This window comes from Macaca mulatta, chromosome 3 (assembly GCF_049350105.2).
Source record: "Macaca mulatta isolate MMU2019108-1 chromosome 3, T2T-MMU8v2.0, whole genome shotgun sequence".
Taxonomy (NCBI): domain Eukaryota; kingdom Metazoa; phylum Chordata; class Mammalia; order Primates; family Cercopithecidae; genus Macaca; species Macaca mulatta.
Window position 1 is genome coordinate 143581620 of NC_133408.1, and position 1053381 is coordinate 144635000.

At 39.7% G+C, this 1053381-nt stretch overlaps 3 protein-coding genes and 4 long non-coding RNA genes across 19 annotated transcripts in view; 3 read left to right on the plus strand and 4 right to left on the minus strand.

Moving 5' to 3' along the window:
* Nucleotides 1-132516: 132516 nt before the first annotated feature.
* ORC5 (origin recognition complex subunit 5) lies at nucleotides 132517-216702 on the minus strand. Of its 2 annotated transcripts, XM_028844816.2 has the most exons (15): nucleotides 216523-216702; nucleotides 212783-212875; nucleotides 209425-209625; nucleotides 207961-208035; nucleotides 205396-205507; nucleotides 198492-198622; nucleotides 194396-194444; nucleotides 194216-194306; nucleotides 179827-179879; nucleotides 178049-178161; nucleotides 176506-176553; nucleotides 172327-172437; nucleotides 148777-148889; nucleotides 146347-146422; nucleotides 132517-133068 (listed from the first exon to the last, which is right to left on the minus strand). In XM_028844816.2, exons 1-15 carry the CDS (start codon nucleotides 216592-216594, stop codon nucleotides 133054-133056), a joined length of 1353 nt encoding a protein of 450 aa, XP_028700649.2. In that variant the 5' UTR covers nucleotides 216595-216702; the 3' UTR covers nucleotides 132517-133053.
* A 63-nt stretch (nucleotides 216703-216765) lies between these two features.
* LOC114677004 (uncharacterized) lies at nucleotides 216766-266577 on the plus strand. Of its 2 annotated transcripts, XR_013415484.1 has the most exons (4): nucleotides 216766-216851; nucleotides 219800-220005; nucleotides 259388-259504; nucleotides 263340-266577. It is a non-coding gene; the product is annotated as an uncharacterized LOC114677004 (long non-coding RNA). The 2 variants fall into 2 exon arrangements; XR_003728292.2 differs by lacking the exons at nucleotides 259388-259504; nucleotides 263340-266577 and adding an exon at nucleotides 221546-221679.
* A 62049-nt stretch (nucleotides 266578-328626) lies between these two features.
* LHFPL3 (LHFPL tetraspan subfamily member 3) lies at nucleotides 328627-905961 on the plus strand. 2 transcript variants are annotated; one of them, XM_015134635.3, is made up of 3 exons: nucleotides 328627-329209; nucleotides 739869-740105; nucleotides 903589-905961. In XM_015134635.3, the coding sequence occupies exons 1-3, from the start codon at nucleotides 328771-328773 to the stop codon at nucleotides 903615-903617; spliced, it is 705 nt and encodes a 234-aa protein (XP_014990121.1). In that variant the 5' UTR covers nucleotides 328627-328770; the 3' UTR covers nucleotides 903618-905961. The 2 variants fall into 2 exon arrangements, with proteins under 2 accessions (XP_014990121.1, XP_077853268.1); XM_077997142.1 differs by lacking the exon at nucleotides 903589-905961 and adding an exon at nucleotides 842384-843466.
* On the minus strand, nucleotides 795754-804202 carry LOC144340091 (uncharacterized). The gene is made up of 4 exons (XR_013415818.1): nucleotides 804069-804202; nucleotides 801834-801952; nucleotides 798832-799083; nucleotides 795754-796214 (listed from the first exon to the last, which is right to left on the minus strand). It is a non-coding gene; the product is annotated as an uncharacterized LOC144340091 (long non-coding RNA).
* On the minus strand, nucleotides 903021-911940 carry LOC106997596 (uncharacterized). 5 transcript variants are annotated; one of them, XR_013415483.1, is made up of 4 exons: nucleotides 909348-911940; nucleotides 909005-909236; nucleotides 904959-905028; nucleotides 903021-904394 (listed from the first exon to the last, which is right to left on the minus strand). It is a non-coding gene; the product is annotated as an uncharacterized LOC106997596 (long non-coding RNA). The 5 variants fall into 5 exon arrangements; XR_013415481.1 differs by lacking the exon at nucleotides 904959-905028; XR_013415482.1 differs by having other exon boundaries at nucleotides 909005-911940.
* A 7373-nt stretch (nucleotides 911941-919313) lies between these two features.
* On the minus strand, nucleotides 919314-928755 carry LOC144339909 (uncharacterized). The gene is made up of 3 exons (XR_013415485.1): nucleotides 928021-928755; nucleotides 921571-921611; nucleotides 919314-920816 (listed from the first exon to the last, which is right to left on the minus strand). It is a non-coding gene; the product is annotated as an uncharacterized LOC144339909 (long non-coding RNA).
* An 86342-nt stretch (nucleotides 928756-1015097) lies between these two features.
* The window catches only part of KMT2E (lysine methyltransferase 2E (inactive)), a 101395-nt gene continuing 63111 nt past the window's right edge, over nucleotides 1015098-1053381 (plus strand). For 2 of the 6 annotated variants that reach the window (XM_028846157.2, XM_015134638.3), the window contains exons 1-3: nucleotides 1015098-1015425; nucleotides 1039615-1039688; nucleotides 1042374-1042558. Coding sequence is in view for 2 of the 6 variants with exons in the window: in XM_015134638.3 (XP_014990124.2) it covers nucleotides 1042488-1042558 (71 nt within the window). In the remaining 4 variants the exon portion in view is untranslated. Of the gene's footprint in view, nucleotides 1015426-1039614; nucleotides 1039689-1042373; nucleotides 1042559-1046007; nucleotides 1046194-1053381 lie in introns of all 6 variants that reach the window. The other 4 variants (XM_028846158.2, XM_015134640.3, XM_028846155.2 and 1 more) reach the window with 3 other exon arrangements.

Here is a 1053381-nt window from a genome sequence, read left to right on the forward strand (position 1 = left end):
GCGACTCTTCTGCAAGAGACGTCAAAGCCCCGGAGAGGGCACCTCCCGCCCAGCTGTCTGAAGGGGAAGGCCAGCCCCTTTGGCCATCAGTGTGCCCTGTTTTTCCTGGGAGGATGCGTGAGGGAAGGAGAGGGGCGGCGGGGACGGCCGCTGGCGCCGGCTTCTTTGTCTGCGCCGGCTGCGTCCCGCGCCCCTCGGGGCTCGCAGCCTGGCGGTCCGGGCGGCCCGCACTCGTTCTGGGAATCCGCCCCAGGCCGCGAACCGCTAGGGGCCCTCGCGCTCCCTTCCCACCCAGGCCCCCTGTCCCTCCCGCCGCCCCCGCCCGGCCCCTCGCGGCAGCGACAGAGCCTCATCTGTAGCGGATTTTAAAATGAGATTAAGAGAAAGTGGAATTGGCAGCCTCGAGTGGTGCCTGGAAATGGTGATTTGTGCTGCTCGGTTGTGGGGAATTGTGAGGCAGGAAGAGCTGGCAGAGCTAAGATCCGACAGGCGCTCTTCGCCGGACTGTTCTGTTGTTCATTGCTACTGGGCTCTTCAGTCGGAGATGGGTGTCGTAATTTTTTAAATCAGTGTTTATTTCCTTTAAATGTCGATTATGACCAATGGCCCTGAAATCGGGGGAGGGAAAAACGGAGATGCTGGCAGCGGCGATTGAAGCGGGTGGTAATGAGCGGCTGCACATGAACTGCAGGGAAGTGAAATAATCCTTAAGCACGTTTTTAGCCGAGGACGGCTGGCAGGAGCCCTGCGGCATCCGGAGATGGGGGAGCGGGGTTGCCAGGTTTTAATGCCTCTCCCCACCCACCCTTGGCCTGCCACCAAGCCATATAAACCCGCACGTACAGAAATGAGTAGATTATAAAATTGGAAGGGATGGTGCCTTTGCCTGCGTTTGTGAGGCGAGGGGCGGTGAAAATCAGGGTCCAAGGGGAGACCTCTGTAATCACTTCGTTGCAGTAGGAAGAAATTGTTTTTCTTCCTCTTACCGAGACCGAATGACAGGTAAAAAGGGCCCATTTCTAGCTAGCTTCTTGTTTCCCTACTTCAAAATCCCCAGAGGCTTAACTGCCATATAAATAATATACAATGTATACATATATGTGTGTGTATATATATGATGTAACAGTTGCTACACTGTAGCTCTGCGGGGTGCAGGCTATGGGGCTAGAGGTACTTTACCTTTTTAATCCTAACACCAACTGGAGAGGCAAAAAATATCCCTACTTCACAAGGGAGAAGGCACTCAGAAATGTTGATAACTTACCCAAAGTCAGTGACAAAGGCTGGATGCAGGGAAGACTGGCTGGCCTCAAAGGCTCTGGTCCTGCACTGCCCTTCCACAGTCGACAGTCCTAGCTGGAGCAGGTGGTGTTGCCCCAAACAGAATTAGGAGATACTCGCCCACAGCTAACAAGACTGTTACTGCCTTCCTGTCCAGTCATGTGAATATAGCCAAAGACAAAATTAATCACTTGGAGAAAGAATCCAAAACTACTTAATGTTTTTGGCTTACACTTTTAAAATGTTTAGTTGCTATGCATTGAACACCGTCCTAAGTACTATACATACTGACTCCCTTATTCCTCATAAGAATACTATGGGAAAAGTACCATTAATAGCTTCATTTTCCTATGATGAAACAGCACAGGGAGGTTAAGTAACTTGTCCAAGGTCACACAGCTAGTAAGTAAGAGCTGTGACTTGAACCCAGGCAATCTGATTCTGACACTTTAACCACTGCAAATCGCCTCTAAAGAATGCATGTTGGTGGTGTTAGAAGGATGGGAAGATAATTATTCTTTATCCAGTGTCAGAATACCTCATTTAATCCTTATGTTAGCCTGCAAAGTGGGTATAATTATTATAATTATCTTCATTTTTAAAGAGAAGAAAGTTGAGATTGATAGAAGTTAAAGAAGCTTGGAATCAAGTCTAGCCATGTTTGATGCCAAGGTCGCTGCTTAAATAAACTGTCTTTAGTAAGCGCTGATACTTGGTCCAGGACATGATTGGAACTTAATTCGTATAAGGTCCTCAATTCCCAGGAGGTCCCCTTCTTTCTATTGTGTAGTGACTGTCAGAGGAATATTCTTTCTCATGTCTCTTGACATGGCTTTCTTAACATTCAATTTATGTGACCAAGTTTATTTTTCAATCTTCCCCTTTATTGTGCTTCCTTAATTTTTACCACTTTGCTTTGCTATTACATTTGAATAACTTTTATACTCTTAGCCATGAAGTAGGCTCATATTCTTGGCTACAGCCCTGCAGTTGTTCAATAACAGGCACAAAGACTGTTTAAATAATGTCCTGAGTGGTGTTGAGCTGGTCAAGAGGGGGAGAAGTTGTTGGTACACTCCAGTCTGCAGTCCTTAGAACTAACATGAATATCTTATAGAGGCTCAAGTTCATATTGGTTTCATCTCTGAAACTCTTTTTGGTTAGGCAAGTTCAACTAGTCATCATTAAAAACTTTTAAATAACCTTTGGAAAATCAGAAAAATACTTATGTCATATATAAAATCCATTGAACTGAAAGTAGCATCTTCTTAGTGAGCAACTTACTTGAAACCACACAATAAGGTGGAAACCCAGGTTAGATAGCAAAACTTCCTGCTTCCCAATTTGTGTGCTAACCTTTATACCTCATTTGTATTTAGTGAGCCATAATAAGTATCTCCAAGAATATTTGGTTTGCAAAATCCAAAAACCTTCTGAACTAATAGAAAAATAAAGAAGTGCTTTTCCAGAAAAAATGGTTTACATCAAAAACATCTGCAAAAAGTGAAAGGCGATGTCAGGTGGAAATGAATAGGCTTGTGGGAAAGAGAGTTTAAAGTGAGATGAGATTTATTTTTAATTAAAAGAGCTTTGAAATAGTAAGTAGTCTACCAAAAGAATTAAACTAAGTATTCTTAAAAGGTAAATCCACTTCTTGATAAGTGGAAATTATTGCCCAGTATTTGAATAATCATAACACAATGGGAATTAAATTCATATATATATTTGCTGTGTGTGTGTATATATATCTGCTATATATCTCTATATATACACACATACATACACATATATCAAATATGTAGCTTTTAAATGATTGGGAGATGATTCATCCAAATGAAATACAAAGAAAACATTAAATTATATTTTAAGGTTGCAAGAATTCACTTGCTGTCTGCCTTCCATTAATATTTTTTGAGATGAAGCATTAAACATTTTGGTGTATGTGGGAAAGTGAATTACTATTCTTATGTAAAAATCGAAGTTTGTAAATCAAAAAAATGTAAATATAAATATGAAGAGGGTGAACAAACTGAAATCAGTTGACTTATTAGACTCTAAAATGGTAATAAAAGGCCGCATAAGAGCAAACCCTATAGCAGCTAATAAACTTATAAAATCTATTACTCATAAGACATGGTACCATATGATAAAATTGAGGCTCCTAAGCAAAAAACAAAAAACAAACAAACAAAAAGTCAGACCCTAAAGATTAGTAAGCCTTTTGCAAATGAAATTTCACTGAGAAAGGTGGGATATTAGAGGGTTGGCTCTGTTACGTATGTCCTGCCAGAACATGTTACTTATTGCCACCCCAAATTAAAATACCATGATGAGATAAACTGTGGGACAACACAAAGTCATTATATTGTAAGATTTTTGAAACAGAGTCTGATTCCTCAACACTAAAAATTCCTTTTTTAAAGCTTGTCCACTTCCTGGGATTTGCCCTGCCCCTGCTTCTGTCTGGAACGCCCTTCCTATTTCCTGTGGCCTAACCACACATCTCCCACCCTCCTCTCCCTCACCTCACTCCTTACTTGGCTATAGCAACGCATGCTCCAATCTTCTCTCACACATTTTTGCATCTGAGAGACCTTTCCTGATCCCTCATCCTAAATTATGTCCTCTAGAGCAGCACTATTCAATATGGTAGTCCTAGCCCCCAGGTAGCTATTTAAATTTAATTTAAATTAAATTTAAAAATAAGTTCTTCAGTCACATTAACCACATTTCCAGTATCCAGTAGCTACATGTGGCTAGTAGTGGGATAATCTGTAAGTCTGCACTGTCTGTACTGGACAGTACAGAGTTACAGATTATCGCATTACTGCAGAAAGTCCTATTAGACGGCACCATTCTACATTGAACAGGTAAATGAATGCCCAGTCACCAACACATTCATTCAGTGTTTATCAGACACCTCCTATGTTCCAAAGTGCTGAATGCAGTGGACTCAGTGAATAAAGCTAATAGAGTGCCCACCCGTTTGGCATCCACAATCTAGTGTTGGGGACAGCCAGTAAACTCATATAGTAAACAAGATTATTTCTGACACTGGTAAATGCTATGAAGACATAAAACCGGCTGATGTGGTAGAGAGTGTCTAGGGCAGGGAGGCTACTGTAGATTGGGGAGTCAAGGAAAGCTTCTCTGAAAGAGTGAAATTGGAGCTAACACTTCATTAATATGGAAGAGTCCATCATGTTAACATGTGGGGGAAAGAGCAGTCCAGCTGGACAGATCAGATAATATAAAGGCCCTGAAGCAGGACTATGCTTGAGATGTTCAAGGCTTAGGAAAGGTAGCAAGAAAAGGGAAGAGTGAGGCTGGGCACAGTGGCTCATGCCTATAATCCAAGCACTTTGGGAGACTGAGGCAGGAGGATCACTTGAGGCCAGGAGTCTGAGTCTGGCCTGAGAAACATAGCGAGACCCTATTTCTACAAAAGATTTTAAAATTAGCCAGGCATGGGGGTGCATGCCTGTAGTCCCAGCTACTTGGGAGGCTGAAGTAGGAGGATTGCCTGAGCCCAGGAGTTCAAGGCCGCAGTGAACTATGATTGCATCACTGTAGTCCAGCCTGGGCGACAGAGTGAGACCCTGTCTCTAAAAAATTATCATTGTCATAAAATAAATAAAACGAAAGAAAGGGAAAGAGTGGTATGGGTATGAGATGAGATCAGAGAAGCAGGCAGAGACTAGATCACATTAATGTGATGGGGAGACTTGGGTCAGGAAGTAACATCTGAATGAATAATTAAAGGAAAGAGTGTTGAAGAAAGCAAAAACAAGTTGGGGAAAAATTTTCTAATACTTTCTCTCCAGGGTTTAAATAATATCCAACACAATATTTTAATGTTATTGGCTATAGCACAGTATTACAGTATACCAAGTACAATCAACAGGCACTAGCATGGACAGTGGCCAGACTGGACAGGGTGTTGTCTACCACAGTGAAGATTTCTTGTCTTTTTTTCTTATTCCTGAAAACATGGTGAAGCATGGAAGGGATTTTAAGCAGAGACATACCATGGTCCTATTTGTACATTTGGAAGATCATCTTGGTTATAAAGGGGAGAGTGGTTTGGAGAGCAATGAAAAGTAGATGCAGGGAGAGAATTAGGACGTAGTGCAAGTAGCTCAGGTGAGAGGTGATGGTCTTCAAAGGAGATGGAGAGAAGAGAGTGGAACTGAGATGAATTCAGGAGCCAGTACTACAGGACTGAGTAATAGAGTGACTGACTGGGCATAGGGATAAAGGGAGAGAAATGTGTTGAAGAGGGCGCACAACTTTCAGGTTTTTGCAGCTTGGTCATTGTTACTGTTAGATAAACTATTAGATAAAAAGTATTTTGTATTAAACTTTTTAATGAAGTATAGTAATAGGCACAAAACCATAAACAAATCATAAGTGTGGTGTGCAATGCATTGTCAAAAATGGAACACCTCATGTAAGCAGTGTCCAAAGAATATAAACAGAAGTCTCCATGACCACTTTGAGTGAGCCATTGTATTCCTCAAGGCATGGAGAAAGTTTCAAGTGAAACATGTCTTCAGGATGGTTATTTTTGCCTGTTTTCAAACTTCATGTAAGTGGAATCATACAATATATGTGATTTTATATCCGGTTTCTTTGGCTCAAAATCATGGTTGTAAAAATTATTCAAGTTGCTATAGGTAGCAAAAGTTTGTTCATTTGTATCTTGTAGAGTATATGGGGGAAAATCACAACTTTCTTATTTGTTAGTGGAAATTTTGGCTATTTTCAGTTTGGGGGAACTATGAATATGCAGTTAAATATATTCTTGCATTTGATGAACATGTGTGTACATTTCAGTTAAGAGGGAGTGTTGGATCATGGTGGAAACTCGTTTAACACATTGATGAATTAATGAGAAATAAAGATAAATCCTTAGAGGTAAAAAATGAAATGACAGCAGGAATCCAGAGATAAAGAATGGAGTATGTAATCCACCCAGGACTCTGAGACATGTGCCCACTTCAGTAACACTTGAATTTCCATTGTGATGGACATGTGGGGTTGGGAACAGAGATAAAGCTTACGGCCTGCTCAAGGTGGGAAGAATGATAGGGTGGTGCTACTCAAAGTGTGGTTTACAGATCGGTCTCCAAACTGTCTGTCGCCAGTACATGTTAAGATAGGTACAGAAATGGAGAGTGTTCAAAAACTTTCATAGTTATTGTATAAGCAGTAGTATCCAAGCAGCATTCCATTTCCCTAGTAATTCATACTGACCTTAGTTTTACAAAAGTATCTGTCCGTGATGGATTATGAGTTAGTATGCAAAGTACTGTCCCAGGAAATCCATACGTAAAGCTATTATCCATCCCCAAATAGCTCGGCCCTCAATGAAAGGTGAACTAGAAAAGAAGTCAGAAATTCTCTCACTAAAATTTGAAACCACAGTCTGGCTGTCAGGAGGTTGTGACACAAATTCACATTTCTGTTTGATTTGAAAAACCTCAAGCTAATAATTAATTTTAAAGTGGTTCTGGGTTGAAAGTGTTCCCAGGCACCTGGCAAAACCAAATTCAAATCACCTCTAGGATGGACCATAAAAACAAAACAAAAACAATTTCTTTAAATCAGGCTTCAAAGAACTACAACAGGTGAAGATTCACAGAACACTGTGTTTACCATCAAAAATCACTAATCCTGTGAGAAAGCAGAACACAGTGGGTCAGTAGAAACAGGAGGTAACCACAATCAGACTCACAAAGACTTTAGATGTTGGAATAACTCTATTATCTAAGATATGTATATTTAATACATTTAGAAAAGTAACATAATATTCCAAAAATAAAACTAAAAATAAGAGACCATCAAAAATGACCAGCCATTCTCAAAGTAAGAAATATAATACCTAAAATTTAAAACTCCAAGGAAAGAAGTATGTGCATCTGACAGTATAGTATATTAGATATTCTGGAAGGCCTTCTTCCTGTGAGACAACTAGATCCAGCATAAAACATAATCTTCTTGTGTCATCAGGCTTGTAGAAAGAAATGGAAATCGCTAAAAGACCAGGAAGTTTTATGGCTCAAGGACATCAATTAAAAAAAAAAAGACCAGGAAATTTTTTAAAGGGACCAACTATAAGGGAAAGCCAGAATAGTGAGTATGTGCAGTGCATATATACGAATGTGGGTTCCCAATTATATGGAGATGCAATATATGGCAGCTGTCACTGCAAATCAAAAGAAGAAAAAGTTGACTTTCCAATAAATGTGCTGAGACAATTGGTTTTTCATAGGAAAAATAATCCAATTGGACCTCCACTTCCCATGAGGGCCATAGGCTGAAATACAGGGCCTTTCAGTTTCGTGAGTCTCTTCTAAGGCCTTGAGAGAAGCCCTGGGTTCACATGTTTTTGTTTTTGCTTTTGTTTTTGTTTTGTTTTTTGGTTTTGTTGAGATGGCGTCTCACTCTGTCATCTAGGCTGGAATGCAGTGGTGTGATCTCGGCTCACTGCAGCCTCTGCCTCCTGAGTTCAAGTGATTCTCCTGCCTCAGCCTCCTGAGTAGCTGGGATTACAGGGATGTGTGCCACCACATCCGGTTAATTTTGTATTTTTAGTACCAATGGGGTTTCGCCGTGTTGGTCAGGATGGTCTCAAACTCCTGACCTCGTGATCTGCCTGCTTCTTCCTCCCAAAGTGCTGGGATTACAGATGTGAGCCACCATGCCCGGCCCATATTTTTTAAAATTTGAAAAGTAAGATATTTCAACACATTCATTAAGATCACCTTCTTTTTCTGTTCTAATTACTCCTCCACCACCACATTTTTCTTTGTGTAGACTGTCACTGGAGTCACTGTGAGCACTGTTTTTAGAGATGGCTAAAGAAAGTTGGAGATTCACTGCAATTGAGTTTAGTTGGATATTTTTATGTGGTTTACTGTCACTCTGTGATTGCAAAGTTATTCAAAGAATGACTTCCAGGAATATTTCTACTGGTACTATGCTGACCTACCTTGAGCCATGACATGTAGGTACAGAATAGTTGTATCTTAGAACGTGTCCTGTGGACACCTGGCTCCAAAAATATGTAGACAGTAGAGAGGTAACAAGGTATGAAATATATGAAGCCAAAAGCTAATCTGTGAACACATTCTTCTAATCCTAATTCTTCTAATTCTAATGTTTCAAAACATAAGATCTCTGCTGTTATAAATGATGAAATAATGCAATGTTTACAATTATATTTTTAAATGATTATATAATAAAATATAATGAATCACATATTTAGTGTATCTAATGCATTTTACTTGCTTTGATGATATGATGGCTCCAGACAAAACAGCACACAAAATTGTTACCAATGCAGTGAAATGGCCTAAATAAACAAGTGTTTCAGTGACAAATCTCTCCGTATATTCTTCAGTAGAACTATGTATATAATATTAGTATGGGTAATTTGATGATATGCATTTCACTGCTTTAAATATGCCTTAAATTCAGAAAATTTTATGGTTTTTCATAATTGCTGATTGTACCAATGTTCAAATATCATGAGGAATAATTAGTCTAAGGAATGAAAAATATGTAAATCTAAAATAATACGGGGGAAAGTTTTGAAATGTCAAAAACAACCTCGTCTAGAACAATGGGAATCAAAAACTCCTATGGTCAGTATCATGAAGACAAGGAACTAATTAAAATAGGCAAGAAAATATAGATGATGAAAATGACAATAGAAAAAATAAAGAAAATTATGTGAATCAGTTCCCTTCTAAACAAGAAATAAAGATGAAAATAAAGATGAAGAAAAACATAATATATTCGATCAATAGAACATGCATGAATGTCTAAACAGCTTCAGTTTGATAAATTTGTTGGCTTGGAGACGCACCATGCTCTTTCATTTTTTTCCTGTTCGGATAGATAATTTCACTCAACATCATTTAAGGAGTTTATTTTTAAAGTTCCAAAATTGCGATTGAGCCCACTAAGATTTATAGAGAATCAAAGAAATCGTACAATGGACAAAAGAGCTTCCCAGAAAGATATTTTGAAAAACAGCTTTTTAAATGGTCAAACCACTATCAAATCCTGTCTGGACTATTGCAAGAGTAGAGGATGCTTTTACTGTTTTGTTTGTAATCTCTTTTAACAAGACATCAGACAAGTTTGCTCATATCAAATCAGACTGGAGGAATTTATTAAGAGCCCCCAAAATTTATGACTCCTTAAAGCACAAGAAGTTTATGATATCTGAAGCAGTTTATTGAAGAATATGCACCTAAAAAAACGTAGCTAAAGAAACATTATGTAAGTGGATTAGGCAGTTAATAAAAGTATTATGCTATTTATCTGGATTTTGTGATATTTTACTTTGATTTTAAAATGTTTTACTTCGTCGTGATTTTTCTATCTCTTAAAAAAATCCCCTTTGTACATAATGTATTATTTTTCTTAAAGAGGACCTCTAGATTATATCTAAGTCTCATGTCCCACAAAGCCTGCATCCATCTCTTCTGAGATGTAATATTCAGCCAGTGTGCCCAGGTTTGATCTTACCTGATACTGATAGGCAGCATCAGTTATGACTAGTGGCATGACTAATGTTCCCAATTGATTGTGACCACACCGTATCAGTGTTTATGTATTCTGAATATTAAACTCTACTTATACTACAGACAAAAGTCAATTGTTAGAATAAAGTTTTAAATGGGAAAAGCAAAGCTTCAAAACTTTTAGAAGAAAATAGTGTACCAAATACCTTTCATTTCCCTCTCCTCCCCAGATCCACTCTCCATCCTTCTCCTCCCTGAACTATGCCCAAGATGCTGATCTGTGCAGATGGCTTTACCAGGGTTGCCTGTGGCCTCTTTTCTGGGCGAGTTTGGTGAATAGAAGGACCTGACATTAGATCAAAGGGAGGAAGTGATTGCTAGGATTAGAGTGGTTGAGTGAAGCATTACTCTTCAATTTGCCTCTCTACATTCTGTCTAGTCTCACCTTCTGGAACTCTCCTTAGATGTAAACTATACTTTCTCACTCACTTTTCCATATATTTTAACTGCTCTGTTTTATTTTCCATCTGTTCATTTCTCTGTGCCACATTTGAGAGAATTTCTTCAGATTTGCCTTTCAGTTCATTAATTCTTTCCTTCCAGTGTGTCTAAGCTGCCATTTTAACCTGTCCATTGGGTTTTTATTTTATTTTATTTTATTTTTTTGAGATAGTGTCTTGCTCTGTCTCTTGGGCTGGAGTGCAGTGGCGCAATCTCAGCTCACTGCAGCCTTCGTCTCCCAGGCTCAAGCAATCCTCCTCCCTCAGCCTCCCGAGTAGCTGGTACTACAGACACAGGACACCAAGCCCAGCTAATTTTTGTATTTTTTGTAGAGACAGGGTTTCACCATGTTGCCCAGCCTGGTTTCAAACTCCTGAGCTTAAGTGGTCTGCCTGCCTCGGCCTCCCAAACTGCTGGAATTACAGGCGTGAGCCACTGTACTTGGCATTATTTTTAATTTTTATTATGTAGTATTTTATATACATTGAAGAAAGGTCTGAGACACAAGAAGAAACTGTGAGCAATATAATGGTAATAATAATGAGTAATAATAGTAATGAATAAATGTTATATATATCAGAATAAAAAGATAAGTTATGGAATATATTTCATATGTGGTTGCATATATGTTTCAGATCTATTCCACAAACATATCTGAAATATATATGAAAACGCAGAACAAAACATAGTCCAGAACAAAGTGCTTAAATTGAGGATGGTGTAGTCAGAGTTAGAGTGTTCAGGAGGAACATTTTGACTAGCTTCAATCTTTAGTAGTAAGAGTTAAGTTAAACGTCATGTCCACTCGTAAATGGACATACACAGTGAACCTGATGTTTAACTTTTATTACTAAAGATTGAATCTAGGGTTTTACACTGCAGAAGGGTGCTCACTGAGGGGCAAAAGTGACAGATGAAATCATCCTGTGTTCCACTTGCCAATCCCAGACAGGATAATATAAGAATGGAAAATTATGGGCCAAACTCAATCATTCATTTGCAAAGATTTACAAATCCTAAACAAACCTATTGGTAAACTAAATCCGGCAAAATTTAAAAAAGGTAATACAGGATAGCAGTTTTAGGTTCATTTCATGACTAAAAGAGTAATTTAACATTAGAAAAGTTATTACTAGGATTTGCTGTGTTAACAAAAGAAAAAACAATTTTAATCATTTCAACAGATATTGGAATTCAGCACCCTTTTATAATAAACTCATAGAAAAATGAAAATTGAAAGGAGATACTTTAATCTGATAAAGGATATTTACAAAAGTTCCAGAAGAAACATTATTCTTGTTGGCAAAACATTAAAAGCATTCCCTTTAAAATTTTGAATGAGACAAGGATGTCCTCTATCACCAGTTTTATTTAATATTGCCTTATATTTAATATCGTGGTTCTAAACAGTAAAATAGAAACAGAAAAACTAAAATATGTAAAGGTTGAAAAAGAACAAACTAAATTCTTAGTTGGCAGTTGTTTCTTTCAGTTTATTGAAGATATAGTTACATTGGTTTTCATCATTGCTGTTGAAAAGTCAGTCCTCATTTAAACCGCTGCTCATTTGAAGGCAATCTGAATCATTCTTTTTTCTGGATCTTTAAATAATTTCTCTTTGACTTTGATGTTCTTCAGTTTAACTGATATTTTTTTCTGGTGTATAAAAATCCAACTAGCTTTTGTAACTCACATATTCACCCTCATAGTTTCTCTGTATATGTTACAAGTGATATGATAACCTACATGGAAAACAGGAAAAAAATATAAAATAATTAAAAGAAGCAACACAAGAACTAAAATATGGCCTTTAGGAATAAATTTAAGCAAATATATGAAGTTATATATTAAAAAATTAATACATTTCCCACGTTACATAACCTCTAGAAAGTGGTAAAGCCATAATTCAAACCTAGTCAGAAGTCTGCCAGCACCTCAGCACTACACTGTCTTGCCTTGATTCACAGAAGGGGAAACACCAGTGTCTCATATCAGTTGAAAAAATGTTGCAAAGCAAATTAAAACAAGGTATCATTTCATACCTATTAGATTGTCAAAAGTTAAAAGTCTGACTTTACCAAGTATTAGTGAGGCTATGAATTAACAAAAATTCTTACAAATGGCTGGTGGAAGATAAGTTGTTGCAAACATGTGGAAAACAATTTTTCAATATTTAGTAAAGTAGAAGCAAGATAGTGATTCTGCTTCTAGCTATACAACATGAAGACATGCCTGTTGAGAGCAAAAGGCGATGCACAAGAATACTCATAGTGACATTGCTATTAATAGCAAAAAAAAAAAAAAAAGAGAGAAACAAATATCCATCAGAAAATAAATAAATGATCTGGTTATACAATGGAACAAAAATTCTTGGTTTTTTAGTAGCTGCATTATGGTTTAATTTAAAAATCATAAATTTTGGCTATTTCAAGTGTAGAATTCAGTGATTTTTAACAAATTTATAAAGTTGTGCAATATCACCACAACCCAATTTTAGAGCATTTTCATTACCAAAAATGTGTTATGTTTATCAAATTTATTATTGAATTAATGTACAAAGTTGTGCAATATTACATGAGATAATAAACTTGAGATCCCTCACGTCAATTTTCAGTTAATCCCATCTTCTCCACCCCCATCGCCAAGAAACCACTAATTCACTATCTGTATCTATGGATTTGTCTTTTCTAGACATTTCCTATAAATGGAATAAAATTTGTGGTCTTTTGTATCTGGCTTCTTTCATTAGCATAATAGTTTTGAAGTTCATCTGTGTTGAGGCATATATCAATAGATAGTTCCTTTTTATTGCTAACGTGATATTTCCATGTATAGCTAGACTTCTGGCTATTACAAATAATACTGCCATGAACATTCACATGCAAGTCTTTGTACAAGCATACATTTTTTATATATCTTGGGTAGATACTTAGGAGTTTAGTGGAATTGCATAGGAGCAAACATGCTTAACCTTGTTTGTGTGAAGAACCTCTCTGGCAGTCTGATGAAGTATATGAAGCTCTTCTCAGGATAATGTTTAAAAATGTTTGATACCTAGGCTGGGCGCAGTGGCTCACACCTGTAATCCCAGCACTTTAGGAGGCTGAGGCAGGCGGATCACGAGGTCAGGAGATCGAGACCATCCTCGCTAACACGGTGAAACCCCGTCTCTACTAAAAATACAAAAAAGTAGCTGGGCGTCGTGGCGGGTGCCTGTGGTCCCAGCTACTCGGGAGGCTGAGCCACGAGAATGGCGTGAACCCAGGAGGCGGAGCTTGCAGCGAGCCGAGATTGCGCCACTGCACTCCAGCCTGGGTAACAGAGCGAGACTCCGTCTCAAAAAAAAAAATTTTTTTTTGATGCCTTTATATAAAATATATAGGATTACAAAGAAACAAATTACATTGATTAGCATGATTATTATCAGCATACTGAAATAATTATGGTACTATGGTGTTGTATTAACTCATTAAATAGTAAGATGCAGTAGCAAGATTAGCAACAAACGATCTCAAAGTAATAATGAGTTTAGTCTGTATTTTGAGATCTCTGTATCAACCATAATGTAACATGGAAATGTCTGTAATTTCGACTGGTGACAAAGTCACATATTACTATAGTTGGTTGCTTATTTTATAATTGAAGAAAATGCTCTAATTTTAGTGAAAATCCTATTTCATAGATTTTTCCTTACCCCCAACCAGGTTCTCAAACTGTTAAAACTTGAGATGTTGTAAAAATGAATGAATGAAATGAATTTCAACATGAATGAATTTTGCAAACGTAATGTTTGACTTAAAAAGCAAGTTGAAGAAGAAAATATACACTCATATCACTTACATAAAGCTTAGAAACACACTAAATAACACTAACGGTTGTTCAGGCTTTCAGACATATATAGTGAAGTATGAAGAAATGCATGGGAATAATAAACACAAATTCAGGGTGGTGATTACTTCTAGGAGGGAAAGAGAGGGATTTATCCAGGGAGGAATTTAGGAACTTTACTTACAATAATATATTTATTATACAGACCAATAAGTTTGCCAGTGTTTGTTATATTATTTTAGATTTGTATATTTTATGTTTCCATTATAATTTCATTTATATTAAATATTTCATAATACATTTTTAACGAATGAACTAATCCTTTTAAAAATATGTAATTAAGAAAAAGCATTACCTTTATATAATATCAGTTATAACATTCAAATTATTAATGCCCAAAATGACTAAAATGTTATACTCAAAATTATGAGATTAAAAACTAAAAAGTGAAAATACAATAGCTTTATGTTAAGTATTGTTCCAAGTTGAGTTGAATTATTCCCAAGGCAGTTTGTGTAATTTTTGAAGCTACCTTCAGTAGAGTTTTAGAGATATTTAATGCTAATTCTCTTTATATTTTATTTTACTTTTCTATTATTTGAACTCTTTGGACTTTTCTTAGATATCTTTTCCAGTTAATTTTCTAATTTCATTACAGTATTATTTATAGATTAGAGCTGAAAGAACTGTTTGGTTGTAACCAATAAAGACCCTAACTCAAATTAAATTAATTTAAAAAATGTATTTATTTATTAAGATAACTGAAAAGTCCAAAGGAATTTTCAGCCATTTGGCATAACTCAGATGCTGCTGCTAGGACTCCCTCCATCTCTTAGCTCCACTATTTCCTGTAGAGACATCACTCTCAGGCAGGCCCTGTCAACATGGGAGCCCTTGGCAATTGCAGGTATAGTTTATTATGAAAGAACTGGCCAAGAGTCATATGCTGTCCTTGAACCAGACACTAGGATGGAAAGGCAGATGGGCCCAGTCTGGAGCGTGTCTCCTAAAGCCTACAGTGAGTAAGTGTAGAGTCAGGCCCACCAAAACCACGTGGACTGTGGAGGGAGGAAGCAGTGGGTCACCAAAAGAAAATATACCAAAAGAAAAGAAAGTGAATGTTAAGCAGAACAAACAACAAATTTCCACTGCATCCGATGAAGACTCAAAAGTCCTTCCATTGCCTAGCAGTGGCGGTTCCCTCCTGTGCCATATTGTTCTCCGGTAGCAGCAGGACGTCTGACAATACGTCTGAATGCATTCTCATGTTTAATAATGAGTGCCGATCAAGGCTGTTTTCAGAAGTAGCATTCATGGTAAGTTAATTTCAACTTCAAGCCAAGTCTGGGACATTATAAAATAGAGGCCAGGACTCCCACATTTTATAAAACTTGATAGTATTAATGGTGTCTCCCATTTGGGTCCTCAGCTTGTTACTTCCATGATAAAGTCCTACATGAATAATGTATAATTCTGTAAAGCTTTCCAGTAAAGTTAAATAAAGAAGAAGGATTTGTTTAATATTGTTGGATTCAATGCTGAGTACTGACATAATGGGAAAATTATTCACAAATATTTCAGTCTTGAGAAAATACTGCCCATATTATCAATGCTTTGGCACACCTGAGCTTACAAAAGCTACAATTCATACTTTCTGAGCACATGACCTTGTTCAAGACTTTTCTCAACACAAAATAATTTTCTGGAAATTCAATACCTATTAGCAGTGCTCTGAAAGTCAGTTTGCTATGACAGATAAGGATACAATTACAGATATCTACCCATTTTCTTTCCACAGTATTCAAGGAAATTTTCTGAGAAAATGCTCTGCTTATGGGCATTCCTGCCATTGAAATAGGTAGCCAGAATTTTACTTATTAGGGGTTAGACTCAGGGATATGAATAAATATTGGTTCGCTGCATACTATTAACCTACCATATGCCAAGCACAGTGCTAGGGAATGTAAGAGTAAAGAGAGATGGTCTATGCTCTCAGAGTTTATAATTTAATGGAGGCAACACACAGATGGATAATTATAATAAAGTGTGATAAATACTTTGGTAAAATAAATAATACACATTATGGTATTTAGAATTGAGATTAAGCAAGAAAAAAATGTTGGGATGGATTGGAAGAGGTGTTGAAAAGCCTTCACTGGGGAATATCTTACATGAGATTTGTGCTAAGTTGTAAGAACTATCTGTAGGAATTATCCAGGTATATGGGAGTGGTGCAGGAATGGAAAGGACAACCCAAGCAGAGTAAAGAGAGACATAAGTAAGCAGTGTATTGGGCTAACTAAAAATAGGCTTAAATGGAGTATGTATGTAGCTGAAAAGGTAGGCACTTTCTGCTAGGCCTGGAGAAAGATAGCTGCTAAAAACTATCTGCTCACCCACCGAGATTTTATTTATGTAATTGTAATTTATTTTGTCTTGAAAGCATTTTACTAGGTTAATCTTCTTGGAGATGGGAGAGATTAGTCATCCACATCATAGTGTCAAATAGTTAATCAGTTTGCTACCCTAAAATTTGGTCTAGATTGGGGTTGGCAAACTTTTTTATATAAAAGACCAAGATTATAAATATTTTTTCTTTTGCAAGCTGACTTAGTTCATTCTGCACTGCTATAACATAACACTTGAGACTGACTAACTTATAAAGAACAGAAATTTATTTCTCACAGTTCTGGAGGCTGGGAATTTCAAAACCAAGACACCAGTATCTGGTGTCTGGTGAGGGTCTGGTTGCTCCTTCCAAGATGGCACGTTGAATGCTGCATCCTCTGGACATGGCAGAAGAGCAGAAAAGAGCAAAACTTCTCCTGCAAGCCCTTTTTATAATGGCGTTATTCTAACCTAAACATTTCCCATTAGACCCCATCTCCCAACGCTGTTCCACCAGGGATTTGACTTTCAACACGCAAACTTAGAGGAGTCAAACACATTCAAACCATAGCACAAGCCACACAGTTTTCATCGCAACTACTCAACAGTTGTATCGTGAAAGCAGCCAGAAGCAACAGGTAAGCAAATAGGTGTGGCTGTGGTCCAATTTAACATGAATTAAGAAAACAGGAGACTTCCCCAAGGTCTCTACTAAGTAGGAGAGCTGTGAATTAAACCAAAGGCTTTGACTTCCTAAAACAGAGCCCCTTCCTAGCCATGCTGACCCCAATGACAAACTCCTAACTTTGAATATCTTTCTGGGCAGCGCTTCTCCCTCATTTTTTCCCTGAGAAGCCATATAAGAAGCTTTTCTTCCCTTTGAAAAATGATGCTGAAGAAAGAAGGGAAACCCTGCTTGATTCACTGAAGCAGGAGGTAGAAATTCTGAACCGCTAAGTGGTTCTTCTTGTTCCTAGGGTAAGCCTCCCTTTCAACTTTACATTGTCAAGCATTGGACTTTCCTCCTCATCTGCCTGGCCTGTGCGTGGCACACAGGTGTGCAGGGAAGTAGTTTTGGCTATGTGCAAGTGCCAGGAAACACTCCAAATCTGAATTTACTTTCCTCCCTTTACACCGGCCTCCAAATATGGTAAATCATATTTAGGGTTGAAGTCTAGACATAAAGACCTATTTAACACATTACATAGCTGAAATATAGCACTATCCCACTGCTAAATGTTCTGTCTAGTAAATGCACAGGTCCTGGATCATGAAACTCACTCTGAGAGGCATGAAAATATTCAAGAACTGGGAATCCCAGGACTATTATTTTGGGATGGAGTGGGGGGAGAATAAAACTGGCTACCTTTAATAATGTATTTCTCTCATTCCTTTTCCATATTTGAATTTTAGAAAGTCTATAAAGCTCAGAGGGAATCTGTTCATTCCACACACTTTATCTCCATGAATCCCTTTTTTGTGCACTTCCCATGTCGGAACCGCACAATAATGCAACCATTACTTGCCAATTGCATGAACTTTGGTCTCAAATGGGTCATGGGTCAGTTTCAAACAAAGCACTAAATGTGAAATGATAAGCAACTTCCATGCCTATGATATTACGAGATTTTATTTTTCACATAGTGGACACAATGGCATAGTTTTGTCTTTATTTTTCAGTTAATGACGATAATGTGGATATTGCTCAAAGCCAGGAACAGGTCTAACAATTCTGCTAAAGACATAAACTTTTCAGCATTACCCAGTTCAATATAATATGCCTTTTCTTCCTAATCATTTAATGAAAATTTCCTTGCTCATGAATAGTAAAGGATTTCATAAGAAAAAGGCCATTGACAAAATTTGACTTATAATGGAAAAATCTAACACATTGAAAGTTATATAACTGGTCACTGTTAAGACGTGGTTGCACCCATTTGTGCTAATGCTACAGGTACTAATGCAAAAAGTAATAATAATTTTTAAAGCCTCAACTTAGTCAAATTTTCTATCATTTATATAATTCATACAATAAGTGCTAAATATCACAAGTTTTACATTTAAATGCTAGAGAAGGTGTTTATAACAAGGTGAATACTATAACTTTAGTATTAAGGTATGTAAATGAATTTGAACCCATGACTAAAAAGTGTTCAAATCCATCCAGTTTTGTAAATAATTGAGTGGTACAAACAGTACGACTTAGCATTAGATTTTTGGATTGTAACCAAGTGTCTCTAACAAAATTCCCAGTCCTTTGCATGCACTGCCAACCCTCAGTGGTTCTGATTATTCTAAAGGGCTTATGAGTTTTGTTTCATGATAACCCACAAGCCTAGAATCAAATAATATAGTTCTGACCCAATTTATAAGTCTAATAACTATAGGTTATATGCTCACTTTTAAAGAATTATAATTATTTTAAAAATATAATTTTATGAATTATATAAATGATATAAATGATAGTTTGACTAAATTGAAGCCCTTACAATTATCACCATTACTATTACTTTACCCTAATACTTGCAGCATAAGCAGCAAATGTGACCAAACAAATCTTAACACTCACAAGTTTTATAAGTTTTAAAGTGTTAGATTTCTCATGCATAAAGCAGATTTTGTTAATGGCTTTTAAAAAAAAATAAATTCTTTTAAATAAGACCCACAAAATTATTGATGACATTGTTCTTCCTTCCAGGCAAAACTGCTAGTTTAGTTCACAGAACTACTGCCGGCAAGGTCAGTTTAGTTTACAGCTTTTAAGTTTTACTTGTAAATGTTTATTCTGAATAGCCTTTTTGAAACATTGATGATCACAAAAATCTCCTTTCATTTTATAACAATTTATAACTTATTTTAAGGTACACGAAATAATGTAAACCACTAACTGTTTGCCTTTTCAGTAAAAGTAGAATTCCAGTCAAAGGTATTCATAATTGTGTTCGCCATTCGGCATGATTTGACACCTTTGGGGGTCATAGGCTGAGAAAGCTGGCAAAGTGCCTATGTTTTATACTATAGTGTATGACTCTTACATATTGCACTGAAATACTCTCAGAGTTAAATATCCATGCAACTGAGATTGCCCACCAAATGCGATATACATAAGAATTGATTTCCTAACTCCCCTTTCATGAAAACACAATCCAGCCCCTGCAGTGGGTGAGCCATGATTCTTCCAAGAGTCATTTAAAGTGCCTGAGTGAGGATTTTCTCCAAGAATAGGGAAATTTGAAGGCTCCCCATGAGTTAAGGTGAGAAATGCTTCCCAGCAGAGAGCCCAGGGCCAGGGCATCCCACAGTGGGTACGACACACCCCTCTGTCTAAGGGATCCATGCTCTCTGACCCGGGTGGCCAGGCTGATCCTTACCCAGGGGTGACAGAGGATGGTGAGTGATGTGAGGTTGAGAGCTTTGCTTGCTGACTCCAAAACCCCAAACTTTAGAAGTCAATAAACAGCGCTTCCTGGGAACTCAGCTATGGGCTTCTGCTATAGTCCTTCTCCCTGATTCTGTTAATCATTAAGCTCTCTTTCTCCAAATTTAAGAATGAGTCATGGCTTTAATGCAGCCTGATAAAGGTTCAGCATCAATGGCCTGCCCTGTGATTTCCAGGTCAAAGGAAAAGAAAAAAGAGGGAAAAATGACAACTACCAACTTAAGAGAGGCCTGTGAAGAGTGTTTCCGGTGAAAAATAATGCTGACCTCCAAATGACCTTCAATACAATAGTGCTTCTGCTCAAGGATAAACTGAACCTAGGCTAAGGTCTAGCAACATAAAAGTAAGATGGGGTTTCTTTTAACTGCCATATTTTGACATTTGCTAATATTTGATACAAATGGCTAATTTTGATTGGGACAGCTAAGAGAGAAAATCCCATAGAAATCCTCCCAGATTTTGAAGGTCCTGGCTTAGTGATTATATCATCCAATGCTTACTATTGATATGACAGGGCATGATTTGTTGACTTGGAGATATTTATTTTGTTACAGTCATTTCAAACATCCAACTGCTAGTAATTTTTGGATAGCTTGAAACCATAGTAAGTTTTTTTTCTTGGCCAAATTAGATACAAACAGGGAAATCTGAACTTAGGGAATAAATCACATTTCAAATATTTGATAATGAGAATAATTTTCCTTATTATCCCAGCAGATGAAATTTTCAGAGCTCAAATGAGAGTAGAATATGTTAAAGTAGGTCAAATGCATGGTTTTTGTGGTCAGATATGTTGTTTAATTACTAATTTTTTTAAAAAAATACACCAAGTTGGAGTTCAGGGCCTGAGAAAGCCCTGAGGTCACATTTTACCATGAACCAGGCAAACCATATATGCTGCCCCATATCCCAATGAGCAATCCGTTGCTGCTGAAATCTATTTGATAAATTGGTTATTATTGAATGATAAACTATTAAGCAGGGCTCAAGGAAACCAAAACACAGTAAGTGACATACAAGTAGATGACTATCAGACCAAGAATTTAATTCTAGTACAGTTTCAGGCCAAAAGTTTTACATTTTCATAATGTTTTGTAACTAAGAAAGTATTTGCATATACAAGCACTCATTTTATTTAAACCTCATGATAAATTCCTGTGGTTGGTGTTACCATTTCATTCTATAGATGCAGATGGTGAAGATAGAGTTTGGATCCACGTCCTTGCTCAAATTTCATGTCAAATTATAATCCCCTATGTTGGAGGTAGGGCATGGTAGGGAGGTGATCGGATCATGAAGGTGGTTTCTCATAAATGGTTTAGCACCATCCCCTTGGTGCTGTTTTGATAGTGAGTTCTCATGAGTTGTTTAAAAGTGTGCAGCATCTCCCCCTACACCTTGCTCCTGCCATGTAAGACACCTGCTCCCACTTTGCCTCTGCTAAGAGTTAAAGCTTCCTGAGGCCTCCGCAAAAGCAGAAGCCACTAAGCTTCCTGTACCACCTGCAGAACCTTGAGCCAATTAAACCTCTTTTCCTTATAAATTACCCAGTCTCAGATGTTTCTTTGTAGCAATGTGAGAACAGACTAATGTAGTGACACTCAGTGAGTTTAAGAGCATGCAATAGATACTCATTCTTTCAAATAGTTACTGGGTGTTTAGGAGCACTCAGTAGAAATTCGTTCATTCAAATAGTTATTAGTCGAGTGCCTATAATGTGCCAGGGTTGTGTAGTAAATAGCCAGAACCTGAACTCGGTTTGGATAACTAAATCTACTGTCAAAAACATTGTTTCAAAGAACACTAAGAAGTAGGCAGCAGCTTCCAATCTCTTAAGTTTGTCACATTAGTTGACATCTCTTTGCCTCCCAGCACTGTGCCAAGCTACTTTTGACAATCTAATGGCTAGAAAGCAATGACTTTATCAACCCCTGAAATGCTAATTATAGGCAAACTGTGAGATAGTGCTGAGAGGCAGCTATCCCCGTGTCACCACAGGGCCTTTCTCTGTACTTGCTCCCTGTATGACTGTGTCTCACCTTTTCCGCTTCAACTCACTCCTATTTGAAAAGCAATCTGAAACAAAAGCAGATTCTTTCTGAAAATTTGATTAAGAAAAGGAAGAAAAATATACATGTTTAAAATGAGAGATTTAACCATAGATATAGGAGAGACTATATTTCTGTTGAAAAGTATATGCAACTCTATGGAAATAAAATTGAAAATCTAGAGGAAAGTGGTAAATTTCCAACAAAATATAAATTACCAAAATTAGCCTAAGAGAAGAATAAAACCTAAACAAGCCAATAATCATAGAAGATAACTAAAGCCATGCTTTGAAGAAAAGATACAGGCCCAGGTGGTGTTACAGATATATCTAGTCTTTAAAAACTGACAATTCATGTTATTTAATGTACATTAGCATATAGAAAATACATTAATCTCCATTTTATACAATTAGAAATACCTGATTAACAAAACCCAGTAGTACAAACCAGAAACTTATAAATGTTTTCATTATCAACATAGATGAAAATTTTAAATAAAATATTGCCAATCTAATCCAACAATAAATGAAAAGAGCAACAATTTGAGTTTATTCTAGATATTCAAGGATAGTACAATGTTAAACATTCTTTTCAGATAATCCATTACACCAACAAAGTGAGTGTGAAAATGCATATTGTTATGACTATAACAATAGTATACAAAATTGGATTTATAAAAATTCGCCATATATAATTTGTAAAACCTCTAAATAAAATAGAAGTAGAAAGTAAATAAAATAGAAGTAGAAAGTAAATAAAATAGAAGTAGAAAGAAAATACAGTAGACTATTTGCCACACACCAGATTAAGAGCCAGCATCAAGATAAACAGTAAAATGCTAATGTCATTTCTATTAAAATCAGGAACGAGGCAGAAAGTCAACATCAATATTCTCATTCAACATCGTTTTAGAGCTAACGCACTAAAGAAAAAAATGAAATAATGCATACAAATATTGGAAACTATTGGAAAATGAAAAAGTTATTCTTTTTTGCAGAATGTGAATGTAGACTTAGACATCCAAAGAGACTAATTTAATAAATTAACAGTACTAAAAAAAGAATGGATTTAAGGTAAAGTACAAAAATATTTAGTTTCTCTTTATACTAGCAATAACCAATAGAATAGAATAACATAGCATATTAGAAATATTCACAATAGCAATAATTATGACAAAATATACATGACAGAAATATAAAATTATACTAAAGACATAAATCAAGACTTGAATGAATTGAATGTATACCCTGATCGTGAATGAGGAAGTTTAACATCATAAAATGTTACCCTTTCAAAATTAACATGTAAATTTTATTCAATTCAAATATACATATTTTGGAGTTGAGTAACATTTCAAAGTCAACTGAAAGCATCTGAGAATAACCAAGAAGACTCAAAAAATGTTTTTATATGGGGCTAGCCTTATTAGATATTAAACCTACTTCAATGTACTGTAATAAAAGGAATAGACAATAAAATGTGGAATTAAATAGAGAGTAAAAGAAAAACTATGTATATATGGGATCCTGATAAATGACAGAGGAAAGCAGGTTTTGTTTAATATGTGATGCAAGATGGGCATGGTGGTGCATGCATGCCTGTAATCCCAGCTACTGAGGCTGAGGTGGAAGGATTGCTTGAACCTAGGAGTTCAAGACCAGCCTGGGGAACATAGTGAGAATCGATCTCAAAAAGAAAAATAAAGGAATAGATTAGAAAATACATCATGCAAATACAGTAGGCTAGTCATAGAGAAAAAAGTTCTTGGTTTGCATAACTTTAGAGCAGAGGAAATCTTCATGCGCAAGACAGGAAACTCAGGAGCCATTAAGTAAACTAATAAATGTAGATTCTATATGACAATTTAAAAGGCTTTTAGAGCAAAATATATTATACAAATAATACTAGTAAACAAAAAATATTGACCTACTCTGTACCAAACGCTATACTACATGTTTCATATTTATTGATTCATTTAATCCTCATTCCATTCTATGAACTAAGCATGATTTTCATTTCCATATTTCAGAAGATAAATCTACAGCCTCAGGTCACACACCAGTAAATAATAAACCTAAAATCTGAACCTAGACAGTCTGGCTGTAGAAACTGGGCACTACACTAAGATGCCACTCACATCATTCATTGACTTGGAATATATATTTGCAATATATAAGACCACCAATTATACCACAAATACACAATAAATTCTATAAATTAATAATAATAATGAAAGACAAGCAACCAATAGAAACACCGATGAAGGAGATGAATGATTAATTCACAAAACAGGAAATTCAAGTGGCCAATAATCATAAAATTTCACGCTACTGGGCAAATGCAAATAAAAGCAGTAGGCAAGTTATGAAGAATGACAAAATCCAGTGCTATCAAGGATGTGAGGAAACAATCACATTCAGGTGTTGCTGATGGAAATATGAGGATGAATTGTCACACTTTTAAAATCTGGCCATATGGCTGAAAATGCAATATGTATATATACTCTCTCACTCAGCAATCTCACTTTTGACTATCTATCTTATCCAAGTAAAAACACAAGAATGTAAGACTACAATGTAAGAATATTTATTATAGCACTGTAATAAGTATTACATTGTTACAGTGTCAATTTTAAGGAATATTATATAGCTGTTAAAAAGAAAAAAGGAAGGGCTGGGCACAGTGGGTCAACATCTGTAATCACAACATTTTGGGAAGTTGAGGTGGAAGGATCACCTGAGCCCAAGAGTTCAAGACCAGCCTGGGCAAGATAGTGAGACATAGTGAGACACTGTCTCTACAAAAAAATTAAAAATTAGCTGGCCATGGTTGTGCACGCCTATAGTACTAGCTACTTGGCAGGCTAAGGTAGGAGGACTGCTTGAGCCCAGGAGATGGAGGCTGGAGTGAGCCATGATTGCACCATTGCATTGCAGCCTGAATGAGAAAGCGAAACCCTGTCTCTTAAAAAATAAAGATTTATATATATTATTTTGGGGGGAGTCCATGTATTGTTTAGCAAGAAGACAATTACCAAATAATGTGTAAAATATCCTCCCATTTAGAGAAATCAGACAAAGATACTATTTGCTTTTATTGGAGCACTGAGAAAGGCTATTAATTTCATTCATATTGGTTTCCCTTGGGAGTGAAATAAAGGAGGAGAGTGTAAAGACTATTGTCCTTTTCCAGATAAATGGACAAGAGGTGGAGAGAAAGCAGTGGAGAGAGAGACAGACAGAGAGAGAGAGAGAGAGAGAGAGAGAGAGAGAGAGAGAGATTGTCCTACTTGAAAAAAAAATCTGAAAGTAAACGCTTTGATATGCAAAGAAAATTCCTGGAAAATATACAAGAATGTGCTTTGATATGCAAATAAAATTTCTGGAAAATACACAAGAATGGAGTGGAATTAGAGAATGAGTAAGGGAATGAAACTTCTCTTAATACCCCTTTGTTTTGTCTTGTTTGAATTTGTTTTTTGCACAGGGAACATTTATTCATTATTTAAAATCTGGCAAAATAATTTTAATGGTTGGAAGTAGCTTAATGTCACCTTTCAAGGAATATTTAAATTTTAATGAACAACTCTGAACTCTGAAGAATCAGCCTATTACTAGTAGATCATTAGGGCCATTTAGAGAGGAACTCCTCAAAACACACCATATGGACCTACTAAGTTGGTCTGCCTACTCACATTGTTTTCAAATATTTCTTGTCAAACATACAGAACTTCAGTTCTGAAAAGCTTCTGCTCTCAGGATTTCATGGAAGCTGGGAAGGGCATGTTTAATATTGGGATGATAATCCATGAAATGTGGAGACTGGTAAATGTATCGTATATGTCTGTTAACACTATTCATATCACCTCTCTCCAGGTCGTTTTTTATATCAGGCTGATTCACAGATCAGAAAGAACCACAAATCTCTATTTGTGGTTTTGTTGCCAAACCTATTTGTTGTGTATCAGTCTCAAGGACACTTAAAGTTGGAGACTGTATTTCACCAGGATAGATACTATGAAGAACCATTTATAGCTATCTGACTTTAAGTTACCAGTAGAAGGTAGATATTGATCACATAAAGCAACAGATGATAATATTAAGAAAATAAATATTCTGCTGTTAATGCCTATAGGCAACTTCAGCAGGTGGAAATTACAATAATTAATAAAAGAAGAAATCACTTACTTGCTAAGTCAATGTTATAATATCAGAACTGGCTGGATATGGGGGAGCACGAAGAAACATTTAAAAGTTATTATTTAGAGGTCCTGAAATTCAGTTTTTCTCTTTGCATTGTCTTAATAAATCACACATCAAATAATACAGTTGAAAGAAAAAAATTCAGTGAAATGAGAATTGAATGCCAGGTTGAATAGAGAATTGTAACTGGAGAATAATCGTCCTTACAGATACAGATGACACCTACAGGTGGAGTTATCACTTCCTTTTTCTCTCCCATCTCAACTCCTAAAATGAAGTGATAATTACTTTAAAAGCAAAATGGTTCTGGATACATTGATAGGTACTTTTCCCCAAAGACTGTAAGTAGCAAATTTTAACACTTGATGAATCATGTTATTTCTCATCTCAATTAACAAACTATAATAGTTAGCAAAAAATCTCCTACGAGGTATTCGTTTATCTCAGTACAAAATGTTGGAGGTTGAAATCTGACCCAGAAAATGGAGCGGAAAGATCAGGAAATGGAAATCATATAACTGTCATCATGAGTAATATTCTGTTCTTCTGGACCTGAATCATAGCATTTGTACTAGAAATGCCTTTATTTCCTTCTCAAGAAAAATAAAGAAAACATCAAAAACTTAGAAATATAAACAAAAAATAGACAAACATTGAGTCTCAAATGAACTCATTGTGAGAAAGTTTTTATTAAAAAAAACATGAAAAAATATACTACATCAGGGTTTTTTACAGAAATAAAATAAACACTTGCCACATTCACAGAACAGACAGAAGACAATAGTGGTCAATTATATTACACTCCTACTCCTGAGAAAATATCGCACAGTCCAGGAAATGAGTTCTGAGATCCTTCCTGTATGTGGTAATATGTCCCAGAGAACCTTATTGTCTATTAAACTCCCTATTTTCACACAGTGGATATGTGTTTTTATTGATTTTTATGTACCACACCTTCTGTTCTGCAATGGACTTAAGATAGCTTAAAGAGACACATAAAGTGCAATAGAACCTCATAAATTAAAAGTTTGAGCATAGATGAAAAAATATGGCTAGAAACGTAAATGGAGGCCAAAAAAAGACATAATAGCCATGCTCTTGCTCTTGGTGAGCCACAGAATTTGATGCTAAGCTTTCTAGCAGTGACAGAGAAAAGGAAGACATCAAACTCCAGCATATTTTTGGAATCGGAAAAAACCCTGATGAACCTTGAGTGCTGGCTTAAATTATTCTGTTTTTAATAGAAGTAAAAGTATAAAGTAATTAGTAAAGATCTAATAGAGTGCTTACTAGAATTCCAGGTACTTTTCTCAATACATTACACACACCAAATCATTTAATCTTCACAAAATCTGAGTAGATAATTCTATTATCTCCTTTTTGTAGATTAGAAAGACAAGAAACAAAGAGTTATATAACTTGCCCAAGATCATGCATCAACATATAAGATGTTATTCAATGCGTCCTTAGCTAAGCAACGTATAAACTCTAGGTACTTTATAGCTTTTATGTATTCACCTATATGAAACAAATTTGATTGCATATAAGCAAAACTACAAAAACAAGGCAAGGTAACAACCTTAATTTTACACAATAAATGGTGTTGTTTGAAACTAAGTCCTGCTTGCACTGAGTATAGAATTGAGTGCTAAGATGAAAGTTCATTCAAGTTTGGCATGCTACAATTTGATGGACTCAATTCTCCCTCCATTTTTCTCTAATTAAAATACTGAGACACCTAGTTCATATGGCCTGTTGAGATACCGTTTGGCCTTCCTTTGGTGAGAAGACATCCTCAATGTATCAAGCCCACCAGTGTTCTTTTCTTTTTACCTAGCAACAAATCAAGAAGTATCACTTGATATCAACTCTATTGGAAGCACAAACATGAACTCAGGTAGTGAAACTGTGGGCCAGTTTTAATTATATAATGCAAATGATCAAAAATATGCTTATATTAGTTTTCTAGAATATCACTTAAATAAAAACACAAAATTTATGTATTCTTGTGAATAACTCTAGTCTCCTTTTTGGGGAAATACTTTATGGAGAAACATACTTTATAATGTTCTTCATTTTTAAAAATAAACTGCTCAAGTATTACTAATCTTCATACTAGAAGACAGTTATTTCTCATGGGGCAAAGGAATATAAGGAGGATAGTGTCAAATTAATTAAATTAATGATGGCTTTGGCAACCATCCTATGAAATCCTATGAAAAGAAAAGTATCTGAAAATATAATGACGACATCACCCCAACAATCAACTCAGTAAGAGTAACCCTGATGATCTGGTTTTATTTGGGGGTATTTTGAAGCAGGGGAAACAAAGCGCTGGGGAAAGAAGTTTGTGGCAATAAACTCAAAGATGTCAAATACCTCATTGCAGCTATTACATCTTGGCTTCCACATGGCCTTCAATAGCAAGGTCTTCTATAGAAACCTAAAGAGCCAAATAGGAACTTGAACCTGAATAGACATGTTCCCTTTCACTCACAGGCTGAGAGAAGAATATTCTTTGGAAGTGTGCATCCAAGAATGTTTACTTGTATAATGTCTTTAAGCTTGGAAATCAACAAGATCTTAAAGATTCATTATGATTTTCATTTGTTTCCATTTTCAGTACTGTTACCCATTAGAATGTTTTAAAACTGACTTAAGCATCATAAAATGTGTTATCTCATATAATAAAAAGTCCAATGTTGGTGTAGCTTCCAGGGTGGCTGATTTAGCAGCTCAAGGAAGTCCAGGTCCCATATCTTTCTGTCTCATTGCTTTCCTTCCACAGTGTGGACATTTTCCCCACAAGTTTTCCCCAGAAGTCAGCAGTATCATTGCTAGTAGTGAGAAAATACATTATTCCTCATTCATATCCAGCAGACAACAAATGAGTTTCTCCACCAATTATACAATAAAACTCCTTTAGTCGGATTGGCTAATCATCGGCCCCATTGCCAACAACATTCCATGAGCTAATTGTTTAAACCATGCTACCTAACCAATCCATGCAAGAGACATGAAATTACCATGATTGCTGTAGACTAGTCAGAGCCCAACCCAGAAACTGGAGCTGGCGTCACCTTCCCCTAAGTCAATTGAGCTGCACTTTGTGGATTCCTGCATAGAATTAGAGTTCCAGTCTGGAGGGGAAAGTGGGGATAGGACACTGAGTAGGCTATCAACAAATCTTCAAGCAATAAAAGCTTTTCCTAAGAATGTTACAGGAAAACATTTTGAACTGTGCCCTTGTATCTCTTGTATGGGCTGAAATGCTTGCATGTTGCATGTTGTAGTGGGGGTCACTTCTCTGTGGTGATGTTTATATCTTTAAGAGTCAAATATCATTTATTGTCCATATATCCTAATAAGTGTTTTTATCAATTAAAACCACAGCTGCTTGGTGTCAGCCACATAGAAATAATAACTTGTTCCTTTAATTAATATCTCATTATAGGGCCTTTCTATTCCATTACTTCAGTGACGGGATGATTTGAGTTAGTAAGAACAGTTTATTCATTTGATGACCATATCTTCGTTAGCAACCAATTGCCAGCTAGGGGCTATAGAATGGGTACACAGGCAACAGTCATTTCTATGTATGTATTTCACATTCTATGAATTCATTCCATAGAAAGCAGCATGGTTAACATTAAACCCAGTAGAAAGATAAGCTAATAAACATGTAAACATGTTAATCAGTAAGATTCTTGGATGAGTTAGACCCTGAGCTGGATTTGAATGAAAGAGCGAGAGTGAGGGAAGGTATTCCAGACAAGCAGGCTCCTGTGGACAAAGGAAGAAGGCAGGGTGGTGACTCTCTGGGAAGAGAGCGGTGGTTAGGAGGATTGAACAGAAGACCATGGGACTAATTCACCAATAACTTAGGTTGGAATCTGAATTAGTGGAGAAGGAGAAACCTACTGAAAGATATAGGAATAAAATGAACATTTGTTGGATGTCTGTACTAGATGCTATGTTGTGTGTTTCATTCATTCATTCATTCATTCATTCATTCATTCATTCACTCATTTAGACTAACTCTTGCCCAGGGTATACTGCAGTGGCATGATATCAGCTCACTGCAACCTTCACCTCCCAAGTTCAAACAATTCTTTTGCCTCAGCCTCCCTAGTAGCCGAGACTACAGGTGCCCACCACCACACCCTGATAATTTTTTTGTATTTTGAGTAGAGATGGGGTTTCACCATGTTGGCCAGACTGGGCTTGAACTCCTGACCTTAAGTGATCCGCCTGCCTCAGCGTCCCAAAGTTCTGAGATTACAGGCATGAGCCACTGTGCCTGCCCTATATGTTTATCTTATTTAATCTTCACAAGAATCTAGCAAAGTAAGTATGATCATTATAATTTTCTTTCTATGGGTGAGGATCAAAGAAGTAAATTGTCAATGATCACACAACTAGTGATGGGCAGAAGAATTTTAATCCAAGTCTGTTTACTCCAGATCTTGATCTTTTCCCATGGCCTGGTATTGTCTCTTGTTGGAGAAGAGAATGCTCTAATAAGAATCTTAGCATTCAGAATTGACCACAGTCTGTAGGAGGACCTGAGAAAGGGTACTGCAGTTATCTAAAAGCAAGGTGGGTGGGGGAGGGGAGTGGCAGACAAAGTGTGTATGAAATACTTGATTATGGAGATGTAGATGGGATAATGTATAGTTATAATCAATTAACTATGGGAAGCAAAGAATTCTACAGTAACTCCAGAGTCTTTGCTAGGTTAATTGGTGAAATGGCTCTGCTTCCAACCAAAATACAGAAGATAAAACATCAGAACTTGATTGTCCTTGGACCAAGGATAGTAATTCAACCAAGAAATATTGGAAAGGTATTTTTATATGTAGATGTGTGGGTAATTTTCTACAGGCCTCTCATTTCAGAACAGCCATATTTCAGATTTTCAAAAGGTATACTTAGGATTCAACTCACTTGGAATTTGTTCTAATTTTGAAAACAGTTAAATTTTCCTTTTTCTTTTATATATTAATGACATAAGAAATATATTTTAAAATCCATATCATACTCTAAAGTTTAGCATCTAAACAAACCCAGCATTGCTTAAGGTCAATTGACCAAAAAAATAGACAGTGACTATCCATATACATATATAACTTATAATAGCACTTCATGAAATAGCAAGTTTTTCTGGATAACTTTAAATACATATTCAGTACATATTCTAAAGTCTCATTTTCTTTTGATTGGATATGCTATAATCGAAGTTTGTTTATAGGTCTCAGTACGGGATTTCAGAACAAAGAACTTCATTTGGGATTTAAGAGGTGCATGGTAAATGTTTGTTGAATGGCAGTGATGGGCCATCCGGAGCGGCCACTGCCACCATGCCAGCTGCAGCAGGGAGGCACACCAGGGGCTGCATGGAGCCAGCAGGAGCTGGGGACAAGAGGGGACCCCACCCCTTCCGAGTTGGGGCAGGAGCTTCCTGGGTGCCACTGCAGCTGCCCAGCCCATGGCTGCAAATTCAGGCATCCCTGGGTTCTCAGGGCCTAGGAGCAGATGGGAGCTCTGCCCTCCTGGGCATAGCTGCAGCTGCCCAAACTGTGGCTACAGTCCCAGGCCTCCTGCTGTATGGAGCAGGCAGGAGCCCCACCCTCTCCTGGGCACAGCTGCAGCCACCCAAACCACAACTGTAGACCCAGGCATCTCTGCCCTCTTGGAGAACCAGGAAGGCCCCCCCGCCCTTCTAGGTTTGGAAATGCCTACTTCAACTGCCTGGCTTCTCCCTGCTGTCAATGCCTGCTCTGATCTCAGAGCAAAGTCAGGGTAGAGCCTGGGTACTGTTGTAGCCTGGCCAGGTGTGCACATACTTGGGGCAGTGCTGACCTGCCAGCCCCTTGCAGCCTCAGGCCCCTCCAGACTTTGGGTGCTGACAGGCATAGGAGAGAAGCTGAGGTGGGGCTGAGGGCAGCTTGGTGCTGGCCTGTAGATGAACCTTGGCACCTACAGTTTGGGCACCATGAATGGCAGCAGGAGGCAGACAGGTTCCTAGGCATAAGGGGGGCAGTCCCTGGTGAGGCCCCACCTTCAGGCCAGGGAAGGCCTGCAGGCTGGGGGCCAGGCTGCCAGACCTGAGGACCTGAATGGGAACTTGTGGTGCCTTCTCTGAGCCTATCCATGGCCACCCACGGACCAATCAGTGTACACTTTTTCCCCTCCAGGGCCCATAAAAGCCCTGGGCTCAGCCACAGCTGAGCCGGTATCAGGACGACCAGCTGTAGGGAGGACCAATCAACTCTAAGGCCTCTTCTCTGCTGGGAATGCAGATGACAGGATGACCTACCTGCAGAGAGGAGCTACGCACTCTAGGGCCTCATCTCTGCTGAGGGCTGCAGAGGTGAAGGAGAGACAATGGGGAGATGACAGGATGACCTGCCTGCAGAGAGGAGCCACCCACTCAAGGGCCTCCTCTCTGCCGATAGCTGAACACTTGTTAGGACAACTTGTCCTGCAGAAAGGAGCTACCCTCATTAGGACATCTTGGCTGCAGAAAGGAGCTGCTCTCTGGGGGTTTCCTTTGAGCTGTTCCATTGCTCAGTAAAGCTCCTCTTCATCTTGCTCACCCTCCACTTGTCTGCATACCTTATTCTTCCTGGTTGTAGGACAAGAACTTGGGACCCACCGAATGGTGAGGCTAAAATAGCTTTAACACAAACAGGGCTGAGACATGCCCCTTGCTCTCCATGTTGCAGGCAAAGAGAGGGAAAGAAGAGTTGTGGCCCTTTGGGGATCCCAGACCTGGGAGCTCCCTGAGTCAGGGCTACAACTCCTCCCTCTTTGGAGTCCTGCAGTTCCTGGCATCTCCAGGCTTCCAGGAGCCACTGTGTTTCCTGGTGTCAGCTGTAGAAGCTGCTTGCAGTGCACGTGGTTCAGCCACAGCCTTGTGGAGAGCCAGCACCTGTGCTGGCTCCTGGAGCTGCTTGCCCCGCTGCAGCAGGTGGCACGTCTGACTGCACAGTGGCCAGACTCCATGGTCACTCACACACCCCTCACCGTTCCATGCCTGACTTGCCCTTGGCAGGCGTGGGACCCAGGCCAGTAGCATGAGCCGAGGACAGCCTGCCAGGCCAAGTGGGCAAAACACAAACCCGACAGGCCCAAGCAAAACTTGGGCAAAGGCAACACCAGCCACAGAGGTTTCTGGCCAGAAAATTGACACTCCAAAGATCCCATAACAGCAGCATGTTTCTTAAATGCAAATTTGACATTTTATATTAGTCTTTTGGAAAGGAAAGAGCTCCTGGCTTCTCTGCTTATTTGCTGCATAACTTCAAGAAAGTTTTTTAACATCCTAAGGGTTGTCAGTAATGCTTACCTAACAGTATTGCTGTGAAGATCAAACATAGCAGTAAATGCAAAATCACCATATAAATATTTTTATTAAGAAAATTAAGTAGGCCAAACATGGTGGCTCAGACCTGTAATCCCAGTACTTTGTGAAGCCGAGGCAGATGGCTCCCTTGAACTCAAGAGTTTGAGACCATCCTGGTCAACAGGGGGAAACCTAATTTCAACAAAAAAAATTAAAAGATTAGTCAGGCCTGGTGGCGTGTGCTTGTAGACCCAGCTACCTGGGGGCTGAAATTGGAGGATCACTTGAGCCTGGGAGGTCAAGGCTGCAGTGAGCTGTTTGCACCACTGCACTCTAGCCTGGGTGACAGAGCAAGACCCTGTCTCAAAAAAAAAAAAAAAAAAAGAGGCCGGGCGCAGTGGCTCACGCCTGTAATCCCAGCACTTTGGGAGGCCGAGGCGGGTGGATCACGAGGTCAGGAGATTGAGACCATCCTGGTGAAACCCCTTCTCTACCGAAAATACAAAAAACTAGCCGGGCGAGGTGGCGGGCGCCTGTAGTCCCAGCTTCTAGGGAGGCTGAGGCAGGAGAATGGCGTGAACCCGGGGGGCAGAGGTGCAGTGAGCGGAGATCGCGCCATTGCACTCCAGCCTGGGAGACAGAGCGAGACTCCGTCTCAAAAAATAAATAAATAAATAAATGAAAGAAAGAAAGAAAGAAAGAAAGAAAGAAAGAAAGAAAGAAAGAAAGAAAGAGAAATAAGCAAACAAACAATCAAACAAACAAAATTAAGTTACAACTGTGAAATATTTTAGCTAGAAGCTGTTGAGCACCTTTGCCACAGCACTAAGGCAAACCTTTATCCTTTAATATAAGTATCTGATGCAAGCGAACGACCTTTAGATTTTTGCAGCACGTCCACTCTGTACAACTCAAATCAGTGATCATGTAACAACTCTCAAATGTCTTAAGTAAGTTTTTGACTAAAAAGAAATATTGATGTTAGGTGTGTAAGATATCGGAGAGGACTCCATTGGGGAAAAAACCGGAGAGCACACACAGAAAAGAATGATGAGGGTAGCTAACAGCTACAGTTAGCTTGGAATTTTGATGGTAGGAGGGAATAAAAAATTCCAGTCTCGGCTTGGAATTTTGATGGTAGGAGGGAATAAAAAGAATCAGAAAGGCCATACGTTTGGAACATCCATCAATAGTTTCTACAATGGTTCTAAAAATGTGATTCCCTTAGACACAGATGCTTTTTCAATCCTCCACTCCTCTCAGGTGCAATGCAAAAAAAAGTGTTTTTAGATATTGTCTATAAGAGCTACTATGGTGCTGTAGAACAAAAAGCAAATACAGAATTAGCTCAAAGGTCAATGTTGTTTTTATATAGCTCTAGGCTATACTACAAAATCTCTACCCATGACCTTGTCCTGAATTCTGACCAATGGACACAGCAGAAAAGAAAAAAAAGATAGGATGAATCAGAACCCTTTGGTTGCCATCGTCCTGAAATTGCTAGCTTTTCTGTCATTCAAAAATAAAGTGGGCAACAAATCAGGCCCTGCTACTCAGGAGGCTGAAGTGGGAGGATCCCTTGAGCCCAGGAGTTCAAAGCCGGTCTGGGAAACTTAGTGACACTCTGTAAAAAAAAAAAAATTTTTTTTTTCAAAAAAGAATCAAGTTTAAAATGTAAATGGAATCTAGAGATTAAATATTAGAATGGCTCTCTGAAGTATTATTGGGCTTTAAAGGCTTCACTGAAGGGCTCCCTCTCTTTTCATCTTCCACTCCCAGGATGGTTATTCTGTCAATTCTTTCGGAAAAGAAATAGAATAGAGTAGCTGTTAAGAGTTCGAGTCCTGGAATCATACAGTCATAGGATTGAATCCAAGTTCAACTGCCTACTAGCTGGGTGGTCCTCAGGAAATTACTCAACCTCTGTGCCTCAGTTTCCTCATCCTAAATATACAAAATAATACCTGCCTCATAGAGTTATTGAGAGTGTTGCTGAGCTCAATATTTGACAAAGATTCAGTAAATGTGACCCATTCACATGAAACATATTCCTTGTTAACAGAGTGGGAAATTAAGGGGCTGCTAGCGTAGGGAAAAAAATGTCTTGAAATGATACACCAGCATCTTGGGCTCAAAGGAAAGATGTACTGTGGACTCCTAGTAAGAGTTAATACTGGACAGCTTAGATCTGTTATTGGAAGAGAATATAGAAAGTGACAGCCCCACCATTACCCAGGAAGGGCAGAAAGGATGCAGTCTGCCCATAGCTGTCCCTTATTTGAATGGATATTTGTGTGAGCAATAGATTAAGTTTCAGGTTTAACGTTTTTGCTTTTAACTTTTAAAGCTCTTGAAGGCCCACTTCCAAGTGAGCTTTAGGAACTCTGAGCCAGCCCTTGCCTTCAGGGGGTGTGAGGGAATGGAGCTTTGGACTTTGGGGCTTAGTAGAACATTAAAAGGATTGTACATCTCTTTCCTTACGTAGCTCCCAGGCAGGGAAGATCATTGCTCATTTTAAAAAGCTTTCGTTTTTCAGGGGTCCTTGGCACCTCAGATTCATTTTATATCTGAGTTTATAGCTGTTATTGATAAATTTCTTGGTGGTCCACATTTATCTTCTTGATGGGGTTTTTTGTTTTTGTTTTTGTTTTTTTTTTTTTTTTTTTTTTTTTGGTCTCTCTTTTCAAATACTGTTTTTTAGGGAATGCACTTTGGATTCAGAACCCAGCTAATACGCACTAATGACAAAAATGACCACTGTGAGGTTTTGAAATTGATGGAGAACAGATCAGTAGATTACTTTTAAAACTCTTTTAAAATATTATTTTTAAAACTATTTTTAAAAGTTAAGGATACCACTTTACAATATAGACTTTAGTCATTTAACACATGTAATTTAAGAAATGGCAACATGGGGGATGTTTTTAAAGCCTTTTATCTGAGGCTCTCTGAAATAGTTTTTTGGGGTGAACCCACCTGTCCAATGTATTATGTAGAAAACTGAGGTTCCAAGAGGCTTAACAGAATCACCCAAGGTCTTTAGTAAATTGTAGCCAATCTGGACATAGAGTTCAGGACCCTTGACCAGGGCAGGATCCTACATGTTCATCAGAATGACTTAGAAGCTTTTCAGAATTGAAGGTTTTCCCATCCTTACCTGCTAGAGTCCATTTCAGGAATGTGGGAAGGTATTCAGGAATATTCCTTTTGATACATATTGCATTTAATAATCCTTAATCTGGTTGTCCCTGAATCACACTTTGAAAACCACATCTTCAAATCCAATTCAGAGCCCTAAAACAGTGAGTCCCAAACTTTTTGGTTATAGGAACTAGTTAAACTTTAAAAAAATTATCCAGGATCTCAAAAAGTTTTTGTTTTTGTAGGTCATGTCTATCAGTAGGTAGTGTACTAAAAATTTTAAATGAGATGTTTTAAAAATATTTATGGCTGGGTGTGGTGGCTCATGCGTATAATCCCAACACTTTGGGAGGCCAAGGCAGGTGGATCACGAGGTCAGGAGTTTGAGACCAGCCTAACGAACATGGTGAAACCCCGTCTCTACTAAAAATACAAAAAAATTAGCCAGGCATGGTAGCAGGTGCCTGTGATCCCAGCGACTCGGGAGGCTGAGGCAGGAGAATCACTTGAACCCGGGAGGCAGAGGTTTCAGTGAGCCGAGATCATGCCACTGCACTCCAGCCTGGGTGACAAGAGTGACTCCATCTCAAAAAAATAAATAAATAAATAAATTTACTTATACATTTATAAAAATAAGCAACCTATTACATGTTAATATAATAACACATTAGTTATAAAATAACTATATTTTCTAAGATAAAAAATATGTAGTGGTATAATTTTAGATTTTTCCAAATCTCTTTAATGTCTGGCTTACTAGAAGGCAGCTGGATTCTCATATCTTCTTCTGCATTCAATCTGTTACAATCTGTTGGTTTGGTCTAATGTATATGAAGAAATTGGCCTCACACAGATAGTTGGAAAAGAAGGGACTATTTTAATAACCTTTTTATATAATTGTGGATATTCTTTTTTGATATTACATCAAAACTCAAGTTTCTTAAAGATTCATTACAATGTAGAATTTGAAACCATGTGGATTAACTTTTCATATTCTGTCACATTAAAATTCATTGATTTGCTTCCATTTTGAATAATCTTTTACCTATTCTTGATTTTGTAACATTGTATGTTAGTCATTTGGAAAATAATGTTTCATTGAAGTAAGCAGATCTTCCACATTTTGGCATATTTCACTATACAATATTTTAAAACTCATACTCCTTACTATTACCTGAAAAAGGCATCAAATATTGAGAAGTTGTCAAGCTAATAGTGGCAAATATAAACTTTCCAAAATTCTAATTTTCAGTCGAAAGCTCAAACTTTATCATTGGCAACAAATATCTAATAGTTGTTTTTTTTTTTCTTACGACAGGCTTACTAGGTTAGGTTTGGAAAGGTTGAAAAGGCATATTTTATATGTCCATTGTTCTTTCAAATTAAAAGTGTTCCATTAAAAAAAAAAAAAAAAAAAAAAAAAAAAAGCAGCTAGTTTAGCCTGCAACTCAAACACTTGCACTATTGCTTGACCTTGAGGCAACCACTGGCTTCTGGTGCTTTCTGAGCACTTCCCATTTCTCATACAAATTGCAATGACATGTTCTCAAAGGTGGAGATTTCATAGAGTTAATCATTGTTATTGCTTTACCAGGGACACTCTTAAGTGAAACTAGATTTTGTTGGTTTGTTTGCTTAACTGCAAATGCATGATGGTGAGGAACACAATGACTACTAGTGCAATTTGGTGCCACTGCCTTAATTTGTGCTTTAGCACTGCCTTAATTTGCCCTTTAGGGGCAGCAGTTTGCTTTTGCCCTTACAAGGCAAATGTCAACACTGAGACAAAGGCAAATAATGTCCTGGTGTTTTTATAAACGAGTTTTGATCTTGCAGGTCTTCTGGAAGGGTCTTCAGGACTCCCAGAGTCTGTGGACCACACTTTGAAAAACACTGCTGCAAAAAAACCAGCTTGCTATGATTTTAATATAATTCAGACTGGAAAACAAAAACACAAATTTAGCAGGATGTCCTCATTGTTATTGGCTTATTCTCCCCTAGAGAAGGGACACGAATGAGTAGAATTAATTAACCCATCATTCTTTTCAAACCATCTTAAAAAAATTAGTTGTCTTTGTAGAGCTTAGCAAGCTGGGAAGTACGCAATATGAGATAAGAACTCATCACCATTTATAGAGTGGATGATAGCCCAAGTGTAAAATAATTACAATGTTTGGAGAGTCCATAACTTATCATTTTATTCTTGGCCCAATACAAAATCAGGATTTTAAAAGCGTTTAGGAGCAGTTTAGGTGACGGTGGCTCTTGGGGCACTCTCATCACAAAGGAAAACATATTCCTTAGCTAGGCATACTTTGTATACCATTAGCAACACAGAAAGAAAAAAAAAACCCTCCACCCAACCATGGACACAGTGTTACGAATGTTAGGGGCTGAGGGAATTGCTATTGAAAAGATAACAATGGCATGGGGGAAGTAAAAATGAATTTCTCTTTGCCCCTTAGGCATTCATCTGCCAATGATTGGATGTTACATTTGTATGCCTTTCTCCCTTCAGGCACAAAGATGGAAGGATGCTTGGAACTCAGAGTAAAATTTGAATAGGCTAGACATATGCCTTCTGGCTATAACTTTCTATACAGCCAAAGCAGCTAAGAGCCTTAGAGTCCCTTCCATTTGACACAATTTACCATAACTAGGAAACTTTAATGTATACTTTAGAAATTGAGACACATTGAATGACTTTGCAATTAGTTTTCGGTTATTGCCTTTAGTTTGATGGGCACTGGTTTGGAGAGACAGTGAGAGCCCTGGGTGCCAGTGTTTTCTCATTTCCTCATTAACTAGTTGTATGACCTTTAGCAGGACTCCAGTCTCTCATCTCATATGCATAATGAGGGGGCCTAGATTTGAGAACACACAAAATCCTGCAGTTGGAAGATATTTGGAGAATTGTTACCTAATTCAATTCCCTCAGTTAGAACAAAAACAGCCACTACTAATTACTTATTACATCCAAGTTTCATCCTGTCTTTTGTATATGTGAACTCAATCATTAGCCTTATGAGGGAGACATTTAATGATATTAGTAAGTTTTGCTATAACATGATGTATTGGTTCCCCAAAATCACTGCTCTATGCAAAGTCATTCAATAAAACAGAGGTCTTATGGGGAAATGGGGTTGGAGTATGATACTAAAAAAAAGTGGTACTTTTTTAAAAAGATAGATACCTAATAAAAATGGCGAAATATTTAAGAAATACACAATGACTACAAAAGACCTGAAGCTTCCTTGTGGAGGTAAGCATCTGCACTCCCACTGGCCTGCCTACTTGCCACATGAAGGAAAAGGATTTATGGGCCAAAAAAGGAAAGTGATGTACAGAAAATGGAACTGAGGTGCAGAAACAGTGGGACTGGATACAGGTCTACATTTGCCTTATTTAAACTCAGTTTGAGTTTTTTGAACAGTCAGCTGCCTTTGATTGGCTGAAACTCAGTGGTCGGCAGAGTGAGTTACAGTCTGTTTACACATCCAGTTAGGTTACAGTCCACTGTGTACAGAGAAACCTGTAAAATATGTAAACAGGCAGGTTTAGGCTAAACTTAACAATTGCTCCACTATTGGTCAACCTCTCAATTGAGACAAAGATTTCAGGTTATTATTATTTATACAGTAGGGGGGACCTTCCTCTGCTGGAATCTCAGGAGAAAGACAAAACCTGGTCTGTTTTTGGATCTGTTTCCTTAAAGTTTCAGTTTGATTATGTTGCATTTAGCCTGAGTGACTCCATTTTTGTTTGGTCTGGTCTGCTGGGGCCTAGGGTTTGAGCTCAGTCCAAAACAATGGCTTCTCACAATTTTGTTTAAAATTTACAGTTTGATCAGAGTCTCACTTAGGTGAGTGATATGGTTTGACTGTGTCACCACCCAAATCTCATCTTGAATTGTAGTTTCCCAAATTCTCATGTGTTGTGAAAAGGACCTGGTCTGAGGTAATTGAATCATGGAGGCGATTCCCCCCATGCTGTTTTCATGATAGTGAATGAGTTTTCATGAGATCTGAAGGGCCTTTTCCCCCTTTGCTTGGCACTTCTTCTTCCTGCCACCATGTGAAGAAGGACATGTTTGCTTCCCCTTTGCCTTCTGCCATGATTGTAAGTTTCCTGAGGCCTCCCTAGCCATGCTGAACTGTGAGTCAATTAAACCTCTTTCCTTCATAAATTACCAGTCTTAGGTATGTCTTTATTAGTGGCATGAGAATGGACTGATACAGTGAGAATGTGAATAAAAGTTAGGGCCTTAGCACAACTCACGTTACCATCATTTTGGATTTCCAGTCTCAGCATGTCATTCGTAGGTTATAGTATCTTCACATTCATACATTTCTTTGAGTTTTTGTCAGTCCAGTTGAAGAGAGACCATTTAACAGTCTAGATATGGCTGCATGTAAACATTTAAAACTTTTGAGAGAATTCAGTGCACCAAGGAGACCACTATTATGACTATCAGGAGGATAATACCAAGAGTTTAGAGTGTCCTCCTTAGAGTCTCCATGAATGAAATGAATTAAAACCAAATAGATCAAATAGTGAGCTAGAGGAAGAGTCTTCATTTCAACCAAGCAGCCTGTTTATTAATCCCCTACAACGGAATCTCTATAATATCCATTGTATTCCTCCATGTACAAGAAGTGTCAACAACTACAGATATTTCTCTGTTTGACCAGTTAGTAATCTAGAGCAATTCTATTATGTAGCACATTAGCAAGATAATTTAGTCTGTTGTGTAACCACAGCCTTTACAGTAGAATCTGCTACAGAGCCTACTATGAGTGAGAAATTTCTAATCATTGCCTCATTTACTCCAAATCATGAAAGAACGAGACCTAACAAATGATGCCCTTGCAGAATAGTGAATGCCTCCTGGAAATGTTCTCTTTAACCTATGATCTAGGTTAAGAGAAGTAGACCAATGTTCTGTTTATGACTGATTATGAAGCAACAATATACCTCACATTTGCCCTTCATCTTCCACCTATCAAAGCATAAGATTGTCCATGTGTAAAGCTGGCTGCAGAATCCTTCACAAATAAAAATATACCTCATGAATGCACATAACAGACTCTTTTTCACTTCTACTTTTCATAGAGGCATAAGCAGGGGGAAAATGGAGAGATAAAAGTCTCATGATAGCAGAGGTCTTGACCCCTGATCTTAGGAAAAAAGCTGTCTATGTCTGGGATGCTGTCTGCTCCTGGAGATAAACATCCCTGATTAGCTTTACCTTACCATCTCCAATGGTTATACAGTTCTAAGAGTCTGGAGGGGCCCTTCTGAGTTGTGAGATTATGAACCCAAGGTCCAAGGGGCCAAAGTTTTGCTGAAGTATGAGTGCCAAGGGTGGTCTTTCTCTGATGTTCTCAGAATCTCTAACATGAGGCTCTATTTTTAGGTGCATAGGCCTTCCAGGAACTATTTCACAAGGGGTCAAGTTATGTTTTTGTTTCATCGTGGGCAGTTTTATACAAATCTTCCCCAAAGTTTGAGGAAGCTGAGAGGCTAAAGAAAGAGGATGACATCCAGTTTCTCAGAAAGAAACATTTAATAGACACTTAACAAACAGAAGCCACATCTGTGTCTCAGGTAGTGGTGAGATAGGGTGGTGGATCCCTGTGCCATTACCCCCTAGACCTAGGGCTTATATACCCATAGGGAACGGGTGATTCAGAAGAAATGTGTAGAACAATTGAAGTAAGATAACATCAAGGTTGTTACAGGGCAACATTTACAGTAAGATTTACAGTAAGTACCTGCTCTTATACAAAGAACAATAGGTAAACTAGAAATCTTTACAGATTTACAGTAAGGGCAAGATTTACAGTAAGTACCTACTCTCACACAAGGAACAATAGGTAAACTGGAAATCTCAGAGACCTCTCCAGAACTGGGGTTAATAGAAGCCAACATGTTGAGGTGAATTGCTTCCACAGTTTTCTATTGGAAGTGGATCTGATTGTTACAAGACAATCCAGTCAATTAAGTTAGCTTTACCTAATGGTACTGTATCTGTAATACCTTATTTAACTATTTTACAACTTGTCCAGTGAAACAAGTACCTCTATTATTAGGGATTTCTCCAAAAATGTCCCATGAGAAAAACACATTTTCTAACAACCTTTTAGCTATCCTTATAATAACAGCTCTCTTTCATGGGAAAGCTTTTATACAACCAGAAAGCATGCACTGAAAAGGACAATCGAATGAAATCCCTCTATAAATGTTTACATGGCCCATTAGGTAACAGAAATGTACCTGAAGTTTTGATAATCTTCCCAGGATTATAGGTTTGGCAAACCATTCAAACATTGTTCATAAAACATTTTAGAAATTTAGAAAAGTAACGACATATTTATTTATTTATTTAGGATTATTTTATCTCTTTCATGATGAGTCATGGAATGCAGAACTTTTAATAGTGGAAGCCTGAAGGACTTAGGAAGGACCAGGTGGCTGTCCAGGCCCTTTATGGGTCCATGTTTAGCAATGGACTTATATCCTGTTAAATACAAACTTTGTTCTCCAATTAAGGTACGTAGCATTGTTCATTAGATGGGTTATCACAGGTAATTTGACTTGAACCGTGGAGTTTATTCAAAATGCATATCTAAGCAATTTTAGTACTAGCTGATTTAGCATGAAAATCTGGCAAAGTATTTTCTTGGTATTCAATTAATTCTTGTCCCGCTTGGGTTAGCAGTTTTATAAGCCAGTCAGTCTCTTTATTAGAATTTTGGGAATTTTTACTCAATCCAAATAATGTGATCCTAAAGTTATCGGAAACCTGTATTCAAGAGTGCTTGTCAGGGTCCTTTTCATCCTTTCTATGAATCAAGCTACCACGGTTTATAGCCAGTTTGTAAAAGTCCTGGATATTTAACATTCAGCTCTTCCAAGGAAGTAAGAGCAGGCTTAAGGACAAGCATGGAAGCTCCCTTTCAGTGTTATTTCTTTATTTAAGAGATGGAGACTCACTTTGTTGCCCAGGCTGGTCTCAAACTCCCGGGCTCAAGTTATCCTCCCACCTCAGCCTCTCAAATTTCTGGGATTACAGGCATGAGCCACCACACCCAGCCTGACTTGCATTGTTGATGGAAGCTTGGAAAAAGGCCTGACATCACAACAACCAATAAGTCAATAGCTATGGTTATAGTCAAGCCATTAAAAGTATGAATCCCAACTCCAACTTACAGATAAGTATACTGAGGCCCATAGAGGTTCATTGATTTCCCATGGTTGCACAGTATTGAAACGACCCCTATAAACTTTATAAAATTAATCACGGAAGAAGAGAGGGAGAAATGACAATAAACCAAGTTTGCAGCACATTCAGCATTAATCATGAGGTGAGCTTGCTCTCTGACTACTTCCTCATAGTCGTTTGGTGCCTATTACCTCAGAATCATGTAGATCCTATTACAAGATTAGAGTTCCCCTTAACTGCTCTATAGATAACTTGAACATTATGAAATGTTGTTTTCCTTTTGAGATATTTCTTTAGGACCTTCAGGTCCTGTACACTGATGAAACTACTGAGTCAGCTAGTCTGAAGAACTCCATGAGAGCCAATTCACCAACGAAAGCAGTTTCCACATCTTGATGATTTCATCCCCCTTGCCCCGACCAATCAACAATCCCAATTTTCCAGCCCCTCACCTTCCATGATCCCCTTAAAAACCCATCCCAGAACTGCTCACGGAAATAGATTCGAGGGTCTCCTCCCATCCCCTGGCTCAGTGCCTGGCAATCATTAAACTCTTTCTCAGTTGCATCCCTGTTGTCTCAGTGCATTGGTCTGTTACTGCACAGTGGACACATAAACCTGTTGGTTCTATAACAGTAGGATGATTAGATCTCAGGTATTTGCACTCCTCCTATTTTACTCAACAGTCTAAGGCAGTGGTTCTCAGAGGTTAGCCTGCATTAGAATAACCTAGATAAGTATAAAATGCAGAGGTGAAATGTAAGGGCTGGAAATGTACAACTTAGACTTCAATACCAGCCTGCCACCTGCCAGCTGTGTGACATTGGGGAAGTTGCTCAACTTCTGTGTGCCTCAGGTTCCTTATCCTAAAATGTTGCCAATAATAGCATTTTGGTCATTGGGTTGTTGTGAGGATTAAATGAGTTAATATTTGTAAAGTGCTTAGAAGTGTGCCTAGCACAGAATAATTACTCAATAAACATTATCTTTCACCTGTCTGTCATTCTTTCTGGGCTCTGAACAAAGACTTTAATTCTGGGCTTCAGTTTCAATCAATATCAGTTATTGGTCTCAAATATACATTTGATACTTGTGTCCTTGATAACTTGTGTTAAGAGGTGGGATTAGAACCAAGAGACAGCAAACAACAGAGTTTGTTTGTTCCAGAGGCTCAAAGCCACAAATCATTGTCAGTTCATTGGTGAAAATGTCACTGGGTAAGTGTTCTTTCAAAAGCATCTTATCTGAATTACTGCAGTCCTAAAGAATGTCTAGTGATAAACCTTGTCATAGGCAGGAGATATGTGAAGGCTGCAAAAGGGTTTCTTGGGGAGGTTTTTGAAAGTCCTTGGAAACAGTTCTTATTTTGGACATAAAAGCATGAGCCTCCACTCCCCTTCATGTGTTTCTGGCCTTATTTTGTCTAGGTCTGGCAAAGGCAATTTCATCTTATTATCTACAACTTTCACACCTCCAGAGACTTGAATTCAGTTGCCTGTGATAAGGCCCTGGGATATGCATTTTGTTTTTTATTGGTGGTGGTGGTGGTTTTTTGTTTTGTTTTGTTTTTTGAGATGGAGTCTCACTCTGTCGCCAGGCTGGAGTGCAGTGGCACAATCTTGGCTCACTGCAACCTCCACCTCCTGGGTTCAAGTGATTCTCCTGCCTCAGCCTCGCGAGGGATATGCATTTTTAGCTCTAAATATGCATATATAATTCCTCAGGTGATGTTGAAGTCAGTAGTCTAGAAACATGCACTTAAATACAACATTTTGCATACAGTTTCAAATGGTTCAGAAACTCCTGCAGTGCATTTGTGCATTCTTGGGTTCAGAAGGAAGAGACACATATAAACAAAAATAGTGTCAATCATGACACACCATGAAAAGGTCTATAATAAAGGAATGGAAGGAAGGGAAATACCTTCCACTGGGAATGTTGTATTTTTTTTTTTTTGAGATGGGATCCTGCTCTGTTGTCCAGGCTGGGGTGCAGTGGTGTAATCATGGCTCACTGCAGCCTCAATCTCCTGGACCCTTCTATCTCAGCCTCCTGAATAACTAGGACCCCAGGCATTTGCCACCATGCCTGGCTAATTAAAAAAAAAAATTTGTAGAGTTGGGATCTCATTATATTTCCCACTTTGGGCAACCCCTGGGCTCAAACCCCTGGGCTCAAGGAGTACTCCCACTTTGGCCTCCCAGGGTGTTGGGTGTGAGCCATTGCACCTGACTGGAATGTTTCTTGAGGAGGAAAGACCTGTTCTGACCTTGAAGGCGAGGAAAGTCTAACATGAGGTTCTCAGGGCACAGAGAGTGTTTTGAGGGAAGGCCCAAAAAGTGTGGAGGTGCAGGGTAACTTGAAAAATAGAGAAGTAGGCAAGAACAATAGGTATAGTGGGAGCGAAGTCTGAATTGTATTTTGACATCCTAAGTTTGAGGATTCCTGCAGGGCCTGCTTATGGAGAAAGGTGGCCTGAATGGAGGTTAGGAGGGAGGTCAGGGATAGAAACATGAATATCAGAGATAGCCTTGCAGAGGCCATAGTGGAAATGGTGAACATTGGTGAGATTACCAATAAGAGAGAGAGAAAAAAAAAAAAAAGAGCAAAAAAAGAACCTTGAACAACCACATTAAAGTCAGAGGCTTTTCTTAGCTGTAGATAAAAAACAGCATCAAAGGCCTGGCACGGTGGCTCACACCTATAATCCCAGCACTTTGGGAGGCTGAGGTGGGCGGATCATGAGGTCAGGAGCTCAAGGTCAGCCTGGCCAATATGGTGAAACTCCATCTCTACTAAAAATACAAAAACACTAGCCAGGCATGGTGGCGCACGCCCATAGTCCCAGCTAATCAGGAGGCTGAGGCAGGAGAACTGCTTGAACTCAGGAGGCAGAGGTTGCAGTGAGCTGAGATTGCGCCACTGTACTCCATCCTGGGCAATAGAGGGAGACTCCACCTCAAAAAAGAAAAAAAAAAGAAAAACCCAGAATCAAATCAACAATCAGTGATCAAAAAGACAAGAGATAAATGTTGGCAAGTGTGTGGAGAAAAGGGAACCCTAGTATACTGTTGGTGACAATGTAGACTGGTGCAGCCATTATAGAAAACGGTATAGATGTTCCTAAAGAAATTTAAAATATGGCCTGGTATGGTGGTTCAGGCCTGTAATCCCAGCAGTTTGGGAGGCCAAGGCAGAAAGATCACTTGAGCCCAAGGGTTTGAGACCAACCTGGGCAACATAGCAAGACCCTGTTGCTACAAAAACTAAAAAAATTAGCCAGGCATGATGGCATGCATCTGCAGTTCCCGCTACTTGAGAAGGCTGAGGTGGGAGAATCACTTGAACCCAAGAGGTTGAGGCTGCAGTGAGCCGTGATCACACTACTGCACTCCAGCTTGGGTGACAGAGTTGAGAGCCTGTCTCAAAATTTTTAAGGATTTACAAAAGACACATGCGTGCACACACACACACACACACAGAGGAATATTATTAAGTCTTATAAAAGCATGAGATCCTGTCATTTGCCACAACATGGATGGACCTGAAGGATGTTATGCTAAATGAAATAAGCCAGACACAGAATAAAAAAATTGTATCTCACGTATATGTGCAATCTAAAAAGAAAGTGGTCAAATATAAAGAGGTAAAGAATAAAACAGTAGTTACCAGGGGCAGGGTGAGAGAGAGGAAATGGGAGACGTAGGTCAAAGTATACAAAGCAGAATATATGTAGGCTGAACAAACCAAGAGAGGTAAGGTACAATATGAGGATTATAGTTAATAAAATTGTATCAGGGATTTGTGTTAAATAAGTAAATTTTGTCTGCTCTTGTCACGAAACTATGTGAGATGATAGATATGTTAATTTTCTTCACTATTGTATCCATTTTACTATCCATAAGCATACACTAATATCAGTTTACAAGTCTCAAATATACATAATATGTATTTTTAATAAATGAATTACTGCCTAAGTCATTATAAATTTCATGCTGACTTCTGAGAAAAGAAAAATCTGAGACTATTTCATATTGTGGGCTTTATTCACTTCTAAACACTCAAAGTATTACAGTTAAATTAGGGTGATTGGAAAGTTGTGTTATGACACTGGTCCTTGGACAAAGAACATGAACATCACTAGAAAATCTGAGAAATGTAAGATTTCTAAGGGTATCACTCCAAACTGAAAGTTTTCCAACAATCTATGTTTTAACAAGTTATATGGGAAATTGTGTCACACCCTAAATTTGAGGACTACTGTCTTAAGAAAAGGAAGGTCATAAAAGTTTTGCACAGATCTTCAGTACTGGTTGTGAAAAGCAAAAGAAAGATCATCTGGTCTAATGAATAGTGGTCATTTTATTTTAAAACATCAACTTAAATGTAAGATCAAACACAAATCATGTTGATAAAATATTCTTGGACCAGAGACAGATTGCTTGCCTGAAAATATGTTGGGTATTTGATCATCTGCAATCAAAGCAAATGTTTATGAGAACACTAGAAAGGAATGATAATAAAAAAGGTCAAAGGGGTGCTTGAAAATCATTAGTTGATCATCACTTTCTACAGTCCTATAAGACAACCCCAGCTATATCAGAATATGGCAAGAGTAGATATAAGCCAGACCTCGTGGATCATAATATTTTTCCCACCTCTTTCTGTAGCATATTTAGCTGAAATATGAAGCCCAAGAAATTCTGAAAATCAACTTGCCACACATAAAACTTAGAATGTGGCACTTTTAAATGGGTTATGTGGACTTGATTATCTCCTCTGTGAATACTTGTATTAAATAATTCATTTGTAGAGAAATATAAAACCCTGTCAGTCTTTCTTACATTCTGTACTGATTGTTATAATTATCAACCTTTTGTATCAGAGTGTGTTTTGGCTGCAAGTGAGAGAAAACTCCAATTTAGAGTGGCTTAAACAGTAAGAAAATGTAACTGGGAGCCCAGAGGTAGAGTGGCTCCAAACTCAGCAGCTCAGGTCAGGGTTCCAGCTCCCCTTGCTCCTTTATGTATCAGCTTTGTCCACAGCCTGGCAGCAAGGTGGCTCCAGCTGTTCCCACTATCAACATCCAGGTATGGCAATGTCCAAAGGAAGAAGAGGGACCGGCCCTTTCTTAAACCTCTGTTTTAGGAGCAAGAAAACATTTCTGAGAATCTCCCCAGAATACTTCTCTTCCTGCCATACTGTCTAGAACTGAGTGACATTGCTAATCCTAAATTAGCTACTATAAGGGGAAGTGTGTAACTGTGACTAGCTTGGACTTACTCTACAGGCTTGAATAGGTGTTGGAAAGTCAACCACTCCCACCACTGCAAATGGTGATCTCCACCAACACTTACTATGTTTACTTTCCATTGTGCTAGAGACTATGCTAAACCCTTTCTGTGTATTACATCATCTAAAAATAAATCCGGAAGATAAATGCTTTTATTAATTTCATGTTACACATAAGAAAACTTAGCCTGAGGTCAGCAAATCACTTAAAATTCACAACCAGAAAACGCCGAGCCAAGACTCAAGCCTAAAGACCACTCCAAAGCTCGACTCACTCTAACACTCAACTCTAACAACCACTCTGCTATAATTCAAATATCAGGACTATTATTTAGGTAAACATAACATAAACCTTAGCAAAATGGGAATGTAAAGATAGGAGAGGAGAGAAGACAGCAAGTAAGGATGCACTTTGTTGTTCTACATGCATTCAAACTTCTAGGTTTTAAAAATCATATTCTAAAGCGTGGGAAGAATCTGTATATATGACTATATGTGACATCTGTGACATTACGGAGAAGGAACAAGGAGCCAGGAAACCAAAGAAAAGCAACTGCTCTAATTTTAAACGAGCAAAAAGTAGGAGATTGCAAACTGAATAATAACAGCTAACAATTATTGAATACTTCCTCTACGCCTGGATTGTTCCAATTCTGTGATGTAGAATTATTATTCTCTGCATTTTATAGATGAAATACTGAACTCATGGGGTTTCTAAAAGGATTAAATAAGTGGTTAAGAAAGAAAGGTATTTAAAACAACTCCTGGTACACAGTAAAACCCTCCACAAATGTCGGTTATTATTGTTACACGGAAATCAAAGCAATCCTCCGTATGCCATCTTTATTACAGGCAATTTAACTCACAATTTATACCTGTCATTTGCTTTTCTAATAATTTTTATTAGCAATATTGTATTTAAAGGGGGTGCAATGTTAGATTAATTTGCAGGTAACGAAACAGTCAAGTACATTAAACGATTGATGTGAGAGTCTGTAATTTGGTTAGTCATTGAAGAAGGATTAGCGCCACTAGTGGTAAGACATGAGGGAGCTTAACGCTCATCTTTCTGACTCACCAGTGTCAATGACACTTGAATCCAGCCTCTTCAGCAGTCTGGGGTCTGAGAGCTGAATTCCTCAGCTGAGCTTAAATTGCTGATCTGTTATTTACTGAGCTTCCCCCCGCCATCCCCCGCAACTTTGTGTTTCTGGTTTTTGTCTGCAAGTAGTCATAAAAGTTTCATATAATGATAGGTAAGGGACTGGGAAAAGATGCAGACACTGGAAATCTAACACTCGAAAGATGTATTTGCCCTGCAATATACTCCAAACAAAGCATATTTCTGGGCATTAAAATAATAACAGTGAAAAACCCTACTCTTTTCTAATGCTAGATTGTTTTAGCACTAGAGTCATTTTACCCCATAAAGGGTTCCTTTTTTCACATAAAACTAGATATGAGTTTAGTTCTTCAACATACTTGAATCTTTGGAGTGTCTGAATAGTTTGGGAATGAGCGATTGTGCAAATTTTGAAGTCTGAGAGCACTTCTTCCTTTTTTCCCTTCCTTCTTTCTTTTCTTCAGGGAGGAATTTAGGTTTTAGTAATTGTAGGTCTTATTGCTGCACAATTCCCACTAGATGGCTGTAGCAAATTTCAGGAGATTTATTCTATTTGGAGCAGCAAATCATGCCAGACTCATGAACCTTTAGCATTTTAGGTTTCCCTGGGATGTGTATCAAAGAGCGTTGGCATTTAGGCATATTTGTATAATTATTGAATATTTTTTGTTTTTCTATCAGTAAAGATATTAACTCTGAATCCATTCCTTTCCATTCCTCCAATTTGGTATCATGCTCATCTTCACCCTGAATGTATTTATTTACTGGTATAAGCAAGGAATGCCTCATAAAGCAACCTGTACAACTGAGCCCCTAGTATGTGGAAATTTTATGTGTGTATGTGTTGTGTGTGTGTGTGTGTGCGTGCGTGTGTATGTTTCATGAAAAGGTGTTGGAATTTGTCAAATGCTGTTTCTGTATCCATTAGGATGATCATGTGCTTTTTCCTCTTTAGTCTATAATATAGTATACTATGTTAATTGATTTTTATAGATTTAACCAGTGATAATGGTTTGGCTATGTGTTCCCACCCAAATCTCATCTTGAATTGTAATCCCCATAATCCACACATGTTGAGGGAGGGACCAGGTTGGGGGGTGATTGGATCATGGGGACAGTTCCCCCAAGCTCTCATGATGGTGAGTTAGTTCTCATGATGGTGAGTTAGTTTTCACAAGATCTGATGGTTCTATAAGCGTCTGGCATTTCCCCTGCTTGCACTTCTCTCTCCTGCCGCCATGTGAAAAATGGCTTTGCTTCCCCTTTGCCTTCCACCATGATTGTTAAGTTTCCTAAGGCCTCCTCAGCCATGTGGAACTGTGAGTCAAACCTCTTTCCTTTATAAATTACCTAGACTGAGGTAATATCTTTATAGCAGTGTGAGAATGGACTAATACAATTAGCTTGTATTCCCAGGATGAATGCCACTTGTCATATTGTATAATATCTTTATATGGATTTGATTGCCTAGTAATTGTTGAGGATTCTTAGGTCTATATTTCTAAGGGTTACTGGTCTTTAGTTTTCTTGTCATAATTTATGGTCTGGTTTTGCTATTAGGATAATACTGGCTTCATAGAATAAGTTAGGACATTGCCCTGTCCTATTTCATGGAAGAGTTTGTGAAAGGTTGATGTTAATTCTTTTGTAAAGGTTTGGTGGAATTGATCTGGGAAGCCATCTAGGCCTTGGATTTTCTTTGTGGGAAGTTTTAAAATTATTAATTCAATGTCTTGCTATATGTTTCTTCAGATTTTCTTATTCTTCTTGAGTGATAATTTGTGTTTTTCTAGGAATTTGTCTGTTTCACTTAAATTATCTAATTTGCTGGCATACAATTATTAATTCAATTCATACTTTTTCTTTTTAAATTTTGTTTTCTTTAACCAATCCAGCTGTTTCTGTATCATTCACATTTTACTTCATGCAGACATTGATTTATTGGGGCAACATTATTTTAAGCAGAGAGCATTTAAAATTACTATATGAAAGTGGCCATCTTCTTGGTTACAAAGTTGTTCATTTGTTTGTTAATTCAACAAACTTATTGAATGTCTTGTATATGCCATGCACAACTCCAGGCTCTTGGAATAAGGGGTGAGCAAGAGACAATACCTCACCCTATGGAGCTTATATTCGCAAAAGAAAGGTAGACAAGGAGTAAAAAATGTTATATACTATATAATATATCAGTAAGATTTTAATTATTAAGCACAGTTTAACAGATGACAGCATATCAATCTGTTGGAAATCATATTCCAATCATAGTAAGTTAATACATGAATATAACATAGCTGGGATGCCAATGAGATTAAACAGATTCTAATTTTGGGAAGTGGAAAGGGAGACAAGGCATTAGATACTGATCCAATTTAGTGGGTTTTAACACTGGCTGCACATTATGTGTATCAGGAGAGATTTTACTATATCCAACTCCTGAATTCCTCCTAGAAGTTTTTATTTAATTGGGTCTATGTGAAGCCCAGGCAAAAATATGTTTTGACAACCTAGAGAATGGGAGAAAATATTTGTCAACTATGCATCCAACAAAGGTCTAACATCCAGAATCTATAAGGAACTTAAATCAACAGGCAAAATACAACCCCATTAAAAGGGGCAAAAGACATGAACAGACACTTCAAAAGAAGGCATACACATGGCCAACAAGCATATGAAAAAAATGCTCACTATCACTAATCATTACAGAAGTGCGAATAAAAACCACGATGAGACACCATCTCACACAAGTCAGAATGTTGTTATTAAAAAGTCAAAAAATAAAAGATGCTGGTGAGGTTGTGGAAAAAAGGGAATGCTTATACGGAATGCTTACACACTGCTGGTGGGAATGTGAATTAGTTCAGCAATTGTGGAAAGCAGTTTGGTGATTTCTCACATAACTCAAAGCAGAATTATCATTTGACCCAGCAGTGCCTTTATTAGGTATATAGCCAAAGGAATATAAATCATTCTGCCATAGAGACACATGCACACACGTGTTCATCACAGCACTACTCACAATGGCAAAGACATGAAATCAGCCTAAATGCCCATCAACAGCAGACCAGTTAAACAAAATATGGTACATATACACCATGGAATACTACACAGCCATAAAAGAGAATGAGATCATGCCCTTTGCAGCAATGTGGATGGAGCTGAAGGCCATTATCCCAAGCGAGCTAACACAGGAAGAGAAAGCGAAACACCACACGTTCTCATTTATAAGTAGGAGATAAACACTGAGTACACATGGACACAAAGAAGGAAACAACAGACACCATGGGCTACTTGAGGTTGGAGGGAAGGAAGAGGGTGAAGAGCGAAAAACTACCTATTGGGTACTATGCTTATTACCTGGATGGTAAAATCATTTGTACACCGAACCCCTGTGACACACAATTTACTTATGTAACACACCTTCACATGTACCCCGAACCTAAAAGAGAACATTTGTTCTAAGAATTCCTTTGTGATTCAAATGTGAAGCCAGGCCGGGCGCGGTGGCTCAAGCCTGTAATCCCAGCACTTTGGGAGGCCGAGGCGGGCGGATCACAAGGTCAGGAGATCGAGACCACGGTGAAACCCCGTCTCTACTAAAAATACAAAATATGAGCCGGGCGCCGTGGCGGGCTCCTGTAGTCCCAGCTACTCGGGAGGCTGAGGCAGGAGAATGGCGTGAACCCAGGAGGTGGAGCTTGCAGTGAGCCAGGATCGCGCCACTGCACTCCAGCTTGGGCGACAGAGCGAGACTCCGTCTCAAAAAAAAAAAAAAAAAAAAAAAAAAAAAAAAAAAAATGTGAAGCCAGTGTTGAGTATCAAGTACCTACCATGTCCTAAACAATATGAGGTGCTTTATATGTTATTTTACTGTTCTAGTATTAACATGAGTTGCACTTTATTATTCTTGTAAGCATGTGAGAACAACTCATGTTCAGAGAGATTAAATGATTGGCAGGTTACTCAGCGTGTTTCACCCTTGGCTCCTTGTATGGAGTCATCTTATTTGTGTGCTCCATCAAAGGGAGCTTAAAAACCCAGGAGTAAACTTCCTTCTCTTCTCTTTTCCCTGAGTGCCCTTCTTTTGCCCATTCCCTGGCTTTTATGCTTTTCATTTTTATTATTCTTTCTGTGTCTCAATTGCCCAGATTTTCTTTCTTATTTATTTATTTTTTTAATCGAGACGGAGTCTCGCTCTGTCGCCCAGGCTGGAGTGCAGTAGCGCGATCTGGGCTCACTGCAAGCTCCGCCCCCCGGGTTCACGCCATCCTCCTGCCTCAGCCTCCTGAGTAGCTGGGACTACAGGCGCCCGCCACCAGGCCCGGCTAATTTTTTGTATTTTTAGTAGAGACGGGGTTTCACCATGTTAGCCAGGATGGTCTGGATCTCCTGACCTCGTGATCTGCCTGCCTCGGCCTCCCAAGGTGCTGGGATCACAGGAGTGAGCCACCACGCCTGGCCCCAGATTTTATTCTTAAACTCAACACTTTGGCTACATATTCCTCAGTCACTACTACCTAATTTGAGGACTTATTTGGATGCATTTTTCTGGTTTACTGACCTCAGCATGATCTGCTCAACTCTTGACTTTGTATCTTCCTAACTTTTAATGTAGCAGATAAAACTTATTAGCATAACATGATGGTGTAAATATTTTACACAGTGTTGTTAGATTTTATATTTTTGCCCTAATTCCCACACCACCAAAAGAAACTTATGGCAGCTGTATCTTGAAATTCTAAAGTGCTTTTGTGCATTTTATAATAATGAAGGTTCTGTTTATGTGTGTCTTGTACCTTACTAACAGCTATGCTAGTGATCTATACCAATGGTAAATAGGAATAAAGGTAATGGATCAGTTGGCGATTTGGTTCTTCAATAAAGTTATATCATTAGAGGACAAACTCATTAATGATGAAATCCTCATATGTATTTTGTTTTTAAAATTAAGGTGTATCCAAAAAGATATTGTTTAGTCAATTAAGAAAATTCATGGAGGGAGGGGGTACAACTTAAGTCAAAGTAGCTGTCCATGTAAGTGGTTAATTGTTTTGGTGGCACTTAATACCAACATAAAACATTTGTAAGGCAGTTTGTCAGTGGTCTAAATTTAATTTAGTTAAAATAATGGCTATGTATACGCTGAATGAATGGAAAACTATCTGCTTGCTAGACTGTGTGTCCTGTACAGTGCTCAGTACAAGCTGTTTGGGTTTCTTGGTTTGCGTCATATGGTCTAGGACTCAGAGCTCACCTCAGGACCTCAGACAGCACCTGGTTAAGCTCATGTTGGCACATGCAAATGACCTTAATTTTGAAAATGGGCTAAATTCTTTATAGACACAATCTCATTATCCATCACAATGACTCTGTGAGGTACATAATATATTTTTATTTGTTTTGCCTAATACTGATGCTCACAAACATGATATTATTTTATTCTCTTTATAGATAAGGAAACTGAAGCTCAGAGACATAAAGTTACATAGCTAGTAGGTAGCTAAGATGGAATTTGAACCCAGGAAATTTGATTCTAAATCAATATGTTTAACCACTATATTCTGCTTCCCTAAGAAACAGATTATATGTATGAAAAGTCCTTGCTTTGTCCATTACATGTGGCTAACCTCGCCTCCCTCAATCACCTCACTTTCTCAATAAAATTTGCATGCGTAATTTATTAAAAATTAAATTTATATCCATAAATCTATTAACTGGTTAATTTAAGAGAATTCACTGAGAGGAAAACCAAGTCAAAACATCCGTCTTTTACTTTAACCCCTTCTTCTTAAATAGTCACACATCCTGTACCCATCCTCAGAGGTAGCAGCATTTTCATAGACTTCCTGAGAAGACATATTATGCTAGAACTTGTGATGAACTAGGGTAAAATTGAAAGCAGTGGGCATAGCTCAAACATATTAGTAGCTCCTGGACCTGCAGATAATTTATATCAATTTAATGGTACCCTAACCTTTCGACTGCCACAGTATGAAATTCACATTCAAAATACTTTTAATTACCTACAACATGTGTAAAATGGAGTAAAAGTTTAAACTATGTGTTTCTATTTTCTGAATATATATACAGTCATCCCTTGGTATCTATGGAGAATGGTTCCAGGAACCTCTTGCCCCCCACCCAGTGAATACCGAAATCTGTAGATGCTCAAGTCCCTTCTATAAAATGGCATGGTACTTGCATATAATATACACATATTCTTCTATATACTTTAAATTTCTCTAGATTACTTATAACACCTAATACAGTAACTACACGTCACTTCATTTGCGTGGATTCAATGCAGTACTCAGCATGCAACAAATCCTAGTTTTGTTTTTTAGAATTTTGTGGAATATTTTCTCAAATATTTTCAATCTAAAGTTGGTTGAATCCAGGAATGCAGAATCCATGGATATGGAGGGTTAAATGTAGAAAAACACTTTTAGTTGTTTTGTTGTCTTTGGGTTTTTTAGAAAATAAAATAGAAGCAGCTAGAATATGTCTAAAAGAATCCAAAGACTAAATAAAATAACGGTCTTGCCAAAGGTCTGCTCATCTATCATTACTTTTTCTTTTAACAAACTCAAAGTCTTTTATAACAGAGAAGTGAGACTTTCATAAAAATATCAGGAACCAACACTCAGTACAAATCCTACCTTCACGTACTACTAGTAAGAAAATGAATACAACCTCAAGCATCAAACCTTAGGACTAAAACAAATGGAACAGTCTGATGACAGGCCTTTTCTTGATGTTCCTATGCTGAGAAGCTTATTTCCATCCTAAAGCAATTTAATACTGTGTATTGTGGTTCCAGTGCCTGTGTAATACACAATTGCCATAATAGGTTCTCCAGTTGCCACTTGATTATCCAGCACCATGACAAACACATCTGATGAGCTTGTGGGAAAATGTTCACAAGCACCATCATTCATTGTCTGGAGATTTATGATTCACATTTAAGATCAACAGTCTGATGCACACTGATTATTTTCCTGCTGAGCTACACCATTTGTCTCAACTCAGAAATATTAAAGATTTCTTACATAATGTTGCAGGATCATCTTTTAAGAAGCATTATCAATGGCCTTCCAACCTCTTTTGACTAAAGCAAAATTGACAGTGCTAGCCAGTCACTATCAGAAATTAAAGGACTCATTAAAAATTAATATCCAATCCATGAAAATAAGCTTTTACCAACAGTTATAGCAAAAGGCAAAAATTGTATACTCCACAATATCTGAATATTAAATTAGATATGCCAACACCTACTCTGTTTGTAGACTTAAGAATACAAAATGTAGATTCTGAAGGCATTAGGGCTGCCTGACTAAAATAAACACTATTTAAAGTGTGGCCTGAGACCTATGCTTAGCTACAATGACAGACTGTGCTTACCAAATACCCATGTGCCCTCCCTACGGTAGTGCCTTTAAAACTTATGCTGAGTGCAGCATTCTTTTGGTGCTTATTTTCTAAAGATCAGCCTACACCTTCATTATGTATTTCCCATTCCCCTCTCAGTTAGGTTAGAGCCATGTAACTAGATTTGGCAGTGGTCTCTTATGCATCCCTTCCAGGATGAGGCAAGTAGGAGCTGGTACATTTTCTCCAGCACTCTCTTCCCCAGTGTGGGCAACCTTGGAGAGCATGCGTTCCAGATGTCATAGAAGATGGAGGTCTGCCTGGCCACTATTGGGCTGTGATGAGAGTGAGAAATAAACTTTTATTGTGTTAAGCCCCTGAGGTTTCAGAGTTGTCTGTTGCAATTAATTACTCTGAATAATGCAGCCACAAATATCAGATGGTGCTGAGATTTCTCACCACTAAGGACAAATCTCATTTTCACTATCAAATTGGACTCAAGTCAGGAAAGAAGTTTTTCTCTTATCAAAGAAGGAAAAGAATTCTTTAACTCACACTATTACATTGACATTAAAAGTGATGTTGGTCACAAGTTTCCTTGGGTGCTTTTTTCTAAAGATCAGACTACACCTTAATCATGTTGATGGATGTATAAAATAAATATTTCTGCTCAGTTATGGTTATTTTAGTCTTAATAGTAGGTTAGAATAACAACATCTAATTCCAACACCCCAGACAACTTGTTCTAATGAATCCCCAGACTACGGCAAGCCACCCCTCCTGCAAGAGCTTCAATGTCAAATACTTTCTTGATCCATTTTTCAGGTAGAGTGCATTATTAATCGCCTAGGATCAAATGCAGTATGGAAGGACCGTGAGAGAAGGGCAGAGGAACCCAAGCTTTTAACAAGATTCTATCATGAGCGATCTGTCCATGAAGAATGACTTTTATGGGGAAATCTCATTGTTATTCCAGGAGGCATCTGTCACATTATCTTAGCCACAATAGGCGAAGCACAATGAAGCAATCGCTTGTAAGAGGTCCTTGGCCATAAGCTACATTTGGTGACCCAGAATTGATTACAGGATTGTAAAGATTGTAAAAGACTGTGGTGTATTTAAGAATACTGCCTATAATTCATTAAAATAAATCGTCTTCAGCAACACATGACCAAGAAGTTTTGGTCAGAAATACATGTCGACTTTCTATACCAACTCTAGGCGAGAATTCTCTATTTTAAAATATGTCTCAAAATATTTTTCCATTATTAACAAAATGTCTCTGTGTCTTCCTTTTTCCCCTAATGTCAGGTTTATTGCTGCATTAGGGAAGACCAAAGGAGATTCCTGCCTCTATGGGCATGGTGGACACAACAATGAATAGGGAATCAGCAGGCTCTAGGGGAACTGCAGGGTACTAAGTATTTCTCCCTCCGTAGATATTTGTCCTTGTAGAGGCCATTAGCATAACACTCCTGGACTCTTTCATTTCATCTTCATCCCCAGGAAAAGATTCTTCGATCTGATGAGTGCCATTAGGAGCAGGGACTTTGACCACATAGCCTAGTCCCTCCTCCCCATCTTTTCTCTTTGAGATTTGCCTGGTTGCATGTGCTTTGGTCTGCTCTCAGTCTCAAGGTAAGTTTAGTGGTAAAGGTTATGTCCCTGCAGGGGGAGGTCACAGTTTTCCCCTGCTACCTGTTGTGGTGGGTGGTTAAGCTGGTCAAATTCTGGTATTCAGCATCAGGAAATTATCTCTTATCACACACCTAAGTTACTCCCTCAAATTTAACATTAATCAGAAATAACGCTGATACTTTTATTTTCATTTGCTTGACTCCTTTATCTCCCGGTGCAGAATGTGGTATGGGTTGGAGGGTGGATCAACCTAGGCCAGAAATCCGTCATCCTAACTATAGGAAATTTTCTAGCAGAGAGTTTGAAAGTCCCAAATTGGAAGTATTCAAATTCTCTGTATTAGTTGACTGCAAGTAAATGAGGAGAACTTCATATGAAGATGCAGTAATGTCTCATTAAACTCAGAGCAAAAAAGCTATTGGATCCTAGAAGAGAAATGGAACTAGGAAATATGAGACTGGCTGGATTCTTTCCACCTCTTGTCTTGACATCTTTGTACACTTTTTTCATTCTTCTCTTTCTCTGCAGACCAGCTTTCTCTGCTTCTCCAGACCACAGCGACTTTTGTCAGAGATGGCAATGGGATTCACACTGATTCAATCAAGTGTGGTCATGATGGGGAGATTCATATGTAGAGCAATGCATCTACTGTATCAATAGATCAATAATGCCAGTTATCCTCTAAGAGTAAGGAATAAGAAATTACTGCATGAGGTTTGGGGACTAAATAGTTTAAAATAATTAGATGAGAGAGAGAGACTAGAAATTAAGTAAAATAGGATAGGTAGTCTGTGCTGAGGGTACCTGTGAGACTTGTAGTCCTATATGTAGAGTGAGCCCCATCGTTGAAGCTGCAAATACTTTCTCAGTCATGAATAGCTGCTGACGTCAAACAGAGCCTAAGCAGACAGTTGAGTTTAACCTATTTTTTCTTTTGTTGTTCTTGGTTTTTGTTTTGTTTTGTTTTGTTTTGTTTTTTGGTCAGGTTAGTAAATCAGAGGAAACTGTTGGTGTTATAGAACAGGGAGTTATAAGAGTGATGGATTATGAAGTACACACTGGAAGAAAGTGAGATATATGAGGTGAGTGATGGAGAGTTAAAATGTGGTGAAATCAATGGTGTGAAGGGAGTCAAAGATTTATTAATGATCACTCCTACATTGTAGCGGGTTTAGTTCATTAGTTGCTTACAGAGTTTTTTGTTTTTCTTTGCCTTTTTTTTGACCAAGAAAAGAACCATGATTTTTTTCACTATATTGCTTATAATTTGTTCTTATCTTCTTATTTGTCTATTGCATGGAACCAATTCTTAAATACATTCTTATAGAAGCCCCCTGGCTTGCTTTCCTAATCTGAGCCAATTGCTTTTTCCAGGCTTGCTAGAGAATTCTCCTCTTGGAATTTCTTCATAGTGTGCACCTGAGTTAGTACCATCATTTATTGCAGCCTACAACTCTGCTGTATTATTTTTTATCTTATTTTGTTAGAAGAAAAGTCCTCAGAAGGAATATTTTACATGTAACTTTTCTGAGACTTTATGTTACCATCAATGTTGGTTGATAACTTAGCTGAGCATAGAATTCTAGCTTGAAAATTATTTTCCTTGGAATTTTGATAGCATTGCTTCATGCCAGTTTAATTCTAATTCCTTTATAAGGTGATGTCTTTTTCTTCCATGAAAATATTTAGGACCTTTTCTCTATCCTTAGAATTCTGAAATTAGCAATGATATGTCTATTCGTGGATTTTTAAAATAGATTTTGCTAAAAATTTAGTGAACAAATTTAATCTTAATTTAAAATCTAGTTCAAATTAACACTAATTTGATTTCAACATTACATAGAAACTTTTCCCCAATACATATCCTTTCCTCCATTGTGCTGTTATTATTGTCATAAAAATTACATCTTTACATGTTATAAGCTGGTCAACATTGTTTTATGCAGTTAGCTTTTAACACAGAAGAAAAGAGTTATGAAAAAGTAATTTTAATCTAAAGACTTAGGTCTCTCTTTAATACTGGGACATTTTCTTCTATTATTTCGTTGAAAATATCCCTTTTTCTGTTTTTTTTTTTTTTTAATGAAGTTCAACTAGTGAGATTTTCTGTCTTTGCATATTTTCTGTTATACCAACCCTTCTATTATTTCATCAGTAATATTTTTAATTTCCAAGAGCTATTTGTTCTCTGACTGTTCCTTTTTCATAGTACCCTGTTCTTAAGTTATACATATATTATATTTATTAATTTAAATAGTAACATATACCCCTGGGACAAAACTTAACAGGTTAAAAAGTATATTGTGACAAGTAAGATCTCTCAAATTTATAGCCCTAGAGACAATCTTATTATTTTCTTACATATCCTTCCAGAGATATTTGCACGCATTTAAAAACATACATACATACATACATACATACATACATACATTCCAGTTTTGCTTTTCTTATTCTCATTCTCTTGTCTTTCGTAAATTATCTCATATTGATTGGAGACCAGCTATTTTCTTTATTTTAGACTTTCCATTTTATAAGTCTGGTTTTATCCATATGATTTGTTGTCCATTTCCATGTAAAAATGGAGTAGCCCAGGTGTGGTGGTTCATGCCTGTAATCCCAGCACTTTGGGAGGATGAAGTGGGTGGACTCTTGAGTCTCGAAGTTTGAAACCAGCTGGGCAACATGAAAAAGCCCTATCTCTACCAAAAAAAAAAAAATTAGCTGGGCATGGTAGCATGTGCCTGTAGTCTCAGCTACTCCGGAGGCTGAGGTGGAAGGATCACCTGAGCCCAGGAGATTGAGGCTGCAGTGAGCTGTGATTGTACCACTGCAATCACACACAGGGTAACAGAGTGAGACCCTGTCTCAAAAATAAATAAATAAATAAATATTAAAGTGGAGTAGATTACCTTTTTAAGGCATTAGATGTTGATTTTTCTCCTATTGCATGTGTTAGTATGTTTTCTTACTTCTTCTTACCTTTGAGTAGAAAGCTACCTGGAAGGTGCATGTTTATGTGTAGTAATGATGGTAGAAAAAATGGAGAGAGTTGACACACAGTATTTATTTAAGAATAAGTGGGGCTGGGCACAGTGGCTCACACCTGTAATCCCAGCACTTTGGGAGGCTGAGGCAGGCGGATTGCCAGAGCTCAGGAGTTCAAGACCAGCCTGGGTAACATGGTGAAACCCTGTCTACTAAAATACAAAAATTTAGCTGGGTGTAGCGGCATGTGCCTGTAATCCCAGCTACTCAGGAGGCTGAGGCAAGAGAACTGCTTGAACCAGGGAGGTGGAGGTTGCAGTGAGCTGAGATCACGCCACTGCACTCCAGCCTGGGCGACAGAGCAAGACTCTCTCTCTCTTAAATAAATAAATAAATAAATAAATAAATAAATGATGGAGAGTTGGTCTACGTGCTGGGCAGATGAATGAATAGAGAGGCCAGAACCCACCTAGCAGCCCTAATCCTCTTCCGGCAGTTTGTTTTATGTCTTCCACTTCCAATTAATGTCATATTTTCCATCTTCTTTCTCCCACATTCTAATCCTGCCCACTCCAAGTCCAGAGGCCCTCTGCATTTTGTCTAGCAGCCTGGCTGTCTTGACACTATCATCCTTCTTTGCATTTATACAGGACTATTCAGGACTATAGCTTCCTCCTATTCATAGTACTTCTTAGCATCTCTCATCTGTTCATGGTTCCCTCTAGTACATTGTCCTTAAAGAACTGCTGTACATTGGAGATTAATCTAGTTCAAGTACTCCAGACTACCCTTTTATGACATTTGTTTAGTACTTTAAAAGGATATCCTACGTTGGGGCAGGTACTTCTCTGCAGAAGGAAATATCTTAATGAAAGAAAATTGTCAATCTGTCATCGTAGGTTTGGAGACATAATTTTGGGGAGCCCTAGGATGGGAAGGGAGAGAAAATGCTATTTTTATTATTTTGTTCCTACGTATTCCCCCACTCCCCATCTGGAGGATTGGTATTTTCATGAGAGACATCTGGCAGCCCTGTCTGTTCCATTCCATGGTTTCTCATTAATAGAACCAACAAGGAAAATGAGCTGCAGTTATTCTTTCTTTCCTGTAAATATAGCATCTTGCAATGATTACAGCACTTTGGATATTGTCATGGCTTTATCTCCCTGGAATAATTTCTCATTTTCTATTTTGAGGTACATTGTTCTATTCTTCTGATAGAAGGACTTTCACTCATTTTGATTCCAGCAACACTATAAAATTAGAGGGAAAAAACTTCAGAAGTTGCAAAACAGTAATGCTGTGGCCTTATTAAGTTAAGGGACATCACGCTGTTTACCCATTCACACATGCTTATTGATTTAATGTTTTGTAAATTTAGCTTTCTTCAGTCTCAGCTGATGTGTGGGTGCATATACCAACCAGACTGATACTTATGCCATAAGTGAGAAATGACTTGATAATTTATGAGTGGTGAAACCCAAAGTCAAACAGTTTTTCCCTCAGGAAAGGAAAAAAACTCATGCAGCACATCTTAGACAACTTTCTTCTTTGATTCTTTCAAGAAATTGCACACCTATTGATGGGGTAATTGGAAGAGGGAATTATGCATTTTGGTCAGCCAGCCCACATTTTCCCCTACGAACTATCTCTGAGAGAAATGTACCTGAATAACAGATTTCTTTTTCTCGCCTTTCCTCTGTATCTGCGCAGAGGTTGGGCCTACACTAATGAGGACATCTGTGAGTTTAGTGCCTACATATAGAATGTCTGAGGGTTAATACTAAGTGACTGGCCCATGGAGATGCCATGCTGAGGGTGGAACTAGTAAAATATGTCCATGTAATGATTGATATAGGAACACCTCCCCTCTTTCTACGCCTCTGTGCTTTACAAAATAGTTCTCTGATATTGTTTTGTGTCCTTTTAAACAAGAGAAGTAGATTTGATCACAAAGGGCCCAAGCTCTAGTGGAGAGAAGGACATATAAGTTTAGGGAAGAGAGAGTAGGAGAGAGTTATTTCAATGCCCTCTGGGAAAAATAGCCAAATAAACACACACACACGCATGCATACGCATGCATGCAAATACTCATTCTCACATACATGTGCTCAGAGATGAGAATGGGGAACACTAAAGTTAAAAAAAAAAGTCAGCTGGTTAGTCTCTTCTTTTCCTCCTCATCCTCCTCACTCGCCTCACATTTGGAGACATCTATGGAAGCCCAAGGGCATGTAAGTTAGGAAACTGATCAAAAGTACAAATACTTGTGTCAAAAATTTCTTACCCCGACAGCAACATGAATCCTTCAGAGACCATGGGCTTTGATATAAGACATAAACTGTTTTGACTTATTTTTGCCACTGGTCATCCTAGGGGAGAGAAAGAAACAGAAGTCAGGAAGTTGACTCAAATGCTGAAGCTGAAAAAAGAGGGAAAACTTGCAGGGTGCCACACAGCATTCATTGGTCCATAGCAATTCTGATAAACAGCCAGGAACCTGTCATCAATTTCTTAATAAATGCCCAATGCTGTTCCTTGGGAATGATGCTCTGCTCCTCATGGTTCTTTGTTTGAGTTAACGGTGTTTCCACCAGAATAAGTCTCTTAAATATTCTGTGGATTCTCAGTGAATCATATAAAGGTTCAATCCTTCTAAAAAAGAATTTCTTTTGAGACACAATCTCATTCTATCACCAAGGCTTGAGTGCAGTGGTGCAATCCTGGCTCATTGTAATTTGAACTCCTAGACTCAAATGATCCTCCTACCTCAGCCTCCCAAGTAGCTAGGACTGCAGGCTTGCTTCGCTATGACTAGCTAATTTTAAAAAATTGTTTTGTAGAGACAGGGTCTCACTACGTTGCCCAGGCTGGTCTTGAACTCCTGACATCAAGCAATCCTACTGCATTGGCCTCCTAAAGTGCTAGGATTACAGACATGAGCCACCAGGCCTGGCAAGAAAAGAACTTTTAAGAAAGCTACAACTTCAAATCTTTTAAGATAAGCTCTCTTCAACATTGGAGTCCTTATGAAGCTGCTGTGTGATAATCCCTTAAAATTCTAAGAAGCCCCATTGCTTAACAGAAAAGTTGTGAGGCACACCTTTAAGATCCTTAGAAGGACTTTTGTCTATTTAAAAGAATCTATGGGGTCTCATCTTAAATCATTCTGAGGTCTTAACATAATATTTTACAGGCCCATCCTGGATTTAACCTTTGTCTGAAAACCATTTCTTAATTTAAGAATATTTTGCCAATTTTAAGACATTGAGACAAGACATAGTTTTATTTTCATACCTCACTTCTTTATAATTCCTATAATTTTTGCTTGAAAATTAGTTATTTTGTTAGCTTTCTATTTCTGTGTAACCAATTACCATAAATTTAACAGCCTAAAGCCATACAAATGTATTATCTCATAGTTTCTATGGATCAGGAGTCCAGTATACTTTAGCTGGATCTTCTGTTCAGGGTCTCACAAGGCTGAAAGCAAGGTGTCAGCCAGCTACAGCCTCATCTGGAGGCTCAACTGGGGAAAAATCTGCTTCCAAGCTCCCTCATTCAGGTTGATGGCAGAAATGATTTCTTTGGACTGTGTAACTAAGATTCCTATTTCTTGCTGCTTTCAGCTTTTACAGGACACTCTCAGGTCTTTGTCATGCAATCCTCTTCATAGACCCTCTGGCCCTTCAAATCTTTTCACAAAATGGGACCAGTCCCTTTTAAGGATTCACCTGATTGGGTAAAGCGCCCCCCCAGGATAATCTCCTTTTGATTAAATCAAAGTTAATGATAGGTAGCTTTAATTATGTTTTGTATTCTAATTACATGCAAAATTCTTTTTTTCCATATAACCTATTCATGAGTGCAATACCAGGGGGTTGAGATGGTGGAGGCCATCTTATAATTCTGCCTACAACAAGATTTTGGTTCTTCTCTTCTCCCATTTTACTACAGGCAGCTAAAATGTCCCAGGTAGCACCATCAATGTTCTACATGAAAACTTCCTTAGCTAGATCATTAGTTTATTATATCTTTCTATTTTTTACATTCTGCTACTCTACAAGAGTTCCCTTTCCTGCAGCTTTCAATAACATTTTCCTTAAGGCTCTTATACCTTCCTTGGGACCTCTTATGCTTCCACTAACATTATTTGCAAGGCTCTTTAGATTTTCACTAGTATTCTTCCAGCTTCCACCAATCATTTGGTCCCAAAGCCAATGATACATTTTAGGTTTGTTGTTGTTGTTGCTGATGATGGTGGTGGTGGTGGTAGTGTGTGTGTGTGTGTGTGTGTGTGTGTGTGTGTGTGTAAGAAAAGGTCTCACTCTGCCACCCAGAGGCTAGAGTGCAGTGGCATGACCTGAGCTCACTGCAGCCTCGATCTCCCGGGCTCAAGTGATCCTCCTACGTCAGCCTCCCAAGTAGCTGGAACTACAGGTGTATAGCACCACACTTGGCTAATTTTGTATTTTTTGTAGAGCTGGGGTTTTACCATGTTGTCCAGGCTGGTCTCAAACACCTGAGCTCAAGAGATCTGCCAGCCTCAGCTTCTCAAAGTGCTGGGATTACAGGAGTGAGCCACCACGTCTGGCCTTAGGTTTTTCTTATGGCAGCAGTACCAAAAGCAGTCACAAGCACTAAAATCTGCATCAATTATACACAGCTGTGTAGCAAGAGACTCTAAAACTTAGTGATGTATAACAACAACAATCATTTTTTAGTTCACAAAACTGTCAAAATTCAGGCATAGGTCTGTGTCTATTGAACCAATTACTCTGATAAGAAGATGAAATTGCCCTGTAAGGTTAAAAATCTCAAGACTAGGAGTTCTGCTTTTTAGCCATGGAAAATTAGTTGTTTGGAGCAAACTCCCCACTGAGGACTAGAAAAGCTGGAAGACAAACACATACTCACACCAAGGCAGTTAGGATGTGTGGGGAAAATATCTTAGGGAGAAGAAAGCCCAAAGGCGAGTCGAGCATTTGTTGCCACTATCCTTTGAAGACAGATGGCATTCTTACAAGCAGTAGATGAGAAGCACAGCAGAATTTTTAGCAGACACAGATCTACGGGCAACAACTAAAGTTCAAGGCTTAGCAAAGAGGAGGAATCTAGGTCTAAAGGCAAGTTGGAATTCCAGAGGGATATACAGTGGGAGTACACTGGAAATATGCCAACCTCCCCAGATACTGAAATCTAATTTCAAATCATTTTAATTCCTAATTGTAAGGTAATCTGGAGGTCTTAACTCAAGGCTGACTTCCAGAAGTAAAAGAAAATTCTCTCTGAAAGAAGATAAGATTATCCAGAGCTTCAATTTTCTCTCCATTTTTCATATCCAGTGCATGGTATCCCATCAAAAACATTTGGGTATTCGAGAAAATATAACTTAATTACAAACCGAAGTGACAAAATATATGATAGATGTTTATTACTTTGGTAGGTAACAGACATGAACTTTAAAATAATATGTTCAAAGAACAAAATAGAGAATTTCAGCAGAGAAATAGAAATTTTGAAAGAATGACACAGATATGCTAGCTGGTAAATCCTAATATTAATAATAACTGACATGAAGTAGTCAGTGATTAACACATTTGACCTAATTGTCATATGCCAAACAGTGCACTTAACAACTGCACCACCATTTATCAAAACTGAACATATGCTATCCATAAGCTACTCTAACAAATTTCATAAGATTAAAATTACAGAGTATATTCTCTGACTACAGTAGAATTGAGCTAAATATCAATAACAACAGCTATAAAAAATAGAAAATTCACATTTGGAAATGAAGCAACACACTTCTAAATAACCCATGTGACCCAGAAGAAATGATGATGGAAAATAGAATATGCTTGAACTAATAATGAAAATAGTACATAATACATTTTGTGTGATGAAATTAAAGCAGTGCTTGAAATCAATTATCTAAGCATCTACCTCAAAAAGTTGCAAAAATAAAATCAAATGCAAAGTAATTAGAAACAGAGAAATAATAACTGTAAGAGTGGGAAGCATGTTTTTCAAAAGAAACATAAAAGAGAATTAACAAAGGCAAAGTTGATTCTTTGAAAAGACTACTAAAATTCGCCAGGCACAGTGGCTCATACCAGTAATCCCAGCACTTTGGGAGGCTGAAGCAGGAGGATCACTTGAGCCCAGGAGTTTGAGATCAGCCTGTGCAAAATGGTGAGACCTCATCTCTACAAAAAGTAAAGCAGCCAGCAAGGTGGCAGATGCCTGTAGTTCCAGCTACTCAGGAGGCTGAGATGGGAAGATTGCTTGAGCCCGTGAGATCAAGGCTGCAGTGAACTGTGATGGCACCACTGCACTCCAGCCTGGGTGACAAAAGAAGACTGTCTCAGAAGCAAAACAAAACAAAACAAAACTGGTAAACTTGATAAAACTCTGGGATAACTGATGACTGAACAAAAGAGAAAAGGCCCAAATAACCAATAATAGAAATGAAAAAGGGATACTACCACAGGTCCTTCTGATAAGTAAAAGGATAATATGAGGATATTAGAATTATGATAAGAGATTAAAAATTTTAAGAAATACAAAAAAATTCCCAGAACATACTCATTGCAACTGACACCAAAAGGTAGCAGTTGACCAACTGATTTTAAAGTTTATATGGAAATAGAAAGGACTAGTAAGACCTAAGATAATCTTGAAGAAAAAGAGTAGTAGACTTAGAGGAGTCACACTACTGAATATCAATATGTGTTATAAAGCTATTATAATCAAGATGATGGTATTGGCACAAGGATAGACTACTAGAGAAATGGAAAAGAATAGGATCCAGCAAAAGACCTACACACATGTAGACATTTGATTCACGTGAAGGGTGGCATAGCAGAGAAGAAGGGAGAAGATGGTCTTGCAATAAATGGTGCTTGGTCACTTGGATATCCATATGAAATTGAAAACTGAGCAGTTACTTCCAAGATGGCTGAATAGGAACAGCTCCGGTCTGCAGCTCCCAGTGAGATCAATGCAGAAGATGGGTGATTTCTGCATTTCCAACTGAGGTACCTGGTTCATCTCATTGGGACTGGTTGGACAGTGGGTGCAGCCCACGGAGGACGAGCTGAAGCAGGGCGGGGCGTCACCTCACCTGGGAAATGCAAGGGGTCGGGGGATTTCCCTTTCCTAGCCAATGGAAGCTGTGACAGACTGTACCTGGAGAAACGGTACACTTCTGACCAAATACTGCACTTTTCCCACAGTCTTACCAACCGGCAAGCCAGGAGATACCCTCCTGTGCCTGGCTCGGTGGGTCCCACGCCCACAGAACCTTGCTCACTGCTAGCGCAGCAGTCTGAGATGCATTGCTGCAGCTTGATGGGGGGAGGGGCATCTGCCATTGCTGAAGCTTGAGTAGCTCACAGTGTAAACAAAGCAGCCTGGAAGCTTGAACTGTGCCGAGCCCACCACAGCTCAGCAAGGACTACTGCCTCTCTAGATTCCACCTCTGTGGGCAGGGCATAGCAGAAAAAAAGGCAGCAGACAGTTTCTGCAGACTTAAACATCCATATCTGACAGCCCTGAAGACAGCAGTGGTTCTCTCAGCACGGAATTCAAGCTCTAAGAATGAACTGCCTCCTCAAGCGGGTCCCTGACCCCCATGTAGCCTGACTGGGAGACACCTCAAACAGGCAGGTGCCCCTCTGGGATGAAGTTTCCAGATGAAGGATTGGGCAGCAATATTTGCTGTTCTGCAGCCTCTGCTGGTGATACCCAGGCAAACAGGGTCTGGAGTGGACTTCCAGCAAACTCCAACAGACCTGCAGTTGAGGGTCCTGACTGTTAGAAGGAAAACTAACAAACAGAAAGGAATAGCGTCAACATCAACAAAAAGAACATCCACAACAAAACCCCATTTGTAGTTCGCCAACATCAAAGACCAAAGGTAGATAAAACCACAAAGATGGGGAGAAGCCAGAGGAGAAAAGCTGAAAATTCCGAAAAACAGAGCACCTCTTCTCCTCCAAAGGATCGCAGCTCCTCGCCAGCAAGGGAACAAAACTGGATGGAGAATGAGTTTGACGAGTTGACAGAAGTAGGCTTCAGAAGGTCAGTAATAACAAACTTCGCCGAGCTAAAGAAGCATGATCTAACTCATTACAAGAAAGCCAAAAACCTTGGAAAAAGGTTAGATGAATGGCTAACTAGAATGAACAATGTAGAGAAGACCTTAAATAACCTGATGGAGCTGAAAACTATGGCATGAGAACTTCGTGAGGCATGCACAAGCTTCAATAGCCAATTCAATCAACTGGAAGAAAAGATATCAGTGATTGAAGATCAAATTAATGAAATAAAGTGAGAAGACAAGACTAGAGAAAAAAGCACGCAAAGAAATTAACAAAGCTTCCAAGAAATATGGGACTATGTGAAAAGACCAAATATACGTTTGATTGGTGTACCGGAAAGTGACAGAAGAATGGAACGAAGTTAGAAAACACTCTTCAGAATATTATCCAGGACAACTTCCCTAACCTAGCAAGGCAGACCAACATTCAAATTCAGGAAATACAGAGAACACCACAAAGATACTCCTTGAGAACAGCAACCCCAAGACAAATAATTGTCAGATTCACCAAGTTTGAAATGAAGGAAAAAATGTTAAGGGCAGCCAGAGAGAAAGGTCAGATTACCCAAAAAGGGAAGCCCATCAGATGAACAGTGGATCTCTCAACAGAAACCTTGCAAGCCAGAAGAGAGTGGGGGCCAATATTCAATATTCTTAAAGAAAATAATTTTTAACCCAGAATATCATATCCAGCCAAACTAAGCTTCATAAGTGAAGGAGAAATAAAATCCTTTACAGAGAAGCAAATGCTAAGAGATTTTGTCACCACTAGGCCTGCTTTACAAGAGCTCCTGAAGGAAGCACTAAACAAAGAAAGGAACAACCGACACCAGACACTGCAAAATCATGCCAAATAATAAAGACCATTGATGCTATAAAGAAGCTGCATCAATTAATGGGCAAAATAACCAGTGAACACCATAATGACAGGATCAAATTCACAGATAACAATATTAACCTTAAATGTAAATAGGCTAAATGCTCCAATTAAAAGACACAAACTGGCAAATTGGATGAAGAGTCAAGACCCTTGACTCTTCATCCAATTTGTGCTGTATTCAAGGACCCATCTCAAGTGCAAAGATGCACATAGGCTCAAAATAAAGGAATGAAGAAAGATCTACGAAGCAAATGGAAAGCAAAAAAAGCTGGGGTTGCAATCCTAGTCTCTGATAAAACAGACTTTAAACCAACTAAGATCAAAAGAGACAAAGGCTACTACATAATGGTAAAGGGATCAATTCATTAAGAAGAGCTAACTATCCTAATATATATGCACCCAATACAGGAGCACCCAGATTCATAAAGCAAGTCCTTAGAGACCTACAAAGAGACCTACATGCCCACACAATATTATTATTGGGAGACTTTAACTCCCCACTGTCAATATTAGACAGATCAACGAGACTGAATGTTAACAAGGATATCCAGGACTTGAATTCAGCTCTGGACCAAGTGAACCTAACAGACATCTACAGAACTCTACACCCCAAATCAACAGAATATACATTCTTCTCAGCACCACATCATGCTTATTCTAACATTGACCACATAATTGGAAGTAAAACACTCCTCAGCAAAGTAAAGGAACAGAAATCACAAAAAATTGTCTCTCAGACCACAGTGTAATCAAATTAGAACTCAGGATTACAAACTCACTCAAAACCACACCACTACGTGGAAACTGAACAACCTGCTCCTGAATGACTACCAGGTAAATAATGAAATGAAAGCAGAAATAAACATGTTCTTTGAAACCAGTGAGAACAAAAACACAACATACCAGAATCTCTGGGACACATTTAAAGCAGTGTGTAGAAGGAAATTTGAAGCACTAAATGCACACAAGAGAAAGCAGAAAACATCTAAAATCGACACCCTAACATCACAATTAAAAGAACTAGAGAAGCAAGAACAAACAAATTCAAAAGCTAGCAGAAGGCAAGAAATAACTAAAATCAGACCAGAACTGAAGGAGATAGAGACACAAAAAACCCTTCAAAAAAAATCAATGAATCCAGGAGCTGATTTTTTGAAAAGATCAACAAAATTGATAGACCACTAGCAAGACTAATAAAGAAGAAAAGAGAGAAGAATCAAATAGACACAACATAAAAATGATAAACGGGATATCACCACCAATCCCACAGAAATACGAACTACCATCAAAGAATACTATAAACACTTCCTCACAAATCAACTGGAAAATCTAGAAGAAATGGATAAATTCCTGGACACATACACCCTCCCAAGACTAAACCAGGAAGAAGTTGAATCTCTGAATAGACCAATAACAGGTTCTGAAATTGAGGCAATAATTAATAGCCTACCAACCAAAAAAAGTCCAAGACCAGATGGATTCACAGGCGAATTCCACCAGAGGTACAAAGAGGTACCTCTCCTTCTGAAACTATTCCAATCAATAGAAAAAGAGGGAATCCTCCCTAACTACGAGGACAGCATCATCCTGATACCAAAGCCTGGTAAAGACACAACAAAAAGAGAATTTTAGGCCAATATCCCTGATGAACATCGATGTGAAAATCCTCAATAAAATACTGGCAAACTGAATCCAGCAGCACATCAAAAAGCTTATCCACCACAATCAAGTCAGCTTCATCCCTGGGATGCAAGGCTGGTTTAACATACGTAAATCAATAAACATAATCCATTGCATAAATAGAACCAATGACAAAAACCACATGATTATCTCAATAGATGCAGAAAAGGCCTTCAACAAAATTCAGCAGCCCTTCATGCTAAAAACTCTCAATAAAGTAGGTACTGATGGAACGTATCTCAAAATAACAAGAGCTATTTATGGCAAACACATAGCCAATATCATACTGAGTGGGCAAAACCTGGAATCATTCCCTTTGAAAACCAGCACAAGACAGGGATGCCCTCTCTCACTACTCCTATTCAACACAGAGTTGGAAGATCTGGCCAGGGCAATCAGACAAGAGGAAGAAATAAAGGGTATTCAGTTAGGAAAAGAGGAAGTCGAATTGTCTCTGTTTGCAGAAGACATGATTGTATATTTAGAAAACCCCATCTTCTCAGACCAAAATCTCCTTAAGCTGATGAGCAACTTCAGCAAAGCCTCAGGATACAAAATCAATGTGCAAAAATCACAAGCATTCCTATACACCAATAACAGACAAACATAGAGCCAAATCATGAGTGAACTCCTATTCACAATTATTACAAAGAGAATAAAATACCTAGGAATCCAACTTACAAGAGAGGTGAACGACCTCTTCAAAGAGAACTACAAACCACTGCTCAATGAAATGAAAGAGGACACAAACAAATGGAAGAACATTCCATGCTCATGGATAGGAAGAATCAATATTGTGAAAATGGCCACACTGCCCAAGGTAATTTATAGATTCAATGCTATTCCCATCAAGCTACCACTGACTTTTTTCATGGAATTGGAAATAAAGTACTTTAAAGTTCATATGGAACCAAAAAAGAGCCCATATAGCCAAGACACTCCTAAGCAAAAAGAACAAAGCTGGAGACATCACACTACCTGACTTCAAACCATATTACAAGGCTATAGTAACCAAAGCAGCATGGTACTGGTACCAACACAGATTTATAGATCAATGGAACAGAATGGGGGCCTCAGAAATAACACCACACATCTACAACCAACTGATCTTTGACAAACCTGACAAAAACAAGCAATGGGGAAAGGATTCCCTATTTAATAAATGGTGTTGGGAAAACTGGCCAGCCATATGTAGAAAGCTGAAACTGGATCCGTTCCTTACACCTTATACAAAAATTAACTCAAGATGGATTGAAGACATAAATGTAAGACTTAACACCATAAAAACCCTAGAAGAAAACCTAGACAGTACCATTCAGGACATATGCATGGGCAAAGACTTCATGACTAAAATATCAAGAGCAATGGCAATAAAAGCCAAAATAGACTAATGGGATCTAATTAAACTAAAGAGCTTCTGCACAACAAAAGAAACTATCATCAGAGCAGACAGGCAACATAGAGAATGAAAGAAAATCTTTGCAATCTACCCATCTGACAAAGGGCTAATATCTGGAATCTACAAAGAACTTAAAGTTACAAGAAAATAACAAACAACCTTATCAAAAAGCAGGCAAGGTTATGAACAGACAGTTCCCAAAAGAAGAGATTTATGTGACCAATAAACACATGAAAAGAAGCTCATCATCACTGGTCATCAGAGAATTGCTAATCAAAACCACAATGAGATACCATCTCACACCAGTTAGAATGGCAATCACTAAAAAGTCAGGAAACAACAGATGCTGGAGAGGATGTGGAGAAATAGGAACACTTTTACACTGTTGGTATGGGTGTAAATTAGTTTAACCATTGTGGAAGACAGTGTGTCAATTTCTCAAGTATCTAGAACCAGAAATACCATTTGACCCAGCGATTCTATTACTGGGTATATACCCAAAGGATTACAAATCATGCTACTATAAAGACACATGCACATGTATGTTTATTGTGGCACTATTGACAATAGCAAAGACTTGGAACCAACCCAAATGTCCATCAATGATAGATTGGATTAAGAAAATGTGGCACATATACACCATGGAATACTATGCAGTTGTAGATATGTCCTTATAAAGGACATGAATGAAACTGGAAACCATCTTTCTGAGCAAACTATCACAAGGACAGAAAACCAAACACCGCATGTTCTCACTCAGAAGTGGGAGTTGAACAGTGAGAACACATGGACACAGGGAGGGGGACATCACACACTAGGGTCTGTTGGCCGGGTGCAGTGGCTCATGCTTGAAGCACTTTGGGAGGTCAAGGCGTGGGGATCATTTGAGCTCAGGAGTTTATGACCAGCCTAGTCAACATGGTGAAACCCTGTCTCCACCAAAAATACAAAAATCAGCCAGGTGTGGTGGCACGTGCCTATAGTCCCAGATACTCAGGAGGCAGAAGTGGGAGGGTCACTTGAGCCTGGGAGGCAGAGGTTGCAGTGAGGCCAGATCAGGTCACTGCACTCCAGTGTGGGCAGCAGAGTGAGATCCTGTCTCCAAAAAAAAGTACAAATATTTTATCTGAATCCCATTTGCATTCCTGGAAATCTGGATTCACCAAGTCCTAGATGGGGCCCAGGCATCAGAATTTTCAAAAAACTTATAAAGGTGATTCTGCAATGCACTTTCCCAGTTGCCTGTAACTAAAAAGAGGCCATCTCTACTAATTGACAGCCTCTGATCCCCTATTTGCAATACTGATGGTCATATTTATACGCACACATGCACACACACGTGCATGTTCATTTAGCATATATTATTTCAATTATTACTTATTTTTACACATGATTTTTAATTACATTGGGCACTGCAAACTATTAATATACATTTTAAAGTGAACATATATTCAACATTTTAAAATACAAAGTCAAGCTGACTTGGTGAGCGTGCTTCTTTTTTTTTTTTTTTTTTTGAGATGGAGTCTCATTCTGTCGCCCAGGCTGGAGTGCAGTGGCGCAAACTCAGCTTACGCCAGGTTCACACCATTCTCCTGCCTCAGCCTCCCAAGTAGCTGGGACTACAGGTGCCCACCATCATGCCCGGCTAATTTATTTTTGTATTTTTAGTAGAGACGGAGTTTCACCGCGTTAGCCAGGATGGTCTCGATCTCCTGACCTTGTGATCCGCCTGCCAAAGTGCTGGGATTACAGGCATGAGCCACCACACCCGGCCTGAGCATGCTTAATTTTTAAAAAATGTTTGATATCCCTATACAAATGACATCTCCAAGGATTTTAAAGATACACTGATCTTTTAAGAAAACTGCTGACCCTACTCACATCTGGATTCTGTAATCTGCAGCAGAGTTTTTAGATTATGCAAACACACACCATAATTTGCATACATGCATAGGTTTTTGAATATTACAACAGCATAGCTAATGTTTATTGAGCACTTATGTGCCAGGCACTGAACTAAATTGTTCATATTGATTATATCTTTTGAAACTCAAACCACCATAAAAGGTAGGTCATTATCTCCTTTCATAGAGATTGGTATCTTGCCAGCTTCTACTCATGCCTCCTCATCCTTACAACTCTGTGAGACAGGTATTATTATTATTGCCAACTTCCAGATAAGGGAGGGAGGCACAAAATGGTTAAGGCAATGAATCCTTAGGCATATACAATAATATATACAATAATGATTGGGTAATGAAAAGGTGTCAGAGACACAAATCAGCTCAGGTCTTCATGACTCCAAAATCTATGTTCACAACAACTGTACTAAAAAACACATGTAGAATCAGGAAATACTTATTTCTAAATATTTTGAAATAAGAAAGTAAAACAATGAAATAATTTTGGCTATTTTTCCCTCAAATTAATAATATTTTTAAATAAGCCTTTTTTTATGGAAAGAAGTAGAGTGAAAACTTGGCAAATGGGATTTTTTCTAATGATAACCTTTTTCTCTCAGGTAAGCAATGACCTTTCAAGTCAATATTTACTATGATTGATTGAAATCTAAACATAAAGTTCAACTGAAAAAGAAAGTTTTGGTATATCAAAGAACTTTGATGCAGATAAAGAAGAAATTATTAATCCTGGGAGAGTCAGAACTTTGATCCCATGTTTACCCTCAAGTGAATGGTAGTAGACACATAACCGAAGAAAAGTCATTAAAACGAATCAGGGACTTCAGGGATCCCTTGGATCAATACATAGCTCCCCCCGTGTTTGTAAAAGTTCATTTATCTCTGTGCAAACTGGATGAGTTCTGTTCAGACATCTCACAATACCACACATTCTCTGTGCATTAAAGTCACAAAGGTAGAACTCAAGATAGTTCAGCCATCAGGTAACATATTGTCCCATCTCCAAAATAAATGTCTTTTATTAACTTTCACTAAAAATGCTAAGGCAATCTGTGCACATGTGCTTCAAAGACTACCATAAAAAGAAAGAGCAGGAGATGTTTTTCTATTGCTTCTGAGTTTTGTTTTTTGTTTTAAAGATATAATACTTTCTTCTTTTTTGCCCTTCTACACCCAGAAGCATTTGCCTATTTCATAAACACAAAGTTAAAGAAACTTGCATTAATGGACTCTACATGAATATAAATAATGTCCAGGTTTCCATAGCAAACACTTAGAGCTGTTCATCTTCTCTACCCCTTACAGCAACTGCAAAGTGAAAGTTAGACACCAGCCTGGAGGTCTAATGAGCACCTGTTTCTTTTACTCAGGATATAACTCAAGCTGCTGTAAAAACTGCATTTGTAAAAAAATATGAGAAATGATAAATAAGTTCCTCTTCCCAGAGGCATAGTATAGTAGCCTATCCATAGCTATTGTTTCATAAACAAATTCAACCCAATTGTCATCCCTTGGTGTCCCAGAGGAAAGCAGCACCTGCTTGGAAACAGGAGAACAGGCTCTGGCCCCTGGTTTTAGATCAACTTCCCAGCTTTAGAACCCAACACAAGGACCTACTGGCTGTGTAATTTTGGGCAAGTCACTTAACCATTCTGTGCCTCCCTTCCTTATATGGAAGCCGGGAATAATAATACCTATCTCACAGTATAGGTAAAGATGAGTAGGCATTTAAAAAATAGAATTCAGGGCTGGGTGCAGTGGCTCATGTCTGTAATCCCAGCACTTTGGGAGGCCAAGATGGGTGGATCACCTGAGGTCAGGAGTTTGAGACCAGCTTGATCAACATGGTGAAACCCTGTCTCTACTTAAAAAATACAAAAATTAGCTGGGTGTGGTGGTGCATGTCTGTAATCCCAGCTACTTGGGAGGCTGAGGCAGGAGAATTGCTTAAACCTGGGAGGCAGAGGTTGCAGTGAGCCAAGATCGCGCCATTGCACTCCAGCCTAGGCAACAAGAGTGAAACTCCGTCTCAAAAACAAACAAACAAAAAAACATAGTATTCAGCTATTATTTGACTGTTCCCATGGTTGTTGCATGGATGAATTCTCCCAAATACATATCCGTTTTATTTGCAGTAGGATAGATGACATCTGGTAGAGTTAAGAAACCTCCAGATTAATCATATTTGCAATATATCCTGGCTAATTCCATCCAACCTCAAGATCCTTTACAAATACTTCCTTCATGTAGAATCTTCCATGACTAACCTTGACCAAAAAGATATCAGGTATATTTCTCCAAATTCTCAAAAATACCATAACTGCTGCCTAGCCCATCCTTGTGATTTAACACACATTGTCTTGTATTCTCAATTATACTTCTTTTTATTTATGAATTGTCTTCCTAACAAGACTTCGAGCTACGCCAAAGTAGAAACTATGTTTAATTTCCTCCTTTCTTCCTCCTTTGTTCCACCCTTTTATTAATACTAATATTAATAATACCCTCTCATATCTCTTTAGCTAAGGCAATTCCCCAAAAGGGCTGACAGCTGAAGGCTCTCTGCTGGCAGCACTCCCAACAGATAAATCCTTCACTCCTAAAGGGGGACCTGGTTGGTGCGTCAAAACTTCCATTATAATATTAAATTAGTAGTAGATACAATAAGCACAGGATACTTTCTCACCTTAGGCAGAGATTTTCTATATGTCCCTTTGTGACAGTGTCAGTGCAGACCTTTCTAGGGGAATAGATTGGATGACCTCTGTAGGTTGACCTTGTTTATTATCAGCCCATAAATCAATGGCAGGTGGGAGGCTTCCCTGGGCAAGCAATTATGTTTCTAGTAAATACTAACATCAATGTGAACCAAAAGATAAGTATCTATTTGAGTAACATGTTCAATTACAGGTTCAAGGAATCCCATTTATGGTTCTCTTCCCCAAACCAAACCTAAGAGAAGCTGAAGAAAAGCTCAGAGCTGGCACTGAAAATGTTAAAAATTAAGAAACTGTGAGAAACTCTTTGAGAAATAGAAGGTAGTTGATTCTGGGGTAGGGTAGATAATGAGAAGCTCTCTAAAGCACCAAATGAGGATGGGCTGGCAGATAATTTTTTTAGTTGTGTTATTTTGTCTCCCCAGCATTGCCCTGGGAGGATTACTGCCTTCTCTGCTATAACCACGGGATCAGAAGGATAATATCCTAGGAGTGTCAAAAGCTGCAGAGGTAAGTAACAAATAACAAAAGTGTAGATGGGCTAGCAGGTATCTGAGCATTTTGCTCCTCCTCAAACTATCCTATAGTTTGAGCAATGATAATATCGTTGGATACAAGCTATTCCTGGGAAGAGGGACTAAACTCTGAAGGTGGAGAAAATGCATGCAGGGGTAGCTTAATCTTGTGTTTTAACACAGGGGCCTCTCCACCATAAGGCAGTCCCCCCGAATCACTTGGTATAGCACTCCGTGTCTCCTAACTAACTTGGAGAATCAGTAGCCAGGGTCTAAGAAGTTTTTGTTCCCCTCTTCAGGTAGACATTACTAACTGAATATACTAGTCATCGTCCCAGGGAGACCATGGGACCATTTTAATAGTAAGACTATTTACAGTTAGGCAATCAGCATATCACAGTATCTAAGTGCTAGTAACAGGCCTGAAAGGGGACAGGGAAGTAGGTACTATCAGAATCACAAGAAGGAAGTCATTTGGAGAGGCCTGTGTTGATGGAATTCTGATCTTTAATCATGGACACAGCTGACAGCATAAGGAGAGAAGTGAGAGAATAAATACCCTTGACTTCACATTCTTCTCTCCCAATATTCTCCTCCTGGGGCTCCCCAGTGGCTGAATCCAATGAGAAGGCAGAGAGCAAGGGGGTTTATTGATGTTTGTACAGGTCAGCCTCCAGGAGCACTGAGCAGGGTAGGAAGAATGGAGAGGGGATGTGGAGGGGTAAACAGAAGATCTCCAGAACACCAAGTTAGCTGATGATCAAGGAACAAATAATTAGATGTCTTGTGAGCACAAGCACTATAAAATTAAAGCAAATAATGAAAAACTTGCACCAAAAATAAGCAAAATGAAAGAAACAGACAAAAACTTAGATAAATCAGAAAATTTAGGGATAAGGAGGAATATCAGAAACAGAAGGTGGAAAAAAAGCAATGATGAAAAATAGCCAATAGGACGTTTGGCATGGAAATTAACACAACAAATGGATTTAACAGCAGAATAGATACAGTCAAAGAACAAATTAATGAACTAGATTAGGCCAAGGAACTCCTCCAGAAGGTGCTGGGAAAGTATAACAAGATGAAGAGAATGAAATATTGGAGAAAAGTTAGTATCTATCTGGTGGAAGCCCCAGATACATATTACAACTAAAGAAACAAAATACATTTTAAGATATAATAATCAAGAGTCTCCCAGAATTGAATAAACATCACAAACTCTAGAAAGGCAGGATTTACAGTGCTAAAAAGGGCAGAGAAAAAAAAAACTCATCCTAAATGCATTAAAGTGGAATTGTAAAACATTAAAGAAAAAAAAAATCAGATTTCTCAACTGCAAAACTGAACAGAAGACATGTATATAATCTTTTTAAAGTACCAAAGGAAAACAACTTTCAACCTTGAATTTTATAATCAGCTAATCTATTCCTTAAATGCAATGAGGTAAAAATATTATCAGGTATACATGTCTCAGAAAGTTTACTACACCAACACTCTCTTTCACAAAACACTTTGAGTATGTATTCTAGCAACAAGAGAAATAAGTACAGAAGGAGGCAACAAAATATAGAAAGAAAGGATAAATAAAGATATAGTAAGATTTATTTTTGTTTAGATTGCCTTGGCCAAGACAAACAAAAAAACTATATCCATAATTATCCCGAAGTAAAATGGTAGCTGACACTCATATGGTGGGGATGTGCATGGGAAGGTATCAAAGAGAAGGGAATGACAATATGCTAAACTTCCTGACTTCCTTGGGAGGAACCATAGCTTCTGACTATCTTTGATATCGATGGATAAAAGATAAGCGTAAAAGAGAATTTAATAAATTAGCATTAACTATCTTGAGAATAGTAATCGTCTTTTATTTTTTAATCATGGCTACATTTTAGTTGTACATATTTATAGAGTATATGTGATACTTTGCTACACACAATGTATAATAATTGTATTACTCCATTTTCATGCTGCTGATAAAGACATACCTGATACTGAGAAGAAATAGAGGTTTAATTGGATTTACCATTCCACATGGCTGGGGAGGCCTCAGAATCATGGCAGGAGGTGAAAGGCACTTCTTACATGGCAGCAGCAAGAGAAAATTAGGAGTAAGCAAAAGCGGAAGCCCCTGATAAATCCATCAGATCTCGTGAGACTTATTCACTATCACAAGAATAGCACAGGAAAGACTGGCCCCCATGATTCAATGACCTCTCCCAGGGTCCCTCCCACGACAAGGGGGAATTCTGGGAGATACAATTCAAGTTGAGATTTGAGTGGGGACACAGCCAAACCATACCAATAATAAAATCAGAGCAATTTGGATATCCATCACCTCAAGAATTTATTTCTTTGTGTTAAGAATATTCCAATTCCACTTTTTAAAGCTAATTTGAAATATATAGTAAGTTATTGTTAACTATAGTTACCTATTGTGCTTCTGCATGCTAGATCTTATTTTTTCTATCTAACTGTATTTTTGTACCCACTTACCATCCCCTCTTTAACCTCCCCATTACCTTTTCCGGCCTCTAGTAGCCATCATTCAAGAACAGTAATAGATTTTTAATGTTCAAACACAAGAAGACAATTGTAATCTATCCAATAGAAGACAGGAAACAACAAAAAAATAATTTTTGTAAATCAGAAATCTATGTAAAGGGAGCAAACTAATTGCAGATTTTTAGATTGGATTTAGGGGTAAAATCCAGTAATAAATTGTTTACAACAGATGCATTAATTAATTAATTTATTTATTTATGAGATGTAGTCTCACTCTGTCACCCAGGCTGGAGTACAGTAGATTGATCTTGGCTCACTGCAACCTCCACCTCCCAGGTTCAAGTGATTCTCCTGCCTCAGCCTCCTGAGTAGCTGGAACTACAGGCATGGACCACCATGCCTGGCTAATTTCTGTATTTTTAGTAGAGACAGGGTTTCACCATGTTGGCCAGGCTGGTCTCAAACTCCTGGCCACAGGTGATCCCCCTGTCTCAGCCTCCCAAAGTGCTGGGATTATAGATGTGAACCACCATGCTCTGCCAACAAATCAGTTTAAATTAACCTCAGATTCAGTTTCCACTGATACACACACAAAAAGAAGAAAAATAAGTTGACTTCAGATACGGTTAAATGAGAAAAAAAGAGATAATTTTAATAAATGGGGAAAATCATTTGATAAACTTTACCTATATTTTCTGATGTAGGAGCAACACAAATAAAACAGAACAGAGATTCTAGCAATCAATCCGCAAATATATAAAAACTCTATACACAGTAGTGATAACATTATAAGTAGTAAAAAAGCAAGAATCATTTAGTAGATGGAGTTGGAATACATACAGAAAAATAAGTGATAGCTTAAGAATAATTTAGTAGATGTTATTTCATTACATAGAGAAAAACAAGGATGCTCTCTATGTTGAACTATATTAATTAGAATTGGGTTTATATACATTTAACAAAAAAAAAGTGGCAATGGCTTAAACAAGGGAGAAGCTTATTTCTCTCTCCTGTAAGAGAAGCACAGAGGTAGGATTTAGGGCTGGAATTGTAACTCTATAGTGTCATCAAATCCTTCCCATCTTTCTGCTCAGCCACACTCAGCATATAGCACCCATCCTCAAGGTCCTTCCATGGCCCAAGATGGTTGCTGATCCTCCAGACATTATTTCAGCAGTCTAGGTTGGTAGTAAAAAGAATCAAGGAGAGAGAAGGAGGAACTTATATTCTCCATTTTAAAGAATCTTCCCAGGAATAACCATAGTACATATTTCAGAGAGTTGCTGTGAAGTCTGAATACAATAAAGTTCTTGGTCCACTTCCTGACCGCAGAAATGTTAGCTATTATTGTTGTTGTTGAGAATGCAGGCACAAACAGTAATTACAATTCAGTATAGTAAATGTCTGGTAGGTGATGTAGGCACAGAAAAGGACCCTGTGTGTTAGGGAAGGCTCTATACAGGAGGTCATAGTTAGGCTGTGTCTTCAAGTATGAGTAAGAGTTCACCTACAAAGAGAAAAATTAACTGCTAGTTGGAAGAAACAGCACATTCACTGGTGTGGTCATTAGAAAAGTGTGGAGTATTCAGGGGATGTTGAGCAGTTCAATGTAGCTAGGGTAATGTGCATGTGTCCAAGTTCAGGATGCACACTGGGGCCTTCTCTGCCATATCCTTGAGCAATGGGAATGGAAAACCAGCAGAAAAGAACTTCAGCTTGTGAATTATACTTGTATTGTATTGCATTTTCTTTTCCCTTATCCCCCAGATTCACACGAATAAAGCTGTGATTATGCTTCTTTCAAAAAACAAAAGAATCTTCCCAAGGGTTTTATGCATACTTTTGTTTATATCAAATAAACGACAATTAAGTAAAATGGCCTCACCTAGCTGTAAGAGAGTCCAGGAAATGAGTCTTTATTATGGGCAGTAATATGTTAATCTAAAAACTGAGGTTATAAGCTCCAAATTGGTTAAAGACCTAAATACGAGAGGAACAATCATAGAGCCAATTAAATAATATAAAGCTAAGGAAATAAATGTAGAAGACACTTGTAAAATTTATGAAAATATCTTTGTAATACTAGGGGTTGAATTTCAGAAATGAAACATAAGAAACCAAAACCATAAGAGGAAAATGGATAGATTTTATTACAACAGAAGTAAAGATTTCTGTTTAATGAAGGACAGTATAAATCAGGTTTCCCGCAAAGGAGGTGACAGACTGGAAAAGGTTTTTTGCAAGACCTTAAACCAACAAGGGATTAATGTCTGAAGACACAAAGAACCAAAATTATCAAGAAGAAATAGCTATATTTTATAACAAGGTCTTTAAAGAGGTGAATGAGTTAAAATGAGGCTGCTAGGATGGGACCCTAACAAAAAAGATGCTCTTATGTCAGAGATAAGGTATTCTGCAGCAAGAGTCTAGGAGTACTGATTTATTCACATGGTAGGACACTGGTGAATGCCAGTAAGCTAACGACCAGACCAGCCACGATACAGGTAATAGATGTGCAGGGAACCAGTTATATGGAGATTGTATCGCAAGGTGAGGACTCCAGTTCACAAGAGACTTGGGTTCCAAGCAATGGCAGGGCTGAAACAAATCAACTCTGCCTTGATACTAAGCTCACAAACATCTTCCGCTCCTTCCTTTTGTTCCCTAACCTCTCATATACACCACATATCCTCCTAGCCTTCCTCAACTCTATCCCAAGTACACAAGACCAAAATTGTTCTTAAAAACCTACAAAGGGAGGTTCCTGAGTGAGGAACCTCAGGCAAGGCAGGCTGCAGTTCCCCAGGCCTGCCCCACAGGGAGGCAGATGAGTCTGGGCGAGTATTCGAGTGCCGTGCTGGCAGGCTGGCAGTGCTGGGGGACCTGACACACCCTCCGCGGCTGCTGACCCGGGTGCTAAGCCCCTCACTGCCTGGGGCTGCTGGCTGGCTGCTCCAAGTGTGGGGCCTGCCGAGCCTGGCCAACCTGGCATTCGTGCTGGCTCATGAGCACCACCCGCAGCTCTGGTTTCCGCCCGCGCCTCTGGTTCCCGCCTGCGCCTCTCCCTCCACACCTCTGCACAAGCAGAGGGAACCGGCTCTGTACTCGGCCAGCCCAGAGAGGGGCTCCCACAGTGCAGGGGTTGGCTGAAGAGCTCCTCAAGCACCACCAGAGTGGACGCCAAGGCTGAGGAGGCACCAAGCGCGAGGGCTGCTAACACGTTGTCACCTCTCACTACTATATGTATGTAAATTATTACTATTATTTGGAATAAATTAACATAGGAAGTTGCCATGTTATTATGACTGAATAACTTCTGAGATGTGGATTTTCTTTACACAGTAATATCTCATAAAGAAACTTTGAAGAACTATCCCCATGGCATTGGGTACTTTTAACTTATATTTTGCACTTTCTGCCTTTAAATATTTCCATTTATTACCTGAACCCAAATTAACCCATATAGTGGCCTCAGTTATCATGAATGTCTGTTAAACAGTATTTTGGCTTACATAGCCACAGAGCTGCAAAAAAAAGTCACTCTCTGTTATGCTTCTAAAGAAAGATATATTCATATTCTGATGTTTTTATTATCAGGAGAGTCAGTAAATGATCTACACAGAGTTCACACTGGAGACGTTGACAGTGTATGATCCCATCATCTGAAATGCGTATAGGTTCTGCTATTGCAGCTGTAAATCAGAAAGACACTTGTGCTGCCTGGTTCTCCTTGCAAGATATCTCTAAATTAAAGTTAAACTCATAAACTGCTTTCTTGAGATGATCAGAAAATCAGATTCTGGGGAATCCAATGCTTACCCAATTTATCCCCAGCAGAGGTTGAAAAGTTGTACATTAAGTCTTTCCTGTCTTTCCTCTCAGCCCTCCTTGCTGAAGGAACAATAAGTATCAACTTTCTGTTAAAAAAAATAAATAAAAAAACACTTAGGGGAGAGAGGTTTCTTCCTCTGGGCTGTTCAATCCCCTGTGTCTGATTTCCTACAGAGTGCTAATTATCAGTAGAAACTTGTTAGATGAAGTCTGTGCATTGGGCATCTTGGTGCAAGAAACAGAAATGAAATTACCACTTCATTTCACATAAATATCAAGCAGTCACCAAGAAGGCAAGAACCAGTGCCAACTTCAGATATGAACTGGTGACTTCCAGGAAGCATGCTGGCTTTAGACATAAATTAAATTGGGTGCTGGGATGGGTGAGGAAACCAAGCTAGCCAGAAAATAGCTCCTGCTTGTGCTGGATAGTATCTGCAGTTCCATGGTGTGGGTTTCACTCCTTAGTTTAAGACTTTCCTAGGTTATTAAATTGCAAGCAATCTAAGGAAGGAAGACATCTTAAATCTTATCAGTTTCTTGTATCTTATTGTGAATGAGTTTCAGATCCTATCCCGTGAGTAAATTTTAGAAATGGAGAGAATTAGAACAGAATTAGAAAACTTGGGAAGAGAGACAAGGGCAGGAGCTTAGAACAAACCTAAGTTGTCCCAAATCTTGCTCTGCAGTGCTGGCTCTGACTCATCAGTCTTTTGCTGGACCACTCAGTCACCCGATCCCAAAGGGAACCAGAAAGCCCTCAACTATTCCACAGGAGGAATTGGGAAGAATTTTGTGGTTAAGAGGAAATCACAGCCCCTTTCCCCCCACAGGTTGGTAACACCTAGTTAGGTCATAAGACAACATATTTGATCAACTATAATGGAGTAACTATTTGGGGCAATGTTCTATTTGAAGGTGGTGAAGGAAGAAGACCAAAATGAAATAGAAATAAAACTAGTTGTCCTTGTCCTTTGATAATACAGTAAGAAAAATCCTGTAACATAGAAAACAACAATAATGCAAAGCAATGTGTCTGATGGTACAAATGAATAAAATAGAGGCACTGTATATAAGTGAAAGTTGAATCTGAGCAGGATTGATTACAGAAGACTTCCTTCAGAAGAGATCAGAGCCCCATCAGAAGCTAATGTCAGATACAAAGGAGAAGCCATTCCCAGGATTTTTTTTGTTTTTCTTTTTGGTAAAGAAGAAGTCTTGCTGTGTTGCCCAGGCTCGTCTTGAACTCCTGGCCTCAAGCAATTCTCCTGTCTTGGCCTCCCAAACTGTTGGGATTACAGGTGTGAGCCACCACTCCTGGCTTCCAGGAATTAAAAAAAAAAAAAAAAAAAACAAACCACTACCCAACATGTACACATTAGGGTAGACATTGGTTATATGGGCCTCAATTACCCTGTTAGAGAAGTGGCAACTCTTCAATGAAACAAACTGTTCTCGCTGTCACTGAAAGTACTAATATAGCTGTGGATTGTGGCTGTGAAAAGTTTTCCTAAATCTCCCTTCATCTGTGATCTCATAATACCCAGTACACATCCTTTAGTTTGCACTAAAGGATTATGATTTGTTTATAGCTATTTTCCCCAAGAGTTTGGAAGTTCCTGAAATGCTGGGATCGTGTCTTATTCATCCTAGTAACCCCAATACCTGACACAGGGTATGATACATAGGTAGCACTCAATAATAATCATCAATATTTATTGAGCACCTGCAAGATGCCAGGTAGGATAGAGTGGTGAACAAGATAGATGGGACTCTTGTCCTCACGCAGCTTATGTGCAATACCAGTCAGTGCATAGGTAAATGGGTGAAGCACTGAATGGATGTGTGTGTTTTCAGATACTGCAGATGCTGTCAGGACATTACAAAGTCTATAAGGCCCTTTTTACTCCTTGAAAGGGATAAAACACCTTTGTTGAAAACTTCTCTTTGTCATACTGATAAGGGTTCCACAGAGACACAAAGCTTCATCCTCCAGGAGAAAGCTTTGTGGTTGGATGAGCTAGAAGGAGGCTACCAGGGATAGATGGACTGGCAGGATGACAGAGTTCAGGTAAACAGTCCACTAGCCTAAAGCACCGAGAGAGCCCCTTCATCAGTGGTAAGGAGGTTTGTCTATGCAATACTTCACATAAACTCTCTATTCTCACTAGTTCCTGATTCAGTAAGCCCATCAATCCTATTTACAAGATGACTAATACTTACATGCTGTTCCTCTCAAGAATCCCATGGTATGAATTTCTAGCTAAGTCTGATGTTTCTCTTCTTAATCTCCGAAGACTGCTCTGATGCATTTTTTCACCAGAAGCTTGGAAAACAAAGCTAGCTATCAAAATAATAGGTCTCAACAATTCATCATCTAATCCTAAGTGGCCCTGAAATTTTTCTAAAAAGATTCAGATTGGGCAGTAAAGCATGTCTTAAATTTATAAAATAAAAGAATGAGGGTAGAAATTTGATTCATCCTAAAATAATGGTTTTGCATTTCTCACAATTTATTGGTGAGAGATGCTTCAAGTCCTAGAAATGCAGAATTTTAAAATAGTAATCATTAACATCTGTATAGCATTTTACAAATTAAGTCTCACAACCAACCCATAAGGGAAATAAGGAAGGAATTCACTATGAGACAAATAATGAAACTTTAGATTTTTCTAATATTTTTCTCCAATTTTTTAATGAAAAATTTCAAATGCAGTAAAATTGAAAGAAAAGAACATTAGACACCCAGGTACCCATCACCTAAACTGAACTCTTGCCAATATTTTGCTAACTTTGCTTTACCTGTACCTTTATTAAAATATTTCTTTTTCGCTGAACCATTTGTAATTAAGTTGCAAATATCATAAATATTATCCCTAAATGTTTCATAATGCATCAATTTAAAATAATGACTTTTTTATATTGATAATTTCATTTTTACCGTAAGAAAATTGGTGCTTATTCCCTAATATCATCTAATATTTAATCCATATCTAAATTGCTTCAGTTGTCTTCCAACGTTCTTTTTTGTTTTTTTTTGTTTTAATTGAGACACAATTCACATACTGTAATGGACACCCTTTCAAAGTATAAAATTTACTGGTGTTAGTATACTCCATGGCCACTATCTAATTCCAGAATATTTTCATCACCCAAGGACATCTTTACCCACTCATTAGCAGTCACTCTTCATTCCCTTCTCCCCTCAGCCCCTGCCAATTACTAATTTACTTTCCATCTCTGTGGACTTTCTTATTCTGTACATTTCATATAAATGGAACCATACAATATATGTCCTTTATGTCTGGCTTCTGTCACTGAACATAATGTTTCCAAGGTTCATCCATATTGTAGAATGTATTTTGCCACTAAAAGTAATGGCAAAAAGTGCAAATACTTTTGCACCAACCTAATAGCACTCCAATTCTGTTATGGCTGAATAAGATTCCATTTCATGGCTATACCGTATTTTCTTTATCCATTCATTAGTTGGCAGAAAATTTGAATTGATCCCATTGCTATGAACATTCATGTACAAATTTTTGTGTGGACACATGTTTTCAACTCTTGAATATACATATATCTGGAAGTGAAATTTCTGGGACATATGGTAACTCCATGTTTAATATTTTAATGAAGTGCCAAGGGTTTTTCAAATGGCTGCATCATTTTACACACCCACCAGCAATGTATGACAGTTCCAATTTATCTGGGTTCAGTGTATACTGCTCGGGTTATGGGTGCACCAAAATCTCACAAATAACAACTAAAGAACTTACTCATATAATCAAATACCACTTCTTTCCCAAAAATCTATGGAAATATTTTAAAAAATAAATAAAAATCAAATGAAATCATAAAAAAGAGAGGGTTACAGTTTCTTCATATCTTCACGAACACATGTTATGGTATCTTTTTTATTATTGCCATCATAATGATATAAAGTAATATCTCATTATGGTTTTGATATGCATTTTCCTAATGATAAATGAAGCTGAGAATTGTTTCGTATACTCACTGACCATTTATATACTTTCTTTAGAGAAAGTCTATTCAAATTCTTTGCTTATTTTAAAATGAGATTGCCTTGATTTTACGCTTAGAAAATCCCATCATCTCAGCCTAAAAACTTCTTAAGCTGTTAAGCAACTTTAGCAAAGTCTCAAGACACAAAATCATTAGCAATCCTCTACACCAACAACAGGCAAGCAGAGAGCCAAGTCATAAATGCACTCACATTTACAACTACTACAAAAGGAATAAAATACCTAGGAATACAACTAACAAGGGAAATGAAATCAGAGAGGACATAAATGGAAAAACATTCCATGCTCATAGATAACATGAAAATGGCCATACTGCCCAAAGTAATTTATAGGTTCAGTGCTATTCCCATTAAACTACCACTGACATTCTTCACAGAATTAGAAGAAACAATTTTAAAATTTCAAAAAATAACCCAAATAGGCAAGACAATCCTAAGCAAAAAGAACAAAGCTGGAGGCATCACATTACCTGGCTTCAAACTATACTATAAGGCTACAGAAAACAAAACAGCATGGTACTGGTATAAAAACTGACACATAGATGAATGGAACAGAATAGAGGACTCAGAAATAAGACTGCACACCTACAACCATCTGATCTTCAACAAACCTGACAAAAACAAGAAAAGGGGAAGGAATTCCTATTTAATAAATGGTGCTGGGAGAACTTGCTAGCCATATGCAGAAAATTGAAACTGGACCACTTTCTTACACTTTATACAATAACTCAAGATGAATTAAAGACTTAAATGTAAAACCCAAAACTGTAAAATCCCTAGGAGAAAATCTAGATAATAACATTCAGGACATAGGCATGGGCAAAGATTTTATGATGTAAACATCAAAAGCAAAAATTGACAAATGGGATCTAATTCAATGAAAGAGCTTCTGCACAGAAGAAGAAACTATCATCAGAGTGAACAGACAACCTACAGAATGAGAGAAAATTTTAGCAATCTGTTCAACTGACAAAGGCCTAATATCCACAGTCAACAAGGAACTTAAACAAATTTACAAGAAAAAAGCAACCCCATTAAAAAGTGGGCAAAGAACATAAAGAGACACTTCTCAAAAGAAGACATTCATGCAGCCACAAATATATGAAAAAAAGCTCAACATCACTGATCAACTGAGAAATGAAAATCAAAACCACAATGAGACAGCATCTCATGCCAGTCAGAATGGTGATTATTAAAAAGTCCAGAAACAACAGATGCTGGCAAGGTTGTGGAGAAAAAGGAATGCTTTTACACTGTTGATGGGAGTGTAAATTAGTTTAACTATTGTAGAAGACAGTGTAATGATTCCTCAAAGATCTAGAGGCAGAAATACCATTTGACTTAGCAATCCCATTACTGGCTATATGCCCAAAGGAATATAAATGATTCTATTATAAAGATACATGCATGTGTATGTTCATTAATGCATGATTCACAATATCAAAGAAATGGAATCAACCCACATGCCCATCGAGGATAGACTGGATAAAGAAAATGTGGTACATATACACTATGGAATACTATGCAGCCATAAACAGGAATGAGATCATGTCCTTTTCAGGGACATGGATGGAGCTGGAAGCTGTTATCCTCAGCAAAACAAACACTCCATGTGGGAGCTGAATGATGAAACCACATGCACACATTGGGGGAACACCACACACGGGGGCCTGTCAGGAGGAAGGATGGGAGGAGGGACAGCATCAGGAAGAATAGCTGGTGGATGCTGGGCTTAATACCAAGGGGATGGGTTGATCATCATGGCACATGTTTACCTATGTAACAAACCTGTGCATCCTGTACATGTGCCCAAGAAATTAAAAGTTGAAAAGAACTTCACAATATTAAAAAATAATAATAAAATAAAATTAGGTTGTCTTTTATTGTTGAGTTGTAAAGGTTCTTTATATATTCTGGATATCAAACCCTTATTGGATATATGATTTGCAAATATTTTCTCCCATTCTGTGAGTTGTATTTTTACTTTATTGAAGCCATCTAGACATAGACATGGGCAAAGCCTGCATGACTAAAACACCAAAAGCAATGGCAACAAAAGTTAAAATTGACAAATGGGATCTAATTAAACTAAAGAGCTTCTGCACAGCAAAAGAAACTATCATCAGAGTGAACAGCCAACCTGCAGAATGGGAAAAAAATTTTGCAATCTATCCATCTGACAAAGGGCTAATATACAGAATCTACAAGGAACTTAAACAAATTTACAAGAAAAAAAAAACACCCCATCAAAAAGTGGACAAAGGATATGAACAGACATTTCTCAAAAGACATATATGCAGCCAAAAACCATGAAAAAATGCTCATCATCACTGATCATTAGAGAAATGCAGATCAAAACCACAGTGAGATACCATCTCATGCCAGTTAGAATGGCGATCATTAAACAGTCAGGAAACAACAGATGCTGGAGAGGACGTGGAGAAATAGGAATGCTTTTACACTGTTGGTAGGAGTGTAAATTAGTTCAACCATTGTGGAAGACAGTGTGGTGATTCCTCAAGGATTTAGAGCTAGAAATACCATTTGGCCCGGCAATCCCATTACTGGGTATATACCCAAAGGATTATAAATCATTCTACTATAAAGACACATGCACACATAAGTTTATTGCAGCACTATTCACAATAGCAAAGACTTGGAACCAACCCAAATGCCCATCAATGATAGACTGGATAAAGAAAATGTGGCACATATACATCATGGAATACTATGCAGCCATAAAAAAGAATGAATTCATGTCCTTTGCAGGGATGTGGATGAAGCTGGAAACCATCATTCTCAGCAAACTAACACAGGAACAGGAAACCAAACACCACATGTTCTCACTCAGAAGTAGGAGTTGAACAGTGAGAACACATGGACACATGGAGGGGGACATCACACACCAGGGCCTGTTGGTGTGGGGGGCTAGGGGAGGGATAGCATTAGGAGAAATACCTAATGTAGATGACAGGTTGATGGGTGCAGCAAACCACCATGGCAAGTGTATACCTATGTTACAAACCTGCATGTTCCACACATGTATCCCAAAACTTAAAGTATAATTTACACCAGGGCCTATCATGGGGAGGGGGGAGGGGGGAGGGATTGCATTGGGAGTTATACCTGATGTAAATGACGAGTTGATGGGTGCTGATGAGTTGATGGGTGCAGCACAGCAACATGGCACAAGTATACATATGTAACAAACCTGCACGTTATGCACATGTACCCTAGAACTTAAAGTATAATAATAATAATAAATTAATTTAAAAAATAAATAAATAAAATAAAATAAAAAAAGGAAAGAAAATATGGCACGCACACACATAACATAAAAGTTTTACATTTTGATGAAGTTCAGTCCTTCTGTTTTTTCTTTTGTGATTTGTTCTTTTGGTATCATTGCCTAAGAAATAATTGTCTAATCCAAGGTCATGAAATTTACTCCTGTTTTCTTCTAAGAGTTTTACAGTTTTAATGCTTACATTTAGGTCTATAGTCAACTTTGAATGAATTTTTGTGTAAGGTGTAAAGTAGGGATCCAACTTAATTTTTTTCCACATAAATACCCAGTTATCCCAGTACCACTTACTGAAATGATTATTCTTTCTCCATTGAATTGTCTTGACACCCTTGTCAGAATCAGCTGACCATATACCTGTGGGTTTATTTCTGGGATCTCATTTCTATTCCACTGATCCATATGTCTATACTTATGCCATATTTATGCTGGTCTTGATTACTGTAGCTTTGCAGTAAGTTTTGAAATCGGTAAGTATGTGTTCTCCAACTTTGCTCTTCTTTTTAAGATTGTTTTTGCTATTCTGGGTTGCATGTATTTCCATATGAATATTAAGATCAGTTTATCAATTCCTGCAAAATAGATAGCTAAGACTTTGATAGGGATTGTGTTTAATAATTTTTTTAACTTACAAAGAGTGGCTTTTAGGTAATAGTCAATAAGCTTTTCTAAGCGAAGAAGTTTTTCAAGGACAGTCACTTTTAACTATTTTAATTGTTCCAAACGACTAAATATGGGGTATTTATTATCATTTTTAAATAACTTCATTCATTTTGAAGAAAAATTACATTAAATACATGCAAAACTGAATTTCAAAGGGTGTTCATGAATAAAGATGTGTGCTGCCGAGTAATCTACAGCACTCCTAGCAAGAACCAGTGCTCTCTAATCAGCAACTTTTTTTAAAGATAATTTTGCAAGAGTTTTTTTGCTTTTAAAGAAATCTGATTGCTAATTATTAAAAAGAGTACTACATAGCTCTAAGCACTAAGAAAGTGAGGAACAGATTGAAAGATGAATTTTCAGTGAATGAGAATTCAAAAAGCAACAACCGCACTTCAATCTGTTGGGGTAGGCTCTTCAAATGCCCCTTTATGGAAGTCTGATTGCCTGGGATTTCAGTTAGTAATACTGTCAAAGAAAAATATCTCACAATGCTTGCTCTTATGAGTTTGCATGCCTAACCCTTGCAAGTGATTTTTTTTCCCTACTGCTCTTTCTTCTCCTCAATGCCTCTTTATCACTTACCTCCAATTCCTCTTCCTTGAGGCCTCTCTTTTTTCTTTTTTTGGAATTTCATGTTTAGATTTTAAAAAGTATTTTAGGCTGTTCGTGGTGTCTCATGCCTGTAATCCCAGCACTTTGGGAGCTTGAGGCAGGGAGACCACTTGAGGTCAGGAGTTCAAGACCAGCCTGGCCAACATGGCGAAACCCTGACTCCACTAAAAATACAGAAATTAGCCGGGCGTGGTGGTGCACACCTGTAATCCCAGCTACCCCGGAGGCTGAGGCAAGAGAATCACCTGAACCCAGGAGGCAGAAGTTGCAGTGAGCCATGATCCCACTGTACTCCACCCTGAGCGACAGAGTAAGACGTCTCAAAAAGTAAACAAATAAATAATTAAATAAAAAGTATGTTAAAATATAGTGAAAATACATTGTTACTTATATAATTTTTTCTACATCAAGATCACTGCCAACTGATTAACATCCTGCAAAAGTGCCAGGGTCCTGGCTGGGGAATATGGGGATCAGTTTGGATGAGCATGCTCATGTATGTCAAAACATGATGCTATCTGTCCACTGACTCTCCAGCAAGACAGATTTAGGTGTAACATTTCCTAACAAAATGTTTTGGTACTTCTAAGACAAATTTTTCTTCAATAGGACTCAAGATTGAAGAGACAAATTTTTCTCTATGACAAACACTATTCTATAAACGAAATAACACTTAAATATATGCATCATAAATGTGAATTTTGCCAGCTGTAAGATGTCTTATCAGATGGCCACTTCATGGATTATATGAGGAAAATTTTAATTCCATGGTGGCAACTTTGGCGCACTTGGTTCACTTCTGAATCAGCCACCTTCCTACACCATCAGAGAATCTATGTTCAGAGAAGAAAAGTCCTTTTAATATAACTGTATATGAAATATAAATAGCGGAATAAATCTAAAAAAAAAAAAGTAGCATTTTCCAAAAAGAATATGTGATTTTTTTTCTTATCTATTATTTTGAATTCTCTGACCCACTAGCCTCCCATGTATTATCCTAAATTACCAAAAGTTTAACACATGGAGATTTAACATGTTTGGGCTTTCTTTAAAAGGTAACACATTTGGCTGGGTGCTGTGGCTCACACCTGTAATCCCAGCACTTTGGGAGGCCGAGGCGGGCGGATCACGAGGCCAGGAGATCGAGACCATCCTGGCTAACACGGTGAAACCCCGTCTCTGCTAAAAATACAAAAAAAAGGCCGGGCATGGTGGCGGGCACCTGTAGTCCCAGCTACTCAGGAGGCTGAGGCAGGAGAATGGCGTGAACCCGGGAGGCGGAGTTTGCAGTGAGCTGAGATTGCACCACTGCACTCCAGCCTGGGCGACAGAGTGAGACTCCGTCTCAAAAAAAAAAAAACAACAAAAAAAACAAACAAACAAACAAAAAAAAACGGTAACACGTTCAGTTAAATACCCATTTACCCACAGATACATTCACCATCATTGGTGTTACTGAAAGATTTAATCTGCTAGTTAGGTGTGTTTCTGAGAATATCCTTGCTTAGTCTGATTTGAAAAAACTCACACCTCTCCTTGGACTCTCCTTGCCACAAAACCCTTGTGGAAATTTTATTACAATAGTATACTTTCACAAATAATTGGTATTTTAAGGCTTCTATATTTTTCTTAATTTGTAATTTGGTATTATTAAAGAACACACTCCATAACAATAGCTTTGAAACTGTTTTTGATTATGGCCCACATAAAAAATCCATTTTACCTTGCAACTCACTACACACACACAGGTGTGTGTTTGTGTGTGTGGTATGTCAAACAACAAAAGTTTTATGAAACAGTATTCACCCTTACCACATGCATGCATGCTGATATTTTCTATTCTATGTCTTTCCTTTTGTAAAGATGCTGGGTAATCTACCTAGCTGCTGATGTCACAGCTCAATAATGGTTCCCAACCTGCAGTTTGATCAACATTGTTCAGAGAAAAGACAGTCTTATCACAACAGAGTAATGCAAGAATAGGATCTTAGTTTGTCCCCTGATAACCCTAGCTTTGAATGAGACGCTACCCCATTTTGAGTAATCTCTAAGCCTTGCATTCTTTTCTATTTTCCTTCTTCTGTAATAATCTCACATGCCACCTACCACAGGTAAATACAAATATGCAAAGAGATAAGACAGCAATCCTATAGTAATATCAGTCACAGGCTTTAAAAAAAAAATCCTCCTCTGCAACATAACATTCTATAAAATTGGTGGTTATGTAATCAGCAATCAAGAGAAGGGCAAATATTGAAAAAGAAAGAGTCCCAAAAAAGCAAAACACAAATAGCATATAACAGTTTACAGTCTCTCTCTCTCTCTAGTCTTTTTATCCTCCGTCCTCCTTAATGCCAATTTTTTTTTTTTTTTTTTTTTTGCCCAGTGGGTAGAATACAGTTGCCTTCTTTACCCTAATGTCTGCTTTCTTTCCCAGAAAGTTGCTTTTCTGTTAGACTCATGGCAGCCTTCCATGCAGTCTCTCCCCATTCTTGTCTAGCACTCTCTGAATAATGGAAGCTCTTTTATTCAGTCCTGGGCACTAGCTCTCACTTGACTCCTCACCCACTAATCAATCACTCATCGCCCAAGGATTCCCAGTAAACTCTGGCTCCCCTTCCTCCCCTGCCAGAACATCTTTTCAGCTTTCATCAAACAAAGGCACATGATTACATAGCCAACATAGACAAGAACAACACAAAACAAAGGAAGGGGTTTTGTGTTTTTTTAAGTTTATTTCATTGCAGACAACATAGAATTCTATTGGGTAGATATTATCTGCTGTATCAACTCAGCATAAGACAAAGATTTTATTTGGTTTACCCAGGGATTAGGTGAAATTAATTGAGCAATAGGGAATTCCCTGCCCCTGCTCTTGCTGGAGGAAAAGTCCCTTTAGTAGTTATGGCCTTTCTGTTTGACTGTACGTATATGGACCTTGCTAGTGAGGCTGTGTTATTTTTAATCTTCCATCTTACCACTTGTGAATTTTGTTAATTGCTTTTCCTTTTTCTACAATGAATCCTTCTTTTATTGTTACTCAGACACCCAAACTAAATAAAAAACCTGTAACTCAGAGTGGAGTAGAAGTATATCATCAGCTTCCTGTTCAAAACATGTTGTTTCAGCATTTGCCATATTATCTTTTTGGAATCCATACTTAATTATATTATTCCACCTAAAAATATTGGCTAGATAACTTTAATATCAGGTGGACAAAGCTCAAAAAGAGAATTAACCTATTTGGTCTTTTTGCTTTATTGTTTTTTTCCCATGATTTTAATTAATAGATATCCATATATATATTTTTCTAACATTGTATAGTGGTATAAAAATAAAAGTGAAAATCAACTATTATTTTACCCCCTAGACATAACCACTGAAAACACTTTGGTATATAGTCATGGAGACATTATATATATATATATATATATATATGTGTGTGTGTGTGTGTATATATATATATGTGTGTGTGTGTGTGTGTATATATATATATATGCATATATGCCTCACACATATTAATGCAATATTTTAGGAAATCTCAAAAGTAGTTGCCATTGAGTGATTAGAAATAATTTTTCTCCACTTCTTTACATTTTTCTCTGCTTTTTAGATTTTTGGTAATGTCTATGCATTGGTTGTAAGTCATAGTAAATGAAAATAAAAACATAAAAAGCCTAGCCAAGGAACCATGGCAAGGAGAGAGGTCATTTTGCTGGCAGAGCAGATGGATGGTAGGGGAGGTAGGGTGCTGGGGAAGGGGGAAGGAGTACAGGTAGGGTGGGGAGGGGTCTACAGAGGAAACAAGTTCTGACTAATGATACCTAATCCTCAGCTCCTGTTGTTGTTTGTTCAAAACTTTCATACTTGGGTACACCTTCATAGTCACTTTCAAATATATGTTTATATTTTCCTGGACTTCATAAGGGCTGATTAAAACAAACAAACAAACAACCTAGATCTTTTGCCAATGTCAAGAAGTGAGGAATAATTTAGAAGTATTTCCTTAACTTCTGCTGTTTGGATCATTATGAAAAATCTCTCTCATAGATAGGATGTAGCTGGCAGGAAAGATGTGATTATTATCTGTGTTCCCACCATCAGGCGCAGAAAGGAGGAAATGCACATGTCTCTGCAGGGCTAGGACTGCCTCCCCATAGACCACTATTTCAATGCAACTCTATTAAATTACACTCCTTCGCCAATCCCAGGAAACTCCCGTCTTTCCCTAATGAAGCATTTATCACCATCTCCACACTGAATCTACAACCCATGCCCTCTCCTGCACCCTCATATCTCAGCCCCATCCATCTCTTCTTCCCTTTGTTTTACTTTAGGAGGGAGGCTTGTTATATATTGCTTGTATAATGCTTTAATCATGGATTATGGCTTGCTTTACAGCTCCCTGAATGCCTTGGCAAGGTCTCTATATGAATAAAATTATTATTATTAAAGTCAATTAATCAGAGACACAATTCACTTTTCAGCATCTGACACCCCCAACACTTACTGATGCAGAAGTCTTTTTGCTTATCTCCAGTGTAGGGATATTTTTTGGAATCAGTGATATAGAACATAGTTCTACAGATTTCTTTAATTAGATTTGTACATATGTACAAATGCATTGACCTGTTAAGGATCAACAATTGACCAGCAGTGAAAAAAGATATGCTAATGAGTTTTTTTGTTGTTTGGTTTTGTTTTGTTTGAGACAGGGTCTCATTCTGTTGCTCAAGCTGGAGTGCAATGGTACAGTCATAGCTCACTGCAGCCTTGATTTCCCAGGCTCAAGCCATCCTCCCACCTTAGCCTCCCAAAGTGCTGGGATTACATGCATGAGCCACCACACCCAGCCAACTACTGAGTAATGATGTTTAGAAAGAGCTAGTAAGACTTATCACATAATTTACAAGCTATTTTTTTTTGAGATGGAGTCTCACCCTGTCACCAGGCTGGAGTGCAATGGCATGATGTCTGCTCACTGTAACCTCTGCCTCCTGGGTTCAAGCGATTCTCCTGCCTCAGTCTCCCAAATATCTGGGACTACAGGTGCGTGCCACCACGTCCAGCTAATTTTTGTATTTTTAGTAGAGATGGGGTTTCACCGCGTTGGCCAGGATGGTCTCGATCTCTTGACCTTGTGATCTGCCCGCCTGGCCTCCCAAAGTGCTGGGATTACAGGTGTGAGCCACCGCACCTGGCCTACAAGCTATTTTTATTCATACTCAGCAAAAGAAACAAAGAAGCAGCAGCTCCCTGTGTAATTAGAATCTCTTATCTACCTTAATTTCTTTTGATAGGTTATCTGTCTGAAGTAATTATTTGATTTTTCTTCAGTAAACTTTTTGTTAAAGCATACATAGTATATATACAGAAAAGAGCACAATTCACAATCATACTGCTCAATAATTTTCACAAAGAAAACACAAAGAAAAGGGCCTCCCAGATATTAAGCAAAAGAACATGACAACTCCTCAGAGGCCCCCTCATGCCACTCCCATTTACTACCCTTGCTCAAAAGTAATCCTGACTCCTGTCCCCAGAATAGTTTTGCCTGTTTTGGAACTTTGTGTACACACAATCACACAGGGTGTATTCTTTTGTGTCTGGCCAGTGATTTGTATTTTATGGTTCTTAGGTTTTTAAAATTTATCATCTATTAAGTATCTGCCATGAGGCAGGAATGATATTAAGGGAAGGGACTACAAAGAGTTAACACATACAGTCCCCACCCTTGATAATCTTTCAGTCCAGCAGGATGCCCGACATAGACACAGATGGGGACAGGTAAGTGTTAGCGGTTCTGCGAAGGAAGACAGTGGGGCTCGAGGAGACAGGGCTCAGTCCCACAGGGGCTCACAAGGTGGATAGAAAAGACTACCGAGACGCCCACCCTGATACCTATTATATGCCTTGAAGTTCTCTAAGGACTTGAATAAAGGATAGGAAGATATGGAATTGGTTGGACGAAATCATTCTGGAGGGCCTTCCTGGGTTGTTGCTGGGATCCTCTTTTTTCTTCCTTTTTTCTGGGTCATTTTCATTCTTCCTTTTTTAGTTTTTCCACACCCTTGACCTCCTCTACTCCCCCTTTCTCTTCTCTCAATTTTCCTCCCTCTCCCCTCTTCCTTGGTCTCCCTCCTATCAGAATCTGGAGATCCTCCTCCCACAACTGCCCTAGATCTTTCTTTCTGACCAGTCCTTGCTTCCAGGGTGAGAAGAGACAGGAGCTCTAAGCCTCTATAGCTGTGCTGCCCACAGGCTCTACCTACTTGCCTACCCACTGAGTTTTCTTATGGGTAGTGGGCCCATGGCACTTCTGGCAGCCGAGGGTTGAGCAGGTGGAAAGAACAGATAAAAGGAAAGATAGATGTGGGTGGAGGATGGACAGAGAGGACGAGCAAAACCATTTCAACCAATTCTTTTTGGTGTTCCACTTTGAGTCCTTCAGTCAATAGAATTGAGTTTCACCGATTTAATATTTTTTGTACTCCTTGTACCACCACCAAGTACTATTCAATTTCAGATGTCAAGGTGGAGTGGATGTGGTTTTACTCTGTTGTTTTGCTTTGGCTCCAGCAAATCCATCTTTCTCTTTGAGAACCCAAAAGGTGGTTTGTGGTGATTGCTTGTCCACTGAGAAGACGCTGCTCTTGTATCCCCTGCCAGAGGGATGCTCTCTGTTCAGTGTCAATAGGAGACCATTTAAAACACCAGCAAGGGATCTTGTTTCATCATTATGCCAAGAATCCCCAGCCTGTATTTCTTTTTCATCTGATTCCGACAGGGTGGTTTTTGTATCTTACCCATTGGCTGCCTAAATTGGAGACTTGGCTGAAAATACACTGGCTGAAGTTCAATCCAGACAAGATGAATGCCCAGGGTGGGTAAACTATAGAAATTGGAAGAGATAGCCCTAGTACCTCTTTTCATGGGATTTTTCCATAAGGGGATGTTGGAGTTTCAAGGGACAGAAAGTGACCATCATTTGGCAAGTGTTACGTAATATTAAGAGGCAGAGTAGTGAGATGGGGAACATCCAAGAGCTTTGCATCAAACAATCTGAGTTTAAATCCTGGCTGCATCAACTGGCTGGGGGACCTTGAAGCCTATTCTGTCTGTCATTTGGGGTGGTAGCGCAGGCCTCAAAGGTGGTGAGCTGCAATCAGTGAGATCCAGGTGCTTGGCACAGCTCTCTCCATGAGTTGTGTCTTTATAGCTCTTGGAGAGGATTCTGTTTTAAAACCAGAGGATCCTCTGGTGTAAAATGCCAGGGTTTGCCAATGTCAGTGCTCTGTGATAAAAAGCATTTTGGAGGTCAGATTTCACAAGAGGCATGGTTGAAACTAAAATTTTAAATCTCCAATTTGCTTGTGAATGAATACATCTTATGGAGTGCCAGATCAAAGGCCTACTGATCCCATCAACTCTTCAACATGTAGATTCTGTGTGAGGATCAATGATCCTACCTCAGTATCCAAGTCTTGGATAATAGACTGGCTGCGAGTTCATTTAGAGACCTAAGGTGCTTATTGTTAAATACAAGGAAAGCTTGATTTATGATGTCTGGAACTTCCTAAAGAGGTTCTTTGTGCTTCTTTGAGTTGAGAATTCCAATAAAATCAGAAAAAACAACTTAACCAATATGGCAGCTCAAATATCCAAGTCCCATTCTAAGATAAAAACCATTGAATAAGAAGCAATACCCTGGCCAGTCGCAGTGGCTCACCCTTGTAATCCCAGCACTTTGGGAGGCTGAGGCAGGTGGATCACCTGAGGTTGGGAGTTTGAGACCAGCCCAACCAACGTGGTGAAACCCCATCTGTACTAAAAATACAAAAATTAGCCAGACATGGTGGTGCACACCTGTAATCCCAGCTACTCAGGAGGCTAAAGCAGGAGAATGGCTTGAACCTGGGAGGCAGAGATTGCAGTGAGCCGAGATCACACCACTGTATTCCAGCAGAGTGAGACTCCATCTCAAAAAAAAAAAAAAAAAAAAGAATCAATACCCTATAGATATTGATAGATATATTTAATAGAGGGTAAGTGATGATAGGGTGCTGAGGTTATTTGCTGATTAGTGTCTTAAAGGATATATGAGAGAATTACACGTGTATCTTGTGTGTGAATGAAAGTGCAATATCCTTCTTATGCCATAAAGTATTTATTTATACCTGGAGCCATGCCTTGTGTTGTAGTTAGAGACGGGAAAACACACAGTGCCTATTCCAAAGGCGGCCACAATCTAGTATTTGAAATCCAGGCTCCTCAGTGCGGTTTTCACATGTGATGGAAAAGTTTCTTCAAGGAAGAACATCTTTGAAGTTATAGTAGAAAATAAGATGTGAGGCCAAAACAATTGATTTCCCTTTTTTTTTCTTATATGCTACATAAGGAAATCCTCTTAGCTCTACCCTGAAAATATGACTGGACTCTATCTACTTCTCACTACCCCTCCTGCTACCACTCAAGACGATGCCATCATCATCTCTCACTGGGAATAGCCTCCTAACTAGGCCCCCCACTATACTCTATTCTAGACACAGCAGTCCAGTGATTCTTTTAAATAGCACCACTCCTGCATTCAAGGCCCTATGCTCACTAGGAGTAAAAATCTAAGTCCTCACAATATGAGATCTGAGCTCATATTCCCTCTCTGGCCTCATCTCTCACCTCGCCTTGACCACTCTGTTTTACTCCACTGACCTCCTTACTGCTCTCAGATCCCCCATCCTCTCAGCTACACTACCCCAGGACATTTGCACCAGTTCTCCTCTTAGCGTGGACCATCCTTCCTCCATAAAGCCACGTGACTAATGTCTCTTGATCTTTAAACTTTTATTCAATTGTCGCAATGAGGCTTACCTTTACCACAGTATTTTAAATCATCAAACCCCCCCCCACACACACACCACCCCAACTCTGGTACTCTGATACTCTTAACTTTTATATTTCCATTATTGACTTACTGCTCTACATTTGTGTGATTTACTTTCCATTATGGTTATTGTTTGTTCTTTGTTCCCTTCCACTAGAATGTAAACTCCATTTTTGTTATTTTATTCACTAGTCTATTCTAATCACTGGGAACACTTAACAACACATATTTATTAAATGAATAAATTAATCACATAACCAGGATAGAAAGATACCTTAGAAATAATCTGATCTCCAACTTGATACCTCAGATTTTTCAGGATGCGTCTAATATACAAACCAAGGACAATCTATACTCATGTGCTCTAAATTCAGGTATGCAAAGAATGGGCTTCTTGGCAATTGATTTATTTACAAAGTTCAACTCAATTTCGACCAGTACTCCTAAAATTATCTGTGGTGAAGAAATTTAAAAAATTCAATCTGCCATGAAGCAAGACTTTTATATGTTACAATAATGATGAATTTCTAGAAAACCAAAATTTAAAAGTACACATACAAAAATAATTAATGATAATATATAATGTATGTGTATTAGGTTCAGTAGTTATGTAACTACTCTGTCAAACTGCTATACAAATTTGGAACACTTTCAATTTCTTTTCTTATGGCATGGTGGGCGAGTAATGACAGCTGGAGAAACACATTGAGGAGCATGTCCAGTCTTGACTTTGGAGCTCACGCTTCAATTGTGCCCTTACCAGACTGTCAATACCGCCCTCTCATGCCCTCAATTTAACAGGGTTGTCCTATGCACTTTGCTAATTGTTCTGTCCACAGTGTCTTTCTGGAGGAGACTTCGAGAGCCTTCCTTTGGAATTCTTGCAAATTCTAGTTTTTCAGAAGCCCAGTGAGTTGACCTTCGGAATGTGAGGATAAAGCCTTAGCCTTCCAAAGTTGCTTATTTCTTCTCTTTATTTTATGTTATTGTATTCACTCTTACTAAGAAACATATTTCTTAAAATGTAACAAGCTTAATACAGCTTGTATGTATAATACCTGGGGACATCTAAAAATAAATCTAGAATTTTATTAATATGTATGAATGAAGTGAAAAATGTATTTCTCTTATCTCACAGCAGTTGAGTCTATTGCCTGGATACAGTAATAAGAAGAATTGTATCCATAAAAAAGATGTGACCATTTAATGTTTTGGGGGAGGAAGTTGAAATAGAATTTGGAAATAAGAAAGTAGTAAACTCATATTTCTCTAGACATTTTAAAAATATGATACATGCAAAAAGAGTTCACATTTTAGCATGTTGTAATTTCTTCTCTGAAAAATATCCTGACTGACGATGTGTGATGTTACCAAGCATTTGTTTTCAGTTTATGTACAGGATTCTCCATGGAGATATGTCCATAACATGAAGGCATCCAATATAGAAAATGACATGCAATGCCTTTATTCTTCCAGTTTAATTAATGCTATGACAACCACTTGGCAGAGACTGTGGTGAAGAGGAGGCCTCTGTAGGGAACTGCAAGTTATAAGCAGTAAGGAGACTGTCAAACTGTTATTGGGACCCAATGTATGGAAACCCAAAGCTTTTTTAGCAGCTTCACTGGAGATAAATTCCAAGGAGAACAAGTAACTCAAAAAATTCGGTTGTTTAGTCTAACAAAAGGAAAGTTGATAGTGGTAGGAATCATATTTTTAGAATGCATTCTGCATATATAGAAAATGGTTTCCCGGCCGGGCGCGGTGGCTCAAGCCTGTAATCCCAGCACTTTGGGAGGCCGAGACGGGCGGATCACGAGGTCAGGAGATCGAGACCATCCTGGCTAACACAATGAAACCCCGTCTCTACTAAAAATACAAAAAAAAAAAATTAGCCGGGCGAGGTGGCGGGCGCCTGTAGTCCCAGCTACTCGGGAGGCTGAGGCAGGAGAATGGCGTAAACCCGGGAGGCGGAGCTTGCAGTGAGCCGAGATAGCGCCACTGCACTCCAGCCTGGGCGACAGAGCGAGACTCCGTCTCAAAAAAAAAAAAAAAAAGAAAATGGTTTCCCAAATTTATATAAAAAAAAAATCCTGGCCAGGCGCAGTAGCTCACGCCTGTAATCCCAGCACTTTGGGAGGCTGAGGAGGGCGGATCACAAGGTCAGGAGATCGAGACCATCCTGGCTAACATGGTGAAACCCCGTCTCTACTAAAAGTACAAAAAAATTAGCCAGGCATCGGGGCGGGAGCCTGTAGTCCCAGCTACTCAGGCGGCTGGGGCAGGAGAATGGCGTGAACCCAGTGGCGTGAGCCGAGATTGCGCCACTGCACTCCAGCCTGGACGACAGAGTGAGACTCTGTCTCAAAAAAAAAAAAAAAAAAAAACCACCTAAACCTACCCACGCTGTGTGTGTTCACAATGCCCTGAGTGCTTTGAGAAATTCAATATTACTTCTTCCCTGCAAGGGTGATTGATTGAGCCCCATGGCTGTACTGGGTACAGTGGTGAACAAGACAAAGTCCCAGCTGCCACTGAGTGAGCCAGGGGGACAGATAAGCAACTCGTCAGATACAGAATAGGTGGACAATGAGAAAGACTGGGAAAAAATAAAACACTTAGGACTAGAGAGCAACGTGGGGGTGTCATTACAGTCAGGGGAATCAGGGAAGGCCTCTTTGATGTTTGGACTGAGACCTAAGTGAAAGGAGGAAATGGGCCACCAGGAAGAGTGTTCCAGACCAGGAGAGAGCTAGGGCAAAGGACCAACGCCCACGCCTGTTTGCTGAGCTTGAGAAAGAGCAGGAGACCAGTGTGATGGAGCACAGGGAGCAGGTGGAAGGTGGCAGGAAGGGAAGTGAGGGAGGAGCCAAGAGCCCATCTTTGCAGGACCTCATGAGGGTTCCCAACTCTATGAAACCAAGGCCCCCTTTAGATAACTAATATTTCCCAATGGCCCTTTTATTTATTTATTTATTTATTTATTTATTTATTTATTTATAGAGATGCTTATAGAAGTTTCATTTGTAATAATTAAATGATAGAAACAACTCAAATGTATTCTGGGATAATTCAGTTTGTGGTAAAACCTTATAAAAATTTGTGTTTATGTATAAAATGGAGTTAGGATCTAGACTCAGATCATAATTAATAGGACTTTCAAAAGTCTTGCTGGACCTAGGACAATTTTTCATTGTGTGAGACTTCTGAGCATTGTGTAACAGCTGGCGTTCCTGACCCCACCTGTTAAAGGCCAGGAGGACCTCCACAGCTCTCCCATAAACCCTCAGCAGACATCATCTTCTTGAAAGCCATGGTGATTGGCTGTGATGTAGTCTGGGTTTTATGAGACGGTGTTGGTGAGTTTAGAGCATTGCTATCGATCAGTGCTGTTCCATAGAACTCTATGCAAGGACGAAAATGTACTGAAATTACCCCTCCAACAGGTAGCTGCTAGCCACAGGTTGCACAAGGACTTGAATTGTGGCAAGACTGAGGAACTAAATTTCTAATTTAATTTAATTTCAATTTATTTAAGTTTAAATATCCATGTGGCTAGTGGCTGCCATGTTGGACAACACAGCTACAAACTATAAATATAGATCCCTAACAACCGGTTTTTTTCTCTTGCTCCTTTGCCACCCCTTTTTACTTTCATGGCCATTTCTTTTTGATTCTGCTGATTTGAAAAGCCACCTCCTTGGAAATGTCGGACTCGGAGCACTGCACCAACACTTACTTAAGGGCTGATAAATATATAATGGTGGCTTCCCTGAATTCCTTATATCTGGTTACAGCTGGGAATAAGCCCCTTTCACTTGATAATACCCAGTGTCCCTTACCAAATACTGGGCTAACAGTGACTGGGGCAGTTACCCAGAAAACCGAATGCCTGAATGCAGAAGTGCCTCTTACCTACAGACAGGGACTGAAGTATCCCAGCAACTTGAGCTTTACAAGACCAAGTTCCAGCACAGTGAGGGCAGAGGTGAGAGAAGAAATAACAGGGAAAATTAAAAGAGAGCTGATGTGGTTGGGCTGTGTCCCCACCCAAACCTCATCTTGAACTGTAGCCTCCAGAATCCCCATGTGTCATGGGAGGGACCTGGTGGGAGGTAATTGAATCATGGGGGCAGATTTTTCCCATGCTGTTCTGGTAATAGTGAATAAGTCTCATGAGATCTGATGCTTTTATAAAGGGCAGTTCCCCTGCACATGCTCTCTTGCCTGCCGCCACATAAGACATGCCTTTGTTCCTCCTTCTCCATCTGCCATCATTGTGAGGCCTCCCCTAGCCATGGGGAACTGTGAGTTTATTAAACGTTTTTCTTTATAAATTACCCAGTCTTGGGTATATATTTATTAGCAGCGTGAGAACAGACTAATGCAAGAGTAAAAGGAGCCAAGAGAGGATTCAGGAATGATCCATGAGTACAGTTTAACCTGGAGCCGAGTGAGGGAAGGCTTTAACAGTACAGTAGGATCGAAACCAGGGGACAAAGTTATCTTGCTACATGAGTGGTAGAATCCCAGTTAGCTGAGGCTCCTCTGCCAACCAGACCTGACCCTCACTCTTCCTGAAGAAGAAAGCGTTTCTTGCCCCCTCCAGTTTTTGCTTACCATTTTCCCTTCAAATCGTACCAGTTCTTCAGTGCCTAGGTCACAAGTCACCATGTTTCTTCTAGGCCTTCCCACTCCTCCACCCTGTGTGCCTCTATCACAGCACTCATCCCAACCAGCTGCAATCAAGCCTCCCCAGAACCTCTAGTGGGGATGGCCTTCTCCTTTCCTGAACCCCCTCAGCACTTCCTTGGTCACGACACAACATGGCTGTGTGCATCCTGGTCCATCTCCTTCACTAGAGGAAGCACCGACAGCCAAGGATAGGGTCTCATGCATTTATGTATCCCCTGCACAGAGCCTGGCCAAGGTGGGTGCCTGATGAACTTGGGTGTATTAGAATCTAGTTACTTTTCTCCTTAACAAAGAAGAGAGTCTGTATGTTGGGCATAACAATAGCCCACCAAAAAACATCCACCTCCTATTCTCCCAAACCTGTGAATGTGTTGCCACGAACGGCAAGAGCGACTTCGCAGATGTGATTAAGTATTTTGAAATAGGGGGATTATCCTGGTGGGCCCAATGTAATTACAAGGTTCTTACAAGGAAAGGAAGAGGCAGAAGACAACAGAAGTGGGACCAGAGACAGGGATTTGAAGACGCTATGCTCCTGTGTTTGTAGATGAAGGAAGGGGCTAAAGCAGGGAATGCAGACAGCTCCTAGAAGCTGGAAAAGTCAAGGAAACCATCTCCCCTAGAGCCTCCAGAAGGAACTCAGGCCTACCAACACATTGATCTTCAGCTCAGTGAAACCCATTCCAGACTTCTTATCTCCAGAGCTGTAATATCACAGCTGTGTATCGCTTTAAGCCACTAGCTTTGTGATTTGTTACAGCAGCAATAGTCGAGTAATATTCCCTGACTGCCCTTCAGCTGCCAGAAGCCTCTCTCTTTGGGCCACTTGAGCCCTAGGGCAGCCTCAAGGAGCACAACTTTGAAGTCCATGATTGCCCTTTAAACAATGAGGATGTTCTCCATCTTTCTAAATGTGTCCACAGGCTGTGCAAGGTGGCTCGTGCACTTTGGGAGGTCGAGGTGGGTGGATTGCTTTGAGGTCAGGAGTTCGAGACCAACCTGACCAACATGATGAAACTCCATCTTTACAAAAAATACAAATTAGCTGGGCATGGTGGTGGGTGCCTATAATCCCAGCTACTCAGGATGCAGGCTGAGGTAAGAGAATCACTTGAACCCAGGAGGCAGAGGCTGCAGTGAGCCAAGATCATGCCACTGCACTCCAGCCTGGGCAATAGAGCAAGACCCTGTCTCAAATAAATAAATAAATAAATAAATAAATAAATAAATAAATATCTCCACAGAAGCAGAGGCCACTTCCCACCCTACCATCATAGGGACCAGGGCTTTCCTCAAGGGAGGAAATTACCACTTAAGGAAAGCCTATATTTGATAATGAATTGTTTTTATTTAATACATTGATAAACACAGAAATGTTTTTACACTGTGTATCCTGAGTCTGGGCAGAGGTGGAACCTTCCTAGGGCAGCCTGTGGAGGTGCCAGGGAGCAAGCAGTTTTCTGCAGAGGAGCTGGGCATCCCCTCAGCACTATCTGTCTGTCAAGGCAGCTCTCACAGACTCGGCGTGCTCCTGGCATTCCCTGAGTCCCATCACCATTGATTGTTCCTGCCTGTCCTGCCTGCTGGAGTGTGCGCCTTGTGGGCATACGTTCCAAGTCTGATTTGGTGCTGCGTCTCCAGGCTCAGCACAGTGCCTTGCTCACAGTGGGCGCTGGACACCTATATGGAATGAATGAAGCCACTACCAGGTACATTGCCTAGAAGGAAAGAACTATTCGAAACTAAAGCCCACAGGCAGCTTAGGAAAGTAGGTGCACCGGTTGGGTCCCTCACTCAGGTGCCTGGCTGTCAGCCTTCACACAGGGGTTCTCAGTATTGGCAGTATGTTGGAATTGCCTGGAAAGCTTTAAAATATTGCTGTCTCAGAGATTCTCATTTAATTGGACCAGGGTATAGTTTGGGCTTGGGTTTTTTTAAGTTTCCCAAGTGAGTCTAATATTAAGCCAAAGTTGAAAAACATCGCTCTGTATCAACTTCCCTTGCACTGAGGAAAGTTTTTGTTGTCATTTGTTTTTATCACCTAGAACCTCAAACTCATCTGAACCTCTTGTTCTTAGATAATGAAAATAGATACCCTTTGCTATTTACTATTGCTATGCACTATTCTAAGCACTTTGTGAGTAATAACTCAATCCTCAAGCAGTTCCATGAGGTGGCTGCTATTATTCCTTTTTGTTTCTTTCAGACAGAGTCTCACTCTGTCACCCAGGGGGTGTGCAATGGCATGATCACAGCTCACTGCAGCCTCAACCTTTCTAGCTCAAGCAATCCTCCCACTTCAGCCTCCTAAGTAGCTGGGACTACAAGTGTGCACTATCATGTCTGGATAATATTTTTATGTTTTGAAGAGACGGAATTTCACCATGGTGCCCAGACTGGTCTTAAACTCCTGGGCTCAAGCAATCCTCCTGCCTCGGCCTTCCAAAATGTTGGGATTACAGATGTGAGCCACCACACCTGGCCTATTCTTTCTTAATAGAGGGGAAATTGATAAGAAAGGTAACTTTGCTCATAGATGGTAAGCAGTAGAGTTGAGATTTGAACGTAGACAATCTGACTACAAAGACCCATGGTCTTAAATACCTAGTTCCACTGGGAAAGGTAGGAGGGATTTCAGGACTCTACCTCAGAGTAATGGCTACCCATTTGCCTGCCCTCCAGCTCAGCAAATTGTTCTCTGACTGGCCTTGTTACAGTAGGTAGCTAGTCAGGTATAAGCAGGGCAGGAGAGGAGTGTTGGGCGACCATCACGTGATGGTCAGGCGGTTGTTAACTGCTTCTCAAAAGTAATAATTGGTCACAGCCGGCACCAGGGGAAGGCAGGCTCCACATGAGAAGAAAACGCCTGAAATTGGATAGCAGATTCCCAATAAGATCGCAGAAGTATGCCAGCGTATAAAACCCCAAGTCAAGAGGTCAGGCTGTGCACTTGGCTTTTTAAGTTGCTTGCATTGCCCTCTTCCAAGTTATACTTTCTTTGCTTTCCTTCCCTTCCTTTTCTTACTGTTCCAAGATTTTTTAATATATTTCCACTCCTGCTCTGAAACTTACCTCGATCTCTTCTTCTGTCTTATGCCCCTCAGTCGAATTCTTTCTTCTGAGGAGGCAAGAATTGAGGTTGCTGCAGATCTGTATTCACCGCCAGTAACTCGGAGCTCTTCCACCCCTCACAACCTTAGTCCCTGGTGTCTGTGCCACTGCCTTGGTCACCAGTCTAGGGAAAATATTATGACCATGAGCTTTAGATGGCTATGGTTACAAACCCAGCTCCACCGCACCTGGCTGTGAGGGTCGGCTTCTTCATTTAAATGATAGCAATAATATTTTCCTTGCTAGAAAGATTCACTCTGGCTGAAGGTTAGGGAGAGGAAAATCATTTCAGAATTGAGCCTCAGTCAAATCTGCACGATCTCCCTCCTGTCAGGGTTCTAACTGAGGTCCGAGGGGAGTCGGTGGGCGAGTGGCGGGTGGCTGGAAAGACACTTGAGGAATCGTACACAGTTTTGACATGGCTTTACTCTCCCTGGGCTTAAGTGAGCCATATGTATAGTGTTAGCAGGGTAATTATACCTTTTACAGACAATAGTGGCTCAAGCCAAGCACGAGCTCACATGGGTGATCATCTAATGGGCTTCACATGGCGTGGTTACGTAACATGAGGGGTTGTGCGCCTGAACTCCAAACCTACTGAACCATGCAGCACCGGAAGGCAGCCTTGGCCTACTCCTGACTAAAGTGAAGCCATTTTCCTTACACCTCCCTTCGCCCTTCTGCCAGGAGTTAGCAAATTTGAGTGGGAGGGCTCACAGGTAAATGTGGCATCCAGGAGGGGAGGTCTGATATCCTTTCTGGTTCCTCTGCTCTCCTCTGGGTCCTCCCTGTCCTAAAGATGACCTTTGTCTTTGTTCACCGGACATTCATATCCTGTGAAGTTTGTGGTGCCTGTTATATCCTCAGTCTTGAAGCCCCCAGGCTCAACAGCCACTCTATTTGCCACAGACTGCTGGGTCTCCTTGGAGCTGTGCACCTCTCATCTGCTGTCTCCATACCATCCTGGAATGAGAGCACGGTCTGCAAGGCTACACTTGTGCCCACTCCCTCAGACAGTTTTCTTGTCATTTTGAACCTACCTATAGGAAGCCCATGAGGATCAGCTCTTTCACAGGTGTTGACCACTTTGCTATGTCCTCGGAAATTCTTCAAAACATAAAGCTATGCTTTGGTGAAAGAAAGGAAAGGAGGGAGGTGGGGAGAAAGAGAAGGACTGAGAAGAGGAATAAAGGAAGGAAATCCCTCCTCCCACTCTAGGATTTTCCTAAAAGTCCCCGTTTGTTTCTCACTCATACCCCACCATCCCCTGAAGATTTCCTTCATGAAATTGAGAGGATGTGAGGAAGGACTAAGAAACCCACCTTGGATTTCTTGCCTTTTACTTCCCCTCTGTCCTTCTCAACCACCACCTAACCCCATGGCACCCATTCTCACCCCCTATTAACTCACCTACCCCACCCCCATGTATTCTCTTTTTATAATAGGAGAGGAAGTCAAGAAACTCCTCTTCATCATAATCTTCCACTTTCTGAGTGTCATCTTCCTCCTCTGTCCCAGGAAAGAGAGGAAAACTATCAGGAGCATTTCCAAAATTAATACCCCAGTTGCAGAGGTTACTTTTGCATGATCCCACATGGATAGAATATGAATCAGCATGTGCAGGTTAAAGGGAGAAAAACATGTGGTTCAATAGAAGATGTAATTTGTAATAGATCTGGCCAGAGGGGAAATGGATTATATAGGTAGGTGGGTGACTATGAATGAGGCAGTCAGACCATGCCTAGTCAACTCCTGAGCAGACTGAGTGTAGATTCACCCATTGGATAGCTCAATCAAGGTCTCATAACTAAATCATATAGCCGATTTAGTTATAAGAGACCTTGGAGGACATTTATGCCAACCATTTATAACTAAATCGACTATGAGCAACAAGATTGTAGGGCACAGGCATTCAGCCCCAGCTGCGCAGTAGAACTCTAAGTCTTGAGCTCCACTCCAAGAGCTTCTAACTCAGTCTGGACATCATTTTCTTGTAAATTTTCAGATAATTCTGATATGTGGTCAAGGTTGAGAACCGGTGATCTAGGACAGGGCTTCCTAAATTTTAATGTTTTGAATCAGGTGTGTATCTTGTTAAATGCAGATTTTGATTCAGAAGGTTTGGAGTGGGCCCTGAGCTTTCCATTTACCCCAAGATCCCAGGTGATGCTGATGCTGTGATAAACCTCACTTTAAGTAAATAGGTTCTAGGGGAAGATAATCAGACAGCGTGTATGTTTTGAGGTCTAGCAACTTTCTAGCTATATGGGGGCATAAAAGGAAAGTGAGACATAATCCCATATTTATGCCTGGTACAACCTAGAGCAGGTAGGGTCAAGCCAAGAGTGCTTGGAACCAAGGATTGGTGACTGAGGAAAACAGAAAGAGGCAAGAGACCGGACAGGGGCAGCAATCGTAAGGCTGGTCTGATTCCTCCCAATAGGATGACAGTTCTCTGGCCAACAGTTCCTGAGAAACCAGAACACATACTTGTTGACATGTATCTATTTTTTTTTTTGCTCCCTTTATTATTCCCAGCCACAGCTATGACACATTTTTGTCATATTCTCCTCTCAGCCTTTTTTGTCTACTCTTGTCTTCTCCACTCACTTTCCAGCAGATGGCCTTCTCTCCTCATCCAGAGAACATGCCCAGCAGCTGATAACACTCAGTTTTTTACATCATATAAACCTAGCTTCACCCACAGGCACCCTTCCTCAATGCCTCCTTCAGTGAAACACAAGGTCCTTTCTTCTGCCCAAGCCTCATCTCTGCCTTGTCCTCTGGGACTGTCTGTTAAAACATTGTTGACAACTCTAATTTATTACAACCAACATTTTCATCTTTCGTTTTGATTTTGTATGGTCTATATTAGGTTATTTTTCTAAGTAGTATTTAAATAGTAATAAATAATATTTGGTATTTAGTTCACATTTTTACTTTATTGTTACTTATAAGTAGTAAGGGTAAGGGAAGTTTTATTTAAATTATGTGCATGCACGTGTATACTGAGTCATGCTGTAAAATGTATTTCTTACCACAGGTTGCTAAGAGTTTGCAAAATGTCTTGCTAAAGCCCAACTCCTTCATATCTTGCCCCATCTATTGTCCTTTATCTGTCCTCTATGTTCTTTTCTCTTAAGCATAAAAACACATTCAATTTTCCCTCACTTTGAAGAGAACAGCTCTCCTCAACCCTGCATTTTTTCTATATGGCATCTACACTACTGTATTAGTTTCCCAAGGATGCCATAACAATGTGCCACAAACTGGGTGGCCTAAACAACAGAGATTTATTGTCATAGAGTTCTGGAGGCTGGAAGTCCAAAATCCAGGTGCCAAAAGGGTGAGTTCTTTCTGTGGGTTTGAGGCAGAGCCTGTTCCAGCCCTCTCCCTTTGGCTTATAGATGGCCATCTTCACGTTCATGTGGTGTTCTCCCTGAACGCGCGTCGGTATCTCAATTTCCCTTTTTATAAGGATGCAAGTCATGTTGGATTAGAGCCTACCCTAATGACCTCATCTTAACTAATTATATCTGCAATGACCCCATTTCAAAATAAGATCACATTCTGAGGTGCTGGGTGTTAGGACTTCAACATACGACTTTTTGGGGGACACAATTCAACCCATAACAATGATCTTCTCTGAGTCAAGATTCTGGAAAGTGAAACCAATATTGACTGCCTATTCTCTCGCCCGAGATTCACCCTTCAAGTCGTTGCAGTCTGCCTTTTACCCAACTTAAACTCCAATGGGAATGCTTTTAATCAAGTCACTTATGCTAATTGTCAAGTACCATAGATAACATTTGTATCCTTATTTACTTTATTAATATTGTGATTTAAAAGAGTTGATACTCTTTCCAGTGAAACTCTTGTTTGTTGTTTTTATTTCAAGTTCAGAGGTACATGTGCGGGTTTGTTATATAGGTAACTTGTGCCATGGGAGTTTGTTGTACAGATTATTTTGTCACCCAGGTATTAAGCCTAGTGCCCTCTAGTTATTTTTCCTGATACTCTGTCTCCTCCCACCCTCTAATAGGCCCCAGTGTGTATTGTTTCCCTCTATGTGTCCATGTGTTCTCATTTAGCTACCACTTATAAGTGATAATATGTGGTATTTGGTTTTCTGTCCCTGTGTTAGTTTGCTAAGGATAATGGCCTGCAGTTCCATCCATGTCCCTGCAAAGGACATGATCTTGTTCTTTTTTATGGCTGCATAGTTTCTCTTGGTGTATGTGTACCACATTTTCTTTACCAGTCTACCATTGATGGACATTTAGATTGATTCCATGTCTTTACTATTGTGAATAGTGCTGCAGTGAACATACATGTGTATGTGTCTTTATGATAGAACGATTTATATTCCTTTGGGTATATACCCAGTAATGGGATTGCTGGGTCAAATGGTATTTCTGTTTTCAGGTCTTTAAGGAATCGCCACACTGTTTTCCACAATGGCTGAATTAATTTACACTCCCATTAACAGTGTGTAAGCATTCCTTTTTCTCTGCAACCTTGCCTGCATCTATTTTTTTTTTTTGACTTTGTTGTTGTTATTTGTTTGAGACAGGGTCTCACTTAGTTGCCCAGGCCAGAGTGCAGTGGCCCCATCTCGGCTCACTGAAACTTCTGCCTCCCAGGCTCAAGCAATCCTCCCACCTCAGCCTCTTGAGTAGCTGGGACTACAGGCGCACACCACCAAACCTGACTAAATTTATTTATTTTTTTGTATTTTTGGTAGAGACAGGGTTTCACTATGTTACCCAGGCTGATCTCAAACTCCTGAGCTCAAGAGATCTGCCTGCCTCAGGCCCCCAAAGTGCTGGGATTATAGGCATGAGCCACTGCGCCCAGCCTATTATTTTCTGACTTTTTATTAATAGCCATTCTGACTGGTGTGAGATGGTATCTCATCATGATTTTGATTTGCATTTATCTAATTATCAGTGATATTGAGCTTTTTTCATATGCTCATTGGCCCCATGTACATCTTCTTTTGAAAAGTGTCTGTTCATGTCCTTGGCCCACCTTAATGGGGTTGTTTTTTTCTTGTAAATTTGTTTAAGTTCCTTATAATGCTGGATATTAGACCTCTGTCAGATGCATTGTTCACAAAATTTTTCTCCCATTCTGTGGGTTGTCTGTTTACTCTGTTGAGAGTTTCTTTTGCTGTGCAGAAGCCCTTTGGTTTAATTAGATCAATTTTTGCTTTTGTTGTGATTGCTTTTGTCATTTTTGTCATGAAATCTTTGCCAAGTCCTATGTCTAGAATGGTATTGTCTAGGTTGACTTCCAAGGTTTTTATAGTTTTGGGTTTTGCATTTAAGAGTTTAATCCATCTTGGGTTGATTTTTGTATATGATGTAAGGAAGGGGTCCAGTTTCTGTTCATCTTCTGCACATGGCTAGCCAGTTATCCCAGCACCATTTATTGAATAGGGAGTCCTTTGCCCATTGCTTGTTTTTGTCAGCTTTGTCAAATATCAGATAGTTATAGGTGTGTGACCTTATTTCTTGGCTCTCTCTTCTATTCCATTGGTCTTTGTGTCTGTTTTTGTACCACTACCATGATGTTTTGGTTACAATAGCCCTATAGTATAGTTTGAAGTCAGGTAGTGTGATGCCTCTGGGCTTTGTTCTTTTTGCTTAGGATTGCCTTGGCTGTTAGGGTTCTTTTTTGGTTCTGTATGAATTTTAAGATAGTTTTTTTTTTTTTTTTTTCTAATAGTTCTGTGAAGAATGTCATTGGTAGTTTAATAAGAATAGCATTGAATCTATTAATTGCTTTAGGCAGTAGCCATTTTAACAATATTAATTATTCCTATCCAAGAACATGGAATGTTTTTCCATTTGTTTGTGTCATCTCTAATTTCTTTGAGCATTGTTTTGTAGTCTTCCTCGTAGAGATCTTTTACCTCCCTGGTTAGCTGTATTCCTAGGTATTTTATTCTTTTTGCAGCAATTGTGAATGGGATTGCACTCCTGATTTGGCTCTCGGGCTTGACTGTTGGTGTATAGGAATGCTAGTGATTTTTGTACATTGATTTTTTACCTTGAGACTTTGCTGAAGTTGAAACTGTCTTATTTGGCATTGATGACCCAAACGTCCCTGGTGTCTACCTTGGCCTTCCTCTCTTTTCACCATTGCTTTTTGTAGAATCTCACCTCTGGTCAGGGCTTCCGTTGCCACCCATAAACTGATGACTCTCAAATTTGTCTCTAGTTCAGAATTGCTCCAGAGATACTCATCATCTTAAAGATGACTGACAGTGATAGGCATAAGCATAACTTAGGTAGTATAATCTTGAACAACACAAAATAATAAATCATGAGGCCTGAACTCATTTGATAAAGTTAAATGGTTTTCTGGCCTTGTCACCTAACAAGGATGTAGATAACACTGATTTTTCAAAATAGTCATTAACTTTCCACTGAAATTGATTGCTTAAATTCTGTATCTTGTTTTGGCTTCTGTGGGTATAAATGACAACTATAAGTAAGCATTCTCATTTCAAAAATCCTTCATCAAACAACGAGCCAGAAATGTAGTCACCTCTTCACCTGATGTGAGAATAGATGGAGGAAAATTCTGAAGGAATAGAATCAGCTGGAACAATTACATGTCTTCAACGCAAAATGCCAGACTCCTGCCCTAAGCATAACCCTCTTAGACAGCTACCATGCCACTGTAGGATGGTAAGGCCAATTACCTGTTCCCCATCACCCAGCACATATTTTGGAATTACAGTCTTGTGGGGGCTTCTTACATTCAACAAATAAATATTCAACAGAACTTGGTTATAAAGATACTGTCTATAAGCAATATCCTTGAATTCATCAAGCAGTTGTCTGGATGATCCTTAAAGTAAGTCACTCTCTCAGATAGAGACACACTCTGTGATAGTAGCATTGTCTGTTTGTTTCTTAGTTTGTTTTCGTTTTTTAGATTTTTAATGCTCATCTTGGTTGTCATTTGTCTTGATTATGTATACATTTACATATATATATTGTTCTATCCATTTATAATTTAATTTTGTCTTGAATTTTTTTTTGTCTTAATTATGTATGTATATATACATATAATATCCATTTATAATTTAATATTACTAGTGCTGATGCTTGATTTGCAGCCAGGATAATGACTAAATGTCATTAATACACTGTTTATCCCATGAAGCATATTTACAAACCTAGGTCACGTGAGAGTACTAACCTAAACCTCAGCCTCCTCTGAGCTCTCCCTCACCATTTAGTGTGTTACTATTGAACTGCCCTTTATGGGTTTAATATGTTAATCAATATACTTTTTCTTATATAATTTATAAGAATTAGTTTGGGAGAGGCTTTTTCAGATAATTTTTAATATAGATATCTAGTGATTTTTCTTGTTCATTAGGTTTGTGAATCTACAGATATAAGGTTATGATATTTCAGAAGTAATTTTCAAACCCTGCTGTGTTCTTAATAAGTCCCTTACATTTTCTCAGCATCACAAGTCATAGATTTTAAAGTAGTGTGTTATGCTCAATGCATTTTCTTCCTCTCACTGTTAGCATTTGAAATAGTCAGATTCCCATGACAGCTGAACCCCACAGGGTCCCCACTGGCTGCTCATGACTTACTAGAAGACTAAAAACCCAGCTGAGATTGGTTGCAGGGTTTCAAGCTTCAGCTAAGGCCCCTCACCATAATCCAAGAACATTTTCAGTGGGAAAGAAGACATAGGCCTGGGTTAAACCTGTCAGTACTGCTTGCCTCTTCTCCATACATGAAATTCCTTATGGTACTCCCTCTCTGAACTAATCAAGGGCAAGGCTTCAAATGAGAAGCAGACCAGCTGCTTATGACAAACATCTTGGGGCCCCTTAGATTAATGTATAATGCAAATATGCTGACTATGCATTTGGCAAAGGTAGACGATGAATTTATGTCCATGGTGTTTACGCTGCCACTAACTAGGATTCTAAAGTTTCTCTCAAGGATTCAACAGCTCGTATCTGTAATCCCAGCTGGAAGGCTGAGGTAAGAGGATCACTTGAGGCCAGGAGTCTGAGACCAGCCTGTGCAGACAAAGTGAGTCCCAGTCTCTACAAAAAAAAAAAAAAAAAAAAAAAAAAAAAAAAAAATATATATATATATATATATATATATATATATGATTCAACTTAGAATGTCTGCTGTTTCTAAGGAACACAGTATTGACAATACACTGATTAACCTGGCCTTACCAAAATTGTACTTGTGATATAATGGGGTAAAGTAGGGTTTGGTTTCGAATCCTGGCTCCACATCTTACTTAGCTAAGCCTTAGACCCTACCAGACTTCAGTTTCCTCATTCATTAAAAGGAAGCATAGTATATCCTTTGCAGGGCGGTTGAAAATGTAGCAGAATTTTTCAAAGTGAAAAATTTAAATTTAGGGTGTCCTTTACCCCTCTTTTTGCCTTTGTTTTACATTAAAAACAATTTATTAGACAGATGGATCACGAGGTCAGGAGATTGAGACCATCCTGGCTAACATGGTGAAACCCCATCTCTACTAAAAATAAAATAATAATAATAATAATAATAATAATAATTTTTTTAAAAAGCTGGTCATGGTGGCACGTGCCTGTAGTCCCAGCTACTCGGGAGGCTGAGGCAGGAAAATCACTTGAACCCGGGAGGCAAAGGTTGCAGTGAGCCGAGATTGCACCACTGTACTCTAGCCTGGGTGATAGAGCAGAATTCTGTCTCAAAAAAGAAAATTATTATTATTTTTTCCTTTACTGCTAAGCCAGTGATACTGACTCATGGAAGAGGTTACATAGGATCTAGAGCACAGAATCACTGCTACGTTTGACGGGTTTGTTTTTGAGGTATAAAAAAATCCATGTAATGGAATGCATAAATTGCATAAATCTGAAGTGTATAGCTCAACTGAATTTTCATATACATCAGTGTAACCACCACTCAGATCAAGATATACAATATTTTCATCACTCCAAAGAGCTCTATCATATCCCCTTTCAGTTAGCTATGCCACCACTACCACCACACTTTGAGGTAACCACTATTAGGATAACCATGGATTGATTAGTTTCTCCTGTTTCTGGCCTACTTCGCTCAACATAATGTCTGTGAGATTTATACATGTTGTTGTATTGGTTTTCATTATAAGAACACACAATTTTTATTCTATTGATCAATATTTGCTTGTTTCCAGTTTGTGCCACTGTGAAACATTCTTGTATACATCTTTTGGTAGGCAAAACCACTCATAACTTTTAAGCATAACCCAGGACTGAAATTGCTGGATCAGGAGGTAGGCATAAGTTGATCTTTCAAGGAAACTGCCAGTTTCCTAAAATAGCTTACCACATTCCCATCAGCAATGTATAGGACTTGCAATTGCTGCACTCAACGTGGCATTTTAATTTTTGCTATTCTGGAGAGTGTGTAGTGTTATCTCATTGTGGTTTTGATTTGCCTTTTCTTGATGAATAATAATGTTGGGCATCTTTTCATATGTTAATTATCCATTCAGAAATTCTTTTGTATGATGTGTCTCTTAAAGTTCTTGGCCATTTTAAAAATTGGGCTGACTTTTTGTTATTAATTATAGGCATTAAGTATTCTGGATAGCAGGTCTTCATCAGATATATGTAATGCAAAATTATCTCCCATTCTATGGCTTGCTTTTTCACTCTCTTAATATCTTGGATAAATAGTACTTCCTAAGTTTAACTTTGTCCAATTTATCACTCCTTTCCTTTATAGTTAGTACTTGTGGAAAGAAAATTTTATCTACATCAAGATTATAAAGATACTTTCTCTCATTTCTTCCCCTAGAATCTTTACCTCTTTGTTTAGCTCTAAAATAATCTAGAATTATTTTTTTGTGTATGGTATGAGAGAGGTGTCAAGATTTGCTCGAGTTCTTTATTGAAAGATAATTCTTTCCCCATTAAATGGCTTTAGTGCCTATGTAATCAATCCAGTGGTTGTAAATGTGTAGACTTATTACTGGACACTATTTCATTCCGTTAATCTATATGTTTACTCTTACATTAGTACTACACCATCTGGATTACTATAGCTTTATAATAAGCTCTGAAATTAGGCAGTGTCAGTCTTCCAATTTAGTTTTCCTTTTTCAAAATTGTTTTGTCAATTTTAGTTCCTTTCCTTTCCACACAAATTATCAAATCAGCTTGTCGATTTCCACAAAAAACCTACTGGGATTCTGAGTGGGACGGCATTGACAAGATAAATCAGTTTGGTAATAGTTAACATAACAATAGTGAGTCTTCCAATCCATGAACATTCATTTAAGTATTTAAAAATATCTGTCAGAAATATTTTGTAATTTTTTTTACAGTGTAAAGGTATTGCATATCTTTAAGTACCTCTATTTATTTTTATGATCCAATAAATACTTTTAATTTCCAACGGTTTGTTGCTACTATATGGAAACACAATATTGGTTCTTATATTTTGTTTGTATATTCTTTTGGATTTTCTACATACACAAAGATAACTTTACTCCTCATTTCTAATATTTCTGCCTTTCATTTATTTTTCTTGCCTTATTGTGAAATGTCGGTATTACTTTTTCCTTAAGCGTTTAGTAGAATATGCTAGTGAAGCTGTCTAATCTTGGAATGTACTTTGTTGGAGGACCTATATATGAAATTGATTTGATCAACAGATATTGGAGTGGTTGTATTTTTTTCTTATTTATTCTTGTGCCAGTTTTGGAAAGTGATTTTTAAAGAGTTTCTTCGTTCATTTAAGTTGTCAAATTTCTTGGCATTTTTAATGATATGCTCTTCTTATATTTTTGAGGTATGTGGAGTCTATAGTATTGTCCCATTTTCATTTCTAATATTACTGATTTGTATTTCTTCTCTTTTTATTACTTTGCTAGACATTTATCAATTTTCTTAATCTTTTCAAAGACTCCCTTTGTCTTCTGTTGATTTTTCTCTATTTCCCATTTGTTTTCTATTTTATTTATTTCTACTTTTTATTTTGTCATTCTACTTATTTGGCTTAAATCACTGTTCTTTGCCAGCTTCTTGAGATGAAAGTTTAGATCACTGATTTAAAATCTTCTTTTTAATTGTATATATTTAAAGATCTCAATTTTTCTCTAAGCAGTACTTTAGCCAAATCTCTTGAATTTTATGTTGTATTTTAATTAAAGTTTAAAGTATTTTCTAATTTCCATTGTGATTTCTTTTTTTGACCTATAGATTACTTAGAAGGTTTTGATTAAAAAATTGGGGATTGCTAGTTATCTATTATTGCTTCCTAGTTTAATCCTGCAGCAGGTAGAGAATATACATCATACAATACTTTAGAATTTGTGAGACTTACTGTGTTCTATTTTGGTCAATATTCCCAGTGCACTTGAAAAGAGTGTGTATTCTGCAACTGTTGAATATAATGTTCTATAAACTTTAGTTAGGTTAGGTTTTGTGTTGTTTAAATCTTCTGTACATTTACTGATTTGTGTGAGTGTGTGTGTGTATGTGTGTGTGTGCGCGCTTGTTTTATGAGTTGCTGAGAGGATACTACAAACTCAAACAATTATTGTAGATTTAGAATTACCTTCCTTATTCATTATGAAATGTCCCTTTTTCATTGCTTGGCTTAAAGCAAGTCTACTTTGATATTAGTAAAGCCAGCCTATCTTTTTATTTGGTTAGTGTTTCCATGATATATCTTTCCAACATTTCACTTTCTGTTTATCTGTGCATTTATATTTAAATGGTGTTCCTTGGAATCAGCGTATCATATTTGCTCTTTAAAAATCTAGTTGTATGAGATAAAATTTACATACAATTCATCTGTTTTTATGCACAGTTCTTTGAATTTTGATAAATGCAGTCACTTATTTCCACCACAATCAAGACACAGAACATCTCCATCCCCACAAAAAAGTTCCCTAGTGACTCTGCCATCCAATCTTCCATCCCTAGGACTTGGCAACAACTGATCTGTGTTCTATCCCTATAGCTTTGCCTTTTCCAAAGTGTCAGAAAATGGAATAATACAGCACGAATCTGACTTTCTTACACTTAGCATAATGCATTTTAGTTTTATCCATGTATTGGTAGTTTGTTCTTTTTTTGCTTAGTAATATTCTATTGTATGAATGTACCAGTTTTTGTTTACCGGCTGATGGGTCATTTCCAGATTTTTGCTATTACAGTTAAAAAACACTATAAACATTCAAGTGCATTTTTTGTTTTGTTTTGTTTTGATCTCTCTTAAATAAACCTTAAAGTAGAACTGCTGAGTTGTATGGTAAGTTGTATGTTCAACTTTTTAAGAAACTGGTCAACTCTTTTCTAAAATGGCTGCACCGTTTGGCATCCCTGCTGACATCAACATCCCTGCTGACAGCAACATCCCTGCTGACAGCAACATGGTTGCTCTGCATCCTTGTCAGAACGTGATAGTGTCAGTTTGTTGTTTTTGCTTTCTTTAGCCATCCTAATAGGTGTGCAATGGTATCTCACTGTGGTTTTAATTTGCATTTTCATATTGATTAACGATGTTGAGTATTTTTCATGTGTTTATCTGCCATCTTTATATCTTCTTTGATAAGGTATCCTTAGAAATATTTTCTCAAAAATGTAATGGGTTATTATTATTGAATTGTGTGAGTTCTTTACATATTCTGGATACCAGACCTATGTATTTTGTCAACATGTTCTTCCAGTCTGTGGCTTAACTTTTAACAGTATCTTTTGAAGAAGAAAAAAATCTAATTTTGATGAAGAACAACTTATCAGTTTTTTATATGGTTTGTGCTTTTTGTGCCTGATAAGGAATTGGTTCCTTTGACTTAAATTATGAAATTTATGAGCATAGAATTGTCTATGATCTTCCCTTTTATCCTTTTAATGTCTGTGGGGTCAGTGGTTGTGCCCTTTCTATCATTCCTAATATCGGTAATTAGTGTCTTTTTTCTTGGTTAGCCTGACTAGAGATTTATCAATTTTATTGATCTTTTTGAATAACCAGCTTTTGGTTTTATTGATTTTCTCTGTTTTAATTTCATTAATTTCTACTTGAATATTATTTCCTTCCTCCTACTTGTTTTAAATTTAGTTTGCTCTTCTTTCTCTGGTTTCTTAAGGGAGAAACTTGAGTTTAGACTTTTCTCTTTTCTTAATATTTGCATTTAATATTATAAATTTCCCATTAAGCATTGGTTTAGCAGCTTCTCACAAACTTTAATATGTTCCATTCTCACTTTCATTTAGTTCAAAGTACTTTTAAATTTTTCTTGAGGCAATCTCTTTGGCCCATGGGCTATTTAGAAGCATATTGTCTAATTTCCAAATATTTGGTAGTTACCAAATCTACCAAACATTTTTTAGCTAAATTCTTACCAGCCTATATAACACCCAGTGCTGCCTCAGGTAAGTAAATGCTCATATCCTATCTTTCTTTGATTTCCAGTCATCCATCTTGCCTTAGCTTTCTAGCTATTTGGTTTTTATTGTATTAATTATTAGATAGGCCTGTCAGTCTCACTCTGTTCAGCCTCCTGAATGTCATTGACCACAATGGACATGAAGAAAGAGAATCAGTGCAAATCAATCCAAAATCTGGAGCCATAACTTGAAGCACATACTCTGCTGAGTGTGATCTATGATGAATTCATCATGATTATGGCAAAATCTCACAAAATATAGATATTTTCAGGAAAAAAATGTTAAGAACTAATAACCAAATATTCTCTACTTACATCTACCTGGAGGGAACCTTTATACTTAATGGATAAACTCAGCATATTTTTTATACTTCAGAAATGATAAAGTCAATGCTTGGTAATAAGAATCACTTTAAAACAATAAGCTTTTGGAATTTAATTATCACATTTAATCTGTAAGTGAAGTATTATGAAGTAATTTTGTCTGGGCTGGCCATGTATATATTGATATAACTAAATCTGTGACCCACCCGCTTCTCTCCTGCCATTTTCCTTTATCTTAATATTGCAAGGGCCATTTGAAATTTCATTTATTATTTATTTATTTGGGTGACAGAGTTTTACTCTGTCACGCAAGTTGGAGTGCAGTAGTGCAATCTTAGCTCACTGCAACCTCTGCGGTTCAAGTGATTCTCCTGCCTCAGACTCCCAAGTAGCTAGTATTACAGGTGCACGCCACCACACCCAGCTCATTTTTTTGTATTTTTAGTAGAGATGGGGTTTTGCCAGGTTCACCAGGCTGGTCTCGAACTCCTGACCTCAGGTGATTTGCGCCCCCTCGGCCTCCCAAAGTGCTGGGATTACAGGTGTGAGCCACTGCGCCCGGCTCTCATTTGAAATTTTAGTAATACAAGTTAGTAACTTGGTTTTTGAAATTTTAGTATTTAAAAAAAACTTCAATTGTATCATAAATCCTACTTCTTCATAGAAAAGACTAACAAAGAGTCCTTACAGTTTAGAAGTGACTCCCCAGGGATGGAGGTACACTTTCTAGAGGAGCTGAGTGCACTTGTGCAGGAGCTCAGCTTTTTCCAGTGAATAGGTGGAGTTTTGTAACCCAGAGGAGCCATCCCACACACACACACACACACACACACACACACACACAGATCTCCCTTATATAGTTCCATTTAGGTACTGACAACCCTCAAGTTTATATCTTGAACTCGACTTATCTAACTGCCTCCTTGAGTATCTCCATTTAGATACCGTGTTAGCGCATTCATGGTGCTATAACAAAATACCTGAGACTGGATAATTTATAAATAATAAAAATTTATTTCTCACAGTTCTGGAGGCTTGGAAGTCCAAGATCAGGGCACCAGCAGATCTAATGCCTGGTGAGGGCTGCTCTCTGCTTCCAAGATGACGCCTTGCTGTGTCCACTGCAGGGGAGGAACACTATTTCCTCACATGGCAGAAGGTCAGAAGGGCAAAGCAGCAAAAGGGATGAATGTTGTGTCCTTACATGGCACAGGAAATGGAAGGGCAAAAAGGAGTGAAGAGCTCCCTCACACTTCTTTTACAAGGTCACTAATCCACTCATGAGGGCAGAGCCTTCATGACCTAATCACCCCTGAAAGGCCCCACCTTCATGTAATACTATTATATTGGTGATTAAGTTTCAACATATGAATTTTTGAAGGACACATTCAAACCATCCAGATACCTAATAGATATCTCCAACTTGCTCTGTCCATACCCAAAGCCCTGATTCTATCCCTCTTACCCCAGTCTTCATCTCACCTAGGGTCCACCCCACCCTTCCAGATGATCAGGTTAAAAACCCCAAAGTCATCCTTGACTTTCTTTTTTCACAACTGATATTCAATTAATTAGCAGGTCCTATATAAGTTTCTTTCAAATTATATCCAGAATCTGACAACTTCTCACCACCTGCACTGCTAATACCCTTATCTGTGCCATTATTTCTCACCTGCATTATTTTAATAGCCTTCTAGCTGATCTTCCTGCTTTCTCCTTTGACTCCCTATAGCCTATTCTCAATATAGCATTCAGTAATCCTTTTCAAAATCTAAGCCAGATGATTTGACCTCCTCTGCTTAAATATCTCCAGTGCTTCTCAACTCACACAGAATAAGAACCAAAGTCTTTCAATGACCTGCCACACACGACCTGGCCCCCCATCACTTCTGATCCCATCTACTACCACAATTACCCTTGTTTCCTGTGTTCTGATCACACTGGCCTTCTTGCAGTCAGAATTCCTGTGTTTTGGAAGCAGATAGGCAAGATACTTGGGGGAAGGATAGGCATGGACAACCAGCAGTCTCTGCTGTACCGATTCAAATTTTGAGATCTGCATCCCATAGTATTATTTTCAGCCTTCTATGTTCTGTGTGGTGATTTAAAGCATGTCTCCCAAGTTCTTTAACATCAGGTGGGTCTAATTCTCTTCCTTTTAAATATAGGCAGGACTTTATCACCGCCTCAACAAACAGAATGGTGCAAAGTGATGCTGTGTGACTTCTGAGGCTAGGTTAGAAAAGGCCATGCAGCATCTGCTGTTTCTCTTGAGATGCTGGCCTCAGAACCTAGTCACCATGACATGAGGAAGCGGAGAGAGCACATAGAAAGCCCATGTGATCTAACATTCTCTATAGAACTAAGACTCTAAAAGGATTTGATTTTTCCTTCCTGAGCTAGATACTAAATAAGATTTAGCCATGTCTCCTACTGCCACTTCACATGCTGAAGAGAATCAGGGTTATATGAATAGTGGAGAACTGTTATTTGAAAAAAAAAAAAAAAATACAACTTGTAGTTCTTGAAGAACAATGGTGATGATCACTTTCTATATATTTTCCTAAACTCACTTCAACATGGTTTCTCCCTCACCAAGTGATGGATACTATTTTAAGGACTAAGACCTCTAAATCACCAAATAACCATCTCTATCCTCATGATGCCTACATTTATACTTGCAGCAACTCTTATCTCCAATCTAGATCCAACTACCTGTTTCACATTTCCACTTGGATTTCTCACAAGCACTTTAATGGCAATTGAACTCATAATCTTCTCCACCCCTACAGACCTAGGCCTCCCCCAAGATTTTCTATTTCAGAGAATGACTCTACCAATGCTGATAGTACCTATAATCCAGGCCAGAAATCTCTCATTCTGTATAAGTCATGTATCCCATTCACCTAACAAAATGCCTGGCACATAACTAGTATTTAGAATCTGTTGAATTAAACACTTTTAGGGAAACTGCCATTAAATCGAACCCTCAACTCCTTGAAAGAAAAATGAAATGGATTACGGTTTATCTAACACCCAAGCAAATCTCCAATGCCTCTAAAACCCCGGCTCTTTCCATCATGCCAAAGCTACGACTATTTACTTGAACAGTTGAATGCTTTCTAAAATTCCCATCATTACTGTGCATCAACATGCAGTTATGAATGAATTGATTATAATTTCCTCTGCTCTACCAAATTTCTACTTCTCATACTGTGTCTCATGAATGTGTGCCACTGCTGGAAAATGAACATTAACTGTGTATTCAGGGCATTTAATGACAAACTTGAGTGAAATGTTATCTTTATAGGAAAGATTTTGTTGAGCTCTACTAAGCATTTTTGAAAGCAAAGTGTGTCAGCAGAGTGAAATTATATGCAAAATTATCTAAACTATTCACATGATAGGCAGTCATACTTTGTAGTAGATGAAGCTTTCTAAATGTAGGAGATGAAGCTGAATAATATCAACCTCTGGTCAGATGAACTCCAAGCCTCTGCCTATGGCTGAAGGCATAAAATGCAAACAATTATGGTACACAATAGTGTGAGACTTCAGGCAGCAATGGAGGACACTATTACAGCTCTGATTACACATGAGACAGTTTCTGAATTTCATCTGCTATGTTTGATACTTACTGAGTACTTAATGTGATAGGAGATGTGTTATTCCTGGACTTAGCCCCTGACTTTTCTTTGGAATGTACAAGCACAGTGATGCATACTTTGGAGAGACTGAGTAGGCTTTTTACAGTCTGAGTTTTTCATGCTCCAGACCATCTTAATTACATTAATCAATTGTTGGTTAAGTACATCCATTGGAGGTATACCACTAATTGTTCAGCCAGTACACCTCGAGGGCAAAAAATGTTAAGTCCTCAGTCACCTGCTCTCTTACTTGATTATTCTCAGCTATACCTTTGACCTATCCCACAGGATATTGAAAAGTAATGAAATCTGTGTACAGATTAGAACCCAGTAGATAACACTTCAGTTCTAAAAATTAAAATTCAAGGTATTGTGTCCATTTGAGTAACTCCAAAATTTACACAAGAAATATTTTTCTAGGTATGAGGTTAAGATTACAGTAAAAAGGGGATGTGCCTCTTTCTAGTAAGAATGTCACATTCCCTCGTTTACCTCCTTTCTAGGCCACAAATACACATTTCAGGATAATAATAGCTTTATTGAACAATTACTCTGTGCCAGGTACCTTACTTAGATCAGGGTTTCTCAACCTCTGCACAAGTGACATTTGAGGGTCAGATTATTCTGTTATGGGATGTGGTCCCCCTTTATCCACAGGAGCAGTAAGTTCCAAGACCTCCAGTGGATGGCTAAAACCTCTAACAGTACTGAACCTGATTACCATAATTTGAACACATTTTGCTTCACATCTGCCTTTTCCATCTTGACTAAGCACTTATCATGCACTGTGGCCACAACTCTTGCAGTTTGAGATGCGACAGCAAAACTAGCATGATTTTGTTTTCTTCTTTACAATTTCACAGATCGGAGATTCATTCTTACCACATTCTTAGCAACTTCAGCATATGATGTTTTTCTTTCCTTATTGAGAACTTACACCTTTTCACTTAAAGGAAGCACTTTACAGCTTCTCTTTGACATATCCAAATTGTCAGCATTAGTACTCTTGCACTTTGGGGCCACAAGTAAAATAAGAGTTACTTGAATGCAAGCACTGAGGTACTGCAAGAGTCAATCTGATAACCTAGACAACTACTAAGCAACTCACTGGCGGGTGGTATAGACAGCATGGACAGGCTGGGCAAAGGGATGATTCACATCCTAGGCAGGACAGCATGAGAGTTCGTCACACTACTCAGAAAAGCATGCAGTTTACAACTTATGAGCTGTTTATTTCTGGTATTTTCCATTTAATATTTTCAGATCATAGTCTGAGGATGACAGAGGGTAACTAAACTCAAGGAAAGCAAAACCATGGATAAGCAGGGCCTACTGTATTTAGCAGCATCCCTGGCCTTTACCCTTCCCCACCCTACACCTAATTGTGACAACCAAAAATGTCTCCAGAAATTACTAAATGTTTGCTGTGGGCAAAATTTCCCTAGTTGAAAACTACTGCCTTAGATATATTAATTTATTTAATCCTGTAAAAATGCTATGAGGTAAATTCTACTTTCCATTGTACAGGTGAGAACAGTCACATAGATAGGTTAAATAACTTGCTGAAGGCCAGACAGCCACTAGCAATACAGCTGGTATTTGATCCAAGGATTCCAGAGCCTGGAGTCTCAACTGCTATCTTGGTATCAAGACTTTGACCACTTTATGACTAATGAAATGAGGCTTGGTAGATCAGAATCCCTTCCAGAGTTGTTGAAAGGAATTGCTGCATTAATGGAAGCTTGAAATGGGCTTGAAAATGACTTGACAGAAGATCGAGACCATCCTGGCTAACACAGTGAAACCCCGTCTCTACTAAAAATACAAAAAATTAGCCAGGCGAGGTGGTGGGAGCCTGTAGTCCCAGCTACTCGGGAGGCTGAGGCTGAATGGCGTGAACCCGGGAGGCGGAGCTTGCAGTGAGCCGAGATTGTGCCACTGCACTCCAGCCTGGGTGACAGAGCAAGATCCCGTCTCAAAAAAAAAAAAAAAAAAAAAAAGCCGAGCTCGGTGGCTCACGCCTGTAATCCCAGCACTTTGGGAGGCTGAGGCGGGCGGATCACGAGGTCAGGAGATCGAGACCATACTGGCGAACATGGTGAAACCCCGTCTCTACTAAAAATACAAAAAAAAAAAAAAAATTAGCCGGGCGCGGTGGCGGGCGCCGGTAGTCCCAGCTTCTAGGGAGGCTGAGGCAGGAGAATGGCGTGAACCCGGGAGGCGGAGCTTGCAGTGAGCGGAGATCGCGCCACCGCACTCCAGCCTGGGCGACAGCGCGAGACTCCGTCTCAAAAAAAAAAAAAAAAAAAGAAAAAAAAAAAAAAGAAAATGACTTGACAGTAAGAAGGAAGAGGGAGTAACATCTCCACCTATGTATACCTGGCTCACGGTAATTGAAAGAAGACATTTGAAAAATGGAGGCCCACCTATGTATAATCTAAAAACCTACAGCTTAGTAACTTTCTTCTGCTACCACCTAAATTACTTTTAGACCTAGGTAGAGTAGATGCTGAGTATAATTTAAGTGCCTCCTCTCAACAGAAATTTCAGGCCCACTGGCCAGCATAATTCTCATTATTGGATTCCCTCCTGTAATTGGAGATTCATATCTTCCAATTAGAGAATTCCACTTGCAGATGACCCTTGTTAAAATGCCAGCATCCATATTTAGCTCTGTTAGTATTCATTTAAATAAATTAATCAAATTAGCTAGTGAGTCATTTAGCAAGCCATTAGAAAGTAAATTACAAAACAGGAAAGTTCTGATGACCCAGTCAGGGGCAGGGAAAATCTGGTTACACATGTTATGCAGGGAAACCACATCTGGGGCTGGTAACAAGCTGGGGCAGTACAGGAGAGGAAATGCACTGGGCAGGAGAGAGGTGACCAGCTGTATGAGGATGCATGCACAGTCACTTATAGGAAACTTCACCTCCTTTCCATCCTTCTTCCCAGTTTCCTATTTGATAACTTCTCCCCTCCTCTGATATCCCAGAGTTCTTCCCTCAAAATACAGACTGGTTCCACCTATCCCTGACAGGCTGAACAGCAGACATGCATCTGCAAAACAAAATATGAGGGGCTGAAAGCTATCCTAGGCAGTGTTGCTCCTTCTTCAATCAGCTACCCAAATTGTTTTCTACACCTTGATGACACGGATTTCTGCATGCAGGAAACTAAGCCAGAACCCACACTACACATGGCTTTTCCCTGATCCTGGCATCTCCAAACATCTTGTGAAACACAAACTTCATTTTCTGTGGGACAAGAGACTTACAGTGAGGATGCTCTATCACTTGTGGATGTCAATCTTCGGGCAAGAAAGTCTGTCTTATTTATGTAGGGAGGCGAAAGGAATTCCATTCCTTTTCTCCCTAACTCATTCTCTCTAAATAGTAGATAACTACTTGCTTTCTTTGAACCAGATAGTTACACTAAAAGTGCCTATTGTGAGAATTTTTCTTAAAAAAAATGAAATAAAATGCCACTGAAATTTACACTAGGCTTTATAATTAAGAACTTTAAGTCTGCTTAAAATAATTTTCAAGTATTCAAATGGTAAAAGAAAACTTCAAAAATATGGACAAGAAAATCAAAACCAAAGTTCACAAGTGATATAACAGGAAAAAAATGTATTGTGGAACTCTTAAAGGTCAGTGATTTTAAAAAAGAGAAAGAAAGAAAATAAAATCATGATACTGATTTAAAAAAAACAAAAACAAAACAAACAAACAAAAAAACTGGGTTGGGTAGCTAATTTTAAGAAAGTGACCAGATAAACCTTATACAAGCATACCACAGTTATCAAGTAGGCTGAAAGGGGGAAAGTTGGTCTGTTTCTGATCAAAGTACCTTGCCTTTTGAGAAAAGCAAGTGAAAAGATAAGCACATACAAGCTTGGATTTTAAAAAGCTTGTATTTATTATATTTTGCAACTATGATCCTTTTAAAACAGTGGCCTTAGGAAAATCTGCTTTGGCAAGCGACTGCAGAGGCTCCTGTGGAGAGGAAGTGAAAAGAATGGGCATATAAACAAGGGCTGCTGGCACGTTCAAAGCGCAGGGGATAGTTCACAGAGCAAAATGTAGTCCTAAGTAAATGGGTTTCAGGCAATTTCAGTGTTAAGATAACATCATTAAGAGTAGAACAGATTGTGCTCAAACCCTGCTGTTTATAATTAACACGTTGCTTCCAAATACTCCAGGGTCCCTGGTAAATAGTCTTCTGCTCACATCCACCCAGACCAATCAGAATATTTTCATCAGATTCCATGCTGGGCCAGCACCTGTTTGGACAAATCCAGTAGAGCCAAAGAACTCCTCTCCTTGGCCAGCTAAGTAGTTGGATGAACACAGCTTGGCTTAGTCATTGTCACAGTGTCCATATGGCTCTGAAGCTTGTTTTCACAAGAAATCATACAAGTATTTTATTATGTCAAAGTTCACTGTCCTAAAAACAAAAACAGATAATATGTTAGCATTCTCGCCCCTAGATTGCTCAGCTTTGTATGATTCTGGAAAGCACATGCAAAATAATTCATGACTAATGCTAAAAATCCTATAGTACTATTAAATGCACCCTGATAGGACTGACCTTAATTCTTTAAAATGTTATTACGAACACAATTTTTTAAAGTTTTTTGCCATGCACAAAGTTTGCCTTTCTAAAAAAAAAAGTAAACGAAGCTAGAGCTATTCAACATTCTGTGCTTCAATTGTACTACAGAAAGTTTAGACTTCATTTGAAAGCTATTTGCTTTTTGTCTAATATCCAGAATAAAGTAATTAGAGATTCAAAAGTATTTAAATCTTCTTTGCTTCTGAACGTTGTTTATCTTCCGAGACACCTGTTTTATCATTACATAATGCATAGCTCATCTGTCCTCATTTGTAGTTTTCATTCTTTTCAGTCTTTTAACGCTGGCTGACCTGTGTGTGTATTGTAACTAAATCTGTATGATCCAAGAATACGATACAACAAACAGACGATGTGAATGTATATTTTTGTACTCCGATGGCAGGCAGAATAAAATAGCAGAGAGAGAGACATATAATTATTCTCCTTTCACCAAACTCATTCTTCACTATAAATATTCAGACTTGGAGGTTTATTATTTGAATAAATGGTCAAAATAATTGGATATAATGATCTAGCAATAAGTATAAAATTAAAGCCTTAAGTATTCAATTCTGCAAAAATAATCATCCATGTGAGAACAGCCTTTTAGAGATTCACTAATTGCATGCTCTTATTTATTAAACCGTCATCAATTAATGTTTTTGTCTATCATTTTGCAATATACTTTCTAAAAAAGTTTCTAAGCAAATGACTGACATATTTTTCAAAATGTGGAATGGGGAACTATAGATACTGCTTATGAAAACACATTTAAAAATAGCTAAAAAGAGATGCTATGGCTATTGTGGCACCTAATGTTGGACTGAAGAATACCTTACTTCATTGTAATAGTGTCTCTCTGAAGAATACTAAGCCTTTCCAAATGGTATAAAAATACTGCCCAACAATCCTGTAGAACTAAAAATAGTTAAAAAAAATCTTATGCATAAAAATGCAAAAAGTATGGTTATTAAATCATAACGTTACTTTATATGTTTTTCTTTCATTCAACTCTAGAAACACCCAAATTTATGGGCACCAAAGGACTTTTGACACATGATTTTTTTTGTTTGTTTCTGAGGTGGAGTCTTGCTCTGTCGCCCAGGTTGGAGTGCAACAGCGTGATCTCGGCTTACTGCAACCTCCGCCTCCCTGGTTCAAGCAATTCTCCTGCCTCAGCCTCCCAAGTAGCTGGAACTATAGGCATGTGCCAACCTGCCTGGCTAATTTTTGTAGTTTTAGTAGAGATGGAGTTTCACCATGTTGGCCAGGCTGGTCTTGAACTCCTGACCTCAGGTGATCTGCCCGCCTTGGCCTCCCAAAGTGCTGGGATTACAAGCATGAGCCACCGCGCCTGGCCAACACATGATTTTTAAAAAATCATGATACTGATTGAAAAGATCTTATTTAGAGGACCATAGAAAGGAAATAGAATAGACTACTTTTAACCATGGACAAAAAAGGCAAGTGGTGTTTGTACATCTCTCCAGGCACATTTCTCCACAATGACTTTGAGTCTTAGGTTATAAACCTAAACTGATACAGTAAAATGGACTTAATGTTGTGTTGCTTTTTTTTTTTTTTTTTTGCCTGGACTTGGGTGAAAATGAAATTTTTGAAGCAGGTAAGATTAAAACAACTTAAATTCCAATACTAGGAGAATCCATAAATTACAATACATTATTTGATGAAATATTATACAGCCATACAAAATGATCAATATGAAGATATACCAGCAATATTAAGGGAGAAAGAGAGAAGAAAGAATTGCAAATAAGTTGTAAAGGCTGCATAGAAATGTTTGTCTAATGGACTAGTACTAGAAGAGAGCACAAACAAATGAAAATATTGTGATGTTTGCAGGACTTCTCTATTTTTTGAGAAATCTATTTGTGTTACTATAGCATTAGCATAGTTTGTACAATAAAAGTAATAATAGAACAGATTTAACAGAATGAATGGAGTGACTTAAAAACACTAAGCAACTTAAATGTTCATAAAACTTTCACTATATTCCCTTTCTGTGCTTTGTCGGTGGTAAGTATTCATGCAAACTGAATCATATAGTAAGAGTTTTAGATTAAAAAAAAATCAATCAGGAATTGAATATAAGATCATTCCTTTAAGAAACATTTACTTCCCAAGATGTGTCACTATCTCTACCATTCCTCCACCCCCAATATAAATACGTAACTTGCCAATTGATCTCACATATATTATTTTAAGACATGGCAAAATTTGTTAGAATAACCACAGGGGCAACATAAAAAAATATGCCACACATCCCAAAGATAACTTTGTGCTTTAAAGTACTTGAAGACAAACAATCCTCTTTAAAGAAAGGTATAACTTACAAGAGAATTGTGTAATTTGCATGGATGTTCCCTAGCCTTCCATGGCCACAGATGCATATTAGAGTCATGTAAGTACAATTTTAAACTTTTGATAACTTTCAATATACTATGGGAGATTCTTCCACAGAACATAAATGAATTATTTGCTAAAGTAACCAGCTGGAAAGAAATACAGTAAACACAAATAGTGTGGTGGCAATTTTCCTAGGAGTAATTCTTAAATCAGAATTTAGAATACGTTAATACAAGTTAATTATATGGCATATATTTAAGGATTTAATTTTGCCTTTATCCCTCTATTTCATTTTGTTGATTCATTAAAATATTTTCTTTTAGAATACTATTTTGTTTCCTTTTACTTTTGTGGGCAGTTTGAGTTTGAGTTTTTTTAAAAATTTTTTTTCTGACAACTTGCAACCATAAAACTTTAAGTTGTAACCTCAATTTATCTTATAGTGCCTTCCCACTGACTGTGGAAGAAAAACAATTGAAAATGTGTAACTACCATTCACATTAAGAACAATCCAAGAACAATATTTAGTAAGCTTCTCAGTCATCTGTTATCTGCCTTCTCTCATACTCTATCTCCAAATTCTATGTTCCCTTTCTAGAATCAGTTTCCTCCAGCTTCTCTGTCTAAACCTTTCCGCTGTAGTCTCTATATCCTCTCTCTCTTCAAGGAATGGTTAATTTTCCCCTTCCAGGCTTAACTGAAAGTGGGCTCCCTGCAAAGGACATAGTCTTTTCTTCAGCTCCTTCCAATGAATGTTTAACGCTCTACTGTACCCCCAGACAGTTCTGTCAGGTGGGGCTGGTGTCCTGTGCAAAAAGCTCTGCTACTCTGAGATTAGGACCATTCTGCTCACCATCCCCATCCTCTTTGTCGCTATCCCTTAGCCATTGAGTAATTTAGCATACAGTTCAGTCTTCCTTTCCAACCCAAGTCCTACGTCAGCCTAGTGACTTCACTATATATTTCTTACCTCCAATAACCTTTTCTACTCTCATAATCACACTCAGAAATGCTCTACTTCTAAAGAAATAAATTCAGACATTCTACCTTATGATCCCCAATTTCTTCCTTTTTTGCTATCTGGAACATGTTGGGACAATCAGTTCACAAATGCCTTCATTTTTTCCTGAGCTACAAACATTAACTGAGTATCTATGTGCTAGGCACTGAACTATTAGCCCCCGACTGGCTTTACTTCCTTCCTGGCCTTCCTAACTTAGACTCCATGATTCATCAGATCACGTGGTTACTTGCTGGAATCCACTGAACTTACCTGGCAAAACCTCAATACGATGTGATTTCAATTATAATTATTAGCTGTCCCAGTCTCTAGCATATGGATTGGTGTTGGAGAACACCACAAGTCTCACAGATTGGTGCCATTGTAAATTCAAGGTCAAGAACCTCAACACTCCCAACAAACTGCTTTCCTTTCAACAGTTTCTTCCATTCCCCATGGCAGCTATTTCAAATGTTTCAGATTTCTCTAAACTGCTACTACTTCTGCCCTTAGTCTCAATTTTGTCTCCTCCTTCTCAGAGAATATAGAAGTCATCAGATCAGAACTCCCTCAACTTTTTGCACCAAACCTCCAAATTCAGCTCCATCAGAATCCATCTTTTTCTCTTGTTATAATGCAAGATCCGCTCTCTCATCCACGGCTCTTGCAACTTAAATTCTAAATCCCATGCTTATATAACATTTCAGTAATTGCGTGCTTGAAATTAATCTTTCTTGCTTTTGTATCATTAACTCTCCTTCTCTATCTGTTCTTTCCTGTCAGCATTTAAATATGCTCAAATCTTTAAAAAATAAATAATAACCCTCTCTCAACCATACAACCCCTTTAGCAGTTATAATCCTTTCTCTCGGCCAGACACAGTGGCTGATGCCTGTAAACCTAGCACTTTGGGAGGCTGAAGCCGGTGGATCACCTGAGGTCAGGGGTGTGAGCCAAGCCTGGCCAACATGGCAAAACCCCATCTCTACTAAAAATACAAAAATTTTCCGGGCGTTGTGGCACGCAACTGTAATCCCAGCTACTCAGGAGGCTGAGGCAGGAGAATCACTTGAACCTTGGAGGCAGAGGTTGCAGTGAGCGGAGATCATGCCACTGCACTCCAGCCTGGGTGACAGAGTGAGATTCTGTCTCAAAAAAAAAAAAAAAAAGGAAAAAAAAATTCCTCTCTCTCCTTTATAGCAAATAAATAAATAAATAAATAAATCATAGAATATAGGCTAATAAAAATAGGATATAGCTATGTCATATTTGTTACTGTATCTCCCCAAAGCCTACCACAGTGTTTTGTTTATAATGGGCAACACAACAAATGTTAAATGAATGAAAAACATTCTCTCTTTGCTACATCTACTTTCTCATAAGTACTACAATATGACTTCTACTTCATCATACTACTGAAAGTGTTCTGGATAAAGCTATAAATGACTGCTTTATCAGTAAATCAGAGAATTCTGCTTGATTTCTTGGTGACAACTGACTTTTGACCATTACTCCCTTCCCTTATAGTTTCCTAGTTTTCCTTTATATACAACTTTATATGAACTGTTATATGCACTTAAGCTCACATCATGAGTTATTTTCTCATGTTACTATCCTTCAAAAGTGTGATGTTCGGTAACTGTATAAAAATACATGATGCTCCATTTTGCTGGCGGAGCAAGATGGCCAAATAGGAACAGCTCCAGTCTCCAGCTCCCAGCGCCAGCGACACAGAAGACAGGTGATTTCTGCATTATCAACTGAGATACTGGGTTCATCTCACTGGGGAGTGCCTGACAATCGGTGCTGGTCAGCTGTTGCAGCCCGACCAGCTAGAGCTGAAGCAGGGCGAGGCATCGCCTCACCTGGGAAGCGCAAGGGGGAAGGGAATCCCTTTTCCTAGCCAGGGGAACTGAGACACACAACATCTGGAAAATCAGATAACTCCCACCCCAATACTGCGCTTTAAGCAAACGGGCACATCAGGAAATTATATCCCACACCTGGCTGGGAGGGTCCCACACCCACAGAGCCTTCCTCACTGCTAGCACAGCAGTCTGCCATCTAACCGCAAGGCAGCAGCGAGGCTGGGGGAGGGGCGCCCGCCATTGCTGAGGCTTAAGTAGGTAAACAAAGCCCTGGGAAGATCGAACTGGGTGGAGCTCACAGCAGTTCAAGGAGGCCTGCCAAGTCTCTGTAGACTCCACCTCTGGGGACAGGGCACAGCTAAACAACAACAACAACAACAAAAAGCAGCAGAAACCTCTGCAGACACAAGCGACTGTCTGACAGCTTTGAAGAGAGCGGTGGCTCTCCCAACACGGAGGTTGAGATCTCTGAGAACAGACAGACTGCCTGCTCAGGTGGGTCCCTGACCCCTGCGTAGCCTAACTGGGAGACATCCTCCACTAGGGGCAGACCAACACCCCACACCTCACACGGTGGAGTACACCCCTGAGAGGAAGCTTCCAAAGCAAGAATCAGACAGGTACACTCGCTGTTCAGCACCATTCTATCCTCTGCAGCCTCTGCTGCTGACACCCAGGCAAACAGGGTCTGGAGTGGACCTCAAGCAATCTCCAACAGACCTACAGCTGAGGGTCCTGACTGTTAGAAGGAAAACTAACAAACAGGAAGGACACCCACACCAAAACCCCATCGGTACGTCACCATCATCAAAGACCAGAGGCAGATAAAACCACAAAGATGGGGAAAAAGCAGGGCAGAAAAGCTGGAAATTCAAAAAATAAGAGCGCATCACCCCCTCCAAAGGAACCCAGCTCATCACCAGCAACGGATCAAAGCTGGACGGAGAATGACTTTGACGAGATGAGAGAAGAAGGCTTTAGTCCATCAAACTTCTCAGAGCTAAAGGAGGAATTACTTACCCAGCACAAAGAAACTAAAAATCTTGAAAAAAGAGTGAAAGAATTGATAACCAGAATAATTAATGCAGAGAAGGCCATAAACGAACGGGCAGAGATGAAAACCATGACACGAGAAATACATGACAAATGCACAAGCTTCAGTAACCGACTCAATCAACCGGAAGAAAGAGTATCAGCGACTGAGGATCAAATGAATGAAATCAAGCGAGAAGAGAAATCTAAAGAAAAAGAAATGAACAAAGCCTGCAAGAAGTATGGGATTATGTAAAAAGACCAAATCTACGTCTGATTGGGGTGCCTGAAAGTGAGGGGGAAAATGGAACCAAGTTGGAAAACACTCCAGGAGAACTTCTCCAACCTAGTAGGGCAGGCCAACATTCAAATTCAGGAAATACAGAGAACGCCACGAAGATACTCCTCAAGAAGAGCAACTCCAAGACACATAATTGCCAGATTCACCAAAGTTGAAATGAAGGAAAAAATCTTAAGGGCAGCCAGAGAGAAAGGTCGGGTTACCCACAAAGGGAAGCCCATCAGACTAACAGCAGATCTCTCGGCAGAAACTCTACAAGCCAGAAGAGAGTGCGGGCCAATATTCAGCATTCTTAAAGAAAAGAATTTTAAACCCAGAATTTCATATCCAGCCAAACTAAGTTTCATAAGTGAAGGAGAAATAAAATCCTTTACAGACAAGCAAATGCTTAGAGATTTTGTCACCACCAGGCCTGCCTTACAAGAGGCCCTGAAGGAAGCACTAAACATGGAAAGGAACAACCGGTACCAGCCATTGCAAAAACATGCCAAAATGCAAGGACCATCGATGCTAGGAAGAAACTGCATCAACTAACGAGCAAAATAACCAGTTAATATCATAATGGCAGGATCAAGTTCACACATAACAATATTAACCTTAAATGTAAATGGACTAAATGGTCCAATTAAAAGACACAGACTGGCAAACTGGATAAAGTGTCAAGACCCATCAGTCTGCTGTATTCAGGAGACCCATCTCACATGCAGAGACACACATAGGCTCAAAATAAAGGGATGGAGGAAGATCTACCAAGCAAATGGAGAACAAAAAAAAAGTAGGGGTTGCAATCCTAGTCTCTGATAAAACAGACTTTAAACCATCAAAGATCAAAAGAGACAAAGAAGGCCATTACATAATGGTAAAGGGATCAATTCAACAGGAAGAGCTAACTATCCTAAATATATATGCACCCAATACAGGAGCACCCAGATTCATAAAGCAAGTCCTTAGAGACTTACAAAGAGACTTAGACTCCCATACAATAATAATGGGAGACTTCAACACCCCACTGTCAACATTAAACAGATCTACGAGACAGAAAGTTAACAAGGATATCCAGGAATTGAACTCATCTCTGCAGCAAGCGGACCTAATAGACATCTACAGAACTCTCCACCCCAAATCAACAGAATATACATTCTTCTCAGCACCACATCGCACTTATTCCAAAATTGACCACATAATTGGAAGTAAAGCACTCCTCAGCAAATGTACAAGAACAGAAATTATAACAAACTGTCTCTCAGACCACAGTGCAATCAAACTAGAACTCAGGACTAAGAAACTCAATCAAATCTGCTCCACTACATAGAAACTGAATAACCTGCTCCTGAATGACTACTGGGTACGCAACGAAATGAAGGCAGAAATAAAGGTGTTCTTTGAAACCAATGAGAACAAAGATACAACATACCAAAATCTCTGGGACACATTTAAAGCAGTGTGTAGAGGGAAATTTATAGCACTAAATGCCCACAAGAGAAAGCTGGAAAGATCTAAAATAGACACTCTAACATCACAATTAAAAGAACTAGAGAAGCAAGAGCAAACACAGTCAAAAGCTAGCAGAAGGCAAGAAATAACTAAGATCAGAGCAGAACTGAAGGAGATAGAGACACAAAAAACCCTCCAAAAAATCAATGAATCCAGGAGTTGGTTTTTTGAAAAGATCAACAAAATTGATAGACTGCTAGCAAGACTAATAAAGAAGAAAAGAGAGAAGAATCAAATAGACGCAATAAAAAATGATAAAGGGGATATCACAACCAACCCCACAGAAATACAAAGTACCATCAGAGAATACTATAAACACCTCTACGCAAATAAACTAGAAAATCTAGAAGAAATGGATAATTTCCTGGACACTTACACTCTCCCAAGACTTAACCAAGAAGAAGTTGAATCCCTGAATAGACCAATAGCAGGCTCTGAAATTGAGGCAATAATTAATAGCCTACCAACCAAAAAAAGTCCAGGACCAGATGGATTCACAGCTGAATTCTACCAGAGGTACAAGGAGGAGCTGGTACCATTCCTTCTGAAACTATTCCAATCAATAGAAAAAGAGAGAATCCTCCCTAATTCATTTTATGAGGCCAATATCATCCTGATACCAAAGCCTGGCAGAGACACAACACAAAAAGAGAAGTTTAGACCAATATCCCTGATGAACATTGATGCAAAAATCCTCAATAAAATACTGGCAAACTGGATCCAGCAGCACATCAAAAAGCTTATCCACCATGATCAAGTAGGCTTCATCCCTGGGATGCAAGGCTGGTTCAACATATGCAAATCAATAAACGTAATCCAGCATATAAACAGAACCAAAGACAAAAACCACATGATCATCTCAATAGATGCAGAAAAGGCCTTTGACAAAATTCAACAGCCCTTCATGCTAAAAACTCTCAATAAATTCGGTATTGATGGAACGTATCTCAAAATCATAAGAGCTATTTATGACAAACCCACAGCCAATATCATACTGAATGGGCAAAAACTGGAAAAATTCCCTTTGAAAACTGGCACAAGACAGGGATGCCCTCTCTCACCACTACTATTTAGAAAACCCCATTGTCTCAGCCCAAAATCTCCGTAAGCTGATAAGAAACTTCAGCAAAGTCTCAGGATACAAAATTAATGTGCAAAAATCACAAGCATTCTTATACACCAGTAGCAGACAAACAGAGAGCCAAATCATGAATGAACTTCCATTCACAATTGCTTCAAAGAGAATGAAATACCTAGGAATCCAACTTACAAGGGATGTAAAGGACCTCTTCAAGGAGAACTACAAGCCACTGCTCAGTGAAATAAAAGAGGACATAAACAAATGGAAGAACACACCATGGTCTTGGATAGGAAGAATCAATATCGTGAAAATGGCCATACTGCCCAAGGTAATTTATAGATTCAATGCCATCCCCATCAAGCTACCAATGAGTTTCTTCACAGAATTGGAAAAAACTGCTTTAAAGTTCATATGGAACCAAAAAAGAGCTCGCATCTCCAAGACAATCCTAAGTCAAAAGAACAAAGCTGGAGGCATCACGCTACCTGACTTCAAACTATACTACAAGGCTACAGTAACCAAAACAGCATGGTACTGGTACCAAAACAGAGAGATAGACCAATGGAACAGAACAGAGTCCTCAGAAATAATACCACACATCTACAGCCATCTGATCTTTGATAAACCTGAGAAAAACAAGAACTGGGGAAAGGATTCCCTATTTAATAAATGGTGCTGGGAAAATTGGCTAGCCATAAGTAGAAAGCTGAAACTGGATCATTTCCTTACTCCTTATACGAAAATTAATTCAAGATGGATTAGAGACTTAAATGTTAGACCTAATACCATAAAAACCCTAGAAGAAAACCTAGGTAATACCATTCAGGACATAGGCATGGGCAAGGACTTCGTGTCTAAAACACCAAAAGCAATGGCAACAAAAGCCAAAATTGACAAATGGGATCTCATTAAACTAAAGAGCTTCTGCACAGCAAAAGAAACTACCATCAGAGTGAACAGGCAACCTACAGAATGGGAGAAAATTTTTGCAATCTACTCATTTGACAAAGGGCTAATATCCAGAACCTACAAAGAACTCAAACAAATTTACAAGAAAAAAACAAACAACCCCATCAAAAACTGGGCAAAGGATATGAACAGACATTTCTCAAAAGAGGACATTCATACAGCCAACAGACACATGAAAAAATGTTCATCATCACTGGCCATCAGAGAAATGCAAATCAAAACCACAATGAGATACCATCTCACACCAGTTAGAATGGCGATCATTAAAAAGTCAGGAAACAACAGGTGCTGGAGAGGATGTGGAGAAATAGGAACACTTTTACACTGTTGGTGGGATTGTAAACTAGTTCAACCATTATGGAAAACAGTATGGCGATTCCTCAAGGATCTAGAACTAGAAGTACCATATGACCCAGCCATCCCATTACTGGGTATATACCCAAAGGATTATAAATCATGCTGCTATAAAGACACATGCACACGTATGTTTACTGCGGCACTATTCACAATAGCAAAGACTTGGAATCAACCCAAATGTCCATCAGTGACAGACTGGATTAAGAAAATGTGGCACATATATACCATGGAATACTATGCAGCCATAAAAAAGGATGAGTTTGTGTCCTTTGTAGGGACATGGATGCAGCTGGAAACCATCATTCTCAGCAAACTATCACAAGAACAGAAAACCAAACACCGCATGTTCTCACTCATAGGTGGGAACTGAACAATGAGATCACTTGGACTCGGGAAGGGGAACATCACACACTGGGGCCTATCACAGGGAGGGGGGAGCGGGGAGGGATTGCATTGGGAGTTATACCTGATGTAAATGACGAGTTGATGGGTGCTGACGAGTTGATGGGTGCAGCACACCAACATGGCACAAGTATACATATGTAACAAACCTGCACGTTATGCACATGTACCCTAGAACTTAAAGTATAATAATGATAAAAAAAATGATGCTATTGATTGACTGCCATTTTAGACATTTAGGTTATATCCTGTGATCCTTATTATCTCATTTGTTCTCTGCCACAGGTGTTTGGAATGAGGCCAACCTTCCTTTTTTTTGGTAACTATCCTTGGGACTTCCTCTCCCATCAAGCCTTGATTTGGAATGAGACTGTCTCTGAGCTTCCTTCTTGCTGTTCCCCAAAACAAATTCATATGGTTCCCCTTCATCTGAATTTTTACTGCCAATCACTGTAGGAAAACATGCAATATTTATTTAGTACATACTAAGTTTAAAGCACTATGCTAGGTTTGAGGATAAGGCAGTGACAGACATAAACACAGTCTGCTTTGAGCTTATATTCTAGAAAGAAAGACGAACTATAATTATTCAATTATTTAAGTAAAACTTGTTAAGTATAATGAAGAACAAAATGGGAACTTCCAAATTTTGTGTGTGTGTGTGGGGGGGTATGGGGTGGGGGTGATGATGGTGGCTGTGGTATTCGTGAGAAGGCGTCTTTAAGGAGCAGACATTTAAACTGAAATCTAAAGGTTATGTAGCAGTTAGCTAGGTGAAGGAGAAGAGAAGCTGGAAAATGCTGTATATACAAGGATGGGAAGCAGAATGGTGAATATAAAAAATGGAAAAAAGCCACAGTGGTTAAAGTGCAGATACTGAGGAAAGAAGGTGTATGTGCTAGATGGGGCTAGGCACAGGTAGGAGCCAGATCATTTGGGCCTTGTAAGTTATTGAAAAGATTCTGTTATTTATCTCAAGAGCTATGGGAAACTACTGAATTTTTTTAAGGAGCAGGGTGACATTAAATTTTTATAAAATCATTATGGCTACAGCATGGATAATAAATTATAAGAGGATAAGAGCAGACAGAAGATCAATTAGACTGCTAGAGAAGAGATGATGGTGGCTTGATCTAGAGTGATAAAAGTATCATGATAACAAGTGAATGAAATTGAGACAAATAAGAGGGGCTTTGTAAGCTCAATAGGCCAAATGGTTGAATATTACGAGTGGGGGAGAGAGAGATGTCAAGAAAGACTCTCAAATTTCAGGCCTGGGCAACAGAGCAGACTGCAGTGCTTATCACCGAAATAAGAAACACTGGAGGAAAGCCAGATATTTCACTTTTTGTTGGCGGGTTGAAGCAGAGGTTAGAATTCCTAAGTTCGGTTTTGGAAATGTATTACTATAGCTGGGAAACAACAATAAAGGTCAAGAATATTGTACACTTGATCTTAGCCAAAAGGCCGAGAAGCGATGGGTCAAGAATATTATAAAAAATAGATCTAGTCTTTAAAAATAGGGACATTATTAATACACAGATGACTGTCGAAGTCACAGGTGTGGCTCAAGTTGCCTAGGGAAAAAAATGTAATATGAGAAAAGAGCCTAGGGCCAAGCCTCAAGGAACAGCTATATTTAAAGGTCAGGTGGTAAAGATAACCTTTGTTAGTAAGAACAACCAAAGAATAAAGAGGAACACCAGAATACTGTGGAATCATGTCTAAGAGAAGAGAGTTTTAAGAAAGACACAGTAGCCAACAGTGTTAGGTGCCACTGAGAGGACAAACAGCCGAGACTAACAGAGGTTCTGGGATAGTGGAGGAGATGGAATTCAGAGCATAGGTAAAAGAATCCACCTTAGGAAGAAGAAACCCATCCTGCTGAAAAAGGAAAGTAAGAGAAGATGGACACCAACACAGGTAGCTCAATTCTCAATTGAGGGTTTCAACTTTGTTCTGTGAAACAGAGTGAAGACTGAACAGAATGAACGCAGACATTAGAATTTGTGGTTTAAACAGAGTCAAGAATTTAGGTGGAGGCTGGGCGCGGTGGCTCATGCCTGTAATCCCAGCACTTTGGGAAGCTGATACAGGCAGATCAACTTGAGGTCAGGAGTTCAAGACCAGCCTGGCCAACATGGTGAAACTCTGTCTCTGCTAAAAATTAGCCAGGAATGGTGGTGTGTGCCTGTGATCCCAGCCACATGGGAGGCTGAAGCAGGAGAACTGCTTGAACCTGGGAGGCAGAGGTTGCAGTGAGCCAAGATCGCACCACTGTACTCCAGCCTGGGTGACAGAGCCAGACACTCCATCTAAAAAAAAAAGAAAAGAAAAAAAAAATTCAGGTAGAAAAGAAGTCTGGATACCAGGTGCCCTATCATTTCAATACATGAAGTGGAATGGCTGGGGAGACAAAAATCAGTCTTAAGGAGAATAGGGAAATAGAGCCAGGTTGCATGGGTCTCAAGGAAGTCCACATTTTTATAAGAAGTTGGGGGCAGTAACAGTCTGGAAGTGGCAACAGGAAGGATGGCACTGAAATGACCTCCAACCCTGAGGGATTAGGGTTTGAGAAAATACATAGCTACAACTAGAGATAAGTCCAGGGGAAGCAGCATCCCAAAGAAGGAATCAGGTTTTAGCTAAGGCAATGAGGAAGACTATTAGAAGAATGGGGCACATGGGAGGGAGGGAAAGAATGAAAGGTAAAGTTAGCAAAAACGAAGTACAAAACATGGGGATGAGAGAATGGAAGAGGGCAGGTGTGGGGAGGAGCGGGTGCTCATTCTACGGATATTGCCCATGGGAAGTAGAGAACAGTAAAGAAAACAAAAGAAAGTTACAGAGTCCCCAAGTTCTATGCCAAGATTCCAGGTCTAAAGTTCTTGCTTGCAAGGTGGTAAATGAAAGTGCATGTCTCTGAAAGTGTTGAGCATCCATCACTGTGATGCTCTGCACTAAAGGAATGTCAAATTAAGTCTGATTCAATGGAGATTCACTATATTAGGAACCCACAAACTTCTGTTTTGCATATGATTATGTTGGGGCACAACCTAACATTCAGAGTAATAATAAAATCCCTGAAATAAACAGGCTTCCCTCCAAATTTATGCCTTGGATAGAGGCTCTTAGATACAGAAGTTCCAATATAATTGCTTTTTAAAAGGAAGTAATTGCTTTGTGATCATACTTAACACACTAAAAAATAAGTTTCTGCTCAATTTTCTGTGTAAAAGTTTGCCTGGTTTTATTAAAATGAAACATTAAAACCCTTGACTTCATGTTTTAGAGCCTATATGCCACAAAAATGTGGTAAATACCTGCATCATATTATCACAGAACTCAAAAACATTTTTTTGTAGACGGGGGTCTCACTACGTTGTGGCTCATCTTGAACTTCTGGCCTCAAGCAATCCTCCGACCTCAGCCTCCCAAACTGTTGGGAATACAGGTGTGAGCCACTGCATCTGGCCATTCATTCACTAATTTATTATTTATTTATTTTTCAGAGCACTTTTAATTCAGAAGAGGCTTCAGGGAGAAGCTGCCAACCTATGGACTTCAGAATCTCAAGAAGCTGTAAAATTAATCATCAGAGGAGATCTGCAAATCTATACTGATATCAAGCACTGTTTTAGGCTGGAAAAAATAATGTCTCATGCCTATATACTGTTAATTTTGAAATATATGTAAATACTTTTATGACTAATTTTTAAAGGATGCTAAAATGGAATCTTCATATTCAAAAAGATTAGGAACACACTGTCTATGGAATGCCCTGTTCAACCTGCCAGTCTACACACTCATCACCTCTTCCATTACAATCCTGACAGATTGTTATCCAGCTGCAACCGTATGATGAAGTCACTTATTCATATAAATGGTTTGAACATTTTCCATAACACTAAGTACACTTCTTTGTAAGGAAACTTGTATTTTTAGACAGCTTTCATTTTGACAAATATACTTTCTTCCCCAGAACTTCCAACACTCTAGAATTACTCAGAATTAGTTTCATCCATTTTGCACATGACAGACCCCTGAAATACTTAAGACAGTTCACATGTCCTTCCTAAGGCTTTTCTCTCACACTCTGTCCTTCAGTCAGGGATGTGACACAATTCCTCATTCTACCACTCTCCTCGTGCCCCTTCAGCATGTATCCATTTGTCTCTCTGAAAACTCTAAACACAGCACAGCACACCAGATTTGATCTGCCTGTGACAACACACAATAGAATGATTATGTCCCCTGACCTAGACACTATATTTCTATCAGTGTTACCTAAGTCAGGATTTTTAAAGCCTTGTAGTCAGCTAAAAAATTTAGGACTTAAGTCAGCTTTCTCCCATCTTATTTCAATACAATAGAGTTTTCTGTAGCCAACTGTCCATTAAATCTTACCTTGCTACTATGGGATCATTTATTCCAGCCTATTAAGGTCTTTCAGAATCTTGATTTTTGTCCTCTAACATATTAGCTATTTCTCCCAATTATATGTCATTTGTAAATTTGAGAAAGTTCATTCTATAGTAGCGGTTATTCATTCTTGGCACTTAAATACATGATTTTTTTCATGTTTAAAAGTCATGACTAATGACATTACATTAGGAAAACACTAATTTTTATATTTAGTATCTCATTTACATAATTCAAGACATTTTACCTTGCAATAGCTCTGATGAAGTCTAGAGACACTGTGCATTTATATTTTGGTCCATCAAGCTGATCGTCATGGCCAACCAGGGTTAACAGCTGAAGGGTCACTAGAGAGGTAATCTAAAAGAGAACATTTTTATAAGAAACTGTTTTAATAAGATTATGTAATACTTTTGTTTCTGAAACATCTTATAGTCTGATAAAGATACATAACTGAATCACAAAAAAGTCTGCAAAGAAAATGACTACTTTGCAATCTGTAAACACAAATTTGTACATGTCTACTAGTCTGACAACTAGGACTAGTTGTCAGAGTCCTCGTTTTTTTATTTTTTTTATTTTTTAGAGATATGGTCTCGCTCTGTTACCCAGGCTACAGTGCCATGGCTTGATCACAGTTCATTGGAGTTTCAAATTCCTGGGCTCAAGTGGTGCTCTCAACTCAGCCTTCCCAAGTGGCTGGGACTACAGGCACATGCCCACCACACCTAATTTTTTTATTGTTTTGTAGAGACAGGGTCTCACTGTGTTATCCTGGCTGGTCTTGAACTCCTGGCTTTGTGATTCTCCTGCCTTGGCCTCCCAAAGGGTCAGTGATACAGGAGGGGAAGGCAGGGAAGTGCTGGGTAGAGAAGGGCGTGGTCCCTGGCTAGTGCTCCACCCCCAAGTCTGTGCCCACAGACCGAGGTAAGGACTGGCATTTCAGTTTTCATGCCTAAATGTTACATTTTCCAAGACCACCCTGGCTGGACGTTAAGAGGAATACACTGGCGGAAGAACACACAAGCGGCTGGACAGCGAGAGGAACATACCAGCAGACACCTGCAGATGCCAGCAGGCCATCTATGGTGGGACGACACAGAGTTTGGCCAAGAACGGCTAGACTTCAGGGGAAAACCACCTTCCCACTCTATCCCCCTTCGGGCTCCCCATCCATCTGCTGAGAGCTACTTCCACTATTCAATAAAACCTCACACTCATTCTCCAAGCCCACATTTGATCTGATTTTTCGGTACACCAAGGCAAGAACTCGGGATACAGAAAGCCCTCTCTCTGTCCGATACGGCAGAGGGTCTAATTGAGCTAACACAAGCCACCTACAGATGGCAAAACTAAAAGAGCACACTGTAACACACACCCACTGGGGCTTCAGGAGCTGTAAGCATTCATCCCTAGATGCTGCTGTGGGGTGGGAGCTCCACAACTTGTCCGTGAGCATGCTCCCATTAGAGGTTTGAGCAGCAGGACACTGAAGAGGCGAGCCACTACCCCTGCGAGGGGGACGAGGGAACTTTTCCTGCTTCACTGGGATTCCTGGTGTGAGTCACTGCACTCAGCCCAACCAAGAGTCCTAGTTTAACAACTGATTCAAACAATCAGTCCTTAAGAATTCTACTAGAGACAGCTTTGTTTCATTAGTGACTCAGACACATGACTGCCAAACCTTTAAAAGCTGCAAATAAAGCACATTCCTTCTCTAAACATTTTACAGAATTTCTATCTAAATAACTCAGAATACAAAATCTATACTCCTTTGGGAATAAAACAATTATAATATGGATTTAGGCCCTTTTAAGAGTTGGGTAGCTGGTTAGATAAAAGATAAGAAATACATCCTTCAGAACTGGGCTTAGTCTTGGTTTAAAACTTTCTTTCTTTCTTTTTTTTTTTTTTTTTTCTGAGGCAGGGTCTCACTCCATTATCCATTCTGGATTGCAGTGGCACAATCATGGCTCACTGCAGCCTCAACCTCCCCAGACTCAAGTGATCCTCCCACAGCAGGCTCCTGAGTAGCTGGTACTATAGGCACATGCCACCACACCCAGCTAATTTTTTGTACTTGTTGTAGACATGGGGTTTTGCCATGTTGCCCAGGCTGCTCTTGAGCTCCTGGGCTCAAGTGATGCACCTACCTAGCCTCTAAAGTGTTGAGATTACAGACGTGAGCCACCGCACCCAACCATTGCTTTAAAACTTACTGCTGATCATGTACTCAGGAAAACACCAGAAGGATTATTAGTAAAAGCAAAAGTGTATTTTGATAGGTCAAAATTAAAGTACAAAATCACTTAACATTCATAAGGCCAACTAAAATATTAAGTTCTTTGAAATCTAAGAAAGGAAGCTGATCCAAGAACTGAAATTCTTTGAGTGCCCATTGTCTTCTCCTAATTTCTTATTTTTATCTCCCATAGGCCAGCAGGAAAAAGAGCCAGCAATGGCAGTAAGATAACATTTGGAGACTTAGTTACCTGTAACTGTTCAGTGGCAATATGAATAAGAGTTTTAGGTTACGCATACCTAATCATATGTCTTAGGAATTAAAATGTTCACTTAATTTGGGACTAATACTTTACAGATGCTAAGTAAACATCCTATGAATAATAAAAACACTAATAGCAGTAGTAATTTGCTTGGTACTAAGTACTCTATACACACTATCTCATGTTATTCCTCATTACCCTCATGTCCACAAGGTGGACATTATTATACTTTTTTTTTTTTTTTTTAAATAGATGAGCTTTAGAGATCTTAAGTAACTTTCCCCCTATTCCAGATCTACTGGCTTAGCAAGAATTCAAGAATCCATGATCATCTTATTATACTACATTTCCCATTACCATTTTGAAGGGAAAATTGTCATGCAGTATTCAGTCTGCGATTACTTTACTAACAAATCAAAGGGTGAACAGATAATAAATATATAGAGTATCTTATGTAGAGAAAATCCTATATTCAGTAAATATGAAACATTATTTCAACTGGAAAAGCAATTTATATTAATACATCAAAATACAAAGCTCTGCATTCAAAAGGCTAAGACTTTAATTTCTAATTCAGTATCAATAATTAGGTTACAACTTGAAATATCTTTTATAAATATTCTGTGTGTGTGTTGAAAAGAATATGTATTTTGCAACTGTTACGTGCTTTGTTACATGTCTATTGCTTTGTTACATATATGTCTATTACATAAGACACATATGTAACAGACATTATTTGTATGGTTAAATCTTACATTTTTAAAATCTGCCTGATCAAAACTGACACAGGTATTAAAATTCTTCCGTTATCACAGAATCTTTTTCTGCTTTGTATTTTTTAAGCTACGTTACTAGGTAACGTACATACAGATTTAAAATTACGTTTTGTTGACAAACCTTTTCATTATAATAACTCTTTTTTTCTCCAGTAATGTCTTAGCTTACGATGTATTTTTTTCTAATCTTAATATAGCTATATTAGCATTCCTTTATGTGCTCTGCCTTTTTCTTATGTGACTTTTCATGATTCTACATTCAAGGTTCATGTTTTCTCAATTTAAAACAGTTCTCATGTAAATAACATATAGTGGGATTTTGTTTTTATAGTCACTCTGACAACTTTTACCTTTCGTTAGGACCATACATAGACTCCATTTGTTTTTTTTTTTGTTTTTTTGTTTTTTTGTTTTTTTAGACAGAGTCTTGCTCTGTCGCCCGGGCTGTAGTGCAGTGGCCGGATCTCAGCTCACTGCAAGCTCCGCCTCCTGGGTTTACGCCATTCTCCTGCCTCAGCCTCCTGAGTAGCTGGGACTACAGGCGCCCGCCACCTCGCCCGGCTAGTTGTTTTTTTTTTTTTATTTTTTAGTAGAGACGGGGTTTCACCGTGTTAGCCAGGATGGTCTCGATCTCCTGACCTCGTGATCCACCCGTCTCGGCCTCCCAAAGTGCTGGGATTACAGGCTTGAGCCACCGCGCCCGGCCCATTTGTTTTTAATATAGCTAACAATTTTCTAATTTTTTTTTTCTACCTTTATATTGACCTATTTGTCCTTCCTTTCCTTTTTCTCATTCCTTTCTTACCTTTTGTTGTAATTATATTTTCTTATCTCTTTTTACTTTTACTACTTTGTAAGTAGTTCTATAGTCCTTTTAATTCGAATGTCCATTTTGATTTCTTTTTTGGCTCTTCTGCTAGTTTGGAAGTCCTCCTTTATTTCCAACTTACAGAGTTTTTCCAGTTTTTTGTTTTGTTTTTGGAGGATCACAGAAGGTGATCTGCATACTAGCAATCCTCTGAAATTTGTTGAGGCAGCTAGGTTCTCTGGGAGGAAAGAAGGGTGCATAGGAACCTGGGTGTCACTGTGACAGACTGAAAAGGATCATGGTGGCCACCCTGTCTGTTATGCCCACCAGGCCCCTTCTTGCTTTATTCCAAGAATGTCTCCAGTTGATGATGACAGAGCCCAGAGCATGCCCACCATGTGGGATGACTTATCCCAGGCAAATAAGGTGCAGGGTAACAAGAGTTTTTTCTCTTACTTATTAAGGTATCTACATAATATCCTACATTTTGCCTCTTAGCCTGCAAAGTCTAAAATATTTACTATGTATCCCTTTACTGAAAAGGTTTGCTGACCTCTGCATTAGAAGATTGCTAGATTCACATTGTTAATTTAACCAACATTAAAACTAAGATGTTTAGTAACTTGCTCAAAGTGATAATTACTGGATGGTGCCAGAAACTCACTTGACCAGAACTTAAATCTCCTAACTCCAACTCCAAAACTTTTTAAAAACATGCCTAAGCTGTGATCACAGCTAAGAGAGTGCACATCTAACAGATGTATTATACTCTTGCCTGAAAAGAGTGTGTTCTAAAAGAATTAGGATGATCTGCAAAATAGTCATAGAGGGAGAATTCAATAGAATAAACCCAATAGTATGCCTCTAGTACTAAGATGCAAGACTCTTTGCCCATTAACTTAGAAATCTGCTATATGCTACAAGTTTGCATCCACCGTAGAGGTGGAGCTGTCTGGCTGTCACTTAAGGTATTAAGATCATCCAATTATCTCATTCCCATTCTCACCACTGGGCCCATTTGGATTCCATACTTAATCTTCTAATTTCGGAAGAGAGAGAACATAGTTTAAGAGAAAAAAAAATTCAAAGTTAGTAAGATCTATCTTTTGCCACTTGCTAGCAGTAGACTTCAGATTGGTCAGTTAAACATTGTGGACCTCAATTTTCAAAACTAAAAATCATCGTAATAATCTTTCAGCCACACAGGGATGTTCTAAATATTTATAACTATAAATGAGCACCAAAAAACTGTTAGAATAAATGCTTTCAGTAAAATTGCAGAATACAAAAATCAACAAACATGTCTATACACTTACAATGAACTATCAAAAAAGAAAATTTTAAAAAATCTCATTTACAACAGCATCAAAAAGAATAAGACATGTAAGAATAAATTTAATCAAGAACATGAATTATTTATACACTAAAAACTAAAAAACATTGATGAAAGAAATTCAAGAAGACACAAATAAGTGAAAAGATACCTGTGTTCAAGGACTGGAAGAATTATTATTATTAAAATATCCATACTACCAATGCAATCTACAGATTCAATGCAATCCCCATCAAAATTCCAATGGCATTTTTCACAGCTGGAAGTATCACAATTCCTGATTCCAAAGTATATTATTAATACAAAACTATAGTAATCAAAACAGTATGGTAATGGCATAAAAATGGACACACAGATCCACAGAACAAAGTCTGGAAATAAAACCACACATATAAGGTCAATTAATCTTTAACAAGGGTACCAAAAATACACTATGGGAAAAGGATAGTCTCTTCAATAAATGGTATTGGAAATATTGGATATCCACATGCACACAAAATAAAAATGAACTCTTATCTTACACCATACACAAAAATTAATTCAAATGGATTAAAGACTTAAATGTAAGACATGAAACAATAAAATTCCTAAAAGTAAACATAGAGAAAAAAATTTTCTGACATTAGTCTTGGCAATGATTTTTTCAATAGGCTGCCAAAAGCACAGGAAACAAAAGCAAAAGTAAACAAATGAGACTACATCAAACTTAACAGCTTCTTCACAGCAAAGGAAACAACCAATAAAATGACAAGGCAATCTACAGAATGGGAGAAAAAAAAATAAGGTACATCAAATGGCATAAACAAGATAACAGAAACAAAATTATATTAGCAACTGTATTATAAGTAAACAAAATGCTTCAAATAAAAAGACCGAAAAAATCAAACTGCATTTTGTTTAAAAAAGATACATATAAAATGGAAGCATATGTGAAAGTTAAAGGTCAAGGACAAAATTGAGATATGTCACACAAATTCTAATAAAAAGGACAATGATGAAAATATGTTAAACATCAGACAAAACAGACATGAAATGAGGTTTAAAGAAAGGTTCACTTAATAATGATAAAATGCAGGCCCTGAGCTCATATCTCTTACAAGATTAACTGCTTGAGACCTGTATTATGAAGAGAAGAGACACAGAACAGGATGGACAGCCAAGGGATCCAGAAGTCTTCTGGGGAGAGTAAGTATTGCTAAAACCCAAGACAAGACGAATTCATTAGCCTTCCCAGTTTGGAAACAGGTAGAAATCTATAATAGACAGTAGACCTGAAATTTTAATGAATAGGAAGATATGTAGTAAAGAGTGAACACAGTCTTCTATTGCTAAGTATATTAACTTCAACCCTTTCTATTTTTCTGTGAGGGATTCATTTGCTAAAATAGGTTAGTAACAGCTATTTGAAAAATCATGCATTGAACTCTATTATTAAAGGCAGTTCTCCTTAGTACTTTTTTTAATACAGAAGAAAACATTAATTACCTTGTACTTTGCCACTGACATTTCCTTATATTTCTCATAACTGATACTTTCCTGTTAATTCAAACACTCACATATTTAGATTCTTTAATTGAAACTGTATGCTAAATTACTTTTTCTACAATTTTTTCAGAGAAAAACAAAAAATCTGTCTTTAATATAGTTAAGTTAGGGTCTTAAGAATATTTTCAGATGCCTTGCAGTTTGTTACTTTTAGCACATTAGTTATAACAAATGTCCAAAGGCAGAAAGTTGGAACAAACAGGTCCTTGAAGTCACTTTCAGTTCTACCAGGATTCCATGGCTAAATTAATCATGTAAATTGTGCAAAGGATATAATATCACTTCAGCTGAAGATGTAGCAGCTAAAAGGCATTTCCAGAATATTAATAAGATGACTGATCAGTTTTTTTTACGGGTAGGGCTAATTTAGGAAAAGCTAATACATTAAAAGAACTAAATCTAAAAAAAGCAATTAAATTAGAACGTGATTTTTCACATTAAAAAAACTCATTTCAGTCTTTTGTTATTCAGATATTCAGGAGAATATCTATTACATAAAGCAGTGAACAGGTCAGGCGTAGTGGCTCACACCTGTAATCCCAGCACTTTGGGAGGTGGAGGCAGAGGCAGGTCGATCACTTGAGGCCAGGAGTTTTAGATCAGCCTGGTCAACATGGTGAAACCCCATCTCTACTAAAAATACAAAAATTATCCAGGCATGGTGGCGCGCGCCTGTAATCCCAGCTACTTGGGAGGTTGAGGCATGAGAAATGCTTGAACCCAGGGAGTGGAGGTTGCAGTGAGCTGAGATCGCACCACTGCACTCCAGCATGGGTGACAGAGCAAGACTCTGTCTCAAAAATAAAAATAAAAAAAAAATAATAAAAAGGAGTGAACAAATGTACTAAATATTTAAAGGTACTTTCCCAGTTTATTAAAATTTTGCTAGAGTAAAATTGAAAACAAAATCAAGCACAAAGATTAATTAGTGGAGTCAACATTTTGAATCTCAAACGTATTAGTTTATTAACTTACTAAATGAAAACTTCTGGAAAAATACATATAAAACTTTAAAAATTATTTCTATACATGCATAAATAGCAGAATATTCACCTTCCTCTCTATTATCCAATCCTTAAATTAGCTAATTTTTATTTCCAACTACATATCCATGAAACTCTTAAGGACTTACTCTAGGTACTGTGCATTTTAAAATAAGGCTGGGCGCAGTGGCTCACATCTGTAATCCCAGCACACTGGGAGGCTGAGGCAGGCAGATTATCTGAGCTCAGGAGTTCGAGACCAGCCTGGCCAACAGGGCAAAATCCTGTCTTTACTAAAAATACAAAAAATTAGCCGGTCGTGGTGGCATGTGCCTGTAATCCCACCTATTCAGGAGGCTGAGGCAGGAGAATCGCTTGAACTTGGGAGGTGGAGGTTGCAGTGAGCCAAGATCATGCCACTGTACTCCACCCTGGGCAACAGAACGAGACTCTGTCTCATAAATAAATAATGAATAGGATCAGAAAAAATATTTATTTACTTCCTTGCTCCACTTTAAATGTTCATGACAATATGATGAACTCAAATCTCTAGGCTAGTATTAATACCTACATAGTCTGATATGGTCAGCGTGGACCTGACAAAAAGTCTGTAGACAGTGAGTACTCAGATTCATCGTGGTGTCTTAGTTTCATGTGTATAAATGTATATGTATAAATAAGGGAGAGGTGGGGCAGAGCCTTTCCCATCTAACTGCCTGAGACCTGTACTATAAAGGAAAAAGACACAGAACAGGATGGGCAACCAAGGGATACAGGGGTCTTTGGGGGACAGTAAATATTGCTGAAAGCCAAGATAAGACAAATAGCCTTCTTAGTTTGGAAACTTGTAGAAATCCATAATGAGAGTACGCCTGACAATTTTAATGAATGGGAAGATACACAGAAGAGAGTTAACATAGTCTTCTATGGCTAAGTATATTAACTTTGACCCTTTTTATTCAGTGACACATCTGTGACTTAGAGAAAAGAGATACACAACAGTCATTCCTGTTGTTAGGTCCCCGAATGCAGGGAGTGATTTACACAAAGTCTCTAGTTCCAGCATGGAATAATAAATTGAAATACTTTGCAGTAAATAAATTAATGATTTAGAAGGATTTAATCTCTGTTGGAAAAAAAGCTCTGCAAATAATAATGGTAAAACATTCTGTAATCTTTCTTTAGCACTAATTTACAGAAAGCTTCTTGTTCAATTGAGCTTTGAATTACCATGGAACACATTTCAAGAACAAACACGAACAAACAGCCTAGACAGAGGGTTAGAAAAAAGATAAATACAGAAGAATTTCCCACACAGACAGGATGATGCATAGATTCATATTTGTTATTCTTTCCTGCTAAGTACAACTATAAATCCTGGAAATAATATAAGAGGCGACCAAAAGAGGACTCTGAAAGGTAGAACGAAGTAGGTGGGCTGCTTACGGACCCTAGGGCTACAGAAACAATATAGAGGGCGGGAGTCTTAGAATTCCCCACCCAAGAGCGAAAGGTGAACCAAGTCCAGCACTTCCCAATCCACAACTGAGCAACAAAAGGCTACCCAGGTAGGCTCATTCCTCCCCTGGATTAAAGAGGAATCCTGACGAAAGAACTGGCAATTCTATATCTAGCAAAACTATCCTTCATGAATAAAGTGGAAATAAAGACATGCTCGAACTAGGTAAAACTAGAGAATTTGTCACTAGCAGTTGATCTTCAAAGAAGAGCAAAAGGAAGTTCTTCAAACAAAAGAAAATAATAAAAGTGAAAGAACGAACAGTGGAAACAGCAGATTTCTGGATAAATACAAGAGAATATCTCCTCATGAGTTTTCTAAATCACATTTGATTAAACATTTTAACACCTTTTGATATGCAAGACAGTATCTGAAAAAGTGGGAAAGTTAAAGTATGGTTTCCATACTTCACTTCAAGTGGTAAAACACATATGCCTTATAAAACTAAGCAGGCAATTACCGTATTACCCTGCAATTGCACTTATGCATTTATCCCAGAGAACTGCATGTTCACATAAAAACCAGTACATAAATGTTCCCAACAGCTTTAGTGTAGTAGCCAAAAAACAGGAAAGAACCCAGATATCCTTCAACAGGTGAATGGTTAAACAAACTGTGGTACATCTACACCATAGAATACTCCTCAGTAATTAAAAGGAATGAACTATTAATACATGCAAAAATTGGGATGAATCTGAGGAATTATCCTGACTCAAAAAAGTTAATTCCCAAGTATTATATACTATATGATTATGCTTAAACAAATTCTTGAAATGACAAAATTCTAGAGATAGCAATTAGCAGTTAACAGGAATTGGGGAAGGCGAGGGAGACAGGAAGGTATGGTCATCAATGAGTAACACGGAGAATCCTTGTGATAATGGAATGGGTCTTGACTGTGGTGGTGAATTAACAAAACTATACACAGGATAAAATTTCATATAACCAAATATATATAGATGTACACAAAAGAATACATATAGAAGTAGGGAATATAGTAAAATATCACAACCAGGAAATTGACATTAATGCAATCAACTGATCTAATGAGATCAATCTAATGAGATCAGTAGATTGCATTAATGTCAATTTCCTGGTTGTGATATTTTACTATAGCTTTGCCAGATGTTACCATTGTGGAGAACCAGTAAAGGACACAAAGGAAGAGAGAGTACATATTATGTTTTACAACTGTGTGTGAATCCATAATTATCTCAAAAAAGCTTAATTAAAAAATAAAACACTAATAACGTACTCAAAATATAGATGACTTTGAGAAATACCTTGTAAACTTTCAGAATAAATTTTATCTCAAAATGTTTTAAGCAGCTATGAAGCTACAAAAATCTACTTATAAAAATAAAAACACTTTTTAACCCTTATTTGTAAGTATTTTTAAATCTTTCCTAAAGGCAGATGATTAGTTATGACTTGGGGCTCAGACGCAAGGAAGATTTGTAGCTACTGGTTTCATGCTGTGAGTCCATAAAGGTCCTTACAAAGTTGCCACAAACCTGTGACTAGTAAAACTTACTCCTTCCTCTATAGCAAAGGAAGATTATAGCAAAAGTATTACTATATAAATCCCAACCTGAGTGTTCTATTTTTCCAAATTCTTACTTTATATATTTTTTTGATGATAAAAGTTGTTTTTATTTGTTTTGGGGCTATAAAAGCCAACTGCACTTCAAATGTATTAAATATAAAATTTTCAACATAAAAATAATTGCACAATAAAATTCTGAGCTTGCCCATCAGGACTTGAAACTTTGGAGATCAATACCTCACTTAACAGATGAGGAAAGAGACATCATAAAAGGACAATTGGCATTATCAGTCCCTAGTCAGTCACCCACACAAATGAATGTTCCCAAATATTTAATCCACAAGTCCTAATGAAAAATAATACAACACATATGTCGTGCTAAAGGTTTACTAGAAAACATTTTAGAGCTGTAACAACAAATTTTAAATTAAGCACTCGTTTTAAGAATACTTAACATATTAAAAACATTTAGCCAAAATAATACTTCACATTGGGTGTTGATGATTAGAAAATGGTTTGCCAAGACTACTGCTACTGTGAATAAAGAACCCCAGTATGAGTCTATGTGCTTTTATCTTTTCTTCTGCTGTTTTTCAAAATTCCTGAGAACGACACCTATGTATTTTGGCATTCACTCCTTCCTTCAGGTTCTAGCAGAGGATATGGACAAAACTTGAGGGGCAGGGGTCAGGGAAAGACAGCTATAGGAACTAATTAGTACTATTAATGATCATGGTAATTAGTGGTATATGGACTGGAATTTATTATTGTATCCAGGCTCTATGACAGACATTGTGCATCCTCAGTTCTCACAAAAATCCTCCCATGATTACTATAAATAAATCTCTCTTTTCCAGATGAGGACACCACCTCAGAGAGGTTAGTAAATTGCTCAAGGTCACAAAGCTAACGATGGTTAAGAACAGCACTGGGTTTGAATACTATCTGAATCCAAAGCCCATATTCCTTATACTACCCCAAACAAGGAGCTGTAGAATACAAAGAGATAATTTTGTTGGAAGAGATTAGGAAAGCTTTATGGAAGAAGGAAATGACAACTCCAGCTTGCATTCTATAGTGAAGGCGATAACTATTAGTATGCTGGAGAAGTAAGAAACCCAGGAGAGCAGGCAATGCAAGTAAAACAAAGAAAAAGCTTTAAATGAAATTGTAGCAATAAGGACAAAGAAGTATCTCAATACAGTATAGGCAAACGTCCTGCCACAGGGACATAGAATAACCTTGAGAAGTAACAATTAACAATACTGTGATCAAAATTGTTAGATGTGTGAGTTTGATGTCACAAAAGTAAAACATTAATGTGGAACTGATTTAACCTAATGACAGGTTAATTTTTCATAAGTCAGATTATATATTACATTAAACATTAAATTGCTGTTTTTAAGGTTTAACTTTTAAAAGGTAAATATTGGCCAAGGACGGTGGCTCACACCTGTAACCTCAGCACTTTGGGAGGCTGAGGCAGGCGGATCACTTGAGGTCAGGAGTTCAAGACCAGCCTGGCCAACATGGTGAAACCCCAGGTCTATTAAAAATACAAAAATTAGCTGGGTGTGGTGGTGCGTGCCTGTAGGCCCAGCTACTTGGGAGGCTGAAGCAGGAGAATCACTTGAACCTGGGAGACAGAGGTTGTAGTGAGCAGACTGTGCCACTGCACTCCCACCTGGGCGACAGAGTAAGACTCTGTCTCAAAAAAAAAAAAAAAAAAAGTAAATTTAAGGTTGGGGGAAAGCATGATTTCTTAAATTCAGAAACTTTTAGATTACATTGAAGATGGTATCCCAAAGCAGTTTCTTTACAAAAACATTCACAACTACAACTCATAAAATATTAAAATACATTAAAAGCAAGGGTAATGAAAGGTCTTTTTCTGAAACCCTAGAATCATTTTCAAGCAAAGTCATATTAATTATTTAGGTAAATTTAAATTTTGTGGGAAAATTATAGCTCCCTTTCTGGGTTTCTACACCCTATGAAGATATATTCTATTGTCAGGAATGTTCAGATTTTAGGGGATTATATACTGCTTTCCACAGCTGCTTTTCTTGTCCATTTTGTCAAGCTCAAAGTCAAATGAATAAAACTCAAATGAACAAAAAAGTAGCCTAGGGAGTGGGTTCTCTTTTTCAAAGTCAGGATTTAGATTTCATGTTAGAAAATACAGAACAAAGTTTTTTGTTTTTAAAAAATTATATTAAAAGTCAGTGGTTTTACTACTAAGTTTTTAGTCATGTTTTCCACTGATGTTTTTCCTCAAAATAAAAATTGTTATTTTGTCCTCCTCAGTTTAAACAAATCCCCTAAAAATTGGAAGCATCCTGTTATCAAAGAGAATAGTACTTCCCTAGCTTTCACACATTAGCAGCATTCTGACACTGCTTAACGTATGTTATTTCACCTTAGCTTAAAATAATCAATCTATGTGACTCATAAGCCACAGTATATATTCCTTTTCCTTTGACTAGGTCTTACATTGTGACTGAGGCATTCACAAGAAAAATGAAAAATGAAAATCTCTTTATGTGTACAATATTTGTAGATTTACATCTTAAATGGGGTTATACGATATTTGTTTAATCTTTGCTCTGTGTACTATTATGTCCTTTGTTCTCATCTGTGTAGGGGATGAGCTGATTATTTATGTCATAACAATAGGAGTTCATGTACCACAGTGAGGATTTTTTTTTCCTTAATCTGAGAGGCAGCCACTAACAAGCTTCAGCTGGAAATGCTTGATGTAAAAACAGTGTGAACCTGTTCTTGGGCTAATAAACTGTTCTTTCTGCCAACAAAAGAAAATCAATTTACAACTGTAATTAATTTTTAACATGCTCATTATTTTTATACGTTCACAGGTTGTTATATGTCCACTGACTTATGAAATATCCTATCCTGCTTGTCCTGGAGGAGCTTCACAATCTGAAACATACTAAATTATTTAAATAAACGAACTTAACACATGAAATGTCAGTGTATGAGTTCCACACAACCCAACAAGCACCATATTTGATCTGAATCAGGAGACTTGACGGTTCATGGCATATATCAAGAGAGCTCAACTGACATTTTTACACACACAAAGCAGAGGTGGTAAATGCAGCACAGGGCAGAAATAGGCAAATATCATCAAAGCAGTTCAACTTTAAATCACCACCATGATTTTTCATTTCAAAAAAAAAAAAAAAAGGAGAGTGGTTTGCTAGTCTTCAAATAGGCTCAGATAAACAAAAAGTAGCATGTATGTTTATACATAGAGCAACTGAAGATAAAGCCTCTAATCTCTGGAACTTTTTAGCATGCAAACTGACTGCAAATCTTTAGCAACCACAAAGATCATAACTATATGTAAGGAGAATGGGAGGTCATTCAATGAATGACTCTCATGTTCATGGATGGCATTGTGCAAGAGATACAAAAATGAACAGACATCGTCTATGCCCTCAAACATCAGGGTAGTTGGAGACAAACACATAAAACGGAAATGACATAAAATGAGTGCTATGTTAGTATTATAATATGCATAAACATAATTATCTGATTATAGAGAAGAAAATGAACTAAAAGGGAGGGAGGCAAAGTGCAGATTCACTGAGAAATGACATTTGGGAGATGGACCATGATGCGTAAAAAGAGAGTTCGATAGTTGTAAGGGGAGAGTATATGCAACAATATAAAAACATTTAAAGTTAGTGTGTTTTCAGAGAGGAAACAGCTTATTGTGAATGGTATATACGGTGAATGAAGGAAGGGGTAGAAATTGGGGCCAAATTATGAAGGACCTTGAAATAAATGCTACTGAATGTAGACTTGGTTCTGTAGATAATGTAACTCATCAAAAAAAGTGTAACCGGAAAAGAAAGACTACATTTATTTTTCAAGATTTATGCCGATGACTGTATGGATGATGAACCAGCAAGTGCCTAGTGACAAGGAGAACAGATAGAAAGCTGGTGCAACTGCCTAATAAGGAAGCTACCAATTTAAGGCAATATCAGTGAGGGTGGAAAAAAAGGAATATGTTTAAGAGACATTTGTATTTAGGAGGAAAAATAGACTGGACTTGACCAAGTAAATGAAGGGGAGAAAATGAGATGGTTCAGAGATAATTTCTCCATTTAGCTAAACTAAAAACCAGAAACTGTATATTATCTTGGTTTTTCTAGCACCTAATAATGTGTATACTACATGGTAGGTGCTTAGTAATGGATGAATTAATAAATGGTTAGTTTTGAAATCTAGGTAAGGCTGAAAACCCAGGGAAAGATTTAGGGAATGATTTGGTTCGGGGCACACCAGTGTGTGACATATATGGGTCATCTAGGTACAGTTCAGCTTCAGCTGGCAATTTGGATGGAGAACTAGAGAATAAGTGCTAGAAATATGTATTTCAAAAGCCACCAACATACACACAGCATTTAACCCCAAGGGAGTAGATAAGACAGCTCTGGGTAAACCTAGTTCCCTTTCTTGTTAACTATGGAGGCATGATTACTTTTGATTCTAAGAATTCAATTAACCACCACCATTCAGAGTGACCAAAGGTGAGGGAGCACTCATGTTCTAAAGACTACCTGGGCCTAAGAACCCTAATTTTTCATGGAGGAGAAAAGATAAAGACTTCTCTGCAGCACCAGCTACTGTAGTATGTCTATGGATGGGCAGGTGTGGCCAGTCTCCTTCAAAAATCTCCAATTCATTGTGTGCTGACAAGGAATCAAGACAATTTCTTACCGGAAACCCTCTTTAAGCACCAACATGTCTTTTAATCATCTTCTATAGATTTTGTTTTTTTGGCGGGGTGGAGTCTTGCTCTATCACCCAGGCTGGAATGCAGTGGTGCAATCAGCCCACTGCAGTCCTGACCTCCTGACTCAAGTGATCCTCCCACCTCAGCCTTCAGAGTGGCTGGGATTACAATCGCGCACCACCACACGCAGCTAATTTATTTATTGTAGATACAGGATCTCACTATGTTGTTGCCCAGGCAGGTCTCAAACTCCTGGGCGCAAATGATCCTCCTATCCCAGTTTCCCAAAGTGCTAGGATTATAGGCATGAGCCATTGTGCCCAGCCAGAAGTATTTTTAAAAGTACCACACATTTCCATAATGAAGATTTTTTTCTAAATCATTTATCTCCTAATCTGTTCCTATTAAAACTCTTCTCATTTAAACAATCTAGTCATTAAGTTCTATCTAATGCACAAATTTGCCTATACAGCCACTATATATTAGTAGTATGGAATCTCTTAAACATGCATTTGCAAACACATATCCATACAAACTTTTTTGTGTGTTGTCAGCTAAAAATCTGCCAAGTTAAATAAAATTTATTGGGGTTTAATATATTTTCCCCAAAAATGTGAATAAAGGATATACATTTAGTAAACTTATTGGAAGTAACACTAAGCTTTGAGAAAGGTAATTATAAAATATTACCCACAAAAATAAAGTACTAATGTATTATTTTATACAAGAGTAGAAAGCATAATTTATGCAAATTTTTAAACCCCTTAGGCAGTTTTTTACATGTCACCCTTAGGCACTGGTTTCATTTTTCTAGAGTTCAGTAAAAATGCCTACTGCTGGACTGATACTTTCACAAAGGCAAAGAGATTACACTAAGAAATTTAACAGCAGATTTAGAGAAGATGAGAAAATAGCAGGGGAAAACACCGTTCTTTTACAGATGAGAACAAGAAAAACAAACAATCTTTCATCCCTGGGCAGTAAAATAAAATATGCTGTGCTTTTTAGTATCCTTGGTAATAATTAATATTGGTATTCCTTACAACAGTAGTACAGCTAGTAAAAATCACAGGTTAACTTCACTCTTTGCAAACATGAAACATCCCAAAACAGTTTTTTAAAAAATCTCCTGAAGTAGGCATCTACGCAGAGTGGTCTGATGGCAGAACAGTAATATGTCCACACCAGGGGTAGTAGTGTTTGAGAATCTCATTTACCGCACCAGTGGAGACTGAGCATCACGGCGGTGACGCTCTTAGCATCTAGAAAAGAGCCGGCTTCTATCAAACAGCATCCCTGCTGACCTATTCATCAGCGAAGTAGGCATTAAGTAAGGCTCCTTTACCATCCTTGGAATGGAATGCCTCACAATCTCAGTTGTTGTTAAGAAAAAAACATAGTAAGATTATTAGGAAATGTTAGCATTCAAGCTATTTTCTATGATTTACATAATTTACCTTAATAGCATCAAGTATTACAGTCAAATATTACAGAAACACTGGAATGTTCGTACAGGACAAACGAAATGCAGAGAAATTGCAAAGGAAGAGCTCTTCACATTTCTAATACTTTAGTATCCATGGAATTTTAAGGAAAACTGTCACTTTTAGTCACCAAGTTTAATGTCTATAAAGATAATGCCCACACTGAAATCAATTTATATAAATATCTTACAGCTAGATTTTAGGATGTTACTCTTTATGTTTATAAGATTCAAATTGTCATCTGATTAATAAATAGATTAGATATTTTTATCTACTAGATTTCTAGTGTTATCTGACTAGCGTTTCATGAATATAGCTACTTTTTGTAGAAATATAAACAAAATGTTATGTAATATGCAAATTAACTTTCAAGGTAAAGACATTTGATAATGATAAAGTCTTCATAAAATTTATTTAAAGTGCTTTTGGTTAAAAATCTATAAAAGTAGTTTGAAATAATGTATATTAAAAAAGGACATGAGTACAATTTTCTATTATGAATATTTCAAATATAGCCATGTAACTTTTTAAGAAAAGCTACTCAGACTGTATATACTAGACCATATATAAAATATTGATTACTTGTCCATAACTTAAGTTCCAAGTCTTGAGATTGTCTGACACCAACGTCATAACTAAATTTAATTGGGTATTAACAAAATTTAGTTATAAATATCAAACAATCATTGCTTCAAACACTAAGTTCAAGACATGTCAGAAGGAAATATTCAACAAACAGGTTTGTTATGACTCAGTAGAAGACACTTAAATATCTAAGTTATCAAATATTAAGAACTACTTAAGTAAAAACTATTCACTTTAAGTACTTATTAGTATTCACTTAAGTATTAGTTCCTTCAGCATATATATGTCCTCACAGTAAATACATATATACACCATTAATTCTAAACGTATAAAATAGAATCTGGTGGCTGTACCAGTACAAATGAAGGGCTGTGGAATCCACAGACACATCTTCATTTCTGTATTCTCTTTATCCAAGATAATGTCTGAAACATAGTAGACACTTAGTAAATATTTGTTAAATGAAATTTTAAGCAGAGAAAGACACATTTAATTCCAACCATGGAAAAAAAATAAATACTGACTTTGAACTTCAAATGTGGATTAAAATATTTTTATTTATAAATGTTTTAGAATTAAATAAAAATTAACAACATCTCCTCTTTAGAAAACTGAAAACTAGGCTGGGCGCGGTGGCTCAAGCCTGTAATCCCAGCACTTTGGGAGGCCGAGACGGGCGGATCACGAGGTCAGGAGATCGAGACCAGCCTGGCTAACACGGTGAAACCCTGTCTCTACCAAAAAAATACAAAAAAACTAGCCGGGTGAGGTGGCGGGCGCCTGTAGTCCCAGCTACTTGGGAGGCTGAGGCAGGAGAATGGCGTTGACCCGGGAGATGGAGCTTGCAGTGAGCTGAGATCTGGCCACTGCACTCCAGCCTGGGCGACACAGCAAGACTCTGTCTCAAAAAAAAAAAAAAAGAAAGAAAACTGAAAACTATATAAATTTACCACATATCTACCTGTATCTGAAGAAATATGCCAAAATCTATTCTTGGCGTAATAAAATGTTAGCTACCTTAACAAGTACAGTATAGCAAAAACATCTTCCTACAGTTATGGTGAATTACAGATGAAGTATTTGCAAAAAAAATTTTCATAGATAAAACAACTAAATTATTCTGCTTTCTGGTTGATGATAAATTCATTTGGGAAAAACAATTGGTTTGGACATATCCTATATATCTTATAAAACAACACCTAAATGAGTAGTAAGGTTGTCTAAATGCTATTACAATAAATAAAACCTCTGTAAGAAACGATTGTTGACTAATGACCAAAAAGTTAAATTGATGTAACAAATAGCTCCAAGTGTATCCATAGTATCATGACATGAGTTCATAAGCAGAAAAGGTACAAACAGAAAAAACATATATTTGTATATTAAACTATGCTATGAAATGTTTATGTTCTTATACATGAAAATAAATTTGAAAAGACTCTAAATTTTTTATTATGTACAACTAAGTATGAAACCACTCAGAAATTAGGTATTAATTATGGAAAAATGCAACTTGTCAATATGGTACACAGAACTGTTTTTTAAAAAGAACTATGCTCATTTTCTTATCTTTCAGCTGTTTCTTGGTATAAATGATATCTCTGACAATCTTAAAGAACTGTACTCCTATTGCTCTTAGCTAACTCAACAGTATTGGGGTGGGGGAGGTAAGAATGAGTAAGAAAAGATATAGAACTACAAAAAGAATGAAACAGATAATTCAGAAATTCCCATAGTTTTTTCTTTTAAGAAAAAAAGATAAAATTAAAAAGCATAACCTGGCTTTAATATATTTCTGGAAAAAAAGACAATAGTATTTCTTTAAAAGCTGACAAATGGTCTTCAAAACCGTATCTGATCAAATTAAAAATTTAGAAAGAATACCTAAAAACTTTACCCACTTACTGCATGTATTCCATTCTATCTTATGATGAGAGCAGAAAGGAAAGGAGAAAAGAATAAATACCAGAATTAATGCTTTGTCACCCACGAAGTTCAGGCATATATAGAAGGGCTACATTTATCTTATTGGAATGAAAAATTTAAAAATGACCCAAGATAATGACTGCAAAGTTGTACTAAAGGTAAAAACCAGGTAAGATTAAAATAATAATCTGAAAAAAAAATTTTAAGTCATATTTAAGTTCAATAAATCCGAACATTAACATAAAATGTTAAATGTGCTACTATTCTCTTTACTTACTTGGGAGACTAAAGAGTTAATGAATAGAATTTTATTTAAAATTCAATAGAGAATTAAAAAATTCAGAATAATGTCAACTACAATACAATATTGCTGCTAGTACTATTATAAATTTATTATTCTCAACCAGAATTTTAATAAACTTTAAAGAGTCCTTGAGTTACTATTTTTATAACTTTATTATAGAATAGATTAGATTTAAATGAAATACAATGGAAATAAACTTTTGCTTCAGGAGAATTCTGAATGTCTATATCATACATGATCAATTTATACATGAAAGAAGTTTAAACAATTATTTAAGCACTAAATCCAGATATAAAAATAACATATCACTATAAAATAAATCCTTAAAACAGGTGAATACAAAAATAAATATATGACCATCTCATATAGACACATTATAACTAATAAGCAATTTACTTCCAGGTACAAAATATAATTCACTGCCAATTTTATTTACATTTTCATAAAAGTGTAAATACACACATATGTGTGTATAATTACATTTTTCAGCAATTTTATTTCCATTCAAATGACTCCGTGTGTTAACAAATTTCTCTAGATGTCAGAGACAGTATTAACAGGTAAAAGGTCTGTTTGTCTGGCTCATCTTAAAGCTAGACTGCCAAAACACTGCCATCTAGTGTTCGTACCAAATAAGCACTTTCAAAACAAATGTGTTCCTGTTTTTCACTTAAAAAATTAAGCGTATGTAGGTTAAATATAAACTAACATTCCCATGGTTAAGAGTATAATTTTGATAGAAGAATAAAAGGAGAAAGAAGAAAAATAGAAAAGGTCACTGGGAGTCAATGGGAAGAAGAAAATACAAGGCATGTGGGAGAAATACTCTTTGGATGAGAGTCCTGCCACATTTTGTTCTTGAACACAATACATATGTTATTAGATTTTCTTGGATACTTTACTGACCAAGCAAAAGTAAAGATCAACTCCTTAGAACTAGTTGCATCTATCCCTATGTACTCCCAGACCCTTTGTATACCCAATGAGAATAACTAAGATCGTGTTCCTAAATGACTTGCTATTAAATTAACCTAAATTCATGTATAACAATACTTTAAATATACAAATTTATCGTTTTGATTACAAAATGTTAATTAGAAGAGATAAAGAATAAAAAAATCAGCAACTACAATTGTCAAGTTTGAAAAAAATTTAACTTCACTAACAGACAAAGATGCATTTTGGGCCAAGTTGTTTTCTTAATTATGTAATATTACTCACACTGCTATAACCACGAAGACTGCTGACATTGTTCATCACAGTCAAAGGCTCAGAGCAGCTAGTAAATCTCTAAACCAGAAGCCTCCCATTGTTTTTAATTGCTATATTTTTTCCCCAGAGGATAAAACTGCTGAAGAGTTTATTTCTAAAAACAGAAAATGCTCTATGAATGTAAAGTACAATGTGTAAGGTACCAATAGTAAGGTGTGACATGTGGTGGCAGTAGTGTTACCATGACTGCTACTGCTAAAATCACAACTACAATGACTACTACTACTACAATATAACGCCATTCAATTCCAACCAAACCAGGGTGACAGTTCACAAGGTCACATACTTTTCTTCGGATACCTTTCTTCGGATCATATTAACCTTTCTTTCTGAATCTCTAACCTAAACTCTATCCTTTGGAAATAAGGTATCAGTTGATTATAAGCTACTATTTCTCTATTTACCCATTTACACATTTCTGTGTAATAAACATGTATCACTAATGTAAATTAGAAATATTTAAAAAACAAAAACTTCTACTCATTCTCCACAGCCAAGCCTCATTTTTCATCTTCTATGAATTCTTTCATCCTGCCCAATCTAGAAGTGATCTCTTTCTGCTCTAAACTCCTCAGGAGCACTATCTAGCATTCATTTACAGCCTTAAGAAAGTATTTTTATGTATACATTTTAATGCCCTAGAATAAATTATAAGCTCATTGAAAGAAAAAACATGTACTATCCTTCATTGTGCCCCTCACACAGGTAATTTGTGGGCACCTGAGAAGTACAATCACATGTGATGCAAACATGTCTCTGCTCTGTTCAAAAGCACTGTCTGTCTCACTTCCCTAGGCTTTACATCTCAAAGGTTTACTCATTGCATCATATTGCAAAAGTTGTTTAATCTCTCCGACCTAACGTAAGGCTCCATTGCTTATAATAAAGACCTGATAATTCAAAATACCTGCTAATCTAGAGTTACTGCACCAGTAAACACAAAACAAAAAATTCCTATGTTGTATGTAAAAAGCTATTAATAAAATGTAAAGTTTGATTAAAAACCAATTTCAGACCAAGCTTTTTAAAAATATATATGGGAAAAATCCCCGTAACTTTTTAAAAGTTATCAGCTTTAGTGATCTACCTACCTGTCTAGCTAGCTATCTACCTATCTAGCTAGCTACTTATGTAGCCTAGTAAATGAGTGAACTGAGTTTCTTCAAGAACACTATAAATGCAGATACAATTTTCTATACATGCAGACATTTATAAAAACTATCTAAATTCGGCCGGGCGCGGTGGCTCAAGCCTGTAATCCCAGCACTTTGGGAGGCCGAGACGGGTGGATCACGAAGTCAGGAGATCGAGACCATCCTGGCTAACCCGGTGAAACCCCGTCTCTACTAAAAATATACAAAAAACTAGCCGGGTGAGGTGGCGGGCGCCTGTAGTCCCAGCTACTTGGGAGGCTGAGGCAGGAGAATGGCGTAAACCCGGGAGGCGGAGCTTGCAGTGAGCTGAGATCCGGCCACTGCACTCCAGCCTGGGAGACAGAGCGAGACTCTGTCTCACAAAAAAAAAAAAAAAAAACCTATCTAAATTCAATGTTGAGAAAATTGAGACTATATTTGTTACTCAAACTCTTCTCTAAAAGAAAAATTAAAAGTTACCAGCACACATTAGATTACAAAGTCTGACAGCTATTCTGGGGCCAGATTTATTCAGTGAATTAATTAAAATGTAAATATTATTTACATATTTCTCAACCTAAAAATGCATAGAGAAAACAAAATACTCACTGCAATATCTGACATGACTTTGCTTTTAAATAAATACTAGTTACATCATTTCGCTTTTTCTTCTATCCACTTGTACCATGTGCTAAGCATTGTTTTTCTGGATCATTTAAGAAATCTATTATAATTTTAATAAATTGTTTTTTCTTAAAATGTCAACTAAAAAACAAACCGTAACTACTTGTTTTTTTTAAAAGTCATATTTTCTATTTTTATGCTTTTGCTGCCACCTAGTGAAATTCTGAGAACTTAATTATTCTGGAAAATTGCATTTTTTAATAAAAGCACATCTATCTGCAAAGTACAGAGATGAGGAATAAGGACGTTGTAGATTACTCTCTTACAAAAATTTTTTTAAATTTTATTTTCATTAAATTACAATTCATCAACTTAGTCATCAAGCCACTTGTTTAATTAGCAAGATAATTATGATCATTTAATTTTAAAAATTCCTTTATTGAAAAAGAGCCAAATTAAATTATTTGCCATGAGGTTATACTTGTAAACATATGCAAATTTAGTGACAGTGATACCCTCAAAGATTCTATAGACGTAATTTTCAATTACTTACCAAAAACATGGTTCATTATATAGTTAAAACAATAACATATATGGAACAAAACTGTGAACACCTGGAATTCTATCAACTCTACTTTCTGAAGAATCCCACAAAGATGACAGATAATAACCTATGATTAAGCTTACCTGGGAAAAAATATTTGCTGTTGGAGCAACTCTGCTGTCCACGATACTGTATAATATTGCTAATAATCTGTCTAGTGGAAATGATTTTGGTCCAAGGAGATGATTGCTCGTCTATATAAAACAAAACAAAAACATGGATTTTCTTCTTATACCAGAGCACTCACTTTCTATACTACAAAACTGGCAGTAACAATGTATTTATGTTTTTTATAGTTCCCCTAAAAATGCTAACAAATCTAACCTGCAATCTGTAAGTTAAAAGTTTACCTGATACGATCATGATTTATCCTTTTTTTAAGTTTGTTTTGTTTAGAGACAAGGTCCGCTGTCACCCAGGCTGGAAAGCAGTGGCAGCACAATCATGGCTCACTACAGCCTTGAATTCCTGGGCTCAAGCCATCCTCCCACTTTAGTCTCTCTTCTTGAGTAGCTAGGACTCTAGGCACACACCGCAATGTTTGGGTATTTTTACAAATTATTTTGTAAAGACAGGGTCTCACTATGTTGCCCAGACTGGTCTTAAACTCCTGGCCTCAAGCAATCCTCCCCACGTTGGCCTCCCAAAGTGCTAGAATTACAGGCCTGAGCCACCATACTCAGCCATGATTTATCTTCTAACATATTCCTCAAGATTTCTGACTTAGTATCAACAAATATTAACTAAAGAACTCACAGTCATCCGGTCTAGTCCTAAATATGCCTTTGCTGTTATAACCAGGTGTTGAGTGATTTCGCCAAATCCAAGATAATAACCAAACCAGATTCCTAAATCGTAGACTACAGCTTACTACTTATTTCTCACAATCCCTCTTTGTACCACTGCCAGGAAAATTTATTTGTTCAACATTAGTAGCTCTAAAAGGATCAATTACAGTAAGTCGTAGCTTAACTTAGAAAACTAATAAAATACTTTATAAAGCAAATGAGCTATCAGCCTAAAACAATGTAGAATTAAAAAAAATTTTTCAAGATTGTAAAATGTTCATACTTGTATATGAACTCATATAGTATAATTCATGTCATCAGAAATGAAACAATGCTCAAGTTCCATTCTATTAGCAGATAATTTTAATAGTCAATAAATATTTATTTCCTTTTTTGAGACAGAGCCTCACTCTGTCACCCAGGCTGGAGTGACATGATCTTGGCTCACTGAAAACTCCACCTCCCAGGTTCAAGTGATTCTCATACCTCAGCCACCCAAGTAGCTGGGATTACAGGCATGCACTACCACACATGGCTAACTTTTGTATATTTAGTTTTGCCACGTAGGACAGGCTAGTCTCGAACTCCTGACCTGAAGTAATCCGCACACCTTGGCCTCCCAAAGTGCTAGAATTACAGGCGTGCGCCTGTGCACCCAGCCACAGATAAGTACTTTATATTAGCAATGGCAAATAAAATTGGAAACTGTATTTACATGCATGGGAGTAACAATTTATTTAAAATAAGAATGAATGTAAAGAAGAATACCTACTCAGAATTATACAATGAAGTTTTTAACCTCAGTTAGAAATTATTTTCCAGGTCTTAAATTTTGTATGCTTTTGTTATTAAATATTTCAAATATATAAAAGTGTACAGAAGTGAATATAATGAATACCAATGGACTCACCACTCAATTTTATCAAATATACTGCGCAATACGTGCAGAGAAATAAAACATTAGATCACATTACAGATAAGCTGAAGCTTCCTTGAACCTTCTCCCATCCTATTCTCCCTTTCCTTCTCTAGAAAAATTCCACTATCTAGAATTTGATGTATTCTCATGAAGGTTTTATACTACTGCATATGTATCCACAAACAATATACAGCATTGTTTGCATGGTTTAAAATTTTATATAAATGATATCATTTTGAACATACCTCTCTACCAATTGCTTTCTGAGATTTATCCATATAGATACATGTAGCTCTAGTTCATTTTTAAATTACCTTACAGAATTCCATTTTACGACTACTTAAAAAAGATTCATTATTATTACAAATAATCCTGTGACTGATAATCCTGTACATTTCTCCTTGTGCAAATGTGTGTTTCTCTAAGTAGGACTGCTGGATTAAAGTACAAGGCAGAGTCAGTGTTTGCCAACACTGTTTCTTCTCTGACACACAAGAAGACTCCATTTCTCAGTCTCTTGTGCAGTTAGATAGAGGTCATGTAACTGGGTTCTGCTGGGCCAATGAAATATGAATAGAAGTGATGTAAGCTACTTCCAAGCCTGGTCTTGCACCTTCCTTCCCTTTAGTGGCAACTTCAGAAGCCAAAATGTTTCACTTCATATCACTGTAAGATGAAAGAGGGCCACTCAATTCATATTCAGTTATGCTGTAAGCAACATAAAAAATTCTGTGGTATAAAGCCACCATGGGTTTGGGGGTTTTGTTTGTTTGTTTGAGACAGAGTCTCGCTCTGTCGCCCAGGCTGGAGTGCAGTGGCGTGATCTCAGCTCACTGCAAGCTACGCCTCGCAGGTTCATGCCATTCTCCCGCCTCAGCCTCCCGAGCAGCTGGGACTACAGGCGCCCGCCATCATGCCCGGCTAATTTTTGTTTTTGTATTTTTAGTAGAGATGGGGTTTCACCATGTTAGCCAGGATGGTCTCGATCTCCTGACCTCGTGATCCACCCGCCTTGGCCTCCCAAACTGCTGGGATTACAGGCATGAGCCACTGCGCCTGGGCGAGGTTTGCTTTTTACTACAAGCATAACCAGTCTATCCTAATATTAACATATTAACTTCAGCAGATATTGTCAACTTGCAGAATACGCAGACTCTCACTCTTCTACATTATCACCAGCACTTGAAATCACAGACTTTTTTAGTTTTGTCAAACCAAGAGAATGAAATATCTCACTGTTGTTTTAACTTTTTCTCTCATTAGTGAATAAGGCTGATAATCATGTCATGATTATTAGACATTCAGGTTCCTTATTGTATCATTTATCCATTTTGCTATTGAATTTTTGTCTTTTTCTTATTGGTTTGTAATGAGTCTTTAAAAATTCGAGACATTAGATCAGACATGGTAGCTCATGCCTGTAATCCCAGGAGTTTGGAAGGCTGAGAGGAGTGGATCATTTGAGACCAGCCTCGAACTCCTGGGCTTAGATGAGTCTTGGGTGAAACCCTGTCTCTACAAAAATTAGCCAGGCATGGTGGTGTGTGCCTGTAGTCCCAGCTACTAGGGAGGCTGAGATAGGAGGATCACTTAAGCCCAGGAGGTTGAGGCTGCAGTGAGCTATGATCACGCCACTGCACTGCACCATGGGTGACAGAGTGAGATCCTGCCTCAAAAACAGATAAATAATAAAAATTCTAAAGGTTAACCATTTGTCTGTTGTAGGAGTTCAAGAACAGTGGTAAACATCATCATAGGCTCTGGAGTCAGGAAGTCCTGGAATTGAGCAAAACTGCCTCTAAGAATAAGGGAAACAAAATTTGCAGTTTCTATAGTGCAGAGTTTATAGTTCAAAATTCTCCATCTTCTGACAAGAGAAGCAACAGTGGTTTGGACATACAAAGTGGAAGAAATGATCTGAATGGTCTAAATGCTGCTTTAACCAGTTTCAACCTTGCCTGACCCCCCCTTCAAAAGTACTTAGTGCTTCTAATCCCTAAACTTTTTCCAGATTCCTAAGGCCAAATCAGCTAAGTTTGAGGCTTAGGTTTTAGCGTTTTCTCCAATCTGCTTAGTCACCTCAATATCTACCTACCATGCAATTCCAATTTCCGGGGATCTCTCATCTGCTTAGTATTTATGAGTTTACCTTTTTTATTTCTTCAATGTCATTGTCATGGGTGCTTCAAAGGGGAAAGAAAAGAGGAAAATGCCTGTATTCAATTGGCTGTATTTAACTAAATAATCCAGGGTAAACTGCTTCATCTACTAAAACACTAAAAAAACTTTGTCAACTCAGTTTTAATCTCCAGCACCAGCTCACTAAAATGTGCCTTCAAACACTGTATTCAACATAACATAACAGTACATATACGGTTTTGTACAGTATATGTACAAAAACGGTACATATACTGTACGGTTACAGTATAACGGTACCATATCAACGCAAATAAGTTCCTATATTCAAATGACAAATACAATTACAGATGTATCTATTCCCTATATTATCTTCATTTCTTAAGTTTCTTCCATTAGAGAAATTAAAATATAAATACCTTTTCGTGTTTTTTTAGAAAGTTGGTTTTCTTGATTTTTCCATGATGCTGCAATTAAGGAAAATAAATTTTAAGTTGAAAAGATAGTATTCCACAAAACCAGAAAACATTATTTATTTAAAACATGGCACACATAATACTAATCTATATATCTTAGGTTTCTAAATAATTATTCTTCTTATCACCTTGTATATATATTAGACTTCAACATATTTTAGGCCAATTTCATTTAGACTTGGATTGGATGTAAGATTACTTCTGCATGTAAAAAAAAGAATTTCTAAAATAAAATAACGACATTTCCTAAAAGAACTTATTATATTGATTTAGTACAGCATATACATTGCTATAAAAGTGAAATTTCCAAAGAGATATGGATTTTTATTCATCTCATAAACAAGTCTGGCAATTCACATAAAAAACGCTGACAGAGAGCATTTTAGTAAGGCACAATTCACATAATAAACACTGATGGAGAGCATTTCAGTAAGGCACTCACGATTCAATAGTGGGAGAAAACAATAGATGTGGTCCTTGCCCTCTAGAAACTAAAGAGGGCCAGGTACAGTGGCACACACCTGTAATCCTAGCACTTTGGGAGGCCGGGGTGGGAGGATGACTTGAGGCCAGGAATTTGGGACCTGCCTGGCCAACATAGCAAAACCCTGTCTCTACCAAAAACATAAAACTTAGCCAGGTGTGGTGGCGCACACCTGTAATCTTAGCTACTTGGGAGGCTGAGGCACGAGAATCACTGGAGCCGGGAGGCGGAGGCTGTAGTGAGCCGAGATCACATCACTGCACTCAGGCCTAGGTGACAGAGTGAGACTCGTTCTCAAAAAAATAAAAAATAAAAGTTCTGGAGAGTAGCACAAGACATGATAAATAAGTAAATAAATAAATAAATAAATAAAAATTGTTGTAAGTCCAAAGAAGAAAGCAAACATAGGAAACAATAAAGAGGACCTATTTTAAGATAGGTTGTACAGGGAGAACTGCTTTGAGAAGGCAACATTTGAACTGAAGCCTGAAGAATAAGGAGTAGAGAAGAAGCTTTCTAGAAAGACAGAACATACAGACAAAGACCTTAAGGTAGGAAAGAGATTAGAATGTTTTGAGGAAAGAAAAAGGCTAAAGTGACAAGAACATAGTGGGTGAAGAAGAAGAAAAAAACAACAACTCTAAACTGGGATTTCTCTAACTAATGAATGTACAGGAGAGGCTCCTTCAGTGTGCTGGATAATAATTCACTATAGTGAGAGTTTTAAAACATCCTCCACACTTTAAACAAAACTCTATGTATTTTTAAAATCTGAATTATTACCTAAAGTATATCTGATTTCCTCTTTTCTATGAAACTGCCTACCTTTTCTCAAATTTCAGATTGTGACATTAATGTAAACCCTTTAAAGAATGAGTCCTAAATATGTATTTGGCAATCTTATTCTAATCTCTTCCCCTTAGAAATTTACAAGTGTTAAGAAATTTCAAAATATTCCTGGGATCTTAAAAAATAAAGTGAAAAAAAGTATGTTATTATTACCTTAAGAAAAAACCTCTTGTCAGTTCTTGCTGGATTGTATGAAGCAAGGTATGCAGCAATTAGAATGAACTTAGAGTAATATGGAAGTTCCACATGAGTATGCGCTGAGAGGCCTATATAACAAAACACTTTGATGAAGTACTTATCAGGCTACCATTGGGTTTTAAGTATCTCTTCTCACTTAACTTTTGATTTCCATATGGTATTCTCTAGTCAAAATGACCTATTTCCTTATCTTAAAAAGTGTCATGATAATGATGGTCGTGGTGGTGATTAACATTATCATTAATGACAGGCTTTACTCAATCTATTATTTTTGCTTGATTCTTCTCATTCTGAAGTCTAAATCCTACTCATTCTTCCCTTCAAGGCCACGCTCTCCCTTAAACCCCTGATGTCCCCCTACCACATCAATAGAAAAACGTATTTCTAACTATGAATTCCTACTTTGAGTATTCCCACATAACGTGATGCCTTATATTAACAGTTAACTGTACAGGTTGAGTATACTTTATCCGAAATGCCTGGGACCAGAAGTGTTTTGGATTTTTTTCAGATGTTAGAATACTTGTCTATACCAGTTGAACATCCCGAAATTCTAAAAAATCAAAGAAAACGAGCATTTCCTCTGAGCTCATGTCAGCACTCAGAAAATTTTGGAGCATTTTCTATTTGGAAGTTTTGGATTCAGAATGCTTAACCTGTACGTAAACCATACCCCTTAGTAAACAAAACTATTTGTTGAAGGAGCTATTTGTCTAATTTTTTTTGTATTCCTATATGACAAACTATTTGTATTCCTATATGACAAACTATTTGTCTAATGTTTTTTTGTATTCCTATACTGCCTTGCACATAGGAAATAACTGATGAATGGATAAATAAAACAGTAGGGTCAGTCAAGTAGCACTGATTCTTAAGGGAAGGGAAGAAATCTGATATTTCCTGAAAATCTACTATGTGTCAGACACTGTGTTAGGTGCTTTACTTAAGCATCACTTTGAATCTTCGCAGTAACAATGCTAAATATTCTTCCCATTTTACAAATCAAAAATTGAGCTGGGTTCAAGGTCAAACAGACAGAAAGTAGTGCAAATCAATTACTACAGATTTGTTCTAACTCTGGCATCTATCCCTTTTCCTAAAAACATACAACTAGAAGTCACTTGTAAAGCATCTGGAGCATATAACAACCAAAAAAACACAAAGCAACATCTTAACATCACTATTTCACACCATTTTCTTTAACGATCAGCCACTGACATTTTTAAAAAAATAACATTTTCAATATTTGCTTATTTTTTAAAGTAAAATTAGTTCTATTTAATATGTGGCATGAATCCAAAGTAGCAGTTTTCTTAAAGAAAACAAAAGCACAAAGCTTTCAAAACATAACCACCAAAGTGCATACCCTAAACCAATTAACATAAAATTACATTTTATTCCACAAAACTCATGAAATATAAACATGAGATAAAACTGTCATATAATTAGATTGCTTTAATAAAAGCATTTAAAGCAATAGAAACTGCTTGATTTTCATGATATAATCCAATATTTAGAAAATAGAAAGACTGGTATTCAAACTTTATTTCCTCCCATTAAATTAGAGCTTCAGTTAAAGAAAATTCATTAATCAAAATAGCATTATAGCTTGAAAAGTAAATTCTCTTTTATAACATTGTTTCCTGACTAAATGCTCTTTAGTATTAACTTAGTATCTTGATAATTGGCTAAAGAAGTATCTCTGGTAACTGTCTCAATACTTCCTTTGATACCTTTCAGTTGCCCGGGATCTGTGTCATCTTTCTGTAGCTTTTCCCATTGGGAACTGAAAAAAAAATAGAAGAGCAAAAATGAATTAAAAATATATAAAATCAATATGCTGTACTTAAAACAGAGCCCTAGAAAAACTAAATTTTTTAATTTATTAACAAAATAGAAAATAAAAATATTTACATGCAATAAACATGTTTGTACCTGTACAAAATAATTTAATGTATACATTAGAATGGCATAAATTTATAAAGCAGTATCTAGATATTAACTATTTAATAATCTCTTTTACTATGATCACTGTTGTAGCTATCAAAAAATTTCACCCAAGCTGGGTGTGGTGGCTCATGCCTGTAATCCTAGCACTTTGGAAGTCCAAGGCAGGAGCATCACATGAGGCCAGGAGTTCAAGTCCAGCCTAGGCAACATGCTGAAACCCCATCTCTACTAAAAATACAAAAATTAGCTGGGTATGGTGGTGCATGCCTGTATTCCCAGCTACTTGGGTGGCTGAGGCACGAGAATCACTTGAACCTGGGAGGTGGACGTTGCAGTGAGCTGAGATTGTGCCACTGCACTCCAGCCTGGGTGAGGGTGAGCCTCTGACTTAAAAAACAACAACAACAACAAAAAAACAATAAATACTACCACCTACCATTCAGTAAAACTCCCAATGTTCTAGTTACCATATTAGATACAATTGTCATATACTATTTCTAAACTCTATAGGAATCCCTCAAAGTAGGTATCACACCAGAAAACTGAGGCTCAAAGGTTAAGTCACCCAAGGACATTTAGCCAGTCAATACTGGAGCTATGAGTTGAATCCTTGTAGGATGCTTGCAGAGTTCAAGGTATTTTAATTGCTCCATCCTGGCCTTACTTACAATTAAAACTGCTAAACAACCAAAACACTATTAAGAATATGAAGTGATTATGACGTGACAAATTTTTATAAGGCAACACACTATAGTATAATGAGTAAAGAATGCCCTAGGACAGTTTTAGCTGCATGACTTCGAAAAAATGAATTGTTTACTCATAAAAAAAATAAGGCAATTTGATGCAAAGGTGCTCACCAACTCTAAAACTCTCACAGAACTCTCAAAAATGAGCTAATTTACAGGACTAATTTAAAAATAATGCCAGATTTGAACAATTAAATATCCAAAATCTGCATGAAGAACAGGTTGGAAGAGATAAGGATGAGTGTGGGCCTTCTTTGAGTATACTTTAAAAACAGTAGTTTTAGCTTTTGAAGTATTCTTTGATATTCATCTCTTACGGGTATAGCAATCAACAAGTTTATTTTATTTTCCCCTTTCTCTTTTCCTTCTTTTCCCATTTTTTTAAAGTTGTAATAATCCTACCTTGTCAGAATACATAATATTTACATACTATTCTTCTACTCTTATTTCCACCTTAATTTTAGTTTGGAGCTAAACTTAATTAAATTCAATGTTCATTATCAATCCTTTTGTTCGTTTCTCCAGTCATCTCTTTCACATCAAGGTTGTCCTAAGAAATGCCTTATGAGTAGTGTTCTCTGAGTTCTTCCATATTTAATATTGTTTTTCTCTAGCCTTGATAGTTGAATGACAGGTTGACTGAACATGAAATTATTTGGCTTACACTTCCTTTCTCCTTGAGTTTCTTGAAATTGTTGATGTATTTGTTGTCTTGCTTTTTCACTGACTGACTTTCATTTGTAAGGGACTTGTATTTTTTTGCCTGAAAGCTCAGAGATTTTTTTTCTGTTATTTTTAAAGTCTAAATGCTTTCCAAGAAGTCTCTGTGGTAGGCTGAATAATGGCCCTGCCTCCAAAGATACCAAAGTCCAAATCCCTAGAACGTGTGAATACGTTCTTATGGGGTAAAAGGGACTTAGCAGATGTCACTGAGTTAAGGATCTTCAGGTAGACATTACACTGCATTATCCAGATATGCCCAATATAGTCACAAGGATCCTTCTAAGAGGAAGACAAGTCAGACATAAGAGAAAATGCTACGCTGCTAGCTTAGAAGATGGAGAATGGAACTACAAGCCAGGGAATGAAGGCAGCCTCTAGAAGTTAGAAAAGGCAAAGAAACAGATTCTCCTTGAGAGCCTCCGGAAGGAAAGCCCTGTGGACCCATTTTAGACTTCTGACATACAAAACTGTAAGACAGTAACAATGTGTTGTCTTAAATCACTAAATTTCTGATAATTTATTACAGTACGATATACTAGTACAGTTTCAGAATTGATCATTCTGGATTAATTGGGAAAACAAACTGTTTTGATGTGTAAAGCTAGGTTTTCTATTTCTGGAACGTTTTCTTGGATTATAATTTTAGATCTTAATTCCAATCCATCGTTGTTTTCTGTCTTCAGGAACTCCAATTAAATATGTTAAATCTTATTTGTCTATCATATTTGTCACACCCTACCTGATTATTTTGACCTCTTTTTTTAGTTTTGTTCTCTTGGTTATTTTCAGTCTTCTCCTCAATGTCCCTTATTATATTCTCAGTTGAATGTAGTTTCCTTTGGATATCTTATTTTTTCATTTTCATTTCTGAGATAACTACTATTGCCTGAACTTTGCTCCTGAGTTTGATCAACTTTTATTTCACATCCCCCTGTTCTTTGTCCATTTATTCTAAGTTACTGAATTTCAAAATTAAAGTATGCTTTCCATACCTGAAAATGCTTTTTAAACAAACCTAAATCAAGTCAAGGTGTCGTATTGCAGTCTTCCTCTGCTTTGTTTTGGGTGTTAAGGGGGAAATTTTCATCAACTAAACTGTTTTATTCACGTTTTCTGTTTCTTCCTAAATAATACCTTTACATGGCTTTTCCATGTTGTCTTTTCTTCATTTTGAAATGCCTAATGTTTGGCTTGGTCAGTAATAACAGGTGATTTTATGAATGCAGGGGTAAGGTTGTGGGGTGGCAAGATTACTTAATTCCAAAGTGCTCCCTTCTGGAAAAATAATGAAGTCAAGTTTCTTTAATATATGGTGCTATTATGAAAAGGAGGGATTAGCTTCTGATTTTGTTATTTCTTTTTTATTTGGGGGACAAGAGGAATCTTTAATTTCTATCCTTTCTTTCCATTCTTTTCTTTCATTACCACTCTCAAAGGAGTATCTCACACTTCTGAATCAACTACTTGTCTCCCCTCAAAACAGTACTTTCCCAAGACTACCATGCTAACTCTGGTCCCACATACTCCTAAAACAAAAAAAAATACAAAAAATTAGGTGTGGTAGCGCATGCCTATAGTCCCAGCTACTCAGGAGGCTCAGGTGGTAGGATCACCTGGACCCAGAGAGGTTGAGGCTGTAATGAGCTGTGATCTTGCCACCGCACTCCAGTCTGGGCGAGAGAGTGGAACCCTGTCTCAAAAAAACGAAAAACAAAATGTCACTTTGATTCTCCAGTAGCCAGTGCTCTCTAATCCTTCCAGCCTCAGAATTGTTCAATACTTTCTCACTCAGGGTTGAACTCTCTTTCTTCAAGCTATTTCATTTTTATTTCACCCCTACTAGTCAACCCATCCCCTGTACCAACAATCTTCTCTTTTCCTTTCAGTCTTTGTTTGACTTTTCACTTCAGCATGAGCTCCAGAGCCGGCCCTGCTGGTTTCAGTTGATCACTTCACTACTGATATATACAGCAATCTCTAACTCCTATTAATACAGCAGGCAAGAGTTACGGGTGGTTCTATTGGCTCTCTTTATTGATATTGCGGACAGAAATAAAGTGGCCATAATTATCCTATGGGACTAGAAGTCCTTTCATAGCTGAGATCTGGCCACTGCACTCCAGCCTGGGCGACAGAGCGAGACTCCGTCTCAAAAAAAAAAAAAAAAAAAAAAGAATCATTTTAACAAGCAAACAAGTTTTCCTACATTTAGAAGATCACAAGCTTTTCCACTCTGTGATTTCCAAAAACTCTCGTTAAATGAATTTTTGTTATTGAAAAGGGAAAAGGAATAATAGTATCTTTGTAGTATTTCTGCTAATTAAGAAAGAAACTATTAAATTTTTACCTGAATTATAGGCTAATCAGCTAATTAAACTGAAATCAAATAAAATTATTAAGGAAAAGTATTTAGTGATAGAATACGGCATTCATGAGAGAAAAACTGTAAAAAAAAAACAAATTGACTAGAAAGAAAAGCAGATAGTGTTGATGTTTTTAGGTTTCCTATATTAATTTGTAATCTAGGCTTAATCTAATATCTAATAAGACACTTTAATATTCACAATAATTTTCAGATATATTACCTAAATCTTGTAAGGACTTTTACAGGAGGAAGCCAAGGCCTAGAGGTCTTAGGACTTGTTAAAATCATATATAGCAGACAATGGCTGAGCTGGAAGTCAAAATCACGTTCTTCTCACACACTATGTGCCACCATGTCTCTCCTGAGCTGTTTCTCTACTAAGAAATTTTAATAACAGAAATATGTCGATTTATAATGGCTCATCTATTTATTTTATAATCAAATTTTCATTATATCATGTAAATATCTAGCATAAATATGGCAAAGCTAGTACTGACTTTCCTATAGCTTTCCAGGTTTTTTTTAAAAAAAAGCTTTGTTACAAATTGTGTAACATAATGGAGTCACGTGTGCTAAAACCCCCAACAAATAGAGCCGGGGAAGGCCACGAAGAAAGGGTTCTCATGGATAATGCTTGATAAAACAACTATCGCAAAAAACTGAAAAAAACCATAATCTTGCACAAAGGCCATCATAACCTTATACAAAAATCCTGTGAGGATGTTTGCCCAGCAACTGCCTGTCAAACTCCGAACTGGTACCACCTTTGTTATTGATCCTTGTAGCCAAGAATAATTATCTCAAAATAATTATGTAATTCTCCTCATTCTTCCTTTAAAAACCTTTGTCTCCCTTTACCTCCCTGAATATGCAGAGTTTACTACAACATGTGCATTCCCACTGCAATGCCCATTCTCAAACAGATAAATCATTTTCTTTTAGAGTCCCTCTCTGTTATTTAGGTTGACATATCTCGAGTCAAAAGTGGGACTTGCAGCAAGATCACCTTCAAAAGGACTCAGCAATTCTAAGAACTGGTAAATAGTACTCACTTGAGCCCTCTGAGCCTTGGGCTTCCGCGGCTCACCTTTTCTGCCCTTGTGAGCCTCCTGCTTTTTGATGGAAGCTCCTGAATTCATTCAGGATCTGATTAAGGCCACCTTAATAAAGGGCCTTACAATCCTCTTGGGATAATAACAACTTTTTGCCTTTTCTGGCAATCCCTTTCTGGAACAAGGACAAGTGTCCTTCTGGTTTGAATACTCTGGTTATTATAAAATTTGTGTTCTGTGAGGTATGTCTTTTCTGGTGAATTCACTTCTGGTTCTGCATGCCTAATTTAGTATTTTGTTTAATCTGCATACCTGGGTTTAAAATTTTTGTGACTACTCTTATCTTGGTTTCATTTTGGTTTGGTAACATACATCTGTAAATAATTTAGCTCCTTTCCCTTGCTTATTTCTAAGAATCTACAAGAAGCAAAAATAAACATTCTAAATGGTAGGCACATGATGGCTAATTAAAAGCCACTACAATGGTCACCACCATCAAACACTAGTCCAAATGCTTAATATTCCCTGACAAGACATTCTAAATGGTAGGCACATGATAGCTAATTAAAAGCCACTACAATGGTCACCACCATCAAACACTAGTCCAAATGCTTAATATTCCCTGACAAGATTTATAGGATTTTCTTTGTTCTTGAGTGATTAATAAGAAACAAAATGGGATCCTCAAATTCTAAAGGCATGCCAAAACAATCTTCCTTTGGGGATTCCAGCCAGCTATATTATGGACTATTCTTGGGCATATTTTTTAACTGATGGGCAAATTGTTACAGAAGGTAGCTAGTCAGGCATAAGCAGGACAGGAGAAGGCTCCCCCTACCGCATCAGGAATGTCAGGCGACCCTAGGGTGATGGGCAGGCTATTGTCACACTGTATCTCTAATAATTGGTCACAGCTGGCACCATGCAAAGGCAGTCTCCCAATAGATAGAAACACCTGAAACTGGTGATCAGAGGCTTTCCAATAAGATCTCAGGAGTTGTGTAGGTAAGCTCAGGTATGTGCAGTACGAGGCAAAATAGAGGCGTTTAACTACTATACGACCTTCCAGGGACATTCCACTGGTAAGGGAAGAACACCTCCAGTGAGCATGTGTACAAGGCCAGTAAACACACTGCACATGCTCACCTCCCAAGGGCTAGCAGGCCACTGCGCACATGGACAGCCCATCACAAGGGAAGAATTAGAGAAGGGTTGCAGGAACCCAGAAGTAAGCCAACATGTAAAACTCTAAGTCAAAGGTCAATGGGGCACTTATCTTTCAAGTCGCCTGCTTGGCTTTCTTACAAGTGTACTTCCTTTTGTTCCTGCTCTAAAGCTATATAATAAACTTGCACTCCTGCTCTAAAACTTGCCTCAGTCTCTCCTTCTGCCTTATGTTTCTTGGTAGAATTCTTTCTTCTGGGAAGAAAAGAATTGAGGTTGCTGCAGGCCCAAATGGATTTGCCACGACATCAAGGAAAATTTGGAGCACAATAGCCATTATTTGAACTATTTAAACTTATTTAAAAAACTGTAACCAACGAAAGAATTAAAATATGCAGAGCATTCTAATTTCTCTACTTCTCTGTTTTTTTCCTGCCTACTTTGAATCTAATAACTTTTTCTGCTGGTATTGAGATAAACTTGCTGCTATGGCATTCAAGCCAGGATAGAAACAAAAGGGGAAAAAGTTTTAGAGTGCTTTCAAATTATTGTTTTACAGATTACATCAGCTCCATGGCAACTGACAACTTAGACATTTTCTGGAAATGTAAATTTAGGTTTGCCTTACTATCAATTGCTTTGAGTGACGGAACAGTTAATTAAAGAGTTGATAGTTCTAAAAGAAAAGAGACAAATGTTTATAAGAGTCAGTCTCTCAGATCAAAGAGGTCAAAATCTTGAGCTCAGAGCAATAATACAACATTTCTCTATCTGGCATAAAAATGGCTTCGTCTGTCACGCAGGGACTAGAAAAAGCTGAAACAAACCAACCAAAACACCCCGCTAAAACACTTCCCCATCTGCACCAACTAGTCAAGCAAATGAGACCAATAAACAAAAGACAGACTTGTTACTAATTCTAGGATACTTGGAGATTTTTTTCTTATATAATTCAGTTAGTCCTATCTAAAAAATAAAAACATTGGAATGTGTAACACTAAACTCATCTGAAACTGAAAAAAAGATAAAAAGAAGTGTTTTTAAAAATCAAACTGCTATGGAAACTGCTTTATCCAAAATGTTGGTCCAGTCTTCGTAAGATTGCCTACTGGGACAAATACAGTTTAGTCATGAGAACAGGTCCCACTTTTATCAGAAATATAGTTTGGATCCAACTATCTTTTTACAAACTGGTGTGTATATGTGTTTGTGTTTATACGTGTATACACGTGTTGTGTTTTACGTTGTGTCTACATGGTAAAATCTGGCACAGTTGTCCAGAAATCCCTTAGGGAGTTCTATTCAGATTGGCTTAAATAATAATGAAAACTGTTAAAATATACAGTAATTAAACCAAATGACATGTGACTTAAATGAACCTTTAATAAATAAGCTAGTTATCTAGGAAAGGCATAGAAAGGGAAAGCCTGGCTGCATTAAAGGCTTTACAGGGCCATTTCAAAATAAGTCAAAGAAATATTTTGGGGTAAAATACTTTGATTTCCTTTATTGTCTGCTGTCTGTCATGTGATTCTGTATCAGAGTCCAGTTGGAATTTAGTTTCTTATTTACACAGAGTCTGTTTTGTCACTCTTAGGATCTCTCTGCTTTAATGTTAATGATGGTCAGTTGTGCCTAAGCTCCAAAAGGGAGGGGCTATAATGGATGTGTCTAGCCTCCCTTTCCCTCAAGGCCAGGAATAGAGTTTTTCAGGTTTCTGTGGGGTCCCCTTCGCCCAGGAGTCCATTTAGTTGGTTAGGGAGCTTAGGATTTTATTTTTTATGTACAGTAGTTCAATACTTTTTAAAATATAAAAATAAATAAGCAAGCTGGTTTTAAACTTGTTGATAAAATAAAAATAGAAATGTCTTCAGAACTGTCAGCATAAATTTTTGCCGGAATTTATGGGCCAGGTAGTTTTATATTTGTCTCCACTAGACAAGAGGTTTTAATAAGGTGTAAGGGTTTGACACAAAAGTACAAAACTATAAACTCAGCCTAAAAACAGAACAATCTTTGTTTGTGTAACTCTTTGATAAATAAGACTAATTTAATATTGTTGGTTTAATAAAAACAGCTGTATCTCCAAAGTGATCAGCAAAATACCCACAACTTTAAGGTTCTCACTTAGGTGAATACCTGATATTCATAGCCTATAAAAACGATTAACATGGAAATAGCTTGAACTAATGACTAGCCTTGGCTAATGCCTCAGTTTTCATAAGAAATCTACTTATAATTGTTAAAAATAAATAAATTAGATGAATGTAGGTGGCATAAACATTTATAAATAGTTGAATTAAATAACACTCATTAAATGTCTGAATCGCTTCCAAATAAGATAAAATACTGAAATATAAATTACTAAACATAAGTTTGCTCTTGGCTTCTTAATGTCTATAAAAGGACTATATTTGGGATTATCACTACACATAAAAGGTTATACAGACACATATTTACAAAATTATAAAATTGTTCTCATCTATAAAAAACTGATATGTGACAAAGTTTCTTGCTTCCTAGGTTTTTACTAGAAACTGAGGTTACTAAAAGTAACCTTAACAATTCTAATAAACATATATAATTCTCTACACAAAGTATACCCCCCAAAATAGGATATGTTTTTAATGAGAATTATTTTTTTTAATTTTACTTTATGTTCTAGGATAAATGAGCAGAACGTGCAGGTTTGTTACGTAGGTACACATGTGCCATTGGCTTTTTTCATATGTTTGTTAGCCACATAAATGTCTTCTTTTGAGAAGTGTCTGTTCATATCCTTCGCCCACTTTTTGATGTGGTTGTTTTTTTCTTGTAAGTTTGTTAAAGTTCCTTGTGGATTCTGGTATTAGACCTTGGCCAGAGGGGTAGCTTGCAAACATTTTCTCCCATTCCGTAGGTTGCTTGTTCATTCTGATGATAGTTTCTCTTACTGTGTAGAAGCTATTAAGTTTGATTAGATCCTATTTGTCAATTTTGGCTTCTGTTGCAATTGCTTTTGGTGTTTTAGTCATGAAGTCTCTGCCCACACCTATGTCCTGAATGGTATTGCCTAGGTTTTCTTCTTTTGCCCATGCCTATGTCTGAATGGTATTGCCTAGGTTTTCTTCTTTTGCCCACACCTATGTCCTGAATGGTATTGCCTAGGTTTTCTTCTTTTGCCCACGCCTATGTCTGAATGGTATTGCCTAGGTTTTCTTCTTTTGCCCACGCCTATGTCCTGAATGGTATTGCCTAGGTTTTCTTCTTTTGCCCACGCCTATGTCTGAATGGTATTGCCTATGGTTTTGGGTTTTACATTTAAGTCTTCACTTCATCTTAATTTTTGTATAAGGTGTATGAAGGGGTCTAGTTTCTGTTTTTCTGCATATAGCTAGCCAGATTTCCTAGCACCATTTATTAATAAGGTTACTAAAAGTTACCTTAACAATTCTAATTAACATATATAATTCTGTACACAAAGTGTATCCCAAAACGTAAGATGTGTTTGTAATGAGAATTCTTAAAAAGCCAAAAAAAAGTGTTCCTTATTGAGAAAAAAGCATAATTTTGTCTAAATTCTGAAGGTTATTTAAGGTTATTTTAAAATGTAAATTTAAGAAAATAGAAACATGATAGAAAGGAACCAGTAAGTAGGAGACACAGATGTGTAAAGTTAAGGGTATAAATATGTATTTTAGGTAAAAGAAGGTTAAAAAGAAAAGTGAATTTTTTTTTTTTTTAAGAGACAGGGTCTCACCATGTTGCCCAGGCTGGTCTTGAACTCCCATGCTCAAGCAATTCTCCTGCCTTGGCCTCCCAAAGTGCTGGAATTACACGTGTGAAGCATCACACCCAGTCAAAAAAAAGGATAAATTTGAGAAATAATTTTGTGTGGTAAATATTTTGTCCTAAATGTAGTTATTTAAAAGTATAAGAAAATAACTAAAGATCTAAGCATGTCATGGACAGTTTATGTAAATCATTATAAGGTTTGTGACGGGTACATTTATTAAACAAATTTGTGTATGATCAAGTTGGCTGTAATTAGAAGGGAATTATTTGTAAGTCTTTCCAAAGATTAAAGTTTGAGATAAATATATCCCTCAATCCTCAATACAAAACTAAAAATTTGGTCCACTACATTAGAAAAAAAAATTTTTTTTTCCTGTTTCACAGTCTTCATTTAATTTTCTAGTTTCACATTTGTAAAGCTGTCTTCTTCACTTAGGATGGTAATTTCATTTCTTGAGGTAGAGTTTTCCTCTTAAAGCTCCTCAGATTTATATCTCAGAAGTTTAATGTTTGCTGCATCTTACTGCATACATCACTGCTTTCAACTCTTTCTCCCCTTGAAAAAGTACACCTTTAATCTTGACTGAGGTGATAACGCTCTCCTTTAACTTTTTCATCAGCTCCTGTAACTTTTTTCCTCTGATTATAACTCTGCTGTTACAGTCTTAATTCTAAAATATTTGTCTTCATGGCCTACAAAAGCAATGTTTTCCTCCAGTATAACTTGATTCTGTACAATTGGCTTTTCTGAATGTGTCTGAATTATTCCATGTAACCAGGAAAGTTCCCATGCTGTTACTAAAAGCCATGTATTTCCCTGCTCAAGGTACTAGTTTTCTTGTTTACACTCATGGTGTGTTCTCATAACCTTGACCACACATTCTTCCTGTGTCTGATTACATTCAAATACTGTTTTTGCTGGATTCAACTTCCAGGTTATCTAAATGGGCTTCCCATAAGGAGAAGCAATCACATTGCAAGAGGTTTTTCTCTACTTTTTTGGTAACTGGCCCAAGAAACAAATATTTTGCATTTTATCAAGATAACTTTCTGTGTTCTTACTAGCTTTTTATTTTTTATTACTTAGGAAAATAGCTTTGAAAGGGTTAATGTTTTTTAAATCCAGGTAACTTTCTATATTGCTTTTGAAGTCCTTTGATTATCATTCTGGTTAAATGAATGACTACTATTTTACAGTGACCTGTGATCCTGTTTTGAACAGGTGTTTTAAACCTTTTCGCATCTTTGATAGACCTCCCCAGTATCAAAATTCTAACTTAAACATTTTTGACCTAGAACTAACTTTTGGATTTTCTAGCTAGGCCCCTGGAAAGCCACATTGTAAAGATATTAAATGATTAAATTTATTTTGTAAATTGTGTAAGAAGCATTGCCAAATGATAAGTAATACTGGATCTTCTTTTAGTTATATTTATAGGTATGTGATTAATTCAGTGTTCTAAAATTATATAAAACTTAGAGATCCAATGTATCATCAAGTCATAATTGTGGTGATTATATGTATGCTGCAAAAAATAATCAAATTTCCCTGTCAATTTCTGATTATGGTAAACTTTCATCAAATTTTTAACCATGGCTATTTTAAGTTTCTGTCAGCCTACAGTTATTGTTCTGATTTTTATCTAAAATCATTTGCAATCAGATTCATAAAAAAAGATTCTAACAAGTACTCTTAAATACAAGTTTCTAGTAACTTAAAGATAATGGACTAAATAAAAATCTATGGGAACTCTAATGAAGAAATGATGGGTTCATGAAACTGCTAATCAAGATCAAACAGAACAAAAATTAATTACACGAGACTGAATAACTGATGAGGATGTTTTTATGATTTTTATTTGAAACTTTATCAGTTTTTTGTTTGTTTTTGTTTTCCAGATTTGAGAAAATTTTCTCTCTTAAGCTACCTGTATAGTTTTAGGAAACTGCTAATTAGCAATTTAGTAAAGTATATTTTGTGAACCAAGGTGAAGCATCTGCTTTTTCTCCCTATTTCATCCCTCTAAAATTCAAAAACTATTCATGGGGACTTTTTTTTCTCCTTGAAAATATGTTTATTTACTAAGTTCAATAAGAATTTGCTCTCTCTTTATAACAGGATGTAATTGGAAACACTGGTTATATTACCAAGACTTTGACTGTCATATCACATTAGAAAATGTGCACAGAATTGCCTGGTTCCAAGGGTTCCCAGTCTTACAGTGAGTGAGTAAAAAATGCCACTTCCTGGCAAGCCCAAGAACCTAAAGATTGTAGATATTAAATAAAATCTTAAGTCGACCTTGGTTTGACTTCCTAGACTCAAGAGGTTTTAAAATCTGAGATACCTATGTGATCAACATAGAGAGAAAAGGTTATGTTTCTTAAAAAAAAAAAAAACCTATAATGCACCTGTTATTAGTTTGTAGCTTTACGCATCGTACTTGAGTTTTTATAATCAACCTGTAGCCTAGACTAGATTCTAAATTCTTCTAGGATCCCCCAATCCAACTTTCTTCTATAAAATTTCTAAAAAGGGGAACTACTCTGTTCCTGAAGCCTTATACATTGAAGCTAGATGAATTTTAAGGAACAAACCTTGTACCTGATGTGTGGACCACACAGAAGGGTCAACAAACCACTAAATGCCATAATCAGAGACAGTCAAACTACAAAGCAGAATAAGAAGTCGACAGTTTCATGGTGGAAACAGTTTTTTCGAAGATATTAGAACAAGACTCCACATCATAATGAGACTCTTACTCCTCTTAATGCCTACCATTTTCACTTGATAATGGTATAATTGAAATTTCACAATCAGTAGCTACTGCTGGTAAGTTGACGGAACCTGACCTAAAAGATTCTTTAGTCCATCTAGTGGGCAACTTGGGCAATATCCCTCATATAATTGTAGCTCACTCTGCTTTATTTCAACTCAGTCATATGATACTAGATGATAAAACTGATCTGTATCTATTGGTTACATAAGGAAATGTCTGTGTTACTGCTAATACCACAAGCTGTACCTGAATAAATTCCTCTGGGAAAGCTGAGACCTACATAAACCAAGTAAGAAAAGAGGCCACATAGTTAGAAGTCTCATGTAACTCCCTGTGGTCATCTGATTTACTCAGTAGGTTCCCTTTAAGCCGAGGTTCACAGCTCAAAAGCACTATACAAACTAGGATTGTCATATTACTATACATTTTACTTTGTATTTTCTTTTGTAAACTTTGTACTTGTTGCCCATCAAATTTCTGCAGTGGCCAAGTGCGGTGGCTCACGTCTGTAACGCCAGCACTTTGGGAGGCCGAGGCAGGTGGATCACCTGAGGTCAGGAGTTTGAGATCAGCCTGGCCAACATGGTGAAACCCCGTCTCTACTAAAAATACAAAAATTAGTAAGGCATGGTGGTGCAAGCCTGTAATCCCAGCTACTCAAGAGGCTGAGACAGGAGACTTGCTTGAACCCGGGAGGCAGGGGTTGCAGTAAGCCAAGATTGCGCCATTGCACTCCAGCCTAGGCGACAGAGTGAAACTCTGTCTCAGAAAACAATTTCTACAGAAGTACAACTTCTAACAGAACAACGCTGGCCCAAGCACTTTGCAATGACAGCCAACACCTATGGAACAGACAAAATTAAACTTAACAACGGACTCTAGGTAGACTTAGCCACTCCCTTCAAACCTCCCTTGTGGCTAAAAGGGTTCTGACACTGACTCCTAGCCACCATTCACTCCCTTCAACAAGTGACCAGACAACAACCCAGGACAGGTCCGTTCTGGCACCAAGGGACAATAAAAACCTAAATACAGGATGACTGATGAGCAATGCTTTTGGAGAAAAATCTTGATTAAAAGGGGAAAAAGTAAAAGTTGTCAGAATCAAAATGGAGTCACGTGTTAAAAATCCTGACAAACAGGGCCAAGAAAGGCCACGAAGGCTCCTCACGCATAATGCCTGATAAAACGAACTATTACAAAAGACAGAAAAAAAACATAACCTTGTGTAAAGGCTAATGCAATCTTACACAAAAAAATACCTCCATGAGGACATCTGCCCAGCAACTGCCTGTCCAGCTCTGAACTGAAACAGATCCTTGTAGTGAAGAATAATTATCTCAAAACAATTATGTAATTCACTTCATTCTTCCTTTAAAAACCTTGTCTTCCTTTACCTCCCTGAAGATGCAGAGTTTACTACAGCATGTGCTTTCCCATTGCAATGCCAATTCTCAAACAGGTATGGTTTTCTTTTAGAGTCCCTCTCTCTGTTATTTCAGCTGAGAGAGTATATATCCTGAATAAGATATAAAAAATAGTATGCATACTAAATAGAAAATTACCTTGATACTTCCCTGAGATAAACAGTCTGCATGGCTTTCTTCAAATGAGGTTCAATATTTCTCCACAGTTTGCGAGTATCACGTTCACTTGCTATCCCAAAGGGAAGAAAATTTCAGTAATTTGTATCTTGTAAAAACCTTTCTCAAAATAAATATTAATGAGTAAAATTACACAGTTACCTTCTCCTTTAACCACAGGTTCACAATATTTAGGAAAATTAAGTACTGCCTGTAAGTAAAGAAAAAAAAAAGGGAAGAGAAAAGCACTGATTGATCACAATTAGACATTTATTTTTCAAGTAAAATCTGTATTAATATTCAAGAAATTTTACTTAAACACATTTGCTCAAGTCAAATGTAATTATATGTAGTGGCATGCGCCTGTAATCCCAGTTACTCAGACTGAGGCAGGGGGATCACTTGAGCCCAGGAGATCAAGACTGTAGTGTGCTGTGACTGCACCTGTAAACAGCCATTGCACTCCAGCCTGGACAACATGGCAAGACCCTGATTCTGTCTTAAAAAAAATGTAATTGTAGCTTATTACTATAACAAAACAGCAAAAATACCAATAATGATAGCACAACACAAAATATTCTTTAATTGGCTAAATTCTGCCTCTGTATACAAAATTAGGAGAATGGAGTGTCTCACCAAAAATACACTTCTTTGGTATATTTTGATACGGCTAATCAGAAGGGTTGCAAGCACAAGAATAGCCCTGAAAAGCTGCTTTTTGTGAGGGAGATTTGCATCTGTAGAGGAAATAAGAAAACAGCAGATGCAAGCAGGCTTTCTCTGATCATCTCCCACCTTGGATCTAGGAAAGACTAACTCTCAAGAAAGAGATTTGAGGGTCTGACACCTTTGAAGGTCTGACAGAGAAACTTAGCACAGGCTACCATCTATTCTTTCTGGAAGTTGCTACCTATGAGGTTTCATTTGCACAACAAGAGTGCCTTCCCTAACCATGTCTTTCCTCCTTTCCCTCCAATAACCTGTTATGCCATGCTCCAAGCCCATTTTCTTTCTGTAGCCTCAGGATGGTATAAAAATTTGAATCAGTTGGCCCCCCTTTCTGCCCCCCACCTTTTGAGTGTCATATTTTGTGTAAGGCTCCTGTGCCCATATGCATATTAATAAATTTGTATGCAATAGCTAATGTATGCAGGACTTCATACCTAGGTGAGGGGTTGATAGGTGCAGCAAACCACCATGGCACACATTTTACCTATGTAACAAACCTGCACGTCCTGCACATGTATCCTGGAACTCAATATAAAATTAAATTAAAATTAAAAAATAAATTTGTATGCCTTTTTCCCATGAATCTATTATTAGTTTGTTTTATAGATTCAAATTACCAAAACTGCAGGGTAAAAATATGAACTTCCCTACAGTAACAAAGCATTATTTGTACTTTTAGGTTATATTTATGTCATACAGAACCATAAAACATATAATGAAAAACCTCAAGCCCAAATAATTAACTGTTATTTTCTAACGTCTGAACATTCTCATCAATTAAACATCATCGAGTTTCATATGACTCAAAGTATTTGGATTGGCAGCACTACCTGAGATTGTTATAAATCTAAGTTCTTGGCATCATCTCAGGCCTACCAAATCAGAATCTCTGAGGATGAGATCCAGGAATCTATGTTTAACGATCTCTCTAGAAATTCTATGTATTCTAAAGTTTGAGGAGTACTAATTAACTAATTAGAACTACTTATTAGTTTTCTATGAATCAACATTGGAATTCTACTGAACAGTAGTTTAAGCAAACTGGTTAAAAACATACTGCTTCCATTTATTTAAAAAAAATATATATATATGTATGTTTGTTCCCAAGTATTTCATATCAAAATAATTCAATGAGGCATAGAAAAAAGATATATATAAATGTGTAACTATAGAAGTAGATAACAGAAAACTACGAACCAAATCATTAATTTCTTCCTATTCTACTTCATAAAAAACAATTATTTAAAGTAGAAAAATCTTCCAAATTTGGTTAATATTAAGTGTAGAGAAGAAGAATCAAGAAGACATTATTCGCTTCAGCCAAACTTCCTTACCGTCATTTTAGATTTTCAGATCTAAGCATAGTTTAATAACACTAAAGTGTCATAATGTTAACAGCTACTGGTACACAATTTGGCTTATCAAAATAAACAATTGACCCTTGAACAACATAGGTTTGAACTGTGAAGGTCCACTTGTCCACAGATTTTTTTTTCAACCAAGTGCAGATCACAAACACAGATCAAAAACATAGTATTCAGGGAATGCAAAACCCATGTGTATGGAGGGCTAACTTTTATATACTCAGGTTCTGCAGAGTTGATTGCAGGGTTTGAGTGTGCTCAGATTTTGATATACATGGGACTGGTCCTGGAACCAATCCCCCAAGTATACTAAGGGGCAACTGTATTGATTTTCTTTTTGGTTGAAACACTAAAACACTAAAATATGTTTAAGAATTTATGAATAACAGTTAAAAAGGCAGTATCATAAGGTTTGTCAGAGAAAACAAACCTAAATGAGTATCAAAGTAGTACTTTATTTTCTCCTATCTTAAGCTACCTATAGAACTAGCCTCTAAGAAATACAGAAATATCAGTTCATAAAGCATCTTTCTAGAAAAGATCCCTGAAAAGAATATTTTTCAGGCGATTTAATAAACTTTCAAGAAATATGCCACTTACAAACTTTGAGACAAATACAAACAACACTATATATCTGAAGAAAAAAGGAAAATGAGTAACTTTATTTTTCTGTGTTCTATATATAGAGAAAACTAAGAACACTGTGCTATTTTTCTCTAATGTTTAAGGATCCTTTTCTGTATTTATTATTACCAATAGTAGTATAAGACTTAAACCATACTTCACATTTATGAATATGATTTTTAAGAAAGCTGTAACCTTACCCTAAATAAAATCATTCCTCAGTGAAACCCAAAGAACTTTTAAAAATACTATATTTAAATATATATTTCTCTCTTTACATTTTATTTTCCCATAGATATTTTCCCTAAATTTTTTCTTCTTATACTTTATAATCTACTTTGAAATGGCTGCCAGCACAGATTCCCACAGGATTCGAGTGCTAAACAGTGGTAACTGCAAGTTACTTTCCAGTAAAGACAGAGGAGGATTATTTGCTCCTAAGTCCATCTCACCCAGGTGCGTTTTCCTGACCCTCTCCTCTCTGTCTCTTGTGTTACCATTTCCCTCAGAAGCCAGGGATCCCAAGACATCCAACCTCTAGAGGAATGTCAGTGATAAACTGGAACTGGAAAAACAGTTTTGTTTTTTCCTAACTGAGAAGATGTCTGAAATCTACATGCAAATCAGAGGAGCCCTGAAATCTGAAACTTTCAAAAACATACTAAATGTGAGCGTAATTTTAAATAGTTGCCTTCTATGTTCTGTCTCAAACACACACTGAAACTAAGTAACACTTTTCAGGGCAGAAAGAGAAAAAGAACAAAGTGAAGAAAATGTGCTAAGAGACATAGAATCTGTTATTTTGAAAGTGACTGTTTTCCAGCCTCAGATATATTACTATTTTCTGTTAAATGGAGCTAAGATCTTAATTATTAATTAAGGATTTCTAAAAGGGAAACTAGAAATTCTTGTCTCCTTCCTTTCCCATCCCCACAATTAAACAAAAAAGGTCAAAGAAAAATTCAACATCAACATTTTCCAAACTAAGATATATAAACAGCTATTCTAATTGTTTAAAAAAAAAAAATTAAAAAGAACCATCTATACAAAGATTACCAGCTCAGGGTCAGTGGTTAATGAAAGACCTGCAATGAAAGCTTCTGACCATACTCAAATCCATCTAGATTCTAGACCTCAATCACTGCATACATAAAACTTGAACAAAATCTGTTACAAAATATTAACAGAGTTGTAAAACTGCTCAAATTTTTACATCTCTTTTCTGTTATTCCTCATTTTGATTTTAATGGAGTTCTGCATTTTCTGTAATTAGAGAAAAAACAAGGAAGAGTGAGAAGATCTGAGAATGATATTTTTCTGATCAGAACAAGCAAAGTTTGTACTAACCCACAAACATCTACCTTCTTACGGTATGTTAGCCTCAAGAGGCCATATGCAAATTTCCAGAATAAAATTTCAGTTTCTAACCTTCAGTTTCTCACACCATTTCTACATGGAAAATATTGAAAGATATATATACACATATATTTATACACACACACACACACACATATATATATACAAGCAAAATATTCATTTACCAGATGTCTGAGCTCTTTCAAATCTCGACAAACAGTGTAGAAAACTCCAAGAAGAATGTTAATGTAGGCAGCATAGAAATCAGCTGAATACTCTGGAGGATGATCATGGGACAGGATCTTTTGAAGGTTGCCTGTTCACAGGACACAAAATAACTTGTAATAATTAACACAGTACCCTAATCATATCTTCAAGCATTTTATAACAAAGGTATTTAAAAAAAACCCAAACCCAGCAATAATCAAGAAATAATAAAACTATTACAAGATTAGAATAGAAAAGTGTGATTTGTGATATAATAAAAAATATATATTTGATCTTCACCCCGGTTCCTGGCACAGAGCTTCTAAAAGCCCTCATAATTTCCTGAATGAGAAGGATAAGAGGAGTATCTTTTGTTACTCATAAGAAGCCCTTTTAAAACATACCTCGATTTATACTAATGAGGTGTTTCTTGATGGGTGATATGGTTTGGCTCTGTGTCCCCACCCATATCTCATTTGAAATTTTCAGTGTTGGAGGAGGGGCCTGGTAGGAGGTGACTGATTCACGGAGCAGACTTCCCCCTCGCTGTTCTTGAGATAGAGTTCTCATGAGATCTGGTTGTTTCAAAGTGTGCAGCAATTCCCCCTTCAGGCTCTCTCTCCTGCTGACTTTGTGAAGATGTGTTTGCTTCCCTTTCACCTTCCAACATGACTGCAAGTTTCCTGAGGCCTCCCCAGAAGCAGAAGCCTGTACAGTGCACAGACTGTGAGTGTATTAAACCTCTTTTCTTTATAAATTTATAAATTACCCAGTCTCAGGTATGTTTATAGCAGTGTGAGAATGGACTAATACAGTGGGCCCCTAGATAGCTTCAGGATGGGGACTGGTTGTCAGAGGAACCAACCAAGTGATTAGAGGCCTGTATTCTCACATACACTGCTGTGAAGAAATACCCATGACTGGGTAATTTATAAAGAAAAGAGGTTTAATTGACTCACAGTTCTGCATGGCTAGGGAGGCCTCAGGAAACTTATAATCATGGTGGAAGGCACTCTTAACAGTGCAGTAGGAGAGAGAATGAGTGCCAGCAGGGGAAATGCCAGACACTTATACAACCAACAGCGCTCCTGAGAACTCAGCGTGTTGAGAACAGCATGGAGGAACCGCCCCCATGATTCAATTACCTTCCACCAGGTCCCTCCATGACATGTGGGGATTATGGGATTATAATTCAAGATGAGATCTGGGTGGGGACACAAAGCCAAACCATATCAAGGCCCCACCTCCTGTCCTTGGGAAAAGGAGAAGGGCTAAAGATCGAATCCACGACCAATGACCAACGATTTAATCAAATCATGACTATATAATGGCACCTCCATAAAAAATCCTAAATGATGAGGTTCTGAGAGTTTCCAGGATAGTAAATATATCCGCATGCTGAGAGGGTAGCACACCCCAGCCCCACAGGGACAGAAGCTCCTAGGCTTGGGACCCCACTGGTCCTTATCCTGTGTATCTATTCATCTGGCTGTTCATTTGTATCCTTTACAATAAACGGAATAAGTAAAGTTGTTTTCTTGAGTTTGGTGAGCCATTCTAGCAAATTTTTCTAGCAAAAAAAAACAAAGATATCTACCTCATTCAAACCTGAGGAGGGGGTCATGTGAAACCCCAATTTATAACCAGTTTTCAGGAGTACAGGTAGAAACCTGGGACTTAGACTGGTGTCTGAAGTGCTAATATTCTTATAGGACTAAGTCCTTAACTTGTGAGGTCTGCACTAACTTCTGGTAGTTAGTGTCAGAAGTGAATTGAATTTTAGGACACCCACTTGATATCTAGAGAACTGAAGAATTTGTTGTTGGGTGAACAAAAATACCCCACACATTTGGTGTCAGAAGTGTTTTGAGTAAAAATAATTCTGAAAATGTAATTGAAATTTTGAAACTGTAAAAAAAAATTATTAAATATTAAGACAAATAGAAAACGACAGCTAAAGAAAATCTCAAGAACCTTATGACTGGCAAAACAGTAACAAGGGAAAAAATACTGTAGATTCTAGTTTTTCTTCCTATTAAGTAAATCAACTAGGAAAAAAAAAGGGTATAGTACATAAACTGCCAACAAACTAGAAAATGCTCATGTTTTGTAAAATGAAAATAATTAATTTTTTTACAATAATCATCACCTGATCCTAGTCCTTACTTTGTTATTCCCCCTTTTATAAAACATGTTTTCTCCCTACAACTTTGATATCTTTACTCTACTTCTGTTATATCTCAGGCTCTTTATAAAATATCACGTTAAGAGTCCTAACCTTATACTTAACCCTGCTGGAAATAATCATATTTTAGAAACACAGTAAAATTTAAAGAGAAACAACCATATATTATTCAAAATTTCCCAGTCATAATACAGGAATCAATTAGACATTCATTCCTTATCGTAAGATCCTCTGACTTCTTGGTGCAATGGTCTCCTTAGACTTCTTAGTTAAGAGCTCTTTGCGTATGACTAGAACTTTAAACCTAGTTCAGAAGGCTCAAGTTTTTTGCAAAAATTACAGGTAAAAACTCTTCCAGGATATTCTAATCATGTGAATTTCCTTTTGTTTAAGGTTCCCAGTAAGTTAGTATTTTTAGTAAGGCCATTTACCATTGATTTTAATCACTTTTGCGCCTGCGAATCAATTAGACACAGGTACAAGATCAAAAAATATATATAAACGATCTGAAAATTTATAAACAGAAGTTTAGAAATAGCTCTATTAAGGAATATTTAAACACAGAAGTTGACAAAAAAAACTTCAAAGCCTAGTTTTATACTTAGAATATTATCCCGAATGGATACTAGATGAGACACTGTTACTGAATTTGCTTTTTTGTTTCAAAACTGCTGAAAAAATAAAAATAAAAGAAAAACTTCCCTTTGGAGTCTATGCACTTTTACATTCTAACAGCAAACTTTAAATATAATGTCACTAAGTTTTTTTAACTAGGCATGGGGAAATAGCTAATATATTGAAAATTTCTAAAAGGTACCAAAAAACTTAGAACAAAGATATCTACCTATAAAACCTACCAAATAACTGGATGGATGTAAGAAAAGAGAGATGGAGGGAAGAGATAAATGATCACAGAGATGAACAAGCGGGGAAAAACAACAACAACAACAACAACAAAAAACAAGAAAAAACTTCTATAAATGAATGGGTAAGAAAATTTGGAAAACAGTTGAGTCTCCAGCTCAGATTGCATTTCTAAGTACCCCCTGAACATCTCTATCTGGGTATTCCTTATACGTAGCCCTCTGTATCCCATAAGAAAGTTGATTAGACGTTATCACTGGCCCATTTCAGCCCTGATGAAAGTCTTATAAGAATCGGAATCCTCACTGTGTTGTTGTAAAAGTAACCTAGCAACTTGTTTATAGACTGCAGACAAAACTCTCAGAGTATAACTCTATAATAAGCAAGTCATGCCAGCTCTAACAGTCTAGGACTATTCAAATTCATGAAAAAAAAAATCCCATCTATATCAGAAAGCTGAAAACAGCATATCATTGGGTAGTAAATAAAGGGTAGGAGAAACCCACTGGTTGGTCTCCTTGGGTCTTAAAATTTCACTATCCAAGTATAGGCTAATGTGCAAAGAAAAGCCCCTCCTAAGTTGCAGAGAGACTTCTGCTTCCAGTTGTGAGGGAGTAGGAGCATCCAGAAATACCCTCCTCTAATAATCAATTAAAAACTGGACATACTATAGAAAACAACTATTTTCAAATATCAAACAAATGGCAGTAACGGACCATAATACCTTAGAAAAGGTAAACAAATAAGGTGAGTCCTACCATCAGCCAAGCTTTCTAACAAGAGGTAATTTTAAGACTGTGGTGCAAGGAGACTTCCAAAAGGAGCTCATTTATCCTAATGAGTTGAGGAGACAGAGACCAGAGCCGAGAGAGCTGAGATAGCTATAATTTGCAGGGCAGCGTATCTGAGGCGAGGAAGCTGTGCCAAAAAAGAGCTCCAGAAATCTGTACAGGGGTTCCCCTCAAGTCTTAGCTTAATACCAATCTGTGTATGCATAGGGTAAAACCCTATAAAGCCATGCAAGAACAATTTTTAGGGAAAAAACAATCATTGGAGAGCTATATGTCAATTCCCAGAATTCACACAGGGCTGTGAATTTTTCATGTTGCCACTAGTCAGAAGGCAGAGACCATGCTAAACACACAGGGCATTCAGTAGAGATTCCAGAAAAACTATGTCTTAGAAGTAGAGCTAAAATTAGCCCTGGTATAATGGCTACTCTGGATCATCTCTCCAAAAAAAGTTTAAAAATAGCCTTAAAAGAGTCAACTGTATCTGTAAGTAATTAAATATGCTAATGAGAAAAAAGTCCAAAACACAATAAAAAACACAATGTCTATAATTCAATAAAAAACTACTAGACCCATGAAGAAGCATAACGGATACCCAAGATGGAGAAAAATTAGTTGGAGGGAATAAACCCGAAACAAAAGAGGTAATTGAATTAGTAAACAAGAAAATTAAAACAACTATTATAAATATGCTCATATGCTCAAGGATATAAAAGAAAACAAAAGCATAATGAGATCAGTAATGAAAATTCTACAGGATGAGATTGGCTGCCCACTAGACACTTGTAAAAAAAAAAAAAAAAAAAAAAAAAAAGCCAGTGAACTGAAAGACATACAAACAAAAAAAAAAACCCAAATAAAACACACACACACACACACACACACACACACACACACACACACACAAAGATTTCAAATTTAAATAAACAGACTTTCAGTAGGACAATATAAAGTGCTCTAACATAATGCAATTATGCAATTACAATGCAATTCCACACAAAAAAGATAGAGAAGAAAAGGTGAGGGGGCAGACAAAATATTTGAAGAAATACTGTCCGAAATTTTTCCAAAGCTGATGAAACTATACACCCACAGACTTAAGAACTCAACAAATCCCCAGCAGGATAAACAATAAAAGTTATTTTCTTTCTTGTCCTGTTACTTTTTTAAAGCCAAAATAATAATATTTAACATCTGAGGTTTATAATAATAGTTGAGGTTTATAATATAGTATTACACGGTTTATAATAAATATAGAAGTAAAATGTAAGACAATAGCAGTACAAATGTTCTTAAGTAGGAAACTGTAATCACTGAAATTTCAGATTGTTATCAGAACATAACTTAATCTATCCAAACTGACACAATAACTAAACCAAAAACCTAATCAAGTACATTATAATCTCTCTAAAGAAAAAATATCCATCACCAAAAGATGAGTAGTCTGCATGAGGTAAAGACCAGAAAACAAGACTTCCAAACTGAGCTCCTAGCCATAACTGCTAAGAGGACAGCTGTCCTTAAAATCAGACACCATATTCCTGAAAATGACATGTTTCAAGTTATTGTGACAGGATAACACTAACCACTTAGATAATCTCTTTGCCCTGGTTCCACACTTAACCATAATTTCAACTTATCTATTAACATTCCCCTTCTGAATGGCTTTTTGTCTGACTACAGTGTTTCTGCTTTAAAAAAAAAAAAAAAAAACTGAATATGAAAAATGCCCTAAAATTTCATAATCAGAATTTAACTTGGCTCCATTATTATACACTTTGCAAAAATCTATTATCCTATACTCACTAAAATTACTAAGACCATTTTATTTACTTTTGTCCTCAAACCCTCTATCTATGCTGCTTTGTATCTTTACTTTTTAAATTTTTAAATCTATAAATTTAAATTATAGAATTTTTAAAATTTAATTCTATAATTACTTACATTATTAATTCAACTTGACTGAAATGTATAAAATCTACTTTTTTAATAATTTTCTTAAATTCTAAATAGTTTTTCAGTACTTAAAATGGGTCATAAAAAAACTGAACTATGAAGAACAGTACTGACATAGGTACAGATTTTTTTTTTTTTTTAAATAAAATCCTTTATCACTTTTCCTCCTAACCTTTATTTTGGGATTTTTATGGATGAGAAATCAATGACATTAAGGACTCCATCTATTTTGGGTTGCTGTTAAAAAAAAAAATTCAGCTAATTAGCTAAGACAGAAGGTGTTATTTGACTGCTGTTCTGGTGAAAACAGACAAAAATGTGTTAATCTTAACGTATGTTTACAGCTGATTAGTTCAGAGGGATAGTGTTAATGAGGCCAAGGTCATGGAATGCTATTTTTTTTATAGACTGCTAACCATCTTATACTTCAGAGTTATAATCTCTGAATCCCAAGTATCATCTCTGTATGACAGCCCAGTATTAATCCACAAAGCTATTCAGCAACACAAAAAGCTACTGTGTTCTTTCAAAGACCAAAAGCATCAGGATCTATGAAATTTAAGATTAAATGCAGTCCCCAAGAAAATAAGAAACACAAGGGCTAGTAATTGGTACCATATGAGTTACAGTAAAGAAAATGAGATTTATAAAATCAAAAGATGTAAGCACAACATGGTATTTAACCCAAGTATACAGTAAATGAAGATTTCAACACACTCAATATGCTTTACAAGTCTAGTCTGATTATTTGTACAGATGTCATAATTACACTACATATACATCTTAATGTACTGACTAAAAAAATGAAGATACATTAGCACAAATATGAGAGTTGCTCATCCAAAAAAAATTAGTAATTATACAATAATCTCTCACAGTTCCAAAGTAAATTTTTTAAGTGCAGAAATACAAACATCTTATTTGAGATTGGCAGCAAACCTTAACAGTTTAATACTTTGATATTCCCATTTGATATTCAAATACTTTATCATAAGTATTTCCATTTGAATATGCTAGTTTGATCTTTCAAACAACAAAAACTATTCTCCTGCATAACATTTGCCAAAACAATGTTTTAAGGTTTACCTATGCTGTAATCAGGGAAATACAAGACAAATGGCTCAAAGCATCCAGTATTTGGACGAAACTTTTCCCAAACAATTTCACTGAGAAAGAGAACAGTCACATTTCTGTCAGCCTGTAAAAGAAAGAAATAAAAGTAACTTTGTATTTAAAAATCTTAATCAGAGCAGTATTTCCATTTGGATTTTTCTTTCAAATAAATCCCCCGAAGTTCTAACCTATAACAAATTATTTGCATATTAATAAACCTTATTTAGAAAACCTAATCAAGGAGTTCATCCATTTGCAAACTGTCACACACCCAAGCTGGAGTGCAGTGGCATAATCACAGCTCACTGTGGCCTCAACCTCCCAGGCATAAGTGATCCTCCTATATCTCTCAAGTAGCTGGGACATGTGCCACCACACCTGACTAAATTCTGTATCTTTTGTAAAGACAGGGTCTCTATAAGTTACCCAGGCTGGTCTTGAACTCCTGGACTCAAGTGATCTTCCTGACTCAGCCTCTCAAAGTGCTGAAATTACAGGCATTAGCCATCACATTGGGTCTGATTCTTTTAAGAATCTCTGAATTTATTTCTATAGCAGTAAAATAACATGCCCTAATCACAATCCTGATAACAAATTACTGAATTGTTTTTGCTATAAAAATATGATTACCTAAAAGCATTTTATAAAATCAGTTTAAATACATTGAGAGGCTAAAAAGAAGAGGATATTTATCGAGCTGAAAGATTTTAAGTTGGTAATGTTCTTATCTATTCATCTGATAAGTACTTTCAGTATATATGATATTCATCATATTTTAAACTTCCTTTTACTTAATTACTTAATATTAAAAAATGAGAAATGCTTTTGCCAGATTTCTCTTAAATGAAATACATTTTTAAAAATCAAGCATGGTTCCAGAAATGTCAAAACAATTCTCTTTCCCAGTTCAGCTGAGATTACTCTAAATCTTTTAATTTTCTTCAAACAATTTCTATAATTGAAACTAAAAAATGGTCAAAAGTCCTAATTGTTGTAAAGGGATGTATGACCACCATTACTAGGCATAAGGAGGAAAAAATAGGGTGATCTATACTGGAAAGGCAAGAAGACAATAATGCACTCTGGATACCAGATGGTGAGTTCTAGAGCAAAGCAATAGGAAATAGTGGATGCATATGCAAAAACCCGCAAATACAAATGAAACAAACAAATAAAAGGAAAGGAAATAGGAGACATCTACTCAAAGAAGACAGGTCTTGAGTCTCAGTAATAAAATGTCAAGAGTTAATGAAACCAAGAAAAGCAAGACTGTGTGAGGTTAACTTCCAGAATAGGCCACCAATAGCTACGCTTATTATCCTGTCCTCTCTATACCTCCCCTCCCTCAACTACTACTAAAAGTAAACTTCAGGAGTCGGCCTTGGGCACACAATGATTTCAGTGGCCTCTCTAAACTTCTAGCAGATTCTCAAATTTGAATAACGTATTTAACTTTGAAAGGCAGATATGCTTTAAGCACTTCTTCCCAAGTATTTACTTTATTATAATATTACTTAATACTTTAACACATGCAAACATAAAATTAGGTAGGTATAAACTGCTTATGCTCAAAGCACTTATAAAATTATAAAACCAAAATAAATTTATAAATACAAACCATAAAACCAATAAAATTTAAATTAATATTAACTGAATATATTGAACAGTACTGTTTCGCTCAAACTAAACCTTTATTCCCTTTGTGAATACAGTGAATATGGTTCCACCTGGAAATAACCACAGCTATTTCTCTCACCAATCTTCCTTATTCAAACGATTACAAAACCCTGCTTTATCTGTGATATTATTTGGCTTTCACCTGACACAAATACCTAGTAAGTCCACCCCTGTTCTTTTCTTATTGGGCCATGACAATCACAGTAGTATTAATTAGTAACCCTTCACTTAATGTTGTTGATAGGTTCTGAGAAACTGACTTTAAGCGCAACATATAATGAAACCAATTTTTTTCCTCAACAATGTTATAATGAAATGATGCTGAAGGTAAGGAAGAACCTGTTGTAGGCTGTTTCACTTAAAGTTGCAGTTTCCAAGAATCTCCTGAGATGTTAAGTGAGGACTTACTGTACTTTGTGAAGCCAACACAAGAGTAAACTGAAATACAAAAGTAAACTCTGACACTGAGGTTATAAGATAGAAATCCAGATGAGCCAGAATAGCCATGCTATTCTTATTTTAGATTATCCTTATTTTGAAATGCAAAGAAAATTTTAAAATCCTTGAGATTTTAAAGTCTGGCCCTCTGCTATTTATTCTAGCAACATCTAAAAACTTTTAATAGAAAGCAGTAGCTTCATAATTAGAGAGGAAAAGCTAAAATAATTGAAGAATAAATGCTATGAAATCACTAACTGATTTTACTATGAAAAAAATACTGAGCTTTACTGATAAGAGAAATGCAAACTACAATTATATTAAAATACTAATTCTCACCTATCAAATAGCAAAATGAAAAAATTTTACAACACAATCCATTGATTAAGTTGTGGGGAAAAAGCACTCTCTCACATTACTTACCAATTCTTGTAATCTAAGAAATCCAGGCAAAAGATTTGCTTCCATATCTCTTAGATACTCTGCTTTATCTAGAACCTTTTAAAAAAAAAAAGAAGAAGAAGAAATGCATTTACAAAGCCTTTACAAAATGACATGATTTGATTATGTCCCCCAAAGTTCATGTGTTGGAACTTAATCCCCAGTGCGGCAGTATTGGGAAGTGGAGCTGCATAAAAGACGATTAAGTCATGAGGGCTCTGTCCTCATCAATGAATTAATATTGTTATCAAAGGAATGGCTTATTGCAAGAATGGCTTTGTTATAAAAGGGACTTCTGCCACCTCTTGCTCTCACCCTTGTCCTCTCTTGTACTTCTACCATTCATCATGAGAGGAGGCAGCAAGAAGGACCTTGCCAGATGCGGGGACCTCAACCTTTGACTTCCTAACCTCCAGAACTGTGAGAAATAAATGTCTTTTCTTTATAAATTACCCAGCACAACTGGCTTTGAAATGTGAAACCGACATGAGATTTGGGAGGGGCCAAGGGTGGAATGGTGTGGTCAGGCTTTGTGTCCCCATCCAAATCTCATCTTAAATTGTAATCTCCATAATCCCCATGTGTCAAGGGAGAGACCAGGTGGAGGTAAATGAATCATGGGGGTGGTTCCCCCATACTGTTCTTGTGATAGTGAGTTATCATGAGATCTGACGATTTTATGAGGAGCTTCTCCTTCCTCCCACTTTGTGAAGCAGATGCCTTGCTTCCCCTTTGCTTTCTACTGATTATAAGTTTCCTGAGGCCTCCCCAGCCATCCTGAACTGTAAGCCAATTAACCTCTTTCCTTTATAAACTATCCAGTCTTGGTTAGTTCTTATCCAATTCCAAAGATGATCATTTTAACATGTCTTCAGAGTAATCAGGCATATTTGTTGCTCTAAAGTCTTCACTACCTTCTATCCACTCCCTAAGAAATTAAATAAAGTGCTTTAGTATAGTTTTCTAGACCTTCCATGATCTGCCCCAACCTATCTTCCAGTCTTCTTTTTCTCCCTTCATACTTTATAACCCACTAAAACTAGACTATTTGGTATTCTCTGGTCTCCATTTTCAGCTGCATGCCTTTACTTATATAATTCTATCTGAAAATCCTCTACTTCAATTTTTTCCTAGAATACTCTGATTCATTTAGGTCTGTCTCAAATGCTAATACCTCATGAAGCTGTATTGGATACACAGTCAATACTTTGCATCTGGTGATAATCACTTATCACATCCTACATGTAGTCACATGTATGTGTCATACCTTTTCTATTAAATGAAGCTTCCCTTGGATAAGGAATATGTTTAACACATTTCTGTATACAAAAGCATCTGGCACAGAGCACTGTACATAATGAGACTCAAAACAAATACATGAAAATTGATCTAATAAATTATTGGTTTTCAACATAAGAGATGATCTAATCAAATGAAATTACTTACAATATATACAGTCTGATCCTTGAGATTTTCAGCTGCGGTTACTTGTTTAAACAAGCGAACAAAATCATTAAATGTTTCACAGGTTATTTCAGTAGAACATCCATCCTCTGAAGAACTAAGATGATTCAATTTGTTTAAAATTTGTTCCAAAAGCAGCCTCAAGGTAAAGCATTCAACGCAATTCACAAAGACATGTGGGAGCTGAAAACGAAAACCAAAACACTGTAAGAAAAGAAGAAAACACACAGACACAATAATGGCTCTGCTGATATTCTCCATTTGCCTTTCTAAATCTACATCCCACCAAACCCACCCCATGCCCCAAGAGCCTGACAGCTACAGAATTACATCACCCAGACTCTCTTACTTTCTGGCTGTGGATGGAGAAGCCAATAGAAAGAACCAGCAGGAGACTAAGGGAGAATGGTGGGACAGAAGTTTGGATATTGATTTCCTTGACTCCCACCATGACCCCTCAGCGGCCCTAGCTTGGCAGTGGATACTCTTTTACCAAAGATCAAGTTGGACAGCCCCTCTTCTAAGGTTACACCTCTTGTAGGGTTCCAGTAACAGCTCCTTTCTATGGTCCCTTCAGGCCTAGAGGTGGTAAAGGCCCTGGTGTACCATCATCCCTTAGTGATTCCCATAAAATGTCCTCAACCTTTATAAAATTGTCCCTTCATTAAACTCTCTTCAATTATTTCTTTCAGCTTGCCATTTCTTTCTTATGGAAATTCAAAGCAAACTTGTACTTTCCTATAAAGAATTCTTATAAAGAAATCAGCCAGGAATGGTGGCTCATGTCTGTAATGCCAAGACTTTGAGGTCAAGAGTTCAAGACCAGCCTGGGCAATATAGCGAGACTCTGTCTTCGTTTTTAAAAAAAAAAGAAATCTAAGTATATTTGAATGTTAAAATTCTTAATAGGAATTTCACACTTGTAACTTTAATATAATATCCTTGAATAAACTTAAGTCAAAAGAAAAAAAAAGAATTTTAAGAGTTAGAAACCATAGCAATCCTCCTATAAGGACTGTAAGCACTAGCTCTTTACTGCTCCTGCCTGTAATCTCAGTGCTTTAGGAGGGGTGGGAGGATCACTTGACCCCAGGAGTTCAAGATCAGCCTAGGAAACACAGTGAGACTCCGTCTTTAAAAAATAAAAAAAATTAGACAGGCCTGGTGGAGTACGTCTGTAAGTCCCAGCTACTTGGGAGGCTGAGGTGGGAGTATCACTTGAGCCCAGGAATTCACGGCTGCAATGAGCTGTGATCATACCACTGTACTCCAACCTGGGCAATAGAGCAAGACTCCATTTCAAAAAACAAACAAACAAACAACTAGCCCTTCATTTAAAAAACTATCAAAATATCAAAATGAGGTAACTCCAGAAGTAATAAGGACACAAACGAGATTTGCTCACAAATACAGTCTATCCTCAAAATAAGATCACAAAAGCAGATTCATTCTGAGGAAGATAACTTGTGGCATTTGGCACAAATAATGGAATTTGTAACTATTTTTAGTGATTTTATAAACTTGTATCCAATAAGGAAGCTTTTCCTTCTCTGAATAACAGTGTCACTAAAGCCACATTAAACTTACTTGGGGACAGTTTCACCAGCATTTGCTAACTCACTTCACTCTCACTTCTTTACGAACAACAGTCCACAATATCTCTGTTATGAATAGTGTCTCGCTTACAGCATTTGTGCTATCCATGACCTTTAAAGGCAGCATATTCTAAGTGCCTGTCTGAGTCCCTGTATCAGTAGTAACAATAATCATATATTACACTGATTAAGTAGCAGCAGAAACTACAATGTGATAAAAAAAAAAAAAAATGGAATGCAGCCCTTAAATATAAAACTTCCTTATTGGGTTTTATTGCTTTTATTCAACACATATTTTGGGGGCACTTCATTCAACGGGTTCTGAAACACAAATGCCTGGACCAAGACCTTGTACACTCAGATTCTGAAGTCTAGTATACAGCCCAGGCATATGTGCTTTTAAAATGCACAGCTGATCTTTGGGATCAAAAGCTGAAATCCACAAGTTAATAAGCTAAAATCCACAAGTTAATATGTGCCAAGTAGTGTGCTTAGTGCTGGGGATAATTTCAAGAAACTCACAATCTAAAGCCAGGGAAACACAAACACAAAATCACAGCTGAGAGGGCTAAATATTATGACAGAATTAAGCACAAGGTGCTAAGGCTGCAAAACAGGGGAGCATCTGATACAGCCTAGAGGATCAGGAAAGACTTTGTAGAATATAAGTAGAAGAAAACCTGGCAAAATAAATAAGCATCTGCCAAGTAACAGGAAGAGCGAGTACAGGAAACCCATTCCAAGTAGGGGAGCAGCATGTGCCATGGCTTGAAAGTAAGACAGCAGGAACTACACACAGTTCAGTATGCCATCCTAAACACACATCCTTAGAGCTAGAGGACAGGGTTAGCAAGCCAAAGCCTGTGGGCTAGCCACCTGTTTTTGTACATACTGTTGCTTTGAAACACAGTCATGCCCATTCACACAGGGAATGCCCATGGGTGCTTTCACAATACAGCAGAGTCAAGTAGGTGAGACAGAAACTACATGGTCCACAAGTACAAAATGTTACTTATCTGCCCCTTAAGAAAAAGACTGCCCATCTCTGGTGTAGGATATGAAAGGGAGTATGGCAATACTCATCAATAATAGCAGCTAATCTTTATTGAGTGCTTACTACACACTATGTACTGCAGAAAGCACTTTCCATGTACTAACAATTAATTCTCTTAATCCCAGATGTTGTCACTGTGAGCCAACTTTGCAGATGGAGAAAGCACTAACTGGTGAATCCAAAAAGGAACATGAGTCTGCCAGACTCTACAGCCCACTTAACCACTGTGTTATAAAAGATAAATTCAGCTCAGGAAAGGTCTTATACATTGGGCAAATTACTTGAACACTGTTCTGAAGATCTTAAGATTTGCAAGGCCTGGCTGCTGGGTGAAGACTGCAAATAAGAGGCTTACAGAAATACGTGGAAAAAAACAATGGTAAATGTAAATCCTAGCAGCAATGGCTAGGATTAAAGGTAGATGGAGAAATGATTTTAAGAATGTGAAGCAACAGATCAAGTTTATTGATGTGATTTACTAAATGAGGGAAGATGAGGAAACAGTTAAGAAAGTATAAGTTTGGACAACTGTGTCAATTACAGTAGCTCACTCATGGAGAAAGATAATATGGGAAGAAGAGCAATGTAAAGGTGGTATGTTCAATTTTGTATTTGTGGAGATTCACAATCTTCAGTACCAATATTATACATTAAAGAATGGCAAAGAAATACTTAATATTTTTATTCTTACCTCTAAAGTTTTCAACAACGTTTGTGTTACATAGGTCTTTCCACTGGCAGTATGTCCATAAATAAAAATGGATGGAAAGCTAAAATGATGTCTCTAAGGGGAGAAAAGACAAAGACAAATATGAGGCTGCACATGCAAAATAGAAAATAAACACTTATCAACTTGTGAGAAAGTTGTATGTGGAAAAGTAAAATATTCAATCCAAATTCCTAACAGTGAGCATATTGTGGATGAATCAACACACTTTGAACTTACTTGAATTCAACTCTAAGCACTTTGTTATGAAATTAAAATTTCTGTAACATATTTGGCATATTTTATTATGTACTATATATTTATATTTTTTATTATTGTACAGGTTTACATATACAAACTTGTATTTTCAACTTTATAGGACATTTAAGAGATTTTTCAAGGATAATTTTGTTCATACTCCATTTTTACATTACTCCTTCTTAAAGACTCTTATCTCCTGGGATGCCACAACTTCACTGTACATTTTAATGCTATGAAGTTAAGTACATATAATCAAAAGATTAAAAGGGATTTCAAGGGTCCTCATTCTTAGGAAAACTTACAGACTACTTCTGAACTATGCACACTCACTAATGCTGGCACAAATGCATACATTAGATCACATAAAACACTAATAAAATCTGGCATAGCATTTATTTTAAAATACATACATGCAAGATCTTTCTGCAGTACATTAAGTTAGCAGCTAGATAAAAGTAAACATTGTCAATGGTCTCTCTGGTCTAGTTAATACTACAAATACTTATACTTCATTACTTAAATGAACACTTTCATTAGATACCTACTAAATGCTGAAAACCAAGGGGTACTGAAAAGTACAAATATCAGTAAAAGACATTATCTACTTTGGAGGAAATTACAGTCTACATTTTTAAATAATTATAGGAAAATTGGATCACATTTTTAAAATAATTATAGGAAAACTGAATTACATTTTAAAAATAATTACAGGAAAACTGGATTTTTAAAAATAATACTTTTTTTTTTTTTTTTTTGAGATGGATTCTCACTCTGTCATCCAGGCTGGAGTGCAATGGCGCGATCTCGGCTCACTTCAATCTCTGCCTCCTGGGTTCAAGTGATTCTCCTGCCTCAACCTCCTGAGTAGCTGGGATTACAGGTGCATGCTACCAGGCCCAGCTAATTTTTGTATTTTTAGTTACAATGGGGTTTCACCATTTTGGTCAGGCTGGTCTTGAACTCCTGACCTGGTGATCCACCTGCCTTGGCCTCCCAAAGTGCTGGGATTACAGGTGTGAGCCACTGCGCCCGGCCTATTTTTCAATAATACATTTTTTTTTAAATAATTATAAGAAAATGGGATTATGCAATTTCCATGAGGAAGTTGAGTCTCAATTATCATCGATTACAGCAACAGTCACAAACATTTATTACATTCTAGTCACTAAGTTAAACATTTCCTTTTACAAGACAAATCAGGAACTCAGATTTACACAGGAAAAAGACTCTAAATGGCATACAGCTATGGCAAAAGCAGCTCAACTGCTAAAAATAAACTAAAAATCTACTGGAAATGAATAGGTAATGTAATACATGAACCCTTTTCTAAAGTTTGTATGTAACAATCATATAAATTAACTGGTTCAAAAATTCTGTCTCAGCAGGATACGGTGGCTCACGCCTGTGATCCCTACACTTTGGGAGGGCAAGGCAGGCAGATCACTTGAGTTTAGGAGTTCGCCTGGGAAACAGTGAAACCCCATCTCTATGAAAAATACAAAAATAGCCAGGCTTGGTGGCACACACCTGTGGTTCCAGCTACTCGGAGGCTGAGGTGGGAGGATTGCTTGAGCCTGGGAGGCAGAGGCTGCAGTGAGCCAAGATCATGCCACTCCAGCCTGGGAAAGAGAGCCAAACTCTGTCTCAAAAAACAAAAGCAAAAAATTCTGTCTCAAGAATTACATGCATGTTGCTGAGTATCTCTGCTATCCATTACATGTTGTTGTTGCCTAATAATACCTTATAACATCTTTCTTATTGTGACCTAGAATTATATTGAACTGTTCCACTGTTATTTAACCTTTCACCTTTATAAATCTCGCTAACGTAAACTGCAATAAGCTAGTGCCTGCCACAGAAAAGGTGCTCAGTAAATATTTATTTATTGAACAAATAAATGAGTCTTCTTAAAAACATGAACCAATTTTTTATATTTCTTTCCTATTAGTTCTTTGTATTTCCCACATGCACAGCACCTTGCAGAACTGATAATAAAATATTGTTAAACATAATTTTCATTAAGAGCAAAAGTGAAAACCCTTCTGTGATCCACCACTAAGTCAATACTACTCATCCCTATTTGCCAATTGTTCTTTTTCAGCAGGAGCATTTCTGGTTGGAGTGATCTGCGTTCCAGAGATGAAATGCAGAGAACATAATCAAGAAAATGCTCCAGTAACAATATAATTGAAAGCATTATAAATAGAAAATTAATTGAAGATGCAGTTGTTGACCTCTAACTTCCCTAAATAATGCGCCCCTTTAGACAAGGGGAGTACTTTTCCACTAATGCTTCACAGGCCACCTCAAACTGCCATGCAGTATTTCTAGTTGGATGAAAGTACTGTCACGTGTTCAAAGATGGACCACATATACAACAGTGGTCTCATAAGATTATAATACCCTATTTTTGCTGTACCTTTTCTATGTTTAGATACGTTTAGATGCAGACATCACTGTGTCACAACTGCCTACGGTATTCAGTAGAGTTGCACCGCTGTAGAGGTTTATAGCGTAGGAGGAATAGGCTACACCATACAGCCTAGGTGTATAGCAGGCTACACCATCTAGGTTTGTGTAAATACACTTTATGATATTCACAGGGATTAAATTGCCTAACGATGCATTTCTCAGGACGTATCCCCCTCATTAAGTGACAGCAACACATGACTGTAGTTAAAAAAGCAAACCAGAAGATGGGGATATAGTATGACCCTATATTCTCATTCACTTTCTTCACAGGTAAGATCCAAGTTTGATTAATTCCAATTCTGATTAATGAGTCTGAATCAAAAAGTACATCAAAGACCACCAGAAAATAGTCAAAAATAGGTTAAATTTTGAATTGGTGAATGCTACCCTCTGTCTATTGAAAGGACTCCCTATGTAACTATGTTCATCCAGAGAAGACAAACTCTTCTCTAGGGCATCCTGTGAACTATCAGTTAAGGAGAAAAGTTTACACTAGACCTCTTCGGGACTGTTACAATTCTGGAAAAGCCAGTCAATTTTTAAACCTGAAGCACTGCTTTGCCCCTTAGTGGCCTTGAAAGCAACCACCTCTCTACACTTACTCCAACTACCGCACAGAAACGTGTGAACTTATATTTGAATAAACAACACTCTGCAAACACATCTGTTACATAAATGTCATTGGGCTGGGGTAAGATAAGCAACTTCTAGGAGCTAATGTGGGCAAACTTCTCAAAAGTGTGGCGTGTGTCAAACACGTCTTAGGCAACGTTCTGTAGTGCAGGCCGGTCCTTCTTAGACAGTCTCCTCTTCAATAATCGGAAGAGACTGTGGGTGAAGGTGCAGTACAGAACCACAACACCCCTATTTAACGTAAAAACGGCCTTTTGGCCCTCAATCCAAACACGAAAAAAAAAAAAAAAATTGGAACAGGTCGTAAGACTACCGAAACGTCTGCCTCCAGGATCTGGAAGACAGTTTAACTACAATACCTCTCCAAACAAGGACTGCAAGGTGGACACTTGAGACTCGCGACAAAGCACCACGTTTTCCAAGTGGGGCATTCTGGCGGGCACCCCGCAGTGGCCAGTGCAGACAGCCCACAAGTCCCTAGCACAAGCGGGACCCTTTCCCGGGTATGGCAGCCCGCTCTCCCGCCGGAAACCGGACCCGCAGCGTCGTGGGAGGAGCCGGTGCTGCCCCGCTGCGAAGTGACGACAGCGCGTACGCCGAGCGTCGCCGCCGCTCTAGTCTCACGGCCGGAACCATCGTCTTCTCGCTGGTCCTGTGCCCTCCGCGGCTTTGCGGATTGTTCTGCTTGGTGAGGATTTCGGGCTGCCGCATGTTCCACTCAAAGGCCAAGAGGACGACGTGGAGATGGGCGAATAGGGAAGGGGTGGAAGGGGTTAAGGGGGTCTTGTGGGCCTCCAATGACCTGTGAGCCCCGTGCCTTTGGTTTTCCCGCCTGGAAGCCCCAAGTTTAGACACCTTGAGTGCCTAAGAAGACGGACCGGGAGCTGCGCCCGTTAGAGGGACGTGGAAGGCGGACTTAGAAGACTAATGTTGTCAAAAGATGTTTTTTTTTTCCCCCTGACGTCGTTGTGGGAAATTAGTGGCATTGAGTACAAAACAGGGTGTAATGGGGTTTAAAAGCACAGCTTGGAATTAACTATTTTTCGTGCAAGCTTGAAGCCAGATGTGGAAGGCCTCTCATTCCTAATGGGAGGAAGTCGTAGCGTGTGTTGGTGAGGGTGATAGTAAAAATGGTACTTTTAGCGTTAGGCTTTCACGTGTATTTTTTCGTGGGGCACCTACTAGCAACTAAAAAGTAGAAGATTGTGGAAATAAGATACAGAAGTAGACACGTGCGTGGTGGAAAGAGAGCTTGGCGTCCTGAAACCCCTGGGTTGGGATCACTGACTTAACTGCTGGATAGTGGGACTTTGGAATAGTTGAGTCTCAACTTCCTTATCTATAAAATAGGGATAATACTGGCCAGGTTATTGCTAGGAATAAAAGATCCTGTACATACTACCTGTTATACATAAATTTAAATCGGGGACTTCAATCTGCCCAAAGATTGTAGATCAGTCTTAAGACGGTCAAAAGGATCTTTTGAGAATTGTGGTATGTAACGTATTAGCTAGTCAAAATCATTTTTTCACAGCAGCAATTCAAAAGTATTTGCCCAGGTACTTTTAATAGAGAATTCTAAAGATAATTCTAAAGGTTATAATGGGACCATCCATCAAATTTCAGTGTCTTCAAGGGAAGCTTGGAGAGTAGCCTCTGCTACTCTCCCAAGACTGTTACACATCTGTAACATAGTATGCATATAATGTATGCATACATTATAATCATAACACTACATCTTTATAGCATTCAATAAAACTGACTAAATAATTGTCTAAAATGTTAGTCTCCCTCTCTATATACTTTATGAGGGCAGGAAACGCTGTCTTCACAGTTCAATTTCTAGCATACACAGTTAATGTCTGGCAGATACATAAGAAACAGTCAAATAATTGTTGACCTGAAAGAACATGCCTTACCACCTGGATGATTTAGGATAGTTTCTCAGAGGAGAGAACCTGGAAGCTGAGGCTGAAGAAAAGATTCACCTGTGAGACCAAGAAGGAAATTGTAAACAAAAGAATGTAAAGACAAAAAGGAACAAATGGGCAATCCCGTACCAGAGACTAGCAAATACTTTTTATGAGTAACCCTGGAGAGTAGTAGGAGGTCAGGCTGGGGACAATAGAGAACTTTAGGCAGAGAAGCAAATGTTGAGATTTGACTTTTAGAAATATCCCTTCCGACTACAGTGTGGAAAGTGGAATCAATTTGATTTGTTGAAGAGGCTATTGCAATGTCCCAAACAGTAAATAATAATGACCTCAATAAACAATGGGAACGGGTAAGAGGGAATGGTAATTAAAGTTTATTAAACATAATGTGACAGACACTGTGATAGATATATTACTCCCATTTAAATTTTAACAATATTATAATAGAGATACCATTCTTGTTTCACATATGGAAAAACCAGCTGAGGTTAGGTAATTTATCCAAAGGTTTATAGTTCATAGGTACTTGAACTTAGATCTGGTTAATCCTAAAGCCTTATTTTTTTTACTTCCCCATACTGAGAATGGGCTAGGTCTGAGAGAAATTTAGAAGTGTATTTTATAGAACTCAGTAGCTGTTTGTAAGAGATGGAAGGAGGAGTCATGGAAACTAGCATTTAGATTTCTGACATAGGTGATTTTAGGTTTTGCCACTAGTGAAATAAAAAATGAGAAATACAGATGAAAAGCCAGATGGAAAAATAAGGAGCAGGTTTATAGATTTAGTTTTGTCTTTATGGGATAAGAAATGACCAAAGGGAGTTTGTTATATTAAATTTGAAGTGTCTGCAAAACAACCAGAGAAGTCCAGTAAAAATGGGATCTGTAGCTCGAGAGAGAAGGGCCCAGAGGAGGAGACACAGAAATATATACATATAGGTAGTATATAGGTAGTTGAGCCAGTGATCTAAATGAAATTATTCATGGGTGTTTATTTCATGGATTTCATGGAATTATTTAAAAGTAATTAACTAGGACTAGGGAATAAAGGGCATTTTCTCAACTGGATAAAGAGCATCTATAAAAAACTATAGCTAATATCATAATTAATAGTGAAATACTAATGCATTCCCCCCTACTTTCAGGAACAAGGCAAGGGTGTCTGTTCTCACCCCTCTGTGCAACATTGTACTGGAGTTTGTAACCAGTGCAATAAGAAAAAGAAATTAAATACACCCAGATTTGAAAAAAAAAAAAAAAAAGAATTTATTTGCAGACAACATGATTGTTATGTAGAAAATCTGATGGATTCTACAAAATAGTTACTAGAACTGATAAGTAAGCTTTGCAAGGTTTCAAGATGCAAGATTAACATAGAAAAAATAGTATTTCTAAGTACTAGCAATAAGCAATTGGAAATTGAAATTTAAAATAACAGCACAATTTCAATAGCATCAAAAATTATTAAATACTGAAGAATAAATCTGACACATGTAAGACTTTACTTGCACACTGAAAACTACAAAATATTACTGAGACATTAAAGAAGACAATATTTTAAAATATAGAGGTACTGTGTTTAAGACTCAGACTCAATTTTGTTAAAATTTGTCACTTTTACCCCAAACTGATGTGTTGATTCAACACAATCCCAGTCAAAATCTTAGTGTGCTCTCTCTCTCTCTCTCCTTTTTTTTGGCAGAAAATGACAATTTAAAAATAGGCTCGGCCAGGGGAAGTGGCTCACACATGTAATCCCAACACTTTGGGATGCCAATGCAGGCGAATTGCTTGAGCTTAGGAGTTTGAGACCAGCCTGGGCAACATGGTGAAACCCCGTCTCTACAAAAAATGCAAAAGTAGCCATGGTGGCTTGTGCATGTGGTCGCAGCTACTCGGGAGGCTAAGGTAGGTGGATCACTTGAGACCAGGAGGTCGAGGTTGCAGTGAGCCATGATAGCACCACTGCACTCCAGCCTGGGCAACAGAGCAAGACCCTGTCTCAGAAAAAATAAATAAGTAACGTGAATTTTACAAAATAAAAATAGACTAAAGATTTGAACAAGCACTTAACTGAAAAACGATATACTGACTGCAACTAAGCACATAAAAAAATGTTCAACATCTTTGGTAATTAGGACAATACAAATTAAAACCACAATAAGATACTACTACACACCTGTTAGAATCTCGCCTGAAATTAAAAAGACCATTCTGAAGTGTTGGCAAGGGTGTGGAGCAACTGAAACCTTCATACACTGTTGCTAGGAATGTAAAATGGTAAGCCATTTCGAAAAACAGTATGACAATGTCTTAAAATTTAAGCAGACACCTACCATATGACCCAGTCATTCTACTCCTAGATGTTTACCTAAGAAAACGTGTTCATGCAAATACTTAGACACTACTATTCAGTGGTTTATTTGAAATCCAAAAATTGGAAACAAATTCCATCAAGAAGTAAATAGATTTAAAAATTGTGGGATATTCATACAAATATTTTTCAGCAATATAAAGGACTCAGTATATGCAATACCATGGATAAATCTCACAAATAATTATGCTAAATGAAATAAGCCAGATTCCCTACTCCCACAAAAAAGTATGTACTATATGCTTCTATTTTTATAAAATTCTAGAAAAAATAAACTATAGTTAAAGAAGTGGTAAGGTAGTAGTTAAAATAAGTGATAGTGGTTGTCGGGTAATAAGGAGGTGGGTCAGAAAGGAGGTATTATAAAGCATAGTGAGGAAATCTGGGGAGTGATGGATGTTATAGGTTGAATTATGTCCTTCCTCCTCCCAAAATTCACTGAGATTCTAACTCCTAGAAGCTGTCAGTGTGGCCTTATTTGGAAATAGGGTCTTTGCAAATTTAATCAAGTCAAGATCAGGTCATTAGGATAAGCCCTATTCCAATATTACTGTTGTCCTTATAAGAAAAGGCCATGTGAAGACACAGACATGGGGAGAATGCCAAGGGAAGATGGAGGTAGAGACTGGAGCAATGCATCTGCAAACCAGAGAACATGTAGGATCACAGGTCTTCACCAGAAGCTAGTAGAGGCACATGGAACAGATTGTCCCTCAAGACCCTCAGAAGGACTCTCTCTTGCTGACACCCTGATTTTGAGCTTCTAGCCTTCAGAACTGATAGAGAATACATTCTGTTGTTTTAAGCCAACTAGTTTGTAGTACTTTTTTATAGCAACCCTAGGATATAAATACAATGGTTATAGTCATTATCTTGATGTCATAGTTTCATGGAAACATATATATGTCAAAACATATCAAATTAAGTTATTAAGGTATGCTAATTATACCTTAATAAAATTCCTCAAATTTAATTAATTAAAATAAAGGAGGGTTGTGCATAGAATAATGATGATAGTGTGTTATGACCAATAGTACTGATTAATCCAATTCTATTTCTGTGAAATCCATTTAGAAAACACGGAAAACCATCATCAATCTGTGACTGCTTTACTTGTGTCTCCAGTACATCTGTGCTTTCTCACTTTCAAGCCTTCACTTCTACAGTCACTTTCCTACACGACCCCACCTACATCCAAATTGAATAAATTATTCATGAAATGAAATGAATTGAGTACCTACTTTCTCTGAAATGTTCTCAGTGTTCAGGTAGAGCAGTGAATAAAACAGATACCCCCTCCCTACACAAAGGGTCATTATGAGGGCTTGTATTTTTGTCCATCTACACCTTTAGGCTCCATTTTAATCTGCCAGTTCTGCCTCTAGAACCCAAATCAGATTCATGAAAGAGTGCTGGGCCCCGCCTTTTGCAATTACCATGAAGGCAGGCTGACTAGTGCCTCTCATTTATTTATATATACATATCCTATTGGTTTTGTTTCACTGGAGAACCCTAATATGTATTTTTTTAAAAAATTCAGATTTATTGAGGCATAGTGCATATTTTCTCTTTTTAGTGTATAGTTCTGAGTTTTTATAAACATACACAGTCTTGTCATCACTACCAAAATCAAGATATAGAACAATTTCATTACCCACAAAATTCCCCTGCACTCCTCTGTAGGCAGCCTCTTCCCCTTCCCCCAGAATCTGGCAAACACTGATTTCTTTTCTTGTGGTTTTACCTTTCCAGAATGTCATACAAATGAAATCATATCATATGCAAACTTTTGAGTTTACTTCTTTTTCTAAGCATAACACATTTGAAATTTATTCATGTTATTGCATGTATTATCAGTTCATTCCTTTTTATTGATGAGCAAAAATCCATTACATAGCTGCATCATAGTTTATTCTCCAGGTTAAGGACACTTTGTTTACATCAAGATTTTAACATTATGAATAGAGTCACTATAAACAATCATGAACGGGGGGTGTGTGTGTGTGTGTGTGTGTGTGTGTGTGTGTGTATGTGTAGTAATCGCCTGACAGATTCTTCTTGTCCACTGCACAGACAGAGCCAATTTACTGAGAGCTGAGACAGTGGTATTGCAATAGAGAAAGAGGTTAATAATTGCAGGGCCAGCCAAGCAGAAATATGGGAGTTATTACTCAAATCAACCTCCCTGAAAATTTGGAGGCTAGGGTTTTTCAAGTATAGTTTGGTGGGCAGGGGGCTAGAAAATGGGGAATGCTGCTTTATTGGGTCAGGGATGAAATCATAGGGGGTCAAAGCTGTCTCGTTTTGCTGAGTCAGTTCCTGCCTGGTAGTCACAAGACCAGATGAGCCAGTTTCTTGGTATGGGTTACCAGTCCGGATGGTGCCAGCTGGTCCATCAGAATGCAGGGTCTGGGAAGTACCTCAAACACCAGTCTTAGGGTTCACAATAGTAGTGTTATCTATAGGAGAAATTAAGTTTACAAATCTTGTGACCTCTGGCTACCTGACTCTTGAATCATAATTCTAAGCTTGTGGCTAATTTGTTAGTTTTACAAAGGCAGTTTCAGTCCCTGACTCCAATAAGGGAGTTAGTTTTGGGAAGGGACAATTATTATAGATTCCTCCCATATTTAGCTGGGCCTATACTCAGGAACAAACAAGGGAAGCTTGTAGGTTAGACACAAGATAGAATCAGTTAGGTTAGATTTCTCTATTAAAATTTTTGCCAGGGCAGTTTCAAACATAGGTATTTCATTTCACTTAAGTAAAATATAGGAGAGGGATTGCTGGGTCATATGATAAATATATGTGTAAGCTCATAAGAAATTGCCAAACTGTTTTCCAGAGTGACTGTACTATTTCACATTCCCACTGGCAATTAGCAGAATTCCAGACATTTCATATACTTATCCTGCTACTTTTAGCCTACCTGTATTCTATTTTAAAATGGGTTTCTTGTAGGCAGTGTATACAGTTGGCCTTTTGTATCTGTCGTTTCACATGCATGAATTCAACTAACAGGATCAAAAAATATTAGAAAAAAATATGGAACAATACAACAATACAAATAATACAAATAAAAGTAATACAGTATAACAACTACTTACATAGCATTTATATTGTTTTAGGTATTATAAGTAATCTAGAGATGATTTATACAGTGTACAGGATGGCATGCATAGGTTTTATGCAAATACTATAGACATTTTATATAAGAAACTTAAACATTCACATTCTTTGGTATCCTTATGGTCTGTGGGAGCCAATCCCCTACGGATACCAAGGGACAGCTGCAGTGAGAACTTTCTTATTTATTCTTATTTATCTTGTCTGACAATTTCTGTATTTCAATTTGTGTCTTTAGATGATTTATATTGTCTTAATTATTGATATAGTTGAACTGAAATCTATCCTCTTGTTGTTTCCTATTTGTTTCATCTGTATTTTTTCCTTTTTTCTCTTTTTTGCTCCTTGCTTTTAGGTTACTTCAGTATTTTAAAAAATTACATTTGCCTCTGCTTTGGGCTCATTATGCCAGTTTTTAAAGTTGTTACCATGTTTGTCCTAGAGTTTATAATACATACGTTTAATTAACCACCATCTACCTTTAAACATATTAAACTGCTTCAAGACTACTGTAAGAACCTTACAACAGTACTTTCAATTCTCACCCCAATCTTTTGTGCTTTTTTTGTCACATCTTTTACATCTTATCATCTTATATAAACCCAAAATATGTTGCTACTAGACCAGTGCTGTGCAATAAAGCTTTCTGTTTTGTCCAATACAGTATTCACTGGCCACATGTGGCTGTTGAACTCTTGAAATGTGGCTAGTTATAACAATGGACTGAAATTTTAGCTTTTATTTTTATTTTTATGTATTTATTTATTTATTTTTGAGACAGAGTCTCGCTCTGTTGCCCAGGCTGGAGTGCAGTGGCCAGATCTCAGCTCACTGCAAACTCCGCCTCCTGGGTTTATGCCATTCTCCTGCCTCAGCCTCCCGAGTAGCTGGGACTACAGGCACCCGCCACCTCGCCCGGCTAGTTTTTTGTATTTTTTTTTAGTAGAGATGGGGTTTCACTGTGTTAGCCAGGATGGTCTCGATCTCCTCACCTCGTGATCTGCCCGTCTCGGCCTCCCAAAGTGCTGGGATTACAGGCTTGAGCCACCGCACCCAGCCAGCTTTTATTTTTAAATTGTTAATTAGTTTACATTATATTGCTACCTTTTGTTAGTGGCTAGTGTATTGAACTGTACAGATTTAGATAAATATATTTTAGAATGCCTAAAATAAAAAATAAAACAGGGACTGGGCACAGTCGCTCATGCTTGTAATCCTGGCACTTTGGGAGGCTGAGGAGGGAAGATCACTTGAACCCAGCAGTTTAAGACCAGATTGGGCAACATGGAGAGACCCCAACTCTACAAAAAATAAAATAAAATAATTAGCCAGGCATGGTGGTGTGCACCTGTAGTCCCAGCTACTTGGAGGATCTAAGGTGGGAGGATCGCTTGAGCCAGGGAGGTTGACACTGCAGTGAGCTGTCATTGGATGACAGATCGAGACCTTGTCTCAAAAGAAAAAAAAAAAAAGAGAAAAGAAAATTAAAATTAGTTAATAAATGAGGCTAAGGCTTTTATATTAACATTCATTTAATCATTTCTGGAAATTTTTTATTTCTTTTTATAGATCCAGATCTTTGCCTAGTATCATTTTCCTTCTGGTTGAAGAATTGTAATATTTCTTTTAAGGCAGAGCTGTTGTTTACAAATTCTCTCATCTTTTTTTCACCTTTATTTCTAGAAGATATTTTAGCTGAGTATATAAATCTGGGTGAGGATGGATATTTTTTTTGCAACATTTGAAATTGACATTACATTGTCTTCTCCTGTGGACATCTTCAAGATTTTCTGTTTATTTGTCTTCAATAGTTTGAATATGATGGGTATAGGTGTATTATTTACTTTTTCTGTTTTCCTGCTTGGGTGTTCTCTGAGATGTTTAGGTCTGTAATTTGATTCTTTCATTATTTTTAAAAAAAATTGTAGCCATGATCTCTTCAAATAGTTCTGCCCCTTTCTCTCTATTCTCTTTTGAAATTCCAACTGCAAGTATGTTAGACCACTCGTTGATGTCCCACAGTATTTATATGTTCTGTTCTGATATTACTATCCCACCCCTCCACACTCTATTCTCTCTGTTTCAGTTTGGGTAATTTATGTTGACTTATATTCAGATTCTCTGATTGTTTCTTCAGCTTTGTCAAATCTACTGATGAACCCATCCGAGGCATTTACCATCTCTGCTACAATATTTTTTATTTCTAGCATTTCTATCTCACTCTTTTCTGTGGTTTCTATCTCCAGTAAAATTCCCATCTGTTCATTTCTACCTTTTCTTCCTTTTGTTTTGTTTTGTTTTCTTTTCTTTTCTTTTCTTGAGACAGAGTCTCACTCTGGAGTGTGGTGGTGTCATCCTGGCTCCCTATGACCTCCACCTCCTGGGTTCAGGTGATTCTTCTGCCTCGGCCTCCCAAGTAGCTGGGACTACAGGCACATGCCGCAACACCCAGAAAGATTTTTGTATTTTTAGTAGAGATGGAGTTTCACCATGTTGGCTTGGCTGGTCTTGAATTCCTGGCCTCAAGTGATGTGTCTGCCTCGGCCTCCCAAAGTGCTGGGATCATAGTCGTAAGCCACTGCACCTAGCACAGATTCTTTAACACATTAATAAAAGTTATTTAAAATTATCTGTCTAATGGCTCAGACATCTGGATCAACTGAGTCTCATTCTGTTGATTGCTTTGTCTTTGTCAGAGGCTTTTTTGTAGTCTTAAAAAAATTTTATGTCTTATAAGTTTTTATTGAATGCTATACATCATGTGTAGAACAGTAGAGATGGTGGTAAATACATGTTGAATACTCCTTATCTGAAATGATTGGGAGCAGAAGTGTTTCAGATTTTGGATTTTTTCAGATTTTTGAATATTTGCATTATTCTTACTGGCTGAGCATCCCAAATCTAAAAATCTGAAATCAGAAATTCTCCAATGGGCATGTCCTCAGGGTTTCAAATTTGAAATACTCAAGTGGGTATTAATGTGTGACTGCATCAAGTCAAAGTAGTTCTGAGTGAGCTGCATCTGGGGCTTCTTGTTGCCATGGTTACTTTCAGCTTCAAATTTCTGTGTGTTTCCTTATCCTTAGGGTGGGAGCTGGGTGATGACAGGGTTTGCTGCCTTTCTGCCAAAGGCTTAGGACTTTGTTTTATAAAGGATAAGGGTCAAAGCAGGGCTTTATTCATTTCCCAATTTCCAGCATTTTCTCCTCATTCGTTTCCCAAAGGAGAGGTCACCACTCCTCTTCCTCCAGGCTTACACATCTGAGGGAGGCTTTCTCCTGCTCTGCCCTCAATCTTTTTTGTGAGTATCCAGTGAAGGTTCATGGAGATGAGCATGTGAATGAGTATGAACTCCCTTTATGTCTGTGGCGCCATGCTAGCCACAGTAGGCCTTTACCAAATCATTAAAAATTTTAGCCAAATGTTTTTGCCTGCTTGTATGGCAGCTGCCTTTTTTCCTCCAATATTCTGCCATCAGTGACTCAGCGCTCATGCCTCATCTCTCCTTGCGGGAGCCTGTCTTTGCCTAGATTTTAGGCTACTTGGTTTTCTTGTCATTTTATTGTTATTGTTATAGTTATTTTTTGAGATAGAGACTCACTGTGTCACCCAAGCTGGAGTGCAGTGGTGCAATCTTGGCTCACTGCAACTTCCGCCTCCTGGGTTCAAGCAATTCCCCTGTCTTAGCCTCCTGAGTAGCTGGGATTACAGGCATATGCCACCATTCCTGGCTAATTTTCGTACTTTTCGTAGAGACAGGGTTTCACCATGTTGGCCAGTCTGGTCTTGAACTCCTGACTTCAAGTGATCCTCCCTCCTCGGCCTACCAAAGTGCTGGGATTACAGACGTGAGCCACCGCTCCCGGCCTCCTTGCCATTTTAGCGCTCTGATGGGTTAAAAAAGAACTACGATTTTTTAGTTTATCTAGCTTTTCTTCTTGGAGTAGGAGCGATGCTCTTTCTAGATTATTACACTCTAGATAATAGTAGAACTCAACTAGATATTTTTAAATTCCAAGCTCACATATCTTCTCTTGTCTCATTTTTCTTTTTATTCACCTTCTGTCCTGAGTTTGAACCTTTCATATGAGAGCTTTCATCATTGACTCAGGCTACATCTTATAGGAAACCAAACCTAAGACATCTACCTATATAGTTTAGTTCCAGCTCCAATGCTATAAAACTCCCCCAATTTTCGCAGCCCATAGATTGATTATTTGCATTTGTTATAGCACCTAAAAATCTCAATCTTGTATTATGGCTATTTCTGCTTGTGTTTTTTAGGTACCAATGAGATTAAAATACCCAGTCATTTATTAATTCCTTCATTCATGACTCTAGCTTTTGTTTTTTTGAGATGTTTTTAAATTTTTTTTAGAGACAGGGAGGGTCTCTGTCACCCAGGCTAAAGTGCAGCAGCTGTTCACTGGTGCAATCATAACACATTATGGCCTCAAATTCCTGGGCTCAAGTGATCCTCCTGCCTCAACCTCCCAAGTAACTGAGGCTACAGGCATATGCCACCATGTCTGGCTAATCTAACATTTACTGAGGACCTGTTATGCTAGAGTGCCAGACTGTGACCAAGAGACATATGGTAACAGTTCTCATGAAGCTTACAATCCAGTGGGGAAGACAGACAATGAAGATGTAATTAGAAGCTTACTGAGCGCCATAAATGCAAAGCCTTAATAAATAGAAATATAAACACAGAATAAATGAGAGGTTGAATAAATATATAAATAATCCCTTTTCCACAATTACTTATCTCTCTTCTTTGTATTACATTTCACCTAAAATATAATGCTTCTTATGTTCCTGATCATATTATTCTAGAATTTTACCATAAATAGCTGCCCATTTTTTTTTTCAGTCTTTAGTTTTTTATTTGTTGGAATCGGGTAGAAAGAAAAGGGATACATCTATAAAGGTGAAATTTGGGTCCTGTTCCTGGATGCTGAAAGTGTTTTATATATTTTGGTAGGCAGCAATGGGGAGATGGGTCTTTCTGATTCACTTCCAATCACACTGCACAAGTTGTCACCTACTTTACCTTCTTTAAAGAGTCCAGCCTAAATATGAGTGTTGAAAGTGTCCCCATTTCCCAGGTAGATAACTCGCAAAAGGATATATTTATGCAGCCAACAAATACATGAAAAAAGCTCGTCATCACTGGCCTTCAGAGAAATGCAAATCAAAACCACAATGAGATACCATCTCACACCAGTTAGAATGGCAATCATTAAAAGTCAGGAAACAACAGGTGCTGGAGAGGATGTGGAGAAATAGGAACACTTTTACACTGTTGATGGGACTGTAAACTAGTTCAACCATTGTGGAAAACAGTGTGGCGATTCCTCAAGGATCTAGAACTAGAAGTACCGTATGACCCAGCCATTCCATTACTGGGTATATACCCAAAGGATTATAAATCATGCTGCTATAAAGACACATGCACACGTATGTTCATTGCGGCACTATTCACAATAGCAAAGACTTGGAATCAACCCAAATGTCCATCAGTGACAGACTGGATTAAGAAAATGTGGCACATATACACCATGGAATACTATGCAGCCATAAAAAATGATGAGTTCGTGTCCTTTGTAGGGACATGGATGCAGTTGGAAACCATTATTCTCAGCAAACTATCACAAGACCAGAAAACCAAACACCGCATGTTCTCACTCATAGGTGGGAACTGAACAATGAGATCACTTGGACTCGGGAAGGGGAACATCACACACTGGGGCCTATTATGGGGAGGGGGGAGGAGTGTTTGTAATTCTCCTTGAAGAGGTCCTTTACATCCCTTGTAAGTTGGATTCCTAGGTATTTTATTCTCTTTGAAGCAATTGTGAATTGAATTTCATTCATGATTTGGCTCTCTGTTTGTCTATTACTGGAGTATAAGAATCCTTGTGATTTTTGTACATTAATTTTGTATCCTGAGACTTTACTGAAGTTGCTTATCAGCTTAAGGAGATTTTGGGCTGAGATGATGGGGTTTTCTAAATATACAATCATGTCATCTGCGAACAGGGACAATTTGACTTCTTCTTTTCCTAACTGAATACCCTTTATTTCTTTCTCTTGCCTGATTGCCCTAGCCAGAACTTCCAACACTATGTTGAATAGGAGTGGTGAGAGAGGGCATCCCTGTCTTGTGCCAGTTTTCAAAGGGAATGCTTCCAGTTTTTGCCCATTCAGTATGATATTGGCTGTGGGTTTGTCATAAATAGCTCTTATTGTTTTGAGATACGTTCCATCAATACCAAATTTATTGAGAGTTTTTAGCATGAAGGGCTGTTGAATTTTGTCAAAGGCCTTTTCTGCATCTATTGAGATAATCATGTGGTTTTTGTCTTTGGTTCTGTTTATATGCTGGAGTACATTTATTGATTTGTGTATGTTGAACCAGCCTTGCATCCCAGGGATGAAGCCCACTTGATCATGGTGGATAAGCTTTTTGATGTGCTGCTGGATCCAGTTTGCCCGTATTTTATTGAGGATTTTTGCATCGATGTTCATCAGGGATATTGGTCTAAACTTCTCTTTTTGTGTTGTATCTCTGCCAGGCTTTGGTATCAGGATGATGTTGGCCTCATAAAATGAGTTAGGTAGGATTCCCTCTTTTTCTATTGATTGGAATAGTTTCAGAAGGAATGGTACCAGCTCCTCCTTGTACCTCTGGTAGAATTCAGCTGTGAATCCATCTGGTCCTGGACTTTTTTTGGTTGGTAGGCTATTAATTATTGTCTCAATTTCAGAGCCTACTATTGGTCTATTCAGGGATTTGACTTCTTCCTGGTTTAGTCTTGGGAGAGTGTAAGTGTCCAGGAAATTATCCATTTCTTCTAGATTTTCTAGTTTATTTGCGTAGAGGTGTTTATAGTATTCTCTGATGGTACTTTGTATTTCTGTGGGGTCGGTGGTGATACCCCCTTTATCATTTTTTATTGCGTCTATTTGATTCTTCTCTCTTTTCTTCTTTATTAGTCTTGCTAGCAGTCTATCAATTTTGTTGATCTTTTCAAAAAGCCAGCTCTTGGATTCATTGATTTTTTTGAGGGGTTTTTATGTCTCTATCCCCTTCAGTTCTGCTCTGATCTTAGTTATTTCTTGCCTTCTGCTAGCTTTTGAATGTGTTTGCTCTTGCTTCTCTAGTTCTTTTAATTGTGATGTTAGAGTGTCAATTTTAGATCTTTCCTGCTTTCTCTTGTGGGCATTTAGTGCTATAAATTTCCCTCTACACACTGCTTTAAATGCGTCCCAGAGATTCTGGTGTCTTGTATCTTTGTTCTCATTGGTTTCAAAGAACATCTTTATTTCTGCCTTCATTTCGTTATGTACCCAGTAGTCATTCAGGAGCAGGTTGTTCAGTTTCCATGTAGTTGAGCGGTTTTGATTGAGTTTCTTAGTCCTGAATTCTAGTTTGATTACACTGTGGTCTGAGAGACAGTTTGTTATAATTTCTGTTCTTGTACATTTGCTGAGGAGTGTTTTACTTCCAACTGTGTGGTCGATTTTGGAATAAGTGTGATGTGGTGCTGAGAAGAATGTATACTCTGTTGATTTGGGGTGGAGAGTTCTGTAGATGTCTATTAGGTCCACTTGGTGCAGAGTTGAGTTCAATTCCTGGATATCCTTGTTAACTTTCTGTCTCATTGATCTGTCTAATATTGACAGTGGAGTGTTGAAGTCTGCCGTTATTATTGTATGGGAGTCTAAGTCTCTTTGTAAGTCTCTAAGGACTTGCTTTATGAAGCTGGGTGCTCCTGTATTGGGTGCATATATATTTAGGATAGTTATCTCTTCCTGTTGAATTGATCCCTTTACCATTATGTAATGGCCTTCTTTGTCTCTTTTGATCTTTGATGGTTTAAAGTCTGTTTTATGAGAGACTAGGATTGCAACCCCTGCTTTTTTTTGTTCTCCATTTGCTTGGTAGATCTTCCTCCATCCCTTTATTTTGAGCCTATGTGTGTCTCTGCATGTGAGATGGGTCTCCTGAATACAGCAAACTGATGGGTCTTGACTCTTTATCCAGTTTGCCAGTCTGTGTCTTTTAATTGGAGCATTTAGTCCATTTACATTTAAGGTTAATATTGTTATGTGTTAACTTGATCCTGTCATTATGATATTAACTGCTTATTTTGCTCGTTAGTTGATGCAGTTTCTTCCTAGCATCGATGGTCCTTGCATTTTGGCATGTTTTTGCAATGGCTGGTACCAGTTGTTCCTTTCCATGTTTAGTGCTTCCTTCAGGGTCTCTTGTAAGGCAGGCCTGGTGGTGACAAAATCTCTAAGCATTTGCTTATCTGTAAAGGATTTATTTCTCCTTCACTTATGAAACTTAGTTTGGCTGGATATGAAATTCTGGGTTGAAAATTCTTTTCTTTAAGAATGTTGAATATTGGCCCCCACTCTCTTCCGGCTTGTAGAGTTTCTGCTGAGAGATCTGCTGTTAGTCTGATGGGCTTCCCTTTGTGGGTAACCATACCTTTCTCTCTGGTTGCCCTTAACAGTTTTTCCTTCATTTCAACTTTGGTGAATCTGACAATTATGTGTCTTGGAGTTGCTCTTCTCGAGGAGTATCCTTGTGGCGTTCTCTGTATTTCCTGAATTTGAATGTTAGCCTGCCTTACTAGGTTGTGGAAGTTCTCCTGGATAATATCCTGCACAGTGTTTTCCAACTTGGTTCCATTTTCCTCTCACTTTCAGGCACCCCAATCAGATGTAGATTTGGTCTTTTCACATAATCTCATACTTTTTGAAGGCTCTGTTCATCTCTTTTTCCTCTTTTTTCTTTAGACTTCTCTTCTCGCTTCATTTCATTCATTTGATCCTCAATCGCTGATACTCTTTCTTCCAGTTGATCGAGTTAGTTACTGAAGCTTGTGCATTTGTCACGTATTTCTCGTGTCATGGTTTTTATCTCTGTCAGTTCATTTATGGCCTTCTCTGCATTGACTATTTTAGTTATCCATTCTTCCATTCTTTCTTCAAGATTTTTAGTTTCTTTGCGCTGGGTACGTAATTCCTCCTTTAGCTCTGAGAAGTTTGATGGACTGAAGCCTTCTTCTCCCAACTCGTCAAAGTCATTCTCCGTCAAGCTTTGATCCATTGCTGGCGATGAGCTGCGTTCCTTTGCAGGGGGAGATGCGCTCTTATTTTTTGAATTTCCAGCTTTTCTGCCCTGCTTTTTCCCCATCTTTGTGGTTTTATCTGCCTTTGGTCTTTGATGATGGTGACGTACCGATGGGGTTTTGGTGTGGGTGTCCTTCCTGTTTGTTAGTTTTCCTTCTAACAGTCAGGACCCTCAGCTGTAGGTCTGTTGGAGATTGCTTGAGGTCCACTCCAGACCCTGTTTGCCTGGGTATCAGCAGCAGAGGCTACAGAAGATAGAATATTGCTGAACAGCGAGTGTACCTGTCTGAGTCTTGCTTTGGAAGCTTCGTCTCAGGGGTATACCCTGCCATGTGAGGTATGGGATGTCAGTCTGCCCCTAATGGGGGATGTCTACCAGTTAGGCTACTCAGAGGTCAGGGACCCACTTGAGCAGGCAGTCTGTCCATTCTCAGATCTCAACCTCCGTGTTGGGAGATCCACTACTCTCTTCAAAGCTGTCAGACAGGGTCGTTTGCTTCTGCAGAGGTTTCTGCTGCTTTTTTTGTTGTTGTTTAGCTGTGCCCTGTCCCCAGGGGTGGAGTCTACAGAGACAGGCAGGTTTCCTTGAGCTGCTGTGAGCTCCACCCAGTTCGAGCTTCCCAGTGGCTTTGTTTACCTACTTAAGCCTCAGCAATGGCGGGCGCCCCTCCCCCAGCCTCGCTGCTGCCTTGCAGTTAGATGGCAGACTGCTGTGCTAGCAATGAGGGAGGGTCTGTGGGCGTGGGACCCTCCTGGCCAGGTGTTGGATATAATCTCCTGGTGTGCCATTTGCTAAGACCCTTGGTAACACACAGTATTGGGGTGGGAGTTACCCGATTTTCCAGGTGTTGTGTGTCTCAGTTCCCCTGGCTAGGAAAAGGGATTCCCTTCCCCCTTGCGCTTCCCAGGTGAGGTGATGCCTTGCCCTGCTTCAGCTCTCGCTGGTCGGGCTGCAGCAGCTGACCAGCACCGATTGTCCGGCACTCCCTAGTGAGATGAACCCGGTACCTCAGTTGAAAATGGAGAAATAACCTGTCTTCTGTGTCGCTCATGCTGGGAGCTGGAGACTGGAGCTGTTCCTATTTGGCCATCTTGCTCTGCCCCCTCTCAAATTTTTTTTATAAAACATTTTCTTTGTTTGACAAATGATCAAAAAGTAGGTCCAAGCATTGACTTTATAGTGCAGGACCACAGTCTCCAATGCTTCGTATTCCCTGAGAGCTAGTAACATATATTAGAAGTCTTATATAATATTACATTGACTAGGACAAATATTTTGAAATTTGCCTCAACTCAAATTTATTTCATTTATTTTCAATGAAAAAGATTTTTAAAAATTATACCATAATAGAAAGAGAAAGTAATAAAAAAAGTAATAAAACTATATTCAAAAGTGATTTATATAATGAAATATAAGAAAATTCAATATCACAGTGAAATTAAATCAATACTAGGTTGAAAAGCAATTCAGTTAACTTTTCCACTGCAACAGCCAGATCAATTATTTTTATATTACTTCTTTTTAAACTTTCAACATTGAATTTCCAAAGAAAAATTTATCAGACAGGCTAATTTAACATTTCTTAAAAGACATGTTCACTTCTACAAGTAAATATTCATGAAAACATTTTTATTCAAAAGATAAATAATAAAGCACAGGATCTAGACTTCAATAGGCGTGGGTTAGGATCTTGGTTTCGACACTTCTTAACTGTGACTTTAGGCCTTGGTTTCCTCATTTGTAAAGTTGTGGGTAAGGGGAAAAAAATAATATCTACCTCACAAGCCTGACATCTCTGTATTTCCAGGAAGAGATTATCTCTGCCCACATTGAATTTCCACAACAGTCTGACTATCCTTCATTAAAATACAAACACCACAAGTGAAGACAGTGATTTTTGCTGACTTTGTTCAATGCCGTATCCTTACCCGCAAAATAGTGACTAGTACATATAAGGAGCTCAGTTAGTATGTGTTGAGTGAATGTATGTGATGTGTTTAACCTGATGCCCAGCAAATGGCAAATGCCCAATAAATATTATTATAATTATTATTTTATTGATTCATTAACTTTACCAAAACGAAGCTTTAATTCTTACCCTGACGTTCCTATAGCCTTTCCATCTCATTAAATTGGCACTTCATTTTTCCAGTAGTTCAGGCCAAAATATTTTGAAGTCTTATGTTTCTCTTTTTGCTCAGTACCTCACAAATCTCTCATAAGTCCTGACTCTACCTTTCAAATACTGTTGTGAGACATTGCTCCCAGGGTCTCTCAGATTTCTGCATGTCTTATGAGTAAGCCATGGACTGCCCTTTCTTTAGGACTGTGTCTTCCAGGATATTTATCTACCAAACAGTTTTGGAAGCTAGAGATAGTGTTTCCCTCTGGAGAAAAGGGAGCAGAGACACATTTCTGTCCAGTATGGTAAAGATAATGTCTACCACATAAGCCAAGAGCAGACATGTTTACTGCCCACTGTAAAAGTTTCAGGTTCCTCAAACTCAAGGTTTTTTCTCTTGTAACAAAATCCACTGCACGTGCAACTGTCATCGTCTTTATTTTGTTGCCCTGTGGGAACTGAGGTTTGGAGAACTGACACAAAAATGCTGATGCTGGAACATGGAACCAAATGCATAGATCATAGAAAACTTCCTAGAGGAAATGATATCTATTATGAATAATGAAATATATGTAGGAGTTACTGAATGAGAGAATAATGTGCAAAGTTTCAATGCTTAGAAAGAGCATGAAAACATTGGGATACCTGTGGGGGTTTCAGCAGAGCCCAAGCGTTGGGTACAAGGTAGAGAAAAGAAGATGGAATAAGACTGAAAAAGAATGTAAAAAAAAAAAAAAAGAAAACTGGGGAGGTAAGGGTGTCCTGGCCATTAACAGTCTTGTGTGCCATGACACAGAGTTTAGACACGATATAAAGATCACGAGGAACCATTGAAGGATTTTAAGCATGGGTATTTGCATCTTGGAAAGATTACAGTATCGAAAACATTGAAACCAACAGAATTGGAAACACAGAGGCCTTTAAAATCTCTTACTTGGTAAACTGGTTTAGAATTTATAAGGAATTCAAATAGGAAATGGCAGAAGTAGGGTCACATTAAGGACTCACATATTACAAAGATTATGATGTATACTACTATACCCCATGTGTATTTCAAATAAAAACTATACTGAGCCATAAAAATAATTGCAAGAAAACTCAATTATGTTCTGATATTTCCTTACATTAAATATATATTTTTGATATATCAAATATTATATTACTTTCAATTTTTGTTTGTTTCCTTGATTCCTGGTGTTTTAGAGAAATTATTTGACAAAGATTAAGATGACTTTCTCCTCCTTGCAAAGGTGTAAATTAATCATCTGGTTTGACTCAGAATTTTAAGCAACAGAAATCAGTCAAAAGGTTTTTTGTTTTTTTAAATATGCAAGATTTTTCTATTAGACAATGTTACCCAGGCTAATTTTGAACTCCTGGCCTCAAGCAGTCTTCCTGCCTCAGCCTCCCAAAATTCTGGGATTACAGGCATGAGCCACCATGCCCAGCCCAAACAAAGGACTTTTAAACAATGTCCTTTTCTTCTTCTTTAACATTTTTATTCATTTACAGTTAGATATTATCTATGCACTGGTTTCTCAATTTTCTACTAGTGAATTTTCTTTTTTGAAACTATTTCATAATTCTAAAAGTGAATTCCTTTCCTGCCCTCTGAGTAGCTGATAATGTCTGTTTACAGTTCAACTCTAGATACCTGGTCATTGCTTACCTAGGGAGGAGGCTGCAAAGTAAATGCCTCTTTTTTGCATTTGAGTTGATCAACAGTAAGAATGTCTAAGTACGGTGTTTCTTCTTTCTTCTTTGGGGCTTTTAGAGATGCGCTTCCTCTGCTGCTTATCACAAACATGACAAAGTAACAAGTATACAGAAATTCCCAAGACTGAGTTAGATAAAAAGATTCTGAAGAACGTTTGATGTTTTAATTTCTTCCACCTACAGTAATGTATCAATTATTTCTTAGAAAGAGGACATTGTAGGTCTTTCAGTATTATGGTCTTCTGCTATCTGTTTATCAATGTTCATCTTTTTCTCAGATGAAGGTATTATAGAATTCTTAACATGACAAACAGCCTAGAGTCTTGGCCAGTGAGGAATTTCTGAGGGCTACCTGAAACCCCATACTCTGCTAGTGCCTTACTCATGCAATAAATCTGTCTGTTAGATAAACCAACACCAGGAAGAGAAAATGAGGAGAAATACACAGATTTGAGAGCAATTTAGATGGTATAATAAAACTTGCTTGGTTAAAAAGAGGGAGAGTACAACAATGACTGCCAGGATACTGAGTGGAACAGTGGCCATCACTGAAGTCAGGAATGCTAGGAGAGGGAAAATGAATTCTTATTCAGGCAGGTAGAATATGAGGGGCCTGGAAAACATCCAAATGGTGATGCCAAGTTAGCTAAATGATTCAGGAGCTCAGGAAAGCCGTTTGAGCTAAACACTTAGATTTAGGAGTCATTAACATTTAGATGGTTGTGAAATTCATGTAATAAGTGAAGTCACTCAAGGAGAATGGATAGAATGAAAAGATAAAAGAAGGAAAGTACGGAAGCCTGAGAAACATTAACATTTAGAAGTGAGCAAAAAATAGAGGAGTATCAGATGCAGAAGGCCTAGGCAGCCAGAGAAAAATCACAGAAAAATTAGGAATGAAGAAAGAGGTGTCATGAAAACTAAGAAAGATGTAAGAAAGAGGGAATAATCAGCAGTGTTAAATGATGCAGAAAGTCAAATGAGACATGTACTGGGAATTGTATTAATCCATCCTCGCATTGCTATAAAGAAAGATCTGGGACTGGGTAATCTGTAAGGAAAAGAGGTTTAATTGGCTCATGGTTCCACAGGCTGTACAAGGAGTATGGCAGCATCTGCTTCTGGGGAGGCCTCAGGGAGCTTTTACTCATGTCAGAAGGTGAAGCAGGAGTGGTTTGTCTTCACATGGCTGGAGCAGCAGTAAAAGTGGGAGGAGGTGCCACATGATAACTCACTCACTGACTATCATGAGAACAGCACCAAGGAGAAGGTGCTAAACCATTTATGAGAATGATAAACCATCTCATGATGGTGTGAAACCATTCGTGAGAAACTGCCCCCATGATCTAGCCACCTCCCACCAGGCCCCACCTCCAACGCTGGGGATTACAATTTGACGTGAGATTTGTTCAGGGACACAGATTCAAACCATATCAGGAACATATTACATATACTGTTTTGTAGATTGCTTTTACTCCTTACAGGAAATTGTGAATATGTTTTAATTTCAGTAACTACAGATCTGCATTGTAATTTAAAATAGCTACAACATAGCTGTTACATAGAATTCATTTTCATGGGTGCATGGATAATTTATTTATCCAACTCCAAGTAAACCTTAAAATTATTCTCAATTTTTCCTTTTATAAAAATTTCTCTGAATATGTTTCTATATAGATCTTGATGTATTCAATTATTTTCTTGGGTTAAAATCCTAGAATTGGAATTATTAGGACGAAATGTCTATGTATAGAGTTTGAAGACTTTGAATGTATTTACCAAATTGCCTTTCAGTAAGCTGATTCTGAAACTTCTAGATTAAACTAGGAAGACTGGAAAAGGGATAGGTGGTCAGTAGTGTAACCTGATTCTTGGCAGAAAATCATGGACATCCTCTAGAGAGAAGCATCTATGGACTATGGACGGGAACTCCATAGATTAAGATCGAACAATTGCAGGGCCTACTATTGCTGGAAAAATTGCTGGACTGACCAAAGAGAAGGGGGCAGGCATGCCCTCCCCATTCTTGAACAGTATTGACGTGAGCTTTCCCTGAGCCAGAGGCTGCACCATCTGGAGACAGCATGCCAAATTAGGAAAATCCCTCAATTGAGTGGAGGGGTTGTCAAGGAGAGTGATGAGTTCTGGCTCTGGGCCCAATTCCTTGGGTGTTTGCAGGCAGCTGCAGCTGTAGCGTACAGAAAGAAAAAGGCAGAGGACTGATTTAAAAAAAAAAAAAAAAAAAAAACCCTCACTGGATCCACAGAAGTTTCTGGGGCTGGGTAAATGGGAAAGAAAAAAGCTAAGGCAGTTTTTGGGGGCCTGGGGGGGCCTCTTGGAAAGTCAATGAGGGAAGAAAGCCATGCGGAAGACAATAGCAAGAAGGTCCTGGGGATGGCGAAATTCGATTCTCCTTAGCGAGCAAGGCAATTGTCCTTGCCCTCCAAATCCATGGCCTCCCAGTCCTAGAAGGTGAGAGTGACTCAGCTAGGCCTCTCCCTGGCCCTATTCACCCAACCCTGGTGCCGCCCTGCAAACCAGCGCTAGCAGAAAGCCAGAGGATTCCTACCCCCGTCGTGTCTGTTTGGACTAGAGGACACGTGTGGGGCTTGGTCGTCTGCTTCCTCCGGCCTCCTTTCCCGCTCCAGGGGGTTGCTGATGCTCAAAGCCGAGAGCACTTTTCTTACCGGACTTAGTTTTGGGTCTTTTGGCTAAATCTTGACAGTTCATGACTCCCCCCTGCTGATTGCTTCCAGAGTGGAGGGCCAAGTTTGACCGGAATGCAGTCTGAAATGGGAATGAAGGATCGAAACTGGGGGAGAAGTCTCTGCCCGTGGCCCGTGGCCCGTGGCCCCTGGCCCCTGGCCGCAGTCCTGGTCACCCGGGAAAGGACCTCAGCTGATTGCTGGGAGGACGATTCAGATACTGAAGGTAGCGCTGCAGCTACTCGGCTCTGCCTCTAGATGTCGCCCTTGGAGTCCAAATAACAAATGGCTCCCCGAGAGCTCCCACATCACAAGGAAAGGACCCTTGCCCCTCAGGGGAAATAACAAACCCCAGCTGGAGAATTAGACATATCCGAACCCCAAAAATAAAGGGCTTTGGGGGTGCGAGTAGAAGCAAGTAACTGCTCGCTCTCTCTCTTCCTGTGTCAGGTATGTGAGGAGAGCTGAAGTTAGAGGATGGAATGATAGTACCGCAATGAAAGTATCTGAAAGAGATTCCAGGACTCTCTCCTTTGCCCGGACAATGAACTAGTTTGGGCCAGGAGCTACCTTCCACCCGCAACGGGAACTGCTGCAACTTCTTACTGGCCCCAAGACTTCTAAAGTGCTAGGTAGCTGTGTTTCCCAGAAAATTCCTGTCAACAGCTAACATCTAAATTAAGTCAACATCAAAATGAGCATTTCCCTACCATCAAGTAATCTATAGTTGGCCCACTGAAAAGATTATTCTTATACTTTCCTAATAAAATAAAATGAGAGGAGATGGGTGCCCCTTCACCTCAACTTGGCCGCGTGTCCCACAGTGGCACAGCTCTCGACGGGGTAGAGGAAGAACTGGGACCCACAGGTTCTTGCTCACTGCTTTCGGCTTGTGAATGTTCTCTAGCACTGCCTGTTCCTCACCCATGCCATGTGACACGGCAGAATTTACTTTTATCCATCTCACCACACTGCAGAATACCAAAAAACAAACAGAAGATCATACAGACAGAGTAAGAGGAAAGTCAGATACCTACAAATAGCCAGTAGACTTCTGACCTCAACAGTGAAGATCAAAAGGGGGAGAATAGCTACAAAGCGCTGAGAGAACATATCTATCTCAAATTTTGTATGCAGAAAACCTTCCTCCAAGAATGAGAACAAAATATGTAAATTATTTAATTTGATAAATAGAAACTTAGTTTGTCACCAACAAATGTACACATAAGGAACATGTAAAAGTTAACTTCAAGAAGAAGGAAAATTATATGAGAGGGAAGGTCTAAAATGTAAGAAGCAATGGTGATGAAAGTGGTTAACACAGATAAATCTAAAACACTGCAAAAATGATGATAATAATAGTGACAATGTCTAATTTGAAGGATTTGAAAAGGGACAGAAGTAAAACATGGGACACAAATGGCATGCAGATGTCAGGGAGCTGATAGGAGTCTACGCGTTCCAAAGACTCCCATAGGGGAATAGGTTAAGATGCAGTATCAACTGTAGACATCAGCACACTTTTTAAAAACATATGTTGCTTTATATAAATAAAATCTTACATAAACTTCATAAAGAAAAAAGAGAATGTAAATCTGAAAACTCTAGAAGTATATAAAGTAAAAACTGGAAATCTCTCTTTATTTCTATCCTTTATACTCCCCAGGTGAAATATTTTGTTTACATGCAAGCATGCACCCATACACACAAGCATAACTTTTTTTTTTAAACAAAAAGATCACTCTTCATCTTACTTTTTCACTTAGGAATAACTGTGGACACTGTTCCAATTCAATATGTTTGTATCTACTCCATTCTGTTTAACAGCTGCATAATATTTTATTGTCTGAAGGTACCATAATTTTTTAAAATTCCATTAATATGTAGTTTGGGGGTTTTATTGTTGCTACTATTATTTCATATAATATTGCAGTAGACATCTCTCTACATATATTTGCTAGTTTGTGTAATTATTTCTATAGGAGAGATTCCTAGAAATGTATCAAAAGATATATGCAACTTTTATTTTGATAGATACAGTCAAATTACCCTTCAATCCACAACCCCACAGCAACATACGAGTATGCCTGTTACTCCCCACCCTCCTCAACAATGGATATTATAAATCTTTTGGAAGTTTTTCATCTGATAAGCAAAGATAATTTTTAAAACTTATTGTTTCAAGTTGCCTTGATTGATAATTAAGGTGTCTTCTTGTCATTTTATTGGCCATTTGCTTTCTTCCTTTGTGAATTGGTTAGGCATATCCTTTGCTTATTTTTATTGGGTTTTAGCCTTGAGTTGATTTCTTGAGATTTTTGAAGTGTAACTGAGCACATAATAAAGTGTACATATTTAAAGGGTACAATTTGATAAACTTTGGCATAATATGTACCTGTGAAACCATCACTACAATCAAAATAATGAACATATCCTAACCCCAAGAAGCTTTGTCATTACTCTTCATCATTCCACTTTCTTGCATCCCAGCTTGGATCAAGGCAACCAGTGATTTGCTTTTCATCACTACAGGTTAGTTTGTATTATCTAGAATATTTTTGTATTTTGTTACTGATATATCATAGTTGTACATATATTTGGGGTACATGTCATAGTCTGAAGCATATATACAATGTATATTGATCAAGTCAGGGTAATTGGGCTATCCATCACCTCAAACATTTATCTTTTTTCTTTGTGTTGGGAACATTACAACTCTTTTCTTCTAGCTGTTTTAAAATACACAACAAATTATTGTTAACTATAATTTCACTACTGTTCTATCAAATACTAGAACTTATTCCTTCTATGTAACTATATTTTTGTACCCATTATAGAATTTTATATAAATGGAATAATACAGTATGTAGTCTTTTTTTGGTCTGGCTTTTTGCCATTCGCCTTAATCATTTTAAGATTTATCCATGTTGCTGCTCTTAAGAGCTCTTTCTATATCATAAATATTATCCATTTTTCTGTTACATGTAATACAAAGATGTTCTGGAGTTGTGTCTATATCTTAATGAATGTTGAAGTATTTTTTATCATAAGAAATTAAATTTTAAAATTTAATAGTAATCTCTATAAGCACTCTGCTTCAAGACCTGATTTGTAGATTCAGAATCATCATCAAAAAGCCTTCCTCATTCTACAATTAGAAAACATTTCAGAATTTCCTAGTACTTTTTTTTTGGATTTACATTAAACTTATAGATTGACTTGGGAGAGAATTGAGACCTTTAGAATATTGACTCTTTTTGTCCAGTTACGATTCTCCATTTATTCATATCTTCCTTTATGTGTTTCACTAAAATTTTACAGTGTTTTAGATATAAGGTTTGCCTGTTCCTTTTTGTGAGCTTATTTATAAGAATCATAAGTTTTGGGCAGTTATTGTGAATAATATTTTCTTCCTTCTATTTCTTTTGCTGGTTTTATAATCAGATTGCAATGTACACTCTGATTGTTGCTCTGAATTTTATAAGCATAAGCAATACATACTATGTCAACTCAATGTAGTCCTCACTTTGCACAGTTCCAATATCCACAAATTTTAGTTACCATGTTTTAGTTAGTTCAAAAAAACATACATCTCCCAACAATTTGGTTCAAATTTTAGTTACCATGATATGTTAGCTGTGAGTAATTGCATAAAGAGCACTTTCCCTAATCAGTACATAAAGAACAGATGAGCATCATGATCAGTGCCCAATCACAGTACTTCTTCCAAAATCTAACCATGATTAGTCACTGCATATGTTACTAAGTGCACACACAGACAGCAGAGCATGGAGTTGCATTGCCTTGTTGTCTCCTAGTGATAATTCCACATGACATTTAAGAAATGGATACTCAAAAGAGGGAACTGGTCACTAACTGTGAAAGTGCAGCAAAATAATGAGAAGTGATAAGGCTGAAAGTGAATTTGAATCACTCATCAATGGGGTTATTGAGGAAATAATGTGTACCCTGCCACCATTCAAAAAACTCTAGACATGCAGCCAGAGGAACTCTGTGAAGGTGAACTCATCAGCATAAATAAGGAAAGGATGATGAAAAGGATGATGCTGTCTCAGAGGAAATGACACTGACAAAAATCTTCCCCTTAAAGGAAGTAACAGAGATACTTTACAGCACTGAAAGCACAAAGGATGAAAGTCAATAACATGTTTATACAATAGTAATACTGTAAAAATATAATTTAAAGGGAAATTGTTACCAAAGCAAAAATAAAAGCAAATGAGTTGCCATAAATAAATCTAACAAAAAATAAGCAAGAGTTTTAAGAAACCATGGGCTGATCACTCTATACATGTATGAAAACTTAGAGCTATTTGCCCCCACCTGCAGCCACTTGGGAACAACACCTGCAAAATTTGCAGGAAGGAAGACCATAGGGGATGGGAAGGCAAGGTGCAGAGAAGGCCTAATATGAAGCTGAATAGGTGTACCATCAGGAAAGCCCCAATTTTGTACTGCTTCTCTTTTACAATACTTTGCAACCAGATGACTATGGCCCATTAACGACTTGGAATGCTATCCGAAGGGTCTACTGGAGGCTTCTCTGTGGGCAACTTCCTGTGGCATCTTGGGAACACCTTTATGTCTCTGAACATGCTCGATATGCAGTTACCAAGGTTCACCCCTCATCTTTTATGCTCCCAAGGACATAGCATTGTCTGGGTGGTGTCAGCTAGAGAGTATTGTTGCAGTTGTGGAGGACCTTGTTCAAGGCACTTGTTCATGCCTACTTACACTTGGCCACTGTCATTCACTATCAGCTCAGCAGCAAGGAGCAGAACTCTGCTTAGGGCTTCCCCACTTTCACACCCAATCCCTGTTCCCAGATCCCAGCCCAAGCCAGAGCCCTACCTAGTAAGGGACATAGATTAGCCAAGGCTATCAAGTAGAAACAAATATAGTTTAATGGATTTGTTTGTTTTGGCATTTTGCATTATATGAAGTTACATGCAAGCATTCCAATGCTCTGTCTGTATTCTTGTCCTACTAAATCACCTTCTGAGAAGAGATTATTCCTCATCAGGAAAAGAGGAGAGTAAAATGGAATGGTAAGAAAGAAATGTGAAGGGAAAAAATGTAACATGTAAAGAATAAAAAACATGTATCAATTTATAGGTATCAGGAGTGGGAAGACAATATATTTTAAAAAGCAGCCAAGAGATAAAGAGACAGAGATAAGTTGGAAATTTAATGATAGTAAATATGAATCTACATACTCATATGTACAAAATCACCTCAGCAGGGTATCTTGCTAAAATCTAACTTAATTTAAAATCTAATTTAATGTAACATTGGCCCAATTCCCATGACCAGGTTAATACAAAGTTTAATCTCAGTCACATTGGAACTTTCTGGCCTCCCCTACCCCTCATCCCATGAAGTATTTCAAGGAACTTAGAAAATATTATGGGTAGCACCTTTAGTCCACTGTCGTTACCACTGATACTGTTGTCCTTGCTAGACTTTTGGAGGGTTCTCCTATTTCTTTGGGCATGTGAATTTCTGCCAAAGCTAGGTGACCATGCAGCCAACTTCCCACCCAAGTTCTGTCACCTTCCCCAATCCAACCTCAGGTCCCCACTCCCTGTGAAGCCTGCTGACCTCCAAACTCTTCTATGGCTTTTAAAATTCCACCTTTTCTCCTCTTTCTCAAAATCATACACTTCTCTCCATTACTTCCTATTGTAATCCCCTTGGGATCTCAGGCTTTTGGAAAACAAATGACACAGTTTATGTAGAAGTCAAGGAACATAAGAGGTCTGACTCGCTTCTTGGAACTGAGGGATTGGGAAGAACTCTGAAGAAAGAAATAGAAATTTATATCTTAACAAATTATCCTTTTGCATAAAGTCAAAGGAACCTTGCATAGCCTCAGCCAGCTTCAGCACCTTGATTAGGCCCCAGATGGATCACACAGAATGGGTACTTGCACTTTCCGGACTCAAGAACAGGGCTGCGTGAGTGAAGACCCCTGTCCAAAGACCCCTGATTCACAGTGTCAGCAATACAATGACCTCAGCAGGGGATTGGCCAACTCTGGATAAATAACCACACACTACAATTTGCACTCACCAAAACCCCACTAGTAGCTATGGTTTATAATAGTTCAAAAATCCAGTGACTTCTGAAACTGAAGATTGTTGGTGGAACAGTACTTTGATCTTACTGGTTCATGCACAGGACAACTGTTCCCGATAAACTCCTCAAGTCACCTATTTCCAACCACAGAGAAATATAACATCAGAGAAGACAAACAGGATAATCACTCTTGAGGTTGATTAACCTGGAAGGTTGACCTCTCCTGAGGGCAGACAGGGAGGAATGAATTGTGGGGAGAGCTAGCATGTGGTTAGGGCTCCCTGGTTCTCTGTCTGGCATGTAAGTCTGCTGGCCACAGAAGCAATAAATACAGGACCACATTAACTTCCCGTTGGCTGGGCTGTATCCACATATTGGAAAAAAAAGGGAAGCTGAGGCTATGTTCTATGTCCTTGAGATGGAGGGGAGGGGTAGGAAGAGAGGGAAGCTGCTAATAAGCTGCTGTGACCCAGCCTGCAGCTTATTAGCAGAAAAGGAGCTTTCAGTTTATTCTGAAAGGCAACTCCAGGTCTTGTGGCTTACCAAGAGGTTTTACCAGGAAGAGACCACATGCTTGGTAGATCTCAGTCGTACATGAAAAAGATGACGAAGGCGAGGAAGAGAAAGCAGTGAAGAAAATGAAATCAGAAATGGTCAATTTCTTTTTATGAGAAGACCAGAACTAATATTCAAAGAGGGAATACTCTAGGAAGTGAGAGTGCGAACAAGAATCCAAGAAAACCAAGAAGAAAGGTTCATATGTGGGCCTCTTTGCAGCTATTTCACAGTGGGAAAAGATACCTGGGGGTTATTTTCATAGTTTGAGGAAGCTCCGTAATGTGAACATTTTATTTTATAAGAAAGCATTAATATAAGCTGGTTCAAATGCTTTGGTGATCAAAGGAGATATAAATAAGTAATTAAACAAATATAATTTAAAGTTATCTACCACAACATATGTAAAACATATTTATCTTGGAGATGTTCAGCATATTTCCTATATGATACTATTTCTATGAGCTTTAAGGAACCCACTGCAGGATTTGACTGGCTTAGAATCTTTCACCACCATTTGCAACCTGGAACTTTACCTGTCCTGTAGAGATCCTTGTTAGCTATATGCATTAGAGTAATGCTTGCTCCATAATGCACATTCTCATGAAGCAGGCCAAGAAGGAGGTATAATTCTCACAGGCTGATGTATTCAACAGATCAGGGTAGAGTTTAGGCAAAGTTCCCATTTTCCTATCTAGGTTGTAGATGCGGCAGGGCGGGCTTCTACCCCGTGTCTTCCCGGAGAACCACTGGCAGGTTTCCAGCAGAAGCTATAGAAGAGGCCCTTGACCTACTTTCACATGCTGCTGGGCTCGCATTTGACATGACTTCCAGCATCTTGCTAATTGTCTTTACTCTCAGCTTCTGACTGTTTTCTCACTTTTTCTTGGCTGCCTCCTGGGATTACCTTCTGTTCACCCTTGGTCTGTGTTTTACTCTCTGGCTTTGGAATATCATCCATTTTACTTGCTTGCCTGGTTCTCATCCCAGATCACCTCTGGCTAGATTCAATATATCTTGTCCCCTCACCCATTTGCTGAGAGAGGCTGTATTATTTTTTCCTCTCATTTGCCTCTTTCTTCTATGCCACACTCTCTTTTCCAGTGTCTCCTTTATTATTTACACATTCAAAAACTAGAGACTGCCAGATATGTCATTTAAATTCTGCATAATGCCACTCTATGTTACTGGGCATTATTAATTTCTCATTGAATATTTGTCATAGTGAATATGAATCAAACTAATTTTCAAGCTACTCAATTAATTGTGATCATAAAAGTAGTTTGGTGAGTCAGGATTTTTTACAAAATGAAATAGAATGTGATAGAATGGAAAATGCCAGAATACATAGTAAAACAGAGTATTGTAGAGTATTTGTGAAACTTGTGTTTCACAAAAGTTGGGGATCATAGAATAGAGTTATTTTTTAATACTGTAGGTCATGGTTAAAAAATTTGAAAGCCATGAATTAGACTGCAAGGTGATTTAGATAAACAGAGTTTACCACACCCACCCAGGCCTTGTCATTAGGCAGCTCTGTGCTCTGGTCATAGTGATTGGCTGAGGAAGACACATGTGACATAAGCCAATCCAATCAGAGTCCTCTCTCAGATTTTTTTTTTTTCCTTGAGTATCAGGAACAACTTTTTCTTTCCATTGGAGTGACTAAATTGATAGAACATGAGTTTAAGGTTACTGGGAGACATATTGCAGAAACTTGGAGGCAGAGACAGTGCCCCTTGTCCCAGTGTATCCCTGGACTTTTCATTACATAAGGCAATGCATTCCCTTTTTGGCTTAAGATAGTTTAAGTTGGATTTTTGCCCTTTGTAACCAAAAAATCCTGGGCAACTTAAAATAACATGATGAGGAGTGAGAATAGCTAGATTTAGGCTTGCCAGTGTCACACACTAAATATATGACTCTTGGAAAATCTCAGAGGCTCTATAGCTCTCAATTTTCTTCTCATCTAAAATAAGAGGAGTGCATCAAATTGGTAACTCACAGTCCTTGTTGGTCATCAGAGTTCCCTGTGGAGCTTTAAAAAATACAGATATCTTAGCTCCATATTAGGTTTTCTGAGTCAAAATCTGGAGAAGTGTGGTCCAGGCAGGTACTTGCAATTTTTTAAATGACCTTAGATGATTCTGATGCACAACCAAGGTAGGTAAGTGCTGAACTAGGTCATCTCTCTAAGATGTTTGTACCCCTAATACTCAGTGCCTTGTGATTCCTCAGAGATCACACAGTCTGATTGAATTTTCAGCTGTTGGAATAGTGACAAATATAGAATTTGGACTCACTGTATTTTTGTTGAGTGGCCTAGGATAAATGATGTAATGTAAATGGGAATAATGACTAATAAATAAGTGCTATCACAATTCCTAATTAGCCTTATAGACAAGTAGCAATCGCCACTGCATCAATTCAGTGTTCTTAGTGCAGACACTCACAGGATGGTCTATCATCATAACAAACTCCTTTTTTCTTTTGAGAAGTAGAAGGTTCAAGGTGAGGAGTGTTAAAGAAAAAAAAAGTGCAAGAAAGTTGGATGATTAAATTTGCTTTGTGTCATTACAAATATTTCTAGTATCCAGAAGTGTCACATTTCAGTTCTTACCTGTGTCAGAGCACAAATGTAAATTAGAAATGTTAGACAAACGATAATACAATGGCCTTAGTGATCTTTCTTAAGTAATTTTCTCTTGCCCAAAGATTTCATTCTGTATAGAAATGGCATATTCCTGTCATTAATAAAAAACACATGGAGATAAGTCTCACTGCCCCTCCAGATTTGTGTCTATTTTCCTCTTTAACATGCTTCAAGATAATGTATTCATCTGTTCATTGTTTTTCACAGGAACACTAACAAGACTAGCAGACTTGAAATGCTTTGTCTAGGAGAGTGGTGTCTTGGTACATTTTCGTTATGCTCCTCTCACTCCTCCCCTTTAGTGGAAAATTCAGTGAGTTATGGGATAGCTGCAGGGTTGTATACACATCTGTCAAGTGCACATATTCATCAGTTTCACATTCTGGGGACTCCAGGGCAGTGGCCACAGAGGAGAGAAGGATGTGTAGTGTGTGTTCTTGAATGATTGCTGAAGACCTTTAGGGAGGGGGAAGGAGGATGCATGAGGACAGCCAAGTAGGTAGAACGGGGGAAGCAAAATAGGAGACATTTTTGTACCTAAGGAAATAACTATTTTTGAAATGTTAGAGTAGCCTGTCAGCCTTGACAAGTTTTTTTTTCAGATTTTCAAGAAACCACGGTGAGTAATTACAGGCAGTCACTGTCATTGTCAAGATAGTTCTGTAATTAGAGAAACACCAAATATGTCTCATTTAGAGGCACCTCAAATAGAGCCACTGGGTCAGCCATCATTTGGAAAAGGTTAATAAAGTCAGAATGGCCAGGCGATGGTGACGCTGAGGACTGTAGCAAAGGTCCATGATAGGGGAGGATGTTCCTTCCTCCTTAAAGCATGGGCTTTCCTTGAAAGCCGATTTGGAAGGAGCAGTCTGGAAGGAGAAATGGATCTGAATTGAACTCTGCAGTAAAATTAAAGGGAGGGGCAGGCAGGAAAAGCCTCATCAAATTCCTAGGCATTCACTGGTCAGAGTTTTTAAATCCTAGTTGCTTTCTTAAGTTAATGGAGTAAAAAATACTTCAGGGGGAGGAGCAAGATTCTTTCTTTAGACTCATGATATAGTTAGAATCCATTTTTGCCCATGTATAAATCTTACAAAATGGTTTAAGCTGGGCAGCTCACGGTCTAAGCAATCAATGTTTTAATAAGCATGGAGTTGAAACCTTAACTACCTCACAATTTGGAAATAAACAAGGAGCCTTACCCCGTGAAAGCATGTAGAAAGCAAAGCATGTAGAAAGTCAGCATACATGGATTAAGGTGCGAGTTGGAGGACATGATCATCATTTACTTAATGAATATGAGAAGCAGTTGGATGCAGCTGCCTTCAGGCATCTGGTATAGATTTATGGTTGCCCAAATAGACATCCTGAATTCTAATAAAGGCAGCTGATCAGAATAACTGATTTGCACAGTCGCGTTATGTGTGGTTTTCATTTTGTTTTTAAATGTAGAAATGTCTCCCTTATTTTTACCACACCGATGATAGGTGCTTAAGAAATAAACATATATTTAGCTTTTAATGGAATTACACACCTAAAATGATTTTCAGAATATAAGAAAAATCCAAGAAGTTTAAATTCTCTTTAAAGCCAGGTAATATAGTCTCCTTTTCTCCTCTTCCTCTTCCCTTTCTCCCCTCTCCTTTCTTTGCATTTTATATTTAGGATGTGAAATCTCTCTAAGCAAAATATGAGAACTATGTGAAAATTATGCTAAAATGGACTTTTGTTCAAGAAAGCTTTATTCATCAGCCCCCAATGGATGTGATCTTTAACTACTAACACCATATCTTAGTCTGGATATAAGAATAATTTTAAGCGTCAGGCTTAAAAAGGAAACCAAAGTATTAAGGTTTCAATTGACTAGACCAAAGGTGTTTGCCCACACACCTAACTTTTTTCCTTCTTATTTAATATTCAGTGTAACAATGTCCACTTTTTTATTATACTGTAAGTTCTGGGATACATGTGCGAACATGCAGGTTTGTTACATAGGTATATATGTGCCCTGGTGGTTTCCTGCACCCATCAAGCCATCCTGTAGGTTTTAAGCCCCACATGCATTAGGTATTTGTCCTAACGCTCTCCCTCCCTGAGTCCTCCACCCCACAACAGGCCCAAGTGTGTGATGTTCCCCTCCCTGTGTCCATGTGTTCTCATTGTTCAGCTCCTACTTATGAATGAGAATATGTGGTGTTTGGTTTTCTGTTCCTGTGTTAGTTTGCTGAGAATGATGGTTTCCAGCTTCATCCATGTCCCTGCAAAGGACCTGAACTCATTCTTTTCTATGGCTGCATAGTATTCCATGGTGTATATGTGCCACATTTTCTTTATCCAGTCTATCATTGATGAGCACTTGGGTTGGTTCCAAGTGTTTGCTATTGTGAATAGTGCTGCAATAAACATACGTGTGCATGTGTCTTTATAGTAGAATGATTTATAATCCTTTGGGTATATACCCAGTAATGGGATTGCTGGGTCAAAAGGTATTTCTGGTTATAGATCCTTGAGGAATTGCCACACAGTCTTCCACAATGGTTGAACTAATTTATACTCCCACCAACAGTGGAAAAACATTCCTATTTCTCCACAGCCTCACCAGCATCTGTTGTTTCCTTACTTTTTAATGATTACCATTCTAACTGGTGTGAGATGGTATCTCATTGTGGTTTTGATTTGCATTTCTCTAATGACCAGTGATGATGAGCTTTTTTCATGTATTTGCTGGCTGCATAAATATCTCCTTTTGAGAGTCTCTGTTTATATCCTTTGCCCACTTTTTGATGGGGTTGTTTGTCTTATTCTTGTAAATTTGTTTAAGTTCTTTGTAGATTCTGGATATTAGCCCTTTGTCAGATGAGTAGATTGCAAAAATTTTCTCCCATACTGTAGTTTGCCTGTTCACTCTGATGATAGTTTCTTTTGCTACGTAGAAGCTCTTTAGTTTACTTAGATCCTGTTTGTCAATTTTGGCTTTTGTTGCAATTGCTTTTGATGTTTTAGTCATGAAGTCTTTGCCCATGCCTATGTCCTGAATGATATTGCCTAAGATTTTTTCCAGGGTTTTTATGGTTTGGGGTTTTACATTTAAGTCTTTATTCCATCTTGAGTTAATTTTTGTACAAGGTGTAAGGAAGGGGTCCAGTTTCAGTTTTCTGCATATGGCTAGGCAGTTTTCCCAGCACCACTTATTAAATAGGGCATCCTTTCCCCATTGCTCGTTTTTGTCAGGTTTGTTGAAGATCAGATGGTTGTAGATGTGTGGTGTTATTTCTGAGGCCTCTGTTCTGTTCCATTGGTCTGTATGTCTGTTTTGTTACCAGTACCATACACTTTTGGTTACTGTAGCCTTATACTATAGTTTGAAGTAGCATGATTCTTCCAGCTTTGTTCTTTTTGCTTGGGATTGTCTTGGTTATATGGGTTCTCTTTTGGTTCCATATGAAATTTAAAGTAGTTTTTTTTAGTTCTGTGAAGAAAGTCAATGGTAGCTTGATGGGAATAGCATTGAATTTATAAATTACTTTGGGCAGTATGGCCATTTTCACAATATTGATTCTTCTTATACATGAGCATGGAATGTTTTTCCATTTGTTTGTGTCCTCTCATATTTCCTTGAGCAGCAGTTTCTAGTTCTCCTTGAAGAGGTCCTTCATGTCCCTTGTAAGTTGTATTCCTAAGTATGTTATTTCCTTTGTAGCAATTGTGAAAGAGAGTTCACTCATGATTTGGCTCTGTTTGTTATTGGTGTACAGGAATGCTTGTGATTTTTGCATATTGATTTTGTGTCCTGAGGACTTTGGTGAAGCTGCTTATCAGCTTATGGAGTTTTGGGGCTGAGACTATGGGGTCTTCTAAATATACAATCATGTCATCTGCAAACAGAGACAATTTGACTTCCTCTCTTCCTATTTGAATACCCTTTATGTCTTTGTCTTGCCTGATTGCCCTGGCCAGAACTGCCAATACTATGTTGAATAGGAGCAGTGAGAGAGGGCATTCTTGTCTTGTGCTGGTTTTTAAAGGGAATGATTCCAATTTTTGCCCATTCAATATGCTATTTGCTATGGGTTTGTCATAAATAGCTCTTTTTTTTTTGAGATATGTTCCATCAGTATCTAGTTTATTGAGTGTTTTTAGCATGAAGGGGTGTTGAATTTTGTCGAAGGCCTTTTCTGCATCTATTGAGATAATCATGTGATTTTTGTCATTTGTTCTGTTTATGTGATGGATTATGTTTATTGATTTGCATATTTTCAACCAGCTTTGCATTCCAGGGATGAAACCGACTTGATCGTGGTGGATAAGCTTTTGATGTGCTGCTGGATTCGGTTTGCCAGTATTTTATTGAGGATTTTTGCATCGATGTTCATTAGGGATATTGGCCTGAAATTCTCTTTTTTTTTGTTGTGTCTCTGCCAGGTGTTGGTATCACGATGATGCTGGCCTCATAAAATGAGTTAGGGAGGATTCCCTCTTTTTCTATTGTTTGGAATAGTTTCAGAAGGAATGGTACTAGCTCCTCTTTGTACCACTGGTAGAATTCGGCTGTGAATCCATCTGGTCCTGGGCTTTTTTTTTTCGGTTGGTAGGCTATTAATTACTGCCTCAATTTCAGAACTTGTTATTGGTCTATTCAGGGATTTGACTTCTTCCTGGTTTAGTCTTGGGAGGGTGTATATGTCCAAGAATTTATATATTTCTTCTAGATTTTCCAGTTTATTTGCATAAAGATGTTTATAGTATTCTCTGATGGTAGTTTGTATTTCTGTGGGATCAGTGGTGATATCCCCTTTATGATTTTTTATTGTGTCTATTTGATTCTTCTCTCTTTTCTTCTTTGTTAGTCTTGCTAGTGGTCTATTTTGTTGATCTTTTCAAAATACCAGCTCCTGGATTCATTGATGTTTTGAAGGGTTTTTCATGTCTCTATCTCCTTCAGTTCTGCTCTGATCTTAGTTATTTCTTGTCTCCTGCTAGCTTTTCAATTTGTTTGCTTTTGCTTCTCTAGTTCTTTTAATTGTGATGTGAGGGTGTTGATTTTAGATCTTTCCTGCTTTCTCTTGTGGGCATTTAGTGCTATACATTTCCCTCTTAACACTGATTTAGTTGTGTCCCAGAGATTCTGGTACATTGTGTCTTTGTTCTCATTGGTTTCAAAGAACTTATTTATTCCTGCCTTAATTTTGTTATTTACTCAGTAGTCATTCAGAATCATCTTGTTCAGTTTCCATGTAGTTGTGCAGTTTTGAGTGAGTTTCTTATTACTGAGTTCTAATTTGATTGCACTGTGGTCTGGGAAACTGTTTGTTATGATTTCCATTCTTTTGCATTTGCTGAGGAGTGTTTTACTTCCAATTATGTGGTCGGTTTTAGAATAAGTGCTATGTGGTGCTGAGAAGAATGTATATTCTGTTGATTCGGGGTGGAGAGTTCTGTAAATGTCTATTAGGTCTGCTTGGTCCAGAGCTGAGTTCAAGTCCTGAGTATCCTTGTTAATTTTCTGTCTCATTGATCTGGTATTGACAGTGGGGTCTTAAAGTCTCCCACTATTATTGTGTGGGAGTCTAAGTCTCTTTGTAGGTCTCTAAGAACTTGTTTTATGAATCCAGGTGCTCCTGTATTGGGTGCATAAATATTCGGATAGTTAGCTCTTCTTGCATTGATCCCTTTACCATTATGTAATGCCCTTCTTTGTCTTTTTTGGTCTTTGTTGGTTTAAAGTCTGTTTTGTCAGAGACTAGGATTGCAACTCCTGCTTTTTTTTTTTTTTTTTCGCTTCCCATTTGCTTGGTAAGTATTCTTCCATCCCTTTATTTTGAGCCTATCACTAAGATACTCCTCGAGAAGAGTAACCCCAAGACCACATAATCGTCAGTTTCTCCAAGGTTGAAATGAAGGAAAAAATGTTAAAGGCAGCCAGAGAGAAAGGTCAGGTTACCTACAAAGGGAAGTCCCTCAGACTAACAGTGGATATCTCTGCAGAAACCCTATAAGCCAGAAGAGAGTGGGGGCCAATAGTCAACATTCTTAAAGAAAAGAATTTTCAACCCAGAATTTCATATCCAGCCAAACTAAGCTTCATAAGTGAAAGAGAAATAAAATCCTTTACAGACAACCAAACGCTGAGGGATTTTGTCACCACCAGGCCTGCCTTACGAATGCTGAGGGATTTTGTTACCACCAGACCTGCCTTTGTCACCACCAGGCCTTCCTGAAGGAAGCACTAAATATGGAAAGGAAAAACTGGTACCAGCAACTGCAAAAACATACCCAAATATAAAGACCAATGAAACTATGAAGAGATTGCATCAACTAATGTGCATAACCAGCTAGCATCATGATGATAGGATCAAATTCCCACATAACAATATTAACCTTAAATGTAAATGGGTTAAGCCAGGCGCAGTGGCTCATGCCTGTAATCCCAGCACTTTGGGAGGCTGAGGTGGGTGGATCACCTGAGGTTGGGAGTTTGAGACCAGCCTGACCAACATGGAGAAAGCCTGTCTCTACTAAAAACACATAATTATCTGGGCGTGGTGGCACATGCCTGTAATTCCAGCTACTCAGGAGGCTGAGGCAGGAGAATTGCTTGAACCCGGGAGCCAGAGGTTGTGGTGAGCCAAGATCATACCATTGCACTCCAGCCTGGGCAACAAGAGTGAAACTCTGTCTCAAAAAAAAAAAAAATAATGTAAATGGGCTAAATACCCCAATTAAAAGAGACACAGACTGGCAAATTGGATGAAGAGCCAAGACCCACTGGTGTGGTGTATTCAGGAGACCCATTTCACATGCAATGTCCACTTTTAATTCTGTGCTTGAGCCAGTGGTATCATAGTCAGTGCTCAACTCTACCCACAGATTGTGCTACCTGCTGGCAGGTCCAGGGGTAGCTAGCTGAACATTATGGATGGTAAAACGATAGTTATGGTTATGTGTGTATGTGTGTGTGCGTTTTTTTAAGTACCTATAGTTTAAACTGTTGTCTAATGAGGTTACTAAAAGTTGACATTTTTGTTTGAAACAGTAAAGAAGGGAAGTAAAACGCAGTTCTTTAAAATTACAATTTTGTATTTGAGAGGTTGTGGGCATAGAACACCATCAGATATGTTCCATCTCTGTTGAGTTGACCTCCCACCCAGAAGTTGGGAAATTATCGCTATAGAAATTATATAAATATAATTTCCAGACTCTCCTACCTTCAAACATGTTGGAACTATTCTTTCATTCCTCAAATATTCATTAAGATACTGAAGTAGAGATGCTAAATTAAGATGAAGGAAACATGGCTCTACCATCAAGAAGCCCACAATTTAGCCAAGAAGAAGGATATTTACAAATACATGCATGTTAAGTTCAGACATGGAAATATGTCTAAATGTTAGAAGAGTCTAACGCTACTGAAGAGAATCAAAGGAAAGCTTAAGAAAGTATTTGATTTGGGTTTCAGTTTGAGTTCAGTCATGAGGGATGATTTGATTTGCGTTTCAGTCATGAGGGATGATTAGAAGTCTTACAGGCAGACAAGAGTGTTCCAGAAAAGTGAAGTGTCTGTGCAAAGACATAAAATATTTGAGAGCAGCAAATACATAGTTTAATTTGGCTAGAACAGAGATTGAAGGATTAGAGGTTAACCAGAGGAGAGGAGAAAGATAGCTGGAGGTCAGATGAAGTTTGCATTATATCCGACTGACCAGTGATTCCTAGCCTCAGTAAATGCACACAAATCATCTTGCCAAAAATTTTAGTATGATTCAGACTCTTTCCCTACCCTCTACCAAAGTTTCCAGGCTAAGAACCACTAAACTGCTAAAGGCTGTGGGGATCATTGAAGTATTATATTTTAAGCCAGAGGCTGATGCCAGAGGCTGATACAATAAAACTCATGTTTTAGAAAGACCGCCCTTATAGCGGTGTGGAGATTGTTACTTATCACCTCTAATGTGCCAGGTTTGAAGAGAGACAGATGAGAGGCCAAGAGACCCATTAGTGTCTCAGCCAGCTCAGTTTCTTTAAATTATGGCTCTCATTCCCATAGGTGATTAAAACATACATAAAGAAACATGTCAGTGTATGAGTGGCATGTGCGTTATTGCCGGTTTTCAGCCCAGCCTCTCTCACCTGTCCCCAACTGACTTTCTTCCTGACCTATGACCTTTTGACTTATTGCTTGGATCTTGATTAAAATACCTCATTTGACAGGAAATCTCACAGATTAATAATTTGCTACAAAATCCCTTTTGGCACAGTCTCAAGACCTCTCACATCAATGTATGTTTCTCACAGGCTGCTGACAGCAGATTTTCTCTAGTTCCATGGGCTACTCTCAGAAAGTAAGTAAGCCAATGTCATCTCTTGGTGAGAGCTGACAAGACTAAACAAAGTAAGGGGTATTGGAAATAAAGATCTGTCACAAGTAGAATTAATAGGACTTGGATACCAGTTGGATGCAGAGGACGAAGATGGCAATGATGAGGGATTGACAGCTTTGAGGTTTCTAAGTTAACAGACTGAGATGCTTGACAAAAAGGTAAAGAGGAAAAGGAAAGCAAGTTAACTTAAAGAGAAATCAGTTTTGGATCTGCTGATGTTGAACCTTCTTCAATTTATCCAGGTTCAGTAGAGCATATTCTGCCTATTAAATCTTGATGAATCCTGGGGTTTGATTCTTGCTTGCCTTTTCTTACCCTTGCACACAAACTCTGCATAATCTTATCCATTCTCCTGGCTTCAACCACCACCTCCTTGTCTCTCTGCTTCCATACTCTCCTCTTTCCAGCTGGATATTCAATGAATATTCATTGAATACATTAATTATGGTTGAGTGACTCCATCTTCCATAATGCCTCTAGAGTTCTTTTTCTTAATTTCTTTTTTTCTGAGGTAGGGTCTCACTATGTTGTCCAGGCTGATCTCAAACTCCTGAGCTCAAGCAATCCTCCCACATCAGCCTCTGCCACCATGCCGGGCTAACAGTTCTTTTTCTAAAATATGAACACAAGTCACTCAGGAGCTAAGAATCATTAATGTAGAATCAACAAATAAAGCCATGGCAATAGAAGAGTTCACCCAGGGAGAATATGTGGCTAGATAAGTAAAGATAATAGAGAAAAGAACCTCGGGTGTCAACAATGTTTAAGAATTATGCAGAGGAAAATGAACCAGGGGAAGTTACTGAGGAAGATCCTTGTATCTTGGAAGTTAAGCAAGAAAATGTTTTGGCCAGGAGGGCCCATGAATGAAGTCGCCATGGTGACAGTCCCATGGATGCCCTGCAACATGGATATCCGCTTATCAAGACTGATCGAGTTACAGCCATTGCTAAATATCCAACCAGCTATTAATAGAAACCAACACTTAGCTCCCAATGTGTTATCATCTCCTCAAAAGCCTGTTGATCACTTGGTGATAAATTGACCACACTGGACATTTTTCACTCTGGAAAAGACAGCAATTCATTCTGACAAGAATAGACACATATTCTGGGATAGATTTGCCTTTCTACCCCCAAGGCCTCCATCAGCACCACTATCCAAAGGCTTACAGAATGTTTGATCCATAGACTCAGGATCCCACATAATGTCATTTCAAATCAGGGCAGTCACTTTATAGAAGAGGAGGAGTGGGCATATGCCTATGACTATGCAATTTACTATTCCCATCATACAGGATCACCCAAGAGTGAATAGCCTGATAGAGCTTTGGAACATCCTGTTAAAGGTATAGCTGACATGTAAGCTCAGAGACAATACTTTACAACGATGGGAGGATCAATATACACTCTAAGTTGAAAAAGTTAATAAGGTGCTGTGTCCCCAGTAGGAAGAATAGATGGGCCCAGGCAGCAAAGTGTGCAAGCAGGAGTGGCTGTGCTTGCCATCACTCCCAAGTAATTGGTGCTTCCCATCCCTGCAGCTCTGATTTCTGTAGGTTCAGAGGTTCTGAGTCTAAAAGGGAGGATATGTCTCCCAGGGAATGAAGCAAAAATTCCTTTGAATTATAAACTGACTGCTACCTGGGCACTTCAGGCTCCTTGTGCCAAGGGACCTGCAGGTAAGAAGGAGAGTTATCATCTTGGAAGCAGCAATTGATCCTAGTCATCTAGAAGAGGGAGCAGGGAAGAATATGTTTGACAACTTTGGTGGCCCTCTGGTGGATGGGAAAGTATGGTAACCTTGTTTGGAGTGATATGACAGTGAGACCAGCAGAGGTGCTAGCCAAGGATGAGGGGAATCTAGAATGGATAGTGGGGCAGGGTGATGGTGAGTATCAATTGCAGCCTTGAGACTGGCTGGAGTAGCAGGGGCACAATTCACTCCCTTGACCTTCTCTGCTAAGTTTCCCCATGAAAAGTAGTCCACTGGAATCCTAGAAGAGCTGCTGCGAAGTGGATCAAGATACATACGAAGTGGATCAAGCAGCACAAACTGTTCACTAGGGTAAACTCTGTGAGGCACTGCCCAGATTCCTCTTCAATGAAGGATTTGTTGTCCTGGTTGCCGGGAGTGCTGTTTGCAAACAACCTGCAGCTCTCAGCCCCTTCAGGGATTGCCTCGGCTTCTCAGAGTGACTTTGCTTAAAGTCATGCCCCTTCTCAGGACAGTTTACATTATTGACATGGGCGTATAAAAGCTTGGGCATCATGGCCCACCTCAGGGTAACTTTGAAGGTCTATTCTAGCTCCAGCGTTCCCCTCATGGTCAGCCAACGCTGACGTTAGGCTTGTGCCACAGCTTCACTTCTCCCCTTTTCCAATCTGGTGTTCTTTCTCTCCCTTCCACAGGTATTAACCCTAAGGATTCATTTTAATAAGCATCCTGCATGCTAAACTCAGATTCTGCTTCCCAGGGAGCCCAAGTTGTGACACTTCCCTAATGCCTGATCACATCATTATTCCCAGGTGAGGATCCTTTTCACCCCGCTGCTCATCACATGTTCAAGGTTGAGATCAGTATCCTCCTTAGGGTTCTCAAGCTCTTGGTTTCAGCTCATGGGGTCCTTTAGTCATAGGATCTTCTCTGAGTGGAGATCCATCTGGCTTGGCATCTTCTCTCAGCCAATCTGAAACATCTGCATTTTCCCTTGCATTACTGTGATTAAAAAGTAGAGCCTTGGAAGCCAGGTGTGGTGGTTTGTGCTTTTTATCCTGGTTACTCAGGAGGCTGAAGTAGGAGGATTGCTTGAGGCCAGGAGTTCAAGATCAGCATGGGCAATGTAGCAAGACCCCATCTCGGAAAAAAAAAAATGAAAAAAAAAATAGGTGGGAGTGTTGGTGTGTGCCTGTAGTCCCAGTTATTTAGGAGGCTGAGGCAGGAGGATCACTTGAGCCCAGGAGTTCCAGGCACTCCAGCCTGGGCAACAGAGCAAGACCTCTTTAAAAAGACAAAACCAAAAAGTAGAGCCTTGAAATACCTTATCAAGTTGTCCAGAAGTGATACAGTAGAACACATAGACAAGGAAATTCAATTCAATTAATGTTTATCGAACATTGTAATAGGGTGGATGTTAAGGAGGAGTAGGACATGGAAATGCAAACAAACAAACAAACAAAAAATCTAAAAAGTCTGAAAATAAGTGGCCAAGTAGAAATTAAGCTTCATCCCATTAAAGAGAAAAGAAAAATACTAAAACACCGAAGACTGAGCACCAAATGGACACAGGGAAACATCCAGGACAGTCTAGGCTTCAGGGGATGAGGTTCAGGGAAGGGAAATGGAATAGGCCTTTTAAAGACAAACTGTGAACTATGTCTGTCCCATGCTAGGAAAGCAAAGCCTCTGAGTGTTGCTGATTGACAAGCAATGTCTGAACTTGTTGGATAAAGGAGTACTAGACTAGCTGGAGGTGGTCTACTGCATGTGTGGGGTGCCTGATACAGGTTTATGACATCAGCTGCTTCTGGTGCTGACATGAGAGATACCTGCCTCGAGATTATGGTGTTGAGCTCACCTCTGCTCTGTATGCAAAGTGCTGGAGTTGGGATTATACCACCCAATCTGGTCTGTACTGCTGTTGTACCAGGTGTTTCAGGGTTTATAAGCTTTCAATCTTTCTCTTTCCTGAAACTTTACACCTGCAGCTCCCTCACCAAGGCCTTGATGGGAATACAGAACTTAAGCACTCTATGCCTAGATTATTGATCTAGATCCCTCTTAGCTTCCAGACTCTAACTCCTTTCTGCCTTAATTCTCATTACATTGAGTCTGTCCCTCCCTTACAGACCCTTGCTTGTTTTTCAAATTGAATTAAAATTCCAGCTCCAAGGATTCACCCCATCCTCCCATGGAAAGCTCCTGTTCTTGCCTGTGCACGTGCTTTCTTCCATTAGGCTGTCCTGTGTACCCTCAGGCTCTCCCTCTCTGAATCTGGGCCAATTCCACTTCCCACTTGCAATGGCCTCCCCACTTTTCTCACCATTTGTAATGTTAATTTATTGTTTTAATGTTGAAAGGTGGGCTTATGTGTGATTTTATGGAAGTTCAGCATAGGAATAGAGTGACTCAAAGGGTAATTGACCCAAGCATGGCTTATTTATCTGAAAGATGGCCTCATCACTTGGGAAACAACACACGTTCTATGGTAAGAAAGGAAGGGATGACTTCCCTGAACAAGGGTCTAGAAGCTACAGCTTGTTGGTCTAATCCAGTCTGTTGCCTGTTTTTGTCAATGAAGCTTTATTTGAACACAATTGTGCTCATACATTTACATATTGTTTATAGTTGCTTTCATGCTACAATGGCAGTGTTGAGTAATTACAACAGAGACCATATGGGCCAGAAAGCCTAAAATTAAAATTCGTTATCTAGTCCTTTATAGAAAACATTTGCCAAACCCTGACCTAGAGCTTTCTTGTTTATTTCGGCCTGCCTGGTCTCCTCCATTAGACTGCAGCCTGCTTAAGAACATGTCCATATTTCCCCCACTGCAACTTGTAATGCACTCCATATAGTGAAAGCATTGGATTTCTGATTGAATGACAGGCATTCATCCAAGAAGCATTTTTAAGTGCACCAGATGAGCAGCAAAACCTAGAGATGATTTATATTTTATGTGGTGAAAAGGCTATTTCTATGCCTTTTCTTCTCAATACATTGATTTTTTTTTTTTTTTTTTTTTTTTTTTTTTTTTTTACTCCACAAGGTCATTTTAATATAATTTTTTTTAAAAAACCTTCAAAGTATGTTGAAAATTTTAAGGAGACATAGTCTCTTTGAGGAAAGGAACGATCTGGTTCACTGTTGCAGCCTCCATCCTACTACAGTGCTTGGCACAGAGATGCTCAACAGACATTAGTCAAATGAATGATGAATAAATGAGCTTCCTTTGCTGGTTGCAAATAATTTTATTTAAAATATGTTGTTTGAAAACATATGTAAACTTGAATTTCACAATGTTCATAGCTCCATGGTTAATTAAATAACACCCAGGCATATGTTTGTATGCATGATGCCAATGGATTTGCAGGGAGATCATCTAAAAAGCAAGCATTGATAAAAGGAGCCTATTAGGCCAATTCTGTATATTGTGAAGAACCCCTCCCACCCCAGAACAAATAATAGTATTATGATTATAATGAATATAGGCAATCTCCGTTTAAAAAACAGGCAGTGTTTCAGAATTGTATTTGTAAGGCAAGATTTCGACCTACATTTCCTTACATAAACATTCTTAGAAGGAATGGCTAGATTCTACTCTAAAGAAATTATTGTGGGGAAAGGGCTTCGTTTGGAGGAAAAGGAATCTGGATTCAATGAATCCTGGCTGTCATTAATCAACTGACTTGGATAAGTTACTCTCTGTGGCATCTTCTGATCTTTGTTTATTTAATCTGTTAAATGAGAGGAAAGCAACACAAGGACTGTTGGGATAATTAAATGTGACAATGTATACGAATTGACTTTCACTATTCCTGGAACCTAGTAGATACTTTTTAAAAAATTTAATTTCCAGCCCAGCGCAGTGGCTCACACCTGTAATCCCAGCACTTTGGGAGGCCGAGACGGGTGGATCACTTGAGGTCAGGGGTTCCAGACCAGCCTGACCAACATGGTGAAACCCTGTCTCTACTAAAAATACAAAATTACCCAGGCGTAGTGGCGCATGCCTGTAATCTCAGCTACTTGGGGGCTGAGAGAGGAGGATCACTTGAACCCAGTAGGCGGAGGTTGCTGTGAGCAGAGATTGTGCCATTGCACTCCAGCCTGGGCAACAAGAGTGAAACTCTGCCTCAAAATAATAATAATAATAATAATAATAATAATAATTTCCCTTTCCTATAAATTGGTAAACCAAATATGGGAAACCTCTTCTTTTCTGCATTTTTATTTCACTTCTAGAACCCCTTTCCCCTCCCGCAGCTCAGTGACCTAAATATTAAAAATATTTTTGCCTTAAAATTAATGGTAAAAACCATAGTTACTTTTGCACCAATTAAATAACTTTCCAGGTTCATTTCATTTCCCTTAGTGGAGGTTTCAGAATAATTAAAACTCTTCTTCCTCCAATGTATCTGATCTTGCCTAGGTGTTAAAAGAAAAGCAATCTGATTGAATTCACTTACACTAAAGTGTTAATGGATCACCATCCCTTTACTCTCCCAAAATTGTTTATGTTTTCAAAAAGGACTACTAGATCTCCCATGAGTTTCTAGCAGTCAAATTAAAATGTAGGCAAAGGAAAGGAAGTGCCATTCCATTTCTCCTCCTGAAATGGCCTCCCCACTTTTCTCCCTGTAGGTGTGCTGGTCCTCTTTGGGAGGCTGCTGTTGCGGTCAGTTTTTCTAAGCCTGGGTTTCTGTGGATAAGTGACTCTAGAAACACCCTGAAATTCTGCGTGAGTAAACAGAGGTGCGTTTTTGTGGGCACAGGGTCTTCAGTTTTCATTAGATCCTAACAGTGATACCTCCATGACTCCAGAATGGTTAAGAATCTCTGTTCTATGCTGTAGCTGATTCCACAGCTTCTTCCCCACCTGCACTTCTGAACTCTTAGACTTGCTAAACGCTCAAGTTCTGACTGCTTTCACTACAGGCACAAGAGTACTCTTAGTAGTTGAGAGAAAGGGGAAGGCAGACAGGGCATGAATAGTACTATTTTCTCTATAGAATTTTTTCGGAACATAATTTTTCCTTGTATAAGTGAATTCTCACTAAAGAAAATGTAAAAACGGCTCGGCGCGGTGGCTCACCCCTGTAATCCCAGCACTTTTGGAGGCCGAGGCGGGCGGATCACCTGAGGTCAGGAGTTGAAGACCAGCCTGGCCAACATGGTGACACCCCGTCTCTACTAAAAATACAAAAAATCAGATGGGCGTGTTGGCGGCGCCTGTAATCCCAGCTGCTGAGGAGGCTGACGCAGGAGAATCCCTGGAACCTGGGAGGCGCAGTTTGCAGTGAGCCGAGACCGCGCCACTGCACTCCAGCCTGGGCAACAAGAGAGAAACTCCGTCTCAAAAAAAAAAAAAAAAAAAGGAAAAGAAAAAAAATTTAGGAACTAGGGACAAATAGAAAGAAGAAACAGAAGAAAAGTACTCATGTTCTAAGCATATGTGCCACTTTAGTAGCTGCGTGACTACTGTTCCTTAGTTTCTTTACTTTTAAAATGGGTATACTAAAAGCATTTACATCATATGGTGGTTGTTTCTGTATTAATTTCTGGTATATGACTGGCATCCAATGAGTATTAACCGTTTTGTTACTCTCAAGCCTGAGTTTGTCTATAAAACTGGGAAGGTGACATTTCAGTTACTGTGGGGCCAAAGATATACCTGTAAAATACCTGACATATAGCTATTATTATTGTAGTATTAGTATTATTATATTAGTATTGTTAGTAGTATTGTTATTAGTATTATTATAACCTTTCATAAAATAACTTTAATAGTAGCATACTATCCCCCTGAGTGAAGACACCGTGTTTCACATGACCATTCCCTCATAGAGGGCATTTTAGGTTTGGTCCTTTTTGGGGTAAGGGGTAAAGAGCTATGTAGTTTTGTATTTAGGCTTATGTTCTTAGTATATAGTCCCAGAGGTAAAAACTACTGGTCAAAGTACTTCACTTGTCCAAGTACTTTACTTTTTAAAGTATTTTACAATATACTCTTAGGTCGAAGTATATCCATATTTTAATGATTTGATATATACTGCTAAATTAGTTTTCAAAATTGTTGTACCATTTTGCCACTGGTATAACAATGTATATAAGATCCTACTTTGCAACATCCCATCTGCAGCAAATAGCAATATTAAAAGTGATTCTGTTAATTTGATGGGGAAAATGAGGCCAGGTGCAGCCGCTCATGCCTGTAATCCCAGCGCTTTGGGAGGCCAAGGCAGGAGGATTGCTTGAGGCCAGGAGTTCAAAACTAGCCTAGAAAACGTAGTGAGATTCCATCTCTCTCTCTCTCTTTTTTTTTTAAGACAGAGTCTCACTCTCGCCCAGGCTTGAGTGCAGTGGTGCGATCTCGGCTCACTGCAACCTCTGCCTCCCAGGTTCAAGTGATTCTCCTGCCTCAGACTCCCGAGTAGTTGGGACTATAAGTGTGTGCCACCACGTCCGGCTAATTTTTTGTGTTTTCAGTAGAGACAGGGTTTCATTGTGTTAGCCAGGATGGTGATACCCCATCTCTACAAAAAATAATTTGAAAAAATACCCAGATATGCTGGTGCACATCTGTAGTCGCAGCTACTTATGAGGCTGAGGTGGGAGGATCACTTGAGTCCAGGAGTTCGAGGCTACAGTGAGCTATGATTGTATCACTGCACTCCACATTGGGGAAAAAGTGAGACTATGTCTCTAAAATTTAAAAAAAAAAAAAAAAACAAAGAAAGAAAAAAGAAAAATAATACCTTGTAGTCATTTTCATTTATAATTGCTAGGTACTGTTATGGTGAAAGAGAATTTTTTTTTCCTACACGATTGTTGACCAGCTTTCATTACTCTTCTGTAAATTGTTGGAACATTTTGTTCACATATCTAACATGGTCTTAATGTTTTTCTCATCAATTTCTACATGGTCTATTTACAGGGTAAGAATTAGTCCTTTGTTTGGCTTGATTAATATTGTACCCCTACTTTATCTTTTTAGTGCAGTGCATTTTTTTAATGGCCAAAATAATTTTATTTTCTTGTAGTCAAATAGACCACCTGTTTCATTTATTTTTAAAATTTAGTATTCTTCCTCTTTCTAGAAATGGTGTAAATATTCTCATCTCCAGTTCTTCTAGATTTTTTAAAATGATTTGAAATTTTTATATGTAACTCTAATTCTACCTTAAACTTATTTTGATATATGACTAAAAAGTAACAGTCTAAATTTTGGTTGAAATTACTAATTCACAGTCTCAACACCATTTATTAAATAATCCTTTCTTTTCCAAATTGGATGCTCATTTATAAACTGAGTGTTTAAAAATTAGGGACCACTGGTAGGATTTTAGACATGGAAGGTTCTGAAACTCTATTTTTATTTCCAGAGATCCAAATGCAAATACCTGCAGTGTTAAGCAGGTAACATAATATGTAAAGTGCTGAATGTTCCTTGTAAAATCAGGTGATTTTGAGGAGTACTGGTCAGGTCTATTGTACAATATATTGCTCTGTTATTGCAAGTATATTGCTCTGTTATTGGAATTTGTCTGATGTTTTTCTCATGATCTTTATAGTTATGAGTTTTTGGGAAGAAGATCATAGAAACAGTTCCATTTTTACCACAGTCATCAAGATTACATACTATCAACATGATTTATGACTGTTTATGTGGACCTTGATTACCTGGTTGAAATAGTGTTTCTCATGTTTCTCCATTGTAAAGTTACTCTTCCCCCCCAGCCCAACCCCTGCCCCACTTTCTGTACTATATTCTTTGGAAGGAAGTCACTATGTGTAGCCCATACTTAAGGAGTAGGAATTACACTCCTTTTCCTTTAGGGTGGAGTGTTACATAACTGATTTGGACTTCTGCATAGGAGAGTTGTCTCTTTTACCTGATTTGTTAATTTTTAAAATTATTATTTTTTTAAGTTCTGGGGTACATGTGCAGAATGTCCAGGTTTGTTAGTTTGTTAAATCATTTATATCACTATGGATTCATGGGTACTTATTTTATATTTTGGGTTATAATTCAATACTTTGTTCTAGCTTTGACCATTGAGAGCTCTTTTAGCTGGCTTTTGTGCCCCTTTGATATATACTCCTGCTGATACAGATTTTTGTTTTGTTTTGTTTTGTTCCTTACTTTCTGTTACCAAAAAACTGCTCCAAGCTCATCTTATATATTTTCTGTCACAGTCCTAGAATCAGCCATTTCTTTAAGGACCCCTATCTCTTTTACTGGAGAATAGCATTAGAAACCTATATTGGGTGCTACATGTGCTTGTTACTGTAGAGTGTCATTTCTTTAAGGCTCTGTCAGCCAACAGAGCAAAGAAATGTATATGTGTATACTAACCTATGTGTATGTATATATATATATATATATAAATATCTTTATATGTAACCACCTTATCTATATGAATATAAACTTGAATTCTTAATGATGTCTCCAACTCTAATTCATTACCACAAGGATCATTTTAGCATCCTTCCCTTGACTATCTGTAAATTTCCTCTCCTTTGGTAAGAAGTATATCTGCCACAATCTGACATCCATTTACTTATCTAATTCCTGTAAACATCTATAGCAATATCTGAATTGTTAACTTGTACTCCCCTGAGAAACTGTTTTATTGACTACAGTATTTATGTGCAGTTCCTTTTGCCTTTAGTTTTATGTTAAAAGTTGGTCTATCTATGTCAAAAGTCACTCTTCTGTTATAAAGTTCTGTGGTTTTGACACACACATAGTGTCATGTATCCATCATTCAGTATCCGTCATTCATACAGAATAGTTTCACCATCCTAAATATCTCTTATGCTTCACTTATTCATCCTTTTCATTCCTCCTTGAACATCTACCAAGCACTGATCTTTTTGTTGTCACTATACTTTTACTTTTTCCAAAATATGATATATTTGGAATTGCAGGGTATGTAGCCTTTTCAGACTGGCTTCTTTCACTTTGTAATATGCATTTGGGGTTCCTCTATATCTTTCTGGGCTTGATATCTCACTTCTTTTCATTGCAGAGTAATACTCCATTGTATAGATCAACCACAGTTTGTTTATGCATCACCTATTGAAGGATATCTTGGTGGTTGCCAAGTTTTAGCAATTATGCATACAGCTGCTATAAAGGCTCCTATGCAGGTTTCTATGCATAATTTTCTACATGGACCTAATTTTTCAACTCAGTTCGATGAATTCTGAAGAGTGCAATTGTGAATCATATGGTAAGACTATGTTTAGCTTTGTAAGAAACTGTTGGACTGTCAAAATTGTTGTATCATTTTGCATTTCCACCAGCAATGAATGAGTGTTCCTATTGCTTCCCATCCCTGCCAATGTCTACTATTGTCTGTTTTTTTTTTAGTTTTAGCCATTTGAGTTATGTGTAGTGGTATCTAATTATTGTTTTAATTTGCAATTCCCTAATAACGATGATGTTGAGCATCTTTTCATAAACTTATGTGCCATCTGTATATATTCTTAGCCCAAGTATCTGTTCACATCCTTTGCTCCATTTTTTCTTGTGATTTTGGTTTTCTTATTGTTGAGTTTTAAGAGTTCTTAGTATATTTTGGATACAAATCCTTTATCAGATATGTGTCTTTCAAATATTATATCCCAGTCTGTAGTTTGTCTTTTTTTAAAAAAATAGTCTTTATTTTATTTATTTGTTTGTTTTGAGATGGAGTCTTACTCTGTCACCCCAGCTGGAGTATAGTGGAGCGATTTTGGCTCACTGCAACCTCCACCTCCCAGGTTCAAGTGATCCTTCTGCCTCAGCCTCCCAATTACAGGCACGAGACACCACGCCCAGCTAATTTTTGTATTTTTAGTAGAGATAAGGTTTCACCATATTGGCCAGGTTGGTCTCAAACTCCTGACCTCAAATGAGCCACCCTCCTTGGCCTCCCAAAGTGCTGGGATTACAGACATGAGCCACCGCACCCAGCTGGACTTTATTTTTTAGAGCAGTTTTAGGTTCACAGCAACACTGAGCGGAAATTAGAGAGTTATCATACACCCCCATCTCCTACCGTCAACCTCCCTCACTATCAACATCCCATATCAAATTGGTACTTTTGTTACAATTGATGAAGGTACACTGATACATCATTATTATCCAAAGTCCTTAGTTTACATTAGAGTTCACTCTTGGTGTTGTATATGCTGTGGGCTGAGACAAATATATAATACAGTGTATTTACCAATAGTATCATACAGAATGGTTTCACTGCCCTAAAACTTCCCTATGTTACTCCTATTCATCCCTCTCTCCCTGCAACCTTTGGCAATCACTGATCTTTTTACTATTTCCATAGTTTTACCTTTTTCAGAGTTTCATGTAGTTGAGATAATACAGTCTGTAGCCTTTTCAGATTGCCTTCTTTCACTAAATAGTGTACTTTTAACATTCCTTTATGTCTTTCCATGGCTTACTAGCTCATTTCTTTTTAATGCTGAATAATATTTCATTGTCTGGATATACCACAGTTTATCTGTTCACCTACTGAAGAACATTTTGATTGCCTCTAAGTTTTGGCAATTATGAATAAAGCTGTTATAAACATTCTTGTACAGGTTTTTGTGTGAACATAAGTTTTAAACTCATTTACATAAATTCTAAGGAGTACAATTTCTAAATTGTACGGTAAGAGTATGTTTTGTTTTGTAAGAAACCACAAATTATCTTTCAAAGTGGCTGTAGCACTTTGCATTCCCATTGGTAACAAGAGTTCCTGTTGTTCCACATCCTTATCAGCATTTGGTGTTGTCAGTGTTTTGGATTTGTGGCATTCTAATTGGCATGGAATGACATTTTGTTATTGTTTTAATTTGCATTTCTCTGATGATATATAATGTGAAGCATCTTTTCATATGCTTATTTATTGTCTATGTGTCTTCTTTGGTGAGATAATTGTACAGATCTTTTGGCCATTTTAAAATAATGTTCATTTTCTTATTTGTGGATCAACTTTTCATCCTTTTAACCATGTCTTTTACAGAGTGAAGTTTTTAATTTTAGTGAAGTCTAACTTCCCAGTTTTTTCTTTCATATCTAAAAACTCATCACCAAATCCAAGGTCACGTGGATTTTCTTCTATGTTAACATCTAGAAGTATGGTAGTTTTGTGTTTTACATTTATGATCTATTTTGAGTTAGTTTTGTGAAAAGCATAAGATCTACATCTAGATTCATTTTAAAATCTTTTCCTCTCTCCTCTTTTTCTGACTTCTCTGATTTTGCCCAAGCATTTTATATAATTCCATTTTTTTCTCTCTTAGCATATTGACTATTCCTCTTTTTAAAAACTTTTTAGAGGAGGCCCTAAAGTTGGTCATATATATATATATATATTTAGAACTAATCTTAGTCCACTTTCAAATAATACTTTATGGTTAGTGCAGGTACCTGACAACAGAGTCCCAGTTCCTCCCTTCTCACATTGCTGCTATTCATTTCATATAACCATATGCTATTGAAACTGCCTTTGCAAGAATTATAGCAGTGAAAGAAATCTAACCTAACTGACTTCATCTTGCTGCTAACCTCACAAGCTAACAGCCCTTGCTCATTCCTGGATGTAGGCCTTGCTAACTCTGGAAAGAATTAAGTTTGTAGTTTAATTTTGCAGCAAAAATGATATTACCTCTCAAAGCTGACCCCTGTGGGGACTGAAACACCTTTTGTAAGACTAATGAAAGACCACAGTTTAGGATTATGGGAATGGCCTGAATTGTGCTAAAGGGTATGTACAATTAAACAATAACCAATCATTATTCTTTAGCTTGCTTTTCTATAATCACTTACTGCTCAAGAGTCATATAGCCAGAGGTCACAAGATGTGTATTCTCTCTATCTGCTCCTACAAATAATATCACTATTGTAAAACCTAGGATTGGTCTTTGAGATATTTTCACACTTTTGTATTCTGGCAACTAGATGACTCCACCCAGACCCATGACTCATATCAAGGGACTGAATCAACTGGTCCTAGGATCGCACTCAGAAACTTACTTAGTGTACAAAGACTGTTTTCAACACTACTATGATTTCATCCCCAACTAATCAGCAACACCCATTCCCTAGCCCCCTGCCCATCAAATTATCCTTAAAAACCCTAGCTTCTGAGCTCTTGAGAAGACCGAGAAACATCTCCCATCCTTCTACTTGGCTGGTCCTGAGATTATTTAAACTTTCTCTACTGCAAGTTCTGCTGTTCTCAGTGTTTGGCTTTTCTGGGCAGCAGGCAAGAAGAACCCATAGAGCAATTACACTATAGTCACACAATACATTGTTACTATTATTATTTTGGTAAACAGCTATCTCTCTTAGATCAATTCAGAATGAAAGTAAAAGATTTTATTTTGTTTTCATTCATTCTTCTCTGATGTTCTCTTCCTTCCTTTATGTAGATCTGAGTTTCTAGCCTATGTAATTTTCCATTTCTCTGAATAACTTCCTTCACAGTTTCTTGCAGGGAAGGTTTACTTGTGACAAATTTCCTCAGTTTATGTTAGTCTGAGAAATTCTTTATTTCTCTTTCACTTTTGAAGGATAATGTCACTGGATATAGAACTCTAGGTTGATGCTTTTGTTCTTTCACCACTAAATATTGTACCCCACTCTTCCCTTGTTTCATGATTTCCCATGGGAAAACCAGTGTAATTCTTATCCCTGTTCCTCTACAGCTGAAGTGTTTCTCCTTCCCCTCTGGCCTCTTTGAAGGTTTTCTCTTTGTTTTCGTATAGTTTAAATATAATATGCCTAGGGTAGTTTTGTTGTTGTTGTTGTTGTTGATGGTGTTGTTGATGATGTTGTTGTTGTTTTGTCATTGATCCTATCCTGTGAGCCATTTGGATCTGTGGCTTGGTGTCTGTCACTAATTTTAGAAAATTTTCAACCACTGGTACTTCAAATGTTTCTTCTGCTCCTTTCTCTCTTTCTTTTCCTTCCAATATTTCAAACTACACATATGTTATACGTTTTGTAATTGTCGCACAGTTATTGGATACTCTGTTCTGGTTTTTCCATTCTTTTTTCTCCTTGTATTTCAGTTTAGGAGGATTCTGTTGGCATATCTTCAGTCTCACTGATTCTTTGGTTGGCCATGTCTGGTCTTATTGTAAAACCATTAGAAGTATTCTTCATTTCTATTATAGTGTTTTTTATTCTTTTGATTGTTTCTTAGCATTTCCATCTCTCTGCTTACATTATCCATCTATTCCTGCGTATTCTCCACTAGAACCCTTAACATATTAATAATAGTTATTTTAAATTTTCTATCTCATAATTCCAAAATGTATCATATATAAGTCTGGTGCTGATGCTTGCATTGTCTCTTTAGATTGTGTATTTTTCTTACCTTTTAGAATGCCTTGTACTTTTTTGTTGAAATCCAGACATGATGTATCAGCTACATAGGCCTGACTAAGAGCTGGGCTGTGTTTAATGTTTTCTGTAGTGGTAGGTGCTAAAGGCTTCAGTTTCCTCTTGTCCTTGTCTTTTTATATTTCCTTCCTTGTTGTCCTTGAATTCTTTTCTACTTCTTAAATAGAGTCTGTGTCATGCATTTCTTTCACTTGTAATCCACTGTTATTATTTTGGAGCCCTGTTGATTTCGTGACAAAATGTAGGGGAGAGAAAGTGGTTTATAATCTTGTGATTAAATCTCAGTCTTTTCATGGGTCTGAGTCCTTGAGCTGTCACATTCAGAAGTGTTTCTTCTCCTTTTCTTCTCCACTTAGGTGAGACCGGAAGGCTAGAGGGGACTGCAAGTTAGGTAATTGCCCTTCCTCAGCGAGAGAAGACCCTGGGGAAATGTATTCCCTTTGATAAGCAGGCCTTTGTTTTGGAGAATGCTTGAGCTGCATTCATGCTTTGGGTGTTTTAGAAAATAGTTACTTTTCCCCTTCCCCCTTCTGAAACAGGAGAGGATTTTTCTCAGATCTTCACTTGTGAACCTCATGGGGTTCCTGGAAATAAAACCCATAAAAAGTGTAGAAGCCCCACCTAATATCACCCCCCAGGAGTTTCTCAAGCTCAAATTAATTCATACTCAGTCTCCAGAAATTTGTCAAAATGACCATTTCAATGTTCCTACAAGTTTATGGTCCCAACAGATCCTATTCCACACAAGCAGATCTTGGCTGTTTTGCCACTTTCCAGATTTTAGGTGTCAGTTTGCCATATGATTTCAGTTTTCTAATGGTCTAAGAAATTTTTTTATCTTTCAGTTTGTTTAGCCTTTTTCATGTTGTAAGGATTGGCGTGATGACTTCCAAGTTCTTTACATGTTGGAGCTAAAACCAGAATTCCGTGTGATTATTTTTAGTCGTAGAACCCATCCTGAAACAGGTCTGCTACATTGGCCTTTTTCTCCATATCCTCCCCTCATTCTTTGTCTACTATTTTCTCAGACCAAACTTAGTTTAGACTGTTATCCTATATTCTGTACCTTGAATCTATTTCCTCTCATCCTATCCTATACTCCAAGTTTCCTTTTGTATTTGTTATTACTTTGGATATTTTAAAATAATTTTAATTTATAGCCTTCAACTTGTCTTATCTTCAAGAATACATTTGTTTACCTCTTCTTTTATTTCTACTCTTGGAATAAAGTTTTTGATGAAAACAGTATTGTCATAGTGGGGATATATTGTTTGTATATGCAGTAATACTATAAAGAATGCTCACTAAATATTGTTGAACAGGTCTTATTCAAGATCATACTTAGCTACTGATTTTAAATACAGTTATTTTATTCTAAAATTTACCTAACTATTCAGACTTTTCTGGTTCATTTCTTTATGGGTTAACTCTCTTACCCACTAAAGTTTTTTCTTTACAATTTTTTCTTCATTTAGAACAGCCAGAAAATAATATATTCTATGTGTATGGATAAGGACTAGCAGAAATATGAGTAATAGAAGGGTAAAAATAGGCTTTAATTCCAAAATAATCTACTTCTACTATTTTCATTCATTAAAAATAAGACTAGAGAATTAGAGTAACCCAAAATATTTTTGAAGTATTTTTAAAAATTGCTTTGCATAGAAACTAATAAGTCTATTTCAGTTTAGACTTTCATTGTAAAGTCAAAGGAATAGAGAATAAATGGTAGGAGTCCAGGAACCATTGATAGTGGCAATTAATATTCATAACAACCATCATATAGCTATAAAATATTACTGATTGTTATAACTACTATATAAAATTCAATTGACTTCCTCAGGATTAGCACAGTAATGTCATTATAGTCTGAAATTATGTTATAAAGTTGTAATTATGTTGGCCTAAATAAAATGAGAGTTTGAACTAGAAAAAATTAACCCATTTACTTACATTTTGCATTTGACTTATCTCAAATGCCTTTTATCTAAATTGTACATCACATAGTCTTATCTGAATTGCATGAACTTAGGAAAAAATGGAAGCACCAACTAAGATGCCATCTACAGGTTATCATAGAAAATGCAGTGTTTAGTACTGTGGGAATATCTGGTTAACAAGAAATAAACCTATAAGCTACTTTCTGGGATAGAGGACATCCAGGAGCAAGATCTCAAAAAACAAAGCAAAATACAGAATTGAAAGAGCTAGTTAATTACTATTTTGACTGGATGGAGTAAACTGCTTGTTTCCATTAATGAGCTTCCATTCTAACTTGTGTTTGATCTTACAGTTTTCTATGCACCAAATCAAGTGAAAAAATTTATTGTGCAAAAAATTCCTTCTGTAGGTTTGATTTGTCCAGGGGGCATTTTAATGAAATAAAGGCCCTTAAAACAATGAGTTAAAAGAGATCTGGGTGGTAGCCCAACATTTTGGGAGGTCGAGGCAGGAGGATCATTTGAGTCCAGGAGTTCAAGACAAGCCTGAGCCACTAAGTGAGACCTCATCTCTACAGATAATTTAAAATAGCCAGGCATAGTGGCACATGCCTGTTGTCCCAGATACTCGGGAGGCTGAGGTGGGAGGATGGATTGAGCCTGGCCAGTCAATGGTGCAGTCATGCCACTGCATTCTAGCCTGAATGAGAACCCCATCTTAAAGACAGAGAGAGAGAGAGAGAGAGAGAGAGACCTGGGGTTAAGTCCAACTACCTCTTACTGTCGTGTCATCTTAGATTATCATGGTTAGAAGTGTGGGCATTGGAGGACGCATCCTGGATTTGAATTTTCTCCTTTCTCTCCCAGCTCTTGCCCCTTCTCTCATGACTTTCCACCCCCTCCAAATTCTTTCCTTTAGCATGTCCTCTAGATTCTTCCTTTTCACTCCTGATCCTGTCTCACCCTCATCTCTGCCCTCCATTTTTTCACCTTGTTGGCCAGGATGGTCTCGATCTCCTGACCTCGTGATCCGCCCGTCTCGGCCTCCCAAAGTGCTGGAATTACAGGCTTGAGCCACCGCGCCCGGCCAAAGTCAAGGTCTTGATATCAGTGCTTCATGAGGGCTATGGTAGACATTTCTTTATCAGGGAAGTTCAGACATATGGGTTGGAGCATTTTCCCTGGAAGCATAGGCTCAAAGCTCATTGTGTAACTCTGCCTATACTTCCATGAGCTTCTTAATATCCTAATATAAAGCGGAATTTGTGCTTAATCAGCCAAAGTCACTTTTTTGCCTTATGACTAAGAACTTTTGATACAGAAATCTATTACAAAAGTGATTATAGAAAACAGAAATGCAGAGAAATGGAGAATAATTGGAATAGGCTATCTGAACTAATTGGGACTGGTGGCTCCTAAAATTCAGCTAATACTAAGAGACGGATTCTGGCATCACATGAAACACACACAGTGGCAAATGTGCTAATTAAATTAGGTCATACAATTAACATCTAGAGTGTCCATTAAAGGCAAGGCTTTCGGTGACCCAGAGGCTGCTACCACAGGAAAAAATACGAAGATTGTGAGGAATTTAAGCGGTAAGTCAGTTGCTTCCAATTGTATTGAATAGCTTAAAGAAAGAATGAAAACCTCAACTTTCTAAATTCTCAGTTCACAGAAAACAGAAAATCATAGAATGTCTATGATTATGCTATGAAAATCTCTCAACAAAAGGAATTGCAGGATAATATACTAGAGAATCAAATTTAAAATTCATATCAGTTGAATTCATAACCTTCCCTGTCTCTTATAAGAAAGCTAGGGGAAAGAAAGGGACCCCAAACTGGCATGGGAACTTACAGAAGGATTTAGAGGCTGAGATGCCAAACCTATAAGCTCCCATGAGCCTCCCTCCAGGAGAGGGAGGAGGCCCCTCCTGCTTGGAGGTGAGATAAAGACCCTGTGATTATCTCATCTCAGTTATCTTTCAAGGAAAAGGCAATTCTCCTTCTACCATACTTGTATTATCTCCCATTGTTTCCAGACTTTTACCTGGAATCAAATCCCATCAAGCCCAAGGTATGCAAATATAAAGTCATACACAAAAATAAAAGATGCACACACCAAATGAGTTGCAAGATTTAGCTAATTTGTGTTGATGAAAGGAAAGGAAATAAGGGAGGGAGGAAGGAAAAGAAGGAAGGAAAGAAGGAAGGAAGGAGGGAAGGAAGAAAGGGAGGGAGGGAAGGAGGGAGGGAGGGAGGGAGGGACAAATACATATAGTAATAGATCCTAAAAGAGATAGAAACAAGGAGGGGGAAATATACAACTTTACACTGGCCTAAATTTATCAATATAAATGTACTAACCAGAGTATTTGGATTAATGTTTGAGAAGATTATATTGGTATGTTTGCATGGTTGGTTGACTAAAATACAGACTCAGGGTTGGCTGCTGTGAATGATCACCAGACGACCCTCTGATAATCCTCTGGGTCAGCAGGTATACAACATAACCCACCTTGAGGCTGTCAGACAATCTCTTTCCTCTGCCAGTCCAAGGTTTACTCAATGGGCTCATGGAAAACATAGCTAAGTCAGCCAGAGTCAGATTCTATTGCTTGAAACTGAGAACTCTAATACAATATGTATCTTACATTTTTAAAATTAAGCACCATGTGTATTATTCGCAGTCCTCCAGAAAAGCAGGGCCATTATGATGTATATGCTTATATAGAAAGATGTTCATTTTGAAGAATTGGCTCATGTGATTATGGAGTTTGGTAGGTCCAAAATCTGCAGGTTGGGCTGGGAAGCTAGAGATCCAGAAAGAGCCAATGGTGCAATTCAAGTCTGAAAAGATGTTTGCTGCAGAATTCCCTCTTGCTCAGGGCAGGTCAGCCTTTTGTTCAGGCCTTCAACTGATTGGTTGAGGCCCATCCACATTATGGAGGCCAATCTGCCTTAATGAAAGTCCACTGATTTAAATGTCAACCTGACCCCAAAACATCCTCACAGCAACATCCAGAACAATGTTTAACCACATATCTAGGCACTGTGGTCTAGCCAAGCTGACACATAAAGTTAACTATAGCAGATAAAGGTCTTTATCAAAAGAATTTTGATTATTAATCAGAATTATAATAATTATTAACTTATAATCTGCATTATATATTAATAATTATTTCTATAGATTACTGCATTCAGTCTTTTTGTAAGTAAGTAATTGAAAAACTAAATGACTAGGACTGTATAACTTGAGTCCAATTTAAAATGATGAACTTAAATCTACAGAATTCCTTACCACACATTTAAAACAATTGCTTGTTCTGATGATTAACAGTTAGAATAGGAGGGCACCAACCTAGTATGCTTACTCTCAGTTCTTTTCTCTAAGTCGATACGCTTTACTCAGAGATTCCAAGTAGATAAACTTGGTATTCATGGCACATACATAAGCAGAAGCCTGTGAAACATCATGAGTAAACATTAAGGCTCCAAAGTTCTGATCCATGGGGTCGTCAGGCTGTTGATCTTACTTGTTTATATTTGTCTTGCCAGTGAAAATCATAAGATATGTCACCTTAGTGTGTATTACTAGACAATAACTACAAAATCAAAGAATAGATCATGCACTTCAGTAAGAGGCAAACATATAAAACTGATTGAGATTTAGAAAACCTTTTTCCCCCTTAGACAAATAGAGATTTAACAATGAAAGCATATTCTTTTAATTTCATTCAAGTCAAGGTTACTTTTTCATGATGTTAGGGTGATAGAGGCCCTATAGATAATATTCTCATAAAATTTATCTTCCAAATATGTACACTCAAGTGAGATATAAAAAGAATCAATGGATTAAATTATTCTGTTGAAAGCAACTTTTAATAATAAAAATCTACAGAAAAAAAGAATTAGTAATATAATTGTCTGACCTCCTTGAATGGAGAATTTCAAGGACTCTGAAAGCCATTTAATTTCACTAAAGATTTTATAAGTGTACTCTTTAAACCAGGCTTGGGTTAAACCTCAAGGTGATGATTACTTAGTGAATCCCAATAGGTTATTGGCCACTAACAGAAGTAGTATACTAAATACACTAGTTTCTTACCAGTCTTCCTGTGTTAGAACCCACAACCACACCTCAAATCTGCCCTTTTGAACAAGCCTTACTATTCTAAAAGCTGTATTTGACAGTGTAATGCTTTAGAACAGTCACTTAATTATTATTTCAAATCATCTTCAACAGTTTACTGATATAGCTGGGGATGGCATGGTAAGACATTTTCTCTTGTCTCCTTTCACAATTCATAAAATGCCTATGCAATTTGTGGCCATTGCAGTAGATGGCAGTGTCTTAAAACTTCCTCCATTTGCAAGTCAGGCTGGTTGGATGATTATCTGTAATCAGGCTATTTATATTATATATAGATGAGTCTATACAAAACAGTCACGCTTTGATTCTTGCATTTATTACTTCCTGGGCAAATGCTAAAAGGCAATGAAACTTGAAATAGCAAACTATCTGTGTACTTGAGGTTTATCAGATGTTACTTGGTGAGTACATAACATTCCCTAAGTTATAGTAGCAGGAAAAGTCGGGGTTCAATTGTATAATGGTTATCAGCAGAGACTAATAGGGACTAGAAAATATTAAATGTGCTTTAAAAAGAACCCAGTACTGAAATACAAGTTTATATCTCATATGTTGGACATTTAGTAACCCCAAGAGAGGTGAAATTATTCTCTGCATTGAAAAATTTTTCTGACATTCAGATTTGCATTGGAAATCTAGAACATGCTTTTGACATTCAGATTTGCATTGGAAATCTAGAACATGCTTTTGACTATTGTGATCAGTAATATGTTATTTATTTTCATTGATTATTATAGGCATATATGTCCTGGCTTTTGCCAACTGCACTTAGAAGCAGTTAAGGTTTTTTTTTTTTTCTTTTTTGTTGATTGTTTCTTTTTACCTTATAGCTACAATGAAAATAAAATTTTCTCCGTTACCCCTATACTGGTTACTATAAGCCCTCCAGAAATTATTTTTCTACAATTAGAGAAACTTTAACTGTAACGAGTTAAGGTTCCTCTAATTGAAGGAAAGTAATTTCTGGAGGGTTTGTAGTAAACAAGTATAGCTCCCGGTTACTTTGTGAACTCCATCCTTCTCCAGCCTGGCGCTTTATTCTCTTCCAACACTGCCTGTATGCAAAATACTAAACATTTCATCAACCAGTCATGAGCAGTGGTTCTGAAAATCTTCTTCATACATACCCAATATGTGTTTTTCGTATTTAAGACCAATCCCTGCATCATGCCCTCAGTCCTACTTCCTACTGCTTCCTTGGGAGTTTTGCTCCATTGATTATTCATCCTGTCTTCTGTCTCTTAAACTTTTCTTTTTTCGTTGGCATCCTCCTCTCATTGTAGGAACAGACTCAGTATTGCCTATCCTAAAATAATTAAGTTTAAAAGCTTTTCCCTTGGTTCAGAATGGCATTTTGGTTATTGCCTGTATTAGTTAGTTCAGGCTGCCATAATAAAATATCACAGACTGGATGGCTTAAACAACAGAAATTTGTTCTCACAGTTCTGAATGCTTGAAGTCTGAGAACAGGGTGCCAACATGATTGGTGACTGTTGGAGGCTCTCTTCCTGCCTTACAGATGGCCAACTTCTTGATGTGTCCTCACATGGTGGAGAGAGCAAGTGACTTCTTTCTCTTTCTCTCCTCATAAGGCTACTAATCGCATCATGAGGGCCCCACACTCATGACCTAATCTAACCCCAATCACCTCCCAAAGGCCCCATCTCCAAGTACCATCACATTGGGGGGATAGTGCCTCAACATGAGTTTAAGGGGGATACAAACATTCTTCATAACATTGTCCCCATTTCCCTTTCTCTGGAGCCTTTCAGATAACATTTTGGAAGAAATAACCTTCAGTGCCTGCTCCCTTTTGTCACTTCTCATTTTCCCGCAATCCTTTACAATTTGGCTTCTGTCCTCACAATGTGACTAAAATCACTAAGTTCACTGATGACATTATGCTTGTCAAGTCCAAAAGCTGCTTTTTCTGCTCTTATCTTACTTGACCTCTCTTTAGTGGAATGCTGCTGGGCATTTTATTCCTTCTTGGCTTCCTCATTTGGCTTCCAAGAAATGATACTATTTTCTGTCTCTTCCTAATTCTAGAGTTTCTCTTTCTCAATCACATTGGGTTGTCAACAACTTCAAGTCAAGATTTCATCCTCAGTAATCTTCTCTTCTTAATCTATATCCTCTCCTTTGAATCATTCCATGTCTTAATTACTGCCTGTGTGCTGTGGTAGACCTTTCTCAGACCTATTGTAATGCAAATGAAAACCTGTAGCACTGTGCAAGTTATTTAAATAAGTATTCCTAAAATGGATCTGAAGTCTTTTCCCTTATTGATTCTGCTTTTGTCATTTGTTTTTCAAATGAAAACAAATTTATTCTCTTGTTTCTATAGGAAAAAAATGTTCAAATATGTATTTCTAAATCTCTATGATGGTCTTTCTTAGTTTTCTCTTATCCACGTGAATCTAATGCTCTTCAGTTACCACAGTGTCCAGGTTGCTCCAATCACCACTGGATACTTCACAATTTGTCAATGTCTTCCTTAAGATGTGCTGCTAAAAAAATAAAATACAGTATTCCAGACATAAACTCTTCAGCCTAGAAGTCAAGAAACTATTAACCTCGTGCTCTTGACTCTATTCTTTTAAAGGTGGATTGGTGTTCTATGTGTTGTTTGGGGGCAGACTCACATTGCTTAATGCTGGCTTACATTAAGTTTTATTTTCCTGTGTGAAAAACAACCTCTTTCCATACTTTCAAGGCACACATATTTTAATGAAAAATACAGGAATTATCATTTATTTCTACTGAATTTCACCCTGTAGATTTTAATCAATTGTTGTAGCTCATAGAGATATTGAATTGTATAATTATGTGATCTATGGTATAACTTCTTTCTATTGCATTAATCGTCATTGCTCATTCTGACCTCTGAAATCTTGCTTTCTGGGAGTTCAACCAAGTCCCCACTGATATTGTTGACTTCAGTCACTGAAGTAAAGGAAGAGCCTCTAACACACTACTGGAGATGCTGCTCTATTGGCAGTGCTGTGTGTCAAGATTCACTCAGGAAGTGGCAAACGACATCCACATGATGTCATTCATAAGCACTGACAGTGGTTGTGAAAGCTCCATGACTCACCAATGGTACTGCCATGTCAACAACCCACTCATGGGACTGTCATTAGAATATGCTTCAAATGTTTATTAGAAATCAAGATATATCAAATGTCTATGCTGTTTCTCTGTTCTACCAAACCAAAATCTCATCCAAAAGGGAAAAGATTACTATGATATGATTGTTCTTTCTGAACTCATTTCTGTAGCCAATAAGTACTATGCTTTCTGTTAAATAAATACTCTGTTTTGTCATGTCTAAGACTTTCACTTTACCTTGATTTTAATTTTCAGAGAAATTGTAATTTAACTTTTTATTTTCTTTCTCATTTGCATACTTGCCTTGAATAGTTAGGATAGGTCACTGGCCAGAGAGAATTCCTCCCTCAAGAATTGCTTCATTGTTCTAAGGTGTTTCACTGATACAATTCTGCAGCATGGTTTGTTAGAGTGATTAGAAATTCCTCACAATCTGAATAATATGGATTCCTTTTCCTGAATAATTCTTACCACTGTGCCACACAAGAGCCCAAAAATATAAAATGTATGCTTTTATTGTGCCTTGCATGTCAGAGTCTCCTAAATATGATAGTGAAGTTTGGAGTGGTTTTTATTCAGTACTTTAATCCTAGACATGTGAACATAAGCATATTTCAGGAAACCCTGATTGGCTACATTATGGGTTTGTATTACACTCTGTTACAAACATTTCAAACGCTTTGATTGGAGTATAAATGCTTAGCCTCAAGATTCTTCCACCTTCAAAAATATTGCCTCGTAATGAACAGTTGTGGATCCTTTCCTCCACATTTTCACACCTTTCCAGAAACCTCTTAGTCAAGCAAATATACATGTAAAAATGCCACCACCTCTGAGTTTTGCCTCTTCTTGACTTCACTCTATTTGTCATTAGAGCCTTACTCAATAGGGCAGAACAACTCTAGCTGCCCAGTCTTCTGCCCACTTACTACCGGGCTGTATTTCCTCTGGAACTTCTCCTTTAAGTCTACTCCTATCACTGACAACCTCCTCATTATTACAGCCACCATAGTCTTATCTTCCCAAGCTTACATTTTCTTTATTATTATTATTATTATTATTATTATTATTATACTTTAAGTTCTAGCAGAGAAATGCAAATCAAAACCACAATGAGATACCATCTCACACCAGTTAGAATGGCAATCATTAAAAAGTCAGGAAACAACAGGTGCTGGAGAGGATGTGGAGAAATAGGAACACTTTTACACTGTTGGTGGGATTGTAAACTAGTTCAACCATTGTGGAAAACAGTATGGCGTTTCCTCAAGGATCTAGAACTAGAAGTACGGTATGACCCAGCCCCCATTACTGGGTATATACCCAAAGGATTATAAATCATGCTGCTATAAAGACACATGCACACGTATGTTTATTGCGGCACTATTCACAATAGCAAAGACTTGGAATCAACCCAAATGTCCATCAGTGACAGATTGGATTAAGAAAATGTGGCACCAATACACCATGGAATACTATGCAGCCATAAAAAAGGATGAGTTTGTGTCCTTTGTAGGGACATGGATGCAGCTGGAAACCATCATTCTCACCAAGCTTACATTTTCAACACCCGTAACAGCATTTGCAGTTAGATGGAATCTCATGTACACTAAAGTGTACATCTTCCAGGTGTTTGCTCTTGGTTTCTAGCTGTAAAATGAGACACTTTGATTCCTGTGAAAATAGTATCAGACCATAGTCAGCAGGTAAAAGAAAGTGTTTTGTTTTGTTTTGTTTGTGTGTTGGGGGGAGTTATCTCCACCTTGATTCTGAATCAAGATTATGCCTAAAGCTGGCCCTGAAAGTAAGGCTTCATTTAGGATGCTTGGGATAAAAGGGAGCTTGGTCAGAATTCAGAATGGGTAGTGGAGATTCTGGTCAGCCCCCTAAGACAACTATTTCAAGAAAGCCACAGAGCAAAGTTTTTGGAAGAAAAATAAAAACACTCACCCTCCCCAAATTTTATTATATGTAGCAATTAATTTGACTAGTTATGTAATTGTTGGATTGATCTTAATCTATAGGAAGGTTCAACATGAAGAATCATAAAAGATCTCTAGGATAGTAAAAATTGCAGTTACCTTTTGACCTCTGTATCAGCCAAAAGAAAATCAAATAACCTATCTCCTTTATAATTTTAGGACTCCCTGTTCCTTAAGAACTGTATTGAAATTGTATTTTTGTTTCACAAGCCTCATGAGTTATAATGAGTTATTGAATAGCGTAGTAAGCAGCACTTGACTGAAGTTGATTCTATACTCCTGATGGAAGAAAAAGTCCCACATGAGGTCAATTGTAATTTCAGATAAAAAATGATTAAGTCATGATTCTTAGCAAGATTGGTTGAGACAGCAAAATATTGGTCCCTCTGGTAAGTAGCCATGTAGGAGATCAACAGATGTTCCATCCAGTCAAAATTTCAAGTTCTACTGTAACTCTCCACATATTGACACACCATTGTCAATTCCCCATGCAAGACCAATTTCATGCCGGAAAGAAAAAGCCCAGGAAGTGTGAAAGTAATCTTTGTTTCATAAAAATTAACCTACACACCAAATTGATTCAAATTATAAAAAATGCAGTATTTCATCTGGAAGAGTGAGATTTGAATCTTCAACACTGTACAGCAAGTTGAAGGGGTGGTATATGAGTAAGGCTGACATAAAAATTTTCTCATGAAAAGTTTCTCATGATTACTTAATTTTCCAGATGTAAAAAGACAAAGAAAAGAGGGCCATATTAAGTATTAGTATAGATTTGCATAAATATAATGAGGATCTATTATTATTACATACAGTGTATGAGGAAGGCTAGCAACTTGAGGCATGGTGGGAACTTCTAAGCAAGTAGTTCATGTTTGGAATGTATTGCTTAACAGCAACAACAATAGGGACACATTCTGAGAAATGTGTTGTTAGGCAATTTCATCACTGTGTGAACATCATAGAGTGTACTTGCATAAACCTAGATGGTGTAGCCTACTCACACCTAGGCTAATATGGTATAGCCTATTGCTCCTAGACGGCAAACCTATACAGCATCTCACTGTACTTAATACCATAGGCAATTGTAACACAATGGTATTTGTGTATCTAAACATAGAAAATGTACAATAAAAATATGGTATCATAATCTTATGGGAGCACTGTCGTATGTGCCGCCCATTGTTGACTGAAACAAGGCTATGCAGTGCATGATTATACACTGCATGCTTATGAGACAGGGATAACTGGAATGCTTATGTTCGTTTGGTTGATTCATTCTTGGTAATAAAATAAACCTTAAATGCTGGAATTTTTGTAAAACTCAAAAAAGTTTTTTGTCCAGATATTTTGAATATCTTTTAAAATATAGCCTTCCTTAGAATGGTAGGGAGGCACTACATACATAGATATATTTATCTTTATTCACTTATGTTGGCATATTTTCAAAGAAATTGAAACTGGAAAAAGGTATGAAATCTACTATGTAAATGCAAAAGTCCAGTTTCAGTGAAATTGGTATTCTATCAAAGGTAGGAGGTTGTCTAGTGACCAAATGCAAATGAATGAATGACTTGCTAACATATTCCACCTACATAAAGCAGATGGCCTTCTGGGGTCCCTCAGTATCCCTCAGTCATCTTCCTCCTCTCCATCCAGGATTAATTAGGATTGATTGAAAAAATAGTCTTCTTAAACTATTTCTACTGCTTTGGTATTAGCTTTTGCACTTTCTTTGTCTCTCTCTCTCTTTAATGTGACTGGTAGAAACCATTCAGAAATGTCTTTGGGAATAGGGTATCTGTTTCTATAAGAATAAATAAGTTTAACTAAATAGAGAGTCACAAGCATCTTATGCAACATTAGAGAACTCTGTACCAGCAAAATCAAGTGATCCAGGAAATGGAATAGCTCTAAACTTCATGGGAACTTCTGAATAAGTAGTTTCATGTTTGGCATCTCCAAATAGCATTAAGGTCATGTACTGCTGATCTTGCTTAAGAATTTTCATTGTGTTCACACAAGAGCTCTGGGTTCCTGTGAAACAGCAGAAGCAGGACTCACAAGATGGGTAGCAATCAGACGATTGCTGAAAGTTTTTAGTAAAGGTAGACCCTGAGGCAACTAGCATGTGTTTTATGGAACTGAAGCACTGTAAACAGCAGTGTTCCTTAGGGTATACCTTTCTCCTGTCAGGAAAGAAGAGCTGATCACGAATGGACATTTCTAGCCACAGCTGGGCTATTGTACCTAGCAATAACAGAAGCAGTAGCAGCAGCAATACTATGAATGTATGGGTTTATATGCTGGTGCCTATATGTCATATGTGTTTCTATATGTTGTGTTACTTAAACTTACTGAAGAGGTACATCTAAGTTGTATGTAAAGTTCATTCATTTAAGAAAAAGGTATTACAGGAAGATTTTACTTTCAGTAATCTGTCGTCTCTTGATTTTAAAATAATCTAGTGTTCTCAGTAAAGACTTGTGTTTGCTTGGGAAAAATACAAATTAGCATTGAGAGAGTGTTAAAATATGGAACAGCATGGCAGGTGATGAGCAGAAGAATAGACTGGGTTGATCTATAACTCCCAAAAGCATGGGAATCAACATTTTCACCTTTTGAAAGGATTAAGGCCAGGTGGCTCACGCCTGTAATCCCAGCACTTTGGGAGGCCGAGATGGGTTGGGAGGCTAAGGCAGGTGGATCACCTGAAGTCAGGAGCTTGAGACCAGCCTGGTCAACATGGTGAAACAGCATCTCCACAAAAATACAAAAAATTAGCTGGATGTGATGGCAGGTGCCTGTAACCCCAGCTACTTGGGAGGCTGAGGCAGAAGTGCTTGAACCCAGGAGGTGGAGATTGCAGTGAGCTGAGATCACGCCATTGCACTCCAGTCTGGGGGCAACAAGAGCAAAACTCAGTCTAAAAAAAAAAAAAAAAAAGGAAAAGATTAAAAGGAAATATGTGTGTGTGTATTCAGCAGTGTCCCAGCATTTGCCATTAATTGTAAGTTAACCCAGTTGCATACTGAGGAGCAGTTACAGTCCTTCAAGATTTATGTAACACTTAGAGCAGTATAATTTATTTACAAAGAGCTTCTTTGATGTGCTCTTTGAAAAAGCCCAGTAAAATCATATGTCTTCCACCCAAATAATGTTTGAGTTGAATTCCAAATTCAGTCCTGGAAAGGAATACAGACAGTCAAGTGCATTTTGCCTGGACAGGAGCCATGTAAGGATTCCACGTGAGCTGCCCTGACCCATCTGGGCCCAATAAGGCCTCCTGAGGCTACCTTCTTTATCAGCATGGTACCTTGAAGGCAGTGGTGGTGGATACTGTGATTTTCCACTGGTTACCATCTGCTCATTCTTCTGTCAGTTGTCTCAGTTTTGTCCAAGGGATTACCTCTCCCTCCCTCACTAGATACAAGCTTGATGAATGTGTCTATCAAGGTGTCCTGACATCCTCTAGCCAAGGGATAGGACTGTGACACAATCAAGGCCATTAGAGACTCTCTTCTGGGGATTTGACTTTTGAACTGAGACTGATACAGGAAATGATCTGTTTCAATCATGGCACTTGAAGAGACTGTCCATTGGCTCTTGTAGTATTGAGGTCCCCAGACAGCTCTAGACCCTCTCTTTACTGTAGACTTCCTTATTTGAATTTGCAAGTCACCCCAACAATTTACTTTCCTTTCCCTTCCCTTCCCTTCCCTTCCTTTCCTTTCTCTCCCCTTACCCTCCCTCCCATTCCCACTCCACCCCCTTCTCCTCTCCCTTCTTCTCTTTTCTTTTCAAGACAGTCTTACTCTATCACCCAGGCATAGTGGCACAGTCATGGTTCACTGTAGCCTCAAACTCCTGGGCTTAAGCAATTTTTCCACCTCAACTTCCCAAGTAGCTAGGACTAAAGGTGCACACCACAATACCTGGTTAATTTTTACTTCTTTTTATTTTTTTGCAGAGATGAGGTCTTACTATGTTGCCCAGGCTATTCTCCAACTCCTGACCCTCCTGCCTCAGCCTTACAAAGTGCTGGAATTACAGGCGTAAGCATGGCACCAGCCTTTTTTTTCTTGATTAAGTTAGTTATTTTCTTCTTGCTGGCAAACAAAGAGCCCTCACTGCTGAGCTATGCCTCTCAGCCTATAGAACTTTGCTCTCTGGAATGCCTGTCCACAAGGCCAATTTCTACATTTACTCCACTCTCTTCACAATCTCTAATTATCACTTGGTGAGTGACCCAAGGACTGCTAAGTGGAGATTATTCTGAGGAATATAGTAAGGACAGGAAAAGAGATGAATAAGGATTTTAGGAACAAATATTTAATATTTAGATATCAGTCCCTTTTTTCCTAAGGTTAGACTTTCTTTTACAGCTGAACCTCTGATAGACCAAAACTAGATCCTACTTTATCAGAAATTCAAATAAAGATGTTCATCATCAACTATCAGCAATTCAAATAAGCACCTGGCACTCCTCCAGAGAATGTTGCATATCCCCACTGCTCTCAGGAATTGTTCCTGCTTATTTCTCTCCAGCAAATTGCATACTGGTCAGGCTAATGTGGGAGATTTCTCATGAGAGACATCCTGGAAATCACCATGGTGACAGCCAAAATGTGTCCCCTAAAAGCTTTCTCTTTCTCACCTTTCCTCTTATCCTTTCTTGTCCTTCAAATTTTTCTAGCTCCCAATCCCATATTCACTTTTCTTATTTTCTAGACTTCTGGTTTGAGGTCTAGAGAGCTAGTATGACGCTCTTTATCTAGAAAAATTGCTTTTTATTAACATGGTAAAACATCATCCTATTATAAATAAAGACTATACGAATCTTCATTACAAATCCTAAAGTAATGTTCTTCAAACTATGGATCAAAACCCATTTGTGGGTTGTGAAATTAATTTTAGTAAGTTGTGTCCAGGATTTTAAAACATAAAATTGTATATAGTAGAGTAGATCTGAATAGAAAACATCAGAGTATTTCACTCATAATTTTTTAAACAAAAATTTTTTTTCTCAGTAATGTGTAATTCATGGTCAGGTCTCTTTAAACTAGATCAAGACCCAGTTGAGATGCCTGATTCACATGATTTCTTCTCTTTCACTCACTGAAAACACCAGTTTCTGCCATATCCTCCACCTAGCATTTGGCCTTACTGGAAGATGCAGTAAGGCATCTACATGATGGTACAAAACTATGAGCTGAGTCCTTCAAGCTCAGAAGTAGATATGCCAAAGTAGGACATGACAAATTTTTTTTTTTGCATTACAATAATGTGACTAGCAAAACTATTATCTTGTAGCCTAATCCTATTTTGCATGTCAGAAGCTGAATACAATGTTGCCATATTCTTACTCTGTATTCCTTCTGTAATGTTCCTAATCTCTCAGATAGACCTCCTCACCCACATTTGGATATCCAGGCTCAATGGAGTAAAGGTTAAGTATCCAGGAAGGCAGAAGAGAAAATCACATTAATTTAAGAACCATTACTAGGTTTCTCATATGAATGTTTCATGCAGTGCCACGAGACATCCAAATGAGTAACCTAATAATGGTTCTTAATTAATACCATCATAGTATGACCATGCTTCTCTGAATGACAGTTTGATTTGACAACCTCTAAGTTTCTATTCAACTCAAGACTGTCATATTGAGAACATCTGTACCAGTTACTCTTTAAACTGCTTACCTATAACTCTCTCCACCTTTCCAAGAAACTAGTGCACTTTTGCTGTTCTATGGGGGTTTCTTTCTTTGGCCAATGCCTCATTTACTGTTCTTTTTGGACTTTCCTCCTCCTAAGAAAATTGTTCTAGGTTGCTTTCCTCAGGGGTCCTCTCATGGATCTCCCTTCTTAGTGTTTTATATGCCCTCCCTGGGAAATCTTATCCAATATCATGACTTTAATTCTATTTATATAACATTAACATTCATGTCAATATCTCTATTCTGAGCCTCAAGACAAAAATTTAACTCTTTATTGAAACTTTCTACTTGTATATCTCACAGGCTCTTAAAATTCTATTATCTAAAATAAGATTAATAATTCTCTCCCCCAAAACATTTTTGCTTCCCTGAACTGGTTAGTAGCAGCACCATTTAAATAGAATCATTAATTTAAAACTTCAAATCACCTTTAATTTCTATCAGTCAATATTTTCCATCAATTTTACCTACTGAGTGTCCCTTTTCCATCTCTACTTACACTCTCTAGGTTTTGGGGCTCAAAACTTGTCAACTGTTCTATTGAAACAACCTCTTGACTGAAACAACCTCCTTGCCACTGTAATATTCATTTTCCATAGTGACACCAGGGTTATTTTGAGACACAAATCTGATCATGGCATTCTCCTGCTTAAAAATGGCTAATGGCTCTTGACTTTCGACAGGACAAAATCCAAACTCCTCACAGAACAGCTAAGACCTTTCAGAGTCTAGGTAAATCTTGGTTTTTTTTTTTTTTTTTCTTTTTTTTCTTTTTAACAGGATGCCCCACATTTCCACTGGAACTAAACCAAATTTCTGGTTCTCATCTCAGTCTGCCTTTTTATGTTTTATTCTGTCTGCCTGAGAAGGGAGAGGGAGACCAATAAGCGTGGAATGTCCACTATGTGCCAAGCATTGTGCTATCCACTTCCTCCTTCAATACTCCAAGAAACTGATTGTTTTTCCCATTTTGAAAATGAGGAAAATCATGCTTAGAGAAATTTTAAATTTTGCTCAAATTCACAGAATGATTAAGGGCTAGAACTGGAATCCAAACTCCGCCCTTCTTGAGTCTAAAGCCTAAACTCTTGCCACCAAACCAGGCTATATTATCTTTGCTATGGACTGAGTGCTTATGTTCCCTCAAAATTCATATATTGAAATGTAATCTTCACCGCATTGGTATTTGGAGACGGGACTTTTGGGAAGTAATTAGGTCATAAGGATAGAGCCCTCACAAATAGGATTAGTGCCTTTATAAGAGAAGACATGAGAAGCTTGCTTCCTTTCTCTCTGCTTTCTGGCATGTGTGGGTACAACAAGAAGACAGCCATCTGCAAATCAGGAAGCATAGTGGTTCCTCTTTGGACACAAGATCTGCCAGCACTTTGATCTTGGACTTGCTGGCCTTTTCAGAAGCGTGAGAAATAGATGTTGCATAAGCCACTACTCTATGGCATATTTGTTAGAGCAGCCCTAATTAAGACAATCCTGGAACTTATGCCCTTTTTGTCTTTCGAGACCCAGCCTAAAATATCACCTCCTCCATGAAACTTTTTCTGACTCCCCAAAGTGGAGTTAGTCATTCCATCGTCTGCGCTCCAGTACCACAGTGTACACATCTCTGTGGCAGCTCTTTTCACATTGTATTGTAGTTATGTATGTGTCTGCCTTCACCTTAGCCTGAGAAACAAGAGCCACTTTCAATTCATCAGCAAGAAGGCCAGCTGGAGAGGCAGAAACAGCAACAACTTGCCAAGAATTGCATCCCATTTCTGTACTTATTAACCATACAACCTTGGACAATTTACTGAACCTCACAGAATCTCTTCACTTGCCAAATAGCAATGATAATTCTATAGGCAAGGTTTCTAGGACATAGGAGGCACCTCATACATGTTGAAAGAAAAACTTAGAGGAATATTTAATAGTTTAGTAGTCCTTTCCAGATATAAATTAACATTTCAACGTATCTTCCACAGAACTTTAATAGTGGGATTTTTGGTATTTGTGAAGGGAGAGGTGGTTTGGGGCAGCAGAACATCCAATATTCCCACCTCCCCACATCGTCCCTTATATTTCACTATCCCTCATTGCTTACATTAGTGGAGTAGGCCTGCCCTCTAATGGAAGCAACTTGTTCTTAGCTCTGTTTAGCACCTCTACAAGAACCAGAGCCCACCCCTATGCTAAGCAAGTGTGGAGAACATACATATTAATTGACTGCTTTAATTGAAAACTCTTAGCTTTATAAAGGAAAAATAATGTGTGTTTTTCTATACATCCTAGAAAACCATTCAGTAGTAGACATTGTTTCACAAAATAATTTTTAAGAAAAATGTACCCCCAAAATATCTTTCATAAAGCTAATTATTGTGTTTTAATATTTATGTGAATCTTTTTATCTAAATATACTTGAAAACATTTTGCAAACAGATTTATTACCTATATAGTGTGTTCAAGTCAATTAAAGTAAAATTCAATTAAAAAGCAACCACCTCCGAAGTAAGGCACAGCAGATGTTTAACAGCTCACAGCGACATCTCACAGCAGTGCAACTTAAGCAGCAGTTTATGAATAAAAATGAAGAATTCCATTTTCTATTTAAGCAACAGGAGAAACAGAACATAATTATCCAAATTAGAAATTTTCTGTGACACCAAGGTCACCATCTCCACTATTCACAGAAAGGCCGCGAGATATTTATTGATCACATGCAGCCAAGAATACTGCTTTATGTCTCTGCTGGTGGACAGCCCCCTCAGGCACCCAGCCTCCAAATACTACAGTCATGAAAATTCACAAGGAAGCTGGGAATGATCTTCAGGACTTGAAAAGGCAGTACTTCCCTCCTTATTCTCCTGCTCCTGGGCTCAAGAGAGGGCTTGACCACCAGATTGTCTACCAAGGGACACAAATAGAATGCAATGTAAAGGATGCAGCCATAGTGTATCTTTTTGTGTAATGCGGTAGGGATTTTATTCCTGTCTAACTTGATCTTGAGTCTGGGTGGAGTGAAAAACATTCTGACCACTTCATTCTGTGATTTTCACGTTCATTGCTACTGAAGACTAAGGGGTGCTGAAGTGGGTCAGGGTTTCTTTCAGTGTTGAGATGTGATTTCAAAAGAATGACTCCACAATCTCAAAGCAGCCTTACAAAAAGCTAAACAGGAAAAATTAACTCAATCATGATACTGAAAAATGCCTGGGTGGAGAACTGAGTATGTCTCCCTTCTAGGTGTGAGCTTGTTCTGCATCCAGAACAAGCTTGATCACCATGAATATATCAACCTTATGCCTATTATATTGCTTTTAATTTAAAACTAAATAGACTAGGTTTCCAAATAAAAATGAAAAAGAGAGACTCCTTGACTGCAGTTTATGTTAGATTAAATAATGATTTGACTCAGTTTTGCTTTTACCTGATAGAATTCTAAAATTAGAAACAAGCAGAAACGTGTTAGTGGATTTATCTTTGGGTCAAATTTCTTCATCAACTTGTCATCATGATGCTGTTAGTTAATTCATTCATTTTGGTAATGGCCACTTGCAAACAACTTACTGATACATATAGAATTAACAATTATTCTCTCCCTGCCTGCTGATAAAAGGGCATCTCTCTGAAGGAGAGAGGAGCCAGCAGTTTCAGTAGAAGCACTGTTTACCTCTAAATCAGTCTATTCAGATATTGTTATTACAATTTTACCTAATAACAAATATAATAAAGGCTGTTCAGAGGTTGTATGACCTTTAGCCTATGGATTGTAGGGATTAAATACTGAGATAGATATTTTCTTTCTGTGTGAGCAAATAGAAGACATTCTCAAGAAGATTACATTGACCTGATTTTCTCAGGATCAAGCAGATGCAAATCAACATGATGATTATACACCTACCATGTGAACAAAACTGTGCTGAATGCTAGGCAGACATAAAGATCAACACAGTGATCTCTTGCATCCTTACAATATCTCAGGGATCTACAGAGATAAGGAGTAAAAACTGAGTAATGCACAGGGGTCACACAGCACATTTACAGTAAAGCCAGAAATTGGGGCTATTAAAACTTCTTTTCGTAGTCTGGTGGTACTCCTCAAAAGCATAGTTTTGAATCGGACCCTACAGGTCTCAAATTCTGTTTTCAAAAGCATAAAGAGTAATGGGTAACGGGACCAAGTAGGTCACCTTCAAGACAGCAAAAGAGGAATTATTCCTGGTCACACAGAGGGGATATCCTAAATTTAGAGAACGAGGTAGATGCTGTCATTTCTCTCCAGATTTAGATTTCTTCTGTCATCTGATAAATTTTCTCCTATCAATAATCTTCCTCTCTGGTATCCACCAGCTTCTTACTGACCAACTGGGTCTTTCTCAGCAGAAATTTGATCAACTTTCTTATGCCTAACTAGTCATATAGACAAGGGAATCTTGCTTGAACCCTGAGCATCAACTACACATCTGTCCATTGTTTGCCTTTCCTTCAAAGTCAGACTTAGAGAAGGAGTTGCCTGCACTCATTGCTTCTGCTTGCCTCAGGCACCAGCAATTCAGCACCACATTCTTGAGATTGCTCTTCTAAATCACCAACAGCTCCTTTTCTGTCATCCATCCCAAGGTAGATCATATCGATGGCTTCCTCCATGTTGAATCTCTCCTTTGTCGCTGCCTCTATGACACCACTCTTTCTAGTCTTCTCCTCCCTCTCAGATCACCCCTTCTTCCTCCACCCACCTCTTCAACATCGTTCTTTCCCAGGGTTCCATGTTCGGTCCATCTTCCAGAGCACCATGGGGAGGAGAAATAAAGTGAGATTTGGAGACAGGCTTGTTGGTTTGACCATTGATTATTCCACCATTAACTATGTGATCCTGAGCAGTTATTAGCTATGTGATCCTGAAGTTATTTCACCTCATTGAAATGCAGTTTCCTTGTCCTCAGTATGACAGGGTGAATCATGCATAAGTCACTAAGTTCTTGTGAGAAATAAATGTGAAAATAGGTAAAGAGATGAGCTCAGGTCTGCCACGTGATATGTGCTCATTAAATTTTCATTGTTTTTCACCTACACCTCTGCACTGATAATATCCTAACTTATTTCTCTAGCTTGGGCCTTACCTGTCTCAGTGAAGGCATAGCATCACATTAGGGCCTGCGAGTCACCTTAGATGCCAACCTTTTTCTCACTCCCTGCGCCCCCGACAAAGGAGGCTCTTTACCCTAAAACTCTTGCATCAATTATCCCCTCATTTTCCCACTACTGCGCCAGTCTCAGTCTGGGCTACCATCACTTTTTATCTAGACAATTGCATCCTCATCAAGGAGATTTCCCTCCAGTCATTCCCACTACCTTCATCTCCACTCTGTCTTCCTCCATAGCTACCATCTAATGCATCATCTCTACTGGCAAGCCTTTGCTGGCTCTCTGTTGCCTAGAGAACTAAGCTCACATCCTTTGCATGGTATGCAAAGCCTCTCAGAATGGTCTTCTTTAGCTCCATCTCCTTTCCATAGAAATCCTGCCATCCCATTAACCAATCTACCAGTACATTTCCTAACTGACATATCCTTACATTCTCTCTGCCTTTGACGTATTGATTCTCTGTTGGGTACACCCTATGCCCTCTTGTTTATCCTTCAAACTTCAGCTCAGGTATCACCTTCTCTATGGAGCCTTCTCTAATATTTCCCCTCATTGCTACCCCATTTCCACCCTTTCTGCATTTTTTAGGAACAATGTCTCTCTCTGTCACCCAACCTGAATTGTAGTGATACAGTCATAGCTCACTGCAACCTCAGACTCCTGGGCTCCAGCAGTCCTCCTACTTCAGCCTCTCTAGTAGCTAGGATGACAGGTGTGTACCTCCACACCTGGCTAATTTTAATTTTTTTTTTTTTTTTTGTAGAGATGAGGTCTCACTATGTTGCCCAGGCTGACCTCGAACTCCTGGCCTCAAGTGATTCTTCCACGTTGGCCTCCTAAAGTGCTGGGATTATAGGCATGAGCTACTATGCCAGGTCCATTAAAAAAAAAAAAAATTAACAAACTTTTTTTTTGTATTCAATAAATAGTTATTGGACACCAAATTAATTTCCTATTATTCCATGAAAATTACCTCAAAATTTAGTAGCTTAAACAACATTTATTAATACAACAGTTTCTGGTCAGGAATTTGTACACAGCCAAACTGGGTTCTCTGGCTCAGTCAGAGCCTCTCACACACCTTAAATTAAGGTGTTGTTGAGCGCGAAAGTTGTCTTAAGGTTTGACTGGGGAAAGATTTGCTTTCAAGCTCACTCATGGTGGCAGGATTGAGTTCTTAGTGGGCTGTGGACTGAGGGACTCGGTTTCTTGCTGGCTGTTAGCCTGAGGCTTTCTTATTTGCTTCTCCAGAGGTCGGGTCACAACATGGAAGCCTATTTCATCCAGAGAAAGCAAGTGAGAAGATGAGGGAGAGAGAGAGGGAAAAAAAAAAAGCCTATCGTCTTAGTTTGGGCTGCTGTAACAAAAATACCAAAACTGTGCCTTAAACAGCAAACATTTATTTCTCACAGCTATGGAGGCTGGAAGTCTAAAATCAGGGTGCCAGCACGGTCAGGTTCATGGTGAAAGACCTCTTTGGGGTTTACAGACAGCTACCATTGTGTTGTATTCTCAGAGAACAGAGAGAGGAAGCAAGCTCCCCTGAGTCTCCTCTTATAAAGGGCACTAATCCCATTCAGGAAGGCTTCACCCTCATGACCTAATTACTTCCCAAAGGCCCACCTCTTAATACCATCCCATTAAGGGTTAGCATTTCAACATATGAATTTTGGAGGGACACATTCAGCCCATAACAACCAGCAAGATGAAAGATACAGTCTTTTACAACCTAATCTCAGAAGTGATACCTCCTAACTTTTTCCATAACTTATTCATAGAAGAAAGCTACTAGTTCTAGCGCACATTAAGGGGAGGGAATAAGAGTCATTTCCAGACTAGATCAGTTAGATAAGTTTCCCCAAAATGAACCCATATGTAAGAATTTAAACTACTGAATATGTTAGAAATATTGCTGCTAGATTACTATAGATGATTTTTATGAATTGATATCTTAGTGTATTAATGGCTCCTGATTTTTAGGAACCACTTTTTCTTTGAAAATCACAAACATGTAGAGTTTATTCATTTCACCCACCAGGTTCCGTAGAAACTACTGGTTTTCTTAAACTGTTATTAATATCATTTTTAGTCATGAATGACAACATTTTCAGCTACCAAACCTGGAATATTAAAGCCTGACTTCCCATCGGTTGTACGTTTAATTCATTTAATTAACTTAAGCCACTTTAATTCAGTTGAAAATCAGGAATGCTTACACTTAGTTAAAGAAAAGAAACCCTAATTATTTATAAAGAACATGATCATTAAGTTCACATTACCCCTTACATTTTTCCTTCTCCATTTTTCATTTTTTTCCTTTTTTTCTTTTCTTTTTTTTTTACTATAAAAGAGGAAGCAGTTGGTTAACGTTTAAATTTGGTGGTGGTGGAACTGGGAGAGAGGCGTTATGAAAGCTTTATGTAACCCAGTCTAGAAACCTTCATCTCTGAGACAACCACCAAAGGAAATTAGCTTGGATATTTTCCTGCTTTCCTATTGGAATGAATCCCAAATTTAGGTCCAGACTGTAGGTTTGTCACCTCTGGTCACAAAGGAAGATCCTTTCTCATTTCACTTGGGAAATACTTCCTGTAAGGGATGAGATGTCTAAATATAGAGAATGAGAATAGTTTGTTCATTCACATCCCAAAGTGTAAGTGCTGGGGCACTGGAATCTGACTTCCTGGATGCAAATCCATTGGTCACTCACTGATTATACTCCCTGTGTCTCATTTTCCTTCTTTGTAAAGTGGGGGCATTGATAATGACAACAAAATATGTGTCATTGAGTTGGTGTTGGTTTTAAATGCATTAATAGATATAAACTGCTTAGAATGGGTCCCGGTCTGTGGTAGGTCTGTAAGAAATGTCAGCCCTTTTTGGCCAGGCATGGTGGCTCATGCCTGTAATCCCAGCACTTTGGGAGGCCGAGGCAGGTGGATCACTTGAGGCCAGGAGTTTGAGACCAGCCTGGCCAACATGGCGAAACCCCATCTCTACTAAAAATACAAAAAGTAGCTGGGCTTGGTGGCACGCGCCTGTAATCCTAGCTACTCAGGAGGCTGAGGCAGGAGAATCACTTGAACCTGGGAAAGGGAGATTGCAGTCAGCCAATATTGTGCCACTGCACTCCAGTCTAGGTGGCTGTTCTGAATGATTTAGTGATTACTTAAAAAAATTCTATGTGATTTATTTCATCAAATCACAGAATGTTTGTGCTGGGAAAAAAAAAAATCCTAAAAATCACCTGGTCTAATGTCTTCTTCAAGTCCTCTCTATAATACATTTTTTTCCCCCACTCAGTGGTCATAGTAATTATTTTTAAATGCACATGTGGCCAATGACTTACCACTCTCAAGGTAAAGACCAGACTTATTTTACCTGGTTTAACACTCTAGCAGCTCCCCTGCTCCCTCCATTGCACACCAACAATTCAAATTTTCTCTTTTGCAGAGATCTCTTCTACCTCTACCTTGGGTTTTCTCAGAAGTTGTTGCTTCTGCCCAAAATATTTTTCTAGTCATTTAACTATTCCAACTCTTACTTATCTTAAGGTAAGTCAGTACCCCTCCTATGGGCTGATAGAGAGACCCAGTACTTTCTTCATTAATACCTATCACATTATATTGTACTGTCTCTTTGTTTGGCTGTATCCAGCTACTTATCCCAGTTTTGTTTGTTTATTTGTTTAGATGGAGTTTCGCTCTTGTCATCTAGGCTGGAGTGCAGTGGCATGATCTTGGCTCACTGCAACCTCCACCTTCCGAGTTCAAGTGATTCTCCTGCCTCAGCCTCCCGAGTAGCTGGGATTATGGGCACCCACCACCACGCCCAGCTAATTTTTGTATTTTTGGTAGAGAAGGGGTTTCACCTTGTTGGCCAGGCTGGTCTCGAATTCCTGACCTCAGGTGATCCACCCACCTTGGCCTCCCAAGGTGCTAGGATTACAGGCATGAGCCACTGTGCCTGGCCTACTTACACCAGCTCTAGGAAGAGAAGGATCATCTCTGTCTTCTCCATAGCTTTAGCTTCAAGACTAAGAAGGTGGCATAGAGTAGGTGCAAATAAGTATTTGTTTTTTAAATGAATGAAACAATGATTTATCCCCCAGATTACTCAAAGCAAAGATGGACTTAGAATTAAAGTAATTTCTCCACAGATGTTTGATCAATTCTTTGAACAAAATGGAAAGGCTTTATTCATTAGTCATTGAAATTGCCAGAAGAAACATTTTTCCAAATACCAAATATAAACACCCTTATCAGAGAAAAAAGCATCAAGATTATATTTAAATTCACTCATTTTTTCCTACGTCTATTCCTCACTTCACCTTCTTACAAATATGAACATATTTTAATTTCTTGATGATTTTATAGTTTCCAGTTGGTAGATAATTGTTTTCTTTGTATGTGTATGTTTAATAGAGCTGAGATCAACATAGATATTTTTGCTTGACAACTTCAATTTCTGAAGCTTCTTATTATAACCAAATATCTTTAATTTGATGCCATATCAGTGATTAGGAAGAAATAAAATCTTACGATGGGGAGTGTACATCTCATAGTTACTGACTTACCATAGTGAGAAAGGTAATAAAATCATTCACCTGCTCTTGTAAATGTGGTGGAAGTTTTAAGGCAAACAAAGACTAATTCTCTTTTGTACAAAATTGAAGAGAGACCTTCAGAGCTCAGAGTTTCCGTGCTCAGTGTAAGAACCACTCCATTCCAGCCTTCCCATGAACGCTGGGAACAAGAGATGGAACGCCAGCACTCTGAATGTTTCTGGCAGTGCCCTTGCCTGTCCTCCCCACCCCCACAGGCACAACTCTCTGGCCTGCTCTGTCTTGAAAATCCCAGGACTAATCTCATTATGTTCTTTATCCGTGCTGCTTTAGTAACCAGTAGAAGCCCAAGTTGCCAGGTCATCTCTCCTCCTCCCGCTACTGTAATCCCGAAATGGTTCTGCATGTCTCCCAGGGATTTATCCCACTCCTTCCCTTTCTGCTAATTCTTGGAAACTCATGTTCTACCATCAGAAAATCTCCTTGGTCTTCTCTAAACATTTTTAAAATCTTCTTGTCCCCACGAAAAGGCAGCAATCCCCTCAGGACTCTCGAATGAAGTCAGTTGTCTTTCCCACACTCTCGTACAACTGGAATTGGAGGTGGTCCTTGCTTCTCATTGTCATTTGTAGACACTCACCCTCTTTCCTCCCACCACCCAATACCAGTTTAGAACTTTGAGTCATCAGAATCTTCCACCTACTACTTGCCCTAGTTGATGTCACCTACGGACTTCCCTTCATTATTTAATGACTTTAGTTCCATGAAACAGGCTCTGTGTGGGATATTTTCATGCAGCAGGTTTATTGAAGCATACCCTGTGAAACAGAGGCTGGAAGGTAGTGAAGACAGCAGGATTAGACTAAATAGAATTCATCTGTCATCTAGCTGCAAGGAGACTTCAGCTCATCCCCTGGGGAATGCTGGAGTTGGGCTCTTCCTTCAGAGTTGGCCTCAGCTGATGGAAGGGAGTCAGGACTTTGTACTTCATCATCAAACTCTTACTTTCTGAAGTGCCATCTTACAAAGGCCTTCAATACACCTACTATTTTTTGCTCGAACAGTCTGATGAGCATGATCTCCTGGACATAGTGGACCAATGTGATATTCTGCAGAAAGTCCAGATGTTCTTCAAACTAAGACAGAGGAGATAATAAGAGATTTAATATAGTCCTGGATGAAGACATAAATGTGTACTGTTGTCTATGCCTCATTAATACAAATTACTATTGATCTTCTTTCCTGATAGTGATGAAAAAGAATGCGTTCACCAGATCAGTGGCTGCATACCATGTACCTAGGCTGCAATGATCTGCCCTACCAAAGATACCACATCTGACACTGCAGCTTCTACTTGGTTGAGTTTTCAGCAATCCACTTTTATCCACCTAAAAATCATCCTAATTTTTAGGAGCCAGACAGCTGAATGACAAAGTAATATGGTGGGTTGCATCATTTATGTCTTTAAGGGTGGTACTAATCTCTGTAGTTGCCTCTAAAATGTGACATTTTTAATTTATTCTCTTGGTTTAGTGAGGGGGATTCCTGAAGACTCAGCCTTACTGTTATTGTTCAATAACTCTTCCCCTGAAAAGTCATCTCTGGTCTCCATGCAGAGCTTGACTGCTAAATCTCTGTGTCTAGAGAAGCTGGCAGTCTGTTACAATGGCAGAAGTCTCAGCCACGGCTCCATGACAGACCATAGCCATGGTGGGCGCTAGTGATGTTTAGATCATAGCCTGGATGGGTTAGCCAACTTAAGGATTTAGAGACCCAACTTGTGGAGGACTTGACGGCAATATAGAGGAGTTTAGAATTGATCTAACTCACAGAGGAGAAACTTTTGAAAATTTTTGAGTGGGAGCAATGGATGGAACATGGCAAAGATCTGGGCCAAGAATGATGGAAAATATTACAGTAACATAGGCATGAAGTGATAGAGTCACGAATTCATATGGCAGCTGTGAAAACTGGAACAATGAAGTAGGAATAAGATTTTTTTTTGTTAAAGATTCAAATGACCTTGATAATGTGATTAGAATCAGGGAATGGAGGAGAGATAGCTGTCAAGAGTGAGTTCTACCTTTTCACACTTGACTAATGGAGAAATGCTGTTCTCTTTTAGGTAATTCAGAAATGGAGGAGGGTGTGGAAAAGAAAAAGAAAACATTTAAAATACAGCATGGCGAATTGGGTTTGGACGTGTTGAGTGTGAGTTGACGGCAAAATTGCCTATTAGAATTGTCCCTTAACAATTGTAAATGTGAAAATGATGGACTCAAATGAGCATTCAAAACCATAAAAATTTAAACCTGGAAAGGAACTCTTTTAAGGGACCAATTAGAACTTATTCAGGTGCTTCAGTGGAGGATGACAGTGGTGGTTTTTAAGAAATTGCAGAGTATTTGTGAAGTATATGCCTGAATAATATTTGGAGATATTAGCTCATATTTTTCCCCACAGCATTTTCCTTCTCATTTTCTTCTATTAACTCAACAATAAATTCTGTGCTTTCTTGCCTAAGGGAGAGTAAAGGGCAAAAGTAGTCTGTAGGACCTAGTCTCTCTAAAAGCATAAACCCACTGGAAGAGGTTTAAGGAAGAAACAGTAGACTCAAAGAAGGAGAAAGGAAAGAGAGGCTCTCTCAGATAAAATAGAGACCCTCTTGGGCTGATGAAGAGCTGAGAGGTCTATAGATCCTGGAACAGTGGGAACTTGTGCTTTATTTCCTGACAGTACATGGGACTGCCAAACCCCAGCAGGAAATAGCTTCATGGATTGTCCAAAGCAGTAGTATCCAGCCACGGTTGCACATCAGGTTATCTGAAGAAGTTTCTTTAACTTTTTTTAAAGTTATTTTTTATTTAATAGATATGAGGTCTTGCTGTGTTGCACAGACTGGTCTTGAACCCCTGGCCTCGAGCATTCCTCCTGCCTTGGCCTCTCAAAGTGCTGGGATTACAGGGATGAGCCACTGTGCTCAGTCCAGAGTTGGTTTTTTTTTTTTTTTTTTTTTTTTGTTGTTGTTGTTTGTTTTTTATTCCAATACCCAAGTCTATCTTAAATATTCTGATTTAATTGGTCTAATGTGGGCCCAGAAATAGGTGTTTTTCAAAAGCTCTCCAGGTGATTCATGTTGGCAGCTAGATTCACTGGTTGAAGGCAGAGTTTCTCAACCTCAGCACTATTAACATTTTGGATGAGTAAGTCTTTGCTGGTGACGGGGCTTTTCTAGCATTGTAGGATGTTTAGCACTATCCCTGGCCTCTACCTGCTAAGATTTTAGTAGCACTCACCCCCTAGTTATGACAATCAAAATTGTCTCCAGATATTGCCAGATGTCCTTGGGGGACAAAAGTGTCCCAGTTAAGAATCACCATTCTAGGGAAATCATAGGCTTTAAGTTTCCTGGACTCATTCATAAATGACACAGAAGCAACAGAGAGCATTTAAACCTAAAGGAGACGGTGGACAACTCAGAGGAAATATCTGAAGACCATGATGTATATGAACCAATGACTGATTATCAGAACATCCTCCTCCTCATTTCTCAAACCTAGGGCCATACACTGTGACAGCTCCTGATGTCTTGCCACCACTCAGGGGTGAGGGTGAAGGATAGGGGACTGGGAGGAGAGCTCCAAAGTACTATAGTGGAATTTCCTGCCAGCCTGTTAGTAGGGGGGCTCAGAATTAAAAAGGAAATATTAAGAGAGAGAGAAAGAAAGAGAAATGATATTTCTTACACACTTGAATTTGTGACCTGATTTTCATGCCTTATACAGGTTCATATAATACTGACTTATTAGCTAACAGAGACATCACACAAAGCTCTACTGTGGATGTATGCCCATGCCAATCCTGAGGTAGCCTGGAAGACCAGAGCAGATTGGCTAAAACAGAAGCAGAGCTGCTACAGTGACTGGCTAAAAAGACCATAAGAGACATATGAACGTATCTAGGAGATATCTGAAGTGGCACACTGCAAAATATGTGCTGGAAAACAGAACTCTGAGGGCTTCTTCAGAAGCTAGAGCAACCTATCATGTCTTGCTAGGGCCCCCAAACTCTCCCACTATGTGGAAGCTCAGTGATCTCAGGTGGACAGCTTAGAGCCCAGGGAGACAACTGAATGAGGCTTTCTATTCCCCATGGAGGGAGGGACAGCTATGCCCCAGGAGGTTTGCAATCCCAGACTCAAATGCCCATCCCAAATAGCAACTGTTTATCTTCCAATCATCTCTTGCATTTATGAGTGGATTTGTTATCTCAATTATGTTAAGAACCAAAACCTTCTTAATATCATCCAGTCAAATCCCATCATTTAATAAATAAGAAACCTGAAGTCCAGAATGATTAAATGACACCGCCTAAGGTTATACACTTGGTAAGTAACAGCACCAAGACTAGAGCTTGGTTCTGATGACAAGACTGGTAACTTCACTCATCAGGATACCTCAGGTCTAAATACAGATTTTCAGAAGATTTCTCTATTTACTCCTAGAGATTAACATAAAAGGAAAAGCAAGATATGACAAGTATATAAATATGCTTAACTGTAAGGTTATTTCAGGCATATTTGACCCAGACTCCAGGCAGTCCTGAGCAACAGGGATAAGGAAATAACCCATATATTTCAGCAAGATGGCAGCTCTTAGAAGGTTTGTCATGGGCAGCCTTTCCTTGCAGTAGTTTGTGAATAGGGAAAGTTCCTCTTTGTTCCTGGCATAACCAAGGTCCATGTGCAAAAGAGTTGGCTCTCAGATGTGCATATATTTCCCACAGAAACTTGCTGTTTCCATCTTGGAACCCCCTTTATTACCTGTTTTCCCTTAAGGCTCACAGGAGGAGCCTGCAGAGAGGGCTTGAGGCTAAAGGTCAGATTCCTCACTTTCAGAGTAAAACATACCTTCAAAAGGAAGTGGTGATAGAGTACAAAGAAATTCCTAAGGGAGAAAGAGGCTTCAATACGGCAGGAAATTCATCTGATCCAGGCATCCTGTATCCTCCTTCAATGTACAGAGTGGATTTTGGGTGGTCTACTATATCTATGGCACCATGTGATGACTCTTCAAGGTGTCACTTGAATCCCTTTAAAGATGGATTTCTTTAGAATTGAAATCTCTAAGGTTCAATGATTGGGTGACCTCATGATTCCCAAACACTAATGAACAGTGACACAGCAGAGATGAAAGGTGTCAAAGAGCTGGGAATAGTACTGGCTGGTGGTGGTGGGGCCAGAGTAGAAGTGGAAATAGAAGTGGGGTCAGCAGGTGGCATCAGAGACTAAAGTTATGTTGGAGTCCGAATTGAAAAGGTGACGTGATGGGTCATGGAACAGCAACATTACCAGCCCAGGAGAAGTTAGAACTGGTATGGCATGGAAGGTGAGCCACTCCCTTGATCTGTGTTCCTTAACAGGGATACAGCCTTATACCCTTCACCTCTGTCCTAGCAGTCCTACCAAACCCAGTTCTGCAACATACCAGGAGCCCAGGAAATCCAATGAATAGATTAGGTATTAAAAGAGTTTTCCCTTCCAAGGACATTTGCATTTTACGAAGGGTCCTTTACTGAATCAAACATCTATTCAGAGCTACTTTCCTCATTCTGGAAAACAAACATACAAACAAAAACAAATAGAAATATTAAAAATTTACCTTTCAACATTGAGGAGTTGACAAAATAGTGGAGAACTGCCAGGCCAAATTCTGAGAGAAAGCCCGATTCTAGAGAGTAAGGAAAGGAGCCAGGCACCAACACTGCCCTGAGGGCATTTGCCAATATTAGGCAAGATAACAGAAAACTTGAGCTTTGATTCAGCAGCCTCATGGGTAGGGGAACAGAAACCAAGTCCTCCAGTAGAAAATTCTACCAAACATTCAGTGTGGAAATAAATCTGGCACAAACTCTTCCTAAAAATAGGAAGTGGGAACATTTCCTAATTCCTCTTATGAGGTTAGCATATCCTTGATTCCAAAGCTCAATAAGGGTAGTATAAGAAAGGAAAAATAGAGGCTAATTTTAACATATGAAAATAGTTGCCAAACACAGGTTTGTAAGATTGGGTTAACGTTAAAAATCAGTCAAAATGTAATTAATCACAATAAAAGATTGAAGTAGAAAAATCATATGATCAATTCTAGAGATCAAGAAAATAAAGCTCAAATATCTATCAACAATAGAGTCCAATGGAATATTATACACCAATGAATGCCACAACATAAATGAATCTTACAAATATAATGTTGAGTCAAAGAAGCAAGACATAAAAGACTACTTTAACATAATTCCATTTATATAAAGTTTTTGAAAACAGGCAAAGTGTAATTGTTTAGAATACAGTATAGCTGGAAACACTATAAGAAAAATAAGAAAGTATTACTGTAAATATCTGGAATGTTATTACCTCTAGGAAAGAGGGACGGGGCTGTGAATTGGAAGGGATATGTGGGAGGGTTTTGAGAATGCTGTCATCTCACTTCAGAGGCAAAAACAAAATTAAAAAAAGAGAGTGCTGTCAATGTTTTATTTCTCGAGTTGAGTGGTGGTTACTCAGGTATTCACTTAATAATTACTGTAATTTTAAAACATTATTTATGGTATATGCACTTCTAAATATAGATATTTCATACCAAAAATATTTTTAAAGAAAGCCTTTTAAAATCCACAGAAATAAAGCTTAAATAGTGGCGTTTCAGGCACCATGTATGACAAGTAGCAGGAGAGGTATTTTTGGGTAAAGTGGGCAGGCCCATAGTCCCTTCCACCACACTTCACACCCAGCGGTTCACTTTGCTACTCAGACAACCCGGCCCTCCATAGTCTACCTCACTAGACAGGAAAGTGTGATCCTGGTCACTTATGCAGTCTATTGATCTTGCCATAATATTTCAGACCAACCAACATTGTGATTAATTCAACCGTAACACATCATAAATTTAAATTGAAAGCACAGCAATTATTTACATGTCTTTTTAAAAATCTGAATTACCCAAACCAATGAATGTGATTCCTAAACAACTATGATGATTATTCGCTGCTTTGTAGTTTGTCTGACCACGGACCATAAGAAATAATAAGAAAAAAAGTACCAGAAAAAGTCAGTGATAGAAAATAAAAATGCAAAACTTAGTGTTTTTTCAAATGATAGTTACAGCTCATCAGAGAAGAGCCTGCAGTTGCCATGGCAACAGTAATACAGGAAAGTGAACCTCCAGTCTCCAAGTCCTCTTTTTTTCCTCTTTCCTAGTCCTGGCACTAAATAGTAAAGAATGGTCCCAGACGATGTGTAAAACCCATAATGTTTATAAATTAGTCTCAGTTAACACATACAAGAACTTTGAGTTTCTAAACAAATAACATGCTGATGAATGTTAAGAGGGTAGAGACATCTCTGATGAATGTACAATGCATTCAGATCCCATAAAAATAAAATAATAGGGCATATGTTTGTTTTTCCTAACGGTCTCTCCATATTACACCTGATTTGTATCATATGTAGTCTCAATTTCTGAATTTCACTCCATCTTTATGACACTTTCCTGTAATATACCTCATCTTGGCCCTCACACACAAATTCTCACCCACAATCTTCAATTAGCACAGACTTATCTTTTATACAATAAATAAGTAGTATAATATACTGATTAGGATACTGGAATTTTGGATCAGATATATCTAAGTTCAAATTCCAATAGTACCACTATTTACTGGGGAATCTTGGGTGAGTTACTTAATATTTCTAGACTTCAAATTCCTCATCTATAAAATGGAGATGACTATAATTATAATACCTCTTCTAGGGTAGCTATAAGGGTTAAATGAGATAATGTATGTAAAAGCACTTAACAGTACGTAGCACATATTAAACTCTAAATATTTTTTGTTATTATAAGTAAAATACTGTCTATGGCCTATGGTCATAGATATATCAAGCAATTTTTGAAAACCACAGAAAAATTTGAGTTCTCAGAATTGTAATTCTCAGCCACTTTATTCTATTTCTGTTTCTATGCCTGCTTTGGTGTGTTTTATTTCTCAGTTACTTCTTGGAAGCTTTATCCAAAGACCACTGTGCAAGTCTTACTCTCTAGCTCTTCCTGCTTTGCCTTGCTTCTATCTGGGCTCCAATCTTAATCACAATCAACAAGGTCGAATGCTAAGAGACAAGCTCTGCTTAATCTCTGTTTTGGCTACAGTTTGATAAGTGAGATAAGTAAAGGGTATAAATATGTCATGTCTATGGGTATAAAAAATGGCAAATTGGGCAATAGCTGGGGAAAAAAGCTCAAATGAATAACAACAATATGAGAGGACAATCCCACAGCAAGAACTGGTCAAAAGTGTGAAGACAAGGATTGGTAAGGTCTCATGAGTAGGAGAAGGATTATGGTTGGCTTATTGTGTCTACCCATTCTAGAAGGCAAAGAAAGGCCATAATCAGCCAACTGGGGCCTCATTCCATCCCTCAGCTTCTGGGAGTACAACAGAGAAGGATGTAGAGAACCAAGAGTGAGCTTCATGACCGTAAAATAAAAACCTTCACCATCAGCTAACACCTATTGGTTAGCTAACACCTTGAGCAAGATTACTTCCCCCTTTACCCCCCTAAACTGTGCATACATACAGAAGCACAAATCTTTTGTGTATAACTTGATGAATTTTCACAAAGTGAATACACTCGTGTACCTACTACCCAGACTGAAAAGTAGAACATTATCAGTATAACAGAAGGCTTTATTAGGCTCCTTCCCAGTCATTACTAACTTCGGTAGTAACTACTTGCTTATCTATCATTATCAATTAGTTCTGCCATTTTTAACTTTATAAGTAGAGTCTGCTACAGTTTGGAAGTTTGTCCCCGCAAACCTCATGTTGAAATTTGATCCCCAATATTGGAGGTGGGGCCTAATGTGAGGCGTTTGGATCACGAAGTTGGATCCCACATGAATGGCTTGGTGCCCTTCTTGCAGTAGGGAGTGAGTTTCACTCTATCAGTTCCCAGGAGAGTTGGTTGTTTAAAAAGTGACGGTCACTTCCAACCCCCTTGCTTCCTCTCTCACCATGTGATCTCTGCACATGGCTCCCCTTCTCCTTCCACCCCATGTGGAAACAGCCTGGAGCCCTCACCAGATGCAGATGCTGGTGCTATTCTTCTTATATTACCTGCCAAATAAAGCTCTTTTCTTTATAAATTACCCAGCCTCATGTATTCCTTTATATAATACTAAATAGACTAAGACTGAATCATACACTATGCTCCTGTGTTTGGTTTCTTTTCATCAACAATATGCTTGTGAGACTCATCCATGTTGTGTGTAGTTATGGTTTGTTTATTTTTGTTGCTATATAGTATTCCACTGTATGAATGTATTACAGTTTATTTTTTTTTTAACTCATTTATTGTTGGTGGACATTTGAATTGCTTCTATTTTGGGGGCTTTACAAATGATAGTACAATAAACATTCTTGTACCTGTCTTTGGCGTACATCTATGCACAATCCCATGCATTTTGGGGGATTATATGTAAGAGTTAAAATGCCAGATCATACAGTATGAGAATGTTTAGCTTTAGTAGTTGCTGGAAAACCAATATATCCACTTCTTTAAAGTGGTTCTATCAAACTGTACTCCCAAAAGTGGTATAGAAAATTTCCAGGTACTTTCCATCCTCACTAATTCTTAGTATGTCTGTCTTTTTAATTTTAGCCTTCCTAGTAGGTGTGCAGTGATATCCCACTATTGTCTTGTTTTTCATTTTCTTGCTGAATAATGAGATTGAGCACATTTTCATATATTAATTGGCCAGTTGGTTCTCTTTTATGAAGCACCTGTCCAAACCTTTTACATGTTTTTCTGTTGTATTGTCTTTTTCTTATTAATTGGTAAAAGATACACAGACAGACAGACAGACAGACAGACATTTATCTTCTGGATATTATTCCTTGTCAGATTTAGATATTGTTAGTATCTTCTCTCAAACATTGTTTTTCCTTTTTACTTTCTTACTAGTGCCTTTTAGAGAATAGAAGTTCCTAATTTTAATGCAATCCAACTTATCAACAGCATAGCGGTTAAATAAATAGGCTCTGAAGTTCGACAGATACATGTTAAAATGCTAGTTTGACTCTTACTAAAAATCTCTGTGACTTGGGTAATTATTTTATCTCTCTGAAATCCAGTTTCCTCATCTATAAATGAATAGTAATCTCATATCCTTCATGGTGCTGCTGTAAAGATTAAAGAGGACCATTTGTGAGAAGCAAGTAGAACACTACTATGTGCTAAAACTACTATTATTCTACTCCACATCATTTTCAATGTAATACCCATTATTTTATTCCCATTTTAAAAATATATGTAATAAAATGTCACATCTTAGGGTAAAAATAATTAATTTGTTCATATTAACTCTAATATAGAAACATACTTTTCTAACACCATTTGGGATTGTGTTGCAGGCCTGGATCAGGCAGCGGAGTTGAAGGAAATTTCCTCTTCATCCAGTCTATATGATTATATGAAAGTTTCACATCTGTATGACTGTAAAGTACTTGATTTTCCAGTACAGTTGATTTTGAATTTTTAATTGTCTTAATACACTTTTGTAGTTAATCATATCAGTTATGTCTCTCTTTTTTTTGAGACAGAGTCTCACTGTATCACCCAGGCCGGAGTACAGTAGTGTGATCTCAGCTCATGGCAACCTCTGCCTCCTGGGTTCAAGTGATTCTTGTGCCTCAGCCTCCTGAGTAGCTGGGACTACTATGCACCACCATGCTTGGCTAATTTTTGTATTTTTTTTTAAGGAAGGGGTTTCGCCATGTTGGCCAGGTTGGTCTCAAACTCCTGGCCTCAAGTGATCTGCCTGTCTTGGCCTCCAAAAGTGCTGGGAATACAGGAATAAGCTACCATGCCAGGCCAGTTATATCTTAATATAGTAAAATTCCATTGCACTATGTAGACAAAGCCTTTGAAAAGGAAACATACTACTTCATTTTCCATTTAACCTCACTGTGAAATCATTCTTATGATCATATTTAAGTACATGTTCATCTAGATTTAACTGAAGCTTTATTAAACAATTCTATGGAGGTAAGTTTCTGGAAATCTATTAAAACACTATTGTATTGTTCAGTGTACTGTGTACTTAATTTTCCAAATGACATTCTGGTTCCCCAAGTTACTAGAGTGAACTGGGAGTTAGGGTTGTTCTTTGGCTGGTGAACTTGTAATAAAATTGCAACAGGCCAGGTGTGGTGGCTCACGCCTATAATCCCAGCACTTTGGGAGGGCAAGGTGGGCAGATCATGAGGTCAGGAGTTTAAGACCAGTCTGACCAACATGGTGAAACCCCGTCTCTACTAAATGTACAAAAATTAGCCAGGAGTGGTGGTGTGTGCCTGTAATCACAGCTACTCAGGAGGCTGAGGCAGGAGAATTGCTTGATCTTGGGAGGTGGAGGTTGCAGTGAGCCGAGATTGTGCCACTGCACTCCAGCCTGGGTGACAGAGCAAGATTCCATTAAAAACGAAACAACAACAACAACAACAAAAAACTGCAACAAACATGAAGGTCACAAGAGAAGTAGAAAGGGGAATGAATGATTTGATATGCTGAGAGATAGTCTTAAAGGTTGTAAACTGACTCGTTTCTTCCGAAATTGTTTCATACACATCATAGTTCTATAAAGGTCATGCCGAGATTGGCCATATAGAATGAAACTGGAAGCAATGAGTCATAAGATGAACACAATGTAAGAGTTGGCACTTGTTGAGCACTTCCTATGGCCAAGCACCTGCTGAATGTTTCACAAGGATTATCCCCTTTAATATTCCTAATAACCTTCACGATGTGGTACCATTTTGTACCTATTACACACCTAAAAAAATTGACTCTGAAAAGAATAATTAGCTTGGCCATAGTGACACAATTAAAATATGATAAGCCAGAATTCAAACCCAGGCAGCCAAACTGAAGACCTGGCACTCTTTATTGACAATGTACTATGCTCTGTTTGCATCCTGTCAGTAGACACTTAACTTTAATGGAAGACTGGAGCTGTACTTATTATCAAGGTGTACTCCAGGGAGAGACTAATGATATGCCCACCACACAAATATGAACACTTTACCAGCTTAATCAGCAGCCAGGTTGCAGCAAATCCAGTAAATTTCTCAACTTGTACATATCCAATTAGATACACTCTACAAAGCATAAAAAGTACAATCAAGAATCTAAACTATTCCAAATAATTTTATTCAGAAGAGTTGTCACTGAAAATTCCTTTGATCAGGTTTTTCTATTATTTTTGTAATAGTCTTTTAAGCTACTTCTCTGCTAATCACAAAATTGTCATCAGCCTGAACCCTATATCACAAAATTCGGAACAAAGCAATTTTGTAGATTTAAATAGTTTAAGAATGTGAAATGAAGGTAGGAAAGAAGAGAGACTGAAGAAAAGGGAGTGGGCAGAATAAGCATAGAACTGGGGTCTATATTGGGTGAAAAGGCATAAATCCTTAATAAGATTTCTTTGTGACTGTTTGATGTGCTGTTTTGATGGTTACTTCCCCTCTATTCAATTATTGAAACGGTTAATTGAAAAATACTTTAAGAGTGATCAAATATTCAATCTGATTTAGTGATCTTGACAACCTAATCTGGATATTTTGTCAGTTAAGTATGAATCTCTTTTACTATATGCTCTAGTTCTCTCTTGGTATGTACCAAATCACCCCCAAAACTTTGTGACTTAAAACAATAGCAGTAATTTATTTGGGGGCAGGGCTTTATAGAGATGACTGCTCCATATAATACCAGCTGGAGTGGCTCAACTGGAGGCTGGAGGATCTGTTTTCAGGATGGCTCACACTCATTGCTCCAAGATGGTGCTGGCATTTTAGCCAAGACTGTGAAAGAAGGTCTTAGTCCTTTATTCCATGGGCTTCTCTACAGGCTATTTGTTGTTGGTTGTTTTTTTTTTCTTTTTGAGACAGGATCTAGCACTGTCACCCAGGCTAGAGTGCAGTGGCACGATCTTGGCTTACTTCAACCTCTGCCTCCTAGGGCTCAGGTGATCCTCTCACCTCAGCCTCCCAAGTAGTTTGGACTACAGGTGCAGGCCACCACACTCGGCAAAAAAAAAAATTTTTTTTGGTAGAGATATGGCTTCATCATGTTATCCAGGCTGGTCTTAAACTCCTGGGCTCAAGCAATTTGCCTGCCTTGGCCTCCCAAAATGTTGGGATTACAGGTGTAAGCCACTAGCCTGACCCAGGCTATTTGGATTTGGACTTCCCCATGACATGGTGTCTGAGTTCCAGGAACAAGGGTGTCAAAAGAACCAGGCATAAACTGTTGCCTCGTATGACCTAGCCCCAGAAATAACACAACATCATTGTATTCACAAACCTACCTAGACTCAAGAGGAGGGAACATAATCTTCAGCTCTCAGTGGAGGTGCATTAAAGTCACATGTTAAAAAGAGCATGTGGAATAGAAGATATTGTTGTGGCATTTTTGGAATATGCAATCTGCTAGACCATATGTGTTCATTTATTGATTCATTCAATGAATATTTATTGAGCACTGAATTAGAAGTTAAATTTTCAGTGGTGGGGAGAAATATAAACTTACTGGTGTATATGGGGGGAAATAGGCATTATTCAAATAGTCACATAAATAGATGTATTATTGTAAGAATGATAAATGGTAAAAATTAGAGATCCATGGTACTATGAGATAGTATGAGGAAGTCTAAGAGGTCAGTAAAAGCTTCTTTCCAGAAAAACAATAATTGAACTGAGATTTGAAGGATGAATAGAGGTAAATTTCTAAAAGAGCATTCCATATACAAAGAACAGTATGGTAAAGGCCCTATTGCAGAAGGAAGACATGTAATGAGAACAAAGATACACAGAAGGGTTTTGTGGATGATGAAGTGGGTGGGGAACAGACAGTAGAGTAGGTTGAAGCTGGAGAGAATGGTAGAGCTGCTCAGAGCAGGCAGGGGCATGCTAAGCATTTTGCCTTTGATCTCAGAGCAGCTAGAAGCCATTGAATTATTTCAAGCAAGGGCAATGGCATACTCAGGTTTATATTCAAAAAGTATACTGTTCAGAGTGTGAAAAATTAATAAGAGAGGGTGAAAGCAAGGAGAACAATGATATGGCTACTATAGTAATTTGAGAAAAGAGGTGATTAACAACTTAGGCTAGTTTGGTGGTAAAGATGGAGAGAATTAAATAAATTCAATAAAGAGGCTGAAGCAAGTTATATGTCAGCAAAAGGGGTATCCTAGAAGAAATGGAAGAAATTCTAGAAACATAATTACCTGGCCACCTCCCAACAAAGAAAAGCCCAGGACCAGATAGCTTCACTGTAGAATTCTACCAAATATTTAAAGAAGAATTAATTACGATCTTCCCCAAACTCTTCCAAAGAATTGAAGAAGAAGGAACACTTCCAAACTCATTGCTAATGAGGCCAACATTACCCTGATACCAAAATAAGACAAAGACGCAACAAGAAAAGAAGACTACAGACCAATATCTTTGATGAATATTAATGTAAAATATTCAACAAAATATTATCAAAACAAATTTAACAGCACATCAAGAGCATTATACTCCATGTCCAAGTGAAATTTATACCTGGAATGCAAGAATGGTTAAACATATGAAAATCAATCAGTATAACACACACAATTAATACAATGAAGAACAAAACCATATGGTCAACTGAACTGATGCAGAAAAGAAAGCATTTGACAAGATTCAACATCTTTTCATGATGAAAATATTCAAAAAACTAGGAACAACAACAGAAAAACCCGACTTCAATATAATAATAAAAGCCCTATATGAAAAACTCATAGCTAACATCATATCTAATGGTGAAAAATTTGAAAGCTTTTTCTCTAAGATTAGGAACGAGGCAAGGATGCCCACTATGCCCACTCTTGCCACTACTACTCAACATAGTACTGGAAGTCCTAGCCAGAGCAATTAGATAAGAAAAATAATTAAAGGTATCCAAATTGGAAAAAAGAAGTAAACTTACTTGTTTCAGCAAACATGATCTTATGTGCAGAAAATTCTAAAGATTCCACAAAAATCTGCCAAAACTAATAAAATATTTCAGCAAAGTTACAGGACACAAAATCAATACACGAAAATCAGTTGCTTTTTAAAAATCACTAATAACAAATAATCTGAAAAGAAAATTAAGAAAACAATCCCATTTAATGTAGCATCAAAAAAGATAAACCTAACCAAGGTGGTGAAAGTGTTGTACACTGAAAACTACAAAATATTGATACAAAAAAATCGAAGAAGACACAAATAAATGGAAAAAGATCCTGTATTCATAGATTACAAGACTTAATTTTTTTTGAGACGGAGTCTCACTCTGTTGCCCAGGCTAGAGTGCAGTGGCACGATCTTGGCTCACTGTGACCTCCATCTCCTGGGCTCCATTGATTCTCGTTCCTCAACCTCCCCCAGTAGCTGGGATTACAGGCGTGCACCACCATGTCCAGCTAATTTTTTGTATTTTTCTACAGACAGGGTTTCACTATGTTGGCCAGGCTAGTCTCAAACTCCTCACCTCAAATGGTCCACCCGCCTTGGCCTCCCAAAGTGTTGGGATTACAGGTGTGAGCCACTATGCCCGGCCTTAGATGACTTAATATTATTAAAATGTCCCTGCTGCAGAATGTCATCTATAGAGTCAGTGCAATTCTTATCAATATCCCAGTGGTGTTTTTTGTAGAAATGGAGAAAAACATCCTAAAATTTGTATGGAATCTCAAGCGACCTTGAATAGCCAAAATAATCTCGAAAAAAGAAGAAAAAAGCTGGAGGCCTCACACTTACTGATTGTAAAACACATTACAAATCAACAGTAATTCAGATGGTGTAGTACTGGCATAAAGACAGGTATGTAGACTAATGGATCAGAATAAAGACACCCAGAAATAAATGATGCCCAAATTAATGAACCATTTGGCCTTGCCTACAAGGTCAAATGATTTTCAACAAGCATTGAAAGCTGGAAAGCCTGGTAGAGGTGACCCAGACTACACAATGGGGAAAGAATAGTCTCTTCAACAAATGGTGCTGGGTAAACTGTATATCCCTATGCAAAAAAAAAAAAAAAAAAAAAAAAAGAAGTCAGACCATTGTCTTATGCTGTATACCAAAAAATAGCTCAAAATGGAAAAAAGACTTAAACATAAGACTTAACTATAAAACTCGAAAAAATATAAAGAAAAAGCTTTGGGACATCATATTTGGCAATGATTTTTTAAAACATGACACCAAAAGCACAGGCAACAAAAGCAAAAATAGACAAATGGGCCCACATCAAACTTAAAATCTCCTGCACACCAAAGGAAACAATCCACAGAGTAAACAGGCAACCTATGTAATGGCAAAAATATTTACAGATTATGTATCTGATAAGAGGTTAATATCCAGAATCTATAAGGAATTTTTATAACTCAACAACAAAAAACAACCTGATTCAAAAATGGGTAAAGGATTAGCAGGGTGTGGTGGTGGGTGCTTGTAGTCCCAGCTACTCATGAGGCTGAGGCATGAGAATCACTTGAACCTGGGTGTTAGAGGTTGCAGTGAGCCAAGATCGTGCCACTACACTCCAGCCTGGGTAACAGAGTGAGACTGCATCTCAAAAAAAAAAAAAAAAAAAAAAAAAAAAATTGGCCAAGAGGCATATGATTAGATGCTCAACATATGTAATCATGAGATAAATGCAAATCAAAGCTACAATGAAATATTACCCCAAACTCATTAGGATGGACGCTATCAAAAGAATAGAAAATAACAAGTGGTAGCAAGGATGTGGAGAAACTGGAACCCTCGTACATCATTGGTGGGAATGTAAAATGGTGCAACCATTATAGAAAACATGAAGCCAGGAACAGTGACTGACGCCTGTATACATAGTATTTTGGGAGGCTGAGGCGGGAGGATCACTTGAGCCCAGGAATTCAAGACCACCCTAGGTGACATAGGGAGACCCCAGACCCCATCTCAACAACAAAAATAAAAGAAGAAATAAATAAAACATTATGGAGTCTCCTTGAAAATAAATTAAAAATAGAACTAGCATATGATCCAGCAATCCCACTTCTGAGTATATATCCAAAAAATTTCACAGCAGGATCTCAAAGAGATATTTTTATATCCATGCTTATTGCAGCATTCCTTACACTAGCCAATAGGTGGAAGCAATTTAAATGTCTGTCAACAGGTGAATGGTTAAGGAAATGTGATATATACATGTAGAGTAGAATATTATGCAGACTGGAAGGAAATCCCATCACATGCTACAATATGTATGAACTTCCAGGATGAGATAAGCCAGTCACAAAAGGGTAAATACTATACTATTCCACTCATGTGAAGTATCTAAAGTGTTCAAACTCATAGAAGCAGAAAGTAGAATGATGGTTGCTAAGGGCTTAGGGAGGAGTGAAGGGGAGACTAGTGTTTAATAGGTATAGAGTTTCAATTTTGCAAGATGAAAGAGTTGTAGAGATATGTTTCACAACAATGTGAATATATTTAACACTACTTCACTGTAAACTTAAAAATGGTTAAGATGGTAAATTTTATGTTATATTATTTGTTTTTTTAACAGTATAATAAAAAAACCACAGGAGGTTCTATATTTATTTAGGTCTCTCCTGATTCACTGGCCTCTGCTTCCTCTAAAGTAATAGGAGTAAAATTTTAATAACCTTTGGGTCCCTATCATTTAGATCAACATCTGGAATTTAACAGAATTAATATGAGTGTTGGATGGATGGATGGATGGACAAATGGATTGATGGATGGACAAGACTAATGAATAAGAGGACAGACATACCTCTCTTCTTTAATTCCAAGTTCTCTAATTCTGTCTTGCCTTAGTGCCTTTGCTGGTATTGTTTCTGCTTCTTGCAACATCCTTTCTGCTCATTCTCACTGCCATCCATGCTCTCACCAGTCTGTTCCTCATCAAGGGAGGTTTTGAGGATCCCAGGGTAGTTATATGCTATCTCTCTGTGTTCTCAGAAGCCATCTCTATCAGATGTAAGAATGTACTACACTGCATTGAAATGCTTATTTTGCATGTCTCTTTAACTTGATTGTGTGAACTCCTTCAGACAGAGACTGCATCTTGTAACCCCAGCAACTAGCACAGTGTGCAGCCTACTAACAGTAAGCACTAGTTAGTATTTGTATTAATGAATAAAGGGAATTAATTCACTAAACCTTGAAGATCTGAATAGACTGTCTTTTCAAATTTCTCTCAACTACGAGATTTTTAAAGTTAAGTTTTAGAAATGAAATCTTTGCAGAATTCTCTGAAAAATCTGCAAATGACAATGTAACATTACTCTACATTGTTGATTATCAGAATTCTATAGGTGCAAGACCCCCAGATTCAGAGGCGACACACTATGGAGGAAATTTGGAGGAAATTTAGAAGTACAATTAGTCTTCCTTCCTAAAAGGCTGCCATCGCCTTTGCCTGAGGGTGGACCAGAAGATTGCTGGTGAGCAGCCTTAATTTCCTTCTCACCCTCCCCAGTGTGCAGCCCCCTCCACACATAACAATCTGCTTCAGTATTTAAATAAGTACTTAGCTGAAATCTCAGAATTTCCCACCATAGGATGCATCAGAAATGAATTGTGCCTGAGAAATATTTAAAGACAGATGTTTTCAATGAAAAAATTAAAAAACAGAACACCCCTCAGAATAGAATAATTAGTTGAAGCATTATTTCATGCTTTTATTGAGGATACTAATGAAAAATAATTACTCATAAAACTGAGAAACATTACCAGGTGAAATACATAATGAGTTAGGTCAGTGCTTCTTAAACTGAGATCTACAATATGTTCTTCAGCATTTGTGAGTTCTGTAGGGGAGTTTTAAATTTTAGTTTCTAATCAAATGTTAATTTAAAAATTAATATAAGCATATTTCAAGTAATAAGATTCAGTTACTGTCTGGTGGGGAAATGACCTGGAAAACAGTACTGGCAAACACTTTTAGAGTAGAGGCCTCATATTTATGACTGCATTGATACTGAGTGATCCACCCAGGAGTTTAGTTCTTAATATGTTGGTAAGCATGTCCAGCTCCATTAGACATTCTAACAACAAAATAATAATATTTATTTTACAACTACTACTATGTAATTATTACTAATTTCAAAGACAAAGCAAGCAAACAAATAAAAAATCTTTTCTCTTTTGTGGTGAAAATTTGCAACTAAAATCATTTTCATAGAATAAGATGTTAATTTCTCATTTAGTAACTATGATACTGTCATTGGAAAATGATAGAGTACATCAGAGTAATATCATAAAATACTAACACATAATAAAGTGGACTTTATATATTTTTTATTCATTTATTCTTTCAATATATACAATATGCCATGCACTGTTCCATGCTTTGGGGATACAGCACTGAGCCAGAAAAAGTTCCTGTTTCTGTGGAGCTTACATTCTAGTAAAAGCCAAAGCACATTGTAGTTCAACTGTGCAAAGGAAAGTTTTGTAGTAGTTTGAAGGAAGAAAGGTGGTGAGAAAATTGAGTTGCCAAGGAGCACACTGTAGTGTAGACATTGCAGTCTCTAAAAAAACCTGACTAGATCAACCATGGCCAAATTTATACTGAGAGAGGATTTTTGAGTTGATCTTGTCTTTCTGCATATTAACTTGCACTATTAGTATAAGTGAGTAAATAATATGCCCCCCAAAATTTGTTGGTAATATCTTTAAATTTCTCAGTTATATTCTGGAAATATTCATTTGAATTTTATTGGTTTGGTTGTTTGACATATTTAATTTGTGGATTTCTCTTAGGCTGATAATTTCTTGAGTTGTTTTTATAAAAGATATAAACTGTCCACAAATGCAATCTTTTATCATAACTTACATGGCTAATATGGTCCAAATTACCCTTAAGCTCTCACTTTTAGGTCCATTAATAGCCCTAAGGAAAATCCACCGTGGCATACACAGTCCTTTCTTGCTGAAGCACCCACTGTACTCTTCTGCAGCATACTTTCTAATAAAACTTTCCTTTTCAAACCTAGAAAAGGAGGTATAAGCATTAATTTAAATTTAATTTTGCAAACAGTTTTATTGAGGTGTAATTTACATGTTATAAAGTGTTCAACCATTGTAAGTGTGCAGTTTGATGATTTCTTAGTAAATGTCTAAGTTGTACAACCATCACCATAACCCAATTTTACAACATTTTCATTTCCTCAAAAAGTCCTCCTGTGCCCACCTGAAGTCAATCCCTATCCCAACTCCAGCTCCAGGCAATTATTGATCTACTGTCTCTAGAGATTTTCCTTTTCTAGAAATTTCATATAAATGGAATATTTTGTGTCTGGAATCTTTCACTTAGCCTAATGCTGTTGAAGAATCATCCACTTGTAGCATGTATTAGTAGTTTTTCATTTTTATGGCAGATTAATTCTGTTGTATAAATTAAGCACATTTTGTTTATTCATTACCAGAAGGCATTAATAGATATTTGGATTGTATTTTAGCCAATCTGACAGTCTCTGTATTTTGATTGATAGTGTTTATTCTATTCAGTTTTTTTGAAGTTTGGAATATGTATACATTTATTTTTACATATAATTTTAAAAATCAGACTTTCTATTTTGGGATAATTATAGATTCATATGCAATTATAAGAAATAATACAGAGAAATTCCTCTGTGTTCTCTACCTAATTTTCCCCAATTGGCAATACTTTGCCAAACTATAGTACTATAGCGTGACCAGGATACTGAATTATCCTTCAACTTTGAAAGATAATTTTCTTGAGTGTAGAATTTTTGGTTTATAGTTTTTCTTTCTGCCCTTTGAATATGTCACTACAATGCCTTCTGAGCTCTGTTGTTTCTAATGAGGAGTTAGTAATTAATTGTATTGTCATTCCTGTTTTCCCATTAATTACTTTTCTCTTGCTGCTTTCAAGATTTTCTTGTTGTCTTTGGTTTCAGGAGTTTAAGTATATGTCTAGGTATGTATCTCTTTGTGTTTATCCTAGTTGGCATTTTTTGACTTTTTTGGATCTGTAGATTCATGTTTTTCATCAGACATGAGAAGTGCTCAGCCATTGTTTCTTCAGATAAACTTTATGGGACTCTCATTACACATTCATTGGTACATGTGATATTGTCCCACAGGTCTCTGAGACTCTATCTTTCTTTAATTTTTTTCCTCTTTGTTCTTCAGATTGGATACTTTCTGTTCATTTATCTTCAAGCTCCCTGATGCTTTGTTTTTTAAAAAAAATTATTTATTTTTTATTATACTTTATGTTCTAGGGTACATGTGCACAATATACAGGTTTGTTACATATGTATACATATGCTATGTTGGTATGCTGCACCCATTAACTCGTCATTTACATTAGGTATATCTCCTAATGCTATCCCTCCCCCCTCCCCCCACCCCACGACAGGCCTGGGTGTGTGATGTTCCCCTTCCTGTGTCCAAGTGTTCTCATTGTTCAATTCCCACCTATGAGTGAGAATATGCAGTTCACTCAAGTGTTTGGTTTTCTGTTCTTGCAATAGTTTGCTGAGAATGATGGTTTCCAGCTGCATCCATGTCCCTACAAAGGACATGAAATCATCCTTTTTTATGGCTGCATAGTATTCCATGGTATATATGTGCTACATTTTCTTAATCCAGCAAAAGAAACTACCATCAGAGTGAACAGGCAACCTACAGAATGGGAGAAAATTTTGGCAATCTACTCAGTTGACAAAGGGCTAATATCCAGAACCTACAAAGAACTCAAACAATTTTACAAGAAAAAAACAAACAACAGCATCAAAAAGTGGGTGAAGGATATGAACAGACATTTCTCAAAAGAAGACATCTATGCAGCCAACAGACACATGAAAAAATGCTCATCATCAGCAGCCATCAGATAAATGTAAATAAAAACCACAATGACATACCATCTCACACCAGTTAGAATGGCAATCATTAAAAAGTCAGGAAACAACAGGTGCTGGAGAGGATGTAGAGAAATAGAAACACTTTTACGCTGTTGGTGGGACTGTAAACTAGTTCAACCATTGTGGAAGACAGTGTGGCAATTCCTCAAGGATCTAGAACTAGAAATACCATTTGATCCAGCCATCCCATTACTGGGTGTATACCCAAAGGAGTATAAATGATGCTGCTATAAAGACACATGCACACATATGTTTATTGCGGCACTATTCACAATAGCAAAGACTTGGAACCAACCCAAATGCCCGATGCTTTCTTTTACCATATAAAATCTGTGTTAACCCCATCAGATAAATTTTTTATTTCAGCTTTTATACTTTTCAACTCTAGAATTTCCATTGGATTCTTTTTTGTAGTTTCTATTTCTCTATTGAGATTTCCTATTTGTTGAGTAATAGTCTTTATACTTTCCTTTAAGTCTTTAAATACGGTTTCTTTTCATTTTTAAAAATATATTTTAAATTACTTTGAAGGTTTTGTCTGCTAAATCCAACACCTGGGAGTCAGTTTTTACTAAAAATTTTTTCTCCTAAGGGTGACATTTTCCTGTTTCTTTGCATGTCTCATAATTTTGAATATAAAACTCAATATTTTGGATAGTAAATGACAGCAACCCTATATTCTGATTTTCTCTCCTGAGGGATGTTTTAGAATACCTTTCCTGAACTTAATTTGTAGAATCTGTCTTCCTATGGTGCGTGGATGCCGATGTCTGTGCACAAGTTTTTAAAAGTTATTCTGATTTTTATTTTTTATCCTGGGTTTCTAAAGGTTTTCCCTGAGTCTGCAGATCTTAGTGGTCAGGCAATGATTTGGGCAGAGATCATACACAAATACATTAAACCTGTAAGAATTCCATCCTCTGACAATGGATTCAGCCATTTCTCAACTTTTTCTCAGCCACTACTTTTTGCCAAGAAATGCTCTTTTGTCTCCTCCGAATATGCATGTCATTCCAGGGTTGGCTGGAGTTGTGTGGAGAGCTTATTTAGCTTTTGTACAGTTGTCTAATTTCCTGGGTAGCTTCATTAAATTCTGGACTAGTCTTGCTACCAACTGTGACCTCAAGCTAGCAGAACTGCGGGTTTTCCATACTCATTTTCTATTGAGCTTGCTACTTTCAGTGATCGTATTTTTTGGCATATATCATGTTCTTCTGGCCCTATACTTAAAATCAAGTCTTCCTTTTCTGGAAGAAGCTGCTAGTTTTCACTGCTGCCCCGTCACACTAAAACTAATGTGCCGATTGAGCTGGGGGTGGATAAGAAGGGTGGCACCCCACACAAAAGGTCACAAACTCTCACTTTTCTTACCCAAACTCCAGCAGTTCTTCATGAATAAACACCTCTCAATTCATTGTTTGCCTATAGCCAGTTTTCAGAGCCCTGAAATGAATATTTTGACAATTTTATTCAGTTTTACTTGTTTTGGAGGAGAAGATACACTAATTTCTTCATGCTGCCATGACTGAAAACTGATTAAATTAAATGTTATGCTTTTAGTATTTATTCTGTCCATTTAAGAAACATTAAAATAATAACATAGCAAGTCATTATAGTAGGTCCACCAAGGTTTTTTTTTTTCCTTTAATAAAGATTCAGGCTGGGCACGGTGGCTCAGGCCTATAATCCCTGCCCTTTGGGAGGCCGAGGAGGGTGGATCACAAGGTTGAGATCAAGACCATCCTGGCCAACATGGTGAAACCCCGTCTCTACTAAAAATACAAAAATTAGCTGGGCATGGTGGCATGCATCTGTAGTCCCAGCTACTTGGGAAGCTGAGGCAGGAGAATTGCTTGAACCAGGGAGGCAGAGGTTGCAGTGAGCCGAGATCGTGCCTCTGCACTCCAGCCTGGTGACAGAGTGAGACTCTGTCAAAAAAAAAAAAAAAAAAATTCATATTCAAGTTTGGAAAACACTATAAATAGTCCCGAAAATTCATAAGGTAACTTTTTTATCCACTTTGAAACTACATATCAGTTTTTACAATATACATTTTAACAGGCAGAATGATATCTCATGTTTGAATATTGTAAAGTGAAGAGATTTAATATAAATTCAGCTTTTCATTGGCCTTTTTCAGTTTGCAATTTTTTAAATAAAAAGACAGAAAGAAACATATTCTTCAGTAAAATAGTGAGTGGATAAAATGGCTATTCATTTTGAAATGGTTATTTGATGTGAAAGCCTATAGCCTTCACACAAAAATCACACGTAGTCTTGCCAGGAAACATTTGGAAAATAAGTTGGTGTTAAAGTTTTATCAGCAGGGAGGGTGAATGTAACAACTTTTATTAAAGTTCTTGAGTTTTTCACTGGGCTGTTTTCTTTAAGAGGATAATACATTGACTTTCACATGATTTGCTTTAGCCAATGGAATATGCTTTGGCCAATGGAATGTACTATAACCATATTTGAGCAGAAGTTTTGAGCATGCCATATTTGAGCAGAAGTTTTATATACAGTTTTATAATTTGCCTGAGCCTCTTGTAGTTCTGTCCTCTGTCATGAAACAATATGTCCTCAATAGAGGCTGCTCTTTCAACTGGAACCCCATGATGAGAAGATAGATCTGCAGTCAGGTCCACTTGCTAGAGCAGGAGCACAGCCAACCAACAACTCATTATGTGCTGTGGGTAGGAAGCAAATGATTGTGGTTATAAGCCACTGAAAGTTTGGGTTGCTTCTGCAGCAAGAGCTGACTAATAAGATATAAAAATGTGCCTCTACAATGAAAGTACTGAATTTTCAAGATTAATATTTTTGTGTTACTATGGCAGTAAAAGAAATGCATTTGGAATTATAAGACTTAAAACATAGAATATATGGCTTGGGGATTGTCTCAAAAAGGCTGAACTTGAGGTTTGAGAGATGCAAGTGATTGCCAAGTAGGAGAAACAAGCTGCATGGATACGGATGCCTTTAGCAGAGAATCCAAGTAGTGGGTTCAAATACAGGCCCCAGACTGAAGGTACAAGGGTAGATGTTTCAGATTGTAGGTGTTTATTTTCAATCAAGCTGCACCTCACGTGGGGAACTTCATGAAGCATGTTCAGAAGGTACAGCAGATAGAATTTTCTTTTTTAAAGATCAAGAAGACCAACTAGTATTAGATTCAAAGATAACAGGACCTGCATACTGAACTTCAGATTTTAACATATCACTATGACGGACTTTTAAAACCCATACTTCAGGTGATGGTCATATTTCTATAGTATTTTATTCAATAGAGGTCACTACGTATCTTTAGACTGAATTATTCTAAAATTATCAAGGGCTTAAACAGATTAATAGCAAGATAGTTCTTTTAGTATATTCTTTTAGATAGTCAGCCTTATGAGAAAACAACTTATGCTTTTAACTGAGTTCTGGAAAAAATTTTTTTTAAAAACTTAAAGAAAGGGGCAATTTACACATAATCCAATTCAAAATAGAGGAGAAAAGGAAAGAAGGAGAAAGTCTGGCATTTCTATTTCCCATTTCCCTCCCTATTTGGAGTTCTACACAGACCAAGGTGCAATGAATTCAGAGTCCTATGATGAATTTGATCTTGGTTTGCAGGGAGAGTTGAAATACTCAATCTATCTGATTGCCACTGCTAACTTAGTGATTGATTATCTAAGAGGTGGTTCCTGGTTTCTGAAAATCGCTAAAAGAAAACTAAAGGGGAGCAGAGGAAAGCCTTGATGAGTGAAAAGAGCTTCATTATTAAAATCTTTATATTCTGGAGTAGAATCTGATACTGACCTTGGCAATAGCCCTAAAAATCGATTAAGTAACAGATTTTAGAAATCATCTTTCTCCATTATCCAAGGTCATAGCAATGACTCTTCTGAAAATTCTAAGCAGCCATTGCTTGAAAAAATATACTGATGGGATTTCAGAAGGGGTTTTCAATTTTAAAGAAAATGTCTATTTCACCACAGTCTGATATATATTCCTTAGGTCTCAACTAATTTTTCCCCAAGTGCTGGGTTGTATCTCCCTTTTTATATATTTTTCAAAGTTATCTTGGAAGAATATTCATATAATAGAATAAAACTACTGCAGAAAGGCAGCTCAGGATACATCTGATGTCCTTTTTCTCCTTCAGCATAATTTTAGAGATGAGAAAATGGATCCCTAAGATCCTTGGGCTTTTGTAGTTAGACAAAGATGGTACTAGGTCTGTATCCCAAGGCTCTTGTCCTCTAAGGCTTTCACACTCTCCCTTACCTTTTCAGATTAGTTTGGGATCAAAATATTTAGCTCTTTACCTTACCCAGGATCTTTTTGGCAGTGTTACATGGCCCCCATTCTTCTTTTGTTGCTTTCTCTTGTATAGTCCTAACATTCATTGAGACACAGTTTGCAAAAAGTGAGGTTGTGGGTCTCACTACTGACCCTTTGCGGCAGTCACAGAAAAACATCTTAACAGTGAAGTTTGAGATTTGCGTGTTCAGTGTTTCTAATTCGATGCTGTCGATGACACTGGCTTCTACTAGTTATTTAGCACATATGAATCATGTTATAGTTTCAAAATACTTTTCTATCAATAGCAACTTCTTAGCATGAATCAGGCTAGTTTTATTATTTCCTCCTCCCCAAAACAGCTTTCCTGGTCACATCAGATTTAACGAGGTGCAATAAGTTGCCCAGATGCTTAGCTGTCACAACTCCTAAAGTCTACAGGGTGCAAGCCAAAAGTTTTAGATTAAGGGTAAAAATAGTCTTACCTCTGGGATTCCTGGTTACTAAGGACAAGGTTGGGGGGTGGGTGACAAAGGGGTTTGGGAAAGGGTAGAAGAACATCTTGCATTCATTGAGAGCAAGCCAGGAGTTCACAGGTATTTTAGCTCATCCCTAGTTGCTAGAGTCTTTAAAGATCCTGCTTCACCCTGAAAATCTGCTGTAGTACAAGGAAGGGTGAAGGTAGGCAGAAAGGTCACTGGCAGAGTCCAGTTCATCCCTGACTGACCCTAACTTCAAGAAGCAACAACTCAAATTCTCAGAGGGAATGGGAGCACTTTATTTTATTTTATTTATTTTTCTTTCTTTCTTTTTTTTTTTTTTGAGACTGAGTCTGGCTCTGTCGCCCAGGCTGGAGTGCAGTGGCCGGATCTCGGCTCACTGCAAGCTCCGCCTCCCGGGTTTACGCCATTCTCCTGCCTCACCCTCCGGAGTAGCTGGGACCACAGGCGCCCGCCACCTCGCCCGGCTAGTTTTTTGTATTTTTTAGTAGAGACGGGGTTTTACCGTGTTAGCCAGGATGGTCTCTATCTCCTGACTTCGTGATCCGCCCGTCTCGGCCTCCCAAAGTGCTGGGATTACAGGCTTGAGCCACCTCGCCCGGCCGGGAGCACTTTAGATCAGCAATACACCAACAATGGTCTGATCCTAGTTGCTGTTGACAAGAGTGGACACTGAGTGTGCTCCTTGGTGTGGTGATTCTGAACATGAACCCAGAGGCGATTCCAAACCTGGAATAAGAATAAGGCTGTCCTTGGGCATGACTCAAATAGAAAAGCTCTTTGAATCACATTTGAATCTGAGTCACCCATCAGTCTTTTCTTTGTCCCATAAAGGCAATTCAAGCATTGAGGTATAAACCAGGCTTTTTGATTCTCAGCCTTCCCTTCTCAGCCACCTCCCATCTCAACCACCTCATGGAAACAGTAAGATTTCTTTCAGGCATTTATTTTAAAGAGAGACTACTTCATACAACCAGGTTTTGGGGATTTGAGGGCTTAAGAGAGTTACTAGAAATTACTGTCGGTTCTTGCTGTAAAGCTATCTCTGCCCCTGGGACACATGGCCTGCCAAATGGCCCCATAAATCTGATTATTCTCCTTTCCTTTTTCTCCTTCCATGTTAAAATTCTTCTGATTTACCAGCAACTTCAGGAGAGTTAAAACAAACGAAACCTAACAGAAATTCTGACCCTCCACTGCCACCAATGCACTCATGATGCATCATCATGAACTGTATTTTTAGAGACTTGCAAGTGTTATATTGGGCTAGCCCATATTTAGGTCATCTTTGTCACCTCCTCCAAATCCCTCTGATATTTATTTTGAAGACCTTCTGAGAGTCTATAACCACACTTGCTAGAAATTCTTACTCACTTAAACTTACATGTCTCATGCTACTGTTTAATTCTGTTCTCTCTTGATTTTCAAAGCTCTGTCTGATGGACCTTGAAGTGTAATACATGAATTACATGCCTATAGAAAAAGCTGAATGGAAGATTCTGAAACTCATGCTTTTAGATCCTTTCCCAGTTTCAGCAGCAGCCCCTTCATTATCTTATGTGTCTCACACCCCTATTCCACTTTCTCCCCCTCCCTCTTCATGGAATCTCAAATCTTTAGACTATCAAATGAAGAGCATAGTTAATTTTCATCACTTAGGGTATGACTCTTCTTCCATGGAATAGCCATTGATATAGCCAATTAGGTATAGACTTAGGGTCCAATTCTATCAGAATTCTCTCTGATAGAAATGCTCAGAAAATTCAGGGATCATATGGTTGAAAATGATTTCTTACCAAAATCCACTCCTACAATTAAGCATTCTGGTTTCATGGCTGGGGGTGGGAGGCAGTTACATGTTTCTTTATATTAGAATCAGAAGGAAACAAACAAACAAAAAATAACCAACGGAAATAGGGAAATGCAGTTTGAAAAGTAGAAACTGTTAAAAGAGCAATAGAAAGACTGTTAAAAGGGAAAATATAAGCTAAGGAAACAGCACGAAGTGAGGTGTACAACAGCAATGCCATGCGAAAAAGGAATTCTATATGGGTAATTCGGCGATAAATTAGCCTGAAAACAGCTCTCTGGTTAGCTTTGGGTTGTAGGGGGAGATGGAAGTTCCCGGACAACGAACCATCTGCTGCATCTTTTTGTACCCTTACCACCCAGCTCAGCGCCTGGGCGCAGAGTAGCTGTCAATATTTGCATAGTAAGTGTAACACTGGCAGAACTACCCTGTTTTCAAACAAACTATAAAATTCTGTGACACAGTCCCTTCCAAGCACACACAGGCCCAATCTATGGAAGGATTTATCGGGGAAACGACTTAAAGGAAAGTATGGGGCATCCATTAGCTACAGTTCAGCTGGCTGCCTGGGGGAAAAACGCAAAGAGGACGCAAGCTCAGCTGTGCTTGATGTGAGACCACCCTTGAGGTTTGTCTTTTACATTATTGTCTGCCAGTCTCCTGCGCAACTTCTGTCTCCACCTGTCGACCTGAAGGCAATCGAGGAGTTAGCCAGGGGCAGTTCTGTGGTAACAAGAAAGACTCTTGGGGGCTGTACGCCTCCTCCCCCTTGGCGTTTCTTGCCTGCATCTGCCGCGCTGCCCCTCGTGCCTCTGCAAAGATGCAGAGGTCGAAGCACGTTGCTGTGCGGTGATGAAATGCTCCCTGAATCAGCCTCTCGAGCCCGGCCCCTCACACCCACCAGGATCCTGGGGTTGCCTCTAGGATCCCTATGGGTGGTCCTGCCACCTTCTTAGACTACCCTCGCCCTCCTAATCCAGGCCCGCTTCTCTGGCTCGTGTCCACCCCTTGATGGGCGTTCCGGGGTCGCCGCGGTCCTCTGCGCCCCTGGGCACTGGCAGCGGGGAGGGAGGCGGGAAGCGGAGTGGGGGACGCCCCAGGCTTGCGCGCCGCGGTGCTCCACGAGGGATTTGCCGCCTTCAGCTGCAGCAGCTGCAGCGGCGGCGGCGGGAACAGGGGTGGAGAGTGGTGAGGAGGGCCGGAGCCCGGGCCAGGAGGGAGGAAGGGAGGGGAGCCGGGAGGCTGTGCCAGGCGAGCCGAAGGGGTGCTCCGCGCTCCCCCGCCCTCCTTCCGGGAGCGAGAATGCAGACTCTGAAACTGGTGCTGCTGGGCTGAGGCGGAGGCAGGGGAGTTGCAGCGCGCGAGGCTCCGTGAGTGTGTCTCCTGCGCGCGGAGAGGCGGGGGGAGGCGGAGGACCAGGAGGAGGAGGAGGGGGAGAATGCCCGGAGCCGCCGCCGCTGCCGCCGCCGCCGCGATGCTCCCGGCTCAGGAGGCTGCCAAGCTGTACCACACCAACTATGTGCGGAACTCGCGGGCCATCGGCGTGCTGTGGGCCATCTTCACCATCTGCTTTGCCATCGTCAACGTGGTGTGCTTCATCCAGCCCTACTGGATAGGCGACGGCGTGGACACCCCGCAAGCCGGCTATTTCGGGCTCTTCCACTACTGCATCGGCAACGGCTTCTCCAGGGAGCTGACCTGCAGGGGCAGCTTCACGGACTTCTCCACGCTGCCCTCGGGCGCCTTCAAAGCCGCCTCCTTCTTTATCGGCCTCTCCATGATGCTCATCATTGCCTGCATCGTTTGCTTTACCCTCTTCTTCTTCTGCAACACGGCCACTGTGTACAAGATATGTGCCTGGATGCAGCTCACCTCTGGTGAGTGCGCGCTCACCTCCGCGGAGGCGGAGGACCCCTGGGCGCCCGAACCGGGGAGGGGCCAGAGTGGGAGGGACGGGGGCTGTGAGCGCCGCTGCGAGCCCAGCCGCCTAATCCGCTCAGGCGTCGAGGTGTGCGGTGGGGGGGGGGGGGCGGGAGCCCAGCGAGGCCGGAACCCCCGGGGTTCCCCAGCCCCGGCGCTGGCGCCTCGTCCCGGGGCTTTTGTGAGCCTCCCAAGTGTGGGGGACGCCACCCAGAGGGACGCGCCGGAGACAGGGCGGTTGTGGGGCCGAGTCCGCTCAGAACTATGGTTGGGGGGCGGAGAAGTGGCCGCTTAGAGAGATGAGGCTGGGGGTCCGTGCTGAGGGACTAAGGAGGGACTAACAGGGCGAAGTGAAAAGCGAATTTGGAGAGGTCGTAGTGGAAGGAGCAGCCAGCCTGCCCTGCCCCTTGCTGCTGGGACTATTTCTGTCATTGATCCTGGGAATGGGGGCGAGGGGCGGTGGCTGGAGGGATACTGCTTCTCTCAGTCCTGGGCAGTTATATATGTTTTCTCCTCCATCTGGAGGTGAAGAGATGTTTCTGTTTGGCGTTTCCCCCTTGTAAGAAAAATGTAGCTTAGAACATTCTTTAGCAGTTCCTCAATGTCAAGTCTTCAGTTTGCCTCCTTGTCCGTGCAAAGATCCTTCCATTTCATCTTTAAACAGAGAGAAGTCTTTAGTAAATCAAGATTCCTCAAAATCTCATTTTTGGAAAGTGGCTTTGGGGAAGTGGGCAGAGAGGAGAATCTGTTTCATTAGTATCTCCGCTCACTCTTTGCCTGTGGATGATATTGTTGCCAGCTGGAAGCTATGAAAGTACTTTTTTACTGTGCATCAAAGTTACTTTTAACCCAGAAAGAATGGGGTACATTTCCTGGTGACTTTGAAGAGTCCTGAAACAAAATTGACTCCTTACTGTACTTCCCCTGATGCCGATTGCCTCTCTGCCAGCCACCTTGGATGCCCTCCCTTCTAAAGTAAAGGGTCCAATGGTCCTGACAACTTTCTGTTCCAACATTGTTGAGATCCTTTTGATTTTATGGATGGTCTGGTTGTAGAAGAACACTGAATATCTTAGGCAGCTAAACTTCTCATTTGCATTTTATTTTATTGTTCTCATTTTTAAGATGTTTCAAGATTTTGTCGTTTATTGTATTCCTGGGAAGGCTTTCTGGGGAGCAGGGATTCAATCCCTGAGTTTACCAGAGTGTTGTAGGATGAGTAAATACTTAAAGGTGCTGGACAATAGCGTTAAGGTTCATAATCCTATACTGTTAGTTCGATAACGAAAGATGAAGCTTGTAGGAGACTACACTTGTGTGGAAGTACTTATTTTGTGTTTTGTCTCGCCTGATTTTGATTTGCCATATATTGTAAAAGTGTGTATGTGAAAAGCAAGAAATAAGCACCAGTGGAGACTCCCTGCTTTACACATACCATTATCGCCCTGAAATGTGAGTTCTGCATCTCCTTCTGCACCCCCATCCCCAACTTTTTGTAGCACCCCCTCACTCTATGTTTTTATATATAATGTTAACATTTATGGCCATTTCAAGCAGAATAACTACGATTTGGAATAAATTCACGTATTATGGCTGTTCTTGACACTTAGCTCTGGTTTGACTTTGAAGAGAAGAGGACACACAAGATGCAGATGCTGTAGAAAAAAATTGACCCTGCACAGCTAATTTTAATTTTTCTAAGTTAAATGACCTATTTAGAGAGGTGATTCAAATTACATCGTTTTTCAAAGGTCTGAAAATACTTTGCAGGTGCTTTCTCAACAACACACTCTTCAATGTTTGATTGTTATGAGGTTTCATACTCCAACCCCCCGCTTTTTTAAAGGACAGAAAGAAAATGATCTTTGAGAAAGAAATACCAGCTTTGAAGTTAATACAAACTGCAACCATTACAAGGTTTATTTTGTTTTTTTTTTTTTTTTCCTTTTCTCTTTCTGGAATAGAGCACACAAAGATTGTCTGTCCTGGAGTAGTGAAATATAATGTTGTTCTCAGGCATTTGACATCAATGTTTATCCTGTTTTCCATGTCATGTAAAATGTGGGATAGTTTTTGTACTAAAGATGTAAGGACATTTACTTCATTTTGGAGAAGTCCAGATCCTTAAGTGACATACTTTTTAAAACCTTTATTTGCAATTATTTGGTACTTTATTTCTAGGTAAACTATAGGACATGATTTTGTTCATTAGTGAAGTATATCAATAAAAGAAGAATGGATTCTGATGACAGGTCAAATAAGAATCTGTCACTCATTCACAGATTTTTAAGGAATAACATATAGAAGATATTTCTAAAGAATGTTACATTTAACATGGTTTTCAAGGTTTTTCTAAAAAAAAATATTAAGTCTCATGATACTAACAAAAAAATTAACATAATCTATTGTAAGTTACTTTGAAAGTTTAGTCTAGGCCTGGCACAGTGGCTCATGCCTGTAATTTCAGCACTTTGGGAGGCTGAGGTGGGTGGATCATTTGAAGTCAGGAGTTCAAAACCAGCCTGGCCAACATGGTGAAACTCCATCTCTACTAAAAATACATAAATTAGCCAGGCATGGTGGTGGGCATCTGTAATCCCAGCTATTTGGGAGGCTGAGGCAGGAGAATCTCTTGAGCTCGGGAGGTGGAGGCTGCAGTGAGCTGAGATTGCACCACTGCACACTAGCCTGGGAAACAGAGTGAGACCCCATCTCAAAAAAAAAAAAAAAAAAAGAAAAAAGTTTAGCCTTTAGACTGTTGCTTTTTAATGTTAAGTAGACTTCTCCTGCCTATTGTTTGCCTGTACCTAGGCTAATCTCAAGTGTAATTTGCTAAATATGAAAGATGAGACCTTAATGTACTATTTGCTTATTAGAGACTGTTTATCCCTCATTGGAAATCAAACTATTCACTTGTGTATTTAGTTATCTAAGCATTTTTAATATACTAACATCCTGTATGTAGTCAGGTAGAATATAAAATCCTATTTCTTTTTCTTTCTTTTTTTTTGAGATGGAGTCTCGCTCTGTCACCCAGGCTGGAGTGCGCTGGTGCGATCTCGGCTCACTGCAACCTCTGCCTCCTGAGTTCAAGCAATTCTCCTATTTCAGCCTCTTGAGTAGCTAGGGCTACAGGCATATGCCACCACAGAAGGCTAATTTTATGTATTTTTAGTAGAGACAAGGTTTCACCATGTTGGCCAAGCTGGTCTCGAACTCCTGACATCAAGCAATCCACCTGCCACGGCCTCCCAAAGTGCTGGGATTACAGGCGTGAGCCACCGCGCCTAGCCAGAATCCTATTTCAAGTGATACATTAAGATGATGAAACAGGAGACTTCTTATGATATTACAATATAAAAAATTATTATTTTTATGATTCTGAACGATGAACCAGAAAAATTAATTTATTTATTGGACCTGAAAATGATGTTGCTCATTCATCTAGGCGTGTGAAGCACATTTAATTATCGTGCTGTTATGAACACTTACCCTCTCCTTCCTCACTCTAAGTCTTTATCAAACACAGTAGCGTGAAACTGGGAAGCACAGAATTAGGAGTTAATATATCATACTGTCTTTGGATGTAATCCTGTATCTACAGACCATGTCTTATGTAAAAACTGGAGACATAAAAATAATACATAAAATAAATAATGATAATAAGAGATATAAAACTTTCCTAAATCTGTAGAAAGGCAATTTCTTCAGAAGGAAAAAAAAGAGGCTTTTCTTTCTGTGTAATTTCTCTGACACTAAAAGGAAAGGAGTAGATTTATAATTGGTCAAGCAGGGTCATAAAGTCCAGATTTTTAAAAAATCAGGATGGAAAGGGAATTTTCTTCCCCTGGGAACCTGATTTTCTGCTTCTATGTTCTTGTTCTCTTTAAGTCATTTGTTTCCGTTGGTTTCTGAGTCTACTAATAACCACATTTTATAAACCACGTTTTGTTTGTTCTAGTGACTATAAGCCATACCTTGAATTGTTTCCAGAAGCCCATGTGTTCACCATATTAGGCAAAATAAATCTTTTGTTTTCTTTTTCTTTTTTATAAGCTGAAGTATTCAGGTGGAATTTAAGGTTTTGTAGACATCGGTCATGCATTTCTTGGTCAAAGGCAGCAGATGAGGGAAGATACTCGCTTTCATCTGTGGAGATGGGACACCTGATCCAGACTGGATTTTCTTATTAAGGAGAGATGGGGACAGAATGGGTTGTATTCCCCTGATTCCTCATCGTATCATGCTGAGTGTACCAGCAAGAAGGGCCACCAAGATGGCAAGGCTTTATGGCAAAGCCTGGCTATGGCAAGGGGTAAGGGGTGAATTGTTTAGTCTGTTACCCCTAGCCTCCCAGATTTAGTTCTGCCAAATTCTTTTTACCCCGCTTGCTTTCTTAAATTTTATAACTTTGTCGTTTAGGTGAGATGAGAATCACCCAAGGTAATCACTGTATTTCTTAGCCTGCAAGAAGAGCCTTTGAAATGTTATACCATCCTATCTTGTGGCACCCTCCTGTTTTCTTATAGATCTCATTAGCATTTGAAATTACAACGCATTTCCATGTTTATTTAATTTCTGTCTTCTCCACTACACTGAAAGTTCCATAAGGCCTTGCCTGTTTTTCTTTATACAGCATAGAGGTCAAAAGCATGGAAACTGGAGTTAAAAGATGTAAGTTTGAAGCCTGGCTGTGGCACTTATGGACTGTGTGACCTGGGGAATTAATCTTTCTATGCTTTAGTTGCTCATCTGCAAATATGCGTATAATTGTACCTGTCAGGAGACTGTTGGAAAGACTAAATGAGCTAATGTATATACTTGGTGTCTGGTTTATAGTAAGCAGACTCTCTATGAGTGTTGGGTATGGTTGCTGTTGTTGTCTTGCTATTATTACTATATCCTGGCATATAGTAGTATGTGCACATAGTAGCTATTCAACAAATTTTTGTTGAGTTAATTAATTAAAAAAGAATGAATAATTAGGTGAAGAATGAAAGGAAAAAGGACTTTAAATGTCCCATATGTTGGGCTGGGTACAGTGGCTCACACCTGTAATCCCAGCACTTTGGGAGGCCAAGGTGGGCAGATCACCTGAGGTCAGGAGTTCGAGACTAGCCTGGCCAACATGGTGAAACCTTGTCTCTACTAAAAGTACAAAAACTAGCCAGGCACGGAGGCGTACACCTGTGATCCCAGCTACTCAGAAGGCTGAGGCAGGCGAATCACTTGAACCCGGGAGGCGGAGGTTACATTGAGCTGAGATCATGCCACTGCACTCCAGACTGGGCAGCAGAGTGAGACTCCATCTCAAAAAGTAATAAAATAAAATAAATTTCCCATATGTTGTGGTGAGAAGTGAATGCTGTGTACTTTGAAAGTCATGATACTCATTTCTCAGTGGTGTGTGGCATCACTAGTAGTGACCACACTGAAAGAACTATTCCTTGTTCTTTGATGACAATGGTTGTGACTTGACACCCTAATTTGTGATGAGCTATTTGCCAAACAGAGGCTTTCTGATGTGTAGGTAATGATCTTTATTACAGCATTGGGACATAATCGTATCTCAGGCTTCAGCAAATTTTCCCTTACCATTTATTTTCTCATTAAAAATCCCCACGTCATCCAAAATGGAGGCTTTATGTAAAAATGAAGAGATTGGGTTTTCTTTCATAAAGAGCAGGGAATTGTTCTAGGTTAGATTTCCTTATGTACCTTCAGGAGCAATAAAGACAGGAAAAGACATATTTTCCAGGCTTTCCCACTTCTTACTTGGCATCAGTGCAGATGTGCTCTTGGACTCCCATGGAGCCGGCCAAGCCCTCTCTGATAGAGTGATTCTGAATGTGCTGAGCTCTGATGGGGTGCTTGGAAGAGGGGACAAAACCGGGATGTACTCAGGTGTAGACTCAAGTGTTCAGGACAATCTTCTGTCCTTACCATTTGGCTGGTGCTGAGCAGTATGAGAAAGTGAGTTCTTGCTCCAAAGTGCTGCTTATGCATCCTAAGTTCAGTGCCATGGAGTGACCCTAAAGAGAGGCTTTTCCTCTACCAGAGCATTTCAAATCTTCTCCCACATGTAGAGGAAAGGATGCATACTGCTGGAGGGGGCAGTTTTTGTTTTCTAACAACAAAAATAAAAAAAGAATTTTTTATTTGCTGAGACAAACTTACAAGTAAGTGATCTGGAATAATTTAGAAACATTTCCCTTATATGTAATGTGACAAGAAATGTGGCAATTGAAGAGATGTCACATATATTAAAATATATTAATGTGATGTCAAAACAAACAGTTTTTATAAAAGTGAGATTTTAAGCAAACATCTGTGAAAAATAACCGGTCCCATATAACCCATACAATATATTGTTAGGAATTTTTTCTTGGTGCAAGGCTGCACATTTAACAACTTTTCCACTGTAAAAATATAATAAATTACTTCTATACTTCTGTAAGAAAATACTATAGTAAAAGTCTAACCAGAATGTGCTATCGGAGGCTTAATATGAAAACACCTATTTGGTAATTTTTGTTTGGCCTGTTGCTACCACCCAGGAAAGAGAATCCAGATGGCTAGGCTAGTATATTGCACTGTAGGTACATACCTCAGAAATCTTTCAAAGGGAGTAAAATGAAAAAAATAAAGAAAGAAAGAACAGAAAAGCATATAGCTAGAGTGCTAGAGTTCCAGTATGTGGCTCAGTGCACTTCTGTGTGTGGTATCAGGAGATAAACTATGGGGAGAGGAGTAGAGAGAATTTTGGATCACATTGGCACAAAGCAAATGACACTCTAGGAGAATTCTACTTTGAGGGCTTGATCTAATGATAACTGGGCTAGTTTTAAAGTGTAATTTCCATAATATATTTGAACTTTAGGAGTCAGCACCAACTTTAATTAATGTGAATTTTCCTTATCGTAATAAGTCAACTGGAATTTTTATTTGATATGAGGAAAGATCAAGGAGCTGACCTTTATTCTTTTTTTTTTTTTTTGAGACAAAGTCTCGCTCTGTCACCCAGGCTGGAGTGCGGTGGCGCAATCTTAGCTCACTGCAACCTCCACCTCCCAGGTTCACACCATTCTCCTGCCTCAGCCTCCCGAGTAGCTGGGACTATAGGTGCCCACCACCATGCCCAGCTAATTTTTTTATATTTTTAGTAGAGATGGGGTTTCACCATGTTAGCCAGGACGGTCTCGATCTCCTGACCTCGTGATCTGCCCGCCTTGGCCTTCCAGAGTGCTGGGATTACAGGCGTGAGCTACTGTACCCAGCCGACCTTTATTCTTAATAATAAAAAGAAGATAGTAATAATGATGGAGAGCAAGAGGCTGCTTCATATAGCAAATAGTAGATAAGTTATTTGATGACTTAAACATAATGCTGTTATAAAGAGTCACTGAGGCATTTGAAAAACAGAAATAATCTCCCTCAGCATCCTAAATGTTTACATAACTAATATCATAATAAAGACATAAGTGCTCAAATTATGGCGACAGTTCTATGATACTCCCACTGCACAAGATCCTGGTACTATTCATAGTTTAAATTGTCCTAACTATAATCTTGAGTGCATATCTCACCTTTTTCGGGAAAAAAAAACCCAGAAAAATAAGTGGTTTGCAAGGGGAAGATAAATACTTTTTCCACCAATATAGACATGAACCATATCTGACTACTATTGGGTAGAATGAAAGAAGAAAGCAAACCTTTTGGAAATAGAGTAGCTGGCACAGAATTGCCATACTTGAGTTCTGATATCTTCCCCACCCTAATGAAACCAAGGGCTGCAGCAGAGTAGGGGCTGCTATGTGTGCTCAACAGGAAGAAAGATCCTAAATGATTGTCTGAGTGAAGTTGATCTTCTAATTGCATGAAATTTTAAGATTATGACTTATCAATGAAAGGGCTTAAGTAGAAGGGCAGTGAAAAATAATGAGATAAATGAAAAATAGTTGTAGATCTGAAAAGAGGCCCTAACTCAGAAGCAGACATGCACAACCTAACTAATCAAGGGAGTTTTCCACATCCTTTTCCTGTTAGAGAACAATGGCAGATAGGATTTTGAAGGGGATTCAACTTTAGCTTTCGTACAGAATGCATCACAGACCCATTTATTTAAGTGTTTGTAGACTCCTTCTGGAAATAGTCTGGAGGGAATGTTTTCTGCATGGCCCTTAGTTGGTTTCAGTGAAGATCAAGAGTGAGGTGCTGCAAAATCAAAATGGGAAATGTGTATTATAACTTACAGAAGGCTTAGTATTAAACAAACAAACAACAACAACAACAAAAAAAACAGCCAAACAATCCAGCTGTGAAGAATGGCAGGGATAGTGACACCAAAAGTAAATGAAGTGTGAATAGTAAAGAGGCAATGAAATTCAAGGTTGGAAAACCTGTGGAATTTTGTAACATCAAATGCCTATTGAATTTGATACAATAAATGGCTTAAAAATGTATTGGCACAGGACAAGCAGAGAGCTAGAATATGTCATATGGTGCAGAGCTGTGTGCAAATTCCAGTTTTTAAGAAAGAAAAATTATGGCTTTACCCCCAATCAAGGAATTATAATAGACTCTAAAATCAAGCTATTTAAAGGGAGAGATACTAGATGTATGGCAGGTGGAAATAAGGAGAAAGGTTAAAATAAGGCAATGTAAGAAAGAATAGGCCATTGTAAAATTTGATGAAAAGCATTTCTATAGTTTCTCTTTGAAAACCTAGTTATAAATTGTGAGTTTAAATTGATTTCTGTAGTATAATGCCTTTAATGGGGAAAGAGTACTTACAGTGAACATTTGGGTAAATACATTTACAGAACATTTTAAGAACATGTATAATTACAAACTAGACTAATTGAATTCATCCAAAATTCAAATGATTAATAGCCAGCGATATTGTGGAGCTGTGTGATGCCAAATGTGAGTTAACTGAATATCTACATTTTAACCAGTTGACTGGACAAAACATAGTACTGACCACTTGACATGTTATAAAAACCTTCATAGAGAAAGGAATGCTCTATTGTAGTGTTTTAAAAACCATGGTTGATGACCTTTTAATGGTCATAGTATCAGTTCGTAGATAATCAACATTAGAACTTGGATTAAAACAGAGTAGAAAATACTAATGCAAGGCATATAAAAAGGGTCTTATGAAACTTTTATTTTCTAAAAACATTTACATATTTACACACGTGTGTGGACTAGGTTGCGACGTAAAATGTATTACTTACTGTAGGCTGTAGTCACAATGTTTGAACAATACTATTCCAGAGAAAAGATGATTTAGTGTGAATTTAGGAAAATAATCATCTCTTCTTTGGAAAATTGTGGAAGATTTATACAAGTTATTCATAGCTAATTTTGTATTAGAAGCTAGATTAGATAAAACATACTTAAGCAATTTGAGACTTTTTTCCTTTGGTTTTATTTTCTCACCTCCATTTATGACTTTTATTGCTAATGTATCCCCAATTAAATTGTGGGTTGATTGAAAGTTAGACTTATTTTTAATCAAAATCCAGATGTGATTTGATTGACCCTTTGTGCTATAAAAAATGACATGGCCCACCTCTGAGAAACAATATGGCTTAAAAACCATTTAACAAAATTATTTAACCTTATCAAGTAGATATAGACTCATAGGCTTTTGAATGTTGGACTGATATTAAAAATCATTTAACATAATCTTCTCATTTTCTTGATTAAGAAATAATAATGGCCGGGCGTGGTGGCTCACACTTGTAATCTCAGCACTTTGGGAGGCCAAGGTGGGTGGATCGCCTGAGGTCAGGTGTTCAAGACCAGCCTGACCAACATGGTGAAACCTGTCTCTACTAAAAATACAAAAATTAGTCAGGCGTGATGGCAGGTGCCTGTAATCCCAGCTACTCGGGAGGCTGAGGTAGGAGAATTGCTTGAATCCAGGAGGTGGATGTTGCAGTGAGACAAGATGTTGCCATTGCACTTCACCCTGGGCAACAAGAGCAAAACTGCATCTTAAAAAAAAAAAAAAAAAGAAGAAGAAGAAAAGAAATAATGGTAAATACTAACTATTGAGCAACTACCACTTGCAAAAACCTTTAGTTTAACCCTCACAACAATCCTACAAGGTTTGTATTATTATACCCATTTTGCAGATGAAGAAATTGAGGCTTAAAAAATTACTCAAAAGAACTTGTATCAAGGTCATAGAGACAATAAGTGGTTTGAGCCAAAATCAGACTCTTTCCCTGGCCTACAGCATGTTTCCACTAAGTCTGAGAGAAATTCAGAGTCTTGCCAAAAGAATACCTTGGAAAAATTGAGATCAACACGCATCTGATTCCCACTGCAGTTCCATTCTACCACTTTCTTTTGCCACCCAATGTAACGTCCATTTGTTTAGTGTAAGTCTTCAATATGCATTTTCACCATTCTGTATCACCATGCAAGGAAGGAGCTGCTCTTTACAGGGGAAATAATTATGTATTTACCAGAATTTCCTCTTCAAGCATACTTATGTGTGATGAGCCAGCCTTCATACCATCCTTTTCATTTCTCTAACCTAGAGTCTGCAATGGTTCTTTTCCCCTAATGCCCCCTTGGTTACACCTCTGAGATTATTGCCATTAGTCTTAGACTGTGAATTCCTACAGGACTAGAGCAGCATCCACATTATTGGCTCTATGTCATCCAGTTTTGCCCTAAATTAAATGCAGAGATGTTCTTAATAGATTTACTTATTGATGGTGGTGGTGAAGATGGACAGAGTTGCTAAGGCATAGACACAGTTCCAGAGAAGGTAATAATAGACTTGAGCAGTTTCTGAGGGGATCAGGGTGAGGAAGGGAAGCTAGTGTGTGGTCAATATTTGCATCTTGACCTGTCATCTTATTGGCTGGATGACTTTGGGTAAGTCATCTACCTATTTTTGACTTTTCATTTTCTTGACTTAATTTTTTTAAGGCTTATACAATTCTATTCCAGATTTTTAAAAAAGGAGATTGCAAGTTATAGACATTTAAAAAATAACATCTGCTAACCAAATGTTGCTGTGTATTTACCAAGAAAGTAAATGTTAGGCAAACCATCAAGGATAGAGTGAAATTAAAGCAGAAAGAAAATAAAGAAAAACTAGAAAGACAAGTAGGCATCTAAAGTTAAATTTTCTCAGTCTAATGAAACTTTAAATAAAATCTCTTTTCTTTATCCCTAGGATTATTGAATTAATGCACATGAAACACTTAAAATTGTACCTAGAATATAGTAAGCACTCAAAAAATGTTAGCTATGATTACTGTTACTACTACTACTACTACTACTACTACTAAAGAGATCAGGGCCAGAGGCATGGTTAGTGTTTACAAAATTTAGTAAACAGAAAAAATTGAACTTACAATATACTACCTAATGAAGGCAATTGAGTAGCACAATTTGTGTATGCTGGATCTACTTTGTTTTGAGATTAAGAAAATGGTTACGAGCATTTTTAGTAAACTGCACGGTGTTATAAAAATGCTATTGTGATCCTTGAATTGTATGCATTACTAACAAAACAACAGGTTCAGTTAAGAGTTTAATTTTGTGTTAACAGGACTAACTCTTCCATTTTATTTGTCTGGAGTAATGACTCAAAATAATAGGAATGTATTTTGGAGATCATTTTGAACTGTTTGATAACTGCAACTAAACAAACTTAAAAAAAGGAAGCCATGTTTTGAGGAATGCATGGCAAGACAGTTTTTTAATTGTGTTAAGACCTGAACATTTAGTCATTCTTACTAAGTTCCTCCAAATGATAGAGAAATATTATCAGCTGTTACCCAAATTATTTCCTCTTCACAGTTATTGAAAGCAAAATTGAATATTCTCCATCTCTAATAACATCAGGAACAAATTAGAAATAGCATTTTCCTCTGCTATTCAAAATGTAACTATAATACATTGAAAATTAGGTTTCTCAATCCCTTATCTGTGAATCTTTATTGTTTTCCTAAGCAAAGAAGGTAGTGATTTAAAATTTTCAGATTTATGCTCAAATGAAGATTACGTCGTTCTGTTTTCATTAACATGTTAAGTCCTTGTATTTCTTTAGCTTTTCTAAAGAAAGTTAAAAAGCAGCAACAACATTGCTTCTTATAAATGTTTCAAAGTCATTGGTTTTAAAGTCATCAGTTTATTATAAAATCAGACTATCAAGTTTGCTGTGACTACATCTATGACTATGATACAAACTACTGGATTAAACAATCAGCAAAGGAACATTCTCTGCTTTACATATTCATCCAAATTCCTTTTGTGGTGACTATTTAGAGCTGATTTTGACAAGAGAACTTACTAAATAAGCTTGTTCGACCAGATTGTTTTTGGAGATGCCAGTGAGCATCACTGAGCAGTCTTGAAGTCCATGGTGAATAGTTCTGCTCTTCCAGACCTCTCAGTCTTTGGAAGGGCTTTCCAGTAAGATGAGCTAGGATGGGGAAATGGGTCAGGATCCACCAGCCCCAGTTCACTTCGCTGAAGACCCCTCCATTGTCAGCAGGATGGGCTCTAGAGGGAGCTCCAGCCCTGTCATCTTGTACTTCTCAGAACTTTGCCTTTTACAGGGTCAGGTCCAGAGTCATTTTTCCCCCTGACACTGCCTGTAGGATGATATTCTAGAGGACGGAGGGTGGAGGATAAAATATGAAGGTTGAAAAAGAATAAGAAAAAGGATTTATCAAAAAACAGAGTAGAAGAGAAAACTCCTTTGCCTACAAGGGAAAAGCCAGCTCCTCCTGAATATTTCTGCAGCCCCTTGCCTTAATATAAAATGCTTTGAAATCCCTCTCTATAATTTATCTGACCTTTGAAGAAGCTGCTGTGACATCCAGTGGCCTCGTTTTTTGGAGAACTCATTGGCATGGTCATCCCCGTCAGGACATTTTGGTTGTTGTTTCTTAGACTGGAGATGGATGCATGGGAATGACTTGAGCAGGTCCCTGGATAATTCAAAAGAAATTGAGGAATTCAGAACTGTAAGATTCTAAACAGCCATTTGGTCTTGGTGGTCATGAGCTATGCATTATAGTTATGTCTCTGCAGGTGCCTGAACTTGTTTTGAAAATTTAAAAAGTAGGATTGGAAATTCCATTTCTTGGGAAACTTTAGGGACTTTTCAGAATTTAAAAAATAATGTTTAAGGTAACTCAGAACATGGACCGCAGTCATAGGCAAACAATGCTTCACAAAATAAGAATGAAAAACTGGGCACCTAATTTAATTACCGGTTCCTACCTACATATTCCAGTCTCCATTTCCTTAAGTAAAACAAAAGAAAAGGAAAGGAATGAGTTCCTGTTATACCCACAAATAGCATTATCCACTGAACACTACTCAAAGAAGACACAAATTCTCAAGCTGGTTCCTATTTTATCTCTTTAGGAAACTGAAGTGTAGAAAGTTCTTTAGAGGAAAATTTTCCAAAAGCACACTTCCCTTCTCTAAATCAATACTTTTTTCCATCTTATACTCAGAGAGCATTCTTTTTAATCCTCACCAGAATTTTCCCTCATTAGCCCCAATGCCCTGCTATGGCCCCAGTACCCACTAAAGTGTCTGTGGGTGAACAAACCAAGTAGAACATTTGAAACTGTACTGATAGTGCAGTTTAATTCAGCATGCTAGCATTACTGTGGGAATGCTTAGAATGTTTTGGCCACACGTAGTGTGCAGAGAACAAAGGAGAAAATTCTACAATCAATATGAGTTTGCATTTCATAAGGGCTGTTCCCTTCTTTTGCATATTATTAAAGAATTTATTTATTTTTTTGCAAAGTCTCTAGAAAGCCAACCAAATGATTGTGAGAGGTTTTATACTATAAATTAAAATAATTTATATAATTAAATATAAATATAATTTAATTATATAAATTTATATAATTAAATAATTTATATAATTAAAAAATTTATATAATTAAAACTATACACTAAAGTTTTAATTATAATAGAGCTATTCAAGAAATGGAATAAGTCTCACTTATAATTCTTCATCTCCAACTCTCATGATGCCATGAGCAGTTCATTTGAAATTTTTCCCCAAATGTGTTAAAGTATTATCCAAGTTTAGTGTAGAAATATGATTTATAAGAAGCCAAAGGCTGGGTGTGGTGACTCATGCCTGTAATCCCAGCACTTTGGGTGGCTGAGGAGGGCAGATCATAAGGTCAGGAGTTCGAGACCAGCCTGGCCAACATAGTGAAACCCAGTCTCTACTAAAAATACAAAAATTAGCCGGGCATAGTGGCACATGCCTGTAGTCCCAGCTACTTGGGAGGCTGAGGCAGGAGAATCGTTTAAACCCGTGAGGTGGAGGTTGAGGTGAGCCGAGATCACACCACTGCATGCCAGCCTGGGCGACAGAGCGACACTGCGTCTCAAAAAAAAAAAAAAAAAAGCCAAGCTTGAATTTATACAGTGAAAGAGAAGGTGATATAAATACCTATTGTAGTTATAAATGTTATTTAGCCTAGCCATTCAGTTTGGTTTTGTCTCACACTTGCAAAATGAACCATTGTTTTACTTCATCTGCCTCATGTTATGAATAATATATTTTACATTTGTGTGTGTGTGTGTGTGGTTTACAAAAACCATACTAAAGCGACCATTTGTATACCTGCTGCCCACTCCCCTAATTACATCCCCTCTCACCCAGAAGTAGCCACTTTCTTGAGTCTTGAGTTTCGCGTTTATTACCTTACATTTTCTGATAGCTTTATCACTGATGTACACATTCCTGGGTAGCATATTGTTTAATTTTGTCTGTTTCTGTTTTTAAATGAAATGCTTTTAATATTTCACCATTTAGAATGACATATGCTGTAGAGTTTTATTTTTGCAAATACTAATTAGGTTAAAGAAGCTCCCTTATATTCCTACATTGATAAGTTTTTAAATTGTGAATGTAAGTTGAATTTTATTGAATGCATTTCTTGCATCTGTTGAAATGATCAAATTACTTTTCCAAATTAATATATAGTGACAAGATAATTATAATTCTGGATTTTCTAATGTTGGAGTAATTGTGCATTTAAAAATGAAACCAAATTTGCCATATATCATGAGATTATATTGCTAATATTTTGTATATTATTTTTGTTTTTAATTTTTTTATTTCAGTAGCTTTTGGGGTACAAGTGGTTGTTGGTAACCTGGATGAATGGTATAGTGGTGAAATCTGAGAATTTAGAGCACCTGTAGCCCGAGTTGTCTACATTGTGCCCAATGTGTAGTTTTTAAATCCCCAAGAAGGGGGAGATTCACCCTCTCCCTTCTGAATCTCCAAAGACCATCATATCACTCTGTTTGCCTTTACATAGCCATGAAAACATACGGTATTTGGTTTTCCATTTCTGAGTTACTTCACTTAGAATAATGGCCTCCAGCTTCATCCAAGTTGCTGCAAAAGACATTATTTTGTTCTTTTTTATGGCTGAATAGTATTCCACACTGTATGTATGCCACATTTTCTTCAGCCACGCATAAATTGATAGGCACTTAGGCTGGTTCCATAGCTTTGCAATTGTGAATTGTGCTACAATAAACATATGCATGCAAGTGCCTTTTTGGTATAATGACTTATTTTCCTTTGGATAGCTACCCAGTAATGGGATTGCTGGATCAAATGGTAGATCTACTTTATAATTTTTTAAAGTATTTTCATGAGTAAAGTTGGTCTTTTTTTGTTTCCTTTGTCATACTGTCTTTACCTAGTTTGGATAAGAGTGTTATATAAGATTCATGAAAGTTGAGAAGTCTCTCTCTTTTTCTGTCTTTGAGAAAAAATTTTGTGTATGAATCAAATGATCTGTTTTTGGAATGTTTAATAGAATTATCACATAAAACTGAGCCTTATGTTTCTTTATGGAAGGATTTTTATACTACTATTACATTTCTTTAATTGTTATAGAATCATCTAAGCTTTTTATTTCATCTTGAGTCAGTTTGTAAAGATATATTTTCCTAAAAATTTGTCCAATTATTTTATCTAAAATTTCAAATTTGTTGGCATACAGCTACTCCTAATATATTCACGTAATAGTATAAGGGTTGCTTGTGTATTCTCTATTTTCTTTAGCTCAGTGTTGCCAAAGTTTTGTTATCGTCTTTTTAAAAGAACCAGCTTTAACTTTGTTGATTTTCTCCATTGCATTCTTCTGTCCTATAGCATTCATTTTTGCTTTTTAAAATATTTCCATTTTCTATTTTCTTTGGGTTTGTTCTCTTGTTCCTTTTCTAACTTTTTAATTTGGTTACCAAGTTTGTTAATTTTTAGCCACTACAACTTTTATGGGAAAACAACCCATAAAATAGGTTGTCTATGCTGAGATTTTTGAAAAGGTTATTATTATAAGTTTGGAGCAGGAATTGCCTGCAACCATTATAAGCATCATATAAAATGACAAAATTCTATGTTCATTATAAAAAGCTCAAGTTACTTGTTAAAATATTTACAAGTATTTCTGTGGCATGGTTTATACAAATTACATATACTTGATATTGAAGTTATATTCAATATATTTTTAATATTTAGTACTTTATATTCAATTTTTTTCTTATGTTACATGATGTAAATATAATGAATGGCTTTACAAAGTTACATTTAGCATAATAGATGATGCTCCCAGATACCTTCCCATTTATTCTAGCAATTGCTATTGTACTAGTATCATTTTCTATGATATGAAAAAGCTGAGAAAAAACTCTTTACCACTAGTGGTCAGTTGATGCCCCCATGTTAATGTCAGCTTTAGTGCTCCATTACATCTTTGGATTTTTGCTCTGTCTTTTTTCTTACTTCTAATAATGTCTTACTTTACTATAAGCTCAGTCATGCATGCTTTTTAAAGTTTTGAATTTTTATTCCTTTTTTTTTTTTTTTTTTAGACAGAATCTTGTTCTGTTGCTTAGACTGGAGTGCAGTGGTGCAATCTCGGCTCACTGCAACAGCTACCTCCCGGATTCAAGCAATTCTTCTGTGTCAGCCTCCTGAGTAGCTGAGACTACAGGCACGTGCTACCATGCCTGGGTAATTTTTGCATTTGTAGTAGAGACAGGGTTTTTTCATGTTGGCCAGGCTAGTCTCAAACTCCTGACCTCAAGTGATCCACCCACCTTGGCCTCCCAAAGTGTTATTCCATATTTTTAAGTGTTCTAGTTGTCAGGGTTTTTTGGGCATCTGTTCTGCTGTATTGTCCAAAATGTAAGTTCCATGAATAATAGTCTATTGCCTTTGCTTAGCTCTGTGGCCACATGAACTCCAAACATCAAAGTGCCAAGTCACCACTTTGGGTCATTGCTCAATGGGGAACAGGATGAGAGAAATGGAGACAGATGCATGCAAAGTAATTGTAGTTTCTGAACTGACTACTTAAAACTCATGAATCTCTCATACTGGGTTAACATCATGGTTTTCTGAGATAAACTATATTAGGAGCAAAGGAGTGAAGGTCTCCACTTCCAGTGACATACGTATGTAGTGTAGTTGATTTCTTTTAGTTCTCCTATAAAAATAAAAATACCAAGTGAAATAATAGAAATACTGTAATTGGATTCTCACTCCTGTTCTTCTTGCACTCATTCATTTATCCTTCCCTGTTGCATTCCTTTTATGTGTATTAGAGGAGATATGAAGACTAACACACTTTCTAATGTTGAGGATCTCTTCGGGATTAGTTTTCTTCATAAGACTGGAAATAATTTTGCATTACCAGGAAGAAAACTATGGCGGCCATTATACCATACTAGATAAGTGCATAAGTTCCAAAGCCAGAACATCTGGGTTTGTGCGGTGGATACTTCTTTTACAGGGTAATTGTATGACCTTAGACCACTTCTTTAGCCTACCTGTGCCTCAGTTTCCTCATCTGTAAAATGAGGATTAAAAATAGTACCTATCTCAGATCTGGTACACAGAAAACATTGATAAACATTAGGTATTAGTATCACCATCATCACCGTCTATCATCACTCTAGAAAGGTAGTCCCAGAAAGAACAAGAAGTATAAAGGACCAGCAGATTGCTCTTCTATAAAAACTCCAGGTGACCTAACTGGTTTATTTCTTTTTTAATCTAGAAAAAAAATCATGCACATTTTGGTGTTGCCAAGCCATTGCTACCCCATTATTTATTGAGAAAGGTCAATCCTTTCCATACCAGGCCTTTCTAGGGATTTGGTAATAGTGAGGGGAGAACAGAACAAGGTATGAAACTTTCCAGGGGTGCGTCCCCTTTTAACCCTCTTTTTGGAGTTAGGAATTGGGGTGCTGTAGAATGATATCATTGAGGCTCAGGCGAAGGGTTGCAAGGAGCTGTAATGGCTCCTTGTAGCCTGTTTACTGGAAGCTTCCTAAGGACAGGGACCAGGCTGTTTTACTCTCCCCTGTAGTTTAGTGCCTAGGTTGCTTGTTATTGAGAGTTTGCCTTCTTTTCTAGCTGGGCGCAGTGGCTCATGCCTGTAATCCCTTGGGAGGCAAAGGCAGGTGGATCACATGAGGTCAGAAGTTCGAGACCAGCCTGGCCAACATGGCGAAACCCCATCTCTACTAAAAATACAAAAATTAGTCAGGTATGGTGGCAGGCACCTGTAGTCCCAGTTACTCGAGAGGCTGAGGCAGGAGAATCACTTGAACCCGGGAGGTGGAGGTTGCAGTGAGCCGAGATCACCCATTGCACTCCAGCCTGGGCGACAAGAGAGAAACTCCATCTTTAAAAAAAAAAAAAAAATTGCCTTGTTTTCTAATATACGAAACTGATGTCACAATCCAAAGCTTTCTATTAGAAACTGGTATAAAGACAATTTCTCAGCTCTTTTTAGAGAAAGGGTTAATATACTGATTTTTCCCACAGAGTCAGTGCAATGGGAGATCGTATCATTTTTATGTGATCTAAGCTCTATTTAACAGAACAGATTTGGCGGGGCTCAGTGTGTCATGCCTGTAATCCCAGAACTTTGGAAGACTGAAGTGGGTAGATCACAAGGTTAAGAGATCAAGACCATCCTGGCCAACATGGTGAAACCCCGTCTCTACTAAAAATACAAAAATTAGCTCGGCATGGTGGCACACACCTGTGATCCCAGCTATTGGAGGCTGAGGTAGGAGAATCACTTGAACCCAGGAGGCAGAGGTTGCAGTGAGCCGGGATCACCCACTGCACTCCAGCCTGGGCGACAAGAGTGAAACTCCATCTCAAAAAGAGAAAACAGATTCAATTTTTATTTCAAGATTAAAAGCAATGAACTATGAAACAAACTTGTTTATGCTTTAACATCTTGTGTATTAAATATGGAATGACACATACTCTAAATGGCTCACTTTGACTAGGGAAATTTGGCACTGAAAAAAAGATTCTCTGTTAAAATCAGATATGTAGGTCCTATGGTTCGTAATGTTTGACCTTAACACAAAGAAGAAAAACATTATAGAGCCAAGTAAACACTAACACATTGGAGAATAAACCTTGTTTTTAAACAGATAGTTTTCCAAAAGAAATTCTTTTCATTCTCAGCCTTCAAGGTAACTATAAAATCTGAAAGCTGAGCAAGGTGGGAAGATCTAGAGGACAAAAGAAAAAGACAAAAAGACACTGCAGTATAGTTCAAGATGCTAAACAGATGAGACTGGCACATGTCAGAAGCAGCAGTGACCTTGTGCGCTTCTTACCATCCCTGCTCCATTTAGACATTTATACAATGGTTGCAAGAGGAAGACTGATCAGGCAAAGTCTAATCAGGGAGCTGAAGAACTTTATTCTCCTCGTCCTCCTTCTACCACTCTTCTCCTTTTTCTCCTTTGCCTCCTCCTTTTCCTTCCATCCTCCTCCCTCTCTTCTCCTCCTTCTCTTCTTCACAAATCTGGCTTGAAGTTAAAATTCTCTGGGAAGACAAAAATGCATGACATTTATAAATGAAAAAAAAACCTATATAGGCAGAGAAAGAACATTTTACTTAGAAGCTAACAAAAAGACAATATGAGATAATAAAAAATTAATTCAAGTCTCCTTCAAAATATAGCAGCATCAATTTGCTGCTTTGCAGAGCAATAATAAAGTGGTGTCCTAAGAGATATTAATAATTGTTTTTTCTTATAAAATAATTGTTTTACCTTTTCCACTGTTGTGAGGGTTTTTTAAAAAAATAAACCCCAAGAAATAAGAAAAATGTGTAGAATCTTGAGTGCAGTTGTAAAGTAGATATTGAAAGCTAGAGAAAAGTGTTGGGAAATGAATTATTCTGTATAATAAACCCCAGACATACAAGGGAGCCCTTTTATGATATTGCTCAGATACATTGTTCACAAGGTTTCTTTAAGAAGATGCTCATTGCCTTTGATTTTGAAATGACTTTGTGATGTCTGGCTGCTATGGTAACTGCTATTTTATTAAAAAGTAGCATTTATAGCATTAGGAGAAATACCTAATGTAGATGACGGGTTGATGGGTGCAGCAAACCACCATGGCACGTGTATACCTATGTAACAGACCTGCACGTTCTGCACATGTATCCAAGAACTTAAAGTATAATTTTAAAAAAGTAACATTTAAATCTAAAATTTCTAACTTTTTGACACACTATTCTAGAGTTCCTTTACACTTACCCCACTTTCCAACTTACCACATATTTGCTATAACCTTACTTTTTGGAAATGCCTTTATTTCCCTGTTTTTTAATATGTTAGATTGGTATCATTGTCATGTTTGAGTAAAGATTTAGTGTTATTGCAAAGCTACTTCCTTTTGCTCACAATAGTGCTATTTGCTGACAGCTTTCCTTATACCAAGTACTATTCTAGTGCTCTACATATTACCTCATTTAATCCTTACAACAATAATATGAGGGGTATTATTATTATTATTCCCATTTAACTGACAAGGAAATGGAGGCACAGAGAGATTAGGAAATATTGCCCAGGATCATACAGCTACAACTGTCCAGTATAGTAGCCTGTAGCCACATGTGGCTACTTAAATTTAAATTTAAATGAAATGAAATTAAAAGTTCATTGTCTTAGTTACACTAGCCACACTTCAAATTCTCAATTAGTCTATGGGACTAGTCGCTACTGTATCAGTGGGTGTAGAACAGATTGTCTCTATCATTGTAGCAAATTCTGTTGGACAGAACTGTTAGAGAAGCAATGAAGCCAGTCATAAACCTAGCGGATTTGGCAGTTTCAAAGTCTAGACTTGTAACTACTGTGCTGAACTGTCTTTTTCTCCCTTCCATAAGAAATAAAGGGACTAGTGTAGACAGTCTATGAGTTGATGTTAACCAGAAGTGGATAAAGGGCAACACTGATGAATAGAGACTGAATGGGAGATTCATTTATTCATTCCACAAATGTTTATTGAGCCTCTGCAGAGTGATCAGCTGTTCTAGATGCTATTGATACAGCAGTGAACTAAACAGATGGGTTCTGTGACCTCACAAAGTTTACATACCACTGGGGGCTGGCAGATACAAACAAGTAATTAACTATATAATCTATCAGGTGATCATAAATACTATGGAGAGAGAAAAACAGGGTAAGGGTGTTAGGGAGTGCAGATGAAAATGTCTCTTTGGCCAGGCACAGTGGCTCACACCTTTAATCCTAGCACTTTGGGAGGCCAAGGTGGGTGGATCACCTGAGGTCAGGAGTTCGAGACCAGCCTGGCCAACATGGTGAAACCCCATCTATACTAAAACTACAAATATTAACTGGGAGTGGTGGCTCACGCCTGTAGTCCCAACTACTTGAGAGGCTGAGGCAGGAGAATTGCTTGAACCCGGGAGGCAGAGGTTGCAGTGAGCTGAGATTGTACTATTGCACTCCAGCCTGGGCAACAGAGCAAGACTCCCTCTCAAGAAAAAAAAAAAAAGAGGAAAGAAATTGACAAGACACCATTTAAGAAGTGACTTGAGAGAAGAAAGTGAAAGAGGAGAATTCCAGGCAATGGGAAGGGAACATGCAGGGGCCCCAAAGCAGAGATCAATGAGTCCGGTTAACGTGGTTAGTACCATGTAAATTGGCAGCCATCTAGAGAAATCCCTTCTCCTCCAGATCATCATACCTTATGTATTTAGGCTTCTTTACCTTGAGTCTGATGTTACCTTTCTTCCCTGGTTCTATTACATCTGCCTTTGAAAGTCAATAGAGCCCATTTCACTTCTCTGATAAAATATATATTTTTTAGTTTGCCAACTTTGGAACACAAAGCAAATCTTAGCACTCTTCTATGATTAACCTTGACTTCAAGGGATTGCAGGATCATATTGTTTGAAAAGTTTTTCTACTTGTCATGGGCTCCTTCCTCTAATAAACAGAAACCAGCCTCCTAGACCAGAAGTTACTATATGTAAAACCAGGCTGATAAAATTATTTTTCAGGAGAAAATTAAGATGGAAGGAGACTAAATCATAGTTTAAAATTTTACTTCTAGACTCAAGTAATAGCCTTAGAAGCTTCATTTTTTATTGTTAATAGTTTGGCCAAACGTAGAAAACAAATCCTAAGTGTTTGAGCAAATTTACAGTTTTCAAGATGGCAACACATTGACGTTCTCTAAGGATAAATTCAACCTCTCATATGCCAAGTATTAGGAAAGATTTTATTCTTATACCTAGGAATTTCCATAGCACCCTCCTGTCCTGACCATCAGCTGTGCTTCTCTTGGTCTCTACATCCTGTTACATCCAAGCCCATCCCTTTTTCTCTCTGTTAAGACCCTAATACAACTAGGCCAGGGGCAGTAGCTTATGCCTGTAACCCCAAAGTTTGGGAGGTCATAGCAGGAGGACTGCTTGAGGCCAGGAGTTTGAAACCAACCCAGGCAACATAAGGAGACCCATCTCTACAAAAAATAAACAAACAAATAAATAAATAATTAGCTGAGCTGGGGCAGGAGGATCCCTTGAGCTCAGAAGTTGGAGGCTGTAGTGAGCTATGATCTCACCACCGCACTGCAGCTTGGATTACAGAGCAAGGCCCTGTATTAAAAAAAAAAAAAAAATCTAGTACAACTAGATCATTATTCCCTTCTCTAAATTGCAAAAAGAAAATGAATAATATATGTAAATTATTACTATTATATTTATATTTTAATCATAGAAAATGAATAATATATGTAAATTATTACTATTATATTTATATTTTAAGTGTTTTACATATGAATTACTTTTACATGTAAAATCCTTAGAATACTATCAAGTAAGTAATAAGAACTTCATAAATATTAGCTATTATCATTATTATTCTCAGCACTCTAACCACTTTCTCTGCTTTATTAAAGCAGATCTTTATTAGATGCCTTAATAGATGCTTCAAGGCATCCAATCTACCTTCCTGCAGCTGCCTTTATCTTCCAACCCCACCCCTGTGTCCTACACTGCTCATGTACAATGCATGTCCCCTTTGATGAGCACTGCTTCTCCTCATCTTCCTAATGTACCCTGCAAATTGGAATTCCTGACTCTGAATCATGTAGTAGACACTACTGAGATTTCACCTGTTTACCACAAGCATTTTATAATCTAAAGGAAAGATCTCAACGCGGAGAACAAAATGTCTGTTTCTCCAGGGGTAGAGGTCTCTCCACACTTTTCCCTCAGTGCAGGGCAGTTCACGTGGCCTCACTTCTACCTCTGCAGACAAGAGTTCTGGGTTCCATGGATGTGGGCAGGATCCAGGTATAACCATGAGTTCCTGGCTGCTCTTTCAGTAACAGTTGGGGCTTCCCAACTCCATTTAAAAACAGTCTAGAAAAACTCGAAGGTTGGCAGCTGAGATCGAGTGAGTTTCCAAGTGCGTTGGGTAAGTGCCTGATTTCAGTGGGGAGCCTATAAGGGCTACCCAGAAAGGCGATTATCCCTCTGCAGTTCTGGATGCCTCCCAGAGGCTCCTAAGAGATTAAAATTTACTGATTTTTGTTTGCAATGTATGTAAAAGGAAGCACTGAAGCCCCTACATGTTCATGAAACCAGACATTTTATTCATTTTATGCTACAAACGAACAACAGCAGCAAAAAGCCAGCATATCATGAGCCAGACAATGGAGATGTGTAAGATATTTGGCAGCTTTTAATGTTGGAAAAATTCATGTATTAAAACTACCTGTGCTTATAGGCAACTGCATGGAACAGGAGTAAATTAGGGTGCACCATGTTGCTGAGGTGTGATGTCAGATGAGACCACATGAGGATGGTAATGTATCTGAGGGACCACAATTTTCTCAAAATATCTTAACATTCTGTCATTGAATCACATTAGTCTTTTTATATTTATGTTTCTTCAGGCCTTGGTTTGGGCCTGTGTTCTTGAAAGACACAATGATAAATTATTCATTTGTATATAAATAAAGGCAGCAGATTCTGGATGGAAGAAGTATTTGCAGAGTGAAAGTAATTCCTGTAAGATAAAGGGTGATTCTGAATTATGGCACCTTATTTTCTTCATCAATGCCCTGTTAACCTGAAGTTAAATAAGCTATGGGCATTAGAGCCTAATAGGGAGGGAAGGATGTGCTTCAAACTGGTGAGCAGAACCTGCATAAACTCTGAGTGATATTAGCCATTTCTATTTAAGGAGCCTTGTGATATACCAGTGTAGCTCTGGGCACTTTATACACAGTGCCTTTGATTTTCTTAACCCTCTTTCAGTGTTGATTTTGCTTTTTGCTGATGATGTAGCCGAAGCTCAGAAAGGTTATGTGACTTGTCCAGAGCCTACCTGGTAAGTGGAAAAGCAAGTTTCAGTTCCATGTCTCTCTCTTCCTTTATATATATATATATGTTTTAGTTAGTTCCTTTTATTCTTATTTCCTCATTTCCTACTCTCATTGGCTTCCTCACCCACTGACAAACCATTATTATAAGTCTGATATGTATCCTTTTGTTTGTATGGATTCTTGTAAAAAAAATCTCTATTGTGTTCCTCCATTTTTAATTTTAGTAAATGGTATTCTGCTATAGATTTATTTCTCTTGTTGTTATCCATTTGTTTATTTTTAAACTGTTTCCACACAGTGCTAGGTTTTGAAGCTGCACCCACGTGACTGTATGTACCTCTGGCTCGTTATTGCTGATGACTGCACAGTACTCCAGAGTTGCGTCCACCACATTTCCGCCCTGTCCATTGCCCTGGCAACAGATGCCCAGATTGCCCCTAGATTTCCACCACACCAGATAACCGGGAAGTGGACATCTTGTACACATTCTTTGATGAGTCTATGTGGGATTGTTTGGGAATTGCTGGACCATAGGGCACACATATGTTGACTTGGACCACATTGGGCCAGTTCGTTGCTGTCCAGCCTGGCTGCTCCAGCCCCCACGCATCTGCCAGCAGTGCAGAGCAGTCTTGCATCCCCTCATCCCGACTGGCACTTCCAGTTTTCTCATTTTTCTAATTTTCTAATTTTGGCCAGTCTGATTGTATAAAGTGATATTTCATTGTTTTAATTTGCATTTCTCTAAATTATTAATGACTTTGAAAATTATCTCTTCATATGCTTGTTAGTTGAACTTTTTCTACTGCTACCCTGTTGTCCAGTTCAGGAGATGAAGGTCATGGTCAGGATCGTGACCATCTCTCTAGACTAGCATTGTTCATCTAAAATATAATGCCACCCACATATGTAATTGCACAATTTCTAGTAGCCACATTAAAAAAGGTAAAAGGAGATAAGTGAAATCAATTTCAATAATATATCTTAACTCAAAATATCTAAAATACAGTAATTTCTACATATAACCAATATAAAAATTATCAGTGAAATATTTTATATTCTTTTTGTACTGTCTTTCAAATCTTGTGTATATTTAACAATGAAAACAAATCTCAATTTGGATGCTAAATTTTCAATGGTCAAATTGAAATATAGTCACTTTATGCAAGTGAATTTTCGTTTAACCAAAATATATTTTACACTGCTTATAAAATTTTGGATATGCCTGATTATTAGAAAGCTCTTCTTGTATTGGGCCAAATAGTACTGCTTTCCATGACCGCATATAAAATGAGAAATATAAAATGACCGCATATAAAATGAGAGAACATCCAGATAAGCCTTGAATTGTTGCTCTTGGGTTTCTCTTTCCCCACAACATCTCCTTTTCTCAGTTGTCAATATCCCCAGTTCCCCCAATTGTACCTCACATGACATAATTCCTTTGCTTTATCACACTGGACCCTTGGGTTGTATGCATTTCAGATTGTCTGTACCTCTCCTGAGATGTCATACTTGGACCCGCATGGTTCTCTAGATGTAGTCCACGGATGGAATGGTACCCAGATGAATTTTAGTCCCCTATGACCCAGACACTCTGCTACAACCAGAGTAACTTGAAACTAAATTTTCATTTAGCAATCACATTTGGACTTAGTGAACAATTGCTTGTTGTCTGTTTATTCACCTGTTGACATTTTTCAAGCACTCACTACATGTTTGGTATATCTGTTAAAGTATAGCTTAGACATAACCTTCTACTCACAATAGTTTCTCAGCAAGGAGAATCAACCTTAGAAAAATAAAATTCTTTTTAACAGAATAGTTGGCTGCCCTCCATTGTAGCTCCCCCCAAAAAGTCTTCCACAGACTCATTCTCAAAAGTAAATGTCACATGTTTAAAAAACTGGACCAGAACCTGAAACTACATAGCGGCAAAGCCTCTTCCTCCACTAGCATCTATCCAGGATGAATTCGTAAAAATCTTTGAATCTGTTGTCAGTCTGACATAGGATTAGTTAATGTATTTTATGCAAAGGCAAAGCCAGGACACATTCTCATTTTAATAAGAAATATATGATATAGAAAGATAAATTTTCATCTTTATATTATTGATATAGTACATTATACAGATGTACCCAGTTAAGAGATAATGATATGTAATATGGTAGGCATTAATAACAAAGACAGTGTGAAAGATTGTGGGATAAACCATCAGTGAAATGACTGTATTAGGATATAGCTTTTGTAACAGAAGGAAACATGCTGCAATGAAGGCAAGAAAAATGCGGTTGTTTACAGTCACTTTTCCAGGTTTGGTCACTGTTCAGCCTAGGGTAGGTGATGAGAAAGAACAGAATGCAGACTCCAGGCAAGAAAGAGAGTGGAGTAGATAAGAGAACCTCCTTCCTTGTTTCCTCTACTCCTTGGTGTTGATTACAGGCTGCCTCTGACCATATATCCAAAGAAAGGAGTAACAACTTTAACCCTTAACTTAGGTGAGGACGAGTTTGAGAAATACATGATAGTAAGGAATAATCAAAGGCATGGAAAGATAAGTGGCCTGGAGTCATCCTTTCCTGACTCTTCCAAATCTATCCATTTTTGCCATTGTCAGGAGTAGTTTCATTTGGACCATGGTAGTTAAAGGGTGCAAGTGTTTTTCCTTTAGCTTTAATCCATCTTGGAGCAGGGGGAGTAGGTGGAGGTTGGGGAGCAGAGAACAAGTGAAAAAAGAAAAACCCATATCTGATCCAAGAAGACTAAAGATGGACTCTCTGACTCCCATTTGTCTCCAGACTCCTAGGACTAATTCAGTTTAGCAAAGTCTCCCAAAATACACTGAGCTAGTCATTATAGGATCCCAAGGACAAGAGATGTATCACTCCCACAGTCTAGTGGGGAGGAGACAGCACCAACACACAGATAATGAGAATCAAGAGTAGAATGTGCTAAATGGTCTAAGGGGCCCATAGCCCCTGGGCCATGGACCGGTCCTGGTCATGGCTTGTTAGGAACCCAGCCACGCAGCAGGAGGTGAGCAGCGGGCTAGCGAGCACTACTGCCTGAGCCAAAAAGGCTAGAGACCTCTGGCCTAAGAGAAACACAGAGCACTGTAGAAGCTCAAAAGGCAAGCCTTCACATTTAATTTGGGGACTTGGGAGAAACTGTTGAGTAAATAGTCTTTGAGGTAAACCTAAAAGGATGAATAGGATTTTCATAGGTAAAGATGAGCAGGAAAATGCATGCTAGGTTGTTACTCCAGAGGGAGGTCCCAAGTGATATTATGCACACAGAATTCTTTACCTACTGTACCTAAAGAGCTAAGTTGTAAAGACTTCCATGTTCTTGCTCTCTGGGTCTCATAGCATCGTGAAGATAACCCAGATTATTCTCAGAGCCACGAGATCACCTTTGCTTCCTTGACAAGTCACGTGCAATTTTGGCAGCCAGCTACCAGGCTAACAAATATAAGTCTGAACCCAGGATACAGATAGAGTCAGGTCTTTTTCCTCCTCTTAAAGGCAATTAATAGTTATTGACCTGGGCTTCTGGGTAAATGATTATCTAAAACATCCATTTGTAAAGGACATCTTTACAACTCCGTAAGCACTAACTTTCAGGTAGCCAACTTCAGCAGACTAGAAAAATCAGCATATTATGTATTTAAGTCTCCCTTTCCTCTCCTGTATCAGTCAGGGTTCAACGAGAGAAGCAAAACCAAAAGAAGATAAATATTAAGAGATTTAGTCTAAGGAATTGGCTTATACAATAGTGGAGACTGGCTGGGCAAGTCTGAAATCCCTAGGGAAAGCTGTCAGGAAGGGCAGACTGGAACACTCAGGCGTGAGGTGAAGCTGCTGTCTGCAGGTAGAATTTCTCCTCTTCCTCCTCCTCCTTCTGCTCCTCCTTCTCCTCCCGCTGCTTCTTTCTCCTTTTTCATTTTAGTTCTGCTCTAAGGCTTTCCAACTGATTATGGACTTTAATCACATCTACAAAATACCTATGTGGCAACAGCTAAATTAGTGTTTGATTGAATAACTAGGGGCTGTAATCTAGTCTATTGACGCATAAAATGGACAATCACAAATCCCATAGACAGCCCTGGTATTAGGGTGAGGGAAGGTAATATAAACAATGGGATCAGGCAATTTACAGCAATGGCGGAAGGGAATCCATCAAAGACACAAAAGGTCACATAGTATATGAGTTTCTTTATATGAAATATCCAGAATAGATACACTTACAGTGGATTTGTGGTTGCCAGGACTGGGGACCAGGGGTAGTGGAGAGTGACTGCTGAATGTGTATGAGGTTTCCATTTGGGAAAGATGAAAAAGTGTTGGAACTGGTAGTGGTGATGGCTGTACAACATTGTGAATGCACTTAACACCATTCAACTGTACACTTTAAAATGGTTAAAATGTAAATTTTATGCCATGCATATTTTTACTGTGTATATAAAAGATAATCAGATTTTTATTTGGTCTGACCACAATGGGCTCAAAACTGAAACATCCTTCTCTTTGGGGGTTGGTAGGGTGTAATTTAAAAGTGTCAGTTTCATATGTTTACCTTTGTTTTAGCATGGTATTTACCTGTTTTTGACAAGTGCCAGCCATAGTTCCCTTACACAGTTGAGATGTAGGTTGTTTCAGCCTGTTGTTCTACATGTACAGCTTATAATGTGAGAGTATAGACAGGCTTTACTTAGACAACTTGAAAGTGTATTGAGCCATAAAGATAATACAGCATTGCGTGACTTTCACAGAGCCAGTGATGGAGATCTTCAGATACAAGAAGCTTTTGTTTAGAGCATGCTGATGGGGAAGATGATCATAAATCTCTGGACTGTCAGAAAGAAAACTGAGATTTAGCTAGGTTATTGTAGTTGGGTTCCTGGGAATATTTTACTGCCATGGCTCTTTTCTTCTCGATAAATTCTTTTCAGGCTGGATCTTTATTGAGAGCTGTGATGTGTGGATCCTTTCCTCTGTGTGTAGCATGAGCTGTTGCTCGATGGATGTCAGCATAATGATCCTTTTGCAATGGTGACAGTTTGGAGAAATGTTTTCCAAATGTGTTGCTACTGACAGACATAGATGAATTTCCAGCTAGGGTTACGGATCACCAGGAAAATGGGCTCTGACAGTGCCCTGGAGCCAGGGTGTGAAATAGACCTTCCCCTGGTTAAGGCTGCATGGGGCAGATGTACAGAACCACACAAAGAGGGCCAGCCTGAGAATACTCTCCTATTTATGCCTATGCTTCCTCCTCCTCAACTGGAAATCACACATTGCATGTTTATTGCCCTCATACAGAGATTTCTCCTTGGGAATATTTTCAGCTCTTTTAGAAGCAACATTAAGTATTTTGAAGCCACTAAGGAGGAATTTATTTACTGGCATAAGTGGAATATTAGACACCTGAAAGAGCCTTCAGAAGGTCCTATGTTAGGCTTCACTTATGTCACTTTACAAGTTAAAAATAAAATTTAAAATTCTATACTATCATAGATGCCATTGTTAACTGATTTGGGTCACTGAAAGACATATTTCAGATAAAATTAATTTTTTGAAGTGTCAGTGTTCCCATCCTGAATGACTCAATAAATATATAAAAATCCTAAGTATAATTTGGTGTGGTCTTTTCCACAAAACTAACTCAGCCAACTCATACATCTCAGCCATTCTTTGACTCTTCAGGTTCTTGAGTCCTGCATGTAGGAACCCATGAGCAGCTTTAATCTTTATGGGAGAAAGGATTCTACCCACTCATGTCCACCGGTGGCCAGCACAGTGTTCAAATGGCCACTGTTGGCACTCTCCAGTCAGGCTGGCCTAGCTCTTGGGAACACCTATTGAAAGACAATTATTTATGAGTGTGACATAGTATGTTGGATGTATAAGATGTGCTAAATACTTCATAGGTATTGTTTAATTTTTTTCCAATGACAATTTTGTGTAGCATGTATTATAAACTGACACTCAGAAAAATGAGTAACTTACCCAAAGTCACACAAATAGTAAGTGGGAGAGTTGCTTCAATTCCAGGACAGCCTGATCCTCAAACTCTGACACTTTCCATTGCACCATGGTAACAAGGATTTTCAGCATAGTTATCCCCAGAGCTAGTCACCAGGAAGTGCCATAGGATACCTATACTTTTAAAGGGATGGGGTGGGTGATCTAGGGAAGCCACGCAGTAGGAAGATCTGGGCAATGGCAAGTAATTCACTTGAAGAGCTCCTCTTATCTTTGAAAACACAGCTCGTGCATAACCTGCTCTTTGGAGCCTTGAGTTCCAATGTATCATATTCCACAGTTAACGTCCCCTGTGCTTGCTGTGCACCTGCTCATATGTCTGTAGTCACACTTGTTGTACTTTATCGTGCCTGGCACAGAACTTGCCATAAAGTAAGATCTTAATGAGTGCTTAATGAACTGATAAGGTAAATGCATCCAGATAAAGCTCAGAGAATGGGAAGCCAGAGGGAGGAAACTGAGCAGGTGAAGTAGGAGGTTGGGGACAACCAAAGTGGACTTGAAGAGGAGCCCCAATTCTATGTTTGCCTTATAGCAGGTGAGCCAACCAGCCCCAGAAATATATGGAGCTTGATAAAACACAGGCCTTCTAGTCATTATATTTTCAGCTTTAGGGAGGTTGATTTCCACAGTCAGTTTTTGGGGTTTTTTTTAAAGTGCTTTCGCGCGCGCGCGCGCGCGTGTGTGTGTGTGTGTGTGTGTGTGTGTGTGTGTGTGTGTGTACATGTAAATACTTCTTGCCCAGGATGAAAACAAGGAAAGAATTTGAAGAAATACTTCGAGGAGAGTGGAAATAGGGAGATCAACTACTATGAAGACTCAAAGATCCCCACTTTGGTCTCTAAGCCAGGGATAGGCAAACGATAGTCCATGGGCTAAATTCCTCTTGTGGACTGTTTTTGTGTGATTCTACATGCAAAAGCAGAGCTAAGAATGACGTTTAAATTTTCAATGGCCAAAAAAATCAAAAGAAGAATAATTTGTGGCATGTGAAAATGACAAGAAATTCAAATGTCAGTGTCCATAAGTAAAGTTTTATTAGAACCCAGCCATGCTTAGTCACTTGTGTATTGTCTATGGCTGTTTTTGCATTACAAGGGCAGAGTTGAGTGGTTGCCACTGAGACTGGATGAGCCCACTAAGCCTAAAATATTTATGATCTGGCTTTTTGCAGAAAAAAGCTTGTCAACCCTTGCTCTAAGCCATGGTAGCATCATCCCCTTTTAAGGCTGGCGGGAAAGCAGAATAACATTGTTTCCATTGTTTCAGGAGCCTTCTAGCAGAGTATATTGATTGTATTTATAGATTCCTATTGATTTTTGTTGTTACTTTAATCTGTGTTTGTGTGAAGGGCCTGGAATAATTTTTGTACATTGTCAAGGTACATTCTAAATAGCATCTGGAAAATCTCTCATGATTGATTTTGGTAAAGAAGCTTTAATTTCTAAATTGCTTTTGAACTTTTCCATCTGAAAGTGGGAGCTGAAGGGGAAGCGAGGAATAGGTAAATAGCAGCCTTTGGCCCCACACTACTTTGTGAGCTGCCCTGGGGATTAATGAGATAATGTACAGGCAGCATTCTGTGCTTGTCAAGGAAAGGTACTACATAAATATAAGACATTATTATTGGTAACACAGAGAGGGCCTTGAGGAAACAATCTTCGTTTCTGACTCACAGAATAATAGGTTTCTGCAAAAATAATTAAGATCTGATGATTAAATGTATGCTTGTAATGGGGTCAAAATAGAAAGGGTTTAGGAGCAAGGTAATCTTGGAGTAATGAGAGAGACCATTGTGATTTCAGTATATACAAATCTATCTGGATTTAAAAAGTCAGGCAATAATTTTCTGCTCTCTTGACACAATGTAAGATTTGATGCTGCAAGAATAACTGTGATTATTGATCAGAAATCACTTTGGGATCCACTCTTTTAAAGGGTTGGCATTACACCACCTGACCAACACCTAGGCTCTCCAGGAACTAGGGGATGTGAAAGTGTGATGCAGAAATGCTCCTGAACTTTCCCCTCTACCCTGCTAGGTCTTCTTCTTCCCAGAGATGTTCCTGGGTTCTAGTTGGGGGTTCTCCTTAGAATAGAGGCTGGGACAAGAACTTTGGTGCAGGCAGTTTATTTGGGAGGTGCTCCTCAGAAACAACAGTGAGAGATCAGGAAGCATAGATGGCCAAGAGGAAAAGTCAACCAAAGGTGTATTATTGGGCTGGGTAACCTGCAGGCAACTGGGGCTCTATCTGCTGGGGACCCTTTGAGGCACTGTGTTGGATAAGCCTCAGACTGTCCTTCTGAAGGAGGCTGGAATTAGTAAACTCATTACATCATAAAAAGAGCCATTGCCAGGTTTTGAGGTCACATGTGCCAGATCATTTGCCTAAGATATTTTGTTTAATTCTGAAAACAATTGAGAAAGGTATCTTTAGTCACATTGTACAGAGAGGAAACTGAGGATTTTAGTATAAACGTTATAAAGTCACTTAGTGTTTGGATGAGGATCCAAGTCTGCCTAACAGCAAACCTCATGCTGCTTCCTCAATGCTACATAAGGATGTAACTGCCCAATGGGTTCATCTTGTCCACTGCCCAGATAGAGCCAATTTAGAGAAAGAGTTTAATACTGTACATCCAGCTAAATGGGAGACCAGAGTTTTATTATTACTCACATCAGCCTCCCTGAAAATTCAGAGGCTAGAGTTCTTAGAAGATAGTTTGGTGGGCAGGGGGCTAGGGAATAGAGAATGTTGGTTGGATCAAGGATGAAATCATAGGGAGTCAAAGCTGTCCCCGTGGGAGCTACGAGACCAGATGAGCAAGTTTACTTGCCTGGGTGGTGCCCAGAAACATCAGAATGCAGGGTCTGAAAAAATACCTCAAACACCAATCTTAGGTTTTACAATACTAATGTTCTCTATAGGAGCAACTGGGGAGGTTAGGAATCTTGCAGCCTCTGGCTGCATTACTCCTGAGCCGTAATTTGTAATCTTATGGCTAATTTGTTGGTTTGACAAAGGCAGTCTTCTCCTCAAGGGAGAAGGGATTTTGTTTTGGGGACTGTTATCACCTTTGTTTAAAAGTCAAACTACAGCTAAATTCCTCCCAAAGTTAGTTCAGCCTATGCTCAGGAATGAACCAAGGGCAGCTTGGTGGTTAAAGGCAAGATAGAGTCAGTTAGCTCAGCTCTTTTTCACTGTCATAACTGTAATAATCTTTGCAATGGCAGTTTCAAGAATGCAGCCTCTTTCTCTGTTGGTGGATTTTAAAATTATAAGTGGTTTCTGATTTGTAATGTTGGGAGGATGAGTATGTAGTGGGAGATGCTGCTGCAGTAATAGATACTTCCTCAAATCTCAGTAGTTGAACCACACCTTACTTCTCTCATGACGTGTGCATGCAGGTGATGAGGTGGCTCTGTGTTGGTGCAGTCCTCACCTGGGGATCTAGGCTGATGGAGCAGCCACTGTCTGGTAGTGCTGGCTCTAGGCTGAGACAGGCGAGGTATCTGTGGCATCCACTCTCAGGGTTGTGCAAGTACTAACCTTGAATTCACATGACCTTAGGAGTGAATGCCTCCTTCAACTTTGCACCACAGATGCCTCACTTAACTTACCCTAGTCAGATCCTTGCTATTGGGACTGCAGATGGCAGAGGGAAGAGGGCCTGGTGAAGCAGCCTCTTAAAGCTTTCAGCCAGAGTGACATGCTTTTTCTGTTCACATTTTATTGGAAAAGCAGGAAGGATGCTGGATTTTGATGAGCAATAGTAGAGTCTCCCAGAGCAGGTTTGATTTAATTCACTTTTACAAGCCTCTTCCTTTTCTTGTTAATAGGTTAACAAGTTTAAGCTATTCAGCAGATCATCATGGCTTGGAATATATTTAATTCAAATGTTGATTTTCCTGTGTGGTCTCATGAAAATTCAGAATAAACAAGTGCTGCAGCTGAAGCTTCCTATATCTGAGTATTAAAAGTTGAGTCGCAAGGAGAGTGCTCTGTAAAGATTTCCACCCCATAATCACTCATCCAAAACTAACCTTGAGATTTAGCCATTTTCTAGATAGCCTGGGAGACAGAAGAAACAGACAGGCAGTTGTTATCCAAAGATTTCATCTTGAATGTGTAATAAGAGCCATTGGCTATAGGCAAAGTTTGATGAAATTACAGTGTGGTGAGGGTGGGGGGACTTGTTTACTAGTAGTTGCCTTCTTCAGCATGTGGTCCAGCAAATTCGTTTGTTGTGGACTGCATTTTCTCTGTGAGCTGAAAACACAACCAGAGTAAATGTAAAAGAAACATTAACCATTAACATACACACACACACTTCAAAGAGGCACTGTGGGAAGAAAAATGGCTTAGTTCAAACAATTGCAAAGCTGGCAGTAGAAGTTAGATTTTCATGTCCACTTAGCCCTGTACATAAGTCCAAAGAACCCAGATCTTCTACCAAAATTGTACTCTTGTCTTAGGGACAAGTTCTAGCAGTGGAGAATGCTGGGTTATGGTCACAACTAGATTTAGGTGTTGGGAGAAAGGATAGGGTGTTAGGAGAAAGGGAATATCATGGTGAAAACCTGTTGCATCCTTGTATTTTTGTCCACTGTAGCAAGAACACATTGTATAACTGTGGGCAGGTCATTTAACTTTGCTGGACACCAGTAGAATGAAACCAGGAGCAGGTCATTTAACCCTGCTTTCTTCAACTGTAAGATGATCCTGGAGAAGATTCTTGCTCTAAATTTGGCAAAGTAAATAAAGGAAGAGATTATTGTCAGCTCAGAGAGATAGCAGGATGTTGAAATTTCTTTTTTAGGCTGGAATAGACTTTAGAAATTTATACTTTGAGAGAAGGAGTCAGTTCAGAGAGATACTGAGGGTGCAGGAGAAAGAGGATTTCTGCCATTAAAAGGTTGTGAAAGAGGTGGGAGCAGGCCAGGCGCAGTGGCTCATGCCTGTAATCCCAGCACTTTGGGAGGCCGAAGTGGGCAGATCACCTGAGGTCTGGAGTTCGATACCAGTCTGACCAACATGGAGAAACCCCATCTCTACTAAAAATACAAAATTAGTCGGGTGCGGTAGCACATGCCTGTAATCCCAGCTACTCTGGAGGCTGAGGCGGGAGAATCACTTGAACCTGGGAGGCAGAGGTTGCAGTGAGCCAAGATCTTGCCATTGCACTCCAGCCTGGGCAACAAGAGCAAAACCTCGTCTCAAAAAAAAAAAAAAAAAAAAAAGTGGGAGTGAGTGGTAAAAAGAGGATGGAAGACTCCATCCTGAACAGGGATGCTTTTCCCTCTAAGACAGACTGGAATGATGGGTGGAGATCCTGTGATTGTTTTTGTGATTTTTTTTTAAGGTAGTGAAGAGGGCGAGGTAGCATCAACAAGATGAAAAGCCTCTTTCCAGCTTGGTCATCTTCCTAGAATGTGCAGGCAGGGAGGGGAGATGGATGTACTGAAGGATAGAGAAAAGGTTTGGAACAAATGTGTGAGGAATAGAAACATTTTGGAGTCCAGGAAGAACTCAAAGTTAAACAGCAAAAATTGCAGCAGACCCAGTTGGCAAGGCATGTTTTTCATTATTTGACACACCAGGACCAGGGATGAGGACATCTAAATGTAAGACAGGGTCATCTTGGAATGATTGCCCTTGGCAACTTGGCTTAGGAGAAAAACAGAAGAGTTTGAAGTTTCCTGTGGTCTCTTGTGAGAACAGAGAGGGTTCTGTGGGCACAAGAGTGTGGGAAAGATGGAAAGGAAGTTTTGGACACTCAGAGAACACTGAAGGTAAAACAGTACTCAATAAAGATGAGACCCTAAAGATACTAAGACCTATGAGTGATTGAAATGGAGCAGGAATTGCATTATCTTTTTGAGAAGTTGGAAGAAGAGGGGAGCAGAGTGCTGGATTGTGAGTTTATTAGGATAGGGCCAAAGATCCTCTTTATTTTGATATCCCAGACCTCAGCATGTTGTCACGCACACAGTGGATGTTTAACAAATCTCTGTTGAAATAAATTAAGCTGAATATTATCCAGGATGATAGCAGAAGATGAAGACAGAAAGCAAATTCTGAAATTACTGGGCTGTAGACAAGGTTGGCATGTGCAGGTCTTGTCTAATGCAGAGGAGGTGACCTAGTTTATCTTGCCAAGCACCCCATCAAGGGCTTTCCCTTCCTTTCTCTATGACTGACTCCACAAATAAGAGGTAATTTCCCTAACTGTTGCCAGCTGTGCCTCCCACTTCTATAGGATGGGTTTCTGCTTATCATCCTAATACAAAATTATATTCTTCTGCTTGCCAGTATGAATGCATTTTATGGAAATGGCTTTGACTACATTCTTGATAAAAGAGTCATTCCTAGGGATTCAGTAAATATAATATTGAGAAAATGAAACAGAAATGAGAACCTAGCTAATTTGTATTAGAAATGGGGTAGTTCGTTTGTGGATTGCTGAATTTTGAAAGATAGCCAGGAAAGAAAAAATAAATAAATCAAACAGCCAGCACTGCTAAATGTAGGTTTTTTTCTCATTTATTTTGCCAACTGTGGATGGTTGTTAATTACATATTTATGGTAATACTTCACAGCTTACTCATGAATGTCCTGAAGCATGTTTTCTAAATGTAATAAAGTCCGGACTGCATGGGGCCCTCTGGCTCCATTAGTCTGCCATTAAATTTTATCTGATAGGTGGTTTAAGTTTGCCATGGAGTTTGTAGATTAATTCTATTGAGGTGGATTAAGCTGGGTTCTAATGATGAAACTAAAATACTAGAGAGACAATCTTAATGTTCATAAGGTTCTAAAAAGTTTCTACCTTTAGTACATGCATATGAATAATGCATTTGATCATCAAAAAGAACGACTTAAGGGTTGAGTTCTGAGTGCCTTTGGACTGTAAACATCAGGGCAGTCCTTATATTTCCAGCTTGGGAATCAGATGTTCTATGGTTAACTTGTAACCTATGTCGTCAACATCTTTCTTACTCTCCTATTTCCAGACTAGAGAATTGGTATGTTGTTGTACTCAAACTTCTGTGTATTAAGACAGAACTCAAGTTTAATCATTACCTAGCATTAATGTTGGGTCAGATCAAATGAGCTGTTTATGGCTTTGGGATCATCAGATGCTAAGCAGGTGGAATAGGGAGAAAAACTGGCTTGTTGATGACCATGGCTGAAACTAGTGGATTTGGAAATATCAGCATAGGGGGTGTATTTTCCAACTTGGAAATTCTGGAGCTATTTACATAATATTAGAAAAAAAAATGCGTGCAGTATTTTGGTTGGTTTGCTTTTGTTTTTGGCTGCCCACGCAAATAAAAAATTGAGTTGTAATGACTTGCAGATAAAAGTCACTGTTGCTCAGGAATTGTTGAGACTTTAGGGGGAAGGAGGGCCTCAGTCATTTTTGTTTTAATTTTGTCTAAAGACACAGGGAGCAAATTACATCTCTGTAATGGTTCATTTCCTAGAAGTAGTTATTTCCCCAAGGCTTACTTTCCCCTTGTACTTTTGAACTTTAAGCCTTTAAAACCTTTAGCCCAGCACTTAGAAACTTGTCATTGCAATTTCTTGGCTATCATTTCTTGCCTGTGAACCCAGCTTTCCTCTCATTGGGAATTCAGTGTTCTTGCTAGGTTGTTTATCCATAGAGAGCTGTATTGAGTGAAGCTGTCAGCTCATTAGCAGTGGGGCATGTGATTTAGACTTGATAGGTGTACCGTGAAATTCGGGAGGGCTGAATTAGGAGCCCTCGCCAGGCAGCTTTTGCAGCCTTTATTTTCCCCACCAGAACAGTTTGGGTTTGAATAATACTTTGCTTGTGGTTAAAACTCTGTGCAGCCTCTTTTAGTTGTTTTTGTTGTTGTTGTTATTGTGGTAAGAACACTTAACATGAGATCTGCCCTCTCGTTTTTTGAAGGAAAGTATGAAGGAGACAAAAAATAAATAAAAATAAAAAAATAAAATAAAGAGGACCTGAATGGTTCAGTTTGAGACTTTTAAGACTGGTTTTAGCTTAACAAGAAACTCCAGGACCCAGGCCAAGGCAAGATGCTTGCAGACATCCACTACCTGGATGCAACGGTTGAGGTAGGGTCCCACTTCTGCGGCGTGTAGTCTGCTTCTTTATGTTCACCAGTACTTCTTGGCTCTTTTATTTCTTTGTTCCTGCCTCTACCTGAATATTTCCTTTCCTTTTCTGCTTCTGACTCTTGGCCCTAGCATCTTTGTCCTTTTCCAGACATGGTGTGCACACGTGTGCCTGTGTGTGTGTGTGTGTGTGTGTGTGTTGTTTTGTTTTGTTTTTATCTGCATAGCATTCTCACAGACCAACAATTTTGTAGTTTCCATGTGTATACCTCCTTTTGGCTATACCAGTCTCCTATGAGGGCATGGCCAACTTCTTCTGCACTGGTACTAATTTTTATTAAGCATCTACTATGTGCCAAGCATTGTACCAAGTGCTGCATACATACAATATTTAATTTGTGGTAGGACAAAGTAATAATAATAACAACACATATAGTCCTTACTACATACTTACTAGCCCTTACAAACACTTTGTGCTATACATATTCTATGAAGTTATTTTATATTCACAGCAATCTTATGAGGGTTACATCATTTAGGATCTCTCCAGGAGATGTAAACCATACCTTTTAAAAATTTTATTGAGGTGCGATTATATACTGAAAAAATTTGTTCATTAAAATTACATTCAATGAGTTTTAGTAAATTTATAGAGTTGTAATATGATCACCATAATCCAGTTTTAGAACATTTCCATCAACCCCCCAAAATTCTCTTGAGCCTGTATGCACTCAGTAGTTGCATGAGGCCAAGTTCCACCTCTAGCCTCATGCAAACACTGATCTGCTTTATGTCTCCATAAATTTATCTTTTCTGGATATTTTATATAAATGGAGCCCTACAATATGTGGCCTTTTGCACTTGGCATCTTTCACTAATATAATGCTTTTAAGCACCATACATGTTGTTGAACGTATCCAAAGTTTGTTTCTTTTCATTACTGAATAGAATTTTTATTGTATAAACACACCATATTTTGTTTATGATTCTCCTATGAATTCTTCCAGTTTTGACTATTATCAATAATGTGTGGACAGATGTTTGTATTTCTTTTGAATAGATTTCTAAAACTGGAATTATTGGGTTGTATGGTACATTTATATTTAACATTTAAAGAAACTCCCAAACTGTTTTCTGGAGTGGGTGTACAATTTTACATTCTCATGAGCAATATTGGAGAGTTCGTTTCTCCATATCCTTGCCTACACTTGGTATTATCTGTTCTTTTGATTATAGCCGTACTTGTAGGTTTGCAGCGGTATGCCATTGTGGTGTAAGTTTGCATTTCCTAAGTGAATAATGATGTTGAGTAACTCTTCATGTGCTTATTTGCCATTCATGTCTTAGTTGGTAAATTTCTATTCAAGTATTTGCTTGTTTGGCTTATTTTTGAGTTATAAGAGTTTTTAAAATATTCTAAATATAAGTCATTTATGAAAGACGTAATTTGCAAATGTTTTCTCCCCAAGTTATAGCTGGTCTTTTCACATATCAATTAATTTACCAGAAATAATTTGATATAAAGAATATTAATTGTGTTAATATACATGTTAGCCATGTATTGAAGAACTGAAAAGGCAGAAAAGAACACAAATGTTTCACAGAAGTAGCCAGTGCAGGAAGCAGATAAAACCTCTAAGGATGGAGGAACAAAGGGAAGAGGTTGAAAAAATTGAGAAGCTTGGAGAAGGAACTAAAACTTGGTCCCCTGAGGAGAGGCTGCTGCCAGCTAGTGCTGGTGTCTCTGAGGGGGTGCAAAGAGCCTGGTTCTAAGAGTGTAGGAAAAACTGCAAGCTGGAATGAACTACTGCTACTGGAACTTGCTGTACCGACTGGATAAGGAAGAGAGGCTGGGGAGACTGATGGGAAGATCAAGGGTCCTTTTTTCCTCTTTCAGTCTTCCAGGCTCCCTCTAGCACCACTGCCCTCCCCTTTCCACACCATTGGCAGAACCAAAAAGGGAGCAGGGTGGCAAAGCAGAAATGTGACTTCCAGAGTCCCAGCCCCAGCATCCAAAAAGAGAGTACTCGAGGGGTGAGTTTGAAGCTAAGAAACAATAGTTTAATAACATGCACAGGTAGGTGCTACTATTATCCCTATTTTAAAGATGAGGATAGGGCCGGGCACGGTGGCTCATGCCTGTAATCCCAGCACTTTGGGAGGCTGAGGCTGGAGAATCACCTGGGATCAGGAGTTTGAGACCAGCCTGGCTAACATAGTGAAACCCCTGTCTTTACTAAAAATATGAAAAATTAGCTGGCCCTGGTGGTGGGCACCTGTAATCCCAGCTAGTCAGGAGGCTAAGGCAGGAGAATCGCTTGAACCTGGGAGGCGGAGGTTGCAGTGAGCTGAGATCGCACCATTGTACTCCAGCCTGGGCAACCAGAGCAAAACTCTGCCTCAAAAAAAGATGAGGATACTGAGGCAGAGACAAGTTGTGTAACTTTCTTAAGATATTAAAGCTAGTAAGTAACAGAGCTGAGATCTGAACTGCACATATGGCTCTGGAGCCCATTTTCTTAAACTGCGACAGTATTCCACCTCACTATCCAACATATATTGTAATAAATGCATGGTTTGCAAACAAAACCCTTCCTGTTGTAAACTCCTGGATCTCCTGTGCTCCTGTGGTCTGATTAGCTGATAAAAAGCTACTATTGTTTTTCTGAATTCTTGACAGCATGGACTCTACTTAGAGAGTTTCCAAGCTGTCACTTCTCCAGTCTTCAAAAGAAACCAACCCAGCTGGTTTATTTTTAATTTTTTTAAAAAATAAACTTGTCTCCCATTTTCATCTCTCCACTTCTCACAACATCAAAATGGTTAACTGGCAAGGACACATGGTTTATCTCCCCCAGTGTTACCCATGAAAAGTGTTACCTATGTTTCTCCTCTAGTTGGCATTAGAGGAGAACCATTTGGATATGGTTCTCTCATGGCAACAGGCTAATTCACATGCAATCCCATGATTCTGTGGTTTGTTTTTCTGGTTATATTACATTATGTCATTCCTATTTTTTAAATTGCTTTCTAGTCCTCTGAGTTTCAGAATATAGCTTACTGTTTTCACTTTGGACTGAAACTTGATGCTTTCATTGCTTAACTTGCAAATTCTGGAATAGTGATATTACCATGACTTTCCTCAACTGAGAAATTAGGCAAATTTTCTTTTTTTTCTATATGAGTCACAATGTAAATGTTATACGTGCATAATCAGTTCAATAGGCTATGTGGTCCTCTTATGCTTAGAATTCAAAAGTGACATTTTAGGATACTTTTAACAATATAGGTACATAATTTTGCATAGACAAATAATTTTGCGACAGAATAAAGTGAGCTGTCTGGCATATGCACATAGCATAGGAGTGTTTCCCCATTCCACAAATAGACATCTATGAGATACATATTTTCCCTGGCAGATTTATTCAGACTAAAGTCTGGAGCAGAATTTTCTCACTGCTAGTTGACAACATCAGAGAGGACAACATTTTTTGATGGGTGGATTACTAATGGCCAGTTAATTAGTATTTCTTTTCCATGAAAGTTACAGTCCATTTAAGAATAACTTGGTCCTTTTGGAACCATTGCCTTTTTGGTGATAATTTGTTACTGTTCCAAACAGTCATTAGAAACAGTAGGAATGCAGCCAGAGTAGCTGGGAACTAAGTATGACTTTCATCCTGTAGCTGGAAGTGCTCATGTATCCACCCACAATGTTAAAATCCAGCCTTGTGCAGCCTGGAGGTGGTGAGGAAACTACTTTTTCCACTTATACTTTACCTTTTAGGCTCTTGTCCTTTTCCAGTTAGGGAGCCTGTGAAATGGAAATGCAGGATTGCAGTTCCAAATATATAAGTTGATTTGGGACCAACAGGAGCAGTGAATCTAATGCTCCAATCCAAATATTAGCATGGTTCTTGATTCATCTGTGATTTCCAAGTTTCCAGAATGCTGTTCATATCCTATTATATTTAGGATATGCTGGTTGTGATTGGTTTTGAGGCAGTTATTTGTCTACAAACTCAGTGTGCCATTTGATACACCGAAGATGCAATGTGCTGTGGAGGAGAAGTCCTGGTCCTCAAAAGAAAAGGTCTAATGGTTAACATATGGGCTCCACCATTCAGTACCTGGTGAGATCTTGGACAAGTAATTTTATGTCACAGAGTCTCAGAGTCCTCATTTGTAAAATAGGAGTGATAATACAGTATCGTGAGATCCAAGTAAGATGTGAAAGTGGTTTGTGAATTTTTAAGTATTACACAAGATGTTATAAATATCCTTGTATGGTGATTTGTAAATATTAGGGCAAAGGGCAATATAGAGGTTGCTGTGTTATTTGCTGGTTTGCTTTTGGAAATGTTCTCTTGTGATTTTGTTATACATTGTCCATTGAATGGGTGGATCATGAATTAATCCAAATAAAACACTGTGTTTCTCACTGATCATACTTCTAAGTAAAGGAAAATGTCTGTGGCTTGAACATGCTTTCCCAAAGTTTTCCTGAGAGCTACTTTCCAAAAAAAAAAAAAAAAAGCAGTTCCCTGGGCAAATAAGTTTGTGAATGCTGCATGCACTATTTTCTTGTAGAGATTCATAACACATGTTAGCATATTAGAGGTTCTGAGAAATCCCACAATAATTCTGGTGAACTTCGTTAATCCAACATTTCATACTTATTTGACTATTAAGACCTTTCTCCCATGTGACATCTAATGTAATAATGTATCCCTTTGGTATTGTAGCAGGATGAGCCGCAGACAAAACTCCTCAGATACCGAGTTAAAGAAGGAAGGGGTTTATTTGCCAGGGCATCGGCAAGACTCCTGTCTCAAGAGCAGAGCTCCCTGAGTGAGCAATTCCTGTCCCTTTTAAGGGCTCACAACTCTAAGGGGTTGCATGTGAGAGGGTTGTGATTGATTGAGCAAGCAGGGGGTATGTGACTGAGGGCTGCATGCACTGGTAATTAGATCGGAACAAAACAAGATAGGGATTTTCACAGTGCATTTCTATCCAATGTCCGTAATCTATAGATGACATAACCAATTAGGTCAGGGGTCGATCTTTAACTACCGGGCCCAGGGTGTGGCGCCGGGCTGTCTGCCTGTGGATTTCATTTCTGCCTTTTAGTTTTTACTTCTTCTTTCTTTGGAGGCAGAAATTGGGCATAAGACGACATGAGGGGTGGTCTCCTCCCTTATTACCCCATTTTGAGACTCTCACGCATTTTATTAATGGGAGTTCTCACTTTCATTTTCACTACCCATGTCTTCTTGCAAGACAGATCGATAGTGATTCACATAGTACACTTGTGCTGAAGCATTTTGGTGAACTAAGGTAGCGATGAAGCTTTTTATCATTTGAAGAAGTACAGGTAGCAAACAAGGGAGCAGTAGGCAGGTTCCTATTATTATTATAACTCCTATTATAAGAGTTTTAAATCCTTCTAGCGCTGGGAACCATTTTCCAAACATGGTCCCAGGATCAAATCCATGCCACACTTCCATGGGCACATGTGCCAGTTTTGTCATATCTCTAACTATGTCTTCAACTACTTGCCCTTGATCATCTATGCATAGACAGCAATTAGTAAGGTTAAATTTTCCACAGACCCCTCCTTCAGCTGCTAGCAAGTAGTCAAGAGCCAATCTATTTTGATAGATAGCATTTCTCATCTGAGTTTCTTGCCGGGCCAGAATAGTAAAGGCTCTGCCGGTTTTATTAGTGATTATTTCTAAGACAGCTTGTAACCGTATGATTCGGTTGATCACATAAATGGGGTCTGGTATCCCCATGAGCCATTTTGTACCCAAGTAGCAGGCCCATAATTTTGTACAATTCTCTCAGGGGGCCATTCATCATCTTTCCAATTTCCTATAACTATACTTCTCTTTTTGAGGGAAGCATAGACAGGGAAACCCAGGAGTTCGTCTGTTTTTATGGGCAGTAGGAAGAAAGATGGTTTAATAGTGCCAATAACACAGCTACCTGCCCACTGGTCAGGTAATGTGGCATAAGCTCTATGCCCACATATCCAGTATAATCCAGTGGGGGCTGTCCGGTCCCGGTGGGACTCCCAAGTGGGTCCACATGGTTTGCAACTTTGGGAATTTGCTAAATGGATTCCTCTCTGTTTGATTTGAACTCCACCAAGTGACTGTTTTTGTGGTACCATTATACAGTTTCTGTCCCAGACAACTAAGTCGTCCTGCGGGGTGAGTGAATTATTTTCCTTCTCTAACTATGCAATATTGTCCAATAATTGAGGCTTTTAGGACCCAGAAATTATCAGGGTGATTCTTTTGAGCCGAAAATTCATCAGGAACTGGGTCTGTAGGTACTAATTCTTGGGCTTCCCATGGCCATTGATCTCCCATTACAGTTCCTCCACATACATAACATGAAGTGACATTGAGAGACTGGGCTCCATGCTTGGCTAATTGCAAAAACAAATTTCTTGTTTTTCCTGGAATTTCTGGTACTGGTACATTTAGTTCATCATAGAAAGTTTGAAACACTGGCTCAGGAGAGCGTTTGTAAACTTCTCCTCGAACCAAGATATTTACTCGAGGATCCAGTCTGGCCCCATTGATTCCTAAGGTCACAGGCTCCCCTTTTTTCCAGTGAGGATCAAGGGGATTGGTTATTACTAGCTCTAAGGGGTTACATAGTCTCAGTACAGGAAGGGCCATTTTTTTCTTTCTGAAGGTGGACTGGATCCTTTTCGTTATGTATTCAAGTGACACAAGACCAGTATCCACATTCATTTCTACACAGTGCTAATTCATGACAAATGTACTTATTTTCGGTCATATAGCCTTTTTCCCAACTAAAAGAGCCACATCCGCTTCCTAACTTATTACTGTTAATGACAGCACAGGCATCAAATTTTAAGGTGACTTGTTTGGGCACCCCTTTTTCTTCTGTTTTGGCTAACACTTTACTTGTATTGTTTATGAGCCGCTACCAGTCTTCAGTTCTTAATCTTATTTTAAAAACTGTGGTCATGGGAGGCTCAGATGGGTCATAACACACATCAGGTTGGTCATTTCCTGGGCTACATACCTTAGAATAACATTATACAAACAAGTTCTTTTTAGAGTTCCAGTACACTTATAATAACCATAAAGTAATAGGATCATAGCAACCTTTTGTCCTACCTCAGTGACTTGATGTATACACTGGGAACAGCCTTCAGTCTGAGGAAGGTCAGTTGAAATCCTTACTGTGCAAGTCCAGATTTTAAGGAAATGAGTTCTGCGATGAGTTTCCTCATGCTTCGGCTGTGCATGGACCAGTCGGTTTCCGGGTGTGACTGGGGTAGGGCTTGTCGTCTTCTTCAGAGTCACTTTGCAGGGGTTGGCGAAGCTGCTCCCATCCACGTACGGCTCACAGTCTACTGATGTTTAAGGAGGTCTCGGAGGTCGGGCCTGCTAGAATAAACTGAGTCCAACACCTCTACACAGTTATGTTCAACTGGGCTCTCTGATACCGGGAGCAAGGTGGTGGGGTTTAGGGTGTTGCAAATGTCAATGGTTATGTGGGGATTTTCACAGAGCAAGCTTTGGTACTTGGTTAATCTAGCATTTGTTAACCAATGACGTCCTTTGGTATTTATTAAAGTTACCACAGCATGGGGGCCTTTATATTCAGGTTTTGCCTAAGGGTTAGTTTATCTGCTTTTTCTGACACATAGAATGTAAAGAGTTTTGTCAGGTCAGGTAGCCTCAGGGCTGGGGCCAACATGAGTTTTTCTTTTAACTCATGAAAACATCATTGCTGTTGGTCGTAATAAATGTAGTTTATCTAATCTACATTTTTATTAACTGTCACCTACCAAAATATTGACTTAAATCTTGTGGCTATTTGATTTCAAGCTTTAAATTGATCTAGTATTACTCGTGGGACTCCAATTGTGTCTAAATAGACATGAGAGTCGAAAGACCCATAAGGGGCTTCTCTTACTTTACAATGTCGTATTATTTTTTTCCTTTTGGTTGATGAAATGCCAGGGTGAAAGGGATAGCCAATTGGACTAAAGTACAAGTGCCACTCCAGTTATTCGGCAGAGTGCCTAGTAAAGGTCCACCACAATACCACCACACATCCGCTCAGGGATGAATAGGGCTGACTGATCGATAAACTCTTGAAAATTCTTAAGCTCACTGCATCCCTTCAGATCTCCAAGGAATTCTAAGTTTCCTCCCTGTAGTGAGAGACACGAAGTGAACTTAGTGTTGGGAGACGGAAGCTGGATGGCCCTTGGGGGCTGACCTGCAGGGTGCCAGACTTTGGAATATAGCAGAGAGAGCTTGGCATGACTTATTACTCCAGGTTGTAGAATCCTGGAAAAGAGCTACCATGCAGCCCATACCTGGTCCACTGGAGGACCAACTTAGTGGAAAGGGGACAATCTGGGCCTCTGGCCTGCCATGTGCACAAGCATAACAATTGCTTTTGTTCAACTTGCAGATGGAGTAGTTGATCCATTTTAACTAGGCATCTGCATCTTGGTATCCTGTCTTAATTGCTAAAGTTTGTTTGAAGTCTTTAACTTCTATGATCCTCTAGTAAAATGAATGTATGGTTTTAGGAAATTACAAAAACCAGTTGGGGCAGTCCATCCTTGCTCTTTAGTGGTCCACAGAACATTGGACCAACTATGGCAACTACATCAGGGGGCAAGACTCCTGGTTGGCACTGGGGTCTTTATTGAAATCTCCCTGGATTAAATAGTCCTAGTTTACTAATGCCCAGTCTGAGGACAGCAGGAGGGACAGAAGTACTTTTCTGAAGTAGAAAGCTATCTTTGACTTGGCAAGTCCTCACACGGTATAACAAGGCAATGCAATAGTTTGAGGCAAAATTGACTTGGTTATGTTAATAACTAGATGGTCAGCAATAGAACCAGGAAAGAAGAAAGAGTAATAGAATAGATGAAAAGAGTTAAATTTTTCTTAGCTTTAGTTTGGTAGGGTTTTCCCCTGGGACTATGGCCCACGACTCTGGAGGGGGTGGCGCTTTCTTGACTCGGGTGTGATATACATCCTTTTTTGCTGTACGAACAGCAGTCTTGGTGGTTAGCAGCACAAGGTAGGGTCCTTCCCAGGCTGGCTCGAGTTTTTCTTCTTTCCACCTTTTGATGAGAACATGATGTTCAGTCTGGTGCTGGTTTACCAGAAATTCTAGGGGTGGTACATGTGCTAAAAGACTTTTAGGTTTTGTTTTGTTTTGTTTTGTTTTTTTTGAGACAGAGTCTCGCTCTGTCACCCAGACTGGAGTGCAGTGGCTTGATCTCGGCTCACTGCAAGCTCCGCCTCCCGGGTTCACGCCATTCTCCTGCCTCAGCCTCCCAAGTAGCTGGGACCACAGGTGCCCGCCATTGCGCCCAGCTAATTTTTTTGAATTTTTAGTAGAGACAGGGTTTCACTGTGTTAGCTGGGATGGTCTCAATCTCCTGACCTCATGATCTGCCTGCCTTGGCCTCCCAAAGTGCTGGGATTACAGGCATGGGCCACCACGCCCAGCCCAGGCTTCCTTCTAATGGCCAACCTACCTCTAATGCTGGCCAGTCTTCTTACATGAAGTTTTAAGTTTGCCTAGTGTCATAGTACTCCATAGTCTCCTTTGAAGTTTTTTTTTGAAATTTTTCAACATAGTTCCTAGTAGTGGGCTTATTTGTGCCTGACCTGTGCTTCTTCGAGACAAAACACCAAGCTCACACCACACGCACACCACAAAACAAAGAACGGGTAAAAAGGGCACATACACAGTTTTGCAGTTTGCACCAAACCAAAATCAAAACCAAAATCAGAGTATCCAGAAATCCAAGCCAGGTCAAAACCAAAACCAAAGTATCAAGCAAGCCAAGTCAAGTCAAAAACAAAAACCAAAGTGCCAGTACAGGCCCACCGTGGGTGATCAGATCACGCTTCCACTCAAATGGAGTAGGCAAGTTCCCAAGACCAATCCTGTCAAGCAATTCAAACCGAGTCAAAACCAAAACCAAAGTGCCAATAAAGGCATGCCCTGGGTGATCAGGCCACGCTTCCACTCAAACAGAGTGGGCAAGTTTGGAAGACTAGTCGTACGTGTCCAGACTCCAAGTGCCGGTTCCTTCCTGGTGTTCAGCCACTGCCTTGATCCTCCACGGGGGCCTGCCACGTGCTGCTCTGGCGAGTAGTCCCATCAGGGTAAATGCCTACCCGGGAGCGCTCTCAGGATCCACATAGCTCGGGCTGGTCGGAGTCCCCCGCAGGGATGTTCCACAGGGCAGGCTTAAGCCGCCTAAGGAGCTGCCTCGACCATCCACCATTCACCTCGCTTTCTGGTCAGGGAACCAAGAAATGTAGCAGGACTAGCCGCAGACAAAACTCCTCAGACACCGAGTTAAAGAAGGAAGGGGTTTATTCGCCGGGGGCATCGGCAAGACTCCTGTCTCAAGAGCTGAGCTCCCTGAGTGAGCAATTCCTGTTCCTTTTAAGGGCTCACAACTCTAAGGGGTTGCATGTGAGAGGGTTGTGATTGATTGAGCAAGCAGGGGGTACATGACTGGGGGCTGCATGCACCAGTAATCAGATCGGAACAAAACAAGATAGGGATTTTCACAGTGCATTTCTATCCAATGTCTGTAATCTATAGATGACATAACCAATTAGGTCAGGGGTGGATCTTTAACTACCGAGCCCAGGGTGTGGCGCCGGGCTGTCTGCCTGTGGATTTCATTTCTGCCTTTTAGTTTTTACTTCTTTTTTGGAGGCAGAAATTGGGCATAAGACGATACGAGGGGTGGTCTCCTCACTTAGTATATTCTGCTTTAAGCCAATTTTTCAAGACAATGAGGTGCCTGAATTTTAATTGGAAAAGAAATAAAAGAAAATAATACTCTTTCTTATATGCCAGTAGCAGCCACATTTCAAGAAAAATTGTGAAATAAATGAATGTTTAGTTGGATGAACTTAGGAAACACTTGGTTCAAAGTATTATGTATGTTTTAAATATTTTTAAAGTTATTTTTGCTTTCTACTTATTGATGGTCACTGTGCGATAACCTGTCATCCCTTCAACTCCGGTCGACTAAAAGACTCAAACTCTGTAAAATATTTTAAGAGATTTATTCTGAGCCAAATATGAGTGGCCCATGACACAGCCCTCAAGAGGTCCTGAGACCATGTGCCCAAGGTGGTCAGGTTACAGCTTTGGTTTTATACATTTTTGGGATCATAAGACATCAGTCAAATACATTTAAGAAATACATTGGTTTGGTTCAGAAAGGCGGGAAAAACTCAAAGGCGGGTGGGAGGTGGGAGAGTGGGCAGTTCTATAGTGGCTGCCCTTAGACAATAGATGACAGATGTTTCCTATTCAGATCTTCAAAAGATGCTAGACTTTTAATCAATCTCTTTAGAATTGGGAGGGCCTGGAAGAAGACCTAGCTATGTTAAGAGAGATTCTTTGCAGATGCAGATTTTCCCCCACAGAGGACTGCTTTGCAGGATCTTTTCAAGATATGGCAAAAACAAAAACAAACAAACAAAAAACATGTTTTGGGGTAAAATATTTTGATTTTCTTCCCTGTCTCATAATGTTATGCCAGAGTCAGATTGGAAAGTAAGTCACAATATATAGGGTTAAATAAAACCCATCTGATGAGGATTTATAGTTTGTAGGGCATGACTCCTCAGACCCCTTAGATAGGAATTTGAGCAAGATAAAAAAAATCAGAGCTTAGTCCTCACTACGAAGCTGGGAATAAACATGTTTTCAATATTTCTTGATTTAGAGAGTAATTCTATTATCTGTGTGTGTGTGTGTGTGTGTGTATATATATATATATTTTTTTTTAGACAGTCTTGCTCTGTCACCAGGCTGGAGTGCAATGGCACGATCTTGGCTCACTGCATCCTCCACCTCCTGGGTTCAAGTGATTCTCCTGCCTCAGCCTCCTGAGTAGCTGGAACTACAGGCACGTGCCACCACCCCCAGCTACTTTTTATATTTTTAGTAAAGACAGGGTTTCACCATGTTGGCCAGAGTGGTCTCAATCTCTTGACCTCATGATCTGCCCTCCTTGGCCTCCCAAAGTGCTGGGATTACAGGTGTGAGCCACCATGCTCGGCCTCTATATATGTATATTCAAGTTTCCTTGTAGGCTAGAAATAGAGCATGGGTGGGAGACACATGAAAAATGGACCATAAGTACTATGTGGGGGTTGCCTGGGTTGTTAGAAACACATGGAGCTCTGCCTTGATCTAATGGGATAGTTTTGGTACCAAACTCTCTGTGGTTGGCATCAAAGGGATCAGTGTTACGTGAATGATTCTGGAACCTACTACAAGTGTGAGTTCCTCCACCAAACTGTAGCTTTTTAGGGCAGGCTTTATGTGTTGTTGTGTCCTTAGGTCCTAGCACAGTGCAAGGCACATTGGAAGCATGGAATTATTATTTCTGAATGTTTAATGAAGTAGTAGAATTGGCAGCAGAATGGTCTGACTTCCTCTGTCATTTAGATCATGTTTCTTTGCCTTAGCAACACTATTTGCTTCAAGCAATAAATATCAAATGTTAGTATATTTTCATTTCAATTTTTAATGAATTTTATATGTAGAAATAATAATATAGGCCAGGTGCGGTGGCTCACTCCTATAATCCCAACACTTTGGGAGGCCAAGGCGGATGGATCACTTGAGGTCAGGAATTCGAGACCAGCCTGGCCAACATGGTGAAACCCTGTCTCTACTAAAAATACAAAAATTAGCCGGGTGTGGTGGTGTGTGCCTGCAGTCCCAGCTACTCGGGGGGTGAGGCAGGAGAATCACTTGAACCTGGGAAGTGGACATTGCAGTGAGCTGAGATCGCACCACTGCACTCTCACCTGGGTGACAGAATGGGATTCTATCTAAAAAATGAAAAATAACAACAGAAAAGAAATAATAACATAAAGAAAAACGAAAACAATAAACATTTAACATGGTAAAATTTGGTGTGTTTGGCAAACTAGTTGTAACGTAAAATTTGTTTGGCAAAATTGAAAGCTGTAAGCACTTTAACATATTAGAGGTTCTGAAAAGAATTGGACTTAATGGGAAAAATTGCACCTGGGAAAAATTGGACTTGATGAAAAGTAATCAAAATAGTATAAAGCTAACAAGGCTCAAAATTACACATGGTTACATTTCTTATTGGCTAAGAATTTTAAAAATAATGAAATGTTGATAACATTTAGATTTGCACAATTCGACCCTAGAAAAAAATTAATGAATTTGGTAGAAACAATAGGTGCAAAGGAAACCTCATAAACACTATCCTGGATTCTTTACCTAACTAATGGGTTTCTGAAGGAGAATCTGCCTGGGGTATTTCTCTCTATTTTCCAAAGAAGTCATTATTACGGTTCTCTAGCATCATGTCTTTCTTACCTATTAGTGTTCTATATGAAACGGTTTTGCCATAGGCTTTTCCCCAGCTCACTGTTTCCTAATGTGCTTCAGCATCATCTGGAATATTTCCTAAAAATCCAGATGCCTGGGTTCTCCCCTTAGATTACTAAATCTGATCTATAGAGTTTGGGCTAGGATTTGTATCTTTGCTGCACATTAGGTTATCCTTATGCAGGTTAAAATTTGGGAACTACTGGTTAATATGTAGGATTCATGCCTTTAAAAAATCAACTGATATTGGATATGGGGAAGAACATGAACAATACTATTGGTGGCAAGATGCCAGGTTAGCACAAAATCATCCATTCATTAATTTACCAAATCATTTACCACAGTTTGTGGGCACTTTTATGTGCCAGGTTCTGTCCTAGATGCTGGGGAGTATAGTGGTCAACAAAGACAAGGTCCTGTCCTCACTAAGTTTACATTTTGGTGTGAAAGATTAAGTACAAGTAAAAATTAAGTATTTTCGGGTAATGATAATTTCAATAAATAAAGGGTAGAGAAGTTTTATATGGGATTTTTCAGTGTGTCATAAAATGCCAAGAGAACACAAGAAAGGAGATGCTAGATAAAATCTCTGAGGAGATTCCTGTCCCCAGTAAGGGTAAGGGTAACAATGGTAATTTTCTCCTTTCCATTCTCCTGATAATGTCCTTGCTACTTTTTATGGAATGTAGGTGTTCATGATGATAAGATGGGTCTGAACTGGCAGGGAGTTGTGAAAAGCTGCATCTTGAGAAGGAATTTTCACTCTTTGAAAGCTTTTATTAAAATATACTCCTTGGGTGGACCTCAAGAAGCTAATACAGTTGTGAAGTGTCTGCAGGCCAGGCTCTATTACTCTGGGCTGGGAGGGAAGCCTTGGCCACACTCCTCCTTGCCCTTGCCAGAATATATTGGTGAATCAAGTTATTACAGTCATTTTACTGATAATATTTATACCTCCCAAATTCACAGTATATAGCTTTTTTTCCTGGAAAGTTCTAGGAGTCTTGCAAAGCAAATTAGCATTGTTGCTGCTATGTAGTCTCCTTGGGTTATGACTTTAATATTTTTATGTATGATGTACAATGAAGCTCAGTTTTCTTGTTGGAAATTTTGCTAAGTAAGGACAAAAAGGTAACATCGCAAATTGGCTACATTTTCCCAAATATTTGGACAGTGTCCAGTTCCCAACTAACTCCATTAGGTCTGCAAGAAGGTCAAAAATATCTCTGTTCTTGTGGGTGGCAGGGGACTGGATGCATTTTGACATCTTGTAAAGTTCCATGCCTTATTTCATCACAGGATGGAAGGATAGAATTTGCTGATTCATTTGCCATCCTCACAGGTGCCTGGTTTAAACCATCCCTAGGAAAGGTGACTGAGAGAGGAATGCATCAGGGTGCTATAAAACACTGAATACCTCTTGCAAAACAAATTTAACTGTTAAAATGTCTTTTTATTTCCCTGCTTATTTGTTACTTCAAGAGAGATACAGCACTATTCTTTACAGGAAAAGAAGGGAAATCAGGTTTCAGTGTATCACAAAAGCACACATAGGAGGAAAAGGAAGAGTTTAAGCAAAGGAGCGTTTCAAAGTGAATGCTTGGAAAAGCATCTCTCCATTATAATATCTTTTTATTCTTTGGAATCAAGTTTTAAGGAAATGACAGAGTCTTTTCTTGGAGTACTTAAAACTGTCTAGAGCAGAGGACAGTATTGGCTTTGTTGAAGAATTTGCTTGCACCTGTGAGGAGCTGGCTCAATTAATGTAAGTTGGCTCTCACCACTTTCTGTGACAGTTGGCAAAACAGTGACTGCTTCACTTTTCACTCCTACCCCCACCTCAAATCATCACAGTATCTGCTCAGCATTACATAACCCCTGGGAAGGACAAACCTGCATATTTTAAAAAACGAATAATGCATCCTAAATTTCCCCATGTATTCTCAATAGTAATAACTAAGTTTTTATTTGTCTTTAAGTTAGAAATCTAAAATTTGCTTGCCTGTGGCTTCTTCAATTCTTGTAAAAATTCTACCTTGTGAAAATAAAATGGATGCAGCACTGCACTAGAATTTTGAACTCTTCCAGATGAAACTTTCTTTCAGCCTATTCTTAAAAAAAAAAAAAAAAAAAAAAAAAAAAAAAACCAGCTCTCTTGAGGTATAATTTATATACAAGAAAATGCATCCAGTTCAAATGTATAGTTTATAGAATTTTATTTCATTTTTATATTTTTAATTTTTGTGGGTACATAGTAGGTGTATGTACTTATGGGGTACCTAAGATACTTTGATACAGGAAACAATATTTCTAGCACTCCTAACACTTCCCTCCTGCCTTTTTGCAGTCATCCCCTCGCCCCTGACCTCAGGTGACTTCTGTCATTAGAGATGAGTTTGCTTTTTCTAAAATTTCAGAGAAATAAACTATGAAGTATGTAGTGTTAAGCTTTTTTTTCAAAGCATGCTTTTCAGATTTATCAAAGCTATTGTTCTTATTAGTAGTTCATTTCTCTTCATTGCTAAATAGTATTCCATTGTGTGGATGTACTATATTTATTCACCTGTTGATGGCATTTATGTTGTTTCCAGGTTTGAGCGATTACACACAAAGCTACTGCGAGCATTTATGTACAGGTCTTTGTGTTGACACATGTTTTTACTTTTCTTGGGTAAAAACTTAGGACTAGAATTTCCTGGACATATGCTAAGTGCATGTTTTACCTGTTTTCCAAATGGTCATACTGTAGCAATGTATGAGAGTTCCACTTTCTGTGCTTCTTTGTTCACATTTGGTATTGTTTTTCCTTTGATTGTAGACATTTCATGTGTGTACTGTAGTATCTTATGTTAATTTGCATTTCTCTTATGACTAGTGATGATATTAAGCATCTTTTTAATGTGCTTGCTGGCCACTAGTATGTCTTCTTCAGTGAAGTGACTTTTTAAGTCTTTTGTAAGAGTTATGCATAAGAGTTCTTCATATATCCTTGATACTAGTCCATTGATATATATTTAGATCTGGAATATTTTCCCCTAGTCTGTGATTTGCCTTTTCATTTTTTAAATGGAGTCTTTCAAAGAGTTCAGCTTATCATTTTTTTTTCTTTTATTCCTTGGATTCAATTTATTCCTAATTCTCCCAACACATCATCCAAGGCATTGCTCCCAAATTCTGAAATCAGGAACCCGTCATATAAGGTGAGAGTGCTGACTTTCATTTTATAAACTTAGCACAGAAGTTTTGAAAGAAATATTGCCAGATGGCCCGAAGATACAGACTTCGCTGTTTCCTGCCAACTGCAGCCTAACCAGGTCCACTTCTAGGGCAAGCTTGGAAGTCTAGATTGATTGGCAGATCCCTGGTACCATTCCAGGACAGAGTCAAATCTCCAAATTGGTCTCCCAGGGAATTAGAGGTAATTTAGGGGAACAGTCTGCACTTCCTGGGCCTTCCTCGGCACAGAGTGGCCTGAACCAGAGAAAACTGACTGCCAACATTGGGAGCTTCCCTTGTAAGTTTGTAAGTCTGCCTCTTCATTTTTTATATTTTCTTGAACATGAACATGGAGTCTGCCCCTTACTCCAAGAAGCTAGTAATGGGGTTTCTTAAGGATAATGATGCAGTGAGAGAAGTAGTGTCTGAAATAATAAAGTGTGTCTTAACAAATCTTGGACAAGTCAATTATTTAAATCGTTCCAAGCTAGCAGTAAGGAGCAGGACGTCTGAGGAGGAGGGTGGTACAATAGACACATTGGCTGATGGACTTTTTGGTAGGTACACCAGTCAATGCTTCTAGGGCAAGATCTAAGAAAAGAGAAAACCAACAGGAAGTTTCATGGAAATGTGGAGATACGATTTCACCTTTAGGGTAAAGAGAGATGGAGGGAAAGGGCTTTTCAGCACAGCCACAGCTCTGCTCTGCAGAGGAAGCGATGGATGTGGCTGGAGCCACAGCCTGGGACCCTCAGTCACAGCACTATGCCAAGTGTTGCACAAACTTGTGCTTATCATGGTTGGAAATACCGTATTTGAGTATTTACTGGACTGCTATATAAAAACTATCTGACTAGAGCAGAACATTGAATTCTGCCCAGGGCATAGATTTAATGGGGAAAATATACTTGTTTATATTATAAAGTCTTATCTGTTTCAGTATGATAAATATCATATTCTCATTAGTTAGCTGGTTAACTAAAATCAAATTGTTTGTCTTTCTATTATGACCCCATTGCTTACTGCTATGCGACCTTGAACAAGTAATTGTATCTTTTATAATCCCTAAGTTTCTCTACTGCAAAATGGGGCTATAACATAACTCATCTCATAGAGTTATCTTATGAAGATTCATTGAGATAATCCATATGCCCAGCACATAGTGAATACTTTGTAAATAATAACTTCTTTCTTTAAAATAATGTGCTTGTAGAGATATGTATTAAATATATTGAGTGATGAAGTTAAGAGATATTAGATGTGGTAAATAGGAAACAATAATCCAGCACATGGTAATTGGTATTTCTGCAGAAGATTCAAGAACAAATAGAACTAAGCAGTATTCATAGATATGAATAGAAAATAAAACAAAACGAAAAAACCTCCAGGGCTCAAGAAAAATCTGCATCTGCAGATTGAAAGAGTTCACCACGTTTGAATAAAAATTAATGAAAATATCTGTAATGTAAACATATCTGTGATATTTTTGAGTTTCAAGAGTAAAAAAAATTCAGGAAACCATTAAGTAAGGAGAAAAAAGTTTCCTACAAAAGAAGAAAGAGTCAAGTTAGATTTAACTCCATTAGATAAGCCTATGAATCAACAGCATTTTAGAAGAAATATTTGTGACTAATGAATTCTAACGCATAAATACGAAATCAGAAAGACATTCTCAAATTTGGAAGGACTTAAAAATATGTCATTTATATACAGTACTGAAAATTTACTCACAGGAATTCTTTAGCCAAGAAAGACATTAATAAAAACAACAACAACAACAAAAAGCAAGAAAGTAGAATTTTTGGTATAAAAGGAAATCACTGTGAACATTGAAATCAGTTGTGTAGATTTAATTGAAAATTGTTGAATTTTAAATTAAATGCATAGAGACTGTAAATGGGGATGTACAATTGGTGAATTTTAAGACATATAAATTGGTAAAACTGTTTTTTAAAATATCAAAAAATAAAATATAATCCATGTCACAAAAGATAAACTGCAAAGGAAAGATCAAGATACTAGACAAAATAGAAAACATAGAGCATGATGACAAGATGAAAACCCATGCTTCACTTGTGACATTTAGCTTTGGAATGTATTCACTGAGAACTACAAATTAAAGTGGGTGCTATTCTTCTGTGTACTAACCAAGATGTACAGATCAAGTTGAGTAACAGTAATTCAACAGAATGTTGTGTATTTGAGCAGACGTTAAACAGGGTGACTCAAGACGTCTTCTACTACTATTGAGCTTCTAGTATTTTTGCCTTATGTTCTGAAAAGTTTTTCTTCTCCATATTTCCATGTTATGCTATTCAATACATAAAGATCCAAAACTATTATCTCTTTATTGTACATGATATCCTTTATTAATATAAATAATGCCTTTTGCCCCATTTATTGTTTTGCCTTACATTCTGTTCAGATTCCTTCCTTCCTTCCCTCCTTCCTCCCTCCCTCCCTCCCTCCTGCACACAGTTATTAAATGTTTGCTATGTATCAGGCACCACACTAGTTCTAGATATAAAGTTGTGGGTAAAACAGAGGTGGCTCCTGCTTTCATAGAACTTAAAAATCTAATGGCAACTTAGGATTGTGACTTCTGTTATTATTATTTACCTGATGAATCTCTAATCATCCATTTACATTTTACCAAAAACACTTTTGTAAATAAATAGTGGTAAGTTGATTTTGACTTTTAAAAAATCCCGTTTCTTTCATTGATAGCTTGCTTTTGAGTGAAATATTGCTGCTTCCACTGAAACAGAAGTATTGGAATGGTGAGAGACACCAATTTGATTTAAAACTGCCAAATATTAGCATACAAATGCAAACCCCTCATTCATCATTTGAATTAACCTTAGGAAAAATGGTGAGATGTACAGGAGTATATTTAGCTTCCCTTCTCTCTCTGTGCTCTTAACACTCCATTTTGAGATCCCTGGATATCCCTTACCTCCTCATATAATCACTCTCTTACTATATTGTGGCTTCTCAGACCAATCCAGGTACATGGATGCAGAGGGAATTTTTGAATGTCTAAGGTAGTGGTTTTCAAAGTGTGCTCTCTGGACCAGCAGTATCTGCATCACCAGGAAATTTTGTTTGAACTGCAAATTCTTGGGCTCCATCCGTGCCTGCTGAATCAGAAACTCTGGGGATGTGGTCCAGCAATTTCTGTTGAACAAGTTCTCCAGATGCTTTTGATACATGCTCAAGTTTGAAAACCACTGGTCTGGTGGCCCTCAAGCTTGGCTACACATTGGACTCACCTGGGGAGACTTGCAAGCCATTGATGCCTGGGTTCCATATCCAAGGATGCTGGATTTAATTGTTCTAGAATGTGGCCTGAGCAGGGTTTTGAATTTGTGCAGCCAAGTTTGAGTACCACTGACCTAGATTTTACAGACTGTCATTCTCTGTATGATGAGAGTTTACATACCCTATGTTCCATTGCCATAAAGAAATTAAAAACCAGTCAGCTTTATTAATGATCTTATTGTGCTAAGATGGTGTGCAAAGTACATGGCTGGGCTTTAAAGCCAAATTTTCTTGATTACCATTCAGGGCTCTGGCACTCACCTGCTGTATGATTAGTCAGCAGGTTAACTTCACCTCTTTATGGCTCAGTTTTCTCATCTGCAAAATAATCAAAATGCCTATTGCATACTTGTTACATGCCAGTTACTCTTAAAGGCCTTTAAATTACTGTTCATAGTAGTCCTGAGAGTTAAGTACATTATTTGCCCCCTTTTGCAGATGAAGAAACTGAGGCACCATGAGGCGCTAATACATAGCAGAGCCAGGCTCAGGTCCAGGTAGTCTATTTCTACAGTTCATGTTCCTGGCCACCATGCCGTCACAGCCTTGTCATCTGATAGTAACAGTGACACCTCATGAGATTTTTGTCAGAATCATTAGTCATTTAATTCCTGTGCCTTTAGCTTCCCCCATCTTTCCTCCTGTGAATTATGCATATTTTAGTATTAGTTCTTAAGGAGACATCTTCTTAGCACAGTGACTCTGATGTGGAGGTTTCAGGTACTGTAAGTACAAATTATAGGTAGGGTCTTGGGCCACAAGGACTGTCAGTGCCTCTCACAAATTAGCGACTTTCTACTCTGCTTAAACATAGGCTGGCCTTGCTAATCATTAAACTTGATTTTTAACAAGCCACACAGTAATTGGCTCCTACCAGCGTACTTCCTTTAACCAGATATTCAAACAGGCCAGCATTTCAAGATCTTCAGTTTAACAAGTTTTGCCCTGAGATATTAGCATTTCATTAGCATTTACAGATTGAATACACAACACCTGGCTTCTCTTTCAAGGTGATGCTATAAAGGAGCTGGTCTTTTCTCCTAGGGAGCAACATTTTTAATTCATTTGATTTCTAGAGGGAAAAATGCTGCTCTCAGTAAGGACCTTGTTGTAAGTTTGCTACTCTTTTTTTAACAGTATTTAAAATTTAAAGGTAAGATTGTAGGAATTGCTTATCCTTTTTGTAAAAGCTGCAAATTAATAAGAAATGGTGCTTTTTTCTTCCTTTGCCTTGTTGTTAGGGGGAATGAAGAAGGTCTTATGAATTCTCATTAAAGGTTAATTTTGAATCTTGAATGTTAATGGAGCTCGCTTCTTATATGCCTTGTGGAATTATTTTAAAGAATGTAATCAGTTGTCTGACCTCTAGCAGTGGCCTTCCCTCAGCTCTCAAGAGAACATCTTGTGAATCCTGAAAGTTTAGTGTACCTGACTATTAGCTGCCTGGTTTTTTACCTTTTTCAACTGCAACCTGTACAATGGAAGAAGTAGAAATGAGGGAAATTTTGAATAATTGGTACAGGATGGGTGGAGAGAATAAGTTAAACAGGGGACAATAACGGTGACAAACGGTGATATTAAATAACACCAGCTACTGGGGGTGCTGAGTGTGGGAGAAGTGGAAGAGCTAGAGAGTAAGCATGTTAGAAAATGTTATTGATTCCAAAAATTGAGAGATTAAATAAAAGGTTTAAGAATTAAAGAAAGATAAAAGACTAGACAGACAGTAAGGGAAAAGAGAAGAATTAGTACCTTTTTAGACAGTTTTGTTGACATGAAATGCCGTAGAACCTTTTGGATGCAGATATAAAAAAGAAACCTGGGTGATAGAGGCAAGAAGTGGCAGCAAAACCAAGATGCCACCAAGAACTTGGGTCAGAGCAGCTATCTGTAAGGTTGCTATGAGGGGCTTGTATGAAACAAAAGTATGACTAAAGAATGAATGTATCAGCTGGACATGGTAGCTCACGCCTGTAATCCCAGCACTTTGGGAGGCTGAGGTGGGCGGATCACCTGAGGTCAGGAGTTCAAGACCAGCCTGACCAACGTGGAGAAACCCCGTCTCTATTAAAAATACAAAATTAGCCAGGCGTGGTGGCGCATGCCTGTAATCCCAGCTACTTGGGAGGCTGAGGCAGGAAAATCGCTTGAACGCGGTAGATGAAGGTTGCAGTGAGCCAAGGTCATGCCATTGCACTCCAGCCTAGGCAACAAAAGTGAAACTCCATCTCAAAAAAAAAAAAAAAAAAAAAGAATATATCAAAAGAGGGGCTGTCCAGAAATGTCACATATAAATAGAGGAATCAGCAAGGAGGACCTAGGCAAGAACCATCCAAATCTTGCCCAGAAGAAGGAAGTTTTTGGCATCAGAAAGGTAAGGAGCAATCAGGAAATTAAATCTTAGTTATATTTTACAGTAAGGAATCCTATGGATTCCCCAATCCAAAGAAATTGGCCTCTGGTTTTTGATGTGCCTTAATCTTTACTCTCCCACCTGGAATGACCCATTTGAGAACCTGGTGTGGTGGCTCACGCTTGCAATCCCAGCGTTTCATTATATCTAGTGTCCTAAATCAAGAGGAACAAAGCAAAAGTTAGGATCTGAATAGTTTATCAGGACTTGGTAGCCCAATACCATTAAACACTTGAATATTATAACAATTCTTGTTGTCTTGTTTCTCTGCCCATCCTGTAAACTTCTCAGAAAGATTTGTCTTCCCATGTAGATTATCTTCAGGGATAAAATGCACTAGTCTTGGCAATACAATTATGATCCTCCTCATTGCATTTATAATTCTTATTGTAAATTAATATTTGGCATTCTGATCTCTGTGACCTGGGTTAATGAGAAGCTGTCTCAAAGATGTGGCCCTATTTATGTGCTGACAGACTTGTGTTTAAGCTGAGTCTGCAAAGCTGAAGGCCAGACTTGGCACCAGAGTAAAATCACCAAGATAATGATTGCCTCTCTAGAAGGCATCTTGGTATGCAGCCAATCTGTCTCTTTTGGTGACACCTGAGTTCCCTGAGACCATGGGTATTCATCATTTATGCATGCACTCATGCAGTCAATCATTCATTCACTCACTCATGTGACAATTTATTCATTCATTCAATAAATAGAATGAGTTTTACTTTAATGCTAGAATGAACTAAGGTAACTGCACTTTCTTATCTATATTATAATGTGTGGACTACAAATGTTTCTAAATAGAAAATGAATGTATCAAATGTCAATTTTCTTCTTTTAATATAGAAGTATGTTTTTAAATACTTATTTTTAAAGGTCTGAAAAAAGAAAGCACTTCCAGAATGGTGGAGAAAGGGCCTCCAGTAATTGCTGCTTCCATAAAAGCAATGAAAACATTGGCAAAAAAAATCATCAAAATCAATTTTTTAAGAGCTCTGGAAATTAACCAAAGGCTTACAAAAATGTACGAAGCGTTTATTCAAAAAACATCAGTAAGAACAGTGAGCTTTGTGGCATTTTACCTTGTCCTATTCCCATCCTCCTCCCCTAGTTCCATGGTAGCCTTGAATACTAGCTGACTCACAATGATGGTAATTGTAAACCAAACAAACAAAAAACAGCAGCCTAACAGCAACTGGAGTGGGCATAACAGGTTTGGAACTTTTCAAAAAGTCCCATTCCCAGGGCATTGTCATTATTTGACATATTTCACAGTTCCCTGAAAAGCTCCATTCACAGGAAATTGTCATTATCTGACCTGACTTGGAGCTCATTCTGTAGGAAAAACACCACACCTAGGGAGTTTATTGAAGACAGTCTTTGGTGATTGTTTAATACCACAGTTGCCTGAGACTACAATAACAACTGGGGCAAACAAGAGCCTGATTAAAAGAACCTCAATGAACTCCAAGTAGGATAAACACAGAAGTCCACACCTACATACATTATAGTCAAACTATTGAAAGACAAAGAGAATTTTTTTTAACTTTTAGGTTCAGGGGTACATGTGCAGGTTTGTCATATAGGTAAATTGTGTGTGATGGGAGTTTGGTGTACAGATTATTTCATCACCCAGCTAATAACCATAGTACCTGATAGGTAGTTTTTCAGTCCTCCTCCTCTTCCCCGCTTCCACCCTCAAGTAGGCCCCAGTGTCTTTTATTCCCTTCTTTTTGTCCATATGTACTCAATGTTTAGCTCCCACTTATAAATGAGAACATGTGGTATTTGGTTTTCTGTTCTTATGTTAGTTTTCTTAGCATAATGGCTTCTAGGTCCATCCATGTTACTGCAAAGGACATGGTCTCACTCCTTTTTATGGCTGCCTAGTATTCCCTAGGATATATGTACCACATTTTCTTTATCTAATCCACTGTTGATAGGCACTTAGATTGATTCCATGTCTTTGTTATTGTGTATAGTGCTACAGTGAACATATGCATGTGTCTTTATGGTAGAATGATTTATATTCTTTTGGGTGTATACCCAATAATAGGATTGCTGAGTCAAAGGTAATTCTATTTTAAGAGAGAATCTTGAAAGTGACAAGAGAGAAACAACTTATCATGTAAAAGGGATCCTCAGTAAGATATACAGCTGACTTTTCACCAGTTAAGTCCAGAAGGCAGTGATATGGCATATCCAAAGTGCTGAAAGACAAGAAGGTGAAACAAATCTTTCCAACTTCTCTAAATACTGAAAAACGAATACTTCCCAACTTACTCTGAGACTAGTATTATCTTGATACAAAATTAGACGAAGACATAGCAAGAAAACTAAAGACCAATATCCTTTAAAATATAGATACAAAATCCTCAACAAAATGCTAGCAACCTGAATCCAGCCACATGTAAAGTGAATTATAATCCACGAACAAGTGGTACTTATACCAGATATAAGTTTGCTTGACATCTGGAAGTCAATGTAATATATTAATAGAGTAATGGACAAAAAACACACGATTACTTTCATAGATAGAGGCATAGCATTTGACAAAATATAACCCCCTTTATGGTGAAAAAAAAAAGCATTCAACAAACTAGAAATAAAGGGGAATTTCCTCAACCTGATAAAAGACATCTATGAAAAGTCCACAGCTAGCATTATCCTAACAGTGAAAGACAATACTTTCCTCTTAAGATCAGAAACAAGAATGTCTGCTTTAATTACCACTCTTCAATATTGTACCAGAGGTTCTAGCCAAGGCAATTTTGTAAGAAAAAGAAATAGAAGGCATTGAGATTGCAAAGGAAGAAGTAAAACTATCTATTTGCAGATGACATGTCTCTCCATATAGAAAACCCTAAGAAATCCACACATATACGAAACTATTAGAGTGAATAAATAAGTTTAGCAAGGCTACAGGATACAAAATCAATATACAACTATGAATTGTATTTCTGTACACTAGTAATGAACAATATGAAAAGGAAATTAAGAAAATATTCTAAAATTTCTATAAAAGTGTAAGAGGTTCAAAATAATAAAAAGTTTTGAAAAAGAACAGTTGGAGAATTCCTGCTTCCCAATTTCAAAACTTACTACAAAGCTACATTATTTAAGACAGTGTGGTTCTGACATAAGGATAGACATATATATCAAGGAATAGGATTGAGAGTCCAGAAATATATGTATATATCTATAGTTAATTGATTTTCAACAGGGATGTCAAGGCCATTCTATAGAGAAAGAAAAAATAGTCTTTTCAACAAATGGTACTGGAATGACTGGATAGTCATACATAAAACAATGAAGTTGGACCACCTACCTCATACCATATATAAAAATCAGCTCACCATCCATTACACACCTAAATGTTAGAATTAAAACCTTAAAACTGCCAGAAAAAAAAAATCTTAGTAAATCTTCCTGATCTTGGGTAATGCTTTCTTTAATATGACAACAAAAACACAAACAACAACAAAATAAATACCTTGGATTTCATCAAAGTTAAAATTAAAACTTTTTGTACATCAGAGGATATTAAGAGGACATTAAGAAAAAGGAAAAGACAACCCACAGAATGACAGAAAATATCATACTCTGTTAAGGGTCTACTATGCAGAATATATAAAGGACATTTACAACTCAACAATATAAAGACAACCCAATTTTAAAATGAGCATAGGATCTGAACAGAGATTTCTTCAAGAAAGATATACAAATGGCCAATAAGCATATGGAAAGATGCTCAGCATCATTAGTCATCAGTGAAATGGAAATGAAAACAATGAGATCCCACTTCCTACCCACTAGGATGGCTGGAATCAAAAAGTCAGAAAATAATAAATAATGTTGAGGTTTCAGAGAAATTGGAAACCTCATACCTTGCTGGTGGTAATGTAAGATGATGAAGCAAGTTTAGAAAATAGTCTGGCAGTTTATCCAACAGTGAAACATAAAGTTACCATATGACCTAGCAATTCCACTCCTAGGTATGTACTAAAGGGAAATGAAAACATATGTCACACAAAAACATATGCATGAAGATCCATAATAACCAAAAAGTAAAAAAAAATAAAATGATGTTCATCAATGAATAATTAATAAACAAAATGTCAGCCTGGGCATGGTGGCTCACGCCTGTAATCTCAGCACTTTGGGAGGCTGAGGCAGGAGGATCACGAGATCAGGAGTTCTAGACCAGCCTGACCAACATGGTGAAACCCCATCTCTACTAAAAATACAAAAATTAGTTGGGTGTGGTGGCATGCACCTGTAATCCCAGCTACTCAGAAGGCTGAGGCAAGAGAATCGCTTGAACCTGGGAGGCAGAGATTGTAGTGAGCCGAGACCATGCCACTGCACTCCAGCCTGGGTAACAGAGTGAGACTCTGTCTCAGAAAAAAAAAAAAAAAGTCATATATTCATACAAAGAATATATTATTCAGTAATAAAAAGGAATGAAATACTGATATGTGCTACAACATGAATGAATATTGAAAATATTGTGCTTAGTGAAAGAAGCTCAAACACAAAAGACCACATATGGTATGATTCCGTGTGTATAAAATTTATACAAAATAGATTTCTATTTTGTATAAATTAATGATTGCCAGGGGTTTGAGGGTAGGAGGAGTGGGAAATGACTATTAATGGGATGGATTTCTTAGGAGGCTGATGAGAAGGTTCAAAAATTATATAGTAGCAATGGCTATACAACTCTCTGAATATACTAAAAAGCACTAATTTGTACACTTTAAAAGAATGAATTGTGTAGTATGTGAATTATATTTTAATACAACTGTTCTTAAAAACTCTAATTCAACATTTTGGCAAGACTGGAAGACTACCTAGTGTAGTGGTTCTTGACTTTAGTGTACATCAGATCACCTGTAGAATCTCATTAAAATGCATGCTCTGATTCAATAGGTCTGAGAGCAGCCTGAGATTCGTCATTTCTAACAAGCTCCCAGGTTGTGTCTATGCCTCTGGTCCTCAAATGAACAGACTGAAGTAAAAAGGTCTGAAAAGATAACCTCGGAAATATTAAATAATGGTGGTATAATTTAGGTAATTTAAATTATCTTTTGTATACCCTTCTAGGTTTCCTGATTCTTTGAAATTTTTTTCATAATCATAAAGAGAGAGCCATTTCTAAAAAAGTAAAAGAAAAACTCTTTGAACATGTTTTATTTATTTTAGGGTAGTGTTAGTTTTCTTGCTTACATTTCCATCAGGAGAATTAATTTTTGTAACAGAACTATGGATGAAAATGTAAATATATACATATAATTATTGATTTTATATTTCCTTTTTAAACATTCTGGTTAGCATTAATAAGGCAATTGAGATTAATGGGTTATAATTGCTAGTCGTCATTCCCTTTTTTATTTTTTGAAATGGAGTCTTGCTCTGTTGTCCAGGCTGGAGTGCAGTGACACGATCTCGGCTCATTGCAACCTCTGCCTCCTGGGTTCAAGTGATTCTCCTGCCTCATCCTCCCGAGTAGCTGGGATTACAGGCACCCACCACCACATCAGGCTAATTTTTGTATTTTTAGTAGAGATGGGGTTTCACCATCTTAACCAGGCTGGTCTCGAACTTTTGACCTCGTGATCCACCCACTTCGGCCTCCCAAACTGCTGGGATTACAGGCATGAGCTACCGCGCCAGGCCGCTAGTCATCATTTTCTAAGAACCCGTGCTACCGTATGCTGTAACTTGTTCTTGCCCAATGAGCTTATTGTATACGACAACTATCCAATGTGCTTCATTGGCATGACAGACACAGAGGAGGAGGGATTCTAATGGTCAATTTACAAAAACCTTAGAATTACTTCATTTGGTGTTAGCTTATTAACAAGGCTTTTTTAACACGATTAACAAACAAGGAACATGTACAAAATTAAATCTGACTTTTTCCTGAATACTGTGTCCACAGTCAGTTAAAAAGGCTGACCTGTGGTTTGTCAGTTTGGAGCAGTTAGGTAATAATTGCAATAGCAAGATCCTCCTGTTTGCTCACACATTTCCCAATTCTCTTAGTACATTCAGTGACTTACCTGTGTGCTCCAATCAGTCTGCCACTTAGTGTCACTTGTATCATTACAGGCAATAATTTTTTTCTGAAATTGGCAGCCAGTTCTTTGTCACCTTCTCCCAGACTTTCTCCTCCACTCCTACCCTAGAGACACTCTCCATAATTTTATCTATTTGGTTATCAGAAGGACCTACTAACTGACAGGAGAAGCAGGAGTTAGGAGAGGTAGGAGTAATTGTGCGACAGGTGGAAGAAATAAATTGCCTGCCACTGAGATACTGGCTTTCTCATGCATTTTTCTGTCTCAGTTTCTGCTCTGTCCCAAACATTCAATACTTTATGCAAATAAATTTCCTCAGCCTAGATTTTTCTAGGACACCAGGTAATTTCATATAATGGACTAAGTCACAATGCTATTTATTCTTTATTTTCTAACATTTATGATGTTTAGCTAGCTTTATTTAGATTTTGCAACACTCTCAAAAATTAAACTTTCCTTTTTATGAATATGCATTTATTAATAAAGACTCTTTTGGTTATAAATGATAGAAATAGGCAAGTAAACCTAAGTCCAAAAAGGGAAATCTAGGGTCATCTCCCTGGTGCCAGTGGCAAAAAGGCAGGTGGGACTGAGGGAAGGACGCTTTGGAAGACCACCCAGACAGCTCCTTTTCATCCTGCCCACTCTGTAGAGCAGCTGTCCCTGGCCTCGGGTTCACATGGTGGAAACCATGGCCACTCTATTGCTTCAGAGTTTATGTGTGACAGGTTTAGCCCCTAAGAGGGACCAACTGTCTTGGACCTATTCTAGATTCTCAGGAAAGAGAGTTAGCCGAGTTCTCTTCAGTTGCCTGCCTTATGTCAGGACCATAATGTACAAATGGTTGCTAAAGACTCACTGCTACAGGACAGCAGGAAGGAGGTCAAAAGGTGAGAAATAGGGATGGCACAAAATGACACAAAATAGCAATGACACGAGAGACATGAAATCCCAGAGATGAAGGTTGCCAGAGCGAGCAGCGGCTATGGTAAGATACAGAGAAGCTGATAAGAGGCCAACTAAACAACTGAAAGCAGAGTGGGGCCGATGAGGATAGGGTTAAATGCTATAATGCTGGGCTCCTCAAGGAAAGGATAACAGCTAGAATATTGAAGGTGCCTCAGGTTCAATCTAGAAAAGTCAGAGACATCCTTTTTTCTCCAGCCCAAACCCTTCATTAGATTCTCTTGCATTTTCATCATGAAATATGGTACAAAAACACAATGAAAAGTTTCGAAAAGAAAAATTAAAAAAGATAAAAAGTGTGCAGAGGGCAGGTGCAGTGGCTCATGCATGTAATCCCTGCACTTTAGGAGGCTGAGGTGGGCTGATTGTTTGAGCTCAGGAGTTCAAGGCCAGCCTGGGCAACATGGCAAAATCCTGCCTCCACCAAATATGCACGCACACACACAAAAATTCACTGGGCGTGATGGCCTGTGTCTGTGGTCCCAGCTACTCATGAGGTGGAGGCAGGCGGATCACTTGAGCCTAGGAGGCTGAGGTTGCAGTGAGCCGAGATCGCATCATTGCACTCCAGCCTTGGGCAACAGACTGAGACCCTGTCTCAAAAAAAAGAAAAGCATGCAGAGATTTCCTTCTGTTTTTAGTTGTAGTATTTTGTTTGGTTGGATTAAAAAACATCAAATGAATATACCTGGGAAGTTTCCATGAAAATCTGGAAATCAGAGAAGACTGAAAAGAAAATCAAATATAAAAGTATATATTAGTACATGAAAATGTTCTGATAGAACTTGAGACATTTAATTTCAAATAGTAGCAAGTGAATTTTCCAATAAAATATGAATTCCATTAAAGTAAAAGTTATAGGCTATTATATTATGTAATATTTTTATCTTAAGAAAACACTCTATTAGCCCCCAAAATAGAGAATGATTATTTGTTTGGTTTCAGCACTTTACCATATTCCTCCTAACTTCCCCATTTATTTCATTATTTTTAAAATTTATATGAAATGAAATTGTGATTTTTTACCTTTTCACCACACCACCTAAGAAAACTTAAGACCCTTCAGATATTCCTGGGGATTTATGGTTCATCCTTGCAGGGACAGCATAGAAACATGTAGCTGTTGGTCAAGAAGTCTTCAGCCACTTCATACATATTACCCCTACTTTTCCCCAAGGGATAGCACTTTCCTTTCCTCCTCCTCTGGGAGCAGTCTCTCCTCCTCTGCATACCTACTGTGACAGACAGAGGGACATTTCTTACCCTCCAGCAGCCCGCTTCTTCAGCAAACACCTACTGAGCATTTATTTACTACATGAAAGGCAGAAGGAAGGGGTGTGAACAACCAGAAAGAAAGCACTATAAATCAAGGAGTGTGTAGTTCAAAAAGAAGGTGACAGCAGACTTGGCCTTGGAGGAAGTGTGGGGGAACTTGACAGTGAACAGAGGAGGTACATTCCTTGTTAAGGAAATAGCACACGCCAAGACTCCTGTGGACACATAGTTTACCTTGAGTTTCATTGAGAGCAGAAAACAGTTGCTTCAAATGCGCGGTTTCTCATGATAGACAGGGTGAGCCTGATTTTATGTTTATCTCTTTTAGGATGATAATCCAACTCCTTTTCATTTTTGACATGGGTATTATTTTCTATGCATTTAACTTTATTTTTTGTAAGTCTCTACAGCTTTTCTTCAACTTTCTTCTAACAGAAAGATCACACCTATATAAAATCTTCCTCTGAAGGTTTTAGAAGTGCTGGTGTCTAGCATGAACGGCAGAAGTAAATGAGTCACTGTCATCTTGCAACAAGTTCATGGTATTCTTTCCACTTGTTCACACTGAGGTCCCAGGGACAGCAACCCTGTGTTATCTTCCATGTCAAAAGCAGGAGGAAGGGACAGGCTCCAGGCCTCCATCCCTGCTTTCAAATATCATAACCTGAATGAGGAAACACAAAATATCACACATGCAGGTAATCTCCTCCAGAGCTAGTCATCTACTGCTGTTCTATCTCAATCATTTTCTTCAGGTTGTTTGTGGATTGCCTTTTAGTCACTTTGTGATGGAACTAGGGCAAAGGGAAGGGGCATCTGAGAAACTGTTCCAGTAAAAGCAATAACTAAAATTGTTGATGTTTTATAGTATATAAGGCATTTCCATATGTACTGTCTCATTTAATTCTCATATCCATCCTACATTTCTCATCCCATTTTTCAAAAGAAAAAACTGAGACAGAGGAATGAAGTAAATTCCCAGCATGTTCCAGCCATTAGCAAGAAGTTCAAGCCCAAGTCTTCCTGCCTGTCTCACCTTATTATGGTTTAGCAGTTCTGAGCTACCTGGGCAGCTGCCGTATCCCATTTTGCACTCTCACTCTTCTGTTCTTCGCTGGCAGATTTCTGTTGTCACCTCCTTCAGGAAATGTTTTCTCATGCCCCCACCGCCCCAGCCCTGAATACTCCCTTAGAAGCTACATGCCCCCATATCACTACTCCTATCGAGCTGTTTTGCTATGATTTGTTGGCCTGGTTTCCTCCCTTGCTGGCTGTAGATTTGGAGGGCAGGGATTAGGTTCTATTGGTGTTGATATCCCTAGTGCTATGCTTAACAGTTGTCAGTTCCCTTTCTAAGGACAGGCTTTATGGTTGGAGTGCAAACATGGTTTCCAGAAAGTTCCTGTGTGCTACTGAAAGACACACAGGATAGTGGGGGAAGATGTCACTTCCTGTGGGGTTTTCTGGGGAATGGAGAGTTTCAGTGAGCTGCCCCAGGAGCTGTTGCCCCTGATGTCCCCTCACTTCCCTTGACATTATAGGTTTCTAGCTGGACAAGGCCCTACTGCAGCTTTAGGGTGCTAGAATAAGCATCTAGAATTACAATGAATATGGGTGTTCTGGGCAATTTTAATTTCATTGGGTAAGTTAAGATTAAATTTAACTTTACTATTATTCTGGTTATGTTTTTCCCATTTAGCCTGTAACTGGATGGGATCAGAGTAAATTACCTGGAAATGTACTATGTTCCTCTGTTTTTTTGTTTTGTTTTGTTTTGGTTTGTTTTTTTTGTTTTTTGTTTTTTTGAGATGGAGTCTTGCTCTATTGCCCAGGCTGGAGTGCAGTGGTACAATCTTGGCTCACTGCAACCTCTGCCTCCTGGGTTCAAGAAATTCTCCTGCCTCAGCCTCCCAAGTAGCTGAGATTACAGGCACCTGCCACCATGCTGGGCTAAATTTTATTTTATTTTTTTAGTAGAGATGGGGTTTTGCCATGTTGGCCAGGCTGGTCTCGAACTCCCGACCTTGTGATCTGCCCACCTGGGCCTCCCAAAGTGCTGGGATTACAGGTGTGAGCCACTGAGCACAGCTATATATTCTTCTGTCCTTAAGGTAATTATGTTACCATGGAAGTGACTCCAAAGAGTCATGTTGAGAGGGTTGGCTAAAGACTCTACAAGATTCAGAGGCTGAGGCAGGTGGATCACCTGAGGTCGAGTTTGAGACCAGCCTGGCCAACATGATTAAACGCTGTCTCTACTAAAAATACAAAAATTAGCTGGGCGTGGTGGCGGGTGTCTGTAATCCCAGCTACCTGGGAGGCTGAGGCTGAAGAATCCTTTGAACCCAGGAGGTGGAGGTTACAGTGAGCTGAGATCACACCATTGCACTCCAAACTGGGTGACAAGATCAAAACTCCATCTCAAAAAAAAAAAAAAATACAAAGACTCTACAGGAGAGCTGGAACTTGACCTTCCATGTGTTTTACATATATCTTTGAGCAATCACTCAGGATTGAGTTACTTACTATAGTTCAAAGGAGAAAGAATGCATTCTCTTCTATGATGATGGACATAAAAAGTGTCTGAACCTGCTAATTAACTATTGTTGGAAAGAACAGTTGGGCATAAATTATGCTGAAACTAAGGTTGTATTTGGTAGACGTTGTCAAGCATTTAATGGGAGAATATAATTAACCCTATCTGGTAGGTCAATTCTTTCAGCTACCTATGAGGATATTCTTATGGTAATCCATAATAGTAAGCCATTTTTGTTATGGGAAATCAGGAACCCCGAATGGAGGGACTGGCTGGAGCCACGGCAGAGGAACATAAATTGTGAAGATTTCATCTTAATATGGACATTTATCAGTTCTCAAATAATACTTTTATAATTTCTTATGCCTGTCTTTACTTTAATCTCTTAATCCTGTTATCTTCGTAAACTGAGGATGTATGTCACCTCAGGACCACTGTGATAATTGTGTTACCTGTACAAATTAATTGTAAAACATGTGTGTTTGAAAAATATGAAATCAGTGCACCTTGAAAAAGAACAGAATAATAGCGATTTTTATGGAACAGGGAAGACAACCATAAGGTCTGACTGCCTACTGGGTCAGACAAAAACAGGCCCATATCTTTCTTCTTGCAGAGGTCCAGTAAATGGATGTGCAAGTAGGAAACATATCACTAAATTCTTTTCCTAGCAAGGAATATTAATATTAATACCCTGGGAAAAGAATGCATCCCTGGGGGGAGATCTATGAGCAGCTGCTCTGGGAATGTCTGTCTTGTGCAGTTGAGATAAGGAGTGAGATAAGCCCTGGTCTCCTTCAGAACCCTCAGGCTTACTAGGGTTGGGAAAACTCAGCCCTGGTAAATTTGTGGTTAGACTGGTTCTCTGCTGTCGAAACCTGTTTTCTGTTGTTTAAGATGTTTATCAAGACAATATGTGCACCGTACTGCTGAACATAGACCCTTATCAGTGGTTCTGCTTTTGCCCTTTGCCCTGTGATCTTTGTTGGACCCTTATCAGTGGTTCTGCTCTTTGCTCTTTGAAGCATGTGATCTTTGTACCTACTCTCTGTTCTTACATCCCCTCCCCTTTTGAAACGCTTAATAAAAACTTGCTGGTCTGAGACTCAGGCAGGCATCATGGTCCTACTGACACGTGATGTCACCCCTGGCGGCCCAGCTGTAAAATTCCTCTCTGTATACTGTCTCTCCTTATTTCTCAGCCAGCTGACACTTATGGAAAATAGAAAGAACTTATGTTGAAATATTGGGAGCGGGTCCTCCCAATGCATTTTGTTTCTGTTCTTCTAAAAATTAAATATAAAAAGTCAAATGTTCTACTTAGACCACACTGAGGTTCTTTAGTTTGTTGGTAATTCATGCCTAATATTTCCAGTTTTCTATTACCTGTCTTCTGATTTTTATTATGCTGCCTAAGTGATACATGAAAAAATCTAGAAATTTGACCCCAAAGACAAAATCCTCTCCACTCAGCCAGACTAACAACTCAAATACCCCTCAACATGATCTAAATTGACCTAGTGTTGATAGTTTCTGCAAAAGCCACATGCATTTCAAAATTTTTATCAATATTTTCACCCCAATTGTTAACCTTCTCTTTCTCCACACTTTTCATAAGAACTGTTTATTATTTTCTCATTATATATCATTTGGAATCATTTTTATAAATACTCCCCATTGGTGTGGACAGCCACCATCTGTACAGGTTTAGTGAAAGCTCAATGTGTGCCTCATTACATTGTGGGAAATGTTATTTGACATCTATAATGGAGTCCTATAGAAGTAACACAATAGTATAATTTTCTTGTTTGTCAAATATAAGGAAAGCCTTAAGATCAGCCTGGGGATAGGCCCTGGCCCTGGAGGTGGCTCTTGGGTCACCTCACCTCTCCCTTGGTTTGTGGTTAGGGCTTTCACCCCTTATATTGTAATGGGAAGTAATACAAGTAATCAGTTATGTGTGGAGAAAACATACAATTCTCAGCCACAAACTTTAAACACAATAGAACATGGCTATTCTAGATCCATTCCTAATATTTATCCCAAATTAGTTTATAAGACTCCATGAGATTCTTGGAGGAAAATTAAGCCTGAGAAAACTATTATTTTGTTCATTTTTTAAAGGCTGTAGCTGACAATCTAACAACATTAATTAGTTCCATAATCAACAGATGAAATTTTTAAAAAAGTATTTAGCATCACATTTAAGCTAACATTTTCATTAAATAAAAACACCCAAATCATTTCAGTAGTGTTCAGAGGACCAGAAAATAATTTGTATTTACCAAATATAAAAGGACAGAGATTAATAGAAAATTTAAAAAATGAGCATAACCTTTTAGATGACTTAGAATTTGAAAGACTAAAGCAGAAATCCTAAACTCAAATACATTTTAAGGAACAAAAAGATAGCCAGTGCCAGATACTTTTCAGAAATTCAATTTGAGAAAAAGAATATTTAGAAAATAGCAGTCAAGTCCAACTAGATTTATTTTAAAAACACATAGGAAGTAAACTTATTCATTCTCTGATTTAGCAGTTGGGACAAACTAGATTTATTCCAAAAACAGATAGGAGGTAAACTCATTCTCTGTTTTTTGCCATTGATGTTTGAGTGGCTCAGCTGTGGACCCCGCATTAAGAGAAACGTTCAGTAAATTAAAGAAAAGATCCAGTGAAGAGAAGACAGACAATACAAATTATTAATGGAACAATGGAAATAATTTTTGAAGAAAGATTAAAGTAGCAAAGAATGTCTAGCTTTGCTTAGAAATGACTCACAGGAGTCATAATAACAGTCTACAAGCATTGAAAAGGTATAAAGCACTGAGACAGAGGAATTATTTGGCATAATGCCACATGGGTATAATCAGAAATAACCATATAAACTCAAAAACAAAAACAAAACAAAACAAAAAACTTCCAAGCCCTGAGTACTTTTGGATGACTATTTACTTCCACTGAAAGTGCTGCAAATTTTAAGCATTGGGCTTTCCAAACACATAAAACAAAAGTATTCTCTTTGTTATCCCTTATTAATCTTCTCAATCCACCAACATCCTGAGGTCCAAATTTCAGAGAAGTGGGGGAGATTCTACAACCTACTTAAAGTAAATTTATAAGCAAGTTTAAATTAGGAAATTGTGTCTGGCTTATTCGCCAAGGGCTTTTGACAATTGATTTTGCTTATGCTGATCTGGTTTCCTCTTGAAATTTTCCTCCAGGAATCTCATGGAGCCTTATAAACTAATTTGGGATAAATATTAGGAATGGATCTAGAATAGCCATGTTCTATTGTGTTTAAAGTTTGTGGCTGAGAATCGTGTTTTCTCCACACATAATTGATTACTTGTATTACTTCCCATTACAATAGAGGGAGTGAAAGCCCTAACCACAAACCGAGGGAGAGGCCAGGTGACCCAAGAGCCACGCCCAGGGCCAGGGCCTATCCCCAGGCTGGTCTTAGGGCTTTCCTTATATTTGACAAACAAGAAAATTATACTATTCTGTTACTTCTATAAGACTCCATTATAGATGTCAAATAACATTTGTTAGCTCTAAATTATTTCCCACAATGTAATGAGGCACACATTGAGTGTTCACTAAACCTGTACAGATGGTGGCTGTCCACACCAATGGGGAGTATTTATAAAAATGATTCCAAATGATATATAATGATTTGGATGAAGCTGGAAACCATTATTCTCAGCAAACTAACATAGGAACAGAAAAGCAAACACTGCACATTCTCACTCATAAGAGGGAGTTGAACGATCGGAACACATGGACACAGGGAAGTGAACATCACACACTGGGGCCTGTCGGGGGGTGATATACCTAATGCATGCGTGCAGCAAACCACCATGGCATATGTATACCTATGTAACAAACCTGCACATTCTGCACGTGTATCCCAGAATTTAAAGTATAATAAATAAATTTTAAAAAAGAAAACTCCTACTCAGTCTTTGAAACTTAGCTCAGAACACTTGAGAAACCTTTGACACACAGGAAAGAGTTGGCCGTTTGAGACCTGAGTCCTCTGGAGGCAGCCTGAGAATGCCTGTAGTCTAGCTCATAGCACAGTATGATGGAATCCTGTTTACTTGTGTCTCTCCTGCTAAGACCCTGGGCTCCTTTAGGACAAGGACTATGTCTTATTCATCTCTGCATCCTTGGCCCTTCTCAAGCCACTGTGTCCTTAGTAGGCACTGCAAAATTTTGTCACAGGAATGAATGAATGAGAAACAGATGCAAATAGTGATGGAGCCATTCAACTCTTCTCCTTTTGAATACATTATTTTGGTCTTGGTATACATTTTTAATTCTCAGATCTCTTTATACCATTTAAAAAGTGTTATTAAAAATATCTTTGGAGGAAAAAGAAAGATGAGAAAGATTACAAAAAGAACTTCCAGGATCTGGCTGGGAATCTCATCAAGGGAATCTAATCATGTCCTTAGTGATCGTGGGCTCTCTCTCTCTCTGTCATTAGGAAATAGAAAGCCTCTAATGCAGGTGTCATTCCTATGCTATGTCTAGAGCAGGCTGGGCTCAGCAAACTACAGCAGCCAAGCCTGATCTGGCCAGCCTTCTGTTTGTGTATGGCTCATTATCTAGGAAGGAGTTTTACATTTTTAAATGGCTGAAAAAATTTTGTGACATGTGAAAACTATGTGAAATCCTAATTTCAGTGTCTACAAATAAAGTTTTATTGGAACACAGCCATGCTAATTTGTTTACGTACTGTCTGTGGCTGCCCTTGTGTTACAACAGCATAATTCAAGGAGTTGTTTCAGAGATCGTATGTGCCACAATCCTAAAATACTACCCAGCCCTTTACAGAAAAAGCTTGCTAACCCCTGCTCTAGAGAGAGAATAGAGTCCTACTGTGCTGCAGATGAGAATGAGATCTTGAATCTTGATCAGTAAGCTAAATCTTTAAAGTTATTTTATTTTAATGAGACCACTTATTTAATTATTTTCTGATTTTCCTACTTCCTATTACAGATACTCGTAAAATAGCCATTGTGTAAAAATTTGAAACTAAACATATTTTTCATTTTTAAAATAAAATGCATTTAATTAAATGTCTTTGGAGTTATATTTTTAAGCAGATGAAGCAAATATTTTTTAAAAACTGCTTATGCAATTCAGTAGAGATCAATAGTGATTTAATTATTGATCAGTTTTTACTGAAGTAAAATTGTTGAAGAAATACATGTCATATTTTACAGAGTACATTGAGAGGTAAAGTCTGGCTTCAGAACCAAGGTTACTGACAAATTGCAGTCATCACCTCTACAGTCATAAGAGGAATCAGAATTGAGCCATAAAAGTATAAGACACACTGCACTAGTCCAAAGTAATCTTTCTGTCTCCTTGCTTTTCTGCCTCTGACTGTATTAGGAAGGAGCCCTTTTAGGAGGTAGAACAACTCAGCTCCATGTTTCTGACCTCAAAAATTCAGATGAATAGGTGGTACCTTTCTTGCTAGTAACCAGACACCTATGAACTTAGCTAAATATTTATTGAACCATTTTGTACTTTGATCCTGTGCTACTTTACAGAGATTATAAATGTCTCGATTTCATATGATTATCCATGTAGGTCAAGTAATTATCCATGTAAACTTTATACATTTACCTACATAAAAAAGGTGAAAATTAGGTTCTCAAATTTGTTATTTTACCCTGGTCTATTGGTGATATTTGGCAATTAACTGATCAGGTCCATAAAACCACTTCACTAAGTTGTTATAGTTTCTTTAGTTACATGGGTTTTTAAGAACTATTTGGATGAGTGTGTGTATAATTTATTTATTTGTTTCTAATAAATTCAGATAGGTAGTTTTTCAAAATAGTATTGATTCTTAAGGTAAAAATCATGATTGGGTTTGTCAGTCTGGTTTTCTAGTGATTCAATTTTTGAGCCTATCAAAACAATTTCAGTACTACAAAATTATAGAATGAAGTAAAAAACGACATTTGTGATACTATTTTTTCCTAACTAATATTCTACAGTATAAAAACTATTATTTTTCCTCCCTGCTTTTTAACTTATTAAAAATGTAAGATTGGTCAGAAATAAAATATTTTTCATTGCCTATTTCAGTAGTATGTTTAATATTTAATTTATCAGATGGCTGGCAAAGTATAAATAAATTCAGATATTCCTGAGATAATGGTAGTTAATATTTACTACAGAATTGTGATGTGCCTGGCATTCCCTTAAATGTTTTAGATAAATTTTCTGTTTTCATCCTATCAGCACTCTTATGAAATAAGTACTATGATTATTCCCATCTTATAAATTGAGACAGAGAGGGGGTAAGTAAATTGTCCAACATAATATAGTAACAGTAGATTCAGGATTCAAATTCAGACTGTTTAAAATCAAAGTCTGTGATTTTAACCCCTATGTTATACTGCCTTCCAATCATTATCTTCTTGGCAACATTGTAACTCTAAACTTTGTTTTCAGAACTTTGGGGAAAAACAGAACATTTAAACCATGGGTATGTTTGAGAGGACTTGGATATAACAGATATTAATTGTTTATGTTAGACCCCAGGCCAGGGGCATTCACTTCCTATAATTCCCTTTAATCCTCCTAAGAGTGTTGATGTAGGATTTATGAATCCTGTCTTATGTAATGCGTAATGGATGCTTAAAGAGGTTAGCAACTTTCCCTGAATTAAACAGGTAATAAGTGATAGCTAGAAATCAAATGCAGAATAACACCTTCCTGAGTGTATCTGGCCAAGAGTCTGCTTTTCCTTTAGCAATCTCTAGACAAGGCTTCATAACTTTTCACAAGCATGCTGTCATATCATAGTCGCTTGTTCTAATTTAAAGCTTTCCATTAATAACCAGCCATTCCCCACCTAAATTCTTGTCAATTGACAGCTTCCTGGTGAGCTGGGATCCATGAATGAGGTGTAATTGTGCTCGAGGTACATTCCTGTTTGTCTGGAGAATACTGTGAGCCCCAAAACCAGGGACTTGAACCAGCAACACATCCTTGTAGGCAAGAGATAAAATTAGCATTTTACCTGTGGAATGTAGGAAAGGTTGGAAATATTAAGAGAGCAGTTTTGGAGCTGACACTAGCAGTGATTGTCCAGGAATATGAATACATATTCAGAGATAAGGAATATGTATTGTCTATCCACTATGTGCCAAGAAATTAATATATTATCATTTATTCTTCAAAATGACATTGTTATAACTATACCCATTTTATTGAGATATGAGTTAAAGGAGGATGATGAGCATGACCATAGTCATGTAGTCAGAATTCTAACCCAGGTCTTCTGATCCCAGAGCCCATGATCTTTCCACTGATCCAAATCCTTTCTTCTCAGAGAAAGACACAGGTAGGTATACAGGAGGAAAATATGATGTCATTGGTGCTGCACAACAGCCAAGTCATGCCTGACATGACTGGTGATTGACAGGGAAATGCAATGGAAACAATATGTATTCACTGATCTCTTCTTGGGGCCAAGAGCAATGGTCTCAAACCAGCGGGATTCAAAAAGACAAAGGAGACACAATTTTGCTTGAGGGTACTTAAAATTTAGGGGACATTCTAGAGTAGCTGCATAGTCTATCTTTCTGGAAACCTGTGTTTGATAACTTATCTCTTTGGTCATGAGCTAGAAAGACCTTTGACTTTGAAGTCCAAGGTATGAGTTAGATCCCTGCTTGTCCACTTACCAGCTACTTGATTTGGGGCACCCCAGGGGTCCTCTCCAAGCTACAGTGGCTCTGTTGCACAATGGGGATCACAGTACTGACATCATAGGGTTGAAATGAAGATTCAGTTACATCATCTGACCTCCTACTGGATACAAAAATAACTCTTCCTTTCTTTAGGTTATTCTCACCTAGATGCCAATTCTAAAAGGTCAGGTCACTCTGCTAGGTTCTGTGGTGGGTGAAGGATTGTAAAACATAACCCCTGTCTTTAATTATTTTTGAATTTGGAGGAGATAAGAACAAAAATAGTTTTAACAATAGATAGGGCAAGTTCTATAAGATGAGTACAAAAAAATGCTCTGTGGGTCTAATGAAGGAAAATAACTTTTAAGAGAACCTTCTGGCCGGGTGTGGTGGCTCACGCCTATAATCCCAGCATCTTGGGAGGCCAAGGTGGGCAGATCACCTGAGGTCATGAGTTTGAGACCAGCATGGCCTACATGGTGAAACCCCGTCTCTACTAAAAATACAAAATTAGCCAGGCATGGTAGTGCATGCATGTAGTCCCAGCTACTAGGGGGGCTGAGGCAGGAGAATTGCCTGAACCCAGGAGGTGGAGGTTGCAGTGAGCTGAGATTGCACCATTGCACTCCAGCCTGGGCGACAAGAGTGAAACTCCATCTCGAAAAAAAAAAAAAAAAAGGAGAGAGAGAGAACCTTTTTGGTGTCACTGGGATGTGACTTCTGACTTGAAAGATAGTTCAAGATCTCAACACTGAAGGTAGCAGAAACATGATCGGTAGAGATCAACCAAGTCCTTCATGCTTTGTCTACAACTTGGAATGAAATAATTTTATTTAAATTATTAGACTTTCTTTCATGACCACCATCTAGAAAGTTCAAGTGAAAGCTGAACAATTAGTAAGTGGCATAGTCTGGATTTGAACCCATGAATTACAATTCCAAATCCAGTGATTTTTACTTCAACATAGTGGCTTTCATCTAATTTCACTCTCTTTGACTTTAGGACTGCAATTAGACTGCCTCTGGATCTTCTTTTGAACCCTCCCCTCAAGTGGTAGGACTAGAAAACCCAGAAATTCCCTGCTTCACACTACTTATTGGACTATCTGCTTGGCCCCATTAACTCAGAGACATATGAGTGGGCTTTGTCTTACTCTTATTTTATTATCCAGCACAATCTGCAATGACTAAGGCAATATTTGGGATCTTTGACTCTTCTTTTCTGACTTTAACAGTATTTCTAATCTATAGAAGGGCTATTTGTTTGGAATATATTGTTTCTCATTTCTGTTATTTCGGAATCCCTTTGTTATTCAATTTCAACCAATAGCAAGGGTTAATTGTTGAGCTCCACGTTTCTTGTGGCAACATTTTTTTTCTAGATTGGATCCAACTTTCACATATGAATTTGTGGTATTTATACATACTAGCTAGCAATTTGCTCACTGGATCTTCTGCTATTTGGAATAAATTTGATGGTCTTCTATAGTCCCCAAATATTGATCAATATCGAACCATATGGTAGAACTCTGGTGTTCTGCCATGGCTTCATGTGAATTGAGCAGATCTTCTCTGTGGGATAAAATTTTAAAAAGATCTTGAACCAAAAAGGAAGCTATCTGGCCAAATTCATTTTATCATCACAACTTGAAAATGTTTACTGGTAGAGTCTATGTCAGAAACAGCAAAAAGGTTATATTCCACATGCCAATACTGAACTGAGTAGTGGCTGTCTGGATCCTAGCAGAAGTCTGAGGCATGTTCTCACTCATTGGAATGAGTGCTGTGATAGACTAGCAATGTCTGCCTTTTTTTGCTGGGGTAGAGGGATGGGAAGAGGAAGAGTAGAAGCACTAGTGTTGTAATTTTCTAACCATGCTGACAGGGAGAGAGGAAATGGTTTTCAATCCCTGCTTTTTGTTTAGAAAATCAGACAAGTGACCTTCCCCCATCTTGAATTGGTAAAAACTTATTTATGTGTGCGTGTGTGTGTGTGTGTGTGTGTGTGTGTGTGTGTGTGTGTGAAAGTTATCAAGTCTTACAGCTGAAAGCATATTGGGTGACCCCTTGTTGTTGCCTGGATTCTCAGAAGACTCATTTCTTTTGAAGAATAGACTTTTTGAAAAATCTTGAATACAAAAATAAGCTGGGTGTGGTGGCACACAGCTGTAGTTCCAGCTATTCAGGAGGCTCAAACAGGAGGATCACTTGAGCAAGGGAGGTCAAGGCTGTGATCGTGCCACTACACTCCAGCCTAGGTGACAGAGACAGACCCTGTCAAAAAAATAAAGAAAGAAAAGAAAAGAAAAATCTTGGAGAATACTGAAAAGTTAAGAAAAATAAAAAATCACCCATAACCTATTTTATTAAAAGCTATTCATTGTATTTAAATGATTAAATGGTTAAAACAGATTTAACTTAAAAATGTGACAAATGCCTTTGAACATAAATCTTCACTTGTGTGTCTGACAATGTCTCTTGACTCCTAGAAATGGAATAAGCTCTTGTTACGGATCAACAGATTTCTTTTTAGAGAGGTTATATCAATTGCTCTCCTGCCCACTTTGCTTGGATTTATGCTTTTCAGAAGCAATGCACGAGATTGTTACCCAGGTGCTATATCAATCGTGGTATCCATTTTCTTCACTGAATATTTAAGTTTGATCTTTATCTGAAATTAGATCTGGCCTGATGTATGAGAAAAAGCACTGGAACCAAAACTGGGAGACATGGTCCATATTCCTTAACTAACCAGCTGCATGACCTGAACAAATTATTAACTCCTCTATATGTCTGCGGTTTTTTGTTGTTGTTGTTTGAGTTTTCACTCTTGTTGCCCAGGCTGGAGTGCAATGGTGCAATCTTGGCTCACTGCAACCTCCACTCTTCCCAGGTTCAAGCAATTCTCCTGCCTCAGCCTCCCGAGTAGCTGGGATTACAAGCGACTGCCACCATGCCCAGCTAATTTTTATATTTTTAGTAGAGACGGGATTTCACCATGTTGTTCAGGCTGGTCTCAAATTCCTGACCTCAGGTGATCCACCTGCCTTGGCCTCTCAAAGTACTGGGATTACAGGCACGAACCACTGTGCCTGGCCTATATGTCTGTTTTACCCATTGAAGAATCTATCTTACCTATTCCACAGGATTGCTGAGGATCTATTGGGTAACATAAAATAATGAATGTGAAAACAAGTTAAAAGTTAACATAAATGTAGGTGTCTGTTAGTGATTAAAGGGAGGAATAATCCACAAATCAAAATATTTCACCATTAAACTGACCCACTAAGTCATTTGTGAGTTATAGCACATTAAAGATTCAAACAATGTCATGCAAAAGACATAGTGCATTATTTTGCAGCAGTGAGGAAAATATGTGCCATAATGTATTTAACATTGTATTGATTAATATGGATCATACAAATATAATCACTACCAATCTTAATAACTCAGCAAGGAAGCAGCTTAGAAGGGTATTAGTAAACATGTAAATTAAAACTTTTGAAGGATGAATTGGCAAAGTGAAATGTCTAATGCTGACATATCTTGAGTGGCTCAATGTGATTCTGAGTGATTTTCAGAAATGTGATTCATGAATTGTACAGGAAAACAGGAGTGTTGTAGGGCCCAGCCAGACCTTATTTTTAATGGGAAACACCTCTTCCTATGATTTAAACACCGTGGAATACAGAAAGCACGTTAACTATGCCCTTATGAAAGTAGATTCTAACTGGATTAGTTTCAGTGAGCGTATTTTAATTAAAAGGTAATATGAGTTTAGTTGTATGGAACGTGTTGTAACTGTTCTCTGCTTGCTGGCAATCAGATGGTTTTGAATATATTAACCTCTTGATTTAAGACTTATGAGTTCTGTTCTAGCTATCAGTAGTTTTTTATTGATAATAATGTTGATCACTTATCTTTGTATGTGAAATGCAATGACAGATAACTACAGTACAATTGACTATAGTGTGAATATCGTGAAGACATTCCTCAGATTGTCAGGTTATTTTGGCTGGATATATTCTTTGCAGCAGAACAACCAGAGGGTTTATTTGTATAACTTCTTGACAAAAGATGGTAGTGGAGGAATGAGCATTTATATGTTTTATTGTATGTTTTTGAAATCCAATAATTTTAAGTCTTTGAAACATACAGGTAACATTCCTTCAAGGGCCCTACCCATCTTCCTCCTAAAATCACCCATTATAGATCTGATTAAAACTTAGAAGTAGCAGTTTCAGAACAATAAAAATAGGCTACCCAGAAGTCCTTAGGAAACAAAATTTGCTCTTTTCAACCTCGTTAGTGTTTATAGGTTTATTCTAATTTCATTTTGAGGCTATCAGAATATCAGCAGGACACACAGCACACACACGAAAAGAAGTTTAAAGAAGGGTAATGTTGAAAATAAGCCAAAGAAATATTTTCCCTTTAGAAATAATACTGCAATTCAGCTGTTAAAAAAATAAAAATGTTTCTTTAAACTGGTGGCAATTTTTGGAACTGGTTTTGCTAACACCAGAAATGATATACCAAGCAAGTAGCAATATTTTAAAGTGTTTTTGAAAATCTGTTTCAGAAGGTAGGACTAAAGTTTTCCGTGCAAATCTCCTGTCCGACTGTGTGCTCTTTATAACCAAGCTTCAAGAGAACAGAACAAGGAGAACATGGGCATAAAATTAAGTGAAAGGAACAGGATCTTTCTCATTTTACTGTTTTTCTCCCTTCCCTTATATGCCAGCAAGACGTTGATGTGAGATTCAATAAGATCTTCCTTTAGTATTAATAACAGCTGTGATTTAGAAAGTATTTAGTATACTTTTAAGTGCTGTATTATGCCCTTTAAGTATACCGTATTGTTTGTTTAGTTCTCATAGCAATCCCTTGAGGGGGTGTGGCTCTCTCCATTTTTCAGACGAGGAGGCTGAGGTGAAGACAGATTGATGAATCTGCCCATAGTCTTGCAGCCCATGGGTCAGGGAGCCACCCAAAACTCCTGCTCTTTAACAATCCACCCCACACCCCTGCCTCGCTGTGTGATCAGCCCATTAGCTTGTGAAGATGGGCACAGAGAAGGGGCCAATGAAAGCTAGAATTGTTCATAGTTATTAAAAATGTGCCTAGACAACACAAAGCACCAGATAGTGAAATCATACTCACACATTATAGAGATCTGATCTAGTATTGAACTTGACCAATAATTTCAGTGACACAGTAATTTCAGGGTCCAGGCACAGCAGAGAGTGGTCTCAGACCTCCAATGCAAGACACCGTGGTTTTTCTTGCTGCATTAGGATCTACTTTGGGCCAAGACTAGCATAGGAGGTGTGTAAGTGATGTGTCCAATTCACATCGCTTACACAGAAAGAGAATCTCCATTTTATACTAGAGAGTTCAGTAGCTTATGTGACATTTTCTATTTTTCTGTTTTTTATCTCATAAATCCTTAGATCCCAGGTTTGTTTACCATAAGCAATCCTAGATAGACCAGATACATCCTATTAAAGGCAATCTATTTATAATGACTCTTTCACTACTGAATACCATTAATGTGTTCGCCAGGTCTGTCAGGTCTGTCATTAGCATGTCTGTTTACAGGAGATTTGAACCAGTCACCTGCCTTCTTTCCAAAGTACTTCATCCATTGCACTCCACACACAGAATAAAGGGACAGAATGGATTACAAACCTGCTCCTTATCCGTATACTCCCTGCAAGCTTTGAGGAAGAAATGACAGCTACTGGTCTCTTTTCAAAGTCAATTACTGGCTTGGAAATACGCCAGGAAAAGGGAAGGAAAGAAACAGGCTCTGACTTTTCACCAGTGCAGGCTCCTTCCCTGTCAGACCAAACTAGCAGAGTGAGACCCCAGATAGTGTTGACCTGCTTCTTTCCTGAAATGAATTTGATGTTGTTAAACCCACATTGACACTGGGGCCATGATATAGATATGCCATTCTCACTGTGTCTGTTTTTGCCCAAGTCGTTCCTATTTCCCCGGGGAGTCCTTGCCCTTTGGTTCCCCTTCTCTGAATCTTCACCATCCATCTACAAATGGTTATACTGGCTAAGACTTATAAAGCATTTATTTGTCAGGCACTCTTCAAAGATCTTGTAATATTAGCTCATTTAATCCTCAGAACAACCCTGTGGGGAGATGCTATTATTATATCCATTTCAGAGGCGAGGAAACTAAGCGGTAAGATAGCTTGTTCGAGGTCACATAGCCAGTCAGAGGTGGAGTGGGAATGGAACCAGGTGGTCTGGCTCCAGAGTCCATGTTCATGACCACCAAGCCTCTGCCTTCTCCAAGGGAACTCAGTTCTGTGTCCTTCACCTTCGTGTCCCTCACCTCCAGCGAAGCTTTTCTAGGCTACTCCGAACCATCATGCGTTCTTCTACAAATGTCAGTGTTTACTCATAGAAATACAATCTCACATTGTTTTTAGTATTTTAAGGACATTTAAAAAAAATAACTGTACTCTATTCCCATAAGGGGAAGCTTCTTATAGCTGGAATCACCTGGTTTTATTTTTGTTTGTTTTTACCAGGAACTCTTTTTAGATTTTTCCGTTCGACCCACTGGCCAGATTAATTTATTTTCAGCAGAAAAGTTGATTTAATATATGAATCTCTTATTCATTAGAAAAGGCAGGATTTTTAAAAGTATAACGGTACAGAGGGAATATTTAATTTTATTCCCTTTATCCCTTGTAAATGTGGTACTGTATTCCTCATTATTTCAGTGAAAAAAAAAAAACTATTACACAGAAGCTTTTTTTTCTTTCGTTTGAACCCCATTCATTGGCTTTTAGTATGAATAGTAGATGGAGAATCAGAGTCATGCTGAAAATAATTAACCATCAGTCAAAGTGACTTTCATGTCTTATCCATGTAAGGAATGTGCTCTTAATTAGAATTTCCCTTTGGCTTTTTAACAAACATACAGAGTTTCAGGAATGAGAAGAGGAAATTGCAGCTGATGAGTTTTTCAGGATCCCTAACAGAGCAATTTCTTTGTGGATTTTGGAAAGCATTCTGTAGAAGGACAACATTGTTAGGCTCTTCATAGAGTTTCTTAGAAGCCTCAGTATTCTGAGCAACACGTGATTGCGCCCAGATCTGAGGACGGGGAACTCTGAAATGAAACACAGCTGTCCTGATATTTTTAAGAAAATTGTAAGGGAGACACTTTGTGCAATCAATTAGATTGTTCTTTTCTTTTTTCCTATTTCAGAAGACAGAAAAAAATTGTAAATGCAGAGTTGCTGTTGAGAATGTAAATTGACTAGAGTATCTGTTTATGCTGTTAGATTTATGCATAAACTTTAGATGGTACAAACAAGGCCTTATTGACCTTCGCAGCTAAGCAGTGATCCAAAACAGGCTCATTGCATTCAATTTCATGCTGCCAACCAGCAGCCTTAACATTTCAGTTTTGAGGGTTGAATTCTCTTACTGACTTAAAAAAAACTTTGACAAATACAGATTATGTTGCCATCTAAAAATTTTAGTCACCATTCCAAATGAGTGTGCTTCCAATATTTAATAATGGGATTGCTGAGGATGTGTTTGGATTTAATGGTGGTTAGCATTCATTCATGGGTCAGCCTGAGAAGAAAACAAATTGCGCATATAGTTACACTTCGGGTAAATGTTAACTCTGATTAGCATATAACCGAGATCATGCTGAAAAACAAGGGCAATAGAAATTGATTTAAGAGCATAACTTTTTAATCATCAACTTAGGTTGGTCTGAGCAGAACCAAGAAATTGGAAATAGAAACAGAAAAGTGGGAAAATGATTCTTAATCGTGTATCAAGGACACCTACCTACTCAAGCAATTATTAATAATTTAACCATTCGATAACAGATATTTGTGGAACATACTCTGTGATGCTAACAACAAAATAGCGAAGATACAGTTTCTAACTTAGAGCTTGGTTGAATGGATGTCACTCTTAATTATACTGTGAACAATGCCTACTGTTTTTGATATTTTTTCTTAATATCAAAGTGTTACATGAATCCCCCCTTCCCCAATACTAATTTTTAATTTCCTATTATGAAAATAGTAAATTATAATATTAGATTGGATGCATACTTTGGGTCACTGTTTCTTTCCTTCCCATCCCTTCTGTAATTTTTGAAAATTAAGAATATTATATAAAAATATGAAAGATAATTATGAAAAATTAATAAACCACAACTATTCTCTCACCCCAACTCTAACACAATGCTTTCCTAATATTACTTTCCAGTTCTTGGTGACCTAAATTCCTGTTTTCAAATGTCTATAATCATAAAACACATTCCACTTTCTAGTCTGCTTTTCCATTTAATGTGACACATAAATATTTTTGTATTTCTAAATAGTTATATAGCATTCTTGGTTGAATGCAACAAGATATATCCAATTTCAGTAGCAAAAAAAATTATTTAAGGACATTAGAATGGCTTCTAGAATGTTCGGAGGGACTATCATTGGCTAGAGTCCAGAACAGGGTCCAATCAGGTCACAGCACATGAAGTGTAAGGATGTCTCACTGCTGCCACCAAGCCACAGACATTGCAGCTTGCACTGGACTGGCATGGGTCAGTAGATACCACCTATTATGGGTTGCATTCTGTCCCCACAAAAAGATATGTTGAAGTCCTAATGTCCAGTACCTCAGAACATGACCTCATTTGGAGAAACTGTAGTTTCAGATGTAACTAGTTAGGTTAAGATAAGTTTACACTGCAGTCGGGTGGGTACTTAATTCAATAGGACCAGTATTCTTATAAGAAGTCAGGAGAGAGACACAAAGGGAGAAGATGGCCAAGTGACAACAGGTGCAGAGAGTGGAGTGGTGCAGCTACAAGCCAAGGAATTCCAAGGATTGCTGGTAAACATCATAAGCTAGAAGAGGCAAGGAATGATTCTCCCCTACAAGGTTTCAGGGAGAACATGGCCCTACTACACCTTGATTTTGGATTTCCAGCCTCCAGAACATTGAGACAACAAATATCTGTTGTTCAAGTCAACAAATTTCTGTTGTTACAGCAGCTCTAGAAAACGAATACACCACCCATTACTGTATCACCTACTCACTGCTGCCTCCACTCTCATAGAGACAAACCTTCCCTGGCCCTACTTTCTGGATCACCAACTCCCCTTTAAAGCATGGCAAGAGCAACTGAACAGTGAATCCTAGGGCACATGCCCATGTCCTTCCTACAAGGGAGGCTGGGGAAAAGGGGGTCTGGCATTTTCTGTTTCTATAGCCTCTCAGAAAAACTTAGGAAGAATGGAATTCTTGCAGCAGAGAAAGATGCTCAGATGCTGGACAACTTAAAAAGAGTGACATGCGTTCAACACAATAGTCTTTATAATTATGAATATTAAAGTATGTATCTTAGTCTGTTTTGTGCTGCTATAACAGGAAGCCAAAGACTGGGTAATTTATAATGAGCAGAAAGTTATTTGGCTCACAGTTCTGGAGGCTAGAAAATCCAAGATTGAGTGGATGCATATCAGCCTTCTTGCTGCATCATCCCATGGTGGAAGGCAGAAAGGCAAGAAAGGGGAAGAGAGCAGGAGGAGGCCAAACTCATCTTTTCATACAGGAACCTGCTCCCACAATAACAGCATTAATCAATTCATGTGGACAGATACCTGGTGGCCTAATCCCTTCTCACTAGGCCCCACTTCCCAACATTCTTTCACTGGGGATTGAGTTTCCAATGCATGCTTTGTGCAGGACACATTCAAATCATAGGGTGCATAATACTCCATTATGTTGATGTCATTACTAAAAAGCTTTTAAAATTTCTATTGGGCACTTAGAGGGATTTCCAGGTTGCTATTATTTTACGTCGTGACATTTGTGTGCCTGTAAGCTTCTGCTTCATTGAGCATGTCTCATGTCTCAAGTGGAATATTTAGCCTTCATGTCTTCAACTGCATATTCACAGATTTCTTTTCAAAAGCATTATCTCGGTTTAACATCTTCACAGATAGATAGTATGCAAGTGTCCCTGTTTCATCATATTCCCAATATTAAGTGATTTTAAAAAGTTTCTTTGTAACTCAATTGATAAAATAGGTATAAAATAGTGCCTCAAGGTTGATTTAATTTGTATTTATTTGATCTTTAGAAAGAATAAATATTTTTCTACAGGTAGTTCATACTTTCCATTTCTTCTGGTCTGTTTTTACTGGGGTCTTACTGTTTTTTAAAGAATATATTTAAACAAGTACTTTTTAGATATTAGTCTTTAGAGGCATTAATTTGTTGCCATTGTTTTTGCTAAGGATCAATAAATTATATGTAAAATAGCTAAGAAATCAATCCTTGTGGGTTTTTTGAATATTTTTCCAAGTTACATTAATTCACAAAAAATGTGAGGAAACACTGTACTTACGACATAACTAATATGCAGTAAAATGTTTAGCAGTGATTGACGCATGGTAAGTACACGAATATGCCCAAAACATGTCAATAAATGTTAATTTTTACTGTTATTGGTATTTTCTTTTCATCTTTTTTTTTTTTTTTTTTTTTTTTTTTGAGACGGGGTCTTGCTCTGTCGCCCAGGCTGGAATATAGTGGTGCAGTCTCGGCTCACTGCAGCTTCTACCTCCCGGGTTCAAGGAATTCTCCCAACTCAGCCTCCTGAGTAGCTGGGATTACAGGGGTGCACCACCACACCCGGCTAATTTTTGAATTTTTAGTAGAGACAGGGTTTCACCATGTTGGCCAGGCTGGTCTCGAACTCCTGACCTCAGGTGATCCACCCGCCTTGGCCGCCCAAAGTACTGAGATTACAGGTGTGAGCCATGACACCCAGCTGTTGGCATTTTCTATTGTTCTTCTTAAGGAAAGTAAAATCAAAACTTTATTTACTCATTGTTTCCATAAATATTTCCTGAGGGCAAGAGACCGCACCAGGCATAATAGATGATTCAATAACAGGCAAGAGGATTACTTGAGGCCAGGGGTTTGAGACCAGTCTGGGCAACATAGTGAGACTCCATCTCTACAAAAAATTTAAAAATTAACCAGGTGTGGTGGTGTGCACCTGTAGTCCTGGCTGCTCGGGAGGCTGAGGCAGAAGGAACACTTGAGCCCAGGAGTTTGAGGCTGCAGTGAGCTATGATTGCACCACTGCACTCCAGCCTGGGCAACAGAGTGAAACCCTGTCTCCAAAAACAAACAATTAAAAAAATGGGTCAAGTCACTTTGAATTAGTGAAAGAAATGAGAACATTTGCTGAGAACTATATACAATGTGGTAAATTTCCTAAAAGAGATACAAGGTGCTTGGGATTTGGGAGAAGAAAGAAGTCACTGCAGAGCATAATGAGTCCAGAAGACTTAGAGAAGGTACTGGTTGCATCTCAGCCTTCAAGGATAGGTGTGAGTCTAAAGAGCAGACATGGAGTGGAGGCATTTCTGGTGGAAGGGATGGCATGAAAAAGATATGGAATGAGAAATACTCATTATTAGTATTCTAGCTAAAAGATAGTGAATCGTTCTGCCATGTCAGGCACTGTGCTAAGCCTGCACTGGGCATATGTTATCTAATTAAATGACAAGAGCAATTCTATGAGACAAGTACCAATTATTGCTTCCATTTTATTGATAAGAAAACTGTAGCTCAGAGAGGTTATACAATTTACCCAAGATTACACACCTAAAAGTAGTAGATTTTATAACTTGAATCCTTGTTTAAGATTTAACAAGATGTGAGAATATTGTCTAAGTTGTCTAAATAAAACCAGCAGATCTAATTTGGTTGTAGTTTGGAATGTAAGTTGGAGACTGATGAAAGATAAACTCCAAGGTATATTGATTTAAAAAACTATGGATGGTGCTTTGATGTCAGGTGAAGAAGTTTGAGCTTCATTTAGTAGGGACTAGCATGTCACAGTATTCTAAGCAGCAGAGTGACAGGTTCAAAGCATTGCTTTAGAATGGTAATCTGGTGGCATTGTATAGGATTATGGGAAAGAGAGATACTAGAATCTCCTTAATTATCATTGCTAAGGTAACAGGTGCCTGAAATATAGTCAAGAGATTAAAATAGAGCAATTGTGAATTTGAAAGACATTGCCAAGTTAAGTCAACATAATTTAATGACCACGGAATATAGGGAGGAGGAAATGAAAGGGAAAAGTCAACAATGTTCATTTCAGATCTGGGTGACTAGAGGATTCTGATATCATTAAAAATACATGTTATAAGAGAAGTAGATCTGAGGAGGAAGATTGTAAGTTTGACTTTAGACATATCGGTTTTTGAGGTGGAAATCAAATAGCTCAAGAATTCAGTGCTAGAACTTGAGAGAAGGATGAAGCCAAAGTACCAGACTTGGGATTCTTCTGAGTAGCGGTAATCATTGAAGTCATTGGACATATTCTTTAGGTGAAGGAAAGGCTGGAGAGGATGAGATGGAGGCTGGAAGCCTAGGAACATCACACTGAAGGGGCAGGATGGATACACAGAGGTGGCAGTGTTCTCTATGTTAACCCAATGCAAATATGCTGTATTGGACTTGGGCACCCAGAAATATCCCAGTTCTGTCCTTGATAAGTTTACTTACATCCTCAGTCTCCAAGAGTAAGAAAAAATACAGAGGAGGAAAGGCAAGGCAGAGGAGAGCTTCACTATTAAAGAGTTTTGGTTCTAACCCTGTGAAGAGTTCCAGGGAGCCAGACTCAGCCATGTGGAAGACCCTACCTGCCTAGATTGGCTAAGCCTTACTAGTCCAGAACCAAAGCAGGGTGGAAGGCACTTTTCTGAGCCTTCTTCTAGGAGATACAGCCAAGCCTTCTGAGCATTTTTGCCACACAGAAGGGAGAGAACCAGAGGCCCACACTAGTAGTGGAGACCCACCTACTGGCATTGGGTCAATACAGTGTCCATGGCAGCCTTCCCTCCCCTTGTTAGTGGAATGGGAAAACCAGGACATAGAACAACTATGACTGTCCACTGCTTTATATTTAATAGAGAGACAGAACAGGGAAACCAGTGGGTAACAAAGAGGATTTTAAAAAAAGAAAAGAAGAGCTTTGAGAGAGAGAGGTGGTTCTAAATATTAAATTCTGTATAATGACAGAGGAAGGTAAAAATGGAAGACAGCGATTTCACTTAAGCTGTACATGGTTACTGGTGGCCTCCCAAAGGGTGGATTTAGTATAGTAGCAGGTTTAAACCAAACTGACAGAATGGAAGAGTAAGTATGTGGGAAAGCAGGGAAAAGGATTATTTAGTGGACTACACATGGGATAATTTGAGCTGAAAGGAATCAGACAGATGGGCCAACAACTCAAGGGCATAGCCAGATTGAGAAGGTTGTGGTTGTTGCTATTTGTTGACTGAAACATAAGGAGACTGGCAGAGAGAAGGTAGTAAGGATAACTATGCAAAAGAGGAAATACATACTCAATGAAGTAAGATCCTGGAGGAGTTGAGAAAAGATGAAATTAGAAAATGACCTGTTATTGAAATTTATCAGAAAAGGAAAAATGCTTGAAAAGTTTTCAATATAACTATAGTCTATAAACAGTAAGAAAGGATAGCTCTGCTCCTGTAGGAGAAAAGACAAGGTATAGGCAAATTCAAGTGAGGGTCGGGAAGAGAAAAGGTGGAAGTGAGGCTTGACCAGATGAGAGGCATTGTGTCAGGAGAAGCCTCAACATGTTGCAGATGGCTACCTGCTAGCAGCTGATTTTTTCAAGTAGTATCTGGGAATTAGGGATATATGAGATGCGGTAAAGAAACATAAAATGTGATGGGAAAAAGTCACTTTTTTTTCCCATTTATTGGGAAGAGGTCGTGAAGATAATTTTTTTCCCTGCAGCATCTTGAACTGGAGGAAATTAAATCTTCAGTGAGTGTTTGGAAAGGCTCACCCAGGGAAGCCAGAGATAAGATTACAGCTGTCAACACTGGAGATTCCTTAAAGTACTAGAAAAGATAGACCTCTTTAGAAAAAAAAAACATGGGGAAGGATAAGGTAATTTGCCAAGATATGGAGGAGGAAGAAATAGATTTGGAAATTGTTCAGACTCATAAAGAAAATATTGCTGATATGGACTGAATGTTTGTATCCACCCCAAATTTGTACATTGAAATGCTAACTTCCGATGTGATGGTGTTAGGAGTGGGGTGTTTGGGAGGTGATGAGCTCATGAAGGTGCAGCCCTCATGAATGGGATTAGTGTCCTTATAAGGAAAGACCCCAGAGAGCTCTCTAGCTCTCTCTCCACTGTGTGAGGATGTAATGTGAAGAAGGCCATCTGCAATCTGGAAAAGGGCCCTTACCAGAACCTGACATGCTAGCACCCTGGTCTTGGACTTTCAGCCCTCAGAACTGTAAAAAATACATTTCAGGCCGGGTGCGGTGGCTCACGCCTGTAATCCCAGCACTTTGGGAGGCTAAGGCGGGTGGATCATTGGAGGTCAGGAGTTCAAGACCTGCCTGGCCAACATGGTGAAACCCCACCTCTACTAAAAATATAAAGATTAGCTGGCCATGGTGGCACGTGCCTACAGTCCCAGCACTTGGGAGGCTGAGGCAGGAGCATCACTTAAACCCGGGAGGTAGAGGTTCCAGCGAGCCGAGATTGTGCCACTGCACTCCAGCCTGGGTGACAGAGCAAGATTCTGTCTCAAAACAACAACAACAACAACAACCACAACAACAACAACAATTTCAGTTGTTTGTAACCCATCCAGTCTACGGGACTTCATTATAACAGCCCAAGACAATTGGCATAGTGCTTGTAATGCCAGTCTCTCTAGTATCTTTCTCCTCCAAAATAAATTAAGCCAAGCTGTGTAGATTATAGAAATTGATTTATTTCAATGAGTATTTACTGCAAAACAGTCAAGCATGAGTTCTGGAGTTAAACTGCCTGGGCTTGAATTTCAAGTCCACCATGTATTAACTGTGTGACTTGGGCGAGTTACTTTATCTCTCTGAGCATCAGTTTCCTCATCTGTACAAAGGTGATAATAATAGATTCCTACTTTATAAATGGTTTAGATAAAATATGATAGTATACCAAAAAAGATTCACAGACTGGAAACTAGTACACATTTATTAAATATTCCTTATTACCATGACATGCTGGTGGTGACAGTGATGTAACATATATTGGGAATTCAGAGATGAATAACATGGAGTAAGCACCTGTCCTTGAGAAACTCAGAGGCTACTGGAGGAGATATTAATACCCCAAGTGAATTAACAGTTATAAGATTAATTGATTCATTGAACAGATAATGATTGAGACCCCTTCAATGTTCCAGGTACTGGGGACACAATGGTGAACAAAACATACCCAGATATCCCGCCATCATGGAGCTTACATTCTAGTGAGGGAAGAGAGAAAATAAATTACAGAGTACATAAGTTCAGTGTGTCAGGAGGTGATGCATGTTACAAGAGGGGAAGACAACAAGCCAATGGTAATGGAGATTAGGATGGGCACAGGCAGCAGCGATGCAGGTTAAAATACAGTGGGTAAGGTAAGCCTCACTGAGCAAGGTGCTTGGAGGCCGTGATAGACATTTATAGTGAAGTCGATTGGGCTGCTATGGAAGTATATAAGTGGGTCATCCAACTTGGTCTGGCCATGAGAGAAGAAACAGGCTTGTTCAGGCCAGATGTAGTTGCTCATACCTGTAATCCCAGCACTATGGAAGGTCAAAGTGGGAGGACTGCTTGAGTCCAGGAGTTAGAGACCAACCTGGGCAACAAAGTGGGACCCTGTCTCTAGAAAAATAAAAAAAAAAAAATTAGCTGGGCATGGTGGTGTGTGCCTATGGTCCCTGCTACTCCTGATCACAGAGTTTCTCACCCATGCCCGACTAATTTTTTATCACTTGATCACTTGAGGTGGGAAGATTACTTCAGCTCAGGAAGTCAAGGCTACAGTGAGCCATGATCATGCCACTGCACTCAGCCTGGGTGACAGAGCAAGACCCTGTCTCAAAAACAAACAACAAACAGAAAAACCAGGCTTGTTCAGGAAAGCCTCCCCAGACTGAAGGATGTTTGAACTAAAAAGAACTAGCAGCAGTCCAAAAGGTTTGCAGAGAACTGGCATGTGGAGAGAATGGTCAGGGTAGGGCTTTAGCTTTGTGTTTTAAAGGAGGTAGTAAAATGTACCCTAGTGTGCCCTTTTAAAACAAAACCTAGTTTTAGGCCGGGCGCGGTGGCTCAAGCCTGTAATCCCAGCACTTTGGGAGGCCGAGACGGGTGGATCACGAGGTCAGGAGATCGAGACCATCCTGGCTAACATGGTGAAACCCCGTCTCTACTAAAAAAAATACAAAAAACTAGCCGGGCGAGGTGGCGGGTGCCTGTAGTCCCAGCTACTCGGGAGGCTGAGGCAGGAGAATGGCGTGAACCCGGGAGGCGGAGCTTGCAGTGATCTGAGATCGGGCCACTGCACTCCAGCCTGGGCGACAGAGCGACACTCCGTCTCAAAAAAAAAAAACAAAAAACAAAAAAAAACCTAGTTTTAAAATCATATCACTCAACTAGTGCTTTCAAAAGAAATTAGGCTTTGTATGCTTCTCTCCCTTAAAAAAAGGGAACTGTGTTTTACAGTGTATTTCATATTAAGTTTCTTAAAACTACGACTACTTTACCAAGTGTGAGATTTGCTGGTATTATTATCGAGAAATTGGTTTTCTGATTGAGTTGTCTCTTGATAGGTACTTGCTGTGCAAGAGGCATCAGAGCCCCGCTTGGCTCGAGGTACTTTTGCTGGGGAATCAGAGGATTGTCTGTTGCACAGAAGTGCTGCTGTACCAAGGTACAGAAAGAAGAAAGGCCTTCCACCGAGGTACAGAGGAGCTCTTACAGGATCCACACCAGAACTAGACAGCCTTTCAGTTCATTTCAAAATGCTCCCAGCTTTCCGTTACAGAGAAGATTATGTAAGACCACAAAAAGATGTAATATAAATGCAAACTATCTGAATAAATTCATTATAGCCCCCCAAACAATAAATCCAAATACTGCTTAATTTAAAAGGTCAACCAACCAGGTCTGCAGACATTTTTGGTTGTCACAACTGGTTGGGGGAAAGGCTACCCCAGTGGGTAGAGGTCAGGGATGCTGCTGACTGCCTGCAGTGCACAGGGCAGCCCCCTTCCTAAAGAAGTATCTGACTCGGCCGGGCGCGGTGGCTCACGCCTGTAATCCCAGCACTTTGGGAGGCGGAGGTGGGCGGATCGCGAAGTCGGGAGATAGAGACGTGGTGAAACCCCGTCTCTACTAAAAGTACAAAAAACTAGCCGAGCGTGGTAGCGGGCGCCTGTAGTCTCAGCTACTCAGGAGGCTGAGGCAGGAGAACGGCATGAACCCGGGAGGCGGAGCTTGCAGTGAGCCGAGATCGAGCCACTGCACTCCAGCCTGGGCGACAGAGCGAGCCTCCGTCTCAAAAAAAAAAGGGGATCCGACTCAAAATGTCAGTTGGGGTGAGGGTGAGAAATAGTGATCATACATGGAATTTCAGCTGGGAAAGAGGGGACAAAGACATGAAGTAGGTGATGGACAATAAAAAGTATTCTGATCACTAGATGATAGGGCCCAGTGAAGGGAAAGGAGTATTGGAGTTGGGATAATGGGAATGAGATAGAAAGCAGATGTGAGGTTGGAGAGTAGGGGTTCCTGGAATTGGGATTTTGGAGGGGTGGAGGTATCCCAGTTATTGATAATGACAAAGGAGGTTTATATGTTGCATACGCACAGATGTGGATTTAAGTGTTTATTCCAACACGTAGTTTTGTGACTTCTGTTGACCTCTGAGTCTGTTTTCTTATCTGCAAAAAGTATATGTTTTTTTATTTGCCTGTTAGAAATATTGAATGAGATAGTGTATGTAAGTTCTTAATATAGTGCCACCTAGTATACATTAGGTGCTCAATAAATGTTAGATGTTATTATTGCTATTATGATGAAGATTAGACAGATGATTATATATATATATATATAATTTTCACAAAAGAGGAAAAGGAGGGACAAGAAATGAAAGCAAAAGGAAAAAAGTGTAGCTGAAATATTTGCCTTAAATATTCAGCTTTCCTCTTAGCTCTACTATTGCATCTTTTGGTAGTTAATTATAATGCTAATTTCTATTTTTAGTGATGAAATTATATTTATATTTTCACATTTGGGAATGTCTGAAGGATTCTTTTAACTCTAGGAGAAGATGAGTTGCTGAAATTATTTCCTAGAAGGCTTTTCTGAAGCTGCTTTAGATAGAGGACTAAATGGAGTGTTTCTTTCACGATCTAATTTTTAGTCTTTTGCTTATGAAATAGAAAAGTTCTTATCCTTTCCCAAGTCTCCCCTATATTGAGCTGGTACTCTTCAAATAAATTATACATAGAATCTAAATTTCAGGGAAGCTTCTGTGTCATTTGAACTGTTGTCACATCCACATTGCCTATTCCTTCTGTTTGGAATGGCAAAATTGTAGCTTCACACACACAAAGTAGTGTAAAATGCTCCCATTCCCCCACAGATGCAGTGGGACATGACATTTTCTACTATGTCCATTTGCACATTTTTATGCTTATGCATAGTAGGATTTTAGTTTTAACTTTCCTTGCTTCTAAGGATTGATATTTCTTAGGTTGATAGGTAAAGCTTTGATTCTGGTGTTTTACACTATGTTCTTTTTGTTTGTTTGCTTTTGAGATGGAGTTTCGCTCTTGTTGCTCAGGTTGGAATGCAATGGCACGATCTCAGCTCACGGCAACCTCCACCTCCCAGGTTCAAGCAATTCTCTTGCCTCAGCCTCCCAAGTAGCCAGAGTTACAGGCATGTGCCACCACGCCCGGCTAATTTAGTATTTTTCATAGAGACAGGGTTTCTCCATGTTGGTCAGGTTGGTCTTGAACTCCTGACCTCAGGTAATCTGCCCACCTTGGCCTCCCAAAGTGCTGGGATTACAGGCATGAGCCACCGCCCCTGGCCGGTGTTCTACACTATGTTCTAAAACACAGTGAAGCTCTTAAAATAAATGACATCAGTGTTTATGAAAAGGACCCAATAAAGAGAAGTTTAGATAATTTAAAAATAGGTTTGTGCTGGGGTAACTTTGTCCTGACAGTTCCCTACCTTATATGTAGTTTGGGAAGAATTATTTTTCTCTGTAATGTATTTTCTTCTTTGGACAAACCTCCTACTTTCATTTGCATTGGTGAGTTAAAGGATACCTTTTGATGTATGTCTTAGCATTTAATTTCTACACTGCTTTATAATTGTTAGCTCTTGTCTTCTTTTACTAGATGGAATTCCTTGAAAGGGGAGGAATTGTGTTTTATTCATACTGTCACTGCCACCCGCCCAACCCCGACATGTGTGTGGCACAAAATAAACCTTCAAAAATATATAATGAATAAAATTGAATTAATAAATAACTAATAAACAGTTATAGAGTTCTGTACCTGTTATATACCTGTGCTAAGTTCTAGCGATTCAAAGACCTAATGTCTCAAGGTTTTCACAGTGTATTTAGTACAGGAGATCGTCAAATCCAGGAGAGCCTGGCCATTGTCAGCAGTCGGTAGAAGACGAGGTGCCAGAAGGGAAGAAAGGAGGAAAAACACATATGATGTCCTTGAATAGCTTCAAAAAGACCAGTGTAGTTCTCAAATGAAACCTATGTGAACTTGTAAATTTGGCTTTGTGAATTAGTAAAATATCATTATTTCTAAATCTAATTTGAACTTAATGATAACCCCACCTATACTAAACTATCTACACTAGAGTCTTCTAAGAAATTAACAGTGAAGCCATCAGAGCTTCCCTTATACATCCCAAAAGAAGCAAATTATTCTATTTAATTATTAACTATTTGTATAAAAATGAACAGTGCTAGTGTAAGATCTTCCCTTAAAGCAGGCCTGATAGGGTTTTTGCTTGAAAATATTTTTTGTCAACATGTAGTTTGATGGCTATGTGAATTTTAAAGATGCAAACCACATATCTCAAAAAACATTCTACTCTCAGTCTTTGTATTGCCACAGCCTGGCTTCTTCTCTGGCTGATTCTGTCGCCATTAGGGCTTTTCTTTGCTGTGAGTTGGAGGCATGTACTCTCTCTCCATTTGGGATTATGAGCAGACCAGTGGTTGACGTGGAATCAGAAGTTCTGAATTCTAGTTCAAATTCAAAACATCTAGTTCTTCAAATACTTAACATTTTTATACACAGGTCATGGACAAAATAGCTTAAATGTTTCAGTTCAAGCAATCACAACTCAAAACACCTCATGCATCAGTTGTTGCTGGTGATGAGCATCAGGAGTTAGAAATATCACCAGCAGTCCCAAATGCTTCTTCAAAATATGAAAGCTGAGATTACATAGCATATGCCAGAATAGAACTTGTCTAATTAAAATGGATGGAAAATGCCATCCCAATAAATCGGATAATACCTCAGTGTCACAGTGCATCAGGTGGGTAATGGTAACATTTCACCTTGCTCACTAAGTTTTTAAACGGTAATTCAGCCACTTAGAACCACATCCATATTATGCAGCCTTTGCCTAATAATATCCTAAGTGCAGCCATTTTTGTAGATGTCTGTCCACAATTATGTTAAAATCTACATATAAAACCTGGTAATGTGGTCCATAATGCTAAGTTTTCTTCCACTTAGGAAGAGACAATTCATGTATGAAAACAGGGTCCTAAAATACTCATTAATTAAATTGTGTCATGCATATTCAAGAATGCATGCTATTGTCTAAATTTTCTCGCAGTTAATGTCCTTTTTTCAGAGATGAGACCAATGGAATCTTCTTGATGACTTAAGAGGTAACAAAGTAGCCATTGTCTTATCATAGTTTTATAAATCCTCCCTCCAATATATAACTATGTATACCTGGCACATTAATAGTAGCTGTCCTGGTTATATTTTCCGCTTAATGTTGAACCTAGAATTTTTACTTAATCAGATCCACACAGTGCTTCTTACAGTATAAAATGTCTACCTCAAGCCCAAGTCATGGCTTATGACTTGTCAGTTGTGACCTGTCTTTGTGAAACTGTTAGAACTAATCACTTAGGATTTATAAAATAAATTGGAAACTCTAGAAATTATTTTACTTTTTAGTTATTTTCATGTTTTTATTTTCCCTTATTTAGAATGGGTGACAAAATATGTTTCTACATCCAAAAGCCTAGATTTAATGTGATATCAGTATGGTTTTCTCTGGAAGGCTAATAGACTATTATTTGAAATAACCCAATTGATGCGAAGATATCTTCGGAATCTACCCTTATGTGTACATACTAGCCTCTAGGAATTAAACACTGATGTCAGGGTTAGGTTCAGAATTTGATCAAAAACAAACAAGCAAACCAACAAATCCACCCTGAATTCTAAATGCTTATACAGAGGAAAAAAATCTAGCAATCCTCTGAGAATCTGAAAAACATAATAAAGTCAGTAACTACCAGTGGCATCTTGGTCATAGGTATTTTTCATTTTATTAAGAGATGTGTATTTTTGTTGATGAAATTGTTGGTGTTCAAGCATTAAAAAAATCAACTAAAGGAAAAAAAAATAACTCGGGCCACAACTGCCCTATTTAAAAAATGGCATAAAAAATACCAGAGCATAGCAATAATTTAACCTCCTGGGAAAGATCCAGGGATACATACTTCGGGATCTATCTATGTCATTCCTTTTTTTTTTTTTTTTTTTTTTTTTGAGACAGAGTTTCTCTCTTGTTGCCCAGGCTGGAGTGCAATGGTGCAATCTTGGCTCACTGCAACCTCCTCCTTCCAGGTTCAAGCGATTCTCCTGTCTTAGTCTGCCGAATAGCTGGGATTACAGGTGCCCGCCGCCAGGCTATTTTTTGTTTTTTTGTTTTTAGTAGAGATGGGGTTTCACCATGTTGGCCAGGCTGGTCTCAAACTGCTGACCTCAGATGATCCACCTGCCTCAGCCTCCCAAAGTGCTGGGATTACAGGCATGAGCCACTGCGCCTGGCCTATGTCATTCTTTAATTATTTCTTGCAAAAAGGTCAGAATCTTAGCATCACCACTTAGGCTATAGCAGTGCAACTCAGGCAAGCTACTCTGATTTTATTTTTCTTCACAAAGGTAGGATAATTATAAGTTACAGGGTTGTTTTGAAGCTTAAATGAAATTATATGTGTATATGAATTTGAGAGGTGACAAGCAAATCGACAAAGAATAATGCAGGTAGACTTTGAAGTCCAAGCCAAGAAAAAAGGAGAGTGACATGTGGACATATGGTTTAGGAAAAGCAATGTGCCAGCCTGCTGATGTTTGGACTCTTCTTTAAAGACAAGTTTATTGTTCTAGTGGAGATACCAAAGGACAAAATCCAGGAGAAATGGCTCAATGGCTCCTCAGACCGCTCTAGCTGCTCGACATCATCTGAATGTAACAGTGAGTCATTTAGAAAACATGAAGGAATAAAAGAGATGTTAGAAACAACATAGGGAAAAAAACAGTTAAAGACATTCTTTTTAAAATCTTGTGCAGGGAAAACATCCTTAGTCTTTGTCCTGTCTACTTTCAAGTACTTTCAAGTAGGAGTAATTGATCCTTTATCTAGGAGACATCTGTTCTCTGTGAAAGAGAATGAAGATATTAGAGTAGGAAAATGACGGACCAAGACAAGGACTTAAGGCACCTCTTTCTTCTAAAGCCTGTTTGTAGCATCTGCAGGAACTCAGATTCGTGTTTCACTTGAAAGTTACATTTCTGTGGGTTGATTTTTTTTTTTTTTTTTGAGATGGAGTCTCTCTCTGTCACCCGGGCTAGAGTGCAGTGGCGCGATCTCGGCTCACTGAAAACTCCGCCTTCCGGGTTCACGCCGTTCTCCTGCCTCAGCCTCCCGAGTAGCTGGGACTACAGGCACCCGCCACCACGCCTGGCTAATTTGTTGTATTTTTAGTAGAGACGGGGTTTCACCGTCTTAGCCAGGATGGTCTCATCTGACCTCGTGATCCACCCACCTCGGCCTCCCAAAGTGCTGGGATTACAGGCGTGAGCCACCACGCCTGGCCATTCTGTGGGTTGATTTTTGAGTGAAATGTTCTGTCTTTGAACTGGCTACTAGGAAACCCAGCTCCCTCCTCCACCCCATCTTTGCAAGTGTATAAGGTGTGCATTTTGTATATCCGATGACTTTATTTTCCCACCTTTATTTCCCCTTTATCCTAATTTGCAAAATAGATTTGAGGTGGTTTTGAAATATATACAAACCAGATGATAAATAAATAAATAAAATAATAAATGAAATATCGTGACCAGATGATGATGAATAAAATAAATAAAAATGCTCAATTCCTTCTTATGTAAAAAGACCTTCCACAACTCCAGTACTTCACCTACTTATTGTTTTCTCTGTCTCTTTTCCTTTACAATTTTTAAAACAGCTTTCTATATTTGCTGTTTCTTTCTCACTCATTCTTAAATCCATTGCCATCTACTTTAGCCCCTACTGCCTTTATAAATTGATCATCATAACAGTCAAGAAAAACCTCCTTCATCAGATGCTTCTCAGGCTTTCTCTTGGTCCCTCTGCCATAATTATGCCATTCTTATTCTATTCATTTTTATAAAATTCTTGATTTGGTACTGTCTATGTCTCCCAATAAGACTCCTTCATCCTTTCAGTCCCTGCATACCTACATCATGTTGATATCTTCTGATACTTAAAAGTGAATTGTTTTGAGTCATATTCTTTTGTTTCTTTTCTTTGATCCTTGCTTTTTTAGAGGATAGTACACTTTTCTCACTTATTTGATCATTTTTATTTTCTGTATCTCTTGCAGTATTCTCCTGCATCTATGTTTCATCTTTTTAAAGTACTTTCTCTAAAAATGCTTCCAAAGTGGGCTCTTTTTTGTGGCAAACTTTTTGGGACCTCGTAAGCCTGAGAATGTATTTATTTTACCATCACATGTATACAGTAATTTTTGGATATAAATGTGGAGCTTCAAAGTTGTTCCTTTCAGTATTTTAAAAGGTTACTTTATCTCTTTGCATCTAATATTTGTATTGAGAAATACTATTTCATTCAGATTTTTGTCCCTTTGCAGATCATAAACTCTTTCTGGAAGGCTTAGGGTGTTCTCTGTCTTAGATTTCCCTGTCATGTCAATCTCCTCGGTTTGTGGTCTGCCAGTCCTGGAGGTTTGAATGGGAGAGGAGGTAGAGGAATAAATGTCCAAGGAGCCAATGAGCCTTGCTGGTATACTCCAGTTCTCTACCCCACTGGGCTTTGGGCTGCCTAATATTTAATATCATACCACAGGAACAGGGCTATTGCTGCTGGTTTCTGTGATTTTCCAAGGCAATGCAGGTGGAGACTAGCGCGAAGTTTAAATGCTCTCCTTCAGTCTGCTCTCTCCCTCTGCTGTCTCTGGCAGCTCATAGCACCAGGCTCCACTTGGCCCTTCCAACTCATGACATCCTTTGGCCTCCCCAAGATTTTCTCCATTTTTATATCAGTAATCCTTTCTGCCTGTGCATTCTCTAGCTTCTGTAGTTTCTCCACAGTTGATTTTGGGGAAGGAAGTCAATAGCCAGGCTTGGCTCATTATCTTGTCAAGACCTGGAAGGCTCCCTCCCATCAGTGTTTTACTCTGTTGACTTGTGTCTCCTTCCTAAAACACTCTTACCTTGACTTCCCCATAGCACATTTATGGGATGCTTCTTCTTCTTCTCCTTTGAAGATTCTTCTTCTTCAGGCCACTCCTGTTGGTGTCCAAGTCCTGCTCTTTTCTCACTCTCCATGTCCTCTGGAGATTATCTCATCTCCTTTAAAGGCCTCAATTGCCACCCACATGCTGAAGGTTTCTAGCCATCTATGTCCAGCTCTAGACTCTGTTGCACTGTCTACTCATGCAGCCAACTCACCACTGGACATTACCAAACAGATGCAAAATGCATCACAACTAATCTCAACCCAATCCTGCAGCTCCTCATAGGTTGCCTCTATCTGTGAGGACGCCACTTAATTTTCAAAGCCAGGATCTGAATGTCCTTCTTGATCTCTCCCTCATATCCACCCCTAATTAATTTCCAGATTCTGTTCATTCTGCCTCCTCAACATATCGTAGATTCACACTCTTTTTTATCTTCCTATGTTTTAGCCTTAATCTGGGCCACTACCACCCCTTGCCTGAGATGCAGATGACCCTCCTAATTGTTCCAACATTGCCCTCTCCCTACCTCGCTGTTTCATTCAGTACAGCTGGAGTAAAACCATAATATAGCAGTTCTCAAATTTTTTGGTCTCAGGTAACCTTTGCACTGTTAAAATTTATGGAGAATGCCAAAGATCTTTGTTTATATGGGTTATATATAGATACGTATTTTTACCTTATTAGAAATTAAAACCAAGACTTTTTAAAAGCTTGCCTTTAAAAATGTTATTCTTTTATTATATTTGGATGAGGATAAAAATGTTATCCTTGAATAACACAAGCACATATTCTAAGAGCCATCAGAACAGACCAATGATGTTGTCAATCATTATGTAGCCTTTGGAAAACTTTACATGCTTAAAAGAATAAGGTGAAAAAGGTAAACAATGTCTTACTATTACCATGAAGATAGTTTTGACTTCACAAATGCCCTGAAAATCTTGGAAACCCTCCGCCCAGGGCTCTCTGGACTCCACTTTGAGAATTACTACTCTATAACGCCCATCTGATCCCCTTACTTCCCAGCTAAAATCACTTTATTGCCTTGCCGTGGTCTCTCAGGATGAAGTCCAAAAACTCCAGCAAGGTATACAAGGCCCTTCATGACCTTGTCTCTGCCCATCTCTCTGAACTCATTTCCTGTAATGTCTCCTGCTCTGAACTCTGCTTCTCTGCATTGAAAGCCTTGTAAGCCTCTGTGTTTTTTTCTCTTGGCCTAGAATGCCTTTTGCCCCTACGGATCCTTTTGGACTCCGCTTTGTCTTGAGCTTTGCCTAAAACCTTCCCTGAAAACCAGTCCCTTTTCTCTGATTTCCTTGATCTACACTGTAAGATCCTTGGGCATTGATCATCATGGGGTTCCTAGCACAGTGCCAGGCACATAGGAGATGTTCAATAGCATTGTTAATGGATAAAAATACATGCGTATAGTAATACAAAATGTGGACTTTATATTATCTTACATTATATTAACATATATGTAAGTCTATTACATTTTTCTTTTAAATGCTAAGTAAATTGGGGTTAATGTTTTCCATACCATGTATTAATTCATCCCTTTTATTATAAAATTTCAATTTAAAAGCATACTAGCAGTGGATGCTAGTGGATATATGCTGTGGACTGACTTATTCAATGGTTACAGAGGACTATCTCCCCTTGATTGGATCCACCTTTACCAACCAATCAGAAAAATGGTATGATAGAGCTAGGGCATAAAAAAGGGAAGCATTTGTATGTGTGACTACTTTATTGGCTGTTTAGAACTATGAAATATTTGCTTGTGGGCTGTCTTTCCATGCCAGCAATAGATTAATTTAGGGTCAGAGAAGCAGAGGAAACACTGTATGGAAATTTTATGCAAACATTTTTGCATATGTAAATTTTTCTGGGGATGAGATGCATCGCTTACACTTTGAAAGGGGTCTAGGATCTGGAAAAGTATAAGAATCACTTTATGATTAATGGATTGGTTTCAATGTGTAATAGGCTATTTTATTTTCAACCAAAAAAAGTGAACTTAGATGCAAGATTAACCAGTATCCCATGGCATATTTATACCTACTTTGACTGTGAGAATTTTTTATTGAACTTGTAGAGTTCTCTACTGCATGTAATGTAAGCTTCTGAGGATGAAAACATTTCTAAATCAGACAGCTAGTGTGCAAATAGATTTGAAAAGTGATTATAGGCAAATTCAGACATAAATTTTCAAGCTAACTCCACTAAATCACATGCAAGATAGCCGTGTGCTCAGAAAGCTATTATGAAAGATCACATTTCAATTGCTGGCCAATTCTACAGGCAATTTTTAAAAACCTATTGATATTAATGGCAATATTTTTCATGTGGATATTAGCCATATAATTATTTTTATTAGGCATTTGCTCAATTATTAATTTATAAATACATTTTCCATTATTTTTAAGTATATTAAGGGTTTATTAAGTGTTTTGTTTGCATCTGGAATGCATCTTTCTTGTTAAAGTTGTGACCCGCCCCCCCTTATTGGGTGGCACAATGACATTAAATTTAAGGAAAAGAAAACATTTTAAAATTAAAATGAATGGAAAATAGGATTAAATGTTTTCCATGATGTTCTCTTTATTATTTATTTATTGAGACAGGTTCTTGCTCTGTTACCCAGGCTGCAGTGCAGTGGTGCAATTATAGCTCACTGCAGCCCCGAACTCCCAGGCTCAAGGGATCCTCCTGCCTCAGCCTCCTGAGTAGCTGGGACTGCAGGCATGTGCCACTATGCCTGGCTCATTTTTATTATTATTATTATTTGTTAGAGACTGGGTCTTGCCAGGCTGGTCTTGACCTCCTGGCCTCAAGTGATTCCCTTGCCTGGGCTTCCCTGGAATTATAAACATGAGTCATCACACCAAGCCTTTATTTATTAAAACAAAAAACAGAAAACAAAAACAAAAACACTAAACTTTCATATTTTTGTTTCTAGATTGGCTAATTTTTTTTTTTTACTTTTCTCACCCTTCCCCACTCAAGAAACACATTGTTACACTTTGAAGCAAGATATTTTCTGAATTTATTAAAGCATAAAAGTGTCTTCAACTGATGGCCCCTTGCTTGGGTTGTTGAATATCTTTTCTCTTTTTCTCTTTTTTAAGTTCACCTCAAGAAAGTTTATTCCATATTTAATTCCTGTCTAAGTATACATTTCCCCCTACATTTGTTTCATGTTTGGGATAACGATAAAATGGCTGACTATTTATAGACTGGCCCTTTGACCTGTGCTTTAATCTGGTGAGACCAACTTGGTTCCTTTTGATTTTCAAGCTGCAGAAATAAGGCCATTTTCAAGATTCTAGAAGGAAAATGGCAAAGGTATAAATGTGTTTGATCTGAGTCTATGTTTTGAATTTGCATTTAAGTGTGAGAATGTCGAGTATTTTGAGAATTTTAGTAGTAGTGATAATAAAAATATTAGAAATAATAGCTATTATACATATTCATTGTAGTCTAGACCTGCACTGATCCATATGGGAGCCCCTAGCCCCAAGAAGCTACTGAGCATTTGAAATATGAATGTGTCACATGTTGAAAGGATAACATTTTGGAGATATATGGTTAAATATAATATATTGTTGTATTAGTTTCACCTTAAAATATTTTGTAATGAGGCTGCTAGAATATTTTAAAGTTTTTTAAGTGGTTTACATTACATTTTTGTTGGACAATTGGTCTAGGCATTTTGCATGCACTATTAGCTCATTTAGTCCTCACAACAACCCTTCGTGGTAAGAAACTAATCATCACAGAGAGTAAATAACTATCCCAGAGTTAACTATGGCAGAACCAGGACTCAAACCCAGTTCATGCTCTTAACTTATAGTTTCTAGTCTTTTTGATAACATACCCCATCAGTTCTTTTTGCTACTAGTGACAGCAATATGACTGAATATGCTTCTTTATTTTTTAAAATCTTGGTTTCTTACTTTGTGATATAGCAATCTGAAGATCATATTGATTTTTAAAATGCATGCATTTAATAAATCTGATGGCTGAAATATATAACTCACAAGGATATGGACACCCATATGAGGAAGGGCATCATTATCATTAGCTGCATTTACTAAATCACGATGCTCAGATTTTTTGCCCATGTATTATTTACTCAAAGAATTTTACTGAAATTTAGCTAGTAGATTTCTATTTCTCTTGATATCATTAAATTGTACATCCAAACTATTTAGATAACATTACATTTTAATATTTTTATTAAGTGATTCCTACTGAAATTATTATTATTATTATTATTATTTTTTTTTTTTTTTTTTTTTTTTTTTTTTGAGACGGAGTCTCGCTCTGTCGCCCAGGCTGGAGTGCGGTGGCGCGATCTCGGCTCACTGCAAGCTCCGCCTCCCGGGTTCACGCCATTCTCCTGCCTCAGCCTCCCTAGTAGCTGGGACTACAGGCGCCTGCCGGCACGCCCGGCTAATTTTTTGCATTTTTTTAGTAGAGACAGGGTTTCACCGTGTTAGCCAGGATGGTCTCCATCTCCTGACCTCGTGATCCACCCACCTCGGCCTCCCAAAGTGCTGGGATTACAGGCGTGAGCCACCGCACCCGGCTGAAATTCTTTAAAAGATTTTTAAACAGCTTTTTAAAAGTTTGAGACTTTTTAGAGGTGACACGTAGTTTTCAGCAAGAGAAAAATGGAAATATCTCCATATGTTTATCTTTAAAATGCTTTCTGCCTTCATTGCTAAAAATGACATCCTTATCTTGAAGGGGATAGATTAAGTGTGATTATATTTTTTCAGAATAGCTACTATGTGCATATTGCTGTCAACCACCTATCACAGAGAAGTTAAGCTAATTTATAACACTTTGTCCTTTGTCAAAAAGTGTGCAACATCTGTAAGTTCAAAAACTTTCTTAACTTCTGTACTTTGTCACAAGATACGAGAGGTAAAACAATTTTTATAGTTAGCAACAATTTTATTTAAAAGTATTGTGGAGATTCTACCAGGTTCTACTTTAAAAAAATTAACTTCATTGATGACTGAACATAGAGAAAGCAACAAATAAGTGGCTTCCTTCTGTTATACTCTCAACACAACACAGAACACTTCTGATACAAGATGTGTGAGTTTTTCCTGACATCTCAATTCTCTGATGGACACCGATGGGGTGTCCTACAATTCAATTCAATTCTAACACTAAGCGGGGTTAGCACAGACCCCTTCCCCACAGGTTAAGGGTTCAGCCCCACAAGACTACCCCCGACTTCAGACGCTAATCATAAGCAGTAGGTTCCCAGGCCATTCACGATCAATTTCTGTCTGACTTAGCTACGAATCAAAAGTTCCCACAAACTCCTTCTCCAGTTTGACCATTTGCTAGAGTGGCTCACAGAGCTCAGGAAAGTGTTTTGCTTTACCATCACCCATTTATTGTAAACGCATACAACTCAGAAACAGCCAAATGCATACGGCTAATTATAGGGGTAGGGACACAGAGCTTCCATACTGTCTCTGGGGACCTGCCCTCAGCACCTCCCAGAACCTCCACTGTTCAGCAACCCATAAGCTCTTCAAATTCCATAATTCAGGGATTTTTTTTAAATGGAGCCTTCATCACGTAAACATGATCAATTATTAACTCAATCCTTAACCCTTCTCCCCTTCTCAGAGCATGAGGGATGGAACTAAAACTTCTAAACCTTTAATCATGGCTTTGTCCTTCTGGTGACCAGCCCCCATACAGGAGCCCATTAAGAGTCACCTCATTAGAGCTAAAGACCTTCCTGTCACCCAAGAAATTCCAAGGAATTGGAAGCTCTATGTTAGAATCTAGGGACAATGACCAAATAGTAGAACAAAAGATGCAGGTAGCATCTGTATCACTCAGAGAAATCATAAGAGTTTTAGGAGCTCTGTGCCAGGAACCAGGGAGAGATACAATATTTACTATTATATGACAATGACAGTCTGTTACACCATGCACTTTTGGCTTCTTTTCTTTGCTGCATCAGCTTGGCTATGCAATGAATGAATTTCACATGTGCTTTCTTTGTAATCTTACCTTGGAAATACTTTTTTCAAGATTCCAATTTTAAAAGTTACTCTGCCATTGGTTATACTTGCACAGGTTTCAGTGAAACACCATTCTCATAAAATAATTCATGCACTGTGATTATATAGATTCTCTGGCATATCATTCCTTTAGAGGCTTAAAAAATAATTCTTTATGAATTTTGTTATTGAGGTGAATTTGTGCATGATTGAAATTTTAAAATATTTTAAACTGATAATGAAAATACAACATATCAAATATTGGGGATGCAGTTAGTTCAGTGCTTAAGATAAATTTATAACTTACATGGTATTATATTTATAACTTATGCTTATATTAGAAAGGAAGAAAGGCTTAAAAATAAATGATTTGTTTCCTTGTCAAGAAGGTAAAAAAAAGATAAACAAATGAATCCAAAAGTAAGTAGAATAAAGTAAATAACATATTAAGAACAGAGATCAATGAAATGAAATACAAACAGCAGAGAAATTTAACAAACCAAAAGTTTTTTTAAAAAAAACAAAATTATTAAATCTCTGTCAAAACCGTGCAAGAAAAAGAGAAAATATATACTACCAACATCACAAAGTAAAGGAAATACCACTCCAGATTCTACAGATTAAAAAGAATAATAAATAAATAATATGAACAAGTTTATGTCAATAAATTCAACAACTTAGATGAAATTGATAATTTCTTGAAAAACACAAATTATCAAAACTTATACAATATGAAGTAGAAAACATAAATAGCCTTATATCCATCAAGAGTATTAAATATATTAACAACAATTTCCTTACAGAACAAACTTCAGTTCTAGGCAGTTTCACTGGTGAGTTCTGTCAAAAAATTAAGGAAGGAATTGATCCTCCCACCTCAGCCTCCAAAAGTGCTGGGATTACCGATGTGAGCCACTGTGCCCAGCCCAACAAACTCTTTTAGAAAACAGAGGACAAAGAGAAATTTCCTGACAAATTTTATGATGCTAAAATAACCCTGATAGCAAAGCCAGGCAAGGGTATTACAAAAAATAAAACTATGGATGAATATTCCTCATAAACATAGAAACAAAATCCTTTTAAAATTAGCGAATTAAATCCAACTATATATATAGTACACATACACATCATAACCTGGTGAGGTTTATCTCCAAAATGAAAAGTTAATAATTTAACATTTAAAAATCATACAATGTAACTTATTATATAAATTGACTAAAAATTAAATACTATATGATTATCACATTATATGCCATATGATTATCAAATACCATGTGATTATCTCTTTCTGTATTGATGCAGAAAGAGCATATGACCAAATTCAATGTTCATTCATGATTTTTAAAAAAAATTGTCAGTAAACTAGGAAAAAAGTGAACTTAATTTGGTAAACAGCATCTGCAAAAAACTTACAGCAAAAATAATATCTAATGCTAAAAAACTGAATGCTTTCCTCCTCAGATTAGAAACAAAACGAGGATGTCTACTTTCACCATTGTTATTCAGCCCAGTAGAGAGATTCTAGTCAATGAATAAGGCAAGAAAAAAAGGTAAAACATAAAAATTAGCAAGAAATATGTAAAACTGCCTTTATTCACAATATGATCATTTGCTTAGAAAATTCTAGGGAAGGAGCTACAACCACCACCACCACCACCACCACCACCACCACAATAAAATATATTAGTACTTATAAGTGAGTTTTAGGCTACAAGATTACTATCTAATACAAAGCCATGAGTATGGTCTTAAAGGAGCCATAGTATTAGGTTAGCCATATGAAATTGCAACTCAAAGAGCAATTTATATAATTTTACCTAAGGGGAAGTAAAGTTTGATTACATATATTACGTAGATCAACCATTATTTCTAAGGAATGTTGATTATCTACATGTAGAATATTTGCATATACTAATATCTAATTTGTGACCTAAGCGGTATGAGTGGTTCATTTATATTTCTTTTTCCTTTTAGCTTTATAAAGAAGTTTTTATTAAGGTATAATTGATATACAAAAGACCATGCATATTTAATGTATATAAATTGATGAATTTAGACATATGCATACACTTATGAAACCATCACCACAATCAAGGTAATAAATATATTCATCACTTCCGAAAGTTTCCTCATGCCTCTTTCTTTCTGTGCGTGTGGGTGTGTGGTAAGAACTCTTAACGTTAGATCTACCCTCTTAATAAATTTTTAAGGTTCATAATACCATAGAGTTAACTATAGGCACTATATTGTACAGTACATCTCCAGAACTTACTCATCTTCCAGAACTAAAATTTTATGCCCATTGGACAACTCCTCTCATTTTTCTGTCCCCACAACCCCTGGTAACCACCATTCTATTCTCTGCTTCTATGAGTGTGACAATTTTACATGCCTCATATAAGTGAAATTGTGCAGTATTTCACTAGAGGATATTATGCTAAATGAAACAAGCCAAGGACAATTTCTGTTACTAGCTTGTTTCATTTAGCATAATATCCTCCAGGTTCACTCATGTTGTTGCATATGGCAGAATTTTCTTCCTTTTTAAGGCTGAATAATATTCAATTGTATGTAAATGTTACATTTTCTTTATCCATTAATCCATCGATGGACATTTATGTTGTTTCCATATCTTAGCTATTGTGAATAATGCTGCAATGAACATGGTAGAGACAATATCACTTTGAGATCCTGATTTTTTAATTTTTTATTATTATTATTATTTTTTGAGACAAAGTCTTGTTCGGTCGCCCAAGCTGGAGTGCAGTGGTGCGATTTTGGCTCACTGCAACTTCCACCTCCTGGGTTCAAGTGATTCTCCGGCCTCAGCCTCACAAGTAGCTGGGACTACAGGCATGCGCCACCATGCCCAGCTAATTTTTATATTTTTAGTAGAGTCAGGTTTTACTATGTTGGCCAGGCTGGTCTCGAACTCCTAACCTCATGATCTGCCCACCTCGGCCTCCCAAAGTGCTGGGGTTACAGATGTGAGCCACCACGCCTGGCTGGAATCCCAACTTTAATTCTTCTGGATATATGCCCAGAAGTGGAATTGCTGGAACATATGGCAGTTGTAGTCTTAATTTTTTGAAGAAGTCTCTGTAGTGTTTTCCATAGTGGCTGCAACATTTTACATTTCTACCAACAGTGTGCAAGGGTTTCAATTTCTCTACATCCTCACCAACACTTATCTTTTTTTTTTTTTTTTTAAGAATAGCCATTCTAACAGGTGTGAGCTGATATATCATTGTGGTTTCGATTTGCATTTCTCTGATGATTAGTGATGTTGAGCATTTTTTCACATCATATTGGTCATTCATATCTCTTCTTTGGAGAAAAGTCTATTCAGGTTCTTTGCTCATTTTAAAACTGGTCTTTCTTTTTTTTTTGCTACTGAATTGTAACGGTTCCTTATATATTTTGGATATTAACTCTTTGCTTCAATTAAGATAATTCTAACCTTACTGGAATTCTTGTTCATTTCAGCCTTATATCTAGACATTGACATGAAGCTTTGAGATGAGGTCTCTTGCTTTTTAAAAGATAAAAGCATGACATATTATCTGTTTAATTGAGCTAAACAGAAAATTTATGGAGGCTGAGGGGAAAAAGTATCCAAAATCTCGAAGAAAGTATGTTTAACACAGTACATTGCTAAAGCTTTGTCAACTATTATCTTTTCCTGTAGCAAGTTATATTTAGGAACCTAGATTTGTGGCCTACTGGGTAGAATCTGGGTTTTTAGGTTGATGATTCTCTGAATATTTCTTCAGCCAGATGGTTCTGCAGGCTGGGTGCCATCTGACCAGGCAGTGTTTAGTTAGATTATTTAATTCTGTGTTTATTAAAGCTTGCTCTTTCTGGCAACATATTGTGCCTTTTTAAAGTGTCTCCTTGGCAAACTGCTGAGTTTTGGGTGGGGACTTTTCAAAGTATATCACTAGGACTGCCAGAGATCACTACTTCCTGTACTCTAGAATGCCAAAGAATAGGTCTTCCTTAGTTTTGCACCTCACTGTATCCTAACATAGATGCTTTTGATTTTTAAGCCTGATCCTTAATCTTCATAATATTTGGAGGTATCCTTTGGTATGATAATCATTAGTGATCTAGTGATTAGTGACAAAACCCTGGATCCTCTTATTGACTTTCATTATCTTGGAAGAGTACCAATAGTTTATACCTGACAACTGGTAATCATGTCAGGACCCCATTTTCAAAAAGTGTGCTTGGGACAGCTTAAGGAGACACAGATCAATGTGGCTGGCAGAAACTTGAGATTGTGTGGTCTTGTACAAGCTACTGAAGGGGTTGGAAAACAGGCAAGATGCAGCCCTAAGCCTGTCTCCAAAGTTAAAAGCACAGTGTTATGCAATATCAGCATCCCTCAACTCCACCCAGAATACTGCCATAACACCCACACTGGATGGCACAGGTTGGAATGAATGAATTGTCAGAAGAGAAAAGAGGAATCCATGACCACTATTTCCAGTGCATGGATGTTTGGCCTTTAGGGTCTGTATTCTCCTGTGAGCTCTGATTATTGTGTAACTTATCATCAAGCACCACTAGACATCTTGGTATGACCCCCTCCCCACCATGTCTACCACTCATAGATTAGGCAAATGTTTCAGGAATGTCTAGAATTAAAAAGATCTCCGTGCCAACCAGGAGAACAGTCAGACACATTTAAGACAAAAATAGTGGAAGCTAGCTCCAGGGCTTCTGTGTAACCAAAAAGGACATGTAACTGTAAAAAATTCCATAACCCAGAGCAGCTCTGACTCTTGACCCCTGGTAAGGGATTGAAATGAGGAGCCTGGAACTATGTTTCCATTTCATATCAGGTTGCCCTAACAAAATTCTTGTAGATTGCAGATGCTGATGCATCCTTACTTCCTGCGTGTTGCTCGTGAAAATGAGTACAGAGATATTCTTCAGTGGTCAGAAAAAGCAGAATGGGTGTATTATTTTTGAGAACTGAGAGTGATAGAGGAGCATGCAGGGAGCACGACAGAAATTATAGTGATAAAAAGGTGATTTATCAAAGTCTAGCACCTTAATGGACTTATTGAACTGAGCTATAAACTAATACAGTATTCATCTCCCAAAAGTCATTGATCATCACCATGTAATATGGATTTGCAAATTGGCACAGGCTTTGGGCATTTTTATAGAGGGTGGGAAGACTATCATTCCACATGCAGTTAAATACTTACCCTAAAATTGGATTCTTTTAGTGAGCTTTCCTTCTCAGATGTGGTCTAGTATAACAGTGGAAGGATAGATACCAGCCAGGGGCCATTTGTAACCAGCAGAGCAGCTGTAACATGCCTACAGAGTGACTTTACCATTCATTAAAGAAAATGCATGCATGTTGGCTCTGGCCAGGTGCACATCTCTGTAGAAAGCAAACAACAGCATTGGTTTTTTGTTTTTTTTTTTTTTTTTTTTTTTTTTTTGCGCTGTCAGAGAAATAATATATGTCAGTTAAGCAAGTAGTAGGTTGTGATTGCACCGAAATCCCTTGAACTGAGTGTCAGCTTATCTGACACCTGCCTTGAACACGTTTTAGAAGACAAACCCCTGTATTTTTAGATAATTCTCCATATGGATTATGTTTAAAGGAATTTAAAAACTCTTCATTGAAAGAGCTCTGCATCTCTGTTGTGTTGTTACAGAATACATTCCTTCAACCTAGCATTGTTCTTTTCCAGTAATTCTTAATTATGATTTCCAAGTTGCAGTCACTATATTTATCAAATCATAAATATGGACTGGCAGAATCTAACTATAGGACACCCTTGGTTTGGAAGCTGATTTGGGGTAACTTGTAGGCCAGGCATGGTGGCTTACGCCTATAATCCCAGCACTTTGGGAGGCCGAGGTGGGTGGATCACCTGAGATCGGAAGTTCGAGACCAGCCTGACTAACATGGAGAAACCCTGCCTCTACTAAAAATACAAAATTAGCTGGGCGTGATGGTGCATGCCTATAATCCCAGCTACACGGGAGGCTAAGGCAGGAGAATCACTTGAACCCAGGAGGCGGAGGTTGCGGTAAGTTGAGATCGTGCCATTGCACTCCAGCCTGGGCAACAAGAGTGAAACTCCATCTCCAACAAACAAAAAAAGAATATTTATCACAGATGTGGGAAACCCTCTGATTAATTTGAATATGCTCTAAAGTCCATCTGAAGTTTTGGGTTGCCTAGGCAGCGTTTTGTTTGTTTGCTGGTGGTGGTAGTGGTTTTTCTTTTTAATGCTATATTGGCCATTTGGCTAAGACATGTATATGTGGTGGTCTTGTGTATGCAATTATCCTTGGAAATATGTAAGTTCATTATGTTATGAAAACCAATTGGTCTTTTATGAAACTGAAAAATTAAATTCACAAGCTTCAGTGTATAATGATATGATATAAACATAATAGTCAAGGACATCAGTTCTGGAATCAGAGTTCCTGGGTCCATCTGCAGCTTCTCTTCTTACTTTCATATCCTTGGGCAAGTTACCACATCTTTCTAATCTCTGATTTCCTCATTGTTACATGGGGTTGTTAAGAGTGTCTATTTTATAGGGTTGTTGTGAAGATTAAATGCAGTAATCCAGTTAACACAGGGCCTGGCACACAATAAATGTTCAGTAAACTTTTATTTCATCTATTAATGTTCTCACAGACTTGAGAAATGGTGCCTGTCCCTAGAATTATCCTTTCTTGTCTGGTTACTGCATTTACTTTAAGGAAGTATAATATAAGGAAGATACAAAAAGGCCAGACTTCAACCTGGTTACCTCCTTTTTAAATGGAAACTTTTTCATTTCTAACAATCAAACTTGTATCCAGGCAAAGTTGAAGATATGCAACTTAGGAAGTTAATTTTGTTATTTTATGTGTCTTTTTAAAGGGGGTATTACACAGTGTAAAACTCCCTCAACTTTTCAAATCCCACCTCTCTCGACATCTCTCCTGCATGCTAATATCCGCAAAGCAAGGCTAGAACCAAGATCATTTTCCTGTCCTTTGATTTAATTTGAACCTCTTGACCCTGATCCATAAAGCAGGATATTTCATCTTCTACTGGGGCTGCTAATGAAAGTTAAGTGTTACAAGACATTGTTCTTATCGCCAGGAAAGTTTATTAGTTGATGTCTTCTCAGAGGGACACAGGATAATTGTACAAAGCAGGGTATTTATTTGATAAAATGCCTTCTAGGTCAGTTTCTATGAATCTTTTCCTCAAGAGGCCTGGGAATTATCCCAAAAATGAAAAAGAAAAATTCACTGGGCATGAGAAGTAATTCTCAGTAGAAATTGACTTGAAGACAATCGATTCTGTTTGTATTTTCTGCCCTTTGATCATTTGGAATGGTCTCTTATATTATAGGAGGAAGGGGGCAGATTGAAAAACAAAGATAAAAACACAATCACTGAAGATGTGGCCACTGGAAGATCTTGCGGAGCTGTGTTGTTACAGAACACATTCCTTCAACCTAGCATTATTCTTTTCCAGTAATTCTTAACCATGATTTCCAAGTTGTAGTCACCATCCTTATCAAATTGTAAATATGGACTGGCAGAATCTAAGACACCAGTGTATATGTTCTTTCTGTATCCATAAACTCTCTGAGCAGGAAGATTCTTCATCAAAACTATTTTGTATTTTGTAGATTTTCTGGTTTTTTGTTCTTATTTTATTTTTTATTTTTTTGTGTATGAGATGGAGTCTCACTCTGTCACCCAGGCTGGAGTACAGTGGCACGACCTCGGCTCACTGCAACCTCCATCTCCTGGGTTCAAGTGATTCTCTTGCCTCAGCCTCCTGAGTAGCTGAGACTACAGGCATGTGCCAACATGCCCAGCTAATTTTTTGTATTTGTAGTAAAGACAGGCTTTCACTGTGTTAGCCAGGATGGTCTTGATCTCCTGACCTCGTGATCCACCTGCCTTGGCCTCCCAAAGTGCTGGGATTACAGGCTTGAGCCACCGCACCTGACCGATTCTATAGCTGTATTTGGCACTTATCACATCTAGGTCTTAGCACCTTTAGTCTGAAAAACATTTTGATTTTTAGATTTTATCACCTGGAATTTTGTCTTAATTATCAGTTACAAAACAATATGCTTGCTCTGCTTTACTCATACTAATAAATAAATACATTCTTAACTTGCAGAGAATTTTTGGAAACACAGATGTGAAAACAGTGTCACATTAGGGACAGTACTGGAATCTGTAGTTATTTTGCATTTGAGTATTAACTGCAACTCTCTATTACCTTTTACCCATTTATACAATTCTTTTTCTAGCTTATTATATAATTGGATATAAAATTGCTTTCAGCTTGAGTCTCAGACTGCATGCAGAGTGTGGGGACTCTGCTATGTTGTTAGGGTAGACACTAGGAAGAAACTAAGCTTTTTCTCTGAAACTTCCAATGATAACTTACTTCAGTCTACAGTAAAATTTTTAAGTATCTCTCCCCAGGGGCCTTTGGGACTCGCTTTCTAAATATTGAATTTTTAAAAACTGTGCTTTTTCTAATTGGTCAATCAAAACATGTATGGATGCAAGCTTTTGAACTAGGTGAATGATTCAATTACCATACAAGTTTTTTACCTTTAAGATATTTTCCATGTAACTGGTGATACAAGTCAAAAAGTCAAAAAGTTTCTTTATAAATCAATGCCACTGATATTATTTAAATTTTCAAATCCACTGACGTTTTCTTAGTATTGTATTTTTTTTTTTGTCTGTTTGTTTGTTTTGGATCTCAGTAGTGTTTAGCACCAGTGACTGCCCTTTATTCTGGGAACCCTAGGCTAGGGTTCTCACCTTTTTGACTTCTGTGCTTCCTAAAGAGAAACTTCACCAAGGTTCATATCTTGGACATTTAGGTACTTTCTGTTCCCTCTGAAACATTTGTGGGTTTTTTTGTTTATTTATTTTTTAATCAAAATTCTTTTAAAATACACTATATACATTTTGTATCTATGGGTCAGCCATTTAAATAAACAGAAACATCCATTTATCTGAAAGCAAACATTCAGGACACATGTACTATGTTAAGTTGGGCTGTAAGAATTGTGATTTTTGTTGGTCAAAACTGATTAAATGTTGGCAATTTCCTCTTTTTTTTAAATTTACTTTTTCTACTCCTATGTAAGAAATTCATCTTCTGCTGTATATATTGAGATATGGTTTACCTCTAGACTTCCCAACAGTTTCATGAAAAAAATACCATTTTCAACCAGATTGTTATATTTTGATGTTATATTTCACCTCTCAAGTCATAGCTATAACTTCTATTATTAATATCAATAGTTAATTGGAAGCACAGATTTGACTGGTAAACATTTTTGTCTTCACCTAAGGAGTTTTGAATAATGAAAAATACTGGGAAACTCCTATTCTTCTTTTGCTTTCTTCAGTGTCTAGTTTATTCATTCCTGTCCACAGTGCCAGAGTTAGAGATAACTGTAGCCAAATTTCAAGGTCTTACTCTAGCAGGTTCATCTCCTTCCTTGGCAGGCACAGACAGTGCATTATATGAAGACTCTGTAATTACCCAGTTTTGGTAAACATGCATTATTTAGCCAATACAGCAAAATGGCTCCTTCAGAGCCATTACATTGCAGTTCATCAAGTAAACAGTGATTTAGCCATTTTCATGAAAAATATGTGTTATTTTGTTGATAGCCTGTCAATCCACAGCATTCAGCTAATTCCCTGTTCCCCTTTATGAGTATTTTGGAACCTCTTTTTGAAAACCATTACTATACTATATGAAAACTGTACAATGTTCTATTTCAATGTAAAAATAACTTAGTGTGATTGTTTTTATAGATATTTCTATTATGAACAGTCCCTTGGTGTTAGAGATAATGGGACACAGCACTCCATGAATTGCTTTGGTAGAAATGAAAATGAATTGCTTTGTTTTTAAAGAATGGAAAGAAATGATTTTATAATGTTTAGGCCCTGGAAAAAATGTTTACTTGATCATTTTAATCTGTGATAATTTAATGACAGAATTGTAAAACCCCATTCAAACAGATATGCTGATGTGTCTGTTGGTGCAATTTGAAAGCAGGTGTGCACTGGTGAGAGTGTGTGCTTCAATACTAATAGAGTTACTTTCACAAACGAAGTGCCTTTTGGATTAAAATTAAGATGATGCCTTTATCTATCTTTCAGAAGGATTCGTTTCTTTCAGGATAAAATGACAGCATGGGTTTTTGATATCTCCTCCTAAGGGGCAAATGCCAAGGAGTAGACTTCTAAACTGAAAGATAGAATTCCGCGGAGACAGTGGTGAGGAATCTGTGCCCATTTGTTTTTGTAGTGATGCGTCATGCAAGGATTTCTAACAAAGCAATCCATTAGGATGTAGACAGAGTTCCTACTCACTGTAAGAATGTTTTTTTTTTTTTTTTTTTTTTCCCCTAAAGGACAAAAATAGCTGCCTTGGCGCACTGTGCTGCTAGACCTTGGTGGAAAATGTCATGCTGTTTCTTGCTTCTTCCTTTGATAGCAAGGTACATATATTGAGTACAGGTGTGGCAATCTATACTGAGCCAATTTCTAAATGTACTTTACTTATAAGTAAATAAATAATTTATAGGCATTGAAGTGAGAAATTAAAATAGAATCTCATAAGGAGTTCAAAATGGAATCCCACAAACCACATCAGTCCCTCGTTGGATTTAGTAACTCTGGGAGGACAGGGCAGAGAGTAAAATCTCAATTTCTCCTTAGACATGAATTAACAGTGGCTTATATCTCAATGCATCTCTTTAGGCCTTAGTCAGAGGGTTTGCCTTAATCCATTTATAGCCCCATAGTAATCCTTTCAGCCTATCTTGCTTAATATGTGTGTGATTCCATCAAGGCACAAAACAGTTTGAGACCAAAGGACATTTCTCCAGGCACTTTTTGCCATAATAATGGCCTCAAACACCTTTTCTCTTTGTATTTCTGAGCTCTCTTCCCAAAAAATGCTGAAATGGTAGTGAAGTTTTCCACCTTGAATGACCACTTGTTGATAATAAAGGGTGTCGGCCTGGATTTTCTTGGTTGGTGACACATGAAGAGGTCAGTTCTTTCACACTTCAGTGGCTTTCCCCAGCTCGTACCACTTTTTTCTTTTGTTTTTACGTTTTTATTCTTCATTTGAGTGGAAATATTCAAGAAGGAGAACCAGAAGAGACCCCCCTCAGGATGAGTATATATGGTAATGTATTTTCTGTGCTTTTTCTTCTCAGAAACGTCTGCGGTCTTCTGAGTTTTCATGAGGACTCTTAGGGAAAAAAATGTCCTGAGCCTATCAGAAATCTAGAGACTAGGGAGAGGAGGGGAGTGGAAAGGAAGAGAAATAAATTATTTTGCTTATGGAGCTTGGCATCACAGGTGCCATCCTTAGCATTAAAAGACCCTTCTCACCTTCAGCATTGTAAATTGTGCCCTTTAAGAAATGAGGTTATCCTTCTGGGTAGAAACAAAAAGGAAAACATGAACGCATCCTTTTTTATGGCTGCATGGTATTCCATGGTGTATATGTGCCACATTTTCTTTGTCCAGTGCAGGGACATGGATGAAGCTGGAAACCATCATTCTCAGCAAACTAACACAAGAACAGAAAACCAAACACTGCATGTTCTCACTCATAAGTGGGAGTTGAACAATAAGAACATATGGACACGGGGAGGGGAACATCACACACCGGGGCCTGTCAGGGGGTGGGAGACTGGGGGATGGAGAGCATCAGGAGAAACACCTAATATAGATGATGGGTCGATGGGTGCAGCAAACCACCATGGCACATGTATACCTGTGTAACAAACCTGCACATTCTGCACAAGTACCACAGAACTTAAAGTATTATAAAAACAAAAAGACTGGAGAAAAAAAAAAAAAAAACTAACAGTCTATTAAGTAAAAGACGAATCTCTAATGTAATCTTTAAAATAAAAAAGGAAAAAAAAAAAAGGGAAAACCATGGCACCCTGTGCTCTGTGTTTGCCTTCATGACTTCCCTATGAATGTCCTTTCCCCATTCTCAGTGAGCTTTTTAGCACTGTCTTTCTCTGTCAATGAAAAGCCTTCACTAAAGCAACAAAGCAGAGTGGAAATAAATGGATGTGGCTCCTACAAACTGTCCTCAACTTATTCCCTTCACCTTCTCGTACAGGGGGATCCTCAGAAGTGGGTGGACCAGAGTCCTGAGCAAGGAACCCATGACCTCTCCTAAAATCAACTGAGACTAGGACCGGAGAACTGAAAATGGAACTGAAACTATAGATCTAGATTTTTCTTCTCAAACTGATATAATAGGCATGCAATGGCTAATTCATTTTTTTCACGGAAATATCTGAAAGGGTGTTGAAAGAAAAGAAGGGATACCACTAACACAGAGTACTGCTTTTTAAAATATCTTCACAGTGATAAGCTGGCAAGGATAGAAAGTAAACTTGGCTGCCATGTTCAAGGTTAAGACAACTGAAGGAGCTGGAATCAGTAAGGCAAGCCAATCAATTATAAACTGACTAAGCATATCTAATCTGTAAATCACTGTGATATTGGGGAAGGAGGAGTGCCACAATGCGGGTGATGAAGAATTTTGTTTTTCTCTGTTTGTCTTCTACTGCAATAGTGGTTTTTGGTTCGAAAAGTAATATACATAAAAACAATCAAACAATACAGAACAAGTATGAAGAAATTAAAAATGGGTAATAATCCTACCACACATATCATAACAACTGTCAACATTTTGGTAAAACATCCTTTTTTCTTCTTTTTCTATGCCTAAATATATATTAAAAATTATTTTGGAGCATACATTCCATTTTTTAATATTTTTATTGTTTTGGTACAAATGACATGTTTAGTGTCTAAAATTTTTCTTTCTTTCTTTCTTTCTTTTTGAGATGGAGTCTCACTCTGCTGCTCAGGATGGAGTGCAGTGGCACGATCTCGGCTCACTGCAACCTCCGCCTCCAGGGGTTAAGTGATTCTTTCTGGCTCAGCCTTCCAAGTAGCTGCAACTACAGGCATGTGCCACTATGCCTGGCTAATTTTTTGTAATTTTAGTAGAGATGGGGTTTCACCATGTTGGTCAGGCTGGTCTTGAACTCCTGACCTCAGCTGATCTGCCTGCCTTGGACTCCCAAAGTGCTGAAATGACAGGGTGGGTCACCGTACCCAGCCTAACATTTTCAAATAATATGGTCAAGTTAAAAAAAAAAGAAAAGAAAAATTTCCCCAAAGTAATCACCTAGAAATAGCCACTGCTGACATTTGGTATTCTTTCCTTAGAATCATCTCTGTATATTATGCACAGGTATAGATTGATTTGTGTGATTTTTACATAAATGGGATCAGCTTATTTACTCAAAGTAAGGAATGGATGCTTCTGACATCAGGCATCATTTAAAATATCTGTACTGTATATGTCTATGGATGAATTTTATTTTACTGGTGCTTTACTGATGGACATTTAAGTTGTTTACACTTTTCATAGTATGCAGTAAGTATTCAGTATCCTTGTAACTTAAACCTTCGTTCACTTGTTTAAATTATTTCCTTAGGATACATTCCTAGAGGTGGTGTTTCTGGGTCCAAGGGCTTGCCCATTTTAAAGGTATTTTATATTTTATTGCTAAAAAATCTAATGATCGAAAAATAAAAAAACAAAGGCCACTTTATACCTAATGATGAACTGGTATTTATTATTTTAGTTGGCATTTTTTTTTGTTTGTTTGCCAGATAGACAACCTTTTCATATGTTAATTAACCATTATATCTTTTTAATTGATTTTATTGATATTTCTTTGATCCTATTATGTGTGTCTTTTTGTGAATTACCAGCTTATACTCTTTAATTTATAAAAGTTTGTTACATAGTAAAGAACTTCACTTCTAGGAATGTATCCTAAGGAAATAATTTGAATACATGAACAAAGGTTCAAGTTAAAAGGATGCTTACTGCATATTATGAAAAGTGTAAACAACTTAAAAGTCCATCAATAAAGCACTGGTAAATTAAAATTCATCCATAGACTAGATACAGTATAGATGTTTACATTGATATCTGATGTCAGAAGCATCCATCCGTTACTTTGAGTAAATAAGCTGATCCCATTCATGTAAAAGTCACACGAATCAATCTATACCTGTGCATATGTACAGAAAGAACAGCCCTGTGTCTGTCATATGTATTTCAGATGCTTTTCCAGGTTACAATTTGTCTTAAAAATGTATTTAATAGTGCTTTTAAAGTTGGCTGGTTCTTGGTCTGAGACTTGCTTGTACAAAATAAAAATCATACTAGACCAATTAAACAGGCAAGACTGCTTCAACAGGGCAGAGAAGTTGAACTCAACTCTGTTGAAATAAAAGGTGGAGAATTTTTAAGCACTAGGGGGAGATAGTGGGAAAGTACTGGAGGCCATTTCAGGAAGAGGGCAGGTGAGTTGATGTGATTAGGCCATCTGTGTTTGCTAACTGGTGCTTAGGGAAGTTAGATTCACCCTTCTACAGAAACTGGGAGATAGGGATGCTATCTTTCTTAATTACATTTCAAAGGGAAAGTTTTCAAGTCCTTGAGAAAGACATTCCTGGGTTGTAGAAAGTTTACATCTTAAAGGAGCAAAAAGAACTTACAATAGCAAGTTTTCTAAAATAAATATTCTAAGAAAAGGGAGGTTTAGGGACTGATGGCCAGGAAGAAACTTGTCGATATAGTTTGGATGTTTGTTCCCAACCAAATCTCATGGTGCATGTAATCCCCAACGTTGGAGGTGGGGCCTGGTGGGAGGTGTTTGGATCACGGGGGCGGGTCCCTCATGAATGGCTTGGGCCATCCCCTTTGTAATAAGTAGGCTTTCACTCTGAGTTCTCAGGAGATTTGGTCTTTTTTTTTTTTTTTTTTTTTTTTTTTTTGAGACGGAGTCTTGCTCTGTCACCCAGGCTGGAGTGCTGTGGCCCGATCTCAGCTCACTGCAAGCTCCGCCTCCCAGGTTTACGCCATTCTCCTGCCTCAGCCTCCCGAGTAGCTGGGACTACAGGCGCCCGCCACCTCGCCCGGCTAGTTTTTTTTGTATTTTTTAGTAGAGACGGGGTTTCACCGTGTGAGCCAGGATGGTCTCCATCTCCTGACCTCGTCATCCGCGGTCTCGGCCTCCCAAAGTGCTGGGATTTCAGGCTTGAGCCACCGCGCTCGGCCGAGATTTGGTCATTTAAAAGCGTGTGGCGCCTCCCCCTGCCCTACTTCCCTCACTTGCTCCTGCTTTGGCCACGTGATGTGCCTGCTCCCCCTTCACTTTCCACCATAATTGTAAGCTTCCTGAAGCCTCCCTGGAAGCTGAGCAGATGCCAGCACTATGCTTCCTGTAAAGCCTGGAGAACTGTGAGCCACTTAAACCTCTTTTCTTTTTAAATTACCCGGGTTTCATAGCAATGCACGAACTGCCTAGTACACCTGTCTATAGTTTAATTGGGCTCAGGGGAATGTTAAGACTGTCTTGCTCACTTTGGGAATTGTTGCAGAAAGTCAGGGACCTCGAACAGAGGGACCGGCTGGAGCCGAGGCAGAAGAACATAAATTGTGAAGATTTCATGGAATTTATCAGTTCCCAAAATTAATACTTTTATAATTTCTTACACCTGTCTTTACTACAATCTCCGAATATAAATTGTGAAGATTTCATGGACATTTATCACTTCCCTAGTAATACTCTTGGAATTTCTTGTGCCTGTCTTTAATCTCTTGATCATGTTATCTTCATAAGCTGAGAATGTATGTCACCTCAGGACCACTATTGTACAAATTGATTGTAGAACATGTGTGTTTGAACAATATGAAATCTGATTGTAAAACATATGTGTTTGAATAATATGAAATCAGTGCACTCTGAAAAAGAACAGAATAACAGCAATTTTCAAGGAACAAGGGAAGATAACCATAAGGTCTGACTGCCTACAGGGTTGGGCAGAATAGAGCCATATTTTTCTTCTTGAAGAAAGCCTATAAACAGATGTGCAAGTAGGAGAAATATCGCTGAATTCTTTTCCCAGCAAGGAATAACCCTGGAGAAGGAATGCATTCCTGGAGAGAGGTCTATGAACAGCCGCTCTGGAGTGTCTGTCTTATCCAGTTGAAATAAGGACTGAAATACTCCCTGGTCTCCTGCAATACCCTCAGGCTTACTAGGATTGGGAAATTCCAGCCTGGTAAATTCTAATCAGACTGTTCTCTGCTCTTGAACCCTGTTTCCTATTAAGATGTTTATCAAAACAATACGTGCACAGTGAGACATACACCCTCATCAGTAATTCTAATTTTGCCTTTGTCTTCTGGTCTTTATGGCCCTTTGAAGCATGTGATCCTTGTGACTTACTGCCTGTTCATACACCCCCTCCCCTTTTAAACTCCCTAATAAAAGTTTGCTGGTTTTGCGGCTTGGGGTCGTCATCAAGGTCCTACCAATATGTGATGTCACCCCCAGAGACCCAGCTGTAAAATTCCTCTCTTTGTACTCTTTCTCTTTACTTCTCAGACTGGCTGACACTTACGGAAAATAGAAAAGAACTGATGTTGAATTATTGGGGGCTGGTTCCCCCGATAGGGAATGATAATACCATTCCCAGGAATAGGGAAGCTTACCAAAGAGGGAAATGGAGACTGGGGAGAGATGAACAGTTCTGCCTTTTTCATACACCAACTGAAATACTTCTTAGGCAGAGCAAAAGACTGGAATTGGTGTTATGTGTGTACAAGTGGTTGTTGAAGTGAAAGGAATATGGAGTTGGAGCAACATTAGTCAGACCACAGGTATACCAATTGCTTTTCTCCCTGAAACTTTCCACCAGGTCAAGTTGTAAACAAAGCAGTCTACCAAGATACTTGTTGTATTGGTCCTTACCCTATGATAAATGGGGATTATTGTTGTCACTGGCTACTCAGAATTAGGATTCTACTGGTCCCTACTTGAGTTAGTACATCCTCGCCTGCCACAAATTGTAGCTCTCAGGAGTACCTAGAGGTAATAGGCATAATATTAGGAAGAGCCCTGTGGCCCACAGGCCCAGGTTCTAATCTCAGCTTTACTGTTTATCAGTACCTGTAGACAAGTAATTTACCTTCTGTGAGACTCTGTCTTCACCTGTAAAAGGGGATAGTAACTCTGTTCAGGATTATTGGGGTAAGTTAATGAGATCACATATGCAGAGTACCTGGCCCAAGTCCCTCCCATAGAATGAGCTGCATTGCTTGTTTCCTTCCCTTCCATCTTACCTCCCCAACTCGAGAATGCCATTCCACTGCTTTAATTAAAAGACATAAGGGGCATAATTGCTAACTGTTCAGTTCTTTAATTCCTATGTTATAATTTTGTTCCTATATTATTAATTTAATTTGTAAAGTACAAATTATTTAGAAATGCTGTTCTTTGTTTCCACGGTCTTGTCTGTATTGTATGCATGCTAAATGGAAAGGAAATGAGGTGTGTAGCCTGCTCCTTCCATCTTGTCTTATTAGCTGTGATCAATGAGCCGGCCTCCTTATTGTGCCTTTGTCATTTTTGCCTCAGAGCCTCCTCAGTGTTTTTCCTTTATAGTTTCATTTAATATTGATGCACAAATTAGGTGTGGATTGCAACTTTTCACTTCATCACCAGTATCAACATTGATGTATAGGCAGCCCTGTTTGCCAAAAATGGATCTTGTGATTTAAAAATGCACATTAATTAGCATTTGCTTTTAATGAGTCATTGGTGATGAGGCATATTAATTGAATCGTGAAATGCTTATCTCAGGTCTACAACGTGCAAATTAGTTGATTCACAATTAATTGAAAAATCTCTGATCTTAAAATTTGGACAATGTATATATGGTAAGCACCTCTAAAAAACAGAATGTAAAACCTGAGCCATAAAAAAAGGGACTTAGACTTTCAATTCTATATGTTTAATAGTTATTCCTGGCTAGGCGTGGTGGCTCGCATCTGTAATCCCAACACTTTGGGAGTCGAGGTGGTTGGATCATCTGAGGTCAAGAGTTTGAGACCAGCCTGGCCAACATGGAGAAACCTCGTCTCTAATAAAAATACAAAAATTAGCTGGGCGTTGTGGTACACACTTGTAATCCCAGCTACTTGGGAAGCTGAAGCAGGAGAATCACTTGAACCTGGGTGGTGGAGGTTGCAGTGAGCCAAGATCATGCCCCTGCACTCTCGCCTGAGCAAAAGAGTGAGACTCCATCTCAGAACACACAAAAAAATAGTTATTCCTCTCAGATTGCTAATAATTAGCAGCTCATGACAATGACAAAGCATATGCCTTATAAGATTGTACAAATATTAAGACTGTTTGTAAGAAAAATATTCAAAAAGTCGGAGCAATCTCTATTTTCATAAATCATTACATATAATTTTTCAGAGGTAACTATTTTATATTTTAAGTGTTTATAATGGAAGTTTATTTAACTGAAAGTGAGTTTTTAAAATTATTTTTTCTGATGTTCTGTGCAGCACAGAGCACCTGAGTACCAGGAATACTTTTGTTTTCTGTATCTGTCAGTGTATGAGATCATAGAGTCAGTTCTCGGTGAGTTGACTATTATGGCTCTACATAAACAAATAAAATGTGTCTTTTGCAATTTTATGCACTCTATGAATAATGAAAGAATAATGTAACTATGTATATGCCTTTAATTTTTAAGTTGTATTTAAACAGTGTGATGCTTTATGATTTTGTAAGCTTAAAAATTATGACTAGATAATTAACTCAAGATAGAGCTATCAGCTGCCTCCTTTCAGAATTTTAGGTTACCTAGAAGTTTGAAGAGTAAAAGGCCAAAATGCATAGATGAAGGATTACTGATATATAACTTTAAAAAAACATATTTAAGCAACTGCAACAATAGAGACACATTACATAAGTGAGACTAGTCAGTGATTCCAAAACACAATAGTGCCCTTCTACTTTCCAAGACCCCCAATGGATGCCTGAAACCTCAGGTAGTACCAAACCCAATATAAACTGTGCATGGATTTCTCTTTCTTTTTCTACAGTTTCATGGATGGAAGATTTGTTCTAACCGTAGATCCTAGCAACCTCAGTATATGATATTTTTCTTTCCTTATTAAGTGGAGAACTTTCACTTCTTCACTTAAATGAAGCACTTCATGGCTTTTCTTTGGCATGTTTGAATTTCAAGCATCACTACACTTGTACTTTGGTGTCCTAAGTAAGAAAAATAAGAGTTCTTTGAACACAAGCACTATGATACTGTGACAGTCGATCTGATAACCTACAAGGCTACTAAGTGACTAATGGGTGGGGAGCATCTACAACATTGGACAGAGAGATGATTCATGTCCCAAGGTGTGAGATTTCATTATGCTACTTAGGTGCACCATTTAAAACTTATGAATTGTTTATTTCTGGAATTTTCTATTGAATATTTTTGGACCGTAGTTGACTGCAGGTAACTGAAACCACAGAAAACAAAATTATGGGTAAGGGGGGACTGTTGTACATTCCAATATGTAAACTCTGATTAAGTTAGGAGATGTTGTGAAAGAGATGATAAAAAATGTACAATGGCTGTACATTTTAGCTTTAAATACTTTAAGATTGTTTCCAGCTTTTATGCCCACCCCATTTTTAAGGCATGTTTCTTTCTTCTCTTAAAAAAAAAAAAAAAAACTTTATGTGTTATTGGCTAATTCGCCTTCAGCCATTCTATGCTTTTCTAGGTCCCAACATTCTCACGCTGTATTTCTCACATGCTGTTGTCAGCTGGCTTTCCATTAGGTTCTGCTAATAGAAGACATTGTTCCATTGTTGGAGGATTGGGAGGTTCGGTTTCTGGGAGATTTCCAACAGTGCAGTAGTGGTAACAGCATTGTCAGCCAAGGAAGTGGGAAAGGGTCTTGGCAACTAAGCTTTCAGCAGCAGCCTCCTGTTCTACAGCTCACACAGTCAGGCTGTGGCAGGCAGCTGGAAGCTTGCAGCATAGCACCAGGACCTCTGGGTAGCGCTTCTTTCTGCTCTAGCAGCTCAAGATGATATCGATTTCCTGCAGCTACTAATCTTATGACTTTACCTTGTTCACTTTGGTCTCTTAAGTAACTTCTACCACCTGTGTAACCAATTTCTCTATTAAATGTCTTCTTTTTGAAATATCTAGAGTGGTTCCCATTTTCTGATAAGTTTCTAATGTAATGTGTTCAACTCCACATTTAAGTATCATTCATTACCTGTTAATGTGTCCCAATTTCATTATATTAATGTACTCTTTGAATGTTGCCTGAAGTAACAAATTTAAAACCAAAATGAAATTGTAACCTTGGGCATTGGACTTGATGCTGAATCTTCTTCAGAGTCAAAATAATAAGATACATTGGTCAGGAATATTGGTGTGAGGAAATCAAAATTGATGGCGCAAACTGCTGCCATCCAAAGTATACTTTATTTAATCTGCTATGGGAGATGTGAAAGGCAGAAATTTATAGGCACCCAAGCGTCTTTATGTCTAGCTATACCCCATGTTGTTCCTAGCTGTGTCACACATCACTCAAGCAATAGCCAGAAAGCTGGCTGAAGGCAAAGGACTGCTTAGTAACAGGCACTGGAGAGGAGACAAATAGCTAGAGGGCTTTACTCTTGTCTTTTTGTTCCTGGATTACTAATGGGATCCAACATTTGAGCAACGTATACTCCTTTTTTGCATATGACTTTCCAAGGCAGTATTTACCTATTAACCTTAATTTTAAAAAAGAATTCATCTTAGTTGCTTGAACAGATGTTTTTTAACTTTTATTTTAGGTTCAGGGATACATGTGCAGGTTTGTTTTATAGATAAATTTGTGTCACCAGGGTTTGTTGTACAGATTATTTCATCACCCAGGTACTAAGCCTAGGTTATTTTTTCTGATCCTCCCCTTCTTCCCACCCTCTACCCTCAAGTAGGTCCCAGTGTCTGTTGTTCCCCTCTTTGTGCCCATTGGGTCTCATCATTTAGCTCCCACTTATAAGTGAGGTATTTGGTTTTCTCTTCCTACATTAGTTTGCTAAGGATAATGACCCCCAGCTCCATCCATGTTCCCATAGAAGACATTATCTCATTCTTTTTTTATGACTGCATAGTATTCCACAGTGAATATGTACCACATTTTCTTTATGCATATGACCATTGATGAGCATTTTGGTTGATTCCATGTCTTTGCTATTGTGAATAGTACTACAATGAACATTCACATGCATGTGTCTTTATGGCAGAATGATTTATATTCCTTTGGGTATATACTCAGTAAAGGGATTGCTGGGTCAAGTAGTAGTTCTATTTTTGGCTCTTTGAGGAATTGACACACTGCTTTCTACAATAGTTGAACTAATTTACACTCCCACCAACAGTGTATAAGTGTTCTTTTTTCTCCATAACCTCACTGGCATCTGTTATTTTTTTATTTTTTAATTGTAGCCATTCTGACTGGTGTGAGATGATATCTCATTGTGGTTTGATTTGCATTTCTCTACTGATGAGTGATATTGAGGCTTTTTTATATGATTGTTGCCCACATGTATATCTTCTTTTGAAAAGTATCTGTTCATGTCCTTTGCCCACTTTTTAATGGGGTGGTTTTCTTGTAAATTTAAGTTCCTTGTAGATGCTGGATATTAGATCTTTTTCAGATGCATAGTTTGCAAACATTTTCTTCCATTCTTAGGTTGTCTTTTTACTCTGTTGATAGTTTCTTTTGCTGTACAGAAGCTCTTTAATTAGCTTCCATTTGTCAAGTTTTGCTTTTATTGTGATTGCTTTTGGCATCTTTATCATGAAATCTTTGCCCATCCAGAATGATATAGCCTAGGTTGACTTTCAGGGTTTTTATAGTTTTGGGCTTTACATTTAACTCTTTAATCCCTTGTATTAGTCTATTCTCACACTGCTAATAAAGACCTACCTGAGACTGGATAATTTATAAAGAAAAGAGGTTTAATTGACTCACAGTTTCACATGCCTGGGGAGACCTCAGGAAACTTACAATCATGGTGGAAGGCAAGGCAAACCCATCCTTCTTCACATGGTGGCAGGAGAGAGAATGAGAGTGGAGCCAAGGGGAAGCACCATATAAAACCATCAGATCTCGTAAGAATTCACTCACTATTATGAAAACAGTATGGGGGAAACCACCTCCATGATTGAATTATCTCTACCTGGTCCCATCCTTGAGACATGGGGATTATTACAATTCAAGATGATATTTTGGGTGGGGACACAGCCAAACCATATCATCCATCTTGAGTTGATTTTTGTGTATGGTGTAAGGAAGGGGTCCAGTTTCAATCATCTGCATATGGCTAGCCAGTTATCCCAGCACCAATTATTGAATAGTGAGTCCTTTCACCATTGCTTGTTTTCGTCAGCTTTGATGAAGAGGAGATGGTTACAAGTATGCGACCTTATTTTGGGGCTCTCTATTCTGTTCCATTGGTCTATGTGTATGTTTTTATACCAGTAACCATGTTGTTTTTGTTACTGTAGCCCTGGAGTATAGTTGGAAGTCAGGTAACATGATGTTTTCATCTTTGTTCTTGGGCAATTTGGGCCCTGGAGTATAGTTTGAAGTCAGGTAACATAATGCTTCCATCTTTGTTCTTGGTTATTTGGGCTCTTTTTTGGTTCCATATCAATTTTAAAATACTTTTTTCTAATTCTGTGAAGAATGTCATTGGTAGTTTAATAGGAATAGCATTGAATCTCTAAATTGCTTTGGGCAGTATGGCCATTTTAATATTGATTCTTCCTATCCATGGGCATGGAGTGTTGTTTTTTCCATTTGTTTGTGTCATCTCTGATTTCTTTGAGAAGTGTTTTGTAATTCTCCTTGTAGAGATATTTCACCTACCTAGTTAGCAGTATTCCTAGGTATTTTATTCTTTTCACGGCAATTGTGAATTCCTGATTTGGCTCTCAGCTTGGCTGTTGGTAGTGTATAAGAATGCTACTGATTTTTGTACATTGATTGTATATCCTGAAACTTTGCTGAAGTTGTTTATCAGCTGAAAGAGCTTTTAAGCTGAGACTATGAGGTTTTCTATGTATAGAATCATGTAATCTACGAACAGGGACAGTTTGACTTCTCTCTTCCTATGTGATGCCCTTTATTTCTTTTTCTTGCCTGATTGCTCTGGCCAGGACTTCCAATACTACGTTGAATAGGAGTGGTAAGAAAGGGCATCCTTGTCTTGTGCCCGTTTTCAAAGGGAATACTTCCAGTTTTCCCCATTCAGTATGATAGTGGCTGTGGGTTTGTCATGGATGGCTATTATTTTGAGGTATGTTCCTTCAATATATAGTTTATTAAGAGTTTTTCACATGAAGCTGTGTGGAATTCTATTGAAAGCCTTTTTCTGCTTCTATTTTTTTTTATTATACTTTAAGTTCTAGGGTACATGTGCACAATGTGCAGGTTTGTTACATATGTATACATGTGCCATGTTGGTGTGCAGCACCTGTTACATTAGGTAATGTACATCATTACATTAGCACATCATTTACATTAGGTATATCTCCTAAGGCTATCACTCCTCCCTCCCCCCATCCCACAACAGGCCCCGGTGTGTCATGTTCCCCTTCCTGTGTCCAAGTGTTCTCATTGTTCAATTCCCACCTATGAGTGAGAACATGCGGTGTTTGGTTTTCTGTTCTTGCGATAGTTTGCTCAGAATGATGGTTTCCAGCTGCATCCATGTCCCTACAAAGGACATGAACTCATCCTTTTTGATGGCTGCATAGTATTCCATGGTGTATATGTGCCACATTTTCTTAATCCAGTCTGTCATTGATGGACATTTGGGTTGGTTCCAAGACTTTGCTGTTGTGAATAGTGCCACAATAAACATACGTGTGCATGTGTCTTTACATCAGCATGATTTGTAATCCTTTGGGTATATCCCCAGTAATGGGATGGCTGAGTCAAATGGTACTTGTAGTTCTTGATCCTTGAGGAATCGCCACAATGTCTTCCACAATGGTTGAACTAGTTTACAGTCCCACCAACAGTGTTAAAGTGTTCCTATTTCTCCACATCCTCTCCAGCACCTGCTGTTTCCTGACTTTTTAATGATTACCATTCTAACTGGTGTGAGATGATATCTCATTGTGGTTTTGATTTGCATTTCTCTGATGGTGAGTGATGATGAGCATTTTTTCGCGTGTCTTTGGCTGCATAAATGTCTCCTTTTGAGAAGTGTCTGTTCATATCCTTTGCCCACTTTTTGATGGGGTGGTGTTTTTCTTGTAAATTTATTTGAGTTCTTTATAGATTCTGGATATTAGCCCTTTGTCAGATAAGTAGATTGCAAAAATTTTCTCCCATTCTGTAGGTTGCCTGTTCACTCTGATTGTAGTTTCTTTTTTTCTTTTGCTGTACAGAGGCTCTTTAGTTTAATTAGATCCTATTTGTCAATTTTGACTTTTGTTGCCATTGCTTTTGGTGTTTCTGACATGAAGCCTTGCCCATGCCTATGTCCTGAATGGTATTGCCTAGGTTTTCTTCTAGGGTTTTTACGGTTTTAGGTCTAACATTTAAGTCTCTAAACCATCTTGAATTAATTTTTGTATAAGGTGTAAGGAAGGGATCCAGTTTCAGCTTTCTATGTATGGCTATCCAGTTTTCCCAGCACCATTTATTAAATAGGGAATCCTTTCCCCATTTCTTGTTTTTGTCAGGTTTGTCAAAGATCAGATGGCTGTAGATGTGTGGTTTTATTTCTGAGGGCTCTGTTCTGTCCCATTGGTCTATATCTCTGTTTTGGTACCAGTACCATGCTGTTTTCGTTACTGTAGCCTTGTGGTATAGTTTGAAGTCAGGTAGCGTGATGCCTCCAGCTTTGTTCTTTTGGCTTAGGATTGTCTTGGCAATGCGTGCTCTTTTTTGGTACCATATGAACGTTAAAGTAGTTTTTTCCAATTCTGTGAAGAAAGTCATTGGTAGCTTGATGGGGATGGCATTGAATCTATAAATTACCTTAGGCAGTATGGCCATTTTCATGATATTGATTCTTCCTATCCATGAGCATGGAATGATCTTCCATTTGTTTGTATCCTCTTTTATTTCATTGAGCAGTGGTTTGTAGTTCTCCTTGAAGAGGTCCTTCACCTCCCTTGTAATTTGGATTCCTAGATATTTTATTCTCTTTGTAGCAATTGTGAATGGGAGTTCACTGTTTGTGAACAGTGTTTGTCTGTTATTGGTATATAGGAATGCTTGTGATTTTTGCACATTGATTTTGTATCCTGAGACTTTGCTGAACTTGCTTATCAGTTTAAGGAGATTTTGGGCTGAGATGATGGGGTTTTCTAATTATACAATCATGTCAACTGCAAACATGGACAATTTGACTTCCTCTTTTCCTAATTGAATACCCTTTATTTCTTTCTCCTCCCTGATTGCCCTGGCCAGAACTTCCAACAATATGTTGAATAGGAGTGGTGAGAGAGGGCATCCCTGTCTTGTACCAGTTTTCAAAGGGAATGCTTCCAGTTTTGCCCATTCAGTATGATATTGGCTGTGGGTTTCTCATAAATAGCTATTACTTTTATGAGATGTATTCCATCAATACCAAATTTATTGAGAGATTTTAGCATGAAGGGCTGTTGAATTTTGTCAAAGGCCTGTTCTGCATCTATTGAGATAATCATGTGGTTTTTGTCTTTGGTTCTGTTTAAATGCTGGATTACATTTATTGATTTGCATATGTTGAACCAGGCTTGCATCCCAGGGATGAAGCCCACTTGATCATGGTGGATAAGCTTTTTGGTGTGCTGCTGGATTCAGTTTGCCAGTATTTTATTGAGGATTTTTGCATCGATGTTCATCAGGGATATTGGTCTAAAATTCTCTTTTTGTGTTGTATCTCTGCCAGGCTTTGGTATCAGGATGATATTGGCCTCATAAAATGAGTTAGGGAGGATTCTCTCTTTTTCTATTGATGGAATAGTTTCAGAAGGAATGGTACCAGCTCCTCCTTGTATCTCTGGTAGAATTCGGCTGTGAATCTCTCTGGTCTTGGACTTTTTTTGGTTGGTAGGCTATTAATTATTGCCTCGATTTCAGAGCCTATTATTGGTCTATTCAGGGATTCAACTTCTTCCTGGCTTAGTCTTGGGAGAGTGTATGTGTCCAGGAATTTATTCATTTCTTCTAGGTTTTCTAGTTTATTTGTGTAGAGGTGTTTATAGTATTCTCTGATGGTAGTTTGTATTTCTGTGGGGTCGGTGGTGATAACCCCTTTATCATTTTTTATTGCGTCTATTTGATTCTTCTCTCTTTTCTTCTTTATTAGTCTTGCTAGCAGTCAATCGATTTTGTTGATCTTTTCAAAAAGTCAGCTCTTGGATTTATTGATTTTTTGAAGGGGTTTTTATGTCTCTATCCCCTTCAGTTCTGCTCTGATCTTAGTTATTTCTTGCCTTCTGCTAGCTTTTGAATGTGTTTGCTCTTGCTACTGTAGTTCTTTTAATTGTGATGTTAGGCTGTCAATTTTAGATCTTTCCTGCTTTCTCTTGTGGGCATTCAGTGCTGTGAATTTCCCTGTACACACTGCTTTAAATGTGTCCCAGAGATTCTGGTACGTTGTATCTTTGTTCTCATTGGTTTCAAAGAACATCTTTATTTCTGCCTTCATTTCATTATGTACCCAGTAGTCACTCAGGAGGAGGTTGTTCAGTTTCTATGTAGTTGAGTGGTTTTGAGTGAGTTTCTTAATCCTAAGTTCTAGTTTGGTTGCGCTGTGGTCTGAGAAACAGTTTGTTATAATTTCTGTTCTTTTACATTTGCTGAGGAGTGGTTTACTTCCAACTATGTGGTCAATTTTAGAATAAGTGCGATGTGGTGCTGAGAAGAATGTATATTCTGTTGATTTGGGGTGGAGAGTTCTGTAGATGTCTAGTAGGTGCACTTGGTGCAGAGTTGAGTTCAATTCCTGAATATCTTTGTTAACTTTCTGTCTCGTTGATCTGTCTAATGTTGATGGTGGGGTGTTGAAGTCTCCCATTATTATTGTATGGGAGTCTAAGTCTCTTTGTAAGTCTCTAAGGACTTGTTTTATGAATCTGGGTGCTCCTGTATTGGGTGCATATATATTTAGGATAGTTAGCTCTTCTTGTTGAATTGATCCCTTTACCATTATGTAATGGCCTTCTTTGTCTCTTTTGATCTTTGTTGGTTTAAAATCTGTTTTATTGGAGACTAGGATTGCAACCCCTGCCTTTTTTTGTTTTCCATTTGCTTGGTAGATCTTCCTCCATCCCTTTATTTTGAGCCTACATGTGTCTCTGCATGTGAGATGGGTCTCCTGAATACGGCACACTGATGGGTCTTGGCTCTTTATCCAATTTGTCAGTCTATGTCTTTTAATTGGAGCATTTAGCCCATTTACATTTAAGGTTAATGTTGTTAAGTGTGAATTTGATCCTGTCATTATGATGTTAACTGCTTATTTTGCTCGTTAGTTGATGCAGTTTCTTCCTAGCATCGATGGTCATTACATTTTGGCATGTTTTTGCAGTGACTGGTACCGGTTGTTCCTTTCCATGTTTAGTGCTTCCTTCAGGAGCTCTTTTAGGGCAGGCCTGTTGGTGACAAAATCTCTCAGCATTTGCTTGTCTGTAAAGGATTTTATTTCTCCTTCACTTATGAAACTTAGTCTGGCTGGATATGAAATTCTGGGTTGAAAATTCTTTTCTTTAAGAATGTTGAATATTGGCCCCCACTTTCTTCTGGCTTGTAGAGTTTCTGCCAGGAGATCTGCTATTAGTCTGATGGGTTTCCATTTGTGGGTAACCCGACCTTCCTCTCTGGCTGCCCTTAACATTTTTTTCTTCATTTCAACTTTGGTGTTTCAGACAATTATGTGTCTTGGAATTGCTCTTCTCGAGGAGTATCTTTGTGGCGTTCTCTGTATTTCCTGAAGTCGATTGTTGGCCTGCCTTGCTAGGTTGGGGAAGTTCTCCTGGATAATATCCTGAAGAGTGTTTTCCAACTTGGTGCCATTCTCCCCGTCACTTTCAGGTACTCCAATCAGACACAGATTTAGTCTTTTCACATATTCCCATATTTCTTGGAGGCTTTGTTTGTTTCTTTTTACTCTTTTTTCTCTAAACTTCTCTTCTCACTTCATTTCATCCATTTGATCTTCAGTCACTGATACCCTTTCTTCCAGTTGATCGAATCACTTACTGAAGCTTGTGCATTTGTCATGTAGTTCTCGTGCCATGGTTTTCCACTGTACCAGGTCATTTAAGGACTTCTCTACATTGATTATTCTAATTAGCCATTCTTCTAATCTTTTTTCAAGGTGTTTAGCTTCTTTGCGGGGATTTGAACTTCCTCCTTTAGCTCAGAGAAGTTTGATTATCTGAAGCCTTCTTCTCTCAACTAGTCAAAGTCATTCTCCATCCAGCTTTGTTCCATTGCTGGTGAGAAGCTGCGTTCCTTTGGAGGGGGAGAGGCGCTCTGAGTTTTGGAATTTTCAGCTTTTCTGCTCTGTTTTTTCCCCATCTTTGTGGTTTTATCTACCTTTGTCCTTCGATGATGGTGATGTACCAGTAGGGTTTTGGTGTGGATGTCCTTTCTGTTTGTTAGTTTTCCTTCTAACAGTCAGGACCCTCAGTTGCAGGTCCGTTGGAATTTTCTGGAGGTCCATTCCAGACCCCATTTGCCTGGGTATCAGCAGCGGAGTTTGCGGAAGAGTGAATATTGCCGAACAGTAAATGTTGCTGCCCTGATCGTTCCTCTGGAAGCTTCGTCTCAGAAGGGTACCAGGCCATGTGAGGTGTCAGTCAGCCCCTACTGGGGGGTGCCTCCCAGTTAGGCTACTCGGTGATCAGGGACCCACTTGAGGAGGCCATCTCTCCGTTCTCAGATCTCAAACTGTGCTGGGAGAACCACTACTCTCCTCAAAGCTGTCAGACGGGGAGATTTAAATCTGCAGAGGTTTCCGCTGCCTTTTGTTTTGCTATGCCCTGCCCTCAGAGGTGGAGTCTACAGAGGCAGGCAGGCATCCTTGAGCTGTGGTGGGCTCCACCCAGTTCGATCGTCCTGGCCGCTTTGTTTACCTACTCAAGCCTCAGCAATGGTGAGTGCCCCTCCCCCAGCCTCACTGCTGCCTTGCAGTTAGATCTCAGACTGCTGTACTAGCAATGATGGAGGCCCCGTGGGTGTGGGACCCTCTGAGTCAGGCACCAGATATAATCTCTTGGTGTGCCGTTTGCTAAGACCCTTGGTAAAGCTCAGTATTAGGGTGGGAGTGACCCAATTTTCCAGGTGCTGTGTGTCACGGTTTCCTTCGGCTAGGAAAGGGAATTCCCTTACCCCTTGCACTTCCCAGGTGAGGCGATACCTCACCCTGCTTCGACTCTCGCTCAGTGAGCTGTACCCACTGTCCTGCACCGACTGTCTGACATGCCCCAGTGAGATGAACCTGGTACCTCAGTTGGAAATGCAGAAATCACCTGTCTTCTGTGTCGCTTATGCTGGGAGCTGTAGCCTGGAGCTGTTCCTTTTCGGCCATCTTGGAACTGCCCCCCTCTGCATCTATTGAGATAATCATGATGCATCTATTGAGATTTAGTTCTGTTTATGTGATTAGTCACATTTATTGATTTGCATTATGTTGAACCAACCTTGTATCCTGGGAATGAAGCCTACTTGATCATGGTGGTGGATTAGCTTTTTGATGTGCTGCTGGATTCAGTTTGCCATTATTTTGTTGAGGACTTTTGCATCAATGTTCATCAAGAATACTGGCCTCACGTTTTCTTTTTCTGTGTATGTTTCTGCCAGGTTTTGATATCAGGCTGATGCTGGCCTTATAGAATGAGTTTGGAAGGAGTCCCTCCTCCTCATTTTTTTGGTAATAGTTTCAATAGGAATGTTGCCAACTCTAATTTGTACATCTACTAGAATTCGGCTGTGAATCCATCTGGTCCTGGGCTTTTTTTTTTTTTGGTTAATGGTCTCTTTATAACTGATTCAATTTCAGAGCTCATTATTGGTCTGTTTTGGAAATTAATTTCTTCCTGGTTCAGTCTTTGGAGGGTGTGTATGTGTCCAGGAATTTATTCATCTCTTGTAGGTTTTCTAGTTTATATGCATAGAGGTATCTATAATAGTTTCTGACAGCTATTTTTATTTCTGTGGGGTCAGGGGATAATATCATCTTTGTCATAATTATGTTTATTTGAATCTTCTCTCTTTTCTTCATTATTAGTCTAGCTAGCAACCTATCTTATTAATATTTTCAAAAAATAAACTGTGATTCATTGATCTCTTGAACAGTTTTTTATGTCTTGATTTCCCTCACTTCAGCTCTGAATTTGGTTATTTCTTGTCTTCTGCTAGCTTTAGAGTTGGTTTGCTCTTGCGTCTCTAATTCTTTGAGATGTAATATTTGATTATTAATTTGAGATCTTTCTAACTCTTTGATATGAGTGTTTAGTGCTACAAATTTCCCTCTTTACATTGCCTTAGCTATGTCCCAGAGATTCTGGTGTGTTGTATCTTTGTTCTCAATGTTTCATATAACTTCTTGATTTCTGTCTGTATTAGTTCATTCTCATGCTGCTAATAAAGACATGCATAAGACTGGGTAATTACAAAGGAAGAAATTTTAATTGACTCACAGTTTAGCATGGCTAGGGAGACCTCAGGAAACTTACAATCATGGCAGAAGGGGAAGCAAACACATCCTTCTTCACATGGCAGCAGGGAGAGAAGAATGAGAGGGAAAGCAGGGAAAAGCCCCTTATAAAATGATCAGATATTATGAGAACTCACTATCATGAGAACAGCATGAGGGTAACTGTCTCCATGATTCAGTTACCTCCCACTGGATTCCTTCTGTGACACATGGGGATTATGGGAACTACAATTCAAGATGAGATTTGAGTGGGGACACAGCCAAACCATATTGTCCAACCCCGGCCCCTCCCACATCTCATGTCCTCACATTTCAAAACACAATCATGCCCTTCCAACAGTCCCCTAAAGTCTTAACTCATTTCAACGTTAACTCAAAAGTCCACATCCAAAGTCTCATCTAAGACAAGGCAAGTCCCTTCTGCCTATGAGCCTGTAAAATCAAAAGCAAGTTAGTTACTTCCTAGATACAATGGGGTACAGACATTGGGTAAATACACCCATTCCAAGTGGGAGAAATTGGCCAAAATGAAGGGGCTACAGGCCTCATGCTAGTCTGAAATCCAGTAGGGCAGTTATTAAACCTTAAAGTTCCAAAGTAGTATTTTTTAACTCCATGTCTCATACCCGGGTCACACAGATGCAAGAGCTTAACTCCCACAGCTTTGAGCAGCTCCGCCCCTGTGTCTTTGCAGGGTACAGCCCCCTTCTTGGCTGCTTTCATGGCAGGTGTTGAGTGTCTGTGGTTTTTCCAGGCTCATGGTGCAAGCTGTTGGTGGATCCCCTTCTGGGTCTGAAGAATGGCGGCCCTCTTCTCACAGCTACACTATGCAGTCCTCCAGTGGGGACTCTTTGTGGGGGCTCTGACTTCACATTTCCCTTCTGCACTGCCCTCGCAGAGGTTCTCTGTGAGGGTTTCACCCCTGAATATACTTCTGCCTGGACATCCAGGCATTTCCATGCATCCTCTGAAATCTAGGCAGAGATTCCCAAACCTCAATTCTTGTCTTCTGCACACCTGCAGGACCAATACCACATGGAAGCTGAGAAGGCTTGGGGCTTGCACTCTCTGAAGCAATGGCTGAGCTATACACTGGCCCCTCTTAGCCGTGGCTGGGATGCAGGTCACTGAGTTCTGAGGCTGTACTAGCGGCAGGGGAGCCCTGGGCCCAGCCCATGAAACCATTTTTCCCTCCTAGGTCTCTGGGCCTGTGGTGAGAGGGGCTGCTGTGAAGATCTCTGACTTGCCCTGGAGACATTTTCCCCATTGTCTTGGTGATTAACATTTGGCTCCCCATTACTTATGCAAGTTTCTGCAGTGGCCTTGAATTTCTCCCCAGAAAATGGGGTTTCTTTTCTATCACATCGTCAGGCTGCAAATTCTCTAAACTTTTATGCTCTGCTTCCTCTTGAACGCTCTGCTGCTTAGAAATTTCTTCCACCAGATACCCTAAATCATCTCTCGCAAATTCAAATTCCACAGATCTCTGGGGCAGGGGCAACATGCCACCAGTCTTTTGGCATAGCAAGAATGACCTTTACTCCAGGTTCCAAAAAGTTCCCCATCTCCATCTGAAACCACCTCAGCCTGGACTTCATTGTCCATATTACTATCACCATTTTTTGATCAAAGCCATTCAACAAGTCACTAGAAAGTTCCAAACTTTTCTACATCTTCCTGTCTTTTTCTGAGTCTTCCAAATGGTTCCAACCTCTTCCTGTTACCCAGTTCCAAAACTGATTCCACGTTTTCAGGTATCTTTATAGCAGCACCCCACTCTCTGCAATACCAAATTTACTGTATTACTCTGTTCTCATGCTGCTAATGAAGACATACTGAAGACTTGGTAATTTATAAAGGAAACAGGTTTAACTGACTCACAGTTCAGCATGGCTGGGGAGGCCTCAGGAAACTTAGTGGAAGGTGAAGCAAACACGTTCTTCTTTACATGGCAACAGGGAGAAGAAGAATGAGAGCAAGCGGGGGAAAGCCCCTTGTAAAACCATCAGATCTTGTGAGAACTCACTCACTATCATGACAACAGCATGAGGGTAACTGCCCCCATGATTAAATTACTCCCACTGGGTCCCTTCCATGACATGTGGGGATTATAGGAACTACAAGATGAGATTTGGGTGGGGACATAGCCAAACCATGTCACTGCCTTAATTTCATTAGTCACCTAAAAGTCATTCAGGAGCATGTTGTTTGATTCCATTGTAATTGCAGGGTTTTGAGTACTTTTTTTTAGTTTTGACTTCTATTTTAATTTCACTGTGGTCTGAGAGTATGTTTGGTATAATTTCAGTTCTTTTGCACTTGCTGAGGATTGTTTCGATTATGTCATTGTTTAGAGTCTGTGCCATATGGTGATGAGAAGAATATACATTATGTTGTTTTTGGGTGGAGATTTCTGTAGAGGTGTATCAGATCCATTTGTCCAATGATAAGTTCAGGTCCCGAATATCTTTGTTAATTTTCTCCCTCAATGATCTGTGTAACACTTATATCAATAATACTTTTAGCCAGCAACAACTTACATATCTGAAAATTTATGTCTCTTTAAATATTGTTGTTGAGAGTGCGCAAAACAACTAATATTATTGGTCCATGTAGGTATGTTTCTCATCTCAGTTTAGCAAAAACGTTTTAAGAGACCTCCTACAGGCTAGGGATACATTTGAATTGAAGGGATAAAGTGCAGAAGCTCATCATGTATTTTTAGGCAATACTGAATCTTTACCCTTCCCCAGGGTTGTAAGAAATGATAACATTGGAGACAAGAGAAATACATCAACTGTGTTACCATACTTCAGACAACTACGTAGATTGGTGCTACTACTAAAAATATCTAGTAACTGGAAAATAATCTGTTCTTCCACTGCTGAAAAGTGACCGTTGTATTTTCAAATTCTGCCGCATGTAGTTCACTCCCTATCTTGTTGTCAGGCCTGGTTCAGCCACTCCTCTGCCAATGTTTCTATCAGTTATACCTGACTGAAGTAAACTGACTTGATGTTGTTTTTTGTTGGGCCAGGACTTTACAGATAAGTAGAACTGAGTGTTTGCCCTAGCTATGGTCCCTGCCCGTGGATTAAAAGGGATTTTAGCTGAAATTGAAATCTTCTGGTGAGAATCAAATGAAACCATGCTGTAGGGCTCATATGTTTCCAGCAGCATAGCATTTGCCCAGAATCAGCATCTGCAATAAGAGTTCTGATTTCCATGCTTTTCTTTCTGAAGAATTGTATTTCTGACCTTTTCCTTTAACCCTTCTTCCTGCCAAAACTGTCTGTCTCTTTCCAAAGTGCTCATCACTGCTAGGAATAAACTCATCTTGATGATTCTCCATTGATCAACATCCTTCTTAACATCTCTTTCCTCTTTAGCTTTGCATTTGTGCACCTTTCTTACCATTTTATCTAAAACAATTTATTTTTTACTCCTTTACTTGCATCTGTGAAGTCCAATAGCATCTACAGTTAGTCACAAGACAGGGCATGGTCAATGACATTGAGTTTATTGTTCTCTGGTGGTGTTAATAACATTCAATATAAAAAATGGGAATGGGGCTGGTTCTTGCTGTACCTATCTCACATGGTTAGTGCAACAGTCAAACAAGAGAAGACAGTAGGCAGTTTGGGTTAATGGAAAAGACCTAGGATTGGGGAGGGGCACAAAAATTTGATTCACATCTCTGCAACTTAACAACATGGGACCTCCCTGAGTGTCAGTTTCTTCAACTGAAAAACAGGAGTAATAATAATTCCTACCCATATATTTTGCAAGAGTGTTGGAGAAAAAAGATATGGTTTGGGAGTGTAGTTTGTGCGCTGTAAAGTTCTATGAAGTGCAGGCTGTACAGGCTTATTACTGTTTAAGTAACAAGTGGCAAATTGACTCTGGGGGATTAATCTCTTTTATTATCCCTGTATTAGATTGTGTTGCACAACAAACAGTCTATCTTCTGTTATTTGGCAGACTGCATATAGATGCATATTCAATTTAATAATATTTCCTGGATTGATTTCTCCTCATCCAATGAGGAAATTAGATACATTCAGACAGGATTATCTTTGGGAATATACAGATTAAAAACATGGGTTGATAGTAATTGAGGATTTGCACCAAAGCAAATTATCAACTTGGATACCAAGTCATTTGGTTTATTTATTTTCTGCTCTCCTTCATCCTGCTCCTCCTTCTCTTCCTTCTCTTTCTTTTCTAAATTGTTTTCCATGTCTTTCATCTTGTAGGCTGACCCATGAATTTCCTTACAGTTCAATGTTTTGCCTTCCCATTACATTAGAAGTATAGGTTAGGTCTTTATCTGGCTCTAACTCAGGAAAGAGGTATCTGTCTGTTCAGTGTACCCTAGATATTTTAAACAGAAAGATTTAATGCAAAGAATTGGATGCTTATGAAATCTCTGAAATTACTAGAAGAGCAGAAGTTATCTGGACTATTGATTTCAACATCAAAACTGCTGCAACCCAGAGGTCAGGAAGCTGCTAGTATCCTACCCTCCTCTACCTCAACTAGCTTGTACCCTTGAAGCTGGTGACTGGACACTGGAATATGGAATCCAATTACTGAGGTCATAACAACCTATCTAGCCAACCAAAACTCATATGAGGGTGTCACATTGACGGAATATATACTGCATCCAGAATCCTAGCTGCTAGGGAATCTAGAAATGTGGTTTTTAATTTCCCAACCTCTACAAAAATAGAGTAAGAATGGAAGCCAATACCAATAGCCAGTAGCTTCAGCTTGGGAGGCAGGCTGGCTGCTGTTGCCAGGTCATTCTGAGGTTTTCAGAAAGAAAGGAAGAAAATAATGGTTTGGGGTAAAAACTATGACAATAAATGCATCATTTGTGCCCTTGCAAGTGGGAGCAGAGACGTGCAGATCTGCTCTCAGACTGAGAGTTAAATACAGCATGTTTTGGCATGGCACAGTTTCCATGGAGAATGACAAATTTCCCAAGGTAGAAAGGTCTCGTGCAAACCTTTTTTTTTTTTTTTTTTTTTTTTTTTGAGATGGAGTCTTGCTCCGTCACCCAGGCTGGAGTGCAGTAGCTCACTGCAACCTCCACCTCCTGGGTTCAAGCAGTTCTCCTGCCTCAGCCTCCTGAGTATCTGGGATTACAGGTGCCTGCCACCACACCCGGCCAATTATTTTTGTATTTTTAGTAGAGACAGGGTTTCACTATGTTGGCCAGGCTGGTCTTAAACTCCTGACCTCATGATCCATCTGCCTCGGCCTCCCAAAGTGCTGGGATAACAGGCGTGAGCCACCATGCCCGGCCTTATGCAAACCTTTCTTACCTTTAACCACTGAGGTGCTTCATGAGGAAGAGAGCTTTGATTCACTCAGCTCTGGTGTTGTTCATTCCATAGGAGGCTCCAATTTAATGAGCTGACATCAAACCTTTGCCCAGTGGACATACGGATGGTTTGATCCAGCCTCGGTGATTGGAGTAAATAAAGTGAGTGCCAGCAGCTTCTCTGATTTATTTCTGACCTGGCTGCTGCAGATTATTATAAAGGGTGTCTAAGAACAGAAAAGCATTGTCCTGATGCTGAGGCGGGCGGATCACGAGGTCGAGAGATGGAGACCATCCTGGCTAACATGGTGAAACCCCATCTCTACTAAAAATAAAAAAAATTAGCCGGGCGTAGTAGTGGGCGCCTGTAGTCCCAGCTACTTGGGAGGCTGAGGCAGGAGAATGGCATGAACCCAGGAGGTGGAGCTGGCAGTGAGCTGAGATCGTGCCACTGCCCTCTAACCTGGACCTGGATGACAGAGCGAGACTCTGTCTCAAAAAAAAAAAAAAAAAGCTGACTTTTGTTCTATCCCCAGTTCATCAGCAGTGTGTTTTACGTTAAGTAGGAAAAGGACTCTGTCTCCTTTTGTGTAAAGAACCTCCTGAAATAAGAGTATCTCATGGTGTGGTTTTACAGCATTATACAGTGGTACTCATTTTGTGACGTTTCCTGGTAGGCATTAGTTGGGAATGGTGTCAAACTGGACTTTATTTGTTTGTGTCTGTTTTTTCTCCTTTGAAAGTTTTTTCTAAAATAAATAGCCTAAACTGTTCTTAATATTAACCAGGTTTAGCTAAATCATAAAGCTTGGTATGAATCTTCTCCAGTGTGTGGTCACATAACTGAGGCGGCTAACTGAAAATTTGCATTTTTTTATCAGTTTTCCTGCTTACCCCACTTAGACTTAGCCCTGGGGGATCTCCAGGATTCATGGTGTTCTCTCCTTCTAAATTACCTTTAACAGTGGTAGAATTCTGTTTCCTGATAACAAATAGGATATTTTGTTTCTAGTTTCTAGGAGTCCAGGAAAAATGGTTATCAGAGAAACTTGAATCGATGTAGCATTTTTTTTTTTTTTTTTTTGGTTAGACAAAGGTAACATTACTTAACTTCCAGAGCATTATTGATGTACAATTACCATCCTAAATGTGAGATAAATTATATGTTAGTATCTATGTCTAACTTAACATTCGCTCTGAGCACAGTTATAGCACAATTACAGAAAACTGTAGGGAAATAGTTGGTTACGCTTGAAATGCCACACACTCTGAGAATGCCAAAATCCCAGGTAACGATGCTGTGTGGACTTCGGGTGTTTACTGCCTTGTGCTTCATTCTGAATGGAAGGAACGGTGGTGAGAGGTCGTAGAATGAACCAGCTGAGAGACAGTGAGAGAAGAAGAATATGGGTGCTGTTGGGGATTCTTTTCCCCCTGTTCTTAGGATCTGGCCACATATTTTTAAAAGCAAGAAACGGAAAAAAAAATGATCAGTTAAAATGGCTTTCTGCTTTTATTGATAATTCTATTACACTTCTTTCCTGTGGGATAAATCTGAATTTGAGAAAATGAGCTATGTCACAAGCAGGGGCTAATCCATATTCCTCCTCTTATTTTTAATAACTGTTCATTCTTTGCAAGCCCCTGTTTCCCACATGGACCCATTCATGTAGCATACTGTGTGTAACAGGATTTTAAAGCATTTGTAATATCTCAGTTTAAACTAAATTTGGCTAAGATAAAGCAAGATCATGAACATTTCCATGCTTGGTCCAGGAACAGTACCAGCATGTTATGTTTCACCAACATTTTGGATGTTCACTCTGTGTACACTAACAGCTCTACAATTATTAACTCACTGATTCTAATAAAAACCCTATTGTTCCCTGTTGTACAGATGAGAAAACAGAGGGGCAAATAGGATAAGAAACTTGACCCAGGTCACACAGATAGTAAGGGCCCAACAGAAGTCTGAACCCAGGAAGACTGGCCCCAGAGTTCATGTTCTTACTAGCCTGAAGCTCCAACATGACTACATGTAGGAGCCTTTGCCTTGATGCTTTCTCTTCGCAGTAGTTCCTCTGGCTTTTCTATCTCTTCCCTTTCATTCCAACTCTTATTTCCATCGTCTAGTTTCTGAGGGCAAGGGGTCCTTCTCTGTGCAACCTACAGATCACATCCAGGAGAATGCCTTCCTGCCAGTCTCCTCCCAGCTCACAGAGAGGTTATCCCACCCATTGTCTTATTGAAGCTTTCTCAGTTTCCAGTGAGTTCAAGAAATCCCAGTTTTTCTACCAAGACATCCTTGACCTATAAGAAGAGAATTTCTCCCTGTAAACATGGAATTCTCATGATTTTCTCATTTACCATATTACTAATACATGAAAAAGACAAACATTTCTTTCTATAGGGTGTGCGTATTTGCTTTTGATATATTTTCTATGCGTTGGTGTTAATGGTTTCTTACACTCTATAAGTCATGAGTGATAGTTGCAATTCAGTTCAAAGCACACCATGGAATTTTCTTAATTTTCTTTATGTCTTTGATGGAAATGATAATAGTTATTGACCTTGACAATAGTCAGTTGTGGGATGGAAATGCTATATTTTGCTGTCCCTGTTGAAACAAAGCAAGATGGCTTCCTCGTCTGTGACCACGTGCTTATAGTGTGCTAACTATAGTTCTCATACACATTATTTCTTTTAAGCCTCAACTCCAGTATAAGGTAGATATTATTACTCTCATGTTACACATGAGGAAACAGATGTTTAGGTAACTTGCCCTAGTTCACACATGGCCAATTCCAGGATTCAAAACTAGGACAATGACTTTAAAGCCTGTGGTCTTGAAAATTACTGAAATTAACTTATAGAAACCTTGGTGAACCTCAGATAAAATGTTTTCTACTCTACTGTGTGGCCTTGGGCAAGCTACATAACCATTCCATGTCTTGTTTTTCCTGGCTACATTTTATTTTAATTAATAGAACCAGAAAGCTGCATAATGTAATTTCACATTTAATATTTTCCATTTGGATTCATGCTTTGAAATTGAATTATATTAACAAATGTTTATAGATGCTATGATTAAGAAATATTGCACTGAAATTGGATCATTAATGCTTTGCTCAAATATTTTAACTTAATATAAAAATTTTTGCCACATGCAGTGGCTCTTGCTTATAAACCCAGCACTTCAGGAGGCTGAGGCAGGAGGATCGCTTGGCCCCAGGAGTTTATGACCAACCTGGGCAACATAATGAGAACCTGTGTCTACAAAAAGTTCAAAAATTAACCGGGCCTGGGGCATGTGCCTGTAGTCTCAGCTACCCAGGAGGCTGAGGTAGGAGGATCACTTGAGCCCAGGAGGTTGAGGTTGCTGTGAGCTATGATTGCACCATTGCACTCTAGCCTGGATCACAGAGGGAGACCCTGTCTCAAAAAAAAATAAAAATCACTACTCAAGGCTAGTAAATATATACTTTTTTAGTCACTATGACTGAGCAAAACAATATATATATATATCACCTTCATGCCACCGATGGGTTTTATGTTTTTAAGAAGCAAAGATTGATAGGTGGAGAGAAGCTGCATTTTTAGGAATCCAGACTCACCTTCCATCAAATGGATAACATGAAACACTATCCTCAAAGGCTACTTCATTCTATTTTTATCAGCCCTTAAATACTGCATGTACTTTGTAGAATATTTGAAAATATAGGCAAACAAGAACAAAGAATAAAATAAAAATGTCACACTTCTACCACCCAGAGATCACTACTATAGCATCCGCACGCATGGATTTCCAGGTCCTTTTGCATGCATATGTGTGCAGGAACATGGGTTCCTGAGAGGGTATATGCATGAGTATTTGCAAATATTCATTTATAATTAATCAAAATGTTATCCTATTATACCCATTATTATGTAGCTCACTTTTTTTCAACTAATAATTTCTTTTCCATTTAAGTAAAATTCTCTCTCATCTAAAACCAAGTCCATGTTCATATCTCCCCAACTAACCCAGTTTTTTCCTGTACATTTGGCATATCCAAATCAGTATCATTACATTTGGTTACCATCCCTTAAGTCTCTTTTAATCTAATCAGTTCTGTTTTTATGACTCTGTCTTGTTTAGAAATGCAATTTTATTGTAAAATGTCATAATTCAATCCTTGATTGAAGATTTTGAGCCTGATCAGAATAAAATTTCATGTGACATTACAGAAACCTCTTTCATTGGACCCTCTGGGAGACCAATAACAAATATTAATGATACTAATAAAGGAAATTCAAAATTTCAAATGGCCATAATTGTAATAAAATCAAGAGTTTACTCTTTGTGGAACTAAAGGCAGTGAAATGGAAAACTATTTTCAAACAAATGGCTCAGAATTGCACTGACATATTCTATGAAATATAAATCCTACCAACATACTGTCAATGGTGAGAACAACTTCCAGAACCCTGTAGGGAATAAATGCTTCTTTCAAACATGAGTTTTACAACCTGTTAAAGTGGTTTCCTGTTCAATTTATGTTTGGCTTTTCTAAAGTTTTCCCTTAATGACAATAAAGATTTTCTTCACACAGATTTCTCCCAGTTTGACTTCTCAATAGAACACCTATACAGCCTACACTTATTTTTAACTTGTGTCTGTTATAGAATGAACAGCAAATGGGGTGCAGGTTGCCTAACATCATAGAAGTTTTAATTTAATTATGCCTTATTATTATAATCCTCTTCCTGTCTCATGATTTACCACCACTATTTGCCATGAAAGCAGGTATTTATTCAATGCTAACTTTGTGCCTATCTGTCCATGCATCATGGTGGAAAATTTGGGCTCTGGGAATCAGAACATCCTGGATTTAAATCCCTTCTCTACTGTGTGACCTTGAACAAGTTACATAACCACTCTGTACCTCTTTTTTCCTGGCTGTAAAATTAGAATAAAACAGTCTGTATCTCATGGGGGTGTTGTGGGAGTTAGATGAGACACCATGTAAAGCATTTAGAATAGTGTCTGGCACATAGCAAGCACTAAATAAATAGAGTAAATTTGTTTTTAAAATTGAATTTCACAAATCATCTGAAGTCACTGCTCTGAAAAATATCCCTTGATATTCCCTCTTCACTAAGAGAAGCAGTAAAAGTAAAAAGTAAAACATTTACTTGGGGTTAAATATTTATAAAGCTCTATGACACACATATCCCCTTTCTCCCACACGTGTGCGCACACACTCTTTTCTAGAAGTTTATTTTCATGTCCTCAATATGTATTATTTAAACACAGCTCACTGCTCTGCCCTCAAACCTGCCACTATCATGGAGCAGGAAAATGTCCCAAGCTAGGGGACACATGTGATCTACTCAGTGGAGAGTCATATAAAATGAATTTAAAGACCTCCTGCTTCTACCTAAGTCCACCATTGTATAAGAAAATCATTCCGGCCCAGTTTAGTTCATCACCTGCCTTCTAGAAGGCCTAGACATAAGTCATCGCCTAACAATTAGAATTTGATATGCTTCAAAATACCTACAAAGAAGGTGTATTTGGGGAGCCAGTTCAATTCAACTGGACAAATTCTTGGGTGTGTGTTATCAAAGGACACTATAGGCCTAAGGTGAATAAAAGGATTAAGAAAGGGTCTTGACCTCAAAGACCCTGTAGCTCCAGAATAGGGGATGTAGATAGCAGAATGAAATAAATACCGAAACGACAGAAGAAGGTGTTATGAAGAGGCTTTATTTTCTGTTGCAGAGAGAAGTTGAGTTCTTCTTAGTGAATGGCATAGAGGAAGCACATGCTAAGATACAATCATGAAAGAAATAAAAGCACATGCATGTAAAACTAGTGTACAGAATGGCTGAAGCACTGGGTATGGTGAAAGAAGACTGAATCACAAAACACACAGAATCCCTGCAAAGAAACCTGTACTTCATGTTTTAGGCCATGGAGCCATTGCAGTTTGTTGAGATGAAGAGAGACAAAATAAAATCAGTTTAACAGCATTCTTTTCTGGGAATCCTTCCTCATATATAAAACACCCCTCATAAGCTCTACATTTACTATTATTAAGTTCTTAGTACAGGTGGTAAAACCATTGTTTCTAATAATATCTAAACATTACTTTCTAGTTTTTATCCTCTGATCAGTAGGCATTCATGGGAATAAAATGGTGCAGACAGAAAGTCAAAAAGATGTGACTCATTATCATTAAAGAAAACCACTGGATGTTTCTGATTAACCATTCCTTATCTCTGTCTTGGTGGTTTTAATCTTTTAACTAAACCAGAATTCCTCAGCATATTACTTGAACATTCTGGTTCTTTGGTATATTAAAAATAATGTCTTAAAAAAGTAGAAAGGTGGTTACCAGAAGCTGGGAAGGGGTAAATGGGGAGTTGTTCAATGGATATAGAGTTTCACACTTATAAGATGAAAAAGTTGGGTCTGTTGTGTAACAATATGAATAGACTTAACACTACTGAACTGTATACTTAAAAATGGTTGAGATGGTCAATTTTTTTATCACAATTAAAAATTATGTCTCACAGAAAGGGCTCTGTGGCCAAGTATGTCTGTGAAACATTCATGCTTATAATTTCATGTTGATGATTTACAGTTCACAAAGGCCCTGAGTAGTTCTGCAATAAAGAAAACCATTTAACTTTGTTTAGAATGGAATTTCCAAATGCAGTAGTAATAAATTCGGACATGTTAGTTTTTCTCAAAATGATTTCAGGGAAGGCTTGTATAGACACTACGACTAGAAAATGGTGAATAACTGTTTTCCATTCTTTCTTAAATGAAATAACATAAAATTTATCAAGCAATGATTTTTTACTAGCAATTGTTTAGCCTTTTAATTTTGAGAAAAACACTGAACAGATGCTGCCACTGACTCTAGTCTATTTCAAAAATGATTTTTCTTCTTGCCTGGGTGTAGCATGCCTTGAGTCTCTGCTTACTGAACTTAGATAAACTGGAGTGGTAACATTTGTTTATTGTTGGAAACACTTACTAAATGTTGTCCCAAGCATTTGTTCATTGACAGATGTCTAGCCACTTCCATCTAAAATGGACATACTCAAAGAAGCCTCTTTGTCAATGATTATTACAGGAAAATAAAACAAACACAAAATCCCATCAAAGGTTTTCTGACTTGAAGATACCACACAAGAGATATAAAATAGCAAAATAATGTGACAGAGTTTTCTTTGTATAAAATAATTGGAGAATTAGATTTCAGATAATGTTGATTATTAATATTGTTCTTGACTGTTGTTGCCTCTTCAGTATGTAAGACCTACATGTTGAAGGAAATGGGAGTATATAAATGAGTTACACGGAAATGACAGAGTTCCAAGAAATCAATGCTCTTTAGCTTCCCTCTTTTTTTTTTTTTTTTTTTGAGGTGAAGTTTTGCTCTTGTTGCCCAGGCTGGAGTGCAAATGGCGTGATCTCAGCTCACTGCAACCTCTGCCTCCCAAGTTCAAGCGATTCTCCTGCCTCAGCCTCCTGAGTAGCTGGGATTACAGGCATGCGCCACCACACCCGACTAATTTTGTATTTTTAGTAGAGACGGCGTTTTTCCATGTTGGTCAGGCTGGTCTTGAACTCCCTTCCTCGTGTGATCCGTCCGCCTCGGCCTCCCAAAATGCTGGGATTACAGGCATGAGCCACCGTGCCCAGCCAGCTTTCCTCTTTTTTTTAATTGCTAAATGAAAAAAAGAAATATTCTGGAGAAATTATTTTCACCAAAATTTTCTTATCAGATAAGTTAGAAACAAGCATACTCCATAGAAGCACATATCGGGGCAATATTAACTCCTTTAAGACAGGAAAAGGATCGTTTGAGGAATTATTGTTGATCTGTGTTGAACATTTCATTGTGATGCCAATCTCTATAGGACATAATTCTGCTTTTTTGTTTGTTTTTTAATACAAAGTCTTGCTCTGTTACCCAGGCTGGAATGCAGTGGTGCAAACACGGCTCACTGCAACCTCCAACTCCAGGGCTCAAGTGATCCTCCACCTCAGCCTCCCAAGTAGCTGGGACCACAGGCATGTACCACCATGCCCAGCTATTTTTTAAATTTTTTTGTAGAGAGAGAGAGTCTCACTTTGTTTCCCAGGCTGGTCTTGAACTCCTGGACTCAAGGGATCCTTGCCTCATCCTCCTAAGGTGCTGGGATTGCAGGTGTGAGCCACTGTGCCCAGCCCAAGAACATAATTCTTGATAGGCATTTTCTCTCAGTTATTCACTCATTCAATAAATATTTATCAAGTGTTGGCCACATGCCGGGCACTGTGCTTGCCAATAGACATAAAATGATGATCGACTCCAATGTGGTCTCTGCTCCCATACAACCTGCCATTAAGAGGGGAAGATAATCATTAATCAAATAATCACATGAAAGAGTGGATGATGATGAAAGCAATAATGTGTTTCAAAGAAAGGTAAGTGGGAGATAATAATGAGAACACATGGAAACATAGAGGGGAACAACACACACGGGCCTTTTGGAGGGTGGAGGGTGAAAGGAGGGAGAGAATCAGGAAAAATAACTATTGGGTACGAGGTGTAGTATCTGGTGATGAAATAAACTGTACAACATACTCCCATGACACAAGTTTACCTGTGTAATGAACCTGCACTTGTACTCTGAACTTAAAATAAGTTAAAAAAAAAAAGAGAGAGAGAGAAAGGAATGCATTCCTACATACAAAAGCATTAACAAAGGAAACTAATACATCAAGAAAAGCTTCACTGAGGAAGTAGCACTTCACTGAAATCTAGAGGATAAGCAGGAATTAGCCAGATGGGGAGGGAAAGGGAAAGTCTATCCAGACACATGAACAGTACTTACAAAAAGTACTAGGGGTTTGTCCATGTTGAAGCCCATTTTACGGGGAATAATTGCTGAAATCCCCAAAGTGCTCTCTGTATTTTGCATGGAGATATGATTGGAACAATAAGCATTAAAATGTTAAATGTCAGTGCTTTGCATTTTCTTTTATGATTCTGTTTTGATCCTTAATTGTTTGTAGTGAAGACATAACTTTTTTTTGAGACAGAGTCTCCCTCTGTCGCCCAGGCTGGAGTGCGGTGGCGCAATCTCCGCTCACTGCAAGCTCCACCTCCCGGGTTCATGCCATTCTCCTGCCTCAGCCTCCCCAGAAGCTGGGACTACAGGCGCCTGCCACCGCGCCCAGCTAATTTTTATTATTATTATTATTATTATTACTTTGTATTTTAGTAGAGACGGGGTTTCACCGTGTTCGCCAGGATAGTCTCGATCTCCTGACCTCGTGATCCTCCTGCCTCGGCCTGCCAAAGTGCTGGGATTACAGGCGCAAGCCACCGCGCCCGGCACATATTTTAAAAGTTAAATTATTATTGAAATCCCTGTGAGTCAAAAAAGACTTTTATTTATTGTATAGTTTCATAGAAACCCTTTTATGAGTCTCCATTGTTTTAATAAAACTACTGATAGGTTGAGAAATTATTTCAACTTCTACAAAACTGCCTGGAAGGAAAGATATATGGTCTGCCGGTTTCTGGGTCTTCAGTCATCAGGGATTCCTGGAAGCCATAGCTCCTGAATGAGTAAGAGCCAAGGCCATGGGCTTTGGGGGCTCTTGAGGGTAGTTTTGATGTCTGCTTTTTCTGTCCTTTCTCCTCTTCTCTCCACCGCTCCACTCACGTGGACCCAGAAAGTCTTAATTAGGCATGGAGTCCTCCACAAGCAAAACGGCGGTAGGGTGGGAGTGGGGAACAAGCAAAGCATTGAGCTCATCTTGATCCATCTCTGGCCAGTGGCTTCTCCTTTCACTTCTTACACGATCCGTGTCTCTGGTATGAAGATCCCTGGATCTTCTTTGAATGATACAGTGTGTTCCACGCATTCCATCCCTGCATCTTAAATCTCTTTCTTAGGGAGACTCAGGTAAATACTCAATGGCTACTAATCAAAGAGCCTTGCCAAGTTTGAGGCACTTGTTGGTATGTTGCTGCAGACGTAGCTCTCAATTATTAGGTATTATCTGAAGCACAAATAAAATGTCTTTGGGTATAGCAGGAATGTCATGTGGACACAGTGAGCACTGACTGTGAGGCAGTACCAGGACAACATTGCCCCAGAACACAATTTAGGGGAGAAGAATCTGGCTAAAATGGTCTTTAAGAGTTGTGCAGAACAACTCGTGAAACCACATGTTCAGCCGTAGTGAGAGATTTCCCCCTATTCTTTACTGGTACCACTCCTCAGAATACCCAAGTTGACTGGAGTCTGTGGTTTGCTGGGGCTGACTGAGACTGGGGTGGCTGTTAACGCTGGCTCAGGTGGTGGGAAACAACTTCCTGCTGGAAGAATCTCCAAGCCCGTAAGACCCTTCTCTGAGAGGGGAGAAAAGAGTGGACTCAGTTTACCTAAAGCTAATCACTGTGTGCCCTGCATAGTCAGTGCAAACATACAAACACTAACAATTTTCATAGGATTTATTGTTTTCATCAGGCATGTAACTATCTAATGGCCATTCTGAGGGATGCCATGGGAGCTCTTAATCCTGCTAGTTCTATTCCACACCCTGGACTACCATAAGATGTTGAGGGGACATACAAGGTGCTTCTTCCACTTCTTTTTTTTTTTTTTTTTTTTTTTTGAGACAGTCTCACTCTGTCACCCAGGTTGGAGTGCAGTGGCATGATCTCAGCACACTGCAACCTCCACCTCTCAGGTTCAAGCGATTCTCCTGCCTCAGCCTCCTGAGTAGCTGGGATTACAGGTGCCCACCACCGTGCCCGGCTAACTTTTGTATTTCTAGTAGAGACAGTGTTTCACCATGTTGGCCAGGCTGGTCTCAAACTCCTGACCTCATGTGATCCACCTGCCTCGGCTTCCCAAGGTACTGGGATTACAGGCATGAGCCACCATGCCCGTCCTCTTCTTCCACTTCTGCTACTGTTAAACAGCCCTGGGAAAATGGGTTCAGCCCCTACACTGTCCATGTCCACCAAATCTGCAAGATTCTTGAGGCTTCCCTGCTCTAGCATCTGTTTTCCAGTCCAAACCTCATGGTGGTGCTTACTGAATACCACACACATATTAATACTTCCTGTTAGTGGAGCAGCTTATTCTTTTCTAAAAATTTCTCATTGATCATCTCATTTGTTCTCTACAATTAATATATGGGATTGGGTAAATAGGTTTTATTATTTTCATGTGCAAAACAGAAAACTAAAACTTTAGGATGAAGGTTATGATGTTTAAATGGTATGTACTCATCAGAGTTTTATACTGGATCAGATACCTGGAATCATTTCATCATGGATACACATATGGGAAGAAGAAAGCCTTTCGTAGTAGGTAGATTAGGACTTTGGAGGAAGACAGACCCCAATGTGAATCCTGGTGCTGTGAAATCCATGATTAATCACTTAACCTCTTTAAGCCTCGTCCTTTAACTGTAAATAGGGATAATGATTCTGCCTCACAGAATTGTGAAGATTAAATGAGGTTACATTTGCAAATCATCTAGCTCAGTACCTGATGCGCAGCAGATGCTTCATAAATGACACCCCACCCCCACCCACTGCCCAAATTTCCAGAAGACAGGAAGTGGAACTCAAGTAAATGCAAAACTGTAAGTAGCTGGTTGCACACAGGCATGTTCAACCGCAGATGAAAATCATAGAGAAGATGCCCTGTATTTGGAATAGAAAAGAGAATAAATAACAACTTTACTTGAACATTTGGTGTGGACTATTCTCAGACTATTTCAAGGATGTGTCATTGCACGGTCCGAACACTAGTTATTTATTCAGGATTGCCAAGTTGAGGGTTGCCTCTTTGTACAGCTCTCTATTGTAAGCTGCTTTGAATCACTTCATTAGAAAGTTAAGTGTCTGGAAAAAAAATAACAAATTGTAGAACATATCCACTATTGTTCTACACAGTGTACCAGAGCTGAAATTATGGCCAGAAGAGGTCCATGCATAAAACAGGCATTTGGTATGCAAATAAGCTAACAGTGATGAAATCTTGAATAACCCATGGGTAAAATCAAGAATTTATATCAGTAGGTATTCACTGCTGACCTTCAAACTAGAGTGACTAAGGCTGGTATGGTAGGAATTCTGCTGTATTAGTGAAGAGTGAGACTTGCCTGTTTATGAAATAAAGACCCAGGACTGGTCCTTTAGGGAATCACCCATGGGGAGTAACAGGGTGAAGCAAGGAGACCAGCATTCTAGTCTTATTCCTGCCACTGGTCAGTCACATCACTTTGCCTTGCTGGGTGACACAGTCATCATCTATTAAATGCTGGGCTGCCCTAACACAGACATTTCTACACTTGTGCAAAGAAGGACACTCCTTAACAACTGAGAAGCCATCTGTATTTCAGTGTTTGCGCCACGGCTCCTCCTAAGTTCATGGTCCTGTCATTTCCCACCTAGATTGTTATAATAGTCCTGATTGAGTTCTCTGCCTCCGGTCTCACTCCCAAAAATCCATCTACCACATTGTTTCAGAAAAAATCTTTCTGAAATGCCAAGCTCTTCAAGTCACTTCCTACTTTCATGCCTTCCATGTCTTTTTCACTGATCTTGGGATAAAGCATTCATGTGGCCTACAGGGCCCTTGGTGACCAGCCTCCCCACTTGTCTTTTGTGCCTCATCTCTCACTTTCCTTCACCCTAGGCTCCAACTACACAAAGTCATTTGCAAGTCCCCAAAACACCTGGATACTGCTTGCCTCTGGGCCTTTGCTTATGCTGCTCTCCCTGCCTGGGTGCTCTCCCTATTGTTCATATCTCTCTATAATAAACTATAAATCCCTAGAGGATGTTAACACTGTCTAATTCATCTGTCTCGGGGCTCAGTGCTGAATCTAACACATAACAGGACTTAATATTTGGTGAATGAATGAAGGTAGATGGTTCAGATTTCAGGCTAGTCAAAAGGGTATTTTATTTTCAATGCTCCTGAAATTACAGCCATAGACTACTCATATCAAAAGCTAGCCCTGTCTGTAGTATAATCAGAGCCATTGCTTATGAACATAGCTCTTTTAGAAAGGATATAGCCTCAAGAAGTAGGTGATTGACCTTGCAGTCTAGGATATGCTACTGTGTGGTAACAGCTGTTGGTGCCTTGCTCACATCTGTAACGATGCACCTAGCTTCCCCTCCCACTCCATGAGTGTTGCCTGATAATGGCTCACAGTTATACTTTTCGCTGGAGAATTACCCTTACTTGGCTTGCCTTAGTGATTACATCCTTTCCTCCCCTCAGAGGTGGTTTGTGACTGGCAGCTGATTAATATGGAGGTACAAAAGCCCCGCTCCTTTTCCTCAAGGTGAAATAACTCTGTAGTGCCTGCTACTTACACTGGACCCCTGGGCAATCCCACCTAGGTTAGATTTCCATTAACCACATCCTTGCTTAGCTCCTTCCCCTGCTGTTATCCACTTCCCTCAATTCCTTACAAGTTTTTCTCTTGAGAACACTCCCTCAATAAGTCATTTACCAAATCACTTGGCTTGGGCTCTGCTTCTAGGAACCACATCTAAGACATTCTGATAGTCTATAAGCCCTCTTGTGGGGTCAGACCTTCCTGATTAAGGGGTCTGACATGGTTAATGCCAATCATGTATTTGTCCATATAGAGCCTCTTTCAAGCCATCATTCCTGCCCTACACGGGTGTTCCACCAGTGGCGTAGTTAGCAAGGCTCTTCTTTATGTTGAATCTGTCCTTTTAGACTCTTATGTGTTTATACTCTGTGATTTGTCCCTACATCACTGTGTGTAATAGAGTGAGTCTGTCATTTGTCACACATAGAACTAAAAGAAGATACTGCCTTTCTTGGTTTTGCTTTTCTGGTGGTTCCTTCTCCCTGCCACCTCCTTGAACATTAAAGCAGCAATTGCTTGCATCTCATGAACAATGAACAGATTTAGAACCCAAAAAGCAGCTGGCAAGTTGCCCAGTGTGCCATATGCCACCTTTTCCCACTGCAGGTGTTCTCCCTCTTGACTGGCAGCTCCTGGGCTGGCTGTAGTCCAGTCTGAGGGAGACAGAAGATCTGAGAAGATATGCTCAGCATAATTCTTCACAAGGCCAAGTCTCCATCTGGGTTTTTGTTTATAGGACAATGTTTATTATCTGCCCATATTGACATGTACACGGGATTTCAGGAAATATGTTGGACGAACTTGGTGCACTCATGATGTGGACAGAGGTGGCACCACACGGATATTCCCAACCTTGGTTTTGCAAAGAGTTTGAAGTGATTGAGGAATTGAGGAATTGACTCCAAAATAGATGGAAGTCACTAAATTCTGTGAAAATGTGCTCAATGTGATTTTTAAAAAATGAAAGTTCTAGGATCATTCCCCCAACTGATCGATAAACAGGAACCAGTCATTTGTTCTCACTGTTACTCCTGGTTTGTTTTGCAGGATAAATTTCATTCCCTTACATGCCTTTCTCGTCCTACAGTGGAATGGAAGAAAATTTCCCACAAGTGGTGATGCTTGGGTGCTGAGATTACACAGGAAAGGTGTAAATCACTGTGACTGCTATTCTGACTCACCATTTTATAAATTTTATATTCAGTTGTAATTTTCTTTCCTTTCTCAAAGAGAAAGGTTTTTAAACTGATGATCTTTAGACGTTTTAAACTACATAGTTATTTTTACTGTTTGTCTCAAGAAAGAAAGGTATCTCATGTAAAGGAGATGTAAAAGTAAACATGTGGGTAAGATACTCCTGATACACTTTGAAATATTTATACTTCCTTCAAGTGATTTAGTAATACTTCTTAAACTTGTATTTTATGCATATAGTCATTTTAAAAAACAGATATTGGGTCTCTCACTCTGTCACCTAGGCTGGAGTGCAGTGGCAATCATCACTGCAGCCTGAAACTCCTGGGCTCAAGCAATCCTCCCACCTCAGCCTCCTGAGTAGCTGGGACTACAGATGTGCACCACCATGAACAGCTAATATTTTAAAATTCTTAAATTTTGTGTAGAGACAGAGTCTCACTATGTTACTCAGGCTTGTTTGAAACTCCTGGTTCAAGTGATCCTCCTACCTTGGCTTCCCAAAATGTTGGGATTACAGGTATGAGCCACCACATGCCCAGCCAACATGTAGTCATTTTATATAAGAATAAGATTCAAGTTAATGAACAGAGTTGGTTTACGTGGCAACTTTATTAGTAGGTCCTTACACAGCATCCTTAAGATTTTCAAGCCAATTATAATATGCCTGGGGATTTGAATTCTTAATTCCTTTCCTTTTCTTCCTCTTAAGTGATTTGGAGCCTTTTACAGTTCTTATGTCCTTTCTTCATTGAGAAAACCCCTTTAGCTGTATGTAACTGTCCTGCTTCTTCAGTCATCAGATTTTTTAATGTGTCCTATTCCTTTACCTCTGGCTCCAAAAGATTAAGGGAAGCAGGACTGAACAGACAGGTTCTAGTTACATACTCAACCCATCAGGGATCTCAAAGCACACTCCCTACTGCACTTGTCCCACTCTCACGTAGAAACACCTTCCATCCCCTTTCCCTCCTTCCCTTCACTTCTCAGCATGGTCATTCCTGAGCCAAAGTGCTGAAGATGGAGCATGTTAGTGAGGGGGCCAGGGAGAAGGTCAAAAGCCTTCTCACAAATCAATGTGGTATGTTTTCTGTTGAGTTCCTTGGCTTCTTATTTGCTTTTGGACTTACCTTCTTAGAAAGTCTCTTCTTTCCTGAGGCAGATGAGGCAAAGCATCTAAAGTACCTCACACAGAGCAGGAGAGTGTCTTGGCCCATTTTGTGCTGCTATAACAGTCTCAGATGAGACTGGGTAATTTGTAAAGAACAGAGATTTATTTCTAACAGTTCTGGAGGCTGGGAAGTCGAAGATGGAAGGGCCCGCACCTGGCCGGGGCATTCATGCTGTGTCATCCCATGGTGGAAGGCAGAAGGGCAAGAGAGCACGAGAGAGAGACAGGAAGGGGGCTGAACTCATCCTTTTCTCAGGAACACGCTCCTGCAATGACTAATCCACTCCTGAAATTATGGCATTAATCCATTCATGAGAGCAGAGCCCTCGTGACCTAGTCACCTCCTAAAAATCTCAACTGTCAGTACTGTTACATTGGGGATTAAGTTTCCAATACATGAACTTTGGGGACTCATTCACAGCATAGCAGAGGGGTTCTCCATGGGTGACACTGGGTGGGGAGAGCAGGGGAATGAGGTCCTGATGAAATGATCTTTTAAAAAATATTATTCATATAGTTTTTAATAGGTAATTCGTTACTAGAACTCGAACTTTATGAAGTATTTTAAAATATACAGTGAAAATCCTGTCTCCCATATCTTATTCTCATCCTCTCGGTTCCTAGGCATGATGTTGACTTTTGCACTAAAAGAGATATATTTTTATCATGCAAAGGCAGTTTTTGCATGATAATCCCTATTTTATGGAGTGTTCTTTAAAAAACTCAGAGATTCTTATATGTTTTATTTTCTTAGAACTACCGGTATGGTGAATTATATTTATGTGATTCTAAATATTGGACTGTCCTTTGGTCTTTATTTTTTTTAATGTGCTGTCAGATTCTAGTTACTATTATGATATTTTACTTGGGATTTTTACATTGGCATGCATAAGTTATATCGGTCTGTAATTTTGGAACACTTTGTGCACCTTCCATCATCTTTATCATCCTTTGGTACTAAAATTATGCTTATTACATAAAAAGAATTTGGAATATTTATTTTATATTTTCCCTTGATGCTCTGGAACCATTTAATGATTAGATTTTCTATCACTTTTATTTATTTATTTATTTATTTATTTATTTATTTATTTATTTATTTGAGACAGAGTCTCACTCTGTCGCGCAGGCTGGAGTGCAGTGGCGCAATTTCGGCTCACTGCAAGTTCCGCTTGCCGGGTTCATGCCATTATCCTGCCTCAGCCTCCCGAGTAGCTGGGACTACAGGTGCCCACCACCACATCCAGCTAATTTTTTGTATTTTTAGTAGAGACGGGGTTTCACCGTGTTAGGATGGTCTCGATCTCCTGACCTCGTGATCCACCTGCCTCAGCCTCCCAAAGTGCTGGGATTACAGGTGTGAGCCACCGCACCTGGCCTCTATCACTTTTTTTTAAATTATTATACTTTAAGTTCTAGGGTACATGTGCACAATGTACAGGTTTGTTACATAGGTATACATGTACCATGTTGGTTTGCTGCACCCATCAACTTGTCATTTACATTAGGTATTTCTCCTAATGTTCTCCCTTCCCCAGCCCCCACCCCCCGACAGGCCCTGGTGTGTGATGTTCCCCGCCCTGTGTCCGTGTGTTCTCATTGTTCAACTCCCACCTATGAGTGAGAACGTGCGGTGTTTGGTTTTCTGTCCTTGTGTCTATCACTTTTTTAAAAATAAAAAATGTTTTTGTTTATTTTAGTGTACCAAGATGCATTGTTTCTTTAGTCAAGTAAACGTCTTCAGTAATCCATTCAAGGAAGATCATTTAGTCTAACCTCATGAAGCCTATATCCTTCAAGTACTGATGGCATCATTATGGCACATCGAGTTCGTAATTCTGAACCAGATCATGTAGTTTGAGCAGATGTGGCAAGAGTGACAAAAGATGCCCTACTGCTTTTAAACTAACTTTGGTAATTTATGTATTCCTGTAAAACTTTCATTTCATCAAAGTTTTTAAATATATTTACATCGACTTCAGCAAAATGTTCTCTTATGAGTTTTGGTATGTTTGTAATTCTGTGGCTAGTTCCCCTTTATCATTTCTCATTTTACTTATTTGTACTTTCTTCTTTCTTCTTGATTAGGACAGTGCTTTAGTCCATTTTGGCTGCTATAACAGAAATACCATAAAGTAGATGGCTTATAAATGATAGAAATCTATTTTTTACAGTTCTGATGGCTGGGAAACCCAGGATCAGACACTGGCAGATTCAGTGTGTGATGAGGGCTCAATTTCTGGTTTACCGGTGATGCTTTCTGGCTGTGTCCTCACATGGTGAGAGGAGTGAGGAGTCTCTCTCAAACCTCTTCTCTAAGGGCACTAATCCCCTCCAAAGGCCCTACCTCCTAATACCATCACCTTGGGGTTAGGATTTCAGTGCATGTGGAGAAGGGGTGCAGATGTAAATATTCAGCCCATTGCAGTTAGTAAGCAATTTATTATTTCTTAAAAAATGAACAATCTTTTGATATTATTAGTTCTACTATTTTAATATTGCTAAGCTATTTATGTCTGCTTTTATTTTTATTAATTTCTTCCTATGCTTTCTTTTAGTTGTTTTTCTCTAACTTCATCTGGGATGCTTTATTTATTTTTCAGTCTTTCTTATTCATTGCTATAAATATGTCTATGAATTTTCCACTTTTTAAATTTATTGCTATAAATATTTGCTTGTGAATTTTCCACTTTGGCATTGCTTTAGCTCTATTATTTTCTCATTAATATTTAAAAATCACTTTGGGTATGTTTCATTTCTCCTTTTTTTTCATCCTGTTATTTCCCTTATTGTCTTTTGCTTTTCCTGCAGTATCTGTTTGGCCTTAAATTTCTTCCAGTTTCTTTTTCATGTCTGTAATGGTTTTAGTTTTTCTTCCACATTTTTCTTGGAAAATGTGAATAAGTGAAACGATGTATAATGAAACCAGTTTTATCATAGGCCAATTGACATGAACAAGAGTTAAGTTCTGACAGCATATTCCTGATTACGCAACCATCACAAAATTTCTAAAGACCAAAACACTTCTAATATTAAACATTGAAACAAAGATTAGCTATACATACAGTTAAGAAAAATTAATTAAAACAAGTAAGATAATTATTTACCAAATTATTCCATCTCAGGGTCTCAAGTGGCCAGAGCCTACTCTAGTCACTCAAGGCACAAGGCAGGAGCCACTGCTGAATAGGATATCATCCCATCGTGGGGTGTACTCACACACACCCCACACTCACTCAGACTGAGACAATTTAGACATGCCAGTTAACCTAATGTGCACATCTTTGGGACGTAGGAGGAAGCTGGAGCACCCAGAGAAAACCCATGCAGACAAGAGGAGAATGTGCAAACTCCACACAGACAGTGGGCCCTGGCCAGGAATCATTTTTCTTTCCTCATTAACATCATAATAAGATGGCATGGAAAAAAATGAAATTATTCAGGGACCTATTGAGTCCTTCTGAGTTTTATTCTGTAACATTGATCTCTTCTTATCTTTTCTCCATCACTTTCGGAATTCTTGCATTTCTGTTTTATGGTCTTCCTTCACTCCATATATGATGTTTGTTCACAATTTTTATATGTTTCCCGGTAACATTTTTCTAGACAAATTGTTTGCAGGTGATTCCTATATGTAGGGAGGGGCAAGGGTACTATTACATGTTAGTTGGGATTCAGAAACTTGGGGCTATCTTTTTGTTGCTAAGAGAGGCTCTTTCTTGCAAATACAGCTTGTCTCCATGAATGGTCATGAAGTCCATGTCTATCTTCTCTCTATTAAACCTGGTTATCACACTCTCATTTCCACCTTTACGACTACAAACTCTGCTGGCAATGGGACTCTTAACTTCAGAAAAGAGTCATTTTCTGAGACCTCCCACAGCTGAATTCTTGCCATAGAGATCTCTGCTTGGCACCTCTTCAGTCTCCTCCCTGCAGCTCCTAAGTGAACTTGATTGCTTTTGGCAACACTTACAAATATTTTGGAATTTCTCTCCTAGTTTTGCCAAAAATTGAGGGTGCTTTTGGATGGCTTCCAAGAGAAGAGGTAGAAATACTGAGTAACAGAACCGTGTACATATCAAAATTCGCTGTTGCTCTTTAGGGAGGACTGCTCTTTTCATTGGTTCACTTTTTCTTGGAGAGTGGTAAGATCTATGAGATAAAAGGGCCAAGAAGGCAGTCATACCACTTTTTATCTGGTCCACTTGATTTTTGGATCCTAGGACATTGATCTTCGCTTTAGAGGCATGATTGTGTAATATCTCTCGCTCGCTCTCTCACTCTCTCTGTCGCTCTCTCGCTCTCTCTCTCTCTCATCTTCAGATCCTAAGAATTTAAAGGCCCAGGAGCTGAATTATACCTAGCCTGTCATCCTCTCTGTGGGATGTCATTTGGCCAAGGGATAAGAGTAAGTCCAGCTGACCATGAAGGAAGTCCAGGATGTTCAGACAGTGTAGAGCATCTAGATGGATAGCAACAGACTGCAAGTGTACTTGAGGCATGAATGCAGTGTCAAGGTATCACAGCCACAAGGATGCAGCATGTTGAGACTCCAGAGCACACAGCAAAGTTCAAAGCAGGCAAAGTCTAAAGCAGGCAAAGCCTGTCGGCACTAAGGAGGATTCAGATTTTGCCACTGAGAATGAGCAGCAAGTGGCAAGTGAAAGCAGTTTCTGAGTTCTTGGAAGTCTAGGATTTCAGGCAAAGAGAACCAGGGTTGCATGACCAGGGCTGGCTTCATGGGCATGTGACCCATGTAGTTACTCAGTGTCCCATGCTCAGAAGGGACCCCCACTTGGTTTACTGCTTTATTCTCACTGCCTTGACATCTTGCTGCTCTACTCTCACTGTGCTGAAATCTTAAGTTTTGAACAAGGGACTCTGTATTTTCATTTTGCACTGGGCCCTACAAATTATCTTGCAGATGATGTGCATTACTCAGCACACAGCCTAAAGAAGTCTTACTTATCCTTTCCATTTCAGCTCCTACCCTCTAACACCCTTTTTCCTTTGTGTCCCCATCATCTAATGTGTCTCCATAAATATTTATTTAATAAATTAATGTACTGGCTACCAGAAAGGGAACACAAGGTCCAAAGAACTGACCTGCAGCCCTTTCAGATCCCCCTTGCCAGGAGTGAGATCAAACCAGAGTCTGAAGGTGGGAATGAACCACAGGTTACTCCACTCTAGGTACTGAAAAGTGTGAGGACAGGAAACTGGCCCAGAGAAAACCATACATGGATGATATTCATAATATGACCATAACCCCCCAAATTTAGGAAGATTTGGCTTTCTGATTCATTGGAATAATTTGGAGGCAAGGAAATTTTGTGGAGGATCAGTTCAGTTTTATCTGGTGTATGGCTGGGTACAAACAGCTATGCAGATTTCATAGCCTCCTCACTGCTGACACCCGAAGTCTTTATAGTTCCTACCCCCTATAACTGGCCTACCGCAAGTCTAACTGAAATGTGCTTATCAGCATAGTCTTTTTATGCACACCAACCCATCCAACAGGATAGCGTAGGGCCTAGGAAGGGACTTACACCAAGACCTCTGTGCCTGTCTCATCATTATGTCCTTGTTAGGCAGTTTTGCAGTTAATTGAAAACAATTTTAAATTGTTTCACCATCAGTTCCACTTTCAACTTCCCAACAGTCCAGAGTTTTTTTCTTTAGAAACAAGATATTCTTGCCTAACCCTTTCTTCCTAGTTAGTTTAATAAATAAGATAAAAAATAACCTCCAAACAAGTGACCAACATTTCCTTATCCTTTTGGGTACATCCATTGCACTCCTCTTCTACCAAGTGACTTTTATATGGAAACAGCCCAAATCATCTTCAGTAAATACCATCTCTTCCTAATGCAGCTACATAAATAATGATCCCTCTTCAGAGAAACCAAAGGGTATAGCAAATGCATGAGTTCATTAATTCTTCTTGACCTGTAGCAAAATATCTGAATATCAACCCCTGAGCACCCAGGTCCAAGAATTCTCTCTGGTAGCATTAGGCACCTTAAAACAAAACAAAAACAACCCTAGCTCTCCACTCTCCATTGGGTATACAGAGAACCACAAAAGGGCCCAAAGACCTAAAGCTATGGATATCAACTAAACCCTCATATGTTTAAGACATAATAATATTGATCAGAAAAATAAATGGGAAAAACTGATTTTTAACTATTTTGCCAAAAATCTTGCTCAAATTCTTTTTTCAGATAGGGTAGTGTATAATATGAAAACCGAGGCTTCTCTATCTAATAGCACTCTCTGAAATTCACTATTCCCCCCTCTCACAGGTTTCCTTTTGAGTGTCACCTCTTTTTTTTTCGTAAAGGCTTTCTTATTAGCTGCAGTTAGAAGAGCCACAGCCATCACTGGTCTTCTTCATTCCTTTCCCTAAAACTAGGTGTGGGTGAGCCCTCCAGGACCCTAGGCTTCCAAGTTCCTGTACAGAACTTGGAATCTTGGAATCTAGATCTCAGGGGTGCAGGGTTTACTCCTAGAAGATCCAGGTCCAGAAGAGCAGGCCTCAGAGAACAGGAGCCATGGGCCTCACTCCAGCTATGGCTCTGGGAGACAACTTAGGGTTGAGATTCAACCAGGGGCTGTAACAGTGTGTTGCGTTTCAATCTTGACTTTACAGACCTACCTTTTGCATCAGCAATCAGGTGACCAGGAATTCTGGTCATTTCCCTACAAAATACACAACTGGGGGAAATTGAATGGAAAAGGATAACTTTTGGGCAAGCTTGAGGGAATTTTAATGTGTGCATATGTGTGTTCCCCCTCCCCTACCCCCCCCCACCCCGCCCCCATAGAGCCTGGCAGATTCCAGCTGGAGTTCCACCTTTATATTCCTTTCTAGGTGTCTTTGTTAAGCATTACAAGTAATGTCCCTGTCACCTCTGGCAAATAGCAAGAATTTTTCCATGTAAAAAAACAAATTATAGGTGGAGGAGGGAGGGCTGGATGTAAAAACAACAGCCCACACATTGCCCCAGGGTGAGCAGGAAAATATCGGGGCAGTACCAGATACCTGCTGAGGAGTCAATCAGATCACAGTAGGTGAGGGCTGATTGACCAGCCACTCTAGGCTCTCCCTCCACCCACTTCCCATTGGAAGTGCTAAGCAATGTGCAGGTGGGAGGAGAGCAGCATAAAGCAAACACACAAAAAAGCACAGAGTTATAATCCCTTTACTTTTGCAAGTGCTTTCTATTGTAGTCAATGTCTATATCATCCAAATTAAATGTTAAAATATACCCAAAATAATCAATAAAACATGTTCCCATCCAAATTAAAATGACCAGCACAGAACACAAAATACAAATTTTCCAATTAGAATTGTCTTAACATTGTCTAATTTGCAGTCCTTAGTTTCATTCCAGTCACATTTTTAAAACAACTATTCTTCATTCGAAGTCACACAAAAACTAGGTCTACATTCCAAGGAAATGTGTGTGCATATACCAGTGTTGTAAGGTTTGTGTGGAGATCATTAATTTGGGTTCGAATGTTTCTTTCCTTTAGTATGTGCTGATTCACCAAGAGTTAATGTATTTTAAAACTATTAAATATTTTTATGTTCTAACATAAATTCTCAAACTACAGGATTGCTTGAGTAACAATGCTATTATGAATTGGATTTGATTATAAAATACTTGTTATGCATGTGATATTCCAATAAATGATTTTTCCTCTTATTAGCAATTAGTTAACAGGAAATAATATTGGAATTCCAAGAATAGCAACAGAATGGTGGTACTCTAAAGCACTGGACCATCAGGGCAAAGAAGAAACCGACTTGCTTAAGTTGCTTACTAAGTAGTTTTAGGGAAGAATGGTTGAGTTTCAAGCCAGTTATCTCTCAAATGGATCTGTTCAAGACATGTTAGACCTGGGACCATGTTACATTCACAAAAAAAATGGTACCATGTCAGTTGTATTAAACAATAGCCCAGGCTTTGCCTGGCGCATCATAACTGTTTTGATGGCCATGTTTTGCATTTGGAACCTTCCACTTTTAGCATGGAAGAACTTCATAAATATTGTACACTAATAAATACTCAAGAAATATGTTTGAAATTTTTATGTAAATTCTATGAAAATTTATTCTGCTTTCACACTCATTTATAATTATTATGTCCACTAATTTAAAGGATATTTGTCTTATAACAGTCCTCAAATTCCTTGCTTTCCAGTTTTAAATAGCTTTATTTTAACCTACCCTCTCTCCTTTCCTTTCTGTCTTAGAGGAGGAGGGAGATGTGCACCTTGTTTCTTTCTGTTGCATTTTTGATCCCACCTGTTCCTGCCTCTTCAGGGGCTTTCAAACATCCATCGCCACTCCCTACTTTCATCTCTTCTTTTCCACTAGATTATTCTCTTGAGTCTATAATTAGGGACATGTCCCCCTGATCTTAAAACTTCACTGTATCTTTCAACCAATTCTGCCTTATTCCTTATTTATTTAACCTTCAAATTTCTGAAAACAATATTTATGCACTGTTTTTTTGTTTTTTGTTTGTTTGTTTTTGTTTTTTGAGCCAGAGTCTTGCTGTGTCACCCAGGCTGGAGTGCAGTGGCGCAATCTCGGCTCACTGCAACCTCCGCCTCCCAGCTTCATGCCATTGTCCTGCCTCAGCCTCCTGAGTAACTGGGACTACAGGTGCCCACCACCACGCCCGACTAATTTTTTTGTAATTTTTAATAGAGACGGGGTTTCAGCGTGTTAGCCAGGACAGTCTAGACCTCCTGACCTCGTGATCCGCCCGCCTCGGCCTCCCGCAGTGCTGGGATTATAGGCTTGAGCCACCGCGCCCGGCCTATGCGTTAATTAATTTTATTTTCCACATGCTCTTTAAACCTATGTCATTTCACTACTGTTCCTGCTATGCCCTGAGATCTCAAAGGTTGCTACTTACCTCTTTCAAAAATTCCTCTTGGATCTTGGTATCTATCTTTCTCACTCTAGGGAATCTGGCACCCCACTTTCTTAAAATGTGCTTCCCCTTGGACACAGTGCTTTCCTAGTTCTTCTACTTCTTTGATTGTTCCTTCTCTGTCTTCTCTTCCTACCCCACCCCACCTCCAAGTGTAGGGAGTATTTTGATCCTTAGCTCCTGTCTTCTTCCCTTGAAGGCTCCCTTTTCTGAAATGTCATCTAGTATCAGAGTTTCATTGTCTTCTCTCTGATGGCCTCCTGATCTAAATGTCAGTATTCATCCTCTCTCCTCTAGAGCACATGCATCTCAAGAGCCTGCTGGAGTTTTTCAGCTAGATGGCCTCTGGACACCTTCAAAACTGAGTCCACCGACTCATTCCGCACTGTTGTCAGCCTCTCCTGCTATGTTGCTGGGCCTGCTGATGGCCTTGCTTTCCTAGTCGTGGAGTAAGTAGGATTAGCATTGACTCCTCCATCTCCTTCTTCCCAATGTCAATTAATTTTCAGATATCATTGGTTTTACTTGTGCAATAATTCTTGTCTTTTTTTTTTTTGCTTTGTTCTCATGACCACTATCTGAATTCAAGCCCTCATTACTTCTCTCCTGAGCTATTATAATCATCTCTTAACTAATCTCCTCTGCTGGTCTCTTACTTCTCTGCACCATGCTATACACCTCTGCTATCCAATAAGGAGCTACTGGTCACAGGTGGCTAGTAAGCACTTGAAATATAACTAGTCCCACTTGAGATGTGCAGTAAGTATAAACACACCAGATACAGAATAATTTATACTAAAAAAATTTCAAATGTCTCATTAATAATTTTTATATTTGATTACATGCTGACATGATAATATATTAAAATTAATTTCATCTTTTTTGTAATGACTAGAAAATTTAAAACTGCATTTATGGCTTTAAATATATTTCCATTAGCTAGGGCTGCTAGAGAGCATAGTAAGGGTTGTGTTATTTTTCTTCTCAACAGCTTTGACTGCTTCTCATTACCATAAAATTATATTAACAATAGAAGCAACAACTAACACATATTATTTTACAAAGTAATATATGTAATATCTGCCTCCTTCAGTATCAAATTCACATCTATTAGTTCAACATTTCATGCCCTGAGCCATCTGGTGCCAACCTACATTTTCCATTCATTCATTTACTTATTCCACATATATGAATTCTCTGCCTCTGTTCTCTTGTTTATTCTTCACATCCCTCAAAACCTTGTCTGCCACATTCATTACCCTGCATTACACTGTTCTCTCTTTGTTAATAATGTTCTTTTTGCTGAGATCTCTCTTTTCATTTTCACATGTTTACATCATTTCCTTCTTCATCATCTTTTATAAAATCTTCCACGCTTCACCCATGCCAAGAAAGTACTCTGTGCCCCCAAAACATCAGCACTCTGTAGTGTGTGAATGGCTCCATAATCAGAAAAGCCATGCTTCCTTGCTCATTCATCCATTCAAGTCAAGTCAAGCCTGTTGACCTCTCTCCCACCAGACCTGGTAGGAAGCCCCATCTCCCTTCCTTGCTCACACCCTCATGGACCCATACAAGAACCCTGAGGCTTAGGTGGTCTTGGTAAATAGGAAAAGACTTGTCAACAGACAGTCCTGGCGCTCCTCACCCAGGCCAGAGTGGTGTTGCAGCAGCATGATGGGCGGCCTTTATGTTTCACACAACCCTCAGCTGGGGTACAAATCCTAGATCCCCGGGCACCCCAACAGGACTCTGTAGTTCTCATCTGGAACTCAGCTCTTCTGATCTGACCATCCCTCCCTTGAATACAACACACTAGTTTCCACTTCCAAACCCCTCTCCAGACCAATCCCCTTCCTCTTTCAAAATCCATAGCAAGAAGCAGAAACCAAGATTACAGTTGGTTTCCCAATATGTCACCCTGTTTCCTCTCTACTTCTCTCTCTCCTAACGGATTTCCAGAGTCCAAAATTTCTTCCTCAGAGAAGGTTCAACCCCTTCCCCTTCCAACCCCCACTAGCCAGATAGGCACTACATTCTTTGGGCTTTCACAGAATCTTTTTTCTTGTTAGAGACAGAGTCTCACTCTATTGCCAGCGTTGGAGTGCAGTGGCTCAGCCATGGCTTACTGCAGCCTCAAACACCTGTGCTCAAGTGATCCTCTCACTTTAGCCTCCCAAGTAGCTAGGACTACAGGTGTGCACAGCCATGCCTGGCTATTTTTAAAAATTTTTTTTGTAGAGACTGGTGGCAGGGGTCTCATTATGTTACCCAGGTTGGTCTTGAACTCCTGGCCTCAAATGATTCTCCCACCTCAGCCTCCTAAAGTGCTGGGATTATAGGCATGAGCCACCATGCCTTGCCAGCATCTTTATTAAAGCGTTTCACTTTATGTTGTTCTCAATACATGCTAGATATTCTGTGTACGTTATCTCATTTAATCCTCATGTATTACTTTACTTAGGATAAGCTAATTGTCTGAGATCACACAGCTAGTAAATAGAGGAACCGAGATTTTTAAACAAAGCCGTGCTGGTTCCAAAGTCTGCATTTAGCCATTAAGTTGTATTTCCTTAGCTTAAATATAATGAAATGAAGCCCCTGAACAGGTATCTCATCATCGCTACCAGATGTTAGGAACACTGCCCTTCCTGTGCTTAGCTTAGAGATGTGAATGGAAAGTATTTGTGGGAAAAATACTTGGAGGGAAAACTTGGAGAAATTTGAGTCTAAGCTCTTAAACTCTCTAGTACCCCAAAGTATTTTTAGATGTCATTTCTGCCTCTTTATGATATAAAATTAAAGGCCTAACTGAAGAACAAGGTTCCCTTTACTCATTCTGTCATTCCTGCCCTAAATAGCCCTAGTCTTCCTACCATGAGGAGAAATCATTCCTTGGCCTGTATGCTGGGTAACCTCACTGGGGATGCCGTGATGGAAAGTAGATTATCTGATTACCATTATTATCGTCGTATTATTGTCCTCGAGTTTGGCTGACAAAACAAAAAAAAAGCATTCTTCCCAGGGCATGTCTTATGCATTGACAAGTTTCACTTATGTGTTAGAACAAAGCATTGCAAATTTACCCAATAAAGAAGATTCATATGTACTCCTGAACTGAAAATAAAAGTTGAGAGAAGGAAAAAAAAAAAGAAGAAGATTCTTAGGTTTCAACTCCAAAAGTGAAGTTTTCTTTTAACATTTTAAATTACACACACACACACACACACACACACACACACACATTTAATGTGAAGGGATATACACAGTGAAGGTAGAACAACAATAAAGCCAACTGGAATCCACATGAGAAGTCTTTGTCTTCATCTGAGAACTGACAGACCTGCCACTTTCAGTAAACAGCCTCTGATATGCATTTTGGGGGTGAAATCTCATTTCTCTTCTTCTGCTGTTACTATGGTTACCATTCTACAGAATCCCTGCACACACCAATTAAAAAAAAAAAAAAAGGAAAGGAGAACACAAACATAAATTTAAATATTAACACACCCCCTCCAAGCTGGAGGATTCACTGCCAGGAACTTGCCTGGAGCTTGGTTAGGAATCTTTTGGCCCTGTATCCCAGTGTTGCCCATTAATCCCATTTCCAGTGCTACTGTGGAAGGCACCAGATATCTGGAGTGGGTGGAGAGGCTGAGCCAGGCTTGGCTTCTTGTGATCACAGAGCTCTGACACCTGAGTCACAGGGTCCTAACCTTTTGTAGACTGACACAAATGACTTGTGAGAAGCCAGGAGCCAAAGGCCTGGGTTTTAGGGAGGTGGGAACACTAGTCGTGGGGTGGAACAAGCATAGCTGCCCAAGGCCCAAATAATTTTTGCCAAATTTCTTTCTTAGGCAGATCTATCATGGATCCTCGGTTTCTTAAACTCTTATGTAAGGACAAAATAATAATACCTGTACCGCAGGGCTGTTGTGAGAATTAAATATGATAGTCACAGTGAATATATCTTGGGAACTCATGGTACTACAAAAATGCAGTTTCTAATCATTGTGGCTATGTGACAACAAAGTCAGCCACCACTACCATGACTGGAAGAAATTTCCCATGAGTTCTATCAAACTGTCTGCACTGAGGCTTCCCTTGTCACTCATTTCTGCCTTTCATTCTAAGTATCTTGTCTTTGCACTCAAAGAAGAAAACTGGGCCAAGAACTTAATCACAAGTAAATTTCAGTCCTTATTTGTTGCATTCACATATACTTCACCCTCTGCACTTGGAAACAATGTTTTTTGTTGTTGTTTTGTTTGTTTGTTTTTTGAGACAGAGTCACACTCTATTGCCCAGGTTGGAGTGCAATGGTGCAATCTCAGCTCACTGCAACCTCTGCCTCCCAGGTTCAAGCGATTCTCGTGCCTCAGCCACCCAAGTAGCTGGACCTACAGGCACCTGCCACCACACCCTGCTAACTTTTGTATTTTTGGTAGAGATGGGGTTTCACCATGTTAGCCAGGCTGGTCTTGAACTCCTGACCTCAAGTGATCTGCCCACCTCTGCCTTCCAAAGTGTTGGAATTACAGACTTGAGCCACAGCGCCTGTCCAGAAACAGTTTTTAATAAAACTTTATTTTCCCTTGGCAATAAGAATGCTTAGAAATGCCAGCTCTCAGGACACAAATAGGTCCACAATCAATAATAAGCTAAAAACAGAATGTTTAAGTAAATTTTATTTTTTTATTTTTATTTTTTTTTAGTTTTCTATGCAAATTAGCTCTTTTTTTAAAAATGTATTTATTATTATTATACTTTAAGTTGTAGGGTACATGTGCATAACGTGCAGGTTTGTTACACATGTATACTTGTGCCATGTTAGTGTGCTGCACCCATCAACTCATCATTTACATCAGGTATAACTCCCAATGCAATCCCTCCCCCCTCCCACCTCCCCATGATAGGCCCCTGTGTGTGATGTTCCCCTTCCTGAGTCCAAGTGATCTTACTGTTCAGTTCCCACCTATGAGTGAGAACAAGGTGTTTGGTTTTCTGTTCTTGTGATAGTTTGCTAAGAATGATGGTTTCCAGCTGCATCCATGTCCCTACAAAGGACGCAAACTCATACTTTTTGATGGCTGCATAGTATTCCATGGTGTATATGTGCCACATTTTCTTAATCCAATCTGTCACTGATGGACATTTGGGTTGATTCCAAGTCTTTGCTATTGTGAATAGTGCTGCAATAAACATACGTGTGCATGTGTCTTTATAGCAGCATAATTTATAATCCTTTGGGTATATACCCAGTAATGGGATGGCTGGGTCATATGGTACATCTAGTTCTAGATCCTTGAGGAATCGCCATACTGTTTTCCATAATGGTTGAACTAGTTTACAATCCCACCAACAGTGTAAAAGTGTTCCTATTTATCCACATCCTCTCCAGCACCTGTTGTTTCCTGACTTTTTAATGATCGCCATTCTAACTGGTGTGAGATGGTATCTCATTGTGGTTTTGATTTGCATTTCTCTGATGGCCAGTGATGATGAGCATTTTTTCATGTGCCTGTTGGCTGTATGAATGTCTTCTTTTGAGAAATGTCTGTTCATATCCTTTGCCCACTTTTTGATGGGGTTGTTTGTTTTTTTCTTGTAAATTTGTTTGAGTTCTTTGTAGGTTCTGGATATTAGCCCTTTGTCAGATGAGTAGATTGCAAAAATGTTCTCCCATTCTGTAGGTTGCCTGTTCACTCTGATGGTAGTTTCTTTTGCTGTGCAGAAGCTCTTTAGTTTAATGAGATCCCATTTGTCAATTTTGGCTTTTGCTGCCGTTGCTTTTGGTGTTTTAGACATGAAGTCTTTGCCCATGCCTATGTCCTGAATGGTACTACCTAGGTTTTCCTCTAGGATTTTTATGGTATTAGGTCTAACATTTAAGTCTCTAATCCATCTTGAATTAATTTTCATATATGGAGTAAGGAAAGGATCCAGTTTCAGCTTTCTACTTACGGCTAGCCAATTTTCCCAGCACCATTTATTAAATAGGGAATCCTTTCCCCATTTCTTGTTTCTCTCAGGTTTGTCAAAGATCAGATGGCTGTAGATGTGTGGTATTATTTCTGAGGACTCTGTTCTGTTCCATTGGTCTATATCTCTGTTTTGGTACCAGTACCATGCTGTTTTGGTTACTGTAGCCTTGTAGTATAGTTTGAAGTCAGGTAGCGTGATGCCTCCAACTTTGTTCTTTTGACTTAGGATTGTCTTGGAGATGCGAGCTCTTTTTTGGTTCCATATGAACTTTAAAGCAGTTTTTTCCAATTCTGTGAAGAAACTCATTGGTAGCTTGATGGGGATGGCATTGAATCTATAAATTACCTTGGGCAGTATGGCCATTTTCACGATATTGATTCTTCCTATCCATGAGTATGGTATGTTCTTCCATTTGTTTGTGTCCTCTTTTATTTCACTGAGCAGTGGTTTGTAGTTCTCCTTGAAGAGGTCCTTTACATCCCTTGTAAGTTGGATTCCTAGGTATTTTATTCTCTTTGAAGCAATTGTGAATGGAAGTTCATTCCTGATTTGGCTCTCTGTTTGTCTGTTACTGGTGTATAAGAATGCTTGTGATTTTTGCACATTAATTTTGTATCCTGAGACTTTGCTGAAGTTGCTTATCAGCTTAAGGAGATTTTGGGCTGAGACAATGGGGTTTTCTAAATATACAATCATGTCATCTGCAAACAGGGACAGTTTGACTTCTTCTTTTCCTAACTGAATACCCTTGATTTCTTTCTCTTGCCTAATTGCCCTAGCCAGAACTTCCAACACTATGTTGAATAGGAGTGGTGAGAGAGGGCATCCCTGTCTTGTGCCAGTTTTCAAAGGGAATTTTTCCAGTTTTTGCCCATTCAGTATGATATTGGCTGTGGGTTTGTCATAAATAGCTCTTATTATTTTGAGGTACGTTCCATCAATACCGAATTTATTGAGCGTTTTTAGCATGAAGGGCTGTTGAATTTTGTTAAAAGCCTTTTCTGCATCTATTGAGATAATCATGTGGTTCTTGTCTTTGGTTCTGTTTATATGCTGGATTATGTTTATTGATTTGCGAATGTTGAACCAGCCTTGCATCCCAGGGATGAAGCCCACTTGATCATGGTGGATAAGCTTTTTGATGTGTTGCTGAATCTGGTTTGCCAGTATTTTATTGAGGATTTTTGCATCGATGTTCATCAGGGATATTGGTCTAAAATTCTCTTTTTTTGTTGTGTCTCTGCCAGGCTTTGGTATCAGGACGATGTTGGCCTCATAAAATGAGTTAGGGAGGATTCCCTCTTTTTCTATTGATTGGAATAGTTTCAGAAGGAATGGTACCAACTCCTCCTTGTACCTCTGGTAGAATTCAGCTGTGAATCCATCTGGTCCTGGACTTTTTTTGGTTGGTAGGCTATTAATTATTGCCTCAATTTCAGAGCCTGCTATTGGTCTATTCAGGGATTCAACTTCTTCCTGGTTTAGTCTTGGAAGAGTGAAAGTGTCCAGGAAATTATCCATTTCTTCTAGATTTTCCAGTTTATTTGCGTAGAGGTGTTTATAGTATTCTCTGATGGTACTTTGTATTTCTGTGGGGTCGGTGGTGATATCCCCTTTATCATTTTTAATTGCGTCGATTTGATTCTTCTCTCTTTTCTTCTTTATTAGTCTTGCTAGTGGTCTGTCAATTTTGTTGATCTTTTCAAAAAACCAACTCCTGGATTCATTGATTTTTTGGAGAGTTTTTTGTGTCTCTATCTCCTTCAGTTCTGCTCTGATCTTAGTTATTTCTAGCCTTCTGCTAGCTTTCGAATGTGTTTGCTCTTGCTTCTCTAGTTCTTTTAATTGCGATGTTAGAGTGTCAATTTTAGATCTTTCCTGCTTTCTCTTGTGGGCATTTAGTGCTATAAATTTCCCTCTACACACTGCTTTAAATGTGTCCCAGAGATTCTGGTATGTTGTATCTTTGTTCTCATTGGTTTCAAAGAACATCTTTATTTCTGCCTTCATTTCCTTATGTACCCAGTAGTCATTCAGGAGCAGGTTGTTCAGTTTCCATGTAGTTGAGCGGTTTTGATTGAGTTTCTTAGTCCTGAGTTCTAGTTTGATTGCACTGTGGTCTGAGAGACAGTTTGTTATAATTTCTGTTCTTGTACATTTGCTGAGGAGTGCTTTACTTCCAATTACGTGGTCGATTTTGGAGTAAGTACGATGTGGTGCTGAGAAGAATGTATATTCTGTTGATTTGGGGTGGAGAGTTCTATAGATGTCTATTAGGTCTGCTTGCTGCAGAGATGAGTTCAATTCCTGGATATCTTTGTTAACTTTCTGTCTCGTTGATCTGTCTAATGTTGATGGTGGGGTGTTGAAGTCTCCCATTATTATTGTGTGGGAGTCTAAGTCTCTTTGTAAGTCTCTAAGGACTTGCTTTATGAATCTGGGTGCTCCTGTATTGGGTGCATATATATTTAGGATAGTTAGCTCTTCCTGTTGAATTGATCCCTTTACCATTATGTAATGGCCTTCTTTGTCTCTTTTGATCTTTGATGGTTTAAAGTCTGTTTTATCAGAGACTAGTATTGCAACCCCCGGTTTTTTTTTGTTCTCCATGTGCTTGGTAAATCTTCCTCCATCCCTTTATTTTGAGCCTATGTATGTCTCTGTGTGTGAGATGGGTCTCCTGAATACAGCAGACTGATGGGTCTTGACTCTTTATCCAGTTTGCCAGTCTGTGTCTTTTAATTGGAGCATTTAGTCCATTTACATTTAAGGTTAACATTGTTATGTGTGAACTTGATCCTGCCATTATGATATTAACTGGTTATTTTGCTCGTTAGTTGATGCAGTTTCTTCCTAGCCTCGATGGTCTTTACATTTTGGCATGTTTTTGCAATGACTGGTACCGGTTGTTCCTTTCCATGTTTAGTGCTTCCTTCAGGGTCTTTTGTAAGGCAGGCCTAGTGGTGACAAAATCTCTAAGCATTTGCTTATCTGTAAAGGATTTTATTTCTCCTTCACTTATGAAACTTAGTTTGGCTGGATATGAAATTCTGGGTTGAAAATTCTTTTCTTTAAGAATGTTGAATATTGGCCCCCACTCTCTGCTGGCTTGGAGAGTTTCTGCCGAGAGATCTGCTGTTAGTCTGATGGGCTTCCCTTTGTGGGTAACCCGACCTTTCTCTCTGGCTGCCCTTAAGATTTTTTCCTTCATTTCAACTTTGGTGAATCTGGCAATTATGTGTCTTGGAGTTGCTCTTCTCGAGGAGTATCTTTGTGGCGTTCTCTGTATTTCCTGGATTTGAATGTTGGTCTGCCCTACTAGGTTGGGGAAGTTCTCCTGGATGATATCCTGAAGAGTGTTTTCCAACTTGGTTCCATTTTCCCCCTCACTTTCAGGCACCCCAATCAGACGTAGATTTGGTCTTTTTACATAATCCCATACTTCTTGCAGGCTTTGTTCATTTCTTTTTCTTCTTTTTTCTTTTGGTTTCTCTTCTCGCTTCATTTCATTCATTTGATCCTCAATCGCAGATACTCTTTCTTCCAGTTGATCAAGTCGGTTACTGAAGCTTGTGCATTTGTCACGTATTTCTTGTGTCATGGTTTTCATCTCTTTCATTTCGTTTATGACCTTCTCTGCATTAATTACTCTAGCCATCAATTCTTCCACTTTTTTTTCAAGATTTTTAGTTTCTTTGCGCTGGGTACGTAATTCCTCCTTTAGCTCTGAGAAATTTGATGGACTGAAGCCTTCTTCTCTCATCTCGTCAAAGTCATTCTCCGTCCAGCTTTGATCCGTTGCTGGCGATGAGCTGCGCTCCTTTGCCGGGGGAGATGCGCTCTTATTTTTTGAATTTCCAGCTTTTCTGCCCTGCTTTTTCCCCATCTTTGTGGTTTTATCTGCCTCTGGTCTTTGAAGATGGTGATGTACTGATGGGGTTTTGGTGTAGGTGTCCTTCCTGTTTGATAGTTTTCCTTCTAACAGTCAGGACCCTCAGCTGTAGGTCTGTTGGAGATTGCTTGAGGTCCACTCCAGACCCTGTTTGCCTGGGTATCAGCAGCAGAGGCTGCAGAAGATAGAATATTTCTGAACAGCGAGTGTACCTGTCTGATTCTTGCTTTGGAAGCTTCCTCTCAGGGGTGTACTCCACCCTGTGAGGTGTGGGGTGTCAGACTGCCCCTAGTGGGGGATGTCTCCCAGTTAGGCTACTCAGGGGTCAGGGACCCACTTGAGCAGGGAGTCTGTCCCTTCTCAGATCTCAACCTCCGTGTTGGGAGATCCACGGCTCTCTTCAAAGCTGTCAGACAGAGTCATTTGCGTCTGCAGAGGTTTCGGCTGTGTTTGTTATTGCCCTGTCCCCAGAGGTGGAGTCTACAGAGACAGGCAGGTTTCCTTGAGCTGCTGTGAGCTCCACCCACTTCGAGCTTCCCAGCAGGTTTGTTTACCTACTTAAGCCTCAGCAATGGCGGGCGCCCCTCCCCCAGCCTCGCTGCTGCCTTGCCGGTAGATCACAGACTGCTGTGCTAGCAATGAGGGAGGCTCCGTGGGTGTGGGACCCTCCCGGCCAGGTGTGGGATATGATCTCCTGGTGTGCCTGTTTGCTTAAAGTGCAGTATTGGGGTGGGAGTTACCCGATTTTCCAGGTGTTGTGTGTCTCAGTTCCCCTGGCTAGGAAAAGGGATTCCCTTCCCCCTTGCGCTTCCCAGGTGAGGCAATGCCTCGCCCTGCTTCAGCTCTCGCTGGTCGGGCTGCAGCAGCTGACCAGCACGGATCGTCCGGCACTCCCCAGTGAGATGAACCCAGTACCTCAGTTGAAAATGCAGAAATCACCGGTCTTCTGTGTCGCTCGCGCTGGGAGTTGGAGACTGGAGCTGTTCCTATTCGGCCATCTTGCTCCGCCCCCCCGCCAAGTAAATTTTAAAATGGAAAGATGTATTCAACCTATTCTTCCTTTGATGACCAATTCCAAAAATGTTCAAAGATTTTTTTTTTTCCATGAGGACAGTGGGTCTAATGTTTGGGCATGGGTATTTCCAGGTACAATAACTCATTTAAACTCATTAATAAAAATGAAGCATGAGTGGAAGTCATTTTTTACTCCAAAAGTAATGGCACAGTATATGACTTTTTATTGCCTTAATCTTATTTCTGAGGGAAATGGTGTCATCTTAACTACCTTATGAGGAAAAGAGGAATATAAGGATAAGAGTCAGGAGACAGAGTCTAGTTTTCACTTTGCCATCAACGTGATGGGTAATGTTAGAAACACCACTTAACCCTCATCTACCTATTCACTCATTTGCAAAATGAATAGCACTTTCCCTATTCATCTTGCTGTAAACAAAATGATTGATGTCAATGTGCTCTGAACATAAATAATGTTTAATGCTATGCCAAGCCTGCATTGTTTACATTTTTGTTAACATTTGCTCTTAAAGGAAGAAACTGTTAAGTTTGCAATGAAGCATGACCAAGCTCTTATATTTAAGATATTATCTTGGTATCACCTGTGCGCAGGCCGTGTTGGAAAGGTCTGTCTACCGCCAGCCTGGTTCCATGACTCAAAGACCTTTGGAGAAAGTACTGCAAGAGAATGAGGGACTTCTTTGTGTTAGCTTTTGGTGCACCAGTAATGTATCATTAATTACAGACTGTTTTTCTTCCCCAAAGAGACCTAGTGACTCGTAATAAGATGAATTAGCTCAATCTGTTATGTTAATTTCTTTTTATTGGGAGGTTTAAATCATTAAACTAATGATCTCATCCATATTTTGAAGCAAGTTAATAAAATACATGCAGTTATAATCACATTTAACCCAAAAATTATATCGAACTTGGTAATTTGCCTTAAAAGATTCCATTTATTTCAGTTGTGCTTTCTTACCAGTAGAAGAAAAAAGGAAAATACTGCTGGAAATAAAGAAAATAATAAAACAAGCCAGCAGATTAAAAAGACGTTTTACAATTTTTGTTTTTCCAAATGCAGTAAATTAAATGTATTATTCTTTAACATAAGACTGAGTCAGAAAGATGAGCAGTGTATATGTGGATGGGTGGATGTCTGCACTGACAATGCATTGCCTACTGATGTGATGGCTGTTTACAGGACTGATTCAGTCCGAGAAGTGATGGGAAAGTCAGTAGATATTGAAGCCTCAGAGGTTCCACAGGTAACCCTAAGACTTTGTTTCAATAGTGACATCATTATTCTGAGGTTTGTCCTCAGAAACACTTGAGGCAGCTAGACAGCTTCTGGGAATTTATTTCAACAAACTGACAATTTCATCAATATCTCTTTGATTCCTTCTAATCAACTGGAGATCAATACTCAATACTTTAAAAAACGAAGTTGAAATGATTTTTTATAGCTTAGTTTATAATTTTACCAAGTGTTGCTTACTAAAATTTGCTTTATAAAGCTGAAAATGTCAACATTTCACCTTTATGAAGGAAACAAGATAATTAGTTAATTAAATAATAAATAGACATATATACTAAACCACAATTTCAGTGCTGAGAACTTTGTGTGTTTACAAAGGCTGAGGTCCTGTGGTTTTTGTGCTAATATCTCTTCAATCCACTCATCTCCTCTTTCCCACTTACTCTTGACTGCTTCAAACTTCCATTCCCTCTCACCTAGACCATTATAATATTGCTTTTTGGTCCCCTGCTTCACATCTTTCCTGCTTTTACCACCTTTACCTTGCCACAGAGGGCAGAGTGAATTTTCTAAACACAAATCAGATTATTCGCCAGCCTAAAATTCTTGAGCAAATCCCTGCCCATAGAGCAAATCCTCCTTTGTGTCCAGACGTGATTGCATACAGTTCTGTAAATGCCCTGTGCTCCTCCGCGTCTCCCAGCCTCCTCTCCCAAGAACAGCCCCACTGGCCTTCCAAATGCCTTGTCATCCTTCAAGTGGCAGGTGTCCCTGAGATGCCTTCTCAAACCTGCCGCATCTCTCCTATAATCTCAGACAGCTTTACCCGCTAGCTTAACCTATATAGAGTTATCTCAGTATGTACACTTGTCATTTTATATTGCAACTTGGTGTTTACCTCTTGCCTCGAATCTTTATCTTTAATATATCCCCAGGGTTTGTCACAATACCTGCAAAAAGAAAAATGCTCAATAAATGTTTATTGATTGAAGGAAGGAAAGAATAAAGGAAGGAACAAGCTGTATGGTTTGGTGTATCCTTTTGAATTCCCAGTATTATTCCTTGGTTAATCATAGGTATATTTTCACAGACTCTTTACAATGTAATAAACCAATATCATATACCATTTTAATGCTGCTTTCCTTTCAACAGCATTCATTCTACTAATTTAAAAACCATTAAGTAAGATGAAGCCTCAAAACCAGTCAACTGAACAGCTGCAGTCACTTGGGAGCAGTTAGTGTTCTATAGAGTTAGTTGCTAATATGATTTAAACTGAAGGCAAATCTTTTTAGTTTTTAAGCTAAGAGTAAATAAGATGCTAATAAAATTTAGAGTTCTATCTAAAGGCTCCTTTTTTTTTTTTTTGGCATGAGTTTTTATTGTTGTGAACTGTAGAACTAAAGATACACCTCTATCTCCTAAACATAATGGTGAATCATACTGATAGTCACTCACGCCTCTTCTGAAGGTTTGAGGCTGTATTTCCCAGGCCTTGCTTTTCTCTGACGTCCACAGTAAACTACCCTGAATTGAAAGGTTGTGGATTGGTTGACCTGATGCAGCCTGGGGCTCAGACATGTCAAGAGACATATCTGAAAGAAAGTTTGAAAGAAAGTTCTAGAAATGATAGATTCCAATTTGAAACCTGACAGGAAACCAAATATATTCTGCAGCTATGTTTAGACTCTGCCATTGAATTAGCAACAGCGTAGTTGATTTGGAGATTGTTGTCCGTTTTCTTTTTCTGGCTATAATAACTAGATTTCTGAAAAATAAGTTAGATCAATTGTACTGTTCTAGGAATCAAATTAACTGAAAGGAATTTCAAAATAATCAGATTGTGGTCTGCTTATTGTAAATGCATTTGGACAATGGGGTGGAAATTAGATTCCTAAAGATACCTACAAGAAAAAAATGATTTTGTGAAAATAGACATGAATCATCTAACTCTTTACATACCAATGTTGAGATTGTGTGGATATCAAAAATTAATTCAGCTTTTTTCACATCCACAAGAGCTGCAGATGTAGTCTCCTAACTGTGTAGCACATTGTTTTCTGTGTTATATGATGGAACAAAATGCAACTTGCTTGTTAACACCTGAAAGAGTTAAAATTTGTTGTCTTTGTCCCATGGATTGGAATTTGGAAATAAATTCCTCTTTTACTTGAAGAATAGGGAAGAAGTCACTGTTTAGTACTTCAGTTTAAGAAGCATAAAGCTATTATGCTTACTACCAAATTAGGGGTTTGAAAAAAGGTTTTACATTCTTATTTGAAGCAAAAGTGATGTACAGCAAAAGAGTATAGAAATGGCATCTACATGTTGGCTAAGCCATCTGGACTCTGACCACATGAATTCTTACTGCCCTGGGTCCCATTCTCAAGCCACATCAAGATTACAGAACCTTGTGTTTGTTGTTCAGGGTGAACCTAGGATGCTGTGTTCTACCTGCCCCCATCACATACCACCTCCCAATGTATTTGTGCAAGATCCTTGCCAGGCAGATAAAATGGACTAAGAAATGTGACTTGCCTAAAGTGCTTTTCCAGCCCTCGCAACTCAGAGGATTTCCAAGAACATTTATTTTTTCCAATGTCAGTATTGTTAGGGCATAAATAGTATTCTTATTGTTTACACAACTCTATTCCATAGTAACTTACAGGATGGTTCTGATAAGTCTAGTTTTCAGGGTATTAGCTTATAAAATGATAAGACTCAGTAATACCTGGGTTCTCAGAAAAGGGCATTCTTTTACACTTACAGTGATAGTATAAATCATTTCAAATTTTCTGGAAGTTAATTAAGAAATAATAACAGCCTTAAAATTTTCCAAACTCTCGACCCAGCAATTTATTTCCAGAAATTTATAGAAAAATGTAACAACATATATTGGCAAGTATTTAATTATACAACGGCTCACCACATTTTGTTAAAAAAAAAAAAAAAAAACTAGTAACAACTTAAATACCTCCTAATAGGGCATTGGTTAAATAATGTTAAGCTTTATAAGATAGTAGAATACTAAGAAGATATAAAAAGATGTTCACATATAATTTTAAGTATAAAGCACGTTAAAAAGCAGAATGAACAATGCTATCCCATTTTGGTAAAAAGAAGCACACACATGCACACATATATGAATGTGTGTGTGCATGTGTCTGTAAAAAATGACAGGAAAAAGTTAGCTCTCTCTGGCTTGTGAAATTGTAAGTACTTTTTGTATTTTTCTTTCTGCTCACCTGTATTTTTCTAGATTTTCTATAATGAATGTTTGTTTATTTAATGAGAAACAAAGAAAACATTTTTATTTGCTCAAGGCAATTGTTTCCCAAATATTCTTGAGTATTCTATTTCATAGTTGGATCATTTCCATGTTTAAGAGTTTTTTATTTTAATTTTAATATTTTATTTTTCTTTTGAGACAGGGTCTTGCCCTATCACCCAGGCTGGAGTGCAGTGGTGTGATCTTGGCTCGCTGCAGCCTCTACCTCCAGGGCTCAAGTGATCTTCCTACCTCAGCCTCCTGAGTAGCAGGGACCACAGGCGCGCACCACTATACCCAGCTAATTTTTGTATTGTTGGTAGAGATTGGGTTTTGACAGATTGCCTAGGCTGGTCTCAAACTTCAGGGCTCAAGCAATCTGCTCACCTCACCCTCCCAAAGTGTTGGGATTATAGGCGTGAGCCACCACATGCAGCAGAAGTTTCCTTCTTAAGTTCACCCAACATTTATTTAGCATTTATGTAAGCCCATCTCTTTTCATTTGGCTCTTGCTTTGTAGATCTTATTTTGTTTTTATTTGTTTGATAATGAAAAATAACTGCTCAGCACATTTATGCAATCCATTCTGTACTACAGAAGCTAGTAGTCAAGTCACCTGTTATCATTTTTCTCTCCAGGCCAGACTCCATTCCTTTCATCTGTCTTCATGAATCTATTTTCTATTCCTTTCATCTTTATTTGTTGTTCACCTCTGAACACTCTGTACTTCTTCATGTGGAATTTAAAATGCAGTGACCAAACTGAAGACTATCATAGAAGAATATGACTTAGCCAAACTAAAATGGAAGGAGTTGTCCTTAACCCTTAGCTATTGAAGAGCATGATATATTTTTTATTTTTTAAGTCATTGTCAATCACATATTTACCTTATGTTTATAAACAGGATTTCCCAGGATTTTCTATTTTTTTGGCTACCATTTTCATCTTACATTTTACTCTAATTTTTAATGTCTGCTGTTAGATTTTTGTCCTAAATCTTTGATCACTTATGTGTTTCCCTTATGACATTAAATTACATCGTTTGGATAGGAAAATTTCTCAAAAATATCAATGTCATTTGGAATTCAGTCAGTGATGTTAAAAGCAATAGTAATCCTCCTGATTGAGAATTCTCTGCAGATCTGATGAATGCATTCCTGATTCTGGGTTACGAATATTTAATACAAATATAGGGGCCTCAGGGCTGATTCCAATACACACTACATCATCTTCTCCTCCAGCTTAAATGTTTAATTCAATTATCTACCTACATTACTATAGGACAATAAACACCTTATTTCTACCTTATTGATGAGACAAGGTTTGTAATACCATTAAAACCAGAATTCAAGATAACTCAACTCAGGTCACTATCTTTTTGTTTTCATTGTGTTGCAATATTACAAAAAGAAATATAATTGGTTCTGCATGCTTTGTTCTTCATAGACTTATTGTGGAGGCTTTTTGTTGGCTAATCATCAACAGTGGAACAGTTGGCCTGATGAAATTTTTTTAGCCTTCAAGGATTGCAAAGTCACACTGCTATGTGTATACATATATGTGTACACATATATACTGTTCTGTATACATGCTTATACTGTGTATACACATATACAGCCATGTGTATACATATATGTATATACATACTATGTATACATAGAAGTTAGCACATCAAAGCAGAACTCTTCAACATTTACAATTGTGTCAGAGTGGCACTGGCTTCCAAAATCAATATTCCGCTAGATAAGCATTAAAGGAAATGTATATTACATTTCTGTCCTGTGGGACATACATCATATAACCAGTGGAATTTTTGTCTTCTAACTCCATGATTATATTCAATCATGAACAGGGGAAAACATTTTACCTGGGCTGCATTTATTTTTAAAGCCGTCACATTCAAATGAGATATGGAAATGAAAAGTTTTCACTTTGCTGATGCTGAGGAGCAAATTAGAAGCAAATGATAATTATAAAGTTCAACCTTGTGTTCTCCTGTATATACCAAAAGGTAATGAGAATGAAGAGGATAAAAAGTTGAATCTGGTAAAGATGAAGAATGGTGAGCTGTCAGTGAGTTCCAGACAAAAGAGGCATGATAACGCACTGGGTTTCATGGAGAAAATTGTCTGAGCATGGATGACTGAGTTGTTTTGTTTGACAGGAAAAAAAATTTAAACTCTTTGGGAATATTGCAATCAGTTAATTATCATATATAAAAATATATTTATATATCCAAAAAGATAAGCACAAAGTGATGAATGAATGATTATAGTAGAAGAATCCAATTGAGTATTCAAATATGAATAAATGAAATTAATGGAATTAGTCACTGTTACAATTACCAAAGCATGTTATTGTAATATAAAAGCTAATCTTTTTCAGGTAGATTAATGAAAAGTCCTTAAAAAGTTACTCTTCTCCATTTTCCAAGGTCATAGGTATAAACCAGAAGCTATACATAGAACGGACATCTTGCATATATCTTTCCCTCCACAGGCAGTAAGCCTAAAGTGGACTTAATTACATGTAATACATAGACATTTATTTGAAAATGTAATGAACTCACTGGAGTAGCATGAAAACTGATTTTTTTTTTTTTTTTTTTTTTGAGACGGAGTCTCACTCTGTTGCCAGGCCGGAGTGCAGTGATACAATCTTGACTCACTGCAACCTCTGCTTCCTGAGTTCAAGTGATTCTCCTGCCTCAGCCTCCCAAGTAGCTGGGACTACAGGCACCTGCCAACACACCCAGCTAATTTTTGTATTTTTAGTAGAGATGGGGTGAAAACTGATTTTATAGGGAAATCCCCCCGCAACCCCACCACCGCAATACCTCAGAGTATACTAAGCATATTCCATCCCATTTGTTATTCCATGGCTGAACTCCTACTCATTCTTCAGGACACAGCTTAGATGCACCTTCTCTGGGAAGCCTTGCCTGAGCCCTCAAGGCTCCCAAGTGTTCCCATGACATTGCTGTGCATATCATGTTCTCTGCCACTTATCCCAGGATATGTTCACTTATTTGTCTGTGCCACTAGACTGTGGTCAAGTCCTGAGGCTGTGCTTCACTCTCACCTTTGTATACCCAGCACCTACTGTGGTTCCTGACACTAATTAGTGTTCATTAGATACATATAATCTCACTCGAGCCTCAGTGCAACACTAAGAGGTATAGATCAGGATTAAACTCCCTATTTAGTAATGAAGAAAATGAGGCTCTTGAATCTTCTGTGATTTGTACAAGGTCATACAGACAGTGAAATAGCTGTGATTCAAACATTTGGTCATGGAACCCAAGGAAGATAAAATTTTAACAGGAGTATCCAAGCAATTCCAAATGCAGCAGAAATTTGGATTAAATTTAAAGAAAAGGGGGCCGGGCACAGTGGCTCAAGCCTGTAATCCCAGCACTTTGGGAGGCCGAGATGGGCAGATCACGAGGTCAGGAGATCGAGACCATCCTGGCGAACACGGTGAAACCCCGTCTCTACTAAAAATACAAAATATTAGCCGGGCGTGTTGGCGGGCACCTGTAGTCCCAGCTACTCGGGAGGCTGAGGCAGGAGAATGGCGTGAACCTGGGAGGTGGAGCTTGCAGTGAGCCAAGATCGAGCCACTGCACTCCAGCCTGGGCAACAAAGCGAGACTCTGTCTCAAAAAAAAAAAAAAGAAAGAAAGAAGAAAGAAAGAAAAGGGTATGGGAGTAACTGGTGATCTTTGAAAGCAGTCTCAGCAAAAGACTGAGGAATAGAAGTACAAATCCAAGAGATTTAGAAAAAACAAATTGTGATTAAAGGGAAGTAATATAAATAGCTGACTAAGTCACAGAGTATTCCATTGGAGATCACAGAAACGTAGACAGTCTCTAAGACAGCATATTAAGAAAATTATTTTTTAGAAGAGAGAGCTAGTGTCTCCATTTATACGTTGCATTAAAGAAAATAAAAGAGATCAAATTTTGTGTGAAGCAGCCAACAGTACTGAAAGGGGAGTTTATAACACCAAATACATTAGAAAAATTTATGCATACATTAGAAAAAAGGAGACATCTCAAATCAATAATCTAAGCTTCCACCTCCAGATCCTAGAAAAAGCAGAGCAAAATAAAACCAAAGCAAGCAGAAGGAAAGAAATAATAAAGGTAAGAGCATAACTCAATGAAATTTAAAACAGAAGAAAAAAAGAGAAAACCAAAGAGCTGTGTTGTTTTTAAAGATCAATAAAATTGACAAACCTCTAGAAAGATGACAAAAATAGAGAGGAGATACAAATCAATATTAACAATGAAATAGGTATATCAACACAAGCCCTGCAGACATTGAAGGATTAGGAGTATATAATGAACAACTCTATATGATAAATTCAACAAATTAGAGAAAATGAACCAATTTCTGAACAAACACAAATGACCACAACTCAAGCAATATGAATTAGATAATTTTAATGTCCTATAAGTACATAGGAACCTAAATTCATAATTTAAAAACTCCCCTGTATAAGAAATTGTCAGGCCTAAATGGTTTCACTAGAGAATTCTACCAGAAAATAGAAGAGAAGGGAATGCTCCCCAATTTATTTTATAAACCTACTATCATCCTGATACCAAAACCAAAGACAGTACAAAAAAGAAAGGAAGAAAGTGGGGGGGGAAAAGAAAGAAAGAAAGACACAAACTAAGACCAACATTTCTCATGAATATCAACTCAAAAGTCCTAAACAAAATACTGACAAATAGAATTGAACAATATGTATAAAGCATTACACACCAATACCTAGTGGGACTTACTCCAAGGATACAAAGCTGGTTTAATATTTAAAAATTAACCAGTGCAATCCACCACATTCACAAGCTAAAGAAGAAAAATTGCATGATTTTATCAATAGCTATAGAAAAAGCATTTGATAAAAGCCAACATCCATTCATGGTTTAAAAAAATCAGAAAAACATGATAGAGTGAAACTTTGTCAACATGATAAAAAACAGATGCAAAAACCTTACAGCTAGTATTATACATAATGGTGAAAAATTAAATGCTTTGCCCATAAAATCAAGAGAAAGGCAAGGACATCTACTCTCACCACCCTTATTCAACATAGTGCCAGAAGCTGTAACTGGTACAATAAGGCAAAATAAAATAAAAGACATACAGATCCAAAGAAAAAGTAAAAATTTTCCCTGTTTTCAGAGGACATGACTATCTATATAGAAAGTCCTAAGGAATCTACAAAATACTCCTAGAACTAACGTAAGGTCCACAAGTTCACAAGATATAATATAAACATATAAAAAGCAATTGTATTTTACATATTAGCAATCAACATGGGATATCAAAGTTAAAGTACAGTACTATTTATAATGACTAAATAGAATAAAAATATGAGATACTTTATGTAAATCTAACACATGTACAGGACTTGTATGCTGAAAACCAAATAATGCTGATGAGTGAAATCTCAAAACTGAATATATGGAGAGACCTACCATCTTCATGGGTTGGAAGACTCACTATGGTAGAGTTATTCTTTCCCAAATTGATTACAGGTTTAGCACAATTCCTATCAAAATCTCAGCAAGACTTTCTGTAGGTACAGAAAATACTATTCTAAAATTTATATTGAAAGGCAAATAAACTGGGGTAGCTAAAACAACTTTGAAAAAGAAGAGTAGAATGGGTAGAATCTATATATTCAATCTCAAGAATTATTTTCTAGCTAAAGTAATCAAGACTGTGGTATTGGTGGAGGGATAGACACATAGATCAATGGAACAAAGTAGAGAACCCCGAACAGACAAGGTTGCAAAAGCATTTTTATGGATAGGCTTTTCAACAAATGGTACTGGAGCATTCTAGGCAAAAAACTGGACATTCCTAGGCATAAAAATGAATCTTGACCTAAGTCTGACACTTAATACAAAAATTTACTCAAAATGGATTGCAGTGTTAAATATAAAACTGTAAAATCTTTAGGATAAAATCATAGTGAAAATTCTTTGTGATCTAGGGCTAGGCAAAGAGTTCCTAGACTTGACATCAAAAACACAGTGCATAAAATGAAACACTGACAAGTTGAATTTCATCAAAATTTAAAACTCTTGCCCTGTGAAAGACCTTGTTGAGAGAATTAAAGTATAAGCTACCAAGTGGGAGAATGTATTTCCAAACTATGTATTTGAAAAAGGAACAGAAAACCAAATACCACATGTTCTCACTTATAAGTGGAAGCTAAATGATGAGAACACACGGACACATAGAGGAGAACAATAAACACCGGGGTCTATCAGAGGGTGGAGGGTGGAGGAGGAAGAGGATCAGGAAAAATAACTATTGGGTACTAAGCTTAATACCTGGGTGATGAAATAGTCTGTACAACAAACCCCCATGACATGAGTTTATCTTTATAACAAACCTGCACTTGTACTCCTGAACTTAAAATAAAAGTTAAAAAAGAAAGAAAGAAAAAGGACTAGTATCTAGAATATATAAAGAACTATCAAAACCCAATGGTAAAAATACAAACCAATTAGAAAATGGACAAAAGACATTTCACTGAAGAAGATATACAAATGGCAGATAAGAACAGGAGAAAATGTTCAGTGTCATAAGCTGTTAGTGATATGCAAACTAAAACCACAGTGAGGTATCACTAGATACCTATCAGAATAACTAAAATAAAAAAATAGTGGCACAACAAATTCTGGCAAGCAGGTGGAGAAACTTAATCACTCATACGTTGGTGGTGGGAATGTAAAATGATACAGCCACTCTGGAAAACAGTTTGGCAATTTCCTAAAAAACTAAAACATGCAATTACTGTAGGATCCAGCACTTGCACGCCTGGACATTTTTCCCAGAGAAATGAAGACTTATGTTCACCCCAAAACCTCTACATAAGTATTCATGGCAGCTTCATTCATAATAACCAATAATTGGAAGCAACCCAGATGTCTTTCAGTGGGTGAATGGTTAAAGCAAACTGAGGTACATCCACACCATGGAATATTGCTTATTAGTTTAAAGGAACAAATTGTTGATACATACAGCGACCTGGATGAAACTGTGCATAAAAGACTACACATTGGTTACGGTGTACACTGCTTGGGTGATGGGTGCACCAAAATCTCAGAAATCACCACTAAAGTGCTTATTTATGTAACCAGACGCCACTTGTTCCCCAAAAACCTATTGAAATAAATTGAGATTCTAAATATGTCCTCTGAGAAACTAGAGTGACGGGTTCTAATAGTGATAATTTTCTTTTCTTTTTTTGGGGGGGGAGGGTGGGACAGAGTCTTGCTCTGTCACCCAGGCTGGAGTGTGGTGGCGCAATCTTGGCTCACTTCATCCTCCACCTCTCAGGTTCAAGCGATTCTCCTGCCTCAGCCACCTGAGTAGTTGGGGTTGCAGGCAGGCTCCACCACACTCGGCTAATTTTTGTATTTTTACTGGAGACAGGGTTTCACCATGTTGGCCAGACTGGTCTCAAATTCATGGCCTCTAGTGATCCACTCGCCTCAGCCTCCCAAAGTGCTGGGATTACCGGCGTGAGCCACTGCATCTGGCCCTAACAGTGATTTCTTTATGGAGCATTTTTAACAAGGGTAGGTATTTAGGGGTCGTGTAATCATTTATTAGATATTTTTTGTGTGGCTACCATGGGTCAGACATCTCCAAGCACTGGCGATTCACACCATAAACTCATGTGCTGCCTTCAGAGAGCTTTTCATCTAGCAGGCTCTATGTGCTGCTGTGATTAAAGTGGGACACAGGCTGGGCGTGGTGGCTCCCGCCTGTAATCCCAACACTTTGGGAGGCTGAGGTGGGTGGGTCAGTTGAGATCAGGAGTTCAGAGCAGCCTGGCCACATGGTGAAACCCCATCTCTACTAAGAATACAAAATTTAGCCAGGTGTGGTGACACAAGCCTGTAAATCCCAGCTACTCGGGAGGCTGAGGCAAGAGAATCACTTGAACCTGGAAGGTGGAGGATGCGGTGAGCCAAGATGGCACCTCTGCACTCCAGCCTGAGCAACAGAGTGAGGACACCTTCTCAAAAGAAAAGAAAGAAAGTAGGACACAAGAAAAGGCAGCTAGCCAGCTGACCTGAGTATCACAGAAGCCTTACCAGTGAGATGATGCTTGAGTTATATCTTGGAGGATGAGCAGTTATTCTCTTTTAAATTGGCGATGAGGCAGCTCTTTTATCTGTCCGTCCAGCTCTTGGCCCTTCCCTAAGCTTCCTTTAGAAACCCTAGGTATAATTCAATGTCTATGGATATGGTTCTCTTTCAGTTACCTACAGAAGACACAAGACTTGCTTCATCTAACTTGATTCCCACAAGGTGATAAAAATAAAATATGTATTAAAATAAAAACCATCTAGAGGCTACATACCAAGCTGACCTTCACCCAATTTTAATTTGTATTTTTACTCAGAAAACTTTATTTTTCAATGTATATTACAGTTATAAGAAGATTGAAATATCCAGACTACTGGAAAGTAGACCAGCAGTTCTCAACTGGTAGGTAGGATGATAGGGGTGGGGTGAGAAGTGGAGTGTAACTTCAGCCCGTCTGACTTATCTGTGCAGAAAGGTTCCTAAAGAAAATGTGTGGTACATGTTCTAGTGCTGGGAAAATGGTTGATAACTCCCAGCATGGAAGGTGACCTATTGTGGAATCTGTGAATTTGTACATTATTAAATTAACTACCATCAGAAGAGAGAACGTGAGGGAGAAACAGAAACAGGGAATTTCACTTTTTATTTTGGAACTGTACCTGGTGTTCCTGTGGTTTTAATTCCAACCCAGCTGTGTATGAAGAAGTTATAACATAGAGGAGATCCCCATTACATGGTCAGTCCTAATGCATCAAGCGGAGGCAATAATTAAAGATGGAGAGCAACAAATTCAAATGCAATTTCTCTCTCCCCTCCTAGTATTCACTCTCCTCCTATTTTCCCAGAACAGCAGTTCTCCATTTTGGCTGTACGTCGGGAAAGCTTTAAAAAAATACCAATGTCTGGATCCCATCTCCAAGAATTCTGATTAAAGTGGTCTTGGGTGTCTGCTAGGCAACAGCATTTTTAAAGGTCTTCAAGTGATTGCAAAGTACAGCCAAGGTTGAGAACCACTGGTTAAACAGAGGTCCACAGCCTGTTTGAATCTCATTTGTGGGTACATTTATGTTTGTTTCAAATAAACACTGACAGGACAAGGTCAAAGTGTATGTGTATGGATCATGTCACTGTAGCTGTAATGATGAGGTTATTAAGTACATAATGGTTTTAAGGTAGAGGATTTATTAATAAATGAAATCGATTGACATTTTTTATTATTAGCTCTCTTAATGTATCCTAGCCTCCCTGGCCGTTTTTCAGCTCCTGAAACACATTCCATGTTTTCTCCAGCCACAGAGCTTTTCGGCATATGCCATTCTCCGATACAGATCAAGAAGCTCTTTCTATCTCTTTCTTTCTCTCTCTCTCCTCTCTACCCAGACCCCATTCTTCTCTCTCTATTTTGCCTAATAAATTTTCTACTTCATCAGATCTCATTCAGCCTTCACTTTTTCAGAGAAGTCAGCCTCTTAGGCTACCATGAACTTCTTCCCAGTACTTATCACAGTTATAATTTTATCATTATTCCATTAGTCTCCATCTCTCCCACTGGACTATAAACTCCACAAGGGAAGAAATCTCATCTGTTATTGCTCACAATTTTAGCCACAGTCACCAGCCCATTGCCTGACATACTGTAGCTGCTCAATAAATAATCTGTTGCCTGAATGAACCAGCCAGTCTATGTAGAAACATGATGGGGGCGGGGATTAGCAGAGCTAGAAAATATAAAAAGCAGTTGGCTGGGAATGGTTCTGCTGAAAACTGGTTAATCTGACCTTGGCAGGTCTCAAGTTCCAGGGAGCTGGAACCTGGTGTGAACTAGGGATGGTTCTCAAACTTGATTGCAAATTAGAGCTGCTTGGGAAACTGTAAATACCAAAGTCTGGGACTCAACCCAGATGTCCCCATTTAACTGGTTTGAGGTGGGATTCATATATCAGGCATTTTTAAATGCTCTAGGGTGATTGAATATGCAAAGTTGAGAGCCAGGGGACTGAGCTGCTAAAATCTGACACAATTATACAATTGTAGGATCTTATAAAGCAACGCACCTTCTTTTGAAACTATCCTTCTTTTCTGTTAGAATAATCTGCACTCAATGGAAGCCCAGCCCATGATAACTTGGGAACAAACACAAAGTCAAAGGTATTGGCAACCCACTACACTAATTTTGTCCTACTTCTTTCACTTTCAACAGTAGCATTGTTTGCCTGCTGTCTCTCCCTAGATGTGGCCTGCTGGCATCCTATGAAGTGAAATTGTGAGATGGTGCTATGTGAGATATGGCCAAATTGGGAATTAATAAAAATTTACTCTTTTGATTTTTAACTTTCTCATTTTCAAAATAGCAGTTTAAAAACACATCTTTCCATCCAAATGCCCAGGGGGATTAATCTGCATTAAAGATTAATTCCCTGAGATGTTTCACTCTTTAACAGTCTCCTGGTTCCGTGTTTAATATTCTGCACTAAAAATAAAACCTTGTGCCAAATTCCATTTGTTGTCACTTTTTAGCTATAATTGACTGTAAGATCTAAAAGAACTCATCAGATTTCATGACTTTTATGCACAACAGAGCAGTGCCCCTGTTCAAAGAACTAAGATCACAAGATGCAAATAAGGAGAGAACATGTTACCGAAGCATGTGGGAAGAAGCTGTAGCAGCGAAAAGCCAGCGTTACCTCTTCCAGCTCCTCCAAGTTGTATTAATTTTTGCTGTTATTCATGGGGTTGTGACATAAACCTCAGTTGATTAATAGAATAACTGGTATTAAAAAGGAATTGTGCTTTGAAGTAGTGTGTTCTATTCCAGCTAGAAAAGTTTATTGGCATAAGTAACAAAAGCAATACGAAAAGGAAGAAATTTTTCCACCTGTTTGCAACCTTTGAGATTAAGTACACTTTCAGAGTTGGGTCTGTAGGTAGGGTGTGTAAGAGTTGCCTGTGGAAAATACTGAGGCAATTTAAGTTGTTAGGTTGCAAGATCATTATTCAAGGATGAAGAGTTCTTCTAGGAAATTCCAAACTTTCCCACATTTTCCTATCTTCTTCTGAGCCCTACAAACTGTTCCAACCTCTGTCTGTTAGCCAGTTCCAAAGTCGCTTCCACATTTTTGGGTATCTTTACAACAGCACCCCACTCTACTGGTACCAACTTACTGTTATTAGTCTGTTCTCATATTACTAATTAAGACATACCCAAGATTGCATAATTTATAAAGGAAAGCGGTTTAGTTGACTCACAGTTCAGCATTTGCTGAGGCTGAGGACGCCTCAGGAAACTTACAATCGTGGCAGAAGTGGAAACAAACACATCCTTCTTCACTTGGTGGCATCAAGGAAAAGTAGAGTGAAGTGCCTAACAAGACCATCAGATCTTGTGAGAACTCCCTCACTATCACGAGAATAGCTCGGGGAAAACCACCCTCATGATTCAATTATCTCCCACTGGGTCCCTCTCACAACACGTGGGGATTATGGGAAGTACAATTGAAGATGTGATTTGGGTGGGGACACAGCCAAACCATATCAACAAATTTTTATTTTTTAAGATCTTCTAAAGGAGAGAGCAAATCATTAAAATTAATTTTAATTATTAGCATTAAATGTAATTAATTTCATTTGCCAAAATTAATTTAATTAATTGATTGGTTGATTTAATTAACTAATTGAAATCAACATCACTGATCATTAGGGAAATGTAAATCAAAACCACAGTGAGATACCCTCTCACATCAGTCAGAATGGCTATGGTTAAAAAGTAAAAAAATAACAGATGCTGGCGAGGTTGCAGAGAAAAAGGAATGCTTATACACTGTTGGTGTGAGTGTAAATTAGTTTGACCATTATGGAAGACAATGTGATGATTCCACAAAGACCTAAAAACAGAACTACCATTCGACCCAATAATCCCATTACTGAATATACACCCAAAGGAATATAAATCATTCTGTCGTGAAGACACATGCACGTGTATGTTTATTGCTGTGCTATTTGCAATAGCAAATACATGGAATCAATCCGAATGCCCATCAATGATAGACTGGATAAATAAAACATGATACATATACACTGTGGAATACTATGCAGTCATAAAAAAGAATGAGATCATGTCCTTTGTGGGAATATGGATTGAGCTGGAGGTCATTATCCTTAGCAGACTAATGCAGGAATAAAAAATTAAATGCCACATGTTCTCCCTTATAAGTGGGAGTTAAACGTTGAGAACACATTGACACATAGAGGAACAACCCACACTGGAGCCTATCAGAGGGTGGAGGGTGGGAGGACATAGAAGATCAGGAAAAATAACTAATGAATACTAGGCTTAATACCTGGGTGATGAAATAATCTGTACAACAAACCCTTATGACACAAGTTTACCTATGTAACAAACCTGCACATGTACCCCAAACTTCAAAGTTAAATTTTTAAAAAATTGTTAACATTAAAAATAATTAAATTTACTTTCCAAAACATGGACATTATTTTCTTAAATTAGGTGATGTATTAATTATGTCAACATATTATTTAATACAAATGTTAAATCAATCCTGTGATTTTTAACATATGACTCAAATTATTCAAATAATTGATTGGCTTTTTTTTTCTCTCTCTCTTTGAGATGGAGTTTCACTCTTGTTGCCCAGGCTGGAGTGCAATGGTGTGATCTTGGCTCACTGCACCTTCTGCCTCCCAGGTTCAAGCAGTCTTCCTGCCTCAGCCTCCTGAATAACTGGGATTACAGGTGCCCACCACTGTGCAAGGCTAATTTTTTGTATTTTTAGTAGAGGTGGGTTTTTCTCCATGTTGGCCAGGCTTGTCTTGAACTCCTGACCTCGGGTGATCTACCTACCTTGGCCTCCCAAAGTGCCAGGATTACAGGCATGAGTGACCACGCCCGGACAATTGGCATTATTATAACACAATTTCATGTACTTATTTTTGTGAGCAGCACTCTGGATTTGGGGTGGGGGCCTAGGGGAGGGATAACATTAGGAGAAATATATAATGTAGGTGATGGGTTGATGGGTGCAGCAAACCACCATGGCACGTGTATACCTATGTAACAAACCTGCACATTCTGCACATGTACCCCAGAACTTGAAGTATAATAATTTTTTAAAAATTAAAAACAAAAATCAAATTGATGCTGATCCTAATGTCATCCTAGGAATGAGTAGTATTAGTCTAGGCTTACATGAATTAGATCAACAATAAAAATAATGACAAACCACTAATAACAGTAAACCACATTGATAATTTATCAAAATTTGTAATTTACACTATTTGTTTTGATCACTTGTATACTACTAACAGTAAGTTTATATTACCACTAATAATTATAATTCATTCAGAAGAAAAATTGTAAACTTTTTGCAGCCTTACTGCAACAGAATATTTTTTAAATTTCCAATTTATATTTTTTGTTTGCTTTAGAGAAGTATGATAGGATAATCAATTAAAAGTTTTCCAGGATAAAAATATTTTATGTTTGAATAATAATAGCAGAAGTAGAAGAAGAAAATGGTATAAAATCTTTGACTAAGAGATTGTACCTTGTTTTTTAAATAAATGATAATGGATATCCAATCTCTATGGTGTTTAAATTCCGCTGGACACATTTAAAAGTGCGATGCCATTTTGGGAGGCCGAGGCGGGCAGGTCACCTGAGGTCAGGAGTTAGAGACCAGCCTGGCCAACATGGCGAAACCCTGACTCCGTTAAAAATACAAAAGTTAGCCAGATGTAGTGGCAGGCGCCTGCAATCTCAGCTATTTGGGAAGCTGAGGCAGGAGAATCACTTGAACCTGGGAGGCGGAGGTTGCACTGAGCTGAGATTACACCACTGCACTCCAGCCTGGGCAACAGAGTGAGACTCTGTCTCAAAAATAGATAGATAGATAGCTGATAGACAGACAGAGAGAGAGAGAGAGAGAGAGAGAAGAAATAAAAAACTGATGCAAGAGCTTTATTTTAGAATATTTACGTACTTCCTTTGTAACTGTTTAAGTGTATAATAAAAATTTTGGTTGTTAATCTGAAAAATGTGAAAGGGGTACATATTTTTTCAAAAAGCTTTTTGGGGAAATACATGGGGAAAATATACACATTTTTGCTTGTCTTAGAGCTTTCTCTTCTCTTCCAGCAAAACTCTCCATCTCCTGTTCTCTCAGGATTGTCGCTGTTCCCTCTCAATCTGACATACTAAAGCTCATTTGGGTGTGGGCGACTGTCAATCACTTACTCTTCCCAAAAGACATCTGTGCTGTACAAAGATTTCCTGGAAATAACGTCACCTGAAAAATGGTGTTAGAGTGGGAATTTTCAGCTAGGATTGGGGCCTTTGAGGGAAGCAGGAAAGTTTCAGAACTCATGCTGAGTGTATTGAGATTTGTTAAGCCTGCTCTGGCTGAAGGTGATACAGGACTGTAAGGAGAGCCTAGAAAGAGGGAAAGCACTGGGAACTTTTGGATCAAATAGAATTTTGGTCAAATTCATATTTAAGGAAAGTAAACTTTCTATTTATGTGTTGCTTTTTATATTTAAATGATGACATTCCTGACAGTGCCAGCTCCGGCATTTTGATAGATGTACATCTACACCCAAAATAAGATAGAAAGCAGTTTAGGAAGGGAGAAGGAGGGAAACTAGCACCTTTAAAAAGAAGCCGATCATTTGCATTTAGTGGTTTGTTTGCTTATTTCATGTTGTATTTACTCCTCCAGCTGATCTCTGTGTGAAGAAAACATCTTTATTCTTTTTTTCCATTATAAAAAATCTGCTGAACAGGTCCAGGTCATGGTGTTAATGACTGTTTTGACTATTAACACTATGGCACCTGGGAATCATAGATTATAATTGATGCAGGGAAACAAGCCAACTGTCTACAGATGCATCATGTGCTTCTAGGGAAGCCACTGTAGATGCCATTTTGGGGGATGGTCAGGAATATGATGTTTACAAATGAAGAATTATAAAGTAGAAATGTGGTTGTCATTGGTGCGAGTGGAATTTATCCTGCCTATTTCTTGAGACTTCTGCATTGTCAAAGTCTTGGTGAATGTTAAGTTATCAACCCACTGAGAAAAGAAAATTAGTGAGTGGTAGAATGTGCAAAGTGTAAGGAATTTTATGTGGCAGAAGATATGGTTTCTAGTCTCAAGAAACCTAAAATCCAGCTGAATTTTAAGAACAAATCCTGTTCTTTGTTCTTAAAGAAATGAAAGACAATACAGAAGAGTCTTTATTGCCATTGTCCTGTGCTCCAGTTCATGTAAAGAGGATTTTTTTTGAAGCTAAACCCACTGGGGAAGGCTCACAGCGTGGTGCAGGATTTGATCGGGGCCTTGAAACAGGGTAAGACTTTGAAAAAAGAAGGAAAGAGAGATCAGCAGGACCTTCCAAGCAACAGGGACATGCACAGAGTGTTCAGGGTGTAAGAGGTAGACCAGGCTGCTTAGAGCAGTGAGTTTGTGGAAGTAACAGGGTCGTCTGCTGTCTCTCTCTCTATATATGTATATGTATATATAATGTGTATATATGTGTGTGTGTGTATACACACATATATATGTATATGTATATATACACATATATACACACATATGTATATATACACATATATAGTATATGTGTATATGTGCATATATATACATACACACACGCACATTGTATATACATATACACACATATATACACATTATATATACATATACATACAGACATACATACATATGTGTATTTTCTAGTTGTTTACTCAAAACTTCTTACAAAGTATGCTCCTCAAATTGGTCTCAGTTAATAGCAACTTTCTGAGTAACAATTCCACCATCCTAGAACCCTTGCCATGTGTAAGGCACTGTAATAGAGCCTTTAAATAAATACATGATTTCTAACTCTTTAACGATCTCGTGTGACAAATTTGTCTCTGGACTATATAAAACACACATACACTGGAGAATCTAAAAAGAGTGCTTTCAAGCCCCTTTGAGAATGTAATAAATCATTACCTAGGATAAGGGAGAGAAAGTTATAATAAAAGTTATTTTTCCATTTACATCTATATCATATGTGTTAACTCTGCCAAATACATGAAGTAAAATACAATTTGCCTCATGACTCATTAACCAAAGCGGATCAGGAGACACCTAGGTGTTGTCTGTCATTCCTTCACCTTTCTGTCCTTCTAGTCTACAGGCCAGGCATCTTTTCTATCTTCTCCATAAAAATTCTTGAATGTTTAGTACACATATGGTCACTTAGATATAGAAATACATGATGCATGCACATGCCTCACTAGCCATATTGAGGTACCCTCCAAAATTGAAATAGGTGATCACTCTTCGGTGAATAACTGCAACGGTAACAGCAACAACAATAGAAGTCCGAGGAAATCCAGGTTCTTGTTATCTTCATTTTGATTTAGTAATAGACTAACAGTGCCTCTAAAATGGTAATGCACCAACCTGGTGATGCTCCTCAGGAAGGCTTAAAATACTCAGATTCATTGTGCTCATCCAAGACTTACTAAAGAAGCATCTCTCAGATTCATCCTAGGAATCAATTATTTAAAAAATGTATTCAGATGATTCTGATGCAGTCAACCTGTAAACAGGTGGTTAGGAACCATTTGTATCAATTAATATAACAGAATCTTGACAAACTTCACAGGATTGCTTCTCTCTTTTGCCCTACATTCCAGCAGTATTATATTTCTGTTAAATAACAATTATTGAGATGTATTTACGGAATTTAGTCACAGTATCTAGCACAGAGGTAGATGATAGGAATGGGGAGAGAAGTTAGACAAGGTAAGAAGGATGGTAGGCCAAGACTCAGGATTGATGGCAAGAGAAGGAAAAGACAGACATACCCAACACAAAACGTTGGAGCTGAAGCATGGCCCACACCTCCAGAGAGTCAAGCTCTCGGGAAGACAGTCAAGGAAGGTTGGGCAAGGGACTCCAAAGTTAAAGAGATCTTGACGTCAAGAAGCTGGGGCTTAAAGCATGTAACTCATAGGAAGCCGCTTTGCTTCCTAGTTTTATGGGGGCCAGAAAGTGGCCCTGCTGGTACTAACATCAGTGAAACCATCTGCTTATCAGTCTATGCCTTCCAGTCAGCTTGGAGTCTCTAAAGGACAAACGCTGTGTCTCTCTCTTCCTTTATCCTCAGGCCTAGCCCAGTGCTTCTCAAGTGTTTGTTGAACTGAACTAGATTGATCCAAGGACTCCTGATAGACTGACTCACCGTATTATTCAAGTCTTATAAAATCTTACCCATGTAAAAGAAGTGTGATTTAATTTTGAAGCACTAATTACAGTGCTACTTCAAATTTTGAATAAAGACCAGGAAAAATGGAAATGCTTTAAGGCTGAATTGTATTTGACCCATAGTCCCTCAGATTTCCTCCAAAATTTACTGATTCTACATCTCTTCTGTTAATCTCATACTATTTGTTCTTTTCTATTCTCAAGAATTGGCTAAAAAACAGCACCAAAAAATGGTTTTTATTCATTTTTTTCTGGTTTGGCTTCTACAGTGCTTCAAACCACTGACAAATTATATACACCTAGTATTTCTGTTGTAATGTTGGCTTCCTAGAGACGGGAAATGTGCTGTGACCATATGCATCGTCGTGGAAATATGAGAAGGTGGTGCTGATTTAACAACTCCTTTAGCTTGTGTTGGAGTAACAGTTCTCCTTAAAGTAATAGTGGGTGTGTTTGTTTCCAACTCAAGAGTTGAGCTCCTCAATGTGTATCACACATCTTAAATCTCAATATGCTGCTCACTGTTTTAGCTCCAAAAAACACCAATTCAAATCATCCGAAGAGAAACAATTCCTCCCCTTCTTAAACTACTCATGTCACCATGTCTACATGTACTTATTCAATTCGTAATGTGACATAATGGCATCAGGCATTGTAAATCTGAAGACTTCAGCATAAATATATGTGATAAAATATTCAAGGGGCCTCCTGAATTTCTTATTTTCATGGGTACTGATGTATTCTAGGGTAATGTAGATGCTTTTGGTTGCAAGTGACAGAAACCCAAGTCAATTAATTTAAGCAAAAGGAGAGTGTGTTGGTTCATGTAGCAGAAAAGGCTGCTGAGGCAATTCACAAGATTAAAAGAAGAGCTCAAGGAATTAGGCCTCAGGGACTAGTCCAGAGGAATTTCCTCCAGGTTTCTGTCTTTATCTTCTTGGTTTTCTTGTTTTGTTTTTGTTTGTTTGTTTGTTTGTTTGTTTGAGATGGAGTCTCACTCTATTGCCCAGGCTGGAGTGCAGTGATATGATCTCCGCTCATTGCAACCTCTGTCTCCTGGGTTCAAGTGATTCTCCTGCCTCAGCCTCCAGAGTAGCTGGGATTAGAAGTGCACACCACCATGCCCAGCTAATTTTTGTATTTTTAGCAGAGACAGGGTTTTGCCATGTTGGCCAGGCTGGTCTCGAACTGCTGACCTCGTGATTCACCTGTCTTGGCCTCCCAAAATGCTGGGATTACAGGGGTGAGCCACCATGCCTGGCCCTTTATCTTCTTTTGACTCTGTTTATCTCTCCTTGGCTTTATCCTATAGGTAGGCACACTCTCCCAACTGAATGGAGAAGGGCACTGCTGGAAGAGCCATGTTCCCGCCTTCTCTACTTGGCAGCCCCAGTAGAAAGAGTCTATGTATCAATTCAAAAAAAGATTTTGATTGATGTCGCCTGAGCCCCATTCTCATTCCTTTGATCTGAGTTTCTCACCCCCTATTGTGCATGAAAATTCCCTCAAATGTTTTTGAAAATTCAGATTTGCAGGAACTACCACCAGAAATTCTAAGTTAATAGGTAGGAAAACCACATGGATTGGGGAGAAGTTGGTTTTCCAAAAGAAAGAGACACTAGCCAAATAAACAAACAAAAAACAAAATATACCCACACAAGAGCCTCATCTAGGATTTGTGATTCCATGAAGATGCCCACAAGTATCTATGTAGCACAGCAGTGATGCTGTGAAAATAAACAGGCTGGTAGAAAATATGGAGCATTTTGCATGAAAATATCACAGCAATCGAAGCTCTGTAGTTACAAATGGCAAATTCATTAGCTACTTACATGCCTTATGCCTTGTCTATGTAAGTAAATAATGGCCAGTGCCAACTTGAAAATGAATTTTTAAAAACCCACAGCAATCTCCATTGCTGTGACACACCCCTTAGTGACAATAGGCATTTCTTCAAAATAGTGATGAACAATCATATTGACTTAAGAAATGTTATCTAGACTTTTGTTGATGTTGTAATTAAGACTTTTGGTGCGCTAACAGCAAAGGCTAGGAAACAATCTTGAAATTCTAGAAATGAGTTTGGCTCTGTGGATCTAGCATTAATCACATGAAATTCTTATCAACAGGGACAGACACCCACTCATTCAACAGTTGTATAGGGTACTTATTAAATGAAAGACCCTATTCCAATAATGAAGAAGATGTTCAAAGTCCCTGCCTTTATGGAGTATACACTCTAGTGGGGAGACAGAAAATAAATAAACACAAACCTGTGTAATAAAACAACAAATAGTGGTACGTGCAGTGAGGGAAATAAAGCTGGTAAAAGGAATAACGGGGTGCTATTTAAACAAAGGATCAGGGAAGACCATTCCAAGGAGATAAGCCTAGAATGAAGTGAGAGCCACACAGAGGTCTGGAGGACAAACACAAAGGCAAAGGCTTTGAGGTGAAACCAAGCTTGGTGTGTTCACCCAGTGTGGCTGTAGCAGTAGGTGGTAGTGATGAGGTTGGAGAGGTGGACAGGGGGCTGATATTGTAGCACCTTGTAGGCTATGTCATGGACCTGGGGCTGTATTCTAGATGTGGTGAGGAGTAATCAACTGGTGAATTTGGCAAGTGGAGATGGTGAAAGCCAGTTTTAAAGTTCTGTAAGATCTCCCAGGTTTCTTTGTGCAACAGAGACGATGTGGCCAAAGTAGAAGCTGAATAATTGGGTAGGAGTTCTTGAAAGTGTGTTCTCAGGTGGTAGCAGTGGAGGTGGCGAGGTGTGGACAGATTTGGGATAAAATTTGAAGGACAATGCACTCAATTGGAGAGAAGAGAGGAGGAACTAGTGTTAAGAATTCCTGGAAATAGGAAGAGTGATGACTGAGAAAAAGCCCTCAAATTGGTCAATAGGTCAGTTCTTATGTTTAAGTGGAAAGAAGAATATCAGTAATGATCTGTGAGAAAGGAATAGGTGAGTGCTGGGGAGGAAGCCGGACAGCAGAGGAGTGAGGAAGGGGAGAAAGCCCAGGCTACAGACCCAAGAAGGACCCTTTGAAAGTCCTGGCCTTACAATGGCCATGCAGTCCACTTTGCCTTCAGGTATACGTCTGCATGAATACAGAAGGAAACTCACTTCTTTTAAAAAGCTTTTTAAGGAATACCCATTTACTACTGTCTCTCCACCCAATAGAGGACGGAAATCAAAAAATTGTAACAAGGGCAGAAACTGTACTTTTAATATTCAAAAAGTGAGACCATATTTATTTCAATGTAAGTTGCAAATCAAAGTTTATGCCTAGTTATCTTTCGGGACATTGATCTCTATCTTTCTCCATCTCTTGGAAATGGCTGTTCCAAATTAATTGAACTCTCAAGAGGATGCGAGATTCATGTGGAAGGTGAATAATTAAATTAATAGCTCCTTAGACTCTGTGATACATTTTCCACAAAGGAAACAGAAATAAGTTGCTTTTATATCAGGAATTCTGTTGATTTGATCATTTCAAAGGAGTTGGTGTTTTCCTTTTGGATATAACAGCCACCAGGGGCTTTGTCAACACATTTCAAAGCAGTTGGATGAGTTGCTATGATTGGAAGAAATACATACAAAAATAAGAGGACTTTGGGGTTATATTAATAGAATCAGTTAACTTCCCCTTGAAGTATAAACAATGTTGTAATAAGGAGATTGAACTTAAATTTGGTGAAAAGTATTTACAGACTTCAGTAAGAGAAGCTTTCCTTCCCTTTCTCATCCTTGTCTTTTACCCCAGGCAGATAAGCAATTAAAAAACACCTTCTGTATGCTCAGGACTGTGTGATGCATACAGAATGATGGTCCCTGACATCAACAGGGGAAGAACTAGTTGAATGAACAAGGCAACCACCTAAGAATCAATACTAAACCAGCTAAGGTATTATAATATATAATTAGGGCTAAATCATGTTCAACAGAATGTGTTTTAAAAATGTTCCAATAACATGGAATTATTTAGTGTTGCCTGAGAATACCAAGCTTTTTTCAGGACTATGGAAAGACAATTAAGACTTTCATAGTAATTAAAAGAGTCATAATTATGTGGATTCTATGCCTCCAAACCATACCTTTTTTATTTTCTAGAGAATTAAGTTTAAATACCTTAGCTTGACATCGAAGATATATGGCTAAAGACTGTTTTGGTATAAGGGATGGGAAACTTAACTCAAACTGGCTTGAACAGAAAAGGAAATTCTTTAGGTCGTATAACCAAACAGACTAGGACAGGGTTACTTTTATGTGTGGCTTGCTCTAGAAACTCAGTTTCTTCTAGATCTCAGTGAAGCCTCTTCCTGCATTGTCTCCAGCCTCAGGCTCTACATGATAGCTCTTGACAGCTCCAGGCTGATAGGACCAGCGGGAGAAGAGCAGGTGCTTCCTTCCCAAGAGGCCCAGGAGGTGGCTTATTACCTCTTTTGATTCTGATGGGATCAAATGCCCATCTCTGAACCAATGACTATGGTAGAAGGATGTGATGCTCTGATTGGCCAGACCTCAGTAAATGGCTTTCCTTAGATATCCTCTTGCTGTCCTCAGGAAAGCAAAACAACAGACACCTCAAACACCAGATTTCTCACAGATAGGCCCTGTATCCTCAGCTTCATCTCTTGCTACTTCTTGTTCTGCCCCCAGTGTTTCCATCACAAGGAATTATTTCCAGTTCCCTAAGAAACCCAAGCTCTTTTGAGGATTATGAGTGCATGACTGTGCAGTTCCCACTGCCTGTGATGCCATTTCTTCTCTTCGGAAAAGCTCAATCTCATCATTTAAGACACAGCTCCTGCCTGATCTGAGCTGATGAAGGGTCCTCCAAGAAGCGTGACAAGAATGTCTGTCAAATATTGGCCATAACACCTGCTTCAGTGAAAGAAACAGTCAGCTGGTTCCCATCTCCTATGCTAAAGTAGCCATCCCTCTTTCTCTATGTAAGACAGAAAAATCATGTTGATTAATGGCACAGTTGGATATACAAACTAATTGAAGAGGTGTGAGGAGCAGGGCTGGGCCTGCGAACAGCATAGTGAGTCACAACAGGGAAGGGCAGTGCCTATGTAGAGCCATTTCAGAAAAGTTTGGATCAGCACGGGGGATGGAGGCACTGGGTGGAAGTCCAGAGTCAAAGAGGCCAGGCTGGGATGAACCAACAAGGACAAATCTGAGTTTGAGATGCAGGTAAAATGAGTTAGGTTCTGAAGGGAGTGTGGATATGGAAAGAGGGGCAAGAATATGCAGGTACCAAGGCTCAGACAAAATTGCTCTATGAGAGAAGATTTCTTCAACTGCTTTTCATCCAACAATGGGCGCTATGTTGTATTTTTATCCTCCTAGTCTAAATAATCCTTGGTACAGCTTCTGTTGGAATGTTAAAAATAGTGTGATGTTTGAGTGAGGTGTTGAGATATTTGGAAATAAAAGATGATAGGACTGACTAATCATCAGTATGATTGCAACTCAGAGATTTATACTTGGATCCCTTAATTCCAGATTGAAATCATTTTATGTCTGACAGAAAGGAAAACAAGGTAATTCCCACAGACTTCCAGAAGATAAGATATTGATTCTACTTTTCAGTGACTCAAATATAGCTGAAATCACTTTGCACTGGAGGCCATGTGGCTCTTTATGGCCACAAATGATAAGATATGTCCTAGAGAGTAGTTTTCTTCCCAGCAGTTATATTTCCAGTACACCCAGGGCCGAGCAAAGCCACAGCTGTAGTTGGCAGACTGAGAGTACGGCTGGTTGTTTGCTTGTCCTTGTAAAATTGAGCGTGACAAGCCAATGAGGAGTGGAGTTGTGCCTGTTGTAAACACATTTAGAATTCAAGGAAAGCAAAGTGTAGATCTGAGAATTTGATTTGTGAAGCTCATAACTATTCATTCATTTCTTAACCATAGTTCGTTAAATTTAACAGTTGTGTGACTCGGAATTCACAGATGACAACTGCAACATATTTTGGGTAATAAATTACTAGCTGCTTTAAGAAACAGAACTGATTTAACAGCGTATTGTGCAGTTGTAATAGAAGCACTAAAATCTGTCTTTCTACCTCCAAGGGGTTTATTTTAAAGATTTAGATTGCAATGATAAACATTCTTTTAATCCTTCACCATGCAAGCAAGTCCACTTTCTGAAGCAGTCATTTACTTGTCTGGTAATAAACAGTAATTTACGTACACAATATCGATTTACATGTACACTTTCTCTCCATGGCAGGGGCAAAATGCTCTTTGATTGCTCTAGTGGAAAGTGCTTTAAAATTATCTCATTTCTAAAATAAAAATATTACCTGTATTTAAAAAAATAAATAAAGTTCTTAAAGTTGGAACAGGGCCTGAAATAGTTCTGTTGCAAAGACTAAGTCAGCATCAAAGGATGCTCACTTAACATTTACTCCTTGAGCTAAATACCACAAATGGACATTTTTTAATGACAATTATTGCATCTTTTCATTTGATTTTATTTCTGTCAACAGTGAGTTCTTTTCTTTCCCTCCACAACCCTCTCCTCTTCCCAGAGGTGTCCAGAAAGATCAGCTCACTTTGTCAGCTAAGAGCTGCAGGGAGAAGGAGGACTCCAGTGAAATATAAGCAGCTGTGGCAAGCTAACAACCACATCTGTTAGCCACTGGATAAAATAAGAGTTGGCAAGGACCAGTGTGTCTGAATTGATTTATTTTCTAGTGGGAGGGGTAAACTTCTGCTGATTGACCACTCAGGATCCTAACTAACTTTCTGGCATGGTGTTTACGTGATTATGCCATTGGCCTTGAAATGAGAGTGACTTTTAGGGATGCTTCAAAAGGCAATTCTTTCACTCGTTCCTGGAACCTAAGACCCCTACAAAGAAAGCCCGGCCCACCTACTGTCTGCAGTCGTTCTAGGACTTCTGCAAGAGTTACACCCAGGTGTATGACATATGTCCAGGTATATGACAAAGTGATCCGTATGGGAAATCACTTCTACAGTGAGTATGAACAGAGAGCCATAAGCTCAGGAATACAGTAAATATAATATTTATTTATTTTTCAGTTAATAATTTAATTCTCTGTGATACACCATGTTTTGGTGGGTTATAACCACACTCATCCATGGGGCTCTCCCCATGGTGGTTTTGTCAAGGTTCTAGGGGTCAGGATCTCTTCTCTGGCCAGCAGGCACCTATCCCTACACAATCCCAGCCATGTCATCAGGATGCAGATTGGAGGTTTTGGTTTAACACGGGGCACATGAGAAGCCATGTCAAGGCTGGGTGTTCTAGGCCTTGATTCCTTTTGGGTTCTGCTACTTATTGTTGCTGCCAGCCACTGACACATAGATCCTGGTGCTCAAAGGACCACACACTTCTTTTCTCTCCTAGCCTAAATAATCTGTTTTTTGCATTTTTTGTTTATTTCTTATTTTAATTTTGAAGCTGGGTCTTGTTTTGTCACCCAGGCTGGATGCAGTGGTACAATCATAGCTCACTGTAGCCTCAAAGTCCTGGGCTCAAGCCATCCTCCTGCCTCAGCCCCTTAGCCTCCTGATTAACTGGAACTAAAGGCATGTGCCACCATGCTTGGCTAATGTTTTTTTTTTGGGGGGGGGCGGTGGGGTTTTTTTTTGTTTTTGTTTTTTTTAAAGAACAAATCTAGCTATGTGCCCAGGCTGGTCTCAAACTCCTGGCCTCAAATGATCCTCCTAACTTGGCCTCCCAAAGTGTTGGGGTTACAGGCATGAGCCACTGTGCCCTGCTAATAATCTGTTTTTAATCTTGGAAAATATTCTGTTTTATCTGTATTTCTATCCAAAGCTTGCACATAAACTTCTCTTTCTTCTCCCTCTGACCCTGGGGAATTTACTTTTACATTGGGGAAATCCTTCTCTCTCTCAATGTTTTCCTCACAAGTATCCCATCTTCCTGTAACTCATTACTCTCTGTGGAATTTTGCTTCTGGAAACAAAAGCCAAGAAGAGAAGTTTTTGCAGGCCATCTCTATTTCTTTCTCTGAATGGGAAAAAATAGAAAATGTAGAGTGAAAATTATACATTACTGTCACAAAAATTATCTTATTATAGACATACACATACATTCTCAAAGGCATGCCTGGTTAATTTAGTTTTGCACTGGTAAAACAAAGAAAAGACACACTAGACAAAAGGACCTGCAAATCTTATGAGTTGAGTAATTTATGAATCTGTCAGAGTGTCCAATGTAGAAGATGGACTATACTCAGTTTGGTTTAATGTATCAAGGAAGAGAGAGTGAAGAGGAGATCACTTTCCCAGAATTCTTCCAAGGAAACTATAGTCGTCATACTTCCACTTGCAAATTATACTACATTTACGCATATGGTTATATATAATTCAAGGATTTTTATGGTCATCTTTTATTGATTAGCATTAGCTAAATTATCTGCATTAAAATGTTTTTTGTAGAGAACTATATTTACAAACAGAAACAACAGAACTAATGGACATTACCTTGACCTCTAGCAGCACTGGATATGAGTGACCACTCTTTCTGAAACTCTCTTCTCCCCTAGATTCTATAGAAGCACTCTGTCATAGTTCTCCCCCTGCCTTTCTTATCTTACCTTTTTGAAATCCTTCATTAGGTTTTTTCCTTCATCCACATGGAAGTACCTATCCATTTACAGTTCAAGGCTTCTATTCTTTGTCTTCTGTTCCCCTCCCAGGATAATCTCACCTACTCTCAGAGTTTTAGCCACCAGCAATCTGCTAATGACTCACTCATCCCTGCCCAGATCCCTGCTGGACACCTTCATTTGAATGGTCCATAGCACCTCAAACTCAGTATGTCCAAAGCAGAATGCTTCAACTGCTCTTCCACTAACCTGTATCCCTCTTTCTCTCCCTTTCATAAACTACACAGGTGTAATTTCCATCCCTGCTTCTTAATCTGGACCAACCCACCCAGGTATACAAAATCAGTACCTACACAAGGTAGTTGTTACAGCAGCTCCAGCTTTACTCTCAGCCTCCTGGTTACTGCTCTTGTCCAACTGGTTCAGGGACTCAAGGTTTGACTGCACTGTTTGCTTCTGTCTCTGCTAGTTTAGTCATCTTTGGTCTCCCTTCTTGAACTTCTACTTCCCTTTCAATACTTTCTCTCTCTCTGATGATATTGTCCTATGAGGTCTTGGAAGAAAACTCCCTCAGCCACCCATGCTAACTTTTTAGGCTTCCCTCCACTGGTGAAGGATGAGACAAACCCCTACGTTCCAGACTCCTTGAGTCCTCACTTTCCTTCACCTCTTCATACCTAACCACTAAGCTGTCAATGAACATGTCCTGCACTCTCCTTATCAACCCTGCTGATGCTGCCTTAAATTAAGCCCTCATCTTCTCTTCCCTGCATTATTCAAACAGCTTTCTAATGGTCTCCAGTCTCCTATTTTGTTCCTTACCTGGCAGCCAGATTGATTGTTCTAAAACACAGTGTGGGTCCTTCCTTTGCTTAAATCCCATCAGGAAATATCTGCAACCCTGATCTCTCATCAGAAAAAATCCATGAAATGCTTAAAAGACATAGATTTCGGCTTCAACTCCAGAGATCGCAACTCAGTGTGTTTGAGACAGGGCTATGACGTCAGAGCTCCTGGGGTAACTCTGATGTGCAGCCTCCATAGCATGGCCCCCCAGTTCCACTGTGGCATGCTTCTACCCACACATCCATCTCGGTTCCTGCTTCAGCAGAGCTGGAGGATGTCTCTTACCTTTCTGAATCTTAGGATCTACTACAGTGCTTGATGGTCATTGACATTAACTAGACCACTGCATGATGACAGCAAATATTATCAAAGAACCAGAGGTGTTTTTGAGGTCGTTAAGGGCCCTGGAGCTACAGTTTAAAGAATTCTCATGTAACTGTTCACACTATAATTCAACGTATTTGTTTTCTTAATTCCATATTCAGTGCTATTTCTGTAGAGTACTAGACAAAATAATTTCTCACCCTACTTGGTATTTACACCTTTAAAGTATTTATAGATTGCTTTTATATCCTCATGTAGTCATCACTTAACCAAACAGTATGCATTTTACTTTTACACTATTACTTTAGAAATTCATCCCTCCATAAAGTGATAACTTTTCCTGAATTATTCGATTTCTTTATGATTCTTAAATTTAGTATTTCTTCTTTGAATAACTAGATAATGAGCCTGTTGAATATAGCAATTCTGACTTACAATTATGACTTTGCTTTCACTGTTGCCTCTACTGTGATTGACACAGACCTGGGCATAAAATATGGGGAGAGGAGAAAAGAGTGGATCTACCAAGAAGCTGTAGGAACAGAAAGTCCTGATCCCTCTTTCTGTCATTTTTTGGTCCTCCTAAGTAATGTTCCAGCTGTTCATTACTGCTACCGCCAGATGTTTTAGGTATCCGTATTTCTCTGATTGAACTACAAATAAGCTAATTCATTATCCCTCAGTAAGAAAGAAAACCTAGGAGAAAATGGAACACTTGGTATCATTTCACATCTCTGGAACAGGATTGCTCACATTATATAACTTGATGAGAATTTGCCAAAACTCCAAATGATGCTTCTATCAGGCAGTGTAAATTGCCATTCTGGATCTCTATTACAAGAAGTTGTATTTGGCTACAATCCAATGAAATGTATCAAAATGCAATTTCCAAGGCATTCAGAACTGTACCCTTCATTTGATTCTGTGCATGCCCACATAGGAGCTGAAAAAAATATTCATTAAGTTTCTATAACCAAGTGAAATAACTCAGGACCCACTTCAATAAATCCTTGATAACTCATACACACCCTCCCCGCCAATAACCCCCTCAAGCATCCAGTTCTGTTCTGATGGGGAGTAATCCTTGATCCCAGCAATATTGAAAGGCACAGAACACCTAAATTTCAGGCACAGAAAACTGTGATTTGATGCTTGGCATATTAGAAACAAAAAAGCCCTGTCCCCATAGAGGATGTGCATACAGACCAGGCTAGCCTTTGAGAGCTAAGGAACCTGGGAGAATCATTGGCATCCAGTGAGACAAGAAAGAAGAGATGCAGAGAGAAAAGAGTAGGGGACAGTTAAAATAGCAGCTGTGGAAAAATTAAGCTTGTGATCAATGTTGGGATGGATGCTATGGGAAAAACAGAAGAGAGAATAGTTACATTGTCAGAGAGTGGGAGCAAGTGCCATCAGCACATACCTCAGCAACCCTTGGGACCACCTGTGTGTGCTCATTGGCACAGTCAGTGCAGCTCTGCCCTCTGAAGTGCCCCATCCCCGCCCTACAGCACCATGGGAGGAAGCCGCATTGTCTTCCTGTGGCCCATGCCCTCCACACCTGCATTTGTAGCTGTAGCTGCACAGAAGGCAGAGTATACACTTCATAATTGTAAGGGAGAACCAAATCATATCAAGATGAAGTGGCATATAGTTTTTCTCTGTTGAAGAAGGCATGGAAGTATATGGTACATGTCTTAAAGGTTTCTAAGTTTAAAAACATTTAATATAGACCCTCAACAAGAAAAACAGAACAGAAACACACAAAGTCTCTGATGCAGCTGGGAGACATCTGTAACTCCAAGCTATGAAGAAATGATCATGGAAAACAAATGGATGTGAGAGGATGGTGATGTCAAATACAGATGAATTCATATATTTACAAATGGTTAACCCAGCCCACGAGTATTTTGCCTCTACTTTAATACCTAGCATTTCATCCCCAGGCCGATTGGAACATCATTTTTCCCCACGTCTGATTTTCCATATCATTACATCAAATCTGCCCCTAAAATAAAAATAAATAATTGACTCTCTCTCAATATCAATTAAAGTTGTAGTTCTGTTGGAAGAACCTGTTGATCTAATCTTCTGTAATCTGATCTTGCTGAGGAAACATGAAATGTAGTTTTTGACCTGAGGCTTCCCGAGTGTTTCCCCTCAGGTGTCAGCCTCAAGTTTTCCATTTTAATTTAATTCTTTTACACCGATAAGATGCTCCTACCATTTAGTTCCCCTCTAGAGCCTTTTCTGTTTGTTTCAGAATGGTAAAAAATTAAGTTTGCATTTCCTTTATACACAAAAGCTCTTCCACGAATTCCTTTCAAGCCAATACATTTATAATAGAACATGCCAGAAAGTGCCACAAAATGTCAATAAGAGGCAATATCACTAGACTTCAGTGACCATTGATTTCATCCTCCTCCTCCTATATTCTTTTCCTATGGTCCTTATATATCAATGTCATGGATTATTTAATCTTCTACCTTGGGTTAACCTTCTTTTAGGTTGCAGAAGATGCTTCTGTCACTCAGGATGTAGAGATAAAAAAAATTTTAACTGCTGAACCCTTGCAGCTTCTTTAATGAGCCTGGCTGATCTTTAACCCAAAAAACTGGTAGTCCATCTGTTGAAGTGGGGCTCACCTCCTGCAAATGGTTGGCTCTCATCACAGAAGGCATTTCAACACCCAGTCTCCATCTGGTCACTGCTGCTTGCTAATCTAAAAAGAGACTCGGGGATGTGGGGGAGAGTGACATTTCCAGTTAACAGTAATAATTTCTAAAAACTCTCAGTTTCTTTTCACATTTCCTCCCCCTTCTGACACTTCCATTTCCCCTGGAGGACTTTTGGAAAATGAGGTTATCAGTAGAATATGTAGACTATTCATAAGAAAGATATTGTCTTGCTAAACTCCCTCAGCTAGGCAACCTTGGTTTTGTTTTCTGTTTGTTTAGTTTTTTTACCCCTTCTTCTCAATTATTGTGGGTTCCAGCCCCAATTATATTTCTAGGTGTGTCACTCATATCTGAAGCACATGTGGTGAAGCAGAGTGATCTCACTAAGCCTGCATCTGACCCACTGCCCATCCTCTCTGGCTGTCTTATCTGTCCTGATAATCAATAAGGAGTAACACATGGAAATTCATGACGCATCTGTCAATTTTGACTAGCATGGATAAAGTTATTGGGTTCCCTACTTCACAGTCATGAACATTTTGGACCTCAGTCTTATAATAGATGAAGGATTATCATCAGTGACACTGCTTTTGCTAACCTAAATCAGGAGAGCACTCTTTCTGTTGTGGTCTCTAATGCAAATGGATGAGGGAAGTTGAAAAGATTGTCTAAAATAACTTATATACAGTCCTGCCTATAAAGAAATGATTACTTTCCATCAAGGTCCTCCTTGGGCAGGTAAAGGCTACTCTGAAGCCAGGGAGAGTTTCAGGCATTGTCTGACCGCCTCAACGGGCTATACAGATCATAGTGAATAGAAGTCAAGGCAAGGTTTCTCCTATGATGGATGGTTTCTCCTGAGCCATGCTAGAAAAAAAAAACTCTGAACTTCAGGTTTCAGTTCAGTGGTAATTAGTGATGAATTCTGCCAAAAAGACCTTACTTACCATGCACTATTATATTAATTAAGCCTTGAAGTACTCAATCCATGAATCACCACTGCATAATCAATGCTAAAATTTTAAACAAAAATAGCCCTTTCTATTCCACAATGGCTTTGCAAATCTGAGCACTATGACAACTAAAGGAGAAATTGTGAGAAATGTGTCCTTAGATTAAAGCTCAGGAAGTCTAACCATGAAAGTCCCAAGGTGCTAAAAATACACTGACACTTAGGGATGAGTGTTGGTTGCCTGACTTTGCAGATCTGAGTTACGAAAGCTGGAGCCCAATTTAGAAGAGTCTGCCTCTTAGAGGTCTTATGGGGCCATGAATGTTTGTCTTTGAACACACAACCACACATTTACTGGATGCTGGAGAAAAATCAATACATTTTCAAATATCATCTGAAAGGTATGTCAGAATAAAACATTTTCCACAAGGTGGCCATCCACTACACAGGGCAGATGTTTGCCATTGTTTTCTTTATCACAAAGACGTTAGAAGGAGGTACTTGCCCAGACATGGGTTCAAATCTTGATTCTTTCATTTATTATTTTTATTATCTTAAGTTTTAGATGATGAATAAAGAGTCAGATGTCAATGGAAGTGAGGAATGTAGATTGATAAAGAATAGCAAAAGTGGGTATGGTGGGCAGAATCATAGTCCCTGAAGATGTCCACAGTCTATTCTTCAGAACCTGTGAATATGTTAGCTTACATGGCAAAAGCAATTTTGCACGTGAGATTAAAGTGAGGACCTTAAGATGAGGAAATGTATTACCCTAGGTTATACAAGTGGGCTCAATCTATTATCATGAGTTCTTAAAATCAGAGAACCTTTCCTGTTGGAGTTCCCAGCCAGAGAGAGATGTGACTGTGCAAGAATGGCCAGAGAGTTGCAACATTACTGGTTTTGAAGATGGAGGAAATTGGCCACAAGTCAAGGAATTAACATGGCCTCTACAAGCTAGAAGAGTGAAAAAAAAAAAAAAAAAAAAAAAAAAAACAGATTTTCCCCTAGGGCCTCCAAAAAGTAATACAACCTGTCAACACCTTGTTTTTAGCCCTGTGAGGCCCGTCAGACATCTGACCTCCAGAACTGTAAGATAATACATTTGTGTTATCTTAAGCAACTAAGTATGTGGTAATTTGTTATGGCAGCAATAGAAAACTAATGAAGTGGGTATTCCATGTGGAAGGAACGGAGAACCCAAAGTTGGAGACAATTCAACCACTCAATTCAGCAAATATTTACTTGGTGTGAGGTCTTTTTCTACAAAGGTGAGAAGATGCTGCTGATTTGAGCCTCTATAAAAACAACTCCAAAGGGTAAAATATAGCAGGCCCCTCAAGAAGTAAATATAGTTGGGAGAAGGATTACCTCTGTTTAGGTCATAAAAGTTAATGCTTAATGGCTTTTTTCCACTTAATATTTTATGCTGACTTTGAAGGAATAGAAGATTTCCAGGCAGATATGGGTGAAAGGAGGGTATTCTGGCTGGAGATATTCAAAGACCCTGGGTTCAGGTCAAGGAAGAAAATAGCCTTGTTGGGTCTGGTTGGGCAGGAAATGAGTTCAGTGGTTCCCAAATGCTGGTCCACAATGAAATCCTCACCAATGTTTTCCTAGAAATGAGAAAAAAACAGAACAATGTAGTGAGTCTTTTAACAAAGCTAGGTTCTTTTCATTTAAATTACTTTCTTTTATCCTGAGATTATGCTTTTTTCCACTTTTTTAGTATAAAAGTTACCTTTATTTAACAAAGTGATGGCATGATCGTTTTTACTGCTGCTGCTCTTGTTGTTGTTATGAAAACATTCTTACATCATAAAATAAAAAGTTGCCAACCCTATGTTGGTTTTCTTTGTGTGGGTGTGATGGGATGGAGAGAGTTCCTGATGCACGAAATGCAGAAGTCTGGAAGGCAGAGTGTTATAGGAATGGGGGAACTCAACGGAAATAATGAGATCCCGCTGGAAAGTGAGTGGGGAGAGACTTAATGCAATGTTTACTGCCATACTAGGAGTTTGGGCCTTAATCTCTCAATGGTAGAAAGTTAATGAATATACTTGAAAATTCATTCAGTGATGTGCTTTAGGCATTGTGCAAGATACAGTGAAATTATATGCCGTGATATGAGAATGAGATTGCATGGATTCAGCTAAAATCCATGCAGGAAAGTAATTTAAAAAACTATAGTGTTGAGCATGAGATATGGTATTGAAAGTATGGTTGGCAGGGGGACAGAAAAGTCTAGAGCAACAGTTCTCAACCAAAGCTGATTTTGCCCCCCAGGTTACAGGGACATTTGGCAATGGCTGAAAATATTATTGATTGTCATAACTAGGGATGGGGTGCTCCCAGCATCTAGTGGGTAGAGGCCATTCTATAATGCACAGGACAGTCCCCCACAACAAAGAATTATCTGGCCCCAAATGTCAATAGTGCCAAGGTTGAAGAACACTGGTCTGCAGAAAGTTAATTTCAATATAATAAAATAACACAAAACTGCTGTGCTTTCTGGGGTAGCAAATGGTAATATCAATATAATGGTTGAGGAAGGAAAGAAATGAGCATTTATTGACAATTTTCTATATGTCAGACATTCTCACATATAGTAAGTCATATTTAACCATCACAATGACCCTGAGAGTTAGTTATTATATCCCTCTTTCAGGTGGGGAAACTGAGGCTAGGGAAGTTTGTGATAGGCCTACAGTCAGTCAATGGCCAACACCAGATTTGAACCTAGCCCTGTTCAATTTAATCACTCACCAAGGCCAGTCAGTTATCAATTATTCTACTTCTGTGCATCCCCACTTCCACTATCTTAGCTCAAAGCCATTATTATCTGTTGCCTGGGTTACTGAATGCAACAAACTCTACCAGCTTTTTTTCTCATGGTTTCTCCCGGTTGTAGTTAGAGCTTTCTAAAGAGTACTTCTGACTTTTTATCATTTTTCTGCTTAAAACCCAGATTCCAGAAGGAGTATGACAGTTCCTCTACTTCATTAGGCTTGTGCTTATTTTCCATATACACATCCTCCCCATGACACACACACACACACACACACACACACACACACACACCCCTGTGGCTAACTCCTTCAGTTCCAAAGGGATAGCTTCTCTGAGGTGTCCTTCCCATGGCTCCGATGGCACCCGGGAATATCCCATCATTGCCTTTACCACCAATTGCATTAGTGGCTCACTGACTTGTCTGTCTCTTTCACTAAAATGTAAATAACTTGGGGTCAAGGACAGTGTGATTCCAGTCTACATCTTCAGTGCTAGGCACAGAGTAGGCACCAAATGACACATGTTGAGTAAGTGACTCCAGCCATCATTGTGTCTGAACAATGAGTTGGATTCAGTATTCCCCAGAAACAGGAAAGCCAGATAAAAGTCCATTTTTTCCCCCTAGGTACAAGGTGATGAGGCTCTCAAGTAAGGTTTTGAAGGAAGGAAAGGAAAGCTGTGAAATATGCTGCAGAAACAAGTCTCTATGGGACTTGTTGACAGATTGGCAATGTGGGAGGATGGAGCAAGATTCCTGGAAAGGATTCTTAAGTGATTAAGTGTATAGCAGCAGGATGCAAAAGTTGCTATAAATGATAATATAGAAACATGCTTCTGTACTGCAAATTCTCAGTAAATGTTGAATGAATAAACTTGAATGATTTTTTCTCTAAATTTGAGAGTCATCTAAATAAAGTCCAGATGATATCTGAAACCCTAAGAATGAATGGGATCCCCTAGGGCCAAAGCCTAACAAGGAAGAGAAAAGAGCCCAGGACCAAGCCCAGGGAAGCCCTAACAATGATAAGTCATTAAAGGAGGAGGACCCTGGGAAGGGGGTGATAAAGCAGATGTAGAAACATAGGAGGAAAACCCTTAAAGTGAGAGCATGCTGTGAGAGCCAGGAGAGGAGGGTATTTGAAACAAGAAGTGGGTATCTCAGTGGAGTGCTGCTGAGAGGCCAAGTAAGATAAAGGTAGAGAAGAGCTTGTTTCACAGGGCTCTCCTTCCTGGCAAGCAGAAGAGCTGGGAGTGTCACCAGGCACTGAGAGAAGCAGAACTGACCGCCAAAACGAGGTGTGGCTTGGGTTTTTGAGGCCTCAGTTCCAGGACCTAGTCCTAAAATTGTTTCCTGGCCCATGAAAGCCTGACCCTAAAAGTGTTTCCATTCCTTGTTTAACTTTGACTTTGTTTTCCTACGCAAGATAAAGCAATATAACTGGTGAAGACCCCTGCACTTGTCTCAGTGGTCTTAAGGATCCAGTGAATGGTTTATTTATCATCCTTCAGGGATGGGCCAGTAAGGAGTTCTTTCATCTTCTGATGAATGTAAATAGGTGTGGGGACTGCTATCCAAAAACCCGAGACCTTGTCACAGACCAGGGCTGCTTTTTGAGACTTCCTAAATTAGTCCTATAGTTAATATGCTCTGATACCCAATTCTATTGCTCTACCTTCCCCAAAGTGGGATCTTGGCCAAGAGACCATGAATAGACAAGTCATGGTCCTCAATAAGGCGTCACTGAGATGGGGTGTCTCTTCTCAGACACACCCATCGCAGGTGAGAAGTTGCTAAAACCACCCAGTGCGTTGGAGGAGAGAAAGGACGATTCATGTTGCTTCCTTTTTCATCTACTTTGCCCAGTGCAAGAGCCCTTTAAAAATACCTGGTATTCATTTGATCCAGCAATCCCATTACTGAGTATATACCCAAAGGATTATAAATCATTCTGCTATAAAGACACATGCACACGTATGTTTATTGCAGCACTATTTAGAATAGCAAAGACTTGGAACCAACCCAAATGCCCATCAGTGATAGACTGGATAAAGAAAATGTGGCACATAACACCATGGAATACTATGCAGCCATAAAAAGAATGAGTTCATGTCCTTTGCAGAGACAGGGATGAAGCTGGAAACCATCATCCTCAGCAAACTAACACAGGAACAGAAAAACCAAACACCACATGTTCTCACTCATAAGTGGGAGTTGAACAATGAGAACACATAGACACAGGGAGGGGAACATCACACACTGGGGCCTTTCAGGGGGTGAGGGGTCCAAGGGGAGGGAGAGCATTAGGATAAATACCTAATGCATGTGGGGCTTAAAACCTAGATGACAGGTTGATGGGTGCAGCAAACCACCATGGCACATGTATACCTATGTAACAAACCTGCACGTTCTGCACATGTATCCCAGAACTTAAAGTAAAATTTTAAAAAAACAAACAAACCTGGTATTAGGAGTTTGCAATTCATTCAGCCCATAAAAGTGAATGCCTGATTTTAATTCTTCTAACTAACCAAGGTGCTATTCAGAGTAAATGGAAATCAGTATAATATATTCCAAATGCTTATGGTCATAAAACCTCACTAATAACTGGATTTTAAGTCCATTTCAGTAATTATTCCAGTGAATTTTAAGATTCAGTTTTTAGTAAATGAAAATAACTCCAATAGTACACTCATATTCTTAGGTTTTGGGGAAAAATTTGTATGGCCCCATACCCATCTCAGGATATAAGCTAACCACTAGCACATGACACTTCGTGTAACAAGTCGTGATTAGGCAAACACCCACATGATTATAATTTGCCTTCACAAAGATAAAAATTTAAAACAGTATGGGGTTAGATGCATTTTCATGAGACATCTGTTGTCCTCTCCCTTAGAAATGTAACATTTTCTTCTCCCATTAATCCTGAACCTTGAAGTCATTTCTCTTTCTGTTCTTTCTGGGGCAACCAGGACTTTTCATTGAGCAATGATGGTGAGTGTAGCTCAGCATCAGCGAAGAGATGTCTTCACTAAGACAGAAAGAGTCCATCCCATAGGTCAGTTCCTCTCCACTCAGCCCTTCATAGTGCATCTCTATATATCTGCAAAGACTTTTTTGAAGAAAAGGGGTGCATTTTTATATGGTAAGTAGAAAATGATTTGGGAAAAAGGGGAAGGTACAATTGTAGAATTCTTCAAAATCACAAGTCCTTTCCCTGCCCCTCACTAGAAACTGAGCTGTTATGAAGCTGACCCCAGAGAAACAAAGAAGTTATCTTTTAGCCTTTTGGAAAAGTATCTGGTTTAATTAAGAACAATGTCATTTGAGTCTCAAATTTAGGATTTCTGGATTAGACGCATTAGATAAAACCTGACAGTTTTTTCCTAAGGATTTATGCCAAACTGGGGACTTACACATCTCATCTTGAATTCAAAGCTTTGTGTCTTTTTCCCTCCTAATATGCTCTCAGATCATTTTTGCCTTTGAATGTTGTCCAATTTCTTATTTGGTTTGATTAGGGCCAACTGACTAACAAGAAAATCATTCCCACTTACATTATTCCTATAAAAGACATGCTTCTCTACAATCACTACCTTAGTATCCTCATATTTCTCTAGCTTTGTTATATGTCACTAAAGACAGAAAGGCCAAATATCAAAATAGACCTCACCACATGGCATCAGCCCAGCATGGCTTCCTGGTTGTTTCACCTCTGAATAGGCTATTCTGGACCTCCTCGCTAATGTCCACCCCTGCCAATTTCCATCTCCCAAAATCATTCCCAGCTTCCTGCACTCATCTAGTACTGGCCTTCAGGAAATATCCAAATTTGTTACCAGGCAGATTATCTGCATCTTTGCCCTATTTGCTTGAATTACAGTATAAAGAAGGGCTCTGATGCCACAGGCCAGTGTGAAGAAGGACTCTGATCCCACAGGCCAGTGTGAAGAAGGGCTCTGATCCCACAGGGCAGTGTGAAGAGTGTGAAGAAGGGCTTTGATCCCTATGGGCTTTCCTCAAGGTGAGTTCATTTTGACTGGCTCCATTAGAGCACTGTGCGATCTAACACCTCCTCTTCAATTGCTATGTGCAACCCCTTGAGATGCTCCTGTGCTGAATGTGAAAGCAGGAACCTAGTATAGCCATTTGCATCCTTCGAACCACCAATTCCTTTCTACCATCCTTCAAAGGCTCCCATAATTGGAGCTCGCTGCTTTAGCAAATCTATTTGAAAAGTTGAAGAGCAAAAAAACTGTTCCATCAGTCTTTGTGGGCCAGCATCCTGCCTCCACCAAGCCTGCTTTCCAGATGGAGCATTGCAAACTGGAACGTGCACAACAGCCAAGCACCTCTCTCTTCTGCAAAGGATAGAGATGCATTTTCCCTTTCTATCTCTGCTTTTGTGAATATGTCCAGACACTAAAATTTAAAGAATTGTTGGCTGCCTATGAGCTCACTGTGAACTAAAGATTTTGCAAAGATTAGTTGCCAAAAAAATGGAGGAAATTTTGGCCTGGTATCAGCAAACTAAATTTTTGTCTCAGAATCTCGTTCCAAACTATTGAGCCATGCTAATGTAATGACATAAATATTTTAACTAACTTTCTGACAAGACTGTATTTAGAGGATCTTTAATGGATGCATGCTCTTTGTACTCTGACTTTGAAAGAAATATCCCAGGGAAACAACCAGAGAATTTGATTTAACACCTCACTTGTAGTTAGTATTTAATCGTATATTCTAGTGGAAATACATGAATCCACAGCAATATATTTAATCTAGCACCTTCAGATCCATTAAACTAATTTATCTTTAAAATTCTCTTGATGTGTAGCCAAGACTCCTTGCCAGCTATTTATTAACCACACATTGTGTGGTGAAGGTTCATAAAGCACTAGATAACAAATGTAACTTTGTGGAGGGAAAAGACAAAAAGACACTCAAAAGAAAGTCAGGTAATGAAACTAATACTTGATATGAAATACTTGATACTAATACTTTATACTAATACTTGATATGAAATACTTGATATGAAAACTGCTCTCTCAAGGAAGGAGTCCTTGTAATGTGAGTGACAATGTTTCATTCATTGTAGTACAAATTGTTACTATTGCTAATGTTCTTAATATAGCACATTGAATTAAAGAGTCACTGTAGCTGTAGAAAATCATATAGAGAGCTCACCACTTTCAGTAAATTTGGGGATCCTCCCAAGGCTGCGTAACTGAGCTAGGAGAGTTCTTCATTTGTCACTGGAGACCTGGGTCCAAATCCTGGAGACTTGGGCTCAAATGGCCTGCTGTGAGAAAATTACATGACCTTAAACATTACTCCGAGTCAGTTTTCTCTTCTGTAAAATGAGAATAATCATCTGAGCCTACGGTTTACTTTTGTTAATGGGATTTAGGAGAAAATGTAAGGTTTCTGGCACAAATGTTAACAAACTCTTAAGAAATAGTAGCTCAAAATATGTATAATCTATACTAATTAATCATCCTACCTCTAAGTGGAATTTATTTATCTGTCAGTGTAGATAGTTGCATTGGTTACTTCAAAACACTCGAGGGGTAGAGTGTAGTTCTTTTTCAGTAGAGCAGTGTATTCCAGGGGTTGAAATCTGGGCTTGGGACCGTGAGAATTATAGCATATGAGTAATCAATAGTGATGTAGTCCAGGGTGATCCTTGAGGTTGCAGTTAATTAATATGAAAGCAGTTTTAATATAAAACTTTAACATAAAAACAGCTTTCGTGCATGTGTATCCTATATAAGTCATGGTTGCTGATGATGGCAGACGCAGACTGGGTTCACCAACTGTCCAGAGGGCCACGTTTCTGCACCCTACTCTCAGGTTTAGAAAACTTCCAGACAGCACACGAGCCCGCCACTTCATGGCCCTTTCTCATAGCAAAAGGCACGAAAAATAGGAGAATGAAATAGAGATGTATACTCTTCCAAGTTTCAGGGACCAGAGAAGCTTTCAGAAGGAATATTTTGGCCATTCCTACCTCAGTTTTTGTTCACGTCAAATGTGCCTAGTGAAAAGTAATATGATGACCAGCTATAGTTTCAAATTTTTAGAAAATAAAAATCTTTTCATTTGCTCTCACAATAAACATCAGCAAGTACAAGTTAGATCCCAGCTATTCTAAGTCTGGGAAAAAGTGGTATAATAGAACATTTTTCCAACATGCATCTAGGCAAATATGACAATATGCACAGTTAATTAATACTTAAAGATTAAAAGCTGGATACATTTTTAAAGTGTTATTTTATCCTGATCCGTATTTTTGTCTTATGTTTAAACAAAATATGAAGCAAAATGTCTGAAACCAAAATTCTTTAACCATGAAATTTTCTTTCAGATAATGAATGCAGTTTTCCTCTCTGTCTTGATTTCTTGTTTTATTTTAAACATGTGTTCTCCAGTTGCATGTGTGTACACAAGCACATAAATAGTTCTGTGTTCAATAAAATGAAAGTAAGAGAAGAAAAGCAACAAATGGAGAGTTCAAGTAAACAGCAATCCATATATATCCTAAACTGTTTTTTTTTAATTTAGGATTTTAAAAATTAAATGGGATAAAGTTACAGTATTTCACCTGTAACATTTTTCTGGAGAAAAACATATTCTTTAAATGCACCACTAAGAATCCCTGTCAAGGAGGGCTATAGCTTGGCCAACCTTGAATTTGTTAGCCAGCCGAGGTGAGTGTCAGGAATGAGGTGCCTACCTCCCCTTTCTGTATCTTTCTATGAAAGAGACACAAAACAATGATCCTTGATCAATCAGGGCACAAATACTAACAGCCAACTATGAACCAGCCTAGGGAAGATTTGAGGCAACTCAAATCATTGTTCCTGCTTCAAGGACCCTTCAGCCTGGCTTCCTGTACAAAACAATAGGACCACAGCTTGGCACATGTGTTTTAAATGTGTTTTGGTTGAAATGTGTAGCCCTTTAGGGTTTCTTTGGGCAGAATTTCAGTCAGGAAATATTTGGGAGAAATGGACATTACTTCAACTTTGAAGAATCCAGTAGTTGGACTTGTGGAGAAAAGGGACCTCTACAGGTTGAGATGGGAATTTACAAAACTTGAACAGGAAATAAAGAAGGAATCTGGTACGCTGGTAGAGAAAGGAGTAAATAGCAAATATGACTTTAAAAGTAATGGGAAAGTCCAAACTTGGTGCAGTAACCAGGAGGGCTGCTGAAGACTCCAGATCGGGATAGAGACTAAGAGACTAATAGCACATACTTTCTAGTCCTTAATTCTCTCTCTCTGTCTCCATATACATACATCCATATATGTGTGTTCTCACGACAATCTGAGAATATATATATGTGTGTGTATATATATTAATATATGTGTATATATATATACATCATACATCAGAGCTAGGCACATGGTAAACACTGATTGGGACAAATAATTGTAATTCATTGAAATAGGGCTAGAGGAGTCAGTAGCATATTATTTTTTTGAGCTATGCTCCTTTTGGCACATGCCCTTAACCCGGCACACACACACACACACTTATGTATACACTACAATATAATTTGCTGTGCACTTCTTCTACCCAAATATGTGTTGGATTGGTAGGGACCCACAAGGGATATTTCTATCAAGATTTTGCTTTTATAATTGGCAGATAACAGGGAGGAAGAGATGAGATTAGAGAACAAAAATTATAACAACTTTGAGTAACCTTCTGAAGATGTCCATTACATGAAGAGGAAGCTTTTGCTTAACATCTGTGTTCCTATATCTGTCTGGGGACCTTGATTATTTATAATCCAATTTATTATGTTGGGTGGGCACTGGGGATACACTGATGAGTGACAGGGCCCCTGTGCTCCTGAAGCTTACAGAAGGAGGACAGAGATGCTAACCAATAAATATGATATGCTAGCTGTAATATCATAGAACTGTAAAAGGTACAGCAGAGGCCAAAGGGAAGGGGCAATTGTATTAGTCAAGGCTCTCTAGAGGAACAGAGCCAATAGGATGTGTGTACAGAGGGAGACTGATTTATTTTAAGGAATTGGCTCACACAATTACAGAGGCTGAAAAATCCAAATCTGCAGGATGAGCCAGCAGACAAGAGACCTAGAAAAGAGCCCGTGTTGCAGATTGAACCTAAAAGTGGCCTGCTGCAGAAACCCTTTTTGCTCAGAGAAGGTCAGTCTTTGTTCTACTAAGGCTTCTAAAATATTGGATGATGCTCACCCACATTAGGGATTTGCTTTACTCAAAGTCCACCAATTTAAATAATAATCTCATCCAAGAACACCGTCACAGAAACATCCAGAATAATGCCTAACCAAATACCTGGGCACCATGGCCCAACTAGGTAGACACATAAAGTTAACCAACACAGCAGTCATTTTTGTCCTGGGGAGAGGAATAGAGAGTGAGATGGGGCTGTCAGGTGGTGCAATGATTAGAGGAAATGACAGTTCGAGGGTGAGGAGGAGACTGCAGGCAAGGTGGGAAAGGACACTCTGTCCGAAGGCAACCGTTACATCACGAGTCATCAGAAAAACCACAGAATACATGAGAGGAAAAAGGTGGAAAAGAAGCTGGAAATGTAATCATCGGCCAGAAAATGAAGAGCCTTGATTGCACCACAAAGGGGTTTTGGACTTTCTCCCAAAAGCCATGATGAGTCACTGGAGTTTTCGGCAGCAGAGTATCCCAGTCAATTGTGCATGTGAGGAAGGTCACCCTGACCTCTGTTCTTCCCAACAGCATAAGATTACCAGCTCCATTGGAACCTATGAAAATGATTTGCACTTCTTAGAGAAAATATAGACTAGGGGAACGTAACATCATTTTTATGATTTTAAACAGTGAGAAATTATTCTAGATTTTCCTTTAAAGTTATTTGTGTAAGAAGTTATAGTTGTCCTTGATACTTCTTTTTTTTCAGCCACACACTTCATAAAGAATGAAATCCCTTCAAACAATCTTCTTATCTTCCAAACAGTATGAAAGCCTCTCAAAATTTTCCAGAGCTCTCCTTGCTCTCTCTCTCTCTCTCACCAGGTTATATTTAGCTCAGCTATAGACCTTGACCTTTTCAATAGACTGCATGACACAATGCGCTAATCGGAACATTTCTTAATAGACTTGAATGAGGTTCATGGTCCCAAACTCATCCTTGTACACACACACACACACACACACACACACACACACACACTTCACATTTGGGAGCATTTTATAAAAAAACAACTATTAAGTTGATTCAGGGGAAGGTAGATATTTTATAATTCTGCTAACAAAATGGGTTTTAAATAGGCTTTATTTCTTTGAGCTTAGGGAAAAGAATAGATTTGCATTTCTTCCTTTCTTAGGAAATGTTTCTGTTTGAATAATGTTGGCATGTTTCCAGTTGCTGTAAATCTTACCTTGAATAGCTCTCCCTGGGTTCTCTTTTTCTAGTATGGCTTGGTTTGCAGGCAGGATCTGTATGCAAAGACTGACCTGCAGAGGTATAGAGTGCGATGTTCTTCTTAGGAACATGAACTCTTCCCTTTTTTTCTGCCCTTCCACCCCTTCCTTGGCTGCCTCTGCTTCTATGGATTGACTTTGAGGTCTCTATCATGTTATCAAGGTATTTTGAACACAGAATAGTTTATTCACAAATGCCTTCACTATATTATTTATTATAGTATTAATAGTAATAATAGTTACAGTGCCGATGACAGATTGGAAAACCAGGCATGCTCTCCTGGCCCTTGGCAACAACGACTCAAAAAGATTAGCCTAAATCTGGCCATCCTACTTAAATTAAAGGTATTGATGATTCTTAGAAATAAGAATAGAAGAAAACTAAATAATTATGGAAATGCTAGATAGTTCTCCCAAGGAAAAGCAGGAAAACAGAGGGAAAGACATCTTTTGAAGCACAGTCTACAAGAGGAGATTCTTATTTTTCAGCAACTTGGCCAGCTGGTCACTTACTTGTTTCATGGTGTGCTCTGCTTATCAGCCATCCTCCTCTCTCTAAAACTCTCAGTGTTGTGGCCTACTGCCTCCAGCCTGCTTCTGTGGAGGACTACCTCAAACCTTGTTGGCCCTTGTTCAGAGAAGTGGCCTGGCTGGGTTTGATTTCATACTTATAGCTACATGCCTTGGGCAAGTTACTTAATCTCTCTGTTCCTTGATTTCCTAATCTGTAAAACCCTGCCTAGACAAGAGCCATAGGTTCTAAAAGCCACTGGGCTTAAAGGAGTCCACAGCAGCATCAAAGACGCACCAGGCAGCAATCAAGTGAGCAAGGCATGAGCCACATAACCAAGATGTGCAGAAATAAACACTGGTAGCAAGACCAAGGCCTAGTGACTGGGTTTAGACGTGTCAGCACCATGGACAGCTCAACGCGAGCGGGAATGTAGCCTTTCTAATAAGGAAGGGTTCACTTCCTAACTTATTACTATAGCCATATCCTCCTAATTAATTAGAGCTCAGTGGATTTGTGAGGAGACTAGAGTGTCACCCCTGTTCATGATTGGGCTATTTGACACCTTCTAATGTGCAGAGGCATTGCAAGGGTCCTGTGAGAAGGATTTAGGTTTCCTAGGGGTGGGGTAAAAATGGGAAGGCATCTCTTACTCCCCTCAGAATAATCATCTTTGGGAATCAACATTGCTTTTGAATTAAACAATAGGGATCTGAATCAGGGTTGGAGCTTTAACAGGAATACATTCAGTTCTTGGCCATGTCTAAGATAGTGCGTGTATTAACTGTAATTAATCCCTGTTGTGAAATGTGTATACATGTAAATTTTATAATGGAAATATTTTTAAGTGTAGAGGATTTTTAAGCTTGCTGATTGTAATTTACAGAATCCAGTGAAGAAAATTGCTATCTCATAATTTTCTTATTTTTAAATCAGGATTTCTTAAATCTGGAAATAGAAAGTAGGAATTAAGCTCATGGGTTCAGGCCCTACTTCTGCCTTTTACTAGTTGTGTGACCCTACTTAACTTCTTCATGTTTCAGTTTTTACTCTTTAAGTGAGGATAGGAGTGGTACATATTTTATAGTATTACTTTAAAGACTGCATGTGCTAATATCCATAAAGCACTTAGAGTGCTGCCTCATTGATAACATGTATTATGATTATGATTATTTTTTATTATGTTTCTTTGTTGAAAGGTACTCTTCACACCTTCAACTCGGTGTTACTGCAGCTTTCTACCATGTTATTTTGATCTTGAATCTAAAATAAGAATGCAGATCTGGTTTTATAGATGTTTTGCAATATCCTTCCCCAAGAGAGACAACATTTCACATTCTTAGAGTTCACACTCTTTGAATTGAAGCCAGGGTTTGGCCTTCAGATTAATAACTAGGGCAGAAGGCAGCCCACAGCAACTGTACTGTGAGGCACAAAAAAATGCTCTTCTCTGCTGCTTTACCACCGTTCCATTTTAATAAAAATTTTAAAGAGTCTAACTTCCTCAACCTAAATAGAGTTAGGGCCTTCTTTTGTTGCCTAACATGGGAGGAGGGAATGACTTGAACCACTTGTCACCTTTGTAATCTCTAAGCACTTTCCAGAAAAAAAGTTTACCCTAGCTCTCTTGATGGGATATGAAACTGCCTCTAGGCCCAGTAAGTTTAGGAATATGAACCGAAATTGAAAGCGGTTTAAACTCATCTAGTTCCCATTTCTCTTTTCAGTTGAACTTTTATTTTGCTGTGCCTTACCGATTTACATTACACTCCTCAGGAGCCTTAAGGCAACTTACAAATTAAAACCACAGAATATTGAGATCACTTCACAACCTACAAATAAGCAAGTCCCCTCTGTTGCCATACTAACATCCCAGCTGTTATTGACATTTCATGCTGAGAAGTAAACACTGAAACTTAATTAGTCCAGACCCAGAGGAATCCTTCTTTTGCAATAACTAGTGTCTGGCTAGACTAGAGTCTCAGGTGTTGACTGTGTGAATGTGAATTATTGTGGATTGTGAAGTCAGAGTCATTCTGATTTATCCCTTCTCTCAGTGATCACTCATGATGTCTCTGTCCCAAAGTGCTTCCCAAGCACATGATACCACAGATTCTTCATGATGTGACTTTTTCCTGGCTGATGACAATTCATCAGTAAAGAATTTCTGATCTTTTGTATACTGCTTTATATTGCCCATCAATATTAAAATGGATCATCCTTGTCTCTTTTATTTTGACAAATAGCTCAATATTTTTGGTGGAAGGGCTGGTTCCTTGTGTTTGCTTGTTTTGCTTTTTTGTGGGTTTTTTCCTTGCATCTTCTTCCTAATCTCAGTTAATTCAACATTCTTGTCTTCATTTAGGAAATGGATTATAATAATATTATAATTATTTTCATTAATATTTATTTTTCTTATGCATTCTAGATGATTTACAAAGTTTATTTGCCATCAAGTTCCACATCTTGCAAGGAAATTAACTGGATTTCTAGCCAACAATCTGATTGGAAGATTCTTGGGATATACTTTGTCCCCTTCAAATAGAGTATTGTATAAACAAATACGAATAAATGTAAATTAATAAATTAGCTCATGCTATAGACTGAATGTGTGAGTCCCCCAAAAATTCATGTTGCTATCCTAATCCCTAATGTGATGGTTTTAGGAGATGGGGCCTTTGGAAGGTATATTAGTCAGAATTCCCCAGAGAGGCAGAACTAATAGGATAGATTAGATAGATAGATAGATAGATAGATAGATAGATAGATAGACAGACAGACAGACAGATGATGAGAGGGGATTTGTTAGGGAAATTGGCTCATGCAATTACGAAGGCTGAGAAGTCCCACAATAGGCTGTCTGTAAGCTGGAAGCCCAGAGAAGACAATAATCCAAGTCCAAAAGCCTCAGAACCAGAGAAGCCAGTGGTATAACTCTCAGTCCAACCCTGAAGGCCTGAGAACACAGGGGGGCCACTAGTGAAAGTCCCAGAGTCAGAAGGCTGGAGAACCTGGAGTTCTGATGTTCAAGGGCAAGAGAAGATGGTGTCCCAGCTCCAGGAGAAAGAAAGAGAACAAATTCACCTTTCCTCTGCCTTTTAGTTCTATCCAGGCCCCCAGCTGACTGGATGGTGCCTGCTCACATTGAGGGCTTATCTTCCTTACTCAGTCCACCAACTCACATGCCAATCTCCTCTAGAAACACCCTCACAGACATACCCAGAAATGATGCTTTCCCAGCTATCTAGGTATCCATTAAGCCAGTCAAGTTGACACTTAAAACTAACCATCACAAAAGGTTATTAGGTCATGAGGGTGGAGCCCTCATGAATGGGATTTGTACCCTTATAAAAGAGACCCAAGAGAGCATCTGTATTCGTCCATTTTCACACTGTTTATAAAGACATATCCAAGACTGGGAGGGAAAAGAGGTTTAATAGACTTACAGTTCCACATGGCTGGGGAGGCCTCACAATCATGGCAGAAGGCAAGGAGGAGCAAGTCACATCTTACATGGATGGCGGCAAGCAAAGAGAGAGATTGTGCAAGAAACCCCCATTTTTAAAACCATCAGATCTCATGAGACTAATTCACTATGATAAGAACAGTGCAGGAAAGACCCATCCCCATAATTCAATCACCTCTCATCGGGTTCCTCCTGCAACATGTGAGAATTGTGGGAGTTACATTTCAAGATGAGATTTGGGTGAGGACACAGCCAAACCATATTATTCCACACCTGGCCCTTCCCAAATCTCATGTCCTCACATTTCAAAACCAATCATGTCTTCTCAACAGTCTCCCAAAGTCTTAACTCATTTCAGCATTAACTGAAAAATCTACAGTCCAACATCTCGTCTGAAACAAGGCGAGTCCCTTCCACCTATGAGCCTGTAAAATCAAAACCACGTTAGTTACTTCCTAGATATAATGGGGGTACATGCATTGGGTAAATACAGCCATTCCCAATGGGAGAAATTGGCCAAAATAAAGGGGCTACAGGCCCCGTGCAAGTCCAGAATCCAGCAGGGCAGTCAAATCTTAAAGCTCCAAAATGATCGCCTTTGACTCCATGTCTCACATTCAGATCACGCTGATGCAAGAGGTAGGCTCCCATGGCCTTAGGCAGATCTGCCTCTGTGACTTTTCAGCGTGTAGCCTGCTTCTGGCTGCTTTCATGGGCTGGCATTGAGTGTCTGAGGCTTTTCCAAGCTCATGGTGCAGGCTGTCAGTGGATCTACCATTCTGGGGTCTGGAGGACGTTGGCCCTCTTCACACAGCTCCAGTAGGCAGTGCCCCAGTAAGGACTCTGTGGGGGGGATCTGACCCCATATTTCCCTTGGCACTGACCTAGCAGAGGTTCTCCATGAGGGTCCCGCCCCTGCACCAAACTCTGCCTGGGCATCCAGACATTTCCATACATCCTCTGAAATCTAGGCAGAGGTTCCCAAACCTCAATTCTTGACTTCTGTGCACCCGCAGGCTCAACACCACGTGGAAGCTACCAAGGCTTGGAGCTTTCACCCTCTGAAGCAACTTCCCAAGCTGTACCTTGGTCCCTTTTAGTCACTTACAGCTGGAGTGGCTGGGATACAGTCAAGTCCCTAGACTGTATATAGCAGAGGGACCCTGGGCCCAGCCCACAAAACCATTTTTTCCTCCTAAACCTCCACTTCTGTGATGGGAGGGGCTGCTGCAAAGGTTTCTGATATGCCCTGGTGACATTTTCCCCATTGTCTTGTTGATTAACATTTGGTTCCTTGTTACTTATGCAAGTTTCTGCAGCCAGTTTGAATTTCTTCTCAGAAAATGGGATTTTCTTTAATATCACATTGTCAGACAGCAAATTTTTCAAACTTTTATGCTCTGTTTCCCTTTTAAAACTGGATGCCTTTAACAGCACCCAAGTCACATCTTCAATGCTTTGTTGCTTAGAAATTTCTTCCACCAGATACCCTAAATCATCTTTCTCAAGGTTAAAATTCCACAAATCTCTAGGGCAGGGGCAGAATGCCCCAGTCTCTTTGCTAAAACAAAACAAGAGCCACCTTTGCTCCAGTTCCCAACGAGTTCCTCATCTCCATCTGAGACCACTTCAGCCTGAATGTCATTGTCCATATTATCAACATGTTGAAAGCCATTCAACAAGTTTCTAGAAAGTTCCAAACTTTCCCACAGTTTTACGGTCTTCTTCTGAGCCCTCCAAACTGTTCCAGTCTCTGTCTTCTACCCAGTTCCAAAGTTGCTTTCACATTTTCAGGTATCTTTTCAGCAACACCCCACTCTACTGGTACCAATTTACTGTGTTAGTCCTTTTTCACACTGTTGATAAAGACATACCCAAAACTGAGAAGAAAAAGAGGTTTAATGGACTTACAGTTCCACATAGCTGGGAAGGCCTCACAATCATGGCGGAAGGCAAGGAGGAGCAAGTTTCTTTGCCTGCTATGGATGGCAGCAGGCAAAGAAAGAGATTATGCAAGGAAACTCCCATTTTTAAAACCATCAGATCTCGTGGGACTCATTCACTATCATGAGAACAGTGCAGGAAAGACCCACCCCCATAATTCAATCATTTCCCATGGGGTTCCTCCCACAGCACATGGGAATTGTGGGAGTTACAATTCAAGATGAGATTTGGGTGGGAATACAGCCAAACCATATCAGCATCCCTGCCTGTTTCACCATGGAAGAACACAGCAAGGAGACTTTAAGCCAGGAAGCAGGCTCTCACCACACACCAAATCTGCCAGCACTTTGATCTTAGACTTCTGAGACTCCAGAACTATGAGAAATAAATTTCTGTGTTTATAAGTCACCCAGCCTGTGATATTCTGTTATAGTAGCCTGAACAGACAAGGACAGCTGGATAAACAGAAATATTAAATTTGCCATTAAATAGTAGCTGAATATTAAGCAAATGGAGTTGCATAAACTGATTTTTCTGCCATAGAAAATACCTAATAACAATAGTAACAGCTACCATTTTTGGGGTGCTCATTATGTGCCAGGCATTAGGTTAAATGCTACACATACAATATCTCATTTGATCCTCTCAACAATCCTATGATGTGGCTACTATTATTGTATAAAAGAGAAAACTCAAGAATAGAGTGATCTGATCCAGTAATCCATCCTAGGTCACACACCTGACAGAATCAGGATTTTCACTTATGTTTGTTTCACTTAAAACCTATGCCCATAATACCATGTTATGAGTTCTATTAGCACTGCTTCTACTGAATGATGTTTGGAGGACTGAGTTAGGGTCTTAGCTTTGCTAATCATATCCCAGATGCAGTAATTCTTGATATAGTAATGTACTTTTAGAAAATCCTTCCCTGAATTATAAAATATGCCACTAGGGTAGATAAAACAGCCAGCAGAGGAACTGATGACATTCAATTCTATTTCATTCCATTCAACCAATATTTATTGAGTGCCTGTGATGTGTAAGATCTAAAGCTGGTTATTGCAAAGGATAGCACATATTTGAATAATACTATGAATCCATCTAGATACCTCATATAATCTGATCATCTAAATAAAAGTTAAGTTTTCATATGAGAAAGAAAGGAAACAGGCAGATTTTGATGTAGAGAACTATGTTTTCCTGAATGTCTTTCTGTAGACTCTTTTGGCTGGCAGGCCCATGACTGAGGCAGTTGGATGTGAGTATGCACCCAGTTTGCTTTGGAAGGCAGTGGGAAGTAGCTCAGGATGGGCCCATTGACCTTTTGATAACAGACCACTGCCGGGATCTCTGCTTCTGAAACCTGACAGCGCCACTCCAGAACATCCACCTGGGCTTTCTGTGGGAGAAAAGTGTACCGGGATTCACATGGGGTTGAGAGACTGGGGAGAGGAACACCAAATTCCTCGTAGTGCTAGAATAGAGACTCAGGTGTTGGCCATGTGAATGTGAATTACTCATGCTGACTGCTGCCATCAGCAATGACTCTCCACTAGTGATCATGAAATGTGAGCCAAAAGAAGTCAGTGATGGAATCTTATGAACCTGGAAAGTTAAACAACTTTTTGTGGCCTGCATTGATCTGGAAAGTCATTTTGCAATGGCTTAATTTATCATCAATAGAAAATATAATGAGTTAAAATAGTGAACCAGTAGATTTTAGAAAAGTACAAATAAGTCTTTGAAATCACCTAAGCATTCAAACATATGAGATGACAGATTTACTGAAAAATATTAAGTCCTGTGGAGATAACTTTATTCAGCTCTGTGGCTCATAGATATTTTGAAAGAAATTAAAATCTCTCAGAAAAAAATCATAAATTTGAGTCCACCTCCTAATAAGAAACTTCTGTGCTTTAAATAATACATTTAAGATGCTAATGTATGAGATAAAATGTTGCTATTTATTTGAGCATTCTTCAAAAAGCTGTATTTAAGAATCAGGACTAATCTGGTCTATTAGTTAAATTGGTCAACATTTCCAAAACAGTTTTGTTCAGCAGACACAAGGGGAAACTGTGTTAAGAGAGAAGAGAAAAAAAAGAAAGAGAAGAGAAGGAATTGACAGGAAAATGAGGAAGAGAAATGAAAGCTGTTTGAATGTTTAAATCCTAGGAAAATACTAACTTAAAATACAGATTACTTATGGCCTGGTACTTCAATGAAAACCATTCAACAAATGTATGCATTTCCTCTTACTGGATAACAGCCTTTTTTTCTAATTTCTCAAGTTTCCCTGCACTTGCATAAGTGGCCCCACACTTTACCTTCCTATTTATCTGTCTGTCTATCTATCTATCTATCTATCTATCTATCTATCTATCTATCTATCTACCTACCTACCTACCTATCTGTCTGTCTATCATTCCCAACAATTTTGCCATATGACCTATCACTCCAAATATTCAATTAGTCAACAGAAACTCTTGGCTCCCATCCTGGAGCAACCATTGTTAAGTGATGACTGTTTGTGATTATATGTGACAGAGCCAACAAGTATGATGTACTGTTAAGGCCCATGGCCAGCCATTCACCAGAGGGAAAAGGCATTTTCAACCAGAAGAGCCAACTAGAGGTAGGAACTGGGAGGAAAGCCCTAATCAATTTTGTGACTCAGAACTCACCTTCTCATGGCTGGGCATCATGGCTCATACCTGTAATTCCAGCACTTTAGGAGGTCGGGGTGGGAGGCTTTTGGGCCCAGGAGTTCAAGACCGGTATGGGCAACATAGTCAGAACTCGACTCTACAAAAATAAAACCAAAAAAATTAGCCTGGCATGGTGGCCTGCACCTGTAGTCCTAGCTACTCAGGAGGCTGAGGTAAGAAGATTGCTTGAGCCCAGAAGGATGAGGCTGCAGAGAGTCGTAATCACATCGCTGCACGCCAGCCTGTGTGACAGAGCAAGACCCTGTCTCTCAAAAACAAAAACTCACCTTCTTCCTACACATCTCACCCTCAGCATCCACATCTGGAAATAAAAATACCCTGACCTCTCATGACAAGTCATTTTATTCATGTTTACGAAATGAGTTGAAAATGAAAAATATTTATACAAGGGCCTCCAGGGTTTTTTTAATATTAAAGAGGAAAAATGATGGGTTTTCACATCCACAGAACCAAAGATGGCTCATGGTATTAAAACGAGATGTTAGAAGGCCGTACCATGAGCCTGACCCTTGTTCTGATCTCTTTCCCACTAGTCAGTTGACACCCCTAGGTGTCATACCTTTCTTTCTCAATGATGAAACTGGGCCAGTTTTGCACCCTATTCAATGAGAATTAATTCATATTTTAAAGTATTTTATGAAAACTCTAAGGAAATACTACACAAGATTGAGCTAGCCCCCTTTTGTGCCATTCATTTCTCTGTTTATTCAAGCACCAAAGGAAAATACTATTTCTCAAATGTAATTCCCCATTTCAAATCTAGGTTGCATGAGGTATTTCATAAGAATAAAATGGTATAATCTGTCAAGAAAAACTAAAAATTATCCTTGGCTTTGTTAGAGTTTCTCTTCTTAATGTATTTGTGGCTCATTTCTCACTCTTGTGTCAGCCTCGCTTGATAACTATTGTAATTTTTGGCAAACTTGGCTTCATTTGCAAAGCTTCTTCCAGAACAGCTATATATTTTCCATAGCTTGAATACAAAATAGAGTCAGCTTTATATCAAACTAAGTGTTTAGATGGTATTGTCTTTCACTTAACTTTTGCAAAAGCAAAGTTTCCAATGTGATTCCTAGTGATTGAGAAATCACTCATATTTTTAAAAATTTCATTTCCTTTACTAATGAATTACATGATTTTGTCTCAATAATTATATTCAAAAGAACACACATGCCATGGGGCAGTGTCTAATCATAGAGTCATTTTAGGCCTCCTAGATACATTGGTCATTCTCAGAAGATGCTACTCGCTTGACGGAGACTTCTTCAGGAGGTGTCAAGGCAGCTTTCATTCACTTTGGATATACCTATGTGTTTAGGGAGATATGGATGTTTTTATATTCTTTTCTTTGAATGTACTGACATCCCCAAAGCTGGTGCACTGACCCAACTGTAGCATCAGGTGAGCACCTGGACGAGCTCTCAGGTCAAATCCAATGGATGACTAGGATGAAGGCATTCCTCTAGTCACAAGGTATGTTTATCCGTTCCCTTTTTGGCAACATTCTAGACTCACTTTAGTCAGTCTAAGAAAACTGTCTTGTCAGAGACACCATCCACAATGAAGAAAATGATGACTAGGGCTGGTATTGAGGAAAGGGGACTTCTTTCCTTTCAGCTTGCTCATGATGTACCCAAGGACTTAGTTCAGGCTTGCACCTGCTCTGGTTGATCCTTGCCTCCTTCAGTAAAAGGAAAAACCCTCAGCATGGACACAGTACTACTGAAGAACTAATGGTCATACTGCCTGCATTGACCTGTGGACCCTCCCACCTCTGCTATAACTGAGATACTCTTTCTCTCATCTCTCTGAGCCCTAGTCCCCAATGTATGTCTACTGCTCTGTCAGTCAAGTTTCGGGACACCAACTATGGCTACCCAAGTGCTGTGCTTTTCCATGCTGTAGGTTCAAAGATGTCAGAGCTGGAAGGAGTTCAAGAGAATGAGTCTAATTCCCTTCTTTATATTACCCTCCTCTTCAGTTCCACACCTCTCCTATGGACTCCTAAGGAATCCTGGAGACCAAGAGTTTCTAATAGGATTCTTAACAGGTTTGTACCTGAGAATCACCTGGGGAGAATTTTCAAAATTTTCAAATTCAGACTCTATAAAGAGTAACTGACTTGGTAGATACGGAGGTGAGACTCCCAAGGTGATTCTGATGGGCAATCCTAGTTAAGCTTCTAATGCTATGTGGCACTTTATGTCTTGTGCTAAAGGTACTTGTGTTTTGCTCATCTTCCTCTCCAAATTATCGGCCCCTTGAAGGCAGGAACCAAGTTCTGTTCTTCCTGAATCTTAGTACTTATATTATGGTACATACTCAGTATTTGTAGAAGAGATGGGAAATTCTTCCACTGAGAAAACCATGATGGGTAAATGTTAAATAACTTAGCCAAGGCCACATAATGAATTTGTTGCATAGCTAATATTAGGTCTTGGATCATCTTACTTCCAGTCTACTGTTCTTTCCATTATTCCAGAAAGTCCAATCTAGCTTTACCTTCTAACCTACTGGTATCTGTACAGCCTCCCTCTGGTGGAACCTAACTCCTGATTGCAGCCTATATGCTGTGCTGAGAATCATACTGCCCATCTGTCAGCTCTGTTTTCCAGTTGTCTCTGTCCTCCTACTACCCATGACATGGTGCAGAGTGTATTCTCCCAAAAAACTCACTGGTGGTGCCCCTCCAGAGGTCAGAGAAACCAGAATTCATCTCCTAAAGCATTGTAAAACAATGCCCAGTTCTTCAGGTTGCCATTAGATTTCCCATCACTGGGCTTCTTTGGGATGTAGAATAGCAGAATGTTTTGGTGAAATATTAAAGCATGTATTTAATTATATGAAAGAGAAAGGCTAACATAATTATGTTTGAACAAAAGCAAAATAAGGTCTCCCAAATAATTAATAAATGTGGTGATTGGTCTTCCTTAGGGATTCAAAAACCTCTAACGCTGCTTATTACATTTTTTTCAACTCATCTTTGGTGCTGTGGCTATGGATAGATGGACAACTATAGGCAATATAGTGATTGAAGAACAGAGAATTGGAAAGTGAAATCTTCCTGTATCTTTATCTTCTTCCCTTTGGCCATGGTGTCTCTTATGTTTATCTCTAGTTTAGCACCCATTACAATATGCAATAAGTATTTGTTTTTATGACTGTGTCCCATTAAGACTCCAGGTAACATGAGGGCAGGGAAATGTATTAGTCATCTTTGTATCACCAGCATCTAGCTGATACTCAATAAATACATTTAAATGAATGAATGGCATTTGACCTGCAAACTACAAATAAATATTCTCACTCATGGCAAACATAGAAAGAATTGCACACGGTTGTATATACCTTGTCATTCAGTGATCTCTCTTTTTTGAGGGGAGGGGTAAAAATAATTTTTATTGTGCATATTTGAGATTTACAACACTATGTTATGGGATACCTATAGACAGTAAAATGTTTACTATAGTAAAATAGATTAGCATAGTCATCATGTCACATAATTACTTTTTTTCAATGATCTCTTAATAAAGTTGTAAGTAAAATATTCTTAATGATGGCTAATATTTATTATATGCTGGGCACAATGTTCAGTGGTGGCTATTGTGTCATTTAATTCTGACAGCAAGCCCTATAAGGTGGATTCTACTGATTCCCTGTTGTATAGAACATAAAACTGGGGATTTAGTAAGGCTGAGTAACTCGCCCCAGGTCAGGTAACCTGTGAACAATGGAAATAAGATCCAAACCCAACTCTGTTTGACACCAGAGGTTATATGCTCAACCACTATGCCATACTATCCTCTCTCCACAATGACTAAAATTTCCTCATTATCTTCAAGAATAATCTTAAGCTCATGAGAAGCATAAATATTTGCTATAACAGAGACATGATTCATTGTGTTTTAAAGCATTAGAGTCTTGTGCAAAAATGCTAATTTCTCTTAAATACATTTGCTCTTACATTTTTTAAAGTGCTGGCTTAAATTAGACTGTTTTTGTGTTATGAAAGCTATACTTTGTATGAGCCATTGGAAAATTGTGGGGTGAATGAAATTTGGTATTACAGAGTAAATGCCCAGTCAATATTGATTGATTAATCAAAGCCTCCCCATTTCCACCTTTTGCCTGCTCTTGTTAGCCCTGGCACATGCTCGGCAGTTAGCATTGCTCCCACCCCTCCTGGTGGCACCACACTTTGGCTAACTGTGGCTCATGTGTCAGCTTTTCCTTGGGTGACTTTCAGATATGAGGGTTCTTCACCCCAAAGAATGACTTTCAATAGTGGAATTTCAGGAGCTCCACTCTTTATGTACTCAGTGACATTATTGTCTACTAACCATAGATAGACCTGGATTCAATCAGAACTTAGACTTGATGGCATGATTTGCACATGTCTATTATGTCATAACGCAAAAATAATGGAGCAATTTTCTTGAACTTCAGTCTCCCTGAGAAATGGACAGATTCTCTATCTGAAGCAAACCTTTTTCCAGTACCTGTCCCTGTTTGTCTTAGAATAGATGCCTAGCAGCTGTCTCTGCTATCATCAGTGTCCATCCACCACGAGATTGTTCTTTTTCTAACTTTTATTTTAGGTTTGGGGGTACATGTGAAAGTTTGTTACATAGGTAAACTCATGTCACGGGGGTTTGTTGTACAGATTATTTCATCACTCAGGAATTAAGCCCAGTACCCAACAGTTATCTTTTCTGCTCTTCTCCCCAATAGATTGTTCTTAATAAGTTCTATGCTGCTTTCTTATGCGCTCCTAAATGTAAATTTATACCCTACTTAAATAATCCTGCTTTCCCATCTAATAATCATTCTGGAATATTGGCTGTTATTATCTTGTAAAGACTCAGACATTTTCATATTACTCAAACATCTTGCCCTTAGTGTTCACCTGGTAAAAAGAGCTTTTTTGGAGAACCCAGCAAATGTGAGTCAGAATAGCATCTGAATTAAATGTTAATTTGATTATATTTCACACTCTGCTTAAATTCACCTTGCCTCGGTGTTAAAAACCTCTTATAAACCCTTTCATCAACTTTACCCTAAATGGATTATGATGTTAGTAATTCATACTTCTTATTTTTACATGATGCCCTGAAGTATCTACTTTAGACTGTAAAATGAAAAGGCCATGAAAAAAATAAAAACTTATCATTTCTTTCAGTCAAGAGACCATAAATTATTCCTTCATTAAACCAAACTCTTTCCTCAGTCTTCAGGGTTTTTTTTTTTTTTAATTTTCAAAGAGCTTCAATAATCAGTGGCAAAGGATGAGGTGCAGGATAGAGTTCTGTGTTTTAGCACAAATCACAGCATCTTCTGTTCAGAAGGAGCCTTAACACCCCTCCTTTCTCCAGCTTTTCTTCCTCACCATGCAGCCATCTCATCCTTGAAGTTCCTGGCAAGTGACATCCAAGCCTTTTCTGGACAAAATACTGAAAAGCAGCTCACTTCTTTGAATGATGCCAAATCCACTGATGGGTCGGATTATATGAAAAATGCTCTTTGGATGGAGACAAAAACCTGCTTCCCTGTTACGTTCACTGATTAACCTGAATTCTGCCTCAGAAGAAGCGTCACACATATTTCATTCCTTTTTTCTCCCCTGCCGTTGTAGCCCTGTAGGTATTTGGAGACAACCAAGTCTTCGCAAGGCTAAACCTTCTCACTATTTTCATTCTCCCAAGAATCCCTCAGAGGACAGAGGATAGGGTTCAAAATATTTGGCATCTTGATGATTCTCTGGATGCATTCCATTTTGGCAAAATCTTTCTAAAATTTATGTAAACACACGCACACTTTTTCTTATTTTTAAGTATGTAAATTAGAATATAAAAACCTTCTGAAATCTTCCCCCTTTCCTCCCAGAGTTAACCACCCTGAGCCATTTGGTGGCTATTCTTCTGGTTGTCAGTCTGTTTTAAAGGGCAGATTTTAAGTGAACTATTTTGTTCTTTTCAAAAGATATATCCTCTGACTTTGAAGAAACAAATGTGCCAGATCAAAAAGTGGTGGTGTTTGCAAGTATTTTCCACACAGATTTGAATCTATTTGTGTTGGTGCAAAAGTTATTGTGATTTTTGCCATTGTGTATAGTGGCAAAAACTGCAGTTACTTTTGCACCAACCTAATATATTATGTTATAAAAGACAAAAGCTCTTAAAAGAACATGCAACTATAATTTTAGGCTCATCTATGGTTAGCCTTTTGGAGATGTGGCTTTAGAGCAAGAGAGAAATGTGAATTTAGGTGAGGTAAATGATCAAGTCTGTTTTAGTTCAAAAGAATTAGTATTCTAGTAGGGAGGAGGAAGAATTTTATGGATTCATGGACATAATTTTATGGCTTTAAGGACTTAAGTCAAGCCTTTTGGGAGGTTTTCTTTTATTCAAGCAGTGGGAACATTCGTAATAATAGTCAACAATTTTTATATAACCCAATTTTATAGAACTACATCTATTTCTTTTTGAAAAATGCAATCTACTATGTTGTATATCTGCTTAATGATTTTGGAAAAGAGCAAAAGGTTCTATATTACTCTATTAGCTATCTCAAAAATGCTCTGCTTTCAAGGGTTAATCTTCTATAGGGACTAAAGTAGATCAGTGTTTTCCTAAGTCTGTAATTTCACTGCTGAGTAGGCATTTTAGGGTCCACATTGAATAATACTGAATCATAAATGAGAAAGGCATTTCCTCCTCAATTATTTTACAATCCTGCTAAAACAGAAAAAGAGTCTCAAGTTGATGCTAATATGTCTTAAACACCTCTCTAACATTAACCAGTTCCCTTTTAAATAGAAAGAGCAGGTCTAAAAGGATAGCTTTTGATTGACCACTAAATTTAACTAGAATTAAATAGGATTGTTCCATTTTCATTTATATTAACAATCTCTTTTTACTTCTGGCAATTGATATCCATTTTTCATTAAAGGTAATATAGGAAGTTTCCTTTCAATCAATTCATTTGGGGAGGGAAAATGAGTTGATTTAAAGACAAATGTTGGCCAGGCATAGTGGCTCACACCTGTAATCCCTGCACTTTGGGAGGCTGAGGCGGGCGGATCACCTGAGGTCAGGACTTTGAGACCAGCCTGGCCAACATGGTGAAACCCTGTCTCTATTAAAAATACAAAAATTAGCCAGTGTGGTGGCGGGCATCTGTAATCCTAGCTACTGGGGAGGCTGAGGCACGAGAATCACTTGAACCTGGGAGGCGGAGGTTGCAGTGAGCCGAGATCACACCACTGCACTCCAGTCTGGGTGACAGAGTGAGACTCCATCTCAAAAAAAGAAAGAAAAAGAAAAAGAAAAAAGAAAAAAAGAAAAGACAAATATTAAGTAAACAATGCAAAGGTAGTGAATGGCTATTAAATGGTATAGGAATGAACTTAGGAAACTTGAGATATAAATGAAATACCAACTAGTGTGAGATCATTTTCCCACTGGAGTTATTTTGCTCCCTTTGGAATTATTTTGTCACCTCTGTTCACAGCTACCTTCACACCTACATCAGTCACTGCAATGGCTCTTTCCTCCTAACACCAGGGCCTGCGTAAAGGTTAGGAGATGCATGTTACTGTTTTGGTCTTCCTTCAACCAGCTCACCTCAGTGGCCAGTCATGATAAACAGGTGGTTAGTGAGAGACAGTCCCCTCTTCTCTCAACAGTATAATTTATTCTGGTCACAATGCTTTGCTTTGCACACTGTATATTGTATGTTCCTTATCCCGTTATGAATTCACCATCTAAGCTTTCTCCTTTGTCTTTGTTAAAAAGGAATAGTATTCCACTTAATTTTGGTGTCAGTGAGGATGACATCCATACACAAAAGAGCACAAATTGAAAGAGGCAGAGTGGAATGATTGACATTTGGAATAGGAGATTATTGCGTTGCAGCTTGGAAATATTTACTGCTAAATCAGATCTCTTAATTGTGTCCAAGCAATACAAGTGGACTCAAGAATTAGGTAATTATGAAAAAGCCTGACAAAATTAAGAAATTATAGAAATTCCCTAGGTGTCATATCAAGTGAATTTTTCAATTATATTTGCCACTCATGATTGTCAACCAGAGAAAGTCCAACGAATAGAGATGGTCTAATTGTCTACTCAGAACACCACTGCTTCAACTCTCACTGAAAAGGAATATGTCACATCAGTCCACCAGCATGTGCCTGCATTCACTTAAGTTCTATGAAGGGGGCAGGGACAGGGACAGGAACAAGCTCTGCTGGATAAGTAACATAAAAGTCCTACAATATCATTAATGGATTACTAATTTTTAGAGAAGTAAAATAGAGGGGCTTATTCAGAAAGCCCTTTAAAGTACTTTACATTTTTGAAGTAAGAGTTTTGGCAAATGCTAAATCTATGAAAGACTGCTCAAAGGAAATAGCAGCTTTCAGATTTCCTAATCCTATTGGAGTCTTTAGGGGAAAGGAAAGAGGAACTAGTGAGATGTCCTCTAGAAAATACAATTTTTAAAATGTTATGAAAATGTGAGAATGGCAAACATGGATATTGTCAAAATTCATCTATATTATACATTTTTTATAAACAGAAACCTAACTACCTACTCTAAAATTATATATAAGGTATCTTTTTGACATTATAAGTTGTATTTTATTTAAGAATTTATGTATTTGCTTATTTGAGATTTTTTCCCCCAATCCCGTGCACCCTTAGGGTTTTGATACTGGCAATATTTTGTAGATATTACTGTTATGAAAGAAGAAAAGGCAGAATTGGAGTTAAAGAAGAGTGACAATAAAACACCAGATGGAAAATATGACACTCCATGTATGCAGATCCTGGAGAAAGGACAAAAAAGGGTACCCTGTACATTTTAAGTAAAATATAATCCATGAGAGTTTCACTAGACAATGGTAACTGCTTTTGATGAATAAGTAATTCATTAATCATTATAAATGTCTAATGGCTATAATAAATGACTTAAGCATACTTTTGTTTCTGAGTAAATGGAAATGGAACACAAATAACAGAAGACTAAGGGGTTAAGAATATTTTGCAAATGACTGACTATTTCAATGTGAATGTTGGAAGGAGTCTAAGCGGGAATCCCAGTTTCTCCATTTTGCCTGACCCAATTAACCACCGAACCAGAGCTAGATATCAAGACCCCTGGTTTTCCAACTATTGCTGTTTCCACTGTACCATTTTCTCATCTCCCTTGCTTCTCAGAATTCTCTTCAAGGGTTTTCATTAAGTATCTGACATGCCTCTACTTACTTTGAGAAGAATCAACCTTGAAAATAAATTTTGAGCTTACCTTATTTATAGAATATAATAGAAATTGAGTATAAGGACCTAGACAATTCTGACCATAAAATTCACAAAAAGTGTTATATGCAATTTTCATATATTATTGGCAAATACACCTATTTTTAATATGTGCAAAATGAATGAGAACAGCTGATAGTGCCCGAAGAGATCTAAAAAAAAAAAAGAAAAAACAGAAACAAGCAACCTGCCCAGAGAGTCCCTGTGGTGTGCTTCTTTGTGTTACTATTTATTTATTTGTTTGTTTATTTATTTATTTATTGAGATGGAGTCTCACTCTGTTACCCAGGCTACAGTGCAGTGGCTCAATCACCGCTCACTGCAACCTCCGCCTCCCTGGGCTCAGGTGATCCTCCCACCTTAGCCTCCCAAAGTGCTGGGATTACAGGCATGAACCACTGTGTCTGACCACGTTGCCCTCTAAATATTAAGAAGCCTACTTTCCTCCTACCTGCAAATGTCATTCCTGCAAGCAGTGTCACCAGAACTTTCATATAGAAGGGGCTTCAGGGAGGTAATCTTTTTGGAAAGGGCAGCTAAGGAATTTGTCTTGTATTCCTAGCTCTTCCATCTGTTTAATATGTCCCTCTCTTGAGGACAAGAACCAAATCTTTATATCCTCAGAACTGCAGTGCCTAATTTACATACGATATTCCTGAATCAATGAATGATTTTATAGAATGATAAGAAGAATACAATGAGAATAAAACCCTGGGGTGAAATTCACATTTGAGGAGCAAGCACAGAAAGAAGATCCAAGAAAAAAAAAATAGAAAAAAGAATGGTTTAAAAGATCTATGGACTCAGGTAAACCAGGAGACCATAGGGTCATGAAAGCTAAGGAAGTAAAGAGTTTGAGAAAGGAAAACATCATCACTGGTTTGAAGTTCAACAGAGAAGTTAAGGACCAAAGGGTGTTCATTAGATTTTGTAAGCCAAATGCAGGAGGACTTTTATTAAATTGGGGAAGGGAACAGGTGAAAATCAGGACTGCAAACACACTGTTTATAGTTAGATTGTAGGTTCATTTTGAGCGAAGGGAACTGGTGGTGATTATAAGTTGACTCAAGTACCCTCAAAACCCCTTCAAGCCACTGCTTGGCATTGCTATTAGTTCTTAACCTTCCAGACTATCTGAACAAAGAGTAGATTCACCTACCTTAGTACCATAGTGAACACAGATCTTCCTCCCAGGGCCGACCTACTGATCCTCTGTCCTATTCGAGAGAGTTGGGTTTTTTGTTGTTGTTGTTTTGTTTTTTGCCATGACATACACTGTTTCATGGACCCTGTAGCCCCCAGCGCCCTTCAGTCAGTAGTCTTATACCTTGACCTACAGGCCCCTCGAGAAACAAACAAGTTATGGCCATAAAGAAATCCTGGGCTATGTTATAAAAAGGAAAGTGTTACTGCCCAGATTCCAAAAGCCATCAGTCTTGTCTGCCATTGCTTCCTGGGGGTCTTTATGTATGTGGTTATCTCCCTTACAGTCTCTCATTGGGTCCTTGTCCACAATGAATCTGTTACCAGAGTTTATCTTCTGACCTTTCTTGGGCCTTGGGCTCTAGCTCCATTCTTCTTTTAAATCAGTTACCTTCCAATGACTTTCACTCTTATAAGGCACTTCAAAATCAGCAGAATCTGATAGCCTCATCTTTCTTGTATTTCATGAAAAGGATCCAGCATTTCACTACTGATTCACTCAATACACATTTACTGAACATCAAACATAAATCAGGCACTGCAGTTCTAAGGATATAAAGACTTGGTTCTTGCCCTCAAGAGAGGGACATATTAAACGGATGGGAGAGCTAGACATATTAACTGGGTAATCAAAAACAGTGCACTCAAGGAGAGGCACAAACCTTAGCAATAGGGGTGTGCAGAGAAGCAGGCGAGGGCATGGGAGAATGTCAGAAAAAGCTTCCTAGAAAAAGTTACTCTTAACCTAAGTCTGAAAGAATAAGTAAGCATGAAGTAGTGACTAGAGAGAAAGATATCCAACAGGAGGAACAGTGTTAAGGCTTGGATGCAAGAATCAGCACAGGATATATAAAAGAATTTCAAATAGTTCAGCATTTGTGAACATAAAGTGTTAAGAAAGTGAGTGGCTAGGCAGTCACTGAAGAGTTTTAAGCATGGAAGTAACATCAGACTTATGGTCTAGAAAGATCAGTCTGACTAAAGTATGGAGAATGGATTGAGTTATACAAAGCTGAAAGGAAGAAGATAAATAAGGGGGTTGTGGCTATAATCTAAAAATAAATAAATAAAAAGGTTTCGAGCACCTGAACTAGACCTGGGAGAAGATAAATTGCAGAGCTACATAAGAATCAAAATAATCAAGGACTTTGTGATTACTTGTCCCTGGGGTATATGAGTAAGAGGCAAGAGTCAAATTAGGATTAGGCTTCTAGTGTGAGGATTGGGTGGATGGTGATATCTCCAACTGGAGCAGACATTAAAGAAAGGAAAGCTGGTACCAGTACCATGCTGTTTTGGTTACTGTAGCCTTGTAGTATAGTTTGACTGGATTAAGAAAATGTGGCACATATACACCATGGAATACTATGCAGCCATAAAAAAGGATGAGTTTGTGTCCTTTGTAGGGACATGGATGCAGCTGGAAACCATCATTCTCAGCAAACTATCACAAGAACAGAAAACCAAACACCGCATGTTCTCACTCATAGGTGGGAACTGAACAATGAGATCACTTGGACTTGGGAAGGGGAACATCACACACCGGGGCCTATCACGGGGAGGGGGGAGGGGGGAGGGATTGCGTTGGGAGTTATACCTGATGTAAATGACGAGTTGATGGGTGCTGACGAGTTGATGGGTGCAGCACGCCAACATGGCACAGGTATACATATGTAACAAACCTGCATGTTATCCACATGTACCCTAGAACTTAAAGTATAATTTAAAAAAAAAAAAAAAAGAAAGGAAAGCTGGTTTAGAGGAAGGTAAGTGAGTTTAGTTTTGACTGTGGAATATTCAAATACAGAAGTGCAGCACACAATTAGAAATATAGAAAAGTTAAATACTAGTAAAACATTTGAGTGAATGAGATCACCTAGGGAGATTTTATAGAATGGTGAGAAGAGTACAATGAGAATAAAACCCTGGGGACAATTCACATTTGAGGAGTAAGCACAGAAGGAAGATCCAGGAAAAAAAAAAAAAAAACTGGAAAACAAATGGTTTAAAGAGGACTCAGGAAAACCAGGAGACCATAGGATCATGAAAGTCCAGGAAGGAAAGAGTTTGAGAAAGGAAAACATCATCACCAGTTTGAAGTTCAACCAAGAGGTTAAGGACCAAAGGGTGTTCATTAGATTTTGTAAGCCAAATGCAGGATGATTTTTATTAAATTGGGAAGGGGGACAGGTGAAAATCAGATTGCAATGGGCAGAATCTATATGAATGGGTGGAAGAGGTAAGGGTGTATTTGAGAATTTGGTTGAAAAGGGAAAAGAAAGAGGGATCATAACTACAAGGAAACAGAACCAATGGAGAGAAAAGAGTCAGAAGAGTGCTAATGATTGACAATATAGAAATGCAATTGGGGATGGCAGATAAAATATGGATGTATAGTTTACTGGAGAAGATATGGTCAAGAGCACAGATGGAGGACTGGACTTAATCCATTTAATCCCCTGAAGATGAGTTGAATGTAAGTAAGTTTGGGGGATAGTAGAGGAATCAAAAACAGGAAATTGCATAAGCTCATGCCCCTTGTGAGATGAATCTGAGATTCCAATTGAGGGGAAAGAGGGAGGGACTTCCCTGAAGACAAACAAAGGGATTGATGGAGATACTCCTCTGAGAATTCCTAGGCAGTTTGGAGGCGGAGCTATTAATGCTAGGCCCAGATTAGCAAATAAAGGGCCAGAGTGGATGTCCTAGTTTCAAACCCATCCCATCAGGTGATGGTAGCAGACCAGTAGTGGTGGGGTTCCAGGTAGAGTGCTGGGGTGAAGAAAGAAAGAGACGATTACTCTGCCATCTTCTTTGAAAGGAATATTGGTCCCAGAAAGATAATTAGGTTCAAGCTGGCAGTGGACAAATTAGATCTATTTCTATGGTGATGTTTTCAAAGACCTTCTCTCAGTGGTCAGTGGTGTGTGTGTGCATGTGTGTGTGAAGATCTAACAGTTGAGTTCAATGTTTTAGCCTCTTGTTCTCCTCTCTTTATTCTGACCCTTTTTCCTTCTTTCCCAGCTTCTTCTGAGTCTCCCACTCCTGGATCTAAATTTATTCTGTACTTCTTAATTCCCCATGATAGGAAAATAAGAGCTTAAACCTTTTTTGTTCTAAAGCCAACTATGTTTAACTGATGTCAGAGAAGAGTATTTGATGTCGGAGAAAGCATTTGAACTTGAACAGCTAAAATCCAGGCATCAGTCTTCAGATGGCTGTTGACTTGGAGCCGCAGCAACAGGATTTGTGCCTGATTTGTGATCTGGCCTCTCCTTCACCACAGAAGACAGAAGAAAACTAAATGCTTTTTGCTTAGTAGATCAGATTGCATCACAGAAGGAACAAGTGGGACTGTTTGACTTACACAGTTCTCCCTTTGGAGAATATTTGAAAAATCTACAATCACCAGTTCTGTTGATTCTCTAGTTGATTCCTCAGTCAGGATCAAAGATAGCTGTCACTGTAGAAAACATTTCTTCATGCCTTAGTTAAAATGCTTTATTAGCCATCTTGGCTCAGTCTAGGGCTGTTCGTTATTAAAAACTTCTGGAAATAAGAGAAAAGAATGGGAACCCATCAAAGTTCATGGGAACGAGTTTCCCCTTTGGAGCACATTATCTAGAAACTCCACACATGTAGACTGTATTTCCTTTAGCTAATTAGCTACACTCCTCCTTGAAACATCCTCTTTGAAAAAGCTGTCAGTCTTATTATTCAACAAACATTAATGAACACCTATCAAGTTCCAGGCTGAATGTGGGTGCAAAGAATACGAAGGTGAGTGAGACACCAGGGTGTTCTCAAGAAAACAGAGTTGTGCCTGTCATTGCAGCTCCATGGGGTGCCAGCTGTGATGGTAGGAAGCTGTAGGTCACCCACATCAGACAGGGGCAGCAAGGGAGTGAGGGGACAATGCTACCATCAGTTTTCTGCTTTGGGAAGCTCATTCATGCTTGGGGATGTAAATGTCCAGGACCAAGACTCCTAACACTTGGCTAATATTATCCAGGAACATTTAGTGTCACCTCCAGTCTGGAAACAGCTCAATGAAAATAGATTCAAGAGTCTAAGATTCCCTCACGGGATCTTGTATAAGCAGTTTACAAACTAAATTTTCTTATACAAACTAAATTTTCTCTGATTATTTTAGCTGACAGGGCATTTACAGAATCTGGAGATTAGTTTTTGTCAGGAACACCACTGATGGAAGCTTTCAAATCAGTCCTACAATTTCCCCAGTGCCTCAGTTTCCCTATTAGGCAAATATGAAGTGAGTGTGAAACTGCTGCTCTCATGTCCCAGGCAACACACTCTCCCAGCCAATCTCCTCGATGGCAGTGAGCTGCACAGGCCAGCCTGCACACCCTACCCTCCCTTAATCTTGTCTCAGAATTCAATCACCTTGTGCTACTCACTTGCTGCTGCCATTCTTTGAATTCACGCCAAGGTTTTTATCTCCTTTTGACACTGAAAACTCCATATTCTATTTAGAGTTATCCTGATATATATGAAGAGAATAATTATTTCCTTCTTCTATGTACTTTAGCCTTTGTGTTTAAAGAGTCTTAAACTGTTAACCACTGCATTTCATAAGATCACATATCATTTATTTTCTATCAATGCTTTCATTATTTTTTTAAAATGAGACAGAATCTCGCTCTGTCGCCCAAGTGGAGTGCAGTGCCATGATCTCAGCTCACTGCAACATCCACCTCCTATGTTCAAGCGATTCTTCTGCCTCAGCCTCCTGAGTAGCTGGGATTACAGGAACCCATCACCATGCCCAGCTAATTTTTGTATTTTTTAATAGAGATGGAATTTCACCATGTTGGACCATGCTGTTCTCAAATTCCTGACCTCAAGTGATCCACCTGCGTCGGCCCCCCGAAATGCTGGGATTACAGGCATGAGGCACCACACCAGGCTGCTCTCAAATATATTAACCTTTCCCAAGGATCTTCCTTTCTGTTCAATGTCTGCAGATTGAATTATCTCAGCCCTCCTGCCTTATCAGCTAGTACTTCCCAGTGTGTCATTAAGCCCCTGTTGGATGGATGATAAACTATCAAAAATTAAAATTAAGGGCTTTCATTGCCTTTTGGCTGTGTCAGAGAAATTTATTTTTGCATTCCTAAACGATATTGTTCTATTTGTGAAAATGGACTCTCCACTTTTAATACATTGCAACTAGTAATAGGCAATTGAGTATTTTCCACTTGAATGTATCCTTATGACATGTCTTAAAAAAAAGGAAAATTGGCTGTCCTATCAGAAACAACTAATTTCCATACCTGCAAAATGCTGGAGAGCCCCATTAGGGAGAGATTCAGTGGTCAGAGGTATGAATATGTAATACCCAATTAGATTATGTTGTTCTGATTTAAACCCAATCCATGTTATTAGTTAAACAGCATTTGATGAGGTTCTGTACATGCCACCCCAAAATATGACATCTTGGCATTTTGAATATTTTAAGCTGAAGGAATTTGAGAAACAGCAAGTGCAGGAGGAGAGTCTCTGACTTTCCTCTGAAGCAGGTCATAAGATTCCCATGTGAGAGGTCCTTTCCTTATTCCCAGAGAAAAGGAGCATCCTCATCTCCAAAGACGGAGGGACGCCGAGAGGATCTAAACAGGCCTGCTACACTTCCCTGGTTTACTATCCTTAGATCATACCCTTTTGTCCCATCATATTTTTCCACAACTTTGCACTCTTCCCCAAACCTAGCATAAAAATGCTTAGGGTTAACATCTCTTTGGCCCTTCATTTCCTTGTGAAGGCTCCAGTGTCACATAATACTTACATTAAATAAATTTGTGTGCTTTTATTCATCTGTCTTTTATTGCAAGGGCCCCAAACGAGAATGTTAGGAGGATAGAAGGAAAAGAAGATATTTTTCTTCCCCTTCACCTTCTATTACCTGAAATTATTACTGTTCCTTTTCTACTTGATAGACCCATTTTCATGGAAATCTGATTATTATCAAAGGCAGATTAATTAAGAAGTCTTTCCCATGAATGGTAATGAGAAAAAGCATCCTTGGAAGATGTGAAGATCTGTCCTTGGAGTTTCATTCAAGGTTAAAGGGATCAGGATTGCAATGGTAGCTCAGTAATAGATCTACTCATGACTTCATTTATGTTCATTTTTTAAAATCAACATAAAGAGCTGGAAGAGGCCTTTGGAGCTCACTTAGTTCAATTCTTCCCTTTTATAGATGAGGAGCTCGAGCTGCAGCTCTCACCCCAGGTCACAAAGTTGATTAGCTTTCCGCCTGGACCACAATGTGATCCTGAATTCTGTACTGTGTTGATCAGTCTTACAGAACATGATCTGTGGAACCCTGTAATACCCTGTGAGAGGACATCAAAACCATAAGCAGCTGAGTGAACTGAGTTATTTTATCTATTTCAACTGTACCCCTGGACATTTGGACATTCTGTTTCATGGTACCTGTAGAAAGATCAGTTAATTTGGTTTACTCAGCACATACTTACTTGAAAACCTTCTCTGGGTCAAGCATTGTGTTTGGTACCTTATTTACTGTCATTAAACAATATCAAAATCTACTTTACATTTAATCAATTGTTTAACTTGGCATATGATAAAAATAATAGCTAATAAAAGTTTGCAACCAGCTTTTCTTCTATGAATTTATCATTTAAGCTACTTGGAAATCAATCCAAAAAAACATTATTGAGTACATATCATTTGCAGGGTTTGTCATTGCTGTGGGATTTAAAGATGCAGATATCATAGGAGGAAGCTTTTAACTATGTACAACTCTGACAATCATGCATCTATGAGTGTGTACCCCTGTATAGCCAGGACACCAACAGCTGTACCAGTCAGCCAGCCCTTTTTGTCAATAGCTCACCAAAGCAGGAAGCACAGTGCAGTGTGAGGGCTCAAACACTCGTTCATTATAAACATCCCATTTGCTTCCATACAGAATTTGAAGAGCAAATAATACTAGACAGATACCATATTTTATCAATTCTAAGAATGCACATTTTTTTCTCATTTTTATCTCTCTGAAACAGGATACATCTTAAAATCAAGAGATGATAGCATTGTTTCATAGGTTAATTGGCAGGGTTTTTTCTTAGTGTTTCATAGAATTGTTTTATAATCTTATAATCTTAAATTTCGTGAAATAAATAACATTAGGAAAACTATACGGATTTTTTAAAAACAGGAGCAAAATAATTAAAAGTTAAAGAAATCTAGGCTAAGGCTAGCTACTGCAATGGAAATCAAGATTAACTTTAGGTTTTCTTAAAACTAAGGTAAGATGTCAGTTAAACGTGGCAGTTCCTGTGAAACCCAAATAAAAGACAATGAAGGAATCAAATAGTACACTCCCGCCTACACCAACCCCTGCCAAAGAAAATTAAAGAGACAAATTCAACTGATGAGAGATTTCAAAGTAGTTTCAGAAGAGAGGAAATAAGAGTGGTAGCTGACATGCCAGGGCCAACATATCAACAATCTAAGTGCCTACAAAAGGAATACTAATCATCATATTACACTGTCATTCTGTGAAGGTATTTCTAGGGGAAATGAAAATTATATGGCCTAGCTAGAAAGAATTTTCTTAAGTACTTAAAGGGGTCTTTCTGACCATCCCATGGCCATTCCTGAAGCTAGAGGGGGAAATTCTGAACCGGGTGGGGGGCGGTGCAAGGGTGAAGGTAGGATACAGGTAAAATAGCTGCATGCCTCCTCTTGGGTCAGTAGTCACATAGGTTGGGATCCAATGTAAATATTATTTTTGCTATCTTACCTTTAGATACAGCTTTTAAAACTTTTTAAAGATTTTATTTAAGTGGGGAAATTTTTAAAAATCTAGTCAATTATACTTTCTATTTCAAAACAAATAGTATCCCACACTTGGGAGGGAGGGCTAAGCAGATTCCATCCCAGCAGTACCATACATATAAGTCTGTGTGTGTGTGTGTGTATGTGTGTGTGTTTGTGTATGTGTACATGTACAGCATTTGTTTATAGATAAATGCATATGTATGTATGTGTGTGTCCATGTGTGAGTGTGTATTCCTCCTAGACAGAGTGAATTTTTATTTCATATAAAAGTTTTTAAACCTAAAGATGGTTTCCCCTAGTGTTACTCTGATATTGACTGTTTTGCTACACATTCTCCTCTGGTTTCATAAACTATGCCTTCTATAAATGTTAATGTCTAGGCAGGAGATGGATTTTATTCTCCATAATGTGAGGCATATTGAACTGTGGTTCTGTGAGGGGTCACTGTCATTATTACCTTGTATTTTCTGAAAACCATCCCTGTGCCCATTCTGGCCCAAGACTCCTAATGCATTCTGACATCTTTAATAAGTGCTTAAAGCATCTCCACAGTAATACAGTCTCTCTTTACCCCCTCAACCATGGGAGAGTGAGAAAAATACGTTTGGGTCTGTTTCTCCATGGAAGAACAAAAGAAATTCTAGAAGGAAATTCTGTTGGTTTATCATCTTTTATTGCGGCATGTATAGGATGTCAGGGAGAGTGGTATCCAGGATAAAGAAATGCAGTAAAGGAAAATTATTTAAGGTGTTTTTCTAAGTCACTTATGTTGGTTGTGTCCCATGTGTCAAGAAAACATTATAGGCAGTTAGTTTTTCCAAGAAAGAGGTTTCAGAAAGAGTCACTGATTTATGTGTTAGGATTCACAGTATCATAGACTTGTTCTGAAAAGGCTTTCTCCAGGCGTGGGTAACTCCCAGAGAGCCCCCTGCTTAGCTGCCCTGTGATGGGCCTGCTTCTGTTATAATCCCTATCATTTTCCATCCGTCTTCAGGAGGCACTTGAACACTGGGATTTCCCATCAGGATAAACAGATTTTTGCCTTTACTGTTACATCCCTACTTCCCCTCTCCAGCCAGGGGTATCCCCTGCCTTCACCTTTGGGTTCTAGGCCCCAGGCAGCCAGGCAAGAGTGTTCTGAGGATCAAATAAGGCGCCTGAAAAATTTTTAAAGACTTAAATAGTTTGATATTATAGTGTATGGTATTACATTATATTATATCATGGCATATCAAAACATTTTATATTAGGATCTCCTGTGTTGTACTCTTGACCTTGCTTCAGCTTTCTTGGTGTCCAGTCCTGAGCTTTGGTGGAGCCTGCCCACCTGTGCACCCATCCTACCATGATAGATTGTTCTTGATAGTACCCCCCTACCCCCAACCGGTAAGGACCACTCTACCCCTTAATCTCTTCTCTCTAAATTCTAGATGTGGCCCTGAAAATAGTTAGAATTGATAGATGACAGGCCAGCAGATAAAGTCAGATTCAACTGAGACACAACTCACTTGTATCAAGAGTGGTCAGTCTAAGACCATACTTGACTACTTCTAAAATTAAGGTAAATTATATTTTAAGTCTCCTAATTTGACTTTAGGGCCTTGCCCACCAGTTTTCCAGAACATCCTGTTATCTGGCCAAGTGTTTGAAGATGTTAAGTAATGCATTTTGGAAGCATTTGAGAGCCCTGATGGATCTTAGTTTATGGTTCACAACATACTGCTTATGTTGCCCCATTTTCTTAAAACATTTTTTAATCTTGCTTTATTATTTTAATTGTAGTGTTCAAAGGAAATCTGTATACTATTGGAATACATTGAATATTACTCTTTTATGTAATGCTTCTTTTACTCAGCATAATTTTTTTTAGATCCATGCATGTTGTTGCATTTATCATAATTATTTTTATCTTGAGTAATATTCTAATTTATGAATGTACCATTTTTAAATTCATTCTCCTGTTGATGGACATTTAGGTTATTTTCAGTTTATGAATATTAATAAAGCTGCTATGAACATCCTTGTACAAGTCTTTGTGTGGATTTGTTCCATTTACCTATGGTAAGAAGCTAGGAATGGAATTACTAGGTCACAGAGTGGGTGTATATTTAGTTTTATAAGAAACTTCTAGAATGTTTTCCAAAGTGATTGACCCATTTTACACTTCCCTCAGCAGTGTATGAGAATTCCAGTTGCCCCATATCTTTGCCAAAATTTGGCATTTTCCAGTCTTTTAATTTTAGCCATTCTGAGAATGTGTAGTGATATCTCATTGTGTTGTTTTAAAATCCTCGGAGACTAATGATGTTAATCACTTTTTCACGTGTTTATTGCCCGTTCAGACATCTTCTTTTGTGAAGTGTTTGTTCACACATTTTGCCCATTTTTATTGATTTCTTTGCCAAGCATATTTTTACATATTCTGGGTACAAGTTTTTGTTAGATATATGTTTTGAAAATATTTTATTCTATTATATGACTGGCCTTTTTATTATCTTAATAGTATAGTTTGAGAAACTGAAGTTTTTAATTTTAAGGCAGGCTAATTTATCAATTTTTTATTTTATGCCTATGAGGCACTGCGTCCTGTCTAAGAAACCTTTCCTGCCCTCAGATTGTGAATATGTTTTTCTATGTTCTTTTGTAGCTTTATTGTTTTACCTTTAACATGTGAATCTATAATCTATCTCAAATTAACCTTTGTATATGGTGAAGTTTACTTTTTTCATATAGATATCCAGTCATTGTAGCACTATTTGTTGAAAAGACTTTCTTTTCCCATTGAATTATTTTGGCATGTCTGTCAAAACAGTAAATAACCATGTAAATGTTGGTTTATATTTCAGCTATTTTGTTTAATTTATCAATTTGTCTATTCTTATACCAGTACCACATTGTCTTGATTAATGTAGCTTGATAATAGGTATTAAATTCAAGTACTGAAGTCCTTTAACTTTCTTCTTATGACTTCGGATAGTCTAGATACTTTTCATTTTCATATACCTTTAAAAATAACCTTGTTCATTTTTATCAGAAAGCCTTTATGATATTATTATTAGTATTGGATTGAATATATAACTGATAACTATGCTAAATCTTCCAATTCAAGAACTTGGCATGTCACCCCATTTGTTTAGTGTTCTTGAATTTCTGTTAGCAATATCTTGTAGTTTTTAGTGGAGAGACTTGTACATCTTTTTAAAATTTATTCTTTTTTTCAAGTTCCTTTTTAAAGTATTTATTTTTTGACACTATTATTAATAAAATTGTTGTTTAATTTTATTTTCCAATTGTTTGCTGCTAATATATAGAAGTGCTATTGATTTTTGTTTGTGGATCTTGTATCTTGCCAACTTGCTAAATTCACTTATGAATTCTAATAATTATATTTAGAATTCTTCAGTATTTTCTACTTAATTACACCATTTGTAAATAGAAACAGTTTTTCCCCTTCTTTTCAATCTGTTTGCCTTTTATTTATTTTTCTTGCCTTATTGCATAGACCAAGATCTCCAGAAAAATGTTGAATATGAGTAATAAGAGTAGATATTCTTTGTTTTCCTGATTATAGGGTGAAAGTATCAATATTTCACCACTGTATATAATGTTAGATACTCTTTATTAGGTTAAGTAAGTTCCCTTCTATTTCTATTTTACTAGTATCTGTTTTGAATGGGTGTTGAATTTTGTCAAATGCTTTTTCTGCATCCATTGAGATTATCATATGATATTTCTTTTTTGGTATGTTAATATGGTAAATTACACTAATTTTAAATGTTAAGCCAATGTTGCATTCCTGAAATAAGCCCAATATGGGGTGTGTGTGTGTGTGTGTGTGTGTGTGTGTGTATATATATAAAATTATATTATCTTTTTAATGTATCATTTGAATCAATTTGCTAATATTTGGCTAAGGACTTTTGCATTTAGTATATATTATTTTTAAATAAAACTTAAAATCACAGAGTGCCTGGTCTGGCACTTCTGGAGACATTTCAGAAAGTATCTGAATAGATGAGATTTTAAAATACTATCAAAATAGATTTGTCCAAACTGAAACGTTGGGAATATCCATGTTCCCCCTTCAGTCATGCAGCCAAACAGAAAAGAGATTAATTACTTCATTTTTATTACAGAAGTTTTGCCATAATTTCATACCGTTTCCTAGAAATTAGCTAAAATATCATCTAAATGTAACCAACTAATAAGCTGTTCTCCAAGAGTAGACTTCAGTTGTTATATGTCAAATTGGAAGACTAACCAAATGAATAAAGTCTCACTGAATTCTTAGTGTAGAATCTTGAATAGTTAGAACGAATGCATTTTGTTAAGAAAAAAAAAATGCTCATATTACCACTTCAAGGAAATAGTAAAACCCAGAAGTCATCAAACTAAAAGAATCTGCAAGCAGCAGTCCTTAAGAGAAAGAACTCACTAGTCATAGTGGTCTATAGAGTAAACAGAAGTCAGCACGGTAGTTTGATGAACTCAACTAACCTAAATTTACTAAGAACTGTTGAAATCCACTGAAACCCAGGGTAGGCAGCATCTGTAGGTATGAATTTTTTGCTTTATGTTTACATATGTTTTATGTTTCTACTGAAGCCTCATGCACATTCATGAAGGATGGCTATTCTATTACACTCCAGCCCTCTGACATGATTGGCACTTTTTCTCCCTCTTGTCCTCTGTCCTTCTCCCTACTCCCAGCACTCTTAAGTAATCTTCTACCTGTCCCCCTTTTCCTCCTCTTACTGTCTGCCCTCTAGCCCCACTGCGCATGGGCCTGTCACAGCCTTTTGTGGTACCAGGTAACTCTCACAAGGGCCAGTTTGCCTAGAGGGATGCCAAGGGCTAAAAGGACTCTACCCAAGAAAACCTCCTTTTAGTCAATTATTTGATCCTTTAAAGAGAAAGTCTGACATTTATCATAGCAAGTATTATTTTTGTTAAGATCTGCACAGAGCTCTTCAGCATTCACCATCGTCCCCCTCATCACTTTTATCCACAGCCACTTTCTTTAACTATAATGCAGCTAATGATGAAAGTGGAAAGTGGAATAAGGCACTGAACACACATGCGTATGGGCACGCGCGCGCACACACACACACACACACACACACAGCATTGTCCCTGATAAATATCGAAGAGAACAGAAGCCTTTGCATGGTGAGGATTTGGGCAGACTATATTGTTCTATAGTTTATCAGTTGATAACTTTTGCTGCCTCCAAGTCATTGTGTTTTCCCAAGTGAAGAACCTTTGGCTGAGCCCTGGAAATACATATACAGAAATGAAAAGTTATTAAACCAAGACTGCAGGGGAATGCAGAGGAATGCTCTGTTTGTAATTCTGGAGCAAACGCTTTAGAATGAACTTTTGAAAGCTTAACAAAAGTACTTGAAATCATGCAGAGAAACAACAACTTTTTAAAAAATCTGGTCCCCAAGGATTTCATTTATCTTTTAAATCTAGTTGCTGCAAAATACTGATAATGTGCAAATTTTTCAAGATGTTAAATCTGCAGCTACCAGTGGCTTGCTGAATTAATCAAATTACCTTAGAGGTACTGCAGTCAGTGAGAAAAGTTTAATGATATTCAAAACTTTCATGGTAATAATTACAGTTGAAGAGGGTCAGTCAGTTGAGAATTGTGTGAAAAATGAATAGAATGAAAATCTGAATGAGGATATCAGAACGTCCATAAATTGTGGGGAAAGTGAACCATGAAAATAAAATTCACTTACGTTCATTTAGAAGGAGGAAATAAAAGGAAGTGTGTTGGAATTTGAGCCTAGGGAAAATTTAAGAATGGCGCAGTTCTAGTGGAGTAAGACAAGGAAGAGTTAAGGATGGTTGGGAAAGCAAGTTGGAAATGATAGGACATTATTTCTTCTTATATATCAGCTTCTCCCAATTTAGTGTACCAAAAACAGCTATTATAATTCACCTATTCCTTCTACCCACAAGTTTCTTCTCCGTAATGTCATCTGTGTGCACACCTTTTATTTTTTCTCCATATTTTTAAAAGAAGAGGTAATATAGTCTATGAAGTATGTTTCCTGTTTAAAAAAAAATTGATTGTTCAAAGCATTACAAAATAGGAAGCCGAGATAACTTACAATAAAATATATTTTTTCTATTACCTCTCACCTTACACAGGTCCCCTTTCTTAAAAGTTGGCAAGGTATTGGATTTTTTAAAAAATTGATTTACTTTATATATTTTTAAAGATGTCTAGTGGGTGAAAACATCTTCCATATTTCAAAATTAGCATTGTCTACACACTGCATTTTTTATAGAAGGCAGCCACAACAGATGGTGCAGTGACTTTTTAAAAATGATTGACTCAATAAGCAGGTGTGTGTCTTCTATGTGCTATGCCATGCAAATATTTTATAAAACCCCTTCTGGCCAAGCACATTAACACAATCTGTAGGCTGCTGGAAGACTACAGGAAAAGTCAATAGAGCTTTCTGTGAGCATATGAAATGTTGAAAAGACCCTTCTTCCAAATGTACCTGTTGAAAGATTATGTATCATTTTTCTTCATTTCAGAGGCATAAAATAGAAACTTATTGTGTATGAGTGTGAAACAAAGAGACAAAGAAAAATTGCTCCCATTGTGATGCCAAAAATATTGAGAAAAACGCTCATTGAGTTATTAATTCATTCATTTAGCCTGTTTTTATTGAGTGTTTATCATGTTAATGGCACTGTGATATGTGCTTGAGATACAGAAATAAATGTGAAAGTGTGGTCCCTGCCATTAGAGAGGACTTTGTCTGGAAATCAGAGATATCTATGTAAACCAGCAAATGCAATGGTGTATTATGGGTACCACGATGGAAGGATGTACAAGGGCATAAAGATGAGGTTAGAGACATTTCCAAAGTTGTCTTATGAAGTAAGTGGATGTTCACCTGCTCTGCAAGGGAAGAAGGCATAGGAGATTGGTGCAAAGGCAGCCTAGGGTACCATGAAATGGCCCGATTGTAGAAACTACAAGTAGCTAAGTTTAGCCAAAGAGTCAAGTCACTGGGAGAATGACAAGTTGGAGAAGTAGGTAGGTTTTGGATCTTGGAAGCACTCTTAAACACTGTCAAGGTGTGTGGACTTTATCCAGTACGCATTTGGGAGTCCTGAAGGTTTTAAGCAGAGGAGTAATACAATTTAATTGAATAGTAGTATGAAGCAAAACTTTATAAGCAGAACTTACAAACTGCAAAGTAAAATGTTTTAAAATACTTTATTTTTACTAGAAATTAAACATTTAGCAATGATCAACAAGAAAGTTATCTCGGTGACATGATGGCAGATTATACCACCACCATGGTCTGTTACTCCTGCTAGTTCAATCACCTACCCCTGAGAGCTCCTATTACTTCTCCACTGCCCTACTCAACAAATTTATTCATTGATTCAATAAATGGTTACATGCCAAGCTCTATTATGGGCCCTAGAGATAATGAGATAAAAAGAACTCATAGTAGGCCAGACACAATGGCTCACATCTATAATCTCAGCAATTTGGGAGGTAAAGGCAGGAGGATTGCTTGAGCTCAGGAGTTTGAGACCAGCCTGGGCAACATAGAGAGATTCTCGTCTCTACAAAAAATAAAGAATACTAGCAGGGGATGGTGGTATGCACCTGTGGTCCCAGCTACTCAGGAGGCTGAAGTGAGAGGATCACTTGAGCCAGGGAGGCCGGTGCAACAGTGAGCCAGGCACAGAAAATAGGCCATGGAACAGGGCCTGCCACACAGTAGGCTCTCAGCAAACATTTGTTTAATTAAGGATGTAACAGCACATGCTGCTTAGCCCTTTGCCAAAGTTGATGAGGTTGCCCTGCAACCTTCAAGGTCATGATTACAGTTTTTGTTGCTGAAAGCTCCACTGTGAGTTCTACAGTATCTTCAAAGAGAAGTTTCCCTTTATTATGAGGGGACAGCACGGAAGCTTTTGAGCCACTGCATTGAGCCACTGCACTCCAGCCTGGGCAACAGAATGAGACCCTGTCTTAAATAATAATAACTCATGGTTCCTTGTCCCCAGTATGTTCATTGGAGCCATGATGTCAAATGTCTCTGGAGCCTAGACATGATCCTTGAAGAATCACAATCTCATTCCTCTTTGTGCAGCCACATCCCACCCTTCCCAAAGCCAAACTCGTTATTTGTACTAATCATCTTCATGTATTAAGGGTGCAGGGATGCAGCAACAATAACCAGTTCCATTTTGACAATTGCTATGAAGGGGAGTGAGAGTACTCCTAGTGGTCTACCAGGAAGTTGGTGCTTCAAAAACCAGTTTGAAACTTTTAAAAGCTGACTTCGCTTTTCACAAGATGGCTGTTACTGAATTTGCAAAATGTTCTGTGTATTACTCTGTCACTCAAGGAATCAAAAACTTAAGATGGCAATGGTGGACTATTAGGTGTACATGTTAATTCTTGTTTTGATAGTTAGAAAAACCACCACTCAAGCATATCTAAGACCATAGACATTATTGCACAAGCCACTGCCTCACTTATTGTTCAGGAAAACTAAAACTCATAAAATGTGATGTGAAGGTAAGAGGAGTCATTTAATCCAAAGAAATGTCATTTTGTTATGTTTTTCTATTTCAAGCCTTATTATGTATAGTATAACAAACTAATACAGAAAGTCTTTGACTTCCTAACAACTATTTCATAATAGCTTTGGTAAATAAAACTGGAAATAAAGATATACTATATGTAGGGGAAGGGGCTTTTGTATTTTGGCCTACATTTAATATGGACCATTCACCACAGTTTTAGGCTACTGTTGGACCTGTTATCTGCATTACATATGCCTAAATTCTTACCCAGTGGTGTAACTTCTCCTTGTAAGCTTTCAGTTTCTGGGGAACTTTAAAAATCTCTTGCCTAATTCCTGAAGTTGAGTTGTCCTGGTGACCTAATTCCTTAGAAATTGATTCTTAGTAGTGTGAAGCAATTCCCAAAAAGCTTCCATGCTCTCCCCTCATAATAAAGGGAAACTTCTCTTTGAAGATGTTGCTTCCAGCAACAAAAACTGTAACTATAACCTTGAAGGTTGCAGGACAACCTCATCAACTTTGGCAAAGGGCTAAGCAGCATGTGCTGTTACATCCTTAATTAAACAAACGTTTGCTGAGAGCCTACTATGTGGCAGGAACTGTTCCATGGGCTATTTTCTGTGCCTGGCTCACTCCCTGACTCCACCCCACCTAGATTCTTCAGATCTCTGCCTAAACATCAAGGAAGACTTCCCTGAAACTAGTAAATCTAGTAAATCCTAGATAGGTGCTCTCATAATCCTCTGCATCTCTGCTTCAAAAACACTTAGCACAATTAAACTTTTCTAATTATTTTTGTAACTTGAGAGAGAAAAAGTCTGTCTTCCCTACTGGACTATAAGCTTTGTGTTGATCAGAATCATTTCTCTCTTTTTACAGTTACTGGCACAGAAACTGATTAGAACATAAGGAGAAATAATGAAATGTAAAGAGTGAAAACAGAGACTTTATTTTGTAGTTAATATATTGTATATATAACATTATAACAAGTGACAGCCTGGCCTGAGGCATATCATTAGATTCTCAGTCATGTGAACAATCAAAATTATTGAATGCTGGGTAATGTGAACATCTTTGATAAAAGCTGAAATTTTCTAATAGTTTCTGAATGGAATACTACTTCCAAGGGCCTCTACCTTTTGCAGAATCTGTAAGATTCTGCAAGTACACATGGATGTAACTTCACATCCTTTGCAAGCACACATGGAGATAACTTCAAACCATGGGAAGGGTTGTGTATCTGATGGTTCTGCAGATAGTCTGGAGCAAGCACTTCATAGGCTTCCCTGTCACTGCAGGCAAGCCACTCTCTGTCCAGATGCTGTGGTAGTGTCCATACTTCCTGTCACTCTTTCAATTTTTTTGTGCCACATTTTCTTAATGCAGTCTATCATTGATGGACATTTGGGTTGGTTCCAAGTCTTTGCTATTGTGAACAGTGCCACAATAAACATATGTATGCATGTGTCTTTATAGTAGCATGATTTATAATTCTTTGGGTATATACCCAGGAATGGGATTGCTGGGTCAAATGGTATTTCTAGTTCTAGATCCTAGAGGAATCACCACACTGTCTTTCACAATGGTTGAACTAATTTACACTCCCACCAACAGTGTAAAAGCGTTCCTATTTCTCCACATCCTCTCCAGCATCTGTTGTTTCCTTACTTTTTAATGATTGCCATTCTAACTGGTGTAAGATGGTGTCTCATTGTGGTTTTGACTTGTATTTCTCTGATGACCAGTGATGATGAGCATTTGTTCATGTGTCTGTTGGCTGCATAGATGTCTTCTTTTGAGAAGTGTCTGTTAATATCCTTTGCCCACTTTTTGATGGGTTTGTTTGTTTTTTTCTTGTAAATTTGTTTGAGTTCTTTGTAGGTTCTGGATATTAGCCCTTTGTCAGATGGGTAGATTGCAAAGATTTTCTCCCATTCTTTAGGTTGCCTCTTCACGCTGATGGTAGTTCCTTTTGCTGTGCAGAAGCTCTTTAGTTTAATTATATCCCATTTGTTTATTTTAACTTTTGTTGCCATTTCTTTTGGCGTTTTAGTCATGAAGTCCTTGCCCATGCCTATGTCCTGGATGGTATTGCATAGGTTTTCTTCTAGGGTATTTATGGTTTTAAGTCTAATATTTAAGTCTTTAATCCATCTTGAATTAATTTTTGTATAAGGTGTAAGGAAGGGATCCAGTTTCAGCTTTCTACATATGGCTAGCCAGTTTTCCCAGCACCATTTATTAAATAGGGAATCCTTTCCCCATTGCTTGTTTTTGTCAGGTTTGTCAAACATCAGATGGTTTTACATGTGTGGTGTTATTTTTGAGGCCTCTGTTCTGTTCCACTGGTCTATATATCTCTTTTGGTACCAGTACCATGCTGTTTTGGTTGCTGTAGCCTTGTAGTATAGTTTGAAGTCAGGTAGCGGGATGCCTCCAGCTTTGTTCTTTTTGCTAAGGATTGTCTTGGCAATGCGGGCTATTTTTTGGTTCCATATAAACTTTAGAGTAGTTTTTTCCAATTCTGTGAAGAAAGTCAGTGATAGCATGATGGGGATGACATTGAATCTATAAATTACTTTGGGCAGTATGGCCATTTTCATTATATTGATTCTTCCTATCCATGAGCATGGAATGTTTTTCCATTTGTTTGTGTCCTCTTTTATTTTGTTGAGCAGTGGTTTGTAGTTCTCCTTGAAGAGGTCCTTCACATCCCTTGTAAGTTGGATTCCCAGGTATTTTATTCTCTTTGAAGCAATTGTGAATGGGAGTTCACTCATGATTTGGCTCTCTGTTTGTCTATTAATGATGTATAGGAATGCCTGTGATTTTTGCACATTGATTTTTTTATCCTGAGACTTTGCTGAAGTTGTTTATCAGCTTATGGAGATTTGGGGCTGAGATGATAGGGTTTTCTAAATATACAATCATGTCATCTGCAAACAGGGACAATTTGACTTCCTCATTTCCTAATTGAATACCCTTTCTTTCTTTCTCTTGCCTAATTGCCCTGGCCAGAACTTCCAATACTATGTTGAATAGGAGTGGTGAGAGAAGGCATCCCTGTCTTGGGCCGGTTTTCAAAGGGAAGGCTTCCAGTTTTTGCCCATTCAGTATGATATTGGCTGTGGGTTTGTCATAAATAGCTCTTATTATTTTGAGATATGTTCCATCAATACCTAGTTTATTGAGAGTTTTTAGCAGGAAGGGCTGCTGAATTTTGTCAAAGGCCTTTTCTGCATCTACTGAGATAATCACATGGTTTCTGTAGTTGGTTCTGTTTATGTGATGGATTACATTTATTAATTTGTGTATGTTGAACCAGCCTTGCATCCCAGGGATGAAGCCAACTTGATCGTGGTGGATAAGCTTTTTGATGTGCTGCTGGATTTGGTTTGCCAGTATTTTATTGAGGATTTTTGCATCGATGTTCATCAGGGATATTGGTCTAAAATTCTCTTTTTTGTTGTGTCTCTGCCAGGCTTTGGTATCATGATAATGTTGGCCTCATAAAATGAGTTAGGGAGGATTCTTTCTTTTTCTATTGATTGGAATAGTTTCAGAAGGCATGGTATCAGCTTCTCTTTGTACTTCTGGTAGAATTCGGCTATGAATCCATCTGGTCCTGGACTTTTTTTGTTGGTAAGCTATTAATTATTGCCTCAATTTCAGAGCCTGTTATTGGTCTATTCAGAGATTCAACTTCCTCCCAGTTTCCTTGGGATAGTGTATGTGTCCAGGAATTTATCCATTTCTTCTAGATTTTCTAGTTTATTTGTGTAGAGGTGTTTATAGTATTCTCTGATGGTAGTTTGTACTTCTGTGGGATCAGTGGTGACATTCCCTTTATCATTTTTTGTTGCATCTATTTGATTCTTCTCTCTTTTCTTCTTTATTAGTCTTGCTAGTGATCTATCAATTTTGTTGATCTTTTCAAAAAACCAACTCTTGGATTCATTGATTTTTTGAAGGGTTTTTTGTGTCTCTATCTCTTTCAGTTCTGCTCTGATCTTAGTTTTTTCTTGCCTTCTGCTAGCTTTTGAATGTGTTTGCTCTTGCTTCTCTAGTTCTTTTAATTGTCATGTTAGGGTGTCGATTTTAGATCTTTCCTGCTTTCTCTTGTGGGCATTTAGTGCTATAAATTTCCCTCTACACACTGCTTTAAATGTGTCCCAGAGATTCTGGTATGTTGCGTCTTTGTTTTCATTGGTTTCAAAGAACATGTTTATATCTGGCTTCATTTCGTTATTTTCCCAGTAGTCATTCAGGAGCAAGTTGTTCAGTTTCCATGTAGTTGTGCGGTTTTGAGTGAGTTTCTTAATCCTGAGTTCTAATTTGATTGCACTGTGGTCTGAGAGGCAGTTTGTTGTGATTTTTGTTCTTTTACATTTGCTGAGGAGTGCTTTACTTCCAATTCTGTGGTCAATTTTAGAATAACTGCGATGTGGTGCTGAGAAGAACGTATATTCTGTTGATTTGGGGTAGAGAGTTCTGTAGATGACTATTAGGTCCACTTGGTGCAGAATCGAGTTCAATTCCTGGATATCCTTGTTAACTTTCTGTCTTGTTAATATGTCTAATGTTGACAGTGGGGTGTTAAAGTCTCCCATTATTATTGTGTGGGAGTCTAAGTCTCTTTGTAAGTCTCTAAGGACTTGCTTTATGAATCTAGGTGCTCCTGTATTGGGTGCATATATATTTAGGAGAGTTAGCTCTTCTTGTTGAATTGATCCCTTTACCATTATGTAATGGCCTTGTGTCTCTTTGATCTTTGTTGGTTTAAAGTCTGCTTTATCAGAGACTAGGACTGCGACCCCTGTTATTTTTTTCTTTCCATTTGCTTGGTAGATCTTCCTCCATCTCTTTATTTTGAGCCTATGTGCGTCTTTGCACGTGAAATGGGTCTCCTGAACATAGCACACTGATGGGTCTTGACTCTATCCAATTTGCTAGTGTGTATCTTTTAACTGGGGCATTTAGCCCATTTACATTTAAGGTTAATATTGTTATGTGTGAATTTGATTCTGTCATTATGATGTTCGCTGATTATTTTGCCCGTTAATTGATGCAGTTTCTGCATAGCATTGACGGTCTTTACGATTTGGCCTGTTTTGCAGTGGCTGGTACTGGTTGTTCCTTTCCATGTTTAGTGCTTCCTTCGGGAGCTCTTGTAAGGCAGGCCTGGTGGTGAGAAAATCTCTCAGCATTTGCTTGTCTGTAAAGGATTTTATTTCTCCTTCACTTACGAAGCTTAGTTTGGCTGGATACGAAATTCTGGGTTGAAAATTCTTTTCTTTAAGAATATTGAATATTGGCTCCCACTCTCTTCTGGCTTGTAGGGTTTCTGCTGAGAGATCTGCTGTTAGTCTGATGGGCTTCTCTTTGTGGGTAACTCAACCTTTCCCTCTGGCTGCCTTAACACTTTTTTCTTCATTTCAACCTTGGTGAATCTGACAATGATGTGTCTTGGGGTTGCTCTTCTTGAGGAGTATGTTTGTGGTGTTCTCTGTATTTTCTGAATTTGAATGTTGGCCTGCCTTGCTAAGTTGGGGAAGTTCTCCTAGATAATATTCTGAATAGTGTTTTCCAACTGGTTCCATTCTCCCCATCACTTTCAGGTATGCCAATCAAACATAGACTTGGTCTTTTCACATAGTCCCATATTTCTTGGAGGCTTTGTTAGTTTCTTTTTCCTCTTTTATCTCTAACCTTGTTTTCTCACTTTATTTCATTAATTTGATCTTCAATCACTGATACCCTTTCTTCCACTTGATCGAATCAGCTATTGAAGCTTGTGCATGCATCACAAAGTTCTTATGCCATGGTTTTCAGCCCCGTCAGGTCATTTAAGGTCTTCTCAACACTGTTTACTCTAGTTAGCCATTTGTCTAATCTTTTTTCAACGTTTTTAGCTTCCTTATGAAGGGTTCGAACATCCTCCTTTAGCTCAGAGAATTTTGTTATTACGGACCTTCTGAAACCTATTTCTGTCAGCTCATCAAAGTCATTCTCCATCCAGCTTTGTTCCATTGCTGGCAAGGAGCTGTGAACCTTTGCAGGAGAAGAGGCACTCTGATTTTTAGAATTTTCAGCTTTTCTGCTCTGGTTTCTCCCCATCTTTGTGGTTGTATCTACCTTTGGTCTTTTATGTTGGTGACCTACAGATGGGGTTTGGTGTGGATGTCCTTTTTGTTGATGTTGATGCTATTTCTTTCTGTTTGTTAGTTTTCCTTCTAACAGTCAGGTCTCTCAGCTGCAGGTCTGTTGGAGTTTGCTGGAGTTCCACTCCAGACCCTGTTTGCCTGGGTATCACCAGCAGAGGCTGCAGAACAGCAAATATTGCAGAGTAGCAAATATTGCTGCCTGATCCTTCTTCTGGAAGCTTCATCCCAGAGGGGCAGCCGCCTATGTGAGGTGTCTGTTGGCCCCTACTTGGACGTGTCTCCCATTTAGGCTATACAGGGGTCAGGGACCCACTTAAGGAAGCAGTCTGTCCGTTATCAGAGCTCAGACAACGTGCTGGGAGAACCACTGCTCTATACAGAGTGGTCAGACTGGGACATTTAAGTCTGCAGAAGCTGTCTGCTGCCTTTTGTTCAGCTATGCCCTGCCCACAGAGGTAGAGTCTAGAGGCAATAGGCCTTGTTGAGCTGTGGTGGGCTCCACCCAGTTCGAGCTTCCTGGCTGCTTTGTTTACCTAGTCGAGCCTCAAAATGGCAGACGCCCCTCCCCCAGCCAGGCTGCCATTTTGCAGATGGATCTCAGACTGCTGTGCTAGCAGTGAGCAAGGCTCCGTGGGCGTGGGTGCTGCCGAGCCAGGCACGGGAGAGAATCACCTTGTCTGCTGGTTGCTAAGACCTAGGAACAGCACAATATTGGGGCAGGAGTGTCCCATTTTTCCAAGTAGTCTGTTACGGCTTCCCTTGGCTAGGAAAACGAAATCCCCCAACCCCTTGTGCTTCCCAGGTAAGGCGACACACCGCCCTACTTCAACTTGCCTTCCATGGGCTGCACCCACTGACCAACCAGTCCCAGTGAGATGAACCAGGTACCTCAGTTGGAAATGCAGAAATCACCTGTTTTCTGTATCAGTCACACTGGGAGCTGCAGACCGGAGCTGTTCCTATTTGGCCATCTTCACTCTTTTAATTTTTATCACATGGGATGCAGTGGCCCTGCCTCAGACCTTCTCATGGCTCATAAAGGTGCATTTATTCAAAAGGCACCAGTGAAGAGCTTCCCTGTGAACTCCAAGTTGAGTCCAAGACACATCTTAATAGAGAGAATTTATTTGTTGAGACAAATCATACAAGCCTTCTTCAGAAGCAGCAATATCTTCTTCAAGTACTTTCCTCCATTTGTGAAGATTTGTATAAATCTCTTAGTATGATTTATTGATGGTTACAAGTCTAAATGGTCACTTTTTCAGCTCTGTATATCCAAGATGAAGTAGAGATGACAACAGTATTCCCGCATCTTTCTGGATCTTATCAAATGATTAGGAAATTAAAACCCCTCTGTTCAGGTCTATTTGTGTGTTTCAAGATGCATTAAAAGCACATGAGTAACAAAACGTAGCTAGTAAACAAAAAACTCTTCAATAAACGTCATACCTGCCTTGGTAGTCACAGGATCTACTGGCATAGGGTGGAGGCTACATTCAGATACCGCATAATACAACTTAAGATTTACATTCCTCAGCTTGGCCAGCTTTCATCTCACATTCATTGCCAGAAAATATGCAGCTAGGTCTTTGCACTTTTCATTGCAGTGACTAATGAGTTCTAAATCATTATCTGTTTACATGTTCGTTCTCCCCAAGTGACCATGAGCTCATTTAGGGATTCAGTGACTCATTTTTGTTCATCCATTTCATCCCCAATATTAATTCCAACATTTGACCCATATCTGTGTGCTGAATAAATGTTTTTTGAACTACAGGAGCTCATAAACACTACCTCTTCTGTTCTTTCCCACTGAAACCGGCTATAATCATCAGCCTTCCAAATAAATTTTGCTGTATCTGTTTCTATCATAGAGCAATAGCATGACAAATGGATTCATAATGATGTAAAAACAATAATATTTCACCTAATAGAAGTAACATTATTTTATTACTTTGTATATATAGCATGTTAAGGCATTTCTTTCCATTTAAAATTCTTTTGGGAATAAATGTTCTTTTGCATACTACTTAACTCATTTCAGTCATTCTTTTTGTGAATATTCATTTAAAGCTGTCTTTAGAGTTAACTACAAAATAAACCTTCCGTTTTCACTCTTTATATCTCAAGATTTAGTAAAACTGAGTCATTAGTGCTTTAGCTACGACTAGCAGATGCATCTTTAAATTGATCCCTTTGATTAAAGCTACTTTGCAGGCTGCTGATAACACAGTCATACCAGAAGGAATTAAATGCTTATTGGTCTTGTTAGATTATACATCTCTACTTTACTCCACTATACAAATAGACAAATACAGCCTGCCTCTATTGACATGGTGGGAAGGAGGGGAATGTGACTTCTTTTGGTTTTCAAATCTTAAAACAATTTTTCTTCAGTTAGTAGTGTAAAAAGGATTGCATTGACAAAGTTAAATTCCCAGAATTCCCTCAGTTTTTTAGAGATGGACCAGGCAACAGGTACCATTGCTTACAAAAGCATCTTGACCTTGATGGAGCTTATGATGGAGAAATAAATTTTACATTTTTAATTTGTATTTCTTGATTCCACTTTTCCATGATTTTTTTAAAACTCTCCTCATATGAATGCTTCTAAATGAAATGAAAGCTGCGCTTTTCTTAAATAGGCAAATATTCTGCCAACTGAACTCACTTACGATTTTTACAGATAATAGAGAAAACATTACTCTGGCTCATATCTGAATGATCACAAGTTTAAAATTAGTGACCTAATCAATGAGAGTTATTCCTGTAGATTCATTTCTACTAGTGTATATGATTTATAAACACATAAATGTAGAATAACACTAATATCAGCATTGTTCATCTGTTTCCATCATGGAAGTGCCTTTTATTTACTTCCTTTTCATTTTCATTGGGATTAACTTGGCTTTCGAGTTCCATTTTGGAAATAACTTTTTCTTGTAAGCAAAATTGAGGTTGTTGGATTGGCTATATTTGGGGTAGACGTAATAAAACAAAACAATGATGTAGAGCGGTATTACACTTTGAGAATGGAAGAACCCATCACATGTTTATTCCTTGTCTTCCTCATCCATTCAATTAGCATTTTCTTTGCACCTTTTATATGCCAGGGACTACACATAACACCAAGAATATGAGAATGAACCACGTATAGATCACAGACACATCAGAAATTTTACACTTCAATACAATGAGGAAGGTCTGTGATACAGATATATGCCAGGTATTAGGGAAGCATTACAGAGGGACCTCAATACAACTTGTTTTCAGGGAAGCAGTTCTGCAGAGGGACTCAGGTATGTGGTCTCTCTTGTTTTCCCATCTAATCAACCAAAGTGCCTCTACTAGCCAAACATCAGCAATGGCTAATGAGGCCAGTGGTCATCAACGTCCTAACAGACAGGCAGTACTGAGTTGTGCTGATTGTAAAAGCCCTAAACTACTTATCCCCAGACATTACTAAGGACTTCCCTGGCCCTTCAGCTCTGGTCCCTGACCAGCCTTGTAGCCTCCCCTTCGTACGCTAGAACTCACTTATAATTTGAATACTTCACTTGTTCTTAAAAGCTCGAAGTCCAAAGTCTCATCTAAATCAGCTATGGGTGAAATTCAAGGCATGATTCATCTTGAGGCAAAATCCCTCCATCTGTGAATCTGTGAAATCAAAACAAGCTATTTACTTCCATAGGATAGACATTCCCATTCTAAAAGCGAGGAATAGGCAAGAAGAAAGAGGCAACTTGTCTCAGCAAGTTCAAAACCCAGTAGGGAAAACAACATTAAGTCTTAAGCTGAAGAACAACATTAAGTCTTAAAGTCCTTTGACTCTATGCCCTACATCCTGGGCACACTGGGGTAGGGGTTGAGCCACCCCAAGGCCTCAGGCAGCCCTGCCTCTATGGCTTTGCTGAGTTTACTCTACCCAGTAGGTCTCATGGGTTGGAGTCTCATGCCTGCAGCTCTTTTTTCTAGGCTGACCCTACAAGCTGGTAGTTGTACAGTTCTGGTGTCTAAGGAGTGGTCCTACTCCCACAGCTCTACTAGGCATTGTTCTGATGGGGACTCCCTGTGGCAACTCTGACCCTGCAGCAGGTTTCTGCCTTGGCCCCCAGGCTTTCCCAGACATCCTTTGAAATCTAGGTGGAGACCGCCATGGCCCCACAGCTCATACACCTTGCAGATTGAGCACCACATGGTAGCTGACAAGGCTCACTACTTGCACCCTCTGTAGCTACACCACAAGCCTCGCCTGAGCCTCCCAGAGCTATGGCCAGGGTGGTCGAGGAGTGCTGCACCAAGATGCAGGGAGCAGAGTCTTGAGGCAGCTCTGAGCAGCAAAACCAGGGAGGACACCCTGGGCCTGTCCCCCAAAACTATTCTGCCCCACTAGAGCTCTGGGCCTGTGATGAGAGGGGCAGCCTGAGAGAGCGCTGAAATGCCTTCAAGGTCTTTCTCCCATTGTCCTGTAGCACCTGGCTCCCTTCTGCTCATCTCCTTAGCAAATGGCCACCTGGCCACGTCCTTAGTTCATTCACTAAAAACACCTTTTCAATCTTTATATGGGCAGGCTGCAAATTTTTCAAATCTTTCCATTTTGCTTCTGTTTTAATTATAAGTTTCATCTCCCGGTGATTTAATTTTGAAGTTTCTATGACTTAAAGTGCTGGAGTTCGAATCTACCCAAGTTGGCAGAAACTCTGAAATAAACTCCTCCAGGATAATAGAATAAACTGTTTCTATAACTATGATATGACTTTTTTTTTAACTTTTAGTGAAAGCAAATAGCAGGAAGATCAAATTCCTCCAATAATGGATTTTTCTACTCAATTATTCAGCTGTCGAAGCTGCTAGGCCATGCAGAACTGGTTTCAAGACTGCTCTACTGCCAGATGAAGCTATCAGGACTGTCAGTCTCCAGGGAGCCTGGGAATTGTTTCAAAATGGTCACAAAGGACCATCAGAATTAAATGTACTTTATTGGGGGAAAAGAGTCATTTTCCTACTGGGATTTGCTAGCCATATCATTCATCCTTCAAGGTTATCAAATGATTCTCAATAAACCTAATTCTGTTATTTTCAGCTGCCTATCCCAAGTATCTATAGCTAAATACTCTAATAATCTAGGTTTAGGTAGTCTAAACACAACAAATGTATTGTTTAATCCATGGGAAAAATTCTACACTATCAAATAATTAAACCTTTGAGAGTTTTCAATCAAATAATGGATTTTACTTTGTTACCTAAAGACTATCCTTTAACCTCTCTCCCCTTTCCAATAATCTGACTTTACAAAGAATTAACTTCTTACTAATGAATAGAAAAAAATGAAAAGTTTTCTCCTATTAAAACAAGTGAAAAAAATGGCGATTTCCTGTGATTTCCAGTGACCGTGATAGACAGGTATACTAATTTTCTTAATTTTACCTGTTTTGGTTAAGTCTTTCAAAATCATATGCATTCATATTATAACTGCTACAGTCATGCAAACTTATACATTAGGAATGTTGGTCACAGAATAGTTAATGAAAAACATTTATTAGCATGTACTTAAACATTACACATACATGCTCACACATTGACACACACTCAGACACACAAATTCCAGGGGGTACTCTGATTTGATAAAGCCATCTGGAAGTTATAAACTCACAGACATCAGCGAGTAACGTTTCTCATAAAAGCATTTTTCACTTTATAACCCTCAAATCATATTTTGGTATTCAGTTTACAGATAACTTTCAAAAACATTCCTGCTGTATAAAGCAAAGTTTACCACTGTTGAAGCAACTGCAGGAAAAAACACCAGACTATTACATTTAGAGGGCAGAAAATTTGAATCCTTTTTGAATTTGGTCAGAATTAAAATGATGCTCTGAAAAAAGAAACAACTTAAGAAATATTGAAAAGCTACCCTGTATTTTAACAGGCACGTATTTTTAAAATAAATTCTATTGCATACGTTTGAGATTTCCTCTTTTCTAATATAAAGGTATTGAGTGGCACAAACCAAGGAGACACGTTCATTTTTTATTTTTATTTTTTGAAACAGGGTCTCATTATGTTGCCCAGGCTAGTCTTGAACTCCTGGCCTCATGCAATTCTCCTGTCTCGGCCTCCCAAAGTGCTGGGATTACAGGTGTGAGTCACCACACCTGGCCAAAAAGACGTGTTTAGATGGCAGAACTTGGGAGCTGAAGAAAACTTGCAATATCCACCACACCTCATCATCATCCACCTTCATTGATTGGATCACTTCAGTGTGCTCCACTCTTTGACAGAGAGTAGCGAGTAAGATTTGGAAATAGCAAAACAGAGATATCAGAAAATACTATTGCTTTTGTCATTTTTCTGCAAATTCATCATTTGGCCATGTCTACAGACAACATCGAGCTCTGTTGTTTTCAACAAGCTGACAGAGGTCTGGGGCTGACTCTCTATTTGAAACGCTCTGTCTTTTGTGAGCTTGGCAAATCATTTATCTCTTTGAACCTTAGGTTTTGGCAAAAAGGTAAAAAGCGAAGATAATGATAATACCACTCCAGCCTACCTCAAAGGATTGTAAGGAAGGTCAAGTGAGATCCTATATGAGAAGGGACTTTGAAAACCATGTAATTGGCCAACAGGTTTTTCCTGCCTGCTGCACAGTTGAAATCAATCCACTGAGACCACAGCATTGCAATGGAGAGTTTAACTAATGCAAGGTTGGTCCATGTTGGAGAACTGGATATAACTCAAATCAGAATCCCTGAAGGCTTGGAGGTTTGGGTTTTTATGGGCAATTTGGTGGGCAGGGGTCTAGGGTATAGGTGCCACTGATTGGTTGGGGATGAAACCATAAAGGTGTGGAAAATGGTCCTCATGCACTGAGTCTGTCTCTGGGTGGGGCTACAGGATCCGTTGAATTGTGAGTCATGAGTCCAGGAGTGATAAGTCAGAAGAACACCTCAAAACAACAACAACAACAAAAAACAATCTTAGGTTCTATAATACTGATGTTATCTATGGGAGCAATTGGCAAGGTCACAAACCTTATGACCTCTGACTACGTGACTCCTGAGCAGTGAGGGATAATAGATACTATGCCTACATCTTAGCAGAGTTCAGGCCTGTCTCATAATCCTAACTTTGAGGCCTTTCATTCATTTTGCAAAGGCAGTTTAGCTTTAGGAAGGGCTATTATCATCCTTGCTTTAAGGTTAAATTATAAACTAAATTCCTACCAAAATTAGCTTCCGCCTACACCCAGGAATGACCAAGGACAGTGTGGAGGTGAGAAGCAAGATGGAGTCAACAATGTCAGATTTTTCTCACTATCATAATTTTGTAAACGGAGTTTCAATCACAGAGCACTGCACAAGTGTGCAGTTTCATTTTGATGGTCTCAAAAGAGTTGTCCGCCTGAAAACACATCAAGCAATCCTGAAACATTAACTACATACAGAACCATGTGCTCAGATCACAGTTGTTTATACATCTGCCAAAGGCTTTGCAAAGCCCCTTGTATAATATGTCCTCTATAAGTCATCACCATGAGTAAGTCCAGCAAGACCAAAGATCCAGGGGTTATAGAAAAAGGTCAGTACCAACAGGGTGCCAAACCTAAGACCAAAGGCACCACACCTGGCAATTAGGAGCATGCCCTTGTTTTTTTGAAGTGAGAATGAGGAGTGAACAATATTGGTGCATCAGTCAGTCCAGTACTAAGTTTATAAACTGGATTCTGCTTGATCCACCTATGTGGACAAATTACAGAACCCCTCTCTGCCTCAGTCTTATCTTCTGTACAAGGCGGATAGCAATGATGTGCATATAATGAGGTTGTTAAAAGAATTAAATGAGATGATAAAGCATGGAGACCAATGCATGCAATATAGTAAGTGCTTAATACATGTTAGCCACGACCAGGCACAGTGGTTCACGCTTGTAATCCCAGCACTTTGGGAGGCCAAGGCAGGTGGATCACAAGGTCAGGAGTTCAAGACCAGCCTGACCAACATGGCAAAACCCCGCCTCTACTAAAAATACAAAAATTAGCCAGTCATGGTGGTGCGCACCTGTAAATCCCTGCTACTCAGGAGGCTGAGGTAGGAGAATCGCTTGAACCTGGGAGGCGGAGGTTGCAGTGAGCTGAGATCGTGCCACTGCACTCCAGCCCAGGTGATAGAGTGAGATGCTGTCTCAAAAAAAAAAAAAAAAAGAAGAAGAAAAAAATGGTTAGCCACAGTTTTATTATCTTAATGGGAATTTAAACTCCTGCACTTTTATTTGCCCATTTATAATATTAATGTAAGCAACTACCCATCTCCTGAAAGTAGAAAACTTTTCTGTGCCTGAGATGTGTCTTGAAATACACAAGTAGATATTTTTTACTTTGAAGTAAATAATGTTCAAAAGAAACATTCTCTTCGGTTTAAGAGATTGGGCACAATAAGAGGTCTCAGCTCAAACGAGCAAGAGAGGCAAAGAATCACCAGCAATGAAAATGGCACAGAGAATATAGAAACCCAGGAGAATTGTAAAGTACATTGAAAATAACAATATTGTTATTACACAGTGCCCATAAAACAGTTAAACATGCAGTTTCTGCCAAGCTTGTCTGCATCGCTTCCTCAATTTGGCTGGTAAGCAAGGAAGACATCTGGAAAAATAGTTAAAACAAAACAATGTCTGATTAGTTTTAAAATATTTTGGTTAAAAAGTACAGTAATTAAAAAATACAATTCTGAGGGGATAAAAAGAAGTGACTATTCTGGGAAGACATGGTATTGCATTCTCAGACATTTTCAGTGGAGACATTAGGGACTTACAAAGGAAGTATCATTATTTCTTCTTTAATTTTCAATTATGAAACTATTCAAACTATCAAAAGTACCCGAAATTATGTTTCAGAAACACCTTTTCTCCACCACTAAGATTAAATAGACATCAATATGTTGCCTTATTCACAGAGTTATTGCTAAAACCAAAATTATATTCAATTATAAGGTTAGCTGGTCTTCATTCTAGTATTGATTCCAGTTGGTTGTGTAGCTATTTTTCTGTGACTAGCAATCCAATACAATAAATCAAAACTTTGGAGTAAATGCTGAATTCTGAATTGTAATTAAAAATCCTTTCTGTATACTGAATTTAAGAGACTCACTAAATGTCTGGCATCTTTGATTGAATTCATTTTTTTAATCGACTAAAGGAAGGCCACCCCTCCTTTAGGTGATGTGATTCTACCTACTCAGTAATATCTTCCTCATTGACTAGAATTCTAATCACAACTCACTCCTGTGAAGTTTATGTTAGCCTGAGTTTTTCAGAGAAACAGGAGAGAGAGAGAGAGAGAGAGAGAGAGAGAGAGAGATACTTACTATAACAAATTGGCTTACACAATCATGGAGGTTGAGAAATCCAAGATTTCTCCAGCTGATTGGCAAGCTGGAGCCCAAGAGAGATGGTGATATAGTTCCTGTCTGGGTCCAAAGGCCTGAGAACCAGGAGAGCCAATGGTGTAACTTCCAGTTCAAATCTGAGTCTGAAGGCAGGTGAAGTCTGATGTCTCAGCTCAATGACAGTCAAGCAGAGAGAGAGAACTGTTTCATATTCAGCTGTCTATTCTATTCAGATCTTCAATGGATTCGGTGAGGTCCACCCTACATTGGGGAGAGCAATCTGCTTTACTCAGTCTACTAATTCAAATGCTCATCTTATCCAGAAACACCCTCACAGGCATACCCAGAAATAATGTTTAATCAAATATCTGAGCATCCTGTGGCCCACTTAAGTTAGTGCATACAGTTAACTGTTATAAGATGAGTGACAAAAAGTAAAGCTACTCTATCAAACACACACTCAGTTTGAATTCCCAGTTTCTGGTTGTCTGGAGCAACCTTCTAGCCATTTTTTTCTTTTGCACAGTAGCATGAATCAGTTGAGTCCTATGAAGCAATAAGATACTGGCAATTTTTAAATGCAGTGAGACAGGAACAGTGAGAAAACAAAGCAGCTCTCAGATGTTTGAACCAGGAAAGGCAGTGTTAGGCTATAAAGGAGTTGAGTTAAACCTATAGGATGTTGATGACAAATGCTGGGTAGTGGCAGTGATGATAGCAGATAAATTTTATTAAATGATGATAAGTTAGGTGGGCATTATGATAACAATAATTTTATTTCATCCTCATAGCAAGCATATGAAGGATACACTATTGTTACCTCCAGTTTACAAATAAGAAAATTGAGACTTCTGCAGATTAGATCCAAAGTCATGTCATATTGGTCAGTTCCAGAGCTGGAATTCCAACCTTCCTATTGCTAGAAGGGGACAGAAATGCCAAGCAATACAGGCTGCATGGGGAGAGATCCAGGCAGGAAATACAGTATGGCACACCTTGTGTATTACACAGTTTTGCCTTAGGTAACTAAAGAAAGGATGTGTGTTACAATACTTGACAGTGTCAGAATCAAAGGGCAAAGAAGGAGACTAGCCCCTGATCTTTAGCTCAACTCAGAAAGTTGGCAGTAAGGATAGTTGATGCACCAAGTGAAGAAAAGGGAAATGGCAAAAGAAATATAAATCTTTTTCCTTTGGTCTTCTCATTTCCAAGGTTGAAATTAACTATTTTAGAAGAAAAAAGAAACATAATAAAAAATAAGACAATTGATTAAAAGGCAGAAAATACTTTAAAAAAAGGGGGGGGGGAATTTACACAGGTTTCTATATAGGGATAATAGAATTAAGAGTAGTTACAACTATATGAGCGAAATCTCAGTTTAGTTCATTTGAAAGCAAAAAGATAACACAGACGTGCTGTGCTTTGTATAATAGATGATGAAGTCCTGTGCTTCCTTATACACTTCACACTGGCATGGAGGCTCTTTGGGTGTCTGTCATCCACTTCTGTGTAACTCATACAGCTTCCAATTTTCTAGAGTAAGTGCTCAAAAATGTCACGATTCTTCAAGATTGAATTGGATGATTATCACAACAAATACTTTTCCATTATTAGGCAAGAGTCTAATTTTTCTTCTTTCAGAGTTATCTGGTGTGTGAAACATTAAGGGACGTAATTACTTAAATATGTTTGGAAATTCAAGACCAGAGATTAAGAACATAGACATCATCAAACCCGGCTTTTAATCCCAGCTCCTCTGCCTATTAATTAGCTCAAGGACTTTCAATGTGTTATTTAATCCCTCTGTTTTCATATTTGTAAATTGCTGATTATAGCCATCTCCTAGGTTGTTTTGAGGATTGAATAATATAAAATGAGTCAAGTAATATCCTGATTCCTCAGTAAATGGAGATAATGAATGGGTGGATGGATGGATGAATGGGTGGATGGATGGATGGATGGATGGATGGACATCCAAGAGGCAAAACAAAACAAAACAAAACAGTGCACATCTCAAAAAGAAATGAGTGGACTTAGGAACACCAAAAGTTTGGAATAAAGACATCTCATAAATTTTTGGAAAGTACCATCACTTTTCTAATGGCTGCTAATAGTTGTAGAAGTATCTGAATGTCCGTATGATTTCTTTGGCTTCGAAAATTAGACTATAAATTTAAAAGCATAAAAATAACTCTCAAGGAAATCTCTGAAGACACCGGTGCTGAGACCTAAACCTTTGTGCCTCTCAGCTGATTAATCATGTAATTGTGGGCCAATACAGGGAGGTGGAATGCTGTGAAGGACGATGACACTACTTTGCTTAGAGGGACTGACGTTTCATTTCCTACCTGCCTTGCCAAATTATTCTCTTCCTCCTCCTCCATAGACTATCTTTGAGAATTCAAATGCTGTGAATTAACCTGTGACATTAATTATAGCCTCCTTGTTCCAGAATTTTTCATATCAGTGTTTTCCCACACTACACTCAGCTCTCATGTTTATGATTGAGAGGTGGACTTGAAGTAATTCATTTGAAAACAAATATGCAAAGAACTGTATTTACTAATCATCGCACCTGTAATGAAAGTCCCTCCTGAATACAAGTAGGGGCTGAATAAGTGATCAGTTAACTTTTGTGTACTGGTTATGTTTTAAATATCTTCAAAAGGATGTTCATACCTTTTCTCAGAAAGTAAAAATGATCAGCAAAGACATCCACTGGCAAAGCACTGCCCTGATTTTTGGTAGCATGTTGCAAAATAGCATCCTGGCCATTTAAAAGGAGCCAGTTCTAAATAATGCCAGAGCCTCAGAACTCTTCTAAAGCTCATTGCTCAGGTGGAAACTCCACAGATCAGTTTAGGGCATATCTGATTTAAAACCAACTTGACCTATACAAGTATTTTAAGAGAACAAAAACTTTATTGCCTTAAATCCTAGAATTTCTTTCTTGTGTAATTGCAAATGGTCCTCAATGCTGTTTAAATGCTGCTATGAAGAAAAGACCCAGGGCTTAGAAAATGATGATTCTTTTGAAATAATCTCCTCAGAGCCACTAAGAAGGCTAAAGGTGGCTAATGAATGGTGAAAGAATTATCTAGTTTATGATCCCTTCTTGCCTTTCAAACTCAACCTAACTCCACAACACCAACCCATCTACCCTCCACTCACCCCTAATCAGCACTTGCCTAAATAACTAACTTTCGGACCTTGCTTAATCATTACTTACTCTTGAGTATCTCCAACCAACCTGCCCTTCCATGGCCCTGCTTAAACTAATTAAGGTGGTCAAAGAAAAATTGCATGGGACAAGTGAAACAGACAAGAGTTAATTCAAGCCTATTACAATAGAACAAAGATATTGAACTTGACTCCATTCAAACAAAAGGCAGGACAGTATTTAAGCACTGGGTGAGTTAGTAGAAAACTACTAGAGGACATTAGTGGGGAGGTTGATCAGTGTGATTAGGTCATTTATGTTTGCTAATTAGCACATAAGTTAGGCTCCTACCCTCCCACAGAGACTGGAAGATAGGGGCACTGTGTTTTCTAATGATCATATTTCAGAGAACTGGCTCCCAGGTCCTTGAGAAAGACTTTCCCGGGTTATAAAACTGGCAAGACACTGGGAGATTCACATTGCAAAAAGGCAGAGAAAGTTTTCCAAAGTAAATCCTCTAAGAAAAGGGAGGTTAGGATCTTATAATCAGGAAGAAACTTATCTAAAGTTTAGTTGGGCTGAGGGAGAATATGAGGGCTGTGTTGGTCAGGGTCCTTCTGTCTGCTATATGTCATCATGGTACTTTCATAAGAGTTGTCCCAATTATAATTATTTGAGTTTCTAAGAACTTGACTGTAAATTTATAAGTATAAGAAGAGCTCTTGGTGACAGCCCCAAAGGTCTCTGTTATTGAGCATAAAAAACAATTTAATACCTGTGTCCCTTTGGGCAGGTACAAAGTGTCTATTTTGTTTACCACCTTGTTCTTAGTACAGATCATATACAGAGAACTGGCGCCTGGTAAACACACACTGAGTATGTGTGGAATGAGGAGAAAGTTCTGGATAGGCCCACTTTCTTCAAAATTCCTCCAGGACTACCGTACTGTCCTGTCCAAAGAGCCTGTTTTCTCTTTTGTCTTTTCTTTTCTCTTTTCTTTTCTTTTTCCTTCCTTCCCTCCTTCATTCCTTCCCTCCCTCCCTCCCTCCCTCCCTTCTTTCTCTTTCTTTCTTTCTTCTTTCACTTTCTCTCTTTTCTTTTCTTTCTTTTTGAGATAGGGTCTTGCTTTGTCACCCAGGCTAGAATGCAGTGGCACAATCACAGCTCACTGTAACCCCAACCTCCCAGACTCAAGTGATCCTCCCGCCTCAGCCTCCCAAGTAGCTGGAACCACAGACACGTGCTACCATGCCTGGCTAATTTTTAAAAATTTTTTCATAATGATAGAGGTCTCACTATGTTGCTCAGAATGGTCTCAAACTCCTGGGCTCAAGCAATCCATATGCTTTGGTCTTCCAAAGCATTGAGATTACAAGAGTGAGCCACTGTGCCTGGCCAAAGAACCTGTCTTTTACTTGATTTTTCCCCTTGATAAGTATATGGTATATGGTATAAACATATATACCAAAAGTCTATACACAAAATGTAGAAAATATTTATTCACATATATGAGCTGGCTCAAAATAATACATTTCCTCTAATACGTGTGAAAAAGTTTGGCATACCTTCTTCAGATTTACAAAGATGATTTAGAGAAACTGAGTGGCATGTGTCTCTTTAAAAAGTTATTTAAAACATTTGTACTAATGCTATTGTTTTCCCTCAAAAATATTTTCCCCTAGCAAATAAAGCATTCACAATCACTCCATTGATCATTCATTTTTTAAGATTGTCATTGTAGTTCTACAAACATTTTAAATAATCTCTCAAGTCTAGCCTTAGACTAGAAAAATAGTTCTAACAGAAGAGTTTAAGTATTTGCGGAGGGGGCGGAGCAAGATGGCCGAATAGGAACAGCTCCAGTCTACAACTCCCAGTGCGAGCGACACAGAAGACCGGTGATTTCTGCATTTTCAACTGAGGTACTGGGTTCATCTCACTGGGGAGTGCCGGACGATCGGTGCTGGTCAGCTGCTGCAGCCCGACCAGCGAGAGCTGAAGCAGGGCGAGGCATTGCCTCACCTGGGAAGCGCAAGGGGGAAGGGAATCCCTTTTCCTAGCCAGGGGAACTGAGACACACAACACCTGGAAAATCGGGTAACTCCCACCCCAATACTGCGCTTTAAGCAAACAGGCACACCAGGAGATCATATCCCACACCTGGCTGGGAGGGTCCCACACCCACGGAGCCTCCCTCATTGCTAGCACAGCAGTCTGTGATCTACCGGCAAGGCAGCAGCGAGGCTGGGGGAGGGGCGCCCGCCATTGCTGAGGCTTAAGTAGGTAAACAAAGCTGCTGGGAAGCTCGAACTGGGTGGAGCTCACAGCAGCTCAAGGAAACCTGCCTGTCTCTGTAGACTCCACCTCTGGGGACAGGGCAATAACAAACACAGCTGAAACCTCTGCAGACACAAACGACTCTGTCTGACAGCTTTGAAGAGAGCAGTGGATCTCCCAACACGGAGGTTGAGATCTGAGAAGGGACAGACTCCCTGCTCAAGTGGGTCCCTGACCCCTGAGTAGCCTAACTGGGAGACATCCGCCACTAGGGGCAGTCTGACACCCCACACCTCACAGGGTGGAGTACACCCCTGAGAGGAAGCTTCCAAAGCAAGAATCAAACAGGTGCACTCGCTGTTCAGAAATATTCTATCTTCTGCAGCCTCTGCTGCTGATACCCAGGCAAACAGGGTCTGGAGTGGACCTCAAGCAATCTCCAACAGACCTACAGCTGAGGGTCCTGACTGATAGAAGGAAAACTATCAAACAGGAAGGACACCTACACCAAAACCCCATCAGTACATCACCATCATCAAAGACCAGAGGCAGATAAAAACCACAAAGATGGGGAAAAAGCAGGGCAGAAAAGCTGGAAATTCCAAAAATAAGAGCGCATCTCCCCCGGCAAAGGAGCGCAGCTCATAGCCAGCAACGGATCAAAGCTGGACGGAGAATGACTTTGACGAGATGAGAGAAGAAGGCTTCAGTCCATCAAATTTCTCAGAGCTAAAGGAGGAATTACGTACCCAGCGCAAAGAAACTAAAAATCTTGAAAAAAAAAGTGGAAGAATTGATGGCTAGAGTAATTAATGCAGAGAAGGTCATAAACGAAATGAAAGAGATGAAAACCATGAGACGAGAAATACGTGACAAATGCACAAGCTTCAGTAACCGACTCGATCAACTGGAAGAAAGAGTATCTGCGATTGAGGATCAAATGAATGAAATGAAGCGAGAAGAGAAACCAAAAGAAAAAAGAAGAAAAAGAAATGAACAAAGCCTGCAAGAAGTATGGGATTATGTAAAAAGACCAAATCTACGTCTGATTGGGGTGCCTGAAAGTGAGGGGGAAAATGGAACCAAGTTGGAAAACACTCTTCAGGATATCATCCAGGAGAACGTCCCCAACCTAGTAGGGCAGGCCAACATTCAAATCCAGGAAATACAGAGAACGCCACAAAGATACTCCTCGAGAAGAGCAACTCCAAGACACATAATTGCCAGATTCACCAAAGTTGAAATGAAGGAAAAAATCTTAAGGGCAGCCAGAGAGAAAGGTCGGGTTACCCACAAAGGGAAGCCCATCAGACTAACAGCAGATCTCTCGGCAGAAACTCTCCAAGCCAGAAGAGAGTGGGGGCCAATATTCAACATTCTTAAAGAAAAGAATTTTCAACCCAGAATTTCATATCCAGCCAAACTAAGTTTCATAAGTGAAGAAGAAATAAAATCCTTTACAGATAAGCAAATGCTTAGAGATTTTGTCACCACTAGGCCTGCCTTACAAGAGACCCTGAAGGAAGCACTAAACATGGAAAGGAACAACCGGTACCAGCCATTGCAAAAACATGCCAAAATGTAAAGACCATCGAGGCTAGGAAGAAACTGCATCAACTAACGAGCAAAATAACCAGTTAATATCATAATGGCAGGATCAAGTTCACACATAACAATGTTAACCTTAAATGTAAATGGACTAAATGCTCCAATTAAAAGACACAGACTGGCAAACTGGATAAAGAGTCAAGACCCATCAGTCTGCTGTATTCAGGAGACCCATCTCACACGCAGAGACATACATAGGCTCAAAATAAAGGGATGGAGGAAGATATACCAAGCAACTGGAGAACAAAAAAAAGCGGGGGTTGCAATCCTAGTCTCTGATAAAACAAACTTTAAACCATCAAAGATCAAAAGAGACAAAGAAGGCCATTACATAATGGTAAAGGGATCAATTCAACAGGAAGAGCTAACTATCCTAAATATATATGCACCCAATACAGGAGCACCCAGATTCATAAAGCAAGTCCTTAAGGCCTTACAAAGAGACTTAGACTCCCATACAATAATAATGGGAGATTTCAACACTCCACTGTCAACATTAGACAGATCAACGAGACAGAAAGTTAACAAGGATATCCAGGAATTGAACTCATCTCTGCAGCAAGCAGACCTAATAGACATCTATAGAACTCTCCACCCCAAATCAACAGAATATACATTCTTCTCAGCACCACATCGTACTTACTCCAAAATCGACCACGTAATTGGAAGTAAAGCACTCCTCAGCAAATGTACAAGAACAGAAATTATAACAAACTGTCTCTCAGACCACAGTGCAATCAAACTAGAACTCAGGACTAAGAAACTCAATCAAAACCGCTCAACTACATGGAAACTGAACAACCTGCTCCTGAATGACTACTGGGTACATAACGAAATGAAGGCAGAAATAAAGATGTTCTTTGAAACCAATGAGAACAAAGATACAACATACCAGAATCTCTGGGACACATTTAAAGCAGTGTGTAGAGGGAAATTTATAGCACTAAATGCCCACAAGAGAAAGCAGGAAAGATCTAAAATTGACACTCTAACATCGCAATTAAAAGAACTAGAGAAGCAAGAGCAAACACATTCGAAAGCTAGCAGAAGGCTAGAAATAACTAAGATCAGAGCAGAACTGAAGGAGATAGAGACACAAAAAACCCTCCAAAATATCAATGAATCCAAGAGTTGGTTTTTTGAAAAGATCAACAAAATTGACAGACCACTAGCAAGACTAATAAAGAAGAAAAGAGAGAAGAATCAAATCGACGCAATTAAAAATGATAAAGGGGATATCACCACCGACCCCACAGAAATACAAACTACCATCAGAGAATACTATAAACACCTCTACGCAAATAAACTGGAAAATCTAGAAGAAATGGATAATTTCCTGGACACTTTCACTCTTCCAAGACTAAACCAGGAAGAAGTTGAATCCCTGAATAGACCAATAGCAGGCTCTGAAATTGAGGCAATAATTAATAGCCTACCAACCAAAAAAAGTCCAGGACCAGATGGATTCACAGCTGAATTCTACCAGAGGTACAAGGAGGAGTTGGTACCATTCCTTCTGAAACTATTCCAATCAATAGAAAAAGAGGGAATCCTCCCTAACTCATTTTATGAGGCCAACATCATCCTGATACCAAAGCCTGGCAGAGACACAACTAAAAAAGAGAATTTTAGACCAATATCCCTGATGAACATCGATGCAAAAATCCTCAATAAAATACTGGCAAACCGGATTCAGCAACACATCAAAAAGCTTATCTACCATGATCAAGTGGGCTTCATCCCTGGGATGCAAGGCTGGTTCAACATTCGCAAATCAATAAAAATAATCCAGCATATAAACAGAACCAAAGACAAGAACCACAAGATTATCTCAATAGATGCAGAAAAGGTCTTTGACAAAATTCAACAGCCCTTCATGCTAAAAACGCTCAATAAATTCGGTATTGATGGAACGTACCTCAAAATAATAAGAGCTATTTATGACAAACCCACAGCCAATATCATACTGAATGGGCAAAAACTGGAAAAATTCCCTTTGAAAACTGGCACAAGACAAGGATGCCCTCTCTCACCACTCCTATTCAACATAGTGTTGGAAGTTCTGGCTAGGGCAATTAGGCAAGAGAAAGAAATCAAGGGTATTCAGTTAGGAAAAGAAGAAGTCAAACTGTCCCTGTTTGCAGATGACATGATTGTATATTTAGAAAACCCCATTGTCTCAGCCCAAAATCTCCTTAAGCTGATAAGCAACTTCAGCAAAGTCTCAGGATACAAAATTAATGTGCAAAAATCACAAGCATTCTTATACACTAGTAACAGACAAACAGAGAGCCAAATCAGGAATGAACTTCCATTCACAGTTGCTTCAAAGAGAATAAAATACCTAGGAATCCAACTTACAAGGGATGTAAAGGACCTCTTCAAGGAGAACTACAAACCACTGCTCAGTGAAATAAAAGAGGACACAAACAAATGGAAGAACATACCATGCTCATGGATAGGAAGAATCAATATCGTGAAAATGGCCATACTGCCCAAGGTAATTTATAGATTCAATGCCATCCCCATCAAGCTACCAATGAGTTTCTTCACAGAATTGGAAAAAACTGCTTTAAAGTTCATATGGAACCAAAAAAGAGCCCGCATCTCCAAGACAATCCTAAGTCAAAAGAACAAAGCTGGAGGCATCACGCTACCTGACTTCAAACTATACTACAAGGCTACAGTAACCAAAACAGCATGGTACTGGCACCAAAACAGAGATATAGACCAATGGAACAGAACAGAGTCCTCAGAAATAATACCACACATCTACAGCCATCTGATCTTTGACAAACCTGAGAGAAACAAGAAATGGGGAAAGGATTCCCTATGTAATAAATGGTGCTGGGAAAATTGGCTAGCCATAAGTAGAAAGCTGAAACTGGATCCTTTCCTTACTCCTTATACGAAAATTAATTCAAGATGGATTAGAGACTTAAATGTTAGACCTAATACCATAAAAATCCTAGAGGAAAACCTAGGTAGTACCATTCAGGACATAGGCATGGGCAAAGACTTCATGTCTAAAACACCAAAAACAACGGCAGCAAAAGCCAAAATTGACAAATGGGATCTCATTAAATTAAAGAGCTTCTGCACAGCAAAAGAAACTACCATCAGAGTGAACAGGCAACCTACAGAATGGGAGAACATTTTTGCAATCTACTCATCTGACAAAGGGCTAATATCCAGAACCTACAAAGAACTCAAACAAATTTACAAGAAAAAAACAAACAACCCCATCAAAAAGTGGGCAAAGGATATGAACAGACATTTCTCAAAAGAAGACATTCATACAGCCAACAGACACATGAAAAAATGCTCATCATCACTGGCCATCAGAGAAATGCAAATCAAAACCACAATGAGATACCATCTCACACCAGTTAGAATGGCGATCATTAAAAAGTCAGGAAACAACAGGTGCTGGAGAGGATGTGGAGAAATAGGAACACTTTTACACTGTTGGTGGGATTGTAAACTCGTTCAACCATTATGGAAAACAGTATGGCGATTCCTCAAGGATCTAGAACTAGATGTACCATATGACCCAGCCATCCCATTACTGGGTATATACCCAAAGGATTATAAATTATGCTGCTATAAAGACACATGCACTCGTATGTTTACTGCAGCACTATTCACAATAGCAAAGACTTGGAATCAACCCAAATGTCCATCAGTGACAGATTGGATTAAGAAAATGTGGCACATATACACCATGGAATACTATGCAGCCATAAAAAAGGATGAGTTTGTGTCCTTTGTAGGGACATGGATGCAGCTGGAAACCATCATTCTTAGCAATCTATCACAAGAACAGAAAACCAAACACCGCATGTTCTCACTCATAGGTGGGAACTGAACAATGAGATCACTTGGACTCAGGAAGGGGAACATCACACACAGGGGCCTGTCATGGGGAGGGGGGAGGGGGAGGGATTGCATTGGGAGTTATACCTGATGTAAATGACAAGTTGATGGGTGCAGCACACCAACATGGCACAAGTATACATATGTAACAAACCTGCACGTTATGCACATGTACCCTACAACTTAAAGTATAATAATAAATAAATTAAAAAAAAAAAAAGTATTTGCAGCAGCTGAAATACAAGCACCTCAATATGGACAGTTCTCCTAAATTCAGTTATTCAGCTGCATTTTTTATTATACTTTAAGTTCTAGGATACATGTGCAGAATGTGCAGGTTTGTTACACAGGTATACATGTGCCATGGTGGTTTGCTGCACCCATCAACCCATCATCTACATTAGGTATTTCTCCTAATGCTATCCCTCCCCATCCCCCAACCCCCGACAGGCCCCAGTGTGTAATGTTCCCCTCCCTGTGTCCATGTGTTCTCTTTGTTCAACTCCCACTTATGAGTGAGAACGTATGGTGTTTAGTTTTCTGTTCCTGTGTTAGTTTGCTGAGAATGATGGTTTCCAGCTTCATCCATGTCCCTGCAAAGGACATGAACAGAGAGCCAAATCATGAGTGAACTCCCATTCACAATTGCTACAAAGAGAATAAAGTACCTAGGAATACAACTTACAAGGGATGTGAAGGACCTCTTCAAAGAGAACTACAAACCACTGCTCAACGAAATAAGAGAGGACACAAACCAATGGAAAAACATTCCATGCTCATGGATAGGAAGAACCAATATCATGAAAATGGCCATACTGCCCAAAGTAATTTATAGATTCAGTGCTATCCCCATCAAGTTACCACTGACTTTCTTAACAGAATTAGAAAAAACTACTTTAAATTTTATATGGAATCAAAAAAAGAGCCCATATAGCCAAGACAATCTTAAACAAAAAGAACAAAGCTGGAGGCATCACGCTACCTGACTTCAAACTATACTACAAGGCCACAGTAATCAAAACAGCATGGTACTGGTACCAAAACAGTCTTATAGACCAATGGAACAAAATAGAGGCCTCAGAAATAGCGCCACACATCTACAACCATCTGATCTTTGACAATCCTGACAAAAACAAGAAATGGGGAAAGGATTCCCTATTTAATAAATGGTGTTGGGAAAACTGGCTAGCCATATGCAGAAAACTGAAACTGGATCCCTTCCTTACACCTTATACAAAAATTAACTCAAGATGGATTAAAGACTTAAACGTAAGACCTAAAACCATAAAAACTCTAGAAGAAAACCTAGACAATACCATTCAGGACATAGGCATGGGAAAGATTTCATGATTAAAACACCAAAAGCAATGGCAACAAAAGCCCAAATTGACAAATGAGATCTAACTAAACTAAAGAGCTTCTGCACAGCAAAAGAAACTATCATCAGAGTGAACAGGCAACCTACAGAATGGGAGAAAATTTTTGCAATCTATCCATCTGACAAAAGTCTAATATCCAGAATCTACAAGGAACTTAAACAAATTTACAGGAAAAAAACAACCCCATCAAAAAGCAGGTGAAGGATATGAACAGACACTTCTCAAAAGAAGACACTTATGTGGCCAACAAACATATTTTTAAAAAGCTTATCATCACTGGTCATTAGAGAAATGCAAATCAAAACCACAATGAGATACCATCTCATGCCAGTTAGAATGGCAATCATTAACAAGTCAAGAAACAACAGATGCTGGAGAGGATGTGGCGAAATAAGCACACTTTTACACTGTTGGTGGGAGTGTAAATTAGTTCAACTATTGTGGAAGACAGTGTGGTATATACCCAAAGGATTATAAATCATTCTAGTATAAAGATTCAGCTGCCTTTTAAATAAAATATAAATGATTGTGAATCGAATATGAAGCCCAGTGAAATAGACCTTATTAATAATAAATCCAGAAATTTTCCAACTTTCTAGCCACCAAGAAAGATTTTTCATGCATGGCTTGAAATAATGATCTTAAATTGTAACACAAGATAAAGTCTTTCATATCTGCCTGTACCAGCCTGTGGTTATCCTGTATAGACAACAAAAGCTGATGTACTTTTTTGTGTATTTAATTCATCCCTTCCAAAGTTTCAGAGTTGGAAGTGTTTTGATAGTGACATCTTACATTTTTTTGTTTTTACTAGATAGACTCATATTTACATAATGAGAAAACATCTGGATACAAAGAGGATCAATAACCTTCCATGTTTTTCCTACGCTTTCTAATGTTCAGATATTTCCAGATGCCTGGATCACAAAGACACATAGTTGTCACCAAAAATTAGACACGTACTTTCCCTTTCCATCTAAATGTTCTAACTTCATATAGCCCCAAAACTCACTACTCTGTAGCTTGAATATGAGACTTTAGATTTTTGGGGTTTTCTTTAATATATTCATGGCAATGGTAATATCATAGCTTGTTGAAGATAAAAGCTGAACCAGTGTTTGTGTATCTGGAGAAAATTTGCAATCTATATACACTATATGAAATACAATGCTTGTGGCTACCAAGTTAATAGAAAACCAACTCAAAATACCTTAGGCCTTAAGCTTAAACAATAAAGAATCAAATCATCTCACTGAACGAGAACTCACTGGCGAGTCAATTACAGACTAGTTGGGTGTGCAACTTCACAATATCATCACTGCCCAAGGTCTTGGTTCTTCAGTCTTCCAGGTGTCTGTGTCGCCCTCCAGACCAAAAGGTAACTGCCCCAGCTCCAGAAATCATGTGTCAATGCAATACAAAAGAAGCCAAGAGATGTTTTTCATCCTGGCTCCTTACTGCAATGTGCAATACTCATTACTATACTTTGGAAGAGAGTGTGTTTTATGATCATGGAAAAAAAATGAAGAATAAAGACATTCTATAATTAAGAAAATAATTTCATCAATTATTTAATAAGCAGTTGCTTGGTTAACAATCAGCCACCTTACACACCGCTTACTATATGCTTTACAACATTGACTCATATAATCTTCATGACAACCCTATGGGGAAAATACTATTTTACAGATGAGGAGATTGAGGCATAAGGAGATCTTGCCCAAAGCGTCATGACTGGTAAGTGCCAGAACCAGGATTCAAACCTAGACAGTCTGGCTCTGGAGTCCACATTCTTAAATACCATGCTTTGCTGCCTCTAATTGCCTCATGTTTAAGATTCTACCTCTTCCAATTCATTATACATTGTTTGATCATGTTAGCTTTCCATTTCTTCCTATTTCTTAAGGAATATCTTATTTGGGTTATGTCATAGACCTAAATAATCCAAAGAAACATGTTGATTCTTTTTTATAAAAAAAGAAAAGTTCTTGTTTTTGAGGAGAGAGGCCCTACACTAGGATTCTGAAAAGGAGGAGTAAAATGAAACTTACAAGATTCAGATTATTTAGTCCAAAGGAAAAAACAATAAGATCCAGAAAGGTCATGTGACTTGACCAAGGTCCCACCACCCCTTAACGGTAGTGCTGGGACTAGGATTCATGTACCCTGCCATATATTTTAATCAAGTTCACAATGATGTGTAATGCCCTCTGCACTAATGGAATGGATCCTGGAATGCAGGGCAGCAGAAGACAAGGCCCCTTAGTAGCTTCTTGAAAACCAAACCATGTATTGTGATTGTATTAGGAGCATTTATCTTGGGGCTCTGTGAGACAGGAGTCAGCAGTGCTTCCTATGCTGGACATGCTTTTTAAAACTGTTGATTTTGTTAGACATAAATGACTTTAGTAAGAATAATATGCAGTTTCTCATATTCAAATATTATTGTTCTACAGTTGCAACTTACAGTCTTCTTGATTTGTCACTAATAATGTTTACTTCTGATACTATTTTGAGGCCACAGTATACAAAATATCCTATCATTAATTGCATTGCTTTTCTTTATTCTTCTCTGTCTTTCTGTTATTTTTCACATATTCCTCTTACCGAGACTATTTTAAAACTTCTAATGTAATGCCAGTGGTACTTTGTTACATATCAGCTTGCAATTATAATCCCTTTTTCTTTTTTTCAGAATTTATTTGCCAGTACTCATATTTCTTCTATATAATTTAATTAAAGTGCTTATTATCCAGAACAATTGAAATGAGAGACATCCTGATAGAATAATACCACATTTAGTATAGTTAGTACAACCCTACCTATTTATTAAATCAGTATACTGAAGTATCAATTCTCAAATAAATATACTTCCCACTTAATGCTTATAATTTATTCCTTTAATCAGTACATGTTTATTAGCTGGCTCAAGCAGTGTTCTAGATGGGGGGAGGATAACAATGTCACACTTTTATTCCTCAAGGAGTTTATAGTCTTCTTGGGGAACTAGACAAGGATCATGTAACACAGCAGTCCCCAATCTTTTTGGCACCAGGGACTGGTTTAATAGAAGACAATTTAAGACAATTATTCCACAGATGGGGGCATGTGGGACAGCAAGGGGTGGGGAATGGTTTCAGGATGAACTGTTCCACCTCAGATCATTAGGCATTTGATTCTCATAAAGAGCTCGCAATCTAGATCCCTTGCATGTGCGATTCACAACAGGGCTCGTGCTCCTCTGAGAATCTAATGCTGCCACTGATCTGACAGGAGGCGGAGCTTAGGCCATAATGCTCACTTGCCTGCCACTCACCTCCTGCTGTGCTGCCTGGTTCTGATACTGATCTGTTACCTGGGGATTGGGTACCTTGATGTAATATATCAAGATCATGTGATAAGGGTAAGAACACAGCACTCAAGGGACCTTGAGACAAGCCTGGGACCCAGCCTTGATACATCAGAGAATCAAGCAAATTGTGTTAGGTGGAATTTGATCCTGGACAATTCAGAGGGCACTGAGAGGTCTAATAGTGCTTTGGATTTTTCATTAGGAATAATCTTCACTCCACAATAGATTTATAAAGGTGATTGTTAAGAGTTTAGATGGAACAATGGTGACTAAACCCTTTTGTCTATATAGATTGTTAAATATTTTTAGCTTCTATACCTTACCTCTTGCTTCATTGACAAATAGTACAACTTTTGCTTCCACATAATAGTCCCTGCTTTCTCCTTCAAGTCTGTGATTCTTTGAATGCTTTCATATATCAACATCTATTTCATTTTCCCAGATACTTCTTACTAGTTTTAGTCTTTTTTCCTGGGCTTGTCTAGCCTCCAACTGAAATGGCCGTCTTTCCTGTGTGTAGGAGTGCAGTTTGGGGATTTATGATCAAAGAGAAGGCTAAATGATGTACCCTGGTACCTTTCCGGTGGCTGGACTGATAGCCAGAGTGCTCTGCAGACAAAGGTGTCATGAGACCATGCATGACTGAAGCTGGCCTTCAAGGCCATAAAGGCTGGAGAACCAGTCTTGTTTCCTTCCTCCTGAAGACAGCCTTTTTTCCAACCCCTGACAGCATAAATCTCTACCCCTTTAGGAAAACCATCATCTTCTGCTCACAGAAGTTGGCTTTGTTCAGGCATTTGTCCAACACATCTTCTCATATTTAAGTAATACCTGGGGCAAAATGATAACTCAGATTTTCAAGAGTTTCTTTACCTTCCAAGTCTCTGAACCCATCCCCAAATTTCCCACTTTTTTAGTCTCCAACCCCACTCATAATCCCATAAGCCCACTGATGCCAGTCCAAAAGTCAAATGAGATCCAGTCCTGAAAGTTAATTTTGTGACCCTTGAGGCTTATTTGAATCGGGGTTTTCTCCCTTTATGGATTAATAGAAAACCCTAACATTCTATGAGAGAGGTTTCACTGAAAGAGTTCATCACTCCAGAAACAAGCCGCTCATGCTGTTTTCAGTATGCCCTTTCCTAAAAGCACAATGCTAATATATGAGCTCCCAGAGTTAACATGTTTGTACACTGAATTACTTCCCATTCCACCAGACTGAAAGGTGCAGCTGGTTCTGGAATGAATGACAAAGATCACTGAAGAGTGTGCTGGGTCAGAGGAAGCCCAGGAGCTCAGAACTTTCACCAGAGCTTCCAAACAGAGGTGCTGACATGGACACCTTTCCCTCCAGGGAGTTGGCAGATCACTTAATCGTATTGCCATCTGTGGAGATAATGTCACACTAGAGAGTTGTTATCTGTCTCACAAGGGGGTTGTAACTGGCTTTTTAGTTGTATCTGTAGCCAGTAGAGGAGTTGGCAGCAGGCATGCTCCAACTTCAGTCCTTTCATTTTATTATATAATTGTTGAACAGGAAGAAGGGCAGGAAGAGATGACTCCTCCACTGATAAATAGAGCTTGCAAAACCTTAACTTTATAGCAACTTTGAAATCTAGATCCCCAAAGAAATAAAAATAGGCCTCTCATGCCCCATCTTCCTGCCTTTTAGTAACTCATACTGACACAAAAATTATCTCTTCCACCTACCAAAAAACATTCTTCCCACCCCAGAAGATACAGCACATGTGTTTATAATTAATTAAATACCCCTGATTTCTACTTAAATGCATAAACAATGAATCCCTTTGAATATAGTAAATTGTGTTTCCAAAGTTGGCTGCAACAGTATCCCCCATCCCATCCCACCTTTTCTTTTTTTTTTTTTTTTTTTTTTGACATCTCTCTTTGTCACCCGGGCTGGAGTGCAGAGGTCTAATCATGACTCACTGCAGTGTTGACCTACCAGGCTCAGCCAATCCTCTCACCACTCAGCCTCCTGTGTATCTGGGACCACAGGCATGGACCACCACAGTCAGCTAATTTTTTTGTATTTCTTCTAGAGATGGGGTTTTGCCATGTGGCCCAGGCTTGTCTCCAATCCCTGGGCTCAAGCAATCCACTTACCTCAGCCTCTCAGAATGTTGGGATTACAGATGTGAGCCACTGCTCCCAGCCTTTAAAAAATAATAATAATAACAACTTTATCTAGATATAATTCACATACCATAAAACTCACATATTTGAAGCGTACAATTCAATGCTCTTTAATATATTCATAGATTGTATGATCACCACTATAATTGGTTTTAGAACATTTTAATCGCCACCCCAAAAAACCTCATACCCATTAGCAATCACTTCCCCTTTCTTCTTCATATCCTCCACAACACAGCCCTAGGCAACTAGTAATCTGTCTGTCTCTATAGATTTGCCTATTCTAGACATTTCATATACATTGAATCATGCAATAAGTGGTTTTTAGTGACTGGCTTCTTTCACTTAGCATAATGTTTTCAAGGGTCATAAATGTTAGAAATAATGCAAACGTTCATATACACATTTTTGTGCAGACAAATGTTTTCATTTCTCGTGGGTATATACCTAGGAGTGGAATCGCTGAGCTAAATGGTAACTCTGTGTTTATACTTGGGAGGAATTACCAGACTGTTTTCCACAGCAGCTGCACCATTTTACATTCCCAGCAGCAGTGAAGGAGGGTTCCAGTTTTTCTACATCTTCACTAACCCTTATTCTTATCTGTCGTTTTTATCATAACCATCCTGGAGGATGCTCTCATTGTAATTTTTGATTTGCATTTCCCTGATGGCTAATGATATTGAGCATCTTTTCATGTATTCATTATTTCTGTATCTTCTTTAGAGAAATGCCTATTCAAGTCATTTGCCTATTTTTAAATTGTGTTATTTGATTTTTATTATTGACCTGTAAGAGTTCTAGACACAAATTTGATATGCGATTTGCAAGTATCTTCTCCACTCAGGTATATTTTTGCAATGCGATCTTGACATTCCTCTTTCAATCTGGACTGATTATGTACCATTTGACAAAAAAAAAAAAAGGTAGCAATATTTTCTGAGTAACTTTTGATACTGAATCATAAGAGATCTTCAAAGGCTGGGCGCAGCGGCTCACGTCTGTAATCCTGGCACCTTAGGAGGCCAAGGCAGGTAGATCACTTTGATAGGTAACAAAGTGCTAGCAGCCCTCACTCTCAGCGCCTCCTCGGCCTCAGCGTCTACTCTGGCGGCGCTTGAGGGGCCCTGCAGCCCAGCGTGGGAGCCCCTCTCTGGGATGGCTGGGACCGGAGCCTCCTCCCTCTGCTTGCGGGGAGGTATGGAGGGAGAGGCGAGGGCGGGAACCGGGCTGCGCTTGCCCGCCAGTGTGAGTTCAGGCGGGTGCGGGCTTGGCGCGCCCCACACACAGAGCGGCCCACCGACACCGCCGGCCCAGGGCAGTGAGGGGCTTAGCACCTGGGCCAGCAGCTGCGGCGGTTGTGCCGGGTCCCCCAGCAGTGCCGGCCTGCCGGTGCTGCACTCAAATTCTCACGGGGTTTAGCTGCCTCCCAGCGGGGCAGGGGTCAGAACCTGCAGCCCGCCATGTCTGAACTCCTTCCCCTGTGGTGGGCTCCCGCAGGGCCTGAGCCTCCCCGATGGGCGCCGCCCCGTGCTACGTGGCTCCCGGTCCCATCGACAGCCCAAGGGCTGAGGAGTGCAGGCACGGCTGGGGACTGACGGGCAGCTCTGCCTGCAGCCCTGGTGCAGAATCCACTGGGTGAAGCTAGATGGGCTCCTGAACCCGATGGGGACTTGGAGAACTTTTATATCTAGCTGGAGGATCGTATGTGCACCAATCAGCACTCTGTGTCTAGCTCAGAGTTTGTGAATGCACCAATCAGCACTCTGTATCTAGCTAACCTAGCGGGGACTTGGAGAACTTTTCCATCTAGCACTCTGTGACTCTGTGTCTAGCTCAAGGATTGTAAATGCACCAATCAGCACTCTGTCTAGCTCAAGGTTTGTAAATATACCAATCAGTACTCTGTGTCTAGCTCAAGGTTTGTAAACGTACCAGTTGGTACTCTGAATCTAGCTAACTAGCACTCTGTGACTCTGTGTCTAGCTCAAGGATTGTAAAGGTACCAATCAGCACTCTGTCAAAACAGATCAATCAGCTCTCTGTAAAGTGGACCAATCAACTCTCTGTAAAATGGACCAATCAGCAGGATGTGGGTGGGGCCAGATAAGGGAATAAAAGCAGGCTGCCCCAACCAACAGCAGCCAGATTGGGTCCCATTCCGCCTTGAAGAAGCTTTGTTCTTTCGCCCTTTGCAATAAATCTTGCTGCTGCTGCTGCTCACTCATTGGGTCCACGCTGCCATTATGAGCTGTAATACTCACCGTGAAAGTCTGCAACTTCGCTCCTGAAGCCAGCAAGACCACAAACCCACCGGGAAGAAGGAGCAACTCCAGACATGCTGCCTTTAAGAGCTGTAACACTTACCACAAAGGTCTGTAGGTTCACTCTTGACAGCGAGACCACAAACCCACCAGAAGGAAGAACCTCGAGACATATCTGAACCTCTGAAGGAACAAACTCAGGACACCCCATCTTTAAGAACTGTAACACTCACCGCCAGGGTCTGCGGCTTCATTGTTGAAGTCAGTGAGACCAAGAACCCACCAATTCCCAACACAACTTGAGGTCAGGAGTTCCAGGCCAGTCTGGCCAACATGCCGAAACCCTGTCTCTACTAAAAATACAAAAATTAGCCAGGCATGGTGGTGTATGCCTGTAGTCTTAGGTACTTGGGAGGCTGAGGCAGGAGCATCCCTTGAGCGTGGGAGGTGGAGTTTGCAGTGAGCGGAGACCAAGCCTCCGCACGCCAGCCTGAGCAACAGAGTGAGTCTCCATCTCAAAAAACAAACTGCAGATTCCACCTTCAAATTTTGAAACTTCTTCGAACATAACTACCATCCTGTGAGAAAGTCCAAACAACCATATGCAGAGGTCCACATGAAGGAGAAGCAAGGTTCCTGGCCCACAACTGCAGCTGAGCTTCCAGCCAAAGCCAGCATTAAGTGGCAACCATAGGAGTGAGGCCATTTTGGACCTTCCAGGTAATACAGCACCCCAGACAATGCCATGTGCCACACAAGCCCCACACAGATGAGCCCTGCCCAAATTTCTGACTTGGAATCCTGAGAAAATAAAGTGGTTCTGTTGTAAGTCACTAAGTTTTGAGGTAGTTTCACAAAGGTAAATAACTGAAACACTGGGAAAATGACTGTGTGTAGATCAGAAATAAAAGGTTACACTTAAGAAACTTTTTAAGAAGACAGACAGTGTTCCTTGGTGGTGGTATTGAGATTGTAAGCCGCGAATATTTTGGATGTTAGAGAGTTTTTCGGGCATTTGGGCAGTAGTGACCTCTCAACTGCTGGATCACTTCTAATTTAAACCAAATATCATGAGTTTTTGACAGACACACAGAACACAAGCATCTACCTCCAAAACATTCAGAATATAGTTTGTAGAGCTGTAGATATGCCCAGAAACCCAGTTCTCAGCAAAGTAGTCAATATGGAGAATCAGAGGCTTTCTCTAATTAATTCCTGTGCTTTATAAATAAAAGAGGACATGTTGAGAATCAGGAAGTTCCTCTAGAACTTCAGTTCTTCTAATAGTTTGCCACTCAGGCACAAGCCATTACATCTCCTTGGAACTCATTTTTCTCCCGAGCTCTACAGAGACTCGTAGAATATGTGGAGGTACTTCAGCTGTTCCTGCCGTGGGGAAAGGAGTGGGACAGAAGGACAAGACCAGTGAGGGGGCCTCCTCATCACCATCTCTTCAGCCAAAGCAGCTCTGCTTGTTAGGTAGAGCTTATGGGTAAGGAGGGTAATTATTTTGAACTATTATTTTGAAGGAAAAGAGAGATGGATAGGAGGATGGATGAAGAAAAGGAGGAAGAAGAATTTTCTGTGCAGGACTATTTAGTGGTATCCTTTCAATGCAAAAAAAAAAAAAGAGAGAACAGCAGGTTGAGATGTAGGAAAGATATCCTTTTCTTTCTCTAGTGGAAAACATGGGATGTGTCTTTGGTTTATTATGTATAAGAGATATTTATCTCCTGAGAATTTATTAAAGAGCAAAAGGTGAATAAATCTGAGCTCAGGTTTAAAAAGAACTTTTGGGGCATGTGGCTGTTAATCACTGAGATGGTTTATGGATAATAAACATTGTGTTTTTTCACCTCCTTAAAGACTATAAAGAAATATTAAATTCTTTATACATCTTTGCACAATAGTTTAGGTGACACCTGCCTGTAGGTTATCTGCAGAGGGTCTTTCCCACTTCTAGTTTATTAAAACATCTCTGCAAATCATATGCAGTTGGACCAACTCTTCACTAACATTGTCCTTGAATGCAGTGCCCACCTGGATAGTCATGCATTTATTTCAAAAGCATTAATTACATTGAATACGTTGTCCTCCTTCACCAAGCAAAACATGAAAAAAGAAGGTGTCCCCTCATTCTGAATTAATTACGACATTCATTCAAAAACAATGACTGTAATTACATTTGGCATTTTTGGTCCTATCACAGAAAACAGCCAGCTTAAACAACAATTTTGCATTTTTGATCTAGGAGCAAAATGCTGCATGTCTCAGTTCCACAATACTGGAGACAAAATCCTCCCACTCATGGGCACAAGCCCAGCAGCAGTAATAAGCATGGCACACCAGCAGGGAGAAAAGTAACACTTGGTATTTTCTGTCTTCAAAGTGTCCCACATGCCTCCTTCAATTTTGTTCCTCTATATTTTTTTAATCATAAAGGAAAGATAAGACCCTATTCTCTTTATCATTAGTCTTTCTGTTGAAACTAACATCACCAATCATCTGTGATGCCTATTTGTGAAGCAAACAGCAGCCTCTTTTTCTCATTGGCTGCCCTCCACCTCCAAATTGCAAACAACTGGTAGTCACTAAGAGGTCAATGGCTACTTAAACTTGGAACTTCAAGGAGAAATTTTTACCGATTTTTTAACTCTTCCTTGAGGTCTTTTATGCACTGAATATGACCCTATCAACCAAATACGATCAAGGATACCCACACAAAGATGGTAGTGTTTAAAATGTTCATGTGGTACTCACATCATGAAACTTCTTCAAAGTTTCCGATACAACACCCCTGCTAGCCAGCTGTCATCTTTCCTCCCATGGCCCTGCCAGAGCCAATTTGCCTGACAGGCCCTAATAAGCTCCACTGTCATCCTTTGCATATATTCAGTAAGAATAAACAACACAAAGTACTCTAGTCATTTCTTTCATATAAATAAGACAGTGATATTATGAGAAAAACATCACTGAGCCCATGTAATTTTTTCACTTTAATCAAAATATGTACTGGCTCCAGGGCCTAACATTTTAGACACGAGTGCCTGCTTCCTTACAAGATTGCCTTGCAGAGAGTGTGCTGTTTGTGACTTATTATCAGCCCCGAAGACACTCGGTGGCAGGGCTGTGAGCATCAAATTTCCTGCCTCTATATCTATAGTCCAGCTGTTCACAGTTACAAATGTAAATATCAAAGGCAGAAGGTTTTAAACTTTCTGTATTTTTAGTTTTTCAAATAGGAATCTACAAATAAACCAAATTGCTCTGGTTTGCATTTAAGCACTTTACCATAATTACCTCCCCTCCATCTTAATTTTTATGGCCCTCTTTGTAGCAACCTGGAGTCTCCAATCCAGTATAGAAATCTGTGCAGTTTGGGGTATTTGACATATGGATGCTGGACATTGTGAGGACACAAAGGGATTTTAGATATTATGAAGAACTGGGATGACTCAGTTGGGAACATCCAGAAACCAAATTACTTAATGATGGAGCACCCTTTCTGCTGCTTTTGTAACCAAATTATAGGGTGTGGGTTGTTATGGTGATAGAACCTCTGCAGGAGGAAGTAGAAGATGTTGTAATATTGGAGAGATTCAGGGTGAGCAGGCTTATCCACAACGTATTTGTGGAAGTTTTCTTCTTTGAATCAATTTAGACAAGGGTCTACTATATTTCCATGTTCTGCTGCTGTGCATCTTGAAGTCAACATCACCTGTTATTATTTTTCTCAATTGATGAATACAAAAGGTATATATTTATGGTGTACAACACAATATTTTGATATATTTATACCTTGTGGAATGGCTACATAAAGCTGATTAACACATCCATTACTTCTCTTACCATTTTTTATGGTGAGAACACTTTAAATTTTTCTTAGCAATTTTCAAGTATACAATACATTATTATTAACTGTAGCCCACATGTTTTACAATAGATCTCTTGACCTTATTCCTCCTATCTAACTGAATTTTGTCTCCTTTGAGCAACATCTCTTCAATCCCCACCCCCGAGCCCTGGTAACCACCATTCTATTCCCTGCTTCTATTAATTTGACTTTTCTAGATTCCACATATAATTACGATCATGCGGTATTTGACTTTCTATGCCTGACTTATTTCACTTAATACAATGTCCTCCAGGTTCATTCATGTTGTTGCAAAAGGCAGAATTTCCTTCTTTTTAAAGGCTGAATAGCATTTCATTGTGTTTATACACTACATATTCTTTCTTCATTCATCCATTAATGGATGCTTAGGCTGATTCTATACCTTGGATGTTGACATTACCTGTTGTTCTTTGAAACAAACTGATCTTTCCTTTTTCTCTGTCCCTTCAATTCTGACGGGCTTTGACAGTTATAGGAGAGGGTCTTCTCCAAGAAAGGTATGCAATTTCTAATTGATTATTAGTTTCAATGCATCTCTGTGTCATCCCAGCTGCCCCAAAGGATTCTTACTCAGAGTTAAAATTAGATTTCCTACTCAGCTGTTCTTACAAAACAAGGACCCTTCTAGCTTTGCTCAGCCCTCGTGAAGATACCATCCCTTTCATTATTTGTACTGAATGAGTCTCTGTATAACAAATTAGTAGGGATTCAGCACCGGGGACAGTTCCTTGCACACTGTAGCTGCTCTGTGCTGAGGATTTGAGATTAAAACTCTGAACTTCCAAAACTTGACCTCTGATCAAACTGCCATGCTAGACCTTCCCTAACGTAAAATCCAAATAAAACACATCTGCCTCATTATTTGTTATTGTAGGTAGAAAACTATTGAAAAATCTAACATTCTCACCCTGCAGTTGACTGTTGCTCTTGCAATAAAACAAATCAGAAAATATCTGTAAATATGAATTATCGAAACCAGATTTCTATAATCATTAAATGTGGCAAATGCATGGCCCTTGTCATGTTGGAGCATCAGGGCTTGTAGGGTCTTGGATGCCTTGGATGGAGGGACTTGGGAAGCAGGCAGAGAGGAGCACAAGTCTGAGGTATATGGCAATGACAGCTGTTCTCATGTCCACTGCAAATCAGGTACACATGGCCCATTCCTGCTCTATGTCAGTGCTGATAATTCTGCATGCATATGGGATTTAATCAGAGGTAATTTTGTATTAGGAACGTTACCAAGCAAGCCTTGAATAGAATGGTATTTAATTGCTGCAGCTACTACCCTAGGCTAAGCTTTCCCTATTCACTGCCATATTCAGCTAAGATAACACAACAGAAATCAAAACACAGCACTGCCCTGACATATTTAATCCTCAGATACTGGCAAATAAAGTTGTAGAATTGGCCAAACAACAGAAGTCAAATGCTCAATGATTTTTTTATCTGATGATGTACTAAGAATCTTTCTATATTTACAAAATATCTCTTGGGGAGATATCAGTGATGACATAGGTAATATTTAGTTTGAGTCTATGTTTTTGGAATACTAAATTTGAGTAGCAAATCTTCCCTTGTTGTCCCATCAGGTAAAACTTTCAAGTAGATTTTGCATGTGCAGAGTGGTGGGATTATTTGCAACCAGTAGCATTCATATTACTGGGCTTCCCTAGAGCTAAATTTAAGCTTTTTCTGTTAAAAATAAGTGTACCATTTTCATAGAACTTTCTATGTAATTTTAACTAGTGTTTGGTTCTTTTTTCAAATAAATTAAGAACTGACCCCAATTCTACTCTCATTGAGTGCCTTTGGACATTTAGGCTATAATTTTTGGAGGCCACATTGTAAATGGTAATGTTTTCTGAAATTAGATATGAAGCAGGCTTCTCAAACCCAAGAAATGAATGATTTGCCTCAGCACTGGTCCTATCAAACATTAGCTTAAAATACCCTGGACACATTATTTACTTAAGTGTCTGAAAATATTGCTAAAAAAAATTACCATGTTGCTTTCTGTTCAAATAAATTTTGTTTGGATAGTATTCCTTTTGTGTAATCACAATATGACCATTTAAGAAACCAAAAATATCTTATATGTGTTACCAGCCAATGACTAAATAAGTCCTGTTGTTCTTTATAGGGTCAGTGTTCTCCCACATTTCTTCTGGTGTATGAGACCTCTCTCACTCACTGTCCCTGTATTCACAGAAGGATGCTGCTGACATCACGGGTGTTTGTATTCTTTAGCATGGGGATAAAGACGGATGGGGGATCAGCAGCTCATTGCATCTATTCATACCTTCTGGAAAGCTGGCTACTAGATGGCCACTGTTCATGAGTCTGTTACTTGGCTCTCCAGAATTTGTGGTCCTACAGTTAAAAATTATTTGCTTTGTTTCTGAGGGCTACAAGCCAGTGTTGATTAGCTTGCAGTATTTATAGAGTAAGTAGCAGCACCTTCTATCTTCCTCAAGAAGTCTTCACCACATTTCTCTTGCCTGCCCTTCTCACCCCAAAATGGAAGCTGGTTAGCAGACCTTCTGTTATCTGTCATTTGTTTCCAACCCTGCAGAGCTAATGCTACACCAAGCCTGGCTTCAGTGCAGATAGTGTGGCTGTGTTCCAGCTCACTGCTCATGATGCAGACTTGCCAACCAATGCATACAAAGTGTTGAGAACACTATTTAAGATTCTACTTACAGTAACTGGCCAGTGTATGTGTTAGTCATATTGGCCATTAAACATGGCCCTGGGCGTAACCTTTAGCTGACTCTTCAGCTTGATACAGTGTTGCAGCCACATTGGATGGGATTCATTTCTGACCACCATACTATTATTAAGTATAAAATGTATCAACCATGTGCATTTTTTAATGTTACATATGCCTCAAGGGTATGGATAATTTCTTTGTGCACTTTTCTTCTGCAGCAGATGTCAGCACATCATTTGTCAAAACACTGACAAAGAACTAAAGGTTCCAGCTGTCCCTAGTCATTCAGTTAGCTCCAATAAGCAAGAAGCCTCTGATAAGCATAGTACCAGGTCCCTCAAAAAAGAAATACAGGAGGAATAAAAGAGAAAGTCCTTGTTTTTGAGGAGTTCGTGACTTAATGGCAGGGAGGAGTCTCAACAGACTTGTCAAAGAAATTTCAGGTATTTAAAATGTATCTTTTATATTGCATGTGTACACTGAGATCACAGAAGTGTTGGGGCCGCATACAGGACAAATGAACAGATAGTGTGTCATAAGGTCTAGAGAGATTTTTCAAAGAACTTGAATGGTGAGCTGAGTTTATAAGGAGTTAGGACTGGTTTACAGAAGGAAATAAACATGCAATTAAGGGGTAATTGCATAGAAAAAAAAGGAATGGGTGGATGTGAGAATATAGGTCACCTTGTGCAGGGTAGCATGCAGATTTGGCTGGAATAAAAGATACTGATTAGGAAAAAATATGAAAAGTGGGATTTCTGAAATGGTGAAGCTGCATAGAGACCATTGATAGGAGGCCTGAAATACCAGGCACAGGAGTTGGATTTGATAACTTAGCACCACGTGATGCAAGGCAGGGGACAGCTCCGTTGTTTTGTTTTGCATTTTTTAGGTGTTGAGATATTTACTTACCTGATCTTTACAAGCCGGAACCAGTTCTCTCTCATGGCCCTTGTATATCAGTCAAGGTCCAATTATAGGAGAAAAACATACATTAGCTTGACCAGGGAAAGTTGGATATAAATAATTATTATTTATAAGAGGACACTGGAGCAACAGATTAGCTGGTAAAAAAGAGCTCTAAAGAATATAAGAATATCAGAAATAAGAAACAACCACTACCCTTAGGGCTCAGTTAGAGTGTCCAAGAAAGAGCTGTTCACACACACCCACCATTCCCCAGGACCAAGATCCATACCTGATCGGAAAGGAAAGAGCTATGACTCACTGAATGGCAGACAAGTCATTGTGGTGCCATACTGGTAGAACTTGCTAGAAATCTGCCTTTCAGAACTTGCTAAAAATCCACCCTTGTGTAACAAGAAAAGCTGTTCACAAGAAGGTGTCTGATCTTCTGTCATGTTTCTGCAACACGTTTTACAGACAAAGCTCAACATCATCCTAGCTAACAACAACAAAAAAAAAGCATTTAAAATGCCCAGCTCAATTTCTGCAGAGCAGGCAATGAAGTATATGTTTGCAACTGAGGTAATAAATTGATAACTGGAATATCTTGCCCTCTCATTTCATAAAAGTTTACCAATGTCCTCTTTCATTTTCAAATATAAAACTGTATTCACTATGCTTTTTAAACTACTCAGCTATGTCCCCCCAATCCAACTCTACCCCCTCCAGAAATCCTGATTGGCCCTTGAAAGGAGTATGACCTATGGCTGAGAATCAGTGGTCAAAACTAATGTGACTATATTCAATAAGACTAGTGATTATCCCTACAAGTAAAGGATAGAGGAAGAATGGGTTTATCACTTTTTGTGAAAAAGACTGGGTTGGAGGAGGAGGGTGATTGTTAGTTTGCTATAAGTAAACTATGAGCCCACAATTTCATGTGACTCCTAAAAAATAAAATAGTCTCTATTGGTGGTGTTCAGAACAAGGGATATGTTGGCCTAGTTTTTATACGCAGAGTTTTTGCTATTCCTTAAATATTGCATTCACTTCTAGGCACTTTCTTTTAACAAAAGATAGTAATGAACTACAGCACTTCCAAAACAGGATGATGAAGAGGCTAAGAATAGTGAAAATACCTGGCAATATTAGCCTAAGAAAAAGGAGGCATAGACAAGACCTAGTTACAACCTTTGTATGTGTTTTGTATTAGAAGATGATTTTAACTTATTAGCATCCTTGAGGGAAGGGAAGAAACCTTCAGGAATAAGTTATGGGAAGGAAAACTGAGGATTAAATAAGGAGGTTCTCTACATTAGCAGTGCTGGGAAAAATCAGGGACTGCTTTAGGAGGCAGTGAGTGACCTCTCTTTGGATAGGGATGGACAGATTTCTTTGGATTTCCTTCTTTCTCCAGTTCTTTATGAGATTCTGTGAGCAGGCCAAGGTAGCCTTGCTTATCCCAATATTACTGCAAAGAGACCAGGCTCAACCTTCATATTTAGCCTATCCTTTAAATCATTTGTGTCGAATGAGGTCATACTTCTTTTAGGAAGAATACAATTAAGAGACCTCTAAAATAGCTTTGTATATTTAGGTAGCAACAAGAGTTGCAATCATCCCTGCCTCCCAGAGACCCAAATAATTAAATTTCAACACGTAATTAAGTTGCATAGGACCATTACTAATAACACTATTTTAATATGACCTTCAGGATGTAGGCATTATTATTCTAATAAAAGGAAAGAATCTGTTGGTTCATTTTAAACTATTATGTGAATTCTTAGCCTAGAGACTAAATTCTTTAGGCTAACACAGTTCTGTAATGTGAAGCAATTTCTACAAGATAACTATTATGAAATAACCTGATTACATTTTAAAAGGTGAGCAATGACTATTTTATAAATGTTTCCTAAGAAACTTGATTCAGTTCTTCTAGTTTTCCATACAGCTAACCCTTTTAAATTGAGTCAGAATTACATATAGTTCAGGGCACCATGTTAGATGTTAAATGACAAGAGTTTCTTTGCTTTGAGACAGGTTCTTGCTCCTGTTACTCAGGCTAGAGTGCAGTGGCAAGATTTGCAGCTTCAACTTCCCAAGCTCAGGTAATCCTCTCACCTCAGCCTCCTGAGTAGCTGGGACTACAGGTGTGCACAACCACACCCAAAACTATAGTAATTTTTTGCATTTTCAGTAGAGATGAGGTTTTGCTATATTGACCAGGCTGGTCTCAAACTCCTGGGCTCAAGCAGTCTGCCCACCTCGGCCTCCCAAAGTGCTAGGATTACAGGCATGAACCATGATAGGGGGTTAGATATGGAAACTATGAACACTACACAAGTAATTGGATAGTCTCAATAATCATGTAAGCATCTCAGAATAAATGGTTTTTTTAAAAAAATTAAGTACAAAGGGTGATGGTGATGAGAATGATGACAGCTGATGATGATGAGGTCTAGACACAACTTCTAGTTCTATGAGAGGCTTCTGAAATCTTTCCAACCCTGGCAAAGGCTTCTGTTTTGGTCATCTGCAAGTTACTCAGTTTCTCAGTGTCAGATGGCCTTTGGAAAACATCAGTCAGTCCTGAGTGCCAGTTGAATATTTGAAAGCTTAATTTAGTGATTTGTCTTCCATTCTGTGTTCTTAGATTATATTCAACAAATGCAACTTTCTAGGGAAAGAATATTAATTCATATCCACAACAGGCATTTTGTCTCACTATTTCTACTCAAGTGGCTGAAAAAAGTCACTGTAAACTGCATGAAACCATAATGCAGGATTAAACAAGTCTACCTGGGACCTTCCCATAGGATGATGACTCTAAGGAATCTGCAGTGTCTCATCCCCATCAGTTTGGCTGAATGTTATGCCATAATGAGCCAGGAATAATTTGTTCCTTTGAGGAAAAAAATCACCTCAGCTTGCCATTCTTGTACAGCTTCCTTCCTGAAATGATATACTATTCACTTGTACTATCTACTTGTTCATTACAATATGGCAGTGAAGGATCATTTTGCACGATACATAACAACATGTACCATTTGTTGTTATGTCACATAATTACATAAATGGGGGCTCTTTAATTTATCTTTTTAATCTGTCCTAGATGTAAAAGTTCTCACGTGGGAAGAATTTGCCATCTGTACATTTTCATCTTTATTAAAGTAACTACTAACATTGCTACCACTAAGTTATCATATTTCAATATGAGGTATTCATTTTCCCCCTACTCATCCTCCACTCTATTTCCCTGCTACCCATTTTGTGGGTCCAGCCCACTTGTGACAGCCAGCAGCTGGTGTTGGATACAAAGACTTCTTTGGTAGTGTCAACCACCTCTATCAAGTCACCTACGTATTTTGGTGATTTTAATAAAGCAATGGTTAAGTATGATTATTATCCACTATTATTCTAAACTTTTATGATATCTAAAAAATATCTTTATTTCTCACTGATGTCTTCTTCATTTTCTATAGTAGATATATAAATACCAATAGCTAACAAACATTTTGTCATAAAATATGAGGTCCCTATGTCTATTAACTAGCTCAGGGTGCCATAGCAAATACCATATGCCAGGTGGCTTAAACATCAGAAATTTATTTTCTCTCAGTTCTGGAGGCTGGAAGTCTGAGAGCAGAATGCCAGCATGGCTGGTTTTGTTCCTGGTGAGGGTTCTCTTCCTAGCTTGTAGACATCCCCTTCTCATTGTATCCTCACATGGTGGAAATAGAGTACAAGTATCTTTTCCTTTTCTTATTTGTATTAGGACCCCACCCATATGACCTCATTTAAACTTTATCGCCTCCTCACAGGCCCTATATCCAAATACAGTCACATTAGGAGTTAAGGCTTCAACATATACATTTTGGGCTCAAAGACACAGGCACTAAAGAGGAAAGAGTGTTAGACTTAAAATGGGAGGGATTAAGTCAGTATCTGCAGAGTGAATAGTGAAACTCTCCCAGTCTTCCTCCATCCCCTGGCCCTAGCATGCCAGCATCCAGAATCGTATCTCCTAAGCAGAAGACTGTGGGATCCTTATTTGAAGAAATTGAACCACACCAAAGAACTACAGGTCCTGAAATTTAGATATCTCCCCAGAAGGCCAGCTGGCTATCCTGTTGCTGTGGCTGTGAAGCCCTTTAGTATACCAGCCTTGCCTGTACCCAGAGAACTTCAGTCATTGGTGTCTTACTCTTAAATATAAATGGACAGAAAGGGATCATATGACATTTGAATAAAGTCTCCAACATGAAATATAGAAACTAAAACCAAAAGGAAAACACAGCTCAGGGGAAACAGAATTAGACACAGAACAGAATCAAATGTCAAAGAAACTGTAGTTAAAATGCTCAAAAAACTAAGAGAAGAAACATGAAACAAGAATAAAATGTTATGTATTTTTTAAAGAACAATTAAAGAATATGTAAAAACAACTTGGACATTTACAATTGTATAGCCAAATTTTTTTTCAATAGAAGAATCTTCTAGAATATAGAACAAAAAGATTTTGGACAATATGGGTGAAAAAGGTAAGAAAATAGAGTGTCAATCCAGAATTCCCAACATCCAACTAATAGGAGTTATAGGAAAAAAAGAACTTAAAAGACAGAAAGAAATGTTTAAATAAATGAAAGATAATTTTCTATTACTGGATGACATTAATTTCCAGTTGAAAAGGCTTCCAAGTACTCAACACAATGAATGAAGAAAGATCTACTCTAAAGAACATCATAATGAAATTGCAGAACACCAGGGAAAATGAGAGGATTGGAAAAGCTTCTGGAGAGAACAGATGGGCAAAATGTAAAGAAAAAAGAATTTTTAAAAAGTATTAAACTTATCAACAGAAACATTAAAATCTGGAAGACAATAGAACAATATCTTCACAGTACTGAGAGAAAATGAATTTTAACCTTGAATTCTATATCCAGCCAGACTATCATGCAAATATGAAAGTAGAAAAAAACATTTTCAGACAGGCATGCAGTCAAAAAATTTATCGCTCGGCGCCATTTCTCAAGAAGTTACTGAAGAATGTGTCCTACAAAACCAAAGGGAGTAAACCAAGAGAAAGGAAGGCAAGTGAGGACCAAACATAGGAAAGAGGCTAAGAGATCTTCCAGTATGAGAATGAAGGGAAGTTCCAGCAGGACAGCTCTGCCCAGGCCAGAGCTCAGTCCATCAAAGATGCAGCAGAAAAGCTAGAAGACTCTAAGAGGAATGTCTCCAGGAGGGAAATGGGTCAATAAATTAAATGACAGATTTGACCCTGTAGAAATTGTACTGAGAGGTTGTTTATAGAGCTGTTAGAGGTTGTAGGAAAGACTTAATCAAGTGCCCTCCCTTTAAAGAAAACCCCTGAGTAAATAAAAAAGATAATTGATTCTAGAAACAATAAAATGTAATTCAAAACAGGAAACAGAATCATATCAACTTTCTAGTGAACAACTTTTGCATAGTCTTTATAATGAAAACACTGAATATGTATGGACTTAACCAAAAGTTGAAGCATATTATATTGGGAGGAGAGGAAGAATATTCACCTACCATAAAGGAAATTAAGAACTTTTTTCAATAGTTGGTGTTTAAAGAAGATGCATTTAGAGGTAGAAGTACATGTATATTTTATAGAAATATGGCAGTTAATGCCAGAAGGAACAGTTCAAAGAGTTGAATGGGGCTACTAACATCCAAGGAATGGGAGAACGATGAAACAGGATACCAAAAAGTGCTAATTTTTTTAACTTTTATTTTAGGTTCAGGGGTACATGTGCAGGTTTGTTAATATAGACAAACTTGTGTCACAGGGGTTTGGTGTACAGACCATTTCATCATCCAGGTACTAAGCATAGTACCTAGTAGTTATTTTTCCTGATACTCTCTTTCCTCCCACCCTTCTTCCTCAAGTAGGCGCCAGTGTCTGCTGTTCCCCTCTTTGTGCCCATTGGTTCTCATTATTTAGCTCCCACTTACAGGTAAGAACATGTGGTGTTTGGTTTTCTGTTCCTGCATTAGTTTGCTAAGGATAATAGCCTCCAGCTCCCTCTTCATCCATGTTCCTGCAAACATGTTCCTGATCTCATTCTTTTTATGGCTGCATAGTATTCCATCGTGTATATGTAAAACATTTTATTTATCTAGTCTACCACTGATGGGTGTTTAGGTTGATTCCATGTCTTTGCTATTGTGAATAGTGCTGCAATGAACATACACATGTGTGTGTCTTTATGGTAGAACAATTTATATTCCTTTGGGTATATACGCTGTAATTGGATTGCTGGGTTCAATGGTAGTTCTATTTTTAGCTCTTTGAAGAATTGCTTTCCACAATAGTTGAACTAATTTACATTCCCACCAGCAGTGTTTAAGGGTTCCCTTTTCTCTGCAACGTCACTAGCATCTGCTGCGTTTTGACTTTTTAATATTAACCGTTCTGACTGGTGTGAGATGGTATATCATTTTGGTTTTAGTTGGCATTCCTCTAATGATTAGTGATATTTAGCATCTTTTTCATATGCTTGTTGGCTGCATGAATGTCTTCTTTTGAAAAGTGTCTGTTCATATCCTTTGCCTACTTTGTAATGGGGTTGTTTAGTTTTTGCTTGTAAATTTGTTTAAGTTCCTCATAGATTCTGGATATTACACCTTTGTCTGATGCATAGTTTGCAAAGATTTTCTACCATTCTAATGGTTGTCTCTTTACTCTTTTGATAGTTTCTTTTGCCATGCAGAAGCTCTTTAGTTTAATTAGATCCTATTTGTTAATTCTTGCTTTTGTTGCAATTGCTTTTGGTGTCTTCATCATGAAATCTTTGCCAGTTCCTATGTCCAGAATGGTATTTCCTAGGTTATCTTCTAGGATTTTTATAGTTTTAGATTTTACATTTAAGTCTTTAATCCATCTTGAGTTGATTTTTGCTTATGGAATAAGGAAGGAGTTTGGTTTCAATCCTCTGCATATGACTAGCCAGTTCTCCCAGCACCATTTATTGAATAGGGAGTCCCTTCCCCCATTGCTTGTTTTTGTCAGCTTTATTGAAGATAAAAGCTGGTTGTAGATGTCCAGCCTTGTGTCTGGGCCCTCTGTTCTGTTCCATTGGTCTATGTGTCTGTTTTTGTACCAGTATCACGCTGTTTTGGTTATTGTAGCCCTTTAGCATAGTTTGAAGTCAGGTAATGTGATGCCTCCAGCTTTTTTTTTTTTTCTTAGCTTTTTTGTTCCTTGGTCTTGGCTATTCTGGCTCCTTTGGGTTCCATATGAATTTTAAAATAGTTTTTTTTCTAGTCTTGTGAAGAATGTCATTGGTAGTTTGATAGGAATTGTACATTGCTCTGGGCAGTATGGCCATTTTAACGATATTTATTCTTCCTATGCATGAGCATGGTATGTTTTTCCATTTGTTTGTGTCATATGTGATTTCTTTGAGTAGTGTTTTTTAATTCTCATTTTAGAGATGTTTCACCCCCTGGTTAGCTGTATTCCTAGGAATTTTATATTTTTTGTGGCAATTGTGAATGAAATTATGTTCCTTGATTTGGCTCTTGGCTTGGCTGTTGTTGGTGTATAAGAATGCTACTGATTTTTGTACATTGATTTTATATTCTGAAACTTTGCTGAAGTTGTTTGTCAGCTAAAGGAGCTTTTGGGCAGAGACTATGGGGTTTTCTATATATGGAATCATGCCTTATGCAAACAGGGATAGTTTGACTTCCCCTCTTCCTATTTGAATGCCTTTTATTTCTTCCTCTTGCCTAATTGCCGAGGCCAGGACTTCCAATACTGTGTTGGATAGGAGTGGTGAGAGAGGGCATCCTTGTCTTGTGCCAATTTTCAAGAGAAATGCTTCCAGCTTTTCCCCATTCAGTATGATATTGGCTGTGGGTCTGTCATAGATGGATCTTCTTATTTTGATATATGTTCCTTCAATACCTAGTTTATTGAGCATTTTTAACATGAAGGAATGTTGAATTTTATCAAAAGTCTTTTTTGCATCATTAATTATGTGCTTTTTGTCTTTAGTTCGGTTTATATGATGAATCAATATTTATTGATTTACATATGTTGAACCAACCTTGCATCCCTGGGATGAAGCTTACTTGATCATGGTGGGTTACCTTTTTTTTTTTTTTTTTTCTTGAGACAGGGTCTCTGTCACCCAGGCTGGAGTGCAGTGGCACAATCTCAGCTGACCGCAGCCTTGACCTCCAAGGCTCAAGCGATCCTCCCACCTCTCAGCCTTACAAGTAGCTGGGACTACTACTGACATGCATCACCACGCCCAGCATTTTTTTTCTTTTCTTTTTTTTGGTAGAAACAGGGTTTCATATGTTGCCCAGGCTGGTCTCAAACTCCTGAGTTCAAGTGATCCTCCCTGCTCGGCCTCGCAAAGTGCTGGGGTTACAGGCCCACCATGCCTAGCCAGATTAGCTTTTGGATATGCTGCTGGATTTGGTTTGCAGGTATTTTTTGAGGATTTTTGCATCAATGTTTCAGTATGAATGGTACCAACTCTTCTAAGTACATCTGGTAGAATTCAGAATTTGGCTGTGAATCCACCTGGTCCTGGGCTTTTTTTGGATTGGTAGGCTATTTATTACTGATTCAATTTCAGACTTCATTATTGGTCTGTTCAGGAATTCAGTTTCTTCCTGGTTCAGTCTTGGGATGGTGTATGTGTCCAGGGATTTATCCTTTTCTTCCAGATTTTCTAATTTGTGTGCTTAGAAGTGTTCACAGTAGTCTCTGACTGTTATTTGTATTTCTGTGGAGTCAGTGGTAATGTCCCCTTTGTCATTTCTAATTGTGTTTATTTGGATCTTCTCTCTTTTCTTCTTTGTTAGTCTAGCTAGTGGTATATCTATCTTTAAAGAATGCCATTTTTTATTATAAGACTGTTAGCACTATTTGACTTTTTCAACTATTTTTATGTGTAATATTTTGATTGAAGTACAATTTAATTTTCTTTTAACATAAAAGAAGTAGATAAAATCCTTATTTCATATAAAGAAAAGTATTTTGGGAATGGGAAGGGATGTTTTAAAAGTAATGCAGTGCAGACTATGGTTTGGCTCTTGAAAGGAAACCAACAACCACATATATTCATCATTAATATTTCCTTATCTATATGCCAGATTCATGTGGGTTGATAATCTGAGTTAACATATATAAAGTCATTGACATCAAATAATTCCTCTAAACTGTATATTTGGAAACATACTTGAATTTCCCATATGTCAGAACTCCTTAATTATTCTATGATCATTTTGCAGTTTTAAGGTGCTGGGAAAAAATGTCTTAGATTATAAGCAGAATGATGGCAAAATGGGGCTCATTCAGAGTATACAGTGCTAACATCTGTCATGTCATCTCCCTTTTCTCCTCTCCAGCATAGCTGAAAACTACCATTCATAAGTGACATTGGGTTTCCTAAAGAACCCGAGTTCTTGAGAAATGTGCTTTTTTAAAATTTTATTTTAAGTTCTGGGATACATGTACTGAACGTGCAGGTTTGTTACATAGGTATACATGTGCCATGGTGGTTTGCTGCACCTATGAACCCGTCATCTAGGTTTTAAGCTCCGCAGGCATTAGGTATTTGTCCTAATGCTCTCCCTCCCCTTTTCCCCCACCCTCCAACAGGCCCTGGTGTGTGATGTTCCCCTGCCTATATCCATTTGTTCTCATTGTTCAACTCCCACTTATGAGTGAGAACATGTGGTATTTGGTTTTCTCTTCCTGTGCTAGTCTGATGAGGATCACAGTTTCCAGCTTCATCCATGTACCTGCAAAGGACATGAACTCATTATGTTATATGGCTACATAGTATTCCATGCTGTATGTGTGTCACATTTTCTCTATCCAGTCTGTCATAGATGGGCATTTGGGTTGGTTCCAAGTATTTGCTATTGTAAATGGTGCTGCAGTAAACATATGTGTGCATATGTCTCTATAGTAGAATGATTTATAGTCCTCTGGGTATATACCCAATCCTCGCCAGCATCTGTTGTTTCCAGACTTTTTAATGATCGCCATTCTAACTCATGTGGGATGGTATCTCATTGTGGTTTTGATTTGCAAGAAATGTGTGTTTTAAGAGTTTACATGAGTTGCAGTAAGTAAAACTCATTTACAAGAGTTTACATGAGTTGCAGTTGTCCTTATTCCCTAAATAAGGAAAATGTGAGCAATGATCTTGAACACTTGGCAGTTAACTCTCAATGAATCTACTAATGGAGGGAATTGCTCAGATATTATAAAATATTGAATGAAAAATAGTTATGTTTGATTTTGAAACATATTACATGATTTTAGAAGACTATTTATCCCTCACATGCTGCTCCCTTAGGTTGACTCATATTAAAGACAGGTTTTTGTTTCCAAGTGAACATATCTGTGGTGAGGGAGCAAGAATCAGGCAGGCTAGGTTGAAAATATGGCAGGGAATAAGTGTGTGTCGACTGTGTTTTGGTACTGCATTTTTTCCAAGACAGTATATCTTCTTTCCGAGTGGGATGCCATGTAACTTGAAAACAACCAAAAGTAATAAAAGAATTCAGATACATCAGGCATTACTTTTGCATCACCAGCAATGCACTTGAAAGCTGGCAATATCAGACTTTAAATCACCAATGCTGAGTCAAATTAGAATCACGAGTAGCTTCTCACTTGAACGAGACCAGTCTGCTCGCTCCCATGCTTAATGCACCATAGAGAACATAACATGCTCAGTAAATTATGTAGAAAGGATACACAAATGAGCTAATTTTGTTACGAGAAAGGATCTGACCGATTGCTTGTGAAATAATTGTCTCTCAATAAGTAGCCATCATTTGTTCCATTTTCATTAGAGACATACCTGAGAATCAGAACGGATTTCTTTTGAAGAAAGGGCAGTATTTGAGTATATACTTCCCTTTCTTGGAAGTTTCCATTATGTGAAAAATGAGAGGATTTCTTTAGTGGATAGTCACTCTGCTGATGTGCTCTGGCCTGTGGTTTCCATGACAAATTCCTTCTTTTTTTTTTTTTTTATTATACTTTAAGTTCTAGGGTACATGTGCACAACATGCAGGTTTCTTACATATGTTGACTTGTGCCATGTTGGTGTGCTGCACCCATCAACTTGTCAGCACCCATCAACTCGTCATTTATATCAGGTGTAACTCCCAATGCAATCCCTCCCCCGTCCCCCTCCATAATAGGCCCCATTATGTGATGTCCTCCTTCCCAAGTCCAAGTGATCTCATTGTTCAGTTCCCACCTATGAGTGAGAACATGCAATGTTTGGATTTCTGTTCTTGCGATAGTTTGCTGAGAATGATGGTTTCCAGCTGCATCCATGTCCCTACAAAGGACACAAACTCATCCTTTTTTATGGCTACATAGTATTCCATGGTGTATATGTGCCACATTTTCTTAATCCAGTCTGTTGCTGATGGACATTTGGGTTGATTCCAAGTCTTTGCTATTGCAAATAGTGCTGCAATGAACATGCGTGTGCATGTGTCTTTATAGCAGCATGACTTATAATCCTTTGGGTATATACCCAGTAATGGGATGGCTGCGTCATATGGTACTTCTAGTTCTAGATCCTTGAGGAATCGCCATACTGTTTTCCATAATGGTTGAACTAGTTTACAATCCCACCAACAGTGTAAAAGTGTTCCTATTTATCCACATCTTCTCCAGCACCTGTTGTTTCCTGACTTTTTAATGATTGCCATTCTAACTGGTGTAAGATGGTATCTCATTGTGGTTTTGATTTGCATTTCTCTGATGGCCAGTGATGACGAGCATTTTTTCATGTGTCTGTTGGCTGTATGCATGTCTTCTTTTGAGAAATGTCTGTTCATATTCTTTGCCCACTTTTTGATGGGGCTGTTTGTTTTTTTCTTGTAAATCTGTTTGAGTTCTTTGTAGGTTCTGGATATTAGCCCTTTGTCAGATGAGTAGATTGCAAAAATGTTCTCCCATTCTGTAGGTTGCCTGTTCACTCTGATGGTAGTTTCTTTTGCTGTGCAGAAGCTCTTTAGTTTAACTGGATCCCATTTGTCAATTTTGGCTTTTGTTGCCATTGCTTTTGGTGTTTTAGACAGGAAGTCCTTGCCCATGCCTGTCCTGAATGGTATTACCTAGGTTTTCTTCTCGGGATTTTATGGTATTAGGTCTAACATTTAAGTCTCTAATCCATCTTGAATTAATTTTCGTATAAGAAGTAAGGAAAGGATCCAGTTTCAGATTTCTACTTATGGCTAGCCAATTTTCCCAGCACCATTTATTAAATAGGGAATCCTTTCCCCATTTCTTGTTTTTGTCAGGTTTGTCAAAGATCATATGGCTGTAGATGTGTGGTATTATTTCTGAGGACTCTGTTCTGTTCCATTGGTCTATATCTCTGTTTTGGTACCAGTACTATGCTGTTTTGGTTACTGTAGCCTTGTAGTATAGTTTGAAGTCAGGTAGCGTGATGCCTCCAGCTTTGTTCTTTTGACTTAGGATTGTCTTGGCAATGCGGGCTCTTTTTTGGTTCCATATGAACTTTAAAGCAGTTTTTTCCAATTCTGTGAAGAAACTCATTGGTAGCTTGATGGGGATGGCGTTGAATCTATGGACTGAATGGTCCAATTAAAAGACACAGACTGGCAAATTGGATAAAAAGTCAAGACCTATCAGTTTGCTGTATTCAGGAGACCCATCTCACATGCAGAGACACACATACGCTCAAAATAAAGGGATGGAGGAAGATCTACCAAGGAAATGGAGAACAAAAATAAAGCAGGGGTTGCAATCCTAGTCTCTGATAAAACAGACTTTAAACCATCAAAGACCAAAAGAGACAAAGAAGGCCATTACATAATGGTAAAGGGATCAATTCAACAGGAAGAGCTAACTCTCCTAAATATATATGCACCCAATACAGGAGCACCCAGATTCATAAAGCAAGTCCTTAAAGACTTACAAAGAGACTTAGACTCCCATACAATAATAATGGGAGACTTCAACACCCCACTGTCAACATTAGACAGATCAACGAGACAGAAAGTTAACAAGGATATCCAGGAAGTGAACTCAACTCTGCACCAAGGGGACCTAATAGACATCTATAGAACTCTCCACCCCAAATCAACAGAATATACATTCTTCTCAGCACCACATCACACTTATTCCAAAATTGACCACATAATTGGAAGTAAAGCACTCCTCAGCAAATGTACAAGAACAGAAATTATAACAAACTGTCTCTCAGACAACAGTTCAATCAAACTAGAACTCAGGACTAAGAAACTCAATCAAAACCACTCAACTACATGGACACTCAACAACCTGCTCCTGAATGACTACTGGGTACATAACGAAATGAAGGCAGAAATAAAGATGTTCTTGAAAACCAGTGAGAACAAAGATACAACATACCAGAATCTTTGGGACACATTTAAAGTAGTGTGTAGAGGGAAATTTATAGCACTAAATGCCCACAAGAGAAAGCTGGAAAGATCTAAAATAGACACCCTAACATGACAATTAAAAGAACTAGAGAAGCAAGAGCAAACACATTCAAAAGCTAGCAGAAGGCAAGAAATAACTAAGATCAGAGCAGAACTGAAGGAGATAAAGACTCAAAAAACCCTCCAAAAAATCAATGAATCCAGGAGTTGGTTTTTTGGAAAGATCAACAAAATTGATAGACCGCTAGCAAGACTAATAAGAAAAGAGAGAAGAATCAAATAGACGCAATAAAAAATGATAAAGGGGATATCACCACCAACCCCACAGAAATACAAACTACCATCAGAGAATACTATAAACACCTCTACACAAATAAACCAAAAAATCTAGAAGAAATGGATAATTTCCTGGACACTTACACTCTCCCAAGACTAAACCAGGAAGAAGTTGAATCCCTGAATAGACCAATAGCAGGCTCTGAAATTGAGGCAATAATTAATAGCCTACCAACCAAAAAAAGTCCAGGACCAGATGGATTCACAGCCGAATTCTACCGGAGGTACAAGGAGGAGCTGGTACCATTCCTTCTGAAACTATTCCAATCAATAGAAAAAGAGGGAATCCTCCCTAACTCATTTTATGAGGCCAACATCATCCTGATACCAAAGCCTGACAGAGACACAACAAAAAAAGAGAATTTTAGACCAATATCCCTGATGAACATCGATGCAAAAATCCTCAATAAAATACTGGCAAACCGGATCCAGCAGCACATCAAAAAGCTTATCTACCATGAGCAAGTGGGCTTCATCCCTGGGATGCAAGGCTGGTTCAACATACACAAATCAATAAATGTAATCCAGCATATAAACAGAACCAAAGACAAAAACCACATGATTATCTCAATAGATGCAGAAAAGGTCTTTGACAAAATTCAACAGCCCTTCATGCTAAAAACTCTCAATAAATTCAGTATTGATGGAACGTATCTCAAAATAATAAGAGCTATTTATGACAAACCCACAGCCAATATCATACTGAATGGGCAAAAACTGGAAGCATTCCCTTTGAAAACTGGCACAAGACAGGGATGCCCTCTCTCAGCACTCCTATTCAACATAGTGTTGGAAGTTCTGGCTAGGGCAATCAGGCAAGAGAAAGAAATAAAGGGTATTCAGTTAGGAAAAGAAGAAGTCAAATTGTCCCTGTTTGCAGATGACATGATTGTATATTTAGAAAACCCCATCATCTCAGCCCAAAATCTCCTTAAGCTGATAAGCAACTTCAGCAAAGTCTCAGGATACAAAATTAATATGCAAAAATCACAAGCATTCTTATACACCAGTAACGGACAAACAGAGAGCCAAATCATGAATGAAATTCCATTCACAATTGCTTCAAAGAGAATAAAATACCTGGGAATCCAACTTACAAGGGATGTGAAGGACCTCTTCAAGGAGAACTACAAAGTACTGCTCAGTGAAATAAAAGAGGACACAAACAAATGGAAGAACATACCATGCTCATGGATAGGAAGAATCAGACAAATTCCTTCTTAAATTGAGGGAAGGGGGAAAGCTTTATATGAAAGGAGAAACAAATGGGAGAGATTAGAAAGTCCCAAGTTAAAATGTTCACAAGAGTGCCCGTTCACATTCTCAGAAAGATTCGGTTCTATCAGAACTTCATTTTATTATTTATAGGCATAGAAAAAAATACTTTCCCCTGTATGAAATGTAGGTGATTACCCAAAAAAATGACTTTCATGGATGTGATAGGAATCTGTTATCTCTACTTCATAATAGTAGCTGATGTTTCTGAAGTAATACATAAATGATAAAAAGCAACCCAAGTTTTATGCCCAGACATAACAAAATAGACAATAAAAATAACAAATTTTTATGTGATTACTTTTTTTTCTTTCTTTCTTTCTTTTTTTTTTTTTTTTTTTTTTTTTTTTTTTTTTTTTTTGAGTCTCGCTCTGTCACTCAGGCTGGAGTGCAGTGGCACGATCTCAGCTCACTGAAACCTCCATCTCCCAGGTTCAAGCGATTCTCATACCTCAGCCTCCCAAATAGCTGGAATTACAGGTGTGTACCACCACGCCTAACTAATTTTTGTATTTTTAGTAGAGACGGGGTTTCACCATCCTGGCCAGACTGGTCTCAAACTCCTTGCCCGCCTCAGCCTCCCAGGTGTTGGGATTACAGGTGTGAGCCACCGTACCTGGCCCTAAGTTCTGACTATTAAAGATTCTTCAGGAGCAGTATTTAAATTCTTTCACACAGAGATTTTCTACTGACCAACATAACTTCCAAGATTCACAAATTGCTTTATTTTCTATGCCTCCCCTAGGTAATCTGGTTGTTCTGGAATAAATATGGTAGAGAACAAACATAAATAAGAATGTTTCCAACTGAAAATTTTTGTTTTACTTCCCCCTTCAATTTCTAGGCTCAGTATATCTTGTTTTTACAAAATGAAGCTTCTCACTTGGGAATTTTTTTTCTCTCCTTTCTCCTTATTAATAAATGTAGACATTTTTACCTCTCCATGCAGAAATACAGCCACTGCTTGCCCTCCTGTCGGGTTTCTTCCCGTAGCCTGGGCCCCACTCTCACATGCAGGGTGCGACAGGAGAAGGCTGGAGAGCATCAGGCCTCGATCTGCTGCCAGATCCGATCAGAAGGCAATTGGTGGAAGCCTAAGCCCCTGAAGGTTCCCCCTTTAGCAGTAGGCATTCCACATGTGAAAAGATTATCCAACTATGACCCAGTACCTGCTTCTTGAGCTATTGTTGTGTTGTTGTTATTGTTTTAATCTTATGATACACAGTGATTTTTCTGTTTTCTCCAGTTTTACAAAGTTAAAAGCTTACTTTCTTTTTAGTCTAACTTTAGTGATATTTGGCCAAGGATTTTTTAGGTTATTTATTTATTATATCTTTTGTTTTCTATATTTTTCAAATAGAATCAGCTTTGTTTCTACTTTGCAGAGGGGGCATGAATCTGAAGTCTAAACTTTGGATAAAATTGGATCCACCAAATCTCTCCTTTTGGTAGAGCCTAATTTGTTCACCTGGCGCTCTCTATAGGAGGACAGGCCTTCTGGTTTCATTTCCTTCTTACCCCTTCTTTACCAAGCTTTCCTGCAGGAAATAAAAAAGGGATATGGTAAATAAAAACTCTGAGCCTTCCTAGAGATTCATGAAACTGTCATAAGCCTCAGTTTTCTCATTTTTAAAATAGATGTAATAATAGTACCTACCTCACACAGTTTTTCTTTTGATTAAATGAGATAATCCATAATTTTGGTATTATTCTTGTTGTTACTCTTAACTACTACTACTAGCACAAGGTCTGTTACACATTAGATACCTACACTGTAAATTTTTCTATGGATTTTCTTGAAAAGTTTCTAGAAATTTAAATCTTGCAATCTCCAGGGTAAAACTAGAGCAGTAAAGAAATTGAGTGCCCCCCAGAGGGCTCGAGGTCAATAGAGATTAACCCTGGCTGTGCACTGGAATCACTCAAAGAGCTTTACAAACTATTGATGCCTGGACCCCACCCCAAAGGAAATAAATTATTTAGTCTGAGATGCAGCCTGGGCTTTTTAAAAGCTCCCCAGATGGGCCGGGCACGGTGGCTCATGCCTGTAATCCCAGCACTTTGGTAGGCTGAGGTGGATGGATCACGAGGTCAGGAGATCGAGACCATCCTGGCTAACACGGTGAAACCCCGTCTCTACTAAAAATACAAAAAAATTAGCCGGGCCTGGTGGCGGGCGCCTGTAATCCCAGCTGCTGGGGAGGCTGAGGCAGGAGAATGGCATGAACCCGGGAGGCAGAGCTTGCAGTGAGTCGAGATCGCACCACTGCACTCCAGACTGGGCGATAGAGCGAGACTCCATCCCAAAAAAGAAAGAAAAAAAAACCTCCCCAGATGATTCTAGTGGGCAACCAAGGCTGAAAACTACTGGTTTTGCTTAAATTTAGATTTAGGCCACCTGTGCAAGATCCAGCAGGGGGCTCCATCTTCAGTGCGCAGCTTCCAAAAATGCCAATGCATAGTTCATTTAAAAAGGAATTCCCATCCTATGTGGTGAAACTTGCAGGATTTTCTTGGGTGGCTATTGAACCATGATCTTATCCATGAGAAACCCTGAGAAATCTATTGGTGAGCTTTGATAAGCTATTATAGTTCAAATCCAAGCATCGTTAATGGATGTCAACTACTAGTTCTTTGCTAAGTGTTACCTCTATGAGGAGACTATAGCCACTGATAAAATATATATATATATATATATTTAATACCATTTGACCCAGCCATCCCATTACTGGGTATATACCCAAAGGATTATAAGTCATGCTGCTATAAAGACACATGCACAAGTATGTTTATCGTGGCACTATTCACAATAGCAAGGACTTGGAATCAGCCCAAATGTCCATCAGTGACAGACTGGATTAAGAAAATGTGGCACATATACACCATGGAATACTATGCAGCCATAAAAAAGGATGAGTTTGTGTCCTTTGTAGGGACATGGATGCAGCTGGAAACCATCATTCTGAGCAAACTATCGCAAGAACAGAAAACCAAACACCGCATGTTCTCACTCATAGGTGGGAATTGAACAATGAGATCATCTGGACACAGGAAGGGGAACATCACACACCGGGTCCTATTGTGGGGAGGGGGTAGGAGGGAGGGATAGCATTAGGAGATATACCTAATGTAAATGACGAGTTAATGGGTGCAGTACACCAACATGGCACATGTATACATATATAACAAACCTGCACGTTGTGCACATGTACCCTAGAACTTAAAGTATAATTTTAAAATATATATATATATTTCCCATTTCTGAACTGACAGTTGTCAAAATAGCTTGTCATTGATTTCACAGATTAGTCAAAATGCTAATTACCAAGTACCTCCTTTATCACCAGACAAATATTTCACTGATGCAGTCATTAATTACCATTTCATTTCCTGGATCTTTCTAGCTAGACTCAGACTGTATCTGTAGAGTGATCAGTCCCATTAGATGCAAAACCTCATGCCCCCTCCACATCCTCTTGCCCGGAGCCCTTGTTCAAACACTAACCCAAGTGTTGCCTGCCAATGCTGTGAGAGTGCTTTACTAATTTTCCTTAACCGGACAGTTTCAAAGAAACTCCTTTTCCATAAACTGCCTGTAACACAGCCACATAAATATTGGGTGATTATATGAATGCCAACACAGGAAAAAGCAAGGATGCATTGGCAGCATCCATGCTCACTCCCAGGAAAGCAACACCTGGAATCTGTCCTATGACTCGGTTAGGAGTATTTTCTTCATAAAGTGCCAAGTTGAGCACTTTATGATGTTTAAGACTGAATTTTCTTGGTAGAAGGACTCATTGATATTCAGCAGTATGTGACATACAGCAGGAGTCATGGCTTTATACCTAGCTGTAGAGCTGTGAGGGAGGCCTTGGGGCAGACCCTTCTCCCTTGTTAGTGCCTGTTGCTCTCCCCCTTGGGACATTCCTCCCTCTTTCGTGCTGCCCATGTGTCTGTCATCTATCCCAGTGGTTTCCCAGTCCTGCTGAACATAAGTATCACTTGGAGGAGCTTTTAAACTACAGGAGGCCCAAGCTTCATGCCAGATCAATCTTCAGCTATTGGCATGTTTTTAAAGCTCCTAAGTGGTTTTGAAAAACAGTGTTGAGGACCATTAACCCAGGTCTCTTCTCTATTACCCCACCCCACCCCACAGCCCCTCTGCAGTTCCCAGACTATGTCTCCACTGTGATCTTTCTATAAAAATGTTCCCTACATAACCAAGAGGCAGCCCTTCAGGTTTTTCCATTGAATTTTATGCATGATTATCTGAATTCTTCATATTGCTTTGCCTGTGTAGACACAGTTTATGCTTTGCTTAGTTCACATCTACATAGTAAACCCAGGCATTCTTCACTGGGTGCGCCGGGGTTATTGCTAATGAGGCTTGCAAGAAAAACAGCTCTCTTTAATGATGCATTTCTCCAACCCTGTTTTTTTTTAATTGCTTTATTTTGATTTGCAAAGATTAATTTTGCCCAGCAATGACCCTCTTGGATTAGCTTACTATTCCTCCTATTTAATGTTGCTTTCAAAAAGGGAAAGTGGGAGAAAAAATGCATTAGAAACAAAACTTGGACGAGGATAGATGGTGTGCATATAATCCATGAAATATATTTGCCCAGTGAAAATAATTTTTTAAAAAATTCCTCGATGAGTACTATGTTCCCTAAGATGATCTCACAATAATTGTGTTCTTGACAAAAAGAGAATGTAAAGTAATTCTGTGAAGGAAATCATGTATAAATGCAGCAAAATGTACCAAAGGTGCATGTCTAAAACTTCATGGGAAGTGAGGGAACTCTCCTGACATATTTGCTCTATTGGCTTGGGTTTTTTAAAGTACAATACACCTACGCTGATGCTCTTTGGAATAGGATTTAATTCTCCTGAATAGGCTCCCCCATAGCTCTCCAGACAATGTGGTACAGTGAGACATAAGGCTTTACCCTCAGGCAGGACTAGGTTTTACTCTAGACACCCTCTTACTTACCAAATAACCAAGAACAAGGCACTTAACCTCTGTGAGCCTCATTTCCCAGATTACATAAAAAAGAGGTAATAACAGTGATGTGAAGCCGAAGTACATTATATACACCAACAACCCAATGTCAGCTGTATTGTAAGTTGGCTAGTAAATCAGCTATTCAGTTGACAAACATGCATGTTAAAGAATTTGTTCACTTCCACTTGAGTCGCTAGTTGCTCACCAAGGACTCCAAGTTTTATTTTCTATAGCACGCCCTATGCGCTATTAACATTCTTTAAGCTATCATCAACATCATTGTGAGTGAAGAAAAATAGCACTCTAAGTATGTACAATGAGGAATTATGATTCCGAGCTTTATTTCTGTGAAATAGGATGTAAGAATTGGCAAACAGAGAGAAAAGAGATCTGAAACCTTTTTGGCTGCATTATCTGGTTTCTATTGGGAAAATAGATTCTAAACTCAATAAGAAAATTGTTTTAACTGGGAAGAGTCTCCAAGTTTACTTGTAATGCATATTGTACTAAAATAAATTAAATGGGAAGACACGAATTATAGTTCCCCTAATCAAATGTAAACATAATTATAGGGGACTGAGCTATTGAATGTTTATATAACCTAAATCATTAGTCACTAAGTTTATTTTCCACAAGAATGATATACTTAGAATACAGAAATGAAACTTGAGTTACCAACTCACTGCTAATAGAAACTGTTTGATTTATTCAGTATTTAGCAAACTTCTTTTGAATGCCAGATTCTGTGTTTAAGTGCTGGAATACAAACATGAATAAGCACAGTGCCTGTCTCCCCTTCCATGTCCCAAGTACTCATGAGCCATGAACATGAGTATCTCAGTTCAGTCTATGGAGTACTAGAACAGCCTTATAAACAGACGTTGTTTATCCCAGCATTATGTATCGCGTCCTATACCCAGTGAAAGATGTCAGTAATACCTTGGATACCCCAGGACAGTCTGGAAGTCTCAAGGGCAGTCTGAATTAGTTACTTCTTTTCATTTAGCCTAATGAAAGCACCAATCTTCCTGTTTTCACTATTTGTAATATAGTAGCTGAAGCATATGAGTTGTTGACCTAAGTTTTTCAAGAAGAGGAAATTTCTCTGTCTGGACCAATTCTTGAAAGCCTCCCCCTTTTTCCAGACAAGCTCATGGCATGCAGTACCCCAAATAAAATAATCTGAACTAATACAGGCCTACACATCTCCAACTCAGGGCAGCTCTGGATTGGGTACCCGAATTTGACGTGAGCTAGTGATTTCTGACTGAGGAAAGTATCCATCCAGCCTCTGAGGAAATATAATGAATGACGATGGGACTGGGAATTTGTGTTCTACAGGCATCTAGGAAGAGTCTTGAATAATTTGTCAGTTTTTCTTCTTGTTGTTGCATTGGTTCTCGGTACATATTTACAGGGTTATACCACAACAAATACTTATTTTTGAAACATACCGTATTAATTAAGAATGCTTTCAGTTGCAAGTAGCAGCACATTCAACCATAGTGGCTTAAATAATAAGAGTTTTGTTTTTCTCATGTTAAATTCTTGGAATTTGTTTTAGAAACTTCACAGTGCACAAACCTCAGTGATTCTCCTCTCCATTGGATTCTCTTCTCACAGTCATTGGATGCCAGCTGCAGTTCCTGCCATCTTTTATGTTCCTTTAGGAAGAAGGAGAAAGAGGAAGGGGCAGCTTCTGTGTCAGGAAAGCAAAAGTTTCCCAGGAACCCTACAGCAGACTCCTGCTGACAATTTGTTGGCCAGACAGGAAAGGGAGTTGGGAAGTGTCAGCCCACCACCAGGGTCTGCTGGACACCCCTCTCACTGACACAGTGGATGGTATTGAAATAAACAGATAAATGAGCTGACATGCCTGCAACTAAAATGTATTAACTCATATTTGCAGTAATATCTGACTTATGAGGAAGGCTCCTAATGAGATAACTGGAGATTAGTTTCTATTAGATATTTAGTGTATGTTCTCAGCTTCTTTACTGACTAGGCCAGACTATTTCCATCTATAGATCAAAGCATGAAGATATTTGCTCCTGAAGGACCTCTCTTATGTAGGAAGCCAGTGGCACAGACACAAGTCCTGAAGTATGTGCTGTTCCAATTCATGGGCTGCTCTATTCATAATAGTGATTATCACAGCTATGGGTACTGTTTACGCACTGCCAAGCCCTGTGCTCAGAAGCTCTCTAGATATTGCCTCTCTGAGCTCTCCAACCAGCCATATTTCCTCCATTCTAAGACAAAGCTCTCAAATGATGTTTACCATTAATATTTTATTTCTCCAGACCCCTACAAAAAGAAAAGCTGTCATTAAATCAATGAAATGTCTTTCCATTGGTGGCATCACAGAATCACAGAATCAAGAAACTGTGGTATTATTTCCATTTGAGGACACAAAACTTGTAAAGATAAGTTTTGGTAACTCACCCAGTGTCACCCAGCTGGAAACAAGCTTGTCTGATTCTAACCCTGCACCATTTTGTTACACTCTCTTTCAGATTAATGTGATGATATATAATATAGTAACTACGATGTGTACAGTGCTTACTTTATGCCCAGCACTGAGATAAGTGCTGGTCATGTTTAAGCCCATATAAATCCTCACAGTGGCTGCCTGTGTGGGGAGTACTAGTCCTATTTGGAAAACAAGGCTCTAAAAGTAAACTTGTTCACTCAGATTAAGCCCAGGTCATCTGGCCTATGGCGCAATTCTCTCCATTGCCATGCAGTGCTGTTTGTCAGAGTAACACAGAGGAATATTTAATTCTATAATTAGTCTACTGTATTTGCCACATTCTATCCGCCATCCAACACAAACCATAGGAAGCTCTGTGGACACATCCTGGCCTCCAGGTCCTTTATGTTCTTTCCTTCCTCTCCTTGTTTTCTAGATCAATCCGCTTCACTTGGCATCACTTAGCTGCTGCCCACCTAACCTCATGATCCAGGAGTTGAAAGAGGGTTTGACTGCTCTGAAGAGCAAATAGGTTAACAAGCAGAATTCACTTTATTGCATTCATTGGAAGAGCAGGGAAAGGCATTGAGATGGATGCTAGGAATGACAAAACACTTCATAGACACCTAAGGAACTCATAGTCTGGAGGGTGCATTTGGGAAATAGAGGCAGGCAAATGAACAAAATAAGACAGACCTGTCCAAAAAGCTGTGGGAGCACAGAGCAGGAATCATGCAGTCCTGCCAGGGGATCCAGGAGGGCTTCCCAGAGGAGGTGGCATGAGCCTCTTACCACACAATAATGGAGGAGGGGAGAGGGTCTTCTGGTAAAGGTACAGTATGTACAAGAGCCCTGAAAATTTAAAAGGAATTTTTAGATATCAAAGGACAGCACCCGACCCATAGTGACCTCTCAGCTAATATTAGCTCCTAGGAGGATAACTGGGACAAAGGAGGGAGGCAGGAGACCAGCCCAGAGAGGTGGACAGGCCCAAACTATAACATTTGATGGATTTCAGATTTTGACAAACTAAACAAAGCCTCCTGTTGGAAGGGCACAAGACTGTTAAAGGCATCTAAATTCAGGGAGAGGGAAGGAATTGTGTGGGACTATGGCAGAGGTGTGAACCCAGAGGGTTGGTGAGAGTAGCAGGAGCAGGGAAATATCTTTACGTCCCAAATTGGAACATGGGCAGTTCTGGAAAGGTCCACTTAAGATGCTGTCACAGACTGGATTAAGAAAATGTGGCACATATACACCATGGAATACTATGCAGCCATAAAAAAGGATGAGTTTGTGTCCTTTGTAGGGACACGGATGCAGCTGGAAACCATCATTCTCAGCAAACTATCACAAGAACAGAAAACCAAACACTGCATGTTCTCACTCATAGGTGGGAACTGAACAATGAGATCACTTGGACTCGGGAAGGGGAACATCATACACCGGGGCCTATCATGGGGAAGGGGGAGGGGGGAGGGATTGCATTGGGAGTTATACCTGATGTAAATGACGAGTTGATGGGTGCTGACGAGTTGATGGGTGCAGCACGCCAACATGGCACAAGTATACATATGTAACAAACCTGCACGTTATGCACATGTACCCTAGAACTTAAAGTATAATAATAATAATAAAGAATAAATAAATGGAGAATTATTATAACACTGAAAAAAAAAAAGATGCTGTCACAGCATCATTGGATCTAGTACCTTGTACTCAAAAGAAGCATGGTCAGTGGTTTACATTGACATCACCTGGGGCTTGTTAGAAATGCAGAATCTCACTTCATCTAAGATCTACTGACTCGAAATCTGCCTTTTTGACAGATCCTCAAGTAGCTTCCATCAGCCCATTGCAGTTTGAGAAGCACTGCCCCAGTATAGGGGCAAGAGAGCAAACTTTATCAAGGGCCCTGTTTTATTCCCATTCAAGAAGTGAGGCCCAATGGAAGGCTTTTACACTGAGGGAAAGCGGCAACTGACAGCACATATCTGCAGTTGCTTGAATAAGCAGAAAGGAAGCCGAAGATGCCAAGACTGGATGCCACATGTTCTGGTGCAATGAACAGGAAGAAACAGTATGCAGGAAGAGACTGCTATTAGGCCACCACAATGAGGATATGGCTTCTCCAGGGACTGCCTGAGCAATCATCTGTAGTGCACACATCCCTGGCAGCCTCAGAAGATGCTGGAGAACCTATACCATGGAGCGAGGAAGAGGCACTTAGCAGACAACTCCCAGACAACAAGGGTGGTGGTAGAAATCATTATTCCTCACTGCTTCCTCCTACTTAGCAAGCAGTCCCTTCTGGTAAGAGTTAGATAGTTAAATGGCTTTAAGACTTAATGAATGAGGAATATTAGGGAAATATTTCAGGCTAAGCTAACATTGACAATACATAAGCAAAATTAAATTATTCCATTCAGATTACTCCATTCCTTGCTGAAAGCATTGTTTTTTATTACACCTGAGTACTTCTAGTTGGTAACATTTAGAACACTTTTTCGGCCTGAAGAAGTAAGCACTTTAATGCTGTAAGCTTCTGGATACCCTTTGCTTTTGTGAAAAAAAAAAAAAACACAATTGGATGGGTAAACAATCCACAGTGCATAAGGAATGCTGTCCTAGGCACTGTGGGGAGATGCGAAAGAATTCAGTGGTGGGAGAAGGGAACAGACCATTAAAACAAAACGGACAACTGCTTATAGTGACTCAATATTTCCATGGGGCATCACAAAGAAACTTGTAAGATGAATGATTCATGTTGTCAAAGAGAGTTTGGTTAAAAAAAATCAGACTCAGCAGTGACTTGCTTCAGTAAGAGTCTGTCTGCATCTCAAAGGACTTTTAAGAATCTAACTAACCATCTTTGTATGACAGCAGGGTCACCTCGGAGTAGAGCAGTGGGGTGAGGGAGCAGCCGCAGTAAGAATAAGTGAGACTGCGTAACACTGCATGGGGTACGGAACAAGGGTGGATTTGAGCCAAGCCACTGAGGGAAGTTTATCAGGTCTTTGAATAAGTAGAAAACAGGCTGCAGTTTAATGAACCACACTGAGAAGCACTTTCCCTGGTGATGCAGTTTCTCTTCCATGACCTAAAAACATCCAAACCTCCTCAAGCTCTAAAACTGGCAGAAATTTGAACAAAGGCTTGATTGTCTGGGCTGCTTATTGCTACTATACTAAAATAAAGATTTTAAACCATAGGATAGCTGGCTAGAATGCATCGTAAGCTGTGTGAACTCAAGGTGCTCGAAGGATTAACGATCCCTGCGGAAATATGTTTGTGTGCAGCCCTGGACCCCGGGGCCTTGGCACCTGCTCCATGGTGCCTCTGCGCCTGGGAGTGGATCAAATGCTTGCCCTGGCACCTGCCCTCAGCATTTCAGTTTGTGAAGGAAAGGGAGGCAGGGTGCCTGTCTCTGTTTTTCATGCAGGCAGGACTAAGTTGGATACAAGAGATCCAGCATCATAATTGTTTATAAAAGTATACAATAGAAGTAGAAGTGACTTGAGCCAGCTATTCTCACTTCTGTCTCCAAGCTTGCATTACAGTGATAAATTTCTAGTGGCACTTCTATGCCTCCAGCTTATACCACGCTTTGATCTTGCCCATGAGGCACATGGGAGTGTGTGCCCTGGAATCAGCTTCTGTCTGTCATTAGCAGTGAGACCTTGAGAAAATTAGTAACCTGTCTGAGCCTCGGTTTCCTGAGTCATAAAATGGTGATAATTTCAGGCTCGCAGGCTATTGTGAGGATTAAATGATATCCCATATGCAGGGTGCCTAGCATGGTTTCCTGACCCATAATATATGCTCTATAAATGTTAGTAACCTTATCTATGTCCCCTATATGATCCACAGGCTTTTGTGATAAGATGGAGACCAGAAGGAGGAGAGAGGTGTCTGAGTTTGCAAGCTTGGCAACTAGGTGAATGGAGATACTTTTAACTGAGAAGGGAAATACAAGAGGAGGAGGCAGCTTCGGGACAAGATGGTGTTTAGTTTGGCACAGACTGAGATTAAGAGGATGGGATGTCCACAGACACTTAAAAAGCTGACTTGACAACCTGGGGCAGTGGGCAGTGTTGATCGAAGCCATGAATGAGGGTGTGTAGACTGTGGAGAAAGGGCCAAGGAAAAGCCCCAGGGGACACCAGCATTGAAGGGTCAGTGGGGAGAAAACTGAAGCAAATTAGTTGGGGAAGTAGGAACAGAACTAGCTGACGGCAGTATCATAGACACTTGGCAATTTCTTTTTTATTTTGTTTTATTTACATATAATAGTTGTACATATTTTGGGAATGCATGTGATATTTTGGTATCTGTACAGAAGGTGTAATGATCAAATTCAGGTCATTGGGATATCCATCACCCCAAACATGTATCTGTTTGAGGAATTTCAGAAAAGGTCTTAGCATAGGATCCAGTGCTACAAAGGCCTGGGAACATAAGCACTGCAAAGAGGCCACTAGGAAATCAGGAGGGATTTTTGTAGTGATAGCACCCTGATTGCTGGAGATTGAGGAGGAGGTGGGAGGTAAGAGCTTGGAGGTGGTGAACGAGGGCCGCTCTCAGAAGGGACCAAAGCTGCAGGAGAAGCAAAGCCAGGCACTAGTTAAAGGCAGGAAAAACAGATTTTATTCGGTAACCACTATAGTAGGGAAGAGCATCTAGTGAAAACGGAGCTCAATTTCAATCTGTGCAGAGGTGACTGGGCATTTTAAAAAGAGAAGAAAAAGTAGGTAGTGGTAGCTCCAGCAGAGTCAGGGAAGTGGAAAATTACAAAAATCAGGGAGGGAGGCTATTCAATGTGATTGCCCATCTGAGCTTGTTAACTGGCACTTATGTAGTTAGGCTCCTACTTTTCCACAGAGGCTGGGAGACAGGGCCCCTACCTTCAGATGTTGGCTGGAACAAACAGTAAATTCTCCTGGCAGCCTTAAGCTTTCCCAGATAGGAGCTTAAGGGGGCCTGGGTTGTCCCAGGGACACAGCCTTGAGCTATTAAAAACCATGTTACATTTGGCTTAGGTCTTAGTGCAGCTGGGGTAGATGAAATCGCTTGTGCTGAGAGTCTGCAGTCCTTAGAGGCCAAGGTTGAGGCCCAGTGGAGAAGAGGGGTCAAAGGAGCCTTACTTTGGTCAAAGAGAGAATCTTTATCAGAGGAGGCAGGGTCATGGAAATATAAAGATATTTTAAAACTGAGTGGAAAGATCCAGGAGAAAAGACAGATTGAACCAGCAACTGAGGTTGGAGTAAAAAGTGCAAGTGATCAGGCCACCCAGAGTGGAACAGCGAGGCAGAGAGAGGCCCTAAGGCCCCAAAGAGGCAACACTCAAAACCAGGGGCCAGCAAATTTTCTCTGTAAGAGACCAGATAGTAAATAATTTAGGCTTTATAGGCCATATGTGGTGTCTGTGGCATATTTTTCTCTTTGTTCTTTTAACCCCATAAAAATGGAAAAATCATTCTTGGTTCATGGGTCATCCAAAAACAGGCTGCAGGTGGACTGAGCAGCTACCCCTTGCAAACACCCCTGCTCTCAATCCTGGTTTGACCCCATCCATGTGTAGAGGTCACCCTTTTCATCATTCAAATTTGCATAGAACGCTTTGACATTCCACCTGCCTGCAGGGACTTTCTCATGATGTTCACCTGCAAAAGTTCATCCCCTCCTCCCAGACAAGAAAAAAAATTACAGCCTCATCTACTAGATGCAGAACTAATTTGTTGCTTGGCATCCCCCCAAATCCACAGGCCCAATTCATTCTGTTACGCTTCGTGCCAGCAGCCTCCACGCAGAGCCAGGTGATGTTGCTTCCCTAGAGACAGCACTTTTTTGCCCACTACTTAAGCTTAATTGGGAGCAACTTCCTGCATGACAATGCTCACATTAAAAATATCTTAGGATGGCACCTAAGGTCTACCCATTCACTCCATGCCAAGAAATTCCTGACTTGCTTCCAAAGCGAAACCACAAGTAGGCAGTTCAAGTCCCATTGGATTGCAACTCCACATGTGATTTAATTAATAGGTTTCTTAGTCAGTTGCATTATCTAAGAACAGAAATAGCCAAGCAGATGTGATATCTGTCCATGGTGTCATGCTGGTACTTTTGCCCTGTATCAGCTGGCAGAAAATTCAAGGGCCAACCAGCAGAATTTGTTACTTTCAGATGATGATAATGTCTGAAAATTTCATCTGTTTATTTTAAATATTCAGACATATTTCCGTGACCAGAGGGATGTAGATGAGCTGCCAGAAGCTAATGATTTCCTACATCTAGTACTCTTTGAAGTGTGCCTCTAAGAAAAGCAGCATGTTATAGTGGGGAAGTTCCAATTTGGGAATCAGAGTTGGATCTGCATCCCAGACTCAAATAGCTGCATGACCTTGGGCAAGTTACTGACCTTCTCTAAAACACAGACTTCTCATCTATAGGATGAGCATAATTGTACCTGCCTTGTGGGAATATCATGAAAATTAGACATACTACTTGCAACCTTCTGAGTGAGGGATCTGGCACCCAGAAAGCACTCCAGAAATGGTTGTAATAATAATACTTGTAAGGTCATGGTGTCTCATTTTAGAACTAGGTGCCCAGTGCTTTGAATATTTACTTGCCTGAAAATGAAGGGCTGAGCAGTATGACTTTTTTTCTCACTTTTTCCATTATAATCGTATGAACCCCAGATTCCTAATCACATGCTTCTTCACCCCACCAGCCCCTTCCTCTAGTGCAGGTTGTACACCATGTACAAACCAAGCAAACTTTCTTACAGAGGTACATGTGTTCATACTCACACACCCACTCCCTCATACCAAGTACAAATTATTCTCTGCTACTTCTGATCATTCACACCTGACACATTCCCTGCCTCAGGAGCTTCCTACAGCTCCTGCCATCCCTGCCTCTTTCCCTTCCTCCTTCAGCTAGTCCAAGAAGCCTGTCCTGAGCAGTGACAACAATTGTCCCACGCCCTCCATCTATCTGCACTTAGTTCTGTACTATGTAGCAAGACTTGACAAAATACAGTTCCTATGTTTTCCCTTGCAGTTTTTTCCCATTAAATGTCTTTTATTTTTCACTCCATATGCTTGTTCTGTCTCTTTGGTTGTCTGTTCCTTGGCCAAGGGTTCTACATATTGTCTCCTCTATCTCTCTACGCCGTGCAAGCATAGCTGGCATCCTGTGAATGCTTTTGACTGGTGATTAAACAGGGAGAAAGATGACTGTGTAGGCAGGTATCTGGGTCTGCATTATGAATAGGTGCACTGACAATGTTATATTCCAGGAGATAACTTGGTCAACCCAATAGCAAATAAATATTCTGGCAGGAAATGTTTGGTATGGACGTTGGAGTAACAGTCCTTGAGTGCAGAACTGAGGATCACTAAAGGGCCACAGACAAAATGAAAAATCAAACTGGTTTTATTATCAAACATGACTCTTATGTGGACAAGGGTCAAATACATGTATTTCTTGTATTGGATTGTTTGTAGCAGGGAATTTTGTTACAAGAAATTGGCAAAATGTAAATAGAGCTGATACAGGCTACTTTGGCAAGGTATCTTTTCTTGCAGTGGGATTTTAACTTATGCTGCATTATGTCTCCTGCCTCTTATCTTCCTTTGAACAAGTTCTACCCAACCATTCACTGTTAGTTTCCTTGGTTACCAATGACTTTCAGTTTTTAATTCGTGAGTTTCTGGTGTTAAACAAAATAACTCTCTGTTTTTGTGCTGCATTGACAAAGATTAGAACTCGTGATTGTGTTTTTGTTGCCAGAAAAGCATTACATTTTGTTTTTTTTTCAATGAAAGTACTAGGTAATAAGAGAATAGAAAATGACTCATAGGGCTTTTCTTTACCAGAGAGGTTTCATTTCTCTCATCACAGAATTCAGAATTTTGACATTTGGTTTTACACCTTTTATCATCAATCTGGTTGTTCAAAAAATAATTGGAGCTTCTCCACCTGAATAAAATAAACAGTATTACTGTTGCTAATTTTTTTTAAATTTGTATTCCCTTCAACATTCCTGAATGGGATAAATATGCTTTATACGATTCCAGAGAAAGTAGATGAGATGGGAATTAGGGATTGCAGATGAAAAGCCTGTTCCACAAAGGACTTTTTTTTTTTTTTTTTTTGCATGATTGCTAAGTACCATCCTATGCAAAAGTGAGTTTAAGTGAGTTTAACCTAAGTGATCCATTAGCCGAGGGAGGCCTGAGGAGGCCTGGTGTAGGCCAGACAGGAGGGAAACACAAGCTAGAGTGGCTCTTTCAGGGGGAAAAAAATGTCTTTGGGGCTGGGGGCTGCTTTCCGGGGTGCGACACTGCTGACTTCCTGCTCACAGTCCCTGCTTACCAGTTTCCCATGGTGCACCTGGAGCCTGCTGACCAGATCTCCCAGCAGAGGCTGATATATGACCCTGAGTAAGGGATAGATTGCGCATGGACATCCTTCCCCTTCATGCTTCCTGAAGAGGATCTAAAAGGGTGGCCCTTTGACAACTGCTCAACCTGAGGAGAGCTTGTCCAGAGGAAATCCACAGCTTGTGACCACAAGATTACTCAGATCACTGTCCTCACAGCATTCCCCTTCCACCTCTCCAGAATTCTCCAGAACCTGAGGAGGCACAGACATGTCTGGCCAAATATCTCCTGATTATCAGACCATTTGCAAACATGTTTTATTTTCCTTTTAACACATTATGTGGACAGTCTAATTATCCATGTGGGCATCTTCACATTCTACTGTCCTTTTAAAGAAAGATCATGGTGTATAACACTTCCCTTTGGAATCCATGTTACATCTGTTTTCTGAACTTTTGGTTGTTCACAAGCCTACACCTGAAGAAAAGCATGCCTAGCTGGAAAGAAAGTCATGGCCTCTCATTTACTTTCTTTTGAAAGGTATTACTAAACACCTGGCTGACTGTGATGGCTCAGTTTCTCCACCTATCCCTTTTTACTTATTTTCAATCATGTATAACCTAACAGAAGATAATAAATGCTGAGCGGTCTTATAAGCATACTAATTGATATTACGAATCCTCTCCAAGTGGTTCTTAAGCATCAAAATATTCAATCACCAATATGTTATCCAACTCTGTATAGTTTTAAACAAGTAGCAGTTTGTACAACCTGTCTTTGAAGCATTCAGACCAAATGAAATGCTGCTGAAAGGAAGCCTGCTTATCAATAGTATCAACTATTCTGAGCCACATATAGCTAATCGCATTGGAAAGGCCAAGTCCAAGTTTGATCCTTCAGGCAGAAAGTCATTGGTTGAAATTCATTCTGAAAATAAAAGTCTAGATTTTTTAAGTTTCTGTTGGATATACCAATGTCTTGTTTTAATAGCTGCCATTTCTTTAATGCCTAATATATGTAGAGATTGAATCCTTGCAGCAGCCCTGCAAGGTAGACAATGTTACCACTTTATTGGAGAATATGTAGCTAATTACTTTGCCAAATATTCAAAGGTGCCTGGATGTGAATACTGGTCTGGTTCCAAATCCCACACCCTTTCCAGTCCAGTTGCTGCCCTCCCTCTGTGATGTTCATTCTCCCCACGCATCTATCCCTCCATCTTCCATCTCTGGAGCTTCCTTCAACAGACTTCCCCTGCCCAACTCAGAAGTCATAGCTTTAAACTCTCTCTTTCCACTCTATTGAAAACTTCCACAATCAAATTTGACTTGAGCTGCTCTAACAATAGTAACTCCTCTGTTTTGACAACTGAATAATATCTCGTTTTGTTTGGCTACTAACTTGGCAGTAGAAAGCAATTACAGTGATATGTGGGTCACCTTAATCAAGTATTTTTCCATAGATACCAGCACAATTATTTTCAATGCTAAGTCTTTGACAGAAAAAATATAGGGCCATTACATTAAATCATAAAGTGCTCATTAGAAAAAAATAATACATAATTTCAAGTAAAATTATGGAGAGCTTTCAAATTTTCTGCTGCCTTGCAGTTAGAATTGCTTGGTATTTAATGCTGACTTGGTCAAATAATATTCATATAGCACTTTATGCACCATTAAATATAAATGTATGTATATTATTGCAAGTTCTCAGTTCAGACTTCTTTTAAATATCAAGTGCATTTCTAGATAGATTAGAAAGAATGACTCAGAAGAAATATCTTTTCCCAACATTGCACACATGTATCTTTCTGTATTTTTCTTTTTCTTTCTCTGTCTTTTTTTTCTCCAGTCCAACTTTGAAAACATGCTGATTTAGTCCTTTTGCTACACAGCAAATCTGTGAAATCAGTTTAGTCCACCTTGGAATTGCTCAGAATTCCTATAGATTGCATCAGTGTTCTCCATCTCTAGTACCTGGAGTACTCATTTAAAAGTCATCCCCTGGCTGGCACAGTGGCTCACACCTATAATCCAGCACTTTGGGAGTCCGAGGCAGGTGGATCACTTGAGGACAGGAGTTTGAGACCCGCCTAACTAAAAATATAACAACTACCTGGGCGCGCGCCTATAATCCCAGCTACTCTGGAGGCTGAGACTGGAGAATCACTTGAACCCAGGAGGGGGAGGTTTCAGTGAGCTGAGATCATGCTACTGCACGCCAGCCTCGCCGACAGAGCGAGACTTCATCTCAAAAAATAAAAAACAAAAGTCATCTCCTTGGGCTGTACCCTCCCAGATTCAAATATGGGGTATCCCAGGAATCTGAATTTTTGACGCATACCCCAGATAATTATGACACAGATGATTTCTAGACCCTACTTTGGGAAAGCTGGAAGAGATGAAGGAGTGAGCATAACTAACACTACCTTATTAGATCCTCAAGACTGGCGTGTGAGATAGAAATTTACGGAGGTTCTGTGAGGTCCCACTACTTACACCATCAGATTCCCTGAGCATGTCATGCACTCACACAGTTCTGTGCCTTTGCACGTGACCTTGCCATGCAACCCCCTTCTCCTCCCTGCTTAATGAGACCCTGCCCAGGCTTCAGGGCCAGCCCCAGGTAAGCAGACTGCATCATGCTGTCCTTGCTCAAGTTGCCCTTGGCTTGCTGTGATGGTTTGGCATCTGCCATGTGGAAGATGGCTAGTTCTGCACCTGTCTGTGCCCCCACAGACTGTTGGCTCCTCTTTGGCAGGATTCATCTCATATACCCAGCATCTCTGCCAGTGCCTGGAACTTAGGAGGTGCCTCCTAAATATGGCACCCAGGTTGTAGAGCCAGGATGGGATCCAGACCTCCATTGTTGTTTGATCATTCAGTGCTCTTTCCCTTACACCAGAGAATCTAAGGCTGCCCCAGCAGGGCATGAACTTTTAGACATCTTTCAGGAGTACTCCATAATACATGGTATAGCTACATGCTTTTCCTGAATGCTTCTGGTGCCCTAAATACACACTGATGGGGGAATTCTTAGCAGGATTAAGGGAATGATTTGAGTCCCTGACACAGACTGAAGAAACTACTTTTCAACACAAAAATTAAAGCCATTCTAGTGCAGTGCTCTAAATAAGCAGCTGAACTGAATGGGAGAAGGCCTTCACATTTGCTGCTTCTCAAAATCAGGAAGGCATTTCACCTTCCTGACCAAACAGTGAAATCAGGAAGCAAGCTGAGCTGCTGCTGTAGAAAGCTGTCTTGCTTTAGTCTGGCTCAACCACAAATCCTATTTCTGAACCAGCTAGCCCTAATAGTCAAGGGATAGGGTTAGAAGTAGCCCCCCTGGTGTGTCTGCTGGCCCAGTGGCCCCCGGAGAAATGCCTCATGTCACTTTCCTACTGATCATTTTAAGATGTTTCAAACTGATGCCTTTCTAGCCCTCTGGTTTCCCACAGCAACTTTTTTTTTTTTTTTTTTTTGAGACAGTCTCACTCTGTTGCCCAGGCTGGAATGCAGTGGCGTGATCTCAGCTCACTGCAACCTCTGCCTCCCGGGTTCAAGCTATTCTCCTGCCTCAGCCTCCCGAATAGCTGGGACTACAGGTGCACGCCACCACACCTGGCTAATTTTTTGCATTTTTAGTAGAGACAGGGTTTCACAGTATTAGCCAGGATGGTCTCCATCTCCTGACCTCGTGATCCACCCGCCTCTGCCTCCCAAAGTGCTGGGATTACAGGCGTGAGCCACCACGCCCGGCCAACTCTTTTTGTTTAATTGAAACTGGTATACAGCAAGTGATCAGTTCACCATCTGGTTTGTCAGCACAACCATCCTAGTTTTGCCCATCTCCAATTCCAGACTGATAACTCTTCCTGATCAATCTTGGCTTGGAAAAATAATGGATTTTTTCCTCAGTCATCATGGGGGAAAGCATTTGTCATTCCGTGCTGCCTGTTTGTACTATGTCACATTGCCTATTTCTATCAAGTGGATGCAGGAGGTACCTTTAGCAGAAGGTACATGATTTGGGTGTCAGAGAGAGTTGGAAAGTTGCTATATAAACAACTCGATGTGAACTTTCTATTTACCTTCTACTGTATATAGAGGCATAAGGAAATAGGCCACTCTCTGGGAAATGTCATTTAGATTATCTTGACTTCTGTCTTTGCCTTGAAGGTTATATTAATAGCCACATCTGCATAGATTTTTCCTTCTTTTGTAAACTTCCACATTTGGCCTCACAACAGCCCATTAGGCATTAATATTCATCTTGCATAATACACAGAAGTCAAGTGGTTTTCTCAAGGTCACGTACTCCATCATACGCCATTGTGTCTGGTCCTCTTTTCGTGACACTAGACCACTTTCCCTAAAAGTAGATGCCATACATCCTCCTAGTATACCTAAGATTGTAAACTCGGATGGGTTTAAGTCTTAAAACTGGTGCTGCTGCTTGCTGGTGATGTGGTCATGAAGATGTCAAATTTCTATTATTAGTACAACTAACCTTCTTAATGGGAGGGATGCCTCAGTATTGAGATCCTATGAGCACTGATATCAGGAAGGCTTAGGGATGCAGTGCAGTGATGGTCCATGACATCTCTGAACCCAGGGCACAGTGAACATCAAGATGATGTCAAAGAAACTCGGGTTCTCAAGAGGTGGCAATGGCAACTGAATATATGGATGTAAACTACACACAGAAACCTCGTTGATCTTCAGAAGTGTCACTTCATTGGCTAAGGAGTGTGAAGGTGCTGCCCTGCCTATTCCACCCATGTACCCTCTTTCTTTGAGTCATTCCCACAAATAGTTAATATATCCAGGGCAGTAGTACTAAATAGCTGTACTGACTCATTTTAGACCATTGTTTGAAAGAGGAGACCACCGAACTACCCTTACTCACCTATGCTTATTCTCCCAACTACAGGAAATTAAATTAAGAAGTGAATGAAATCACCTCTGTCCTGACTTTTTTGTCCTAGTTTACTTGGTTGAAAGAAAAGAAAAAGATATTTTTATGTATTCTGAGATGAGAACAAGGACAGGTAATTGGTAAATCTAATGTGCTGCCTTCATAATACAGCAGTCCCTCCTTACTCCAGGGAAATACTTTGCAAGACCCCCAGTGGTTGCCTGAAGCCATGGGTAGTACCGAACTATATAGACCATGCAGGAATTTGTTTTTCCTTCTTTGCAATTTCACGGATAGAAGATCCATTCTTACCGTAGATTTTTGCAACATCAGCATGCAATATTTTTTTCCTTATTATGTCAAGAACTTTCACCTTTTCACTTAAAGGAAGCATTTTATGACTTCTTTGGCATATCCAAATTGTCAGCATGACTACTCTTACACTCTGGGTCCATTATTAAGTAAAATAAGGGTTCCTTGAACACAAGCACTGAGATATCATGACAGTCGATCTAATAACCGAGATGCCTACAAAATGGCTTAGAGCAGGTAGCGTCTACGGTGTGGATCAGCTGGACAAAGGGATGATTCCCAATCCAGGCGGGATGGCCCAAGATATTACCATTCTACTCAGAGTGGCACACAATTTAAAACTTATGAATTGTTTATTTCTTGAATGTTTTATTTAATATTTTCAGACTGTGGTTCACAGCAGGTAACTAAAACCATAGAAAGGGAAACCACAAATAAGGGGGAGACTACCACATAAAGACATTAATAACTTTGAGACAAAAACAGCTCGAGGTTGAATTTTATGGTTCAGTTCTGGTGGTATGGTTGAATTAAACCATCTTCAGATAATAATTCTAGCAGAAATATGCTAGTAGTCATAGTATGCTTTTACTCTGCCAGGCATTTTTCATAGATTATCTCATTTAATCCCCCCAAGGACCCAAGTGTGCAGGTGCTATTATTATTAATTTCCATTTTGCAGCTGAAGACACTGAGAACAATGACCCTTAATAATTTGCCCAAAGTGACACAGCTAAAAAATGAAGGTGCCTAGGGTCAAATTCAGGCAGCTTGGTTTCAGTCAGATCTCTCTATAACTGTGTGCCTCATGAGGTATGGTAGGTCCGGCTTTCTAAGCACTTAACAGAATGTTTACTGGATGAATGATACAAACAAATGAGTGAACAAACAAATAATGAATGAATATTCAACTGGCTTGCAAACAGGGTAAATGCAGGTTTGGAAGTACCTTTGATGAAACCTATCTTTGCTCCTGGAGTTCTTTCAGTTCACATCTTCTGATTTTGGAAACAGGATTTTCCCAAATGTCGACTCAAAATAATTTAATAAAGGTGAAAGACTTTGTAGGATTGCAATTAGTTCACTGATTTTTAAAGTCTTAAGTCAAAATATGTGATTTTCCAGAAACATTCCTTAGACATTTTAAACTGATACTCAGTTATTTCAAATGTCATGACCATCTGTATTTAAAAATACTTTCCTCTTTACTGTAGTTTACTTCAGACCCAATTCCTCATGTAGCCTCTCCTCTCAAGTTAAGCTGTGCTGGGCATTTAAAAAAAATAGTGTTTATTTGTATGCCTATTCTGTCAGTGTTAATTTCAGTATATAAAATAAAACATTATAACCTTGACTACAAATTTAAGAACTTGAAAGTTTTCTAGTTCCTCCTTCTGGGTTTATAGTCAAGGTTGTCTAGGGCACATGTTGAATTGGAATCTGAAATGCTTTATGGATTTTTTAAAGTAATTATTTTAACCACATGCTATAAGACCAACTCATACCCTGAGAAAGAAAACACAACACACCAGACGTAACAAATAACCAACATATTAAAGAAAACCTTTGAGAATTTCTCCTTTTTCCTCAACATCTTTGTGCAGCCAGGGCATTCCAGTCCAGGAAGAACTGAAGTTTTATTGGAAGGGATTCGGCTAAAGATCATGCAGCAGTTCCGGCTGGAATTCCCCAGCTTCAGGCGGAGCCGTGGTTCACTCATCCTTCATTGAGCATCGATCCAGGCTACCGATTATAAAGCAAACATGGCTACACCATCTGGCTGGAGAATTCATATACAACATACAGAGTTGTAAAAAGACTTATATGCCCTGCTAGCAGCCTTATTGTCATGGGAAGCCAAAGACAGTTATGCCAAAGGTATATGCCAAAACTTTTCAAGTTACCATGTAAGAGAGCAAGTTTGGGAAACTACATCTTATGCCGAAAGAGAACAACCAGAAAACTCAGGGATCTGGGGCTTTGTCATATATTACAGAGACAAAATTATGTTTACTGTCACAGAATCCTATGAGTCTAGGACTGAATCCATGTAAATGAGAGGTCTTTGGAGTTGGGTGCTCAACTATCACTCACTCACACCTTGTCACTTACACCATGTTTGTTTACCTTAACCATAAGACCATCAAAACTTTGAAATAGACAAAAGATATTGCTGTATGTGGTTTTGGTGTAGGTGACGTACTAGCTAGCAGATCCACCTGGAAATTATCTAATTCTCTAGGGGTGTGTCCCTTTGTTTGACTTGCTGTTTATTACAAAGCACATAGATGACGACTTTTAGAAAACTGGTCATGATAGAAATGATTCTTGCCTGATAACGTTACAATGAATTTTGTCCACTAGAGCTAGAAATAATTTCCATCCCACATTCTGCTCCATTAAAAAGATAACCCAAAGGTTAAATTTTTATTGTCCTGGTACTATACATTAGGCAGTCTTGTACCAAATTAGCCATTTTACTCAAATATTCTTTCTTTCAGCTTCTTTAAAAAAAAAATTTGACCCTCCAATTCTTTTTCAATACATGCTAAAAGAATACAAAAATTTTAATTAAAAACTTTAAGGTGTCTCAAATACAGCAGAAGTTCCTTTCTTTCTCATTCTTTCAGGTTCAAAATGAATGTCCTGGTCAGGTCCCTTTCCTCAGCATGATAACTCCAGGACACTGGCTCCTTTCCTGTCTCCACTATTGCCTATGGCAGGTTCAGCAAACTTTTCCTTTAAAGGTCCAGATAGTAAATGTTTTAGGCTTTGCATGTCCCTTGCAACTTCTCAGCTGTGTAGTTGTAGCACAGCATAATGACTGAGCGTAGTTGCATTCCAATAAAACTTTTTTTACCAAATCAAGTGGCAAGCTAGATTTGACCCACAGGCTATAGTTTGCTGACCCCTGCCCTTGGATTTCAGAATCTTCTGTCTGACATGAGAAGAAAGGATAGAGAACACACATTCTTTACTGAATCACCTTGCCCTGAAAGTGCCATATATCACCTCCATTGGTGAGAATTAGTCCCATGGCTTAGATGGGACTAGATGCAGTGGTACCTGGGAAATGTAGTCCCTGGCTGGAAGGCCACTTACCAAGCACAACTCTACATCATGGAAAAGAAACATGTGTCCTTGAAAGACATCTAGCCATCTCTGCTGTAGGTATATCACACACCTAACAACTATATTGCTGGCCATATAAAATGAATACACATTGAATTTCAGATTTCTTAAAAGCAATACTATGTTCATGGGAGTACATTTTAGCACTTACTCACTCATTTGATTATAGGTACATGTTTCTTCACTCAGATACATAAGTCTGCTAATACAAAACTGGTTTTCAAAATAGGTCACTCACTCGGTGTTGGAAACAATAGGTCATGTTTTTATGGAAACACTTTTGTTATCTACAAATGTAGCATCTACTGGAAAGTGGTAGTTTGTGTATCTATAATTACTTTTTGGCTTTCCTGTATAGTTTACATCAGAACACTCAGCAACTGGGTCCATCCATGAAGACAGTATCTTGAATTATTTCCATGATTGAGGTACTTTCTTCAGAAGAGGAGGATAATACGGTTTAGAGATTAAAAAGCCAGGTTCTAATTATAATAGTCCATTCCATTTAAAAATGTAACCATATTGAGACTTTTCTTAGCTACAAAAAAATTCCAGGAATGTCTAAGCTGTAGTTTCCACAATAACTTTGACTCCTCTGTGTGCATAAGGCCGGCTTTGTGTATCTACAAATCAATTACATCAAGACCTGAGTTGTATCCAAGGCAGCAAGAGCTATGATTATAGACATTATAATCCTAATTCACATGTATCCCTTGTTCATAACTTGTCTGAAAGTGTGATTTTTCAGTGAAGCTTAAATGTGTTTTATCTCTGCTCCAAGGTGAGTTATTTCAGATGCATGAGGAAAGATGACCTGTCTCTAATGGACTTGTAGATGAGGAGGATATTGACCTGTTTTGTGTCTGACTTTTTCCAGTGCCTAGATTGACAGATGTCTTTATAATCTCCTAATTAGCAAAGAAGACTCTCTGACTTTGACAGTGTGAGCTGGTGATTTCTCCTGCTGCTCATCTCTTCTGTCTCTTACTACTCAGTGTTCTCCCCCGGGCTTAAAACCACAAACTGCAAACTCATTGCAGGTATACCCTGCTTTCCCTTTACAAATCCATTTACAATACACCATTACAGCTTTTTAATGATTTTTAAAATATTTATTAATACATAATATTTGTACATTTGTACTGGGTACATGTGACATTTTGTTACTTGCATAGAATGTATAATAATCTAGTCACAGTATTTAAGGTATTCAGTACCTTGACTAGTTACCATTTCTATGTGTTGGGGAACATTTCAATTCCTTTCTTCTGGCTATCTTAAAATGTGTTATACAATACATTGTTGTTAACTACACTATCAAACACTGTAACTTATTCCTTCTATCTAACTGTATGTTTATACCCATTAATCAACTTCTATTCATCCCTCCCTCTACCCTCACACATACACCTTTCCCAGCCTCTGGTGACTGTTATTCCACTCTCTGTCTCCACGAGATCAACTTTTTTAGCTCGCATATATGAGTGAGAACATGCAATATTTGTCTTTTTGTGCCTGGCTTATTTCACTTAACATAATGACCTTCGGTTCCATTAACATTGCTGAAAATGACAGGATTTCATTCTTTTTCTATAGCTGAGTAGTATTACATTTTGTATATATATCACATTTTCTTTATTCATTCATCTGTTGATAGACAGTTAGGTTGATTCCACATATCTCCTGTTGTGAACAGTACTATGATAAACATGGAGGTGCAGGTATATACTGATTTTTTCTTTGGATAAATACCCCGTAGTGGAATTGCTGGGTCACAGAGTTTTATTTTTAGCTTTTTGGGAAATCTCCATATGGTTTTCCATAATAGCTGTACTAATTTACATTCATACCAATAGTGTATAAGAGTTCTTTTTTCTCTGCATCCTCACCAGCATGGTTTTTTTTTTCTTTTTAACAATAGCCAGCTTTTAAATGATTTTTGATTAAACCTTTCTAAAGGTGCAAGTTCCCAATTACATATCCCGTCCTACAATTATCTACTTTCATGGGGGGAAAATCTTTAATTGGCTTACATGCAACCTGTTAAATATGAGCACATAAAAGTGTTTTATGGTGGCTATGCCCACTCTTGTATTCACAAATCACTTTCACGCTCCCTGCCTGTATTAAGCATCACATGCTATGGGCCATTGCTGTCACTTCGTAGATTTGACTTTTCAAGGCTCACATCCCAGTGCTGCTTCTACTCTCCTGGGTGCTTATGCCTCTAATTTAGATTAGCTGCCCCAGCAGAATCAATGTTGTCTGGGTGATGAACTTGTGGTAGGATTAGCCAATCTTCCTATAAAGCCTCCGTAGCTGGATCCACTATTAGCGTAACTAATATTTGTTATCCATTTAGTGTACAACATTGAACTTGAAACAGCCAAGGGTAAATAGTAACTAAAGTTAACATGCCATTATACATGCGATTTACAACTTAGAGGTGTACTTAAAGAAATACAAGGAAAAGATACAGACTTTTCCACTGTAAGATCATATAGTGATATCAAATTCTGGCTCCAATACTATTTGTGTGAACTTGGACAAATTATTTAACCCCTTTCAGCCTCAATTTTCTCATTTGTGAAAAAATGAATAATAATAATCCCTATTTATTCAGGACCTTCTAGGTGCTGAGTATTGAAACAGCTACTTTCCATTCATTATTTGATATATTCCTAACAACCCAGCAAGGTATTACTCTACCCATTTTATAATTTAGTTGGAAAATTGGAGTTTGCATTTATCTTACTCTGCTAATATCAATGTCCCTATTTCTTTTGAAAGAATTATTCTTTCCTTCCATTACTTCTATAGATTATGATGAGAGTACTAAAGAGCTGTGGATGCAAGCAAGTGGGAGAAGGTTTATTCTTTTGAATATCTTTTCCTTTTTCCTTCTTCAAAACTTTAATTTCTCTTTCTCTCTCTCTCTCTCTCTCTCTCTCTCTCTCTGTGTGTGTGTGTGTGTGTGTGTGTGTGTGTGTGTGTGTTTGCAATGGTTGTTTATGTACATTTTCTATGTAGTAGGGTATATGCAGGGCTGACATTCAGCCAACCAGTAAGACACAGGATGAGCCAAACTAGTGGGTCAGTGGCTTGGTTTTTGCTGGCTGCATCCTTTTTGACTCATCAGTACCATGCTGACTGAGATGTGAAATATTTTTAATATCAACCCAGGATAAATTATCTGGGTTCACACACCCCCTTTCTCCTCATTACACCACCACCTTGTTTTATAGACTTTCTGATAGGTAGGTTTCCCCTTCCTGGATTGGGAACTTCTTGAGGTCAGAGTCTATATCCTAGTTCATCTTGGTGTTCTCAATTCCTGGCACAGTGAATGTATTGAATAAACGCTGGAATGAATGCATAAGTGACTAAGGAGTGAATTATATGAAACCAAGGGTGAGAGAAATGAATAATCTCAGCTGCTAAAAAGTGGCAAGGCCAGCCCTGACTCCTTTCCTGCGTCTTATTCAGTTGATGAGGGAATTAGCATCATAAGATCATGAATATGCCCAACACTTAGCGGGGCCTGACATGTTTGTTTCTTCTCCTCCTCTACCCAAGTATAGTTAGGTATCTCAGCCTTGAACCTTTATTTTTGAATCACAACTTAATCTAGCCTTGGCATTTGTGGATTCAAGAGAAGCTCACTTTCCCAGTTCATCCTGAACCCTTGTGGAGTTCCTGCAGTTTTCCTTCACCTGCGTCTTTCTTCCTCCGCCACCATTTTGGTTGATCCCAGGAATGGCTTCATGTTGCTGCCATGCTCTTGAAAGCAAATGAATGCTCAGGGTTTCTGCATTTTTTTCCTCCACCCAATCGGTAAAGGAAAAATATGTGATCATTTCTCAGATGACTCTCTCAATACTGGTTTTTCTTTCTAATATAAATGAAATAATGCCCCCCTCTTTTCACTTATCCTTTGATGTCTATTGCAGCTATAGCTCACTTACTGGTTAATTTACATTTATGTACAAATCCCATTATGACACCCAGCAGACCCCTGCAGATTTACAGCCTCCTCCTTCTTGTAGGCTTTATACTTTTTAAGGGCTTGGAATGACTTGAAATCCAAACTAAGTGAGAATTTAATTTTTTAAAACACTCATGCAAAATACGAAAAGAGTTTATACACAGGTACAGAGTAACTGAGCCACACATAGTATGAAGTTCTTGGGAAACACTAAATCATTGTTTTGTTGGTTTGCCTTACGAAGTTCCAAAAATAGAATATTAAATATAAAATAATTTGCTTTTATCTATACTATGTGTTCTCACCTAACACCTTTTGGAAGATCATTGATTTTATCTAATCTTATGATTATAATGGCTAGTGCATGATCAGAGAGCTTTGTATTCAAAGGCAACATAGAGGAAACTTCTGGCTGGCAGTTACTGTCTTTGCACTTTTTCCATGGACTACATGAAATCTGAGCTCAAGTGGGGCCAAGTGTGACACTTTCTGATATTATCCAAAAGCGGTGTGCATTAGACTGGGGATGGGGAAGCTTTGTTTCTCTTTGGGCAAATACGCATGCAAGTATGGAACAATGAGACAGCAGTTCAGAAGAGAGTTTGATGAAGGGCAAATTTGCCTGCTAGGGACTATGAGTTTAGACACATTGCCCATGGGATCTTATGGGTTGAAGTCAGAGCATCCTCAATTAGTGACAAGAGCTCAGAACTGAATTAGAACAATAAAGACAGATATTTCTGTTTTGAAGTTAGAGCCTTAGTTAAACCTGAGAGTGAGATGAAAGCACCTTTAACTGCTCTGTTGGAAATGTATCTATGTGATTCTTGATGCTCATCTGCATAGTTCATCAAATGATACCACTTGACCCATTTAAGAAGGGAAGAAACCGGGTGCTGAAAAGAATGTCTGTAAGACTATTCAGACCCTTGGTGAAAAGAGACCAACTGGACATGTTCAGTTCTTCTTCCAAGACTTTTCCAGGATAGGCTGAGAGGCAGGCAAGCGCCAGTAGCAAAGACTTGGTGCATGATATTTTTTGCTTTGTGCATGATTAGGAAAAGCTCAGAAGACATGTTATTCATAATTTCAGCACAAGTCATGTGTTCTAAACACTGATTTCTTCATCCTGCTCTGGTCAGTTCTCACATACCACACAGTCTTACTGTCAATCACACCACACAGCAAAAGAGATCCCAAGTGGTTTTAAGAGTAAAAGAATCTTAAAAACAAAAGAAATCTACGATATATGTGACCATTTGATTGAATTTGAAATGGGAAAGGGACTTCCTGGTTTTTTGTTTTTTGTTTTTTGACAGATTCTCACTCTGTTGCCAGGCTGGAGTACAGTGGCACGATCTTGTCTCACTGCAACCTCTGCCTCCCGGGTTCAAGCGATTCTCCTGCCTCAGCCTCCCAAGTAGCTGGGATTACAGTTGTGTCTGCCACCACACCCAGGTTATTTTTGTATTTTTAGTAGAGACGGGGTTTCCCCATGTTGGCCAGGATGGTCTTGATCTCCTGACCTAGTGATCGACCTGCCTCGGCCTCCCAAAGTGCTGGGATTACAGGCGTGAGCCACTGCACCTACCCAGGAAAGGAACTTCCTAAGGCATAAAAGTTATGGGATAAACTATGGGAGAAAAAAGATTGACATACTTTATATAAAACTGTAGTATTTCTATACTTCCGGGAACATTATAATACAATTTTAATGCAAATCAAAATTAGAAGAAAATATTTCCAACAAAGAGCTAACATATCCAAAATATAAATCACGTATAAATCAATAAGAGAAACACTAAAAACTCAAGAGCAAAAGATATGGAAAATCTGAGAAATTCACAAGAAAAGAAATACAGAACTATTCATCCAACTATGCTGCAGGGTACTATTCTAGGTAGTGAAACATGGAGGTAGAGACTGAGTTCTTGCCTTCATGGAGAAAACATTTTGATGTGAAAAAAAATAGACAATAAGCAAATTCTAAAAGTAAGTAAATGTATGTGTCGGGTGGTGATAAATACTCTGGAGAAAAATAAAGCAGAGTGGGAAGGAATCTCCATGGTGGGAGGCAGTATACTTCTAAGAAGATGACATCTGAGCAGAGGAAAGAGGTGGTGCTCACCAAGGAGATATCTAAGAGAAGAGTTTTCTAAAAGAAGAAACAGCAGGTACAAATGCCCTTACGCAGAGAGTACTGAGTGTCTTCAACATAGGAGCCACCAGAGAGGCTGGAATAGAGTGGACAGAGGGGAGGTAGTGGCAGTGGGGTCAGAAAAGCAGCAGGTGGGAGCAGCTCATGCAAGGCTCCTTTTGGCCTTTGCTCTACTCCTTCCCTGCCACTCCTTTGGACTTGCTCCAAGTAAGAAGTCAAGCCCCTGGAAGTCTTGAGAAGAGTGGAATAATGTGACTTAATACGTAAAAGGATCATCATTCTGGTTGCTATGTGGAAAAGGGGTACAGGGAACAAAGGCTAAAAGCAGATAAAGCAATTAGGAGTCAGTTGCAACAATCCAGGTGGGATATCATAGCAACTTCCATTAGGGTGATAACAGAGGATGTAAAGAGAAATAATCACATTTTGAGTTGATTTTGAAGGCAGAGTAAACAGGTATTGCTAAAGAATCAAATGTGGGGTATGAGAGAGAAGAGTCTCAAATGACACCTGGGTTTTTTGACCTGAGCAGCTAGAAAGACGGATCAATTATTTTCAGGATAGAAGACTGTGAGGACAACTGGTTTGGGAAGAAAATCAGGATTTCCCTTTTAGATATGTTACATTTGAGGTGTCCCTCCAAAACTGCTAGACGCAAGCATCTAGACATGAGGGCAAAGGGCAGATCTACAGATAGACATCAGGAAGCCCTCAGCGTAGGGATGTTTTTTAAAGCCTGGGACCAGATGAGATGATCTTTGGCTAGGTGTTAAATTGGTAGAGAAAAATTGTCAGAGGCTGAGCCTGGGGCTCTCCAACCTTTAGAGTCCCATTAATGAGGAGGAACAGCAATGAAGACTGAGAAGTATGGAAGAGTAATTTATGTAGTCAGATATGTCACAGTTTTTGCTTCATGATTTGCTCCATTGCTTTTATGCTCACCTAGCTATTGATGCTTAAAAACTGTTCTCCATTTCTAAGGACACTGCATATTAAATCTAAAGGCAAAACCAAGATCAGGTTTGAACAGAGGACTAATATCCCTGGCATAGAAATCACTTAAAAATCTTTAAGAGAAATACTAACACATCAATAGAGGCCTACACACATGAACAAGTGTGAAGTCAGGAAATGGTAAGCTTTATGTTTATCATCTTTTTACTTTAAAAAAAAATCATCTTTGACTTCCAAAGGAGTAAAACACATAATTTCTTAAGCATACAATCAGATGTAAAAGCAAAGATGTAATGAAAAGTCTCATCCATAAACTTCCCATATGATGTGTTTATGATGCACATGTTCTTTTCTGGTAGATAACATTTTATCATGCATACCTGGTCTTTTTAAGAATCATCTGGCAAGCATATTGGATGATGCAAACCATCTTAGAAATAGCATTGGTAAATACTTAGAAATGTTTAGCCTCACTTATAAATAAATAACATCAAAATGGCAAATAATGCAATTTTTTAAATTCCAGAGTTGGCTAGGAGAAGTAAAAATGGTCTTTCTGAAACAATGCTGGTAAGTTTGTAAAGTGCTACACATTTTCTGGAGGACAGTATGTCCTATTTGTATCAAAAGTCTGAAAACTGGCTCACTCTGACTCAGCAGTCAAATTCTGCTTTGATTGGAAATTCTGATTCTAGAGGTGTAATCAAAGGAAACAGTCATTGGTGAGGGCAGATTCAACTACAAGAATGTTTACAAACATCCATGTATGAGGTGATAAAAAGCTGGGAACAACATAAACAATACAGAATTGGCTAAACAAACTATAGCATGTCCATATGATAGAATAACATGCAGCAATTAAAAACAATGTCATAGAAGTAATAACAGAAAGATAACCTCAGCCAGACACACTGGCTCATGCCTGTAATCTCAGCACTTTGTGAGGCCAAGACAGGAGGATCTCTTGAGGCCAGGAGTTTAAGACCAGCCTGGGCAACATGGTGAGATCCACATCTCTACAAAATATTTTAAAATTAACTGGGCATGGTGCCCACAGTCCCAACACATTTGGAAGCTGAGGTAGGAGGATCATTTGAGCCTCGGAGTTCAAGGCTACAGCGAGCTATGATCACACCACTGTACTCCAGCAGGACTCAGTCTTCTAAAAAAAAAGGGGGGGGAAGAAAATAATCCCAATATAGTGAAACTATATGGCCTATTTCTATTTACATATGCCTAGAAAATAGACGGGAAGGAAATCAACAAATATATTATGTTCATCTCTGGGTAGTCACAGATGAATTATTTTAATTTTGTTGGATTTACCTGTTTCAAATTTTCTGCCACATGTTTTTTAATTACATTGGCATGTGGAGCAATTACAGAAGACGCAGCTAGGAATTTTCCACAAAGATAACACAGAAGCAACATTCTAGGGCAGTCCTGTCCACTGGAAGTTTCTGCAGTGAGGGAAGTGTTCCATATCTGTGCTGTCCAGTGCAGTAGTCACTACCCACACGTGGCTGTCAAACACTTGGAACGTAGTTAGTTCAACTGAAGAACTGAATTTTTTTTATGAGTAAGCACAAAAATTTCCTTTATCTTTGCAGATTAGCATGTGTTTCCATGACTGTTCATAAAAGAAATTTAATAAACACTGTTCCTCCTACATGGGGAAACTGATTTTTAATTTTCATTGAGTTAAATTTACGGAACCACATACAGAAATGGCTACTGTGTTGGACAGTGCAGTCTGTGGCAGATAGGCCTGCAGCATAGAGGAAGAGTCACCAGACCTTGTTTGATGCAAGAACTCTGGATTACACAAGATCTGAGACAATCAGCCCCACTGAATTTAGGATCCTCAGCATTTTCCTAGGAGTTTATTTCCAAACTTCAGTGTGAGAATTCATACATGCATGTAATTTAGGTGTAGATTAATTGTAAGATAAACTGTGTAGAGCTCTCATTTCGTAGTGTAGGGGTTTTTTTCTCAATTTATATATTTGGTTCTTGTCATAAAATGTATAATTAAAGAACTTTTCTGAGCCCTGGTAAAGAGAGAATTCTGGGCAGGATTAACGCTAGTCACATATTACAGGCAAGATTCTGATGCCCAGAGTAAACACCACCCCCTTACCAAATGTTGCTTTTTAAGTAACCTTATTTCTGTCTGCATTTGCTGAACATTAGCATTACATATTTCAAAAACTACCCCGAGGTGACCACTTAAAAGGAAGAGGGAAAAAATCCTCCTCTTTTCTGCTACCTCGTTTTGTGGCTGATGTTTTAAAAAGATGTTTTTTTTCCTGGCCAAACTTGGTATGTTTAAAAGCTTCAGAAAGAACCTACTACCTTTTCTTTACTATAAGAAGAGACACAATTCTTAATTCTTTTTAACCAGGATTATTAATTTTATAGCACTTAAGGTAATGTAACTGTTATACTCTGATGGCAGAATAATGTTTTTAAAATAATGAAATAATGGCAAAAGTATTTAAATATAATTATATAGCCATAATAAAAAATTAGCCATAATAAAAAATTCCAATTGAGCTTTCATTACATTGCAATTAACTCTGCATTTGAACACTAACATTAGTGTGGCCATAGGTTTTATTTGTTTCTTGCTTTTTAAAAACAACATGAAATTCTTTTTCATTTTGTTCACATTCATCTGAGGAGTTTCCTGGAAAATGAAATTAAAATCTAAATAAGTTTTCTAAAACTTATGAGCAAAAAGTAAAAATGAATATCTTTCAAATTATTATACCTCTTAATTGTGCATTTTATTAGTTATTTATTGCTATGTGACAAATTAATCCAAAACTTCGCAACTTAAAACATTAGTCACATAATTTCTAAAGGTGAGGAATGCTGGAGCAGCTAAGCTGGTAGTTCTAACTCAAGGTCTCCCATGAGATTGCAGTCAAGCTGCCAGCCAGGGCTGCAGTCATCTGAGCCTGTAAGTGGAGAATCCACTTCCAATATGGCTGTTGGCAAGAAGCCTCAGATCCTTACTGGTTGTTGACAGAAACAGAGACCTCAACTTGTGGCTCTCTCCACATGGCTGCTTGGCTCCCTACATGGCAGTTGGGTTCCCCCAGTATTCATAATCCAAAAGAAAAGTCTGAAGCCTCAAGGTCTTTTATGACTCAATCTCGTCATAAAACACCCATACTTTGACCTTGTTCTGTTTATTAGAAGAGAGTCACTAAGTTCAGCCCATATTCAAGAGGTAGGGAGTTAGACTCTGCCTCTCAAAGGCTGTATCAAGGAATGTGTGTACATACTTTACATGAAAACATGTGTGGAATGCTTTCAGTTGTTAACTGGCTTGATTGGTCTATGTTTATTTCATTACACTGTAGTCAAATGGAAGGAGGCAAAGCCACAGTTAGAACCCGAATAGAACTTACATTCTGAGATTTGAAGCCAAATGACAGATTTTAAACATACTTTTCCCCCTCTTTTCTTGGAGTTTTGTTAGACCATAATTGTAATTTTGTGCCTGACACTTCTTTCCTACTGAGAATACACCTTTGTGAGATCAAAAGTCAAAAAATGCATGCTGCCCTCTGTTTTCCAAGATTTCTACAAGGTTCATTGTAAAATAAGATATCAAAGAAAACTCAGGTGGTCTCTCCACTCTGAAGGGAAGGGAACGACATGCATAATAGTGGATGCTCTGCCTCCATTCTATTTGAAATAACTCCTTGCCCCTCTGCTTTTCCCTAACTACATTGTCTCCCTGAGTGATCTCATGCAATTCAACAAGGTTCAAATTTTTATCTCTCGCTGAGGCCTCTCCCTGATCTTCAGACTTGCATATCCAGCAACCTGCTCAACATCTGCACTGAGCTGATTAATCAGCTTCTCAAACCTAACATGTTCAAAGCAGGCTCTTCTTCAGAGTTGCAAAGAGGAAGGAATGCAATGAGCTGAATGTGAAGGACAGTTAGCGCCAGCTGCTCGCCCAAAGATGGCTGTGTTTCTGTCCGTGTGGTGATATGGCCCCTCAATCAGCCTGCCTCCCCTCCTCGGCAGGGCACCTCCCTATGCTGAGAAGATGGGAGAAATTGTATCCCACTCCTTTGCCAGCAAGAGTAATTTCCTGATTGGCCTCCAAACTAAAACACATTTTCTCTATTTGGATGTCACTGCGCTCCCTGTAACAGGCTTTATCAGCCCTCTAGGCTGCAGGAAACGTGCCAGCACAGAGAATTCATTATTTATGCCCAGGATTGCATGAGTGACATAAGCAAATGCTCTGGTGGTAACTTCTACTGCCCAAAATATCTCCCTACCAAGCTCTACCATTTCCTAGTTCTCATCATACCCGTTATCCCTCGAGGGCCATAGAAACATCTCCCCTTGTAGGACCTTACGCTTCTCAGTTCCTCCCAGGAAAGCGGATCCTGAAAGCCTTTTGGAGGTTTTGTGTCATGGTTATACAGGAAAGAGTATTTACATTACAAAGTTACACATTGGCAGGGTCGATTTAATATGAGATGCTGCCATGTCTAAGAGATCATTGTTTGAAAGAATCAAGACAAAACAAACAAACAAACTTGATGGAGGTAAAAGAAGAAGAAAAGAAGGGAGGCATGGGGTTGCCTAGATAGGGGAATCCTACTTAAGGATGAAAACACTGGAAAGGAAACATCTAAAGGAGGAAAAATTAGCCTGGTGTGAAATGTTTATTAAATGACTGAGCTACTGATTACAGAACTACAGTCTCCATCAAACCTAAAGCAGCCTAAGTCTATAAAATATTCCTATTTCATAGAGAGAAGTAAATATATATTTGAACAGATTGTGTTAAATGAGATATAACCTTTTTCCTTGTGTGTTACTATTTTATTTATTAAGCAGTTATTAAGTATAAGGGATTGTGCTACATGCTTAACATATCTTTTGGTTTTTTGTCTTTCTTTTCTTCTTTTCTTATTTTATTTTATTTTTTTGTTCTTGTTGGGGAAGGATGGGATCTGCCCTGTTTACTGTTTATCTCCCCTTGTAAAACGTAAGGCACATGAAGACAGGGATTTTATCTGACTTATTTACTGCTGCATCCTTAGGCAACCTCTAGAATAATCCTTGGCACTAGGCATGTGTTTAAAAATTATTTATTGAAGGGAAGGGGCCGGGCATGGTGGCCCACACCTGTAATCCTAGCACTTTGGGAGGCTGAGGTGGGTAGATCATGAGGTCAGGAGATCGAGACCATTCTGGCCAAGATGATCAAACCCAGTCTCTACTAAAAATACAAAATAAGCCAGGCATGGTGGCATGAGCCTGTAGTCCAGCTACTCAGGAGGCTGAGGCAGGAGAATCACTTGAACCCAGGAGGCGGAGGTTGCAGTGAGCCCAGATCGCGCCACTGCACTCCAGCCTGGCGACAGAGCAAGACTCCGGCTCAAAATAAAAAAAAAAAAAAAAGGAAAGAAGGGAGAAAGAGAGGAAGAATACATTATCAAATTTAATCCTCCTAGGGCCTTATTACCCCTGTTTTACAAAGAAGGGTATTGGGACTTAGGGAGTTTAGGTAACTGGCCTAAATCACATAGGTAGCAAAGGACTTTGTTCCCACAAGTATTCTTTCAACAAATATCGTTCTCCGAACCTTAAAGGGACAACACTGGGGTACACATAGGCCAGATCCTAGACAGGCGGTACTGGTTTAGATTCTCATACATGTCCATGTGACTTTTGCATAATACTCAAATATCTCAAACCAGATTCTGCTATCAGCATATCGTAAAAGATTTAGAGATACTGTGTACAAATACCAAGCCAAAGTGCATAGATGATAATAATTACATCTCTTCAGGAGAGATTTGTAGATTAACAAATTAATACTTACCAAAAAAGCCTTGAAAATATAATGAACTACATAATTACCAAGCATTGTTATTACCAGCTTAACTAGTTATGGAAAATACTTCATGTAAGCATCCTGGGAGAGCTAATGTTTTACATCTCCCTTTTTCAAACTCATTTTGCTTCATTTTCAATAGTCAAAAAAAAGTATAAGTGACTCCCATGCCCACACCCATTCTGTACAAGCTGTGAGCCTTTGGACAAAAGACTGTAGCTCTGTAAGCCTTTGTTCCTCAAGGTGTCATCCCAGGCTTCACGTGGGAGCTTGTCAGAAATGCAGAGTATCAGGCCCCACCCCAGACCCACTGAACCGCAATCTGCGTTTTAAGATCCCCAGGTGACTCATAGACACGTTAAATTTTGAAAAGCATAGTTATAAGCTCACTTAACCTCAAATGGGAAAAATGTGAGAACCTAAGTGCCCAACATAGTGCCTGACAGCACTCAATGAAATGTTGTTCCTTACTCCTTCCCCCAACTCCTGCAATAATGGTAACCTTGATACCTCTGGCAACTGGTGCTGCAGGGCCAAGGTGTGGGTCTGGCTTTAGAGGGTCCTGGAATGGGACTGTACCAGCTGGAAAAACAAGTTTTTTTTGGATAAATGGGGCCCTTTCCCCTGCTCCAATGTGTACTTGCAAGTTTATTTTTATCCTCTCAACTGCTGAGACACTGTTAGGATTTGATTGTGTCATGTATTTTCACATTAATTTTAATATGCAACCATTTGAATTCAAGCCCATATTTAATTCAGGTGGAATTATTTTCTTTTTATGGTGTTTATTTATATATGACTATAAAAGCAATACATACTTGCTGTAGACAAGTTAGAAAACACGAACTGCCACTGCTAGCATTTAGGTATTTCTTTTCAGCTGTATTTCAAGCAAAAGTAGAATTACACTGGTGAATTTTTTTTAATTACTTTTTTTTTTTTTTCTTGATATGGAGTCTTGCTCTGTTACCCAGGCTGGAGTGCAGTGCCATGATCTCGGCTCACTGCAACTTCCACCTCCTGGGTTCAAGCAATTCTCCTGCCTCAGCCTCCCGAATAGCTGGGATTACAGTTATGTGCCACCACACTCAGCTGATTTTTGTATTTTTAGTAGAGACGAGGCTTCACCATGTTGGCCAGACTGGTCTCAAACTCCTGACCTCAGATGATCCACCCATCTCAGCCTCCCAAATTGCTGGGATTACAGGCATGAGCCACCGTGCCCGGCCGCTGGTGAATCTTGTAACCTGTTGTTTTTGTTTGTTTGTTTGTTTGTTTGTTTTACTTGTCTGAACACTTGCCAACATTGTGTAATGTGAAGATAATGTGATGAATCTCTATTACTCCTATTTTGTGACTCTATCATAATTTAACAATCCTTAACTGAAAAGATATACAGTTTCTAATGTTGTTGACTATTCAAATCATGTAGTGATGAACATTCTTCCTTGTAAGTCTTTTGCCATGGTTGATGATTTCTTAGTATTGGTTCCCCCAAAATAAATCACTGGGTCAAAGGATATTTAATACTCTTCTCTAATACATAAAGTCAGCTTCCAGGAAGTGGGTTCCAGGAGGAGTGTGTGTTTTCTAAGTTTCTACTAATTTAATTTGCTTATTTAATTTAATGCTCCTTATTTAATTTGCATTCTTTCATTTTCAGTGAACATCAGTAGTATCACCAATTTACAAAAACAAAAACAACAATCAAAATTCCACATTCGTATAATTTGATGTGGTCAGAATTGACATTTGTACAATATTTAATCTTATTTGCTAAGAATTTGACATTTCTCTTCATTTACTCAAATTAAACCCTTCCTCAATTCTGGGGAGTTGGTTTGGGTATATGTTGCCATTATCAATTGAGAACCACTTCTCTCACTGATATTTGTGAAAATGCATCTCTGTATTTAGGGGTAGAATTGAATTCTCCTTTCTCCATGTTATTATAAGAAAATGCCAGGATTACTTTTAAAAATTAGTTTCTGGAACATACATTAGTGCCAAGCTTGTTAATTTACAACTCTGGGTTTAAGTTTTGCTTTCTATCAATTTCTTTTCATTTCCCTTATTGTTGTAGTACTAAAGTTAATTCATGTTAAAGAATTATTTCCTGAGGTGAGATTCAAGCTGAGTCACCTGATCCTCATATATATAATGAGGTTAGATTAGTTCAGGGATTTTCTAAGTCAGGTCCCTGAAACCTCATATCCTAAGGAAACTTGTCAAGTGAGGATGAGGAGGGAGGATTATGGGTGCCCCAAACCCTGGCCCAACCACTACCTCCAATGTCCTAATCAACAATCTTAATTCAGCGTCGTATTATCTGTTTTGTTATCTGAGCCTTCTCCAAGGAGTCAGTAAACCTTCTCTGTAAAGGGCCAGCTAGTAAATATTTTAGGCTTTACAGGCTCTACTGGTAGATGACTGTTGCACCTGCTCAATTCTGACATTGTAGAAGCCAGCCATAGATAATGCATACATTAAAAATGAGCATAGCTGTGTTCCAATAAAACTTCATTTGTGAACACTGAAATTTAAATTTCATATAATTTTCATGTGTTACTATTATTCTTCTTCCAATTTTTGTCAATCATTTATAATTGTAAAATCCCAGGCTGTATCAAACAGGCAGTGGGCCATATGGTTGGCTGACTTCTGCTCTGATCTTCTGTCCCTCTGGATGCCACTGATGTGCTCTGGCAAAAACCCACCTGGCACCCTGAAAAAGGTCAGTTGCAGAGGCTGGAGCCCAGGCCCCCATAGCTAAGCAGCCCTAGACACTCTACCCTGCCATTCCCTGCCAGGACCAGCTCAGGGCAGAAGCATGCCCAGGTGAGACTTTGCTAGCTTCCCACTACTTAGACAATCTTTATTCTATTTTGAAAACTCTGCTCAGCGGGTAAGTATACTCCTGATCTCCACCACCCAGGGTACCACTTACCCTCTTTTGAGGGAGAAAGAAAATCATTCTCATTCTATCTCTTTAACGGCAGTAAAAACAAAATACAAATTGATTATCTCAAATTATTCTGCCTTGGTGGTTACTTTGAGAAGAGAAATAAGTTGTCTTTCCTTCTCAAAGAGAGATTCATGTATTTACTATTAACACTAAGTAAAAAATTAAATATATTGGGAGGCCAAGGCGGGCAGATCACGAGGTCAAGAGATTGAGATCATCCTGGCCAACATAGTGAAACCCCATCTCTACTAAAAATACAAAAATTAGTTGGGCGTGGTGGTGCATGCCTATAGTCACAGCTACTCAGGAGGCTGAAGCAGGAGAACTGTTTGAGCCCGGAAGGTGGAGGTTGCAGTGAGCCAAGATCCCGCCACTGCACCCCAGCCTGGCGACAGAGTGAGACTCTGTCTCAAGAGAAAAAATAAATAAATACAGAATTTTAGAAATCTATATAGCACCAGTTCAGCCCTGCCCATTTGCCTAGCCAAGTGTGTGTAAACACATACACACACACACACACATACACACACACACACACATTCGGAGGCAATAGCATGACCCAAGCCCAGGAATTCTTCACCCTCTTCCACATGGTCTCCTCCATAATGCATTTTTCTTGTCTTACTCAGTGAACCAGATTTTTGAGAGTCAGAGTATAAGAGCATGTAGGAGGTTTTCCTACAGGTGCTCATTACAGGAAGCCTCCAGAAGGTACAACCAAGCACCAGTAGCCCAAGAGGTCAGCTGAGCATCAGAGCTGCAGGACCCTCTCCCTCTAAGATTCCGTTCATTCAACAAGGGATGTTTACGTTGTGTTGAGACCACGGATACCATGGTACACACCTAGTGTTCTCAGACCTGCCTAGTGAAGTTGTAGGTGTTCTCTCACTTGAAGAGTGGTTGTTCCTTCAAGCTAGTCCAGCCCCATCACCAGCTAAAGAAACAGCCGAGTATCTGGCAAGACTGACCCCAGCCTGCCTCCAAGGCACCTACACCACCATGGGGAGTACAGGTGAAATCATACTTAATTGAGGTAGAGAAGTGGAATTCACTGCAATGCAGGTGTGGGAGCAGCTGCATGATTTCCACATACCATGGGTGGCACAGCCAAGGACAGACAGCTGGCAGATGTGAAGGGCTTTGTGGTTGTCTGATGATATAGGACAAAACCAGTGTTTTTTTGTACTCTCACTCACCACTCAGCACAACCCTTCTGAAACCAGATGTGTGTGGAGTTGTCCCCACACACCAAGCAATTCTCCAGTGGAAACCTGCTGGGTGTCCTCTAATTTAACCCAATTCTGATGCTCTCCACCTAGAGGTAGCATCAGATCCCATAGGTTGAGGGCTCAGTCTCACAAGACTGCCCCCCATTTCAGATGCCAATCACAAGTCCCAGGTTGAGACCAGTACTTCTGACTGACCAGGTATGTATTAGTTTATTTTCTTGCTGCTATGAAGAAACACCTGAGACTGGGTAATTTATAAAGGAAAGAGATTTAATTGACTCACAGTTCCGCATGGCTGGGGAGGCCTCAGGAAACTTACAACCATGGCAGAAGGGGAAGCAAACAGGTCCTTTTTCACATGTCACCAGGAGAGAGAAGTACAGAGTGAAGCAGGGAAAAGCCTGTTATAAAACCATCAGATCTCATGAGAACTCACTCAGTATCATGAGAACAGCATGGGGCAACTGCCCCCATATTCTAATCACCTCCCACAAGGTCCTTCCCCCAACACATGGGGATTGCAATTTGGATTACAATTCAAGAGGAGATTCGGGTGGGGACACAGAGCCAGACCATATAAAGCTATAAATCAGGGGTTCCCAAAACCCCTTCTCAGGTTTGACTACTTGGCTGGGCAGCTCACAGAACTCAGGGAAACACTTAACTTACATTTACCTACTTATTATAAAGGATATTATAAAAGATGCAGATGAATAGCAAGATGGAAGAGATGCATAGGGCAAGGTATGGGAGAAGGGATGCAAAGCTTCCATGTCCTCTCTGGGAGCACCACCCTCCAGGAGCCTTCACATGTTCAGCTATCTGGAAGCTTTCAGAACTCAGTCTTTTTGGGTTTTTACAGAGGCCTCATTACATAGGCATGAATTGATTAAATCATTAGCCATTGATAAAAAGCTCAACTTTCAACCTCTCTCCCCTCTGGAGGCTGGGGGCTGGAGCCAAAAGTCCCAACTCTCTAATCATGCTTTGGTCTTTCCAGTGACCCTCCCCTACCCTGAAGTTATTTGGGGGGCCCTAGCCACCAGTCATCTCATTAGCATAGAAAAAACACATCACTCAGGAGATTACATGGGTTTTAGGAGCCTAAGCCAAAAAAGAGGGATGGAAGCCAAATATGTATTTCACAATATCACAGTTTGGACACAAAGAAAATATAACAGTGCCCTATCTGGACCAGCAGCTGGTAGCCAGAGCATCTCAACAGACACCAGTATTGACAGGAAACTCAGAGGACCTGAAGCTCTGTAAGCCTATCTAGAGTTTACACAAACCTCCAGAGAAAAGGGGAATGAGAATCTTGTATTGCCTGATATTAAATTTCTACCCTCCAGCAGAATGGGTGGTAGAAATAGAAATTTAGTCACATCATAGAAAAATACAGAAAATTGGGTCTCTTGCACTCCTGAATTGTGAGCTAAGTTCCTAATGACCATGCATGTAATTAAGAATTAGAAAATACTAAGGACTCTACTCCTATTAGTATGGAGAACACTGATAGTCCTTAGCGTGAACTGTTCAGAAATTTATGCAAAATAAATGCATTTGATATTCCTGATTTGATTCACCACTCATGAGAGGCAAGGAGTTTAGTGGCTCTGTGTATAATACCTTTGACCATATGTGGAGAACCAAGAAATATAATGAAGGTGGATGGTTGCTCTTAAGTCCATGGGACAAAGTGACGAAAGAAAAGAATGAGCTCAGAGATTCTAACTCCCAGCTCCAGAAGCACATACTGAGCCTCCAGTCTTCTAAGATTGCCCTGAGTGAAAGTCTTAACTCCTGTAGACAAAGGACTGAAATTGCGGAAAATCAGACACAAGCTTTTATCATGAGAGTGGCTGACCTGCAATGAAAGGTACATGCTCAGTCTTGCCAGGTGTCTACTGTTAAAGTGAGGGCATTATTGGAAAAGAATGGGACCCTGCAACTTGGAATGGGGACGTGTGGGAGGACCTTGATGAAGCTGGGGACACTGAGCTTGTAAACTCTAAAGAGACGTTTTTGCCAGAGGAAACAGCCTACCCACTCCCCTGTGGTGGCAACATCCCTTCCCCACCCATGCTGCCATCAGCCTTTCCACCTTTGTCTGAGGAGATTACCCAAGCACTGCCTGAGACAACACTGATGGCCTGCCCTGAGGCAGTTGCCACGCAAGACAATGCTGATTCTCCTCAGGACCCACCCCAACACCCCTAGACTCAAGTCCTGCAGGCCCCTAGAGATGTGGTTCAGAGTGTGACCCACAAGAAGGTGTGCTACATTCCAAAAGAATTGCTTGAGTTTTCTAATTCATATAAGCAAAAATCTGGAGAACAGGCAGGGAAATGGATATTAATGGTGTGGGATAATGGTGGAAGGAGCATAAAATTGGATCAGACTGAATTTATTGATAAGGCCCCATTAAGCAGGGATCCTGCATTTAATGTTGCAACTCAGGGAGTTAAAAAAAAAATAAGTTCTAGTAGTTTATTTGCTTGGTTGGCTGAAATATGGATCAAAACCCACTGTGAACGAGCTAGAAATGCCTGATCTCCCTTGGTTTAATGTAGAGGAAGGGATCCAAAGGCTTAGGGAAATGGGAATGCTTGAGTGGATTAGTCACTTTAGACCTACTCATCCCAGCTGGGAGGGTCCAGAAGATACACCCTTGATTAATACTTTGTGAAATAGATTTGTGAGGGGAGTACCTGCATCCTTGAAGAGTTCTGTGATTGCTGTTCTCTGTATTCCAGAACTAGAGTGGGAACTGCACTCACACAATTAGAAAATTTAAATGCAATGGGAATAATTGGATCCTGAGGTGGCAGTGGCCAAGTGGTGGCACTCAACTGTCAAAGGCAAGGTGGATGTAGTTATCATAATGGACAACAGAGGCAAAGAATAGTCTGACTCCTGTAGAGCTCAGGCATTGGTTAATTAATCATGGTGTTCCTAAAAGTGAGGCTTACTGCATTCTTACTTAATTTGTATAAGCAGAAAAATTCCAGGTCAAGTGGACAAAAGACTAATTTGAAATTATAAAAATAAAGAACCACAGCCCCTCAGTCAATTTCCAGACTTGAACCAATTTACAGACCCAGAACCCCTTGAATGAAAGGGACACTGGGTCCCCTTAAGGAGGGACCCCACTACACTACACTACCGACAATTTATACTGTTAATCTTCCTCCCATCCTTCCCCAACAAGACCTCCAGCCTTTTACCAGAGTAACTGTGCATTGGGGAAAGGGAAATCATCAGACTTTGGGGACTACTGGACACTGGCTCTGAGCTGACATTGATTCCAGCGGACCCAAAGCATCATTGTGGTCCTCCAATGACAGTAGAGGTTTATGGAGGTCAGGTAATTAATGAAGTTTTAGCTCAGGTCCGACTTACAGTGGGTCCAGTTGGTCCCTGGACTCATTCTGTGGTGATTTCCCCAGGGCCAGACTGCATAATTGGCACAGGCATACTTAGCAGCTGGCAGAATCCCCACATTGGCTGCCTGACTGGTAGGGTGAGGGCTATTGTGATGGAAAAGGCCAAATGGACACCATTAGAGCTGCCTCTACCTAGAAAAATAGTAAATCAAAAACAATATTGCATCTCTGGAGGGATTGCAGAGATTAGTGCCACCATCAAGGACTTGAAAGATGCAGGGGTGGTGATTCCCAACACATCCCCATTCAACTCTCCTATTTGGCCTGTGCAAAAGACAGATAGATCTTGGAGAATGACAGTGGGTTATTGTAAGCTTACCCAAGTGGTGGCTCCAGTTGCAGCTGCTGTACCAGATGTGGTTTTATTGCTTAAACAAATTAACACATCTCCTGGTTCCTGGTATGCAGCCATTGATTGGGCAAATGCCTTTTTCTCCATTCCTGTTTATAAGGCCCACCAGAAGCAATTTGCCTTCAGCTGGCAAGGCCAGCAATATACCTTCACTATCCTACCTCAAGGGTATATCATCTCTCCGGCTTTGTGTCATAATCTTATTTGCAGAGATCTTGATCACTTTTCCCTTCCATAAGATATCACACTTGTCCATTACATTGATGACATTATCCTGACTGGATCCAGTGAGCAAGAAGTAGCAAACACACTGGACTTACTGATGAGACATTTGCATGCCAGGGGATGGGAAATAAATCTGACTAAAATTCAGGGATCTTCTACCTCATTGAAATTTCTAGGGGTCCCATGGCATGGGGCCTGTCGAGGTATTCCTTCTAAGGTGAAGGATAAGTTGCTGTATTTAGTCCCTCCTACAACCAAGAAAGAGGCATAATGCCTAGGGGCCTATTTGGATTCTGGAGGCAACACATTCCTCATCTGTGTGTGTTACTCCAATCCATTTATTGAGTGACCCAAAAGGCTGCCAGTTTTGAGTAGGGTCCAGAATAGGAGAAGGCTCTGCGATAGGTCCAGGCTGCTGTACAAGCTGCTCTGCCACTTGGGTCATATGACCCAGCAGATCCAATGGGTGCTTGAGGTGTCAGTGGCAGATAGGGATGTTGTGTAAAGCCTTTGGCAGGCCCCCGTAGATAAATCACAGTGGAGGCCTCTAGGATTTTGGAGCAAGGTTCTACCATCTTCTCCAGATAACTACACTCCTTTTGAGAGACAGCATTTGCCCTGTTACTGGGCTTTGATAGAAACTGAATGTTTGACTATAGGTCATCAAATCACCATGCATCCTGAACTGCCTATCATGAACCAGGTGCTTTCTGAGCCATCTAGCCATAAAGCAGGTTGTGCACAGCAGCATTCCATCATCTAATGGAAGTGGTACAAACATGATTGGACTTGAGCAGGTCCAGAAGGCACAAGTGAGTTACATGAGGAAGTAGCTCAAATGCCTATGGTCCCTACTCTTGCTACATTGCCTTCTCTCCCCCAGCCTGCACCAATGGCCTCATAGGGAGTTCCCTATGATCAGCTGACAGAGGGAGAGAAGACTAGGGTTTGGTTTATAGATGGCTCTGCACAATATACAGGTACAACCGGAGAGTGGACAGATAAAGCACTACAACCCCTGTCTAGGACATCCCTGAAGGACAATGGCAAAGGGAAATTTTCCCATTGGGCAGAACTTTAAGCAGTGCACCTGCTGTGCATTTTGCTTGGAAGGAGAAATGGCCAGATGTATGATTATGTACTGATTCATGGGCTGTAGCCAATGGTTTGTCTGGATGGTCAGGGACTCGGAAGAAGCACAGTTGGAAAATTGGTGACAAGAAGAGGTAATGTAGATGGACCTCTCTGAGTGGTCAAAAACTGAAGATATTTCTATCCCACGTGAATGCCTCACTGAAGGGTGACCTCAGCAGAGGTTGGAAGAGTTTGGAGGGCTTAGAAGACAGGAAAATGTGGCAAAGTTTGGAACTTCTTAAAGACTTGGAGGGCTGAGAAAATAGAAAAGTGTGGGAAAGTTTGGAACTTCCTAGAGACCTGTTGAATGGCTTTGAGCAAAATGCTGATAGTGATATGGACAATGAAGTCAGGCTGATGTGGTTTCAGAATGAGATGAGGAACTTGTTGGGAACTGGAACAAAGGTGGCTCTTGCTATACTTTAGCAAAGAGACTGGTGGCATTTTTCCCCTGCCTTAGAGATCTGTGGAACTTTAAAGTTGAGAAAGATGATTTAGGGTATCTGGCAGAAGAAATTTCTAAGCAGCAAAGCATTGAAGATGTGACTTGGGTGCACTTAAAAGAATTCAGTTTTATGTATTCACAAAGATATGGTTTGGAGTTAGAACTTATGTTTAAAAGGAAAGCAGAGCATAAAAGTTCAGAAAATTTGCAGGCTGATGATGTGATAGAAAAGAAAAAACCCATTTTTTGAGAAGAAATTTAAGATTGCTGCAGAAATTTGCATAAGTAACAAAGAGCCAAATGTTAATCACCAAGATAATGGGGAAAATGTCTCCAGGGCATGTCAGAGATCTTCACTGTAGCCCCTCCCATCACAGGCCCAAGAGGAAATAGGCCTAAGAGGAAATAATGGTTTCATGGGCTGGGCTCAGGGCCTTGCTGCTTTGTGCGGTCTCAGGACTCAGTGCCTTGCATCCCAGCCACGGTTAAAAGGGGTGAACATACACTCCAGGCCATTGCTTCAAAGGGTGGTACCCTGTGTCCCAGCTGTGGCTAAAAAGGGCCAACGTACAGCTCAGGCCATTGTTTTGGAGGGTGCAAGCCCCAAGCCTTGGCAGCTTACACATGGTGTTGGGCCTGCAGTGCACAGAAGTCAAGAACTGAGGTTTGAGAACCTGTACCTAGATTTCAGAGGATGTATGAAAATGCCTGAATGTCCAGGCAGAAGTTTGCTGCAGGGGTGGAGCTCTCATGGAGAAGGAAAGTGCAGAAGGAAAATGTGGGGTTAGAGCCCCAACACAGAGTCCCCACTAGGTCACTGCCTAGTGGAGCTGTGGAAAGAGGGCTGCGATTCTGCAAACCCCAGAATGGTAGATCCACTAACAGCTAGCACTGTGCAACTAGAAAAGCCACAGATACTCAATGCCAGCCCATGAAAGTAGCCAGGATGGGGGCTATACACTGCAAAGCCACAAGGTTGGAGCTGCCCAAGGCCATGGGAGCCCACCTGTTGCATTAGTGTGACCTGGATATGAGACATGAAGTAAAAGGAGATCATTCAGAGCTTTAAGATTTGGCTGTCCCACTGGATTTTTGACTTGCATGGGGACTGTAGCCCCTTTGTTTTGGCCAATTTCTCCCTTTTGCAATGGGTATATTTACCCAATGCCTGTACCCCCATTGTATCTATGAAGTAACTAACTTGCTTTTGATTTCACAGGCAGAAGGGACTTGCCTTGTCCCAGATGAGACTATGGACTTGGACTTTTGGGTTAATGCTGGAATAAGTTAACACTTTAGAGGACTGTTGGGAAGGCATGGTTGTGTGAGGATGGCACATTGGGATCATTGGGAGGGGCCAGGGCAGAATGATATGCTTTGGTTTGTGTTCCCACCCAAATCTCATCTTGAATTCTAATCCCATAATCCCTACATGTCATGGGAGGGACCCAGTGAGAGGTAATTGAATCATGGAGGCAGTTTCCCCCATGCTGTTCTCATGATAGTGAGTTCTTGCAAGATCTGATGGTTTTATAAGGGGCTTCCACCTTCACTCGGCACTCATTCTTTCCCCTGCTGCCCTGAGAACAGGTGCCTCCCACCGTGATTGTAAGTTTCCTAAGGCCTCCCGAAACATGAGGAACTGTGAGTCAATTAAACCTCTTTTCTTTATAAATTACTCAGGGTCAGGTATTTCTTCATAGCAGCATCAGAACAGAGTAATACATTTATATTCTGCATAAACTGGGTTTGCTAAGCTAGGTCTGCTGACAGGGTCTTTAAATGAAAGGAGAAAAAGAAGTGTGTGCCTCTCCTTCCCTGTTCAGAAAGAGCAAGGGCCAGAAAAAGTGTTCTAGAATTTATCACCATCTAACCAAAGTGGCATAGAATTTACCTTGGTTATCTATGCATGCATTCACAATACAGAACATATCAATCTACAGTGGTTTCCGATCACTCACCAAAGGGTATTCTGCTTTTAGAGGAGAATAATGAAAAAACAAAGGTTGAGAAACACTGGCCTATTGAGATGAGGAAGCTTTAAAATCAGATTTAACAGTCTTAGCCTGCATATACCCAAAAAAGACCAATTATTGAAAGCACTACGGCAATTACATTGAATTAGCATAGTTAACTCACTTCATCAATTAAAAACCTAGAAAATCTTTTTTTTATTCTTTCTCTGGGAATGGAAATGGTAGTGACAGAAATATAAACAAAGGTTTGTGGACACAATGTCAAAACAGTATGAAAAATACAGAGTTTTATGGATGCCTACCACTATCACCACTCCCAGAAAAGAAAATAGTTTGTCAAGTTTGTCATAGGTGAGTGGCAACTGTCTAAGGCCAGTATCATACAGGCAATAAAAGAATTTATCAAGAAAGTTGCAGGTAAAGAAAAGCCGATTTATTAGAGAAGGTATGAAAATACACTGCAAGATTACAATTGGCAGCACAGCAAGAAGGCTCTGTCTGCAAAGAAACAACGGCTTGCTGGGGATTTTATAGAATGGTACTTATGCTGAAGAGGGCTACATGCAGTACTGATAATGTCAAGGTTGCAGTGAGCTAACGTGAAGGTGTCTGGTGATAGGTAGGTGCAGAAAGATTGTGAATTTATGTGTGTTATCTGTGCAGGAGGGCTATTTGTCCTGGACCATGAAGAAAGGCAGACTTACAGCTTATCTGCTTGTTCTTTTTGCTTTCCCTTGGTCCTGCCAGTCTGACTCCTTTTCCTAATTAGGGCTCCACAAGTTTTCTTTTAATTAATTTTTTTTTAGAGACAGGTCTTGCTCTTTTGCCCAGTTTGGGGTACAGTGGTGCAATCATAGTTCACTGCAGCCTCGAACTCCTGGCCTCACTTCAGCCTCCCAAAGGGCTGCAATTACAGGCATGAGCCATGCACCCGGCCAATTTGTCCAGTTTTTACTCAAATGAGTAAACGAGTTAACTACATTAATTCAATATAATTGCCACAGATGAGCCACTCCTATTCATTAGAACTGTGAGTGATTACAATAAGAAATGCAAAGGAATAAAGAAGCAAGAAGGCAGATGAGACTCTTATCAAGAGGGTATATAACCTTATCTGTTGGGTCTCCCAGTTTTTTTGATCCTCAGTATTCTGGTAAAAACAAGTAGCTGGTGAGAAATGCTGATGAACAGGAACAAATATCTTAATTTGTAAACAAGGCCCATGAAGCTGTTGAGACTAAAAAACTCAAAGGTTTTGCATCTGTGTGTTTTAGACCTGGAAGATTTACACATTATTTTTGCTGGGTGAGGTTCATGCAGATGAAATAGGGTGACAAGAGGAAGGGAAAGTGTCCAAAGGAAAATTACCACCTACCCACAGGACCTAGAAGCAAAAGCATACATTTGCTAAATACAGCATGTACCTAGCTTAGATAAACAAGGGCAACAAGCAATAAGCAGAAGGCCTGGAAATTATACCAAATGTCAGGAACCAAAGCAATAGCTGTAGCAGAAAGAGAAAACAGACTTGGGTTCAGATACTTGCTACCTCATTTTCTAAATGTGCATACCCTTTATCAGATTATTTGAATTCTGAGTTGTTGTTGTTGTTGTTGTTTGTTGTTTTTTTTTAATTATTCTTTAAGTTCTAGGGTACATGTGTACAACATGCAGGTTTGTTACACATGTATACATGTGCCATGTTGGTGTGCTGCACCCATTAACTCATCATTTACAGTAGGTATATCTCCTAATGCTATCCCTCCCTCTCCCCCTACCCCACAACAGGCCCTGGTGTGTGATGTTCCCCTTCCTGTGTCCAAGTGTTCTCATTGTTCAATTCCCACATATGGGTGAGAACATGCGGTGTTTGGTTTTTTTGTCCTTGCAATAGTTTGCTGAGAATGATGGTTTCCAGCTTCATCCATGTCCCTACAATGGACATGAACTCATCCTTTTTTATGGCTGCACAGTATTCCATGGTGTATATGTGCCACATTTTCTTAATCCAGTCTGTCATTGATGGACATTTGCGTTGGTTCCAAGTCTTTGCTATTGTGAATAGTGCCACAATAAACATACGTGTGCATGTGTCTTTATAGCAGCATGACTTATAATCCTTTGGGTATATACCCAGTAATGGGATGGCTGGGTCAAATGGTATTTCTAGTTCTAGATCCTTGAGGAATTGCCACACTGTCTTCCACAATGGTTGAACTAGTTTACAGTTCCACCAACAGTGTAAAAGTGTTCCTATTTCTCCACTTCCTCTCTAGCACCCGTTCTTTTCCTGACTTTTTAATGATCACCATTCTAACTGGTGTGAGGTGGTTTCTCATTGTGGTTTTGATTTGCATTTCTCTGATGGCCAGTGATGGTGAGCATTTTTTCCACATGTCTGTTGGCTGCATAGATGTCTTCTTTTGAGAAATGTCTGTTCATATCTTTCGCCCACTTTTTGATGGGGTTGTTTGTTTTTTCTTGTAAATTTGTTTGAGTTCTTTGTAGATTCTGGATATTAGCCCTTTGTCAGATGAGTAGATTCCAAAATTTGTCTGCCATTCTGTAGGTTGCCTGTTCACTCTGACGGTAGTTTCTTTTGCTGTACAGAAGCTTTTTAGTTTAATTAGATCCCATTTAGTTTAATTAGATCCCATTTGTCAATTTTGGCTTTGGTTGCCATTGCTTTTGGTGTTTTAGACATGAAGTCCTTGCCCATGCCTATGTCCTGAATGGTATTGCCTAGGTTTTCTTCTAGGGTTTTTATGGTTTTAGGTCTAAAATTTAAGTCTCTAATCCATCTTGAGTTAATTTTTGTATAAGGTGTAAGGAAGGGATCCAGTTTCAGCTTTCTACATATGGCTATCCAGTTTTCCCAGCACCATTTATTAAATAGGGAATCCTTTCCCCATTTCTTGTTTTTGTCAGGTTTGTCAAAGAGCAGATGGTTGTAGATGTGTGGCATTATTTATGAGGCCTCTGTTCTGTTCCATTGGTCTATATCTCTATTTTGGTACCAGTACCATGCTGTTTTGGTTACCTTAAACCATGCTGTTTTGGTTACTGTAGCCTTGTGGCATAGTTTGAAGTCAGGTAGCGTGATGCCTCCAGCTTTGTTCTTTTGGCTTAGGATTGACTTGGCAATGCAGGCTCTTTTTTGGTTCCATACGAACTTTAAAGTAGTTTTTTCCAATTCTGTGAAGAAAGTCATTGGTAGCTTGATGGGGATGGCATTGAATCTACAAATTACCTTGAGCAGTATGGCCATTTTCACAATTGTTGTTTGGTTTTTTGAGATGGCATCTCACTGTGTTGCCCAGGCTGGAGTGCAGTGGCATGATCTTGGCTCATTGCAACCTCTGCCTCCTGGGTTCCAGCGATTCTCCTGCCTCAGCCTCCCCAGTAGCTGGGACTACAGGTACACGCCACCACACCCAGCTAATTTTTTTATTTTTCAGTAGACATGGGATTTCACCATATTGGCCATGCTGGTCTCAAACTCCTGATCTCGTGATCTGCCCACCTCAGCCTCCCAGAGTGCTGGGACTACAGGTGTGAGCCATGGCGCCCAGCCTCAATTCTGAGTTTTAAATCTCTTGTTTGTAAACTAGGATTAATTCCTATTTACAAGATTGTTTTGAGGATTAAATAAGAATATATGCATTGCAAAGTACCAGTGTCTAATATATGCATTTGGCAAATTCGAGTTTAAATAAGCAAAGGGGTGAAAGTTTAAAAGAATGAAACAGAAAACTATAAAGTGTTACTAGGTGTGTGTGTGTGTATGTGTGTGTGTGTATGCTTGGATATATGTGTGTTTACTTTGTAAAAATTTCAAAGTCCACCTTATAAAGGATGTTGAGAATATGGGTTAACTTAGCTAAGTGGGTGAGAAGGAAAAGTCTTAGCTATAAGGGAAGATGTAAGCAAGCATAAATGCCTGCCTGACCATTACTAAAGAAGAGAACCAATCCCAGCAATAACTAAAAAATAATAATAAAAATTGTAGAAGGTCTTGCCAGAAGAGATAAAAGAAATTGATGGCTCTGAGGATTTCTTAGCACCTGGCAAAAGGGGCGTCTTCTGCAGAGTTCTAGACTGGAAATTTGTTTGCGGAGTTGGATTTTGAGTTGCTTTATAAAAAAAAAAAAATGCAAAATGTTGTGGTATGTCTTAGTCCATTTGGGCTGCTTAGTCCATCTGGGGCTTCTGTTTATAAGCCACAAAGTCCCACAGACTAGGTTGCTTATACACAACTGAAATTTATTTCTCACAATTCTGGAGCTTGGGAAGTTCAAGATCAAGGTGCAGGCAGATTTAGTGTCTGGTGAGGGCATGGTTTTTAATTCATAGACAACTGCCTTCTTGTGTCCTTACATGGTGGAAGGAGTGAGAGAGCTCTCCAGAATCCCTAAAAGGCACTCTGGGCACTCCATTTCATTATAAATAAGGGCTAGTTCCTTTCATGAGGGCTCTGCCCTCATGACCTAGACACCTACCGAAGACCACATCTCTTAATACCATAACATTGGGGGTTAAGCTTTCAACATGTGAATTTGTGGGGAGAGCACAAAGATTCAGTCTATAGCAAACACCCTCTCCAAAAAGAAATATTAGCAACTAATAAGAGATAACTTCTGAGCAAAGATTTATTAAACAATGCAAATGCATTAAGAATCTATATGAGAACCTGCAATCTATTTTAAATTGGCAAGAATATAAGGAGTATCACATAATGTATATGTCACCAGCACCCATAAATAAGGACTGAGCAATATGCTGTATGAGTGTATTAACACCACGTGATTTTAAAATAAATATAGAGTGATGTTTCATGCCAAAAAGAAGTTTATAGTCTTTTTAGAAGTGCCAATAGAACGGAAGTCAGATTTGCTGTGTATCAGGTCAAAGAATATAAGTATAATAATTCATTTGACTTTTCAAAAAATAAGAAGTGGTATACTTTGGAGATCCAAACAGTTGTTCCATATTTGATTTAAGAAGAGCAAAGTTTTTAACTTGAGCTTTTCATCTAACTTGTCTTTATAATTGAGTTTTACCCTAGTGCTGATGTAGTATTTATTATCTTAAGTATAAGAGGAAAAACCAGCTTGTTCATGCTTTCGTTTGTGCTCACGGAGCAACAGCAACAGAGAGAACACCCAGGTAATGGATTAGTATCCAAGGTATCTGGGGGGATGGTAACTTATGTGACTGCACATTGATTCCTTCTGAAATTCTGTTTTGTCTTTTATGACTTTCAATTTAAATTATTATCTTTACCATGGTTGTATTACAGGTTTCTTATTCCCAAAGTGATGGTTTTCATGTTCACTAGAAGGAAAAACAAACCTAAATAAGTCCCAAATCCTTATTCCAATATCACAACCTTTGTGTATAACTCTCTCTGAAATGCTAGAGGAACGTGCTCAGCAGTCCGGCCTCATTTCAGGCAGGGCCTTAGTGTGGAGCAGCTTCCCATGAAAATTTTCCTGGAGCTTTTGTTACATTTTGCATTTGAATTTTCTGCCATCCTATTGCACAAAAGTCAAAAATGTATACATTTAAATTCAGACATATAAGAACAACAAAACAATAGTTTTTATTTTCTATACCTGATAATATCTTACCTTAGATCTCCCATTTCCACATAGTAGCAAGAAAAAGTCATAAACTTACCAATTAAAGTTAACCATTTCTCTTTCTGTTCATTAAGCTTTGGAGAAGTAGACTTAGACTTCTCTGGGTTTCAGTCAATTCAAAGTTTAAAATCCTATAAGGATCAAAAGCATAGACAATAAAAGACAAAATAGGTAAGTTGGACTTCATCAAAATTAAAAACTCTTGTGCATCAAATGGCACTGTCAACAAAGTAAAACGTCTACCCACAGAATGGGAAAAATATTTCCAAGTCATGTATATGATAAAGGAGTTGAAAACGTATGTCCACACAAAAACCTGTACATGGATGTTTACAGCAGTTGTATTCATAATTGGGAAAACTTGAAAGGAACCAAGTTATCTTTTAGTAGTTGAATGGGTAAAATACATTATGGTACATCCGGATGAAGAGATATTATTCAGCACTAAAAAGGAATGAGCTATCAGGCCATGAAAAGACATGGAGGGAATGTAAATGCTTATTACTATATCTGGTAAGAGATTAATATCCAGAATGTATAAAGAACTCCTACAACTTAATCAAAAAAACTGATATTTTAAACGGGCAAATAGCTTTAATAGATATTTCTCCAAAGACATAAAATTGGCCAATAAGCTTGTGAAAAGATTTTTAACAACACTAGTCAATAGGAAGATGCAAATCAAAACCATAATAAGGTACCACTTCACATACAGTAGAATTGATATTATTTTTTAAAATGGAAAAATTACAAGTGTTGGCAAGGATGTGTAGAAATTGGAACATTTGTGCATTGCTGGTATAACTGTAAAATGGGGCAAAGACTATGGAAAATGTTATGATGATTCCTCAAGAAATTCCTCAAGGTAATTAAACATTGAATTACCAGATACTCCAGCAATACACTTCTGGGTATACGCCCAAAAGAAGTGAAAGTAGGGACTTGAGCATCCATGTTTATAGCCACATTATCCACAATAGCTAAAAGGTGGAATTAACTGAAGCATCCATCAATAGATGAATGTATAAGCAATATATGGTATGCAAATACAATAGAATATTAGCCTTTAAAAAGAAGGACACTTTTACACATGCTACAACATGGATGAACCATAACCTTGAAAACATGATAAGTGAAGGAAGCCAGTTACAAAAGGACAAATATTGTATGATTCCTATTACATGAGGTTCCATGAGTAGTCAAATTCATAGAGACAGAAAGGAAAATGATGGTTGCCAAGGGCTGGGGAGAAAGGAGAATGGGGAATTAGTGTTTAATGGCCATAGAGCTTCAGTTGCGGAAGATGAAAAAGTTCTGGAGGTGGATGGTGGTGATGGCTGCACAACAATGTGAAAGTACTTAATGCCACAGAACTGTATACTTAATGATTAAAATGGTATATTTTATGTTATATATGTTTTACTGCAAAAGTGACCCAATCAAAGTAGTTTTCCCCAGCTTCTCCTTGCAGGACAGATTTTAGTTATCCTCATAACTTTGGTGCAAGGCCTTTGGTTTACACACTGACATCAGCTGGGGTATTTTGACCTCAGGAAGCTCTGTCCATACCGCCTCCAACGTTGTAATATCTGTAATCCATTCTGTCAGGGATTGCTCCCTGGGAGCTTGCCCTCTTCCTCTGATGAATAGGCCCCCACCTCAGCCATCAGGCCTTACAGGTCCCCTGAGGTCAGCTACAACCTCTATTCATTCACCAATTTAGAAGTCTACCCTTAATTCCTTGACTGTAAGGTCACTTTACCCTTTGCTTCAGTGACCACCCCTGGGAAGCCCAGCAGCCAACATCCCTAGGCATCTTTCACATCCTCCATGTGTGAGAACCGTGCAGAATCTACAGGCTGTATGGAAACAGGAGGAGCTGCCTTGAGCCCTCTCTTGCCCATACCACCATTTTATTTTCTCTTGTTTCTTCCCAATATTGGTTCAAAGATGACCAGCAAGCAGAGTACTGGTCCCCTTTATTTTTGGCTTCTCTCTTAGCCTACCTGAAGTTTCCTTAATGTCTCCACCCACCCACGCCCCAAGGTCAAGAGCCAGATTAGTGGAGCCACTGTGTTCTTGAGAAATCCAGTTAAGGTCGTCACTCTTCTTCACTCATTGCCCATGGATCTCTCCCTCTCCTGATCCCACCAGCATGAAGGGCTCTCTTCTTCCCTAGAGGGTAAGGAGTGCATGCGACTTCCTGTATGACATATCTTGCAAGCACAATCAAGTCATCTGTATTCTGTTTATTTGTTGAGTCTAAAAGCTGGAAATGTCTGAACTGCCTTTACATTAATATGACTTGCAAATAGGCTTTTGTGTTGGGCCGCATAGTATATTTGCTTATATTTCCCTTTTTATGGGTGACTCAGAGAAGAGTATTTTTAGCATTGTGGTTAATGGATTCACTTTTTTTGTATCGCCATCCGTCAGTTGTTTAAATTCATGCCATATTTTAGGTTGCAATTTTGATTTTTCTAGTTTTAATTACCTTTTTGTTTTGCATTATTTATTATGTCCTCAAGCATTCATCACAGTGTCTATTCTGTCCAATTGCTTTCTTTTCGTAGGTCCCTTCATCCTCCTATCCCTAACTGTACCAATTTATCTCCAGGCCTGCTGCATATTCAGTAACCAAGGACCTCCTTTTACTGCTCTACTGGTTAGGATCTATTGTTTCAGGATCTGACACCTTCATCTTTCTTTGTTTACACTCTCATTTTGCTGGAGTATGTCCTAAGGATAGACATATGGGTGGTAAACTTTGAGTCTGTATGCCTGTATCTTTACTATGCTCTCTCACTTGATGGATAATTTGTCCAGGTATAAAATTTGGGAATCAAAATCATTTTTTCCTTAGAATTTTTAAGGAATTGCTATATTGTCATCAAGCATCTAGTGTTGCTTATAAGTCTGATATCAGTCTGATTCTTGTCTTTTGTGGGTGAACTTTTTTCTTTCTAGAAGCTGTTAACATTATAGTTGACCCTTGAACAATGCAGGGATTAAAAACACCAACCGCTCTCCCCATGCAGTCAAAACTCCACATACAACTTTTGACTCTCCCAAAATTTACTACTAATAGCCTATTGTTGGCCAGAAGCCTTAACAGATATTTTGTATGCTATATGTATTATATACTATATTGTTATAATAAAGTAAGCTAGAGAAAGAAAATGTTATTAAGAAAATTATAAGGAAGAGAAAATGTATTTACTCTTCATTAAGTGGGAGCGGATCATTCTAAAGGTCTTTATGTTCATTGTCTTCACACCAAGTAGGCTGAAGAGTAGAAGGAAAAGGAGCGGTTTGGTCTTACTGTCTCGGGAGTTGCAGAGGCAGAAGAAAGTTCATGTGTAAGCAGACCTGCAAAGTTCAAACTTGTGTTGTTCAAGGGTCAATTGTACTTTCTTATCTTTGAGGTTCTATAATTTTACAATGACATACATAGGTATTGTCTATTTTTACTCATCCTACTCAGCATCTAATGAATTATTTCAGTCGAAAAATTCACATCTTTTAGCTTTGGGAAATTCCATATTTCTAGGAACTCTTTTTTGTTCTGATTCTTTTTTTAAAAAATTATTATACTTTCAGTTCTGGGGTACATGTGCAGAGCGTGCAGGTTACATAGGTATAGATGTGCCATGGTGGTTTGCTGCACCCATCAACCTGTCATCTACATTAATGCTAATGCTATTAGCATTTCTCCTAATGCTATCCCTCCCCGAGAACCCCACCCACCGACAGGCCCCAGTATGTGATGTTCCCCTCCCTGTGTCCATGTATTCTCATTGTTCAGCTCCCACTTATGAGTGAGAATATGCAGTGTTTGGTTTTCTGTTCTTGTGTTAGTTTGCTGAGAATGATGATTTCCAGCTTCATCCATGTCCCTGTAAGGGGACATGAACTCATTGTTCTGATTCTTTTTATGGCATCCTGTTCTTGACTCTTTGGAGGATATTAATCAGAGGTTCCTCTTTGTGCCAGGAAAGACACATACGAGTGTGTTTTGTTTTATAATTCTCTTCTCTGCATTATTTTGGATTCCTTCAGTGTTGTTTTTTCTGTTTATCTTTCTGGTTCTTGCTCTTGTCACAGCTTTCCTCAAATATCTACTAATCCTTAGTTTTCCACTCACAATTCAGAATAAGGCAAAAATAAGCTCATGGTGAACCCTGCATGTGTGAATAGGATTTATTAAGTGAATGAACAGACAGTAAGCTGACCTTCAGAATGAGAAACAAAAATGCCAAAAAAAAGGAGAAGCTTTTCTCTTAAATTAAAGGCCAGTGCCTATACTGATTGCCTTAATTCTTCCCAAACAATTTGTTCCATTTATTTAAAGAAAGCTTTAATAATTTTGCCTGCAACATAAACTCTTAACTAATTGGCATTAGGCACTTGGAAGAGAATGGGGTCAATGGCTCCATACAGACACCTTCAATTAACCCCTACTTTCTACTCATATCACATCTTCCATTTTACCTGGCTTCTTTGGTATTCTGAGGTAGGATCCTCCTTTCTCCCTGGTGCCTTATTTCATATTCTGAGCTGTGGCGTCTTCCACATTGTTTCATCATTTACTGCTTGTCTAACTGTTCCCATGCTTCAGGAAAATCCTGGACGGTCCCAGCTGTCAATAACAGTCCTCCCCTCCCATCTACTGTCCTGTTTGTTGTGGGATTATATCTGTTTTCTGATATTGTCAACTTAATTTGAATATCCAAAGAGCAATGAAATAAAGATTTCCATTTCTTCTAGATGATTTTTTAACTTCAAGTATCCATTTAATTTCCAAGTCTTTTGTGGTTGTTGTTATCTTTTTATTGTTTATTTCTGGTCTTTTCAAATCAAGATGTAGCTTTTAAAAGCACAACTTTGATGAATTTATTTAGGCTTTTTATCACCGAACTGATGTTTTTAACTGTTCTGTGGACTCAGATCATCCATTCTGTTTGTAGGATACAAATTATACAAATGTCAATTAACTTGACCTTGAAGATTATATTATTCAAGTCCTTTAGCATGTTTATTTTTAGACTATTTTATCTGACAGATTTCAAAAGAAAGTTTATTAAAATCTTCCACTATGTTTTTAGCATCTTCTCCTCACATTTGTAGCCGATTTTGCCTCAGTCTGCTATGTTTGTGAACAACCTAAGAGCACAAAGGTTTGTGGTTTGTTATTCTCACGGATATCATCTTTTACCAGTAGCTAAGTGGCTTAAATGCTTTTGACTTTGGATTCTGCCACTCTTGCTTCCTTCGTTTGCATTCCCTAGGTTTATCTTCATCTCTACCCTTATTATCAGTCTCGCTTTGTCTCTGTATTTTAGTTATGATTCTCACTAATGTATAGTTGGATTTTATCTAACTGAATATGACAATGTATTTTGATAGGGAAATTCAACCTTTTCATATTTGTTGTGATAACTAATATTTTTGAATTATTTCTTTCATTTATTTTATTTTAGGTTTACTGTTTAACATACTTCATTTTTTCTTCTTACTTCTCCTTACTCTTCTGGCGTGGTCAGCTCTCTCTTCTTTGCATTTTTGCCCTGTTAATTCAGAAGTGCTGATCAATTGCTTTCAATTCTTCCTGGGCTTACCTTAGTTCCCTGACAGTTGTCATCACACTTGTATTTCTCTTTTAATATATCAAACTTTACAGTGTCTTCCTACCAAGCTATTTTATTTGTCTACTCATCTACCATTTCACTTTCATGAAATTTTTAGGCTGTTATAAGTTTTCCTATCCTACATTATCCCCTCTTACAGTGGTGTGCTAAAGCTGATTTAGACTAATCCTTATCTCTCCCAAACTGTGTTCAGTGATATTAATATCATCTTGTAATTTGAAACTGGCCATGGTGGAAGTGTTTATACTGTGAAAATTGAAAAACACTACAAAGCAGGGCTTTGTTTATTGTTTTATCAATGCACCAGTTGTTAATCATTTAACAACACAGCACTGCCTTTCTACTTCCGTTAAAATTTGTGAGTTTTTCTAGACTGCTTCAAAATTTTAGTTCAGGGATATTATTTTCCCTTTTAGAATGTGTTTTGTCTCAAAACTTGATAACATATTAACCATTCCTAGTCATATGAGTATTCATTCAGTTTTAACCATACGTTTTACAGGATTTATTGTTTATGAGTGATTAATTATACTTTTGGTCTTCTATATTTTAAAATATCTCCTCTCTCCATTTCCATGAGGATAGAGTACCTTTTTTTTTTTTTTTTTTTTTTTTAGTACTTCCCTCACAAAGGATACAAGAGTGATTCCTGCATATCCAGAAGTACCTTTCTTGCCCTGGCAGGCAGGTGATATCTTAATCAGAATTCTTTATTTCTTTTTTTCTTTTTTTTTTTTTTTTTACAGGGTCTCACTCTGTCACCCAGGCTAGAGTGCAATGGCATGATCACGGCTCACTGCAGCCTTGGCCTCCTGGGCTCAAGCAATCCTCCTGCCTCAGTCTCCCATGTAGCTGGGACCACAAGCATGCACCACCATGCTCAGCTAATTTTTTAACTTTTTGTAGCGACAGGGTCTCACTTTGTTGCCCAGGCTGATCTCGAATTCCTAGGCTCAAGCAATTCTCCCACTTTGGCCTCCCAGAGCGCTGGGATTACAGGCATGAGCCATCGCACCAAGCCCATTAGCCAGAATTCTTAAAAATCTTCTCCCAAGAGACTGTAGATAATGTTCTGCTGCTTCTCCTTTCCAGTATCACAAATAAATGTGCTGTTGTTAATCACATTTCTTTTCCTTTAATCTATTTTGTTGTTGTTGTCATTGTCATTTTCTATGTGGGAACTTAAAAGATTTCTTTCTTAAATATAAGAAGTTTACAAATTTTACCAAGATATAGCAGATAGGTAATTTTTTTTCTTTAATATCACCTGCATTTTGGTAACCATTGTTTAATACAAAAAACTTAAGTCTATCTTCAGAGAAGTTTTCTTTTTTAAAAAATATGCCTTTTTCTCTTCCCAGAGCTATTAATATTTACATTTTAAGCCTCTAGCCTCCAAATATCTTGTCTTTTTCCTCATATCCTTGGGATTTTGTTCTTTATTTGTTCTACCAGGTCTTCCAAACCACTATTTCATTTCTCAAAGTAGCCATCATCTTCAGTTTGAGGTTTTGTAAATTGAAGATTGTGTTTAGCTCTAGGAAGCCTGGTGTATTCTAACTGCATCTCCTTGAGGAGCCTTAGTATTTGTTAGAGTTCTCTCCCTCTTCTTTTTTCAGTTCTATGAGTAGGAGTCCCCAGGTCCAGTTCAGCTGTTCAGTTTGCCTTCTCTTGGATCTCTGATTCCTCTTAAAGGAATTGTAATTTTTTTGCACCTTCATAGTTTAGTTACCTTTAGCACCTGTTTAGTCACGACTTTAGGATTCCCCAGGCCATGAGGTTGAGCATGAAAATTTCTGCTTGTGTCAACTGATAAGGAATTGAGCTGTCAGTCCCCACACTGAGGCAGACAGAGGCCTCTCTGGGAACAGGTGGCAGTCATTCCTCACTACTGGAGCTGGGAGCAGCTCAGCCTAGCAAAGTATCTCTCCTTCAGATGAGTGGGGCCTGGCATCTCCTCACAGAAGCACAGACAGCTCATGTGAACGGGATTCTACTTGTCAGACCCCCTTCAGGAATAAGATATATTGAGTCTTTACCCCCTAGTTCTCGTCCCTCTTCCCCAACACCATAGGGAGAAAAGACCTTGTCTCTGAGGTTGGCATATGCCCTCCAGGCTCTGCCGGCAGCATCAGTTTGTTCATTGTGTTACCAGAGGAGGAAAGTGAAGAAATGAGCCAGGGACACATTCTCAGGCCTCCATCTTCTAATACAATTTTTTGGTGGCATATCAATTGACTATTTTATGAGCCCACAGTCTGACCCTATTTTATGGTTATAATAGCCACTCAGCATCATCTGGCCAAACCAATTATAGGCATGATACTTACTATCAGCACAAAAATTCCAGGGCATCACCTGCTGCCAGCTAGTGTTACCACTGACAGGTGAACCAGATAAGGATATTACTCATAAACAAGCCTCTGACAAGGACACTGACTATATGGTGTCTAGCTCTGGCCAGTAACTCAGTATCCCTCAGATCACTGGAGAAAAGGACCACCAGCATCTCTATATATTGTTGAAGCTGGACAAGTCCAGCCAAATGAGCAATATTCTCAATTTCCTGGCCATCAAAGTCTTACATGCAAGACAGTTGTCATCTATCACATAGATTTTACTCTAGGCTGAGTCAGCGCCAAAATTTAAGTTCAGTAAAGATTGCATCTCAAAATCATACTGTTGGAAGATACATGCCCAACATCCCCTCCCCTAACTATCAGAACTTACAGCAGTTGGTTGGTAAAATTTTCAGGTACTAACTATTCACTGGAAGTCAGTCTTCTGGTTGGTGGGGAATGTTTCACAAAATGCCTCATAACAGCCTCCTCTTTTATTAACCCTTATATGGGAGAAAGGTTTTCTTTGGTCAATTGTATGGGTGATATTTGTCTCCATGATGGCATTTTAATGGTCAGCATTGATGTTAATATTATTCCAGATTAAGTGGCTCAGCCACAATTCCATTCTTTGCACAATCTTATCTGCAACTGTGACACTCCAAGGGTGAGAGGGAGTAGGATAATGACTACAAGACCTGATGCCCAGCTAGCCTAGCGTGTGTCTGGCCAACATCCTGGTCCCTCAGCGTATGACAATGAGAAAACAAAAAGAAGCCTTAGATCTTCATTCTAAATTTGACACCAAACATTCAACATCCTGGGAGTGCCAGAGGGGCAACTGCATCATCACTCAACCACATCTAAAGCACCACCTCAAGTCAAACCCAATATATGAATGTGTCTGACAGCAGATGGATGGAGACTTAGATTCATGCTCCATTAGGCTTAATTCACTCCAGAGCTCACCAATTCCCACGGTACATAGTGTTCAGTCAGGTACGAGCCAGAAGCTGAGGTTTTCTAACCAGCCAGTTCACTGAAAACTATATTTTGTCAGTCTAGGACTATGTCAGCCTGAGATGAATAAAACAAACACCATCATTACCCCCAACCAGGCTTGGAAACCCACTGGTCAAGTTTGACCTGCAAAATTGGGACCTTCTAGGAATTACCAGGGTGTACTGGCCACTAACCAGATGAAAGTAATCAGTAATACTGCAGCAGTTGATATCCTGGAAGACAATACAATAGCCACACTTCAACTGGAACCTCAAGGAACTTGTTACCTTAAGGACTTCAGCCATCCCTGAGACAGACCCTGCTGGGACCACAAGGAGGACGTTTCTTCCCTCCCTCTGACACGTGAGGAGTTTTAAGTAGAGCTGGGCTTCTGCCATTTTCTCTAGCAGTTTGTTTGTGTATTTTTCTTTATACTAGCTCCATTCTGGGTTATAGAGGTCATGCTTTCATCATATCCCACTGATTGTGTTTGAATGACTGAAAACACTTCCTGCAGAATGTAAAGAACCAATATGATTCCCTATTCAGTGCAGGAAGGAGGATGCATTACAGGAGAAGAGATACGCATTTGGAAACTGGAGTAAGTGTTCAGCCACGATGCTACAAGCCAATTCAAGTCTGGCCAAGGCTGAGAAAACAAAAGTAGTCTAAAACCATTAAATGATGCTCAATTACATAAATGCTGAGAAAGAAGCCCAGAGGTACATCAGAGAGGCCAAAGACCTAGAATACATCAGCAATCAAGAACAGGTGAGGGGAGAGCAGGAGGCTGAATACCTAGAACTCTTTTCTCCTTGAACTATTTTCCCCTTGCTTTCAAGGGTCAGCTTATAGGGCTGGTGGAAAGAACCAAATACCTATCGCCATGTAGAAAGGCCCAAGAGAGCAAGGTCTTTGCCAACTTCTGCGGTCCATAGATCACATTGGGTTTCTAGGCAGCATTCTAAGATATGACACTGAAAAAATGTATGAAGTATCCTCAACCAAAATGTTAAAATGGTAAATCATTTTTTCTGTTAATTTGGAGGACTCTATAGAGGAAACATATCTTTCACTCTGACTGGAAATATCCAGTTCTGACATTTACTGTACTTCCATTAGAAGAGATGAATAAACACTATTGATGCTATCGGGAGTTCGAGTTTGAATCTTATTGTAGTACAGCAGAGACATTCCCAGTCTGCCTCAGCTTGAGACTATAAACCAAGCTCACATTGTTTTTCCTAGAATTATTAAGTTTAAAAAAATCCCTTTTGTCCTCCCTGGCAATTTTAAATTCTATTGCATATTTCTATGTTGATACTGGTTACCTTCCTATTCTTAAGTTATATTGACATCTACATTTAATATTTATATACTATAATTAAATAACCATGTCCCCCCCCCCCGCCCACACACACACACACACACACACACACTCATACACATAGATTCTTTACTTCTCTGTCAGTCCTCTGAGCCCCAGTCTCCTTCTGACTCTTAGATATGGTTGCAAGAATAATGGTCTGGGACTAAAAATGTTAAATTTTATGTTCAGTTACACTTGATAGCCTGTGTCTCCCTTTTTTCCTCGCATTGTTTCTCATTACAGCAGTTACACTGGATACCTTTGTAGACCTTTTCTCTCAAGTCCCTTGAGAGAAAAAATTAGATTTGTCTTCATCACCACTATCTCGGGACCTCGGACAGAAATAACAGTTACCTGACTGAAGAGGCTATTTGCCAAGGATATGTAAAATGGCTTTAGGTCTGGCCATGCAAAAAAAAAAAAAAAAAAAAAAAAAATTGCACCTCTTAAGACTCTCATCAGCTACTGACAAGAACTCCCTTAACTGAGAATATATTGCTCTAAAGTTCAACAACAACAACAAGGAAAACCAATGAAGTTCCTGCATTTTAGTTTAGGGATTTTGCTGCCAGTTATTTTTAGGGATGTCATTTTGGCAACTCAGCATGCCAATACTTTGAAATAAGTTGGTCTACTTCTTAAAGTTCATGGAAACTTTAGCATTGTTGCACCACAAGACCATTTCTCAGTAACAGGCTTCACGCCATGTACTGCAACATGAATATTTGTTGGTGAGTCTTATTTTTGCATTTTTTCTGAACTGCTTTGACCTTAGGTATTGACTTTCATTAATTAAGTTAATTAATTTTGTTTCAAACTTTTGTTTCAGATCATCTATATCAGTCTCACCAATTCTTGGGTGAATCCACTCCCTATTTAATATTCTAATTTTACTGTCAGAAGAAAGCTCTGTATTTCCCTGAAACTGTAAAAAATTGAACTCTGTAATTGTATAATGGTTAAGAGGTAAAACAGCAGCCAGACTACCCAAGGCATCAATCCCAACACCTCAGTTACTACCTGTGACATTTGGCAAGTTATTTAAGATCTCTATTCTTGTTTCATTTTCTATAAAATGAGGGTAATAATAGTATCTACTTCATCAGGCTGTAATGAGGTTTACATGAGTTGATTCATGTAAGACAATCAGAAGAGTGCTTGGCACATAGTAAATGCTCAATAAATGTTGGGTATTATTTTTGCATTGTCAAAATATCTTAGGAAAATGAAGACACTACTCGTTTTTGTTCCAATTTCCCTGACAATATTTTTTATTTTCTTCAACATTTGTCCAAACTATTAATCTCACTGGGGAGTCTGGACCTCCAATACCTAAATGATGACTGGCTTTATATAAAAATGATAATACTATTAGTGTCCAGGGATGAACACTGATAACATGAGAATAATGGGCAAGAGTTTAGGTACTGAGCTCACCCTACACACTAGACTCATAACTTACTCCACACATTTACATCTGGGCCTCCCAATATGTTGCTTATCTTCATCAAGGTAGGTTTAGAGGTATGAAGGTTGAACACACAGGTAGTGCATGTTCACACAGGTTGAGTGCATCAAAACCTAGAGATAACGGAACAGAATCCATATGTACTCTTTTTCAAATTTTCAAATGTGTCAAATGGCAAAAGTTTCAGGGAAATTTTATTTAGTACTATCACTCTGCAGTTATCAGAGGTATTCATGTTGATCATCCATGTTTTAAGATAGAAAAGAGACAGAGAGTCTGTGGTGACAACCTCTATAGGACTGGAGCTATTGAGATGCCAGCTGCAATTTAGATGCTTGCTGCAATTCAGATGAGTTCAGCCAAATAGCACACTGTAACCCCAACAGGGAGCCAGTGCTGAAAGAGACAAAGCTGAGACTAGTAAGACTTGGATTAGTCAAGTAATTAGTCAAGTAATTAGTGATATCCGAGGCAGAGTGGTAAGCCAAGCAGTGGATTGAGTCCTGCAGTAAGACGGCCCCAAGTCATGGCCTTTATGAACATCATTAGCTTTGGTCAAGGTGACCCATTCTCTTGGAACATAAATCAAGCTTGCCTTTAAGAAAAACAATATACACAGCTAGAACCAGGCAAAATATCAGGACTGCCGACAAGCAGGTTAGAAATAAGATCAAATTTTGGTCCCAACAGGAAACCATAAAACTAATCAAGAAACTAGACAGAACCATGTCACAAGCTGAGAAAACCCACAAGAGATTTATGAAAGGCCAGACGTGGAAGACACAGGTGCTCAGAGTTTATTCCATATAATAAAACTACAATTGATCTCATGGCCGTCAATTTGGGCCACAGTAACTACAAATTAGAAGTGAAGAACCTGTAAGTATCAAGAACATAACAACGTATTACTATGTGTAACATTATGTGGTATGCGGAATAATCCTCCTCCCTGCAGAGATATCCGCACCCTAATCTCTGGAACGTGTAAATATGTTAAGATACATGGAAAAGGGGAATTAAGGTTGCTGTTGCAATTCAAGTGGCTAATCAACTGACTTTATGATGAGATTATTTTAGATTATTTGGATGGACCCAATTTAATCATATAAGTCCTTAAAAGTAGAAAAAGAGGCAAAAGAAAAAGTCAGAGAGAGGATATGTGAAAAGGACTCCACCAAATGTCTTAAGTCAGTTTGGGGCCAGGCGTGGTGGCTCAAGCCTGTAATCCCAGCACTTTGGGAGGCCGAGATGGGCGGATCACGAGGTCAGGAGATGGAGACCATCCTGGCTAACACGGTGAAACCCCGTCTCTACTAAAAAATACAAAAAACTAGCCAGGCATGGTGGCAGGCTCCTGTAGTCCCAGCTACTCGGGAGGCTGAGACAGGAGAATGGCATGAACCTGGGAGGCGGGGCTTGCAGTGAGCTGAGATCTGGCCACTGCACTCCAGCCTGGGTGACAGAGCAAGACTCCGTCTCAAAAAAAAAAAAAAAAAAAAAGTCAGTTTGGGCTATTATAATAAACTGCCATGGACTGGGTAGCTTAGACAATGGAAATTTATTTCTCACAGTTCTAGTGGCTGGGAAGTCCAAGATCAAGGTACCAACAGCTCTGGCATCTGGTAAGGGTCCATTTCTTGGTTTGCCAATGGTTGTCTTTTTGTTGTATCCTCATATGGCAGAAAACAGATACTAGCTCTGTGGCTGCTTCTTACAAGGGCACTAATCACATTCGTGAGGGCTGTATCCTTATGACCTAATTACCTCACAAAAGCACCACCTCCAAATACCATCACATTGCAAATTCTATTTCAACATATTAATTTTGGGGAGGACATTAACATGCCATCCATAGCACCCACCATTACTGGCTTTAAAGATAGAAGGAGACCATGAGTTAAAGAATGCAGGCAGCCTCTAGAAATTGGAACAGGCAAGGAAATAAATTGTGCCCTAGTGTCTTCAGAAAAGAATGCAGTCTTACCAACACCTTGATTTTAGCTCAGTGAGACCCATATGAGAATTCTGATCTAGAGAACTATAAGATAGTAAGTATATGTTGTTTTAAGCCACCAAGTTTTTAGTGATTTGTTAGAGCAGCAACAGAAAATTAATACACATTACAATTGAGAAAATGTTTAATCTGGATTGTTTGACTCTTTAAAATCAGTGAAATCACAAAACCACAATTTGTCCCAAATAATAATTCTTTCGTATATAAACATCAAATCCCTTTAAAAAATACAAACAATAGCTTGAAGAGGGAGAATGGGCAGTATTGGGCATGGGAAATGTATGTTCCTCTTCTTTTTATTCCCTCAAGTTGGGGTCAAGAAAAATAGGGATCAGTACCAAGGCCTAGATCTTGGCTACTCTAGATTGTTCTCAATTTCCATTTAGAAACTTTAAGCTCTGCTAATGACCATATGTTGATCTACAGCATGAATTAATATCCTCTACTCTGGGCAAATAGGTACTAATATTCTGGATTCAGAGAGTGGTAAAGAAATGCAAGAAAGACAAAGAAATTCTTTAGTGTAACATATTGGAATGTATACCACTCTAGCACTTTATTAAATGTTTCTAACTGTATTAGTCCATTTTCACATTGCTATAAAGAACTACCTGAGGCTGAGTAATTTATAAAGAAAAGAGGTTTAATTGACTCATAGTTCCACAGGCTGTGCAGATAGCATGGCTGGCGAGGCCTTAGGAAACTTACAATCATGGCAGAAGGCAAAGAGGAAAGAGGCACTTCTTACATGGCCAGAGCAGAAGGAACAGAGAAGGGGGAGGTACAACAAACTTCCAAACAACCAGATCCTCTGAGAACTCACTCACTATCACAAGAATAGCAAGGGAGAAATCAGCCACCGTAATCCAATCAACTCCCACCAGACACCTCCCACAATACTGAGGATTACAATTCAACAAGAGATTTGTGCGGGGAGGACACAGCCAAAGCATATCACTAACTAGCAGACTTTACCAGTAATTTACATAAGCAGCATCCCAGAATTTAAAATGCTTTATATTTTCAAAATTCTACATTCTATCAACATTCCCAGCCTCGATTATAAGAAAGCCAAAGGAATTACAATAGATTTTTAAATGCCAGGAAGGAAACTGGAGCCTTCAGGTAAAGGGTGAAAATAGAGAGCCCCAAGGGGAGTAACAATACCAAGGCAGAAAGCAAATCTCAAGCTCCCTGCTCAGTTTCCAAAACCTTCCTCAGCTCTGCCAGGGGCCACTCTAGCATCCATGTTCAAAGCAAAATTATCTTATAGGCATTTTGCTGTCAGGCTAAGACTGGTTTAAGTTTCATTTTAGTCTAGGGAAGTTATTGTTCTGATCACGCATTGTTCTTCTTCAGATGTCTTACTGATCAAGGTTTTATTTATAAACTTTTGGCTACTGCTGTTAGAATGTGAAGTTGAAAGATGTGTAAAAACTGTTTTGACAGAACACTTAGTACACTGACTTCTTTCACCCTCCCTTGACCTGGTTTCTGTTCTGCCCTTTTGTTTTTGTTTTTTGTTTTTTGGGTTTTTTTTTTTTTTTTTTTTTTTTTTTTTTTTTGGTGGTGGTTGTTTTTTGGTTTTTGGTTTTTTGATACCTACTGCCTTTTTCAATTAATTTCTCTAGAGACACTTTCTTGATCTAAAGCCCAGCATTCTCAATAAATATGTAAGTTATTGGAAGATCTTACCATAGATTGGTCATAGCCAAACATATTTTAAATTATCTATTTTTCACCATCTGGATAAATTGCTTCAAAGGAGTAGCAAAAAAATGCGAAAGCCTAAAAAAAAAACTTTAAGGAAAGTCTGATGAGGAAAGGGAGCAAGAAATAAAGAAAAAAAACGAACTCAAACAATTTGCCACAAGTCTGGGGTTTTTTTTTTTTTTTTAGTAGTTCTTCATTTTAGATGTAATAAGTCAGTGTCTTGGAGTTTGTATAACCTTAATCTTAAACATCCAAAGGGTGAGGGGATTGGAGGGAGGAAAATGATACTTAAGAAGAGTCAAATAGACATAAGGAACAATCAGCTTGAAGATTTTGTTATCTGGAACCCCACCATGCTGGTCTGCCCTTTTCAATATGGTGAAGAATATAATTCAGTGTTTACACTAGATCATGTCTGTCCAGAATTATATTATAAGCCCTCTCTACAAAAAGATTGCCAACCACCCTCTAGCTTATGCAACTGTTCTTAAAATGTATAAAGAACAGGACTGGGTGCAGAGGGATATGTGTGTGTGTGTGTGCGCACATGCGCACACGCGTACATGCTCGAGCTCTCTCTATATAATACACATATACATGTATATACTTATTTATATTTATATGTACATACTTATATACACATGTATATATACAGAGAGAGAGAGATTAGCTAAACTGTGAAAAAGTGTGACTTGGGTGCCTATTAAAAATATGTGCACTTTGGGAGGCCAAAGAGGGAGGATAGCTTGAGCCCAGAAGTTCAAAACCAGCCTGAGCAACATAGGGAGACCCCATCTCTACAAAAATAAAAAAATAAGCTAGGCATTGTGGTGCCACTGCACTCTAACCTGAACGACAGAGCAAGACCCTGTCTCAAAAATATATATATGTGTATGTGTATGTATGTATATATGTGAATGTGTGAGTCTGATGCTCCCTTGAATAAGGGAAAGGTGGTCAGAGAAGCATTCGTCTTTCTTAAACTTTGTTCTACTTCCAATGTTTTTAGTATGCAGTATTTATTTTTTCACATGTTTACTTTGAACAATTGTTTTTTACCATTTGAAGTTTTAAAAGCATTAAAATATTACTCTCAAATACTATGTTAAATAGAAATAACAAGAGTGGTCATCCTTGCTTATTCCTGAGAAGATTTCAGTTTTTCAGCATTGAGTATGATGTTTGCCATGGGCATTTTATACATGGTGTTCATTATTTTGAGGTAACTTCCTTCTATTCTTAATTTGTGGAGAGTTTTTATCATGAAAGGGTGTTGAATTTTCTCAAGTGCTTTCCCTATATATGTGGAGATGATCATGTGATTTTTAGCCGTTATTCTGTTATTGTGGCATATCACACTGACTGATTTTTGTATGTTGAGCCCTCTTTGTATCCAAGGGATAAATCCCACTTGGCAATGTGTATGATCATTTTAATGTACTATTGAATTCAGTTTGTTGGTATTTTGTTGAGGATTTTTACATCTGTACTTATCAGGGATATTGGCCTGTAGTTTTCTTTTCTTGTGGTGGCTTTGCCTGGCTTTGGCATCAGAGTAATATTGGCCTTATAAAGTAAGCCTGGAAGTGTTTCCTCTTCTATGATTTTTTGGATAAGTTTGAGAAGGATTAGGTGTTAATTATTTAAATGTATGGTAGAATTCACCACTGAACTGTAAGTCCTCACTGGAGCAATTAGGCAAGAGAAGAAATAAAAAGGCATCCAAATCCGGACCAAGTGTGGTGTCTCATGCCTGTAATCCCAGCACTTTGGGAGGCCAAAGAAGGCAGATCACAAGATCAGGAGCTCAAGACCACCCTGACCAACATGGTAAAACCCTGTCTCTACTAAAAATACAAAAATTAGCCAGGTGTGGTGGCATGAGCCTATAGTCCCAGCTCCTTGGGAGACTGAGGCAGGAGAATAGCTTGAACCCGGGAATCGAAGGTTGCAGCGAGCCAAGATTGCACCACTCCAGCCTAGGTGACAGAGCAAGACTCCATTTAAAAAAAAAAAGCCATCCAAATCAGAAAGGAAGTAAAATTTTCCTTGTTTGCAGTTGACATGATGTTATATAGAGAAAACCTTAAAGACTCCACCAAAAAACTGTTGAAATTAATAGACAAATCAGTAAAGCTGCAGTGTACAAAATCAACATACAAAATTCTGTTGGGTTTCTATACACTAACAATGAGCTATCTGAAAAAGGAAACTAGGAAAACAATCTTATTTATAATAGCACCAAAAAAAGAAAACACTTAGAAATAAACTTAACTAAAGAGGTGAAACACTTATATGCTGAAAACTACAATACATTGATGAAAGAAATTAAGGAAGACAAAAACAAATGGAAAGAGCATCTCATGTTTATGGATTGGAAGATTTATTACTATAAAAATGTCCATACTACCTAAAGCAGACTACATAGTCAATGCAAACTCTATCAAAATCCCAGTGGCATTTTTTTACAAAAATAGAAAAACCACTTATATAATTTACATGAAACCATGAAGGACCCTGAATAGCCAAATCAATATTAAGAAAGAACAAAACTAGAGACATCATACTTCCTGATTTCAAAATATATTACAAAGCTACAATAATTAAAACAGTACCATACCGACATAAAGACAGACATGTAGTCCAGTGGAATAGAATAGAGATCCCAGAAATAATTCCATACATTTATGGTCAACTAATCTTCTACATGAGCACCAAAAATATACAATGAAAAAAATGGTGTTGCATAAACTGGATATATACATTCAGAAGTATGAAATTGGACCCTTATCTTACACCACACACAAAAATCAAGTCAAAATGGATTGAGGACTTAAAAATAAGGCCTAAACTGTAAAACTCCTAGAAGAAAACATAGAGGGAAAGCCCTATGACATTAGTCTTGGCAATGATTTTATGAATATGACACCAAAAGCACAGGCAACAAAAGCAAAAATAGAAAAATGGGACTGCATCAAACTAAAAAGCTTCTGCACAGCAAAGGAAATAATAAGCAAAGTGATAAGGCAACCTATGGCATGGGAGAAAATATTTGCAAACTCTATATCTGATACACGGTTAATTTACAAAATATGTAAGGATACCCTACTACTCAATAGAGAAAAGCTAATAACCTGATTTTAAAATGGGTTAAAGACTTGAACATATGTTTCTCAAAAGAAGACATACAAGTAGCCAATGTGTATATAAAAATATGCTCAATGTCACTAATAATGAGGGAAGTGCATATCAAAACTACAGTAAGATACCACCTCATACTCATTAGGATGACTACTATAAAAAAAAAAGGCAATAACAATTGTTGGTAAGGATATGGAGAAATTGGAACTCTTGTATATCATTGGTGGGATCCAAAATGGTACAGCTGCTATGAAAAACCATATGGCAGTTCCTCAAAAAACTAAAAATAGAACTACCATATGATCCAGCAATCCTACTTCTGAATATTATTCCAAAAGAATTGAAATCAGGGTCTCAAGGAGATATTAGTATTTCTATGTTTAGGTCAGCACTATTCACAATAACCAAGGTATAAAACCTACCTTTCTAAATGTCCATGGACAGATAGATGGATTACAAAATGTAGTATATACATACAATGAAATATAATTCTGCCTTTAAAAAGAAGGAAATTTTGCAATATGCAAAACCATAGATAAATCTTGAGGACATTATGCTAAGTGAAATAAGCCAGTCACAGAAGGACAAACACTTCATGTATCTATCTAAAATAGTCAAACTCATAGAATCAGAGAGTGGAATGGTGGCTGCCAGGGGCTGGAGGGAGGGAAAAATTGGGAGTTGCCAATCAATCAGCATAAAGTTTGGTTATGCAAGATGAATAAGTTCTAGAGATTTGTGGAACATTGTGCTTATAGTTAATAATACTATACTATATGCTTGAAATTTTATTAAGAGGGTGAATATAATGTCCTTACCACAATAAAATAAAATTAAGGGGAAAAAAGCTGCATTCATGCCACATTCTGTTTTAGGAAAGTGGCTAGAAATGGATACTCTGTTTCCAAAGGGGTCTTTTGGGCTTAGAAGTGCTGATCCTCATTGAGAAGGAATTAAATTACTCCTAAGGCCAGCCCTTGTATTTAGAAATTGTAATGCTGGTAGCCAGACTGGCACAGAATTCCTGGCCTTATCTAACTTCAGCCTATAATGACTTTCCCTGAGCATCCTGGTAAGCCAGGGTGGAGAGTGAGTATACCTCCCTCTCTCCACCTGCTATGCAGGAAGACATTTAGTCAGCTCATGAATTATTAGGTTGGTGCAAAAGTAATTGCGATTTTTGCCATTAAAAGTAATGGCACAAGCACAGTTATTTCTCATAATATGTATATGGAACACCAAGTGGATACAAATTTATTATCAAAATGAATAAACTAAATAGTAGGTAACCATTCAGTAATCTGGACCCAGGCTCCCTGTTTTACAAATAAAGTAACTATGGCCCAAAGCGGTAGTCTAGAGGCACACAGAACTGTTAGCAGGGTAACCATTGGTCTGTGTTACCTTGCTTTGAGTGCCACCTTGGCTGAAGCAGGTTTTGCTGGGAGAATGGTGATCCTGTTCATATGGAAAATGATGCTCTTTTCTTCTCTTAAGATCCTGTGGCTAAAATGCTGTTTAGATTTTAGCTTGTGAAAATGTTGCCTAAGTCAAGTCCTCTCCTGCAAATTTCAGATGTGTTTGTGACCTGCCAGCATGTTCAGTTGGTATTTATTAAAATTTTTATTAAAATGTGTTCACTGAAATCCAAAGAAATTACTTTCAAAAAATAAAGTTTTATAAAAACTTAAATTAGAACCTAATTGATTCGTATCTTTCTTTATAAGAAGCAGAAATTATTCTACATACAAGTAGCCATATATATATAAATTGATAAAGTACACATGTACACATACACACACATATATATAATCTTTAAAAGGAATATACACCTTTTAAGAACATGTAAAAATATTTACCTAACATAAAGCCAACTTAAAATATCAAGGCAAAAAAATCAAGCCAAAAAAAAGGGGGGATGAGTATTTTTGTACAATGTGTATGGAACAAACTATATGTGTATATGAAACCAACTACACAAATGTTTATACATAAATTTATGCACAAAAGCTCATTAATTCCCATTCCACACATTTAGCATTTATAATTAGTCTAAATTTCTTGGCACTACATGTAAAATGAAATTCAAATTAGGTGAAATTCTAGTGAAAATACAAGAAATATTTATATATAAAAAACCAACAGTTTTTAAGTGTCATTTTATTAGTTCTTGTACTCAAAAAATGTCTAGTTATAAGTAACATGTTAAGCAATGCCAAGATTCTATAAGTGTTCTTACTGATAAAACCAATATTCGAAAGTGATTTCACATGTGTTGTTATTGTTCATATGTAGAGGATAATAGCATAGATGGTATTATTAATAAAAGCATAGATTCCAAAAGCATAGACTGCCTAGGTTCAAATCCTGATTCTGCTGTTTGTGGACTGTGTATGAACTCGAGCAAGTATTTGAAATTTCTATGCCTTTGTTCCCTCACATGTAAAAAAATAATAATGTCAAGATTGGTCGAGAAATAACAAATGGCAGCCTCCTAGCAGCCTCATATTTCCCCACCTGACCTCCGAACCAACTGAGAGCGATGGAGGAAGATGGGGACCAAAATAGCCCCTTTATTACAAAAAAGGCTAGGCAGAAGAACATGGCTCTGGCTCTATTAGCCAAAAGGACTTCCTAATCTGCACTCTCAGAACGAGACATACTGAATCTTCGTAGTCTCAGGCAGCACTCAAAAATCAGGCCTGCCTTCTACAGTAACCAAAACAGCATGGTATTGGTACCAAACAAATATATAGACCAATGGAACAGAACAGAGGCTTCAGAAATAACACCACACATCTACAGCCATCTGATCTTTGACAAACCTGACAAAAACAAGAAAAGGGGAAAGGATTCCCTATTTAATAACTGGTGCTGGGAAAACTGGATAACCATATGTAGAAAGCTGAAGCTGAATCCCTTCCTTACACCTTATACAAAAATTAACTCAAGATGGATTAAAGACTTAAATGTTAGACCTAAAACCATAAAAACCCTAGAAGAAAACTTAGGCAATACCATTCAGGACATAGGCATGGGCAAGGACTTCATGTCTAAAACACCAAAAGCAATGGTAACAAAAACCAAAATAGACACACAGGATCTAATTAAACTAAAGAGCTTCTGCACGGCAAAAGAAACTACCATCAGAGTGAACAGGCAACCTACAGAATGGGAGAAAATTTTTGCAATCTACTCATCTGACAAAAGGCTAATATCCAGGATCTACAAAGAACTCAAATAAATTTACAAGAAAAAAACCACCCCATCAAAAAGTGGGCAAAGGATATGAGCAGACACTTCTCAAAAGAAGACATCTATGCAGCCAACAGACACGTGAAAAAATGCTCATCATCACTGGCCATCAGAGAAATGCAAATCAAAACCACAATGAGATACCATCTCACGCCAGTTAGAATGGTGATAATTAAAAAGTCAGGAAACAACAGATGCTGGAGAGGATGTGGAGAAATAGGAACGCTTTTACACTGCTGGTGGCAGTGTAAATTAATTCAACCATTGTGGAAGATAGTGTGGCGATTCCTCAAGGACCTAGAACTAGAATTACCATTTGACCCAGCAATCCCATTCCTGGGTATATACCCAAAGAATTATAAATCATGCTACTATAAAGACACATGCACACATATGTTTATTGCGGCACTGTTCGCAATAGCAAAGACTTGGAGCCAACCCAATGTCCATCAGTGATAGACTGGATTAAGAAAATGTGGCACATATACACCATGGAATACTATGTAGCCATAAAAAAGGATGCATTCATGTCCTTTGCAGGGACACAGATGAAGCTGGAAACCATCATTCTGAGCAAACTATCACAAGTACAGAAAGCCAAACACCGCATGTTCTCACTAATAGTGGGAATTGAACAATGAGATCACTTGGACACAGGGCGGGGAACATTACACACTGGGGCCTGTCAGGGGGTGGGGGCGCTGGGGGAGGGATAGCATTAGGAGAAATACCTAATGTAAATGATGAGTTCATGGGTACAGCAAACCAACATGGCACATGTATACCTATGTATCAAACATGCATGTTGTGCACATGTACCCTAGAACTTAAAGTATAATAAAACAAATAATATGGCCTGCCTTATGTAGGATGTACAGCATGGAGGAGTAGAACACATGCTCCGTGTGGACAAACTACTCCTAAGGCAGGGAAAGGAAAGGGCTGGAGAGGCATGCCCAGTTCCTCTTCCCCAGACACTCATCAGGTAACTCATTCCACTGCCATGGAAAGGAATGAGAAGTGGAATAAGGGGCCAAGAGTATTTAAGGAAAAATTCCTCTTTGTGGAAACTGAAGGTGTCAGGAAGAAGTGTTCTCATGTTTCTCTTACCTTTATTGGAGAATCAAATGAGATGATGCCTGTAAAGTGTGCCCCATATATGGTAACTGTTCAATAAATATTAGCTATTATTGTGATGTGTATTATTCTTATTAACTATATCATTATCAGGATTTTAATGAATGTGACTGGACCCATGGTATGTTCAGAAGCCATCTAGTGGTGCTCTAGAGATCAGAACTGTTTTTAATGTTTTAAGTTCTAAATTCTGATTTCATTTTATTTGGCTATTAACCCTTAAAATTTGGGTAAATTAGCAAGTGATGTTATTTATTTTTCCTCTTGTCTGGCAACATATTCTACAAAAGGTATTTCTCCATTAACTAGATAGTTCATACATGCAAGTGTGGACGAACTCTTGATCATCTGCTTATAGCCATGGTCTAAGCTGATACCGCACAGTGTGTGGATGTATATATAGATCCTTTTAGTTGGACAAACTGGAGCTGAGTATTTTGGCAGAGCAGAGGCTTTTCTCATCATCAGACACAACATTCTAACTCTTCTCTTTTGAGAGCCCTGTGTTTATATTTTCTTTTCTCCTCCATCTCTCTAAGGGATGTTATATCTTTTGTGTTATGACCCCAAGCTAAATGCCCATAAAATTATATTGTGTTTAAAGCCAAAATTTACCAGGACACAATACGTTTTCTTCACCACACTCTAAACCACAGTATTTCATGTCCTGGATTGTCTAGTGACTCCATTTTCAGAAGAGACTAAGGTGTAAATATTATACTTTTTCTAGAGGTATAAATATTATAGCTCAAGTTCGTCAGCCACATGCCAATAAAGAAGTGATAGGAATGAGCCTTCTATCTCTTTTACCAGGTGTTTAGAGTGACAGTCCTCGTGTGAAAGTTCCCCCTCCATAGCCTGGCAGTGTCTGCTGGCATCAATTTCTTCAACTACTGTATGCCTGAATAATTGACAGAGCTAAGTGGATGCAGGTTCCTTTTTTTCACCAAGTTCCCCTTGAGTGCTTCAGCAACATGAGGCAATTTATCATGTTTTTTGTGCAACAGTGCATAGACTTTTTAAAGAATGCATTTAGACTTTCTCTTCTTGTTCAGAAAATAATTTTAGTTCTCAGGTTCACAACATTAAAAGCCCCAATTGGGATAGTTAGACCAGCAGTATCAGCAGGCCCAAGTAACCCAAGTCATAGACCCCCTATTGCTTTTTTCATTTTGCTTCATTTTCCTTTGAAGAAAGACCCAATTACAAAGGTTTGTGGATTTTTCTATGAATGTTCCCTCCATAGAGGTTACATTCAGCTCTTTAGCAAGAAAAATGCCAGAGCAATTAGTGACTCTGGGGAACCACTAGCCATTTGTGTACTATTTCAGAAGAACCCATTGTGGGCATCAGTAGCCTCTACACAGAGATTCCTTTCAGAATGCAAATGTTTCTTAACGATTTGGAAGGTACCTAAAATTGAAATCAACAGTGATATCCTCACAAGGGTGCTTCTGTTGTATACTCTGCGTTAGAAGATGTCATGGCATGGTTTCTTTTCATCATTCTTCTCTGCTCACCTCCAGCTTGTGAGCTCTCATTTCTCTTTAGCGTTCAAGAATGTTCTCTCAGCCCAGTGGTGTGGCTCACGCCTGTAATCCCAGCACTTTGGGAGGCAGAGATGGGTGGATCACTTGAGGTCAGGAGTTTGAGACCAGCCTGACCAACATGGTGAAACCCTGTCTCTACGAAAAATACAAAAATTAGTTGGGTGTGGCGGCAGGCACCTATAATCCCAGCTACTTAGGAGGCTGAGACAGGAGAATCGCTTGAACCCGGGAGGCAGAAGTTGCAGTGAGCCAAGATCGTGCCATTGCACTCCAGCCTGGGCGACAGAGCAAGACTCTGTCTAAAAAAAAAACAAAAAACAAAAAACAAAAAAAAAAACACCTGCACGTTGTTCACATGTACCCTAGAACTTAAAGTATAATAATAATTTTTTTTTTTTTTTGAGACGGAGTCTTGCTCTGTAGCCCGGGCTGGAGTGCAGTGGCCAGATCTCAGCTCACTGCAAGCTCCGCCTCCCGGGTTTACACCATTCTCCTGCCTCAGCCTCCGGAGTAGCTGGGACTACAGGCGCCCGCCACCTCGCCCGGCTAGTTTTTTGTATTAAACCCCGTCTCTACTAAAAATAATTTTTTTAAAAAAAAAGGAATTGGATAAAAAAAAAAAGATGATCTCTGATATACTTCCAGAAAACCTGCTTGCTGCCAAAATGAAGAAACACATATCTGCAAGGAGGTTAGTCATTTCCTAGGTGACATTTTAATAAGAAACCCATTTTTGGATAATAGTCCAATTGAAACTAATTCTTTACTATCCCTCCTGGTCAGGAAATAACATGTCCAAATTAATCTAATGTCCTGGTGCCTTGTATATTCTAATGTTTACTATAGTGATCGTGCTACATCTTAAAGGATTATCAATTTGTGAAGAATCAGAAATAACTAATTATAAAGCCAAGAAGAATATTATTTAAACTTTCATTGACGGAGGCATTAGCCTAGGATCTTGCAGGTACTTCTTAGGATTAGGAACAGCTGTTAGTTTCCAGTGGCTATACAAATCGTGCAGGTTAATAAGGTTCTGGTTAACAGAATGCCAGAAAACAGAAATGTATTACAGCACTCAAGCATTAATGCAGAATATAATAGTCATGCCTTTCCAAAGAAACCAACAGAGCCTAAACTATTTTAATGGCTTAAATTAAATATACTAAACTTTGGGGGTGTTAACCTTTCAGAAACAGAACAAAATAGTCAAGTAGGAGGAGTTTTGATAGGAGGAGAAGAAAATGTACATTTTGATAATACATGTCAGAAAATAAAACTTTTGTTATGCTATGGCCATCTAAAGTTTTAAAAGCTTTTAAGTGCAATTGTGCGCTTTTTAACCCTACCATACAACTATTTAGATTTTCAAAACAGAGAATTTAGAAAGGGATGAAGTCTTTCACTTTAAGAAAGCTAAATGATGAGAACACATGGGCACATAGAGTGGAACAACACACACTGGGACCATTCAGAGGGGGGAGGGTGGGAGGAGGGAGAGGACCAGGAAAAATAACTAATGGGTATTAGCTTAACACCTGGATGATGAAATAATCGTACAACAAACCCCATGACACAAGTTTACCTATGTAACAAACCTGCACATATACTCCTGAACTTAAAAGCTCAAAAAAAAGAATATATCCAAAAAGAAAAAAGAAAAGGCTGACAAGAAGTGGATGGAGAACTCGTACACACTGCAGTGCCCTGTAGCCTGAAGAACTGAAATATCCTTGGTAGGTGGGCTAAACATTTTTTTCCAGGCACCCAAAACCCTGACCTTGTTAGCCTGGTTTCAAGCGTTCTCTAACCAGCCAACTCTCTCGCATTATTGCAAATAAGAGTTGCATCTCAGAAATTCTTTTTCTGTAACTTTCAGCAAAATAGCCATTGCATAAAGTACTGTTGTATATTATTCCATCTATCTTCTCATATTCTTCGCTTAAAATTTCATTTAGAAAGCCATATACTTTGAAAACAGGGAACAACGGCTTGCCATTCTTATTCCCCTGTGGTTTTAATTCAGAGTTAATTCTAGCTCTGTTTTTTATCACAATTTGAAATTTAGAGTTTCCAGAAATGACGGTTCTAAGATAGCCTACCTTCAAGACAGAAGGACTTTGAGAAAAGACATCTTTGTTGACATAACCATTCCACACACATCCTTTTCCAGTGAAGTTGTCCTATAATGTTCAGTAACCTGCCTGAGCTTATGTCAGTTGGTGATTTCTATTAACTTCAGCTGAGGCCGGGCGCGGTGGCTCACGCCTGTAATCCCAGCACTCTGGGAGGCCAAGGCGGGCGGATCACCAGGTCAGGAGATCGAGACCATCCTGGCTAACAGGGTGAAACCCCGTCTCTACTAAAAATACAAAAAAGCCGGGGGCCTGTAGTCCCAGTTACTCAGAGGCTGAGGCAGGAGAATGGCGTGAACCCGGAAGGCGGAGCTTGCAGTGAGCCGAGATCGCGCCACTGCACTCCAGCCTGGGTGACACAGCGAGACTCTGTCTCAAAAAAAAAAAAAAAACTTCAGTTGAAACTGTAATATAAGTTATTCTTCAGGTGATTCCCATTTGTAAAATAAAAATATTCAATTTTCTTTTTTTCTTTATAAGAAACTAATTTTCTCACAAATAAAATTATTTAATATGTAAAAACCATTTAGAATATTTTTAAATATTCCAAGTAATCCTTAGAGGTGTTTTTTTTTTTCATCTATAGTTTGAATTCAAAGATCTTCTGCATCCTCCTAAATAAAAGGAGTTCTTTCCATGGAACCCAAGTGTTTTAACAATGTTATCACTAGACAATGCCTTAGAGAGCAAGTTGGGTACTGACTAGTGACTGCTGGGAGATACAGAGAGAACAGAAATTTGAAAACATTTTCAAATCACCAACTTTACCTTTTAAAAATTATTCTCGGCAGGGTGTGGTGCTCACACCTGCAATCCCAACACTTTGGGAGGCTGAAAGGGCAGATCATGAGGTCAGGAGTTCAAGACCAACCTGGCCAATATGGTGAAACCCCATCTCTACTAAAAACACAAAAAATTAGCTGGGCATGGTGGCATGTGCCTGTAATCCCAGCTACTTGGGAGTCTGAGGCAGGAGAATTGCTTTAACCCGGGAGGTAGAGGTTGCAATGAGCCAAGATCACCCTACTGCACTCCAGCCTGGGTGACAGAGTGAGACTCTGTCTCAGGCAAAAAATAATAATAATAATAATAATAATAATAATAATATTCTCCCAAGTACTTGTAATCTGTTGTCTAATCATAACAAATTTGTTTCTGTTAAATGTCAACTAAATATGAACCCATCTTCAACTAGATTTGAGATTGTGATATTGACCTCCATGAACCATATTTTAGAGTGTATTACAGCTCCTTTAACTGTTCATTCATTTTTCCATTTTCAAACATATTTTAGTGCCTATTATGTAGTTGCACTATTTTAGTTGCTATATATTTAATAATGAACCAAAGACTTTTTTTATGTTCCTGCGTACATGTGCAGTTTCTTACATAGGTGAATGTGTGCCATGGTGACTTGCTGCACCTATCACCTAGGTATTAAGCCTAGCATGCATTAGCTATTTTTTCTGATGTGCTCCTTCACCCTGCCTGACCCAACAGGCCCCAGTGTATGTTGTTCACCCCTGTGTCTGTGTGTTCACATTGTTCAACTCCTTCTTGTAAGTGAGACCATGCGGTGTTTGATTTTCTGTTCCTGCATTAGTTTGCTAAAGATAATGACTTCCAGCTCCATCCATGTCCCTGCAAAAGACATGATTTCACTCCTTTTTATGGATGCATGGTATTCCATGGTATATATGTACCACATTTTCTTTATCCAGTCTATCATTGATGGGCATCTGAGTTGATTCCATGTCTTCGCTATTGTGAATAGTGCTGCAATAAACATATGCATACATGTGTCTTTATAATACAATGATTTATGTTCCTTTGGGTATACCCAGTAATGGGATTGCTGGGTCAAATGCTATTTCTGGTTCTAGGTCCTTGAGGAATTGTCACACTGTCTTCTACAATGGTTGAACCAATTTACATTCTCACCAACAGTGTAAAAGTGTTCCCATTTCTCCACAACCTCACCAGTATCTGTTGCTTCTCGGGTTTTTAATAATCACCATTCTGACTGGCATGAGATGGCATCTCATTGTGGTTTTGATTTGCATTTCTCTAATGATGAGTGACGTTGAGCTTTTTTCATGTTTGTTAGCCGCATAAATGTCTTCTTTTGAGAAGTGTCTGTTCATATCCTTTGCCCACTTTTTAATTGGTTTGTTTGTGTTTTTTCTTGTAAATTTGTTTAAGTTTCTTGTAGATTCTGAATATTAGACCTTTGTCAGATACATAGATTGCAAAACTTTTCTCCCATTCTGTAGGTTGTCTGTTCACTTTGATGATAGTTTTTCAGTTTAATTAAATCCCATTTGTCAATTTTTGCTTTTGCTGCAATTGTTTTTTTTTCCTCATGAAATCTTTGGCCATGCCTATGTCCTGAATGGTATTGCCTAGATTTTCTTTTAGGGTTTTTATAGCTTTGAGTTTTACATTTAAGTTGGATCAAAGACTTTCTTCAGAAAGTGTATAGTCTCTAAATTGAGATAATACTTGTAAATTAATAACTATAACAATGTAAAAAGTAACCAGGATCCTAAACTAGGACTTGTCAACAGCTATGAAAGTGCAGAGACAGGCAATGTTACAAATCAAGAAGAATTTGAGATGGCTTGCTCTGTGGAGGGTGTTACATTTGGCTTGAGTGCTAAAAGATATTTAACAATGGAACATTTAGGGAAAATCATGGCAAATACTCCAAAGAGAAGAGAAAAAAGAAAGATCCAAAAACTTGGAGTCATGTGAGGTTCAACCCAGGTGTAAAAGTAAGTGGGGTTTGGATTACAGAGTTTTTGATACCCGACTAAGATGCCTGCCTGTTCTTTAATGTCCAGTAGGGAGCCAGCAAAAATGTTGGGCTTGATGATCTAGGCAATCACGTGTAACCTGGATTTGAGTGAGGGTAAACTGAAGGCAGAGAAAAGTTACGACTCTTTATGAGAAGTATTAAAGGGCTAAAGTAGGGGAGTGTCAATAATACCTACCTATGCAGAAAGAGTGCACAGGTAGATTAGAGAAGCATGGCAACACTTGGGATGTGGGTCAAAGAAAAGAGAAGAATCAAATATGACCCGCAGTTTTGAACCATTATTCTGTAAAAAAAAAAAAAAAAAAACAAATAACTAAAGGAGAGTTCTCCCAGGCAGCCTTTCTACTTGTCACCCCTCTTGGTTTCTGTCTCCTCCAGACCTGCCCTGTAGAGCCATGTACCTGCTAAAAAGGAAGAAAGTAGGTACCCATTCCTGTATTGTTCAGTAAGCTGTGGTAAAGCAAGAGTTATATAGCAACCCTCTTGCCAGCTTCAGGAATTCTTTGACCCTGATAGTCACAGAACTCTAACTCAGTGTGGCTAAGCTACATACCCTGGAAACAGTAACCCACCATGAGGCATAGCCCTTGCCTGCTTTGCAACCTCAGCGTGATCACTTTCTCCAACCCAGTAACTGATCTCCCTATAGTTCCTCAAACACAGCAAGCCTCTTTCCAACACCAGAATCTTTGCACATGCTGTTCCCTGGAATATCTTTCATGCCAATTTCACTTGTCTAGTTTTTAGTCTGTTTTTGGCCTTAGCTTAAATGTTGCCCCCTCAAGAGGCCTTACCTGACCACCTTTTCTAAGGAAGGGCCAACTCTTTATTTTCTATCTGAGTCTTTAGTTTCTTTCCTAGTTAGTACTTACTACAACGTACAACCATTTTATCTGTATGCTTACTCATTTTCTTTTTGCCTCTTCTCCTGACAAAACATTAGCTCCATAATAACATAAACCATGGCTCTTCTCCTGGTCACTGTATCCCTAGCACCAAGAACAGCACTTGGTACTTCATAGGAGATACTCAATAAGCAATTGTTGAAGGAATTAGTGAATGAGTGGATGAACCCACTTGTTCAGAAAGCTTTGTATAACCAAAAAATAGGATCCTGAGTAATTCAATGAAATATTCAAAGAGACAACAATGGCTACTCTTCTTTTTTAATTTTCAAAGTAACCTCTTCCTATAAAGTGTATTTATAGAATTACCACAGTAATATTTGGGAAATTGAATGTAAGTATTCTCCAGGATTTCTTAATTTCCATAAAAGCTCTGTGGTGCCATAATATATTGCAGTGTTTTTCAGCCTTATTAAAAATGAAATTAAATGGAGAATAGAATAGAAAATATCAGCATGCATTGCATGTGGTAAGCATAGTTTCAAGAAACTTTTTTTATTGACACATAATAATTGCACATATTTATGGCAAACATATAATGTGAGGTTTTAATACATATTTATTGTGTAAAAATTAAAACAGAATAGTGTATCCATCACCTCATACATTTATCATTTCTTTGTGGCAAGAACATTCAAAATCCTCTCTTCTAGCTATTTTGGAAGGTATAATGTAATGTTGTCAACTAATAGTCATCCTACTGTGCAATAGAACACCAGAAATAATTCCTCCTACCTAACTGTAACTTTGTACCTGTTGACCAGTCTCTACCTATCCTTCTTCCTCAGTCCCTCCCAAGCCTCTGATAACCAGTATTTTACTCCACTTCTATGAGATCAACTCCTTTAGAGTCTATGTATAAGGGAGATCATGTGATATTTGTCTTTCTGTGCCTGGCTTATTTCACTTAACACAATGTCCTCCAGGTTCATTCATGTTGCTGCAAATGAAAGGATTTCATTCTTTTGATAGCTGAATAGTATATGCTTATATAACATTTTATTTATCCATTCATCCACTGATACACATTAGGTTGATTCTATACCTTGGCTATTGTAAAAAGTGTTGTAATAACATGGGAGTTCAGATATCTCTTTGACATACTGATTTTATTTCCTTTGGACATATACCCAGTAGTGGGATTGCTGAATTATATTGTAGTTCTATTTTTAATTTTTTTAGGAACCTCCAAATTGTTTTCCAGATGGCTGTCCCAGTTTACATTTCCACCAATAGTGTATTATAGTTCCCCTTTCTCTATATCCATACCAGAAAAACAAAGAAAAAGAGGGAGAAAAGATGAAACTTTTCTGTGGCAGGGGAAGAGGGAGGATCCCAGTATAACAATATTTTTTATCGTGATTCAAAGTCAGTACACACTCTAGTGTTTGCCATATTATCCTTTTGTGGCTGCTGTCATAGCTCCTCAAAGCCAGCCTTGAATTGTTATTTTGCAGTATTATGATTCCTTATAACCTATTTGTAATGGAAGCCTTCCCACAAATGCACCCAAAATTTCCATTTCTTAATATTTTCTTATAGATCAACCTACCTTAACCTCCTTCAGGATGCTTGGACTCACAGTAAAGTGCATTCCCAGAGTTTCTTTCAATGCAGAGTGCTGGGCTGCTTTTACCCTAACCAGCAAAACACACACACATGCACGCACACACGCGCGCACGCACACACACACGCACACACACACACATTCAGAGTGAAAGGGGTAAGACTTGCTGTTTTTTAAATCAAGAATAATTTGAAACAATGATTTGACAGGCAATGGAAACATTTGCTAAGTTAAAGATTTGTTGACTTATCTTTTTTTTTTTCTTGTGTTTTTCTCTCTTTCTCTCCCAGCTGCCTGCCTTGTGCTTGGCTGTATGATCTTCCCTGATGGCTGGGACTCAGATGAAGTAAAACGGATGTGTGGAGAAAAGACAGACAAGTACACTCTCGGGGCCTGCTCAGTCCGCTGGGCATACATCCTGGCTATTATTGGAATTTTGGATGCCCTGATCCTCTCGTTTCTAGCATTTGTGCTTGGTAATCGACAAGACAGCTTGATGGCAGAGGAACTGAAGGCAGAAAATAAAGGTAAGATTGCTTTAGGGAACTCTTACCTGGATGCCTCAAGCACAAAAAAAATGGTGCTTTCCATTCTTTCCCCTCCAATACTACTGCTTCCCCTGTGGTTCTAATTTGCTGCCTCTTTTAATACTGTGTAGTTTGCAGACTTTACCCCAGACTCAACTCAAGAAGTTTATACAATAAAAATATAATATTATACTTACTTATCTTTCTGAAGCTCCCTTAGTCCATTATTATTATTTTGATGCATTTTTTTCCAGTTTCTTCTTCCCTCCTCCTCTGATTTCAGGTTTACCATCAGAACTTAATGGCTAAGATGCAACTGTGGGTGGTGTCTATTTGGTTGAATGGAAAGTACTTTCTTTCCATGTATTCAGCTATATTTCAGGTTGAAATAAATGCCTGGAGAATCTCTAACATCATCTGTATACATCTTTATTAAACTATTTGTGATAATTGAATTCAGACCCAGCTTCTCAGAGAGAGGTAGTAACACTGGCCCCAAATAGTTAGTTAGAGATTTCTGTAGTTACCTAATTAACTGAATTTTAAATGTGTTATCTGGGTATCAAAAGTCCTCAGATTTCTTTTCAAAAAGAAATTGCCTTCTGAAACAGAAAGAAAACCAGGATAGAAAATAGGACATTGACTACTGAATGATACATAAATATATTACAGTGGGCAACTAAGAGGTAGCAAATTGTTATTGAAGATTAATCTTTTAAGTTTCTTTCCAGATTTCTAAACCAATTTCTTGGGATAGAATTTTGATGTCTCTGTTTTTTTAGTAGACTTAGATTCATTTAACAGTTTTATCTTTATGTTATCTTTAACTTTAATACTGTGCACCTACATTAGCACCTTTAGGTGAGTGGCTCCTTCTTCTAGCTCTTATTTCTAATTGGCAGCTAAATCCATCCTTGAAGTATGAGATTTAGCTTATTATTTCAAGTAGGTGCTAATTTCAAAAACCCTTCAGTGCTTCAACAGGACTCAAATATAAGTATATATTAGTTTCTACATAAATATCACATGTAATGATAGCATAGCAGGCTTTATATCTAGACCATCGCTGTTTATGCAGGTAAACTATGACATAGAAGTAAAATGGAGGAGCCTAGGAGAGCAGCAGTCATCCACAAACCCTTTATCTCCCTGATTTATAGGCAGAACACATATTAGTTTACTTAGTTCTATCAAAAGTATTCTAAACACAAAAATAACCCTTACACGGGGGAGTGGTGCTGAAACCTCCTAAAAACAAAACTATCACCTTCTCAGAGTTGCCCTTTCTAGATAAAAAGGATGATATGAAGATAATTACACTTTTATTTACATTATAGATTTTGTACTTTCACATGCGTTCATTAATGTGGTACCTTTGTTGTTTTTGTAGCTTGTTGGATAGACACAGGTCTCTGTACAGTTAACTTGACTTCAAATGTAATGCTAAGGATAGTTCAATATTAGAATAAGTTATCTTTTTCAAAAGAATGAATTGGGCCAGGCGCGGTGGCTCAAGCCTGTAATCCCAGCACTTTGGGAGGCCGAGACGGGCGGATCACGAGGTCAGGAGATCGAGACCATCCTGGCTAACACGGTGAAACTCCGTCTCTACTTAAAAATACAAAAAAAAAAAAAAAAAAAAAACTAGCCGGGCGAGGTGGCGGGCGCCCATAGTCCCAGCTACTCGGGAGGCTGAGGCAGGAGAATGGCGTAAACCCGGGGGGCGGAGCTTGCAGTGAGCTGAGATCCGGCCACTGCACTCCAGCCTGGGCTACAGAGCCAGACTCCATCTCAAAAAAAGAAAAAAAAATGAATTAAATAAAAGCCTAGCTTGTTCTGCAGATTCGTGATTTTTGCCACCACCTAAATGGACCAGAATGCTATTGTTTCCTGTACAGTTCAAAGTCATATTGAGAATCTTTCACTTTCCAGACATCTTTTGACCACAGAGAAGAAAATTCACAAGAAGAAAAATGTAACAAAAGCAGGAAAATTTTTACTTGGGAATTGAGAATTCTATCTCATACTCATGTATATGAGTGACAATAATTCTCCTGATTCATATTTCAGAAAAGAACAGCTAGAGGTATAGAATAATGCTCAATAGTTTTCAAAATTGGTCTTTTCTTCTGGTTGATGCGTTTAAACGTTGATGTCTGATCCTTTCCATCTGAGTCTTAAACAAAGCATCATGTTCAGTCAGTGATATATTAAACCACCTTGCTATAACTTTTGATGAGAAAGATTTTAAAAGGCCAATGTAAGGTTTAGGGATTGTCTTTGCATAATTTTTCTGTGTTCATCATCTTCGCCATTTGCACGTATGACCGTAGTTTCTTCCATCTTGTTCTGAAGGATGAAAATTAGTGGGAGTTCATCTGTATCAAACCTGATAGATCCAATAAAGCAGTTAGAACATAAGGCCACATTGATCAAACATTTTAGTTGCACCACATTTTCATTTTTCAATCAAAATTCCTTAATCTCAGACTCTGAGAAGATGTAAACAGCTCTATTGTAGGGCATATCAGACCCTCATGCAATTGGATCTATATAAAATCAGACCAGGATTTCTAAGCCTTGTATAAAATCTAGTCAAACCTGCATGTTCCTGGGAAATGGTACAAGATTTACACTTGCTATACAAAGTAGCTTTATTGTTTGGTATTATTTAAACACTTGCTAAACATTGAAGCTTCCAAAGTCAGATTGTTTGAGGAAAGACCAATCAGTAGTTTTGTATGTTGTATGTGTGAACATAGTTTCATTAAACAGTAGTTTAATGGTGTTCAGGTGCATGTAATAATCAAAATTAAATGTCATCAATGCTATCTTCTATGGATTCTAAAGGAAGAGAGGTTGGTTTTAATTAAAAAGATAAGAATAATTTGAAATTGTATAATTAATTATATATAAATGGGTGCTTTTACAATTTGCATGAGTGCATTGATATAACTTTTCACCTTTTAAGACTTTTTTCACTTTTTTTTTTTTTTTTTTTTTTTTTTTTTGCTGCTCCTCTTGTTTTGGATTTCACTATTAAGTTTTTTCTGATAAAACTACGGAGATGTACTGTGGTAGCCAAGGCTTCCTTTCGGTTTCAGGACAATGCAATGAGACAGGCAAATCTAGTTCCAGCTCGGAATTTTAGAAGAATTTATTAAGCACATGATGCCTTTCAGTGTCATGGAAGAAGGCAATGTCATATCTCAAGACTTGGTTCAACAGAGCAAAGTATGCATACATTCTGATAGAGATTACACATCTGAAAGGGATGCACACTGTAATGTCTTTTATAATCTTCCAGTTTTATGGTTGATATGGTCTGGCTCTGTGTCCCCATCCAAATCTCATCTTAAATTGTAATCCAAATTGTAATTTCCACGTGTTGGGAAAGGGACCTCATGGGAAGTGATTAGATCATGGAGGTGGCTCCCCTATGCTGTTCTCATGATAGTGAGTAATTTTCATGAGATCTGATGGTTTTATAAGTGTCTGGCATTTCCCCTGCTGGCACTTCTGTCTCCTGCTGCCATGTGAAGAAGTATGTATTTACTTCCCCTTCTACCATGATTGTAAGTTTCCTGAGGCCTCCCCAGCAATGTGGAACTGTGAGTTAATTGAAACTCTTTCCTTTATAAATTACACAGTCTCAAGAAGTTCTTCATAGCAGCATGAAAATGAACAAATGCAATGGTCTACCAGTTATATCACTTACATCCCATAATGAGTGACAAGAGCATTATAGTGAGAATAAGCCTGAAATTATAGAATATGCCCCCAATGTGAAGTTCTTCCTGAGTGTCACTTTCATGTCATGATCATGTCTTCTTTTTGTGGCTATTGTAATTAATGCAGCAACACACTTCCCCATTTATCTGGAAAGTCCACTGTATTAGTCTGTTCTCATGCTGGTAATAAAGACACACCTGAGACTGGGTAATTTATAAAGGAAAGAGGTTTAATTGACTCACAGTTCCACATGGCTGAGGAGGTCTCACAATCATGGTGGAAGGCAAAGGAAGAGCAAAGTCACATCTTACATGGCAGCAGGCAAGAGCTATTGCAGGGGAACTCCCATTTATAAAACCATCAGATCTTGTGAGACTTATTCATTATCACGAGAACGGTATAGGGGAACCCGCCCCCATGATTCAATTGTCTCCACCTGGCCCTGCCCTTGACATGTGTGAATTATTACAATTCAAGGTGAGATTTGGGAGGGGACACAGCCAAAACGTATCAGCCACCATATAGATTCAGGCTTTCTAAGTGTCATTACAGCAAGGATATTGCTTAGATCCGTGAGTGCTTCCCAACATTCCACCCTAATGGATACATAAAAATCACTGTTCGATGAATTCTAAAATATATAAGGGAAGGAAAAAAAGCTCAATTCTAATTGTTGAACTGTGTTCTACTCACAGAGTCTTAAGATGAAAGGGAATACAAGATGCTGCTGAGCCATAAATTAATCATCACAAAGGTGATATTCAAAAGGAAAACAAGGGAGGAGTGTACACAGCTAAAAGTCTCCACTTCTACAGACTGCTTTTTCCTGTGACACACTTCCAGTCAACTAGCCCCAATCCTCATTGCAGTGTCCCCCTTCAATGCCTCCCACATGCCTAAGCTTCTCCTTTCCACAAGATTATTTGAAAGAAGTCACAGCTAAGATTTGTCATAAATTGTAAAGTGGGAAAATTAAAATGAAGGAATTTTAACATACTTTCAAAGTATGTTAAACACATACTTTCAAAGTATGTTAAACACATACTTTCATGAAACAGAAGGCAACAACTTTGAAGATATAACTGTTGTCTTAAAGAAAACCTTTATAAGACATAAACTTAATCATCTATGGAGCTCCAGTGAAGTGCCAGGATATTTCTTTATGCTAAAAAACAAAGGCCCACTGAAAAAAAAAAAACAAAAAAAAAAACAAAAAAAAAAAAAAACAAAGAAAAGTGAAACCTCTTTAAATATCTAACTAACTTAATTTTGGGGGGTTTTTTTGGTTTTTTTTGTTTGTTTGTTTGTTTTCTTAGAGTCTCACTCTGTTGCCCAGGCCAGAGAGCAGTGACACGATCATAGCTCATTATAACCTTGAACTCCTGGGCTCAAGCAATCCTCCTGCCTTAGCCTCTGGAGTAGCTAGGACTACAAGTGTGTGCCATCACACTCTGCTACATTTTTGTGTATTGGTGGCGGGGGTTGTTTTTTGTAGAGACAGGGTGCCCAGGCTGGCCTCAAACTTCTGGCTTCAAGGGATCCTCCTGCCTCGGCCTCCCAAAGCAGCAGGATTACAAGTGTGAGCTGCAGTGCCCAGTGCCAACTAACTTTATATAGGAGCTGGCAGATGCAAGAAGACTCAACTGCCTGCTCTGAATTTGGGGAGCAGCTCTACAGGATGTGTGCCATCCCTGACTCTGGGGCTGATCGCAGACAGGCAGGTATTGTTTGGGAGTTCAGCAGCATGATTTCTAAATGAGCCAACAACAGTAGGCCTTTAACCTTGATATGCTGCTTAATTGCATATTTTAACACACTGAACTGTGAAGTCAATTTAATTATGTAAAATTAAAGTTTCATCCAGATAAAAAGGATTTGAAATGAAAGCTTCATTTTCAATTTATTTCATTAATTATGAAAGAATAAATAATTACATTTTCCAGAGCTCCTATGCCACAAATACTTCTTTCCTTGTCAGACACCATTCATAAAGAGGTCTGTTTCTGCATTTGTGTATATGGTCTTTGGAATTTCTTATCAGATAATTGGGTCCTCTCGTGAACAATTTTAAAGTCACTTTGTCTTCTAGCACTTAAACTGCAAATGAGAAAACATGATTATCCATCAAGAGGTGACTCCAGTGACCATTTATATATTAAGGGTTTAAGCTCTTTTCAATGCTATAGTGAGGGAGGTAAAATAAATTCACTTTATTTAAGCAACTAATTGAGAAATCTTTCAAATTTTTTGGTTTAGTTATCACACCATGCTATGGCCACACTGGGAGTGGCGATGTGGTGTAGTGGAAAGATCGTCCACATGGATTCAAATGGCCCTGTGCTAGTCCTGTCTCTGACACCAGCTGAGGAGCCTTGGACCAATATCTTAATAGTTCCAAAATTAAAATTCCTGGCCTGTGAAATGCAGGGCATGACCAAATGACATCTGAGGGTCTTTCTAGCTATAACATATTTCAATTCTAAGGATATCTTCAGAGGTGTTCTTTAAAAAGAGGACCTGAGGGCAGTAAATGCTCCTGCCCTCATATCAGTGAGCACATTAAATACTCTTTTAGGAACTTGTTAGTATGCACGGTTGACTAGGGGAGGGGAAAGCTGAAAGTCAAAGGGGATGGGAGGCCAAGTCGGGCCGATCACTAGGTCAGGAGTTTGAGACCAGCCTGGCCAATATGGTGAAACCCCATCTCTATTAAAAATACAAAAAAAAAAAAAAATTAGCTGGGCCTGGTGGTGGGCACCTGTAGCTCTAGCTACTTAGGAGGCTAAGGCAGGAGAATCTCTTGAACCTGGGAGGCAGAGGTTGCAGTGAGCAGAGATCACGCCACTGCACTCCAGCCTGGGCAACAGAGAGAGACTCCATCTCAAAAAAAAAAAAAAAAAAAAGTCAAAGGGGAAAGGGCTCTAGGATGCCCCAAATGTTTCCTGCTTTAGATGTGTACCCACCCACTGACCCATGCTGTCAGAGGCCCATACACTCATACCACCAAGAATAGAATGAGTCCAATTTAGAAACTCTTGTCAATGGCAGAGGAGCCTCCTTGCCTCACTGGATTCTGATACCATGTAGTGTCCACATAAACACCATAATAGTGGACAGAGCCCCAGATCATAGACAGAAAACTATTTCTGGTCTCAAATCTGGCAGGTATTAGTCATGTGACTTTGGCCTAGCCCCTTAACATCTGAGAGCCTCAGCTTCACCTTCTTTAAAATATTTCTTTAAAATATTTAAAAATATTTAACAATACCCATCCCTGAATCCTTCATAGTTTTGAGACAGTCCAACAAAAGCATGTGTATGAAAGCAATTTATAATCAATAATATCTACATAGGCTTTATTTATTCTCATTACTAAGCATTTTCCCATATAACCTTTTCGTTGATCTCGGCAATAAACCTGTGAGATATTTATCATTATCCCATTTTACACATCCAAAACCAAGCTACAGAAAAGCTTAATATTTTGTCTAAATTTTCACAGCTAGGAAGGATTGGATGTAGGACTCAAACACAAATCATTTTACTCAAAATTTCAAGTTCTTTGTTTTACATGGCATCATGTGATTAATTCTTTTTTCCTTTACCTTTTTTTTTTTTTTTTTTTTTTTTGAGACGGAGTCTCACTCAGTCGCCCAGGCTGGAGTACAGTGGCATAATCACGACTCCCTGCAGCCTCGACCTCCTGAGGTCAGGTATTCCTCCCACAGCCTCCTAAAGTAGCTGGGACCACAGGCCCACACCACCACACCCTGCAAATTTTTTTGGTACTTTTTTTTTTAGAAACAGGGCCTTACCATGTTGCCCAGCTGGTCTCGAAGTCCTAGGCCCAAGGGATCCACTTGCCTAGGCCTCCCAAAGTGCTGGGACACATAGTCAATTCTTATAGATGCTTTTTCTGTTGCTTTCAACTTGATCAGTCCACTCTGTACAAGTAAAGAGTTTGGTCTTATTTTTATTTGATAGCTTGTAGATAATGTTATTAATCAACAGTTTAATGCATTTAAGAATCAGCCTTTGAAACCTATACTCTTATTTGGCTATGTAACTTTATAAAAACCTACTGAAGTAAGATCAGGAAGCCCAGAAAAAAAAGTATCTTCAAGTGCTTTGAATTAAAACTTTCAAAAGGTCATAGTGAACTGCCTGTTTCCCGATAGGATTTGTGTTTAACAAGGTCCTTGTGGTCATCAAAGCATCTCAGAGTGTGCCTCTAAAGAAACTGCATATATCCTGTCACTTTTTCAGAAGGGCTCAAGTTAATCTGAGAGTTGGAGCTGACCTTAGATGCCCTTGTAGAAATGTCTTATATTCATGCTGCTTCTGATTCCTCTCCTCCCACTCTTTTCATGAACTCACCCCATTCAGGTTTTCACCTTCAGAATTTCACAGGCACTGTCTTATCAAGGTCACTCCAGCCTCCTAATTGCTAAATCTCATGCTCAACTTTCAATCTTTGTATTGACCTGTCAGTAGCCTTTTCACAATTGACTACTGGCCCCATTTTGAAACCCTCTCTTCAGCTGGCTTCCGGTCGCTGACCTTGCCTAATTGTCTTTCTAGGCTCTTCTGGTGTAGTCTCCTTTGCCGATTCCTCTCGCATGGCTCCACTCTTTAACTAGTGTATCCTTTCTAGCTACACACGCTTCCTTAGGTAATCTCATCAGGTGTCACGACTTTAAATAACATCTATATTCTGATGTCTCCCAAGTTTAAGCCTCCTCCTACCCCTTCAATGAACTTTAGTCTCTATACCCAACAACTTACCTGATACCCTTTTTTGAATATCTAATTAGCTTCTCAAACTTAATATTTCCAAAACTGAGCTTCTGATACTCCCCACACAACATCCAAGCCAAAGCAGACCCTGGTGGTGGGCTGACACTTCCCAACTCCCTTTCCTCTCTGGCCAACAAATTGTCAGCAGGAGTCTGCTGTAGCATTCCTGGGAAACTTTTGCTTTCCTGACACAGAAGCTGCCCCTTCCTCTTTCTCCTTCTTCCTAAGGGAACATAAAAGAGATGGCAGGAACTGCAGCTGGCATCCAATGACTGTGAGGAAATGGAGAAGAAAATCATTAAGATTTGTGCACTGTCAAGTTGTTAAAACAAATTACAGGAATTTTACATGAGAAAAATAGAACTCTTATTATTTAAGCCACTATGGTTGAATGTGCTGCTACTTGCAACTGAAAGCATTCCTAATTAATACAGTATGTTTCAAAAATGAATATTTGTTGTGGTATAACCCTGTAAGAATGTACCAAGAACCAATGCAACAACAGGAAGAAAAACTGACAAATTATTCAAGACTCTTCCTAGATGCCTGTAGAACACAAATTCACAATCCCATCTTCATTCATTATATTTCCTCAGAGGCTGGATGAATACTTTTCTCAGTAAGAAATCACTAGCCCAAGCCAAATTCGGGTACCCAATCCAGAGCTGCCCTGGATTGGAAATGTGTAGGCCTGTATTAGTTCAGATTATTTTATTTGGGGTGCTGCATGCCATGAGCTTGTCTGAAAAAAAGGGGAGGCTTTCAAGAAGTGGTCTAGACAGAGAAATTTCCTCTTCTTGAAAAACTTAGGTCAACAATTCATATGCTTCAGCTACTAAGGGGGTGTAGTAACTTAGCGATGATAAAACCAATGTCTCCTCTCATCTATATTGGGGATCAAGGTAAAGAAATATTGAAATGCAGTGACAGAGGCAGAAAGGCTCTGGTTCTTTACAATCACCTGAGGAGATTTAAAAGTATTCCAGGCTGGGCACAGTGGCTCACGCCTATAATCCCAGCATTTAAGGAAGCTGAGGCAGATGGATCACTTGAGGTCTTGGGATCACTTGATGTCAGGAGTTCAAGACCACCTTGGCCAATATGGCAAAACCCCATCACTACTAAAAATACAAAAAATTATCCAGGCGTGGTGGCAGATACATGTAGTCCCAGGTACTTGGGAGGTTGAGGCAGGAGAATTGCTTAAACATAGGAGGCAGAGGTTGCAGTGAACCCAGATCATGCCACTGCACTCCAGCCTGGGACTCAGCCTGGGCGACTGAGCGAGACTCCATTAAAAAAAAAAAAAAAAAAAAAAAAAAGGTATTCCAGGGATTGGGTCCTACTCCAGAGATTCTCATTCAGTTGGTATGAAGTAGATCTAGGTATGAAAAACTCCCCAGGAGGTTCCAATGCACAGCCAGGGTTGAGGACCAATGAAGTCACTCAACTGCCTTGTTTTACTGATGAAGAAGCCAAGGCGCAGAGAGGGGAAATAGAATCTCGCCGGTTTGTTTTATTATGGTTAGAAATAAGTAAGTAACCCATGACATCGAAAGTTTCACTCAATAATAGGCTAAAAAATCCCATTTCTGATAACGTTTTATTGCTGCCTTTTCTTGCAAACAGAGCTCTCTGCCAGCCTTGGGAAACTGACTTGTGCTACCTGCTAGCTCTGTGAATATTAGGGCAAACTTAAGTGTCTTCATCTATAAGGGCATTAATAGAACCTGCCTGATAGAGATTTTATGAAAATAAAAGGAGATAATACATGTAAAACTGTCTTTCACAATGTCTAACATATGTTAACTATTGTCATTTTTAGTACTTTGATTTAATTTAATGAACATTTATATAGTGTTTGATTAATGGGGTGCATAACCCATGCCCCTCACTACCTTGTCCTGCTGTCTCCCTTTGTTCCTAATATCACTGAATCATAAAGGAGGCCTCATAAAGATCTGGAGATTGCTTCCTCCACATGCTTAAATATAATTTTTTCATCTGGTTGCTTTACAAATATTTTTAAATATAACGCTGATCGCAGTTAGTCGGTTGGTTTCGGTTTTGGTTTTGTTTCTCATAATCTCCCCACATACACCTGTATTTATGAGGTAACACACTAAAAGCTTATTCCTTTACAACATTTATTCTTTTACCACATTTGCCATCCATGGAACTCAAACTCTATAGCTGTTTCTGCAAGTTCAGTGACAGTCCCCAAGGAGAGCCCTTATTCCCCTGATGGAAATGTGACTCCATAGAATGTTACCCGTTTTCACCCTGGCTGAGAATTCCCTCGTTGTATTGCTAGACAGATGAGGAACAAAGCCAAGCCTTAAAAATGTCTGTGTGAATTTGCAATGTGTCCTTCAGAAGTAACAGAGGGAAGAGATTCTGCCCAGGCAGAAGAAACAATAAAGACAAGAATCCCCAATGTAGAAAATACAATCACTTTAGTTCATACACAGGGTGATGAAAATTTAGTGCTAGTAGGCTTGTAGGTCCCTGTGTTTTGTCCAGAACATATCTTTATTTTCCTCACCATAAACACAGCAAGTAAAAGCCAAGTGTCAAACAAATATAAGTAATACAATTTTTATCATTATAGAAGTTAAAATAAATCTTAGGGGACTATTCCCCCATTACTGAGAAACTCATTTCTCTTTGGCTGTCTCTTGGGATGCATTCTGAAGTAATCCCTTCCTTCACCAGCTAATGCACACCCACTAGGTAACACCCACAGCAAGCCTTATCATTATTATTATGCAAATAGTAATTTTCCATAGCTATGGAGCTTCTAAGAGCATAATATTTACTTGGGATACTTATTTTAAATGCAAATTCTGACTTCAGTAGTTGTAAGGAACCGCTCTGTAATCTTTTTTTTTTTCAATTAATAAATTGTATTTTTTTAGAGCAGTTTAGGTGTACAGCAAAACTGAGCAAAGTAAAGAGAGTTCCCACATACTTCTCCACCAGCTCACAGCCTCTCTACCATCAATAGCTTACATCAGCATGGTCCAGTTATTACAACTGATGAACCAATATTGACATATTATTATCAACCAAATATTAGGGCTTACTCTTTGTGTTGTACATTCTATGGGTTTTGACAAATGAAATCTTTATTTTTAACAAACGCATTTAAGTAAATGCAATACAATTAATTGAGGACCACATTTTAAGCAACACTACCCCAGGTGATTTATAATCAGATTAACACTATGATTATAATGTAACGATACTGAGGCCAACAAAAATGGCCAGACCACTATAATAGAACTTGAGAGTTCCTTTCATAAATATCTTGGCAACCTTCAATGCATAAACAGGCTCTATTCCAAAAGTCCACTTCTGAATTGTTGTCTTGGAACTCAGATCACAGGCTTTTCACAGAACCAATTGATGTACACAATGATCGAGTTCTTGGACCTACCCTTCAAAGCTTATTTCACTCATGATATTATAAGGTTATCTTAATCATATTTAAAGTGGAAACAATAGAAATGTAAACCCACAAAGATAATGGACAAAAATGTTTTGAAAATATTTGAGAATATTTTTTTCAATATTCAATATTTGAGAATAGAGGTCAGGGGCCTCTTTTAAACAAAACTTCAAAGGCACAAACCATAAGGCAAAAATACATATTAATTGAAAACATCAAAATAGGACTTCTGTTCGTGAGAGACAACAAACACAAAGGCCAGATGATAGATTGGGAGAAGCTATTTGGAATGTTTCTAGCCGATGTATCTAGAATAAGCAAAGGATTCCTCCGAATCAATAAGAAAAAAAAAGCTCAGTTACAAAATGAGCAGATTATGAATAGGTAATTTTTAGAAAAAGAAACTCAAAAACAGAGCCAGCATGTAAAGAAATGCCCAAATAATTGGTAATTAGATGAATGCAAGTTAAAATGGTGAGTTACCGGTTTGCACCTTTCAGGCTGGCAGAATTTATTTAGGATCATAGGCAGAGATTTGCCTTCACGTGCTGCCAGTGGGAGAGCAGACCATTGTGAGGAGCAATCTAGTCCAACAGATAAACATTCCCTGTGACATACCAATTCTGCTCCTGGATTTATGTCCAGGAAATTTCTTACTAGGGCCATACTGGAGCATGTATGAGGATGTTCACTAGAGCATTACTTGGCGGTGGGGAGTTGGAGGAAATCTGGTTATTCACTATGGAGGGATGGATAAGGAATTTGGGATGAGTAGAAACCATGGAGTGCTATGTAGCAGGTAAGAGGCAACAAATTAAATGAACACATAGCAAAGTGTATGGGTCTTAAAAACAGAATGCTTAATGAAAAAAAGAAAACAGAATAAGAAAAGAAATAATTATCACTTAGATAAATCAGAAACAATGTGTACCAAATAACCATCTTCACTGTGCAAAAAATATTCAAATAAAAATACATATGTTAATGGTTGCCTATGGAAGGGGAGAAGAATGGCAGTGGAAGGTAGGATGGAGAGGAGTCAACAAGAAGGAGCAGCGTGGCATAGAGGGAAAAGCACAGGCTTTGATGTCAGCCTGCCTGGATTAGAGCCTTAGCTTCACTGCTTACTAGCCGTGGATCTTGAGCAAATCACTTGATGACTCTTAAGCTTCTTTGTGTGTAAAATACAGACCATGTTATCTATCTTACAGTGCCATAGTGAGATTTAAAACACATAATCCAAGTACAGCACTTAGCTCAGTGCTTAATATATAATTAGTATTCAATAAATGTTAGCAATAATTGTAAAAGAACCCTGGCCTCATGATGCAGATCAATAGTGGGAAGATAAAGCATTAAGAGTAGGAAGTAAGACCTGGAAGAAAGAAAAGATATGGGAGAACTGATTCAGGAACAGGAGGAGCATGGTGATGGTTAAATTTTCCATCTTTCCCATAGGAATCTCTCAGATGGCATCAGCATAGTCTTCTCTCCTTTACCCTCATTTTTTCCCCTTATTTTCTCTTCTGTTTTCCTAGTGCTACAGAAGTTCTCACTTTTTGTCACCAGGTGCTAGGGGGCAGAGTGCGGTTCGTCTAAGGAGTAGAGAAGGGAAGGATCTGGGTCTGTGTGATGAGGAAGAAGGAAGTGTGTCAGTTGTGTCAGTTGGCTATTTCTGTATACAAACCACCCCAACATTCAGTGGCCTAAAGAGAATTATTTATTATTCCTCACAAGTCTGGGGGTTGGAACATTTAGGCTAGATTTGTCTGGGGGTGGCTCTGCCCCACGTGTCTCTCATTTTCTTCCTGGAACTAGCAGACTAGAATGTCTTCCAGGTGATGACAGGTCACAGAATAGTCAAGCCCAACAGCACAAGGACTTCTGGAGTCTCTGCTATGTCACATTTGCTAACATCCCATCAGCCAAAGTAAGTAATGGCTGATGGGCCATATACCCCATGCACAGGGGAAAAGCACCACAAAATGACATGGGAAAGGACATGGGTACTGGGGAGGGTGTAGAATTGGGGCCACTCATGCAATTCATACAAGGAGTCACATACTTCTCATAATTGACTGGAAAAAGTGAACATAGCCTAGCTGAGGAAGCAGGGAAACTGAATGCTGGATGATGCAAAAAGCAGGTCCAAGCAAGTTCTCTCTGTCTCTGTCTCTCTCTCTCTCTCTCTCTGTCTGTCTGTCTGTCTGTCTCTCTCTCTCTCTCTCTCTGCATCTCTATCCCCCACCACCACCACACACACACACACACACACACACACACACACACACATACACACAGAGAAATGCCCACATATATTAATGGAAGAATTCCCAATCACTAGTGTAGTATTAGTTTTTTGGTGTTTGTTTGTTTGTTTGTTTGGAGATAGAGTTTCACTCTTATTGCCCAGGCTGGAGTGCAATGGCACAATCTTGGCTCACCACAACCTCCGCCTCCCGGGTTCAAGCGATTATCCTGCCTCAACCTCCCGAGTAGCTGGGATTACAGGCATAAGCCCCCACGCCCAGCTAATTTTGTATTTTTAGTAGAGACAGAATTTCTCCATGTTGGTCAGGCTGGTCTTGAATTCCTGACCTGAGGTGATCCACCCGCCTTGGCCTCCCAAAGTCCTGGGATTACAGGTGTGAGCCACCGCACCCGGGCTAGTATTAGTTTTAATAAGCCAGTTGGTAACTAAGGATAAATAAGTCTTGCTATGGAGCCAGAGGTTGGGATGGAGAGTGGGGATGGAGATCTGTCCTTAAGGAAGTAGACAGCTGGATAAATAGTGCTGTTTGGGGACATTGAAAAACACACGCGCGCGTGCACACAGCACACACTTTCTTCAATCCAGAGCAATTGAGAAGTAAGGACTGAGATTAGTTTACAAGTTTTTATTAAGCTTATTCCTAATTTTTAACTAGCCACACCTTGCGCAGAACCTTTGATAGCTTATTATTATAGCCTAATGTTGATGTTCATACTAATATCAACAGCAAGAGTCTGGCATCTGTAAAATATAAATACAAAATTGTCAGTTACTAATGAAATGAAATTAATATCCACAGTCTCTTTTTAGACAAATAAATCTTTTCTCCTAGGATGGAGGAGGATATACTTAAACAATCTGAAATGTGTATCTATATTACATTTTAAGCACAACAATTTTTTTTTGAGACAGTCTCACTCTGTCACTCAGGCTGAAGTGCAGTGGTGCCCTCTCAGCTCACTGCAACCTCCACCTCCCAGGTTCAAGTGATTCTCGTGCCTCAGCCTCCCAAGTAGCTGGGATTATAGGCATGCGCCACCACACCTGGCTAATTTTTATATTTTTAGTAGACATGGGGTTTCGCCATGTTGACTAGGCTGGTCTCAAACTCCTGACCTCAAGTGATCCACCCACTTCGGCCTCCCAAAGTGCTGGGATTACAGGCATCAATCACTATGCCCAGCCCACAATTTTACCTTTTAAAGAAACATTTATTCATTCAAAAAAGCATTATTTGGTTTGAATATTAAGCAGAGATTCTAACAACTTTTTTCACTACTGTGTGTGTAAAATATCTCTTTTACTGATGCTAAAATTAAATTTAAATATGCCTTTAATATTTTTTAAATATAACATTGTTGTACCATGGGCCTAGAACCTAGAATGGTGCCCTGCAAGTGAGAAAAATTAAAGTGATAGGGTACCCCAAAAAGCTGCACACCTACAACCATCTGATCTTCGACAAAGTCGACAAAAATAAGCAATGAAGAAATGATTCCCTATTTAATAAATAGTGCTGGGATAGCTGGCTAGCAATATGTGGAAGAATGAAACTGGACCCATATCTTCCACCATATACAAAAATTAACTCAAGATGGATTAAAGATTAAATTGTAAGGCCTCAAACTATAAAAATCTTAGAAGGAAACCTAGGAAATATCACCTGGACATCAGCCTTGGGACATAATTTATAACTAAGTCCTCAAAAGCAATTGCAACAAAAAACAAAAACTGAAAAGTGAAACCTAATTAAACTAAAGAACTTTTGCACAGCAAAAGAAACTGTCAACAGAGTGAACAAACAACCTACAGAATGGGAGAAAATACTTGCAAACTATGCATCCAACAAAGGTCTAATATCCAGAATCCATAAGGCACTTAAACAACTCAACAAACAAAAAATAAATACTTCATTTTAAAAAAGACATGAACAGACACTTTTCAAAAGAAGACATACAATTGGACAAAAAACATAGGAAAAAAATACCTACCATCACTAATCATCAGAAAAATGCCAATATAAGCCATAATGAGATATCATCTAACACCAGTCCAAATGGCCATTAATAAAAAGACAAAAAATAACAGATGCTGGCAAGGCTGCAAGAAAAGGAACACTTATACACTTTTGGAGGGAATGTAAATTAGTTCCGCCACTGTGGAATGAAGTTTGGAGATTTCTCAAAGAACTAAAAATAGAACTACCATATGACCCAACAATTCCATTACTGGTTATATACCCAGAGGAAAATAAATTGTTCTACAAAAAATACATGTGCACTTGTATGTTCATTGCAGCACTATTCACAATAGCAAAGACATGAAATCAACCTAAGTGCCTATCGGCAGTGAATTGGATAAAGTAAATGTGGTATATATACACCATGGAATACTACACAGCCATAATAAAAGAATGAAATCATGTTCTTTGCAGCAACATGGATCCAGCTGGAGGCCATCATCCTAAGCAAATTAACACAGGAACGAAAAACCAAATACCACATGTTCTCACTTGCAAATGGGAGGTACATATAGACATAAACATGGGAACAATGGACACTGGGGACTACTGGAGGAGGAAGAGAGGCAGCAGGGAAAGGGCTGAAAAACTACTTATTGGGTACTATACTCACTAGCTGGATAATCCCCTAGTAGGGATCATTTGTTCCCCAAACCTCAGCATCACATAATATACTCATGTAACAAACCTGCATGTGTACCCCCAAATCTAAAATAAAAGTTGAAATTATTAAAATAAAAGAAAAATAAAGCTAGCAATGAGCCCTATACATGAAAATCAATAAAATCATAATCATGGCTGTGTAGAGGGGCTTGTCCTTTATTGCAATTTTCGTTCAAGCTGGAATAGGACCATGTCTCATCCAGTTCTGCCCACTGTGGCTAGCATAGTGCCTGGCATCAAGCAGATGTCCTATATTGTAATTAACTGGGAGCTTTCTGCACCCCACCAAAAATAAATAAATAAATAAAACTGAAGTGAAAGAGTGGTAAAATATTACTCATGCAATTTTTCAGGCATAGAGTCATCTGTCTACCATCTGGCCCATTCCTCATGTAACTAGCTGCTTTTCTTAGGGAAGCATCACCCAAACAAGCTACGAGACAGATGCATGTAATCCGTCCTAGGTACACACAAGGAGGGGCTTCTTTCTGTCATTGGAATGCTCTCTGAGTCTCCCATAGAGTTGGGTTCTTAAAATAAGACGAAATATTTAAAACACAGAGAACCAAATTCTCGTAACCCTGAAGTCTTTTTAAAGATTAGAGCAGGTCTGTGTTGTCTTGAATAATTTAAGTTGCACAAATAAGAAATTGTCATTTGAGACATCTCAACTCAGATAATTTCACAAATGTTTCTCTCTGTAATATACTTGACTGACAGATGATTTCCTGAGCTGATTTTTAAGTCACGCCGAGGACAAATAGACATCTGAGAGAACTGTCTTTTGTTGTCTTTTGTTAAGCAAGAGAAGATAGAGTGGGCTGATGCTTAAAGAACTCTCATTTCCTGAACGCTGACTTTTTTGAATGTCTGAGGGGCTAAGCAAGTCTCTTGATTCTGCCCGTATGAAAATAGCATGGGAGTGCTGGAAGACAGAATGGGGACTTATGCCTCATAGGACTTTACTTAGGAGTGGACATTATTAACAAGCCCGAGTTACTCAGAGTTAACTCTGTGAGCCACCTATGTGCTTATACATTTCCTTGTAGCCACAGTTTAAATTTTTTTTTAAAAAAAGGTAAAATTAATTTTAATAATATATTTAACCCAATATACCCAAAATTTTATTTCAGCATGTAGTCAATATAAAAAATTATAAGTTAAATTTTTTTTTCATGTTAAGTCTTTAAAATCCAATGTCTCGTTTACACTTGCAGCTCATCTCATTCACACAAGCCACATTTCCAGTGCTCAGTGGTCACATTTGGCTCCTGTGTTGGACAGCAAAGGCCTGGACAGCAGACAGTTCACTCAGCCCAAGACATCAACTTTCACTGAGTAAATGTCCATGAATTTATGGAAATGCTCTTAATTTTCCACAAATATTGATGGCTCTTACCTCTTGGATTTTTTCAGCAGGTCAGCTTCAGGGAAGGGAAGAGGAAAAGCACCAAGGTTTTCTGGGCACCTACTGTATGAACAAGAACTCACATCATCTCACTTTCCCCACAACAGACCTGTGAGGAAAGGAGATGATTCTGATTTTGCAGAAGAGAAAATCAAGGTTCAGGCAGGCCAAAGACTTGCAAAGGTCACACAGTGAGTGATGGCAAGGCTGAGAAAGAAAGAAAGGCTTGGCCTCAGAGCCCTGGCACTTTCTCTTGTATTATCGTCGCTCCTCCGATACCACTGGGTAGCAGTGGTTCCCAAACCAGTGAGTGTCTGAATCACTGGGAGAGCTTATTATTAAAGCACTTGTCACTGGGCCCGACCCCCAGAGGTTCCGATTCAGCAATTCAGAGTGGGGCCTGAGTATCTGCACTTCCCCCAAGTTCCCAGGAAATGCTGATGCTACTGGTCCAGGGACCACACTTTAAGAACCCCTGCTGTTGGCCGGGCATGGTGGCTCACACCTGTAATCCCAGCACTTTGGGAGGCTGAGGCGGGCGGATCAAGAGGTCAGGAGATCGAGACCATCCTGGCGAACATGGTGAAACCCCGTTTCTACTAAAAATGCAAAAAATTAGCTGGGCGTGGTGGCGGGCGCCTGTAGTCCCAGCTACTTGGGAGGCTGAGGCAGGAGAATGGTGTAAACCCGGGAGGCAGAGCTTGCGGTGAGCCGAGATCGAGCCACTGCACTCCAGCCTGGGCGACTGAGCAAGACTCCGTCTCAAAAAAAAAGAAGAACCCCTGCTGTATAGACTGCATTTGATGCAATTAGTAGGAGTCTGTCTGTCTTAAGCTAATGATGATGCTTCCCTCGGCTGCCAGAAACCAAGCTTTGATTGATAAACCTGTCTATTGTTATTTCCTTAGTCAGCTAAAGATAGCTACCAAGTAGTATGGACTGGGATAGGTTCACTTGTTATGAACCTTTTTATTCCTTCTTAATTAATTATTAAACATAAGTATAGCACTTTATTGTAATAGGGAAGCATTCCCCTCTTCCCTCAGCTCTTGCAAGGAAGCAGAAATGATACATGTGGAAGTCTTGTATCATGTAAACATAGAGTAGTCTTTTCCAAAGTATACACACTTTGAAGTCATCACTATTTACTTTTGAAAAATTCATATGGCATCTTTTTAAAGAAGTGGCTACATCATCAAATATTTTCATGGTGTCATTTTTTTAAGCCAAGTGATAGTTATTGTGCATTCACCACAATTCAGAAAAACCCTGAGTCTAAAATTTAACTGATTGTATTTTAACCACCAATGCTATGCTCAAGAAGTGAGCAATTATTTGCCTTTCTACCTATCTGCAAGTTCCATCACATCTTGATTTATGACATGGCCTGAGGGCACTTTCAATCTTCCTAGCCATTGATCTCTAGCCCTTTCCATTCTTGCAAGGTAGGGGCCTTTCCATGCCTCTTATTTATTTTGAAAGTTTTCAACCCTCTCTTCTACCCCAACTCCCAAACCCTATCACATCGGAAGAAAAGCAACAGATTACTTTGTGCATGTCACGGAGCCCATAATATTCACAAAAGGACAGCAGACCCAGGTGTGCTAACAGGACAGGAGCAGGTCAAACTGATATCAGCATGAAAAGTGGGAAAGTCACCTTCATTAGAAGCTGCATCAGAAATATGGGAGCATTTGTGTGTTCAAAACTGCAAAGAGAGGCAGGCTGCATTTTTCCCACAGCCATATAATGACAAGATAATTGAAAGTGAAGTTAGGCTGCAGAAGCTGTCTAGGTCTCGTGACATCACTCACAGCCTATACTTTTCATAATAGATACTTGAAGCCTGTTTCTCCATCCAAATATGGATTGATTGATTTGGTGGGCTTTTTAAAATTTTTACAAATTCATCCTTGTAGCAGCACAAGGATGGAGTTTCTAAGAAGGGAAAGTGTTCGGTGTGGATGTATTTGAATAAATGAAAAAAAATCACAATAATCCAATATTACAAAGACATGTTTTGGGCAAAAACATTAGGAGGAAAAGCCACCAGTTCAGTAAGTCACGAAAAATACCTGCCATTTCTCAAAGCTTTCCCCTGTCGTTTGCCCTCAGTCGCCATGTTCTGCTCTGTACTCTGGTGCTGGTTTCAGAGGACCTGATGGAAGAAGGTTTGGGAAGGCTGGGGTAGAAAAAGGGAAAAACCAAAGATAAAAAGTAGATTCCTAGAGTTCTTTCTCTTTACCATACAGTTCATAAATGCAGAATCCCTTTATGTGATTTGACTCAGAAGCAAGTAGAACAGTCATAGAGTGAATTTCTTCAAATACATAGCCTGCCGGAATTTTCATTTCACTGCACCTTGTCACAAGCCTGAACTTCATCCTTACAACACAAAACCCATGCTTGGGATGAAAAAACACAGAATACCAAATTGCATTCCTTTTAATAGAAGTGCCAGCAAGCCATATTGGGAGGCAGCCGTTTGTCTCTAGAATATCACCAGGAGGAAGGTGAACAGATTTTTGCCAGACACCACCAAAGTATTTTCTAACCTAGTCACATTTCCTTGCTTATAGCACAGTGATTCTCAAAATTTCATGTGCCTATGAATCACCTCAGGATCTTGTTAAAATGCTGATTCTGATTCAGTAGATTCTGCATATCTAATAAGCTCCCAGTGATGCCAGTGTGTCACCTGAGCAGCAAGGACATAGAGGACTCTGTTTCGTGTCTAAAAACACTACCTGGCATGAGAGGGTTAACATCCAGGACCTGAGGCAAAGACATTTGCTGGAGTGGGAGGGGAAGATGGCAGATGTAGGTAGCAAGGAAGTAAAAGAAGGACTCAATTACAAGTGACAAGAGAAAGGAAAGTTGAACTCAGCATCTGGACAATAATGTGATAAATAACAGGTGATAGCTCAGGCAAGCAATAGCAATCTAGAATGTCATGACCAATGAAAGGGTGGTGTATGTAATGGAAAATCTCAAAAATTAGATAGCTGTGCAGGCAGGCAGATGAGAAATCTCTACTAAGTAGCAAATATCTGGCCATAGAACTAAATACGGAAGATGAGACCAAGGGCAGGAGGGGTAAGGCAACATGGATCCTGGCAAGGACAAGATGGTAGGGAACTGAGACGCAATTGAAACCAAGGGCCACAAGGCAAGGATTCGTTCACCAAAAGTGAAACTTCAGAATGTGATGGAGCCCAGAGCTGTGAAGACTCGGCCCTGAAGAAGCTAATATTCAATATGCCTGATCTGTGTGCCAGGCACTGTTAGTTACAAAGGCCTTTGTAGTCATTATTTCACTCAATCCCCACAAATTTATATGGCAGGCATTTTGATTCCATTTTAAAGACGAAGTATCTAAGGTTTAGGAAGATTTCACATCTTGCCTAAAGGCCCTAGCTAATAACTCACAAAGCAAATAACTCACATTCTATGCTCTTTCCAAGACTCCACGCAGGCCTGGCAGCAAGCACATGGACAGAGGAGTCTGCATGCTTACCTAGGGCTCTGCAGTCTGCCCCAGAATCAAGGAAGGATGTGAGCGCCTTCATGGTGGGAAAAGTCTGAATTAAAGATGCAAAGACACAAAGGACAGGGCGCCAGACATTGTGTGACTGAGTAAGGACTTGTTGTTTACTGAGGCTATAATTCAGAACTGTGATGATGCCAAAAATATTCTAACCTCTTTGATAACTATTCTATAGTCATCTCATTTCACAGCGGAAGTACCCATGTCTTAAGCTCTGGGGCTTGTCAACAAGTAATTGGCACAAAAATCATGGAAAGAGGTCACAGTGTCCCAACCTTAGCCAGACCTTGTCTTTATTTCTTTGTGTTGGTCTCTGAGGTGGGAATCCCCAGACATCTCGTTCCAAGAAAACTAATGGCTGCCTTGCAGCTTATTCACGAGCCTGTCATTCACATTGATATATTAAGTACTGTGCCGTTACAATGAACAGGACTTGATTTCAGAAGAAAGAAGGCAAGTTAGAAATGCAGATTAATCCACTGAACTATATTGTTTTCCTAAACATGGCTTACCGCATGCTATCTGCTGCAAGTAGAGATCGCATTACTCAGACTCCCTGCAGTGCAGCCTCTGCATACCACTTAGCCTCCACAAGAGGCAGAGGCCATGCCCACAGTTGGTGAGAGTATGGGAGGGTGGAAGGAGGATAGCAGCAAATTGCTCAGTGGCTAGTTCTCAGCTTCACAGGTATCAAGAATCTTCCTGGTGTGGATCTTGACAAAAGCAGTGTGATTCTGTGGGAGCAGCTTCTTGCTTCCCCAGTTTCCTGGAAAGGGCAGTAACTTCCTCATTGGACCACTTCTGGAGGGTTGTTTGGGAGGTTACCCTGAAAGCTTGGCCTAGAGCCTGCTCCTCTCCCTTCCAGCAATTTTATGAGTACCCAATTCCTGCATTAATCCCTTTCTGTTTAAACTAGCTAAAGTGAATTCTGTTAACTAATCCAGAAGGAAATTTCCAATAAGGATATATGGAAATATCACCTAGAAATGGAAGAGTAAAGAAATCCAGGAATGCTGTTTGGCTCTTAATCAGTGTGTATGTGTGTGTCTCTCTCTTCAACATACTTCATTCTTTCTTCTCAGAAGCAGTACCCACTTTCTCTACCAATCAGCCTTTTATACAATGCATTTTGAATTTTCTTCTCTCTGGCACACACTTGTCCAGAAATGATGGACAGTCCTTTTTTTTTTTTTTTTTTTTTGTGACAGAGTCTCACTCTGTCGCCCAGGCTGGAGTGCAGTGGCACAATCTCAGTTCACTGCAACCTCTGCCCCCTGGGTTTTAGCAATTCTCCAACCTCAGCCTCCTGAGTAGCTGGGATTGCAGGCACCCGCCACCACACCTGGCTAATTTTTCTATATTTGTAGTAGAGATAGGGTTTTGCCATGTTGGTCGGGCTGGTCTCGAACTCTTGACCTCAGGTGATCCACCTGCCTTGGCCTCCCAAAGTGCTGGGATTACAGGCGTGATCCACCATGCCTGGCCTATGGACAGTCCTTTAATCTCAATCCCAGATTCCCATAGGAGAGAGTCTGATTGGCATAGCTTGAGCTAGGTGTCTACTGTGGTTCAATCAGCTATTATTTCAGTTACAAAAACCCTGTGATGTTTTTTAGTAACTTAATAATCCATATCTACACTTGCGGAAACTAAGCCTTATACAGTTTACATGACTTACCCCAAATCAGACAACTGTTAAGCAGACAATGCAAGATTTACATGCCTGTCTACTGATCTCAAATTCAACACTCATTTCACTAGGCCATGACTGTGTTTTTAGTATTTATAACCATATATTTGAAGTGCTTTATGATTTACAATGTATTTTTATATCTTCTATCTCATTTGACCTTTCCAGTAGTCCTACTATTATTTCTGTCCCACTTTATTGGCAAGAAAATTGATGTTCACAGACGTTAGATGACTTGTTCAAGGTCTCACATTTCATTAGAGCTCATGCCAAAGTTTCAATCTCCATCTTCTCATTCTAAGAGGATTTTATGTTGGAGTGAGGGTTGGGGAAGCCAAAATGTAAATGGAGCTAAATTTCACAGAACATCAGATCTGATACATCAAAGTCACTTCTTATCCTGGGTTGTAAAAGAAGCAAACAAAAGCAAGTTTGTTGTTGATGAAGTGATTGGGGAAAATTTTGTTGGACTCTTACATTCTGATAAACCTAAATAGAAATGACAATTTGAGGGAAGAAAGACTCCTGTCTAGCTACAAGGAAAATGCTCCTCTACTCCCTTCTCAGCACAAAAGAAGAGGTTATGACTCTAGCAGGTTCCTAAGGAGCTGATAAAACACATCTGAAGTAAGAATAGATAACTTTCTTCAAGTTTAAAGATCAGCATGGACTGCAGAATACTTCTGGGCTCAGTATTTAGCCAAAGACCTTGCAATAGTGTCTTGCTAATCTATAAAGAGATACCTAAATGACCTTCCCATTTTAATATTCGTTGGAAATTATTTCTATTGGGGAGGGACAGTATTAGCATAACGGATTCATCCTTGCTTCTTGTCATCACTTTTAGAAGTCATCGTGCTTTCCTTTCAACCTAACTTTTGCAAAGAAAGCCATTTCCCAAGAGAAATTACAAAGGCATTTTCTGCACCATCTTTAACTAATAGTTATTGAGCTTATACATGTACAAAGTGCAATACTGAAAGGGCAAAGGACCAAATTCTAACTTTCTGCAAGATACTCCATTATTTCTCCCGTGATGACCTTGTAGCAGCAGAGCAGAGCCCCATGATAGAGGCTCAATTATTGTAATTCTCTCCCAGCAGGGCTTTCAGTGGGCATTTCCACTCCCCACAGCTTATGTGCAATGCATATGTCTGATGACTGTAGCACAGTGATGGAAGTCCAGGCTCCACACACTTGTGCAGAAGTGTTCAGGACAAGTTCTGGCAATCCTTCATGGTCAACATCAAACCCATCCAACCTCCGCACTTCTGACTACTACTATGGAATAGTTTTAAAACTTCAGCATGTTCTTCCCTGTTTTGTAGTCAGCTCTCATAATTTGCTAAACCCTGCTGTATGACTTGTTTCAATATCTTTTGTGCTATATCATCATCTGTTCCTGAGTTGGCACAGAAATCCATAATGATGATATGGAATGATCCTAATTCTAAAGTAATTTCTATGAATGGTAATGTTGAGCTTTATTGGTATCTTGGCTTTCTAGAGAACAAAAGAAACTTTGGTGATATGGGAGATTATCTAGAGAACAATGAGTGGAATGATCAAAAACTAAATCGTATTGACTTGAGAGTCTGAATGCCATGGGACCAAGGCTTTGGTAGAGGCCAATATAAGGAGCACTATCTTTGACAAGGCTCTTACATCCTCCAAGAAATTCCAGCCACTAGGGGCATGAACCAATAACAAAGAGGATCTTTCACTTGGATTGTTTCAATTTATGCGATTTTCTCCACCTTGTATATTTTCTAATGATCTTAACTTTAAAACTAAAATACTTAATGGGTTAAATTTCACCTGGAAAACTATAATTGGCCCTCTCATTAGGATTCCATTTTACTGCCAAGCCCATGAAACATCTGGGGAAAAGGGGATAGAGCTTTTCATCTCCCTCCCCATCCATGAGGAAGCCCCTGAAAAAGAACCTCTGGGGTTCCTTGGCACACAGTTTGAAAACCATACCTCTAGTCTTGTGCAAGAAACTTCTGATTCTAGGACCCTCAGATGAGTGGCAGAAGGTTGACATCAAAGGACGAGAAAGAGAGCAAACATTCCTTTCTGCTTGCATTCTCTCCACCACCATTATTTTTCTTGTAATTTCCTATTCTCTTCAGTTTTTCTGCTCTATTATTTTGCCAAACTATGGCAAAGTTCAAATTTGATGGACACCAAACCCAAAACAGCTTAGCCTTGGTTTGCACACCAAATTCATGCATTTTGTTTCTATTATTATTTGCATTTAGCAGAGCTTATAATCATGAGAAACATTGTAATTTTCTTGTCTCTATCATAAGAAACTTCGATTTTCTTTTTAAAAAGTTGAAAGAATCACTGAATAGCTTCAAATTTTGAGTAAAGTTATCGTAAACATAATAAAAGTTAAAGTTCTGATTAAATGCAATAAGGTAGGACTTTCTAAAGAGTGACATTTCTCAAAGTAACCATCATCTACAGACTCTGTAATCTGCTGGGTTAGTGCCCTCGGTGGAAACTGTCAGGATCAGAGCAGCTCCGGGTAAGATGGAGCTGAGAGAGGCCATTTGGCCCTGCAATCAGGGAATGAGCTCTGAAAGACAGTGTGAATGCTAGAGGATCTACAAAACCAGAGGCGCAGATTGCTTCCATCTTGGAGAGGACCTAGAGAGAATATCTGAAAATTCAGGGAACCACCAGAGGAATCACCCCACCTCTGATATCATGTGATCCACAGAAGGCAATCTGCATCTCTCTGACTGGTATTTATATAGTCTCTGGGTAAAGTTTGCACTTCATTCCTCCAAAATGAGATGTAGGTACCCTGTGTACATTTTTCTTCTTTTATAAAAGTATTCATAGCTTCCTTTCTTATACTGCTTTGTATCTCAAAGTACTTTCCTTGAGCCTCTCCAAGTACAAACAATAATTAAACTCAACCTTGCAACTTCCTCAAGAGGTACAGAGAAATTTTGTTGAAAAAGACGTGGAAGTTAGATAGATTAATCAAAGCATATTACCAAATCCACGGGTTGGCTTGAGAACAAAAGCCCAGAGTTCAATAGCTTCCAACTCCCTTTCTCAACAGTCACCCATCAGAGTTGGTTTCTGTTTCTTTTTCCCATACCTAAGGTAATTTTTATTTACTTTATCTTCATGTGACTTGGACTTTAAGGAAATGATAGAACAAAGGAAATAAATGAGCCTTGTGATTTCATCTTTGCCTAAAAGCAAATATTTCCAGACTCTGTTTTCTATCCTCTCATCCTCATCACATGGTATCGCATTTGCTAATCCCTCAGTCTCTGAGATAATGACCCTTTCGGCAAAGAAAAAGAAGCTACTGACTTCTTCCCCATCAGCCTCCATGGAAAATACTCATGAAAGACTGAAGCAGATATCCAAACACTCTTGTGATTATTCTCATGAAAAAAAAAGCAAGAACTTTGCCTCTTTGCCTCTGCCTTCCTTTCACTTACTGGAAATATCTCAGATTTATAGTTTTTATTTTCACATTCTATGTTGTTTGTAAGTACGGTGACCTGGTCAGTGGGTTGAGGGGGTCTGAGAAGTGGCTGGGAACACTTTTTCTTGCCTCAGTGAGAAAAAGTTGACACCAGAGGGCAACCTGTCATTGGCCTTTTGTGAACCGACGTCACTCCCATCTCCAGGGAGTGCAATCACCCTTGGCACAGCCACTTTTATTAATGGAATCAGCAGAATTGGGCTTGAGCCTGCCCTGTCACCCACACAGCTAGGGGTACTGTGTGACTAAGTAGTATGAGATGACAATGCAGGGAATTTCTAAGGACCCTTAGTGTCCCTTTGTCTTTTGTAGATGCTCCTCTTCCCAGCAGCAGAATCAAATCCCTGCTAGATATCCAGCTGGTTGTATTATTTCTATGACTGGCAGTTTTCAGACAATGAGAAATTGATCCAGCGAGCAAAATCCCTTGGCACAAAGGATCAGGTTGACTTTTATTTCCAAGAACAGAATACCACTCCCAGCATCCTCCTTTTAGATGACAACTTTGTTGCCACCTTCCATCAGAATGAAACAGCCCTCTCTCCAGATGGTCTATTCTGTTGCACTCTTTAATAAACAGAAATCCTTCATATAAATGTTGATCAAAACATTCAGATACTTTCATATCCACATGCACACACAGCCACTGGATAGTATGAGCGAAATAAAATGGGGTGCCTGAACAAAACTTCTCTGAATACCAGCCTAGTCTTCCTGCAAGGTTCCATCAGCTGTTGACTGCAGATGCTATTCAGTAGTTAATCCAGAAACCAGATTTCCCTCTGTCATTGGGGAAAGAAATAGAGATGTAGCTATCATTTCAAACATCTCAGGAGTTTCTCATTAAATACTTACTTTTTCCGTCTAATCAGTGCATACAACAGGGAACAAGCAACCTTCTGGCTTCACATTATCTATAGAAGCATAGTTTAACTGTGTTCAATCGCACTCTGCAAGTTTGAGCAGAGAGGCCTATGAGCAGCTGTTCTTACTGTCATTAAGAAGGGACCAGGAAGGGCAAGTTTCAAAGACAAAAAGACATATTTCAGCAAAACATTAATGTCCATTTCTCTTTTGCCTTTCAAAGTACAAGGCATTCTCCTTAAACAGCCCAAAGCCCAAATTCTCAAGTTTAGGATTGTTAAAGAAAGTATACAACTATTAAGTTGAACCAGAGAAAATTGCCAACACTCAAACTTTTTGACCTATAAAAATAGCAATTTCTTTTTTTATTATTATTATACTTTAAGTTCTGGGGGGTACATGTGCAGAACATGCAGGTTTGTTACATAGGTATACACATGCCATGGTGGTTTGCTGCACCCATCAACCCGTCACCTACCTTAGGTATTTCTCCTAATGCCATCCATCCTTTAGCCCCCCATCCCCTGACAGGCCTGGATATGTGATGTTCCCTTCCCTATGTCCATGTGTTCTCATTGTTCAGCTCCCACTTATGAGTGAGAACATGCGGTGTTTGGTTTTCAGTTCTTGTGATAGTTTGCTGAGAATGATGGTTTCTACAATAGCAAAGACTTGGAACCAACCCAAATGTCCATCAGTGACAGACTGGATAAAAAAAATGTGGCACATATACACCATGGAATACTATGCAGCCATAAAGTAGGATGAGTTCGTGTCATTTGCAGGGACATGGATGAAGTTGAAAAAATAGCAATTTCATATGGTTCAATCTAACAGGAAAAAAATTAACATTTTTTTGACATACAAAATTTTACACCAAGACAATTACTTATAAACGATACAGGATTTTCTGAATTTATTTATTTAACATATCAAGGGCTAAGAAAAAGAGTTTCTCCCAAACCCCCATTTGCCTTTAAGGCTCAGCCAGAAAGCCAGAGTCAACCTGGTATGAGATATTCTGGAACTGCAATACACTGTATCTCTTACAGAGTTATCAAGGAAGGTTGCACAGTTACCTCAGGAGACTTAAAGGAAAAAGGTAGATCACTTCCTCTGAATGCCATGGAGGGGTGTATTATATGACCCTAAACAGGAGACAAGTGTAGCATATGAGCAACTAAAAATTCTAAGGCTCTAAGAGGCTGACACTCATTTTGAGTTTGGAGTGCAGGGAGCCAAAGAAGTGGAACAACAAACAGAAACAGGTTCTATAAAACATAACTGAGTTACTTGCCTGCTCATTGTCTCAATAAAGAGAAGGTAAAAGATTGCAGAAATATACCATTAACACTGGCATTTACATAGGAGAGCTTTCGCTGAGAATATCCAAATAATTTTTTATGTACACCCAAATTCTAGACTTAAATACTCACTTATTAAGCTTCGTCCCATTCTCAGAAGACTGGAAGAGCAGAGATTGGAATGTCACACAGGACCTCTCTGGGAACGGTGAATATCTAACACTCATCCAATTATCCCCTCCCACACCCATTGTGGACATCATTAATCAATCCTGGCACTCTTCCACCAGAGCCAAAAGGAAATCTCAGAATCCTCCTCAACACAGATTCCAGGCAGCCACTACCAAGTCATCTGAAGCAAAACCAGAGATGAAGCCTATTTTCCATAGCCTCATAACCCCTGTAAGTTCTCCTTCTGTGTTTTTGGTAACTCAGTTATCTCATCCTTGATGATCTCTCCTCACCCTTGCAACTTGCATATCATACCCCACCGCACCCCCACCATCCCCTATAGCATGTCAGTTTTTTAAGTATGGGGATATTCATTCTGCTCATTGATGAATCCCCCCAAACCCCTAGAACGGTGCTCAGCACAGGGTTGGAGCTCAACAAATATTTATGGATGAAGGAAACTCTGTTCAGTCTTTTCAGGGGCAGCTCACTCAACACCTCTGGAATGAGCCCTTCCCAGCCCTTCCAGTTCTTTCTCCTCTTCACAAAGCCACAGAGTATGGGCAGCTTCTTACCACACTTACCACACACTGCTGGTAGAACCCCCAACAAATCAGTGTTTGTTCAATTAAATTAGCATAAGAACAGACACCTGACTAAATAATTAAAATAATCTTACCTCCCAGGTGTATGGCACTTTCACTTTTTCAGATATGTGTTTCATTTCATTTCATTCAGCCCCATAAGTCGAACAGGACAGGAATTATCTCCATTTTGTAGGTGACAGAACAAGGGAACAGAGGTGATTTTCTCATGATTTGTTCGTGTCAGAAGCAGCACCTGTCTGCTCAGGGCTCAGGGCTCTTTTTACTGGAAAATGCTGCCATTTCATACATTATTTGCTTGAGTTGAGAATATAGCCATATTCTCCAGTTCTATAGGTTTTTGGAAATATATACTAATTATATTATTGCGGTTATAAATTATATTTTGAGTATTTCACAGGGTATTTTTAAAGAAAACTTTGATTTTACAGTCCAATGAATATTGATGTTTTAGCTCTATTTTGTAGTTGCTAATAAATACTGCTCACACCACTCATAATCTTCATTCCTGTGTGATTTGTTTACTACCCTCTCCAGTGAAAATAAGACACTGTAGGCTCTTTCTCCTTAAGCCTAGAAGTTATCCTTAGTTTTATTTTCAAGACTTATTAATTTTTCTTTTGCCTCTTTTTTTTTTTTTTTTTTTTTTTTTTTTTTTTTTTTTGAGACAGTTTCGCTCTGTCGCCAGGCTGGAGTGTGGTGGTGTGATCTCAGCTCACTGCAACCTCTGCCTCCCGGGTTCAAGCGATTCTCCTGCCTCAGCCTCCCAAGCAGCTGGACTATAAGTGTGAGCCACCACGCCCAGCTAATTTTTGTATTTTTAGTAGAGAAGGGCTTTCACCATGTTGGCAAGGATGGTCTCTATCTCTTGACCTCGTGATCGCCCTCCTCGGCCTCCCGAAGTGCTGGGATTACAGGCATGAGCCATAAGGCCTGGCCCTTTTGCCTCATTTTTAATATCTGTGCTGGCCAATCATAACTTCATTTGAGCCTATAAATAACTGCTTATATTCATGGTATTTCCACATCTATTATTATTCTTATTCTCCCAACCCAGAGGGATAGAACAAATGTTGTTACCTCCATTTGACAAATGAGAAAAATGAGGTGCAAAGAGAGGAAGTGACTTGCCAAAAACCATTTAATTAGTTAATGGCTCAGTGATTATTAGAACCCAATTGTTTTCATCTCAGGTCCTGCTCTCTTTCTGCTCAAGCCTAATAGCCTTTGTGTAAGCTGTCCTGTAGCCAGACAGCCCCCAGGGTGTGCTCCGACCATGGGCTCCCACGACCTCCTCCACCAGCCCTACAAGGACACTGGATCCTACACAGCGGTCACAGCAGTGCCCTTTCTTATCCTGATGCCACCCAGCTCAGTCCTCACCAGGAAAGGGCGGGCTGCGCTAGACTGCACTGCTGCCCTGCAAAGTGAATGGAAACATCACACAGAGATAAAGAAGAACGCAGAAATCTCATTCCCCTGCTGCCTCAAGGTAGACAAGAAAGCATTCTCAGCTCCTGCCTCTGAGAGTGGGTTCACCTCCAGAATATAAATGCCAGCCTCCATCCTGTGACGTATCCTACTCTCGAGGCAGGCAAACTGCACGCTCAATGGGGAAGACACATGACTCAGGCTTCAATCCTTCAATCAGATAAATTTTTAATTCAAGTTCTGTGCAATTTGGCTAACATTAACTTTATTGGGTAATTACCTTATTCGGAGTGCTGTTAACCGCGCTGTCGACAAGAATGTCAGCTTGCTACAAGAGATGTGCTTGCTGACAGCAACACAAAGAGAAGCTGAGGCAGGTTTTTCTTTTGACCTATTTATTAAAATTTTATGAGTAAGTCATTTTCTCCCTGGTGGGCTTCCCCTTGTAGTATTTATGGGATCGCAGCTGCCTGAATGTAAATGCAGTGGCCCAGCCTCGCTGTCATCCACATTAGCTGCCTCTGAGCCAGAGAAGTCCCCTGGTGGGGGTCTTCTCACCCACCCAGAACCTGACAGGGCAGTGAGAAGCCACTGGCTGGACTTCACCCCCCATCCTGGCAAGCTAACCAAGGACAGGCAGTGTGCCTCTGGGGGTGGGCCTGGTGCGTTCTGCTCAGAGATGGAGGAAGGACTTCCCGTGCCCGGTTACAGTCAGGTCTGATTATCCATATTCGTAATGGGGAAGTAATGACCTCATTTGGGAAGCAGTGTTCCCAAAAAGGCAGCGGTATTAGCATGAGGCCCTGATGATCCTCCACAGTTGAGCAAATGTGCTCTCTAGTTGGCTAAATTTGAGAAATGCTATGCATCCTTTACTCCCCTCGTGGAGAAGCATAGAGATTTTGAGAACTATCCCTTGTGTTATGGGTTGAATTGCATCCCCTAAAATTCATATGTTGAAGTTTTAACCCCAGTATCTCAGAATCTGTCCCTTCTCTGGAAATAGGGTTGTTGCATATGAAATTAGTTAAGATGCAGTCACATTGCAGTAGGGTAGGCCCCTGTCCCAGTCCTTATAAAGAGAAGAAACCTGGACAGAGACTCCCACGTAGGGAGAATGCCATGTGAAGATGAAGGTGGAGATCGGGCGACTCATTCACAAGCCAAGGAACACCAAAGATTGCCAGCAAACCACCAGAAGGTAGGGGAGAGGCCTGGGACCAATGCTCCCTTGCAGCCCTAAAGAGGAACCAACCCTGCCAACACCTTGATCCTTGGCTTCTAACGTCCAGAACTGTGAGACAATACATTCCTATTGTTTAAGCCACCCGGGTTGTAGTACTTTGTTACAATAGCCCTAGAGACCAATACAAAGGGTAGGACAACTTCCCTGTAGTCACACATCTAGCTAATGTAAAGCTAGGAAGAGAATTCAGGCCTCCTAGCCTTTTGAAACAGTGCTCTGCCCACTAAATAGTTCTAATCATGCTCAATGTTCATTCCTCAGCTTCAAATCCCGTTTGGAATCTGGCAAAGAAATAGGGATGGGAAGAGAGAAAGGTGGCAGAAGGAAAGGAGAAGGGACAGGAAGAAAGTGCTGCTTCCTCTTTTCTCTTCTTTTTCTTACAGGGCCCTCATTAATGAAATTAAAATGATATTCATAATAATGGCTAAATTTGTCTGACACTCGGTCTGTTCCAGGCATGATTCTAAGCCTTCTACATATATTACATAACCCTAGCAATGACTTAGATACTGCTAGTGTCCTCAACTCGCAGTACAGATGAAGAAACTAAGGCAAGAGATTTTTAGATAACTCCTTCATTGTCACTCAGCTAACAAACAACGGGGTTCAAATTTGGCCCCAGGCAGCCAGTCTCCAGAACCCAATTATCACCACTTGGCTGTACACGTTCATTCCGGTAATACAGAGAGAAAGGATCTTTGCAACATAAGGTCAAACACAGCCTTTAGCTTTTCTAGTGGTTAAATCTCAGTAAAGCTTCTAAACAAAAGCTTATCACTGTGTTCCACTGTTTTTCTAGAACTTGGGCTTTTTTAGAAAAAGAGCGCTTTGATGACATATGCTGGGTGTCAAGATATGGTCCATTTTATTCAAGTACTGTATTTTTATATATTCAGTTCTTTCTGATCATGTTCCTGTTATGGAGTTTTGCTCTGAGAATCTCTGTTTGCAGTATAAGGAGCATGCTGGATTAAAGGCCTCATTCATGAAGGAGGCAAAATATATGAGTTTTAGCATCTTTATACATTAGAGCAGAACCATACACTGTAAATTTTCCACTTCTCCTGCCTCCTTGATGCAAGGCAAGCTGAGCCATCAACACTGGTCTTACAGTTACAGCAAATCGCTGGCTTTTCTGGAACAGGTTTGAATTCGAAGATCCTGCACCATTGTCAATACATGCCAGAGTTTGAATCACACCAAGTTTCAAAAATACGATAACCCTAATACAGTATGTGTTTGACAATTAAATATAGCTGGCAAGGCATGGTGGCTCATGCCTGTAATTCCAGCACTTTGGGAGGCCAAGGCAGGTGGGTCACTTGAGGTCAGGAGTTCAAGACCAGCCTGCTCAACATGGTGAAACCCCGTCTCTACTAAAAATACAAAAAAAATTCACCAGGCATTGTGGCAGGCGCCTGTAATTCCAATTACTCGGGAGGCTGAGGAAGGAAAATAACTTAAACCCAAGAGGCAAAGGTTGCTGTGAGCCAAGATCACGTCACTGCACTCTAGCCTGGGCAACAGAGTGAGACCCTGTTTCAATCAATCAATCAATACAGCTACTAATTTTTATAGTCTATTAATCAAACTATATTTCCAAGGAAGCCTTAGCTTTCTCTTAATGTTAATCATTTAAGCCCAAATACCAACATTTTTGTACAAATTTTTTTTTCATTTACCTGCCAGGTGTGTGAAAATTAGGGGCCAGATGGAGAAACATTATAGAGAATATGGAAATCATTTGTAGGAGCTTAAAAATACCCTCTCATGCCAGACTGAAGAATATGATTTAAAACCTCAAAGATTCTTTGCTTGCCCTAAAGCAAGCAGCCACTGCAATAATTTAACTGGAACCTTTTATTACATTAGTCACTAACTTTAAAAATGCAAATCTTCTGAATATAGCCAACAACTAACAATCTTTCTTCCTGTCTGAAAGGCTTATTCTTTAAGGTTTCTTCTTCTAGGTTCTCTGGGAATTCTTTTTGTCTTTTTTTTCCAGCTTATCAGAACATAAAAAATGCATGCTCACATTCTTCTTAAGTCTTGATTTTCCACATGTACTCTCTAAAATACATCTGATTTGTATCAGAATCTTGGAATGCATTGTTTAAAAGGAAAGAAGAACCTAATTCCAAACATATCCTATCTTTGTATTTTCTAGTTTGGGTTTAACATCTAAACTGGTTGGTACCAGACTAAAGCCAAAGAATGGTATAACTCCAGTGGGTTTTAATCTGAATGTATCCTAAGAACACTGAAGCTTCATTGTGGTGAACATCATAGATACAAAGGACTAGGAAGCAAGTCACTCTGTGAGCCCAGAGTCATCCAGGCTCCAACTGAAATTATATGCCCACACTGATAAGAAAAATGTATTTAGAAATACAACACTTTGGCCTATTGCCAAATACAGCAATTTCTAGAAACCACACCCACAATCCAGATGCTACCAAGGCACCCATGGGCAGCTCCCCATCCCCACCTGCATACAGCCCTATTCCTCAGGCTTTCCTCTCAAGCTCTAAGGAAGACACACTATCTGAAACACCCCAAAATTGTAGTCGAGGCACCAGAATCGCTCCCTCCACACCCAGCTTCTCCTTCTTTTACCAGTGGTTCTCACATCAGAATCACCTGAAGGCTTGGAAACCTCCACCTCCACTGGGCCCTGCTCCCAGAGTTTCTGCTTCTGCAGGTCTGGAGGTGAGGCCCAAGGATGTGCTTTTCTAACACATTCCTGGCAGATTCACATCTGCTGGTCCCAGGACCATACTTTGGGAACCTCTGATTTTAAACAAACAAGAAGGTGCCATTCTAATGCCCAAAGCATTCATACTGGCATGTAGATGTTCAGTTTTCACTGCAACAGTTCTCCTGTATTTGGTTTCCTATTTTACAACACGTAGGATGTGAGGATTCAGATTTCAGGGCTGGGCTACTGTATTTGTTGAGTAACAAACTCCACATTGTAAAAAACAGTAATGGGCTTTTACAACAGGGGAGCAAACATACCTACTTGTGGCTGAAAACCCTTCACCCTTGATTCAACTGCAGAAAGTTTCACTTGAGAACTAAAATGGGGCTTGATTTAGTAAACTCTCTCCTGATACCAGCTCACTCAAAAGGAGCAAGATGGTCCAGCGTCATCTGGAGGGCACAGTCCTATCTGGCTCTAAGTAAGTGTTGTAACCTCTGGGAGCCTCAGGATGCCTGGAACACAGGAAAGAGATGCAGGGAGCAAAGGTATAGCCCATAGATTATTATGTGGCCTTGGAGATTATGTGGCCTTGGGAGAAAGAAGTCACCTCTCTTGTCTTCATTTTCTGCCTTGAAATTTGGAAATATTATGATCTTATCCTTCCAACAACTTCTCAAAGGGCAGTGTTTCCAGTATGGTTTTTGATGGGCCCCTGCACCTTCTATGATAGGTTTGAGCCCTTGTGCTTAAGTGCTTGGTGTTTTACTTCCCAGGGCTCCTAGAAAAAGGATTCAAGAGGTTCCCAGGGAATATTAATAAGCCCTGAAATCATTTGGGAGACGCCTCGCTATGGCCCCACCAGCCCTGACTCTGATGCTGCCAGGGTACCCAGCTCTCAGGCAATGCTGTCAGCCCAGAGTCTGATGGGACTAAGGAGCCACAGGGCTACTCCTAGGGATGCCTTTTGGTTGCTATGTCTGCAGTTTCTTATTTCCCTTTGCAGTTAGAATTCCCTTGGCCTGATCCAAATCCCCAAAGGCAACTTTCCCAGAAATCCCCAGTGCCTGATTGCCAGCACTTCAGAGAATATCATTTGTCTTAATTACTCTGAAGAAAACCGTGGAGACCATTTCACTATCCTCTCTGGCTGTACAGTGCTCAGTTCAGTTGCCATTGATGAACTTCTTTTTTTTTCCCCCTCCTTCCCTTTCTGAGTGACTCACCTGAAGATAGAGTTTGAATGGAAACACAGCAGGAACCATGTCCTTTTGAGAAATTCCTCCAAGTGGCATGAAAAAGGAGTGTGGGGATCCCTTGTAATTTAAGTAAATCATTCAGGCAGCCTTACTTCACCAGTTTCTTATTGGTCTGTGCAAGATTTTATGTCTAGGAGAGACATCTGGGATGTATTGAACCTGTTCTCCTTCCCCAAACGGTGCTAACCTAATCTGGGCTCAGCATCCTGGAATGAGAGCCCTGCTTTGGAAGAAGAAGTAAACCCAGGTCCTAAAAGTGTGGACCTATAGGTGCTATGACCAGGGAACTCCTAAGTCCCAAATCCTTCTCATCATATCTTTTATATGCTTTTAGAAACCAGAAGATTGAGTGTGATTTAGATTTGTCATTGCTGTGGGCTCTCAATGGTCCCCAACCTCCTTGAGTCAATTAATACCTATTCCTGCTGTGCAGAAGCTTGATCTCCCACAACCTTGTGCAGAGGTGGTGAGCCTACCCACCTCGGTCTCACTTGTCCAGAATCAGTTGACTATCAGAATGGCTGAGTCACATGGAGTTCAGATCCTGTGCCTAGTGCCGAAAGTGGGGAGTCAGGAACACACCAGCCACAGACTTGACCACTCCAGAGACTTATCCAAGAGGCATCCTGAGCTCCACAGACTCCCATGGAAGGAATGATTATCTTTATTCCCAAGTGGAATTAAAATCCTTCACTTTGTGTTTCTCCAGTTTTCCAGTAACCATGTGTACCTGCAGGAACTTCCTGAGCCCACTAACATCCACTGCATCTCCCACACACACCTCCTCCTACTTAGGCCAACCTATCACCTTCTGCTCTAGGGCTCACTTTCCCCTCCCACTATCATCCACCCCTTCTCCATCTGTGGAGCTGTTGGGCAGAGGCCCTCGCAGTGCAGCAGGTGGGTGCCCCGGCTCTGGACCAGGCTGCCTCAGTTAAAATCCAGGCTGCAACACTTACACACTGTCATAGTCAGCAACCATTCTGTGTTTTGGCATCCTCTTCTCTAAAATGGAGATAATGATAACAGAGCTAATGTCAGAGAGATGTCAGAAGGGTTCAATTAAACAGAATTATTTTATGTGGAGTAGTTGCCATAATGCCTGGCTAAATAAATGGGAGCCATTATTATTCTCCAAGACCAAATTCAAATGCCACAGGTACTCTTTAGGATCTCTTCCTTCCCTCCTTTCTCCCTGGACATAAGCCTTCAATAGCCATTATCACATGTATTATAACCACAGGTAGCTTCATGATGCAGAGCACACCCCTGCAGCCTGACTAACTGCAAGACTTGACCCTGCCACTTAATAGCTGTGTGATCTCTATGCCTTAGTTTCTTTTTCTATTGAATGGGATTAATAATAGTACTCACCTCATAGGGTGGTAATGAGGATTAAGCAGTTCATATGTGTAAAGCATGTCAGCAGTATGTGATGCACAGGAAGCATCCCATAACATAATCACTCTCATCATTGAGTATTCACTTGTCTGTCTCTCTCACTAGACTTCAAGCTCCTGAGGGCAGGGAAATGACTTATTATTTTTGTATCTTCCATAACCAAAATATAGTTTGGAAAACTGAAGAAACACAGAGTGAAGGGTTTTAATTCCATTTGGGAATCAAGATAATTATTCCCTCCATGGGAGTCTGTGGCGCTCAGGATGCCTCTTGGGTAACTCCCTGGAGTGGTCAAGTCTGTGGCTGGTGTGTTTCCCCTCTCCCTGCACCAGGCACAGGATCTGAACTCCATGTGACTCAGCCATTCTGATAGTCAACTGATTCTGTATGAGTGACCTCTGCACAAGGTTGTGGGAGATCAGGCTCCTGGACTTCCGATCTCTAGTGTTTGTTTCCTTGCTTTCTTCCTTTCTCCATGAACACTGATTCAACACTAATATGTGCTGGCCGCTGCCAAACTCGATAGAACATGCAGCAGGTCTGACTCGACCACAATCCATAGTCTTCTTATCAGAGCTGTGGCTGATCTGTAAGACTCCGTTGCTGGAGCAGTTTCATGGCTAAAGCCCTAGCCGGAACTCTTCTAAACAGTATAAATTCATGAAGTTTTTTAAAAGTAAACTTTAATCTATGTGATGGCTTGTAATATGCCTGTAAGTGAAGGAAGGAAGTTTGAATTTTACAAGTATATGACCAGAGAGACGATCATTTACAAAAGGCAACCAAGAGGAACTCCCTTCATCCACAAGCTTGCTAAACACCAGCCCTTGGCCCCCAGTGGCCCCTCCTCTTGTGCAGATCTGCACAGATGTGGTTTTGTCTACAGGCAGAGCTCCCTCATCCACAAGGATAGGGCCCTACCCCACATACTAGTGGCCACTTCCCACTAGTGAGTGAGGTCTAGTGCAGAAGCTTCATGGGAACCAAGAATCCTTGAAAGAAAGGGAGCCAGAGCAGAGACCCCGACAGGATTCCCAGTCCCACTCCCAGCAAGTCCCTGACACCTCCATTCTTTGGTAAGCATATGCTTACCAAAGGAGGAGTCCTTACCTCCTCCCTAAACTTTCCCTCTGCCTCCTTACCTTAACTAAAATCCACACCTGCCCTGAAGACCTCACTTCTCTAGCCCTGCCCAGAGGACTCAGCTCCTTCTCCCACAGCTTTGTAAGGTGGCGGTGACAGTATACTTCTTGGTCTCTAGTGCTGCTTCCAGAGCATATCCTGGCACCCTGCCACCTTAAAAACAATGGGGGAAAAGGTTCCTTTGAGATTCATGTCACCAGGCTGCCTCTCTCACAACCTCTCCTCATCACTGTCACTTACAACCGTCCACCCCTGCTCGCTTTCTAAACACTTTGACAGCTGGTCCCCAGTCTTCCTCTACTCTCAAGCCCTGCCACCTTTTCAGACACCTCTTTTGTCCACATCAGTGACCATCCACATGAATGAAACCTCTCAGTTTTTTTATTTCCTCAATTTCAATGCCTTCTTCTCCACGCAAGCCACGTCCTACGGACCCCAGACTCTGCCGTTACTTACCACCTCTGAAAAACCAAAACTGGATATCCATTCTCTGTCCTTCAACCTGATCAATACCTTGATCCCTCAGACTTGACTTTCTTCCCTTGTCATCACTCCATTTCTGACCAGTGTGCCCTCACTTCAACCCTTTCTTTTCCAACATCCTCAATTCCTTTGCCATGTGCCTTGTTGGAGTCCATCAGGATGCCAACCCCAGGTTAATCCAACTCTCTATCCTCTTTGAGTCTACACCTGGACTGTTAAGGAATATCAGAGGGAAAAAAAAAAAATCACATAACCACAGAAATAGGTACCATTCCCAAGGATATAATTTTTCTTTGTTTCTCTGCTTGGTCCCCTACTGTCCCACCCAGTGGCTATTTCAGGTCTTGTTTCTTCTCCTAAAAGTCCTATCTCAACAACTCCCCGATCAGTCAGTGCACAACCTTGCTTCCTATTTCACAGGAGAAATAAGCACCATCAGATAAAGTAGCCCATCACCTTATAGCTGCTACACAATTACATATTTATCTTCCTCTATCTCATCATTTTTCCCATCTCTCCTGTCACAGTGGAAGAGGGGTCCCTCCTTCTGTATCAGCCAAATTCCTCTGCTTGCACACTAAGACACATCCCGTCTGCTTTCTGCAGAATACTTACTGTATGTGTTTGCCTAGTGCCTCTCTTCACCCTCGCCTGCATTGTGTATTTTTCCCATCATCACTGAAACATGCTCGTCTACTAACTGTAAAATAAAAACCTTTTCTCAACCCACATCTACCTTCTTTCTTCATCATGAAGCTCCTTGACAGAGTCACTTTCCCCTTCCGCCTCTACCTTCTCATTGCAAACAGTCTTCTGAACTTATCAGACTTTCTCCAGTGTCACCATGACATCTGTGCCATTAACACCAAAGGACACAGTTCAGTCCTTATACTTTTCTACTTTTCAGCAGAATTTGACATTGACATATCCCCGTAAGTCTGCTCCTTCCTACTTGAAGTACTCCTTTCTTTTGGCTTCCATGACACCACACTCTCCTTGTTTTCCTCCTTACCACTTATTTTGCTTTGAAGGCCTTGCTTCCTCGGTCTGCCACTTAAATATTCATGTTCTTTGTGACTTATTAATGAAAATTGTTCCAGTTATCTATTATCATAGAGTAAACTACCCCAAAACTTAATTACTTAAAACAGTAACTGTTCTATTGTGCTTATAATATCATGGACCAGGAATTCAGGCAGGACTCTACAGGGCAATTCTTCTGCTCCACATGGCATCATACATGGTATTCAGCTAATGACTGGGCTGGGCTGGAGGTTCTAAGATGGCTTCACTCACATGCCTAGCACCTTGGTAGTGGTAACCAGAAAATTGGATTCCATTCCTTTCCATGCAGCCTCAGGACTTCTCCACATGGTCTCTTCAGCAAAGGTGTCAATCTTCTTACAATGCAGTTTAGCAATTGAAGAACAAGTGCTCCAAGAGAAAGGAAAAGAAGCTAGGAGTCTCTTAGAGGTTGAGCCTGCAATCTGACACATTAATTACTTCCACCTTATTCCATTGATCAACTAGTCATAAGCTCATTCGGATTCAAGGGGAGTAAATATAGACCCACACTCTGAGTGGGAGGAAGGGACCAAGAATTTGTCCTCTGCAACAACCTTCTTCTCTTCAACAAAAAGACACTTTCTTCATGGTCACCACCATCTTTCTCCTGGCTTACTGCAATGCCTTCCTAACTGGTCTCCTGCTCCCATGTGTGTGCATTCTGTTATCCACAGTGAAGCCAGAACAACCTTTCTGTAATGCATATCACATCATAGCATATCATTCTCCTGACTGAACCACTTTAACAGCTTCCCATCACCTTTAGGGGGAAGCCAAAACTCCTTAGCATAGCCAACTAGGTCCTTTGTGATTTGTCTCTTGCTGATACCTCCACCTTCACTTCTCACCACATCTTTCTTATACTCTACACTCTACAATATTGATGTCCACAAGCATGCCATGCTTTCACTTATCTCCAAGCCTTTGTACATTCTGTTCCCTTTGTAGTAATCTTCTATGCAACAACCCCCATTTCCCTCCCACTTCTCGTGGATGAAAACAAGTGCACACACACACACACACACACACACACACACACACACGGTCTTCTTTTATCCCTCCTTCAGATCTTGGCTTAAAAAAATGGTTCTCAAATCACTTGTGCAATTCCACAACAGGCATCAGCATCAACTGGGAACTTGTTCGAAATGCAAATTCTCAGGCCCAGCTTCAGACTAAGGCAATCAGAAATGCTAGATTTGGGAACCAGAAATCACTATTTTAACAACCCCACAAGGTGCTTCTGGTGTACACTGAAGTCAGAATCACTGGCTTAAACAGCATTTCCTCCAGGAAACTTTCTTTAACTTAACTCTTTACCCAACAAGGAATAGGGACCTCTCCTGTGTGTTTCCACAGTTCCCCATCCTTATCCTGACCATAACCCTTCTCACAGTATAGTACAAATGCCTACATACTTGTTTAACCCCAGTGGGCTCTCTCTTAGTTCCCACAGGCAGAGACTATATCTTACTGACTGCTGAATCCCCAACATCTACATAATGCCTGTCATGTTAGTAGCTCAATAAGAAGTGTTGAAGCCAAGATTCAAATCCAAGTGTACATCATTATCTTCTAGAGCGGTAGACTGCAAACACCAAAAATAAGAAATGTAATGCACTGAAGACATTTGGGATCAGGCTTCAAATAAATGCTTTGATCCTTGCATAATAGAAGTGAGATTCTGAGCAGGTACAGTATACCTAACTACAAAAGATGGTAATAAAACCCCAAAGATATACACTGTTAAATCTACCTAAAGCCATGAAAATAAACTACCTGACTCTAGCCCTGAAGTCAGATAAACCAAGCTCATCATCTTCCCATTTCTGCCCAACCAGTTCCTCCATTGCTTGTATTTTAGCACACTATGTTTACTGGAGTTTCTAAAATACCACTAAATCTTTGGAAATTTGGTAGAAAAGAAGAATCTGGGTCATGCAACTGTGAAATCTAAATAAGATGTAATTAACATGTCCATCAACTTTCACAGAAGTGATGCTAGTTTGCAAACTATTCATTAATTCTGCACAATAACAGCAACCGGGTACAATGCAGACACCAAGCTGAGGATGAGAGGCTCAATGTAGTGCCAACCCAGAGTGCTGCTGGTGATGTGTAAGAATCAACTGCTTCTATTTTCTGCACGGAGAGCTATGACTATTTAAGAATTTGGGGCTGGAATTGCCAAAGAGTGGTAGTATAATCACTGACTCTCAATCTTTAAATGTAACCTTGTTGATTTACAAAATACTCTCCAAATTATGAAAAACATTTCATAAATTACTTGGGAATTTGGGGGAATGAGCTCTTCTCAACAGAAATAAAACATCAAAATAGCTACATCTGAAAATCAGGAAAGAACTGAATTCAAGTCCCAGATCCCAACCAGCAGTGTGGCCTACTTAGCATTTCTGGACCTCGCCTGCAAAATGTGGTAATAATATCTCTTCAGAATGTTGTTTTGAGGATTAAACAAAATAATGCACATACTCTGCTCAGCACACAGCTAATATGCCAAATAGCTATTATTTCTATTCTTTCCAGACAGAATTAGATAATGATGTCAAAAACCAAGTAGACTATGATAAACAGCACAGCAATTCCTCAAAATATTAAAAATAGAATTACCATGTAATCCAGCAATCCCACTTGTGGATACATATCCAAAAGAATTCAAAGCAAGATCTCAAAGAGATATATGTACACCCATGTTCCCTGCAGCTTTATATTCACAATAGCCAGGAAATAGAAGCAACCTAAATGTCCATTGACAGATGAATGAATAAACAAAATGTCATATGGCTTTAATGTCATATGCTGCCACATGAAAGAATCTTGACAATATTGTGCTATGTGAAATAAGTCAGTCATAAAAAGACAAGCCCTGTAAGATCCCACTTATATGAGGGATCTAAAGTTGTCAAACTCGTGGAAGTAGAAAGTAGAATGATGATTGTCAAGGGCAGGGAAGGGGAAATGGGGAGCCATTGCTTAACAGGTCTAGAGTTTCAGTTTTACAAGATGAAAAAGTTCTGGAAATCCATTGCACAGCAATGTGAATATAATTAATGCTGTGGAAGTATATACTTAAAAATGATTACAATGGTAAGTTTTAGGCTATGTGATTTTTTATCATCACTCAAAAATAGTTCTTAATTTTTTTTAAAAAAAAAAGTGGACCTGCTTCCCTCCCTTTGTTTCTTCTAATAATGTGTGTTCCCATCTCCCTTGCCACTCTGTCTCAGTCCCCTGCATTCCCTTCCCCTCTTCTCTCACCTGCCCTTTGGTTGTTGAGATTCATCAGGGCTCCATCCTTGGCCATCCTGTATTCACACTCCCAAGGACTTCAGCCACTTCTCCAGCTTTGCCAGCCATCTCCGTACATGTAGATGACTGTTGTTCACTGCTCTACTTCCAGTCTCCAAAATAGAGCCTAGAGCTTAGCAGGCACTCAATAAACCTCTGCTAAGTAAGTGAATATCTAGAACTCTAGCCCCAACCCAACTCGAAGCTTCAAGAGCCTTATTTCCGACTACTTTCTGAACACCTCCAGCTGACTGTCCCAAAGTTCCCTCAAATTCAACATGTCCAAAATTTAATTTACTTAAGTTCTCCGATGGGAATAAAAAGCCTTCTCCTCTTTATCTTGGTTAATATTGCCCTCAATATTCTCCCAACCTGCTTTCACTGGCTGTCCAAACCCTGTGGATCTTAACCTAGAAATGTCTTGAGGCTCTGGTCACTTCTCTCCCTCCCAAGGCCTCATGATTTCTCAACTGCTTTCTCCTTACCTCTGTTTGCTCCTCCAAGAAGTTCATTGTCCACACTAGTGTTAGATTTTTCCTTCTGAAGGGAAAATTTCATTATGCAGCTTTACTGCTCAAACCTTGACCACACTGGTACGATCATAGGCCCCTATCTCCTACAGTTAATTCCATAAGCATTGTTTGGGCCTACAAATCTCCTGTATTCTGGCCCCCATTGGTTCCATCAGTTCTTCCTCCCTGAACCCCCAAATTTGCCAAATTGCAAACACACTCGTCCTCTGCACAATGCCCTTCTGTACCTCCATGTACACTGTGTCCATGTCAGACCCTCCGTGTGGAAAGACCATCCACTATTCCCAACCTTCCCTTCCTAGAAGCAATTGGTGTCTCATGAATAATGAATAAACACTTACCAAGGAGCCACACAGCTATGACCGTTTCATCTTTAAAAAATTCCCTCCTCAGCACAGTGGTCCAACCAGCTTAGCCACTGGTTACAGACTGAAATGTGTATATAAAATTCAGTGACCCAAAGGAAAGATGAAAGAGCAGAGAGCGGAGTCTCTGGCAATATTTAGAATTATAATCTTCAATTTTATCAAACTAGCATAATGATCAGGAGCTACTTGCTCAGCTTCCTCATAAGTCGAATGAGGCTAAGAATAACACCTACAGGCCGGGCGCGGTGGCTCAAGCCTGTAATCCCAGCACTTTGGGAGGCCGAGGCGGGCGGATCACAAGGTCAGGAGATCGAGACCACAGTGAAACCCCGTCTCTACTAAAAATACAAAAAATTAGCCGGGCGCGGTGGCGGGCGCCTGTAGTCCCAGCTACTCAGGAGGCTGAGGCAGGAGAATGGCGGGAACCCGGGAGGCGGAGCTTGCAGTGAGCCGAGATCGCGCCACTGCACTCCAGCCTGGGCAACAGCGTGAGACTCCGTCTCAAAAAAAAAAAAAAAAAAAAAAAAAAAAAAAAAAAAAAAGAATAACACCTACCTCATAGCGTTGTCAAACTTTGGATGAGGTGATATATAAAGTGATTAACCTTTATCTATTATAATGTAATGCTTAATAAATGAAAGGTATTGTTACCATAGAATCAACTTTCTCAATCTGCTGTTTACCCATGCATTCTCACTGCTCACTAACAGATCTCATTTACATCTGTAGTGCCACCGATGTAATTCCTTGTAGGCAGAGGAGTAAGATGGATTGAAATAATAGGTGCCATTCTAAACACACTAAGATGAAAGTTCCTGGTCCTGTCAAATAAGACTACTACTGTGTGTGGGGGGTGTGTGTGTGCATGCGTGTGTGTGTGTGTGTGTATGCGCTATATAAAACTTGAAGGAAAGATTTATATACCTAATAATGTTGTTACATATGGCTAGTGCAATCTAAATCTGCTCATTTGTTCTAATTACACAATTAAGTTTAATTACCGAAATCATATGAATGCAATTCCATTACTAGAAAATTAACTTTTAAAATAACATAGTGATATACTTAATAAAAGCCCAGCATTGTTCAGAACTGACAGTTCTAGAAAATCCTTCTATTGTGCCCTCTGTATAAGTAGGCCTAGTTGCAATCTGAAATTATTATAGTACATCTTTGCTATTGCAAGCCACTTACTTTTATGTTTTGTTCTATTTTCTTGTTTTTAAATATTTTCAGTACTGGGCATTGGGGTAATATCCTTCCATTTCTAAAAGGGACTGTTCTCATAGTTGCATTGAGAACCTCTCAGAAAAAACTCAGCATTATTACTGAAGCCCCATGTTATTCAGCTTATGCACTCTGTCCTTCAAGTATAGGAAAGTCTTGCAATCGCTTTCAGTATCATTTGGATGATTTGTGGAAATACAGAAATTGTGAGGCCGAAAATTAATGTTAGCTCATTCCCAGTACAGTCGTGTGGCCTCGAACAATAGAAAGCATGAAAACAATAGATTTGGGGTGGTTATTGTCTTTCTTCAGGCTGCTATAAGGGAACACCATAGACTGAGTGGCTTATAAACAACAGAAACTTATTTCTCACAGTTCTGCAGGCTGGGAAGTCCAAGATTAAGACACCAACAGATTTGGTGTCTAGTGAAGGCCTGCTTCCGTAGATGGCATTCTTCTCCTTGCATCCTCACATAGCATAAGGATGAGATATCCAAAATCTCTTTTTTTGTGACAAGGTCTTGCTTTGTAACCCAAGCTGGAGTGCAGTGGCACAATCATAGTTCACTGCAGCCTTGAACTCTTGGGCTCAAGCAATCCTTCCACCTCAGTCTCCTGAGTAGCTGGGACTACAGGTGCATACCACCATACCTGGCTATTTTTGTGTGTGTATGTCATAGGGTCTTCCTGTGTTGCCAGGCTGGTATCAAACTCCTGGGATCCTCCTGCTTTAGCCTCCCAGAGTGCTGGGATTACAGGTGTGAGCCAGTGCTTGGTGTCTCCTTTATAAGGACACTAAGGCCATTCATGTGGGCTCCACCCTTATAACCTCATCACCTCCCAAGGCCCACCCCCTAATACCATCATGTTAGGTTAGGGGATTAGGTTTTCAACTAATGAATTAAAGGGGCTTGAAGAGACACAAACATTCAGTGTATAGCGGTTATCTTTGTTGAGTTCTTGTTGAATTTTTAAACCCTGTGCATGCAACCTATCCCTAGTGGTTCTTTTATAAACTGTGTGGTGCCATAGGATGAATAGAAACCATTTCTTTCTGTTCACACATGGGGGAAACATAATTTCTTTATGAGGAGTACTCTCAGCTGATTTCCCGTTCTGTTCTTATAATCTCTGACACATGATGTAGGTCAACTAATTTATAGTCTAATAAGCAGAACAGAATCACCTGCAGCCTAACTATTAGGAACCTCAGCAAACACATATCCAGGGATCTGAAATGGTTCTTCAAGACGGTGTTTTCCAGAAGGCATCAGAGATGCTCCCTCCTGAGTCCTGCAAGCAACAGCCTCTCAGACTGACTCGTCTGTTAACTTAGCACAGTCCTCACACACCATTTCACACTTTATCTTTTCAATCTATTGTAGGGCTTCTTCCAAAATGACTATAAGAACCTTTTTCTGTTACTTTTGCCCTCACACTGTTGGAAAAGTATGTAGTGGCCTATTTCATGCTTAAATTATACATGTGAGAAGATAGACTGAGCCTGAAATTCCAGGTCTAATGCTTTCTCACTGACTAAAGCCAGTTGGTACCATGACTTTCTTGTTTTTTTAATGAGAACAAAGCTGTCTTCTCTCTGCCTTCCTCGTGTGAAAGCTGTGAGAATTGCTGGAGTCTAAAAAATGCTACATCAACAATTGGAGCATGTAACCATTTGTGGGCAAGGATATATTTTCCTGAGCATTAAGGAGAGTTATCCAAATCAAACTGGTCACTTCTTCAGTCTTTCTTTTCTCTTTCACTCGTTCCCTCTCTCACTCCTCAACAAGACTGCATTTACAAGAGTTGTGGTCTAAAGTCAATAGGCAAGGCAGAATGTGTAGCTGAAGTTGCCCTTGAAAATCTCTTTAAGAAGGCACCACCATTTCCCTAAGTCCGACACAACAAACCTATCTTTCCACTGATGATGGAAGCAATTGCTGCTTCTTGGTAGAGCATCATTCTTATATTTATGGACTATGCTTTTTTAAAAAATGTGTTTCTTTAAACCTCAAAACACACAACACAGCAAGATGCTCATGCTATGGAAAACACAGAGGAACTGAGGATTGAGAGAAGTGTGGAATTCACAGCCCCTTATATGTTTACCGATAGCTCATCTTCCATAAATGGGAGGGAAGACCAATAACCAGCCTGAACTGTTTAAATGATCTCTTTCTCTCCCTCTTTCGCACACAGACACATACACTCCAACTATAGCTTGATGAGTACATGGTGTTCTTGGTGAGTATAAGAAGGGAACCTAACTCAGTCTTGGGGACAGAGTTCAGGAAATAACTAGTTAGAATGACTCTTAACTCCAACAGACTCTTGGGGTTCAGAGAAATGTTAAGGGGTCCTTTTTAACTGGGTTGGATTTCTGGGCTTTCCTATGTTGTAATCAGTCTTCAGCTATCTTCATGGAAAGCCACCATGCAGAAAATAAGATTAAGATTAACAACATAGACTCCAGCTTTCTGTCCCATTACCCAGCCTACTAGGAGTAAGAAATTTTGGCTCCTATTTTCAAGTGTCAGTGACTCCCAAGCCCCCTTCCCCCCAATTTTACACTACATTTATATGTATCTTAATACGGATTTGCACAGCTTAAAGAGTAGAAAAGCAGAGAAAAATTACATAATGTAGCCATCCATTCATAAACTATGTTTTACCCTCCATTGTTAAGTCTCCAGCACTGCTCATTAATATTATCAGCCCTGAGTTCAGGAGGCTGTGGTTAACTTAGATGCCCTTCAAGAGAATTCCCCCCATACACGTCTGAATGAAGAGTGATCCCTTTAACAAGACTCTTGCCAATATTCAGACTGATTGTGGGCCCTAATTTGTTCTAGCAGTTTTTTCTATCTACTATACAATGAAGGCACTAAATTAACATTATATCGTAGAATATGCCAGCCAAGCAAATCTGTCTCTGGGTTTCTGGATTTCCTGATTTATCCTGCTAGGTTTCTGTATTCAAAACTGCCTTGCATGATAAGACAAAAGCCAGTGAAGTCACCTTGCTGAATAGTGTAAACCAGATGGACTGTTTATTCACCAGGGCTCTGCACTCTAGCCTAGCTACCTGGTTGCTTCCAAATGCACTTCCAAGTGTTGAAATTGATACTAAAGCTTTAAGGGGTGGGGGTCCTCATAGCCTGACCTTCTGTTTACCACCCAAGGCAATTTTCCCCACAAATTCCAAAATGTCCTTATACCTGCTAAAATCAAGATGTTTCCAGAGTTGCCTTTGTCACTCCCCAGGGAGGATTCATGCACCCTGCTGCTCTCCCATAGTCAAACCCTGCTCATCTATAATGCGCAGTTCACCTAGGTCCTATCTCCTGTCTGAAAACATTTGCTTGGCCACACATATGTCTCCTTTCTGGAATTTGTTTGCACTTTTTTTTGGTACCATCCAGTTTTGCAGTGTCTTGTTTATTCTTTATTTTAGGACCACTTTCCCCAACCAGAGTATAAACCACCTATGTACAACATCATATCCTGATTTCCTTTTGAAACTCATGGTTCCTAAAGCAGACCATTAGTCATCTTAATTACTATCTGATTTATGTCAGGATGCCAAGCCCATCGTCTAGAATTCACCCTCCTGAAATATGTTAAGCAGGAAAGATGGACATTCTAGTACAGTGAAATTCATATCCAACCAGTTGTTAGAAGACCAGAATCCTCATCATTTTTGACCTTGGACAAGTCACATAACATTTTCAAGCCCCATTTTCCTTGTATACAAACGAATATGTTACATACCTACATCCCAGGTTCAAGTAAGGACATCAAATAAGACAGGACAAGCAAAAGTCATCTGTGTCTATGAAATACTGCTCAAATGTATGGTTGTATTATTAAGTCATTTGGCCTTTCTCCACATGGTTGACCTAAATGAAAAGCACAGACAGACCATCTTGAACTTTCTGGGAGATCTTACACAAACTTTAGTCTTTAGCATTGTTTTCCTATGGTTAATATTCTAGTATTATTTCTATAACCTGCCTTCTTTTCCTTTGAGCTTCTTGTTGGTGTAATTGGAAATGTTTTTCTGAGCTGATTCCTCTCCAGTAACCAAGTTATCCCCATTGTGTGCTCTGGTCTGTGGGGAGAGGGGGTTGTCATTGGCTCAGACTTCCTTGGCTTCAAGGGAACTTTCTGATTGCTCACAAAACAAACACAAAAGGACAAAGGAAAATTCAAAAGGCTGGGAACCAAGCCTGTGGGCAACATTTCTATTGACGGGGTTAATTCTGGCATAATTTAAAAGAGTTTAATTAATCATGGAGTTAAGCATAGAGAAAGGGTCCCTGGCAGCCTTACTTCTTGGGCTGAGATTATTGGTACCCTACTTAAAGGCCCATTCTCCTTTTGCATCACAGACTCCTTGATATTTTTAGCCTCCAACCACATCACATGATCACTGTAGTTCAGGGGTCTTCCCACCCATCTGTTTTTCTGGATCTTTGGAAGCAATGGATCTAGAAAAATAGTGCTTTTCTGGATCTAGAAAAACAATGTTCACAACTAAAATTTGTGGAAGATCTCCCAGAACCAGCTGGAACCGCTGGTTGCCTGGCCATACTTGGAAATCTCAACTTCTTTGGCTATTTCCATTTCCACAGATCAAAGAACAGGATAGGTTCAGATTTTCAGGGGAACTAAAGAATACATTTCCTGATTGAAAATATTGTTCCACCAGGGATGCAAGGTCTTTGTATTCTTGGATTCCAAGATGACTATGTCCTGATTCACCTGGCCTGTCAAACTAGAACAGCTGCAGCTGACAGCATTTAAGAGATCTTTAGTTGTGGCTGCAGGATGATTTCAGGTTTTTCTTTCTTGTGATATTATGCTCTCAGGGGGGACCTGAGAGTTTGCCTGAAGGAGCTTCCCTACTCCCAGTCTCTCCATAGGTTGTGGAGAGATATTGGATCTTTAAGAAGTTCAAAACAGCAAGGTTTCAATACTGGTGATGAAAGAAAAGCATCACATTCCCATTCGAAATCAAAGGTACAGAGATTTCTTATCAGTGTCATCCCTGCTTTCCCACTTTCTCTCCTTTCCCTCACCCCACAAGGGCAAAGGCTTACTCTCTACAAGCATCCAATGGATAGAGACACTCAGGAAGGTGTCTCGGAAGGGAAAATGAACAGAAGTGTGTGCTGGTAGCCTCCTTGTTAGCTAGAATGTTGACAGCCAATAAAAATAGAAACAAAAATTCTAAGCAAACTACTTTCTGGCCAGCTTCTGGCCTGGAAGCCATAACAAGTCTCTCACCCAGTTTAATCCAAAAACTGTTAGAATTCTCCGAGAGTCCAGACTCTATTACAGATGAATTAATTATCTCCGTCACGGCTACTTATTTTAGTTCACTTTGACATGGTACTATCCATGACTAAATAGCTTTGTCACTATTGGCTCTTACAGTTCCTCGAGACTGCTGCCTCTGGGTAAGAAAGTACCAGGCTGTATATAATGTTTCCTGGAGAGCTCCCCCAAGCACTTTGTTCCTGTACCTTGTTTTTGCTACTGTAACTTTACCCCTTCACTTACCAAACAGGGAGGATCTATTCTGGTTTTCTCATATTCAGTAACTCACAGAGCAGAAAAATGAGATGATCCACAAATTTGCTGAAAGAGTTTGGATAGCTGGTAAACTCAATTCTGCATCCACTTATCTTTCTCTTAGTACATAAAAAACTGCTTTGGGAAGTATCTGACTGTGCAAAGAGGGATGTGTGACCAAAAGATGGAAATCTGATGTTTCCTGCAAGCTGACCATCAGTCTGCATCGGATCTGGCTATTTGCTAGCTTTTTTTTTTTTTTTTGAGATGGAGTCTAGCTCTTGTCGCCCAGGCTGGAGTGCAATGGCATGATCTTGGCTCACTGCAACCTCCACCTCCCGGGTTCAAGCGATTCTCCTGCCTCAGCCTCTTGAGTAGCTGGGATTACAGGCACCTGCCACCACACCCAGCTAATTTTTCTAGTTTTGGTAGGGACAGGGTTCCACCATGTTGACCAGGCTGTTCTCCAACTCCTGACCTCAGGTGATCTGCCCACCTTGGCCTCCCAAAGTGGTGGGATTATAGGTGTGAGCCACTGCACCTGGCCTGCTAGCATTTCTAAGATGCAGTCAGAACGTCCTTGCACAACTGGGTGGTTAATAAAGCATGTAGATTTACATTGCCTCCTGGACAAAAGAGGGGAAAAATAGAGGAGAGGTGGGAAACATTTGTAATAGAAAACCAAGTTTTTAAATCAACATGAAAGCAGGCGAACAGAAAGGCTAGCTTTGCATTAGAGGAAATAAGATGTAGAAAGCTGGTTTTTCATTGTGAAGAAATTTTAAAAGCAGTCCAGTGATATTTCTGACTCTGGATTTACTAAGATGTCAGTGATTAAAAAGCAATATTGTCAAGAATAATAATATGTCAGGGTAAAAATCAATAGCAGCCACAAAAACATAATAAGTTTTTCTAAAGAATGGTTTGAACTCACACTCACAGAATATTATGTCATTAAAGTGACCAAGCAGCAACCAGCTGGACCTGCACTCACAGCTGACCAGACAAGAGCTGGGTTTGTTTTGGTTTGATTTTTTAGCAACTTAACTCTAGTAGCCTTGTCTCTAACTATGGAAGATTATAAAGCTGACAACTTGATTAGGATGAAAATCTGATGTCAAAATCGAATGTAGTTTTCCTTCCCAGTCTCACTTTTGAAACTCTAACTCTTTTGTGGTATCTCCCATAGGAGAATGTGGTGCCCAAAGAAACTGTGGTAGTGGAAAGAGAACTGGTTTAAGGATTTTTAGACCCATTAATCTAAAGTTTAAACACAAGCAACATTTGTCTAAGGTGTTAGAAGTCAAGATGGGATGACTCTTAGGCTCGGTGTGGATGGGAAGGCTGCATGAAGGAACTGGTGCTGTTTCTTGAGCTGGGTGCTGGCTAGACAGATGTCCCACTTTGTGAATTCACTGAACATACACATATGATCTGCACACTTTTTCTTGTGTACTACAGAAGTATAATACACATTACACTTCAATAAAACACAGTAAAAAGCCTCTACATTCTCTTAACAAACGTGCTCTAAATAGACAACAAATTTTGGGGAGGTCTCTTGAACCCTAGTCTCTTTCACAAAATGAGATGGTGGACCAGAGAACCCCAGACCTGAAGCTTCTTGATGTTGTCATCGTTGGCACATGATGAATGCATAGCGTTGGTATTCCTGCTATTTGTGACTCAAAGAACAATCAAAACATGGGCAAAGTTGCCACAGACCTTCCCAGAAAAGGCATAAATTGAAAGCTATGTAAATTTGTCACATGGGGAATGATGTTGAATAACTGGAGCCATAGGGCTGATGTTGATAGCAAAGAAGTAGAAGTAGGGTTACTGTCAGTGTAAGCCCCACTTTAAAAGCAGATGTTCATCACACAGCTAGTGATGTGTGTGATCACATTAAATTCAAGAGCCGATGTTTCTCTAATAGTTTCTTCTCAAAAATAGCTGCTGGAAATTATGGTTCTGTTAAAATAGGCTACAAGAATTTCCATCTAATCCAGCAGTTCAGTGTTTCAAGCAGTTCCTTTCTTTTCTTGTTTAATATAAAGTGAATTTAAAGGTAACCTGCACCGTGACTGACTGGCAGTTGGAAAGAATCATCCTCTGTGTCATCAGTGAGATGTTGCCAATCACATCGCAGAATGGATGGGAAAAGACCAAGGTCTGGGTTGGAGGGAATTTGCTGTTCTAATAGGAGAAATTACTGCAGCCTCCATTGGATAAGAAAATGAGCTATACCTATCTCCCTGTGTGCTTTTCCTACAACTTGAGCCTCTTGGAAGACAAAATATGTGTAGCAGGAAGAAGGAAAAATAATAATAATCCAACTAGGTGGTTAGCACCTGGATAACAGATCCACAGAGATGTTCTTAAAATCTTATTATTTTCTTCTAAAGCCTCTAAAGTCCCCTAGAAACAAGTCACCTGATTCTACTAAGCCACCTGCCTCATCCCACTGAAAACCTTTCCGGAAACATGGGCCAGACATGCTCTCTGATGGCCATTCGTCTTCTGAATCCCAAGAAAAATCCTTTGGCACAAACATAGAAGTGTATTATTTGGTCTTCCAACAAACATGAAGAGAAACAATGAAATGAAGGAAATGCACATCACGAGCTGCCACACAAGATCCTAATTACCATAATTTGAACCATCCTCCTTCCCATTGCCGGAAAGTCAGCCTTCTGGATGAGAGCAAGCCAAACCAGCAAGATAACAGGCTTCTGTTCTCTCTCCCTGTCCCTCGCCTCTTTCTTTCTTCCTCTCTTCCTTAAATGATGTTCACTAAGACAGCGATTCTTCTAACAGTGTATAAGCCTCAATTGTATTAGTGAAAGCTTTGCATGACTTGATAAAATGAGCCAGAAAGAAGGAAGAGGGGCTGAAAGAAGCAGACACACGCTGTCTTTTATTCCCCAAAGCAACTGTCAGTCTCAGAATATTTTTGTAGAACCTGCCAGAAATCTCTCTGGAATCATCCCTGTTGGATACAAGGACAGTAAATCTAAAAAGTTCAGGTCTTCCGTGGTATGAATCAGAAACTCTTAATAATTCAGAAAAGGCCAATTTAAACTCCACATGTCCAGTCACATCAATACACCACTCCCTGTAGCTCCAAACAGCCCCTAGAATATTTCCTTTTCCTAGATTACTCATAGCTTTGCCTTGTCCCTGACTTCCCCCAAACTACTTGAGTAAGTTACTTTGGCATAGCTTCTTACATTTAGGCAGCAAATGAGCCAGGATGGGAGACATGCAAAGTGTGTTAACTTTGTACCTATTAGAATTCACCTAAAATATGCCCATTGAAATATGGATCTAAAAAGCCCACCCCTGCCCACCCCAGTGCCGGGGCTTCTACCTTTTGCTGTAACAAGTGCGGTAGAAATTGGCCCCACTGTCACTCTTCAGCTCACATATAGGATGTGATGGGATTTTTCAGTAGCAGCTTTAAATCAGTTTGCTGAGGCCTCAATAGTGCAGCCCCAAGTTAGGGCTCGAGGAAGCATGTCCTGAAGTCACAACGCTCCTTGTGACAGCATGTGCACTGACACAGTGGAGGACTGCTTCACTGACCTTTTGTATTTTAGAGTGTGTGACCAGGTGGGCTGCTTTGTTTTCAACCAGTGTGTAGGGAAGACACAATTTAGCAAGACAAAGGACACGTTTTTTAAGAAGCAGAGATATCGAACAACTGGCATCCTTTTTTGGCGTTAGTGTGGAGGTGGCTAATCAAGACAGGCTAGGAGTGATCCAAGTAGTTGGAGGAACTTGGCAGAGAGTAAATGATTATGAGGCCATATTTGAAGGTCATGAAGTCAGTAAGAAAAGAAATGCATGTGATAGTGGGAGTTTGAAGTAAATATATATTTTACATCCAAGTGACCTATGATTAGAGGAAAAGGCAGCCAGTAAGGTACGGAAAATGAGGCCAAATTGGAGTCAAGGGTTACCAATCAGGCAGGAAGGACGTGACAGGAAATCTAGTTAATTCAGCTTATTAGTTTGGATGGTTGAGACTGCTAGGTCTTAGAAAACCCAGCTCAAAGTGCTTTAAATAAAAAGGACATTTTTGGCCTGAGATAACCAGAAGTCCAAAGGTAGGCAGTCTTTAACTGTGGCTGATCCAGTGGCCAATCATTTCATCAAGGACCTAGGTTTTATCTGTCTCTCTGCTCTACCATGCGTGGTGTCTGCTCCATCCTGAGACTGGATCTCCCATTGGTCAGAAAGTGGCTGCCAGTCACAGTTGGATGTCCACACTTTCTCGCACACATCCAAGAAAAGCAAGGGAGTTACTCCTAGAACATATCCTAAAGGAATGAAAAGAAAGTTTCCCAAAAGCCTCTGCAAACCTCGCATAGCATCTCATTAGCCTGAATTGTATCTCGTGTTCTTTCCTGAACCAATCACAACTAGTTTGTATTATTTTGTTTGGCTTACGTGCATCAAAGTCCACTCCTGTGGTCAGAAAATGGGGTTAGCTTTGCCTAAATTAATGGGAAGCATGGAGGACAGATAGAAAACTAACCGAAGTCAGCAATCTCCTAGGAAAGAGAAAGAGGAGATGCACGCTGCATGGGCAACTGTGATCATCATTAATGCTGTTCACCCAGCATTTCTGAATTCCCACCTTCCTGGCACATGGTAGGATTGTACCTCCTGGCTCCTAATGGCTGGGTGGGGCTGTGATACTTGTTGCAATCAATGAGTAGTGAGCAGAAGTGGCACGTGTCACCACCAGGCTAGAAACTTTAATGGCCAAATGAGGCCACCTGAGCTATCTTTAGTTTTGTATTAGACACTAATTAATGCAGAGCAGCTCAGGTGGTAGCTGCTCCTTCTGTATACATCCCCAAATGAGGAGCATGGAGCAGAGCCCCCAGCTAACCCATGATGGAGATGAGCAAGAAATAAACCTTCAATGTCAAAATCCACTTTTTTTTTACTCCAACATACCTTAGTCCGTCCTTAATAAAACTACAGACAACATAGGCTAGGTGCGGTGGCTCACACCTGTAATCCCGGCACTTTAGGAGGCTGAGGCAGGCGGGTCACTTGAGCTCAGGAGTTCAAGACCAGCCTGGGTACCAATGCTGAAACCCCATCTCTACAAAAAAAAAAATACAAAAGTTAGCCGGGCGTGGTGACATGTGCCTGTAGTCCCAGCTAACTGGGGTGCTGAGGCGAAAGGACCGCTTGAGTCCAGGAGGTAGAGGTTGCAGTAGGCTGAGATGGTGCCACTGCACTCCAGCCTGGGTGACAGAGTGAGACCCTGTCTCAAAAACAAACAAACAAAAACAAACAAACAGAAAGAAAGAAAGAAAGAAAGAAAGAAAGAAAGAAAGAAAGAAAGAAAGAAAGAAAGAAAGAAAGAAAGAAAGAAAGAAAGAAAGAAAGAAACTATAGATAACATCATGGCAGCAGGTGATGTCAGCATTTGGCATCTAGTCCTGTTGGCAGGGGGTGCTATGTGAGGTGGACACCAGTGTCACATGGTTTATGACCCCAGTTAGGCATGGCAGGCCAAGGTGAGCAAGTATGTCCTAGAACTAGAAACAAGCAGTTTTCCTGAGAGTTCCCACTGAACATGGCCGCCACTTACACATCTTCTCCTCAAGAGAAACATCTGTTGTATAGTCTACAAAACATTTATCTTACAATTAATTGAAATTTATAATTCTATACATTTCATCTTATAATTAATTGCTATTTTTCTAAATGACAATATTTTTTAAAATGTAAAATTAGAGTGTAATGTAAGTCATCCTAATAACAGAAAGATAGGTGCTAGAAAGTCTCGGAATATTTCTTTGAAAGCCTAGTTCTCAAAGGAAAATAAAATAGAAAAGCTTCACATTGTTTAGTAAATAATAACTATAATATCTCTTCCATATATTCATCTACATCTTCTTTGAAGAACATTTTTAAAACTACCTCTTGTTTTTGCTTCTGTTTCTTTGGATTGGCTCTGACCTGTGTATATTGTAAGGTTTTACTAACTACCACAACAGGAATGAATTATGTGGAATTCTTTAGTATAAGCTGAGAAGGACTTGGAGAGTGCTCCTTCTCTGGCAGGAATGTTTAAGATTCAGTGGGTTTTGCTCCTAGAGATAATTTTTATTATTGCATTCAAAAACATCCTGTCTGGTTGTTGAGCGTTTCCAGAGCAGAATACCTGGGTAATTTTGATTAGGTCATAATCTTCAAAACATGTTACAATTGCCTAGTGATGAGATGCTCAATTTTTAGATTTTTTTTTTTTTTTTTGCCCTGTTCTCAAATGCAGTCGTCATTCCCTACTTGAGAGCTATTTTTGCTATCCTCCTTGCAGAGATGAAAATGTGAAGGCACAGAAATTGTTGTTAGGTTGGGTGCCAGCCTAGGAGCCAGAAGACTTGGACTCTGGGTCCTGGACCTCACAGGCTGATGCTCAGGCCAGCAAAGTCAGGAGGAGAAGGGTCTCAGACATCTGCTGATGGGAAAGGTGTGCAGCACATTCACATCCAGGCAGCCACACCTGCCTCACCCATGGAAGAGATATTCTTTGTTTTGACAAATGGCCCTTCTGGGTCTGTCTGGTCAACAAGGAAGGGTGAAGCACCAGCATTGCCCACACCTTGCCTAAGTCCTCTCCTAACAATCAGGCCTGGGAGAGATGTGTTTCAGAGCCCCCAAATCCTGGCCTCCATCTATATCACGACATAGTAGAGGAAGCATGCACTCTTCGACTCACCTGCTTGGGCATTGATGATCCTGGCTTCTGCCCTCTCTGCCTGCACCTTAGGAGATGGAAGCAGGGACCCCTGCAGAGACAAGAGACCCTGCTGGGCAGGGGAGTCATGGGCATCTCTCCTAATGATCCCATCATGCCGTTGCTTCCCGCACACCATGCCCCAAAGAACCTCATTTTCATTTTGCTTTTACCTTGATTAATGCCCTTTATGAGTTGCCTTCCCACGACTTCACCTGCAGCCACTGCCCAAGCACGTGTTCAGCTGTTGGGATCTCTGGGAGTTGTTTTCCATCTTCCTACTCCACAATTATGCCAACGGCCATCTTCCTGACCCAAGCCTACTGGGAGCAGGAGTCTCCTATTTTGTTCTTCCAGGTGATCTTCCTTTTTGCAAGTGCAAAATCTCAGGTGTAGGCTTTGGTCTTTTGGTGCTAAAATGTGAACTGAAATTTAAAATGTTACAAAGGTAGGTCATGGTAGGACTTGCTTTCCCTAAACCAAAGATGTCCTTATACCTAAGGCTAATGTTGCCTTCCCTTTGAAAAGCCACCACATCAATAATTCAGTTTACATCTCAGCTTGCCTAATATATTTCTCTCTTATTTGAAAGGCAAGATGAACTTCAGAGAATTTTTTTAAGTGAGGTTTTGTGAGCTGAGCCTTCCAAGAAGCCCGCAAGGTCTGTGGGTTCTGTATGTGACTGGGGCTCAGGCTTCACTCCCGAGAGTGAGTGCTATCTCCGTTTTCTCCTGCTACCTCTCCAACCACTCCTAACCTACATTTCTTCCAGCTCCTCTTCCTCTAACTGCTCTTGCCCACTTTCCTCTTCCTATGTGCCTTCCTTAAACTTATCCATTCCCATTGTCTCAAGCACCCGTAACCAGTAACTCTGGCCACAATCCCTATTGATCTCCAAACCCTCTTTCCCCCAACTGTCAAATGCAGGATGTCTTGGAATACTTAGACACCTCAAAGTCAACCTGTCTAGGCTGAATTAATTGTTCCTTCACACCCCCACCCAAACCTTTGCCACCTCCTCCCATCACCTACCCACCCATCCAAACACCTCTTTGAGTATTTCTTAGTGACCCAGCTCCTTTCCTTGCTAGCCAGGCAGACATTGTTGAAAGAAGGAGCTGGAGAAGGTGGCGCAGGAGTTGAGATATTAGAGTACCTACACACACCTTCAACTCCGGAGCCAAAAACCAAAGAGGAAACAGGAGGCAAAGTGCAATAAAAGATCCAGATAAGCTCCTGGGGCCCCCAAAACAGAAAGGACCTTGGCTTGGCTTCCCTTTAGGAGGCTACCAGCCTCACAGAGAATTCCACATTCATCTGGCACTTGAGCTACAGATTAGAAAAAATGAGGGAGGAGATCAGGCATATGGGACTAAAACTATGTTTCCAGTTTCCCAAGGGCTGCCCCATGTATGCAGGGATTCCAGGAGTTCCTGCTTATCCCAAGGGGGACCAGAGAGGTTCTGAGAACAGCCATAGTGTAGAAGAGCCTTGAGATCTGGACACAGAAACTGAAGAATGCAAAGACTTTGAACTGGAAGGATATGGCTGAAATGGTGCACAGAAGCAACAGGGGACCCCAAGGATCACGCATGACCGAGCATACCAGGGACACTAGCACAAAGTCCCCAGGCCCAGGGACCAGCCCAGCTCAGTCAGGGCACTCACAATAGGACCAGCCAAGACCTGGAAAGGCCCTTCCCATCATGGTGATGACAGATAAACTTTGCTCTGCACCCATATAAGGGGGCTGGGGGGTTCGTGGGCAGGGTAAAAAGAAAAGACCCTGAAGGCCTGAATGTAACCAGAAAAGGTGATGTTAACCTGAAAGGAACTATTTTAACTTGGAAGAAACTGAGATTTCTCTAGTTAGTACCAAAGTTTTTAGTTTTGTTTTTGTGTGTATGTTTGTTTTGTTTTGTTTTTGTTTTTGAGATGGAGTCTCGCTCTGTCGCCCAGGCTAGAGTGCAGTGGCACGATCTGTGCTCACTGCAACCTCCACCTCTTGGGTTCAAGCAATTCTCCTGTCTCAGCCTCCCGAGTAGTTGGGATTACAGGCACGTGCCACCACGCCCGGTTAATTTTTTGTATTTTTCGTAGAGACAGTGTTTCACCGTGTTAGCTGGGATGGTCTTAATCTCCTGACCTTGTAATCCACCCGCTTCAGCCTCCCAAAGTGCTGGGATTATAGTATGAGCCACCGCATCTGGCCAAGTTTTTTGTTGTTTTACTTTATGTTTCTTTCTCTCTTACCATTGGATGGAGAGCTATCAAAGACAATTAACTAAGTAATAAATGATAAAAATGCTATTGTTTTCACAATTTGTGCTGTAGTGAGACTTTTTGACACTATTGCACAAAAAGCATCACTGTTAACCTTTCTTCCCTACCTCTTTCTCTACCCCTGCTATGTTGGTGTCTCCCCGAAATTTTTGGTGTTTCCCCAAAATTCATATGTTGGAACTTAATCCCAATGTGATAGGATATAGGAGGTGATTAAACCATGAGCGCTCTGTCCTCATGAATGGAATTAGTGCCTTTATAAAAGATGTTGGGCCAGGCACAGTGGCTCACGCCTGTATACCCAGCACTTTGGGAGGGTGAGGCAGGCAAATCACTTGAGCCCAGGTGTTTGAGACCAGACTGGGCAACAAGGTGAAACCCTGTCTCTACAAAAAATACAAAATTAGCTGAGCGTGGTGACACCCACCTGTAATCCCAGCTACTTGTGGGGGCTGAGGTGGGAGGATTGCTTGAACCTAGGAGTTCAAGGCTGAAGTGAGCCATGATAGTACCACTGATCCAGCCTGGGCAACAGAGCAAACCCTATCTCAAAAAAAGAGAGAGAGAGAGAGAGAGACAGAGAGAGAAGACAGCTTCCCTCCCCTTCCACCATGTGAGGACACAGAGAAGATACTAGCTATAGGAACAGGCACTGAATCTGCTAGCACTTTGATCTTGGACTTCCCAGGCTCTAAAATTGTAAGAAATTAATTTCTGTTGTTTATCAGTTACCCAGGCTAAGGTATTCTGGTATAGAACCCAAGTAGAATAAGACAATGCCCATCTAACAGTAGACTAACCTGTAGACTGTATCTCTGAGCTGTCTCACATCTCAGTTCCATCCTTTCCAACCCCAATGCCAATGCCAAGATTCACATTGGTCATCTCTTACCTGGAGGTTATAACCTGAGTGATGTCCCCTCCTCCAGATCTTCTCTTTTTAATGTGTCCTCACCCACATTGATTTTCTAAAATATGATGCTCTCCAGCTTTAAAAACTGGGCTGACTCCCTGTGAATAAAGGGTGATTATCATACTCCAAAGCTTGTCCCAGAAACCTCTTCCTAATCACTCCTGCTATAACCTCAGTCTTATATATCCTCTGCCCTCTCTCACACATTCCAAGTTCAAGCCATAGCAGTTATTTACCATTCCTATAATGGACCAAGTGCTTTCACCTCACTAATCTTTGCACTTGCTATTTCCCTTCAAGATCCAGATCCAACATACCACTTCTTCGACATCCTCTCTAATTCCTTTCATTCCCCAAGTCAAATTTATCAACAACTCTTTTGTTCCCTTTACACTATATACATGCCTATGGCAACCAGAAACCACAAGTACCAGTTTCTAATACTCTATTCTATTCACAAATTAGAAAGATAAAAGTTTGTGGACCATGCTCCTCAACTTATAGTTCCAAGGCCATGACCATATGTTCCAAAATCATTATTAGTCTTTATGACATTTTATCATGATCTTCAGTTTGCATAACTAACCCCATGCTTGAGTTAAACTCCTAAAGGGCAAGAACCATGTGTGTGTTCCTCTTTGTAGCCACATCTTTCTATGATGCTCACCCCTTCCATCCTACTCAGCTTAGCAGAGGAACATCTGGCCAATTAGCAAGTTAGAAACATCACTCTCTCCTGGGATGAAACCACTCCCATACCAGGGCAAATGTCTGGCAAATATAAGGAAGACTTAGTTTCAGTGCCCACTTACCCTCCTGAGTAGGTACCTTTGTGCAGTGTACAAACTACCCAACTGTATGTAACAGCCCTTGGACCTAACATGTAGTAAGGGCAAAATATATCTTTGTTGATGAATGAACTTGTCTAGGGAACATTCCCTACCCTTACCTCTCTTAAATTACATGAACCAGATGTGCCTATTATTTACATAGTTTTGGTATTGCACTATATCCAATAATCAAATATTCTTCAGCATGCCTTGATAAATTAATGTCAGGCTTAGCCATAGAAACTTACTATACTATGATATTTGTAGCATCGTTAAAAATTAAGTACCAGCATTTTATAGAGCATTCAGCACAAATACTCAATATATGCTTATTAAGTAAATACAATTTCAAATATTAATATCTGAAATTATATTGCCATTCCTTTAACGATTGCAGTACAACCATTATCCCCATCTTGTCTCTGAAAATAAGTGAACTGTATTCAGAGATAAGATTTTAGGTACTACCTTACTGTGTCATAAAAATAACAACAGCCTGAACATTGGTGGAATATTGGTGGCTTATTAAACTACATGTCTGTTTGTTTCTTGCTAATGGCCCTACCACTCAACCAGTTGGTGTGTGCTCCCACACAGTGTATTCACACATTCAACCTTCAAGCTAACATAGAACCCAGGCAAAATCAACAACAGACTCTAGCACAAGCTGAAGTAAATTCAAATGTTAATATATGGTCCTTTATTTCTAGAGTAAGAGTAAATAAGGGGGTTTTAGAATCTACAAAGGATGCCATGTGCATCAATAAAGGCATTTTATTGCAGTATGACTTGATTTTTAAGTGTATTAGACAGAAATCTGCTCTAAGAGAAGCTGTAAACTTCTATACAATATGTGTAGATGGCTAAAATTCTAATATCTCTGGGCCCTGTTTCTCTCTAGGCTACTAGAAATACAACAAAGTCAAAGTTAAAGATGGAAGGAAAGTGATAATTATGCAAGTTATTTCATCATTGAGGGAAGGTTTGATAAAGTATCTCAAAACTTGTGTATTTTGGGAAGAGTGACAGCCTAGGAGGTCGAGGCTGCATTAAGCTGTGGTAGTGCCACTGCACTCCAGTCTAGGCAACAAAGTGAGACCCTGTTTCAAAAAAATTAAATTAAATTTCAAAAACTGCTGCACTTTAGAAAAACTTTTTATGGGTTAAGTATTTTAAATCTGTCGCTCTAGGTAAAATAATTTGTCAACTCTGAATAAATTGTGGAGGATGCAAAAGTTGTCTTCAGAAGAGATATAGGATTTTCATGACCCTAAAATGTGTCAAGTAAGAGTTTCTTCTCCTGTGTCAATTAGGGCCCTTCAGTTGTAGATCACAGAAAACTTGACCCAAACTGGATCAATCACGTTAGGAATAATTCACTTACGACACAGCTGGATTCAGGACTGGTTCAACAAACAGCACCAAGACTCAACATCTCTTTCGGTTCTTCCGCTATGTTACTTTCAGTCTTGGGCTTCACATCTTAGCAGACAGAGGCAGCAGCTCCAGTTTCTAGATCCTCTCTAGTTTTAAGTCAATCTGAAAAATAGAGCATATCTTTCCAGGATTTCCAAGAAAGTTTCCTTGCTCTTCATTGGATCACATGTCCAATTGGATCACATGTCCTTGTTGGATCACATGTCCTTGTTGGATCACATGTCCATTTCTAAACTCATTACTGTGAACCCAGACATGTGATATGCTGATTCTCCAGCTTGAGTCACTTTCCGACACCTGGGGCTGAGACTGCCAGAAACACTTTGGAAATGGTGGAGGGGGCTATTCGTCAAAGGAAAATCTAGGTATAATTACCAGAAGAAGGAGGAATGGATAGCAACCAGAAAAAAAACAATGGATATCTGCCATCACTTTCTTCCCTGTGGTGGGCAACCTCTAGGTGACCCCCCAGTGATCTCCACTTCCTGGTATTCTGCCCTTTTATAATGCCCTTCCCCCTTGAGTGTGGGCAAGACTTTGTAACATGCTTTTAACCGATAGAATATATCAAAAGGGATGAGATGTCACTTCCATGATTAAGTTACATAAGATTGTGATTTCCTTCTTGCTACCAAACTCTCTCTATTGCCTTCTCGGCTTGCACGCTTTGATGAAGCAAGCTACCATGTTGGAGAGGCCCACATGGCAAGAAACTGAGGGTGGCTGCCAGCTAAAAACTGAGGTCCTCAATGCAATAGCTCTCAAAGTACTGAATTTAGCTAACTACTATGTGAGCTTGAAAATAGATCATTTCCTAGTCAGGCTTTCAGATGAGAAATCAGACCTGACCAATATCTTGATTGCATTCTTGTGAGAGATACTGAGACGATATCTGGGGCCCTTCTTAGCATCCCTTAAGTTCAACTACTTAGGGGAGTACTAGTTTACATAATATGAAGGTGCAGAACTAAAGGGTATACAAGTATTTTGGACCCCAGAATAGTTGCTTCTTGAAAGAGATGTGACTCAAATGAATGTGTAGTCATTGTTAATGGCCAGTGACAACTATCTGTAGCAATGTAGACAGCTGTCACCTGTTATAATTTGAGGTCCTCTCCTATCTGGAAGTTGCCGTGAATGGCCAGAGTTGACTACATGGTCCCACATCAGCCTTCTTTCTGTCTTCAGTTCCTTCCTATTCCCCTGCCTTTTTCACCCCCTCGAGGGTTGCACAGCTGCAGCCCCATAGAGCCCAGACTGCAGTTGCACTAAAGGAGGCTTCACAGAGCTGCACAAAAGCTTCCAGCCACCAAAGCACAAAGCCTTTCCTTCAGTCAGCCTCCACAGTCTCCCAGCTCTTAGAAGTACCATAATCCTACATGACAGTCAGATTTATGCTTCCCTATGGGACTTTTTAGGCTGATCCCAAACCCCTCTCTTCTCATACCATCTACAGTTTTTAGTCTGGGTCCCTCTAGAACAGCCCTCGGGGAATAGGATTTACTAGGTTAACCCTAGCCACATTGCTTTCTCTGAACCCTGGGCTCTCTTCCTCTGTGGATTCTGTGATTCCGCAGCTCAGCATAGTATTTCAAACACACTGTACTGTAAACCATGATATGTTTCATGATTAAGCACTAAAAAGAAGACAGGTGGTGCCTTCATGGTAATTAAAGCCTGCTGCAGGCCGTGTTTTAGTGCGTATGACTGACAATGCAGGAAATACGGCAGTCTTTGGTAAAGAAACAGCTCTGTCTGTCACATGGCTGTGGCTCATGCAAGTTTTCAGACACAGAACAAGATTGGAGGGAAGCTCACTCATCTTTTTCTAATTGACATTTAGGTCATTTGGGAAAGTATATGCCACAAAGCATAATGCTTTCACTCATACTTAGATTTCAATTAGTTCAGGACTAAGTTATTCATAGATTATTTAGAGATGCATTGTATCTTTTGAATTATTAATTCAAGATAAAACTCAATCTATTAGGGGAAATTTTTCTACCAGAGTTTATTCTAGGAACCCTTAAGCTGATCTTGATCTCTGCAGATTTCTAAACCAATAAAGGGATTGCATTGAACCCCAAAGTTGTATTTGTTACAAATGCAAGTTTTAGATTCTGGGAAACAGAATGTTGAAGTTCTCTTTCCAGTAATGACACATGTTGTCTTTGTGACTGTAAACATTTTCCCTTGAGTGTTGACTAAAATGAAGAAGCTCTTAGGATCTTTTTAGGATGAATGTCCATTATGTTCTTTGAGTGTTTTCAACATGGAAAAAAAAACTGAATTGATTAAATTCTGTTGACAATTCTAGAATGAAGATTAATTATTTTTTAGTGCAAGGAAATCCTTTGGCTTCATTCAGTTGTGAACAAAATATTTCCAAGTGCCTGTGAGGCTGGGTCAAGAAATGATCAAAGGGAACCCAACAAAGTCTTGCTGTGGACCATGCCTGAGATCAGGCACTCGCCCCCACTCTCCTTGCTACTGGAGCCATGGCTTCATTTTACTCATAATATCTTTCGGGCATTAAACAATACTCTTGGAAATCCTCTTTTTCTCAGTCCTCTCTTCCATCTACGTGTTCTTCGTAATAATTTCATTTATTCCTATCACCCTGTTGGAGGTTGAAATGTGCCCCACCAAAAAAAAAAAAAAAAATATATATATATATATATATATATATATATATATATATATATATATATGTTAGAGTCCTAACCCCCTGTACCTCAGAATGTAATTTTATTTGGAAACAAAGTCCTCATGGAGGTAACCAAATTAAAGTAGGTCATGAGGGTGGGCCCCAGTCTGATATGACTGGTGTCCTAACAGTCTGGGGGGAAATTTGGATACAGAGACAGACATGCACAGACAGAGCACCATGTGAAGATGAAGGCAGAAAAGAGGTTGGGGTGATGCTTCCACAAACCAAGGAATGCCAGAGAGTGCCAGAAAACCACAGAAGCCAGGGGACAGGCATGGAACAGATTCTTCCTCATAGCCACCAGAAGGAATCAATCCTGCCGACACCTTGATCCTGGACTTCCAGTCTCCAGAACTGCTAGACGATAAATTTCAGTTGTTTAAGCCACACCATTTGTGGTACTTTGTTTCAGCAGCCCTAGAAAACGAATACAGACTCCAACTCTCGAAGTATTATTTCCAGCTCAAAATCCTCTTCTGAATTGTCGGATTGACAAGAGATACACAGGCTTCTCAAACTCACATAAAGGTCTTATTTAGCCCAACAACTGGACCATAACAAGTTCTCAGTAAGAGTTAATGCTGCTGCTACTACTGATGATAATAATGATGAAGTCGCAGAAAAGAAGGGGAAGAGAAGGAGCAGCAGCAGGGAGAAGAGAATGAATTAACTGAATCTGGCTCCCCTCTGTGAAATACAAAAGATGTGAACAGTCTCCGCAAGATGTGTCTTTTCTATCTTTGTACTTTATCCAACCACTCACTGAACATCTAAAGCACACTCATGATTGAAGTTTCTGAATGTCCTTATTGAATGCATTGGTGAACAACTGGTCATTAATCACAGATGGACATTCTTTAGAAGAAATCATAGTTCCTGGCTCCTTTGTGCATTCAACCGGAGTGTTTATTTGCAGTGAGGCAGTCTGAAATACCGTCTCATTGGCCAGGACTATACTACATCTCAGCTGAAGAGAGAAAAGTGGCATGATAAGTTCACATTATGGCTGTGCCTGGGATTTGAGTAGCAGTATTTGAGTCTCAACCTACCCTTCTCCCCCATCAGCCACACTCTTCCTCTGATCAAGATGAGGAGGCACAGAATAGCAAACTGTGCCCACTTCCTTCAGAAACTGAAATTCCCAGGTTATTTTAAATGGCATCATTTATCAAAAACCTGCTGGCTATGTCAAAACACTGTCAGACTCTTACTTTGTATTCATTTTTCCAGTTGAACCCACCAACTCCCACTTCTGGTATGGCAGAAGTATTATGAATTTCCTTTCAAAAATTACTACCCATTTCATCGGTGGCTGGAGAGACTACATTGCCCGAGGTTACTCAGCTAGAAAGTGCCTCGGCTGGGACTTGAACCTATGCCTCTGTGACTGGCCTACTTAGGGCCCAGCACTGGAATTGTACCTAGTGACTAGCTGGTACTCAATAAGTATTTTGCGGGCTTAATGACTCCAAAACCAGTACTCTTTCCACTACATGGTAGAGACTCTCTGAAACTGGAGGAGAAGAGGTGAAAAAGACAGAAACTCGAGGCAAAAGCTCTGGGTGGCAGGAGTTTGGATTGAGAGATAAGTCTTTGGTCTTTCTGTTCTTTCGGTGTGTGATTCCATCAACTTGTAGTAATTACACACAATGCAAGCCAAGGTTTATTAGATACTCTAAGGCCAGTGGGTCTAACAAGTAAATAACAAACACAAAAACAAAGATTATTACCATTAAGACATCTCTTGATTTTAGGGTAATACCCAACAAAGCACTTATTTCATTAATCACCATTTGGTCCTTTGCTGCCCTTTCACCCCAACCCCATAGATGTTAGACTCTTTTTTGTTTGTTTGTTTTTTATTTTTTGAGGTGGAGTCTAGCTCTGTCACCAGCCTGGAGTGCAGTGGCACAATCTTGGCTCACTACAACCTCCGTCTCCTGGGTTTAAGCAATTCTCCTGCCTCAGCTTCCTGGGCAGCTGGGATTACAGGTGGTGCCACCAGGCCCAGCTAATTTTTGTATTTTTAGTAGAGACGGGGTTTCACCATGTTGATCAGGCTGGTTTGAACTCCTGTCCTCAAGTGATCGCCCACCTCAGCCTCCTAAAGTGCTGGGATTACAGGCGTGAGCCCGTGTGCCCAGCCGGATCTTGGATCCTTTTGACAAGAGTTTAAAGAACAAGCATAAGGTACAGATATTTTAGCCTGGAGCTATCCAGAAGTTTATAGATCTTTAACACCCTTTTCCTAAATGTCAGGTTGCTGAGACAGGCAGGGGTGGTACATATGCCTTGAGATTCTTTTCTTAGTACATGTGCTGAAGAGAGTGAACATGTGAAAATCTCTTTCCAATTTCTACTTAGGAGAACAGATTAGTTAATGTTGCAGTCCATACGAAAGTGACCATCTACGTTCTGCCTTTGAGGGACTCAACCTGGATACAGGACAGATTTTCTGTTAGGAAAAATCCCAAAGCCCCTATCCAAGGACAATTGTATTTACTAATTTTTGACATTTTTTCTTAAATTCTATTACTAGCACTCTCACAATAACAGCACCTTTAATTTTCAATTATTGATAAATAATATTTCTATAAATAACATTGTATCATATAACATGTGATTTTTATAGTATATATAGTACAAAATGAATGGCTTAAAGAGTTTATTATGGAAGGCAAGAGAAGAATCTTACCCATCCAGCACAGAGGAAGCTCATTGTACTGTAGCTCAGATACCCTGGATTGAGTGTTAGCCATTTAGTTGATGAATCGTTTTTGAGCACCAAGAATGTGTTATGCACAGAGCCAGGTGCTGGGGTACAATAATGAGTGAGATGGACATAGTTCCCACCCATTCAGAGTATATAGTCTATGAGAAAGTAATAGAATAAATTGTGGTAAGTGCTGCAATAAGGAAGATGCAAATGCAAGCTGTACCAGGCAGGAACACTGAATTTAGCCTAAACGGGTTATGCAAAGCTTCTTGGAGGAAGCAACAACTAAGCTAAAATATGAAGGAGCAAGCAAGCCAGTTGAACAGAGAAATATATCAGAACAGGGGAGTTGTATGTGCAGTGACTCAGAGAGAGCATGGGCACAGTGCTTGCTAACACCTGAAGTTCTGAGTGCCTGGAAGAGAAAGGATAACATGAGGAGTGCCTAAGGTAGTAGCCAGAGGCTAGCCATGATGGGCTCTGTGGGCCGTGGACTTCATCCAATGACAATGAGAAGCCATTGCAGGGATTTAGGCAGGGATGGCATGATCAGACTGTGGCTCAGAAGGGTGGAAATCAAATTGAAGAAGCAAGATTAGAGGCAGAGGAACCAGGAGAAAGGCTGCAAGGAATAGCCCAAGCAAGAGGTGATGGTGTATGTGGCAGGCAACTGGAGAGAAGAATTTGGTTGGAGAGGTTGCAGAGGTAGAACCCACAAGAATTGAGGAGAGAGGGTGATTCTCCTGCTCTACTTTGAGCCACAGGAAGAATGATGGTGCAGTAACTGAGAAAGGCGTCATCAGTGGGGTAGCGAGCAGGGGGATGTGGAGGGAAGTTGGGAGAGGAAGGGTATATGCTCCTTTTGGGTACGATGCCCATATCACTTTTTGTCCAAACTGGCACACATTCAGAAATAAAAGGAGGTGTTATTAGTGCTATTGGGACAACAATATAGCTGGTATTTGGCAGACCAGACACATGGCAATTCTAGTTTTGGAATATATTGAAGCTGGAGGAACCAACAAGGTATTCAAGTGAAGATCTCAAGTAGGCAGAAGTAGGTCAGAGCTTGAGAAATCCTTGACCAAAATGTTTTCCACCAGGAAAATGTTTAAGGAAATCATTTCTTTTTTTATCACTCTATGGTGTTTAAGTAAGACACATTTTATGGTTATTGTTGCTGTAGATGCCAAAATAAACTAGCAGCTCACGATTACTGCTCTGTCCTTCCCTTATAGCTTCTCTCATATCAGGTGGTCCAGGAATACCTCTAGATGTGTTAGAACTGTCTTCGGCTTTAGGTTAGAGTCAGAATAAAATCTGGTCAAAGGCAGCCTGCCTAAAATGAGATCTCTCCTTTCTTTCTTTCGTTTGTTCATTCTTTCTTTCTTTCTCTTTTTGACACAGGGTCTCCCTCTGTCTCCCAGGCAGGAGTACAGTGGCACAGTCATGACTTACTGCAGCCTCAACCTCCCAGGCTCAACCCAGCCTCCCACCTCAGCCTCCCTAGTAGCTGGAACTACAGGTCCTCACCACTGTGCCTGGCTCATTTTTTAATTTTATTTTTTTGTAGAGATGAGGTCTCACCAGGTTTCCCAGGCTGACCTTGAACTCCTGGGCTCAAATTTATCATCCTGCCTCTGCCTCCCAAAGTGTTGGGATTACAGGTATGGGCCACCATGACCGGCTCTAAGTGAGATTCCTAATGGAGGTCAGTCAAGAGAGCAAGGATGGATGAGCATACATTATCCCCAATCCTAGAAGGAAAAAAAATTTCAAAAAAGATAGTCTACTGACTCTGGATTAGCAGCATCATTTCATATCCAGATGACAGCATGTTGTTGCCATGGTTGTGATAATCATTAGCAATTATCATTATTATTATGACAGATGACATGCTGATGTTAAGCATCAGTCTTTGTCAATGCCAGCATAAATGAATGCATATATTAAAGTTCTTTCCACTTTTAGTTCATTCTCATTTTGAAGGCTAAACCTGAAATAACATGAGGACATTTATTGCTGTCACCTCTAGCTGATTATGTCATTATGAGAGAAAGCTGTTTTAAAGAACGCACACAACACTGGAGGATGTGCAAAGTAAGTCTGCCGAATTAATGTGTCCCACCAACAAAAAAGGTTTAAACTATTATTTGATAATTTGTTAACCAGAATGCAGTAATACAAAGAATTTTTTCTCAAATGCTGATGAAATTGAAACAAGTGAAAATTCAGGAGTTACCAAGGTAGCAACTCAGAACTTTTCTTGGTGTCTGAGACACCATGAGCCTTTCTGTTTGTTGTCAATGCTGTCTTACTTGGAAAGTGATCAATAACACCTTCTCAATGCCCACTCTTCATTACAATCCAGAAAGTCTCCATCTGAACTTCAAGTCAGTAATTTGCTGGCATGACCATTGCTGAAAGAGAGCCAGCAGCTGCTGAGAAAGCGATGAGCTCAAAGAGAAAATAGCAATGCCCATACGGTCATTCCTAGTAGACTGGATGAATAAATTGTGGAATAGTCATGCAATGGAATATTATACAGCAAGGGAAATGAAAGAACCACAACTATCCGCATCAACATGGATGAACCTTACAATGTACAATGCTGAGTGAAAGAAGGAAAACATAAAAGAATATGTGCACCAGACTAGGCAACATAATGAGACCCCCATGTCTACAAAAAAAAATTTTTTTAATTAGACGGAGCCAGGTGGCTCATGCCTATAATCCCAGCACTTTGGAAGGCCTAAGTGGGCAGATCATTTGAGGTCAGGAGTTCGAGACCAGCCTGGCCAACATAGAGAGACCCTGTCTGTACTAAAAAACTTTACAAAAATTAGCCAGGCAAGGTGGCAGTCACCTATAGTCCCAGCTACTCAGGAGACTAAGGCAAGAGAATCACTTGAACCCAGGAAGCAGAGGTCACAGTGAGCTAAGATCGCACCACTGCACTCCAGCCTGGCGACAGAGCAAGACTCCATCTCAAAAAAAAAAAAAATTGGCCAGGCGCAGTGGCTCATGCCTGTAATCCCAGCACTTTGGGAGGCCGAGGTGGGTGGGTCACAAGGTAAGGAGTTCGAGACCAACCTGGCCAACATAGTGAAACCCCTTCTCTACTAAAAATACAAAACTATAGCCAGGTGTGGTGGCTCGCACCTGCAATCCCAGCAACTCGGGGGGCTGAGGCAGGAGAACTGCTTGAACGCGGGAGGCGGAGGTTGCAGTGAGCCAAGATCATGCCACTGCACTCCAGCCTGGGCAACAGAGCAAGACTTCATCTCGGGGAGAAAAAAAAATTAGATGGGTGTGAGAGTGCACAACTGTGGTACCAACTACTGGGGAGGCTGAGGTGGGAGAATCACTTGAGCCCAGAAGGTCGAGGCTGCAGTGAGCCATGATGGCACCACTGCACTCCAGCCTGGGAAACAGAGGGAGATCCTGTCCTAAAAAATAAAAATAAAGAATACATACAGTATTACTCTAAGATCAAAAATTGAACTTAGCATATTGTTGGGTCGTGTAAATAGCTGGTAACCTCATAAAGAAACCCAAGGAAGTGATGGTCATAAAAGTGTTATGGGATCTTTGGGGTATCATTTTTCTGGCCAGAAACCTCTGTGGCTAGTGGTGCCTTTGCCTGAGTTTTGCTCTTGCCCACTGGGCTTGTCTTACCCACTTGGCCTGGCAGGTTGTGCTGGATTCGTGCTACTAGTCTGGGTCCCATACCTGCCAAGGGCGAGTCAGGCATGGAATGGAGAGAGGTGTGTGAGTGAGTGTAGGGTCCAGCCATTGTGCACAGTCAGACATGCTGGCTGCTGCAGCAGGGAGGGCAACTCCAGGTACCAGCATAGGTGCCAGCTCTCTATGAGGCTGTGGCCATACCAGCAGATGTCAGATCATCAGCTGCAAAGAGGAGAAACCCACAAGCAGCTTCCACAGCTGGCGTCGGAGAACACGGTGGTGCCTGAAAGCTTGAAGATGCCAAGAATTGCAGGGCCTCAAAGAAGTCATAGCCCTGCCTTGGGAAGCTCCCAGGTTTGGGCTCCCCAAAGGACCACAGCTCTTCTTTCCTTCTCTTCACCCACAACATGGCAAGCAAGGGGCATGTCTCAGCCCTGTTGGTGTTAAAGCTCTTTTAGCCTCACCATTCAGCGGGTCTGAGTTCTTATCCTGCAACCAGGGAGAATGAGGTATGCAGACAATTGGAGGGTGAGCAAGATGAAGAGGAGCTTTACTGAGCAATAGAACAGCTCAGAGGACGCCTGCAGGGAGCAGCTCCTTTCCACAGCCTGGGTGTCCTGATAAGTGTTCAGCTCCTAGCAGAGAGGGTAGTTCTTCTCTGCTAGGCAAGTCATCCCAACAAGTGTTCAGCCATCAGCAGAGAGGGTAGCTCCTCTCTGCAACTGGTTCTCCCATCATCTGCACAGCTCTCAGCAGAGTGGAAGCCCTAGAGTGGGTGGCTCCTCTCTGCACCTGGTCGACTCATCGTCTCCCTGTCATCTCTCCATCATCTCTGCAGCTCTGAGCAGAGAGGAGGCCCTGGAGTGGGTTGCTCCTCTTTGCAGCTGATCATCTGACATCTGCTCAGCTCTGGCTGATCCCAGGGCTTTTATGGGCCTCAAAGGGGAGCAAGTGCATGATGATTGGTCCTGCCCAGAAAAGGCACTGCAGGTTTCTACTCAGGTCCATGGAACTGGCAGCCTGGCTCCCAGCCTTCAGGCCCTCCCTGGCCTGAAGGTGGGGCCTCACTGGGGACCTGCCCCCTTCCACCCAGGAACCTGTCTGCCTCCCTCTGCCTTTCATGACATCCAAGCTGTAGGTGCCAAGCGACACCTATAGGTCTGCACCAAGCTGCCCTCATCTACCCCTCAGCTTTCCTCCTATGCTTGCCAGTGCCCAAATTCCAGAGGGGCCGATGCAACAGGGTGCTGGCATGTTAGCACTGCCCCGAGTGTATGCATGCTTGACTGGGCTGTGGCAGTGCCCAGACTTGGCCCTGACTTTACTCTGAAATCAGAGCAGGTGCTGACAGCAGGGAGAAGCCAGGCAGCAGGAGCAGGCACTTTCAAGCCTGCAAGGGCAGGGGTGCCTTCCCAGGCCCCTAGTAGTGCAGGGATGCCAGGGTCCACAGCCGCAGTTTGAGGCAGCTGCAGCTGCACCTGGGCTCCCACCTGCTCTGTGGAGCAGGAGGCCCAGATCTGTAGCCATGGTTTGGGTGGCTGCAGCTATGCCCAGGAAAGTGGGACTCCTGCCTGCTCCCCAATCCCAAGAGCACAAGTATGCATGGGTCCATAGCCTTGGCTTCGACAACTACAGAGGCACCCAGGGAGCTCCCACCCCAACTCTGAAGGGGTGGGGTTCCCACTTGTCCCAGCTCTTGCTGGGTTTATGGAGTGAACAGCCCCCACCACACCTCCCTGCTGCAGCCTGCATGATGGCAGCGGTGGCTCCAGACGGCCTGCTGCTGCCATCAAATTCAGTCAATAGTGATTACCCTCAGCAGGAGGAGAAGAGCATATGACTGGGGAGGGACATGTGGGGTTTCCAGGATACTGGCAATGTCCTATTTCTTGAGCTGGCTGGTGGTTACACAGTGCTCACTTTGTAATTCCATGTTAAACTGTGCATTTGTATTTTGTGCACTCTTCTGAATGTGTGCCCTGTTTCAAAAATCAAATTCTTAAAAAGATAAGCCCACTTGAGCAGTGATATGGGGGAACCTAAATCTACATTTTAAGTTTTTCATTACAATGATTTACCCAAAGGGGACAAAGAATTCTTCCAGTGCCACATTTTTCTCCTCTGTTCAGAGGTTCTAACTAAATGCCACCTCTCTCTCAGATAGCCCTTTCTTTTAATTCAGCCCAGCTCTCCCCTGTGCCCACCCCCACCCCACGCCACGCAGTAGAGTCTCATGCCCTGGGTTCTGTCCTGGATCTGGTCATCTCACAGCAGGCTGCACACATGGCTTATTGGGAGACACAGGAAAGTTGTGAATCCCTCGTGTCAGTACTAGGGCAAAGAAGCTAAAAGGTAGGAATTCTCAAGATCCCTCCCTCTTCCCCCTTTGATGAATGAGAGATTCATGTGTGGAACTGCTTTGCTCATTTGGAATGACAGACCAAACCCCTGCTTCCTGTAGCTGACCACCACATTCCATATAGACCAGCACCCTTGGCACAATGAGAATTAGCCTCATTGCGTGCTTTCTGTCACCTATTCTAGGACACTCTACAACAGTCTTGACCTTCATTATGAGTACAAGATGGAGATCCCATCCCAAAAGAACAAATCGAAGAACTGGGCCCTGTAAAAAAAAAAAAGCTGTTGTTGTTGTTGTTGTTGTTGTTGTTTTACAGCAACAACATGTGCCAGTAGATTCCAAGCTTTTCCCATAATTAGGCCCACTTTGGGCAACAAGAATCAATCTAGGTAAAAATCATACCTAAAAATCTCATACCTATTACAGAAACCTAGTTTCCTTTTAGCTTAGCAGGATTCCATCCTGCTACCCAGGATTTGAGGCTCTTCACTAAGCTTCAGGGTTGCAAGAACCACAATGCTGGCTCCTGAGATTGCTTCATAAAAGGATGCATTTACCAAAGATAATCAGATAGTTTATACAAAGCGTAAGTGTGAGCTCCACCTTGAACCCATTCTATTTTCTTGGATTCTAAATCCTCACCTTTGGTCTTAGTTTTAGTCCTCTCTAGTAACCATGGTTTCAGAATCCTTCTTTCAATTACTATGAGCAGTTGCATAAAGGAGATGTTGGGTTTAATCTCTTAAGCCCCATCTGAAATTTCTGCAGTGGTTTGGGTGGCAACTCACTTATAAAGTGAACTCCAGATCCTGGTTTCAAAGGCCGACAGTGGCTGTCAGAGCTGAGCAGTTTCATTTTCAGGCCACTCAATATGGCAAAGAGCTCCGGTCTAAACAGCCATTGCCCAGGTGTGGAAACATCTCACCTTGCCTCAGTTAACTCATCCCTGCTGGCCTCCCAGCCTAGGGCTGCTTTAACTCCATTGTATTTGTCAAGAAAATGCATTTTCCAAGCCTGCCTCATGAACTTTGTGTCTTCTGGGTTTCCATAGTCCTCTGGGTTAAGCACACACTTCTGACTGTGACCACCTTAACTTCTGAACTGCTAGCTCTTCCAGTTGTTCTGGAGCTCCCCTGCAAACCTTCTTCTCTTCTCCCCCTCTTTTCCACCCAGGAAAATTCTTCAAGGCCCATCCCACACACCCTGGCCATCCTAGCCCACAGGGATCTCTCCCTGCCTCTGCCCATCTACACACTTTATTGGAGTATTGTTTGGTATTGCTATTTATCTTTGCTCAGTGAGGGCTACTTTGCCAGTCTTTGTTATAATTTCTCTGAGAGCAAACCCTATCCAGTATCCTGTGTGCCCAAACAGTGCCTATGCAGTGCTGGGCAAGTCAATATTTATGTGTTGAGCAAAGGCTCAACCTCAGATTTTTTCCAACCTCACCCCATTTCATTGAGCCCACAAGAGCCTCCTCCCTTTTTCTCCTCATCTGATTCACCTTCTCAAACTGCTGCCTTGACCCAGCCCAGAAAAGAGCAGGGCTTTCTTGTTCATTGGGAAGTTTTCTCATGTAAACACCACATCTTTAAACAACTTTCTCCTTCAATACAGTCTGTGGCATTCATCCTTTTCCCAGTCTCCTAAATGCTTATGATTGTGTTTAGGTCCATAGCATACTCTTTACTTTGTTCATCTCTCTCAGATTGGGAGATTGCTGAGGACAAAACCAACATCTATGCTTCATTATAGAGCCCTGAGGCCCTCACATCCCTGGGAATTCAAATCAAATTCCTGATTTGATGATTGACAATTCTAGGTATAGGACCACAGAAGCCTCCTCCCTCAGACAGTACTACTACTTCACTGATTCTAATCTCATACAAACCCCCTTGGCTACACCATGATACCCTCCTTCTCCACACAGTCCTTCCCTCATACCACATCATCAACTGTCTTTTGAAATCTTCCCATTGCTGATTGATCGTAAAGTCTTTAGGCGAACGTTATTCCAATACCTAGCACCAGGACCTCTGTTGGCTATTTAAATGTAGGTTAAATAAAATTAAATACCATTCATTTCCAATGTAGTTGCACTAGCTACGTTTCAAGTGCTCGATAGGTACATGTGACTAGTGTCTACCGTATTGGGCAGCACAGATGCAGAACATTTTCTGTCACACAAAGGGCACTTGGGCAGTGCTGACTTAGAGCAAGCGAGAGAAATAAAGAGGAGTCGGAAGGATTTATTGAGCCAGCAAGGATCATCTAGTTTATTTCAAAGCTCTTAGGAATGAGTGTACTTAAATGCTTCAGAGAAATATGGTGGTTCATCTTCCTGTTCTATTTGATTTTCTATCAGTTTCAAGAAGTGTCTTTTTACTACCCTCTAGGTAACCTACTGAAATTGTCACAATCAACCTGGGCAGGAAGTTGTCTCTAAAGTCTAAACTTGTTTGTGGAATTCTTTGCCCACCTAAGGCAACTGACTTGGGCACTTCTCTCATTCAAAAAAAAAAAACAGGCGCGTGCCTGTAGTCCCAGCTACTCGGGAGGCTGAGACAGAAGAATCACTTGAACCCAGGAGGCGGAGGTTGCAGTGAGCAGAAATCATGCCAAATATCTATCTTCTTGGTGTTTTAATTTCAATAACTACAGTTTCAGTTTTATGCTTCACCCCATTAAGATTCTTTTGAAATTGACCCTGGGGTAAACATATCATTATGGACTCAAGTTTATAAGTAAAATAACCAATAACCTAAATTTCAGATGTTCAGAAGTACTCAGAGAGGGGAAACTGGGGCAAAGCCAGAAAAACAGAGATGTTTCACGTTTCACTAACATGTGTTGGGTTTGAGACTTTGTTGGTTTGTTTTAATTGGCCCTTTCTCCTCTCTCTCTCTCACTCACTCAAATGCTAAAAAAAAAAAAAAAAAAAAAAAAAAAAAAAAAAAAAGAGCCCCAATATAAACGCAAGATCTTTGAGATTTCATCTGTAACTGCTTGCTTGTTTCGGGGCTTCCTCCTCTTTTTTTAATCTCTGGTAATGCCATCATAGTCTTTGAGATTGTCTTCTCTCCTCATCTGTGTGTTACACAGAAGAAACTGTCTATACAACAAATAGCTATATAGAACTTTCTGAGAATATATATCATGGCCCCCTATTGTGGCATTCATAGTGTTTATTTTGCATGCCTTCAAGGGTTAGGCAAAAACCCCAAATCAGTCTCAGCTTGATTTAATATAAGCTTAATTTAATCCCTGTAAATGCAACTGAAAATCTTCCATCTTGATCCTGCTTTTAAAAAAAAAAAAAAAGACAGTAAATCACATGAATGATAGGAATGTGCTTGCATTTCTAATAACAATTCTAAAACAGATGGTCCCTATTTACAATCATTACAATTAACATATCACCACTAGGAATCCACCGGGGTTCACCACAGTTCAGTTCTATGCAAACATCTCCTGCTTCTCTTCACCCATTTCCAAAAGAATACATTCCTCTTACCCATTTAGATCTGAAAAAAAAAAAAACCTGCTCTCAATTACTTACATTCATCCTTGCACAAGAGCCTCCTATGTGATTACACACAAAAATTCTGACCCTTGTTTCTGAATTATTTCTCAATATCCCAGCAGAAAAATTTTTGCAGAAGGGAGCCTGTGCCTTTCACCTTCTTCTCTCATACAAAAAAAAAAACAAAAAAACAACAACAAAAAAAACCAGCAGTTGCATCACTCTTGTAATATAAAGTATACGTGCTTCAGCACTACTACTACCCCAAGTCACAGCAGCTACATTAATCACTTTAAATGCGGCTCACAGGGAAGCCCTTTGCTTGAAAGTAATCACAACCTTTCGGGATTCCAGTCACTTTATATTGGAGCTTGCTGATATGTTCTTACTTTAATAGGGATTCCGCACCACGTTTACAGATACACCACCACAGCTTGCGTTTCTGAAGGCACATAAACAATTTGTCAAGGCTTCAAATTTTACAGAGACACACATGGCTATATAAAGAAACTTCAGCTGCCACAGTGATCTTCACTGTCACCTGGCCCCAATGGAAGGGGAAATAGGATCAAAGCAATGTACAAAACGAGCTGATTGTGATCTCTTTTTTAAGGAAGAGAAAACTCTGTCTGTGTTCTATTTCCTTGTGTGTTTCACAGTTTGGGCTCCATGATTATATTATTGCAGAAATCTCTCCAGGAAAATTGGACTCATCAGGACATTTGCACCTTCTCATTCATACACATCTGGACATGTTATATCTGAAAATTGGAAAATCCAAGTGCATTCACAGACCACGCAAAAAAAAGAAAGTGGGAAATGCCAAGCCTATTTATCATTCTCAGTGAAAAAATTGTACAGGCAGCTTCTTCTGCAAGAAAAGCAAATGAATGAAAGGGTGAGCAGAGTGCTAATAATGTACCATGGCTCCAGATTAAAGTGTCAGTGCTTCTGCTCAGCCTCTGAGCAGCTGAAATGCTTCTCTGGGTTTTGATTAGGAAAAGGAAGATATTCAAAGAGATGTGAGCTGCATGCCCGGGATACATTTTCATAAGCCAACCATGCCTTGTCAAACCAGAGGCAGAGGTTATGTTGGCAGGGGTTGCAGGCCAGGCTGAAGCCCTTGGCAAAATCAGGAGGCAGATGAATTGGTGTTTCCGGGGCTCTTTGCTGAAGCTCCCAAGCAGCCCACCTCATGCCCAACTTTCTTCAGTTTATGAGCAGGGCAGGGGCCCACCATGTACAGAACCTGCAACACCAGCATCCTCTCAATACCACAAAGAACTCATTTCTCCCTCCAATCAAGCAGCTCCCCTCACTCTCAGTCTGACCTTCACTGCCTCAGAGAGCACAGAGGTTGGGAAGACACCTTAACCACCCCTCGGGCCAAAGAAGCAGAGGCCTCTAGACGAAGGTCCTGGCTATATCCTCTCCAGAGCAGGAGAGAAACGCCTTCCATTCCTTTGGAATAAGCCCACTACCAACAAATGCAAACACAGTTAATGCCTCATCCAGTTTGTCCTGACATCAGTTTTAAGTTTTTCCAGGATCTGGTCCCAGACAGGAGCTTAGAGAGACATCCTCAGTGTCTGCTGCCTAAGCTTGGACTGCGTTTCGCCTTCCCCTGGGAACTTTAACTACCTTCCAAGAGCCTGCCTCCCAAAGTCACCCCTGTACTGCTAATTTATGATATGAAACCTTCAAAGCATCACGGCAATTAGATTAATCTTTATTGCATGCTTTCTGCTTTTAAAAAAATGTCATTATGTAGTGTTCAATTTTTTAATAAATGTGACAGGAAGTGAGTCCCAGAGAAAATCCATTCCGTAGGTTTTAACAAGTGTCTATGAGTGGCGAGGACATGGGTGGGCTGCCTCTGCGTCCTCCGGCTCTCAGGCTGTGTGGGTCACTCCAAGCAAAGGGCCCCCTGCTGACGGCATCCTCCTCGTGGGTGGCAGGGGCTGCGTCTGCCTCTGCTGAGGAGAGGCAAGGAAGTGAAGAGTTCCGATTCAGAAGCACTTGCAGCTGTGGGCAAGAGCCGGTTTCATGCAGATTCACTCTCAAGTGAGGGCTGAGGTAGGAAGTATTCTCTTGATTCTGAAATGAAATCCCGCATTATTCCTCAAGTACATTTACCTACCCTTACTGCGCCTCAGAGAGAGCCAAATCTTTGAGTTCCCAGGAGGCAGAACTGTGTGGGTTCAGAGGTTCTAGAAGACAAAGATCAGACCCTTTTAAAGGCATTACATGCAACATGAAAGAGCTAGGACACCAAATCTGGGAAATTCAGCATAACCTACAGTGTGACCATCTCACTCCGCTGCTTTATAACCTGTTTTGCCATCTTTAAAGGCCTAAAGTAGCAGAGTCAAAGCTTCTAGACTTGGAAAAACAGGAGTTCACAGAGAAATGAATAAAATAACCAGTTCTTCCACCTCCAAGTGAAACCTCAGTTACAATAAACTGCACAAATGCACTTTGCAAACACAGATTAAGTAGTGTAATCAAAGGTCAATAAATTTGCCACAAGTTTTAGAGAACTCCCCAGTTTGTAACATGGAGATAATAACAGGCTGCATATAGTAAGAAAACATCAAGAGTGAAGGGGCTAAATATTTAGTGATGCATGAGGAGCTTGGGATTTGGTAACAGTATTCGCTGGAAGGGGAAAGGAGGGGCAAAGGGGAGGGCCTTGTAATGTTTTACACCCAAAAGATGCAAGGTGGGCTTTATCTGTTTAAGGGAGTTTCCCATAAGACTAAGTGTTTGAACCTAGTTTCAATAGCCCAAGGTTCATACTGTGTTCCGGAAGTGACTTTCATTGGAAGGGTCTTTCTCAAAGGTGGAAAACACTGAGTTGTGGACAACTCTAGTGAGTCATGGTATTTCATAATACAAATATCTAGAAGTGTTCAGTCTTGGTCCAAGTAGATATTTGATGAGGAAATACTAACTTCTTTTTATAACACATTTATCAGGTAAAAAAAAGCAGTCCCTGAAATTTCATCCTAGTCTAAATCTGATAGTTTTCCTTCAGCTGCAGGGTGTCTCAGCCTCACTGCTATTGACATTATGCACCAGCTACTTCTCTGGGGGATGGAAATCTGTCCTGTGCATTGTAGGATGTTTACCAACATTCCTGGCCTCCCACTACTAGAAGCCAGTAGCACCACTCAGTTCAAACAACCCAAAATATCTTCAGTCATTGCCACATATCCCCTGAGAGCAAAAATTTCTCCTGGTTGAGAAGCTCTGTGGTCCAGAGGAAGGAATAGTCTTTTTTATTCACACAAAGGCACCCTGTGGGCTGGCAGTGACCTGTCAGCAAAGACCAAGTAAGCCACATCATCTTGGAAGAATCTTACATGGAGCCATGGTTCAAAATAACCGTTATCTTCAGCAAAGGGCAAACACAGGGAGAAAGGACACAGGTTGGAAGATAAAAGTAAGGGTAGAATTTAATGACAGTGTTTAAAAAAAAGGTGGGGGGGGGGCAGTGGGCTGGTACCCAAAGATTGCTTTGTTTTCACTGTTCACCCTACCAAGAAGTTCTAGTTTAGCGTCTACTATGTGACCGGCTCTGAGTTACACCCTGTGAGGAACACAAAACCAAAGTAACTTGTTGTCCCAGGCCTCCAGAGCTGTATGCTCTGCATGAAGAGGTGAGCACAGACATCCCCAACAGTATGATTATAATCCACAGCATATGTGATGCATAAAAAGAGTAAGCCATGATAGTATATGCTGTGGAACATGGGGAAGGCCCGACAACAAAACATGTGGAGAATATTATCAATAGCTCCCAGATTAATAAATAATTTCAAATAAAGAAGAAATGGGTTCATTCCAAAAATCTTTTATTGCCAAAATTCTTAATGTTGCAACTATCTTTCACCTGAATGAAGGTTTGGAAGGCCCAGATTCTAGGCCTAGTCCTGCTCTAACCAGCTATGTGACCCATGACAGCCACTTAACTATTCCAGGCCTGTTTTTTCATCTCTAAAATGAGAGGGCTGGACCAGGTGATCTCTAAGACCCTTCCAGCTACAGCATTCTATGGTCTGAGCCCTTTTGGTTAATTGTCTCTGGATGATTACATTTATTGTATTTATTAAGCAGTTTGGGATTTCTCCCTTCAGAGCTTAATTTCCTTTTCTATGACGTATTTCCTCTCAGAATTTTTTATATAAAAATTACATTTCACAGTTTTCAGTGCTTTAGCTTGAAATAGATATTATGCCATAAAGATCACTGCAGACTTATAAAGCAAAACTCGAAACATTAAAGAGCCCATAAGAGCTTTGAGATTAATTTGATCTTCAATGGGTCTGTGAATGAATGAGCTCGACGGAAGCCTTTCAATTTCTCACTCCACTTCAAAGAGTGCACAAAGTACAAACTGTAAATCAACCTCCACATTTGCTGATATGGCTACTAAGCTGGAAAAAAAGAGAAAGAGATATGGCTAATAGACTATCCAAACAATATTTAGGAGCTTGGGACCAGGCATGGTGGCTACCGCCTGTAGTCCTAGCACTTTGAGAGGCCAAAGTGAGTGGATCACTTGAGGTAAGGAGTTCAAGACCAACCTGGCCAAAATGGTGAAACCACATCTCTACTAAAAACACAAAAAGTAGCCGGGCATGGTGGTGCACACCTGTAATCCCAGCTACTCGAGAGGCTGAGGCAGGAGAATCACTTGAACCCAGGAGGCAGAGGTTGCAGTGAGCCAAGATTATGCCACTGCACTCCAGCCTGTGTGACAGAGTGAGTGAGACTTCTCTGTTTAAAAAAAAAAAAAAAAGATTTAGGAGCTTGGGAAGCCCAGGGGCCCCAGCTTATGACTTACCTTCTTTGAATTACTCATGCCTGTATGATCCAGGTGGAATCTAGATTATCCATTTCCAACAGACATAGATGAATGAGTGAGTGACAGGGGAGTGGGGGAGAGAGTTAAGATAGGAGGACCATATAAGATCTAAGAGCTACAATGTTAAAAAATAATAATAATAAATAAAGATAGGAGGACCATGGAAGGAACTGGGACTGAGGTCAGAAGGATCCAAACAAATGATCGATTCACTTCTCCACTCAAGATGGCATGAGTCAAACATAGCAACAATGAGCCTGATGGACTGAGGCACATTTGGACAGCAAGAGCAGTCCATACGATGGGTTGGTACAGAATGTGCCATCACACATTAGCTGCTCTGTGAAAAGAGAAGCAACATGGAAAGATCATGGACTTGGGATCAGATTGACCCAGGGTCAAATCTTAGCTCTATTACTTTCTAAGACTGTGATTTGGGGCAAGTTATTTAACCCATTGGAGCCTCCATTTCCTGATCTATAAAATCGGTGTAATAAAGCCTGTCATTCAGAACTGCTGTGAGGACTAAATGAAAGAATGTGCATGTTCCAGGATTAAGTCAGCTGCGCATAACAAAAAAAAATTCAAATAATAATGTCTTAATTAAAGTAGAGGTTGATTTTCCTTCAAATAATATGAAATCTAATGGTAGCAGTTCAGGACTAGAAAGGGGACTTCATCGCATCAAGGAAGTCCCAGTTTCCAGCTTTATTTTGCATGTGGCTTCCATCCTCGAGATTACCTTGTAATCATAAAATGGTTGCAGCAGCCCCAACACATTGGCATTTTAGACAAAAAGAAGGAAGAAGAGGGAACGATAAAAAGAAGCCTGTCCCCCAGTTGAGTTAGCTTTCTTTAAAGAGTTTTTTTAGATGCCCACTCAACAATTTTTGTTTCTAATTCATTGCCCATACCTATCTTCAAGGAGGGCTAGAAAAGTTAGGACTTTAGCTGGACACATTGCCACCCCCAACAATATGGGGGATAAAGGCAAAGGAGAGGAAGGATATTGGGTAATTAATTAGCTGTCTCTCCCATGGTATGTAAAGCACCTAGCAAATAGAAGGTACTACATGAATAATAACTGTTATTATTTAATTCATTCTTAAAGCTATTTGAGGGAGGCTTTATCACCAAGGCTGCCGGCCAGCCTGGCAGCCAGTGTTCCCTGGTCTGTCCTGGAAACCTTTCATATCACCGTGCTCTCACCATGACTTGGGTACAAACTGTGCCACAGCCTCTCAGGAGATGTGGGTCTTTGGAGCCTCTTTAGTGCTGGACTTCTGGCCACAGGCAGCTCTGTGACAGCAGGATAACAGAAACTAAAGCTACAGAGTGGCGAGATAACCAAAGAAGAGAAGCAGCCTGCATCTGCCCAGTCCATCCCAAGCAGCATCCCTCATTCTTCTCCCAAGCAGAGGCCCAGAGGCTGTTTCACCTCTGATTCTTCCACAGCCTCACCTGGTCCAAATCCTAGCACTGTGGATTCTGAAAGTAGGGATAAGAACAGAAATTCATCAGATAAATGGAGCCCCTTTGAATCAAGATCCCTCCAGAAGTATGATTCGGGAAGTTTTGCCAGCCAGGCCTACTGAGGAGCCCAGAAGCCCTCTCCAATGGAATAGATCTGTGTCCAAGCCACTCGAATGGCTGAAGACCCATCATGACCCTGAAGCTGCCCAAGATGGACAGCCCAGTTATGGAAGGGAGGAAACAGCTGCCATGGGCCCATAATCTCAAATGCTGTAGTTTGAATGTGCTCACTCTCACTGGCTTCTACAGCTCTCTCTACTTTGGTGACTCTGGAAAGAGGGTTTCTTGCACCCCACTCCTTTTTTACCTTGGCTCTGACATTAAAAAAAAGGAGATATTTTTTAAAACTTGTTAAACTGAGGCTAGAGCTAGAGACATAATTGTTTTTTCAGAAATATTCATGCAAAGGATGCCCTTATGTAGAAGAAGCCCTTTTGTACTACCTTAAAGTTAGGCTACATAATCTCCGCAGTGATGTATGGGGGACCCCATCACCTATTTTTGCACCATTTACCCTAGACAAGAACTTTGATTATCATTTACTAGGTAAAGAGTGTTTGTGCTGTTCCAAAGCCCAGGCTTCTTGACTCTTTTCCCACTATCGATGTGCACACTGACAAATCACAGCATAGAATGCATCACTGTCCTGAAGCCAGTTCTCCATGTGGTACCTCTTCGGCCAGAGCTTTTGGAGGCAAGTTCCTGTTTTATATGTCACAAAACAAACCCTAGTCTTGCAAAGCCTTCCTAGCACTTTAAAGTGAGATTAATTTAACTCCAATTTGTTTGAAAGCTTCCTAAGGGAGAAAATTCAGTCTACTGATTTGGTATAGATAAATGGATGTTTTTTAAAGTAAAGAAGATGGTAGGTACAATTAGATTATAGTCTTGGGGTTCATGTGAAATTAGTGTCACCTTATTTTGATTTCCTAGTTAAGGTCATGGCCTGAAACTTACACATACCTTGCAGAGAAAAGGAAATAGAGAAACTGCCTTTTTATTTCTCTTCACTGTGCACGTGTTCAGTACTTAAACACTGTCTCAAATATCTGTTTTGGCTGTTTTTGATAGCATCTTGTCTGCGTAAGAAGCTGACCTTTCCATAGAGAGGCCCTAGAGTCTAAAATTATCAGAACAATTAATTTATTTGTGTCTTTTGTGATGATCTCTTGTTTTAGTAAGAAAAATCCTTACAACATTCTCAAAAAAACAAAAAAGTTATTTTGGAGATGCTTGGTTCATTTCACCATGTGAACTCCTTCAAAAGACCTGTCCCTTCTCTGTGTTGAAGTCCAGAGGTCTCCACTGGTCTCTGGGGACCTCACAGAGGAGGCTGGACCCTCTTCCAGACCATAGCCCTTTGCAGATTTGAAAGCGGCTGTGCTGTGCTCCTCAGGTTCAGCACCAGACTGACTGCCTCCAGGTCATACAATATTGTCACAAGTCCTGAACATCCTTCTGTGGACTAGATCCCTCTTCAGCGATGGCTGTCATAATTATCACAATGAGCCAGATATGGGCAACCCAAGAGGAAACAGAGAACCTTCTCACTTCCCTAGTTTGGGACCCTCTCCAGCTCACTCCTGCCATGCCTGACTCAAATTGCCCATGGAGGACTCTTTCAGCAAAGGCTCACCCAGCCTCAGCCTCTATATGTGAGATGGCTTGAAAGACACAGTCAACCTTCCTGGGCCTTGGTGCCCTTAGAACAGAGAGGCAGGGCTCCTGAGTCTCTGTCCCCACCAACCTCAAATTCCCCAGGACAGCAGGAGGGTACTACCTGCCCACTGAATTCACAAGAAAAAAGGTCCAGGGGAAAGCTTCACAGGATGGAAAGGAGAGAGCTCCTGCCCCTGCAGGTAGAGAACTCAGTAACTCAAATCCAGCCCCTTTGTCTGGTCTCTTGTCTGAAACCAAGAGACCCAGATGCCCAAATATCATTCTAGCCAAGAAGCAGTGTGCTGGGGATACAGGACTTTTACCCAGGAGATAATGGCCTGACAGCCCTTCTCCGTTGGGGTGGAGGAGGAAGGAAACCAGGGCTCCTCAGGTGAGCACAGCCAGCCCTCTTATTCTCCAATCTCAGGAGTGGGGTGAGGACTCTTCCCATGCCAGAGCAGCTGAACAGGTCAGCCAGACAAATGGCATAAGTGGAAAGGTAAGAGGGAAATAAAGAGTCCCCGAAATAATGGCTGGGTGCAGTGGCTCATGCCTGCAACCCCAGCACTTTGGGAGGCTGAGGCGGGTGGATTACTTGAGGTCAGGAGTTCGAGACCAGCCTGGCCAACATGGTGAAACCCTGTCTCCACTAAAAATACAAAAATTAGCTGGACATGGTGGCGCATACCTGTAATCCCAGCTTCTTGGAAGGCTGGGACAGGAGGATCACTTGGGCCCAGGAGGCAAAGGCTGCAGTGAGCCAAGATCGTGCCACAGCACTGCCTAGGCAACAGAGTGACACTCCATCTCAAAAAAAAATAGAGTCCCCAAAACATACTGACTCCCAAAGCCCATACTTATGAGGCTCAGACTGTGGTTTGGCCTGATCCTGGCCCCAGGACTTCAACCCAGCCCTCACTCCCAGGGAAGACAGCATACCCCCATTAAGAGCCTCCCATGAGGTGCCACTCTCCCTGACCAAGGGTCCTCAGGCTAGGCTTGGCCTCCATCAGAGGGAAGCAGAAATGGGGGCATATAAAGGAAGAGAGTAGAAAAAAAGTAAAAGGACCCACTCCTGCAGTGGAGAGTGATAGAGGTCATAGCTGCTTTTTAAAAGGGACTGCTGGGCTTCTCGTGGAATATATAGAAGAAGAAAAGGTGGCTTCCCTTTGGATAGGATGGTTATTCAACCCCAGGATGGGACAGTCCTGGTCGGTTTACACCTGCTGGCTTGCATAGTTGTTAATAACACCCACTTTCACTCGCAAAAGGTACCTGATCGGACCAAAACAATGACATGGTGACTCTACCTTGGAAAAGGACTAGAAATGTTTTTCCTATAACTCATAATACATGTATAGCTAGAAAGTGACCATTTCACTGTGTGGCCACATTCACCTTTACAAATTAAAAATTATATTTGTATCCAAACTATCTTAATCAAAATAGTATATCATCAAGCTGCACTTTTATTCTTAATTAAAAAATGTTATCTATGCATAATATGATACTGAAATTAACCGGAGAGAGTTTTGTTTAAAGTGCATTCTTGCAGTTCTTTGTTCCCCTAATTGCTGGAAAATTCAATTTGGTCATGAACTCAAAACTCTCCTGTATTTGTTTTCCTTAAGAAAAACTGAGTTTGTTTCTTTTGAAGGAAAGGTTGAAAAGTTTAAAAGACCAAGCAACGAGCAACATTTACAGCCTGGAACTATGTATGTCATCTGTTTCAGGAGAGAAAACAGAGTTACTCATTTCCACAGTGGGCCTGCAGCCCCCTGTCCTCCAGAATGCCCTCACCCACCACTTTTTTACCCAAACCTACCCTTATTACACCAAACCACCAACACCCCAGTAAGAATTACAGATTCTCTGAGAGCTTCCCTGCAGCATAATTTTCTCATTTGAAAAATAAAGATGCAGTGGGGATTTTCCTGCTTCACAAAAAAAAAAAAAAAAAAAAAAAAGATGCTTTAAAAAATGCTTCAAAATACCATACAACAAATGTGGAATTGTTGATAGAGTGTTGTTTTTGGAGCCGGACCTGTATTTGAATCCCCACCAAACTTGCACTACTGCTTATTATTTGGGTGACTTTGGTTAGTGACTGAAACCTCTTGGACTCACTGTTTTGTTGGTAAATGGAGGGTTAATAATACCTGCCTTCCCCAATGTCTTAACAAGGGAATAAGATGGCATAACGAAATGCCTGGCATTCAGTAGCCACTTTCCCTGATTAGCCCTACAATCATTTGGTGACTAATGATGTGGGCACTATTAAAATTTTGCAACCTCCTTGCTTCTTCTATTTTCCTGTCCCAAGCTGGAATAGTGAAAAAACTTTAAAATGGAATGAAACTCACAGAAGTCAGCATTAGCCTTTGTTATTTTTCAGTTGCATTAAAAGGGCTTGAGGCAGAAGACAGATGGAATGTTTGGGGTTTTAGATGCACCGGATGATTGTCATTGTCCCTTTATGCTGGAAAAATCTAAAGTTGGTTGTGTTGTCTATCATTCTGTCAGACAATATTAATATCCCTAGCATTACAACCTCTATTAAACATAAAGAAAACAACTAACTATGAAGGACCAGGTTTTGCTCCCAGAGACACATTCAGTGGCTCTTGTTTATAGGTTTTGAGTGCATACAACAGAGGATAGAGATTTTTTTCTTTTTTTTTTTTTTTTTTTTTTTTTTTTTTTTGAGACGGAGTCTCGCTCTGTCAGCCAGACTGGAGTGCAGTGGCCTGATCTCAGCTCACTGCAAGCTCCGCCTCCCGGGTTCACGCCATTCTCCTGCCTCAGCCTCCCGAGTAGCTGGGACTACAGGCGCCCGCCACCTCGCCCGGCTAGTTTTTTGTATTTTTTTTTTTTTTAGTAGAGACAGGGTTTCACCATGTTAGCCAGGATGGTCTCGATCTCCTGACCTCGTGATCCGCCCGTCTCGGCCTCCCAAAGTGCTGGGATTACAGGCTTGAGCCACCGCGCCCGGCCGAGATTTTTTTCATAACAAGTGTTCATTCTGTCCAAATGCGTCATCGCATAATACTCCTGTAAAGCATATTTAACCTAGCAAATTGAGTCCTAAAGCATTTCTTTCATTCTGTTGTTTCTCGTTGAGACTACTCCTTCATCCACTTCAAATAGCTCTTTCCCTGCCATGGCTCACCACCTTGTCTTAGGATCTCTCTTCTCTCTGTTTGATAATTTTTTTTTTTTTTTTCTGCTTGATGTAAAGGTCAAACCAGATGGTTAGAATAACTCAGTCCTCAGCTGGGTACGGTGGCTCACTCCTGTAATCCCAGCACTTTGGGAGGCCGAGGCGGGTGGATCACCTGAGGTCAGGAGTTCGAGACCAGCCTGGCCAACATGGTGAAACCCTGTCTCTACTAAAAATACAAAAATTAGCCAGGCGTGGTGGCACGTGCCTGTAGTCTCAGCTCCTCGGGAGGCTGACGCAGGGAGAATCGCTTGAACCTGGGAGGCAGAGGTTGGTGTATTAGTCAGGGTTCTCTAGAGGGACAGAACTAATAGGATATATATATGGGAGTTTATTAAGCATTAACTTACATGATCACAAATTCCCACAATAGGCTGTCTGCAAGCTTGAGGAGTAAGAAGACCCAGTCTGAGTCTCAAAACTGAAGAATTTGGAGTCCGATGTTTGAGGGCAGGAAGCATCTACCACGGGAAAAAAATGTAGGCTGGGAGACTAGGCCAGTCTCTCTTTTCACGTTTTTCTGCCTGCTTTATATATGCTGGCAGCTGATTAGATTGTGCCCACCAGATTAAGGGTGGGTTTGCCTTCCCCAGCCCCCTGACTCAAATCTTAATCTCCTTTGGCAACACCCTCACAGACACACCCAGGATCAATATTTTGCATCCTTCAATCCAATCAAGTTGACACTCAGTATTAACCACCACAGTTGGAGTGAGCCGAGATCATGCCACTGCACTCCAGACTCTGTCTCAAAAAATAAATAAATAAATAACTGAGTCCTCAAGAGGACTTCCTTGGCTTTCAGCCTCACACTCCTCCTGAATCCTCACCTCACTCCCTTCTGTGTCTCATAGCTGCCCTCATACATCACCAGTGCTTTTGCCTTCTGACCTTAAATATTCTGAAGCATCATTTGCTTATTGAAATCACCCATTGATGTCAGTGCAGTCTAGTTGAGCAGAAGGGACCAAGATGGCAAGTTCAGCTGCTGAAGTGTGGCAGTTGCCCTTGTCAAGTGGAGACAAACACATACAAAGGAGGGATGGGAGGTGGACGGAAGGAAGACATACGCCCAAAGCCAACTCATCAACTTCCAACTTTCTATTGACTTGTCATTTACACACACATGTGCACAATCCAATCCGCATGGCCCGAGCAGGTCCTGCAGGCAGAGAGGGCTGCTTCAGCTTCATGATGGTTTCAGTGGAACATGCCCAAGGGATTCCTTTAATAGTACTCTATAGCACTGAGAAGTTTGTTCATCTCAGTTGTTCTCTAATCACTTAGGTCCATGGTAACCTTGGATAGGTAGAGAGAGGTGCCTTTTATTTTGGTGCAGGTGGGAGATCATTATCAGCCTGATTTATATTCATTAAACAATTGTAAATTCACATTTTCTTTTTGTCATTCTTTCTTCCTTGCATTCTCTTCACCAGTATAGGTTCTGCTGTGAATTTTCCATCCTCCAGTGTGGTCTCTGGAGTCAGATGTCCTGAGTTCAAGTCTTGACACTTCAATTTACCAGCTGTGTAGCCTTGGGTGATACATTTTATCATTCAAACCTCAGTTTACTAATCCTCACTAATGAGAATGAGAACACTGACTACCTGATTGGTTTGTTGAGACCAAATGAGTTAATTCTCATAAAGAGCTTAGTATGAGGCACAGAGTAAGTGCTCCTTAAATGTCGTTCCATCAACCAACATTTGTTGTGTGTTCTTCTAGTCAAAGTGATTTTTAGGTTTGCTCTTCACGGAGCCCCACACTTTGCATCTAGGCAGGCAGGAGATTCTCTGTAGGCACAACAGCACCAGCAAGAAGGTAAGCTTAGATGAGCTGTGATCCTGGAGTGGCAGTCACTCCTTCATCTATTCATTTCACTCAGTAAATATTTATTGAGCACCTACTATGTGCTAGGAGATGGCAAACTAAGTAGACAAAATTCTTGTTCTCCAGAACTTTGTTTTCTTTTTTTTTTTTGAGATGAAGCCACTCATAATGTATTCTCTATGAATGCAAATATATATAAATGCACATAGAATCTGTTTTTATAAAAATTGTATCAAATTCTTCATACTGAAAATGGCTCACTTCACATGATGTATTTGACCATTGTTTCATGTTGATCTACATGTTAAATTATTTTTTTTTTAATTTTACTTTAAGTTCTGGGATACATGTACAGAACATGCAGGTTTGTTACCTATGTATGGTTTGCTGCACCTATCACCCTGTCACCTAGGTTTTAAGCCCTGCATGCATTAGGTATTTGTCCTAATGCTCTCCCTCCCCTTGCCCCGAATGGGAGGAGACAGAAAATAAATAAACGTAAAGGGCAAGAAAATATTAGAAAGCATAAAGTGCTATGCAGAGAATTTATCCTGGGTAGTATGCTAAATAATGACCAAGTAGTTACCCTCGGTTGTATGTTCAGGGAAGGCCTCCGAGGATCTGATATTTAAGCTGGCGTGCAGAGAAACTGACCACAACGATAAGAAAGATTTCTAGGAGAAGCGAAGAGCACGTGCAATGATCCTAAGATGGGAGGGAGAATCAGGAAGGAGGCCAAATTGCCTGGTCAGTAGAGAGTTGTGTGAAATAGAGCTGGAGAGGTAGACAAAAGCCCAATCCTATAGGCCATATATGTCAGGGAAAGGAGCTTGGATTTTACTCTAACTGTGATAGGAGCCACCGGAGGCTTGTGAACAGGGAGGGACATCTGATTTACATTTTTAAAGGTACTCCGTGGCTGTCTTGTTGCTTTCTTCTATTGTCACTGGGGATGCTGGCCCCATATGCTGAGGCACTTATTGTCTTTGGAAGAAGCTAGCCCACACAGCCATGCAGGAAGAACTACCAAGATGCCATCACACTCTCATTTAAAAAGCCTACCGTTCTTTCACCATTTGTGCTCTTAGAAAGTAACAGGATGAAAGAAGTGATGGAAGCAAAAGTTGACCATCTGCCCTGAGAACTAAAGTCCAAGAAAGATCATTTCAGGGCTATGGCGCCATGAAGGTTGGGTCCTACATTCTGGCCCTCTGTTTTTTATAAGTTCATTATGGTCTGCTACCCATTCTGATATTCCAGAGCTGAAGGATTTACCCCTGCTGAGCAGAGATGAGCCAGGTTTGGGGTGTACAACAAACTGGATCTCAAGAATATTTGACTATTATAGTTTGTTAGTCTACATAGAGTTGCTCCTAGGAGCTATGGCTTGTAGGATGTCAATTTATCTCTGACAACAAATGAAAATTGCACCCAGTCTTGTGTCTGGGTTCTGAAGCTAATGAAAATGTGTTTGAAAATAACCCCACGGCCAGATAATAGTAAGATGGGGATCTTTTATAATATTTCATGGTGATGAAGGTCTCTGTTCCATTAGGAAATATTCAATGTGTGCACAATGAACATTGGGCAGGGAATCAGAAAGCCTGAGATCTGGCTTCAGGTATGCCACTGGTGAGTCGTGTTTAAAGTTTGGCAAGGTACTTCAATTCTGTAACTTAGTCTACTTGTCTCTAAAGGAAGGAACTTGGATGACTTCATCCTGGATCATCTCAGCTCTCATGTTTGATTGTCCATGTGCCATTACCCTGATTCCCTACTGGCCACATTTGTGGAATGGCCGGGCTAAGAGCAGAGACATCTGATCTACCCTAGAGCTGACTGGACCACACAGGGATCAAACCTACACCTTTGACTTCTTTAGCACCTTTTCGTTATCAATTGAACCAGCCATCTGCAGTGAGGAGGAGTGTAGCTTAAGTAGGTTTATCTTCCGCACTAAACTATATACTCTTTAATGCTGTAGTCACTAAATTGTACTAAATCTTCCCTGTGTATTTTATATTATTCAATCCTCATTAATAATCCCATAAAGTAAGTGCTAACAGTATTCCCAATTTAATGCAAGAAACTGAGCCTTGAGGAGGTTGAGTAGTTTGCCTGAGGACACACAGCTAAAAAGCACCAAATTTATTTTTTTTATTTTTATGTCCATAGGTTATTAGGGAACAGGTGGTGTTTGGTTACATGAGTAAGTTCTTTAGTGGTGATTTGTGAGATTTTCGTGCACCCATCACCTGAGCAGTATACACTGAACCCTATAGAAAGTACCAATTTTAAACTCAGTCTAACTCAAAGCCCACACAGGAATTTAGCTGCCACATTCTAGTGCCATTGCTTACTTATTTGACCATATTCCACAAACTTATCACAGTGTTTGATAGACATTATTAGACAGTCAATAAGTGATTCTTAAACGAATAAATGTTTGATGCTAGCATGCCTTCAATATAACCTTGAGAAACAGTATAACCATGTTATATTAAGAAACAACATAACCTTGTGAACCAGAGGTCTTACCCACTCAGACTTAGTACAGAATTGCTCATGAAATCAGTCCCAGTAATCAGAGCTTAACCTACATAAGGACTTATGGATATAACTTACCCCAATGACCCTTGCCATTCTGTAATTAGCCATCCTTTTGGTTCTCAACTGGAGGGATGCAGCTGGGAAAAACACATGAAAACCATCTGAGAAACTTTATCAAAAGACAGAGGCCCTTTGTTTCGCACCTGCCCCTCTAACTAAATCCAATCCTATCTAGGGAGGGTGGAAACGGCTAGTTCTGTGCAAGTTCTCAGGTGTTTCTGATACATTTTGCTGTGTACTTCCACCTCTGCTTCTAACCCTACATATACACCTCCATTGAGAAGAACTACCATTGTAGTGAAAGTCAGTTCTTCATTTAAATGAAGTCTGACTTTATTAGAATCTAAATTAAGTGATAAGGCTGTGTGTGGCTGACTTGAACATAAAGACACCCAGAATTCCAACTGTATTGTTTATTATTTTACCAATGAGTTTTGACTGTAGCTGACATATTTATGTTTCATTGTATCTTTTCCAGAATCTGACTTGTAGAACAAAGTACACAGCTTGCTTTCAAATTTGACTAAAGCGTAGTAAGTGTTATAGAGCAGCACTGTCTTGCAAAACAGTGATGGAAATGTTCTATATCTGCTCTGTCCAATTTCATACCCTTTTGAGTGCTTGAAATGTGTCTAGTGAAATTGAGGAACTGAATTTTTAATTGTGTCTTATTTTAATTTAAATAGCCACATGTGTCTAGGGACTGCTGTGTTGGAATGTGCAAGTACAGAGAAACATTGCTTCATCTTTTTAACCAAAATAATGTAGTAAGTACCAGGACCCATTTCATTTTTTAAAAAATCACTTTCAATAATGGCTAAAGCAAAAACAGAAACAATGCTGTAAGAGCCCAGACTAAATTCTAGCATGCTTACATTTCCACCAGGGAATGAATTCTTAAAGAAAGAGAATATTCTGACCCCAGAGTAGATGAAAGCAGGTAGGCAGAGAAGAGACACTCCCAAGGGGAGCTCCCTGCAGGTTCCTAGTAGGCTGTGAGACACAGAACAGTGAGACCATCAAGGAGAGAGAAATTTCCCCCCAGAGGAAAATCTAAATGTGGTTTTAGCCACCTGTCACCCCAGAGGGAGGACAGGATGGCAGTGTTAAATTGGTGAGATTGTGAAAACAGGGAACTTAACTAACCTTCAAGGCCAGCTGAGGTGTTTAAAGTGCATTTCAGTCAACAGAACCCTGGTCCTGAAATCCTGAGGGTTTTCACCTATATGGCAGATTAGAAACCTGAATTTCTTTTATATTATAAAATTAACAATTTCGGGGCCAAGCGTGGTGGCTCATGCCTGTAATCTCAGCATATTGGGAGGCCGAGGCGGGCAGATCACTTGAGGTCAGAAGTTCAAGACCAGCCTGGCCAACATGGTGAAACCCCCATCTCTACTAGAAATACAAAAAATTAACCAGGCAAGGTGGCAAACACCTGTAATCCCAGCTACTCGGGAGGCTAAGGCACAAGAATAATTTGAACCCAGGAAGTGGAGGTTCCAGTGAGCTGAGATCATACCACTGCACTCCAGCCTGGGCAACAAAGCAAGACTGTGTCTTAAAAACAGAAAGAAAGAAAAAAACTTAAATTAACATTTCTGGCTAGCCACAGAGGCTCACACCTGTAACACTTGCTTGGAAGATATTAAGTCTCTCTGTACTCAGAGGGTAGGTTGGCTATATTACTCATATTACCTGATGGGTGTATTGCTTAGAAAACTTTGTTCTTCTGTTGAAAATGGGAAGAAGTATGGTGGGGTGGTCCTGGATCATGAGTCAGGAGGTCTACCACTAACTGTCCATAACAGGCTTTCACTTGTCCTCTGAGTTTTTGTTTCCTAATCTACAAAATGAAGCAAGCTGACCAGATAATTAATAATATTATTAATTAATTGATCATTAAAATTAATTATAGTTATACGTATTAAAATTGACAATTATAATGAATAATTATTACATATAATTATTAATGATGTTAATTATTATTATCCAGTAAATTTGCTTCATTTTATAGATTAGGAAACATCTATAAAATTTGGACTGGAAAATTACCAAGTTCACACGCAGCCCTAAACTTCTTTGATTCTAACACTAAATTACAATACTATCTTGTATTCCTTCTCTGAAAGGCCTCTCAATTAAAAATCATTTTCTCGAGGACTTTCATTTCTTTTTTGTTTGTTTGTTTTTTATTGTGGGTTTTCTTTTTTTTTTTTTTTTTTTTTTTTTAATCTTTTTGAGACAAGGTCTCAGTCTGTCACCCAGTCTGGAGTGCAGTGGCACAATCACAACTATTACACCCTCAATCTCGCAGGCTCAAGCTCAGCCTCAGCCTCCGGAGTAGCTGGGACTACTGGCACATGCCACCATGCTAATTTTCTTTCCTTTAATGTAGAGACCAGGGCCTTGTTGCCTAGGCTGGTCTTGAACTCCTGAACTCAAGTGATCCTCCTACCTCGGCCTCCTGAAGTACCGGGATTACAGGCAGGAGCTATCACTCCCAGTTTCCTTCATTTCTGTACTTTTTATTGCTACCCTCCCCACACTAAACACCAAATATCCAGGAGGGATGCATACAGTCAATACTCAGCATTCCACCTATTATCTACTACTACCTAGGAAGTGGGAAATTAAACCATAGAACCTAAATTCCCAGGGCTTAGTGAAAATCACCCAAATAAAAAGAAATAGTCAGAAGGACATTTTGGTGGTTTTTCTAATATTCTAAATGAATGAGACCACAGTTCATTCAAGTTTGAATAAATCAAACAGAAACATGAAGGTTGTCTTTTTTAATGTTTCGAGTATAATAAATAAGCTTATCAGCTCATTAGTTGAGCCTCCATGATGAGTGATTCTTATATTTAGTGAGTCCTGTGAATAGTCAGAGTTCTTCACTAGGAGCAATGATGGTAAAAAGCGTGTCTGTGGGCTCATAGCACAGAGGAAAGTATGCCTCACCCACACATGCATGGTACCAGCAAGCCTCCGCTGCCTTTTGGCAGGGGCATTGATCTTCCTTTTCTCTAAGAAATCCTCTCCCATCTTATAGAAAAATGCACAAAAGTACATCCCATTGCCTTCATTGGAATACAACCCCTATGACCCCAAGGATCATTTTCAGGGGTCAGGGAGACCCCGAAGAGTTTTTTCATGAGGCGTGACTATGTAGCTAAGACAGAACCTTCCTCAGTGGCCTGCAGTCCACGTTCTGCATAAAACCCAGCTTCACGTCGACTTATTTTCTCCATCCTAGGGGCATGGATAAGGACATTGCATCCTCGTTGTGTCTATGGAAAATGGAATGATGATCAAAGAAAGATACTGATTCAAGTCAATATGTATTACGATGCATTATGTGGGGTGTGTGTGTGTGTGTGTGTGTGTGTGTGTGTCTTTGGGGGTACCTGTGTGTGGCTGTCCCTAAGCCACCACATGTCTGCTTTCCCATGTATGACTTTCTGTGTGTAGAGCTTTCATTTTTATCTCTTCTTTGCTCCTTCTGTGAATCTCACTGCCTGTTGGCTGTCTCTCTACCTCTCTTCTCTCCTCTCAACTGCCTCTTTTTACTAGCAATAACATAAAACTGGGTGGATCTTTAAAATAATTTTTGCACCCATTTATTTGAGTTTTATGTTCCCCTTACTAATTCAAAAAGAGAGTAGGGCATTTTATACTCCCTCAAAAGAATGATGCTTAATCCCAGCACTTTGGGAGGCCAAGGCGGTCGGATCACGAGGTTAGGAGATCGAGACCATCCTGGCTAACACGTTGAAACCCTGTCTCTACTAAAAATACAAAAATTAGCCAGGTGTGGTGGTGGGCACCTGTAGTCCCAGCTACTCGGGAGGCTGAGGCAGGACAATGGCATGAACCCGGGAGGCAAAGCTTGCAGTGAGCCGAGATCGTGCCACTGCACTCTAACCTGGGCAACACAGCGAGACTCTGTCTGGAAAAAAAAAAAAAAAAAAGAAGAAGAAGATGCTTTGTTGATGTGGTCCTCATTGCCCCTCTATTGTTTCAGGAGATCTCAAGGCAAATAGTTTCTCCACTCCTGACACCAGAGAAAGCAAAAGGAGAGATAAAAGAGGTCTGATGAGGCTTCATCCATTATGGTGCAGATCCAGTGGGAGCGACTTCCTGTCCTGCCCTCCCTCAAACTCATCCTCCCCCTCCTCTCCTCCTCTCTCTCTATGCTCTCTACCTTCCCCCACCATGCATATTTCATCTGTTCTAGACAGCACTTTTATAAAGGATTAAAATCAGTTTCTAAACTGTTCCCTACTACCCTAACCAGCATGTCTGTTCTGATCAACCTCCTCACACACACACACAATCCTTTAAAAAAAAAAAATCAGTTATTTTGATGAGTTAAGCATAGCACAGCAAAATACTTTTAAGGTTACTCAGACATCAGCTCCTCCTCTAGTGGTAGAACCTTTTGTGGGGGGTGCTTTTACCTACATGGGCTACCCACCAAAACCTAGCCTGACAGCTTACACCTAGGAATACACATAGCCTGCCTGGGAAGGGGATTGGGCCCTGGAGCCCAGAGCAGACCTTAGAAGTGACTGCCATTGAACTCTTGACTAAAACTCACAGTGTATGGGATGATAATGCCATGGCTGTCCTCGCTGCATTGAGACCTCCAGCCCTCCAGATGGAGTCCTGCAGGCTGAAGAGCTCACTGACACTCCAGGAGATGTGGCATTGCTTGTCTCCTCGACACAAAAAGCGTAACTGCCTCCATCTCTTCTGTCAAAATAATGACCTTCTTCGTCTGTTGTGGAACCAAATGCAAGACGATAATGCCAGATGATGATTCCAAAGCAAGATAATGACTTATTTGAAATGATTTCCTTTGAAATCATCTTGTATTTCCTAGCCTAGTTATAATTTGGTTAATTGATTAATAATTCTGTTTAATTGTCTCAATTTCTGCAAACACCAATTCAATATACCTACTTTTTCTGGTTGAAAATGTCTTTGCTTCTCTAAGTATCTTCTACCTCTTTTGCCTGTGTGCACTTTTGCCTGAGCAACATTCTGATGACATAAATAGCACCCCTTCAAAAAGGTGTTGAACAGATCAAGGTGTCTCTCTGTGTTCCAGAGCATGAGCACTATAATGTGTGTCCTTGAAACAGTACCTCTGATTGGAAAGATCTAAGACCATGTCTTTTAAAAGCCAACCTCCCTGCCAGACAAATGAAGCTACCATTCCTGGCAGCCCTAACCCCTACCTGCAGCACGGGGCATGCTATACTTGACATAGTGAGAGGCTGCCCAAGAAATAAAAACCCAAGCCCAGACTCTGGGAGCCTGCAGCTCAACTGGCAGCTACTGAGCTGGGGAATTCTACAACTCTGGAGTGCATTTACATATTTTTTAATGATCTGGGTTAAAACCCTGCTCAAAGCAGAGGTCTTCTCAGAGCGCAACAGTGTGGGACCACAGATAAACACGCACACTTCCACCTCCGCGGTGGAAGAATGCACCTCGATGGAAGCTGAGCACATTGCTGCGCTCTGTGTTTCAGGGAGCGAAGGCAGGGAACTCACACTTTCTGGAAAGGTGAGTTAGGCAAGACTCCCCAACGGACTCTGATATGTTCCTCAACATTCTTCCTCTCTGTGTTCCATCAGCTAAAAACTTCCAAGGTCGCTTTTCATTTCTCATTTGAAATGGTGTTTCTGACACCCAACTTCATATAATCAATCGAGTCACTTCATCCAAATACTCATATCCTGAAAAGAGTCAATACAGTCGTTCATGTCTTTGAAAAAGTGACAAGTAGCAGAAAGAAACTTAGAGGAGAGGCCTACACCTTCTATTCTGAAAACTATCTCAGGCCAGTGATGAATACAAGTGACCAAAAGAGAGAAGTAAGAAGAGGGCCAGATGGGAAGCAGGAAATGAGAAGCTATCAATCAGATAGGAGGTGTTGGAGGGGAAGGAATTGGGTGTCCAGAAGGAGATGACAACCCATTAATCTGAGTTTCATGGAATGCTACATGTTTTTAAATAAGACCTTTCTCAATAGGCCCATCTACATGAGCAAATGCACCACTGGGAGGTGGAGAGAGTGGGATTCAAATTGAGGAAAAGTGAGGAACTAACTGGGCACTGGTGCTGACCAACTAGGGACTCAGAGCATGGTCAGCAAAGGCAGACTCAAGCCCAGGTCATCCACAGGGCATTTTCCTTGCAGGTACCTTTTAGACTAAGTGTCCCATTCTTCCCTGTTTGACCACAGTGTCCTGCCAAGTGAGGGCAAAGCTAATGAAATGGTTCTGGGAAAGAATGGGGAGAGAAGTTCACCCGCCTGCATGATCAACCAGTTGATCCTCATACCACCACCACCCCAAACTCCGATCCACGCACTGGCACCTTTCAGCAGCTCTCTGTGAGGCACTAGATGGAGGCAATTGAGAAAATGGAAGACAACAGCATGGCAGGGCAATACCTGAGGATGTATGCATAGCCTTGAAGCATCCGGCATGAACCAGGCTTTAGAGTTCTAATTGATCTGTGTGTGTACAATTGATTTTTACTTATCTTTCTTTTAAAGCTACTCTGAATTGCTTTAGGATAATCCAGAATGTGAAATGATGTCCTCAAAGAATTTTAATGACACTTGGAATGATTGCTCAATCCATGTCTTTTTTGCTCAATCCATTTTGTCTTTTTCCCTTGATTATTTTTCTTATTGAGCATCTAAAATTCTCTCCAAGTCCTTGACTTTCACTTCTTTTTCCTGTCCTTTGGGTAGTATTGTCTGAGGAAACCAAAGATAAAAGTAATAAAAACAACGATGGTGTCTAACTCTTAGAAAATGCTTGGTATTGACTAGGAATATTCTTTCCTTGGGCTTGTAGAATAATAGAGATATTCTAAGTATTTCTTTTCTTTCTTTTTTTGAGATGCAATTTTGCCGTCACCCAGGCTGGAGTGCAGTGGCATGATCTTGGCTCATTGCAACCTTTGCTTCCCAGGTTCAAGCAATTTTCCCTGCCTCAGACTCCCATGTAGCAGGGATTACAGGCACCCACCCCCATGCCCAGCTAAATTTTGCATTTTTAGTAGAAATGGGATTTTGCCATGTTGGTCAGGTTGATCTCGAACTCCTGACCTCAAGTGATCCACCCACCTCGGCCTCCCAAAGTGATGGGATTACAGGTGTGAGCCACCGCGCCCAGCCTCTAAGTATTTCCCATGCGGTAATCCATTCCATCCTCACCACAATGTGATGAGGTAAGTGCTACTATTGGCCCATTTACAATTAGGAAACCAAAGCACGGGAAGTTAAGACACTTGCCCAGGTCGCACAGCCAGCTAGTAGCAGGACTAAAGTTTGAACCAGGCAGTCTGGCTCTCAGGACTGTGATTTTCCTCATTGTGAATCACCAAGCATGTCTCTGCACACCGTCAATGGAATAGCCAGGAATGACGTTGTTTGTTTTAATCTTTAAAAAACCAAGTGTGAGCTCTTAACTTATTTTACCTTTAATGTTCTGTTTTTTCCTCCCACACTCTCAGATGATGGAAATGCTTAAGGCAAACTAAGGTAGTGTGAGACCACACCATGTAAGTGTGAGCATGGCTTTGTGGGTTCAGCTGTGTTTTGTGCGCTTCTGCCTTCTGTTCCCGCATGTTTTCTCCGCTGTTCTCTGATTCCCGCTTTCAGCGCTTAGCACTTGGGCCGCATGAAACTGCCGCTTCAAGCCATAAATCTTCTGTCTTTGTTCCTGATTTTATATCTGTGCTTCTCTCTCCCACAATCTCTGGCACTTGCAGCTGTCAGCCTGGCACCTCCCTGGGAAGGAGCTGGGGAGTCCTGGGGGATGTGTTTGGTTATTGTTCTCTGACAATGAGCACTTGGATGATGAGCTTTTAGAATTCTAGGCATGTGTCCACACTCTCACTGCAACATACTACTACAGAGTGTGGAACCACACATGTGGGCATCTCTGTACAAACCTTGTCCTTTGCTATGCGGCATTCTCTGGGGCCACCAGCCTTAAGCGGATTACTGCTGTGGGAGTCTCCGTAGAGTGAATGCTAAGTGAAAGTAAACACCATTGTGCCAACTAACAGGGCTAAAATGAGCCATGGAGAGAAGAGGTCATCTTCTCATGTATTATGTTCCCTGTGTACACTTGTGTATGTGATGGAACAAAACTGTGACTACGAAGGAAAAAGAATAATGGGTTTCAAGCCAGATACGGACTCTAGTGGCCCTTCATTGTACTGTTTACACATACACACACATGCGCACACACACAATTCCTTCTGGTGTTCCTTGATTTTCCATTACCTATATCTCCAAACTGAGTGATTCCAATATGTGATAAACTCGATTTACAGAATAAATTGAGAAGGAGGTATTTGTCCCTAAGAGCATACCTGGAACATTTAAAATATGATCCTGACTGTGATTGCAGGGTTGGAACCGCCTCTTGTTCTCAATTTCACTGAAGTTTCTGGTGTGTGTTGAATGGAAATTTGCAGGAAACTTCCCAAGATAGTTGGCAGAGATGACAAGAATGTAAAATTAGAGGGGCTCTTATGAGATATGACTGAGTGCTGCCCAAGCCCCTGCAGTGTTGAGACCCAACCCATCGTTTACAAACAGAATTCTAGAGCTGATGAGTCCTTAGAGACGGAGCCTTCACTCCAAATCCCTTAATTCACAGGAAATGGCCAAGGTTTCAAGAGAGAACGTAACTTGCCCAAGATGGGGGCAGAGCCTGGATTAAAACTTAATCCTCCTCTTCCCATCAAAGCATCTTTTTGGTGTGATATCCCAGTTCATTTCTCTCTGGAAGAGAATCTCTTGCACACTACCAGGAGAGCCTTTGAAAAGTGAAGGAGCCTACATCCCAAGAAAGGACCCCAAGTCCCTCTCCTGGCTCTGCCACGAAATATCTGGGTGAGCTTGAGAAAGTTGCTATGCCTCTCTGGACCTTGGGCTCCTCATCTATAAAATGAGTTTGAAAGCAGCTGATTTCAAAAGTACATGATGCTAAGTTTGCTGAGCAACCTCGGGCTTTTCATGCAGTTTCCTCCCACAATATTCATTTTCGTCTGTAGGATTATGAAAGAAGTTATAGTCAGGCTTTGCAAATGGGGACAGCCTCCAGGAGCAAGGGCCTTGTGATTTTCTGTTACTAACTGAAGAAGAACAAGGGCAGGAAGGAGAAGGTGCAGATGAGGAGCACACAGCCTGTGCCCTTTACACGGACCTATCAGACTCAGATAGATGTGGCAAGCTCCAGTTTGGTCATCTCAAATCAGCCGATTTCAGTAGTTTGAGGTTATCCAGCTGGTATGTACTTCTCTTCTTCCTGAGATATCACTGATCAGAGCTCTGGAACTTGAGCAGATCCAGCAGGTGAACAAGGTTACATTCTCTCCTTTTCAGTGTATTGCTAACCAAGTTAACAAGGCCAGGGAAGTCTCTGAGGCAGTCGGAGAATAATTCAAAAGCCAATAAGGCAAGAATAGAAACCCACACATGCCAGCTTTCAGCAGAGTTTTGAGATACACCCTTCATTTACATAAAATTATGGAATTACACTTATTAACCAAATATGCAATGTCACTTTTTTAACAGAGCTTTCTCTTTCCATGGCAAGTAAATGACATTTTTATGATGATTTTTTTTTCTTGGAGATAGAGTCTCGCTCTGTTGCCCAGGCTGGAGTGCAGTGGCACAATCTCAGCTCACTGCAACCTCCAATTCCCAGGTTTGAGCGATTCTCCTGCCTCTGCCTCCCGAGTAGCTGGGACTACAGGTACACACCACCACGCCCAGCTAATGTTTTGTATTTTTAATAGAGACGAGATTTCGCCATGTTGGCCAGGCTGCTATTGAACTCCTGACCTCAAGTGATCCACCTGCCTTGGCCTCCCAAAGTGCTGGGATTACAGGCATGAGCCACTGTGACTGGCTATGATGAATCTTTTTTAGAGAGCAAAAACTCATCGCTTGATTTAACATTTTGGTCCATTTGGGTTTTCATATATCAAGTGTAGCCGATTACACAACTTTTTCCAAACAAATGCATCTAGTCTGCAGCAGCCTTCCCTGAATCTGACACTGATTCAAAATCTGATGGGAGGAGCAGGACAGGATATGGCAGAACAGGGAAAATCACAGAGGTGGATCATTTCTTGTGTACTTCTTAGGTTCTAGTGCACTGGACAAATAGCACCACAAAGAGCTATGGCCTCAGAAAGTATTACCAGGATAGAATTTCAGCTCCAGAATTTTGGCAGAGAAGGGACTGAGAGGCAGGACATCTGGCTGGAAGGGTTGTGCAAAGAGACTCTTGATGCCACCTCTGCATGGCACTTCATGTAAGATTGAAAGATGATAATCCACCATGTCATTTGAGGGAAGCAGCTGTTGGAGATAATGAAGGGGACTAATTCTTGGCAACTATCACTGCCCTGGTGTTACCATTCCTTCTCCTGTGACAACTGCAGCACTGTTTGAAGAGGAAAATGGCATTCTTGGGCAGCCACACAAGACTAGTTGGTCTTCCCGCTGAGGATGCTGGGCAGGCAGGCAAGCATCACAAGCTCCTTGCCTTAGTTCTCCCTTTGCTGGAGAGCCCCCAAACAACAGTCAACCAGCTTGGAGTAGGGGGTGGATTTCAGGCTTCTTTCAGGTCCTTCTTTGCCCCTTCCTAGGATAATCGTTGTCCTGCTGAGCCCTCTAGTGACCAAATTGGAAACTGCAGGTGTCTGAGGAAAGGGAGGTAGGGAGAGGAAGGGAAAGGGAAGGAAAAGGGGAAGGGGACGGATGGAGGAAAGGAGTTCTGTGGACTGCTCCTGAGCCACAGCAAAGCACTCCACTGTCTGTGCAAGCCTCAGCCTGAAATGCTTTCTAAATATTTCAGAAGAAGGGGCACATCTATGGCCTGAGACCCTAAAATATCAGCCTGGAGGCCTGATGGCCTGTCAGCATGCAAACATGCCAAGTTGGTTTCCTGGTTAGCCACGGTGATGATGAGGACTCTGCCTTTTTTTTTTTTTTTTTTTTTTTTTTTCGGTTAGACAAGATCTCATTCTGTCACATGGCTGGAGTACAGTGGCGCGATCTCAACTCACTGCAACCTCCACCTCTGGATTCAAGCAATCCTCCCACCTCAGCCCCCCACCCAAGTAGCTGGGACTACAGACATGTGCTACCACACCTAGCGAATTTTTGTATTTTTAGTAGAGATGGGGTTTCACTGTGTTGCCCAGGCTGGTCTTGAACTCCTGGGCTCAAGCCATCCACCCACTTCGGCCTCCCAAAGTTCTGGGATTACAGGTGTGAGCCACTGTGTCCAGTCAACTCTGCCTTCTTTTCTGCTTCTAGTTACTCCAGCTTAGTTCTGAGAACTACTAGAAGCTCTAGATTTGGCCAGGCCTTCATGTCTTGCCGTAGAGGAAACCCCAGAACTAACTGAGCGTTCGAGAGTCTGAAGAACCAGCCAACAGAGCCTAGCCATCTGACAGAGATACACATTAATTTGCTCCCTCAGGGCCCTGCACAGACCAGCCTGGCTCCTGGGGGCTGGGTGGCCCCGCACTGTGTGGGGGCCAAGGCCCTTGGCCCACTTAAGGTTCACTGAAAAGTCAGTGACATGCGGCAGATTGATTAATAAGAGAAAAGGCATATAAATTTATTTAACATGTATTCCTGGGAGCCTTCAGAATGAAGATCCAAAGTTTCAGAGGAAATTGCCCATTTTTCTGCTGAGGTTCAACGAAGTAGGGACAGCCATATAGAAATATGATTGGACAAAATGGTTAGGATCTAATGCTAATAGAGTGAGTGGGGAAACCCAGCAAGGCCTCTCTGTCTAGATTCTTCTTGGCCTCTCTGAGCCAGCATTCCTTCCTTCCTGGATGTGGGGCAGGACCCTCTCTGGAATGGGGGCCTTATGGCCAATAGTCAAACAAGGTGGATCTGAAAATTTCTTTATGGCCAGTTTTTATACAGATAGAGCAGAAGGAAAGTTAGAGTACTATATTTAGATGCTATGCCTGGCTTTGGAAAAAGAGGGTTCTGGTTTCTGTGACCAGCCTTGGAGAAGAGGGATTCTATTAGGTTCATGCAAAAGTAATTGCCGTTTTTTAGGTCGGGCACGGTGGCTCTAGCCTGTAATCCCAGCACTTTGGGAGGCCAAGGTGGGCGGATCACCTGAGGTCGGGAGTTCGCGACCGGCCTGACCAACATGGAGAAACCCCATCTCTACTAAAAATACAAAAGTAGCTGGGCATGGTGGTGCATGCCTGTAATCCCAGCTACTCGGGAGGCTGAGGCAGCAGAATCACTTGAACCTGGGAGGCAGAGTTTGCAGTGAGCCGAGATCACACCACTGCACTCCAGCCTGGGCGACAAGAGTGAAACTCCATCAAAAAAAAAAAAAAAGTAATTGCGGTTTTTGCCATTATAGTTTCTATGGCTAGCCTTGGGGGAGAATGGGACTGGGAGACAGGAGAGCAGAAGAAGGTCAGAGAAGATCTTTTGCTTCTGAGCCTGCTTCTGAGGACTCATTTTTGGATAGTGTTTTCTGAGCCCCAGTAACTGCTTCCCCAGACATCCACCTGCTAGACAGACAGAAAACAAGCCCAGCACCACCACTACCTCCAACACCCTGATGCAGAGGGCTTCCCCAGGACAGGAAGTAGGTTACACCTGACTGACATAAAACTAAATTGTTTTAATTGTTCCAAACTAGTGGTTCTCAAAATGTAGCCTCCAGACCAGCAGCATTGCCCAGAAACTTATTAGAAATGCAGATGTTCAGACCCCAAACCTGCTAAATCAGAAACTGTGGAGGTGAGCCCCAGGAATCTGTATTCCATTAGCCCTCTAGGTGATTCTGAGACCCCCCCCCCAAGGTTTGAGAGCCACCACTCCAAACACTGATTCTCAGATAGATAGAAAAGTAAAACTCCCAGTATTTAACATGTAGGTTCTGAGCTGTCACCCACACAGATTCCGAAGTTCTACAGTGGTGTGCATAAATCTGCTTTTTGACCATCATCCAGGTACTTCTGATGTGGGAAACCCACAGGCCACCACTTTGACAGATTCTGCTCTAGAAGAAATAGCGCCATCTTTGCTAGCAATTTTACCTTCTCTCTTAGAGATAAATATTGTTCTCATGTCTTGCCAGTCATGAAAGAGATCTCAGCAAGTATATCATAGTATTCCAAGTCTTCAGGTGGGATCGTAATGTTTACTTTGACACGTTAGTTGTTGCTCCCCTTGTAAGGAACATCTCGGTAGTATCTGCATCATAACTCAGAAAAGAAATATTTCTCTGGAAAGAAATGTGAATTACTGAGAGAAAAGAAAGAACGGGAAGCCTGTGGCTGGGTGTTTTCTGAGCGTGGGGACACATCTCCTTGGGAGTCTGAGTCTCTGGGCTGGTCTGCTGGGCTCAACCAAGAAGCCGTGAGTTACCTCTAGGCTGTGAGTCCATCAGAGAGCAATTGGCCCCTTCTTCCTTCTCAGAGAGCTGCAGATTTACTGTTGCTTTCTCGACAGGACGCAAGAGGATAGCTGATTATCAAACTGCTGGGGGAAAAAATGGCTTTCAAAATCTGAGGTTATGAGAATACTTGGCTTATACGGCCAACGCATTGGTCACCCTGGAAAAATTAAGTTCATATTCGTGAAGATTGTTGTGAATATAAAGTCCCAACACTCCTCAACACAGCTCTAGGCCTACTGGGAGCTCCAAAAGAGATTGTTCTCTTCTGTATCACTTATCTCCCCCATCTAACCCTCCAGTTCTCTCCAGAGCACCCACACCTTCATGGGGTACTAATTCTTTTGGATATACCCCAAGAAAACTAAGGATACTCAGTCACATTTTCAAGAATTTGACAGGAGCAAAGCAAGAGACTTGGCGCTGAAGCTCCTTGTCACCTGTCACCTAGGGTTCACATTGCCTAGGCACCAGCACTGCAAAGATACCATCTACTTGGGCAGTGGCTTTCTCAGGCTCAAGCCTCTATTTTCAAACCACCAGGGTGGAGCAGGGGAAAAGCTGGGTCTTTCCATCGTTCCTTCCTCCTCCCTTCTGCCTCCTTTCCTTATCCATTTCCCCACATTCCTTTTCCCACCTTTTCCACGCTTCTGTTAATTACACCAGCTTTTTTCCCTCTCCCTCTCAATTTTCTTGTTGGGCTGCCCACATCCTGGAAAGCAGTACCCCCTAACCCTCACACACACCCCAAAGAGCTCAAAGAGCCTCACCAGCATTAACTGCTGAAGCCACGTGCATCCTGCCAGGCAGGGAATGCCACCTTAGTTAACTGTAAGACATAATTAAAAGGCAGATCTCCCCTCTCTCAGACAGAGAGAGAAGGGAAGCAAGAAAGGGCAGAGCTGCAAAGGAAAATCCAAAGAGAAGCCACAAATGATTTGATTTTTAAACTTACTCGGTGGTCCAGAAATGTGCAGCCTGCTGCCCCCCAGCAGTGGGGATCAGGACAGTAGGCAGGGAAGGGAGGTGGAGGAGGAGGGCCGTGCTGAAAGCAGGGCAGTAGTAAAGAGAAGAAAAGCCTTTTGTCCAGAGAGCAAAGCCAGTCTTCACAGAGTTGTCCCGGTTAGGAAGAATCCTGTTTGGGAATTGGGAATAGGCCAGGGTGGGCATGCTGGCAGGAAGCTCTGACTTTCATCTCACTTACCCGTCCTTTGCTCCTGCCCCCAGGGCCAGCTCCATATTCTTTGCTCCTACACCAGAGCCACATGACCAGTGCAGTCCCACAGGGATCCTAGCTCACAAGGGCTCCCATGCTTGTGGTTTAATGCTCTGCAGTCCCAGTCTTGACACTGTTAATAGTCGTATCTTTGAATGTGTGTTTTGCAAGTGAACTCTGATGGGACAGTGAGGCACTGGAGCATGGGGGATGGGGGCATGGACACTGTTCATGGGACCAGCTTCCTGCTGCCTCCTCCTCCCTCCACCCACTTCCCAGTCCCACCCCCACCTTCCTGCAGATGGCTTCTCAGCCTACTCTCCTGAACCCTGAAACCCTGAGCCCTGCCCAGCCTGCTTTCCCTGTGCCTGCCCAGTAACCACTGCCACCGTCTGCCCCAGGCAGGGGTCTGGGCACAGAAGAGAGGATCATAGTTGAACGCACCTATCCTGAAGCATCTCAGGGCAGGGCATAGCAGTGTCTGTCCCTGCCCAGGACTGGCAGTGCTACAATGTGTCTAGTGGACAGTGGACAGAGTCCACAGCTCAGTGAGGAGGAAGCCTATTGCTCACCTCGATCCAGTTACCTAGTAGAGATGTTACAATACCCTTAGGATCATTTGTCTGCCGTGGGTTGGGAATACCACCAGTGAGAAGGGGAGGTTCCTCAAGACAGGGGACAATGAGTTGGGCCAGCAGCTGGTGGGAAGGAGACTCTGAAAAGCCATCAGGCCTGAGTGACAGCCTGTGAGGATCCTAAGCACCCCCATGCCAGAGGGAGTGCTTTCAGCCAGTTCACTTGAGCCTACTCTGTGCCTGGGGGACCTTTCTCTCCCTCCTTCCAACCTTCTGGAATCTGTCTGTGTTTGCCTTTTCTGGCCAGAGCACAGCACCTTCCAGGGACAAAATGCAGATTGCGTGACTTCAGTGATTGTACAGATGAATTAAATGCTCTGACATTTGCATTTAAACTGGCATTGCATGAAATAAAAATGAATGGTAAATTAGTGCTAATTTGATTTTTCTGTTTTTATTTACTTAGAATGACATTAAAAAGTATATTTTCAAAATCCCACAACAAGATGAGAGGGACCACAGGAAAAAGGGAAAATGTTTGTATTTTAGTGCTTTTAATGGCACTTTTTCCTGCTTTTTGAACAATTTTAATTTAACCCTGGGTCTGCAAATTATGTAGCTGGTCCTATCTGCAGCCTAGTTCCACCTTGACTTGGAGACGATCATCTTTGCCTCTATGCAATGTTAGAGGTGAAATTCTAGTCCTGTAGGGGGAAAACAGTTCCCAATCTCTGACTGTAGGTAATTTCAATCTTATCCGTTTACCCACCAGAGAAAAAAAGGAGGAAACTTAAAGGTAAAAAGCGAAGAGGTGCTTGCATTTAGACAAGCATCACAGGGGAGGAAAAACAATCCTTTTACCCTTTTGAGTTCTTAGCTGGGATGAACCCCTATAATAAAAGACAGGTTAACAAGACAAAAACAAACAGAAGTTTAAGAACATAACTTCATGTATACATAGGAGATACCCAGAGACATGAGCAAATTTCAAAGAGGTGACTTTAAGTTCAGGCTTAAATACCATCTTCAGCTGAAACAAAGAAAGGAGGGTATTGCAAGGGCCAGTTAGGGGGAGGTGACCAGGAAAAGCATGGTAAACAAGTGGAAGGTTTGGTATCCATATGTGAGTGCCGCCTTCGTGGAGAAGTCTGACTTAGAGTCATCCTCCTTTACTCAGCACAGAATTTCACCCTCATGAATGGAGATTTCCTTTCTGGATATGAATTTCCCTTACAAAAGGGAACTCCTACCCTGTCTTCAGAGCTTCTCCTGTGTCTGCAGTTTCTCAAAATAATCAGCTCAAAATTATCCTTATACCGAACATACGTATTTCGGGATGGCATACTCTAGCTGGTAACTTCCTATATGCACAGGGCAATGTGACATCTATTCATTAATTATGAGAGACTCTCTTCAACAATGTATCTTCTTATACTCAACACAGATTGTCCATACTTCCAGCATATTACAAATGATTTAGGTCATTTATCACCTTCCAGTCTGAAGTCCGGCGCCTCAAATGACAATTAATAAGCTTGTAATTTCTCATAGCTTCAGTATGAAAAAAGGGAATAAAGCAAAATTAAGAAAACATCACTTCTGTAGCACCATTTGTCTAAGTAAAATGTGCAGGGCTACATTTTAAATGAGATTTTTTTAAAGAGAGAGTAGAGTACCTTGCCCCTTCCTCCCAGGTCAAAATCAATATACATATATATATAAAGTGATGCCTGCAATGGTGTATAATTTCTCATAATTACTCTCTATCTCTCCATTGACTATTAATGTATCCACCCAAACACACCTTTCTCTGCACTCTTGTGAACCTCAGTAAGCTCTTTAGTCTGGCGTGGGAAGCTTAATGTATTTCCCGTGAAATTGTACCATTCTCCTTGATCAGCTTATCCCAGCTTTGCAAATTGAAAAAAAAACTTCATTCCTGGCATCAGCAGTCTGTTAAATTGGTTCTGATTAATAATTGAATCTTAAGACCCTTTCAAGACAACATTTACGACAGATTAGTGAGGAGGGGAGAGCGATACCGTACGACACCGTGTTGTGATGGAACAGACCGATGACCTCAACTGGAGGTTAAATGTGGAGGCCAGATTCGGGGAGCTTAAATCCTTAGAGAAATCCATCATCAAAATACACAGGACATCTCCCCTGCGGACTGATGGGCCTACCTACCATTTATTTTCCAGTAATATACTTCTAATGCTGATCAAGATGCATTCTTCCTGGACTTGGAGTGTGACTGCAAGTCACATTCCTATGTTTCACATTAAGCTCTCTTGGATTTTGAATTATTTATAATGGTGTTGCAGAATATTTCTTCCTTTCATCCTGAGGAGAAAATACAATACTCCTGAAACGTCAGACTAGAGAAACAGACAGGCTCCTAGCTTAACAATCCAAAAGAATGCCCTTCTGGATGTTTTTCAGACATATGGATGTCCAAATAACTCCAGAATTTTTTTTTTTTTTTTTTTTAGACGGAGTCTCGCTCTGTCACCCAGTCTGGAGGGCAGTGGTGCAATCTCAGCTCACTGCAACCTCCACCTCCTGGGTTCAAGTGATTCTCTTGCCTCAGCTTCCCGAGTAGCTGGGATTACAGGTGCCCGCCACCACACCAGTTAAAGTAGAGACTGGGTTTCACCATATTGCCCAGGCTGGTCTCCAGCTCCTGACCTCAAGTGATCTGCCTGCGTTGGCCTCCCAGTGTGCTGGGATTACAGGCATGAGCCAAAATCACTTCAGATCTTTCCAGCAAATCCTTTAAGCATATCCATGCTTGCACAACACCAAAACTTGCCTGGACCCAGAATCTCCCAACCCCATCTATAATTGAAGGTAAATTCAGTCCTGTTATTCTTTTACCCATGTGAGAAAAAGAAGGAAAACTAATGGTAAAAGAATAAAGAGATTCTTGCATTTAGATGAGGATCTATCACATTTTTAGGTAACCCCTGGAGTTTCTCAAAGGAGGCCTGTCAGCTCCCTTAAAGTGTAATATCAGAACCATCTGGGGGATTGGTTTAGAATGCCAATGGCTGCACTCTGCCCAGATCTTCTGAATCTGACCCAGGAATTTTTTTTTTCTTTTTTTTTTTTGAGACAGTCTTGCTCTGTCACTCAGGCTGGAGTGCAGTGGTGTGAACTTGGCTCACCACAACCTCTACCTCCGGGTTCAAGCAATTCTCCCGCCTCAGCCTCCCGAGTAGCTGGGATTACAGGTACCCGCCACCACACCCATGTAATTTTTGTATTTTTAGTAGAAATGGGGTTTCACCATGTTGATCAGGCTGGTCTCAAACTCCTGCCCTTGTAACTCACCCGCCTCGGCCTCCCAAAGTGCTGGGATTACAGGCGTGAGCCACCAAGCCCAGTCAACTCCAGGAATTTTTTAGTCAATCAGGAGGTTCTTATGTGGTGCAATTCGAGAATCATCAACCTCCGGACACTTTCACTAATTTCAGTGTATTATTAAATCTAAGGATCCAAAAATTGTATTATACACTGAAAATCTTTAAATCACTCGCTTAATAGAACTAATTTATATGCTTTTTTAATTGCCAGAAATTGAAAGCAAATTTCTTTCAACATTCGTCCTTTCAGTAAGCATGTATTACGACCTGAATACTGTGCTAGGTTCTGTACATTAACTGATCTTCAGAGCTTCTCTGTGAGCATTGATACCCTGCATGTTCAGTACACATCAGAAAATCTCAGGCTGCAAGAATGGGATGAAAAGTGAATCTTTGAGAGGTTTAGCAAAAAAGGTAATAATAACAGCTAACAGACTCCCAATTTCCTTGCATTTTTGTGATTGTGCTATATGCCAGGGACTTTGCCTCTATTATCTCATTTCACCCCCATGATAACCTGTGAAGTAGGTACAGGTAGATTGTTCCCATTTTATAGGCGTTCATTGTACACATGAGGACACCGTAGCTCAGTGAGCCTCTTTGACTAGCAGGCGATGCAGCAGGGACACTCTCCCAGCAGTCTGCCTCTGGAATGAAGGTTTTTTTATTCACCACTACCAAGGCAGTTTTCCTTTCCATAATAAGGCAGGGCCAGGAAATGATGCTACCAAATGCAAATATAATATCATATCATATAGGCAGCTAATTTCTACTCCAATAGTGATTCATTCTATATTATATTACTCATTGTATATTATGGATTCATGAAATATACAATATATGCCAGACCTTATACCAGGCTCTGGGGATAGAAGATGAATAAATGTGTGCCTCAAGAAGCTCCCAGTTGCTAAGACATCCAGTTATATAGAAAGTTCAGAATTAGAACTCAGAACCCCCAACTTTCTTGAGGCTATTGAGCTGCCTGGCATGCCTTTCTAAAAACCTCCCAGGAAAATTAATTTCCAACCTGGATGCATTATTGTGATGTCAGAACAACTCTGCCAATTTGATTGTTCTTACTCAACCAAAACCACTCCTGGGGCAGTAGATTTGAAACGGAATCCTCTTTGTAGTGAAATCTGGAGAATTATAATTTTTAACATGTTTTGATGTGTTAATGTTAGTCTTTTTCCTCCTTTCTGGATGCTGGTAAAATTTACTGAGCTCCCAAAACTGGCACCCTCAGTGTAATTCCTAATAAATAAAGACTGAAACTATGCACAAGAGCAGCGGGGAGTTTTCGAACTGAAAATTCCACAGGAAACGGGGCGTGTGGTTTGCAATCATTACTACACAGCAGCTTCTGTGGCAGTTAAAATCAAGTTAAAGTCAAGTAGGTAAATTCTAGCTGTGTCCCAGGCTACTTCCTGCTGTGAAGGCTGAATGCAAACCAGAGTATCTCAAAGTCAATATAAAAACTGTGTACAGAGTTTTCCTCGGCCCCTTTAACATTACAGGTGTTTCAGGACTGTTGGAGGATTCCTGGGGAAAAATAAACCTAGGGTCTCAGTTACAGGCTGTGGGAGCCACAGGCTGTGGCTCAGATCTTATACTTGCTGGTCTCCTCACCTTTCAATCTTTGGTGCTCAAGAGCAGATCTACCCTGGGAGATCCCCTCTCGAAGGTAAATATAGATAGACAGTCCTGCCCTGTCCTGCTCATACATTGTCATCACCCCAGGTTGCTTTCTCCCACCTTGAAAACCCTCCACCCAGGACCACACCCATACCCTATCTGCCTTCTCCACCTCCATGCCTAGGCAGCTGAGCATAGCTATAGAAAGACCCCAAATGTGGTGATGTATCTACATACCTCTTGCCTCTGCTGCCCACTCCCTGCCACTTGGTACCTCTTTCATTTCTTACAGACTCCTCCCACATCCCTTCCAGAAGTGGCTCCAAACCTCCTCCTCTTTGCCCAAGCCTTCAGCACCCCTCCACCCTCACTGAACCCCAAGAGCCCCTGCTGGGATAAAACTCATCAATAACAACTTCTCCAAATTCCTTCTCTCACCTCAAATCTTTTCTTTATTTTTGACCTTTTATATTCTCATCTCTGTCTCTGTCATTTTTCTGTCCCAGAGCCTACTATTCCTCCTGAGTTCTTAATCCCTTCCCCTTGGGTCCCTCCAGAGGTTGGAGTCTGTCAATTACTTTCGTTTTCTTCACATTGGAGTACTTTCTCCCAAGTTGCATCTTCCCTTCATCCTATAAATGTGCTTATCCTATAACAGTGCAGGACCACTACCTGCATGTGCCACACCTAGAGCTTTTACTTGTTCTCTCACCTTTTCACTCCCAAAATTTTATTTAAAAAAAAAAAAATCTGTTAGCAGGGCACGGTAGCTCACACTTGTAATCCTAGCACTTTGGGAGGCCAAGGCAGGTGGATCACCTGAGGTCAGGAGTTCGAGAGCAGCCTGGCCAACATGGCAAAACCCAGTCTCTACTAAAAAAAAATACAAAAATTAGCCAGGCGTGTTGGCAGGCACCTGTAATCCCAGCTACTCAGGAGGGTGAGGCAGGAGAATCACTTGAACCTGCGAACTGGAGGTTGTAGTGAGCCAAGATCACACCACTGCACTCCAGCCTGGGAGACAGAGTAAGACTCTGTCTTTAAAAAAAAAAAAAAAAAAAAAAAAAAAAAAAAAAAAAATCTGTTGTTCCCATTTCTATTACCACCCTACCTAGTCACTCTTTTTGAAAAAAAATTATTATGAGTATTTTCTGTATTCAAAAAAGTATTAAGTAGGCTGGGTGTGGTGGCTCATGCCTGTAGTCCTAGCACTTTGGGAGGCTGAGGCAGGCAGATCACTTGAGGTCAGGAGTTCAAGACCAGCCTGGCCAACATAGTGAAACCCATCTCACCAAAAACACAAAAATTAGCTGGGCGTGGTAGCACAAGCCTGTAGTCCCAACTACTCAGGAGGCTGAGGCAGGAGAATCACTTGAACCTGGGAGGCGGAGGTTTCAGTGAGCTGAGATCACACCACTGCACTCCAGCCTGGGTGACAGAGCAAGACTCCGTCTCAAAATAAATAAATAAATAAAGTATAAGTAGAGGTATGAATAGGGAGACCACAGAGGATTTTTAGAACAGTGAAATTACTTAGGATACTATAATAGTGGATACACATCTGTCAATTTGTCCAAATCCTTAGAATGTGTAATACTAAAAGTGTGCTGTAATGTAAACTATAAACTCTAGGTGATAATGATGTGTCGATGTAGGTTTATCGATTGTAACAAATGACCACTGGTAGGAGATGTTGATAGTGCAGAAAACAGTGCATACCTGGGGGCCAGTTGTGTAAGGGAACTCTCTGTACCTTCTGCTCAATTTTGCTGCAAACCTAAAACTACTCTAAAAGTAACGTTTTTTCAAAAGCATGAACTACGATGTGATAAACACCTGCTTACTCACCACTTGGCTTAAGAAATAAAGTATGTCCAGTAACCCCACTCAGAGTCGGACTTAGTTTCACTTCTGATCCTTCCATCATCACCCCCTAAATACACACACACACACACACACACACACACACACACACCTCTAATGGCCTTCTCTCAGGCCTGTTCTGCAAACTTACTTGGCTCTCCCTGCCCAATGCAGGCAGGATTGATATGAAATAATCCACTGCTGAATAATGAACTCTGCATGGTGTAGTTACTTCCAGCAATATATTTGTTCTAAATCTGAACATCAACTAAAGATTTGCTGAGTCTCTGTTTATCAAAGGCTGATCAAGCATTTTACCACTAATAAAGGAAGCTCATAACATCCCAGGGGTTCACTGTATGTGCAAAGAGCTAAAAACCTCTAGGTTTCCCAGGATAGTCCTTCAAGGGCCATCCTGGGGATGCCCCGTAAGGATCTACACCAATTCCTTTCACATCACCCCCATCTTCTTGCAGTCTCTTCACAAAAACATCAGAGTTTTTCAACCAGACGCTTTAAGTGGGAGCAATAAGAGCCTATTCTAAGTATCTTAAAAGGCAACTGTATGTAACAGTTTAAAAGTATTTATGTGTATTTTATTCCCTAGAATGTAAAGTGTTTATAGAAGAAATTTCAGACTCTACCAGTGAATGCCTCTCTCTTCTGACATCTCTCTTTCTATTGCCAAGAACTAGAAAAATTTAATCAAATATTTAAACTTATATCTCCTTCTGTCTCCAGAGTAGACAGAGACACATACAGTATGCTAAGAATCCAGCCCCAAGTAGACAGGAGAATTTAATCTTTTTTATTTTAAATTTTTTCTAGGATATGTTTTTATCAATACAACTACCAGCGGCAATGCCATCTCAGACTTTTCTCCGACAATCTTGTGCTTTCCACTGTCGCATGCAATTAGGTGCTATTTATAGCTTTTTTAAGAAAATAACACATAAGATAATAAGAGACAGCAGGTGAATTCTCCATCTTGTTGTTGATAAAGGTTTCTTTCAATATTATTTAAGTCAGATATTTTTCATTTATATTAGTTGTATTAGATTGTGTGCTAGTGTGGGGAAAAGGAGAAGAAAGGGAGTGATCGAAGATAGTTTCAAAAACATTTTGCCCCCCTAAGAGGACTTAAGACAGAAAGGGCACAAGGCTGGTCTGGGTTTGATACTTGGCTCTTTGACTTACAGTGTATATGACCTTGGGAAGTATATTTAACTATTTTTTTCATGTATAAAATAAGCAATAATGTTTACCTCAGAGAGTTTTTGTGAGGATTGTGCCTGTATCAGTCAAATACCAGTAGGAGACAAATGGCACCTTCAAACAGGGTAATTTAGGAGAGTTGGGAGAAGCAGCTAGTTCCACAGGTATGGATAGGACTTGGGAGAACCTTGAGGGATAACAGGGCCTCCCAGGTTAGCAAGAGCAGGAGCTGTTATCTGATGCTGGAGAGAAGTGTAGCTGAAGCTGTCTGTGCCCATGGCTAGAGGAGGGGCCTCCTGGCAGAAGCGGTGGCCTTCCCTAAAATAATGCAGCCACCCAACCTGGGCCCTAGGGAGAGAAAGAACCCCAACCTCCCTCTCTTCCCATGCCTGTGTCTACTGTTGGCAGAAGCCAGAGGGCAAAGGAGCCCAGTGGACACAGTCTCAAGAGGTCAGCTCCTCGTGGAGAAGGCTGGAGAAAAGATCAGGAGGGGCAATCAGAAAACATCAAGCAAAATGCTTAATCTATTTTAGTCTTCTCCCTCACTCCTCCCAGTTGCATTTTCCTCATCAAGCAATGCTGATCTGGAAATTGGAAAGGTTTGAGCTGCTAAAACCCCTAAATTCAAAGGGCATTCATTATTTTATTTGATCCACATAGCACTTTATTAGGTAATTGGGGCACATGGTATTATATGGAGGCTGGAGAGATTAAATGACTTTTCAAAGACTACAGAGGGTTCAAAGCTATAACCTAGATTCCTTAAATTTGTGCAATATCCCAGAGATACAGATGCTGAAAAAGGTTATTTGAAGATGAACCCTTTGAATAAGTGGATCTTAAACATTATCATCCTCCAGGTACTTCCATCAGGCATCAAGAAAGGATTTCATTCCACTTATAATAAAGCATTTGTGTGTATGTATAGTATATATGCATATGTATTTCCCTATATATTATTTATAATAGCAGATATATATATATATATAGCGCAAAGGATACAAGCAGATGAAGTGAACAGATAGTGTTAATTCAGATTAAAGAAGTTATCTGAATCTTGGTTTGTGTAGATTTACAATCTACATACAATATTAACTAAATCAGATATCTGTTACAGTTTCACATGTGTACACAGGTTCCCTTCCAGTCCCTTCCATATCCATTAGTTATTGAACTTTCTGAACTGGCATTGAAACATTACAACAACGCTTTATTGTACCTATTTGATAAATTTTGCAGTGCAATACGTGTTATTTTCCTGAGGCAAACGAAAGGTAAATTTCTCAAGGTTCTTGCTGCCTTCTTTAACAGCGTTTGATCTTTTATACATTTGTAATAGATAAAAATAAACCAGACTGCAAATCCTTTTTTAAAATCTTAAACCATGTACAAAGTTTTTGGTCCAAATCATGCAGGATAAGTTAAACTTAAATTGCATTCTATTAACCAATATGAGTGTATTTCTGTAAGCATAGTTATGTTGAAATAAGGTTTTAAAAAGCGTGAAAAAAAAGGTAGATGTTCCTAGAAATAAACTCTAAAATTTGTTTCTTATGGAGGAAACATTTTTTATGTAAGACACTGAGTGACAGAATGGTCAGTGTCCTTGACAACAGTTTTCTAAGTGATAAAAAAAAATGTTTTCTCAGGGCTATTGCATGAAATTGGGGCATAGCATGTAAGTACATCTCTGTAAAGGTGATTCTGGGAGAAACCAATAGTCAAGCACCAAGCTTCCTGGTGGTCTAACATGGTCAAAGGCACACTTGGAGAACCTGGGGAAGAGGGGAGAGACTCCTTCCCTTTTAGAGGATCTTCCCTAAAGAGCATTTCTGTCAGGCAAGCTTTGGATTGGCACAGACATCCAGAGGTTATTCTCTCCAACAAGACCTAGAATGAGTGCTGCTGTCCACGCTGCTGATGGCAGGAATCCACAGGCTTTGGTGAACAGGCTAGCTCATGGTAGGGCTGGGCTGCCTGTCTATTATAAAAGCACTGCAGCTTCTCATCCTGGAGGCAGCAGGTTAGAGCTCACTCTGGCAAGCGATGCTGCTGAGTGTCTCTTCCACCATCGTCCAGCAATTTGTTTGCAACTATCAAGAGGTAAAAGGAAATCAACGGACTTGGAGATAGAAAATACTCTCCAAATGCTACCTTTGAGTTTAAACCTCAAATACAACTTCCCCAAAATGCCATAGTCTGCCACGCAGAAAAATCAGCCCCCCACCTTTTGCTGGAAGTTACAGATCAGGGCTAGTTAGAATCCCCTGTGCCCTGAATTGCAATGCAGATGAAATGGGTGAAAATGAACTGCAGGAGTGGACTTGAAAAGAACTAATCTTAGGAGCTACGGACATATTGCCACCTCCAGGCACTTTAAAACATTGCCTCTAATTTTCTACTTGCCTTCTGGGTATGTGGTGTTATCTCCTTTGTATTTTTGAGATAAGAAAATTAGGTTCTGAGACATGAGTGGCTAGCCCAGGGATACTCTGATGGAGCTGCATTTGAATTCAGCTTTCTCTGACCTCAAGCAGCACATCCTCAAGGCAAAGGAAGTCTTCACGCTTCCTTCTGCTTTGGAGAAGGGTAGATCTGGGCCAGCCTGTGTTTGAGCCACTGGTCCCGCTGGTGCCCAAACCCCTGACTGGGTACCAGATCCAGCTACCCCTCACCCCTGCAATGCTCAAAGCTGGACACAGATCTGGACCTGCTGATCCCTGGGGCCAGCTTTCCAGGGAGCTTTACCCACACCTGTCCTTGGCCCTCACCACAACCTGGGAAGTAAGCAGAGCCTGATAATTAACATTCATTTCACAGGAGAGTCAAAGAGGTAAACCTGTGATCCCGCAGCCGCCGAGTCTGAGCTGGAAGAAGAGCTCAGCTGCTTGGACTGCTCCGCCTGGTGGTCTGACAGTAACACGACAGTGTGTGTTGAAAGATTTGTATAACTGAGAAACAGTGTCTGTACACCACCTTACGCTGTCTCAGATGTGGACAGCAGAGCCCAGTTACACAGAGCTGAAGGGATCCTCTGTTAATTGCCCTTCATATTCAGCTTAATGAGCTTTTCCTAATTAGTCATAAAGCCCTAACCTCCACCCCCAAAAAGATATTAAAAATAGCAGTGGCTTTGTGGTATTGATTCCAGATCTTATTTTTTGTTGTTTTCCTTGATCTCCATTTGACTTACCTCTTTCATCTCAAAATCTTATAAAGTGAATGATGCAAAAATGATGGGTAGGGGGTTGACCTCCAACTGGAGACTCACTATTCCTATGAGTGTGTTGAATTTCATTCTGGCCAAACAAAATGGACTCTCCCTTATCCATTTTTACAGAGCATCTGCTGACAAGTATAGTCACTAACCACTTACAAATAGCAGCACGGTTTAAGTCTCTGGGTTTTTTCCCAGGTCATTTGTCAAAGACTAACCAAAATATAAGTGCTGTTTTCTAGGGGTGTTATCTCTTCACTTGGGATTTGCATGGCAAAAACCCTGAGCTGCCTCAGGACAGCTTGTGATCAGGATGTAGGGTGCAGCTGAAAAGGTAACTGACATTTTCCTTTACATTTACTGAATACCTACACATGACAGGCACTCCTCATTGATTATCACTTAGTTCTCACATAACCCAAGAGGATAGAATTTGTTGTCCCCATTGTAGATAGAGGTGAGAACACTGGCTCAGAGACATCAGATAACTGACTCAGCCTTGCACAGTGAGTCACTGGCTGGGCCAGTATTTGGACCAAATTCTCTGATTACCAAGCCATTTTCTCTCCCTTCTGTCATGCTTCTCACTCCACTTTCACACCTGGGAGAATCAGGCACTGAACTGCATAAACTGGGATCAGCTGTTCACAGTAGGCTAAGGCAAGCAGCCCTGGAGGAAACACCTCCCCTTCTTTACCTGTAAAGTGGGGGTAATAATAGTACCTCCCTCTTGGAACTGGCGTGACATATATGTCCATCAAATGCCTAGAACACTTAGTTAACAAAGTTAATGCTGTATAACTGTTAGCTATTATTCTTTACTCCATCAACATTTTGTTAATGTTTGTTGATTGTAAACTTCAACAAATAAACAGAGCCCCTTCTGTGTAAAAGTTCTGTACAAAAGACTGCATTGAATACCAAGAAGCAACACATACCAATGGCTAACCACATGAGATCTGAAATAGCACAGATGAGTTCAAATTCTAGCTGTACCACTTACCAACCCATGACTACAGGCAAGCTGTAATACTTGCCCTACTTGCACCTCTGGGAAAGGGGAATAGGAACATCTGTCTCCCAGGGCAAGGATTCCAGGTGAAAATGCGTGAAAGCTCTTAGCATGGAGCCTGCTTCCTCTTTGTCAGGGGCAAAATAAATGGCCACTGCTAATTTCATCATGAGCAGGGTCTTAAGTCCAAGAAAGTTTCATGAAACTTTCAGCCAGGCGGAGACGACAGATTGGAAAACTTTCCCACCCAAAAAGTTAAGGCGGGGTGGTCTGTGACAACAGGAGCTTCACCATAGACTGAAGGCCCAGATGATGCAGAGAAGAAAGAAGCCCTGGGAAGTTTTCCCTGTGGACTCTGAGGTCCTGTGTGGCATCAGGGAGGTCACCTGAGGCAGATCCAAACATGCTGGAATGTAGGACATGGGTTTCTGGAGGAGGACACAGCGACTTCAAAATCTGCCAGGGTAAAGGATGTATACCATCCTCCAGAACATCCTAAAGAAAAGGAAAGGATCTCAACCATAACCTCTCATCCTCACCTAAGCAAGGCAGGGGGGCACTGTATAGACAGTGTAAATGAACCCAGTCGTGAGAGATTCCAGTTCTCTAGGCCAAGGTGGAACTGGAACAAATAATAGCACTAGACTGAGGGTCAGCCTAACTGACCTAGTTTCGCTAAGCCATTCAAATATAGTCAGTCATGTGTCACTTAACAACAGGGATATGTTCTGAGAAATGCATTGTTAGGCGATTTCATCGTTGTGTGAATATCACAGAGTGTACTTACACAGACATAGACACTCTAGTCTACCTCACACCTAGGCTTTATGGTATAGCCTATTGCGCCTAGGCCGCAAACCCATATGGCATGCTAATGTACTGAATACTGTATGCAATTGTAACACAATGATAAGCATTTGTGTATCTAAACATAGAAAAGGTACAGTAAAAATATGGTATAAAGGATAAAGTGTGGTACATCTGTATAGAGCACTTAGCGTGCATGGAGCTTGCAGGACTGGAAGTTGCTCTGGGTGGGTCAGTGAGTGAGTGGTGAGTGAATGTGAAGGCCTGGAACATTACTGTACACTACTATAGACTTCATAAACACTATACATACACTTAGGCTACACTAAATTTATTTTTTTAATATTTTTCTTTCTTCAATAATAAAATTAACCTTAGCTTACTTAACTTTTATACTTTGTAAAGTTTTTAATATTTTTTAACTTCCTGACTCTTTTGGAATAACACTTAGTGTAAAGCACACACATATCGTACAGCTGCACCAACTTTTTTCTCTTTTTTAGGTGGAGTTTCGCTCTTGTTGCCCAGGCTGGAGTGCAATGGCTCAATCTCGGCTCACCACAACCTCCATCTCCCAGGTTCCAGTGATTCTCCTGCCTCAGCCTCCCGAGTAGCTAGGATTACAGGCATGTGCCACCATGCCCAGCTAATTTTGTGTTTTTAGTAGAGACAGGGTTTCTCCATGTTGGTCACGCTGGTCTCGAACTCCTGACTTCAGGTGATCCACCCGCCTCAGCCTCCCAAAGTGCTGGGATTACAGGCGTGAGCCACCACACCCGGCCAATATTATTTTTTCTTTATATCCCTATTCAACCGGGTTTTTTCTATTTAAAAAGTTTTTTGTTTTTTTTTTTACTTTTTAAACTTTTTTGTTAAAAACTAAGACACACTGGCTAGGCACAGTGGCTCATGCCTGTAATCCCAGCACTTTGGGGGGCCAAGCTGGGCAGATCACGAGGTCAGGAGTTTGAGACCAGCCTGGCCAATATGGTGAAACCCCATCTTTACTAAAAATACAAAAATTATCTGGGCGTGGTGGCACACGCCTGTAGTCCCAGTTACTTGGGGGGCTGGGGCAGAAGTATCGCTTGAACCTGGAAGGCGGAGGTTGCAGTGAGCTGAGATCACACCACTTTATTCCAGCCCAGTCAACAGAGTGAGACTATGTCTCAAAAAACAAACAAACAAAACTAAGACACAGGCCGTGCACAGTGGCTCACACCTGTAATCTCCACACTTTGGGAGGCTGAGGCGGGTAGATCACTTGAAGCCAAGAGTTCACGACTAGCCTGGCCAACATGGTAAAACCCTGTCTCTACTAAAAATACAAAAAAAAAATTGCTGGGTGTGGTGGTACAGTCCTGTAATCCCAGCTACTGAGGAGGCTGGGATGGGAGAATCGCTGGAACCCAGGAGGCACAGGTGGCAGTGCGCTGAGATCACACCACTGCACTCCAGCCTGGGTAACAGAGTGAGAGTCCATCTCAAAAGGAAAAAAGAAAAAAAAAAACTAAGACACAAACACACACATTAGCCTAGACCTACACAGGAACAGGAACATCAATATCACTATCTTCCACCTCCACATCTGATCCCACTGGAAGGACTTCAGTGACAATAACACACAGAGCTGTCATCTCCTATGATAACCATGCCTTCTTCTGGATACCACCTGAGGACCTGCCTGAAGCTGTTTTACAGTTAACTTTTTTTCAGTAAGTAGTAGTACACTCTAAAATAACTAAACAATAAATACATAAACCAGCAACACAGTCGTGTATTATCAGTATCAAGTATTATGTACTGTACATAATTGTGCTGGACTTTTCTATGACTAGCAGTGCAGTAGATTTCTTTACGCCAGCATCTCCACAGACAGGGGAGTAATGTGTTGCGCTAAGATGTTACGACAGCCACAATGTCATTAAACAATAGGAATTGTTCAGCTCAATTTTAATGTTATGGGACCACCATCATATATGCAGCCTGTTGTTGACCAAAACGTCATTATGTGGCACCTAACTGTACTAGACAAGGATATTCTAATGTTTTCAATAGCCAATGCAGGCTGAAGTATTGGGTTGCTCAAACTTTTCAAAAGAAGACAAAGTAGGTGTGTGTATATATATGAATATTTCTGTCAGGTTTATTTGGTCTTCAGATCATCTTCCTAAAAGGAGTATGTGTCAAGTAAACATGTTGTAGTAAGATTATTTTAAAAGATAAACAGTAACAGAAGATTCTATTAAGACAAACACACAAAATAGGTCTAAGAATCACTTGAGCCCAGGAGTCTGAGATCAGCCTGGGCAACATAGCAAAACTCCATCTCTACAAAAATAAAAAATAAACTTACCCAGGCGTGTAGCAGCACTGCACCAGTTGTCCTAGCTACTTGGGAGGCTGAAGCGGGAAGATGGCCCGAACCCAGGAGTTTGAGGTTACTGTGAGCTATGATCACATCGCTGCACTCCAGCATGGGTAACAGAAAGACTCTGTCTCTAAAGCAGAAAGAAAAAAAAAACTGAAACTGGTATGTTAATGTTTAAACTCTGATTTTTAACAATATATGAATGTGCTCATACACTCCCACACATACATTTTCTTTCCATCTCTATACATTTCCAGTGAGATTTTGGGTCTAACTGCAAACTGGCTTCTCATGTTTGCCTTCACAGAGTGGGAAATCTCAGAGTGCGAGGCAAGGCTCCTGACAAGACTGTTATCTGCACCCATTTTACAAAGCTGGTCTCGGTTGTCCTCAGAAAGTATGGTGAAGTCTGCCTGTGCTTTTATGGCAGAAATGGTGGGGGCAGGGGCCTGACACGGGAAGGCTGGTAGTGAAGCAGGCATTTGGAGATCCCTGATGAAAACTGGCCCGTGGGGTCTTCCCTCACTGACGCAAACCAAACACTGCTGTTGGGATGAATAGGAGGCATACCCAGAAATGTGCTAGGACTCCCAAGAAATGTCATCTATAGGTAGCTGGCAGCTGCTCTAATCTCATTTATCTAATTCTACTTATTATGAGAATGTTCAAAATATTAACCTCACTCTGGATATTCAATTAATTTGGACAAATCACAATTGATGCCAATTAACTGTACTGAAGAGCATTTCCTCTTAATACTACAATTCACAATCACTCATAATTGCAATCTAATTTATTTGCTCTAATTGATATTTGACTTGTGTAAAAAGAGATAGGAAAATTTTTTCAAAAGTGTCTGTCTGCTGATAGTGTTTTAATGCCTAAAACGAAAGCTTTTTTTTTTCTTTTTAACACAGAGGAAATTTTTTGTTTCTTTTTGAGACAGAGTCTCATTCTGTCACCCAGACTGGAGCGCAGGGTGCAATCTTGGCTCACTGCAACCTCCGTCTCCAGGGTTCAAGAGATTCGCCTGTCTCGGCCTCCTAAGTAGCTGGGATTACAGACATGCATCACCACTCCCGGCTAATTTTTTGTATTTTTTTGTATTTTTTGTATTTTGTGTTTTTAGAGATGGGGTTTCACCATGTTGGCCAGGCTGGTCTTGAACCCCTGACCTCAGGTGATCTGCCCGTCTCAGCCTCCCAAAGTGCTGGGATTACAGGCGTGAGCCACCGCGCCCAGCTGACACAGAGGTAATTCTTTCTTATGCTTAGTCAGTTGGGTTTCAAGAGGCCTTCAGAGTCAAAATTATACCTACTAATTCAGGCTCATTCATTGCTCCTAATCACATTAAAACTCAGCAGTTTGATAGTTTGGTTCTTTTTTCTAAGGGGCTCAGTCTGTCACCCAGGCTGGAGGCAGTGGTGAGATCCTAGGTCACTGCCCCCTAAATCTCTCAGGCTCAAGTGACCCTCCTGCCTCAGCCTCCTGAGTAGTTAGGACTACAGGTGTACACTCCCGGAATGTTTTTTGTTGTTGTTGTTGTTGTTGTTGTTTTTTAAGAGAGAGATGGGGTCTCATTATGTTGCCCGGGCTGGTCTTGAACTCCTGGTCTCAAGCAATCCTCTTACCTCAGTCTCCCAGAAATGTTGATATTTCAGGTATGAGCCACTGCAGCCCTATATGGTGGTTCTTGCAGAAAATAACTTCACATAATTCCCCTCTTTGTTTCATAAGGTGAAATGCTCATTCCCCATTTATAGATGAGGTAAGCCCCATGCATGACACTGAGGTCCAAATTTGTCTTTGATGCTCTTCCATGTTCCTTTCTTTGACTACCTTGTCAATGTCTCCCTGCACCCACCACCAAATCCTCAGACCCTCCAACCACCCTCTCTCCATCCCACCAGATCCAAACCAGCTCTGTACTCCCTGCTAAGCTGGCTATACCTGGCCTGAGTCCTTCAATACTTATTAGTCTTGACTCCAGGCAGGTTATTAGGCCCATCTGGGTGAATTATTCATAGTAAAATGTTACCTGACTGATGATAGTGTGTTATATTCCTCCCAGATAATCCCAGATGATCCAGCTCCATCCAACCAGGACCTTCGAAGTCTTAGAAATGTTTAATGGCAGTAGAAGTTTTAATTGCTACTAGCAGATAGAGGAGATTTTTCAGACCTTAACAAGCCTCTTTAGAAGTCTTTAAATTATATGATAAACAAATAAAAACAAAAACTGCACACCCACAATAAAGAGATAGGAGGATTCCCAGTTTAGTCAAGTACTGATTCCATCTTATTTTCAAATGTTGATTGATCACCACTGTGTGTCCCACATTGCACCAAGTGCTAGAGATGAAGGCACACTGTACGTTTGCCAAATTTTTCCCTCCTCACTCCCATTAAAATCATTTGCACACTTCTCTCTCTCACACACCAGACTATCAGCTCCTCCTGGCACACCCTCTTTTTCCCTGGAGCCCCAGTGCCTGGCACACAGCATAAATTCAATACTGAATAGAGATTATCAGAATGAAGAACTCCAGGGCCAAATCACGAGGATTATAAGGTTAAAAGTGGTTTCTTAAACAACCCACCAAATGGGAGACAATATTTGCAAATTATATACTTGATAAGGGACTTGTATCCAAAGTATGTAAAGAGCTTTTAAAACTCAACAATAAAAGGACAAATGACCCAATTAAAAGCTGGACAAAAAATTTAAATAGACATCTCTCCAAATGATATAAAAAAGATATACAGATGTCCAAAAAGTACATGAAAAGATACTCAGCATCAGCAGTCAGTAGGGTAATACAAATCAAAATCACAATGAGATATTACTTCCTATCCACTAGGATGGCTGTGATCAAAGTGTTCGTGAGGATACAGAGAAATTGAAACTCTCGTATATTGCTGATGGGAATGTAAAGTGGTGCAAATACTTTTAAAAACAGTTTGGAAGTTCCTTTAAAAAAAGTTAAAGTTACCATATGACCCAGCAATTCCATGCTGGGTATGTATATATCCAAGAGAAGTGAAAATATGTCCACACAAAAACTTGTATGGGAATGTTTATAGCAGCATTTTTTTTTTTTTTTTTTTTTTTTTTTTTTTGAGACAGAGTCTTGCTCTGTCACCCGGGCTGGAGTGCAGTGGTGCAATCTCGGCTCACTGCAACCTCTGCCTCCCGGGTTCAAGCAATTCTCCTGCCCCAGCCTCCAAAGTAGCTGGGACTACAGGCGCACGCCACCACACCTGGCTAATTTTTTGTGTTTTAGTAGAGACAGGGTTTCACTGCATTGCTCAGGCTGGTCTTGAACTCCTGAGCTCAGGCAATTCACTCGCTTCGGCCTCCAAAAGTGCTAGGATTACAAGTGTGAGCCACCGCGCCGGCCTATAGAACCATTTTTCATAAAAGCCCAAAGATGGGAACAACAAAATATCTATCAGATGATGAATAAACAAAACGTGGTACAGGCACACCTCATATTTACTGCACTTCACTTTATCGTGCTTTGCAGATATTGCTTTTTTTTTTTTTTTTTTAAACAAATTGAAGGTTTGTGGCAACCGGCATTGTGCAAGTCTATCAGCATCATTTTTCTAACAGGTGCCTACTTGTGTCTCCGTGTCATATTTCTGTTATTCTCATAATATGTCAAATATTTTCATTACTGTTATATCTTTTCTGGTGATCTGTGATCAGTGGTCTTTGATGTTACCAATGTCATTGTTTTGGGGCACTACAAACTGCACCCATATAAGATGGCAAAGTTAATAACTGTGTGTTCTGCCTGCTCCACTAACCAGCCATTCCCCCATCTCCCTCTCCTCAGGCCTCCCTATTCCATGAGATACAACAATTTTGAAATTAAGCCAATGAATAATCCTACTTAAGTACTAAACTGTGTTTAAGTGAGAGGAAGAGTCACACCTCTTTCACTTGAAATCAAAAGGTAACAAACCTGCACATTGTGCACATGTACCCTAGAACTTACAGTATAATTAAAAAAAAAAAAAAAAAAGCTGGAAATGACTAAGTTTAGTGAAGGCATGCCGAAAGCTGAGACAGGATGAAAGCTAGGCCCCTTGCACCAAACAGCCAAGTTTTGAATGCAAAGGAAAATTTCTTGAAGGAAATTAAAAGTGCAACTCTGGTGAATGAACAAATGATAAGAAAGTGAAACAGCCTTTAAGGGATTGTTATAGGTTATGGTGTGATCTACCTAGACAACTAAAACTTTTTCTGATATAGAAAAGCTTCTAGTTGTCTAGATAGATCAAACTAACTATAGCAATTCCTTAAGCCAAAGCCTAGTCCAGAGCAAAGCCCTAACTCTCTTCCATTCTACGAAGGCTGGGAGAGGTGAGGAAGTTGTAGAAGAAAAGTTTGAAGCAAGCAGAGTCGGTTCATGAAGTTTAAGGAAGGAAGCCATCTCTGTGACATAAAAGTGCAAGGTGGGGGCTGGCCATGGTGGCTCACACCTGTAATCCCAGCACTTTGGGAGGCTGAGGTGGGCAGATCCCTGGAATCCAGGAATTCGAGACCAGCCTGGGCAACATAGTGAGACCCCCATATCTACAAAATATGCAAATGTTAGCTGGGCACGGTGGCACACACCTGTAGTACCAGCTCCTCAGGAGGCTGAGGTGGGAGGATTGCTTGAGCCTGGGAGGCAAGGGTTGCAGTGAGTCGAGATTGCACCACTGCACTCTAGCCTGGGCAACAGAGCAAGACTCTGTTTCAAAAAAAAAAAAAAAATTAAGGTGGGCTGGGGGTAATATCTCATGCCTGTAATCCCAGTGCTTTGAGAGTCTAAGGCAGGAGGATCACTTGAGGCTAGGAGTTCGAGACCAGCCTAGGCAATATGGCAAGATCCCATCTCCACAAAATAAAATTTTAAAAAATTAGTTGGGTATGGTGGCACACACTTGTAGTCCTAGCTACTCAGCAGGCTGAGGTAGGAGGATTACTTAAGCCCAGGAGATCAAGGCCGCAGTCAACTGTATGTGACAGAGCAAGACTCTGTCTCTAAAAGAAAACAAAAAATTGCAAAATGAAGCAGCAAATGCTGATGAAGAAACCATGGCAAGTTATCCAGAAGATCTAGCTAATATTGATGAAGCTAGATGGCTACACTAAATAACAGATTTTCAGTGCAGACAGAACAGCCTGATATTGGAAGAAAATGCCATGTAGGACTTTCATAGCTAGAGAGAAGTCAGTCCCTGGCTTTGAAGCTTCACAGAGCCAGGTGTGATGGTGACAGTAACCCAAGCTACTCAGGTGGCTGAGTCAGGAGGATGGCTTTAGCCCAGGAATTGGAGGCCAGCCTGGGCAACATAGTGAGACCTCTGGCTCTTTAAAAAAAAAAAAAAAAAGGCATCAAAAGACAGGCTTTTTAGGGGCTGATATGGTTTGGATATCTGTCCCCTCTAAATCTCATGTTGAAATATGATTCCCAGTGTTAGAGGTGAGGCCTTAGTGGGAGGTGTTTGAGTCATGGGGGTGAGTCCCTCATGAATGGCCTGGTGCCCTCCTCATGACAATGAGTGAGTTCTTGCTCTAAGTTCACAGGAGATCTGGTTGTTTAAAGGAGTGTGGCACTTCCTCCCTCCCTCTCTCTCACCATGTGATACACTGGTTCCCCCTTTGCCTTCCACCAAAATCGGAAGCCTCCTGGGGCCTCATCAGGAGGAGATGCTGCTGCCATGCTTGTACAGCCTGCAGAACCATGAGCCAAATAACCTCTTTCTGTATAAATTACCCAGCCTCAGTCACTCCTTTATAGCAACACAAACGGACTAATACCGGGGCTAATACAGCTGGGGACTAAGTTGAAGCCAGTGCTCATTTATCATTCTGAAAATCCTAGGGTCCTTACAAATTATTCTAAATCTACTCTGCCTGAGCTCTAGAAATGGAACAACAAAGCCTGGGTGACAGCACATCTGTTTACAGCATAGTTTACTTAATATTTTAAGCCCACTGTTGAGGCCTACTGCTGAGAAAAAAAGGGGGGGTTCCTTTCAAAAAAAGTTTTCTTTCAAAATATTACCGTTAATTGACAATGCAGCTGGTCACCCAAGAGCTGTAATGGAGGTATATAAAAAAATAATAATAATGTTGTTTTCATGACTGCTAATCCAATGTCCATTCTGCAGCCCATAGATCAAGGAGTAATTTCTACTTTCAAGTCTTATTATTTAAGAAATACTTTTCGTGGCTGGGCGTGGTGGCTCACGCCCGTAATCCCAGCACTTTGGGAGTCCGAGGCAGGTGATTCACAAGGTCAGGAGATCGAGACCATCCTGGCTAACACAGTGAAACCCCATCTCTACTAAAAATACAAAAAATTAGCCGGGCATGGTGGCAGGTGCCTGTTGTCCCAGCTACTCAGGAAGCTGAGGCAGGAGAATGGCGTGAACCCAGGAGGCGGAGCTTGCAGTGAGCCGAGATCGCGCCACTGCACTCCAGCCTGGGCAACAGAGTGAGACTCTGTCTCAAAAAAAAGAAAAATACTTTTAGTAAGGCTATTGCTGCCATAGTGTTTCCCCTAATGGATCTCAGGAATGTGAATTGAAAACCTTCTGGAAAGTATTCTTCAATCTAGATGCCATTAAGAAATTTTGTGATTCATAGAAGTTAATAAAAATTAAAAGTTAATAGAAGTTATAAAAATATCAACATTAACAAGAGTTTGGAAGAAGTTGACTCCAACCTTCATGGATGACTTTGAGTCTTGACTTGATTTCAAGACTTCCTTGGAGGAAGAAATGCAGATGTGGTGGAAATAGCAAGAGAACTAGAATTAGAAGTGCAGCCTGAAGATGGGACTGAATTGCTGCCATCTCATGGTAAAATTTGAATACATGAAGAGTTGCTTCTTACAAATGAACAAAGAAAGTGATTTCTTTTTTTTTTTTTTTTTTTTTTTTTTTTGAGACGGAGTCTCGCTCTGTTGCCCAGGCTGGAGTGCAGTGGCCAGATCTCAGCTCACTGCAAGCTCCACCCCCGGGTTCACGCCATTCTCCTGCCTCAGCCTCCCGAGTAGCTGGGACTACAGGCGCCCGGCACCTCGCCCGGCTAGTTTTTTGTATTTTTTAGTAGAGACGGGGTTTCACCGTGTTAGCCAGGATGGTCTCGATCTCCTGACCTCGTGATCCGCCTGTCTCGGCCTCCCAAAGTGCTGGGATTACAGGCTTGAGCCACCTCGCCCAGCCGAGAAAGTGATTTCTTGAGATGAAATCTACTCCTGCTGAAGTTGCTGTGAACATCGTTGAAGTGACAACAAAGTATTTCAAATTTTACATAAACTTAGTAGATAAAACAGCAGCAGGGTTTGAGAAGATGCACTTCCATTTTGAAAGAAGTCATACTATGCCTAAAATGCTATCAAACAGTATTACATGCTACAGAAAAATCTTCCATGAAAGGAAACTTCCTTGTGGTCTTATTTTAGAAATTCCACAGGCACCTCAGTCTTCAGCAGCCACCGCCCTCATCAGTCAGCAGCCATGAACATGGAGGCAGGACACCTCCATGTTCACCAGCAAAAATTTGTTCGTTAATTTATTTTTAAATTAAGTAAGTATATTTTTAGACATAATGCTATGGCCCACTTACCAGTCTACAGGATGCTATAAACATAGCTTTTGCACTGGGAAACCAAAACTTCTCTCTTTATTGTTATATTCACTTTATTGCACTGGTCTGGAACCAAACCCTCAATATCTCCAAGGTGTGCCTATATATCCATACAGTGGAATACTATTTGGCAATAAAAAGGGATGAAGTACTGACACATGCTACAATATGGATGAACCTTGAAAACATTATGCTAACTGAAAGAATCCAACCACTAAGCACCACATTTCATTTATTTTTTTATTTAGAGATGGAGTCTTGCTCTGTCACCCAGACTGGAGTGTAGTGGCATAATCTTGGCTCACTGCAGCCTCCACCTCCTGGGTTCCAGTGATTCTCCTGCCTCAGCCTCCCAAGTAGCTGAGATTACAGGCACACGCCACCACACCCAGCTAATTTTTGTATTTTTAGTAGAGACAAGGTTTCATCATGTTGGCCACGCTAGTCTCAAACTCCTGACCTCAGGTGATCTGCCCACCTCAGCCTCCCAAAGTGTTGGGATTACAGGTGTGAGCCACCGCACCTGGCCTGTACCACATTTCATTTATATGAAATGTCCAGAATAGAAACATCCATACAGACAGAAAGTAGCTTAGTGGTATCCAGGGCCTGAGGGGAGTGGAGAATGGTGAGTGACTGAGAGTAGGTATGGGGTTTTCATGGTGATGAAAATATTCTAAAATTAGATAGTGGTGATAGTTGTACAACTCTATAGATATACTAAAATCACCGAATTGTATACTTTTAAGACGTATTTTATGATATGTGAATTATGTCTCAATAAAGCTGTTATTTTTAAAAGTTTCTCTCCCACAAGACTTCTCAGTGGGAAATAAATCCCAAAGATGGGGGCGAGGTATGATTTGTATTGTAGTTAAGGTGACTGGCTGCCTCATTTGCCGGGGACTGAAGGCATTCCCGCACGTAGAACTTTTCAGTGCTAAAACCAGAAAAGTCCTGAGCAAACCACGCAATGTTTGAGACATACTCATGCTAAAAAACTGTCAATGTTTATCTGAAATTTAGGCATTCTGTATTTTTATTTGCTAAATCTGGCAATTCTATGATGATCCAATTTATTCAGATCAAGTTGAAACAAAGAGCTAGAATTAAGAGAAAAAGCAAAGAGAAACTAAAGGAGTTTGGAGTTAAGGAAAAGAGCTCCCAAAGCATTTTCTAACCTTGGCCAAGACTATGGCAAGATAGTTTTGCCGAGATCTCTTTTCACAGCATTCTAACGTTCTCTCATTTCCAAAGTATGTTTCAAAGAGTTCATATTGGAGGACTCTTAAAAATTGATATGAATAGTTACATGAAATAATGTGTTTCTTAAAGGTATTTCATCTTGGATGAAGCTTAAATTAAGCTTCCTCCTGGCAGCTGAGTGCATGATGAATTGTATTATAAGTAAGTCTATTTTTAGCCCACTAGTGCATTGGCAGACAGGCTGTTAAAAATAAAAGCAGGCCTAGTAGAGTACAGAACCCCGGGGAGCTTTTCCTTACTATTTAATGAAAATGAAGCCGGTTCTCTGAGCCTGTATGGTTGGAGGGAAGGTGAGGTGTGTGCAGTTGCGATCAGGTTATAAGGCAGTGGCTTGTAATTTAGAAATTAGTATGTAACGTGTCACTGAGGCAGAAGCTGAGAGACGTAACACTAAAGGGAGTTTCCTGAAATTGCTCAGATAATGGGAGAAAAGGGTTTTCTTGTCTGATCAGGTGGGAATTGTGATATTTTAAGAATCTTCCATTATTTCCCTGCTGGGGAGCTAGGACTGAGTTCATTGCTTCTTCTTGCCTTGACGCCGCACACCAGGTTAGCAGCCACCAGGGGGCACCAAAGCAGCCCATCCCCGAGAACAGCGTGGGCCTCTGAGCCATTGAAATTCACTCCTGAGCACAGTTCCTTTGAGCCCCCATACCCTGATGATGGTGCAGATTCAGCAGTGCAACACGGTGGTTTTGGAACGTGTGGATTTGGAATCCCACAGACAAGGCTTCCGGGTCTAGCCCTGCCTCGTAAAACTTTACAGCCTCTATAATCCCCAGAGATAATAAGAGGTGGTAAGAATTCAATGAGCTGGAAAGTGCTTAATACCTATACCGTGCCTGATGCGTGGGAAGTGCCGAAGTCCTCGGTACACGCCAGAAGCCTGGAGTTGTAGGGTGAATTCAGGTACTAACAACATAAAGGAGAAGGCATCTGCTTCCATTCCCTTCTATTCTGGGCTCTCTTCCCGCTTCCTCTTTCCTTCCTCAGGGACAACCGGAGACTCGCTTCCACCTCGTTCTCTGTTTAGTTCAAAGGCCTTCGTTTTGGCAGCTTGCCAAGCATGTCCTCCTCAGATATGCCCTCTGACCGCTCCCCTGCCCCCGAGTTCTGTCCAATCCCCTGTCTCGGTATTTCCCAGCGTGGTTCACCAGCCAGCCACCTGCATCAGAATCATCCGGACCTACCAAGTTGGAATATCTGGGACTAGAACCTAGGAATCTGCATTTCAGTGAATTTCCTAAGTGAGTTTTACACGTGATAAAGCTTGAAGATTTCTGATATAATCGTAGTAAGATTTTTTTTTTTTAATAGAATATAGTGCAGCCTGAACTCAACCGTTAGGAGGGAAATTGGCTGATTATCTGATTAAAGTAATGCACACTGAATTGCGAAGAACAAATAAACTCCCCTTTCAGGAGAATTTGCATTCTGACATTTTGCAAGCCTTGATGAATTTCAAATTGGTTAAATGTGTGGGATGAGTATTTGAAGAAAACAACCTTACCTCTGACCCAAGGCTCAGGGGGAGCCTTTGTCTGCACCTGGAAATGAGGGTTTCCATAACTTAATAGCCCAGTCCTCCTAGCCTAGAACCACGTGAAATTCAGCCCCAACTACGCCAGTTGGTGGAGAGAAGAAGTGGAGTGGAAGGTGAAAGAGGAGGAATGGGCAACTCAGGAAAGGATAGAAGAAAGGAAGGTCAGCAGGCAGGGGAGAGGGAAGAGGAGAGGAAGGAGAACCCTCTCAAATATCCCCATCCTCGTAGCACTCAGTGCTGAAGGTTTATGTAGGTGCAGCGTGGACTGCTGGAAAACAGACCCAGTCACTGATATTCCCACTCTACCCCAGAGTCACAACTGAGACTTTGATTTTATTTGCTATTTAGGTAATTTTTCAATATGAAGCTGCCCAGTTGATGAAGGAGGGGTAGTAGCCCCCTTGCCCCTCTTTGGGGCTCCCAAACCATTTCTCCTCCCTCCAAGGGTGGGTATGGTACAGGGCCAGTCCTCGGCCTTTCCTCCTTCTCTTTCTACAGTCCCTGCAATATCATCTGTACAGCAGATGGCTCCCAAATATGATTCTCCAGTTCCAGCCTCTCCCTTGAATTCCAGGTCTTTGTCTAATGGCCTATTGCGGCTCTCTGATTTTCCTCCAAAAAAAGTTTACCTTGTTCCCCATCGCAGTAAATAGGACCCCACTCACCCAAATGGACTCAAAACTTGGGATTCATCTTGAGTTTTCTCTCTCACAGACACACACACACATTCCTCATGTAACCTATCACCAAATCCTACTGACTCTGCCTTAAAAATGCATCTTGAATCTGATCCCACCTCACCACTTCAACCACTCCCAGCATGGTCCAAGCCACCACTGCTTCTCATCCAGACCATGTCATCGCCTCCTAACTGTCCTGTTTCAACTCTTACCCCTTACAGTCTTCTTGTCACTCACAGCCACAGTGAGTCTTACAATGTAATTCTTATCACCCACTTCCCCTCCTCCCCACCCTTCAATCATGTCCCATTGCATTGAAAATAAATTCAAAAAGCCTCACCATTGCCCAAGAGTCCTATATTGCCTAGTTCACCCTGATGGCCCATCTCCCATTGCCAGCTGCCCTGGCTTCCTTGCTGTTCCTCCTGCCTCTGCTTTTGCTGAAGCCTCCACCTAGAAGGTGGATACCCCCTGGATATTTTGTTTCCTCATTCCTTCAGGGAAAGTTTCCCTGACCACCTGCTCTAAAATAACAGCTGGCTTCTTACCCCAATTTATTTTTGTTCATAGCACTCAAAGCCACCTGATGTATTTATTACACATATTTGTTTATTGTCTATATTCACATTTCACTGTAAGGTTTATGAAAGCTGGGACTTACTCTCCTTTGTCTGCCACTGTATCCCCACACCTAGAATAGTGCCTGACATATCATATGTGCTCAATTTGTATTTGTTGAATGAATGACCAAATGAATGAGTGAATGAATGGAAGGAAATGAAGAAAAAGTACTAATGTAGGTAAGGATGGCCACTAACTGGTGGCTCAAAGCCCCATCCAAGGTCTTATTAGGAATTTGGTGTTTTTGTTTTTGTTTTGAGACAAAGTCTCGCTCTGTCACCAGGCTGGAGTGCAGTAGTGCAATCTCGACTCACCGCAACTTCTGCCTCCTGGGTTCAAGCGATTCTCCTGCCTCAGCCTCCCGAGTAGCTGGGACTACAGGTGCAAGTCACCACACCCGGCTAATTTTTTTATGTTTAGTAGAGACAGAGTTTTGCCACGTTGGCCAGGCTGGTCTCAAACTCCTGACCTCGGGTGATCTGCCCACCCTGGCCTCCCAACGTACTGGGATTACAGGCGTGAGCCACTGTGCCCAGCCTCTTTTTACATATTAAGTAAATTCTTCTTTATTCCACATTCTAAGTCCTCAAAAATTATACATTCAATTTACCAAATTACAAACTCAGCTTTTACCCATTTACTGTACATAAAACACAGCTAATGAGATTAGGCAATAGGAAACTTTTCTATTGCAAAATTATATTAATGGAGTCTCCCATGGGCTAAGCTGCTCTCTCTGAAAATTAAGCACATTCCAGAAATCACGTTAAAACTCTTTAAGTCCTCCCTGGGTCAACGGAAACGAAGACTAATGTGGCTTCACAAAGTGGCTCACTTGCTCTGAACATTTAACTGTGGATTTGGGGAGATCTGCTTTGTGACTTGCTTCCCATGTCTGAACCGAAAGAAATCCAGAGTATTTTCTCCTTTCATGCCAAAGCTTGTTATACTGGCAGCCATTCCCCTACAAATGTTTCCCACAAAGATGGGCACTGACTTCCACCAGGGGCACATCAGCATTAGCTCCACGGTGAATATCAGAAGGCTAAATGATTCCCTTGCAGGAAATAATTGAAGGGAAGGAAAAATGACTGTCTAACTTACTGTATAAGAATATCACCCTAGCTTGGGTTCCCCCATAGATAGATGCTGAAACGGGATTTAAGTGCAGGTGGTTTTTGTATGTAGAGATCCCAGAAAACACTGGTAGGCGATGAAAAACTGAGACGGAGAGAGGAAGGTGGTCAATAAAGGGAGTATTAGCAAACAAGTCATTACTTGGGTAACTGGAGTGCAATCCCACTGGGGATTTCTGAGAATCCAGGGGCAAGGGAAGTGATATTTATAAATCAATTCTCATCAGTCATTGACTGAGGACTGCTAGAGGTAAGGGATGTTGATTCCCTGGCATTTCCAGTCTGTCCCATGGGTAAGCCGAGAGGACTCTGCTGGTCAGAGAAAGTCCTCCAGCAAAAACACGCAGAGGCTGGCAACTGGCCCAGTAGGCACTAAAATGGTAAAGCCTAAGGGGAAAGTGGCAGAGAAACGACAGTCTCTTCTACAAGTACTGGCTTTTGCAAAGAGCATTTTCTAAGAATGGACGTTCTCTTATGAAGTCATCTTTATATGAACAAAACTTCATGGAAGAATGCTGAAAAGATTTCAATGAGAGCTGAAATCTTGGAAATATGTTTAGAAGCAGGTCATCTCGGTTCAGATTGAGTGGACTAGATCTACTGGTAGGACTTTCAGAGTTGTTTTGGGGTTTTATTTGTGAAAACTCTCAACAGCTTGAGAGTCAGAACAAGTTACAAAGAGAAGCAGATCTTGTGTGCCTGACTGGAGAAAGCAGCTCTGCCTTTCATTCTGGAAGCTGGCACTGCATCTGCTGTGGGCTGATCCTTCTTCACAGAGCCACTCTGTCTACTTTTTCCAGAATCAAGAACCTCACATACATGTACACATACATACATGCTCACTCAGGGGACCACAATATTAGAAACACAGCATTAATTTGTTTTCATGTTTGGACACATTTTTAAGACATCTTACCCCTTCAAACAATAAACATTCTAATTATGTAAATATATGTCATAGAGGCCAGCCATGGTGGTTCACACCTGTAATCCCAGTGCTTTGGGAGGCTGAGGCAGGAGGATCACTTGAGTCCAGGAGTTTGAAACCAGCCTGGACAATATAGCAAGAACCAATCTCTACAAAAAGAAAAAAAAAATTAAATTGCCAGGTATGATGGCACATGCCTGTAGCTCCAGCTACCCAGGAGGCTGAGGCAGGAGGGTTTCTTGAACCCAGGAGTTAGAGGTTGCAGTGAGCTATGATCATGCCACTGTACTCCTGCCAGGGTGACAGAGACCCTGTCTTTTAAAAAGAGATATATAATACAGATATACATTCCACAGCAAAGAGATCTTGAAGTCCTACTATGTGCCAGGCATTCTGCTAGGTCATAGGGATTCAGAGATGTAATGCCTGGTTCTTGTCCTTGAGGCATGCTCAAAGTCAGTGAGGAAGATTTCCTTGTAAGTAGATACATTATACCTCCACAATGGAGTCATTGTCACAAGTGTCAACAATGCATGGACAATCATGTGTAGGCTGTAGAAGGCAGAAATCTTAAGCCACTTGGATATTTGGGAAGAGACTAAGTTTTCCAGAAGAAGGAAGAGGGGAGATTTCTATCGAAATTGTTTCCATTAATGAATCCACTGAAAATCCCCATACTGACTTTTGAAAAGTCAAACTTACACCAGAAAGTCAGCAGTTAGAAAGGTGGAAGGAAAAGAACAGTTACATGATAGCTTCACATCAAGTGGAGATGAGTTGAATCTGACCAAAGACAGAAAGAGAAGGAGAAAAAGAAGTAAAGGTATACCTATTATTTAAACTCATAAAGGCATTATTTAAAATCAAAATTGGGAGAGAAAGGAGGTGAGAAGGAACGGAGATGAAGCTTCACTTTTCTAGAGAAGACTCAACATATATTGTCTAAAATTGATAAATTCATAATTAAGCAAATGTTAACATAGGATTTAGACTACTGAAGTAACTACTGCAATAAAACTGGAAACTATTAAAAGAGCTTGTCTCCAGGGAGTAAGACCAGGTATGAGAAGGGATGAAGCAGGGTGACTCTTCATTACAAGATCACTTGTAGGGTCTGACTTCTTAAAAATCAAGCATTGGCTTTTCCAGGCCGAGCGTGGTGGCTCACGCCTGTACTCCCAGGACTTTGGAAGGCCAAGGCTGGTGGATCACTTGAGGTCAGGAGTTCAAAACCAGCCTGGCCAACAAGGTGAAACTCCATCTCTACTAAAAATATAAAAATCAGCCAGCCATGGTGTCACAAGCCTGTAGTCCCGGCTACTCAGGAGGCTGAGGTGGGAGAATCGCTTGAACCTGGGAGGCAGAGGTTGCAGTGAGCCAAGATGACACCACTGCACTCCAGCCTGGGTGACAGAGCAAGACTCTGTCTCAAAAACAAAAACAAGGAAAGTATTGGCTTTTCCGAAGAGCATTTGCTAAGAATGGATATTCTCTCTTAAAATCATCTTTATATGAACGAAGTTTAACAGGAGAGCTCTGGAAAGATTTCAGTGAGAACTGAAATCTTGGAAATATGAGGAATTTCAGTGGATTAATGGAAATATTTAAAATCAATATACTTCTTACCTTGATGAAGCAGAAATTTTCAAGTTCGAGCTGCTACACTCTGCCTGCTATACTATACCATCTCAAAATTATACATGTTCGATCAGTTTTTCTTAATTAAAGAACAGTCCTAATTATAGTTCCTAGAGATCTTTCCTTCTCTCCTCTTCTCATTCTGTTCTTAGGATGAGGAAACAGCTGGCAGACTTGGTGGCTTGTGCCAGTAATCCCAGAAGTTTGGGAGATCGAGGCAGGAGGATTACTTGAGGCCAGGAGTTTGAGACTAGCCTGGGCTACATAGTGAGATCCTCTTCCCTACAAAAAATAAAAATAAAAAATTAGCCAGGCTTGGTGGCACTCACTTACAGTCTAGCTACTCAGGAGGCTGAGTCAGGAGAGTCCCTTGAGCCCAGGATTTTAAGGCTGCAGTGAGCTATGATTGTGCCACTTCACTCACCTGGGCAACAAAGTGAAATCTGTCTCTAAAAAAACAAGTGGTTGGGAGATTCTCCTGCTCTATGCCTGCAGAGCAGACGGGAGGCCCTACTAGTCCTGTGCATCTTAATCTTTGCTCCATCTCCTTCCTTCCTCCCCTGCATTACAACGCCCCATGGAGCTCAGGGGAAAATACCCAGTTGCTGCCTTGAGCAGTAGACTTGCCTCAGAGCTCCTAGCTTACTGTTGACATGCAGGGTCTGGAACTAAGCAGCTAAATTGGCTGTGTGTTTGTCCCTTTAGAACTGATTGTCAGTCCCTCCCGCTCAGTCTACTCAGTGGATTCTGAACACTGGCCTGGTGAAGGTCTCATTGCCCAGCGCTGAGATCAACCGCTAATAAGAAGAAAATATTTCAGGCCAGAGACCATGGGAGAAATGGCGAGGAAGCCAGGTTCTTCTGCAGATAACATGCTAAGCTCAGGTGGCCAGTGAGGACCATCTTTGTGCTTTGTTCATTTGTTTTTTCACCTGAAATCGAGACTGATGTGGCTCCTGGGAGGGGGCTATGAAGAGGACAAGGCCTGTGAGGTGCTGCCAGTACTTTCCTGCCTCACAGGCTGATGAGAATAGACAGAACCACAGCACCATGAAACCCATCAGCAGTGCCCCAGCTCCCCAACCTTGTGCCTGCCACAGAGTAGGTGGTCACTGAAGGTTTCATTTTTTTTAAATCTCCCATAGTAGAGAATCTCTGTTTCTACCATTATGACACAACTGTTGCATCTATGAGAACAAATCTATTGAGCCTTTCTGCAGATCTGGGTGCCTTACCCCCAACTTTCATATCAGAGACATCTAGTTGCCAAAGTAAGGGTCTGTTTTGAATGGTTTCTTACTCTGTTTTGTGTTGCTATAACAGAATACCATTTAAAAAATGTTTTGTTTGAATTTTCTTTTTCAGACAGCCCCCACAATCACAGCAGATTCAGAGAGACTCCCGTAAATGTATTTCTTACGGTTCTGGAAGCTGGCAAGTCCCAGGCTGAGGGGCTGCTTCTGGTGAGGGCCTTCTTGCTGCATCGTAACATGGCGGAAGGGCAAGCAGGCATGCGAGACAGGAAATCAGGCTGAGTATCATCCCTTTATCATGGGCGAGACAGGAAATCAGGCCAAATTGTATCCCTTTATTGGGACCCCACTCCCAATGATAACAGCGTTAATCCATTCATGAGCCCCCATGACCTAAGCACCTCTTAAAGGCCCCACTGTTAATACTATTACAATGCAATCAGATTTCAACATGAGTTCTGGAGGGGCATTCAAACCACAGTCGTCCCTGAACTGGCATTCTCTTGTGTTGGCCAAGAGCCATTCTCTGAATCACAAATAAAATCAAGGCCTGGGCAGAGGTTGGGAAGCCTTTCTAAGAACCAGAAATCTGTTCTATCTGTGGAAGAAGAGTGTCCTATTATAGTGAGCAAGAGATGGACAAAGCAGAAACGGTATGTGCTGCTGGGAGCATGATTTGGCCCTCCTATCTGTGACAGCCACCAAAGGCAATGAGAATAACGAAAGAAATGTGGTGTAGACAGGCTGACAGGAATGTCTGGAGGGAGCCTTTAGAGTGACTTAAACAGCCCCAACCTTGTTCTAGGATCTCAGTAGACTCAGTGAATCACTTTGAAAACAAATGAATCCAGCTACCAGGAATCTAATAAAAAGACATTGGAAGTTATTATTTTCTATTGTTATGACTTCTCATCCTTATGAAAGTGTTCTTCTTTTGCAATACTTTGCATATTGATCACAGATTTTCTTTTCAATGCTCATTCATTCATTCAACAAGAATGCATTGGGTGATCTATTGAGGAGTGCACTGAGTGTATGTGAAGGTGCTAAAAGGAATGTTTAGAATAGCTCTCCTTTTGGTCTCCTGAGAGTCTTCAGAGCATCTCCTAATCACTCTCTTAGAGAAGCAAATACAAAGGCACAATAACATGGAAGATGGTAGAATGTTTAGCTTTTTATTTCCAAGGCATTTAATTTTCAAACTAATAGTGGCACATTTGTCCCAGTTATAAAAATGATGCATGTTCAGCTCACTGTAAAAATAAAAACAGAAAAAGAAAAATCAGACAATTTTTCTTTTTCAGAGTCAAAAAACATCCTAAATCGAAGGGCACGGTGACTCACACCTGTAATCCCAGCACTTTGGGAGGCTGAGGCAGGCAGATCATGAGGTCAGCAGTTCGAGACCAGCCTGGCCAACATGGTGAAACCCCATCTCTACTGAAAATATAAAAATTAGCCAGGTGTGGTGGTGGGCCCCTGTAATCCCAGCTATTCCAGAGACTGAGGCAAGAGAATCGCTTGAACCCAGGAGGCAGAGGTTGCAGTGAGCCAAGACAGTGCCATTGCACTCCAGCCTGGTTGACAGAGACTCCATTTCAGAAAGAAAAAAACATCCTAAATCTACCATTCAGAGCCCAACTAACATTATGGGGTAGATCCTTCCATATTTTTTCTATGCACATATAAACACAAACATACTTGATTTTCAAAAATGAGATTCCATTAATCATGCTACTTCATACCCTGCTTTATTCTTTTATTGTGGTATATATGTTATTCATTTATTATAGATCTATACACTCATTTTAAATGGCTATATAAGCTGGGCACAGTGGCTCATGCTTGTAATCCCGTGCTGAGGTAGGGGCATTACTTGAGGCCAGGATTTCGAGACAAGCCTGGACAACATAGGGAGAAACCATCTCTACAGAAAAAAAGAATGTTTTTAATTAGCCAGGCATATGATTGTATGCACCTGTAGCCATAGCTACTTGGGAGGCTGAGGCTGAGGCTGGAGGATCACTTGAGCCCAAGAGTTTGAGGCTGCAATAAGCTGTGATCATACCACTCTACTCCAACTTGGATGACAAGGCAAGACTCTGTCTCTTTAAAAAAAAAAAAAAAAAAAAAATTGGCCTGGCACGGTGGCTGACACCTGTAATCCCAGCACTTTGGGAGGCAGACGTGAGCGGATCACTTGAGGTAAGGAGTTCAAAACCAGCCTGGCCAAAATGGTGAAACTTCATCTCTATCAAAAATACAAAAATTAGTGGGGCATGATGGTATGTACCTGTAGTCCCAGCTACTTAGGAGGCTGAAGCAGGAGAATCGCTTGGACCTAGGCGGCTAGGAGGCAGAGGTTGCAGTGAGCCAAGATCACGCCACTGTACTCCAGCCTGGGTGACAGAGCAAGGCTCCAAATAAAAAAAAAATAAAAAAAATAAATTAAATAACTATGTAGAAGTAACCAAGGTTACTTTCCATTTTTTGCTATGATAAATAATCTATGTGTACAACTTTGTACTCATAGTACAAATGAATGTGCTCATAGTACATTCAGAGCATTTACAAACGTTTATTAAATGCTATTCATTGGGCTCAGTGCAGTGGCTCATGCCTGTAATCCCAGCACTTTGGCAGGCCAAGGCAGGTAGATCACCTGAGGTCAGGAGTTCGAGACCAGCCTAGCCAACATGGTGACACCCCATCTCTACTAAAAATGCAAAAATTAGCCAGGCATGGTGGCACACCCCTGTAAAATGGCATTAATAATATTACCTGCCCTGTCAGGGTATTTGCAGGATTGCACAGCATAATGCATATAAAGCACTTAGCACAATGCCTGGCTGACAAGTAATACTCAGTAAAGGTAGCTAGTATCATTATAGAGAACCCTTAACATCCAAGTCAAGGGTCTTGCAGAGAACAAGGATCACAGCTGATTCGGGAGGCTGAGGTGGGAGAATTGCTTGAACATGGGAGGCGGAGGTTGCAGTGAGCCGAGATTGCACCACTGTACTCCAGCCCAGGTGATAGAATGAGACCCCATCTCAAAAACAAATGCTATTCATTGGACTTTAAGCACACAACCTGGTATTAATTGAGATGCCAGTCTCCATCTGTGCACAGCAGAGAAAGAAGTAGAGTAATAGGCAAGACCCTATCAAGACTCAGACTTGTCTGGGGGTTAAATCTAAGTAAAACACCCAACAAACATCAGAGCCAGACCTAATCTGCCTTTGCTCTTTGTCATCCTTACAGTGGTATGGATACTACTCAGAGTCCTAATCAGTAAGTTACTTTTGTCATTGGCAAAATGGCATTAATAATATTACCTGCCCCGTCAGGGTATTTGCAGGATTGCACAGCATAATGCACATAAAGCACTTAGCACAATGCCTGGCTGAGAAGTAGTACTCAGTAAAGGTAGCCAGTATCATTGTAGAGAACCCTGAACATCCAAGTCAAGGGTCTTGCAGGGAAAAAGGATCACAGCTGATTTCTAAGCTTTTCTGGGAGATGTTCTTACCAGGGACATCATTTGACTCAGAGCATGACCACATTCATAAAACAGAGGACAGTCTCCCAGGGTTCAGTCTGCTGGCACCTTCACTCCACCTTCACTCCAGCTTATCTTATCAGCTACTGACCCAGTTAGCTTTCCCACTTCACAACAGGTCAAAGATCAAGTATTTCCAGCACTCAGATGTCATCCTTGGTGCCTATAAAACTCTCAAGTTATTTTTAAATGCTTAAGTCCAAACAAGCACTAAGAAAGTGTATGAATTTGTTATTTTATTATTTGTTGAAATAAGAAAAACTTCACAGCGGGGTCTAAGAAACTGCTTTTTCTCAATTCTACTCTGTTTCATCTCCTCTGTCTCTCCCTAAAGAGGATAAGTGTTTAATGCTGACCTTGTTACTCAAAATCACCTTGTAAAATAGGTATCATGTCCACTTTACAGACAAGAAAAGCAAAAGCACGGCAAGTAAAATGACTTGGCCACATCTAGAAAGTAGCCAACCCAGTATCCAAAAGTTTATCTGGCTGATTCCAAAGTCCAGGTGCTAATAATCTTAAATTTGAGTGTACATGAGAATCACCTGGGATCTCAATACAGATTCTGTAGTTTCAGGTGGGACCCTGGAACCTGCATATTCCCAAATATACAGGTGATCGAGATCCAAGGAGGTACACAGGCCGTAATTAGAGAAACACTGTCCTTGGCCATACAGCATTAACAAAGTCCAGCCACAGGATTTTCTTCTCCTAGTCATTACCAAAGTAGCTTCATTGAAACTTCAGTACACCTCAGAATAAGCCATGTGTATATTCTGGATATTTGCCAGTTTATGAAATGGGTCCCAGACCAGAGCTGGGACACACCTGGTTTCCAGATGTTTCTGCTGCATCTGTAGAAATCTTCAGTATCATCGCCCCAGGACAGAGTCTAATCAATTGGGTAACTTTTCCTTCTCCGAAATCCTAATCATCTATCCCCTAGGTCAGCTTATCTTATCAGCTACTGACCCAGTTAGCTTTCCTACTTCACAACAGGTTTCTAATGCTTTATGTCAGTGTGAGAGAAATGGCAAGTTGGGAAGATTTGTGACATTGCATTCAGGAGGCAGTGGGGTAGAGCAGTAGCTTTCAAACTAGATTCCGTCAATCCTCAGGGCGCTGCAGAGGTGCAACAGGGAAAAGGGGCAGGGGAGAGAGAAAAGCCTGGGAGTTCTGAGCCCTTCATTGGAGCAGCTGTGCTCAATTCTGCTTTGTATACAGAACTGGGATTTCTAAAACCGTCACTCAAAAAGCTTTTCAGTGGGTAGGTTGGGAAGGGAAACTGGAAAAACAGTAAAAAGAGAGAAGTCACAAGAGCTGGATTCTAATCCCAACTCTTCAGCTAACTTGCTATGTGACTTTGGGCAAATTGCTGCATCTCTCTGGGCTTGGGGCTGCTTACCTGAAAAAAAATGAAAACATTGGAATCATTGATGCCTGTCTTAGTCTGCTAGGGCTGCCGTAACAAAATCCCACAGACCTGGTAGCTCGAACACAGAAATTTACTTTCTCACAGTTCTGAAGGCTGGAAATCCAAGATCAAGGTGTGACAGGTTCGATTTCTCCTGAGGCCCCTCTCCTTGGCTTGTAGATGGCCATCTTCTTGCTGTGTTCTCACAGGACTTTTTCTCTGGGCATGCGCACCTGGTATTTCTTCCTCCTATAAAGACATCCGTCATATTGGATTAGGGCCCCACCATGAAGATCTCATTTTATCTTAATTGTCCTCTTAAAGGCGCTATCTCCAAATACAGTCACATTGCGGGTTAGGGCTTCCATATTTACACTTTGGGAGACAGAATTCATTCCACAGCCTAAGGCTCCTTTCAGTAAACTCCAGGGGTTGTTGAGCAGCAACTATGTGCCAGGCTGTCCTCTGGGTGCTAGGGACGCAGTGGCTTCTCGAAAATGCCCATGGTCTGCATCTATACCCACCTGAACATGCCCAATCTTGTCTGATCTCAGAAGCTAAGCAGGGTCAGGTCCAGTTACCACTTGGATGAGTGAAGTGGCCCTTGCACTTGAGAAGTTCACTGTCCGAAAGGTGAGCTCCATTAAGGGATGACTGGGGCAAAACAGAGACCCCAAAAAAGATAAGAACAGTTCAGGAAATGCCTCCCAGGGAAGCAACCTAAGATGAAATGTGAAACATGAACAGGTGTTCACCAGTTAGAAAACTGGAGAAAGGGCTTTTCCAGCAGAAGCAGCAAAGGCCCAGAGGTAGAACACATCCAGGGGGCTGGAGCGCAGTCTGAGGTGGGGAACCCCAGAGGAGGGGCTGGAGCAGGGAGAGGCCACTGGAGGCCTCATTAGCTGTGCCAGGCAGTCATGCATATTCAGTAGAAGGTATCACTGCTAAAAAGTTTTAAGCTGGGCTGGGCTTGGTGGCTCATGCCTGTAATCCTAGTACTTTGGGAGGCCAAGGCAGGTGGATCACTTGAGGTCAGGAGTTCTAGACCAGCCTGGCCAATATGGTGAAACCCCTTCTCTACTAAAAATACAAAAATTTGCTGGGCGTGGTGGCACACACCTGTAATCCCAGCTATTTGAGAGGCTGAGGCAGGAGAATAAGTTAAACACGGTAGGCAGAGATTGCAATGAGCCAAGATTGCACCACTGCACTCCAGCCTGGGCGACAGAGTGAGACTCCATCTCAAAAAAAAAAAAAAAAAGTTTTAAGCTGAAGAACAATCTGTTCATTTCTGCATTTTAGAAAGCCCCAAATTCTAAAATTCTATTTAGCAGTCTCTGGCTTTCCATGACTGCTACGTCATTTGTGGCTCACCAGTGACAGCCAGCCGATGATGTATGCACAGCTACTAAATGCCTTAATTCTTGGTTACTTCTCTCACAGGGCCATGGGTGTGTGTGCTTATGTGTGTGTGTCCATTAGATCTTGGTTATAAATTGCCTTCTGGACTCTGCAGTCTGCTTCCCTTTGATCTAGAGAGGAAGCATACATCATACTCAAATGTCTTATTTCATTACAATAAACACCCACAAGCATAATTAGGACCAGGACTATTAAATTTGTGGTAATAAAGGCATGTAAAACTTCATGATCCTGAACTCTCTGCCTGCTAAAGATTCACTAAGACCATAGGTTCACATGCTGAGAAACAAAAGCCTCACAGCTTCCTGGAGGCTTTTAAAGAGCTGTACCTTACCATAATATCACTGAAACTTACAGAGTAGTTAGAAGAAAGGGGAACATCAGTTGGGTTTTTATAGATAATTGTTAGTAATCTACTTATTTAAAACACTGATTCTAGTGCTTTCTGAGAAATTTGCAAAAGACAATCCTTTTCTATTGTAAATTCTGTGCTAAAAGAGGATTAAATAAAGCATTAAATAAAGCAATTATATGCACAAACACAGATATATCAATATACATTGTTCAGGTAATATAATTAATAACAACATCCTCTCCCAACCCAGAAAACGTTTCCGTAAAGGTAGTAGAGAAAGAAAAGGTTTATTACTGAATAAGAATTAAACCAGAATGGGTTGCACATCACAGGCAATTTGCTAAGAGATTGCTGACAGAAAGAAATCTCACCTTTTTTCTTTTTTTGATACAGAGTCTCGCTCTGTTACCCAGGCTGGAGTGCCATGGCACAGTCAGTCTCAGCTCACTGCAACCTCCGCCTCCCAGGCTCAAGCGATTCTCCTGCCTCAGCCTCCCTAGTAGCTGGGATTACAGGCACCCACCACCACACCCAGCTAATTTTTGTATTTGTTATTAGAAACAGGGTTTCACCAGTTGGCCAGGCTGGTCTCGAACTCCTGACCTCAGGTGATGCACATGCCTCAGCCTCCCAAAGTGCTAAGATTACAAGTGTGAGCCACTGCGCCCAGCTGAAATGTCACCCTTTTATACAGCCAGTACCATCCATTACATACAAGTTCTCAAGACATACAAAGTCCACATTGAGATTGCAAGTTCAAGTAAGAGGACTTGGCAGCACCATTTATTACACACAGTGCATCCTAAATTCACCTGGTATTTGAGGGTGATTATCTGTTAGTTAATTGGTTTTATACAAAGGGAAAATAAACTTCTCTTGTCTTTATGTCAGGTAGTTTTACAACTGGAAGCAAGGCACCTACCAAAGTTAGGCTCCTGCCCTCACTCAGAAACTGGGAGATAGGGGCACAATCTCTGATGTTTACATTTCAAAGATATGACTTCCGGTTCCTTCAGAAAGACATTTATGGGCCACGAAGCTGGAAAGGGCCAGGCATGGTGGTTCGTGCCTATAATCCCAGCACTCTGGGAGGCTGAGGTGGGAAAACTGCTTGAGCCCAGGAGTTTGAGGCTGCAGTGGGCTGTCATCTTGACACTGCACTCCAGCCTCGGTGACAGAATGAGATACTGTCTCTAAAAAAAAAAAAAAAAAAAATTATTGGCCAGGCACAATGGCTCACACCTATAATCTCAGCACTTCAGGAGGCTGAGGCAGGTGGATCGCTTGAGCCCAGGAGTTCGAGACGAGCCTTGACAACAAAACCCTGTCTCTACAAAAATGCAAAAATTAGCCAGGCATGGTGGTACGCGCCTCTAGTCCCAGCTACTTAAGGGGCTGAGGTGGGAAGATGGCTTGAGCCCAGAAAGTCAAGGCTGCAGTAAGCTGTGATTTTGCCACTGCATTCCAGCCTTGGTGACAGAGTGAGACCCCATCTCTAATATATATGTATTTTATATATATATATATGAAATATATATATATAGGAAAGGAAGTTCCCCAGTCTTTTGAATGGGGAAATTGAAGCACAGATATGTAAAAGATCTTCTCTAGAGTTACCCAGCCGGTATGTTGTGGAATTAGGGTTGAAAGCCAGGGAGAATGACTCCTGAACACACACATTTAACCATTGAACTACATGCCACAGAGAAAATCAGGAAACAGATTATCAAGGAAGGCCAATTGACTTTCAAGATGATGTTTGGAGAAAGAATGCCTGTGGAACAGACCTCGTTGAGAGAGAGTACCTCTGGCAGGAAGGGAAGTAAGGACAGAATCAAGAAATGGGGAAATGATACAAAGATGGTAGCCTTTCCCACACAGGAAGGAGAGGAAGCTTAAAGGAACATTTATGAAGCTCAATATTCAATGACAATGAACAGAGATGAATTTATTATTTTGAAAAGCCAACACTTTCAAAGTATTTCAAAAGACAGCACTTTTCAGGAAAGTGCATGTCAGTCACTAAAGTAGGGACAGCACTTTGGGATCACCACCCAATTTATTAATTTATTGGTTCCCTTTTTTTTTTTTTTTTAAGATGGAGTCTTACTCTGTCACCCAGGTTGGAGTGCAGTGGTGCAATCTCACCTAACTGCAACCTCCACCTCCCAGGTTCAAGTGATTCTCCTGCCTCAGCCTCCCAAGTAGCTGGGATCACAGGCACCTGCCACCATGTCTGGCTAATTTTTGTATTTTTAGTAAAGACAGGGTTTTACCATGTTGGCCACGCTGGTTACAAACTCCTGACCTCAGGTGATTCGCCTGCCTTGGCCTCCAAAGTGCTGGGATTACAGGCACGAGCCACCGCCGCGTGTGGGTGCCAATTTATTAGTTCTCATCAAATGCACTAAGAGTTAAAGATGCTACACTCTCACTCTGCCATGGACCTGTCTTTTGGGCTTCAATAGTAAAAGCCCTTCAACCTATGTAAAATATGGAATGACTTCATGCCAAAACTGGACAGTGAATATTATTAGGATGTATAAATCAGCAGCAACATTCTATTTTCAATGTGCCTGGGTAAGGCCTACCAAGTAATTGTGCCTGTTTTCTTGCTTTTAATGTATTTCACAATGTTCCTTAAGGAGGAGGAGTGAAAGAAAAAGAGAAAGAGATGTTCATGAATTAATTGAAATCCCTTCTTGTGAAATACTTACTTTCCAAAGAAAAAAACACATGAGAAAGTGTTGTGCCTTGTGTCGAAGTCTAATTGTCCACTGCATACAGAAATAGCACAGAATTATCAAGGCCTGAATCTTAGGCCATTTTCTACCCCTTCTCAGCAAAGATCTGCATAAGTAGCTAGAAGAACAATTTTAGTAATTATCCTCCATCTCTCCAGTGTTGAAATCAGTATGTCAGATCCAAAGGGAGATAGGAGGAGACAGAAAGAGAGAACAAGAGAGCCAACAAGAAAGGCAGAAAATATAAAGGTTAAGGCAGAAGATATTAAGAAGAACCTGGCTATGTGCAGTGGCTCATGCCTTTAATCCCAGCACTTTGGGAGGCCAAGGTGGGCAGATTGCTAGAGCCCAGGAGTTCAAGATCAGCCTGGGCAACATGGTGAAACCCCGTCTACGAAAAATTTAAAAAAATTAGCCAGGCGTGGTGGTGCACACCTGTAATCCCAGCTACTCAGGAGGCTGAGATGGAAGGATCACTTCAGCCCGGGTCAACTCTGCAGTGAGCGGTGATTGTACCGCTGCAGTTCAGCCTGAGTGACAGAGTGAGACCCTGTCTCAAAAAAATAAAAATAAGATAAAATAGTTTTTAAAAAAGAAGAAAAATCTAGGAGAAGAAAGGAAAGAAAATATACAAGGACTGTCGCAAATGGTACCTTCTTCACCCATTTCCTAGATGCCTCTCTACATATTCATACTGGAAAAAATTTATTATTGCAACCAAGTGATGAAATCTCTTCCATCTGTGGGCTTAGGATGAGAAAGCCCTTTCCCACCTCTGCTCCCTCTGCCCCACTCCTTAATGCAGGTGAAAAAACTCAAAAGCCCCCAAAAGTCCACATTGAGATTGCAGGTCACTTACTGTCTCTACCAGTCACTTGAGATTTGCTTTGCTAGGTTTTTCATATATTCCTGTGCTTCATTTAGTGTTTGTTTGTTTGGTTGTTCATGTTCATTTGTTTGTTTGTTTTTGAGACAGAATCTCACTCTGTTTCCCAGGCTGGAGTGCAGTGGCACGATCTCGGCTCACTGCAACCTCCACCTCCTGGGTTCAAGCAATTCTCATGCCTCAGCCTCTCAAGTAACTGGGATTGCAGGTGCACACCACCACACCTGGATAATTTTTGTATTTTTCATAGACACAAGGTTTTACCATGTTGCCCAGACTGGTCTCGAACTCCTAACCTCAAGTCATCCACATGCCTCAGCCTCCCAAAGTGCTGGGATTACAGTGTGAGCCACCACCTTGTAGTTTTATCCATTCATTTAACAAACAATTTTTGAGTACCTGTTATACACCAAGCACCTTATTAGGCTGGGAATACAAAGGTGAATAGGACAATCTGCCTCAGGGGGCTTGGTCCAATGTCTTGCTTCTGAAAGCATGGAACCTGGCCAGCAGCATCAGCGTCACCCAGGAGATGGTTAGAAATGTAAGTTCTTATCAGGTATGGCGGCTCACGCCTGTGATCCTAGCACTTTGGTAGACTGAGGCAGGTGGATTGCTTGAGCCCAAGAGTCAGAATCAAGACCAGCCTGGGCAATGTAATGAGATCTCATCTCTACAAAAAGCAAGCAAAATTAGCCGGGCCTCATGATGCATGCTTGTAGTACTAGCTACTCTGGAGGCGGAGGTAGGAGGATCGCTTGAGCCGGGAGGTTGAGACTGTAGTGAGGCGAGATCATGCCATTGCACTCCAGCCTGGGAAACAGAGCAAGACACTGTTTCAAAAAAAAGAAAGAAAGAAAAAATAAAGAAATGCATGTACTCAGGCTCTACCCCAGAAGACCTACTGAATCAAAATCTGCATTTTTAACAAGATACACAGATGAATCTTATGCATATTGAAGTTTGAGAAGCACTGACCTAGTGGATTATTATTGGTGAGAAGATGAAGATACTTTTTGGTTTTTTTGATGGCATCTCACTCTGTCTCCCAAGCTGGAATGCAGTGGTGAGATCTTAGTTCACTGCAACTTCTGCCCTCCGGGTTCAAGCAATTCTCCTGCCTCAGCCTCCCTAGTAGCTGGGATTATAGGCATGCACTATCACACCCAGCTAATTTTTGTATTTTTAGTAGACACAGGGTTTCACCGTGTTGGCCAGGCGGGTCTCAAGCTCCTGGCCTCAAATGATCCACCGCCATGGCCTCCCAAAGTGCTGGGATTACAGGTGTGAGCCACTATGCCCGACCAAAGATATTATTTTATTTCATATCTCTTCTATTTGTTCAGCTAGTGTTTAATGATCGCCTGACATAAATCAAGCACTTAGCTAGGAGCTGGGGGTGCAGCAGTGAGCAATACAGAGGAGGTTTTGATGGCATGGAACTCACATTCTGGCGTGGGAGAAGAACAGAAAACAAAAATACATGAGATAATTATGGATCATAAGTAGCACTATGAAGCAAATAAATGGTAATATGATAGAAAGAAACCAAAATGAGCTATGACAAAGAGGGTGGTGAGAGTCTTTGGGAGTAAGTTATTTCTACTTTGCATCTTGCTTTCTGTTCAAAAACCCAGTCACTGGTCCTGAAAGAGTCAAAGATGACAACACTTTTGTCTTTCTTTTCTTTCTCCCCCATCCCTATCTCCTTCCTCAGCACATGTCGGTGACACTATAGGTGCCACCAAGCAGACAGAGTCACATGCATAGCCTGTTTAGAAAGCTTGGCTGTGAGCAACTAAAAATTTAGCTGCAAACTAAATTAAAAGTCTGAGAAGGAAGTATTATACTAGTGTAGTCCTTTTGGTTAGCATAAGAAAGCATTAGAGAATATATTTAGGGCTGGTAGCTGGGGTGTAGCCTCCTGTCCAGCTGTCTTCCAGCATCATATGCAGTACAGGGTCAGAGAGGGTGGACTGATGAGTGGGAGGGTGGCATCCAAGTAAAGACCCAAGTCTTCACCAATCCACTGGCCAATTACAAACAACCACAACAAATTTATCTACAAAGCTATAAGAATCTATAAAACTAATTTTGATCAGTTAACAACCAAAGTTGGTCTTACACCTTCATTCAGCCCAAAAGTAGAGTGTGAACATGCATTTATGTTCAGTACAGATCCGAACCCCCAGCAGTTAGACCACTTGAAGGACATACCAATGATTGCCCAGAGAATATGTGTAGACCAGAAAGTAGAGGTTAGAGGTTCAGTTATTGCTCCTCTAGAAGTTGCATGTCAGGAAGAAAACAATGAGTCAATGATGGTGGCTCTCTTTCTGACCTGTGAGCATTATATCAACTGTCCAACCATACATGTCATTACAGTATATTTAATACAGCAAATCTAAACCACTGTCAAAGAAAGGACATTTGTCCACTGGTCAGTTACCTATTACTGCAAAACAAATTATCCAGAAACTTAATGGATTAAAACAACAATTTTTATTATATTTCACAATTGTGTGGATCAGGAATCTGGGGAGACTTCAGCTGGGCAATTCTTCTGCTCCATGTACCATCAACTGGAGTAACTTGGTGGCATTCAGCTGGTGGCTGGGTGATCTGGAGGGTCCAAGATGGCTCACTCACATGCAGGCCCCTTAGCAGGGATGGCTGGAAAGCTGAGCTCAGCTGGGCTCCTCTCCCCCTCCATGTATAATATTACCAAGGCCTCTCCATGGGGTCACTCCACTAGGGGAATCAGAAACTGCTAGCATTCAAAAGATCCTCAACATCACTAATTATCAAAGAAATGCATGTCAAAACCACAATGAGATATCACCTCACACCCCTTAGAATGGGTCCTATTTAAAAACAAGACAAAAACAAAAAACAAAAAAAACAGAAGACTGAGTGCAGTGGTTCACACCTGTAACCCCAGCACTTTGGGAGGCCGAGGTGGGTGGATCACCTGAGGTCGGGAGTTCGAGACCAGCCTGACCAACATGGAGAAACCCCATCTCTACTAAAAATACAAAATTAGCCGGGTGTGGTGGTGCATGCCTGTAATCCCAGCTACTCGGGAGGCTGAGGCAGGAGAATCACTTGAACCTGGGAGGTGGAGGTTGCGGTGAGCCAAGATCATGCCGTTGCACTCCATCCTGGGCAATAAGAGCAAAACTCTGTCTCAAAAAAAAAAAAAAAAAAAAAAAAAAAAAAAAAAAAAAAAAAACCTAAACAGAAAATTACAAGTACTGGTGAAATATGAGGAAATTGAAACCCTTGTGCACTGCTGGTGGGATTGTAAGATGGTACAACCTCTATGGAAAATAGTATGGGGGGGTTCCTGAAATAATTAAAAATAGAACTACCGTATAATGCAGTAGTCCCACTTCCAGGTATACTGTATATCCAAAAGAACTGAAAACAGAATCTCAAAGATATTTGCATACCCATGTTGACTACACCATTATTCACAATAGCCAAGAGGTAGAAGCAACCCAGTATCCATCAATGGATGAATGGATAAAAAAAATGTGATACAGACATACACACAATGGAATATTATTTAGCCATAAAAAGAAGGAAATTCTGTCAAATGCTACATGAGTGAACCTTGAGGACATTAGGCAAAGTGAAATAAGCTAGTCACAACAAGCTATATACTATATTATTCCACTAGTATGAGGTACCTAAAATAGCCAAATTCATAGAATCAGAAAGTAAAATAGTAGTTACTGGGGGCTAGAAAAAGGAAAAGTGGCCACACTGTGGCCTGTAATCCCAGGACTGTGGAAAGATGAAGTGGGTGGATCACTTGAGCCCAGGAGTTCAAGACCAGCCTGGGCAACATGTGAAACCCCATCTCTACAAAAAATACAAAAATTAGCTGGGCATGGTGGCTCATGTCTGTACTCCCAGCTACTCGGGAGGCTAAGGTGTGAGGATTGCTTGAGCCTGGGAGGCAGAGGTTGTAGTGAGCAGAGATTGGATTGCAACACTGTACTCCAGCCTGGGTGACAAAGCTAGACTCTGTCTCAAAAAAAAAAAAAAAAAAGAGGGAAGTGGGGAGTGGGGAGCTGTTCAACAGGTATAACATTTTAGTTTTGCAAAATGAAAAAGTTCTGGAGACCTGTTTTACAACAAGGTAAATATATTTAACACTACTGAACTGTACACTTAAAAACTGCTAAGATAGTAAGTGTTATGTTGGCTTTTTTTTTTTTTTACCAGAAAGAAGGAAAGAAAGTGCCAGGACTCTTAAAGCCCAGATTCAAGGGAAAGGGAGCATAGACCCCACCTCTCCATGGAGGAATGTCAAAGAATCTGCAGTCATCTTTAATCGGCCACACACACTGTGGGGCGCATGATGCAGAGAGCACCTGAGGACACTGATGATGAGATATTCTTTCTGGGAGACTGTACTCCACCTCTCAGAGATGAAGAGTATCAGAAGTCCCTGTTAGAAGTAGGTGCCGAGGCCGGGCGCGGTGGCTCACGCCTGTAATCCCAGCACTTTGGGAGGCCGAGGCGGGCGATCACGAGGTCAGGAGATCGAGACCATCCCGGCTAACACGGTGAAACCCCGTCTCTACTAAAATTGCAAAAAATTAGCCGGGCGAGGTGGCGGGCGCCTGTAGTCCCAGCTACTCGCAGGCTGAGGCAGGAGAATGGCGTGAACCCGGGAGGCGGAGCTTGCAGTGAGCCGAGATCACCTCACTGCACTCCAGCCTGGGCGACAGAGCAAGACTCCGTCTCAAAAAAAAAAAAAAGAAGTAGGTGCTGTTTGAAACAATAGAGTTGGGGAAAACGACAAAGCTTGTTCCAACAATGAGAAAAAAATTGGCCTGGAATTCCTCCTTTACTCATTTTTACAACAAAGATTCAGCTAGCCATTCTGCCCAAAGCCTGACTGCTCCCTCCAAAGATTTTTCTCACTCAGTGCCTATTTTCTAGCTCTCCTGACTGTGGGGGCTCCAGACCCTAATTAAAAAGGTCAGATAGGAACAACGAGCAGAAAGCAACCACAGGAGACATTTCAACATCTGTAAACACATAGAAAATTCAGCCAAGTAGCATTTAGATAGCCTGGACAATGGGGCCATTATAAATGCTGCGCTCATAAGCAGTGATTCAAATGACAGCTTTGAAAAGGATTTGCAAAGAGCCCTTTGGAAATGTAACATGGGCAACTCCGAGCCCATGACATGTTACAAGGACAAACCTGACTGAACAAAGATCCAAAGCAGCATTGAATGACTTATTTATTCATTCCTGCTCTGTACAAACCCGAGAGAATGTGACATCTTTTAAATTACCTCCCCTGATAGGCAACATCCACGGTGCATGGGAAATGTTAGCAAAGTTTTTAAAAGAGCAGAATGTTTCACGAAGCGGCAATTACACCACACTGATGCTTCCACCAAGTTCTGCAAATTGTCCTGGCATCTCACGGTCTTAAGACTGAAGAAGTGATGGCCACATCTGGAGAGGAAAATTCTGACTTTCATTTCCTTCCACTTACTCTTTTCACAAATCTGTTTGAAGAGCTAGCCCTTGCCAAGCCTTCAGGTGGAGAACTCTTCTTTGTGCATACTATCTAAGTAGTTGTAATAACATTCTAATTTTACTCCCCCAACAAAGTGTTTTCCTGAGACTCTGTGGGAAGTGGTTGTATTCTGATCACCACTGGTTATTATTATTCAGCCTAAGAGTCTGCAGAACTTATGCATGCCCTGGGGTTTCTGTTGCATGGTGGTGTCATGCGGTAGGAAGAAAGAAAATGCTCTGATGGCAGTGTCTAAGTAACTCAAATCGAAGCAAACATGCCCAGCAGGCCTTCTGATGAGCAGCGTGCACTCATGGGCAAGGCTGGGATTAGGGTGAGGCAAGCTAGGTACCTAGGGGGCAAGCTTTTTTGTTTTTTTTTGTTTGTTTGTTTGATTTTTGAGAGAGGGTCTCGCTCTGTCACCAGTCTGGAATGCAGTAGTGCAGCCTCGACCTCCTGGTCTCAAACGATCCTCCCACCTAAACCTCCCAAGTAGCTGGGACCACCGGTGTGCACCATCATACCTGGCTAATTTTTCATTTTTTGTAGAAATGGCATCTCCTTATGTTGCCAAGGCTGTCTTGAACACCTGGGTCAAGCGATCCTGCCACCTTAGGCTCCCAAAGTGCTGGGATTACAAGCATGAGCCACCGCGACTGGCCCTGCAAGTTTTAAAGAAGCACTCACCTCACACTTGCATGACCCTGCAAGTGAGCTCCTTAAATTTTATACCCTAGGCACTCACTTGCCTCTCCCTATTCCAGGCCTGGCTCACTGGCTTCACACTTTCATTTTCCCACTTACTCTCAGCTCCCTGCCCACCACAGATACTGTGGGTCAGAAGTACACAGTCCCAGGGTTGACAATACTCAACAAAGAAGAAACCTTTAATGGCCAGGTGCAGTGGCTCATGCTTGTAATCCCAACACTTCAGGAGGCCAAGGTGGGAGGATCACTTGAGTCCAGGAGTTTGAGACCAGCCTGGGCAACATAACGAGACCCCATCTCTACAAAAAAAATTTAAAATTACCTGGGCATGGTTACACGTGCCTGTGGTCCCAGTTATGTGGGAAGCTGAGGCGGGAGGATCATTTGAGCCTGGAGGTGGTAGAGGCTGCAGTGAGCTATGATCATGCCACTATAGTCAAGAAGCCTGAGTCACAGAGCAAGACCCTGTCTCAAAAAGAAGAAGAGGAAGAGAAGGAAGAGGAGGAGGAGGAGGAGGGAGAAGAACAAGAGAGCTTTAGGAATGAAGGACTGACTAATCAATAGTGAGATTAGGCTGGGCGCAGTGGCTCACTCCTGTTATCCCAGCACTTTGGGAGGCTGAGGTGGGCAGATCACCTGAGCTCAGGAGTTCAGGACCAGCCTGGCCAACATGGTGAAACCCCATCTCTATTAAAAATAAAAAATTAGCTGGGCTTGATGGCATGCACCTGTAATCCCAGCTACTTGGGAAGCTGAGGCAGGAGAATCGCTTGAACCTGGGAGGCAGAAGTTGCAGTGAGCCAAGATTATGCCACTGTACTCCAGCCTGGGTGACAGAGCGAGACTCCGTCTCAAAAAAAAAAAAAAAAAAGTTAGATTACAGCAAGGGATCTAATGAGGGATTTGGCCGTATGAAGGCCACAGGTGACCTAAGACCAGAGCAGATTCAAGAGAGGTTGTTAATGAATGACCTGTTCTGGTGAGGCCCCAGGCTGTGGGCCAAGATGATGAAGGAGAAAGTTTTGTGAAACTGGCCACAGATGTTCCCTTCCTGTAAGAGAGCTCAGGATCTTCCCAGAGAGACGTTTACCCTGCCGGAGGCTTCCTTTTCCCTGCTTCTTCCCGCAGGTATGGGTGTCACTGCCCTGGGGTCTGATCTAAAGCCCTTTCAAAACTCACTGCTCCCTTCCCAGCCCACTGAGAACAGGTCTCACCCTGCCTGGGATGCAGCCTTAGATATATGTACTTCCTTTTTGGCAATCTCATACTTTTCCTTCATCCTGTGATGTCATGAAGTCAAACAAAGCAGCTTAGCACTAAGGAGAGAGAAACAGAGAGTCTCTGGTTCATGGATGCCAACAAATGATTCACACCAAAGCAGGATTTTCTATTATGAAATTAGGCACGTACTTACTTGAGAACATCAAGAAAATGAGGACTACCCTCCTGCCCCCCTTTTCCCCTGCCCCACACACATAGATGGCCCTCTGTGGTCTCCCTGTTCATCCCTCTACTTATACTTTTTTTTTTGGAGACAGAGTCTTGCTCTGTCACCCAGGCTGGAGTGCAGTGGTGTGATCTCGGCTCACTGCAACCTCTGCCTCCCGGGTTCAAGTGATTCTCCTGCCTCAGCCTCCTTAGTAGCTGGAACTATAGGTGCCTGCCACCATGCCTAGCTAATTTTTGTATTTTTAGTAGAGATGGGTTTTCGCCATGTTGACCAGGCTGGTTTCAAACTCCTGACCTCAGATGATTCGCCCACCTTGGCCTCCCAAAGTGCTGGGATTACAGGTGTGAGCCACAGTGCCCAGCCAATTTTTTTAATGGCCACATAGTATTCCATGGTGTATATGTACCACATTTTCTTTATCCAGTCCACTACTGATGGGCACCTAGGTTGATCCCATGTCTTTGCTATTATTAATAGTGCTACAACAAACATATGAGTGCATGTGTCTTTTTGGTAGAAGGATTTATTTTCCTTTGGGCATATATCCACTAATGGGATTGCTGGGATGAATGATAGTTCTGTTTTAAGTTCTTGGAGAAATTTCCAAACTGCTTTCCACAGTGGTTGTCTTGCTTTTAATAATATCTAAAGAAAGTATTCCTTTCCGTAGGGCTTCTGCCAGCATGACTCAATCTCAGATAATCATTATAGACTAATCATCATTATGACATGATCATATTTCAATTATCCTCTGTGTAGTCTGGGTACATCAAAGTAACCATGAGTTCTCTTGCTGAGAGAAGTTCATTAAGATCATAATGTGAATACGATTTTTTTAAGTGTGTTGAAAAACAAGGGGGAACATACCAAAAGCAACAACAGAATGATCCAGAGGATTCTCTAGCACACATTCAGAAACCATATCTTATTGTGTGTTTTGAAGTGCTTTGTGATGCAAAACCTCGGCTGGGCACAGTGGCTCATGCCTGTAATCCCAGCACTTTGGTAGGTCGAGGCGGGTGGACCACTTGAGGTCAGGAGTTCGAGACCAGCCTGGCCAACATGGTAAAACCCTGTCTTTACCAAAAATACAAAAATCAGCCAGGTGTGGTGGCATATGCCTGTAATCCCAGCTACTCAGGAGGCTGAGGCAGGAGAATCGCTTGAACCTGGGAGGCAGAGGTTGCAGGGAACCAAGATCATTCCACTGCACTCTGGCCTAGGTGACACAGTGAGACTCCATCTCAAAAGTAAATGAAACTAAAAGTAAATAAATAAAGTGCTCTGTGATGCAAAGCCTAACAGGCTGTTTCCTTTTGGCCCAAATATGCCACACCGTGACCAGCTAGGTGTATTTACCCAACTTCCTGATATGTAAGATACCCTTAAGCCCTAGTTCACAGTGACAAAAATCTATGAAAATCATTCAAAGAATAGGGTTAATCATACTGTATGAGGTCTAGTTGTGTTGATACAGGATCAGTCCCTAATCTGTTGGAGAAAAGGAAAAGTAATTATCCCCTGAGAATTCATCCAAAAGAAACAAAATTTTTTGTGTGACAGGGAGGGTCTTACTCTGTCACCCAGGCTGGAGTCCAGTGGCGCGATCTACACTCTGTCACCCAGGCTGGAGTGCAGTGGCGCAATCTGCACTGTGGCTCACCACAACCTCGACCTCCCAGGCTCAAGCGATCCTCCCACGTCAGCCCCTTGAGTAGCTGGGACTACAGGCGCACCACCACACTCGGCTAATTTTTGTATGTTTTGTAGACATGGGGTTTCTCTATGATGACTACAAGCTGATTTCAAACTCCTGAGCTCAAAAGATCCTCCCATCTCAGCTTCCCAAAATGCTGGGATTACAAGTGTGAGCCATAACGCCCAGTCAAGAAACATTTTAAAATATAAATAGGCCGGGCGCGGTGGCTCACGCCTGTAACCCCAGCACTTTGGGAGGCCGAGACGGGCAGATCACGAGGTCAGGAGATCGAGACCATCCTGGCTAACACGGTGAAACCCTGTCTCTACTAAAAAATACAAAAAACTAGCCGGGCGAGGTGGCGGGCGCCTGTAGTCCCAGCTAATGTAGTCCCAGCTACTCGGGAGGCTGAGGCAGGAGAATGACGTGAACTCGGGAGGCGGAGCTTGCAGAGAGCTGAGATCTGGCCACTGCACTCCAGCCTGGGCGACAGAGAGAGACTCCGTCTCAAAATAAATAAATAAATAAAATAAAATAAAATATAAATAGATCTTTATATAAAAGATATTCATATTTATAATAATAAATCAGAAACCTACCTATATGTCTGACAATAGTGAAACAGTTGCGAATGGAATATTGAGCATAGAATGGGAAGGAATGAGAATGAAGCAGAATATTACACGGCCATTGAAAAGTCATGCTGCTGGTGGGGCACAGTAGCTCACACCTGTCATCCCAATACTCTGGGAGGCTGGGGAAGGTGGATCACTTTAGCACAGGAGTTTGAGATCAGCCTGGGCAACATGGCGAAACCCTGTCTCTATATTATAAATTAAGTAAATAAATAATAAAAGAAACTTATACTGATGATATGGACAGTGAAAATGTAGAAAATTGTCTTTAATGTAATGTTAAAATATTTAAAGTGTCATCTATACTGTAATTACAATTGTATAAAATAATTGCACATTTTGATAAGGAATGGAAAGAAATATAGGAGGAAAAGTTGTGTCAAAGTGATTGAATTGTGGGTGATTAACCTTTATAATAATTTCTTTTGTAGCTGCTATAATATTGAGTTCAAAATAAGTAAAACTTGGAAAGAAAAGGAAAACACTCAAGTGACACATTTTTCCATGCTGAGAAGGAAAGTCAGTGTCTCGGGAACTGTCCACATTTTTCCTTGCTCCTTCAAAGCAGCCTGTTAATCTTGACCCAGATGGAGGGAATACGCATGTTCTTCTTGCTGGGAAGACTGTACTGTGGGTTGAATGGAACAGAAATCTTAAACTTTTCAGTATTGTTTGGTAACAAATGCAAAATGCATTTGAACCATTCATTGGTATAGTTTTTCCATGACAAATATTATGCACAAAAATCTTGCAGACAGAAAATGATGTATTTTTTTCTCTCCCCCTACCCTTTTTCTTTCTCTTCCTTCCCATTTCCGCAGTTCTGCTAAGCCAATATTCTCTAGAATGAGCACAAAACAAATCAAATAACAGCTAAACAAATCGAATAACAGCTTTTGTACATCAACATCAAGAAGGAATACGCCTGAGAGAGATCAGAGTATAGAGATGAATATGAACAAGAGTGGAACATTCACTTGTCAACGCACTTTCTAAATCTAGATCAGCAGAGATGGGAGTGATTTTCTGGAAAGAGATGTGATCACGGATTAAACACCAGCTCATTGGAAACTGTCATTGGATGAGATCAGAAAACATTCATGAAAAATCATATTCAGGAATATATTACAGGAAGAGGAATATAAATGCTCTAGAGTTAACATGTAAAATATATACGTACTGAGGTTTGTAAACTGTCCTTTTTAAATCAAACTGAAAACAAAAAGCTTTAACCTTTCAACAGAATTTTTAAAAAGGCAGTTAGTTCTAAATTATTCCTATCTCAATAGCCAAGAGGCTGATCAAGTGTCATTTACTGAGGAAGCATCTTAGAAAATGACTCTGAATGTTTTCATAGGAGCTGTGACCTTTGATTCTTCATCTCTACTATTCATTTACTTCACTGTGTAATCAGTTACAACCACTCAGTTATTAAGAGACGTAATGCTTCAAACTTTTTGCCAAGTCTGTATTGTTTAATCTGTCCATACAAGTCATTACTGAGAGAGCGTTTATGCCATATACTATTACTCCATCAAGCTGTATATTACAGGAAGTACATCTTTACATCATAGGTTCCCAAGCAACATAGACTTCCCTATCTTTCAGGAAACAGCATCAAGGAACTCTGAAAAATATAGAAAAAGTTCATTTTCACCTTGGATGCTCACATGTAATATTATAGGCTACTATCAAATAAATACATTTTTTCTAATTCTCCCTAGAACATGCATAGGAATTTAATATACTTTATAAATAAGTATCTAAAATATCTCCTATTTTTTTCCTATTTCTTTGCCATACATGTTATCAGAAATTCATATCTTCTATTTCCCTTACTGATGGGCACTCATTTTTATTTTTTAAAACTCATTCCATTAAAGATATTTCTAAATAATAGTAAGTGGTACTAACAAAATAAATAATAATTTAATAGCCTTAGAAATAAATGACTATATACTTATACAGGCTGAAAAAACCTCGGTAGGAATAAGTTACCTTTTTGTTTACTAATGTTGGTTTCAAAAATACTCAGATTCATTTTAGTTGGCTGACATCTGGAAGGAGTTAACAACTAACCAGTTGACTTCAGCAACCATTTGCTCCCAGCCTTCCCCTGTCACCACCCTCACCACATATCCCACCAATATCCAACAACAAAGAAATATTTAATATTGAAATCGCCCATTACCTGAGAATGACCACAAGCTAAAATGTACTTGTGGAAGCGTACTTAGTAGAAGCCAAACCATGTTCTATTCCTGAGCAGAAAACATTGACATGTAGAATGCTTTTATTCATATATTCAAAATTAAGAACAAATCAGTATATATCGCTAAAACATCAGATGGAGGATAACACAAGAAGTGATACAGATCAGGGTTCACTTCTCTTACCCTCTCTCTGTTAGGACCACATTCCTATTTTAGCCAAATGTTTCTGGTGCAGGCCATCTTTTCACCATAAATGGCATGAAACATAAATGGCATTATGTTTCAAATGGCTAAAAGCATATAACAGGTATACTCAAAGGAGTAAAACCCAATTCACAGAGATGTGGCTTTTCTAAAGAACCAAATTAAGGGAATACTTAGTATCTACAACTAAAGTATTAATCATTCTGAGGATTATTTGTTGCTTTAAGTATTAGCTCCCTACTGCAACCATAACACCCTACTTACTACATTTAATTACACACAACTTTTCAATAATTCATATTTTATTTGAAGGGAGGTACCTGTCTACTTTATCTACAATAAAAACAAAAGGTATTGGCTTTCTCTAATCCATGCAAACTACAAATTCCATCAGGAGTCCTACATCACTAACAGTGGTGTAAACAAAACTAAGAAAGTACTTCCTATCCACATGCGAATGTTTTTAAAAAGTTTTTGCCATAAAACCTAAGTGTAATTTAGCATACCACAGTGCTCTGAAGATGGGTCATTGACGATGTACCATTTGTATATAGGTAATACACATGTAAATCACTAAATATTAAATATAAGAAGTAGGTTTTTATCTTTTTAAAAAAAAAACAAAAAAAGTGACTCCCTTTCTCATTCTGTTCTGTTGTATTGTGTCCAAAAGTTGTGTGTAATTTTTTTAAGGTCCAGGAAATGTAAAGAAATTTGTTGGAATATCTGAATTTCTGTAAAAAAATAAAAATAAAAATAAGATTTTGTTACTTAAAAGAATTTTTGGTGGTGTGGTACATATTTGGTGTATTCAGTTTCTGTCTTTGTCCAGTGATCCGGTGACAGCTGATGGTTCCATTGAAGTAACTATCTCAGAAAATCTCCCTGCTGCTGGATTCCATATCTGTCAACAGCAGGACTCTCATGTAGAAGGCATGGTTAACATCTCCAAAGCCTCTCCTAGCCAAATTTAGGAATATCTCCAGCTAATTCTCCATACACTCAGTGGAATGAAATTGATAACTAAATAAACAGCTGGACTACTCAAGTAAAACTTGACCTGCAATATCCAATTGCCCAATCTCCCCTTTGCAAATTGAAAACAATCAACGGTTCCTCGCACATGAGCAACTCTTCATACTGGGTATATGAAGCAACAACACTTCATACTGGGTATATGTTGTCTGGATGGGTTCCAATCCCTGATCCTTGGTTTACTATATGACTCTGAACAACACTAAGCCTCAGTGTCCTCATTGGTAAAAGAGATATAAATAATATCACTCAGCTCCATAGCATTGTTGTAAGGATGTCAATTAAACTATAGTGTTGTTGTGCTTGACAGGTAGGTAGGGGATATTCAATGAATGTTCATTCCTTCCCCTCCTAGTATATGCAAGACACTGAAGGAAGAAAAGAGACATAAAACAAAGTGTCTGCTCTGAAGATCCCGAAGACAATTAGAGTGACATTTGTGCACAGGGACTGAAAATTCAAATGCATACAAGGGCCAATAAATTCACAAAGCAAGCTCAGCTGGGGAGATAATAGGCATAGTGGGAACTGGCCTGGCACAGTGGCCTATAATCCCAGCACTTTGGGAGGCCGAGGTGGATGGATCACTTGAGTCCAGGAGTTTGAGACCAGCCTAGGCAATATAGTGAGATCCTTTCTCCGAAAATAAAAAAATAATAATAATTTTTTAAATAAATTTTTAAAAGGAAGTAGTGGGAACTATGGAGCACTGAAGAGCCTAGGTCCTGTCTCAAGGGAATAAGTAGTCAACGCTCAGCTCTAATGATTTAACAAATATATATTGAGTTCCTACTATGTGCCAAGAACTGTTCTAAACTCTGAGAAGATAGTGGTGAATCACACAAAACCCTGCTTGCCTTTCATAGGTCTTATGTTCTAGTAGGGGAAGACACACAATAGACAGGAAAATATCAGCTAATAACAAGTGCCCTAAAGAGAATTATAACAGGGTGATTGATAGAGAAATGGAGAGAGGAATCAGGTAAGGCCTCCATGAAAAGGTGGCATTTAGAGTGAGACCTGAACAAACGTTTAAAAGCCAAATGTGAAAAAAGCAGAAGGCATGCCAGACTGGGAATGGCAAGGTGGCAGAGTGGGGAGCCACGTGGGCTAAGCTAGGGACCAGCTCTGGGCTTTGTAGGCCAAGATTGTTTGTACATTTTAAGTGTGAGAAAAAGCCACTGAAGGATCTTAAGCAGAAGAGTGATGTAAACTATTTCACATTTCTAAAAGATTACTTTTGGTTTCTGCATCTAGCAGTATAAACTAGATACTCTAAAAAGCCTTTCTTTTTTTGTTTTGTTTTGTTTTGTTTTGTTGTTTTTTTTAAGAGGGAGTCTTGCTCTGTCACCCAGGCTAGATGGAGTGCAGTGGGGCAATCTTGGCTAACTGCAACCTCCGCACCACCATGCCCAGCTAATTTTTGTATTTTTAGTAGAGACAGGGGTTCACCATGTTGGCCAGGCTGGTCTTGAACTCCTGACTTTGTTATCCACCCACCTCGGCCTCCCATAGTGCTGGGATTACAGGCGTGAGCCATTGAGCCCAGCCTCTAAAAAGCCTTTCTTATGCCATACTATTAAATCTTAGATAAATTACAATAAGTTTATTTTTAACACACAGCTTAGATTACAAGAAAGTAAAAGAAATTCCAAAAGCATTTCAAAAAAGAAGTGGAGTGAGCTGAAAACTAAGTGTGAAATGTAAGCAAAGGCAAAAGCTGGGCTTGCCTGAAGGTAAATCTGTATAACAAAGTAGGGAATGGAAGATTAAGCCGTGGGCCACTGGAAGTAGGTGAGTTAAATTTGACATTCACATCCTAAAGCAGGATGCTTGAAGATGGCTACATCCTAGGCAAGAGCGGCCTAGGAAAAATTCTCATGCTAGCAAAAGAAATCTATCAAGAACACTATCTCCACACTGGCTCTAGATGGAAAAATAATAATGACCCCTTGAAATTTATCAGATACCTGCCCCCATCAAGTATGGAACTCAGCCTTACTCTCCATATGGTCAAAGAAACCCCAAACCAAGAAATTAAAGAGCTTTTCAGGGCCCCGGATACCAGGCAGAAACAAGCATATGTTGTCTAGAGGAAAGCATCTCTAACATAACTCTCACCAATTAAGCTCAACAAAGTATGCAATTGCAATTTTAAAATTACTAAATATACAAATAAACCCTAAGCAATAATCAGCAGATACAACTAACAGCCGATTTATTACGCCACAGATTTTAGATAGTGGAATTACCAGATACACAATATAAAGTAATCATGTTTTACATGTTAAGGAAATAAAGACAGCGTCTAAAACAATGAATACAATAAAGAGTACATTAGATATAACCAGATAGATTAGAAGGAAAATTTTAAAGTCTTAGAAATTAAAATTATAATCATTGAAATTTAAAGTACAATGTGTAAATTACAAACGGGTATAACTGAAGAAAGGAGCTGTGAACTAGTAGATAAGATCTAAAGAAATTACACAGAATACAATACAAAAAGCCAAGGGGTTAGAAAATGACAAAGAGGTTAAACAACAGGGAAGACACAGACATCTAAACAGAGTTCCAACAGGAGAAATAGAGAGAATAAGGGAAAGGCAATATTTGAATAGAAAATGTCTGAAAATTTTTCAAAAATGATAAAAGATATGAATCCACACATATAGGAAGCACAATAGATATCAAGCAAGATAAACATAAAGTAAGACATGTCAGTAAAAATACAGGGAAAAGACAGAGGAACTACCATAACAACAACCAAAGAGAAACAGCATACCTCAGGGCGCATGCCTGTGGTCCTGGCTACTTGGAGACTGAGGCAGGAGATGGCTTGAGCCCAGGAGCTCTGGGCTGCAGCGCACGGTGCCCATGAGGTGTCCACGCTAAATTCAGAATCAAGAGGGTGACCTCCCTGGAGCAGGGGACCGCCAGGTTGCCTAAGGAGGGGTGAACCACCCCAGGTCGGAAATGGAGCAGGTCAAAACTCCCGTGCTGATCCTTTGTACCACCTACAAAGGAATAATTTCTGGACTAACAATAAATACCAGATACATTAGCATGATTTATTTAAAGTGCTGAGGTAAAATAACTCAAAATAGACCAAGTACAGCGGCTCATACCTGTAATCCCAGAACTCTGGGAGGCCGAGACGGGCGGATCACTTCAGATCAGGAGTTCGAGACCAGCCTGGCCAATATGGTGAAACCCATCTCTACTAAAAATACAAAAATTAGCTGGGCGTAGTGGTGTCTGTAATCCAGACTACTCAGGAGGTTGAGGCAGGAGATTCCCTTGAACCCGGGAGGCGGAGGTTGCAGTGAGCTGAGATTGTGCCACTGCACTCCAGCCTGGGCAACAGGCAAGACTCCATCTCAATAAAAAGCCACAAAACTATCAAAATAAAATTGTGTTTCAGCAAAGCTATTTTTTAAGACCAGAGGTAAAATACAATCATTTTCAGATAAACAAAACCTAAGGGGGTTTACCAACAACACACCGACACAGAGGGAATTTCTAAAAATTAGCCAGGAAGTAAGGCTGGAGATGCAAAAAGGAATAGAGAATGAAGAATTTGGTACGTATGTGAGCAAATGTAAACAAACATTGTACAAAATACAACATCTAATTTTTAGAATTCAAAAAAAAGAAAACTAAAATACTGAATAATAGTAGCATATAAATTGGGATGAGATTATTAGAGTTTAAGGAATGTGTGTTAATTGGAAGGAGAGTTAAGATAAAGATTCACTTTAATAATAATTATAGGTCCGGGTGTGGTGGCCCATGCCTGTAATCCCAGCACTTTGGGTGGCTGAGGTGGGAGGCTCACTTGAGCCCAGGAGTTCAAGGCCAGCCTGGGCAAAAAAGGGAGACCCAGCTCTACAAAGAATAATAATAATACCTAGCAATGGATTGCTTATAATGTGCCAAGTATATGTATTAACTCACTTAATCTTCATGAGTTAGAACTACCATTATCCCAAGCTTACAGATGAAGAAACTATGGCACAGAGGGGTTAAATAACTTACCCAAAGTCACACAACTAATAAGCAAAGAGCTGGGTTCACCAGGTAATATGACTCTAAAATCCATGCACTTAACTACTGTCTATGCTGCTTTAGAAAGTTTAATATAGCCGGTCATGGTGGCTTGTGCTTGTAATCCCAGCACTTTGGGAGGCTGAGGTGGGCAGATCACCTGAGGTCAGGAGTTTGAGACCAGCCTGACCAACATGGAGAAAGCCCGTCTCTACTAAAAATACAAAATCAGCTGGGCGTGGTGGCACATGCTGAGGCTGGAGGCTGAGGCAGAAGAATCGCTTGAACCTGGGAGGCGGAGGTTGCAGTGAGCCGAGATCGCACCACTGCACTCCAGCCTGGGCAACAAGAGCAAAACTCTGTCTTTAAAAAAAAAAAAGTTTAATATAAATGATAAGATTTTAAAGTAAACAATAGAGGACATAGTTTCAAAACTATTTTGGGGGTGGAATAAGAAAACAAAGGAAAAAACACTAAGTCAAAAATAAAAAAGAAGGCCCCCACAAAAAAAGGGAAAAAAAGCATCGAAAAAGTAAAACAACTAGAAAGCATAATGTAAGGCAAAAGAAATCCAAACTAGATAACACAATCAATAGAAGTAGATTAAAGTTGTCGTTTAAAAGAGAAATTGTAAGACTGGATTTTTTAAATTCCATCTATAAACTGTTTACAAGAGATACTTAAAACACAAGGACCAAAAAAAATTGAAAATAAAAAAACAGAAAAAGATACACCTTGGAAATACTAATCAAATGAAAGCTATATTAATAGCAGATCCAAAAACTTCTTTAAACATTTTTAGGGAACAAAACAGTCCCTCCAAAAAAATGAAAGTTTCAACTCACCCAGAAAATATTAAAATTCTAAGCTGTTTTGTATTTAATAAGATAGCTTCAAAATATACAAAGCAAAAATGAAAGAATCACAAGGAGAAAGATAAATCCACTGTCATGATGGGAGATTTTAATGTATCTCTTGCAAATTATTGACAGGTCAAGAAAGCAAAAATATTTAACAAACAGAGAAAAGGTTTGAACAATTCAATTAAGCTTAATTTAGTAGCATACAAAATTGCCATACCTTATGATAAATAATAAAAATGCCACATATCAAATCTTGTTTTAATATTTCTTCTATTCTGTGAAAATCTGTGTGCTTTATATATATGGTATCTCAATTTTTTTTAAATGGCTAATCTCTCACAAAGAAAACAACTGTCAAATTTCAATGAATTGATTATTTAAATCTAATACAAAACTGTCCAGAGCATAGAAAGAAACAATGCTTCCACAACTCACTTTTTAGGATAGTAACATAAGCAGACAAGGATGGTTTGAAAAAGGAAAACTACAGAAAACCCTGTATCCTAATAAAAAGAGCATTTTAAAATATATTTATGTAAGTCACCACATTAATAAACCGAAAGAGAAAAAAAAACATACGATTATCTGATAAATGCGGAAAAATCATTCATAAACATAAACTTAAAACTCATCTATGATTTTATTTTTTACTATTACAAAATTTAAAATATGGAAAATTATACTTTACCTAAGAAACAATTTTTTTTTTTTTCAGATGCAGTCTCGCTCTTGTTGCCCAGGATGGAGTGCTGTGGCGTGATCTTGGCTCACTGCAACCTCTGCTTCCCCGGTTCAAGCGATGATTCTCCTGCCTCAGCCTCCTAAGTAACTCGGATTACAGGCACCTGCCACCACACCAGGCTAATTTTTTTGCATTTTTAGTAGAGACGGGGGTTTTGCCATGTTGGCCAGGCTGGTCTCGAACTCCTGACCTCAGGTGATCTGCCCGCCTCAGCCTCCCAAAGTGCTGGGATTACAGGCATGAGCCACCATGCCCAACCCGAAGAAACAATTTCTACCAAACATTGCCAGGTGCAGTGGCTCAGGCTTGTAATCCCAGCACTTTGGGAGGCCAAGGCAGGTAGATCACTTGAGGCCAGGAGTTTGAGACCAGCATGAGCAAAATAGCAAAACCCCGTCCCTACTAAAAATACAAAAATGAGCAGTGTGTGGTGGTACACAGCTGTGGTCACAGCTACTCAGGACGCTCGGGCACAAGATTTGAACTGCTTGAACCCAGGAAGTGGAGGTTGCAGTGAGCCGAAATTGTGCCACTGCAGTCCAGCCTGGGTGACAGAGTGAGACTCTTGTCTCAAAAAAAAAAAAAAAAGGAAAAGAAAAAAAAAGGGCCGGGCGCAGTGGCTCATGCCTGTAATCCCGGCACTTTGGGAGGCTGAGGCAGGTGGATCACCTGAGGTCAGGAGTTCAAGACCAGCCTGGCCAATATGGCGAGGCCCTGTCTCTACTAAAAATACAAAAATAAGCTGGGCGTGGTGGCAGGTGCCTGTAATCCCAGCTACTCGGGAGGCTGAGGTAGGAGAATAACTTGAACCTGGGAGGCGGAGGTTGCAGTGACCCGAGATCGTGCCATTGCACTCCAGCCTGGGTGACAAGAGCGAAACTCCAGCTCAAAAAAAACAAAGACAGAAAAAGAAAAGAAAACAACTTCTACCAAATGTCTATACTTATACTTGTAATGATGACACAAAACACTGCGTTAAAAATAAGGAGCAAGACAAATACTCCATCAGTACTTCTATCAACATTGTATTATCTTAGCTAGCACAGTAAAACAAGAAAAAGAAGTAAAAAACATAAGAATTTGAAAAATAAAAGACAAAACTATTTGAAGATTATAATTGCCCTTACAAAAAATAAACCCAAACCACAGGTAAAAAGTATTACAATCTATAAGGAATTAATAAGATGGCTAGATTTAAGATCAATATATAAAAGTGGCATTTTTATATCACAGCAATAAGAAGTTAGAAAACATAATTTCAAAAAAAATTATTAACAACAGCAGAAAAAATCGTTATACCCAGAAATGTCTGACATAATGTGCATAGGATCTTTATGAAGATAATTATACAACTTTATTTTAAAAGACCTTTGAAAATATAGATATACCATATTCACAAATAAGTAAACTCAACATTATTAAGATATTGATTCTCCCTATACGATCAGTGGAATGCCCACCAAAATTTCATCAGGCTTTTTGAGGAACTTAACTTTAGTTGATTCTAAAATTTTTATGGAGACACAAGTTATTAAAAATAGCCATAATACTCCTGAAAAAAGAACAAGGTAGAAAGACTTGCTCAACCAGATATTGATTATAAAACTATAATAATTAAGATAGACAAATAAATCAATGAAACAGAAAGCCCAGAAGTATTTCAATACATCTTTTGGAAAAATTGATATAAGAAATGACATGATAGATTAATTGGGGCCGGGAACCTCGTGCTGATCCTTTGTACCACCTACAAAGGATTAATTTCTGAACAAACAATAAATAGCAAATACAAAAGCATGATATATTTAAAGTGCTGAGGTGAGATAACGGTCAAAAGAGGCCAGGTGCAATGGCTCACACCTGTAATCCCAGCACTTTGGGAGGCTGAGGCAGGTAGATCACTTGAAGCCAGGAGTTTGAGACCAGACTGGCCAACATGGCAAAACTCTGTCTCTACAGCAATACAAAAAAATTAGCCAGGCATTGTGGTGCATGACTGTAATCCCAGCTACTTGAGAGGCTGAGGCACAAGAATTGCTTGAGCTCCGGAAGCGGAGGTTGCAGTGAGCCAAGACCGCACCACTGCACTCCCGCCTGGGTGAAAGAGTGAGACTCTGTCTGAAAAAAAAAAGGAAGAAGATTAGTTGGAAAAAGATGTGCTAGTTAATAAATTGTGCTGGAACATGTGATCATTATTGGGAGACAATTTCACATGAACCTCTTGTGTTTTTGCCCATCTTTCAAACAGAAGGCTTATTCCAGTCTATCTTTTCAAGGTTATTTGTATTGAAGACATTCTGAAAAAATCTCCCTTCAGAGCAAAGAGTAGCGCTATTTACTGTTCAGTAATAAAGATAATGTCTCTGTTTGGGACAAATTTCAGGCTGGCTCATTGCTCATTATAAAAGATTCGGGTTCCCAGCCAGGCGTGGTGGCTCACGCCTGTAATCCCTTTGGGAGACCGAGGCGGGCAGATCACGAGGTCAGGAGATCGAGACCCTCCTGGCTAACACGGTGAAACTCCGTCTCTACTAAAAATACAAAAAATTAGCCGGGCATGGTGGCGGGTGCCTGTAGTCCCAGCTACTCAGGAGGCTGAGGCAAGAGAATGGCGTGAGCCCGGGAGGTGGAGCTTGCAGTGAGCCTGTAATCCCAGCTACTCCAGAGGCTGAGGCACAAGTATTGCTTGAACCCGGGAGGCAGAGGTTGCAGTGAGCTGAGATTGTGCCATTGCACTCCAGCCTGGGTAACAGAGTGAGAGTGAGACTCTGTCCAAAAAAAAGAGAAAAGGAAAAACAATTTGGCGTTATCTTCTACAATTGAACATTTGCATGCACTAAATTAATCAATTTTATTCCTAGGTATATATGCTGGAGAAATTCTTGCACATAAGCACCAAAAAACATGTACAAAAATGGAAAACCTGCGTCTAACAGATTGCTAAAAATGTAAGGAAAAAAAGGAAAATGCTCATCAACAAGGATAAATTACTTACAATTTTCAATATTTTTAATTAACTAATTTAATACCTCTGTAAGAATGGAAATGAATGAACCTCAGTTACAAATATCGATATAAATGATTAGATCAGAAACACAATGTTGAATGGGGAAAAAAAAACAAGTTGCAGAAAATATACTATGGCTCCAGGTGTACATCTCCAAACGATGTAAACAGTACATCGTTTAGCAACAAATACATATATGCTACAATTATAAAGATATAAGTATAGGAATAGCACACACACACACAAAAATACAGGATTGTGGTTACTTCTGGAGAGTAGGGAGGGGTTACAATCAGGGGAATGCACACAGGCTGTGTCAACAGTTCCAGAGCTGGAGTGGACCGTTCATAGGCTCATTTGTTTTACACTTCTTAAATTGTATATATGTTACATTTTTTGTATCAAATATAATCTAATGAATAAGATAAAATAAACAGAATATCTTAAAAAGATAACTAGGGTTGGGTGCAGTGGCTCACACCTGTTACCCAGTACTTCGGGAGGCCAAGGCAAAAGGATCGCTTGAAGCCAGGAGTTCAAGACCAGCCTGGGCAACATATCAAGACCCAGACCCCCATCTTGACAAAAATAAAAAATAAAAATCAACCTGGCATGATAACGCATGCCTGTAATCCCAGCTACTCGGGAGGCTGAGGTGGGAAGATTGCTTCAGCCCAGGAGTTTGAAGCTGCAGTGAGCTATGATTGTGCCACTGTACTCCAGCTGAGGATGGACTGAGCAAGACTCTATGTCTAAAAAAAATAAAAAATAAAACATAGCTGTATTAGTCCGTTTTCACACTGCTGATAAAGACATACCCGAGACGGGCAGTTTACAAAAGAAAAAGGTTTAATTGCACTCACAGTTCCACATGGCTAGGGAGGCCTCACAATCATGGCAGAAGGCAAGAAGGAGCAAGTCACATTTTGCATGAATGGCAGCAGGCAAAGACAGAACTCATGCAGGGGAACTCTTGTTTTTTTAAAACCATCAGATCTCGTGAGACTCATTTACTATCACGAGAACAGCGCAGGAAAGACCCGCCCCCATAATTCAATCACCTCCCACCGGGTTCCTCCCACGATACGTGGGAATTGCAGGAGTTACAATTCAAAATGAGATTTGGGTGGGGAGACAGCGAAACAGTATCAATAGTTGACAGTCGTGAGGGAAAAGAATGGTCAAATGAAGAGCAACAGCAAGGAGACGGGGAAAGGCAACGCGGCAATCAAGGTGAGAGTAGGTGGAAAGGCAATGCGGCAATCAAGGTGAGACGTAGGTGGTGGCTTAACCAAAATCGTAACAGGCAGATGGAAAGAGGCAGGTACACTTGGGGTAATATTGCAGATTGGTTTTCCAGAAGGGAAGGGAAGGACACAGTGTGGGCAGGAGAAGATGCTGGGCTCTGAGGCAGTGTCCATGAGGGCCTTAGCTGACCCCACAGGCAGCACTGGGATGTGCTGGGGTGGCCTTCCAGAGTTGTTTTGGGTTACTGAGGAAGTGGACCTTTATATGCAAGCAGGAAGGGATGTGATCTTGGGTAAGGAGGCTCTCTGCAGCTGAGGGCAATTTGCAGAGAAGGCAGAGGGCTGTGAGGTGGCCACATGCCCAGCAGCTGTGGGAATAAGTCCTGCAGTCCTGGAAAGGGCTTGGGTAGTACATCATGGCATCTGCTACAGAGAAGTGTGTTTTTGGAACCTAAGACTTGTTGAGGGATTGAATGTGGAAGGTGAGGAGAGAGAGCTACTAGGTATTTTTTGCTCTGAGAGTAGATAGTGGTGCTATTTACTGAGAAAGGAAGAAGAGGAGAAGAAGCAGGGGGTTGGGAGATAAAACTCCAAAACTTCTTTTTTGTGAAGTTTAAGTTGCTTGTTAGAAATTCAATTCATAGCTGGGAGCAGTGGCTCACACCTGTAATCCCAGCACTTTGGGAGGCCGAGGCGGGCAGATCACCTGAGGTCAGGAGTTCAAGACCAGCCTGGCCAACATGACAAAACCTCGTCTCTACTAAAAATACAAAAATTAGCCAGGCATGGTGGCCCGTGCCTGTAGTCCCAGCTACTCGGGAGGCTGAGGTGGGAGGATCGCTTGAACCCAGGAGGCGGAGGTTTCAGTGAGCCAAGATTGCACCTCTGCACTCCAGCCTGGGTCACAGAGTAAAATCCTGTCTAAAAAAGAAAAGCATCATTAAGTGGCAAATGCTGCCGAAAGGGCAAGTAAGAAAAAAGCAGAGACAAACTACTGGAGTTGGCAATTGTGGAGGCTATTGGTGACATTAACAAGAGCAATCTTCATGAAATAGCAGGAATATAAGCAGTGAATTGGGAAAAAGTTTATGTTGAGGTGGTGGAGAAAGCAATATAGGCAATATTTACTAGAAGTCAATTGTTGCAAGTCAAACCTAAGAAACCAAGGCTGCTAGCTTTCCAAGTTTCTCAGCAGTATTTTTTTAGAATACAGGCCGGACACAGTGGATCATGCCTATAATCCCAGCACTTTGGGAGACTGAGGTGGGAGGATTGGTTGAGGCCAGGAATTTGAGACCAGCCTGGACAATATAGTGAGACCCTCTCTCTACAAAAAAATTTATATTAGCCAGTCATGGTGGTGAGCATCTGTAATCTCAACAGGTGGATTTTTTGAGCCCATGAGGTCAAGGCTGCAGTGAGCTATGATCTCACCACTGCACTCCAGACTGGGTGACAGAGTTAGACTCTACCTCTAAAAAAAAAAAAAAAATAGAATATGAATTGTCAGGTAAGTTGATGCACTGTCAAACACAGTGCAGACCAATGTTGTGAGAGTCAGGAAAACCTCTAGAGATCAGGTTTAGCCAGTGGGCCAGGAGTTTCTGACTTCTATGAAGAGGCCATGCTCTCAAGAAGGAAGCTAAACATTATGGCAGAACATACGAAGAGACAGGTGAGTGAGACAGATGCCAAGGACTGCAGGAACCCTCAGGAAGCCTGCAGTGGGGAAAAAGGATGAGTAGGGTCAACTTTAAATGACCACGGAGAGGAAGACAAGCCTCAGGCGGACTGTGCCCGAAGGTCTAGACTGGGAAAATGGGAAGCAGAAATTGTCGGCAAACTCTTTTGGCCACATAACCTATCCTCTAGTATAGCATTTATCAGCGGTTAAACATGTTTTGATTTCCACATGTCTGATTTCTGTGTGGCCCTCTCATTGATGTTATTTAGGTAGGGAGGCCAGATTGTTAATGGTTTTTCATTCCAGCTACTTTGAACTTTGGACTTTATTCTGCAGGCAATGGGAAACCATTGAAAGTTTCTGAACGAGGGAAAAGAATAATCCAAGTGTGATTTTTTAAGAGGATTATTTCTTTAATAGTGAGCAGGATGGAGTCATGCAAGGCTAGATTAGAGCCTACTTAGGAGATTCTTCCAGTTATGGAAATAGAGACTGAGGGATGGGCCATGCACGGTGGCTCACGCCTGTAATCCCAGCACTTTGGGAGGCCGAGGCAGGCGGATCATGAGGTCAGGAGTTCGAGACCAGGAGCCTCGTCAGGAGCAAAACCGGGTCAGGAATTTGAGGTCAGAAGCCTGGCCAACATGGTGAAACCTCATCTCTACTAAAAATAGAAAAAGTAGCTGGGCGTGGTGGCGGGCGCCTGTAGTCCCAGCTACTCGGGAGGCTGAGGCAGGAGAATCGCTTGAACCCAGGAGGTGGAGGTTGCAGTAAGCCAAGATCACGCCACTGCACTCCAGCCTCTGTGACAGAGTGAGACTCTGTCTCAAAAAAGAAAGAAAAAAAAAGAGACTGTGGATGAAGACCAATTGGGGTAGGGGATGAAAAGGAGGACAAAGATGATGCTTGGGTTTCCAGTCTACATTATTAGAAGATTGGGGGTGGGTGGAGGGCAACCACTTACTGGGGGGAGGGAAAGCAGGGGTTTGGATGGAGTCCCATGATGAAAGCACTAATAGTCAATATTCTGATGAACCGTGGAGTGTACAGGTGCCTTCATGTCCATTATCTCATTTGCTCTCACAACTACCCTGTGAGGTATTATTATGCCCATTTTACAAATGAGGAATCTGAGGCCCAAAGAGGCTCAGTGATGCCCTTCATAAGGTCTTAACCCCAGCTGTTCTCACTCCTTGCTTTGACAATGGCTTTTGGATACACTTCGGCTCTTGCTGTTCAGTGTGAAAAGATGTCAGCTTATGTTTACTTTTCACAAGTCATGTTCTGAAAACTTCAGTTTATTGGAGGAATTAGCTGGATTCCATTTCTTCGATGCTGCTTCCCTGTAATCCTTCCAGAAGACTAATTACTTACCTAAGTCAGCTGGAGGAAAAAAAGAAAAATCCATTTCTAAGTCAGTTTTCCCTTTTGAGAGAATTTGGCATCCAGGCGCAAGTGTACAGCTTCCTCTGAAATGAAACATTAATTCTCTCACCTAGTCAGGATACAAGTTAGAATATTAAAATTCATCAGATGAGAGCCAAATCCTCGTGAACCAAGATAAGGAAATGCGTTTACCTCACCCCGTACTACCTGCTACCTCCTTTCTCAAAGAAAAAGCTGGGAATCCTCTTCTAATGGGTGAGATCTGTTTCATTAGCCCAACCACAAGTCAGTAAGTTCAGGGCCTCAGATGTCAAACCAACCTGTGGGTCAATCCTAACTTCCCACATTATTTAAGCACTGGATTTCTCTCTGGCATTAACTGAATGGAACTTCACCTGAGGACAAAATTGGTTGGTACATTTGTGATTATGGAGTAAAGGCTGATTCTTAGCCAAACCAGGCTGGAAAACTGAAATAATTCAAAACGTAAGTGTGTAGATGTGATGCTATCTTGCTGATGCAAAGTTTCTCAAGTCAAAACATTTACTTGAAACTCTGGCTTCCTCCAAAGCAATAGTTTTTTACATTTTAGGAGCAGCTTTCCTTGTAAAAGCCTTTACACTTGTCAGGCCTCCTGCCTTAACAAAGATTGTGAATTCTCTTCTAGGTGATTAAAATCAATTCTGAATTAAATACAGTTGCCCTGATCATGTCAAAAATGCAGCTGCTTTCCTACGGTTTAACTTACTTTACAGTTTTAAAAAGCAGTTGGAGTTTTTAAAACTTGGTTTGCACTGCCATCTAGTGATACATTTCACTGACAGTTTCAACATGCTAAATTTATATGGATCCACAAGGTTACCCTTAAGAGCAATGTACAGCCACATCAATTTTTTTTTTTTTTTTTTTTTTTTTTTTTTTTTTTTTTTTTTTTTTGAGATGGAGTCTCGCTGTGTCGCCAGACTGGAGTTCAGTAGTGCGATCTCAGCTCACTTCAACCTCCACCTCCTGGGTTCAAGTGATTCTCCTGCCTCAGCCTCCCAAGTAGCTGGGATTACCGGCACCCGCCACCATGCCAGGCTAATTTTTTATATTTTTTAGTCAAGACAGAGTTTCACTATGTGGGCCAGGCTTATCTCAAACTCCTGAGCTCATGGTCTGACTGCCTCGACTTCCCAAAGTGCTGGGATTACAGGCGTGAGCCACCGTGCCCAGCGAGTGCCACATCTTAAATAGAGCATTTATATTTGCAAATATAGAGAGAAAACTAGTTCCTATACACAACAAAGTTCCCTCATATACCTTACAGACTAAGAAAAAAATTTTATCATAAATATGAAAGACAGCCCAAGCATGGTGGCTCACACTTGTAATCCCAGCACTTTGGGAGGCCAAAGTGGGAGGACTGTTTGAGCCCAGGAGTTCAAGACCAGCCTGGGCAATATAGTGAGACCTCATCTCTACAAAATAAAAATTAAAAAATTAACCAGGTATAGTGCGCACCTGTGGTCCCAGATAAACAGGAGGCTGAGGCAGGAGGATAGCTTGAGCCAAGAGATCGAGACTGCAGTGAGCCGTGTTTTACCCCACTGCACTCTAACTTGGATGACACAGTGAGAACCTGTCTCAAAAACAAACAACATATATATATAAATACACACACACACACACACACACATAAAAGAGAGCGCCCACTAGTATCCTATTAAACCACAGAGACTAGTGGGCTTCTTATATTAGCTTTTTTATTTACATCTTTGATTTTTACCATAATTAAAGCAGTTCATTTCTCCTAAACAAATACAATCCTGGATGATGAATTTAATGGCCAATCTGTTTGGAAAGGCAGAATTGTATAAAGGTTAAATGCATGGGAACTAGCATGATGCTCTCTGGGTCCAAATCCTAGCTCAGCACTTGCAATCTTTGTGCCCTTAGGCTAGTTATGTAACATCTCCATGCCTCAGTTTTCTAATCTGCAAAATATGGGTAATAATCAGACCTACTCATAGAGTAATTTAAGAGACACTATACTTAGCATAGAGGCTAGCACAAAGTAAATGTTCAATAAAACACAACCAGAGCACAGTGAGCCTAATTTGCATAGCCCCTTGGGATGCTGAGATAGCAGGGAAGCTCCTGGTCTCATTCCACTGGAAAATAGATCCTTAGACACAGTGAAGACCAAGATCAGGACTCTGGATGCTAGAATCACCATATGATCCAGCAATTGCATTTCTGGGTATAAAGGAGTCGAACTCAAACAGATAAATATATGTCAATGTTCATAACAGTATTATGATAGCCAAAAGGTAGAAACAACCCAAATGTCTACTGATGGAGGAATGGATAAACAAAATGAGAAATATACATACCAGGGAATATTATTCAGTCTTCTTTTTTTCCTTAGGCCATCCTAATGAACAAAATTCAGTCTTAAAAAGGAATGAAATTCTGATACATGCCACATGTGGATGAACCTTGGAAACATTATACTAAGTGAATAAATTAGACACAAAAGGACAAATATTGTATGATTCCACTTATATGAAGTACCTAGAATAGTCAATTCATAGAGACAAAAAGTAGAATAGAAGTGACCAGAGGCTGGAGGAATGCAGGAAAGGGGAGTTCATGTTGAACAGACACAGACTTTCAGTTTGGAATAATGAAAAACTCTAGCTATGAATATAGCAATGATAACAATGTGTTGAGGGTCATGATGTATTGTACAAAAGAGAAAAAAAACCTCAACAACCACAATGTGAATATAAATTGTACACTTGAAAATAATTAAAATGGTAAATTTCGTGTTCTGTGTATTTTACCACAATTTTCTTTTAAAAGCACAGGCAGGCCAGAGCCCTGACCACATGCTCCTCTTTCCCACTGCCTTCACCCTCATTACATCCAAATGCTTGCTGGGCAGCCCAGGACCACCTCCAGAGGACATGGATAGTGGCCAGGAGGCACCAGGAACTCAAAGGAGGGCTTCCAAGCTGCCCCATCTTCCCTCTGCCACCCCACCACACACACACACACACACAAACACACACACACACACACACCAACACACATACATACGCAGGCACCTTTAGAGGAAGGAGGAAGAGGCAACGCTCTGGGATCCTGGAAAACCTGCAGGACTGGTGCAACAATTGCCCTTTGACTCCAACCTGGGCTCTAATTTTCCCCTATAGCTGCCTTGGTCTGGTAATCAAGGTTATACTTTTAAAAGAAGGAAAATGTCAAAAAAGTAGACATGATCCTAATTATATTTGTGTGCAGAGCAAGGAATGAATGTGAACAACTTTGATGCCTATTGATTAATGCTGAAAAACAACTCAAATGAACCAGTGAACCAAAAGATAAGCCAAATCCAGAAACAGCTGTGGCTTAATCCCCAGCAATGGACTGGAAATCCATGAGACAGCTCCGCAGATAGAGAATGAAAAGTCTGTTCTTACATACATTATACTCAGAGTAAGTAATCTTATGTGTAAAAGCAGCCAGGGAAAAACAAAATCAAAATGTCCCTTCCCCAAAACCCTCCCAGGAAACAGTCATCTTGTGAAAAAACAAAGTTTTGGCCTAGTGTTTTGAATATATCTTACAGTGAGGCATGCATTTTTAAAAAATGTATAACCCAAAATTTATTACTTATTTATTGCTACATAACAAGTCACTTCCAAACACTATGCTGTAAAACAACAACAATCTTACTATCTGTCACATTTTCTGTAGGCCAGGAATTCAAACAGAGCACAGTAGGGATGGCTAATCTCCTCCAGAATGTCTGGAACTTCAACCGAAAAACCTGAAGGCTGGAATAGGCTAATGGCTTCTTCATGTACATGCCTAACAGTTCATACTGGCTGTTGACTAAGGGCCAGCAGGATCACCCACACCTGGTCTCACTATGTGGCCTGGGCTTCCTCACGACATGGCAGCTGGGATCAAAAGGCAAGCATCAGCAGGGTGCAGTAGCTCATGTCTATAATCCCAGGGCTTTGGAAGGTCAAGGCGGGAGAATCACTTTAGCCCAGGAGTTTGAGACCAGCCTGGGCAACGTAGTGAGACCCTGTCTCTACAGAAAATTTAAAAATTATCCAGATGTGGTGGCACACACCTGTAGTCCCAGATACTCAGGAGGCTGAGGTGGGAGAGATTGCTTGAGACCAGGAGGTTGAGGCTACCATGAGCCCTGATTTCACCATTGCACTCCAGCCCCGGCAACAGAGCAAAACTCTGTCTCAAAACAGAGGGAAGAAAAGGGGGTTGGGTGGGACAAGCATTCCAAGACAGAACCAGTGAAAAACGTATTGCCTTTTATGACCTCACCCTGGAAATCATTCAGCATCACTTTGGCCATGTTCCGTCACTTGATGCAGTTACAAAGATCTGTGTAAATTCCTTAGAAAGGAAGGAGACATACACCCCACCTCTCATGACACGGCGTAGGAAGAGCATGTAGGATGTGATATGTAGCTACATATTGGTGTAGCCAACTTTGGAAAACCCAATTTGCCACATTGTGCTTTATCTCAGTTAATCCTCACCCCCAAAAGAAACCATATGCTATTACTATTTTACAGTAAAGGAAATGAAAGCTCAGAGAAGTGAAATAACTTTCCAAAGTCACACTCTTAGTAAATGGTAGAGTAGAGATTCTGACTCCAGTATCGAAGTCCTTGATCCCCAACCTGCTCTTCCTGCCATAGGTCGCATTGCCTTATCTACAGTTACAGAAGCTGGAAGTTCAAGTTCCAGGTCTCCTTATAAATATGTACAAGTTCTTCAAAGAAAAGTAAATATAGAAGCATTGGATTCTCTGCTCCTTCAATACTCAGGGCTGCAGCTTCAGAGCAGACTTTATGGAAATATTCTATTAGGCCCAACAGTACCAACCACATTCACAGCCCAGGGGAGACATCAGTGGGCTTCATATGCCCCCAAAGAATAAGCCCAAGAATACCTGCAAAATGGCCAGTGCACTTGGCACTGTTAGTTGCTACTATTTGGACCTTATCCAGTTGACCCTAAAATTGGCCCAAGTACTTGTAGCCAACCTCCACAAGGTGGCCCCAGCGATCTTTACCTCTTGGTATTCACACCCTAGTGTAATCTCCTCCCACCCTCTGTCAAAGTCGGTCTACGTGACCAACAGCATAAGGCAGAAAATGGTGTATTACTTCCAATATTTCGTTTTAAAATACTATGACTTCCGTCATGGGCTCTCTCATCACTCACAGGGGAAGCCAGTCACCATGTTGTGAGGACATGCAGGCAGCCCATGGAAAGGCCTGCAAAGCAAGGAACTGACACCCTAGCCAACAGCCAGCAACGAACTGAGGCCTTCCAACAACCATTTGAGTGAGTTTATACACAGATTTTCCAGCCCCGGTCAAGCCTTGAGATGACTGCAACCCCAGTGAACAGCCTGGCTACAACTTCATGAAAGATTGCATCAGAACTACCCAGCTAAGCTGGTCCCAGATTCCCTGACTTTCAGAATAAATGTTTATTGTTTAATGTTTACATTTAATGTTATCAATAAACCGATACCTTTAGGGGTCATTTGTTACATAGCAATGGATAACTAATAGAGTATTGAATTTAAAATTATGATTATCTGCTAGTAGAAAGAGTTGGGGCTTTGGAGACAAGCACACTGCCTTTAAATCCTGATTCCACCAATACCTGGGTGAATAGCATGGCTTCTCTGAGCCTCAGTTTCCTCATAAGAATGGGAATGATAAACTTACTCTTAAGGCTGAGTGAGGATCAAAGGAAAGAAGTTAGAACAGAGAATATTCCTCTTCTTCCATCTCAACATTTTAATTTTTAATTTTATCTATATTTTATTTTATTTTAGAGATGGAGTCTCACTCTTTCGCCCAGGCTGGAGTGAAGTGGCACAATCTCAGCTCACTGCAACCTCCCCACCTTGGATTCAAGTGATTCTCCTGCCTCAACCTCCCAAGTATCTGGGATTACAGGTGCCCAACACCACACCTGGCTAATTTTTGTATTTTTAGTAGAGACGGGGTTTCACTATGTTGGCCAGAATGGTCTCGAACTCCTGACCTCAGATGATCCACTGCCTCAGCCTCCCAAAGTGCTGTGATTACAGGCGTGAGCCACTACGCCCAGACCCTTCTCAACATTTTAAAACCAGAGTGACGAATTCCCTCAGAGCAAGCACAACTTGCTGTGGTGATAATAATAATTGTACAACCAACTTCACCTATACTTTTATTCTTTCTATAGACACATTAGAAAGAGTGTAGTATTAATAGTAACATGTACGTTTAAATCTTGTTATGCAGAAATGGTAGACCAAAAAATCTGCTTATAGTTCAAGAACATAGTTACATTATTAAACAAACACAGTGGACATATTTTAGTTGCTTCCCATCTACATATAATCACTCAACAATTCATAGACAAATATTTATTGGATTCCCATTATGTCCCAGATATTGTTCTAGGTTCTATGAGGAATGAAAAATAGTCTAAGAAGGGCCAGGTACAGTGGCTCACACCTGTAATCCCAGCACTTTGTGGGGCTGAGGCAGGTGGATCACCTGAGGTCAGGAGTTAGAGACCAGTCTGACCAACATGGTGAAACCGTCTCTACTAAAAATACAAAAATTAGGCCGGGCGCGGTGGCTCACACCTGTAATCCCAGCACTTTGGGAGGCTGAGATGGGCGGATCACGAGGTCAGGAGATCGAGACCATCCTGACTAACACGGTGAAACCCCGTCTCTACTAAAAATACAAAAATTAGCCAGGCATGGTGGGGGGCACCTGTAGTCCTAGCCACACGGGAGGCTGAGGCAGGAGAATGGCGTGAACCCGGGAGGCGGAGCTTGCAGTGAGCTGAGATCCGGCCACCGCACTCCAGCCTGGGCAGCAGAGCGAGACTCCATCTCAAAAAAAAAAAAAAAAAAATACAAAACTTAGCCCGGCATGGTGGCACACACCTGTAATCCCAGCTACTTGGGAGGCTGAGGAAGGAGAATCGCTTGAACCCGGGAGCCAGAGGTTGTGCAGTGAGCCAAGATTGTGCCATTGTACTCCAGCCTGGACAACAAAAGTGAAACTCAGTCTCAAAAAAAAAAAAAATAGTCTAAGAAATCATCTCTGTCTTAAAGGAATTTATAGACTTTTTAACATAATATGAAAACCAAAATACTGGCCAAGCACAATGGCTTATGCCTGTAATCCCAATGCTTTGGGAGGCCAACGCAGGAGGATCACTTGAGGTCATGAGTTTGAGACCATCCTGGGCAACACAGTGAGACCTCATCTGTACAAAAAATTAAAAAATTATGCTGGCATGGTGGTGCATGCCTGTAGTCCTAGATACTCAGGAGGCTGAGGCAAGAGGATCGCTTGAACTCAGAAGTTCAAGGCTGCAGTGAGCTATGATCTTGCCACTGCACTGCAGCCTGGGCAACAAGTGAGACCCTGTTTCAATTAAAAAAGGAAGGAAGGGAGGGAGGGAGGAAGGGAGGAAGGGAGGGAGGGAGGGAGGGAGGGAGGAAGGAAGGAAGGAAGGAAGGAAGGGGAATATCTTACGCTGTAAGTGAAGTTGCAAGGAAGTAAATGACTAAATAACAGCAAGGTGAATTGGCTTCAAATATGCGGGTCTTAATCTCAGATTTACTATTTACTAGCTTTATGGATTGAGGTATAATCACTTACCTATCTGTGCCTCAATTTCCCCATCTGTAAAATTGGGCTAATAAAGTATGAGGTATGCCTCACAGAGTTGCTGTAAGGACCAAATGAGGTTTTATATATAGAAGTATGCACACACACACAGAGTACCTGATATAGGAAGAGCACTCCATTTCTTTTTTTTTTTTCCGAGATGGAGTCTTGCCCTGTGATCTAAAGCTGGAGTGCAATGGCCCGATCTCGGCTCACTTCAACCTCTGCCTCCCAGGTTCAAGCAGTTCTTCTGCCACAGCCTCCCGAGTAGCTGGGATTACAGGCGCTGCCACCACGCCCAGCTAATTTATGTATTTTTAGTAGAGGCAGGGTTTCACCATGTTGGCTGGGCTGATCTGGAACTCCTGACCTCATGATCCACTCGCCTCAGCCTCCCAAAGTGCTGGGATTACAGGAATGAGCCACCGCGCCCAGCCCATTTCTAATATACATAATACGTGTGGGTATTTGTTTACGTGGGGGTTATAGGCTATTGAGAAGAGAGGGATAAACTGGGTTGGAATGTGGAATGTGCTGGGAGATATTGAAAAAGTAGTTCTTGAATCAGCCTTAAGACCAAGCTGGCTTTAGATGGCCTGGGAGGAGAAAGGAATCTCAGAGAGATGGGAGAACCCAGCCTACTCTGATGTAGGGGACACAGCCTTAATATCTTCCTGCCACAAAGGCACTGCCACCAGAAATAATTCCACCTTGTTAAATAGGAAATAGGCCAGATGCGGTGGCTCACACCTGTAATCCCAGCACTTTGGGAGGCAGAGGTGGCCAGATCAGGAGTTCGAGAGGGCAGGAGTTCGAGACCAGCTGGGACAAATAATCAAGCGTGCCTGTCTCTACAAAAAATACAAAAATTAGCTGGGCGTGGTAACCCACGCCTGTAATCCCAGCTACTAGGGAGGCTGAGGCAGGAGAATCACTTGAACCCGGGAGGCAGAGGTTGTAGTGAGCCGAGATTGCACCACTGTATTCCAGCCTGGGCAACAGAGCAAGACTCTGTCTCAAGCTAGATAGATAGATAGATAGATAGATAGATAGATAGATAGATAGATAGATAAAGAAATAATAGAACAAATAAGAATGACTCACCTAATGTAGGGCTGAAGACTGTTAGCTCATTTCATCCTCAAAAAATGCCGTGAGATAGTATTATAGTATTCTTTCTTTTTTTTTTTTTTTTTTTTTTTTTTTTTTTTTTTTTGAGACAGAGTCTCACTCTGTCCCCCAGGCTGGAGTGCAGTGGTGCAATCTCGGCTCACTGCAAGCTCCGCCTCCCGGGTTCACGCCGTTCTCCTGCCTCAGTCTCCTGAGTAGCTGGGACTACAGGCGCCCGCCACCACGTCCGGCTAATTTTTTTTTTTTTGTATTTTTAGTAGAGACGGGGTTTCACCGTGTTAGCCAGGACGGTCTGGATCTCCTGACCTCGTGATCCACCCGCCTCCGCCTCCCAAAGTGCTGGGATTACAGTCGTGAGCCACCGCGCCCGGCTAGTATTCTACTTTCATCCCCATTCTGCAGAGGAAGAAACTGAAACTCTGAGAGCTTAAATAACTTGCCCAACATCATGTAGGTAGTGAGCAGCAAAACGGGGCCTCAAACCTCAGCAGTTTTGCTCCAGACCCAGGGCTCTTAACTGCTGTAATAAATTTCCACTGGTTAATCAGTGATACATTTTTCACTCTACTTAACATTTTCCCACCACCTAGCCAAATCCCAAGCCAATTGAACAGAAATCTCTTAGGAAAGGTAAACTTATTTTAAATGAGCTAAAGTTAATATTAAAGCAACAGAACTTTGTCTGGATTAGTCACAGAGTAATGATTTTTCACCTTTAGGGGTCAGGGTCTCCTTCAAAAATCTGACAGTAATTAGGGCCTCTCTCCCTAGGAAGAGATATATCGACACACCTAAAAACATGTGCACAGAATTTCAGGGATTCCCTGATGCCCAGGGAGGAACCCTAAGTTATCATCTCTCGACCTCACAGTTCCCCGAAGCCAGATAGAGCCTCTCCATGTGTAAATAGTCTGGGGGTCACACTGGGGTCCCAGACTCCCCCTCCCCAGCCCCTGCCCCATTAGCACAAATAATCAAGGATGCTGGGGTAGGAAACTGTTCTGCCCACACACATACTCAAATTACAGACTTTCTCTTCAACTGTGTATATTTTATTGAATGAGCACTTGAGTTCTTGTTGAGCCTGTCGTCTGGGGATGCCAACACTTTCCTACTGCCAAGGTAGAGCAGGAGCGGGCTGTAGGCGGGCCACGCTGGAGAAAGCCTTCGCGACCAGCTGGTGTTGCTGCTGCACCACAGACTGCCAGGTGCCACTGGCCGCTGGGGTGCTGAGAAGCCACTTCCAACCAGCAGCCCAGAAGAAGCTAGAATTAACCTAACCCAGGTCCCATCCCGAAACAGCTCTGTCCCATGCGTTGGTGGAAGCCAAAAGCATAATAAATAGTCTTTGGGTCTCTAGGGGTGGCAACTTGTGGGAAGGCAAATAATTGGCAGATAAAGGTTGGTTAGGAGAGCTGCTTGGTGTAGATTTCCTCCAGTATCACCTCCAGGCCCAAATGGTCCAATGCTGTCATTAGTAGTTAACCTTTGTTCTCCCTGGTAGAAGAGGAGGCCAGGATATCTTTTGTCTCTGGAAATCTATGTCCTACTTTTAGGCAAATAGAGGGAGGGCAGAGAGCTTTCTCCATCTCCTTCTTAATTGTCTTCAGCTCAACAATCCTTCATATTTACAGGAAGCATATTCTGGTCTCCTACATGTGCAGGTATAAATAAATGATACTTGACAAATATTAGCCAGTATTGAATTTAGGTGAGGGTGGATACATGGATAGGTATGTATTCTACTAAATGTTTAAATATTTTCATAACAATAAGTTAGAAAAAGAGGACATTGAGGGAAAGCTCAGAGGAACATATACCCACATGTGCCGGAAAGGAAGCCTACAAGCTACGCTGGCCACACCAGGGTGGACAGAATGAACTTGTTATGGGCTAAACTGTGTCTCCCCATAAATTCATATATTGAAGTCCTAACCCTCACTATCTCAAAATGTAACCATATTTGGGGATGGGGATCTGCAAAGTGGTAATTAAGTTAAAATGAGGTTACTGGGGCTGGGCAGGGCTCAGTGGCTCATGCCTGTAATCCCAGTGCTTTGGGAGGCTGAGGTGGGTGGATCACCTGAGGTTGGGAGTTCGAGACCAGCCTGGCCAACATGGTGAAACCCCATCTCTACTAAAAATACAAAAATTAGCTGGGCATGGTGGCAGATGCCTGTAATCCTAGCTACTTGGGAGACTGAGTCAGGAGAATCGCTTGAACCCGAGAGGCAGAGGTTGCAGTGAGCTGAGATTGTGCCACTGCTTTCCAGGCTGGGCGACAGAGCGAGACTGTCTGGAAAAAAGAGAAGGAGAAGGAGAAGAAAAAATTTGGACACAAACACACATATGGGGGAAGGTGATGTGAAGACACAGGGAGAAAACAGCCAAGGAGGGAGGCCTGGAATGGATCCTTCCTCATGGATCTCAGAAGAAACCAACCCTGCTGACACCTTGATCTTAAACTTCTAGCCTCTGCAATAGTGAGAAAATAAATTTCTGTTGTTTAAGCCACACAGTTGGTGGTTCTTTGTTAAGGCAGCCCAAGTGTCTTATTCAGTTCGGGCTGCTATAACAAAATACCTTAGATTGGGCAATGTATAAACAACAGAAAGTTATTTTTCACAATTCTGGAGCTGGCAAGTCCAAGATCAGGGCTCCAGCAAAGTTGATGTCTGGTGAGGGCTGCTGTCTGCTTCACCAGTGGTGCCTTGTGTCACTTCATCACGTGGTGGAAGGTGTGGAAGGGCACTCCCCCCAACTTCTTTTATAAATGGATTAATCGCATTCCTGTGGGCAGATCCCTCATGACTTAATCACTTCCCAGAAGGCCCACCTGTAATACTATCACATCGGGTATTAGCTTCCAACATATTGGAACATATTGAAATTTTAGGGAGACACCAACATTCAGATCAGAGCACCCAGTAAACTTATACAGAATTCCTTTTGATTTGCCATGCAAGTGCAGGGGTGTTTTTCCATACCCCCAACCAGTGATGCCTCCCTGAAACTCCAGTCTGGTAACTTGCAGAATCCACATTGGGTGGAGCATGACAAGAAGGCCCACCCAACTCTGGGCCTTGAGAACAGAGCTTTGCTTGTCTGAAAGCAGTTGCCCCCTGGCTGGTGGTGCACACATGTTTCTGGGCTCCAGAATACTGCACATCTGAACAGCTGGAATCCAAGTCTGACCCATGTTGGTCCTGTACCTTTCCTAAGTGCTTGCTAGTTTTTCTGTCTTTAAAGTTAAGAATGAAGGCCCGACGCAGTGGCTCACACCTGTAATTCCAGCACTTTGGAACGCCAAGACAGGTGGATCACAGGAGGTCAGGAGTTCAAGACCAGCCTGGCCAACATGGTGAAACCCCATCTCTACTAAAAATACAAAAAATTAGCTGGGTGTGGTAATGTGTGCCTGTAATCCAAACTACTGGGGAGGCTGAGGCAGAAGAATCGCTTGAACCTGGGTGGCAGAGGTTGAAGTAAACAGAGATCGCACCATTGCACTCCAGCCTGGGCAACAGAGTGAGACTCTGTCTCAAAAATAAATAAAATAAACAAATAAAGTAAGAATGGAGGTATATGTGTGTGTGTTGGGGAAGAGGGAATCTAGCTATAAAAGCCCTATAGCTAATCTTTATACTAATTAATTAATATTTACTACTACTTAGAACTACAGTTACTATTTACATAGTATGCAGCCATAGTTGATTATTAAAATATTTAAATAACTTCATAGTTGATTATAAATAGCATCACCCCTCTTCCTCACCCAATGCCTCTCTGGAAACTCCCCACAGCCCAGCTGCTAATGGGTTAATGCTGGCACTGAAGTGTTCTCCAGAACGTGCTCCAGCATAATCTTGACCTCCAATCTGCAAAGAAGGAGCTTCTCTGCCCTTACTGGTTGTTACATGTTTTTCGAGTTCATCCCTGTTTGGTATGTTCCCAGCACTGCCCTCTCAATTCCTTATGCTACATTATCTCACAGCAACCTGGAAAAATACACTATGAGTATTTCCTTTTACCTATAAAGAAACTGTGGCTCAGAGTAGCTAGAAAGAGGTAGAGTTCTTAACCACTGCTCCCTATTTTCCAGCTCCCTATTTTCCCCCTGAAATTGGTATGTGAGAATTCCTTTAGCCTCAGAAGAGCAGCCAAGAAGAGTTGAGAGGCTACAGCCCCAGAGTGCCCGGAAGGCTGGGTGTTCTCAGGCCTCTCCTTTTCTCCAGGTAAGAGCTCCCCACACCGGCCGGGTGCAGTAGCTCACGCTTGTAATCCCAGCACGTTGGGAGGCCAAGGCGGGTGGATCACTTGAGGCCAGGAGTTCAAGACAAGCCTGGCCAACATGGTGAAACCCTGTCTCTACTAAAAATACAAAAATTAGCCAGGTTTGGTGGGACATGCCTGTAATCCCAGCTACTGGGGAGGCTGAGGCAGGAGGATCGCTTGAACCTAGGAGACAGAGGTTGTAGTGAGCAGAGATTGCACCACTATACTCCAACCTGGGCAACAGAGTGAGGCTTTGTCTCAAAAAAAAAAACTCTCCCTATACTGAGACAGGTCCCAGGTCCCAATAAAAACAAACGACAAAGAGTCCTGAAGGCAAACAGTTTTCTTTTCTTTTCTTTTCTTTTTTTTTTTTTTTTTTTTTTTTTTTGAGACAGAGTCTCGCCCTGCACCCAGGCTGGAGTGCAGTGGCACAATCTTGGCTCACACTGCAACCTCCGCTTCCCAGGTTCAAGCAATTTTCATGCCTCAGCCTCCTGAGTAGCTGGAATTACAGGCACACACCACCACGCCCAGCTAATTTTTGTATTTTTAGTAGAGATGGGGTTTCACTATGTTGGTCAGGCTGATCTTGAACTCCTGACCCTGTGATCTGCCCACCTCGGCCTCCCAAGGCAAACAGTTTTCTAAAGCTGCACAATGGTTCTGAGCTCCTCATTGCAGGAATTATGGGAACTCAAGAGGACCCCTTACTGGCATCGTTGTACCCCTCGGAGGGCACAGTAGTACTGAGAAGTGGGGCATGACCCACTTTAACCTTTGAAAACCATGGCAAAAGTCTGCATCGCTGTCTGCTGGAACACCCGGACACTCTCGTGGCTCCCACCCAGGCCCTGAGAGTTTTGTTGTAGGAACCCTACAGGCAAGTCCCTAACAATGCTCTGCCAACTTAGTGGACACTCGCCCAGACTGTGCGTGCAGGGAGGCCCACCTCCTTTTTCACACTTGCCCTGCCCCCTGATTTCCTGGTGACCTTCTAACTTTGCTTGGGCCTTTCCCATGGCACTTAACCCCTGTGTGACCTGAAGACTCTATAACCCTAAAAACCAGTCCTGCTAACCAGCTGGCCTGGGTACAATAGCACTTGGAAAGCAAAGTCATGGGACTGAAACCAGAAGAAAACCTATTCATTAGAGGAGCAGCCGGCAGCTGGAAAACAGAAGGAGAGAGAAAGGAAGGCCAGTTCCTACCTCCTACAGGACTGATTAACCAGGGATTTCAGAGCCAGTCACTCAGCCTGCCTAAGGCCCCCTAGGCCCCTCTCCTAATGAAGGCAGCGATGCTTATCATATCTCCCACATCCTTCCCAGCAGGGATCAGAAGGGCAATCCCGCTGACGGGAGCTTTGAGATGGAAAGCAGTGGAGGGAGCGCAGGGGTGGGGCGGGGGTGGGACCCAGGCTCTGACTTTGGCAGTCAAGAGTATTCTTCGTCTAATTCCTCTCTCCAATTAAACATCAAAGAAATAGTTCCAAGGGCATATGTTATTATTAAAGAATTTTATCCTTTGAAAAAATTTACAAGTAATATATTTTCACTGAAGAAAAAAATAGAAAATAAAAAGACAGAAAAGTCACCTATAACTAGGAGCCACTTTCAACATTTAGAAATCATATGCTTTTCACACACGAAGAAAACGAGATGATACTGTACATCTGCACAACAAAAGATCTTGAAACCAAGCACAATGACTTAGGCCTGTCGTTCCAGCTACTCGAGAGGCTAAGATGGGAGGATCACTTGAGCCCAGGAGTGCCACGATTGTGTCACTGCACTCCAGCCTGGGTGACAGAGTGAGACCCTGTCTCTAAAAACAAAACAACAACAATAGATCATAGACATTGTTCCATGTCATATATCCACTTCCGCCGCACCCTTCTTAATGGCTGCAGTATATTACATCGTGTATTTAAAAGGTGGGAGTCAGTCAGTCCCCTACTGTTATGTGTTTAGATTGTTTGTGAGGGATTTTAAATTATTTTATGAAGGAACAGACTGAGACTAAAAGAGATGATATCCCAGCCTGTTCAATAGTCCTCTCCCCATTATCCCCACCCACTCACCCACCATCTCACTCACCCACCAGCTCACTCCAACCTGACTACTCTGCATTTCCATCTATTATGTTCCCTTAGACTCAACCTCAGAAAGTTTCCGGATGTGTTCCTGTGTCAGCCCTGTCCGTAAACGTGTTATAGGGACCACAACATCATCTCGTACTTGGGCTTCCCCCTCTTAGCCCTCAGAGACAACAGACCACAATTGAGGCAGAACAAGTGGCTTCAGCTAGATCTTGTTTCCAGCATCATGTACTTTATTAGTTGAAGGTGACTTCCCAGTTAACAGTGTTGGCACCACACACAGACACACACACAAAACACACACCCATTAGTGTCCTGGTGGATTAGACAAGGGGCCCTCAAACTGGCTTGCAGGAAGTTAAAACACTCCTGCAGTGAGAGTGGGCTGAGGCAGGGTTGGGAAGGAAGAGATGAGAAGAGATCCAAATAGATGAACACACACACATACACATACACACATGCATACATGCACACATATATACATGCATATACAGACACACATATACACACATACATACACATACACACATGCATGCATATACACATACGCACACATACACACATGCACACACACATACACATTCACACATATACATACACATGCACACACATACATGCACACATATACATACACATACACATGCATACACACATACATTCACATTCATACATACACATGCATACACATACACACATGCATACACATATACACAGACACATACATACATACACACATACACATACACATGCATACATATGCATACACATGCATACATACAAATATACACATACACACATACACATACATACATACACGCATACACATACACGCATAAACACATATGCATACAAATACATGCATATACATACATAGACACACACATTCACACAGGTGTGCTCCAGAGTCTCTCCACATAGGATAGGAAAAGCTTTCATAAGGAGGCAAAAGTTGTATCTTCCGCATTTCAAAGGGAGAAATACCAGGACCTATGAACTGAATACAAGTATGTATTTTGCCCCATTTGACACTGGGTCCAGTGTCAAAGGTGTCCTGGGGGTGTTGACCAGCACTAGACTGAAATGAAGTTGCAGATGTATATTACTACACACTTCCCATGACCTCCTCCTCCTCAGTTTCATGAAAGGGATATAACTTTAAGACCCTTCCCTTTTCTCATTTCCTCATTGTGACACCAAGAACACCGTTGAGACTACACTGTGCCTTTAAATGATTAAATGCATTTAATTTAAGTTATACAGCTTCCAAGGGAAAAAGAAACAAGGGGCAAGGGGAGAGGTCACTCCTGCGTTCGGCAATTGAAGGGACTGACTGACAGCCTCTCTCCTCCACAGGGAGTGTTCCAGCAGCCACGCCCCTGACTTGCCTGCCTCATTCTCTTAATGGTACCCACCCTCTCCAAACTGCCCAGACTGGGAAACCCGAAACCATCTTTCTTTTTCCCTCATTCCTAAACATCTATTTCATTGTCAAGTTCTGTGCGATTTTTCTTTTTCTTTTTTTTTTTTTTTTTTTTTGGACAGATGGTCTTGCTCTTTTGCCCGGGCTGGAGTGTGGTGGCACAATCTCGACTCACTGCAACCTCCTCCTCCCCAGTTCAAGTGATTCTTATGGCTCAGCCTCCCGAGTAGCTGGGACTACAGGCACACGCCACCACGCCCAGCTAATTTTTGTATTTTTAGTAGAGATGAGGTTTCACCATGTTGGCCAGTCTGGTCTTGAACTCCTGACCTCAAGTTATCCGCCCACCTCGGCCTCCCAAAGTGCTGGGATTACAGGCGTGAGCCACCGCACCTGGCCTTGGGTTCTTTCTTTTCAAACACTTTCCCACAATCCAGTTCCTCCCTTTCTATTTCCATGGCAACTACCCTAACTGAGGCCTTTACCTCTCACAATTGAACTGTCTTGACTTTACCTCTCACAATTGAATTGAGCCTCCTGTTTACACTTTCCCACCCACCTTCTCCTTAATTCCTCCTAGCCCATTCTGACCAATGGGATTCATGTCCTTAACAAATGATTTGCCTTGTTGCCCTCCTACTAGAAAACTCTCAAAGGGATCCTCTTTGCCTATCAAATAAAGGCCACTTCTTTGGCCTGGCAGGAAAAAGCCATCACACCACTTGGCTGTGTCCTGCTTTCCTACCCTTTTCTCACCCTAGCTGCTTCTGTCCACCTCCCAAACATGCAAGTGATTTAGTCTTCCCTGGAATGCCCACCTGTCCCTGGAATTCTAGCCCTGGAATGCCCAGCCATTCTCATCTTTACTTTTGGAATCAGAAGGACTATTCAAAGCAAATCTCCATACATCTGTTACTTATCTTGCAACCACAAGAAAGCACTTTCTTGTCTATAGCTTTGTTCTTTGTACCTTTCACTGCCCTGTATTTTATTATCTGGTTAAAGTTCTACTGGAGCCAGGCGTGGTGGCTCACACCTGTAATCCCAGAACTTTGGGAGGCCAAGACGGGTGGATCATGAGGTCAGGAGTTTAAGACCACCCTGGCCAAGACGGTGAAACCCCACCTCTACTAAAAATACAAAAATTAGCCACGTGTGGTGGCAGGTGCCTGTAATCCCAGCTACTCGAGAGGCTGAGGCAGAGGATTGCCTGAACCCAGGAGGCAGAGATTGCAGTGAGCCAAGATTGCGCTACTGCACTCCAGCCTGGGCGACAGAGCGAGACTCCATCTCAAAAGAAAAGAAAAGTCCTTTTGGATTACAATTCCTAGAACACAAAGTTTGAGTTTTTTGTTGGTCGCTGTACTACCTGCAGCTCCAGGAAATTCTGAATTTATGTGAGCTCCACTAAGCAATTATTTCTATCAAATACTGGCCCAGAAGCCTCAGAAATTCACTCACCTCCTGGATTCCCAGGCATGAGAGAGCAGACACTTTCCCTTGCAGAAGGAGGCTAGACTGTTGTCATAGGTTGAATTATGTCCCCAGCAAAATTCTATGTTAAAGTCTTAACCCCTAGTACCTCAGCATATGACCTCTAGAGGCCAAGGAGAAAGTTTCCTTTTGCCCTCTCAAGTTTCGCTGAAAACTCAACTCATTGAAAGGCAGGTTAACTGCAGAAAAGAAATACACATTTATTTAACATGTATGCACAGGAGTCATCAGAATGAAGACCCAAAGATGCAGGGGAAATTGTCCATTTTTATGCTTAGATTAATGAAGTATGGTCAGCAGTGTAGAAATATGATTGGACATAAAGGGGATCTAATGCTAATAGACTGAGGGGGGAAACTCAGCAAGGCCTGTCTGTCTAGATTCCTCTTGGCCTCTCCAAGCCAGCATTCCTTCCTTCTGGGTGTGGGGCAGGACCCTCCCTGGAATGGGGGTCTTATGACTATAATCAAGCAAGGTAGGTCAGATAATTTCTTTCATTTTCTCCCTTTTTTTTTTTTTTTTTGAGACAGGGTCTCATTCTTTCGCCCAGGCTGGAGTACAGTGGTGCAATCGCGGCTCACTACAACCTCCACCTGGAATTGGTTGCTTCTGAGGCCTTCATTTCGGGGTGTTGTTTTCTGAGCCCTGACATACCTTATTTGGAGATGGGATCTTTACCAAGGTAATTAGGTTAAAATGAGAAGCAACCAAAGTTTTTCTCTGAATCCCATCTGTAATCCAATTTGACTGATGTTTTTATAAAAAGGGAACATTTGGACAGAGACAGACATGGATGGAGAAACGATGATGTAAAGACATAAAAGGAAGGTTGTCTACAAGCTAAGGAGTGCGGGAGGCTACCAGAACCTAGGGAGAGGTCTCCAACAGATGCTTCCTCACAGATCTCAGAAGGAATCAGCCCTGCCAAAGATGTGACTTTCAGACTTCTAGCCTCCAGAGCTATAAAGACAATATACTTCTGTTATTCTAAGCCACCTAGTTTGTGGTGCTTTGGTAAGGCAGCCACAGCACACTACACAGCTGGAGTCCTGAGAAGCCAGAGGGCCTCCAAAGTGAACCCCATCTCAGGGCTGAGGCCGCACATCCTGGGAGGGCAGAGGTAAGGCTCCGAGATGCCCTGAGCAAAAGAACAGAGGCACTTACGGCTCCAATGAGCTCATGCTCAGCTGAGCGGAAGTGGCTGGTCAGCCACACAGGGCGTGGGTCAGTAGTTGGTCCGCCTGACACAGGCCTTTGAAGGCAGTGTTTTGTTTCTGCATTTGGGCAGGGGAGGGTGGCATGGAGACAGGGGCAGGAAACTGCTGAAGGGCAGACCATTCTTCCAGGCCCCAGGTGCTTCCAGCCAGACTCTTTTAAAGAGACATGGAAGGACATCATCAAACGTGACAGCATAGCCAAGCTCTGCCCTGGAAACGCCTCTCTAGTTACTGCTTTCCACTGAAACTCCTGGTGCCTGCTACCTCCTCAGCAGGAGGGACCAGTGATGTGAAAATCCTCTTCCTCCTGACTCAAAGGAGCATTTCCTGAACCCTCCTTACTCAAATTATGTCCACCTGCCCCCTGGAGCCCCACGAGACATGCTAATTCTATTGGGATTTGTTTGATAGAATTGGATTAGCTAACAGTGTCAGGGTTCCCCATGAGCAGACAGAAAACTAAGGCAGGGCCAAGGGGCCTAGCGTCCATGTAACAGTAACTGCCACGGTAACAGGGAACACTCTGAGCCAGGCCTTGCTCTAAGGCTGTGCTGCCTAGTACGGTAACCACTGGCCACATGTGGTTATTGGATACTTGAATGTGGCTAGTCCAAATTGAGTTATGTAGTAAATGTAAAAATACACACTGAAATTTGAAGACTTAGTATGAAAAAAGGATATAAAAATATCATTAATGATTTTTAGCTTTTATTTTAGGTTTGGAGGTACGTGTGCAGGTTTGTTATATAGGTAAACCCGTGTCATGGGGATTTGTTGTACAGATTATTTTGTCACCCAGGTATTAATCCCAGGACCCAATAGTTATTTTTTTCTGCTCCTTTCCCTTCTCCCACCCTTCACTCTCAAGTAGGCACCATTGTCTGTTGTTCCCTTCTTTGTGTCCATGAGTTCTCATCATTTAGCTCCCACTTATAAGTGAGAATATTCGGTATTTGGTTTTCTGTTCCTGCATTAGTTTCCTAAGGATTATGGCCTCCAGCTCCATCCATGTTCCCGCAAGAGACATGATCTTGTTATTTTTTGTGTGGCTGCATAGTATTCCATGGGATCTATATATCACATTTTCTTTATCTGGTCTATCATTGATGGGCATTTAGGTTGATTCCATGTATTGCTATTGTGAATAGTGCTGCAAATTCTCATTAATATTTTAGAAATATTGATTACATGTTAAATGGATACTATTTATATTGTGTTAGGTTATATTATTAAAATTAATTTTACTTTTCTTTTTACCTCTTATAATATAGTAGCCACTAGAACGTTTTAAACTTTAAGTTACATGTCTGACATTTATACTTCTCTTGGAAAAGTCAGGGAGCAAAAACTTTCCCTCAACCCACTTAACTTTATTGGGAGCCTGCAAAGTAAACTGAGAAGCTGGGTGTGACGGCTCATGCCTATAATCCCAGCACTTTGTGAGGCTGAGGCAGGAGGATTGCTTGAGCTCAGGAGTTCAAGACCAGTCTGTGCAACATGGTAAGATCCCATCTATACACACACACGCACACAATTAGCTGAAGAAAAAAAAAAAAACAATTGGCATGGTGGTGGTGGGAGGATTGCTTGAGCCCAGGAAGTTGAGGCTGCAGTGAGCAGTGATCATGCCACTGCACTCCAGCTTGGGTGACAGAGCAAGATCCTGTCTCAAAAATAAATAAATAAATAAATAAATAAATAAATAAACAAACAAACAAGCAAACTGACAAAAGACAGATTACCAAGAGGAAAAAATACATATTTAATTACTTACTTATGCAAAGGAGTTCACAAAGAACTGTGACTCAAAGAGGCCAATAGAATTTTGGGGCTTATATATTACCATCTAATGGGATGGGGAGAGGCAGATGGACACTTTTGAGAGAACAAATGACTTCTTAGAAAGTGGGTGAGGGACAGCACTTAGGGAAAACAAATTACTCTTTGGAAAGATACATGGGCCCTTAGCAACATCGATGGAAGATATGATACTTTTGTGACAAATGTCTGCTTGGGTATGGTGCCAACCTTCTTCTTTGCCTAGCAAAGATTAGGGGAGGCGATTTACAACAGTTGAGTTCTTTGGGGAGGCTCTGTTTTCAGGCAGATAAGGGATTTTAGAAACTCAAATGCCTTCAGCTCAAAACAATTCTTAAGTCACAGTGGTTTATCCTAGACCCTTTTGGGTGGCCCTATTCCAGGCACAGCATCTGAACTCTTAGTGCAACCTGCAGGGTGATGTTATTCTTATTTATATTTTACAGACAGCACTCAGTCCTTAGAGGTTAAGAAACTTGCCCAAGGTCACACAGCTGATAAAAAGAGAAAACCAAGGGAATGCAAAAGTAGCAGCAGAGAAATCTGTAAGGTGGTGAGCAATGAGGGTGGCTTGGAATAGGGTGTAGCAGTGAGATAAAAAGAAAAAGATGAGGTTTGACATATATTTTTTAGGTGGAAGTACTTGTGGTGGTATGTGTGAGGAGCAGGGAGGGTGAGGGGGAAAGAATGATTCCAGGTGTCTCGATAAAAGCATGGGAGCCTTTGGTTCTGTGCTCAGACCTGAGCTGCCCAGTGAAGGAGGCACAGATGTAGTGTTCACAACATAAATGTTCTGTTTACTGACTCCATTATCTGGAAGTTCTGTCACCTCTTGGTACTTAATTACCTCGGGAATAATAGAGCTTTTCCTAACAAGTGTTGTAATGAAAAAGAAATAGGCTAATGTACATAAAAATTCTACATACATGTTTGTTAATTGTTTTAAAAGATAGAGTGCTTTCAGAGGATCCAGAAACATTCCTGGCCTCACCTCTCTCTCATTTCTCAAGCTGCTGAATCAATGATTAGCTCTCAGGCCAGCTCCCCTGGAAAGCATCAAAGGGAGAGTGAACAGAATGGCTTATCTCTCCCAAGGAGGCTGCCTCATTAGGGTCACAGCCCCTCTGCCACCGGAAAGCCTGGATCTGGGCCAGGGCCACAAAGGCTAACAAACTCCCTTCATGTCGGCAGAGAGCAAAGAGTTGGGGTCCATCTGGGCCCCTCTCCCCAACCCTCTAGGGGCAGGATCCCACCCACAGAACCCCCAGATGCACAGCTGCATATCCTCAGGGGAAAGCTCCCCTCCCCTGCCACCTTACTGATAGTCTTCACTTCCCCAAGACAGAACTTTCCCAATCCTGTGCAATGCCTGAGTGGTACATTGTATTCTGTGAGAATGGCGCCCCCGCCCCCAGAGTTGTACAACAAGACCTCCATGAATCAAAGCCCATGGCTGGCTGCTTCCTCTAGCCCTGCATAGCCCAGGCACATCTGAAAGGAGTGAGAAGTGTTTTGAGGGCTCTCCCTGTCTCTTCCTGCACCTCTTTCTTGTGATCCCAGGTAGGCACCTGCTCTGAATCTTGCTCTTCCTCAGTTGCAGTCCCAGGCGGAAGGAGATCAGAGTCGAATGAGTCCTTCTGCCATCCTGCCCTGACCTCCACCTTGCCACTCTCATTAGACTGGGCATTCCTGGTATGTGGTGCTCAATGTTTGTTGAATGAATGAATAAGTAAGACTCTGCTAAGATCTCTGCCAATAATAACCACAGAGATAGTTATGTTATTTTAATGGAAGTTTCTTTAAAACCAAGACGATTACAAGAGCCAAAGGATTGACAACTCTACCGATGGCATGCCTAGAAGAGACCCTAGAGAAAGGAACCTTTCCAATCCTTTTCAGATGATACCAAGCAGGCAACCGCCTCCCCCAGATGCTTGCGCCAGCTGCGTGTGGAAGGTTCGGGTAGCCTGGACTGCAGCTCTTCTAGGCAGCTTTCCAGTTGTATTCCCTGGCATAATTGTTAGGTATCTGGAGCCTATAACTTCAACACCTAGGTCTTAAGAAACATGTGGCCAGGCACAGTGCCTCATGCCTGTAATCCCAACCCTTTGGGAAGCCAAGATAGGAGGATCACTTAAGGCCAAGAGTTTGAGACCAGCCTGGAGAACATAGTGAGACCCCATCTCTATAAAAAATTAGAGGCCAGGAGTAGTGGCTTACACCTGTAATCTCAGCACTTTGGGAGGCCGAGGCGGGCAGATCACCTGAGGTCAAGAGTTCGAGACCAGCCTGACCAACATGGAGAAACCCCATCTCTACTAAAAATATAAAAGTAGCCGGGTATGGTGGCGCATGCCTGTCATCCCAGCTACTCGGGACGCTGAGGCAGGAGAATCGCTTGAACCCAGGAGTGGAGGTTGCAGTGAGCCGAGACCATGCCACTGCACTCCAGCCTAAGTGACAGAGTGAGATTCCATCTTAAAAAAAAAAAAAAAATTAGAAAATTACCTGGTGGCTTGCACCTGTAGTCCCAGCTATTTAGAAGGCTGAGGCAGCAGGATTGTTTGAGTTGAAGTAATGCAGCAAGCTATGACTGTCCCACTGCACTACAGCCTGGGCAACAGAGTGATACACTGTCTCTAAAAAAGAAAGACAAAAAAGCAACATGGCCTGGGTTATCTGGGCAACACATTCCACACATCCTGGAGGACCCTTACCTCCTGATAATCAAAATGGGCAATTCCATGTTTCATATTTCCGAGTGCCTGTCAACAGCACACCGTTTCACAGCAGAGCAGGGACTAGAGTGAGGCATAGGAGGCATTCAACGTGGGTGCAAAATTTTTATTTATTTATTTATTTTTTGAGATGGAGTCTTACTCTGTCGCCCAGGCTGGAGTGCAGTGGCGCCATCTCAGCTCACTGCAACCTCTGCCTCCCAGGTTCAAGCCGATTCTCCTGCCTCAGCCTCCCGAGTAGCTGGGATTACAGGTGCGTGCCACCACAGCCGGCTGATATTTGTATTTTTAGCAGAGACAGGTTTCACCGTGTTGGCCAGGCTGGTCCTGAACTCCTGACCTCAGGTGATCCACCCACCTCGGCCTCCCAAAGTGCTGGGATTACAGGTGTGAGCCACCATGCTGGGCCCATGGGTGCAAAATTTAAGGGACTGCTAAAAAACTCAGTAAACAAGATACATACTTTAGTGCAGTTCTTTTAAAATTTTTGATATTTTGTTCATCATGGATAATTTTGTATTAATTTTATTTTTTAAATGATTGCCTTTTTTGTTTATCATGGTTACTGAGTTTTTGGCACCCATTGGACTTTGTATGCTGATCTGGTACCTCCTTCATCTCAATCTAGTCTCAGTTTCTAAAGAGCAGAGTGCACTCATCTCAGCTCCGATCTCTAACCAGTGCTGGCTTGTGAGAAATGGCTTGAAGAAGATTGATAGTTTGATGATTGGGCTGGAGCATAGAGTAGCTGGAGATTCCGTCTACCTCTTTCAGAAAGCCACGAAAACAGATAGGCAGGGGGCCAAGTCTATTGTTCCAAAGTTTCCACAGGCCTTGAACGGCCCTTGGGCTTTGCGGTCTGGTGATCAGAGCCGTAAAGGTTTCTAAACAATCAGAGGCCTTTGATATGGTTGCCAACACCCACATTTTCCATTCTGGGAACAATGCCATCAAGGGCCACAGCCTCAGTCCCCCACCTAAGTGAGGAAGTGTCAGCTGGTTGCTGGTGGGAGCAGGTCCTGTGAGGGCAAGGGTCAGAAGGACAGAGGAGTCCTCTTATTCTGGCTGCTCGCCTTTTCCCTCTGGTCGCCTCACCCTTTTGCGTGTTCAAAACCTGTGCTCATCTTATCTCGCCCATTCCTCTTGGCTAAAGCCAGCACACATCCTGTTCCTCTCAATGGGAGAGCTATCCTGGCAATTGCATTTAAAGGTTTTCTTGCATTGGTTCAGAATTTGCCCTGGCTCTGCCCTTATTTCCGGATCCCAGTGTAGTTTCTTTATTCAGGTGTGCAAAAGAGTGAGCTATTTTGTTATGGAGGCAGAGAGAAACAACCTCAGGTTCCCCTAACAATGCCTTTAGAACTCTCTTCTGAATAACTGGGGCATCAAACTCATCAACAAAATCCCTTTGGGAGATACACCATCTGGGGACCCCCTCGAAGGTAGGTATCTGGGCTAATTTGACTGCTATTTTGCAGGAATGCAGGTGGGCAAAAGATAGTTTCCACTAGGGCAGAATGTTTTTTCCACTTTCTGTTCTTTGTTATTTTGCTCGCTTCCGGTGCAAAACCACTGAATTTCAGAATTAGATGAAACTTATAGTAAAGGCCTGCCACAAGGTCTTTGTCAACCCCATATCCTGGTGACCAAACTAGATTTCATGATGTCAATCATTTCAAAAACACAGGCTCTTCCAACAGTGTCAGCAAGCAGAAATCCTGTTCACAAACACTGTTCTAAATCGGTCTCTCTTTTTTTTTGAGACAGAGTCTCACTCTGTCACCCAGGCTGGAGTACAGTGGCACAATCTTGGCTCACTGTAACCTCCACCTCCCAGGTTCTAGCGATTCTCCTGCCTCAGCCTCCCAAGTAGCTGGGATCACAGGTGCCTGCCACCACACCCGACTAATTTTAGCAGAGACGGTGTTTCACCATGTTGCCCAGGCTGGTCTCAAACTCCTGACCTCAGGTGATCTGCCCACCTCAGCCTCCCAACGTGTTGGGATTACAGGTATGAGCCACTGCACCTGGCCAAATCAGTCTCTTAATATTGAGTCTGAATCTCTTGAGATTTTAGACCCTTAATGCTGACCTGATGGAGATGTGCTGCTTTTTTTTTTCTGTGAAAGTATTCAATTCAACTCCCACAACTCCCTGGGAATGACTAGTGGGTTTCTTTTCCCCTCCCCTCGTGTGGCCTTGTGAAGAAGCCAGGAAATACTGCGAGCCGGCGGCAGGGCCTGGGGGAGCCCCTGTGGCCGACAGGAGGAGATCAGCCTTCATGGCACTCTCAGAAACGGAAGTGTGGGCGTGTGTTATGTTGCTGCAGCAACCAAAGGCAACCAAGCAGCAAACCTCAGATGACTGAGCCCAGCCCATTCAATGAGGGGGAGTTTCAGGTGGCGTGTGTTCCCCAGGGACTGGGCCTAGCTCAGTCGGGAAAAGTCAGCATCCAAAAGTCCTCAATGACGCAGAGGAAGCCAGGAGAAAACAGTCAATGGCTAGTCATCACTGATTCGTGGTCACAGGCGTTAGAACAGGAAAGATCTGCACAGATCAGCCTGTCTGACCCCTCGCTTTCCTGATAAAGGAACTAAAGTCCGGAAAGCACTTGCTCAGAGTCCTACTGCCAGTGGCTGTCAAAGCCAGAACCACCACCCTCATTGCCTTCTGTATACATAGCTTTAACAGTTTGCAAACACTCTTATATGCTTTAATTTCATCTGATCCTGGACTGAGAGCAAATATTTGTATTTCAACCAAAAGGCCAAATGCTCAGTTTCCTCAGCTGAGAGGATAATAAGAGTACTTTTCTAATGGAATTCTTTTTTCTAATTTTCTGTATTTTTAGTAGAGACAGGGTCTCACTCACTATGTTCCCCAGGATGGTCTCGAATTCCTGGCCTCAAGAGATCCTCCAAACTACACCTCTCAAAGTGCTAGGAATACAGGCATGAGCCATTGCTCCCTGTCCTCTAACGGAATTTTTGTTAGGATTAAATGAGTTAATAGTTTGGAGATCCAAGAGAACATAATAGAGGAAACCTCTCTTCCCTTCCCAAGTTCTGAGTAATTAAGAGCTGGGCAAGGAGTAATAAAAACAAATGGGATTGGCCGGGAGCAGTGGCTCACTCCTGTAATCCCAGCACTTTGGGAGGCCAAGGCAGGCAGATCACTTGGGGTCAGGAATTCAAGACCAGCCTGGACAACATGGAGAAACCCTGTCTCTACTGAAAATACAAAAATTAGCTGGGTGTGGTGCTGCACACCTGTAATCCCAGCTGCTTGGAAGGCTGAGGCAGTAGAATCGCTTAAACCCAGGAAGCAGAGCTTGCAGTGAACCGAGATCGCCCCACTGCACTCCAGCCTGGGTAACAGAGCAAGACTCCATCACAAAAAAAAAAAAAAAAAAAAAAAAGCAAATGGGATCAAAATATCAACTTTATCACTGATACATTTTATATAGGAGTCCGTAGTTTACATTTGTGGGTGAGTGAATACCAGAATTAGGCAGGGTACCCACGCAGGCTCAGGCATGCCTCCCAGTTGGAAACTGTCCCTGTAAACAGTGGAGCCTGGGAGAGCAGAGCCCAAAGCATGCTCTGGAGGAGGATGGCTGCCAAGAGGACAGAGATGGGCTGAGCTATGCATCTCCAGTTCCTCCCCAGGCTCACCATTGAGAAGTTGCTCCTCTTCCTGTACCACCCTCTTTGCCACCACCACCGTCCTCCTGGGCAGGAGTGAGTCAAAGAGCAGGGAGACAGGTCAGAAATCTCATGCCAGAGAAGCTTCTTCCACATGGAAGGAAACATAAGGGATGAGGAAGAACCTTTTTCCCTCCTAATAAATACATGTAAAGCACTTAGTACCTGGCGCAATAGTAAATGCTCAATAGAAGTTAGTGATTACGGGCTGGGCACAATGGCTCACGCCTGTAATGCCAGCACTTTGGGAGGCCAATGTGGGAGGATCACCTGAGGTCAGAAGTTTGAGACCAGCCTGACCAACATAGCAAAATCCCATCTCTACTAAAAATACAAAAATTAGGCATGGTGGTGGGCACTGTAATCCCAGTTTCTCTGGAGGCTGAGGCAGGAGAATCACTTGAACCTGGGGGGTGGAGGTTGCAGTGAGCCGAGATTGTGCCACTGCACTCCAACCCGGGCAACAGAGACTCTGTCTCAAAAAAAAAGAAAAAAGAAAAAAGAAGTTAGTGATTACTATTAATACTTGAGCTATAGCTTATTCACCATGCCAGAGACTTCTGTACCTCCATTGATGTGACTTCTCTAATCATGTCTGCTCTTATTAGATGTGTGACCTCGGGAATTTTACTGACCCTCTCTAAGCCTCAGTGTTCTCCTCTATACAATGGCTATCATGATGGTACTTATAATTGGGAAGACTACATGATTTAGTGTAAAGGGCTTAGCCTGGATGCCTTAGTGGAACCTAGTTAATATTTAATAAATGGTGACTATTGTTTGTTATAAAAGAACTTGGGAGTCCAGCAGAAAATAAATGCAAAATTTACAATCATGAAACATGATTTATTCGGAAGAGGCATGTTGGCTGGGCACGGAGGCTTACGCTTGTAATCCCAGCACTTCGGGAGACCAAGGTGAGTGGATTGCTTGAGGCCAGGAGTTTGAAGCCAGGCTGGCAAACATGATGAAACCCTGTCTCTACCAAAAATACAAAAATTAGCTGGGTATGGTGGTGTGTACCTGTAATTCCAGCTACTCTGGAGGGTGAGGCATGAGAATCGCTTAAACCCAGGAGGGGGAGCTTGCAGTGAGCCGAGATCATGCCACTGCACTCCAGCCTGGGCGACAGAGCAAGACCCTGTCTCAGGAAAAAAAAAAAAAAAAAAAGGCATGTAAAGGAAAGGCTGGTTATCAGAATTAGAGCAATTGCTTCCTTTGGAGACACAATCTAGATACTAGGTTTTATGCCCAATTTTGCCCCTGAGAATGAAGCACCAGGAGTATTGCAAAATCATCTGGGCCTTTTCCCATCACTTTCCATAAAATGAGGAGAAACTCACAGTCTAGTGTTCACCTTGGGAAGATGGTGGTATTTTGGTATTTTTGAGGCTGTGAGGTCTTTGGGAAAGAATATCTAAGTGCTCTTTCATGTGTTGAACAAAAATGGCGGCTTCAGCCAATCACAGAAGCTAAGAGCCACTGTCTAAGCTCCAGGAGGATGGATACTGGTTTTGTCTCACCCACTGCTTCGTCTTCAGCACCTGGCACAACATGTGGTACATAGTACACATTTATAAAATATTTGTTGAATACGTAAGTGAATGGAGCAGGTGCCTCAACTCACAGCAATGGTAAGATGCTGCCTAAGGAGCTGTAGTCTCACTTCTTTTGTAGATCTAGGTAGGGCAAATCTATGGAATACGAAACTAGAGGTATTTGTATAATCGTTGACTGGCCTTCTTGGTGGAGGTTGGAGGTGGACCACAGGTTGCTGAATAGTAACCCACAGAAATGTCGATTGTTGCTTTTTTTTTTTTCTTCAAAAGCCCCTCGATGCCTGTTATTTTGAATATGGGAGCTCGAGTTATTCATACTCTATTTCTCCTGCAAAGTGAGATAAGGAAAAATTAAAAATGTAATACCTTAACAATCAGGATAAGTTATAGAAATAGCCGACTTTGAGACAGGGATAGATGTAGACCCTGGCAGATTAATCAGATTTCATCCTAAAGTCTCAGACATGCAAGAACACTACATGCACACTTTATGTAATAGCAAAAGATTAGAAAAAATGCAAATGTCAACCTATAGAGGACATAGAGGACATCTACACAAGGTATATTGTACAGCTTAAAAAGGAATGAGTAGTTCCGTGTATTAATATGACCTATGGTGTATATTAAGTGAAAAAACCAAAGTGCAGAACGGTGTATAGAGTATGCTATCTAAGAAGGAGAAATACAACTACATATATGTATATACCTTTTTAAAAAAACTGGAGGCCAGGCATGGTAGCTCATGCCTGTAATCCCAGCACTTTGGGAGCCTGAGGTGGGCGGATCACCTGATGTCAGGAGTTCAAGACCAGCCTGGCCAACATGGCAAGACCCCATCTCTACTAAAAATACAAAAATTAGCCAGGCTTGGTGTTGGGCACCTGTAATCCCAGCTACTTGGGAGGCTGAGGCACGAGAATCTCTCGAACCTGGGAGGTGGAGGTTGCAGTGAGCTGAGATCGTGGTGGGTGACAGAGTGAGACTCTGTCTCAAAAAATAAATATATATATATTTAAAAAGTGGTTATAAGTCAAACCCCAGTAAAAATAGTTATCTAGGAGATGGGGGAAGAGAGTAGGAGGGAGAAAAATGGAAGCTAGACTTGTCTTCCCTGAATGTGCCTCATTTTGTAGGTTTAACATTGGAACCATGGATATGTTTGTTTGTTTGTTTTTTGAGAGTCTTGCTCTGTCACCCAGGCTGGAGTACATTGGCACAATCTCAGCTCACTGCAACCTCTGCCTCCCCGGTTCAACCAATTCTCCTGCCTCAGCCTCCCGAGTAGCTGGGACTACAGGTGCGTGCCACCACGCCTGGCTAATTTTTTGTATTTTTAGTAGAGACGGGGTTTCACCATGTTAGGCAGGATGGTCTCAATTTCCTGACCTCATGATCCACCTGCCTCGGCCTCCCAAAGTGCTGGGATTACAGGCAAGAGCCACTGTGCCTGGCTGGATATGTTTTACATAATTATAAAACAAAATTTAATAAAGATGGACCAGGCACAGTGGCTCACGCCTATAATCTCAATACTTTGGGAGGCCGAGGCGGGTGGATTGCTTGAGCCCGGGAGCTCAAGACCAGCCTGGGCAAGATGGTGAAACTCCGTCTCTACAAAAGATAAAAAATTTAACTGGGTATAGTGGCAGGCGCCTGTACTCCCAGCTACTTGGGAAGCTGAAGTGAGGCCAGGAGGCAGAGGTTGCAGAGGTGGCTCCATTGCACTCCAGCCTGGGCAACAGAGTGAGACCCTGTCTCAAATAAAAATAAAAATAAAAATAAATTGTAATAAAGATAGGGGCAAAAAATAAATTCCTAAAAACTGAATGCAATTGAAACAAATAAATGTAACTGTGTATTGAATTAGTGATTTAATTTTATAGAGAGGAATTATTTTAAGTAACTTTAAAATACAGTAAGCTGACTATATCTACTGTAATATAGCCTAAAGATGAATAGAAACAGTATATTAGTTTGCTGGGGCTGCCATAAGAAGCACCACACACTTGGTGGCTTAAACAACAGAAATTGGCTTCTGCACGGTTCCAGACGTTAGGTGTCCAAGGTCAAGCTGTGGGCAGTATTGATTTCTTCTGATACCCATCTCCTCAGTATGTAGATGACTACCTTCTCCCTGTGTCTTCATATGGTCTTCCCTCTGTGCATGTCTGTGTCCTCATCTCTTATAAAGACACTAGTCAGCTCACACCTGGAATCCCAGCACTTTGGGAGGGCGAGGTGGGTGGATCACAAGTTCAAGAGATTGAGATCATCCTGCCCAACATGGTGAAACCCTGTCTCTACTAAAAATACAAACATTAGCCAGGCATGGTGGTGCGTATCTGTAGTCCCAGATACTCAGGAGGCTGAGGCAGGAGAATTGCTTGAACCCAGGAGGTAGAGGTTGAAATGAGCAACAGAGCAAGACTCCATCTCAAAAAAAAAAAAAAAAAAAAAAAGACAGTAGTCATATTGAATTAGAGCCTACCATAGAGAACTCATTTAACCTTCATTACCTCTTTGAAGATCCTATCTCCAAATACAGTCCCATTCTGAGATACTTCAATGTATTAATTTGGCAGGGGGCAGCAAGGGCAGGGAGGAGACACAGCTCAGCCTGTCACAAACGTCAAAGAAATCTGAAACTGCATTCTATGTTGTAGTTGTAATATTGACATTAGTGTGTGTACAGTTTGAGTTTTAGCCCCAACTAAGGTCCCAGACACCATGAAGTGTCCCGGATTCCCTTCCCAAATTCCTGACCCATAAGATTATGAGCAAAATCTAAAAGTTGCTTAAGCTACTGAGTTTTTGGATAATTCGTTATGCAACAATGGTAAGCAGTGCAGCAACTCTTTTGCTCCCTCCCAAAAAAGGACCTTATTTGGGAACATGTTAAGGGAATCTGATACCACAGAAAAGTCAGAAGAAAATCAAAAAAATCTAAAATGTGGAAATCTCTACAGGACAAATGATCTGGCTTTTATAACAACAACAAGGTTGCAAGATGGAAAAAGAAAGGGAATTTTTAGATTAAAGAGATGAGAGCCATATCATACAAATGCAAATTCAGCGTGTGGGCTTTATTTGGATCCTGATTCAGAAAACAAAAACAAAAATACTCTTCATGAGACAGTTGAGAAAATCTGAATACTGACTGGATGTCTGTTCATATTTATGGTTTATTATTTTAGGTTTGAGAATGTTATTGTGGTTACGTTTTTTTGTTTTGTTTTGTTTTTTAAGAGTCCCTATCTCTTTAAGAGTGCTTAGTGTAGGCCAGACGCAGTGGCTCACGCCTGTAATCCCAACGCTTTGGGAGGCCGAGGCAGGCAGATGACGAGATCAGGAGTTCGAGACCATCCTGGCCAACACAGTGAAACCCCGTCTCTACTAAAAATACAAAAATTATCTGGGTGTGGTGGCACATGCCTGTAATCCCAGCTACTTGGGAGGCTGAGGCAGGTGAATGACTTGAACCAGGAAGTCGGAGGTTGCAGTGAGCCAAGATCGCACCACAGCACTCCAGCTTGGGTGACAGAGCAAGACTCCGTCTCAAAAAAAAGAGTGCTTAATGTTAAATTCCCAGGCTACAGAAATGGATCAGTCATGGTGCTGCCTTCTTGAAGCCCATGGTCAGTGGTGAAGAAAGCATGTACACAGATGAATCATAAGGAGAAAAAGATGTTAAGTGCCACAAAAAGAAATAGGGAGTCTGCCTAGGACAAAGTTTCAATGAAGAGTTTATTTTTGCAAAATCCATTCCTACCCAACAATGACTTAGACACTCTCCTCAGTATCTACACCTGAGCCTCCCAGAGGCTAGCATGATATAGTTTGAACTTGTGTACAGAATATGACCTTAAGCTACTTGAAAAACTCTGTGTTGTGATGGCTGCTGCTTTCCCAGGCATTATAGAGTGGGGATGACTCTTTTTTTTTTTTTTTTGAGACGGAGTTTCACTTTTGTTGCCCAGGCTGGAGTGGTACAATGGCACGATCTCGGCTCACTGCAACCTCCACCTCCCAGGTTCAAACAATTCTCCTGCCTCAGCCTCCTGAGTAGCTGGGATTATAGGCATGCACCACCACGCCTGGCTAATTTTGTATTTTTAGTAGAGACGGGGTTTCTCCATGTTGAGGCTGGTCTCGAACTCCTGACCTCAGGTGATCTGCCCACCTTGGCCTCCCAAAGTGCTGGGATTACAGTCGTGAGCCACCGCCCCCAGCCGACTTTATATATCTACCTAATGGCTGGTTGTATTCATCAACTTGGACTTTCATAACAAAATACCGTAGACTGGGTGGCTTAAACAACAGACATTTATTTCTTACAGTTCTGGAGGCTGGGAAGTCCAAGATCAAAGAGCCCAGTGATTTGGTTCTGGGTATGGAGTCTCTTTCTGGCTTGCAGACACCACCTTCTTGCTGTATTCTCTCTTAGTGGAGCTCTCTCCACTAAGAGCACTGATCTCTCTTCCTCTTATAAGGGGACTAATTCCAATACCACGACTCCCTCACCATGACCTCATTAAAACCAAATTATCTCCCAAAGGCTCCATTTCCAAATACAGTCACATTGGGGTTAGGGATTCAACATATGGATTTTAGGGGGACACGATTCAGTCCATAACAATTGTCTACTTTAGCATTACTGAAAGCAATGATCCAGAGACCCCCAACTGCATCAGAATCACTTGGTGTGCTTTTTTTATTTTTTTCTTTTTTTGAGACAGAGTCTTGCTCTTGTCACCCAGACTGGAGTGCAATGGCATAATCTCGGCTCACTGCAACCTCTGCCTCCCGGGTTCAAGCGATTCTTCTGCTTCAGCCTCCCAAGTAGCTGGGATTACAGGTGCCTGCCATCACACCTGGCTAATTTTTGTGTTTTTAGTAGAGACGAGGTTTCACCATGTTGGCCAGGCTGGTCTTGAACTCCTGACCTCAGGTGATCCACCCACCTTGGCCTCCCAAAGTGGTGGGATTACAGGCACGAGCCACCATGCCACCCCATCTGGTGTGTTGTTTAAAAAATGTCAATACTAGAAAATGTGTCCCAGATTCAGTAGGTTTGAGCTGAGCCCTGGCATCTGACAGCTGACTTTTTAAATAGTTCCCTGGTCATTCTCTCTCTCTCTCTCTTTTTTTTTTTTTTTGGCAGGATCTCACCCCATCACCCAGGTTGGAGTGCAGTGGAACAATCATGGCTCACTGCAGCCTTGACCTTTCGGGCTCAGGTGATCCTCCAACCTCGGCCACCCTAGTAGCTGGGACTACCACACCTGGCTAATTTTTGTATTTTTTGTAGAGACGAGGTCTCACTATGTTGCCCTGGTTGGTCTTGAATTCTGCCTGTGGCAGCCTCCCAAAGTGCTGGGATTACAGGTGTGAGCCACCGAGCCCAGGCACTTTTTTTTTTTTTTTTTTCCAGTTTCAACATAACACTCCTGCTCTGTTGTCCAGACTGGAGTGCAGTGGCTATTCAGTGCACTACAGCCTCTAACTCCTGGGCTGGAGCCATCCTCCCACCTACTCCCAAGTAGCTGGGACTACAGGCACATGCCACTGTGCCCAGTCCCTTGTTATTCTCTTGAGCATCTCAAGATGAGAGTCATTGAGGAATTGCTGGCCAGGACATTGCAGCAGGGAGGGGAGGGACTTCAAATAATCAAACATTTCACAAGATCCTCTAATTTCCACTTTCCAATTTTGATTTTGGGTTTATCTTGTATTTCTTTTGCTTTCGTGGTTCAAAGCCTCCTCACTCTGGGCCCCAGCATCCAGCTTCTCTTTTGGGCAGATACTCATCCCTCTATTTATCATAATCTCCCATATCTGAATGTACTCACCATTTTGTAGTCATCTGAGCTAATCCAACTTGATACCTGCATTATTTTCTTTGGCTGAAGTACTTCAGAAAGCATCATGAAGTTTTTGAAGTTTCTTCTTTTTTTTTTTTTCTTTCCAGTATGAGAAAATTCTTCTTCAACAAAGGACTGAAATATTTCCTTTTCTGGCCAATATATTCAACCTCATTTAACACCTTTGCATCCACCCAATAAAAAGAAAATTTCTAGATGTTCAAAGAATTACACAAATGGTTTCTTAGAATATAAACTCCCTATAAAACTGTGACATTGCTTTAGTTCATGAAAATGTGTAACACTTTCATGGTATTAATTTCTAAAAAGTTTCTGGGCCTAAGAATAGATATCAAGGTGCTACAATCAAGTATTGATAAGCTGCAAGTTGGTTTTGAAATTTGTTGGAAATTTTCTTTTTGCCCCTTGTCTGTTCTCTGCCTGCCTGTTCGCTGCTCTGTGTAGCTTCCTTGCTTCAACCCACCAGCCAGCAGTGGGTGAGTGCCCTCTGACCCTGTATTCTAGGTGCCATGGGGAATAGCAGGAAAGAAAAATGTACAATCATATCTTCCAGATTAAAATGCAGATGCAGGCTGGGCACAGTGGCTATCACACCTGCAATCCCAGCATTTTGGGGGGCCGAGGCAGGTGGATCACTTGAGGTCAGGAGTTCAAGACCAGCTTGGCCAATATGGTGAAACCCCGTCTCTACAAAAAAATACAAAAATTAGCCAGGCATGGTGGCAAGTGCCTGTAATCCTAGCCACTTGGGAGGCTGAGGCAGGAGAATCACTTGAACCCAGGATGGGGAGGTTGCAATGAGCTGAGATCCCTCCACTGTACTCCAGCCTGGGCAACAGAGTGAGACTCTGTCTCAAAAAAAAAAAAAATTGAAATGCAGATGAGGAGATAAGGCTATCACAAGTGAGAGATTATAAAACAGTGTAAGGTGGTATGTACAGTGATTACCATGATCTAATTTTTTCCTCTATTAGAATCTATATTCATCTGCTTATTTATTGTTATTTTATTTATTTATTTTTTCTTTTGAGACGGAGTCTCTGTCTCATCCAGGCTAGAGTGCAATGGTGCGATCTCGGCTCATTGCAACCTCTGCCTCCTGGGTTCAAGCGATTCTCGTGCCTCAGCCCCCCAAGTAGCTGGGATTACAGGTACACACCACCAAAGCCGGCTAATTTTTGTATTTTTAGTAGAGATAGGGTTTCACCATGTTGGCCAGGCTGGTCTTGAACTCCTGACCTCAAGTGATCCACCCACCTTGGCATCCCAAAATGCTGGGATTACAGGCATAAGCCACCACATCCAGCCAATTTTTATTTTTATTTTTTCTAGAGACAAATTCTCACCTGTCACCCAGGCAGTGCAGTGGACGATCTTAGCTTACTGTATCCTGGAACTCCTGGGCTCAAGTAATCCTACTGCCTCAGCCTCCCAGTGCACTAGGATTACAGGCATGTACCACTGCACCCAGCAGCCCTACTAGTTTAATTGACTAGATAAACCGAAGGATTTGTTTTCTTCATTCCTCTTTGACCAAGCATGCGGCTATCCCAGAAAGTAATATGGCATTTTCTCACGGGACTCTAATTGGAGTACTTTATTGAGAGAGGATATAACTTCCAAGCAGTGGCTTGGAACAAGCCACTCTCAGGGACATTCTCCACCCTTTTCCTCCCTTTTCTCTCTCACTTCAGTCATTGCTATTACATAAACTCAGTCATTCTTTCTCCTCAAGCTCAAGTTTGCTTATCGGCAGTACCTTTTTCCAATGGGCTGGCCTGTAGTGAGCTTTGTCAGACATGCAGGTCCTCATATACTCACCAAAGGATCCTTCAGTTCTTATGTTACCTTTTTTTTTTTTTTTTTTTTTTTTTTGAGACAGGGTGTTACTCTGTTGCCCTGGCTGGAGTACAGTGGTGCCATCATGGTTCACTGCAGCCTTGATTTCCTGGGCTCAGGTGATTCTCCCAACGCATTCTCCTGAGTAGCTGGGATTACAGGTGCACACCACCATGCCCAGCTAATTTTTTTTTTCTTTTGGCATTTTTGTATTTTTGGTAGAAATGGGTTTTCACCACGTTTCCCTGTCACTCCAGGACTCAAGTGATCTCCCCACCTCAGCCTCCCAAAGTGCCAGGATTATAGGCATGAGCCACCGTGCCTAGCCATGTTACATTTCTTTTAAAGCAACATTTTATAATTCTCAAACTTTGAGAAAGCAAAACCATAACCCAGCATCCAGATAAAAGCAATTTGAAAGCTGGCTAATTAGTTTTTTGTTTTAAATAGCTAGCTTGTCTTGCCATTTCAAGGCACTTCATTTAATTTTTGGCACTTTCTTGCTAATAATTTACCAAGTACACCATATTGTAGGATAGCAAGATTTAGACTCTTGGTCCTTGGTTCAGGCTCTGATGTTGTGATCCCCCTAAAGTGCATGTTTGATTTTACACATTCTACACCCTTCTCTTAATCAACCAAGATATGGAAACAAACAAAATGTCTATTTCATACTTATCATATCTCCCTTTGGAAGAAAATTGCAAGGTATAAGAGAATTCCCTAAGAAACATACCTTAAAAGATACAACTGGACTCCAGAAAATTTGCCACCTGGGTTGCTAGACTGAACTGTTCAACAGGCTCTCCATGTGATTCCAAATGCCTTGGCCGCCACACTCCTCTTAGGACCTCCTTTGATTGTAAGTCAAATTTACATGCAACCAGTATTTCTTTGTTACTGCTTAGCTGCTTTTCTGCTTATTCCATTAAGATGAGCAATGTGACCAGCATCCTTGGGAAGTGAGTGCTTGGTTTGGTTATCTTGCTATCATGACAAAATCTAAACTTATTTCACCTTTATAAAAATCAGTCAGAACTATGTATTTTGGGGGAGGTCTTGCTATGTTGCTCAGGCTGGTCTTGAACTTCTGACCTCAAGTGATCCTCCCACCTTGGCATCCCAAAGTGTTGAGATTACAGGTGCACCCAGAGCCATGTATTGTATGATTCCACTTATATAAAATATCCAAAATAGGTAAATCCACAGAGACAGAAAGCAGATTAGTGGTTGGCTAGGGCCTGGGGAGTTTGGGCGGAAATGGGAACGACAGCTTTTGGGGATGAGGTTTCTTTTGGGGGTGATTAAAATGTTCTGAAGTTGTTTGTGCTGATGGTTGCACAATTTTGTGAAACCAAATGGTAAAAACCATTGAATTGTGCATTTTAAATGGATGAATTGTATGGAACATGAATTATATCTCAATAAAACTGTTATTTAAAAGAAAAAAGTCAGGAATTACTCAGGCGACATTGAGGAGGATGTGTACATGGCTTCTTTCCACGGAAGGAGACAAACCACTTTGTATTACTGAAGAGAAAGACTCTGGTCTCCCAGCCTTCTACTCTTACTATATACACAGTTTCTATTTTGGTCCTTTTTATAGCCTTCTTGTTATAGTTAGTGAGCAACAGTTAAGTCGAAAACCACAGTGAGGCCTTGGTTACAGCTTACCCTTGTTTTCAATCAACAAAAAATATGACTAATGTCACCATGGCTCAACTCAACCACACATGTGGATTCAGGAGGCTTTGGACGTGTGCTAGGGGCTGCTGGGGCTGGCCAGCTGGAAGGACAGCGGTTAGCGGAACTTAGACTCCAGGAAGAAGATGTTGGTGAAGCCTGGGAAAACGTCTTCCGCGAGCTGTGGGTGGAAAGTCGTGGTGGAAGTAACCCTGAAGGAAAAGAGAGTTCTCTGGCTTGGCCCAAAGATACAGGCTGGAAATTAGTAAGAAGAGCAGATTTTGAGGCCAGCATTCCTCTAACTAACTTCCAGCCTAGCGCCCCTCTTCCATCCTACCATTTCATACATGACCCCAAGGGAAGCCATATCAGGTCCCTAGAGTTGGGAGAAGAGAGACTCAGGGGGAACCTGTAATGAAGTGACTGTGGCAGAGGCAGGGTGAGGCTGAAGAGCACCAGAACACAAGACATTTCTCCCATGTCACTTAGTAACAAGGGCCCTGTGATGGTTAATTTTATCTGTCAACTTGAGGGAGGCTGAGGCACAAGAATTGCTTGAGCCTGGGAGGTGGAGGTTGCAGTGAGCCAAGATTGTGCCACCGTACTCCAGCCTGGGCAACAAAGTGAGAGTCCATCTCAAAAAATAAAATAAAAATAAAAATAAAATAAAATAAAATATTGGCCAGGCATGGTGGCTCACGCCTGTAATCCCAGTACTTTGGGAGGCCGAGGTAGGGGCATCACTTGAGGTCAGGAATTTGAGATCAGCCTAGCCAACATGATGAAACCCCGTCTCTACTAAAAATACAAAAGTTAGCCGGGCCTGGTGGCACATGCCTGTAGTCCCAGCTACTCGGGAGGCTAAGGCAGGAGAATCGCTTGAACCCAGGAGGTGGGGGTTGCAGTGAGCCGAGATCATGCCACTGTACTCCAGCCTGGGTGACAGAGTGAGACTTTGGCAAAAAAAAAAATTTAAATAAAATCTTATTTGTTAACTTGGCTGGGCCACAATGCCCAGGTACTTGGTTAAACATTATTCTGGCCCCATCCAATTGATTGAAGGCCTGAATAGAACAAAAGGCTGACACGCACCCACTCCCCAACCCACACCCGAAGAGGGACTTCTGCAGCAGGCCGCCTTTGGACTTTGTCTGCAACATCAGTTCTTCAGGGTTCACTGGCAGGCTGCCTTTGGACTTGAGCTGCAGTGCTTTCCTGAGGCCTCCCTGGTAAGACTTCAAACTTGCCAAGCCTTCACAATCACATCAGCCAATTCCTTAAGATAAATATTTGTATATGTATATATACACACATCCTTTTGGTTCTGTTTCTCTGGGAGCCCTGCTAATATAAGCAGTATTTCTCTTTCTCCAGGATTAGCCGTTGGAACAGATTATAAGTGCAGCTCTGACCTCACCAAAAGGAGACAGTAATACAGGGACAGGCGCTTTCCGGGTAGGAGCTGAGGCTTTAATGCAGTGACTTAGTAAAGAGAGTCCTGTGAGAAACCCTCACAACGCCTTCAACTAGATAAGGGGTACTGGGAACTCACACTTCTAAGTATGCTCATGGCCGTTGTAGCTTTGGAGAAATATGGGTTTGCTACAATTCCAGAGCACATATGAAAAAAAGCTCATCATCACTGGTCATCAGAGAAATGCAAATCAAAACCACAATGAGGTACCATCTCACGCCAATTAGGATGGAGATCATTAAAAAGTCAGGAAACAACAGGTGCTGAAAAGGATGTGGAGAAATAGGAACGCTTTTACACTGTTGGTGGGAGTGTAAATTAGTTCAACCATTGTGAAAGACCATGTGGCGATTCCTCAAGGATCTAGATAACCAGAAATACCATTTGACCCAGCAATCCCACTACTGGGTATATACCCAAAGGATTTTAAATCATTCTACTATAAAGACACATGCGGCTGGGCGTTGTGGCTCACACCTGTAATCCCAGCACTTTGGGAGGCTGAGGCAGGCGGATCACGAGGTCAAGAGTTTGAGACCAGCCTGACCAACATAGTGAAACCCGGTCTCTACTAAAAATATGAAAAATTAGCTGGGAGTGGTGGCGGGCGCCTGTAGTCCCAGCTACTGGGGAGGCTGAGGCAGGAGAATGGCATGAACCCAGGAGGTGGAGCTTGCAGTGAGCCTAGATCACGCCACTGCACTCCAGCCTGGGCAACAGAGCGAGACTCCATCTCAAAAAATAAATAAAAATAAATAAATAAATAAAATAATGAAAATTAAAAAATGCTTCTTCCAGCCAGGCACGGTGGTTCTTGCCTGTAATTCCAACACTTTGGGAGGCCGAGGCAGGCGGATCACCTGAGGTCAGGAGTTCGAGACCAACCTGGCCAACATGCCAAAACCCCATCTCTACTAAAAATACAAAAATTAGCAGGGCATGGTGGCGGGCGCCTATAATCCCAGCTACTCAAGAGACTGAGGCAGGAGAATCGCTTGAACCCAGAACACAGAGGTTGCTGTGAGCTGAGATCACACCACTACACTCCAGCCTGGGTGACAGAACAAGACTCTGTCTCACACACAAAGACTAAACCTCCTTCTTCCAGGGAGGTTTAGTCTCAGGCTGGTTCTCCAGGCCCAGAAGGGATCATCTCAAATTTCTGCTCTGTGTGGACAGAACTAATCAAATAGATTTTGGATAGGGACAGCAGACATTGCCACATTCAGCTTCTTGAAGCTCCTTCAGACAGTGGAAGCTGGCCCTTGAAGCTCCCCTAACAAATAACTTAGCAATTGTTGAGAGTCCTCATGGACATGGGATAATGCTTGCCAGTCAACAGGGGCTCACATTCTGAAATAAGTAACGCCAACATGGTCATGCTTACTGAAAACTGTAAACTACTTTGAAATATACAGAGACATGTATTCTGAAACAAGAGTCAGGCTGATAAAAGAGGAAAAGAAAAAGGGGTCTGCTTGGTTCTTAAGAGACAGGGATGGGAGTTCCCTGTAAGCAGAGTTACACAAGAAATGGTATGGAGGCAGAAAAGAGGAAGCAGGGAGCAAGGCCAGGCCAAAGTCAACTGAAACAGGAAAACTAGCCAGAAAGCACATTGCTTGCTCTTTGAAAACATTTCCTTCAAGTTCTACCTTGCCCCAAAGCCTAACCCAGGCCAGGGTGGTGAGCACTTTTACCTCTGAGCCTCTGACACATGGACTGCATGGACTGCTCCTTGGCATATGGCCTGATTTTCTGAAATCATAAGCATTTCTGTGCAACCATCCTGTCACTCCAGTTAAATTTCAAGGCAGATTTTTTTTTTTTTTGGAATAGTATATCCTTAGTGTAAGAAATAGGAACCTTTTTTTTTTTTTTTTTTTTGAGACGGAGTCTTGCTCTGTCACCCAGGCTGGAGTGCAGTGGCGCAATCTTGGCTCACTGCAACCTCTGCCTTCTGGGTTCAAGCCATTCTCCTGCCTCAGCCTCCCGAGTAGCTGGAATTACAGGTGCCCGCTACCACACCCAGCTAATTTTTTTTTGTATTTTTAGTAGAGACGGGGTTTTGTCATGTTGGCCAGTCTGGTCTCGAACTCCTGACCTCAGGTGATCCACCCACCTCGGCCTCCCAAAGTACTGGGATTACAGGTGTGAGCCACTGTGCCCAGCCTCAGACTGGGTTTTTTAAGCACAGAAGGAATTAATACTGGGAAGTTGGTGCTCATGAAATAGTTGGAAGTACTGAAGGAACAAGCATATAGGCTGGAGCCTTCTGGAATGTCTACCTGAATGCCACAGAACAGACCCTCATTTCCCTCCCTCCAGGAGCCACAACTTTGGCCCAGATTAGTGGGCTGGAGGGTCAGGAGGCTGTCACTGGAGCTATTGAGCTCATGAACACACTGAAGTTGCTGCACTCCAGAAATGTGGAAGTTGGAATGAAGAGCCACCACTGCTGCCACCAACATGAAGCTTGACCAAGCAAGCCAAGAAAAGATGGCCAACAGCCTCTGCCTTCCTTCTGCCTTCTGCAACGCAATTGGTGAGCTGCACATCCACAACTTCAAGTGAGTCTGGGAAATGCAGTTAAGCTTTCTAGCCTCTCTAAGCTTTCAACTGTTACAGAAAGGAGGAGACTGGAATAAATGCTGAGTGCCAATTTCCAACACAAGTAGTAATTATAATGGGGTGAGTGTTATCTTGCATTGGTTCAGGGGTAATCTTGTGTTGGCTCTGTTCATCCCCACCAAGATCAAGGGCAGGGCTTATTCTCCCTTCCTTAAACCATCAGGTCACTAGGGGTGCAGGGCCTTACCCACCTTCTCAAGAGTTAATGAGCATTCCAGGATGTTGTAAGGAAGGACTGTTCATATGGAAGAGGGAGGACACAAACCCAACATTTTGCTCTGACTGTTAGCCAATAGACAATGTCCTGGCTGTTGCTTGCTGTCAGGCATAAGTCCTCACTAGACACCTACCAGAAGGCAACTAACACAATGGTCTGGCATAGGCAAAGGGGCTTACTCAAACGTAGGCTGGCACTCAGTTCCAGCCCTCTCCTCCTGTCCCCACCACCTCTCTGTCTTATCACTTCCCTTATATCTCCCCTCATCCCTCAGCCTAGAGAATATTTTTCTAACCTAGGTAAGCAGCTTTGCTGTTATTCCTGATGTTTTCTCCTAAATCTTTTACCAATTTTTTCTCTCCAGTTCACTAAGGATCTAGACCAGTGGTTTTCAAACTGCAGCCTACATCTGAGTCACCTGGAGGGCTTGTTAAAACACAGAACGTGGAGCCCAACCCCCAGAGGTGCTGATTCAGTAGGTCTGGCGTAGGGCCCAAGAATTTGCCTTTCTGAAAAGTATCCAGGTGATGCTGACGTGGTCTGGAGACCATACTTTGAGAACCACTGGCCCAGGCTTTTGAAACTGAAAAACAGTGCTTTCTGCTTGTAAGACCCATCTCTCAGATAGGAGCGAAGAAAGGTTTGTCTCTTCAAATGGGGAGATGGAATAGAAGGAAAAAAATCTAGAAGAAAAAATCAAAATCAATGTTTTAAAAATAGTATTCTAGCATTCAGGAGTGATAATATAACCTCTTTCTTATGCCTTTAATATCTGGAAGAGAGAAGCTTGAGTATTTGAAAAATCTTGCTCCTGGATGGTGCAAAATAATGTCTCATTTTCCCCTTGAGTCTTTTGTCTTTGCCAAATCTATCTTAGAGAACAAAAAGGAGCAAGTCCTTCCTCCCTGCTTTTCCTCTGTCTCCTCTTCTCTTTCCTTATGATGCTTCGGTCTCTTCTCTTACCCCTTGGCTTACCCCTCTGTCTTGATTTTTCTCACTCTGTGTTCCTAGCTGTCAGTCACTTGGAGCTATCCAGTGTTCTCCCAAGTAGAGTGGCTTAAGCTACTACTTTCAGACTGTGCTGAGTGATATATATACAATGCCTCGCTGACAATCCTGCAGGATGGTATTTTGCTTCTCATTTCACAGATGAGGAAACAGATGCTCAGAGAGATCACACTGCTAGGAATTGGTGAATCCAGAATTTGAGTCCAGTTTGTTTAGCTCCCAGTCCCAGGTCCTTCCCACATGTTCATGATCTTGTGTTCTTTCGCATCGCCAGCCCACAGGACAAAAACCTTGTCATGCTCAGGGTCAGGCTCTGGCCCCAGCTGTGGGCTGAGGGGAGTGGGTGCACGTGGGGCAGGGAGCTGAAAGAACACCTGAGAGACAGCATGTAAGTGAGACATGGCTTTATACAGCAGCCCCTTTACAAGATCAGTGTTACATTTATACACTACATAGACAATAGTGGCTGAGAGCCAGGTGGTGAGCTTCTCTGTGTTATGTCTACATGGCTATGATTATATAAGACATGGGACTGTGCGCTTGCGCCCCAATCTCACTGAGTCATTTAGGCTGTTTACCTCGACCTATGCCTGCTGCTTTATGCCTGCTTGGCTGCAGCACAGCCACGTTCCTTACAGACCTTCAGATAGAGATTTGCAATGAGTGCACTGAAAGGGACTCCATTTCAGATGCCAATCTCTGGGCCAAATCTTTGTGGGATACTTCATTCACAGTAGGAACTGTAGGACCACTGCTTCCACTGGAGCATGTGTGTGTGTGTGTGTGTGTGTGTGTGTGTGTGTGTGTTTTCATGTCTGGGACATTCTTTTTGAAAATGAACATGGCCGGGCGCGGTGGCTCACGCCTGTAATCCCAGCACTTTGGGAGGCCGAGGCGGGCGGATCACAAGGTCAGGAGATCGAGACCACGGTGAAACCCCGTCTCTACTAAAAATACAAAAAATTAGCCGGGCGCGGTTGTGGGCGCCTGTAGTCCCAGCTACTCGGGAGGCTGAGGCAGGAGAATGGCGTGAACCCGGGAGGCGGAGCTTGCAGTGAGCCGAGATCGCGCCACTGCACTCCAGCCTGGGCGACGGAGCGAGACTCCGTCTCAAAAAAAAAAAAAAAAAAAAAAAAAAAAAAAAAGAAAATGAACATGGTGGGAAATTACGGTCTCACCCCTCAAAATCTGAGCAAATTCTCAGCAAACCCCAGATTGTGTAGGTTGTAGGAAAGAAGCATGTTATTTTTGGCAGAAATACTCTTAGTCTGGCAGTAAATTTCTTAAAACATAAAAATGCTTTTTAACTTCCTGTTTTTGTCCTCCTTTTGTTGATTTTTGAGCATTTCTTCCCAAGCAAGGAATTGTGTAACAAGATTTGAAAACTGCCAAACTTTATTCTGTTAGTTTTCTTTGTTTCCTTTTCTATGTTTCTGTATACCTTATCTGCTTTAAACTTTAAACTCAAGGATTAAAGTGACTCTAAAGCACTTCGGAATGATCCAGGAACCACGTGGGGCTGGATAACAGTTTCCTAGAGCAAAGTGACAAGCCCTGAAAAGCTTACTGTAGGCCACTGAGTTCATACATGACCTCCTGTCAGTGGGTAGATAAGCCGTGAACCTAGGAACATGGATGCCAGTGATAACTGATCCTCACTCTTCTTCCTAGACAAAGTTTCAGACCCTGTGTCTTTCTGGGCATCTTCAAAAACTTCCATTCCCCATTTGCCATTAAGTCAGACTCATGCAGTAGTTAGGAGCTGTAGACCCTAGAGGTAAACAGCTTCCTCCAGATCCTGGTTCTGCCTCTTCCTAGCTGTGTGATCTTGGGCAAATTACTTAACCTCTCTAGGGCTCAATTTCCTTACCTGTAAAATGGAAATAAAGCACATTCTTCCAGGCCGGGCATGGTGGCTCATGCCTGTAATCCCAGCACTTTGGGAGGCCAAGGAGGGCGGATCATGAGGTCAGGAGTTCGAGACCAGCCTGGCCAACATGGTGAAACCCCATCTCTGAAAAAACAAAAAAAAGCAAAAATTAGCTGGGTACAGTGGTGCACACCTGTAGTCCCAGCTACTCAGGAGGCTGAGGCAGGAGAATTGCTTGAACCCGGGAGGTGGAGGTTGCAGTGAGCTGAGATCACCTTAAGTCAGGAGTTCAAGACCAGCCTGGCCAACATCTCTACTAAAAACATACAAAAAAATTAGCCAGGCATGGTGTTGTGCGCCTGTAATGCCAGCTAGTTAGGGGGCTGAGACAGGAGAATTGCTTGAATCCAGGAGGTGGAGGTTGCAGTGAGCCGAGGTCGCGCTGCTGCACTCCAGCCTGGGTGTCAGAGCGAGACTCCGTTTCAAAAAAAAAGAAAAAAAAAAAAAAAAAAAACAGCAAAAAAACTAAACTAAAGTTGCTATTCTTGTCATGAATTTGCTTTTGTCTTGTGGTGTCAATTAGATCACAATTATGTGAATATATCTGTGAATATCTTCCTGGCTTCTAGACTGGTAAATGAACTCAGAAAGTCCTGGTCCTTACCAAAGATGGGTGGTAGTAGCAATTCCTCCAACAATTTGCCCCTTATCAGCAACATGTGTCATCCTTTTAGTTAGGCCTCCTTTGCTGCTCCATGTCACAGATTAAAACACAGAGGCAAAAGTCAAAGGTTAAAATACCTAGCTTGTCTTCAAAAGGCCTGCTGTGAAATGTGGGCTTCCATGGTTCCAATCTACTCAAGGTGGCTTGGAAGCCATGAAACCTCAATCTTGGCTCTGCCATTAACTAGCTGTGTGACACAGGACAAGTCACTTCACTTCTCTGAGCTTTAGGTCTCAATAGTAAAATAAAAGGCTTGAGCCAGAACCCTGTGACGTGGGGCTCCCTAGATCTCGGGGTAACCTGTAGACATCTCAGTGAGCTGACAGAGGTCTGCACTGAGGTATAAACTTTGATATTGTCAGCCATTTCTACTGACAGTGAAGCCAGATGAAGTAGTAGAAGCATAAATAGGAGAGGCAGAGACGACCAGTTTTCTTTTTTTTTCTTTTTTCTTGAGACGGAGTCTCACTCTTGTCGCCCAGGCTGGAGTGTAATGGTGCAATCTCAGCTCACTGCAACCTCTGCCTTCTGGGTTCAAGCAATTCTTCTGCCTCACCCTCCCAAGTAACTGGGAGTACAGGCTCCTGCCACCATGCCCAGCTAATTATTTTTTATTTTTAGTAGAGATGGGGTTTCACCACTTTGGCCAGGCTGGTCTCGAACTTCCGATCTCCGGTGATCTGCCCACCTCGGCCAGCCCCTGAAAGTGCTGGGATTACAGGCATGAACCACCATGCCCCTGCCAGAGAAGACCAGTTTTCTAATGAATGGTGTCCAAAGGCTGGGCCCAGACCCAAGGCCTGTAGGGAGGCAACATAGCTGAAATCTGCACAGTCCCTTTGACAAACATACCATGTGTGGGACAGATGAAGGGGCAAAGGAACCTTGAGAACCCTTGGCCAGTGGTTAAGAGTATTTACCTGGCATCAGCAAGATCTAGTCTAGGTTCAGCTTAAAGCTGTGCTATTTACTCTTTGCGTGATCTTGAGCAAGTCAACCTCTCGCAGCCTCAGTTTCTACAAGTGTTGTGGTCATAATTAAATGAATTTAAGTAGTGATATACTTAAGACAGTTCCTGAGACAGACTGAGCTCTTAACTGCCATTAATTACTGCTATCAACGTGAATATTCGAGCAGCACCAGCTAATGGGAAGGAGGAGGATCCAGGATTGTGTGGGTGGGTGAGAGCAAGCGGGGAACTAACCTGGCTGGCTAGACTGGCTCTGGGAAAGGTAACCAGGTGGGCTGAGTAGATAAGGCAAGCTAGGATCTGGTTCAGTTGATTATCAGTATCTTCAGGGGGCAGAGTAAGCAGCTGGAATGACTGTGAGAGAGTCAGGATAGTAGACCAAAGTCAGGAAGGAGTCATGGCTCTTGAGCAATTGACTTAATCCAAGCAGAGCCCCAGCCAGTAGGGACTGAGGAAGGCTGGAGAGGAAAGTATATTGGCAAAGAGGAAGACAGGGTGATTGAATCTCAGCTGATAGGCTGGGTCCAGTCCTAATAAGGGAAACTGAGGCACAAGGGCATCCTGATGAACTAAGTCACTGCAAAGTGGACTGTCAAATAGAGGAAGGAAGGGGAGAAAAGGCTGTGATGAAGTAGACCTCGAACTCTCAGAGCTCTGTTGTAGCCCGGGAGATAATTACCAGCCTGCTAGGGCTGGCAGGGCCGGTGGGGCTGAGCCTTCCAAAGTTCTTTCTAGAGCAGTCATGGTCACCAGTGACTCTAGCCGGGTTATTCCTCTCTTGCACCCACCCATCCAATCAGAGTGCAAACTGCCCTGTGCCAGACCAAAGCTCCTAGCAATGTGATACTCTGGTGCCCAGGGAAGTGAGAATGGTCAGTGCAGGAGTAAGGAGTAAGCAGTATGGTGACCACTCCTTAACAGTGGCAAGAGCCTGTACTTGGAAGAAAAGGACTTTTCTTATCTGCCTAGGACAAACCTGTAATTTGTTATTAGAAGAGAGCTCCCAGGTTTGCCCCAGTTGTCTGCTCAGTTTTTTGGTTTTTGTTTTTTTTGGAGACGGAGTTTCGCTCCGGTTGCCCAGGCTGGAGTGCAATATGGCGAGATCTTGGCTCATCGTAAGCTCTGCCTCCCGGGTTCAAGCAATTCTTCTGCCTCAGCCTCCTGAGTAGCTGAGATTGCAGGTGCCCAGCTAATTTTTTGTATTTTTAGTAGAGATGGGGTTTCACCATGTTGGCCAGGATGGTCTCGATCTCCTGACCTCATGATCCACCCGCCTCGGCCTCCCAGAATGCTGTGATTACAGGTGTGAGCCACCGTGCCTGGCCTGACTGTCTACTCAGTTTTATAACAACTGCTGAAGCAAAATGAAATGGAAAGGTTGGAGTGTAAGAGTAAATAAAATGACTTGGCTTGCACATTTTGTGGAGTTTCCCCAAATAGTTTACCAAATATGAAATGTTTTGGGCTCAAATGGGATTTTTTTGTTTGTTTCTTTCTTTTAATTTAGAAGCAACCCTGAATATTTGACCCCTGGTATAAATTGTGTTACCAGAAGCCTGGAAGTTTGTATTTCAAATTTCCTGTCATTTTTTTCTTTTTTTATGCATTTGTTTGTAGTCATTCACTAATCGTTTAAGGAAAAAAAATCACTATCTGAGATGGATAGCAGTTTTTCTAAATTTCATAGGAATTTTTTTACCTGTTCATAAGATTTTGATTTACTTTAACATCTCTTTAGGGCATAGTTCATAATATCTACTGCTCCCTTATAAATCACTACATGATTTTGGCTTCAACTTTGTTTGAATTTATTGAGCTTTTCTGTTTATGTTGCCTGCGAGCCAACTGCCTACATAAAGCACTCCTCCACTTCAGTTTTGTGCTATAGGATTTCATCTACCCAAGTCTGAAACAAGTTCCCAGAGGAATTAACTCTATCTCCTTACTAACAAGATCTTTTTTTTGTTTGTTTGTTTTTGAGATGGGAATCTCGCTATGTCACCAGGCTGGAGTGCAGTGGCGATCTCGGCTCAGTGCAACCTCCACCTCCTGGGTTCAAGTGATTCTCCTGTCTCAGCCTCCCGAGTAGCTGGGACTGCAGGCACACGCCACCATTCCCGGCTAATTATTTTTTATTTTTTATTTTTATTTATTTTATTTTTTTTTTTAGACGGAGTCTCGCTCTGTCGCCCAGGCTGGGGTGCAGTGGCCGGATCTCAGCTCACTGCAAGCTCCGCCTCCTGGGTTTACGCCATTCTCCTGCCTCAGCCTCCCGAGTAGCTGGGACTACAGGCGCCCGCCACCTCGCCTGGCTAGTTTTTTGTATTTTTTAGTAGAGATGGGGTTTCACTGTGTCAGCCAGGATGGTCTCGATCTCCTGACCTTGTGATCCGCCCGCCTCAGCCTCCCAAAGTGCTGGGATTACAGGCTTGAGCCACCGCGCCCGGCTATTTTTTATTTGTAGTAGAGATGCGGTTTCACCATTTTGGCCAGGCTGGTCTCAAACTCCAGACTTCCAGTAATCTGCCCACCTCAGCCTCCCAAAGTGCTGGGATTACAGGCATGAGCCACCATGCACGGCAAGCAATGGCCATTTCTTTTCATTTTTTTCTAACAGAAAGTTTCAAAGAAATCTCTGGAGCCGGGAATGGTTTTGCGTGCCTGTAGTCCCAGCTACTCAAGAGGCTGAGGTGGGAGGATCACTTGAGCTCAGGAGTTTGAGGTTGCAGTGATTGTACCACTGTACTCCAGCCTGGTCACAGAGCAAGACCCTGTCTAAAAAAAAAAAAAAAAAAAAAAAAAAAAAGTTTCTGGTTTGGAAAATGGAAATGGGGGAACCTGACTTTCATCTTTATAGATTAAAACCTTTCAGTGCAGGTTCTAGGCTTTGGGTTTTTGAGTTTTTGGGTTTTTTTTAGTTCATGGTCATCATCCAATAATTAAAAAAAAAAAAAAAACCTGTCATGCTTCTTACAGTATAAACTATATTTACTATATATTGCAGTATAAACTATATCTGCTTTATTATATCTGTATTATTTTCTTTTTTTTCTTTTCTTTTCTTTTTTTTTTTGAGACGGAGTCTCGCTCTCTCGCTCAGGCTGGAATGCAATGGCACGATCTCGGCTCATTGCAACCTCTGCCTCATGGGTTCAAATGATTCTCCTGCCTCAGTCTCCTGAGTAGCTGGATTACAAGCAAGCGCTACTACCCCTGGCTAATTTTTGTATTTTTAGTAGAGACAGGGTTTTACCATGTTGGTCAGGCTGGTCTTGAACTCCTGACCTTGTGATCCACCCGCCTTGGCCTCTCAAAGTGCTGGGATTACAGGCATGAACCACCGCGCCTGGCCATCTGTATTATCTTCTAACTCTCTCCTGGCACAAAAATTTCAATTCAGGCACAAAATTTGAGAAGATGGTTTAGGGACAAGGGGATAAAGATTATTCCTTTGTGGATTTCATCAAAACATGTTTTAAAAGTATTGTGCTGTTGGGCTATTTGTTTTTGAGGTGGAGTCATTCTGTTGCCCAGGCTGGAGTGCAGTGGCATGACCTCAGTTCACTGCAACCTCCACCTCCCAGGTTCAAGCGATTCTCCTGCTTCAGCCTCCCAAGTAGCTAAGACTACAGGCACATACCACCACATCTGGCTAATTTTTGTATTTTTAGTAGAGACAGGGTTTCACTATGTTGGTCAGGCTAGTCTCGAACTCCTGACCTCAGGTGATCCGCCCTTCTTGGCCTCCCAAAGTGTTGGGATTACAGGCGTAAGCCACTGTGCCTGGCCAGGCTGTTATTTTTGGAAGCATGATAGTTATATAGACCTAAAGTTTTATGTAAATAAGTAGAATATGTATTTTAGCAGTTAATAGATTTAATTTCATTACTTATTAATGAAATACAGAATGTTCTCAATAGTTATTTTGGCTTCAAATTGGCTTTCTGCCTTCATGATTTCTATTATATTTAACTGACCTAAAACCACCTAGAAAAGACTACATTACAGCTCTAATTTATTGGTTTCAAATCCGAGGTTTTATAAAGGTCTATTTTATGGACAAATAATGTCCACCAAAATAAACTACTTAAAGTCTGGTAAACTTTTTTTTTTTGAGATAGAGTTTCATTTTGTCACACAGGCTGGAGTACAAGTGCCGCCATCACTGTTCACTGCAGCCTTGACCTCCTGAACTCAAGCGATCCTCCCACCTCAACGTTCCAGGTAGCTAGGACTGCGGGTATGCCACCATGCCTGGCTAATTTTTGTATTTTTTGTAGAGACCTAGGTCTCACTATGTTGCTCAGGCTGGTCTTGAACTTCTGGGCTCAAGTGATCCTCCTGCTTAGGCCTCCCAAAGTGCTGGGATTACAGGCCTGAGCCACTGTGCCTGACCTAAACATCTTGATCTCAGCATTTTTATTAGTCTGCCTTTAGACTTTGTCATTATAAAGAGATTCCCTTTTGATTTTTTTCAGAAACAGCTTAGTTAGGAAGTAAATATTGGTAGATTCATTCTTGGTTACCAAATTCTATTTGCAGATGATTGAAAAGTAAGAATTTTTATTTTTTTTTTGAGATGAAATCTCACTCTGTCGCCAGGCTGGAGTGCAGTGGTGCGATCTTGTCTCACTGCAACCTCTGCCTCCCAGGTTCAAGCCATTCTGCTGCTTCAGCCTGCTGAGTAGCTGGGATTATGGGTGTGTACCACCATGCCCGGCTAATTTTTCTATTTTTAGTAGAAATGGGGTTTTGCCATGTTGTCCAGGCTGGTCTTGAACTCCTGAGCTTGAAGCGATCCACCCACTCTGGCCTCCCAAAGTACTAGCACTATAGGCGCAAGCCACCATGCCTGGGCTAGAAATTTTTTTTTTTCTAATTGAAGAGTAGATGTAAATTGTTTGCCTAGACTGTTTAAAAACATGTTTAAAACAGTACTTCCAGACCAATGATGAGAATGTGTCCTGAAACAGGGATTATTACTGATTTAATTCTGTGCTCCTGAAGTTTATTTTAAAAATAGCATATTATCAAGGAGATAATCCTAGATTGTGTGGGTACAGTGTGTGCATTTCTATATGTATATAACAGTCATAAAGTAATATTCTGGGCACCACAAATCTAAAAAACTTCCAAGTCATGGAATCATAGTAGAGATGTCAAAGGGAGGGAAAGAGAGAGAAAAGGGTGAACTGAAAAAACCTGATAGTATTATTTCTTCCTGCTCAGGGTTGATAATACAGTAAAAAGAGATTTTTATTACATACAACTAGAAAGGACCAATTAGAGTGTGGAAAAAGTGTTCCTTTGCATAGTCAAATGATAGGCAGGCGAATATAATTTCACCAGAAATTACTATAGCAAGTTTCAATAAAGGACTGCAGAACAATAAGGCCTTGTTAATCCCATACTGGTCTATTCAAACAGTGTGTAATTCAAAGCAATTGCTGCTCCCTGGGCAGGAATTTACAATTGCTACATTTGAAGGGAGGATAATGTGTCATTCCAAGGGGAAATCAGGTTCTGGAAAGGGCCTCCTGGCTGCAGAACTCTATGTGTCCCCAAACAGCTCCACAGCAGGCCAAGTTAAACAGAATAACTGAGAACCACCCTGTGAAGTAAGTCTGCTTTGAATTGACCTGTATTTGCTTTGCTCTCTCCTGCCTTTTTGGTGAATGACAAAATGTCCCCAAAGCAAGGAGCAAGAGGGGAAGGCAGAGAAACTCAGACCTGAATAAGCTATTGCTTAGAAAGTGACTGCCCCCACCAGTGCACAGTGGCTCATGCCTGTAATCCCAGCACTTTGGGAGGCCAATGCAGGCAGATCACTTGAGCTCAGGAGGTAGAGACCAGCCTAGGCAACATGGTGAAACCCTATTACTACAAAAAATGCAAATATCAGCTGGGCATGCTGGCGCATGCCTGTAGTCCCAGCTACTTGAGGGGTGCTGAGACAGGAGAATTGTTTGAGTCCAGGAGGTTGAGCCTGCAGTAAGCCATGTTCACACCACTGCACTCCAGCCTGAGTGAAAAAGTGAGACCCTGTCTCCAAAAAAAAAAAAAAAAAAAAAAAAAGGCAAGAAAAAGAAAAAAGAGACTCCTCCCACTCTACTCGGCAAGGGCATACAACTTCATTCAAGAGAACTGCAGCCTATGTGTACGGACTGTATGTATATTTAATTGATAATGGTGATGAATACAGAGCACCATCCCTGGGCATAGAAACACTGGACAAAAGTCAAACATGAGTCAACTGCAAGAGGAGGCTTGAATCATAATACATTTTGAACAATTATGGTCAATAATCCTTCAGAGAACAACCCTTCAGTTTTATGTTGTCATTTTTGTGCAATTAAATGTGAACAGCTTAAAATTCCATACTTTTTAAAAACTCGGCTTTGAATTCCAATGACTGACTAATCCATGCTCCCAGGGACACCAAGCTATGTCAGTCCTCCAACAACATATTGTGAGGCCATGCTGAGCTGCTAATTCCTGTGGACTAGCTAATTAGGTAAAAAATTAAATTAAAAAGGAAAAGGCTGGGCATGGTGGCTCATGCCTGTAATCCTAGCAGTTTGGGAGGCTTAGGCAGGGGGATCGCTTGGGCCCAGGAGTTTGAGACCAGCCTGAGCAACAAAGTGAGCCCCTGTCTATACAAAACACAAAAAATTTTAAAAAAATTAGCATGGTGGCACACACCTGTGATCTGAGCTACATGGGAGGCTGAGGCAGGAGTATTGCCTGAGCCCAGGAATTGAGGCTGCAGTGAGCTGTGTTTGTGCCACTGCACTCCAGCCTGGACAACAGAACAAGACCCCATTGAAAGAAAAAGGAGAGGAGAGGAGGGGAAGGGAGGGGAGGGGCGGGGAGAGGGAAAACTCTAGAGGTAAACTCATTATGCAGAACCCACTGGTGTGCTATTTTTGACCTGAGAACTGCCTATTAGGTGCTCAGGAAATAAATAAGAATCTTAGATGCGACATCCCAGCAGATGAGGATTCAAAAGATCTGTCTGGAATTCTGGGCTGCCATAACACGTAGTAACATGCACATAGCATTAAAAGGCTGTGTGGCAGAGGCATTTATTGCTGATCAAACATCCATAGGCTTCCCCATCTATCCCAGTTCATCTGTAGTTTGTTCTGTCCAACTACTGAGACAGAGGCGATATGTGTACCTTCCAGGCTGAAGTATAGGACACATGTGAATTCTCTATGCATTCTCTCCCTCTGCGGCCAAGATGGTGATGGCCCAAGGCTCCAGTGATACAGCTGCAAATGCCAGAGCCTCTATCAACCAGGGTTCTTAAGCAGAATTCCCATCTCCACTTCCCACTCCACCACCAACCTGTATGTGTCATGTAATGAAAACATGAAATAAACTTTTACTGTGTTAAGCCAAGACTCCAGAGCTAATTTGTTACTGCAGCACTGTCTATGCTAGTACAGCTGCTTTTCTAGATCTTTTTGTAGAAAGGGAAACTCCATCTGGAGAAAGGACGATGACCTAGTCACACAGCCCTTACGTGAGCCACAAGGTCACCTTTGCATCATGTGTCCCAAATGTGTTTCCACTCCCTCAGTTGTTGCTGTTCTTTCAGGGAGTGGTGATGTGGGGAAAAGCCCTGGCTGGTTGGGGGTTGGTATCTGACAGTCCTTTTCTGATGATTTCTCTTTATTCACCAACCTCCTCTTGGGATTTCAGGCTTGCTAAACATATGGTACAAATCAGTAAAATTATTCATTGTGGTTTTCATTTGAGTGAGCCAGTTTCCGCTCCTAAGAAGTGTCTTAACAAAACAGGAAGTTTTTCTTGGATCTAGAAATGGAAGTTTGCCTTCTGACATTAGCTGTTACCAACTTCTACAAATCTGTTTTCCTACTTCCCTGTCAGAGGGTGGGGCACATAGAGGAGAAAATCTGGATTCGTGTAGTAGAGTTAGGGCTGACTGAGTTGGGGAGTGGGTGGAGTGTAAAATGGCAGCTTGACCAGGCTGGGCCATAGTCACTCATGTGACCTCTTTATCTCTCACCTTTTCCCCAACTTTGACCTTGGGAAAGAGGTATCAAGGAGAGTGTGAAGGACCGAGGAACGCTATGGATACTTAGTGGCCACTCCTCGACAGTAACCCTTCACCTATGTATCCCAGCTGATTTTTTTCAAAACATGTTGCTACGCCTCACTCATTAAGTTCCATTCCATGGGGACAGGGAGCATGTGTGTTTTGTTCTCAATACCTGACACATAGTGGGCATCGAAGAGTACTTAAAGGAATACAGGCGGGAATAATTGATTTTCACAACTACCTTGGGGATCAGAAAAATCAAATGTAACTAATTTCCATTTTACAGATGGAGAAATGGAAACATTAAGATTTTAAGTTTGGGAGGCCGAGGCGGGCAGATCACAAAGTCAGGAGATCAAGACCATCCTGGCCAACATGGTGAAACCCTGTCTCTACTAAAAATAGAAAAAAATTAGCTGGGAGTGGCAGTGCGCATCTGTAGTCCCAGCTACTGAGGAGGCTGAGGCAGAATTGATTGAACCCGGGAGGTGGAGGTTGCAGTGAGCCGAGATCCAGCCACTGTACTCCAGCTTGGTGACAGAGCGAGACTCCGTCTCAAAAAAAAAAAAAAAAAAAAAAAAAGATTTTGGGCGGGGTCAGGTGCAGTGGCTCACGCCTGTAATCCCAACAATTTGGGAGACTGAGGTGGGTGGATCACTTAAGGTCAGGAGTTCGAGACCAGCCTGGCCAACATGGTGAAACCTTGTCTCTACTAAAAATATAAAAAAATTAGCCGGGAGTGGTGGCAGGTGCCTGTAATCCCAGCAACTTGGGAGGCTGAGGCAGAATTGCTTGAACCCGGGAGGCAGAGGTTGCAGTGAACTGAGATCGCGCCACTGCACTCCAGCCTAGGTCAGAGCAAGACTGTCTTTAAGAAAAAAAAAAAAAGATTTTAGGTTACTGATTCAGGGTGACACAGGGTCAGTTGGTCAGTGAAGAGGTAAAAGTGAAATCCAATTCTCCCAATTTCTATTTTCTTTCAGTTGTATGACAGGTTAGGTGTAAAATCCTCTCCCCACCTGACATACACAATAGTACTGGCCATTTATCATCATCACCATCATGATGGTGGTGACTGACATTATATAATGTCAATCAGCACCATGAGATTGTGTGTTACACATGTCTACATTAGTTTTAGGAAAGTCTATCAGGAAAGACATCGAAATCCTACCATTATTATCACTGGGTATAGAGTCTCATGATGTTAATTCTTAAGTTCTTACCGATTTGTATTTTCTGTTTTTCCCCCAAGAATAAACATGTACTACCTGTGCTATCCAAAAATAATAGAGGGTGCAAAACAGCCTCTAGTTTTTTCTTTCTTCTTCTTTTTTTCTTTTTTTGAGACAGGGTCTTGCTCTGTCACCCAGGCTGGAGTGCAGGGGCACAATCTCGGCTCACTGCAACCTCCACCTCCCAGGTTCAAGCAATTCTTCTGAGTAGCTGGGATTACAGGTGCCCACCACCGTGTCCAGCTAATTTTTGTATTTTTAGTAAAGGCGGGCATAAGCCACCGTGCCTGGACAAGCCTCTAGTTTTCAACGTGTTCTTTACATAGGGAATTAAACAGGCTTTTAGCCCAGCAATTTGAATATTAATCAGGTATGTTTGGAGGGGTAAGCCACAGGAAGGGAATCCTGGCAGAAATTGCTTATCTTCCAATCTGTACTTTTCTTCTTATATAATGGAATTTTTAGCTGGATACACAGTCACCCAGTTTCCCAGCCTCCCTTGCAGCCAGATATGGTCATAGATGGGAGTATAAGTGATGTATACAACATCCAGATTTTTTTTGGAGACAGGGTCTCACTTTGTCACCCAGGCTGGAGTACGGTGACAAGAACATGGCTCACTGCAGCCTCAGTCTCCTGGGCTCAAGCAATTCTACTGCCTTAGCCCCCCATGTAGCTGGGACTACAGGCACATACCACCATACCTGGGTTATTTTTGTAGAGACAAGGTTTTACCCTGTTGCCCAGGCTGCTCTCAAACTACTGAACTCAAGTGATCTGCCCACCTCAGCCTCCCAAAGTGCTGGGATTATAGGCATGAACAACCGTGCCTGGCCCAGATTGTTAACCTTAAAAAGGAGGAGAGTGTCTTCATCTTCTCCCTTTCTGCTGGAACACAGATGTGAGGATGGGAGCTGAAGCAGCTATCTTAAGCAGTGAAATGGAAGCCATGTATCGAGGGTGGCAGCACCAAGAGAAGGAAACCAGGCCCCTGACATTACTGAACTGCTACTCAATTTTGGCATCAGTTTGTTACAGTTGTTTAACTCCTATCCTAAGTAATACCAGATCTAAACATTTAGCAGAACAGTGCTCTGACTTCCTAATGGAAAACAAATGTGTTCTTTGGAAAGAATGTACAACTGCATTAGCCAAGCTTTCTTTTGTTTATGGGCACAAGGACCCAATTCTACCTCAGTGATCAAGAATGAGTCCTTAATCCAGGGCATGTTATATAATATGGATGGTAAGGAAACTGCAGAAATTCACTTGGTATTTTCAGCAGATCATGAATGCTTGGGCACTTGGTTTCTGACTCTTTCTGCCCGATTCTAACCACCCCCTCCTCCTACAGACACAATTCAGAATTTGTGCATGTGGTGCAGAGTTTTGTGTAGGAGGGCTGCCTAAATGAGCCTTCTTGCCATCTGGCTTCTTGGGCACTGTGGAGAACTCAAGGCCACATCTGCCACTTAGTGCAAAATCAAATGTATTATTGAGAATTATAATGGTTCACGTATTAACACACAGAATAAGCTGACTGTGGATAAACCATAGGGCAGAAACTTCTTTTTTAAAAAGCAGCTTTAAACAACAAACATTTATTATCTCACAGTTTCTTTGGGTCAGGAATCTGGGGTACAGCTTAGCTAGGTGCTTATAATTTAGGTTCTCTCACAAGGCTGTAGTCAAGGTACTAGGTTTCCACCTTTTCATCTGAAGGCTCTCCTGGGGGCGAATTCACCTCCATACCCATTCATGTGGCTATGGGAAGGTCTCAAGTCTTCTAGCAAGCAGTAACTTTTTTTTTCCTTTTCTTTTTTTTTTTTTTTAAAAGACAGGGTCTTGCTCTGTCACCCACGCTGGAGTGCAGTGGCACAATCTTGGCTCACTGTAACCTCTGCCTCCTGGGATCAAGCAATCCTCCTGCCTCAGCCTCCCCAGTAGCTGGGACTACAGGTGCCCATCACTATGCCTGGCTTCTTTGTATTTTTTGTAGAGATGGGATTATAGGTGTGAGGCACTGTGCGTGACCAGCAGCAACTTTTTAATAGGAATTTCGAACTTTCTGGATTCTTAGGAACACAAAATGTACTTACCTTTTGAGTTGAGGTTGGTCACTGGCCAGAGGTTTCAGCCAGTGATTCTGGTCTGTGACCTTCTTGGGTCATGCTGAGCTCCCTTTATACTATATAGACAGAATGTCACAATTTATACAGGAGTTGGCCTCCAGCCCTCTTAACCCAAGTACTTAGCAGCTCTCCTCTATTCATGGAAGTTTGCAACCCATCTAGACTACTTAAAGATTAAAATAATACCTGATTGAATCCTGCATTATATTTCAAAGTTTTGTCTGAGAATTCCCTCACAACTTCTGAGGTCATTCTCTGATACCATGGCCAAGGTACTTGATATTACTTCTTTTTCCCATTTTTCAAATGAGGAATCTGAAAAATCACACAGCAGCATCAGGATTTTTTTTTTCTTTTTTTTTTTTTTTTTTTTTTGAGACGGAGTCTCGCTCTGTCGCCCGGGTTGGAGTGCAGTGGCCGGACCTCAGCTCACTGCAAGCTCCGCCTCCCGGGTTCCCGCCATTCTCCTGCCTCAGCCTCCCGAGTAGCTGGGACCACAGGCGCCCGCCACCTCGCCCAGCTAGTTTTTTGTATTTTTAGTAGAGACGGGGTTTCACCGTATTAGCCAGGATGGTCTCGATCTCCTGACCTCGTGATCCGCCCGTCTCGGCCTCCCAAAGTGCTGCGATTATAGGCTTGAGCCACCGCACCCGGCCAGGATTTTTTTTTTCTAAACTACTTGATATGTGAGTCTAAGGATTTAAACCTTCCTGTCTGAAGCCAAAGCCTATTTTGTTTCCAGGCCTCAGTAAACAGTTGGTCCAGAGGCTGGAAAAGTCATTTGACAGCATTCCAGCCCTGTCAGCATCTTCACTGAGTAGCTTTGTTATTTGCTATAAACAGTTGTAAATTTCCAGAACTGCAGGCACACCCATATTAAAGTGTTCATTACTAAAATGCCTCATAATGCCAAATGCAAATGAACAGTGATTTAGAGTCCCAGTGGAATTCTGTCCCTGGATCTCCTCCACTAGCACAGATAATTGCGAACTGACAAATTTTTCTTAAATGATATTTAGTCAGATCTCTCAAAGCTGACCCCTTCTATCATTTAATGGAACGTCTCAATTGTGGACGAAAGAATGGTTGATGCTGTGCTTTAAGCTACTTTTAAAATGTGAAACCTATTTTGCTAACGGAGAAACGACACTTTTTTTAAATAACAGGACTTCTCTAGGCCCCCAAGTTTTGCTGAAACTCAGGAAACACAAATGGACAACTCTCTAGTTATAGTTCTTCCTGTAAGTCTCAGAAACCATAGCTTCTGATTTAGTGCCCCACCGGAACTGCAGACCTTAAAACACAAAAATCCCACTGGGATGAAAGAGGCTCATTTGTTTTCAAGTTGTGGCCCTTCCACCCCCTGGGTGGCTCCTCCCCCATGTCTGTGTCTGTGGCTTTGATTTATAATCTTCCACCTCCACAAGCCTTGGCATTTACTAGGATCCTATAAAGAGGTTAAGGTGTAAACCAGGAAGAAGCTTTTTTTTTTTTGAGACGGAGTCTCGCTCTGTCTCCCAGGCTGGAGTGCAGTGGCGCAATCTCGGCTCACTGCAAGCTCCACCTCCCGGGTTCACGCCATTCTCCTGCCTCAGCCTCCCGAGTAGCTGGGACTACAGGCGCCCGCCCCTGCGCCCGGCTAATTTTTTCTATTTTTAGTAGCTTTTAAGGACAAGAGGGAGTTGGGGGTAGGGGCTGGGGTAAGAAGAGAGAGTTAAGGAGAGGAAAAGCAACTGTAAGAGACCACATGCGTAGTGTAAGTAAATAAGCACACGGGCAGGCAAGGCCGTGGCTGATTGAAGGACTGCTGAATGTGGTTTTGCCCGCCAAGGCAGTGCCTTTGGTTCTGTGATACAGCTTCCGGTGGGAGAGCTCCTTGCCCAATGCACTGTAATCAGGATAGCCAGTGTGGAACCCCCTCCTTTGTCAAGGTTTTTTTTTTTTTTTTTTTTTTTTGAGACGGAGTCTCGCTCTGTTGCCCAGGCTGGAGTGCAGTGGCCGGATCTCGGCTCACTGTAAGTTCCGCCTCCCGGGTTTACGCCATTCTCCTGCCTCTGCCTCCTGAGTAGCTGGGACTACAGGCGCCCGCCACCTCCCCCGGCTAGTTTTTTGTATTTTTTTAGTAGAGACGGGGTTTCACCGTGTTAGCCAGGATGGTCTCCATCTCCTGACCTCGTGATCCGCCCTTCTCGGCCTCCCAAAGTGCTGAGATTACAGGCTTGAGCCACTGCGCCCGGCCTCAAGGTTTTTTATATGCTTGCACAGCCAGCTCTGTGTTCCCAGCTGTAAGGCCTGGGATTTGCAGTTTATCCCCTGGGGGGTAAATAATAGGAGCTGCAATCTTCTGCCAGAAAAGAACTTGCTTCACCAGCTTGGAGGCTCAGTTGATGATGAATGCAAAAAGTTTTCTGGAAAATAAAATGAGATACCCAATGGGCCAACCTTTGAAAACTGTGAGGTGCCAAGTTAATGTGAGTCATCACAGTTCTAATAATTATCAGGGCTAGGTAGGTGGGTTTTCTTGAAAAGGAGGAAGCCTCAGAACTTATGGCTTAGTGCCTGAAGGGAGCTTCACGATATTCCTTGCAGGAATTTCTGGAGACACACAACTCAAAATTTTCCCTTTGGAGTTTCTGATGCAGTGTTGAAGCCACAGGTTCTAGAGACAGACTTGGGTTGGAAGTCTGGCTCTGCCACGTACCTGTATGAACTAGGAAAATTCTCCCCTCGGGAAAGTGGGAATACTCTGTTACTGAATGTGGTTGTGAAAGAATTAATGTATGTAAAATGCTTAGCATAGGGTATAAGCATTAATAGAGGCACAATACATGGTTACCTGTATCATGTACCTCTCATGAGAAAATTGGTCTGGTTTAACACTGAGGCAATGGAAGGGGAGACAACACTGTGACATGTCTAATATAAAGCACACAAGAAAAATAAGCAATGGTGACATTTATTATATACAGGCCCAACCAAAGATTCCGGGGACTTGGGGTGAGAAGCACCCAATGCTTTCCTCAAGCAACTGGGTTCTTGGAGAGCCCAAGAAGTACTGGTATTAAGTACCAAAGTCTATGTCTGTCAGTGCAGGAAAAGAACTATAGATGGTCATGTAGACTATGTGGAGAGAAGGTATCTCTTGGAATGTGTCTGAGGAAGTAAATTTTAGCTGTACAGACTATGCAATGCTGAAAATGGGTGAGAATGGATGAGAGCAGGATTCTATAACCTACTATTCTCATTGTCAGTAATGAGTCACAAAAGTCATATAGTGAATATATGAAACATAGTATAATTATGCTGCTCATTTGCACACGGGTAACACAAATCTTGTCCACAGTCTGTTTCGAAGCTACAATCCAAAAAAATGGCCTTCAAGGCTTCTGCCTCAAACAACAGAAAGTCAAATCCAAATACAAATTTTTATACTGAAGTATTATTTTCTATCATTCTTCATCTTGTTTTCTAACCATTTAGCTTGAACATAAATATAAATATTTGTTGTCAGTGTGCAATTATATGCACTGTGAAGGATGCAAAGGAATTTAACATGTTCCTAGACTTCATAATTGGCATCAATTGACTCAGCAAAAGGGAACTAAAGATGAGTAGCAAACCTAGGCCTTCATTCTTTACTTTTTGGTTCCTCTTTAACGTTTTCCACTTTCCTACTAGCAGATTCTGACATCTGAGTCAAGATTACTTGTCTTTAATCATATTAGTACTGACTCGATCTATTTATATGTAAGAGCAGCTAGCACTAATCGAGCTTCTACTATGTGCCAGGCGTTCATGTCACAAGCATAGACCATTCAGTTCTCAGAACCCTATTTAGTATTTTTTATCGTTCTCATTTTACAGATGAGAAAATTGAAGCCTATAGATTAAAGAACTACTGTAAGGTCACAGCCTAATGTCTCATGGCTAGGAAATAACATGTAGATGCAAAGAGGGGAGGTGCACTGAGATTTACATTTCTTCTAGCTGCTTGGAGTATTATCAGCTATGCTATGTTATTTTAAGATAATGCACTAGAGGGCGCTAAATACACAAGCTTTAACTGTTTTGATAATACAGTTCCCACAGTGGTAAAAGATATATAATTGGTAATGGATGCAAGCCAAAAAGGCCCTCCCAAAGAATATGATGCAATTTATGATAACTGAGCTGTATTTCTGTCCCCTCAATTAAAAAAACACCTCATTTTATATTGAGCAATATTTATATTTTGTCTGTAACTTCATATTGATTGCTATTCAAAGTACCTTTCAGTTAGAAGTTTAATTTTTCCTTGTTCTGCCTGCTGAATGACAAAGGGAAAGGGTAGCCTGGATGAAAATAAATTTTAAAAAATTGCACTGAGATACACTGTATCTTTTAACTTTTATTTAGCAAAGTTAAACATACATATATTTTGAAAGAGAAAAAGGAACTCACCCAACCCTCATATCCAAGAGCTTAAAATCAAAGGAACTCAAGACCCATCCTCAACTTCAAATGCCAGTCATTATTTTAGAGGTAACTCAGATTTCTAAGTAATGCTTCTGTTTCTCGATTTATCAAATACACATTATGTATTTTGTTTTCCTACATGAGAATTGAGTAGTTAATAGAATACCCATCTCTTATCAGTAACAAAGATTTACAAAATAACTTTTGTTTTTCATAATTACAAAAGCAATACATTATCATTGCAGAACATGTTTTTTTTTTTAAAAAAAGACAAAAAGTAACAAAACTCTCCATTATCCCAATAGGCAGAGGAAGTTATTACCATTTTAATGCATATCCTTAACATATACATGTAAAAGGTACATATACACATAAAAATATGTTTAACAGAAATTACTTTGTACACAATATTTGATTGAACTATATATGATCTGTCTTCTTTCATTTTCATTTTATTGTAGTATAATTTACATAAAATGCATAAATCTTAAACCTATAAATTTTTACATTATATAGAAATGTATAGTTATATACTCCATGCTCCCTCCCAATCAGTGCTGCCTCAAAACGAACTGCTCTTCTAATTTTAGAGCTTAACTCTTCTCATCTCTATCACCACAGATTAGTTGTATTTTTAAGCTTCATGTAAAATTTTCCATGTCAACTTTGAAAACATGACAGTTAAAGTTCTAAGGAATCTCCAGTTCTCCAACTGGTGTGGGAATAAGATAATTTGACTCCACTGTGAATTGTGGTTACTGATGGTATCACTGAGTCTGTTACGGGCCAACGAGAAACAGTCTGAAGGGCCAAGAATTTATGGCCCTGTAGGGATTGCAGAAAGAAACCAAACCCAAGTTCACAATTCAGCCTGGAAGGAGAAAGTTCTATTACTCAGTATCTCAAGACTAAGCGGATCATAAATGGTGTCACAAGTTTGCAGTTTTTTCCCTGTGGAAGATAATAATCTTTTGTATGCTTAATTCGTTATCATCGCCTTATAAATTATCACCAGCACACATAACTACCACGGTCATCAGTGCAACTTAAAACAACAGAACTAGCATTTCTCACTTGCTGTTTTTTAAAGACACCTCCCATCATCTGCACCTGGTCCCCAAACCAGCTGTCCATGAGCAATGACGAATTAAAACGGGGGTGGGGGAGAAGGGGTGTAGGGCCCAAGAGTTGGGGAGCATTATGGCTTGCTGTCAAGTGGCAGCCTAAGATGTACTTGGGAAGATGTTTCATATCCATTTTCCCTGTGAAATTAAAATTGTGATGCTACCAAACCTTTGCTTGTCCACCATCCTTAAGAGAATACTCATTCAGTACAAAACCTTGCAAAAAGGAATGAGCCAATTTGAATAAAAGCGAAAACTTCTTAGGAATTAGCAGCCCGAAAGGCTGCTTGAGAGATGGCAAACATATTGAGGAGTTCTCAAACAGCTGCTCTGATTACAGGTGGGAAAAGGCCATTCCCATGCCTTCTCCCACGGGCACAGAGAATCAAAGGCACTTTCAATATTTAACACGACTAATATGTCATTGGGCAAAGAGATACTCAATACATCTCCATAGCTTTTCCTTACTTTTACTTAACCTTTATGTCGGATACTTAATGCCTAGTACTGTTCTAAGCGCTTTGCATGCATCATCTCATCAACCTAATAAAGCAGCTCGGATAGATTAACTTTCAAAATCTGGATACAGCTGGGTAAGGTGGCAGAAAAGTTGGAATTCAAATAAGCCAGTCCTACAGCAGGGCCATTATTGCCTCCCCTAGCTTGATCACGAAAAATGAGTGGTTCTTCCCTCTGGGAACACAGGACAATGGACATGCGGGCTGCTGTCAGGATTTACCGAAGATGGCCGCTGCGCTGGGCTTGGAGTGTGAGCTGACGGTGTCCCAGGCAAAAAAGTCGAGAGTGGCAGCCGACTGCTTTTTTGGAGGCCAAGAGAGGAGAAAAGGGTTAAACGGAAACGGGCAGTCAAGAGCAAGGGCAAGAATAGGAGAAAAGGAAAGCCCCGACTCCCCCAGCCGCAGAAAGCGCTGGGCGGAAGTGAGCTGGCCTAGAAAGCGCCCTGCGTGGAGGTAGGCCCGCGCGGCGGAAGTGCGTTTCTGAGGCTCCTCCTGTAGGCTGCGGAGGAGGGACTGAGCTTGCGCGCGGGCCAGCTGTCCTCTCTTCTGATCCCGAAGACAGGATCGGATTATGGTTTGTTGCCGGTTAGCGCGGCCCTGGGGGTTTCCGGTCCCTGGAGACGAGTCGCATCCCTGCAGTTTACTGGGCGCTCTTCTGTAACCCGCTTTCCGACCCCGCCCGGGGTATTAAGACCCGGGCAGATAAGGCCCCTCTGTCCCTCCTAGCGGCCGTCTCTCCTAGGCTGGAGGGCGGCGCCCCATATGACGCAGAAGGCGGCTAGGGATACGCCCTGTACCATGCCCGCCAGTCTGGATGCCCTAACGCCAGGCCCCGACTCGCTCTGGCCAGCGGGCATGCGGCGAGTTTGCCCCCGCAGCGCAGCCGCCCACAACTCGCTCTTCCAGAGGAGGAGCTTACGTTCGGACTTGCTTGGTAGTTTACTAGGGCAAAGTACCACCACACCCCGAGAAAGCAAACCTCAGGGAAGGGGCTCCTTCTGTGTAAAGTGATCGGCAGGCCTTGCAGTGGATCTTCGGTATCCATGGTTATATACCAATCATTATCTTGTCTACCTTATTTGGACTGTGCAGAACGAGATGCCAATAATATATCACATCCACAGAAGGTAAAACAGATACATATAACCTCTTTCTCTTAATTAGTCAGATTGACTTCAAAGGGGGCTCTCAGGGTTTCTTACTAAAGAAACATGCCTCCCCGTGGGTTTTCATCCGAGTCACTTATAAGTGAGCTAGTTTCTCCAACACCAATTGAGCTGGAAACTAGAATAACTGAAACACAACATATTCCCGTCCTGAACAGGGTGCTGAAATAAGTTACCAGCCTCATTACTTACCAGCCTTCTCTCAGAACTCTAACACCCCTTACAAGGGATTTCTAACTAGGAGTCCGTAGATAAAATTTAGAATGTGTGAGCATTATGTAATACACATGTAAAACATTGAGATGGGATCCACGGGCTTTTTGGGGCTGTCAAAAGGCCCACGGCACAAAAATAGTTAATCTGTATATTTGAGGGAAGAAAGAAGCATCTCTGGAAGTAACTCTTATTAAGCTCTAAGCTCATTCAGGCTTAATTTCTGGGAACTTTTAACAAATGAAGCTTATGGTCCTAGCCAGTAAGAACGACTGCTCACTCCAGAAATCATACTGAGATGTTGCCTTTCCCTATTTTCCACTCTCTACTGGCGCTCAGATGGTTGGTTCTTAGTTATACTTTGGTTTCATAAAATCATCATCAGAAAATGGAGACTTTTCATCAATCACGTCTTAATCTATACTTTGGGGGTGTTTAAAAGATATATTCCTTCTGCACAAAGAACCTGGTTTTTCCATTTCTCTAAAGACTCCTTTCCAGCTATGACTAGGGTTCACAGGATGCTAATGTAATAGCCCATCAACAGTCATTTGAGAGTACCATGTTTGTTTATACTGAACCCACCATGCAGATACTTAACTACTTAGAAATTTTGATAATTGCTAATCCTTTTCTCATTTTTAACTCACTGGCCAGGTGAATTCTCAGCCCCCCCCCCCACAAATTCTCCTACCTCCAACAATTAAACATCTTCATATATATATATAGTTACCTTTAATCATGTAATTCAACAGGAATAGAGAGGACGGGGACTATGAAATCTCGGCTGTGGTGCAATTATGTCTGCAGCTCAAAATAGATGTTCTTTTCTCCCTCTCTTGCTAGGATTGCACTGTAAATTCAAAGCTCTTTAAAAATCATTGCTCAAATATGCCCCCCTTTATCACTGTTCATGTTAACATCTGCATTCCTAAAAGGCTTTTAAAAATTAAAATACTAATCTGCTCCATACATAAATGAGGCTAACATTACACCATTTAAAAAAGGTGGGAACACTGTCTTCACTGCAATTTCAGCATCTCAAAACATCTTTTCATTACAGTTACCTTTTCAAAATGTAGGACTGATTTGATGTTGACTTGGTACATTGTCCAGAATCTACAGTAATTCTGAGGCAGATTGACTCAATGTCCATATTTTAAGAACCACTGGTTTAATGATGATTCCACTGGTTGGAATCATCTCTTTGGCTGGTCCCAGGATACACTGAAGGCAATAGGTTGTGTAGAATCAGATGGAAGATACTTATGGAGGCATGAGAGTCACCAAGTGAACCTTTTATGCAAAAGTGCAAATTTGATTTGGAATTTTCAAAGTTCTATTTATTACAAAAAAAAAAAAAAAAAAGGAATCCAGCCAAATGAAATGTGCTGGATGGAAAATTGTCTTTCCATAGAAAAACCTGTTTCACAAGTGCTTTGTTATTTGAATATTTAACGTATTCGTATTTCAAGTTTATTAAACCAGTTTAAATGCTCCTCCACCTACTTATGATTAAAACTTTCAACTCTTTATTACCTTGGTTAATGTTGACTAAGGACCTCCATGTTGAGGGAAAAGTGCTGGGATTAAGCAAATTAAACCTCTGCAGGCCCAGACAGACAGGACCCTAATCAAGATATAAGAGGCCAGGTGTGGTGGCTCACACCCATAATCCCAGTTTTGGGTAGCCAAGGTGGAAGAATCGCTGGAGCCCAGGGATGTTGAGGCTGCAATGAGCCTTTATCATGCCACTGTACTCCAGCCTGAGCAACAAAACGAGACCTTGTCTTAAAAGAAAAAACAAAGACCCTGAACTGTAGTCACACTTTCCTGAATACCTAGTAAAATTAGCCGGTTAAATATAGTAAGATGTTCCCCAAAGATTTAAGGCAGATGCTGTTTTATATATATGGCTGTGTCCCTCTGTGACACGAAGTTACAGGGTTCTTTTTACCAGTAGTCCTGTACCCAGTGGGACCTTGCAAATCAGTGTCATATGGTAAAGAACAGAATCTGATCACATTTCCTACTTCCTAAGCAAGTATCAGAATATACTTGCTAAGCTTGTATACTGCCCTCAACTGCTATATTTGTTTTCTTTTCTTCTTTTTTTTTTGTGATAGTGGCTTCAAATGCTAAGTTGTTCTGCATAAGAAGAATTACAAAGACTAGGCAGCTGACAGTGAGAAACAAAAGCTGAGGAGAAACAATACTGCCTACTTAAATTGTTAAGGTAGGTCTTTTTTTTTTTCTCTTAAATCACACAACCAAAAAGCTTAGGTGATAACTGCAAAGGATTTTGTTGGGGGGAAAAAAAGGGAGTACTTTTGCAATTTAAACGTCCTCTGTAATTTCTTCTGTAAAATCATTCATAAAATAAACATTACTCATTAGTGCCTCATGAAGTTCTCCTTTTGGGGAATGTGATTAAACACGCTTTATTTTAAATTTTGGCATAGGAGTCAAAAGCTGCCCAAGGAGGGCAGCTACCTATGGGGTGTGCATACATTCATGACCAATATTTAAGTCCAATATAGCTTTGATAATTGTTCTATAAAATGTTTATGCCTCACTGAAGAGTCTGTCGTTTTAAAAGAAAATCTTTACATTTATTGTATCCAGTTGCCTTTATTAGTAATCCGCCAAGTAAAAAAAGTATTCATAGTAATTAGTGACTCCATTGCATTAGAACTGTAACTTGGTGCCATTTTTGAAGACTGTTTTCCCAACAAGGAGGCATTAACATTTATCCAATTACTTTACTCTCTTTGAATAGCAAGCCTGACGTAGGCCTCAGCTCACAGTTTACTTACCTGATTAGCTTCCATTTCTCTTTAAGGATATTAACTATGTGACACTTCTAGTTGGCACAACCAACTACCTAGCACCAGTACGTGAGATTATGTAAAAATCCTACCAGATTATGTACTAAAATAAAGTCAACATGTCTATTTTCTGGTTGCGTGTGATTTATCTTTTCTTTCTATGTCACTAAGATATGGGTAAGAGCCCTAAACTCCAAATATTTTTACATGTTAATATAAATTTAATGGTGGCATATTATTCCATCTACTGGCTGGGACATGGTATATATAATTATTTGCCTATTAATCGTTTCTGAATATTTGTATTCTGACTCTTAGCTAAGCTGGCTTCCCTCTTTTCTAAGTACTGACTGAACTGGACCTTTGATGACTAGCAAGGTCTCTGGCTTCCAAGTGCAATTTGAGCACTATTTATTTTTAGAAGTCTTAAGTCCAAACTATTTCCTTTAATTGCTCTTGTCCAGAATACACAACCTTTTTCTATATAGGGCCACATAAATACTTTAGACTTTGCAAGCCAGTCTCCCTCACATATTCCTCTCCTTTTCCCCTTTTAAACTCTTTAAAGTCAAACAACAAAAAAACCTGAAAAACTAGAAGTTTTAAGTTTACTGCCACATGGGTACAATCATATACTTACGTCGGTAATTTTATAGTTTTAAATGTAACATCTCACGTTTCAAGTATCTCCTAAAACCTGCCATTGTAATTCTAGTTGCTAACACAATGGACATTATGACTTTATGAAAATATTCCTGTAGAATTAAAAATAACACTTGAAAAAAATTAAGGTTGTTTCTCAAATAGCTTACTTGGTTAAAGTCTACTTAAGGAGCAAGCTACAAGTCCAAATAATCTTTGCTGTTTGCCACCTACCTAACCAATTCCTCATTTTACTCATGTTTTGTGAGACAGAATCAACTTAGGATATTGTCTTCAGTTCTAGGGACCCAGAGGAAAAGAGCTGACCGAAGATGCAATAAACGGCCCCAATATACTGTGGCTATTTAAACAGAAATCAATCAGCAAACTAATGGGTGCATAGTAGGGAGAGGGGTTAGGCAACACTGGACACCTTAGAGCAGTGGTTCCCAACCTTTTTGGCACCAGGGACCCATTTTGTGGAAGACAATTTTTCAACGGACAGGGCAAGGGATGGTTTCGGTATGAGACTCTTCCACCTCAGATTATCAGGCGTTAGATTCTCACAAGGAGAGCACAACCTAGATCCCACACATGTGCAGTTCACAATTGGGTTCTCACACCTATGATAATCTAATGTGGCCACTGATCTGACAGGAGGCTGAGCTCAGGTATGATGTTCACTGGCCTACTGCTCACCGCCTGCTGGTGTGGCTGGTCAGGGGCCGGGATTGGGGACCTCTATCTTGGAGGGTTTTAGGCGAATCCTAAATAGTATGTCTCCACTAATTACTTGCTTAACGTAGCAAGACTGGTATTTGTGACAGCCCATAGACACATCTGCTTTCTTAAGATGTATAATGTTTCACAGGAATTTTAATGGGGTGTTCTTGTTCATGTATTTGGCACTTGTGTAAACTCTGGTCCTAGGAATAGAGAGATATGAGTCTCCAGGGACAGCAAAAACAATCGAATGGCAAACAAAGAAGGGAGGCCGTATTTTCTTTAACACCCTTAATTCCACCCTTATCTCTGCTCTTGGGTGCTTACATAGCACATTATTTGTAACTGTAGTCACTCTAAATTATCCCTTACTGCCTCTTTGATGAGGAAGAATGATTAACACAATGGAATGTTGGAAGGTTTAAAGTCTATACCTCATTTGTCCTGGTATCCTTGAATTTACTAGTCAGGAGGAGTTAAAATATAGACATCTTTAAAAAAAATCTCTCCCCTTTTCACTTCACGTTATTTTATCCATATACTCATAAGTGCAACTGCATTTTCTTTTGCCTTAATAGTTACAGAATCCCACAGGGAATGGTCATGGGCTATTCTGGTTTTCAATCTGGGGAAACCCTATACTTTAACTTGAATAAAACAATAAAGTCCTCCAAACTAATATGTGATTTCTGCCCAGAGCTCCAAAAGTCAAAGTAAAGAAATTCAATGAAGTGAGGGTAACACAGGGAGTAAACATGACTTTCAAGGTAGCCAAATGCCCCATTATCTAAATAATGACGCCCGCCCATCAATGAACAAACAAGATTCCCACTGTCCCCATCTACTATCCAGTGAAACAGCCAATTTGACAACTTGTGCAGGGAAAGACTCTGTTTAGCTTATACCTTGAACCTAAGGGAAATTAAATTGCACATTTTCTGTTCCTGGCTAATCTTCTGAATAATGTACTGAACACGGTAGGAGTTAATAATAAAAAATACCTGTCTGCAGTCTCAGAAACAATCACACACAAAACATCTGTTTATTTCCAGAGTGATGAAAGACTAGAATTTTTGGTCTCATGTATTTACTATATTGTTTCATACATTTATCTATATGCTTTGGCTGTATAAACTTGTTGAAATAGTTTGTGGCTCTTTATATTTAGCTTTTATAAATAATTGAAAACCTAATGAATGCTTATTTAATAACCAATCTAAACCCGGGACCTCAAACATAGGGTGTCAAGTAATCTGGTTGTCTAATAAGCATGTTGTCATCTTTCAGGCTGAGGGCACATCAACCAAGCTAAAAGACGTGTGTAAAAAAAAACCAAACCAAATCAAAACAAAACAAAAACATCTACCGAACCAGCATATAATATCCAAGGTTAACTATATAGAAAGTCTAATAACATTCAGAAGGTGCTTGATGAATACACCAAACACATGTGGAATTAAACGAAAATTATTTACTGGCATTAGGACTGAATTTTTAATGTCAAATTTAAAAAATAGCCCATTAAAGTCCCAGCTCATGACATCTAAGTATCTGAAGATACACAACTATTCTTTTTTCTTTTTTTGAGACAGAGTCTTACTGTGTCACCCAGGGTGGAGTGCAGTGGCATAATCTTGGCCCACTGCAACCTCTGCCCACCGTATTAAAGCAATTTTCATGCCTCAGCCTCCTGAGTAGCTGCGATTACAGGTGTGTGCCACCACACCCGGCTAATTCTTACACTTTTAGTAGAGACAGGGTTTTACCATGTTGGCCACACTGGTCTCCTGACCTCAGGTGCTCCACCTGTCTCAGCATTCCAAAGTGCTGGGATTACAGGCCTGAGCCACCACACTGAGCAAGATCTGCTATTCTTTTAAGTTAGTAGTATTAAATTAAGTGATGCTTCTACTCTTGAGTTGTACTTCAGGATCTAAAGTTATTGGTTTGACCTTTAGGGAAAACAGTAACCATAATAAAAAGATCACAATGTCTAAACATCTTGCAGTAATTCATTGTAAAAGCAGTAGGATGAACTCTTACTATGCTTAAAATAACAGTTGATAGCCCCCTCCACCTTTTGAAAAGATGCTTATGGCTGGGCGTGGTGGCTCACGCCTGTAATCCCAGCACTTTGAGAAGCCGAGGTGGGCAGATCACCTGAGGTCAGGAGTTCAAGATCAGCTTAGCCAACATACTGAAACCCTATCTCTACTAAAAATACAAGTTAGCCGGGTGTGGTGACACAAGCCTGTAATCCCAGCTACTTGGGAAGCTGAGGCAGGAGAAATGCTTGAAATCGGGAGGCAAAGACTGCAGTGAGCCAAGATCTTGCCAGTGCATTCCAGCCTGGGTGACAGAGCAAGACTTTGTCTCAAAAATAATAATAAAAAAAAGATGCTTATATTAGGTGGGGTGGGGGAAGGAGGGATGTATAGAAGTTGGTTAAGTGGTACAAAAGTAAAGTCAGAAGGAGTAAGTTCTACTATTTTACAGTACAATAGGAAAATTATAGTTAATAATTCATATTGTATATTTCAAAATAGCCAGAAGATTTGTAATGTTCCCAACACAAAGATAAATGTTTGAGGTGACAGCTATTCCAACTACCCTGATTTGACCATTACACATGTTACACAATTATGAAAATATCACATGTGCCCCTAAAATATGCACAAATATTATCTATATCAATAAAAAGAAGTAAAGTGAGAAATAAAGCCTTCTCCCTCTCAACAAATCTTAAACACTCCTAAGAAGAGATAGTTTCCGGGCTAACAAGACTTTACCTGTTTGACAAAAAAAGTTTAGTTCATCAGAATATTCCAATTTTCTTTAAAAGAAAAATCCTCTTTCAGTGGTAGGTAGCTAAGACAAACTCCTAGAGTTCTGTAATTTGGTCACTTTTTTGTCTTTTTTGTTTAGGATTTAATGTTTGAAAAACACTTCTGCTAGAAAGGTTCTACTTTTGACTTCTTAAAAGAAGACTGGCCTTAAAGTTTATGCCATAAACAGAAAAGCTAAAATAGGTATTAGACAGTGTAACTGAGTTTACTCATAGCTAGGCTTCAAAGTGCCTGACTTCAAGGTGACTTGGAAATTTACTTTGTGTCTCCCCTTCATTTACAAAAATAAAGAAGCCAAGGAGCTGGTTTATTTCAATCTTTAGGCAACTCCTCTAGGCCAATGATTTTACAATCTAACATTCATTTACTATTCTAAGAATTATGGATATTATATATTATAATTAATAAGGGTCAAATTTATTTGAATGTGAAATTTTAAATAGAGGTGACCCTTGAACAATATGGGTTTAAAATGTGCACGTCCACTTATACACAAATTTTCTTCTGCCTCTGCCACCCCTGAGGAAAGACCCCTCTCCTCTTCCTCAGCCTACTCAACGAGATTGAACACCTTTATGATCCACTCCTACTTAATGAACAGTAAATATATTTTTTCCTCCTCATAATTGCAACCTTTGCTTCCCAGGTTCAAGTAATTCTCCTGCCTCAGCCTCCCAAGTAGCTGAGATTACAGGCGCCAACCATTATGCCTGGCTAATTTTTATGTATTTTTAGTAGAAACGGGGTTTCACCACGTTAGCTAGGCTGGTCTCAAACTCAACAGGACCACAACCTGTCACCCAGGCTAGAGTGCAGTGGTGCAATCATAGCTCACTGCAGCCTTAAACTCCTGGGTTCAAGCAATCCTCCTGCCTCAGCCTCCTGAGTAGCTAGGACTACAGGCATGCACAACCATGCCTGGTTTGTAGAGACAGGGTCTCACTTTGTTGCCCAGGGTGGTCTTGAACTCCTGAGCTCAAATGATCCTCCCGCCTTGGCCTCCCAAAGTACAGGGATTACTAGCCACGAGTCACCATACCCAGCCCATTTGATTTTATCTAGTTACTTTATTGTAATAAGACAGTATATAATACATTTAACATACAGAATATATGTTAATTGACTATGTTTATTGGTAAGGCTGACAGTCAACAGTAGGCTATTAGCAGTTAGGTCTGGTTTTTGGGGAGTGAAAAGTTATATGTGAATTTGACTGCATGGGAGGTGGGTCAGAGACCAACCCCTGAGTAGTTAAGAGTCAACTGTATATGCTTGCAGTTACCACAAAAGGAAACTGATCCAAGATACTTTATTTTTAAAGCTGAGAATGAATCATGATACCAAAATTAGAGAAGTATTAGTGTTGAAGCTTTAAATAAGTTTTACTAAGAAAAATTAACACATGTTCCCAGAGCCAATCCTAAATATCACCCATTAGGAGTGCTAAAGATTGAGGGCGAGTTCAGTGGAATTTAAATTTTCATAGCAACCTGCAGCAAACATCAACTTAATTTGTCCTGAAGTCTATGTTAAATGCACGCCTGCATCCCAGAAAGGAGGCCTTCTCATTCCCAGGTAATCAGAGTCACTTCAAAGATAACTTTTGAATTACAGAAGAAATGGCTCATGGCAATAGTACCTTCAAACTTCTCAGGCTGGATGTCTAATATTACAGTAACACTCCCCTAAAAAGAAATGAAAATATAATGTCTTTGCACTATTGCTTTCCATAGTTTCCATTTTAGAGAAGCAATTCGTTCCATATACCAAAGTGTTATCAATGCAGCATTTGCAAATTAAATACCTGGGAATGAGGGGTTTGTCAAAAATGCAGATTTTTATAATAGTGCAGCATATGGTTCTTCAAAAATTGCTACACTGTAAGAAAATTACGAATGATGATATCTAACATCTTGTTTCCGGGACCTGTGGGTAAGAAGTCTAAGAGTATTTTAGTAAGTTTCAAAAATGATTATGGTGATCAAACTGGCTTGGGAACTACCAACTTGCAGCATTTTAATATGCCCATAGTAGGGAAACTCATACTTTATGTAGTACCTACAACTACCACTTTGGAAATCTGTTGGTATCTATGTAACAGATTAAATCAACTTATTTACTGTTGCAAAACTTAGAAGTGACTTTTAACTTAGTGCCAAATCTTTCCAAAGAATACAAACTTGCTTGCGTTGTGGAAGGGATTAGTTAGCAGACTGATGGACTCAACTTTTTAAAAACAGGTATTAACATCATCTATTGTTTATTGTAAATCATTCAGAATCTCTGTGCAGACTGACATGTATTTTTTACCAGTGCCATTTTGGGCTGCAAATCTGTTTAGTTCCTATGAATGTTGCTGCAGGTCGGTAAGTGTTGATGTCTCTGCATCCATATTTGCAGGACAGTATCTATTCTTTTGAAATGAGATGCCAGAGAATCTACCTGAACTTTCATCCTGTAAACAGGGCCACTGAACTGTTAAGGAAAGTGAACTGTGGGAAAGTTCTCTCCTCTAAAGTTCCCTTGAAGTTAAAGCACCTTTACAGTTGCAACGGACACATGAGTACCAGGGTATGTTTCATGTGGGATTGCTAGTCTTTCAAGATAATTGTGCCTGACGAAACCTAAGAGGAATAGATGCCCAACTGTTTTCCTGGTATTATTTTTTCTTTACTAAGGATGGCTACGTTCTTGGACATTAACCATCATTAACTATAGAAATGCATCTCTAACCTTTCTTCTCTTTACAATCTAGGTTTAGGAGCTATTTTGCAGGTTTATACTTATACCAAAGAGAACAAACCCAATTAATTCAAAAGTTACTTAAGCACTTACTATGTCCTAGGTACTAATGCAGGCACTACCCGTTTAACAATAAACTGAATCCTTTTATCTGAGGGAGACAATGCAAGTTAGATATTCTGCTCTTCAGGGGCTAATATTCTAGTTCTGGGGTCCCCAACACCCTCCCCCACCCCACCACACAACAGGAGGTGAGCTGTGAACAAGCATTACCCACCCCCAAAGCTCTGTCTCCTGCCAGATCAGCTGTGGCATTAGACTCTCATAGGAATGTGAACCTTCACATGTGAGGGATCTATGAAGCTAACTCCTTATGAATCTAACTAATGCCCGATGACCTGAGATGGGCACTTTGTCTCAAAAATAAAAAATAAAAGATGCTTATATTAAGTGAGGTGGGGGAAGGAGGGAGGTATAGAAGTTGGTTAAGTGGTACAAAAGTAAAGTTAGCAGGAATAAATTCTACTATTTTACAGTAGTAGAATAAGGAGCGTGTACCCCTAAATATGCACATATATTATCTATATCAATGAAAAGAAAGAAGTAGAGTGTTGGGGAGTTTAGAATCCCCTTATGAATCTAACTAATGCCCGATGACCTGAGATGGAACAGTTTTATCCCAAAATCAACACCACCCCCACACCCCATCCGTGGAAAAAACTGTCTTCCACAAACTGGTCCCTGGTGCCAAAAAGGTTGGAGACTGCTGTTCTAGTGGGTAAAGAGTCTATAAATAATGGTAATAAACTGCAGTTAAGCACTATAATAGAGGTAGGGTACATGGAATTACAAAAAATAATAGACCTACTGGAAAAAGATCAGAGAAGGCTACACAAACACTTGCATTCACAAAATAGACTTGCATTCACAAAATAGACGGAATTTCACAAAAATTCACAAAATTTTATGAAGAGATAACAGTACAGGTTGCATATCACTTATCTGAAATGCTTGAGACCAAAAGTGCTCTGGATTTTGGAATATTTCCACATATATGAGATAGGTATTTTGGGAGTGAGATGGAAGTCTAAACATAAATTCATTTATGTTTCATAAATGCTTCACCTTATGCATGCAGCCTGATGTAAATTTATGCAATATTTTTAATATCTGTGCATGACACTAAGTTTTGACTGTGACCTATCACATAAGGTTGTGTGTGGAATTTTCCACCTGTGGCATCATGTTGGCAGTTTCGAATTTTGGAACATTGCAGATTTTGGATTTTCAGATTAGGGATGCTCAAACTGTAATAATATGGCTGGAAGCAAAAGCAGCAGCAACTGGGTATTTCTGATTGGAAAAAAAGGCAAGAGGCAGATTACGGGATCCATTAAAAGCTTTCAAGCAATATCAGATACACAAAATCACTTTGAAGGGTTAACAGATGGATTAGAAAAATTAAAAGCGAGGGTAAGCTAAGAGTTACTACATAGTTCTATACACAAACTCTTGTATTAGCAAATATTCAGAGTGAGTGACTGAGTACACTTTTCCAGGCCTGAATTAAAGTAGTGGCAGTGTGAGTAAAGACAAGGAGGGGAGACAGGCCAAGAACTATAGTTAGAACAGACATTAGGGACATAAGGAACATGGGTGTTAAAGAAATGAAGATGATTCCTAGGCTTCTGATAATCTGAGACCATACTGTTTTCAGTTTTTATCCCATTTTTAAGTTAGTATCTAAGCATTAGCCCATTCCCATTTTTTTGGTAACATATGCCTGCTGTAGAAAATCCATCTGTAAGCCTATAACCCAAAGAGAAACCATTCTATTTTATTTTCTTTACCTATTTCTATGGAAACATACACAATATACAGAAGTTCTATAAATTGTGACCTATATCTATATTTTCACCATTTTTTTGTAATACGTGATGCTTTGAAATAACTCTTTGGAAACAAATTTAATTGCTGTTTGTGGACATATCCTAATTTAAATTCGTCAGAAATTCACGAGCCTTTTATACATTTTTGTATCCTTCTTTTTTTTTGTTTTTGAGATGGAGTCTCGCTCTGTCGCCCAGGCTGGAGTGCAGTGGCACGATCTTGGCTCACTGCAAGCTCCGCCTCCCAGGTTCACACCATTCTCCTGCCTCAGCATCCCAAGTAGCTGGGACTACAGGCGCCCGCCACCACACCCAGCTAATTTTTTGTATTTTTAGTAGAGACGGGGTTTCACCGTGTTAGCCAGGATGGTCTCGAACTCCTGACCTCATGATCCGCCCGCCTCGGCCTCCCAAAGTGCTGGGATTACAGGTGTGAGCCACCGCGCCCGGCCCATTTTTGTATCCTCCTAAGACTAACTTGTCACAATTTAAAAGAATGCTGATGACTATTATAAAATTTTTTTTTTACAGCTGAGAAAAGTAGTTTCATTTAAAAAACTGATTAAAGGACTGTCTTTGAGTTATGCTTTCCATGTTGGTAAAATCAGACAGATGAGATACATGAATGATTCCAAAATAATATTCCAAAATGAATGTTGGGTAACTTTTCATTATTGTATAGCAAAATGAGAATAAGAACAATGTGGCGAGGTTTTAAAAAGACAATTTTTAAATCATAAGATGATGTCCTTATTTGGTATTAAAAGATCCATTTTAGGCTGGGCACGGGGGCTGACACCTGTAATCCCAGCACTTTGGGAGGCAGCGGCAGGTGGATCACCTGAGGTCAGGAGTTAAAGAACAGCCTGGCCAATACGGTGAAACCCTGCTGTTGCTAAAAATAAAAAATTAGCCGGGCGTGGTGGCGGGCGCCTATAATCCCAGCTACTTGGGAGGCTGAGGCAAGAATTGCTTGCACTCGGAGGCAGAGGTTGCAGTGACCCGAGATCGCACCACTGCACTCCAGTCTGGGTGACACAGTGAGATTCTGTCTCAAAAAAAAAAAAAAAAAAAAAATCTATTTTAAAACTCAGTATCTAATTGAATGCTGCTATTGAGCAAACTTAAAACTGGCAACTATACTGGTTTCCACTCAATTCATTCAACAAATCCTCCAAGTCCAGGAATTTGATTGGCTCTAAAGCCCTTGGCAACCCTTTTTAGTTTGCTTCTCATATATACTGGATCTCTATAAAAACTCTACCAAAAACCCCACAAGAGTTTCATAATTATTTTGCTCTGTTGACTCATATCTTAGAGCTACATGGACATACATTATTTGGTCTCTCCTAAAACTTTGAGAAAGTTATCCTATTTGAATTTCAGGTATACACAATGTGAGTCTTTCCTCTCAACCATTTATTCTATATTATAAAGGATTCTGTGAGACACAAGACCTAGATTATGAAGCAAAGGGTTTTTTGATTCAGAAGGAATAAATCTAACCTGCTTGGTATGAATCTATCTAATCACTGGCTGCTATTATATAAGGGAGTTACTTAGGCACCTTGACAAAGATTATTATGATTAATAATTACCCTGTTCTTATAAGAATATTTCTCCCAACCAGTTCAAACCTTCTGGTATACAAAGACTCCCTTGATACATACTAACAATCTGAATGAATCCCTCCACCAAAACTAATTCCCCTAATGAAAGAGGCTGGTTTGCACGCCGGGCACGGTGGCTCACGCCTGTAATCCCAGCACTTTGGGAGGCCAAGGCGGGTGGATCACAAGGTCAGGAGATTGAGACCATCCTGGCTAACATGGTGAAACCCCATCTCTACTAAAAAATATAAAAAATTAGCTGGGCGTGGTGGCGGGCGCCTGTAGTTCCAGCTTCTTGGGAGGCTGAGGCAGGAGAATGGTGTGAACCTGGGAACCAGAGCTTGCAGTGAGCCGAGATTGCGCCACAGCACTCTAGCCTGGGCGACAGAGCAAGACTCTGTCTCAAAAAAAACCCCAACAAAACAAAAAAGAAAGACGCTGGTTTCCAAAGGGCATGTATAACCAAACTACTTTCAAATTTCATACCTTTAACTCCAAATGACCTGTGATGTCAAAACTCCTACTCCCTCAATCTAAAGAGGGTCTATACCCTACATTTACCTTCATCTGAACATTATAGAGCCCCAAGTTTTAAAAAAGTTAGCTGGTCTGGTTGCAATTATTGAGTTATAAAGTACCAAATTTTGGCCAGGTGCTATGGTTCACGCCTGTAATCCCAGCACTTTGGGAGGCCGAGGCAGGCAGATCACCTGAGGTCAGGAGTTCCAGACCAGCCTGGCCAACATGGTGAAACCCTGTCTCTACTAAAAATAAAAAATTATCCAGGTGTGGTGGCAGGCACCTGTAGTTACAGCTACTCGGGAGGATGAGGTTGCTGTGAGCCGAGATTGCACCACTGTACTCCAGCCTAGGAGACAGAGTGAGACTCTGTTCCCCTCCCGCGCCCCCCCCACCAAAATCTTATTCTTTTCACTATGAATTTTAAGGAACTAAATTAAAACTCCATATACGAATCCTTAATTCTCTTCTTCCCATCCTCATGTCTCACCCCACAACTTGATTTTGAAATCTGGCTCCTTCATTTTGCTTTATCAATTCATGTTTTAGAGTATTTTAATCTTCACACAAATTATACTTATTTCATCAAAATGTAAGGCAAGAAAAAACTTTATTTGCAAATATAAATGTTTTCAACAAACATCTGACTTGTTCCATTGTTTTAGAAACAAGTGTAAGACATAGCCCAAGTGACATTTTTTTTTTTTTTTTTTGGATCCACTATGACCAAGGCTGTTAGGAGAAAAAGGACTTCTACCTTAATTTTATGCATAGAAAACCAAATAGTCATTTCTTTTCCAGAAATGACCGATTTTACTGAGCACATATACAGGTAACTTAACCATGCATTTAAAGAGATTAATTTAAAAATACATGTTATGTTTTGATGTAGGCCTCTGATTAAACTACTCTGAATTTAGTCCTTACTTATCCTTGAAAATAATTTCATAGTTTCTAGTTATTTATTTATATATTTTTTGAGAAAGGGTCTTGCTTTGTTACCCAGGCTGGAGTGTAATAGCAGGAACATGACTCACTGCAGCCTTGACCTCTGACGCTTAAGAAATCCTTCCACTTCAGCCTCTGGAGTGGCTGGGACTACAGGCTTACGCCACTGCACCTGGCTAGTTTCTGTATTTTTGTAAAGACAGGGTCTCACCATGTTGCACAGGCTGGTTTTGAACTCTTAAGCTAAGCGATCCACCCGTCTTGGCCCCCGCCAAAGTGCTGGGATTTACAGACATAAGCCATTACACCTGGCCAACAGTTTCTATTTTACTGGCCACCCCCCACAAAAAAAAAAAAAATTCAATTTGATTGGTTGTCAAAAAAGGTAGAGATACACAAAAATAGCTGTATCTCATGATCATTTTGATGGCATATAACTTCACCCTACAAACTTTTTCAATATGTTTTGTTTTGTTTTTAATTTCAGAGAAGGCTACTTGGACCTGAAGGTATGAATTAGGAAGTGGTCTACTACCAAAGTGCAATGAAGGCCAGTTTTCTTCATAGCTTATTATGAAAAACGTTTTAAAATGTCTCAGTTTCCCTATGCTAACCTCTGGTCACAGAGGCTTGAGGGCTTCCTATAGTACCAAAGTTTGACTTGCCAGTTACAAATAAAACTAATTCTTGCCCCCAGGGGTAAAGATAACAAATTCAGAACACTTTGACATACATCTATTAATATTTGCAGAAGGAGTATATATTGTTATATTAACATACACAAATTGCATAGTTGATCCAGAGGGAAGTCTGGAGAGTATAGGGATGGAAAAAAGGAGGATGGAGAAGAATGGGAACTGAAACTTAGGTGACTACTCTACGTTAAGGATTACCCATAAGAGCAAGACACAGGATAAAATACTGAAAACAAAAAATAACTTAATGTAACCACTTGAGTGAACTGATTCATATGAATCCAATCTGATGAAAAAAAGATCAAAAAAATTTGATAATACCAAGGAAAATATAGTACCTATATCTGAGTTATCTCAATTTATCTCAACTTCCTCATTGACAGAAAGATTGTCTCTCCTATCACTAAAAACTAATTTTTTTCTTTCTTTTTTAAAAGGGCTCAGGGGCGGCGGTCACCGCCCCACTCTGCCACGGAGTGGGAGAGGGCTGGACCCCAGAACCACTTTTGGCCACCCCCAGTCCACACGGCCACCCCGACCCCTGGGACAGTGGCTGCAGGGTCATGCCCTCAAACAACCACGCCTCAGCCATACTTGCCACACTTTACAACCCCGTCCCAGACCAGGAACAAGCCACTAGTGGGGTTGGGGGAGGAGACTAGAACTAGAAAGGTGGGACACCGAGCGGAGGCGCCCCTGCAACCTCAGCCATCCCCAGCATGGCATCGTGTCCCTGAGCATCGCCAGCTTGGAAAGGCCTCGGATGGAGACTTGCGCTTTTGAACATGCTGCGGGCACACAAGACACCTGCCACTTGCCCCGGAATCCCAGAGAGGGCGGGCATTCGCAGACCAGGGAAGGACACCCCCGGGGGTGTTGGGAGGGAGGAAGGAAGAGAGACGGATGGCAATGGAGACGCCAAGGGCAGACAATCCCTTGGGTCCAGGGTTGACTTTGAATAGATCACAGGGAGGCAGCTGCTCTGCCATGTACGAAACCACAACCTAAAAACTAATTTCTGTAAGAGACACCGTAAAGGTAAAAACAATGCAAGTGTTCAGCTGACAGTAAGTATAAATGGTACTCATTTTCATTCTTAGCTGGTTCTGACATTTAGTGATCCATAGAAAGTACATTCATGAAAATAACCAGTTTTAAGCACACAAACAATAAAAGTATATACACTTGATATAAAATGGCCATAAGTCAAGTATTTTCAAAATGTTTGATTTCAGAACCTTGATGGTTCATTAAGATAGCATAAAAACAACCTTCAGACGAAAGGAATAAGCTAACATACCCAGCATCATATCTGATGACACCTTACATGCTCAAACAGGAGTTAGACATTTTTATCTTTTTAAAAAATGCACTCTGATAGCCTCGTGTGGTGGCTCATGCCTGTAATCTCAGTACTTTGGGAGGCCAAGGCAGGAGAACTGCTTCAGGCCAGCCTGGGCAACACAGCAAGACCCCATCTCTACAAAAATTCTTTTAAAAATTAGCCAGGCTTGGTGGCACATACCTTTCCTAGCTCCTGGAGAGGATGAGGGTAGAGGATGGCTTGAACCCAGGAGTTCTATGTTACAATGAGCTATGACTGCCCTGCCACTGAAAACTCTAGCCTGGGCCACAGAGTGAGATACTGTTTCTAGAACAAATGCAAAAAAGCACTGTGAAATTTATGAAAATTTATGTTTTAATTTTGAGTGTTATATTTTAGTGACAGGCTTCTTTCGTAAAGTAGAACTACCATGTTAAGTACGAACAAAGCTGATAAAATGATGAGAGATGTCGATACACATTTTGCAACGTAAAAGAAACTAAATCAAATGTTTGCTTTTTGATTTCAAGGGTGATGGAGGTAAAGTGATCAGAATGTATAATATGGACATTTGCCCAGGCAAAAAATGTTATTAAAGCAAAACATGAACTACCCATACATGGAAAAGAAAGAGCAGAAAAAGACAAGACAGCGTACTATATTTTTCCTCTTAAAATTCAATGTTATAATTAAATGATTGTTATCTGAGAATAAAATTAGCTTCAGCTTTCTAATGGATGTGTTCCCACATCTATAAATTAGTATGAAAAATTATTCTGAAATGCACACTGCAAAATGGTGACAATATGAAAGTTACCTGGGAATTAAATCAGAACTGTCTCCATATGACTATTTCCAAGTCACAATCACAACTTTCTTAATAGCAATGGTTATATACATGGCCAGAGAGTATTCACTTTAACAGTAATGTCTTGATCATATAAAAATAGCAAACCATAAACATAGTACAACAATGTATTATTTCTGATTGCCAAATGTGCACAAAACTATAAAGATATTTTTTTCCAGCCTGGGTGACAGAGACTTTGTCTCAAAAAAAAAAAAAATTTGCATGAGTATACGAATTTAAGACGTCCGAACATGAACAAAAATGCTAACCTAAAATTTGAAGTATTTTAATAAAAGTTTTTGGGGCCCAGAATAAGAAATAACAGAATAACAATATTAAGTATATAAGTATCAGTTATCAAGATGTATTTCCTAATGCAACAGCAAAATTTATGGTAAGTTCTGGCTTTTGCTATAGACATAGATTGCCAGTGTTACATGGATTCTCAGCATAAAACTAAAACTTCAAGAACTAAGTCCATGTTTATTAATAGCAATAACAATCAATTATCCAATATCTAATGCTGTCAGGTAGCAAGCTACACATTTGTAGATAATTAAACAATTTACAGATAAGGAAATAGTTCAGTGAAGTAAGTCCATCAAGATCATGCAGTCTGTAGTAGGTAAGTGTACTGGGAAAGGAAGTCTGACACTTAAAACTCATGCTTGCTCCTAATTTAATTTCATTTCTTTTTTTTGGAGACAGGGTCTTGCCCTTTTGCCCAAGTTGAAGTGCAGTGGCATGATCACGACTCACTACAACCTCTGCCTCCCAGGTTCAAGAGATCCGCTCGCCTCAGCCTCCTAAAGTGCTGGGATTACAGGAGCATGCCACCACATCAAGCTAATTTTTGTATTTTTAGTAGAGGCAGGGTTTCACGATGTTGCCCAGGCTGATCTAGACTCAAGGGACCCACCCACCTCTACCTCCCAAAGTGCTGGGATTACAGTTGTGAGCCACTGTGCCAGGCCAATCTCTTTCTATGTACAACTAGTAAGAAAAAAATGTGGTAAGAATCAAGTACTTTTTCTAACCTTGATTCCATCTAAGTTAGATTAGAAATGAGATCTTATAACCCAGTATACAACAGACTTTTACTGACTGTCCTATTTTCAACTTAGAGGTAGAACAGCAATATTTAGGTTCAGGCCTGGCTCTGTCCCCTATTACACTGCGACTCAGTCATTTCTCTCAGACTGTTTCCTTAAATATAAAAGAAACAAAATAGAGAAAGTCGTGGCTTAAGATTCACAGAAAAAAAGAGTCCAAATTAAAAATAAAATTATGTGGTCCAATCCACCCCCTTTCCAGTCTCATCTCTCAACGTACTAGGTCACACAAGCCCAGTGAAATTAGTTTCCTTAAAACATTATCTCTGTTCCTGTTTTATGCTTTTACACACAAAACCATGCTGACTGCAAATATGTTGTACTCTACTGCCCCACCCTTTCCCAATGAAACCCACAACTATCTGCCTCCTAATCCAAAAATTGTATTTCTTCTGTGAAACACACTACCCCATGAACTGGGATATCTGGCTGAATGCTTACAGTATTTGGTTATATTCTGATGTGGCTTGATCCCAAACTAGATTATAAATGAATACAGTAGGGACTAGTCCTTCTAGCTTGCAACATAATAGACACATGTTTTTGAAAAGTGTGGGAAAACCCTCTGAAGTCTTATGATGGTATAGAATCAACCAGACCATTTGCATCAAATTTTATATTCAACGGCCTTTCTATTGTAATAAACACATACTATGGCAACATTTTCAGGCATTTGGCATCAAAGCAGATTATCTATTTATTTATGCAACAAAACTGCATGCCTATTACATGCCAGGAACTGTGCACTTTAGCCACAAAGATGAAAAACATCGTGTTTATCAAGATCTCATATGCTAATGGAAACGAGGAACAGGAACATGACAGCATGATAGGAACACATGTAACAAATAAAAGGGAATGTGTTATTTTCTGGACCAAAAAAAATTGGGCTTACAAGTCAATAATTGTTCCTGAAAGGTTTTATATCTAATTCTTAACACCACTATATAGTTAATATTTTACCAATTGTATGGAACATAAAACTGAGTTCCAGAAAGCAAACTACCTAAAAGTCTTTCTTGGAGTGGAAAACCAGGTATTCAAACTTGGATTATTCTGGTTTCAAGCAGTGTTCATGATGTTCCTAACACTTTGGGAGGTTAAAGCAGGGGTCAGATGAAGGACCTGGCACGTCACAATGTGTTTTGACTTTACCCTCAAATCTCTGGTGAATGAACAGCGTTTTAAAAACATTTTTCTGGAAACACATTTTTGGAAAAATGTTTGATTTTATGAATTACGCTGGAAAATGGTTTTAACCATTATCTAAAAAAAGTTTTCTTTGTTTTGAGATAGAATTTTGCTCTGTTGCCCCGGCTGGAATGCAGTGGCATGATCTGGACTCACTGCAACTTCTGCCTCCCAGGTTCAAGCAATTCTCTCACCTCAGCCTCCCAAACAGCTGGGATTACAGGCACGTGCCATCATGCCTGGCTCATTTTTGTATTTTTAGTAGAGACGGGGTTTTGCGATGTTGGCCACACTGGTCTCTAACTCCTGATCTCAAGTGATCTGCCCGCCTCAGCCTCCCAAAGTGCTGGGATTACACTTTTAAATTTGTTTAGTTTGAGGCACTTCATAGGACAAGTAATGTATCTAGTAATTTCAGTTGAGTTCAGAGATTACAAATTCTAGAGTCATTGACAGGTAAGGGTATGGGAATTGATTATTGCAGTTAGTAAAATGGATAACTTAACATTGGTGGGGACACAACACTGGGAAATTCAACATTTAAGAAGCTGAAGAAACCAACTAGAAAAGGGTATTAGCATAAAAGCAAAGGAGTTTTAAGAGAATATATTCTTTTCTTTTGAGATGGAGTTTCGCCCTGTTGCCCAGACCAGAGTGCAGTGGCGCTTCTTGGCTCACTGCGACCTCTGTCTCCTGGGTTCAAGTGATTCTCCTGCCTCAGCCTCTTGAGTAGCTGGAATCACAGACGTGCGTCACGACGACCGGCTAATTTTTCTATTTTTAGTAGAGACAGGGTTTCACCATGTTAGTCAGGCTGGTCTCGAACTCCTGACCTCGTGATCCGCCCACCTTGGTCTCCCAAAGTGCTGGGATTACAGGCGTGAGCTACCATGCCTGGCCAAGAGGATATATTCTTAGTAATCAAATGCTATGGGTTATATAAGACCACCCGAAGCTCATAAAAATACAGAACTTTCGGCTGGGCACGGTGGCTCGAGCTTGTAATCCCAGCACTTTGGGAGGCCAAGGCGGGCAGATCACCAGGTCAAGAGATCGAGACCATTCTGGCTAACATGGTGAAACCCTGTCTCTACTAAAAATACAAAAAATTAGCCAGGTGTGGTGGCAGGTGCCTGCAGTCCCAGCTACTCAGGAGGCTGAAAAAGAAGAATGGCGTGAACCCAGGAGGCGGAGCTTGCAGTGAGCCGAGATTGTGCCACTGCAGTCCAGCCTAGGTGGGAAACAGAGTGAGACTCTGTCTCAAAACAAAAAAAACAAAAACAAAACCCAGAACTTTCACAAAATATTATAAATGCAAATAACTGCATGTTTCTTATTCCTCTGAAAAATAAAACTTACCTACATGGGCAGAGTTTGTGGAGAAAGGGAACTAGTTAACCCTTAGATACTTTTAGACGAACCCTTGAGTTTTGATGTCATTTGTAAAATCTTTTTCATTTAACTTTTTTTTTTTTTTTTTTTTGAGACAGAGTCTCGCTCTGTCGCCCAGGCTGGAGTGCAGTGGCCGGATCTCAGCTCACTGCAAGCTCCACCTCCCGGGTTTACGCCATTCTCCTGCCTCAGCCTCCCGAGTAGCTCGGACTACAGAAGCCCGCCACTTCTCCCGGGTAGTTTTCTGTATTTTTTTTAGTAGAGACGGAATTTCACCATGTTAGCCAGGATGGTCTCAATCTCCTGATCTCGTGATCTGCCTGTCTTGGCCTCCCAAAGTGCTGGGATTACAGGCTTGAGCCACCGCGCCCGGCCTCATTTAACTTTTTTAGAAGAATGCAGCAATCAAAGCTATCTAATGTGTCCTCTTATCCTTTTTACTTCCATTTGCCCTTTCACTGGCCATACAGGGGAGCATGGAACAAAACAAAGAGAGTTCGCCACAGAATGTCTGTTGTATAGATGTGGTCAGATAAGTTGTGCTTGGGACACGGGAGAAATGCCTAGACTACCACAACATTGTTATCAAATGAACCAGGAATAGTGAGTATTTTTGTTGCCTTTTCGAGTTTTTCATAGAATGAGGAAAACCAATTGAACATTTCCTATTTAACGTAAGTGTTCTTCAGGAATGAGGTTATCACCTTAGCACAGCCTTCCTTCATGAAAAATTTAAATACTAGAGATAAGACTAAACTTGAGGAACAGGTTCTCTCTTAACCTAACAACATTAAAGCTTGTCAGAAATCCAATAGGGGCCAGGCACTGGGCATAATGTATAGGCAATTATGTGTGATGGAGAGGTGTAAATAGGCTTTACAGTACATTCACTTTTTTTTTTTTTTGAGACAGAGCCTCCCTCTGTTGCCCAGGCTGGAGTAGAGTGGTGTGATCTCAGCTCACTGCAACCTCCACCTCCCAGGTTCAAGCAATTCTCATGCCTCAGCCTCCTGAGAAGCTGGGATTACAGGCGCCACCATGCCCAGCCTGGACTCACTTCTCTATGTTAAAAAGGAGGTTTACAAATTCCTGAGAGTTTAGTTGCTAAATTCTGACCTGGCATATAATAATTCAAGTGTTTAACAAATCAGTAGCAATTTTCCCAAATCCAGAGTTTGATATGGAGCTAAACCATGTCATGAGCTCACCTATCATTCGAGTTACTTTGCCCCTTAGGAATGAAGTCACTGGAGTAGAAGCAACCTGGTTTGAGAGGGTTATGTGGTACATCGTTTTCACAAATTTCAGAAATAATTTATACTACTTTACTTTCTAAGGAAGGTGGAAACCTAAAGTGGGTGAATAACTGAAAACTTGGGATTTTATTTTCCTAGAGGTGGGGGTCTTGCTATGTTACCCAGGCTGATCTTGATCTCTTGGCCTCAAGTGGTGATCCTCCCACCTAAGCCTCCTGAGTAACTGGGACTACAGGTGTGTGCCAGACACCTGGTTAATTTTTTTAAAAAATTATTTTTAGAGACGGGGGTTTCATCATGTTGCCCAGCCTAGTCTCTAGCTCCTGGCCTCAAGCAATCCTCCTGCCTCGGCCTCCTAAAAGTGCTGGGATTACAGGCTACCAAGGGTGGCCTCGCAATTTTTTTTTTTTTTTAAGACAGTGTCTCACTCTGTCCCCCAGGTTGGAATGCAATGGTGTGATCTCAGCTCACTGCAACCTCCACCTCCTCAATTCAAGCGATTCTCATGCTTCAGCCTTCTGAGTAGCTGGATTATAGATGTGCACCACCACGCCCAGCTAATTATTTCATATTTTTAGTAGAGACAGGGTTTTGCCACGTTGGCCAGGCTGGTCTTGAACTCCTGGCCTCATGTGATGCATCAACCATGGCCTCCCAAAGTGTTGGGATTATAGGCATGAGCCACGATGCCCTGCCAGCAATTACTTTCAAATGCTATCTATCATTTGTGGGCATTAGATAATAATCTAACAATAAAAGGTAATGCTTAGGATAGTTACAAATAAAATAATTTCAAAATTATTATTATAAAGCTAATCAGACTTACGTTAAGTATGTTGTGCACTGGCATATAATCTACCTTAAAAAACAAATGCACTCAGTTCCTTTTCCTTGGCCTAAAATGTAGACCTAAGATCTCAGCTTGCTTGCTAAATTTGTCTCCCATTAAGACCGAATCTACCCTGTTTTGACTTTTGTCTCTTAAGACTATCAAATGTCAATTATTTTTCTTGAAAGTCAATTCCTTCTTTTTCTTTATACTCACCCAGGCAACCGGTACGGATGTTTCTGTAGTATCTTATATACCTTCTTTATCACTCCTACTGATTCAGGCTCTTCTTGCTACATTGAGGGCTCTAAAAGCCAGTCTCTTCTTCTCCTGGGTTGAAGACAGGATGTTTTAAAATAAGTCTTTCTCTGTCCTGTGCCACACCTCAAAAGTTTAGTCATCAGCCTGTAATCCCAGCACTCTGAGAGGCCAAGGCAGGCAGATCACCTGAGCTCAGAAGTTCGAGACCAGACTGGCCAACATGGTGAAACCCTGTCTCTATTAAAAACACAAAAATTAGCCAGGCGTGGTGACAAGTGCCTGCAATTCCAGCTACTGGGGAGGCTGAGGCAGGAGAATCGCTTGAACCCAAGAGGTGGAGGTTGCAGTGAGCCGAGATCGCACCACTGCACTCCAGCCTGGGCAACAGAGCAAGACTCTGTCTCAATTAAAAAAAAAAAAAAAAAAAAAGCCAAGTCACCCTTCAGACAGTGTAAGTAGGGCAAAGATTATGAACTTTGGTGAGGTCAGGGAGACAGATGTTAAAGTTAATGCTCTGCCACCGTGGGCAAGATTATGTATAAAGTATATACAACAACATCCAACAATTCGATGTATTATGAGAGCACTCTTTTGTGGGGAGGGAAGTCACACTAGCAGTTAAGGATTTCTCATCTGGCCTTAAATCAAGACTTTCCAGTAATTCCCCTGTTTTCTCATTAATGTCACCAAGGACCTGATGTGGCATTACCTTGCTAATTTAAAAAAAAAAAAAAAATCCCAAACTCTGTTATTCTTACATTGAACTATACATAAAGAAATGGAAGTAGCACTAAAACTGAGCTAAGTTTAGGCTGGGCACAGTGGCTCACACCTGTAATCCCAGCACTCTGGAAGGCTGAGGCAGGTGATCCTGAGGTCAGGAGTTCAAGACACCAGCCTGGCCAACATGGTGAAACCCCATCTCCACTAAAAATACAAAAATTAGCTGGGCGTGGTGGTGCGCACCTGTAGTTCCAGCTACTCAGGGGCTGAGGCAGGAGAATGGCTTGAACCCAGGAGCTAGAGGCTGCAGTGAGCCAAGATTGCACCACTGCACTCCAGCCTGGGCGGCAAAGCAAGACTCTGTCTCAAAAACAAAAAAACAAAAACAAAACTCAGCTAAGTTTAAACTGGTAGAATAGAGTCTGGAAGAAAATAAATTAGTAAGTAAACATTTCCTTGCTAAACAACTGCAAGGGAAAAACCAGGATATAGTTTTACATTTGGGACAAATATTAACCAATATACTTTGAGAGGGGCACTTAAAAATACTCTTTTCAGGATAAGAAATATTAAGGCGATATATTCTCTAAGAGTAAGTTTCTATATAATCTAACTTAGTTTAGGCTTAAGTTGTACGAAATACCATTTGTATTAGGTTGATAACCAATTTAGTTTATTAGGAATGGTACTATATAAAAGATATATGCTGATGGAAAGCACATTTGATACCTCAAAAGACAATGCTGACAACGCCACTTTTGCAGTGTGCTTACAAAGGAACAAAAAACAAAACAAACCCCAAAGGCCATTTCTTTCTCAAATAAGAAATACAAATGCAGGATAAACTTCAGTGCTTGCAGCAAAAGTAGGCATTAAAGAAAAATGCTATAAAATATATTTCTTAAAAATATGCAGCGCAGTTTTTTTTTTCTTCCCACCTTTTTGGGGCAGAACTATCTCTGGGCCATCAGCAGTCTTCTCTCTTGCCTGGAGCCTCCCTAACCTTCCATATCTTATCCAAATTGTTGATCAAAAGAGCTCTTTAAAAAGAGTTTAAAAGCCAGTATTTACAGTTTATAGACTCTACAGTTAATCTTATCAATCTCTAAAAAACCTTGTACACATGAATGCCTATCAAGTGTCAAGCACTAGGCTGGGTTATCAACGTAAAGAATGACACATTTACTTGGGAGTAGGGATTCTGTCGAGTTTAAAGAGGCAAAGAAAAGGCTCCAATTGTGTTATCCAGAAGTGAGAAAGATGCACTCCTGGTAGTAGGACAAAAGCACAAAGGTATGAGATGGCAAAGTACTTTTGAGATGGCGTGCATTTTAATTGTAGCACATCAGAAGATATGCTATGTGAACCTAGTAAGCTTATTGCAATTGCAATGTTCCAAAGTTAAGAGACAATGATTTCAACAAAAATAAGGAAAAGAAGGTTGGGGTGTAATTTACTCAAATAATCTTTGTGAGGGGATAGGGGAAGAAATTTCTGAGGAAACAAGTACCAAGCTTAGTATTTTCATTTAGCTCAGAAAGCCTGCAGTCCCCAGTAAACTTTTACATTGCCTACCTATAGCTCTGAAGCTGGCAGAGCTAAGATGGAGGTGAAAATTGGAGAGGTATTGGAACATAATAGGCCCAAATGAAATTGCCCAGGCATAATACACGAACGTATGAAGGCAGTCAAAGAAAAGTAATTCCAAGTATGAACAGTATTTAAAATGCCATGGGAAAGTCAAGAAAAATTGAGAGCTCAAGAAGTTCGTGGATTTGGCAATCAGGAACAAGGAAGGTACACTCTGATTAAAGGCACAAAACAAGGAAAGGGTGTTTCCACTCGCTTGGAAAATGGCCTCTTTTCCTTATTAAGGCACGGTGAAAGTAGAAACATTCTGAAAATTACCTTAAAATCTACTGACTTCATATTTAGTTCCTTTTTTAAGCAGGAATAAAAACTGCTATAAAGGAAGGGGAGACATCTTACACGTAACAAAGTAACCCTTGAAGACATTCAAGAGTTCTTAATGCTTTCTATTCAGAGTGGACCTAATTACATTCTTTGTACTAATTATTTATAGTTCATCCACATTCAGTTGCTTAATAACTGAAAAAGGAAATCCACAAAAACTAGTGAGGATGTAAAGATACACAAACAAATTAAAAACCCAATCTTGTTTTCAAACTACCAAGAGCCTACAACTAAGCCTTAAGGATCTGAAATAGCACAACCTTGACCTCAGGTTCTTTTCAGGTCCAGCAATCATTTTCTCCTAGCACCAAGCATAAGTGCTCCATCAAGAAGTAGGCCAGATTTTAGCTGCAAATGTGTTTGTTGAGTAACTCCCCACCCTCTACACCACCCAAAAGGAGAAGCCCTGTAAAAATTTTTGCTAGTTTTGACTACTATAGTTTAGCCAAGTGGGAAAAACAAAAAACATATTCTACCTTACTGAATATGCCAAAATAGCCCTTACAAACTGCTGGATATTTTCTCCTATCGAGGTTTCAAAAGCTAAAAGTATAGTTTTTACTACTACAAAAGTGCTTCAAATGTCATAATGATGCAGGAATCTTAAGGAATAATATTCACCGGAATTGCTTATAATTGCATCTTTTATTTTTAAAAACTACAAAAGGGCAACAGAAAGAAAACACACTAAAAGTACTGAAAAGTCTTACAACTTCATACAGTTTAAAACACGACTTTTATTCTGTATTACTAACGCCTAATGCCAAAAATAAAAAATAAAAAGTAAAAAGCAGGCCTGGGGCAGTGGCTCAGGCCTATAATCCCAGCACTTTCGGAAGCTAAGGCGGGAGGATCTCGACAGTTTGAGACCAGCCTGGCCAATATGGTGAAACCTCGTCTCTACTAAAAATAAAAAAATCAGCCGGGTGTGGTTGTGGGCGCCTGTAATCCCAGCTACTTGGGAGGCTGAGGCAGGAGAATCGCTTCAACCCGGGGAGGCAGAGGTTGCAGTGAGCCTAGATCGCGCCACTGCACTCCAGCCTGGGCACAACAGAGCGAGACTCCGTCTCAAAAATAAAAAATAAAAATAAATAAAAAAAGCAAATTCCACCGACAAAACTATATTCTTAAGGGATGTACAGATAGGAAACTGGAATAAAGAACAGGAAGTACAGAAGGAACAGTCTGAAAAGGACCCTTGAATTCAGATGGCTGCTTGTGCCGTTTAAAAGCAATTGAAGTGTTCCTGGGTGTTATTTACACCTTTACATTTGTTTCTAAACTTTGGAAATACTTTTCTATTTCAATCTGAGAAACTGTTTCCTCAGAAATTAATCGATCCTCCTTGACGTTGTACCCCCAGAAGCTAATTTACCCCTCACTAGGCCTCGCAGTGACCCTCAAGGACTCATAGTTGATTCCGAGTCCCACGTCAGAGAACTACCACCTTACATAAGTATACTTTGCGGGGAGAAAGGCAGATAAGAAAACAGGGCGCCAAACCTTCTCCACCAACAGCCGTCACACCCCACGAGGAGTGTCCTGCGGGGGCTTTCCCCTGGGAGCCGCAGCTGTTCTGCCGTATGGGGGAGGGGAACGCTTTCCAACAGTCATCTCTTCCTCTTCGGGCCGCCAACGCCGACCGCACCACAGTCTCCTCCGCCCAAGCCCTGTCCCCTCCCCCGCCCCGGCCTGGGTCGGAGCCAAACCCCACAGGAATGCAGCCCGGTCACATGCGCTGCGGCGGTGGACGTGCCTCTCCCCCCGCGCCCCAAGGAGACCCAGCGCCATCTTGCCCTGACGCAGTTACAAAAGTCACGGGAGAAATCCTGTCTCCTCCTCCGCGCCAGCGCCCCAAAGTTTCGCAGAGGCCGAGCCGGGGCCCTCACCTCGCGCAGGGACAGGAGAAAATGGTCAGGGAAGAGCCTTGCGATTCCCTTCGCCACTGCTTGGGTTCCACATCGGCCGCGGCAACAACGATCGCCATCGTCACTTCTCCCTCTCTACCTTTGCAACAGCCTCCCCCTACAGCTTTGGCCCCACCCGCTGCTGCAGGATGAGGTCATCGCCAGCCAACCACGACGCGCCCGACAGGACATATCAGGCGCCGATTGGCTGCCGAGACCACCTCTGCCTCTCCCCACTCCGCTCCCCCCCGCGCTCCGGGTCGCTGCGGGGCAAGGAGAAGACGCAAACCATTTCGGGGAAAGACCCCGAAAACAAGAGCCGGAATCGCCGTGTCATTTTAGTGGGGAAACCCTTTTATTATTTGGTCTCCCCTTTTTTCTTCGAGATCACTGTCTCTCTGTCCCTCCCTCGTTTAATCACCGCCACATAAAGGAATTCCCACTCCCCTCCCCGCACATTGTCCCACCGGTGGGGAAATCCTTCCCCGAGGCCAAGAGAAGTATAGGAGGCAGCGACGGCAACTGCACCGACGGCAACGGCAGCTTTTTACCCCGAAACACGGTGGCAGGGAGGCGGCGTTGACGGTGGCTGCATTTTTCCTGCTGCTTCTCCCCCCGACCTCTTCCGTTTCTTGCTCCTCCATCGAGACAGCGCGGGACTCGCCAGCTCCGCTTTTATCCGGTGCCCGGAGCCTGCGCACTGGAGCCTCCTCAGCCCCTAGTGGGCGTCGAGTGACACCCCAACCGGGTTCACCCAGCGCCGGAGGCCAGACTGGGCTGGGGGAGGAGGGGGAGAGGGACGGGGAGACGGGACTGGGGTTGTTTGGGAGGAGGAGAAAGTGTATCGCTTTCGAAGGGTGACGGGAGGGAGTTCGTTCCCAGGCCCTGCTGTCCTTGTCCGTGCACCCAATACTAGCATGCCAAGCTCACCTATATCCAGATTTGAGGGCCACTGGGGGAAAGGGGGAAAGAACCAGTCCCACCGAACATCGACACTTCCTCAAACCTTCGGTGGATTGTTGAATGCATCTGTTGTCAGAAATACAGAGACTCCGTCCCCCTCACCGCCTCCAGTTTGCTATCTTCGAGCCTCCGCTGAGAGGCAACGGCGGGTTGCAGCCCACAAGCAAAATGGCGCCGGGCAGCTTCATCCCCTCCCCCTCTGCCCCTGCGGAGCGGGACGGGCGGGCCCCGTGCACTTGCCGCCGCCGCCGCCGCGGCCGCCGCCGCGGCCGCCGCCGCCGTCGCCGCCATTTTCCCAGAGCGAGAGGCAGTGACACTGAGCGGGCGCAGGGGGCCGAGTCGGAGACCGTGCCGGAGTTCGGGAGCGGCAACAGAGTGGGCATAGACACTCCGAGCAGCCTCGCCGTCGCCTCTGCGTTCCTGTTGACTGCCTGGGTGCCCCCTCCCCTACTCGGTTCCTGGTGAAGAGGCTGCGCGCTGCTGTTTGGGGAGGGGGTGTGTGGAGCCGGGTCCTGTGTCCGCAGTGGCTGCTGTCGGGGGGTCGCCTGTTTGCGGAGGTGCGGAGAGACTCCTTGGGGGTCTAGCACATAACGGAGTTCGGGTGTCTCGTGTGTGAACATCACAGGTCAGTGCCTGTCGTCTCCGTGGGAGTTCCTGGGGCTTGCAGGGTTGGGGGACTTGTGTTTGAAGGGGGAGGGAGGTCTCTCATCTTTATCCTTAAGCTGGGGAGTAGACGTTGACTCTCAGGTGTCTTTGCCGGCGCAAGACGTTGCTTGCTTAAATCCAATGTATCCTTTCTTTTCCCTGACCCTAGAAATGGAGCATTATGGCGGGTTTTAGGATTGGGGAAGGGGAAACTGGCAGTTAAACCCCCTTGAGAGTGGGAGTTAGGGAGGGGGCGCACTCCTCATTGGCAGCGGGTTAAGGCCGCTTGAGTGAAGAGGGAGGCTTGTGACTGTTAGTAGGGTTTGTGTCGAAGTGGTCCCAGGAGCTGCCACCGCTCCCTTTTCTCAACCGTGTCTTGTTCAGGTGCTGAAAAGCCATATAGGCCCCATTTTCTTCTTCCATTTCTTGATGGACAGTCTCTGGTATAATGTGCACATGAATACGAAGGGGGTAAGAAGAACGCCCTGGGCATCTCTCTTTGTGGGAAAGCGAGACAGCTAGCTCCTCATCCTCTACTGGAGAGGGTGAACCCGCCCCTGAGGTGGTCACCCCAGTACCCAGCCTTCTGAGTCTCCTCCCCCACTCGTTTTGCATTACCGCCGTGCTTTACTGTGCCGGAGCCTTAGGATCTACAATATGGCTCATTTCAGAAAAGCTTATTTTGACCAAGGGATTGGCACAGACTCTGTGGCAGCAGACACAGATGAGAAACAAACGGTTCACTGTGCTAAACGAGGTGGGGGTGAGAAAAAACAATCCAGAGTGCTCTCTTCTACTGGCCTTAGTTCCGTATAGATCCGTCCTTGCTGGGCTCTGTCTTAAGAATGATACAATTTAAAGTCAAAGAGAAATCGCTAGAGTTAGTTCTAGAGTAAACCTCGTTTTGCCTATTTTGTTCCCTTTTTAGAGATGTGAATAAGGTAAGGTGTTTGGAGTTCTGGAGACCTTGGAGAGAATTAAGTGAGGTGCATTCAACTCTAGGCTGGAGACACGAATACCTATTTGGAAAATAGTCTGTTTTTTCCTTCAATTTCTGAGATGGGGAGTAAAAACTGAAATTTCCCTCTTTTGTCCTTTACAGATTCTAAAAATGGCGGCCCCAGGCTGATGTTGTGGTAATCTAATCAGCTCGGGTCCTCCACACCCCATGCAGTGCGTTTGTCTGCAGCATATTACAGGCTTATTATGTTTACATGAAAAGACAGGGCTTTTTTTTCCTTACCCGAGCCAGTTACCAAAATGTGTTGATTTTTTACTGCAAATTACAATGCTGTGTTTTAGTTGATTAATTTGATTCGTTTTTCCTGAAAGGCAAATAAAATGTCTCCACTTTTGAAAAAAAAAAAAAAACAGGCTTGCAAATTTCAGTGGTGATGATAGGTGCGCTTCAACATTAAAAAAAATTATTTTGGTACCAATAATAGTTTTTGTTTGGTTTAATCCAGCCATGTTTTATTCAGTATGCCAAAGTAGATTAAAATGTTTAATAAGTGTATAAGTACAATCTATTTTGTATGATTAAATGTTTCAATCTAGAGTAAGACATTTCCCAACCACTTCTTGACCCATTTTGTGGATTTTGGTTTTTGTATGCTGTTTCAGCTTAAATTTTAGGGAGCTGTACAAACAAGCCTAAACCTGTTACTTCATTGGGTGTAGAGATGCCATTATATTTTGCCATCCATTTTTCCCATGTATTTAAGCTTTCCTTAAGAATTTTCAAAGTTGATTGTGTATTTGGTAAAGTGAAGCTCCGTGCTGCCTTTTAACAATCGTCTTACAGCATACTATCATCATTATGTAAGTTTAAGGCTCCGATTCTTGATTTTTTTTCCTCTTCAAATATGCCCATTTACCTATTATAGGATTGTGGAATTTAGTCTGTTTTAATAGACCATAAATAAAAACATTACCATAATAGGGTCTTGAATCCATTTTATGCTCTTTTCAGAATCTTACAGACTGAGACTGAAAATTAAATGGTGTCAAGTGTTATTTAACTATTTTTTAAAGTGTGAAAGATTAGAATTCACTTTCGTAGTGGGAGTTCTATCTTTTTGGGTGGAACTAAGCAGTGAGATATGAGTGGGCCATTAATGACATTTAATGACCATTCTGATTGTGAAGCAACGGAAAGATGAGTGCCTTTCAATCTAGTAGTACTTAAAAAGGTTGGAGAGTATACACTGTTTCATGATTCTTTTATTCCATTGTAAATATTTTAGAGCAGCATTTACTTCATATGGTGACTGTATCAACTAGGTTGATGATAAGGTTCTAGCCTACGAAATAATTAGAGAAGTAACTGGCTTAGGGATTTTCTACATACCAGTGAGCTTCATCATGGAAGACTGAGCACACAACCTTACTTAGAATATTTGAAATATTTTATTATAAAGTGAAATGTTGGTGGGTAGTGGGCGAGTTTGTATAGGAATTTGAGGTCAGTACTCATTTGTATTTTGATATGAGCAAGTATATCAGTCCAGATTCTTCACTGCTGTGTGAAGATTGTGCATGATTAAGGTCTGTGGTTCAGAAGCTTGGTACTTTAAACTTACTATTCAGTATACAAAGTCAGTGTATTTTTATAAATTTGATTTGTGTGGCCGTAGGAGGGAACAGTGTGCCCAATGTTTTTCTTCGTAGAGACCTTGGTCAGGTCTAGACAGACAAAGCAGTTGAACTTATTTGGCTTCAAATGAAAAATACCAAGTTAGAAATTATAGGAAAAGCTGTCTTCAGTTTACTAGCTTTCTTCGTATTGGCTTGCTTTATTGCTTTAGGTTTTGTTTGTTTCTTTTTGGTGGTGGTGGTGGGTGTTTTTATTTTTATTTTTATTTTTGATGTTTTAGTTCCTGTAAAATGAGACTGGCTTTTTTTTTTTTTTTTTTTTTTAAATATTGTACCTTATTTTGAATGGTTACTTTATAAATAACAACGCTATAATTGTTTGTTTTTTGTTAATTTACTATGTATGTTTTAAGTTAGGATTGTCTAGGCAAATTTATTAAAAGGTTAGGCATAATTTTTGTTCCCAGAGAGTTTTGAAAGAATTTGGTCCCTTGGGGGAAGCTAGTCAAATAGTCTTTGTTCTAGGATAGCTGAGTTTGAAGGATTAGTTGTTTATCTGTTTAAGTGGATTTGTAGAAAACTGTAATGTAATTGGAGAGTAAGTTTTATTTTTAGAGCCTACATTTTGATCATATATCCTTTCGTTGTCAGTGTAAATAAAAGGATCTCTCTGATCCCAGTTTAAGTGTAGAGCCTTGACAGGTCTCCATTTCCCATCAACTCTGTAGGACTAATAACTGCCCTACAATTTTGGCTTGTCTGACTTCCTCACAGCTTCCAGCGAGAAATCTTTGCCATATATGCCCCCAGTAAACTTTAGGACTTCTTGAATCTATTGAGGAAGTAAAGAGAAAAGCTAATTAATAGGAGAAAAATTTCCCCTTAGTATATACCTTAGTGGTCTTAGGGAAATAATAATTCTTAAATTGGCTTCTTAATTTCCAAGAATAATGTACTCATTTTCACTAATCAATCTCCTAAAGAAACCTGTGGTTTAATTTTTAAAGGTGTGTTTTATGTAAACCCTAACAACTCTGCATTTCTGGAAGCTACTATTAGGACTTAAATGTGTACAACCATACTGTGCTTAAAATGTATAAAACCAACAGAACTTTGAAGAGCTATCAAAACTGGTTGGGAAATACTAGTATGCAGTTTTCTCAACAGATGCTATTTTATGTTTACTATTTAAAAAATATTTTAATAATGTATAAAAACTTTTATCTCCAAAGGATTTATTTTTAGCAGATGGTAGGTGCTTAATTATTTCTTGGATGTGAATCTTTTGTTGAAGCAAACACATTTACATCTCAAATACGTAGGGTGATCAGGGACTGTTCCCAGTTATGTGTTAGAATAAATGTTAAATACTTGTATTCTGTGAGACTTTTTTCCCCCAATTTCATGATAATTTATGAGACTTTTTAATATTGAAAATATAATTATTTTTACTTTATGGTAAAATTGCTTTTTGTGTTGACTGGCAAATTAACAGGAATACTATTTGAAATATTACTCTATGAATGTTACTGGCTTTTAGGCTGGGTTTAAAATTGAAGTGGCTCGTATTTGCTACCTGTTTTGTAATGTGCAAAAGTTGGGGGGAGCCTTATTTTTTTCTTGACATTGACAGGATAATTTTTTGTATTACCTACAAATTTACTTAATATGGAGGAATAATATTTGTTGTTTTCTACACTAAATTAGAAGTGGATGGTATTTAACTAAAAATTTTGCAATTGCTATTAAACATTTTACTTTATATAAAAAAGGTGTATTTTACTTTATATAAAATAAATATGAGTATTTTATTTTGTATAATATAAAATGAGTATTTTACTTTATATAAAATACTCATTGTTTAATAGCAATTGCAAGATTTTTAATAGCAGTTGCAAGAGATAGGAATTAACCATATTATGATGCAAATTGCTTTTTGTTATTGTGAACTTCCATGCTAAGTGCTACATTAAAAATCAAATGAAGGTGACCCAGACTAAGTTAATTAGATCTTAATTCAAATCTTTAAGGATAAAAGAAGTTTTTATTAACCATTGGTAACTAGGATGCCTTTTACTTAAGTCAGAGTCAGGAAAAGCAGTTGGTCTTATATTTCACTAGATAACATGTTTTCACTTGATATGAAGTCAATTCTTTTTTTCCCTCATGAACAGCTCATAATTGGATTTTATTTTTGGACAGAAAAACTTTTTTTATTGTTAGGTGAATTTTACAGTTTTATTGGAAATCTTATTTGGTTATTTACCAAAACTATTTAAGCTTTTTGGGATGTTGGACATTTTCAATGCAACAGGTTAACAAGGAATTCTTTTTTGATGTGTTGCATTAAGATGCCATTAAAACAGACATTATAGCTTTTAATGAGTAAATAATTAACCTGTAATGTAAATTAATGTGTAAACTACTTGTTCATTTTTAATTAAAATATTTTGTATTTCAAAACTTTGAAACATGAAATCTGGGTTTAGAAAGGATCTGCATGCAGGTCAACGTGATAAGCAATGATCTATGTAGCTTTATTTTTACAACACTTGGACAGAGAGATAATTTCTTAGCAACTCTTAGGTTGCTTAGAGTTAATCCAAAGGAAGAAACAGTCCTTCAGAAGACTAGGACGTATCAGATATTAATTATTAAAAATAGGCTGGGCACAGCGGCTCATACCTGTAATTTCACTACTTTGGGAGGCCGAGGCAGGCGGATCATTTGAGGTCAGGAGTTTGAGACCAGCCTGGCCAACATGGTGAAACCCCATCTCTACTAAAAATTACAAAAATTAGCCGGGCGTGGTGGCAGGTGCCTGTAATCTTACCTACTCAGGAGGGCAAGGCAGGAGAATTGCTTGAACTCAGGAGGCAGAGGTTGCAGTGAGCCAAGATTTTGCCACTGTGCTTCAGTCTGGGCGATAGGGTGAGACTCTCTTTCAAAAAAAAGTAAATTAAAAACAAAAAATTCTTGGTCCTGAATTTTAGTATTGAGAAAGATGATTTTGAGTAATCACACCGGTGTAATAGCCAACTTGGTTGCAGCATTTAAGGTCATGCCTGTCTAGCATACGATAATGGATTGAGTTAGTTTTGGTTTGCGGTACTTACAACTTTAAAGTTCACCTGGCCGGGCATGGTGGCTCACGCTTGTAATCCCAGCACTTTGGGAGGCTGAGGCAGGTGGATCACCTGAGCTCAGGAGTTCAAGACCAGCCTGGCCAACATAGGGAAACCCTATCTCTGCTACAAAAATTAGCTGGGCTTGGTGGCGGGTGCCTGTAATCCCAGTTACTTGGGAGGCTGAGGCAGGAGAATCGCTTGGACGTGGGAGGCGGAGGTTACAGTGAGCCGAGATTGTGCCAGTGCACAGCCTGGGCGACGAGCGAAACTGCATCTCTAAAAAAATAGAGTTCGTGTAATTATGTTGTCTCATGTTTTATCTGAGACCAAAAATGTTTGAATTTTTTCATTTATCTTGACTTTTGTTTTCATAGGGTATTTAAAATAATTTCCATTTAAAGTCTTAAAAATTTACACTTACAAATTATTTTAAACTTATTTTAGTTGAATAAGTTTAAACTTAAAGATTAAATATGTTTTCCTGTTCTCTTTACTGTTTGGCCTAAGATGAAGCCTAGTGTCAGTGGGTTTTAGTAAAAAGTGAGGAATATGGTGAAAAGAATTAACCATTACCACTTCGGATACTGTGAGGAAAACATAATTTGGGTCTTTCAGAGGTTCCACATGTAAGGAGAATGTGTATGAGAAAGATACACTTTTCTAATATTTTTGTTTTCTTATTTCACAGACTAATATATGTAATTGTTTCTATTTTTGAGTTTACAGAGAGATAATCTTGAGTTCCTCTTATCATCTTGCTTTATATAACATTTAAAGAAAGCGTTCAGGAATTTGAAAACCCCATTTCCTCTTTAATGAAGTGGCTGAGATGGGAAGATTCATGATGTGACTAATTGGAATGGTTAGGACTGTGGTCCAGTAGCCATAAATAGGGGTCTGAGGTTGGTCTGATACATAGTAACTCTTACCCAGAAAATAAGTCTCTACTTCTTCTCTTTCAATGAAGCTGCTTAATTGGTTGCCTTGACACAGTCTTATTACATCTTACATCATTAAGCCTTCACTGTAACAATATTTTTGAAGCACAGACAAAAGATGAATTTGAGTAGCTATTATTTTCCTGGCACCACAGATACAGAGAGAGATAAGACTGTCCCTGCTTTGAGAGAACCCGTAGTTTATTTCACCTTCTTAAAAGCCTGCTGTCTTAGAGTTTTTTGGATGCAAGGAACAGAAATCAGCTCTAGCTAGCTTAAATAAAGGATTTGTTATAAGGCTATAGGGAAATCTCACATAATTTATTTGAAGAAAGTACAGATGGGCCTCACAGGAATTGGCAAGGTGTCAAAGAGCCACTATTCACCATCTTGATCCCTTCTAATTATCTGAGACTAGTTAGAGAGATGGTGGTGGGGTGGGTGTTTATGGTGTATAGAGTGGTGTTTCTCAGATGTAAAGCAAGAGAGAGACAGCTTTAATTCTCCTGAAAACAATCACCTTTTTTCCAGGGATGTTCAAAGGTATTTGGGAGGGCTTCCAAAACTAAATAATTGATACATCAAACTGATGATTCAGTTTTTAATTAAAACATTGCCACACACATATGATGAGGAATGCTTAAAAAACCAAGGTATTTTTGGTTTTTACTTAAAAATAATTTAAAATTTACAGAAAATTTACTTGAATAGTACAAATAACTCTCTTACACCCTGTACCAAGATCACCTGACTTGTGATATTTTGCTGTTTGCTTTATTATTCTGTTTATATATACACCTGTTATTTTTCTTGAACCATTTGAGAGTGGGTTTCATTGCCAGTAGTACTGGCCCCTTTACAGCCGTTATTACTGAAGTATGCATTTCCTAAGAACATGCATGTTTTCCTAAGTAACCAGAGTAGTTGTCAAATTCAAGAAATTTAACATTGATGTAATAATACTAAATAGTCTATATTCTAGTTTTATCAATTGTCCCTGTTATGTCCTTCATTAGCATTTTTTTCAGTACCATTAGCCAATCCAAGATCACAGATTGCATTTAGTTTTGTTGTCCCTTAAGTCTCTTTTGATCTGGAACAGTTTCTCCATCTTTGTCTTTTATGACATTGGAAGGCTTATTATTTATATATTGCCCCTCAGTTTGGCTTTGTCTTAAGGTTTCTTCATTCAGATTATGCATTTTTGGCTGGAACACTGGCTTAGTAATATGTGTTTTTCTATCGTCTGGAGGCATATGATGTTTGTTTGCCCTTTACTATTATGTTCATTTTGATAGCTTGGTTAAGGTGTTGAGTAGTTTATTGTATAGTTGCTGGTTTTTTTTGACATTACTAATTAATTTGTGGGGAGATACTTTGAGATTGTATAAATATCCCCTTCCTCATTAAACTTTCCTCTTCAAGATTTAGCATCTATTGATGATTCTTGCCTGAATAAAGTTTTTACTCTGTTGGTTGTAAATACATGAAAGTTTTTCTTTTTTTTTTGCTTAATTAAAAAAATTTTCTTCTTTTCTTTACTTGGATATATACATATACACCAGGGTTTTTAACTGATTTCTTTCTGGATAGTTGGGATTGTGGGAGTTTCGTTTTCTTGTTTTTTCTCTTCCAGTTTTTCTGTAAGGCATATGGGCTGCTTTTAAAATCACAAATAAAATAAATTTTAAGGAAGAAAAGTATAGATAAGTTAGACAGTATTATATGGATAATATTCCTGTACAGTTTTCCACCCAAATGGGATTTAAATAGTTTCCTGGATGCTGATCTAATTTGAAATCCAGAACACACACAAAAAAGATGTGCTTCTAGTTCCTTATTTAGTCTTTAAAACTATTGCTAAATGAGTCATGAGTTACAGTTGTATTGTTTAGGTTTATGATTTGCTAATGCCAGCAGCTTAATTTCGAAGGGCCGAAAACATCTTTCAATTTTGATACTCCCTTTCTCCATTAAAAAAATCCATTACCCCATCTCTACTAAAAATACAAAAAATTAGCTGGGCTTGGTGGCGGGTGCCTGTAATCCCAGCTACTTGGGAGTCTGGGGCAGGACAATTGTTTGAACCTGGGAGGAAGAGGTTGCAGTGAGCTGAGATTGCACCATTGCACTCCATCCTCAGTGAGAAGAGTGAGACTCCATCTCAAAAAGAAAAAGAAAAAAAGATCGTTAAGCAATTTTTTTTTTTTTTTTGAGACGGAGTCTCACTCTGTCGCCCAGGCTGGAGCGCAGTGGTGCGATCTCCGCCCACTGCAAGCTCCGCCTCCCGGGTTCACGCCATTCTCCTGCCTCAGCCTCTCTAGTAGCTGGGACCACAGGCGCCCACCACCAGGCCTGGCTGATTTTTTTGTATTTTTAGTAGAGACGGAATTTCACTGTGTAAGCCAGGATGGTCTGGATCTCCTGACCTCGTGATCCACCCACCTTGGCCTCCCAAAGTGCTGGGATTACAGGGGTGAGCCACCGTGCCTGGCCCCGTTAAGCAATTTTTAAAAAGTAAAATAATATTTTTTGGAAAACATTAAGATAGGTTCTTTTTCACATACATTTCACATTAATGCTTTTTAAAAGGGGATTGGTGAGATGGTATATACACAGATGGTAATACAGCAGAGCATGAAACATCTGTAACTCTAGGGCAAAGCGGTATATGGTTTCTAGAACTTTGTAATTAAAGAAATATATACTAAGGTTAAGAAGAACAAGAAAAGGGAAAGAAACAGGAAAACACTTAGTCTTTTATTACATTATAATAATACTCATCAGTTTTATGTATTTTCTTTCAGTGATAGCAAAATGTTGGTAGTGAATTTGGATGATTTAATTTCTTTGGAAATTTTCAGACAGCAGGAGAAGAAAATTTTGAGACTTACAGAGTGCATATTCTCTAAAACTTAAAATTTTCATATTTCACAACGGTGGAAATTAATGAAATACAGTGGATACTTACCATTTGGTAGGTGCTTTAAAAAATAATTTGAATTGACTGTGTGCAAATATGTCTTAACAGATTAATGGAAGTTCAGTTTGTGGTACTACTAAGTCTTATTTCAGTGTTTAAACAAAAGGTATGGCGAAAGGTACAAAAACAAGCCCCATGGTGAACGAAAGGATTTTCTTTCAGGCCAGAACTCCCATCCTGAACTTGTAAAGGAGCACCTTAATTGACTGAAGTTAAGAATCTACATTTAGAATTGACTTAAGAGATCGCTTTGTTATTTTTTTCTCACTGTGACCCAAAGACCTCATGTATCAGTTATATTAAAATGAACATTCTTGGGGCCCCTTTCCAGATCAGTATAATCAAATATTTAGAGTGGGTCCTTGAATTTGGGTTTTAGTACTGGCTGCAGCTCATTTTTGTATTCCAGTTCTCCGCTTTTATTTTATAAGCAGACTGAGCTCCAGAGAGTTTAAATGATTTTCCCAAGGTCATAAAGTTAGATAGTGGTTAATCAAGGTTTAAAATTTAGGTCCTGATTCTTGGTGCTTTATACTTTTCCAAGAAATCATGCTGGACATTTCTCTTTAAAAGGCAGGCCACTATTTTCAGAGTATCTGAAGTAAGCAAATACTGGTCTTTGTACAGTGTCATGTGACAGACTCTCTGTCTGCTGCTTTTGTGTATTCCAGTTCAAGATGATTCATTGGTTTCCAGAACCTATAGGCTATTTGGATAAGGAGCTTAATTGAAATCACAGCAGTACAAATTGGGATCAAGTTGTGGTTGAGCCTTGAATGCCAGAATAAAAGCATATATATTTAAGAGGAGTGCTACTGAAAAATTTGCACTGGGGAATGACATATGGAACATGGCTTATTTACCTCCAATTCTTAAGATGTAAAAGTAACATATGTTTGTTAAAAGAACTCAAAACAGTACTTCTTTAGAAGCTGTATTGTATAGAGTAGAGACTCCAGAACCATACCACTTTGGTTTGATTGCTCTCAAATCAGGTTGTACTACCTTGGGCAATGTTTTTTACCTCTTTGTGCTTTTGTTTCTTGGTCTGCAAAATGGAGATAATAATAGAACCTATTTTCTAGAGTGATTTTGGGAATTCAATAAGTTAATTGGGGTAAAATTCTTAGTAAGCTCTCTAGCCTTTTCTGTGATAGTTGTTTCTGGAAAAAAGTAAATCTCTGACTTCTGTGTATAAGGTCTATCATATGCTAAAGTGATCACTATTTATAGTTTTTTTTTCTAAAATGTTTTATGTAGGTACTATAGATGTTTCCCTAATCTTCATTTAACCAGTGTGCAGGATTAATAATTCTTCTTTTAAAAATACTAATGTCCATGTAAGTTGAATGAATGTAAACTGCTTTCTGTTGCTTCCACCATTTGAGTTGAATGCTCATGGAAGTCATAGGTTTGTTCCCCAATTGGCTAATTCCATTGTACTTGTAATGTGTTTGTATTATTCTATTAAATGTTACATAAACCAATGATAAATGAATGTGAAAAGAGAACTGTGTAAAAACAAACTAAGTTAAATGCTTTGGAAAACTTGATAAAGGCAAATTAATTGCTGAAGAACATTGTAGTCAGGTTAGGTGTGGGCATGATGACTAAAAGATTATAGGGAAAAAATAGAAATCTAGAAGGAAGTCTGCTTTCAGATTGCCCCAGAAAAATCTAGGTAACTTATTTTGAAATATGTTGAACAAAAAACTGTAGACAATGCATTATTGATCTGGTTTATGTAGGAACAAGAAACTAGAATTCTAGTCTGGGGAGCTATACTCAAAGAATACATTTTGGCTTGAAACTAAAAAATTGATAAGGACATTTTAAATTAAAAGTACAGTATTTAAGGTATATTTTTTGTAATTCTCCATATTAACCTTGATGAACTCACAAACATCTAGTCTCTTGTGTATATGTAAATTTAGATTTCTTTAATTCAAAAGGGGATGGATCCAGTTACATACTGTAACTCTTTTGATCATTTAGTGTCTTGGAAATCTAAAAATGGGACTTCAGGATCTGACTCTGATTTATCCAGTGGGATTTATAGGACTCTGCTAGATGAAATAACAGATTTCAAGTGGTTCTAGAACATACCAAGATCAAAAGACCTTTGTTGTCTTGTGAGATTTAAATTCTTTTTTAGGGAACTTTTGCACTCTGATAATACTGTAAACTAGATTAATTTAGTGGCAGATAGTTGAGTGCCTTCCTATGTAAAAGCATCATAGTAGCTATCAATTTTGTTTTGTTCATCTTGCACATACTGCTTCATAACGGAAATAAGTGATGATTGTGTTGGTTAATATCACTGGAGTCAGATTGTGTAGTTTTTTCAAATGTAAGCCTGTAATTGGTGTACAGTAACCTAGTTGCTGCATATTAGTATTAATCGTTAGCTATACATTAATCTGTCAACCGTTTGATCTTTGAATTGTATGTTAAAACTGGCAAATCTCATGGATGTGATATGGTTGTACCAAAAGACAAATGCTGTTTTATTGTGTAATTGCTTTGAGAATAATTGTGAGAAACTGGTATTTATCATTTAAATTGATCTAGAGTGATAGTGCAAGTTATAGGTCAAAGAAGATTATGTTGGCATAGCTTAAAATTTCACTTACAGAAGTTTAAAATTGATACCTCTTACCTCCTGAAGTAAATAGTTTATTAAGGATTTTGGGAAAAGCAATTCTGGTTCAATCCCCAGCTACACATAGCAATTTCCTCATGCTTAAATGGTTTTTATGAGTGGCTGATGAGCTCACTATATGTGGGTTATTTTTCATTTATATATAATCCCTTTGCAGAAAGGCTCCCCCCCCCCTTTTTTTTTTTTTTTTTTTGTTTTTTTTGATACAGGGTCTCGCTCTGTCGACCAGACTGGAGTGCAGTGGCACGGTCATGGCTCACTACAGCCTTGATCTCCCAGGCTCAAGCGATCCTCCTACCTCAGCCTCCCAAGTAACTGGGACTACAGGCACCATGCCACTATGTCTGGCTAATTTAAAACAAAATTTTTTTTGTAGAGATAGGGTCTCATTAAACAGCCCATGCTGGTCTTTCACTCCTGGGATCAAGCAGTCCTCTCACCTCAGCCTTAACAGTAAAGCTGGAAGGTGAAAGTGAGTGTAGTCTGTCTCATAGCAAATGTACTGGTCCCTTATAGGACTCATTGTATCCACCAACCTCATTCTTGACATTTTATTTTTGCCTGTATTCTGAATTTTTTCAGAGATTGTGTGCTTTTTTTGAAGTTCAAGACAGGCTACTCTAAAAGCTCATGTGTGTTTGCATAGTATTTTTCTTACTGGATATGTGGATCTGTTAATTCCATAATTCATTTTTTGTGTGTAAAGTGCATAGACATTTTCTTTCCTTAAGCTTCAACTCTCTAGTTGTATTATACTAGTCTTCCCATTTCCAGGTTTTTGTTTTTCTATTTACCGTATGAAGAGGAGGAAGCTGATCTTGGGATATTGTAAGTCTTGGAATTAAAAGACAGGAAAATGCTGTAGACGTAAAACTATTTAAACTTGAAAGTATTTACATATATATATTTATAATTAATTTTGGTCCCTTACTGATTTTATGGGTTTATTAAGTACTTAGGAATTAATCCTACTCTTACTTTAGTCTTAGGATTTTTATAGTAAATATTTTAAATACATCTGAAATATTAAGATAACTATTCAAATACAGTGATAGAGTTGCTGTTCTTTCACCATTTGCTTAGTGGCCAACAGTATTCTGATTGGAATTGATTATTATCATTGGATTGAATAATATATTTTTTGTGTATTCTAAGAGACAACTAACATTAATAAATAAATACCTACACTGTATCTACATATCTTACTCTGCACAACAAGGCAGATATTTTGCTCATTTTTTCCTGAGTGGGCTAGAGGGACTGAGACTTTTTTTTTTTTTTTTGAGACAGAGTCTGGCTCTGTCGCCCAGACTGGAGTGCAGTGGTATGATCTTGGCTCACTGCAAACTCCGCCTCCTGTGTTCAAGCCATCCTCTCACCTCATGCTCCTGAGTAGGTAGGACCACAGGCATGGGCCACCATGCCCGACTGGTTTTTGAATTTCTTTAAAGACTGGGTTTTCCACATTCGTCATGCTGGTCTTGAACTCCTGGGCTCTAGTGAACCGCCTGCCTCGGCCTCCCAAAGTGCTAGAATTATAGGCATGAGCCATCAGCCCAGTCGAGACTGAGACATTTCTGTTTTCTTTTTCCTCTTTCTTGCTTTTTTTTTTTGAGGGACGGTCTCACTTACCCAGGCTGGGGTCCTGGCATGATTTCAGCTCACTGCAACCTCCACCGCCAAGCAACAGGCCCAACAGGGCCAACACCTCCAACAGGCCCAAGCAATTCTCCCACCTCAGCTTCCTGAGCTTACCTCAGGTGCTCAGCTTCACCTGCAGCACCGCACCTGGCTAATTTTCATTTTTTGTTTTTTTGTAGAGACGGGGTTTCACCATGTTGTTCAGGGTGATCTCTTTTTAACTCTTGAGCTCAAGCGATCCCCCCACCTCAGCCTCCCAAAGTGCTGGGATTACAAGTGTGAGCCACCGCGCACGGCCTGAGACTGAGACATTTCCTAGGGTCACATAGCTAAAGAGTGGCTGTTCAATAATTTGAATTAAAGTCATTTGAAAATTTTTGTTGATCCTTTTATAAAGGACTAATTCTTGACAAGGTAATGAGAATAAATAAATCATTAATCAAAGGCAGCTACTTAAGAAGACTACTCTAAGGCTGGGCACAGTGGCTCATGTCTATGAGCCCAGCACTTTGGGAGGCCGAGGTAGGTGGATCACTTGAGGTCAGGAGTTCAAGACTAGCCTGGCCAACATAGGGAAACCCCGTCTCTACTAAAATACAAAAATTTGCCAGTTGTGGTGACGCACGCCTGTAATCTCAGCTACTTGGGAGGCTGAGGTGGGGGAATCGCTTGAACCTGGGAGGCAGAGGTTGTAGTGAGCTGAGATCGTGCCACTGCACTCCAGGATAAAAACAAAAAACAGGCCGGGCGCGGTGGCTCAAGCCTGTAATCCCAGCACTTTGGGAGGCCGAGACGGGCGGATCACAAGGTCAGGAGATCGAGACCATCCTGGCGAACACGGTGAAACCCCATCTCTACTAAAAAGTACAAAAAAAAAAAAAACTAGCCAGGCGAGGTGGCGGGCGCCTGTAGTCCCAGCTACTCGGGAGGCTGAGGCAGGAGAATGGCATGAACCCAGGAGGCGGAGCTTGCAGTGAGCCGAGATCTGGCCACTGCACTCCAGCCTACGCAACAGAGCGAGACTCCGTCTCAAAAAAAAAAAAAAAAAAAAAAACAAAAAACAAACAAACAACTACTCAAAGGTACCCTTGATTATATTGGATTGCCATAGGTCATTTCAGGTGTTGGAAGAGCAATATAATTTTGTTCACTGCCCATTCCCAAGCACCTAGAGCAGTATCTAGAACATAGTATATGTTCAATAAATATGTTGAATGAATGAATTTGATTTGGTTTTAAAATAATAGAATACTTGTACTCTGAGGGAGGTGGGAAATACTTAAACAATACTAAGAATTCCATTCTTTAGAGACAAATTACTTAGAAGTTGATAGTGACAAATCAAAAGGGTTGTTGATTGTTGGATTATTCAGATGATGAAGATGATGGTAGGGGCCATGGAGGCTGAGGAAGAATGAGTCTTAAACACTGAGGAGGCACAAGAGATTGCGTGGCTGGATATAATAGGAGACTGGAAGGAAAGAAGGATTAAGAAGAGAATGACGATAGTGATAAAAAATAGAATGAAAGAAGATGTGTGGAAAAGAAAGTTTCACTTTGAAGGCTTGATTTTTGAAGTGATGGCAGATTTTATAAATGTACATCCAATAGCTGGGTGGGAATAGTAAATCAAACAAATGAAAGATTGAATCCAGGATTGATGGGAGACTAATAATGGAGAGGACTGAGCCTGGGGGCAACTATGTTAGTAACATTCGTCAGTGGCGGGTTTTGTTTTTTCATGTTCATTTAAAGGAAGGAGGAGAGATTGAATATGTTAGAAAAAAGGAAATTGTGGTTTAATCAATAATAATTTAGGTGGGTATCTTAGCCACTGAGTTACAGGCTTTGAGGTAATGTAGAAATACCTCAGTTCTTGCTATGAAGTCAAATAGATGATCTAATTGTGGAAGTATACATTTAACAGCTGTTCTAAAATAATGTGTGTCAAAATATAAACCAATAGTTAATGTAAATAGTGCATTCTTTAGGAGGTTAAAAAGGGAAGACATTAGTGTAGAACAAGTTTTATAGCTGGAGCAGTCTTTTGAGATAAAGACTAGTCAAATTGTTATTTACGGCTGAGGAAACAGCCCTTAGGAGGTTGATCTACTAGATATTTTAAAGCTATCTAAAATTGGGAAGGCTTCAAGGAAGCATTGGTTCTTGAAGGTCTAATATGATTTTTATTGGATGGGAAAGAAAAGGAAAAGAAAATTAGTGAATTTGAAGAGGATTGAGCAAGGTTATGCCAACAATAGCAAAAAAGACTTGCATAATCAAAGGAGTTGTAGATTGGATTATTAGTATGGAACAAGGTAACCTGATAAAATGTCAAGATTAGGAATTTGACTGAAATTACTGTGACCTACACTTTTTTGAATAGGTCAAAGTCAGGAGGAAACTAGTGGCTTTTGAAGTATAATATTCTGTCCAGTGTTGTAACCAACAGTTCTAAAATAGAGCACTGGTGTGAATGCCCTTTTAGTTTTTTGGTAAGGCATTCAGGCCACATCTCAGACCTACTACATGAGAATCTCTAGGGTAAGGCCTAGGAACCTATCATTTTCTACTCCTATCCCCAGGTGTATGAAAAGTGACAGTTGTGGATCTATGTTTGGGAACCAGTGATTTAAAAGCCAAGTTAGTATATGGAAAGAAACTACTTAGAGAAGTATTCATTGCCCAGCTCTGAGATAATAAAATGTGGACAGTACCATCAGAAAGATTTGTTTAAATTCTGTTAATTAGATTTGATGCATGTTGTTTTTAGAGAGGGAAAGAAGAAAATTCTCAGGTTTTCTAGTATGAAAGAAATGGATTCAAAATAGTGATAGAAAGCATGCTTAGAAGGAGATAGAAGGAGAGTGAGGACACTGTTTTACTTGAGATTAAAGAATGACAGAATAGGCCAGGTGCAGTGGCTCACTCCTGTAATCCTAACAGCTTGGGAGGCCAAGGTGGGTGGGTCACTTGAGGTCAGGAGATCGGAAACAGCCTGGCCAACATGGTGAAACCCTGTCTCTACTAAAAATATAAAAAACTAGCCAGGCATGGTGGCAGGTGCCTGTGATGAAGGTACTTGGGAGGCTGAGGCAGGACAATCACTTGATCCCGGGAGGTGGAGGTTGCAGTGAGCAAAGATGGCGCCATTGCACTCCAGCCTTGGCAATGAGAGGGAAACTCTGTCTTGGGGGTTGGGGGTGGGTGGTGGGGGCGTGGAGAAAGAATGACAGAATAAAATAATTGCCAACATTGTTTTAATAAAAAACATGCTCTTGTTTTGGTTATTTAATAGCTGAAAAAGGTGGGGCATGGTGGCTTATGCCTGTAATCCCATCACTTTGGCAGGCCAAGGTGGGTGGATCACTTGAGGTCAGGAGTTCGAAACTAGCCTGGCCAATATGATGAAATGCCATCTCTACTAAAAATACAAAAATTAGCTGGGCATGGTGGTGGGCACCTGTAATCCCACCTAATTGGGAGGCTGAGGCAGGAGAATTGCTTGAACATGGGAGGCAGAGGTTGCAGTGAGCTGAGATTGTCTTACAGCACTCCAGCCTGGGTGACAGAGTGAAACTATCTCAAAAAAAAGAAAAAAGAAAAAAAAGGCCAGGCATGGTGGCTCATGCCTGTAATCCCTGCACTTTGGGAGGCTGAGGTGGGTGGATCACTGGAGGTTAGGAGCTTGAGACCAGCCTGGCCAACATGATAAAACCCTGTCTCTACTAAAAATACAAAAATTATCTGGGTGTGGTGGCGCGCCTGTAGTCCCAGCTTCTTAGGAGGCTGAGGCAGGATAATCTCTTGACCCCAGGAGACAGAGGTTACAGTGAGCCGTAATCACACCATTGCACTCCGTACTCCAGCCTGGGCGACGCAGCAAGACTCTGTCTCAAAAAAAAAAAAAAGATAAAAAGTAATAGTGATCAAGCCTAATGGTCTATATAGGTTAAGTAAATAAAAGATACATGGGGCTGAGCGCGGTGGCTCAAGCCTGTAATCCCAGCACTTTGGGAGGTCGAGGCAGGTGGATCACCTGAGGTCAGGAGTTCGAGACCAGCCTGGCCAACATGGTGAAACCCCGTCTCTACTAAAAATACAAAAATTAGCTGGGTGTGGTGGCGCACGCTGTAGTCTCAGCTACTTGGGAAGCTGAGGCAGGAAAATCGCTCGAACCTGGGAGGCGGAGGTTGCAGTGGCTAAAGATCACACCACTGTACTCCAGCCTGGATGACAGAGCGAGACTCCATCTCAAAAAAAAAAAAGTGTTTGCAGGATTTTTTTAAAAAAGTTATTTTGTTTTACTTATTTATTGTTTTTAGAGACAGGATCTTGGTCTGTTCCCCAGGCTGGAGTATGGTGGTGTTATCATGGTTCACTGTAACCTCAGACTCCTGGGCTCAAGTGATGCTGTCACCTCAGCCTCCTGATTAGCTGGAATTACAGGCACATACCACTACACCTGGCTAATTTTTTAAAAAAATTTTTGTAGAGACAGAGTCTTGGTTTTTTGCCCAGGCTGGCCTCAAACTCCTGGCCTCAAGCAGTCCTCCTGCCTTGGCCTCCCAAAATGTGGGATAACAGGTGTGAGCCACTATGTCCAGCCTAGGATTTTGTTGTTATTTGATTTTTAATTACAGTAAGCTTTGACACTATTTTTTGAAAGAGTAAAAAATATTCTACTCAATATGTCCTTTGGACAAGTGGAATATACCGGTGAAACAAGTTTTTCATATCAAATTTTAAGTCAGTATTTTCGTTTAGCTACTGATTTTCAAACAATTCTTCAGGAATCTGTAGGTGAGAGGGTGTACAGGCATGGACATTCCCTGCTATTTTTTTAAACCACAGATATAGCAAATATGAAGTACAAATGCCTACTGTACCCATTGGCAGACATCTCTGTGGCATTCTTCCTTTATATTTGACTTTCTTGGTATAGCACTTCAAGTGGACACTAACAATGACTGGTTAAAGCATAGGAGATTAAAACTATTTTTTCATGTTACAATCAAAAAGGATGCCTAGATTTCTGTGTTAATATTTCATGTATAGGAAAATTGCTACCAATGCTCAAAAAGAGTTTGAAGGCCACAATTTTAATGTCATTTTAAAAAATTAAACTTTTAATTTTGTGGTAATTATAGATTTGCATATGGTTGTAAGAAATAATAGAGAAATTCTATATATCTTTACCCAGTATCTTAGTCCATTTAGTGTTGATGTAACAATACCTGAGACTAGGTAATTAATAAAAGGTTTTTTGTATTTTTGCTTGTTTTTTGTTTTTTATTTTAAGACGGAGTCTCGCTCTGTCGCCCAGGCTGGAGTGCAGTGATGCGATTTCGGCTGATTGCAAGCTCCACCTCCTGGGTTCATGCCATCCTTTTGCCTCAGCCTCCCGAGTAGTTGAGACTACAGGCGCCTGCCACCACACCTGGCTAATTTTTTTTATTTTTAGTAAAGACGGGATTTCACTGTGTTAGCCAGAATGGACTCGATCTCCTGACCTCGTGATTCACCTGCCTCAGCCTCCCAAAGTGCTGGGATTACAGGTGTGAGCTACTGCACCTGGCCTAAAGGGTTTTTTAGTTAATTGCTCTGCAGGCTGGGAAGTTCAAGAAGCATGGTGGCATCACAACATGGAGCAAAATCAAAAGGGAGGTGGACACGTGTGAAAAAGCAGAACTCAAAGGGTGTTGTGGCTAAAATTTTAACAACCCACTCTCTCAGGAACTAATCTATTCCTCAGAGAACTAATCCATTCTTGCCAGAGATAACGCTCTCACTACCACAATACTAACACCAAGCCACCCACAGAGTCGGGGCCCTCATGATCCAGATACCTCCTGTTCAAGGCCCTACCTCTTAAAGGCTCCACGTCACAACCTTGCTTCACTGGAAATAAGGTTTCAACATGAGTTTTGGCAGGGACAAATCTTATTCAAACCATAGTACGCAGTTTCCTTCAGTGGTAACATCTTGTAAAATTGTAGTACAGTGTCCTGACTAGTGTGTGTGTGTGTTTATTTTAAGAGATAGGGTCTCCTTTGTTGCCCAGGTTGGAGAGTAGTATGAGCATAGCTTGCTGTAATTTCAAACTCCTAGGCTCAGACGATCCTTGTACCTCAATCTCCTGAATAGTTAGGACTACAGAGATGCACCACCATGCCCAGCTAGTTTTTTTATTTTTGTAGAGTTTGGGTCACACTATGTAGCCCAGGCTGTTCTGAAACTCCTGGCTTTACGTGATCCTTCTGCCTCAGCCTCCCAAAGTGCTGGAATTACAGACGTGAGCCAACACACCTGGCCAAGACCAGAATATTGACACTGATACAATCTTCTCATTTTATTCAGGCTTCCCAGTTTTATTTGTACTCATTTGTTTGTCTAGATTTAGTTCTGTACATTATGATCACATAAATGTACCTGTACCCACCACCACAGTTAAGGTATAGAACAATTTTATCACCACAAGGATCCTTTTTTTTTTTTTTCTTGAGATGGAGTCTTGCTCTGTCTCCCAGGCTTGAGTGCAGTATCGCGATCTCGGCTTACTGCAGCTCCTCTCCCGGGTTCATGCCATTCTCCTGCCTCAGTCTCCCGAGTAGCTGGGACTATAGGTGCCCGCCACCACGCCTGGCTAATTTTTTGTATTTTTAGTAGAGACGGGGTTTCACGATGTTAGCCAGGATGGTCTCGATCTCCTGACCTCGTGATCCGCCCACCTCGGCCTTCCAGTGTTGGGATTACAGGCGTGAGCCACCGCGCCCGGCCCACCACAAGGATCCTTAGTATTGTTCTCCTATGTAACCGTACCTACCTCCCTCTACCCCTTTTCTTCTGAATAACCTATCCTCCATTTCTATAATTTATTTCTTTAAGAATGTTATATAAATGGAGTTAAATAGTGTGTAACTTTCTGAGATTGGCTATTTTTGTTTTTTTTCTTTTTTGGGATGGAGTTTTCATTTTGTCACCCAGTCTGGAGTGCAGTGGTGCAATCTCAGTTCACTGCAACCTCTTCCTCCCAAGTTTAAGCAATTCTCATGCCTCAGTCTCCTGATTAGCTGAGCTTACAGGTGCCCACCCCCACACCTGGCTAATTTTTTTTTTTTTTTTTTTTTTGAGACAGAGTCTTGCTCTGTCGCCCAGGCTGGAGTATAGTGGCACAATCTCAGCTCATTGCAAGCTCCGCTTCCCGGGTTCACGCCATTCTCCTGCCTCAGTCTCCCGAGTAGCTGGGACTACAGGCGCCCGCCACCACGCCTGGCTAATTTTTTTTTTTTTTTTGTATTTTTAGTAGAGATGGGGTTTCACTGTGTTAGCCAGGATGGTCTCGATCTCTTGACCTCATGATCCACCTGCCTCAGCCTTCCACAGTGGTGGGATTACTGGCATGAGCCACCGCGCCCGACCTAATTTTTTTTTTTTTATTGTTAGTAGAGACGGGTTTCATCATCTTGTCCAGGCTGGTCTCGAACTCCTGACCTCAAATTATCCACCTGCATCAGCCTCCCAAAGTGCCGAGATTACAAGTGTGAGCTACTGTGCCCCGCCAAGATTGGCTTTTTTTTTTTTTTTTTTTTTTCTGCTCAGCATAATTACCTTGGATTCACCCAAGTTGTTGCATGTATTGTTTGTTCCTTTATATTGCTGAGTAGTGTTCCTTTTAATTTTATTTTCTTGCTTTATTATTATTATCTTTTTTGAGACAGAGTTTTGCTCTTGTTGCCCAGCTGTGCAGTTCCAGTGATTCTTCTGCCTCAGTCTCCTGAGTAGCTGGGACTACAGGCATGCACCACTACGCCCGGCTAGTTTTTGCATTTTTAGTAGAGATGGGGTTTCACCATGTTGGCCAGGCTGGTCTTGAACTCCTGACCTCAGATGATTCACCCACCTTGGCCTCCCAAAGTGCTGGGATTACAGGTGTGAGCCACCACCGCACCTGGTCATAAACACAAATTTTAAGACTTTGAGACTGTATTTTCCCATGTTTGTGGTGTTTTAATGCATTGTTGCAGATTAAATGTAAGTTTGTTAACTAGATCAGGTTTGAGGGATGAGCAAGGTCAGTTTTGTTAGTGCAGTTTCATTTAATGATCAGAGGAAATGCAATCCAGATATTCTGGAGTAAGATACTTAAGTATTTAATTTCCCTTTTTGAGAGAGGCAGCTGTCAATTTTTTCTTCCTTAATTGTAAATTCTAGATTATTTATTTTACCTGTCATCTGGCAAGTTTTTATTTTTATTTTTATTTTTTTTTATTTTAAGGCAGAGTCTGTCACCCAGACTGGAGTGCAGTGGAGCAATCTTGGCTCACTGCAACGTCTGTCTCCTAGGTTCAAGCAATTCTGGTGCCTCAGCCTCTCAAGTAGCTGGGATTACAAGTGTGCCTCACCACACCCAGCTTATTTTTGTATTTTTAGTAGAGACAGGGTTACACCATGTTGGCCAGGCTGGTCTTGAATTCCTTACCTCAGGTGACCCGCCCTCCTAGGCCTCCCAAAGTGCTGGGATTACAAGTGTGAGCCACAGCTCTCGGCCATCTGGCAGTTTTTAATTTCAGGCAAACTGATGTGTAGGCTCTGGAATCAGACCACAAGGGTTCAGATCTTGATTTGGCTATTAGTTATGAACTTCGAACAAATTTAACTTCTCTACCTCATTGTAAAATGGGGATAATATACCTATATCGTAGGCTTATTGTGGAGATTAAGCATTGTAAGCACTCAGAATTTGCTATCATTATTATTATAACCAATAGTTGGGGAAGTTTGGGTATCAGATAAGTGCTTGTAGAGCACTATCTGGTAGTAATGTTAGCTCAGTTGTAGAAATACGTATTCATTTTGTTATCAGATTTGTATTTTACAGTTTTTTAGAATCTAAAATTCTGTTGTTTTGATTACTTGGAGTAATCTGTTAATGTGCTTGTAATTGTAAAATCATCAACCTAAATCAATTTCCATTTATAGTTGAAAGTCAGAACAGTGAAATGACTTGCCCAAGCATTCATAGGTAGTAACTTGGAATGGATCTTGACTGACTAGTGTTCTTTTCATTTTACCTTAGTCAGCTGCTGTAAATTAAATCTTAAATGAATAATAAGGGCTGTTTGGATTCCCATCTCAGTTACATGTCTCCTCAAAATTTCTTTCAAGTTTCTTTAATTATTTCCATTCGTAATTAAGCCAAAAATTTACCTCCTTAGTCTCTCAGTGATACACATCCAAAATATATACATTAATTTAATTTAAAATATTTATTGAGCACTGTGCCAGGTGCTTATAAAGGACAGAAATATAGTTAATGGCTCTTTCCTCAAAGAGATTGTTATATTGGGCACTTTTATTTGTAATTTTAGAAAAATGTTTTTCCTCATATTTTTATTCTTTCTGCCTTTTGGGTATCATATTAATCTTTAAAGTGTTATTTTTTTGTTTTGTTTTGTTTTGTTTTTTTTAAGACAGGGTCTCCCTCTGTCACCCAGGCTGGGGTGCAGTTGTGCAATCATGGCTTACTGCAGCCTTGACCTCCTGGGCTCAAACAATCCTGCCATCTCAGCCTCCCAAGTAACTGGGACTACAGGTGTGCATCACCACATCCAGCTAATTTTTGTATTTTTTGTAGGGACGAAGTCTCACTGTGTTGCCCAGGCTGCTCTTGAACTTCTGGGCTCAGTAGTCTACCTGCCTTAGCTGCTGGAAGTGCTGGGATTACAGGTGTGAGCCACTGCACCCAGCCTGTTTTCTGTTTATTTTAACATGGTCTTAAAGGCAGCTTCAGACTTCCAGTTTTCCTGATAAACTGTTTTCTACTTTAATTGCTTTTTTTTGCCTTTTACTTCATTTTTCCTACTTTAGAGTTGTGTTTGTTTTTATTGTTTTTGTTTTGGTATTGTTGCCTTTGCTAAATCTGTTTTTAATATTAAAATTTAACATTTTTTGAAGTTATTTTTAAAATTTTTTAAATATTAAATTTAATATTGTATCCCAGTGTTTCTTTTTCCAATTTGATTTAGTATTTAGCTTTGATTGTTGCCTTTACTTGTGTTTACATTCATTTGTGTAAAAAGGGAAGAATAAATTTATCCTTTTAAGAATTGGCTGCTTTATGTGAGTCACTTTGGTTTTAGGTACCATGTTTGTTAGAAGTAACTGTAATTTTATGCCATTTTAAAATAGCTCAAAACTCCTGTGTTCACTTGGTTTCTAGGTCTATTCTGGATAAGCAGGTTTTGTGAAGACATTTATTCTTTCTTGGACCTCAGATTTACCAGACATCTCATGGTATTTCCTTTTATATTATTTCTTTAATGGCTGCCATTTATTCTCAGTGTATTTTGTACATATTTTACTTGTCAGCTGGATGACCAGTTTTTTGATTCACATGTAAGATGTGAAACATTGTGTTAATTGTTCAGGTTGTATTAAAAACCTTTTCCCTTTATTTGTAACTTTTTATTTTTATTTTTGAGACAGAGTCTTGCTCTGTCGCCAGGCTGGAGTGCAGTGGCGCAATCTCAGCTCACTACAGCCTCTGACTCCCTGTTTTAAGCGATTATTCCTACCTCAGCTTCCCGAGTAGCTGGGATTACAGGCACATGCCACCAACCCCAGCTAATTTTTGTATTTTTAATAGAGACAAGGTTTCACCATGTTGGCCAGGATGGTCTCAATCTCCTAAACCCGTGATCCGCCCTCCTCGGCCTCCCAAAGTGCTGGGATTACAGGCGTGAGTGAGCCAGCACACCCGGCCTATTTTTGACTGTTTTTTAAGCTCGCTGTGTTAAAGGTCACATCTTTTCTGCCTACTACATTGGCTTTTCCTTTTTGAAAAAGCTGTGACTTGACCCTAACGAATTCATCATTTTGTTAAATATCAACAAGATTTTTAAGCAGTGTGAGTTTTCTCATTATAAGATTTTTTATATTAATGAAAATAGTGAAATATTTGCCTTAATGTCTTAATACATATGACCTCTTGTCTTCTGACCTCTTGTGAGTAAATTACTGAGATCTGCTTTTCCTATTGAATCAAATTCAGAGTCTGCAGTTCTGTTTCAGATGTGATGTTTCTTTGTCCTGAGGATGAGCTTCTGTGTTTTTAGGGAAATGCAGTTATGGGAATGTCATGTAGTTGTTTTTAATGACACTTGATTATACAGGGTGATAGTATTTTTAATAGAGACAGGGTTTCACAGGGTGAAATACAGGGTGATAGTTCGTTTAGTTAATTAAGCCAGAGCTGCAGTTTCATCTGAAGTGCTCTAATGCATTCATCAATTCTTTGTAGAATGCTGTTATGTTCCAGGCACTGTGCAGTTTGGAAGACAAGCAGCAATAGCACAAATAGAAGTCATTGTCTGAAGGAGGTTTGTGGCAAGCTCTTTACTGAAACAGCTCAAGTGTGGTGTTTATTGAGGATGGCATATTTATATAAAAAGGGACATACTGGTAAATAAATACCTAAGTAGATTATTTTAAATTAGAAGTATCACTCAGTTACTTAAAAGACTTTAATAATGACTTGATTTCCTTTCAGTGTCTGCCTCTGGTAAATAAGTATACCACTAAATATAGTATATACCTAAAATACAAGACTTTTTATGAGTCTAACATAAAAAACAGTGTTTCTTCAAGTAGCAATTCTTATAGCTGCCTATAATATTTAGTTAACATTTGAGAATATCCAGGTTAATTCCTGTTTCACAGATTATACAGATTTTGAGTTCATATATTATGGGGGAATATATTACCAAAGTGGGTAAATAACGTGTTAATAGTTGTTTGAATTCTCCAAGAAAACTAGCCTTGAACTTTTAAACTATGTGTAACTGGAGGAGAGCTACCAGATTACAAATTATTATAATATAAAAATATGTAATAGTAGACAATTGCACACTGCTTTTCAATATTTCAGGTATTACATTACAGAGACAAGGATAATGACTGTTGCTGTTTTCTAATTTATAGGATTATCTATATTGGTTTTGTTCCTGAGTTTCACCTGTATAATTTTTGAAAAGACTTTGAGTAGATATTTTATAAACATACCTATAGCCACTGTTATGTAGTGAATTTAAATTAGAAAAATTGATGTCGAAGCTAAGTATCTTTTAGTTGCTGTTGTAAATTTTAAAAAAAAACTTAGTTTTTTCTACTAATTGAATTAGGGGGTATTAACTCTTTAATAACTGAACAGTATTAATGGAAGAAAAAGAGAATTCCCTCAACAGTATACCTAGATTTACCTGTTACAGAAAATGACAACTACTGTACAGTAATTGAATTTATTACCAATAACATAGTTTCCCTTACATACAGATACAAACAGTAGAGTAGAATTGGTTCAAATCCTGGTTTCATCTCTTAAATGGAGCAACCTTGATTAAGTTTTTTTAAACCATGTGTAGCTGGGGGAGAGCTACCAGACTACTAATTATTATAATATGAAAATACACAATAATAGACAATTACACAGTGCTTTTCAATATTAGCCTGTTTTGGTTTTCTTTTCCTCAGTGGTAAAATGGAGGTACCTACCTTAGAATTAGGAGGATTAAATAGACCATCCATGTAAAAAGCTGATTATGGTGCTTAGTCCATAGTAAGTACTCAGTATTTGTTAGTATATTGTTAGATCACTCACTGAACAAAGAAGACTTATTTTTGCATACTGGCACTGTAAGAAATTACATTTTATCCTTTAAAATGATTACTTTTTGGTTCTTTACTAAATATGCCTTAGTAATCTTCTTGTGGCATCCTAAATTCATTCCCTCAGAAAGATTGTGATTTAGAAACTTTTTTTTGATCATGATCACGTAACTCAATTCCAGAAAAGTTAATGAGAGAGACTCTAAGCAAATTTCAATTTATATTGAGATTTTAATAAAGAATGTTTTCTTCATGTTATTTTACTTACTGTTATAGAGTGACTCTTGCTTTTTTGTTTCCTTTTCTTTTAAACAGGGTTTGTGGATGCACTTAGATGTTTGCAATGAGCACTGTGGCTGGCATGCCCCAGTGTTTTGGATACCAATGCATAGGACTCCATAGTAATCGAATTTACCAGAGGCGAACGTCATGAGCATAGTGATCCCATTGGGGGTTGATACAGCAGAGACGTCATACTTGGAAATGGCTGCAGGTTCAGAGTAAGTATTTAAATTGGTTACATAAGCAAAAAAAAAAAAAAAAAAAAAAAAAAAAGGAAACCCTTCTGGAGCTAGAAAGTAGGAAGAGCTGTAAGTGGAAAATATTAAATTTCTTCTTTCCTAGCCATTTTTTAAAGTAAAAAAAAAAAAAAAGGTTACCTTTCTCAAACACTGAGAACATGATTGCTAACCTTGTTTTCCTTTTAAATAGTATTACCACTGATATTCATTATTGAAGTATTGGCATGACTTTTTTTGACTCCAAATTTCTGAGAATTGATACATTTTTTACCAACTGTATTTTACTATAGTATTTGATATTGTTTCCAGTGTCACTAGAGCCACCTGCTGACAGGAGTCATTAGTTTGTTGGTGCTTGGGTTCCCCCCACCCCCAGCAACCAGGTGGAGTTTTGCTGTGTCACCCAGGCTGGAACGCAGTGGCTCTATCTCGGCTCACTGCAGCCTCCGCCACCAGGGTTCAAGCAATTCTCCTACCTCAGCCTCCTGAGTAGCTGTATTACAGGCGTGTGTCACCACGTGCAGCTAATTTATGTATTTTTAGTAGAGATGGTGTTTCATCATGTTGGCTAGGCTGGTCTTGAACTCCTGACCTGGTGATCCACTCGCCTTGGCCTCCCAAAGTGTTGGGATTACAGGCATGAACCTCTGCGCTCAGCTGGTGCTCAGGTATTTTTAGTTTGAATTTGTATAATTGAAGATTCTAGCATATTTTGTATATAATGAAATATTTGCAAAAACTTTTTACTTGTTCTTTTTTCTCTCAGTGCTTAACATTTTTGCTTATGATTTCTTGACACTTAATCCACTATGAAGAAACTATTTTTTCTGCTGCTTTTAAAGTGAGTGTTGATTTGTTTGTACTAATTGGAGGTGCTTTCATTTAAGCATGGCTTTGTTTTTGTATTCAAAAGCCTGCTTTAAAGTACTGTCCTTGCATTGTTTACAACTGTTCTTTTTTTGTTGTTTGTTTGTTTTGTGACAGAGTCTCGCTCTGTCATCCAGGCTGGAGTGCAGTAGGGCAATCTTGGCTCACTGCAACCTCCAGGCTCAAGGGATTCTCATGTCTTAGCCTCCTAAGTAGCTGGGATTACAGGTGCATGCCACCACACCCGGCTAATTTTTGTATTTTTAGTAGAAACAGTGTTTCACCACATTGACCAGGCTGGCCTGAAACTCCTGGGCTCAAACGATCTGCCCACCTTAGCCCCGCAAAGTGCTGGGATTACAGGCATGAACCACCGTGCCCAGCCATGTTTACAGCTGTTCTTAGGGTAATGCTGAATTTTTCATTTGTTTCATACTTAATCATAAACAATTTTTTCTTATATTTTTTTCGCTTGTAATACAGAGCTCCTTGTATTCATATAATGTTCTGTAACAGTGTTAAGCAGCTCCCCTACTTTGAGCAAGATGTTTTGTATAAAATATCTTAATCATCCCAACAAAAAGGCAGGTATTATTTTCATTTTATAAGAAATGCAGCTCAAGGAGATTAACATATTTGCCTGTGGCCACCTAATTAATAAAAAGTAAAGTTAGTTTGAACCCAGAGTTGCTTGGCTCCAGATTCATGCTGCCACATAGGTCAGAAGAGTAACATTTAGTTAATAGAGGAGTAAAATGAAGTGAAATGCCACATGTGATGAACTGAGGACAATTGTCATACCAAACTTCATTTGCTCTTTATTTTTAAATTTCTTATGTATTTTAATACAAATATTTAAAAATAATAGATTGTAAGAAAGAGAAAAGAAGTGGACAAATTTTGATCACAAATCTGAAGGAGTATATTGAGAAGTCATGGAGATTTTTTACACCTATTAATATAACAATTAGTATAACCTATTCATGTTATGCCTTCAATAACGTACACTGGCTATGGTTATATTATTGAGGTGTATGTTATTGGAGGTCTTAACACTCAAAGGGAAAATTAGAGGTTTTACCTAGGATCTAAGATGCTGGTGCGAGCCTCTCATCAAAACCCACTTACAGTTTGAGAGTTTATACAGAGAAGAAATTAGATTTTTAATTGGGAAGAAGAACATCCTTTAAGTCCAATTTCTGAGGAATTAGAGCTTATTTATTCAATCATTCTAAACTGTTCTTTTTCTCTAAATGCCTCTCTCAATTTAATGATTGGCATTTTTCCCTTTTTAGATTTTCAGTTCTAACTTACTTAAATTTCTGCACTAATAATATATGATGTGGCTTAGATGATAATTTATGATGATTTTTTAATGAATAAGGACATTTTGGTATAAAACAAATAAGATTTTAAATTTATAAAGTGGTTCCAGAAAAATGTGGCAATATCAAATAGATTATTGCAAACAGAGTAGTGGTTATTCTTCCTTTAATGTTTTTGACGTTAATTTAGAATTACAACACGTTTGTAAATAGCCTGTTTTCATTTTTAAGAATGGAAATATTACATAAATAATTCAGCTCAGTGCAGTGGCTTATGCTTATAATTCCAGTACTTTGGGAGTCTGAGGCTTGAGCCCAGCAGTTTGAGACCAGCCTGGGTAATACGATGAGACCCAGTCTCTACAAAATAAAAAAATTTTAAAAATTAGCTTGGCATGGTGGTGCATGCCTGTAGTCCCAGCTACTTGGGAGGCTGAGGTGGGAGGATCACTTGAGCCCAGGAGTTCCAGGTTGCAGTGAGCCATAATCACACCACTGTGTTTCAGCCTAGTAACAGAGCAAGACCCTGTCTCAAAAAAGTAAAACAAAATAATTCTACTTGTGATGACCAAAAATGTTCTCTATATTTGTAAAGTTAGTGAAGTAATGAAAATTAAAGTGGTATAAATTTAGGACTACCAGAATTTAGGCTTTGGGTAACCCTAGTCTAAAATAAGATCCAGTACCATTTTGTAATATAGGCTGTTTGCTTCATTAAGTAAATAATCAATAGTCATAAATAGTACTCTGGTAAATTTCACAGGGATAGTAGGGACAATGCAGTTTGATGGGGAAAATGCTAGACCAATTTAAGGACTTTAAGGTATTTTTTCTTTGCTATTATAATACCATGTTGACTTAGAATTAAGAGTTCAGAGTTTATTTTACAAATACGGACACAGACCCCAGAGTAGTTATGTGGCATGTCCCAAGGGTATATAGTGACTTTAGTGGTAGAGGTAGGACTTGGATGTAGAGTTTGTGACACTTAGATCAGTCATCTCCTGGTCTGTAAAACTGGAGATTGGACTATCTGCTCTATCAAATACCTCCTAGGATAGTGCCTGATTATCAGTTTGGAGCAGCAGTGACCCTATTTCCAAGAATAATTCAGTCCCACTACACTCAGTCCCATACCAGGCAGATCGCAGTAGCTGATCTACCAGTAGTATTGTGACAGTGTTGTTGGGGGAGTCAATGAATTGCCCTCTGAAGATCCACTATCACCGATTCTAGGCCAGGAGAATGCTACTTTCAGTCTTCGATATCTCTGAGGGAAAGGAAACCACACCCTGATACTCCCTTGGAGCCAGATGCAAACCAGCTTTGCCACACTATTTGTTCTACCTGCTTTACTTACCAAGGCTTAGGAGCAGCATTTCACCTTCTCCGGGCTCCCAGTATCACCTGAAGGGGTCAAAGGTAGGGCCTGAGTGACTCATTTGGATTAAGTCTTGACCCTTTGTCAATTTTATCTGTGCCTCTAATTCCTGTAATTGGGCACGGTCTAAAATGTAGGTCCATTCAGATGTCCAAATCCTTATGGTGTTCTTCCTTTTATTAATTCTTCCACCTGCTATGTATAATTTAGTTATTACTGTGACCATGCTACCATCACATTAAGGCCCATGCCTAGTTTTCAGGTCTTCTTATATTGCCCGATCTCACAGCAGAATTTGATACTGTTGACTCTCTTTACCTTTGGCTTTAGTGAAAATATATATATATATGTTTAAGTTGTGGCAAAATAGATACAACGTTTATCATGTTAACCATTTTTAAGTGAACAATTCGGTGGCAGTAAGTACATTCACAGTGTTGTGCAGCCATCACTACTGTTTTCGAACTTTATCATCCCAAATAGAAACTCTGCATTCATTAAATAACTCCTCGTTTCCCGCTTCTCCTTGTACCTCGTAGCCTCTATTCTAGTTTCTATCTCTATTTGCCTATTCTAGATACTTCATATAAGTGGAATTATAAAATACTTATTCTCTTATGTCTGGCTTATTTTACTTAGCATAATGTTTTCAGGATTCAACCATGTTATAGCATATACCAAAATTCCATTCCTTTTTATGGCTGAATAGTAGTCCATTGTTTAGATGTACTGTATTTTGCTTATCCATTCATCTTTTGATGTACACTTTGGGTTGTTCCTACCTTTTGGCTATTGTCAGTAATATTGCTATGAACGTTGGTGTACAAGTATCTGACTCCCTGTTTTAAATTCTTCTGGTTTTATAGCTAGGAGTGGAATTGCTAGGTCATAACATAATTCCACATTTAACATTTTGAGGAATCGCCCAACTCTTTTTCCATCTGGTTTTCTTTTTATGGCATGATCTCCTTTTTAAATGTTTCTTCTTTTTCTGAAGTATTTGTGTTTTCTAGGGATCTGCACTACCTTACTTTGTAAACTGTCCTGGAGATTTCATCTACTTTTATAGCTTTCACTGTTTTTGTATGCTCATGACTTCCAAATCAGCCTTACCTAATTCTCTCATGAGCTCCACTCACATAGCCCTCTGCGTTACTAGACCACTTAGATGTTCTGTGAGTAGTTCAAACTTAATAAAATTAGTACTATACTAATATACTAATTCTCTCTTCTTTCCCTCTTGTCCTCTCTAGTAAATTTACACCAAAAAAGCCCTTTTATTCACACATTCTGTTTTTCACTCTAAGACAACAATACACATAAACCATAATTTTTCTAAAAACACGTAAGTCATTTAATTTTCCCGTTTTTTTACGTCACTGGTTCCTTGTTGCCTTTAAGTCTAAATTCAGACTCATTCTAATAGTATGCAAAGGCTTTCTTTTTTTCTTCCTTTCTTCAAACTCCTGTTTGAATGGTTTCATGGTATTCCAGTCTAGAGGTGTACCAAAATTAAGTTTTAATCAGTCTCTTATTGAATATGTAAGTTGTTTGAGCCAAATATTGCAGTGAAATCAGCATTCTGGCATAATTTTTGTGCATGTCTTTAGTGATTTACTTAGAATAAATGTGATCTAGAATTACTAGGTCAAATGGAATGCAAGATCTTTTTAAAGGCTACTGATATATGTTGCCAGATTGCATTCCTGAAAGTTTTTGTCTACTCAGAAGAAGTCAATACCCTGGCAGTTTGGGACATTTAATGTCAGAGAAAGTAGGTTTATAGAATTTAACTCTTGAGAGTATCACATTATGATAGCATGTAAATACATCAAAATTTACCTTGCCATCTAATTTTATGTAATATATTCTGAGAAGTTAAGACTATGTACAATACAGTTTAACAAAATTGCCATTAAAATAGTTAGTTGTATTTTAAAAGTTGATGTGTCAAATGTGATCCCAAGACCATCCCCAGGCTCAAAGATTTGCTGGAAGGACTCACAGGATCCAGAATGTAGTTGTACCTCATGGCTAAGATTTATTACAGCGGAATAATCCAAAGCGAAATCAGTAAAGGGAAAAGGTACATGGAGTGAAACCTAGAGGAAAGCAGATGCAAGATTCCATGAGGCTTCTCCCCATTGAGGCACATAGGATGCATTTAATTTCTTCAGCAGTGAATTGTGACAATACATGTGAAATGTTATCTACCAAGGAAGCTCATTGGAGACTCAGTACCCAAAGTTTTTATTGAGGGATGGCACGTAGGCATCTGCCTAGAATGTATCAAAATTCCAGACTCCCAGAAAGAAAATAGGTATACAACATAAACCATATTGTTTGTATAAACAGTGTAGGCAGAGTAAGCTACCCTTATCATTTGAGGAAAGTTTCTTATCAATATAGGGAACTGTTTACCAGCTAAATTCCCAAATGCCAGCCAAGGACCACCCTTGTAAGGAGGTCTTTCTACCCTCTGGTAACTCTCCTCTGCACAGTTGATTTTTGCAGGATTAAGTTGAACTATATGAATGCCATTTTTATAGGTCAGAGTTGATCTGATATCAGTAATTCTGTATTGTTCAACTTAAGAGTAAGAGAAGAAGGAGTGAATTACAATTTGTTGAGTGCTGCTGTGCCAGGTAAATGTTTTACATTGTTACTGCATTATTTTTATACTGTGAGCTCAATGTTCTTCCCACTGATGTGAAAACAAAGGCTCAGAAGGGTTAACTAACTTCCCTGAAGTCATGGATTGTAAGGTATCAGAACTAGGGTGATATTCTTGGTCTATTTTAGATCCATGTCTTGCTTTTTCTCACAAACCAGTGCTGTTAGTTATCGGTTGAATTTATTACTACCTGTGCTTTTCAAATACTTCTGCAAAAAAAATATGTAAAACAGATGAAAGGAAAACAACTCTGGTTAAAATGGAAGTGAAGGTCTTAGAGCACTTTTAACCCTTCTCCTACCATAGACATTCCCAAGGAGCTTGCACAAGACAATAACTGTGCTCTTAGGAAAAAGAAAAGGAAATGGAAATACCCTGTGTTTCAGCAGCTATGGTAGACAATTGTGTGAAATCCCTTTTTGGGGGGGGTGGGATAGGGGCTCAAATAAAGGACCTCAAGGTTGCACAGGCTGTAGTACAGTAGTGTGGTCATGGGTCACTGAAGCCTCCACCTCCCAGGCTCAAGCAGTCCTCCTACCACAGCACCCCGAGTAGCTGGGACTACAGGTGCACACCATCACACCTGACTAATTTTGTATTTTTTTGTAGAGACAGGGTTTCGCCATGTTGTCCAGGCTAGTCTTGAACTCATGGGCTCAAGCGATCTGTCTGCCTTGGCCTCCCAAAGTGCTGAGATTATAGGCATGAGCCCCTGTGCATGGCCCAAATCCTCATTTTTTAATACCAGGAAATCTCATGATAATTTTATTCAGCCCAGTGAAGGATTAAATGCTGAGTTTTTTAAAAATCCCTATTGTGATATTTAAAGTTTGATTATTTAAGGGGATAGAGTTTTAAAAACCTGGGTCAACGTGACATTTAATACTAGATTTTATAGCTAGCTCAGTTTCTCCATACATTTTCTCATTTTTAAATTTAATTTGGTTCCTGATTATTAAAAAGTATGTGTGTGTTGTTGAAAATCCTCTTTTACTTCCCTAATTATTTTGGAATTTAGAATTAAATTTAGAACAAGGGTCAGCAGAACTTTCCTGTAAAGGGCCAAAGAGTAAATCTTTAAGACTTGCAATGATATGGTTTCTGTTGTAACTACTCAACTCTGCTCTTGTGGCTGGAAAGCAGACTGTGTGTGTAAATGAATGGACATGACAGTGTTCCGATAACACTTTGTCTACAGAATCAGGAAGCAGGCTGGATTTGGCCCAGTGGTTCTAGTTTGCCTACCACTCGTTTAGAGCAAAGAAATCTTGATAATGTACCGATTCTAATGAAGAGTACTAGTTTTTCTCTGATTTTATTGGCTTAAGCAAGTACTATTTCAATGGTATGACTTTCTTTAAATGTAATTACGTAGAGGAAACAGCCAAGTACAAAAGGTCCAAGGCAGGAACTAATTTAGATTGTCCTAAAGAACAGGGAAAAAATATCAAACATGGGATAATAGACCAAGGAAAGAATATTAAGAAAAGATTAGAGGAGTAGGGCCTAGGGGCCATAAGAAGTTAAGATTTTAAGTGAAATAAGTGCTGGCCAGGCGTGGTGGCTCACACCTGTATTCCTTTGGGAGGCTGAGGCTGGCCGGTTGCTTGAGCCCAAGAATTCAAGACTGGCCTTGGCAACATGATGAAATCCCATCTGTACAAAAAAAAAAAAAAATACCAAAGTTAGCCAAGTATGGTTGCTTGTGCCTGTAGTCCCAGCCACTTGGGCTGAGGTGGGATGATTGCTTGAGCCTGGGAGGTCTAGGCTGCAGTGAGCCCAGATCGCACCTCTGCATTCTAGCCTGGGTGACAAAGTGAGACCCTGTCTCAAAAAGGAAAAAAAAAAGTTCTAATTCAGTGCTCTAAATTAGTAAATATTTATTGAGGGCTTGTTATATGCCAGCTACTGTATGGGTCCTGGGGACACAACTTCAACCTAAAATTTTGTATTTATATTCAAATTCTGTTTTTTCTCTTATAAAACAGAAAAATGGACAGGCGCAGTGGCTCACACCTGTAATCCCAGCACTTTGGGAGGCTGAGGTGGGTGGATCACCTGAGATCAGGAATTCGAGACCAGCATGCTGAACATGACGAAACCCCGTCTGTACTAAAAATACAAAAAATTAGCTGGGTGTGGTGGCAGGCGCCTGTAATCCCAGCTACTCGGAGGCAGATGCAGGAGAATTGCTTGAACCCAGGAGACGGAGGTTGCAGTGAGCTGAGATCATGCCACTGCACTCCAGCCTGGGCGACAAGCAAAACTCCATCTCAAAAAAAAAAATAAAGAAAAAAGAAAAATGTTGCTTTAAAAAAATTAGAGTCCTGTTCCTCCACTTGCCCTCTGGATCTTATCCCTTCTCACCTTTTCAAAATCTTCATTCTTCCCTCTTGGCTGCAGTCATCCCATGTCTCTTGCATCTTCATTTTCGCTATTAGATCATTCCTATCACATACAAATATAACAGAATTATTTCCCTTTTTTATTGTTTCATTCCTCTAATCCTCTGTATAGCAAAACTCCTTGAGAAAGCTGTTTGTACTCATTATCAGGTTGCACAGCACTACTATAACCTTCTGTGTTGTCAAACTAATTGGTAGTCTTGTATAATTTATATACATTTTTTCAGATTTGTTGTAAATAATCATCCCTTCCCTTTCTTCCTACTAGAAAGGTTTAATTTTGAATTTCTGGGTACCACACTTAACTGACCACTATTGCTCATTTTTTCCTGACTTATTCTGTTATGCCCAGGCACTTTAAATGTCTAAGATTCAACTGCAGTCCCCTCTTTTAAAAAACTTGGTTTTTAGGTTATTACCTGGCTTTAAATATAATCTCTATGTGTGGTTACCCTCAATTTTTTATCTCCAGTCATAATCTTCCTAAGCTTCAGACTTGCATATGCAAATTGACAGCTTCACTTAGAATTCTTGATCTTCTTCTGCCCCCAAATCTACTTTTGGTTGTTGTTTTTTAGGCTCATCTACTTCTTTTTTCTTTTTCTTTTCTTTTCTTTTTTTTTCCTTTTTTTTTTTTTTTTTTTTTTTGAGACAGTCTTGCTCTGTCACCCAGGCTAGAGTGCAGTGGCATGATCTTGGCTCACTGCAGTCTCCACCTTCAGGATTCATGTGAACCTTTTGCCTCAGCCTCCCGAGTAGCTGAGATTACAGACGGCCACCAAGCCTGGCTAATTTTTTTATTTTTAGTCGAGATGGGTTTCACCATGTTGGCCAGGCTGGTCTCAAACTCCTGGCCTCAAGTGATCCACCTGCCTCGGCCTCCCAAAGTGCTGGATTTACAGGGATGAATCACAGCACCAGTCCTCATCTATTTCTTTCTTTCTTTCTTTCCTTTTTTTTTTTTTTTTTTTTTGAGATGGAGTTTCACTCTTGTCTGGGCTGAAGTGCAATGGTGCGATCTTGGCTCACTGCAACCTCCGCTTTCCAGGTTCAAGCGATTCTCCTGCCTCAGCTTCCCAAGTAGCTGGGATTACAGGCATGCGCCATCATGCCCGGCTAATTTTGTATGTTTAGTAGGGGCAGGGTTTCTCCATGTTGGTCAGGCTGGTCTCAAACTCCCGACCTCAGGTGATTTCGCCTGCCTTGGCCTCCCAAAGTGCTGGGATTACAGGTGTGAGCCACTGCCCTCACATCATCTGTTTCTTTAAATGGCTCCATCTCTATCCAGTTGCTTAAGTGAAAACCCTAAGCTGTCAGTCTTGATTGGTCCTTTCCCCTTAACCCCCGCGTCTAATTTGTTGGTCAGTACTGTGTCCTCCTTCAAAGTATATTTTTGTGGAGTCTTGCTGTGTCACCCGGCTGGAGTGCAGTGGCACGATATTGGTTCACTGCAACCTCTGCCTCCTGGGTTCAAGCAGTTCTCCTGCCTCAGCCTCCAGAGTAGATGGGACTACAGGTGCACACTACCATGCCCAGCTAATTTTTATATTTTTAACAGGATTTCATCGTGTTGGCCAGGCTGGTCTCGAACTCCTGACCTCAGGTGATCCGCCCTCCTCTGCCTCACAAAGTGCTGGGGTTACAGGCATGAACCGCCATGCCTGGCCAAAAGTATATTTTGAATCAGTACACTTATATCCATTTCTACTGTTGTCCTAATCCAGGCCTTTGTAATCTCTTGACTAACACTGGAGTGGAATACTCTCCATGTTTCTCTTTTGCCTTCTGTCATTTATTCTCTGTAGAAGCTGCTGCACTTCTTCTGAAGCATAAACCAGATCATATAATTCTCCCACTTAAAAAGCTTCCAATGACTTTCTGTGTTACTTAAAATATTAACTTTTTATGACCATAAGGCCCTCCTTTCTAATCTCTTCTCACTATTCTCTTCTTATCCCACTATTACTTCCATATTGATTTTTTTTTTGTTGTTCTTTTGAATATTTTACATTTGTTTCTGCCTTACGGACTTTGTACTCTTGCTTTCCTCTGTCTGGATCATTCTTATGTTCTTGGCATAATTATTAGCTAAACTCAAATATCACATTCTAGTGAGGCCTCGCCTCTTCCATTATCTATAATAATATCTG

Bases quoted from the DNA above. Each gene is read 5' to 3' on its own strand.
- ORC5 (XM_028844816.2), bottom strand. From the start codon at position 216,594: ATGCCCCACTTGGAAAACGTGGTGCTTTGTCGCGAGTCTCAAGTGTCC. The intron at 179,880-194,215 runs GTAATTTTCTAT...TTTTTTTTTCAG, and splicing joins TATCTCAGGGAAGTATCAAG to TTCCCAATGGGAAAAGCTAC. The intron at 178,162-179,826 runs GTATCAAAGGAA...TTTGTTATATAG, and splicing joins AGATCCCGGGCAACTGAAAG to GCCTCTCAGCGCATACTCAT.
- LHFPL3 (XM_015134635.3), top strand. From the start codon at position 328,771: ATGCCCGGAGCCGCCGCCGCTGCCGCCGCCGCCGCGATGCTCCCGGCT. The intron at 329,210-739,868 runs GTGAGTGCGCGC...TTTCTCTCCCAG, and splicing joins CTGGATGCAGCTCACCTCTG to CTGCCTGCCTTGTGCTTGGC. The intron at 740,106-903,588 runs GTAAGATTGCTT...CCATTTCCGCAG, and splicing joins ACTGAAGGCAGAAAATAAAG to TTCTGCTAAGCCAATATTCT.